The 1,067,390-nt window shown below is 40.1% G+C and overlaps 6 protein-coding genes across 24 annotated transcripts; 4 read left to right on the top strand and 2 right to left on the bottom strand.

Moving 5' to 3' along the window:
- The first annotated feature begins 19,785 nt into the window (after nt 1-19,785).
- On the top strand, nt 19,786-37,407 carry znf330 (zinc finger protein 330). The gene is given in 10 exon segments (XM_052041282.1): nt 19,786-20,078; nt 23,782-23,801; nt 24,155-24,225; nt 28,093-28,172; nt 28,595-28,672; nt 28,674-28,722; nt 32,016-32,120; nt 32,941-32,987; nt 33,206-33,323; nt 36,951-37,407. Coding segments are annotated over 10 exon segments (966 nt in total). The 5' UTR covers nt 19,786-19,958; the 3' UTR covers nt 37,229-37,407.
- Nucleotides 37,408-59,274: 21,867 nt separating this feature from the next.
- On the top strand, nt 59,275-119,505 carry LOC127587221 (interleukin-15-like). 2 transcript variants are annotated; one of them, XM_052045447.1, is made up of 8 exons: nt 59,275-59,575; nt 93,933-94,042; nt 102,880-102,988; nt 103,076-103,102; nt 104,198-104,230; nt 105,488-105,520; nt 115,332-115,472; nt 118,541-119,505. In XM_052045447.1, the coding sequence occupies exons 1-8, from the start codon at nt 59,501-59,503 to the stop codon at nt 118,640-118,642; spliced, it is 630 nt and encodes a 209-aa protein (XP_051901407.1). In that variant the 5' UTR covers nt 59,275-59,500; the 3' UTR covers nt 118,643-119,505. The 2 variants fall into 2 exon arrangements, with proteins under 2 accessions (XP_051901407.1, XP_051901396.1); XM_052045436.1 differs by having other exon boundaries at nt 102,877-102,988.
- Nucleotides 119,506-189,524: 70,019 nt separating this feature from the next.
- On the bottom strand, nt 189,525-750,576 carry inpp4b (inositol polyphosphate-4-phosphatase type II B). 6 transcript variants are annotated; one of them, XM_052042054.1, is made up of 23 exons: nt 750,491-750,576; nt 668,798-668,862; nt 510,172-510,256; nt 441,985-442,103; nt 409,946-410,062; nt 364,333-364,412; nt 314,089-314,206; nt 310,391-310,460; nt 301,099-301,246; nt 286,355-286,485; nt 282,918-283,025; nt 270,749-270,857; nt 262,192-262,369; nt 252,022-252,228; nt 251,125-251,263; nt 247,377-247,549; nt 242,493-242,616; nt 238,851-238,983; nt 235,890-236,030; nt 232,241-232,338; nt 226,936-227,048; nt 208,245-208,399; nt 189,525-190,992 (listed from the first exon to the last, which is right to left on the bottom strand). In XM_052042054.1, the coding sequence occupies exons 2-23, from the start codon at nt 668,813-668,815 to the stop codon at nt 190,860-190,862; spliced, it is 2,697 nt and encodes an 898-aa protein (XP_051898014.1). In that variant the 5' UTR covers nt 668,816-668,862; nt 750,491-750,576; the 3' UTR covers nt 189,525-190,859. The 6 variants fall into 6 exon arrangements, with proteins under 6 accessions (XP_051898014.1, XP_051898023.1, XP_051898039.1 ...); XM_052042063.1 differs by lacking the exons at nt 189,525-190,992; nt 510,172-510,256; nt 668,798-668,862; nt 750,491-750,576 and adding an exon at nt 192,542-193,160 and having other exon boundaries at nt 364,333-364,407; nt 441,985-442,192; XM_052042079.1 differs by lacking the exons at nt 189,525-190,992; nt 364,333-364,412; nt 409,946-410,062; ... (2 more) ...; nt 668,798-668,862; nt 750,491-750,576 and adding exons at nt 192,544-193,160; nt 354,491-354,544.
- Nucleotides 750,577-770,600: 20,024 nt separating this feature from the next.
- On the top strand, nt 770,601-803,786 carry usp38 (ubiquitin specific peptidase 38). Of its 2 annotated transcripts, XM_052010354.1 has the most exons (11): nt 770,601-771,206; nt 777,431-778,156; nt 778,801-778,936; nt 782,578-782,707; nt 785,574-785,675; nt 786,656-786,814; nt 788,709-788,902; nt 789,489-789,582; nt 790,266-790,372; nt 795,934-797,302; nt 801,184-803,786. In XM_052010354.1, the coding sequence occupies exons 2-11, from the start codon at nt 777,475-777,477 to the stop codon at nt 801,346-801,348; spliced, it is 3,138 nt and encodes a 1,045-aa protein (XP_051866314.1). In that variant the 5' UTR covers nt 770,601-771,206; nt 777,431-777,474; the 3' UTR covers nt 801,349-803,786. The 2 variants fall into 2 exon arrangements, with proteins under 2 accessions (XP_051866314.1, XP_051866315.1); XM_052010355.1 differs by lacking the exon at nt 770,601-771,206 and having other exon boundaries at nt 777,446-777,663.
- Nucleotides 803,787-826,880: 23,094 nt separating this feature from the next.
- gab1 (GRB2-associated binding protein 1) lies at nt 826,881-1,005,005 on the top strand. Of its 11 annotated transcripts, none has more exons than XM_052010238.1 (12): nt 826,881-827,402; nt 926,699-926,993; nt 960,656-960,878; nt 968,309-968,395; nt 972,264-972,871; nt 974,343-974,425; nt 977,759-978,062; nt 987,663-987,752; nt 990,151-990,250; nt 998,424-998,556; nt 1,001,755-1,001,883; nt 1,003,211-1,004,996. In XM_052010238.1, the coding sequence occupies exons 1-12, from the start codon at nt 827,331-827,333 to the stop codon at nt 1,003,364-1,003,366; spliced, it is 2,280 nt and encodes a 759-aa protein (XP_051866198.1). In that variant the 5' UTR covers nt 826,881-827,330; the 3' UTR covers nt 1,003,367-1,004,996. The 11 variants fall into 11 exon arrangements, with proteins under 11 accessions (XP_051866198.1, XP_051866202.1, XP_051866207.1 ...); XM_052010240.1 differs by lacking the exon at nt 826,881-827,402 and adding an exon at nt 884,662-884,787; XM_052010239.1 differs by lacking the exon at nt 826,881-827,402 and adding an exon at nt 884,683-884,808 and having other exon boundaries at nt 998,427-998,556.
- Nucleotides 1,005,006-1,008,394: 3,389 nt separating this feature from the next.
- Nucleotides 1,008,395-1,067,158, bottom strand: ints10 (integrator complex subunit 10). Of its 2 annotated transcripts, XM_052010035.1 has the most exons (18): nt 1,066,982-1,067,128; nt 1,064,534-1,064,601; nt 1,063,813-1,063,916; nt 1,058,539-1,058,678; nt 1,052,604-1,052,685; nt 1,051,266-1,051,406; nt 1,049,920-1,050,091; nt 1,048,734-1,048,903; nt 1,045,208-1,045,344; nt 1,036,637-1,036,790; nt 1,031,533-1,031,615; nt 1,030,103-1,030,249; nt 1,029,344-1,029,452; nt 1,025,499-1,025,578; nt 1,020,783-1,020,945; nt 1,013,978-1,014,071; nt 1,011,450-1,011,521; nt 1,008,395-1,010,888 (listed from the first exon to the last, which is right to left on the bottom strand). In XM_052010035.1, the coding sequence occupies exons 1-18, from the start codon at nt 1,067,108-1,067,110 to the stop codon at nt 1,010,732-1,010,734; spliced, it is 2,202 nt and encodes a 733-aa protein (XP_051865995.1). In that variant the 5' UTR covers nt 1,067,111-1,067,128; the 3' UTR covers nt 1,008,395-1,010,731. The 2 variants fall into 2 exon arrangements, with proteins under 2 accessions (XP_051865995.1, XP_051865996.1); XM_052010036.1 differs by lacking the exon at nt 1,011,450-1,011,521 and having other exon boundaries at nt 1,066,982-1,067,158.
- Between the last annotated feature and the right edge of the window lie 232 nt (nt 1,067,159-1,067,390).

Here is a 1,067,390-nt window from a genome sequence, read left to right as displayed (position 1 = left end):
CCTGGGGGGGGGGGGGGGGGTTGGGGGGTTGGTACCCAAATCCAGAAAGCATATTTTCAGAATAAATGTTTGCCCATTTTAGATGGACAGAAGCAGGGCATGAATTTTTGGAATTATCAACCCCAGAGAGCTGTGGGAGGGTCAAGTCATTGAATATATTCAAGGTGCAGATTTGAACTACAAGCAAATCAAGGGGAATAGAAGGAGAATGAGAGAGTGGGATTGAGGCCAAGATTGGATCTGTCATGATCCTATTGAAAGGTGGAGCTGGTTTGAGGGACCAATTAGCCTATTCCTGCTCCTATTTCTTATTCTCTTGTGCTGTCCTGTAAAAGAAATCTATCCCACAACAGTGCAAAACCGATGTCTATATCTATAATTAGGACAAATTTGCCTGAGAAACAGGGTAAAATAAAGAAGAAGGAAACCTACTCCTACAATTCGCACCATTGCTTTGTTGATGCTGTCTATTAATGCCAAATGATGACATTTTGCTTGAGGAATCAATATTCCCAATATGGTCCCTCTGAGAACAATAATTATTGTCTGTGCACAATAATTCCAGGCAAAAAGCACTTTCATTAGTCAACAATGAATTCACTGCAATGAATTATATGATATTCTGTCTGTCCTTTTTAAAGTGAAAGGCAAATGATAATGTTGTGTAGAGCGGATATCTGGCATCCTTAAGAAACAATTCCATTACCAAGCATTCAATCCTTGAGCCTTCACTTACCCCTCCCCATGGGTACTTCTCATAGTCCATCCTGCAACTCATTACATGATTCCAGTGGCATAGCAGGAACGGGTGACAAATAAACCTGCAAAGCACTTGCTTGGGTATAGACATGGAGGAGCATGAACATGTACTTTATAATGTTTGCAGTAAGACGCTGTCTGAAATTGCCTCAGAGAAAGACATTGTAATTTGTTGGACTGAAACTCTTCAAATCCTGTGATTGAGGGAGAGAACTGAGTGAATGAATTAGGAGATTTGAGTGTCATGAACATGTAGGGAAATTGTAACCTCCCATTTCTGCTTTTCTATTGTTTACATGACTGTAATCTTCATGTGATCTCAGTTGTTCCCAGAGGCCCAATTATGTTTATATTTTATGCGCAGTTTTGGATATGTAGCAGGTTCATACCTTTAATAAAGTCAGGAGGGAAAATGAATATCACTAAATGCCAAAAGAACTATTCACATATGTGCACATATTAACAAAAAGCATTGAGGATTTCACTGCCAGCATTGTACTTGATGCATTTTATTTTCCACACTTAGTGAGCATCCTGGTCAATGTCTTGACTTTATACATTTCCAAAGACAAATACAAGTGTATGAGTAAGTTTAGAAAATTGAAAGGGAGATTGTGCAATGTGTTCCCTATTAAACAGTACATCAGGTTTACAGAAAAGTCAAATTAAGAATGTTGACACACTCTTTCACATTCGCCTTGATAACCTTGCATAACCCAGAAACTGCCTTGTTTATCTACTCCAAGGTTTGGAATGATGTGTTCAATCATTTCCATTCATCTTTCTCCTGCAATATTCCAAAAAATATATTGCTCAATGTGGGAAATGTCCAAAAGAAGCAACCTCCAGGACAACACTAAATCACTGAGTCTATTCTGCTTTGAACCATGTTATTAGGTAACAAAAACCCTTTAGCAGCTTGTTCTGAGAATTCATGTGGTAGGTACTGGAGGTGTCATTAAAGCATTTAAACTAACTGACTGTGCTCTAATGATCAAGATCAGCAAGTTTCTCCCAAGCACAGAGAGTCCCTGATTTGGAAGTACTTCTAGTGCTGCGCTAGAATACTGTATTTTCTTTTGGCAAGGAGTAATTCAGTTCCTCTATTATTGGATCATAATGGGAAAGTAGAACAATATTCTCAAGAATCAAAGGAATTCTGAAGTAGTATAGTTAAAACAATCATCTTCAGCATTACTTTGACTTTAGAATTTTGCATTTATTAGGATTGATGAAACAGCAATTTCCACCCATGAGTTTTATTCATTTATTTGCTGTTTAAAGATTAGACAGACCATGTATAAGGTTGAGACACTCCATGTACAAATTGCTTTCTGACATTAAAGCTGGAAATATACCAGTTGCTAAAGATGATGATACTTAGAAAATGCTGGCCCATGTATTACATGTGATCTCTATGTAAAGTGGTTTCTTATAGATAGCACATCAAGAAGTGAGAAGGATAAAGTTTAACCAATTTTTAAATAATCTCATACAATTGTGATGTTCTGTAAATTAAAATCCATGTGATCTCCATTGTAGTGAATGTGAATAGATGGTGTATAATTATAATGCATGGATACATGCATGCACAAAGGTAGGTGAAAAATGGTGACATAAAGAGGCTACAAAGGAATATAGATGGGTTAAGTGAGCCAAGCGAATATTAAAGCTTGTTATTTGGTTTACAGCATGGAATAATGATTGAAAAGAGCGATATATTTGTAGGGAATAGAATTCAATGATGTTTTCATTGACCTTGACCATGAATGTAAAGCCATTAACTTTTTGGTGGCACTGTGACCATGTCTTTTGGGGTTGAATGCTAGCATTGCCTTTGAGTCATACTTCCTTCCACTGTTATTTGGCAATGGTTCTGGAAGACATCCAGGTCCCATGTGAGTAGAGGATCTTCCTCCTTATCACCTTATCTACCACAGCACTTCCTACTGTATCAGAAAATCAAGATATCTGCTTCCTTCACTGCATTACCATGGTTTGCTCCTACCTCCTAAATTGAAAACTAATTTTCAGATGTGGAAAATGGGCACCCACCCCCCGCCGGCCCCTCTGAGAGGTGCAGGCATGTATTTAATCAGCACTGGGTATTTTCTACTTAATGCTGGTTCTAGCCACTTAATGGAATTAGAACTCATGAATATGTGCTAGGATAGTAAACAGATTAGTTGGCATAATCTGGTTGCTAAAATCATAATGATGTCCAAATGTCTCAACAATATACATCCTGTCTTTAGGCTTTCCTTATTAGGTGTGGTGCCAGTGTGGTGATTGCATTTTTTCCATTCTTCTACTGTTTAGCCAAGTTGCAGTTCTTGGATGTTGAAGATCAAAAGGAACAAGAGTAAAATCATGGGGAGAGCAAAAGTAAGAAGTGCACGCTTACATCATCTACACATAGTGATTCAACATAGAGTCTAAGATGAGCAGTAATTAGGGTCATGATTATGGCAGGCACGGTAGTATGGCAGGCATGGTAGTGCAGCAGTTAGCGTAACACTATTACAGCGCCAGCGACCTGGGTTCAATTCCGGCCGCTGTCTGTAAAGAGTTTGTTCGTTCTCCTCATGTCTGCATGGGTTTCCTCCAGGTGCTCTGGTTTCCTCCCACATTCCAAAGACGTACGGGTTAGGAAGTTGTGGGCATGCTAGATTGGCGCTGGAAGTATGGCGACACTTGTGGGCTGTCCCCAGAACACTCTTTTGCAAAAGATGCATTTCACTGTGTGTTTCAATGTACATGTGACTAATAAAGATATCTTATCCTATCTTCAGTGGTTATAACCCTATTGTTGGTCAAAGTTTCAGCAAAGTGTCCATGTTTCTTTCAAGGAGTTAGGACATGTAAACAATCCGAACATTGCCAGTTACCCTGCTGCACTTGATTGTGTAACCAAGTCCTGTAACAAGGATGGAGATGTTTAGGTGATATGACAATTTTTGCAAGTGATATGATGGGGTGGGGCTTTCAGCAAGACAGAGTGTTTGAGGGATAGTGAAGCATATTAATGTTAGATCTGAGTTTTCATTGACAGAGATTGTTGTTAGGCGAGTGATGAGTGCCTGGTGAATTGAGCTTTCTTTGAGGCTAGTGTTGCAGTTGGGAAGATTTCAAGATCCATTCACCACCATGACCACAGATGGGAAATCATGGTATTTCTTATTGCATTGCATCATCCTTTCAGTCTTGGCATTGACCTTCAGAACTACCTGCTCTCAACCCTTCATGTGCCTGGAAGGTTATTTGACATTATTCCCACTTTCCTCCTCCACATCAAGGCCTCCAGTGCAGCATTCAAACATCTTAGAGTTCGCTTTCTCTCCTGCAGTGAGCCATTCTTCTCTGCTTATCAGTTCAGATCAATGTGTACATCTGCTGGCACCTCCTGAACCTACAATACTTTACCTTTAAGAGGCCAGCTTTTAGTACTGCAGGCTAGCTTTGACTGGAGGATACCATTCATCATATTAGATGTGTACCTGATGCAAGCTATCAACCTAAAACTTTAACTCTTTCTCTCTCCATAGATGCTGCCTGACTTGCTGAGGATTTCCAGCATTATCTGTCTTTTCTGATAATATTGCCACCCCAGCTAAACACACCATACAGTCTGTTTACAACTGAACACAATAATCAACCTAGTATACAAAATGACCATCAGTTTACTGCTACAGGTAATTCCCATCTGAGGACTAGTCAGTTATTCTTTCATTCTAATCTTCTTACATAGTTAGTCAAGGTTAGAAGTTGCTCTGTGTTTTTGTTTGCAAGGCACTTTATAGTCTTGCTGATGTAATTATAACTTCATTAAGCCCTGGTTATTTTTAATTACTACGTAACACTTTAATCCAATAGCCATTTTATATATTATGTAATCCTATTTACAGTGTCTCGGTAACACTAGCATAGCTTTTCTTTTGGATGACACATTACTATCTTATTATTTCTGATGGAACATAATGCCCTTATCTCGAGTTCCACCCCTGACCAAATGGCTTGTTGCCCAGAGCATACAATCGCTATCCTTGTAAATTACTCTTCTATTAATGTTTGTTCACAGATCTTAAACATGTCCTGAATGTGACTCCTTAGAAACAGTTTATATTGTGGATCCTTGGCTTTAACATGCAAGTGTGTTTAATATTGAGAAATGTTTAATAAACATTAGAATTATTAAATTCTTCTCTACTCACCTCGAGGCTCCAAATGAGTCTGTATTTTTTTGTAGACTCAACATTTTGATTTTGGCTGTTATACACTTTTTCTGAAAAGCAGAACATTACAGACGCTAGAAATCTGAAATAAAAACAGAAAATACTACATACTCAGCAGGTTTGACAGTAAGGGTGAAGAGAAAAAGAAAATTGCCAGTGATGATTTTTCATCAGGATTAGGAAGAATTGAAAAACAATCATGTTTTAAGTTAGAGAGAAGGAGGAGGAGTTGAGAAAATAAAAGTAATGTCTGTGTTGGATGGAGTCCAAGAGAGATTAATTGTGTCTGATCTGTTTGGAGGAGTTGTAAATAGGAAGTAATGAAAGAGAACATAAGGCAGAGAAAAAAAAACTGGAATTGTGAGACACAAAACACTGCAATTGCTGGAAATCTGAAATTTAAAAGAATGCTGGAAATAATCAGTATATTAGGCAGCATGTGTAGAGGGAGAAAAATGGAGCTAATATGACAGACACTGCTCGACCTGCTGAGTTCCTCCAGCAGATTGTTTGTTGCTGAGCTTCTAGAGAAATTAGAATATATGGAACTATTGCCATTTCTCAGGAAAATTCAGCCAGATGTGACGTGGATTTGACCTGTGACTTCCAAAAAGGATCACCTTGATCTCAGTTAGCCAGGAAAGAGGAGGTGCTTCTTCATAAAACAAAAGGAATTCAAAAGGCAATTGAAAATCTATCATGTCCCCACCTTCTGTTAGATTTCCTAGAAAAGAATTGGCAGAGATTACAAAGAGCGTAAATGGCTTCCTTCTGTATTGTTACCATTCAGTGATTCTAAGATTCTCTACAATCCATTAGCTAATTGAGTATATGATTAAATAGTGGATTAATTTTCATTTCCATGAATTCGACCTCATTAATGATGTTGTTTCTTACTCGTAACCAATCAGATTATGCCTATATTGATACTCATGAACACTATAAGAAAATAAATAGAACCCTACACTTAATGCATGCTCATTAAATATAATTAAGAGCAATTTTGAGCACAAAGGGAGACAGTAGGGATCCCATTTCTGTAACCACACTTTAAAGCCCTTGTTGAATTTGTGATGCGGAATTACTGTTGGAATAGATGGCACAGTACCTGTTCATGTCCTCAAAAGTTTGGTATATATTTGGCGTATATGATGAATGGAGGTCACAGACATAAAATATCAGAGAAGAATCAAAAAATATTAAAACTACAAAGTACTATTTATAAATGTGACCAAAGTACACTTGCCACATTATCAGATAGGACAATCCAGTAAGTGAACATGAGATTCATCAATTTAGCTTTTAGTTTATAGCTCTCATATAGAAAGAATAAGTCAAATACTCTACAGTGGCAGAGTTAGTGGAGCTGCTGCCATACGGCTCCTGCAACCCGCATTCAATCCTGAATGGAGTTTGCACATTTTCCCTGATGTACAGGTTGATAGGTTAATTGGCCACTGTAAGTTTTCCATAGTATGCAGGTGAGTGGTGGAACCTGGGGAAAATTTATGGGAATGTAGGGAGAATAAAATGTGATTAGCGTAGGATTAGTGTAAATGGGTGCTTGATGATCGGTGTGGACTTGATGCATCGAAGGGCTCTTTCCATGCTGTATGATTTTATGACTCTAAAAGAAATTAACAATGCTGAAAAAGCTTTACTGAACCTACTTCACTTATAATAAAAATAATCTACATCACAGAAGAAGGCTACAGGACAAATAAATAGAATTAGAGTAGATGGATAATTGTTGGTTAGCACAGACACGGTGGGCCAAAGGGGCCTGTTTCTGTGCTGTATGACTCTATGAATCTATGAGTTTAAATGCTTAGAAATTCAGTTTGCAAAAGAAATATGAAATCTGGGAACAAAGCAAGAGCAGGCTGTTCTAACTATATGCTGTAAATGCAGTTAGCATGATAATGAAATTCTAACTTCTCTGTGTCAGAAATACTTAGCATCAAATATGTAATGTTAATGGAATGCTTGGTGAAGGAAAACACACATTTCTTTCCTCAGAGAAAGAAGCGAGAGAAAAATTACCATGAGTTTTCCAAGTCAATGACAATAGTCTTAATGATGCACAGTATATATGGCACAGTATGGATGCAAAGAGATCAGTTGAGATCCATTAAGCCTAAGAAGCACCCCTTGACACCTTATAGATGAGTAGTCCCTTTATTCATATTTGTCTATTTCATGGCTTAGTCCGGTACGTATAAGCAGATTAAGACAAATAGCTTCAGACTTTACAGTAAGTGAAAATGTTTTTGCATAAATAATCCCTGAATAACTGAGCACCTATTGTAATTTGGTGAGGATGACACCAGTAAAGTATCAGGGTCCAATCTGACTTGAGGAAAATGAAGGATGAATGCTGGGGAGTGGAAAGCTGCTAAAAGTCAGCATGATGTTGATACAAACAACACAAAGATGTTATATGATCCTCTCAAAGCAACCTGCAGACCATTCAAATTTGGCTGAGCTCTCTTGAAGTCAACACAATTCCCATCATGGATAAGCAGGGAATTATACAGAGATAGGTTGAACAACAACAGTCTACTCACTAGACCAGGGAGAGTCAAACAATGTTCAACTTCCCAAGAAACCCATCAAAGAGGACCTCAACTTTCCTCCATAAATTGAGGAGGTCAACACTTCTGAACCCTGACAAGATATCCAGCAAAGATGGAATCCCAGCAGAACTGTGCAGAGCACCAGGTCAAAATGTTGGTAAGGTGTTCATGCCATCTCAGTCAGTGTTTGGATTGAAGAAGCATACCACTATCAATAACAACTACAGATCAAAAATAAAGGCAGTAAGGCTGTCTATGAAACATACAGAGACATTTTCCTTCTCTGTATAACATGGAAGACCTCAGCTTGATTCTTACTCAACAGACTCATTGCAAATATATCTGTCATAATCTGCCAGAAAAATGCAATTCTTTTTAACCAGGTCAAAACCCCCATGAACATAATTGTCAGAAGGCAGGCCAGGTAAAATGCTTAAATCAGAACATGCACTTGAATGCAGTCTTTACCAACAGACTGTGCCTTCGATACGGTCAACAGAGATGGTCTGTGGTTAATTAAGAAAGTTCATATAAATCATTCATTTGTTGCATGTCCTCAGAAAGCTGAAGCAGAGTTACATACTTGCCCCGGTGTCATTCAACATATTCCTTGCCTGCGTCCTTATTCATTCCACAAGGGCAACACACACAAAATGCTGGAGGAACTCAGCAGGTCAGGCAGCATCGATGGAGGAAAATGAAAGTCGATGTTTCGGGCTGAGACCCTTCATCAGGACTGGAAAGCAGAAAGCAGAATAAAAGGGTGGGGGGAGGGGGAGGAGCTTGAGCTGGCCGGTGATAGTTGAATCCAGGTGAGAGGGGGAAGTGGTAATGATGTGAGAAGCTGGGAGGTGATAGGTGGAAGAGGCTGAACAAGATCGAATCTGATAGGAGACGACAGTAGACCGTGGAATAAAGGGAAGGAGGTGGGAGGAAGGTGTGGGTGATGGGCAGGTCGTGAAGGCAGGGGAGGTGAAAGAGAAGGGGTAAAGGGGCTAGAGGGATAAGGGAAAACAAAAGGGGGTGGGGGGGGGGGGGGAAACAGAGGGGAGTGGTTACCGGAAGTTAGAGAAATTGATGTTGAGGCTGTCAGGTTGGAGATTACCAAAACAGAATATGAGACGTTGTTCCTCTTATCTGCATTTAGCCTCAACTTGGCAGTAGAGGAGGCCATGGACAGGCATGTCAGTATGGGAATGGGAAGTGGAATCAAAGTGGCTGGCCACTGGGAGATCCTGGCTGTTGCACCGGACGGAACGAAGGTGCTCGACGAAGCGATCCCCCAATCTGTGTCGGGTCCCAATCACCGAAGTAGAGGAGGCCGCACTGGGAGCACTGGATGCAATAAATGACACTGATGGATTCACATGTGAAGTGCAGCCTCACCTGGAAGGACTGTTTAGGGCCCTGAATGGTGGTGAGGGAGGAAGTGTAGGGGCAGGTGTAACACTTATCACGGTTGCAGGGATAAGTGCCTGAAGCAGGATCGGTAGGGAGCGATGAGCGGACAAGGGAGTTGTGGAGGGAGCGATCTCTGCGCAAAGCGGAGAGGGAAGGGGAGAGGAAGATGTAGGGTAGTGGGATCCCGTTGGAGATGGCAGAAGTTGCAGAGAATGATATTATGGATGTGGAGTCTCATATTTCTCTCTTTTAAAAATGTTTATTTATTTTATTTACACCTCCCAGCTTCACACATCATTCCCACTTCCACCCCTCCCCCACCTACCTACCTTCCCCCCTCACCTAGGTTCACCTATCACCCACCAGCTCATGCTCCTCCCCCTCCCCCACCCTTTTATTCTGGCTTCTGCCCTCTTCCTTTCCAGTCCTGATGAAGGATCTCGACCCAAAACGTCAACTGTTCATTTCCCTCCATACATGCTGCCTGACCTGCTGGGTTCCTCCAGTGTTTTGTGTGTGTTAGTCCAGATTTCGAGCATCTGCAGTATCTCTTGTGTCATTCCTCAAGGGACCTGGTTTGGGGTATATGTATCAGTAACAGACAAAATGCCATTTTCTTTGATCTTTGGATAACCAAATCTAAGACTAAAATCCAGGAGAGATTTCTCCTTGATGGTCCACAGACATAACAATGTTGACAGAATTTGTAAAGTACTCATGGAATGAGTGATGAGGCATAATGGATTCAGTGAATTATGCAGATTATGGAACTACAAAGTCTGCTACTGTTTATGATAACACCTAAAGCACACAATGATAAATTTAAATATCTTTATACAGATTTATGTAGAATGTACAGAGAATTTGTCATAGAACTGGAGGATACATAGGATTTGTTATATTGGAATAATGTAGCTATAATGGAATATTTCAATTAATATTTATATATTGGCTTCTGAACAGAGTGGAGAAAGATTTGAAAGAGCTTGTGCTTGGTCAAGAATATTACTTGAACTACAGACTGGAGCTAAAATAACTTTTGAAATAAAGACATACAAGGTGACACTACAATCACTGTTTTTTGCAACAATCTGCTGGAGGAACTCAGCAGATTGAGCAGCATCTGTTGGGGGAAAAGAATTGTCAATGCTTCAGGTCAAAACCCTGCTTCATGACCTGAAACATTGACAATTCCTTTCCTTCTACAGATGCTGCTCAACCCACTGAGTTCCTCCAGCAGATTGTTGTTGCTCTAGATTCAGCATCTGCAGTCTCATGGGTCATTGTTCATTGTCTTTTTTATCCTTGAGTACTGGAGCACTGTTCATCCATCAAGGTTAAGTCTTAACTCGACATTAACTTGGATATATTTTAACTCAATTTAGCCCCTCCCTCCCCTCCACCCCCTAGTAATTGTTTTGTGAATGGCACTTTAAAGTTCATTTTCCACTTTCTCAAGATGATATCAGCAAACCATCAAATCAGCTGGCTAATGTGGGCCTCAAATACTCTGTAGCTCTTTCAGTTCTACTGCAGGAGAAGCCTGGAGGCACAGACTGGGGCTCTTTATTTTAGATACTGGAGGTACTGGTAACAAAACTGGACACCAAGTACACACCTAGACAATCACTGTGACATTCCTGCGACGTACCGTACATCACAGCAACAGGGAGAAGACCATGAGGATGACGATAGACAAAAAGGAAGAAACTTCTTACTTGTCACTGTTCATTGTATAGAACACTGACAACGCTAAAGAAAAGACCATAAAGAGTCGCTAAAATCTGGTCCCATGTTCCAGAGTCACACTCATGAGATTTCCAAATCTACTGCTACGAGATAGCTTGGTGAATATGCATAGAAGTTAGTTTTGATATTTATTTTTTTTTAAGATTCTACTTTTTCTCACTTTAGAGAGCCTTCCAAATAAATCTGAGAATATGGAAATTGACATTTGATGATTAAAGATATGTCCTGTAGATAAATACAGAAAATCCTGAAAACTTTTAACAGATCGCACAGCATCTGTGGAGCAGAGTTAACATTTCAGATCAAAAATATAGGGTTGAAAGACCTGAAACATTAACTCTGATTCCCTTTCTACAGATTCTGTCTGACCTCCTGAGTGCTTTCAGTGTTTCTTGTTTTTATTTCAGATTTCCAGCATCTGCAGTTTTAGATTTTCACTTTTTGTCGAGTATCCTTAGTGAACACTCACTGGAATGACACTTGAGACAATGAAACTGCTCTTGATTTTCCTCCTTTTGGCTATTTGCAAGGCCAGGTATGGGCTTAAATCCCCAGGCTGGATGACCTAAAACAAATAGACAGAAAATAAGAAGATTTCTGTAGTCTTGAGATGCTTGCAAGGGGATGCAAGGGAAGCTTAAATTACCTCTGGCATGAACTTTCAGCAAGCTCCTTACTGATGTGAAATCCATAGGCCAAACTAAATGGAAGTACAGGGAGAGGAATTGTTAGTTAATAGGTTTGGTTACAGGATCACCTACTGCATGGTTTAGATTGTTTGTTGGTTAGTTATGCTTGTACGTTGGCTCTATTTTTTGTATTATTTTGGACCCTGAATGAGAAGAAAATCTGAACAAGAGATAAAATAAAATATCTGCAGGCAGAAAAAAATAAGTAAGTATAAATTGAAAATGAGATAAAATAGTAAAAATTATTGACTTTATTGATTACATATAACACAAAATAAAATCATAAATGGGACAATATGAAGAGCAATTTGAAAGTAATCTAAGTAGTAGTCTTCTTTAGTTACTTATACATTTCAAATATTAACTAACGGCTTCATAATTGTTTTTCTTTTTATGGCTTACTGGTTACACTATTACAGTCCCTTAATATAGTTCTAGAAATGCTCTCAGCTCAAGCTAGATAAGATCTGTCACTCTGCTCTTTCATATTCGTAGGGAATGAATTTGTGCTGTGAAGAAATGTAAACACAGCAGCTGCAATATCTCTATATGCTTTGTTTCCACAGGATGAGGCTGCCACTCTGGATTTGATTTATAATATTTCAGCTGGGGAATAAGAGGTCATCTTGTTTCAATTATGTTTAAAAAATTGGTTACAGACAGATTTAACTCCGAAGAAAAAGCACAAAAGCAATACCATATTGAATTGCTTACATTATTCTATTCTGTATCTTAAGCTATTTAATCTTCATAACCATTTAATATTTTCAATATTTTGAAATGAGGGAAGGCCTGCATTTATATGGTATCTTTCATGCACTCAGTACACTCCATAATGCTTTACATCTAATGAAATATTTTATTGAAATATATTCACTGTTGCCTACTAGGAAGCATGACAATCAACTTATGCACAGCAAGCTCTCACAAACAGTAACATTACTAGCCAAGATACTTCTGTGCAAAGTTCCTTGGCTGTTCTTGTGTTTCTGCCTTGCATAATTTGTCACACTACAAAATATCTAAAAAAAACAGAAAGGCAAATATGTTCTCAGCTGGAGCCAGAAATTTCTTATCTCTAGATTGCTTGGTTGAAATCTTGATCGGCTCCAAACTTGCTCATCATCTACTGCTTGCAGCTATTTCCTTCTTTTCCTTTTAAAGAGCTGTGAATGTTTAACAGCTCCAAACACTGTGCCATTTCTCTGAATCCTAATGCCTGGCTTCTGTTCTACTCTCTACACCAAACCACCTTGGATAAACACAGAAATTGCATCCTTCATGACACTGTCTCTGGTGTGTTATCCTTCCTACCCTTCCCAACCTCTCTACAACGTTTGATATAGCTGATGATGTCATTCTCCTCCATCAGCTCTTTTATGTTGCCTACCTCCATGGGACCATACTTGCATCCATTTGTGCTCTTTTGTTTTCCTTTCATAAAACAAATTGGGATGCTTTTCTATTTATAAATAATGAACAACTTTCCCTAAACTTCCAGTAGTAGTTTTTTTTCTGAATAAAGTATGAGTTAATACAATTGAACCAAAGGTTTTTGTGCTTAGAGCTGCGAGGAACCTACAAATTTCTGCTCCTGAACAGCTGATGAAAACATACAGCTTTAGACACTGGTGTCTTGATTTTCCTTAAGTTTTAAGAACTGAGTTTCACTAGCAGTCAGATGGGATGATAACAAAGAGAGAGATGAACAGCAATGGAGATATAGAGAGCAGACATACAGAGAAAATTGCTGAACAGCAGGCAGATCCCATAACTGAGAATGTAAAACATTAGTTCTGCATGACAATCATCTAATGTGTTCCATCATGCGTAATAAATGAGCACATTTTAGTGATTATAACTTGCCAGCTCTGGAGAGTTCAGGATCCTTAAATTCAAAATGCAATCCTATCTCTGCGCATTACTACTGTATTTTGCTTGTGACATCTTTGCAGCAATACAAGTAAGGATTACCATTGTATTTTTATTTGATAATATAATAACATCCAAACACAAACAGCCTCCTTGATTGGCACTCCACCCTCAACCAAACCCTCACTTCCTCCACCATTGTCACATCACGGCCACCCACAATACATCCAGCTGCAAGTTGAATGGATGGATGGATTTTTTATGTTTAACGTGAGAATTTTTATTGCCTTGTATTTATACCATGTGAATGTGCCAGTTTAATCAAGCAAATGAAATATTAAAGCTGTCACGTGACTTCTCCACTTTCATGATTCTGATGTGCCTTAAAAAAACATAGGTATGAGAAGCATGCTGTCCTAAAATCTCACAGTGGTTTAACATTTGGACAGCATGGTCATCCTTACATCTATATTGTATTTGCTTTCTACTGGTAATTTCAATTTATGTTGTACATACTTAATTTGCCTTGAGCAACACACAAGAAGCTGGAGGAACTCAGTGGGTCAAGCAGCATCTATGGAAATAAATGGACAGTCGACATTTCCAGCTTTTTGTGTGTTGCTCCAGATTTGCAGCATCTGCAGTCTCTTCAATTTGCCTTGAAGCTTCTTTAACTGAAATAACTTGCAGTTATATTGTACCTTCCATGAGCACAGAATGTCTCAAATCATTTTCTGAAGTTTAATCATTGTTATTATACAGTAAAATCTGGCAACCAAATTGCTCACAGTAGTGTTGCACTTACAGCTTTGTTACAAGTTGTGCTACTGCTGGCTGAGGAGCCAATGTTAGATTGGATTCTTCGTCAAGTAATGTCTTCATGTGAGAAGGCAGGAGGAACATTGGTTTGATACCTTATCTAAAATAAAGCACCATTCAACAAAGCAACATTCTCCATTTTTTTACCTGAACAGTTTACTTAAACTATGTGTTCAGGTCTCTGGAGAAGGACTTAAATCTACAACTTTGATATCAAAATGAGAGTCCTCCAGTGAACCAGGCTACTTAACATGGACTAATGATGTCCAACGTAAATTTTCGGCGTATCTACAGAGAGAAAAATAAATGTAAAATTTCAGGTCAATGACTTGTTTTGGGAAGCCATGATGCATCAGATTAAGATATCTTTATTAGTCACATGTACATTGAAACACACAGTGAATTGCATCTTTTGCGTAGAGTGTTCTGGGGGGCAGCCCGCAAGTGTCGCCACACTTCCGGCGCCAACATAGCATGCCCACAACTTCCTAACCCATGTGTCTTAGGAATGTGGGAGGAAACCGGAGCACCCGGAGGAAACCCACACAGACACGGGGAGAACGTACCAACTCCTTACAGACAGTGGCCGGAATTGAACCCGGGTCGCTGGCACTGTAATAGCGTTACGCTAACCGCTACACTACTGTGCCTGCCCAAAGTCATTGTGGACAGTGAGGGGCAGAATTTACTCCAGAAAATCTGGCCAGATACTTTTGAAAAAGCCTTTATGGCTTGCTGTTGTGCATCTTGCAGGTGGTAAGTATTGTGGCCATGATGTGACAATAGTGGAGGAAGTGAGGGTTTGGTTGAGGATGGAGTGCCAATCAAGGAGGCTCTTTGGTTTTTAATGTCATTGGGCTTCTTTACCATTATTGCAGCATACATCCAGGCAAAAAGGGAGTACTTTATCTGACTTTAGGGGGTCAGAAGGTGCAAAAGTCAGCTTCTGGGTGGCTCCTATAGCTACTGTACTTATGTAGCTACGCCAGTTGGCTTCTTGTCAATGGTGACCCTCAAATTACTGACGGTGATGCTGGAGAATTGGAATTGTAGATGCAATTGAATTTCAAGTGAAGATGTTTACATTCTTTCTTCCTGGAGACAATCATTTCTTGGCATTTGTGTGATGCAAGTATTTGCCACTTACTAATCCCAAGCCTGAGTTCTATGCAGATCTTGCTGCATGCAGGCCTGAACTGTTTCAGTTTCTGAGGAGTTACTTCTGAATTTGAACACTGTACAATCATCAGCGAGCATTCAACTCCTGACCCTATGATGGAGGAAGTGGTTGAATATGTTTGAGCCTAAGACATGACCACAAGGTAATCCTAAATTGAAGTTCCTGAGCTGGAACGATTGACCTCCAGCACCCACAATAATCTTCTGTTGTGCAAAGTACAACTCCAGTCAATGGAGCACCTTGCCAATGATTCCCATTGAATTCAATTTTACTAGCATCCGTGCTGCATATTTAGTCAAATATTGCTTTGATGTCAAGGGGAGATATTCTTATATCACCTCAAGAATTCAGCCATTTTGTTTATGTTTGGTCCAAGACTTTAATGAGATCTGGACCACAATGATCCACACATAGTAAGACATATAAAACGGTAAAATTGCTAGGGATAGAATCAAAGCCAAAAAATCACATTGGAATCTGATTGCAACAGCATAAAAATACATAAACAAAGACAATAGTTAAATTCTTCGCATACTATAATAGAATAAATATATTTGTAAATAATACACAAGGAGTTAACTAAAGATATCCAAGCTATGTTCAGATGATGCAAATATTCCAGCAATATAATAATTACTGGAATCCAGGAGGAATATTGGAGGACTTAATATTTTCATTCCAAGTTTTTGATGTTCTGTTGTTAACATTACAGCATTGATTGCATGACCTTAGGACACAATCCTATGAAAAATGTTCTTCCCTTTACTAACCATCCCTTGAAAAAAAATGAATATATAAGAAATGTTTATAAATGTTCTTGCTCCAGTTGCTGGAAAGTAAGCTTAGAACAATGTTATCAGTGAATCACGAAAATAGACTGAAAAGGTTTGGGTCCAAATATATCAGATTCTACAAATTGTACATCAGGGATGAATATTATTTGTGAATATGTTCAATCAACCACAAGTTATTTTTGAGGGTAGTTAACATTGTTTGTTTTGCAATATTACTGTGGTTTTATGACTCATTTGAATATAGCAAATTTTATTCCTTTAGCAAATGTACAGTTGCCAGATGGCTTTTTAGTCTTTTGAGTCAGCAGATGTCTCATGTACACACACTGGTGATAGCAGGAATAATACACCACCATGTGGCAAGCTGCATCCATAACAATCATTTCCTGTGCTACTTTTCTGCAATTTACCAAATGGAATTGACAGCACACAAGCAAGCCATTCAACCCAACAGGTTTACATTAATCCTTACTTTGCACAAGAGGTTCTTCCATCCTTCCTTCACCTCAACCTGTCAAGGTATCCAAACAATTCTCATCTGGCTTTTTTTAACGTACTTGGTATTGGTATTGGTTTATTATTGTCACTTGTACCGAGGTACAGCGAAAAACTTGTCTTGCATGCTGATCATACAGATCAATTCATTACACAGTGCAGATACATTGAGTTAGTACAAAGTCCATTGAGGCAGTACAGGTAAAAAACAATAATAGAGTATAGAGTAATGTGTCACAGCTACAGGGAAGTGCAGTGCAAGTAGACAATAAGGTGCAAGGTCACAACAAGGTAGATTGTGAGGTCACGAGTCCATCTCATCATATAAGGGAACCGTTCAATAGTCTTGTCACAGTGGGATAGAAGCTGTCCTTGAGCCTGGTGGTATGTGCCCTCAGGCTCCTGTATCTTTTGCCCGATGGGAGAGGAGAGAAGAGAGAATGACCTAGGTGGGAGAGGTCTTTGATTATGCTGGCAGCTTCACCAAGGCAGCGAGAGGTATAGACAGAGTCCATGGAGGCGAGGCTGGTCTCTGTGACGCGCTGGGCTGTGTCCACAACTCTCTGCAGTTTCTTGCTGTCATGGGCAGAGCAGTTGCCATACCAAGTTGTGATGCATCCAGATAGGATGCTTTCTATGGTGTATTGATAAAAGTTGGTGAGTGTCAAAGGGGACATGCCAAATTTCTTTAGCTTCCTGAGGAAATAGAGGCGCTGGTGAGCTTTCTTGGCCATGGTGTCTACATTGTTGGACCAAGACAGGCTGTTGGTGATGTTCACTCCTAGGAACTTGAAGCTCTCAACCCTCTTGACCTCAGCACCGTTGATGTAGACAGGTGCATGTACACTGCCCCCTTTCCTGAAGTCAATGATCAGCTCTTTTGTTTTGCTGACATTGAGGGTAAGGTTGTTGTCAGGACACCATATCACTAAGCTCCCTGTCTTCTTCCTGTACCCCGACTCATCGTTATTTGAGATAAGCCCTACTATGGTGGTATCATCTGCAAACTTGTAGATGGAGTTAGAGCAGAATCTGGCCACACAGTCATGAGTATATAGGGAGTAGAGTAGAGGGCTAAGGATGCAGTCTTGTGGGGCACCAGTGTTGAGAATAATCATGCTGGATGTGTTGCTGCCTATCCTCACTGATTGCAGTCTGTTGGTCAGAAAGACAAGGATCCAGTTACAGAGGGAGGTGTTGAGTCCCAGGTCTCGGAGTTTGGTGATGAGTTTGCTTGGAATTATAGTATTGAAGGTGGAGCTGTAGTCAATAAACAAACGCAGGTGTCTTTACTGTCCAGATGCTCCAGAGCTGAGCATAGGGCCAGGGAGATGGCATCTGCTCTAGACCTGTTACAGCGGTAGGCGAATTGCAGTGTGTCAAGGTTGTCTGGGAGGCTGGAGTTGATGTGTGTCATGACCAGCCTCTCAAAGCACTTCATGATGGTGGACGTCAGAGCCACTGGTTGGTAGTTATTAAGGCATGTCTAAGCTCTTCACTTTATCAACCCAATTTCATACCTCTCTGAATAAAGACTTCTTACGCAAATTCCTTTTGAATTTATTAATGATTTACTTTTATCTGTAACCCTTAGTTTTGGATTTCACTATCTGAAAACATCTTTTCCACCTTAACCTTATCAAATTCCTACACAATTTAAAGAATTCCACTGGGTTACCTCTCAGTCTTGTTCAGGGAGAAGAACCTAAACCAGGGCAATCTTTTTGATAGTCATAATCTTTCAGTTGTGAAACTATCCATGTAAATCCAATTTGCACACTTTCTTTTCTATATCCCTTCTGAACTGTGCACGTTTACGCATATTAATGATAATTAATCTATTGATATTAAAACATTTTTGTGCCCACAAAGTTAAAACCTGACTGTTAAGGACTTTGTAAAATTTATGCAAAAACAATTGATAATCTCTAAAAAAGAATCCCATCTTTTCTAGTCTTTCAATATTACTGTAGACTATCATCCTTGGCATGATACATTGCTCTCCTTCTCTTCAAGGTTCTTCTTAAATTGTCTTAGTCAGAACTGGACAGCAACTGTGGCTTAACTGGTGATTTACAAAGAACAAAGAACAGTACAGTACAGGAACAGGTCCTCGGCCCATGATATTGTGCCAAACTAATTAAACTAGTAATTAAATGCCTAACTAAACTAATCCCTTCTGCCTACAGAATGTCTATATCGCTCCATTCTCTGCACATATCTAAGAGCCTCTCAAACGCCTCTATCGTATTTGCCTCCAATACCACCCCTGGCAGCGCATTCCAGGTACCTACCACTTTCTGTATTAAAACTCGCCCCACACATCTCCTTTGAACATACCCCCTCTCACCTTAAATGCATGCCCTCTAGTATTAGACATTTCGACCTTGGGGAAAAGATACTGGCTGTCTATCTATACCTCTCATAAACGTAAACTTCTATCATGTCTCCCCTCAGCCCCCGCTGTTCCAGAGAAAACAACGCAAGTTTCTCTAACCTCTCCTTATAGTATATGCCCTCTAATCCAGGCAGCACCCTCTTCTGCACCCTTTCCAAAGCCTCCACATCCTTCCTGTAATGGGGTGACCATAATTGAATGCAGGACTCCAGATGCAGCCTAATTAGTTTTATAAAGCTGCAACATAACTTCCTGACTCTTGAACTCAATGCCTCGACTAATAAAGGCGAGCATGCCATACTCCTTCTTTACCACCCTACAACCCGTGCAGCCACTTTCATGGATTTGGACCCCAGGATCCCTCTGTACATCGACACTGTTAAGGATCCTGCCATTAACAGTGTACTGTCCCTTTACATTTGATCTCCCAAAGTGCAACACCTCACATTTGGCTGGATTAAACTCCATCTGCCATTCCTCCACCCATATCTGCAACTGAGATATGTCCTGCTATTTATACTAAAGATTGTTTATACCGCCCTAAAGATTTAATGTAACTTCCTTAATTTTATATTATATGCCAGTTGCAGAAAAATGCATAATGCTCCTGCATGGCTTTTAGCAGTGCACCCATTGTTATTTGCATTGTTATGTCAGCCCTTCAGCCGTTTGATTTGCCCGCCCGCAGCACCGTGTGCTCCTGAAGTCCGCCACTGTCACCCCACCACTTGGTGCTGCAACCAGCCACCACCTGGAGCTCAGCGAAGCGTCACGAGCGCGCCGGACGTTCGGGGTTCCGCCGCACGCGGCCGTGACTCCCGGCGACGTCACAGTCGCGGGGCGGGGAATGAAGCGCCGTCAGCCGGCGGCGGGCGGATCACACGGTTCGGGCCCGGTGAGCGCCCGGTGCTGAGCAGCGCCCGGTCGCCCGTTCTCTCCGGCCGGCCGGCTTGTCACACCTCTTGCTGGCGAGCACATTGCGTCGGTTTACAAGATGCCGAAAAAGAAGACTGGGGCGCGAAAGAAGGCTGAAAGTCGCAAAGTGCGCGAAAAGTTGACCCGGGCGGCCAAAGACAACGTGGATGTGGCGAAGCAGCCCTGCAACGCCTCCATGGTGGGTGAACCCAGCGGCGGGCAGACTGTCAGGCGGTGGTGAGCCTGCATTAGGTTTAGGCCCAAGAATTCGCTTGCATCGGAGGCAATTCCTTGCTTTTTTACTCAATTTTAACGTCGACCCCTCTCTTTATAATGTCTGATTGTTTGGAAATGTTCATTCCCTGACTTTTTTAACCAGTGCTCCCATAAAATTGACGTCAACTATCCAATGACAAAAGAATAATTCCCTTTCCATTCATTACACAAAAATAGTAATGATTGTTATTACATGTGGTCAGCTAACTTGGGTTTTGTTAAAGTGAAGTGTCATCATTATAACGAGGTATGCGTGTATTATGCAATGATTTGCAAAAGTGTAAGTATGTGACATACAATTATCAGTGATCTCTGGACACCATTACACTGATGTTGTTCTGCAACTTAAAACTTGCTTATTTTCTCTCTCGCAGCAACACACAAAATGCTGGAGGAACTCAGTGGGTCAGGCAGCATATGTGGAGCAAAATGGACAGTTGACGTTTTGGGTTGAGACCCTTCATCTAGGCTGGCGAGGAAGAGGAAAGATGGCCGGTAGAAAAGGGTGGGTGTAGCAAGAGCAGCAGAGATCACAGGGAGCAGTGAGAGAGGGTCTCACAGAACTCCTGTCAAAGAGAGGAGGAAAACTTCAGGATAGGCATACCTCAAAGAAACTTTACAGTGGACTTGTTCCGCCCCCTCCCCCACCCTATCCTTTTATATTATCTCTCTTTCTTTACAGTCCTGATGAAGGGTCTCGACCCAGAATGTCAACTATTCATTTCCCTCCATAGATGCTGCCTGACCCGCTGAGTTCCTCCAGCATTTTGTGTGTGTTGCTCCAGATTTCCAGCATATGCAGTCTTCCTTGTCTTTATTTTCTCTCTCCACCAGTTCTGATGATGGGTCTGTGACCTGAAAAGTTAATCCTGTTTCTCTTTCCACATGCTATCTGACCTGCTAAGTGTTTATTAGCATTTTCTCTTTTTATCTCATCATGATATTGCTCCTTTCTATTGCTGGACCTGTTTGCAGCTTTACAACCCTTTAGGATACCTGGGCTGTTCCAATTTTGGCTTGATGCAATCCAAAAGGTGCTAAGGCCCTAGGTACCTATTGATCTGGTCACATTGTTTGTATGACCAATACCTGACTCCTGAAACAGGCACTCTATTCTGAGCTCTCATGTGGGAGGAGATTACCAGGTGGATAGTGAAAAAGACCAACTCCTGGGAATCTTTGACCGATGACCATACAAAGTGAAGGAGGTGCATTTGGAATGGTATGGAAGACCTGGAGGCTTTCATTTATCAGGAGCATGCAGAAGCTCTGCACAAGCAGTGGAAAGAGCACACCACTTCACAATCTACCCTCCTGTCAACCACCACCTGCCTTGTCTGTGAAAGAGCTTGCAGTTCCTACATTGGCCTCATTAGCCACCTCGGAACTCACAAAGCCGAAAGGAAGCAAGTTAACCTTGGTCCAGATAACTCTGTACATGGCAATCTGTTGAACTTTGTGAATTACCTTGGGAAATTTTACTGTATTGAAGGCCTAAATAAATGCAAGTTTTTTTTGTCAGTAACCAAGATTGGAAGTCATTTCACTTGCTTTAGGCAGTTCAACAGTATATGACCAGACTGTAGAACAATTTACTCAGGTTGTGATGTAAGCTTGGTTTTCTTTTATGTTGGTTGCTTTTTCCTTTGTTTTAGGGAATTACTCACAGACCAGTATAAAAGTCAGTGACCCCATGATTCCCTACAACAGTGGGATTGGCAGCATACACTAGTTTTTCTCTATTTGTATGCAGATTTTGCATAGTAGATTTGCATAGAAATTTTCTAGATTCAGAATTATGCTAAGAATATTATAAAATCACAAGAAATAGCACACACCAAATAGTTACAATCTTTAGACAAATGGGACAGTGTATAATTTGACACAAGACCCTGACACTGCTGGTTTCTGAATATGAGAACAGTAATGATTAAGATTTGAATTAAACTTTAAGAAGTGCACATAAAAATCAGGTGCATGATTCTTAAGTTCTGAATTCATCTTCAATTAATTGCCCAAATTTTCTTCAAGTACCAAATGTATGCCTGGTAATCTCTGGTAAATGCATAAAATAGCAGCTGACAAATCAATATTTTTTTTAATTCACTTTTTGGGATGTGAATGCTGCTGAAAAATGAATGAAAGATGCAGCTTAGTCGATTGCAATTCTCTTGCAATGCATGGTTTTCAACTCTGGTCCTCATGTGAGCAAAACTACTGAACTCTGCCTCAGTCTTGGGCAATGTGCCACTTCTTCAAGGCAGGGTTTCAAAATTGTTCAGTCCATTTGGTGAAAATCTGAATGCACGATGGGAAACTAGAAAGAAGAGTTTTGGTGCCCTTGGAGAGATGACAAAATCAAATGGTGGCCAAGGTCCTCTTATTTTGGATAGAATGTACTACTAAAATACTTAACCCTGAGTGTATAAAAGGCTGAAATACAGTATGTCATTTGATTGCAGTTAGTGAATGCACTTTCAGTCAATGGATTGCACTGCTACCAGTTGCCAGCATCATTTTTCAGTGCAAGTTGAGCAGTGAGTAGCAGAAGAGAAGATTTGGAATCTCTCATTGATTTTAAAGAGGCAGGCCTATGATTAATGAGCAGAAATACCAAAAAAAAATTGTGGTATGGTATAAGTAATAACACATGGAACTTTCCAGAAAATGGTTATAACATCACAAGATGTGATTTGTTAGTAGTTTGTTGCCATTGTAAGCTGCTTTTGGATCAGTATGTCACCTTTGACCTAGCATGGCTGTCAAATATCAGTGGTACCTGCAGTTTTCATGCTGATCATTAAATGGAAAGTCGAGGGCAATGACATTGAATATTTTTTTTAAAAGCCATCTAATCAAAGCTTATAATGTGGTAAATTAAAAACAAAACTGATCTGCTTAAAGAACTTCATATGATATTAGTGTGATTTTTTTTTTATTTCCATTTTCCACTTCAGCTGTTTTGAGGCCTGTGAGTGAGGCTTCCCATTATTGGCAGTTTTAGGCTGGAAATCCATGCTGCTGGCAGCCAGATTGAGACAAACCAAACTCCTTTCTGATGTGATCCATTATCCACTGCAGATGGTGGACCTTAATAATGCTAGGCTTGCCTGAATTGAAACAAGACTTGGAGGTGCAAGCTAATTTCCCGCGCCCCCCCCCACCACCCCCTCCAATCACTTCCCCACTCCCATGCTAAATGTCTACTTCATTACTGAATATGCTTTCATAAAAGTGAGTGTTGCTTCTTAAAAACTTGTTGGTATTTAGAAAGTAAATTGCCTTACTAAATACCATCTGATAGAAACAATTGTATTGATGTTTTCACTGTGTTGTTCCATGATCACATGACCATGGTCATGCATTCAGAAGCATATTTAAAAAAAAACATGGGTGTAATAGAGAAAAGGATGCCTGATGCTTTTTTTTGTGAAATTATTGCTGGCATATTGGCATCGTTGGTTTGCCGCTGTTTATAGTCCATCCCTGGTTTTCCAGGTTTAACGCAATTGAATCAATTTCATTTAGATGAGAGTGCTTTAAAAAGTTGCATTTCCTGTTAAGTTTTTAGTTTGTGGCTCCATTTTAGTTCTGTCCTGAAAATATTTTCTCCTTGTTTCCAACAGGAATGCGATAAGTGCCAAAGGTAAGAGAACAGAGAATTATTACTCTCAGTTTTTGCAGTTACGAGTCAGCATGCTTTTTGATTTAATATCTGTAGTCTTAGTCAGTCTTGATACTTCCATCATGTTAACCTGTTGTACCGAATGTGCTATAGGGTAATACTGTCAGACTTTCTCATTGAAATTTAGCTTGCTATCAAGGATTTTTTTTCTTGTTTGTTCTTGTAATCTGCTAAACAAAGGGTCCTGTTAATTGTTCATTATTTCGATTCTTGTGACAGTGTCCATATCATGGTGGAGCAGATGCATATCATTTAATGTTTCTGGACCTAACTTTGCATTTATTTCCCATGTTCACTTTCTTCCTTTGGGCAAGACGTCAAAAGAACCGGGCTTTTTGTTACTTCTGTAATTCGGTACAAAAGTTACCTATTTGTGCGCAGTGTGGTAAGTCACATTCAGTAAGTTCTTGGATTATTGCAGTTGCTTTAACATGTTTTCTTCCTGTGATGTCCAGTAATAGTTGCGAAGATTATTAGGCGAGGCTACTGTGAAACAAAAGGAAGATTAACATTTTAATTGTAAATAAAACTTCATCAAAAGATTTCATTGGTGTAAGGGGGATGACATGGGGTTGATGGCAAGAGCTCTTGAAACTTTTGTGTTTATGCTATGGTAGTGTTACTTTACCCTAGGTGGCAGAACTGTATATGTATATACAGGGTCTGCTATTAATGGAATCCTGAGTGACCTTGTACAAACGGATTTCATGTATATTTCTTAAAAGTTTAATTTTTTTATAAGGCATTTTTCAGCAAATTGTAGTTAAGGTTTGCAATCTTAATGGGCTACATTTGATGGAGTGGATAGGCAGGTAAAGTGGAATGAATTTGGGGATCTTGTGAAATTTGTCATCTGGAATTAATGTAAATGTTACAGAAGTAAGTTTCATGGTTGCTCCTCCTGGTTTAATGGGTTCTACACAGTATAGCCTAGGAAAGATGTATAGCCTAGGAAAGAGGTTAGCATTTTTCAGATAAATGGATCTGGTGCAGTTATTAATTAATAACCATATTATTAGTATTGGTTTATTATTGTCAATTGTACCGAGGTACAGTGAAAAACTTGTCTTGCAAGCCGATCATACAGGTCAATTCATTACACAGTGCAGTTACATTGAGTTAGTACAGAGTGCATTGATGTAGTACAGGTAAAAACAATAACAGTGCAGAGTAAAGTGTCAGAGCGACAGAGAAAGTGCAGTGCAATAAGGTGCAAGTTCACAACAAGGTAGATCGTGAGGTCACAGTCCATCTCATTGTTCAATAGTCTTATCACAGTTATTAGTGGTTATTTTGGTTACTGCTTTTTTACCAGAAAAATTGTGAATGAATGCTAGTTAGGAATGTTACAGATTTGGGTGTTTTTAATCACTAGCAAAAAATAGTAAGATGACAGGATAAATAGTGACATTTTGTCCTAACAACTAAATCAAGGAAGACATTGTAAGTTACTGGTGTGATTTTGCTTTAGATGGGAATGAGGCTGTATTATCTGGGAGATACTGTGAAGAATATTTGGATTTGAAAAAAAGTATGTTTGAGGTGTTGTATTTTTAGAATCCTTTCTGTACATGTGCACTTAATGACTTGCAGTTTGTTTTAAAATAGATAACTTGTGTGCTGTTAGTTGAACCAATGCCTGCTTATCGATCAGATACTGACCACTGAGCAAATCCACTGTGTACCAGTTTCATGAATGAGAACCAAATAGTAGACACTGGAGAATTTGGAATTGGATTATTGGATTTTGTCAATTGTGGATGCAACAGAAAAGAGTTGTGAAATGTGTTGTGGTGATGCCTTTAATGTGGCTGGAAACAGGCACGTGTGATTGGAATTATCGTTTCAATAAGCCACAGGAAAAGGTCAGGGAGGGTTGGCTGTATGGATGAATAGGAGTGAATGCGGAAAAAATGAACTTCCGAGAATGGGAATGCTGAATTCATAGCTTTGGCAAATGGAAGTCTAATTAGGTATTAACTGCAACAGATAGTCAATTGGCCCTATTCATTTGAAAAGTAAGAGTTCTGTTTGTTTTTCTGTTTTTAACTTGATCTTAATTTTTATTTATTTATGTTATTAAAAATACATTTAATTTCTTTTGAATTGTTTTTAAATGTCTCAATTTAAACAGTTCAAAGATGTTTGACAGAAGGATAGTCTGGGGCAGGGTCTCTGAGCTCGCCATCTGATGCCTAGTTGCCACTTGCAGTCTATTCTACTTTGTGGGACAGACTCGGCAGGGAGGCTTCAGATGCAATTAAACATGCCGCGCAGCCTCGGTAGAAGTGGCACCGAATGTGGGCAGCAGACTAAATTGAGCACAGTCCATTCCAATGTGACGCCACACTACTTGACAAGTGAAAGACAGCTACAAAAGTGTAATTGATATAGATTTTTTTTTAAGATTGGAAGGTGCGATAAAAGCATTGCATTTAAAAGCATTTGTCAATTTAATCTTCACTTAGATTACTAAATGACATGCTGGCCTATCTGGCATCGGGCTACATAGTTGTAATGTCCTGGAGGGTAGTTTATTTCCCTCTTTTGGAGATCTGCTTTAGGCTACGTCAACTTTACTTTGTGTTCAAGTACTGTATGAACTTTTTATTTATTGGGGCCTGTTCCCAATGAAGAGTGGACACAAACCAAAAATGAGGTCTGAAAAAAATCAGCAAACTTTAGAGCAGATGCAGCAGAGAATTAGAAGAGACTGTGGAGAGTAAAGTCAACAAGGAAAGGTTTAGAAAGAATGAACAGGAGAAAATAAGACAAAATAAAATAGCAGCTAAAATAAAAAGGAAATCGACAGCAGAAATTCCTTGGGGAATATATGGGAGCTGATGGAATGAGGAAGTAAAGGATAAACTCTTTACAAAGAGGAAGCTGGAATGATGAAGGATGGTCCTCGACCTGCTAGCTGGTGGGTCGATTCCATCAATACATCAACCTTAGAACAGGTCTTTATTCAGCACAAGCAAATACCCTGGAGAGATCTGGTGGAAGAATCTCCCCAAGCTCAAAGTACTTAGAGTTTTTATATTCATTATGAAGGTAATAACAGGTGATAAAATACAATTTCAATAGTTTACTTAAATATTTTGTAAGTTGACAAATGGTTCTATAGAATTGTATATTTACAATGGGAGCACATCTTATATAAGAAGACCAACTCTAAATACTCAAATATCTTTGTTGAGACAAGGTAGTTCACATTGATATTTTAAGAGCTTCTGAGGACAAAAGAAAACCCAAACATTCAAAACATCCATCCTTGCTTGTACTGTCATATTGTAAGGGATGGCTCTTTGGATACACAGACTTTCTTCCAGTATTGATCAGTGAAATGAGTATGGCAGTGACTAAAGTTTGGTTTGTGAAGGAGTGAAATAGCCAGTTTAGAACCTCTCGTGACGGAGACACAGCACCACCTTTATCTATCGTATCCCCCTGAAGTGTGTGTTACAGTGGTGCAATACAGCTATCTTACTTCCAATATCTTGAACTTCATCTATGGTTTCTCAGTTTCCAAAGCGCATCTCTTAAGTGGCATCCTGCTTTGAACTTGTGGCCTGCCCCTTTCACAGATTTATGCAGTTGTCCTTGTAATTTCAAAACTAAGTTCTGCTTGGAACTTACATTAGGAAGTAGTTTGGAAACTTTTGTTTGCATTAATGGCTACTATATGTCTAAAGTCAAAGTCGAGTTTATTGTCATGTGCACAAGTACATGTATACACAGGTGCAATGAAAAACTTATTTGCAAGAAAAACATAAATTACCCACTGACAATGGCTACTATTCCCTAACAGTCCTTATTCTAAATATTGGGAATACAGAAAGAGAGCCTGGCAATTTGGTACTGGCTGGGATATGCTGTGAGAGATGTTGCTATCCTAACATGACATGTTCATCAGAATTTTGCATGGGCCATTTATACACTGGTTAGAAAGATCTCTGGACTGATGTAAATGGCTGATGTGCAAAACACTGGAGGAGATGCTTCATCCCAGAGTACTTGGTTCTTTTGACTGACTGACAGCAGTCACTCATAGCTTAGTGATGAACACAATACTACAGATATAGGAAATATGAAGGAAAAACAAAACCAGAAAAGATTTTCAGCAGGTCAATTAGCAGGGAACAGATGTGTTTGTGCTTTCAATATAGACTTAATATATTGTATGTGTATTTATTTTCTTTACAGACACAATGTGTCTCCTTTATGAGTTGCATCTTTCTGTGCACTTTAGGTAAAACAAAATGTATGTTGAAAAGTTCAGACTGTGTTGTTAAGCATCCTGGTGTCTACAGTACAGGGCTTGCCATGGTGGTGAGTATTCACTTGGCTTTTCTCCATTGGGTTATTTGGAAGAATTCCACATTAGAATGAGATTTTTCTCTAATCTTGATCATATTTTCATTTTTCTTCAGTAACAAAAACTGGAAGTATTTTTTATCATTAAATTTGACAATTTTTATGTTTAACATTACTTGTGTTGCTGAATTTAAATTAGTCCACCATCAAAGAAGAAGCTGTAAGTAAGTCTGACAGTGAACAAGGTTTTTGTCTATGTTATCAATGTCTGAGCGATGAATATAAAACTTCTCCAGTTGAGTAACTGAGACCTGTAGAGGTTTGGTGCTGTAATAAAAGTTTTAAAATTTATTTAATACTACACAATAAACACCAGATACGTGAAATGAAAGTTAAACACATGAAGACAACTGTTGTATTTTCTTTTCCCCTTGTAGGGAGCAGTTTGTGACTTCTGTGAGGCCTGGGTGTGTCATGGCAGGAAGTGCCTGAGCACACATGCTTGTATCTGCCCACCTTGCTGACGTTGAATGTATTGAGTGTGAGAGGGGTGTATGGGATCATGGTAAGGATGATCTCCAATTGCTTCTTTTGAGGAAGATTAAACATTTTCTTTACTAAGCAACCATCTCTCATTTTCTATTCACAAATGCTGCTTGACCTGTTGAGTATTTGTAGCATTTTCTATTTTTATTTCAGCATTTCCAGTTTTATTTTCCTTTTCAACCTAACATTATTGATGGTACACTTAAGATGATGACAGAATTTGCTGAGTATGGACTGGCTTGATGACATTTGAGACAAGATGTAAATTGTTTTCCATAATCCTTTATCTATATTTGCTAAAATTCAGGGTCATAAGAATGGCATTAAAGCTAGCTGGAAACAAAATTATTGCTTTGTTGGTATATTGATGAGTTCTTTCCAGTGTGACATTGGGGGAGACGAACGTTCTACTAATTAAACGGGAGGGGAAGGCTCCGATACTATCCCCAGCCTCAACAATGGCAGGGTCCAGCATGTGGAAGACAAGGGTGAAGAATTCACAACCATCTTCAGGTGAAAGCGAGTGTGCATGTTCCATCTAAATTTCCACCCAAAATCCCCACCATTATAGAAGCCAATTTTGCTCTACATGATAACAGGAAACAACTGAGAGTGCTAGATACAGCAAAGGCTATGGAACCAGGCAACATGCTGGCTATTGTACTGAAGATCTTCAATCCAAGACTAGCTAAGCTGGTCCAGTACAGTTACAACACTGGCATCTACCTGACTTGGAAAATTGCCTAGATATGTCCCATTGACAAAAAGCAAGGCAAATCCAACAATGCTGATTAATGCACAATCGGTCTACTCTCAATCATCAACAAAGGAATGGGAGGTGTAATTGAACAGTACTATCAGATAGCATCGCCCAATTTGAGTCTTGCCAGGATCACTTGCTCCAGACTTTTTCACAGCCTTGGACCAATGAACTGAATTTTAGAGGGGAAGTGACAGTGACCGTCTTTGACATCAAGCCAGCATTTTTACTGAACATGGTATCAAGGGGTCCTCGTGAAACAAATCGGTGGGCATTAAGGAAATTAATGCTCCATTATTTGGAGTCCTACCCTGCTCAGAGGAAGGTGGTTATAGTTGTTTGAAGTCAGTCACCCCTGCCCTCGGGCATTACTGCAGCAAGTTCTGAGTGCAGTGTCTTAGGCCCAGCTATCTCAGCTGCTTCATTTATGACCTTCCTTCATAAGGTCAGAAATGGGAATGTTCAATTCCGTTTCCAGCTCTTCAGCAAATGAAGTAGTCCGTGCCTGAATGCAACAAGGCGTAGATGGTATTTGAGCTTGGGCTGACATATGATGAGTAACATTCATGCCACAAAAGTGCCCAGTAGTGACAGTTTCCAACAAGAGAGAGACCCTTGACATTAAACAGAATATTCTTGCTCAGTCTTCTGCTATCAAGATGTTAGAAGTCGCCATTGAACATAACGTGACAGGAACAGCCACATTAATGCTACAGCTGCCAGAGCAGGTCAGAGGCTGGCTATCCTGTGATGCCTGGCTCATCTCCTGACATCCCAAAACCTCTCCACTATTTACAAGGCACAAATCAAGAACATGATGGAATACTCTCCACTTGCTTGGATGATTACAGCTCCAATAGCATCCAAGAAGCTCAAAACCATCCGGGACGAAGCAGCCATTTGATTGGCATATCCCATCAATTGCCTGAAAGTTTCATTCTCTTGACTATCGGGACAGTTGCTGTAGTGTGAACCACCTACAGAGTGCACTGTAGTGATTCACCTAGGCTCCTTTAGCAGCATCTCTCAAACCCTGACCATCTACCACCAAGAAAGACAAGGGTTTTAGGTACATGGGGAAACCACCTTCCTTCTAAGTCGCACATAATCTGATTTAAAATGTATCACCAGTACTTCCTTGTTGCTGTGCCTGAATCCTGGAACTCCCTCCTCATCAGCACTGAGGGAATACCATCACCAGAGTGACTGCAATTAGGCTTGGGCAATAAATTCTGGCCTCGCCTGCTATGCCTGGATCCCAAAAATATTAACAAATAAGAAATGGTGTGCCTCTAGAAACTCTCCATTCATCAGGTGTTTGGAAACCCATGCTTGCAGGGTGCCCCTTGGCAAAGTCATCAACTGGGAATCTAGTTCCCACTGATTGGTGAGACCTGGCATAGTGCAGAGCCATTCTCTCCCATAGCCTTTTCTCATTGATATTTGCCTGTCTGTTGCAAACTGCACCAGGTTACTCAGTGGGCAGATTTTATAGCCCTAAGCTGGTCCACTTGAGTTTCTGCCCAGGATGATGAACGTGAGGGACTTGGCGATTGGAACGCCAAGAGTATGTAGTTAGATTCTCTCTGGGCTCTGCTCAGAATGGCCTCCTCTGTGCCTTAATGCAATAAAAGGAGGACTATAGAATCACTTTTAAATTGTGCTTTCTAAATCCGCTTAATGTGTTGTATGTGTAACACTTAAGTATTTAGGAACTATTACTGTGGCAAACCAGATACCATATAAACAATATGATGCCATATAAACATAGTGCCACTCACTGGGTGCATTAGTAAATTCCAACAGTGTAACTCAGTGTGGATAAACAGCATCCTGTATTTGGAGACCAGTACTACAACGTGCAATGCATAAAGTAAATTAAACTTACAATATACAATTATTTTAATATACAATTTTAATATACAATTAAGTGTTTTAATTCAAACCAATTGATGTAATTGTTTCTGAATTGTACAAACTTGATTTATGTTGTATGAAGCAGATTATGTTTCCATTATCCATTAGTTAATTGGTTTGCAATATTGAACATCATTTTTTTCTATTAACCAATAATGTACGTCTACACATGTCACTTTACACTCAAAGTTGCTGGCTGGCATCCATTTAATCAATTGTAATAAAATCGATGGCTTAATTCCATGTAATAAATATAGCGAATTCAAATTTCAACTGTGGAAGACATCATGGCCTGCTCTGACTATGATTCCTTCATTGCAAAGTTTATGGACAAATTAGGAGAATGGAAACCTAATGATATAGTTGGGTTTTTAACCTGTGAAACCAAAAAAAAAATCTTGGGTGTTCCAAGGCCTGGCCTGGACTATTCAAATTTCTGTTGCACCAGCTTCCAGCTGATATAAAGTTGAATTAGTGTTAGTTTAACTTTCAGAAGAGATTTCTGCTAAAACTCGATGTACTTCAGAACTGTCATTACCTATGGACTTGTATATTGTGGTTTTTATGAGGAAATGGCCACATATTTGGCAGAGAATTTCTTAACTTCACATCATAATTCACATCTTTTATTATAGGAGGGAGGATATTCCGGTGCTCCTTCTGTAACAACTTCCTCTGTGAAGATGATCAGTTTGAGCATCAAGCCAGCTGTCAAGTTCTGGATGCTGAAACTTATAAGTGTAAGTTCTTGTTTATCTAATACAGACTTTCCTGGTTTGACCCCCAAGTCATGGAAAAATATAACTATAAACTGGTTGTATTGTTAAAGTTTCTATTATAGTAGTAGTCCAGAGGCAAGTTGAATAGAAAGTGTCCCAAGTGTTGAGAAATGTTTTGAAGTGCAGCTGGATTGGATGAAAATCTTGTCCATGGCCTGGAAGTGACTAAATGATTTCAGGGCAGTCCATGCTGAAAGAGAATCTCAACAGAATAAAATTCCATTTAACAGTTAAGTCTCAATGAGACACTGCAGTCGCTCAGTATGCAGTCATGTGTTATAATGGGGAGGAATTGTCATTCTTGTTTGCCCGTATGATGTTGAGGAGGAACTGGTCTCAACTGTTCTCCTTGTCTATTGGTGTACTTCTTTGTTTAAAAAGTATGATATTGGGGTGGCAGGGTGGAAGAGAAAATGTAAAAGGGATAAAATCTAAGCGGATGGCACTGTAGTTTTCTTTGCTCTGTATCTAACCAGAACCATTCAAGATGGAAAGATTTTGCATTTTTGTTGGGACATATCACAGTGTTAAGAATATTAAAGGTTTCACACATCATTCATCATTGGATTACTTATTGTTATGCACAGTTCAAGGGCTCTACTCTTTCCAATGCATCTCTATCATGATGCTTAAAATCATCCAACAAAATAAGCATGGTTGGGAGTTCCCAGGTTTCTTAGAATAAAATTTGTGGTCAGAATAAAGACTATTATTAAGTCAGTTTATGATTTGTTTATTATAATGTTTCTCCCTTACTAAGCAGGATTTAATTTCTTGGCAGGCATCTCTTGTAATCGTCTAGGACAACATACTTGTCTACGTTGTAAGGTAATACAAATGGGTTTTTAAATAACTCTTTGTTCCATTGATGAGACTTGAGTCCACAAAGTGTGCTAATTAATTTGCCCTTTTGTACTAAGCATCTGTTTTGTAAATGATAACTTCCATTGAAATGTAAACCTGTGTACATTTAAAGCTTTAATTTCCTTGGAGGCTTCAGTTCCACAACAAATGTTCTTTTTATCCCTCTCTTTCCTTCCTTGAAGGCCTGTTACTGTAATGATCATGTTCGCAGCAAGATCTTCAAACAGGAAAAGGGGAAAGGGCCACCCTGTCCTAAATGCGGTCATGAAACACAGGAAACAAAGGATTTAAGCATGTCCAGTAAGTTCAGTCATTGCTTGATCCATATGTGTTTCAACAGCTCTCTACAGAGAGATGAAGCCACTGTACTATTCATGCTACATTCAAATATTGGGTTGGTTGGATGAGTCTACTTTAATTCAAAGTCCACTTTATTCAACATCACATTCGTAAAGAGATTTTCAATAATAATAACTTTAAAGTAGATCACGTGCCACAGTCATATTTTCTACCTGTGAATTCATAATCAGTTTCTATTCACTAGGTTTTATAGATCTCCCCACCCCAAATGTGTAGCCCTGTTTCTCTTGTTGCATTGGTGGCAGCACCATCAGCTGTTGCATCCTTCGCTCTGGAATTCCCTTCTATACTGTTACATTATTACTCACATTTGTGAACCTTATCAAAACGGCTCCTTTTGACCACACCTTCCCTCAGCTTTGTCCTTGACTGGCCTTTCATCCCTTGGATGTTTCCCAATGAGAGATCTTCATCAAGCAGCTCAAAACAAAATATAAGACAACTGAATTAAAGATTGCAGTTTACAATTTTGATTATTTTGTCTAAGGCTCCAGAAGTTCAGGATAGGGTTGTATCTAAATTCATCTTGGACTTAAAGAAATAAAGCATGTAATAACTTGTAGAATTGCTCCTGTTTGGGGGGGGGGGGGCAAGATGAGTGGTGGTTCTTGAATCAAAAGCTGAAAACTGACTAGCACTCTCTTCGAAGCTTTTTAAAGAACTCTCTTAAAACTGTGGGTTGGAGGGACTGCTTAATTACTTTCTGGTACAGTCTTTGTTTATAATATAAAATCAAATAAGAATGTTTTGAACCATGTAAATGTTTAGTTGACTTAAATTTGTTAGTTTCCCCTGGGTGAAAGGCCAGCCACCTGAGGCCATAGACTACTTATTTTCTATGGCATGATTAACCTACACTATTGCTAATAGTCAAACAGGAGAATCCTTGTAAGTTAAGGTGCTCTTTAAAAAAAATTGCACCTGAAGTTGGCCTGGTCTTAAGCTATCTAACTCAACAATTGTGATTCAGCCAATTGTTGCATTGGAATTTAGGACTCCAAAGAAGAGCAAGTGGTATAGAAATAGTACAATGGTATGAAGGCAGAGTTGTCTAAGGTGAGCTGGGAAAAGTAAGCTAAGATACAGCTCAGCAGGTGAGAAGTGGAAAATGTTCAAACAGCTGATCCATATTGCTCAATGGGAATTTATCCCCATGAGAAAGGGGGACAATCTGTGTTTAACAAAGGAGGAGAAGGATAACATTAAATTGAAAAGTAGGACACAAAGTGACAAAGGCTGGTGGTAGGTCAGAGGACTGGGAAGTTTCTGGGATCCTGCAGCAAAAGACTTAAGGTGATTAGCAGAGTGAAAATTGATTTTTGAGAGAAAACTGACATGATCTCAAAACAAACAGTAAGAATTTCTATGGATATATAAATAGAAAGAGGGCAGTTAAGGCAAGTGTGGGACCTCTAGACAACAAGGCTGGTGAATTAATAACAGGAATGCTCAATACAAGAGGGCATGGCTTTAAGGTAATGGGGGTGGGGGGGGGTAGGGATAGTTCAAGGGGGAGACGTCAGAGGGAGGTTTTTCACCCAGAGAGTGGTTGGTGCATGGAATGCGCTGCCGGGGGTGGTGGTGGAGTCTGATATGTTGGTCAAGTTCAAGAGATTGTTAGATAAGCATATGGAGGAATTTAAGATAGAGGGATATGTGGGAGGAAGAGGTTAGATAGTCTTAGGAGTGGTTCGGTCGGCACAACATGGTGGGCTGAAGGGCCTGTATTGTGCTGTATTGTTCTAGGGTTCTATGGAAACACAGCAGATATATTAGATCAATTTTTTTTTGTATCAGTTTTCATCGTGGAAAACATTGCATGTCTCTAAGACAGACTATCTTCAAATAACATGGAAGAATTTGCAAAAATCTCAATCACAGGAGATAAAGTATTAGAGAAACTCATGGGCCTAAAGGCAAACAAATCACAGGGACCCAATGGCCTGCACTCATGGGTTTTAAAGGGGCTGTGGAGTTGGTGGACCCATTGGTTGAAAATTTTCAAAACTTGTTAAATTCTGGAAGCATACCAGAAGATTGGTGGGGGGGGTGGAAGAAAAAGCTTCCTTGTTCTCCCTTGTTCAAAAAGGAAGACAGGAGGCAGGGGACTATAGGCCAGTTAGTTTAACATCTATAGTTTCTATAGTTGGCATGATAATTAAAGAGAATCTTTTAAGAAATCTTAATATAATCAAAACTGATCAACATGGGTTTTTGAAAGGTAAATAGTGTTTGACAAATTTCCTTGAATTCTTTGAGGATGTGACATAGAGGGTTGATGGTGTAGATATAGTGTATTTAGATTTCCAAAAAAGAATTTGACAAGCTGTCACATAAGGGCCTGGAAGGCACGGTAGTGTTAGCAGTTAGCGTAAAGCTTTACAGCGCCAGTGACCCGGGTTCAAATCTGGCCACTGTCTGTAAGGAGTTTGTACGTTTTCTCCGTGTCTGAGTGGGTTTCCTCCGGGTGCTCCTGTTTCCTCCCACATTCCAAAGATGTACAGGTTAGGAAGTTGTGGGCATGCTATGTTGGCACTGGAAGAGTGGCGACACTTGCGGGCTGCCCCCAGAACACTACGCAAAAGGACGCATTTCACTGTGTGTGTTGATGTACGTGTGACTAATAAAGATCTTTCTAAAAAAAAGATGAATTAATAGCCCAGGATATTGGAGAAAGTGGCTGTCACATAGAAAGCAGAAAGTTGAATAAATGGGTCCTTTTCAGGCTGGAAGGATATAACTAATGGAGTACCCCAGAGATCAGTTCTTGGCCCTCAATTGTTTAGCATTTACACTAATGCCCCAGAGAAGGGAATGAAATACAAGGTTTCCAAGTTTGCCAATGATACAAAAACTGGTGGAAGGGTATGTTGTGATTCTGCAATGGGATCTAGATACACTCAGTAATTGTATGAAAACCTGGCAAATGGAGTTTAATGTAAAGAAGTGTGAGATCATGTATTTTGTTGGGAGGAATCAAAAGGTGAACTATAAATGGAGAGAGACTGCAAATGAGAGAAGTTCAAAGGTGTTTTAATGCCTGAAAGTTAGTAGGCAAGTGCAATGTGTAGCAAAGGAGGTAAATGGCACTTTGGCCTTTACTGTGAAAGAGTTGTAGTTTAAAAATAATGAGGTTTTGTTATAGTTGTATACGGTGTTCATGAAACTACTGGAATACTGTGCACAGTTTTGGTCCTCTTGCCTAAAGAAGGATTTAGTGGCATTGGAGGCAGTCCAAAGGAGATTCACCAGACTAGTGTGCTACCAAGGGAGGCTAGATAGTTTGGGTCTGTATTCCTTGAAGTTCAGAAGAATAAGGGATGACCTTATTCAAACATAAGATCCTAAGGGAGCTTGAGAACTGGGCAGCAGCACTAACTGCTGTGCCACCTCAAATCTCAGTACAACAGTCAAACTTAAAAACAAGATGGTTTCTGCAAAGTGATAAAGAAATTCTGTATCCCTTATGTTTTAATGCTGGATATTTTGCTCCATGAACTGTAAAATTTAATTAAAATACCAAACAATCGTAAATTGTATGTCAAGTGAATTGTTTTTGTATTATAGCTCGTGGACTGAAGTTTGGCAGACAGAGTGGTGTAGATGATGGTGGTGCATCTGGCTATGATGAGTACTGGAAAAATTTGGCATCTGGTGGAGGTGGATCATGTACAGTTGATGAAGATGAAGAATATGGTGAAGATGATGAGGAATATGATGAGGAGGATGAAGAAGTGGATGAGAAAACAGAAAAAGATGATGATAAAGGCTTTCAGGACACATTTGCTGGTCTAAATCTGGGGAGAACCTATGCAAGTGGCTATGCAGACTATGAAGAATCGTAAAACTACATACGGACATTCATTGACAGTTGTTTGTAACTTGATATTTAACAATGTAACTTCAAGTGAGCATTAAAATAAGGTGGATTGTAAATGTTCCTCGGAGTGCAAAATTATTGGTTGGTTTAAAGCTACACTTCAATAAAATCTTTCTCAAGCTGTTTAAATAAATATGAATTACTAAATAACATGTCCTAATTTGCCTAAAAATTACCTACTTGTAATTTCCCAGACATTTGACAAATTTTAGTTTTCCCTTTTTTATTTTAACTTAAATGCTAATATATAACTATTCAATTAGCACCTATGCAACTCTTTGCTTAATTATTCCTGTTCTCTGTGATTCTTATTCTTTGTTTATCCGAATATGAATGTCACTAGTAAGGGCAGCATTTATTGCCCATTCCTAGTTACACAGGAAAAATAATTCAAGAAGGCAGCTCATCAACACTTTCTTAAGGGCAGTTTGAGATGGATAATGAATCTTGTCTTTGCCAGTGGCACTCATAGTCCATAATGGATAATAAAGTAAGAAACAGTTCACGCAGAGCAGTTTTATCAGTTAATTCCTTAAACTTGGATCAACTCAAACATCTTTCCCTCAGTAACAAATGCTGTTTATGAATCATAGTGAAACATAATGATTTGCTGATTACACCCAAAGTGTTTTAACTTCAGTCCTATGGTTGCCTGGTGTTACAGAGTTTTACAGCACAGAAATGGGCCCTTTGGCCAAACTTGTCCATGCTGACTGTGATGCCCATCTACACTAACCCTATTTGCCTGTATTAGGCCTACATTCCTTCCTTTCCTATACAAGTAACGTTTAAATGTTCTAATTGTATCAGCCTCTACCGCTTGTTCCATGTAACTACCACCCCTTTTGTGGAAAAATGTGCCCCTCAGATCACCTTTAAGTGTCTCACCTCAAACCTATGTTCTTGAGTTTTGGACTCAACACCCCCCACCCAAACCACCCTTTGACATCTTTGAAATTAACACCTGCATGATGTGCATCACTGTTTAAATGCTCTGATTTTGGAGCAAATAGTGTTATAGACAATAGTGTTAGTGGGACCTTTTGGAATCTCAGGGTTCCACAACAGAACTGATTTAAGTAATTTATCCATGTAAGTATGGCCCACCCGTGCAAGAAATATCCTGATATCAAGGACAGTCACTCATCTCAGCTCTGGAATTGTGATTTTTATTTTGTTCAGGATTGTACTGGGGTTTTGGGCTATGTGTTTCCAGTAGAATACACTTGTTAGCAGTGGTCAGTTTACATGTTGCTTGATGGCTCTGTCGATGACACCTTTTATCACTTTGCAGTTGACTGAATGTGTACTGATAAGATGACAACTGATTAGATTGGATTTGTCCCGCTTTTCATGACCAGGACTTCACCTTGACAGTTTTTAACTTTGTTGGGTAGATACGAGTGTTGTCATTAGAGTAATCAGCATGGAAACCGACCCTTTGTACAGGCTGATATCAAGCACCCATTTATTCTAATCCTATGTTATTCTCAATTTTATTCTCCACATATTCTATAACTTGGGGTCAATTTATAGTGGCCAATTAACCTAGTGTTTTGGATGTGGGAGGAAACCAGTGCATCTGAAGGAAACCCACAGGGAGAATGTCGAAACTCCATATAGACAGCACATGAAGTCAGGAATGAACCTGTGTCACTGCAGCTGAGGCAGCTGTGCCACTGAAACAGTTACTTGTCACTGCACTCTGAGCGAATACCTAGAGGGTAGAGGGATTCTCCTTTTCCCACATCTCCCTCCAAGATCTCCAGTGTATCATCTGAAGACTGAGACTTGCTCTCCCACAGTCAGCCGTTGTCTCTTCTTTCACAGCACAATGTCAGGAGTACCAACAGTGACAATGTACTGTCCCTTTAGGAGATGCAGGCTAGAAATAAATACCACTGGGCAAAGTCCACTGGGGCCCCGGCTGATTCACATGGTCAATGAAGAACATGGGAAGAGATGGCTAAACACAACAATCATGCAAATATACTGGGAGAACAAATTTGGCATCCTACCTGCATTTCAATCAACAAGAAAATATTTATCACATATCTTGATCCATGTGTTCTTACTTTGGAATTGTCCAGTTTAATCCACTTAATATCCAGGTAAATATCTGCGTATGGTAGGGGCTTACGCTGAGTTAAAAACTTAAATGGCCAACACAAACCTATTCCAACCCACCCCTGACCCCACCCAGTCTGAGTATTTCTGGTTTTAGCAGAGACAGTTCAGGAGCTAGGAAACCAAATCAGTTTCAGGAGGAGAGAGTACATACTAAAGATAGTTTATGGAGACTGCTTGCCTCCATTTTCAAAGCACAGCAGGGTGCCATGTAGTTACTTGCCAGCTCTTTGGTACAGCTATTCAATTCACCCCACTACCCAGCTCTGCGTGCACATATTTATTGTTTTTGCCATCTGGTATTATCTAATTCTATTTTGAATGTTAACATTGAATTTGTTTCCCCAACTCTTCAGATTGTGCATTCAGAAAGTAACAAGCCACTCCATTAAAAATGTTTACTCAAGTTGACTTTTTTTTGACAAGAACTTTAAATATGTGGGAACTGACTATTCTGCCATTAGAAATAGTTGTTCCTTATTTACTATTCCCTTATTAAAAGGGTGTGGATTCAATTTCTATATGAGATGTGAACACAAAAATCCACTGACATATTAATGTAATACTGAAAATATGAAGTATTTTAAGTAGCATTTTAATCAAAATCTTAGCTAGGTGTAAAAGGTCCCAAGGCACAGAGTATGAGAGTTATCCCTGCTGCCTTTTGTTTATCCTTCAAACAACATCACCAAAAGATTATCTGGTCATATGCCTACATTTCTGGGTGTCTCACCAGCTCTTGAGACATTAATGCATTTCCTATATGGCACCTCTAGCTTGATATTAATTTTCTTGATTGTAAAGTGTTGGGATGATCAGAAGTTACGGAAGATAATTTTGAAATTTTCTAGTAAGTCTGCTCTTAGCCCTCTTCTTTGTTGCAGTGATTCCACTTCTAGCTTCTCACATCCTCTGAAGTTGTCTCAACATCTTTTCTAAAGATTGGTGCTGAGAGGTGAATATAATATCCCAGTTGAGGGCTAAACAGCACATCATAAAGGGTTGGCATATATTCCTTCCTTTTGAACTCTCTTCCTCTATGAAAAAGCCATAGATCCTAAATGAGGTTAGAAATTGCATTGTGCAATTCACTGAAAAAAACAGGACGTATCTAATCCAGCTAATTATTGCCCAATCATCTGACTCACTATCATCAGCAAAATGGTGGAAGGTGACTACCTTGCGGTGGCCAGATGGCAGCTCTATGACACTTCTCATTACCTTTCCCTGGACCATGACCCTACCACTGAGCACCAGGCCACTGTCTCCTTGACCGTACAGATCTCATCACATTGGTATTGGTATTGGTTTATTATTGTCACTTGTACCGAGGTACAGTGAAAAGCTTGTCTTACAAACTGATTGTACAGCTCAATTCATTACACAGTGCAGTTACATTGAGTTAGTACAAAGTGTGTTGATGTAGTACAGGTAAAAACAGTAACAGTACAGAGTAAAGTGTCACAGCTACAGAGAAAGTGCAGTGCAATAAGGTGCAAGGTTACAACAAGTGACATGAGGTCATAGTCCATCTCATTGTATAAGGGAACTGTTCAATAGTCTTATCACAGTGGGGTAGAAGCTGGCCTTAAGTCTGGTGGTATGTGCCCTCAGGCACCTGTATCTTCTACCTGATGGAAGAGGAGAAAAAAGAGAATGTCCCGGGTGGGTGGGGTCTTTGATTATGCTGCAAAACGAGAGGTAAAGACAGAGTCCAAGGAGCGGAGGCTGGTGTCTGTGATGCGCTGGGCTGTGTCCACAACTTCCTGCAGCTTCTTGTGGTCCTGGGCAGAGCAGTTGCCGTACCAAACCATGATACATCCAGATAGGATGCTTTCTATGATGCATCAGTAAAAGTTGGTGAGAGTCAAAGGGGACAAACCAAATTTCTTTAGCCTCCTGAGAATTAGAGGCGCTGGTGAGCTTTCTTGGCTGTGGCATCTACGTGATTTGACCAGGACAGGCTGTTGGTAATGTTCACTCCCAGGAACTTGAAGCTCTCAACCCTCTCGACCTCAGAACCATTGATGTAGATGGGTGCACGTACACCACCCCCTTTCCTGAAGTCAATGACCAGCTCTTTTGTTGACATTGAGGGAAAGGTTGTTGTCATGACACCATTCCACTAAGCTCTCTATCTCCTTCCTGTACTCCGACTCATCGCTGTTTGAGATACGGCCTACAACGGTGGTATCATCTGCAAACTTGTAGATGGAGTTAGAGCAGAATCTGGCCACACAGTCATGAGTGTATAGAGAGTCGAGTAGAGGGCTGAGCACGCAGCCTTGTGGGGCACCAGTGTTGAGAATAATCGTGCCAGAGGTATTGCTGCCTATCCTCACTGATTGCGGTCTGTTTGTTAAAAAGTCAAGGATCCAGTTACAGAGGGAGGTGTTGTCCTAGGTCTCGGAGTTTGGTGAGAAGCTTGCTTGGAATTATTGTATTGAAGACAGAGCTGTAGCCAATAAGCAATAGTTTAACATATGTGTCTTTACTGTCCAGATGCTCCAGAGCTGAGTGTAGGGCTAGGGAGATGGCATCCGCTGTAGACCTGTTTTGCCAATAGGCGAATTGCAATGGGTCCAGGTTGTCTGGTAGGCTGGAGTTGATGTGTGCCATGACCAACCTCTCAAAGCACTTCATGATGGTGGATGTCAGAGCCACTGGTTGGTAGTCATTGAGGCATGTTACCTTGCTTTTCTTTGGTACTGGGATGATAATGGTCTTCTTAAAACAGGAGGGAACCTGAGATTGAAGCAGGGGGAGGTTGAACATCAGCTCCCAACTGATACTGCCCCAACCCTACATTGCCCACTTCTATCTCCTACCTAAGATCCATTAACAGGACAGCCTCGATAGACCCAATGTTTCTGCCTGCTGTTGCCCCACCAGACATCTCTTCATTCCTTGACTCTATCCTGTCTACCCTGTCCAGTCCATTAATACCTACATCTGCTGTCTGTGGTTTGATACCTTCTAATTCCCTAGTCCCAACTGCCTCATCTTCACCATGGACATCCAGTCTCCCTCCCCCATTCAGAAGATTTTAGGGCCCTCCGCTTCTTTCTGGAACTAAGACCCAACCAGTTCCCTTTCACTAACACTGTCATCTAACCCTGAACAGCTTCTCTTTTGATTCCTCCCACTTTCTACTGATCAAAGGTGTAACCGTGAGCACTTGCATGGGCCCTGGGTACTCTTGTCCTTTTGTTGGCTACATGGAACAGTTTTTGTTCCAAACCTACTCAGGCACGCCTCCCCAAATCTTTCTCCACTACATCAATGACTGCATTGGTGCTACCTCCTGTACCAGCGTGGAACTTGTCAATTTTATCACCTTTGCCACCAACTTCCACCTTGCCCTCAAGTTCACCTGGACTATCTCTGACACCTCTCTTCCCTTTCTGGATCCCTCTGTTTCCATCTCAGGAGACAAACTATCCACCAGTATCTACTGTAAACTCATCAACTCTGGGTAAAGCCAACTTTCTAGGATACTATGAACAAATTTCTAGACCATGATCTTCTAATGGCCTCTTTGATTGCCCAACCACTTTCATAGATATCTCTCTGTTCTTGTTGCCCTTTGAAATGATATTGTTTAACACATTTAGTGTTCCTTTATGCTTCCTTTCAAAATATATCACTACATATTCTCTGCATTAAGCTTCGTCTGGCCCAAGTCTGCCAAATTTATCAGCATGTTGATGCTCTCCTGAACTCTGACAATATATATAATCATTTACTGTATTTCTGAGTTTGTTGTTATCTTAATGACACAACCAGATCAATCTAATTACATGTAGGAACAACAGAATGCCAATTCATTGTGAAATGCTCCAACAAATGTTAAGTTGTTGTTACGTTTGATTAGCTCTATGGACACTAGATGGCAGTCTTCAGAATACAGCAACATGTTCAATGTCAGTGCAACAGACATTGAATCAGGTTTATTATCACTGTCCTATGACCTGAAATTTGTTGTTTTGCAGCAGCAGTACAGTGAAAAGGCATAAAATTACTATAAATTGCAAAATAAATAAATAGTGCAAAAACAAAGGAATAATGAGGTCGTGTTTATGGGTTCATGGACTGTTCAGAAATCTGATGGCGGAGGGGAAGAAACTGTTTCTGAATCATTGAGTATGGGTCTTCAGGCTCCTGTATCTCCTTCCCGATGGTAGTAATGAGGAGAGGACATGTCCCAGACGGTGAGAGTCCTTCATGATGGATGGCACCTTCTTGAGGCACCACTTCTTGAAGATGTCCTCGATGTGGGGGAGGGTTGTGCCTGTGATGGAGATGGCTGAGTCTACAACCCTCTGCAGCCTCTTACGATCCTGTGCATTGGAGCCTCCATACCAGGCAGCGATGCAACCAGTCAGAATGCTCTCCACTGTACATCTATAGAAATTTGCAAGAGTCTTTGGTGACATGCCAAATTTCCTCAAACTCCTAACGAAGTAGAGCCACTGGAGTGCCTTCTTCGTGTTTGCATCAATGTGTTGGGCCCAGGACAGATCCTCCGAGATGTTGATGCCCAGCAACTTGAAGCTGCTCACCCTTTCCAGGTGATTGACCCCTCAATCAAGACTGGTGTGTGTTCTCCTGACTTCCCCTTCCTGAAGTCCACACTCAATTCCTTGTTCTTGCTGACATTGAGTGCAAGGTTGTTGTTGTGACACCACTCAACCAGCTGATCTATCTCACTCCTGTAAGCCTCCTTGTTGCCCTCTACAGATGATCCTAGAACGTTAGTGTTACCATATTTCTTTCTGCTCCTTAACCTGATAAATGCACACAACAGCCAAAGAAAAAGGTGAAATCGCATACTGGTATTGGTATTAGTTTATTATTGTCACTTATACCAAGATACAGTGAAAAACTTGTCTTGCATGCCGATCGTACAGGTCAATTCATTACACAGTGCAGTTACATTGAGTTAGTACAGAGTGCATTGATGTAGTACAGGTAAAACAATAACATTAAAGTGTCACAGCTACAGAGAAAGTGCAGTGCAATAAGGTGCAAGGTCACAACAAGGTAGATCGTGAGGTCATAGTCCATCTCATTGTATAAGGGAACCGTTCAATAGTCTTTTCACAGTGGGGCAGAAGCTGTCCTTAAGTCTGGTGGTACGTGCCATCAGGCTCCTGTATCTTCTACCTGATGGAAGAAGAGAGAAGAGAGAATGTCCTGGGTGGGTGGGGTCTTTGATTATGCTGGCTGCTTCGCCAAGGCAGCGAGAGGTAAAGACAAGAGTCCAAGGAGGGGAGGCTGGTTTCCGTGTTAACAACAAAACAATAAAATCAACAATTGTAGATGCAGGAATGGACTACCCTGGAATATTACTATCATCAGGGGTTATTCCTCCCTTCCTAATAAATACTCCCTCTATTAAAAAATTTAACCTGTCTGGCAGTTTTCTGAATCATTGAGCGCAATGTAGTTCTGGTTGCAATGGAATATCACGATTAGTTACATTCCTCCATTACACCTTCTTTCATTATGTCATGTATTATAGATGAAGAAACTTTGGGTTCCTGTACATACTACACATGCTGAACTGATGAATGCATTGCACAATGCCTTTGGTTATCTGGATGATAACTCAATTTTGACTGTCACCCTGATGAACCACAAATGAGACTGGTCCAATAACTAGATTGCTCATATGTGACATCCTGTACAAATACAGTCATCTACTTTGAATGACAAACTCAAACTCTGTTGTCACATTATTTCTTCTGCTTCATGAATTTTTAACAAACAGTAGCAGTATGCTACTGCATCATCAAATCCAGTGTATTCTGACACATCCCATCTGTAACTCAGCAGGTATCTGTCCAGGAGTTGAAAGTAGTGTATTTCAATAGTGGGTCTTAATTTCAGCCTCTGTCATCTTTTTCAATTTTTCTTTCACAGTCTGAGTTGCTCTTTCCCCCAATTCATTTGAGGCTGGATGTACCCCATGCAAATTCTTAATTCTATCCTTGCAGAGGAATTCCATAAACTCAGCACAAGTGAAAAATGCTTCACAGTCTGTCAAAAGTAACTCTAGAAGATTGAAGAACAATCTCCATTTTGAAATCATTGTTTGTGTTTAAAAAAATATCCATTAGAATTGCTTCGATCCATTTGGAATGTGCATTTGTTACAATCATGACTATTTCTTCCCACCATTGGACCTGAAAAATCAATATATCCAGTCCGCGATCACAGTTTGCTTTTCCAGGGCATGGTTTGACAGGAGTGGCTGGTGCATTCCTATGATACTTTTGGCATTGTAGATTTTTTTCACAGTGTCTTCCAACTGCTTGTCTATGCTAGAGCACAGATATAACTATTGGCAACTTACTTGATGGGAGATACAGCTGGGGTATCCTTCATGTAGGTTCTTCAGAATTTCTGTTCTTCTTTACGATGATACAAGAACAGCATCCCCAAAGATCCTTCCCATTCTGGATGCTTAGCTTGTACCATTTTCTGGAATATGCTAACAAATGATAGATTTTTCCATTCTTAATGGAATCTAGGGTTAGCTAGGATAGGGTTAGTGCAGGAAAGTGACACTGATGTAAAGGATCAGCTATGATCTTATTGAATGGAGAAATAAACATGAGGGCCTAAATAGCCTTCTCCTCTTTCTCATGTCATATTTTGTTTTCACAGGATAAGGCCATTCAACCCATTGACTCTCTCACATGCGCATTAACTAGTTCTCCCCCCCCACCCCCAAATTCTCTCGTCACCCATCCACACCAGGGTCAACTTACACTAACCAATTAATCTACCAGCAGATATTTGGGATGTGAGAGGAAACCAGATGAAACTTATGGGGTTACAGAGAGAAGCTGCAAATTCCATGTAGACACCACCCCAGGTCAGGATCAAATGCAGGTTGCTGGAGCTGTGGGGAAGCAACGTGACCTGCTGAGCCATTGTTTTCCTATGCACCTTCTTATTATGTTATGAAATCTGTCACTATCTCATTCTCCATTCCATGCATTTTGAATGCATTCATGCATCCAGAAAAGGGTGGGGTTACATTGTCACTTTGCCAGCGAACTGTTGGGAGTGCTGCCCATATATTCCAGTAATGATATGATCCCACACTGTATCAGTTAATCACATGATGCACCAACTGCCAGTCATCCCAGATCCTCTGCATTCTGATTGCACCATCAGCTCTTGTACTTCAGTAGTAGTTGTGTGCATATTGTGTAAAAAAAACAAGCCTTTTAGGCAAGCACGGTGGTGTAGCAGTTAGCGTAACGCTATTACAGTGTCAGCGGCCCAGGTTCAATTCCGGATACTGTGAGGAGTTTGTATGTTCTCCCTGTGACTGCATGGGTTTCCTCCGAGTGCTCTGGTCTCCTCCCACATTCCAAAGACGTACAGTTTAGGAAGTTATGGGCATGCTATATTGGTGCTGGAATATCTTTCTCTCATTCTGGGTGATGTTGCACTGCTTGGAAAAGAGATTATTATACAAAATTGATTTGTCCCTTCATTCTTCATACAGTATTGCAAAGTTGTAGCAGTCATAAGGCAAAGTATCAGTGAATAGCTGCAACTTAAGCAAGAAATTGTGAATTCAGCAATAATTATTTCCGTACTTAGAGAGCAGCTTCTTCTTTTCTTGTACACTTCCACTTTGTCTTGTAATTCAGAAAGTCATGTAGAGGTACTCACAGGGTGCTTACAGATTCCTAAGTAGGGAGTCAGCTCTGTAAAGTTGGTCAAACTAGGTCCATCCAACACTGCTTGGACCTTGTCGTCAACTGGACAGAGTCTTTCAGCATCTTTCTTATAAGATAGACTTCTGAAGCAGAATGGACACACTTGTCTTTCCTCAACTCTACTACTTCTACGAATCTTCAAAATCCACCTTTTGGGTTCTCCTTGAATTCCTGGTCTGTTTTCTTGTCAGGGATGTTATCTAGTAAGCCCTTAACACTGGAAGACCTTTGATCAAACTATCCAATGGTCTCTAGAAAATGCCTGTAGTTGACACCACCCCAAGTGGAAGTCTATTGTATTGGAACAGTGCAAGGTAATTACTTATCATTGAATCACCATATCTCCAATTATCATTATGACACTATTCAGTCAATTCAAAGGTGAGGTAGTCCAACACGTACAAATCGTGAAAGCAGCCAAGTTTTATCATATATCACCTTTTATTCTATTTGAGCAGTCCCAATGGCTATTCCAAATAAATAACACATTCAGTGTCACTATTACAGGATACACAGGATCCTAGCGCCTTGAGTGCACCACAGCGATTAACTGAAGACTTTGGAGTTATGATCTGTAAGCACAAGTAAGGAAATCACCATATAGCAAAAGAGTAGTATCCATACAGATCCTTGAGGAATAGTACAGTACATTCCCCTCATCACCATTCTGTGCTTTCTGTTCTGTAGCAATTTTTTATCCATGCCCACATTGCTGCTTTCATTTGTAGACTTTAGTTTTTGTACAATCAATAAGATAAATTTCTTCACAGTACTGCTTATCAGCTAGGAGGAATAGGAGGACTTCCAACTGGCCCGAAGAGTTTACTTGTACCAATCCTGTTATCCCTCTAGCTTGGCACAATCCCTCAACTTACAGCTCACATAGGCAAATGCTCATGATGTTCGCTAGGTTTTGTGATGCGGGAATGTATGTGCACTGGTCTGTGTGTGATTTTAAGATGAATGTTTTGCAACAATAATAAATGTTTTTAATTATACTTAATTGTCTGACCTACTACTAAATCTGCCCTATAAATGAAGTGCATAAAGGACTTATTAAACAACAGCCAAATTCATACCCTCAATAAATGGATGACACATTCTGTTTTCTGTCTTCAATATTCCCATTCTTTTAGTCCCCAGTGCAGTGAGTAGGACACTGAAACTTGTATCAGCAAACCTGGATGTTATTGGTAAAGCTGAATCACAGCTTGTTGCCCGCAAGGCTGTTCCTGTTAGTCATTCTTAAAGTCTTCTGATTCCTCTGTTATAGTTGAAGAATTCACAAAAAGCATGTGGCCCTTTAGTCAGCTGGTATTTTAAATTACATTTACCTCCCTCCCAGAAAGCCAGTAATTAAGTTTTACCACTTGTCTAATTAGACCCATGCCAACATAGAGGAGGATAACAGGGCCAAGAATGGACAGAAGTTCAGCCACTGTGAGTCCACCAGTTATGGGAAAATCCAGTTACACATGTCGACTCAGGAAATGAAACTGAAAACTGAACTAAAACTGAGCAGAAGTGCCTTATGCCAAAGCAAAACTTGTAACCATTGTCAAAAATGCCGAGAAATAAATCGTCTCCCCCTTAGGATTAGCCCTAATGGCTAGAGTTAATTTTCTGGAACTTCCCATTTGAGTCTGCTTACTGACATCTCTTCCCTGTGATCTTTAAAATATTAATAGTAATGGACAGAAAGTCTGAGACCTAGGAGTGTGGAATTTTTCACCATGCACTGCTAACTTTGCTTAAACCAGAGCAACTGTCTAATCATCTAAAGGTTCTCCATCAAAGTTTATAAGTCTTGAGTACTAAAGCAGAAGAACTTGGCTAATGAATAAGCTACTTTTTTAAAAAAATTCTTAAAAAATTTTATTTACAGCGTGGTAACAGGCCCTTCCGGCCCAATGAGTCCACGCCGCCCATTTTAAACCCAAATTAACCTACCCGTACATCTTTGCAATGTGGGAGGAAACCGGAGCACCCAGAGGAAACCCACGCAGACACAGGGAGAACGTACAAACTCCTTACAGACAGGGACGGGAATCGTACCCCGATCGCTGGTGCTGTAATAGCATCGCGCTAACCACTACACTACCGTGCCCATTTCTACCCACGTATACAATAATATTTCAAGGGAGGTAGCCAACTTAATCAAACTTATTTGATTTTTTTTTTATTCAGATTAGTTTGAAATTCTGGATATCAATGTGAAACCAAGCAACTATTACAGAAAATGTAAATTTGTTAGAACACATTCAAGTATTGAATCCTACACAAGGGAAACACTTATCCAATGCAATTATTTTATTCTTGAATGTTGGACAAGCAGTCTGATAGAGTTAGTGGAATTGTTGGGAAATACAGAGGAGAAGTAAAGCTGGGTGATGGCAGCCTACTCACAGAAGGTGATGTTGTGTTTCTGGAATAATGTTGCCAAGATACAACATGCAGAGGAATAATTAGAAACATCCAAAGAATGGTCCTTGGGGGAGGCCTTCCTGGCATGGGATCAGGAAAAGCAGACATTGTTTTGATTTTCTGGACATGACTGGATAGAAAGGAATGGAAGTAGATGGTTGAAGTTCCATCCGGTTGGTGTAGAAACACTGTAATTTATCAGGAAGGTTAGGAACTGAGTCTTCCTAACACTTCTGTTCCTTATAGAAATTCAACCTTTACAGGGCAGATGACGAGGATTCATAACCAAATTTCTTTATTCAGGTTACATGTTGTGTGTTGCAAATCACCTAACCTATTCTACTCACAGATAACTAACCAAGTCAATGGTTGCTGTGTACAATTGTTCATCAGAAAGTCAGCCTAGGATGAATATAATTCCTTTAGTTAAGGCTGACTGGATTGACTCATTGTTTAGTTAGGGTGAACTCCTTATGACTACAGTTCTGATGTTCGTACCTCCTGCTCTTTGTCCTCATTGTGCACTGATGTAGCACATAATCAGCTATATGATCAGTTCCTGATTGGCCACCTGAGCCATGGTAGCTTTACTAACTGCACATACTATGTTTTGTTGTTGTTTTCTTGTCTTGGAGATCTAGGCTGCTGGCTTCTGAGGTGAAAATGCTGCCTTAGATAAGTTAACCGAGGTCAGGTTTATTAATCTCTGTTTTGTAAATTGTTCTCCAATTGTCAAGAAGTTACTTTTTCTTATTGTAGCACAGCACAAAATAATCCAAGGCTTTTGCCTAGTAATTTTCCACAAATGCACTCCTTTCTTTCTGAGTTTCTTGTTTTGTTTAACCATTTGTGATGGGGAGAATAATTCCACAGGAAGGGGTTAGGATGGTCAACTATGTCAAAGGTGCAGGAAATATGAGACGGATTAAATTGCCTTGTTTTCCATCCATCAATTATCTAGCAATTTCACAAATGCAATAAACTTTAAAGGAGAGCCTTCAGGTGAGAAGGCAGCTACTTTGGTTTAGGCAAAGTTAACAGTGTAAATTGTACACTGTTAACTGTGGTATATCTCTTTACTGCAAATTGCTGGGTTTCTTCCAAAAAGTGATTGCAGTGAGTCATATTTTTTCCTGAACTTTCTGGTCATATGCCACTATCAAGATATTAGTTAATACATCAAAAATTACCTTATTACAAATATACTGGAAATACATAGCAAATCTGCATTACGGATTATAAGTTCTTGTGTTTTATTAGTACCTGCATTTATTTATTTTACTGAAGCAGCATGTAATAATTAGAAATAAATTTAACAGGCTTCATGTGTTGCCAACATGAACAATCAGCTTACGAGTCAGAGACCGATACAAAGTAGTTTCTGTATCTTGCTCTGAGTCATACTTTATGTTTAATAAATCTCCACTCAAGAGACGTACATCAATGTTATTCATCACTCAGCAACACTTCACCCAAAATGTTGATTTTCTTTAATCAACATCATGGGTATAGTACAATAGTGGCTACGTTAACAGACTCGTATCCAAAGCCTTGAACTATTGATCTGGGGACATGAGTTCAAATCTCACTGAAGCAACTGAACAATTTAAACTCAAATAATTAAATAACATCTGAAATAAACCATGGCTTTCCTCAGTAGCGTGTGGGCAATTGTTGTAATAAACATCCTATTCACTAATGTCTTTCAACGAAAGAAATTCTGTTATCCTTACACAGTCTGGTTTATATGCGATTCCAATGGAGCTGAATCATAACTGAGATGGCCCAGTGAGTTACAGAGGGGGCATTTAAGGATGAGTAAATTACAAAAAACTACATATTTTTTCTTACACTGATTTGCCTGTGCATACTTTGCTTTTTGAAATTCATCTAGCAAAGGATATTATTTATCAGATGCCCAACAGAACATTACCAAACCCAGTCATTTCTAAAGTTATTGTTAAGCTTCTCCAGGCACAATAATAATAGAATTGGTAGCTGTGGCTGCCTTCTGCTAATTTGACCACTTGATCACTGCATCATTCCAGACATATTTAGTATGATCCTGTTTTGCCAGTGGCTCAGAAGGTTCTGGATTCAAGTCCCACTTCTGATTCTTTAACACAAAAATCTATGCTGAAGATGAAGCATTGTGATGAGGGACAGCTGTACTGATGAATATCCCAACTTTCAGAAGAGCCCTCTTAAAATAAATGGCTTTCATCATTCTGCTTTCTGCATGGTGATTTACCATCATCCACTTCCCCTGCATATAAATTATTTATTGTTTGAACCTCCAGCTTCTAACCAAAGATCAATAATGAGATTGATCTTTGGTGGCAATTAATGTACAAGTGCAAGACAGGTGCAAGAGAGTTGGGTTGCACCAGAACTGGAGAGAGGCCAATATCATGGCTGTGAGATTTGCTAGTGCTATTCGGGAGGGTTTAAACTAAAATGGCAGGGGGATGGAGCCCTGAGCAATAGAGTGGCTGATGAGAAATCAGCCAATGAGAGCAAATTTAGTCATCAGGGCAGACAGGAGCACAGTAAAGGGAGAGGAAAGACCATTGCTTTAAACTGGATATATTTCAATGCAAGAGGCTTGACAGGTAAGGCAGATGAACTCAGGGCGTGGATTGGCTCTGGGAACTGGGATATCATAGTCAGAACAGAAACGTGGCTGAAGGAAGGGCAGGACTGGCAGCTCAATGTTCCAGGATACAGAGGCTACGGGCGTTACAGAGGTGCAGGTAAGAGAGGAGAGGGAGTTGCCATCTTGATGAAAGAGGACATAACAACAATCATTAGAGAGGATATTCTTGGGGGAATCATCCAGTAAGGCCATATGGGTAGAACCTAGAAACAAAAATGGGATAGTTACTCTGATGAGATTGTATTATGGGCCCCCCAATAGTCAGCGGGAATTGGTGGAGCAGATATGTAGAGAGATTGCAGTTAGTTGTAAACACAATACGGTAGTACTAGTGGGAGATTTTAACTTCCCTAATATTGACTGGGCCGATCATAGTGTAAAAGGCTTGGACAGAGTGGAATTTGTTAGATTCCGAAGGACCAGAGAGTGGCTAATGTGGTACCATTGTTTAAAAAGAGTAGCAAAAACAATTTAGGAAACTACAGGCCAATGAGTTTGACATCAGTGGTGGGTAAATTGCTGGAGGGGATTAAAACCATAAGACCTAGGAGCAGAATTAGGCCATTTGGCCCATCGAATCTGCTCCACCATTCAATCAACACTATTCTCCAGCCTTCTCCCAGTAACCTTTGACACCCTTACTAATCAAGAACCTATCAACCTCTGCTTTAAATATACCCAGTGACTTGGCCTCCACAGCCGTCTGTGACAATGAATTCCAGAAATTCTCCATCCTCTGGCTAAAGAAATTCCCCCTCATCTCTGTTCTAAAGGGATGCCCTTCTATTCTGAGGCTGTGCCCTCTGGTCCCAGACTCTCCTGCTACTGGAAACATCCTCTCTACATCCACTCTATCCAGGGCTTTCTATATTCAGTAGGTTTCAATGAGATCCCCCCACATCCATCTGAACTCCAGTGAGTACAGGCCCAGAACCATCAAACACTCCACATACATGGACTCTTTCATTCCTGAGATAATTCTTATAAACCTCCTCTGGACCTTCTCCAATGCCAACACATCCTTCCTTAGATGTGGGGCCGAAAACTGCTCAACAATACTCCAAATGTGGTCTGACCAATTGCTTTAGAAAACCTCAGCATTACATCCTTGCTTTTATATTCTAGTCCTCGTGAAATAAATTCTAATATTGCATTTGCCTTCCTTACTACCAACTCAACCTGCAAGTTAACCTTAAGGGAATCCTGCACTAGGACTCTCAAGTCGCTTTGCACTCAAATTCTGAATTCGCTCCTCGTTTAGAAAATAGTTTTTGCCTTACTGATTCTACCAAGGTGCATGACCGGACACTTCCCTACGTTGTATTCCATCTGCCACTTCATTTCCCATTCTCTCAACCTATCCAAGTCCTTTTGCGGACTCCCTGCTTCCTCACCACTACCTGCCCCTCCACCTATCTTTGTATCATCTGCAAACTTGGCCACAAAGCCCTCAATTCCATCATCCAGATCATTAACATATAATAATGAAAAGTAGCGGACCCTACACCGACCCCTGCAGAAAACCACTAGTCACCAGCAGCCAACCAGAAAAGGCCCCCTTTATTCCCACTCTTTGCCTTCCGCCAGTCAGCCAATCTTCTACACATGCTAGTACCTTTCCTGTAATACCTTTGGCTACTATTTGTTTAGCAGCTTCATGTGTGGCACCTTCTGAAAATCCAAGTAAACAACATTCACTGACTCTCCTTTGTCTATCCTGCCTGTTACTTCCTCAAAGAATTCCAACAGATTTGTCAGGCAAGATCTCCCCTTAAGGAAACCATGCTGACTTTGGCCTTTTTTATCATGTGCTTCCAAGTACCCTGAAGCCTCATCCTTAATAATGGACTCCAACATTTTACCAACCACTGAAGTCAGGCTAACTGGCCTATAGTTTCCTGTCTTTTGTCTCCCTCCCTTCTTAAAGAGTGGAGTGACATTTGCAATCTTCCAGTCCTCCGGAACCATTCCTGACTCTAGTGATTCTTGAAAGATCACTACTAATGCCTCCACAATCTCCTCAGCTACCTCTTTTAGAACCCTGGGATGTAGTCCATCAGGTCCAGGTGACTTATCTACCTTCAGATCTTTCAGTTTCCAAAGCACCTCCTGAGGAATGACAACTATATTCACTTCTGCCCCCTGACTCTCTCAAATTTCTGGCACATTGCTGGTGTCTTCCACAGTGAAGACTGAAACAAAATACTTATTCAGTTCATCTGCCATTTCTTTGTTCCCCATTACTACCTCTCCAGTGTCATTTCCCAGAGGTCCGACATCCACTCTTGTCTCTCTTCTATGCTTTATATATCTGAAAAATCTTTTGGTATCCTCTTTTTGAGGGATAGGATATACCAACATTTGGAGAGACGGGGTCTGATTCGGGACAGTCTGCACAGCTTTGTGCATGGGAAGTCGTGTCTGACAAACCTTTTGTTCTTCGAAGAGGTAACCAAGAGGGTAGATAAGGGTAGGGTAGTAGATGTTGTCTATATGGACTTCAGCAAGGCCTTTGACAAGGTTCCTCATGGCAGGCTAGTCAGGAAGGTTAAATCGCATGGGATGCAGGGGGAGGTAGCGGACTGGATTCATAATTGGTTCAGTGGTAGGAAGCAGAGGGTGATGGTCAAGGGTTGTTTCTAGTGGTATGCCACAGGGGTTGGTGCTGGGACCTTTGTTGGTTGTAATTTATATGAACAATTTGGATGTGAATGTACAAGGGATGGTTAGTAAGTTTGCGGGTAATACTAAAATAGGTGTTGTAGGTAGTATGAAAAATTACAGGGGGATCTTGATCAGCTAGGTATGTGGGCTGAGGATTGGCATTTGGCTTTCAATCCAGATAAATGTGAGGTATTGCATTTTGGGAGATCAAACCAGGGTAGGACTTATACAGTGAATGGTAGGGCCTTGGGGAGTGTTGGGTAGGACCTTGGGGAGAGTCACTGGGGCCCTTGTTCCTGCACTCCCTTTAAACTCATTGAGCCTGGTTCCCATGTTTCCTTTAAAGTTCCACTGGAAAATGTTACTATGGAACATCTGAAAAAAGTGAATTAAATGCATGTTGGGGCAGCAACAGAAACATTCAATGCTCTAGAAAATCTGTTAGTCTGGCACCACCAAAGTCCCTAATGTGTAGATCATCAGAGTTGTACAGCATCTTGAATTTTTCTGTAAACGACTATAATATCTTTGATGGAAAGGTGGTACCCTGACACAGCAGTTAGTGCCACTGCTTCACAGCTCCAGGGAACTAGGTTCAATCTTGGCCTTGGGTGCTGTCTGTACAGATTTTGCATGTCCTCTGGTTCCCTTCCACATCCCAAAGATGTATTGACAGGTTAATTGGTCACTGTAAATGGGAAAAGAATCAAGGCAGAGTTGATGGACATGAATGGTGAGAATAAGTTAAATGGTTACATGGAAATAAGGAGGGGAAAATGGAACAAAATCAGATTACTCCTCTGGACCTGTCATGGGCCTGATGGGCCAAATAGCCTCCTCCAATGTCTCTATGTTGTTAGGAGATAACGTAATGGATTCTAACATTAAGCTAACTGACTCATTGTTTCCTGTTTACTGTCCATTTGAAAAAAGAGTTACATTTGATATTTTCCAGTCTAATGGAAATTCCTTGAAATCTAAGGAATTTTAGAAAATTAAACCCAATGCATCAACAATTTCACTAACCACTTTTTTTAAAGAGGAAGTTGATCAGGACCTGGGAATTTGTCAGCCTGCAGCTCCACCAATTTGCTCAGCAACACCTCGGCAATTCTAATTTTTCTGAGCTCCTCCTCTCTTTCAATTCTTGATTGACACTCTTTCTGGGATATTGCTTATATCCTCTAAAGTGAAGACTGATGCAAAATACTTGCTTAATTCATCTGCCATCTGCTTACTTTCCATTATTCATTCTCCAGATTTACTTTTTACAGGGCCAAAAATTACTGTGTTAGCTCTTTTCTCTGTCAACAATCTAACTACCTGCTTTTACATTTTGGGCTAGCATTGCCTGTTCACTAATTTTTCCTTCTTTACTAATATTGCAAAGATTCTTTACTTCTTTTTCTATATTCTGTGCAATCTTTTGACCTACCACCTTCCTTTGCTCAATTATATGCTTTTCCTTTAAGTTGATACTATCTTTAACTTTTTTTAGTTAAGCGTAGATGAAAGGTGCTCCTCTTGGGATTTTGTTTGTATCTATTCTGTGTATTCTGAAAGATCCACTTCAATGTCTACTTCTGCATCTCAGCTGACTGATCCTTTAACCTTATTTATCAGATCACTTTAGCTAGCTTTACTTTGTGTCCTCCTAATTGCCTCTATTTAGTTTACTATACTAGTCTTGGTCCAAGTCTTCTCAACTAAATGAAAGAACAAGAGTAATAGGATTGGTACAAATTTCAGTGCAAGTGTGGGAGGAAATTGTGAATAAATCTTAAAAAGTACATTATCGATGTACTTTCAGGATATAATGAGCACAGTGGATAGAGGGGGAATAGGTGGATGTTGTATACTTAGATTTCCTAGAAGGCGTTCGATAAGGTGCTGCATAAAAGACTTATCCTTAAGATAAGAATGCATGGAGTTGGGGGTAATGTATTAGCATGGACAGAGGATTGGTTAACCAATAGAAGGCAGAGAGTTGGGATAAATGGGTGTTTCTCTGGTTGGCAATCAGTGGTGAGTGGGTGCCGTAGGGGTCGGTGCTGGACCCGCAACTGTTCACGACATTAATGATTTGGAAAAGGGGTCCGAGTGTATCATATCTAAGTGTGCTGATGACACTAAGTTCAGTGGAAAAGCAAGTTGTGCAGAGGATGTGGAGAGTCTGCAGAGAAATATAGATAGGTTAAGTGGGTGGGCAAGGGTCTGGCAGATGGAGTACAGTGTTGGTAAATGTGAGGTCATCCACTTTGGAAGGAAAAATAGAAGATCAGATTATTGTTTAAATGGTGAAAGATTGTAGCATGCTGTTGAGCAGTGAGACTTGGGAGTGCTTGTGCATGAATCACAAAATGTTGGTTTGCAGAAAGCAAATGGAATGTTGGCCTTCGTTGCTAGAGGGATTGAATTTAAGAGCAGGGAGGTTATGCTGCAACTGTACAGGGTACTGATGAGGCCACTCCTGGAGTACTGCGTGCATTTCTGGTCTCCTCACTTGAGGAAAGATATACTGGCTTTGGAGGCGGTTGGCAGAGGAGGTTCACCAGGTTGATTCTGGAGATGAGGGGGTTAGCCTATGAGGAGAGATTGAGTGGCCTGGGACTATACTCGCTGGAATTCAGCAGAATGAGATGGAATCTTATAAAAACATATAAAATTATGAAAGGGATAGATAAGATAGAAGCAGGAAGGTTGCTTCCACTGGTAGGTGAGATGAGAACTAGGGGATATTGCCTCAAGAGTCAGGGGAATAGATTTAGGACAGAGATGAAGAGAAATTGCTTTTCCCAGAGAGTAGTGAATCTGTGGAATTCTCTGCCCAGGGAAGCAATAGAGGCTACCTCATTAAATATATTTAAGACACAGATAGATTTTGGCATAGTAGGGGAATTCAGGGTTATTGGGGAAAAGGCAGGTAGGTGGATCTGAGTCCACAGCCAGGATCAGCCATGATCTTATTGAATGGCAGAGCAGGCTCGACGGGCCAGATGGCCTACTCCTGCTCCTATATTCTTATTGTTCTTATGTACACGAGAGCCAACTCCTGTGTATGCCGATGAGGTTGACCTGGTGCCGATTTTGCCATTGAGATGGTTTATGGAAATCAGTTGGAGTTCTGGCAATGCCAGTGAGAATTCCTTGAAAAGTGTGTGCTGTAGCCGTAGCTGAAAGGAAAAATGGCAAGAAGCTGCAGTGGGGAGGGCCGGCTCACTACAGTCAGAGTCATACAGCACAGGAACAGTCCCTGTCGTTGTTGATCTCAACTGGACTCTGACAACTTGCACTCATTTCTCAATCACATTTTATTTACGCGTGAACAAGGAGAACAGTTCAACCCCTGTCACTGAACTGCTTTGGTTTTCACAAAGAATTGTCATTTTTATACAGATATTGATCAATTAAAAACTTGCGCTCCTTCCAATCTCTCATTTGCATAAAAAGTCACCAAATGTGGAGATTCAGTATCTATAACCACCTCACACTTCTCCGGATTGAACTCCATTTGCTACTTCTCAACACAGCTCTGCATCCTATCAATGTCCCTCTGCAATCTTCAACAATCCTCTACACTATCCACAACACCACCAACCTTTGTGTCATTCGCAAACAGGCCCAACCCACCCTTCTACCCCTCATCCAAGTCATTAATAAAAATCACGAAAAGCAGAGGTCCCAGAACTGATCCTTGTGGGACACCGCTAGTCACAGCCATCCAATCTGAATGCACTCCCTCCACCACAACCCTCTGCTTTCTACAGGCAAGCCAATGCTGAATCCTCACGGCCAAGCTTCCCTGGATCCCATGCCCTCTGACCTTCTGAAGAAGCCTACCATGTGGAGCCTTGTCAAATGCCTTACTAACCTCCCAAACAGTATTATTCACGCTTATCAAAATTAAACTCTATCTGCCATTGCTCTGCCCAATTTACCAGCTGATCAATACCTTTCTGTACCCTGAGACCATCCTCCTCACCATCACCATATTTTTGTTGTACCTGGCACTACCATCAGTTGGGCGTTTATTGCCTTAAACAAAGAAAATCTATTGACAGTACTAACTCTGTGAGCTGCCACACTAAAGCGTCTAAGGACACGACAGTAACGAATCTCGACAAGCAAACTGCAAAACTAAGGCATGGGAGTAACTGGTCGAGCCAGGGTAACCAACCGCAAATTTATATAGCGCCTTCTCTAATACAGGACAAATAACAAAAAGAGAAAGGGGCAATAAGTGATAGGGGCAGGAGTGGCTCTTGGTACTTTCAGAGCCAAGAAGTGTGCGCGACATCTTCTCGTGAAATTACGGCTACTTCGATATTTCAAGTTTGAACTTTCTCTTTCGAAAGCGCGTTGAACAAATATTTAACGGCAGAGGGTGCCCGTGTGATTTCGGGGCACTGTCAGAACTGCTGCTGGTTGTTCCTTGGAGCAGAGCTATAGGCTGATGTTCACGTCCCAACTTGACACTTTCCGTGCAATCGTTGAGAGGGAGGCGATGGTTGACGGATTGTAACTGGAGTTTGCTTGGGCTTCACCAGTTGGCATTGTCCGGGATCATGAGTCCCGCCCTGAAGCCACCGAACTCGTTACCGTGAAGAGGAAGTAAAACGGACGGATGAGCTTTCTATTCTGCATCCTCGCTCTAAGTCTCACTACTGTGTCGCTTATGCGGTTCGCTCCATTCACACAGGTAATTCCTTTACATTAACATGGATTTGCATTCTGGAGACTGGATCCTTGACCCCTTTCGGCTTGTGATCGCTCCCTTTCCCTGCCACTGCACCGGGTTAATCAGTTAACGTAAATAATATCATATCGTCTGGTTAATTTCAACCCCCTAGTTACGTAAATTGACCAAGCAAAGTTTTGCTTGCTGGTAAAATCTATCGGTTGCCAGCGGAGTGGGCGAGAGGTCGGGAGGTGAGAGAAGAGATCTGGAACTGGACGCTAAATAGGCGCCAAGAAGTAAATACCTTAAACATTTTCTCTTTCAACGCTCCAGCGTTTCTTTAAACAAAATTCCTAAAAGTCGGTCGCTTTTAAATGTCGTGCATTTACTAGCTCAATAGTAAGAGTTGTTGTTTGCGAAAATATTAAATACGTGTTTGGGGTAGAGCCCTGTTTTAGAAACCCGATGTCCCTTTTGATTGCAATCTGCAACATTAGGAACGTGGAAAGATGGAGGAAACGATCCACTTCAGTCTTTAAAACTGAGCACATGAGCGCATAACCGAGTAAAACTCTGCAGTATGAGCATTTAGATTTGAGCCGTATATTTCTAAATATCGCACATGTTTTCTCAAAAGATTTCTGAGTAATCATTTTTGCTGCTACTGGTATGCGTTTGGTCTTGGGGCGGAAGCAAAGTATGCTCTAACTTTCCCTTTTAATTTGAAGGAAATTTGGTGAAAGCAAAACTCTCCTAAGTTATTTTCTCAATGTATTGGTGGAAATTCCAATATTTTAATTGGCATGAACTCGCCGGGCTTTAGGGCCATGAGATAATATATCGTGAGATTAGGTCAACAATTATTCTGTTCCTAAAATGTCCCACAGTTTTTCACAACAACACTGTCAAATAAAGTTTTAAACTAAGTGACCTCATTATTTGTGATAGAGTTTCAGAACGAAAAGTTCAAACAGCTTTCAAAGATGGTCTTACAGGGCTGAAGAGGTGGGGAGGTTTAGGGCTGGAATTTAAGACTTGGGATCTCTGCAGCTGGAATCACAGCTGCCAATAGTGTGCCAGAGATAATGCCCTGTCTTAGAAATACACTGATTGCAAGCACCAAGCATTACTAGATCAGAAAGTATTATGAGGATGGAGGTCAATCACATTGCAGGCTAGTGAGTAGCTGAGAAATAAATTAATGGCAGGACACACCAAGGACCCAAGGAAAGTGACTGGGTGAGTGTTATTTATTAAATACTTCCCTAGGGACAGCATAACACACAATGGTGTTGAAAAGCAGTTTGAACATGTTATATTAACTTCAATTTTGCTTGGAATACTAATTGACAGTTGATAAATGCTACATGAATTATATTAGGATGATGGTATATGATCCACTAGAAAGATACAGATTTTGGATTTATCTGCTAGAATGTGGTTCTGTACCAGACAGATGGAAGCACATTGAGAAGGCACTTGAGCAATGGGGAGCAGGATGACCAAGAATGTCACATTTAGTTTCCTTCTATTAGAAGGTGCACCATTGTCCAGTGTGTTGGGAGGTGGAGCAGATAGTCATTTCAGCAGCTAAAAATTACCAATGGAAGAAGGCATTTTCTTTTGTTCATTTGTAATGGCTGATAAAGTGGAAATACTGTTGTACCTGGTTGGAATGTGAGGCAGAGAGTTCCACTGAACAAGCAGGCCTACAAATGAGATGCTGGAAGAAGCCTTTTAGAATCAGTGAAATCTTCCATGTAATTCAATGATGCACAGATTCAAAATTTTCAGGAGAATGGGGAGATATTTAACACATAAGTGAACAGAAGTTGCTGTCTGAAAATTGTAAATTTGGAGATTTGCAGGATTTGTTGATTCATAAGTATGTGGCTTGGAAATGCAGGTTTGAGGGATCATCTGTTGAGAGAAACTTAAAATACTTAGGCCTGAAAAGTATTTCAAAATCTGCAGGGTTACAAATTTGTCCAGAGCCAGAGTTGATGTGTTGGATAGCAAACAGCACAATTATGTCCACACCTGAAGGAACAGGCAGCACCAGTTCAAAGGATGCAGTTGTCAGGGCAAGCAGCATGGATGGCAGGAGAAATGCCCAAAATAAGGGAAGGAATGTCACAAGTGCTAAAAGATGAATCGCTCCATCTGTGCAGAGAGAGGACAACTAGTAGCAAGCAGATGAGTGGTCAGTGAAGGAACAGTTTGCAATGTTGCACAAGCAAGTGTGAAGGGATCGAAGTCCCAAGGTAGACAGGAAAGAAACGAGTGAATCGAGTAGATGGGGCTGTGTATCCAAGATGGATCTTTGCACCTATTGAAGGGAAATACATTTCCAAGTACATAGTGGTGCATAACATTCTTAAGAAGTTAGGAAAGAAATTTGAAGAGACTGACTGAGTGGTAACAAAGTGCAGCTTATACAGTTGTCATATCACAAGGCAAGTGTAAGCTATAAAACAAATCCAAAGAATGGAAAAAAATACAAAGCAGAATTTGTGGTACTTGAAGAGAACTGTGTGCCAAACAATTTAAGTAAACTCCTGCCCCATCTGAGCAAAATGACAAGGAAAGATATTGAATGGACATCTATGAGTAAGTAGTCCAATGATTCAAAGAGATGGTCACTGCTGAGCCAGTGCTACACCTTCAATAATGAAAGAGAGATGATGCTGCAAGAAGATACCTCAGAAAATGGTCTTGGAGCAGCTATTGGGCAAGATTATTACAGGCACTTGCTGGGTTATGTAAGAGTTCCGTTCCTGAGAACTGTCCATAAGCTGTCTTTTCCGTAAATCAGAAATGAACAATTTTAATGAGGGTCGATTAACATAAGCGTTTATATATTGTCTTCTTCTGTGTAGTTACAATGGTGCAGAATCAGCATGTCCCACATCCAAAGGCTAGTTTTGATTGCCGTAAAGTATCCATCGATCTTATAATATTTAGTAAAGTGTTTTAGAGTGTCAGTAGAAGAGGTTGCCCTGTCAGTTTCCAAAGCAAATCTCTGAAGTGGTTTCCCACTGTGAACTGGCAGCTGTGCTCATAAAGACAATGATGTCTGTTTGATTACTGTGGGGAGTTTAAATGTAAACTGGTTATCTTTTGAATTAATCAGCTGCCACTCCTATTCCATAACTCCTGAAAACGTTTTCACTTTTGTAACTAACTTTCCTATCTTGAAAAATTCTTTAAAGATTTATGGGAGAATTTGCACAAAGTTGGACTTCTTTATGTCAAGTCTTCCATACCCTGGGAGCGGCTGTACTTGAATTTGCTAGTGCAACAGGAAGAGCTCTGTTATGAATGGGGAGGATTGAATTATAATGCTCTCATTGCTGAGCAAGTGAGTTAACCAGAGATTAAGTTTGGATAGGTATAATTCATGGTTAATATTGTTAGATGTTTAGTGGATGGAAAGTTTTAGTGGAAGCCAATTCATGAGGAGAGGGGGGAATTGCTGAATACATTTACAGAAGTAGGGGTGAACGTAACTACACAGTTTCAAGATTGAAAAGCCTTAATTTCCAGTATTTTTTATTTTTTGGATTCTGTTATGATCCTCTCAAATGAACAGTTTTTTCGACAATGATTGTTTCATAATAACACTTTAATTGGTATTTGACAAAACCTTGTTCTCTCTACTGTTCGTATATAAGCACAATATATTGCTTTCACAATCAAGTGCTTTTGCTCTAAAATTCTTAATAATTCAATTCAATTCCATTCCATTTATATTTTGAGGTGTGGGTATTGCTGGATAGGTCATCATTTATTGCCCATTCCCAACTGTCCCTTCCACCTTCTTGAACCACTGCAGTCCTTCTTATGAATCAGCAGGTGTGGTGTTTTCATGTGGCTACTGGCTTTGTCCCTCTTGGTAGTAGAGGTCACAGGTTTGGGAGGTGTTACTGGAGGAACCAAGGTGTGTAATTGGCAATACACTTTGTAGACGGTGCCCAGTATCGGTGCAGGTAATGGACACTTGCAGTTGGTTGGGGTGTCAATCAAGTAGGCTGTTTTGTCTGGATGGTGTTGAACTTTTCAAGTATTAGAACTACATTCACCAGGCGAGTGGAGAGTACAGGTGACCCCCCCTCCGCCTCTGTGTTATGGATGTTCAGGTAAAAGAAATTCGCCATTACAGAATTCACAAATCACTACCCAAAAATTTGAGATATGGAATAAAGTTCACTCTCACAGAATTTACGTGAAAAATGTAAATAAGTGAATACAAAATTAAATTTTATTCAACTCGTTTTTCTTGATGCATGCGCAGATGATGCAGCTTCACATTATGGATGATTGTGATATAGATCGTTTTCTGGGAACCCCCACCTTAATATGGGGGTAACCTGTATTGCATCATGCTGCTGATTTGTGCCTTACTGATGTTGCAAAGACTTTGTGGTGAAGAGAACTATTTGCTACAGGTTACCCAGCCTCGCACCTGCTATTGTAGCAACAATATTTGTGTGGCTGGTTCATTTTGAGCTTCTGGTCAAATGGTAGGGGACTGGGCGATCATAATGCCATTGAATTCAAAGGTAGATTCTCACTTGTTGGAGATGATCACTGCAAAGCACTTTTGTGGTGTGACAATTGCTTATCACTGTAAATAAATGATTTCTCTCCTCCCTCAACTTGATTCCTGAATTTGGCCTGAACTTGTCCAGGTTGGGTAAAAGCTGGTTATAATTCACTATCAGTATTACAATGCTGTTAATACTACAAATGCCATACATGTCCTGGTATGCCAGTCTCTAACAGTGTTCTTTTCAACTTCACACACTGTCCTCCTTAATTTTCTTTGGATTTTAAGCACAGCTCACCCTACTGATCACTTGAGTATGTTTCTACATGTACGGGTCTGCAGTTCCTTTGGAAATTACTAAGGTTTGCAACTAAAAAGCGTGCTTTTTATAATCCAGATTATGTCCTTAACCACTGATTAATGCAACTGCAACTCCTCCTCGCCCCTCCACTGCTGATTTGTATTATCTTAATGCTCTCTGGTAATTGTAATTGATTGATTTAGTGAATTGTAGTAATCTCAAAGAAATGTCATTCTATTTAATGTTTGACCATTTTCCCAAAAAGATGTTTTGATGGGTAGTATTCTGTGTTTTATCAGTACATTGAAAGCCTGACAAATGTGACAACTCTGTTAACATTTTCAAAGACTGTGGTGATCAGTCCTGACTTGGTGGAACCCTGGTTGTAACTATCATGTTGATTGACAAAGTTTTTAACAGCTTGACTAATAGGAGTTCAATGGTCAATTACTTTGAATAAATACATTCCATTTAGTAATCTTGCTGTGATTTAGTCACTTCCATGGTTAATGTATAACCGTCACTAGTGTTTGTCTCTGCACAAATAAATCCACCTGTATTCCCTTCAACTTATTTTAACTTTCATTCCTCGTAGTATGTTCTTCATTGCACGTTGAAATATAACATTTGGTCAGTTTTTATGCAATGAAGATGACAAAACTGCCTTAATTTTTTTTCCATCTGACCTCTACTACCATTGGATTGTTTGCAACTAAAAGAGTTCTTGCAGTAGGCCTGACTGTGCCATTTATCAGCCCATGCCTAAATGTTATCTAGGTCTTGCAGGCATGGATTGCTTCATTTGCTGAACATTGATGAAGCAGCTGGAGATGGTTGGTCATATGATTCTGTTCTGAAGAACTATCCTGTAGTGATGTTCTGTGACTGGAATTGTGAATGACTTCCAGTAGCCATAACCATCTTCCTTTGTATAAGGTACAAGTACAACCTTTTGAGTGTTTTCTCCTTGATGTTCATTAGTTCTAGCAGGACTCTTGCCCTTCTTCTGGAATTCAGCTCTCTGCTCCATGTTGTACAAACGCTGTAATGAGATTTGGAGCTAAGCAGTTTTAGCGAAAACCAAGCTATGCACTGGTGAGCATTTTGTTGCTGATTAAATGCTTCTTGGTAGCACTGTTAATGAAACTTACCGTCACTTTACTGATCATAAGATGGAGGAACAGAATTAGGCCATTCAGTCCATCAAGTCTGCTTTGCCATTCAATAATGACTGATTTTTTTAATCCCGCTCTCCCATCTTCTCCCTGTAACCCTTAATCCCCTTACCAATAAAGAACCTATCAATCTCTGCCTTAAATACACCCAATGACATGGCCTCCACCACCACCCTCTGTGGCAATGAATTCCACAGGTTCACCACCCTCTGGCTGAAGAAATCCCTCCTCATCTCAGTTTTAAAGGGACGTCCCTTTATTCTGAGGCTATGCTCTCAGATCCGAGACTCTCCTACTAATGGAAACATCCTCTCCACATCCACTCTATTCAGGCCTTTCAGTATCAGGTAGGTTTCAATGAGATCCCCTCTCCTCATTCTTCTGAACTCTGTTGAGTCCAGGCCCAGCAGCATCAAACGCTCCTCATATGTTAAGCCTTTTATTCCTGGGATCATTCTTGTGAACCTCCTCTGGACCCTCTCCAAGACCAGCATATCCTTCCTTGGATACGGGGCCCAAAATTGCTCACAACATTCCAAATGGGGTCTGACCATTGCCATATAAAGCCTCAGCAGTATATCCTTGCTTTTATATTCTAGTCCTTTCAAAATAAATGCTAACATTGCATTGGCCTTCTTTACTACTAACTCAACCTGCAAATTAACCTTGAGGGAATCCTGCACTAGGACTCCCAAGTCCCTTTGCACGTCTAATTTCTGAATTTTGTCTCCATTTAAAAAATAGTCTACACCTTTATTCTTTCTACCAAAGTGCATCACCCCCACACTTCCCTCGGCTGTATTCCATTTGACACTTCTTTGCCCACTCTCCCAACCTGTGCAAGTCCTTCTGTAGACTCCCTGCCTCCACACTACCTGTTCCTCCACCTATCTTGGTATCATCTGCAAACTTGGCCACAATGCAACCAGTTCCTTCATCCAGATCATTAATGTGTAAAGTGAAAAGTTGTGGTCCCAACATTGACCTGTGTGGAACTCCACTAGTCACCAGCAGCCATCCTGAAAAGGACCCCTTTATCCCCACTCTCTGACTTCTGCCAGCCAGCCAATCTTCTATCCATGTTAGTACCTTGCCTCTAACACCATGGGCTCTTGTTTGGCATGGGTGAGAGTAGGTTCACTGATTACTGATTTAGGTAGTAATTATCTGGATTAGATTTGTTTTGCTTTTTGTGGATAGGACACAACTAGGCACAATTCCATATTGTTGGGTAGGTACCACTGATATAATTATTTGGCTCTGACCAGAGGTGTAGCTAGTTCTCAAGTGCAACACAAGGACCATTGCCTGATCTGGGAGCTTTTACAGTGTTCTCAGCATTGAAGTGAATCCAGATGGCTCAAGACTGGTTTCTGTGCTGCTAAGGATCCCTAGAGGAAGCCATAATGAATCATGCACTCACCACTTCTGCCTGAATGTGGTTACGAATGACTTATCCTGAATTTTTAGTATTCATGTGCTGGAATCTGTCATTGTTGAGAATGATGATGTTTATGTTAGGAGTTTAATGGCCGTTGGTTATACATGGCTCTCAGGGAAGTTTTGTTGCAATTGTACAGGGTGTTGATGAGGCCTGCTTACGGTTTTGGTCCCCTTAGCTGAAAAAAGAAAAAGTAACATTGACAGTACAAAGGAAATTCACCAGGCTAATTCCTGGTTTGAGAGGGTTGTCATATCTAGAGAGACTAAATAGTTTTGGCCTATATTCCTTGGAGTTTAGAAGAATGAGAGGTGACCTTATTCAAACATATACGATTCTAAGGGGGCTTGTCAGGGTAGATGTTGAGATGATTTTGCTAGTGGGAGATTCTCAAATAAGGGAACATAACTGATTGGCCCCTTATCTTGCAGTTAAGACTGAGGTATGTAGAAATTTCTTCTGGCAGAGGGTGGTAAATCTCTGGAATTCTGTACCCTGACAGCTGGTGGAAGCTGGATCATTGGAAGTATTTAAAGTGGAGGTGGATAAATATTTGATAGATTGAGGAATAGATGGGTATGTAGAAATGGCACAGAAGAGCAGTTGAGGCCAGCATTGATCAGCAATGATCATATTGAATGGCGGGGCAGGCTTGAAGGGCCTGATGGCCTACTCCTACTCCTATTTTCTTGTGTTCTGTCCATTATAGCTACCTAGCACGCATGTTGCAAACCCACCAGTTTGGCGTGTCATCTCATTTAAAAGTGTGCCTGCTGCTGCTCCCATCATGTCCTTCTGCACTCCTTGAATCAGGGTTGGTTGCTTGACTTGATTGTAACAGCAGTGAGACGATATGCCAGGGCAGGAGGTTATAAAAAGTGGTCATGTATGGTTTTGCAGCTGCTAATGGTCCACAGCCTGGTTTTAAGCTGCCAGATCCATTCTGAGTCTATTACACTAAGTACAATTGTAATGCCACATCAAACAATGGAGGGTATTCATGGCACAACAACCTGTGAAGTTCATAATCAGCACTTGGTCATTTCTTGGTACTCCTTTACAACTACCATTCTTGAAGCTTGGAGTGTGGGAAATATTGTACTCCTGCTCTTATTTTCTTGTGTTCCATTAATTTTATAAGCTAGACCTGATGTGGGTTTTGGGGCATGGAGTATAACTCAGTAGTTGTTACAGCTGAATGTAAATGTGACTTTTTTTTTGGAACAAAACTTGAAATGGCACGGAGATTGAAACTTGCTAAGGTCAGTAAGTGGACAGAAGTAATTGAAACCCAAGAATAGGAGGAAGTAATATACATCACAAAGCAGATTGTACCAGTACACAAGTGACTTGTTTACTAGTGAATAAAATATGAGTTCAGAGAGTTAGACAAAACAGATCTCGTTTCTGTGGTAAAAGGGAAAGAAGCTTTACTTAAGAAAAGTAAATGAAGGAAACCGAGAGAAATATGGACCACTTGGCCCAGAAGTTGTTATTGGGAAGTCTATAGTTAAGAAAGGAGTTACTGAACATCTTTTTACAATTTTCAGTGGGTCAGAGATAACTAGATCATCCCTGATAAACTGAAGAGATATTCAATAGGCACAATGTGTCTACTGGTGTGCTAGAGGATCTCACTGGGTCTCACCTATTTGTTGCTTGGATCTCAGGAATAATGTATCTAAGTTTGCTGATGACATTAAGGTAGTTGCTGGAAACACTAAGTTACACAGAGACATTATTAGGTTAATTGGGGTTAAGAAAAGCTCTGCCAAATGGATTTCAGTGTGACGCACTACTTTGGACCTAAATTGGGGAGTAGAAATTCCCTAAAACTGAAAATCAATGGAATGCATTGCGAGCTGGGTGGTCCGTGACCTTCTATCTGGATGCAGCCTTTTGTTTTGGTTAGCATGTTTCAAGTCTCTGCACAGAATCAAACTGTCACTTGGTCATTTCCAAAGTTCCTGCTTTATTTTACCTGGTTAACTACTTCCCCTCAATCTATCCGGAATAAATTGTCTTTCATTTCTTCCATTGTTTGGTGTACTCTAATTTGACATTTTCTTTCTCAATTTAAGTATTAATTTTTACTTTTCTCACATTCATTCAGAACCTAGTTAAATTTTGCATCCTTCTTTGTGGGACATACTTTGCACAAGCTCAAAAATTATGAATGTGTTGTACACATCCCCTTTCCTTGAAGCCCTTTCCTGCTTCAGTCTGCTTTCTCAATATATCAATATTCTCAATCGATAATGTCTCCCATAATTTCTCCATGTCTTTTGAACCTAGGTTTTTTTTAAAATAAATTTTTAATTCCTTAACCCACATATATCTTTCTGTATATTATTATCTTTCCTCTCTGTGCGGAAACCACTTTGTGTGTAATAATTTTTGGGGATGGAGTTTTGAGGTGTTGAGAATAGGGGACGAGATCCCTTTTACTAACAATAACAATTTCTAGTAATTCTATTGCGTTCATAATGTGAAAAGGTATGCAATTCAGGGAGCACCATCAAACAAATGCAAACTGGGCCAAAGAAATAGCTATTAAACAAGAGCATAGTTAAATGGATGGGTAAAGAGGAAGAGACTTAAATTATTGGGACTCAATTTGTGAAACACCACTATATTAATCAAGTTCCCAATTTCGTTCCTTTTCACATGGAAGGAAACATTTATACCTAATGCAAATCTTATCTAAAGTTCTTTTGTTTAGTAGAATTAACACTTAATTCAATGCTAAAATGTTGGCTTTTAAATTATAAATTAGGTATAATAAATGTAAAGATTGTGCAAATTTTGCATCTAGGCAAAACTTTCCATTTGCATGTGAAGTACAAAAATTATAAAAAGCCACCCAAAACCACTGAACCTGCTTTAGTATCCAAATTATAAACTTATGAGACATACCTTTATCACATCAATTCAAGAGCCTTGAATTGCTTCTACATCTACAAACATTGTAAAGTATCTCCCACCATCCCACATCCAGCTGTCGAAATGTTGTATTTAGTTTGCGCACAGGATGGTCTCAAATAAAAATGAAATTAATAGCCAGATGCTGCATTTCAATAAGATTGTTGGAAGGATAATTGTTGTTCAGGGCATAGAGAAAAACTCCAGTGGAGCTTTTTATGGCCTCATTCTTAGACCTTGAACACTCCAGCACTCAATAGTATGGTAAACTTAAACCTGTATTATTTTGACTCAGGTTTTACCACTCTAGTTAGTTGTCTCTTGCACCTTTCTGTGAGTTTAACTGGAACCTGTCTGGATGGGGTAAAATTAGCCAGGGCTTACAAAGCAGAACCCAGGATTCTAAAAAGATAATCGAGTCTCTCAAACTCTAGAAATGAAATAACTACAGGCACTACAAATAATGTAATATAAGATATGATGGAAACCACTGAAGATGAGGTGATATTAATGCATGATGTTTTGTGTATATCATATGATATCAATCATATGTATAACAATCTTGTACAGTTTTAACTCTTAACGATAACTTCAATTCACTTGTACTTCAATTCTGAATGCACGTGATCATTGAAAGGAGAGGTTACCACTGTGGAGATCAGCCCTTTCCACAGTTTCTTGCAAGCTGCCTTTTAACATATAAACACTATACACATGAATAATACTGAAACTCTTGATGATTTTGAACATATGATCACTTGGAATCTGTTCCTATGTCATGTGATCAATTCTTGTCTGCAGATTCTTTGCAATTTATAAATGTTGTGGATAGCCAGACCATATAAGTTCAGAGAAGGAAACTAACTTCATTTCCTTCAGCTCATTTAAAAAGGCTTGAGTTCCACTAACTGCAGAGCTATTTCTCTGATCCCTTGTGATGTTATCAGTGAGGACTTGAAATCCGATTATGACTTTATTAGTAAGAATTATTTTTGTAAGCTCTGAAACCATTTCTTGCTAATTGATTCTGATCCAGCTCTTGTCTTTGTGTTTCATTATAAACAGGCAGCAATCTGCTGGCCGACTCTGCTGGCTGCTCCTCTTTTCCATAAGTAGTTTGTTCTATGATCTTAAATAGTTTGTCCCTTCTGTTCCCGTAAGCTCATCTAATGTGTTGCTTGGTGTCTTGGTGTAGTCCAGTTAGAACTGTCCCATCCAGAACAACTGACACCACTTCTCAGATTCATCAGAACCATGCATTGCAGCCATCATTTCCAAGTGTTAGAAGATTTCTTCCACATCTCCTTCCCCTTTGTAAGTCCCTGAATCCCTTGTTGCTTCCTGTAATTATGGGGGAATATAAGCTTCTTCATAATTCAACACTAATGGTTCTCCCTGAGTCACCAGCATCATTTTTGTCTGTCTTCTGGGCATCTAACTTTTCTGCTTTCCTTCATTAGGTGTCCAATGCATTCCATTTCTCCACAGCCCCTACCGGTGAATGGATTATACCTCACAGTTTCCATAGTTTCAGCTGAAACTGTTCAGTCTCTTCTTCCTGTGTGATTGATCAGCACCTGTTTCAACTAATTTATTCCAGTTCACTATCCACCTCTTCGCCCAGTTTGCCACACTGGTGTAACCTAAACGACAGTGCTTTTAAGTTGCTGCACCTTGTCTCCATTCTATTCTCCTCGTGTCTGCGTGGGTTTCCTCCGGGTGCTCTGGTTTCCTCCTACATTCCAAAGACGTACGAGTTAGGAAGTTATAGGCATGCTATGTTGGCGCCGGAAGCGTGGCGACACTTGTGGGCTGCTCCCAGAACACTCTACGCAAATGATGCATTTCACTGTGTTTCGATGTACATGTGACTAATAAAGATATTTTATTCCTCTCTCCCGCCAATTCTTTCTAATTATTCTTTTGATAGTCTCACTATCACTGAATCTTTCTGTAACCTAACATTTTTTTCTTTCTGCAACTTCACAATATTTTCCTGAATCCTTACATCTTTTTCCCAACATTCCCATTTCAACAGATTGGTTCTCTGAAGTGATACACTTTGGAAGATCGAACTTGAATGCAGAGTTCATGGTTAATGCCAGGATTCTTATCAATGTGGAAAAGAGACGTCTTGGGGTTGAAGTACATAGATCCCTCAAAGTTGCTGCACTAGTTGATAGGGGCAGTTAAGAAGGCGTATGGTGTGTTGGCCTTCATTAGCCGGGAGAATTCAAGAGCTGAAAGGTAATGTTGCAGCTCTATAAGACTCTGGTTAAACCACACTTGGGAATGTTGTGTTTATTTCTAGTCGCCACATTATAGGAAAGATGTGGAAGCTTTGGAGAGGGTGCAGAGGAGATTTACAAGGATGCTACCTGGATTGAAGAGCATATCTTACAAGGAGAGGTTGAGTGAGTTAGGGCTTTTCTCTTTGGAGTGACAGAGGATGAGAGGTGAGTTGATAGAGGTGTATAAGATTATGAGAGGCATAGATAGAGTGGACAGCCAGCATCTTTTCCCCAGGGCAGTAATGGTGTTACATACCAGCAACAAAAGAAACACACCGAGTCATGTATATGTGTTTAAAACTACTTTATTAATAACTAATGATAATAAGAAAAATAAAAGTAAAAATGTTAAATCTTAAACATTAACCCCATAAACTAGACCCAAAGTGTGTGTGTGGCAAATTCCCAAACTCGAAGTCCAGGAATAATTCTCAAAGTTCAGTTCAGCAAGCCATAAGGTGAAACATGAGCAAAGGCTTCTTTAACAACCACTGTTGACCGAAGACAGAACGTAGAGAGAAAATAGAGAGTAATTACGAAATCTAAATGTTCCACAATGGAACCCATACGACACCTCAGTGTCTACTCAGCAGTGAATACTCCACTGCATCTGCCTCACCCCGAAAAGCATCCGAGACATGGCCGTCCACACAAATACCTGTTTCTCTCTACAGATTAACGACAAAGTGGACTCCACCGCATTACTCCAAAAATCCATACGTGGATTGTAGTGACAGGCACAGTTATTGTTTCTCATCCATCGATAGAGAAACTAGCAGGCTGGTCTCTCTCTCTCTCGCTCTCTCCTGACTGACTGCTTCAAAAATGTCATTACGTCCTTTATCTTCTGTTGTCATAACCATGCCCACACACACACACACACACACACACACCACTATGCTCTATCTTAAAGGGACATTCACCAATAGTAACCCAGTCCATAAGAAATGGCCGATACCAGAGGTCACCCGTTTAAGGTGCGTGGAGGAAAGTTCAAGGGAGATGTCAGAGGTAGGCTTTTTTTATACAGAGAGTGGTGGGTGCCTGGAATGCACTGCCAAGGGTGGTGATAGGGGCCAATACGATAGGGTCATTTAAGAGACTATTAGATAGGCATATGGATGAAAGAAAAATAGAGGGTTATGGGAGGAAGTAGAGAGGGGGATAGATAGAATGTGGATAAGGTTAATAAAGGTTGGCACAACATCGTGAACTGAAGGGGCTGTACTGTTCCATGTTCTATGTAAGCAAGCACTTATGTCTTATCCATCTTCACCTGTTCTTAATTGTATTAGTTTCCTTCCATTCCACAGCCTCTTTTGTAGAATCAGTTACCGCCGTTGGTACTTACCCAAGTACAGATTTTCCTGAACTTCCCTTATCAAACCCCCACACTGGGCATCAGATCTGTAGGTATTTTCCTCATGCGCCCATTCTGAGTTGGGCCTGAGTTCATCCATATTGTGTAAAACTGGAAAGGGCTCACAGAGCAGCACAAGTCGGAACTCCCTTAAAAGCCACAAGAAGCAGTACAAATAATATAGAACATTACAGGAAACCACAAAAAAAAATCTACTAATCAAATACTGCATAATACCATCCACTAATATAACCTGGGTCCTCCAATGACCTTAGGCAACTTTTAACTGTAACTTCAACGTACATGTACATCTCTCTAATTTTGACGGTGACCCCCTTTGGATGCTTGTTCCCAGCTGTATCAGTGATCATTCACAGTTTCCTTGCTGGCAGCTCTCTAACTTTTAACCAGTACTCGTTTATACAGTTGTGTTTAACTCCAGATGATCACTCAGAGGAGTCTGTTCCCATGTGTACAGGGCATAAATCCTGTCTGCGGATTTCTTACAAGTTGCTGAAGTTTACCCTGAACCCTCCTGATTTTTACAAAAATTACACTTGTGACAATTTATTTGACGCAACTCTTCCCCTACCATGGCTCTTGATTATACCATCATTATCTTAATCTAGACGCTTTACCATATGTCTGTGAGAAGGGTTCCTTCTCACTCTTGTGTCAATGAATTAGACCTGCCCTTTTAATGAGGGACATCTTGTTTTGTTGTTTTGACTTTTATAATACAAGTGTTTTCTTAGGAAATTTCAAAAGCTGATTCATGGGTTTCACTCGAGCAAAGAGACCATCCAAAAAGTTTTTGGCAATGAACCCAGACTTGGTGGAACCAAGGTTGTCACTTCTCTGCAGATTTGCATCTCTTATAGATCGGTATACAATGGGAATTCAGAAAAGGAAATGGACTCGTCGTTTCCTTCAACTTGTAGACCGCTTTAAACGTTCATTCAAAGGTTCCTTGTTTCCTTATAGCATGCTAGGGTATGAAAATTAGTCAGTTGCTATGTGTGAAAGCCACAAAACTGCCTTTAATATTGGTTTGACCCCTTCAATATTAGTTTGTTTGGGGTTAAATATCTTATTTCTATAAATTTTAGTTTTATCACTGAGTTCAAGCCAATAATTTGGACGGCATTCAAAGTATTAAGCCGGTAGAGTTATGGAATAACATAGCACGAAAAGAGGTCCTTCGGCCCAACTTGTCCATGCCAACTAAACTAGTCCGATTTTCCCACGTTATCGTTTCGGCCTCAAGGCCTCAATTCATTTGCTTTACAGTGGTAGTCATGGTAGTATGGTTGATGAATAGTAAATTGCTATTAGAATGCTGGGTTTTATGGCAAGAGGTTCTCAGCAGTGTTATAGTGAATCTAGATTAACCTTTTAAAACTAAAGTTGATGTGCCATTCACTATGTTGGATTACAGAACATACGAAAAATGCTAAGGTACATTGTAATTCATCAGGATATTGCTTGGGAGGAACAAGTACAAAGCATGGTTAAAGAGGGGGCTCTTTTTGTAAAGGTTGAAGATGATATGTTTACAGTGCAGGCATCCTACATCATGGGATAGCCTACCAGCCTAGTGCATCTATGTACTAGCTCTACCAGATGCTCTCTGGCACGAGAAAATGAGACTTATTTAGCTGTCTTCGAGGGAGACCTCTCTCACCAACTGGTGGCTGGCAAACAGTCAGATGTTGCAAGTACCTTTGGCTCTGGTCTGGAAGTTGGGCAATACGCAAGTGTTAGGACAATGGTCAGCAGCACAGTGGATGTCCACTTCTTCTTCAAGGTTGGAATTCAGTCTGGAGCTGGTGACATCTGTCAATGAGGAACTCTTATTGAAGGGCAGCTGGTTTGCGCTCTTCTACATTGAGGTTCATCTGGGAGAAAAGCTCCTTGAAGAACCTGGGTGTATCTAGCTATCTGCAGAGTTCTTTCTCCCAACATTTTACTAAGCCTGTGTACACTTTGCTTATTCTCCTGAACATTCCTGAACTGGCAGGCACAGTAGTGTAGTGGTTAGCATAACGCTACTAAAAGCACCAGCGTCCCGGGTTCAATTCTCGCCGCTGTCTGTAAGGAGTTCTCCCCGTGTCTGCGTGGGTTTCCTCCGGGTGCTCTGGTTTCCTCCTACATTCCAAAGGTATACAGGTTAGGAGCTGTCGCTATGCTATGTTGGCACCGGAAGCGTGGCGACACTTGCGGGCTGCCCCCAGAACACTCTACGCAAAAGATGCATTTCATTGTGTGTTTTGATATACATGTGACTAATGAAGATATCTTATTCTGGGAGCACAAAATGTGGAAGGTTTCTAACAAACAACCAGCAACTAACCTTTTAGTTAGCATTGCTGGGGGTTCCTTCTGCTGATAAATTCAGTTGTGCCAGGTTAAAAGAGAGTGTTGGCTGGAGTATTTATTTCCAGTTTGGAAGTGCTGATTGACATCATGCTCTACCTATTCTACATGTATTAAGTCTCTCACTATGGTGGCTGAACGCTATTTGAACTTCAAATGCCCCCATGCAAGTTGGCTGCAATATTGAGAGTGATTGAGCAATTGATTAATGGGCACTGTGAAGCCAAATTTTGCACCCAGGAATTTTTGAGTCCCTGTCCATCATTGTCATGTCAACTGAAGTGGAAAGGTATTCAATTTGAAGCTTAACAGGACCCGCCACTAAAGAGCAGCAAATAACAAAGCACTCAAAATTCTGAACTATATTGCCAAAAGAGCTTGTGTAACCTAAACTACATTGCTCTAATCCGACTACACACCGAGTTTTATTCAATGTTCGTCAGTGAAGCAGAAGAATGACATTCCCATCCATTACTTGTCTGGGAAAGAGCACTGCACCTTCCCAAGAGATATATGGGGAAATTTTAAAAATCTCATTTCATCTGCCCAGATTTTAATAATGCTGTTAGTTGGAACCAGATGAGTAATGTGAGAGAGAAAATTATTGATGCAAAGACATGACTTCATGTGTAGTGTTCATCTAAGATCAGCGCCATCTTAATGGCCTTGCTTTTATGCTTGATTTTAAAGATATCAACATTCCAGTGTGAGGGAAAAATAAATGAAACCAAGTGTTTGCTGTAATGTGAGTAGCGGAAATAACTAGCACCTTTTAACCTCTACATAAAAAAAATTAAGAACAGCGTCATAATGAAAAGGTGCATTAAATTAGAAGCAGAATTCATCCTTTTTGTAAGGAAGAAATTTGACACCAGGCATGCATTTTACCATAGGCACAAACTTTTTTTGTTATGTTAGTAGTTTTGATTTTTTAATGCGTTGAATGGGAAAAGGGAATGTTTATATTAATTTATTTATATTGATGCAATGTTATGATATAAATTGGAACCAGAGAATAATACATTCTTAAACATGAGAAATGATTAATTGAATAATGTTGATCATTTAGTTTGTATGAGTTGGCTTGGGGTCATCTCTTTCATCACTTGTCAGTAGGATCACAATTAACAATAATGGTTCAAAACATTCTTTGACCACAATTTAAAACTGGTGACAATGAACACGGAACATAGAATATCACAGTACAGGCGCTTCGGCCCACAATGTTGTGCCGACATTTTATCCTGCTCTAAGATCTATCTAACCCTTCCCTCCCACATAGACACATGAATGTTAGAGAAATGAAAAGCTATCTAAGAGTCTCTTAAATGTCCCTAATGTATCTGCACCCACAACCTCTGCCGGCAGTGCGTTCCATGCACCCGCCACTCTGTGTAAAAAAAACTTACCCTCAACATCTCCCTTATACCTTCCTCCAATCACCTTAAAATTATGGCCCCTCGTGTTAGCCATTGTCACCCTGGGAAAAAGTCTCTGACTGTCCACTCTATCTATGCCTCTTATCATCTTGTACACCTCTATCAAGTCACATCTCTCCACAGGGAAAAACCTGAGCTCACTCAACCTATCCTCATAAGACCTGCTCTCCAATCCAGGCAGCATCCTGGTAAATCTCCTCTGCACCCTCTCTAAAGCTTCCACATCCTTCCTATAATGAGGCGACCAGAACTGAACACAATACTCCAAGTGTGGTCTAACCAGAGTTCTATAGAGCTGCAACATTACCTCACGGCTCTTGAACTCAATACCCCGACTAATGAAGGCCATACACCTTCTTAACAACCATATCGATCTGTGCTGCAACCTTGAGGGATCTATGGATGTGGATCTCAAGATCCCTTTGTTCCTCCACACTGTTAAGAGTCCTGCCATTAACATTGTATTTTGCCTTCAAATTCAATCTCCCAAAGTGTATCACTTCACACTTTTCTGGGTTGAACTCCATCTGCCACTTCTCAGCCTTGCTCTGCATTCTATCAATATCCTGTTGTAATCTACAGCAACCTTCTACACTATCCACAACACCACCAACCTTTGTATCATCAGCAAACTTACTAACCCATCTTTCCACGTCCTCATCCAAGTCATTTATAAAAATCACAAATGGCAGGGGTCCCAGTACAGATCCCTGCAGAACACCACTGGTCACGGAACTCCAGGCAGAATACGCTCCATCTACCACTACCCTCTGTCTTCTATGAGCGAGCCAATTCTGAATTAACGCAGCCAAGTTTCCCTGGATCTCATATCTCCTGACCTTCTGAATGAGTCTTCCATGAAGAACCTTATCAAACGCCTTACTAAAATCCATGTGCACCACATCCACTGCTCTACCTTCATCAATGTGCTTTATCACATCCTCAAAGAATTCAATCAGGCTTGTGAGGCACGACCTGCCCCTCACAAAGCCATGCTGACTGTCCCTAATCAGCCTATGCTTCTCCAAATGCCCATAACTCCTGTCTCTAAGAATCTTCTCCAGTAATTTGTCCACCATTGAAGAAAGACTCACTGGTCTGTAATTCCCAGGGTTATCCCTACTCCTTTTCTTAAACAAAAGAGCAACATTTGCCACCCTCCAATCATCTGGCACTACTTCTGTGGTCACCCATGACAACAACCCTGTTATTTTTGCACCTCTCCGAAATCTGCCTCCCGATCTGCTCCTCAGCATCTCTGCTGCTATTGGGGGTGGGGGGGGGATGTCTGTAGAATACTCCCAGTAGAGTGATCGCTCCCTTCCTGTTTCTGGACATCCTCTTTTCTACGGCTGTGTTACTGTCCCTGATCAGCAAAGCCACTCCCCCACCTCTTTTACCTCCGTCCCTGTCCCTTTTGAAACATCTAAACCCCAGAATATCCAGCAGCCATTCCTGCTCTTGCGACAGCCAAGTCTCCGTAATGGCCACCACATCAATAGTTCCACATACTTACCCATGCTCTAAGTTCATCAGCCTTGTTCCTGATACTTCTCGCATTAAAGTAGACACACTTCAGCCCATCCAACTGACTGCAGTTTTGCCCTTTCAAATGCCTATCCTTCCTCACAGTCTTTCTACACTCTGCATCTACTTGTACACTAAATGCACCAACCTCTGACCTATCACTCTGGTTCCCATCCCCCTGGGAAACTAGCTTAAACCCTCCCCAACAGTTCTAGCAATCCTGCCCGCAAGAATATTGGTCCCCCTCCAGTTCAGGTGTAACCTGTCCCTTTTGTACAGGTCATACCTTCCCCAAAAGAGATGCCAATGATCAACAAATCTGAAACTCTGCCCCCTGCACCAATTTCTCAGCCACATATTCATCTGCCAAATCATCCTATCCTTACCTTCACTGGCACAGGCAGCAATCCAGAGATTACTACCCTTGAGGTCCTGCTTTTCAGCTTCCTACCTAGCTCCCTATATTCCCTCTTCAGGACCCCATCTCTTTTCGTACCTATGTCATTGGTACCAATATGTACCACGACCTCTGGCTGTTCACCCTCCCCCTTCAGAATGCTGTTGACCCGATACGAGACATCACTGACCCTGGCACCAGGGAGGCAACATACCATCCAGGAGTCTCTTCCACGTCCAGAGAATCTCCTGTCTGCTCCCCTTACTATGGAATCCCCTATCAATACTGCCCTCCTCTTCTCCCCCCTTCCCTTCTGCACCACATGACCAGGCTCAGTTGCAGAGACCTGGTCACCGCGGCTTTCCCCTGGTAGGTCGTTCCCCCCAACAGTATCCAAAGCGGTACACCTGTTATTGAGGGGAACGGCGACAGGGGTACTCTGCACTACCTACCTATTCTCCTTCCTTCTTCTGATAGTCACCCAGCTACCTGCCCCTGCAGCTTAGGAGTGACTGCCTCCCTGCAGCTCTTATCTATGTACTCCTCGTTCTCCCGTAGGAGCCAAAGGTCATCCAGCTGCAGCTCCAGTTCCCTAACACGGTCTGTAAGGAGCTGCAGATGAATGTACCTCATGCAAATATAGTTATCAGAGATCCCAGAACTCCCACATCTCACAAGCTGAACACACCACTGACCCTGGAGCCATTCTCACTACTCGGGCCTGGCACTGAAAGAAACACCAAAGCAAAGAAAGAAAGGAACTTACCGGAGACTTACCTTCACCTCTTCTCACCGAAGACTTTTGAGCCATGGCCTCAATACCCCCACTCTAACACTGGTCCATGCACACAGTGGCCACTCCGCTTATACCTGACTTCCCTTTATTTGCTGCTGTTAATTAGCCAACCAACTGGTAACAATTTGTAAATGTGCCTCGTTTAGACTCTTGCAAGCACAGGCACAGAGACTCTCCTCTTTTCAAGGGTCCCGCTCCAACTCTCACTCCATCTCCCGAATCTCCAAGTGAAAATGATTTGCAATGTAAATTTATTTGTTGTGGAATTGTGGTCTTACAAAAATAAGCATAAGAAAATAAGTGCTGGCTTTTGATTTTAGAATTTTATGAATGTAACTCAAATTTTTAGTTAATTGGGCATTTAACAATTGTCTGGATGGATACTACAATTTTTGTAAACTAGCTATAATGTACAACTGTGCAGTATTTAGTGCAGTACATAGGTGATATAGGTATGTATGAATGAGGTAACTTTTGAATAGTTATAGCACATTGTTATTTGTATTGGCTATATGGTATGTCTATTTGCTTTGCGTGTTTGTTTACCACTGGGGGTATTTATACATTGACACCCAAGTTTTTACTGATATAAAATTAATAAATTACTTAAATCTATCTGCAAAAAGAAGGGCTGCAACTACTGAACTGTAAATTTGTAGTAATATGTCATTCAGTGATTTCCAAGATGTAGTTAGATGATGCACTCGAAATGGCTGATTTTTAAAATTTAATCTAGCAGAATGCATTGCTGCATTCTGTATGCACATGTGAAGTACTTGAAAACATTTTTATTCAATAAGCATACATTTGTGCAAATAAAAGTACAGGAGAAATAAATGGATGAACCTTGAAGAAACTACACCAGTTTTCCTCTCTTATTTCATAGAGTGGGTATTTTTTGTTTCTGCTGGTGTGAGACAACATAATTTCTTAAAGATTCTTGGTGCTTCTGGTTGGAACAGTTCGTCAAATTCAGAGCTAGACACTTTTATATGATAAAACTTTGTAGAGACATCAATTATTGATGGATGAACACATTTTTACATTTCTTGGCATGAAAGCATAATGATGTGTCAGATTATGCTGAGGTTTCTCTGTGTTTTTCCCATGAGTACTAGGCATTTCTTTGTCTTGTTGTCATCTCTAACCTTCCATATTTTAATGTCCTTGTCCAGATTGCAGTGTTTGGTGTAAGCAGTATATCTGAAATTTCATGTGCTTAAGCATTATTAGTGGACTGCTTTGAATAATACATGTTAGTGTGCTGTTTCTCCATGATAGTGTTTGTTACTGATGGGGAAGTGTAATGAGATGTCTATCATTTTAATGGCAGTGTAATTATCTGTTTAATTACATTACATAAGCAAAAGTATTGTTTTTATGTAGTATCTTTGAAGTGTTGTCACTGTTGTAATGTAGGAAACATATTGGCCAAGTTGTGCACAGCAAGCTCCCACAAACATATGTATGATAATGAATGTAGTGATGATGATTGATGACTAAAGATTGGTCAGAGTGCAGAATCCATTAAAACCCACATTTTTAAAATGAACAGTGGTGAACATGGTAAAATTAGTTGATAAAAATATATAAAATTGGAAAGGTTTTATTTCATGCCTTGAATTAAAACAGTGAATGGAGGAGTATGGGATGGTTAAAATAAAAGATCAAATCTCTCTGAAGTGGAGTGCTGCAAAAAATTGTTTAGTTTCCTGTCTGTTAAAGTTATAATTTAATAATTGGCATAAATAATTCACAATCAAAATGGTGTGGATATTTGAGTTCTGGATTGTTAACTCTGTTCCTCCCACAGGCATTTCTTTGCTGTTAAGTAACTATGTTGGAACATTGTTAAGTAATTATGATCACTCTTAATGGTCAACAGGTTGTTCTTGATTTATTGAGTTCTGGAGTTAGATTCTGAGATCTGATGGACCCACTGTTAGTGACCTTCAAGTTCATAAACATATTTTCTATTTTTAGATCAAATTGAATAAAGTACACAGCTGACTGAAATAAAGTTTTAGCTCTTAGCATAAGTCAGAACTATACTACATAAAAGGATAAAAAAGCAAGGAATTCAATGCATCGTTAAGGACCAGTTTCTTTCAATTTTAAGCTGGATCATCTGATACAAAATCCACCCAGCAAAAATTTCTGCCTACTCCAACAAGATTCCAATGCCAGACACAAATATTCCCCTCCTCTCTCCTTTCAACGTTTTGAAGTAATCACTCCCTTCAAGACTATGCGGCCCACTTTTCTGTCCCCATCATATTGCATCTAACCGTGCAATCGCAGGAAGTACCTTATTTTCACCTTTACCCTTCCCACCATTCAGGGACCCAAATAGTCCAGGAAGGGTAGAGGTTCACTTGCACTTCTTCCAGTCTAGGGTACTGCATTCGGTGCTCACAATATAGCCTCCTCTGCATTGGGTGGGCGCTTTGCGGAGCACCTGTGCTCAGTCTGCAGGAATGACCCTGAGCTTCTGGTTGCCTGCCACTTTAATTGACCATCCCACTCCCACTTTGACCTCTTTGTCTATGGCTGCTTGGACAGTTACAACGAGGCCCAAGGCAAACTCGAGGAACAATACTATCTCTTATCTGGTCACGTTGCAGCCTACAGGATTCAATATCGAATTCTAAGACTTAGGATAACTTGATCTTTCTTTCTACTTCTCCAAGGTCTTTCTTTCTGCTTCTCCAAGGTCTGGCCATGTTTTTCTGCCTGCTCTCTCACTCTCGTCCATTCTCTTCCCTTCATTTGTATATTCTGACCCACTTTACACAGGCCATACAACATTAGCAACACATTACATCAACAAAGGAGCTTATCTGCCTTTTAACAACCTCAGTATTTCACTCTCTCTGTTCAACCATTGTCCTCCCTCACCTGCTGTCCGACCTGGATTAATTTGTTTTTCTCTTTCTCGTTTCCAGTGTAGGGTCTCAGACCTAAAACATTAACTGTTTCTCTTTCCACAGGTGCTGCCTAATCTGCTGAGTTTTTCCAACATTTTCTGTTTCAATTTCAGATTTGCAACCTTTGCAGTTTTTCTATATAAATTTATGAATCAGATCCTGAAATCTGAATCTATCTATATTGGGGATTGGGAAAATTCCAAAGATAGTAACCTCAAAATCATATGTAAACATGATGTGAATGTTGGCACAGACTGTGATCAAGCAATTTAAGAGCACAATGAAAATAATTTTAAAAAGCCTGCATTTTTCTTTGCTTTTCGATTTACACAGTGAGTGACAAAAATAGACAAAATATTCCCCAGGTTATAGCAGGGATATAAGGATTAATCTATTCTGGCACATTTTCATCACTGCCCTCCCTGTCTACTTGCCATTTGGTTGCAGGACCTTGAAATTGCCTGTTGCCAGTGATAACTTTGCCACAGCATCGGCTGAATATTGTCACTGGGACAAATGACATGCTCATTAGGAAAAATCATGACTTTAGTTTGTGATTTATGACTTTGTAACACAAGAAAGATAAGAAGTTATGGGAAGTGCTTAGCCAGTTCTCACTGTCCCTAACAACTATGTTTTGCGTCAATTAAGTTTATTTCCAGCATGTCTCTAAATTCTAATTTCTATGTCTAGAACTTGTCTTTATAAATCAGCTAACTTGCTCATAAAATATAAACTTTAATCAGCCACTTAAGATGTAAACCAGCTGTACAGATATGTACCAGAAAGAGAACTTATTTTACATTTTATGCACTTGCTTTTGTGTGTAAGCTGAGGTGCTATTTGTCTTAATTCTACTTTAACTATTTAGATGTGTGGTATGGTAGTGCCACAGCACTAAGGAATATAAATTATGTTCTTTGTCTTGCTCTTTGTTGTTGTATTCCAACTTTAGGGCACTTTTGTTAGTATTAATTTAAATGATGAATTATGAGATTAAACTCTGTTTCTTGTGTGGTTTCAGCAGGAAACTGTCAGTGGATGACTTGTAGCAAAGACTTCCGTGCTTCCCCCTGTATATTTATGTCCTTTTAATTCAAGGTTAATGTTTTTGAGGTCAACTGCAGTGTGTTTTCACTGGCAGTCCTGGCTGCCATAAATTGATATTAGTTACTTTAGTGAAGGAATGAACCTCAAGACTATATGGATAAGTTGAACCCAAGTGGTTTCTCAGTTTTTTCTAGAGACATAGGAGGCCATTCAGCCCAGCGAGTCTATCGCTGCTCTCAGTTCCATCCTTTTCGCCCACTTATTTCCCTGTGACCTATTCTCTCTCTCTCCCCTTCAACTCTACCCCCATTCTTCCACCACTGACTTACACATGAGGTAATTGGCAGGAGCCGATCACCCTATCAGCCACTGCGTCTTTGGGATGAGGAAGGAGACCCAAGTAGTCGCAGGGAGATCATACAAACTCCTCATAGACAACAGCAGAGGATAGGATCAAACCTAGGTGCCTGGAGTTGCCATCCTGGGTTCATTTACCCATTGAGCTTTTTGAGAAGGGATAAATGACAATGAACAATTTATTCTACATTCAAATGAATTTGCAGTAGTGTGTGAATGAGTGTTACGTGAAGAATACACGTTGAAAACTACTCTGTGCAAGACCTGAAGCAGATCAATTAAATTAATGCTATCAAACTATTCATTACTATATAATACATTTTGTTTATTTTTATGATTATTTATGCGGGATGTAAGTACGACAACATCAGAATCACAATCCAGCATTCATACTCTTGAAATAGTTCCCTTACCTTTTGATGAATTTCAAAGTTTCATCCTGTTTTGTTAAGAACAAATGCACAACATTAATATAAGGCTAATAAAAAAAATTGTAGTGGAGTTGGGATGTCATCTTACAGCTGTACAAGACATTGGTAAGGCCACATTTAGAGTAGAACGTGCAGTTCTGGTTGCCCTGCTATAGGAAGGATGTCAGCAAATTGGTGAGGGTGCAAAAAAGATCTATGAGGATGTTACTGGAACAAGAGGGCTTGAATTATAAGCAGAGGCTGGATTGGCTAGTACTTGTTTCCCTGGAGCGTAGGAGGCTTGAGGGTTGACTATTATAGAGATTTATAAAATCATGAAGGGTATGCGTAAGGTGAATGCACACAATCTTTTTCCCAGGGTAGGGGAGTCCAAAACTAGAGGGAATGGGTCTAAAGTGAAAGGGGGAAGATTTAAAAGGGATCTGAGGGGCAACTTCTTCACATAGAGAGTGGTGTGTATATGGAACAAGCTGCCAGAGGAAGTGGGAAAGGTGGGTACAATTACAATACTTTAAAGGTATTTGGACAGTTACATGGGGCAGGAAAGGTTTAGAGGATAAGGCCAAATGCAAGCAAGTGGGACTAGCTCGTTAGGGCAACTTGGTTGGCATAGATGAATTGGGCTGAAGGGCATGTTTCACGTGCTGTTTAACTCTATGGCTTGAGGAGATTAAAAGAAATAAATGATTCTATAGGCACAAATTCCAAAATGAAAATTTGGATGTTACCAGTAAGGGGTGAATGAGTTACAGTCAATGATTAGTTTTATTTAAAAATAGAAAAAATATTTCTCCTGGACTCCATTTTACATATTTCCACTTGCCAATACTTCCAGTGACAATTTTTTTTTAATAAGGAAGATAAAGATACCAGTATTGTGAAGGAAATGGTGCTGAGGTGAAGACTGGGAGAGCTTACTGATAAACTAGTTATAATTAAAGGGAAAATCCCTGGACTGCATGGCACATGTTGCAGGAAGAAAGGAAGAGATGGGATCTTTCTGTTTATATAAACATTCTCTTGGGCTGAAAACTGGAGCCACAAATAAACTGGATTGTGAATGTTAGAACAGATAACACACTGTTTACAAAGCAGTCATGTTTTATATGCTTGAACTAAAAGGATATATAAGGTGCCGTGCTCTAGTGATCACTGCTGGCACGTGTGTGTGCCGAGATTATGTTTCAGCTCAGGAATTTGGGATCTTTTTGGTGCTGTACACTTTAATTTGAATGATCTGCAACAGTTGGCTAATGGAAAAAATATCACTGATTATTTATCATGATACAATCAGTTGACTTGTGCTTCAGTGCATACACATTTGTTATCTGGGTTTCACTTTTTATCTGGATCTCCTACTTAAAAATGAATATTGCACACAACTGCATGAACGGGCAAATTGGTTGAGTGGCAGCTGTTTTTCATTCCTTTTTGATTTTCCTTAATTTGTGTTGTAAAGTAATATTTACCTGACCACATTTACCCCATTCCCCTGACCACAACACTGGGAAATTAAAATTTTAAAATACATTTAGAGAAGTCATTGTTGGCCTTTCAGTCCTGTTAATAACTGGGGCAATCAGAAAAACTTGGGCTATGAACAACTTTAAGGCAAATGTGCCATGTACCCAAACTTGTTAAATATGTTGATGGATCTACTATTATGTTGCTCACAGTACATCCAATGATGCACCATTATTATAATATCCAGAAACACATTGGGTTGTTCTGCATGGATGGTGACTCATGCAGTCAGAAATTATTTAATTACTTTGGCAATCCAGAAAATTGTAATGCATCAAAGAGCATGACTATGGGTAAGTAGGCTATATCAGATCGGCCAGAAAGCAAATTTAAATTAAAACTAGAAGATTTTGATAGTTTAAGATAGTTGAATCAGTGGCTAACTTAAATAGTACTTTATTTTTAACTTTATTTTACTTCCTCTTCTGTCAGAACAATAATAATTGGGAGGTTTTACCATCTGTTGAAATTGTTCTATTTTGAAGGCATATTGGTATCGATTTAGCATTAATAGTATGTAATCTAGCTGTCCTGTTTTCTTCAGAAAGTTGCATCTTCGGGGGGACAGTCTCTGTTTAAAAGCTTAGCATTTGTTAAAAGCATCTGAGCAATGCTAGAATTAAGGTAAAATATTACATTACAGACCACAAAAGGGGAATACGATTGTATATTTGATCAGGCTTGTTCTTCTGAATGAGTCCCACCTAAAACTCAGCTGACTGTGATCAAACTTTGATATTGACTTGTTTGTGAATTTTGACAACTGGAATAAAATAGACAATTTGGGTGTTTTTTTTCACCTCATGGGCATTCTAACCTTTGATATTTCTCTCTCTTATTAGCTATTTCTTCCACTGTCTTGCTCATTCTTCTCAACTCTCATGGGAAAATAATATCAATAACTCCAAGTTATCTATTCATATCTGTATATCATTCTTTGTGACCTAGTAAATAAATGCTGTACTTTGCCCCTTCTGAGTTTGTTTTATTCTTTCTGTAACAGGGTACCAAAACAGCCTCAGCACACAAGTTTTGCATAGGCAATGGAAGCAGGAATAGGCCATTTATGATGTCACAGTGGTGCTGCTGGTATTGCAGCTGTATTAGGGACTCCAACAACCCAGGTTCGATCCTGACCTCTGGTTCTGGGTGGAGTGGGTGCACGGTAGTGTAGCGGTTAGTGTAACGCTATTACAGTGCCAGCGACCCGGGTTCAATTCCTGCTGCTGTCTGTAAGGAGGTTGCACGTTCTCCCCATGTCTGCGTGGGTTTCCTCCGGGTGCTCCGGTTTCCTCCCACATTCTAAAGACGTACGGGTTAGGAAGTTGTGGGCATGCTATGTTGGCGCCGGAAGCGTGGCAACACTTGTGGGCTGCCCCTAGAACACTCTACGCAAAAGATGCATTTCACTGCGTGTTTCGATGTACATGTGACTAATAAAGAAATCTTATCTAGTTTGCATGTTCTCCCTGTGACTATGTAGGTGTTCCAATTTCCTTCCACATCCTGAGGAAAATGCTGGCTGGTAGGTTAATTGGCTGCTATAAATTACTCTAAGTGTAGGCAGCTGATGAGAGAGCTAGGCTAGTGAGAGAGAATGGGTAACAGAAATAAGTGGGAAAAATGGAATTGCTATGAAAACCGGCATAGACTCCTTGTGCCAAATCATCAGCTTTTGTATTGTTAAGAAATATGAACTCTTTGTTCTTGCTCTGCTATTTGGTAAGATCATGGCTGGCCCATTACTTCAGTGACACTTTCCTGCACTGATGCCATAACCCTTCATTCTCTTTATATGTACAAATCTATTGATGTTTGCCTTGAATGTATTAAGAGACCGAGTCTTCACAATCCTCTCGGGTAGGGAATTCCAAAGATTCACTTCCCTCTGTGTTAAGAAACATCTTCTCATCTCCGACCTGAATGACCAACCTTAATTTTGAAAATGTGATTCCTTGTTCCAGAAACCTCAGCCAGGTGAAACATTTGTCCCTGAATCTATCCTGTCAAATTCTGCAAGAATTTTGTACATTTCAATGAGATAATCTCTCATTCAAAGTTCAAGGATGTACAGACCCAGTTTGAGTAACCCTTCATCATACCTGCCATCCTCTGAATTATTCTGGTGTACCTTCACTACATTCCCTCTTACCACCACTATTTCAGGTAGCGCAACCAGACCTGTAAAGATCATTCCAGATATGATCCTGGGATTTATGTAATTGTAGTAAAATGTCATTATTCATACTCAAATCCTCTTTCATTAAAGGCCAACATACACGAAAATTAAAAAAAACCTGCAGATACTGAAAGTTGGAAACAAAAATAGAAAATGCTGGGACAATCTCAGCAGGTCAGGCAGCACCCGTGGAAAGAAAAACTGTCAATGTTTTGGATTTTGCAACCCTTCTTCAGACAAAGGGTTCTGACGAAGGGTTGAAGCCCTGAGATGTTGACAGTTTCTATTTCCAAAGGTGCCTCCTGAACTGCTGAGTTTTTCTAGCATTTACTGTTTTTGTTTCAGGTTTCCAGTATCTGCAGGGTTTTTTTTGAATTTTTTTTTCATGTATGTTGGCCTTTAATGGAAGAGGATTTGAGTACAAGAGTAATGACATTTTACTACAATTGCAAAGCATTTTCTTTGTTTGTTTCAAAAGCCAACTTACTATTGGTTTTCCTAATTGTTTTGTTGCAAGATTAAGAGAATGGACATAGTTATGGGGAAATGTGAAAGTGTCCATTTTGGAAGGAAATTTTTAAAAAAAGTATTGTCTAAATGGTGAGAGACTCCAGAGCTCTTCCGTGTAGAAGGATCTGGGTGTTCTAGATCATGAGTTGCAAAAGTCTAGTAAGCAGACACAGCAAATATTTAGGAAAACTAATAGAGTGTTATGTGTTGCAATGAGAATTGAATACATGGGTAGGGGACGTTATGCTTCAATTATATAGGGCGTTGCTGAGATCACATCTGAAGTGTACAGTATCATTCTCCTTATTTAAGGATTTAAATGCATTGGAAACAGTTCAGAGAAGCTTTGCGTGACTAATACCTGGAACCGGCATGTTGTCTCTGGAGAAAGATTGGACAGGCAAGACGTATCAGCTGGAGTTTAGAAGAGTGAATGGAGATTTGATTGAAACCTAGTAGATCTTGTGAGGACTTGACAGGTTGGATGTGGAGAGGATATTACCCTTGTAGGAAAATCTAGAACTAGAGATCACTGTTTAAGAATACAGGGGCATTCATTTAAGGCAGGGATGAAGTGAGTTTTTTGTTTTATTCTTGTGTTGTTGTGGTTTTAAGAATATTGCTTCAAGCAGATTAACCCACCACCATGGCCAGTCCCTTGGGATCAAGGATAACTTGTTTCCACACCAGCTCTTTGGATTCTGAGGTTTTGTCACAGGTGAGACAGGAAATGCTTGATGGGATGGGTGGAACTGGGAACTTTTCACTTCTCAAAAGATGATAGAAGTAGAGTTTTGACTATTTTTAAGACAAAGCTAGATAGACACTTGATAAGTGGGTAGGGTGGGGAGCTGTAAAAAGTTACCACAGGTAGACGGAAACTTGTTTCCAGATAGATAGAAGGAATTGTTGGGGTGATGACAACATGTTGCTCAACACCAGTCTGCACTCAGATTGGATCTGTTGTGGACCCATTGGTGTGGTGTGCATTTTGTATCCCTCATGAAGATAAGATAGAGAGAAGGACCCAGTCATCCCAACATCAATAGTCAAGATGCAGCTTGAAGACAACACTTACTTATGTGCACATCCAGAGGCCAAGCTCCATGTATTCACCGATTTGTCCACTGAAGCAGATGCAAAGATGGACCTTGCACTCATTATCTGCAAAATAAATGATCAACTATCTTTCCCAGCTGTACTAAATTGATCTCTAACGACGAAGGTTCATGAGACCCTGAACTGCTTCCCATATCTTGGGAGCCACCTCTCAGCAAAAGCAGGCATTGGTGATGAAATTCACCTTCAATGTGCCAACATGGCCTTTGGCTATTGGAGAAAAGAGGGTGTTTGAGCACTGAAACTTCAATCCCAACACAAAAGACATGGTCTACTGGGCAACAATGATGCCTGTCCTCGCATAAGTTTCTTAGACTTGGACTACCGAAAGCAGGCATCTCCAATCACTGGCACGATACCACCATCAATGTCTGCAAAAACCTCCTTGAACTGTTAGGATAAGTGAACCAGCATCAGTAGCCTTTTCTGGGTCAACATCCCTGGCACTGAGACCTGAATTACATTTGTTGGGCAGTTCTTATGTTTGCCCTCATATTGCAATGTACTCTGCTGCTGCTGCTGCAAAAAGCTAATTTTCATGGCATTTATACCTTGTGCATGTATGCCTATGACAACAATAAACTTGAACTTGACCTTTCTCTTGTCGTTCACATGCCCAACATCAGACTCCTGAAACGGGCACTCTATTCCAAGCTCTGCCTGGAGAAAAAATTGCTAGGAGGACTGAGAAAAAGATTTGAAAATGTCTCAAAAACCCCCCTTTAAAAAAAATGCAACATTCCCTCTGAATCCTTGACCTATGACCACGCAAAGTGGAGAAGGAGTATTTAGGAAGGCACTGAGAACCTTGAGCCAGAGAAGTATACAGCAGAAACAACAGAAGCATACAAGAAGCCCAGCACAAATAGTAGAAGGAGCTCTACTAATCTACCCACCACAGCAAGCACTTCCTGTCTCACCTGTGATGAAACCTGAGAACCCAAAGAGCTGGTGTGGAAACAAGTTCTCCCAAAGAAGAAGGTGGACTAATTTGCTTGAAGCAATATTTTTAAAACCACAAGAACACAATAAAATAGGACTAGGATTAGGCCACGATCTCTAAAGCCAGCCCTACCATTCAATATGATCTGGCTAATCTACCCCAGTACTCACTCCTTCTCTGTGCCAGATCTCCATAACCCTCAATCCTTGATCAACGATCAGCAAACAAAGGCTAACAAATAGGAGGCTGGCAGTTTTTGATAGTTATTCTTTCTTTTTTTTCTAATGAATAAGACTGAGTTGAAGGTCCATATAGAGAAACACACTGTATGACATTGTAGCTTTTACTGACACCTGGCTTCAAGAAAAACAATAAGAATAGTTTGGAATTCCTGATATAAGGAGGGAACAGGGGCTCAATGTTGATTAAAGAAACTTGTAAAGAATGAAGTTATGTCAGCAGGGACATCAAAGTTGAGGTGTGCTGACATTTTGATGTTGTCAGTGAATTACATTTACAAAGTAATTTTGGACGCATCTAGTTAAAATGGCCTTTGGTTCAAGTTACTTGAGTTTTCTTTATAAAGAATATTGAAAACTGTATCTTTTACAATAAAGATTAGGAGATCTTCAGATTGAACCTTCCTTATGTCCTCCTCATTTGTTCTGTTGGAGAATAACATTGGAGAATATTGCCAGGGTCATTTTGACAGCAGTCACTTATCAGACAAGGGTGATCACACCACTTACTCAGTGGCACCAGCAAGATACACAAACCATTTTCAGTTTGAATGACTTTGGATAGCAAGGCACTCAATGATTGATTGGAGGCGGATGTACTAATCTTACAGTTTTTACAAGGAGCAAAGTAGGGAGTTTAATCTTAAATGGATTAGGTAATCATTTGAACGGAAACATTTGAATGTCCAGCACTAACTATTGACACGCAGCATTTTCAAAGGGCCCCTTAGTTTTCCATTTAGGAATGCTGTTGGACCCGCTTATGGCCTCAAATAACAGAAGATAACAGCAGCTTAAAATAAATTGGTGTGTATGTGGGTGAAGCCTTTAAAATATTGAAAAAAGAATTGCTGAAACTTGCAAGCTGAGTTCTAGTTGAGCTGCTGTCTGGTATTTGGGCTAATTGTGGATTCATATCAAAACATTGAAAGGACTGTATAAGTTTTTATTTTGTATATATATATTTGAATGCAAATGTATTAACATTTAATGCAGAGTAATATTGTGTGCAAGACACTGATATGGTGAAGCCAACATATACAGTGGCATGCAAAAGTTTGGGCACCCCAGTCAACATTTCTATTACTGTGAATAGCTAAGCGAGTAAAAGATGACCTGATTTCCAAAAGGCATAAATTTAAAGATGACACATTTCTTTAATATTTTAAGCAAGATTACTTTTTTATTTCAATCTTTTACAGTTACAAAATAACAAAAAAGGAAAAGGGCCCAAAGCAAAAGTTTGGGCACCCTGCATGGTCAGTACTTAGTAACACCCCCTTTGGCAAGTATCACAGCTTGTAAACGCTTTCTGCAGCCAGCTAAGAGTCTTTCAATTCTTGTTTGGGGGATTTTCGCCCATTCTTCCTTGCAAAAGTCTTCTAGTTTTGTGAGATTCTTGGGCCGTCTTGCATGCACTGCTCTTTTGAGGTCTATCCACAGATTTTCAATGATGTTTGGGTTGGGGAATGTGAGGATCATGGCAAAACCTTCAGCTTGTGCCTCTTGAGGTATTCCAATGTGGATTTTGAGGTGTATTTAGGATCGTTATCCTGTTGTAGAAGCCATCCTCTTTTCATCTTCAGCTTTTTTACAGACGGTGTGATGTTTGCTTCCAGAATTTGCTGGTATTTAATTGAATTCATTCTTCCCTCTACCAGGGAAATGTTCCTCGTGCCACTGGCTGCAGCACAAGCCCAAAGCATGATCGATCCACCCCCGCGCTTAACAGTTGGAGAGGTGTTCTTTTCATTAAATTCTGCACCCTTTTTTCTCCAAACTTTCCTGCATCCTCACCACAAAATTCAGTGTCAGAAGTTTGCAAAGGAACACCTAAACAAGCCTGATGCATTTTGGAAACAAGTCCTGTGGACTGATGAAGTTAAAATAGAACTTTTTGGCTGCAATGAGCAAAGGTATATTTGGAGGAAAAAAGGGTGCAGAATTTCATGAAAAGAACACCTCTCCAACTGTTAAGCACAGGAGTGGATCCCCCAAACAAGAATTGAAAGACTCTTAGCTGGCTGCAGAAAGCGTTTACAAGCTGTGATACTTGCCAAAGGGGGTGTTACTAAGTACTGACCATGCAGGGTGCCCAAACTTTTGCTTTGGGCCCTTTTCCTTTTTTTTGTTATTTTGAAACTGTAAAAGATGGAAATAAAAAAGTAATCTTGCTTAAAATATTAAAGAAATGTGTCATCTTTAACTTTATGCCTTTTGGAAATCAGGTCATCTTTTACTTGCTTAGCTATTCACAGTAACAGAAATTTTGACCAGGGGTGCCCAAACTTTTGCGTGCCACTGTATAGTTCTATTTTATGCCAGAAAAGCCAATGCTGTTTTTCCACTTGATACATCCACACATATTATAAATTGCCTTTTTATATTTAATTTTGTTTTTTCAAAAATACTTCCCAAGTGGAAGTTATTGGGCACTTGTGATTTATATTAAATAAGTGTTAAAATAAGACCACGGTATTTTTGCAGAATTTTAAAAAATGTATCATTTTATGTTTTCTCTGCAGAGAAGGCAAGTGAAGCGAGTTTATTTCAACTATTACCACCACCTTAATTTGGACTGCCACATTTTCACATTCATAAACACTGAGACTGGGATTTCTCTGCTGTTACTATGGTAAGTTTGTATTTATGGATGTCTGATTATTGTGACGTATAAAGTATGTTATATAAAGCTGTAATTGTGCCTTGTACTATACAATTTTAATTTCTGTTACATGCATACAAATTTTTAATTTATTCATTTTTTCAAAAAAATCTAGGCATCACTGCAAGGATAGCATTTATTGCCTATATCTAATTGTCCTTTGAATTTAAATTCCCTCTGAAATCGCTTGCTAGGCCCTTCCAGAGGACATGCCAAAGTCAACCACGTTGGTGGGTTTGGAGTCATAGGTAGGCTATATGAGTAATAGTGGCAGATTGCCTTTTATGAAGAACCAGAAGGTTCCTACAACAATCTGGTAGTTTTGTGCTTGTCATTCTTAATGATTAGCTTTTTTAAAAGGAATTCAGATCATTACCTGAATTATAAATTCCAGATCCAGCAGTGCTGTGAAACTTGAAGGACCAAGATAACACACCTGAGGGCCACATATATGAAACATATTTCATTTTGATCTGCTTAACCTTATGCACAAATTATTAGGCTGATTTATTTTGTTATTACCTTATTTTCTTTTCAAAAAGTTATGACACAGTAACAAATTAATTAGTTTTTTTGAAAAAAATGCAGAAAAATATGATTTTTTGTGTTTGACCACATAATTTTTATACTTTATATGTGACATGGTGAAGTTTGGATCCAGCCAACATCTTGGCATTGAATATTTTAAATTTAAAATCATTGCCTAACAGAATTTTAATTTGTACAAATTTACCAATGTATACTTCAAGATTAATACAACACATTGCACTGGCTGTGGCAGGCAATGTTGGGCATTTAACTGCTTTGAGTTATTATCTGTGATTCAATTCTGCTGTTAGCATCTGTGGAGATTTAAGGAACAAAAGACATGGTCACATGTGAATGTTCTGCCAAAAAGACAAATGAACATGATAGCTGCCTGCCATAGTTTCTGAAGCTTTGTAGCAAGGCAACTGCAGAAATTGAGATTTTCTTTGTATTACCTTGGTACTTGCTACAAAACAAGACAGAGCATTGGAGAGTTCGATAATTTCATGTCGAACATTCAGTTCTCCTGGACTGACCGAAAATGGGTCAACAAATAACTTCAGTTTTTTTTTAATGCCTCACTGAAGATTACAGATCGCTGCTCAAATGATTACTGAAGTTACTCTGTGATTTCAGAATGGGGCTCCAAGATATGACAACACTTTAAACTCATTTTCTGGAGAGTAGGGAAGTGAGGGATCACTTGGCTCCCACTGGGTGATGACAGGTGTGCACCAGGCTGCTGGTTGAGGGGAGAGCAAGCCTGGCTGCCTGTGTGCAGAGAACAGTTCCAAGTTAGTTTGAAACAATACTGTTTGGCTGGTGAGGTCAAACATAAAAGCCATTAAGACAGTTAATTGAGAAAGTCAGTGAGGATCCTCCAGTTGAGGCCTTGGATTTTACTTGGCTATAAGAAAAACTTAGTGCTGCAATACTGCTTGTTCAAATCTTTACATCCTTGACACGGGTCAGTTCTGTATATTAAGTGACATCACCATACTCAGCATAAATTTCTTTTATATAATTTTGGAAATTGAGGGGGTTTGAATACACCAGATTTTTTTTGGAGTCCACCATAGAGATGACAGCCTGAGTCAAACCAAGATCTTTGCCATATACGTTTTTCCAGTGGCTACAGAGTTGTTATTCTCCATCACCTAGGCACCGCTTGAGTTGTGTAATCACTCCAGCATGTCAGTGACTCTTGCCGTCTGTTGAAATGCTAAGCCAGGTTTTCCCATTCCAAACATAAAGGCTCTGACTTCTACTGGAGTTTGATAAACAAGTCTATTCCTGTTGCTCATCTCTGAAGTGTTCCTCAACTGCAAGTTCTTCACAAATCACAAACTCATTTGTCATGCATGTAAAAGAAACTGCTTTCTGATCTTAACAGAGCAGTCAGTACTTTGACCTGCTGCCAATATAAGCACAATATTTTAAAACCTCTTTCAGCTGATATGAATTGTCATTTTCCTGATAGTGTTGATCAATCCTACAATGCTGACTCTTTTTTTTAAAAAAATTGAAACTACATTAGGATGCAACTTGTTACATTTAATGAAAAGCAATCTTTCACAAAATTTCTGTCAGTCCAGTTCCAAGAGGTACCCTAAACATTTATATACTCTAGAGATCCTCAGATAATGTTTTTGGGAGATTGGATTGAAAAAAATTTGAAGACAAAATCAGTATCTGGTTTTCATAAGTGTAATTTGGCCTAATAGTGTTATTTGTGGGTAGTTGTATTCTTGTGAAGACAGTTTAAGTTACATCAATTATATCTTTTAAGATGTGCTTTATCTTGCGCTGAATTTGAACCTGGGCCTGAGGTAAAACTCAGCAAGAGAGAATGTTTTAAAAAAATTGTTGCATGCAGATCAAAAAATAACATGCTGTAAATCTGTAGTAAAAACAGGAAGTGCTGGAAACAGTCAGCAGGGCAGGCAACATCTGTTAACATTTGTGGTCCAGGGTCCTTCATCAGAACTGGAAAAGAGATATTAAGTTGGTGTCAGATGACAGAGAAGGTGGGGAGGAAAATCAAAAAAGCACTGTAGATGCTGGGAATCTAGAATAAAAACAGAAAATGCTGGAAATATTCAGTAGGTCAGGCTGGAAGAGACATAGAGTCAATGTTTCAGGCCATAGACCTTTTGTCAGAACTGGGAAGGATACAAAGAAAGCTTGCTGAGCTCCGGTGGGGGGGGGGGGGGGGGGGGGGGGAGAGGGATGTCATTGATAGGGCGAAACCAGGGTGACCATGAGGATAACCTGTAAACAAGGTTATCTGGTCAATGGGAGCAGTTAAAGAGTGAGAACCTAGACAAAAGAATGTAGGAATTGCAAAATGCAGAGCAGAGCATGTCTCTCACTCCTAGAGAGATGATAAAAGAAAATAAAACAAACAAGCTGTGCTAATATCTCAGATAGAGGAATGGGGAAGATGTAGAATTGGAGTCCAGAAGGCTACAATGTGCCCAGATGGAATATGAGCTACAGTTCCACAAGCTTGCATTGGGCCTTATTGTAACCATGAGGGAGGCCACAGACTGATAGATCAGAGTGGGATGGGGAAATAAAGTGGTAGGCAATGGGAAGCTCGGGGTCAACCCTGCAGACTGAATGCAGGTGGTCCGCAAAGCGATCACCCAATCTGTGTTTGATTTCTCCAGTGTAGAGGAGATCACACTGGGAACATGGAATGCAGTGTACTAGATTAGAAGAAGTGCAAGTGAATCGCTTATTCACCTGGAAGGACTGTTTGGGCCCCTGGATTGTGGGATGGGAAGGGGTGAAAGGACAAGCGTTGCATTGCCTGCAATTGCAACGGAAAGCGCCGTAAGAATGGACACTTAAGACACTTAGACAGCCACATGAATGATAGAGAAATCGGGGGCTATGTGGGAGGGAAGAGTTAGATAGATCTTAGAGCAGGATAAAACGTCAGCACAACATTGTGGGCCGAAGGGCCTGTACTGTGCTGTAATGTTGTATGTTCTAAGGGAGGGGGTAGTTGATGGGAATTGAAGAGTGGATCAGTGAGTCATGAAGGGAACAGTCCCCATCAAATGCTGAAAGAAAAGGAGAGAGGAAGATGTGTCTGGTGGTGGAATCTTTTTTGAAGGCAGTGGAAATTGCAGAGACTGACCTGTTAAATGTGGAGGCTGGTGGGATAGAAGGTGAAGGTCAGGGGAACTCTTTCCTTGTTCTGACTTGGAATAGAGGGAAGAAACCAAATTTACCAAATCCCTATTAAATCTCGCACCCCCCCCACCCATCTTAAATCTTTATTAAAAGTGGCCTCTTAAGGTCAGAGAAGGAATGTTCAGGGGAGATGTCAGAGTTAGGCTCTTTACACAGAGTGGTGGGTGTGGTGGGTGCCTGGAACGCACTGCCAGAAGTGGTTGTAGAGGCTGATACAATAGGGACATTTAAAAGGCTCTTAGATAAGCACATGGAAGTAAGAAGAATGGAGGGTAATGGGCTGTGCAGGAGGGAAGGGTTAGATTGACCATGGAGCAAGTGTTCATATAGTTTGACATAAGATCGTGGGCCAAAGGGCCTGTACTGTGCTGCACTGTTCTATGTTCTAAAAAGTGTTCAGGATAGCTTGCTAAATTCATGAACCAGTTTTATAGCTAAGCTCCATTGTATTTTTGGACTCTTTCCACACCTTATGAAAGATGTTTTACTAAATCTTTTCTTCCACATTCCTCTCTTGTTTTTGTTCCTCTGGGTGTCTACTGTATCTTTTGGTAGTCCTTTGCTGTTTCTGCAATCCCTCTCAGCTTTCTTGTTGTCCTTAAGCTCCCTAGCTCTTTGCTATCACCAGTGCTGCTTTGTCCTTCTCTACCTTATGAACAACCCCAATGTCTCCCACGCACCTGAGCCTCCCTGTCAAAACCATGAAATAAAGTGCAGATGCTTAACTCTGAAATAAGAACTGAATACGTGAGAAACTCTGACCACGTCAGACAGCATCTGTGGAAAGAGAAATAAAGTTAATGTTTGTGGCTGAAACATTGACTCTATTGCTCTTTCCAGGAGATACTGGCTGAAATGGTGAGTTTTTCCACATTTTCTATTTTTGCTTGAGCCTCCCTACGCTTGTCTCAAAAGTGTTATAGTCAATTTGATTGCAAGATCAGTGTGCTCCAGATTCCAACTACCTGCTGGATCACCCCTAAACCTCTTACCCCTAAACCTACGTCCACAGGTCTTAGACACCTCCGCTATGGGGAAGAGTTTCTCACTATCTACCCAATCTCTGCCCCTCATAATTTTGCATACCACCATTCAACAAGAAACCACTTCGTCTGCATTTGTTGAGAAAGTACGAAAGTATTGGAAGTGTAAATGTGATTTCCAAATTATACTCCCTGCACAATTTTTTTTCATTGTTACTCCAGCTTGACCGCACCAGTAGCATTTGCTATCAACCTATTTGGGAAGATGCCAATTATTACGGTTCATTCCTAAGGCGAATATATTGACTATTAGGTTTTACTATTAAATCCCTCAGTAAATATCAGTGCATTAGCCTTTATTTTCCAGCATCCTTACAGTTACTAGCAGTGGATGATTGAAGCTAGCTGACTGCTTGACTTTAGTATTGAGTGCCAGTCATATTACCATTGGGAAGAACTAGTCAGTGGGAATCATGAGAGACACAAGAGACTGGAATCTGGAACAAAAAACCCATTGTTCTACCCATTGGGTTCTAGAACCCAATGGGTCAAACAGCATCTATGGAGGCAAAGGGATGGTCAACGGTTTGATGCAGGGTCTTGAACCGAAAAGTCAACCATCTCTTTGCCTCCACAGATGCTGCTTGACTTGCTGAGTTCCTCCAGCAGTTTGCTTTTTGGAATAATGTAGAAGATGTTTTCAGCCCAGTTTTGGAAGAAAGAGCAGTGGCTTTAGACTAGAGTGGTGAGTTTTGCCCCTTGTTCACTCTTAGGATGCTCAATTTATGATATTGATTTATTGAAGGATGTGGGGAGAGGCAGATCAGTTTTGTGTTTGCCTTGTAAGTACTTGGTTGCATCTCTACAGATTTCCATAATAGTCAAGAATAAGTTTGCAAAATGAATGTAAAATAGAGATAAAAGTTATCAGAACAAATGTTACTTTTTTTTCATCCAATTGGTGATCTCCATAATCTGCCTTGGGGATTAGATGGGGCAGAATTTATTAAGTGTGTCCAAGAAAGTTTTCTGAAGCAATATGTAGGTGGCCCTCAGGGTAAAGACCTAAATTGGGGGAAGGCTAGTTTTGAAGGCATCAGACAGGAACTCTCAAAAGTTGATCAGAAGAGTCTGTTTACAAGGAACATCTGGCAAGAGGGAGATAAGAGCTCAGGTCCAGCATGTTCCCCTTAGGGCAGGACAAAGGGAAAGCTGGCAGGATTAAGGAACCTTGGTTGACAAGGGATATTGAGGAAAAAGGAGGCATATTTCAGGTATAGGCATCTGAGATCAAGTGAGTCCCTTGAAGAGTATGAGGGATGTAGGAGTAACTTAAGAAGGAAATTACTAAGGCAAAAAGAGGCCATGAGATATCCCTGGCAGATATAATAAAGGAGAATCCTAAAAGATTCTCGAAGTATATTAAGAGTAAAAAGATAGCTAGGGAGAGAGTAGCTCTTCTTAAGGATGAATGTGATAATTTATGTGTGGAGCCACAGAAAATGGGCAAGGTCTTAAATGAATACTTGTCATCTGAATTTACTGTGGAGAAAGACATGGAAGCTAGTGAGTTCTGGGAAGGGAACAGCGATCTCCTGCAGCATATCAACATTATGAGGGAGGTGTTCGAGGTACTGAAATGTATAAAGGTGGATAAATTTCCGGGGCCATGACAGAGATTTTTGTAACATCATTAGCCACAGGTGAGGTACTGGAGGATAACCAATGTTGAACCATTATTTAAAAAACACAGTAGGGATAAGCCCGAGAACTACCAGTTGGTGAGCCTTACTTCAGTGGCAGGAAAGTTATTGGAAGGGATTCTGAGAGACAGGATTTATTTGCATTTGGAAAGGCAAGGACTGATTAGAGATAGCCAGCATGGCTTTGTGCGTAGGAAGTCGTATCTCACAAATTTGACTGAGTTTTTTGAAGAAGTGACCAAGAGGATTGAGAGCAGTTGGATAAATGTTGACTGCATGGACTTTAGCAAGGCCTTCGACAAGGTCCCACTTAGTAGGCTGGTCCAGAAGGTTAGAACACATGGGATCCAGGGTGAGCTAGTTGGACATAAGATTGGCTTAGTTGTAGGAGTCAGAGTGTGGTAGTTGAGGGTTTTTCAAATTGGAGGCCTGTGACCAGTGGTGTGCTCCGGGGATCGGTGCTGGATCCTGTTATTTGTTATGTATATTAATGATTTGGATGAGAATGTAGGTGGCATGATTAGTAATTTTGCAGGTGACACCAAGGGTGGTGAGAAAGTAGTCCATGAAGAAGGTTGTCTAGGGTTACAACAGAATATTGTCCAACTGGGAAAGTGGGCAAAGGAATGACAGATGGAATTTAACTTGGGCAAGTGCAAAATGATACATTTTGTGAAGTTAAACCAGGGCAGGACATACACAGTGAATGGCAGGGCTCTGGGGAGTGTCCAAAGAGACCCAGGGGTACAAGTACATAGTTCCCTGAAAGTGGAAACATGGGGAAACAGGGTGGTGAAGAAGGTATATAGCATACTTGGCTTCATCAGTGAGTACAAGAGTTGGAACATCATGATACAGTTGTACAAAACGTTGAATATGCCACACTTGGAGTACTGTGCAAAGCTCTGGCCACCACACTACAGAAAAAATGTAATTAAGCTAGAGAGGGTGCAAAAAAAGATTCAAGAGGATGTTGCCTGGATTGGAGGGCTTGAGTTATAAGGAGAGATTGGATAAGCTTTCTCCCCCCCCAGAGGGAAAGGAGGCTGAGAGGTGACATGATAGAGGTATATAAAATTACGAGGGGCATAGATAGGGTAGATAGCCAGAGTCTGTTTTCTGAGGTAGGGGTGTCTTAAACTAGAGGGCATAGGTTTAAGGTAAAAGGGAGGAGGTTTAAAGGGGATCTGAGGGGTAGTACTTGATTGCATGATTAAGTGGTGTCAACAATTTCCCTTTCACAAAACTGTTGATATATTTTGAGGCTTTACCCAGCAGAGTGAAAAATGAAAATAGTGGATGTATTTTCCTTGGAGACCCATAATAAGATACCACATGAGGTTGTTCTGAAATATCAGAAACAACCAGAATAAATGGTTCACATCTGGGGAGCAGATTGCAATTAGTGGGGCACTGCAAGAATCAGTACTTGATCTCAGCTGCTTACAGTCTGCTAAGTCATTTAGTATGAGTCAATTGAGTGTAGAATATCCATTATTACAATTGATACTGTGCTAAGTGGAAAGTGTGGCATGAGGAGGAAACAAAGACGAATATAAACAAGGTAAGTGAGAGGACACTTGGGTTGAGTGTAACTCTGAAGTGACTTGATCTTGAGTTCTGGTCTTTTACCCAGCAGCTGTGAGCAGCCCTTAGATGTGAAAGTAGGTATGCATTTCTCTGGCATTTATTGCTGCTGAATGACTGCATCTTAACCCATGTTGCACAACATTTTAGCAGGAAAGAGTCAGAGCTGACAAAGAATAAAGGACACATGGTTGGCTCAGATAAGTTTATCTTGCAATGATGTTTATCTTTTCACTTTTAACTTTTTTTGTGCAACTATCCGTAGGTAGCACATTTGGATTGCTTCCCTAATGACTGCATCTATTTCTGCTTTTAATATCTAATTAAAAATGCAGATAATCACATCTGAATTCCTTATTTGTCACATTGGAGTGATGGTAGTTTGATTTCTGACCATCGTATTTAAGAAACTTAAAAAGAAATTAAAATGGCATGGAATTGAAACTGCATTTTTTAAAAAATGTTGATGCCTAATTGAGTTTTTTGTACTCAAAACTTTCATAAGTTTGCCATATTGCTTCAAATGGGCATGTGGAAAAGTAGGATGAATTATTCGAGAGGTGTGATTTAACATTGAAATTGGCAAAGTTAAGTTGACAAAAGAGCTATGGTGCAATTTATGCAATTCAAGGATAACATTATGGGAATGCATGCTGTTCTGTAATTAATAATTGTACAGCATTGTTTAGCAGCATCAAAGCTTTGCATTTGAAATGGTAGGATCATGGATATGATAAAATAACAGCAACCTAAAAGTTAACTGCATGTTCTAGATGTTTTTTCTCTCTGCATTCCTCAGCAGCCTTGCTGTGTGTCTTCCAAAAGCAGATGGTGCAGACTCTTATAGAGCAAGAAAAGTGAAGAGATCAGCAGAATTGGAGGAAATCCTAAAAGCACTGAAAAATATTCATGTTAGTATTCATTGTACTTCTAAAACTATTTAACATTATTATCTGTACAATTGCCTTTATTTATTGAATGTTCTTTATTTTTTTCAGACTCAGGTGGTGAACATGTCTTGTGATGTAAGTGTGACCCTCATCAATTGAGAAACTAAATTGGGCTAATGTTGACTTAAGAATATATGATTGAGAAACATTGAGCCAGATTTTCCTGTCAGCAATGAGCTGCTTGTGCCAAAAGTAGACCAACACTAAATGGTTGAATTCGCTGTTCTACAGATCCCCCTGAACCTCACTGGTAAGGTTCTGCATGATAGCAGAGCCTTGCATGTGGAAGTACCATTAAGAGTGAATGCCAGAACAAGCCTCATCTGTGAAATAACTGAAAATGATTTTTTGACAACCAGCTAAGCCACCATACCTGTCTTACCTGGTTGTTACCCTGCTAACCTCTTGCTGTGACGGAGCTTAGAGTGACTTGGGGAGTCGCTCTACTCTAACACTCTTGGGGTGTTGTGCATGCAAACAAGGTGGCCTATCCATCGGAGCTGGCTGAGTGTAGTTAGAGTCTTAATGACACGAATGTTGGCCTAGAAGAGGACATTGATACTGCCTGTCATGTGCTTTCGGGTGCCTGCTGTAGGTGGTCCATGTCTCTGAGAAGGAGATCACTGCTGCTCCATACACTATTGATTTTTAAATGCACTTTTCCTCACCTCTCCTCCTATTCCTGGATAGGGTATTACATTATGTTGGTGATTGACATACATTTAATATTAATAAGCAAGATCATAATTATGATTGGTGTAATCTCATTTTTACTCTTTGTTATCCAATCTGTGTTTCATGAATTCATGAAATACAATCTAATATTTTACTGAGGTAGTTTTCGCCTAATAATATTTTTCTGGTGTATTAATTGTCTTCAGCTACTCAATTGTACTTGTTCTCATTTGCATTCACTCCATCTTACTTATCTACTCTCTGTTCCAGACTTCATTCTATTCTCTTATTACACCTCCCTACAAATGTTTCTATAAGATGCTAAACAATATTTGTTTGAAAAAGCTATAGAAGTAGTTTTAGTAACTGATTTTTGAATTCTGTGTACACGTGAAGTGAAGACAAAAGGTTACTACACAGTTAGGATTTAACACAAACTTTGAGAAGAATAACTCTATCTTTCAGTTTAATCAGATAACTTTTTTTAAATTTTAGAATGTGAAAATAAACTCTCCTGCAGAGGTACCCGTAAGTATTTGGCACTAGTGCCTTTTCTATACCCTTTAGATAAATTGAAACCTTGAACCATTTTATTGCATATTTTATTGTCTCATTGAATAATAAAACTGATTTTATATTTAAGTATCAAATGGTTGCAGCCTCAGCATTAGTCTCCTATCAAGGGAGTATTGAGGTGGGAATGAATGGTTGTAAGGGATGTGCATAAATTCCCATGTCCATGTTTAGAAGGGCGTTATCTGTATGCTTGTCACGCTATATTTTCATCTTCCTGGGATATGCATATTTACAGTTATTCTCCCAGGAGTTATAACTCCAAAGTTATAACTTTGGCAGAGGGTGCTCTCAATGACTCTACCATATTTTCACTCTTGCACACCCATTGCCAGTGCCTGAACTCTTTAAGACTTCTGTCTTCCATTCTTCACTTCAGAGATATTTTGTCCTGAAAGGTCTTGGAACCTGCGTAGATCTCCATTGTTAAGGAACCATGGTTTATAAATGCTAACCGCAATCAAGTTTCAATCCAGTTACTCATAACTGATTCCAATCCATTTACCAGTAATTACCTTGCACAATATTTGACATCAGTTTGGCACCATCTCCATTCTGAGTAACCTGTACCAAATTCCTATTGCCCGGAACCATGCATTAAATTGATTACTAGTTTAATACTTAACAATACACTATCCTGACACCTCCTATATTCATAGTTTTCTCTTCACTTTACTAGACCTACGAAATACTAACAATTCACTTTCCCACTAAACACTATTTTCCACTCAGTTCTCTGTTCCACAATGTCTCACCTCCTCCAACCAGTTAACTACTGCCTAAGTTATTTCAAATCTAATAAATCTCACCCATAAGCCATTTTGATTCAAGTGTAATATATAATGTTACAGTAGATTTGCTTTCTACCAAAGGTTGCTACAGTGAGAAATGCAACAGAAGATAAACTTGTGTACGTGGACAATAATGCACATATATTTTATGTATCTGGTCCACTATTAGAATGAGGACTATTGGACTGATTAGCTCCCTTCTTTCACTATACCTCCATAAAAATATTTACTGTCAGCACATTAAATAAAATCATGATTTCAAAAATAGAAAACAGTGTTTGTAACCACTATTTGAGTTGGGTGATATTGGCAGAATTCTACGTATGGCATTATACTTGCATATGATGTTAAAGGGGTTGCTGCAACAATTTAAAAGAATAATTTTGATTTGTATTTTCATTGAAGCTCTTTTATTTCTCAGGAATTGAGGTTATACACACCTGCAGATGTAACTGTAAGTATTGATCACTAGAATACTTCTGAATGATCAAAACAAGCTTAAATTAAATCCTTTTATTGTATAGTTTTTTTTGCCTAACAGAATAATGAAATTGATCTCACAGTCCAATGAGTCAGAAAAAGCAGCGCCAGCACCTAGGGTGATCCCCATTAAGCTGACCTGTCAACTTGACAGACCATTTTTGAGCCTGGACAATCAATGCTGGAAATCTGAAACAAAAACCAAAAATGCTGAAACACTGAGCAGGTTAAATGAGAAAAAGAGTTGATGTTTCAGTTCTGACAAGGGTTCACTGGTGTGGTCTGGGAAATTGACCTCTTTCAGTAGAAGTTAACAATAACCCTATGTTTGCTTTTGGAAGTGTATGGGTTATAAAGCAGGAAATCTTTTGATTTCTTTTGCATTTTTAACATATATTTTTCAAGATATGATGTTTATTGTTTCTTTTTATCATGCCACTTAATGTACAGGGATCCCCCGGTTATGAATGATCTAACTTACTGAATGCTAGCTTTATGCAGATTCACCTATATATTTTGAAGTTAGTTATTACAATAGTAAAATGTCTTGTGGTGTTCATTGATGACTGGATAAAATATATGAGCCATTAGTTTAATTATAGGTAGTGTTAGGGCGATTATTCAATTAAATTAAAGAATTATAGCAAGTGTATGTATTGGTTTATTATTGTCACATGTACTGAGATACAGTGAAAAGCTTTTGTATGCGATTCAGACAGATCATGCCATATGTAACTACATCAAGGTAGTAAAATGAATGCAGAGCGATATGATGTGCATAGCTATAGAAAATGGATGCTTCTGACTTACAGAGAAGTCTGTATATGATCAGCTGTCAGGAATGGAACCCTTAAGTAATCCCAGCACTGCATGTATCAGACCCTTAAGTATAATGTTTCAAGACTTAAAGCAGATATTAGCTTCTTGGAAGGAAATTCCTGGACCAAAATATCTTTTTTGTGAAATATGGGTGGTTTGAACTTTGGGAGATTCTTGTGATTAATGAGGGAAAAAGACATCATGATGTCAAAATGCTTAAAGCTTTTGATCATCTTGTAACATGCTGTTTGATTTATATGAGCTAGATTTACGATTTTGTCTATTTGAATGGAATTTAGTATTTCATAATACAGCTCATCAGAAATTTGTTTTTGATGCGAGGACTTTTTTTTCATAAGACTGATGCGGGGAATGATGATATTTAAGAGACTTGAGTGTTCTTGCAGCATGATAACATTAACCACCTTTCTGGGAAAGCAGTTTATCCCACCTGTGAGTCTCATGCCATGCTGGTGTCATTGACACATGAGGAAGGTCACAGGATCTGCCCTTGTTTGCATTCATGATTAAAGACTTCCCACCAAGAAAGCTTGTTTCTTGGCTTATCCAAAGCATGGCTTTAGTTGGTGTACATAACCTGGTTCTGTGCTACAACTTCCAGTCTGTACAAGCACAAGCAATACTTGCAACAGGATTAAATATTATTTTAATCAATCTAATTGCCTATAGATCCCATAGATGCACTTTTACTCAATCTCTAAAAATTTCCCTCCCCTCCCCTTTTATCAACCACGTGTTAATTTTTAACCTGTTCTTTATTTTTCTTTACTTGCTCTTTAATTTACAAAAAAGTTAGTTACCAAACTGAATAATTATCAGAGGTTGAATAATTTCATGCATCTATAAAATGGTAAATCCAAAACTCATTCAACAATAGGAAACAGCTTGTTCTAAATCAAACCTGATTTCTCAAACGTCAGTCGTTGTAATACCGCATTTAATTTGTGAAGGTAATTTTCTGATGATTATTTAGTGTTTTTTTTCATTGTGTGGAACATTTTTCAATTGTTGTTTATGCCACATAATGGTGTGAAAATTGATTCCTCTTTTTCAGGATTAATTTGCATTTCCATTTCAAGCACCAGAATAGTGGATCATTTTGTATGATAAATGTGAGCTTACCGTATTTACTAATCCCCATTTGCTGCCCTGACATTAGCCAAGAAATATACAATGTGGGGCTTCGTACAAATGTATTTATATAATGGTGATTCATTCTTGCCTTGCATTTTGTGGCAAGCAACATAGATCTTTTATTGTATCTTCTGACTTTGTGCATTCTAGCTGATAGTGCTTGACAAACTGTTAGTCAAATAGTCCCATACTTAACACAAACAGACTTATCTAGACAAAGGTGCTTTACTGATTTGGGTGAGATGTTGAAAAAAGACCATGAAGAAATATAGTCAGTGGGATTTCGAGTGGAAATTAGAGGAACAAATATGTAGGGAAATCATAGCTAGGTGTCAGAATAATAGTGTTGCAATAGTAGGTGATTTTAACTTCCCTGATATTGACTGGGTCTGCCTTAGTACTAAGGTATTAGATGGGGTAGAATTTGTCCAGGAAAGTCTTCTGAAGCAAATGGAGATTGCCCTAGTGGAGAAGGGGCTACACTCAAACTTCTAGGAAATGAGGCTGGGCAAGTGGTTGATATGTCAGTGGGGGAGCACTTTGGGACTAATCACTATAATCCTATTAGTTTCAAAATGGTCATGCAAAAAGATTAGGACTGGTCATCATCAAAGTCCAAAATTGGAGGGAGCCTAATTTCGATGGCATCAGAAAGGAACTCGTAAAGGTTGAGTGGGAGAGGCTATTTGCATGTAAAGGGACATCTGGCAGCTCCTAACCAGGTGTATCCTACAGTGTCATGGGAAGCAAGGGAGGAGATTGTTGGGGACAAGGCAGAGATTTTTGTATCTTCGTTAGCCACAGGTGAGGTACCAGAAGACTGGAGGTTAGCTAATGTTGTGCCTTTATTTAAGAAGGGCAGCTGGGATAAGCCAGGGAACTACAGGCTGAGTCTTTTGGTGGCGCTGCATGGAGTAGGTCGTATCTTGGCTTTGCTCCACTTACCATCTAACTCCTTATGCACCACCCTTTACTGAGACTTTTATAATACTTTTACAAGATTGATTTTGACTTCTAAAGTATCAGAATGAATACCAGACCTAAGGCTGGAGCTGATAGCAAGGGTAACGGAGACCCTCAACTCACTTTGGAAGCTATCTCTAAACTGGATAAAAAGCTTGACCAGAGATTTGCCGCTTTGGAAACGCTGTTAAAAGATATGGAAGACAGGCAGACCACATTCATACAGGAGAGTGTTAAACAACAGCAATTAATTGGTGAACTGGATCAAGCTGGCAAAGAGTGAGATCACAGGCTGGATTTGCCAGAAGATTTAATGGTGACCAAACAAAGACTGCAATGGCAAAGACAGAGGATTATTGATTTAGAAAGCCGCAGTCGGTGAAATAATGTGAGGATTATCGGCCTCTCCGAGGATACTGAATCCGGAAATCCCATTGAATTCTTTTCTAAACTTCTGAAGGATGTGTTTGGCCCTGAAGTTTTTTCTACAAGCCCTATACTTGATCGTGCCCACCTAGTGTTAAGACCAAAACCTCCGGCAGAGCAAAAACCACGGCCAATAATATTGAGATTTCATTATGTCAGTACCAAAGAGCATTTGATTTGAATTGCTCATTGTCGAGGAATGATTCAATATAAAGATTGGAAGTTTCGTCTGGTTGAAGGTTACACCCCAGAAGTTATGAAAGAGAGACTGCTTTACAAACCGATTATGTCGCAGCTTTATCAAGAGAATTACCAACCTGCATTACTGTTCCCAGCCTGTCTGAGAATTTCACTTCCCGATAAATCATGCTGGTAGTTTAATTCCGTTAAAGAAGCCGAAGATTTCTTCCAAGGTTAACTTTTCGTCTCTAGATGGTCAAGAAATGTGCTTTTCTTTGACTTTATACTTGGTCTACTAGGCAATGATTAACTTACAGGTTTAAGTGCTTTTTATGCCCGGAGATATTTTCCTGCCCTTTGTTAATTTTTTCATGCTTGGTTCTGGAACATGGATACTTACCATGTTTTAATTTAATTTTTTTTTCTCTTTATTATTTTACTTTAACATTTTTAATGTTCTGTTTGGGTAATAATTAAGAATTTAACTGAGTGACTGCCTTTTTCTCTTTGGAATTAAAATAAGACTGTATTTTTTGCAAGTCTGTTTACAATTTGAAAAATTGTTTTGGCTAATCTTTCTTTTTGTTTAGTCTATTGATGGTGCCTTGCATCCTTTTAAATTTGGGACCTGCCACCAAAAGGTCGGGGTTAAACAATAGTGGGTAGCATTTTGGCTGCCTACTGGCCAGCTTTCAGGCTTTGCTGGGTGAGGGGTGGGGCTGTTTTTAGGTTAATTGTTTTGATAAACTACAAATATGTCTGAAGTGTCGTCATATCCGGCTCCTCTTTGAACTTTTTTTCCCTCTTCCTGTTAATGAATCTCCTTGGCAACAAGGTTAACCCTTTACATACCATATGTTTTTTTTAGTCTATTAAAATGGATAAGATGATTAATTTTGTTACATGGAATACAAACGGCTTGAATAATCCAATTAAGCATAAGAAGATCTTTAAGGTTTTTCACAGACTGAATGCTCAGATTATTTTTGCGCAGGAGACTCATCAGGAAAGAGGATAATCAGCGCTTTTTTAGATTTTGGAGGGGTCATTCTAACTCACAAGCAAAGGTGAAAGGAGTCTACTTGCTCAGTTTAGTGTTTTCTCTGGTTATAGATTAAATCTTAATAAGAGTGAATTTTTCCCATTAAACATGCAAGTCCCAATTTATAGGCAATTACCATTTAGATTATTGACTGATTACTTTTCGTACCTGGCTGTTAAAATTACCAAGAAACACAAGGACTTATTTAAAGTGAACTTTTTACCTTTAATTAATTACGTTAAACAATTATTTACTAAATGGTCCCCATTCTCTTTATCATTGATTGGCCAAATTAATGCAGTTAAGATGAATATTTTACCAGAATTTTTTATCTATTTCAGGCGATTCCAACTTTTATTTCAAAATCCTTTTTCGACACTATTGATTCCAAAATTCTTTCATATATATGGCAGAATAAAAACCCAAGGTTAAGTAAGAAATATTTACAAAGATTAAAAAAGGATGGTGGTATGGCTTTGCCTAATTTTAGATTTTACTATTGGGCAATTAATATTAGATACTTAATTTTCTGGGCACAAGACTTAGAAGCAATTCATTGTCCCTGTTGGGTACACCTTGAGTGTGAATCAGTGCAAGGACTTTCATTAGTTTCTATTTTAGGAGCTTCATTCCCTTTTGCACTTACTAAATTGAGTAAACAAATGACTAATCCAATAGTTAAACAAATGATATGGATATGGTTTCAATTTCATAAATTTTTTGGATTGAATAAATTTAATTTATCAAGTTCTATTCAACCTAATTTTTTCTTTCAACCATCTAGAATTGACTCAGCCTTTTCCTTATGGAGAATGAAGGGAATAACATGTTTTCGAGATTTATTCATTGATAACTTTTTTATCTTTTGAACAGTTGTCTAATAAATACAATCTGCCTAGATCACATTTTTTTTCGATATTTACAGATAAGAAATATTTTAAAAGTTACTTTACCTTCTTTTCCGACACCATATAAAATTGAAATTACAGAAAAAATTTTAGGTTTTAATCCTTATCAGAAGGGACTGATAGCAATAATTTATGATCGGATTATGAAAATACGTTCAGAGGAACTTGATAAAATTAAGAATGAATGGGAAAGAGAACTCCAGATACTTTTACCTACAGAGACATGGAAGAAAATTCTTCAATTAGTTAACACATCTTCTATGTGTGCTAGACACTCCTTGATACAGTTTAAGGTGGTTCAAAGGACCCATATGTCCAAGGACAAGTTAGCCTGTTTTTATCATCATATAAATCCTATTTGTGACAGATGTGATTCGAAGGTGGCTTCCCTGACACATATGTTTTGGTCCTGTCCCCTTTTGGAAAAATATTGGAAAGACATTTTTAACATTATTTCATCTGTATTGAACATTGATTTACAACCTCATCCTACTACTGCAATTTTTGGGTGACCAATGATGGAATCTCGCCATTTATCTGCTTCTGCTTGTCATATGATCGCCTTTGTCACATTAATGGCCAAGCGATCCATTTTGTTCAAATGGAAGGATCCAATACCTCCCACCACTCTTCAGTGGTTTTCTCAAACTATAGCATGTTTAAACTTAGAAAAAATTAGGAGTGGCACTGTTGATCCTTCGCTTAAATTTGAGGAGGTTTGGAGTGCACTTATTCAATATTTCCATATGATGTAATCTGACGTTTTTCAGATCCCTTCAATAGCCCTTGAATACAGAGGAGTGGAGTTGACGACATAATAATGTTTTTTTTCTTTTTTTAATTGAATAAATATCAGTCCAGTTTTTTTTTGAAATTTTTGGTTTTTTTTGGTTTATTATCAATTTTTTTAAATTTGGAGGTTCTTCTTTCATATAATTAAATTTAATTTCTTTTCAATCTCTCCTTTTGTATTTGTTCACTTAATAAGAGAATGGGAGGTCTAGATTACTTTTTACTCCTTGTGATTATATCTTTTAACTGTTATGATTGTTATCCTGATCTCTTTGCACCATATGTATAATTACTAATGTTATATATATTATTTTGTACTAATTTGAAAATTAATAAAAAGATTGAAAAAGAAAAGGAACTACAGGCCAGTCGAGCCTTACATCAGTGGTGGGAAAGCTATTGGAAGGGATTCTGAGGGGCAGGATTTTCTTGCATTTGGAAAGGCAAGGACTGATGAGGGACAATCAGCATGGCTTTGTGCATGGGAAGTCATGTCTCTTAAATTTTATTGGGTTTTTCTGAAGAGGTGACCAAGAGGTGACAAGGGCAGGGCAGTAGATATTGTCTGCATGGACTTTAATAAGGCCTTTGAAAAGGTCACGTATGGTAGACTAGTCCGGAAGGCTAGAACACATGGGATCCAGAGTAAGGTGACAAATTGGATACAAAATTAGCTTGATAGTAGGAGGCAAAGTGGTAGTGGAGGGTTGTTTTTCAGATTGTAGGCCTGTGACAAGAGGTGTGCTGGGTCCTTCGTTATTTGTCATGTATATTAATTATTTAGATGAGAATGTATTGTAGGTTTGTAAGAATGTATTGTAAGAATATATTGTAAGCATGATTGTAAGTTTGCAGATGATGGCAAAATTGGTGGTACAGTGGACGTGAAGAAGATTATCTAAGGTTACAACAGGATATAGATCAATTGGGAAAATGGGCAAGGGAATGACAGATGGAAGTTAATTTGGACAAGTGCAAAGTGATGCATTTTGTGAAGTTAAACCAGGGCAGGACATACATAGTGAATGGCAGGGCCCTGGGAGATGTTGTTGGACAGAGTGACCTTGGAGTACAAGTATAAAGCTTAATTGTTATCTGGAATGAGCTGCCAGGGGAGGTGGTGGAGGCAGGAATCTCTTTGTGTGAAAGATTTACCACTCAGATCCCCTTTAAGCTTCTTCCCTTTCACCTTAACCCTATGCTGTCTAGCTTTACCATGGGAAACAGACATGGCCATCTACCCTCTCAATGCCTCTCATCATTTTATTTAAGAGGAGTCTGGACAGTTACTTGAATGAGCAGGGCATAAAGGGATATGGAGTTAATGCAGGCAAGTGGGATTAGTTTAGAGAGGCATGATGATCGGCATAGATATGGTGAGCTGAAGGGCCCGTTTCTGTGCTGTACAACTTTCTATCACTATAAACTTGTTAATATGATATTTGCCTGTACAGATTAAATGTCACTAAATTTGATACCATGGTCATTTACATAGAACACAGAACAGTACAGCACAGGAGTAGGCCCTTCAGCCCATAATTTATTACTTGATATACATTATTTTGTATATACTAACATTATGTATTTGGAATAAAGGTTTAGCTCGCCTCCTGTTTTATGTCTCGCATACACAAATGCTTTTAAAAGTGTAATTTGTGGTATAAAAGTAAAAATCATGATTGTAGTCTGTTATATTAATTTTAGTTTTTTGAAAACAGAAAAATTCAGTGAGTTGCTTCTAATTGTTGAGCCTTGTCTTACTGTGCTCTGAGGGAATTGATTCTTTATACAACAACTTTTTAATGTTACGGCTCCCACCCACCACCACCTCTAATCACAACAGGATAAATACTAAAGGGATGATATTCATCATGCTTGAGAATCTTTTAAAATTTGGAGTAAGATTTTTATTCAATAATGTTGACATTTCACCTCATTTGCCACTCCCCTCCCCTCCCCTACCACAATTTACCCTGAGCCCTAGTCTGAGCAAAAAAACCTTCCTGTGATTTCACTCAGCCAGAATCCTCCCTCTATTCAGGAGTCCAGATCTGTTGAGAGTGTGGATATCTGGATTAGAGCCCATACGCTGATGCAAAGTTTCCACTTCTCAGGCTCTCGATGAGCGACCAGCTCTATTAATCAGTGGGCATTCAGAGGCCAATCCAGTCACCTTCTGAATGAAAAGACGGTAAATACTGGCAGTTATAGCAGTCAGTTACAAATCAGGCATCCCCAACCCCCAATTAATCATCATGTTTGATAGGAAATGACAGGTTACTGATTGATCACAGTTTTAAAACAAAAAGTCTCCAAACGAACTTTCTTAGCTCTAACACCCAGCTGTTTTCCAACATATTATTAATGAAAGAATACAGGGTAGGGTTAGGGAGTGGCTGTATACTGTTGTGCAGTCCAACTTGCAGTTAACCCATAGTTTAGCATTAACCTAACAGTAAAATCGGAGAATATTGATCTTTTGACATTCCTACTGCTTGGCATCATTTTGAATGCCAATTATCTCTACCACAGTAGAAGTAAATTGGTGATTTCTTAATAAGTTAAGCACAAAAGTCCACAGAGACTGGAAATCTACAACAGTGTTCAAACAGGCAATTCCACCTGCTCTTCACAGATTACTAAGGTAGTAGTGGCCTGAGTCAGGGTTTAGAGAAGAGAAAAATAGAATATTTTCCTTAATAAATAATATATCCGCTTATTTTATACCATTTGACTCTATAATGCTGAAGAAAGAAAACTAAGCTGAAGGAGGTGGATGTTTAAATGCAAGAATATCTTACCAGATCAATATCAAGTGAATTCTTTCATCTGCTGTACAATTGGTAAAGTTTCCTGAGTTCAATTCTTTTTTTCCTTTCCTTTTTGCCAGCATGATTCTAAACTGGAGATTCAGATCTGACCAGACCGAACAATGCTCTGTAATTTATCAGCTGGTTTGAAATGAACTCGAGTAACACACACAAAATGCTGGAGGAACTCAGCAGGTCAGGTAGCATCTATGGAGGGAAATAAACAGTCGACGTTTCGGGTCGAGACTCTTCGTCAGGACTGGAAAGGAAGAGAGCCTTTCCAGTCCTGATGAAGGGTCTCGACCCGAAACATTGGCTGTTTATTTCCATCCATGGATGCTGCCTGACCTGCTGAGTTCCTCCAGTATTTCGTGTGTGTTGCTCCAGATTCCAGCATCTGCAGAATCTCTTGTGTCTTGAAATGAACTAGAATACTTTATTAGTAGTATGCTTTATTAGTAATTGAAATTCAGTATTTTCATTGCAGCTGTTTCACAACTTTGGTAGTGAGATAGCACAATTGAGTATGGAGCCAATCTCCAATTATTATTTTTCAAACACAAGGAACTTTTCCAGATTCATTACTTAGAACATGCAGTTCCTTTAAGGACATGCAAGAAAGGAAGAATTCTTCCAAAAGAATCAGAATTACTGGAGTATATATAATCTCTTTATTTATTTCCCCTCTAGGATGACTGTTTCGAAACCGCTTTCAATTGCTTCATCTCAGAACTGTGGGTTATAGACCATGAATACAAACTCGACTGTCCTGAAATACGCGCATTACAGATCATATTTAGAAACGTTGAAAGAAATAATAACATTGCTAAGGTAAATTCTTAATTCACATTAGCTTTACATACTGTGAGATGTTTCAGAGAGTTGGAGAAGAAGAAAGAGAAAGCTTGAATATTGCCATTTATCTGCTGAGTGGACCTTTACCAGCTGCCAGGAGTAGTAAATGATTAGTCACTGAAAATGAATGAAAATTGTCCCATCTACTAGATACTCCCTTTTGGCAAGCTTAATGAGCCACGTGGTTTCCCCTCCATTATGTACCCGGAGCGGAGTTACCCACATAATAAGCAGCGTGGAACAGAATGGATTCTGTTTGTTGTCTGTGACAAAACTGCATATGGGTTCTTTAATTCTGTATTAACCCGTGTGCTGCACTTTGGGGTGAAAAGTGTGCCATTTTTAAAAACTGAGTTTGTATTCAAAGTGGGACAAGTCTCATAGGCACACCTGCAACCATTGCCACCTGTTGCAAATTATCTCCTCCGAACACCCAAGTCCGTTCAAGTTTTGTTAGACTTGACAGCCAATTGTTGGTTCATAGAAGAATAAAAATGACCCTTTTGCTGCCTTATGATATCTTATGTGACATCACATGCTGAAAATCATTGGAAGTTATTGTCATAAGCTTCAAACAAAACCGGAAGCATGAAGCAATTCTGGATTGTTTCCTGCTTTCCCATATCTCAGATTTTCTTCGTGGGTATCAAAATCAAGAGGGCCAAGGAGAGGAAGGAGTATTAAAGGGGATTTGTCGTGAAAGTTTGTTTTTTTACACAGAGTGGTTAACATCTGGCACTCAATGCTAAAGGAAGTGGTGGACTCAGATATAATCACTAAGCTTAATAGACATTTAGACAGGCACTTAAATAGGCAAGGTATAGAAGTATACAGTCCTAATGCGGGCAAATGGGATTAGTGTAGAGAGGCAAAAAGGTTGGCATGGACATGGTGGGCTGAAGGGCCTGCTTTTGTGCTGTCCAACTCTATAATGTTCATTGCTTGGAATAAATTTACGTTGAAGTTTTCGCCAGATTCTGGCAGTCAAATTGAATAGGAGAAAACCCAAATGGATGGCTTGGATATTAGGATAAGCTGAGCAATTATCCACAATTTTACTAAGACTTCATGCGGCAATCAAGTTACTGAGCACGTGAAATAAAAATGTCACCTCGGCCTTTCAGTTTGTTGCACAGTTGCCTGGCAAATGGTTGGTATCATAGACTGAAAGTCGTACAGTGCAGAAATGGGCTCTTTGGCCCACCACGTCCATGCCAACCTTTTTGCCCATCTACACGAATCCCATTTGCCCGCATTAAGTCTGTATTCTTCTTTGCATTGCCTATTTAAGTTCTCGTCGAAATGTCTCTTAAGCATAGTGATTGTATCTGACTCCACCACCTTCTCTTGCAGATAGCCCCAATTATCATCATTCTCTGTGTTTTACAACAAAAACTTTCCCTTCAAGTACCCTTTAAAACATTTTCCTCTCACCTTAAACCTTTGTCCATATATCCGCATTAGGACCATATCCTCTGCCTTGACCATTTAAGTGTCTGTTTAAATACCTGTTAAATGTAGTAATTGTATCTGATTCCACCACCTCCTCTGGCAGCATGTTTCAGATATCAACTACTTCATAATTTAAAAAAAATTACTCTTCAGATCCCCTTTAAAATTCCTTCCACTCACCTTAAACCCATGCCCTCTTTTAATGGGGAAAAGATTTTTGACTATCAGTGCCTCTCATATTCTTATATACTTCTATCAGGTCACCCCCCAGCCTCCTTCGCTCCATGGAACTCAACCTGTCCAATCTCTCCCCATAACTAAAATCAAATCAAATAGAATCGTTAAAACATCTTAATTTTTTTGAACCTGCTATATTTTTCAGTTCTGGACATGCTTGGGGCAATATGAACTTACATCCAAGTTTTTGGTTATTTACCACCAAATACACTTGGCTATTGGCATGATAAGCTTTATCTAATGTGCATTTATAGAAGAGGGCATTTTCCCCGCATTAAAGATATAAGTGGGATTAACTGTTTGAATAATTCCTGAAAATACTGTGCCACTCATCCACATTTAAAGTGTCTGCAGATAAATCTTCCCCATAGCCACTGGTAAACAAGATATTGTCAGAGCTTAAACCACGAAAACCAGCTGTTACTGTGACTAGAGTTGTCACCATCTATTTTCTTTGTTTTCTCCAGAAAATCTTCCTTTGTTAAAGTTTTGCTAGGGTCAGTTTTAATTGTTTCATTATACCAAATGAAGAACGTCTTCTTCAATCCTGAATTTTTTTGTGTGTTGTATCTTTTTGGTGCTGGTGATCCATTCTCGATTCATTTTTGTCTTCCAATTTTGTGTTCTTTATCCAGCCACAAAGTGACTATATTGCAAATTAAGCTTGTATTTCTTTGCATATTCTTCCCTCATTAGGTGCCTTCAAAGCCTTGTATTTTGTTTCGTTTTAAAAAAGGTGTGATTTTCATCTACACTTAAAGGGTTAACTCTGAAGCTTCCCAAAGCAATTTAGTCTTACAGAAATTGAAACTGACATTAATGTATTTCATTGAATATACTCGATGCACCCAACCCTATTCCGAATGTTCAGTGTATCTTGTTATGTCTATCATGGCAACAGCAACCAAAAGACTTGTGTTCTAACTGGACCAATGTTAAACACCTAAAATGTGAAAATATGCAGTTTGATCCAAATAGATGGCATTAGGCAGGAGCAGAGGCTGTTTGTTGACAGTATGAGGTTATCCCTCTGTGTCGACCCAAGGTAGTGATTTGCAAAGGCAAATAGAAAAGTAGAGTTATTGTGTAGATGACAAATGGGTAGCATTGTGATTGTATTTGCCTGTTGACCTTTGATCGGCATTGCTTACTGACGTTTTTTCTCCTCGTCTCGATCTGCTTTGTCAGTTTGTATGTCTGAGTGTGTCTCTTTAGCATCTTACATCAGTAGTGGTTGGAATGTAGTCCTGAATTGTTGCCACTTAGTTTATTCTTGGAAAATATGATTTGCATTCCAATAATCAATTAAGTGCTATGACAACGTGCAGTCCTAAACCTGTGTTCTTATCCAACAGAAGGGCTGCCTAACATGTGAGGAATTTCAAGAAAAAAGTGTAGCAGAATTTCTAAAAGCCTTTGAAACTCTTGTACAAAAGAATTTGAAGACAGGATCTTAACTCTATTTGACATGTAAATAGTGAATTGTAAATATCTGTAAATAACTGTAAAAAGTCATAAATATTGAATTTTATATTTAACGTAATGTCAATCTTCTGACTAAAAACTACAGAATTTAATGTGAACAATGCATATTTTTATAAGAATTGCTTAATCAATGTTGTTTTCATTTTGTACAATTCACAGTTTCATAAACAATGAAGTTTGTAATATACACAATGCAAAGAAACTTTGAGTTAGATCCTATGTACTTTTTTAAAAATCCTTTCATCAAGCGTGCCAAGCAATATTGGTATTCTAATGAAGATCTGGGCCTGGGTGATGAGTTAAAATGGCAGTAACTATGAGTCCAGTAATCCTTTAATAAAGGCAATTTGGAAAAGAGTTTTAAAATTAAGTGCATATTAAAAATGGATGCAAAATTGTTCAAGGTTAAGTGTTGACAGGTCTCACTAATCACCTGAAATTCCAAGAGGAAAGGATATAATATAGAAGGATAACATTAAGGCCATTGTACCTAGGTGACCAATGCAGTATGAGCTTCTTTTAACACTGATATTCCAAAGACTAATTTTGCTTTTGGTTTAAGTCCTATTATGTGGACATGTCATTCATGTGTTCTGAAAGGGGCACGGTTGGAAGAGCTGAGATGATGCCTCTAATTTAAACAGGTCAATAATTGACATGAAGGCTTCAGTCTTCAAATCATAATGCTGATGTAAACCCATTCATTTCAAAAGGTCATAGTTGACAAATGCATTTTTTTAATTGCTTCAAATGTAACCATAATCCAGAATTAATACTTGTCATATTCTTCATAAATGTTGTGCTAAATGTCATAATATGTGTAATAAAAGTAATAAACTTGCTGTAAATTGCCTTTCATTGAAAAATTATTTTACAAGTGGGCTCTTCAGAAGTGAGGGAGGTTTGGAGTATTTGAATTAAGCAAATATGACAACTTCTCCTATTCTGAACACCAGCAGGTATCATTCTTTTGTCTTTAAGACTTGCTTAAAGAAGCTTTGTTATCCCACCAAAAGTGTAAAAAAAATGTTTATTTTTCACCAATTTTATTACAGTTACATCACTTTGTCCATTTTTCATTTTCCACTTTCTTCTTTCCACATCCTTTGTCACCATGTTGGACGTTACCAATCAGTGCTCGCCATCATTTGTGTTCTTCATGTATGTATACATCTGTATGTAGAAAGGTTCCCTTGAGATGCATCCACAGTAAATTAATGTAAACCTGCAAAAATGAGAACCAGCAACAATTTATAAAATTAGCTAATTAATGCTAATTTATTTATGTGTAGATCTTGTCTGATTGCAGTAGTCTTTTTGCAATTGGTCACTCAAATTTACACAGCACCTAGAAGTGTTGAAATGTACCCTAGGTAGTGAAAATTTTCCACAGAAGTGGCCAGTTATATATAATGATTTTAACTTTAAAACATGTTTACCTGAACATTTGCGAAACCAGCTCTTAAGCTTATTCCAGCATGGAGCATTTATTTGTTCAAATTCCAAATAAATTCCAGTATTTTCTGATTGTCCTAAGGAAATGGGTTATTATATGGATTTATTGTTTGTGAAAAACATTTGGTGTTTTTGTTCCCAATGATAATTTTGAAAACACCATTTTGATTGGAAAATTTGTTCAAAGTGAAAGTCATTGGCATCAAATTGTCCATATCAATAAACTAAATTCAGAAGCACATAAGACCTAAAACTAAATACGGAGACACAAGAGATTCTGCAGATGCTGGAATCTGAAGCAACACACAAAATGCTGGAGGAACTCAGCAGGTCAGGCAGCATGTGTGGAGGGAAATAAACAGTCAATGTTTCGGGTCGAGACCCTTCATTGAATCATAGAGCAGTACAGCACAATACAGGCCCTTCGGCCCCCAGTCCTGATGAAGGATCCTGCTTTTGTGTTGTTTTAAATTGAATGAATATTATTTTATTATTATAATTTTGGACTTTCATCTGATGTCAAATAGAGCTGGCTGCTTTTAATGCTCAATATTATTAAATATAATACAACACTCAGTTCACAGTGCAAACAAATGTTATGCATTGAGTCAGTGGGATTTCCATCCATAAACTGGCATCACTCTCTGTTGTCGGTTCAGCCACTTTATATTGGCTATTTGTACGGGCTGTGTGCTACAACTTTACACAGTGATGAGACCACACCTGGAGTACTATTTAAGTAAGTAGACCAAATCTATACAGAGAGAGATACTAACGTTGGAGGCAGTACAGAGAAGGTTCACATAGAAACACACAGTGAAATGCATCCTTTTGCGTTACTGAGGATGTACTGGGGGCAGCCTGCAAGAGTCACCACTCTTCCCACACCAACATAGCATGCCCACAACTCCTAATCTGTACGTTTTTTGGAATGTGGGAGGAAACCAGAGCACCCAGAGGTACTACATTGATTCCCAGTAGGAATGGGTTGTTTTATGAGGAAAGGTTGAACAGCTTGAGTCTCACATTATTGGATTTTAGAAGAACGGAAAGTGAATTTATTGAAACATCAGATTCTGAGGAACTTGCTAAGAGGATTCTACCTCTTGCAGTGAAATCTAGAACTAGAGGCATGGTTTCAGAAGAGGGGTCATCCATTTAAGACAAAGTTGAGGAGGAATTTCTTCTCTGAGAGTTATAAGGATCTGAAATTCTCTATCCTTGGAGGCTGTGGAATATATTCAAGGCTGAATCAGACAAATTTTTGATCTATATGAAAATTGAGAGTTCTGGGAACACCAGAAAATGGAACTAAGAGTGGTAGGGATAGTGAGATTCATAGGTGCCTGGAATGCACTGCATTGCATTGGTGGTGGAAGCAGATACAATAGTGGAGTTTAAGATGCATTTAGACAGGCCCATGAATGTGCAGGGTATGGAGGGATATGGATCATATGCAGGTAGATGGGATTAACTTAATTTGGCATCATGGTCGGCACAGACATTGTGAGCCAAAGGGCCTATTTCTGTGCTGTACTGTTCTATGTTCTAAGATCAGATTGGCCATAGATTTGAATGGTAAAGCAGACTGAAGGGGGATTCTGCTCCTTCTAATGTACAATCTTCAGAAGGATAAGGCTGGAAAATACTGGAGGAGTTAATGATGTTGGAAAGCAATCTTGCATTAATGTAGTTCTTTTTTAAAAAGTTAGAAGTTTCCTATGTCAAATTCAGTGGATCAAAATGTTACACCAAGTCACAAGCAAGATCAAAATGGATGACTAAAAGCCTGGTCAATGAAGTAGGTTTGGAGGTGTGCATAAGAGTGGAGAGGGAGAGAGACTGATAGTTGGAAGTTGTGGAGTGGCAAAGAGTGTGAGGGAATTAAAATTATGGGATGATTTCCCATGTAGGCTTACTTACTTTACTTGAGATACAGAAAATAAAAGCTGCAACACTAAAATTTGAAAAGCATCTACCCCAGTGCACGTTGAGTAAATTGTCAGGCTACTTTCATATGGCAAGTCCAGCTTTAAATTGCTTTTAGAAAGAGTGTCCTGTTGCAGTACGAGTAAAGGAACAGTAACCTTGTGCTTTATAGACAGCCATGGTTGAATTTTAACAGTTATGAGATAAATTTTAGATTTCATGTAAATAAAAAGTTAATTAAACTGCTTTTTAGTGCCCTGAGGTTAAAAAATGAATTTATTGAAACATATTGTTCCTCCTTAATACTAGAAAATGTGTTGGTCAATCATGGAAAAATGCATTCGTTGTTGCTCCCCCACTTCACCTTCCCTTATTTATAGTTACCACATTGGATATTACTGATGATGCTGAACTGATGGGAAACTGATGGGAGACAACTCTGTTGTCTTCATTTCTTTACTTGCATGAAAAAAAAATTGTTCTGGATGCTTCCTTTCTACAATTGCAGTAGTGCAAATTGGTCCAATATACTTTGATTTGGAGATTACACTTTCACCTTAACACATGAGCTGATTGGCATTACTACACTACTGCAGGTGTCAAATTATGGAGGGTGATTTGTTGAATGCAGAGGCTGATGGGTGGAAAGTGAGGACAAGGGCAACCCTATCCTTGTTATGGCTAGGAGGAGAAGGGCTGAGAGAAGTAGTTCAGGGAATAGAAAAGACATGGTTGAGAGCCCCGTCAACCGCAAAAGATGGGAAGCAATAGTTAAATAAAAAGGAAAATGTCTTGAAGGTGACGGTGTAGGAAGTCTCATTAGCAGACCAGAGATGGAGAAACTGGGAGAATGGAATGGAGTCCTTACAGGAAGCAGGGTGGAAGGAAGTTTACTCTAGATAGCTGCAGGAGTTGGTAGGGATATTGGTAGCTAACCGATTCCTTGAGATGAAGATTGGCATGTCAAGGAAAGAATCAGATATGGACCATGTGAGCAAGGGAGATGGGGTGGAAACTGGAAAGAAGGGTGATGACATTTTTTGAGTTATGTACAAGTGTAGCAAGCAGCACTGATCCAGCCATCAATGTAAAAGAAAAAGAGTTGAGGGAGGGCATCTCAGAGTAAAGCCGAGCTGGATCACCCACCCAACACTTCTGATTGAACCTGATTGTGAAAGGTTCTGCCTTGTCCCTGGTGGGTTCAGCTTGTGAACCCTATTGTTGATGATGGAGCTGCCTACTCCTGTTACCTGTTGTCCCCACCATTAACAACTTGATATGGCAGGAGTGCAGAGCTTTGACCTGATCTGTTAGCTCTGTCTATTACATGCTATTTAGCCTGCACATAGATGCAGCTTCCACAAGTTGCACCTCTGTTTTAGGCATGTCAGCTGCTGCTCCCAGCATGCCCTTCTGCACACCTCATTGAACTAGAGATGATTCCCCAGCCTGATGGTCTGGTCCCAGTGCTGTCAGCCATTTCTTGATATCATGCTTTTTCATATCAAAGATAGACACCACTTGATGAACTCCGAAAAGACCACTTCTCAAACATATGGGTGGGGGGTTGGCTGAGGCCTTGGCTCAAGAGGGTTCGGTGAGAAGAGGTGAAGGCAAGTCTCTGGTAAGTTCCTTTCTTTCTTTGTTTTGGTGTTTCTTTCAGTGCCAGGCCAGAGTAGTGAGAATGGCTCCAGGGTCAGTGGTGTGTTCAGCTTGTGAGATGTGGGAGTTCTGGGAGACACCCAGTCTCCCTGATAACTACACCTGCATGGGGTGCATCCAGCTGCAGCTCCTTACAGACCATGTTAGGGAACTGGAGCTGCAGCTGGATGACCTTCGGCTCCTACGGGATAACGAGGAGTACATAGATAAAAGCCACAGGGAGGCAGTTACTCCTAAGCTGCAGGAGACAGGTAGCTGGGTGATTGTCAGGAGAAGGAAGAAGAATAGGCAGGTATTGCAGAGTACCCCTGTGGCCATTCCCCTCAATAACAGGTATACTGCTTTGGATGCTGTTGGGGGGGGGGGGGGATGACCTACCAGGGGAAAGCTGCAGTGACCAGGTCTCTGGCACTGAGCTTAGTTGTGTGGTGCAGAAAGGAAGGGGGGAGAAGAGGGCAGTAGTGATAGGGGGTTTCATAGTAAGGGAAGCAGACAGGAGATTCTGTGGATGTGAAAGAGATTCCCAGATGGTATGTTGCCTCCCAGGTGCCAGAGTCAGGGATGTCTCGGGTCGGGTGCACAGCATTCTGAAGGGGGAGGGTGAACAGCCAGAGGTCGTGGTACATATTGGTACCAATGACATAGGTACGAAAAGAGATGGAGTCCTGAAGAGGGAATATAGGGAGCTAGGTAGGAAGCTGAAAAGCCTGTGCCGTGTGCCAGTGAGGGTAAGAATAGGTTGATTTGGCAGATGAATGTGTGGCTGAGGAATTGGTGCAGGGGGCAGGGTCTCAGATTTGTTGATCATTGGAATCTCTTCTGGCGAAGGTATGACCCGTACAAAAGGGATGTGTTACACCTGAACTGGAGGGGGACCAATATTCTTGCGGGCAGGATTGCTAGAACTGTTGGGGAGGGTTTAAGCTAATCTGGCAGGGGGATGGGAACCAGAGTGATAGGTCAGTGGTTGGTGCATTTAGTGTACAAGTAGATGCAGAATGTAGAAAGACTGTGAGGAAGGATAGGCATTTGAAAGGGCAAAATTGCAGTCAGTTGGATGGGCTGAAGTGTGTTTAATGCGAGAACTATCAGGAACAAGGGTGATGAACTTAGAGCATGGGTAAGTACATGGAACTATTGATGTGGTGGCCATTACAGAGACTTGGCTGTTGCAAGAGCAGGAATGGCTGCTGGATATTCTGGGGTTTAGATGTTTCAGAAGGGGCATAGACAAAGGTAAAAGAGGTGGGGGAGTGGCTTTGCTGATCAGGGACAGTGTTATGGCTGTAGAAAGGGAGGATGTCCTGGAGGGATCATCTACTGAGTCAGTGTGGGTGGAAATCAGAAACAGGAAGGGAGTGATCACTCTACTGGGCATATTCTACAGACCCCCACAATAGCAGTAGAGACTCAGAGGAGCAGATCAGGAGGCAGATTTTGGAGACGTGCAAAAATAACGGGGTTGTTGTCATGGGTGATTTCAACTTCCCTAATATTGATTGGCACCTCCTTAGTGTGAAAGGGATAGATGGGATGGAGTTTTTTTTAAGGAGTGTCCAGGAAGGATTCCTGACACAGTATATGGACAGGCCTACTAGAGGAGAGGCCATTCTGGACCTGGTACTAGGCAATGAGCCTGATCAGGTTTCAGATCTCTCAGTGGGAGAGCATTTTGGAGATAGTGACCATAACTCCTTGACCTTTACCATAGGCTTGGAGAGGGATAGGAGCAGATGATAGGGGAAAGTATTTAACTGGGGGAGGGGAACTTATGATGCTATTAGGCAGGAACTTGGGAGCGTAAATTGGGAACAGGTTTTCTTGTGGAAGTGCATAGCGGAAATGTGGAGGTTGTTACGGGAGTATTTGCATGGAGTTCTGGATAGGTTTGTCCCATTGAGGCAGGGTAAGGATGGTAGAGTGAAGGAACCATGGTTGACAAGAGAAGTAGAATATCTTGTCGAGGAAGAAAGAAGCTTACCTCAGGCTTGGAAAGCATGGATCAGACAGGGCTCTGGAGAGTTACAAGGTAGCCAGCAGGAAGCTTAAGAATTGACTTGGGAGAGCTAGAAGGGGGCATGATAAGTCCTTGGCAAGTAGGATCAAGGAAAACCTCAAGGTGTTCTACATGTATGTAAAGAATAGGAGGATGACTAGGGTGAGGGTAGGACAGATCAGGGATAAAAGAGGAACCATGTGCCTGGAGTCGGAAGAGGTAGGGGAGGTCCTTAATGAATACTTTGCTTCAGTATTCACCAGAGAGACCTTGACATTTGTGAGGATGGCGTACGACAGGCTGATATGCTAGGTCATATTGACATGAGGAAAGAGGATGTGCTGGAACTTTTGAAAAGCATTAGGATAGATAAGTCACCAGGGCTGGATGGGATATATCCAAGCTTATTACAGGAAGCGAGGGAAGAGATTGCTGCGCCTTTAGCGATGATCTTTGTGTCCTCACTGGCCACAGGAGTAGTGCCAGATGATTGGAGGGTGGCAAATGTTGTTCCTTAAAGAAAGGGAGTAGGGATAACCCTGGGAATTACAGGCCAGTGAGTCTTATTTCAGTGGTGGGCAAATTACTGGAGAAGATTCTTAGAGACAGGATTTATGGGCATTTGGAGAAGCATAGGCTGATTAGGGACAGTCAACATGGCTTTGTGAGGAGCAGGTCATGCCTCACGAGCCTAATTGAATTCTTTGAGGATGTGACAAAGCACGTTGATGAAGGTAGAGCAGGGGATGTGGTGTACATGGATTTTAGTAAGGCGTTTGATAAGTTCCTCATGGAAGGCTTATTCAGAAAGTCAGGAGGCATGGGATCCAGGGAACTTGGCTGTGTGAATTCAGAATTGGCTCACTCATAGAAGACAGAGGGTGGTATTGGTATATTGGTATTGGTGGTAGGTGGAGTATACTCTGCGGGAGATCGGTGACCAATGGTGTTCTGCAGGAACCCCTGCTCTGTGATTTTTATCAATGACTTGGATGAGGATGTGGAAGGGTGGGTTAGTAAGCTTGCTGACGATACAAAGGTTGGTGGTGTTGTGGATAGTGTAGAAGGTTGCTGTAGATTACAACAGGATATTGATAGAATGCAGAGCTAGGCTGAGAAGTGGCAGATGGAGTTCAACCTGAAAAGGTGTGAAATGATACACTTCAGGAGATTGAATTCAAAGGCAGAATACAAGGTTAATGGCAGAACTCTTGGCAGTGTGGAGGAAACGAGAGACCTTGGCGTCCACGTCCATAGATCCCTCAAGGTTGCCGCACAGGTCAATAGGGTTGTTAAGAAGGTGTATCGTATTTGGCCTTCATTAGTTAGGGTATTGAGTTCAAGAGCAGTGAGGAAATGTTGGAGCTTTATTGAACTCTGGTTAGTCCACACTTGGAGTATTGTGTTCAGTTCTGGTTGTGTCATTATAGGAAGGATGTGGAAGCTTTAGAGAGGGTGCAGAGGAGATTTACCAGGATGCTGCCTGGATTGGAGAGCACGTCTTATGAGGATAGGTTGAGTGAGCTCGGGCTTTTCTCTTTAGAGAGGAGGACGATGAAAGGTGACTTGATAGAGGTGTACAAGATGATAAGAGGCATAGATTGAGTGGACAATCAGAGACTTTTTCCCAGGGGGACAATGGCTAACACAAGGGGTCATAATTTTAAGGGAGTTGGAGGAAGATATAAGGAGGATGTCAGGGGCAAGTTTTTTTTTTACACATAGAGTGGTGGGTGCACTGCTGGCAGAGATTGTGGGGGCAGATACATTAGGGACATTTAAGAGACTCTTAGATAGACACATGAATGATAGAAAAATGGAGGGCTATGTGGGAGGGAAGGGTTATAGATCTTAGAGCAGGATAAATGTCGGCACAACATTGTGGGCTGAAGGGCCTGTACTGTGCTATAATGTTCTATACTCTAACACCTCTAGCACGATTATTCTCAACACTAGTGCCCCACAAGGCTGCGTCCTCAGCCCCCTACTCTACTCCCTATACTACCATGACTGTATGGTCAGATTCTGCTCTAACTCCATCAACAAGTTTGTAAATGGTACCACTGTAGTGGGCCGGTGAGTCGGAGTACAGGAAGGAGATAGAGAGCTTTGTAACATGGTGTCATGACAACCTTTCCCTCAATGTCAACAAAACAAAAGAGCTGGTCATTGCTTCAAGGGGACAGGGCACACGTTCCTGTTTACATCAATGGCACTGACGTAGAGAGGGTCAAGAACTTCAAGTTCCAAGGAGTGAACATCACCAATAGCCTGTCCTAGTCCAACCACATTGACGCTATGGCCAAGAAAGCGCACCAGTGCCTCTAAATAAGTAAATAAATAGACATATAAGTAGATAAAAATACAACTTTCATACAAATGAAAATAAAGATTGCTTGGAACACACTTTCCTGATACAGCCTTAGAATATCACTATGGTATTTGCAACCTATGAGGAAGAGATGGACAATCACATAATTGCCAGGATTAAAGTCATAAAATACATAATGGAAGCCAGCCCTGTGGCCCAACCTGTGTGCAGACCAAGTTGCCTAACTGAGCTAGTCCCATTTACTTGTGTTTGGCCCATATCCCTCTAAACCTTTCCTAGCCACGTAACTGTCCATATGCTTTTTAAATGTCGCAGCTGTACCGGTCTGGCAGCTTGTTCCATATACTCACTGCCCTTTGTGTGAAAAAGTTGGCTGTCAGGTCCTTTTAAATCTTTCCCTTCTCACTTTAAATCTATGCCCTCTAGTTTTGGACTCCCCTACCCTGCGGACAATACTTTGACTATTCACCTTATCCATGCCCTTCTAGATTTTATAAACCTCTATAAGGTCACCCCTCAGTCTCCTGCACTCCAGGGATAAAAGTCCTAGCCTAGCCAACCTCTCATATAGCCCAAGCCCTCCAGTCCGGGTAACATCCTCATAAATCCTTTTTGCATCCTCTCCAGTTTAATGACATCCTTCCTATAGCAGACAACCAGAAATGTACACAGTACTCCAATGTGGCCCTACCAACACCTTGAACAGCTGTAACATGATGTTCCAACTCCTATACTCCATATTCTGACCCATGAGGTCAAGCATGCTAAAAGCTGCCTTTACCACTGTCCACCTATGTCATCATTTCCAAGGAAGTACGTACCTGCACCCCTAGACCTCTCTGTTCTACAACACTCCCCCGGACCCTACCACTTACTGCTTAAGTCCTGCCAAGGTTTGCCTTATCAAAATGCAACACCTCGCATCCATCTGAATTCATTTGCTATTCCTCAGCCCATTGTCTTAGTTGGTCAAGATCCCATTGTAATCTCAGATAACCTTCTTCACTATCCACTATACCACCAATTTTATTGTCATTTTACAAAACATGGCACTAACATGCTCATCCAAACCATTAATATAAATGACAAACAACAGCCGGCCCAGCACAGATCCCTCCAGCACACTGCTGGTCACAGGTCTCAAGTCGGAAAAACAACCCTCAGTCACAACCTTCTGTCTCCTACCGTCAAGCCAGTTGTTGTGGAATGTGCCATTGGTCTTTGAAAAATGCAACTGCAGTGGCTGCATCAGTCGGGGACCCCCCTTACGAAACTCAGCCAGCAGATGTGGGGGCGTCTAGGTGCGTGCTGCACGTTGCACAGGCTAGCAATCTGAGGGCAGCAGCCAGTGTGAGTGGAGGAGACACATCTCAACCTGGAGCTGAGGGACATGAGGCACAGACTGAAGAACATCAGGAGCAGGAGGATGAGGAAGCTTGTTAAGGAGAAGCTTCAGCAGAAGACTACAAGCTTCCTCTCACAGCAGCTGGGACTTTGACTACACAGCCAGTGAGCGAGTTCCCAATAGAAGGACTTTCCTAATCAGTTTGTGAAGTTATAATTCCCAATCCCAAACAAGTGATGTTCTCCACTTTAGAATCCATAAGCAGCATATTTCACCAGAAAACAGCAAAGAGAACCTGCTGACACACACACAAATTCCTCAGGCCCTGTTGTGCTCACTCACCAGCATGGTATATAACATTCAATGATTCTTTGACCCTATAGTGGCTTGAAACCATAAACTGGAATTAATAAATAGTGCCACATTGCTCAAGCAACTATGACCACTGCACAAAATGCACTTGTCTTGCATTGGCTCGTCTCTGCAGGTGTAATTGGTCGAGCTATTGACCTCTTTGGAGTGATGCCCAATCACATTAGCGGCTAGTCAGCACTGCAGCTGAGAGTAATCCACATTAAAACATAAAGATTAGATTGGATGATGCACTGAGTGGCAAACATTCCAAGCACAATCAGCCAGTAATGAGTAATCCCTCTGGAGATTTCTATTGACATTTTTACACTAATTGACAATTTCAAAGAACGTAATGGAGCACAACCAATGAAATAGCAGTGGTAGAATTACTGCTTTTCAATCACCTTGAATAAACAGATCTGATAAATGCAGTGTCACATTTTCCTGTACAAACCAGCATTTCTCAGTAGCCCTATCGTCCAAGTACTCTGTGCAGTGCTCCATTGTAACAAGCAGTGGAGATGATACCCATTTTATATTTATATACCTCAGACAAATTTATAGATTGTTAATCATTGAAATATGGCTGAAGTATTCTTCTTAAGATATCACAAAAGCATAAAAACATATTGAATTTAAATTTTGGTTAAATTACATTTAATTTTGTGAAACAAAAACAGATATTTCTGGAAACACTCAGCAGGTCAGGCAGCATCTATGGACAGGGAAACAGTTAACACTTCAGGACTGAAAACTGAAACATTATCTCTGTTTTTCTCTCCACAGATGCTGCCTGACCTGCTGAGTGTTCTGATTTTATTTCAGGTATCCAGCATATTCTGTTTTTAGTTTTTATCTTTGAGTCTTTCCTCAAAACGAGGAGTCTCATTCCCCAATTATTTTACAAGGAACAACTGTTATAAAAGTCCAGCTCCTCAGATACCTAATTTACATTAAATAAAATTATCAGATTGAAAATCCCACAGGGCGGGTCAATTTACATGTCCAAACTTCTGCATTGAGCTCCCAGTGAACTAGTCGAGCACTTTCAACCTTTAGTTACCAAAATTAAATTCAGGTATTATTCATGAGCAAAGGTAAAATGAAAGTGATTGTACATAAAGTCAACCATCAGTGATCTTTCACTTAAAATCACTACATGTTGGCAGCTCAATCTTGCTTACAGGACATTAGAGTATATTAATCAATTTTGGCACACCCACACCAGCAATCTGTTGGCTTTCTGGTTTTCTCCAATATTTGGATTATCATCATATGTGCTTTTTCAAATTTCTTGAGACCACAGGGTCCATTGTGTTTTCTCTCACTAAACTATCACATTAAAACCAATATTACTGACACATTCACTCATCTGATATTCCTATTAATTCTTCTGAATTCTGAAAATTGGCATCATCGATTTTGACCATCATATTCCACTAATTTTGCCTTACAATTTAGTCCGATATATCACCTCAAGTCTGAAGTAAAAAATAAGTATATGAATATTATTAATGGTGATGATTTAGAGAGAGAGAATATTACCTGAGAGTATCAGATCTATTCACTATTCAAGGACTGCTGACTCCTGCAGGAGAGTGAGCTTGTGTGTTTTTGTGGGTTAGAGCATGTGTGTTTTTCGGCAATAGCCACTCACCAGCGACAAGTAAAGAATGTCCAGCTGAAGCTGCCAGAAGACTATCAGTGCCTGATGAAGCACATCTCAGAATGAATCAGAAAATGCTGGAAATACTCAGTAGGTCAGGCCGCATCTGTGGGAAGAGAAACACAGTCAACATTTCTGGTCAAAGGCCCTTTGTCAGAACTGGGAAGGAGAGATGCTGCCTGACTTGCTGAGTATTTCCAGCATTTCCTGTTTTTGTGTTAGATTTCCAGCATCTGCAGTTTTTTTTGATTATCAAAATGAAACAGTACTTACTGATGGTTGGATGGAAACTAAAATCTCAGCAGGGGAACAATTATATCCACATGCCACAATTGATATTTGCCAGGAGTGACATTGAATGGGCTGTAGTTAATTCCAGTTTTTTATAGTAAAACTAAACAGATGAGTTGGAAAGACTTTTATTTGTACATTATTTATTGAAGCTGCCTTTCATTACTGAAATAGAGGATAGAAAAATAAATTCTCATTTCCTACATCCTTGCAATAAAACCACAGCATTAAATAAGTATATCATAATTATGCTTTGAATGAACCATAGTAATTCATTTACACGATCTTTGCCAAGGACACAAAGGTTAGAACTTGGGGTGGAGAACCATTTGCTAAATGAACACCCAAGGTATATTGTTCTAGGGTGGAGTAGGACAGTAAATGAATGACTTTGCAAACTATGCGGAGGATATTCCGGGAATGCACTGGGACACAAACAAGATGTGACATCAATGGACAACCAGGAAAGAATTGGAATAGTCTTAACTTTGAGGTAGTAAGGTTCATTAATGTGGACTTCAGTGGCAGAAACCTGCAGCAAGTGTAGAGTTGGGAGAAGTTAGAGATGGAAGGACACAGACTTGATAAAGGAGCAAATTTGTAGTTGCAAGTTTACTAAGGAGGAAATGTGATGCAAAAATTTCACATGGCTCAGTTGAGCCCCAGGAAAGAAGGTTGAAATTGGGGACATTGAAGTGGGGTATGCAAAACAATGCAGACAGAAGTTATACAGTTCCATCAATGCAAAAGCATTTAGGTTATTGCTAGCCTTGAAAAGGGAAAGTCAATTAAACCCAAAAATTGGATTGATTAAGCATGGGTTTTGTTTTGTGCTAGCAATCATTTTGCCAATGAAATTGCAAAATGATTGCTAGCACAAAATAAAATCGGGAAACTGAACTGGCACTTCTGTACTATTCATGTTAGAGTGTCTGAAACTTTTTCAGAGTCAGACACACACCTAATGATGTTACTGATTGCATACCACTGACTGAAATAACTGAACAGTCACAATACAACAAGGAGCTCATTCTACTAGTTGGTTGCTTCAGTGCTATTCAAAGGGATGCTGTGCTCACTCATGAAATCTCAGCGGACTGCTGAAGCAGCTTCCAAAGTCCGCAGAGTGTCCTGGAGTATTTTTCTAGCATTTAGCTGCTATTTTGCTCATTCAGTGGGCACTTCAATCATCACATTGCTGGAGGTGTCAGCAAGGTAATGACTGATCAAGCAGGGTATCACGGAGACCTTGGAGCTCAAAGCAAAGAATGTCCATCCACAAAGAACCTGCTCGGCATAGAGTGCTGGGAGATACCAGATTATACCTAAATTTCTCTGACAATCAGCATATTTGGAGACTCAGCTCTTCGAAGGCTGAAAACCTACAGCCACACTCTCCTGCCTAGACTGCTCTCTCCAAGGAGGTTAAGGTCACCTCAATTCTTGACTTCTTTGCTACAGGATCTTTCCATGTGGTTGCAGCAGATCTCAGCCATATCTCAGAACTTTCAGCTCATCACTACTTCAGAGAGGTCATCCAGAATGTATTTGAAATGGCATGACCTCACATACTTTTATTTCAGTGTGAGAGAAGCAACATCCCAGACACTGGGATTTGTCAGAATTACCTCAATAATTGTCTTAATAATCGCCTTAAGTATTGCCCAACATTTTCCTCATCAGGAATTGTTTCCCCTCCCTCAATGTTCAATGATCATCAGGAGAATTTCTGCATGGTCATATCTGTGTTTCTAGAAAGGACTTTTGACATAATCACCCTCAGGGAAACTGCCAGACATTTCTGGAGATAATATTGGCTGACTGGATAGATACTAAGGTTCTGATGCCAATTCTACCACAACTGCTGACTACCACACAAGTGCCAGAGTCATTGCGGGAGATGCCTATGGTCTCCTGAAAATGAGATTCTGGTGTTTGCATCAATTCAGGGCACCTTGCAGGCCACACACAGCAGGTGCATATTTCATCACTCTGAACGGCACACTTCACAACCTTGCAGTCCAAAGGCAGCTCCAGTGCCAGAGGAAGAGCAACGTGCAGACCCAGAATATGAGAGCCATGAAGTGCAGGTGAATGGCTCCAAGAGCAAGAAGATGAGGAAGTCCCACTAGAACACCAACATCTTCATCTCCCAACAGACAATAACACAATCCCTGACAGAGAGAAATATATGGAGCCTGTTAAATTAGCCTCCAGACCTCAAAAAGTAACCTTCCCAAAGCTCCAATTCTCAACAACAACAATGTTCACCAGTGATGAGCTGAGAAAGCCCAGATAATACAGAATAATCCCTCACATCCCAGTCTGTAGGACTTACCTTGAATGACTTGCCAATCCTAGCTTGTTCCCTAAGAGGAGATCCAGTATTGCACCCTCCCGAGTAGGGTCCTCTATGTATTGACTCAGGAAACTTTCCTGGACACATTTCACAAATTCCACCCTGTCCAAGCCCTTAACACTGGGTAGATGAAGAAGTGTCTCCAGTTATGAGAATCTCCATTAAAACAAACAACACACAAATAACTTTCATGTCATCACAATTTATGTTAAAATGAGCTGAATACCACTGAAAAGAGCTGTGATGAGCCATTACAGTAAATGGATTGGCAAGTCATTCAAGGTAAGTCCTACAGACTGGGATGTGAGGGATTATTCTGTATTATCTGGGCTTTCTCAGCTCATCACTGGTGAACATTGTTGTTGTTGAGAATTGGAGCTTTGGGAAGGTTACTTTTTGAGGTCTGGAGGCTAGTTTAACAGGCTCCATATATTTCTCTCTGTCAGGGATTGTGTTATTGTCTGTTGGGAGATGAAGATGTTGGTGTTCTAGTGGGACTTCCTCATCTTCTTGCTCTTGGAGCCATTCACCTGCACTTCATGGCTCTCATATTCTGGGTCTGCACGTTGCTCTTCCTCTGGCACTGGAGCTGCCTTTGGACTGCAAGGTTGTGAAGTGTGCCGTTCAGAGTGATGAAATATGCACCTGCTGTGTGTGGCCTGCAAGGTGCCCTGAATTGATGCAAACACCAGAATCTCATTTTCAGGAGACCATAGGCATGGAGCACTTTGGCTCTAGTGACCATAATTCTATTAGTTTTAAGGAAGTGATGGAAAAGGATGGGACAGGTCCACAGGTCAGGGTCCTAAACTGGAGCAGGGCTAATTTTGGGGGAAGTAGGCAGGATCTAACAGAGGTTGATTGGGTGAGCCTGTTTAAAGGGAAAGAAATGAATGGGGTGGGAGGCTTTTAAGATTGTGATATAAAGAGTCCAAGAGCAGTATGTTCCTGTTAGGGTGAAGGGTAAACTTGGCAAGTTTAGGGAATCTTGTTTGATGAGGGATATTGAGGCTCTGGTCAATAAAAAGAAGGAAGCATACATTGGGTTTAGGTCGGGGACGAGTGAATCCCTTGATGACTATAAAAAGATTAAGAATGCTCTTAAGAGTTAAATCAGGAGGGCAAAGAGAGGGTATGAGATGGATCTGGCAGGTAAGGTTAAGGAAAATCCCAAGAGGTTCTATTACTGTATTATAAGTGTGGCCAGGGAGACAGTATGTCTTGAGCCGTAGGAGATGGCTGTGTTTATTGAGGAGAAGATTATGGTTGCTCAAGAGATAAGAGACACTGGTGGAGGCTTTGGAGAACATTCATATTACCAGGGAGGAGGTGTTTGCAGCCTTACAGTGCATTAAGATGGATAAGTCGCTAGGGCCTGACTGAGTGCATCCTAGGACTTTTGGGAGGCTAGAGGAGAAATTGCAGAGGCCCTTGAAGAGATTTTTGCTTCATCGTGAGCCCCTGGTGAAGTTACCGAAGACTGGAAGGTGGCTAATGTTGTTCTGTTGTTTAAGAAAGGTAGCAAGGACAAGCCAGGGAACTACAGGCCAGTCATCCTGATGTCAGTAGTGGGGAAGATACTGGAGGGAATTCTGAGGGACAGGATCTACCAACATTTGGATAGACAGAGTCTGATTAGGAGGAGTCAGCATGGCTTTGTGTGTGGAAGGTAGTGCTTGATGAACCTTTGAGAGTTTTTTGAAGAGGTAACCAAAAAGGGAGATGAGGGTAGGGCAGTGGATGTTGCCTATTTGGACTTTAGCAAGGCCTTCGACAAGGTCCCGCATGGTAGGCTGGTCTGGAAGGTTAGGTCCCATGGAATCTAGGGAGAGCTAGTTAGGTGGATTCAAAATTGGCTCAGAGGTAGGAAGCAGAGGGTGGTCGTTGAAGGTTGTTTCTTAGAGTGGACGCCGGTGACTAGTGGTGTGCTGCAGGGGTCAGTGTTGGGGCCCTTGTTATTTGTTATTTATATAAATGACTTGGATACGAATGCACAAGGCTTGATCAGTAAGTTTGCAGATGACACGAAATTAGGAGGTGTTGACAGTGAAGAAGGTTATCGTAGATTACAGGGGATCATGATCAGTTAGGGAAGTGGGCTGAGGAGTGGCAAATGGATTTCAATACAGATAAGTGTGAGGTGATGCATTTTGGAAAGTCAAACCAGTGTAGGGTGGTAGGGCACCAGGGAATGTAATGGAACAGAGGGACCTAGGAGTACAAGTACATAGTTCGTTGAAAGCGGCATCACAGGTAGACAGGTTGGTGAAAAAGGCATTTAGCTCACTGGCCTTCATCAGTCAGGGCACTGAGTATAGGAGTTGGGACATTATGTTGCAGCTGTATAAGTATTTGGTGAGGCCGCACTTGGAGTACTGTGTATAGTTTTGGTCACCCTGTTATGGGAAAGACATGATTGAACTGGAAAGAGTGCAGAAAAGATTTATGAGGACGTAGCCAGGATAGAGGGCCTGAGTTATCAGGACTTTATTCCTTGGAGCGTAGGAGAATGAGGGGTGATCTTATCGAGGTTTATAAGATCATGAGGGCATAGATAAGGTAGATGGTAGCAGTCTTTTCCCCAGGGAAGGGGAGTCCAAAACTAGGGGTAACAGATTTAGGGTGAGAGGGGAAACATTTAAAAGGGACTTGAGGGGCAACTTTTTCACACAGAGGATGGTGAGTACATGGAATGAGCTGCCAGAGGAAGTGTTTGAGGCAGGTACAATGGTATCATTTAAGCAGCACTTAGACAGGTACATGCAGGGGGCAGGGCTTAGAGGGATATGGGCTGGATGTAGGAAATTGGGACAAGATGGGTGGGCACCATTGGTCGGGCTGGACTCGTTGGGCCAAAGGGCCTGTATCCGTGCTGTATTGCTCTATGACTCTATGTGGAGGCCCTATCTAATCTCCTTGGCCTCCTGGCACACTAGACCTCCCTCCTGGCATTGCTCTCAGTGATGAGAATGGCAAGTCTCTTTCACTACTAAGGGCTTGCTCCCTTGTCTCTGCAACCTCTATTTTCTCTGTAGTAGCCATAACATGAAATATGGGAAGTAGACAGGATAGTGAACTTCAGGCACAGGATTAGGCATGATTTTACATTGGAGGGGCTAGTTCAGGGAGCCATTAGCCAACTGTTGCTGCTGTTTCTAATTATCTTTGAATTTCAACTGTATTAGGTCTGGATTCGTAAATATAGTTGCCTGGGTGATGATGCTTACCAGAACTGTTGCTTTACAAATGGCAGTACATTCAGGCAGATAAGAAATTGTGGAAGTTCTAAAATAAGAGGACATAAACTCCTTGAGAATACTATTTTTTAGTTATATTTACATGAAAATGAACAAACAAAATTTTGCACTATTGAACTTTAGCCAGTGATCCCCTTTTTATTTTTTGTTTGCATGAGAATTCAGCTTGGAAAGATTGCTACTCAATGCAGAGGTTGTGTTAGCATGCCAGGGATATTTGCTCACCTGTGGCACACAAAGCATATCATTCTTAGTTAGTTTATCATATAACCTGTTCTAATTATTAACTTCAAAACATTTGCAACTAAGTAAGAAAGATGACTCATGAACAAAGGTATTCAACCTAGTCAGTAAATGGCATTCATAATGTTCAGCCTTCCAGAAATAGTAGTTTTTGGAGAGTATATTTTTAGAGGTATCATTTTCTAACTGTTTACATTTTTATTAAATAGAGTTGATTGATACTTTTAGTTTGTTTGAATAATGGATTATGCCACAAATGTAAAATATTGGGATGTAATTTTAATCTTTGTTATACTAACATAAAATAAAACAGAAAATTCCAGGAAGATTCCATGGGTCATAGAACATAAAACAGTACAGCACAGAACAGGTCTTTCGGCCCACAATGTTGTGCTGACATAGTTAATCCCTCCTACCTACAGAATGCCCATATCCCTCCATTTTCCTCTCATTCATGTGCCCATCCAAGCCCCTCTTAAAAGCCCTCCCAATGAATTTGCCTCCACCACCCTATCAGGCAATGCATTCCAGGCATTCACCACTCTTTGAGTAAAAAACGTACCCCTCACGCCTGTTCTGAACCTATCCCCTCTCACTTTAGATGCATGCCCTCTGGTATTAGATTGCTCAATAATGGGAAAATTATTGCTTGTCCACCCTATCTATGCCTCTCATAATTTTATACACTTCCAACAGATAACCCCTCAGCCTCTGCTGCTCCAGTGAAAAGAGCCCAAGTTTGTTCAGCCTTTCCTGAGGCAGGCAGCATGCATGGAGGGAGAAGCAGAGTTAACTTTCTAGATCATAGATTTTATCTGTCCTAAAATTCAGGAAACAGATCCACTGTTATGATCTGTCATTGATATACGGGCAATCACTTTCATACAATAGTTTCGTGTGTTAGATCATATCATATGCATCAGTAAAACCAAGTGTGTTTGTTTTCTCCTGAAAAGCAGTGCATGCCAACTCATGATTGTAGATCAGAGATACTGCAGTTTAAACCAAAGCCTGCTTGATTGTACAGTAGGCAAACCTAAAGGTCACAATTTTGTGTGGTACTCCTACCATACAAGATGTATTCACAGCAACATGTTGTGTACAGATCTGTATGTTCACAATAACACTGCATGCTTCAGGGAAAGATAGTGCATCCAATATAACTATAACCTGCTTGGTACACATCATATTCACTATTTGCAATGTGTCCTGACACTACGGGGTATTTTACCTCACATTATATAGCTGTAAGAACACTATTCAATTGTGAAATTCAGTATCTAGGGGAAACTGAAGCAGAGTTGGAGTTGAGATTACTTAAATTATTTTATGAAGTGGGAGTATAAGGAGCCTTTCACACCACACATGTCATCATTGTCATGCAACATGTGAAAATATCATAGCAATTCTTCATTGAGACAAACCTACTAACCTGTGTGCCCATTTACAGGCTATCCTGGAGCAGAGACTGCAATGCAGCCTTCCAAGGGGCTGTGTGAGCTTCTGTAGGTCTTGTCCTTCTCAGGCTGGGCAATCTGTTGGCTGAACCTGAGACAGCTAACTAAAAGAGCATAGCAATTAACATGCCGGTCAAGCAGCCAGAAATCTGGACCATTAATCTGGAGACATCATCTCAAATACCAACATGACAGCTAAGAATTTAAGTTCAAGTAATGAAGTAAATCTGGAATTGAAAGAAAATGCTGGTTCTCAGTAATGGTAACCAGGAGACTGTGGGATTGTTATACAAACTCCCTGGTTTACTAATGTCCATTAGAGGAGGAAGTCCACTGTCCTAACATTGTTTGGCCTCTGCATGGCTCAGACTCAGTAATGTGGAGACTCTTAACTGCCTTATTCACTCAGGGTCAATTAAGGATGGCCAATAAATATCAGTGTTATTATTGGTTTATTATTATCACATATACTGAGGTACAGTGAAAAACTTGTCTTGCATATCATTCATACAGATCAATTCATTACAACAATGCATTGATGTAGTGCAAGGTAAAACTATAACAGAGTGCAGAATAAAGTGTAACAGCTACAGAAAAAGTACAGTGCAGGTAGACAATAAGGTGCAAGGTCATAATGAGGTAGATTGTGAGGTCAAGAGTCCATCTTATCATACTAGAGAACCGTTCAATAGTCTTATAACAATGGGATAGAAGCTGTTCTTGAACCTGGTGCTACGTGTTTTCAGGCTTTTGTATCTTCTGCCTGATGGGAGGGGGGAGGAGAGAGAATATCTGGGGTAAGTGAAGTCTTTGATTAGGTTGGCTGCTTTACCGAAGCAGCGAGAAGTGTAGACAGAGTCTATGGAGGGGAGGTTGTTTTCCATGATGTGCTGAGCTGTGTCCACAACTCTCTGCAGTTTCTTGCAGTCATGGGCAGGGCAGTTGCCATACCAAGCCATGATGTATCTGGATAGGATGCTTTCTATGGTGCATCAGTAAAAATTGGTGAGGGTCAAAGGGGACATGCCAAATTTCTTCACCCTCCTGTGGAAGTAGAGGTGCTGGTGCGCTTGCTTGGCCGTGGCATCTATATGGCTGGACCGGGACAGGCTATTGGTGATGTTCGCACCTAGGAACTTGAAACTCTCAACCCTCTCGACCTCAGCACTGGCGATATAAACAGGAGCATGTGCACTGCCCCCTTTCCTGATGTCAATGACCAGCTCTTTTGGCACTGATGTCCACTTCCTGTGAACGAATAAACAAAAATAAGAGAACAGTGAGCCAATTGGAATCAATAGGAGAAAATGTCCCAAGGGAGAAAGATAAGTAAAGCTTCCAATTTTATTTAATTAAGTTAGGTTAAATCTTTTAATTACTTTCAATGTGATGTAATTATTCTTTTAACTTGATTAATTTTAAATAATTTAAAATGTTCTATCTTAATTTTTTTTTACAGATTCTGAGTAATCAGATTTGCTTGTGAATGTCGAAAACACTCACAAACATTCAGTACAAGTAGTAGGTTTGACAGCCAGAGGGCCAGAGGATTGGTTGGGGGAGGAGGGGTATAGACATTGAGGCATAAGAGTCATAGAGTCATCAAGTTATACAGCATGGAAACCAAGTTCATGCTAACCAAGTGCTTATCTTAGCCAGTCCCATTTGCCTGCATTTGGCCCATATCCCTCTGAACCTTTCCTATCCATCCACTTGCCCAAATGTCTTTTAAACATTGTGGTACCTGCCTCTACCACTTTCCCTGGCAGCTTGTTCCAAATACCCGCCACACTTTGTGTGAAAACCTTACCCCTCAGATCCCCTTTAAATCTTTCCCCCTCACCTTAAACTTCTGCCCTCTAGTTTTAGACTACCCTGAGCATCACATTTTAGAAAAGATTTAAAGCTTTACAGAGACCGTAGAAGGAATTCACTAGAGTGATTCCAATGATGAGGATCTTTAGTTATTTAAATAAACGAGAGAAGCTGTGATTGTTCTCCTCAGAATAGGAGAGGTTAAGAGGGGATCTGATGGAGGTACTTAAAACTATTAAGGATCTAACAGAGTAAATGGAGATAAGTGTCAAGAACCAGAAGATGTGGAATGAAAATGACTGGTAAAAGGATCAAATTTTAAATGATAAAGAAACTTTTTTTATGATGCAAGTGGTCAGAATCTGAATATCAGGATTAGTGGAGGCAGATTCATTTGCGGTGTTCATTAAAGAATCCAGGCCTTTGACAAGAGGGCATTTGAAGTCCTTCTCTGACTGTGGCCAAGAGCACAATGTTACGTGATCAGATACATTATGCAGTGATGTCAAACTTATATAAACTTATACAAACTTATATACCTCCATATGTATAAAGAGAATATTGGAGATCCAGAGATTTGTAAAGATAAAGAGAACAGCACATGAGAATGTGATGAAAGCTTTAAGGGATATTGAGGGCAATTCTAAAAGAACTTACAAGTATCCCAACCATGCTTCAGACCTCCAATTCCTGCAGTTCCCAGACACACACCCTTCTTTTTAATTTATTTATATTGGGATTTGGCTGGTGCTAGCAAGGACATTTATTGCTCATCTCTATTTGCCCTTGGGAAGGTGGTGGTGAGCTGCCCCCTTGAAACATTGTCCTTCTTCAGCATTAGCTCCCACAGCATTGTTGAGGAGAGAGTTGCAGAATTTAGACCCAGTAGCTTACCCCCAGACTCAGACATGGGAAGCGGCAGCAGCGGGAAGAGAGCGGAGAGTCACCTGACCCGGTGAGTTTTTTTTTTCTATCTCCTTGGTTGGGGTCTTTAACCATAAAAGAGAGGTAGGGTCTAGTGGAGCGGCTATCGTTGGAGTGGCCTAGAGTCAGAGTGGGAAATTAGACGCTTTGACTCAAGAGGCTTCGACCAGAAGAGGCCGAGGCAAAAGAACAGGTAAGTTTGTCCTTTTATTATTGCGGCTATGGTCTTAGGTTCCCTTAATACAGTGTAGGCAGGATGGCAGATACGGCAATGGAATGCTCCTCCTGTAGGATGTGGGAATTCAGGGAAGTTGATGGTCGGCCTGATGACTACACCTGCAGGAAGTGCAGCCAACTTCAGCTCCTGGAAGACCAGATTAAGGAGCTGGAGCTGGATGAACTGAGGAACATCAGGGAGGCTGAGTGAATCATAGACAGGACTTTTGAGCAGGTGGTTACACCCAGAGGGCAGGATTCAGGTAGTGGATGGGTGAGCACCGAGGGAGGTAGGTGGAAAATGAAGTCAGTGCAGGGTCCCCCTGTGGCCATTCCTCTCAGCAACAAGTATACCCCTTTGGATACTACTGAGGGGGATGACCTATCTGGGCAAGGCAGCAGCAGCCAGGCCAGTAGCACTGTGGTCGGCTCTGATGCTCAGAAGGGAAAGGTGAAGTCAGGCAGAGCGAGTGTCATAGGGGACTCGATAGTTAGGGGGACAGACAGGACATTCTGCGACTGCAGAAGAGATGCCAAGATGGTGTGTTGCCTCCTGGGTCCTAGGGTTCTGGATGTCTCGGAGCAGTTGTAGAATATTCTTAAGGGGGAGGGTGAGCAGCCAGAGGTCATGGTGCATATTGGTACCAATGACATAGGCAGGAGAGGGGTAGAGGTCCTGCGAAATGAGTATAAGGAGTTAGGAAGGAGGTCGAAGAGCAGGATCTCCGGATTACTCCCAGTGCCACGGGCTAGTGAAGGAAAGAACAGGATGATAGCACAGACAAATGAGTGGCTGGGGAGATGGTGCTGGGGGCAGGATTTCAAGTTCTTGGACCTTTGGAACCTTTTCTGGGGAAGGGGTGACCTGCACAAGAGGGACAGGTTGCACCCGAACTGGAAGGGAACCAATAGCCTGGCAGGGAGGTTTGCTAATGCTCTTGGGGAAGGTTTAAACTAGCTTCGCAGGGGGATGGGAACCAGAACAACAGGTCAGTGAGGGAGCAGGCAGGAGGGCTGATGTCAGGGAATGTAGTATCAGGCAGATTCCTAATAACAGATGTGATGGGACGAATGGTCTGAAGTGTATGTACTTTAATGCTCGGAGTATTATGGGCAAGAGTGATGAACTTAGAACATGGATCAGTACATGGAACTATGATGTTGTGGTCATTACAGATACATGGTTGAGGGAAGGACAAGAATGGGTGAACAATGTACTGGGCTTTCGAAGTTTTAGGAAGAATAGAAAGGGGGGTAAAAGAGGGGGATGAGTTGCAATACTAATCAGAGATAATATATCAGCTGCACTCTGGGGAGTCATAATGGAGGGCTCGGACACAGACTCTATATGGGTAGAACTCAGGAAGAGGAAGGGTGCAATAATTCTCTTGGGGGTGTACTATAGACCTCCCTATAGCCACCAGGGCCTTGAGGAACTGATATGCAAACAGATTAGGGAAATGTGTAATAATTACAGGGTCGTGGTCATGGGAGACTTCAATTTCCCTAATAAAAATTGGGACCTTTTTAGTGCAAGGGGTTTAGATGGGGCAGAATTTGTTAGGTGTATCCAGGATGGGTTCTTAAATTAATATGTTGACAGTCCAACAAGGGGAGAGGCTATTCTGGACACAGTGCTGGGTAATGAGCCTGGCCAGGTGACTCACCTATCAGTGGGTGACCACAGCTCATTAACTTTCAGGATAGCTATAAATAAGGATAGGTATGCGGCTAGTGGGAGGGTTTTAAATTGGAGCAGGGCTAATTATGAAGGCATAAGGCAGGAACTAGGTAGAGTAAACTGGCAACACCTTTTTGCTGACAAGTCCACATCGAGCATGTGGTAAGTGTTTAAGGGTCAAATACATAGGGTACAAGATAGGTAAATCCTGATTAGAAGGAAGGACATGAATGGCAAAATAAGGGAACCATGGATGTCCAGAGAATTGATGAACTTACTCAAGAAGAAAAAGGACAAGTATGTAGAGCTTCAGAAGTTAGGATCAGAAAGAGCACATGAGGACTATAAAGAAGCTAGAAATGAACTCAAGGAAGGAATTAGGAAAGCCAGGAGGGGCCATGAAAAGTCCTTAGCAAGTAGGATTAAGGAGAATCCAAAGGTATTCTATACTTACGTCAGGAATAAGAGGATAATGAGGGATAGGGTAGGACCACTTAAGGATAAAGAAGGGAATCTATGTTTGGATGCAGAGGATGTGGGTGAGGTTCTGAATGATTATTTCTCTTCAGTATTTACCCAGGAAAGGGACATGCAGGACGCAGAAATTGGAACTGAGGGCTGAAACATGTTAGGGCATTTAGAGGTCAAGGAGGAGGTAGTGTTAGGTCTCCTAAACAGTATTAAGGTGGATAAGTCCCCGGGGCCCGATGGGGTATACCCCAGGTTACTGAGGGAGGCGAGAGAGGAAATTGCTGGGGCCTCGACCAGTATCTTTGTGTCCTCTTTGACCATGGGTGAGGTCCCGGAGGACTGGTGAGTGGCTAATGTTGTTCCTCTATTTAAGAAAGGTACAAGGGAAAATCCAGGGAACTATAGACTGGTGAGTCTCACGTCAGTTGTAGGGAAATTGCTGGAGAAAATTCTTAGAGATAGGATAAATTGGTAACTTGGTTTATTATTGTCACATGTACTGAGGTCCAGTGAAAAACTTGTCTTGCACACCATTCGTACAGATCAATTCATTACACAGTGCATTGAGGTAGTACAAGATAAAACAATAACAGAATGAAGAATAAAGTGTAACAGCTACAGAGAAAATGCAGTGCAGGCAGACATTAAGGTGCAAGGTCATAACGAGGTAGATTGTGAGGTCAGGAGTTCATCTTATCATACTAGGATAATTGTATGGAAATGTATATGGATATTGACAGCAAGTGTCTCGTAGTACTGGGCCTCCACTTTTCACTATCTTTGTAAATAACTTTCATTAAGGAAAACAGGTGCATACATCTAAGACTGATGCCAAGACTGCAAGATAGCACAGTAAATAAAAAAGGGAACCAAAATACTTAAAATGGACATTTATGAATGACTGGGCAGGCAATGGCGGCGCTCAAAGTGGCGAAGTGTGAGACCCTCCACCGGACCCGAATATTAGTAAGAATCTATAAACTAGGAAGGAGCAAAGAGATTTTAGGAACCAAGTATTGGAAACATTAAAAGCTCGTGAACAAGAATAAAAAAAAGCTAAGCGGATTGTTGGCTGTGATGTCAAGATGATTTAAGTAATAAAAAAATGAAATTTATGTTGTGGTCATTGTTTGGGACCTGTTCTGAGGTCTGCATTCAGTCTTTGGTACCATGCATCAGGAAGAATATATTTACCTTGGAAGAGTGTCAGCACATCTATCCGATAGGTATTAATAAGCAAAAATCTGCAGTTGCTCAAAATCTGAAATAAAATAAGGAAATAATCACAATACTCTGCACCCAGTGGATGCTTGAACTAAAAGAATTAAACTATGGTGACAGATGATAAAAGGAAGCTTCTCTTCCTTTCAGTATACAAGATTAAGGTTTCACCTAATTCAAGTATCTGACAGAGTGGATGGAGAGAATGGATGCATATCTTGTAGACACTTCAGTTAATCAAGTAAATAAACAATGAATTGCATAGCAGACATGAGCAACTGACTGTCTTCCTACATTTCTATTTCTTATATTCTAACGTAACTTGCTCTCTCTTATATGCCAAGTTAGACCTTATCAGTTGTATTAGCCTAACCAAACACCTTAGGATCAGATCCTGAATAATTTGACATCTGATAAGAAGCTAACTATCTGCAAATATAATAAGCCTTTACTCTCTTGACCTTTAAACAATTATATTGCAAAATGCCATGATTGACTTATGTAACTAATTTGTTTTTGTCCAGGGATCAAACTTCATCAATGCATGGCAATGTCAGGCACAGAAGTAAAATTTGATCAGAAGTGATAATCATGGCTATTCTGATTTATAAATAGTTACTTTCCTAGCAGCAATTTAGAAGTTGCCTGCAAAGAATAAGATCCATGCTGCAAGCTGTGCTTCACAACCTGCCCTATTTTGCTTTCCATTCTACAGTAAGGGCTCAACCCTCAATATTAACTTTACACCCCAAAGGCCAAATGAAGATTGATCCCACGATCTCTAAGCTAGTAGATCAGAAAGAGACACAAGAGACTGCAGATGCTGGATGCTGGAGCAAAAATCAAACCACTGGAGGAGCTCAGTGTGTCAACAGCATCTGTGGAGCAGAAGGATGATCGACATTTCACGTTGAGATCTCAGGAAAAAACAGAAATGCTGGAAGCACTCTGCTGGAATGAGAAACCAGTCATCTTCATGACTCTTCCTCAGAACAGGTCCTGTTACTGGAGACAAAGGAGAATGCAGATGCTCGAATCTGGAGCAATCAACAATCTGCTGGAAGAACTCAACGGGCCGAGCAGCATCTTTAGGGGGAAAGGAATCGTCGACATTTTGGGTCGAAACCCTGCATCAGGACTGAGAGCAGAGAGGAGAGATGGCCAGCACAGAGAAAAGGAGTGGTGAGAAAGGATTCCGAGGCGATTGGTGGACTGAGGAGGGGTGTAAGACGACAGGAAGGTAGTGCCAGGTAGGGGAGGTGAGTGGGGGTGGAGATGGAAAACAGTGGCAGGTGAATGATAGATGGAGGCAGAAAAATAGAGAGAGGAAAAAGGGAATAAAAACAGATGGAGCAAGGTGGGAGTGGGGAGAGTGTTAAGATAGTAGGCAGCTGCTGGAGGGAGATAAGCAGCAACACCAAGTACTACCGATGCAGCTGGTGGAAATGACGCAGGATGATATGCTGGATGCAGAGGTTCATAGGGTGAAAGGTGAGGACTGGAAGAACTCTATCTCTCTGGAGGAGGCAGGGTGAGAGCAGAAGTAGGAGAAACAGAGGAGATGTGAGATCGGACTCCATCAACCACAGCAGAAGGGAAGCCACACTTCCTGAAAAAGGAGGACATTTCAGAGATCCTGGAACAGGAAGCCTCATCATGAGAGCAGAAGCGGCGGAGACAGAGAAACTGGGAGAAAGAGACAGCATCCTTACAAGAGACAGGGTGGGAAGAGGTGTAGACTAAGTAGCTGTGAGAGTTGGTGGGTTTGATATTGGTATTGGTATATTATTGTCACTTGTACCCGAGGTAGAGTGAAAAACTTGTCTTGCATAATGTTCGTACAGATCAATTCATTACACAGTGCATTGAGGTAGTACAGGGTAAAAACAATAACAGAATACAGAGTAAAGTGTCACAGCTACAGGGAAGTGCATTGCAGGTAGACAGTAAGGTGCAAGGTCACAACAAGGTAGATTGTGAGGTTAAGAGTCCATCTCATCGTATAAGGGAACCGTTTAAATAGTCTTATCACTGTGGGATAGAAGCTGTCCTTGAGCTTGGTGGTATGTGCCCTCAGGCTCCTGTATCTTCTGCCTGATGGGAGAGGAGAGAAGAGAGAATGACCCAGGTGGGTGGGGTCTTTGATTATGCTGGCTGCTCTACCAAGGCAGCAAGAGGTATAGACAGAGTCCATGGAGCGGAGGCTGGTTTCTGTGATACGCTGGGCTGTGTCCACAACTCTCTGTAGTTTCTTGCAGTCCTGGGCAGAGCAGTTGCCATACCAAACCATGATGCATCCAGATAGGATGCTTTCTATGGTGCATCGGTAAAAGTTGGTGAGTGTCAAAGGGGACATGCCAAATTTCTTTAGCCTCCTAAGGAAGTAGAGGCACTGGTGAGTTTTCTTGGCTGTGGCATCTACATGGTTTGACCAGGACAGGCTATGGGTGATGCTCACTCCTAGGAACTTGAAGCTCTCAACCTCAGCACCATTGATGTAGACAGGTGCATGTACACCGCCCCCTTTCCTGAAGTCAATAACCCGCTCTTTTATTTTGCTGACATTGAGGGAAATGTTGTTGTCATGACACCATGTCACTAAGCTCTCTATCTCCTTCTTGTACTCCAACTCATCACTATTTGAGATATGGCCTACTATGGTGGTTTATAGTAGATATCAGTGGATAGTTTGTCTCTTAAGATAGAGACAGAGAAATCTAGAAAAGGGAGAGGAGTGTCAGAAATGGTCCATGTGAATCTGAGGGCAGGGTGGAAAATTGGCGGCACAGGTGATAAAATTGATGAGTTCTGCACGGGTGCAAGAAGTAGCACCAATGCAGTCATTGATGTAATGGAGAAAGATTGGGAAGTGGTACTGGAGAAGGTTTGGAACAAGGACTGTTCCACATAGCCAACGAAAAGGCAGGTACAGCTGGGGCCCATGCGGTTGCTCATTGCTACACCTTTGACTTGCAGAAAGTGAGAGGAGTCAAAAGAGAAGTAGTTCAGGGTTAGAACAAGATCAGCCAGGCAGATGAAAGTGTTGGTGGAGGGGTCTGATTGGATCTTTGTTGTAGAAAAAGCAGAGGGCTTTAAGATCTTCCTGACAGGGGATGGAGGTGTATAAGCACGGGACATCCATAGTGAAGACAAGGCATTGGAAGTTGTCCAAGTGGTGGAGGGCATGCGAGGTGTCCCAGATGCAGGTGGGAAAGGACTGTACAAGGGGAGACAGGATGGAGTCAGGGTATGAGGAGATGTTTGGTGGGGCAAGACCACACAGAAAAAAATGGGCCTGCCAGGACAGTCGTGTTTGGGATCTTGGGAAGTATGGAGTTGAGGCATTGTCAGGTTAGAGGCTGCGGAGAGGAGATGTAATGAGATCTGTGACAGTGTGGGAGATCATGGGGTAGTAGGGAATAGTGAAATGGCTCTGTAGCACTGTATTGGTAGCTTTATTAGTTATGTTTTACCACTACAGGAATAGATATAATAGGTTAGAGTCATTATTATTAATAAAGAGATAAGAAAAAATGGTAGTTGAAATAAACATGAGATTGGGACAGTAAAGGGGAAGATGTATGTGCCCTATGCAACGTAAACCGTCCTGGAGGTTGCCTAAATTAAGGGAGAATTGGACTTATGAACTGAGAGCCTCCCGAGGGCCTGATCAGCCAGAAGGAAGAGAGTAAATTAGCGGACATTGCGACCACATTGGCTAAGCTGTGGCCAAAAGGGGGGAACTGTAGCAGGAAATAGTGATGTGGCTCTGCAGCACTGTAGTAGAGAACAGGGGGGCGATCACATAGCAGACAGATAAAGGGGGACTCAACAGGGTTGGTTCCAGGCAGAGAAAGTCTGGAACAGGTTCAAACTGACCCGAACCACAAACTGCAGGCTAAGGTGGACTATGGTAAACTCATGCCTGGTTACCAGCCTAACAACAATCCCATAAACTCCAGGACGGAAGCTTGCCATTGTACATATAAGGCAAAGACGGAACTGCACACAGCTCATGTAGCACACAAGGCGCTCGACAGCTCACATAACACGTAGGCACTGAAGCTCGACACTGTAAAAGGCTTACCTCACTCAACGTATACAGTAAATGCGGGGTAGAGATAGTGGGCAGAAAAGTAGATAAGAAATAGTATAAGAATAATGGAAACTTTGGATCGGGGACCATTTGTTCCAGGATGAGTGATTCCTCTGTTGACGTCGGCTTGTAATAAAGAGAAAGTTTGCTCTGAAGGTAAACTCAGGACTCTGTGTGAACTCTTTCTGTCTACAATGGCTTGGTGTTTGTCGGTGGGGTCATCGTCCAGGGGTTGGTAAGAGGAGCTTTCAAGAGCTGTTGTCTGGCCTCCGCAAGATAGAGGTTAGTCCGTCAGACTACAACGGCACTGCCCTTATCTGTGGGTTTGATGACAAGGTTGCAATTGGCGTGAGGTGAATGGAGGGCTGTGCGTTCGGAGGATATGAGGTTGGAGAGGGCCAGGGGAATGGAGAAGTCGAGGCGGTTGATGTCATGGTGGCAATTGGAGATGAAAAGGTCGAGAAAGGGTAAAAGGCCCGAACGGGGTGTCCAAGTGGAAGGAGAGTGTTAGAGATATGAGAAAGGGTCATCAGTGTGGGGGGGGGGGGGTGGGGGGGAGGGAAAGAGTAAGGACTTCTTGCCAAAAAAAATAGGCATGGAGGTGGAGGCAGTGGAAGAAGGGCTCCACATCACGGCGGGCCCAGAACTCGTTGAGGTGTGGGCGTAGGGGTGAGGCCTTTGCTGAGGACTGACTGCTCAGCATCTGAGGAGGAGGTCAGGGGGTGATGGTGAAGACCCAGCAGGGATTGGAGCTGGGTCAAGGATTGGGGTCAGAAGAGGGTGATGGGAAGGGAGGTGAGATGAGGGGAAGGGGCGAGGTGAGAGGAGAGGAGGATCTAAGGGGAAAGAGGGGAGGAAGAAGTAGTAAGTGCAGTGTGGGGGCTGGGGGTGGGATACGAGGTCAGGAGGTGGGGGACTCCAATGCAAACTGGAGGAACAACACCTTGTGGTCTGCCTGGGTAGTCTGCAACCCAATGGCATGAATATTTCCAATTTTAGCTGACCCTCTTTTTTCCCCTTCTCTACCCCTCCCTCTTCTTCTGATTCTCTTCCGGTCATCCCATTTTTGTCCCCTTTCCCACACAACTTCCAGCCCCCCTATCTTCACCCCCCTCCCCTCCTGGTTCAATTCACCCACTTCACACACAGGTCCACCCCACCCCATCTGGTTCCAACAGCCATTCACCTCTCCCCATTCTCACCTTCTTTACTTACACTGGTAGTGCTTTGTGTTGCTGCTTATCTCCTTCCAGCAGCTGTCTCCCATCTTCACAGTAGCCCCCAACCCCACCTTGTACCATCTGTTTATTTTTTTTCCTTTTTTTTTCTCTCTCTCCTTGTCTGCCTCTGTCTACCCAGGCAGACCAGGTGTTGTTCCTCCAGTTTGCATTGGAGTCCCCCACCTTCTGACCTCATATCCCACCCCCAGCCCCCGCACTACACTTACTACTCTTTCCCCTGAGATCCCCCTCTCCTCTCACCTGCCACTGTCTTCCATCTCCACCCCCACTCACCTCCCCGACCTGGCACTACCTTCCTGTCATCTTACACCCCTCCTCAGTCCACCAATCGCCTCGGAGTCCTTTCTTGCCACTCCCCTTCTCCCCTCTGTGCTGGCCACCTCGCCTCTCCACTCTCAGTCCTGATGCAGCGTTTCAACCTGAGACATCGACAATTCCTTTCCTCCCACAGATGCTGCTCGACCCACTGAGTTCCTCCAGCAGATTGTTTGTTGCTCTAGGTTCTGTTACTGGTTTGAGGAAAATTAATATGTTCCAGCCAAGGCAATGGTATGGCGTTACAGCTGGTCGCAGAAAAACCCAAGCTTAGGGGAAAAAGAATGATCCATTTTTCCTGAATAAAAAGTTGGCTTTAGCAACGGGGACTTTTGTTTTGAAGTAATTTGGAGGTTGGTAGCGTAAATGTTAATATAATCTAAACAATCTGAGAGTCCATGGAACATCATCATAAAATTCCAGATGAAAAACTGCTGCCAATTATTTCTTGGTGTGCAATTAAAGTGCAGAAATTATTGTTTTGTTTTTGTTTTCACTTAAATGTATATTCTTGTTAAGGGTAGTTTACCTACTTTCTGTACTTTGAATCTCAAAAGATATTTGGGCACTTGGGGACATTTTTAATCAGGATTGATCTTTAAAAATTATATATTAATTTGCTGTCTAATACATCATTTATTAAAAGCATAATTCACTGTATAAATTCTTCCTGGAAATTAAGTTTTGAAATGCCTGTGCAATTCTAAATCACTTTCCCTTACATATTAATGTGTTACCTAATTACTTAATTGTTGATTCTTCCTTCAACTTTGAGTGATTTTATTGATTTTCTTCTGATTACCAACTGGTATAAGTATTATCTAGGAGTGTGGCACTCTCAGTACAGTAGTGAGCATTAATTACCAGTGTTTAACTGTACTTTCAAATGTACAGTCTTGAGCCTGACACTATGAGTCACAGCACACCACAAGATGATTCAAGAAATGCAGGAGTGAGGCAGTACATGAAGATTCTGTTACTATTGCCATGAGTCCTCATTGCCTTCCTGACATTAAGTATCAAAAAGAGGATGTAGTACATTCTGCAAATGTACTTTCAAATGTACAGTCTTGAGCCTGACACTATGAGTCACAGCACACCACAAGATGATTCAAGAAATGCAGGAGTGAGGCAGTACATGAAGATTCTGTTACTATTGCCATGAGTCCTCATTGCCTTCCTGACATTAAGTATCAAAAAGAGGATGTAGTACATTCTGCATGTGAAATGGTAAAGACTAGAAATACTGGCCCATGTAGAAATCAGTCAATGAAAATAAAAAAAAACTGCATTGTTGGAAGTCTGCAATAAGAAAAGAAAATGCTGGAAATACTCAGCAGGTCAGGTAGCATCTGTGAAAAGAGAAATAGAGTTAATCTTTCAGTTCAAAAGCTATTCATCAGAACTAAGTTGCAGGGAGGGTGGTGGAGGGACAATTTGAATGAAGGGAATATCTCTGATAGAGTGAGGCCAGGGTTGCCATGGCGAAAAGTTATAATCTCTGGACAACCCCCAGTGCCATATGCTAGTAATTGAAGAGGAATACAAAGCAAACTAAAACTGTGGCCAGGATCAAGGCACATTTCAGAATCTAAATTGACATTAGAGATTCTATCCAAAATCAAAAACAATCAATTGTGGCTTCATTTGGTAAATAGCTGGATAATGAAAAACATTGCAAGGTTATTTGAAGAAGAGAAGAAAATAATCACAGCCAACACCCTCAGATAGATTCAGTCAAAGACTATGGGCAAAATGTGTAAAGATCTGAGAGAAATCCACAGTGAAGTGGTAGAATGGTGGAAGAGTTTTAAGTACCAGGTTCCAGAGGGCCGATTTCAGTCAGGAAGTTCAGAGTTACAGGGGCTTGAACTTCAGGGAGGGTGGTGGAAAAAAGCAAAGGAATTGATTGGTGAGAAGCTGGAGAGAGTTTTTGACTTTACTCTGCATATCAAAACACAATCTAGCATGTGCAGTTAGTCGTCTAATAGAGGCATTTTTTAGAACTCTTTTGTCCTGTTAAATGCAGAAACATGGTGACTGTGAATGCTCTTGATATTAAGGCAGCATTTGATGGAGTGTGCCGTCAAGGTGCCCTGGCAAAACTGAAGTCAATGGGCATTAATGGGATAACCCTTGAATTGTTCAAGTGATTCCTCACAAAAAGGACGTTGTGGTTGTTGGAGGTTAATTATCTCAGTGGCAAGAATTCATGCAGGAGTGCCTAAGGTAATGTCCTAGGCCCAACCACCTTCAGCTGCTTCATCAACAGCTTTCTTTCCATGACAGGGTCAGAATTGGGCAAGTGGGTAAAGGTTGCACTATTTCTCAATTCCATTCATGACTCCTCATCAAAAGAAGCAGCCCATGTTTTTATGTAGCAGGATCCAGACAGCATTCAGACATGGAGTTAAAAGTGGCAAGTAACATTCATACCACGAAAGTGCTAGACAATGACTATCTCCAACAAGAGACAGTTAATAGCATTACCATTGCCAAGTCCCTCACCTTTGACCTGAAATATAAATACTATAAATACATGGCTATAAGAACAGGTCAGATGCTGAGTATTCTATGACAAATAATTCAGTTCCTGACACTCCAAGGCCTTTCCACCATCCACAAGGCATGAGACAGGAATGCAACAGATGACTTTCCACTTGCCTGGCTGAGTCCAACATCTCCAGGGAAGCCTGACAAAGCAATCAGCTTGATTAACAATCAGTCCACCATGCTGAGTATTCATATTCTCCAGCACCAGGATACAGAGATTGCTGTGGGTATCATCAATTAGTCATCTAAGCCACCCCAACACAATCTCCCAAACTTGTGACATCTACCACCGAGAAGGGCAATGGCTGCAAATATATGGGAATACCATCTGCAGTTTCCCCTTCAAGTCACACTCCACCCTGACTGGAAGTATATCATTCTCACTGGCTCTAAATCCTGGAACTCCCTGCCCAGTGGCACTGTACCCTCACCAGAAGGACTGCAGCAGTTGAAGAAGGCAGCTTACCACCAAGGGTAATTAGGCATGAACAAAAAATGCTGCCCTCGTCAGCAACATCCAGATCCTTGAAATACTCCTGGATAGTACACAAATCTGGAGTGAAGGAAATGTCATAAGTCGTAAGAGTTCAGGTTGTTGTTTTTCAGAGCTTGTACAGCAGCTGGCAGCACTACAGTGCATCTACAAGGCTGCACCATGTGCTAATGGAAGGAAAATTGGTGACTGCCAGATAAATAACAATGGCTAAGTGTCAGCCAAGTCTATTCCTATTCTACCCTGAATAATAGTGAGGACAATAAGACCCTCTGAGAAGTACAACCAGAGCCAGGTCTGAGCAACATGAGGGACTCAGCTGTGAAGAGTGCAAGCCATCAGGGAGGGGGAAATTCAAGAAAACATAAGAACACAAATATAAATAATAGATAATTTTGGCCTTTAAATTTGTTCTGACCTTCAGTAAGATCATGTCTCAGTTCCCAAATTCCTTTATTCAAGTGGTACCAAAAGACCTATTACAGCTAGGGCCATCTGGAATAGAAAATTCCAAAGATTCATAGACCTCTGAGTTTAAAGATTTATTAGCCACAAAGGAACTAAAATATGAAAAAAAATCTAACTAGAATAAGTCAAGGACAGTTCAAGTGAACAAACCAAATGTCTTTGTTCTTGCCGTGTGGTGGAAGGAATGGGGGCTGCCATTTTGTGAGACTGTTCTTGTGACCACCATTTTGTGAACTGGTTTTGCCCAGGGATAGCTGGATCAAAGCAATTAAAAGTGAACACAATGAGACCCCTACCAATAATCTGCTAAAATGGAGTTCATTTCAGAATAAGGTGTTGTTTGTGAAATGCTCTTTGGTAAGAAAGAAGATGCAGGCTTAAGAAAAGTGCAGTCTGTGTCTGTGACCTGAAGGAACCCGAGCCCAGCAACTGGCTGATCTGGCTAAGCTGGTTTGAACTGGTCTGACTCGGGGAAAATAAAGAAAGGGACATGAGGCACAAGTCCTTACTTGGGAGAAAAGCAATAAACATTGAACATAGAACAGTCCAGCACAGTATGGGCCTTTTGGACCACAATGTTGCACCGACCTATATAAACACCTACTCCACGATCAATCTAACCCTTCCCTCCTACACAGCCCATAACCCTCCATTTTTCTTGTGCCTTTGAAGAGTCTTTAAAATTTCCCTATTGTATCAGCCTCTACCACGACCCCCGGCAGTGCATTCCAGGCACCCACCACTCTCTGTGTAAAAAAACCTACCCATGATATCTCCCCTAAAACTTTCCTCCTCCTACCTTAAACTGATGTCCTCTGGTATTGGCCACTGCCACCCCGGGGAAAAGGTGCTGGCTGTCCACTGTATCTATGCCCCTCATGCTCTTATACACCTTTATCAAATCACCTCTCATCTTCCATTACTCCAAAGAGATAAGTCCTAACTCCCTTAACCTTTCCTCATAAGACACATTCCCTAGTCCAGGCAGCATCCTGGTAAATCTCCTCTCCACCCTCTCTAAAGCTTCCACATCCTTCCTATGATGAGGTGGCCTAACCAGAGTTTTATAGATCTGCAACATTACCTCGATAAAGTGATGTTGCCTTAGACCAGAGCCAATGGAAAGCTGATACATATTAGCCGGATAGGCCAGAGTCAATGAAATTGAAACACAGCAGTTTGAACTGATAAGGAAAGTATCACAGCTCCGAGTACTAGTCTTCGATTCAGCACCATTGATGGTGCCTTGTTGTGCAGCACATGGTTTCCATGCACTACTAATTGCATAATGACACACACCTGAGTTCCATCAGGAGACTAGTATAAGAACCCTGGTTTTACCAGCACTGGTTGCCAGAGTATTGGCCAATCTTTGGGTATACTTTGTCTCCTGGCTACTTAGAGCGGTCAACTCAAGAGCAGTCCTGGTTTTGCTGTTTCTCTGGGAAATCCTGTTTCTGTGTTGGGACTCCAACTCTGTGGAAGAAAATTTAAAGCATTATTAAAAAGGGTCAAAGCTATGTCTGCCATGATGGCTGTCTGTCCTTGGTGGACTACCAACTAGCTGACTGTGCCTAGCTACTATATAAGTAACTGACTCCCATGCTTGCTTGTACTATAAGAAGGATGTGGGAACCTGTTTTTCTTTGGTATCATTGTTCCATAATCTATCCTAATACTGCAGGCAGAGTAACTTCTAAACTGATAGCAGCTTCGGGTAATCACCTAGAACATGCTGTGAAACTTTTGTATTTGTGTAAATGTTCTGTGTCATGTACATTTTAACTATATAAAAAAAAAGTGTAATCCTTTGCTGAGCAGAGTTTTGGAACTCTGCTTTTAGGAGTCTGAGCTCTCCATGATATCATGCCACAATAAAGGCTTTCTGAAGCAGATGCCCTCTGGGTCTGTGTAACCTCTTTTCCGTGACAGCCTCAGAGCCCTGAGGCAAGATTCCTTCTGGTTGCTGCCTGTGTGTGGTCCTGAGGAAGCATCCCAACTCCAGTCTCATACTGGTGTTCCACATTTGGGTTCTCTGTGATCTTGTTCTTTGACACTGTGACAGTACTCTGGCCTATGTGAACCCAGTAGACATGAATCCCCTGAAAGAAGCCCTCACCAGCCAGGGCTCACTTTTGGGCTGGCATAACCAGCAGCTCTGGGAGGTTATGGCAGACTTCTGTACCCTAGCCATGGAGGTTGGGCAGGTCAGCTGAGTCTCTGCTCTTCTTACTACTTCTACTCCGAGAACCCGGTCTGACCAGCCTGGACAATCTGTAAGAGCATCACCCAAGAAACTGGATGTACCTGACCCAGAACCCTACACTGGGGATCTGGGGAAAGTGCCGGTCCTTCCTGCTACAATGCTTATTAGTGTTTGAGCAGTGGCCCTCCATATACACCACTGATAAAGATAGCATTTATTGTGGGGCTGTTGTGAGGAGGTGCGCTAGAATGGGCCACTGCCATCTGGGACAATCAGCCAGAGACCTGCTCTTCATTTCACACCTTTGTCACAGAAATGAGAAAGGTCTTCGACCATCCTGTCAGGGGTAAAGAGGTAGTCAAGTGACTACTCACCCTCTATCAGGGCTCCCTCAGTGTCGTGGAATACTCGGTGAAGTTCCAGATGTTAGTGACTGACTTGGGGTGGAATGATGAGGCTCTCTAGGGGGGCTTTTTGGCAAGGCCTTGGCGGCAAGGGATGAGACAACCAGCCTGGATGCGTTGATCTCCCTAGCCACCACACTGGACAACTGACTCCAGGAATAGTAGAGAGAGAGGATGGTTTGTCCAACACCTCCATTCACCCCACAGGTCACCTTCCCAGCCTCCCCTAGCCAGAGCCTCTCTGCTCCTAGAGATGCTCCCGACCCAGCTGATTGCACCACGCTGGGGGAGCAACTAATGCAACAGGGAAGGAACCATCTTTCCCTCTGAACGATGTCAGAGGTTAAGAGCTGGGAATTGCCTCTATTGCGGCCAGCCTGGCTACTTTCTTGCCACTTGTTCTCTTCGGCCATAAGGAGAAGGCTCATCTGTAGGGAGAGGGGTCCTGGTGAGCCAGGCAACTTTCCCTTCTGTCCCCCAGAACCGGATGCTGATCCCAGCTACCATAAGGCACCTCCAACAGTCCCTGTCCCTTTCTGCCTTGGTGGACTCCAGCACTGAGGGAAATCTGTTGGACAAAGACATAGCTTCCCAGGCTGCGATTCCTCGGGAGCCACTGAGTACCCCTCTAGAAGTTCGGGCACTAGATGGAAGGCCGTTGACCCAAGTCACGCACCGTACACCACCGCTGTTGTTGCCGATCTCTGGAAACCATCGGGAACAGGTCCAATTTCACCTGATAGCCTCCCCGCAGACTCTGGTTCTTGGGTACCCCTGGCTGAGCTGCCACAATCCCCACTTCAATTGGTCCACGAGCAGGATAGTCAGTTGGAGTCTGTTCTGCCACTCCACTTGTCTCTAGTCAGCCCTTTCTCCAGTACAGGCTACCGCTAGTTCGTTGGCCGGCGAAACCCCAGACTTGTCCAGGGTCCCAGCGGAGTATCACGACCTGGGGCAAGTATTTAGCAAACAACGGGCTCTTTCCCTGCCCCAACCATACGATTGCACAATCGACATTCTCCCCGGAGCTCCGCTACCTACCAGTCGGCTATATAACTTGTCCCAACCAGAGAGGGAAGCAATGGAGGAGTATATCAACGAATCTCTCTCGGTAAGCATTATTCACCCCTCATTCTCCCCAGCGGGCGCAGGGTTCTTCTTTGTGGGGAACAAAGATGGCTCACTGCGTCTGTGCATCGACTACCGGGGCCTAAATAACATAACTGTCGAAAATAAATACCCACTGCCTCTCATCAATTCCGCTTTTGAACTACTTTATGGGGCCACCATATTCTCTAAACTTGATTTACAAAGTGCTTATCATCTGGTCAGGATAAGGGAGGGAGGACGAGTGGAAGACAGCGTTTAACACCCCTCTCAGCCACTTCGAATACCTAGTAATGCCATTCGGCCTCACCAATGCTCCTGCCGTCTTCCAAGCTCTGATCAATGATGTCCTACAAGACTTCATAAATTGATTTGTGTTTCTAGCTGGATGACATCCTGATCTTCTCCAGTAGTCTCCAGGAACACACCCAGCAGGTCTGTCAGGACCTCCAGAGGCTTTGGGAAAACAAGCTCTTTGTCAAGGCTGAGAAATGTGAATTCCGTGTCCCCCTCCATCAGCTTCTTAGGATACTTCATTGAGAGCGGACGAGTAAGGACGGATCCTGAGGAGATCCGGGCGGTGGTGAAGTGGCCGCGACCCACGATACGCAAACAACTCCAACAGTTTCTGGGGTTTGCAAATTTCTATTGCCATTTCATTAGAGACTATAGTCGGGTGGCGGTGCCCCTTACTCAACTCACTTCACCTACAACCCCTTTTCATTGGAACCCCAAAGCTGACTCAGTGTTTTCGGAGCTGAAGAAGCACTTCATGTCCTCCCCAATCCTGGTCCAACCAGACCCCTCCAGTCAATTCATTGTGGAGGTCGATGCCTCTGACTCCGGGGTGGGAGCGGTACTCTCAACACTCAGGTTCAGATCAGAAACTGCACCCCTGGGCTTTTTTCTCGCTGGTTATCCCCCACCAAATGTAATTATGACATGGGGAACCGGGAGTTACTGGCAGTCAAGCTTGCTTTAGAGGAGTGGAGGCACTGGCTAGAGGGAGTGGAACATTTGTTTATTGTTTGGACAGACCACAAGAATCTGGAATATATCCAAACCGCTAAATGACTGAATTCCTGCCAAGCCCACTGGGCATTATTCTTTGGCAGGTTCAGGTTTACATTAACCTATCGTCCTGGGTCCAAGAACGGGAAGCCTGATGCTCTCTCCTGGCAAATACACTACCGAGGAGGACCATCCTAACCCCGAGACCATTCTTCCCCAGTCCTGTGTGGTGGCGACCCTTACCTGGGAGATCGAGGCTGCAGTCAAGGAAGCCCAACCTGACCCAGGTAACGGACCACCCAACCGCCTTTTTGTACCAGAGTCCGTGCGGTCTCAGATTCTTCAGTAGGGACATTCTTCTCATTTCACCTGCCATCTGGGGATTGATAGGACGTTTTTCCTCTTGAAGAAACACTTCTGGTGGCCCTCCATGGATGCTGATACCCGTTCCTTTGATTCTGCCTGTTCTGTCTGCGCCCATGGAAAAGCCTCCCACCGACCACCTGCTGGACTGTTTCATCCCTTACCTATACCTAGCTGTCTGTGGTCCCATATCGCCTGGATTTTGTCACAGGACTGCTCCCTTCTCACAAGAACACTGCTGTCCTCAACATAGTGGACCAATTTTCCAAAGCAGTGCATTTTGTGGCCCTTCCCAAACTCCCTACAGCTCAGGAGACAGCCAACCTGGTTGTGCAACACATCTTCTGCGTCCACGGAATCCCTGCAGACATTGTCTCCAACTGGGGTCCCCAGTTCATCTCTGCAGTATGGAGATACTTTCGTCAGGCACTTGGAACGTCAGTAAGCCTATCGTCTGGTTTCCATCCGCAGACGAACGGCCAGACGGAACGGGCGAATCAGGATTTGGAAACAGCACTGCGCTGCATAACGGCGAACATCCCGCTGACATGGAGCACCCACCTAGCTTGGGTTGAGCACGTCCACAACTCTCTGGTCTGCACTGCCACTGGCAGATCCCTCTTTGAATGCTCCCTCGGTTACCAACCCCCTCTGTTCTCCATCCATGAAGAGGACATTGCCGTGCCCTCAGTTCAGGACCATTTCCACTGTTGCCACAAGGTCTGAAAGGACACACACGCAGCCCTGCTCCATACTGCCAACCGCAACTGGAGAGTTGCTGGTCATTGGATTCCTGCACCGGTGCATGAGCCTGGGCAGAAGGTTTGGCTCTCAGCTAAGGACATCCCCCTCAAAGACGAGCCCAAGAAAATAGCCCCTTGCTTCTTGGGACCTTTTGAGATTGAGCAGATTGTCAGTCCCACAGCGGTCCAGCTCAAATTGCCTACGGCTCTGAGGATACATCCCACTTTCCACATGTCCCAGGTGAAGCCGGTGGCTAGCAGTCCATTGTGCCTTCTGGCCAAGCCCTCTTCGCCACCCCCCGACCGTTGACGGCCACCCAGCGTACACTGTCCAGTGTTTACTGGATGAGCGCCGCCGGGGTAGGGGTCTGCAATACTTGGTCGACTGGGAGGGATACGGTCTGGAGAAACGTTCCTGGGTTCCTCGCTCCTTCATTTTGGACCCTTCCCTCATTCAGGAATTCCATCAGAACCATCCGGACAAGCCCAGTGGGTTGCCTGGAGGCTCCTGTTGGGGGGGGGGGGGGGCGCAGGGGCACACTGTCATGGTTCCGAGTGCTGGTCTTCAATTCAGCCCCATTGATGGTGTCTTGTTGTGCAGCACATAGTTTCCATGCACTACTAATTGCATAATGACACACACCTGAGTTCCATCAGGAGACTAGTATAAGAACCCTGGTTTCACTAGCACTGGTTGCCAGAGCATTGGTCAATCTTTAGGGTACTTTGTCTCTTGGATGCTTAGAGCTGGCAACTCTAGAGCAGTCCTGGTTTTGCTGTTTTTCCTGGGATATCCTGTTTCTGTGTCAGGACTCCACCTCAGAGCCCTGAGGCAAGATTCCTTCTGGTGACTGCCTGCATTTGGTCCCAAGGAAACATCCCAACTCCAGTCTTGTACCAGTGTTCTGCATTTGGGTTCGCTGCGATCTCGCTCTTCATTTAACATTGTGACAGAAAGAGAATAAAAATGAGGGGATTTGGATGCAATGCAGCAAGAACTCTGGAGACTAACTATCACAAGGAAGACCCCCGTGCCGGGGCAGGGAGAAGGATCAATCGTTTGGCCAATGAGAGATCCACTATTTCAGTGTTGTAAGTTGAAGTAGTAGTTTGAGTGAGTAATGGTACAAAGGGAATAATAGCATTCATGACTTAATTTGTTGGCCTGGGGTCATCATAATTTACATAGATATTTGCACAGAGATAATAAAATGAGTTTTGAATTAAGATTTGTGTAGTGATTTGCCTAACCTAGGTCAGTTTTCCATAGGTTAACAGATTTCTCCTTATCCCTGACCTAAAAGAATAACCTTTGTATCTAGGACAACATTCCCTAGTTCTAGATTCTCCATTCAGAAGAAACAATCATTGCACTTCTATCATTTAAAACCTCTTAGACACTTGCAGGTTTCAACACATCCAATGAGATCTTTCCTCTTCTAAGCCTCAGTGTGTATAGGCCCATCTTATTTCAATGTCTCCGTATAGGACAATCCTTTCATCCCTGAATCCAATCAAGTAAACCTATGTTGCAGCATCTCTGAAGGAAAACACAGCCTTCAGTGCACATGGTGACAAAAACTAAATGTTACCCCAGATGTGGTTTCACCCAAACCCTGCACAGTTGTAGCAAGATATCCTTACTTTTGTAATCCAAATCTCTTGAAATAAAGGCCATTTGCTTTCCAAATTGCTTGCTGGATCTGCGAGTTAACCTTCTGCACATATAGACCCCTACGTCAAACACTATTTAGTAGCTTGTGGCCATTAAAAGGTATTCTATTTTTAATCATCCTTCTAAAGTGAACAATCTCATTTTCCCATATGATACACCACCTGTGACCTCCTTGCCATCCACTTAGCCTGACTCTATACTTTTGCAGACTCTTTGCATCTTCCCTCATGGCTCACTTTCATACCTAGTATTGTAGAATTTACCTTAGATCCCAAGAGTTCCTGACAGTGTGGATGTGGAGTGGATAGTGCCTCTTGTACAAGAACATAGAACTAGGTGTCAATGTTTAATAATAAGTGGTCATCCATTTAAGAGAGAAATGAGGTCAAAGCTTTTCTCTCAGAGGATTGTGAATCTTTTCAGCTCTTCCTGAAAGGCGATAACAGCAAAGTCAATGAGTATCTTTAAGGTAGAGGTGGATAGATTTTGGAAAAGCAAGGGAGTGAAAGGTCACCAGAAGTAATCAGGAATGCAGAGATGAGGCTACAATCAGATGTGTTGCTGTTGAATGGCTGAGTGGGCTAGTAGCACTGTATTGTTTGTTTGCACATACATTGTATATATTAAAAGTTGAATTGTTGAATTGTCAAATCAGTGATTTTGTGCTGTGTTCATGGTGAAGACTGCAACAATGCTTCTGAAAAAGGTAATTTTCACGTTCAATTGGAATGTGGTTTCCATCTGTTTTGCAGAACATATGACAAGAAACTCCGTTTGCTCTTATTGTAGCCACAAATTCTTGGCCATTGTTTCTTCTTCCTCTCATTGTCTTATATTTATGGTCCATGATAATACTAAACCGGATAGGTAATAAGGAACAGGTCTCATTGACCTGTATTTCATTTCAAATACGTTGACATTTTTCTTTCAACTTTTGTTGAGGCACTTTTCCCTTCATGTATTTCCTTTAACGATGTTCAAGATATTGCTTAAAAGTTCCAGGAGGTAGAATTTCCGCTAACATTAAATCATCTTTAGTGTTTATGATTCACAACTTCATGTCAGATATCACAATATATGCCTGATTTGTATATCACATTTTGTTAATGTAGTTACATGAATAATTTGAGGCCAATTTATCAAATTGAACTCAAGATTTGATATGCTTTTCTGGCTCTGCATCTCGTGTCCTTAAGAATCACTCTACTGCTAATAAAAATAACTGGATATCTTTGTCTCACATCCTTAGTGTTCAGTTGCTTGTCTATTTACAATAATCTGCATCCTTTTCCAAAATACTTGGAGTCAGTTTTCCAGTAAGGATGCATCTGTACTCTTTTGTCTTCTCTCTCCTCAAGTCATGGCCACTTTCTGATCTTCATCTGACATCTTTATTTATTTTTTAAAATCTGGGCAGGCAATATATATATAATCATCTGGAACAAACTGCTGGAGGAACTCAGTTGGTCTGTTTAAGTCATTCACTGCAAATGTTCTCTCTTGACCTTTTACATTGCTTTTGATCCAGTTGGTTCTCAATTCACTTCATAAAAAAAAGTTAACCACATTTAGTGTAACACTCAGCATAGTTACATTTTGTTTTCCCCACTTATACTGCATTAGAATTTTTAATTCCTGTTGCAATGACAGAAGCATTTGTATCCATTCTCCAAGCTGGATAAGTAGGAATGCCAACACTTCAAACCATATTGGCATGATTTTTTTTTTAGGGAGTCTTTTGTACTGAGTGTACTTTTGGAAGGATGCCAGTTGGGAGATTTAGCTGAACGAAGGATAGTTATTTAAATTATAATTGCATTTATCACATTCTGGATTTTACCCATTTTGCTGAGAAAATTGCAGATGAATGGCTTTTATATTTTACTGAGAGAAATTCAGCCTTCTGAAGGTTTGACCTGTTGACAACAGAGTAAGTTCAGAACTGAGAATAAAATGGATTGTGTGCTTGGTCAGCAAGGAAAGGAATCAAAGGGTTACAGTATAAAATAAAGATTATATATATAAATATAATTTCAAACTTTCCAAGCATAAATTCATAATGATTGCTTAACTAATGACTAGGAGAACCTTTGTAATGTTAGTTACACAAAGAAAATTATATACTTGCATTTTGTGCCAGCATATGAAGTGAACTAAAGAACCTTTGTATTATTAGTTATGCAAGAATTTTATATGCTTGTACTTTGCACCATTTTCACAACTAAGTTTAAAAAATTTGATGAATACATTTTAGAACATAGAACAGTACAGCACAGGCAGAGGTCCTTCAGCCCCTGATGTCTGTGCCGACCATGATGCCAATCCAAACTAATCCCATCTGCCTGCATGTGGTCCATATTCCTCCATTCCCTGCAGGTCTATGTGCCTGTCTAAACGAGTTTTAAGTTACAACAGCATAGTTTGCTTTGAATATGGTGGTACAGGCAGAAGAGCAATGCAAGATATTGTGACTTCATATTTTCACATGTGCAGTTATTGTACGTGATAAATAACTTTAAAACACGCTAACCTGCCCAGTTTTATAACCATTTGGAGAATGTTGCTGTTGCTGCCAGTCAGCCACTAATAATTTGGAGGTGGTCATTGCTAGGCACAAACTTTGCTTCTTACTTATCAGCGCATGGCTGAAAGTAGTCTAGACCATGTTGAGTACAGACACTGGCTGCCTCAATGCCTGTCAATTGTAAATGCAATTGAAGATTGTGGAATTATTAGCAAATATTCCCACCATGTCATTGGAGGGAAGCTGATTCAAAAGCAGCTCTGGATGCTTTGGCCCAGAACTCTTCCCTCAGTAACTCCATCAGGAATATCCTGGGATTGGAATGATTGTCCTCCACAGAAGGCATTGGGGCAATTTGCTATAGCTTATTCCAAATGCTGCTCAACATGTAGGAGTGCTGCTCATCAATTGAGGTTGGGTCAGACAAAGTGAGTAGCAGACGTATTCTTTGCCCATATTTCATCTGATGCCATGAGATATCATGGGGTCCAGAGCCAACATTAGGATTCTCAAGATCATTCTTTCCTGACTGCACATCACCTCAAGAGGATCTGACATGTCAGTTGAGCAGATCGTATCAAGGGATTGTAATGGAGGACACTGGGCTGTTACCTGTAAAATGTGATTCTGTGAGCACAACTATATCAGGCTGCTACCTCAACACACAAAAGGCTGGAGATGAAGGGTCTCAACCCAAAACATCGACTGTCCATTTCCCTCCATAGATGTTGCCTGACCCGCTGAGCTCCTCCAGCCTTTTGTGTGTTGCTCAAATTCCAGAATCTGCAGTCTCTTGAGTCTCCAGACTGCTGCCTGACTGTTCTGTGGGTACCTCACCCAGCATAGGCATCAATCTCCAGCTGTGCATGAGAAAAATATTTGCAAGGTTACCTGGGTCTGGAGTGCCTTTGTCATGTCCAAATCTAGTGTCCCTGGGCTGATGTCTGGTCGACCATCCAGTTTTAAATTGATTAAATATAATTGCCACAATTTACTACTTTGTAGGTCATTTCAGGTGCTATTGCTATGGGCTGATTTGATTTGGTATCACACAATTTATTAGATTTAAACCTAATGTGTGTTGAATATTTTGATATTGGTATTGTTTTATTATTGTCACAAGTACTGAAATACAGTGAAAAGCTTTTGTAATCGTGCTATCCTGAAAGATCATTCCATGCATAGGTAGTAAAAAGGAAAACTGAATGCAGAATATAGTGATACAGTTACAGACAAAGTGCAGTGCAGGTAGACAAAAAGTGCAAGGGGCATGGCGGGATAGATTGGGAGATCACATACAAGTTAGACTGGTTCAAGGTGGATGATTTCCTTCCCTGAAGGACAGTAGTAAATCAGATGAATCTTTACAAAAATTATGGTAATCTCATGATGCAGGGTCTCTCCACAGAAGCTGCTTGACCTGTTGTGTTCCTCCAGCATTCTGTTATTCTGTCTTCTCTCTCCTCAAGTCATGGCCCCTTTCTGACCTTCATCTTACTGTCATCTTCATTTATTGTTTTAAAAGGAGAGGATTTTGAAGGTGATTTTTAAGCTCAATGTCACCCCATCTGTTATCCCTAAACACAGTTCAATATCTAACTTTTCTCTATAAATTGACTGACAAGCCTCCCTGTGTGAATCTGTGTAGTACAGTACCTTCTCCCAGTGCTGAAACACTACTACATAATGGTATATCACCTTTGTTTGTGATCATAGCTTATATCTATCTCCATTCTCCTCAATCAGCAGCATCTTGAGATGTGGTTGGCCATTGCTCCTTCTCTACTGTCCAGCTTTGTGGAACTGAGTTTGCATAAATCCCCTTCTATGTCCATGTGCCAACGAACAGAGGCTTCTCTTGGCTCCATGCAATCCAGGTTTTATCTGTGTTCAAAGGTTTCTCCTTGGCAACACCACAAACTAGTATGGCATCAGTTTTCTCTGTTATGTTAATGATACGTATCTTTACTTGCTTTCCATTTCTCTCGTCCAATTCAATTATTTATAAGCAGCCTGAGCTCTGTATCACGTTGTTTTGGATAGCAACATCCTCCAGAACAGCATTATTTGGTCTTAAGCCAGCATTCATGAAGCCATCACTAACTCCACTCTGAACCATTAATTCTGTTTACTAATTTGGGTACATCTCTCAAATTGAACCAAACACTGATAATCCCAGTAGTCACCAATTAAGCGTAACAGGTGTAGCAATTTGATGGCCTGCCTATTCTAACAAGTTGTCAGAAATAAAATTCATTGCAGCTGTCAAAAGGGTTTGCATATGGTAAAACTAAGTGGATTGATGGAAAGTTTATTTTGACACCTTGGACATACTAATGGAAATCCACACTAGCCAAGTTTAGTTGGAAGTGGGCTTCTGGTTAAACATACAAAAATGCTCCCCTTTCCCTGCAAAAACACTAAAGACGTGAGGTTAAGAGATGGGAACAGACATCTATCATCCTATATCATAATTATATTGATCAGATTTTTGGTGAAAGAAAGGATTGTGCTACAGGATACAAGGATTGGAAATGAAACCATCTGACTCCCAGTTGGAATACTATGGAGCTGGAAGCAAATTAATGATTTTGAAACTTGATAACATTTGTGTGCAAAGAAACCAGGCAGTCAATCAGTGGAGACACAAGTGATCACAGATACTGTGCTGTAAACTGGAGCAACAAACTAACTGCTGGAGGAACAGTGGTTTAAGCAGCATCAGCGGAGACAAAGCAGTAGTTGACGTTTTGGGTCAAGATCTCGCATCAAGACTGAGAGTGTGGAGGGGAGAGAGCCAGTATAAAAAAGAGGAGAGGGAGGGGTGAGGCAGGGGCTGACAGGTGATAGGTGGAACCAGGTGAGGGGGTGTGGGGGGGGGGCGGACTGATGGGCAGATGGAGCCAGGTTGGGGAGGGGTGGAGTTGGGAAACAGCAGCTGGTGGATGATAGGTTGAGGCAGATAAGGAGAGAGGCAAAAAAGGACAGATGGAACCAGTTGCGGGAAGAGATACAAGACCCAGTAGTATAGTATGTGGATGATAGGCAGATAGAATCAGGTGGGGAAGGGGAGGACCCAGTGGATCAGACGGAGAGAGAAAGGAACATAGGGAATCCTGGTTACCTGAAATTGGAAAATTTGATGTTCATACTATTGGATTGTAGACTACCAAGTGGTGAATATGAGGTGGTGTTCTTCTAGTCTGCATTCAGCCTCATTCTGATTGTGGAGAAGGCTGATGACAAACAGCTCGGTGTGGGAAGAGGAGGTTGAAGTGGCATGCAACTGGGAACTAGGGATGACCCTTTCGGAGAGAGTACAGGTCTTCCGCAAAATGGTCGCTTAGTCTACACTTGGTCTCAGCTACACAGAGAAGGCCACACCGAGAGCACCAAATGCAGTAGATGAGGTTTGAGGAGGTGAATGTGAATCTTTGTCTGACCTGGAGGGGCTGTTCAGGTTCCTTTATGGTGGTGAGGGAGATATAGGGACAAGTGTTGCACCTCTATTGGAGGTCTATGTCTTTATTGCTGGCACTATCAGCACATGTGAAGGCCAGTGGCATGATCCCTGTGAGTCAATGATCGCAGATCAATGTGGGATCACCCACAGACATGACCTTCTGAACTCAGGAATTTGGCCCAGATGATTATTGAATGGTGCACATTTTAGCCGTGACTAAGCAGTGAGTAACGAGTGGGTGTCATATAGATGATTCAGTCCCTAATTTCAGTGGTATAAAGAAATTATAGTGATCATTACCAAACCAGTAAACCAGTAGAATCCTGTCTTCCTTTGAGATTCAGTTGTTGGTTCCAAGTTCAAACAACACTGACATTTCACTCGATTTCAGTCCCACTCGACACATTTTAACAAAATAAGTACAAAGCACTCCAAACTGCCTGTAATACTGAAGTCCAAAAGCTGAATTCCAACTCTTAACTATCATATTGTGGAGAAAATACTTGTTCAATGCTCCATTGGACCAAAGTGCTGACTTGCCTGACTTGGTAACTGCCATTCCTTTCTGAATGATTCCAAGAACATAGTGTCCTCTCCAGATTATATTTCTGATTGGCACATATGATCAGGATTTTGTAGTTGCTGCTAATAAGTCTACATTGCTATATGATTTAATCATGCCACAACAAGTATACGGCCCAAATAACATCAAGATATCAGTACTTGGTACAATATATTTTTCGGATCACTGTATGGGACAGATATATAGACCTACAATGCAAGTTTCCATTCACCTTGTGAAGCTCCCCAGTGGAAGCTTTCTGTGAGAAGCCAGCCTATTCATCAATGCTGTATGTATTTGAGAAGATGGTATCACTACCTTCTTGAACCACTGCAAGCACTGTACTTCTATAGTGGTCTTGCATAGAAAGTTAGTGTTTAGACTCAGGTGCAATGAAGGAATGGTGCTATATTCCTAAGTCAAGATGGAGTGTGACTTAGATAGAAACCTGCCAATGGTGACACTGGGATATTGGGATTTATTGTTGCAGGTGATTTGTGAGTTCCTTCAGTGCATTTCATACACAGTTCACTGGTGGTAGAGGAAGTGATTTATAAACAATAAAGATTGGATGCCAATCAAGGTGGACTGCTTTTGTCCAGAATGCCTACAATCCTCTTTACCATTGTGTGAGCTGGAATCAGAGAGCATACCTGACCTGTGTATTATGGATGGTGGAAAGGTCTTGGGGAGGTAGGATTTCCAGTCTCTGACTTGCTAACACTATTAACTTGGTTTGTCCAGTTAATTTTCTGATCATGTTGATCTCTAGGAAACTGATGAAACTGAGAACAAAACTATGATCCCCTTTTTTAGATTTGCTACCTTCCACTCCATGGGAACTGTTCTAAGATCTAAGAGTTTTTTTTGGAAGATGACTTCTAATGTATCTGTTAACTCCAACTCTTTCAAAGCCATCAGATGAATGGGTTCCAATTCATGAGACACTGGCACATGGGAAGGAGAGAGCTGATCTGTTGGGGGCTTCAGCTGAATTGTGCTGGGACTGGGTATCTTTGGTGAATCATATAAATTTGTTTGCAGACAGGGCTTTAAATGAAATAGGAGGGGGAGGAGTCCAAGAACGGGATATTTAATAGATCAAGAGGAAATGAAGGGGAAAGTGACAAGCAAAGTGGTTGCAGGGTGACCAGGACTGGGTGCTCAATATTCTAGGTTATACAATGTTCCAGAAGAACAGACTGAAAGAGAAAGGAGGTGGGTTTACGTTGTTTATCAAGGAAGATGTCAGAGCAGTGTTGAGTTGTGATATCGAGGTGGTGGTTAGTAAAGCATATTTGCTTTGGGTTGAAATCATGAATGGCAGGGGGAAAGACATGGGTAGGAGTGGTCTATAGGCCCCCAAAGTGTGACCTCTCAATAGGGCGGAGCATAATTGGGGCAATATCTAGGGCATGTTTGAAGGGAACTGTAATTGTCATGGGAGATTTTAATCTACACATTGATTGGATGAAACAAACTGGTAAGGGTATCACAGAAGAAGAACTTGGGAAGTGCGTCATGGATTGCTTCTTAGTGCAATGGCTTATGTAACCTTCCCAGAAATAACTTATTTTAGATTTGGTCATGTGTAATGAGAATGGATTAATAAGAGATCTCAGGGATGAAGATCCCCTATTGTGAGATCTCTTATCATATCCCACATTATATTTTATGATAAAATTCCAGATCCATTTCGAGGGTGAACACCACAGGACCTAAACCAGTGTCTTCAACTTAATTATGTCAATTACAATTGTATGAATCATAGAATCATAGAACAGTACAGCACAATACAGGCCCTTTGGCCCACAATGTTGTGCTGACCTTTAAACCTCACCTGAGACTATCTAAGTCCTTCCTCCCTCATATCCCTCTATTTTAAATTCCTCCATATGCTTATCTAGCAATCTCTTGAATTTGACCAATGTACCTGCCTCCACCACCGCCCAGGCAGCGCATTCCACGCCCCAACCACTCTGGTAAAAAACCTTCCTCTGATATCTCCCTTGAACTTCCCACCCATTACTTTAAAGCCATGCCCTCTTGTATTGAGCCTTGGTGCCCTGGAAAAGAGGCACTGGCTGTCTACCCTATCTATTCCTCTTCATATTTTGTACACCTCTATCATGTCTCCTCTCATCCTCCTCCTCTCCAAAGAGTAAAGCCCTAGTTCCCTTAGTCTCTCCTCATAATGCATACTCTCTAAACCAGGCAGCATCTTGGTAAATCTCCTCTGCACCTTTTCCAACACTTCCACATCCTTCCTATAATGAGGCGACCAGAACTGGACGCAGTACTCTAAGTGTGGCCTAACCAAAGTTTTGTAGAGCTGTATCATTACCTCACGGCTCTTAAACTCGATCCCACGACTTATGAATGCTAACATCCCATAAGCTTTCTTAACTACCCTATCCACCTGTGAGGCAACTTTCAGGGATCTGTGGATATGGACCCCCAGATCCCTCTGCTCCTCCACACTACCCAGAATCCTGCCATTAACTTTGTATTCTGCCCTGGAGTTTGTCCTTGCAAAGTGTACCATGAAGGTGGAGTTTTCTGAGGTGGACTGGGAAAATAAACTAAGAGACAGGTCAGTTGGTGAAGGGTGGTAGATATTCAAAGAGCTGGTCCATAATGCTCAGCAGGACTTTATACCGATTAGTAAGAGCAATTGCATGAGAAAGAGACACAACCTGTGGTTAACAAAGGACGTCAAGAGTAACCTTGTTGAAAGTAGAGCATACAAAGTGGCAAGGGCTGGTGCTAGGCCAGAGGATTGGGAAGTATTTAAAGGATCCAGCAGCAAAAAACTAAACAGCTCAATAGGAGGGAGAACATTGATTTTGAGAGAAAACTTGCATGTAATATCAGAAGAAACTGTAAAGGTTTCTATGGATATATAAATAGGAAGAAGGCAGCTAAGGTAAGTATGGGACCTCAGGAGAACAAGGCTGGTGAATTAACAACAGAAAACAAAGAAGTGGCAGATATGTTTTCAAATTTTTACATCAGTCTTCACCATGGAGGACACTGCAGAATAGCCTCAAGATAACTGATGGGCCAACTTCAAGCAACACGGAGGAACTTATAAAAGTCTCAATCACAAGGGGTGAAGTATTAGAGAAACTCATGAGGATAAAGGCAGACAAATCACTGGGACCCAGTGGCCTGCAACCAAAGGTTAGAAAGGATGTGGCTGCAGAGACAGTGGACCCATTGGTTGAAAGTTTGCCAATGATACAAAAATAGATGGAAGGGCATATTGTGATTCTGTGATACGATAGAGTAATTGGGTGAAAACCTGACAAATGGAGTTTAACGTGGGGATGTGTGAACTCGTGCACTTCAGTAAGAGGGATCAAAAGGCTGTCTAAATGGAGAAAAACTACAAATTGGATGAAGTTCAGAGGGATCAAGGTGTTCTAGTGCTTGAATCACAAAAAAGTTTACAGGCAGGATCAACAAATATTTAAGAAAGGTACATGATATTTTGGCCTTTATTGTGAAGGGGTTTGAGTTTAAAAACAGGGAGGTTTTGTTATAGTCATACCGGATATTGGTGAAGCTACACCTGGAATACTGTGCACAGATGTGGTCCCCTCACCTAAAGAAAGATATAGTAGCATTAGTGACACTCCAAAGGAGATTCACCAGACTAATTGCTGGGTTGGGAGGGTTGTCTTATCAAGGGAGGCTACACAACTTGGGTCTGTATTGCTTGGACCTTAGCAGAATGGTGGTGGTGGGGGAGTGATCTTATTCAAATATACAAGATCCTAAGGAGGCTTGACAGGGTAGATGTTGCTGCTAATGGGAGAGTCATGAACAAGGAGACATAGCTACAAGGGGCCAGTCATTTAAAACTGTGGTACATAGAAATTTCTTCCGTCAGAAGTTAATGGAAGTCTGGAATTTTCTGCCTCCAAGGGTGGTGAAGATAAATAAATATTTGGATAAAAAAGAGGAATTGAATGCTACGGGGAACTGGCACAGAACAGGAGTTACGGCCATGATCGTACGGAGTGGCTTGAGGGACTGGTGGCCTATTCCTGCTTCTATTTTCACATGTTCTTTTGTCATCAGGTCTTGGGGATTTATTGGCTTTCAGTCCCATTAACTTCTTCAATAGCATTCTTTCAGTGGTGAATTTCTGAAAGCTGCAAACTCATGGCCAATATTCACTGACAAACACAACATTATGAACCCATTATTTGTTCCTGGTTGCAGTTTTAAATTTATTCAGTCCTAACAATAATTTCTGAATTGCATTATTATAAAACACAATGAAAACCTTTGCCAAACACCAAGTGAAAAATACTCTTCATTAAACAATCCTCTCTAAAATTACATTAAATTTGTGATCCAAAGAAAGCAGTTTTACTATTTTTGAAGTTCCCGATTATAATGAATATGTTAATCCTGTGAGAATCAAAAACAAACAGCAGATGCAGGAAATCTGAAACAAAAACAAAAAATGCTGGAAATACTCAGGAGGTCAGGCAGCATCTGTGGGAAGGACAGGATGTTAATGTAATCTTGTCCGTGGGCCATATTTCTGCTCATTATAAAGCCAACAAAACACACAAATGATACATTTCTGATGAAAGGTCTTGGACCTAAAACTCCATTTCTCTCTTCACAGTTGCCAGCTGACATGTTGAGTATTTCCAACATGTCCTGCTTATTTTAGATTTCTAGCATCTGCAGCATTTTTCTTTCAAATAAAATTTAAAAAATTATCTAAAACTCCAGGTGAGGCAAGCCCGAGGATATCTTTATTGGGCTTAAAGGAGCACAGCCTCTTCCTGATCCACCTAGGTCCCCTTGCACACACCCTTCTTTCCAACCCCTCCCCCACCTCAATTCCCAGGTGACGTCCCCTGACCTGATTCCATCTGCCTATCACCCACACACTCTATCCACTATCCCCTCCTCCACTGTTCCCTTTTGCCCAGCATACCTCTCTTATTTGTTTTCACTCAAGACCTTTCTTTCTTATCAGATATTCTCCATGGACCACTTTCTCTGTGACTCTTTGGCTCCCCACCCATCCCTTCCCCTCTTCAGGCATTTTCCCCTGCAATCATAAGAGGTGCAACACCTGTCCCTACAACTCCTCCCTCATGCCCATCCAGACACCTAAACAGCCCTTCCAGGTGAGGCAGAGATTCATGTGCACCTCCTCCAACCTCACCTATTGCGTTTGGTGTTCTCGATGTGGCCTTCTCTACATCAGTGAGACCAAGTTTAGACTAGGTGACTGCTTTGCCAAGCATCTGCTTTCTGTCTGCAATGGCCATCCCGAGCTCCCAGTTGCAAGCCATTTCAACTCCCCTCCTCATTCCCTCACTGACTTGTCTGTCCTCGGCCTCCTCCACCACCAGGGTGAGGCTGAACACAAACTAGAGGAACATTACCTCATATTCCGCCTGGATAGTCCATAACCCAATAGCGTGACTGGTATTGGCTTATTATTGTCACTTGTACCGAGGTACAGTGAAAAACCTGTCTTGCATACCGATCGTACAGATCAATTCATTACACAGTGCAGTTACTTTGAGTTAGTACAGAGTGCATTGAGGTAGTACAGGTAAAAACAATAACAGTACAGAGTAAAGTATCACAGCTACAGAGAAAGTGCAGTGCAATAAGGTGCAAGGTCACAACAAGGTAGATTGTGAGGTCAGAGTCATGGTCAATAGTCTTATAGAAGCTGTCCTTAAGCCTGGTGGTATGTACCCTCAGGCTCCTATATCTTCTACCTGATGGAAGAGGAGAGAAGAGAGAATGTCCCGGGTGGGTGGGGTCTTTGATTATGCTGGCTGCTACACCAAGACAGTGAGAGGTAAAGAGAAGTAAACATTGGATTCTCCAATTTCAGGTAACCCCTCTGTTCCTTTCTTTCCCCTTCTGATCCACCCAGGTCCTCTTGCACACCCCCTTTGTCCCAACTCCCCCTCCCCCTCCCCCAGCCCAATTTCCCAGTTTCTCTCCCCCCCCCCCCCACCTGATTCCACCTGCCCATCAGCCACACACTCTATCCACTGTCTCCTAGCGCCTCCCCTCCCTCCACTGTTCCCATCTGCCCGGCATCCCTCCCTTGTCTGCTTCCACTATTCACCTTCCTTTCCTATCAGATTCCATAGTCTGTAGTCCTTTGCTGCCTCCACCAATCACCTCCCAGCCTTTGTCACTATCTCCATCCCTCCCTCTCCCACCTGGCTCCATCTGCCCATCTATCTATCACTTGCCAGCTCCTGCCTCACCCCTCTCCCTCACCTCTTTATACTGTCTATCTTCCCTTTACACTCTCAGTCTTGATGCAGGGTCTTGATCCAATACATCCAAAATCACTTTGCCACTACAGATGCTGCCTGACCCGTTGAGTTCCTCCAGTAAAAAAAATTACAAAAACATATCTTAAAGCACTAATTCTACTCCAAGTGTGCTGCAAAATTCACTGTTGATTCCTGCTTGTTCTACTCAATTAATATTACCGATGGATTCTATTGACATAACTGGCATGTGAAATGCAGGGGTTAAATAGGAGTCTTGGACTGTCCACTTGGTTTCAGTCAGGCAGATGGGGTTAAAATTGCTTTGCAGGAAACACCGGAGAAAGATATTGTTGGAAGCAGCAAGGAAAAGATAATTGTTGTATACACCTTAAAATATATTGACTGTTACAAACCGGATCCTGAGGACATTTATTTAATTCTTTGAAATCTTTCATCAGAGCTTATTCATGTAGCATTATCACGTCCACTGCTAAAAGTTCCTCAGCTTGCTTCCTTCTCGTCCACAAAAATATCTCTCTCCTACAGATGTTTTATTTCGGTTTGTACCCTGTTAATATTTTCTGCATCTTTGTGGAGATGGATTAAATGAATCAGTCACCCAGGCACTTCTGATATTTATTTTAAGCCAAACTCAGTCTAACAAGACTGATAAGTGGGAGGCACTTAATCTCCTTCGTGAGTCAGTGGGAGAAACTGCAATGACAGTTCCAGTGGAAAAACTGTTCACACTTAGGCTTATTACCAAGAATAAATTAAATGCCAGAGGTCTTTAATTTCCACAATAATTTCCTGAGCTCTAAATTTGAAAGAATTGAAATTAGAATACATTTTATATTCCATCTGGAAGGAAGATTCACAAGACTGAAAGTTTTCATGTCTTTGTGTTACTATTTGTTTTTCTAACATTAATCATCCTTTCTAAAGTAGATTGGTCTTATCTGGGATTAAAGAAGCAATTTTCTCTGTGCTGCAGAAGAATGTCTCAGGAAGATGACTTGGAATCATAGAATCATACAGTACGGAAACAGATGCTTTGGCCCAACTTGTCCATGCCTGCCAAGGTGCCCTCCTGAACTAGTCCTATTTGCCTGCATTTGGCCCGTTATTGCTCTAAACCTTTCCTATCCATATACCTGTCCAAATGTATTTTAAATGTCTTTTAAACCTGCCTCTACTATCTCTGGTAGCTTGTCTCACATATCCACCACCCTTGTAAATTTATATTTTTCTGTGAGGTTAAGATTGGAGTGGCAGAGATGAAATGGACCATAATAGACAGGAGGAGAAAGGAATGAAGCAACCTGAAAGTCTTTATATTGGAGATGGAAAAACAAATCTCCTCAAGTGATTTTAAAGGTAACAATGACAAAACAGTAATGGCTGTTGATAGTTATTGAGGAGTTTGGGGTTGTCCTTTCTTTACAGGACAAAGTTGAGCATCAGAAGCATGGAATAATACAGCACTGAGGGGAGTTTTGCCTGGGATAATGCTGTGTATTGATGAGGGATTAAGGTGGAAGATTCCTCCCCCTCCCCCAACCCCACCAATCCACCAACGTCACAGCAGCAATGGGTTGGAGATTGTAGGAAAATGAAACAAGTTAAAAGAACTACAAGGTAACTAACCAAAGGTTGAAATCTCTGACAACAAGGAATCACTCAGCCTAGAAGGCAAACAAAGGAAACTGGGAAGAGATCAAAGTGAAGAAGTTGCCATGGAGCTTAGAAGGGATATGTATAAGTAGCACTTTAAAGATCGGTGGAAGGTGAACTTCTCAAACAACAAAGTGGTGCAGAAAACCTGAGATTAGATCTAGCAATGAAACCAGAATCACCATCATGGCAATTGAGCAGGAAAGAAGTGGAAAGTATAATGAGGTGAAATAGCCTCAGCAAGAAGAATGACTGACCCAAGAATCATAAGAAAAACTTGGGCAAGCGGAGTTTTTTTGACGTAACGTACTGCAGTTTGCCAGTGGTGGAAGTAGTAAATGTTTAGAGAGTGGAAAGGGTACAAATCAAGTGGGTTGCAACATGTTTGGTCTGTTGGTAACTTTGAGTTTTGGAGCTGGAACTGGACTTAAATGGAGTAGTGCACCATGCTCATTGTAGACTGTGGAAAAGCTTTGTTTCACTCACTGTTGGATGCCCAGTCTCTTACCTAGTCTTTGTAATCTCAGTAACTATGTGCCTGCTCCATTTCAGTTTTCAGTCAAAGATGAATGTCAGGATGTTAAAGGCAAAAAACTGGACAATTGGAATGGCATTGAATATCAAGGGTAGGTAATTCAACTCTATTATCGGAGATTGACATTACCTGGTATTTATGTGATGAGGCATTACTTGCCACTTCTCAGCCTGTGCTTGAATGTTTTCTGGGTCTTGCTGAATACAGGCATAGACTGCTTCACTTCCTGAGAAACTGCAACTGGAATTGAATATTAAACAATCATCCGTAAACATCTTCATTTCTGATTGATATGATGAAGGAAGGACATTGATGAAACAGCTGAACCTGGCTGGCTTGAGGAAAATGTTCTGAGGATTTCTTGCAACAATATTCTGAGGCTGGATATTCAACCTCCAACAATCATTTGCTCTCTATGTGGGATATAACACCAGCAAGGGCTCCTTGACACCCCATTTGGCCTTGTGCTGTCTTGTTATCAAGGGCAGCCACACTCACCTCATCTCTGGAATTAAGCTCTTCTGTCTTTGTTTGGACTAAGGCTATAAGGAGGGCTGAAGCTTAGTGGTCCTGGTAAAACCCAAACTGAGCATCAAAGAGCAGGTTATTGCTGAATAAGTGATGCTTGATAGCATTGTTGATGCCATCTACCATCACTTTGCTGATTATTGAAAGTAGTAGACTGATTGGGTGGCAATCAGCCAGTTTGTGTTTGTCTTGTGCATTGTGGACAATTTTCCACATTGTCTTGTAGATACCAGTATTGTAACTCTATTGCAACAAGTTAACGAGAGGAATGGCTGGTTCTGGAATGCAAGTCTTCAATTCTATAGTTGGGATTTTGTCTGGTACCATGGCCTTTGCTGGTAACATTGTTCCATAATCAATGCAATGAATTATGATATCATCAGGAATGCAGCAAGCGTGAAATAAAATGAAAAAAACGCAGGTGCAGGAAATCTGAAATAAAAACAAAAAGGCAATGCTGGAAACACTCAGCAGGTCAGGCAGCATCTGTGAAAAGAGAAACAGAGTTAACGGTAACTGTCAAAGACCCTTTGTTAGAACACTATGATTCCAGCATCTGCAGTTCTTAGTTTCTCCACCCTTTGTTAGAAATAGGAAAGGGACAGAACAAGTTAGTTTAAAGTTGCAGAGAAAGTGGGAGGATGTTCAAATCTCAGCATTGAGAATAGGCCAATTTCTTCCTGTAATACCAAACAGGCTATATCCCTTAGAACCCCTGTAACTGTGAGGAAGAGAAGATTGAGAAAACGCTTGAGCCTTGTTCAACCATATTTTTGGCTTTGTGAGTCAAACAGAAGTAACTGAGTCGAGTCACTTTGACACCAATCAGTAAAAGAGCAATTTCGCATCCTTAGTCCCACCAGCAAGTCAAGCTCACCTAAGAGACATGGAAGAACCTGAGTAGAGGTTTGTAGAGCCAAGAAGCAGTTGGTTGAAACTGGTGACAGAATCCAAACAGCTTATATAGGCTAAAGGATTTCTGCTACAGATGAACCAAAACTTCATGTTGTGTCTGAGTTGGATCCACTTTAGACTTCAAGAAGTATCAAATTGAAGAAAATGTAATAAAGAAACAGGACATTTGAGCTCAAATCCAGAACCAGCCAGTCCACAAGTTAACGGAACTCTAAAAGCTATAAGAAGACCAGGAGGAACATGAAAACTGGCTGCTACGCTAATGGTTATTCATTAAATTGATTAAAGTGGAAAATAAGTTTAGTATTTTCCTCTCATTTAAAAAAATATAGGGGAACAATGCAATGTATATTAAGCAGGGACATGCCCTCATGGACCTCAAGGTTAAGCACAGTTCTTATCCATTTCTGTACTGTATATCCATGCCTGGCAACATTTTATGCTCTACCCTATTACAAACAATTCGTGCAACAAGATACAAAGCATTTACACTTGTCATCTGTGTACACTTGATGCCACAAATCACTCCGTGCTATGGGGATGGGCAGAGCACAGCCGGAACAACATTTCAATAAGATGCAAGATGCAGGTCCTCCCCAGGTTACGAGTGCCTGACTTACGGATAGCCCGTATGTATGAGCAAGCATTTGGGAGACCACAGGATGGATTTGCCAGCTGCTGCAGGACCACAGGCATCTTCTGCTGGTTGGGAATGGGGCATTTCTGTGTACTTTCTCTCCTCACTTGGTCACTCACTTTCCAATAATTTGTCTACCATTGTCGTTAAGCTGACGGGCCATTAATTACATTGTTTACCTCTTTTTAAACAATATTGATATTGCTATTAGTTTATTATTGTCACTTGTACCGAGGTACAGTGAAAAACTTGTCTTACATACCGATCATACAGGTTGATTCATTACATAGTGCATTGAGGTAGTACAGGGTAAAAACAATAACAGAATATAAAGTGTCACAGCTACAGAGGAAGTGCAGTGCAGGTAGACAATAAGGTGCAAGGTCATAATAAGGTAGACTGTGAGGTCAAAAGACCATCTCATCGTATAAGGGAACTGTTCAATAGTCTTGTCACAGTGGGATAGAAGCTGTCCTTGAGCCTGGTGGTATGTGCCCTCAGGCTTCTGTGTCTTCTACATGATAGGAGAGGAGAGAATAGAGAAAGACCTGGGTGGGTGGGGTCTTTGATTATGCTGGCTGCTTCACCAAGGCAGCAAGAAGTATACACGGAGTCCGTAGAGGGGAGGCTGGTTTCCATGATGCGCTGGGCTGTGTCCACAACTCTCTGTAGTTTCTTGCAGTCCTGGGCAGAGCAGTTGCCATACCAAGCCATGATGCATCCAGATAGGATGCTTTCTATGGTGCATTGATAAAAGTTGGTGTCAAAGGGTGCATCCCAAATTTCTTTAGCTTCCTGAGGAAGTAGAGGCACTGGTGAGCTTTCTTTGCTGTGGCATTTATGTGCTTGGACCAGGACAGGCTATTGGTGATGTTCACTCTGAGGAACTTGAAGCTCTCAACCCTCTCGACCTCAGCACCATTAATGTAGACAGGTGCATGTACACTGCCCCTTTCCTGAAGTCAATGACCAGCTCTTTTGTTTTGCTGACATTGAGGGAAAGATTGTTGTCATGACACCATGTCACTAAGCTCTCTATCTCCTTCTTGTACTCCGACTCACTGTTATTTAGATACGGCCCACTACGGTGGCATCATCTGCAAACTTGCAGATGGTTAGAGCAGAATATGGCCACGTAGTCATGAGCATATAGGGAGTAGATTAGAGGGCTGAGGATGCAGCCTTGTACAGCACCAGTTTTGAGAATAATCGTGCTGGAGGTGTTGCTGCCTATCCTTACTGACTGCGGTCTATTGGTCAGAAAGTCAAGGAAAGAGTTACAGAGGGAGTTGTTGAGTTCCAGGTCTCAGAGTTTGGTGATGAGTTTGCTTGAAATTATCGTATTGAAGGTGGAGCTGTAGTCAATAAACAATAGTCTAATGTAGGTGTCTTTACTGTCCAGATGCTCCAGAGATGAGTGTAGGGCCAGGGAGATGGTGTCCACTGTAGACCTGTTTCGGCGGTAGTCAAATTGCAGTGGGTTGAGTTTTCCAGGAGGCTGGAGTTAATGTGTGCCCTGACCAGCCTCTCGAAGCACTTCATGATGGTGGATGTCAGAGCCACCGGCTGACAGTCATTAAAGCATGTTATCTTGTTTCTCTTAGGTACTGGGATGATAGTGATCTTCTTAAAATGGGTGGGAACCTGAGATTGAAGCAGGGAGAGGTTAAATATGTCTGCAAATATCCCCGCCAGCTGATCAGCACAATATCTGAGGACACGTCCAGGGACATTGTCCACGCCACGTGCTTTCCTCGTGTTCACTCTCCGGAAGACTGATCTTACGTCCTTGATGGTGACCACGGGTTCAGTTGCAATGGAGGCTGTCAATGTCACAACCAATTCCCTTCTGTTCAAAATGTGCATAGAATGCTTTAAACTCAGTAGGAAGGGATGCGCTGTGGTTGACTATGCTGCCCGACTTAGTTTTGTAGCCTGGTATAGCATGTAAACACTGCCACAACTGACGGTTGGTCTGGGACTATTTTGAACTGATATTGTCTCTTGGCATCTCTGATAGCATTATGGAGGTTGTCTCTCAATTTCTTGTAAAGGTCAGGGTCACCTGATTGGAATGCAGCAGTTCTCAACTTCAATAGGGAGTGGATCTCCCAGTGCATCCATGGTTTCCAGTTTGGGAACACTCTTTGGTACACAGTCCTCAACACACTTGCTGAGAATGTCCATGATGGTGGTGACATACTTATCAAGGGCAGCCAGTCCACTGACTCAAAGCAGTCATAGAGAAGCTCATCTGTTTCCTCAGACCAGCATTGCACGACTCTCTGTACTGGATCCTCCAGTTTCAGTTTCTGTTTGTATGCAGGGAGAAGGAGCACAGCCTGGTGGTCTGACTTACCAAAGCGTGGGCAGGGGTGTGGCTTGGAAGGCATCTTTGGTTGTATAGCAATGGTCAAGGGTGTTAGGGCCCCTGGCGGGACAGGAGACGTGCTGGTAGTACTTTGTTGCTGGTTCGTAACAGTTACCAAAAGAAACACTCTGAGTCATGTATAAGTGGTTAAAGCTATTTTATTAATAACTACTTATGATAAGAAAAATAGAGGTAAAAATGTTAGAATGTTAGAAGTAAAAATGTTAAATCTTAAACATTAACCCCAAAAACTAAACTCGTAGTGTGTGCGTGGCAAATTCCCAAACTCCAAGTCCAGGAATAGTTTTCAAAGTTCAGTTCAGCAAGCTATAAGGTGAAATGTGAGCAAAGGCTTCTTCATCAAAACCACTGTTGACTGAAGATAAGACGTAGATGTAGAGAGAAAATAGAGAGTAATTACGAAATCCAAATGTTCCATAATGGAACCCAAACGACACCTCAGTGTCTACTCAGCAGTGACCACTCCACCGCATCTGCCTCATCCCGAAAAGCATTTGAATCATGGCCGTCCACACAAATACCTGTTTCCTTCTACAGATCAACAACAAAGTGAACTCCACTGCTTTGTTCCAAAGTATCTGCCACCCCGAAAAGCATCTGAGACATGGCCATCCACACAAATACCTGTATCCTTCTACAGGTTAACGACAAAGTGGACTCCACCAGATTACTCCAAAAATCCATACGTGGATTGTAGTGACAGGCACAGTTATTGTTTCTCATCCATTGATAAACTAGCAGGCTGGTGTCTCTCTCTCTCTCTCCTCTGACTGACTCTGACTGACTGCTCCACCAACGTTATTACGTCCTTATCTTCTGTTGACGTCATCATGACACACACACACACTACTGTGTTATGTCTTAAAGGGACATTCACCAATAGTAACCCAGTCTGTAACATAACACACTTTTGACATTGGCCTACACTGTTCAATGACTCACTCAATTGTTCAATTCCAACTTATGAAGTGCAAGGGTTATGAATAGTTCTCAGGAATGGAACTATTGTTGATAAATGCTAGGTCATCCACTTTAGAAGGAAAAATAGAAAATCAGATTATTATTTAAATGGTGAAATATTGCAGCATGATGTTGTATAGAGGGACTTGTGCGTGAATAGCAAAAGGTTGGTTTGCAGGTGCAACAGGTTATCAAGAAGGCAAATGGAATGCTGGCCTTCATTGCTAGAGGGATTGAATTTAAAAGCAGGGAGGGTATGCTGCAACTGTATAGGGTATTGGTGAGGCCACACCTGGAGTACTGCGTGCAGTTCTGGTCTCCTTACTTGAGGAAAGATACACTGGCTTTGGAGGTGGTGCAGAGGAGCTTCACCAGGTTGATTCCGGCGATGAGGGGGTAAGCCTATGAGGAGAGATTGAGTCACCTTGGACTATATTCACTGGAATTCAGAAGAATAAGAGGATCTTATAGAAACATAAAAAATTATGAAAGGGATAAGATAGAGCAAGGAAGGTTGTTTCCACTGGTAGGGGAGACTAAAACTGGGGGACATAGCCTCAAGATTTGGGGAAGTAGATTTTGGACAGATGAGGCGAAACTGCTTTTCCCAGAGAGTAGTGAATATGTGGAATTCTCCGCCCAGGGAAGCAGTAGAGGCTACCTCATTAAATATGTTTAAGACAGAGTTAAGATAGATTTTTGCATAGTAGGGGAATTAAGGATTATGGGGAAAATGCAGGTAGGTGGATCTGAATCCACAGCCAGATCAGCCATGATCTTATTGAATGGCAGAGCAGGCTCGACAGACCAGATGGCCTACTCCTGCTCCTATTTCTTATGTTCTAACCCTGTTGTATCCTGGGGACGACTGTAGTGAAGACTGGATGATGTCACTGAAGTACAGGAGGGCTCGTGCTCTTGTAACTTGGTCCATTTTCATTTGTGGACCAGACCATTCTGTTTGTATATAAGCTATATTTTCCAGGTACTTATGTGCCTGCCCATATTAGGAAATGTTACCCTATCAATCAATTGAGCCTGTCAGTGTTCTGTAAACTGATGTGCACTGATAATGTTTATTTGGTCTGCCACAGAATGTCACCTCTAATTACCAACCTCTTGCTGACAAGAATGCTAGATTGGTGCACATCAGGCATAGGAAGATGTGTAATCTATTATATCCCTGTTTCTCTAAGGACTGGAACACAATGTTTCACAATCCAATATTTAGCAACTTAATTTAGTGAAATACTCTCAAGGATTGGTACAGCTCCCCAGTTTCTTTTATATCATGATACTTTGAAATGGCCAACTGATATATATGAATTTAGAGTATTCATGTACATGAGCCATGATCTTCAGTTAGATTATACTTGCATGCAAAAGAGTACTAAACTTGGAGAGATCTCTAGCAGTCTATGCAGTTGAGGAACCAATGTTCTGATAGTCATTCGAAAATACAGTGGGTGAGATACTTGCATAGACTTGCATAGTTTAAGTATTTTGCAGACATGAAATTGGCTTCCAGTGTGACCACCACATACCTATAATGATGAGTATGCGACATCAGTCAGCAGCTTTCTCAAGGAATATGGGGGAGTTGTAGGATCTAAGATGCAGAAAGTGAGCCAAAGGAGGATGCAATAGTCTGATAAGGATATGAAAGGTTGAGTGAGTGGGCTAGAAGATAGCAGATGACATACTTTATTATGTAAATAGGTCTATTTATGCGTAAATACTGGTTATTCACAAGTATTAATCCATACATTACTTGAAATTTCAATCGAGTTCAATGCCTGAAAGTGTATGAATTACATGGGTGTGAATGAAATTTGTGTAGCAAACACTTTCAAAGGGATTCTGCCTTAGAATTGTAGCTTCTGTCATTTTACCAGGCATGGGGTGAGAGGTCAGTGGGGTTGTGTAGTGGGAACTGGACTATTTCACAAAAACCCTTTCAAAAGAAAAACATACATCAGCTAAGATCTGGTACAGAGCTGTAAAGATTTAACATACAAAGGTGACTGATCCTGAAAGCAAAGATTTACCTTAAATTTCTTAACTTAAAGTTTTCTTAAGAGGTGAAACATTTTGGATGCAATATTCAGATTTGCAGCATGTGTTTTTGGGGTCCAGGGGTAGGGTTTGCTTTCAGAATGCCATCTGATGGGCACACACCTTTATGGCACAAGTCAACATAGATCAGGGGTCCCACACCTCTGGGTTTGATGGGTTATTTTTGTGTCAGAGTGGTACATGGAGCTCACTGGACATGTGCAGTAATATCACTGTCCAATATTATTTTATGTCATGTGCAGAATTCTGCTGCAGTGCTGGCTTCATGCATTGAAGCAGATCTTCACGATGAGTCCTGATGCAAGGTTTCGACCCAAAACGTCAACAATTCCTTCTTCCCACCCCCCCCCCCCCCCCACAGGTGCTGCTCAACCCGTTGAGTTCCTCCAGCAGTTTGTTTGCTGCCCTTGAGAAGGAGAGTCGGTATTGATGGAGATGAAAGAGAGAAACAAAGCTTCTCTGATTGAACAGTCCCCTCAGAAAGCTGAAAGGGGATGGAAGGGGAGTGGAAGATGTGTCTGGTGATGGCACCACGCTGAAGATAGCAGAAATTACGGAGGAGATACATTGAACACAATATCTGATAGAATTGGAGGGGAAGACAAGGGGGACAACCCTCTTACCCCAGGAATTAGTTGGTCCTGATGAAGGGTTTCAACCCAAAACTTCTATTGTCCATTATCCTCCACAGGTGCTGCCCGACCTGCTGAATTCCTCCAGCTCCTTTGTGTGTTGCTCCAGATTCCAACATCTGCAGTCTCTTGTGTCTAACCCAGGAATTAGCCTGGTGACTTTCCTTTGGGCTGCCTCCAGAGCTATTATATCCATTTTTAGGTAAGGGAACCAAATCTGTGCACGGTATTCTAGATGTGGTCTCATCAACACTGTGTACAGCAATAACAAAACCTCCCTATTCTTAAACTCCAACCCTTCACAATAAAGGCCAACATACTATTTGCCTTCTTAGCTACTTTTTTGACCTGCCTGCTAACGTTTTATGATTCATGCTCTAGAACACCTAGATCCCTCTAGATGTTACTGCTCCTTTTCACATATGTGTGGTACTACACCCTGTACTTAATAATTTTCCCGCTAATGCCCCTGGTTTAGAGATGACTGCACTGGTGCTTCAGACTGGTGCAGTGATTGATGTTGTATAGTTATAAGGTGCTTGATTGGTACTCCTTGGATTCTGTTGTCCATTTCCTTAGGGACAACAATGGGAACATGAGCTAACCTGAGCATAAGGCTGGCTGACTAAAGGGGGCAGGAAAGGCTTCAGTGTAACTGAGAAATAAAATGGAGATGTGGGAGATGGCCAATGCGGAGGTGATGGGGCGGCAGCGAAGGGAGTTGGTGGACAGAGTTGAGGGAAGCAGACGGAGAGCAAAAGATCAGATAATTACAGGGATTGATGATGATCGCCAGGGACTCCATACGTGGTTTCATGTAACAAATTGGCAAATTAGGGAATGGGTATCTGATCATGGTGGGGTGGGGTGGGGTGGGGTGGGAGGATGCAGGTTGGTGTAGGGTGAGAGAGCAATGGCTGTAGAGTCACTGTTAACTTTTTTGGGTCCCAGAGAAAACAATTTTGACCTCTCTGAATCACAAAGCACTTACGTCATGGACTCCATCAATCGCGCCTCTATTCACCTGCCACGCTTTCTGAAGTCAGGAGAATTTTAATGAAATTCTTAAGTGCAGCCTCCTTAAAATATTTAAAGAAACAACTCACCTCCCAAATGTGGATTAGCTGGTCCCTGCTCATAGAAAGCTTTTTGTTGTTCTGCACGCTCTTCTATAAGCAGGACGTGAGATCAATGGACTTGTGCAGAGCTCTATGTTGCAAGGATAAGTGGAACTGGAGCATTTGCTCTTGCAACTAAGGCACCTGTCACCCGCCTGACAATTTTATGTGCATCTGCCTGGAAAGTCCCACAGATGTTTCCAGCAAGGTTTTGGAATGATCCCAAGATGTTGAAACAAAGAGCATGTTCACCGGATTCACCAGCTGGTTTTGTTCCTGGAGATGAATAAATCTTCCACAATTTATTTGATAGTCTGAGCCTCTGGAAATGTTCCTGTATCGCAACGAAACAGAACCTTTGTCACTCAACTCTTTTTGCGGGTTTGACCTTCTGTGAATTCCACCCTTTGTCCCTTGTGCAACTGCAGATTGGTTAACAGCTGCCTGCTCTCATTTCTGAAGCTTCCATGGCAAAATTCTTCCTCTGCATAGTGACATACAGCATCCCACAAGCTCCAACCCACTGGGTTTGTGACAACTATCAAGCATGTGTTTACACTAATCCCATTTAATTCTCCCAACATTCCCATCAACGATGCCAGATTTTACCATGTATCTACTCTAGGGGCAATTTACAGTGGCTAATTAACCTACTAACCAGAACATCTTTGGGCTCTGGGTGGAAACAGGGGTACCTAGAGGAACTCCACATCATCACAGTGAGAAGGTGCAAACTCGGCAGACGACACAAAACTTGGTGGAGTTATGCATAGTGAAGGCTGTCAAAGGATACAGCATTCCTTTGACAAGAAAAAGGATAGAGCAGTTGCAGATGGAGTTTAATTCGGGCAAGTATGAAGTTCAGCACTTTGGAGGTCAAATCTATGGAGAAAGTATTCAGTAAATGGCAGGACGCTTAAGAAAATTGATGTACAGTGGGATCTTGGGGTGCAAGTCCATAGCTCACTGAAAGTGGCAACACAGATAGGGTGGTAAAGAAGGTATATTGCATGCTTGCCTTCATTGGTTGTGCACTGAGTATGAGTCAGGAAGTCATGTTTCAGCTGTAGACAAGTTTGGTTAGGCCGCATTTGGAGTATTGTGTGCAGTTCTGGTCAGCCCATTACGGGAACAATGTGGGGGTTTTGGAAAGGGTTCAGGAGAGGTTCACCGGGATGCTGCCCGGATTAGAGAGTATTACCTATAAGGGGAGTTTGGACAAACTTGACTTGTTTTCTTTGGAGTGTTGGAGGCTGAGGGAAGACCTGATAAAGGTTTAAGAGAGGCATAGATAGGGTAGATAGAAAGAGTCTTTTTCCCAGGGTAGAAATGTCAAATACGAGAGGACATTGCTTTAAAGTGAGAGGGGGAAAATTTATAGAATATGTGTGGAGTAAGTTTTCTTCCCCCACCCCCACCCCCGAGAGTGGTGGGTGCCTGGAACATGTTGCCAGGGGTGGTGGTGGAAACAGACATTATAGTGGTGTTTGAGAGGGGTTTGGACAGGGATATGAAGATGCAGGGAATGGAGGGATATAGACCACATGCAGACAGATGGGTTTAGCTTAATTTGGCATTATGATTGGCACAGACATCATGGGCCGAAGGGCCTGTTCCTGTGCTGTACTGTTCTACGTTCCACGTAATGCCATACAGACAGTGCCTGAGGCAAGGATTAAACCCAGGTTGCTGGGCTGTGAGGCAGAAGCTCTACTGGCTGTGCCATCATGGCACTCTTGGTTTTTTTTTCTCAGCTCTTGTTAGAGACCTGCTGTCTGAAGCAAATAAATAGGCAGTTCTAAAAACGTAGCTAGTAAACTACAAGAAGAGCACAATCCTTTCCAAACTTCCTCTAAAGTTTTGCAATGAAATAAACAATACAAGATAAGTAAAGAACTCTCTCTGCAGAGTACCATGAAGCCACAATATTTACTGTGGGATTGCATCGTCAGCTCCTCCACTACCGCTGTTTCTGCCAGGGTTTTATTGGTAAGTTACAAAGAAATCAGGAAACCACCCCCCCCCCCCCCCACCCTCCATATTAATTGTTTGACATTCTTAATTTAATTTAAATTACTGCTCTGCCTCTCCCACAGGAGCTTCCCCAATCACACCAAAATGTGCTCTGCTGAAATCTGGAATTTAGCACTTTTGTATTGTGTTGTTCACTTGATTGCTTCTGTTTACTCCCTGATATGAAACACAATTGAGTGTTTCAATCATATCCATCACTGTATAGTGACAAAGATTGGAAACCAATTATTCCAGAGATCTTGACTTCCAGTATAAACAAGTGAAATATAAAAGGAGAGGAGGTTGATAATGGTGATGAGATAAAGACAGTAGCAAGTTAGAATCTTAGCCTAGAATTATATGGGTAGAGCCATGAATTAACAAACAGTAGAAAGCAAAGTGGGAATTATTAGCTATAATATTTAGGCAGAATATAAATCAGCACATTTAAGGAGCATGCAATTAATGCAAGGTAATGCATTTAACTGGGAACAGTTTAAATCATCATATTGACAGGGTAGACCAAATTGGGTAAATTGGCAATCTAAATTACAAGATGCAAAGGTAGATAAAAAGTAACCACTTAAAAATATTCATAATTGTCAACGATTGTGTGCTTCATTGAGACATGAAAACTCCTTTAGAAAGTGTTATAGCCATGGCTAACCAATAATGTTAACAACAGTACTCGATCAAGGGTATATTTATAAGATCTATAAACGAGAGTTTTAAAATCAGCAAAAGATTACAAAGAAAACGATAGAGGGAAAATAGAAAATAAGAGTAAACTTTTAAGAAATAAAAACTGAGCACTTTTTTTGAACATAAAAAGGAAAAGAGTAGCAAAGGTAAATGTGTGTCACACTACAGGGAGTCATAGAATTTGTCATAGGGACTAAGAAAACAATAGAAATGTTGTATCTATCTTCATAGTAGAAAACAAAGCATTTATTGGAAACAGTGAACCCGAGAGCCTGTATCCAAGGATTTTAGGAAGAGGCAGCTGTAGAGAAAATGGGTCTGTTAATTTTCCATGCATTAGTCCCAACCATGTGAATCCTTAGGTGGCCAGACAGTGCCATGTCATGCAGTCCAGTTCTAAAAGCATAGGTATTACTTGGACCAAACGATTTAATTATCTTCCAAATCCAACAAAGTGCTATTAAAATTGATCCAAATAGAAAATTAGGTTTATTTGAAAAACAATTAAATTCACAAAATTTTGCTTTATGCAGTTGCTATTGCTGCAGTGATCAAATGAACAATTGAAGCACCAGTTTTACAAGATCACCTTGTCATGCACAAAAATAACATTTTTTTAAATCAACATTGTATAATTGATTGCAATAAATAGGTTACTTTGATTGTCGGATAGAGAATGACAACCTCTTACCAACTCCAACTTTATTTCTCCAGAGACACCAATTTTCTCCTTCGTCCTAAAGATTTTGCTCTTCTTCCTGGGGTAATTTCAAGAATACCTACAGGTAGCTTCCTTAAGTATCAATATTTATATCTGCTTGGTTCTTTAATTATAATGCTGTATTAGCAGCATAAATATCAGTCGTTTTAAAATGTCTCAGGACCTCAAGAAATCTAATACATGAAAGGTTATTTAAAAACAATGAAGATGCCCTTCGTTTGATGTAAATTGTGTGATCTGTACACTTGCCTAGTTCTGCTCTATAGTATTCAGCTTTATAATAGTGCGGATTTCCTGCTTTTTTTTAAACAGCTGTTATAGAAAAGTGAAAATGCATACTTAAAAATTGAAATTATTTTTTAATGCATTTAAATAGTTCCTTGGTTGGTGAATGTGCCAGAGACAAGTACTTCTAATGTTACTACCTAATTGTCAGTTAGGTGCCTATGCTTAATGTAACACACATTATAAGAGACAGGAGCCTATTTTATACATATTCCTTTTAAGAACATAATGTGCTGTTTACCAAACAGAGAAATGTTTTGGCACAAACACCAGCAGTAAATACAATAATTCTTTAAGTCACATATTCCCTATATTGCACTTGAGTTGGATGCATTGTTGAATAACTGCAAACATATCAGTACATATTTGCTTGTGTTACTAAACATCTACTTTAAAAATCACTTCTTATTTCTAAATGGCAATCGCAAGAAGTGGAAATATGACTGTGGACAGTAATCTGTTGTAACAAGAACTTCCAGTTCCAAGAACAGCAATTCAAAGAGTACCCATTTTATGTATTTTTAACGCAGGTGTAACTTTTTGAAAAGGACTTCAAACAGTACAATATTCTAGTGTTCTTTGTGCAACATCAACAAGGAAAAAATGGCTAGGTCCTTCAATCAAAAAAAATTGCAAAGGGCTATGTACAATTTCCATTTGTTTAAACACAAATATGATTCCCAATACGTGTAATATAAATGGACATCATCAGCAGATAAATCACTCAGTCAAAAAAAAGATAAATTACTCACTCTCTCTATTTGAGGCTAATAAACACCTGATTTTTTTTTGTGTAGACTGTCTGTTTACAAACAAAATTGCTTAAGTGTCTGCTTTTCCATACGTTCCATCTGGTGGCCTGTAATATTTTGGGAATGCCATCAGCTGAATTGCGTTGAATGCATACTTCCTGCATTTTATATTCTTCTGTGCATTCTCTATTCGACATCCTTCTCTGGTAAAAAGGAAAAAAAAACATAATACCACAGGAGAAAGGAAAACAAATGGTTTCATTTATTAAACTTTTGCTGTAACATTTTCAATAAGTAAAAATAACTGGATAATCATCTACATTTATTTAACACAGGTGATGATACATCTTACACACGTCAATCCATAGGGCAGGCCAAAATAACCAATTGCTCACTGAAGATTAAGGTTAAGTAGTTAAATATATACATGATTTAATTTTGCAGAAAAACATTGCAAAAATCAAAACAGTCACAGCTGCTTTACTTCAGAATTCAAACCATCAATAATCTAAGCTGCAAATTATGTTCTTGTTCAAATATTCTTATCTATCAAAAACAATGGCATAAACTGTGCCTTATTCACCAATTGGATATGTTAGGGGCAGGTGGGAACAATTGTGTAGCCATGTGCTCGGCCGTAGCTTGTGAAGACTATGAGTGACGTACCCAAGTCGAAGAAAAGAAAATAGAAAATTTAACGTGTGCCTGCATTTAACCTTTCAATTTTACTATGCTGCTAGCGTGGGATTACAGTTTATTTTTTCCAGAAGTCAAAGTATTTCAATATTGTTTCCATGACCACACTGCTCTGAGTGTATGGGATCCAAGATCATTTTGGTTTGTTTCCTGATTGCATGTACGGTGAACCTATTATCTGTATGGGTCATTGCAGGTACGCCACACATGGACAGGATATAGTCTCAAATATTATCTGAATTCTAGTTGTTCTGAAAATGACAGATTAGGATGTACATTTCAGCATTTTGTTTAAACACAGATATGTAATGTATGTTGCACAGCAAAATTATGCTGATACACAGGATGACACCATTTTTCAATCAAATGAATCTCTCAATTTGCACCTGCTGCTGATCCATTAACAGGGCATCCTTTTATCAACGACCGATGTCATTTTAACTTGGGTTTCTGGCAGCACCTGCCACAGATGGAAGCTTCATCAATATGACGGCGAGCATTTATGTTCTATAAATATTCACATCTTGTAACACTGCAAACATCTTCAGCCTTTCCTGCCTGGACTTGTTTTCCCATTAATGTGACTGCAGCTGTCTCAGACTCCTCCAATACTCATTTATTTACGGAACATTTCTAAGGGAGTCTCCAATGTAATCCCCTGAAGCAAGATGCCCTGCCTTGACTACTGACTATCTTTTTGCTAACATTGGCTTGGGGGTAAGAGAACAATTTAGAAAATTAAAATAAGGCTCAGGAGTTTAAAATATCCTGGCTGCCCATGTGTAGTTGATACATGCTAAGGCTTCCACACCGCTTCCCTGGTTAGAATCATGGCACTGATCTTAGCAAGAATAGAGGCCATTACAATATACAATGAACCAGCCAAGTTCACTAATACCTGCTTACTGGAAATTGGATTATAATAATTTTTAAAATTATTAAATTTGATGCACAAAACAGACTTGCTTCTCTTTCCCTTTATATCAAATATGTAAATTATTTGCTAACTTATTCACATGTATCTGTGAAATCCAATTCTGATTCTTGTTTCTAAACCTATAAACACATCTCAATTTCAATTAACTACTTTTTTTTATTTAGGGCTGCCCTTAACAGATTTCTGACCAAAAATATAGCATGACTTTATACATTTACATGTGTTTTTTTTAATATTTTGCTATTTTAAGAAAAGAAATATCTTTTACAATTACAGTATTCACCCGTTTAGCATAACAGATCAGGATTTTATGTAAAACACTTGAAAGTAAATCTTACACAACGCATAATTTGGCCTGGAAGAAATAAATTGCTACAAAATAAACAATGAAGTCATTACTGTAAAGACAGTTAAATAAATTAGGTAACTTGGAACAATTTTCCAAACAATGGCATACAATTACTTTAGACTTACAAACATGTTGGTTCTGTTACAAAGCATGTTATATATATAGCCACATGAATACATTGTCGTGTTAGTTACAAAATGATGTGGTAAACAAGTGAATTTTATTGATATTTGGCCAAGAGTAAAGCAAGACTCAAAATCAGCCACACTACCAACAAGTGTGAACTGACAAGCAGCAATGCGACAGGATAGAAGTGACTTGAAGTTGGTCTGTTATCACAGTCTGTCTCAGGATCATCCGTGTCATTCATTGTTTCCTTGGCATAACTGCTGTTAGTCAGTGAGGAAGGCCAGTAACGTACAGCAAAAAGTGAAAAGAAAACAATGTTACTTCAAGATTGTTCAGATTAGTCAGTAAAGGTCATTCATTACGTTACAGGAACCACGTGCTAAGCAGAACGAGAAAAAAAAAACAAAGCTTGAAAAGATCAAGAAGAGTATGAAGGAAAACAGAGTGAACTGAGAATGAGAAGCATGACAAAAACATGAACACTAGCTTCCTGGTCAAATGAAAATCATTAAGTGCACCTGGTCTTAATTCCTACTGCTTAATAGAAAAGTCATTTGCCCAGCAACTAGTCACTGGTCAGGTGCTAAATGCACTGAGCATCCTACTGGGTTTATGAAATTTATTCCCAGTCAATTAAAATTAGTGGAACACGCAGCTACCATGCATAGTACATTTAATAGAGACGCAAGAGACTGCAGATGCTGCAATCTGGATCAACACACAAGATGCTGAAGGAACTCAATGGGTCAAGCAGCATCTATGGAGAGACATGGACAGTCAATGCTTTGGATTGAGACTCTTCATCTGCACCCCGAAATATCAACTGTCCAATTCTCTCTGTAGATGCTGCCCTACCCGTTGAGTTCCTCCAGCATCTTGTGTGTTGCTCCACAGTACATTTAAATGCCACTGACCAAGGATGAATTTCCAGGCAATTTTGACTCCTGAGTCTAATTTTACCTTCAATAGTATGGCAATATGTGGAGCATTTTTTTTAAAAAGTGCTTTCAGGTTTACTTTGGGGTTCCAAAGTTAGGTTTAAAGTTTTGTACTGAAAGCAAAAGAGAGAACAAAATATGGATCAGAAGTACAGGGCATGTACCGCAAACTGCAGGGATAGAGTAAGGGAAGACCACGGGGGATTTGTATCTCTTCCAGAGACATCCACTGAAAAGAAATTGTTCTGTAAATTCTAAGATCCTGCAAGGCACAGAGTCCATGACAGAAGATTAAAGTTGGCACAACATTAGGAAACTTGATGGATTGAACTAGCCAACAACTTCAACCCTGCTGCTGAGAAAGGTCTAGCTCGCCGAAAGCTCTTGGACAAGTAGTCCAGCACAGAGTTAGTTGTGCTGTTAAAGGCAATCAGTAATTGTTATGAGATAGAGCTGAGGGTGCAATGCATAGTTACTGAATTGATTATATTCCAAAGGGCAACAACACATGGGGCATTACATAAAGGGGAGGCAAAGATTCAACTTTGTTACACTTGTGAAATGACACTATGGGACTGCAGATGAAGGCACTGTTGGAAATGTGCCAACTACTCTACAACAGGCAGGAGGAGCACCAAACAAGGGTGGTTCCAATTAACTGATGAGGGGTGATGGCAGAAAATGTTGGAGTGGTCAACTACACTCAAAGCTATGGAGGAGTCAAAGAGAACCATAAGGGATAAAATATTAAAAATGAAATCATAAAACATATCATCAGTGAATGTGACCAAGTAATTTAAGAACCATGAGCAGGGGAGAAAATGAAGAGCAGGGATGGCATAATTTAGTGTTCTGTGCCTTCTTCTCTGCTAAATTTAGGTACAAACAAAAACACTTGTATATATAAGGATCTGCAGCAAAGTGTCTTTATTACAAATGTTTAAACCAATTACAATTTAAGGGCAATTGGCATTTATTTTCCAGAGAACTTAGAGGGGAAAAAGGTGTGCGCGTGCGCGTGTGTGTGTGTGTGTGCGTGCGCGCGCGTTGTAAATTAGAACTTATTTACTACATAAAGCAAGCTTGCAGTTAGATACAGACGGTGCTGACAGTTCATCACAGAGGAAGATGGAGAGATGGGGGAATTTAAAAAGTAATCATGGAGTCAACAGCTCTTTAAACAGAGGATACTTCTAGCTAAAAGGTATATGGCCACGGTAGAGATAGAAATCATTGCCATAATTCCAAAAGATTGGGAAATATTATACATGGTGGCAAAAAAATTATCTTTAGTAAACTAATGGAATAATACATTAAATCCTTCCACTCCATCCTGTCACCATTCAATCAATGGCCAAGTGATAGGCAACAGGAAGGATACTCTCAATGGCATTCCCAGCACCTTTTCCAAGTCTACTAGCAGTACAGCAACACCAGTAGGGAGCTGTGGACAGGGTCCATATTTTGTTAAATCACATCATTTTCTCTCAACATAATGAACTTGAAAATTATTTTCTGCAGAATAAACTTCGATAATGACCATACCAGGGCTCATTTTACATCTCCGGCAATTTGACCAGAGTCTTCAAGGTTTGAGTCACTTTTCGGTCTGTTACAATTTCTATATTGGGGTAACAAGGGATGGTGCAGTTCCTTTGGGGGCAAAGGGAACCTGCTACATGCTATATCGGAAGTGATCAGGACTAGCCATTCATGGGATAAATAGTTCTTCCCAATGCAATGCTGGACTGGGACCTTCTTTGAGGAAGTATTAGATTCCATCTATACCCATACCTACCCCCACAACTCTCCAATGTTGCTCCCAAACCCTACTATCTTATTGCCAGATCCCAAACCCCCAACCCTCTGACCACAACTCCCTCATGACAGTGGGCTCAGACTCCAACATAATTGTCTCCCACTACTTATCTCATCACCACATCAAATCCTCAAATGTCATCCATGGCCTTTTTCAACCCCTGATCAAATTATTTCTCCCTTCCAATCCAACTCCAACCACAGCACAGACTTTGATCCCTCTCCATCCCAAACCAAGACACAGACCTCATCTCTTTCCCAGTACTTCCCCACCCTGACCAAAGCACACAGCCATTTGGGCCTATGGTTGCTGGGCATCCTGACAACCCCCCAACCCGACCCAGGGCTCAGCTGGTGTACAGCAGGGGCTCATGAACAAAACTATCATTGGGACCTCACCACAATGCCCATCCAGCACATTCCTTTCGAGGTACTAGAGTTTGAAAATATTCAGGACCTTAAAGCAAATGTAGAGGCATTGACACATTTTTAGGAACTTAGCAATACAAGATTAGCTAACAGTATTCTTCTAGATGAAGAGCTTAAGTATACATATCTACTAGATACATCATGCATTATAACTTAAAAATTCACTTACTACTGAAATAACTTTAATATCTTATTAATCCATGACACATGCCTTTCCTCACAGATAGGGATCTTACATTCTCACTCTCTGCTCCTGCAGCACCATTTCCAAAAGTTTATTGCTGCAGTCCCTGATATTTCCTTCCATCCATCCACAATATTCTTGAATTTTTTCTTCCTCTGCATAGTAACAATTAGTGCCATATTTTAAATATGATTTACTTTTTAGTAACTTTTTCCCGAGGGTGGGTGTGTCTAAAACTAGAGGGCATAGGTTTGAGGCAAGAGGGGAGAAATTTAAAGGAGATCTGAGAGGCAAGTTTTTCCACACAGAGAGTGGTGGTTATATGGAATGAGGAAGTGGTAGAGGTAGATACAACTATAGCATTTAAAAGGCATCTGGACAGGTACTTGGATAGGAAAGGAGAAGAGGAATATGGGCCTAATGCTGGCAGATGGGATTAGTGTAGATAGGCTTCACAGTTGGCATGGACGAGTTGGGCAAAAGAGCTCGTTGCTATGTATAGCTCTACGACTCTGTGTACATTTGCTGGCATATAGCTGTCACTTTAAGGTTGGTGGGATCACTGTTATTTTAAGAAACTAACATATGGATAATTATTCTAATATTGTATGTACCATGCATCAAGTACAATTGAGGACCTATTGCTACAATGGAAGAAATGTGTTTCCGTGATATTTCCAATCCAAATGAGTTGTGTACTACTTCATAGTACAAGAATCCAATACACCAATTACATTGGAAATGAGGCTGGATGGAGTCAAAATTGTTGGCGATTGACGAGTTTGCAACTTTAAGAAAACAGTGAAACAGAAGGGAGACTCAGTGCTGAAATAAGAAATATCGTGTGTAACTGGGGCTCAAGACAACGTGGCAGAAACAGTACACACATGGAGCTATTAAAAACTCAGCAAATATAACAGAATGCGATTGGATATTGTTCCTTCAAGCCAACAGAAGTTACAGAAGAACAAAATGCAAGGGAAAGAAAGGCAGAAAACCCACAGGCTGGTTGATGGCAAACGCAGTAGGCCTAGTACTGATGGTGGAAATATCACAGCCTCGGTTTGTGCATTTAGAACTGCCTGATGCCGTAAAGGAGGCCATCCTGCACGAATTTCACCTAGCAATTATCGGGAGCTGTAGTCTGCACGTACAGAGCAAACCCAGGAGGGATGCCATAAATATAAAAGTAGTCAATGAAGACATGGGAGAAGACAAAGTAAATGGCATTTACACCACAGATAGTGCCAGAGGAGAAAGCTGCAGTGAATGTGAAGCTACCATTTTGATGCATGGTCATTTATTGCATGGGAACACTGATGGAATGAGACACCTACAGCTGCAACTTTGGTCAAGTCCTGGTGACCACAAGCAAAGTCTTATGGTACATGTACTTGAGAGAAGTGCTGAGAGCAATAGGAGAGCTGAGTGTGCTAGTGTCCTAGTTGGTAAGGAAATCAATCTACTTATAATGTGCTGGACTACACCAGGAAGCCAATAGCATTGGATCAGAAGACTAAAAGCATGCAGATTCTGTTTAAGCAGCACATCCATTGTGGAAGATGGGCCAAATAGGTAGGTCTCTTTTCTCTCCAGAATCACACACGGTGCCCCAGGTTTGGGGCAGTGACGTGAAGTTAAGGAAGAGCCAGCCAAGTAAAAGTGCAAAACAGGACCAACTGGAAGGTCTGTGTGAGGTTCAAAAGAAATGCCAGCTAAACTAATCAAGTAATGGATGTGGCAGTATAAGTGTTGCATAGTATGGAAAAAGCGAGAAGTGTTGCGATGGCAAATACAGCAGGCAGAGTGGAATATAGTGCAGAACACCAGTATGTTGTAGAGAGCACTGCACTAACAGCTGAGAAAAGGATGGCTCAGATATAAAAAAAACAGAAGAATTGATGATTATAGGGACACAGCTGATAAGGGTTAAAGGAGAGATTTCCAAAGAGGAAGACAAAATGAATGGCTGTGTTTTCTTGTTGTTCATTGGAGAAGAGAAAAGGACCAAAGATTTAAAGAAGGCATTGAGAACCAACAAAGGATTTATATCAAAAAGAGCAATTGGCTAAGGCACTCAACTTAAATGGTCGCATATCAGGATCACATATATTTCATCATTTGAAATGATGTGACAGCTAGGAATGTGAAAACACAGATCAAGGCCTCAGCACTATATTGGGAAGCCTAGTTTGGGACCAGGATAGATGAAGATATATTCCTATGCATCAAATAGGGTTATTCATCCAAAATTTTGGGATGGTGTATCACAGAGGAACCCACAAGAAACTTGTCTGGTTTGGAAAGACGGGCGAGGATGGCAACCCACAAAGAGTTTGGCTTGGTTAAGCCAGGCAGGCCCTTGGGCAGAAGAGTCATCAATAGTGTTAGTTCTAGTTGTACAGCTAGTTTAAGCTGATGTCACTTAAACATCAAAGTTCAAATAAAGTATGTGTCCAAAAAAACATGTAAAATTGCTGGCTTGATACTTGTCTTCTTTCAGATTATTGGCAAGGAATGCATTTCTCCAAATAAGTCCAAAGGAAAAATGTGGATGTCAGGAATTTGAAATTGAAGATGTTCAGATGTACAAGTTACTGGAAGATCCTGAGAAACAAAAAGATTCTGTGGAAACAAACAGGTTCCAGGAAAATTACACATAAGCATCATCAGCATTCAGACCAGACGAGTGGGAGGAGACAGACACACCTTCACTGTTGAGAAGGTCACAGATGATTAAAAACATGATGTGCTTAGATTTGTTATTGATACCTATACGTGTATAACCCAACTAGACTTGCTGGTAAATAAACATGTCAGTTGTGAGATTAAGTCTAGTTGAATAGCTTGGAATGTAAAATTCTTATGTAAATACGCTCACCTATTCATTCAAAGTTTCTTTTCTTTAAAAGGGGAAGTTGTATATGTGAATTGGTTTGTGAATCCTGTGTATTAGCCATCAGTGTAATTATTACTTTAGAGTTGTTATTACTGATAGAAACTGTCATGTTTCTAACTATTCCAAAATTGCGTGTACCATGCTTCAGTTTAATTGACAATCAACAGATACAATAACAAGGTATGTTTTCTTAATGCAAAAATTCTCTATGAGGACACTTCGGTGCTAGAACATAGAACAATTACAGCATAATTCAGGCCCTCCAGCCCACAAAGCTGTGCGGAATGTGTCCCTACCCTAAAAATTACTAGGCTTACCCATAGCCCTCTATTTTACTCAGCTCCATGTACCGATCTAACAGTCTCTTGAAAGACCCTATCGTATCAGCCTCCACCACCATTTCCAGCAGCCCATTCCACGCACTCACCACTCTCTGAGTAAAAAACTTACCCCTGACATCTCCTCTATATCTACTCCCCAGCACCTTAAACCTATGTCCTCTTGTGGCCACCAATTCAGCCCTGGGGAAAAGCCTCTGACTATCTACCCTATCAATACCTCTCATCATCTTATACACCTCTATCAGGTCCCCCCTCATCCTCCGTCTCTCCAAGGAGAAAAGGCCGAGTTCCCTCAACCTGCTTTCATAAGGCATGCTCCGCATCCCAGGCAGCATCCTTGTAAATCTCCTCTGCACCCTCTCTATGGCTTCCACATCTTTCCTGTAGTGAGGCGACCAGAACTGAGCACAATACTCCAAGTGGGGTCTGACCAGGGACCTATATTGCTGCAACAATACCTCATGGCTCCTAAATTCAATTCCCCGATTAAAGGACAATACACCATATGTCTTCTTAACCACAGAGTCAACCTGCGCCGCCACGTTGAGCGTCCTATGGACTCGGACCCCAAGATCCCTCTGATCCTCCACACTGCCAAGAGTCCTACCATTAAGACTATATTCTGCCAACATATTAGACCTACCAAAATGAACCACTTCACACTTATCTGGGTTGAACTGCATCTGCCACTTCTCAGCCCAACTCTGCATCCTATCTATATCCCTCTGTAACCTCTGACAGCCCTCCAAACTATCCACAACACCCCCAACCTTCATGTCATCCACAAACTTACTAACCCACCCCTCCACTTACTCATCCAGGTCATTTATAAAAATCACAAAGAGTAAGGGTCCCAGTACAGATCCCTGAGGTACACCACTGGTCACCGACCTCCACTCAGAATACGACCCCTCAACCCCTCAAAAACTACGTCAAGAGAGATCTGAGCATTGGGTGGTAAACAATAAATGACCTGGCTATTGTTGACCTTTGCAATAACAAGTGAATGAAAATCCCACAATGATACAAAAATGTAAAAGACCTATTGCAAAATTATGATGCCAGATGAAGGAAGGTGACATGGTCTGTGGCATTCACCTCCTAACTGGCAGCGCTGGAATTAAATCAACAGTACCTGCTAATTGATATCCTGCTCTATGTACTTCTGAGGGACTTTCATTGACCACCACTAGTTTGCTCACCATTATATCATCCAATACGATTCATTGTAGAAATTCTGCAAGCATTGTGAACACCACATTAGAGCCTCAAAGGCATTTCTAGTACCCAAAATAAGGTGCTGATAACTCTATTTTTACACCAAATGAGCTTGCTTCATTTAATGCTACTTTAACTTTACTTTAGGCTTCACACAGAGTGGATCCTGTATATGCTGTATGGCACTACAATTGTGCTAAATAGGATAGAATGAGAGCAGATTTGGCTGCTCAGATATAGCATCCATGATATGCTGTGGACCATGAGCAGTAGAAATACACACAGCCACAATCTGTAACTTCATGGCTTGGCACATCCCTCACTATTACATTATTATTAAACCAGCAGATAAACCCTGGTCTAATGAGGTGTGCAGAAGGATGACCTGGTGAAGCTATAACACTGGATTTAACACCATACAATAGACAAACCTAAACAAACTAACAAAGAATGGACCAGATTAAAAATCTGCTGCATCCAGTTGTGAATAGTGATGAACAATTAAACAGCTAATGGAGGCGGCAGCTCCAGGATAATCCCCATCTTCAATGATAGAGCCTAGCAAGTGAGTACTGAATACAAAGGTTGAAGCAATCACAAGCGTCCACCAAAAGCACCATATGGATTATCCATCTAAACTTTCCCCGAGGTCTTTACCATTACAGAACCCAGTCTTCAGCCAACACAACTTACTCCATGCAATCAACGTGGCTGAGGACAGTGGAAAGGCCATGGTACCAAGCAATTTCAGAGCTGCAAGAGTGAAGACTTACTTTGCAGAAACAGCCACCACGTTGCTCCATGACAATTATAATGCTGCATCTACTTTACAATCAGGCACATTGTCCAAATTCACAAAAAGCAGGGCAATTAAAGTCAAGGTGATTAGCAGCCAATCAGTCTAATCTCAATCATCAGCAAAGTGATGAGAAGGGTGGTGCCCAAATCCCAATTAACTTCAACTGTTTCATCAGTGTCCTGCTATCCATCATAATTTCAGAAATGGGAATGTGTTGCTGATAATTCACAATGTTCAATTCCATTTGTAACTCCTCAGCAAATGCAGCAGCAGTCCTGGCAGCATGCAGCATTCAGGTATGGGCTGATAAGTGGCAAGTAATATTTATGCCATAAAGAGCCAGGCAATGGCAATGGCCATCTCCAACAAAGGAGTGTCTAACCACCTCCCCTCATTACCATAACTGAGTCCCTTCCATCAATATCCTGGGGTCAACATCGATCAGAAACTCACCTGAACCATCACATAAATACTGCGGTACAAAATCAGATCAATGGCCCAAAGCCTATCTACAAGGCACAAGACAGGACTGTGATTAAAAAAAATCCCCATTTGCTTCAATGAGTGTAGCTCCAACAACACTCAAGAAGTCCAATATCATTCAGGACAAAGTTACCCTCTTCATTAGCACTCCATTCAGCACCCAAAACAAGCAGTCCTTCCACCCCAGCACACAGTGGGTGTAGAGTGCATCATCTACAATATTAATTGCAGTTACTTGCCTAAACCTATAATCTCTACTGCAAAGAAGGACCATGACTTCAGGCACAAGGGTATTCCTTTCCACATCCTGACCTAGAAATGCATCACACAATCCTGACAAGGAAATGTATCACCTGTAGTTCAGCATCCATGAGCTTTAATCATGGAACTCTCAACCTAACACCAGTGCCTGGGTACTTTCACCAAAAGGACTACACAATGGCTCATGATCACTTCTCAAGGGCAATTCAAGATGGGCAATAAATGCCAGAAAAGCCCAGACCACAAAATATGAATAAGTAAATACAAAAACAGTACTGGCTGAATTCTGAAGTTAATTAATTATCTCTAAGCAGTACTAGTGGGATAGGTTTACTTGTGCAATGAGACTTATACAGTTTCCATTATTCCGATTTGAAAAATTCAAAGGGAACAAACTTCTTGGAATTTCATCAGCTGGGACTGTGGAAGGAAATTGGTTGGGGGTAGAGGAACCATTGTAAAAGTAGAATGCTAAGAGTTAGTTGAAATGAAAAGGAAAGTCAGGTGAGTGTATTTAAGGAGGAAGAGAAAAGCATACAAATAAGAAATAGAGAGGAGAAGGTGAATTTTACTTATGATAGGTAAAACTTAAAGTGTATAGACAGTCTATGCAGACATCTGGGTATTTTTGTAGATTGCAAACTTGGGAATTGATCCTGCCCACTCCCTTCCTTTGCCCGTGATTCCCATATCTGGCATAACCGACTGCTTGCAGCTCCAGGCCCTAGTAAGCTCTTCGTCGTCAATTCTGCACAGGTAACCAGACTGCTATTCTCAGTCTCTAACCCCATTCCACTTTTGTACTTTGCCCACATTTCTAATTATGCAATATTCCCCCCTACATTTAAATTTATTCTTCTATCTCACATTGGCTTAACCTTCTAACCATCCTCATTCACCAGCCTTTGCTTTTCTATGAACCTTCAGTGTCTTACTCTTTCCTTTTCCAAATTCTATTTACACCTTGCCCTCAGAGATCTCTGCTTTATCTAAATACAAACATGGAGGGTTAATTTTGATTTCACTGAGAGTGGAAGACAGGTAATGTTGAATTGGCAACCCATTTTGTTCAACATCCAATTTCTTTCATTAACTTCAATGGTGGTCTAATTTCCCTCACTGGGCCCCGACCTATTCCCCATGTGCAATTCCACAAAAGGTCAATTAGTAATTAAATAAAAGCACATATATAGAAATTCATCCTTAATCACTTGAATTATATTCACAACACGGTAAATGTGCAATCCTATAAAAGGTTAATCAATGGCAAAATAATATATCAGAATACAAATTCATCCTCACGCATAATCTAAACTCGCTATGTAAGTATTAGCTGAATATTATTCCAACATTCAATTCCATTTACTTTGACATGTAACTGCTACAATGGTGTGCATTAGTCCAAGCAGCAATGGGAGAATCACTATCCCATTAAATTCCTGTAACACCATACCAGAATGCACAAATTGCTGATGTATACATACACATGGTCTAGTGTCTGCTACAAATTTAACAGCACTCATTTAACTTATGGAACATACAATTGTGAATGAGGGAGTCGCAACAAAATAAGTGTTTAACATATTGTGGTGGTAAACAAATATTTCATAAATTGAACATGCCTATGCTCTAATAAACTGCAAACCATTTACGCACAAATGCAATAGTAAATAATAAATATGAGAAATAAGCAAATGTAGCAGCAGGCCCACATGTAAAGTCTTTAACTGCACAATTACCAGTCTCTCTTGATTTTTAAATGGAATACACATTGTTGGCGATTACATTTGTTGGCCAACCAGTGGCCATGTGTGAAACCAACCAAAGACAGCATTGATAGAAGAGAAATGATTAGCATAGCTATATATTATCAAAATCAATGGCATTCATGGCAATCCCAATTGAAGATATGTTTAAGAATAAAATACATTAAAATAGATTGTGATTTTGCACTAAAGCGAATGATAAGTTTACTAAAGTTGAGGGAACTGCTTGACATCAAGAAAAATATTTGGCTTTGTTCAAGTATCACAATGGAATGATGCACTGGCATGGTGTTATAATTAAAATCAAAACAACATCACTTCAATTTGTAACACTGATTATGATCCAAACCAGTTCTGCTGCATTCTGCAAAGTATTTATGGGAAATGGCATTACTTCGGTAAGAATACCATAGTTCTTTCAAAGAAATGAAACCACTTACTTTCGAAACCATATAGTACTGGAGAGCTGGTACCCATTAAGACACATCACAAAATGTTATTTTCACTATTTTAATTAATGACCAAATCTAAAGCTTTCAGAAACATTACAACTTTTTTATTTACAAAGGTTGCTGTAAATTGTCACTCCATTTCCCATGATTAAATACATTTCTATTATGCAACCATAATAAGAATTGGATAGGTTGAAATCTTGCTCCAGGCTTTGATCAGTTTTACTCTTGAAACAACATATATACGACCGTGTAGGAAATTTAACAAGTGTAGTGTATGCAGACATGAGAAAAGGAAGAGGAAAAGTCCATCCAGTCTCCCAAATTAGATTACAATTAAATTAGGTAGTCTAATGTGCATCTCAACTCCTCTTATCTGCCTTTGCTTCATGGCCTTGATATATTTACCTAGCAAATAATTGTCACAAATGTTGCTAAGCCCATGCAGATCACACTGTATGTGGAGGTAGGTTGCTTTCAGGGATGAAACTGACAGTTCCTTTCATGAGCAAACATCCCATTTTCTAAACGTATGATGAGGGAAAAGTCATTGATGAATAGCTTAAGATAGTTCACTTTAAGACACTATTTAGAAGAGCTGTAATGATGTCTTGGGGCTAAGATGGTAGGCCTCCAATAAGCACTAACAACTATGGTTAATTAGAGCCTTAATTATACCTAAAAAATACTAATATGTGAAAATATTTAAAACTTAAAAAAAACTTAAAACAGAATGTGAGATTACAGCACTCAGAAGTAAGAGTTAATTTGTAAAAGAATAACAGTGTTTTGAAAGGGATATTGATCAATGAAAAGTAAAATCAGCAAGGGTGCAATTGACAATCAATTTGATCCTGACAGTCCCTATCTAAAGTTATTAGGTTCAAATAATCTCACAAACACATCCAATTTAAGCAAGCAGTCCTGTGGAGTAGGAACTAGTACATTTGGGAACAAAGACCAAATGTTGAAAATTTGCCTCAAATTGTTTAATTCTCAGCAGGATGCCAAAACAGGAAGATCCAGAAGTACTGATGCACAGATTATGAAAGTAGGATCGAGGTATCAACAATGGGAAATAGGATGCAGTGTTTTAGTGTATGACATATTGCACATAAAAGTAGGGAGTTAAAAAACGTATCAGTACGGGACACAAGGACAAAGCTGAGCTCGTTCTGCTCAACTCTTTAAAAAAAAGCAACATTGATCCAGTTGGAAGATATTATGGATGAAGGTAAATGCTTATCATGAAACCTTGGAGTGCATTTACCAGAGCAAAGTAGGTTCAGGTAGTAGTTAATGGAAATATTCACATATTTAGAAGAACTTGCATTTAGTGTTTTTTGTGAAATGACCGAGGAACTTCACTGAAAATTCTAACAAATTCGTGACTCATTGATGAGCTGAAGGATAATTTATGCTGCTCCAGCATAAGCTTCATGAAAGCTTATCTTTCCCTTCTGAATCTCATGAAGTAGCTCTCATTAATTTTCTAATAAACTTGTAGCAGAAAGGTAACTATTAATTAACAGCAAATTTCCCTTTTTAACATAATGGTAATTGCTAATGACCATGAGCACAGAAAATGCAGTGTGTAGTTTCATTCCTTCAGATTGTGAAATGTATTAGGAGATTTGAGGAGATTTTTAAAATGATGAATCCTTTCCTTTTCCTTTCTACCTCTTCTTTTCTCTCTGTCAAACCAGTCTTTCTGTGTCTGATTTGACTCTGAGATCACCCAGGTTCACCCTCATTCTCAGTCCCTCCTTTGTTTATTTCCCCAGCCTTAAATTACATACAGATATTTTGGTATTGCCGTTCACCATGGTCTCAGATACCACGTTATTCTTGGTGCACCACTATTGGTTTACACTTCAAGCAACAATATTTGCAACATTTTTAAAACCTTGATGTGCAATCTTGAGTCTCACTCCTGAGCTGCACAGCAAAATCTGACCCAGTGAATAATCAAGGAAACCGAGGGAAGATGGTGAGATCGTAATCTTTGCACATTCTTCAGGCCTGTTTGAACATTATTCAAGTTGGGTAGCATGTGATAAAGAAATAATACAAACAGCATGTGATAACAGAACTGCTGCGACTAAGCAACAGCAAAATGCTGGAGGAACTCAGTGGGTCAGGCAGCATCTGTGGAGGAAAATGGACAGTTGACATTTTGGGTCAAGAGGCTTCAGCTTTAGGTGAAGCGACTGACCTTTGAAGAAGGATTAAGTAAGCTCTACAGATACTTCTTGTTCCTAAATAGACATCCTTTAAGTCTGAAGTTGTAGCTCAAAAGTAGCAGCTGCAACACATTGCTGCATGCTAAATGAGACAAGGCTTCCCCCAGGGTATGGGCCATTCACCATCATTATCTTTTGGACATGGTCACGGATCAGCTACAGGCGCAAGTGAAATCCATTGCAGTTGCTGCACATTTTCGTGTGCACACAGTTAATGGCTCCCTGTATCATCAGGAAGCCTGTGATTCTTGAAAATTGCTGTGCTTGGTCTGTCAGGTGCCTTCTAGCTAAGGCGAAGAAGAACAATTTGGCTCAATTTGAATACGTAACCTCTGATAGTTTCCAAGCAGAGGTGCATTGCAAACTGACATGCATAACTAATTTCCCATATTCCACCTAGAAAAGTGCAAGGAGGTACAGAGGTTCAGAATGACAGCAGCCTTCTCTGCCACCCCCAGACATTCAGGTCTTGTTCTGTGGCTGCAGGTGTGACTTGTTAAGGACCTCTTTGAAGAAGCATTGCCTCCTCAAGCATTGTTCCTCAGTTAGGTTGTTTTTAGGAGAGGTACGCCCAAAACTCATAGTGGATAAAACCACTTGTAGTCAACCCTTCTCACCCTCTCCTTCTCCCTCATCTTGAAGGCTTCCCAAACTCCAGCATTATCTAACAATCAAAGATCAGAAAATTTGTACGAGCAGCTCTTCATGCATTCAATTAGTAACAAATTTGCAAGTAACTGAAGATACCTTTAAACAGGGCAAATGGCAGGGTAAGACTGTGATTTACCACTGTTAAAAAGCCAGCTTGCTGAGCAGGGCAGGCATGGTAGTGCAGTGGTTAGCGTAATGCTATTACAACACCAGCGACCTGGGTTCAATTCCCACTGCTGTCTGTAAGGAGTTTGTATGTTCTCCCTGTGACTGCATGGGTTTCCTCCGGGTTCCCTGCTTTCCTCCCACATTCCAAAGGCATATGGATTAGGAAGCTGTGGCCACGCTACGTTGGCGCCGGAAGCATGGCGACACTTGCGGGCTGCCCCCAGAACATTCTACGCAATGATGCATTTCACTGTGTGTTTCGATGTACATGTGACTAATAAAGATATCCTATCTCTTATCTTATTTTGCACACCATGTTGAATGATGGCAAATCTGTTGGCACTGGCACCAAATCAACATGATCTATCCACTCTAGCCATTTCTCATGGGCATGAGCTATTACCAATTTACCAGACAGTACGAATCATGCTGAAAGTGTACACATAATTTCCACAAGATGCATCCAAATTGTGCAAAAATTATGTCCTCTCTGATATTTCAGTACTTCAGAGGTCTCTTTTTGAAGTATTTTTACCACCAATAGCTTGCTGTGTCTTTCTGCTTCTTTACAATATTTTTCATTATTCTTTTCATTGCCAACTAATTCAATTTTGCTAATTTAATTTGCTATAAATCTCTGCAATTACCCTAGTGGCCATGAACGTCATTTAAGATGTACTTGAGAAACACCTACCTCCTCATACAGTCCAGAGCTCGGACAAAATAGTCTGGATGTAGGCTGTGCTCTTCTTGCAGAATCACACATTGTTCCAATGTTACTGACATTGATGTCCTGTCTTTGGCACTTTTACAGCTTGTAAAACGTATTCCATTGAGCCTTCGACAAATCTAACCAGGATTCAAAATGACTTGGATTACTGGAATTGTTACTTGAAAATCTTCACAGTCAACTTGAAACAGCAATTTAATGTTTGGATTAATGAGTTAAGATGTTTTCATTTGCTAGTAGAGTTCAAAGAGAGGGGCTACAAGTATAAGATAGTCACTAATAAATTCAATAAAGAATTCCAAAGGACCTATTAGTCTGACGTCAGTGGTGGGAAAGTTATTGGAATCAATCCTCAAGAATGGGGTTATGGAATACCTAGAGGTGCAAGGCAAGATAGGTCCTAGCCAACATGGTTTTGTGAAGGGAAGATCCTGCCTGACCAACCTATTGGAGGTTTTTGAAGAAATCACAGGTAGGGTGGATAAGGGAGAGGGGGTAGATGTTGTGTATTTAGACTTTCAAAAGGCCTTCGACAAGGTGCCGCATAAGAGACTGATTAATAAGATGAGAGGTCATGGAATTACAGGTAGGATAACAGAATGGGTGGAGCATTGGCTGGTTGGCAGGAAGCAAAGGGTGGGAATAAAAGGATCTTGTTCTGGTTGGCTACCGGTTACTAGTGGTGTTCCGCAGGGGTTGGTGTTGGGGCCGCTTCTTTTTACCTTGTACTTTAACGATTTGGATGATGGAGTAAATGGTTTTGTGGCTAAGTTTGTGGATGACACCAAGATAGGTGGAGGAGTAGAGAGTATTGAGGAGACAGGAAGGTTGCAGAGAGACCTAGATAGTTTAGGAGAATGGGCAAGGAAATAGCAGATGAGATTCAATGTTGAGAAATGTGCAGTTGTACACTTTGGAAACAGAAATAAACAGGCAGATTATTATCTAGAAGGAGAGAAAATTTAAAGTACAGAAGTACAAAGGGACTTGGGGGTACTCGTGCAGGATACCTTAAAGGTCGGATCGGTGGTAAAGAAAGTGAATGCTATGTTGGCATTCATTTCGAGAGGTATAGTGTATAAAAGTAAGGAAGTGTTGCTGAGGCTCTATGGGGCACTAGTGAGGCCTCATTTGGAATACTGTGCACAGTTTTGGGCCCCACATCTTAGGAAAGATGTGCTGATGTTGGAGAGGGTTCAGAGGAGATTTACAAGGATGATTCCCGGAATGAAAGGGCTTACGTATGATGAGCGTTTGTCGGCTCTTGGACTGTACTGACTGGAGTACAGAAGAATGAGAGGGGAAATCATAGAGACATATAAAATGTTGAAAGGACTGGACAGAGTAGATGTGGCTAGGCTGTTTCCCTTGGTGGGCGAGTCTAGGACCAGAGGGCACAATCTTAGAATTAGAGGGTACAGGTTTAAAACAGAGATGAGGAGAAATTTCTTTAGCCAGAGGGTGGTGAATTTGTGGAATTCCTTGCCAGGTACAGCAGTGGAAGCCAGATCATTGGAGGCGTTTAAGGAAGAGATAGATAGATATCTAAATAGTCGGGGTATCAAGGGATATGGGGATAAGGCCGGAAATTGGGGTTAGAATAGTGTGTTTTTTTCCGCCCCCCCCCCCCCCCAATTTTTCATTTCTTTTTTCCCTTTTCCTTGGAGCAGACTCAATGGGCTACTTCTGCTCCCTTGTCTTGTGATCTTGTGAACTTCTTTACTGAGAGAATGAGCATGGAAAAACACATGAGAAAGGAGTGGAAGGAAATGCAGATAGTTGTACATAAAGCAGGATAGGTCGATGGTTGTTGCAAACCTGAGCACCAACACAGAATGGTTGGCCCCAACGGTCTGTTCCTGCGCTGAAATTCCACGTAATTTCACGAACAGTTGGAATGTAACTTTAATACATAGATAAACTGAGAGATAATTTTTTAGCATAGAAAAAAGCAGTGTTTAATGTGTTTGCCTGAAACTCTTCCCTTGGTTGAATGGAACAATGTAACGTTTTACTGTTTCACTGAGCAGAGAATTTCAACTTAGAAATTAAGCACAAGAGTATAATTTCATAGCTGAGGTCCATTGTGGGCCATATTCACATCACAATATTTTCCTGGGTGTCATTAAAACTACAAAAGTATATGCTTTGCTTCTTATAATTAACTGACAACCACAAACAACAAGAACAATTAACTAATGCTGCACCCAAGCCCACATGTTAAAGCTTCAAACTTGTGAAATTATGGTCCGAATTTTGAAGTGGCAACAAGCAGGGAGTGGGTGTGGGAGCAGGATGAAGCTGTTCAGAAGCCATTCTCATACATTCAATGCCAAAGCAGTTTAAAGACCAGGGATAAGGAAGCTGAGTACGGTGGTGCTTTCACCTACAATCTGTTGTGTACATCCCGACTCTGACTCTTCAAGCCTACTCCAACACATCATTCCTTACTGCAACTTCTCTTGCAGGTTTACTCATCCATCTCTGCCTCACACTCCCATCTGTCCGTTCCCTATTGACTCTCACCTTCAGCCTTATACAACATCATGCCTCACCCCGTCATCCTCAACAAATGCCCTCCATCTACAGTTTCAGTTAACAACAATACTCTTTCTCATAGGTTTATTCCTTCCCTCCCCACAGTAAAGAGCAGGGAGCCAAAAGTGCACTCCAAGCCACCTCCCAATCGAGAGCTACAGAGAAGATCAGTGGTCTCACTTTCCTTGGCTTTCAGAGGTATAGGGATAACTTGGTTACCTGGTGATAGAATATCAGAAAAATCACATGGCATACAACTTCTCACTTACTTTCACTTGATATCAGCTGTGAGTGAAATATGTATACAAAGCATTCTTATCTTGACTGTTCTAATTCACATATTTAATCTGCCACAGGTCTTTATTGCAAGTGGTCTAGAAAGATGACAACAAGTACCCCAAGGATGGAACCCTTTCTGAGGATGCATCATCACAGGGTTCATGCAGTCCATGCACCACCTCACGAAATCACATCGGGATGGTAACTAGGTGGGTTTCCACCCGATGACTCACAAGTGAGTTAAGCCAGCTGGTAGAGGAAGGACACACGTGGAAAGTCTGTGTCAAAGATTCACAGGAGACTCCAAGCTCTGCTCAGATGGATGCAAGTGGGTTGGCAACAAGCGACAGTGCCAGGCTTCCTGCCTCACACTTCCAGAATTCCCATTTTATTCCCTTGCCTTTTCTGCTGTTACTTTCACACTTGTTTGTTTTCTGCTATTCATACTTCATCTAGATATGTGTACCTTTGGCTATTCATCTGGTTCTGGCATTGTTTTTTGTCATTCAATCATTCATGTCCTCTACCATATCAAAGACCATCCCTTCCGTTCTCTCCTCCTGTCCTCTTTTTCTCTTCATCTTAAGACTTGTTTTATTACTAACTTTCTCCAGTTCCCTTGAAAGATCATCGACTTGAAGCATCAGGTAGAGAAAATGCTGGAAATACTTAACATGTCAGGCAGCATCTGAATCAATGTTTCAAACTGATGACCTTCCATCAGAACTGAAGTCACATTGCTGAATAACTGGTAATGATGAAAGGTAATTCAATTAAAATATTAATTCACTTTCTCCCTCCACAGCTGCTGTGTGATCTGCCGATTATTGTCATTTCAGTTTGAATTTTTTTGTCTGATTTTAGATTTCCAGTATCTGCAGTATTTTGATAATAGCGCAAGAGAAAAACATCTGCACAAGAGTGGAAGAGACCAATAGAGGCAATAGATTTCAATGTAGGTTGATAGAAATCCTTAAGTCAAAGAAAAACGCCACATCAGGCTGGTGAAGGGTGGAGTGTATTGCAAATTGGAAAGACTCATAGATAGCACACAGCCATCCTTGCAGATCATTAAGATCTGTGGTATTGTAAAAGATACAGCAACAAATTTCACAGAAATCATGTCACACCAAAATGCTGACTGTTGCAAAATTATCAATGTAGAATGGTAAAACCTGTAGAGCAACAAGTTACAGTCTGGTGAGACTAACTGAGATACAGAAAGATTACTACAAACTGGTTAAACATGTGTCGATAAATCAATATACGCTGCAGACACCTGTAGTTTCAATCACTACTATAGACAGAAAGACAGATGTCACTGAAGTCTCAGATGTCACAACAGGAAGGGAGCGATCACTCTATTAGGAGTTTTCTACAGACCCTTCCCCACCCCCCAATAGCAGCAGAGACACTGAGGAGCAGATCGGAAGGCAGGTTTTAGAAAGGTGCAAAAATAACAGGGCTGTTGTCATGGGTGATTTCAACTTCCCTAATATTGATTGGCACCTCCTTAGTGTAAAGGGGATAGATGGGGCAGAGTTTGTCAGGTGTGTCCAGGAAGGATTCCTGACACAGTATGTGCACAGGCTGACTAGAGGAGATGCCATACTGGACTTGGTACTAAGCAATGAGCCTGATCAGGTTTCAGATCTCTCTGTGGGAGAGCATTTTGGAGAGAGTGACCAAAACTCCTTGACCTTTACCATAGCTTTGGAGAGGGATAGGAGCAGACGATATGGGAAAGTACTTAATTGGGAGAGGGGGAATTATGGTGCTATTAAATAGGAATTTGGGAGTGTAAATTGGGAACAGATGTTCTTGGGGAAGTAGACAATGGAAATGTGGAGGCTGGTTAGGGAGTATGCATGGGGTTCTGGATAGGTTTGTTGCATTGAGGCAGGGTAAGGATGGTAGAGTGAAGGAACCACGGTTGACAAGAGATGCAGAATATCTTGTCAAGAGGAAGAAAGAAGATAACCTAAGGTTTAGAAAGCAAGGATCAGACAGAGCTCTGGAGAGTTACAAGGTAGCCAGGAGGGAGCTTAAGAATGGACTTAGGAGAGCTAGAAGGGGGCATGAGAAAGCCTTGGTGAGTAGGATTAAGGAAAACCTCAAGGTGTTCTACACGTATGTGGAGAATAGGAGGATGACCAGGGTGAGGGTAGGACCGATCAAGGATAAAAGAGGAAACGTGCCTGGAGTCGGAAGAGGTAGGGAGGTTCTTAATGAATACTTTGCTTCAGTATTCGCTAAAGAGAGAGAGGCCTTGACGTTTGTGAGGATGGTGTACAATAGGCTGATATGCTGGAGCATGTCAATGTGAAGAAAGAGGATGTGCTGGAACATTTGAAAATATTAGGATAGATAATTGACCAAGGCCGGATGGAATATATCCAAGGTTATTACGGGAAGCAAGGGAAGAGATTGCTGCACCTTTGGCAATGATCTTTGTGTCCTCACTGGCCACAGGAGTAGTGCCAAATGATTGGAGAGTGGCAAATGTTGTTCCTTTGTTTAAGAAAGGGAGTAGGGATAACCCTGGGAATTACGGGGCAGTGAATCTTACTTCAGTGGTGGGCAAATTACTGGAGAAGATTCTTAGAGACAGGATTTATTGTCTTTTGGAAAAGCATAGGCTGATTAGGGACAGTCAACATGGCTTTGTGAGGGGCAGGTCGTGCCTCACAAGCCTGATTGAATTCTTTGAGGATGTGACGAAGCACAATGATGAAGGTAGAGCAGTGGATGTGGTATTGGTACTGGTATTGTCACTTGTACGAAGTAGAATGAAAAACTTGTCTTGCATACCGTTCGTACAGATCAATTCATTACCCAGTGCATTGAGACAGTACAGGGTAAAAAAAACAATAACAGAACATAGAGTAAAGTGTCACAGCTACAGAGGAAGTGCAGTGCAGGTAGACAATAAGGTGTAAGGTCATTACAAGGTGGATTGTGAGGTTGAGTCCATCTCATTTTATAAGGGAACCACTCAATAGTCTTATCACAGTGAGATAGAAGCTGTCCTTGAGCCTGGTGGTATGTGCCCTCAGGCTCCTGTATCTTCTGCCTGATGGGAAAGGGGAGAAGAGAGAATGACCCAGGTCGGTGGGGTCTTTGATTATGCTGGCTGCTTTACCAAGGCAGCAAGAGGTATAGACAGAGTCCATGGAGGGGAGGCTGGTTTCTGTGATGTGCTGGGCTGTGTCCACAACTCTCTGCAGTTTCTTGCAGTCCCGGGCTGAGCAGTTGCCATACCAAGCCATGATGCATCCGGATAGGATGCTTTCTATGATGCATCGATAAAAGTTGGTGAGTATCAAAGGGAACATCCCAAATTCTTCTATCCTCCTGAGGAAGTAGAGGCGCTGGTGAACTTTCTTGGCCATGGCGTCTACGTAGTTGGACCAGGACAAGCAATTGGTGATGTTCACTCCTAGGAACTTGAAGCTCTCAACCCTCTTGACCTCAGCATCATTGATGTAGCCAGGTGCATGTACACTGCCCCCTTTCCTGAAGTCAATGACTTTTGTTTTGCTGACATTGAGGGAAAGTTACATGGATTTTAGTAAGGCGTTTGATAAGGTTCTTCATGGAAGGCTCATTCAGAAAGTGAGGAGGCATTGGATCCAGGGAAACTTGGCTGTGTGGATTCAGAATTGGCTCACCCGTAGAAAACAGGGTGGTTGTAGATGGAGCATATTCTGCCTGGAGGTCGGTGACCAGTGGTGTTCAGAGGGATCTGTTCTGGAACCCCTGCTCTTTGTGATTTTTATAAATGACTTGGATGAGGGTGTGGAAGGGTGGGTTAGTAAGTTTGCAGATGACACCAAGTTTGGTGGTGTTGTGAATAGTGTAGAAGGTTGCTTTAGATTACAACGGGATATTGATAGGATGCAGAGCTGGGTTGAGAAGTGGCAGATGGAGTTCAACCTGGAAAAGTATGAAGTGATACACTTTGGAAGATAGAATTAGAAAGCAGAATACAAGGTTAATGGCAGGACTCTTAGCAGTGTGGAGGCACAGAGGGATCTTGGGGTCCACCTCCATAAATTCCTCAAGGTTGCCACGCAGGTTGATAGGGTTGCTAAGAGGGAATATGGTGTTCGCCTTCATTAGTTGAGGTATTGAGTTCAAGAGCCGCGAGGTAATGTTGCAGCTCTATCAAATTCTGGTTAGACCACACTTAGATTATTGTGTTCTGTTCTGATTGCCTCATTATATGAAGGATGTGGAAGCTGTAGAGAGGGTGAAGAGGAGATTTACCAGGATGCTGCCTGGATTGGAGAGCATGTCTTATGAGGATAGGTTAGGCAAGCTAAGGCTTTTCTATTTAGAGCGAAGGAGGATCAGAGGTGACTTGATAGAGGTGTACAAGATGATAAGAGTCATAGATTGAGTGGACAGTCAGAGACTTTTTCCCAGGGTGAAAATAGCTAACGTGAGGGGGCATAATTTTAAGATGATTGGAGGAAGGTATAGGGGGATATCAGAGGTAGATTTTTTCACACAGAGAGTGGTGGGTGTGTGGAACTCACTGCCAGCAGAGGTAGTGGAGGCAGATACATTAGGGACATTTAAGATACTCTTAGATAGGCACATGAATGATAGAAAAATGGAGGGCTCTGGAGCAGGATAAAGTGTAGGCACAACATTGTGGGCTGAAGGGCCTGTACTGTGCTGTAACATCCTTGGTACTACTAATGCCTCTAAAAAGGCATTCAGATACTACAGAGGCTCTCAAAAGCATTGCAAACAATTGGACAGCAATACAGACTGATGAAACTTTAGAAAGTTACACATCATTACAGATTGGTAAAACCTGCAGATAGAACTGGTAGAAATTGTTAATATTAAGATAATATAAAAATAGGAAATTCTGGAAACACTCACCATGTCAGCAAGCATCTCTAAAGTGAAGAAATTAGAGATAACTTTTCAGATTGGTGCCCAGGATTTTGAAGATTTGTTAAAGAGGTAACAGTGTCCTGTATATTCCATAACAAATTCAACTAACTCCAGTTTGCTGATATGTTCATTTCTTTTTATAACTGAGAGACTATTCACTATTAAGGACAGATGCTGTGTCTAATGTGTAGTATGGGGGAGAATGTCAACAGACATGTTTCTAAGTTGCTGTGGAAACAGGGATTGCAAATTTGTTGTACAGCTGGAATCCACATCATTACAAGCAATTCTATGAGGAAAAGGATAATAATTTCCAGGATTTTACTTGTTTCATTGTTATGGCAATTGTTGGTGGGGGTGGGGTGGGGGAAAGGGGGGGGGAGGAGAACAGCAATCACAACTGAAAATGCAGTAGGAAGTCAGTGATCCAATGGTGATCTTGTGCGTCAGCAGTGCCCTGCTCATGAGATTATTTTCACTAATCAGAGAAATTTCAATTGTGAACTTAGTTAACAGATGTTAATAATCAGTATTGAAGGGCAGATCATGTCTCACAAGCCTGATAGTGTTCTTTGAGGAGACAACCAGACAGATTGATGAGGGTGGTGCAGCAGATGTAGTCTACATGGATTTTAGTAAGGCATTTGACAAGGTTCCACATGGTAGGCTTCTTCAGAAGGTCAAAGGGCATGGGATCCAGGGAAGCTTAGCCATGTGGATTCAGAATTGGCTTGCCTGTAGAAAGCAGAGGGTTGTGGTGGAGGGATTGTATTCAGATTGGAGGGCTGTGACTAGCTGTGTCCCACAAGGATCGGTTCTGGGACCTCTGCTTTTTGTGATTTTTATTAATGACTTGGACGAGGCGGTGGAAGGGTGGGTTGGCAAGTTTTCAGATGACACAAAGGTTGGTGGTATTGTGGATAGTGTAGAGGATTGTCGAAGATTGCAGAGGGGCATTGATAGGGTGTAGAGCTGGGCTGAAAAGTGGCAGATGGAGTTTAATCTGGAGAAGTGTGAGGTGGTACACTTTGGAAGGAGAAACTCCAAGGCAGAGGACAAAGTTAATGGCAGGATTCTTGGTAGTGTGGAGGAGCAGAGGGATCTGGTGGTCCATATCTACGGATCACTGAAAGGTGCCTCACTGGTGGATAGGGTAGTTAAGAAAGCTTGTGGGGTGTTAGCTTTCATAAGTCGAGAGATCGAGTTTAAGAGCCACGAGGTAATGATGCAGCTCTATAAAACTCTGGTTAGGCCACACTTAGAGTACTGTGTACAGGTCTGGTCGCCTCATTATAGGAAGGATGTGGAAGCATTGGAAAGGGTGCAGAGGAGATTTACCAGGATGCTGCCTGGTTTAGAGAGTATGCATTATGAGGAGAGACTAAGGGAGCTAGGGCTTTACTCTTTGGAGAGAAGGAAGATGAGAGGAGACATGATAGAGGTGTACAAAATATTAAGAGGAATAGATAGAGTGGACAGCCAGCACCTCTTTCCAGGGCACCAATGGTCAATACAAGAAGGCATAGCTTTAAAGTAATAGGTGGGAAGTTCAAGGGAGATAGAGGCAGGTTTTTTACCCAGAGAGTGGTTGGGGCATGGAATGCGCTGCCTGGGGTGGTGGTGGAGGCAGGTACATTGGTCAAATTCAAGAGATTGCTAGATAAGCATATGGAGGAATTTAAAATTGAGGGATGTGGGGGAGGAAAGGGCTTAGATAGTCTTAGGTGAGGTTTAAAGGTCGGCACAACAATGTGGGCCGAAGGGCCTGTATTGTGCTGTACTGTTCTATGTATTCAATTACAATATAGCTGTGCCACTAATAATGAAATATTAGGGAGCCACTAAACTCATTTTAAACTTTTATATAAACTGTAAACCAATACTTTAACATGGAGTTGGCAAATCTTATTTTGTCTGCAACAGAAAAAAAAGTCATTTTATTACAGTGATATGCACTGACCCAGATGAGGTTAAGTCATTGAACAGAGTCCAGGGATTCATCCTTGGAACTTTAGCATGTGCCTTGGAATGATTTTTGAACACTGAAGCTGCAATGTACTCAAGCAGTTGAAAACAGATTATTCTTTACTTATAGGGAATGAATGACAATTAATATTTAGGGAACGCTTTAATATTTAGGGAATGCTGTATATTATACCCTTGAACTCTGTGAGATTATCCTTTAAATCCACAAATGAATAAACAAGAAGACCCTTGATATAAAAAAGTTTAGTTATAGGAAACTACCAGGTCAGAACCTTTAACTGTTTTATTGTCTTTCATCAACTAAAGGACAATTTACAATTCACTAGGGAACAGAAGACTGATCAACTTTGCCATCCAAGATGAATCATTCATTTTGAACATTAGCAGCCTTGGTATGCATAACCTGGTATGGGGGAAGAAACTCTACAGATGATCAAGTAAGGAGAGCATAGCTGAACTGATCATGTGCCCTTGCCAGTACAGAATAACGATAAAGAGTGGTAGGTATAATATTAGAACAGTAGTCAGAAGAACAGACTTAGTCAGTTGAACTGCAGTTGGAGGAGGGGTTGACCTAGTCAGTGAAAGTGCATTCAGCCAGGCTGACTATTTGAGGAATGGTCATTCACAGCTACTATTAGCTAAAATGGTAATCTGTAGTAGTGAAATAATTTAAGTGATTGCAATAGTAGTGAGAGTATTGATAGTCTTTGTAGGAGGCAAATACACAACTTTAATACTTTTATTTGGTTATGGGATCATAATCATCTGTCTTGTTATAAAGGACAAAGTTGAAGTTCTATAAGGGACAGAAGGTAATATCATCATGCGAAAGGAGTCATGTGACAAACTTCATCCTTCTCCATAGTTTCTTCTTTTTCATTTCTCCCTAACCTAGCTGCCTGGTCAAAGGAGAAGCTGCCCTTATCATGTACATGTGGAAAATTAAAAGAAAGTAAAGGTCATTATTAAGCCTGGAATTCAGAGCACAGAACAGAGGTGTGAAAGAACAGGGGATTGCAGTCTACAAATGTAATTGCAACATAAAAATATTGATTGTCTAACTGTGAAAATACACAAAGCCCATCATCCACACTAAGCTAACATGTGCAGTCTAGATATCTTTGCGTTTTGGAAAAGAAAAAGTTTAATGAGCCTGAAGCAAAGCATACCACTGTTGGTAATAGGCATCTCAATCTGCAGATTTCTTCAACCCTTTTTAAAAAAAAGTGAGGGAATTTTGAGCATAGACAGGAAAAATCAATGTAGTCATAGTTCTTTTCCACTGATGTAAACTACAATCATTTCCAGAGAGAAAGACATTTTATGAGGAATTTTAGCCTGCAGGGGCACATTAGTTTGGGTGTAGCTATGGGTTTAAGAGGATAAGAAATGTAACTGCATTGGCAAGTCAGCTCCAAACCACTGATATCTGTAGTTAATTACAGCATGTTAGCATGCTGGGTCAGACTTCCAAATTTACCAGCCCATTCACAATTTTTCTGAAATCTGCTGTAAAAAGCAAGGCAAGAGTGATAATGAAGCATGCTGATGGAAATATATTGAAGCATGCAATAAATATCCAATTCTCAAAGCTGTTTTACATGGTACTGTTTACTCATAGCACTTTTCATGACCTTTTATACTCTTTGGGAGATTTCTAAATAACACAAAACATATGGTGCTATGTCTGCATTAGATTAGACCTTGGAAAAGCACCTAAAAAAACAGCAGCAACCTGCTTTTATAACACCTATAGCAGAGAGATGCAGCTCACAGAAGGCACACCTCTGACACAGGTTTCACAGACAGATGTTGAGGTTCTTGACACCAATCGGGCAAGAAGCTGCACCAGATGCGGGCAAACAAGTCAAATATTCTAGAAAATGATCCCTTGCCTGTTGTGCTATACTTGATGGCTACACTTCACCTGCAGTTGACAAAGACATCACTATGAAATCTCTGACTGGCGTCTCACAAATATAGGGAATTGACTTTGCACACATTGTACTCCAGGCTTAACAAGATATCCAGACTTCTAGAGTAATAGCGTCATAAAAGCATACAGCATAGAAACAGGCCCTTCCGCCCACTGAGTCTGCACTAACCATCAGTGTCACTGGCACTGTGACACAGCAGCTCCACTAGCTGCCCCACTGTGCCACCCCAGTGAGGATTTCTACTGTCAACGTGCAGCTGGTATGCAACCACAGAGAAATTTCTGCAGCTGTGCACATGTAAGTTACCTAAATGCTTTCCTATTGCAGCAGTTAAAGCTCAATGTTTTCAGAGTTAGATGAGAAAGACCGATGATTCAAGTCAGAAACTGGTCAATGAAATGCTACTGTGCAACAATGGGTGATGCACGCTCATCAGAAGTGTGATCAAATAAGCCATCCAAAAATCTTAGGTAGGCTGGAAATGCCCTTCAGTATGAACTATCCAGGATGCCAGAACATAGAACATCGAACAGTACAGCACAGAACAGGCCCTTTGGCCCACAATGTATTGCCGACATAGCTAATCCCTCCTACTTACAGGATGCCTGTATCCCTCTATTTTTCTCTCATTCATGTGCCCATCCAAGCCCCTCTTAAAAGCCCCCAATGAATTTGCCTCCACCACCCTATCAGGCAATGCATTCCAGGCATCTATCATTCTCTGAGTAAAAATCATACCTCTCACTTCTGTTCTGATCCTACCCCCTCTCACCTTAAATGCATGCCCTCTGGTGCTGGATCGCTCAATAGTGGGAAAAAGATATTACTTGTCCACCCTATCTATGCCCCTCATAATTTTATATACTTCCAACAGATCACCCCTCAGCCTCCACTGCTCCAGAGAAAAGAGCCCAAGTTTGTCCAGCCTCTCCTGATAGCACATGCCCTCTAATCCAGGCAGCATCCTAGTAAACCTCCTTCTGCACCCTCTCTAAAGCTTCGACATCCTTCCTATGGTGAGGTGACCAGAATTGTATGCAATACTCTAAATGCGGCCTAACCAGAGTTCTATAGAGATGCATCATAACTTCTTGACTCCTATACTCAGTACCTCGATTATTGAAAGCAAGCATTCCATAAGCCTTCTTAACCCCCCTATCTACCTGTGTAGCCACTTTCAGTAAGTCATGGACTTGCACCCCAAGGTCTCTCTGCTTTTCAACACTGTTAAGGGTTTTGCCCTTAATGATCATGAAGAGCAGTGCCCTACACAGCAGTGCACAATGAAGGACTTTCGACCAGCAGGCACAGAGTTTGATGAATTTGAGGAAGAGGAGGAGGAAGAAGATGATGAGGATGAAGGTGATGCGGGTAACATATCACCAGCCATTCAGACTGCTGACAAGGGTGCCAGAGGTGACCTTATTAAAGTAGTTATCACTTAGGTTACATCCATCAAATCGTGTCACAGGCACATGCAATGGCTATTCTTCTCAATGCACTCCATCCCTATCCCCAACAACACTACATATCCTGCAAACAACTAACCACCCCTTGTACAACCTCCCATTCGTCCCCATTTTTTCACGTCCTCCATTCATCACTAGGTAGATTAAAAGGCCTTTCTCCCAGCAACCAGGAGGGGGCAAAATTGGAAAGTGAGGCTAAAACTGTGAAATGTATCAACAGAAGTTTAATATTATATTTTTCAATGTCCAAATACACATCCCTATGCAACAATGAAACCCTCCTAATAAAAATAGGAATTGCCAGAGAAAGTGAGCAGGTCCAGTAGGTAACATTTCACGACAATGAACTTTCATCAGAACAGAGAAAGGTTTCAGTTTTAGTTCAGAATTTCCAGTTACTATTAATTTGTTTATGGACCTTCTCTTTCTTCTGCTCTTATGAAATGCAATTCTTATGCCATAAGTAGTCACGAAGCAAAAGTAGATATAACCTCCTTATATCCCCTGCCCTGCCCCCCAAGATACTCATGGTCAACATCTTGGACCCATGAGGGGCCCATTTAAGCTTGCTCCCTCTGAACACTATGTTGGGGCAGACTTGGCATTCAGGAGAGAGGTAGGAAACATGCTGAAATGAAGTTGGGACTAAGTGGAATGGTACCTTTATTTCCACACCAACTTTTGCCATCATTCCTCTCATGGCTTAATTAAATTTCACTGTTGCCAGCCAACTGGAACCCTCTCAGTGCAGATCAATGTGGCTCTAAGGCTCGGCAAAAGTTTCCCATGCTATTTAAGATGGCACACATCCAGGCATCAAGAGACAACATGTCTGTCTTTAAGCCAGGATGGATATATTTTATTACAGCATTTGATCTTCAATGAGCTGGCAATCCTTCAATTGAAGAACAGCCCCATACCGACAACACCAACTCACTCATGCTTGAAGAGGTGGCTCCAAACTCTTAGCAAAAAATTCAATGAGCTTGGAAGGCCTATTTGTCCACTATACATCCTCTGCTCCTGTTCAGCAATTCTCCTTTCATTTATTACACTGTTCCCCCAGTACAGCATCCTAGTCTGTTAGAAAATGCCTGATAGAGCAGCCTACTCTAGTATGGACTCTCTACTATCTGTTCTTGCTCATTTGTCAAGTCAGAACAAGCAGGGGAAAACTGAAATATCTGCATTCTCCCACCACTGAAGTTTTGAGATCTAAGCTGGTGCAACAGATGCACAAGACCTGCAATGGTGCAGTCTCATAAGGAATAATTGCTTCTAAGGAATCTATAACTTTCACCCATTGCTAGTGTGCAGCCGAAGACCTCATCAGACATAAAAGATATGAATTAACAAAGGCAAGTTCAAAATTTTGCAACTTATCATTAAAGGATGTTGATATTTCACTCACTGAAATTAAATGAGTGTCTCACAGTGCTGTAAGTGTGAACTACAGATAAGTGGATATTTTAATTACATCACCAGGAGAGTGGCAGGTCTTGCTCTCCTTGTCTTTGATGAGCATTGCCACCAAACCCTGCCATTTTTGTGAATTAGGAAACCTGTGAAGAACTTTTCTTTTCCCTTGCCTTCTGTGATATCTCCCCATGTAATGAAGGAAAGACCTTGCCTGTGACTTTCTAATGGTGGTGCTCACCTGATCAATCTAGTGGGATTTGGCATGGCTGGGTATCAGGAAAGGCACATGATTGTGTAAGGAGGATGATGAGGGACAGTGTTTATTGGATAGATCGAACTTTGAGGAAATGCATTGAAAGAGAGGACAAGGGAACATGCAAGTTATACAGCATGAGGGATGCAATGGACAAGGCTTGGCAAGATTGAAAAAAAAGATGGAGTGATGCACTCAGCAGCATGTATGAGAATATGCAACTGAACTCACCTTTTTAAACATGAGTAGGTCATTAACACACTTGAGATGAATCCATGTGTGTGGTGCTATAGTTCTGGTGCTGACCTTCTTGACTCCCTTTTTTTGTTACTGGCATACCTTCTTGGCAGCAGGTTTCTTCCTCCCTTTTCTGGAGAAGATTCTCTCTAGCTCCTCCGTGATCCCAGTAGCATATCAAACAGGGGGTCATTGAACTATGGGTCTGCCTTTGCTTATCTTGAACCCATCATCACACCCTCTCTTCCCTTGCTTCCAGTTCCTCCAAATTCAAACTTCAGATTGGCCTTTAATTATTGAAATTGAGATTGCATCACGTGGATACTTGTTGGTTCCACACATTGGACTTCAAACTCAGAAGTAAATATTAATGATCTGGCCAAAATGCTTAACTTCCTTCCAGGTTTCCCAAATACTACCACACCTTTCTGCTCCTAAACCATCTCCTAGTTAATAACAGGTTCTATGCTCCTAGAACAATGTTAGAACCAGTTGCCTTCACACCATTTCAGTACTAACATTGGAATATTAAGATTGTGGTAATTAGTGACATCCATAGGATCATAAAATTTACATCAATTTAACTCAACTGAATGGACTAAATCCCATTCATGATAACAGTCTTCATAGGATTTCATCTCATCTACATGTAGACTGATTAAAGAAGAAAAGGTTTTGCTACTTTCATCAAGTTGAATTGGACATAGGATTAGATAGAGGGATGCATCTTATGAGGTTGAGATGCTATCTTATTAAATTACCATTGGCCTAACACCGTACACCTGTATGTTTTCATTATGACACTTAGAAAATTATCTTTCAGGTTGGACACAGGTTGATTAGGTTACATGGTGAGATTTTCATTTATGAAATCTAGTATCAAACATTGCTGCAAAGAAGGTTGGAATGGGCAACGTGAGAAGTAACCATCTAAAAAGAGATAAGGGCCAGGAGGTGGGTGTGATGTTAGAGTGACAGCTGGCCATACTCAACAGCCTATGGGAACAATCCTAGGAGGATAGTTAACCTCATCAAGTGTATTGAAATATGATGTGCTTGAGTGGAGAGGAAGCTTAAGACATTAAAGACGAAGTGGTTAAGATCCAGTGAGACCCTGTTACAGTATTGTTTCTGCTGCTGGCTGAACTGGGTTTTTAATTACCAGATATGTTCCTTCTCCTGCCACAGACTAAACACTGTGACCTTAATCAAACCTCTTCTATGACCTGCTGCTCAGTATTCCTGCTGAAATCAACACCAGCTGCCAAGAGTATACGTGTCAACTAATATACCGTTGGGATCTGAATTACATTGTCAAACCTTTACTTTTGCATTTCAGTCTGCCTCTGAAAAATCCAGACGTGGGTGTCTGACTAGGACTAAGTGCCTCTATTTGTATCATTTGTGCAGTGATCAATGTCAAACATCCTCAGCTGAAGCCTCTGACAAGTAGCTTGCACTTCACTCAGCATTTTGTTGGCCTAGAATTTCTTTATCAGAGTGACCTGCTCAGGAGTACCATTCATCTGCTCATTTTCCAAAATCACCATGAGCAGAGTCCCCCAGTAATATCTTCCATACAGAAGCTATCCCAATCGTTGTTGGTGAGACCTTGCCCTGTGGATGTAAACCCCATCACATAGCAAGGCTGGGTAGGACAAACCCTGTTTGCAGAAGTGCTGAAAAAAATACTTTGATGGCCACCTAAGTGGTGCCCCCTCACTTTGCCAGGTGTTATGGCTGTCAAAATGAGCCAGCCATCTGCTGCCCATCCTGGCTAACTCAGGGCACTGATGTTGAATGCCAAAGGCAGAGAAGTGTTCAGGTCCGTCACTATCCGAGCTGTGAGTAAGGGTTTGTGATGCCCTAGGTCCCAAAATTCATAGGATGAAAGCTGCCTGTGTGTAATTAAAGTGGGACAGCTATTGACCTCCAGCCACCACACAAAGTTGGCAGAGGGAGGTCTTAGTGCAGTGGCAATGCAGCTGAAGATCACTAGAGACCTACTGCATGGACAGCAGTACAGACATGGATGGGTAAGCATTTAGGTTTGTTTGTATATACACACACATTCACATTGTGCGTTCAAGCTTAGGACCTCCCTCCTCACTTCCCTCCATCCCGCACATGAACTTTCCCTTTGAACCCTCACACTCACAATCCTCCCCATCCTTGTTTGTCTTCTCCTTCAATGTCCCCTTGCTTGCTATCTTCCTACCAAGTTCCCTCAGACTTCCTCCCTCCACACCTTACACCTCCATCACTCCCTTCTGCACTCTGCCAATTGGCCCCCATCCTGCACTGAGCACAGCTGCCCCTCATATCCCTCTTCCGAGTCCTGCTCTCCACCCCACCTCAACAGCCCTCCAAAAACTCTCCATGCACTCCAGCTCTGAGAACAGTACGCCTCCATCCCCAGACTTTGGGTGGCTTCAAGGAGTGCCACGTAGACATTTCTTGCCATAGGCTTCTTCACCATGTAACAACACAAAGAGAAATGCAGGAAGCAGCATTCGCAACTGTATGTAACCTTTACTGACAGCTTTTATCCCATTAACTAGGGGGACTGTGAAGTATCCTTCTTAAGTTTGGTTACCCACAAGAATTCATCTCCATTTGCATCTGCTATGTGATAGCCTACAACAATAAACCTAACCAACAGTCCACAACCAAACTCAGTGCAGAATGGCGTCAAGCAAGGTGCATCAAAACCACAATGTCTTCTGAAACATTGTCACTACAATGCTGCACTTCACATCTAACAAGCTTTTCTGCACTCCCTATGTAGCAAGCAGTATCTTTTCATGGTAAGGGGACCAAAAGTGTACACAGTCCTCTGGGTGTGAGCCAACCATAGCCCTATACAATTGCAGTGAGACATCTTTATTACAAAGGATTTGAGTACTGGACTAAAAGCCAATGACATTTGACAATTTATTTTAATGAAGCATAGGGCAGCTTTGGAACAATTCACATTTGAAGCATTTCTTGAAACTTGAACAAGACAACAAGCTAGATCATATCTGTCTGAATGTGGCACAAGAGCCCTGGTCTATTTCTATAACAGGAATAGAAGTCATTTTGATTGATTGTTCCCTGAAATTTGGAATTAGATCCAATTTCAGCTATGGTTCCGTTGGAACAACTTTCACATTGAGTTAGTGGATTATAGTGACTTGAACACAAAAATCTAGGCTTACACTCCGGTAGGGAACTCTCACACTTGGTGTTCTTTCTGTTGAGTTGCTGAACTGGGGCCCGTCTGCTCTTCCAGGTTAATACAAAAGCTGACAAGGCACAATTGGAAGATGAGCAGATGAATTATTTCCAGTGTCCCACATCCTAGCCAGCATTTATTTCCCACTCAATGCTACTAAGAAAATAAATGAATATTACAGCATTATCACATTTTTGGATGTGGGAAATATGCTGCACAGAATTCATTATCACATTTTCCACATTCCAACAGTGACTACACTTCAAATGTACTACATTGGCTGGAATGCCCTTCAGGATGTCCAGAAAGAGAAGAGAATGAGTTTTCTAACACAATGCTTATCATAACAATAGAAATACATAAAAGAATGGTTTCTGCTCTGATCAAATAAACAAATGGAACTTACTGATGCGGCAAGTTTTAGGATTTCCACATTTTTTCTCTTCCTAGCTTGGATATTTTCACTAAGGCTTTGAAATAGTTCTTTTATATCAAGTTGGGTTTGAAATTGAGGCAGACCTGTAAAAGCAGGAAAACAGTTCGTCGTCAAATAACCGTAATGGTCAGAATTTTATTACACTTTAGTAAATATATCTGTATGAAAAATGCCTTTTTAATTAGATCACTTAGATATTTAGTTTTATTCTGATCATCTCATCTGGAATTCTCATGTATAAAGAGAACTCCCTTTTATATTTATATGGGGCAGTGGCATAGCAAGTAGAACTGCTGTGCTCCTAATCTCCAATATTGTAATAATAGTTATCTTTGTATTATTTGTTGATAATACAAAGATAAGTGTGAGAACACATTGTAAAGTGTCTTCAAATGGATATCGATAGTTCATATAAGTGGACTAAAATTTGAGGATTTTTACTTTGGAAGGATGAACAGTAAAAAGTGGAAAACCGGGAGTAGGTGGGAACATTACACTTGTGCAAGGAGATTTTGAAGAGTTCCTGGAATCATTTCCTCTGGCCACTCGGCAATTTCTTGCTTTGATCGAGTTTGGAGTAGAGTGCCTGTTTTGGGTGACTGGACTGGTGTGAATGACATAGCTTGCCCATCGAAGCCAGCTGAGTGTACTGACAGACATGGTGAGAATGCTGAGATTGGTTTGCTTATTCTGCCAGTAGATGTGGAGGAATTTGTCGAGACTGAATTGGTGGTAACTCCTCAGTGCTTTGGAGGACAGGGCTCACTGCTGCCCAGGAGACCATGAGCTCTGTGCTGTGTGTGAGGTCATGACCATCAAACATTCTTTTCCCCTCATGGTCAAGGGCTGTGCTGGTATATTGTGAATTTCATCACTGATGTTTATCTTCACTGAGTGGTGGCTCTAACCTGGGGGAAATGATCTGCCTTTTGTAGGATCTTGCGGCGGATTTTTTTTGGAGCATAGTTATGTAGTGAGGACAGGTTGGTGCAGGATCGTTATTTTGCTGATGTTTAATGAACAAGTTGATTAATTGTGGCTTGGAGCTCGGTCTCCCAGCTTGCTCACACACAAGTATGTTTAGATATTCAGCTCAATAATTGTTACTCAGGGATTATGGGACATTCCATCAATATAACATCTCCCTTTCTATTCCTTATTTCTAACCAAAAGAGAATCAGTCTTTGAAACCTCTATATACATTGTCCTTCTATAGAAACATAGTATTATCCTTGATGAATCTCTCATTCCCAGCTCCAGCTTCTTTTTCCCTTCCTTATCTAACTTGCACACATCTTCACCTGGAATGTTTAGTTTTTATTCTTATGATTAAGATAAGTCTCTGTTATGATAACTCATGTGGCAACTTGCATCTCCAGCTTGCCAAGATTTCTTGCATTAACACACCTACATTCCAATAAAGTTAATTTGCTTTGCTTTTTGCCTTCTTTTTATTTCCTGCTCTTTTTGTTTAACTTATTCATAGTATGTGATTGTCTAACTTATTCATAGTATGTGATTGTCTAACTTATTCATAGTATGTGATTGTCTATCATAGCTGTACCATTTGACTGATCCAAATACATGAAAGAACAACATTGGACCACTTCACAACCTGATTGATTGTGAAGTGGTTCAACTCATCCAAACCACGTGAGAAGCCATCTTTTTATTGTTATTACTGAGTAGCCCTCCACACACTAAGTGTGCTTTTCCGAATGCAATACTACATTCAGTTTCAGAACAATAGTGTACATAGGGCTCCAGCACACTAAGGTTAGCACACACCCTTCCCGTTTGATAAATGCATAATGCTAGCCTTAAAAGGTCAAAAAATATGAATAACAAATGTATAAAACCAGCATATCAGGGGTACATTATCTTGGTCTATTAATCATCTCCTCTCAACAGAATTAATGTTTGCTTCTATTGCTAATGATAATTTCTCTTTCATTTGGCAGTTTTCTTGCTCATTGAGAATGACACCGCTCTGGTTGCACTAGAAAACCATGTGTAGATAGCAGCATTTATCACCTTCACGATGTTGAGTGCAATATAAGGTTAAGAAACTTCTGATTCCACCACATACTCATTTAGTTGAAGAGATGATGTGACATAATATTTTAGGTGATCTTGATGATCCTTCAACATGCAACTATTATCCAGAGGAACCACAAATAATCTGGTCCAGTACTTGAGACCCAATAACCAGGTGCCTCATGTGATGTCTCATACAAATACAGGATCATCTACTTCAAATCATAAGCTCTGGCGTCAGGTTGTTCCATTTATTTTGCTTGTTTTAAACACACAATGAGCCGAATCTCTGGCTTCATCAAATGAATGTGCGTTCTTGCACATCTAGCATCAGCAACTTAGCAGAGTTCAGTAACTGGAGTGTGGTGTATTTCAGGAGTGAAATAGGAAGCTTACTACCATTGTCTCAATCACACAGCTTGTCATTGTCCTCAGTCCATCCTTCACTCTCTGAGTTGATCCTTCTGACTGAAGATTTGAAACTGGGCAAAGGGAGATCTGTATACTCTCGTTTCCATCCCTGCTGAGGAATTCAGCAAACTCTGCACGACTGGTTGCTGCCTTGGTCCACCACAACCAGCTGTGCACAAGGTGAAAATCAACCCAACATTAAGCTGGAGCTGAGTCCATTGGAACTGCTTCCATCCAGTTGAAATGAATGCTTACAATCATGTTCATTTTTTGCAAAAATGTAATTGCAAATCCACATTAATTTTCAACCATGGTTTGTTTGATCTAGGCCAAGTGTTAAACAAAGCTTCTAGTAGATTCTCGCCATGCTCTTGACATCTCTGTTTTACTTTACAGTGGCCTCCAACCGCTTATCTGTACTAGGCCACAAGATGTACCTTCTAGCATCTTTTTTTTGATAGAAGATATATGTAGGTGTCAAGAAACTGGTTCAGAATTACTGCTGTACCTTGGGATGGAAGCAAAGCTCTGGATTCCCAAAGAACCACAGCATTCTGTATGCCTTTTCAGCAAACTTGTAACAAGCTGTCCTCTCCTGATATCAAAGCAAAAGCAATCATTTGGTTATCTCCATATGATGTGACAAAACTACACCAATGCTGTTAGGCAACGTACCACAGGGCAGTATTTCACTGGATCACAACGAACAAGAATCTGCAAATTCAGCATTTTTTTTTATTTTTGGTTTTCTTGTCTACTTCCATTTTATCCCGTGATTGAGAAACTATTGAAGAACTCTCAACAGGAGGCTTAAAGCTGGCAGGAAATGTGTGAAGTAATTATAAACCAATAGCAATAATTGAGACCCAAGTCTGCCTTCTGCTCTGTCAAGTTGCTTTAAGTAGGTGTATCCAATGCAAGTTCATCATGCAGCACCTTGGGTACTTAATCAAGAACTGCTGACATGGACAGTTTCTTCATGATTTTGCTCTCTCTCCAATTCAGTTTTATCTTTGATAGCCAGTTTTGGTTTTAACAAATTGGAGTTCTTGGCCTGGAACTACCAGAAGTGGGAGGCTTTGTTTCACTCCCACCATTTCTCCCTCTAGCAGCATCTTATCTCAACGTGTGCCCTCCTTTGCTATGTTGGGTGCAATACAAGGTTAAGAAATTCCTGATTCCAGCACAATATTCATTTAGTTGAATTGATACTGTCACATATAATGTCTTAGGTGGTCTTGATGACCCTTCAAAATGCAACTATTATCCAGAGCAACTACACATATCACATGCAACTACATCCCTATCATATTGATTCTTTCTCTAGTGCAGATACAAAGAAATGAGGATAATTCCTTTAATCTCACTGTACCATATGGACAATGTCACTTAAACTCCTGTTCACACATCACTAATGTTGCAGCACCAACCTCAATTTCCATTCACACTCTCTTATTTTCAATGTCTGATGTACTGAAAGGCTCACTAGATTTCTGAATTAACATCCAATCCACCTAGGCCACCATTGTCTTCACCTGGTTCATCCACCTGATACCCTAGGTTTAGGTTTGTCTTTGTTTTTGATTCCCTTCAAAGAAATTGTTGACTGATCTCCATTGATACCATAATTATGATGAACAGGTTTTCATGTTTGCATTTACCAGTCCAATATTGTGATAACATATTCCCATCATGCAGATCTTCTCTTTTTCAAAAGATATAGTTCACTCATCACTCACTGCATGTTGTAGCAGTCTCCATGTTCGCTTGATTGAACTTTTTTGACTGATCCATGCCCAATGCCTACTTGAAGTTTAGTTTCTTCTCACTGACCAGACTTTTCCCTTCAGCCATCAATTATATAAATTGCCAAAGGCTGAGGTTACAGCACCGATGTGTTACATTTTGCCATCCTGAAAAAGACCCATTTATACCTAAGCTCCATTTCCTGTTAGCCAGCCAGTTGTCTATCTACACTAATATGTTACCTCTGTACCTTTTTTTATTTTCCACAATAGCCTTTGATGTGGAGCTTATCAAATATGTTCTTAGTATATCAGCTGATTTGCCTTTATCAACAGCACATGCTACTTCTTCAAAGAGCAATAAATTGGTCAAATTATTTCACTTTCTCAAAACTCTTGACTCTTCTGATTACCCAGTGACCTGAGTCCAATACTAATCTCCGATGCTATCTGTGTAGAATTTGCATGTTCTCCCTGTGATTGCATGGATTTTCTCTGGGTGCTCTGGTTTCCTCCCAAACCCCAATGACCTGCGGTTGGGTAAGTTAATTGGCCACTGTAAATTGCATGTAAAGTGAGTGATAGAATCTGGGGGATTTGATGGGAATGAGTGGAGAATAAAATGGAATCAGTGTAAAATGTGCACTTGATGGTCAATGTGGACGGCGTGCCAAAGGGCTTTCCATCACAGATGTTGCAGACCTCTTACAGAGCACTTGGGGCCTACCTTGATGTAGTTTAAAGGAGATATGTTTGAGCAGATGTCAGGCTGTCAAGTCAGAGAACTTGCTTCACACAGAACTTGTGTTTGCAAATTTAACTACCTCTCACAAAGGCCAGCCATTTACACTCTCCAATTCACTCCCTATAACCCCACTCCCAGTTACAACCCTCAGCATCCCCTGCCCCAAACCCAACAGCGAACCTGACCCTCCCCAAGAAACCAATTGCAACCACTAACGTGACTAAGAAAACACTTAAAATTCAGAAAAAGTCACTAGCTTTTAAACATTCCAAGTATCTGAAAAGTGATTTTGCACCCATCTACAAATTAACAGTGTTAACAATATACATGTACTTACAATCAGTTGATACTTTTTCTTGAAATGATTTGTAATATTTATTAAGTAGTTTAAAATTTTCTTGATTTATAATTTCCTGCAGCGAAATATCTCCAAACCTAATGGTAATAGATAAGATTATTGGTAAATATAAAAATATTACATTTTATAATTTCATAATTTCAAAACTAAATAAAATGAGAGAAATTGTAAAATGTGCATTTTATAGACCATCCTTCCCAATGATAGGATATTTGCAAAGCTAATGAAGTATTTTCAAAACCACAAATGTAATGAGTGAGGTAATGTCACCAAACTGAACATGGCAAGGTCCCATAAACAGCAGCGAGGTACATGAACAGGTAATCTCTTTGTTGAGGGACAGCACACAAGGGAAAATTCTTCTTAAGCTGAAGTCTGGAATTATGTTGTGGAACATTAAGAGATTTAGAACATTTTTGATTGTTTGCCATTTTAATAAAACACCCACAATGACATTGATACGTTGTACATGTCAAGTTAACCTGGAACTTGAGTTCTGGGTTTAACTTGACATATATAATCAATATAAAGCTGGTACTATATTAGCCAGTGCTCCAAAAAATAGTTTACTCTAGTAACTCCATAACCAAGTTACATAGTTCAAAAAAAGGCTAAAGTTTCATCTGCAGTTTATACTAAATGATCTTATCACAGCCCATGGAGTCAGTGGGAGTTCTCAATCCCAATACTATAGGGAGGGGAAAAGATATCAGTCACTTTTACTATGCTCATTTGATTTCCAATGACTTTTGAAGTCCTTCTGAAAGAGATCAGATCTGATTAAAAAATTCCTGCGGTCAGATATTCTCATTGGTCCACAAACACATTTGGCTAAGATGTATTGGGAGCACCTACTTGCAGGCAAGACTGCATCTGCACAATGGGAAGCATTCAAAGGAGAAATAGCAAGAGTTCAAGGCCAACATATTCCTGTAGGGGTAGAAGTCTGGATGTCAAGGGACACTGAGGGTTGGATAAAGAGAAAAAAGGAATCATACGACAGATATAGGGAACTAATGATGGGGGAAGCCAGTCATGAGTATAAAAAAAAGTAGAGATGCACTTAAAAAGGAAATTAGAAAGACTAAGAGGGTCATGAGAAATCACTGGCAGACAGGATTAAGGTAAATCTGAAGGCATTCTATAAGTATATTGTGGGCAAAACAATAACCAGGAAAAAAGTAGGGCCCATTAAGGACAATATGGTCAATCTGTGCGTGGAGCCAGAAGGAATAGGTGAGGCCCTAAATAAATACTTATTAGATTGCTATTCACAAAGGAAGCAGGAGGGAGCGGAACTTATCGATTTTTTTTGTTATCAACTTTGCTACTAACTTCCACCCCATCCATAAAGCCACTTGGATCACTTCTGACACCTCTATCCCCTTTCTGGATCTGTCTCCACCTCAGGAGACAACTATTCACTGACATTTACTGTAAACCTACCGACTCCCACAGCTAACTAGATACACCTCCTCCCACCGTGTCTTGCTCAGACTTAATCCCTTTCTCTCTTGTTTCTCCATCTCCACTGCATCTGTTCTCAAGATGAGGCTTTCCACTCCAGGACGTTTGAAATATCCTCCTTTTTAAGGAAATGTAGCTTTCCCTTTACTGTTCATGGTGTCTTCCATCTCTTCCATTTCCTGCACTTCTGCTCTCACCTCTCCCCCTTCCACCTGACAGAACACAGGTCGCGTTCTTTTGGTCCTTTATCTTTCACCCTACCAGCCTCTGTCACTATCTCCACCCCTTCCTCCCACACCTGGCTTCATCTGCCCATCAATCCCTCCTCACCTGGATCCACCTATTGTTTGCTAGTTCCTGCCTCACCCCTCCACCTCACCTCTTTGTACTGGCTCTCTCCCCTCTACACTCTCAGTCCTGATACAGGGTCTTGACCTGAAATGTTGACTATTCCTTTGCCTCCACAGATGTTGTCTGACCTGCTGACTTCCTCCAGAAACTTGACTATTGCTCCAGATCCCAGCATCTTGTGTCTGGTGGCAGCACAGATCGATAATGTGGTAGGGACAGCACTTAGGTTAATGGCCTTCATTAGTCAGAGCATTGACTACAGAAATAGGTTATTTAAGTTTTTTAAATTTTTATTTACAGCGTTGTAACAGGCCCTTCCGGCCCAACGAGTCCGCGCCACCCATTTTAAACCCTAATTAACCTACCCGTACGTCTTTGGAATGTGGGAGGAAACCGGAGCACCCAGAGGAAACCCACACAGACACGGGAGAACGTACAAACTCCTTACAAACAGCGACGGGAATCGAACCCCGATCGTTGGCACTGTAATAGCTTTGCACTAACCGCTACGCTACCGTGCCGTTAAAGTGTTCCAACTTTACAAAATCTTGGTCAGACCTCAGCTGGAACAATGAGTGCAGTTCTGGTCAGCATTCTGTGGGAAGAATGTAATAGTGCTGGAGAGGGTGCAAAGGCGATTCATCAGGAGGTTGCCTGGGATGGACCAGTTTAGTTAGGAGGAGAGGCTGGGAAGCAAGGTCTGGAGCAGAGGAGGCTAAGAGGGGACATGATTGAGGTACAGTATATAAAATTTATGAGAGCTATAGATAGGGTAAACTGCAGGAAACTTTTCCCCAGATCAGAGGTAGATTGAACTAGAGGACATAGATTTAGGGTAAAGGGCAAGAGATTTAGAGGGGATATGAAGGGGTTCTTCTTCATTTACTGGAATGTACTGCCTCAGGGAGTGGTAGAAGCTGGGTCGCTGACAGCATTTAAGAAGTGTCCAGATAAGCACTTGAATTACTTAGGCACACATGGCTGTGGACCAAGTGCTGAAAGATGGGATTAATGGAGAAGGGTGCCCATTGGTTGGCCTGGATGAGTTGGTCCAAATGGCCTGTTTCCATGCTGTACAATTCTGTCTCTATGACATTTCCCGTAGGAAATGCCAGTTACCAAGCTGAGGATATTCACAATTTCTGTTTTCCAACTCAGGAAATACAGAGGACAATTACAGGATCGTACCTCCTGGCCTTATTTTTATTGTAGGATTAATTGTGCAGTAATGCCTTTAGGGGATTTTAAATCTTCAGATCTCGGAGCAGTGTAATAGGAGCATGTCTGTGACATGTTCATTGGCAGCAGGAACAACTGTTTTCTTTTACTTTTTTAAAATTATCTTTCATGATTCGTCATGAATCGTTAGGTTTCCTATCATGTAATTCAATATGCCAGCAGTGCTTCCCTCCCGCATCACCCATCTGTCAACCATCCCAACAACTCCACTCTCATTCCAACACACTTTCTCATTCCCCACCTCATTCCACTTGAGTCTAAGCCAGAGGTATCATTCTGTTCTGGAATCTCATTCATCCAGGTATGCTAAAAACAAATATCAGAGCCTGGATTGCTGCCAAAGTCTGGGAGATACCTTGCTCACAGCAAAACTGAGATTATGGCAGTAATTGCTGTTTGCTGGGTCTGATATTGTGGTCCATTGTAGGAATGTGCAAGTTATTTGACAAATTCTCAGGAATTTCTCAACCTAGCTTCCCAATGAATAAAATAGATAATGATACCTCTGATTAATGCCAGCCTTCAATAAACAGAACCTACATAAATGAATCAATAAAAAACAAAATGATACCTTTCAGCCAGAGTTTGTTGCTCATTTATTCCGATGTTAAAAAACACTGGATGTACACGTAACAACTTTCCATCTTTTATCTCCTGTGGCAAAACCTCAAATAATTTGCTGGGAAGCTGTACCTCCACTGTGTAAAAATCTCTGCAATAAATCCAGGAGAGAGAAGTCAAGCAACTGCAAGTTCTGAAAATGGCTTTGGAGCTAGACGTTCAGATTGTGACCTGGTGCACCCAACTTGTGAAAGCAACAAGATCTGAATTTAGGATTAATTGTATACAATGCACACCCATCTCTCACCTTATGTAGGCAGAAACGATTTCAACAGTAAATGAAAATAAAAAAAAAAGAAACTGCAGATGATGGAAATATCTGAAATAAAAAGGAACAGGGAACACTGGAAACACTCGGCAGATCAGGCAGCATCTGTGGAATGATTTCAGTCCTGGAGTGTGACATCTGGAAATGGGTAGTCCCCAGCACCTGGCAAGGACTAAGGTGGGGGAGGTGAGTGAAGGGTTGTAGAATCAATGTCACTTGGAGGTGGAAAAGTAGATCAAAGCAAAGGTGGATAGTAAGAAGTATCCCTGCTCCTCCCAACTCCAGAGGGATCTACAGAAAAAGTAAAAACTGCATATTTTCTAACAGCCACTCTGCTGCCTCTAGCGAACTCCTAGCCACCATGTGTTCCTTTGTGAAGTTCAGTGAAGGTAATATAGTGTAGCCAATGAAATTATGGGGCTGTGACTTTTACCTTTCAATTTGCAACATAAAAATTGCAACATTTTAATATTCATTCACATGCAAACCCTGCTCTGGTCGCCAAACTATGGATGTGGTTGCTCAGGAAAGAGTGCAGAGGAAATTCACCAGATGTTGCCTGGATTGGGGGACTTTAGTTGTAGGAAGAGATTTGAAAGGCTTGGTTTGTTTTCCCTAGATCAAAAGAAGCTGAGGGGTAACCTGACAGAAGTACAGGCAGTCCCTGGCTATGCAAGGGTTCCATTCCCGAGAACTGCTCGTAAATCAGAAACATCCATTTTCTATAGCTACCCATATCGTACCGTTCTGTATACACTTCTTATAATTCTTTCATTTCATTGAATATCTTCTATGTTCACCCTAACACTGCCTAATAGGACATATACTATATCCAGTTGTTAACGGACAACACAGAATATTTTATTATTACTATTACGACCATTTTGAAAAATTCTTTAATAATTTATGGGAGAATTTGTGTAAAGTCAGGTTTCTGCCAGTCAGGTCTTCTGTAACCCAAGGAGCCTCAGTATATAAAATTATAAGTATAGATAAGGTAGATGGTCAGAATTTTTTCCCCCATGTATAGGGTATCAAAAACAAATGGGCATAGGTTTAAAGTGAGAGAGAGGAGTTTTAAAAAGGGATTTGAAGGGAAGCTTTGTTTTACACAAAGAGTGGTTGACATCTGGAACTTACTGCCAGATGAGGTGTGAAATCAGATACAATCACTAACTACATTTACAAAACATTTAGATAGGCACTGAAGTGTCTGAAGTAGGAAAGGTATAGAAGGATTCAGACCTAATGTGGGCAAATGGGATTTGTGCAGATGGACAAAATGGTTGGCGTGGATGTGGTGGGCTGCAGGGCCTGTTTCTGTGCCATTGTGTATTTAAGAAGACCACACAATTAAATTTAAATGACAATTCTGCAGTTCATCTTATAAATGGATTATTGCACTTGCATCACATAACTAAGGTACAAGGAAAGGATTAATCATGTAAAGCCCCTATAAAGTTTTGCCATCAGTCCAGCTCCTTTCATGCTCTGCAATGGGCTATGCCTTCAAAGAGTAATGGCATTTATGAAATATTGTTAGGTTATGAAGAAATGAACAGCATATTTTGGGTAGCTTGGTAAATAAAATCATACAGGCAGCTTTCTTTAGGTCTGCTATTTGTTTTCCTCACAGGCTCCTCTTCAGAAATCAACTTCCATATTTGTTGGAACTCTGTTTTCGGGTTAAGAATATAAAACAAGGAAACTCTCATTTGCCCCAAAATATCCACTATGGCTTTTAGTGCAGTATTTGCTAATGTGCAAATATGTGGTCAAGAACTTTTCATTTTTCAGGAACATGGCAGCTCGAGACCCTTACCCCCAGCAATGCAATTGTGAAAATTATATCTTAAACTGTTGCTCCAGACTCAAACAGTTCCAACATGGAGCCAGCACACATTCCACTGAATTATTTGGGATCATTCCATTCCCATCTAAACTATGCACCAAAAATGCAGAAAAAACAAGGATAATACCAATATGAATTTTGGAGAGATTAGGCATCTTTAAATTGATCTCTTGACATTCAACCCTTACAAGCACCGATGTTCATGAATTTGTATGGATGATTTTTTTTTCCCAGCATCAGATTAATCAATCAGGATAAGCATTTGACATATTTTAAGAAGGTGGATGTGTTTCATTTCTGAAACAGTTCTACTAAAGGAACAAATATGATCAAATTCTAATTAAACTAAATGCACCATGAAGTAATTGCAACCTGTTATGCACTGTTTCCAAACTTCAGTCCCATTGAAGACAATGGTTTGAATTTCTAGGCAATAAGATAGGCAGTTTAATGTTCCACATCTCTTCAGAATGCCAACTAGCATCTAGTTCCCAAGTGTGTCCACCATTGTACAAAAGTGTGTATGAATCAGGAGCAGGCCACTTGGTCCCTCAAGCCTGCTCTGCTATTTATCCTAATCATCTTCAACATATGTAATGCACACTGAACAATCAAATCCATGACCTTTGATCAGTATTAATTTTTTTTTAATCAGAAATTTCAGTGCAGTGCACTTCGATATTGTCTGATATTGTACAGTGTTGCAATGTACTGACGGTTAAAATCTTGTAAGATTACATTCTATCATGATTATGCAATAGTTTGCTACTATTTTGAAAAGTTTTGCTTACCGGATTCCAGTCACAACAGGATAAAGGTCAGCAGTGGCACTCTCTGGCAACTGTGCTTCAACAACTTTAAATGACACTTTCTGCAAATCCGTGATTGCAATTGACATGTCCTCTAGCATTCCAATCTCTTCGCCTGAAGGTAAAAGCAGACAACCTTCAATTATCAGCATAATATATTTTCCAGAGTGAATTTCTGGCCCACAGCAAATAGGTGGTTGGCTGATAAATCCCTACCTGGTCCAAGCAATACACAGAGAGATAGTTACCAGACAACAGTGGAAGCAAACAGTTCAGCAATGTAAGCAAAATTCTATTGAGCAGATGCTTATATGTCTTGATTAATTATAGGATCACTATACTGCAGAAAAATTGATCAATGTGGTTGAGGCTTGGGCAGATGGTACCATTTGCCTGTGCAGCTTTCATGTAGAAAGACAGCTTTTGCCAATAATAAACTAAGGACAAATTATATAGTTAAAACCTGAAAGCCTTAAACTTTAAGTTTACACTCTGTAGAATCCTTGACAGGTATAAGAATTCTTGACAATTGTTACCACACCAAATATTCATCCCATATAAAGTCCATCTGGGTGTTTAATGTGGAGCTTTTGGGGTTGTGCAATAGACATAGTGAATTTTTAGGAACCACGAGAGCATGAATAATGTGTGTGTGGAGTGGAGTTAAGAACCAAGTTGCAGAGCAGCTTCAAGCATGTTATCAGAATTTCTTAATGTTAGAACCGGGAATTCAGTTGATTTCCTGAATGCTGATTTTACCAATTAACACTTTCATGGTGACTGTAATGTCTTTAAGATCATCACTGTGTGTGTGACTAAACTTTCAGTCACAAGCCAACTTCAACTGAGAAAAAGAAAAAAAAGATAACTCTAAATTTAAAAAAAAGCCAGGTTACAATCCTAATTAGTGTTGACAAGGGAGGTTCAGATTTAATCACTGATAAGGGTTAAGTTGTCTTTTTATTTGCTTACCAGATGTGTGTTGTTGGAAACATCCAGCCAGTTTGTAAATTCTTAATTGCCCTTGAGGAGTAATAATGAACTGATTTCATGAACTGTCCCAATACATCTGGTGAAAGTTTTCCCACAATGATGTTAGGTTACAAGCATCAGGATTCACCAATGAAATACAGGCAATATGTATTTCAAATCTTACCTGATCTCAGATGCGGCAGCAGTAACTTGCAAACGTAAAGGGTTGTGGCCATTTATAGGCAAGTGTCCACCATAGAAAGGGAGGGATAGCATTGTTTCAACCCTTCTAAATGCAGCAAATATCTTTAATTAACTTCACAGCTCATAGGGCAAGAGATGGTGGGGGGGGGCCGGTGGTGGAATGGAGGGGACAGTTGATTAAGGGTCATAAGTTGATGTACTGGGTCAGGGTGTAGGGTGCAGCTCAGACCATAGAGGAGAGCAGGGTATGGTTGGTAGTTCGTAAACAGGTGTTGGGAGAAGCACGGTTGAGAGTGGATCCTGTGTGACGATCAGAAATTAGTAAGGTTGGGTTGAAAGTCAGGGGTTTGGCACCTAGTCTGAAAGGGCTGGAGGGTTGGTGAGTCAGTTCCATATGAAGTTGTACCTGGCTACAAAGGTCATTAGAGAGAATTACCTTAAACAGTAGTCCCTTCCAGCACAGCACTAATACAACACTGTTTTTCTGGGAATGACCACAATTAATAATTACTCCCAGAACAACATTATTCAATTTTTCACAAGTTTAAAAGGAATGTTACATATGAAATTATGTCAATGATAATCATAAGTTCTGTACAAGGATCAAATATAACTGGAAATAATTGGTTGAATTTCCACTGTATCATTAAACTCAATAAAAGTCACTGCTGGCATTTTGTTATCTGTTGATTTTGGATCAGTTGCTCTGACAAACATCAGCATGATAGGGTTAACTTTCTGAGCCAATAAGAAACCAACACACTAAATTAATGGAAGTAGTTGGTGAGAAGTAGAGAGTTGGAAAGGTTTATGGAGCCAATTGCAGTGATTAGAGTCTTAGCAGCTGAAGACACTGCTGGTAATGGTTGAATAACCAAAGGTTGAGATTGAATTGTCACCTTGCTATCTCACAATTCTTTTCTGGATTCAATGAGAAATATATGAGAGTGAGAGAAAAAGTGAAGCAAATTGCAGTATAATTTAGAGTAAAAGAGACTGATGTAAATTCTCAAGTGGAAGTGACAAAGAGGAAGACCATAAAATTCTAATAATGTTAAAAAGGGAAAATAATGCAGAGTGAGCAAGACAAAGAAAAAAAAAGTTAACAATGCTCCAGATACCCAAAATATCAGAAAAACAGTAAGATACAGCAAAGAAAGAAGAAAGTAGAAAAAAATAAAAGCTTCAGTTAACTGAAGAGCCTTTGGTGACCTCCTCAGGTCCTAGTGTGCAATAACATTACAAACACAAAGACAATTTGTTGTCATTTGGATTGTTAGATTCACACCAAGAAATGAAATTAATGTAACATTTTTCATATTTGTATTTCTCATTTGATATTTCCTTACAATATAGAAGGAAGCCTTTCAGGCCATTGCGTCTATGCCAATACTATCCAACCCCTCCCCTTATTTTCCTGTAACCCATTCTCTCATCCTCTACCTTAGAGGGCGGAGGATATGAAAGAGTTATAATCCCTTTTAACTACCATAATGATGATAAGTCATTTCAGCAAGCATTGATCAAACTGTAGCATTATCACACTAATACACATAATGGAACCAGTTTCAAAATAAGTATTTAAAAACGTTATGTTTTAAAACACTGCAGGTTCTTTAAGGAGTTTGTAAGGAGTTTGTATGTTCTCCCCGTGTCTGCATGGGTTTCCTCTGGGTGCTCCGGTTTCCTCCCACATCCCAAAGACGTACAGGTTAGGAAGTTGTGGGCATGCTATGTTGGCGCTGGAAATGTGGCGACACTTGCGGGCTGCCCCCAGAACACTACGCAAAAAGATGTATTTCACTGTCTGTTTTGATGTACATGTGACTAATTAAGGTATCTTATGGCAAATTTTGTGTTGTGAGATATGTAAATTTGTTTAAGCACAAGCTCAAGGAGAAAAGAAAATTCTCAAAATAGGTTCAACTTTGGGGTCAATTTCCAGATTGCTTACTATTGCCAAAGATACTTTGCACTTCAGAATTATCTTTCAGCCACAAACAAAGTTCATATAGCAGCTGTATGTAGTTAATTTGAATGGTAAGGGGCAGAAATGCTCTCAAATAATGGTAGATTGAGAATCTGGGATAAAACAAATATAGAGTTATTTGAGGATGTGATAAAAGTATGAATTCTGCATAAAAGATGTCTAGATAGATTTGTAGATACATAAGATCACACAATGTGTATCTTTTTCTTATTCAATTTTAGGTGTTTAAGACAACAAACCACAGATCTCATTATCTTATGTAACTTAGCAATTATCTGTTCTATTCACTGCTTCTATTGTAGGTTCTCATCAGCAGTTCCCTTTTACATTGTCTTCTTAAAATCTGTGTTCTGATAGCCTGCAGGATAAATTGAGTGCTTCCAACAAACAGCATGACCTAAAAGAGGTTTCCTGAAGCTATTAAGTGGCATGCTGATAAAATTGGACATATTACTCACTGTATGTGCTGAGAAGTCCTTCAAACTGCACCAGCAAACCCACTGTGTGAAGCTGCAATAGGAAACCCTGATCATGTAAACACGTGTGCAGTTTGATCACAAACCCACAGACCAGGCCTGCAAGCTGATAAGAAAAAGAAAACTAGTAAGACATTAAATTTATAATTTATTGTATAGATTTAATTTTATCAACAAAAACATAATTCGGATGTAAATATCTTCAGGACTAAATGCAAAAACAATAGGCAAGATGACATTAATAACACTTCTATTCTTATTAGGGAGTCTGTCAGGATAGAGCATGATGCACTTCCAATTCAGTAAAGAGTGGAAGATGCCCATGTATGATTTCCTGTAATGTAGGGTAGCCACTGCACACCAGCTTTGACAAGATCTTGATACAGCGAGATCTTGGTCCAATAGCAAACGAGTCTTAGATGATATGAAACTAGGTTTACACATATATATATATATATACACACACACAGAAAGGCAAACATACAATAACTACTCGCACTCCAGTTACAAGTTTACAAAGAATTATTCCATCCACATTCTGTACCCTCCCTCAGTCTCTACATCAGATTTAAAAGGAAACGGGCCAAAAGCAAGCAATTGGGACTAGCTTGGAAAGATACCTTGGTCAGCATGGACCTCTACACTTGCTGTATGACTCTCCATCAGTACACTCTTCTTCGAAATCCTCCCCCACTCCCCTTTACCTTTCTCCCTCAGTCCCACCTCCTCCTCGTCCAGTTCCTCTTCCTTGCTTTGCTCTCTTTCTTCCCTCTCCACACCCCTTCTCTTTTCATGGGAAGACTCTTAAAAGTACCAACATTTTGAGTTCTGATATTAGAAGACCGAGTGCTTTGAAAATATTTGAGGAAAAAGATAAAAGTTATATGGAGGAGTGGCACAGAATTGAGATGGACAATTCCAGTTGAAGACCCCTGGCACAATTAGTCCAAAGGAATCCGTCTGTGCTGTAAATTCAATTGTTCCTACTGCTAGCATTGAGAGGTAGATGGAAACAAAACTCTGTTCCCTTAGGCTGACATTCAACAATAAAATGCTGTGGTGTTATTTTCTCATGAGGAGCAGTTCAAAAAAGATGAAAGTGGTGATATATCTTCAGAAAATATGGACACTAGGGCTTTCTATTAGAATGCTAGGCTTTTGAGGAAAATGTAAGATGGATAGGCTGAAAGAAACTGTTATCTTATTATGGAGTTACTCTTCTAATTGGTTTGAACAGGCAGTTCTCACTGTCCTCATGGGTATCACTGATTTGGATTGATTTGTAGGCACATGTAAACTAATGCACCTGAAATCATTTCACTCTTTACAATAGTTTGCCGTGACTATATTCGTAAGATAATTTCAATTTACATTATAACACTGGGTTGAAATTACATTAGATATATAAAAAAAGAATTCTTTAAAGAGTAGCACTAATTTTGATATCAATATATGTTCAATATCAGTGCTTAGAATAAATTTACAACACTAGATCAATTCCAACAATGCTGTTCACAGATTTGTACTTGACTGCTGGCGGCATTATTACGTAATTAAACAGCAAAGTGAAGTCCTGATGTTTTCTCTGCTTCAGTCTTTCTTACCCTCAATTCCATTTAGCTTCTTTCTAAATGTAGGTTGAGAATCACAGGCAGATGGAGTGATTATTGCTGGGGTTTAAAATTTTATTCACTTACTAATGAAGACAGCATTTAAATGTTAACGTTGATAACTTTACAGCCATATTGTGGTATTTTCATTTTTTTTTCAGCAATTGTAGAATGACAGCATATAATATTAGTAGAGATTGGTTTTATTTGTAGAATCCATGGTGTTAACTTTTGGAAAGGATAAAATACTTATCATTTTGGTCTTATCATCTTTGAACAAGCTGTTATTGAGAATGTGGTATCAACTTTAAAATTTCAAAAGCAGTATAAGAATCAATTAAGCTATCATGTAACAACAAAACATTAACCAAGTTTTGGAGATTGACAAGTGTGACAGATTGCTAGCTGCTCTGGAGGATTTTTTTTTAAACAGTTGGCCGATAATGTTATGACGTGATTAAGATTCTGATTACAAATTCTTCAAGTGCAGCACGTGACGAAGGTGACATTTTTAATTTTGGATAACCATCATAATCAATGTAGTTCTAATGGCATGGTATACCACAAGTATATTGTGTGTACACTTTATATTGTTATCAGATTATGAAGTAGGTGTACGAATTACTGCTGGCTACTTTTTATGGATAAATGAACAGATGAGGAACAAAGTCCTTGGACTTGTATGGTGAAACACTAACCTTTGTGCTGGAATGCTGAGCATCTAAATACCCTTCCAGGACTAACATTAAAACTAGGAAGGAACACCATGCCAGGAGTGAAGGATTGTTAGAATCTCAAAGATGCTATCCATTAGTTGATTCATTTTCTTATTAAGTGGATTGCACAACACTATACCTTTGTGCACTATGCAATTCAGATTAGTTTATTGTCATATACACCAGGGTGCAATGAAATTCCTTGTTCACATGAAACTCACAGAGTAAACAGTATACAGATGTGCTAATTCATGCAGGAGGCCAGACAAGTGCAATGATATCTAGTGGGAACCACAGGATCTTGATCACTGCATGCATAGCCCGCCGAATCCATTCGAGAGGCCTGCTTCAGCATTACTCAAAGGACACCTGCTTCAGCAAGATCGACTTTAAATATTATGCCTACTCGTTGGGATAGCTTTCTCTAGGGATCCCCACCCCCAGGCAACCAGGAGTACACGAACCCTGCTTGTTGCATCACTGATCTGCTGGCCCATAGCCAATCCTCATTCCAACTCTGCTACCCTGACCTCTCTACTGAACTCCTGGCCAAGTCTTTGCTTTGAATCATGACAGCAGTCTTCCTAGTCTCACCCTAAGCAACTGATCCTCATTCTGACCTCCCAATCAGATCCCCTGTCAGTCAGAGACCAATGGAAGTCTTTTCACTTGTAATTCCCCGAAGATTAACTGTATATTTTGCGACATTTTGTAGCAACCCATATGTATGAAGCACTTCTTAAATATGTAAGAAGAAGCAATATGAAAGCAAATCATTCTTCTTCTTTCTTTGCTTAATTATCCTGAAGATCTTTCTGGTCCAGAAAGTCTTGCACCATATTTATTATAGAATACACAAAGCCAATAAGGACAATGACATTTTATTTAATCCTTAGCGTTAGTGTTAATATTATGTTACAAAACATTAAGATAGTGGACAAGATATCATGTAAAATCAATTGAGCTCAGCATCCAATTTCCTCAAATTATACAATCTACCATATATTATATAATGGGATTTAATTGCCTCTTACAATATTTTGTAAATTTGTATATTATGCTATTACATCCATTAATTCTTTTGAAAAGATGAATGATGAATGACTATGTTAAGATATTATTCAATGCTACCTGCTCCTTTCTCTCACATTTCCATGAATACGTTTTGCTACTATTTCTATAGCATACCGAACTAGCTATAACAATTGAATTCTGCACTTATTTTTCTACTGCTTACAGAGCTATTATTTGGCCAAATAAGATCATTACTTTTTATTTGCCACTCTATCCCTTGAGTAAAAGGCATGAGGAGAAATTGTCAAAACATCCTTAAAAATAGAAAATCCAATTGGACCAAAATAGTTTTATTTTCCAAAGGCTTATATATCAGTCAATTTGACATGAGTTTATTTTTTTTTTGGAATAGAAGAGCTATATTCCCCAACCTAAATAGAATTTAGAATTACGTATGGCACAGCTCTGCAGTGGGAGCAGAGAATAGTCTCTTCAACCTCATGGGATCAATTACTCCATTAAAACTACTCCATTATTGGAAGTGCTGGAACACAACCTAAGCTAAAGTGCTTTCCTTGCCAGTATACTGTGAGCAAGCACTCAATATCCTGGGAATCATTTGCCTCACTCTAGTAGGAAATTTCACAGTTCACATGGTGGCCTGATATTTCTCATGCTTCAAATCAACTAATCTGAACAAATTCCCAGGTGGCCCAATGGGTAATTGCATGTGGTCATCTGGCTAATCCATTAGAATTAGAGCACACTACTGCATCACAGACCTGTGCTAAATTAGCTTACCTCAGTAGTGGCTAGAATTGATTGTCGCAAGGTTAGATAGGTAAGAAGATAAACTCTAATCCACTTCATATAAAAAACTGGCTGCATTTATGCTCCAAACTCAGATCAGACCATTATGCTGTTTGTTTGTTAGAAACTCACAAGTTCGATTACAAATTTTGGACTTGCCTCAGAGGTTGAGGAAGAATAATGGAGAAGGCCATTTTGTTTTTAAACTGTGCACTGGACATTGATATTGCTAGCAATGCCATCATCTATTGTCCATCCCTAATTACCACTGAATTAAGGAGGTAGTTATGAGATAACCATACGAGCAGATCTAGACCAGCTAAGGAAGGCAGGGTTCTCTTCCAGAGGAACATTAAAGAACCAGATGGGTTTTATGATAATCTGGCATTTTCACAATTACCACCACTGAAGCTAGCGTTTGAAAAAGAATTCCTGATGACTGCATGATGGGATTCAAAATCAATCAAACTCCAGATCACTGGTCCAGAACTCCATTTGCTAATCTACTAATTTAAACTGCACACTAGTGATTTCCAATGAATACTTATCTTTAATGATGATTTCAGAAAGCTACACCCAGAGGCTATGATAATTGAAATGAGCCTGGATCCCTGCTTAATGTAGCTGAAGAAATCGTCTATTTGCACAGAATTTAATCCACATGCATTTCTATCCATTAATTCCCTTTGTATCACATTGGCAAAATATTCACTTACTGCTTGGCTGAATACAACGTCTCTCCTCTGATGCAATGCCAGGGCCTGTGGTATATTGGAACCGCAATCTTGAAGAAGAACAAACACCATCGCCTTCTTTGCTCTGTTAATCACTTCACTGACACAGTCCTTTAGAGTAATTACCAGGGGGTACAGGCCTTCATACCAGTTATCTTACAAAACAAATACAATTAAGAAAATTAACAAAGCATAGTTTGAACACATTGCTCTAGGCTTGTATAAATACATGAAAAACAAATGTACGGCAGCAGAAATGTTCTAAAACGGTTTTCCAGATAACCCTGAAATCCATCCAACTATTCCACAGTTAACTGTAGTTTCTACTAAATTATAAGAATATTTACAATACTTATCATTTAATAGCATTCTTTTCAATAGGCCTACTTTAAGATCCCCTGAAAATGAGAGTTTGTCAGCTTTGTTGTTTACCAAAATAAATACAGGATAAATATCACCTGTAATATGTTAATAACGTGCTAATTAAATAGCTGGGATGATGTCCCAAACTGAAAGACCAAGATTGAATGGTTTATACAACCAGACACTCAATGATTTAAAGCAAAGCTAGAGGCATTATCGATTTATTGCATTACATCAGATCTTTGCTTGAAGATTCCCAAATTAATTTCACTGATTTATGCTTTCTCTCTCTTATCACCCTCTCCCCTCACAAGCTGGGACCTTTATTTAATTATTCCTCAAAAGGATGCAATGGTGTCTGCCTCTGCTATAAAACAGCTTGCAATGAAGAGAAATTTATCATAATCTTTTTTACTGATAGTTTTAAACTGGTGATCATTGACTACCGATTCTCCATCAGACAAATTACCCTTTCCTTATTCAATCTATAAAAACCCTTTTTAATTCTTCTCCGTTTCCTTATCAAGGCCAATAATGCATAGCATCAGAATCCATTGGTTTATCCATCTTGATTTCAGTAATTAAGAAAAAAACTATTTCCTATTGTTATCTTTAATATTTACCCCATATCTGTCTCAAGCAGGCCTATACAAAATATTCAGTATCAGTGTCATCCCTTTATCTTCTATAATGGACTCCTTTAACTATTCTTTCACTTTTTATACAGTTTACAAGTCGTTGCTATATCCTTTTATACTATCTGCTATCTATTTTTCATGCTCCCTTCTAAAAAAATTTTTTTTAAAAATCTTCTCACAATACTTTCTACATGCCTTTATAATGTTATAATTTTCTTATGGATTATTATGTGTCACTATCCTCATTTTAAAAAGCTTATTTTTAAATTATTTATTAATCCACTGAGTTCAATTTGACGGATTGAGTTCATTTCATTAAAATACACCTATTTAATACTGCACCTACGCCATACGTAAATATTTCCCATAACTCACCATTTGCTATCATTTCAGCTTATTAGTACAGGCTGTATTCCAATCTGATAGGGTCTCTGAAGTATTTTGGCTGTTAATCTATATGAAAAGCTTTATATGAATGTCAACTGTTATTTTACTTTAGTTTCGGGATTCTTATCTTTGACTCACTTTCCTTTTTCACTTAACCACGTTGTAGTTTCTAAATCTCAATTGTTCAGACATTGGTTATTTTCTGCATCTTATTTCTTACAACTAAATGAAGAAGACTGGATACATCCTACAATACAGTAACAATTTTGATCCCTATGCAATACTTTTATTCCCATCTACCTTGATAGTTCAAATTACCTATTATGTCCTCATTAATCTTAAATATCTCTCTGAAGCTATTCACTTCTCTATCATCTCCACTGCTTTTGGAACATTTGAAACATTTCTAGAGATGTATTAACTCTGTCCACATAGACTCCACCTGAGAGCCTAACCATTATGGCCTTAAATATCAACACTGCACAAACCCTTTACAATGACACAAGCCCTTTAACAATGACACTGTATGTGTCTTTTCCCTTCCTACTTCCCCTAATTATATCGTAACCAAGAATTTTAACTTCAAAACCCATTCAAATATAAGCTTTAGCTGCAACATCACTTGTCTCCATTAATGATTAATAGTCTTCATTCTCTACATTTGTCTCCAATACTTTTTACTTACCAAGAATACCGCTCAGTCCTAAAGTATAAAAGCCCAAAAGCACACACCACCAGGCTCCAGGACAGCTTCTATCCCACTGTTATAAGACTATTGAACGGTCCCCTCATACAATAAGATGGGCTCTTGACCTCACAATCTACCTCGCCACAGCCTTGTGCCTGATTGTCTGCCTGCACTGCACTTTCTCTGTAACTGTAACACTTTATTCTGCACTCTGTTATTGATTTTTCCTTGTACTACCTCAATGCACTGTTGTAATGAAATGATCTGTATGGACAGTTTGCAAGACAAAGTTTTTCACTGTACCTCGGTACCTGTGACAATAATAAACCAATTTACCAATTTAGTACAATTTTTTCAGACTGTGTTCTTTACTTGGCTTTCTAATTTTCTCCCTTTTCCTTCTACAACAATACTTATAAATCCCTTACTATATCATAGCTTTTTTCTCTGTCAATAGCTTTCATAATGCATTCCAATTAAGCATCTACTATTTCAAAAAGTGGGAAATATTTATAGATGAATGCACTACCAAAAGGATGTATTTCAAAAACATCAAAAGAGGCTACATCAAAGAACAGAATTATGTAGATTAATACAAATTAATTCTCTGCTTTGATTTAGGTGGAGGTTATTCCATTGGTATCACTTTTTGTTCCTGAAATCTGAGCACCACTCTTTCATAGTGGCCTGCAGCTACATATTTAACTTCCTATTCTTCTTCCCTTTAATCTGTCTGGCTCCTGGTACCGAAATGCCTTGTTTCTTTTTAAAGTGCTCTGACACACTTTTGAGAGTCTTTTGTGTCTTGCAACATTCACTAAGTACTTCATTCACCTTCCCTTTTATATTAGATGGGGTATAAGTGAAAGAGATGATAGTAGACAGCAGATTGGATTCAAGGTATTGGATATACAGGTCCTCCCCAGAGTACGGCAGAGTTCTGTTCCTGAGAACTGTTTGTAAACGACACTGTAAATCAGAAATGAACAAAAACAGTGTGTAGGAGAGGATCACAGAAAGAGCTGTGAAAGCAGAGCAAGCAGGTGCGGGAAGAGGGTCCACCAGTTGGTCTCACTGACTCAACGAGTGAGTGATTGAATCTGCACAGCACTCCCAGAAGTGCTTGGCTCAATCCAGCCCCCAACTGTTGTGGCTCACTGGGGAAAGAGGGTGGGGAGAGAAGGCACATGGAAATGCCCCGTTCCCATCTGGCATAAGATGCCTGCAGCCCTGCAGCTGGCAAATCCATTCCCATCCATCCCTCTGGTCTCCCAAATGCTCATTCCTATGTCTGGACCATCCATAAATTGGGTGTTCATAACCTGGGAAGGACCTAGTTTGTATATGTATGACAAAAGCATGAACTCATTTTATTAAATTTATTGAACTGCAGCTCCAAGTGTTTTGATGAAACACCAGTTCTGGGTCTTATTGTGTTTGCTCTTTCAAAACTACAATTTTCTGCTTAAGGTTAAAAAGAAGACAAATGATCAAAACACTAACAGTCACCAATCCCAATTATATACATCAACATATACATACACACATCAACATAAAATGGGGAATAATTCCAAATTCCAAAGGAAATAAAGATTTAAGTTGCACTGCAGAGTGTCGCTTTTATTTGGTTCACGTAAATTGAAATCTCACCCACCACATGCCGAGGAGGGGCTTTGGTCAGCCGACGAAGGCTTTGGCTCACATTCTGGTCTGTTGTCACTCTGTTCAAGCAGTCGGTCCACCATTGCAATAATACAGTTCAAGCTTTTCCCCACATTCACCCACACTCTGTCCTGGAAAAACAAACAAATTATATCCAGAACAAAACACATTTTCTATATCAGCATTATCAAATATTCATTGAATTATTAAAGCTTAAAATATTGCCATAGTTAAGAAAACATTTGGGAAGTGTGAGGTGGGAGGAATATGTCTATCTCCAACTGGTAGGATTAAGCTACCCTTTCTTTGTCAGCCATTTCATTGAAAATTAGGTGAATTTCAAAGTAATTTTGAGTTCACATGATTAGTCACAATTTATAACCTGGCTTAGAGCAACCATAAAGAAATTTTGCGTTGGAATTTTTCTATTTTGGCAAAATGCTAGTTTTGGAATAAAGGCAGTTGACCTCCATCTAATCCTTTTATGAAAGGGTTAGGAATGCATGAGATACTTTTTCATTACTTATTTTCAAAAAATACATTACCCATGAATAATATATACCCAGAGATAATGTACATGGAAGGAAAATTTATTTTTACTAATTTGTGATATCTTTGTAAACAGTATTAAATGGCATAAATGTTTCCCATCATCAGTTAACACTGTTTGAGCTGAAGGAGCACTTTTCAGAAACCACATTAATAGTGGGAGTTACTTGATTGCAACATTACACAAAATTTCACACTCTATGTTTGGTATACAGAATTGTAGTCTTACAGTTTCCTCTTATGGAAATGATTAGTCCTTTATGAGTAGTTAGATAAAATGCATAAACAATTATAAACATCTGCTAATTATAAAGTAAAAGTTCTCTAGAAATTCACTTGCCCAATCTTCCTCATCATATTCAGCATGGTGAGGTATTGAATCTTTACTGGACCTGCGCTGATTGCTTTCAGACTGCTCTTCAGTGCCTTCTGGATTATGGATGAGAGTGGAGCACTTTTTGTTGATGTAGCTTGGACGAGCTTTATGTAGAGCCAACAGGGCGCTTCTCACCAACTGGTCTTCAAAAGTATGTACAAACTGCTCAGTCTGTTAAAGTTACATACATATATATATTAATGAATTTAGTGTTAAACAAATCTGACTGCCCCTTCAATGGGCAATTGAGCTATCCTGTCTTCACCAATAAGACATCAGTTAGGACATTGGGCTACTCACATTCCTTAACAATCCTTAACAAAAGAAACATCTGTTACCTTAATAAAGGTGGATATGAGAATAACAGAAAATACTTCTATTATAGTTCATTTATGTTTGCCTTTTAGTAATGCTGTATTGGTACAAATTTGAAGCATTTTTGTTCACTTATACTCTTTACCAATGTACCCAATATCCAAGTGCAAGTCCAGGCAATAAATGACAGCAGGAGGCACTATAGCTGAGTCTGACACACACCCACACAACAAGCAGAAGTTGCCAATAAGGAACCAGATCCAGATACTGTGCCTAGATGGTTTACTCTTAACTAACCAATGGAACTACAATTGAATGCAGGAACCATGTAATGGCCCCTGCCAATGTCAGCTGACACAGCAGAGAAGGACATTGAACAATCAGCCTCATCGGATTCATTTCTCTGTTGGTTTAGTGTCGCAGTTCATATTTTTAATGAAAAAGTAGTGAAGAATTTCATGAGTATGGTAAACATTCATGATGCAACACTGACATGAGTAGTTATTACCCTCTAGTGATATTGCAAAAGAAAAATAGAAAATGTTAGTGTTAGTCCTAACCTTAAAGTTATCAAAGAATGTTGGCAATACATTGATTCTACCAGAAGCAGTAAAAATATAGATTACACCAATGGGACTCAAAGATTAATATGTGTATTTTATACTGCCAGGCAAGTTAATCTGCATCACTTCCCAATTATTTTAAAGATTTATCTTTAACATCTCAACCAAAAAGAAAGAAAAACATGTTATTGCATTCACTACTATTACTTTGATAATCTTGATGCAGAATTGAAGATACAATCAACCATTTATTAATGCAAAAATATTTGTCCTGTAAATAATGAGGCTATAACAAAGAATGATTAGAAGAAAAACCAGAAAACTCAGCAGTGGAGACAAGATTTGTTGAGAGAGAAACAGAAAGTGGATTACACTTCTCTTGGTGTGCTAAAATATTGTTGCACGTGGCTCAAGCATGAAATAGTGTCCCACAAAAAAAGATGGTGAAATTGATTAAAAGCAAGTATACAATAGTTTTCACTTCAAAAGATGAATTGAATTGTGATCTGCATGGGTCCCAATGGGAAAAGTATTGAAGTAATGCAGCTTGTGCCACTTTACTGCACAGCACCCTCAGAGGCACAATCCCTATGGCATCCAGACACCAGTAGCATGCAGGCTGCTATGGGGGAGAGGGAGGCCGTAGGTGAGAGGGTCTTTGCAATGGTGTACATCTGCTTGTCCTTCCCCAGAGGTAGCCATCCTCATGGAAATGCCTCACACACCTAGACCTATGCTTGTGCAGGATGATCACTGAGACAAACAAAGAATTTTCTCATTGGTTACAATCTCCAATGAACAGTAAATGGCACTTTGAGCATGAGCTGAGTGCTTTGGAATGTGTACGAGCTGCCTCCAGTGAGGTTTGGAGCTGTTGAGGTTTTCTCGATATCAGGGATCCTAGAAAATTCCACCTGTGAAGAATGCAGCATGTTATGCCTTTTATTTTTTGTGGCTGTTCAATAGTACTTATTTTCAGTACCCAGGAGATCCAATTTATGTTGATGGGACTGAAATGAGCAAAGTGTGATCACTGGCTTAATTTGATATATATTTGATGCTGGGAAGACACTGGACACACCAACACGAATCACAGCTGTAAATTATCAGTCCGACTTTGTCATTTCATCTGGAAATGATCCAGCACAATTTACTTCGTTCAAATCGAGCTTGGATCACGTACCACTAAAAGTTATTATAACGCAGAGAGTGATTATCAGTTTCAACATCTGCACTATTTTACTTTTGAATAAAAAAGTACTTGACGAAAAAAATGTCCAAAAGAAAATACTTTTGTAATCAAGTATTCTAATAACAGGTGATAAAACCAGTCTTTGGGATTTTCTGCAGTGATTGATAGGAGTCATCATCTATTCACTTTCATACTTTAAAACACTACATGAAAATTTATATTATAACCATGATCCATTTCATTCTGTAGTAATCTCATATAATTATCCACTCTGCTCTATAGCTCACAGCTAGATTGCAGTAGGAAGTGGAATCTGACTTAACCACAATTCTCTCATCAACAGTACCATTTAGGAGCATCATTAAACCACTGATAATTTGTTCAAAGTTCATGTCTTCTGGCAATAGTACAACTCTACAAATGTTTTGAGTTTTCAAGAGCTGTTTGTAGTGCCAAAGGCCAAGGTGTAGCAGGTGCTGAATTCGAGGCATCTGCACAAACCAGCTGCTGCCAGCCGTGGGTGCACTAGTAATCATTCCCCATGGAAATCTCTATTGCATAATTGGGACAATGAGCATTGCCTTACAGATAATGCCAACTGATGAAAGGAAGAGCTCGTCTTTCAGGAAGCAATTCTCCTTGCTAACCTCAATATGGAAGAGTTGTGTGTGAGATCAATACTTAAATAGCTACTTGGTCCCTACTGCAGCCACAACTTCAAACTCAAAGCAGGGACTGGACTGCATTTCCAGTGGGCGTCGAACTGATTGTGGCAATTTACTTTTCTCAATATAGTTCTTTCTAGGCTAGTACTGGGGATGTTTGTAACCTCATGTTTTGCTATTCATTGTGTAATAGAGGTTACTTAAATTCCTTCTTCAAAGAGATTTAATTGCATTTAATTCTCTCCTGCCAGAGAGCATCAGGCTTCTACAGCAAGCAGATTTGTGAGGGCTGCAGACTTCCTCATGATACTAGACTCCACAGGTTTATTGCTATGCAGGTACTGGATTTCAGTTCCCTCCATTAGAAAGACCAGAAGAGTTTCCACTACTCAAAGATACGACCGTATGTATGCAATGATACCACAGGAAATCTGATGGAACTGAATACTGGTATGCTCACAGAATGCTTCCCTGGCCTGGACTGCTTGACAAGAAGCCTAGAGTACTCAGCAGAGTGCATGTCAAGATTTGTGGTAGACTCTGCATACTGCACAACTTTGCCCTCAGGAGGAGAAACCATGACCAATCAGCAATGCAGTGAGCAGGCAGACAGCAGATAATGACAGGAAGAGGAAGGGAAATACAACCTGTACAGCCCTTTCTGCCTGCCAATGTCTGCAACTCCAATTCCCCAATAAACCAGCAGTCCCATACCTTAGTTTGTTTTCCTTTGTCAATGGCAACCACAGGGTTCATTTAAGCCAACATAAAAAAACTAAAAACACACATATAATAAAAGTTTTCCCAAATCCAATTTATGAAGTAAGTCATGTCATGTTGCACACAAAACCCAACTAATCACCCTTGTGCAGCATTTAGTACCCGTCTTCCTTTTGAAAGCAAAAGAAATCTGTAGATGTTAGAAGTCTGAAATTTATTCAGCAGTTCTGCAACACAATGGGCATCTGAAATGTTAAATCTCTTTCTCTCCCCATAGATGCTGCCTGATCTGCTGAATAGTTCCAATGTTCTGTTTTCATTTCGCCTTCTATCCTTGTTGCCAATTTTGAGATTTTTGTTTTCTCTATATACTTTGCATTCCTTACCCACCAACCCAGAGGATGCCTTTGGAAAATGTTCCACTGGTTTATTCAATCAACTTATTGCCCAAGCATACATATAGGTCACTTACATACATACACCACAAGGTCATAATCATGTCCACTTAAGGCCAAGAATGTAAATGAATAGTATTTATTTTGAGTTATGTTCTGTTTCTCCTTTGTCAGTGGTCACATCAAAACAAAAATGAATTGTTACATGCTTCAAATTATTTAAGATGCTAGCTACGTACATCCCTTTTCCTTCCATAGTGAGAGCAAGTCCTCAGATAGAAATAAAGATATCTTGTAAAAGTGAAGAATATCAATAGCAGCGATAAGTGATGCTTCCTTTAAAGTGAGAAAAATGACTTAAACGTAAGCAAGGTAGGCCCAAGTAGCTGAGGATTAGAGCACAGTTCAAAATATTAAAGATAAACTGTAGTACCATTTATAAATGATATTCCATTTCTAGCCCCAAGGCACACACTTTCAATGAACACTTATAATTTATTAACAAGCCACTGTGTCAGATCTTACCCTGAACTCAATTCTACCATGCTGCGCCACAGAAGAAAAATGTCAGCTAAACTTGGAAATAAAGTCTCTTTTCTCTGTTAACTTTACCTCAGCAATTTTAAGTTACAATAAATACACTCAACAATTCTACCAATATGCCCTGGTCCTAATGAGAACAAGGATAGCTAATCTCCTCCTTTAAAGGATATATATGCAGTGTTCTTGCACATCAACTGAGATAAGAAGCTGTTATTTATTTATATCCCTCTCTGCAAACATTTGAATACCATTACATTAGGTACAGCAGACATTTAATCAAGTGAACACTTAACCTATATTCTCCCCTTGGAACTCCCTGCAGTACATAAAGAGCAAAAGCAGGACAGCAACCTATTCCCAAGAATTCCACCAATCCTACTTTAAAACAGGGCACCTGAGGTATATTAGAAGACTTTGCAACTGACCTTACCCTCTGTGGGAGCATGCCAAGAACTTATTCAGCAGTTCTGCAACACAGACGATTAGCTCTTCATTTGGTGGCGCATGGATGGCAGCAGAAAAGGTTAAACTTTTCCTCAACTGTGAGTTCATTCAATGGCAGAAGAGGTTCAAAGGGATGAATGCCTATCCTTTTTCTCAGGTTCTCACCCCAACAATCCAATTCACTGCAGTGCAATGTGCTACACCAGCAACATATCAGATATGATGGTTTTCTTCCTTATTCTTCTCGAATAACTTTTGTCATTCCCCTTTTCAGTTGAGGCATTAAGTGGAGAGTGATGCTCAGGCAAATGTGAAAAAAACTCCAAACAATATTTGAATAAAACTACAGTCACTGTTCAGTTGTGGTCAACATTTCATCCCATTCCCACACTTAGTGACATTGTTCCTGCTTCAGTGAGTGAAGTATGATCCTCAAGGCATGCCCTGACAGCACATCTGAGAATGAACTCCCTTCGGTACCATCTGTCATCTTTCACCTCCCCCTCCTATTGCTGCACAATAATGGATGCCGGAAATGATGACAAAGCTTGAGGATCTTTCTGAAGAATATTGCAGGGTACTCCTGAGTGGTCCAGACTCAGAGCTTCATCTTGAAGACCCAGAAGGCACCTTCTGACAGGATCCCAATGGATCCCCTCTTGGCTTGGCTTCTAGTAACCCTGTGGCTGTGATTATAACTTACTCAAACATGACCAGAGTCCTCAACTGGAGGCAAGAACCAAGGCGGCAAAGGATAGCCCTCATCTCTAACAGCCAGCCACCCATCTCCTGCAATGTGGCGTGTACTTTTCCCATTGTCAGAACCTTCAGGAAATTTGTAATCCTAGTAAATCCACACATCTGTGACATCAGATGACCTTCACTCGGGGACATGGAGAATAATTCCTCTCTAAAGGCTCAAATGCATCAGTGAGCTGCAAAGTGGGAAATGTGTCACATATCCACCAGAGCCACTTGGACTAATGCAAGGGATAAAATGTATAGGTCAACAACGTCCTTCATTTCCAGAACCAGAACAATCCAAACCTGATGCTTAGCTGAAACTTTTGCTACAAAAACTCAGAGGGGTGGCAGATGGAATTTAATCCAGACAACTGTGAGATAATGCATTTTGGGATGTCAAATACTAATGGGACATTTATAGCAGAGACTGCAGGAGTATTGATGTTCAGAGGGGTCTTAAGGTACAAGTTCATAGCTCCCTGAAAACAGTGACACAGGTGGATAAGATAGTGAAGAAGTAATTTGGCTTGCTTGCCAATTATTGGTCAAGGCATTGAGTATAAGAGTTGTGATGTCCTGTTGCAACTGCACAAATCATTGGTGAGGCCACACTTGGAGCTGCAAAGTATATTGTGTGCAGTTATGGTCACCACACTACAGGAAGGATAAGGTAGCATTAGAAAGAGTGCAGAAGACATTCAACAGGATATTGCCTGGAATGGAGGGATTTACTTAGAAGGAGAGATTGGATAGGCTGGGTTTATTCTCATTGGAATGTAGAAGGCTGAGGGGTGATCTTACAGAGGTTTGTAAAACAATGAGGGCCATTGATAGGGTAGAAATTTTAAGTCTTTTTTCCCTAGGGTGGTGGAGTCTAAAACTACAGGGCATACGGTTAAGGAAGGAGGGGAGAAATTTAAAGCAGATCTGAGGGGCAAATTTTTCCACACAGTGGAAATAAACTGCCAGAGGTAGAAGCAGATAAAATTACAATGGGACAGGTACATAGATAGGAAAGGAGTAGAGTGGTTTGGGCCTAATGCAGACAAAGGGGATTAATGTAGATAGACATCACAGTCGGCACAGACGATTTGGGCTAAAAGGGCAGTTTCTGTAACGTTCAACTCTTATGATCTTAAAAAGGTGACTGATGTGTCACCAGGATCGTAGAAAACACTTTCTGAATGTATTACTTCTTGGAAGCTGGAAGCCTCTTAGGAGTTGGGAACTCCTAGCCAGAAATCACAGCTTCTGCTCTTTCAACCTCCTCAACAAGAAAGGCTTTGCCTTCAGCCTATCTCCTTCTATGCATGGTCAAATTGGAACCCTGTTCAGATCCTTGCTATGACTCCCAAAACATGCAGTGATAAAGAACAACCTTGATTGCAGTGCTCAACAAATTCATCCCTAGATTTCCAACTGTAGCCTTCAGTCCCAGTAAATGCAATTAACTTCCCACAACTCCAGTACAGAACAAATTTGCATGTAATTTATGATCCCTTTAAAGAGCACTGGTACAGGTTTGTTCCTTCATGGTTCACATCCCTGCTTCTGTTTCACAGAAGCACCAATTGGACATTGCACATGTAATGGTATGACCTTTGAGTGCAACATGTGCTTTGTCCATTATGCTCATGAAAACAAAAAAAAAATCTTATTATAGACTTCAGCATATTGAAAGTGCACAGAAGTGTTTTGCAATTGATTTCATGCAGGAAACCAATCATGTAATGCATACAAAGCAAGATTTTGATAATTATGTTTCTAGGCCAACTTAAAGTTAGAATTGCATTTACCACAGCATTTCCTCTCTTTTGTTTGTTTTGAAAATCAGAAAGAAATTACGTCCTTCCACCTGATCATTACTCAAGCACTTTTGGCTTAAAAATACATGCATAACTAGGAGGATATTCCTTTCATGTGGAATGAAGCATCAGCCATACAAGGGCTCTTTCATGCAAAGGGCAGCAATTCTTTGGAATTCACCATCTAGGAGAGCTGTGGAGGGTAATTCACTAAGTATGCTCAAGGCAGAGATCAATAGGTATGCAGATGTTAAGAGAATCAAACAATACAGTGCTCATGCAGGAAAGTGGCACTGAGATAAAAGAGCAGTCATATCTTTTTGAATGGTGAGCAGGTGCATGTGGCCAAATGGGCTACTACTTATGTTGCTATGTTCCAACATTTTAGGATAACTTTAAGATATCATAAGGTTCTATACAAATGCTAGTTATGTGTTAAGTGTCAATTAGGCTATATCTTGAGCACAAAGTCCTGCTTTGGTCACAAAGAACAATAAATTGTATGATGTCTTGATAAATTCAGCTACTTTTTGTAAACAGAGTTGTTCACCCTTGAAAGAAAGTAACGACTGAAAGAAAAAGAAATCCATGAAGCTTATGAAAACAAGGTTTGGAGTCAGGATTGATTTACGCAAATTTCAAGAGTGTGTTAAAAGCAGACGGGCAAAGTCGGGAGTAAGAAATAAGGGTAGAAGCAGATGCTAAACAGAACAGCAAGAATGACCAATATGTCCAGGGAAGAGAACAGTTAAGGAAGAAATAACAGCTTTAAAAGATGCTCAACATGATGGAACTGAAAAGGAGCAAAGATTGGTTAATCCATACAATGAATCTTACTTGAAGTAGTAACCACTAAAATAACTACCATTAAACCTTCTAATAATGGAAATAGTCCAAGTGGATTTGTCAATTCTGACATCAACAAATTGGATATCCTGGATGGGTTTAAAAAGCTGAAAGGAACAAGAAAGAGAGGCAATTTATGTAGTGCTAGCAATTGTCATGAGGGAGTCACAGAATATTAAAAAAAAGACCACGGCATTCAAAGCAAACAAATGCAAGAATTCAATTCATTATTCAAGAAAGGGAATACATTTAATCAGATCAAATACAGATTTGCCAGCCTTGGCAGGGGTTGGTGAAAGTGATCCTATTAGCTTATCTGGGCTAACAAAAACAAAAGGTAAACAAAACAAAAAATTCTCACGTTTTCCACTTTCTAGTGTACTCCCCTGGAAATTAATGTGGGAATGTTGCAAGGGTACTTGATAAGACTTTGCTGTAATACCCATTAGAGTCAAACTATTCATTCACCTTCATAGTCTAAACCTGTAAGTAGAGGAGATACTTGAACAAGGTATCAAGAGCCCCAGAACAGAATACCCCAGTGTGAGGCACTGCACTTAGAGAAAAACAGAGAACTTAAGTGAATATTATTTTACTGATCCTGCCATCTTATTATTTTTAAATTGTCTAAGTTTATTTTATTTGAATACTTTCTTTGAAATTTAATATAATGCATGTTAAAAAAAAGAGTGAACTCTTAAGGCATGTTATCACTGTTAAGCAAATAAAATTCCTCTAGGCACCAAGCACTTTGGATAACTTCTGAAAAATCCTCATTTGCACAATTATGTGAAAAACTAATTCACATAATAAATAAAAAAAAACAATAAGAAATAAAAAAAATAAGAAATTTAAAAAATTATATTGAAAAGGAAAGGGACATGCTCAAGACATACAAGGGTAAATTATATAAAAACACAATCTTGTTGAAGAACAAAATACAAAATCAGATAAACTACAGATGCTGGAACTTTAAGTAAACCAGAAAATGCTGGAAATACTCAGCAGGTCAGGCTGCATCTGTGGGAAAAGAAACTGAGTTAACATTTCAGATTGAAGACCCTTTGTCAGAACTGAGAGAGAGAGAATAAAAGCTTATTAGGCTGCAGTGAGAGTGGTGGGGGGAAGAATGTCTTGGATAGGATATAATGGGGAGACCATGGGGATAAGCTGTAAACAAGGTTATCTGGTCAACGAGTGAATAACAGCAGTCAGAGAGAGTGAGTATATAGACAAAAGATTGCAGATGTTGCGAAATGTAGGGTAAAACATCATGCTCGCCAGGTTAGGCTGGGCATGTCCTCCGTTTCCAGAGAGAAAAAAAGGAAAAGAACAAGCTGAGCCAATATCATGTGGACGACTGATACAAACAGAGAAATCAAGTCATCTGAAGCTGTAGAACTCAATATCAAGTCCAGAATGCTGCAACATACCCGGACAGAAGACAGTCTTGCTTTGGGTTTCACTGTATCAACACAGGAGGCCACAGACCAATAAGTCGGAGTGGAAGAGGGATGGAGAATTGAAGTGGGAGACAACAGGAAGCTCAGGGTTGCCCTTGTGGATGGAATGCAGGTGCTCCACAAAACGGCCACCCAATCTGCATCTGGTTTCTCTAACGTTGAGGAGACCACATCATGAGCACCGAAGGCAAGTGAATTACTGCTTCACCTGGAAAGACTGTTCCTGAATGGAGAGCATAATGCACCCAGATTGCAGAATCTATTCTCATATTCTGAGAAAATACTGATAAACATGTTTTCTGTTTCATCCCCAAATTATCCACTCTAATAACACTTAGCCAAGAGTTAAACTGGAAATCAAGCTGGAGGATGATATGGATGAGAATAAACAGCATCACAAAATTGAAGTTCACTTTAAATGAATGATCAGAATTCTTACTATTTCACTGAGCGTTTTCAATGTATCCTTGAGGCTGTCACTGGAGTGTTGCCTTGCTGCAGTAAGAAGAAGATCTGTGTTGCTCAATATGCGAGGCTGAAGCTTATAGATGTTGGTTATAACTTCTTTTGCTTTGGTCGTGTCTTCAGGCGAATAGTAAATATATTGGTACGCTGAACTAGAAAAAAAGAACAAAAATATTATCGCATACCAATTCAAATAAACATTTTTAGAACAAGAAAGTAGCGATACCTTGGAATAACAGTCCATTAAATAATAATTGAAAAAAAATCATAACACTGCTTTTGCCTTCTTTCCTAATGATTCAGATGACAGATGCTCATCTCCAGCCTAGATATGAACAGTCAAGTTTTTATGAGATCTGCCAAATTGTTTATAAAATGCGAACGGCGCAATAAAAACCTATTATTTAAAAGAGAACTCCTTGCGTTCTATTTTGATAATGTGTCTTATGATACCAAAAAGCTTACTTATTAAACTGACCAAGGCTATAAGAAAGTTTCACCAGCAGAAATGCAAACATTGTAGTTCAAATCATGATCTACCCATATTTCCTTACAATATAGAAAAGGAAATGATTTCAGCTCAGAGTCTACGCTGGCTCACAGAGCATTTCCGTTCCTCCGGTAATTTTCCCCGCAACTTATTTACCCCCACTCCCTTTCCCACCTGAGATAGTACCACTCACCTATTCACTAGGAGCAACTTACAGTGGCCAATTAGCCTTTCAACTCGCACTTCTTTGGGATGTGGGAGGAAAGCTGAGAACTCAGTCACAGGGAGAAAGTGCAAATGTCACACGGTCAGCACCCAAGGTCAGCAATGAAGCCAAGTCACTGGAGCTCTGAGCCATCAGAATAACTAGCTTGCGCCACTCTGCCAGCCAGATTCATTTTTGGCTGGACAGATAGTTTCAAATATTTCCAAACAACAAAAACTTGAAAGTGGCTCAGAGCGGGTCACTTGAGGGCAAGAAACATAGCAACCAAATTCTATTTTGTCCACATTTGTTATGCACACAGATTGTTCAGCAAAAACAGATGGACAGCAATTGGGAACAAAAATCATCTGGTCTTTGCCCGCCATAACATATGGATCCTTGAATGGGTTATTTAAATTTAGAAAACTATTTTGATCATTTTAAAATGTCATTCTATCAACAACCATGCTGTTGATTGGTATTCTGGCCTGGGATTTTCATGGAAACAAATAGTGAGGCTATTGTCCCTGGCATCATTAGACAATAAAGTAAGGTGGCAGCTTCCTGAAAAACTGGACCTGGTCCTCGCTGATGGCCAGCCATTTATTTTGTAGAGAAGTATGGAGTATGCTGGAGGTTACTCCCTGCGCAGAATCCAAGGCAGTTCTTTATCATATTGAGCTGAAGATCCAAAAAGTTTGTACCTGTTCCCTCAGCTCTATGACACCAATGGCTGCCATATCCAACACAATCCCATTCACTTAAATAGGGTCACCAAGCTGTTTTGTACTTTTTATCTATTTTAATTAATTTATACAAGTCCTTTTTATTTTTTTTGTTCAATTATTTTGAATTTTGTTTAAATATATAAATGTGCTTCAACTGTTTCTAAATGTCTCTGATGATCAGAGACATTCAGAGACAGTGGAAAAAGCTTCTGAGAGCACAAGCCGTAAGCAGGCCTCAGAATGGTTACAGGATGGAGCCTCAGACTGCAGGATATGAGGCCTAGTTGAAGACTGTTCCACCTTGAGAATGCCTGTGGCAGTAATGCCTCCAGGATATTGGGAGCACATAACTACAAAAGGTTAGTGCAACCACAGGCGACAAGGTGAATGAGAAGTGCTGGCGAAGTCAAGCACAATCTAATTTATTATCAGAATAGCTTTACTCCTGCACTTTAATGATACCTCACCATAGACTGAGCATTGAAACTCATGAAAGGATGTGGTTGTAGTACTTACAAGAAAGCTACCAATCAAATTTGTCTGGGAAATAATCCAGGTTTTTCCCATTTTACTGTAAATGTTTTGTTTAACTGTACGATATGGTAATTGCTGGAAAATAAACTCTTTGGTGCCAAAAAATTAACATTTAGGAGTCCTAGTCCTTCAGCTTTTAAATTTTGGAGATTTTGAAAATTACAAAAACTTCTGTTAAAAACCTTTTCTTTAAACCCCATCTTTCTTCCCCATTTATCTTTCTGTGCAGGAATTAAAATTCAACTAACTGCTGTAACTGGGACTTCCCTGTTTAGAGTGGTTTTGAGCTAAATGCACTGGTCATGAAAGATCAAGTTTTTTTCTATTATTTCTGGAGAAAACAAATTTAAAAAAAATTTTTTTAGATTTTATTTACAGCATGGTAACAGGCCCTTCCGGCCCAATGAGTCCACGCCGCCCATTTTAAACCCAAATAACCTACCTGTACGTCTTTGGAATGTGGGAGGAAACTGGAGCACCTGGAGGAAACCCACACAGATATGGGAGAATGTACAAACTCCTTACAGACGGTGATGGGAATCGAACCCCAATCACTGGCACTGTAATAGCATCATGCTAACCGCTACGCTACCGTGTCGCCCTCAAACTTGGAGGAAGGCAAAGTACAGGCCTTTGAAATTATATTAGGTACAAGTGAATAACATATAAACCTGATCAATTAACTTTCAACAAGAGAACTGGATTCCTGAATGGGTCAGAGACTTTTTATTCCAGGTCCTTCTGACCCACACAATGTCTTAGCTTTTATTTACTGAAAATACTGTTTGAGTTGTAACTTTCCATTTTGTATTTAGTCTAGGGTTTATTAGGAAAATCAAAGTTATGAGTGTCCAGTTATGGCTGTAGCTGTCATACTGGGGTGGGGGGGGGGGGGGGTCCCCTGATAAATTTTACTTTACATAAGCAGCTATAGAAACCACTGCAAATGTGCACAGACGATCAGCAATGTATTCTGCTTAATCTCCACCAGGTGGCTCAGCAATAGATTATGCTCTATACCCCCAAGGATCACTATTTGGCATCACATCAACAGTAGACGGAAATCTACATTACAGTGCCCCAACGTTGCCTGAATGAATAGGTACTGCGTCATTCTATCCCAGCCTCTTCCCCCACCACCCCCCCCCCCCCAACACACACCACTATTAGCTTTAAGGAAGGTGTTCCATCGTCACTCAGGAGGGATTGCAGAATCCCAGTCCAATATGCCATTTGCCTTCCTGAATACTTGCTGCACCTGCATGCTAACTTTGTGTGTTTCATGCACAGGAACACCTAAATCTGTCTGCACAATCTCTCACTATTTAGATAGTAGCCTGCCTTTTGAATCCTCCTACCAAAGTGCATTACCTCACATTTTCCAACATTAAACTCCTTTATCGGGTTTTCGCCCACTCACTCAACCTATCCCTATCCTGTTGCAAAGTCCAAATATCCTCATCACAGCACGTCCTCCCACCTATTTTGGATACCTTATACTCCACTCCAACCTCCAAGTTATTATATCGACAGTGAATAATTGAGGGCCAAGAAATGATCCTTGTGGCAGTAACAGCAAGCAATTCATGCTTCTCATTTCCTCCTCACCCACCATACACCTCCAAGATGCTAAACTTCTTCTCTTGCTGGGATTTTGCTATTTCTACTCTCTCTACACTCTGCTCCCCATCCATTTGGACCAGGGTGGATGAGGATGAAGTGAATGGATAGGGTTAGAGTGAGGAGATTGCTTTCTGGCTTCATTGTGAAGTGAGCTGGTTTTGCTTACTCTATCAACCTGGAACCCTAGCCCAAATTTCCTCTTCGACTTTGTGCTTACTCACTTCTTTCTTCTCTGCTCTCCCTGCAGCACCACAGCTCACTGCACTCCCTGCAGCTCTCACAAAAACCTCCTTTTTCTCTCTCGTATCATCTGTAGAGTCACACAGCACAGAAACAGGCTCTTTAACCCACCATATCCACACAGATCATCAAACACTAATCCCACAATAAATCCCATTTTTTCTCTTGTATCCCTACCAACTCTCTTGTCCTTCAAATCTGCCACCTACCAACCTGCACATCTTTGGGAGGTCAGACATCCTGGGGGAAACCCACGTGATCACAGGAAGAATGTGCAAACTCCGCACACACAGTACTCAAGGTCAGGATCGAACCCGGGTCAGTGGAGCTGTGAGAAAGCAGCTCTAACCACTTCACCATGGTGCCTCTTACTCCAATGCCACTCTTTTGCTTCCTCCTCATACTTCCTTATCCAAATATCCAGGGAGAATGGAGTTAGCCCTCCTAGACCAAAGTACCATAATTAGCCTAAATTCAAACAACCTGGGAGGATGAGGAAAAATAGTTATATCAAATTCTCAACTAAATGAGGATTTTTTATTACTTGAATATTCAACTCATATCTCATAACTTGTCTCAAGACAAAACATATCATATTTGATTAAAAATTTTTATTTAATGATACCATTACAATTCAAATTCGTGATTTTCTTCAAATTATTTCAAAATGGATCAGATGAAATTAAAGGGGAAAGTAAGGAGTAGACTGGAAGTGCCAGTACTTCTTTTTAAAAGAAAATATTTTTGGACTTTTCAGTTTTATTCATATAAAAATAACTAAATTCCAGGCAGATCCCAGAGCAATTCATTCAACCATACCAGAAACGGGTGAGCTGTGTGTAAATAAATGTCTTCCTATAAGTTTACCTTAGTTTTTATGAAGTTTTAAATGATGGCACAGAAGCATAATTGGTACATTTTCAAACCACCCACAGAAAAAGCACGTTTCAGTTCATGCAATTCTTTTTTTAGGATCTATGTAGAACTACATCAAACTTTACTTCAGCATGGATTTTCTACTACAAGCTAGATAGATTTAGGAAACACTATTATCATGGTGTTCTTCTGTACAACTTCATTCTTTAAGACAACCAGCAAAATATTTTGAGTTCCAGTTAATTTATTTTTGAAAGTATAATGCACTGGTAAGTTCTGTATGGCTGTCGCAGCTACAAGTTACAGTCTGGAAGATTCATGATTTTTTGTGCATTCATCGCTTCTTAATCAGACACATTCTGTACTGAATGACAAGCACCTCCTGATGACTATCACTCCCTTGCTTATTCATACAGATGTGAGGTCTACAAATTCTGCTGTTGATATGGAAGTGTGCCTTTCTGTAAGCACAACTGATAATCGACGAAAAGTTCAAATGAATTGCTTAGAGGCATAATATTTGACAAAAGAGTGTAAAGTTATCCACCTAACCAAACTTTCCAATTGATTTTTCAAGCTACTACAAAAGAGAAATTAAATTGTTTTTAATATACTGAATTTCAATAGTCACCAAGACTAATTGGTCCATGATCACAATGACATTTGTTCAAAAGCAATGCCTAGATATAACAGCAACAATCAAACTGCTGGAAGAATTCAGCAAGTTGAGCAGCATCTGTGAGGGGGGGAAGGAATTGTCGACATTTCAGGTTGAAACCCTGCATCGACAACTCTTCCCCCCCCCCCCCCACCAACAGATGCTGCTCAAACCACTGAGTTCCTCCAGCTGATTGTTTGTTGCTCCAGATTCCATCGTCTGCAGTCTCTTGTGGCTCCTATATATAATATGCTTTATTAACATTAGATGGATGGATACACAAAGTGCTTTGAAATTTCAAGAACTTGTTGGCATACAGTGGTTTGTACAACACAAAATACCTCCAGATATTTTTACAAGGGGATAAGTGGACAGGGACAGAACTGACTAAACAGGTACATTTCAGTAACTATGTTTAGAGAACTAAACATTAAAGTGTAAGGGAATGCTTGCTGAAGATCTTGCTACATGTTCAGAGTGAAGGTGGGTGAGCATTCTGTATGGCACTTCTTAATGAAGTTATTCATTTGTAGTGAAAGATATTAGGTAGGCTAAAACAAGTTCAACTATAAACAAACATGAATATCTCAAAGAGGGTGAATGGATTATAATTAGCATCAAAACAAGATGAGCCAAACAGGAATTCGTGTCTACGTTATAATGTCTTAAGCAATGATACTAGATTATACTTTATCACACATTGCGACATTTCTTTTACCTAATAGAGTACTGTAAGATCTTGTATTGCAATTGATACAGGGCTTTGTTATTCTCCATAAATATCCTATTTTGCAAGTTATAATAGCTCAATTTATAGAACTACAGAGAAGATACAGCACAGGAAAGGCAATTGAACTCAACTGGCCCTCATCCTATCAGTATAATCCTTCCTCTTCAATCCAACTGATCTGATTTTCATGAATAATATTTCAATTCTTAATAACCACTAAACTATGGTTGGAACAGTTCAACACTAAAGCTTTTTCTTTGTCTTGACAACAGAATAAGTTTCCAAATAAAACAATCTGTTGGAGGAACTTAGCTGGTCGAGCAGCATCCATGGGGCAAGAAGAATTGTTAATGTTTCAGTCAAAACCCTGCATCAGGACTAAGAGTGGAGAGGGAAGATAGCCAGTACAAAGAGGGGAGAGGGAGTGATGAGACAGGGGCCAGTAGGTGACTGGTGGACCAAGGATGGGTGAAATCTGAATAGAAAGCTGTGTATAAATTTCATCAGTAGATATAGAAAGGATAAAAGTAAATGTTTTTTCATTGAAGTACCATATAAGTAATACAGTGTTACACAAACTCTCAGTGAATGTACTGCACAATGAAATGTTATTTTAGTTAAATTTTTACCATAACTGTTTAGTGCAACATAAGACCTGATGATCAAAATCCTCGGGTTCTAAAAAGGGGTGGTTGAAGAGGGGTGAATGCACTGATTGTGATCTATCAAAACTTCCCACTTCTTAAAATGGTCCCACTGGATTGGAAAACATCCAATATGACACCTCTATTCAAGAAAAGGAGAGAAGAGAGAAAAAAAGAAAATTACAACCAGTTAGATCAATAGCAGCTTGTAGAAAGATGCTGCAACTCCCTCTTAAAGAGGAAAATCAAGTAAGGTCCACATGATTTCATGTAAGGAAAATCATGTTTGGCAAACTTCCTGGAGTTTTCAGTGGATACAACTAGCATGGTAGATAAGAGGAAATTCAGTGGATGCAGTACATTTAGATTTTTAGAAAGAATTCAATAACATACCACATAAAAAGATTACTACACAAGTTAAGGTCTCATGGGATTAGGGATAACATAAGGATAGATCAATAGGTGGTTAATGCAAGGAGAGTAGGAATAAAAGAATAATTTTTTGGTCGACAGGCTCTAGCCAGTACATGCTGCAAAGATCGATGCCACAGCCTCTCTGGGTTTCTTCATCTGACTCACTAATGTTGATTTATTCATCTGTATGCTACCTCCAAGCCCATGAGACCTTACCTTGTAAAACAAACCTTTATGTGGTATTTTATTGAATGATTTTTGAAAATAAAACTATACTACATTCACTTATTCCCTCCTTTATCTCAGGCATATAAAAAATTCACAAGCTATTTTTCCAATGGTAGAGATTGGGAAGAGTTGATTTTCCAAAGAGACTTGGGTGTCCTTGTACATTTGTCACAGATAGCTAACATGCAGATTCAGCTGGGAAGTCAAATGGTTTATTGGTTTTTATTCCTAAATGTTTTCAGTCAAAGAAGAAGAGTTAAAATGTCTTACTACAATTATAGAGTCTTGGTGCAAACCAATACTTGGAGTATTGTGTGTGTTAAAAAGGATACCCTTGCTATAGAGAGTGTGTAGCAAAGATTCACCAGAATAGTTCTTGGGATGGCAAGTCTGTCACCTGATGAGAGGATGAGTAGGCTAGGTCTCTATTATATGTTATTGAAAAGAATGAGAGGTGATCTCATTTGCAATGTACAAAATTGTTGAAAGGGTCAATAGGGCAAGACATGGAGATGATGATTCCCTGGAAGAGGACATAAGACTTGGCACCACACTGTCTCATAATGGGTAGCTCTGAATTTCTGCTCATACTGAAATGAGCAGAAATTTTCTCACTCAAATGATGCTGAATCTTGGAAATTCCCTTCGTCAGAGGACTATGAAAGCTCAGTCATTCACTTTATTTGGAAATGGGATTCAAGGATTTCTGAATATTAGCAGAATCAAGGGATCTGGTAGCAAGGTAGGAAGTCTTCTTGAGGTGGAAAATCAGCCATCACCTTCAAGAGGCTGAATGGCCTATTCTTGCTTGTATTTCAGACGTTTTTATCATCTAATCCCAGGCTACGTCCTGTGCAGCAACCTTTGATATGACATTTTGTTGAATGTTTTTAGAAAATCTAAATATACTACATTTGCTTATTCAGATTCAGGATTTCTACATTATTCCCCCTGTAAACTGTTCACACCTGAACAAATTGAAAATATTCACTCAACAGATTGAACTTTTAAGCAATGGTACCATGATAAGATACAACCGAGGAAGCTAAAATATTTTAAATGAAACCAAATAATTAATTTAGTGTATCAAATTAATCCAGGTAATGCAGAATCCAAATGAATATTTGAACTCATTTGCTATGTAGTTTCTTTTTAACTTACTTTCTCTTTTCTCCCTCAAATCTGTACAGTTGCCTGCGAAGACCTCCATTTCGAAATCCCCGAATATGCGCTGCAGGTGCTCCAATCGTTACCACATCATAAATGCCATCTAATAAAGAGTAAACACAACAGACAACTTGAACTTTCAATGAAATCATTGAAAGGAAAACCACCGTTTAACTCTTAGATTGAATAGGGTCTAGGTGAAATGATCAATTTGTCTATTTGGAAAGCAACAGCCCTGAAAGAGTAAAGGCAATGCAACTAGATCAGCAAGTTGCCTTGCAAAATATAAAACAATCTGCAAAAGCAAATTATAAAAACCTCCAAAACAGAAGTGTGCAGCTAATTCACTGTCTAATGTAGAACTAAGCACATAAAGTTCTAAGTTCAAAGTTCAGTCAATGCAGAACCATTTTATATAAACAGGGGTAGAAATATGGAAACTACCCATGTTCTCATTGCGCTTGAGCTACAAGTGTCTGCAGTGAAACAAAACATCCTAAGGTACTTCGATGAACTACCAAAACTACCAAAAAATAACAAAGGGCACCAAGCCATGTAAGAAGGTACTAGATCAGATGAGCAAAACTTAGCACAAAAAGATAGGTTATAAGGAATGTCATAATAGAAAGAAAAACTTAGAAAAGAAACTCCAGAACTTGGCCATCAGCAACAATTGTAACAATTAAACTCAGGAATTATTTGAAGGGAAGAGGGGCAGGGGGAGGGTGGGTGGTGGAGAACTGGAGTAGAATGAAGAGATAGGGATGGATGAAACAATGGAGATATCTGAAAACGAGGGAAAGTGTTAAAACTGAGGAGCTACTCTACGGCTAGCCAATGTAGGGTGAATAGGACATGTTGCGAATGGCCAGCACAGAATGCACTGGAACAATCAAGTCAAGGAGGTATGACATGAGCTGAAACAGACATAGAATCGAGCAGTGAAGAGATGCACAAATAGCTGCTCTTTGTGACGTTGCTGATATATGGGCTGAAGATCATTTCAGAATCAATTACAGCATAAAAGTTGCAATTTCTCTGGTTCAGTTTCAGACAGATGAAGTCAGGAGGCATGAAATCAGTGGCTGGAGAATGGAATTGAGAAGACTGCAGAATCAGCAATGATTCTTTCTTCTAGCCATCACTGAGTGACCAATTTGAATCAAGTGAGCAAGAACTAGATCAAGGATCTCGATGGGTTATTTGTCTCTCAAGTAACCCCTCAAGAATTACAGCCCAGGTTCCTACATTAAAAATTACTTAATTGAAAAAAGTATCAGTGAGCATGTAGTTTCAAAGGAACTCCTTCAAAGACCCTTGTCTTCAGAAAAGGAAACACATTTGGAAGTGTAAATAATTTTTCACAAGATCACAAGACAAGGGAGCAGAAGCAGGCCATTCGGCCTATCGAGTCTGCTCCAAGGAAAGGGAAATAGAAATGAGAAATGGGGAATGGGGGAAGAAAAAAAAACTATTCTAATCCCAATTACCGGCCTTATCCCCATATCCCTTGATATCCTGACTATTTAGATATCTATCTATCTCCTCCTTGAACGCCCCCACTGATCTGGCTTCCACTGCTGTATGTGGCAAGGAGTTCCACAAATTCAACACTCTCTGGCTAAAGAAATTTTTCCTCATCTCTGTTTTGAAACTGTACCCTCTAATTCTAAGATTGTGCCCTCTGGTCCTGGACTCACCCACCAAGGGAAACAGCCTAGCCACATCTACTCTGTCCTTTCCTATCAATATTTTAAATGTTGCTATGAAGTCCCCTCTCATTCTTCTGTACTCCAGCGAGTATAGTCCAAGAGCTGACAAATGCTCCTCATACTTAAGCCCTTTCATTCCTGGAATCATCCTCGTAAATCTCCTCTAAACCCTCTCCAACGTCAACACATCCTTCCTAAAATGTGGGGCCCAAAACGGCGCACAATATTCCAAATGAGGCCTCACTAGTGCCCTGTAGAGCCTCATTAACACTTCCTTACTTTTATACACTATACCTCTCGAAATGAATGCCAACATAGCATTTGCTTTCTTTACCACCGATCCAACCTGGTGGTTAACCTTTAAGGTATCCTGCACGAGTACCCCCAAGTCCCTTTGTACTTCTGTGCTTTGGATTTTCTCTCCTCCTAGATAATAATCTGCCCACTTATTTCTGCTTCCAAAGTGTACAACTGCACATTTCCCTACATTGAATCTCATCTGTCATTTCCATGCCCATTCTCCTAAACTGTCTAGGTCCCTCTGCAACCTTCCTATCTCTTCAATACTCCCTACTCCTCCCCCTATCTTGGTGTCATCCGCAAACTTAGCCACGAAACCATTTATTCCATCATCCAAATCATTAATGTACAAGGTAAAAAGGAGCGGTCCCAACACCAACCCCTGCAGCACACCACTAGTAACCGGTAACCAACCAGAACGAGATCCTTTTATTTCCACTCTTTGCTTCCTGTCAACCAGCCAATGCTCCACCCATTCTGTTATCCTACCCGTAATTCCATGACCTCTCATCTTATTAATCAGTCTCTTGTGAGGCACCTTATCAAAGGCCTTTTGAAAGTCTAAATACACAACATCTACCGCCTCTCCCTTATCCACCTTACCTGTGGTTTCTTCAAAAAACTCCAATAGGTTGGTCAGGCAGGATCTTCCCTTCACAAAACCATGCTGGCTAGGACCTATCCTGCCCTGCGCCTCTAGGTATTCTGTAACCCCGTCTTTGAGGATAGATTCCAATAACTTTCCCACCACTGACGTCAGACATTACAACAGTAAAATTCTGACTATTCAAAAATCTCAATGGTTTGGCATCTGGTTCACTGGGACTGTGGTTCCCAGGCTCTCTTTCCAATTACTAGGTCTTTGGTTCCCATGATCCCTTTAAACTCATCTGGTTCCGTTTAATGCACTCACTTGAAACTTCCCCAGATCTGTTCCCCAAGTTCCTTTGAAACTTACATGGTTCTGTTTCCCAAGTTCCCTTGAAATTTGTGGGGTTTTGTTTCCTTTAAACTTACCACATTCATTGGAAATTTATCATTCTACTGTGCGACAGCTAAAGAAAAGCAAATTAAAATCTGTTGGAATATTAATAGAATAACATCTGATCATCCAGAAAGTTATCTAATCTGGCATCAAAGTCCCAAGCATGCCAGATTAACAGAATAGAGTACTTTGGTTTGTTGTGTTCTTTATGCTTGAAATGAATGCAAAGCTTAAGTTGCATATACCTTCCTTTTCCATTTGATTTCTTTTTTTGTTTATTTATTTCTAAAAATTACCATTGATGCAGCTATTTGGGATAACCCATTTCATATCTGGTTTTCCCATTTATGCTTTACAAAACTCAATCAAATAGCAAATTAGTGGAACTCTTCAACTGTTTATGGCCACTTTACGGCAGGATTTGAGCCCCAATATCTATTTTCCCTTTCTTTGCCCTGTGAATATTATTCTATTTTTTTCAGGTATTTCTTTGAATCCATGGTATTATACTATTTTTACACAACCATGTTCCAGCTGTCCCACATCCCCAGCATCCATCTATATATATATGAAAATATGTACATACACACACACAACTCCACATAATATAATCACCAATATCCTGTGCATTCTGTGCTCTTTAGTGTAACATTTCTTTAAATGTTTTCTTTTCAACTATTGCGTATATTCTCTAAACTTGCAAGTCTCTCTACTCCATGAAATATGAATGTCCAAGGCAAGTTCTCATTCCCCATTTCTTTTCCTGAAGTGTTTTATCAAACAAATAATTTAAACTGTACGCTCCTTCCTAATCCTCAAACTTGCATTCTCTTCCATTCTCCTCCTGCATCACTTACATTCTTTGACCCTTTTCAGTGATTAGTAGATTATTCTATGAATATTTTGTAAATATCATTTTTTGTTCTGGTTGAGTTTTCTTCTTGTAAAAATTTTGTATAATTTATGCTTAATTTGTGTTTTTCTTGTGACTGCTGCTTATATGATGCTCATGTGCCTGTGATGCTGCTGCGTCAGTTTTTCCATTACACCTGTGCAGACGTACTTGTGCATATGAACTCGACTTTGAATTTGATTTATTAAAGTGTACAATACCTTTTTGATTTCCCAAACTCCACTAACTGCTCTTCACGAACATTCTTAAAAAGGCACCACTGTCCATTGATTTATACCGCACTCTGATTTTTAATAGAACTGTGATATGGATAAACAAGCTTTTCAGTTTTAAGCTTGGCTATGTGAGTGATTTTCAGCTGTCATCACTTTGATAAGACATTGATTTTGCTGCTTGCCATGGATTATTCACACCTTACATACTGCTAGAATTGCAACAGTTAGAACACAAGATGTAAGAAAAACAGCAGGTAACTCTTCTACCAACCCTGAATGTGTGTATTCTTTTCAGCAGCAGGAAAGTCAAGCTAAAAAAACAATTGTTAAAAAAATCTGCATACTTTATAAACACGAGATTGTAATATTGAAAAGAAATTAAGTGAGTAACAATGTTTTTAAGAATAAATCACCTATGAAGGCTGGGATCCATGCTTGACAATAAGCATGTGATAGATAACTTATTAATTATTGCACAAAATGAGTGATCAACATAAAAGTTTTAACTTTTTTTTAATGAACTTATCTTTTTAATGGTGGTATTTAACACCCTTTGCAAATATGCCTATGTCAAATGAGCTCTAAACTATTAGCTTTATCTGCATCATGCAGCAATGTGTGGCTCAAGCAAACAACATGAGAAATGGGCTCAGGCTGAGTCAACAAACTAAACATGCAAAAAAAATTGCAAGCCAGAAAATGAGTGATATACAGTCCAACCATCTTGTCCATTTATTTTCCAGCTTCATTGCAATAAAATCAGAGGCAGAAATAAAATCCATTGCAACTTCCTGATTGAAAGCCAAATGCAATTGATGATTAGAATTTGTGGACAACAACTTTGGAAAGCAGAGATGTTTCCATTGCACTAACAGAAACACAATAAGACTACAGCCAGAAAATGATTAAACCACTGCAAGTAAAACCTGAATAACTACAAGTTAATTTCCCTTATGATAAAAGTATCATAAAAAAGTTATATTGACTTGTAGCAGAAATCATGCAAATGTCATCAGTTCTAATGAATTAGAAACCAATTGTGTGGTTCACTATTCTGGTAGCAACAACACGAACTAAATGAAACGCCACAACTGCCCTCAAACCATATATTTCTCTGTGCCACTGAACAGAAAGATTATATCTTAAAAATGAATCTTGCACTGATGGCCCAAGGCAAAGGGAATTAAGAGACTCCTCTGTCACTGTAGCCTAGATCAATAATGTGCTGCACAATTTCACTGCTCTCAAATAGGCGGGTGGCACGGTAGTGTAGCGGTTAGCGTAAAGCTATTACAGCACCAGCAACCCGGGTTCAATTCCGGCCACTGTCTGTAAGGAGTTTGTAAGTTCGCTCCGTGTGTCTGCGTGGGTTTCCTCCGGGTGCCCTGGTTTCCTCTCACATGCCAAAGATGTATAGGTTAGGAGCTGTGGGCATGCTATGTTGCCACCAGAAGAGTGGCGACACTTGTGGGCTGCCCCCAGCACACTCTCAGTAACGCAGAAAGACACATTTCACTGTGGGCTTCGATGTACTTGTGACTAATAAATAAATCTCATATTATCTTGTAACCAACCATGGGTTTGTTTGCATTGCAAAATCCAGAGCTGTCAAGTATCAATTATTTGGAATGGCATTCACAGAGCCCATTGTCTAAGGTGATGTCAGAATGGGACTGAAAGAATCAAGGTTTCTTTCTTTTTGCAGTTAGTCATTCTTTGAGATCTGGATGTTATTGCCAAAGCCAGCATTCATTGCCCACACCTAATCCTATTTCTGATGGATAAAATTCAGAATTAAACCTTGCCTGACTTCCTAAATAGTGTTATAGCACTATTTAAAGAACATGAGGGAAGTTCTCCCTGTGTCATGACCAGCATTTTTTCCTGAACCAATATCACTGAGAAAGCTATTCATTCATCTCATTTTTATTTGTGGGAATTTTCAGGCATGGGAATTTACATTAGAACTGTGCACAGACCCAACATTCTTAATACATTACATACATATTCTTTCATGCATACAGGCAGGCAGATGGGGGAATAAGCCAGGAAGACCACCTAGAGGCAATGAACTAGTGAAAAAAAAATTAAGAAACAAAAAGATCCAGTCGAGATACATCTGCTCGAAGTATTATTGTTTGCTGCAGAATCCTACACTTGGTAAAAGTCTGGGAAAGATCAACAGTGATGACACTGACATGGCTCCTGCTTAGTCAGAGACAGACAGCACAGAAACTGACACTTCAGCCCACCATATCCATGCTGACTTTTTTGCCTATCTACTCTAATCCCTTGGCTTTCATTAGATCCTTATCTTTCTATGCCCTGTCTATTTAAGTGTCTGTCTAAATGCCTTTTAAACATAGTACTTGTATCCAATTCTACCTCCTCCTCTGGCAGCAGCATCCAAATATTAACTACTCTCTGTGTAAAAAAACCCATCCCTCCAATCCCCTTTAAAATTCCTTCCTCTCACCTTAAACCTATTTCTTTTTGTTTTTGATACCCCTACCCTGGGAAAAAAAGATTGTGACCACCTACCCTATCTATGCCTCTCATAAGCTTATATACTTCCATCAACTCATTGGCAGAGTGTGATGAAAGGATCTTTTTAGTGATCATAGAACAGTGGGCATCTCTATGGAAATTGTTCTCAGATGGTAAATGATAACAGTTTTAGTGGGGTTGGAGAAGATGAAGGAGACATTGGAGATTTTGGGGGGGGGGGGGGGGGGGGTGGGGAGCAGAGTCCTACAGGGTTATCTTTTTGAGCCTGGTAGAAACATCATCTGTCTGGCTACTAGGGTAATTGGTACTGTAAAATGCCCTTAAGTAAAAGATTGTGGTAGGAGAATAGAGGGTGGGGGTATTGGTGTTAATGGCCATTTGTGAGGAATAGTTTGCAGAGAAATATGTGGGGGAATGAGATCAATGGGTTTGCTCGGGAAACTGACATGGACTTGATGCACTGAATGTACTCCTGTGTTGTAAGGAAATGAATAAAACATGAAGTCGTAGACCACAAAGACAGTTGTAAAAGCACTTACCATGTATTCAGACCTTCAACTTCCAGTTTGCCAAGGTCAGGAAAATCCAGCCAAAAATAATTAAAAACAAAAACCATGTCTGATTGGTTAAGCATGTGCCTCCTTTAAATATTGGATAAGACTATCCACTTCCTGAGAAATGACTGGCTGGATGCTCCTCATCTTGCTACAATTAAAACCAAAAATTGGATTCAAGCATTGGGAAATGTGTTTCAATTTTTGTTTAAGTTGTTTTTTAAATCAATACATATTTTTAAAGGAATTTTGCTCACCTTACTGCACTATGTGAAAAGGGTTTTATCAAGTTGGTCTCCCCTTTCTATATCATTGATTGGCCAAATTAATGTTATTAAAATGAATATTTTACCTAAATTTATATATCCATTTCAGGTTTTACCTGTTTTTATTCCTAAATCTTTCTTTGACTCTTGAGTCAATTATTTCTTCCTATATATGGAATAATAAACATCCTAGACTAAATAAAGTTCACTTCAGAAGGTTAAAAAGAACAGAGGTTTAGTCTTACCTAATTTTAGATTTTATTACTGGGCAGTCAATATACGAAATCTTACATTTTGGTTACACTACATTAATCAAGAGGCTCGTCCTGTATGGGTCTCTTTGGAAATTAATTCTGTTAAAAAATTTTCTATCATCTCTTTGCTTGGTTCTTCACTTCCAATATCATTAAATAAACTAACAGATAATTTAGTAGTTAAACATGTTTTGAGGATTTGGTTACAATTTAGAAAATATTTTGGTTTATTGAGTTTTTCTTTGTCCAGTCCCATTTTCTTTAATTACTTTTTTAAACCTTCTATGACTGATGTAGTTTTTAAAGAGTGGGACAAATTAGGTATTACTTGTGTTCAAGATCTGTTTGTTGGAGGAAACCTTTCTTCGTTTGAACAATTGTCTACCAAGTATAATTTACCAAAAACTCATTTTTTTTTAGATATTTACAAATTAGAGATTTTCTTCGATCTCAATTACAATCTTTTCCTTTAAGTCCTGATAAGAATTTATTACATGTAATTTTTAATTTGGAACCTTTTCAGGATGGCTCAATATCTAATATTTATGACAGATTATGAGGAATGAGTAAGGTGCCACTAGATAAAATTAAAAACGCTTGGGAACAAGATTTGCAGATGTCAATTTCTGAGGAAACTTGGAATGAAATTTTCAAGTTGGTTAATACTTCGTCATTATGTGCTCGTCATTCTCTCCTTCAATTTAAAGTGGTCCATAGAGTTCACTTGTCTAAAGATAAATTATCCCGATTTTATTCTGACATATCTCCCTACTGTGACAAATGCAATAACAGAGTGGCTTCCTTAATTCACATGTTTTGGACGTGTCAGAGTCTTAAAAAATATTGGACAGAGGTCTTTCATACTTTTTCTGTACTTTTCAAAATAAAATTTTAAACTTAATCCTTTGACTGCACTGTTTGAGATTGTTAGCAACATAATGAGTTTCCATCGGAGCTTATTCTTCAGAAGCAACATTTCAATGTTGATAGACGCAGTCACTTGCATTGTTTCAGTGGTCCTCCCGTTTGATGCCCAGGATATATGCAAGCAACAGAGGTGGAAGCCAGTAAGGGTCTTATTGTAATGTTGGTACATGATTCAGGTTTTGCTGGACTAAGGAAGGGATATCATTAGGATAGCTCTTTAAAACAGGACCTTCATCAATTTTTTTTTTTAAGGTCTCTATTTCCAAAGCTACACCATCGTAGTTTGAAAAAAGCAGCACAGCTGCAATCAAACTGGTGTTCGACTTCTTCACTGATGGAAATCCACTGGGGGAGGTAACTCCTGAGAGATGGAAAGTACTCCACGTACTCCAAAGCCACCCTTCCAACATGGAAGGTGGAGGGATGTTCAGCTACTTCTCACCCTTACCAATATTCAGCCATCTCCTATTCAAGTTAATTTCCATATAGATGCCTACTGTTCACAAGGTGAGCCACCAGATAACGGTCATCTGCAAACTGAAGGTCATAAACTGTAGGTTTTGGTGGTGAATTTTAGTCTGGAAGCAACCAATGTTAATAAAGTTTCCCATCGAGTTAATACCGGATACTAATCCTGGGTGATAGATCAACTGTGATGGGGTTGATGATATGATTACAATCAAGTAGATGGTGAATAAGATGGAGCCAATCACACAACCTTGTTTGGCCACAGTGTCCACGTAGACTGTGCAGTCTCAGATCTTCCATTCAGGACAGTGATGGTCATATCATTGAGCAGAAGCAACCAAAATCTCCACGATTTCTGCAGACAGTATTCCAGATGTGGACCAAGTCATGGGCCAGACATTAGAACCACTAGATACTTTAAAGTTAAGGTACTTGGCACCATTGAAACATAAATGCCCTCAATCTCAAATTTATGGATAGAACCCTGGGAAGACCCAAATATCATCATTACCTGGCCACCAAGGTTCACTGAAAATGTTCATGGTCAGAATTGGAATTGGTTTATTATTGTCACTTGTACCGAGATACAGTGAAAAACTTGTCTTGCATACCATTTATACAGATCAATTCACTGCACAGTGCATTGAGCTAGTAAAAGGTAAAACAATACAGAATGTGGAGTAAAGTGTCACAGCTACAGAGAAAGCGCAGTGCAGAGAGACAATAAGGTGCAAGGTCATGACAAAGTAAATAGTGAGGTCAAGAGTCCATCTTATCGTACTAGGGAACCATTCAATACTCTTATAACAGCAGGAGCCTGGTGGTATGTGCTTTCAGGCTTTTGTATCTTCTGCCTGATGGGAGAGAGAAGAAAATGTCCCAGGTGGGTGGGGTCTTTGATTATGCTAGCTGCTTTACTGAGGCAGCAAGAAGCATAGACAGAGTCCATGGAGGGGAGACTGGTTTCCATTATGTGCTGTGTCTATAACTCTCTGCAGTTTCTTGCGGTCATGGGCAGAGCAGTTGCTGTATCAAGCCGTGATGCATCCAGATAGGATGCTTTCTATGGTGCATCAATAAAAATTGGTGAGAGTCAAAGGGGACATGCTAAATTTCTTTAGCCTCCTGAGAAAGTAGAGGCACTGGTAAGCTTTCTTGGCTGTGTGTCTATGTGGTTGGACCAGGAAAGGCTATTGGTGATTTTTCTCTCAATCTCAGACAGATGCCTGTGCACTAACCCCCTTCCTGAAGTCAATAACCAGCTCTTTTGTTTTGCTGACCTTGAGGGAAAGGTTATTATCATGAAACTATGACACTAAGCTCTCTATCTCCTTCCTGTACTCTGACTCATCATTACTTGAGATATGGCCACTACGATGGTATCATCTGCAAACTTGTAGATGGCATTAGAGCAGAATCTGGGCATGCAGTCATGAGTGTATATGGAGTAGAGTAGGGGGCTGAGGATGCAGCCTTGTGGGGCACCAGGGTTGAAGATAATTGTGCCGGAGGTATTGCTGCCTCACTGATTGCAGTCTGTTGGTCAGGAAGTCAAGGATCCAATTGCAGAGGAAGGTGTTGAGTCCTTTATCTCAGAGTTTGTTGACGAGTTTGTTTGGAAATACAGTATTGAAGACAATAGTCTAACATAGTTGTTTTTACTGTCTAGATGCTCCAGAGATGAGTGTAGGGCCAGGGAGATGGCGTCTGCCATAGACCTGTTTCAATGGTAGGCGAATTGGAAGCTTGAGGTTTTCAGGAAGACTGGAGTTAACACTTGCTATGACCAGCCTCTCAAAGCACTTCATGATGGTGGATGTCAGAGCCACCGGTCGGTAGTCATGAAGGCACATTACCTTATTTTTCTTAGGTACCGGGATGATAGTGGTCTCCTTCGAGCAGATGGGAACCTCAGATTGAAGCAGGGAGAGGTTAAAAATGTCTCCAAATACCCCCGCCAGCTGATTTGCGCAGGATCTGAGGACACGGCCAGGGACACCATCTGGACCAGGTGCTTTCTGAGGGTTCACTCTCTGGAAGACTGATCTTACGTCCTCAAAGGTGACCATGGGTTCAGGTTCAATGGAGGCTGTTGGGCTGGGTGGTGGTCACGTTTGATGGGCTATCAATCACTGTCACATATTCTTATTTTATCTAGGAAGTGTAAAATCCGATGTATTTGACTGTCAGGCAAATTCTTCCACCCAATCTCCCCTGTGTGTATGCTTGTGCAGAGATTGATTGAATAAAAGCTTTTTAGATCAACACTGGACTCTGAGTGGCTCTTCCACCACAACACCATCAGCACCTGGCATCCACAATGCTAAATCGTGTCCATGATCACAATTACTGTTTCTTTTACTCTCCGGACTAACTGAGGCTCAGGGCAGTTCCAGCACCCAGACTCGGATAACATACCCAGTTCTGGCCACAGAAATTGGATGCTTCCTGGACATCATGGCTGCAACATCACATCAAGTACTCAGCTTAGCAACTGAACCATCTGGAGAACCCATTTGTGCCGCATTGATCAAACAACTAAAATTAAATGACCATTCACCAATGAATGTTTTCCTCCAGAAGAAACAACTTGGTAGCTTGATATGGCCTTTATCCAAAGAGCTCTACCCTCTATAAACAATGCTAGTCAGGATTACAGAGCTCAGAGGAAAGCTAAAATTAACGTTTTCACTTTAGTTTTTAAAGGTTGATGAAATACACAATATAAAGCTGATCACTGCAGTAACTTTGAATACATTTAACATTACCTTTGAATAAATCTACATATCTGTCCAAATCCCAAACTTCTAGCCTCACTCCCAGCAGCAGGCACCAGCCCTGAACTTGAGGATTCCTCCACAAGCTAAAGGCCTCAACATGTATAAAGCCCATTCATTAGCATACATTGTAGCTTATGAATATCCAGCAGTGGGCCCACAAACAAAACATATGCTGGCTCACCACATTGCAACAATTCTGTTGCAAGTGAGGACAGAATATTAGGCAATAGCATTTAAATCTGCACTGCGTAAAAATGATGTATTTGACAAAAAAACCTTACCTGTTTTGGCAGAGCTGTTCTGGATTTGCATTCGCTGTAAATGTAAATTAACGGGAACAAATTCAAGCTTCTTCTCCCCTCTGCTGCAGCTTGGTTTAAATGACGACCCTGCAAATCAAACACATATCAAGCAAGTTTTGTCAAACGGAGGTCAATGGGCTAAGTTTTCCTGGGCCCAGCCTGTCGTCTGAAATTGTCAGTCATGGTCCCCATCTGCCTACATTTACCTGAGATCTTGCTGCCCAGAGAGAGCGAGAGCGAGATTTTAAAATATGGTTTGAGTAGACAAGTAGCACTATACCTTATTGTAATAACTTCTTATTCTTGTGCCATCTGTTAATCACTGTCAAGCAGATTAAGGCACTTGGGATATCCAAAAGATTAAGGCACATGGGATCCATGGAAACTTGGTAGATTGAATGAAATTGGCTTGGCCATAGAAAACAGAGGGCAGTGGTGGAAGGTGTTAATCTGACTGGAGGTCTGTGTTGGGACCTCTTAAATGATTTGGATAAAAATGTAGGATAAAAATCTGATTTGCAAGTTTACGGATGACACAAAAATTGGTGGAGTTGTAGATAGTGAGGAAGGTGGTCAATGGATTTAGCAGGATATAGACCAGTTGAAAATGTGGACAGAGAAATGACAGATGGAGTTTAATTGAACAAGTGTGAGGTGTTGCTCTTTGGGAGGTCAAGTGCAAGAGGAAAGTATGCAATAAATGGCAGGACCCTTCGGAGTATTGATGTACAGAGGGATCTTGTGGTGCAAGTCCATAGCTCCCTGAAAGTGGCAACACAAATGGATAAGGTGGTGAGGGCAGTATATGGCATGCTTCTCTTCATTGGTCAGGGCACTGAGTATAAAAATTGGGAAGTCATGTTGTGGCTGTATGAAACTTTGATTAATCCACATTTGGAGTATTGTGTGCAGTTCTTGTTGCTGCATTACAGGAAGGATGTGGAGGCTTTGGAGAGAGTGCAGAAGAGGTTTATCAGGATGTTGCCTGGATTAGAGAGTATTAGCTATAAGGAGAGATTGGACAAACTTGGGATTGTCTTCTCTGGAGCGTCAGAGGCTGAGGGACGACCGGATGGAAGTATATAAAATTATGAGAAGCATAGAGAGGCTTCGGCATGTGCTGTGGACAAAGGAAAACCAAGGGATATGCTATACTTCAATTTCCAAAAAGCACTTGATAAATTTTTGCATCAAGGGGTACTGTGAAAAACAAAACTTAATGCTGTCGGAAGTAGCAGATGGCATGGATAGAAGATTAGCTGCCCAACAGGAAACAGAGAGTAAGCTCAAAGGGTCCGTTTCTCTCTTCCCTTTCTTATCTGGATGGTAAGTTGGAAATGAATGGTGTGCCACTTCAGTGCTGAAACCATAACATTTTGCATCGAAGGAACCAAAGGTACATCTTTCATCTCATTACTTAAGGAAGGCTGCAAATACATCGGAAGCGGTTCAGAAGGTATTCTAGACTGATACCTGGAACTGATGTCTTGTTTTATGAGGAAAGGATGGGCAGGGTAGGCATGTATCTTCTGCAGTTCAGAAGAGTTAAAAGGGCACGATTGAAACATGTAAAATCTGGAGAGGTCTTAAAAGATGAGACAATTGTCTTTTTCTTTCAAATGGATTCTTCCTCAAAAGCTGAAGCAAGAAAAGTCTTTGAATAATTTCAAGGCAGAGTCAGGTAGTGTCTTGAAAAGCAAGGGGGTTAAAGGTTACTGAATATAAACAGAAATATGGGGTTGAATTTGTAATCTAATCTGCCATGATCTTATCGAATGGCACACCAGGCTCAAGAGGCCGTGTGGCCTTCTCCTGTTCCTAATACGTATGCAACAGAGATCTCAAATATAGTTAGATTTCCCTGCCCTGGATAGATTATTCTTAAAATTTCCATTCCAATCTTAAAGCTAATAGGCTTCAGTAAGGACCCCTTTGTTAAATGAACTCTTAACACAATATTGTATTGGGAAATAGCAACAAGAACCTGTACAGCTTCTGATGGTGATTACTACAGGCATTCCTCTGACATTCTCATAAATACCAAGGAATTCTATTAATGATTTTCAGAGTCTCTGCATATTCTCCAAAGAAATAAAGGTGATTCAGTCATAATACTACCTGAAATTTAAAGTGTGTGCCTAAGGTAATAATTTTCAAGCATCTGAATGCTAATGTTAATAAAGGTTTTCTTTAGTGCATAATATTTGATGGTTTGATAATGCAACCCATTAAAAACATTAAGATGTATGGAAATAAGAGGTCAAAACCAGATAATCAAACTACAAAATATTAATTGGGCAATTAGTCTACAAAAACTACATATAGGATCTCTCAACTTGCATTCACAAAGAAAAAACACAGAACATAGACAATGCAAATGTTAAATAATTAATTGTTTCACCCATTTTAGAAGAAATTAGAGAAAATAATTTTAGTTTAAAATGAGATTGACCTCAGTCGAGCAGACTAATTTTATTGACTGGCTTTGTTTTACTGACCAGCTCATCAATTATGATCACTCACTGTCACTTCTACATTAAAATAAATTTGATTCAAACATCTGTTAATTATATTGCCAACATATTGACATTTAAACTATTCATTAAATTAACAATGGAATTAATTTTCCAAAGAAATTAAATATAACCAAATAAAGTGGTATGATCAAATATACTTTAAAATTTATAAAAGTCAACTTATTATTTGTAAAACATTCAAATCTATTCAAAATGGGTCTACAAAATTTAATAAAGGTGCCAAATAACTTTGTAAAAATCACCTTATGTTACCACTGCATGGAATCATACAGCAGAACATGTTATGACAACACTCCTTTCCAAACAAACAACTTCTGTGAGAACTTGACAACTTCGCCCACACCAACCAAATTATTTGTTCAGTCAATTTCCAACATGTCCAAGTTAGTTAGGAAAGGACTTTTCTTCAATTAGGTCTCTCATTGATGAATAAAATCACAAAATCACCAACAGAAGAACTGTAGTGATCTCTCCAGCTAATGGCTGAGAAACTAAACCATTAGAAAGCAGCACGAAATATTTAACTGGAATTCAAATCAGCCTCTGCTTTTCACTCAGATTGAGACAGCTATTGTTCCCCTCAAGTTGGTGCTTATGGGTTTCAGATTTCTAATGGTTTCAGTGGAAATATACATTATTAGAAGAGAGATCTCAAACAATCAATGGATTAGACTAAAATTCAAATTCATTTTAATTTTCAAAGTTGATCCAGATCAATTCTGAATTTTTCTTACGCATGAAAAACTGAATATTCACAATTACTTAGGAGATAAAATTGACTATTTTTTCCTGTGTCCACAATAACATGACAAGAATTCTAAATGGCTATCACTTGAACAACTAGAGCCTCCATTCTTTGCTTGCACTGCCGTCTGGTACCTGAGAATTTATTGAGCTCTGTAAGTACTTCTTGATAGCTGCTAATCATCTGTTGGTAATGGATGGTTACATTTTGGCGTAGGGTGTCCCAATGAGCAGAAAGCTCGCCTAGCTCCTCAAGATCTTGCAACCTAATAGATAAATATAAAAAGAAAATTTCATCATCAATTTCAAACTAGTTCAGTAGCAAGATGTTGATAAATCACCTTTTAAAGAAAAGGATATTCATAATGATATGTACGGAGTGCCAGCATGTCAGAATTTAATAAAATATAAACCCGTTATATAACAGATGGGCTGAAAATGGGTCAACAGAATAGCTGCGGAGACTACAACTCACTTACTCCTAATAAGTCAGGCCAGACAACAATCACAGGCCTATGTCACACAACTCATTCGTCGTTAGTAACAATGACCAATGCAGAGTGGAGGCATCCTCAGCTGGTCTTGCCTATATGTGAACCGCCAAAGTAGTTGACCTTTAACTGCCCCCTGAAATGGCCTAGCAGGCCACTCAGTTATACCAGAATATGTGAAAACAAAGAAAAAATAAAATTGGACCAACTACACAAGAATGAAAAGGTTCCAAACCCAGACTTGACAAAGTTGCTCCTAGCCCATTCAATCTTGCAAAGTCCTTCTCACAAACACCTGGAGCACTGATGCCGCCACAGATCAGTCAGATAACAGCCTGACACAGTAAACATACCAATCCCTCTTTCCATCTCAATCCCTGCATTCATCCTGCCCTACCAGCTGAACTGAATGACAGTGGCATACAGGCAGGAGCCCTGGGAGTCCAGACCTCGCAAGGACTCACAGCATGGTAAGGAAGCTTCCCCCTTTCCACCTCTGATTTCCCTCAGCTGATGAGTCAGTGCTCTTCCAAGTTGCACAAAACCTGAAAAAAGCACTGAAATTAGCAAGGTTCCAGGACATATTCAGGTGGGGAACTTTTATATCCATCACAAAGGGTGGTTTGGTAACATCACCACTGACCAGGCTGGCCGAATCCTGAAGCAAATGGCTGGCAGATTGGTCCCCTGGCAGCTAGCGAGTGAACCAACATGGAGGGATAAACCCACCTAACCTTATCCTCACTACCTACATGTAGGACATTCATCACTTCACAACAGCAATAGTAGAAGTGATCACTGCAGGGTCTTTGTGGAGACAATATTACATCCTCACACTGGCATCCTCCACAATGTTGTATGGCAAAATGAGAAAGATTCACAACTAGGCATCAAGGAAGCATTAAGGGCCATCAGCAGCAGCAGAAATCTGTAACTTCATGGCCTGGCATATCCTTACTATCAAGCCAGGGGATTAACTTATGTTTAGTGAATAGCACAGAAAGTATGCTGGGAGCAGCTTCAGGCATAACAAAAATGAGGTACCAATATGGTGAAGCTGCAATATAGCACTACATGTGTAGTGAACAGTAAAAACAGTATGCAATAGAGAGAGCTGAGTTCTCATGACCAACAGAGCAGATCCCCTGGCTCTGCAATCTTGTTACATCTAGTTGTATTCCCTTCAGTAACAGCTCACAGTGGCTGCATTGTGTAGCATTTACAACGTGCACTACAGTTACATGCCCAGGCTACACTGGCAGCAACTCCCAACCTCGACTTTTACAGCAAGAACAATGGCTTCAGGCACATCAGAACACCACCAAGCATGTGTTCCATCACCATTATCAGGTGCAACTCCTGGAAATTCCTTCCCAGCAGCACTGTGGGAGTACCTTCACCAGAACAGCAGTTCAAGAAAGTGACTCAGAAGATAAAACAGAAAAGAAGAACTAAAAATTTAAGGAAGAAGGTAAAATTAAAATACAAGATGAAGCTAGCCAGAAATGTGGAGAGTTTCTATAGATAATTAAAAAAATGTAAGAGTTTCTATAGATAATTAAAAAAAAATAAACAAAGTGAGCACTGGTAGGCTGGAATGTGAAGTAGAAGTTACAAATCAGATCAACCACGATCTTATTGAATGGCAAAGTAGATTCAAAGGGCTGGTTCTTGCTCCTAATTATTAGGTTTACATGTAAGGCAGCTCACCATCAACTTCAAGGGCAGATAGGGATGAGCAATAAATACTGGCCATGCCAGTGACACTCAAATCTCTAAAAAGGAATAAATAACATCAGAACCTTTCCTTTTAAGGAAAGGTTGAGCGAGCTGGGACTTTTCTCTTTGGAGCGATGCAGGGTGAGAGGCGACTCGATGGAGGTATATAAGATTATGAGGGGCATAGATAGAGTGGACAGCCAGCACCTTTTTCCCAGAGCAGCAACAGCCAATACCAGAGGACATCAGTTTAAGGTCAGAAGAGGAAAGTTTAGGGGAAATGTCAGAGGTAGGGTTTTAGTTTTTTTTTAAACACACAGAGAATGGTGGGTGCCTGGAATGCACTGCCAGGAGTGGTGGTAGAGCCTGATACAATGGGGACATTTAAAAGACTCTTAGATAGGTACATAGAAGTAAAATAAAATGGAGGGTTATGGGCTGTGTAGGAGAAAAGGCTTACATTGACCAGGGAGTAGGTGTTTATATAGGTCGGCACAATATTGTGGGCCACAGGGTACATACTGTGCTGTACTGTTCTATGTTTTATGTTCTAGGAACAATAACTATAAAATATTTTATTAAATTGATGTTAATCTTACATACATCTTTTGCAACATTGTGCCATTACCTTCGAAAATGCTGGCATCAATACTGTTTCACATAGATTTGTGCACTTCAGCACCATACTCAAATAGTTACATCTGAAATCTGAATGCAGGCATGCAATTTGACTATGGGAACTGATGCAATCCTGTCCTTCATTGATACTGAGCATGTACACTTAAAGGTCATCACCATCAGATAATTGCTGGAAGGAGGATGCCTACTTGATTTCAAAGATCTGCCCAAGATCAGTTAACAAACAAATCTGACATAGAACAAAATTATGAAATTCATAGATGGGGTAGATAGTAAGAAAGTTTTTTCCATACTAGACATGTCTAACACCTGAGTGCAAAGGTTTAAGGGAAGAGGTTGGAGGTTTAGAGGGCACCAGAGGAAGAATTTTTTTCACCCAGAGGGTAGCTGGAATCTGGTATACACTCTGTGGGTTTGGAAGCATAGATTCTTAAGTATCTAGACAATCTCTTGAATCATTAAGGCACTGAAGGCTACAGGCCAAATGCTGAAAAATGGGATTAGTACTGATGGGTACCTGATGTTTGGCATGGACATGGTAGGTCAAAGGGTCTGTTTCTGTGCTGTTAGACATGATTCTATCACTATCCAACTCTATACATGAAGAAATATGACAGCTGACCTAAGAAGCAGGCTTCAAAATATCCTAAAGGAGAGAGAGGTAGAATGGTTTACAGAGGATATTCTACAGTTTAGAATCCACAAGGCTGAAAACAGTTATCATCAGCGGAGCAAAGAAATTGTAGGGCATAAGAGGCTAAAACTGAAGGAGAATAGATATCTTGGGGAGTTACACATGGAGAGATTTGAAAACATGGATATGAACTTGAAAAATCAAGGCACTGTCTTACAGGAGGTAATATAGATGATGAGCACAGGTCTGATATGCAAACAGGATTGTGAATGATTTAGGATATAGACAGCAAAGTTTTAGATTATCTCAATTAGCACAGCAAATCAAAGGCGGTCAGTAAATCAGGGTGGTGGCAAGGTAAAGCTGGGTATTATCAGCATAAATTAAAAATCTGATACACCTTTGGATAACGTCAAGGACAACATGTAAATGTCACTGGCACCTCCCTTGCCTGGGACTAGCTGCCTGTCATCTTACATCCCTCCTCAGTCCACCAATCATCCTGGATTCCTTTCCTACCACCTCCTCTTTATACTGGCCATCTCGCCTCGCCACTCAGTCCTGATGAAGGGTTTTGACCTGAAATATTGACAATTCCTTTACTCCCACAGATACTGCTTGATCCGCTGATTTCTTCCAGCAGTTTGATGCTCCAGATTCCAGCATCTGCAGTCTGTCGTGTCTCCAACAGAGCACAAGGATTGCAGTCTGTACATTAACAAGATGAACTGCAGCAAAATGCCAAGAGTTCTTTAAAGGCATATTCCAAAGTCATAATCTGTTCAACCTAGAAGAGCTAGAGCAGCAGATGTTTGGGAAGGCCACTAACTGCAGGCTCCCCTCCAAGTTATACATGACCTTGACTTGGAATCACCAGTCCTTCATTTGGCTGCACTTTCAAAGGATCAGCGTGTCCATTGGGAATATGTTGTTTCTTCCAACATGCTTCCAGATGCAATCTCTTCATAAGCGGCCAGCTGTCAAGCACAATGCAGAGATGTTCTGTCTGTGAATAGCTCACTCCAACACTGGACTTCACTATGGTTTCATCAGACCACAGGGACATACTGTACATACTAGCTCTTGGCTTTTATAGCACATTTTTAAGCATTAATGAAATTGTTGGCAGAGTAATCCCTCATTTAAGTCTCATCACATTATCACATTGTCTTCATAAATGACCACCTATTAATCACCTTCTAAACAAGTGGATAGATACTAACAATGTTCTCTTTGTAGACTAAAGAAATACGAGAGAGTAAGATGAGACCAAGTCAGAAAAGGCAGCTGGGAAGGAGGCTGAGATCCAGAATGCTACAGAGGCAGAAGATGGAGAAATTGGAGGGATGGACAGAGGCCAGAGTTAGCCACCCCTGATTCCAGACATCCTAGCCAGGAGAAACATCAGCTCTAAATTCTATATGTTTTGGTGAGATCATCTCTCATTCTTACAAATCCAGTGTGCTTATCTCTCTGCATACAACAAAGCCCCCCATCTCATTAATAAATCTGGTGAACTTCTGCTGCAATCAGGCAACTTCAAGAGGAAGTGGCTAGGGAAGGGCTGGAGATCAGGCAACACAATGGTTCTCCTAGCACCCAGCTAGACTAGGGATAATTTATAGTAGCCAATTAGCAACCAGCATGTCTTTGGGAAAGGGGAAAAATTAGAACACTGGGGGGAGAAACACAGATGGTCAAAAGGAGAACATGCAACTCACACAAACATCAGTGGCGGTCAGGACTGAACCCAGGTCACTGGATATGCAAGGCAGCAATACAACCCGTTCCATTGTGCCACTCTTACATGCACCTCAGAAGACACAGAGGTGTCTCCCTCCACTCAGCAGATTAGACGCATTGACTCTTGCAGGTGCTGTCAGGCTAATGAATTTCCCGTTGGAAAAATCCTTATGTACCAGCAGCCATGGCCAGTGGGTCTTTGGAAGAATCAGCCCATTGCCAATGGATTAAAATCTTGCCACTCTCTATGCAGCAGCACTGTGGGACTGCAGTGATTCAAGAAGACAGTACATCACCAGTTTCATCGAGGCAATTAGGGATGGGTATTAGATGCTGACCTTATCCAGTGACATTCATATCTCTCAAATCAAATAAAACAAAACTGGACTATACTTGATATTATATTTATTACATCATGGACACTTCAGGAGCAGTTTTAGGACAATTGAATATTACAATTTTCTTTACGCTGTAGGCATTCATCTTTATACTGACATAAAATGAGTGCTGTAATTTGAAAGTGAAGTCATCCAAACTGAATTTAAGCAAGTGATGGGTTACCACCTCGAGGTGGTGTCCTCACACTACATTAATTTTATAGCAGCTGCAGTGAAACCCAAACCAGTGCAATAAAAATCCTTCCAATATTACCAAAGCAACAACTAACCTCTTCAGTTGTTTTTTTTTTATTAGCATTAAATTGTAATCAGAATTTCAATGCCTTGTTCATCACTTTTTTTCCCTCTGCCTAGAGGATATTGCAGGAGAAAATAATATAACTTTGGTCAGCCAGCATAGTTTCATGTTGGTATCTGCATGAACCAATCTTGTGTTTTCTTTTGAGAGACCCTACATGAATAAAATGCATTTTTATTTAGAAAGCAGTATTAAGTGCTTTGTCCCATACCAATATGATGTATTAGTAATTAGAGACCATAGCCTTTTATTGTTTAGTAATAATTTAACATAGGTTATTAGCTGATCAGTTAAGCATGTTTTTCAGAACCAGTTTCAGCCTATGGTGTACTTGGATTTCCAGAAGACATTTGATAATGTGCCACACAAAAGGCTAGTACACAAGGTAAGAGCTCACAGCAATGGGGGAAGTGTGTTAATGTAGATTGAAGAACTGGTTATCACGTAGAAGACAGAGTCAGAATAAATGGGTCTTTTTCAGACTGGAAAGACTTAAGTAGGAGTGCCCCAAGGTACTTGGCTCTCAAATATTTATTATCTACATTAATTATTTGGAAGAGGAAGTAGAATGCAAGATATTCAAGTTTGCTGGTGACATGAAACAGGTAGGAGGGCATGCTATGGTGAAGATATTTGGATTCTACAAGGCTACAGGTAGGTTAAGTGAGAGGGCAAAACTTGGCAAATGGAGTTTAATGTTGGAAAGTGCAAGGCCATACTCTTTGGCAGGAGGAACCAAAAGGCAGGTGATTTTTTTCTAAACAGAATGACTGAAAATGAGTTGACAGAAGGATCCAGGTGTTTTTGTGCATGAAACACAAAAAGTCAACATACAGTTGCAGCAAGTAATTAAGGTGGAAAATGGCACATTGGCCTTTATTGCGAGGGAACTTAAAATTAGAGAAGTGTTGTTACAATTGTACAGGGTGTTGGTGAGGCTGCAGCTAGACTATTGCATACAGTTTTGGTCACGATCATGAAAGACTCTTGTTTGGAGACGTCCAAAAGCTGTTCCAGCGCATTTAAGACGATGTTGGATCTCGTCATTAAGGTCAACATTGGAGGAGAGGTAACCCCTCCATTTCAAAGATGTCTTAAAAGCCAACATGAAGAAATGTAACATCGACATCAACAATTGGGAAACCAATGCCAAGGACAGGAAACTCTGGCAAACCATCATCCGAGAAGGAACAGCGACCTTCGAAGCCAACAGATGTGCAGAATTAGAGGAAAAAAGAAGAAAATGGAAAGAGAGGCAGCAACAACCAAAGCCCGAGCTGCCATCTGGAACTACCTGTCCTGAATGCGGAAGAACTTTCAGAGCCAAGATTGGACTCATAAGCCACTTGAGAGCCCATAAATAGATCAATGGAACGAAGACCATCATCCTTGACCTCGTGGGATAGCCATGACGATGATGACAGTTTTTGTCCTTTTATTTAAAAAGGATATACTAGAATAGACGCTGTCCAGAAGAGATGCATTTGTTACTTCCTGGGATGAGATTTGTTCCTTCATGAACAGTTAAAAAAGATAGACTTGCATCCTTGAGTTCAGAATAATGAGGAGTAATTTTATTGAAACGTACAAGATCCTAAGAGGGCATGACAAGATAGATGTTGAGACATTTCCACTTGTGGTTACAAGATAAGAGGGCAGTCATTTAAAACCGAGATACACAGCAATTTCTTCTCACAGAGGGTGGTGAATCTCTGGAATTCTCTATCCCAGAAGGTTATATGTAGAACTTAGATCACTGGAGTCATTTGAGAGGGCGTAGATGCATTTTTGAAAGAGCGTGAAATTGAGGGCAATGTTGAATTGACAAAGAGTTGAGGCTCATGGCAGATTAACCATGATCTTATTAAATGGAGTCAGGCTTGAGGACTAGGTGGCCTACCCCGCTCCTATTTTCTCACAAGTATTCTTGTGTATAGTGTATTCTTGGTTCAGAGTGTGGTGCATTAATTTGGCCCAGATACTTGAAATATCTCAGGGGAGTCAACAGCAAGTTTTTATAAGACTGATAATCTGCCATTAAATTGTCTGCTTTTGTTAATTATTAGCATCATACAAATTGCCCCACTGTGAAGATAATATATGTAGTGGTAAATAGTCCATCAGTGGCTTCCCTGAAGCTGTTTTATTTTGAATAGCTGCCGTCTATCTAGAGCAGAGATGAAAAATTACTCAATATAAAAACGCTTCAATTCACTAGCTTTTCTTCCCCCCAGTGTAAAATCTTCAAATAATGGAGGAGATGGATTACAAAGGCTCATCTTTCTTTTAATAGCAGGATGAACTAAGCTTTCTTCAGTCTCCATAATGTAAATAGTGACCAATTTCTCTGTTTAGGGTTATAGTAAATGTTGTAACTATTATCCAATGTACTTTGCATATAAGTTATGCTGCAAGAATAGAGCTGGCTTTCAACAACAGACATTCTTTTCCAAATGTCATACTTTATTGATACGAATTTGAACATAAATTTAATGAGTGAATTGGTGATTTATTGGGCTTCAAGCCTCTTAGAAATAATGATCAAAATATAGACCTCGATTATCTGCTGATTTAGTACATTAAATAGTGAAGACTATCAGCTTACTAACTATTGCCAATAACATCAGGAAAGTGGACTGCACTGTGTTCAATCAATTCCACCAGATGGAAATTTGCAAAACAAAATATGTTGCTCATGCAAATACACTGTTGTTTCAGGCCAAGTAATTTTCTCACTAATCTAGTCAGCTTATTGTGGTACCTATATTGGGATATCACAACATTTCCGACATGAATCTCTAAAAGTTATTCCTCTGGATGACATTTGGATATTGAAATCAATGACTAAAGTTAACAGTCATTTCTCTTTGATAATATTATGGTCCAAACACTGATTGATAGTACATATATAAATATGATATGCTGCCTAGAAAGTATGGAGTTGTTATCACTGATATAACAACTCCATACCTCGGACTGGAGGCCTGCGACTAGTGGTGTGCCTCAGGGACCTGTGCTAGGTCCATTGTTGTTTGCTGTCTATATCAATGATCTAGATGATAATGTGGTAAATTGGATCAGCAAGTTTGCTGATGACACTAAGATTGGAAGCAGTGTGGACAGTGAGGAAGACTCTCAAAGCTTGCAGAGGGACCTGGACCAATTGGAAAAATGGGCCAGAAAATGGCAGATGGAATTTAATGCAGGCAATGTTGCATTTTGGAAGGACAAATCAAGGTAGGACATACACAGTAAATGGTAGGGCACCGAGGAGTGCAGAGGAACAAAGGGATCTGGGAGTTCAGATACATAATTCCCTGAAAGTGGCGTCACAGGTAGACAGGGTTATAAAGAAGGCTTTTGGCATCCTGGCATTCATAAATCAAAGTATTGAGTATAGGAGTTGGGAATGTTATGGTGAGGTTGTATAAGACATTGGTGAGGCCAAATTTGGAGTATTATGTGCAGTTCTGGTCACCTAACTATAGGAAGGATATCAGTAAGATTGAAAGAGTGCAGAGAAGATTTAGTAGAATGCTGCCAGGTCTTCAGGAGTTGAGTTACAGGGAAAGATTGAACAGGTTAGGACTTTATTCCTTGGAGTGCAGAAGAATGAGGGGAGATTTAATAGAGGTTGACAAAATTATGAGGGGTATAGACAAAGTAAATGCAAGTAGGCTCTTTCCACCTAGATTAGGTGAGATAAGTACGAGAGGACATGGCTTTAGGGTGAAAGGGGAAAGATTTAGGGGGAATTTCTTCACTCAGAGTGGTGGGAGTGTGGAATGAGCTGCCATTTGATGTGGTAAATGCGGGCTCACTCGAGTTTTAAGAATAAATTGGATAGATACATGGATGGGAGAGGTCTGGAGGGTTATGAACAGTGCAGGTCAATGGGACTAGTGGAATAAAGTTTCAGCACAGACTAGAAGTGCTGAATGGCCTGTTTTCTGTGCTGTAGTGTTCTTGGTTCTATGATCAGTTATATCACTGATATCTAGGCAAGAAAGAAAATTACCCAATTATATAAAGCAGCAGTCAAACATCTCATAGTGAAGAGATGTATTTAAACTAAATTGAAAACATCTGATGACTCCCAATACTTACAAAGAAAGCATTAGTTTAGATGTGTCCCATACAAGCAAGTAATACAAATAATATATAAAACAGCTAATAATCTAAATGGTAAAATTTGCCTTTGAAATTAAGAGATCACTTTAAAGATCTAAATGTACCATGCCTGACATGGACCAGTAGTCTATGGATTATGTGATCAGTAACGGAATAAAAGAAGAATATTTAGGAAAAGAAAGTGACAAATATTTCCGCTCTAATCCTGAATCTGGCTGAGGTTTAACTGTACAGCAAGGCAAGCCTTCAGTACCTTACCCAGACAATCATTCTTGACACTTAAGAATGCCCATCAATTGATTTGGTCCAGAGAGAACAGCAATGGAGTCTGAACTTTACCACAACTTGTGCTTGTTAGATTCCAACTAGAAATGGAAATCATGACTGTAATATCCCTTCACCAAATCAAGAAAGTTATGCAAATTGCAAGGTGCATGCACCACTAGATAATTGCAACTGACAACCCAAAATGAAATTTAAGACATCCCTGGTAATCCCTAGCACATCATAAAGTTCTTATCTCCTCTGCTTCTGAGTTATCGGGGCTGAATAGATCATATCTCAGAAGACATTTAGTGGGTTTTATTGATCTTGACAGTTGATAAAGCCAGATGTCATGACTTTGCTAGTTGTTAATGTTTTTTTCCCAAACTTATTCATGTGGGATGCATTTTGGCCTGACCATGGGATGATATCACATTATGCAAGGACCTACCGTCACACAAGCCCTTGACATTTAACGTCAGATTGGCACTTACCAACAAGTAAACGTCAGGACAGTCAGTCCATATTTCTCACCATACATCAGCAATAAGCCAGGGCAGCTTGCTGCTGGCATCAAGTTCTGAAGGATACTGAAAAAACTGAGTGGCTGCAGCAAACTGCGCTGATACATACTTAAAGTCAACTGATTTTTCGCAGTTCTATGAATTCAGATGCTTTTGGTATACTCATGACAAGTAATGCATTCCATATTAAATCAGCACTGAACCTGGCACTGTGTTATTACAAATTTACACAGAGTGATGGGTGCGTGGAATGCACTGCCAGCAGAGGTTGTGGGGGCAGATACATTAGGGACATTTAAGAGATTCTTAGTAGATAATGATAGAGAAATTGAGGGCTATATGGGGGGGAAGGGTTAGATAGATATTAGAGCAGAATAAAATGTTGGCACAACATCATGGGCTGAAGGGCCTGTACTGTGCTGTGCTGTAATGTTTTATGTTCTAGGTTATTTCTAATTTGGCAATTGATAGAAACAAACATATCAGTAGCTTTTCAAATGCAGGAATTTCTAGTGAACCATTTAAGATAAGATACCTTTATTAGCCACATGTACATCAAAACACACAATGAAATCCATTTTTTGCGTAGAGTGTTCTGGGGGTAGCCCGTAAGTGTCGCCACGTTTTTGGCACCAACATAGCATGCCCACAACTTCCTAACCCGTACGTCTTTGGAACGTGGGAGGAAACCGGAGCACCCGGAGGAAACCCATGCAGACACGAGGAGAACGTACAAACTCCTTACAGACAGTGGCCGGAATTGAACCCGGGTCACTGGCGCTGTAATAGCTTTACACTAACCACTACACTACTGTGCCAACCACACTTTGAGGCTTCACAAAGTTGTTAAGCATTCTAAACCAAAATTCAGTAACAAAATTATTATAGGTATCCTGCTCAACTAGTTCTTGTTTATGAGCCTAGAAATTCAAATCCAGCTCAGCAGCACAAATCACGCTATTATTGAAGTTAATATAAAGCAGATTAGAAAGCACAATTGTTACTAAAGATTGCATTTAGCTCTAATAAAATGGAAAAGAATTTCTTGGCAATTATATTTTCAAGTACAACCATTTTAAAAACACATGAATAAATCTGAAATATAATACAAACATTTAACTTAGAAAAAAATTGCCTGGCCATGCAGGAATCAAACTACTATTTAATATGATTGTGCCCAGATGTTTGGCTGCCAGAATGTGAAGTTACAATGAAGTTCCACAAACACATACCATATAGGCCATAAAGTGTCATAATTTGGCACACTTGCATAAATAGAACATTAGTATATAGTTCCCAAGATTAAAATTTTTATCCTGGGATTTGTTTAATGCATGTTAAATCATACCTTTTATTGGACTCATTAACAGCTTTTAAAAGAAGTTAAAGAACAATGTAGCTCTTTATTGATGCTTCTATTTAAACCCATCTTGCATTAATGACAAGTGCCATAAGGAATTATAACAGACAAGAAAACTTGTATTGTTACTTCACAGGTGTTGTCAAGATAATTGTAAGAATATTACAGTAAAACTCTGATAAATTAGGCACCCTTGGGACTTTGGTGGTGCTGGGCTAGCAGATTTTCTGGACCACCAGATATCACTCCAATTTGGACTCCAGCACAGTTTTAATTCACTTTTTTTGTTAAGCTGTCATAGAGTAGTATAACAAACTTTCCAGAGAATCTGGTGGGTTTACAGGGTGTGGGGGAAATGGGGCCCTGGTGAGCTTAAGTGGAGCACAGCAAATGGTTTAAAGGGAGCCCACGAAACAAGGCCCTCTCCAATTCAAAGAGAGCATGGGAAATGGTGCCCCAGGGAGTTTAAAGGGAGCAAGGGAAACAAAACCCCTGTGAATTTTGATGAAGTGTGGGAAACAGGACCCCAGTGAGTTTAAAGGGATTGCAGGAAACAGGGCCCCAGTGAATTTAAAAGGGAGCACAAGCAGAAATTACTGAGCCACATGCCAAACCATCAGGATTTCCAAACAATGGAGGAGCAGGTCATTGGAGTTTTACTGTTGTATCTTTTCCTGGGCAGAATGGAGGATAACAAGCTGCAGAGTTGGTACATATTTAACTGAGGCAGTCAGAAGGTGAGATCTCTGAGGAGATACTCCATAGAACTGTCTACAAAGTGAAGCAGAGCTCTATCCAACCTGACCAGGAGGCCAATATACCAAACAGAATCAAATGCAGTTTTTAAATAAAGGAACACTACTCTCATTTTTAATTCCTTTGGATGTCATCTTGCAATGAGAATGCTCAAGCTGTACCCTGATCATTCAATGCTCTGCCTCAGGTGAAAATTGACCCGAGACAAGGGATGATCATTCAGTACTGAAGGTATTCTTTTGAAGAGCTAACTGCTTCAACATGTTGAAATAAAACCTTAAACAGTGATGTTTTGCAATAACATAGCTGAACACCAGTCTTTTTTTTTTTACAGGCTTAATTCCAGAATTATCTCATTCAAAAAAATTAATGCAGTGATCAGGGCCACCTCCAACTCTGTTCAACAGTGGGGGCAATGAAAGAAGTAACTGCTGCATGCTTAAACCTTCTGCAATTTGTAGGTCAGAAGAGATTACACCCAGAGGAGGAAGTAGAATGTAAGAAAGAGGATTAAGTCTGATGATTCTGACTCTGATTACTCCATGGCAACCCCCCTGGTTCTGCACCACCTTTTCATGCAAGAGAATGTGTTAGTTTTGTGCAGTTTTTGGGGAGTGATAATATCTTGATGAATAGTTAGTAGTGTATGCAAGTAGTACACATTGGTGTTGATCTCACAAAGTTGCTAAGTGTGTAAGAGTGCAGTGAATCATGAATATGAAGAATGAGCCCTGACTGATGGAGATTGTTGCTACATCAGTGATGATGCTGTGAGGAATTGTGCAGAATTTCTGGTCAGATGTGATATGGCAGTTAAAATTCATTTACTGGCCTTAAATACCGAGTTCATTGAAACTCTTATGGTGTTGAACCTGGGTCCTCAGAATTCAAGAGTTGGCATCATATTCCACAGCAATCTGCTCCCTCTGGCTCTCTGTTTGCCAGGCCAGATTCACTTCCTGTTTGACATACAACTCTTTCTCCAACTATGATGCACTTCCCCTTTATGAACTATGGGCCACCATTAAGCATACTGGTTAACTTCAAGAGGCGTTGGCAAATCACACTATTGGCTCCCTTCTGATTCATGTCAATGTGTTTAATGCCAGCGGCATGCAGGAATCATGATACGAGCCAGACAATGTGCATGTAGTGCAAAAAACGAGCTGCTGGAGGAACTCACCACCCCCGTCACTTCTTTATACTGGCTATCTTCCCTCTACTCTTTCAGTCCAGATGAAGGCTCTCAACCCAACTGTCCATTTCCCTCTACAGATATTGCCTGACCTGCTGACTGCCTCCAGCAGTTTGGGTTTTTTTTCCCCCTTGTTTTTTCTCCCCCTCCAGATTCCAGCATCTACAGTCTCTTGTGTCTCCAGTGTCCATTTGGCATGCTGCCTGCGTTACAATCAATGGGAATGTTCATCAAACACCAGGATCCCCATGTCTGCTTTCATGGTCTACTAAGTAATATTCTCCTATAAATATACGAAGCATCCCGATAAAGCTTCAGTGATACACTTGATCAGATGTTTGTTTCAGAAGTCAAATGGCATTGATTAAATTAAAATACTACATCACAGTTCACTGCAATACTTCTCTGGGAAAGAATCCAAAAGAGGAATATATTGCTTTGCAATAGAGTTAAGGGCACCAGGAAAAACCTGAGTAAAGTGAAGCATTGATTATTACTTTTGTACCTGATTATTTAGTTGTAATGAAGTTTCTGAATTAACATACAACTTTTATCAAGTTACTCATAAACAAAGTTGACATGAATTTATAACTATTGCAAAAATATCAACAGAAAATTAGATGGGGATGGTGGGGGATTGAGAAGAGATACATTCTTATATGTGATGCTAGTCCATCTTACTCTAATTAAAGCTGAACAAAACCTTGGCCAATCTGTAGCATTTTACCTTCTCATATCTTCCTGGATGAAGAGTTCTATCAGTTGCTTGGGGATGTGGAAGGACAGTGTACTTTCAGCCATTTGTTCTCGGACACAGAGCCACTTGCCATTGGCTGTAGGTAATCTATACACTTTCCATATGATATTTTTAAACACTGTAAGAAAACAAAATAATTGTAAATTAAGTACAGATAAAATAAGAAACCCAATAATTATCTAATCTCAATAAGCAAATATATGCTAATAAAGCTGATCAGCTGCAGTGACAAGACAGATATCTCAGACTGTTGAACCTATATGTAGTGAGGTATGTGGTCTGTCAGTAACTGACAAAAAGCAGCTTGCTCCACCAGCTCAACTACATGATGACATTGCATGCTCATGCAATAATCAAGCGACACAAATTAAAGTAGTGTACATATCAGGGTCTTCTAATGCTGCAAGAGGTGGGGAGTGCCATATCACATGGATGACAATTTTAACACTGAGACAATGTTTAACCAGGAGTTAACCAAAGTAGACAGGTGAATAGGGCTTGGTGAGAGTTAAGATACAAGCAGTAGAGTAAGCTTGAGATCAAGTTTAAAGAGAATAGAAAGAAAGAAGCCAATCAATCGCGCAATGGAACAAAAGGGTTGGATGAGGCCTTCGGCAGACAAAGTGAGGTAGAGTCAGGCAACTTACATTGAAAAAAAAATGGATAGAGTTTGTTAAAGAATAGATGAAGAAAGTTCAGCCCAGGTCAAGTATGTCATCAACACTGTGAACCATCTAGGTTCAATCCAGGCAGTTTCTAGGCAAAGGGATGGAGACGACGGGTGGTAGATGGAGCTTGTGGCAGGAGCCAGAGACCAAAGCTTTGATCGAGTCAGATGAAATTTCTGCTCATCCACATTAGATGTCAATCAAACAGTTAGAGGCAATGGAAGGAATCAAGAAAGATATTGGTGAGATAAAGTTGGATGGGAACTAATGTGTTGTTGGATGACGAGAGGTAGTATGTAAATGAAAAATGGGAATGAGACAAAGATAGATCCTTGGTGCACACCATAATTCATGGTGCAAGCACAGAAGGAGATGGCATTGTCATCGAGCCAGAAGATGGCTGGCAATGAAGGAAGTTCAAAGGGCCAATGCACATAAAGTCTCGGATATACTTGAAGTTTAGCATATGCAATGTGTGGAATGTCAGTCTTCAGTTTGTACTTTCTCAAGACCAAACAAGAAAAATCTCCAAATATGCAGCCAAAATCCAGAGTTTTCTACAAATGGTCACAGCTAGAATCACCTATATTGTTCCCAGTATGAAATTCCTCCCAGTTTGCATGTGTTTCAAGCTCAGAGTTTACAAAATCACCAGTGTAACCTATATTGACTCCTTTCATTAGCTATTTATTTTTGATGAAAGGCCTCTGCACCAAATATTATTCAACTGTTAAGGCCTTTATAAAAAGACGTGAGACAACACAACTTTAAACAATAGATCAGGAAGGAAGGAAAAGTTGTATATTCTTTTCTGCAGTGATTGTATTGAGTCGGTATTTATGAGCACTAGGAAATATTTCACGTACACAGCAAGGTTTAAATATTTGAACATGCCAAACACTTTGCAGTGGAATTGCAATATGCAAGTAACCCATGCCAATTCCACAGTGCAGCTTACAACCGAATCTCATTTCCACAGCTTATTAACCTAATTTTTGGTGTTTCAGATAGCTTAAATCATTCTACTTAGCACAAAAGTTCACATTCACAGGATTCATAAGCAATGCACACCACTGAAGTCACACCAGAATCTCAAAGCAGACGTGCATATTGCCTCCAACCACGGCATACCTTTGAAAACCTCATTACCATCTGTGACAGGTCTGTCACAGCAGCAAGCACCTTAGTTTTCTGGAACAGCTGTCAAGGTGTCAGTTGAGGAGTCAGAGAAACCTCTACTATACCTAGGGGCCCAGAAAACACTTCAGGGACAACTTGGTTAGAAAGTTCAATGTCAGCTGTGAGAACTGACACACATGGTAATGTCAGCAAATATATCAATAAATACAACTTAATAAACACCACATACTAAACTCACAAAGTGCTCATGTTTGTAGACCTCTGTCACTCATCTAACTCATGTTTGGGGAGAAGCGCAGATCATTGATAAGGAAGACGACAGAAACTGCTGCAAAATATGATTACTAAGGTCAGAGTTAAAAATTAAGAGGCGCAGTCTTTTTGAGGAGGTTGTAATCCAGTAATGGAAGAAAATGAAAACAACAGGAAGGTTTCTTATAATTTTACACAGAAACATCTATATTCTCCTTGAAAAGCAAGGAAAAAGACAACCTCTTCAAATCATCATCAATAAATATTGTGTTGACTTCATCTGGCATCCAATTGTAAGATTCGCTTTATTTGTGTTTGTTCAGTTGGTTGGAAAATGCACTTCTAGAAAACGATAAAAAACACAATGTCTTCAAAATAACTGAAGAGTTGCACTTCACCGATTATCCTCTAGACATCAATTCTCCATTTGAATTTATTACCTACACTGTAGGAAAGCTTCCTGTTGGGATAGAGGCAAAAACCATCACAGTGCAGTTAGAGTAAAAGTTCCCAGTGGGAGGTTTGAAAAAGAAGAGGGCATCAAGTGGATTGCATTTTGTCTGCTCTTGGTAAAGATGTTAAGAAATGCTTATTGCACACAATGTGTCACCACAAACACTCCAGGGGATCTTCTGGACTTAATATTTTTCTGTTCCAGTTCATATTTCTAATTGATAACAATAATCATTTGTGCCCTGCAGTTCTTTCCTGTTTTAGGCTCTCTCCTTGTTATGTCCACCCAAAGTCAAAGACCTTTCCATTGATGGACACAGTACAAATTTCAAGAGTTGGTCATGGCAAGATCTCTCTGAATGCTGCGCACTCAGTGAGGAGACGCGATCTGCCTACCACCACAATTGCAGGAGTAGGAAGGAGCAAAAGGCTGCTCAGCTGCCACAATACCCATCCTGTCCAGGTCCGTGAGTCATCCTTGTCACTGCTGCTACAAGCCGAGAGGAGTTGCAAGCATCAGCTACTTGTATAGTCATCAGAAAGCTCCAGCATGGATTTTGTTTCTCTGCAGCAGCCTGACAGAGTAGAGGGTGTCTGGCAGCCTCTGCCTGCTGCTTCCTCTCTCTTTGGCTGGCCACAGTCCTGCAGAACCTGATGCTATGATTCTAGGGAGGACAAGATAAGCAGGTGATGTCCATTGCCTTAAGGTGACCAGTGATGATCCTGTAACTGTCATCCAGCACCAGGTTAAATTTCTTTTGTGTGCAGAACATCCCCATACCAGGCAACCGTCCTTGACAATGCAGTGACACAAGGTGAGTGCAGAGTTGTTAATCACAGAGGTAAATTGAGTTTTCAGGCTTCTCGATGTTGTTGTTTCAGGCACTGACGTTCTCATCCTCTGCAACAGACTGAATGGTCCAGAATTTATTATTGATCACTGTGCTTTATAATTAAACTGTAAGCATAAATGCTGTATTTCAACAAATAAATGGATAATTATCATGAAGGTATGCAAACACTCCCACAGATTCAAGGATTTGTAGATTTGGAAGTATTGGGTTGAATCCATTAATTATGTCTCCAATTAGCTCCATGCTTGGGATGAGGAGAGAAATAGAATTGATAGATAGGTACAATGAACATCTATACAGTTCTTTAATACACCTCAAGATACTTCATATGTAATGAATCACTTTGAAGTCAAGGTATTATTGTTACGAAACAGCCATGCCACAAATAGTCAAGTACCCAAAGTAACAATGAGACAACGGTCCAGATAAAAAGATGATACTTACAATGTTTCCACTGGATGGAAAAGAGTGTTTGTAAACACCCATATTGATTGCTGGTACAGCACTATTATCATAATACCAGTTACATCAGCTGGTTTTCATTTTTATTTGTCTTTAGTTAAAACTTGCCATTATAACATTTGTCCAGCAGCAGAAAGAATTTGTGATACTGCATAAGTAAAGCTGTATTATTTTATATTAGTTATTCCTGTCTCCTGAGTGTCTGAAACTCTCTGGAATAAATGATGAAATCCTGGGAAAATAGTGCATCTCAAAACGGGTAACATTAAATATTCAAGAGTAGTGATAAATATCCAGGTTTGGTAAATTATTGCTATTACTTGCACAATTACTTACCTAAATAACAGACTCCTATCAGTAGTCATCACATACTATAAAGAGCTATTTCTGCAAGCAAAGATCGCATGGAAACTGTAATTCTACCAGTAAATTTTGTAAAATGCTAGAGTGTGAGAGGTAGAAAGAGTCTGTAAATCATCTTACCTGCGAGTTTAAAAAAAACTCAGTGGAAAGATTTCCCCTGTGTATATAAATGCATTGATTAAAAAATTGCTCACCATACAACTATGCACCTAATAGGTGCACAAATCTTCCTCATCTGTTTTTCAGTCAAAGTTCAGTGTCAGAAACAAACACTGCACTCTCCCCACATCTCAGCCCACCCACCTTGGTAAATGCATATTCATTGATCCAATAAGTCTGAATACATCCCTCATTACAGTTTCCAGAGTCTTTGCTGCATGGCACACAGCAATCCATCTGGAGGGGTAGCTGAAGAGCAGGCTGTGGAGGTGATGGTGCAGAAGAATACACACTGGAAAAAACAATGAAAAGGTTGAGAGCAAGGCCCACCTCCTCCCAGTTTATCCAGAGCATTTGGACTGGAAACTTGCTATTACCCTGCACCAACAATCCCTCCCAATCAGGAATCCCAGTTATCCCAGAATCCCAGGAAACCCACCATTCTCAGGATAGTAATCGACCCAAAATATAAGCAAGGAACTTTCAGATGAAACACGTTGAATTTCAAACCTGTTGCAAAGTCTTTGCACCTGACTTGTGTTCTTCTGCCTACTCTATATAGAAAAAGACTTGCTGAGGTACACAAGGGATTTAGTTTGAGCTTTGAAAGGTCCAGCTACAGACAATGGCATCTCAGATGCTTCCATGATAGTGCAGCCCATTGGCATCAGGAATTGCACTGGACAAGCAGATGGCAGGGGAACAGGAAATAGTGTAAACCTTAGAGGAAACAGCATGGTGACATTGCTGCTTGCATGAGCACGCACTACCAAGCCCAATAGGTGAGATAACTAATCACCACTGTAATTCGTGCTGCTATCGTGTTCAAATTTATATTTGTTTCAAGGCTTTGAAAGTTGCTGATACGAACCACCCTCTGTGTAATAAAAAGTTGCCCGTCAAGTTCCTATTAAATCTTTCCCTTCTCACCTTAAACCTATGCCCTCTAGTTCTTGATTCCCCAACTCTGGGAAAAAGACTGAATGCATTCACCCTATCTATGCCCATCACAATTTGATACACCTCTTTAAGATCACCTCTCAGTCTCCTATACTCTAAGGAATATAGTCCTAGCCTGTCCAACCTCTCCCTATAACTCAGTCCTTTAAGTCCTGGCAACATCCTTGTAGATCTTTTCTGAACTCTTTCCAGTTTAGTAACATCTTTTCTATAACAGGGTGACCAAAACTGAACACTAAGTGCAGCCTCACCAGTGTTCTGTACAACTGCAACATAACATCCCAACTTCTATCCTCAATACTCTGAATGATAAAAAGCCTTCTTCACCATCCTGCCTACCTATGACTCCACTTTTAGGAACCATGCACCTGAACGCCAAGGTCCCTCTGTTCTACAAGACTCCCTGGGGCCCTACCATTTACTGTGAAAGTCCTACGTTGATTTGACTTAAGGCTCATTTGAGGGGTTGGGTGGGTGTATTTCCATGCACCAATAATGGCACAAAACTGATGTAGTTTTTCACAAAAATTAGATAATTTCAGATAATAATGTGCATCTGCAATAATGCCTCCAATAGCTGGTTATAATAAATAAATATACAATTGCGATCATAGTAAACACCAAGACCGCCTTGCTCTCTTACCTCCTGAAAGCTGTGAAGTGTGCTGGAATGCAAGGGCAAATTTATCAATCTCACACTCTTGATGGAAATCCATTCTCAACAGAAATACATCGGTGACTGTACTAAACAATGGTCTTCAGCTATTTCACCCACTCTGACAAAGGAATGGAGATAGAGGCAAGTCTGATCCTGATCTAAAATAGTATTCACACAGGTGTTTTCCAATGGATAACATTAAATATTTACCAAACTAGGAAGTACCGTTAAGGTTTCCTCTTCTTTGTCCAGGAATAGGGGTTTTGTTCCAGCTGAGCTCAGCTAACGCAGTGCAAACCAGCAACTGAACAAGTTATACTTCAGCTCTAGTTTAGTAACACATCACATAGTGTATTCACCCATGCATAATCAGGAAATGTGAATATGCACACCACAATTCCATATACAATATACAATTCCACTTTGTAGATTATCACACTCTTCAATTCCACTACCTAATGCTCACACCACATTATTGCTGCTATATTGTATAATGTGCAGTGATCATATATTTTGCCTCCAAAGTATTCAATGACTTGGAAAATCAGCCCCTCTTACTTCTCAGTTCAATGAAATAATGTTGTTCATTGACTTGCTTTTCTGCAGTAATTAAATTGTTGATATAAGAGAAAAGGTCAGGAAAAGCAAACACACTATAAGCAAAATTCTTTACTAGGAAGACCCAAGTTAAATTAAACACTCATCTCACTGAAATACCAAAGCTGTTGTTAATCCTTAATTGACATACAAAATATTAATCACAATAATTAAAATTGCAATTTTCTACTGAGAAACGAACGCAAATGGTTAGCAAACCTCACATACCTAATTTTATAAGACCATAATGAAGTATCATGAAATTGACCTGATTTTTTCCCCCAATTATTAATGCTGAAATTATATTGACTAATATATGGTTATAAATCTTTGTTTTTCAATAGCAAGGTTAAGTGAGAAAATAGTTCTTTGTAAACTAGAACTGTAGGAAGTGACTTCAACTTCAATGGCAACAGTCTGGTAACTTTATTAACAAAACCACAAAGCCTTAATAATGTGAATGAATTATTGATTAAACATAGAATTTAACATTTCTCCAACAGACATGAATCTTAAAATATTGATGCATATTAAATTTCTAAATTAATAAGTATAGGAATGTATAATTATGTAGAAATTGAATTGTACGGTAACCCCATTTTGTGCGCTACACAATTCAATTTCAATGAAAAATAAAACTGAATGGGAAACTAAGAACCTACTGTTACACACAGGCCCTGATTTTGGCATGACCTCATTGTCAGTCCTGGCCCCAGCTGACCCTCTGGTCCCAAACCCTCCACCTGTTCCCCCCACAACCACACACACTCATATCTACCCTGGGCATAACTGCGAGTCCCGCAATAGTGTGCCCCCAAATTAAACATTCACTGGCTCACCATGAACCAAGTAATTTATGTTCCTGAACAGTGAATTCCATCTCTAGATAATTTTCCGACTCTGCAATAAGTGCCAGCAATAAACACTTTCTGGTCAATCTAATACAAGCCCAGTAAAATTCAAGATTCTCTGTGCAATGAATTTTCAGCCTCATCCGCAAGGGATACTTCCATTGTATAACTTACTTTTCCGTTCCTTATGTAGCTTATTCCTCAGCAGCACTTTGAATTAACTATCCCAATCAGTTCAAAACTGTAGAACAACCTTATCCTGCGGACTTGCATCCGGTCAAACCAAGTTGAGGCAATCCAAAAATCAAGTCACATTTATAAGAATGACATCTGTCAGAGAATGCTGTGCCAATTTGCAGCAAGTATTGACTAAGTTGAGCAGAATCAAAGCAGCCTCTGATGAGAGAGTGCTACGAGATGGCTTCCTGCATCATGGGAAATCTGAACCTCCTGCTGAACTGAAAATCAAATCTTAACAAGCAGGCTGACATAGTCAATGAATTCAGAAATGCTTCCAAGAAAGAGACTGCATTAATACATTTTGATTCTTAACAAAAACACAGAATCCAAATCTGTTCAAGCATCAGCTCCTATCTCTCCATGGCTGTGACAATCAACACATAATAGCATAACTAAAGCTTGCTCAAAAAGACAGCCACCTACATAATAACTTAAAATTCATCAAATCTATCCACAGATATTTGAGGCTTTCTGGCTGCTGTTCTCCCTTAACAGTCATGTGGGCCAACTCCCGAGGCTCCAGCTGGAGTCCAAGCACATGACGGACCATAACCTATGCCTAGACTCTACTCTGGCACCACAAAAAATGTGCAATTATTTGATCGCAAACAGTGGAAATTGTTCTGATTGAAGAGGAAAATCTATCCATTGGATAAAGACCTTCTAAATAACACACGTTAGAGGTAGTGTTTATTTCCACCAAAAGTAAATTACTGAAGGTGCTAGAAACCTGAAATAATACACTCAACAGGTCAGGCAGCATCTATGATGTAAAAGAATTGATTTTGTTTTTCACCATTTGCTATTTTTCTGAAGTTTCAAAAGAGGAATGATGTTTGCTTTAATTTTATTTTTAAATTTTTTTATTTACAGCGTGGTAACAGGCCCTTCCGGCCCAACGAGTCCGCGCCGCCCATTTTAAACCCATATTAACCTACCTGTATGTCTTTGGAATACGGGAGGAAACCAGAGCACCCGAAGGAAGCCCACGCAGACACGGGAGAACATACAACCTCCTTACAGACAGCAATGGGAATCGAACCCCGATCACTGGCGCTGTAATAGCGTTGCACTAACCGCTACACTACTGTGCCACCATATAATATATAAACCATAAATTTGTTTTCATATATTGTCCATCTCTTATCACTGATTTCAAAATTTCAATTCCAGATTTATCTGTATTTATCTTAATAATCTGCATTGAAATTCTTCAACTGGTGGGATTTTAACTCATGAGATTGGACCAATTGTTGAAGCTTCTACACACTTGTCTAGTAACTTAACCACTCTGGTACCATACCCTGCATTATCACAATGGATTTTTCATCAAAAATGCAGCAATTTAACTTCAGATGGTGGCCAACAAATTAGGGAGATCAACTTGTTTGGTCCCAAGCAAGATAAGAGAATTATCACTAATAGTAGGTTGACAGAAAGAAAGAAACTTCCTAAATTGTTTTTCTCTAAGATATAAAAAGAGTTAGCCCTTTTTCAGACGAGGATATTTGCAAAACATGAGCAAGGACATTCATTATGACAGAGACCATACATGTGGTTTGTACATGTTAATTATCGCTAAGACAAATAAAGAAAAAAACATACCTGAATCTAGTAGTGAGAATTTTCCAGCATCATTAACAGTCCTGTGCAAAACACTCCCATATAATGCTGACTGGTAAAGAAGAGATTACACAAAACTCATTAAAGTTGTTCAAAACACATTTTGATTTGAAATTAGTTGAATGAATGCTTTCTGCACTTTTATGACATTACCATGTTCACCATTTCAGTCCAAGCCTTAATACACAAAGAGAAAATTGCCCAGGATATAAACAGCAGACAGCTCTGGATACCGCCTGAAGTAACCTCTGGTCTTAACAAATTTACTTTCAATCATGACAGTTTTAGCGCACAATCCAAAAACAATTAAACATTTTGATTTGTTTTCATTCTATTTACCATTAAAATGTTTTAAAGGTTCTTCCAATTAATATGTCAGATGATTATAAACAATATTTTTATCTAATGCCAGCAGGATTGGTGAGATTTAGCCACATTTTTCCATTACATTTTACATGCAACTAAAATACTAAAGAAATGCATTCTTCTGTGTATGCATTTATATTATTATTCTCATATTTGCTGGCAACACAGGAGTCATTAGGCCCATTGAATCTTTGCTGGCCCTCGGAGCATTCCCATCAGTCCCATTTCTTCACTTGCTGAAAAGAAAGTAGTGATATTTTATGGCTCTGCTCTACCTATCTAGCAAATAATTGGTACTTAAGACATTTGCCTTCAAATGTTGTTAATTAGACACTTCAGTTTAACAATGTGAATTAGTGTATCACTTGTGTTTTTTTCTAGACATGCATTTTTAAAATATAACCTTCCACGTGGGTTGGCAAGTAGACTACAAGCTCCCATCACCATCATTAGAATTTATAACTGACTCCTTCTTCAGCTGCCCTGATACAAACATTGTCATCTTGGTGAATGCTTTTCAGAAGCTTTATCTCTCAATGACTGTCAGACAACTGACAAGTACCTCCCACATTCAACCATTTGGAAAGTGAAAACACAATAACTGAATCAGCACCCATCTCTAGGAAATGACAATCCCAGATCAGTTTCTTGCCACACCAAAGAGGTTGGTCTCCAGCAAGAGAACACACAAAAACTGCTGTTGAAACCTGACTGTGTTTCAGTGCAGCAGGAAGTGAAATTCAATTCTTCCTCATCAACTGGGTTTGGCAAATGTTAACTGGAGCAAAAACTGCAGATACTGAAAATCCAAAACAAGAACAGAAAATGTTGAAAGGTCAGCAGTTGGGAGAGAAACTGTTAACATTTCACATCAAGGACCCTTCAAAACAAGTGTAGGTTAAGTTGCAGAGAGAGGGAGGGGCAGAGAGAAAGTCCGTGATACGGGATGCTCCAAGAGTAGAGTAAAAAAAGAAACAATTTGAAACAGAAAAGTACAGCCACATTTGTGTAGAGATTAAAAAGGATTGATAGTCTCAAGTTATTCAAGCCCTGAGGGTTGCAACCTGTCAAGACGGGAGATAAGGTGTCAGTCTCGAGCTGACAGTGGGCATCAATGGGGCAATGTAGGAATCTGAAATCAAAGGTCAGAGTGGGAATGAAAATTAAAGTAACAGGCAACTGGAAGCTCAGGGATGCTCTTGCGGAATGAGCAGAGTGTTCTGCAAAGTAATCACCCAATCTGCCTATGGTTCTCCTACATAGAGGAGACCACATTGTGAACACTAAAAACAACACACTATAATAGGAATGGATGTGAATTACTGCTTCACTTGGAAGGACTGTTTGAGTCCCTGGATAGTGGGAAAGAAAGAGATAAAAAGGCAGTTCAGTTCCATGAGAAGAGAACTGGTTACTGAACATGGATTTAGGAGGGAAGAGTGAAGAGTGCTTTTCAAATGCAGAATGGAGAGGAGAAAGAAGGATGCATACCGTGGTGGAATCCCATTGACTCCGGCAGAAATTATGGAAAATGATCTGTTGAATGTTGAGGCTGGTGGGGTGGAAGGCAAGGAGAAGAGGAACCCTATCCTTGTTCTGGGAGGAGAAAAGGGTGAGAGCAAAGATGCAGGAAGTAGTGGTGAGGCAGTTGAGAGTACTGTCAATTATGGCAGAGGCAAAGCTACCTTTAAGGAAGACATCTTAAAAGAACTGGTGGAAAGTCATCATCCAAAAAGAAATGACAAAAATGGAGAAACTGGAGAACAAAATGGAGTTATTATAGGAAGTAGAAAAGGAGGAGATATAGTTATGATAGCTGAGGGAGCCAGTGGGTTTTTCAGGGATACCAGTCACTAACCTATCCTCCTGAGATGGAAAGAGAGAGAGATATGGGCAGAGGGCAGAGTTAGGCGTGGACCATGTTATGGTGAAAGCAGGGTGGAAACTAGCAGCAAAGATAATTACATAAATTTTTTTTCTCTACAAGTGCAGGAAGTAGTTATTCAATGTGAGAATAAATGGAGCCAGAGAAAGAAAGGTGACGGGTTGGGCACCTTTTCAAGGAAGACCCTCAGACCAGAGTGATGTGGGTTGTAGGTACAGAGGGACTGGACAATCTATGAAGAAACTGAACTAGTTGCAACCAGGTGATGCATTCAGTTCCTGTTCAAAATCTTTTTGTTTTGACTTTCAATATCAAATGCAACATCAGTCAACCATTTCTAGAAGATTCAACTCTTTTTTTATGACTGCCGACTAATCAAATATAATAAGAGAATAACAAAAACAACAGTAATAATAATACATGATTGCATGATTTCTTACAGGTGTTTTTGGCATCTCACTCTGTAACTCTTTCCAATTGATTCATCAATATCAAAAACTGGTGATCTGGCCAATGTTCTAAAGAAACACCTAATTTGTGCCAAGTTAACAGAAGCAGAAAATTAGTGCACTATTGTTGATCTGTTAGGAGTCAAAGAGAAAAAAAAGAGGGGGGGGGGGGGGGGGGGGGGGAGGAGAGAAGGAAGCGAGAGAGAGAGAGAGAGAGAGAGAGAGAGAGAGAGAGAGAGAGAGAGAGAGAGAGAGAGAGAGAGAGAGAGAGAGAGAGAGAGAGAAAGTGAGAAAGTGAGAAAGTGAGAAAGTGAGAAAGTGAGAAAGTGAGAAACAGTCTACCAATTATGAAAGGGAGAAAACATGAATAAACTGAATGAATAACTTTACTTTAAATAACATATTTTCCCCCTCAGGTGAAGAAATCCATTGAACTTCTCTACACTGCTCTATTCCCCCTCATCTATCAGCAATCAAATGAGAAATCTTGATCATTTGAACAACATTAAGGACAAATCTTTTTTTAGGAGGTAAATAAAAGATAAATGAGATGAATACCCAAACTTATTCATGATGATAAAAGATGACAGACAGGTCTGATGGAAATAATGAACTGGAATAGGAATGTTCATAAAACGTGAAAGGAAAATACCACAGGAAGTGTTACTTGAGATATGAAAGGCTTCATACATATTACAGAGATATTTTTTTCTGTGCGTCAATGATCTGTTGCTGTAAATAGGCAATATTTTTTCAAAGCTTATAAAGGATTTTAATTATAACAGAATAAACTAAAATATTTTAGAGTGGATTTATTTTGCAAACTCTTACATTCCCTTTTTTAAGAATATATTAACAGTAATTAAGTGTAGTTAGATGAATAGCACAGGGAATGCTTTCATTAATGAATAGACAAATTTAATGCTAGATTTCAATAAACATTAATCGAAATCATAAAAAATTCCACTGTCCAAACATACATTTACCTTTTCTCTCGACGCTTCAGAAGGAGCTTGGTCGGTTTCTTCATTCTCATTTTCTCCCATTTTAAGGTTGCTGACCACTATGGTCCCCACTTTGCTTGAACCATCTAGAGGGCTGAAACATAAATGAATACTCGTAACTCAAAGTAAAATAAATTCTCAATAGTATTTTGCTTTCAGTTGTATGTTTGCAAATGAATGTGACAGGTACAACTTCCTTTATTCTTTTCAAGCATACTTTGGCTGCAGAAATCTTCCAAAAAAAAATGTTTGTATTGTATCCGTTTATACACAAATAACATGGTCATTTTGCCCAGTACTAAGTGGTACGATCAGTGCACACACAAAAATTGTAAACATCCAACAGACTAGTAACATATTGTCAAATTCAATCTTACTTGTCACAGAAGCATTCCTGTGAAAATGTGGTCTGCTCAAACATCTACTGTACATATACTAAGAACACATTCTTTATTCTAATAAAATTAGAAATCATTAAGTTTTAGACAATAATACAAAGTGTTTGATTTTCTACATTCTGTGTCTAATTAGGGATAATATTTTGTACGCAAACACAGGCTTTATTGTGCTTCCTGGCTTCAGGAATAATGCAGTAAACAATGAACCATGACTGACCTTCAAAGGACTTGAAACCCAGCTAGGTAGTAATCTTTTCTGACGGCTGGTGGACAGAACAACTCAGCTGGTGTATACAAGACAAAGTGTTTTCTTCTCTGGGCAATGTGGACCAAATAGACTGACTGGGACAGAACTAGGTGATGAATAATGCAATAGAATTTCTTTTGTCACTATGTTTAGCAGCATTATAAGTCTCTGCTCTACATATCCAAATCCACATTGAAAGTTACAATTGAATCTGCTTCCACCACCCTTTCAGGCAATGTTTTCCATTTCATAATAACTTGCTGCAGAAACAAAAATGCCTCAGTCTCCCCTCTGATCCTTTTGTCAATTACATCTGGGTCCTCTTACCAGGATCTTCAGGCAGTGGAAAAGGCTTTACATGCCGGAGACCTTTTTATGCTGGTTTCTGCCCTTTTCTTTTCCAGTCCTGATGAAGGGTCTCGACCCAAAATATCGACTGTTTATTTCCCTCCATAGATACCTCCTGCCTGACCTGCTGAGTTCCTCCAGCATTTTGTGTGTATTGCTTTACGTGCCAAAACCCCTTAAAATTACTGCTATTAAATCTCTCCTTAACCTTCTCTACAGTTGTATAATTGTTGTATGATTAGCTGGGCTATAACAAATAGCAAATAGTATCAATATACTGCTTTTACTTTTAAAACATCTCATGGCAGTGATTATCAAAGTTTGACATGAGCCACAAGACTTAAGGATAGATTTTAAAGAAGATTTTAAAAGGAAGATAAAGTGAAGTACAAATGGAGAAATTTGGGGAAAGAATTCCAGAATTTAGGGTCTAGGCAACTAACGACATGGTTGCCAATAACGGAACAACAAAATAAAGGGGGCAGTAGCCATATTAATTCAACCAAGAGGCCTGATCAGTTTAATTAAGTCACCACGATTAAAAAAAAATGTCAGAAAGTTATCTGGTCAAAAACTGCACAGCATGGATTTTATAATATAGCATGGTTAACACCACCCTAAAAAAAACTTTTAGAATCTTTCCTCTGTTGGGTTTATAATTAATTGTTGACCAGTGTTTTAAATGCCTTGCTTTCTCCTATCAGAAAGAAATGCACTGGAACATTTTATGTAGAAGTACAAGTAAAGGAAACTAAAAGAGAAAATTAGAAATTTGACTGGTTTAGAGGGAAGAAAGAAACCAGTGGGAAACAACTTAGAAAAGTGACAAGAGGTTCTGGATAAATACAAGATTTAACAAAATATTCCGTAATGGTATTGGTATATTATTGTCACTTGGACTGAGGTACAGAGAAAAACTTGTCTTGCACACTGTTCGCACAGATCAATTCATTACACAGTGTATTGAGAGTAAAGTGCCACAGCTACAGAGGAAGTGCAGTGTAGGTTGATAATAAGGTGCAAGGTCATAACAAGGTAGATTGTGAGGTCAAGAGTCCATCTCATCATATAACGGAATCGTTCAATAGTCTTATTACAGTAGGATAGAAACTGTCCTTGTGCCTGGTGGTACGTGTCCTCAGGCTCCTGTATCTCCTGCCTGATGGGAGAGGGGAGAAGAAAGTAGGTGAAGCAGCCAGCATAATCAAAGACCCAGGTGGGTGGGTCTTTGATTATGCTGGCTGCTTCACCAGGGCAGCGAGAGTTATAGATAGAGTCTATGGAGGGGAGGCTGGTTTCTGTGATGTGCTTGGCTGCATCCACAACTCTCTGCAGTTTCTAGCGGTCACAGGCAGAGCAGTTGCCATACCAAGCCATAATGCATCCAGACAGGGTGCTTTCTATGGTGCATCAATAAAAGTTGGAGAGTGTCAAAGGGGACATCCCAAATTTCTTTGTAAACCAAATCTAAAAAAATCCTGATTATTCCCAATATCTCACAGGCTGCACTACTTTAGTTTTGACAGGATAGGGCTAGCTAAACCAAGAAGAAACATTGTCACTCTGATCACAAGGAGGAGCAGCAGGTATTAATGGTCTGTCCTGTTTGAATCCCTTGCCAACAGTTCCCCATCCCAATACAAGGTATGGAATGATCAAGGGCAACCAACTCGCAGCATGAAGCTCTGCTAGGATTTGTATAAAGAGGCTGCAAGCAATGAAGAGACAACCACTGATGCAATTTCCATTATCCTGAGCACTGAAAACCAAGGATAGCAGATGCAGTATGCAAGTCATCAATGTCACACTGCAAATGTCTCATTGCTGACCTCCACAGATGTGCAGCTGATGGAAAGAAAACACCAGATTCGCAAGGTGAATCTTGCAAAGAAGAGTTTAGGTTAATTTTGCAGTGGGCATAAGTTTACCAATAAATGATTAGTAGCACAATCTAACCAGGTAAAAATGTCTTGTAATAGCAATTTGCAGAGGGAAAACAGCTGCTAATGCAATTTCTAGTTTTCCGTTGGAATGCCTGAATCAGTTTAATCAGAGGTACAGCAGACAACATCTTGGCCTCGTTGGTAACATTCATACCAGAGTAAAGTAGTGAGTATATGACCCAATCCTGGACCTGGGCACAGAATGTAGTGCAGTCAGCAGGAGTAGAGGATATTAAACTGAGACTCTCTCCCTTCTTAAGCAGATATGAAAGATCTCCTGGCTATTTTACAAAGAAGTGTAGGGAACTTATCTAGAGACCTACCAAATACACATTCCACAGACAACACCATCAAAATAAATTAACTGTCACTTAATCACACTGCTGTTTGAGACATACTGTGCACAAATTTGAGGCTTCATTTGCCCAAGCAATAACAGTCACACATCACAAGGTAATTAACTGGGCCCATTCAAATAGGTTGTCTTCTTACTTTTGTAGACAAATTTTACGTGCAACATTAAATGACCAGTCTATTATTTTCATTTTCAAAACTGATTATTCACGAAAATAGGAAATCAAACTTAAAGGCTGAACAGGCAGCTAAACAATTTTAGGAGATCAAAAGGAAAGTCAGGGAAAAATGGACTACAGAAAATAGATTATAATGTAATCATGTATGTTTTTTTTCCCCCTACTAATATTCAGCACAGGATCACTGCAATGAGAAAAACAATTGAAGAGACTTAGTCACCACTTGAAATGGCCAACCTTCAGACAACTATATTACTTATTACATTTTCTCACTTGCATGTTGAATTGAATAAGAGGCAGATTCATCACTAAAAACTAGCAAATGCTAGACAGGTAGGCACTTGTCTCAAGAGGAGAACAATGTTTTAGATTGATAACTTTATATCAGATTCCTTGTAAAGGTGATGGGTAGTTGAGCTAATCAGAGCAGCAAGTTCATAGACTTTTGCTGATTTAACCAATTCCTAATGTAGGTGGGAATACAAGGTGGTGACATCAGTCACAATATCCCTGAAAGTGGAGAAATACCACCAGGCTGGTCCCCCTTAAGTAATACGGAACAAACTGCTGGAAGAACTCAGCAGGCTGGGCTGCATTTTGAGGAAAAGGAATGGTCAACATTTCAGGTCAAGAACCTGCAACAGGACTTTTCCTCCACAGGCACTGCCTGACCCACTGAGTTCCTCCAGCAGTTTGTTTTTTGCTTCAGATTCCAGCATCTGCAGTCTCTTGTGCATCCCCTTTAAGTAATGTTGAGGCATTGTGATAACTTGCTTCTTCTGCCATCCACAGCCATGCCCCTGTGGAAGAAACTCCCAGAAATTGTACCCTGTTGTGTTGCATGCTGCAGGACACCACAGAACATACCCCGGCTCCGCTAGGCTTTAGAATGTCAAGTGCATGGAGAACTCAACAGGAATATTACAGACTTAAAACAAACTGCTGGAGGAACTCAGTGGTTTAGGGAGCTTCTGTGAAGGCAGAGGGATGGTTGATGTTTTGGATCAAGACTCTGCATCAGGGCTTGATGTTTCACAATGCAGACGACAATTTCCTTTAAAATTTTCATTGATTATGAATCACGCAGTTGACAAAATGTGATGCGACATGATCTGGGTTCTCCAAATGCAAATTCAAACCCAGCACATAGTGGCACAGGATTAGGGAAATGACTGGCAGTGACATGTAGGGTTGGGGGTGGGGGGGTGGTGAGTGTGGGGAGAAAGAAGGGAGCAGTCAATAACTATGCATGATTAGAGGGATGTAGGAAGGCATGACTGGACTACAAGGGACATACAGGAGACTCCAAAAGAATAGAAAGTATTGAAATAATGGGTGCTAGTCTGGAAAGGCAGCTGAAATGTCTGTCTGTGAATATACAGAAAATTCAAGATACATGGGCAGACAAGCTTAGCTGTTTGTAAAGAGAAACTGCAGATGCTGGAATCTAGATGAAAAACACGATGATGCTGGAGCAACTCAGCAGGCCAGGCAGCATCCGTGGAGAAAAGCAGGCGGTCAACGTTTCAGGTCAGGATCCTTCTTCAGGACTGAAGATAGGAAAAGGGGAAGCCCAATTATATAGGAGGGAAAAGCAGAGCAGTGAAAGGTGGACAAAAGAGAGGTGGTGGGGAGGGCACAAAGTGGTAATAGGTAGATGCAGGTGCTGGGGAGGAGGAGAGAGCAGATCCACCAGGGGATGGGTCAAAGGTGAGGAGTGAAAGAAAAAAAGTAGAAAAGAGGCTAGGAAAGGGAAGAAGAGAAGAAACACAGTGGTGGGGGGGGGGTTGTGGGAAGGGGGTGGGGATTACTTAAAGTGGGAGAATTCAAATGAGACGGGTGGGATGGGGGAGGGGGGAGTGAACTAGGGAGTCATGGAGAGAGCAGTCCCTGCGAAAGGAATAAAAGGGGTGGGGAGGGGAAAGATACGCTTGGTAGTGGGGTCCGATTGGGTATTTTAGTGTAATGCAAAAGGAAAGCTATGGAACACAAATATGCAAAAATAAGTCAAATTTAAATTCTCATGCGTGCCTCTGGCCACAGAGACCAGTTTTGCCAAAATTTATTAATACTAAAAGTCCTCTGCTGAAGCCAGAATCTATTTTAACAAAAAGAACAACTACACTAGCATAATTTAGACAGCACAATTCATGACCTCAGAAAATTCCGAAAGATTTTTACAGACAATTAAGTACTTTTGAAGTGCAGTTTTTGTCACTATGTGGAGGAATAGTTATCCAAAAAAATAGCAATGGACTAAATGACCCAGTTTTTTTAAATAATGGGTAAAGAATAAATGTTGAGTAGATAACACTGCTCTTCCTTATGCTTTACATCCACCTGAAAAACTGATAAGATATTGGTTTCATAATCTCATTCAAGAAATTGCACTTCCAACAGTGCTTCAATGAGGCACCAGTGTACTGTAGATTGTTCACAAGCTTTCTGCTTAAAAATGGGTAGTTTTCAGCTTTTAATCCACATATATGATGAGTATCAGGATTCCCAGGCTAAAGGCAGATGTTCTGAACTTCCACACAGCTGATTACTGCTGGCTGATCAGAGTTCAGTGGGGTAAACGTGAATTTCCACAGACTTCAGAGTAATTGGGCTGCAAAATTTGGCTGCAGAGCCTGTGGCAGGTGAAGCAAGCCAATGAATCTTAAATGGGAAAAATTAGATGGAGAGAGAAGGGTACTTTCATTTACACTACTTGCATTATTTTAAAAGAATTTTATTGCTCTCAATTGTTTCCTTATGATATTAAGTATTTTTAAATTGTAATTTTTTTTAAAAGTTTTTTTTAGCTGAGCATTTTTGAATGTCACTGACATTCACAAACACTCTGTCTTTGATACCCAACAAACAAGAGGCTCCAGGTTAACTGGTTTCACAAAGGAACTCTGGAGGTGAGGGCTGTCCTGTACTCAGCTCAATTGGGATCTACCTTCCCAGCAGAAGACTTTCCCATGGAAATGCTACAGGTAACCTGCAAGTTCTGGCAGCTTGCTAGTCAGAAGATCCAGTCATTGTGTTCAAGTCTAGCAAGTTGGACCTGAACCCATGACTTTCTGACATGGAAGTACCACCACTGACTTATGGCCAGTGCAGTCAAGGGTTTATAATTCTAAATGTCAGCACAGTGATTTTTGTTTTGGTTCAACCTACTCCCAACAAGTGAAAACAACAAACACCTCAAAATTCTTGACATGTTCTAAGGTTCTCAGGCTAGTTTTGAAATCTCACACAACACACACAGTGAATGCAGAATAGGAGGGAGAGTTGTTTTGGTCATGCATACAGAGTGGATTAGAGACTTACTGGACAACAAAAATTGTATTTCAACCCAGCAGCAAATCCTACCTACATGATACAAGAGCCAGGCTTTAGGTCAGACTGATCACTTTCCCTGCACTCAAACCTCTTATTTACTTTTTCCAGCAGGCATAATATTGAAGGAACAGTTCAATATTGTCTGTACCTAGAGCTCATCAGGTCTGTCATTGACTGCGCAAAACAGAGATTAGGTTTAAAAGTCTACCATGTATTTTCACTACATTTCAGGAAACGTGGCCTCCCCTTTGCCATAGTTGACAGAGCCCTCACATACATTTCTTCCATTTCCTGTACGTCTGCTCTCACACTCCCCTCTCCCCAGACAGAAGAGATATAGAGTTCCCCTGGTCCTTACCTTTCACCCATTATCCTTTTCATCCAGCACATCATTTGCCACTTCCACCAGCATCTCATCCCATTCCACCAGCATCACCACCAGCCACATCTTCCCCCTCCCCCCTTTCTGCTTTCCACAAGGACCACTCTCTCTGTGACTCCCTGGTTTGCTCATTCCTTCCCACCCAGCCCTTCCCGTCCCTGGCACTTAGCCCTGCAGCCGTAGGTGCTATACTTGTCCCTTCACCATCATCCAGGGACCTAAAACAGCCCTTCAAGGCGAGGAAGAGATTCAGGTGCACTCTCTCCAACCACATTGGAGAGACCAAGCACAGACTAGGTGACCATTTTGCAGAGCACCTGTACTCTGTCAGCAACAGCCATCTTGAGTTTCCAGCTGCATGTCATATCCCTCTGTTGCCTGCCTGCTCCTGTGTCTGTCGAAATGCCTCGAGTGTTATTATCATTATATCTGCTTCTATTATCTCTCCTGGCAGCACGTTCTAAGCACCTACCACTCTGTAAAAAATAAAAATCTTGCTTCACAAATCTACTTTAAATTTCCCCCTCACTTTAGACCCATGTCCTCCAGTATTTGACCTTTCCATCCTGGGAATAAGACTCTGACCATCTACTCTATCTATGCCTATCATTATTTTTATATACTTCTGTCAGGTCACCCCTCAGCCTCTGACACTCCAGGGAAAACAAGCTTAACAACCAGGGGGTGCACAGATATACAGCTATGGTGCCCATGACACACTAGATAAATTACATCAGGAATTATGGCCCAAAGGCCACTTTGCCCTGCCCCAGAGCTGCCAACAGGTCAGCAAAAGCCTGGAAGATGGACCAACTGATCTACCAGAGAATCAGTTCGATGCTACTCCTGTTCTATTGTAGAAAGTTGCTTCATTTTAGTTATCCAAGTCCAGTAACAACCCTGTACATATTTTGTGATCTCTAACTTCCCCATTAACTAGATTACATTCCGAAAAATTACCCGTAATAAAGTGGAACACACTGGAAACACTCAAGTCAGGCAAGATGGAGAAATATATTCAGTGTTTCAGGTCAATGTTTCATCACTGATCTAAAACAGTAACTCACACTATCTCCAGATGTTGCTTGATGTTAGGAATTTCCTGCATATTCTGTTTTAATTTCAGATTTCCAGCAACCAAATGTTTGGTTTTTGTAAACTGTATATTGAAAAATTCAAGCCTTGTGGGGAGATTGTGTATGCAGCACATCAGATAAAGAGACATTTTCCAAGTACAGATTTTTTCCAGGTGTTTTATTTGGAAACTCTTAAAAAGAGAAAAGTGGTTTCTTTGTGGTCAGACAGTTGACAGGCAAAAAGCACACAAAATAACTTAGTATCAAGCGCCAGGTGTGGAGGCGGTTGGGAACTGAAGATTGCTTTCTCAATGAACAATAATATACATTCACCTTCAATGATTTTTTTTGATGATGGCCAATTTTTACTGCAGATCTCTAATGGTTCTTCAGAAGGTGGTGATGAGCCAGCTTCTGGTGCAGCTAGCTTCTACAATGTTATTGCATAGGAAGTTGCAGGATTTGGAGCTGGTGACAATGTCAAAATGGTGATACACTTGCAAGTCTGTATCATGCACGACTTAGAAATGATGTGCAGCTAGAGGTGTTCCCATAAGCCTTAAATCCTTGTTCTTCACAGTGGTAAAGGCCATGGGTTTTGGAGGCAAGAAAGAGCAGTCCATGTTGCACATTGCAGACTATGCAGCTACTATGTGATGGTGGTAGTGGAAATCCACGTGAAGGCTTGCTGCATGCAGTCACAGACTGCTTTAATTTTTGAGGGATCATGAAAGGAATTGAACATAACTCACTATTCATTGCACATCTCCCGATGGATAGAAAGATAATTATTGAAGCAGGCATGGTAGTGTAGCAGTTAGCGTAATGCTATTACAGCGCCAGAGACCTGGGATCGATTCCGGCTGCTGTCTGTAAGGAGTTTGTATGTTCTCCCCGTGTCTGCATGTGTTTCCTCTGGGTGCTCTGGTTTCCTCCCACATTCCAAAGACGTACAGGTGAGGAAGTTGTGGGCATGCTATGTTGATGCCGGAAGCACAGTGACACATGCAGGCTGCCCCCAGAACACTCTACACAAAAGATGCATTTCACTGTGTGTTTCAATGTACATGTGACTAATAAAGATATCTTATGGTCACTGCCCTGACAAATTGTTGCAGCAGTGTCCTAGGGCTGGAATGACCAACTTCGAACAACCAACTTCTGACTCCAACCAGAGGAGTGTCTTTCCCTTGATGACCACTGACTTCAAATGTTACCGTACCACATTCAGTATAATGTTTTCTTTACGTCAAGGGCAATTTCAGCTCACGTGTGGAATTCTACGCTTTGATCCAAGGCTGTGATAAGGTATGGGGTAGAGTTGTCCTAGCAAATCCTGAACTGAGCATCGTGAGGTTACAGTTGAGGAGGTGCTGCCTAATGGCACTGTTGATAATACTTTCCATTACTTTGGTGAAAAGTGAGTAGATTGATTGGGCAGCAATTAACTGGATTAGATTTTTCTAGTGCTTTATGGGCAGTACATATCTCGGCAAATTTCCACATTGCGAGTAGGTGCCAGTATTGCAACTGCACCAGAGTACTCGGCCAGAGATGGGGCTAGAACTTTAACATGTCTTCAGTCCTGCTACCAACATATCGTCTAATGCTACATCCTTTGCTCCAAGCCATATTTTACCATCATAAAGGAGGTATCATAACCCTATTCCGGGTTAGCTGGCTTCTGTGAAGGTGGGCAACTCAGGAGGAATCCGACGTGGAGTATCTACTCCACACTTTTGGCTGCACGTGGTTCCAAACCCTTCAGTAATCAAAAAGCAAACAAATTCAGATCTTAGAATTCCAAAATAAAAACTGAAAATGCTAGAATAGTTGAAATACTCAGCAGGTCAGGAGAGCATCTGTGGAGAGTGCAACAAAGTATTTCTGGCATTTTCTGCTTTTATTGCTATTGCTTCAGCTTTGTTTTTGGTTCTGCCATAAAATCTAAATCATTTGAGTACAAGAGTTGGGACATTATGCTACAACTGTACAAAATATTGGTGAGACCTCACTTGGAGCATTGTGCACAGTCCTGGTTGCCTAGCTATAGGAAGGATGCCATTAAGCTGGAAAGGGTGCAGAAAATATTCGCAAGGATGTTATGGAGACTGGAGGACTCAAGTTATCAGGAGAGGCTGGGACTTTTTTCCTTGCAGTGTAGGAGGTTGAGGGGTGACCTTACAGAGGTATACAAAATCATGAGGGGCATGGATAAGGTGAATGGTCACAGTCTTTAAATCTTTTTAGACTCTCCTTCTCTGGAATAAAGGGAACCTGAGGTGGTGGGTATGTGCAATGAGCTACCAGAGGAAGTGGTAGAGGCGGGTATAATTTCAATGTTTAAAAGTCATTTAGACATACATAAGAAAGGTTTAGAGGGATATGGGCCAAATGGAAGAAAATGGGACCAGCTCAGGTAGGCAACTTGGTTGGCATGGACAAATTGGGCCAAAGGGTCTGTTTCTGTGCTGTGTAACACTAACTCTTAACTTTGAAACCTTTTCTTCAATTTCCTAAAATCTTGTTAACATTTTCCACTACATACAAATTATGAAAATTATAAAAGAGAGAAGTAAACCTTTCATGTTAAGTTTTTATAGTGTCAAAGGGACTGAAAAATAAATGGTCAATATATGGGACAGAAGTTGATCACATTCTAAATGAAGAACTGGATGATTATTTTCAAAACATTATCACTTAACATTTATATTACTTAGTATTTCTCAGTTGCTCTGCTTCACTGCTACTTTTCACACCATATGTCTTTGCTTTTTCTTTTCCCTCTGCCTTCTCTCAGGTTCTCTCTATTTCCTCATATCCATTTTGCCAATGCATCATGTGGTATGCACTTTTAACTGTACAAATGCATTTCCATTACTATCATTATCTCAACACTAGCTCTCTCTCCAATGGTGCCATCATTTTGATTTTAAGAGAAACTACGACTTAGAAATTTGGGAACATCCAATATTGGTGTTTATGACCTTCTCAGTTCATCATTGGTTACCTCCTGCTGCAAACATTGTGCTCAAGGTTTAAGGCTATGCATCTTTTCTAACTCAAAAATTTGCTACCCAGTGCTTGGTCCCAAGGAATAGACGGTGACCCTACACCCTATTGTGCCTGCGCCATGGTCTGAGGAACAAGAGCATCAGAACCTGTGCTATCACTGGGAAAAGGGGTTGGTGGAGGAAGGAGAAGGAAGGGGGGATTCAGAGGAGTGAGGCATAAAATGTTTTGTGTTGTCACTGTGACTGAAGATAGGGCAAGGATAGGGATTGTACAAGGCTGGGGAAAGCACAAAAGCTGCACTGTGGGCAGAGTGGAGGGGTTAATGAGGAATGCCCCACCCTAATGTTGGCACGTCACTGAGGCGAAGGATGGGGAAGGCATCTGCGCCACACTGTCACTGTGGTGGTAACCAGGAATTGGATATCACAGGGCAGGTGTGGAATAAGCACTGAAGTCCGATTCTGTCAATGGGGAGGTGAGTGCATCGGAGACCCATGTGATGTTGTTACTGCAGGGACAGACCTTAGGTGCTTGCATCTAAGTCAATCAGGGGATACAGGAATTGTTGACAGGGTTGGGAGTGTTGTTGCAGTTCAAGACTGAAGCCTCTATCAGAGTCCTCAGTGTAGCGAGGGGGAGGGGGAGGGGTTTAAATCAAATTGAGGTCCCCATGTGGCTCAGTGCTCAGAAGGCAAGATTGCCTCAGGAGTACCCAGTTTGTTCCCGGGACAAGGGACAAGGTCCCTAACACATTGTCCAAAAGGAATGCTGTGAACCCTTGGTGTGGAAATCGCATGAAAGTGAAAAAGGCGACTCAACCCAAAATGCCGACAGTTCCTTTTACCCCCACAGATGCTGCATGACCTGCTGAGTTCCTCCAGCAGATTGTTGCTCCCAGTGTGTCCAGGGATACACTAGTTTAGTGGCCAAAGTACTGGATTCACAACAAAAATTCCATTGCAGAGGAGATTTGGAGATGTTTAAACCCCACCCCAGATGCCACAGTGGAATTTAAATTCAAATGATCAAGCAAACGTCTGAGTAACAGTAACCATGAAGCTACCAAATTTGGTGGGGGGGGGGGGAAATCATGTCCAATGTCCTTCAGGAAAGGAAATCTGCCTGGCTCTTACCCACTCTAGCCTATACACAACTCCAGACCCACTAATATGGTTGATTCTAAACAACCACCTCAGTTCAGGATAATTAGGGATGGATAGTAAATGCTGGCACTGCAAATAATATCCACATCCCACAAATAAATAACATACCATAGCAAGATAAAACAATCCACAAATGGCCATCATCACATTTCACTCCAAAAAGATAATCAATTTCTGCTGCATAACATCATTCCCCCCAGTGTGATTGTATCCTGTGCCCCATTCACAATGTACAACACAGTAGAAACATTTGATACTATTATTCCCACTTTAGATATTGTGATACTGTTTGCCTTAACTTTTTTTTTATAATAACATTGTGGGAAGAATACAATTTCTTATTTTGGAATCAGACCAACATTTTTGTTCTCATTAGTAACAGAAGGAAAATTATAAACAGCATATATTGGAAATTTGTACCCATTCCTCCAAGACTGAAGAATCCCTGAGTACATGAGAGGAACAGGAACAGTGCTAACACTGATGCTTGTTGCATGTGTACACACTCAGGAGAGTGTGCAAGTCACAAATGATTTATTATCAAATCTTTTCCTATGCCATTAGCAATTATTGAGTCCATATTTTTTAATCCACAGAATAACCAATAATATTACAACAGGCTGAAATTGACAATGCTTGGGAAATCTTTCATACTATCTGTAAATTTAAATCTCCAAAATGTTTTAAAAATATTTCAAAACCTCTATTTTGTGCTCTTTCATAAAACATTCATATTAAAGAGTGTGTTGTGTCATTGTACTTTCAAAAATATTGCCCTTGACCTCCAATACAAACCTGTTAAGAAATGACAGGTCTATTTGCTGTAGGTTTAACAATATGCAATTAAAATATGCTTCAGCAGATCCGAAGTCAACTATAACTGCTCCAGTTGACATTTAAAAATAAAAGCATTTGAAATTGGCTATTCATAAACAATATGGGAGTTGGTCATAATAATACCCACTTATCTCATGACTTGAGGTTAGCAACTGGTTCCCCCAGTGGCTTAAGTGTCTAAATTCATCATGTTGCAAGGTAATAAGATAAATCCCAGGTTAAATCTCAGTCTGCAAGTTCATTTCAGATCAGGAAACAGTTGGGGAACATCCTTGGGTAAAAAAAAGATGGAGAAATACTTCACATTCCCTTCTCCTGGTCATTATGTTTACCTTAACCCAGCCCTCTCTGTACTTAAAATGAAAAAGATCACTTTGGGAGATTACAAAAAGCAAGCGTGCAATAAAACCCCTGAAGGATGTCAACCTCATCAGAAGACGAGGAGAGCATTGTGTAATCACAACTCAGATATAAAACTGACTAGATTTAGACCAAGACAAATCCAAGACAATGCCATAAAAACAAACTTGGAGGACAACTTTTTTTTAAAGAGCCAGTGGAACTGTTTGACAGGCAAGCATAAAATGAACTCCCAGTTGCAAACTATTTCAACTCCCCTCCCCATTCCCACACCAATCTGTCTGTCCTCAAGCCTCCTCCACTCCCAGGGTTTGGCCAAACACAAACTGGAGGAACAGCACCATATATTCTGCCTGGGTAGTCTACAACCCAACGACATGAACATTGAATTCTCCAGTTTCACATAACCCACACCCCTCTTTGTTTCTTTCTCTCCTCTGCCCAGGTCCTGTCAGACACACCCGAATTTTCAAACCACCTCCCAGTTTCCTAGTTTCTTTCCCTTCCCCCACCTGGACAGCCTATCGTCCACACACTCCACCCACTTGGCCCCTATCCTCTTCCCTCCCCCCACTGTTCCCATCTGCCCAGCATCACTCCCTTATCTGCTTCCACTTACCCCCTTCCTTTCTACATAATCTGCAGCCCTTTGTTGTCTCCACTATCATCTCCTGGCCTCTGTCACTATCTCCACCCCTCCCTCCCCTATCTGGCTCCATCTGCCCATAAACCCCCTCCTCACCTGGATCCACCTATCACTCGCCAGCTCTGCCACCTCTCCCCCTTCCCTCTTCATACTGGCCACCTCCCCTTACACTCAGACCTGATGCAGGGTCTCAACCGGAAACATCAACTATCCCTTTGACTCCACAGGTGCTGCCTGACCAGCAACATGTGCTTTGCTCCAGATCCCAGTATCTGCAGTCTCTTGTGTCTCAAAGCTTAAAATGTTGTCAGATAATGATCAATTCAATGACAGGTTGGAACACCAACACATACAGCTTCTCCTTCACATTACATATCATTCTGCTTCAAAATGTCTCTATTCTTTTACCACTGGTTCAAAATACCATAATTCACATTCAATAGCATTCCCAAGTATCTTCACTAGAAGGACAGTAATAGTTCAAGACTACTCACCACTACCCTCTTTCTGGATGGAGGATAAATGCTGGCATTGTAGCAATGTCACATTCCATAAATAAATTCAAAAAGCACGATTCTTCATATGTCAGTTTTACTGCAATTTTCTAACTTCTAGTGATGAATAGTGTGAAAATTCATTCACCATTCCCTGGGTAATGAGAATGTCAATATCAATGCAATGATAACACTGAAATTTTAGTTGATAATTAGCAAGTAACTGTCCCATCACAGAAGTGGCAGGCAAGACCATCTCCAATGAGAGATCCTAACCATCTTCACTTGCCATCCAATGGCTTTAAAATTATCCAGTGCTTTACCATCAATATCCTCAGACTACCTCAAACAGAAGCAGAATAGGATGAGCCAGACAAATGGTGCAACTTAAAAACCAAGTCAGAGGCTGGGTGTGTGGGTCAGTCCCAAACCCTCAGGTTTTCCTATATTTAAAGCACTAAATCAAAATGGCACCAAAACTATCTTTACCCCCACCCTTGACCACAAGCCACTTAGGCTTGCTGCCCCACCACATATAGACCTTACTTCAGTTCTATCTTCTAAATTCTACACAGCATCAGTGTTCGAGCCTTTGACAACTGCAAAAATTAATTGACTTCATCTCTTCATCATTACCTTGCTGTTCATGTGTCTGCCTAGGACATAGTTCTTTATTCTCCGAAAAGGCGAGAGCTGACAATTTAAAGGAGTACTCTAACATGACTTGGAGCTTGTAAATCAGAGTGTGGACAATGTTGGATGAGGGGAGGCCTATTATTTATGAGGCTTCAGCTCCAGAGATCTAAGGCATCCCAACAACAAGAAGCACTGGTAATATCCCCCAATTAGCTCTTGTATTACTCTGTACCATTAAACATGGCAAAGTAGGCAAGCAGGTTCAGTGTAATGTACTTTGGCAACTTGGCAACTTGACAACTATGGTTGAATAGTTGGTAGCTTGCATGCATTGGCAGATCTTTGTACAAAACTTAGAGCAGCCTTTACTGTGCAAGGGTGGGATGAGACATTCAAATAAATGCTACTTAAGAGTCCTGATTGATAAAGATTGCTCAGTAAGTGATGAGTGAATTGAGCTGTAATTGAAGTTAATAGCACAGTTGATGGGAAGTGGAATTTGCAGTTGAATTCACTCACTATAACCACTGGTATGAATGTTATCTTTTGTTAACAAGATGCATTCTTTTTTTTAAAGATTCAATGAACAAAGTGCTACAGATATGAAGTATTTGTATTTCCAATTGGGTAGAAGTAGCCTCAGCAGTAATAATGAGTCCGTCTGTGGATTCTACTCTCAAAGATCGTGGAACTTGGCACCTTCATCCTTCACCTACAGAACATCTGCCAGCATCTAGTTCTGCTACAATATGTTTAATAAGTGAAAACTCATTCAGTTTAAAGCTAGTCATTCACAATATTAGTTCTGTGATAATGTCTCAAACCAATTGACAGGCCAAATGTTGCAACATTGAAAAATGGCATAAACTGGTTAAGTCACAAAAGGAATTTAAAAACAAACCATAAAATGCTGAGCATTATGATAAACATAGATACAGCGATCAGCTCTACTGGAAAGAAGCATCTCTCTCCAGTACTAGGAATTATGCTGTATCTAGAGCTCTTAATGAGCCATATCATTTATTCATTTTTCTGCCTCTTCAACCAAAGTGCAAAACCAAAATAGGACTTCTCAGCCAACATTTACACCCCAAACTTTCCTTGAAACCAATGCATGTTTATACAGTGTACTCCATGGCACCCTCTCTCACCTACTAAAATATTCATGTACGCAGAGATTTGATGATATGCTGACAGGTTATTCCAAGATATAGCATGGGAATTCAGGAATTCTAAAAGATCTTTCTCTTCCCTACTCCTTACATGCACCAAGTTTCATTCACTACTGTTCTTGCTGATTTTCAGTGACTCTTCATATCCATTACATTAGTTTCAAAGTTTTCAGTCTCAATTGCAAACACCCAAATGGTATTACTAAACCTCACCATCTCATCTTCCTGCAGACCTACATCCTATTTTCTCCCTTCACTCTTCCAAATCTGGATTACTGTGCACAATCCAATATCACCCATTATAGCCACAGCACTCTCAGCTGTCTATGTTTCAACCCACCTTCAAGAATCTCCTCAAAACATGTACCTTCATCCATACCGCAGCTCGAGAACAGCAGAAAGTTCTGTTCACTACATTTTAGGAAAAATTGACTGCAGTGGAAAAGGGTACAGTGGAGATTTACAAGAACGCTGCCAGGACTGGAAGATTTTAGCTAGGACAAAACATTGATAGACTGAGGTAGCTTTCTTTGGAAAGAGGGAAAGCTGGAATTAGGTATAACATTTTGAGGGACCTAGGCAGAATAAATAGGAAAGATCTACTTTCCTTAGCAAAGGGATCAACCACCACAGGAGACAGGTTTAAGGCAATTAGTAGGATCAGCAGGAGATAAGGAACTTTTCTTCACTAGGGTTGGTGAAGATCGGGAATCGCCCTGCCTGAAAAAACTTTGGAAGCAGCAGCCAGCAACATATTGAGAAAGTACATGGATGTACACTTGGCCTGCAGACCATGGACCTGTATTGGAAAGGAGGATTAAAACATTAGCTCTCTTTTGTCCAGCACAGATAAGATGGGCTGAATGGCTTTCTCCAGTGTTGTAAATTTTCGATGATTTCTATGATTCTAGTGATATTTCCGAACTAATTTCTATTTCCTGAATGCTGTCTATTTTTCCTTCCCCAGTGATAAAACATTTCAATTCACTTTGCCATAATGATGCCATGTAACTATATGTTTTTACACAATCCTCAAAAAAATCCAAAGACACCAAGAATTCCTTTGGGTATTCCTTGTCTATTAAGCATTGTTACTTACTCAAAGGAATCCACAAATAAAATACAAAAAAGGAGAAAGGCCCATTTAACATTCCTTTTGCATTTTCCCCCAATAATCTGCTCTAACTTCAGAGGACAGACAGAGGTTCCAGATAACCCTGAATAATTTACACCAGATGATCTCTGCTGGAATAGATTCTGAACAAATCAAATTTTTAAAGTCAATAAACAAGAGTGGCCTTTACTAACTATTTGCATAAACACTGGAATTTAAAAAAATGAAACAAAGTCTATCTTGCGTTTGTGAATTTTTTTAAAAGTGCTTATGCAAACAGTTTTGCAAGGGTCCTGACCCAAAATGTTGACGGCCTGCTTTTCTCCACGGATGCTCCCTGGCCTGCTGAGTTCCTCCAGCATCATAGTGTTTGTCATCTAGACATTCCAGCATTGCAGTCCTTTGTTTCTCTAGGATTATAAAGGCTGTGACAAGAAAGCAGCAAAATGTGATGTACTTTAATGGATTAATATTCAACATTGACAAGATCAAACAAAGAATCCTAAAAGCTAAAATAAAGCTAAAAACAAAGCCAAAATGTCTAAGCCTGGTTCAGAAGATGATTAAATTTTGGATAGTTGGTACACTTATACTTTTGACATCTTCCTCATTTTTCTTTACCCTCTTTGAAGTGTCCAAATTTCCTTATTAGATAGCTTGGCAGATTATCCACCCATCTAAGAGCTGTTACAAACTAAGATAGCTTGACCTTGCTGAAGTTGACTGACATTCTATCCTATTCTTCTAATAATTCAGTGTTTCTGACTAAGCTGATCTGGAAGGTTCCTTAGCCTAATTAACTCACGCCTTTCTGTGTGATTTAATTTCAAAAATGTAGGAAATAATTGAACATTGTTACTGAAGGAAAGGGATACCATGATTTGACACAACATTTAAGTTTTTTTTGAATGTTCTCAAAAAGATATTGTATTTTACCATTTAGTTTCACCTCAAAGTAGATCAATAATCAAATACATTTAGGAACAGAGTCTCAACATATTATTTGTTGACAAACTTCTGAGAAGAATTCCTTGCAGCTTTATTGAAAATTAATTATCTGGCTAAAAGACTGGAGGAGCACTTACTCCAGAAGTGTGGTAAATAAACCAAATGAAAATTGGTAGTTTGAAAAGCTACTGCACCAGATTTTGCAGGCAAACCCTATTGTTTCCTAAAGAAAGGAGCAGCATTTACCCAAGTGCCAGTAAGTTCAGGACCTTGCACAGAAATCCCAAAGATACTGAATAATTGTTGGCACCATTTATTTCAATTTTCTCTGCTGCTGAATTTCACATATAGTAGTTTTCTTTTTCTCCTTTTGATTTTGTGTGTTACATAGAACATAAACCAGTACAGGCTCTTCAGCCCACAATGTTGTGCTGACATTTTATCCTGCGTTAAGATCTATCTAACCCTTCCCTCCCACATAGCCCCCTATTTTTCTATCATTCATGTGTCTTTCCAAGAGTCTCTTAAATGTCTCTAATGTACCTGCCCCTACAACCTCCGCAGGCAGTGTGTTCCATGCACCCACCGCTCTACGTAAAAAAACTTACCCGACATCCCCCTTATACCTTCCTCCAATCACCTTAAAATTATGTCCCCTCGTGTTAGCCATTGTCGCCCTGGGAAAAAGTCTGACTGTCCACTCGATCTATGCCTCTTATCATCTTGTACACCTCTATCAAGTCACCTCTCATCCTCCTTCTCTCCAAAGAGAAAAGCCCTAGCTCGCCCAAATTATATTCTGGGTCCCTAGCTCCAAAGACAATGAGGGATCAGCAACACATTTCCATATCAGAATGGTGTGCAACTTGGAGAGAACATGTAGCCATGGAGGTCCCCTGTACCTATGGCCCTTGCCCCTCTGGGTGGTAGAGGTCACAGGTTTGACAGTGCTCTTGGAGGAGCCTATGCAAGAAACTGCAGTGCCTTATGCAGATGGATCAAGTGTTGGGAATGAATATTGAGAGCGGTTGATAGGGTGCAAATTAAGCAGGCTGCCCTGTGCTGTGGCAGAACTCAATCTTTATGAGCTTCCCTAACACTTATGCTGAGGTTTCAGGTCTTGCACCTCTACAGGATCAGTGACCCTACTGATTTCAATGGGGCTATGGGAAAGGAAGGAAAGAAAGACAATTACTTTTGTTTAATGCTTTTAATTGAAAGCATTTTAACTGATGTTTTTTTAAAAGAAAACATTAACCTTTAAAAATTACTTTGAATAGCTTTTAAAGAACTCCAAAATATTTAAAAAGCAACTGTCAAAGCCTTCTGGGCCATTTTAGAGACAGGACTTCCACCATTCAAGATCCTGCTGCTGGAGTCTGATAACTCTGGGCCACCAGGAAAGGCCCTATATATCCAAAGTAGACACAAGGACAGGTGAGCAAGGATTAGGATTGCAGGCAACCAACGCATGCCTGCCAATTGTGCTCTGCATGACTCTGTGCTTGGCAAGGCAAAGGAATATCAGCTTTGCAAACTGATTCCACCAAATCCCAACCCATTCAGCAACATGTTTTGGTCACTGAAAATGGGAAACTAACTTTGGTAAAACACATGCAGTAAGCACTCCTGATCTAAACTATACAGATGCCAAAAGTAAAACATTACCCTGCATCCACTTGAGAGTATTATGAGATAGAATGCCTCCAGACCCATTTTCAACATTAGGTAGTAAATTGGTCATACTGCTGCCTCTGGAGTTCTTATATCACATATCTTGGAGATAGTTTTCAGTGGCAACTCCGCTTACATAGCAAAGTGGACATCACACCGATCATTTTCTGATCACAAGTTGGCAACATACTTATCCATGTTAATGGTAAGGTTTATTTTTAAAAAAAGTATATTTAAGTTTTCAAAGTCACCTTGAAATTTTAATGAACACTAGAATCTGCAGGCAGCATTGTAGAGATGCTTTTGGAAATATTTCAACTACCAATGTACAATATGGCCATAGCTTATTCATTATATAGTTGGTATCCCAATAACTCCCTCTACCTTCAGGGTAGAGATTCACAGCAAATACATTCCCCATTCAGGTTGGTCAATGCTCCCAGATTGCCTGGGAATCTGCCAGAATGCCAAGTCCTCAATTGGTGCACCATGGAAAAGGCAACACATGTTTCTGGCTCTTTAGCCAGCTTCATTGCCTGCATTCTGATCACCTGCCATCCAACTTGCTTCCCTGGTGATATCTGTCCTTGCCACAAGTCCTAGCTGAAAAAGTTTCTTGTAGTTAGTCCCAAGTGGTCGATACAAATTCATTAGAAATATAGCTTGCTACACGCCAATAAAGTTTCGTGACACAGCACGATCAGTGAAGCAAAAAGCTGTAACTTGTGGGGTGCCACAGGATAAGAGCTGGCGTCTCAGCAATTTGCAGCCTACATTACTGACTTTGAAAGATCCAGTGTAAAATGTATGCAAGTTTGCCGATGACACAAACCTGGGTAGGAATGCAAATCGTGAAGGGTACAGCATCTCCAAACAGAAGAGGACAGGTTGGGTATCTTAGCAAAAAGACAACAGTTGTGGAGTGCCATGAAAGGAAACGAGAGATCTTATAGAATGGCAGAGCAATTGCTGTATGTGTTATAACACAACAACATGTGTTATAGCCTCCTCCTACTCCTCCTTGGTGTTCTTATGTCAAGCATTTACTTATGCAACCTTCCTTGATAGCTTTCTGATTTAGACACTTCAATCAGGGAACAACTAAGAAATTCCTATTTTCTGTGTAACCAGCCTGTAAATGATAAGTTAAAAAAAACTTTGCATTGAGTGCTGCAGGATTGGGATCATTTTACTTGTGTGCTGCACTGAACAAATTGAACAAAAAAAAGTCCACAATTGCAGTGGCACTTATATTTTAAAAGTATACTCAGGCATCAATAAATGGCATAATCTTTCCTAATGTGCAGGATGTATTTGGTGCATTTGCTACTTAAAGACTGCAGTGCTGTTTAACTGCTTAATTAGAACCTCACTGCTGGATCCCTGCTCACTTGTCATGATGAAAATTCCTGAGGACCAAAGAGGCTGGTGGCCTGCTATTCGTAATTTACAACATTCTTAAACTTTAGAACCCAGGATTTAAGAAAATGACTACAGGCAACTAGATAAATTAGATACTTAAGAGCTGACATACAGTAAGTATTACAAGCTAAATACATTATTGCTTTGTATAATCACAACACTAATACATTAACAGTGCTAAACTGCCTATTTAAACATATCCAGCAGTCCAAAACCAGCTACGTATCAGGGCCCATGAAATCAGCAGCAGAAATGTATATCGCTTGTTTGTAATTTCATGGTCCAGTATCTCTTTGACTCGTTAGTCACCATCAAGCCAGAAGGCTAATGCTGGTGTAATGAGTATAGAAGGCATACCAAAAGCATCATCATGGATACCATGGACTTGAAAATTAATCTAGAGGAGACACAACACAGGGTTATACACAAACACTAAAAGCAGAGATGGAGCAGTCAAACCAACTGGCCAAAACTTTGTAGTCTTACCTTATCATGTCAAAAGTGCAGGTGGATAATCAGATAGCAATGAGCGGAAAACTCAATAAATATCCTCCACCATAATGGTGTTCAGCATACAGACAAGGATGCAGTGTTTTCCCACGTTTTCAATCAAAACTGCCAAGCCAATAATCACGAGGATCTTATCATAATGCACATATTTATAAGTTATCTAGTTGCACTGAACAAACCAAAATGTTGGAACCTGACAATAATCCAGCTGCAGTACTCAAGATTCATACACAGGAACTAGCTGCTCCCCAGCCAAGCTGTTCCAGTGTCACCATGTAGAGGCAACCAGAAACCACTGCCTATGACGTGGTTATTCGCTGTCCTAAATCCATAGTTAAGAGAGAAATCACGGACAAGACCTTCTTGCACTGATCATTTGCTTTTTGCTCATCTTTTTCTCCCCCATTGCAATGGCTCATCTTTCTTTAATTGGTAATGATGTGGAGTCAACATTATGACAAGGAGACACAGGAGACTGGTCAGGTTAATCGCATCTAGAAATGATCTAAGCTCAATGTTTATAGGTGGCCTCAACTTTGCTACAAACTGGCTACAACCCATTTTTATTGACTCACAGACCTAAATAAATCATACATTCTGCATGAAGATTCACTCATTTTTTTTAAGCTTGACACATTGACTTCTACTGAACATAGATCTTCCTCCTGCAATGGTAGTTCCAATTAGAAACTTGATACTCCAAACAATGTTGGACCCCCTGTTGCATTTTGTGCAAAGCTGGCTGAAGATGTTGTGAAATGATCTGTATGGATGGCATGCAAAACAAAGTTTTTCCACTGTACCTTAGTACATGTAACAATAATAAACCGATTACCACTAATTTCCTTTTCCTCTTTTTCTATTTCCTATGTTGCATCAATCATTCCATTGCTGCTTTTGCTTTGCAAAACACCTGGTAGAGGTTTCTACCCCTCTAAGTACTGTCTAATAATTTTGCCTTATTAAAGCAGTCAAATCAAAAGGAAAAATCAGTGCTATTTATTCCCTTGCCAGTCTTAGGAGTACAATCTTCACAAATGAATCTCAGCTTTATGGGCACCATTCAGCTTGATACTTCACCCATATGGGCTTCCAGGAGAACAAGGGACTATTTACCAGTTGTTGACATCAATCATATGCTCCCCTTGTCCTCAAGGCTGCAGATGCTGAATATTTTTTATGGCAGAGGTAGATTCTTAATGAGCAAGAATGGGTGAAAGGTTACTGTAGCTGGACTGAAATGTTGAGGTTACAAATCAGATGGTGAACTAAATGGTGAACCATGTTCAAGAAAGTAAATGACCAACTCTTGCTCCTAACATGTATGCTCATTTGTGCACAAAGGTTCCAGGTGGATCTGTTTATAAAATAACAAGGAGTAAAAACTTCAGTTCATTCCCCTCAAGCCCAGAGGCACTGAGGCAAAACTGTAGTGACCCTACTTTCACCCAACTTACAAACAGAGTATTTTTTCTGGTTTCCAAGGTTCAGTGCAATGTACTTATTAAACCACTGAGGGGAGCCAACAATTGCTGTTTTTGATTTATATACACTGTTAACCAGATTTCATAAGAGTCAAGTATCAGTCAGACACTATGCTAGGTAGTCTTCCCTTCAGTTCAAAAATGCCTTTCCACTTTAAGTCCAAGAAAATGGGAAAAGCACAAAGAGAACCACAGACCTTAAAGGAAGACGAAATAGTCTGATGAAAGACCATCGACCCGAAACATTAACTCTGTTTCTCTCTCCTTTGCTTGATCTGCTCAGTATCACCAACGTTTTCACTTTTAATTACAGGATTTCTGGTCTCTGCGTTTTTTTTGCTTTTTAAAATAAATCTCACCAACCACTAAGATTTAAGGGTTGGAAAAGAAACTAGAATGAAAGATAAGGAAATAGATGGAATTAGAATTAAATTACTGCATTCAGAGAAGTGAGGAAAAAGATAGATTTGGATTACAAGTGAAAAAAGAAGATTTTTTTTAGAAAAAGACTGATTTCATAAAATCAAGGAATAATTCAGAAATGAAGCTCCACAATTTGAATTGTTCTTTTCCTGGGCTGCAGAGGTTGAATGGAATTGCAGGAACATTAATCCCTTCACTTACACAGTTATCTTGCAGACCCAATTTCGTGCAGCAAATTTAATTGGCAATTAATTTCCAAATACAACAATTTCATTAATCTCACAGGGAGATTGAGGGTGAGCTCTCGCTTGACAAAGCTAACAACCAAGTTACCCAATCTATCCAAGTGCATGACAATTTCTAATATAATTTTCCCACAAGTTGCTGAAGATTTACATGACAATAATGATAGGCATCATTAAACTCCACTACTTTTGCAACAAAATCGGGGCATCCATTCTTGGCAAAATGCTTTCCAGAAGGTGCAATGCAACAACATACATAAATCTAGACATTACCATTAAGTATTAATCAGTGATATCACTAATGTTAATTTACTAATGATATTCCACACCTTGCAATTTTAATGGAATTGGTTAAACATTCCTTTAAACAGGTTAATGCTCTACTAAAACAGCAGAGAAAGTCATATAAACTCAAGCATGCTTGTTTATATCACCAGCAATAATTTTTAGGTTCTATTTTACACCATCTATCGCAGTGCAAATCCCTAAGAGGCTCTTTCTTCATGGAATATGAACTACGAAGATATCACTTAAGTATCTTCAACCCTGTGATTGCAGTTCATAGCTGGAAGGGAAGAAGATAATTCAGCATGTCTTATGCTAATGAGAAGCAAGAAAAATCTCTCCACTAAGACATAGTCCTCAACTGTCACTCCAGGCCACTACATTTTTCTTTGTCTTTGATGCAGTTACAATTCTTAGTATTCCCATGGCAACCATTTTATCTGTCCATTAAGTTATCCAAAGTTACAATCTGGTGAAATGAGTATTAAACAGTAATTAGTTCCAACCTGCATCAGTAAAACAATGGTGATAATAATTTTCTAAGTAAACAATCTTAATAGCTTCACTGAATTAAAAAAATAATTAAAAATAGTGAGACAAACTATTACATTTACTATTATTTCCCTATTCCACATCCTAAATTACATCCAGGATGTGCTACCATCTTGGATGCAATTCATACAGTCAAAAGAGTAGTTATTCATCTAAGTGTGCAATTGGCTGCATAAATAACCCATCAGCCACATCTTAGGGTCCACCAACTTGCTCCAAATCAATTTTCAGGCTGGTACCAGTCCATCCAGCCCCCCAGCCACCCTTCACCCATCTTCATCCCTTTCCCCATTCTGGCTTCATCCACCACTTCACACACAGGTCCCACCCCCATCCCCCTCCTCCCCACATCTGGTTCCAACTGTCATTAACCTCCCCCTTCTCCTCTAATGATTCCCATTCTTACCTCCTTTACTTATCCGAATCCAGCTCTGGTTATCTCCCTCCAGCAGTGGTCTTCCCATCTTCATACTCCACTCTCCCCACCTTGCTCCATCTGTTGTTTTTCACTTTTTCCTCTCCCCTCAGCTGCCTCTGTCTATCATTCACCTTCCACTGCCTTCCATCTCCACCCCCGCTCACCTCCCCTACCTTCCTGTCATCTTACACCCCTCCTCAGTCCACCAATTGCCTCAATCCTTTATTGCCTCTCTCCTTCTCTCTATGCTGGCCACCTTGCCTCTCGACTGTCAGTCCTGATGCAGGGTTTCAACCTAAAATGTTGACAATTTCTTTTCTCCCACAGATGCTGCTCAACCCGTTGAGTTCCTCCAGCAGATTGTTTGTTGCTCCAGATTCCAGCATCTGTAGTTTTTTGTGTCTCCATGGTACCAGTCCATGCCAGTTTCTACTCGGAGTAGGTGGGGTCTTTGATTAGGCTGGCTGCTTTATTGAGGCAGCAAGAAGTATAGACAGAGTCCATGGAGGGGAGGCTGGTTTCTGTGATGTGCTGAGCTGCGTCCACAACTCTCCGCAGTTTCTTGCGGTTACAGGCAGAGCAGTTGCCATACCAAGCCGTGATGCATCTGGATAGGATGCTTTCTATGGTGCATTGATAAAAATTGGTGAGTGTCAAGGGGGACATGCCAAATTTCTTTAGCCTCCTAAGGAAGTAGAGGCGCTGGTGAGCTTTCTTAGCCATGGCATTTATGTGGTTGGACCAGGATAGGCTATTCACTCCTAGAAACTTGAAGCTCTCAATCCTCTTGACCTCAGCACCATTGATATAGACAGAAGCATGTGTGCCAACCCCCTTCCTGAAGTCAATAACCAGCTCTTTTGTTTTGCTGACGTTGAGGGAAAGGTTGTTGTCATGACACCATGTCACTAAGTTCTCTCTCCTTCCTGTACTCCAACTCATCGTTATTTGAGATATGGCTCACTACAGTGGTATCATCTGCAAACCTGTAGATAGAGCCGTATCTGGCCATGCAGTCACGAGTGTATGAGTAAGGGGCTGAGGACACAGCCTTGTGGGGCACCAGTGTTAAGAATAACCGTGCTGGAGGTGTTGCTGCCTATCCTCCTGATTACGGTCAGTTGGTCAAGAAGTCAAGAATCCATTCGCAAAGGAAGGTTTTGAGTCCCAGGTCTCAGAGTTTGGTGGACTTCACAATGGTGGATGTCAGAGTCACTGGTTGGTAGTCATTAAGGCACGTTACCTTGTTTTTCTTAGGTACCGGGATGATAGTGGTCTTCTTAGAGCAGGTGGGAATGTCAGCTTGAAGCAGGGAGATGTTAAAAATGTCTGCAAATACCCCCGCCAGCTGATCTGCACAGGATCTAAGGACACAGCTAGGGACAACATCTAGGCCAGGAGCTTTCTGCGAATTCACTCTCCAGAAGACTGACCTTATGTCCTCAACAGTGACTATGGATTCAGGTGCATTGGAGGTTGTTGGGGTGGGTGGTGACATACCAACTCCCTTCCTAAAAATTCAGGTTAACGTAGACTTTGATTGCATGCACCAACAGTGTAGAAGATTATGAAAAATTACAGGGGGATCTTGATCAGCTAGGAATGTGGGCTGAGGAGTGGCAAATGGCTTTCAATCCAGATAAGTGTGAGGTATTGTATTTTGGGAGATCAAACCAGGGTAGAACTTGTACAGGGAATGGTAGGGCCCTGGGGAGTGTTATGGAACAGAGGGTCCTAGGAGTGCAAGTGCATAGTTCACTGAAAGCAGCATCACAGGTAGATAGGGTGGTGAAGGAGGTGTTTGGCACGCTGGCCTTCATCAGTCAGGGCATTAAGTATAGGAGTTGGGAAGTTATGTTGCAGTTATACAAGACATTGGTAAGACTGCACTTGGAGTATTGAGAACAGTGTTGGTCACCCCATTATCGGGAAGATGTTATTAAACTGGAAAGAATGCAGAAAAGATTTACCAGAATGTTGCCTGGACTTGGGGGCCTGAGTTACAAGGAGAGATTGCGTAGACCAGGACTTTATTCCCTGGAGTGTAGAAGGTTGAGGGGAGACCTGATAGAGGTATACAAGATCATGAGGGGCATAGACAGGGAGAAAGCACAATCTTTTTCCCCAGGAAGGGGGTGCTAAAAACAAGAGGGCACAGGTTTAAGATCAGAGGAGAGAGATTTTACGGGACATTAGGGGCAGCTTGTTCACGCAAAGCGTAGTGTGTATTTGGACTGAGCTGCCAGAAATAGTGGTTGAGGTGGGCACATTGGGAATATTTAAAAGCCATCTAGTTAAGTACATGGATATGAGAGATTTAGAGGGTTATGGGCCAAATACGGGCAGATGGGGCTAGCTCGCTGGACAACACAGTCGGCATTGACAAGTTGGGCTGGTCACCATGCTGCATGACTCTATAACAGACCTCTGGCACCTTAGCAAAATGTCTGTGCTTCATTTTTGATTCCACACAGCAACTGGGGACAGGCTATTTTACAGTAGAGGATATGTCAGTGTTATCCAATATTGATGCATACACTTTCCAGGACAATCAGAAACAATGTCAAAATAGTTTCTTATTTTTACATATTGTTCCACAATTACCAAAGCCAACTGCATTACAAAGTTAGACATGTTTATCAAAACAATGATCAATTTTGATTCATTCTGATGTGTTTGCCTACTTACCTTTGGTATTGGTATTGGTATTGTATTCATACTTTAAAATAGTGACTATTTTTGACAAATTAGTTCTGCTGACACTGCATGCCCTCAGCCCACTGGACAGTGGTTAAAATAAATAAGAAGTACCCCGCACAACCTTCAACAGCCAAATGTTCAGCATTTTATCTGACGAGTGCTGTATTAAATAAGCGAGAGTATCCCAGATTCAAAGTTGTTGCCCAACATTTCTCAGCTGAATAGAGTAATCAGCCAGAGCTCCTGATCATCATGGCCATGTAGTCAGAATCAGGTTCAACTTGTGATGTCTCCACAATCAAGTAGACAGTGGACCAGATTTTGTTGACATTCTCCAAATCACTGCCAGCGTTTATCCTCATAAGACCTGGCAAGTTTAACAATGAACACAAGTGCAAAGTCCCCAGCTAATCAGCAAAGTTTCACCAGTGATTTCTCAACTGTACTCTGCTGCTGGACTCCAAATGATGTCTAACGATGGAATAGATGTGAATGAATCTTCCCCTGGATTCTGTGACAGATCCATCTTAGGATCTGCAAGATCACTTGCTGGAATGGGGATCTTATAGTTGTGAGGATACTACTTTATTTTGAATTATGTCATACTGTCACACAACACAGAAACAGGCCCTTCGGTCTGCATGTCCCTGCTGACCACTGAGTACCCGAGTACATGAATCCCATTTTTCAGCAATTGACCCATAGCCTTCTATGCCTTGGTGCCTCCACCAACAGTGCTTTCCAGATTTCGAGGTGAAAAAATCTTCCTCAGATTCTCACTAAACCTCCTACCCTTTACCAAACACCATGGTCCTCTGGTTTTAGACACCTCATCAACAGAGAAAAATTTCTCACTATCTACCTTTTCTATAACCCTCAGTTTTGTATCCATTAATCAGCATCCATCCCCCTCCCTTCCCCACCACCACCTCAGCCTCCCCTGCTCCAAGGAAAATAAATCCAGCCTATCCAGTCTTCCTTCAAAACCAAAATGTTCCATTGCCAGGCAATATCCTCGACACTCACTCCAGTACAATCATTTCCTTCCTATAGTGTGGCAACCAAAAAATACACATAGTATTCCAGCTGTGGCTTAACTACAGTTATGGAGTCAGAGTTATTCAGCATGGAAACAAGTCCTTCGGCCCAGCTCGTCCACGCCAACCAAATTGCCAAACTGAGCTAGTCCCACTTGTCTGCATTTGCCCATTATCCCCTTAAACTTTCCTATCCATGTACCTGCCCAAATGTCTTTTAAACATTGTAATTGGACCTGCCTCTACCACTTCCTCTGGCAACTCGTTCCACATACCCACCACCCTGTATGAAAATTTGCCCCTCAGGTCCCCTTTAAATCTATTCCCTCTAGTTTTTGACTCAGACTGACAGCTTTAAAAACAGATGAGAATTTTTATAGACAGCAAAGCTGGAACCAAGGCTCTGCTATCAAAAATTTTCAAAAGGAGTTTCATGGGTAGCACTTGTTTCAATTTGGATAGATTTACATAATCTTGTCACATGGTCCTGATCAGGAAGATTGCCTTTCTAACTGTGTAGAAAGTGATTACATGATGTCAACATGTTTCAGCAGCAAGTACAGGCAGTCTGCACAGAATATTTGGGTAAAGTATCAAACAGTGAACAAAATTATTAGTTTCTTTGACAAAAAAAGATCAGGTATCATCACCACCAGGTGAGAAAGTGTTTGTTTTTCTGTTTGGTGATCAAAGTGAGTGATGTGTATAACTCTGCACTGGGTACACTGTGGGCAATAGCCAATCAAACCAATAAGTGCATTATAACTTCAGGAATGGAGACTGAACAATAAAATGTTACAGGTAAGCACTGAACTTACAGCAAGTTTCAGAGAAAAATGAAGGGGACATGGAAGACAATTCTTTAATACTGGATGTGAGTATTATATAATCCATTTGATTTATTTAGCCACCATTCGGTTGGAGGCTATGATAATAAGGAGAGCCTCAAGAAAAGAATAAATCCAAAACTCCCCTGCTCATAATTATAAAAAGTCCTACTTACACACCAGGGGAAAAAAAATGTACATTCGAGAACATGTTCAGCAAACTGCCTCTTAAATGTTGAGAATAGTATATGCAAACTTGCTTGACAGTTCTCCTGGATTTAGGATTAGAATATGAAAGTGCGGTTTTCCATATCCCAAACAAAGTGCAACTCTGTTTGCATGTTTGTGGTACTGAATGCAAATATCAAGGAAGAGAAAAATCACCTTTAGTTGCTAGCACTAACCCTTCACTTCCACCTGCAAACAAACAATAGTTTCCATGGATGTAGTGGAGCCAAATGTGTGGGGAATGAGTACAATCAGAATCATTCAAACATTCTGCATTTCAAACAGCAGCAGCTGTTAGATGTGAATTTCAGAACATTATTTACAACATCTCAACTATTTTCTTCTCACTTAACTTGTCTCTGTGCACCTTTAAAACATCCATAAGCACATCACAGGAGAGTTAACAAGCCACAAGAGGAAATGTGGGGCTGAAGCATACTTACCTCTGGCTGGCAGTTACGTAAAAGCCAGTGCAGCGAAACACAGAAGTTACAAAAGAGCTGGGAGGAGAGATGCCAGCACATCTGACTGTTTGCTCAGCCACTCGTCTCTCTGTTGAGAGCCCACTCATTTGAATGGGGTTGCTGACCTTGAGTTAAAAGCCATTTGTAGATAAGTTGTCTGTTTATGTTTCTTTATGTTTTAAATCATTTCTAGTAGCTTAAGGCACCTCAAAGTAATTTTTAAAATACTGTCCATTTAAATTATTCAAGTCGTCTTTAAATGTTGCCAATAGAGATATTTAAGGAGTAAAAAGGGCTTGACAGCAACAACAAGCCAAAAGGCCTTCAGGGCAGTCCAGGGGCAGCCCCTCAGGGTCTGCCACTTGAGACCTTCTCATGGCTCTCAGCCAACATGCTTTAGACAGCTGCAGATTCCAATCCTCCAGGGTGACTAGTCCTATGGAGATGCAAAAGGAAAGCACAGCTGATGGAAAAGTGCGAAGGGAAGAGCATGGACCATGGGTTGGATTGAGTACGATCAGGCCCATTAAGGCAGGGAGCTCAAAGTTTGTTCAAAGAGAAAAGTTTTAAGGATGCAGAAAAAAGTAACTTCACAGCAAGATGTATGGACACTTACAAAATTAAGGACTGCCTATATTAATTAATTTCAAACTGAAATCTCCATTACCATGCATATTTCTCACATTCCTCAAGCCACTTTTGCAGTTGAGCATTCCAACAAAAATTGTCAAATTTCCGACAGAAGTAAAAGCCCTAGCCAACTTTCCCTTCTTTCACTGGAGCACTGAAACCAGCTGCAAACCTCTTTAGCAATGAACTTGAACATCAGAAGAAACAGAAAGCTTTTTGGCCCTTCATGCCTGCTCTACCTGGCAATAAGATCACAGCTGATCATTCATCTCAGCACCAATTTCCTTAACTAACCACATATCCCTTACTATTGCCTTAACATCTAAAAATCTATCCACCTCAATCAAGAACATACCCAGCGACTGAGCGTCCATTGTCCCTTTGAGTAGAGAATTCAAAAGATTCACTTCTCAGTGGGTGAAGAAACCTCTTATCATCTCTGTTCTGAATGACCAATCCTTTATTTTGAAACCGATGCTAGATACCCTGCCCAGGAAAACCTCATCCCTGTATCCACTCTGTCAAGCCCCTTTAAAAAAAATGTATACATCTCAATGTGATCACATCTCATTCCAAGCTCTAGAAGGCATAGACCCAATCTGCCTAATCTCTCCTCATATGACAAACCCACCATCCAAGTAGTGAATCCAGTGAACCTTCAATAGTACTCCATCTATTCAAGTACATCCCGTTTCCTTCAATAGAGGTCACAGCTGTACAATATTACATGTGGTCTCACCAGGATTCTAAATAATTGTGGCAATAAGTCTCTACTTTTGTATTCAAATCTTCTTGCAATAAAAGCCAGTGTACCAAATTGCTTACTGAACCTTCATGTTACTTTTAATGATGTATAAAGGGACAGCCAGGTCTCTCTGAACACCAACACCCTGCAATCTCTCACCATTTTAAAAATACCCCACCTTTCTATTTTTTTTCCTATCAAGGTGGATGTCCTTGGGTATTTCCACATTACATTCCATCTGCCATGTTCTTGTTCTTTCACTTAGTCCATCTACACCACCACCCCACCCCCCAACCACATCCTCCTCACTACCCACAACAACACTTTCTGATGTACACATCCCTTCCTGCTGGGCGTACAGGAAAAAAAAATCTACCAGTTTGCTTATTGTATGAATGTTAGAGATGAATTTTAACCTTGGCATTGAAACATCTAAAATTCTTCAAATATTCAATCATCACTGGTGTTCCTTGAAAGTAAACATGCAATTTAACAGAATTGCAACAGGATGGAGCTGTAAGTGTTCATTGGTAGAAGGAATCAGGATTTTATTTTAAGCAAAACAGCTCACAGGTAACCACTGTTCGCCATTATATTGTAATTTGAAATGAACTTTATAAAGTTGAAATGAAAAGCAGCTTGCCATCTTCAGCATTTAGAGGCATAATCACATGGCATAGCCACTTATTTTGTGATTGAGTACAATGGGGAGAAGTACTTTAATTTGATGATACACATTGCTTAATCCATAATATGCACAATTACTTGCGTTCAACTGGTTTTTCAACAACGCAATTTTCAGAATGCTGCTCCGCTTGTACTGAAATAGAATTACTTGAAGACAAGAATTCAATTTGCTAAGAATTTGGGAGGATTAACATTAGGGAGTATAATGAAACCCATGCCTGTTAATTAGTGATAGTCATTAAAGCACTTGAATATCATGTTGGAACTGTGTTACTTAACAGAACTCAGTATCTGATATACAAAGAAGTCAACTGGCTTTATGGAAAAACAAGGTTAAGTTTTCCTCCCATTGGTGATAGTTTAGTTAGGAAGTGCATTGCCATTTTGAGGCCAGGTTATCCAGACTTAAAGTACACACTTAACTGAGTTCAGTTATAATGTTGGCTGAAGAGTGAGTAACTAGAGTCAATGTCTTTCAGGTAGATTTGGGGAAAGTAAACCAGTGCTCAGCAATGAAGTATACATGTATATGTGTGAGAGAGAGAGCGCGATCAACTTGTTGACACCTACCACAATCAAATTCTACGCTTAAACATGAAGTACCTAGCAATAATGACATCCTTTCAAATATATCTAACAATATTATTTTCCCAGGACAGTAATTATTAAGTAATGTTTTCTCCAAACATAAAACAAATCTGTTCAACTAGTTTTTCAACAATTTACTTTTGAGAATGCTGCTCAGCTTGTACTGAAATAGCAGTAATTATTTGAAGACAAAAATACTTCACTAAGATTTATTACAAATACACTAAGAAACCACCTGCTGGTCTTATTTGTTCTTGATCTCTTATGGCTGTCAAATTTAACACAAATGTAGAACTACTGAGTTTCTTCACATTTGGATCCATCAATAACAACTCTTTGTAAACAAAATAATACATAACTAACACAGTAAATGAAATATTTCTGTGACTTCTGTTAAAATAGTTGTAATAAAAATGAGAGAAAGGATTTCCCACCACTGTCAGCCTGGTTTCCATTGGACTGGATGAAGCTGGTGGTGGAGATGTTCAGAGAGAAGAATACGGTAATGAATGCTGCAACAATCTTTACTTTTAATTTTAAATCCATCAAATATGATATTGATCTTTGGCTGTAATTAAGTTAATTCTACCAAAATAGCATCAATTCAATCCTCAAAGAGTTTTAATTATATTTCTTTGATACAATGTTATCTAATTAAATCATTGCTCACATAGTTCCCTTCCTGGTTCCATGGATATCCACACAGAACAGCATTTTGCTTGAACTGCCAGCATATCAATCTGAAATTAAAATGTGATAAGTGCTGGAAGGCAGAAATAAAACAGAAAATGATGGAAATATCTAACAAGTCAGACTTCTGAACTACAGCAGGTAATCGACCTGAAAAACGAACTCTGTTTCTTCCTCCATAAAAGCTGCCTGATCTGCTAATTGTTTCAAGCAATTTCCGTTTTTAAACTTGGAATATACGTAGGTAGTTGGTAAACAGCCGTAAAACATTAATGATATCCAAATAGGAGGCACGGTAATTGATCCTGAAAAACACTGAAAGGCATTGATAATTAATCATGGACTAAGAATGTAGCAGATCTCACATGGTGATGTTCACCTATACTTGCAATGTTCAACTGCATTCTTAATTTCTCATAATAAAGCAGTTCAGTCCTGGCTGAAGAAATAAACTACCAGCTATAGTTAGAATTGAAGAGAGTACAGAATAATATGATTAAACTATTTAAGAGGTCAGGAGTGGTTTATGGGTCTATAATCAAGAGATAAACATAGAAGATGAAAAACAAAACTTTCAGGATAGAGAGCTATTTTATTTAAACAGGCTCTGAAATGCACTATTGGATGGTGATTGGGGTGTTATTCATTTAAGTTAGAAAAGACATTTGTTGCAAAGTAGAACAAAGCAATAGAGGAACAGAATGGGAATGGATTTAGAGTTGCTGCCCCTTTTGAGAATAAAAAATAAATACGGACCAGTTGAATGGCCTTGTCCATACACACAAACACATCAATATACTTATTCAGGATTACTATGGTATCTTTGTAATCCACTGGCATGTTGGTTTTGGGGGGGGGGGTGGAATATTTTGTTTATTCTTTGAGCAGGAGCTTGGCTCCATGCACTCTGGTGGCAAAGCCCTTTTTTTTCTATTTGGCACCAAGTGGGGATCCACAAAGGTAATAACGTTGGTCTTTAACAAGAAGGTTAGACAAGCTCCAGGCCTGTTTGATATTGGGGAGGAGGGTGCCTGCTGTTTTTGTTCATCTTCAACAATGCTTCTTGTAACTTAATTCTGTGCATACTCTGATCTTTTTCTGATTCAGACCCTTAAACAATTTGAAATATTTTCCTTTGCTTGTTTTTAATTGATGTTCAACCATTTGAATTTTGTCTTTGATCCTCTCCTCCTCCTTCATCATGCAGTTTTCACCTAATTTATATCCCTTGCAGTTAAAGAGATGCATTAATTACTGGTATTAATGTCAATTTTCATGGGCATTTTTTCCTGTAGAATATTTACTCAACTAATTCTCACTAGATCTTTCCTCAGTAAAATCTGTTTGCTTGAAAGCTGGAACTTGATTTCAGATAATTGCTCATGCATAAACCAAAGCATCAGATCCAATGATAAAATCATTAGCAACAATTAAATGTTCTCCATCATCCCCAATTCATTGGAAAACATGATCAAAAGCTTCCACCCACAATTCTCGTTCAGCATGTTATGCCAAGATGCATTCTTCCACAAGTTCACTTGGATGGTGACCTTGAATCTGACCATTTTAACTCAGCATAGATACTTAATTATTACCTGCTTTTTTTAAAGCTACTTTTATCTGCTTAAAACAAAACCAATCTAGCTGTTGCTGCCTAGATTCCTTTATTTCTTTACCTTAGCTTTATCCCCTTAAAAGCATGAAATACTTGCATGCAAGTACTGGCAACCTTCTTTAACCTTTGTCGACTAGTTATGATTTATGAATGACCATTCAACAATGTGCATTATCAGGCTATTTGTTCCCAGGAGCAACAAGGGCATGCCCCTATTATCCTCACAATGTTCACCTTTTTCTTTTCAACAGCGGTCGCACAGAGATGCTAGTCAGAAGCTCAGACTTTTTTCCCTTTCAGACCACAGGCTACTGAAGCAACGCACCAAGATCGAAAGGGAAGTGTCTTCATGAACTCAATGTAGCAAAATTCAAGCTATGTTGGATCTGATAACTACTGCAAATAGGTCTGTTTTTCTTTGATTTTCAGATGCTCCCTTTCAAAACAACACCCAAAGGAAGAAATTCACCTTTGGTCTTTAGCTATAAATGGATGTGGCAGTTTCAGCCACTGATTGCACTCTGCATATTTGGTTACTCCCACAACACCTCCCAAACCTACGACCTCTATCATCATGAAGGAGAAGAGCAGCAGGTGCATGGGAGCACCACCACCACCTTGCAGATTCCTCTTCAACTCGCACACCATCCTGACTTGAAAATACGTCACTGTTTCTGAATCCTGGGACTCCCTATGCAACAACACTGGGAATACAATCATCAGAAAGGCTGCAATGGATCAAGATGGTAGCTCACCACCATATTAATAAGAAAATAAGCAATAGCAGGAGGAGGCTACTTGGCCTGTCATAACTACTCCAGAATGCAATAAGATTATGGCTATCTTTCACATCAAGATCACTTTAATGCACATCCCATAATTGCTTAAAGATCCATCAGACTGTCTTTTGAACTGAGCTTCTACAGCCCTTTTGGATAGCGAGTTCCAAAGGTTCACCAGCTTTCTCCTCAGTTTACTACTGAACGGACAACCCCTTATTTTGAGACTGATTCCCGATTCTAGAAAGCCCTGCTAGAGGAGATTTCATTCCTGCATCTACTCCTACCAATTCTCAAAGGCAATTAAGAATGATGAATAAAAGATGACCTTACTAGCAACACAGAGAGACACCTCCCACTGTTCAGTTCCATAGGAACCAAAGACAAATTTCCCCTCTGCTAACTCAGTTCTATTTCTTGTATCCCAAAATACAATTAAATAGAGACAGAGTCATAGAGCAAATCAGCACAAATACAGGCCCTTCAGCCCAACAAGTCCACATTGAGCTCATTGTCTACCAAGCTAGTCCCAATTTCTTGTGTCCAGCCCATATCCCTCTAAGCCCCAGCCCTCCATGTACCTACCCAAGTGCTTCTTAAATGATACTATTGTACCTGCCTCCACCACTTCCTCTGGCAGCTCATTCCATATACTCACTACCCTCTGCGTGAAAAAGTTGCCTCTCAGGTCCCTTTTAAATCTTTCCCCTCTCATCCTCAATCTACGCCCTCTAGTTTTGGACTGCCCTACCCTGGGGAAAAGACTGTTACCATCCACTGTATTTATGCCTCTCATAATTTTAAACAATTCTATAAAGTCATCCCTCATTCTCCTATGTTCCAAGATATAAAGACCTAGCCTGGCCAACCTCTCCCTAAAACTCAGGCCCTCTAGTCCCGGCAATGCCTTTGTAAAAATCTTTTCTGCACTCTTTCCAGTTTAACCGCATCTTTCCAAAAATAGGGTGACCAAAACTGTACACAGTACTCCAAGTACAGCCTCACCAACGACTTGTACAACTGCAACATAATGTCTCAAAATTCCTCTACTCAATGCCCTGACTAAAGGAGGCCAGCATGCCAAAAGCCTTTTTCACCACCCTGTCCACCTGTGACACCACTTTCAATGAACTACGCACTTGTACTCCTAAGTCCCTCTGCTCTACAACACTCCCCAGGGCCCTAACCATTCCTTGTGAAAGTCCTAACTTTGTCTTCCCAAAATACAACACCTCACACTTATCCGAATTAAACACCATTTGCCATTCCTCAGCCCACTTACCCAGCTGATCAAGATCCCTCTGTAAACCCTGACAACCATCTTCACCATGTACGACACCACCTATTTTAGTGTCACCTGCAAACTTATTAACCATACCTTGTACATTCTCATCCAAATCATTGATATAGATGACAAATAGCAATGGGTCTAGCACTGACGCCTAGGGAACATCACTAGTCACAGGTCTCCAGTATGAAAAGCAACCTTCCACCATCATCCTCTACTTCCTACCATCAAGCTAATTGTGTATCCAATTAGCTAGCTCGCTCTGGATGCCACGTAATCCAACTTTCCATAGCAGCCTACCATGTGGAACTTTATCAAAGGCCCTACTGAAGTCCAAATAGACCACGTCTACTACCCTGCCCTCATCGACCCTTTTGATTACTTCTTCAAAAAATTCAATCAAATTCATGAGACCTGATCTCCCACACACAAAGCCTTGCTGACTATCCCTATTCAACCCACCTTTCCAAATGCATGTCTTAAGGAACATCTAAAAAAAAATCTTTTTCTCCCCCCCCAAAAATGAAACATTTGCACCCATGTCGTACATTGGTACTGGCCTCTTTTTGTGAGATGTGCAGACAATCAAAAAGTATACAACATTACAGTTCAATAATAATTGCAAAGTGTAAAGAATTGGAGGCTGCTTGAGATTTAACAGCTAGGAATCCCCTGCTGGAAATGTAAATTTTAATGGTCACTGAAAGAATATTATCTGAAGAAATCAAAGAAGCATAAATTGGCCAGGAAGACTCCTTGAATGTTCAGCATTGTCCATAAGATCATGAGGAGGAGGAGTCACTCAGCCCCCCCCCCCCCCCCCCCCCCAGCCTGCGCCACCATTCAATATGATCATGGCTGCTCTGCCTCAGGTCTCATCCCCCCTTCTGTGCCAGATCCCTTCCTCCCCAGCCCTCAATTCCCTTATCTTTCAAAACTCTATCTACCTCCTCTTTAAATACCCCCAATAATCTAGCCTCCACAACCCTCTGGGGTACAGAGATTCACCACTTTCTACGGGAAGAAGTTCCTTTGCACCCCAGTTTTAAATGGCTAGCCCCTAATCTTCTTACAATGACCCTCTTTCAAGATTCTTCTACTGGAGGAAACATCTCAACATCCACCCCATCATGCCCCCAAAGGCTCTTACATGTTTCAATAAAAAAAATCACTCCTCATTCTTCAAGAAATCCCAATCCAAGTTCTTGACCACACACAACGAGACAACCCTCTTATCCCAGTAAATCTTTTGGAAAACATCCAGCACTGAATATATCCCTTCTTGACTAAAGGGACCGAAACTGAGCTCAGTACTCCAGATGTGGCTTCACCAGCACAATTGTCACAGTACTTTCGTATTTCTAAAGTTCAAACCTTTTGCAATAAAGGCCAAAACGCCATTTGCCTGCCTAACCACTTGCTGCACCTGCCTGCTAACTTTCTTGCAATTCATGCACTAGAACACTCAGATCCCTCCAACCTTTGCTCATCTGCAATCTTTTTCCCATTTAGATAATGGTCTGCCTTTAGATTCCCCTTACCAAAGTGCATGACCTCACAATTTCCCACATTAAACTGCATTTGTCAATCACTTAACCTATCTATACACAGTTGGAAAGTCCCGATATCTTCATTGCAATACACACTCCACCTTGTTTTCATGTCATCTGCAGACTTAACTACCTTACAGTCTGCCCTTTTCTCCAAGTCACATAAATGACAAATAATTGAGGGCTAAGAATTGATCCTTGGGGCACTCCACTAGTTATATCCTTTCAGTATCATAGTCCTTCCAAGACAAAGCAAAAAAAAAAACCGACAAAAGATAACATAATATAACCAATACGTTGAAATACAGTCACGATGAACTTCTGTTCAGTAGCTGCACTCGCTTAGGATTGCAAACAGACCCACCTAAAACGAAGGCACTTTGCTTTTAAATGGGGAATTAGCTGTCTCCATTATGTCAGAATGCGACGTCTACTTTCCAATATAATTTACCCAACCCAAGCACTTAATTTATCGGAGATCAATCGCAGTTCCGGAAAAAATATAAAACCCAGAATGTCGCTGTTAGTATTGTCGGTTTAGTGCCGACCTCAAAGAGAAATCGAAACATACCTCCCGGCAGAGACCTTGGGAGAAAACCTTCATGGCGAGAGGCAGAGGTGGAAGGAGCAGTAATTGTGAGGATGGATTGTGAACAGTTGTGTGTTGAACAACTCATCGCGTTTTTAAATGGGATATTGACTGCCCTGGTAAATATCACAAGAGGAGTGTCCATTTCCCGACGTGACCTACGAAAGACTAGGCAAGTCCTGCCCTGAATGTCTCCCCATCAGCCACTGTCCTAGAATCACTCGGACACAGTAGGCAGGATTTTGCAGTCAGCGGCAAGCACCATCAGCTTGCCACTGACCTCCCAAATAATTTGAAATTTACCCTGGAACAATCCTCCGAGTGCGAACTTCCAAGAACTACTGCAGCGTGGATCCTTCGCGATAAAGTAAAGCAGATTTTGCCTTCGCGAAGCCCCGCCCCATACACATAGCACTGCCAACGATGTGTTCCTTGCTTTTAAAATGCAATGATGGCGAGCTCAGGACCTGTATAAATTACTTAGATCTCAGCACGCTCTAGGATCTTGGAGATTAAGAGCTGACCTGCAGAAGTTGACCGCAGGAAAAACATGCAGAGTAAAAGAACATAACAGAGAGTTTATACACAACATCGTAGGTATATGGACTAAACTGCCACAGGAAGTGGTACAGGTGGTACAATTACACAGCTTAAACGACATTTAGACAGGCTGAGAGGGATCAGGGCCAAATGCAGGGAAATGGATCTAGCTCAGGAAGGCACCATGGTCGGCATAGACGAGTTGGACCGAAGGGCCTGTTTTCATGCTGTATTACTCTATGACTCTATTACTAATTAAATAAAAAGTTTTGTGCTATGGTTATGGACCATCTGCATGCTGCAAGCATACAATATTGTTCAACACAACTGACGTGTAAATGTTGCTTCTGATCGGTTATACATTTCATCAATATTAATTTAGCCCAATCTGATTAAAGTGCATACTATATTAGTAATACTGACTTTTCCCATTTTCGCTGGAAAGTCATAGCTTTCTGGCTAAATATTTAATCAAAGGCATGCTTACTTGTTAACAAGAGTCAAAATCAGCCTCGTTCTCAAATTCAACTATCTTTCTGAAATCATTTTCTAGCACTTAGCTATTAGGACATAATGTGTGATTTAATATACATATCCATGTGGAGGCATATAAAGGTCAAATTAATGCTATTTTGCTTACCTGAATTTTAACAGGAATGATATCGCTAACACCTATGATGAGCAGCACTGTGACCAAAAGTGATTACTATATCACACTTAAAAGAACTGCTCACGGAAATGAAAGCACTGCATTTGTATCCTTGGTTGCCTATGCTCGACATAGGTGATTGAGCATAAGGTCTTGTTAGACTGCCGGTCAATAAACCACATACTAAGTTATATATAGACAATACCACATAGACAATGTAAGAGTCAACAGTCATTGAGACAATACCACAACACAATGCATACCCTTAATGCTAGTATTTTATACATCAAGACAAGTTAAATATTTTAAATGCATATTTCAATATAAATCTAAAATAATATTTTATCTGTCTTTGGGGCAAAAGTTGTGCTTGTGACAGGGGAGATATTGAATATATGAATTCAAGTATCATCATCAAGAACTTACAGGGAAATCATTAAACAAAGCAACCTCAAAAACAAGCATCCCCTTACTTTCTTAAAGTGATATACCAGAGCTCCAATCCTAATAACATCCTTACTCCTATTGTAATGTTTTTTCCTTCTAAGTGAGGCTATAAATTTGGGGTTATTTTCCAGAAATGTGTGACTGCCCCCAAGGAACAATATTGAGATTATCAAAAAAATGACTGGATGTCTCAGTAGGCTTAAAGTTGGATAAATCCGCCAGGCCTGTTGAGATGTGTCCCAGACTGGTATGGAGGCCAGGGGAGGAGATTGCTGGGAATAGGACAGAAAGTTTCAAATTTTCTCTGCCCTCAGATGAGGTGCTGATGACAGGAGGACAGTGAATATGGTTTCTTTTCTCAATAAGGGCAGTGATAAGCCAGGCTACCACAGCCCTAACTTCATGGGAGGAAAATCATCAGGTAAAATTATGAGGATTGGATTAATCTGTACTTGGAAAAACAGGGATTAATCAGGGATGGTTTTGTTGAAGGTTGTCTGACTAATTTCATTGAACTTTTCTAAGTGAGTTTGGAAGTGAGGGTAGTGAGTTTGATGTAGTCTACATGGACTTCAATAAGGCCATGCACAAAGCCCCAAATTGGAGTCTGTCCAAAAGGTATAAACCCATGGGATACAGGGCAATTTGGCAAATTGGATCTGAAATTAGTTTTGAGACACAAGGCAGAGGGTGATGGTTGAGACTTGTTTTTACAATTGGAAGCCTGTGACCAGTGGTATGTCACAGGGATTAGTGCTGAGATGCCTGCTGTTTGTTCTATACAATAACAATGTTGAAGTGAATATAGGAGGTATGAGTAGTAAATTTGCAGATGACATCAAGATTGGTGGTGTTGTGAACTGTGAGGAATGTAAGCCCAGAACAATACTGATCAGTTTGTAAAATGTGCAGAGAAATGGCAGATAGAATTTAATCCTGCAAAATGTGAGGTGATACATTTGGGGCTTAGCAAATTGACTAGGATATCCACAATGAATGAAAGGACCTTAGGAAGTACTGAGTAACAGAGGGATCTTAGTGAACATGTCCAAAGATTTCCATAGACAACAGCATGAGCAGATAAGGTGGTTAAGAAGGCTGAGGCATAGAATATAAGAGCAGGAACGTTATGGTACAGCTATATAAAACTTTAGATAGGCCACAGCAAGGGCACTGTGTGCATCTCTGGTTGACACATTGGAACAATGATGTTATTGAAATGGAGAAGATGCAGAGGGGATTCACCACACTGTTGCCTGGGATGGAGAGTTTAGTTATGAGGAGAGACAAGATAAGATAAAGTTTGTTTTCTTTGAAGTGGAGAAGGCTGAGGGGTGACTTGATTGAGCTGCACAAAGTTACAAGGGACATGGATAGGGGAGACAGTGAAAAATCTTTGCATGACCTTGAGGTTTAGAGGGGATTTGAGATAGAACTTTATATCCCAGAGGGTGGCTGAAACCTGGTACTCTCTGCCTGAGGGGGTGCTGGAGGCAGATACTCTCACAACTTTTAAGATTTCTCAGATAAGCACTTGAAATGCCATTGCAAAAATGGCTATGGAACAAGTGCTGGGAAATGGGAGTAGTGATGGGAAACATGGTAGTACTTGGGAGTACTTGATGGCTGACAAGGACATGGGCCCATTTCCACGCCATGTGACTCTATGACTAATTTCAAGTAGGACCTTTAGAACCCAAAACAGATCCAGAGTGAAGACTAAATCCTATAATTAGTAGAACAGAATATTAACAGACTTTACCACCTTTCTCAGATAACATCTTCCTAAAGAACAAATTATTGAACCATAGGCCAATAATCCAGTATTGAAAATGCTGGAAATCTGAAATAAATCTAAAAAAAGAATGTCTAATGAAAGATCATCGTTACTGAAACATTAGCTTTGTTTCCCTCTCCACAGGTCCTGCCTGACCTACTGAGTATTTTCTGTTTTATTAATTAATAATTGCAAACTTAGGTACCAACTTTTAATGAAGTTCCTTGCATCTTACAACTGCAGTAAAACCATTCAAATCATTAACAGGTTACCATGTTTCCTTTTCAGATTCAGAAAAAAAGAAAAAAAATGACCAAAATAGAATGGATTTAAACTCTGTATGATAATCCCCCGTTGAGGAAGCCATGTACAGAGTGCTCAAACCATTCAACTTCTGGGTTCAGCATGGCACTATGCTCTGGAAAATCTAATTTCATGGGGGGTGGGATGGCTGAGGCGAAATGAGTTCAAAAAATGAATTGTATTATTAGATTTTATTTTACAACTTGGTATTAGTTGTTCAAAACTACAGCTGAACAATTTGAAAATAAATCTTCATTTGTTGAGTTGCTTGGAAAAGGATAATAGAAACATAGTGCTGTTTATTTCAGCACTATGTGATTGAAAAGAGTCCTTTCCCAGGGAAAAATGCTCATTTCCTGTAATTGCCCCAGGCACTTCCCAGTTTGAGTTGCGCTTGCATGCCTGATGCCATGTCTGCTTCAGGCTTGCGGAAAACGCCTTAATTCCCATAGCACCAAAGTTTATTAACATGACTCCAGATTGATATCCCACTACATTAAGTCCCATTACTTATCTTCTACCTTTCAGGGCTCCCCCGCCCTGCTGACCCACCCCAACTCTGCCCACTGATTTTACCATCTGAATCGGCCAATCTCCCCAAAACTCATTCCAATCCTGACTCCTCAATTGAGGCCCCACCTGCCTCAAAAAATATCCAGCCATCTGAACCATGCCATTGCCATTTGGGTTTCGGTTATCCACATCCCCTCCACACCCTCGGACCCGATTGGACCTCCAATTCTAAATCCTCTCCCTAATGACCATGATTGGCACCACCCACCCACAACCCCTAATCCAGACACAGTCTCTGTCCCAGAAGCCACATTTTCCTTCACACATTCCACAGACTGTAAAGCCAGGCACCACTGAAGTTTGATATGGCGAGGTGTGCCAAGCAATGACCACACCATGTATCTTTTACCGGCACACAACAGTTTTTAGGCCATTCATAGTTATTTGCTGCATCTCTTTAGAAGCCAGTAGAACTCAAATGGTATCTTAATTCACAGCAAGCAGTCACAGTGGATTGTGTGTGCTATTCATCATTATGGCTTTATTCCATACTTATCGATATGTTCACATAAAAAAATTAATGGAAATATATTGTTTAAATCATCAGGAACACAGCTTACAAATAAATAGAAGAAAGCAGGCCGACCAACTATTTTGATGCAGTTTTGAATAATATTATATTCTGCAGTTATTCTTTAAACCTGACCTAACCAAGAAGCAATTTGTTAACTGCTGGCATGACATAGCTACTTCAGCTACAGATTTTGAAGAATTTCTAAACAGTACTGCAAATTATCTGCCAAAACAGATTAATGGCTGTTTATTTAACTTTATTTATCTTTAAGCATATTTCACTCTTTCAAATTAATTGTTGCTATACAAAGATAACTTTAATGTTCTTTCAACTGTGTTGCCTATCTTTTTGCATTTGGCAAAAATTATCAAGTAAATTATCCTGGCAGTTTAGACTTAAAAACAATTGACTTGTCAAACTCGGCCACCACATTTACTTATAAGTTCATACCAGTATAAATAATTGGAAGTGACTCATAATACTTTGAAGTATCACAAATTATAACTTCAAAGCATGGTGATCCTTGTAACCATTTGTATTAATATCCATATCACTCAAAAATGTGAGTGTGCAGATTGTCAGTAAGTATACATTCTTACATTTAAAACAAATGAATCTTGCCATTGTTCAACTGTACTTGATCACCACTGACTGTTGCCCACCTTCCCATCACAACTACCTTCATTCTTGATCACCCACCATTCTAATTAACTCTTCTCATTGTCCACCACCTTCAGTTTGCATTCTAGACCTACCACAGCGCAACTGCTGGTATCGCAGCGACCAGATCTTTGTGTCCACTTCTCTGACAAACTACCTGAAAGATAGTAGTTATTTGCTGGCTCTATGAGGCACAGTAATCCACATCATAGGTGCCCTGGGCCTATCTTTTCAAACTCATGAAGTGATCTCTGCATATCAACTTTTGACAACACTCAAATATCCAGACCAATTACTTATAACTTGTCTGTTTGTGTTGAAAAGATAATTAATTCTGCACAGTTTTATTTTGGATGTATCGGGAACTAGCATTGAACATACATTTACGAATTAAACAGAAATGATCATATCAAGTGCACTGTACCACCACAGAAATCTATTAAGAAGCTCAACCACAACACAAAACCTAATTCAGTTGAATGTCTTTCAACAATGGTATAACAAATTTTCACAAACCAGGGCGAGTAGTCAATGTCGGGCTCATAGATATATTTTTATCATTTGTTATCGACCAAATGATCTGACAGCTTATAAGAGATGGCTGAAGCTGCTTTCTGCCTTCATTTTGATCATACTGCCAAACAGGTATATTTCTACAAACATATAATAAATCAACTTTTCAAAAGTGGTGGTTGAGTCCATGTAATTGCAAATGGACATAGTAAATGTATGGAATAGAGAAACTCAGCTAATGTCCTGACCCTTGTATGTCAAATCTTTCCTCCCCACGATTTTTATGAATATTATGGTAATGACACTCAGAGAGCCTTTAACAATTTAAGCATAACTAATAAAATAATATATCAACCAATATTTTACTTCAGTTCTCTACTGAAAAATGAGAACAAATTCTATTTCAGAGCTGTAACCCTCACAGTTTTATATTTATTTCAAATCAATCTTATGTCCATCTAAATATCATGTCTTATTTCCACTTTGCTTAAGATATAGCAAATGAAAATTTGTACATTCAATGAAAATATGATTATTTAAAGCCAGAGCCATAGAAACTGCAACTTGTCAATCATAGCAATATGCATTTTAGTGCATATATAAAAAGCAAATAAGCCAAAAAGATTTCACCGCTTTTGCAGTATTGAGAAAACAAAAAAGATATGAAGACATGCAATACATTTTATAGACATTTTAATAGACAGCTGACAAACTCTGATAAAAGGAACATCTATTCTCTGAAACAGTCTTTCACAAATATAAAGCTGAAGTTATCACTTTAATCAACCTTTGCAAACTTAATTGATGGTTTCCATGGTTACAGCTTTGAATCCTACTCTTGTCACAATTTAAACATTAACACCAGAGTAAACAACCAGTCTATGCTGTAAAAAAGTTAAACTCAGAAACATTATTTCAGAACAGTCCGTGAACCCAGGAACACTACCTCATTATTCATTTTATTTTGCATTACTTATTTATTTTTGTAATTTATAGTAATTTTACGTCTTTGCACTGTACTGCCGCTGCAAAACAACAAATTTCATGCCATATGTTAGTGATAATAAACCTGATTCTGATTCTGATTACTCAGAAGCATAATTTTTTCACCCAAAATGCACGTGCTGGTTAAAAACCCAAACTAGATTATGAAAACAGCTTCAATAATATTTACTGAAACTTAGTAGTTATATCACAGAATGGTAATCACCTTGTGATTGTTCTCGTATCACAAGATATTTCTATGAAATTAGAAATCAATTAGGTGAATGAATCTATTGTGATAAATACAAGGTTATTAATGATGTTAAATAAGACATCATCAACCTGAAACATCTCTCTCTCCAAAGATGCTACCTGATCTGCTGAGTATTTCCAAAATTTAAAGAATATACATGAAGAACAATGATGGATAGAAGAGAAACAGAGGACTACAGATGATGGAATCTAGATGAAAAACATGATGACGCTGGAGGAACTCAGCCTGCTGAGTTCCTCCAGCAATGGTGGATGGAATGTATTATCTGAAAGGTATTGCTTTTAGGAGTAGAGAATGAGGCCAGCCAGGAAAGCATTAAAATAACAATGAATTTACATCCCCTCTGCTTACTGCATTCAATTTGGTGTTTTCATTTTTAAATTTCATTATTTCTTTTACCATGATCAAACCATTCATTCTTCTTCTCTTTACACATCTTTCACAGACTGGCCCTAAGGACTGAGGGTGTATTGCTTCCACGCTGGTTCTGTGTGTTCTGAGATGACTTTAGAAACTAATGTGGAAACCACAGACTCATCCACAAATGGGGTGGGAGGTACTTGACAGGGTGGGTGGGTGGTCTGTGAGGTGGTGTGTTCCTTCCACTTACGCAGAGCTTCTAAATGCTGCCATTGCATGGATCTGAGGTTCTCAAGACCATCCTGAACATTCTTTCTCTACTTTAAGCAGCCATGGCCCAGGGTTTCCAAAGAGTGAGTAGGGATGTTGGATTTCTTCAAAGAGGTTTTGAGCACAGCGTTCCATCTTTTCCTCTGTCCACCTGTTAATCTTTTACTACCACAGAGCTTGAAAGGTGTGTAAACAACATGGCCTGCCCAAAAGTACTGACTGAATGTGATTCGAGTCCCAGTGCCAGTGAAATTGACCTGGGGAAGGGCAATGACTTTTGATTGCTTACCCTTTCAATGAATTTGAAGGATTTTGCAGAGACAGAATTGGGTTAAGTACCTTGAGATGTCTCCTGTAAGTAGACCAGGTCTCAATAGCATACAGGAGTGCAGGGATCACTGCTACAGAGTAGATTATGAGCTTCATGAACAGTCTGAGATCTTGATCTTCAATACTCTTTTCCATCATCTATGTTTGCCTTCACCAAGATATGGCCCCTTGCAATATGCAAAGCGGTCCATATTTTCCAGGACCTTGCAATAATTTATTATATTCAGCAGCCATTGTTGTACAGTGGGGCAGGTTGGTAGAGACCCTCTGTCTTGCAGATATTAAGTGGAAGGCTCATTGCTCCATGCATGCTTCAGTGAACAAGTGATGACAACTTGGAGCTCAGTTCCAAGTGTGTGCAAAGGCAAGCATTGTCTGCATTTTGCAGTTGACTACTAAGGTACAGGTGACCTTGGTTCTGGAGTATCGTCATCAAAGGTTGAACGGTTTCCCATTAGTTCTGAAGATTAGTTCCACTCCCATAGGAAGCTTATTAGAGATGAAGTACAACATCGCAAAGAAAGATTGGGACAAGTGTAGAAGCAAAGATGCAGGTTTATTTGAGAACAGTCTTCACCGAGATTGGTTCTGTTGTACACTCGTTGGTTAGGATTAGTAGTAACAATGCAGAAACTCATCACACATCATCTTTTTACATGGATAATCCTCTAAACTCTCCAGAAATCTTGTACACACCTACTCTAATTTTTTGGGAGCTAGCTTAAACAGAGTTTACAACTTGTATAAGTCACTAATTTTTCTTCAGCATTCAAATACCAGCAAGTTGACCAACGGAGTGTGATCTCCATACATCCTTATTATGACGAGAAATTATTACCAATTAGATTTGATGATACATTTGGTTTACAACTGACAAGTTTTATTATTTCCAGAAGATCAAAGGGAGTATCACATTACACGATATTCACATGACAAATTCTTTTGACCAGATAACAAGAGCAAATTAAACTAAAACCAAGTTTTCAGAGCCATTGGGAGCTCAAGTGGTTTACTAGCTTCATGGCAAGAGGTTTTGGCTTGAGGAAAGAGAAGGGACAGAGCTGCTGAGTGACTTTGTCATTACATTGTCATCAAGTGTATGTAATAATATAGCAAAATACTATGGATGCTGGAAATCTTAAACAAAAACAAAGCAAATCCCATAAAAACCCATCAGTAACACAGGTAAACAGAGGAAGTGTTCCAGAAAAATAACATTTCACCTGAATAATCAATATTCCAAAATGTTAACTCCGAATTCCCCATCTTTTTCCTGTTTTGTTGCTTAGATTACCATCCCTGGTGTAATTTACCTAATTACCTTATACATCTTCATAAAAATGCATTATTTTTCAAAATAAATATAAACTAAGACACTTGTACATATGCATGCATGAAATAAAGCTTTTTTGAAAGAGCAAAGTAAGGGAGAAAGGCACTTATAGAAACAGAAGCCAATTCCTTGCATGCCAAGTGACAGCTTCAAGTGTTCCAGGTCAGACATAGCATGCAAGTGTCAGGTAAAATATAGAGCTTCATCTACACCGATTTTAGAGTGAGTCAGCAACTGCAGAGAGAAAGCTTGTTATAGCCCTTGGAGCTACTGCCTCTTCACCTATTTATTGGACCCCTTAGCATGAATGGGCTAATTAACATGTAATCTGAATAATGATTCTGAGCTACTGGATCTCTATTTACTGGGAGCTAAAATGTGATTGTATGAACTCACTTCATTTGAATCTTTAACAGCCATGAGAGATAATTACTGCAGCTGCACCCGTATTTTTCTATTTGTCACACAGATCTCTTGCACATGCTGAATACAAGCCACCGCGACAATAAGGGTTCAGAAATTGTCAATTAACTATCTGCCCATCTTGGAGTTGCAAATAGATTTTGCATGTTACCATCATTGCAAAGACGCCAATTTCATTATTTTACACACACATACCTGAGGTTTATGGTCAGTGTTTGCTCCTCTGACTTCAGCAAATCACCTATAGCAAACGTAGCAGAGCCCAGGAAGCTTCGCTGCAATACAGAGAACAAAATGTCTTTATTAGTTTTAAAATCCATAAGCATGACAGCTTCAAAATCTCTCTTGGTTTAAAAAATAGTGGAGGTGAAGAAGAAAACAGCTGGATAGATCCCCATTCTGCACAATGCACCACATCAGTGACACAGCTATCAATAATGTTCAGCTTAATTTTCTTCATGACAGCAGGGTATCTATTTTCACCAAAGACCAATGCAAACTAACATTGGCAAATCGCTACACAAGTAATAGAAATTTGACATTCTGTTTTGATATAGGAATGAAGCAGAAATAAATACATGCACGGATCGGTAATAAGTTCAAATCAAAAATCATCTAACTTTTTTAAAATCAACTTTCAACATTAACTTTCTCCACTGTCCTCCCATGATTTGCAGGTGTTTCTCCCAGGTGTTTCTCCTTGCTGAGGTAGTTTTTCTGTTGATGGTAATTACCTCCCAGTGCCTCACGCTGCTGCCCATTGAGGCTGAAGCTACTGAACTGGCTGTACACAAAGGAGATACAAGAAATTCTGCAGATGCTGAAATCTGGAGCAATACACAAAAAATGCTGGAGGAACTCAGCAGGTCAGGTAGCATTGATGGAGGGAAACAAACAATTGATGTTTCGGGCCGAGACCCTTCATTGGGAATGGAAAGGAAGAGGGCAGAAGCCAAAATAAGAAGGTGGGGGGGGGGAGGGGGAGGAGCACACACAGGCAGGTGATAGGTGAGTCCAGGTGAGAGGGGGAAGGTAGGTGGCTGGGGGAGGGGGGAAGATGTAATAAGCTAAGAGGTGATACGTATAAGAGGCAAAGGGCTAAAGAAGAAGGAATCCGATAGGAGAGGGCAGTGAACCATGGAATAAAAGATGGAAGAGGAGAGGAGATGGGCAGGTCATCAAGGCAGGGGAAGGGAGCCATAGGAATAAGGGAAGACAAAGAACTGGGGGGAGGAAGAAAAAGGAGTGGGGTTACCGTAAGTTAGAGAAATCGATGTTGAGGCCATCAGGTTGGAGACTCCCGAGGTGTTGTTCCTCCAACCTGTGTCTGGCCTCAACGTGGCAGTAGAGCAGGCCGTGGATAGACATGTCGGTATGGGAGTGGGATATGAAATTGAAGTGGGTGGCCACTGGGAGGTCCTGGCTGTTGCAGTGGATGGAGCTCGACGGAGCGGTCACCCAATCTGCATCAGGTCTCACCGATGTACAGGAGGCCGCACTAAGAGCACTGGATGCAATAAATGACACCCTCGGACTCACGGGTGAAGCGCTGCCTCACCTGTAAGGATAATCTAGGATCCTTAATGGTGGTGAGGGAGGAGGTGTAGGGACAGGTGTAGCACTTGAGCAGTGCAGGGATAAGTGCCCGGGGGGTTATCAGTGGGGAGGGACAAGTGCACAAGGGAGCTGCAGAGAGAGTGGTCCCTTCAGAAAGTGGAGAGAGGGGATGAGGGGAAGATGTGCCTGGTGGTAGGATCCCGTTGGAGGTGGCGGAAGTTGCGGAGAATGATGTGTTGGATATGGAGGCTCGTGGGGTGGTAGGTGAAGACAAGGGGGAACCCTGTCCCTGTTATGTCAGAGAGGGGTGGGGCTGAGGGCAGATGTGCAGGAAGTGGAGGACATACAGGTCAGGGCAGCACTGATGGTGATGGAAGGGAAACCCCAGTCACTGATGTCCTAGAATGGAAAGCCTCATCATGGGAACAGATGCGGCAGACGTGGAGTAACTGGGAGAAGGGGACGGCGTCCTTACAAGTGACAGGGTGGGAAGAGGTGTAGTCAAGGTAACTGTGGGAGTCAGTGGGTTTGTGAAAGATGTCCGTGGTTAATCCGTCTCTGGAGATGGAAACAGAGAGATCCAGAAAGGAGAGAGAGGTGTCAGAGATGGACCAAGCGAATCTGAGGGCAGGGTGGAAGTTGGAGGCAAGGTTGATAAAATTGACAAGCTCAGCAGGGTGCAGGAAGCAGCCCCAATGCAGTCGTCAATGTAGTGGAGAAAGAGTTGGGGGACGTTACCGGTGTAGGCTTGGAACATGGACTGTTCCACGTAGCCTACGAAGAGGCAGGCATAGCTGGGGCCCATGTGAGTGCCCATGGCTATTCCTTTAGTTTGGAGAAAGTGGGAGGAGCTGAAAGAGAAGTTGTTGAGGGTGAGTACCAGTTCTGCCAGACAGAGGAGGGCGGTGGTGGAGGGGAACTGGTTGGGTCTGTTGTTGAGAAAGATGCAGAGAACATTAAGGCCTTCCTGATGGGGATGGAAGTGTACAGGGACTCAACATCCATAGTGAAAATGAGGCGGTCAGGGCCGGGGAACTGGAAGTTCAGCATGGATAGCACCACCTATTGTATCTGCTCCCATCTAACTAATGCATCTTAAATTGGAGTTACTCAATTATGACCCAAATTTGGACATTGTTCCTTAAGATCAGTTCCAATATTGCACAAGCTGAGATCACCTAACTCAGCAGAGAATGAGTGTTTTACCTGGGATTTTCAAGGCCTCCCTGCTGCAGATGCTCACTAAATAAAATAGCTGAGCTATTATGTTACTCAGGTGACAGAATGCCGCATTACGCAAAAATATTCCAGCTCAGATTGGTAAAACAAAGTCTGTTCAGAAGTTATCTTGCTCTATTTGAGATGCCCCTTGTACGTCAGTAAAAGAACCACAGCTTTTGTGGAAACATACTGTGTACAGTTAACTGCTTTTTCTGCTGAAGTATAATTCAATAAAGTAGTCATCAGTTCAAACTTTGTGTTGCTATATCGACATGCTTTGAACTATAGGCTAGGGCCTTTCTGCCTTTGTGGAGGTTCACGAACATACGTCATATCATTGTCATGTGTAGGAGATTGTACTTACTTTTGAAATCATTACTTTTCAAACTATAATGTATTCACAAATCCAACAAGATACTAGCCTAGATACCTGTGTACAGAGTTATGCAGATGAACTTACAACTATTTAGGTTGTGGATCATTCATTGTAATATTGTGCAGCATTGACGATCTCATGACCTAAAAGGCACATTTTTGCCATTGAAAACGTGCTGCCTCAAACCACTATTAGGTAGTGCAGGGGTTCCCAGGGCCAACCAAGGCTTCATGGACATTGTGGGCTACTGGATGGAAGTGGAAGGAGTTGGGTAGGGTTAAGTCATTGGGACTTCAGAGATCAGGAATCATGAGCCAGTAATGTGGAGCTTAAGGGTTTAACAGGGCAGTGTTTGGGATTTGGGGCAGGGCGCTCGGGGGTCTTGGTGTCGAGTCTGTGTGTGGTCAGGCCTGGATACAAAGCTAAGTTGAGGGACTTATATACATTGGAGTCCTTTCCAGCATTGGGTTAATAAAACATAATTGTTCCAGGAATGACTGTAGACTGTTGATTAACAATTCCCCTCAGAGCAACATGATTCAATTTCCCATGCAGAGTTCTTGACATCATCAAAGTACACCGACCATGACTGGATGCACCCTCACCAAGTCCTGTTTGTTTCTTCTGGTGTGCCTGTTCAACAGCAATGTAAAATTGTTGCAATCAGGAAGATTTGGTCTGCCTCAAAATATTAACATGTAACTAGTTTGAAATTAAACCACTCCCTCTTTGGATGGACATGTATTAGCCTAGATATTGGGTCCTATTGAGCTTTTTCTTTTCAGCACAATAGGATCTAATATGTGTCGGTAAGTCACAAATTGTTTTGTTCCTTGTATGTTTATCATTGTCCCAGAAATTCAACCTGATACTTCCAGTCATGTTTCACTCTGGCATCAATCATAAGTGTGAAGTCAGATTACCATGCAAGGGTTCTAGAATAAACACTACGACTCAAGAGAAAAGCAGTGAAAAGCACACTGAATTTAATTTACATCACATATAATTTTCTCACATAATTGCACCTCTTCAGACAGTAGTTTGCTTTGAACTGAATGCATAGAGACATGCATGAATTTACACAATGATGCATGCAGCAATCAAATACAATTAATCTATTTGTGCTAATATCTACCTATGTTCTGTAAACTTTAATGATCATATTCATGCTCACATTTGTAAATCAAATTTCTGCAAAGAAATTGACAAGCAGTTAGTCAGACATCATCGCAGCTAAGAGGAGGCGAATATCTCTTTACATCAGCTCAGATAAAGAAGCTATTAATCAACTGCTCCTGAACTCATGCCAACAGAGGTGCTCTTTTTCCACTGTTGTTTCCACTCCTTCCTTATCCTCTTGCTATGGCACATTCTGAAGTTAATTGTTTACCTGGGGATTTTTCAATGAAATGCAGTAACTCATCAATATTTGATCATGAATTTAAACATACATGAGACAGCCGCCACAGTAGTCCTATGGATGTTATGTCTGTGGGGGTGGGAGGAGGGATGATATCAATATTATATTTTAGGTACACTAATGCCCTTCTCAAGCCATATTTTCAGCCTAGCATGAGCCTCTAAATATCACAAGTCAAACCTAGCTTAAGCGGAGTCATTGTGGATTCTAGTTTTATCTTCCTTCTTGCATGTTTACTCAAGATCAGATCTATCTCTGAAAATTTGACTCAGTGTTACCACAGCCATCACTGCAGTTCTCATGGATGCCTTTATCACCTTCAAATTGGATTTTTCCAACACGTCCCCAAAAATCTCACTGCACCCCTCCTTACTGCCCAACTCATCCTTCCAGCATACTGTTAATGTTTAATTCCTTACAAGAGCAAGTGGGTCAAGATCTTGCACAGCGGTTACGACAATGTTTGCCCAGCTTCACAGACCAGCATATCATTCAGTTTTCCCAGTGCTTTCCTTGGTCCACAAATCCCTCCATGGCAACTCTTCCAATTTGCACGATAGCTTACTAAGGATTCCCCACACTTCCTCTCTGCCACTGTGAGAATGAGACCTGGGAAGTATCAACTAATCACTCCTTGATTTTTTTTTGTTTTTGTTTACCACAGCGTTTTCCTGTCCACAGCCCTTTTGCAGTGCACTTTGTGGCTGCAGCGTGACTGGTAGAAGGCAGTTTACTTACAGTGGAGGAGGACGCAGACAGACATTGAGGACCACTATGGGCAACTTAGACTGTATCCTTTCTCATAAGTGCCATCTGTCATAGTGAGGATATTGTCAAAGTTACAAAGGTGGAGACACAAAAGCTATTCCAAAGAAGGACAGCATATTCATGCCACTCCCATGGGACAGCCTCTCATTCTGCAGGAGGACAGGTTGTTGGACTATCATGGCATTCTCAAAGAATGCTAATGACAGCAGCAGTCAGAGGTTTCACTGCAGCAGTCAGACATTGTGTTGTTATGGAAACTCAGATACTCGACATCAGGTCTGGTTTCAGGTTGGCTGCACAAGTGTGGCAATGGATCTCACTACTTCCTCCATGCAGAAAAGATTGGGCTCCTGGCTTTGCATGAAACCTTGCCTGTAAGCCCTTCATGCTCCATGATGCTTTATAGATGGTTTTATACAGTATTGCCAATGCACCAGGCTTTTCATTGTGCTTGTGCATTTACTCTCTGTTGTAGGTTATCCCATTTAAAATCCTTATCTCGGTTCTCTGCAGCATAACACACTGTCACTGAAGCTGGGCTGTCCTCCCCTCCCCCCCGCCCCCCCCACACGTCCCCCAGCAGGCTACTAATGTCATATTCATGCCAGACAAGTGCCAAGCAATAGCCATCTCCAACAAGAGTACAACAAGATACTTTGGCATTCAATTGCATTGCCATCATCAAATCCCCTACCATCAACTCTTGGGGGGGGGGGGGGGGGGGGTGGGGGGTCAGGTAAGGGGTTACCATTGACCAGAAACTATACAGCTCAAACCACATAAATAATGATGCTACAACAACTAGGCAGTTTCTGAGTGTCCTGAGGTGAGTCCTGACTCCTAAAAGACTCCGTAAGGCACATGTCAGGGGTTTAAAGGAATAGTTTCCCCTTGCCTGGATGAGTGCAGATCCAACAGGAGTGAAGAGGTTTGACTCCATTCAGGACAAAGCAGCCTGCTTGACTGGCAACCAAACCACCACCCTAAACATTCATTCATTCTACCAGTTACGTAATGTGGTTACAATGCATACCATTTACAAAATGCACTGCAGTTATTTCCCTTCGCTATCCACAACCTCCATCACCATGAAATGCAGTGAAACACCACCACCTGCATGTTGCCCTTTGAGAAAAACATCCTATGTTGGAAATATGTCATTATTTATTATTGTCTAAATGCTATGGTTATCTTCCCAACATTACTGTGGAAATAACTTCAACAGAAGGATTGTAGGTGTTCAAGAAGGTTACTTAATTATTGGAGACAAAAGAGAATGCAGATGCTGGAATTTGGAGTAAAAAGAAACTGCTAAAGGAACTCAGCAGGTCAGGAAGCATCCGTGGAGGGAAATGAACAGCTGACATTTCAGGTCGAGACCTTTCAACTAGACTAACTTAATTATGGATATGCAATAAATACTGGTCTTACCAACCATGCCCAATAAAATGAATAAAAAGAAAACATTTTATTTGGAAAAGTGCTCAGTCTTCCACACTCAAAGGCACATCTATGTAAACTGTTCTCATAATTTAATCCTCTGAGCCATTCTAGCACTGGGACTTCCAAAGGCAATATTTCCTCCTGAGCTGAGTGCCTAAAACTGAATTCAGTCTGCACATATTGCAGTATAGCTATCCCTCGACAGAAATATTTTCAAAATGTTTCAAAGAGGTATACTTCTCAACAGAAATTAAGCAACAATGCTCATGATTTTTTTCTGCAACTGTGCCCTAACCAATTGGCATTCTCTGCAATGTACTCCAGGGAAGAAAGGCTATTCTGTCAGTGAGCAGAAAAATAAATAGTTCACATAACTGACATAAGCCTTATCACTTTAACGTAGTTTTACGTTACACGTGGCATTTGCTGAATTCATATATTATTCAGCCTTTGCAATTTTTCTGATATATCCAAGTGTAGTAATCTCTAACAGTAAGAACTGTATTGGGAGATATTCTTTTATTCTGAAAAATGTCAATATGCTACTGTCTTGCAAAAAAGGTAATCAAATTCATAATATCACATTTGACAATATGAAGATCTCATTCTGTCACTAGAAATTTGTTATCTTACTTTACTCCTAATGAAATGTAACAGCATATATATTAGCTACTGAATGCAAAACTCATGTGCCAATCAAGGTGGCACAATAAGAAGAGAAGGATTTTAGGGAACAGGAAAAGGCCATTATGCCAAATATATCTATCTTTATAGTTAGGAAAATTGTTGTCAGCAAAGTTTACACAATTGATGATTTGAGGAATTCAACTTGTCCAAAACATTCAATAAGGCAGCATTTAATATTGGCCTCTCATTACAATCGTTTCATTTCCATTCTCGAGGTTCTTCTTTTTATAACAAATATGATTTTGAAACAGTCAACTTGCGTTCCATATTCTGCTTAATCTCCTAAGCACCTTACTCCTAACTTTGACAACATCAGGAGCTATACAATAACGAAGTATCTCAATGGTACACTGACAGTTTTCTCAAGAAAACCTGGTCAGAGATATTGAAAAAAAGTGATTGCCTAGAAATTTGACCACATAGTGCATGTTTTTCTGAACTATTGTGATATAATTTCTGTGATAAATAAAACAAATGAAGATCAGGGATTTGCTGAAGAACCTACAAGTTTTGCTTGTACCTGAAGGACCCCAACCACGTTCAGCAGGTTGTGTATCCAAATGTCATGTGACCTGTAAAGGCCAGCATTTGTTGTCATCATTACCCCTGAACAGGGTGACTTGCTGGACCATCTAAACTGGCTGTTAAGAATGGAACACTTAATTGGATCTGGAATCATTCTGGGACCAGATCGGGTACTGATGGCAAATTTTCTGCCTGAAGGACATTACTGAACCAAAATGAACCAAATAAATAGTTTCTCTGTTTCCCTGAAGGGAGACTTCTCTCAGCAGATCTCAGAGATCCTAATTCATGGATAAACACAAAAGGGACTGCAGATGCTGGAACCTGGAACAAAAAAAAAACAAAATGCTGTAAGAATACAGTGGGTCAATCAGCATCTGTGGAGGAAAAAGATGTAAGTCGATGTTTCTGGTCAAGACCCTGTCCTGATGCAGGGTCTCAACTAGAAAAGTCAACTTACACTAACATCACCTCCACAGATGTTGATTGACCCATTGAGTTCTCCTGGCACTTGTTGCTGACTCAGGTATGTCTGTCCTGAACCGATTTACTCAGCTCTCCCTCTGGCCAATTTTCCCCTCACCATGATAGTAAACCTACAATCCTTCCACATTCACAACTCTCATCCAACTCTCCCTACCCACCAACAGATTCTCCACCTGACTCAACTCAGCCAGCCCACTCACCATATGACCACTCGCTCCCTGACGACCTATGGACAATCACATTCCTGACTAACAAACCTCACCCTGCATGGCAATTGCACTTCCTGACTAACAAGCCACATCTATAACCAACAAACGTATCCCTATGATCTAACAAACCTCAACCAACATTTGCACCCCCTGACTATTGGACCCCTCACTGAATGACAATTATTCCCTGTGATTAAACCACCCAACCTGACTGTCAATCATCCCTTCAAACTTCAATTGTCAGTCAGAGGTGATGATCACACATCCAACTAACGATTCTTCATTCAACCAATGATTGCACCAATGCACACCCCTACCCACCCCATCCCTGCACCCAACCTTTGCCCAACCCTTCTACTTGCAGGCTCAGTCTTCTAGGCTCCTCTTCCCTATGCTCATCCTTCTCCCACACCCCCAAGCAAGGCTTCTACCTGATTTCCTTTGCACAAAGTCACCTATTCCAGATGGAATACTTGCTTAGTTGTTAAGTGAAGAGGGGTTAGTGAAGATTGAAGAAGATCTCGTCATAATCTTCCAATCTTCCTTAGATGCAGAAGGAGTTGCAGAGGATAGAATCCTTGTTCAAAAGGGTTTGAGGACATGCCAGGCAACCACCAGCCTGTCAGCTTAACCTCAGTGATGGGATGTTTTTAGAAAAATAATCAGGGGGATAAATGTATAGGTACTTAGAGACGTTTGAATTAACAAGACAGAGCCAGCATGATTTTTGATTAGCCTGATTGAATATTTGGAGGAGGTCACAGGGGAGGTTAATGAAAGGAATACAGCAGATATTGCCAAATTAATTTTCACAGGGCATTTGACAATGTCCCATTTAAAAGGCATGTTCACAAGATCGAGGCTTGTGAAATAAAGAGGTCAGTGGCAGCATGGATAAGAAACTGGCTCAAGGACAGAAAGCATTCATGACAAACAGTTCAGGCTGGAGGATGGTAGACAGTTCTGTTCAGTGTCAGGACCACTCTGTTTTTTGATAGATAGTAATGACTTGGTTATGGATGTGCAGAAAAAAAATCCAAAAATTGTAGATGACATTAAACTTGGAGGCATGATAAACAGTGAAAAGGATCGTAATGGATCACAAGACGACATAGATTATCTACCATATTAGGCAAGTGAGTGTCGGATAAAATTTAATAGAGAGAAATCTGATTGTGGCAGAAAGAATGAACAGAGAAAATAAAGATGAAATGTCAGAGTTCTAAAGGATAGGTGTGAACAGGGAGACCTAAGTGGATAAATCGTGGAAAGTGGTGGGACATGTTGAGGGTGCAGTTAATTAAGCATTAAGTCCAAAAGCAGAAAGACTATGTTGAATCTTTAAAAAAAATTGAAGCCAAAGTTGCATCATTGTATCCAATTCTAGTCACCATACTTAAGGAAGAACATGAAAGTTCTAGAGGGGATTTATGAGAATGGTTTCAGGGATAAGGGATTTCAGCCTTAAGGTTAGACTGGGGAAACTGCGGTTATTTTCCTTGGATCAAAGGTGGATACAAAGAGGTTTGCTCAATGTGTACAAGATTATGTTGGGTTTAGACCATCTGACATGAGAAAGGTTTACTGAATGGTTCAAGGAGCAGGACGCACAATCAAAGTGAAATCAAAAGAAAAGGGTGAGATGCAAGGAAAAGGAGTTATGATCTATAACCCAAGGTGGAAACAAACCAATCCAGGCTTTCAAAAGGGAATTGGAAAACACTTGAGAAAGATCATTCTACCATTCTGCTTGGGGCACATTAACGGTACATTGTCTCCCTCAGTAATGCACAATAATTAAAAGCAAGATTAGTCACCGACTCAGCCTGAGCTTGTGCTTGTGGCAGCAGGCCTTGAAGCCTTCTGGTTTCTATTGACTAAGTAAACAAAAATCTTACTCTGTAGAGTGTTTTTCAAAATGCTGTCAATGCCTTCCCATTATGCCTATCACCCCAATCCATTCCAAACAGCCAAAGCTCTACTCCCAAACACCACCTCCCTCTCTCTCAATCCCCTTTCCCTTCTCTCTCAGATGTTTCGTTTCACAGGTTCAGGATTGAGCTAAGGTCTGTTACTTGCAGTCTTGCACATTATTAGATTAGGCTCAGCTAGGTTTGACATTTACTACCAGCCGGAGTTCAAGCCAGGATGTCGACGGGGTGGGAACCAAGGTTTGGGGTGGCTTTCAGTGAGGGTCAAGTGTTGAGGGTTAAGTGTTGAGGTAGTGTCTGGACTCAGGGCTGTGGTCCCGAGTACTTCCTGAAACGGGGATGGTGGCAGGTCTGGTCAACATCCAGACTTGGGGGAGAGTGTGATGCATCAGTAGTGCCTTGGTGAGCCTGGCCTTATCCAAGCAGGGGAGTGTTTGGGGAGGGTGGGGGAGGGGGAGCAGCTGGTATTGGAACTTGTCATTGAAGTTGCTGGGGTACTCAGGACAGCAGACCACAGTGGGGAGACAGTTTCCAAAACATCCAGACTCAGGGGTATCATAAACAAGAGGGCATAGGTTTAAGGTGAGAGGAAGGAGTTTTAAAGGGGACCTGAGGGGTAGGTTTATCACACAGAGAGTGGTTGATATCTGGGACATGCTGCCAGAGGGGGTGGTGGAATCAGATATAATCACTACATTTGAGGCACTTAAATAGGCAAAGCATGGAAGGATATGGTCCTAATGAGGGCAAATGGGATTAGTGTAGATGGACAAAAAAGTCAGCATGGACATGGTGGTCTGAAGGTCCCATTTCTGTGCTGTACAACTCTATGAATGCTGACTTCCAGAGTTTGAGTTACACAGTGGAATGATTCCCTGTTGGATTTTTATATGACAGCAAAAAAAACACAAGCACAGTGATCCATTAACTCTTGCCACATGGGAAAATTAGAGAATGTACCTTGAAAATGAGCACTACCAGGCTTTTCCCGAGGAGCATCATACCAGATCATGACCTCACTTGCAAATTCACCAGTGGTCATCAGGCAGGAATAGGGAGCGGAAATCCTGGCCACATATGCGAGCCTTCCAAACTTTGTAGCATTTTGAGGCCACACATTGAGGCCAGCTCTCCTAGGTCTGTACTGCTTAGATACTCACTGGTTAGCTTTTTCGAGGTATTACAAGAGACTAACCAAATTTAACCTGTACATTTAATGTCTTCATAATAAAGCTCCTTTGTTTTGATTATGTTTGGAGAGAACACATTGTTATCTCCCACATTGTAACAGGCAGGCATACTGTAAGTGGCAACTTTCAAGCAATAGGTTTTCCATTCTGTTGTTACAAGAAATAATATTAACCAACAATCAAATAGAAAAAAAACTAGAATTTGTAGTAATGTGTCACCTTAGAAGTGTTGATGTCCAAACATACAGGAAATTATTAATAAATCAGGTGAAATGCATAAATAACAGGATGAAACAAGATTGATGCATCACTCTTGTTTATACGAAGAAATGAGGGTGTGTGTACAGGCTGGAGATTTGTTCCATTGGCGTGATACTAAAAAAGGTAACTCTAAGGTCAATACTGCATGTTTGTGAAACCGTGACAATGAACACTAATGTGTGTTTACTCTCCACCCAGATTATCTTTTAGTAATTAGTTCGTTACTTTTGAAGCAGAGTCAAGAAAATTATCTTACGCATACTTCACATTTTCCCTGTAATTATGGCCATTTCAACCCCTCAAGGGTAATAAACAAATCAATTACAACATGAAACATTGTACAGTTAGGGATCAAACTTGCTAAAAACCAGCCATTTATAAATGTTACTTCAGATATGAATCCACAAGTATTATCCAGTAACTTATAAATAACAGGATGAAACGTAATTGTAACCAGTAACCATGCGCAAACAATGCAAAGTGTTTAAAATTCAAACAAACTGTTTGAAATCTGGGAGGGCTTCCAATTTTATCTCAGTCAACACTGCACACTGTTTAACTGAAAGGGCTCAGAAGTCAGGAAAGGCACTAATGCTGTGTCTGCATTTGAAAGATGAAGATCTGATCACTCAAATGGGATACTGACCTTCATTAGTCAGGGCATTTAATGCAGAAGTAGGGAGGTTATGCTCCAACTTTATAAAGCCTTGGTCAGACCTCAGCTAGAGCACTGCATTCTGGTCGCCAAGGTAAAGGAAAGATGTGGTGGCACTGGGGAGAATGCAGAGGAGATTCACCAGGATGTTGCCTATGATGGAGTAGTTCAGAGAAAAGACTGGAAAAGCTTGGTCTGTTCTTCCTGGAGCGAAGGAGGTTACGAGGGGACATGACCGAGGTATATAAAATTATGAGGGGTACAGATAGGGTAGACTGCAGGAAACACCTACCCATATCAGAGGTAGATAAAACTAGAGACAACAGGTTTAGGGTAAGAGGGAAGAAATTTATAGGGGATATGAGGGAGACCTTCTTCACCCAGAGAATGTTAAGTCTTTGGAATGCACTGCCTGAGAGAGTGATTGGAGCTGGGTCACTGACAGCATTTAAGAAGTGTCCAGATGAGCACTTGAATTGCTTCGGCACACATGGCTGTGGACCAGGTGCTGGGCAATGTGATGAATATGGAAGGGTGCCCACTGGTTGGCATGGATGAGTGGGGCTGAATAGCCTATTTCCATGCTGCACGATTCTATGATTCTACGAAAATGAATTCTGAGAACTGGAACCAAAGATAAATTAGGAATTTTAATTAATCTAGCTACATCAGCCTAAATCAAAATATTCTTAATAAAAAATGATTTTAAGTTGAGGTCTCCAAAATTTTGGAGAAGAGAGATGAATCTATGTGCAAAAATGTTATATAATGTCATATTTTAAATTTTCCATGATTCACTAGCACTTAAAACATTCCTGAAGTCACAGGATTGAACTGGGTTTGTCATCCCGATTTTAAGCTCCCACTTCTGTCCGCTGCAAAGTAACACAGTGCCACCAGGTTGAATTGATAAAACGCATTTATTAGCAGTATACCCCTAGGGAGGGGTCTCTTCAGCACTCGTTGAGAGTCGCTTTCCGAGGTCTTCACAGCCCAAAGGAGCAGACAGTAATTTATACAGATATTGTCATGCACACTTAATGAATTCGGCTCCACGAGTTTCGGTCAGGCCTCAGAGATCCAAAGACAGATATCGCACCCATTGTCCAATATAATTGATTTACAATCAAGAGATTCAAAGACAGATATCACCCTCATTGTTTAAGATGAGCTTCCTCCAGTCTGTTTATTACTGTCTAGCATATTGGTCTACCACCAAGGTTCTGGACACAGCAATTATCACACCTAGCCCTGAGTCAGTAACTTGCCTGCTCTTGCTTGCAAGTTATTTTTCCATCGGTTATATGTATAGTCACAGTTTCTTACCCCTTTACTTCCTCAGGTTGGGAGCATCATTCAGACTTATTCAAATGGTTGGATACCTTTTCCTTACCTTACCAACAATTTGATACTTTCTCCTGTGATGATTCTTCAGCAAGTTTTCCTTCCTGACCCATGAACCTGAAATCTCCTGTGTGCTCACTGTTGCTCCATTTTATATTTCTTCCCCTCCCATGCATTCAAAAACTTTAATTTCATCTGATCCCTTCTTTCCACAGAAGACAATCTTATTTTAATATCCCTTTAGCTGTATTTTGGGTAAATTATTTTCTTATTTTACCTTATTTGAACACACATGGGGAAGTCTGGACAAGGACCCTGGTGTTTGCAGTAAACCAAGTCAGCACCCCCAGCAACAAAAAGTAAAGCCACAATAAAAAGCTGGCCATTCACCCTCCACCGTAACACTGATTAATATCTTCTAATTTGCATTCCCTCAATCCGATTGTTTCTTTCCCTCGGACTGCATATTTCTTTGACCTTATTTTGATGGGATAACTATGTGCCTAAACTCTATGACCAGTTGGCTGTAAAGTAAAAGGTTGCAAGCTTCTAAACCACTTTTTTCCAGTTGTGACTGTTGTCATTAGTATTGTTCCTCATGTGTAATCTCCAACTTTTCTCCACACTTTGTACTTTACCCTTGTGTTTGATTACTCATTTTATTTCTTAATACTTTTACTTTCTGTTCCCCAGTCCTAGATTGTGATTATTCTGCGTGGCATGTTTTTGCATTATGTATTTCTCTCACACAGCGTCATTCCCAGGCAATGACTCCACCACCTCTTCATGCTCTAATTCAGCCTCGGTAGGTATGTGCCTGTGGAAAGTCTGGAGTAGAAGAGTGCAAGCCAGACATTCAAATTATTGTGTTACTAATTGCTGTACTGGTGCATCAGAGTACTTTCATGATGCTATATTTATATGCTACTAGTTTATCTTTGGAAATCCCTTGGGATCAAGGATGAATTATTTCCACTCTGGTTTTGTGGATTCTTAAGTGGCTAATGAGACCAATGTGGGAAGTCTTCCACAGGTGGGGCAGAAGATGGTTGACAAGTTAGGTGTGTAGGTAGTTTGTGAGATGCCAACTCTTTCTGCTGTTCATGTGGGGCCTTGGTGTGTTCCTGATGCATGATTCTCAATACCATCCCAAATGCAACCTCTTTGAGTGTTAATGGACCAGGGATTCCCAGGAGTCAGTGGAGATGTTGCATTTCTTCAGAGAGGCTTTCAGCACATCCCTACATCTTCTCCTCCATCCACCTGGTGATTTCTCCCCATGACAAAGCAGGAAAAGAGTGTCTGTTTCAGGCATGGATGCTGGACGTGGGAACGATGAGGCCTGCCCAGTGAAGCTGACTGGGTGGAATAGGGCCTCAATATTAGAGATGTTGGCATGGGAGAGGACACTGATGTTGGTAGATTTGGGAAAGTCAGTGTTAGTGGTAGTTTTTTTCTCAGTCCCTTGATATGCTGATCCTCCAAGTTCACTGGAAGGACAAGTGAACCAATGTCATTTACGTGCATAGGGATACAAAGAATGATTTTTTTAAAACCATGAGATCTCAATTGGTGCTAAGCATAACTTATGATTGAATTTAGATCTTTTGCATAGAGTTAGTTGATTTCAAACAGATTGTTCAGAAAAAAAGCATTGTCATACTGTAGGAATATATCTGTATTTTGGTAAGAAATTGCTGAAACGACACAGCTTACTGATGAAGTTAGCTTTTTAACCTCACCCTTCAGATCAAACCAGATTCGTGCTGCAAATTGTCATAAGTACAAATCAATAGGGGTGTAGCAATGCAAATGATGTATCTGGAGTCTCATAAATGTTGTGCCCACCAGTAATTTCCTTAACCAACAAAAGGACAGAGAAATAACAGAGAGAAAAATATATAAAAGAAACTCAACTATAAGTTGATCTGCACCCAGAAAAATGTGTTAAGGTGTGTCATGTGGCATGACCACAATCATTTCCGTCACTGGCCTGTCATTGGTCTGTTGCAGCAAAATGCAGTGTAGGTCAAAGGTGAGGTGGGGAAGTGAATGGACTTGGGGTGGGTAGGGGTGGGGGGTTCATGGCCAAAGATGGAAACTTGGTTGGAGGATACCCAGAGATTGAGGCAGGTGTACATTGGGACCTGAGTTGCAAAATCTGGGCTGCTGCTGTGGTGGTCTTGAGGCTCTGGAAGTAAGGAGGAAGGGTGGCATTCAGTACAGTGTGGAGAGAGTCCAAGAGGAGTAAGTAAGCCTTAAACACATTAAAGGAGGGCAACTTGGGTTGAGTTTTCAGCAGTGGATTTGCTCCTGGACAAGAGCCCCTTTTAAATAATGTTGCTGCAGAGGGAACATCATTGTCCTGGAAGTACACAATTATGGGGCTCCTCAGAACAAGGTGATCTAACTTCCCAAGCAAAACGGAAACTGCATTTTCTGTGCAAGGATGAATTGTGACCAGAATTTACCAAATTGTGGCAAAATTTGATCCCGGAGTCATTCCAATTCATACCACTCCAGAGATAACAGCATCACACTTCTGAATTTCTGAACCATTTAATGCATAAGTATAGTGCAAGGATTAAAAGCATGTTTGCAATTAAAATGCAGTTGTCTTCTAACAACAACCAGGCTGAGCAAGCAGGCTCACTTGAAAAAAAAGTAAATCATGAGGCCCTGTGTCATGTAGCTGTGAAACTTGTAATGATGTAGTAAGATAAGGTTAATTTGTTTATGCCAGGAAGGCAATTAACACCACCTCCACATCTGTTCTCTAGATGAGGCTTTCTGTTCCAAGACATCTGAAATGTCCTCCTTTTTCACGAAATGTGACTTCCCTTCTGCTGTGGTTGATGGAGCCCAATCTCACATCCCCTCTGTTTCTCCTACTTCTGCTCTCACCCTGCCTCCTCCCAGAAAGAACAGAGATAGAGTTCCCCTAGTCCTCACCTTTCACCCTATCAGCCTCCACATCCAGCACATCATTCTTTGTCATTTCCACCAGCTGCAATGAGATCCCACCACCAACCACATCTTCTCCTCACTACCACCTTCCGCAGGGACCACTCCCTCCCTCTGGTCCACTCACCCCTCCCTGCCCCCTGGCACTTTCCCCTGCTCTGACAGGAGGTGTAACACTTGCCCTTATACCTCCTCCCTCACCACCAACCAGGGACACAAACAGCCCTTCCAGATGAGGCAAAGGTTTATGTGCACCTCCTCCAACCTTGTCTACTGCATTCGGTGCTCCCAATGTGGCCTCCTCTACTTTGGTGAGACCAAGCACAGAACGGGCGACTGTTGTGCAGATCACATATGCTCGGTCTGCAATGGCCATTCCAGGCTCCCAGTTGCATGCTATTTCAAGTCCTCTTCCCATTCCCACACTGACCCATCCATCCTCAGCCCTCTCTACTGCCAGGATGAAGCCCAACGCAAACTGAAGGAACAACACCTCTTTTTCCGCCTGGTCAGTCTACAGCCCAATGCCATGAATATTGAGTTTTTCAATTTTAGGTAACCCTCCTCTCTGATGGGTTGATTTTTCCCCCTTCCCTCTCTCCTTCTGATTATTCTCCAGTGTTCTTATTTTTGTCCTCTTTCTCTCATACTCCCCCCACCCCCCTTCACCCCTCTTTGTCTCCCCCCACCTGCCCTATCTGGTTGGTTCCAACTGCCTATTCACCTCTACTAATGGTTCCCATTCACATCTCCTTTACTTTCAGATTCCAGCACTGGTAGCATTTGTGTTCCTGCTTATCTCCCCCCAGCAGCTGTCTCCAATCTTCACACTCCCCTCCTACATCTGCCTCTTCATATTCTTTCTCTCTTTTTTTTCCTCTTTCTCTTTGTCTGCCTCCATCCGTTATCCACCTGCCACTGTGTCCCAATTCCACCCCTACTCCATTCCCCCACCTGGCACTATCTGCCTGTCATTTTACATCCCTCCTCAGTCCACCAATCACCTTGGATTCCTTTCCCACCACTCCCCTTCTTCTCTCTATTACTGGCCATCTCGCCTCTCCATTCTCAGTCCTGATGCAGGGCTTCAACCCGAAACATTGACAATTCCTTCCCTCCCACAGATGCTGCTTACCCCGCTGGTGTTCCTCCAGAAGGCTGTGTGTTGCTCCAGATTCTAGCAACTGCAGTCTCTTGTGCCTCCAACACTAGCTCTTGTTTACAGAGGAAGGATTGCTGTTTTTTAATGTGATTGACAAATGCACGTGAAATTAGCAATGAAGTGCAGGCTTGATTTTAACTACATAAGTATGAACTATAAGTGAGCTCACTGGACTTCTCCTCAGACCAGGATCGCAAATGGTGCTAGGACCCTTGAGTTCTCCAGGCCAGCTGTCGTTTCATTCATGATCCCTGACGGGCAGAAGGGTGTGAGGCTCATTGCTTTACTATTTTAATAACTTGTTGCTTTGTTAATATTTTAATAAATTTAGTATTTGTAACCTCATATAATTGAAGTGTTCTTTCTCAATCATTGATCCAAATCCTTGAAATCAGCTTACATTCCATTACAATGAAATAAGAGAGAAAAAAAGACCTACGTTTGTATTGGCTATGAGCAAATGACAAAATATGCAAACTTTCTTAAACCATTAAGTATTGAATCAGCACAATCATTCTGATTAGACATTGCGAAACTACTTTCACGGAAACATAACAATTTCTGATTGAAGATACCAATGACAACCTAGTTTATCTCCTATCACCTGCATGATACAGTGATAATGGAGTTATGGTCTAATCACAGCAAATGATCTCCATTCCACATTTGGTCTCTCCCTTGAATTTCATGACAAAGAATACAGTTTACTGAATTGAAAACTGTACAGCTAAAATTCTACTTTACCTGGTAGGATGGTTAGAACCTTGGACTGTGAGAAGGAAGAAGGTGAAAGGACAATTGCTGTGTTTATTGTGACTTGCATGAGAAGGTACCTATGGCAGGAAGAAGCTATTGGGGCTGATTGATGAGTGGACCAAGGGTGTTGCACAGGAAATGGTATTAGAATGGTGAAAAGGAGGGGAAGAGATGGTGCTTTGTGGAGGCATTGCAGTCAAGGTGATAGAGCCAGCACAGGATGGTCTGTTAGATATGGAGTCTGATGGGTTGGAAGGTGAGAACCTGGGGACCCTACTGTGATTCTGGAACAAGGAACAGTCAAGGGCCTTGTCAACCAATCCTCATTTGAGAAAAAGGGAATTGTATCAGAAACATTTGCATGGGAATTGACATCCTCAGAGCAGATACAGCAGAGAAAGAGAAACTAGGAGAAAGGAAGAGAGCCCATGAAGATAGTGGTAATGGGAAGAAGTGTGATCAAGGAATTGGAGTATTTACAGTAGATACAAGTAGGTGACTTATCCCCAGAAACTGAAGTTGAAGAAGGGAAGGGAAGAACTAAAGATGGTTCATGTGAAGGTGAGGGAGGGATGGAAACTGGAAGCAAGGTAGATGAAGATTTCCAAATCAGAGAGAAAGTAGGCCAAATTAGCCATCAATATACTTAAAAAGAGGTGAAGATCAGTTCTGATGAAGGGTTTTCACCTAAAACATTAACTCTACTTCTCTTTTCACAGATGCTGTCTGACCTGAATATTTCCAGCATTTTTTGTTTTTATGTGAGGATCAGGGCACAAATGGATCGAGGCATATTCTACTTATCCATCAAAAGGCAATAATATCTAAGACCCATATGGGTCCTTGATGAAAGTGAGTATAATCAAAGAAGCTGTTGCTCAGTGCCAGAATTTTAACCGGGTGAAGATGAGTAGGTTTGGAAAGGGACCAGAGTTCCAAAGAGATGGAGGCTCCTGGTGGAGGATGGAAAGCATTGGCATCCATATTGTGCAGATTAGTACCAAAAAAAAGAAATTACTAAAGGGATAAAGGTAGGTTGGAAGAACTGGATAAAGGAGAGAAAAATTAAGTTCAGTAAGAAAGAAATGTATTCCACACTGCAAGTAGTCACAAAAATGATGTGTCCATCATAACAGTCCTATTTGCGAATCTTGGGTAGAAATGGGCTGTGCAGATCTAATAACTGTGGGAGAAGGTCATCAGAGCAGATGAAGTTAGTGCTTGTACAATCTGTTCTGATTTATTAACTCAATCTCAAACTTTATTCTCCTTGTTTCAGATGCTCATAAAAGATCTAGAAATGTATAGCAGTTCTTATTTCAAATTTTTATTTCAGAGTGTGTAAACTGTTGAACTAGTTGTGAAAACAATCAAAGTGGCTTGAGAAATGAGATTACAACATTCCTCTGAGTCGGGCCTCCTCGACTGGGAAAAAGGGAAGTGATATCAGAAACATTAACGTGGAAAGTGTCATTGTCGGAGGCAATGTGACAGAGAAAAAGAAACAAGGTATGGAAATAGAGCCTGGAATAGAGCTAATTCCTGGGATAAGAGGTTATCTCATCATGAGGGGCTAAAACATTAGATTTATAATCCTTGAAGTTCAGAAGAATGTGGAGTGATATTATGACAGGATAGATGTTGAGATGTTTCCACTATTGGGAAAATTTCAAATGTGGGAACACAGTAACAAGATTGGGGGGGCGATCATTTAAAACTGAGATGTATATGAGCTTCTGACATAGAGTAATGAATCTCCCGAATTTGCTATTCCAGAGGGTTGTGGAAACTAGATCACTGGGGGTATTTCAAGAGGATATAGATAAATTTTTGAAAGATCAGGGAATTGAGAGCTGTAGGGAACTAGTGCAAAAGAGGAGATGAGGTCCAAGGCAGATCACCATGATCACATTGAATAGCAGGACAAACCAGAGGGGCTGACTGGCCTACTTCTGCTCCTGTTTTCCTACATTCTTATTGCTATTATGAAACAAAATTAGACTTTCTGGTGGATCTAGCCTCTCAGCAAGGGCTTTTTGATACTACATGGAGAGTAAACCTAATGTATCAAATGTACAAGTTGCTCATGAGATTCCAATGGAAACCAAAAGCACTTTTTAAATCCCTTGACCCCTCCTCCTCACTTATTGAAGGTTTACTATTTTACTTGTTGTGAGAGCACACTGTCAATATCTACTATTCATGCATTTACACAGCTCACTCCTGATCAAGACCCTGTAGTTCCAGACAAATTTTGCACATGTAGTTGTAATCTAATTAATCTGTAAAGCCAGGTTAGTCAACACGGGAGTGGGGGGCGCTGACTGGCTGAAGTGTATATATCTCAATGCAAGGAGCATTATGAGCAAGACAGATGAATTTAGAGCCTGGATTGAAACATGGAACTACGATGTTGTAACCATTATAGAGACTCAGTTGAGAGAACGGCAAGACTGCCAGTTGAACGTTCCAGGATTCAGATGCTTCAGATGCAATAGAGAAGGATGTAAAAGAGGTGAGGGAGTTGCACTTCTAGTCAGGGAGAATGTCACAGTGGTATGTTAAGAGATCCTGGAGGGCTCATCCAGTGAGACAATATGAGTAGAGCTCAGGAATAAGAAAGGTGCAATCAATGTGATGGAGTTATCCTATAGGCCTACCAATAGCCAGGAGGAGATAGAGGGACAGATATGCCAGCAGATTATGGAAAGATGTAAAAGCAACAGGGTAGTCATTGTGGGTGTCTTTAATTTCCCCAATATTGACTGGGACTCCCTTAGAGCCAGAGGCTTAGGTGGGGCAGAATTTATTAGGTGCATCCAGGATGGTTTCTTAACACAGTATGTAGATAATCCAACCAGGGAAGGGGCCATACTAAACCTTGTATTGGGAAATGTGCCTGGCCAGGTGATCAAACTTTCAGCGGGAGAGCATTTTGGAGCAGTGATCACAACTCCATAAGTTTTCAGATAGTTATGGATAAGGATAAGTCTGGACCTAGGTGCTAAATTGGGGAAAGACTAATTACAACAGTATTAGGCAGGAGCTGGAGAGAGTAGATTGGGAGCATCTGTTATTTGGTAAGTCCACATCTGACATGTTGAAGTCATTTAAAGGCCAGCTGATCAGAATTCAGGACCAACACGTTCCTATTAGGAGGAAAGACAAGGATAGCAAGTTTCGGGAACCCTGGTTGATGAGAGATGTTGCAAATTTAGTCAAAAAGGAAAAGCATATGTAAGGTTTAGGGTGATGAAATTGGATAGGGCCTTTGAGGAATATAAAGGAAACAGGAGAACTTAAACAGGGAATCAGGAGGGTTAAAAGGGGCCATGAAATCCTTGGCAAGTACGATTAAAGAGAGTCCCAAGGCAATTTATACAGATATTAAAAACAAGAGGGTAACTAGGGAGGGGGTGGGGCCACTCAAGGACAAAGGAGAGAATTTATGCCTGGAGCCAGAGGAAGTGGGTGAGGTACTAAATGCATATGTTGCATCGGTATTCACCAAGGGGAAGGACATGGAGGATAGCAATATCAGGGAGGGATATGCTGATATTCTAGGGCATGTTGATATCAAGAAGGAAGAGGTGTTGGGGCTCTTGAAAAAAATTAAGGTGGATAAGTCCCCAAGTTCTGATGGGACCTATCCCAGGTTATTGATGCAGATTGCTGGGAACTTGACAGAGTTCTTTGTATCCTATTTAGCTATAAGCAATGTCCCAAAGGACTGGAGAATAGCCAATGTTGTTCCTCTGTTTAAGAAGGGCAGTAGAAACAAACCAGGAAATTATAGGCCAGTGAGCCTTACATCAGTGGTAGGGATATTATTGGAGAAGATTCTTAGGAATAGGATCTACACGCATCTGCAAAAGCATTGACTTATTATGGATAGTCAACATGGCTTTGTGTGGGGGAGGTCATATCTTATGATGGAGTTTTTTGAGGAGGTGAGAAAGATGTTTGATGAGTGTAGGGCAGTGGATGTTGTATGCATGGACTTTAGTAAAGATTTAGACAAGGTCCCTCATGGTAGACTGATCCAAAAGGTTAAAGCACATGGAATCCATGGCAATTTGGTAGAATGGATTCAAAACTGGCTGATAATAGAAGACAGAGGGTAGTGGTGGAGGGGCGTTATTCTGACAGGAGGTCTATGACCAGTGATGTTTCACAAAGATCAGTGCTGGGACTGTTGTTTGTGATATACATAAATGATTTGGATGAAAATGTAGGTGGGCAGACGACACAAAACCTGGCAGAGTTGTAGATAGTGAGGAAAGTTGTCAAAGGATTCAGCAGGATATAGACCAGTTGGAAATATGGGCAGAGAAATGGCAGATGGAGTTTAATCTGGATAGGTGTGAGGTGTTGCACTTTGGGAGGTCAAATGTAAGAGGAAAGTATACAATAAATAGCAGGACCCTTAGGAGCATTGACATACAGAGGGATTCTGGGATGCAAGTCCATAGCTCCAGAAAGTGGCAACGTAATTAGATAGGGTGGTAAAGAATTAGATAGGCATCTGGCATACTCATCTTCATTGGTCAGGGTGCTGAGCATAAATGTTTGGAAGTCATGTTTCAGCTGTATAAAATTTTGATTAGGCCACATTTTGAGTACAGTGTGCAGTTCTGGTCGTCACATTACAGGAAGGATGTGGAGCTTTGGAGAGGGTGCCACAGAGGTTCACCAGGATGTTACCTAGATTAGAGAGTATTAGCTATAAGGAGAGGTTGGACAAACTTGGATCGTTTTCCCTGGAGGGTCAGAGGCTGAGGGATGACCTGAGAGAAGTTTATAAAATTACGAGAGGCATAGATATGGTAGATAGTCAGACTCTTTCTCCTGGGATGGAAATCTCAAGCACCACAAAGGGCATAACTTTGAGGTGAGGAGGGAAAAGTTTAAAGATTCAAGAGGTAAGCTTGTTACAAAGAGAGTGGTAGGTGCCTGGAACGTGCTGCCAGAGATGGTGATGGAACCATATATAATAGCATAGCATGGTTGGCACAACGTTATAGGCTGAAGAGTCTGTTCCTCTCCTGTACTGTTCTATGTTCTATGTAGTTCTGCCACTAATTATTCACAATACCCTAAACTTAATATTGAAACTGAAATTCAAGTAGGTTAAATGCAAAATAATGATAAAATTGTTTTCTCCCCTTGCTAATATTTTATATTTCTGTCAAATTCCCAATCGGAAGAAAAAAATTAGATAATTATAAATTTCTTTATTTTCCACTAATTGCAGTCTTTTCTTCTCCTTAAGCAATTGTTTTGATAGAGACTTGATCATTGAGCATCTCAGCCTTCCAATTGTTAGCAAATAGATTTGCGGCTGATTAGACCAAGTCTCTGCAGAGTATCTTACATCCTGGTGGGGCAGGGAATTGACTGACCAGTTTTAACACTTATGCATTCATGAAAGGAAACCACAAGCTCGTTTAATAGCCAGTTGCACTATGTAGTGTTATTCAGAGCAATAAACAACAGAAAGGTCAACATTGGACCACAGATGCTCACTGCTGCAGTAGAGGATTCCATTTTGGTGGCATTTCCAATGAAACTACATTAAGAGCATTGACTGAGGTCGTGAAATGGTCAGCATAGAGGACCCATATTTTAACAAAAAGAATGCATAAAAATAAACACAGTTCTAACATGGCTAGAGTTGGGGCTCAAAATGCATGATTTTTCAACCATTATCAGTTGTTCCATGGGAAGGGGTAGTGCTTATGCAATATATCTGAAGTGCAAGTTTAGCAGCATGGCAAACCTATTTTAGCCACTCAATGATCTTAAATTGCCAATGTAAATCCAGATTCTGGGCTAAATCTATTACTTAGTGAAACAGAATTAAACTTCCTGGTCGACCTCGCCTCCTGAACAGAGGCTTCTTGACACTATCTGGATTGTAAACCTAGTGTGGTATCAAGTTTACAAGGTGCTTATGAGATTCTAATAGAAATCAGATGCAAATTTTGAATCTCTTAATTTCTCATCCTCACTTACCAAAGATTTACTATTTTAATTGCTTTAAGAGCATACTGCTAATATCTGTAGTTCAGGTATTTACCCCATTCACCCCAGACAAAAACTGCAAGCACAATTTCTCAGAATGTGCAACCACTAACCTCGGACAAGTAGAGTAAAGGTATGCTCAGAAAATCCAGTGTTCCCTATTGATTAGCTACAGTTACTTGCACAGTTTTAGTTGACTAAATTCCAGTAGTTCCCCTATCTAAGTGTGGGGACTTCTTCTAAGCAATACAAAAGTTCTAAAAACTTATTGAACTACAGGGAGAAACTGAACTCCATATCAACCTATAGAAACTATGATGATGATTTCGCTCATATGGCAGATATGAGCACAAAAATAATTCTTTCAAACCAGCACATTGGAAGTAGAATCCATGCTTGCATGACCAAGGGCATTATTTCAGACAGTTTCATCTTATCATGTGATGAACAACTTGTATGGTGAATCTAAGTTCCTATGTAATTTCAATGGATAGATTGCAATAGGACAAAGTTGTCAGAATTCTGCATTTTTCAAGCTCAATAAAATCATGACTATCTTGCTTTATCGTTCTCCTATGAAGTTTATTTGGATGTTATGAATTTCATTGTCAACAGATTTATCCACAATCAACTGGCTATGGAATGTCTGCAATAAACTCAGACATCATTGGGGGCTTCACAATTAGAATATTCTTCAAGGCCAATATTAAATGAACCTCTAGGTCATGACTTGTGACATAATAGAATTTCTGACCACCAATGTTGACATCCTTAATGCCATTGGAAATTTTGGGATCAGGACAACTTACAATGGTTGGTATTTGGACCTTTCCCAATGCAACTAATGAACCTGTCTAAAATGTGGAGGGTTAGGGGATGGATTTCAGCTGATCAGTCGTGTTTTATCTTCTGATTCAAAAAATTCAGGGTGCAAATCCCACTTCAGAGATTTGTGCACAGAAGTGCTACATTGATACACCAATGAAGAAACAGTAGTGCTGTGCTTTTAAAAGGTAAAATACTGCACTGCTGGTATGAACTGTGTTGGTACACAATTTTTTGGAAAACATTTCTATGAAATAAAATAATCTTCTAGATAAAAAAGTAGAAACTTGCTCTCAATTTTTAATCTTATGGGACTCCAGAAAGAAAGAGGAAATGAAGAAAATTTGATTTTGTTTGTTTTCTTCATTTTCTTTGAGAGTAGTCAAATCATTTTTAATTACTTCCCATCTCATCTAGTATTGTAAGACACTGGAATTCTTGATCACTGACATCAGTAAAGATGTAAATGCAAAAAAAATGTGGCATATTTTACACTGGTGCAGCTGGGCTTTAACCAAATTTTACTCCCCTAAACTGTCGACAACCCACTGCAACCATACCATTCAGAGCACCAGAGGTTTCAGCTCAAAAATATTCACAGGATTTTGAGCTAAAGTTCCTGGTGCTCAGAATGTTTTTATACCAACTACCTAAGGCGACCTAACACTTCTCGTATTCCTCATTGTGCTATAGATAAAATTAATAAAGATTCTTCTCACAACGAAGAATTCAAGTTCACAGTGGCTTATTTTTTATTCATTTTGAGGATTTGCATATTGATGAGAATTAATGCATTATTTTTTAAAAAACTGAATGAAATAGGATGATTAAGGAGAAAAAAAGTTCTAAAAAATAATAAGTTCAAGGAAGCATAGCATTCCTTATCACAATTTCTGTCAGTTACATGGTTGCCCATTGTAAGATATTTCTTTAATCTGCCACCCTGTTTATTGAATTTGTCATGTGTGTCATTGCTCCTTTGAGTATTATCATCTGATGACTGCCACCCCTACTCTTGTGCTGTTCTACCACTATATGACATTTCATAAGCTCCATAAATTACAAATCCTTACTTCTATATCTGCAATATTGTTAATGAACGCTGATGGAGACTTGCTTTGTTCGAACTCTCCATGGGCAAGGCTATATTATCTCTACCAGCTTCTCTTTAAAATTGTACCAGTGACTGACATTCCTGTTTTCCCTTGTGCATTCAAGATCAGAGTGGGTGCTGCAGTAAATTAAAGAGACATTTTAGATGTTGCAGTCCTTGGTTGATAAGTAATAAAACTGGATGGGCATGTAGTGCTGTAGAATCCCTTTTTTTTCTCAGTTCCCCCCAATCCTTCCTCCTTAAGCCACTTTATACAGATGAATTATGAATACGTGATTGTACTAATGGAATATGCAGAGAATTTCTGCTAGTGTTGTGCCAATAGAAACAGCCGTAGGGGTAGGCCGATCTGTTATTCAATTAGAATAATGTTAATCCATGCCTTCATGACTACAGTCCCAGTTCAGAAATTTGAGCACAAACTCTAGACCTCACAAAATCTACAAGTTTGCAGATGATACCACCATTGTAGGCTGTATCTCAAACAGCAATGAGTCGGAGCACAGGAAGGAGACAGAGAGCTTAGTGACATGGTGTCATGACGACAACCTTTCCTTCAATGTCAACAAAACAAAAGAGCTGGTCATTGACTTCAGGAAAGGGGGCGGTATGCATGCACCTGTCTACATCATAAGTGCTGAGGTTGAGAGGGTTGAGAGCTTCAAGTTCTGGGAGTGAACATCACCAACAGTCTGTCCTGGTCAAATCACGTAGATACCATGGCCAAGAAAGCTCACCAGCACTTCTACTTCCTCAGGAGGCTAAAGAAATTCAGTTTGTCCCCTTTGACTCTCACAAACTTTTATCGATGCACCACAGAAAGCATCCTATCTGGATGTATCACAGCTTGGTATGGCAACTGCTCTGCCCAGGACCGCAAGTAACTGCAGAGAATTGTGGACACAGCCCAGCGCATCATGGACACCAGCCCCCCCTCGTTGGACTCTGTCTTTACCTCTCGCTGTCTTGGTGAAGCAGCCAGCATAATCAAAGACCCCACCCACCTGGGTTATTCTCTCTTCTCTCCTCTTCCATCGAGTAGAAGATACAGGAGCCTGAGGGCACGTACCACCAGACTTAAGGACAGCTTCTACCCCACTGTGATAAGTCTATTGAACGGTTCCCTTATACGATGAGATGGACTATGACCTCATGATCTACCTTGTTGTGACCATGCACCTTATTGCATTGCACTTTCTCTGTAGCTGTGACACTTTACTCTGTACTGTTATTGTTTTTATCTGTACTGCATCAATGCACTCTGTACTAAACCAATGTAACTGCACTGTGGAATGAATTGACCTGTACAATCGGTATGCAACACAAGTTTTTCACTGTACCTCGGTACAAGTGACAATAATAAACCAATACCAATACCAATAGACTAATATTCCAATGCCGTACTGATCTTACACTGCATTGTCAGAGGTATTATCTTTCATTGATGCTCTTAAACCAAGGCTGCTTCTGCTCTCTCAGGTGTTGCAAAAAAAATCCCATGACAATACTTTGAAGAGTTGGGCAATTCTCCTAAATGTTTACCCAAATATTTATCCCTCAACCAATGTTATTAAAATAAATTTTCTCATCATTATCGCATTGCTGCTTTGGGATCTTGCTACATGTAAATTAGCTGTTGTGTTTCCGATATTACATAAAGTGACTACATTCCCAAAGTACCCATTCTGCTGTAGAACAGATTGGGACATGCTGAGGTCAAGAAAAGTGATTATAAAGATGTAAGACTGTCTTTTTTTCCTGATTTGATTCTTTTATTATTTTGCCAGCAGCATTAAAAACTCATTATCCAAGGAGGCTTGCTAATTTAGTGCTCATGGGTACAAAGGTAAGATCAAAATCTGCTGGATAAAGTGGAAATAGACCAATGTTTCTGGTAACATATCAGTCTGTCAAAACAGAATAAAACTGAAGTCTATTCACCTACTTATATGAACAAAGGCAGATTATAATTTTTTAGTTGCTGTGTTCAAAGAGATTTTTCTCCTTCAAGTATCTGAAATAAAGTCATTCCCTAGAACATTTGGTAAAATTTTACTTAATCCAAATCTTTAGGTGACCTAACTACTTCCTACCTAACTTAATTAAGGAAGCACAAATAATCATATGGCTTCATGTTTTGCATAGATACTTATTATCTACAACCACAATCAAGACTCAAATTAGTAAAAGCCACAGACAAAATGTCAACTGCTTCCCACTGTCTGTCAACCTATTTCTGACAGTTGAACAGCTCGATTAATAACAGCACAGCGAGGAAGCCACACAAACATAGAACTTTGAAAGAGAATTATGCTTTTAAGCAGGTACTTGATGAAAACATGAGATGAAATGACAAATTTATCCAAATTAACTGAGTAAATGTTGCATTCCCTGTACATTGTATTCCACGTAGTGACATGTGTATTGAACATGGTTTCTGACTTCACTTCACTGGAACCAAATTTCAGAAGCAACTGAGTTACTGTGTCACATACTTAACAATACAATAGAGGATGAATTACCCACTGTATTCACTGTAATTACCAATTAAAGTGTTCTGGCTTAATGCAGGAATACTTCTATTGTGTGTGTGTGTGCAATTTTATCAAAGAATCAACTAGCGCTTGGTTTACAAATATTCTATACCTAACGGCTTGGCACCTCTCTGTTTACACTGAGAAGAGCCAAGAATGTAGCAAACCAGATTAGAGATTTTTCATTTGCCAAATGCCTCTTTGCTCGCCGGCTGTTGCTTTATCACGTCTCTTGGATACATCACTGCCATCTCTTATAAACTGCTATTTCTTTGAATCTACTTCCTCAATTTGGATTGATTTGACTAAAAAGTAGTCCCTTGGTAGCAGGCATAGGATTCCTAGAAAGGAAAGCTCTATGTATCTTAAAATCCTATGGTAATATTTGGAAACAAGAAAAATAAATTTCTTGAACATTTTAAAATTAAAGGAAAGAGAAGGAAATACAGTCCATTTTCTGTTCACAAATTCTGTCAATATCTGTACAGAAAAAGTACACTAATGGACAAATCTGGTACCAGTCATTTACATTAGTGTCAAAGTTGGAGCTCATCAAAAACTGATCAACCTGAAGTGGATGGGTCCCCTCATATCAACAGGAGCTGAATATTACAACATTGACAAACTGTAGTGTATTCTTCTTTAGTGGTTCTTAGTCATTTAATTCATTAATATCCTGGTCCAAAATAATGCAGCTATTCAGGGATGTATTTGACTCCACCCCACAGCAGACTTTTCAGACTTTCTTCTCGGCAGCAAAGGAATGGCATTCATTGTCTGGTGTTCACTGGCAGCTCCCCACAAATGTTTCATTGACTTGTCAACAGAGACTGAAATGAATCCGGCATCCCATTTAGCAGTGCCACTTACAGAGGCTCTTCAAAAGGCTCTTCAACAAATTTGTAGTATTCTCAATGAAATTTAAATGACATATAGAAAGTAAAACAGAGATGGGGAAATATAGGTTGACTACATAATCAAGTGCAGGAGTTCCAGGCAGAATGCCAGTAGAAGATAGAACATAGAACAGAATAGCACAGGAACAGGCCCTTCGGCCCACCATGTCTGTGCCAAGCATGATGCCAAATTAAACCAATCCCTTCTGCCTGCACATGATCTATATCCTTCCATTCCCTGCATATTCACGTACCTATCCAAAAGCCTCTTGATTGCCACTATCGTAGCTGTTTCTACTACCACCCCTGGCAGCGTGTTCTGAAGGTGCTCTAAAGATAAGACCCAGACAGTGCCTCACAGGCAACCTGACAATCCCCATTCCATAGGAACTGCAGAGTGTCCAGAATCCCTAAAGTGCACCTGATGCTCCAGAGAAAACAATACAAGTTTGTCCAACCTCTCTTTATAGCTACTGCCTTCTAATCCAGGCAGCATCATGGTAAACCTCTTCTGAAGCCTCTTAAAAACATCCAGGTCCTTCCTGTAAAGGGACAACCAGAACCTCCAAGTGTAGCCTAACTAAGTTTTATACAAATGCAACATGACTTCCCGACTGTTATATTCTATGCCCTTAGTGATGAAGGGAAGCATGCCATACACCTTCTTTACCACTCTATCTACTTGCATTGCTGCTTTCAGGGAGGTATGGACTTGGACCCCAAGTTCACTCTATAAGGATCCTATCATTAACTTTCCCTTTATATTTGACCACCCAAAGTGCAACATCTCACACTTTCCCAGATCAAACTGCACCTGCCATTTCTCCGGACATACTGTAACCGTAACTGATCGATATCCTGCTGTGTCTTTGACAAACTTCTTCACTGTCTGCAAGTCCACCAATTCTTGTGTCATCTGCAAACTTACTAACCAACCTATCTACATTTTCGTCCAAAACAATTACATATATATCACAAACAACAGTTTCCAGCACTGATCCTCAATTACAATTGCTGTGATGCTCACACCACATGAGAACGCTGATATAGGAAGTGAAAATGGAATCAACACATTAAACTTGATTGATGATGACATCTTCGTAACTCATCTGAAATCACAGATCCTGAGAGAACTAGAGCTGAAAAGGGTCTACAAACAGAAACAAAGTTTGACCAATGTGCAAAGAACCAAGTGACCAATTGACAAGAATCTTAAACCATACGAGCAGGGAGTGAATGGGAGCAAAGAGTAATAATGTCTACTATACTGAGAAAAGTATAGTAGTTCATATACATGAACATACAGGAAAAGTTCACATGAAAGCAAAAGCAAATTATTCAGTTTAATGCTTGGAATGGACAGAGATCTTGAAACTTTGGTAAGCAAATGCAGTGTTTGCTGAAACTATAGGTACAAGTTAGTAAAAGCTCAGAGAGTACATGTAGATTTTTTGTGAAAAAGGGAATAACAATTTTCTGGCACTTATCGAGAATCACTCAGTGGGGAGTCAGTAGTAAGTCAAGCTCACACAAGTGAGAATAGGGACTACAGTAGAGGTTTGTGGAAATAAGAGACTATTAAGACACATATGTTGGAAATCTGAAATAAAAACAGTAAATGCTGGTAATATTTAGCAGGTCAAACAGCATGTGTGGAGACAGAAACAGAGCCAATATTTCAGTTCAATGATGAAAGATTATCTGAAACACGAGCTCTGTTTCTCTCTGTGCAGATTTTTCATTAAGATTGGTGATCAAATGATCTCTGCTATAGATTAATCGAGCCTGCCTGTTGGAACTCATGAAGCTATGTTGAGGCTGAGTCAGGGTAGACTTCAGGAAGTGAACCACCAAATCGAAGCAAGCCTGACAAAGAAACTGAACCCTCTTTGTGTTCAGGTTGGAACCAAACAGTCAGAAAGTGGATTCAACACCAAAACCCATAAGGGGATCAGGAAAACAAGTTGCCAGACAAAATTTATAGTTGTTCTTTAAATATGTTATATATTTCACTTTTGAATTAGGCAAGGAGGAGCAGAGTGTAACAGACCTTTAAGTGTAATGCATGCCTTTGCACCTACAGTATGTGTATGTGTGTGTGTATGCGTCGCATAGCTCAGACAATGGGTTGAATGGTCCAAGGCAATATCTGCTTACCGTCTGCCAAATAGTTGTGGTTGCAACATGGACTAACAAGCCTGTTGAAGTCCCAAATGAGGTCAGCAGGCATTGCTGTTGGTGAACTTTGTATCACTTTCTCATCATCAAGAGGCGGGGTGGGAGTCACATGCACAAGGATGATGTCAATATGAAAGCCACATTCTACCCACAAGCCAGCCCCCTAAACAAAATTCCTGTTTCTCAACTTCTAATTCCCTTTGTAGAGGCACGTGGGAGTAAAATAAATGTCAACATTAACCAAGACTGAAGCTTGCAATTGAGATCTTGGAAACTGAAAACCAAAACAACAAGACATAAGGCAAGACAGCTGACAAATAAAACATGCACCCTCAAGAGTTAATAAAGAAATGGAAATCCATGAAATTTATGATTTTCAAAAGAAAAGCCTTTAATCTCTACTTAATCTGGTGCTTTTTGCTGTTTATGTTCTTCAAATGCATCCAATTATTGTATAATATTCTAACACATCCCCCAGATATTATGGCACTATGAGTTGCTACAGATCAAAGTGAAGATACAGTATCAATTAGTGTTCAGGATCCCGCATTAACAGTTTAAGACTAACCAGGGAGTTCTCTAAATTTAAATTCCTATTTGTTTTTGTCTTTATGAGATAAAGCAACCCATCCTAAATTAATTGCTTTGATGCTTGTCAACGTGTCAGCAGAAACATTTCCAAATCTCATTGTATTTGGTAGAATTAACATTGAAATGTTGAGATACTATGCAGTGCGGGGTCACCAAAGGGAGGCATGCACAACCCTCTTAAGAGGTAAGGGAAAAGAAAATTATTTCAGGTCATTTCTGTACTCCTAACACTGGAGTTAGCACAATTTTGCTTAACTGTGGTCATTTATATAGAAGAGGAGTGCTGCAGAGTATGGGCATGCTTTATAAATTACTTACAGTTTAGAACATGCATCAAAAATATAATTGTATTGAAGAAATTTAGAGTACAAACTTAATTGAAGGTCTCAGCCAAGATGTAATGGATAGATTATAGTGTAGAGGATATTATTGCAAGAAATATTATCTCAACCAATGTTTGCTGCCTGGTATGCAAGCTGAAGAAGTTCAAGGTTCTGACTTGAATATGATATTCTGGTAATCAACATATACCTGTCAACTAATATTTTCTCCCCTACAATTCTTCAGAGTTGAACAAGACAATGGCTAACAATAGAGCTCTAAAATGCAAGCTTCTCTGTCAAAAAAATTCAAATACAAATAGAATGCTCTCACAATACATTTTCAGTGGACTTTCACTTTGTTTTAGTTTATTGTTTATAAAGATAAACTAATGCAGCTTAGAAAAGATTAATCTTGTTGTTTTGTATTAATTAAATAAATTAATACTAACTGAAGAATCATAATCTTCAAATGAATCTATCCATGAAAACATTGAACTACAATAAATCTTGTTCAGCAGATTTTTATTAAGGTTTTCACACAGATTAATAAACAATGGTTGGATTGCTTTATGTTACCTCACCCATAGGTGGAAACATGATTTCATAACAAATAGCGTTTATACCAGGGCTTGTAGTATACATCCCCTATAACCACACACCCTCCCCTCAAACCCCCACCCCAACCATTTCCCTTTCCTGTTGTGAACAATGACCTCCTAATGCAAAGTGAGTTTTCAAATGCCAGCAAGGCAGGCTAACAATCATTCATTTTTTGCAATATTTGTAGAAAGAGTATCAATGCTAATTTTGTTGAACACTAATCACCAGATTGATGGGATTTTATTATCTTTTTAATAAGAAATCATTAACAGTAACTCTTTTCAAAATAAACCCAAAGACAACATTAAGGCAACTGGCCAACCAAACACGCTCTTTCCCATCTGTACCAATTCCCCAAGTGCCAGAAATTCATGAAAAATATTTGGCGCAGTCTGGACCACTGAAAGAAGAGGCCACCCACCAATGTAGGCATTGGGAGATTCAGCTCCTAAGCTGTAGCAGTGTAGCAGTGAAGGACCAGCTTTGCCAGGAACTCGATGGTTGGAAGTTCAGTGAATAAGATATTTCACTTAGTCACATGTACATCAAAACACACAGTGAAATGCATCTTTGTGTTGAATGTTCTGGGGGCAACCTGCAAGTGTCGCCATGCTTCCTGCACCAACATAGCATGCTCACAACTTCCTAACCCGTACATCTTTGGAATGTGGGAGGAAACCAGAGCACCTGGTGGAAACCCACACAGACACATGTGGAGAACGTATAAACTCCTTACAGACAGCGGCTGGAATTGAACCAGGGTCACTGGCACGTTACGCTAACCGCTACACTACCGTGCCTGGCAGATTTGTCCACCTTCTGAGCAGAAGTGGAGGAATACACAGGCAGTTACATCTGGCCTATTTAAGGGTTTAAAGTCACAACATGTAAATAGATTGTGTCCTCTCTTGTAAATAACTCTTTACTGTTTTTGTATATATATTTATGCTGTGTTTCAATGTAGAAGACATTACATAAATATATGGGTCTTAGAAAAGACACAGGGTTGGCTATCTGATGTACTGTATACCTAGCTTAAAATTTCTTAGGTACCATGATGAGTTTGGACCTGAGTTTTAAGAAAACTGCAGATTTGAGGAGATTTAATGGAGATCTTCAAAGTAACTAACTGATTAGATTCTGTTGGTAGGCTTTCTGTGCTGGGTAAATTAAAGATCCTGGAAACATGAACATAAGTATGGAACCATAACTTATATAACACAGAGGTCAGCAATGTGCCTACATCAGCCCGCTGAAAGAGTGCATCATTTAGAGCCATTCCTCATATAGAGTTATATAGCACAGCAACAGGCCCTTTGGACCACCATGTCAGTGTCGACCATTGCTAATACTAATCCCATTTTCCTCTAATATGCCCATCAACTCTCACCCCCCTTCCCCAATTCTCCTGCCACCCATCTACACTGGGCCAATTTACAATAGCTAATTACCCTCCCAACCAGCAGGTCTTTGGTATGTAGGAGAAAGGAGCACCATACGGTCACAGGCAGAACATGCAAACTCCACACTTACACACTTACAGGTCAGGATCAAAACAGGATGTCTGGCGCTGTGAGGCAGCAGTGCTAACTACTGCCCCACTATGACACCTACATAGCTCAGTATTTTCTTTTCTTTGGGAGGTCATTCTTTTATGGAGATATGTTGACTGATGGATGAGATCCTAACTTCTGCAATGAAGTCAAAAACATTCAAAAATAGTCTGGAAAAATTCCTCAGTACGGCTAAGGTAACTATAATCTGAAGGTAACAGGACACTGGCGGATAAATGTTGTGTGTCTCTCTGACCATGTGCTCTCCCTGAACTTGTTTGACCAACTTTAAGAATCAGAAGACCTTATCAAATAGTTTGTTCTTTTTAAAAGACCTTAGCCTGTTGTCAACTAACAGCTAGGTTCCTGTGATGGAAGGACAGTGCATCAAGCACTTTATCACCGAATTTCCATCCTCTCTTTCAAAGCTCAACAATCAAATACCACCACAAACAAAATACTGCAACTATAATAATAGCACTTTCGCTTTTGCTTTGAAAAAAAACAAACATTTCAACATGAAGACTTGGCCAATAAGAAATTATACTGGAGTCAAAATACACCTAAAGGAATCCCCATGGCGATTCCAGCCTGTTGCAATTATCACAAATATTCCTCAAATTGATATGTGAATCAGAAGGCCTTTTGGCTGAAAATAATGTTACACTAAAGACTTTAATCACTGGTCAGTGACATGGAAAATCCTATTTGATCCAAAGCTAAGCTTTCTCCTCATCAACAAGCCCATCATTTTCCTAACAACATATATTACGCATTAACTATATCAAGGTGTTTTAAAGGAACAATATCAAAAACTTTGACAATTAGGCACTAAGTGAGATACCCGTACTGGAAATTTAAACTATACTGCTGTAGTAGTACATATTTCCACTTTTATGAGGAAGTTGGATATTGATCAGACTTGCCAAACACCTAAGGAACTAATGAAATGGTAGCCCAACTGAACAGCTGAATTATATGTGCAGGAACAGTAACCTTGCCAACCTTGAAACCAGTTAATGAAATCTGTTTTATGTTTACACTGCTTGTCTTGTTCACACACATATCCTTTCTCAAATGGCTTAATGAAATGAAGGTACTTTAATTCTGATCTAATGTTTACGTTACCAGCATTCTTTATGGAAAAACAGATAATGAAAGTACCTTAATGTTGTAAACAATAATTACAGAGAACTCATCATGGAAGAATGCTGTGTACAAACAAGATGATTCACCGTATGTGGAGGGAAATTAAGAGGCATGCATTTCCACTGACTATTTATATAATGCATTAGACTTGAATTTTATTGCCTGCATGACAATTACTGAGGATGCGGCATATAATAAAAGAACAAGGAAGGGGGCAGAGAGAAAAAAGTAAATAATGACAGAAGGAAAAGTGTGAGTAAAACAACGTCAATAGATCAAGCAGTTTCTTTCTGCATCCAACATGTTTTCGTCCAGAATTATTTATAAAATCATACTGGCACCAGTCTTTCCATTACTTTCAGTCTGGCCACAATAATCATCAAAAGTGGCCAGATACATGTTTGCCAAGCTTGACAATAGCTTTTCACCATCCAAATTCAATCTGGCCACTAACAGCAGATTAGCAGATCCACAAATACTAGCTACTTCAATACTACACAGGAGAAGGTAAAGTTCTTGAAAGTGAGATCTCAAATTTATTGCGCATAATCCTAAATTTGCCAACTATCTTGCCTTGGCTTGCTTATAAAGCATGAATTATAAGATGAAAAAGTGGAAATGAGTTGCTGGAAATTACTTCTGGTAATTACTTTCTGTACAGCTGAAAATGCTTATGTGGCACTTGGAGCTGAATAGCGAAGCAATAGACTTGATGATGCTAGCTGGTAGCTAGAACTGTGAATTCATATGTAGCTGCCCTAGGACAAAAGCCATGCAGTGGCCAGTATTTCAGGCTGAACCATCATTTGGTAACAACTTAGATCACTGAGCAGATCCAATTGACATTCATCCTGCTCACCTTGATTTGGAGAAGTTTGGAAAAGATAACCTAATTACTACCACTCTTTCAACAGCAAGGCCATTTAATAATACCCAATTAGTTTCTCTATATGCCACAGTTGAGAAATAGGTACAAACATGAATTAAAATTGACTGCACAAAATATCAACACTGTTCTTGACAAGCAACCTGAAGAATGGCCACTATACTGCATTGAATGCAAGTGAGTTTACTGTGTCAATGAACATTGTCACAATTAGCAGGAACATGCAAACTGTAAAGTAACAATTGATGAAAACTATTTTAGCCTATATTTTCTTTTAGTACAACCAAGCAGATGAGGTGGCATGTATTGCAGATGCAGATTTTCTGTTCACAATGACATTACTGTTAATTTAGGAAGTCTCTAAAAGGCATCATTTATGCCTGAGATCTGTGAGATTATCAATGAAATAGGAATACTCTAGCTCTATTATTAGTATCATGCATACTGCAGAATTGTGAACAACTCCCATACAAAATGTTCTACAATACTGCTGGCAAATGAACCACACAGTCAAAGAACTACCTCAAAGCCTATTAGGTACTAAGATCTAAAGCAACTGAATTACTAAAATATCAAGTGAATCCAGAAAGTGATAGAATGCAGAACTTTACTCAAGTGTAACACCCTCAAATAATGCAAGAATAAAACAACTTTTATCATAACCAAGAAGATGGGTCAGAAAAGCAGCAACAATAATTTGTGGACTTTTATATTTTCCTAGAAATTGTAAAATGCTCATTAAAATATTTCTCAAGCATACATCCATTGACTAAACTCTAAAAGCCAACTGTTCAAGTTTGACCAGTCTGGACTGAGTGCCAGTCGGTGAAAAAATGAGTTCTCAGAGAATGTTATCCAAGTCATTCAAAATCACAGTACTTGAGTGAAATGTACACAGATGATAGTTCCTTTAGGGTTACTTGTTGGTTTTGAAATGAGATTCAGGTTTATAGACATATTGAGCAACAAACCATGATTTTTTTTTATTGCAGAGGGCCTTGGAGAAGAAAACTGATGCTCCTTAATGTAGGTAGCATGAGAAAAAAGCCAATAATCCCATGATCATGCAGAGTCTCTTTGAACTTCTTCAAAGCTATAACTGATAACACAATAAAAGGCTGAGACAAGAGTGTGTGCTACTTTTTCTGCTCCAATTTGAGTAGACTGTGAACTTCCACTAAATCTGTATGAGAGGTCATATGTTTTCCTTGCAAGTGACTGTCTGTGGAAACCTGCTCAGAAGGAACACATCATATAACTGCCCAATCTGCTATATCAGCAACAGCATCACCTTAGTAAACCTGAAAAAAATTGTGATCATGCATCAGTGAGCCTTGGGAATGCACCAATACCAGAGCAACCATCAGCATTGATTATACTCAACTAATTATGGTTTATTAATTCAGCTACCTGGCAGGCATATTGCCAATGATGTGATACTATAGCAATTTTTCCTTTAATATATAAAATGCTGGAAATACTCAGCAGATTTCCAGCATCTGCAGTATTTTGGTTTTGGATTATGTAAATTGTCAATTAATTCACCAGCAGTGTCTGCTTCGACCACTTGATAGCACTTTTGCATGGTTTTAAAACCCAGTTGAGGACTTAAACAAAATCTAAAATTAAAACTTCAGTTTAGTACTGAGTGGTGCACCATTGCTTAGATGAAATGCTAAAACTCCTATGGTAGATCATGTGATTAATAAAAATCCAATCCATATATACTTCCTTGAATGCAGTTAAAAATAAATTAATTTAACTTTCTTCTTAGTTTTTTTTATTGTACACAAAATTAATTCTGCAGTGATTTGTTTTAGAATATTTCTGTGACAGGATAAGATGCTGCAAATAGTTATTTCTTTTTTAATAAACACCAAAGCGCCTTCTCACAACAAAAAAGACACTTTATTGTGGCTGTAATTGTTGTACTTATCTTCAGAAGTCTGAGAATGCTGGACAGGTTTACTACCATAACTTGGTAGATTTAATTTATCTGAAGAATATGAAGAACAGAAAGATTCTCACTCGTGGCAGGGCCACGGAAATTTAAGTCATGTTGATCTGAATACAGAGGCTCTAATCAGAGTCCAGAATGCCAAATAGGATCCTGCATGAGTTAGAGCACAGCAAGGGAAGTGGGACAGCATAAGAAGACAGAAGGACATGCTATCATGCAACCTCAAGTTATTTATCATTGCTGATAGTTTAGAAAACCTTGTCACTAATGCCATGTGAAAAAACATACACAGTGTGTTCTAACACCAGATGGTGATCTTTTGAAAGAACAGCAACAATAAGATCATCAACAGCAGCAGCCTGGTGATTCCAACTGGCAGCTTAAATCTGTAAAATATGTCGGACAGTTTGGTTCAAGATAATGGTTATCATGACAGGTTTGCTTTCTGACATGGGTCATTATCTTGGAAAAGGAAGAAATATGTCATCAGTCTTCCCACACTTTATCCAGAAGTTCATTTTTAATATTTCAGCTTTGATTGTGAGTATTGGTTGGGCCTTTAACTGTGTAGACTATCACATCAAGGCAAATCCTTATGTCATCTCACATTAGCATAGAAGTACTTTCCAGAAAATTTAAACAAAGAAACAAGAAGAGGACATATTTTTCTATTCCCCATTCCAAAGATGCTGAAGACCAACCTATGCCATGTTTAAAATAGGGTAAAATTATATTGCTGATCCAAAATAAAATTTAGGAGTTTCTAGCCAGCTCAGCTAAATGCTACACCATGTGCAGCCTTAGCAAAATATACCTTTATATGGAGTATTATTGTTTGCATTATCACCCCATGAGCAGGATGTCAGAAAAACTGTCTTTTGTTACTGTGCAAAAATGGTAAAGGTCAGCAATGCAAACTATTTATGTAATGCCTTTTGCTAAGATTGCATAATATTTAAGCACAATTAGTTCTAGTCCACGTCCAGTTCTAAAACAACAATTGCCCATACAGAAGAAAGTTGCAGTAGTGGTTTCAAGAAATTCAGGAAGTCAGCAGATCAGATATTCTTCCATGTTTCAAAAAGCACATTAAGTAGGTGTCTGTGAGGAGCCATGTCAGCTGATGGTGTAGTTCCTTTATGGAGTTACATGCAATAGAACAGACCTTGTAGACACAATTGCACACAAAAACATTTCCTCCATTAGCTCCGCATTTGCAAAGTTAGCAAAGGAAAACAGTTAGGATGCAAATTGTGGAAGGCTGGGCCAGTGATTTTGAGAGCCGTTGGAGGGGGATGGATAGGAAGGGTCAGATCTTAAGTTGGTGGAGGGAACAGGACACAATCAGGCTAAGATCTGTGGAGGTGGGTTGAAGTCAGAGAAGCAAGCAGAGAGCCCAAGCAATATCAGCAATGATGGGGGGAGGGAGGCAAGAGTAAAGAGATGGAAAAGAGCAGGAAGAGAAAACCCTACAGAGTACCTACCTGATGGAAGATCATTACATCAGACACAGGAGCTATATCTTAGAGTAGACCTCCTTAAATAATATTAAAGCAGCCTGCAACTTAAAACCTTCTCCTTTGAAGGGTCACAGACGCATAAGTTAACTTTGCAGTAGTGGCTAAAATATGTGCATTACATACCGTTTGCCATGTATGTGCAGTGTCCTCCATGCATCATGCATCTCTCTCTCTCTCTCTCTCACACACACACACACACACACACACACACACACACACACACACACACACACACACACACACACACACACACACACACACACACACACACACACACACACACAAAAACCTGAAAAAAATTAGCAATCTGAACCTTCCCTACATAAAAGGACCCAACTGACATTAGCATTCACATTTTCAATGAAGTTCCTTTAAGTGGTGCAAAGTCACATTGTGCTGTATGACCACATTTCTAGGCTACAGTTGTCAACCTGCTTTATAGTCCTTTAGAATGTAAAGGATAACATTCCAATAATGCTTTGAATCATTTTTTGTACCAGTCAACTACATATTAATGTTTAAAAATGTGCGTAATGCAACCTTTTCACCATTTTAATTACGTATACCCAGATCCATCTTTTCCTTGGCCAAAGCGAATGGATCTTACACTTAACCACATCAAACTCCAGCTACTACAGTTCTGGAGCACACTAATTAATATTTTGTCATTGGTAAACTTGGATATATTGCTCCCTAGCATGTTATCCGATTTATTAATAAACATACTAAATAACTGAAATTCAGCATAGGTCCGTACAGGGCATCTCTGATTGCTTCCATCCAAATAGATAATACACAACTTATCTCTTTCTTTAATCATCTCAACAATTTCCTAACCAGGTCAGTAATTTTCTTTTAATTCTGTAAACTTTAGAGTTATCTCGAGGTCTCTTACATGAGTGCTCATTGAATGGCTCATGTAAGTGTATATAAGCAATATTCACAGATGTTCTCCTGTTTAGTTAATCCTTCAAAATTGTTTTGAGGTTCATTCAAGCGTTAGCTACCCTTCACAAATATTTACAGATTCTCCCTGTTCAACTCAAATGTATTTTAAATGCTTAGTCACTTTATCCAAAATTAGATTACAATAACCTCCCTCACAATAGGTGACAGACAACCAAATCCATTATTTTCTAGTTTCTCTCTCTAACCTTTATATAATAGTTACATTTTCAACTTAACAACCAAAAAGGAACATTTCCTGAACCAAGTGAGCTTTGGATGATTATAGCTAAAATATATGCCATCCCTTACCTCTTGCCTTTTTAAGTGTGAGATGGTCCTGGGATTGACTAATCGGTCTGTTCCTATCCAATATGATTGTTTTCTTGTATGAATGTGGAAAAGTGATGCTTGTGGGTAGTGATAATTACCTTACCAATAGCTTTGGACACTATACAGTTTCAGAAATAAGCAACAGGTTTAGTGACTAATTAACATTGTCACAAGATAGCAATATTAATATAAAGATGGTTTTCAAGGTAGAGCCATGAGAAGGAATTCCTTCCTGCACAGTAGCCATACCCTTTAAATTAATAATAATCAAACTAAATAATTGAGATGCAAATGATTGCTGTAATGGAACAAAAATTGACAGTCAGTGCTAACTTACAATCAAAGCTGATGGACTTTAGAATTACAAAGGCTGTGTGAAGATAAATGGATAACTCATCTAAGAGAGCCATTGACCTCCCATACCATCGAGGACTCATATGACAATGCTAGAAACTTGATGGCACCAATCAGCAACATCTCTTCCCTAGTCAATGAAAATTAGAAAACTGAGATTCTGGAAATCTGAAATAAAAGCAGAAATGCTGGAAACATGTAGTGGGTCAGGCAGCATGTGTGGAAAGGCAAGCAGAGTTAATGTTTCAAATTGAAGACCCATTGTCAGAGCAAGGAAAAAGAGAAACATTGAGAGAAATGGACAGAAATGATGGGGCAAAGATGTAAAGGATAAAGGGAATATCTCCGATTGGTTGAGTCCAGGGTTGCCAAGAAGAAAAACTGTTGATGAACTTATCTAAAGATCATAGGTTAATGAGGACAGCTAGAATTGTACAGTGCTAGTTGCAGAATTACAGTAATAGTTGCAGTCCAGCATTTAAATTCCTTTATTCATCTTCTCTCTCTAACTATCCTCATTAACCTATCAATGAGCTAACCTCATAAATAGCTTATCCCATTGCAACCCTGGCCTCACCCTTTCCGAGATTTTTCCCTTCGTCCTTTTCATCCTTCCCCCAACCTCCCTACCACTTAAAACTTGTTTTATCTCTTTCCCAGGTCTGACAAGGGGTCTTCAATCTGAAATGTTAACTTTGTTTCTCTTTCTGCATCTCTTCCTTATCCTTTTCGTACATAAAAGAACGACATCTGCAAATTGTAAGCAAGATCGTCACCCAAATTCAGACTATACCCAGTAATAAACAGGCTGTTTATTCACTTCACATTGCGTTTGACCAGCAGTTTCTTCAAATCTACAGCACAGCAGATACATAATTCTTCCATTTCAATGAGATGAAAGTGATACATTCTAGTTACAAATAATAAAGACATTTTATTGCCCAAGAATTGGATTTCACCCTTATTTCATACACTTATTTGGTTTATTGCTGATGTCCAGTTGGGGATTCCATTCCCCCACCACTAGTCCAATAAAAAAAAATGTGCAATTGGGAATATTTACCATAAAAAGTTAGGGTGGTTTTCACCCTGATTATACTTTTAAAACACAATCTGCACAGTTCCAAATGGCGGCTGTCCAGAGAGATCACAGCTGCTGTGTTTTATCCTTCTAGATTCATAGAAAGCAGGTCACAGTCTTAAAGAATTCTCTCCAGGCAGCCACAGTACAGCAACATGAAAGCCTGGAATGGAGGGGTGGAAGGACATGTGTCTTCAGGCAGGCAGAGATCCAGCATATCTCTGCTGTGCTTGACTTTGAAAATGTGCAATTAGCATTCTAAGAGCCACTAATAATGCAACATGTTTGCACAGCATTTATAACTCTGACAGGCGCGTGCAGACATTAACACATCAACGTCCCAGTTGCATCCCCTCAGAAACGTGCTGTGGAGTTTGCACTTTGTTTTACTGAGAGTTAAAATAAAGATTGTAGGTTGCACATTATTGCTCCAATTTCTGTCAGTAAGCCAAAGGCTGGTGTTGCACACATTGAGGACATCATCATATGCATGAATGGTACTACACAAACGTCAGGCAGCCAAAGGTGAATTGGCCTGGATAAAGCCAGTCCATTTTTCAGAAATGGTTGTGGTTGTATTGGAACATGTACAAAATGGCTTTTATGTATGATTTACACATAAGAAACAAGAGAAGGAGGGTCTAATTTTCAGGCAGAAATTGAATCCATTTTCACGGGTATTTTATACTTGATCATTTTCTAGTCAATTACAAGCAGTGGATAAACTGAAGACACAGGAGCCTGCAGATGCTGGAATCTGGAGCAACACACAAAGCGCTGGAGTCCAGATGAAGGGTCTCTGCTTGAAGCATCGACTGTCCATTTCCCTCCAAAGATGCTGCCTGACCCACTGAGTTCCTCCAACACTTTGTGCGGATAAATTGAATACTTCCCTGCATGATCCACACTAGCATGTATAACACACACCTCTCATGACGTCATCCAGTGCCTGGTGCCCATTTCCAAGTCTACCAGCAGAAATTGGATATTAAAGGTGTGACCTAAAGCTGCATTCATAACTAACAAAAAATGGAGAAAACCCTGCTACTGATGGCCAAAGAGGCATCACTTGAAGGGTCTCCACTGTTCTGTCAATGTATTCTTGTCTGCCTCTGGTAGCCTCACTTTCCATTCATAAGCATATTTCTAACAATTTTGCTGGCTGACCCATAACTTCTAGCATCCCTTCTACACGATTCTCTGTATGCGCACACACTGTGAAGCCTGCTAGAACAATAAAACCATGTTTCACAGGGCTGCAGAACCACTCTTGGCATGGAACTCAATCTGCATAGATCGAGCAGAGGAAGGAAATTGGCCAGGCACACTGCTGATACACATGTCCCCTCCCCCATGTTTCTATTCACCTCCAAGGTGGCCTCTTCTGCTGCCGCTCAGTTAGGTTACTTTTGCCAATTCTCTAATTTTTGCAAGTCTCCTGATTGGCTGCTAAGTCTGTACACAACACCCTCAAACAAAGAGTGCACTCCAATTTCCAGGCAAAGATGTTTTCAACAAGAAGCTTCAACAGAAGAAACGTGATTGTTTTGTGACAATGTCAGAGATGTGATGCAGTCTTCTTCATCAAACCGACATCAATGAAAACGTCTCTTCAGAATTAGGAGGAGGGTGTGAATATTTTACAATGAAATTTAGTCATTTTCATATTGATTCAATTTTCTTCCTAATCAAAGAACATCAGAGTCTTCCATATGGTTTTGTGATGCAATTACTAATGCTTGACAAGGCAGCTGCACAATATTAAGTACAAAGGATCACCACTGAGACTAAATATGGATTGTCTCTCATCAGATGTGCTGTTCCAGATATACTATAATCTGCTTATGCAGCGGTGCAAACTATCAACTGAGTAATTACATACTTAGAATCTGTCTGAATGTTTTCAAAAATGCCTTAACTTTTCAGGCTTTATTTTTTTTTGTACATTAAGGATACACATTTAACACTAAAAGAGTTAAATACTCACGGTTTCTTGGGACTTCTCTTTGACATCATAGACTGTTAGTTTCACCCGCGTCTCTTCATAAATGGGATAGCCCGGTGGGAAAGTAGCACCAGTCAGAAACACTGGATCCCTTGTTCCCTGTGTGCCACAAGCAAACAGGCCTGTCTCAGTATGCTAACAGCTGTGCACAGGGCAGTATAGAAAGAAATGACAGATGAAGGAATCAAAAATAAAAAGGAGCCTTTAAAAGCAGCAACTCAATAAAAAGCAGATAAACCAGGGAAAGCTGCTCGGTATTAACAGCATTACCTCTCATCGTTATAAATTCATGACCACCCAGAAACCCACCATTAATAAAAACAACTGTTTACCATGTACTTTACAGCCCCCTTAAATAATGTTACCCCTAATTGTCATTTCTTTCCATGTGCTTTTAAATACACTTTATGTTAATAATACATTTAGAACAAATCCACTGACTTCCTTACTGTAACTGCGATTTTGTCACTGCTGTATCAACCTCAGCATTCAGAAGAGATATACCATCATGTTAAGTTTCCTCTATACTTAAGAGGAATGTTGATATTAGAATTCCAACTGCACCCACTGTGCACTTCTGTCTGTTGCTGGTGCAGCTGTCATTCTAATTTTAAACCCCAATGGAAAAAGTCTCAGCTCTATAGTTAGAAGGTTAGGTCACTTTCTCTGAAAGATCAGTAAATGGAGTATGGCATCCATCTGGAGAAAATCTCAAGACAAGTGGCCATTAGGGCAGTTACCACACCAATATTTTAGGTTCAACTTCATCACAGCTGAAACTAAGTGCCAGCTTATCATAAAAATGGGCCTAGAGTTTTTTTTATATTGCATAGTGCAACATACTTTTCCACTCTGAAGGAATTAAATCTAAGACTCAATCATATGTGCCAGTTGCAGATTGCTTGCTTGCTTCTATGATTTCAACACTGCCTGGTGGCATCAAATGGGATGCAATTCACGTTTTAATATCAATGTGCAAAATTCATTTATATATCCATGGATCCAAAAATGGCCTCACCTGATCCATGACCATTGAATCCAATGTTTTATCATTGGTTAGGTTGTTCCGAAAGATATTTCCTTTCTGTTCACTCTCAACCCCATTACCTGACCCCTGCTGCCAACATTAATCAGGTTCCTCAATAATTTCTCCAGGCCCTTCCCAACCACTGCCCGACTATCTTTCTGATTATCCCACTCTCCCCATCCGATCCCTTCTCCAACCCTTGATGTTCCAATCCAAGTCAGCACTCAAAGTTATTAACCTCCCCATTCCCAAGCTGATCCAATCCAACACCTTGCCATTGTTTCAACCCAACTGTCAAAAGTCTCAAAAGTCCGTGCCCCAAACCTTGACCCAAGCTCCGATTCTTTGTAACACCACACATCAGGTCACTCTAAACCATTCTCTGTCTCCATAATCCACTGGTTTAAATGCAGTTAAAAGTCCTTCCTGTAGATATTCACAGCATATCAGGCACAGCCTCTTGCACTTCACATGCAACAGAAAGTTATTGGGGAGTGGCCACAAACAAAACTGGCTCCCTGGTCACTGTTAGTTTAATGCATCATATCATGCATAAAAGAATTCCCGTATTCTGACCAGCCTCTCTCATTCACTCTCACCTACTGGGCCAGATCTTTGATGCTGAGCTCATAACTACACTCAAGTTAATGGCATTCACCAGCTTTTCTACTTGGAAGTTGGCACCTAAGCTGGCGCGCTAAGCTTCCAACTCACTATGTGCCAATAGTAGGTGCAGACACTGATCTCCCCATTGAAGTCAGTACACCAGCACAACTTCCAGCCTCTTCACCATCCTTACCATCTCCTGCAAGCGTCAACTCCGGTTGAGAGCATCATTCCTCTAATTCCTGTATGAATATTGAGAGCAGTTTCCCCTACACGCCTACACTGAGCATTTATTTCACAAAAATATCATACAAAGTGCCTCTGATTTTAAACAGGATCCCTGTGGTATGTTTGCAGACTTGTCACAGAACCACACTCACTGTGATTGCTTTTTCCAGCAAGGATTTCAGTTTCACTCCCCAGAGGCTTAGAGGTGAACCTATTAATCACCTGTAGCTTCGACACACACAAAGACAACAAAGTCTGCAGGTTGGGAGTGCCTGGCTTTACACCAGCATAGCCAGCCATGGCTTGTGAAAAGAGCTTTGTTTGCCTGAAGACTTGTAATTTGTTTTAGGTGATATAAACAAAACTTCATTCATTATTGGAGGTTCATGCCTGCTGCATGAACTGGGAGGCAGACCATGCTCTCAAACCAAAACAGCCGAGAGGTTCAGATTGCTAATATCTAGGACTGTTTTCACAACATTTGAACTTGGGAGTGTGGCCTGACCAGCTGTCAAAGCAACTCAGAAGCAGGGATGGAGACCTGCTTTGGAGAGACCATGTGTTGCACAAGGTCTCACCGATCAGTAGGCAGTGACTTCCAATTGGAAGTTCAATCCTGGGACCAAGCTGGAAGGAACAATATGGACAGGGGGCAGCCAATGAGTTCAGGTGGCCTGCGAATCATTGGAAGATCTGGCAGAATATCAAAAGTTTTTCAGTGTGGCTGGTGAGGTTTTACTCTACTGAAAGTAAATCCCAATTTCAATACTTACATGATATGCAGATTAGGTCAAATTCACAAAATGAATTTGCAAGACATAAAACCATCTAAGTTTCATCCATCAGGTCCTTTTTTAAATAGACAAGTTGACATTCCACTTATCACCATATTGATTTAAAATTTTGAGATTTACTTTGTTTTTTCTCTATCAGTTTTGACCTGTCCCCTCTCTTCTGCATTCCTCAGGAACAGTTTCACAGTGCAATTACATCTCCTAGTATCTCAGCTAATCCCCCTTTGCTTTTATGTGGATGCTGATAGTGAATGTTAAAACACTGCTCAACCAAAGGGGAAGGTCACGACTGAGCTCAACTTTTATCCTCACCTGATATACAGAGCTGCACTTCCCAGCATCTATTGCTAGCTAGCCATTGGGAGAGAAGATCCTGCACAAGTTTCCCCTTCTTAGGCTCACAACAAGTCTTTTGTGTTCCAGTGTAGCTGTGGTCTGCTAGCTTAGCATTGACTGACTGTTGAACCAAGGTACTTCCTTATCTATATGACTCAACTATTCCTTATCTTAGCCAGATGAACTATATCAGGATGTAGTGATAACCAAGACTTATTCCGCAACCACCATTTTCATGTAACAGTAATGTTGCAATATGTATTTGTTTGTGTACTATGTATTTACAAGGCTGCATGTTCGAGTGTGTTCTAGCAATGCTGACGCACTATTCCTCTAACATACATAAGCAGAAGAAATTGACAGTGGAAGCACACACTAACTGTCCAATATCCAAATCAGTGGGCAGGGAACACCATTTATAAGAAATGCATTAACTTGTTTTAATTCAATAGTGTACTAAAGAATGCAGAACTCTTTTTTAATGTTTTTGTTTTACCACTTTCCCAATATTGACTCATATTATATTTTTATAGGAAGTGGGCCATCAGCCCATTGAGTTCATGCTTTCTCTGGAGCGTTCCCATCAGTCCCATTCCCCCACTTATTTCCCCGTAATCTATTCTCTCTCACATGGTGATCACGTCCACTCTGATTCTCCCATCAACCACATACACTAGGAGCAATTTACAGCAGCCAATTAACCTATCAACCAGCCTGTCTATGAGATGTGGGAGGAAACCGGAGAACCTGGGGGAAACTCACACAATCACAGGGAAAATATGCAACCTTCGCACTGGATACTAGAATAACTGGACCTGTGCAGCAGCAGCTCTAATTGATGCGCCAGTGTTACACCTTATCCTCCCCTTACTCTTCATCTCTAAAAGCTGCTAAGTCTTGGACTTGGGTAGCATGCCTACACTGTTTATTTCGCTACAGGTATCATAACGTAGAGGCTTTTCAACACCTATGTGTGTGGTCATGGGTAAACCTGTCACATCTAATACTGTGTCTATTTGATATCTTCGATAAGTGCTCATGAGCATGTTCAATATATTTACTGGAAGCAAGAGTCCAGCTTATTGAAAATACAGTTTGAGACAACATGGGGAGGTGGGGGAGGGGACAAAATTAATATTTGCAGTACAGCAAAACTCCAATTGTCTGCTATCTAACTATCCAGAAATCCTTTGGTTCAATATCTGGTTCACCAGGTGATCTTTGTTGCGCTCCCTTTATACTCACTGTGTTCACTGGAAAATTTATTATAATGCTGTGTAACATCAAAAAGTGAATTAAAAGTATATTGCTGTATTATTAGGAATATCTTCCAACAATCCAGAAAATCAACTAATCCAGCATCACCAAAGTCTTGAGCATGCTGGATTATTGGAATTTTACTGTATATGCAATATTAATTGTGAACAATGATTGTTACTTTAAGGCCATCATCTCCTTAAAGATTGCGTTGTGTAATTAACTGCACTCTGTGCTGCATAATTGTTAAAGAAAATTCTGGGGAGACAGTCTGTGAAGAACCTACTTTGGAACCAACATTTTGTTTTAAACTCCTCACATATGTACATTCATCTGACTTCATTAAAGCTTAAGAATCAAATGACCACAAGTACTTTCCAGTATTAAATTTAGATCTACGTGTGCATGAACCACACTCCAGCACTTGATAAACACAGCAATAGGTAATGTTAACAGTTTGTTTATGCATCATTTATAAATGATAGATATGTGGAAAGTAAACACAATGCATCACAACAGATATCACGATTGACATTTCATCAGCAGCAAAAAAAGCAAAAATGTTTCATTCTAAGCTTTCTTTTGTCCATGCAGTTCTACCAAAAGCAGAATCATGCACAACATTTATCAAAGTTTGAACAACAGGTTATCAGCAATACATTACTGGGTTGAGTAGTGTTGTTGCAAAAAAATCTAAGTGAGCCTCACTGCCAGTGAGAAATTTGAAAAGTTTACAAGGAGGCTTGCTGGCTTTACACACTCAGAGGTACAGTAAACCATGCTTTTTCAGCTCATGTAGTCTACTAATTTGCCAATTTGTGACTGATCTCTTACCACAGCTTCTCATCATCACTAGAAGCTGATACATTTACAAGAACTTTTGCAGACCTACAACGTGTTTCTGGTTTCCTGTCCACAGAGATAATTTGGTTTGCTTAACACCAAGCTAATTCTAATACCCAACACATAAGTCACATGGGCAGTTAATTGCAATGTCTGCTGAACAGCTCCATTACTATAAGTTAATATCAATGTTCACTTGCTGATGCACAAAAGCTGCCATTGTATGAGCACAAATTCAGATTGTTTCCATGTGGGAGGAGAGAGCAGTTGCAATGTAATACTTAACAACTAGAATAGATAAGTGTACTTCAAAGCAGATGTAGCAGCCAGGATTAGCTGAATGTATAGGGCTTATATTGGTGTGCATCTAAATTAGTAGGAAGATGATTTCCATCTCACTTTGATCAGCTTAAATCTCACCCAAATTTGGCATGTATAAACACAATGTTTACACTGAAAAATGGAAATTGAATTTGGGGTTGGATTCAACTTCTGAATATCAAGATAAATGAAGCATTTCATGTCTGAACAAATATGGCTTGATAAAGCACTGCTTATAATATCAGTAAGTTGTGATTTCAGCAAATTAACAACTATAAATCTATAACTCTTGCATTGCCACTGGCAGAGCTGAACTGCACAACCTCTTCTCTTGACTTTCACATCCACCGTTTCATATTACTCGACTAAAATTATTGATTCCTGTTTTAGATTAATGTTAGAAGTGTGGTACAGTGCAACAGGCACACTTGTGAATTACACCAAAGCAGCTGCAGAACAAAGGCATTTGGTGGAACAGCTTGGTTTAAGTTGTAAAATGTGTCAACTATTTTTTTCAAAAGAAGTCAATATCTAAATAACATTGAGGTTCTGGAGCAAGATCTCAATTTCTCTCTGCCAGCCAATTCTATTAACAACAATTAAGGGGAGACAAGAATTCCAAAAGACCTGAGAACCCCAGAAACCATGAAATTTTGCTAATTGTTTACTGATGGATGATAAAACCCATGGAACGGAATCAGTTTTTGTAAAAGACGGCCTTGAGCAATACTGTTAGTTCAATGTGGTAATATTAGCAAATACAAACTAAATACAAAGATAAAATTTTGGAGTTGAGGTAGGCCACTAGGCCACTCAAGCCCGTAGCAACATTCAACAAGATCATGATTGATTCCTCATTCCTGCCTACCTCCAGTAACCTTTCAGCACTTGCTTATAATGTATCTATCTACCCCTACCTTAAAAGTATTCAAAGACTGCTTCCACTGGCCTTTGAGGAAGAGAGTTTCAAAGCCTCATGATCCAAAAACTTTCACCTCATCTAAATCAACAACCCTTTACTTTTAAACAGCAATCCATAGTTCCACAGGAGGTTAATATCCTCTCCATATCCACCCTGCCAAGACTCCTCAGAATTTTACATGTTTCATTCAAGTCACCTCTCACTAGTCTAAACTCCAATAGATACATGCCTCACCAGTCCTACCTTTCATCATAAGATAACCTGTCCATTCCAGCTATCAGCCTGGAAAATCTTCACTGTACTGCTTCTAATTTATCAAAGTCTTTCCTTAACTAATGAGACCAGTGCTGTAGACAGCACTTTAAATGTAGTCCCACCAATGCCCTTGTAATTGAAGCATATCCTCCCTCCTTTTGTACTCAGTTCCCCCAGCAAGAAGCAATAACATTCTGTTAGCTTTCCTCATTACTCGTACCTGCATACCAGGCTTTTGAAAAATAGATTTTTCCTGGAGTGAAACATAATAGCAACCATTTTGTGGACTGTAAAAATGTCAGCAGGCATTCTTTTAAGAGATTCATCCTTGCATGCCCAACAGGATTTCCACACCGGCCATGTACCAGATGATGTCATTCTTCATGCAACAGTTTCTCTGGAACAATGGGTGAAATTAGACCTAGCTGTCCCAGTAATGACCACTGTTGCACATTTCAGGGACAATTAGCTTTTAATACCATAGACTGGGACCCCTCTTATGTAAGTTCCCACACTTGCCTTTGGGAAACCTTCCCCAACCCACCTGCCTGTGCCCACAACATGATACTGATTATGTACCAATCCTCAAACTTCCCGATCTTCAAGGCCTCATGACCCCTTATTCCAACACTCCCAACTCTCTGATGTCCTGATTTTCCAAAGCTAACCTAATGCTTCAAGCCCAACCCTGTCACCACCCCCTTCCCTTCCCTTCTCTCCAGTGTCCCAAGCATCTAACCCTCCATTATCCACAATCCCCTACCCATCCAGTGCTCTAAAATTTCTAACCTATGACTTTTGATTTTGCTATATCAGTAATGAATGCCTATGAGGGGCAGGAGCTCTTCAGTGTTTAACATTAATATATATAAACTAACATACTGCTCAAATGCATCATGTAGAACAAGTACATTTGTTTTCCCAACAAATATGCTTAAAAGGAAAGTTGGCAAATTGTTCTTAACTGCATGTGTCCAGTCTTGCCAAGGTAGCATTTGAAGCATTTTTTTTTACCTTGCAGAAATAATCTCATAGTGATTTATTTGACACCTTCTAGGTATTTTCAATAAATTTTCCATTTTATCAATATTTATTTAAATGTTATCTTTAAGTCTGCTTTATCAATGCCCATAAGGTATATAATATGCATAGCTCTTGACAAGTCCTCTGTAAGAAAACATTTATTATTTCTTATCATACAGACAATCCAGAATTAACAAAACAAGTCGCCTTTATCAGCCTCCACCAGACCCATGCTCAACAATGCTTGTTTTGAAAAGGTCAGCATTAAATTGAGCTATATATCATATTTTCTTCAAACAAGAGCTGCCAGTCTTGTGAATTAGGACCCAATAGATAGCAAGGTGGTATAATGCTGCAAAGTAAGTTACTTTGGATAGACACTGAGCATGATGTGCAAACTAAAATAACTAAATTTAATGTGTTTACTAAGCTTCACTTCCTGCCACATCTTCCTGTCAGCTTATTTTAATTATAAATTCACTCACAGATATTTATAAAAAATTTAAATGTAAACTGTCTACACTGAGAATGCTCAATCCAGTCACAGTGTGTAGATTTTCCCCTTTTGCCTGTGCTGTCAGATCCTCCATTCCATTTTCTCCAAAATACAGTTGCAAATATTGAAGACTCATTGGTTGATTACACATGGAAAACTCATGAATGTAAATGACTTTAAAATATTTTCTCAGTGAAAATTGCCTGCAGGGTTTTAACAGTTTGGAACAGGCCTATTCTGAGTTATGATTCTGTTAACAGGCAAATAGAAAACTTATTTGCAAAATGATTAATTGTTTCTTTCAAATATCATTCAGAATGATATCTTGCACTTTGGTGATGACAGATTCAAATGATTTCTGTGGATACTCAACAATAAAAATATCAAGGTAGAAGCACCAAAAATATATTTTAGCTCCATTAGTCTACAAAGGAGAAGATCATTATCTGTAGTATAAAAAGCAAGAGAAGAATGCAAAGAAGAAGATGAACCTCATCTTCTTTTGCCAATGTAAAATAGGAATCATTTCTGAAGCACATGATCCCAAAGCCAATTGACGTCTGGAGACAGGTGGCATCATATTAGTAAAAGTGCCTTCTCAAGTGCCTTCTCAAGTGCCCATGACTTGAAATAGCATCTGCCTCCTTATAAATATAAATCAGGGACTTGCTGCCAAATATAGGCTCTGTCCCAGAATTTCTTCAAGATCAAACCCAAAATAAAAGCATTGTGCAGGCACCAACCTGTTTTAAACTTCTAAACTTGTCTAACCAGTGAATTGTAAGATCAACACTTAAGTTCAGTTTCTCAGTGCAGCAGGAATACTCCTGCAGGCTCTTCAAACCACATGCCACTGCTAGTCTATGCTCAGCCACCTTCCCAAGATTTGCTCAATGGAAGCTACTGGCAAGATGGCTTTTTTAACTCAAGAGGTTCCCACAGTTTAACAGCAGCATTACTATGAGGCTCAAGGCCCGAGGTCTTTCAATGCTTGAGCCTCTTAGTTCATGGACATCCTGGAAGTGTGGTAGTTAAATGGGGCATAATTAACCTCTAGCCTAGGGCCTTAAAGACAATTTTGAAACCCAGCAAAGTGGACTAATGTAATACCACATGAACACAATGTATATGGATTATACCAAGAGAACACGGAGAAGTAAAAAGTTAGGGAGATAAAAAGGGGAATGACTTGTATTTATTCAGTGCCTTTTATGTTCTCTGGACATTCTAAATTGTTTCACAACAGCATGGTCACTCTTTTGTGAAATTTATTGGCTAAACTGTTCACAACAAACAGCAAGGAATAAGTGACCAGTTAACCTGTTTCTATGGTTTTATTTGAGGCAGTTTAGTTTCTCACCTGAAACAGGGAACGTCCAATAAAGTAACACTCATACAACATTCCTCTGAAGCAAAAAAACAGATATTATGCAGAAATCCAAGAATGAAAGTTAGATTTTCTGATTTCAAGGCTTGAATGGTATTACTCAGCCTGACACTTTGAAAGGAAAAGGAGGGCAAGATGCAGAGGAGGAAATCATGAAACATCAGTACAGAGACAGCTGAGGGAGGCGACATAGAAACTGTATTTGCTCACTCATTGAACAGAATATTTATTTTATTTCTATTAAAAGTGTAAAACTAGCATTATTTTATGGATAATCAATATACACCCATAATAAACTTCCTTCTCCAAATTGAATAATTGTCTTTAACCATAATTATTATAAATCCAATAACTACAGATTGAAATAACTAACATTAAGATTATTTTTTATGAATCCAATATGAATTGAACATGCTTTTTTTTTTGCCAGCTGCTGTTCTTTAGGGACTTGCAAATATGCGTAATTCTACAACTGGAATTCACCCAGCTAACTCCTACGGCTTACCACCAAAGAAACAATCTTCTTGCTACTTTTCCAGCCCTCATCATCCATTACCGTGGGCTGATTTAGAACCAAGTGAGAGGAATGCTAGCATCAGTAATAAGTTTAATCTTACAAGTTCCTTCACTGAAAGACATCAAGTCGAGACATCTATATACTTCAGTATCACACATGTGCCTGGCTTAGATACAAATTTATAAATTCTGCCAATGAAAAATGGCTTAATTCCAATCTTTTAATACATCTTCTTTAAATTAATTGTTCTTCAGTTGCCTTATGGTTTTACTCAAAGTAGGAGAATAAGGCGGAGAAGTTAAGAATATTTGATTTTTATCATAATAACAAAATAATTTTTAACAAGTACTCCGGCTCATATTAAGTTGAAGCTCACATTGTCTGGCTTGTCTACACTACCTGCACGGTAGTGTAGGGAGCAGGCACGGTAGTGTAGTGGTTAGCGTAATGCTTTACAGCTCCAGCGACCTGGGTTCAATTCCGGCCACTGTCTGTAAGGAGTTTGTACGTTCTCCCCGTGTCTGCGTGGGTTTCCTCTGGATTCTCCAGTTTCCTCCCACATTCCAAAGGCGTACGGGTTAGGAAGTTGTGGGCGTGCTATGTTGGCACCAGAAGCATGGCGACACTTGCGGGCTGCCCCCAGAACACTACACAAAAGATGCATTTCACTGTGTGTTTTGATGTACATATGACTAATAAAGATATCATATCATATCATATCTGGCATTCTTGTGCCATTCGTGTTAAGGATCTCTTGTCTTTCCCTGGTAGTCACTGCTGTGTCTTTCTGATATTTTATCCTTTGTCATGCTTTGATAATCTTTATCTTAACATACTTTTGTAATCATTTGTGTGTCATTACTCCCTATTCCATTGTCCATTTCACTAGCTGAGAGTATCAGTGGTAACTGGACAGGGTACAGTGTAAGCCTGAGGTGGCTTTTGAGTGGCAGGTGGAGCAGGAGGGATTTGGGTTAGGATGCAGGCCAACTTTAGCAGTACAGGTTGGGGGTGGAGTGGTGCAGCAATGGGGAGAGAATGCATGGGAATGGGGCGTACATCTTTAAATACTGTTGCCAAGAATGGGACAGGAGCAACAAAAAGCTCAATTTATTAAAAAAGTTGCTGCCGAGAGTAAAACCTTTCCAGTCAGGCAGCAAGTAAGACGAATAATTCAAAAAATAAATTGGCAGCTAGTAGAACTGGAAAATTAAAAACAAATTTAAACTTTAATATCTAAAAATGTAAATTAAATCATATCACACTGCCACCTAATGATCACATGCCTCAACACATTATAAAATGTTGCAGTCAAATATTGACCTAAATAACGACAACAAGAAGACATATAAAAATAAGCAATATAATTCAACATTTTAAGTTGAATGTGCCAATCAAGGTTAATTGTGAATTTGATAAAGTGCATTTTAGAAATTTATTAAGCAATTAATGGGAGTGTTGATTGGATTATTAAAATATGTGCAGTAATGACGGTGTCTTTGAATAACCATACTGTTTTGAAGAATTTTTCTACAAAATGTAGGCATATAGTGGAAGACGAAATATTGCAAGATGTTTACAATGTTAGGTAACGAACAGCACTGGTCAAATTACAGAGAGGCTAACAGTTCCCCTGGGTCAGTACTGGGCTTGCATATCCTTTGATTTTGGTGCAACAAACATAATTGTAAAATTTCTAACAAGCTTGACATCATTTTTGCAACATTATTACATAAATACCCTCCCATCAAATTCAGGAGCAAGTTTAATGGAGGGGCATTCTTGTCTGTACCACTGCTACAGAGATTAGTAAGAAACAAGCTTAGTAGCCTGCACAGACAGTCCTGGCATAGGGATGGGTGGGGCTTGGGTGGGGAAAGAGCCCTGACCACATCAAACATTGTCCTAGATGATCATTCCCTGGGCTCAGTACTCCATCAGTTGTCAGAGACACTTAGTTGTTCAGTCCATCAATCACTCACTCGCAACTCCAAAGCAAGTCTCCAATGTCTTGAACTAAGCTGATGATGGTCTCATTTTCACATCATTACATTTCAGTTCATGTTTCCACATGCAAAAGAATTTCTAGACCTATATCTTTTAAAGAGAAAGTGGATAATCATCTGAAGAATATTTTCTTGTATTAGCCTAGACAAAAGTTGTCATAGGACCAATGATACAAAATTACCTCATGTAATGTGGGATTCTTAAGTTCTTTATTTGCTGCCACAAACTTTCCAGTATTTAAAAAGGAAAAATATGTAGGTGAGATGTAATTTGATGACTCCTAATGTTACCCAACCTACAAGTAAAAATTCCTGGATGTCAGTTTTAAGGGTGAGTGGTTCACTTTAAATTAGCTATTGTTGATGATATTCTACTGTAGAATTTTCAGAAAAATTGCTTATATCAAATATATGTTGAAGAGATTTCGAATACAACTCTACAGCACAGAATATTTCATAGTAGTGTGCAAAACTGATCCATTGATGTCAATGCAATTTAAATATTTGTTTTGGATTCATTAAAAGCTGGGTTCTCTTATGTTGCATAAGGACATAGCAGATGGAGTTCAAAAAAAACTGGTATGAAATTGCAATCAAATTTGGTTGTCACATTCTTCCCCTTTATTAATTGGTGCAGTCCAACTCCATGTACCAACTTGCATTATGTCATGGGAACCACAATTTGCTTTTGGCACAAAACAAACTTGTGTGGAAAATTGGAAGAATGTATCCATCTCCTCTCATTTACAAGAATAACTCAACTGCATCGACAGCGTATTTCTGCTGTAAAGCTCTCAGTGAGGTTGCATTTCCCAGTGGTGGTTTAAATTTTTCTCTCTTTAATATGTTCACACAAACATTATTATTTTCTTATTTACCTTGGATTTAACTTTATCTTCTGCTTTCTTGATGGCATTAACTGCTTGCTGGGTACAGTTCCAAGAACAGTGGTTGTGATCCAATAAGTATGTGATTAGTTGAATGAATTATCTCAGTGGATTTTGCAAGTTATTCAGCTGTTCATTAAAGCCAAACTGACCTTTCCTGCAGTCCATACATATACACTTCCAATGGAATTTGAATGATAATCCTCTTGACCTGTGGCTGAACATTCCCTTCCCTGCAGCTTGCAGCCAACTGCAGTTCTTATCACTATCTCAGTGGAAATCAATTACTTCAACAAATCTCATGGAGAGAACTTGGTCTCTTTTGGGTCTTTATGTCTTACAGCTAGTTGGGTGAATTTTCCATTTTAGGCACTGAGACTGTGCCATGTTCACAAAATTGAAACAGATGATTCCTTATTGAAAGAGGGTCAGCCTCATTTATTATTCAGGGCAAGCTCTTACTATTGGGTCTTGCACTGAAAACTTGCCAAAGGGATAAAGCAAACTATCAATTGCATCACTGTCACGTAAAGGTTAAGTGGCTGCATGTAGGCAGAGATAATATTGGCAGCCTTTCTATTGAATGTATGGGGATGATAATTACTGGTAGATTTTCCAGAGACCATGCAGTGCAAAAATCAGCAGGTGGCAAAACTATGGCAGAAGGAGAAAACAGAATCAGTTGATATATAATTGAACAGTCTTCACCATTTGATATCTGGTGAAAGGGAGCTTCAACTGGGAGAGAAGGGTACAAGGAGGTTGTTTTGTTTGATATTTTAAGTCAGTACATTCACTCTGCATTAAAATGCCCTGAAATAAATGTGGAGAATGGCATTCCTTCAAAAGTTGTCACAGTATAGCTTACAATCATTTATCAAGTGGGTGGTCTAAGTATACCTGCACAAAGTAGTGCCTGTCAACTTCCTTCATAGTTACTGCTGGCATACACCAACCTTAGAAGTCTTTTATGTCTTATCATATCTAACCATACACCAGCAGTGCACCAACTCAAGTTGTCAATTATAACTGAAATCCAGAGCTCACTGAGGACTTCACAGTGAATGTTTTTCTGTTTATGATGTGTGGTAATTACCAGCCCAGGATGAGTTGGAGAAGGGCATTATTTCCCAATGTACGCACTCATTCAATTTGCATGTCAAAATTTTTAATCTATTTGCATGACAATAAGGCACTTAATCCAAAGCAACAGACTGAACTAGAGAAAGGCCCTGAAACTACAGCGGTTGACTTTCCTGGAGCAACTCTAGACATTATTGCCTCGAGGGAGAAGCAAGAAATAAAACTTGGTTGGAAATATAAGCAGAAAATATTCTCATCTGTGGAGAGAGAAACAGGGATATCTTTGCAGGATAATTGGTCATTGTGTGAAATGTTAACTTTGTTTCACTTTGCACAGATGTCTGATTCAGTTCCTGAACCAACCTGCACAACCCTAATCACCACCTCAGTATAGCAACACTATGACCACTTTGCATTACAATCAACTTTATTTTCTTTTTATTAATCTAAGTTCTTTCTTGTCTAATTTAGTATAATTGATGTTGTTAATTTATGTTTTCTTGTGAATGTTGCGTATCTGATGCTATGTGTCTGTGATACTGCTGCAAGTAAGTTTTTCATTGCACCTGTACAGTCATGTACTTGTACATACAACAATAAACTTGACTTTGACATAAGAACATTCTACCAGCACCATGAATGATACAGAATACAACAGGACCCTGAATGCCTCCCGAACTCCCTCTCTCCAATACTGGCAAAGTCTATTACAGGTATGAATTTCTCAGAGGGTGAATTTAATGAATGCTGAGAAGACTGATAACCATATGGCTGCCAATAACGACTGTACTTTTGGAAATGCAGCTACCTGGTGTAATTGGGCACAATTGCAGCAGTCCTCAATTACATACATTTAGATTATGAATTTTTGTTATGAGGGCATGTGTCTCCACCCATAATCCCTTTTTTATTTGCTCCCATGCCATTTAGTCTTTGTCGAGATCGTCAAGGTCGTGGAGTTCTGCTTGGTATTAGGACTCACCACAATTTATTGTGCATCCTTCAACATGGCTTCAAAATGCTCCAGCAGTTTTAAGGATTATACCTTTTCTAAGAAATTGTGTGAAGCTGTGAGCACTAATACTAACCTATATATAATCAATAGAAGTGAGAAAAAGTGAGCATTTGGTGAACATTAGTTGCATGTTAAATCTTGCAGTGTCGACAGTGTGAACAATTCAAAGAAAATAAAAGTTATTGCCCAAAATGGAAGTGCCATGCATGTTATCAAGAGCAGAGATGTTAGAATAAACTTATTCCAGCTTAGGATACTATATTCAGTGTTCACAATGTAGTGTCCTCTACATTGGAGAAACCAAATGCAGATGAGGTGATTTGCGGTGCATTCACACTCAGTCTGCAGGAGTGATTCTGAGCTTCCAGTTGTCTGCCACTCTAATTCACCATCCCACACTGATCTTTCTTTCTGTAGCCTCCTGCAGTGTTACAATGAGGCCCCATGCAAGCCTGAGGAATAACCCCTTTATATTCCATATCTCTGGCTCCAACCTCGGCCTCAGCCCCAGCTCCCCCCCAAGGCCATGTCCCCCGCCACCGACCTCAGCCCCAGCTCCCCCCAGGCCGTGACCTCTCACACTGCCGCTGGGTCCTACTGCTCCACTGCTTTCACTACCACACCCCACCATTCCCTGGTCTCCCAAGCCTCCCCTCACCCCTCGACTCCCCTTCATTCCTCTGAGCCCTCTACTTCCTCCCACCCCACCTTCCCTGACCCCGCTAACTCTCCTCTCTCCTCTGACCCCTCCAACCCTCCACCCTCCCCTGAACCCAGCTCCAACCCTTGCCGCATCTTCACTATCCCCTCCAACCTTCCCCTCTCTGAGGCCAACCGTTCTGTCCTTAGCAGGGGCCTTACCTCCGTCCCCCTACGCCCGCATCTCGACGAGTTCTGCGCCCACCATGACTCTGAGCTCTTCTTCTGCCGCCTCTGTCTCCGGGCCTACTCCTTTGATAAGGATTCCCCACCCCCCCACTGATGACCCCTTCTCCTGCCTTAAGCCCTCTTGCTCCTCTTGGACATCTCATCCTGGCCTCCTGCCTGCCCTGGATCTCTTCATCTCGAACTGCCGAGGGGACATTAACCGTCTCAACTTCACTGGTCCCCTCACCTATTCCAACCTCACCGCCTCTGAATGCATTGCCCTCCACTCCCTCCGCACCAATCCAAATCTTACTATCAAACCCACAGACAAGGGCGGTGCAATTGTAGTCTGGCGGACTGACCTGTATATTGCCGAGGCCAGACGTTAACTTTCGGCACCTCCTCTTACTTATCCCTCAAACTGTGACTCCACCGATGGAGCATCAGGCCATTGTCTCCCGCACTATTGCCAACCTTATCGCCTCCAGAGATCTCCCCTCTACAGCCTCCAACCTCATAGTTCCCCTACACCGCACTGCCCGTTTCTACCTCCTACCCAAGGTTCACAAACCCAACTGCCCTGGTAGACCCATTGTTTCTGCCTGCTCCTGCCCCACTGAACTTGTGTCCTCATATCTTGACTCCATTTTGTCCTCCTTGGTTCAGTCCCTTCCAACCTATGTCTGCAACACTTCGCATGCTCTCCATCACTTCAACGACTTCCAGTTCCCCAGGTCTCGATAACAGACCCAACCAGTTCCCCTCCACCAGCACCCTCCTCCATCTGGCAGAACTGATACTCACCCTTAACAACTTTTCTTTCAGCTCCTCCCACTTTCTCCAAACTAAAGGTGTAGCCATGGGCACTCACATGGGCCCCAGCCATGCCTGCCTCTTTGTTGGCTACATGTTCCAAGCCTACACTGGTAATGCCCCACAACTCTTTCTCTTCTACATTGACGACTGCATTGGGGCTGCTTCCTGCACTTGAGCTGAGCTCGTCAATTTCATCAACTTTGCCTCCAACTTCCACCCCGCCCTTAGATTCACTTGGTCCATCTCCGACACCTCCCTCCCCTTTCTGGATCTCTCTGTTTCCATCTTCAGAGACAGATTAACCACGGACATCTTTCACAAACCCACTGACTCCCACAGTTACCTTGACTACACCTCTTCCCACCCTGTCACTTGTAAGGACGCCATCCCCTTCTCCCAGTTACTCCACCTCTGCCGCATCTGTTCCCATGATGAGGCTTTCCATTCTAGGACATCAGTGACCGAGGTTTCCTTTCCATCACCATCAGTGCTGCCCTGACCTGTATCTCCTCCACTTCCCGCACATCTGCCCTCAGCCCCACCCCCCACCAACATAACAGGGACAGGGTTCCCCTTGTCCTCACCTACCACCCTATAAGCCTCCATATCCAACACATCATTCATTCTCCGCAACTTTTGCCAACTCTAACGGGATCCTACACTGGACACATCTTCCCCTCACCCCCTCTCTCCACTTTCCAAAGGGACCGCTCTCTCCATGACTCCCTTGTCCACTCAACCCTCCCCACCAATAACCCTCCCACCTGGCACTTATCCCTGCAACTGCACCGACTGCTACACCTGTCCCTACACCTCTTCCCTCACCACCATTCAGGGTCCCAAACAATCCTCCCAGGTGAGACAGCGCTTCACCTGTGAGTCCGAGGGAGTCAGTTATTGCACCCAATGTGGCCTCCTGTACATTGGCGAGACCCGACACAGATTGGGTGACAGCTTCGTCAAGCTCCTTCGCTCCGTCCACTGCAACAGCCAGGACCTCCTGGTGGCCACCCACTTCAATTCCACATCCCATTCCCATACTGACATGTCTATCCATGGCCTCCCCTACTGCCACATTGAGACCAGATGCAGGTTGGAGGAACAACACCCCATATTCCACCTTGGGAGTCTCCAACCTGATGGCCTCAACATCAACTTCTTTAACTTCCAATATCTCCACCCTTTCTTCTTCTTTCCCCACGCCCCCACTCCTTCGCTTATTCCAATGGCTCCTTTCCCCTGCCTTGATGACCTGCTCTCCTCCCCTCCTCCCCTCCCTCTCCCCCATCCTTTATTCCATGGTCCATTGCCCTCTCCTACCGGATTCCTCCTTCTTCAGCCCTTTGCCTCTTCTACCTATCACCTCTCAGTTTATTACATCTTCTGCCCCTCCCCCACCCACCTACCTTCCCCCTCTCACCTGGACTCGCCTATCACCTGAACTCACCTCTCCCCTGCCTGCGTGTACTGCTCCCCCTCCCCTCACCTTCTTATTCTGGCTTCTGCCCTGTTCCTTTCCAGTCCTGATGAAGGGTCTCGACCTGAAACGTCGACTGTTTATTTCCCTCCGTGGATGCTGCCTGACCTGCTGAATTCCTCCAGCACTTTTTGTGTATTGCTCCAGATTCCAGCATCTGCAGAATTTCTTGTGCTTTTATATTCCTTCTGGCTGCAATGTGCCCATATGGAATATAAAAACACAAGAAATATTGAATTTTCCAACTTCCTGTCTGTATCAGAACTGGCTAATTCCGCTTGTCATTATTTTGGCTTTTTTTTCTGTGTGAATAATCTGGTCTGCTGGGCATTTCACACAGCCCTACTACTAGCAACACATTACACAGACAAAGAGGTATAATTCGATGCTAACTGCCACTTAACTGCTACATTTACTCATTTTGTCTCACACTTTCAGACATATTCCCTTTGTTCTACCCCCCCCCCCCCCCCCCCCCCCCACCATCTTCTCTGCTATTGAAAAGTGATTTCTTTTCTCTCTCTCCCAATTCTGATGAAGGTTGCCAAACCTGAAACATTAACTATTTCACAGGATACATACAACATCCATGTCAAAAAGTGGAAGCAACATGCAGAGGACAGAGCTAAGCAACCCAACAACCAATGGATCAAATCGAGGATCGGCAGTTCTACCAAATTTGGTCATAAATGGAGGTGGACAATTAAACTAAAGGAAGGGGAGGCTCCAAGAATATTCCTATCCTCAGCAACAGCGAAGCCCAGATATGAGTTCAAAAGACAAGGGTGAAGCATTTCTAATATTTCATTCAGAAGTACCAGGCAAATGATTAATCTCAGCATTCTCCTGAGGTCCCCATTTTTAGAGAAGCCAATGTGCAATTCAATTTTCTCCACATGAGATTAAGAAATGGCCAAGAGCGCAGAATATAGCAATGTCCCTATTACAGCGTTCAAGACTTGTGCTCCAGAACTAATCATACACTGATCCTCCACTTAGTGCTACCCCACAGACTGCAGATTGGTTAAAATCTTGTTCCACTGGCCACTGGCCCAAACACAAGCAGGGGTAAATACCCCACTGTACTTTAAAAAGACATCCACTCAGGCAGTGTACTATATGCTACTCTACTGGGATTCAGGTCCAACCCCACCTCCCCCCCCACCCCGAGTGTGGTGGCACTCCTCCAATAATGAATTGCTCTATCACTCGATGTGGAAATGCTGCCTTTAAGAGCTGGTGTAGGGTGAGCCTGGCTGTGTGGTGCAGCTGCTCAGTGTTGAGATCGGGGGCTTAAGGCTCCACTCTGGCCAGCAGGGCAAGTTCAGGCCTTTGCTGGGGATGGCAGTGGCTGATCCATGTGTTGACAGGCTGCCCAGATCCTACGGTCTCTCTCATCATCCACTGTTGGACAAGATGGAAGCTGATCTTTCTTCCTCGCCTTGTTTTGCTGCACAGCCCCCCCAAGGTCAGCTGGTCACCGGCTTGTTACCATAACGAAATCTGTCTGGTTTTACAAAGCACTAATAAAACTGATTAATAGGAATCATGGGAAATCCTCCAAAGACTTCAGTCATACCTAACACAAAGGAAAATGGCAGCCATTGTTTGGTGGCCAATTTTTTCAGCCTTAGGGTATCATTGGAGATGTTCTTCAGGGCAGAGTCCTCGGCCCAACCGATTTCAATTACTTTGTTAATATTATTTCCAGTGTCATAATGTCAGAAATGAGGTGGTTTACCAGTTACTTCATAACATAAGCTGGGTAATGACCAGCTTCAACAAGAGAACCTTGCCACTGATCATCATATTCATGGGTATTCCCATTGCTAAGCCTGCATCATCAATATTATAGGGTTCTCTTAACCAGAAACTTAACTGGATCAGTCACATAAATACCATGGCTACAAGAGCAAGTCAGAATCTGGACATCCTGCAATGAATGACTCAGCTCCTAACTCTGTAAAGCATTTCCATCCTTTACCACTCTCCTTACTTGGATGAGTGTGGATCCAAAAATACTTAAGAATCTCAACACCATGTGGGACAAAATTCCTAATTCACCCTCCTAAATACCCAATCCATGTACTTCATGTCCAGAGTTGTACCATCTGGTAAATGCACTGTTGCAAATTTGCACAGTTTCTTCAACAGTATTCCTCAAACCTGGATTACCTATAAATACAAGGACAGCAGGTTCAAGGCAATGTCAGTGTCTTCTGAGTCCTACCCATTTGGAAATATACCCTGTGTCCTTCATTACAGTTGAGGCAAATTTGGTACTCCCTAACTAACAGATCTATAAGGAATACCTCCATCAGAAGAGCTGCAGTAGTTCTAGTTGGGAGCTCACCACAACCATCAAAAGGACTATTAGAGAAAGCCAATAGGTACTGGCCTTCATAGCAATAGCAACCTGCCATAAAGACAGGAGCACAGATGAAAGAATCTTGTCGTAAACAGGTGGAAAATCATGCTAATATAAAATTATGAGTTTCAATGTAGTTACAATGAAAATCTTGCATATTTTACATAAAAGCCCTATAAACAAGCTGATGTAATCATAAAGGAGGCCCCTCATTGTGCTGATTGAGAAATGATCCAGCAAACACAATTATACATCTAATATTCACATGCAATTTCTATGTTTGCAAAGTTTGCCCCACTGGCTAAAATACACTGGAATTCCTCTATTTCTAACCAAAAACAAGCTCTCAAACATAAATATATTTATTTCATCACAGAAGTTATTTGATAAAAAGCTGGTGAATATAATATTTATCCCATTACTAGAGAAAAATGGAAACAAGCAAAATAATTTATCATTGTGAGGAAAATAAATTGATATATAGTACTATGTGAAAATTAGCCGATGCAAAGAATGAGTTTTAACATTTTCTCTGAAAGTACTGCGATAACCTTGACCCCAAAACAACATGAAGAATACTCAAGTGTCTGCTTGTCTACTGACCTATTTGCCTGACCTTCATAATTCTCAGTATAAGAACTGTAAGTAATGGCTGTGAGTCAGCAGTCCAACCATATGAATTGCACAGCATTGGCTCACTTGAAGGTAGAACGTGAAGTTAATATTACAAAATAAATGTAGTTTTTTCCAGAGGCAACAGTAAAACAGATTAAACCTAAACACTGAGTGCTGAGTTGCTATTAGTCTTTCTACAGCATAAGGTTTTCCTGATTCCAGGAAAAATCTAGATAATTCTGTTTACATGATCATGCCATATGTGACGGTAAGGTCACAACTTAGTTTACAGTGCATAAATCTGGAAATCCACTTAATGACTAAATGATGACTCCTTAATTCCTTAATTATAAAGTATCATTGGTATCTTCTTGATATACATAATTCCCTATATTAAAGTGTGTAGCCCATGTGATCACTTTGCTTTATTCAGTTGACTTCTATGTAAAATATATTCTTTTCTGGACTATCAATTTATTCCATATTGTAATAAATAATCTATTTCAGAATGAATGCATTTATGTTTATTGCATGATTTTTCATAGTCTGCATCAAGATAGGAAACAAAATCTTTTTAAAATAAGGCAGTTAATGTCCTGACATTGATGAAGTAAAGCAGAGCTATTTAATATAGACACTTTTTCTTTGGACTGAAGCTAGTGGAAAGTGTGTCACCAAACAGGCCAGTCACGTATAAAAAAGGTTGAATATAATGATGATGCTACTCCAGCCAAAATGGAGACAATTAGGCAATACTCCTGTCAATCATACTGCCTAAATCAGTTCTGTTTTCTATGTAATTTACTCAGAAAAAAAGAATCTAGTGGTGTGGTGTGGAATTTATATAATAGCTGGCCTTCTAATGTCCTTCATTTCCTTATATTCACATAATTAAAGTAAATGTGAAAATAGCCTCAAATGTGAAAATGAACTCAACATTGAATTCAACACTTTCAGGTAGCTGAAATGTATCAGAACTGGCCCTCATCTATTACATTAACAAATGTCCTGTCACTTTACAGAGACGATATGATCTGCTGGACATTTCCAACATTCTCCTTCTGCCTTCAGTTCTCTGCAACAACCCTGACCTGCATTTCACACATTTTACATATCCCTTTGTTTTCTCTAACTCCCCTCCTCATTAATCTTTAAACAAGATAGCTTCATAACAGCATATAGCCATTGCAACCCCAGCCTCACCCTGTCAATGCTATTCCCTTTCTCGTATTTATCCCTCCCCACCCATTCTGTAACTTGTTTTCTCGCTTTTCCAATTCTGATGAAGGGTCTTCAATCTGAAATGTTAACAACTTTTGTTATCTTTCCACAGGTGCTGCCTGACTGCTGAATGTTTCCAGCACTTTCTGCTTTTAGTTGAAAATAGCCTGCCTTTTGGTGCCTATTTCAAATAGCTATCTATTCATTTGCAGAATATTATATCATTATTTGTGTTGAACTCATAAAAACTGAGATATCTTAAATCAAGTCAGACCACACTAAACAATGTCATCTATACGTTTTTGTTTCATAAAAGAGGTTTATCCTCTGTTTCATGGACATGGTATTAAAATTGAGGGGAAAAGAATAAAAAAAGGAAATTTCAGAGACCATCAGTGCAACTAGTCTGCAATCCATGTAATAACATACTTCACATCTTAATTAACACAACTGCATCTCATCCTTCCAATTTTAGTTTGAGATTTTAACAAACACATGGCAGAAACAAACAAGGCATGGGTCAATGTTTTTATATAACCCATAGAAATGACAATACATCGCATCATTTGAAACAAAATAACCTGTTAGTCTATTCCTGGGATATAGATTGTATTCCACCAGTCTTCATTAAGTGGTAACTATTTTTGTGTACTATTATATTGAACAACCCTAAGGGTGTTCTCATTTTTGGGTAACACATGGTGAAGTTCCACAAAATCTCTCCAGCACATATATAACCAAGGTTTTTGTTTGTTTCTCTCTCCTTTTTTGTTTTAAGTACAATTTTTTGCCTCTCTTTTTGGACATTTCCAGGCACCGGACAAGATTGTGCTTGACCCAGCCTGCATTCACTTCCCACAGGATCCCTCTGCCTATACTAACCACACAGTAGCCAATGTCCTTCAAGGAATTTACCAAAGTTTAGAAATGTCCTAGATCATTGGAAACATTTAGAAACAGTTGAAATACATTTAAGTAATATAAAAAACATTAAACCATGAAAAAATAAACTTAATTAACAGCATTCTCCTTTTACCTCTGGTTAATTAAACCTGGTATTAATTAAAAAAGGAAAAAAAAACAAATTAGCTTCACTCACCTGTTTAGTGAATGTCAGCAACTCCATTCAAATGAATGGACCACGCCAAATATGCCACTGACATAAAGGTGAGGGACCAGAAATGAGGTGTGTCTGACTCCTTAGCTCTGTGCAATAAGGAAACACCTCTGGACTTGGTGCTGAATCCAGGGAAAGAGTGGGAAGAAGAAGAAAAAAAGTGTGGTTTGTAGCAGCTGCTCATTAGGGTGAATAATGTGACCATTTGCCAGACTTCTAGTGTTGATGGATGTACGCTAGCAGTTTACAATACCCATCATAATCTACCAGCTGACACTAAAATCTAGCCGTTGGGAATGTGCTGGAGGTCAGATGGCATTGTATCAAGATGGTATTGTAAACTGCTATTGTGAATCCATCAACACATGAAGTCTGAAAATGGTAATATTGTACACCTTAATTGAGCAGCTGGTACAAAGTATTTTTTTACTCTCCTTAGCTTCTACTCCTTGGCTTTTCCCTAAGCTTGGATGGCATATTCGCCTCACTGGCCACAGAATGTCGGATCTTCAAAATGACACCCAACCACACAGCCCCAAAATTCTGTTCTTTAACATGATAAATTCTGTTTTTTTTTGATGTAACGTGGATTAACTGTTCATGCTTCTTGTTTAAATTGCCAGAAATAACAGTAATAACAGTAATTATGATGCTTTTGGCTGCCAAAGGTAACATCATTAAACAGAGACGAAGCTTACCATTTTCTAGTACAAACAAAAATATTCAAAAATAGATTTTTTTAAATTTAGCAAAAACTATGCCAATGAAGTCAAAATCCTAGTGATAGAAATTACATCTTACTTCTTATGATTAATCTCTTGGCCATTAAGCAGTGGAAATGTTTTTAACAGAAAACCTATAACTCTTTTGAAACACAAAAGTACAAATTCTGAACAAAATAATAGATACAGTAATACTGCAATGGACAGGATTCAAAATGAATTAACACCTTAATGGGATTTTATCATAACATATTTATCATATTCATATTTTCAAATACTGCCACATACTCAAGCCTTTAATTAATTATATAATTGAAATATGAATGAGGGCAGCACAGTGACATAAGAATTAGCACTGTTGCCTCACAGCTCTGGCAACCCAGGTCCAGCCCGACCTCTGTTGCTGCTTGCTTTGAATTCACACATTCTCCCTGTATCCACATGGGTTTCCCCTGGGCGCTCCAGCTTCTTCCCACATCCTGAAGATGTACTGGAATTGGCTATTGTAAAATTGCTCTATTGTAGGTGGGTGGTAAGAGAATTTGGAGGAATCAATGGGCATGAGAGAGAGAATAAGTTGTAGGGAAGCAAGTGGGAGAGTGGGACTGATGAGATTGCTCTGAGATCCAGCAAGAACTCAATGGGCCAAATGGCTTCCTTCCATGTCATAGGAAAATATGAAATATAAAAAAGGAGCAGAAATAGTCACTACAGTAAATATTTATCAATCTCCACCTCAAATATATCTAATGACCTGACCTCCATCATCCTCGGGGGCAGAGAATTCAAGAGATTTGCTACCTTCTAAGAGAAGAAATTTCTATGCACTTCAGTTTTAAATAACCAACCTCTTATTTTGTACCTATGTCCCCTTGTTTGTGACTCTTCCACTTGTGAAAACATCTCAATGTCTACCCTGTGCCATTTAAATAGTGCAAGACTGACCTGAATGTAACTTCAACTCTATATTCCCATTTACCCACGATAACCTTTCATCCCTTACTTATACCACTGTCTTTGAGAAAGATAGTTCCAAACACCTATGATCACCCGAGAGAAAAGATTTCATCCCATCTTGTCTTAAGTTTGACCCATTATTTTTAAATAATGATCCCGAATTCTAGATTCTTCCACAAGAAGAATCATCCTCTCTGCACCCACCCTGTCAAGACCAAGTTTCAATCAAGCCCTTTTTCATTTTCCTAAACTCCAGTGGATACAAGCCTCAGCTGTCCCAACCTTTCCTCATAAGACAATACACCCATTCCATGTATTAGTCTAGTAAACTTTCTCTGTACTACTCCCAATGTATTAACATTGTTCCTTAAATTAGGAGACCAACACTGTACGCAATACTCCAGCTATGGATTCACTAGTGTCCAATATAATAGAATCCTTTAATAGTTGTGGATATATGAAAACTTGGAAAATATATAATCAGCAGCAGGTCAATTGACTCCATTAGCCTGAACCCCAGTTTTGGCATTGAGAGGAAAACAATAAGGAAGAGCTCCAGTCAGACGGTCTCTGAGGTATTTACCGCTTCCTCTTAGTTAGTTGCAAGACTGACCTAAAAAAAATGTATTTATTTAGCAAATTTAATGTGGTAAGGATTTCCAAAGAAATGTACAGGAATATAACAAAAGAAAAACTCACTCTGAACCACATTAGGAGATATTAGTTCACAATATGTGATTAGAGGGCAGAGAAAACACTCCCAGCAATAGACATGGCAACCTCTGTGGTGAGAGCTTCTCTTTCTTCAAATGCCTGCTGCTGACAAGGATCAATTCAAAGCATCTAAACACTTCAGCAACTGCAATGGCATCAAACTGGCTGAGCAACTAATCATAATTGTACCTCCTACTTAGACAGTCCCTTGGGGTCAAAGAGGACTTACCTCCATTACAGTTAAGAGGGTTTTGAGGATGCTGATAAGGCCAGTCTGTGCACCTGGATATCTGGGTTGTAGATGGATCCCTAAACATCCTGATTATCAGTTAGGTGCTGGACCGCCTTCACTCTTGCCATCCGTGTATGTAAATAAGTTTGGCATCATTGTATGACCTGTTTAATCATGTGCATTTCATTATCTGCAAGAGGGAGGTCATTGTAGAACTTCAAATAAACCAGACAAGACTGACAGTGTTCTCTGTGTTTCCCGACTGTTAATCAGCTCACTGTTCACATTACGCTGCTATGGACTAGGAGCCCACAGATTACAGAATTCTCTTGGAGAACTAACAGGAATTGAAGTGGCCATTTTTTTAAACAATTATCTGCTTAACCTAGGAAGCCTTGGAAGTCCATCACCTTACACGATTTTTGGCATGTAAATGAAAATCCTTCTTTTTCCCTCAGAGTAAAATGCAGTAACAACCAACATTCTAAAAGTTCGGCCTGATTCTCCTGGATGCAAGTCACCCTCATGTCCCAGTGTGATTTTGGCAGTGATGGTGCAGAGGGTTATGCTTCTTTGTTGCATTGCAAGGAAAGCTGAACCACACTGTCTAGTGAGCAACCATTATTGGACATTCCTGGGACAATCTATCTTTCCCAGCGTGGCACCAGATTGGGAGCCAAATCAGTTAAATACCTTATGTTCATCCTTCAGGCCAACCTACTGGGTGCTGCATAAGAACACAAGCAGGAGTAGGCCACCAGACCCCTCAAGCCTGCCCCACCATTCAATATGATCTACACTGGCCTCAACTCCTCTTCTCTACCGGTTCCCCATAACCCTCAATTCCTTGATCTTTCATATATTTATCAGTCTCCACCTTAAGTGTATCTAATGATCTGGCTTCACTACCCTCTGAGTGATGAAATTTCTATGCACCTCAGTTTTAAATGACTGGCCCCTTATTTTGCAGTTACATCCCCGAGTGAAAACATCTCAACATCTACCCTGTCAACCCCCCTTAGCATCTCATATATTTGAATGGCTACCCCTCATTCTGCTAAACTCCAGGGATTACAGACCCAGTTGACCAGCCTCTCTTGATAGCACAACCTCTCACCCAGGAATTAGCTAGGTGAATCTCCTTTGGACTGCCTCCAATGCTACCATATTCTTTTTTTAGGTAAGGGGACCAAAGCTGTGCACAGTATTCCAGGTGTGGTCTCACCACACCCTATTCTTAAACTCCAACACCTTTGCAATAAAGGCCAAAATGCCATTTGCCCTCTTAACTACTTGATGGACTGCCTGAAAACATTTTGTGATTCGTGCACCAGAGCACCTAGATCTCTCTGAACTTCACTCATTTTCAATCTCTCTTTTTTAGATAATAATCCGCCTTTTGATTCCTCTTTCCAAAATGCATGACTTCTCACTTCCCTACATTAAACACCATTTGCCAGGTTTTCATCCAATCACTGAGTGTCTCTATATCCTGTTGCAGAATCACAATGTCCTCATCACAATGTGCCCTTCCATCTATTTCCATATCATCAGCAAACTTGGAAGATGTATTAAAGGAGGGAATATGCAGCAAAGTTGCAACATATCCAGGGCACAGATTCTAGATCAGACTTCCAGACCAGGCTCCTTTAATTGAAAGTTGGGAATTGGTTTGATTCAATACCCACCCTCTAGCCACTGATTTGAGGCAGTGCCAGATGCAGAGCAATTGCTCGAGTACCAGAAAAGGCAGAAACTAGTTTCAAGCTGGCTCTCCATCTGAGCCTCTGGATCTGATCCTGTGTTGGCACATTTTTTTAAAAATATCTCTCAATTTCCCTTTATTAATCATTACGAAGAATGACAAATTACATTTAAACCATAAAGATATGATTGTGGCAGAAACCAAAAAATTTAATATTTTAGAAGATACTTTATAAAAATAATTTTTAAAATAATTTCAATAGCTCTTATATTTTGAAGTATTTATGTGAGAGTATTACAATGTATACACATAAAATTAGGCCAGATAGTACATGATTAAAAACACATGTAAATATTATACACAAAGTACAAGATCCTTAGCCTACTTTATAGTGGGGCAATTTGCTGAAATTCATGCCAATATAAGTATTTGCCCTTGATTGTGGTGGAGAAGGTAACAGCCCACAGAGGAATACTGAATCTCAGATAGGATTTCTGTGTTGAATGTCGTATACACAAATATCCTGAAGTTGCTTTTAGTTTCCCAAAGTTGTGACATTGAATGCCAATAGTTTTGTTGTCATTGCTACCACAAATCCTGAGTCCTTTAGGATAACCAACAGCTTGTTTAAAGAGATAGATTTTAATATGTAAGGAGGAGAGAGTGAGGTCGGTAGAGAGATTTGGGGAAGACGTTCCTAAGCTTAGGGCTTCACCAGCTGAAAGCATTCATACAAACAAGGGGATGAAGGAGGATGGGAATGTACTCGATTTCTGTTAAGATTGTAAAGCTGAAGGTCATTACAGAGGTGGAAATTGCTGCAGCGTAGAGCTATGAATATGTGGATGAGAATTTTAAAGTTAAGATATTGTTGGACCAGAACCTGATGTGGGTCAGAGAGAAGAGGGGTGATGAGTGAATGAAATACATTTCAATTAGATTTGGTGGCCAAGATTATGGATATACCATTTATGGAGGACCTAAGATGGGAGCCTGCTCAAAATTTATATTTGAGAACTTTATTGCCTGCTCTGTTCTCTACTCCTGACCAATAAAATCAAGGTATTTGTTGAAAAGCCACCATTCAGAAGGGATAGTAACTCCCAGTCAAAAAAAAAACTTTATTAGCTTATAAAGAACAAAGCAGGAGTATTTTGGCTGTTCAACATGACCAAGAAACAAAACAACCCAAATCGACTTCCTCCCCTACCCCAAACAAACTGCCTGTGTTGTCAGAGGCAGTGTTGTCACTGGAGCACCACCAAAGTAACTTAACTTATTGATGTGCACAGTTACAAGTGACAATTAAATCATATTGCCAGTTTGCTACTTATGGCCCCTTGCCATTGATTGCAAGCTGCCCATTATAATTACAGAGCAATGCACACATCCTGTTCCATCTTCCATCCTGTTTTTGATTAGCATGATAAGTATGTTCTGTGTCCTTTATTAATGTGGAGACAATTATTTACAAAGTGAATATGATGTTATATCTTTGTTAAACATGCTTCATAAATACTCTAGGATAACATTTTACACTCTAGAATAACATGAAATCAAATATCACATTTTAGCAACATTATAAAGCTAACATGATGAAATGCACATTCCTCCCCAAACAGTATAATATTCTTTCACTAAACTGGTATGGTACGTAACCAGAAAATTATGATGCAAAATTTAAAAAAAATATTTAAAGCTTAAATACTCAGACAAGAGAAAGAATAAGTAATTCCAAAAAATTTTATAGTAATTCCTCCAATGGTTCAATTGGAAAACTGGTCTAATACAAAAGGGTCAAAAATCGGATCTACTGAGTTAGCTAATTATTGCAGTAAGAATACTATAACTGGCCTCAGCCTCCCTAGGTTACAAATAAGAAAAAACAATTAAAATGCCAGATTCTTGTCCTAATTTTATTGTTTTTTTCACACTATTTATTTATTAGCTGTTGGATTCTTTACATTGTATAACGACTATACTGATTAGTGGCTCCTGCTGATTAACACAGGATCCTCTGTCATGCCTGCCACAGTCAAAATGTCTGCTGGCACTCAACAGTCGAGAAAATTATTATTTGAGTTCCCTTATTAAAGGGAGACATCATTCACAAAACCATGCCTCAGCATGTATCAGTCCCTTTGGGAACAAAGAGGAAAAAACCGAAGAATGATGATAAAAGTCTAAATTTGTTTAATGGTACATTTATTTCTTGACTGCTAACTGGAAGGGCTTGAATAAATTCCATGTTAGTATATTTATACTGTAATACTTTTAAAAAGACAACAATTTATGCAGCTTTATGTACTGGTTTATAAGGCCAAATGAATTGCAGTAAATACTTCAGTTCAAAAATCAGAAGCCTTGTGATCCATGAATGCACTTCCTCCACATGTTCCTGCAGAAAGTGTGACATTTCCTATCACAAAAATCAGGAAAATCATATAGAGACCTTGACTGTCATTCAACACAATTAGACACTTAGTTCAAAGGAAATGTAGCCACTGCTTTCCAATCAGGTGCTAAATCAGTGAAATCAAAATTGCTTTGTAATTTAGCAAAAGCACATTTTGCTTGTTATGAAATGACAAAAAGAGCAGTGACGGATTTGAAATATGAAGTTACTGTCTTAGAGTGGCCAAAGGGCTGGCTCTCAGCAGTTGAATTTGCACACTACAGGGAGCTGACTGATTAGATGAAACATTTTCAGTGCCTGTCATATTTTCCACAACTTAACAGAATGGGGCAGTTGTCATTTATTGGTTTGAAGGATTTCTTCCAAGCTTTTTAAACACTATTTTAAGAAATTTTCTTCATTATACAACTGCTTAGTTTGCTTTTATTAGGAATAATCCACTGGAAAAATACCTCTCCCCCTAATGTCATCCAAGTTTTTTGAGAAACTGTATGCTTTATCTATCCATGCTTTGCATTGTATTTGCTTTCTTCAAGGAACCATAAAAGTGTCTTTTAATGATACTCTTTGAGTCTGGTAAAAGTAACACTTAGATAAATTGCCTGCAAATTTTGCACACCACTCATTTATCTCAATGTCTTGCAATCTGTCATCACTATTATTTTATGGTAATTTAAAAGTTATTTATGAGCACAGTCCTCCCCAGGTTACGAACATTCAACTTACGGACACCCCGTACATACAAATGAACATTTGGGAAACCAGCAGGATGGATGGGGATGAATTTGCCGGCTGCAGTGGGACTGCAGGCATCTTCTGCTGGGTGGGAACAGAGCATTTCTGTGGTCCTTCTCCCCCCAATCATCCTCCCCCATACCCCCCACCCAACAACTGGGGGCTGGGTTGAGCCAAGCAGAGCTGGGAGTGCTGAGCAGACTCACTCGCTCACTCCCTGAATCAGTGAGGCTGGTTGGTATCCACTCTTCCCCGCCTGCTCACTCTCCTGTCACAGCTGTTTCTGTGATCCTCTCCCACACACTGTTTTTTGTTCATTTCTGACTTACAAACAGTTCAGGTTATGAACAGTTCTCAGGAATGGAACCCTGTTGTAACCTGGGGACTGCCTGTACAAATAAGCATACAGTATTTTTTGCAATTCCTACATCTATATCCGCACAAATCAAGGAACATCATAGCATCGTGATGTACGGAGGCACAATGCACACCTAGGCAAGCCTGGAAATCAAAACATTACCACACAATACAGCACATCATGATTCATGCAAGTAGATTGCCGGAAATCAGCCCTGTGCTTTCAGGAGAAACAGACATGTAGAACCCACAAGAAAAGCAGATCTCTATTTCCATCAACCTGTGGAGACTGTTTCATTTATGTTAAGAATGATAGGAGTATTGTGTCTACTGTCAGCTGACCCTTTTCAGTAAAAACTGTAGCAAAATTGGGTCATTGCCCTCCCTGTTTTAACTTGGTCAACATACAGTATAAAGTATTTTCACTATCTCTTACTAAAGGAAGGTCCGCCCTCAGTGATGATTAAAAATATGAAGTTAGCTATGAGTTCCAATACACTATTCACAGTTCCCACAAAAATTAAGCTCTTACAATTTGCTGAGAGCTTATAGTCTTGAATCAAGTAAATTATTTAGCTGTTTGTAACAAAAAGCTTAAGTTCTGGGGCTAGGGGTGGGACTTCACAAATATGTAAGGATAAATATTAGGAAATCCATGTACAGAAGGCAACTGAAATTAAGTACCAATGAGACACTTACCTCTACTGTTTCAGTATTAGAGTATCTGGTCAAGCCCTGCTGTGTAGGATTTATGACTGTGATCTGCACAAAGGCATTTGGTTTCCGATCACGAGCTGTAGCCACCAGTTCCTTGCATGCTGGTATAAAATGCAGAAAAGAATTGTAAGCTGGACTTTTTAAAAATCAGGGGAAAAAAAAGCTCATTTCTGGACAGCGTAGCTGCAGCCACAGCATAGCACACTGCTCTACAGAGGAACTTTCCAACTAAAGGAAGTCCTTGGAAGCAAAGCTTATTGAAGGAAGTCACATGTCAATGCTTGTTTTGAGAATTTTCCATAAATTATACCATCTTTTATTTGATTTCCTGCCAATGTTTTACTGCCAAATGTTCTTCAGTTGTCTAATCTGCACATGCATGGACATACAGTGTATCATTGTGTTAATTCACTACCCATGTTTTATCAGGAAATAACTCACCCTACCATCTGTTACCCCACAGAATCCAATATAATTTTAAGCAGGAACAAAACAAAAGCTTCGAGCAGAGTTGAATAGTTCCTGCATGCAGAAACCTGCTTACCTTTAGTACTTTATTGCCTCTCACTCAGTGTTGTTACATGTATAGGAATCAGTCCACCACCAGTTATTAGCAAAAAGTGGAATAAATCCAATCACAAATTTCAAAGGACTAGGCACAGTGTAATTTTTTTTTAATGATGCACAGAAACAAGAGATTCTCCAATTTAAAAGCACATTAATGAGGCAGGAAACATTTTGGAAAACTGTCTTGGCTGGCTGCAAGCTGGTGCAGATCAATCAGCCTAATGCATTTGCCAGAAGGAATGTGGTTCAGGAAATGAAATCTGTGCCGCAGTGCACTTTAAACAGAATTCTCCTGGAGTACTGTTAAAATAACAGTGCAGAGTAATCAAAAACATATCAGTGAAACATGATATCTGGGAGAGGAACATAAAGGTTTTCAAAGAAGAAACACTGCTTACTGACAATTTTCTAAAAAACTTACCAAAAATTATTTGGCAATATAATTGTGACGACTAATGCTTGATTTATAATGGAGTAATCACAGTAATGATCTCCAGCACCACGAGATTAATCAGTGGCCACTTGACTCACTATGGGATGCATATGCACTCCACTAACATGATTTTGTTGGCAGACCATACCAGTTGAAGCTAGCTCAGCTTTGTTGAAGCCATATCTGCACCTCTCAAAAAAGGACCTGTGGCAGCACAAAGACCAATGAATATAACGTCAAGCTCACACCTAATAAGTTTTCCATTCTTAGACTAACTGTGCTCGTGATTCCTCTACTGCCATACTGCCAGTGCCCCTGGTGTTCCTTGTCAACTACCCAGCTTGGACTGCTACTGCTCATGGTGAAAAAGTGTAGTCCAAAGCTGGGCCATTTAGGCCAAAAGTCCTCCTGAGAAGTGTAAAGTTATTCACCTCGGTCAGAAAAAAAGGAAACAGAATGGGCTGGAGCTCGCTGGAGCCAGTCCATTTGGCTCTTGCCAGCGATACACAGGGAAACTTTGAATGTTTGTGGTTCCCCTTCTCACCACTATGGTGAAAACCTGATGAAAGGGAGGGTAAGGATACTAAATGGCAAAGCCATTTGTTGTTGCAGAACCTCGTGTCTTGTAATATGGTAGCATGTGTAGGCCAGAACAAATCCTGCTCACAAAATGGCTTAAAGAACCTTGACAACTGGAAAATCCTTGTCCTTAGTGTTACTGGCTGTTAAAAATGGATTTTTTGTAAGTTTCTAAAGGTCACTAAAATTCAAAAACATACAAAAACTCTTGAAGGTCAATGAGACAATTGAAAAAAAATTATAGAAATATTAAAAATAAGTCACTTAAAGCACTTGTTAAAAAATTTAGAGAAATTCAATTAATTAAAACTAATCTAAATTACCTTATACGTACTTGCCTTCCTCTTTCAGGTCTCACAGCCGCTTGTGTCTATTCAAGTGAATAGGCTCACTGTTCCTGCTCCTGCTCTAACCTGGCGCAGATTCAGTGAGCAGATTCCCCAGTGTAGCTGCTGAGATTTCATCAGCTTCATGCACTGCTGCTGGACTGCATGTCAAGACCAGCTGGGGAACCATGGGCTGAACCCAGGCAGCAACTATGAGACTTACAAGTTCGCATGGGTGTTCTCAAAATGCTGACACTAAAGAGGACAAATAGCAGCAATTCATCACAGAGCTGCCAGAATTTCCCTGCAAGTTCTGACCCACAGACTATCTTTTAAATGGTAAGGAACTAGTAAATGTTGGTGTACAAATCTTGATGTGTTGGTTTTGAAACAAAAAGGTTAAACTGCAGCTACAAAAAGCAATCTGGAAGCTGAATAGTGTGTTGGCCTTCAGTGCAAGGTGGTTTATGTGAGGAAGCACTGCTGCATTCATTCAGAATTTCAGTGACAGCACACTTGGAACACAGCCTCCAGTTTTAGTCTACAGCCACGGAAGGATATACTCATCTTGGAAGTGGTGCAGATGTGATTCACTTTCTAAACTCTGGGATCTGTGAAATTTCTCATGAGGACAAATTCAGTAGGATAGGCCAATACTCACCAGAGTTCAAAAGAGTATGAGGTGATTCAGAAATTCATTTAGACAAGTCCAAAAGGTAGTATTGTTCAAGTTCAAGTTCAAGTTACTTTATTGTCATTCATCCATCCATTTCCCCCAGACTCACACAACAGAGGACATATATAGAACAGAAGACATACAATAAACACAAACAAAAATCAAAAAATCAAAAAAATAGTGCAAGTACACATAGTGCAAAAAAACGGTATATACAAAATACAAAATTTAGTGCAGAGTTAGTGCAAAATCAAGTTGGACAAGAGAAATACAAGCTCAGTGTGTTGTACTCATTGTATAAACACGTTCAGCAGCAGCCAAAGTTCTTATACACCGTTGTGCAAACCAGAGCTTTTGACGCGACATTTGTCTACCAGGGTATTCAGGAGCCTGACAGCCTGGGGGAAGAAACTGTTGTGCAATCTAGTAGTTCTGGCCCGGATGCTCCGGTACCGCTTGCCAGACGGCAGTGGGACAAATAGGTCGTGAGAGGGATGAGAAGGGTCGTCTATAATTCTATAAACCTTACGTGTGCATCCTGTATTGTAGATATCCAAGATGGAGAGAAAAGGTACTCCAATGATCTTTCTCGCTGTACTCGCAATTCTCTGCAAAGACTTTCGGTCAGAGGTGTTACAGTTACCGTACCAGGCAGAGATGCAGCTGGTCAGGACACTCTCAATGGTACCCCTGTAGAATGTAGTGAGGGTGGGGCAGGGCAGGTTTGCTCTTTTCAGCCACTGTAAAAAGTGGAGGCGCTGCTGTGCCTTCTTGGCGAAGGAAGAGATGTTAGTTGACCAGGACAGGTCGTCTGCTATATGTATTCCCAAGAACTTATAACAGCTGACTCTCTGTACAATGATGCCATTGATGCACAGGGGTAAGTGGTCAGCCTAAGCCTTTCTAAAATCTACAATCATCTCTCTTGTTTTGTCCATGTTCAAGGAGAGATTGTTGATTGTGGTGCTAATAATTGCATGAACATACAGTGCTGCAATTCCGCACATATTTCTGAATGCCTTGGCACCCATCACTAACGCTATGTCCACATTTTGGCAAGATTTTCATGTTCGCTAATGCTACTTAATCACTGTAACTTGCCCAAATTTCTCTTTGACAAGATTTTCAGCCACATTGGTCTACAGAACGGCAGTTGTTGTTTACTCACAGATGAAAAAGCTTTTACTAATGCTAAAGGATCAAAGACAACATTACTTTAGGGCCAATCATACCACAGCTATATTAATATCACTCCACACCACTCTACATGCTCACTACTTCCTCAGCATACTTCCATACATCTTCAAACATTTTTTTTGGAAACTAAACTGATTTTCAGTGGCCATTTGTCTTGAACTACCTCTCCTCTTCATATATGAGGTGTGTGTGTCTCATAAGTACAGCAAACATTCACAGGGTCCACAGCACTGGAGGCAAACAAGGATTCAGCATCCATCACCTATTGAACTGGTTTCACAGCAAGCCAGATTCTTATCTACACTTCTTGAAGGAGCAAGGTTTGTGCTTTCACAAGGTTGTCCTTACTCATATCTGTCAAGTACAGAGGCACAGATATCCCTGCACAGCTCTCACAGTCAAAATTACAGTCACCCTCCTTCTCAACTTCTTAGCCTCAGAGTTATTTGCAGTCCATAAATGCAGATATATCCTACATATCACAATTTGATGATTACTGCAACATTGACAACCTCTACTCCTAAAAACCAGGATACATCTATTTCTCCACCAATCCATGGGGGCCAACAGATTAGCCATGGGTATTCACTCTCATTTCAGGGTTCCCCGGAGTGCATTCACTCCTGTGAACATTACTGCTCCCATTCTCTTAATTGTACTTTGTGCTTAATCATACTGTACTTTGTGGTGGAGCCTCAGAGGAACTTTCCAATGATCAATTCCAGGTTTGCTGGCAGCTCCCACAATTCATTGCCTTAGCCAGTCATAGCTGTCTCTCATCTTGTGGGGGCCACACAACCCAAAGGGGTGTATTTCTCGGGTAAAAGCTATCCCCTTCTTATCACTCTGCTCATAGCTCCAAGCACGCCAGGTGAGCAATGCTCCCGTCACAGCCACACCACAGCCAGGATCTTAGTGGATCTCCAGGTCTGGTAAAAATGAAATTTTGCTGCCTGCATCACACTTATGTCAAACTTCAGTTTTCAGCAGCCAAGGTACAGCTCTGGTGTGCATTGCATTATTTGACCTTCATCTGAACTCAGCTGCCAAGATGGAGCAAGGTAGGGACCAGGAGCCAAGACAGAACAGGATCAAGATCCAAAACAGGACATCCACCAAGAGCCACAGTTACAAGAAGATGATGAAGTTGAGAAGCCACCCCTCAGCATCATGAGCCCCATCCCAGGTCCTTCTAAACAGTGTTTTATCGTGGAAAGGTTCTCTTAAGGCCCATAACATCCATCCCTTCCTGTACACTCACATTCAAATCACTCACATAGTCATTGGCTTCTTCAATTCATGACAGTATCTTAGGAATAGTATTCAGTCAGCATGATAGAATGAGGTACTGCCACCTTACTCTGAACCCATAATGCAACTTTTAATGAATTCAAAAAAATTACTGAGTTTAAAATATGCTCAGACTTTCCTTGCCATAAGCATTGATATGATATTGATTTATTATTGTCACTTGTACGAGGGATACAGTGAAAAACTTGTCTTGCATTACCGTTCGTACAGATCAATTCATTACACAGTACAGATACTGTACATTGAGTTAGTACAGAGTGCATTGAGGTAGTGCCGGTAAAAACAATAACAGAATACAGAGTAAAGTGTCACGGCTACAGGGAAGTGCATTGCAGGTAGACAATAAGGTGCAAGGTCATAACAAGGTAGATTGTGAGGTCAAGAGTCCATCTCATCGTATAAGGGAACCGTTAAATAGTCTTAGCACAGTGGGATAGAAGCTGTCCTTGAGCTTGGTGGTATGTGCCCTCAGGCTCCTGTATCTTCTGCCTGATAGGAGAGGAGAGAAGAAAGAATGACCCAGGTGGGTGGGGTCTTTGATTATGCTGGCTGCTTCACCAAGGCAGTGAGAGGTATAAACAGAATCCATGGAGGGGAGGCTGGTTTCCGTGATGCGCTGGGCTGTGTCCACAGCTCTCTGCAGTTTCTTACGGTCTTGGGCAGAGCAGTTGCCATACCAAGCCGTGATGCATTAAGATAGGATGCTTTCTATAGTGCATGGATAAAATTTGGTGAGGGTTAAAGGGGACATGCCAAATTTCTTTAGCTTCCTGAGGAAGTAGAGGTGCGGGTGAGCTTTCTTGGCCATGGCATTTATGTGGTTGTACCAGGACAGGCTATTGGTGATGTTCACTCAGAGGAACTTGAAGCTCTCAACCCCCTCAACCTCAGCACCATTGATGTAGACAGGTGCATGTACACTGCCCCCTTTCCTGAAGTCAATGACCAGTTCTTTTGTTTTGCTGACATTGAGGGAAAGGTTGTTGTCATGACATCATCTCAGTAAGCTCCCTATCTCCTTCCTGTACTCCGACTCATCGTTATTTGAGATACGCCCTACTATGGTGGTGTCATCTGCAAACTCGTAGATGGAGATAGAGCAGAATCTGGCCACGCAGACATAAGTATATAGGGAGTAGAATAGAGGGCTGAGGATGCAGCCTTGTGGGGCGCCAATGTTGAGAATAATCATGCTGGAGGTGTTTGAGGATGAAGCTACCAATTCAGTTTTCAGTCCCAGCCAGGCATTGCAGCAAAGGCTTTCTCAGAATAAGACAGGAATGTTCATCTGCTATCATCATCCAGCCTTTCAGAAATACAAATGGTCTGTTTAATTGTACATAAGCGGACTTCACATTGCAAATCTGGCACCTGTTACATCTGGAATTAATCTCAGGGGCATATATGTCTTCCTGGTTGAGCAGCTCTTCTTATTTACCAATCCTATAGGAACTCATCAAGTGGTCCACTTTAGGAACATCAGCAGTCATGTGGACTAATGGATACCATGGATAAGAACAAACTGTAAAGTAGCAGGGCTGCTCAATTAGGTCAGGAGGGCCAATTAATCATCTCCCTTGATTCAATAGAATACTTGGTCAGAGTTCTGAAGATGGTCCCACAAAATTCTGTGAAATACAACTATGTGTTTTTGTTGCAGATATATCTGGATTCTTTTTCCCATCAATGACTTGAATGATGGAAATTTCTCTGCAACAAGGAATGAAGCATGGACTGTCTCTATTGTAATGTAATCACATCCTTGCAGTTCCAAAGGCATCTCGACTTGCTTACTGTTGCTCTGCCTGTTGGATCAGACTTGCTTTGGTGTCACAAAGTACTACTTCTGATTTTCTGAGAAAGCTTTTGAACTATCTGTATAAGTCCATCATTGTATTTAAAATTAAATCATCATAGTGTAAAGGAGTTTGATAATAATTGGATGCTGTTGGCAGCATTGATTGCTCTCTGCTGCTGGACTAACTTCATGTGACCTCCTGCCATGGCATGCTAGAATGATCTCCTACAGCCAGGCTCACCTTTGAGCAATTCTCTGAGGTTTATCTAAGGAATGGACAAGTATCACACAACAAGGGGACCTTAGGTTTTTGCAGCACATGACCAGAGAGTGGGAGTTGCATATGTTTACAAAGGCATTCATTTCATGCTTTGAAGAGACAGCTATACAACCCCTCCAATGAGGTCAGAAAAATTGCCTTGAAGGAGTAAGAGGGAACAGAGGAACAAAAAGCATGAGCAGAATCTACTGCCACTTAAATGGCTTCATTCAGTATGAGTTGAACAAATAAATCAACAGAGACTTTGATAAATAAAATATTTGGCTCAAAAGGAAACACTGAAACAATGAGTCATAATCCAGTCACCAGTGGGACCTTATAGTTCTAGTGATTTCCTGTGCAGACCTGGAAACCTAGAGTTGTTCATTAATTTCAGGTAACCCACACTCGTAGTGTTCCTTTCCCACTCATTCTGGTCCACCTAGGTTCTCTCAACCTTTGTTCACTTTTTCCATTCCTCCCCTCCTCCACAACACCCCTTTAAGATTTGTTACCATCCCAAGCCCAGTTCCATCAGCCAAGCACCCACGCCTTGTCCACCTGGGTTTCTTCTCGCTTGGCCTATGCTTCAATCCCCTCCCCCAACTGGTTCTATCTGCCCGGCATCCCTCCCTTATATGGTTCCACATCACCTTCCAGTCTCTGCCTCCGTCTTCCTACTCCACTCCCCTCACCTGGCTCCATCTGCCCTTTTTGTTTCCTTATCTGTTTCCACTTATCACCCACCAGCCTCTGTCTGAAAACTCCCTCCCACCCCCACACCCGCTCCCCCCCACCAGCTTACCCACTTGGCTTCATCTGCCCATCATCCCCCACCCCACCTGGTTCCACCCATCACCCACCAGCACCTGTCTCACCCCTCCCTCTCACCTCTTTATTGGCTATCTTCCCTCTACACACTCAGTCCTGATGCAGGGTCTTGACCTGAAACATTGACCATCCCTTTGCCTCCACAGATGTGCTTGACCTGCTGAGTTCATCCAGCAGTTTATTTTTTCACTCCAGATCCCAGCAAGTGCAGTCTCTTGTGTTTCCTGTGATTGCTGCTTGGCTACTGGAAGGCTGGCTTGACTCTGAGCCAGATGTTCTCTTGTAATGGCTAGCTCCAGATTGCAAGGTAGCAACAAGTGTGCCAGCAATCTGGGGGAAGAAAGCTTGTGTGCATTAGTAAAGATAATGCTTGAGAGCCAGAGGCAACAGGTGAGATCCTGACATTCGGTGGGAGGATAGGAATGTCCATTCCCACATTTCTAACTGGAGTCACATAGCACCCAGCAGATAACGGCAGTCTGGTGTTGCCCATACTGCATAACTGTCATCATGACCTCCAGAATGTTGTCAAGGGCAACAGAAAGACCTTGGAACACAGCAGTCTGTTTTTTTATACCAGTACCAATGTCCTGAACAGCAGTAAGCCACTCTTCCTGGGAATCAGCCTGCTGCTGGCTCTGTATTAGCAGAGCTCCAGAAGACAGGAAGCATGCTTGGCAGCGGCAGAATACCTATTCCCTCAGCTGCCCTGTTGCCTTGGCAATGCCATGTTTGGGTGCAGAAGGCAGAGGTGGATGAGGTTTTCTTGGCTCTCCACCATCTTTTTGCAGAATGTGGACATGGACTCCTCCATGCTCCTATTCCTGGAGTCTGTCTAAAAGTGGTCATTTTGGAGTGTCAACCCAAGAACCTTCTTCTAATGCCTCCCTACCATGGGGATTTGACACCTCTAAGTCAGTGCTGCTGACTGGATTAGTGTTCCGTAGTTGAGACAGAAGGGCAGGCACGGTAGTGTAGCAGTTAGCGTAATGCTATCACAGCGCCAGTGACCCGGGTTCAATTCTGGCCACTGTCCGTAAGGAGTTTGTACGTTCTCCCTGTGTCTGCGTGGGTTTCCTCCAGGTGCTCCGGTTTCCTCCCACATTCCAAAGGTGTACGGGTTAGGAAGTTGTGGGCATGCTATGTTGGCGCCGGAAGCGTGGTGACACTTCCAGTCTGCCCCCATAATAGTCTACACAAAAATTTGGAGCAGCAGAGGCTGAGGGGTGATCTGTTGGAAGTGTATAAAATTATGAGGGGCATAGATAGGGTGGACAAACAATATCTTTTTCCCATTATTGAGAGATCTAATATCAGAGGTGAGTGGGAGCAGGTTCAGAACAGACATGAGGGGTACGTTTTTTACTCAGAGAGTGGTGGATGCCTGGAATGCATTGCCTGATAGGGTGGTGGAGGCAAATTCATTGGGGGCTTTTAAGAGGGGCTTGGATGGGCACATGAATGAGAGGAAAATAGAGGGATATGGGCACTCTGTTGGTAGGAGGGATTGTCTATGTCGGCACAACATTGTGAGCCAAAGGGCCTGTTCTGTGTTATATTGTTCTATGTTCTATGTTCCTTTTACCATCTTGTTTGACTGCAGCCCACTGGGGCCAGTTTTCTCCTCGTGTGAAATGTGATCCACAGATTCCAACTTATTCTCTTTGGTACCAGTATCTGAGCTGGTATGGATATAAAGGATAGATGAACTGGTGTAAGGGGTGCTTTTCTTTTACAGTAGCTGATACCTGCATCTCCTTCTGTTCTGCAAATGACTCCTGCAGCTACCCTAGGGCGGCAGGATAAGGCTCAGATATCCCTTCCCTGCCTCTGTGCAGGAACCCTGAAAAAAAAAAGCAATACATGTTAAATGGCCCTGCAGCAATGTTCATCTGCAAATAATATCTTGTTATGTTATAACTGTAATGGGAACACCTACTGGGCACTGTAGTCTGCATCTTGGGCCATATCGCAAATAACGATGAGTCAGAGTACAGGAAGGAGATAGAGAGTTTCGTGACATGGTGTCATGATAACAACCTTTCCCTCAATGTCAGCAAAACAAAAGAGCTGGTCATTGACTTCAGGAAGGGGGGTGGCGCATATGTTCCTTTCTACAACAGTGATGAGGTTGAGAGGGTTGAGAGCTTCAAGTTCCTGGGAGTGAACATCACCAATAGCCTGTCCTGGTATAACCATATAGACGTCACTGCCAAGAAAGCTCACCCGCACCTCTACTTCCTCAGGAAGCTAAAGAAATTTGGCATGTCCCCTTTAACCCTCACCAATCTTTATCGATGCACCATAGAAAGCATCCTATCTGGATGCATCATGGCTTGGTATGGAAACTGCTCCACCCATGACTGCAAGAAACTGCAGAGAGTTGTGGACACAATTCAGCACATCACAGAAACCAGCCTCCCCTCCATGGACTCTCTCTATACTTCTTGCTGCCTTGGTAAAGCAGCCAACGTAATCAAAGACCCCAACCACCCCAGACATTCTCTCTTCTCCCCTCTACCCTCAGGCAGGCAGATACAAAAGCCTGAAAGCACGTACCACCAGGCTTAAGGACAACTTCTATCCCGCTGTGACTATTGAACATTTCCCTAGTACGATAAGATGGACTCTTGACCTCACAATCTACCTTGTTATGACCTTGCACCTTACTATCTACCTGCACTGCACTTTCTCTGTAGCTGCGACACTTTATTCTACGTTCCATATTGTTTTACCTTGTACTACCTCAATACACTGTGTCATGAATTGATCTGTATGAACGGTACGCATGATAAGTTTTTCACTGTACCTCGGTACAAGTGACAATAATAAACTAATTCCAATATTGACATCTGGATATGTTTGAGGTAACATTCATTGCTCGTGAGAGAGAGATGAGTTCACACTGAAGCTGATAATTAAATCTTGGCTGCCACTATTGAGCATGTTTTCCATGAAAGCTGACATCACGTATGGTGATCCAAGATTACAGGTATATGCCTGATAACATATTTTGACCAGACATCTATGATGCTGCTGTGGTAAGAGTTCTCAGAATGTAGGAGCCTTATACTCCTTAAGTCCTGCATGGTGAGCCACAAGCATCCTTCGATATTACTCCCTCATGATATTTGTATGGGAGTGATATTTATGGACATGTGCAGTGGTAGCATCTATCTTAAATGTGTTTGCATTATATTGTATGCATGTAAAGATGTGTGTTGATGCAAGACCCAGGAGTGTGGCATCCTCTTGACAAGGACGTACTGATATGTAAACTTGCTGCAATGCTTCAGTGCATAACACTTTGAAACTCACTGTGGTGTTTGTCTGCCCAAGTTTTGCTCAATGATATGTGTGTTACGGGCTATTGTCTGCACCTGCCTAATGCACCAATTTAGTTCCTGTTAATGATGGAGGGCTCTATTAATTTGAATGTGCTTGAAGGTGAACTCCTCCCGGAAAAAGGTGAACTGCCTGAAGGTAAGGATGACTGTACCAATGGGTGAGGTTGTACTAAGATAAATATTCATACCTAGAAGATGTTGGACATAGTCAGCATCTCCAAGTGCCCCAGCAGCCATGTGGTCCCTCTTTTTTGCAGAGGCATGAACTGGTTTCCCAAGGTGGCAACTTTTGCTTGCAATAGCGAATAATTGTGAAAGTGATGGAGTAGATATGATATCTTGGCCTTCTTGGATGATTGTGTGGAATATTCAGGGAGTGAGTGCAACACCATGGATGTGGGGGATTAATGGAATGAGGGACAAAAAGTGCTGACAACTCAGTGGCTGATTGAATGTGCCAGTGCCAGTGCTAGTCCCACGACAGAATCCTGGTAAATGTGTGTGATTGGGAGAAGGGGGCAGGCAGAAGCAACTTGTGTGTGTGAGTGACAGAAAGGGAGGCAGAGGAAGAGCACCAGAAGAAGAGACAGAGACAGAGAGGCAGAGGGCAGGCGGACATAGAGAGAACTTCTCAACAGAAGTCTGAGAAATAAAAGGCCACTGTAAAGTCTTCACTCTTGAAGGCTGCCTTTTGTTGCAGTGAGGATCTCCCTATCTCCCAGACCAAACAGACCCCAATTCTGATCTCTGTAATATCCCCTAACTCTGTACTGCAACACTGCTCCCCACCCTTCCCCTTGCAGTTGCAGGCTCCCGAACCTCTGCTGTATTATGTTTGGTAACCAGTGCGGGGCCAGGTGCAGCCAACCTGGTCAAAAATGTTGGCATTGTGTCCATTGGACAGGCCCCCGAGTCCTGACAATTTGCAACAAGTCCAACAGCAAAATCAGAAATGGAGCATAGACTGAGTGGACGAGAGAGACTGAGACAGGAAGAGGAAGACTCAGGGAGCGTAACAGGCAGGGAGAGGTACACAAAGGAGAGGGGAGAAGATAGGGACACACAGGAAGCAGGACAGAAAGGCACAGGGAGAGCCTTGGGAGAAGGGGAAGGGAAAGGGAAAGAGGGAGAGAGACAGACAGAGCAGGGGGAAAGGCTGGAGCAGCAGATACATGGCAAGGAAAGGAGAAGGGAGAAGGAAGGGAGAAAGCTGGCAGAAGCTGTGTGAGAGAGTGAATGAGTGTGAGGGAAAAGATGTCACCAGAGTGTGAAAAAAGACAAAAACAATGGGAGTAGATATAATGAAGAAACAAAGTTTTCAGGACTCACTTTGATCAATCTTGTAAGATGGTTGTCTCTTTGAGAACATTGTTGGTAACAAAGGTCCTGCCAGTGTTCATAGAGTCATGGAGTCCTAGAACATACAGCACAGAAGCAGGCCCATCAGCCCACCACATCTATGCCAACCTTTTTGCCCATCTACACCAATTTAATTTGCCCACATTAGGATTGTATTCTTCTATGCCTTGCCTATTTAAGTGTCTGTCTAAATGCCTCTTGTATGTAGTAATTGTATCTGATTCCTCCACCTTCTCTGGCAGTGCATCTCAGATATCAACCACTCTTTGTATCAAAAACTTAGTCCTCAGACCCCCTTTAAAATTCCTACCTCTCACCTTAAACCTATGCCCCCTTGGGAAAAAGATTTTGACTATCTACCCTGTCTATGTCTCTCATAATCTTATGTGCTTCGATCAGGTCACCCCTCCTTTGTTCAAGGGAAAATAAGCCCAGCCTATCCGATCTCTCCCTGTCTGTAATTTGCCCTGGAGAGTCTCCATGGCTCCCTTGATTACATGTCATCCCACCTTCAGGTGTACAGATGCTTTCTCGGAGCACACTTACTGTCCTCTTGAATAAGTGATACAGAGCCATGCCCAGTAGCGGAAGAGTGCTGATGGGGTTGTGCACGTGTGTCTTTAAGGGCTGGCTGATAGGTCTCAGCTGTGCAGCTAAGTGATGACAGCTGTAGCGAGCTGAAGTAGAGTCTCTTATTTTCTGAAGCAGCTTGAAGGAGTTCAACAACACTGGTTCTCAAACTGCACTATACAATATTTTTTAAAGAAACATAAGAGAGACTTATAATGAAGTTTTAATAGGGGAAAAATTGGCAGTGAGGAATTTCTAGCCCATGATCTGAATTCAGCCTGTAAGATTTTCAGAAGGATTACCAGGGTGGGTACTGAAAATCTGTTTCCTGTAGTTGGAGAGTCTAAAACATAACATAGTCTGAGAATAAAGGGTCAACTTGTTAGGGCTGAGTTGAACTGAAAGTTCTTTCCTGAAAGAGTTGCAAATTTTTGAAATTCTCTACCCCAGGGATCTCTGGAGGCTGGGTCATTGAGTGTGTTCAAGGCTGAGTTGGATTCATTTTTGAACCTTAAGTATAACAGGAGGTTTGAGGAATAAGCGGGTACTGTATAGGATCACCCGTGTTCTTATTGAATGATGGAGAGGGCTGCAGGGTCAATATGGCCTTCTCCTACGTCTATCTCGTAAATCCTTTTGTTCCTACTCTCCAGGTTCTTTGCTAATCTGCACTTCAGTAGCCACCCACCTGCCCTACTACAGCCACTGAAAGAACATTAAATAAGAGCAAAGGCAGACAGGAGACAGGCACGAAGGAAGGCACACAGATATTTAATAGAGTATTTTATGTTCTTTCTTGAACGGTATGATTTTGAATGTCGATTTACTTGAGTTTTGTACTGATCAGCTGTGGACAAGTGAACACTGAAATAATCTGCTACAGAAGGCATCTAAGACAGGAAGTGTGGGGCAGTGTGTTTTATTTTTATTCACTTATGATCAGTGCTAGGAACACCAGCACTTAATGGTTATCCCTAATGGCCATTAAGAAGCTGAGAGTTATTTGCCTTATTGAGCTGCTTCAGTCCTTGTGGTGAATGTACTCTCACAGTGTTGTGAGGTTGGGAGTTGCAAGAATCTAACTCAAGAGCAATAGAGGAATGGAGACAATTTTTCAAGTCAGCATGCTACGTGACTTGGAGGTGAATTTGAAGCTGGTGATGTTCCCAGGCGATTGCTGCTCTGCTCTTTTAAATGGAGGTATGGAACATACAGTGAAGGAAGCCTTGGCAAGTTGCAGGAGTGCCCTTGCATATGTATGCACTGCAGCCACAATACACAGGTGATGGAGGATGTGATTGCTCAAAGCAGTGGATGAGGTGCAAATCAAATGGGCTGCCACATCCTGAATGATGGCAGGCTCCTTGAGTATTGTGAATATTGGAGGGTATTCCATCTCATTCTACAACTTTTCCTCATGGAAAGCTGTTGAGGAGTTAGGCTCTGAGTCATTTGCTGTAGCATACCCAGCCTCCAACTTCCACTTGTAGTCACAATAATTATGTGGTCAATCCAGTTAAATTTCTGTCTAATGTGACCACCTGGATGTTGAGAGTGGGGAACTTAGTGAGAGTATTACCAATGAATATCAAGGTGGTTGCAATATCAATTTGGAGAAAGTCATTTCCTGGCATGAGTGTTACATTTATCAGCCCATGTTTGAATGCTGTCCAGGGTTTACTGCTTGAAAGCATAAAACAATTCAGTTGTGGATGGAGTGGTGATTCCTTTCAGTTTTCTTTTCATGGAAAGCACAATTCTATCAGTCTACTTCATCAGTGGGAAGAGAAAGGCATGTGTGAAGTTGCCTTCTTCCTTGCTTATTCCTCTTCCACCTCCTAGTTCTCCTCTCTTCTGCCTAATGTTACGCAACTGCTGGCAAATGCTGTGTCTACCTAATTGCCAGGTTATGGAGGAAACAGGCCACCTAGTTGGGACAAGCATTTTGCTGCATTGTAAAGCACCACCCAAGTGATCCTAGCTTAGAAGTTGCTTAAGGACCCTAACTAACAGCTTGTTAATGTTACAAGTGGTAGCAATGTTCTCATAATGTACACATTCTCATCCACTGCACAACCTTCTGAATGGTATGAGGAGCCAGGAGCTAAGTGAATATTGCTTGTCCCTATATAACCACCCTTATATAGTAACTGAGAGATAGTAGGCAACCAGTGGATTGTTGTGGTGCTTGGCTGCTCATTTGGTACTAGGTATTGTCCATCATTATCTTTTGGATAATGAGTTGCAGATGTGTTGCACACTGTGTTATCCTGCCAGTCCATTTGCATACCATGATCCACAATCATGATGGCAGCAATTTGAAGCTGACCTTGTACAATACCAAAATATGATTTCACTGCAGCACTGAAGGACCAATGCTATTTCAATTGAATGGAAGACCTGGCATCAGCTGCCAGATGGTGCATTATGTTTGGATCTAAATGTGTATTAGTGGATGGCCACCACTTTCCTGTCAGAAAGAATGAACTCCGTGCTCTAATCAAACCCCTCAGCCAAGTTGGTGCCACACTCCTCCATGCCCCTTAATGTTGAACTCAAGCTTTCTGACAGGCTTCGCAAGCATGTCAATATACACAGCCAACTAACCTTCTTCTGTACCGACACTATTGAAAAACTCATCCAAGTCCTCTGCAGCAGAATTCACGTTCAACTTCACCCTCTGGCAAGATAGCATCTGCTCTATTTCTGCACTGCCTGCAGACGACTCATGCCCAAGTGCTTCACCACATGCATATGCCATGTCTATGCTACACTTTATACATGATGCCTGTACCAAAACTAGCGCCCTGTGTTTGCCTTCATTATCCCTGTCCTGCTGATCTTCCGCTGCCTGGCCACTTCATGGGCATCTGCGAGGAGAAAGGCACAAGGCTACAGCACTGGTGAGGAAAGAGGAAGGGAGAGGGGTGTGAGGTTGAGGGGGTTATTGAAAGTAAGAGGTGTGTGTTATATTATCTGCAGCTTGAAGGTCAGAACAGATTGTGAGATGAGAAGGAAGTGCAATACAAGAAGGAGAATTATGTCTGAGAATACTGTAACCTTCAGTGAATTTGGGCTTATGGCAAGCTGCCATTCCAGCAATGGCAATGCTATCCACCTAGGGTTTAGGGTTTGCAGGCACATCTGGCTCCCTGCAGTTAGTTCCTGCTGCCCCTAGTCATGTGCAATCTAGGACTTTAAAAGAGAGAGAGGTGTATCAGTGAGTGTTATGTGTTTGATTAATTTGGTTGCCATGGTTGAATTACAGGCAATGTGTGCTAGTTTGAGATGTACATGTCATGCTTGCAGCAGTGCCAATGGTTAAAATGGAACATATGAATGTTGGTATAATTGTTAGGTCAAATGATGCAAGTGATGGTGTTATGGTGATAGTGAGTTATGGATGGGGTTAGTGATGCTGTTGAAGGTGCATTTACAGACTTTGACCATTTGTCTGAGTTCACTGACCTTGTTGCATCCAGCTCCTCAGGACTTGATTTGTAGCACAAGTTCCATTATCTGTCTGCCCACGTTACCTTCTATGAAGGGTCAAGATAGCCTCCCCTGGTTCCTACAAATAAAGAACATCTGTTCTACACTCTATCCAGTGTCTGAAGACCCTGGACACCACTCCCTCTCTGTTTTGCCATTCTTCATTGTTTCTTGAGTCACAAACACTTCCTGCAAGTCTATCATCCAGTGCTCCAACCACCACATATGTCCATTTTTGCTTTCTATAACTGGTGCTAGGCATTCATGATAATTGTCCCTTACCACTGCAGGCAGCCAATCAACAGCATCATTTCTCTGTCACTCAAATCATTCAAATGAGCTTGTAGCAAAAAACTCACTTGCTGCCAGTATTGCAATGAAAGGCATGACAAAATGCACATTGCGATTCTGTCATCTTTTATTGTGGGCTAGAGAATTTGGTTCTTCTAACTTTAACCCCAAATTTAACCTAAACCAGGAGGATTTTTGTTCTATTTATCTGGCAACATTAGTGGCGACAAAATTCACAGAAACAGCGACAATGCTGACAACAGTGACGTGACAAGATGGTTAGACCTGCAATGAGAAGTCTTCGTAAAAACAATGGTAGCAAGGTAATAAGCTGAATATCTGCTCTGGCAAACTGTGAAGGTTTTTGGCAACATGATCGGTATGGACAGGCAAAACCCCTCATTTTTTTTAATGAAGCTTATTTGCATTAGAAACAGGAAATCAATACCCTGGAAAAGCTTGAGATTAAATAAGAAACAGAAATGACAAGCACACAAAAGGCTTTGCCTAATTATTCCAAGATTCATTGGGAAAAAAGGCAATTTTGGAAACTGATGTTATAACTACCTCATGAGGCCAGAAATAGAATGACACATTTTGGACTGTCCAACAGTCTTTAAGCTCCGCAGTGGGAATCTTGTTCAAACTTTCTGTCTTCACATACAAGCAACTAATCTGTGCAAAATATGTCCACAAACTTGCATATCTTCCAGCAGGAGCTGTTGGATAGCAATCAGAAGCAGCAATCCCAGCTAATACCCAGCTCACTTTCAGAGTCCAATCATTGTTTCCCTACTACTACCCCGGCTGCCTCAGATTTGGACTTCTTGTTCACAGTTCTGGAATTTATCTGTTCTAGGTATTTTTCAAACTAGACTTGTGACGGCCTTGAATTTGCTCTGAATCCCCTTCTCCTTCCTCACTAATGGGGGTTGCATAAAACTGAGCAACCCAGAAGGGGCATTAGAAAATTAAACTGTGCTTTACAAAGGAAAGGATGTTCAGTAACAGATAAGAGGTTCATTACATTTGCCAATGAATCGAATTTTACATTTTTTTTTACTGCTGAGAGAATTTCAATGTTCAACCTGAGAAACAAATTTATATTTTCCCTGGCTTGAGCCAATATCCAACTTACTGAAGTCAATTCATTCATCCCTAATGATCAAATACTGCAACATATTTAGTACTAAAACTAACAGTTTATTAAGTGAATATCTATCAAAGTACTCTTTAATTTGGGAGTGGAATTGCTCCAAACAATACTGCAGCAGTTTAAAACTTTACAGCTAAGTGAAGAGAAAACAATGTGGATATTGTAAACACGGTTCCACAAACGACTTGTTTGTAATGCTTAGAAAAAGATATGTAGGAATCTAATACGCTTCTGGAATAGTGGCAAACATCTGAATGGAACCAATTTAAATGACAGCTGCAGACTTATTGACCATATTTTCCACTAAATGGATGATTATGGCTCATATTACTGGGGCTGTCTTGATTACTCAAGCTTTCTGTAGCCAATATTAAAAGCAATAAAGTCATTTACTGTTTTTCCTCTGCATTTTAATTTGTATTTTGCCACAAGCCAAGTATGTGCATGGATACATTTTTATACATTTTGCATGCATTTTATTCATTGTTAGAGGTAAGATACAATTTTACAGCATTTCTTCAATTTTTCTGTTTGCTGGTAAGTAGATAAGGCAGCACACAATTTGTGCTTCATGATCAAAATGGAAGACATTTCGGCCAAGTCTTCTATAAACTCTTTTTAGAATCATGACAAAATCCTTAAGGGGACAGTGATTCAAATTGTGTGTATATAAGAAATAGAAGCATTCCTCTACTCTGTCATTCACTGAGATCATGGTTGAACATTTACCTCATTTACCCCAGCACCATTTTCCCATCTCAGGTAATATCCAAAAATCGATCAATCTCTATTTTGAATACACTCCAGTGACTGAATCTCCACTGCCCTCCAATAGAGAATTTACCCATTGGCTGAAGCAATTTCTTCTCCTCTCCATCCTAAATGACTTCCCCTTTATTTTCAAACAGTGACCCCTGGTTCTAGACACCCAGCCATTTAAGCTGCACAAATGGCTGTTTAATCTCTCCTCATACGGCAACCTTCTTCCTCTGACACTTAACCCCCACCCAATTCCAGGAATCAATCTAGTGAATCTTCATTGCACTTGCTCTATCAATATACAGTATGTATTCTTCCAAAGGGAGGGAGAAGACCTATTGACCTGTATGGGTGCAGACCCACCAGGGCTCTATATAATTGGGGTAAGATGTCTTCTCCTTTGTACTCAGTGAACATTCACACACATTTTCTCTCCCTGATTGTTTGTTGCACCTGCATGTTAACTTTCAGTGAACTGTGTACAAGTAACCCAAGTCCTTTTGAACACAAACACCCTTCAATCTCTCATCATTTAAAAAAAATACACAACTTTTCTATTTTTTCCTACAAAGTGGATGACTTCACATTCTTCCATATTATATTCCATCTGTCCCATTCTTGCCCATTTACCCAGGCTGTCTATATCCCTTTGAAATCTCTCTGCATCCTCCTCACTGCCCACACTGTCACCCATCTCAGTTTCATCAGCAAATTTGGACATATTACACTTGATCCCTCATTCAAATCATTGACATAGATTATGAACAGATTGGGTCCCAGCCCCATTCCATTACCCACCAGCCCCATTATCCACCAACTCCCATCCTGAAAATGTTTCATTTATTCCTATTCTCTATTTGCTGTCTGTTAATCCCCAATCCTATGTTCTTTAACTTGTTTAATAAACTATAGTGTGCGGCAGCTCATTGAAGAACTTCTGAAGGTCCAAATGCAGCACATCCACTGATTCCAACGTACCTATTCTGCTAGTTATAACCTCAAAAAACCCAAGCAGATTTGTGAAACATGATTACCCTCTCATGAATCCATGTTGTTTCTGCCCATAAGTGCCCCATTACACTTCTTTGGTAATAGATACGAGTATTTTCTCTAATACTCATGTCAGTATAACTGGTCCATTGTTCCCCTTTTCTTCCCTCTTTCCTTCCTTAAATAGGGGATTTACATTTGTTATATTTCAATCTGTGGGACTTATTCTGGAATCCATGGAATTTTGGAAAACGAGAACCAGTGCACCCAGTATCCCTGTCACCACCTCTTTCAAAACTTTCGGGTTACAAATCATTAGGTCCTGTAGATTTATTGACTATCAGATTCTATAATTTTTCCAAAACTTTGTTGAACTGATGCTAATTTCTTTGAGCTCTTCATTTGTTCTAGGCAATATTATAAGACTTTTGATCAAATAATAACTTTAACTTCTCTTGTTTTGCAAAGGCTGGACCATTTTTTCTGATGGGTTTTTGTGCACAACATATTTGTTTTCAATCACAAATTTTAATGTAGTTTGGTTAAATGCTGTCTACCTGGCCAACTCAAGCCTCTTACCTTCATTATTTGCTTTGTTTCGATATAAGATCCCACTTCCTCATTGAATTAAATCACTTTCATCTTTATATAAAATTCTATTATTACTCTTTCCTAAAGGTCTCTTAACTTTCAGGTTATTAATAAACCCTTTCTTATGTACAATACCAGATCTAAAGAGATAGTGGAGACACAAAAGTCTGCAGATGCTGGAACCTAGAGCAAAAAACAAACTACACAAGAAACTCAGTGGGTCAAGCAGCATCTGTGAATGTATAGGGATGGTTGCCATTTCAAATTGAGACCCTGCATCAGCCCTGCATCATTTGAGGTAAGGCATACAAGAGCTATAAAAAGAGGTAGGTATAGCAGGAACAACCATATTGGAGTCACTATTTTGAGAGCAGCTGTATCTGACGAGGGAGGTTTCCGCAAGAAAGCTGAGCAGCAATACGGTAAGGCAAAATAAGGTATATCAACAGTTAGAGGGTTTAGAATGTCAGTCATCGGACTTGTGTGCTCCTCTTGTAAGATGTGAAAAATCAGGAAGTCACGAGTCCCTGACTTTCAGAGGAAAGCAGCAGCCAAATTGGTGGTACCACAACAAGCTCTGTTGTAGAGCAGGGAAAGACAAAGTACAGATGGACAGCACTGATAGGAGGACAGAAAAAACTTATCTCTGACTGCAAGTGAGATTCCAGGATAGTGTGTTGTTTCTCTGGTGCCAGTTTCCAAGAAGTCTCGGAGTGGGTCCAGAACATTCTGAAAGAGGAGTGTGAGCAGCCAGAAGTTGTAGTCCATATTGGTACTAACGACATAGGTAAGAAGAGAGATGTGGTCCTATAAAGGGAATTTAGGGAGTTTAGTAGAAAGTTGAAAAGCAGGACCTTGAGGGTTGTAATCTCAAGATTACTCTCTGTGCCATGTGCTAGGGAATATACAAATAAGAAGATTGCACAGATGAATGCATGGCTAAAGAGCTGATGCAGGAGTTAGGACTTCAGGTTTTTTCGATCATTGGGATCTTTTCTGGGGCAATGGTGACCTATATGAGAAGGATGGGTTGCACCTAAACTAGATAAGAATCAATATCTTTGCTGGGAGGTTTGCTAGTATTATTCAGGAGGGTTTAACAAGTGAAACAATGGGGTGGGACCCAGAATGACAGTGTAGTAGGTGGGGAAACTAACTTATATGTAGAAAATAGAAGAGACAAGTCCAGTGAGAAGAGTAGGCAAAGACAGAAAGGGAAGAATGAGAGGGTTGGTAGGCCTAACTGCATTCACTTTCATGCAAGGAGCCTCGCAGGTAAAATGGACGAGCTGAGGATCAGCACGTTGGGATTATGATATTGTTGCAATCACAGAAACATGGCTGAGAGAAGGACAGGATTGTCAGCTCAATGTTCCAGGGTATAAAAATTTCAGGCATGATTGAGAGGGGTGCAAGAGGGGAGGGCATGTTTCACTGCTGATCAGTTGCACTGCCGAAGTGTCCATGGAGGAACCTTTTGGGAACAATGACCATTGTTCAGTAAGCTTCAAGATAGTCATGGAAAAATATAAAAGATAAAAGACTTAGGGCCTTAAACTAATATAAGACAGGGATTAGATGGGGAGCAGCTGCTTGAGAGAAAACAACATCTGATAAGTGGGATGGTAAGTTTAGGGAACCCTGGATAACAAAGGATATTGAAGGTTTCATCAGGGAAAAGAAGGAAGTGGATGTCAGATATAGGAAATTGGGATCAAGTGAGTCACTTGAGGTTTACAGGGGATATAGGAGAGATATTAGGAGGGTAAAAAGAGCCCAAGAAATGACCTTGGCAGGTTGGATTAAGGAGAATCCTAGAACTTTTTAAAAGTATATTATAAACATGAGGATAGCTAAGGAAGGAAAAGGTCCCCTCAGGGACAAAAGGGGTAATCTATGCATGCAGCCGTGGGATATGAGTGAGATCCTAGTAAGATTAATAAGCTTGCAGACATTGTGAAAATTGGTGGAGTCATATATAGCAAAGAAGGTTGCCTAAGGATACAGTGAGACATAGATCAGCTGGAAAGTTGGGCAGATCGGTGACTGATGGAGTTTAATCCAGACAAGTGTGAAGTAATGCATTTGGGAAGTCAATTTCTGGTAGGACATAAGAGAGTAAATGGCAGGGACCTTCAGAAGGTTGAAATACTTTGGGGTGCATGCCCATAGCTCCCTGAAAGTGGTGACGCAGGTGGATAGGGTTAGTGAAAAAGCATTCAGTATGCTTGTCTTCATAGGCTGAGGCATTGAATATTAAAGTTGGGATATTATATTGCAGGTGTACAAAATATTAGACCACACTTGGAGCATTCTGTATAGTTCTGGTTGCCACACTAGTGGAAGGTAGCAATAGAGAGAGTGCAGAAGAGATTCACCAGGCTGTTGCCTGGAATGGAGGGCTGTAATTATAAAGAGAGATTAGTTAGGCTGGGTTTATTCACACTGGAATGTAGGAGGCTTTATAAATGTAGAGATTTGTAAAATTATGAGGGCTATAGATAAGTTAGGTGGTCAGAATTTTAATTTCCCAGGGCAGGGAAGTCTATAACTAGAGGGCATAGGTTTAAGGTGAGAGGGGAGATAGTTAAATGAGATCTGAGGAGTAAGTTTTTCACATATAGGGTGTTAAATATCTGGAAAGGGCTGCTAGAGGAGGTGGTGGAGGCACATACAATTAGAACCAAAAAGTCATTTGAACAAGTACTTGGATAGGAAAGGTGTGGAGGGTTATGGGGTCTAATGCAGGCAAATGGGATTTTCATAGATAGGTATCACGGTGAGCATGGAGGAAATGGGCCATAAGGGTTTGTTTCTTTGCTGTACGATTCTATGATTCTATGATACAAAGTTTGATGGTAAGAACTGAAAATTACACTTACCTTTACACGTACCACTCCAAGGAACTATAGAAATTAGAATCAAATCAATAAGGAGGTTAAGTTCTTTGCTTTCAGCCTCACATTTTTGTTATGTTTCAGCAGTGATGATAACTCTTTCTTTTGCCCAGCATGAAGCTCCTCCATAATTGTCATTATGCCAGCATTGTTTAGTTTATGTTCCTTAAAGCCAACATGAATGTTTTACAATTGGAACTGCCAGGTGTGAGTGGGGAGGGGAAAATTAGCATAATAAAAAAATTGCCATAACTACGTTGGACATATTGCCAATGCCACATTTACAGTATCTCAATTATAATTTATCACATATTAATTTGGAAAACATATGGAAGACTATAAGTAGGATTGTCCCCCAGTTTTAATCCTATGAAGTAATAGTGAAAGTAGAAGTAGAGAAAGGACTTGAAATGAGAACGGTTTGCTGTTGTGCTAAGCTAATTTTCTTAATTCAAAAAGTATATTTTCCTTTTATTATCTCCTCATACCTTTAACAATATACTTATCCTTATTAGAGGTGCTCAGCACTGGTACTTACAGCAGACAAATGACAGTTGTTGTACCATACTTAGAACACTGAAACAACATCATCTTTAATACTGAAGTACTACAGCTAATGGATGTAGTCATAATGAGGCAGAGAAAATTACCCTTGAATGCAAAGAGTCACAAAGAAAGACAGCTAATTTATTAATACTATAGACGTCTGCACTGCTGTGCCTGACCTACAGAAATAACTGCATTCTACTAAAAAGATGAAAAGACAGCAGCTGGCTGCTAGACTTTTAATGAACAGGGAATGAAATGGATTAAGAAAGGGTTAGGTTAACAGAAGAGGCTGTTACTATCATAGCTGCAGCTACTTAACAGTCCTCTTACAAAGCAAGGTGTCAACAATCATCTACAGTGGCCCATTCCATCTTAAAAAGTCCTTTGAAATCACAAGAAGTATATTTTCTTAAAACATTTTATTAATATGCTCATTGCAATCATACTTTTCAACATTTGCACACTTCGGCAGTTAAGCACTGTATTATAAAATAAAACAGAATTTGCCTTGTACAGGGTGCCAAACATACATTATGTTGGAAACAATGCCTATGTTCTTGAAGCTCTTTCAAAGGATGTATTAATAAAGTTCTAGATGGTTGCCAAGGCCACCTGCAAACCCATTATTGTGTCCACAATGTAAATGCAGATCAGGCACAGATTGATGATTCATGAAACTCACAATATTTGCTGATAGTCATGATATTCCTGTAGTTAATCTTTTCTCTTAATTAACCTGTTGTGTACGCATTTTTTTATTTGCCATTAATGCAAAAGGTTTGCCATTGGCAAGTACATGTATTTAACAGAATTAAATGAAATACATTTATACAATGATTTTCATCTCAGGAGTATATAGTGATGCTCAGCTTGACTTCTTGCTTTTGGAAGTGTTATGATTGTTGTGACAAATGAAAACAAAGGCATCAAATGTTATTTCAAATTTTCAAGTAAGATATGTGAGATATCCAGAGGTCAGACACTAATAGATGCGTAGCTCAATAATGTATTTGTGTCTCACTAAATGCCTGACTAAGCAAGCTGGATGAAAACATCACAGACACAATGTAGCACGTCATAACATTGAAACTGCTGGGTCAAAAACTTCAGCTTATTAAATCATCATTTCATGAAGCTTATTTTTAAAAATTTGTGAAACTCTTCAATAAAAATTGAAGATAAACCATTAAAACACATCATATACAGTAATATTTAGGCCTTAAAATACTGTTTCTGATTATAACATTGAGAGATTGTGTCTGATCTTACCAAGACTGAATTCCAACTTGGGTTCAAATGGAAATTTGGAAACCCCTGCAGATTAATGGGAATAAAGATAAGATTAATCAATTACACCTTTGTCACAGAGTTAAGAGATCCAAAAGCTACTCTGTCACATGAAATAAATGTGTACAGCATATTGTCTAACCCCTGTCATCGTTAAGTTCAAGCAGTTTCTTTCTGGCCTGCAAATATCTCCTACTTTTGGCAGCCAATCATTTTCTTTTAGTACAGGACAAGAAATCAATGAGGGGAAAAAAACACCATGGCAGAAATAGAAAATTCTCCAGTTTTTACAGAATTTGCAGAAGTGTTAAAAACATAAAAATGATTTTCTTCCTACCATGACCTCTTATTACTTAGTTATTCTTAATAAGATGGGGAACATCCTAATTTAAAAAAATGCAATACTAATGCCAAAATATCGATTCTTAATTTGAAAGACAAATTTCTGTCAAATTCTTATCACTTTGGATATTAAATGTTGTTTTAAACTATTAAAATAGTGGAAATTATGGTGAAATTTCAAACTACAAATTGTCACCTTAAAAGATCTCATGAGACCACATGCTGTGTGAATGGTGATAGGTATACAACAGTAAGTTCATTGCCTTCTGCCCTTGTGCTTCAGATTGATACAAAAACAGAATGTGATATGCGATCAGAGATGCAGCTCACCAAAGTGATACGTGCTCAGAAGAACAAAAGAATGTGAGAAGTAGAAGCAGTAGTAGGTGACTCACCATCTCATGCCTGCTCTGACATTCATTAAGAGTGTGGTTAACCTTTTACTTCAGCACCAACTCCCTGCTCTAAACCGGTATCCCTTGATTCCCTATATACCAAAAGTCTATTGGTCACTGTAGGCTATGTTCAATGACCAAGCCTACTCTGCTCTCTTTCATGGTGAATTTCAAAGATTCACTGCAAAACATCAATTCTGTATCTACACCATCAAGCCTTGTAGAAATTCCTTCTTCATACAACAAATTTTCCATCCCAGGAATCAATCCATTTAAACCCACCATCCTAAGAATTAATGTAGTCCTGGGGGAAGACAACTTGGGCTGAAAATTCATCTACGTCCTTTCTCTGACAATAACATGCTGTTAGCAGTCTCACTAATGCTGTCTCAAAAGCTTTAAGATGGTGCTAATGAACACTCTACTTCAGGAACAATATATGTTAGGGATTGGATTACCAGGATATATAACAACTTTCCACTCAGCTCAGACCTCAGGAAGCAGTACTCAAAGAGTCACATCACTGTACAGCAATAATGAGTGCATGTTACGATGATGTAAGGGGATTGACAGTGTCCAGGCACGAGGGGAAGAGGAATCTGCACAGGCTTCTGAAGAACAGTGCATGATGAAAGTTAGCCTCCTTGTGCAAAGGGCAGTCATGGCAGGAAGTTGCCGGGGGTCAGCTATCTACATGGGCAAATGCCCTTTATGAATGCCTGCACCTGTGGGAGCCCTGTACTGTCACCAAATGCCTCTTCCAGGTGTGAATGCAAAACTCTCATTTATCATAAGTAAAAGGTTCCCCACTTTCCCAGTGGAGCTTTGCAAAACTTCTGCACTCCAGCAGTAAGCAACAGAATGTCATGTTTGACATATCCCAGCAGAGACAACATGCTAGATTCCTGAGGCAAGATTTCTGAGATTTGGTGTGACCCTGACTTTGACTTTGAGAGCATGTATATCCCGCTGCTACTTGATGTCTGCCTGGCATTCATCTCACCTGGGGGAACCCTACTGCTCACCTTCCCATTTTTGTAGTGCTCACTCGTTCCTTACCATCATTCCCCTGTAGCTGAAAGAATGCTGGCTGTATTGTGCTGCGGCCCTTTAAGGGCTACTTCTTGAGGTCAGAGCTGTGAGAAAAAGTACAGATTTATAATGCCAACTTTTTTGATGAACATGGAACCATTTCTCTTTTTGCAGGATTTCTTCTCGCACATCTGGCCACTTAACTTTGTGGAGAAACCTGCTGAAGCCACCTGGTGAATTCGCAATGAATTTTGGATGTTATGTTAACATCATATGGTGAGCTGGATTTCAGAAGAACAGCACTAGGATACATGAATTCTTGCATTGAACAATGTATTCCTACTCATAACTGGTGTTAATTTGGTGATAAATGTGCAGAAAATTAGTTAAGATTAACTAAGATTGTTTACTATTTTTGCCTGCGCGATGTTGTTTCTTTGGGTGTTACACAAATTTGCATCTGTGTCACTTCAAAAAATATGTTTATTAAAATTTTTGCTACCAGAAACAGTGAGGTCCATGCAATAACATTCTAACTACAGTGCAAACCTGTATCTACAGTTTGAACAAAATCCCTCAAATAAGCTGATGTCGTTATAAATGAGATTAAATTTCAAATAACTTATTATTCAAATGTTAACAATAGGCACCAGTAAAGTAGTCACTTATTTGTAACAATCATGTCATTCTATTTTTTGGCAATACTTTCAACTGGAGTTGCATTTAAAATAAACTGCATATTAAACCAATTCGCTAACATATTGCATACTCATACAATTTGGGCAAGTATTATAACCCAAACAAGAATATTTTTAAACAAACAAAATAATTTTCATAGCTTTTATTATGATAATTCCATTTAATTTAATAAATTGCATTCAACCTAATAAAAACAATCTCGATGCATTATTACAATTGTGTAATTTTCTATTTAATATTAACCTGATCATTAAGCAAACTATAAATATAACCTTAAGGTCCTGTAATACTTAAAATAATTTTTAATCATGAAGAGTTGCATGCAGTGTAAGTCTTACCTATCAATGGAGATTGTATCTCTGGTAGAGGGAGGATCTGATGGGCCTCATCTGGGCTTCTATTGCCTTTGATTTCCATGATGAGTTGCTGAAGGTGTGCAATTCTCCTTCGCAAACCGTCAGAGTTTGCTTCTCGGAGTGCTGCAATCCAGTCTCCACAGTCTGACTTTGAGGCGGCTTCAAGATAAATGTCTGGCTCTCCACTCTGAAAAGCTGCACTCAAAAAATCATTTAACACCTTCAGTAATCATACTTTTCACAAAAAAAGTGACAGGATTGATGCAGTATATAGTTTGGAGCATTAGCCATCCATCTTCCCTGCCAGGATTTCAAATACCTAATACACTGCTGAAAGCTACCTCGATTGTTTTTACATTCAGTGCACTTCGTATAAGCAGCACAGCAGTTTCTAAAGTAATTAATACAATACAAAACTAGGTGGCAGAATTATCAAGAAAAAGGTCTCTGCAGCAGGAGCCTTGGCTCAGCTAGAATCAGTAATTTTCATTTTCTTAGATCCAATAGACTCAGAAACAGTGTTAGACAGAACACTGGCAGAAAGCCCAATGGAATTTACTTAGGGTGAATGTGCCCATCGTCTCAGCTATAAAAGCTGTCCTTTATGGTTGGTTTACTTTCTATTCTTACCAGTTGTTACTCATGAGTTTTCTAGTGATAATATGGCATGACACAACTTTTATGAACAGCCAACAAGTTGTATGGGGAGTTACAGACTTTTTTGCAACCTGAGCAATCAGCAGAACAGGATATCATATTTGAGTAGTGGTAGGACAGCTAAATATAACTCTTGCAAATACTTTTCCTATAATTGAACATCCAAATAAATGAAAAACGATACTTATTGTTCAGAAGATGCAAAGGCTACTAGGAATTCAAAGTTCATGCATTTATGTATTGTATTTGTATAAATTGTGCCAATTGGCAAAATCTATCAAGAGAGCATCTGAAGATCAGTATGGTTTGGACCTAATTCCTAAAAGCACTGTGTTCCTGAGCAGCTTCCAATCTCAACCAATGGGCCAGACAGTGATAATGGCTAGCCTGTCATTCCATGGAGGACATCTGACCTCTTGCTCCATCCCTGGATTTGTTATTGAATCCTTCTAGATTGTCCTAGGCTGAGGACAGGACACATTTAGTATTTGACCCCACTGATGATCAGTATCTCGAGCACAGCCTTATTCTGACCCACATGAAAAAGTAAGTCTATAAGGTTATTTTTATATTTATTAATATTATTTTTAAAGAAATTTATATGAGATAAGCTACCTTCAAAAATTTTACTTTTTTAATTTTCAAAATTATTTAAATATGTTTCTGATGATCAGTTGAAAAGGCCCTTGACAATCTGATCCTTCAGAAGACCTTTAAGGCGGTCCAAGGACAGGGCCTCAGGTTCCACTGCTCGAGGTGCTGCTGTTTGTGCATTGCTTCACTTTGTGCACATGCTGCAGGAAAAACACAAGGATTGATCTCAAGGTGAGGCAAGACCAAGCATGACCCAGCCCAATAATTCCCACAACTGCAGCTCTTTGTAAAATTCTAATTAATGTGCATTTTCAATTTAGAAAGTGTATTTAATGGGAGTCATTTAATAATAGGATAGTGTCAGACACAAATGGGTAAAAAGTGGATTGCACCCATTCTTAATACACTAAAACAAAGTTTCATTTATTGCTAATGGTCAGTTGGGTCCTCTGCAAACAATTATGAAGTTGTCCAAAACCCAATTCAAAATGCCATGAGAATGATTTACATCTAGAATCAAAGGGTAAAATGGGACATTCAGGGTTCCCAATGGGACTATGCCTAATTGAAAACAGGTGTCAACACTTAACAATCACAGAGGTGCAGCCATAATGCAGCAACACATCCCAGGAGCCCCAACCTTTGTTCTGGGAGTGGTGGAGGCTAGTGGTGGAGGCTAGTGGTGGAGGCTAGTGGTGGAGGCTGGTGGTGGAGGCTGGTGGTGGAGGCTGGTGGTGGAGGCTGGTGGTGGAGGCTGGTGGTGGAGGCTGGTGGTGGTGGTGGTGGTTGGGGTGGTGGTGGTGGTGGTGGTTGGGGAGGTGGTAGGGATGGGGATGGTTGCAGGAGTGGGGGTGGTGGGGGTGGGGAGGAGTGTTAGGCAACCTGCCTGGGTAACAGTGGGAATAGTAACTCAAGTGATCCCTTCCAGGATTGCAAATCCCTGTAGCATCCAACAATGCCACAAGAACTTTCATAAACCTACAAAATATTTCAAATTGAACCACACATCACCACAAAATTTATTCCATGGACACACTTATCCAGTCACATTCATACAGATTGTTAATCACACAAATTGTTACTCCATCTACACCCTTCCATACGTGCCTTCCATAGATCCTACCTATACCACCCACAACTCTCACTCCTCCATTGACATTCTACCACTTCACCTTTCATGCAGAGGTCAAGACTCCAAAGCTAGGTTAATCAAAAGCTTACTCAATGTTTTTCAACTATTCTAAGCAGACTAAAACAGCAAGGAATAGGAGGAAGGGGACCCTCACTAGCTCATCCCCACGGCAGACTGGAGAAAACCATCTTTTTCCTTTTACACAAAGGAACCAAAAGAGATAGAAACCAGAGAGTATAAGAATCCTGACAGAAAGCACATTGACAAAATTTCATTGTGATGACTCATCCCCTTTTGTTTGTTGTACCCTCATTACCATGTGTGCCTTAAAGTATTTTGGTTTCAACCTACAAAAGCTACGTAGTTACAACCTACAAACTGTCTCCTGTTTTGCCTTTGCAGGACCATGAAAGGCTCCATAATTTCCTCTCCACTGAACATGATCCCACTAAGCTAGAGGAACAGAAGGAGGTGGAAAGGCTGGCAGAGGAGAAGGGAGAGGATGATGTTGATGAAGAGCACAGTGTGCCATTGAACCTTACACTCCACAGCAACACCTTAGAGACTGGCACTGCAAGGGGTGAGCAGATTACATTAGTAGGATGCACATCATAGGCAGACAGACAGGAATCTGGTGCAGGGTACACCAGGGTGGAAGTGGGATGACAGCACATGCATCCATACTGTTTCAGTAGTCTCAGACGAGGATCCCAACTGGGATGCTTTCATTGACATGGCTGGTGTAGATGAGCTGTCAGGCTTGCTTGCTTGCATGTTCTCACAGAATGTTGTAGGGAGCCAACAGATGATGACCATCACTCTGGAAGCCATGCACACTTCTCTATAAAGGCTTCCCCGCATTCTTTACAAGAGCTTTGTAATCTCTAGGAAGCCAAACTTAGTCATGTGCCCCATTATTGGAGGCCACACAAGATCTTTTTGCCTCTCTACAATCTAACCCTGACCCAACTAGAAGTCCCGTCCCTGTCACACAAAGGCAGCTTGAAAGTCCTCGTGAACAATGATACGTCAACAGGAAGCAGACTGATGTCTTCTGAGAGCAAAGTGATGCACTTATGAACAGATTGCTGTCCTTGGCAGCGAGGTGCCATTTGAGAGCAGATTGCTGCTTTCAGTGATACAGGGACACTACTCTTGACTGAACATCAGCAGCTTGCAGTTCTGCATGAATAGAGACATTTTGCACATCAGTAGATGCTCTCCTGCATAACCAAAGAGATACTACTTAGAACTGTACCTGGATTATGCAAAGAACTGACTCAGAGAATGAAGACTGCAGGGTCTAGGTACCTACAAATCAGGCTCTTTCAGCCAAGTCAGTTTAATGGAAGCAGTCAGTACAATGGAATGAGTCCTGATGCAGGGTTTTGACCTGAAACATTGCCAATTCCTTTCCTCCCACAGATGCTCCTCGACCTGCTGAGTTCCTCCAGCAGATTATTTATTGCTCCAGTACAATGGAAGTACTCATTGAGAGTCAATAGTTTGTTGGACCATTGTTGGAGAAGCCGTCACGTGTGCAGTTTTAAGACAATGATGTCCTCAGTCACAATGGCACCAATTCATCTCCGAATTCTACAGTCAGTCCTGAGCAGCAGACTGAAGCTGGACCTTCTAGACAAGAGATTCAGACTAGTGAGAAGGAGAGGTATTTCAGAAGCCAGACTGCAGGCTCATAGTGAACACCGCTGTGTAGCACGAGTACATTAAAACCTACATACAAGGTTTGGGAATAGAAAGCTCACCACATTTTAGTGAAAGATATTATAATTTTTCATTAATGTATCATTTTACTTGTCATTGTTATGACGTATTTTCAAGGGACCAACTCTGTTATGTATTCTCATTTGTGTAGGAATAAATCAAACCAGTGTGGCAGCCTCTGTCATTGCATACCCTGCCTTGCATGCCTAGAAGGTTTCTAATGTCACACCATGCTCTGGCTAAACATTAATTGTAGGTAGATATTCAGATGTTTTTCCATTAGAAATATAACCTCCCTGCAGCAGATCACATGATTGTGGAATATTTAGACTCATGTTACATCTGCCACATTATTGAAGCAATGACTGCATATGACCCACACCAGGGGTTGATTACTATTTTGTGATTCTCATTCCCTGCTTATTCTGCTCTTACAATAGTTATTATGGCCATCTCTGAGGGATAGATTCCACCTACAAGAGGCAAAGAAACATGAGGGAGGTCACAGATTAAACCCTACATTCCCTCTCCAATAGGAATCCCCAATTCCACACCACATTCCCTATTACAAGGAGAATTGAAAGTGACAATATTAGGTGGAGAGCATTAGTGAGAAATAATGCCTTGCGGTGGGAAGTGGGACCAGACATCAATCAGGTCCAGCTGTCATGAGCTGAGTGAAACATGGGACTTTACCTGTGCATTTCATCAATTGCGCCTTACTGTGTACCTTCAAATGGTCAATTATTGGAAGGGCTTAAAATGATCCTCAACTGGAGTCTCATAAGGGATTTTTCATTGCCAAACGATTAAGTAATTTATTGGTTTGAAATGTTAGCCCCTCAATATACCTCCCTGACCAATAGAAATCTGATCAATGTGCCATTATGTGCATTATTCTCAGCTGCTGTGGTGCTTACAATGCTGACTCGCCACCATCAAAGAAAAACAGTCCAAAGGCTTAAGATCTCACCCAACATTTAGTCACCAGCCTGGATCTGATCTGAGGAAGTGTTTTTGTGCAGAGCAGTCAATCATTTGAACAAGATGCCACATATCAGGAAATAAGGAGAATTTGTATCAAGCCATAATACCATCATGAAATCATTTTTTGTAGTGTTTTAACAACACAGGTGGACCTGCAAACCAGGATATAAGGTAATTTTACACATCATCTGAATTCTGATTATTGGTGTTATTGTTGCAAATACAGATGCAGTGACTTGGTCTGCATTGTGGAATTTTATTTTACAGGTCATTGATGAAAATCACCTCTTTATTAGAAGTCCTTAGTAACACTGGGCATAAAATGGTGCATGCTAATCTAGGACATTACCCTGGCAGCTGCCTCCTTCCTCCTGCTGGTCCTCAAGCTCCATTTCATGGCTGTCAGGCTCCTGGTCTCCTTGATCTTCTTCCTCTGGCAGTGGCTGCAGTCTTTGATTGGAATGATAGCGCAGCCTGCAAATCATGACAATGGCACCTCTACTTCTCTTTGGTGCATTCTACAAGGTGCTCCCAGACACATTCAAGAGACCTATGGTATCTAACACTACAATCCTAGGATCTTCTTGAATCTTGATGTTTCTGTGTTCAGCTGGTGTGGCTGGAGATCATACTGGTGTAAGTGGACAGCAAAGTACGGGTTTGGCCCTATGCCCCAGGATCCATCCCGATGGGCAGTGCTGGCCATGAAAATGTCCAGTGTGATTGACTCTCTCAGGAAAGAGTTGTCATGTATTCACAGAAACATAGCATTCACCATTAGGAGATTATTCTTCTGATCTACAACAACCTGTATATTAAAGGAGTGGAAAGCTTTCCTGCTGATGACAAGGTCTGGGTTATTAATGGGAGCCCTTAGGCAGATCCGCAGTCAATGGCTGTCTGCACTCATGGGAAACCAGTAAAGCCAGCAAAACCCAGTACTTGAGATGCCACATGTTTCTCACACTAATCAAAATGGATGAGATCATTCCTTTAGGAACCGACAGCCTGGATGAACTCTCTGGTGTAGCAGTGAGCAGCAAATTGGGAGATATGGTAGAAATCTGCTGCTACTGCTTGGAAATTGACAGTCATTACGTCCTTGATCTCCACAGAGAAAGCAGTCCAGGTATGACAGCATGGACATAACTCTTCCCACAGCATTTCACATATCTCAGTGATCACAGCTTTATACAACATGAGTCTGCAAATGTGTTGCTCGCCAGAAAAATCTAGGAAGGATGTGGTGTCTTTGAAGGCTCTCCAGGAGTAGGCTCTTGACTGATGGGCATGTATTTGCCTCCTGCTCCAAATTCTCTGATCGACCCTGGATGGCCAGACATGGCTATAATGATACTACTGAAACTGAGCAGTAAGATGCCTTTTCTCCCCAGATGCCAACTTGGATTGAATGAGTATCTTAATGCTCACTTTTAGTTGTAGCACCCTCTGTAGTTTGGAAGGCATTTGAATAGCCTGCACACAGCTGTTCAGTCAGGTATCCTGATGCGCCTCTCTTTAATTAGCAAAGCAACAAACTACCACAATGTGTTCCTGGCTCTAGCAGCAGGCTATGACTTTTTGCTCCTTCTTTACATTGGTTAGGGTAGAAATGGGCATTATATCATCTGTGCATCAGGAAAAGATCAGGCACATCGACAAGAAGAGTGCCAAGTCCAACTTTGCAATTTTACCTGGAAATGAACTCCAAATAAGGTTGAAATTGGACAGCATATTTTTCAATTTCTAGGCCAAATTTTAGGCTCATGAATCCAGCATTAAAGTGATATGATGCCCTTGGCATTCAGTGTTATCCTCTGCCTGGTATTTCTTTCTATGATGGCACATAAAATGGGCAGTTGTTCTGGCCTCCAGTTTTTCCCTCAGTTGCCCTGCACTCCGCACATCATCCAGCCCTTTCCCAACTCCAGCAGGTTACGTTACAATGATCCTCAAAGTGTACCTGTGAAAATCTCTGAATGTGCAGATAGCTAGGCTTGTTGAACTGTGCTGGTCAAGGAATTTTAACCACCTGTTAAGCACCAATGCCAAAAAAAATGAAGGATGGAATTTTACATTTGTATTTCTTATGCTGATTAAGGGAGTGCGTTGTTCTCCAGCACAGATAACAGAAATTTCAAGCATATAGTTCAGAAGATGGAATTGAAGGATATAAGAGGAATGTTTCTTTTTCACTCTTGTTTTCAAACTACTCATGGCCAATTTGGTGAGAAGTTAAAGACAAGTTTGTGCTACACCAATTTCTCTTTATACAAACTGGGTAGAATTGCCCAAAATTCATTTCCCATTATATGTTTAAGAGCCAGTGCAGAGGTTCAGTGTAACAAACTTAAGTCTCAAGAGGACTTCACAGATTCTTCGGTGATGTTTGTTCATGTGTTTGCTGATTTGGATCATGTTCAAGTCTACTTTCACCTTGATCAAAACTGAGTGAGGAAAAGGTGTATGATTTATTAATTACAAGGTTTCTTGTAAATATGACAAAAGTGCCTCTTTCTCCTCAGTTGTCAACTTGGAATTTTAATTTTTAAAACCAATTTTATTTCCAGCAACTGTATGTTGCTATCACAATATTATGGAATGGCAGGCAATTTCAGAGTCTGTACTGTCAAGGTATTTTGTTACCTATGTCATTCAATGCAATGTTTTCAAAGATTCAACATCACTAGTAACTTTTGCAGAATAGTTACATAAAAGTGAGTGCAAATAAGGTTACCAAAGGATAAAACATCACCAGTAATTTAGGGGAGACTTGTTATGATCAGTGACCTGATTTTTTTTTGCTTTTCACAAGAAGTATGCACCATAGGTAGAACTCAGAAATGACTCTGAGAGTTAACTGCTTTGGGAGATAACAGAAATAGTCATTGTGCCCATTTTCTCCTCCTAAATATGCTGATTTATTTTTGTGCAGTCAACTCTAGAGCAATTGGTGCTAGGAGAGCAGGATCATTTTTCTTTGCAAGTAGGTACTCCCTGGTGAAGAAAAGCATTGATAAAGTGGATATGAACACCCCAAAGTTCAGCACAACTTCAAAAATCAGGGGAACACTTCATATTAACTCTATGTAATATTTTCGTCTTGTCTACCATCTGTTCTGGGATATGCATAGAAAAATCTGAGCCTAATTATTCACAGATAGGTGTTAATAGGGGCAAGTCTCAAACTTAGATAAAAATTCTTTCCAAACAAAGATAGGAAACTTTTAATTGTGCTTCTCAATTGAACTTGAAAGCAGGACAATCCAAACCAGCATTCCTACATCGTTCATTCTCTCCCTTTAGTATGTCATTCCTGGAAATAAATGAGGATGACTTTATGTCTATCATAGAATAGAAGGTTTGATCTTGAAATGCCAGCAGCATGATCATGATTAACACTATTCTCACGACTCCTGACAAGATCCTTTCTTTGTTGGAAAGTTCTTGTTTTATCAATACATTAAGGTAGATTTGTGCTCTGAACCAATGTTTTCTTATCTCACATATTTTCGATCAAATAAGTTATTTCAAATAAACCTTTTTTCTTAAATTGTGTTTCTGATGCAGGTTATTGATGATTTATTGATGATGCTGTAGTTTCACTGAGATGATGATGAGGCAGTTTTAATTTATGTGACATGGGCATCACTAACAACAAAGTTTAATGCCTTCTTTGAACTACCCTTGAGTAGAGAGTGGTGAACCACTGCCTTGAACTGCTGCTGCCTGTGTTAAGGAGGTGATACCGCAATGCTCCTAAATGGGAAAAGTCTAGGACTTTCCCCAGTAATAGTGAAAATGTTCGCAAGCTATGTCCGAATCAGGTTGGTGTGCCCTTTGGTGGTAGTGAGGGAAGGGGGAGCTTGCAGGTGGTTGTGATCCCCTTTGCCTCCTTCCTTTATCCTCCCATTGGTTCCATGTCTCTGTTTTGACAGGATCCATTTAAAGAGTCTTGGTAGCTGTTGCAATGCATCATATAGGCAGTCAACATGTCAGGGACAATGAAAAATGTCCCTGACATGTTGACTGCCTATATGATGAGGTTTAATTTGACCTGCTGATCACGGCTTGGCTCTGTCTATGACATGTTGCTTTTGTGTTTAGAATTCATGAAATCTTGTGGTAAGCTTCATCAGTTACCACTTCATGTTAACTCATGTTCCTCATTGAATTATGGTTTGACCCCTGGCTTAATAGCAATGAAGAGCAAGGGGTACACTAAACAATGGCATTACAGATTGTGGTGAAATACATATAATTCTGCTGCTTCTCAGAATCCATAACACCTTACTGATGTCCATTTCTGAGGCATTAGATCCATTCAGATTCTATATTACATTGTACAATGTTTTCATATTGTTGTATTCTTTTTTCATATTTTCTTATGACATAAGAGGAGGCCATTTGGCCCATCAAGTCTATTTAGGCTCTGAGAGTATTTCCATCAGCCCCATTCCCCCACATAGTTATCTGTAACCTATTCTCTCTCACATGGTAGTGCTACAAACAATATGGAAAGTCTCATCAATGGGCAGTCCAGACCTAGGGCTAGAAATTATTTTGGGAAGATACCAGTATAGCTATTGCTGATGTGAGAACAAATTCAAATAGGATTTTAGTCCTGTAGGTTGTGTTATTATCTGCTCCATATCTTGTTGGCAGCTATGTTCTTCCGTATTCAGGCAGTTCAGCAATACATGTGTTACAATGGGTACTGAGGTCCACCAATCAGATTACATTCTGTGCTATCGTGCCCCTCAGTGCTTCTTCCAAGTAGCATTCAATGTAAAAAGATACCATCTCTTCAGCTGAGTGTGAGATCAGTAAGAGGTTTCCTTCCCTATATTCGGTCTCAAGGCATGAGACTTCATGGAATCCAGAGTCAATATTGAGGACTCCCATTTAACTGTTTTAGTGCTGTCCTGCCGTTTCTAGTACAGAAAAATGATGGAGTCTGTAATGTCAACTGACATCCGAGATCTTGTGGGTATGATTATGTCAGCTATTGTTTGATTGCCCTATGGGGTCAGCTTCTCCAAACGTGACACATGCTAGTAGGCTACTGAGTAGAACCTTTCTGAGTCAATTGGGTTTGGTTTGTCTTTGTTATGTCAAAATCCAATGCCAAGTGTTTACCTTGATTTAATTGGTGTTAACCTTTGCTTTAATGCTTTGGTACAACACTTGGGCCATTTCAGAAAACAATCATAAGTGAACTTCATGCTGGTGTTGAGTCACATCATTGTGGTCTGAATCCACATCAGGTAAGATGCAACTTTTTTTCCCATCAATGAACCAAGTTGTGTTTCAATGACAATCTGGTAACTTGAATTCATGTCCCTGAATCATTAGTCCAAACCTATGGTTCACTAGTCCATTAACATAACCATTATGCTTTCATAATTTGTAATGACGTTGCTTCCACAATGATACTAAGACAGGAACTTTAAGATATTTATCTAGTGCCAATGAAGGAAAAGCCGTAGACACCCAATTCAGGATAATGTATAATGATGATGCTTCAAAGAATTTGATGCTCCTGCCTCATTTGTAGAAGTTGGTAGGAGCTGCTGAAATCTATCTGGAGAAATGCTGAAACATATATATATAGAAAACAGAGGATATTAATTTCAGTGACAGGGTTGCTGATCAGGACAATTGTTACACCTTGGATGGTATAATACCTCCTATTGTTGCAGCTGTTTGCTGACTTGTAGAAACAAAAGTTAAACTGTTCATCCTCTGCCTTCCTTTTTTGATCACTGTTAAGTATCTGGCTCACACCCATCACCAGGTGTTGCTGGTTGGGAACATGTCAATTGCAACCAATACTTACGAGTAAGTTACAAGGCAAATTGAATTCAACTTTGCCTTCTTGGTTTATAACACTGATCACTTGAATGGAACTTATTTGGGAGTGTTCCAAGACTCCATTCATCTCATATTTTGTGAAAGTTCTGATTCAATTTTCTATTTTCTGTCAAACACTATGCAAACAAAAAAGTTCCATGTTTGAAATGAATGACAACTCAATTTACAGAACAGTCAGGAAACTATTGGAATTTATCAAGATTCATGAAGGTAGGTAAGTATTTTGTGACCATATAACCTTTTCACTAACATGATGTACACTCTGAGGAACTGTAGATACTGTAAGTTAAAGGTTTGACTTCAAAGCTAATAGGAAAATGTAAGCCAGATTTTCAAACTGACTTCACTGCACAATTTTTTTCTCAATTTCTGCAAAAAAATAATCAAGACTGATATTGAAATTTTTATTTGACTTGGCCAAAGCAACCTTATTTAGTTGAGAGAAAGGGCTAACGTTGTGTGAGAGTGGAGTTCTTCTGTATGAAGAAGTTCTTCCTAACATTATACCCCAATGGATCTAGTAATACTAGGTCCATTGTAATACTCCCTTACTCTATATTCAACCACCTGGAAAAATAGTTTCTCCCTATCTACACTATGAAATCCCTCAGTCAAGTTAAACATATTAAATAGGATTGGTGAGATCTCAAATTTGGAAGACAAGCTGAAACTAAGTAACCTGTTCTCATAATTTAACCCATCTGTTCCTAGTAACATGCTGGTGAATCTGCATTGGACAAGCTCCAAGCCCAATACATGTTTCCTGAGTACATTGCTGGAAACTGAACACAATACTCCTAAGCAGAACTTGGAACAAACCTAGCACAACTTCCACCTCTTTATATTCTAGTTCCCTTAAGATGATATTAATATTCATTAATATTTTGAACATTTTTAATCTGTGTAATAGTCTTTGGTAGATCTGTTGAATCACAACAAAATTCATGATTAATCATGCCCTTAAAAAATTAGTCATGAGTTAATCACAGCTTATGTAGCAATAATGGAATAACAATATTTTTGAACAGTCCAAACAAAAGGCTTTGCCTTTCCCTTTGAATGGAAAACGCCTCACTTGAACAACCTTTCATGACATAAAATAAAATGCTCATCCCTCCTCAAGCTTGCCCCCATCTCCATAACCTATAATTCCATATCGTCCTCCAATCCTGTCGCCTTCAGATTTCTTCATTCTTCCATCTTGATTTCTTGCTGACCTCAATCTCATTCATCCCACCATTAACCACTTGGCCTATTACCAAATAATTTGGTTACACTGTTTTTCTTCCCCAGCTACCCAACACCCCCTACACAGATCATATGGTAGAAAGTGGGAACCAAACAACTTATCTATGAACATTGGCACAGCAGATAAGCTTTCATTCCTGCACCTGAAGCTGGAGGAGGCGGGGTTGTCAGTAACTGGACAGAGGAGGTAAGCATCCATGCTACCACAGCATGATTGCGAAGTGGGGTCGGTGGGAGGGTTGGAGATAAAGCAAGCTGTAGTCCGACAGCTTGAACATGGTGGTCATGGGGGAAGGTATCCTCAATTGCACAATGTGTTGAGTGGAGGAAAAGTGGACCATGGAAGACAACGTGGAAGTGGTGGTGGGTAGGGTGAATGCAAGGTGCAAGACCTGAGGAATTAGTGGCATATGGGCAGGGAATTGAATACAAAAAGAGGGAGGTTATCCTTCAGTTGTAAAGGGCATTGGGGAGATCACAACTGGAATACCGGTTAGAGTTTAAGTCTCCTTATTTAAGGAGGCATGCTTAGGTACTGAAAGAAATCAGGGAAGATTTACTGGACTAAAACCTGGAATGGGCTAGTTGTTTCATGATGAATAGTTCGACAGCCTATGCTTGTATTCACTGGAGTTTAGAAGAATAGGAGGGGACTTGATTGAAACAAGTATGATCCTGTAGGGTTTTGACAGGGTGGATGTGGAATGGACATTTCCTCTTGTGGGAAAACCACAGATCACTATTTAAAAATAAGAGGGTGCCAATTTGAGATGGAGATGAAGTAAGTTTTGTTTTACTCTCATAGGATCATGAGTCTTTGGAACTTTCTCCCTCAAAGAGCAGTGAAAGTGTCTTTGAACAATAGGGGTGAAAGGTTGCTGTGGGTATACTGGAATGCAGAATTGAAATTAAAATCAGATCTACTATGATTTTATTAAATGGTGGAACAAGCTCAAAGGGCCAACTGTCTGATATCTCCTAATTTCTATGTTCATGTGCTTATTTCTGATTGATACCTACACATGGATATCTATAGTTTCTCTGGTTTCTACATTTTCAACATTGGAAAATATAGTGACCTTTTTTTTGAAGTTCAAAATGGATGATCTCTCACTTCTCCACACCATGCTCCAAATGCTAGGGTTTTACCCATCAGCTGTTTGCAATTTTCTGCCTCCATCTCACTCACTTACTGTACTGAAATACTGCACCAAAAGTCACGATTGAACCCAGGTCACTGGAACTGTGAGGCAGCAGCTCTACTCAGTGTGCCACTGTCCTGTACATGCAGGTTCTCTGTGCATGGTAATTCACTGTTGACCTTGTTCTTCTTTGTATATGATGCATTTTTCACTGTCTGAGCAGAATAGATTCTTTTTTTCTCATTAAATAGAAAGCATGATTTTGAAAGGAAATTATTCACCGAAAAGGTGACCAGATGTAGTGTAAAAGGTCATGGCTGTCATGTGACTGTGACATCACTGACAACACTGACCCCTCTGGCTGGGATGACACCATTGAGCACATGGCCGAAAGCAACACCACTGTCAATCAAGATTTGGCTCCACCCCATTAGGTAAACACGCTTGTCCTTGCTGGACCACTCGGATTGGTCTTTGCGAGCACCTTTGTACCTTGGCACACCTACCACTGGCCCGTTTAAACACCTTTGTCCTTGTTGGACCACCCAGCCCCCCAGCAGTATAAAAGTGCTGCATGTTTGGTTTTCTGTCTCTCTCTGTCTCCGAGGATGTTGAGGTAAACTGTGCACTACTTCAGGGCAGTTAGTTAAGGACACCCGAGACCAAAGAGCCAATGTTTGTCCAGAATATCAGGGTATTCAAACCTTGTATTGTTTATTCCCTGATCATTTGTAACCAGTTATTGTGTGTGTGTGTGTGTGTGTGTGTGTGTGTGTGTGTGTGTGTGTTTGTGTGTACCTCACCCCAGTTGCGATTCCCTCCACGTTCGCGATCTCCTGCTTGAGAGTGTGCAAGTGTGCATTTGTTCCTTTCTATTCTGTTCCTGCATCTGTCTTTGTAAATAAAAATTCTCCTTTTTGAAGTACAAAGACTGTGTGTCCAGATCTCTATCTTTAAGATCCAAAAGAACCTTTCTCATAACATTTGGCACTGCGAGCAGGGTCTTGAGGGTATTGGCTGGACACAGACGCGGGTGGGATGTTCTGGAACAAGGGGAAGAAAGAAAGTGTAGGCACTGAGGAGAGGATCCCAAGATGGACAGATGAGAGTGAGGGATTTGGGAGCTTGGCCAGCATGCTGGCAGACCACGGTAAGCCAGTGGACTGGGCCGAGCAGTTAGATCCACGTGGTGAAAAACTAGGACACCATATGGTGGCCTTCCTCCAGCAGTCAGGGTTCCCCAGTGCCAAAGGGAACCGAAGGGGGGGCCCTCTGGCTCCTGGCATCCCTCCTGAGGCACCAGGTCGAGATTACTGGCCAGTTGCAGGATACCTGCCTGCAGAGGGAAAGAGAGATAGAGACCCTCCGGCAACGATGTTGCACGCTGCAAGAGGCAGCCCAAACGGCTCAGACCTGGGCCAATGACCTCGAGGTCGGGGGTACCGAGGTCACCTGTCGGCCGATCCAGGCACAGCAGGCACAAGCCACTCACAGGGCTGGCTGGCAACCAGATCCATTTAAAATCCAAGCCCTGGTCCGGCTGGACACATGGCTGGGGGATGGGGATATATGGATGGATACGGACGATGAGGGGGCGTTCAACGAGGAGGGGCTCTCTCGCACCCACCCGAATCCCTGCATGCTCGACCCCGTCACCATGCGGTCCCAGGTCCAACACAGAGGGGAGGGGAGTCAGGATGAGGCCACTGCAGGGGGAAGTGCCCGTGATCCCTCTGAGACTACTGAGACTTGGGATTTCTCCATCAAGGAGCTGACCCAGCTGGCAGACCGGTACTGCCAGCGGCAGGGTGAGCACCTGGCTACATGGCTGCTCCGACTGTGGGATGAGGGGGCCCCCAATGTGAGCCTCTCTCACCAGGAAGGAAGCACCCTAGGGAGCTTGTCTGACCAACAGAGCATTAACAATGCCCTGCGGGCACCACATGGAGGGACTGGGAACAACACTACCCTGTGGGATTGGGTAGTGACCGCAGTGAGGGTCCGGTACCCTACCCTCCTCGAATGGGACTTATATGGGCGACCGCAGTGGAGCACGGTCAGTGAGGGCACCGGGGTCGTCAGGGAATGGGCGCTGGTGACTGGCATCTATGAGAGGCCCGGCGATCGCGGGTTGTTAGAAAACACCAGGGTGACCAGAACACTAACGGGATACCTGGTCACCACCGCGCGCCCCGATTTGAGGCCAGTGGTCCTGCCCCTCATGGGACTGGCTAATGGGAAGACCATGTGGGACGCCATCACCCTCCTGGAAGGGCTAGAGTTCTTGCAGTGGGGGAAGCCCACCCAGGTCCGTAGGGCAAAGACGAGGGCTGGAGACACAACCCCCCGTTTTACGCACAAATGGCTATTCTCGGACCTGCTGCGCGCAGGGGTGGACCGCGCCAGAATAGATGGGATCCCGACCTCCGCCATTTATGCGCTCTGGAAAGAGCAGTGCGGGGGGACATCTGGCCAGGGGAAAACCCATAACCACCCTGGGATCAAGCCCGACACAGGGGGCGCCCCCAACCTCCGGACCACGTGGGCTGCCCCCGATGACACTGCCTCTGTCCCTCCCCCACTCGAAGCAGTCTCTCCTGCCCTCAAGGCTGAGCTCCGGGACCTGCTGAGGCAGGAAATAGCCCATCTCCGCCTGCAGGAACCTTCACCCACGGGGTGGCAGACCCCTACCCCCCTCCCACAGGATGAAGGCCAGGGGTCCCGGCACATTTGTTCCACCGCCCTCTCCTGTCCGGGAGACCTGAGGCCACATATACCCGTCGCTGTACATTGGGGAAGGGGGAACGTACAGAGGTGGATGGCACTCATTGACACGGGTGCCCAACACACCATCATCCCGGGTAACCCCGCCGCGTGGACGGGGGCACAGATGCAGATAGAGGGGTTGGGGGGTTCCCGTTTGGCTGCGAGGGAGGTCATAGTCCGCATGGCCATCGGGAACCAACCCTCTCGACCCGTAACAGTGTTGCTAGCAAACTCGCCCAAGTGCATCCAAGGGATCAATGTCTTAAAGGGACAGTCTCTCCATACTAACCAGGGCAAGTTTACGTTCAGGGTCGCGCGGGCTACAGTCGCAGTTGGGGCAGCCAAACGCAAACCAGTTGTGGTTCCCCCTCCCTCCAAGGTTGGCTGTAGCCGACAGTACAGAGTGCCGGGGGATGCCGAGATATCACTGAGGCCATTGCAGGGTGCCCGGACAAGCCTTGGCATGCAGTGGTAGATTTAGATGTTCATAGCCCCACTATCTGCCATGGCTTAATCTCTCGTAAAACAGCCACATTCTTATGGGGACCCGAACAACAGGCCGTTTTTGAAGCAGCAAAGCAAGCTGTGGAACAAGCACTGCCACTTGCTCCCCGCCAGGCAGGTGTCCCTTTTGAATTGCAGGTCTCGGCCAGTGAGACGGTCGCCGAATAGAGCCTCTGGCAGAAGATCCAAGGGCACAGAGCTGCTTATGAATTCGCCAGCACCTCCAATAAATCAGACTGTGGGACTTGCGTCTGAACCCCAGCGCACACCAGTGAAACTCTACCACTAACACAGATTCCCCTGGATAATCTTCGAATGAACTGTTTACGTGGACTTTCTTTTTCCTTTTGTGCCTGTCGAGTTCGGCAGTTCCCCACCACTCCCCTCACCACTGCAGCACAGTCCTTCCAGAGATTCCCGATGGGGTGGGTGTTTCAGGAGCTGGTATTTCCCTTCCTACAATTTGACCTCCACCCGAGTCCCGACCCTCAGAGCCATCCCACAGATGCTGAGTAAGCCAAGGGAATGCTGGTGCAGACTCCACTATGAGCACAGTTGCACTTTTTCAGATGGTCATAGTGAGTGTGAGCAAAACTGGTATCCAAGTGCCTCCGTGACCACTGCCGATGGTGCCGTTAAGCTGGGGGCTCCCTGCACTTTGAACGGGAATCACTGGATTTGCGGCTACCGTGCCTACCGGTGGCTCCCCACGAGCTGATACGGCCGCTGCTTTCCTGTGTTCGTGGTGCCCTATATCCACGCTCTCAATGAACTTGGGGAGCACCTGGCATGCAGTGGCCACAGGGATAGGAGGCTCATCACGGAGGCGGGGAGCTTCTGGATGATAGCCTTCCCCACGTATGGCACAGCCCGACTGTCCTGTAAGATCATACAAATGACCAGCATGCTCCAGACACTGGCTGACGAAACGAGGACGGCAACAGAGCTGGCTGCCGTCAGGCTGGTAGCCCTGCAGAAACGGATGGCCCTGGATTACCTACTTGCTGCAGACAGTGGTACGTGTGCAGTGATTAGTAAGGAGTACTGTACTTTTATCCCTGATGAATCCAGCAACACACCAGCCTGGCTACTCACGATAGGGACTCGCTGGCCAAAATTCAAAAAACGAGGGACCAGCTCCTCCAACACGACACCTCATGGGGAAACAGGTGGCCGTTTGGGTCACTGGGGGGGATAGTGGGCAACTGTCACCCACTGGGCCACCGCTCCCATTTTAGTTATAGTTTTTCACCCTCGTTTCAGTTGTTATAGTTTTTTTGTATTTTGTGCTGTGCTTGTTATTAGAGCCACTTCTGCCTTCCATTGGTACTGCACCCTGATGTGTATTTCTTAGTTTAATTCTAGTTATTCCCTTGATTGGTGAATGATGTAGCTTTCTAGGGGTGGAATGTAGTGTAAAAGGTCATGGCTGTCATGTGACTGTGACAACACTGACAACACTGACCCCTCTGGCTGGGATGACACCATTGAGCACATGGCCGAAAGCAACACCACTGTCAATCAAGGTTTGGCTCCCCCCATTAGGTGAACACCTTTGTCCTTGCTGGACCACTCGAATTGGTCTGTGCGAGCACCTTTGTCCTGGGCACACCTACCATTGGCCCATTTAAACACCTTTGTCCTTGCTGGACCACCCAGCCCCCCAGCAGTATAAAAGTGCTGCATGTTTGGTTTTTCTCTCTCTCTGTCCCCGAGGATGTTGAGGTAAGCTGTGCACTACTTCAGGGCAGTTAGTTAAGGACTCCCGAGACCAAAGAGCCAATGTTTGTCCAGAATATCAGGGTGTTCAAACATTGTATTGTTTATTCCCTGATCATTTGTAACCAGTTATTGTGTGTGTGTGTGTGTGTGTGTGTGTGTGTGTGTGTGTGTGCGTGTGCACGCACCTCATCCCCTGTTGCGATTCCCTCCACATTGCGATCTCCTGCTTGAAAGTGTGCGAGTGTGCATTTGTTCCTTTCCATTCTGTTCCTGCATCTGTCTTTGTAAATAAAAATTCTCCTTTTTGAAGTACAAAGACTGTGTGTCCAGATCTCTATCTTTAAGATCCAGAAGTACCTTTCTCACAACACCAGACTGATGAAGCGTCTTCGACCTGAAACGTTAACTGTTTCTCTTTCCACAGCTGCTGTTTGATCTGCTGAGTGCTTCCAGCATTTTCTGTTTTTATTTCAGTTTTCTTGCATCTGCAGCTTTTTAAAAGATAGACCCAAGAGAGACTGCAGATGCTGGAAATCTGGAGCAACACACAAAATGCTGGAGGAACTCAGCAGGTCGGGCAGCATCTATGGAGAGAAATGGACAATCGACGTTTTGAGCCGAGACCCTTCCTCAGGATTGCTTTTTTTGATTTTAATTTATGGTGGATATATTCTTCAGAAACAAATTAATTGCAATATATCATACTTTATCTACTAATGCATGGGAGGTGGTGATCACCCAACAGTACCTGGGAAGCCACACCTTACAACATTTTCAAGTTTCACCATACCAAACAGGCAATGGCCGATGGGAATAGAGAAAAGCTGCATGCAGAGATGGACTGTCTGCAATCCACATTTATTTTCTCAAATAATTGCAATGTGGTCATGATAAGAAAGTCAATGGCCTATCAGGGAGCACATGGTTAATGGCCCTGTCAGAGAAAGAAATGAAATGCAAGAGCCAAAAACTGGTCACAAGGTGACAACTGGAAAGACATAGTCAAAAGGTCCAGTCACACAGAAGAACGTAGTACAAAAGTATATAAAAAAATTAAAGACATCATAAAAAGAGAGAACAGGAAGGAGAGAATCAGAAGTGTAAGTACAAGAGAAGAAACTAGAAGTGTATCCTATAATAGTAAGTTTAAAAGAATCAGAGAATAAAAAGTTGTTAGAAAAGTGAAACAGCAAGCCCAAGAAAAGAGGAAAAAAGCCCAAGAGAAAGCTGTGTTTCATGAATATTAGAGCATAAGCTTACAGATACAAATGAAAACAGTGGAAACTACTTACAGTAATTGTTTTTTATTTTCTTGGTAATTTTGCCCATGTGCAGATGCAGAACACTAAGAACTAAAAGAATAAAAATTGACCTTTAGGAAAAGTGTGAAATAACTACAGGATTACTGCATTTAAGGGGAACTGTCAATAAACTCAGGGAATATTCTCTCAACTGAAATATTTAAAAAAAGAACATATTCTTAATCTTACAAAGAAGAAATAAGAGATTGTCAGTGATATTTTTCCTGCAGTTTCAAATAGAGCGTTAATTGAAAAACAGAAAAGTGCTCTTTATTCCCACAGTAAAATAAGCTGCAACCAAAATCTCATTCTCAGGAACTTAATATTTCAAAGCTAAGTGTTCCTTAATGTTTATTAGTAAGTCATATGCGTATACAGCAACAAAGCAACCTCAAATACTTAATAATTCCTTCAATACAAAATCTGAACAGCTCCTAAAAGGAATTCATATTACCAATAACAACTAGCAATTTGAAAACGGTCCTGAAGAGAGACCATTACTGCAATGTTGTGATGACAGGATATGTTAAAATGTTGTATAACAAGGGTTCCCAGACTAACACATGTATTTTGAGATCCTCATTAGTGACAAGTTCAACGTGATGACCTTGCCTGCAACATAAAACAAATGATTATTCCAGGAATGTAGTGAGGCATACTTATAACTTAAGCTACATTCACCACCAGCACTGTAGAAAAAAACTGCAATAAACAAAAAATGCTTTTTCTCTGGTGGTTAAATGAGAAATTTGTGGAGGAGCAGGGTAAATTTTCTACGTTGAACATGATCAGCAGTGCTTGTGTAAATTTTACATTTTGAAAAGTGTTTCATTCCCTGCATCATACCCCCAAGTTCCCGTTCTCGCCCAAATGCGACAAACACAAAATATGCCATAATCCAATACAATTTTCAAATGTAATCTTTTTTAAAATACTTTGCTGTATGAGAGTGGTAACTTGGTAAAGGTTGTCTATTATAGCTGAAAATGGATTTACCACTAAAATAAGCTTTTTGAATAACTGCATTAAATAATCTGATTTTAAATTACAGAATATAAACCTATTTCCTAGTTAAATAAGGATACAGAACTTAGTTCTTAGGAAATTTGGAAAAGAGTTAATTCAAAATCTTCCAAAACTTATTTGTTCATGAAATTTAAATTATGGAATAATTTTTTTAAAAACTAGCATTAGTTAGGGTTACCACAAAATTGCTGTGGAAACTCAACTGGTTCAATAAGTTCCTTCAGGCAAGCAAATCTTCAGGCAAGTATCATCCCAGTACAGAAGAAAAGCAAGGTAACATGCCTCAATGACTACGGACCAGTGACTCTGACATCCACCATCATGAAGTGCTTTGAGAGGCTGGTCATGGCACGCATCAACTCCAGATTCCCAGACAACCTCGACCCACTGCTGTAGACCTATCGCCGAAACAGGTCTACAGCAGATGCCATCAGCCTGGCCTAACACTCAGGTCTGGAGCATCTAGACAGTAAAGGCACCTACGTTAGACTATTGTTTATTGACTACAGCTCTGCCTTCAATACTATAATCCCAAGCAAACTTGTCACCAAACTCCGAGACCTTGGACTCAACACCTCCCTCTGTAACTGGACCCTTGACTTTCTAACCAACAGACCGCAATCAGTAAGGATAGGCAGCAATACCTGTGGCATGATTACGCTCAACACTGGTGCCCCACAAGGCTGTGTTCTCAGCCCTCTACCCTAGTCCCTATACACTCATGACTGTGTGGCCAGATTCTGCTCTAACTCCATCTACAAGGTTGCAGATGATACTACCGTCGTAGGCCATATCGCAAACAGTGGTGTTACAAACCAGCAACAAAAGAAACACTCCGAGTCATGTATGTGTTTAAAACTACTTTATTAGTAACTACTTACGATAATAAGAAAAATAAAAGTAAAAATGTTAGAATGTTAGAAGTAAAAAAATGTTAAATCTTGAACATTAACCCCAAAAACTAAACTCGTAGTGTGTGTGTGGCAAATTCCCAAACTCCAAGTCCAGGAATTGTTCTTAAAGTTCAGTTCAGCAAGCCATAAGGTGAAACGTGAGCAAAGGCTTCTTCAACAACCACCATTGACTGAAGACAGAATGTAGGTGTAGAGAGAAAATAGAGAGTAATTACGAAATCCAAATGTTCCACGATGGAACCCAAACGACACCTCTGTGTTTAGTCAGCAGTGACCACTCCACCGCATCTTCCTCACCCCAAAAGCATCTGAGACGTGGCCGTCCACACAAGTACCTGTTTCCCTCTACAGGTTAATGACAAAGTGGACTCCACCGCATTACTCCAAAAATCCATACGTGGATTGTAGTGACAGGCACAGTTATTGTTTCTCATCCATCGATAGAGAAACTAGCAGGCTGGTGTCTCTCTCTCTCTCCCTCTCTCTCTCCTCTGACCAACTCCGACTGACTGCTTCAAAAATGTCATTACGTTCTTTATCTTCTGTTGTCGTAACCACGCCAACACACACACACACACACACACACACACACACAAACACACCACTATGCTCTATCTTAAAGGACATTCACCAATAGTAACCCAGTTCGTAACACACCTCCCTTCTAAAAAGAACTTTTTCTTCAAACAAAAAATTTAACCATGCATACAGTTAGTAATGTGTTAATAGTTATCATTCTACACAATTAAAAAAATATCAGATTAGTAAAGATATATGTTTTTCATTTAACATCTGGAAAGTCATGGCTGATTGCCTTCCATTGACCATGTGACATATCATGTGTTCATACTCCATTTTATCCATTTTCAAACAAAATTAATTCTCTCACATGTTGACCTTGTTGCAATTGGAACTGGTCCAATCTTGTTTCAAGGTTCTTCGATTCAATGTTGTTTACGAACTTCACTAATTCAATGTGTAGACTGCCATAAGCTTTAACCTTCGGATTTTCAGACATTTTAATGTCAACAGAATTGGCCACAGCTGTTTTTTTCATAAAACAAAATGTTCCAATTTGGTAGGCTTTCTGCAGGTTTTTAAATTTCTGAACAGAGTCCAGCAAATTAACCCATTGTTCTCCTGGCAACTTTAAAGTTACTTTTTCTTGATGTCCAGACACAAATTCAAAATCTAAGGTTTCCTGCACCAACTGTCTCACTGCAAACAAAAGCAAATGAACACCTTCATCCCAAGCCTCTGGCAATGGTGTAACACAGTCCACAACCACCTTCGAAAGGGTTCACCAAAAACAGGAATAGGCTTCAAAGGAACCACAAGGAAACTTGAATTCGGTTTCTCTACCATCACTTGACAGAGCCTTTTCTCTCAATTCAGTACTCTCAGGATCTTTAGTCTGCTCCACCATAAATCCTTTTCTGGACAGAGACAAATCCTTAAATTCAGGCTCAATACAAGGATTTTGATCCTCCAGTGAAGACAGAAAAGTCTCAGACAAGTCATTATAATCTGCCTCCTGTTTAGGGCTGTCACAGGGAACAACATCAGGCTGCACAGGACTATCGACCTTGACTAATTCTTTAGCTCTAGCTCCAACAAAATTCCTTCTCTTCATTCCTAACTTATCCTCTATCTGCTTCATTTCTAACTCCATCCTTCTCATTTCCAACTCCATCTTCTTCATTTCCATCTGGGCACTTATCTTCATCTGAGTTTGCTCTGCCTCAGCCTCAAACTTCAGCCGAGTTTGTTCTCGTTCAGCCTCTAACTCCTTTGTTCTAATGCTATCTTTGCTAACTGCACCTGGGCCTCTGAAAGCTCTGGTATCCTCCCAGGAAACTGTTCTAACTCTTCCTCCTCCAACTCCTCTGGTTGAGAAGTCACATCAGAAATCATTGGTTTAGTCTCAGGAAAGTCGGCTACCTCACTCACCTCAAACACTTCATTCTCCAAATAATAGTCAATTATCATTCTATGAATAACTACTTTTTTCATAGATTGCTTTACTGCTTTAAGGTTTAGCTTTGCAGCAATTTTTAACAAATCATCTTTTCTCGCCACCTCCAACCCCTCTAGGGTTGGTGACTCCAAAAATGCATCAATATCCATTGCTGCTGGTTTCCACACACACAAGCCAAAAAAAAAATTTTCAGACCTACCACAATCAGTCGTCCACTAAGACCCCAGTTTGTTCAAACTCAAACCACCCTCGTCAATCTTGGGATCCCGGATGATACTTGTTAGTCTTTGGATTCGATCCCAGACGAGCCCCCAATTTTGTTACGAACCAGCAACAAAAGAAACGCTCCATGTATAAGTGTTTAAAACTACTTTATTAATAACTACTTATGATAATAAGAAAAATAAAAGTAAAAATGTTAGAATGTTAGAAGTAAAAAAATGTTAAATCTTGAACATTAACCCCAAAAACTAAACTCGTAATGTGTGTGTGGCAAATTCCCAAACTCCAAGTCCAGGAATGGTTCTTAAAGTTCAGTTCAGTTCAGTTCAGCAAGCCATAAGGCGAAACATGAGCAAAGGCTTCTTCAACAACCACCGTTGACTGAAGACAAAACGTAGATGTAGAGAGAAAATAGAGAGTAATTACGAAATCCAAATGTTCCACGATGGAAACCAAACGACACCTCTGTGTTTACTCAGCAGTGACCACTCCACCGCATCTTCCTCACCCTGAAAGGCTCTCGAATCGTGGCCGTCCACACAAATACCTGTTCCCCTCTACAGGTTAACAACAAAGAGGACTCCACCGGATTACTCCAAAAATCCATATGTGGATTATAGTGACAGGCACAGTTATTGTTTCTCATCCATCGATAGAGAAACTAGCAGGCTGGTGACTCTCTCTCTCTCTCTCTCCTCTGACTGACTCCCACTGACTGCTTCAAAAACATTATGTTCTTTATCTTCTGTTGTCGTAACCATGCCCACACACACACACACACACCACTATGCTCTATCTTAAAGGGACATTCAGCAGTAGTAACCCAGTTCGTAACAGCGATGAGTTGGAGTACAGGAAGGAGATAGAGAGCTTAGTGGAATGGTGTCATGACAACAACCTTTCCCTCAATGTCAACAAACCAAAAGAACTGGTCATTGACTTCAGGAAAGGGGGTGGTGTGCATGCACCTGTCTACATCAACGGTGCTGAGGTCGAGAGGATTGAGAGCTTCAAGTTCCTGGGAGTGAACATCACCAACAGCCTGTCCTGGTCATATTACATAGATGCCACGGCCAAGAAAGCTCACCAGCGCCTCTACTTCCTCAGGAGGCTAAAGAAATTCGATTTGTCCCCTTTGGCACTTACCAACTTTTATCGATGCACCATAGAAAGCATCCTATCTGGATGCATCATGGCTTGGTACGGCAACTGCTCTGCCCAGGACCGCAAGTAACTGCAGAGAGTTGTGGACACAGCCCAGCGTGTCACAGACACCAGCCTCCCCTCCTTGGACTCTGTCTTTACCTCTCGCTGCCTTGGTGAAGCAGCCAGCATAATCAAAGACCCCACCCACCCATTCTCTCTTCTCTCCTCTTCCATCAGAGAGAAGATATAGGAGCCTAGGGGCACATACCACCAGACTTAAGGACAGCTTCTACCCCACTGTGATAAGACTATTGAATGGTTCCCTTATACGATGAGATGGACTCTGACCTCATGATCTACCTTGTTGTGACCTTGCACCTTATTGCACTGCACTTTCTCTGTAGCTGACACTTTACTCTGTACTGTTTTTGTTTTTACCTGTACTCTGTATCAATGCACTCTGTACTAACTCAATGTAACTGCACTGTGTAATGAATTGACCTGTACGATCGGTATGCAAGACAAGTTTTTCACTGTACCTCAGTACAAGTGACAATAATAAACCAATACCAATACCAAATCTGCCATCCTTACTCAGTCTGGCCTATATGTGATTCTGGACTCTTCACTGGCCCTTCAGTTCTGGTGCAATTAGGGATGGAGAATAAATGTTGGCATTGCTAGTGTTGTAAAACAGAAAGCTCCAAGAAAATGATTTCTCTATATACTCACCTTTGTGCATTAATCTGGACAATCCTCCTTAGATTACTAAATTTGTGAAGATACAGTATTTACACATTGAGGGAAATCAGCATTCACGCTAATGTTGGTCCAGAAACTTTAAAAATTACCTATTTAGAAATGGCTGGTATAACAAAATAATTCCCTGATTTTCTTGCCTAGTACTGCATTCATAATACAATGTCATAAATGAAACTACTGTTAGAGACTTATGTGGAAAACACTAACAAAGGTGAGAGTGTCTAGAGAAACCAATGGCAATGTGCATAGAATGGAAGTTTATTCCTGGAGTTTATTCCTAAAGTTATCAATCTCACTTTAAGGTTTTAACCACTTGCTAGCATCAGGTGAAGGAAATTTTAAAAAAACAAATGCATTCTAAGACAAGAGCTCTACATCTTTCAACCAGCATGAGCTTGCACTTCTCTCTATTTGGGTTGGAGTCACTCTGATCTGCTAAACAAATCCCCATCACCTTACTTTGATTCTACTCAACCTTGCATACATCTGAGAGAGAAACACCAAAACCACACACCCTGATCCTTCATGAACAGGCAGTGCTGTAAGGAATGGAAATGGCATGATTTCCCTTTCATAATATTTGGGTGCTTTGGAAGATCTAAAAGGACATTTACTATCCCATTTAGTCAGTTTCAGAAACTATATAGTTTTGCACTAAGGATATAGATAGTCTAATGGAACTCCCTCTATTCCCATGTCATGAAGAGAAAGCCACTTCTTGTGAACAGGCATAAGGCAACCAGGTCTTAGAAGTATTTTTTATATTTGATTTGACTATCGAAGTACTTTCTAAGAAAGAAATGGCAGAAAGGGCTTTAGAAGACAATGAAGCAAGAAAAAAGATAGCAATGGAACTGAAAGCTATCTGAATCATCTTCTCAAGAGGCTGTAGATAAAGTATTAATTGAAATTATCAAAATCAACAATTTTTTGTTGTGAAGTAAAAGGAGATAAGTGGTGTTGGGTACTGATCAGTAATAATCCAACTGAGACGCTAAAAAAGGTTTAAGGAATTTACTGGCTTCCCACTCTTTTCATCCATGGAACATGGAGGAAAAAAACAATGTCAGGTTTCAAGAGATCAGATTCTCATTCATCGCAAGGTTATCAAGAGTAAAAGTACCTGCTAGAAGGGCGGCAATCACTTCTTCAAAAGTACCTCGATAGCCAGATCGAATACAAGAATTGCTTCTAAGACCTGGTTGCCTGTTATCTGCATCAACAGATTTCCAGAAATGGGTATACATGTCACTTTTTATTCAGAGTCTTATACCTGTTCACAAGAAGCAGCTTTCTCTTCATGACAAGGGAATAGAGGGAGTCCCATTAGAATATCTATATCCTCAATGTAAAACTACATATTTTCTTAAACTGACTAAATGTGATAGTAAATGTCCTTTTAGATCTTCCAAAGCACTAAAATATTATGAAAGGGAAATCAAGTCTTTTCAATTGGAACTATAAGGGCAAGGAAAGGGGCAGCACTCAATTTTCAGAGGATTTTGATTAGGTACCACACAAGAGTTTGTTAGATGAAATTAGAGTTCATGGGATTAGGGGTAATGTATTGGTATGAACCGAAGAAACAAAAGATAAAAGTAAATAGGCTAATTTTAGGATTGCAGAGAGTAACCAAAAGATTGCCCAATGATCGATATACGGGTTTTAGCTGTTTACAATTCATATCAGTAACTTAAATGAGGAAACCAAGTGTAATATATCCAAGCTTTCTGACAATGAAAAGCTGGGTGGAAAAGTAAACTGAGAGGAGAAAATTAATGTAAACTAGTTAAGTGATTGGGCAAGAAGGTGTTAGACTTTGGCATGGATGATAGAAAAGCACAACTTTTTTTTGTAAAAGAAAATGAATAAAATGTAAATGTTTAGTTTGGATGCCTTGCACAAGGATCAGAGAAAATTAGTTGATTGGTTGAATGATTATGATCCAATACTGACCAGGAGAAAAGGTCTCATCTCTGGTTAGTCAAAATGTAATAGTTATATATTTGAAGATTGGTTAAGAAAATGCTCAATTAGGTGATACAGACTGTATAGCTAGAAAAGCCATTGCTTTGCGGAGCCAGAGATCCAGGTTCAATCCTGACCTTGGGTGCTGTCTACATGAGTTTGCACATTCTCCCTGTGACCACATGGGTTTCCATTGGGTTCTCCAGTACCCTCCCACATACTAAGGTTGTGCAGGTTGGTAGGTTGATTGGCTATTATGTACAGGTGAGTAGTAGAATCTGGGTTGAGTTGATGAAGATGTGCGGAGAATAAAAAATGGGAATATTGTAGGATTAGGGTAAATGGATGGTTGATGATTGGTATGTACTCTTGGGCTGAAGGGCCGGCTTCTGTGCTGTGCTGTGTCTCTCTATGACTCTGGATCACATGTAATTATCCTTAGGACACGATAATCACTGCATGAGTTATGGTTTTTAAGTCATCCTAGAGCAGTATCTAAGTGACTTAACTCCATGAGCTTGAATAAACTAGTGAACAAAGATCGAATGGTTCCCACAATTACAAATGAATTGGAGGAGAAAAATAAAGATGTCTTAATGCCATTATACTGGGTTCTGGTGAGACCACTGCTGAAGTATTATATATAGCTTTGTCTCCCTTACCCAAAAAAGGATAGTTGGGTGCCATAAAAATTCACTGCATTCACTGCTGAAATGAGTTCCTATGAGAAAGGACCTGTCTCCTCTCTGGTGTTTAGAAGAATAGGATGTGATTGCATTAAAACATGTAATAGTGAGTCTGGGAGGGTAGATACAGAGAGGTGATTCCTCTGGCTGGAAAGTGTAGAATTAGAAGGCTTTGCCTCTGTTTACAGAGTAAGCAATTTAGCACTGCATGAGAATAAAATCATCTTTATTCAGAGGGCTTGAGTCCCTGGAATTCTCTCACCTAGAGGATTATGAGTACTCACTCATTATACTCAAAATTGAAATCAACACATTTTTGGGCACTAAGGAAATCAAGGGATAGTGGGAGAGGATGGGAAAATGTAGCTGATGTAGAATTTCATCAATTATGTTGAATGGTTGACTAGATTCAGAAAGCCATAGAGACAGCTCTCACTCCATTTTCTTATGTTGAAACAACTAAAACAAAGATGTAGAAAACAGCAAAACTAATCTCACTTGCCTGATGAATACTGTATCCCAGCTCATCCAATCATCCACAGGAAAAGTTATAAATTGGGAAACATTACAGGGGAATTAGACATGCACATTTGACTATCTTGAAATGCAGTGAGATAGACCACTGGCAGGCGTTAAAGAAAAGCAGCTGGTACTAAATCCAGGCGAAGCTTTCATTTAATGAAATGACTTTCTTACAGTAAATGATGACCCCTTTCCAAGATCCAAATCTTAAAAGATTATTGCACCTTAAATATTCCCTGCAAAATTATCATTTATCTCTACCATGTTGGTTAATTTCAATTCAACAATAAGAAGGATGCAGTAAAGTACCAATATCCCTGTTCCAGAATGAGCATGAAGTGTGTCTGTATGTGTAAACATGCATGCGCGTGTGTATGTGTGTTTCAAAATGCTCCCACCACATCAACAATTGCTGTCTATGATCAAGGATTTGGAACAGAAGTATCAAGGAATTTACAACCATATACCTCCAGCAGGAGGGAGATGGTCTAAAAGAGAAGAAAAGAAAATGGGACAGGGAACAATTCACAAAATATGCACTTGTCATGTTGGTACTAAGACTAATGTAGAACACAATAAAGAACAATAATCACCAAAGTTTCAAGAAAACAACATATTTCATCAATATGTGCTTCCAAATGTATTTCATCCTCAAAACTTGAGGGGCAAGAATCAATGAATTGCACTTGCAGTGTTGTGCAGAATAAAATCTCAATGCAAAATATCTAAATTAGATATCAAAACTACCTTCCTTGGTCCTGAAGCAGGAGATGAATGAGCAGAAGGCACATATAAGCTGACAGATCTGGGGTGAGTTTACTTTCAACTTGGATCAGAAATATTTGCATTCAATACAACCTGCAGCACAGTTGTCAATTAAATTACCACGCTATGATGTTTACCTGGGACAGTGTTAAATCCGTGGTTACTGATGCTTTTGAAACTATTCAGGAGTGGGTAAACAGGGATGTGCTTTCAGTTATTCACTTTCCAAGTCACTGCAATTTATCATCGCTACCACTCCAGTCCAATAGAGAAACAATAATAGCCCACAAGCACAAAGACAGCAGAGGAAAAAGACTCTTCAAGATGAGATTCATTGGTCCAGGGACACACTGTACACACTCAACAAGTGGGGAGACTTCCCGGTTGTGTGGATGAAGACAGCAAAGGTGCCGAAGGACAGGTAGTGAGGAGAACAGGGGCCTGAGGGCCAAGGTACAGATGCAAAAGCTATGCAAGAGAAAGAGCAACAGAAGAAAATAAAGGCCATCAGGGAGACGTCCCTGCCCAACAACAGCAACATCATCTCAGAGCTGAGTAGAGGAGGGTGGGATTCTCCACATGGGAAATAAGGGTTTCCTTAAGAAAAAGATGTTTCTCCTAAGCAGGCTGCAAAATCACATCCCCCTCTAAGCAAACCAAGTGACTCTCTCCACATTATAGTCATCACCACTCACACAGTGCACTAATAATCAGCAGGCAAGCTCAGATGACACATGATATTTCCTCACTCTCTGCTTTGCAGGTGAACCTTCACTGATTATAACACATCAACCAATGAATCCCACATCTAATTATTTAAATAATGTGCTATAACATCTATAGCACATTATTTAAGTAATTAGATGTGGGATTCTTTTCCTAATGAATGGCACTTGCTCAAAGCAGTTTGAAGTCTAAAACAAAGCACACTTTCATTGGAGGAACTTCACTCTTCAGGTATCAACAGTGGTCAATAGCTCGAATACTCTGGACTGCTGTTCAACATCAAAGGCAACTACTCAAGAATGCAGTCAATGCAACTGAGAGAATGCACATCACAATATATTGATCAGTTTGGCCTCAGTTTGGATTATATTAGATCTTATATTAGATAATAATTTCTCTAATATTAGATTATATTGGAGAAATATTAGATCCTATGATACTTAAGCCAACTCACTGAAGATCTAATATTTCAAGCCAATTTATTCAATGTTGAAAAATCCTTCATGTACCTCCAAATGTGGCTTATTTTATGCCTTTGTACCAAATGATCATTATAAGATACACAGTGGCGAAGAACTGATGGCCTCAGCAGTACAAGCATCATGTTTCACTCTGTTCACAACAAATGGATGTGATCACAGTAGTGCAATGCTTTCTTGCACAAGCAATCGCTTTTCACCTATGCTCTCTCAACTATTCCATCACTTCTTTCAGTCCCACATCCAAATTACAACTCCCAGACAACAAGCAATATAGAGCAGACGCTTCATCTTACCATGCCACCTTGCTCTGATTCTCCAGCTCTCACAGAAATCTCTCCCTCAGAGGTTGCCATTATTAGAGCTAACCAAATAGGGAAGAAGAACCCTGAGATCAAAATCAACTTCACATCAGAGTTCACACTCAATAATAATTTACAGAATAACATGGCAGATATTGAATCAGTCAAATCATTTCACAATTAAATGCTCTGTAGCATTTTATTGGAAAAGCATCCCTCACTGTCTGGCAGAATCAAGTTTTTCCTCAAGTACATTGACATGAAATGCACGGAGTTAGCAACCTGACTGGGTGACGCAGCTGTCACAACAGTTTGACTTATCTCTGCACACTGAGTGTGCTCTAAATGCAAATGCGTTTGAATATTGCTGGTATCTTGAGAATTATTCATAACAAAGCAAAATCAAATAAAAAAAACAGAAAATCAAGACATTTGCCAACAAAGTAAATACCCAGTGCCATTTCAGTTTCACCATCTTGAAGGTGGGCTTCAATGTCCCAGCACTGCATCACGATATCACCTCTAAGGCTGCAGACTGGCTTTTGTAAGGCTGATCATTTTCTCTTTGTCTGCACTGATATCCTATATGACCTATGAAGAGCTTTTGCCCTAAATGGACTGGCTTCAGACTACAGACCAAATGAAAGAGCACTCTGTGATTACTGACTGTTGGGTACAGGTGTGAGTATCATCAGAGACCACAGGCACTAAATTGAATGGAAAAGCAAATTGTGCAGAGGATGCGGAGGGTCTGCAAAGAGATATAGATAGGTTAAGTGAGTAGGCAGGGGTCTGGCAGATGGAGTACAAACCTGGTAAATGCGAGGTCATCCACTTTGGAAGGAAAAATAGATCAGATTATTATTTAAATGGTGAAAGATTGCAGCATGCTGTTGTGCAGAGGGATTTGGGAGTGCTTGCGCATGAATCGCAAAAGGTTGGTTTGCAGGTGCAACAGGTTATCAATAAGGCAAATGGAATGCTGGCCTTCATTGCTAGAGGGATTGAATTTAAGAGCAGGGAGGTTATGGTGCAACTGTACAGGGTACTAGTGAGGCCACACCTGGAGTACTACATGCAGTTCTGGTCTTCTTACTTGAGGAAAGATATACTGGCTTTGGAGGCAGTGCAGAGGAAGTTCACCAGGGTGATTCCGGACATGAGGGGATTAGCCAACAAGGAGACATTGAGTCACCTGGGACTAGACTTGCTGGAATTCAGAAGAATAAGAAGGGATCTTATAGGAAAATATAAAATTATGAAAGGGATAGATAAGATAGAGGTAGGACAGTTGTTTCCACTGGTGGGTGAGACTAGTACTAGGGGACATGGCCTCAAGATTCAGGGGAATAGATTTAGAACAGAGATGAGGAGAAACTGCTTTTCCCAGAGAGTAGTGAATCTGTGGAATTCTCTGCCCAGTGAAACAGTAGAGGCTACCTCATTAAATATATTTAAGACACAGTTAGATCGATTTTTGCATAGCAGGGGAATTAAGGGTCATGGGGAAAAGGCAGGTAGGTGGATCTGAGACCAGTGCCAGATCAGTCATGATCTTACTGAATGGCAGAGCAGGCTCGACAGGCCAAATGGCCTACTCCTGCTCCTGTTTCTTCTGTTCTTTTAGGGGGAGCAGAATTGGTGACCATATGCGAGTGAAAATCAAAATCCTGAATCATTATGCCAGGCAATCTCTTCAGGACACTGGGTAGGCATTGGTACACCAATGCAACTGGAATTGGAATTGGTCACATTACCATTGTTGCAATGTCAAGACCTGGAGCTGATCCAGATGATGGACACTGAATCACAGGTACCTGGTCCCTATCACCTTCACTCTTCACCTCAGATTCAGCATTCTACACAATCTGGGTAGGATTCTGCTCACAATATATATGAGTGCTGAAAACTTGCTGGTGCTCCTGCAGAAGATGAATTCACTCCTGGTGTACCTCTGTTCATGTAATGGAGCAATCTGCTCATGAATTACACCTCTGCTCATGTAAGGGAATGATCTGCTCACATGCAACAGCCTTTTGCTCCTAGTAACCCATGAGGTGCCATGAATTTGCATCCCTGTGTCCAATGAGAGCAGCCACCTGCCTACGAATGACACCTCACTGCTCAGAGGACAGTGAACAACTCATGAGTGGTACCTCTGTAATGAAGACATCAAACTGCTCCCTGATGATATATTGCTGTTCCTGAGAAGCTTCGCCTGATCCAATGTAACAGAGGCCAGAACTCTAGCTGGATCAATTTGAACCAGATTGAAGCACAAAGACGTCTCAAGGCCTTCTTGGTATTTTTTCTCTGAACTGGAGGATTGTTGCAGAGCCTTTGCAAAGTACACATGGCCTTCAGAGCGGTAGTCGTGGTTTACCAGCTCGGCACAACCTCCTGCAAGAGCACGGAGATGGACTCCTCTATGATCCTTGTCATCACTTGCATTGCTTACCATATCATTCTGCAGCCACATCAACTGTGTCATAAAAACATCCCAGTCTTGGTCCTCATCCCAGTTTTCTTTAACAGTACAGATGCATTGCTCACCCTAGGTAAGGCCCCAAAGCAGATTCTGCATTTCTCATGCCAGACTGAAGCCTGATAGTGCCTAGTGTATCTCCACATACAGCTGTTCCTCTAACCTATCTTGTTCAATTTCACAATGTCAGTCACTGGAGTGGTACTGAGGAATGCAAAATATTCTTTGGTCATCATCATCTCCTCTCCTCTTCTCCTCTCCACTCTTTCCTCCTGCTCCTCCACAAATTGCAGGAGGTTGTCCCCAGATAGTTGACCATGACCTCCTCCTCCTTTTTATCATGCTGCTTTGATGAAGGGAAAACAGGGGGACTCTCCTCATACTTTGAATAGACAAAAGCAATAAAGAGCTGCACACAAAAGTGGTACCCGAAACAACTTTATTGTGAGGCAGCAGCACACATGGTAATGAAGATGTATACTGGAAATCAAATCAAAGGCAATGCAATAATCACAATGTCACATTATTGATAAATATACCTGGATCAAAAGAAGGCTTGCTCCTCAGTGGCTCTTCTGACCACAAGAAGGAGAATTGTCTCTTCCAGACTGTGCCTGAGAAGCCCAATTCCATCTGGGTGGCCTCCCTCATATTCATTGCAGCTTAAGTCTAAATGGGGAAGATTCAGGACATTGGCTCCATTACCCTACATTCGTAGGGTTAATCTATATGAGGAGGGAGTCAACCGTCAATGGTGGAAGCTGGTGCAGGTGAGGGTGGTATGTGTGGAGCGGTGGATGGGTAACAGTTTGCATGACTTCAGTTTCTGTGTGTGTGTGTGTGTGTGTGTGTGTGTGTGTGTGTGTGTGCGCACGCGCGCGCAAGTATATGCAAGCATACAGTACATATACCTCTAGCAAATAATATCTCTGTGAGAGAGCAATATTTTTAGCAGTCTCCATCACTTCTTGACATACCTTGTGAGGTCAGCAAATTGCTTGCAGCATTGCACTATCGAACAGGGGTTCTCACTCTGGGAAGAGACAATGTGAGCTTCCTACCTGGTTCTTTTTATGAGTGGGGGCTCTTCCTGGCATATGGGACCTTCCTCCTGGCATTTATCTCACTTTAGTGTTCCTCCTGTGAATCATGAATCTCTCTCCCTCTCTGCTTATCCCTTCCTTGCAGCTTCACTGCCTTCTTTATGGTCGCCTTAATCTGTGTGCTGTTTCAGGTTGCCCTGGAGAGTCTGCTTTTACGAGCTGACACTACTCTGTCATTGTTGCACAGGGAAGTGCCAACCGCTGCATTGAGTGTGGTCTCTTTGGGAACTGTGTTTAAACACTGCTTCCAGGGTGTAAAACACACTAAAACTGCTATGCACCTGCGCTTGAACAATTTCTCAATGTCTTAGTGCATGTAACATAGATGTAATCATAGGCTGTGATTCCCTATTTACTGTTCCAGCAGAATATTCATTTTCTTCATATCTCTTCCATGGAGAATACTAAACTTATCAAATCCTAGAATAATTCCAGAATCATTGTTCAATTTTCCTATTTAATGTTCAATAATAGAAAAATATGCAACTTATTCTTTTCTTTGATAACTGCAGGCAAGGCAGGATCAAGCTTTGACAATTTTTTCCTTTAATAAATTTTACTCAGTGCTTCATTTAAAGCACTCTGACCACTGGATGATAAATATTACTATGACAGTTTAATTAAAACGTGGCCATTATTGGCAAAGCCAGCATTTATCTTTAATTGACCTTGAGAATGTTATGGTGAATTACCTTTTAGAAGAGCTAAAGTCTTTCTAGTGATGTTACTTTCCATATTGTTGGCTAGTGAGCTCCAGAATTTTTGCCCAATGACAATCAAGGAACAGCAATAAATACCAAGCCAGATTGCTCTGTTAAGCCGAAGAAAAGCTGCAGGTACTGGTTGTAAGTTTGGAAGGTACTATCAGAGTAACCTAGGTGAATAGCTGTAGATGCACTTTGTACATTGTACACTCTCCAGCCTAAGTGCACTGGTGATGGAAGGAATAAATATTTACAATAGCAGAGGAATGCCAACTAAACCCACTGCTTTGTTCTGAATTATCTCAAGCATCTTGAGTACTATTGCACAAACAAAATGCTGGTCGAGAGCATTTCATCAAATTTCTTCCTGCTAAGAAAACTTTTTACAGATTCTAAAGTTATGCCTCCTGCATTGGTGTCCCTCAAAGATGTCAAATCTTTTCAATGTTTGTGGATGTCCCTGACATCTCAAAATATTTAAAGCTTCTGAAAATCAAACAAATAATTGTTTAAAAAATTAAAAAACTAAATCACCTAATACACTTTTAAACTATTGTCTAATTAAAGATATCACAGCAATATAACTTTCCTTCTTTTCACCTTTCTTCCTCTCAGCCACAAAACAAATGGGCTCACAGACTCTGCAGTAACACATGGAACTGCCTATTTTGACCAGTAAGTTGCAGACCAATAAATATGCCTTGTTCAACTCTTTTGGAGATAGAAAGAACAAAAAAAAAGAAAATTACTAGCTTGGGTATTAATCAAGGTTTTGGTGTTCTAAATTCAAATGAATCTGCATCCTAGGAAATTGCACTAACAACTTATCATACATAAGCACTTCAATATGGACACAAGAACCATAGAGCAACAAAAGCACAGTCAGGAGAGTAAAGGGATTTGGTTTTACAAGCTGCCTTCTTGGAGTGGAAGGGATGTAGATAGAAAGTAAAGAATGATGGAAATCCGAAACAAAGTGTGCTACAAAAACGTGCAAAAAATTGGTCGGTATCTGAGAAGGAAAGAAGTAATACTTCATTGGAACTTCTTTCATTTAAAGATGTTGGTTGGTTCACCTTTGTAGCTCACAGTATTTTCTGCCACTAGGTCACTTCATATAATTGATTCGCATCTAGCCCAATATTAAAATCAAATTCTTAAAATTCTGCATTATGCAATTAATCATTTCTACAAATTCAATGATTCCAGTTTAAAATGTTGCATTCACAATTTGCATTTGACAAATGGCTCAAGACATACTTCTAAAATAGTGGCATAATCTTGCCAAGCTCCAAGTAATTTTTAAAAAGTAAGTACATGAAATTTGATTTCAAATTTTATTATCACCTTTGTTTTTAAACACCATAACGTGCCAGAAAACCATAAAAATTGTTGCATCCCACATTCTCTGATCCACAAAATAACACAGGTCAACAAACTCAATATATCTGAAGTAGAAAAACACAACTTTGTCTTAAACATGGGAGGCTATGTTCTTATTGTTACTCTGGCTGGTGCAATAGCATTTCTTTGGATATTTTTCCAAGACTGTCACGTTCAATATTAGCTGTACTCCTCAGAGCAATCTGTTCAATAGATGATGTCATAGATCACAGACGCCCTACAGAGCAGTTCAAATGTAAGTTGGAGAGAAAAAAATAACTAACATCACTATTCCTTATATTTGTGGGATAGCCATTTTAATTTTTTTTAATATACACAGAGCTACTTTGGGGATTCATTTTAACCTCCTCCAGTAAAGTTCACAAAAATGGCAATAAAGGCTTTGATCAGTTATACCATTGCTTCTAGTACCAGTTTTCTCGCCATATAGATAACAAAATAGATGACAACATCTGGACCACAAATTAGTCACACAAGGTCTGTGTCCAAGTTGCCACTATATACACCTAGGCATGGTATAAGATTAAATCCATCACATCAACATCACTGCAGCATGATTATTTTTATTTACAAAAAAATTAACAGCCTTCCCTTCTCCAATTTATCTCACGTATGGACTCACCCTGGGACCTAACACAAAATGTACCTCAGCCAGGTACTCAATTAAATATATTATTCAGTGAACCCCAACAACAAGCACAGTGGTTATTATGGCTGAGCCAAATACCCAAAATTCACATCCACACACTTTCAATCAATATCTGAGAACCCCTGTCTCAAGCTTTGTTCTGATGTCCCAACTATTAACCAGACAAGTCTCAACTATTTACCAGAAACCACAAATCAATTTCTTGGCTTTCTCAAAATTATCACATTAACTCAAAATTCCTGGGTTACAGCTCTGACAACTTTACTCTGGGCTCAGAATGCTGCTGTTGTGGCTCTAGTTCTTCAGCACTACAGTGGCATGGTGGTTATGTTAAAAGTCTTGTAATCCAAAAGTGTTGGACTAATGATCTGGAGGCATAAGTTCAAATGTGACCATGGAAAACCTAAATTCAGTGAGTTTAACAACTAAACCTGGAATGAAAAGACACTAGCAGCAACTAATAACCATGAAGCTACTGGATTCCCTTAAGAACGCATCTGGTTCACTAATGTCCTCTAGTGAAGGGAATGTGTCACCTTTTCACAATATATGTGACTACTGACACACTGTAGAGTGGTTGACTCTCAGCTATCTTTTGAAATGGCCCAGCACACCACTCAGTTATTTCAAGATGTCATGCACTGTGGGAGCACTTGCATTACGTGGACTGATACAGTTCAAAAAGGTGTCTCATCACCATTTTAGAAGGACAATTAGAAGATGGCCAGTAAGTGCACACAGATCCCATTTCCAACAAATGTATAGTTTAATAAAAAGGATCCCCTTCGAGTTTCAGTCAATAAAGAAAAGCATGGTTAGGTGTGTGAAGAGCATGGATAGGGAATGCCAAATCATCATCACACTTCTCTTCATGTTGAGAAGGAGTGGAAAGGTGAAGCTACATGGAGAGAGGTTCATGTGGTATGCTCTGAGGATATCTGCTTCTCATCCAGCCTTTGAACCACTTCCTTTGTTGCTTCTACACAGCCAAGTGACCCACGTGGGCTCAATAATCAGAACTGCTGGAGATTAGCCACAATGCACATCTCAAGTGCTCTCAGTAGATGGCCACAACAATCTGAGACTCACCTTGAGTCAAAATAGGTAAACTGGCACAATGACCAGGAATTAAGGAACTATAAAAAGTACATGATTTCAGTTTACAATTAATAAACCAAAATTTGTAAAATTTAGAATGCCCAAGATGTGGCAGAGTTTTCTCCTGGATTATGGTTATGCAGGGGCAATACTACGAATCATTTATACCTTGGATGGCCTAAAGTAATATACTCTTTCACAGCAAGTTTAATGCAATCTTTTCACTGCTCTCCAAAGGTCATGAAACATATTTTGGTGGAATTTAATGGATATCAGCAGCACTTTGTCAACTGTAAGTGTTGGCAAGTCATTCTGCATGAAGGTTATCGGCATTCCTTGTTCAACTTCCCACAAATGCATGATATGGCAAGGATAATAGCATAACTGTGTAAGAGCAGCAAGCCTGACTGATTTTATTTTCCTTTCCACAGCACACAGGAGCCGATTTCAATTGCTGCACCTCAATCTGTGATCAGGGAGCTCAGCACAGTTTAGGAATTGAACAATGGAATTTCCTGGTCCATAGATCAAAATTAGGCAGTGCATTTATTCACCATCATTAACCCATTATTGTACTTCAGGCTTCTGTTAATCTACAATGCATTCCTCTTCCAAATTATGTTTCAACGATTTGAAAAATTTCGCTCCTTATAAGAATATTATTAGGTTGGTACTTTGAAAATAATGCGGTTCTGCTACAAAGCAGCCTGAGGCAAACTGATCATTACCTACTTTATGTAAGGGTTAAAAAAAAGCCCCTGGTATTCTTTGGCAATTGGAAATACACATTTAACAAACAGTATATGGTGGGTCAACAAACGTCTTTACAATCATCAGCCACTGAAAAATCAGAGGGAGGAAAGCGGACAGGTCATGTATCCAAGTCTTAACAAGGGAGTTGGGGGTGGGGGAGGCTACTGATTGGGTTGGAGAGAGTTTTGGGGGGGGGCCTGAGGGACAGCCATTGTCAGAGGTAGGTTTTTACACTAAACTGGAACTACCCAAAGCCCATTCTCCCAGCTATGGCCTTGGGCTTGCTCAGGTAAATCTCCTTTAATTTATGCCAAAGCAGTTCTCACATTTGCTGCAGAGGTCTGGGCCTGGGTAAGTAGCCAGTGACATCCATAGTCCATTCACGCATGGGTGAAAATCAGTTTGGTGTTGTCCAGAGATATTCAGTCACACAGTACACATAAATATTGCACTTTGAGATAGAACTTCTCAATCTGTAACTTTAACAAAGGATTTCAAACATATTCAGGGGTCCTAGTCTTTAAATTAAAATGCTAACATTCAGGTAGCCAACAAATTTACCAGGGACAACAATTCTTCAACAAAAAACCACTGATACATTCATCAGACCAATTTTTGATTCTTTGTAATTAAAAAAAAAATGAGTATAATCAAACATTACTTCAAAAACTTGTTTCGTGTTATTCAAAGTCAAGTTGGCATCATGTAAAATTGTGTATCTGTCATCAATACTCACTGATAGTTAATGCTGAGCTCTTGCTATCTCTGCCTTCCACAATGTAACATCGTTCTAGGACTATTACTTCAGCAGGAGCTGATGTCTGCAGGAAATGAGTGGGAGAAATTAGAAATCAGAGCAGCTCTACCAACTCCTACGTTGCTGTCCTCTGAAAATGTGCAGCAGCTGTTGAAATGGTCCACTTCTCTTGCAATGAATTAACCTCCAGGATTAGAGAAAGGCTGTAAGAGGACAAAGTCTGCATACTGCGTTCAATTGTTAATTGTTGTACCAAGGAACACTGCTGCAGGTCACTTAACTTTAACAATGCTCAAAAAATACTTCTTGTACAAGAAATAAAACAAATTATTAACAGTGTAAATTTAAACATGTATCAGTCAAACATACATGACTGATTCCAAAAAACTTTCAAAAGAAAAATTATAAACTGTTATGAATAAATAACTAGTGTAGGAAATGTCACGAATGTTTAGCAATATTTATTAAGAAGCTTCTGATGCAGTATTCAATGACAGCAAAAACACTCCAAAAATGTTAAAAATAGGCTAGTTTCAAAATCCAATTCACATGCCACATCAAATGATTCTTTGCACTTTATCCACAAAAGATGTTCTTCAGAAACCAGCTGCTGCAAAAACAAATTAATAATACAATAAAAGTTCACTTAAAATCATTTCTAATTATAAATAGAAAAGACACTGGAAAAACTCAGCAGGTCAGGCAGTGCTTGTGGAATGAGGAACAGTTAACGTTTCAAGTCCTGGACCCTTTGTCAGACACGGAAAGAAAGAAAAACAAGTTAGTTTTCAGTGGAGAGAAGGCAGGGGAGGGATGGGGAGAACAAAAGGTACATCTCTGAAAGGGTGAATCCAAATGAGTTAAAAGGGCCAATCACAAGCACATTATGCTTCTTTGTCCAATTAATAAGTTACTAATGACGAGGTTCTAGAACATGCCTAGCAAGGATTGCACAAATAGAATAAGATAAAACCGAGTCAAAATAATGACATGCAGACATGGCCAGTTCTGATAACAAACGGAAATAAAGAGTAAGTTAACTAAAGATGGACAATTCAATACTGAGTCTGTAAGGCTGCAATGTGCCAAGACATTATATAAGGTGCTGTTTTTCAAGTTTGCAGTGGGCCTCATTGTAACAATGCAGGAGGCCATGGCCAGAAACATCAGAGTGGGAATAGGATAGTGAATTGAAGTTGCAGGCAACTGGAAGCTCAAGGTCACCCCTGCAGACTGAGTGCAGGTGCTCCATAATGCACTCACTCAATCTGCGCTTGGTTTCTCCAACGCAGAGGAAGCCATATTCTGAACACCAAACATAGTACACCAGATTGCAAGAAGCACAAATGAATTGCTGCTTCACCTTTGTGTCTGGATGGTGGGAAAAGAAGAGGTGAAAGGACAAGTATTGCATCTCCTGATGCTGCCAGACCTACTGAGTGTTTCTAGCATTTTCTGTTTTTACTTTGGATTTTCAGCATCTGCAGTTTTATCTATAACTATAATTACTTTGCTTCAAAGAAAACCATTTCTATTTCTGAAAACAAAAAGGGTTGATTTTGATTCATGTGCATTTGGGTCTGTAACTAAGAAAAGAGTTAAGATAATTAATAAAAGAATTAGAAGGGAATGAGTTGAAATTTCTTTTGGCAGTAAATTATTGAGATCTGGAACATGCATTACCTAAAATGATAGTAAAATCAAGTTTTTGGAAACTTTCAAAAGCTAATTAGACAGACAAGAACTTGAGCTTTAAATTGGTCAGTTCTTTCAAAGAGCCAGTTTAATGGGTCGAATGCCTTTTCTGTGGTAACAGACTAAGGACAAGCAGAGCAGCAGGTAACCGATATTTTTAGGTCAATTGATTGAGGGACAGAAAAGAGAATGAGGTGGTTTCAGGTTGACTGACTGTTACTAATAGAATACCACAGGAATCAGTATTGTGTCTTCAGCTGTTTACCATTTATATTCATATCTTAGATGTTGGTCAAGTTCGAGAGATTGTTAGGTAAGCATATGGAGGAATTTAAAATAGAGGGATATGTGGGAGGAAGGGGTTAGATAGTCTTAGGCATAGTTTAAAGGTCGGCACAACATGGTGGGCCAAAGGGCCTGTATTGTGCTGTATTGTTCTATGGTTCTATGGTTCTATGGAAAAGGTGAAGTGTAATACATCCAAGGTCACTGACAAAACAAAGCTAGGTAGAAAGTGAACATTGAGAAGAGTGCAAAAAGGCTTATGAAATTATAAAACTAGGTTAAACAGACAGGCAAGGTAGCATCTGTGGCAAAATACAAAGTTATCCACTCTGAAAGGTAAAATACAATATTTATTAAATGTTTAAAAAACTATAAATGTTGGCAATATAGAGGGATATTGATGTGCTGATTTACGAGAAGCAGGAACTTAATATGCTGGTATGACAACAATCGGGTGGGTAAGTGGTTCAATACTTTTAAGTGTGAGGTGATGCATTTTGGAAAGTCAATCCAGTGTAGGACTTGTACTATGAATGGTAGGGCATTAGGGAGTGTAATGGAACAGAGGGACCTAGGAGTACAAGTGCATAGTTTGTTGAAAGTGGATGGTATCACAGGTAGAAAGGGTGGTGACAAGGCGTTAGCACGCTGGCCTTCATCAATCAGGGCACTGAGTATAGGAGTGGGGACATTATGTTGCAGTTGTATAAGTCGTTGGTGAGGCCGCACTTGGAGTACTGAGTACAGTTTTGGTCACCCTGTTATAGAAAATATGTGGTTAAACTTGAAAGGGTGCAGAGAAGATTTACGAGGATGTTACCAGGACTAGAGGGCCTGAGTTATAGGAAGAGGTTGGCCAGGCTAGATCTTTATTCTTTGGAATGTAGCAGGATGAGGGGCGACCTTATAGAAATGTTTAAAATTATGAGAGGCAGAAATAAGGTGGGTGGTCTGTTCCCCAGGGTAAGGGAGTCCAAAACAAGGGGGCATAGGTTTAGGGTGACAGGGGAAAGATTTAAAAGGAACCTGAGGGGCAATTTTTCAGAGGGTGATGAGTACATGGAATGAGTTGCCAGAGGAAGTAGTTGAGGCAGGTACAATAATATCATTTAAGAAGCACTTGGATAGGTACATGGAGGGGTGGGGCTTAGAGGGATATGGGCCAAATGCAGGAAATTGGAACCAGGGTGGACAATGTGGTTGGCATGAACTGGTTGGGCCAAAGGGCCTGTATTCATGCTACATTGCTCTATGACTCTATGGTATGTTGCTCATTACGGTAAAGGAACTAAAGTTCAAAATTAGAGAACTTGAACAGGGCTTTGGTGAGACCTCATATAAAGTACTGTGTGTAATTTTGGTCCCTTACATAAAGGACTTTATAAATGGAGGGAATTGTCACAGGAAAAGAGGTCAAGTAAAATTGGCTTTTACTCACTAGTGTGATCTTTTCAGATAGGAAGATTTTAAGAGAAAGTGACAGGATATACAAGTCCTGTTTCCTCTAACCGCAGAATCCAGAACTAGGGGATATGGTCTGAGGATAAAGAGTTAACCATTTAGGACTGAAATAAGCACACATTTCTTTATTTCTTTATTGTACATCAATGGAATTCTCTGCATCAGAGGACTGTGAATACTCATTAGTTGAGAACATCCAAAACTGAGATTGAGAAATGATGGTCGTGAAGGGAATGAGAGCTTATGAGCAAAGAGTGAAAAAGTGGACAAGGCACAGAATCAGCTGTAATCTTATTAAATGGCAGAATAGACTCAAGCAGAATGCCTGATGCTTCTATTTCTTAGGTTTCCAGGAATAAAAAGAATCATGAACTATAATTTTAGTCAATACCTAATACTTAATTTAATGCTACAAAAGTGACTAAGTCAAACACTGTTGGGGTAAAACTTCCACTTTAGAAAACTACACCTAAAACATTTTACAGAGACACCAGAGATTCTGCAGATGCTGGAATCTGGAGCAAAACACACAAAATGCTAAAGGAACCCAGCAGGTCAGGCAGCATCTATGGAGAGAAATAAACAGTCGACGTTTCGGGTCGAGACCCTTCATCAGGACTGGAAAAGGAGAGGGCAGAAGCCAGAATAAGAAGGTCGGGGGAGGGGGAGGGGGATGAGTACGTGAAGGTAGGTGATAGGTGAGTCCGGGTGAGAGGGGAAAGGTAGGAAGGGAGGGGAGGGTGGAGAAGTAAGAAGCTGAGAGGTGATAGGTAGAAGAGGCAAACGTCTGAAGAAGAAGGAATCCAGTAGGAGAGGGCAGTGGACCATGGAATAAAGGGAAAGAGGTGGGGAATAGATGGTCATGGGGGTGGGGAAAGGGGAAAGAGAAGGGGGGAGGGATCCACAGGAATGAGGGAAGACAAAGAGGGGGGCAAAAAGGAAAAAAAAAGAAAGGGGGGAGAAGAGGGCAAGGGTTCCCAGAAGTTAGAGAAATCGATGTTGAGGCTGTCAGGTTGGAGACTCCCCAGGTGGAATATGAGGTGTTGTTCCTCCAGGCTACGTCTGGCCTCAACATGGCTGTAGAGGAGGCTGTGGATAGACATGTCGGTATGGGAGTGGGATGTGAAATTGAAGTGGTTGGCCACTGGGAGATCCCTGCTTTTGTGGTGGACGGAGCAAAGGTGCTCAGCAAAGTGGTCACCCAGTCTGCATTGGGCTCGACGAAGCAGCGAGGCAGGCGAGGCAGTGCTTCACCTGTGAAACCACTCATCCCTCCCCACAGGTGACCCTCCAGGCACTTATCCCTGCAACCGCACTATGTGCTACACCTGTCCCTACACCTCCTCCCTCACCACCATTCAGGACCCTAGGCAGTCCTTCCAGGTGAGGCATAAAAGTTCCCCTACACCACTCTGCCCGTTTCTACCTCCTACCAAAGTTCCACAAACCCATCTGCCCTGGTAGGCCCATTGTTTCTGCCTGCTCCTGCCCCAGTGAACTTGTGTCCTCATACCTTGACTCTATTTTGTCGCCCCGGTCCAGTCCCTTCCCATCTACATCTGTGACACTTCACATGCTCTCCATCACTTCAACAACCTTCAGTTCCTTGGCCCTAACCGCCTCATTTTCACTATGGATGTTGAGTCCCTGTACACTTCCATCCCCCATCAGGAAGGCCTTAATGTTCTCTGCATCTTTCTCAACAACAGACCCAACCAGTTCCCCTCCACCACCGCCCTCCTCTGTCTGGCAGAACTGGTACTCACCCTCAACAACTTCTCTTTCAGCTCCTCCCACTTTCTCCAAACTAAAGGAATAGCCATGGGCACTCACATGGGCCCCAGCTATGCCTGCCTCTTCGTAGGCTACGTGGAACAGTCCATGTTCCAAGCCTACACCGGTAACGTCCCCCAACTCTTTCTCCACTACATTGACGACTGCATTGGGGCTGCTTCCTGCACCCTGCTGAGCGCGTTAATTTTATCAACTTTGCCTCCAACTTCAACCCTGCCCTCAAATTTACTTGGTCCATCTCCGACACCTCTCTCTCCTTTCTGGATCTCTCTGTCTCCATCTCCGGAGACAGATTAACCACAGACATGTTTTACAAACCCACTGACTCCCACAGTTTCGTTGACTACACCTCTTCCAACCCACTCACTTGCAAGGATGCCATTCCCTTCTCCCAGTTACTCCACCTCTGCCGCATCTGTTCCCATAATGAGGCTTTCCACTCCAGTACATCCGAGATGTCCTCCTTTTTCAGTAACTGGGGTTTTCCTTCCACCACCATCAACGCTGCCCTCACCCTCATCTCCTCCATTTCCCACACGTCTACCCTCACCCCATACCCCCTCCCCACCGACATAACAGGAACAGGGTTCCCCTTGTCCTCACCTACCACCCCACGAGCCTCTGCATCCAACACATCATTCTCCGCAACTTCCGCCACCTCCAACGGCATCCCACCACAAGGCAAATCTTCCCCTCTCCCCTTCTCTCTGCTTTCCGTAGGGATCGATCTCTCCGCGACTCCCTTGTCCACTTGTCCCTCCCGGCACTTATCCCTGCAACTGCAGTAAGTGCTACAACTGTCTCTACAACTCCTCCCTCACCACCATTCAGGGCCCTAGACAGTCCTTCCAGGTGAGGCAGCACTTCACCTGAGAATCCGAAGGTGTCATTTATTGCATCCGGTGCTCCCGGTGAGGATTCCTCTACATCGGTGAGACCCAACGTAGATTGGGTGGCCACTCCATCCACCACAAAAGCAAGGATCTCCCGGTGGCCATGCAGTTCAATTTCACATCCCACTCCCATACCAACATGTCTATCCATGGCCTCCTCTACTGCCTTGTTGAGACCAGACGCAAGTCGGAGGAACAACACCTCAGATTCCGCCTTGGGAGTTTCCAACCTGACGGCCTCAACATCGATTTCTCTAACCTCCGGTAACCCCTGCCCTCTTCTCCCCCACTTTCTTTTTTTTCCCTCTTTGCCACCCCACATTGTCTTCCTTCATTCCTGTGGCCACCTCCCCCTTCTCTTTCCCCTTCCCCTGCCTGCATGACCTGCCCATCCCTTCACCGGCACTCCAGCATTTTGTGTGTGTTGCTCCTAAAACATGTTATAATCTTTTCACTAAAAGGCATTTAGATCATCAGAAACAAAATACTTTCAAAAAGCCAGCAAAGCAGGTGGCATTAAAGAACATAATTGTTTCTTTTATTCCTTTTCAATAATAAGAATTCATTGATGATTTTGAGAATGGTGATCTTGGACTTTTATTAATAAAGCTAAAATGAATGCATAACCAATATTATTTTTGTAATAAGGCTGCCCAATCCTCGACAAGTAAACTAATTTAAAAACTATACTGTACCATTCAGCTTTGATTGAAATACACTAGTTAGTTGCTTAGTAACTTAAATAATTCTTAAACACTATTAGAATCAAAGTTGTTGTTCGAGCCTGGGAATATAATGAATTGTTGGGAAGAATGCACAAGAGATCATCAGAATGATGCCATAGGTGACAATTTAGTTAGAGGACAGATTAGAGAATTTGAGATTACTGTCCTCAGAACAGAAATGATTAAGGGAAAGTTATCCAAAATTATGAGGGCATTAGATAAAGTAGCACAAGCATGTTTGATTTCCACCAGTAGCTTAATTAGTAATCAGATTTAAGATAATAGCGAAAAGGAGTTTGAGATGTTTTTTCTATGCAAAGTTGCTGTAATTTCCAAATCACTACTTGAAAGAGTGATATAAGTATATACAATTTTAATTTTCACAAGGAAACTTGGAATATATTTGAAAAATATAAAACAGACAATGGCAGGGAGGGAGTAGTATGGGGGAAATGGGACCAATTGGATACTTTCACAGGACCAGCACAGTAACTTCACATACCTTCATGGCCAAATGTACTTCTGCCAAGGTATTTGATTTGAAGTGACATCTTGGATAACCTAACAATTAGGTGGTATGATACTAGAATTACAGGCATCTTGATCAAACCAACCAGAGTGCCTTAAGAATAACGATTGTCATCCAAGTCTAATTCATCGTGCATGGTCTAACTGCTTAAAATGTCAAAGTCAAGTTAACAAAACTGAGATTGTGAAAAAGCACAAATTCTCTAAGTCAAGTGAATTAATTGAGTGCTTTCGTGTAATAACTCTTATTGCAGGGAAAGTGAAACAATGAAACTTTGCACAAAGCCTTCAATGCCTGGCCATGGACTGGCCCAAGGACAATTTAACAGAATGAATTTGTGTGCAATTTTACAAGTGGCAAAACTTCACTTGATAAAGGGCCCAACTTGAAACTATAAACTCTGATTGCGCCACACAACTTTGCTCGGTGCACAGTTAGATGCCACGAGGTTGGATCGGCCATACTCCTAAAGCTCATGGGCTACTTTTCATGGTTGACCCTGTCAATCATCTGTGGTTCGCATGTTTGCTTACGTATAGTGAATTGCAACTGAAAATTCTGATGAAGCTGTGTTGAAATTTTGTGGGAAGAATTAGAAGAGGGCAAAGTTCAGGTGAGGGGGTATTTAGGATAGCAAAGAAAAAGGAAAAGGTATTAGTACAAGGCAATGACTGGGGTAATGATAACCAGAATACATGGGAAAGGGGAATGTGTACAAGCATGAGAAAGCACCAGCAAACAGAATCGGAGTAAGGAAAAAATATAACATGAAAATTGAAGGCAAAACAGCAAAATTTTAATGTGGAGAAATGTGAAGTGATACAAGAATGAGGAGAGGCCATATAGAATAAAAGATCCTGTTTTAGTAGGGGTATAAGAATAGTAGGCCCAAGTGGTATGTGTGTACAGATCATTGAAAATGACAGTGCAGGTTGACGATTCTGGGCTTCACCAATAGATGCGTAGACTATAAAAGAATTCATACTGAATCTATCTAAAACACTGGTCCAACTTCAGCTGGAATATTGTGTTCAATTCTGGTCATCACCTGCATATGGGTGCCATGGCTTGAGAGAGACTGGAAATGGTGTTTGAGATTGGTTCTGGGATGAAGAACTATAATTATAAGGATAAATTAGAGAGGCTGGGACTGTTTTCTTTAAGGAAGAGAAGGCTAATGGGAGATTCAACAGAAGAATGTAAACTGAAGAGTCTGCCTTCCTCCCTCCAGCCTACACGGCAGCCAAAGTGTTTGTTGTTGCTGTCTGGATGCCATAGGATGTATGGTTTTAAAGGGCTAAAGCCCTTCTCTGATTACTCTGCAGCAAAACCTTGAGGGCTCCACCAAACTGAATGGGAAATTGTCAAGAATCGGGCTTGTTCTCATTTAGTGCTCGTTTCTGGGTGTAATCCATGCCAACACTGTTTCACACTACACTTTTTATTAGCCAATTTTATGATTTTTTGAGTGGGACAGGATTCTTTTCATTACCACTTTACGCAGTGGTGTTTCTCTGCACCAAAAATTGGTCCAATTCAGTTTCTAGGCAAACATTTCCAAGATCTATGAAAAAAGTCCACTTTTTCTTCGTACATTTGTTTTATTAAATAACCTTATATGCCAAGATCTGGAAGAAATTTTATTTAAAGCTAAAAATTAATGATTTTAATTGAGGACACTGCCAGGATTAGTTTAGCAAGAACCTTCTTAAAATATCAGGTTTTGACTAGTACCCTAAATTCCAAGTTGCAGTGTCTACTTTTAAATCAATTGAGCTTTAAAAGGTACTTCCTTTAATTTAAAAATGATTGTCATTAAGAAATTATTTTTATTTCATGCAGTTCAAGTTAAAATGAGTGGTATTGATTAATATTCATTTGAATATTCACAAAAGCATGGCTTAATTCAATATCTGCTTCTTCGACCTAGTTTTTCAGATTGTCTCCTCCCACACCCACACACACAGCTTTTGTCAAGTAAAAAGGAACCATAAACTTAGATTGTGAAAAGTTACTTATATCAATGTGACAGACTAAAAAAAGGAAGAGTCAATTCCCTAATGAAGATATGTCAAAGAATTTCTCTTTTTATTTTAAAAGGTTGATGTAAAGTTGAGTCCACAAGTTGTGCGAAGATCTAGTTCCTTTACATCCCTCCTGTACAAGAATGCTGATGGTTTTAACAATGTGAAAATTATTTTTCTTCAGTTTTATTTAGTATTATTGCAGTTAGTTGGTTAGAAGTAACCTAAAGGTGCCTAAAGAATGAATAGCAACCTGTTGTAATTTACTGGATTTGTTTGCAAACACATGTTCTTTGTTATTCTCTCTGTCATGTCTTGTCTTATGCATTAATAAAATATTGATCTGCATTAAGATTACACTAGAAATTATAATGAGTTGTATTACACTAAGGCCTCTGCATTCTGGTTAGTGTTATAAATAATGTGAGCATCTCCAGTTCCAGACACAAGTTTTAAACATTTGAAAGATTGGACAATTTGAATTAGCATTTGGGACATTTGATATCATTTTGCTTATTTAATTATTAAAAGTTACTAAATAGCTTGGGAATGATCAGAACTTAATCTCAAAGGTTATCTTCCTTAATGAGGTGATTTTTAAAGGATAATAATGTGCTACATGAATTAATAAGGAACATGCAGAGATTACATTTGATGTATTTGGACTCTGGAAAAATTATATGGTTCAACCACACTCAATGAGTTAACATGTTTCTCATGTCTAATAATAATACACAGCATTGGCATTACAGAGGATTTCTGTGATACAATTGCAACAGACATACTCTTAGTACCATATTGAGAAGTTGACCCTTGTTGCTTTCAAATTTTAGTGCACAAGTTTGAGCATTGTTGTTTCTAATTTTAAGTTTCCTAATTTGGAAAGAATATTTCCCAACAATGATAAATTATTCCCTTGGGCTCCTGAGCAGAGCATCAACGAATTCAGTGGATTCTGGTTCTTTCCTCTTTTTACACAGCAAACAGGGCTTTATGAACCAAATAGGTGCAGTAAGATATCCAGCAGTTTTGAGAACCTTCGAATTGTCTATAGGCATCAGATGATAAACAGCAATAATTGGGGCATTAGAATTTGCCTGTCAGAGGTTTGGACTTAACACATTCAACCCTGTTTATTATCTTCCAGAAGAAAATACAGAAGGTGAAATTTATTCTGACTCTATTCGTTTGTGATTTGGAATGATCAAATCCTGACAGCAGATTAGCAAAACAAAAAAAAAGTGCATTTGGGGGTTTGGCTGCATATAGAACATAGAACAGTACAGCACAATACAGGCCCTTCGGCCCACAATGTTGTGCCGACCTTTAAACCACTCCTAAGACTATATAACCCTTTCCTCCCACATATCCCTCTATCTTAAATTCCTCCATATGCTTATCTAGGAATCTCTTGAATTTGACCAATGTACCTGCCTCCACCACTGCCCCAGGCAGCGCATTCCATGCCCCAACCACTCTCTGGGTAAAAAACCTTCCTCTGATATCTCCCTTGAACTTCCCACCCATTACTTTAAAGCCATGCCCTCTTGTATTGAGCATTAGTGCCCTGGGAAAGAGGCGCTGGCTGTCTACTTTGTCTGTTCCTCTTAATATTTTGCATACTTCTATCATGTCTCCTCTCATCCTCCTTCTCTCCAAAGAGTAAAGCCCTAGCTCCCTTAGTCTCTCCTCATAATGCATACTCTCTAAAGCAGGCAGCATCCTGGTAAATCTCCTCTGCACCCTTTCCAATGCTTCCACATCCTTCCTATAATGAGGTGATGAGAACTGGACACAGTACTCTAAGTGTGGTCTAACCAGAGTTTTATAGAGCTGCATCATTACCTCGTGGCTCTTAAACTCGATCCCTCGACTTATGAAAGCTAACACCCCATAAGCATTCTTAACTACACTATCCACCTGTGATGCAACTTTCAGGGATCTGTGGATATGGACCCCCAGATTCCTCTGCTCCTCCACACTACCAAGAATCCTGCCATTAACTTTGTACTCTGCCTTGGAGTTTGTCCTTCTAAAATGTACCACCTCACACTTCTCCGGATTGAACTCCATCTGCCACTTCTCAGCCCAGCTCTGCATCCTATCAATATCCCTCTGCATATCTAAGAATAAATTTTAATTAGTAAAAAGTTGAATCTTGTACAGTGTTAAAGTGTCAATCCTAGAATAGTTTAAAATTGGAACCATTTTAGAACAATGTTTTGTGTGAAATTCTTACCTGTTGTGTTGGTATAACATATCGTTAAATAATCAATTAGAAATGTATTAATAACTTAGAACAAATGGGAATATTAATCTATATTTCCTTTAATATTGTATTGGATAGTAAAATTCCTCCAGTGCTCATGAATAAGATTTAATTGCAATAAATAGAATGTGTAAAATTAAAGAAAGGAAGTGATTGAGGCTTGTGAGGGAAGCAGACAAAATAGAGTCCAATAACAATAACCTAAGGCGACTGTCAGATGTGTAAGTGCATGCCCGATACTTTAGTTAAGGTGGGAAAATGTAGTTAAGAATAATTCATCAATAACTTCCTCTAGGAAAATATTTTGTCATTAACTATTATTTTAAGAGATATACCTTTGGTAACTGTGAAACAGAGAGATACATAACGCCTTTAGACTGTAACTGCAGCAATATAGAACTTTGGTTTGGCTGCACTTGGATATTGTGTGCAATTCTGGTTGCCCATTACAGGAAGGATGTGGAGGCTTTGGAAAGGTTGCAGAAGAGGTTTACTAGGATACCGCCTGAATTAGAGGGTATGAGCTATAAGGAGAGATTGGACAAATTTGGGTTGTTTTCTCTGGAGTGTCAGAGGCTGAGGGGAGACCTGATACGATTTTATAAAATTATGAGAGGCATAGGTAGGGTAGACAGTCAGAATATTTTTCCCCCAGGGTAGAAATGTCAAATACTAAAGGATCTGTATTTAAGGTGAGAGGGGGAAAGTTTAAAGGAGATGTGTGGGGCAAGATTTTTTTACACAGAGAATGGTAGCTGCCAGGAACATGCTGCCAGGAGTAGTGGTGGAGGCAGATACGATAGTGGCATTTAAGAGGCTGTTAGATAGACACCTGAATATGCAGGGAATGGAGGGATATGGATCATGTATAGGCAGAAGAGATTTAGTTCAATTCGGCATAATGTTCAGCGCAGACGTCATGGTCCAAGGGGCCTGTTCCTATGCTGTGTTGTTCTATGTTCCACCTGACCTTTTGGGTAAGATAAACTGATTGTGGCAAAATGGTTTGAATGTTACATGTGACATAATGTGACATAAAGCAAACCTGATGGGTTGTGAATGTGGAAATATCCAGCGAATTTGCACTTAAGAATGGTTCTCAGACATGCAATTATTTTACAACTGCATATTGCGAAATGACCAGCGTGGCTCAGAAGAACATGAGGGAAACAAATGACTAAATCATCAGGGCACTGACACAGTCTCCACAGAGAAAATGATCTTGAGACAACCAAGACAGAATTGAAACACGTTGGTATCTTTGAAAAAATTCAAAGTTGAGAGTCAGGATATATACAGATTTTGGACTGAAACAGCTGAAAGCTAAGGTGACATAATATCCCACAGTTAACTGGATATGAGTTTAAAAAGAAGAATCTTTTATGCCTACAACTGCAATGACACATTGTAAGTTTACCTGTATCACTATTTGCCTCAAATTTAATAACAGATAAGGAATATGGATCCCAACTGGAATTATAATTCCTATGCATGGGGTGTTAATGAGAATGAGCATTTTTGAGACCCTAATGGGAGAATCAAAATATTAAGTGCAGGTAGGGGATGCTCATCACAAAAAAAAAGCAGATTAAGTTCTTTTCAATTATGAAACCTGTGCATATCTTCAAGGCATTTTTGCTTTGAAACCATACCAAGACAAGTCCTATAGGTAATTGAATATAGCCCAGGCAGGTTAATAAAAGGATGACCATTTCTATGCCAATATAGAAATGATTTCAAGATAAGTGTTTCTGTAGATCAATTTTAAAGACCAAATGACATTATGTAATTAGGTATAAATAGTTGGCTTAAATTAAACTGAATTTAAGAAAAAAGTCCCATTGTTTGGCTGGAGTTTAAGAGTAAATTCAGGACACATGTCTGCTGTTTCAGCAATGACATTTTTCCTTTATTAAGTGCCTTTACTGAGGTGAAACACCCCAAGCAGTGTCTGAAACCCATGATCTAAACCCAAAGTCCAATTTTTAACTTGATTTAACCGCTTTCCTCTTCCTTGGCCAAAACATAGATATATGACTTGGTGTCTTATTATATATGTTAATTTCTATCCATAGTAATTAATTATTGGTCCCATAAAATCTTTATCTAGAGCTTCATATGTAGCATTTCATAAAATGTATATGTAGAGTTTTTATATCTAGAATCTCCATCCATCAAAATGAGAATATATTCTCAAAGCACTGGCTCAGCTTCTGCTGCTACAGACTGAAGGAAACACAATTTAGAGGGCATTGTACATATTAAAAAAAAACAGATGACCTTACCGGGGCAGAGAAGAGGGGATAAGAAGCCAGTTTGCCACCTCCATATTTAAATATAATGATTTATAAGTTCAAGAAGGACTGTTGAAAGGTAGCACTTATTCAAATAAATAGGAAGTAATGATTCCATTTGGTTATTTATATGCCTTAAAAACAAGTTGAACCTCATAAAAGTTCATCATCTAATTTATAGTGTTACTACTATAGCATACAAAAGTTAAACTCAAAAGGAACCTTGTAATTGTTAATGCAATGTAATTAACAAAAAAAAGCTCAACACTTTGTAACAGCATAGCTGGCAACAAGCCTGTGAATTCTTGAGGATGTATCATCAAGCTGCTGGTAGTACTTACAATTAGTTTTGAACCCTGCTTAATTACTTTTCCTCTTAAGCTCTTTCACTACCCTTTTTCTTTAGCACTGTTAGCCAAAAAAAATTAAAACTATCCTTTTTGCTGGCTTGTACACATTAATATCTACCAATGTTCGGCCAACATACAGTACTCTCTAATGCACTTTAACACTTTTAATGCCTCTTCTCTATCTTTTAACTGATGATAAAAGGCAGAGATTTTCAAAGATTAACAAACTTTGGATTGGGAAAGAGATATATTTTAAATGAATATTTCAATCCCACCAACAAAGCGATAAACTAGAGTTTATTAAAATGTTCAAATGCTCAAGAGATTAATAAAGAAACCATGAAGGCTGAGAATGGGGGACTAAAAGCAGAAAAACTCAGTATGTCAGCCAGCAAATGAAAGTGAAATGGTTTAATTGCTTTAGTCGGGATCCTTCATGAGAGCTAAGTTGTATCACCTTAAATTTAACTTTTAGCACATACTGACCTCTTGTAAAGGTAGGAGATGCTCAACAACATATTTAAGTCTAATCATTCATTCCACCTGCTGAAGGGTGCTAAATTTGTTATGAGAAACAGCGAAGATATTTTTTCTCTTAACTTTGTAAAATGGCTGTCATATAAGGTTAAAATTTAGGTGGTAAGCAAATCAATACTTTTAAGCCACATCTTAACCTGCTTAGCATTTTCATGATATACTAATTCACAGCAGAAGATATGCAGCTGGGCAACTGCTGTTTTGGTGAATGGATGGGATACATTCACAATGACGAGCTAGCCACCTTAAATTTAACTTTTTTTTGTATTCCCACCATTTTGTTTGAAATAGCTTTCACAAGATCACAAGACAAGGGAGCAGAAGCAGGCCATTCGGCCCATCGAGTCTGCTCCAAGGAAAGGGAAATAGAAATGAGAAATGGGGAATGGGGGAAGAAGAAGAAGAAAATAAATAAATAAACAAACAAACAAACAAACAAATAAATAAATAATGGAGATTTGAAAAAACTATTCTAATCCCAATACCGGCCTTATCCCCATATCCCTTGATATCCTGACTATTTAGATATCTATCTATCTCCTCCTTGAACGCCCACACTGATCTGGCTTCCACTGCTGTACGTGGCAAGGAGTTCCACAAATTCACCACCCTCTGGCTAAAGAAATTTTTCCTCATCTCTGTTTTGAAACTGTACCCTCTAATTCTAAGATTGTGCCCTCTGGTCCTGGACTCACCCACCAAGGGAAACAGCCTAGCCACATTTACTCTGTCCTTTCCTATCAATATTTTAAATGTTGCTATGAGGTCCCCTCTCATTCTTCTGTACTCCAGCGAGTACAGTCCAAGAGCCGACAAACGCTCCTCATACTTAAGCCCTTTCATTCCTGGAATCATCCTCGTAAATCTCCTCTGAACCCTCTCCAACATCAACACATCCTTCCTAAGATGTGGGGCCCAAAACGGCGCACAATATTCCAAATGAGGCCTCACTAGTGCCCCGTAGAGCCTCATTAACACTTCCTTACTTTTATACACTATACCTCTCGAAATGAATGCCAACATAGCATTCGCTTTCTTTACCACCGATCCGACCTGGTGGTTAACCTTTAAGGTATCCTGCACGAGTACCCCCAAGTCCCTTTGTACTTCCGTGCTTTGGATTTTCTCTCCTCCTAGATAATAATCTGCCCGCTTATTTCTGCTTCCAAAGTGTACAACTGCACATTTCCCTACATTGAATCTCATCTGCCATTTCCTTGCCCATTCTCCTAAACTGTCTAGGTCCCTCTGCAACCTTCCTATCTCTTCAATACTCCCTACTCCTCCCCCTATCTTGGTGTCATCCGCAAACTTAGCCACGAAACCATTTATTCCATCATCCAAATCGTTAATGTACAAGGTAAAAAGAAGCGGTCCCAACACCGACCCCTGCGGCACACCACTAGTAACCGGTAACCAGCCAGAACGAGATCCTTTTATTTCCACTCTTTGCTTCCTGTCAACCAGCCAATGCTCCACCCATTCTATTATCCTACCTGTAATTCCATGACCTCTCATCTTATTAATCAGTCTCTTATGAGGCACCTTACCAAAGGCCTTTTGAAAGTCTAAATACACAACATCTACCGCCTCTCCCTTATCCACCTTGCCTGTGATTTCTTCAAAAAACTCCAATAGGTTGGTCAGGCAGGATCTTCCCTTCACAAAACCATGCTGGCTAGGGCCTATCCTGCCCTGCGCCTCTAGGTATTCCGTAACCCCGTCTTTGAGGATAGATTCCAATAACTTTCCCACCACTGACGTCAGACTAATAGGTCTGTAATTACCTTTATGCTGCCTCCCTCCTTTCTTATACAACGGAACTACATTTGCGACCCTCCAGTCCTCCGGAACCACGCCTGAATCTATTGATTTCTGGAAAATAATCGCCAATGCCTCCGCTATCTCTAAAGCCACCTCCTTCAGAACGCGGGGATGCACCTCATCCGGTCCGGGAGACTTATCAGTCTTTAGTCCATTTAGTTTTCCTAGCACCTTCTCCCTAGTAATCTTAACTGAACTCAATTCCATTTCGTGAGACTCCTGACTAACCGGCACATTGCTGATGTCCTCCACGGTGAAGACCGATGCAAAATATTCATTCAATTCCTCTGCCATCTCTCTATCGTCCATTATAATAGCTCCTGCACCGTTATCAATTGGTCCTATATCAACCCGTGTCTCTCTTTTACAGCTTATGTATTTAAAAAAACTCTTAGTATCCTTTCGAATGTTATCCGCCAACTTCCTTTCATAATTCATCTTTTCTTTCCTAATGACCTTCTTAGTTTCTCTCTGCAGGTTTTTAAAAGCTTCCCAGTCCTCTGTTTTGCCACTAATTTTTGCTTCTTTGTACGCCACCCCTTTTGCTTTTATTTTAGCCTTCACCTCTCTCGTTATCCACATTTGTGCCTTTTTTCCATTAAAAACCTTTTTTCTTGGAATATATCTATCCTGCAATTTCCTTATTTCCTGTAGAAATTCCTTCCATTTCTCCTCTGCCGTCCCTCCAGCCAGCTTACTCTTCCAATCAATTAGGGCCAACTCCTCTCTCATACCATTGTAATTTCCTTTGTTCCACTGAAATATCGATACACCAGTTACCAGTTTCTCCTTCTCAAACTTGAAACTGAACTCAATCATATTGTGATCACTGGTTCCCAGTGGTTCCTTTACCTTTAGTTCCCTAATCACCTCCGGTTCATTACACAGCACCCAATCCAAAACAGCTGATCCCCTGGTGGGCTCTTCAACAAGTTGCTCTAGAAAAACACCCCTTAGACATTCCACAAACTCCCTCTCCTGAGTACTACCGCCATTCTGGATTTCCCAGTCCACCTTCATGTTAAAATCCCCCATAATTATCTTCACATTGTCACTCTGGCATGCTTTTTCTATCTCAAACTGCAACTTATCGTCCACTTGCTGACTGCTATTAGGGGGCCTATATATGACTGCTACCATTGTCCTTTTACCCTTGCTATTCCTTAGCTCCACCCACAAGGATTCCACCTCCTCTGACCCAATATCCTTCCTTTCTATCGATTTTATATCACTACTAACCATCATGGCCACACCTCCCCCTCTGCCTACCCGCCTATCCTTCCTATACACTGTGTACCCCTGGACATTCAGTTCCCAATCACATCCGTCATAAAGCCATGACTCGGTGATTGCCACAATGTCATATTTATTAACCTGTAGTTGTGCCACTAGGTCATCTATCTTATTCCTAATGCTACGTGCATTTAAATACAGTACGTTTAGTCCGGTATCTGCTATTAATTTTGTTGTACTTCTATTGTTCAGCAGATTATCCTGGCTTTCCACCTGTCTATCCTTCTTACCATCTTCACTACATACTACCTTAGACATGTTCCTATATACCTCATCCCCTATCCTAACATTCTGTATCCTAATATCCTGACTTGTTGTACTTCTATTATTCAGCAAATTATCCTGACTTCTCACTTGCCTGTCCTTCTTGCCATCCTCATCGGACTTGTTTCTATAAACTCCCTCCTTTACCTTAGCATCTTGTAACCTAACATCCTGGTTTCCATCCCCCTGCCAGATCAGTTTAAACCCTCCCCTACAACTAAATCAAACATTCCCGCCAAGATATTGGAACCTCTGGAGTTTAGGTGCAACCCATCCTTAGCGAATAGGTCATGCCTCCCCCAAAAAAGGTCCCAATTATCCAAAAATCTGAAGCCCTGCCCCCTGCACCAGTCACTCAGCCACACATTCATCTGCCAGAGCTTTCTATTCTTCCTATCATTGACACGTGGCACAGGTAGTAATCCTGAGATTACTACCCTTGAGGTCCTACTTCTCAACCTTCTCCCCAATGCCTTGTATTCCTCCTTCAGGACCTCTTCTCTTTTTCTACCTATGTCATTGGTACCTACATGTACCAAGACTTCTGGCTGCTCACCCTCTCCCCTCAGAATATTCTGGACCCGGTCTGTGATATCCCGTACCCTGGCACCAGGGAGGCAACACACCATCCGAGACTCATTATCGCTATCGCAGAATCTGCTATCCGTACCCCTTACTATAGAATCCCCAATAACCACTGCATTTCGCTTCCTCCGCTGGACCACAGTACCAGGCATGGTGCCAAGGTCCCGGTTGCTGAGGTCTTCCTCTATCAGGTCATCCTCTCCAACTGAATCTAAAATGAGATATCGGTTTTTGAGGGGGACCGCCACAGAGGTGCTGTCTACAAACTCTTTATAACTCCTATCTATTTCCTGCTCGCTCTCCCTAACCAACCGAAGGTCATCGAGCTGCAGCTCCAGACTCTCAATCCTTTCCTTGAGGAGCCGCATCTCGGTGCACTTTGCGCAGATGTAGTTATCGGGGAATTTGGTAGTCTCCCAGGGTCCCCACATCTGACACTCCAAACATAAGACCAACCCCAGATGCATCTTGCTGAATACCACTAAGTTCAACAAATAAACTAATAACTTACCCCCTCTCTATTAGTCTCGCCTCTTTCCCGCTCTCGCCGAAGCCCGTTGAGCCAAAGCCTAACCCACTCTGCTCCCTCTCACTCAGCTGCCCGCTCCGACGCTGCCCGCTAGATATGTTGGTCTGCTATTTAAATCGCCCGCGCGCTGCCGAGTGACGTCACGCGCCTGCGCAATCACTCGCCGCTATCCCGAACGCTAGAAAGAAAAAAAAAATCGCTCCTCGTTAATTTCCGGCACTCTCCGCTCTCTGGTTGCTGGAAATTAACGAGGAAAGTGAACTGTGAAGAGTATTTCTGCCTTTGAAGGTGTGTGATTCCCAAAACCTCTATGATAATTACAGTTAGGGGCAGAGAGAGAGACATAATCAGGTACATATAATAAGCAAACACCTGCCTTCAACCTACTTCTATTGTATCTGATATTGATTTCACATAGTGCTCAGTCTTCTATTAAAATTAGAGTAATAACCAGCAACCTACATCACCAGAGTACATCTGTGTCAACTACGAACGCCATCGATTAGAATGGCAATCCTGCAAAGTTTACACAGATTGCCCATTTGAGGTAATTGGGTCTCAAAACTAACTACAGCATTTGCAGACTCCAACAGAAGCTGCAACATGAGAAATCCTGGTCTTCAACATTTATATACAGATTTATTTGTTCAGTATTGAGACAGCTAACAAATATGAAATGACTATGTAGCATTCTGGGATACATGGCCTAAAGAAGGAGAAAACATTGTAAATCACGTTGAGACAAATGAGACTAAAGGACAAGTTAACAGGAATCCACATCGACATTTGAGAAATACTTAGAAATTCCAAACCAGAAAACTGATGAGTTAAGGATAAAGAGAACAATATATGAAATTACTATAAATAGGAAGGAAATGCACTCGATGGCTGAGAACTGGCATGATAGGGAACAGACAAGATATGAATGGAGCAAGCATTCAGGGAACAAATCATTTGAGAATGAAGGTATCTAGCACCATTGTAACATGGATATACCAAGAAGGGCCCTCTGTCTCAAACTCATGCATAGGATATGGGAAATCCCAGACCACCAGCTTCACCAAACATAGTCATGGCCACATCTGATGGGCTGTCAATCATCTGTCACACATTATCATTGTATCCAAAATGGATAAAACACAATATATTTTGATTCTCTTAGAGAATCTCTCATCCAATTTCTCCTGCATGTATGTTTGTATTGAGATTGAATAAAGGCTTATTGCATCTTTTGCACCAGCCTGCAAGTATATCTTCACCCACAACAATTTTGTGACTTAATTCCATCATAGGCTTACACATTGTAAGATCTTGCATCATATTTTCTATCCATCCAATTGCATGCTGCAAAGTAGGTGCTTGCTTATAATACCTGTTTAAATGCTTTCATTGCTGAAAAAAGACCTTTCCCTTACTTTTACAGAATTGCAAATGGCATGTTATCCAGAAAACCAAAAGTATAATTCCTTTCTGTTGATTTTGACATAAACTATAACTCAACAACAATTAATATTAAAAGAACAGTACTAATGCACTCGAATCTTTGTAGGACAGAAGTATTTATATTTAATCAGTTCTGTGTACAAGTGGCTTCAGATGATTTAGGAATTATCAGCACAGAGTTTTGCTTGACAGCTGTGCTGACATCAAAGAGGATACTGCATCAACTTTATTGGTAGTGCTTCTGAGACAATGCTTATGCAAGCTCATAAAACATGCATGCTGTCTCTTTAAGTGATGCCTTAAGAATGGTGACAATTGTGCATGATTAGATATTGTGATACAAGGATGAAACAGACTCTACAGGGATTTGATCAGAGCTTTTAATTAGGCTACACAGGCACTGTACTACCTTGTTACAGTCTGCTGTACTAACAATCACCTCATGGAAGAATGCTCAGTCATTTCTCACCGACAGCTCACTAACCAACAGCATTAATCCATCTTGCTGAGCCATCAGCTACCCGGCATCAAACTGACAGCATAAAACTGGCAATTTGCATTCATTCACTGCCATATCTGAACTACTATGACATTCTCAGATAAACCTTGACAACTCTAACATCTCCTCGAAGGTGAAAAATGACTGCTCAGAACTGGTTTTATAGAACATAAATTGTGTTTCAGAAATGTAGGGGTCACGTAGTTTTGCTGGAAGGCACTGTACATTGTTATACTGTGTTTGCTGCCTTTGGTGAATGTTTACACTAGTGTGAAATCACAGCATATTTTTGGCAGGTATCTATCTATAAATGCAATTTATAAAACAGCATTTCACAACAAAATACTATATTTGACCACGCATTTAAACATTTTCAAAACCTTTGCTTAATTAATTTTAACAGCAGGCAATTTTATTAATAGAAACCCCTGGGTTTGATCTAGATCAATGGAAAATTTCAACACTCAGAGAGATATTTGAAAGGTAAGAGTATTAAACCCTGGAGGTAAAACAGATCAATAGAGTTCAGATACAAGTCAGCTATAATCTAACAGGAAGACAAAATGGGCTCAAAGGTTACATAGTATATAGCCTGTTCCTGTTCTACATCCTAATTTACTTAATTAAAAGATAATTAGAATGAATTTAACAGAAATTATATCTGAGGAAAGCCTTACACTAATAATGTTCAGATAGTAAAATGCGAATAACGAAGTGTAAAAGTTCTATTCCTTGGCAAGCTGACCTTAAACCATTATATAATTGAATTGTTTATTCAGCCATTTCTGGTATAGATTATCCAATTGTAATATAATCACAACTTTTTTCCGTCCATTAACACTGCCTGATCTGCTGGACGTTTCCTATAACCCTGACCTGCATTTTATAGCTTTTACATTTTCTTTGTGTTCTCTCTCTCTCTCTAACTGCTGTCATTAACCTATCATAGTTGATGAAGCTTATCAACCCTGGCCTTGCCCTATCAAGATATAACTTTGTCCTATCCACCCCTCCCATACTCTCTCTGCAACTTAAAACTAACTCATTTCCTCTCTTTCCTGGTTCTGATGAAGGGTTTTTTCTTTCTACAGGTGCTGCCAAACCTCCGGAGTGTTTCCAGAATTTTCTATTTTATTTCAGATATCTGGCATCTGTTGTTTTTTTTAATTTTTATGCATTGTTCAATGAAATACATTTTCAGATTTCCAGTACAGCAAATGTAAAATAACATACAAATGAAAGAACATGTGTGTATCATTTTACAACATACACCACTCACCATAATGCTTTTATTAATGGAATAATGATTAAAATTATTTTTTTAACATTTCCCCAGAGAGCTTACTGCTAATGCAAAGCCAAAAAGCATTCTTCATGTCTCTCACACCATTTGACTAAATGGAAACTGGGCACCTTCATGCTTCTGTTATGTAACAAATGCATCACAATGAAACTGAAATTATTTTGGAACGTCGCACACTTGTGGTACAATCAGCCATGATATGACAAAGTACATTGTTCTGTGACTTAGTGTTAACAACTATTGACAGCCAAACACTAACTTTAGTGATTTAAAAAGTAGACTTGAGACATCACATATCATAATGGTTAGCTTCGAGGAAAGTTCCTGCAATTCACAGTTTCCCATTTATAAATGGGAAACTATGTGAATAAAAAACTGCTGCAAACTAAGTCATAAATTGGATGCAATTCTCACCGATTCATAACAGTATCGACTATGAGCCCTGCAAATCCATCATGGAAAGTGTCTCTTCAATGTAAACAATTTGAACCATAAATCTTGACTCATAAACGTTAACACCAGAACATTATGACCTTAAGGAAGCAATGCAGCCATATCCAAACACAGTGAAATTAGACGTATTACTACAGTAACATCCTTACTCTATAAGATAAACCAGATGGGCGTTACACATAGATCCAAAAACCAATTATCATTATAATGCTCCCAAGAAAGAGTACCAGGCCAAACCGTGACTTAATACCAGGTTGAACAGCAATACCAAAGGTAGAGAATTTGGATTTCAAGCCTATCTTACACTTTCAAAAGGGTGCAACCTAGCAAAGATCAGCAAGAATAATTATCCTTTGCCACTTCAGCAGCCCCTGATTGCTCCTACCACTTGATCAAGAACTTGGTCTGTGAAGTAAATGTGATAACTGCAAAGACTGCAACACACTAAAAGAAACCACACATGGGCAATTTCCGCTCCACAATATGAAGTTTGGGAGTTGGATTGTCAGGACCGTCATGAATAACCCCAATATTGACAAACTGAACACTGCTCTGCCACCTGAGCTTGGGAACTCAGCCACTTTACGATAGACATCACTGTCCTGAGTGAGACACATTGAGCAGGAGATGGCCAGCTTGAAGAGCAAGGCAGTGAGTACACCTTTTTCTGGAAGGAGAAAGCAGAAAAGGAACTTCAATTTCAGAGTAAGCTTCAGCAGCAGGCATGAGTTAGTTTGGTCCAGCTTTGCTGCTTCTCCTGAACACCAGCATTAAAAGCTTACACCCCAACAAAACAACAAGGGTCTTGGGAGCAGACAGTAATCCCATTTATGATATTAAACTCAGCAGCGAAGAGTTCAAACACAAATACACAACCTCATCACCCACACCAAGGAAAAGGAGGATATATCAGGACACCTCAGAGGGGCTGTAATCATGACCGACTTCAAGAAAGGAGACAAATTCAACTGAGGTAGGTGCATGTTCTGTCTAATGTCTGCCACAGGGGAAGTCATCATCAGTCCTCACCCCCCTCTTCCCAGTAGTCAAGCTGCTTCCGAACTTGCAGTGTAGATTCCATTCTTCTAGAGGCACAATAGACTGATCTTCATTGTGAAACAACTCAAGAATATGTTCAAATTCTCCTTGAAAAAATGCCACATTGCAACAACTTCTGGGAATCCCTGGCCCATGACTACTCAATGTGAACAATGAATATTTGGGATGATAAATCTAGCATGTTCACTCTGTCTTTTCTGCTAACTTTCTTCACAGTCAGTAATGAGCTTTGATACTTCATTGCCAATCACAATATTCAGGCCAGTATGGATTGTCTAAGATGAATATGGCAAAGCAAATTTTTAAAAATGATTTTTTTTCAAAAGAAATGAAGGGTAATGAACAGCAAAATACAACTCAAATATATTTATTAAGTGAATACAAAGTTCTGTAATCAAAATTAACATTACCCACAGGGTTTAGCCATTACCAATTGGGATTTAACTTAAATCTAATTTACAACTTATGCATACACATCCAGTTAAATTCTAACCAGCTGAGGATCTCCTATGCAAAATTAAATGATTAAATGTTCATTTTCAATCATGTGGAAATGTGTGCAACAAAATCAAAAAGATAGTTAATGCTTTTTACTGAACAAGCAGTCACTGTTGATTTTAAATTGTTTAGTTTCTTTTATTAGCCATTTATAGGTCAGTAATGTTTTTCACATGCAGTTCAGTAATTGCAACAGCTTCTTATTCCGTAAAAAACTTCAAAAATCATCCTAAGTCAGTTCCTATAACTGAGTAAAGTACTTTAAGATTACTGATTTGTCTCACTGCGTACTTGTTAGATTGTCATCTATTAATCCCGGGTTGGTTCAGAACAAATTCTTAACCTCTTCTACAATTCTCCCCAAACCATATTTCAGCTAAATGACATTGTCCTGGAGGTTCAAATGACAATGCAGACACCTGCCTAGGGAGCTGATAAAGCATCAGATTTCTCAAAGGTCTACAGGGCAATAAGAGCAAAGCATCGACAGGAGCATAGAATTAGTTTCACTCTGTGGAAAGAAAATTATTAAATAAGCAGTTATTTTATTAATTAATTTTGTTTGCTTAGATCTGCCTCTGTATACAATGGTTATTCATTTTTATGCATCTTAACAATTGCAGAGTTATAGTATACTGAATAAGAATACAGAGTTTATTAATGGAAGCAAAAATATTTTATAAGGCCAGCTGACATTACAAGGATGCGAAATAAAACACAACCAGCACATGTTCTTGTACTGTTTCAATGTCAACATACAAATTTAAATGCACTTTACACTTCAAAGCTCCAGTTCACAAATCTCAGCTAATACATGTTAACAATTGAGTCCTTTAAAAGGAGAGAGAAACTCAACGCCATTAACAGTAAAGAAAAATATCTCGGCCTTGCTAATTTAACAGTTCAAGTAGAAGTACAGAAGGGTGGCCCTAAATTTCCCCAGTGAAGAGCCACCTTTCCTCATCACTCACCTAGCTCAAGCTTAACCCACTCTTACATTGTGCAGGGCCCTTGGTAAGAATACCCAGCACCAACCTGAGTGGCAATACCTTGTACTGCAATCCCACAGGGAAGCCAATTAAGCCATTCCAAGCTGTCAACACTGTCAAAATCAGCTTGAAAGGTAAATTGCATTCACAAACATTCAAAATTTAAATATTCCATCAATTATAATGGCAAAATATTGAAATAAAAATACTTAAAATTAGTACATACCTTCAAGTTAATTCAATCTAATAAAAGAATGTAAATTTCCTAAAACTTGCCTCTCTTCCATTCAAGGATAGTCAGAATGCTAGCAATTATCAGCACCACCATCTGCTCCACTTGGGGAGGATTTGGTAGATCCCACAGAAGTCATCCTCACTCCCAAGAGACTGCCTAAGAAGTAATCAACTGTGTGGAAGTTCAGGACTTCTGTGTTTCTGCATGGGGAGCCATGGACTAACTCAAAGTTAAGGATGTAAAAGCCAGAGATGTTGCACAGATCTGCCAGTTCTTCTGCCGGTTGTTAAGAAGGCGTATGGTGTGTTTGCCTTCATTAGTCGGGGTATTGAGTTGAAGAGCCGCGAGGTGATGTTGCAGCTCTATAGAACTGTGGTTAGGCCACACTTGGAGTAGTGTGTTCAGTTCTGGTTGCCTCATTATAGGAAGGATGTGGAAGCTTTAGAGAGGGTGCAGAGTAGATTTACCAGGATGCTGCCTGGATTGGAGAGCATGTCTTATGAGGATAGATTGAGTGAGCTAGGGCTTTTCTCTTTGGAGAGCAGGAGGATGAAAGGTGACTTGATAGAGGTGTACAAGATGATACGAGGCATAGATCGAGTGGACAGTCAGAGACTTTTACCCAGGGCGAAAATGGCTAACATGAGGGTGCCTAATTTTAAGGTGATTGGAGGAAGGTACGGGGGGAATGTCAGGGGTAAGTTTTTTACACAGAGAGTGGTGGGTGCGTGGAACGCACTGCTGGCTGAGGTTGTGGGGGCAGATACATTAGGGACATTTAAGAGACTCTTAGATAGCCACATGAATGATAGAGAAATGGAGGGCTATGTGGGAGGGAAGGGTTAGATAGATCTTAGAGCAGGATAAAATGTCGGCTCAACATCGTGAGCCGAAGGGCCTGTACCGTGCTGTAATGTTCTATGTTCACAGAAATGTTGTGCCTATATTTGTGATAAAATAGCAAGTATGATATAATAATAATTACTGAATCACTAGAGACTCAGATGAGCACCTTAATTCCTTCCACAGTGACTGATGGGAAATGCAAGTCAAATTCATTACTGAAGGATTTAGTCAGTACATGTAAGAGGTGAATCAGACTTGCACAAGCAAAAAAGTTGGTAAACATGAAATTCTTTCACTGAAGTAACCATCAGAGAAGAATAACAACATTCTTTAAATGGGAATTTGTAGATTTTAACAGTAAGTCACAAAATCTGTGAGAAACATTTCATTTCCAATTCAATCATGGGTTCAATCTTTATTTACTTAAGTTTGAGATCCTCTCTCTCCTTTGTCTCATTGGTGGCCTGCACTACAAACCAGCCACAAATGAAAATGGTTACTCAATTCAACAGGCTAATGCTGCCTTTAATGATTCATTAAAGGCTCTTTCCAACTGCATCTCACCCTATTTTTCCTCATGAGTGCATCTAGGCTATTCAACTCTACCATTCCTTGCAATAATAAGTTTCACATTTGCACACTTTTGAGCTCCTGAATTCCAAAATGGGTCTATCTGTAGTTATCTTTTATTTACGACCTCCAGTTTTAGACATAGGGAAATATCAGACTAGAAATTTACTCCAACCACCCCAAAAAATTGCTGTGCTTTTAAAAATTAGGTTGACCAAGAGTAGAATAGTTTAAGACATATTTCTAAATGGCTTGGCCTACTGGTTTGATGAAAAATCTCAGTGGAGCCTACATTGTTAGAAGAGGAGGCTATCCACCGGTGGCCTAGCATGGGATTAGCTTCATTAATAAGCAGGCCCTCGTAAGGTTGGTAGTTCAGCAATTCAAAAGAACCAGCTTTCAAACAAAGCCATGAATGTCAGTCAGCAGGTCTGATGTTTCAGTGTTTGATATGGACTTTGAAACCACAATCTTCTGATTGAAAGGCAAAGATATTTCTACTGAACTAAGACTGGCTCCTAGATACCTTTTTATTTCAAAAATATGCTTTAATCATAAAAAAAAGGACAGGAAATACAATATAACTGGTCCGTGTCTCCTCTTACAAAAACACACCAATGAGGTGTTTGGTCACATGCAGCAATGGGACAGGCTGCAGCCCCAAGCTCCAGAGAAAAACTGCGAAATTTCACTATGAAACTGTTACAATGGCAACTGCACGTACTACTTAGAACACTATAAGCAGATCTTATCCACATCTAGGTACAGTTGAATGCCTGAGAAAAACTCGAGCGTTGTCCCTAACCCCATGTAGTCTCTGTCTCCTGCACTATCTTTAAACTCACGGGACCTCTGTCTCCTTCACTCCCTTTAAGCTCATGCACCATTATGTGCACTAACTTCCAAATGATCTGTCCATCTGCTCCATCAAGGATCTATAGCCCCATCTGTAGAAGAATCTGTCGATCCCACGTGGGCCCCACCAACGACTTCAGAACCCATGGGAGTGGTGACATGTCATCCTTAACGCCGAGGGACTGCCAAAAATTCTTAATGATGAAGAAATTCATGATCCTCAAACTTATGATTGGAACCAATAAAAGGGATTTGTTGGCAGTGTAAAAGAAAAGCTGGAGGTTATTTTCTCTGATGATACATAAATTAGTTACCGAATAGATTCTCTCCAATATTTGTCCTTTGAACCTTAGAGAGGAAGTTGGTGTGATGAGGAGGAACAACAACATGAAGAAAAGTAGAAGTTTTAGTGTGGACAAAGTTATGGTGAAGGAGGTGTTTAACAGATCAGCAGCTGTGGTGAATTAAAGCCAGTTAAGTTTTTGAAGGAACTGAATCTGAAATAACAGCAGGAGAGTCAGAGCAGTTTATTGCAGGGTTGCAGATTAAGGTGAGAGGAACTTGTAGGTGGCAGAGATTAAGAAAAATGGTCGGAGATGATTTTGTCCCTTCAATTCAGCAAGATAGCCACCTAAGATGGCAAGGTCAAGGGAGAGATTATGAATAGGCAATGGGAACTGTATAGAGAGGGGAGGTTAATTGAGGATAGACTGTCAGGGAAACTACAGAGAAAAAAATGCACAGAAATAGAGACTAAAATTGCAGAGAGGAGTTTCAAAAGGCAGAGGCTAAGTGGGGAAAGCAGGAAGAATACCTCAGGAAAACTTGGGAATAAGGGGGTAAGGAAATCAATGGTGGAGTATGATGATATTAAAGAATAGGCAAGTGATGCAAAACAAGATAAGGCGGGTTGAAGGTGAAATAAAGGCAAAATGCGATTTGTTAAAAAAGGTGTCACTGCTCATGAAGCAGCTTTCAGACAAACCCATGAAACATTCCATTCATCCAAAAAACATTATGGATAAGAACAACCCAATTTATGCTTGAATGAAGATTTTGGAGAGCAATGTGTACAGTTTGGTCATTGCTGATCCTCTGCTAGTGTTCAAAAGGGCATCAATGGGAAAACATATTGATGAGGTTAATTCCCAACAGGCACAACAGGTGATAATGTCAAAGAAAATAAACAATTTGGGGGTTGCTGCTTGGGAGGCAGAAAAGCTCAGAAAATGGCAAGGGGATTTGAACTTACAACAGTGATAGTAAGAGTTGGAAGGCAGAGGTGTAAAGAAGACTTGAGGTTGAAAATATTGGGGGTGGTAGATGCAGTCTGATGGTCTATGGCACAAGAGGTGAGGAGCATGAAGGAATATGAGCAGTTGTAGGAGCATGAAGAGACAGTAGAAGAAAATCCAACAAGCGGCACCAGGGAAGTTCCAAAAATGGAACCAGCAGTCATGGGAAGTTAACAAAAAGCACCAAGGCATACATCAAAGACATTATTCAGGAGTAAAAGATCTCAATCCAGAGAATGTTGAGAATCATAAGTAACAGATCAGTGCTAAATCTACATAAAATAAAACTGTTTGAGGACCTTACCAAAGTAATACTGGCCCCTTATTTACAATTTCCATCATATTACTCAAAATATTACTGGAACCCTCCATCCCTCTGCATCTCCTCTTTTACGTACAATCACTGAAACAAACATCATGACATACACCACTAACTCACACAAGTATCACAATGACACTTCTGTTTCCCTTCACATCTTATTCTCTACATACCAACTCTGGGGCCATGAGAACCGTACTATCCTAAAAACAACAGCCCTTAACAAAGTAAAATATCACAAGGTACTTCACAGGAGTGTTAAGAAACATTTGAGCTAGAAAAGGAGAGATCAGGACTAAAACTCCTGATCAGCCATGGGGTTTAAGGGCTGCCTTAAAAGAGAAAAGATGGATATTGAGCCAGTAAGGTTCAGGGAAACCACTAGTAAAGGAGGCCAGTCCACCTGCACACACCCCAATCCAGGGATGAAAACTTGCAGACCATTAACAGTAGGAGGAATCTCCTGTGGTAACATGGGAAGAAAAATTGTCATAAGACCATAACACCATAAAATTGTGTGGGGAGAGAAAAATTGTGTGGGGATTCTTCACAGAACATTCTCATTTCTATCTCCTCCATTATACTTTGTGTGACAAACAATGTCTGCTTTCACTGGTTTCTGTTTTTCTGTTTCCCTTCATGCTAACTCAGGTCACTGTCTCAAGAACCTTTAAGTAGAGAAGGTATGGAGAAGCAGCAGCAGACTGTACTTATGATGTACTGTCATTGGATCTTATCCAACAAGGAACCAGTTTAGAGACAGGTGCTACATTTTTTTTAGAGACTACCTGGCTGGAGCAGAGGACCTCAAGTGATAGATCCTACTCTCCAGAGGAATTCAGGAGATAGAAAGGGGAGATTGGACATCATAACGGCCAGATCACCATTATGAAAGGCTGCTGGAGAAACCTCTGTTTTTTAACTTTGAAAGCACAGTAAAAGACAATTGATGAGGTACATCTGACAGCCTGCCAACGAGCTTACATTTAATTGTTCACAGTATGGTGGCCTCCAGGTACAAAATATCACTTCTAACAGACTATTCTGACTAATACAGGAGCTTCAGGAACTTCATTATACTTCCTATGTGTGTGAGGATATGTCATAGCAGGACACAAGGCAGGGAGAAAGTGGAATACTAGATTAATTATCTATTAATTCTATTAATTGCGAGATATGGACATAAATGAGTTATCGGGAAAGAATTACATGATCTTCAATCACCTACAACACGGGTCAGCATCTATATGTACCGTGAAGACACCCACCCCTGCTTCTCTGAGCTGTTAGCCAGTTTAGCAACATCCATTTTGTATAATTTCTTCAAATTCTGTTCCTGAGCTAAAATTTACATTCTTCTCCACAGCCACTGGTTCTTATTGATCCAAACTATTTTGAATGTCAGCATCTTACTCAACACAAAGCTGAGCATCCAATCCAATTGTCTTTGCACCACCAACTTTTGTAATATCCCCATTTCCTCTCCAGTTCAACCCATCTGCAACAGAAATCTTTATGCTTTAAGTTAATATTCTAATAGTCTCTTGATCAACCTCCTAAACTTCATGACTTTCATCTTTAGATAATCATAAGCTCTGTTGCCTACTGTACGGGAATTGTTTTGGCCCAATTTACCAATCCTTGTTGAAAAACTCAAGTTACTGGCTCTCTTAGTGCCTCTAATTCTTATATTTACATCCCTGACCTTGTATCTCTGCTTCAGGCCTATAACATTTTGAAAACTATGTTTCTCTTTATTTAGCTTGTATGTTAGTCTTTCCCCTTGCCTGTCAAAGGGAAAAGCAAAAGATAAACTACTAGAAGAACTCAGTGGGTCAAGCAGCATCTGTGGAGATGAAGGTTGCTGTTTCGGGTCGAGACCCTGCATCAGGTCTGAGAGTCTAGAGGGAAGATACCAGTATATAGAAGTGAGAGGGCAGGGCGACTCAGCAGCTGGAAAGTGATAGGTGCAGCCAGATGGGGGAGGGGAGTGGGATGATGGGCAGATGGAGCCAGGTGGGGGAGGGATGGGGGAAGGGTAGATACAGAGGCTGGTATATGATAGATGGAACCAGATAAAGGAGAGATGATGAGCAGATGGGACCAGGTGTGGGCAGGATTAGGAAAAGTGAGGCAAGGGAGAAGAAACCCAGGTTGATAGGTACGTGGGTGATGGGCAGACGGAACCAAGTGGGGAGGACGATGAGTCTAGGTAACAGGGGACAGAAATGGTGAACAAAAGGAGATCCTGGATGTCACGGTGGGAGTGAGAATGGAACACAGGGCGAGTGAGTTACCTGAAATTGAAAAATTCAATATTCATAACAATGGGCTATGGGCTACTGAAGCCGAATATGAGGTGGCAGTGGAGAAGGCCCAGAATAGACAGGTTGGTGGGGAATGGGAAGGGGAATTGAAATGACATGCAACTGGGAGCTCAAGATGGCTGTTGCGAACAGAGCACAGACGCCCTGCAAAATAGTCACCCAGTCTATGCTTGATCTCACCAATGTTGAGGAGGTCACATTGCGAGCACTGAATGCAGTAGACCAGGTTGAAGGTGCACATGGATCTCTGCCTCATCTGGAAGGGTAGTTTAATTCCTGGATGGTGGTGGGGGAGGAGGTGTAGGGACAAGCGTAGCACCTCCTATGGTTGCAGGTGAAAATGCCAGGGGATGGGGAGGAGTGGGTAGGAAGAGGTGAGTGGACCAGGGAGTCAAGAGAGAGCTTTTTCCAGCCCAAAGCAGAAAGGGGGTGGGGTGGGGGGTGGCGAGAAAGTGGAATATGTGACTGATGGTGGGATCCTGTTGGAACTGGTGGAAATGGCAAAGAATCGTACGCTGGGTACAGAGCCTAGTGGAGTGAAAGATGAGAGACAAGTGAACTCTTTCTCTATTCTTTCTGGGGGATTGAGGATGAGAGCAGACATGTGGGAAATGGAGGAAATGCATATGAGAGCTCCATCAGTTACAGCAGAGGGAAAGCCACATTTCCTGAAGAAGGAGCAGAATGTAAAGCCTCATCTGGAGAAGAGATGCAGCAGAGATGGAGAAACTGAGAGAAGGAGATGGCATCCTTACAGGAGAGGAGTGGGAAGAAGCATAGTCGAGGTAGCTGTGGAAGTCCATAGGTTTATAGTAGATATTGATGGATAGTTTGCCTCCTGTGATGGAGACAGAGAGATCCAGAAAAGGATGAGAAGTGTCAGAAATAATACAGGTGAATTTGAGGGTAGGGTGGAAGTTGGTGACAAGGGTTATAAAATTGATGAGTCCCACACATGTGCAGGGGAAGAGTGCTACCAACGAGCCAAGGCTAAATGTTTATTCTGAGATGGGCATTCCTTTTACAAATTATTAAACCAAGTTACTACAACATATTTAATCAGATCAATTGATATGATTTAATTCTGCAATAAAAATTAACACTGTTTTTCTGCTGGAATATACACAGAGGGTAGCACAAACAAATTGTTCTATAAGCTGCAGTGTAAGCCCTTTTTGCTGATGATGAAGGATGCAATAGATTCAGTATAGTTTAGTGTTTATAGATTCGGACATTCCCAATGTCACTATCAGAATGTGCCCAAAGATGTGGTGAGAAATAACTAAATATCACTTCCACTGGCTTTAAAAGTAGGGTAAGAAGCTTACTTTTAAGTTTGCTGAAATATACATTTAATTACAATCAATGACCTGCTATAATTCTGCAAATCATTGTGTTGAACATATTGGGAACAGCAATTGAGCTTGAAAGGGAATTTTCTTTTAAGTAAATCAAAAATAATGTTGCAAAGTCACATTCAGTTCTAAAAGAGTTAATGCCACAAACTAAAATGTTGTTTAGTTGGGACATTAATGGATGACTGAGCAAGGCCAGCCATTAAGCTGTTAACTTTTGCACATTGTATCTGCATTGAGACAATGAAAAGTCATTAGGCATATCCAGGACAGCTGATGCTATTCATTCAATACATCTGGCAAGGGACCTTAGCTGGCTACAGTTCCCAGACTGCAGAGAAGGTTCTATTCAAGCTGGTACTGTTGACAGCTTGGCTGATCCATTCTCTTCACAGATGTGAGAAAATCATTTTCTGAAGGTAAAGTTGTAAACCTTCTCGGGGAGAAGGAGATTCTGAGAATTTACTCACTGGTCATAAAGTGAGAGGGGGAAATTGCAAACCAATGTATAAACATGCAAAGAGATGCAAAAGAATAGATTAGTGTCACTTAATTCAGAGATTTCCAGATGCAAGTTATTTTTGCTCACATCAGTGACAAACAGTAGAGTTAAATATTCAGAATCAGAATCAGGTTTATTATTACTGACATATGTCGTGAAATTTGTTGTTTTGCGGCAGCAGTACAATGCAAGACATAAAAATTACTGTAAGTTACAAAAACAAATAAATAGTACAAAAGAGGAATAATGAGGTAGTGTTCATGGACTGTTCAGAAATCTGATGGCAGAGATGAAGAAGCTGTTCCTGAAACGTTGAGTGTGTGTCTTCTGTACCTCCTCCCCGATAATAGTAACGTGAAGAGGGCATGTCCCGAATGGTGAGGGTCCTTAATGATGGATGCCGCCTTTTTGAGGCACCGCCTCTTGAAGATGTCCTTGATGGCGGGGAGGGTTGTGCCTGTGATAGAGCTGGCTGTGTCTACAATCCTCTGCAGCCTCTTTTGATCCTGGCATTGGAGCCTCCATACCAGGCGGTGATACAACCAGTCAGAATGCTCTCCACCGTACATCTGTAGAAATTTGCAAGGGTCTTTGGTGACATACCAAATCTCCTCAAACTCCTAATGAAGAAGAGCCGCTGGTGTGCCTTCTTCGTGATTGCATCAATGTGTTGGGCCCAAGATAGATCCTCTGACATGTTGACGCCCAGGAACTTGAAGCTGCTCACCCTTTCCACCGCTGACCCCTCAATGAGGACTTGAGTGTGTTCTCCTGACTTCCCCTTCCTGAAGTCCAAAATCAATTCCTTGGTCTTGCTGGTGCTGAGTACAAGGTTGGTGTTGTGACACAGGTCAACCAGCCGACCTATCTCGCTCCTGTACGCCTCCTCGTCGCCATCTGAGATTCTGCTAACAACAGTGGTGTCATTGGCGAATTTATAGATGGTGTTTGAGCTGTCCCTAGTCACACAGTCATGACTGTAGAGCAGTGGGCCAAGCACACATCCTTGACGTGCGCCTGTATTGATTGTCAGCAAGGAGGAGATATTATTACCGATCGGCACTGACTGTGGTCTCCTGATAAGGAAGTCAAGGATCCAGTTGCAGAGGGAGGTACAGAGGCTCAGATTTTGAAGCTCATTGATTAATACTGAGGGGATGATGGTGTTGACTGCCCAGCTGTAATCAATAAACAGCAGCCTGAATTATGTTTTGCTATTGTCTAGGTGCTCCAAAGCTGAGTGAGGATCCAGTGAGATTGCATTCATTGTAGACCTGTTGTGGCAGTAGGCAAATTGCAGCGGGTCCAGGTCCTTACTCAGGCAGGAGTTAATTCTAGCCATGACCAACCTCTCAAAGCACTTTGTCACAGTAGATGTGAGTGCTACCAGGCGATAATCGTTGAGGCAGCTCACCCTGCTCTTCTTGGGCACCGGTATGATTGATGCCGTTTTGAAGCAGGTGGGAACCTACAACTGCAGCAGTGAGAGGTTGAAGATTTCCTTGAACAGTCCAGCCAGTTGGTCAGCACAGATTTTCAGCACCCTGCCAGGTACACCATCAGGGCCTGATGCCTTGCGAGGGTTCACCCTCTTGAAGGACGTTCTTACGTCGGCATCCAAGACAGAGCTCACAGGGTTGCCAGATGCTGTGGGGATTCGCACAGGTGTAGTATTATTCTCCCTTTCAAAAAGTGCATAAAAGGCGTTGAGCTCATCGGGGAGTGAAGCATCACTGCCATTTATGCTGTTAGGTTTCGCCTTGTAGGAAGTAATGGCATGCAAACCCTGCCACAGCTGTCGTGCATCTGATTGTGTCTCTATATTCACACAGAATTACCTTTTTGCTCTCACAATGGCCTTCCATAGGTCGTACCTTTACTTCTTGTCGGGTACTGGATCGCCGGTCTTGAATGCCTCAGATCTAGTCCTCAGCAGACTGCGAATCTCCTGGTTCATCCAGGGCTTCTTGTTTGGGAACACTCGGTATATTCTCAAAGGCACACACTCATCCACGTAAGTCTTGATGAAGTCGGTGATGGCTGTGGCATATTCATTCAAATCCGAAGATGAATCCTTGAATATGGTCCAGTCCACTGATTCAAAGCAGTGCTCTAAATGCTTCTCCACCTCCGTTGACCATAACTTCACGGTCCTCACCATTGGTGCTGGGGTCCTCAGTCTCTGCCTATATGCTGGGAGTATGCCAGGTGATTGGAATTGCCAATCCACAGGAGTGGGGTGGCAAGGTAAGCGTTCTTGATAGTGGTGTAACAGTGATCGAGTGTGTCGGCTCCTCTGGTTCCACGGGTGACACGTTGGTGGTAGTTTGTCAGAGACTTCTTCAAGCTGGCCTGGTTGAAGTCCCCCATGATAATTAGGAAGGTGTCAGGGTGCGCTGTCTCGTGACTGCTGATCACGGTGCTCAGCTCCTCCAGTGCCAGCTTGACATTTGCCAGGGTTGGAATGTACACCGCTACCAGGATGACTGCGGAGTACTCCCTCGGCAGGTAGGACGGATGACACTTGACCGCCAGATGTTCCAGATCGGGGGAGCAGGACTGTGTCAGAACCGCCACATCCGTGCACCACAAAGAGTTAATCATGAAGCAAATGCCGCCCCCTCTGCCTTTACCTGATGACACCGTCCGGTCCATGCGGTGGATGGTGAAGCCCTCGGGCTGGAGCGCTGTGTCCGGAGTGCTGGGGATGAGCCATGTCTCTGTGAAGCAGAGTAAACAACAGTCCCTGATGTCCCTCTGGTACTGCAGTCTTGCGCTGAAGTCTTCAATTTTATTTTCCGGAGACTGTACATTAGCAGGAGGATGGAGGGGAGGGGGGGGGCCTTAGGGCCCTGTGTTTCAGTTTTACCTGCAGCACTTCCCAGCAGCCACATTTTCTGAAACAGTGGAGACTTGCAGCTGCTGCTCTCACTCCCTAAGTGGTCTGGAGTCCTGAGTCTGTCAGTTCTAAGGATCACTAGTTTTTTTAAATGGCTTGAAACAATGTTGCTTACTGCACTGTGGCTGCAGATTTCAGCTGTAGTAGTTGTAACTGGGAGCATTTGATAATTCCCTTGGGAGCTGCACACAAAAAGTCACCCCTCTCCAGCGCCATCTTTGTTTCTTTATTTTGTCTCGTGAGTCAATCAGCAGGAAATATGTTCATTACTGGAGAACTGAATTCTGCTCACCGATCCACTTTGGATAACATAGGGAGAGGTTTCAGGTCATCAGTCTGAAATCTTAAATGTTTCTCCCTCTGTGGATGCTGCCTGACCTGCTGAGTATTTCCAACATATTCTGTTTAGAGTTAATTGGGTTTGTCTCAGCAGAACACTTTCCAGTTCAGTCTCTGAAAAGCTAACGCAAATGACTGCATGAGATAATAGTATCCAATGCACAAAATGAAGAGTCTTTCTTTGGATACACCTTACAGTAAAGTTTTGCTAAACTTTGGGAAGCAAATATAATCTTAAAGGTCCTATTTGGATATCTACAAAGAAACCATCAAATCTGTATCAAACTTTTGATAGCTACTGTGAATATTTTAAAGTAATTTAAGTCTTGCATCTATCATGCAGAAGAATTTATCCAGAAGTGTGGCTTCATAGGTGGCACACTATAACGTTTCTTGTGGTATCCCCACCCAAAAGTGTTGCATTTTTTTAGTTTTGAATTTTTATAACTTCATTCTTTGATACAATAAAGGGATAGTAAAAATATTAATTGATTCAATTATTTACCTGCAATTTGAAAAATCCGACACCAATTAATTAAATGTGAGTGGATCATTGAATCATGATACCATAGAAACAAGCCTACCGAGTTCATGCCAGCTCCTTGTAGAGCAATTAAGTCAGTCCCACTCGCCCACTCCTTCCCCAGAACCTTAGAATTATATTCCCTCAAGTCACTATCAAACTCCTCCTTGAAATCCCTGATTGTTTCCACCACCCTTATATTCTGTACATTCCAGAGCACCAACACTCTCTGCAGTAAAAATGTTTTCTTCACCTACTCCAAAATCTTTTGCCCAAGCCTTTAAATCTATGCTCTCTGGTACTTGAATCATTTGATAATGGGAACAGATTCTCTCTACTTACCTTGTCTAAACCAGTTGTAATCATATACACCTGTATCAAGTCTCCTCTCAACATTCTTTTCTCCAAGCAAAATCATCACCAGCTTGTCCAATCTCTCCTTATAGTGGAAATCCCTCTTCTCTGGAACTATGCCAATAAATCTTTCCCAGACCCTCACAGGGATCTTCACCTTCTTCATAAAGTATGGTGATCAAATTTGACTGTAATACTCCATTTGTGGACCCGCCAATATTTTAGACAGATTGAACATAACCACCTTATTTTTGTGTTCAATGCCTCTATGAAGTCCAGAATCCCATCTGCTTTACTAATTGCTCTCAAAACACGTCCTGCCACTTTCAAAGATTTATGCATATGTACACCCAGGTCCTGCTGTTCCTGCACATCCTTTAGAACTGAGCCATTAATCTCTGCTCATCCTTTCTGCCAAAGTGTGTCACTTCTCATTTCTCTGCATTAAATTTCATCTGCCACTGTTTACCAGCCCATGTCCTTTTGCAGTCTAATACCACCCTCCACGCTGTTTACACACCTCCAAGTTCTTTCTCAAGTTTGAAATGTGGCCCTCCACCCTGCAATTTTAACCCTGATCCTCCATGTCAACATCCAGGTTATTAACATTTTTTTCTCAAAAATAGCATTAGTCCAGCACTCAAGCCTGGGGAAACAACAGACTACCATCCTCCAGTCTGAGAAAGAACATTTACCACAACTCTGCTTGCTTGCCCCAAGCCAATTTCTCACCATTATTTCCACTGACCTTTTCATTGCGTGGGTCTCAATGTTGCTAACCAGCGTTGTATGTGGGATTTGGTCAAATGCCTTCTATAACGCCATGGGGACAACATCCACTGCATCCTTTTAATCAACTTTCTCTGTAAAAATACACTCAAGTTAGTCGAAAAAATTTGCTTCATTGAGCACCTTTGCTTCGTCCACCACAACAGCCAGGATCTCCCAGTAGCCAGCCACTTCAATTCCACTTCCCACTCCCACACTGACATTCCTATCATGGCCTCCACTACTGCCACTTCGAGGCCAGACACAGGTTAGAAGAACAGCACCTCATATTCCATCTTGGTAGTCTCCAATCTGATGGCATCAACATTGATTTCTCTAACTTCAGGTAACCACTCCTCTCTGTTTTCCTTTTTTCCGCCCCTCCCCTTTGTTTTCCCTCATTCCTGTGGGCCCGTCAGCCCTTCTCTTCCACCTCCCCCACTCTCACAACCTGCCCATCACCTCCCTCTGGTTCCCCACCTCCTTCACTTTATTCCATGGTCTACTGTCCTCTCCTATGAGATTTCTCCTTCTTCAGCCCTTTGCCTCTTCCACCTATCACCTTCCAGCTTCTTACATCATTCCCTTTCATCCTCCCTCCCCCATCCACCTACCTTCCCCATCTCACCTGGACTCACCTATCAGCCACCAGCTCGTGTTCCTCCCCCTCCCCCTACCCTTTTATTCTGGCTTCTGCCATCTTCCTTTCCAGTCCTGATGAAGGGTCTCGGACCAAAACATTTACTGTTTATTTCCCTCCATTGATGCCGCCTGCCCTGCTGAGTTCCTCCAGTATTTTGTGTGTGTTTCTGTAGAAAAAATACTGAGTGGGTTAATGAGTAATGAACAGAAACCTTTCAAACGGCTTAACTTTTTTTCAAAGCTTTCAAAAATGAACTATCAGGAACCACAAAGAGTAGTTAAATTACTGAAATAATTTAATTGGCGTTTTTAATCACCATTTGGCTTTTTCGTTCTACTGAATGCATAACATTTCTATTAAAAGAATTGTACATCTGTGGAAATAGTCATGATTATTACACGTACAATTGGTTATTTAATATTAGAAATACATGGAAAAACGGTTTTCACAGGTTATGAATGAGAGTGTGTGAATGTTTGTGTTTAGGCATGGTTAGGTGTATTTACCTCCCTGCATGTTTGTAGACTTCTGTGTGTGGGGACGTGTGAATGTATCCACATATGAAACAAGGGTTGTGGTTTGTTGTCTGATCCAGAGAACCAGTACAATATGTGGAACAGCAATACACAGAATAGCAGAGCAACCAGATTTACAAACAATAACTGTGGAGAATAAGCCACAGAACACAAAAATTATTTTGTTTTAAAAATAGAAAATGCTGGAAAAACTCAGCAGGTCAGGCAGGATCTGTGGAAAGAGAAACAGCCAAGGTTTCAGAACCCTTCATCAGAACTGAGACAAAGAGGAACAAATTAGTCTAGATAAAGGTGAAGGATGATGATGGGAGGAACAAAGAGAATTGCTTTGATAGGATGAAATAATGGGGCTGCTAATGGGCAAGTAAAATCAGATTAAGCTTCCTTGCCGGTGTGATGTTTTGTGATCTGTGGAATATTGTAGAGTTTGGTCTAATGAGAAAGCCCAGAGCAGATCATACAAAAAAGTAAAAGTAACAAGGATGGCAAGCAAAAATGGCCTCCCCTATTTGGTTCCACTTATCACCTTCCAACCTCTGTCTTTATGTTCCCCCTTCCCCACCTGGCTTCATCTGACCTTCAACCCCACCTCACCTGGTTCCACCTATCACCTACCAGCCTCTGCCTCGCCCCTCCCTCTCACTTCTATATACTGGCTACCTTCCCTCTACACTCTCAGTCCTGATGCAGGGTCCTAACCTGAAACATTTTCCAATACCCCTTTGCCTCCACAGATGCCACTCGTCCCATTGAATTCCTCCAGCAGTTTGTTTGATGCTTCACATTCTAGCATTTGCAACCTCTTGTATCTCTACTTCATATCACTGTTAAGTAAGTTGATTCAGCAACATGAAGGAACGTTGATTTATTTCTAAGTCAGGATGGAGCTCCAATTGACCATCTTCTATAATTGTCCCTTTCCTTCTGTACCTCTACTACTTTTGTGCTATGTGCTTCCCAACATATCCTCCAAATATACATGATATAAGATTACTGCCACTTTATCTCCCTTACAATTCAATTCACCTTTGCACCATTGCCAATGTTCATCAGGGCTCCAGGCCTTAACCCATCTGGCTTTGTCCATCCCCTGTTGGATCTTCTCAAGTTTATGAACTATGTACTACCTGAGTTCCCCACTTTGCACTATTCTCATGACACATTATTACAAAGTATTACCCTCTGTTACACTGCTGTTCTTATAGGCCCTGATTCAAAGTCTAGGACCTCTTTTTCTTTTGCACACATAGAAACATAACAACACTTTTTTTTAAAAGGCAAACACCCTAATGTGAAGGTCTCCAAAATAAGTATATATGCCCCCTCTGATGCCCTGAGTGCAAGCCTTATGAATGCAAGCGTCCTCTGCAGCCATGCCACATTAACATAGAGGCACACCCTCAGCTGTGAGTGCCTGCAGAATGAGCACACACCTCTCTGGCGTCCCGAACAGTCATTATTCATGCACCACAATTGATGACCCAACTACGCAGTGTCAACTCATAGCTCATCCCCTTAAGTGCACAAGCACACACTATTCCATATTACATCTACTTTTCTGGTTCTCTACTCTGTTCTTATTGATCCTTAACAATTCCATGATCATCGCTTCGAGTAGGTCTGACTGCAAGTGGTAAACTTAAGGCAACTCTCCTCCTTAAGCCTATTTGGTTTGCTGACACTTAATGGGTCACCGACTAGATCCTACTGGCTAAACCAAATGTTATGGCTGAGGAACTACTTGGAGATGTCGATGTAACCAGCCTTTACTCAATCAATCTCAGTACAAGGATACATGCAGGAGAGATAAGTGGAAGAATCTCCCTGAAAATCAAATACACTGAATTTATACATTAGATGCAATGAGTAAACATGACAAGTGACTGACTGCCCATCAAACGTGACCAAGACCATTTTTGGTGTCAGTGGCCAGGTAGCCATCTGGAACCTCCCATGGTTCGATGTGTAAGTTTCAGATAAAGAGCATTTATGTTTCCGTGATGCCATATACCTTAACTCTAAAATGTCTAATAGTTCTAATACCTGGACCATTCATCTATTCTTTCCCTCTATCAATGACTGGTGTTAGGCACCAGGTACATTTCGCAACTCTCCCTCATCCTGATCTCATCAGTATATTGTGGCTTCGAGTTTTGAAGTGTCTCCCTCAAGTAGTTCAACTAACGTAGCTCTTTGTTTCATCTGTCTCGTCATTGTCCATTATGTCCCCAGTGTATTTGTTCACTGATACCAGAGTGCCTCATGGTCTGTCACATTTGCTCTACTCGTATATTAAACAAATATATCTTTATACATGTACACAGTGAGGAACCAATCATTGCCTGTATAAATGCGGTCTTCAGTTGCCAGATTACTTGTGTCAAGTGGCTGCCTACTGTGTAACATCACAACTGCTATTTTAATAGAGAGCTTTTATGCAGCTGTATCCTGTGATTTCAAAACCAATCACTGTTTATAAATATCAGTACAGTCAATGGCAATAGTTTGAAGGTTGCTTCTTGCTTATATCAAATGTTCCTATATTAACTTTACATCTAACCATCTCTCTCTAGTCCTTGACAAGGATTATGAATAAAACATTATACTTGAAATCATCTGTGAATATTCCCACTTCTAGCTTTACAATGGAGGGCAAATGCTTAACTAAATACCTGAAGATGACTGGGCTTACCATAGTGATGTCCTGGAGCTAGGGTGATTGACTTCCAGCCCATTACTATCACCTTCCATTGGACTTCATCTGACTCTCATAGTGAAGTGTTTGCCCTTTGATTCCCACTGACTTGAAGTTTATTAGGGCTCCTTGATAGGGAAGAAAATTCATCAGACTCGATTTGTCCTGCTTTTTGAAAACATAACTTGGCAATATTGCTCACGGTTGGGTAAATGCCAAAGTTGCAGCTGCTTTTCTAGTGACACAGCAAGTTCTGGAACACAAATCTTCAGCATTACAACTGGATAACATTTCCCTTGCTGTATCCTGTGCATTTATTCATTGCAAAGACACTCAGAATAAACCAGTAATGAAAAAGCAACTTCCAAAATAATGATCTCAGGAGAAAGACAAATAGTTCATTCACATCATTTCCAGCAGAAGACAATGGCAAAGTCTTCAGCCTCATCTTTTGCATTCTCATAAAATCATGGTGGATGGGCATTTCATTAAGCCTCTGACTCCCATTGGCTGTTGAATTCTCCAAAAACAATCACAACAAGATTTGGTAGGACTGCAGAGATTTAATCTATTCTGTGGGAATGGGATCTCCTTACTTTCATCTATAACATGATGTTCCACTATTTGATATGCACATTGTCCTCTTTTGTAGCCTTGCCAGCTGATCACTGCATTCTCATGTATAATCTTTTACCCTCCTCATTGAAACAGAATTGGTCTTCTAGCTTGGTACTGATGGAATGATGAGCATGCCAGGAAATCAGAATATTGACTGCAGTGGAATACAATTTGCTGCTACTGGTGTCCCTGTTGTGAGCTACTAAACCTGTTCTGAATCGGATCCAATTTGCATGATGATGATGAGTGCATAATTCCCTTTGGCCAGCACCACCGAAAGATGGAAAGATGGGTTCCAGCATCTGACCTCCTACTCCTCTGATTCCATTCGAGATTTACCACTGAATACAATGGCAAAATACTGATGTATTGAGCTGAGCGTCTGGATGCATTTTTCATCCAGCCCTTTAGTGTTGTGCCAGCCATGGCAGGCCTTAATCAGAAAGGTAAATGCATGTAAGTTGTTTGTTTATTTTACTTTATCATTTTGTTTAATTATTTTCTGGTGGGTTATATTTTTTTTATTTTTTTCTAGTTTTTACTTTTAAATAATGACATTTTTAGTTATTTAAATCTATTTGAACTTGTTTTAATTTTTTCTGTTTATCAGCAGCCCACTTTGCAGATTGGCCACAGCAGAATGGCCTCCACGCTGGTTGGTACCACTGAGCTATAAAAAGTATGGTCTCGGGAAAAGCACAGGGATTGCATGGGTGGCAGACTAGATCATGCACATGGCACATTGAAAGATGTCCTTATTGTGAAAATAGGACTTCAGTTTCCACAATAACAGCACTACCATGGACAGAATTACCTGCAGCTGGTAGATTTATGTGGATAAGGTCAAGTAGGTTTTTCTCTCATGTTGATTCTTTCTCATCTACCACAGAACTAGTCCAAACAGTTTAGTCTTTCAGATTTGGTCAGCTTCAAGTCACATTGAAATCTCCCAACTATAATACATCTGTGCTCTTGCTTCTGAATGGTGTTCAACATGGAGGAATGTTGATCCATCAACCGAGAGAGGGTAGTAGTTGATAATTAGAGAGATTCCTCAGCTGTGTTTGATGAAAACTTGAGGTCTGGGGGCAATTTTGAAACTCCCAAGCCCAATCCTTCTTGTCTTTGTACTATGCCGCCAACACTGACGGGTTTGCTGCCACTGCTATAACAATTCATGGTCAGAGAAATTGAGGGAGAGGTCTGTGATATTACCTAAAATTTATGATTCTCTGAATTTGACTGTCTCTCAGGCTGTTAGTTGATTAATTTGCATAATAGCTCTTCCACATTAAGCACAAGTCCGCAGGAAAGGTCTTTGTAGCTTATCTAAACTTGGAATGTTCGTGACTAGTTTCAAGTTTGAAAGCAAGTGGTCTGTTTGGATGTATTCCAATTAATATTTTCCATTATAGTGTTGGTATACCTAAATAGTCTTCTCGGCCACTTTCCAAGGGCAGTTAGCAGTCAACAACATTTATATGGGTTTGGAACCATCAAGGAATGGATGGAAGATTTTCCTTCCTCAAGGGAATCAGATGGGGTTTTTTTGGCAACTTGGTAATTTTTTTGTCACCATTTATGAGAGTAGTTTTTTTAAAACTTTTGTTTCTATACTTCATAAAACATAATTCTTTGGCCCAGAATTTATGGTAGTGATCTTGGCAAAATGTTAGCAATCACCATCATTGAAAAGTTAACAGCAGTTTCCAGGATCTGCATCTATACAGTTAAGTCCAGAAGATGTACTCAATGATATCCTGCTCCTTCTGCAGAGATCAAATCAACCTAAGGGTCAGTAATTTAATGTGAATTTCAATCTTTTATAAATTATTTTTACTGTAAAGAGCACTGAATATGTTAAATGTTGAATGAGGTGTAATTAAGTTTATAATCATCATACTAAGATCATAATTAATACTGAACAACTGCCTGACCCAGAAAACAATAATATTATGTGTGGATTGTCAGTCCCTTCGGAAAATATTTAAAATTTTATGGTCTTAAAAATAAAAATGATAAAGTTTATGATATTTTAACTTCTACCTTAATCTCAGATGTATGCCTGAGTCCTCATTTTACTTTCTGCATAATGTTTAAGAAGATAAATAGAACTACTGCATTATATATCCTGATTGCCTGTCTGTCAATTCTAAGCACTGCTCTTCAGGGAGGATATGCAGCCTATAGTGGGTGCTGAGGTGATATTACCTAGCGTGTGGTACTGGGGGTTATGTGGGGAGATTAGCGAAACTGTTCTCTTTATAGCAGAGACAGTAAAAAGGGAGGGTTCAAAATTATGAATGGCTTTATGTATTAAGTTAGGAAAAAAAACAATTCCAAGCAGCAATAGCATCAATAATCAGAGGATACAGAGTTAAGATAATTGGCAAAAGATTCAATTCTTTAGGCACAGTGTTGTAATGATCAAATTTTGTTTGAATATGTTCTTCTGAAGTGCCTTGGGAATTTTGCTACATTGAATTGTGTTCTATAAATCTTCCTAATAGCAACAGGGTCGGTAATCAAAGGATGCAGATTTAAGATAACTAGCAAAAGAATCAGTTCTTTAGGCACTGTGTTGTAATGATCAAATTTTGTTTATGTTCTTCTGAAGTGCCTTGGGAATTCTGCTACATTGAATGGTGGTAGATAAAGACACTATTGTCAATAATGATCTGGAATGCACTGCCTGCCTGGAAAGGTGGAGGAGAAAGAATTGCTTAGCTGAATAAATACTTGAAAAGGAAATCTTATTAAACTACAAGGAAAGACCAGGAGTTACAGGGCAGCATTTTCAAAGAGTCATAACAAACATTAAATGGTTTTCTGTTCTCTGTTGTTCTATGATTCAAAGCAATATAACTAATAAGGAATCAGAAGTTTTTGGTAAAGAAGAACAAAGCTGGGTTGAGATTCATCTTTGTCTGCTGACACTAAATTTATGTAAGATTATTGGCTGTCAGTAGTATTCACATTGAAATATTCACTTCTATTGACTTAAATGAAATCAAAATATACAGAGGTGAGTATAACCTACAGAGTATTTCCATACACATTTAGCATTCAAGAACTAATTCTTTGTCTAGTGTTAGATAAACATAAGATCTGTGAAGCTTTGTGTCTTTCAGTATCAGCGATGTGCCTAATATTCTTGCAATGCAACAGATATTTCAATAAGTGTTGTTTAATAGTGATTCAGTTTTGCTGCAGTGAGACTGTACAGATCTCAGGAGCTAAACATCAAATCTCAATCTACCCTTAAGCAACATCATAGAATTCCACCTCCTGATATTAATAATAAATTATTTCTATGGCAACTGCATCTCTCTAATTTATGTTACGTAAGATTTTGAATCTATTTCCATTTTACTCTTGTAGTTTTCTCCTTTCTGCTGTTAGATTCATACAACACGGAAACAGGCCCTTCAGCCCAACTCATCCATGCTGACCAAAGTATCTATCTGAGCTAGTCCTATTTGTCTGCATTTGGCCCATATCCCTCCAGGCCTTTTCTATCCATGTACCTGTCCAAATGTCTTTTAAACATTGTAATTGTATCTCTACCATCTCAATCCTGATAAAACACCATTGACTTGAAACAGTAATTATTTCCCTCCCTATTAAAGCAGCCAGAACTGTTAACTAGCCCCAGCATTTTCCACTTACTCTGTGATGTAATTTGATGTGATGCATCAGAATTGGAAAAGAGTTATATCAGCATACCAGATATTTTTACAAATTCAGGCAAAAGGAAATGATTGCAACGGAGCACAACATTCATAATTGTTTTTCAAAACATAATGCCTGGGGAAGGGGAGAAACAAAGGGCTGGATGGTTAAACTATTAGTAAAATACCCACTTCAATACAATAATAGCAGAGGATATGTTCTCTATCAGAGGTCATATTTTTATTTTTGAAAGTTGCCTTTTCCACCGGACAAGACCAGATACAGCCAGTTGATCAAACTTCCTTCCATGCTTTCGAATAGCAGATCAGTCAAGTCAACTAACAGATTTTGTATACATTTTAAAATTGGACTGGAGGGCCTCAGTTCTAGCATCATACTATGATGTATTGCATCATGCGAAAAATGGATAGCCCTGTGGGGGGGAAAACAAGAGATTCTAGAATATTCCCAACAGATTGAGAGCATGAAAAAGTAGCCTGAAGCAGAACAAAGCATGCCATAGATATAAGTTACTAGAATAGGCAAGCGAGCAACCTGGAACACAATGGGACAGAAAGAAATGGTTTAAAGGAAAACAGATCACACAGAAAAATAAATGTGAATAGGGTCAGGAGTGGGTTACCAATGAGAGGTAGACTAGAATAGAACTTAGGCGATACTGTCAGGAGTATATCATACTCTGAATCATGAATTTAGGCTGAAAGAAAAATGAAGTTCAAAGAAGAAATGATTAAAGTGGAATTAGTGAATCTAATTTGGCAGTTCAATAATCCAAAGTAGGTAGAATAAAGTAATTTTAAAGCAAAGGGAATTTTTAAAATGTTTTTAAACTGCAAATTTTTGTTAAAAGAGGAAGGTCTTTCACTCTCTTTTTAAGACATTTATTTCCCCACGGCAAAGTCAGAACGTTCTTTTGTCGTTAGGATCAGATTCAAATCCTTAAGTTTAAAAAAAAACCTGGTGAATAAATCCTTTGCCCAGTATTAGATTATTTACCACAAATGACTGAAGAGCCTTTAAAAAAATGCTTTTAATGAATATTTACTTATCTGTTTTAGATTAAAAAGTTATATCATGTGACCAAATTCAATACCGCTTTAGTGGTGACTTAATAGCTACAGTATCACATGTTCTTCAATTCAAGTCATATAAATCTTCAGTCCTTGGCTTTCAATCTGAATAATTTATACCGTTGCAAATGAATATCAAAGATTCTATTTACTGATCAAAGTTGCAGGAATTTAAAAACATCTGCCAATAATCACACATGTCTTAACACATGCAAAATGATCCACATAATCGCTACCTACACCACTTCTCCACTTCCTTTCTGCATCCAAGCTTCTACACAAAACCTCCTTATCCTCTCTTAAGACCCTTGGATAGTCATAACTCAGCTTATTGTCTATCTCTTGTTGACTTAGTTTTTATCCCTGATAGTAATTGGACTGCCAGGGACTAAATTCATGAATGACATCTTTTGTGACTGTGATGTACTAGCTCTCATCACATTCAGCCTCCCAATATGTTATATGATTAATTCAGCTACAGTCCATTATTTCCCATCCAATTGTTCTCATGTGTTTGTATGCCCACTTGTCCAGTCAGTGTTTGCATTTATCCAACAGCATTACTTTCCTCTCAAGCATAATCACTTCTGGAATCCCTTAATGTTCAATCTTTGAAGCACTCGTTTTCTCCATCTACATGCTCTTTGGTGGCAATATCTGCAGTTATAATTTCAGCCATGTACATATCAACAATGCTTTGCCCCTCACCCACCATATTTGACTGTACAAACCCCCTCCATGCTACCAGATGGCATGACAAATATTAGCATCAAAATCTCCTCTAAAATCAATGCTTATCTTTACCAGCAGTCTACAATATTCATTCCTTTGTTGCTGACACCATCCTCCTATTTAGCAAACTTTTTCAAGCAAACTTCTGATTAGGCAATGCCTTGTTTTTAAAATTCTTCTCCATGGCCATTCAATAAAACCATGGCTGATCTTTTACCTTTCCAGCACAAACCCTAAATCTCTTGATCTCCTTGCATCCAAAAATCTATTCATCTTGTTTTGAAAATATTCCACACCTCTTGGGTAAAGAATTCCAAAGATTCACTACCATTCGAGTGAGGAAATTTCATCTCATTTCGGTTTCGAATGACCAGCTCCTTTTATGAGATTGTGACTCGAGGTTCTTTTCATCTGCCCTATAATCATGTATCATTCCTGCATCAATCTTGTCAAGCCCAGTAAGAACTTTGCGTGTTTCAATGAGATTACATCTCTTTTGCCTAAACTCAAGGGAGTGTAGGCCCAAAGTGCTTAATCTCATCTCCTAGGACAAATCCCAATTCCAGGAATCAATCATCATTGAACTATCATTGCAACCCAATCACAAATATATCTTTCCTTGTCTCAGGAGACAATACTTGTGTACCATTTATCAGATTTGTTCTCAACAGGGCCCTATATAATTGCAGTAAGGCATCTTTACTCTTGTACTCAAATCCTCTTATAAAGAAAGCCAACATATTTCTTGCCTTCCTATTTGCTTGCTGTATCAGCATGTTACCTTTCAGGGATTAGTACAAAAGGATAGCCAGGTCTCTCTAAACACCAACACCATTCAAATTCTCAGCATTTAAAAAAAAATACAGCTGTCTTATTTTTCTACCAAAGAGGAGGACCTCACATTTTTCCTCATTATATTCCTACTGCCATGTCTTCGCCCATTCACTTAGCCTTTCTATGTCCCCTTGAAGTTGCTCTGCACCTCCCTCACAACCTATACTGGCATCTATCTCTGTAATATAAGCAAAAATGGATATATTAAATGATCGCCTCATCCAAATTATTGATATAGATTGTGACCAGCTACAGCCCCAGCACTGACCCCTGTAGCAGCCCACTAGTCACAGCCTCCAGCCAGGAAACAACTAGTTCATTCTTTTTCTCTATTTTCTGTCCATTAGCCAATCCTCATTTACATCAATATATTTCTCCCAATACCATATGTTCTAATTCTGTTTAATAACCTCTTTCACAAGTTCAAATCACCAAATCTATTTATTCAACTTGCCATACCTTTAAAAAAGTCCAACAGATTTATTAAACAAATCCTTATTGGCTTTGTCCAATCAATTATTATTTTCTAAGTACCCTGTTTATACTTCCTGCATAATTGATTCTGGCATTTTCTCCATTACTGATGTCAGGCTAATTGGTCAATAATTCTGCATTTTCTTTCTTAACTTGTACTTTACATTTTCCACCTTTCAATCTGTAGGAAATGATCTAGAATCAATGGAATTTTGGAAGTTGATAACCAGTATTTTCTTATCTCCATAGCCTTCTCTTTCAAAATTCTGGGACGTATGTCATCAGTTCCTTGGAATTAATTATCTTTCAGTCCCATGAATTTCTAGGATACTTTTTTTTAAACCTATATTCATTTCTTACAGCTCCTCATTTTCCCTAGACCTGTAATTCTCAATTTTTCATGGCATATTACAGAGTCTTCCTCCATGAAGAGAAACCAAATATTTATCTCTGCTATTTCCTGGTTGTGCAATATAATTTCTCCTGTCTCAGTTTACAAGCGACTCACACTAACATTTATTAATTTTTTAAACATATTAATGAAAGCTTTAACAGTCTATTTTTTATGTTTCTCACTAGGTGACTTGTATTCTACTCTTCCTTATCAATTTCTGATCTCCTTTTGCTGAATTCTGAAATGTTCCTAATTTTCAGGCTTATTACTCGTTTTGGTGATTTTATACGCCTTTTTCTTTGATCTAGTACTATAATTAGTCCATAAGCAGAAGTTCCTTAGCCTTATTTATGTCACTGGTTCCCATGTTGAATGACTACTGGATCAATCCCCTCTATTCCAAGTTCCTCTCCAGCCCCAAGGGTCTGTCCTAAACCCTGGTAATAGGCAGGCAACAGAGCCTTTTGGAATCATGCTTACAGCAGCTGCAGAGAACAGTATCTATCCCCTTAACTCTGGATTTCCTTCCCTAATCTAACTATCTCTCTAGTTGTCTTTCCTCCCTTCTTGCTATTCTTGAAACCTACCTCTTCGGTCAAGCTTTTGACTATCTGGCCCAATAGTTCCATATGTGGCTTGGCATCAATTCATTTCATAATGCTCCTATGAAGCACCTTGGGACAGTTTTGCTATGAATAAAGTGCAATATAAATAGCTGAAATAATTGAGATTGTTGAATTTGAGCTACAAAACCAATTTATCATTTCCAACCCACAGCTACGTTTCAAACTATCAGTTCTTGTACTGAGGCATACTAATTCCATATTTCAGCTCCTCTGCCACCAAAATACCTAGCTATTTTTTTGCTATCTCAAAGCAATTTTTCTTATGTTCTTCCTGCCAGCCTCTCATCCACTGTTTTTCTTAAGCAAAATTGAACTGCAGTATTCTTTCCACATTAATGGGCATCCTCTTTTCCCCAGCCTTAAAGGGTTAAATTGAGTAGAGGTGTGATTGGAGCAATGGATGCAAGACATTCTGTATCACTAAAGAAAATAATCACACAGCAGCAGGCTCAGCTGGTGATACTATAAGTAGGAACTTATCACTGTCAACCGACAGAAGGTCAGTCCCATTATTAGAGTATCAAAGGTTAATATTTGTAACACAAAGAGGTACTCAATGCAAGAATAATTGATATTTTCCTTAATAAAAGAATGAATAAAAACACCTTATCTGATTATTTAATTATAAATTTCTGTCTTCCAGAGAACAAAACAATCCTGCCAGCTGAAAGCCAAATATTAAATTGATGCATATTATTAACTCCAAACTGGAAATGAATCAATAAATAAACAATAAATAAATAATGAACACAAAGGGAATGAAAACAATGTATGTGTCAAAGGCTCACTTGCAGTTTAACTTGTTCACTGAACATGTGATAGAAAAAATGAGTTTGTAATTGATTTCTTTAAGTGTGGCTTGATATTAAGAATAGTCTGCAGAGGTAGGATACTAATCATCCTGTTCACAGTGTATTCCATTGTGTCAATATATAAATTCTTGGTTTATTTAATTTGAGGCTCTCTAGTTCCCAGCAGCAGCCTTCAACCTCCCGCCAGTCTTCATATCAGTCCTTATTGGTCACAGCTTTAAATGACGCCCAAGTACTGAAGTGGCAGAGCCTCGCCATGGTGCAGACATGCAAGGATGCCTGTCACTTTATCCTCACAAGTTATAATCACACACCCAGTTATCATCGGAGCATGGATCCCAATCAAATAATTAATTTAATTATGTTCAAATTCATCACGATTATGATGGGGGAGAAACTACAATTTAGTACTGTTCAGTATTAACACTATTAAAGAATAACAAAGTACTTTGAAACGGCCGGCTCTTGAAAATTTGCCTCTCTCTGGGGCTGTGTTATATGTATTATTTTAAAGGAAACTCTTTTCATTTTATACAATTGAAATTTACTCTGGCTTATTTATTAACTTCATACAAGTCTCTACTTTCTAACAAGCATCATTCAAGTCATTAAAAAGATGTCAAGGGCTAGAAATTCTACTGTGTTGCAGAAGTTTATATTGTGCATTATGCATTAGGTTAGAAATGGAAAATTGATCATTAAAACCAAAGGCACTTCCAGAAGGCACAGGTATATTCTATTGCACATGCTTCCCATGTGCTGCCTGTCCTTGTTCTACTTCACACTGGAGGTCCTGGGTTTGGGAAGTGTATCATAAGGTCCTGATAAACTGCTGCAATGCAGCAGTGCTTCTTGGATATTTTACATACAAAAGCCATGGCACATTGGTCATGGAGGATGTTTAGGTTGGGCAGGGTGCCAGTCAATCCAGCAATTTTGTCCTGAATGGTGTCAATGTCTTCAGTGCTATTGGAGTTGCACCTTCCCAAGCAAGTGGAGGCTGTTCCCCCAACCCTTGGTATTGGTGCTATGAGGGTGGTAGAAAGGCTAAGTGGTTCAAGAGCTGTCATTTCCTGCAGAACATCCAGCTTCTACCTTGTTCCTACAGCCACACTGTGGCTGGTCCAGTTAAGTCCTCATCAAAGATGGCAACTGAGGATGATAATGAGAGGATACTGTCACGGGCATTTGGTTTAACCTTTGCATGCTGGAGATGCTTATTGCCTGGCACTTGGTAAGTCCCTTACTTAACCTTTTATCCTTTGCTGCTTCCACACCCCACCCACCTGCCCCACCTCTTCGCACCCACCAACAGCATCTTGACCCTCAGGCCAGGAACCTGTTCAAGAATAAAAAGCAGATAAATGCCATGGCATTAAAACTCCACAGTATTCATCATAAATGCTTCCAAGACTCACTTGCAGTAATTAACTTCATACACGTCTCTAACTTTCTAATTTATGGGCCTACAGGAATTATACAATCTTTCAAAAAAATGTCAAAGGTTCAGTTGAAGGTCAAGTGGACATTTAACACCACAGGAAGGAGTCAAGGTAGAAAAGCTGTACACAATTCATTGGGTACTCCAAAGAGATTTCAATATACTAAACCAGTGACTCTATACCAATTGACAGCGATTCCTAATGTTAATCAATTTTATCACCACAGTAGACTCATGGAAACAACAAATGCTTGACTCTCCACAGTCACTTCCTCCTGGGACCACACACATGCCTAAAACAGCCCACATTGTAATTTCAACTGACGTGAAATTCCTTTGATGATTCATCTTTCGAAGATAATGAGTTTCACTTTCGTCTGCAGATGGCAACATTATATGCATTACTATTTCAAGGACATGAGGTGGCTTCCTAATTAGTTTATGAATAATAACAATTATATCCCCAAGGAAACTAGTTAGGTTGATGGAATCACATGGGAATGGAGCAATTTCCAAACAACTTAATATATTGTTTACCCCAAGGATCAAATGATTTTTAAATAATACAGCTAACTGAAGCTAAACTTCAAACAAAAAATATAGGAAGTACAGTAGAGATTTGCATTCACAACAAGTACAATAGTTGATAGCAACACCATCAGAGTGAGGAGGTGGTTAGGGAGAGGAGGAGAAAAAAATTAGAGAGATGCTATACGTGAGTTCTATATATGATTCCCCAATGAAATTGAGAACTTCTCAAAGGCTTATTGGTGATAGTCCTAGCGTCATGATGCCTTCCAACATTTATCAGTTAAAGTTTGCAATAATAGAATAGTCACAAAGGAAAAAAACTGGGAGGTGGCAGGTACCGATGAAATTCCTTCCCAACATGCTTCAGAAGCGTTGGGAGGATGGGGAGGGGAAAGATAATCGAAACTTGCCGGGAAATGTCAGCCATTCCATGTCAGACTGCCAGCGCAAAAGCCAATGTAAGTGCAACTAAGTTAAGGACTCCTCTAAGAATGCAAGTCTGGAGCTTTCTGGCTGTTCTCTGTCAGTGATTCTGCAACTGCTCTCTGATCTTGAACTCATCATGAAGTCCAACTGTGGAGCACAAACATGCTGTAAATTCCCTGCCGTTATGGTGGAGAATGTAACTGCTGAACCTGTACCAGGTTAGAACTGATGCAAGAACAGTGAGTCTATTCATTGGAATAGAAAGGAAAAAGGAGAAGACAACTTAACTTTTTTTAATTAACTGAGTTTGTTTAAATTATTTTAACATTTTTAAAGTGTTTTTAAATGTCTTATAAAAATTAGATTTTCTTTTCTTTATCTTTTTATCCAAAATAGATGATAATTTACGACAACCTCACACTCAAAGTCAGCAAGACCAAGGAATTGATTGTGGACTTCAGGAAGGTGAAGTCAGGAGAACATGCACTAGTCCTCATTGAGGGGTCAGCGGTGGAAAGGGTGAGCAGCGTCAAGTTCCTGGGCGTCAACATCTCGGAGGATTTATCCTGGGCCCAACACATCGATGCAATCATGAAGAAGGCACGTCAGCGGATCTACTTCATTCGGAGTTTGAGGAGATTTGGTATGTCACCAAAGACTTGCAGATTTCTTTCGATGTACGGTGGAGAGCATTCTGACTGGGTGCATCGCAGCCTGGTATGGAGGCTCCGATGCACAAGACTGCAAGAGGCTGCAGAGGGTTATAGACTCAGCCAGCTCCATCACGGGCACGACCCTCTCCACCATCGAGGACATCTTCAAAATGCAGTGCCTCAAGAAGGTGGTATCTATCACTAAGGACCCTCACCATCTGGGACATGCCCTCTTCTTGTTACTGCCATCAGGGTGGAGGTACAGGAGCCTGAAGACCCACACTCAATGATTTAGAAACAGCTTCTTCCCCTCCGCCATCAGATTTCTGAACAGTCCATGAACGTATGAACACTACCTCACTATTCCTTTTTTGCACTATTTATTTATTTTGTAATTTATAGTAATTTTTACGTCTTGCACTGTACTGCTGCCGCAAAACAACAAATTTCACGATAAATAAGTCAGTGATAATAAACGTGATTCTGATTCTGAACTATTTATCCACTGGAGATTTTCATTTGAGGTTTTCTAGCAGAAGCTACTTACTCATTTACAATAATCTAAGTGTAGAAAACACTCAGGTTTTCAACCTTATTTTTACTGAACAGGACGTGTTACACAAAGACTATGAAGGATAAGTTACATCTTTGGTGAACTGCTGAATAAACCACTAACCACCAGATCTGTTTCAATCAAATAAAACACCTTCGAGTCTTGTCCTCCTTTTTTGAAAAAAATTGAATGTGGTTCAGTTTAATTACTAGATTTTCCAAAGATGCTACAGTAAACAATATTACTGAAGGAATGTCCACACAACGCTTTACTTTCCAATCAAACAGCTACAAAACACGAATTATAAAGTGATAACAAACACCATCTGAAACTTACAACTACCCCACCAGATCAAACCAATGTCTGCCTGGCTTGTTTCCTATTTTGCTGATTGTTTTCAATCTTATTTTTTGGTTACTCAATGAACATTATGCTTTCTCTATCATGCATTATAATTAGTCAATGAGAGGGAAAGGAATGTAGAGCATTAACTTTCCTGAGTCACTCAGAGATTCTTAACAAAATCTGAAACTATCTCCACTTTAAAACACAAACTTGGCCATTCCTTTGCTAGTATTCTCTCAAATTCCATCTTTACCACCTTTGTGACCTTAATTCAAGTGCTTTAAATAATTGCAACCAAATATCTGCTTTACTGCATCATTCCTTAAGCAAAATATCGCTATTTTTACTCTCTATTCTCATATTCAGAATATAAAGATAGCCCCTAACATCTCTTCCACATCACAAATTGCAGGAGCTCTTCCAATTGCACATCCAATAAATGGAAATGATTTTTAGGGCAGATAACATGATTGAAGTAAAGGGTGAAAGTGGAAGTGTTCAGAATGACGTTGTATGTGAAAGGAAGAAGGCGATCCAGTTGGCAGAGATAGGGCTAGATACTGATGCAATGTTGGAAAACCCCAACAGGCAATAATATCCTATTGAATAAACAAAAGGTCCTCCCAGCTTATGGCAGGATTCCACTCCTGTGAAGTGTTCGTAACCTGAACAGTTCACAAGTCGGAAATGCAGCCGCAAACTGAACCCCCGCACAGCAGAAGATGCCTGCAGCCCCATAGCAGCCAGAAAATCCGTACTGCCAGTCTCCCAAACGCTTATTTGTACATACAGATTTGACATAAGTTGGGCGTTCATAAACTGGGGCGGACCTGTAACAGAAAAGCGTCAAATAATTTCAACCCAGCACCTTCAAAGGTCATGCAGTGATAAATTCAGAACCCATACTTTGAGTTCCAAAAAGACTCAATACAATCTCAGGGAACACCTTTCATCTTTCGCCTGGGCACACTGCAGCCTTCTGGACTTAATACTGAATTCTCTACTTTAGGTAGCATGCTCTTTCTTCCTATCCATATAAGAACCATTTCTGCCTGCCATCCTTTTTTCTTTTCCTCTCTGTGTATAGCCTGGCCTGCCCAGTATGCCAGAATCACAACAGCAACACATTACACAACCATAGTACCTTATCCCATCTATCACGTGTTCACTCCAGCTGAGAAATTCCCTTGGTTTCACCCACATTTCCGCTACCCAGACCGTTATTTCCCCCTTTCTCAGGTCTAATGAAGTGTCCTTCGTCTGAAACATTAACTGTTTCTCTGCCTAACCTGCTTAGATTTTCCATCATTTTCTGTATTTTGTTATTATCCTATAGGCATAAGTCTAGCCCAACAGGCAAGTCCCACTACCTTACCATTAACAACTCATTACACAGACCAAGAAGCTTAATGTCCCAATAACTACTGCCATTAAGCCATTTCAACCATCCTATCACAGGCACCCCCTTTGTTTTACACTTGCCTCTCCACCTTCTCCCCTAACTTGCATCTTTCTTTCCCAGATATGATGAAGGGTCACAAACCAAAAATATTGACTGTTTCTCTTTCCACAGATGCTTTCTAGCCTGCTGAGTTTTTCCAACATTTTCTGTTTTTGTTTCAGATTTTCAAGATCTGCAACTTTTTTGATTTCCATACCTCAAAATGTTTTTGGTTCACTTGCCACAACATAAGATTTGACCGTGGACCAAATGATGAGCACATCCAGCCCAAGTTATTAAACACACAAGAAGTAAAGTACAAAAGGGGATATAAGATAACAACATCAATGGAAATAACCTCTAAAAATGCAAAGGAATTTCACGCAGTACAGAATGTGACTGTAAACTCAACATAAAGACGGATGGAGGAACGTTGGTCAGAGAGCTAACATTGGGTTTGGTAGGAAACTCTCTTGATATTACAAAAGGAGTCATCAGCACAAGTTGTCAGTTCAGAGCAACAAGATACTTAAATCGTAGAGACCAAAGCACCCAGCCTAAGTATGCAGGGTCAAAATAGAGTCAAGTGAGCCAAAGGAGTGGCCTTCAAGAAGTATCACAATGGAAGTGGAAAAATACAGTAAAAAGCAAAGAAGAGAATTTATATGGAATTTAAGGTGGAGGAGCAATATGAGGAGTGAATTCTTAATAACATATATGCCACTGTTGGCAATTAAATAAAACATGGAATTCAAAATTGAAGAACAATAATTAGGACATTGATACTTTTCCACAGCCTTCTCAATCATTGACTGGATTTGACCAGAAGTTCAAGAAAGACAATAAAGTTGAGAACATATCCTGGTGCAGCCCTGAGAATATTATAAAAAGGAATTAAATGTGTCATCCTCTATGAGGGGCAAAAAAAACAAAGAATCTGAATATTGTTGCTGATAATGCAAACAAAACAACCATGCTAGAGACAGATTGTTTGAAAAAGTTGAGGATGGATAGAAATAACATATTTGGCACTTCTATATAATCATCATAATTAAATATGCTTCATGAACAAAGTGGAGATGGGATTCAATAATTCATATACCGGCATTACAGAGTACCAATCTCATTACTTATCATGCCAAATGCTGAACCATTGAAAGACTGAATCTATTGAAAACCTAGATTTTGTTCCCTATGCACCAAAAGCCCAGGTAGAAGAAGACCTAAATAAACTGAAGCGTCATGGCATATTGTTCAAAATGTCACACAGTGATAAGTCACTGTGTTGCCAAAGACAGATAAGGCCATCCAGCTCTTTAGAGATTATAAAATGACCCATAATAGAGTAGTGGATGACGAACAAGTTGCCCATGTCTCAAAATGTATGTGCCAAATTGGCATGAACAAAGGTCTTCACTAAACTAGACCTGTTTCATGCTTATGCTCAGCTTAATATAGCCAACACAACAGGACAAATAACATCTATCAGGTGTTGTGCTCATAAGCTAATTTATCATATGGAGTAAGATTAACATAAAAAGTATCCTGGGCAATGGTGGAGAAGATGTTATAAATAGTTCAAAGTTTTTTTGTGCAAACAGAAAGACTTTCTAATAGCCAGCAACATAGAGGAAGAACACTTTTGAATATTTGAACTTTGAACCAAACAGAACAAATCAATCCCCTTGATTAGCACCACATACACTACGTCAAACATTCCAACCAACACACTGTGGCTGCAGTGTCTACCATCTTCAAATTGTGTTGCAGGTTTTTCAGCAACATCTCCCAAACCTATGACTAAGATCCAGAAGGAGGAGCATGGGAAAATTCCCTCCAAGACACAAACCATCCTAACTTGGAAATAAGTCATACCTCCTTCCATGTTACTAGGTCCTTCCCTAACTGCAATGTGGAAGTATCTCCACCACAAGGATTGCATTGTCTTTTCAAGGTCAATTAGGAATGGTTATTAAATGCTGGACAATGGCTCATTCCAGGAATGACGAAGAAAAGAAGTTTGCTTACACCGAAATAGATAAGTCCTAATTTCTGCTGGGGCACTTTGTGCATATCCTTTGAGCAAGGATCATGATCTCACAGCATTCTAGCAAATTTAGCAAGATTCTGTTAAAGTTTCTAAGCCAGGGCAACTCAGACAGTAGCTTCCTACTTTTCATCATTAACTACAGCTGTTTGATCATCAGAGTTTGCTGTCTGCTTTGCACTTCAACCAACACGGAACACTGATAGCCTAACTATTATTTTCATTGCAGAACCCATTAGTCTTGACCTGGTGATATTTCAATCTTATATTATACTCTGTTAAAATTATCAAGTTCAAAGTGGCCAGTGATTGTCTATGTCCTGACCAACATTAGGTAAGCTTACTAATTGGTCAGTGAAATAACCTTTTTAAATATTTTCTTTAGATAATTATAAAATAAAATATTTCCTTTAAAATGAAAATCATCTACAGAACCAAAGATCTGAAACCCCAATTCATGCTCACTTGAAAGAAAAAATCCACTGCATAGGTTTACAAACATGTAAACCAATTCATGCATTAGATTAAGCATTCACTCATTAGCTGCTAACTTGCATGTTTTAAAATTAGATAAAATAAGAATCTGCAAGGTAATTTTCTCTATGAACTTTCTTCTGGATTATAAAATGTAAATAACACTGTTAATGTTTTTTTTATCATTTTCCTTTCAAGAAAATTTTTAATCCCAGTAATTCATCATAATTCAAATTGATAGGAATCTTAAACTCTCCTCTAGTATTATGCCCTGGTCTTTTTACCTACCAATCTTCTTTTTCAATCTACATGTTACTTATCAACAGTGATATTTATTGTATTTACACAATGTTAATTATATGTTAAAGGCCCTCCCACCCCCCAAATGCTACAAATCAAACTACAGCAATTATATTTTAACAAATACTCATACATTGTTGTTGTATCTAAAGAGGATTTTACAGGAATACTGACCAAAAAGGTAGCCATTATATTACAACATTAACATGTTTGGATGTTTAGCAAAGTAAACCACTGCAGGGCATTATGAAACAAGATTTGACACCAAGCCACATAAGATATTAGGTTAGATAATGTGTACTAATGCAGTCATATTTAGTAAAGAACAACATTTGGAATGTGATGATTAAAATTTAAATAATTGTCATATTACTAACAACTCAAATGCTCAGAGTTGGAGGAATGGAGAGTACTCAGATGTTGCAATGTTTGGATGTACAGATAAATTTTAAAAGCATATCGTGAAGGAGGAAACATTTAGAAAAGGAACTACCTCAGCATCCAAAGATATGGTTGCCATTGGTGCAGCGCTAATAGTTAGGGACACATAAGTGGCCGGAAATGGAGGACAATAGGAATCGCCAAGGGTTGTGGGACAAGAGGAGAGCCATGCGATATTTGAAAATATCACCACAGAAGATTATCTGGCTATTACTCGTTGATGTTTGCGGGAAACTGATCTGCATAAATTAGCTACACCATTTCACACATTCAAAAGTATTTCATCAGTTGTACCTCTTTTGGAATGTTGAGGTCATGAAATGTACACATAAAGTTTCTTTCTTTACTGTTTGTACTGAGATTTTGACAACAGTGATTATGAATCTGAATAAAATATAGCAAATCATGAAAGAATGGTTTCTTCTCCTTTTTGATTGGAATTTAAGTGAAAGTACGTAATGGTTTGCCAACAGTTCTGCTGAAATATTTTGTGTACTAATGTAGTCATATCTAGTAAAGGACAATATTTGGAAAGTGACGGTATTGTCTCTTGGCATCTCTGATAGCTTTACGGAGATTGTATCTCGATTTTTTGTAGGGGTCAGGGTCACCTGATTTGAATGCTGCAGTCCTGGATTAGTAGGGAGTGGATCTCCCAGTTCATCCATGGTTTCCCGTTTGGGAACACCTGGATTATTCTCTTTGGTACACAGTCCTCAACACACTTGCTGATAAAGTCTGTGATGGTAGTCTTGACATACTCATCTTGGCTGGCAGCTGAGTCTTTGAACATGGACCAGTGTACCGATCAAAGCATTCGTGTAGAAGCTCATCTATTCACCTACTGCCAAAACAGGTCTACAGCAGATGCAATCTCACTGGCTCTCTATTCTGCTTTGGAGCACATAGACAACCACAAGACATACATCAGGCTACCGTTTATCGATTACAGCTCGGCGTTCAACACCATCATTCCCTCAGTACCAATAACCAAGCTTCAAAACCTGGACCTCCCTATGGGATCACAGTCAGTGTGGATCAGTAATAACATCTCTTCCTCACTGACTATCAATACAGGTGCACCTCAAGGATGAGTTTTTAGCACACTGCTCTACTCTCTCTACACTCATGACTATGCGGCTAAGCACAGCTCAGACACCATCTATAAATTCACTTACGACACCACTGTTGTTGGTAGAATCTCAGATGGTGATAAGGAGGCTTACAGGAATAAGATAGATCAGCTGGTTGAGTGGTGTCACAACAACAACCTCGCACTCAATGTCAGCAAGACCAAGAGACTGATTGTGGACTTCAGGAAGGCGAAGTCGGGAGAACACACACCAGTCCTCATTGAGGGGTCAGCAGTGGAAAGGGTGAGTAGCTTCAAGTTCCTGGGTGTCAACATCTCAGAGGATTTATCATGAGCCCAACACATTGATGCAATCACGAAGAAGGCATGCCAGTGGCTCTACTTTGTTAGGAATTTGAGGAGACTTGGTAAGTCACCAAAGACTCTTACAAATTTCTATAGATGTACAGTGGAGAGTATCCCGACTGGTTGCATCACAGCCTGGTATGGACCATCCAATGCACAGGATCGCAAGAGGATACAGAGGGTTATAGACTCAGCCAGCTCCATCACAGACACAATTCTCCCCACCATTGAGGACATCTTCATGAGGTGGTGCCTCAAGAAGGCAGTATCTATCATAAAGGACCCTCATCATCTGGGACATGCCCTCTTCTTGTTACTACCATAACGGAGGAGGTACAGGAGCCTGAAGACCCACACTCAACAATTCAGGAACAGCTTCTTCCCCTCTACCATCAGATTTCTGAATGGTCCATGAACCCATGAATACTACCTCATTATTCCTTTGTTTTGCACTATTTATTTATTTCTGTAATTTATTGATTTTATGTCTTTGCACAGTACTGCTGCCGCAAAACAACAAATTTCACATGACATGTCAGTGATAATAAATCTGATTCTGATTCTATTTCCTCAGACCAGCACTGTACGCCTTTCTGCACTGGATTCTCCCGTTTCAGATCCTGTTTGTATACATGGAGAAGGAGCACAGCCTGGTAGTCTGATTTACCAAAGTTTGAGCAGGGGGTGGCTTGGTAGGCACCTTTGATGGTTGTATAGCAATGGTCAGAGGTGTTTGGGCCCCTGCTGGGACAGGAGATGTGCTGGTAGTATTTTGGTAACACACTCTTGAAGTTGGCCTGGTTGAAGTCACCAGCAATGATGAAGAGGGCTTCAGGTTATCCCGTTTAAGGCTGTTGACCACTGAGTATTGTTCATTGAGTGCAGGCTTCACATCCGTCAGGGGTGGGATGTAGACTGCTGTCAGGATAGCTGAAGTGAACTCCCATGGCAGGTAGTATGGGCGACATTTCACCGTTAGATACTCCAAGCTGGGTGAGCAGGAACACGGCAGGTCTGAGCACCTTTTAATGAAGCTATGGAGTGTTTTGAACACAAGGGAAAAATTTTAAAATTACAAGATTGCAGGACCAAGAGTCAATGCAGGTGAAGAGATGATGAAGAATTGATTAAAAACATACACTAATAAGAAATACAAAATAAAAAGCAATGCATATTACAGAGTAGTTCAGGGGTATTTGAAACAGTTAAGTCTCAAAGCAATGACAGGAAAATGGGATTTTATTGTTCCTAGCTACTTTTCACTAAAAAGTTAATTTTCTGCTGGCTTATTTTAAACAACTATATTGTCATAAAAGATTCACAGAAGTCAAATTTTTCTTCATGTCAAATGGAGTGACCTAACATGGATTTAACATTACATGCAGGATAGACATAATCAGGATTTTGGGATTAATGTTACTATTGAATTCATCTTTAAATTAATTGAGTTCACCTTTAATAGATTTTTTTGTGCAATAAATCATTAGGTCAGCATATTAGGACAATTAGCATGCACCTGGGTTAGCTATATATCCCTTGGAAATAATGCACAACAAATTGTGACTGCTGTCTGAATCCAAGCATTCCCTTGTACAAATTCAGTGATACATCATGGGAACTATTACAGCAATAGATTACACTCTAGGAGAAAACACATTTACAGCTTTCAGTACGCGCACATTGGAATAGCAGTGCACTGCTGCATTGAAATGCTGCTGCCAACATGTTTCTCCTGCCTCCTGCAGAACCATAGGAATACTCCCTATTTGTGCATTTCATTTCTGAGACCTAAAGCATAAAACCATGTAAAGGAACAAACAATAAGAAAAAGCAAAAAGTGCACCAGTATCCTACCTCAACTTAACTGTAACATTCAATTTCAATCTTATGATCTGCCAGAATTTAAGCAATATCTCAAAGAGAATGGTAAGGCCCTGACGGTAACATGGAGGGAAATCTTCAAGCAAGACAAGCTCTCTGAATAAGTCAAAGTATACTTGTATAGATGGTACATTTTGATTAATAGCTCTGGTTTTATGATTAGCCCCAAATTGAAGTAAATGAAGTAACTTTAGGTTTGACTGATTTGCCATCTCTCTGACATTTTCATGTTGTCTTTTTCCTTTTTTTCCAAACTTTACTGCCATCAAAATTAAAATGACCCTAAAGCTATGTCAAGAAATCATTGTCTGCTAGAAAGAGATAAGCTTCATCTAATTAAACATATCTTTAGAACCAATGCCTAATACTTCATATCCCAACCACATATTAAGTTCTGAGAATGTGATCTGCATACAAAGAACAATTAAGTTTAAAGTGGTTGAAGACCTCAGGGAAGAACTCTCACAACTCAGTTTTGCAAATAAACCAAAGGTATTTTACATACATTTTCCAAAATTCAGCTTGTCTTCAAGCCTAAAGTTAAAGTCCTTAAGGTCAATTAGTCTGGGAAAAATGCAGTCTGGTGCAAATATGTGTGACATGAAATTACTTGTGCTATACATTATGTAAATAAATTATAAGACCAAGAAACAGAAAGTGTTGCAGTACCTAATGCACAAATGTGTCCACGCATAAATGTTCTTTCATGTAATCCATAATTTTTTTCCCCAAAGAGGGGCTTTAATAAATAGAAGTTAGATCAATGAAGATGCAACAAATTTGTTCTGCTGCTGTAAAATAGTATGCTCACTTTCAATATGTCCACACTGGATCCCATTGTTAATTGTGGTTGCTTAATGATTCTCCCCGTGTATAGCCATATTTCTATCAAAAAGAAACTGATACCAGTGAAGGCTATATAGAGAACAAATTTAGTAACACCACAATATTCTTCTCCATACATTAAATCAATCATAGGGAGATTGTTGAAAAAAAAGTATAGGATTAATCTGCACTTAGAGAGGCAGCAATTAATCAAGGAGAGTCGGCATATCTTGTCTGCTGAGCTTGAATTTTTTGAATACGCATGTCAGTGAGTGAAATGCCATTGATGCTCTCTACATGGGCTTCAATAAGGCATTTGATAAGGTCCCACATGGAAGACTGGTCAAAAGGTAAGAGCCCATGGAATTGATAGGAATTAGGCAAATTGGATCCAAAATTGACTTGGTGAATGAGAGGCAGAGGACAATGATGGAGAATGTTTTTTGTGATTAGAAGCCTGTGACCAGTGGAATGTTGCAGGGATCTGTGCTGGGACCTTTGTAGTTAGTTACATTAATGATTTGGATGTGAGTGTAACAGGTATCTTTTAAGAGGACTTGTATCTTTTCAGATGGCACAAAAGTTGTGGTGTTGTTGATAGTGAGGAAGCTACAGAATGAGATTGATGAGAAAACCAAAGGCAGATGGAATTTCTTGAAAAATATGAGGCCATGCAATTTGGGATTACTAATAAGGGCAGGATACACACAGTGAGTGGTAGAACCCTAGGAAATACTGGGGAAAAGAGAGACATTGGTGTACTTATCCAAGGATTTTTGAAGGCAGCAGCACAGATGGAGAATGTGGTTAAGCAGGTACATAGGATACTTCATTAGCTGGGGCATAGAATATAAGAGCAGGGAGGTTACAATACAACAATATAAAGCATTAGGCCACAGTTAGAGTAGTGTATGCAGTTCTGTTACCACACTACGGGAAGAATGTGATTGCACTGGAGAGCATGCAGAGAAGACTCACCAAAATTGAGCATTTCAGCTATGAGGAGAGATTGAATAAGCTGGGTTTGTTTTGCTTGGCGCAGAAAAGTCTGAGATTGGACCTGATTAAGGGGACCTTAGAAAATTATGAGGGGCATAGACAGGGTAGATAGTAAAAAACTTTTCCACTTTGCTGAAATGTCTATCACCAGAGGTCATAGGTTTAAGAAAAAGGGTAGGAGATTTAGAGGGGATTTGAAGAAGAATTTTTTTCATTGAGAGTTTGGTTGAAACCTGGAATGCACTGCCTGTGGGAGTGATGAAGGCCGGTACTCCCACAACATGAGAGCTTTCTCCAGTGTCCTGGCAAATGGTTCTCCCTCAGTCACCATTGCTGAAAGATTACCTAGTCATGATCACTTTCCTGTTTATGGAAGCATGCAATGCACAAATTGCTTTCTGTGTTTCTTACAGTTGTTATGAACTAGCAACAAAAGAAACACTCCGCGTCATGTATCAGTGTTTAAAACTACTTTATTAATAACTACTTATGATAATAAGAAAAACAAAAGTAAAAATGTTAGAATGTTAGAAGTAAAAATGTTAATTCTTAAACATTAATGCCAAAAACTAAACTCATAGTGTGTGTGTGGCAAATTCCTAAACTCCAAGTCCAGGAATGGTTCTTAAAGTTCAGTTCAGCAAGCCATAAGGTGAAACGTGAGCAAAGGCTTCTTCTTCAAAACCACCGTTGACTGAAGACAAAACGTAGTTGTAGAGAGAAAATAGAGAGTAATCACGAAATCCAAATGTTCCACAATGGAACCCAAACGACACCTTAGTGTTTACTCAGCAGTGACCACCCCACCGCATCTTCCTCACCCTGAAAGGCTCTCGAATCGTGGCCATCCACACAAATACCTGTTTCCTTCTACAGGTCAACAACAAAGTGAACTCCACTGCTTCATTCCGAAGTATCTGCCACCCCGAAAAGCATCCGAGATGTGGCCGTCCACACAAATACCTGTTTCTCTCTACAGGTTAATGACAAAGTGGACCCCACCGGATTACTCTAAAAATCCATACGTGGATTATAGTGACAGGCACAGTTATTGTTTCTCATCCATTGATAGAGAAACTAGCAGGCTGGTGTCTCTCTCTCTCTCTCTCCTCTGACTGACTCCAGCAGACTGCTTCAAAAATGTCATTATGTTCTTTATCTTCTGTTGTCATAACCACGCCAACACACACACACCACTAATGCTCTATCTTAAAGGGACATTCACCAATAGTAACCCAGTTCATAACACAGTGCAATGATGGCAACAATTCAACAAAGTGCTTTGTTGACTGTAAAATATTTTGGGATGTGCTGCAATTATGAAAGGCACATATAATCTTGCCATTTTTCTTTGAAACTGATGGAAACAATAGTTTACACTGGATATCATCTGAGCAAGCAATGATCCAAATTAGTCCAAGCATGTGTCTCTTCTTCCATGCTTTGTTGTGTGAGTAGCAAATGGTCAATGGTTGTGACTGAAGATCGTTTACTGCTGCTTCAGTTTTGAGCAGGCAAAATATGTTTCTGTGTACATATTGACGTACAGCTCCTGCAATTTTGAGTAGAAAGATTAAGTTATCTAGTAGTGAAATTGCGTATCTTCCTCATTCCCCAAAGAAAAACTTCCCAGTAGTTACAAAGTAATACTACTACAATTAATCATTTTGTGCCTTTCTTCATAATGATCTGATAAACTTTGAAGATGGCAGGAGAGAATGACGCAGAACATTTTTCTCACATAAGAGCAATCATATTTTAATCAACTTGGCTCTATAAAATCCCACAGTCTGGGACTTCCATATTTTTATGAACTACAAATCAAATCAACTAAACTGTGAAGTTACGAGTTAAATTATCTTTTCTTCCATAATCAAATATGCTAGGGCCTTTTTTGTTCTAATTCTAGTATTCATATTTATATCATAGGGAAAGAAGAATCCTCAGTTACAGTCCTAATCAAAAAATATTGGAATTCAGCACAAACTTGGGCTGCCTGAAAATATGAATGACATACAATTCAAAACAACGTAAATAACATACAACTTTCTTATATTTAGGTTAACAGAATATCATACTTTGTTTCCTTGTGATAAGAGTATATCTATATTCAAATTACTTATGATACCCATTGGTTAAGATTATCTATCTTGTTCATTTAGTTATTGTGTTTACCTTCTTATCTTAGGTATCTAAATTATTGCAAATATCGGCTTGAAGACAGCTTTTTACCTCAAGATAGTGGTGGTGATTTCTGACCCACCACAATCTCATGCAACAAAAGTACTGGTACACACTGCAGAAGAAAGTGTGTCAGCTGTAGAAGATTGTATGCCAGTCAAATAACCTGTTTGTCCCAGATGGTGTCAACCTTCTTGAGTGTTTTTGGAATTGCACCCATCCATGCAAGTGGAAAATAGGCCATCAAACATGTGCGTTGTTCCTTGTAGAAGTTTTTGGGTGTCAGAAGGCAATATCTATAATTGTGATTACACAACATCACAGGGACTATAAAGTAATGCCACTGAAAATTAAAGAAAGATGCTTAGATTCTCTTGGTGGCCTGGCATAAATGTTACTTGTCACTTATCAGTCTATGCCTGAATGTCCTCCAAGTCTTGCTACATGAAGGCACAGATTGTTCAATTATTTGAGTTGAACACTGCATTCATCACCACTTCTTCCCTCAGAAAGGAAGACCGATTAATGCTAAATATGATCGAGTTTAGGATCCTATTCCTGCCGTGGTGTCTTAGAGTCAAATTAACTCATCTCCATCTTTCTCTGTACTAAATATGGTGACAAATAGTGAAGTTTCCTCCTGATTCCCACTAACTTCAATTTTACTGAGGCTCTTTGTTGCTATGTTCACTCAAATCCTGCCTTGATTTTCCGAGCAGTCAACCACATCTCTGGAATTCAGCCCTCTAATTTGCAGCAGTGTTGCATTAAGTTCTACAGCCAAGAGTTCCAGCAAAAGCTTTTCCCTGTACCTCAGTACATGTGACAATTGGTTTATTATTATCACATGTACCAGGTGCAGTGAAAACTGTTGTTGTGCATGCCATCCATACAGATCATTCATCACAACAGTGTACTGAGGTAGTACAAGGGAAAGCAGTAACAGAGTGCAGAATAAAGTGTTACAGTTACAGAGAAAGTGCAGTGCAGGCAGACAATAAGGTGCAAGGAAGATTGTGAGGTCAAGAGTCCATCTTATTGCACTCGGGCACAGTTCAATAGCCTTATATCAGCGGGATAAAAACTGTCTTTGAGCCTGATTGCGCATCTATGGACAGGTTATTGGTGAGCAAGTGCTACTGACAGCATTGTTGACAACACTTTCCATCACTTTGCAGATGACTGAAAGCAGATGGACGGACAGCAGTTAATCAGATTGGATTGGTCCTAGTTTTTGTGGATAGAATACACCTACGCAACTTTCCACATTGTCAGATTCTATAGCTGCATGGAACAGTTTGACTGGAGGCATGCTGCTCAAGTCATTTCCAGCATCAGCGAAGATGGTCGGGTTCTAATGCCAGAGATAAAATAATGGAATTGGGATGTTGGCTGAAAGTTCTGTTTGTAAATTAAGTTACAGAGAATATAGAACATAGAACACTACAGCACAGTACAGGCCCTTTGGCCCACAATGTTGTGTCAACATTTTATCCAGCTCTAAGATCTATCCAAACCTTCCCTCCCATGTAGCTCCCCATTTCTCTATCATTCATGTGGCTATCTAAGAGTCTCTTAAATGTCCCTAATGTATCTGCCCCCACAACCTCTGCAGGCAGTGCATTCCACAGACCCACCACTCTCTGTAAAAAAACTTACCCCTGACATCCCCCTTATACCTTCATCCAATCACCTTAAAATTATGTCCCCTGGTGTTAGCCATTGTCGCCCTGGAAAAAGTCTCTGACTGTCCACTCGATCTATTCCTCTTATCATCTTGTACATCAAGTCACCTCTCATCCTCCTCCTCTCCAAAGAGAAAAGCCCTAGCTCACTCAACCTATCCTCATAAGACATGCTCGCCAATCCAGGCAGCATCCTGGTAAATCTACTCTGCATCCTCTCTAAAGCTTCCACATCCTTCCTATAATGAGGCGACCAGAACTGAACGCAATACTCCAAGTGTGGTCTAACCAGAGTTCTATAGAGCTGCAACATCACCTCACGGCTCTTGAATTCAATACCCCAACAAATGAAGGCCAACACTCCATACGCCTTCTTAACAACCCTATCGACCTGTGTGGCAACCTTGAGGGATCTATGGACGTTGACCCCAAGATCCCTCTGTTCCTCCACACTGCTAAGAGTCTGCCATTAACCTTGTATTCGAATTCGATCTCCTGAAGTGTATCACTTCACTCTCATCCAGGTTGAAGTCCAAGTTATTGAATTGCTAACTTTTTTGACTGTTTTGACCAATTTGTGAAAGAGCTCCCCTAATCCCAGCACAGGGTTGACTGTGCCAGAAATGCCTTTGCCACTGTTGATGCTGAGCAGTCCTTTGATTTTGTTCTTTTCTTTTGACAGAACAGTTTGATACAAATAAGTGGCATGCGGGATCATCTTGGAGAGCAGTTAACAGTTAACTGCATTGCAATGGATTTGGAATCACCTATTGGCCAGATCAGATAGGGCAGATTACCTCCCCTAAAGATCATTGGTAAACTTGATAGGTTTTATTCTTCTAAACAATCCAGTAGCTTCACGATCATCATTGCAAATGCTAGCTACTTACTCCACATTTATTTGATTACTGAACTTAAATTTCCATGGTGACATTTGTATTTATCTTTCCAGATCACGAGGTCCAAATCCTGGAATTCCCTCCCCAACAGCAGAAGGACTGCAGCAGATCAAGAAGGTGATTCACCATAACCTACTTGAGGGGATTTGGGGATTAGCCCCAGATCTTGAAAATTAATAAATACATTAAGAAATTAGCAATCCAGTAATTTAACCAATATGCTACTCTTCCCAACACATATGCTGTTAAGCTTTTTATCTGTTTACTTACATTGCACAATAAATCCTCTGAGGAAACAAAAGAATGAAGCACATCAGCAACTGCTCTACTTTTAGTGAATACATTTCCGACTTAAAGCACAGACTGGTTACAAAGAACAGCACAATGGTACAGAGACAAAATCATTGCAAACGAGAAAGATCACTATACAGAATAAGTCATAATTATCACCATCGTGGGAACAAACATATTTATGTACTTTATCTTCTGATCCATTCAAATCATATGGTATAATGATCTTTGAATTATAAATTGTTATTGATTCCTTAAAATAAATGTTACAAATATCCAGAATATGCACTTGCATACTTCAACATGGAAATCCAGACATCATCTGTTATCCTGCTCCTCCATAAATTGCACTACAGCAATGCCATGCCAATTGACTTGGAATTTAAAATAAAGTAAGTGGATCAGACTAAATTGTATTGGATCTGGATCACTCTGGGCTCATGGCCACACTAGCCTTTTTTAGCCCTGTGTTTCCCCAGCATTCAAGGCTTTACTGCTGTGGGTGGACAACAAGCAGGGATCAGGCCTTAGGCAAGCAAATTGAGGCCACAATGCTAAGGAATTTCAGATTGTGAGTCAGGGACTTGTATTTGCTGATCAGAGGCATTGAAAATCTGCAGAAAAAATGTAATTAAAATACTAAAAATTAACAAATATAAATAATAAATATAACTAAAAGCAAAATTAATTGATTATTTTAAGTAATAGTAATGTTTTAATTAAGTTTAAAAAGATAAACCTCTTATCTTCATGTGTTTTTTGAGGACTGGCAGCACGTGGGTTCTGCAATGTGTGCCAGCTTTGGCTGGTATACAGCTGAGCGTAACTGGCGTTATGGGATGCCCCTGGTCTCGATGACAATTGCAATGAACAGGACAGGAGATCAAACACACCCTGCATCTAACCTGAAAGACAGTTCATATTTCTGCACTGCAGCGAGGAGGCACAGAAATTCAGAGTGGATTTACGCTCATACTGTAGTTGGCCAGCAGTTCTCCAAGGACCCGCTCACTAACTGTTAGCACAATCTGCCAATCAATATGCAATACTTACCCATCAATCACTTTCTGAATCTGACAGAGATGGTCAGGCTGATGAATCAAGGTTAATTCTGATTGGTTGAAGAGCCTTATTGTTTCTCTCTGGTCTGCCAAACACCACATTGTAATGGGCACCACAGTGCATCAGATGCCAACAGACAGCCATTCTCTTTCCTTGGGATAGCGTGAGCATGGACCCTCATCATACCTCACCAAGATATCATTTTGCTTCCTAAGTTGTGTGTCATTGATCTTGAAGATCTTGGGCTTGATGACACTGGTGCTACACAAAATTACTATGCAGGCTGCTGGAACTGACTAAATGTATAAGGTAGTTGGCTGCTCAAACCACTCAGGCTCTCAAATACAAATCCAGACTCTTCTCTCGCATGTAGCTGGTGTTGCAGTCAAATCAGGCTATTAAAAACAGCTTTCAAACTGAAATATAGAGCACATAATCAACAATAAGAATGTAAGAGCACACCCCATCTCAAGCCAAACTGCAGTGCAAACCCAGGAGGATTGTATCCATTTGGTTACTCTGACCAGAACTGAACATGATCAGAAAGATCCACAACTACAGATGAAGCTTACATCAGTGAGATTAGTTCTCATGCAGCTGCTTTGATGCAGAACTCTAAAATAATTTTATTGATGGTTATTCAACCTAGAATTATTAAAGGTCATTCTGTTCATAGTTTAAAGATTATTACTGAATATGTGATGCTTTTACTTAATTAGTCATGAGAATGATGATGTTAATTTAAAATGACATTTTTGAAATGTTTTGCCAATTTTCACTGCAAGGTTTTGTGCGTTAAGTATTTGCATATTTCTGGAAAAATTACAACTTTCAAAAGAGAGTTTGGGATCTAGTGAGCTCATGCCAAGAATAGGCTATATGAACTCGAACTAATTTGTGCTGAATGTGAGACTGACCACATTTTCCAATTAGATTATGAAATCGAGAGCTGGGTTTGAAAGAAAAAGAGGAAAAAGGAAAATGTAAGCAATAGGGTATTTGGAGCAAACAGGAAGGCAGTGGTAGAGGAGGAAGGAAAAGGTCAAAGAGGAGGGAAAAGATTGAGGGAGGAAGAAATTGTAGGGCAAGAGAAAGAACGACAAAATCACCATTTGGCAGAACACATTAAACTACTTTTTAGGGCATTTCGGGATAGAACAAAAAACTAATTTATCCACATTCCAAAACCAAGTGGGAAAATTTATTTTTAAGAATAAAATGGATAAAAGAAAACTATGACTGAAATAATTTTTCTGTTGTCCCTTGCTAAGATCCAGAGGCACAATGTTTGGTTTGATATGCTGATGACACCCACTTACACTTCTCTCAATCCCACCACTGCTCTGTATAGTGAAATTGTCCATCAGACTTCCAGTCCAAATTTCAAAATTTCCTCAAATTAAATAGGAGGAAGACAAAAGGCTCTACCACAAGTTCGTTTCCTTGGCTATCAATCCCATTTCCTCCAGTTGTACAAGATTATAGCTAATCATACAATCCTACCCAACTCTAAGCTGACCTTCTGATCATTCATCTCAACATCATCTAATTATTTCCACGTTCATCATCCATTTCCAACCAGCTCCTGCCAACCTGCTGCTGAAACAAAAACTTCCATCCAGGCCTTTATTACTTTCACAGTCAATGATTCCAATACTCTCATGACCAGCACCCACCTTCCATCTTCCAAAACACTATCTCTTTCACCCATGACCTATGTTCCTGTTCACTGATTTGCAGTTCAACAACACTTTGATCTTAAAATTCTCACCCTTGTATTTAAATCCCTCCACAGTCTCCCCCATGCTACCCCTGCAACTTTCTTCAGAATTTACCTTCTGAGAACTCTACATTCTTTCAAATTTGGCCTGTTGAGCTATAAATAAATGACAACTATTTAAATATTTTACTGCCTATATCACATGGAACCAGTTGTTCACTGTCCAGCTAAGCCATTTGCTAAAAATCTCTTCAAGAGTAAACAACACATTCCAGCAGCACTGATGTCAAAAACATTTCCAATTCAGGAATTTCTTCAGAATTCCCTTAACCTTAAAAGACGATTAATCCACTCTTAGCTGGCACTTTTATTTGCATAATCAATATTTCAAATTCATAGTGTATATTCAATTCAAGAAAGGAAACGTGAAATTCTATAGCATCTTTCATGACCGCAGCACATCAAATATTGCGCACTTAATATTGTAAAGTATCCCAAAATGCCAGACAGCGACAGTATTGAACAAAATTAAACACCAACCACTATGACAGCAAATGATCAAAAGCCTCATTAAGTAGTTAGGTTTTAAACAGGAGCAGTGGAGGAGCTATCGACTCGCTAGTCATGGGCAAGACTCCAGGTGATGATGCCATTCTTCCTGAGCTCATCAAGTTATCAGAAGCTGACATTCTCGCAGAATCTGCGTGAATTCTTGTAGGGAGGGGACGGAGCTCCAGAATATGCAAGATACAAAATTGTGACTTTGTATGAGAACAAGAGTGACAACAGTGATTGTGACTAAGGCATTTCCCTACTGTGGGTAAAGTACTTGTCTGTGTGCCCTGTACTAGAGTGCAGATCTTAACTGAGCAGAGTTTCTTTGAATCCCTGAGTAGTTTCAGAGTACAAAAATCCACAACTGATGAACGTTTCAGTTTGGCAATGTCAAGAGAAATGCCACAACTAAAGAAGATCATTATATATTGCCTTCATTGAACTCACCAAGATATTTAGCTGTGACCAGGGATATTCTGTTCAAGCTGCTGAAGAAAATTAGCTGCCCTCCAAAGTTGCCCTATGTTGTCTATCCCCTTCATGACAACACAAGAGGTAATAGCTATGATGAAGCAACATTAGGACAATTTTGGTTCCACAGCATGGACACACTGGGTTACATTCTGGCTTCCAAACTCTGGCATATTCTTTGCATGGCCATTGTCTTATGCTTTCAACTCATCCATAAAGGGCGTCTATGCAACAGAACCAATGGGAAGCTCTTCAGCTTTGTGTGTCTGACAGCAAAGACCAAAGTGCATTTACTTGTCATCAAAAAGTTGCTCAACCATCACATACCAAGGAACACCTCGAGCAGTTAATGGACAGACCCTTGGAAACATGCTCTATAAAGAGTCCAGACTGACCATCAGCATCAGCAAGGCAAATGTTATGGCTCAAAATCCTACTAAACCACCATCAGTTAGCATTGATAGTGTGTTATTGGAGAGAGTTTATAGGTTTATTTATCTTTGCTCCACAGGCACTAGCAATCTAATACTTGATTCCAAAATCAACATGTGCATTGCATAAGCTGAAGTTCTTGCATTCAAACTGAACAAGAAAGTGTTGACCAACAACAGCCTGTCAAATAATATTAGCAAGACAACCAAGCCTGTATCCTTATGCAAGGCATGAGAAGAATCTTAACAGTTTCTTTCCTGACTTCCTGACTGCCTCAGATGCATCCTTGGCTTTTCCCAGTGGGACAACTTCAAGGGCATGATGTGTGCTAAATCTGACAGCACACGTTCATTACTAAGGCAATGTTGTTGGTGGTGAATTGGCCATGTTCATCCAATGAATAACAGCCACTTTCCACAGAACATTCTCTACAGTAAACTAGCTATTAGCTTACAACTTGCTGGACAGCCACACCTTTGCTACAAGGACAACTGTAAGCGAGATATGAAGATGATAGGCACTGACACAAACAACTGAGAAATAGCTGTCAAAGGTTGGAACCTCTGGAGGTGAACCTTCCAGGAGGGCAACAGAAAAGATAAGGAGAAACCAGCTAGCTGAGAAGAAGGTCCAGAGAAAACAGCAACCAACAATCTGCTGGAGGAACTCAGCAGGTCGAGCTGCATCAGTGGGGGGAAATGAACTGTCAGTTTCAGATCAAATTCAGGTTTATTGTCATACACACAAGTACATGTATGCACAGGTGCAATGAAAAACTTAATTGCAGCAGAATCACAGGCATATGGCATCATATAATCAGCATTCGCAAGAAAAACATAAATTAAACATAAGCCATACACAATTTTTACGAGAAAGAACACAATTAGAAAAAAAAGACCCTGCATCAGGTCTAGCAACAATTCCTTTTCTCCCCACAGATGCTGCTCGACCCACTGAGTTCTTCCAACAGATTGTCTGTTGCTCTGGATTCCAGCATCTGCAGACTCTTGTGTCTCCAGAGAAAACAGTGTTATCAAACATTTCGTCTTCTCAGCCCACTGCCTTCACTTGCAGCAAGTGCAGCCGAGACTGTCAGGCCAGACTGGGGTTCCTGAACCACATCTGGAACGACACATCAAAGTGCAGGCTTTAAGCTCAGTTTCAAACACGTTTCAACCTGATATGTGACTCGAGTCAGCAACTTGCAGCAACACCAGGGAAGCTCTTTCTCCATTGCATGAATCAGCAAAACATCTTTGCAATATGCAGCAGAACCTTATTTAAGAAGCAGCAGGCACCAAACAGTGCCTCTGAGGAAGCCCAGGATGCAGCACTGGTGGTAAAGGGATGAGCAGTTAAAGGTCAGTTAATTACTAATAGAAAGCCAGTATCTGTAATGGTGTTCATGAGACTATCAAATATTCATATAAAACCCACCTGGTTCACTTATGTCCTTCAAGGAAGGAAACCGTTGTCCTTCCCTGGTTTAGCCTCAATGTGGATTCATACAACTATATTTAACTCTCAAATGCCCTCTGAAATAACCTGGCAAACTACAGTATTAGGACAATTCCTTCAGCCCCCCCTTCCCACCACACAGATGGTGCTAGACCCACTGAGTTCATAGACAGCAGATACTGTCTTCAGCAGTGACATTCACATCTCATGAACATCTCGTGAACATCACATCTCATGATGCAGTGAAAACATAAACATAGAGCCAGATGGATTCAGGATGATGGGGGTCAACTTCCATGAGATTGTCATTTCTTAGGACAGCAGCACTTTCCAGTCTCTCAGCTTTCCCTTTAACCAGTCAAATGTAGGAGGCAACACTAAATTGTCTATATACAGTATATATAGCAGCTTTGGGCTTCATGCAATAAAATAGAATGTACACTGATGTTGTTCTTTATTATTACCTTAATGGCAGAAGTTAAGTAGGTAAGAGTGCATCTGTTGGTGTTCACCTACATGATAAAGAGGAAACTCTCCATATAAAGCCATTTGAAGCCATTCGCCCCTGTGTCCTTCAGCCAATGCTGTTGCCAATTGTTTCTTCATCTTAGGCAGTCTATTGAGATGAGGATAACATGCTTCCACTCTGGTTTTGTGGATTCTAATGTGGTTCATGAGACTGATGTGGGGACCGCAGATTCTTCCACTGATGGGGAAAGTGGGGCAGGCAGGATGGTGTGTGGTTTGTGAGGTTACCCGCTCTTACTGCCACTTATGCATGGCTTTGAGGTTCTGAACATCATCTCCAAATGCTCCTTCTCTACTCTAAGCAGTCATGGTCCATGGATTCTCAGGGATCAGTGGAGATGTTGCATTTCTTCACAGAGGACTTGAGCATATGAATCTTTTCCATTGTCCACTTGGTAATCTGTTCCTGTGACAGAGCTCAGAATTGAGTGTCTGAATCGGTAATCTAGTGTCGACATGCAGACAACTTGACTTGGTCAATGTAGCCGACTGAGTTTAACTAGCGCTGCAGCGCTGGGAATGTTGACCTAGGAGGGGACATGGTCTGGTTCACATATTCTTCCCCTAAGCACCTTGGTATTCTTAGTCTATTTTACCTCAAGCTTTTTACAAGTTTTAAAGGAGCAACGTCTTTCCTTGACTATAACAGTTATCAGGCTATTACTTCAAACAATTTTATACTTCCATTTTATTTGTAATTTTTCTCCCTACAGCATTGTAGCCATTCATTTTGCTGGATGAATCTTTCAAATTTATTGACATTGTCCTAATGACATCTGTTTTTGCTGATGTAAATGCAGTTGGTAACTTGCCCACAGTCAGTGGCATAATGTGAATTAATTCTTGAACATATTGCACATTTGAATGCATTTGCAAAATATCCGTTCTTAATGTAGCAGAGATAAGCACCACACACATTAGATCTGGAATAGCGCCTTTCAGGATTTGAGAACATCCCAAAACATCTTAGAGACAATGAACAAGCAATGAACTGTGGTCACAAATAGCAATGAGATAAATGCCCATAACATTTGTTCTTAAGAGCTCTTTTGAGGGACTAAATATGTTTGAAGGAGTGAAAATGCTCTGAAGAATATGTTTGTTAGAATGTGTAGGATAAGATGTGGAAATTGTCTGGTATTTTTAGTTTAAAAGGCTCAATCAAATGTCACTATGTTGAAGTTATAATTGCAATATAATAAAGGCATTAACTCTGTTTGAAGTACCCACAATACTTGGATTGGCATCTTCTACTTGGCAGCAAGTAGATATTATTAATATTCTAGATTTCCACATTCCAATAAATGAGGCATATAATATGATAACAGTTACTTTGTTTATGCTTTGAGAGCTCAGTGATTTGAATAAAAAAAGGTTTTTAATGCAGCATCCCACACAAAAATCAGTGTGCAATAGTCCACAGATTGGACTGCCAGGAAAACACTTATACAATTGATGATAGATAGAAGTTACTATTTTTCACGATTAACAAGAGACTTTTCTTAATATCCTGCAATGTATTATTTAAAATTATCTCTCCCTCAATGTTATCAGTTTATTGCTGTCAAAATCACAAGAAACATTAATTAATTAGGTACTCAACAGACACAAATGTACATTAATCCATTATAAACAAATTAAATTTATTTCAGGGTTTCTTCAAAATAATAAATTTTCCTTTTCATTGGGACTTCTCCTTCTCCCATGCTAACTGCCAATTAATACTGCATTTGGATTATTAATGTGTTTTATTCTCTGATTCAGAACAATCACTCCATGCAAAATATTCTTACAGTTCATCATCTCAGATTAATGATTCTACTGCACTGATTCTACTGAGCAACCAAAATAGCTCCTGTGATAATGCTTAAAGCACAGTCAAGATTACATATTAGTCATGACATTTGAAGAGAAGTTGTATGCCGTGACGAAGGCTGGTTCTCCCTCCCTCACATTGCCCAAGATGGAGCACAATAGCTCTAAGTAGTTCCCTGAAGTGTCTCCAATAAAGGATACCAATGAAGGAGAATGGCAAAGTCCAGGGAAGATCAGCTTCTCAGATGTTTTAGCACACTCAGTGTTCCATTTGATTTATTGAAAAAAATGTAATAATTGCTGTGATTGTACTTTAAACTGGTTCAATTATTGCTCTTGAAGCAAAGAAAACTGAAGGTGCTAGAAACCTGAAACAAAAACAGAAAACGCTGAAATACTCAGCAGATCAGGCAGCACCTAGGGAGAGAGAAACAGAGTCAACATATTTGTTTCCCTTCTCTATCTAACTGCCCTCAATAATCTATTAACTAGATAGTACCAAAAATAAATATGTCACTTGGACAACTGTGGTCTCCACCCTATAATAGAGATTCACTTCACTCTTTTTACCCTGTTCTCTGCAATTTCAAACATGATTGTCTTCTCCTACAGTATAAAATATAGTGATGTGCCTAACTCCATGGCAGCCCAGAGTGATCTGGACATTAGGAGTTGAAAGTGTTATTAACCAGACCCCTTACAGAAATACATTTGTGGGTGGACTGTTCTGTCCATCGGAGGTCAAATTCATCACCAACTTTCCTGCAAAATGTCACTTTTCCAGTTCCAATGAAGGATCCTTGATGAAGGTTTCTCTCTCCACTAACTGACCCACTGAGTATTTCCAGCAATTTCCTTCTTTGTTTCAACTACGGTATTATATTTCCAGCTGTTGTTAACTGGAGTAATTGCTTAAACTGAATCTCATGATTCACAGAATTATGGATAACTCGTGATGGGTGCCTGCAATAAGACAAACCACATCTTTGCAAAGTAACTGCACAGCTGAGAAGACAGTTAATTAGGTTTCAAAGTTAAAAATTCTTTGACAGCAACAGCAGATTTCTATGAGGCAGTACTCTATTCTGCATGAGAGATGCTGCTGTTCTGAATCAAACACAATATGGTCAAATGAAAATTCTCTTACTGGAATTTCTCCACCAAGGCATTTCTATCTTGATGCACTTTGGAGGGTAGGACTAAGCTTCACCTAGAAACAATGATTTAGTACTGGGGACACAATTATGCAAAATTCACGACTGGAGTGTTGCTACTAATCATGTGCAATCTTGTGCAACTTTTTCATCCTTTGGCCCTCAAGTCATAAAATGGAATTTCATTTCTTTCATAATGTGACAACCAATGCAGCTCAAGGTAAAATCATCCCTGTCATTTTTTTTCTGTGCACCTCATCTATGGCAAAGAAATTTCTGCACTATATAGGCTGGCCTAATAGTTCCACTATGGCGTATGTGCCATGAAGAACAACAGAAAAGTGGAGCAATCTGCTCAAGAATCTTTGGGCTATTAAATTATTCCTGACTGTGACATCCAGGGCTTGCCTCCCACCAGAGGTGTATCACATAATCCTTGTAGTCAGGCATGTGTCTCATGCTTATCCTGCTTCTCTTTCTCCTCAGATTCATCCATATTGTCCTGTGGTTCTTCCTAAACCTCTTGCAGTGCTCTCCCATTGGGTATGTAGTGTTGAATGCAGCAAACTATGGTAAAGTACGCAAATCTGCTTAGTGTGCACTGCAGAGTGCTCCTAAACTATTACAGATAGTGGAATCTCATCTTGATAAAACCAAACTACCTATGATGGTGTAAGCTTTTATTCCAATGACACTCTACAGGTATTGATGGAGTTCCAACAGAATGGAGGAGTTGTGCATGCTTCTTGGACACCTGTCTCTGACCATGAGGAAGTTTCTTTCATGATTAATGACCATTTGAACATTGAGAGGAGTAGCAGACCCTACAATTCATGAAGAGGAGCCCAAATTGCAAGACGTGCAGTTCATCACCACCTGAATTCTAGGGAAACCAGTAATGTGGACAAATCCATGTGCATGTATATCCTCCATGAAAAAAAAGTTGATCAAGTTCCATCTCCTGCAGTGCAAAATGCAGTGACTTCCTAATTCCACGACAGCCTGGAGTGATCAGAGATCAGGAAATTAAATTTGCCATTAGTCGGACCTCTTGCAGACATATCTGGGTAACTGGACTGTTGTGTCCATCAGGCCCAAAATCATCTCCAATTTGCTTGCAGAATATCAGGATATTTCAATGACAACTGTTCATTCAAATCTAAGCCTATGAAAGTTGCCCTTAAGATGGGTTGAGGTAGAAGTGTGTTTGCCAGTATACTCTATGGGTTAGTGTCCTTGAATTTCAGCACTTCTTTTCTTTGACCCTCAGGACCCCTGATCTTGCCTGTAGCACCTAACCTTAACCTCCTATTCAGAAAGCACAGAAAGCAGATCACCATGACAACACACATCATAAATAGTTCCCAAAGTGCTGAGGTGGCAGTGGAGCTCGGTAGAATGGTGACGAGGCATGGTTTTCAGCTCAAAAAAAGCAACCTGCTTAAAGATCTGCTAAGTGAACTTTCACCATTAGTGACCCTTTAATTGGCATTGCCCGAGAACAAGCTATGTTATGGAGATCCTGTTAAATAAAGCCAACATCAGGTAATTTGCACTGTAAATGCTCTGAGGATAGCAACGGACAAGAATTGAGAGTCATTATGTGCACTTCTGTCGTGGAAACAAATTTAACGTGTGAGGGTATATCGTGGCCAGAGGGGCAGGTCAAAGTTCCAGACTGACACAGTACAACCATTAATGATCACAATCATATTCCGTTCTGAATTAAATCTGTTTCTGGCAGCGTCAAAAGGCAAATGCTATGCAATCTGATTTTTACACAGTGGTTTGTTGTGGAGGAGTGGAAATAAGGTGTACATACTAACTTCCTAATTAGAACGATGCCATCAGGAAGGGGGCAAATACAAGAACACTGTTTGTTTCTGACAATTCTAGCCTGTCTGCCTTCTCAGCCAGGAAATCAACACTACAGAAAAACTAGAAATTGGAACAGAAGAAAATAAATAAAATAACTCACCCTCTGAAATGTAATTCATCAGGAGTCAATGTGATTTGGCAAGTTGAATTATCAAACATTTTGCAAAAAAATAGTCTTATATAGTCAAGGAACAAAGCTACAAAAGAAAACAATTTAAGAATTCAAGATAGCATTACCCGCAACTTCAGTCATCCAATGGCACAGCCACAAGATCATGTGAATAGATTAGTTGAAGGACCTGAATATTGACCTTTTCTAACAACCATGACATTGTTTGCACTCCAATTAAGTGAAGGAAAAACTCTCAGCCTCTCTGGAAAGAAAATTCAAAGGTTCTCACAATTGCATTTGCAAAGATAACAGCATCAACCATCCTGAAGGTCAATGCAGTGAAATATAAGCTCTAAAACAGGTAAAATACAGAAATTTTCACAGCAAGAAATGGCTGATAGGCAGAAACCAAACAAATATTTCCCAAAGGAAGACTCAGAACAATCAGTTGTTTCCCCCTTCTCTTTCTAATGGTGTTTCAATTATCTGACAAAATAAGAACTTATAGCATTAAAGAAGTAAACTTATTGGGCATGAAATCCTTATCAAAGACTGCAATAAATTTCCTCACCTTATTCATCTTATCTGTGAACTTCTGCATTAACCTGGCACAAGACTCTGCCAGTCATGGGCTTCAATCACAACCACCACTACCATGTACCTAATACCTTTAATGACTCATCGTCAAATTCCCCAGATCCCCATAAATGGCCACTGTGAGCAAGAAATGATTGAGCATTAGAAATACTGTTTCAAAATATGCAGTTTCACTCCTCCTCAGAAAAGTTGCTGATCTCTACATTCTTGTATAAGAACTCATCAGTACATTGGAAACTTTAACAAAGTGAAATTTTTTGCAAAAATTCATCTTTGGCCATCAATACAATGTAAGTGTGAAAGGGCTAGCCAAATGTTGTGCTCCAATTTATTTCTGAAGTTTGTGGCGAGGTGGCAATGTATCAGCAGACTGTAGAATCCTGGTCATTATGCCTTTTGGGTAACTCAGGGACAAATATAGTCTCAAAGTCATTCTGTCTTTGCAGGTAGGTCAAGTCCCCAGGTTGAGAACATTATATGGGAACAGCTTCTTCCACTTATATTGTGCAAGCTAACCAGTTTCCCTCTCAATGTGAAGTGCTCCATCCAAAATGGAATTGTTGGCAGCCCTATTCCTCCTACTTACCTCCTTCCCCCCTCTCTCTCCATCTTATCAATTTATGTTATCATCTAACAATATAAATGGCAGTGATGTTTCACTTCCGGATGAGCTCAACGCCCTTTATGCACACTTTGAAAGGAAGAATAACACTACACCTGTGCAAGTCCCCATGGCACCCAGCAACCTGTGATCTCTGTCTCGGAGCCCGAAGGCAGAACATCTTTCAAGAGGGTGAACCCTCGCAAGGCATCAGGCCCCAACAGTGTACCTGGCAGGGGACTGAAAATTTGTGCCGACCATCTGGCTGGAGTGTTCAAGGACATCTTCAACCTCTCCGTGCTGCAATTGCAGGTTCCCACCTGCTTCGAAAGGGCATCAATCATACCAGTGCCCAAGAAGAGCAGGGTGAGCTGCCTCAACGACTATTGCCCGGTAGCACTCATATCTACTGTGATGAAGTGCTTTGAGAGGTTGGTCATGGCTAGAATTAACTCCTGCCTGATTAAGGACCTGGACCCACTGCAATTTGCCTACTACCACAACAGGTCTACAGCGGGCGCAATCTCACTGGCTCTCCACTTGGCTTTGGACTACCTAGGCAACAGCAATACATATGTCAGGCTGCTGTTTATCAATTATAGCTCGGCATTCAACACCATCATCCCCTCTGTACTAATCTATAAGCTTCAAAACCTGGGCCTCTGTACCCCCCTCTACAACTGGATCCTCGACTTCCTTATCAGGAGACCACAGTCAGTGTGGATCGGTAATAACATTCCCTCCTCGCTGACGATCAACACAGGCTCACCGCAAGGATGCATGCTTAGTCCACTCCTCTACGCTCATGACTGTGTGGCTAGGCAGAACTCAAACGCCATCTATAAATTCACTGATGACACCACTGTTGTTGGCAGAATCTCAGATGGCAACGAGGAGGCGTTCAGGAGGGAGATAAATCAGCTGAATGAGTGGTGTCACAACAACCACCTCGCACTCGGCATCAGCAAGACCAAGGAATTGATTTGACTTCAGGAAGGCGAAGTCGGGAGAACACACACCAGTCCTCATTCAGGAGTCAGCGTGGAAAGGATGAGCAGCTTCAAGTTCCTGGGTGTCAATATCTCAGAGGATCTATCTTGCGACCAACACATTGATGCAATCATGAAGACTGCACGTCAGTGGCTCTACTTCATTAGGAGTTTGAGGAAATTTGGTATGTCACCAAAGACTTGCAAATTTCTACAGATGTAATGGTGGAGAGGATTCTAACTGGTTGCATCACTGCCTGGTATGGAGGCTCCAATGCACAGGATCGCAAGAGACTGCAGAAGGTTGTAGACTTAGCCAGCTCCATCACGGGCACAACCCTCCCTGCCATTGAGGACATCTTCAAGAGGCAGTGCCTCAAGAAGGCGGCATCCATCATTAAGGACCCTCACCATCCGGGACATGCCCTCTTTTCTTGTTACTACTATCAGGGAGGAGGTACAGGAGCCTGAAGACCCACACTCAATGATTTAGAAACAGTTTCTTCCCCTCCACCATCAGATTTCTGAACGGTCCATGAACACTACCTCATTATTCCTCTTTTGCACTATTTATTTATTTTTGTAACTTACAGTAATTTTTATGTCTTGCACTGTACTGCTGCTGCAAAACAACAAATTTCATGACGTATGTCAGTGATAATAAACCTGATTCTGAATTGGATGCTTCCCCTGGCATAGATTTGACTTTTGTAGATCAACTGTCCAGTACAGGAAATGGGGTGTCCCACAGTAACCTTGCACAGTTCAGCTTTATTCCCTTGAAACAAGGGATACCCCATACAATTTAGGACCCTTGACAACTGCAGCATTACTTGCTTCTACATATTCAGTTCCACTGAACTCAGTGCAATTTTTCCATTGTGAATGCAAAAGACATGACTTAGCATAATTATCATGGTTGAGGATAATTCTAAGGATTACTTTTTTGAGTATAACTGAGGCACAAGAAATTTGCAAACTATAAAAAAAAACCATAAACATTTTTTTTGTATTTTTGAAATACTTGAAACCAACATGCAGGAGATCTCCTCCCCTTCTGTTTGGAACCTCCATGAATAGATCCTGATGTGTTGCTTGTTGAAAAACAGGCAGCTTCTAAACGTGCAGAGCAACTGGCATCAAGGAAAATTTCTGCTCGTGAAAGATAAAGTGTCAACAAGGGAGAGATAGCAGAATGCACCCCAGTGTGCTCCAAGCGCACTGGTATTTTCATAAATTACCAGAAACATGGGGCAAATTGAAGAATTCCCAGGTGTTAACTAAGATGACATATTTTTAAAAATCAGTCTTGCATGAAGGTCAAAGGTTTCTGACAGTTGCTATCATTCTTAATTTGCCAGAAAATTTGTGGTAATTAAAGGATTTAAATCTGATATTATTCTATTTTCCTTATATAAACAATAAACAGGAAAGGAAAAATGTGCCTGCATGGAAATTATATCAATTTCAGCAATTAATTAATAGAAGCTACATAAATCTACAACGAACCATGACATGAGTTTTAGAAGAATATTGTCCTCATTCCAACTTGCAAAATATCATAAATATCGGTGCAGTTACCAACTTACATCTTCATAAATCTAGTATATTGTTGCATTAACTCATTTAAACATGCTCAGTAATACTATTGTGGAATGGGAAAATGATGCTGGATACCATTTGGCATTAAGCAGTTTCCAACAAAGTCCATGGAGATGATAACATTTTTACTGTATTTACTAAAAGATGTTGGTCATGTGCATTTTATATATTCTAAAAACAGAAAAGTATCTATAACCAAATGGTGATGAATTATTTTAAAAAATAAACACTATATAAATGCAAGTTGTTATTTCTGAGTGCTCCTGAATTTACAAATAGAATATCTATATAAAGTAGAACAGTTAATTGGAACGAAGACCAAAGATCAGATCATCCTCCAGAGACATTGGGAACTATTCCTGCCCGTATTTACATTCTTACATAATATTCATCTATATCCATTATGCCAAATTCTATTAAGCCTGGGTAAACTCTCTAGTTTAGGGGCAAAAATGTGCATGAATTTTTGTACATGCACATGGAAATATAATATATATTTTATATGTAACAGTAAATATAAATGATGGCATTTTCATGACCTCATTACAAATGTGTATCAGAATCAGATTTATTATCACTGACATATGTCATGAAATTTGTTGTTTTGTGGTAGCAGTACAGTTCAAGACATAAAGACATAAAAATTACCATAAGTTACAAAAATAAATAAATAGCGCAGAAGAGGAATAACGAGTTAGTGTTCATGGGTTCAAGGACCATTCAGAAATCAGATGGTGGAGGGGAAGAAACTGTTTCCAAAACATTGAGTGTGGGTCTTCAGGCTCCTGTACCTCCTCCCTGATGGTAGTTATGTAAAGAGGACATGCCCCGGATGGTGAAGGTCCTTAATGATGGATGCTGCCTTCTTGAGGCGCAGTCCCTTAAAGACGTCCTCAATGGCAGGGAGGGTTGTGTCTGTGATGGAGCTGGCTGACTCTACAACCCTCTGCAGACTCTTTCGATCCTGCACATTGGAGACTCCACACCAAGCAGTTATGTAACCAGTCAGAATGTTCTCCACCATACATCTGTAGAAATTTGCACGTCTTTGGTGACATACCAAATCTCCTCAAACTCCTAACAAAGTAGAGCCATTGGCATACTAGAAATGACTCCATATAATATTGAGCTCTTTAACATGCAGCAATACTTTTGAAGCCAATTTACTAAGTAGATTCTAAAAACTTTGATCTAAATATCTGCACAACTGCACAAAACATCTTGAAAGCAAAAAATTAATTATTGAGAATGCCCTCCTTTTACAGCATTCTGAGAATATCGACTTCCAATCTGAGATGCTGAACCATTATACAGTTCTGCTGGTATAATAAGGTTATGTTCTTTCTCCCATATTTGGTCTAGACTAGAAGAGTCTTGCAAAAAGGAACCTTTCATCTCCTCCAAATGTTCAAACCAAAAATTGTAAGGCCTCTGGAATCTACCTAACCTGACAGGACAATCCCTTATTCCAAAGATCTTCTAACCATATATCAAGAATATGTTTGGTTTTACTTGACAAAATGACTGATATGTTTAAATATAGAATGCAGCTACCTTAGAGAAGGGGGAGAGGTCATCTCTCAGCCTAGCTGCAGTTACTTCTGTTAAAAATGTAATCATAAATGTTTTCATCTCATTTGATTTGGGATTGAAGGCTCTCAGTCGAAGGTGCATCATCTTTCTCTCTCTACTGAATAGCAAGTGTCAGTCCTGATTTTCTGAATTAAGGCTGCATGTCAGTCTTACCCTGAAAGTCAATTCCGTCACAGTTAGATGTTCACACAGTGAAACAACACTGTTTGGTCTACAGCGGAGTATAGACTCTTCATTTGATCATCCCATCCCCAGACTTAACCTGTACTTTTTGGAGTCCATATTTTACTCTTCAATTACTGAAAAACAATGACTTAATCACTGGTTGTGAACTTAAACTAGTAATTCCTGCACTGATAAATGGCACATTTCTCTTTCTGCACATTCTATTCTGTGAGTGTTGTAATTATGCTGGCATCCAGCAGCTTTTGTGGTTGCCCAAAGAGAAAATAATGCTTTACAATTAGATCATTCTGGAGCACAATGAAGTGCACCCTCACTTTGATTTGCAACCAACCTAAGTTTTGTGGATGCAAAACATCATTCATGATCAATTGAACACTAATTGGAATGATTAGGAAAAGGCATGATAAACTCATTCCAAGAACCTTACTTCCGATGTTATTAAACCTTTCTACACCAATGATAATATATTTTTAAGTACCATTTAAATAGCATTAAAAAAGCAACCACAGACAAACATTAAATGTATCACTGCTATCTAGTTAAGTCTTTCTGGAACCTCCTCCACTCCAAGTCAGCAATCTTCCAAACTGCAACCGTGGAGGAGAAGAGAATAAGTGCATTCCCACAAGCAAATCCACACTAAAGTCAGGCAATAACAAAAAGCACAAGGATGATTAATAGATGTATCCATAACTTGTTTAGTTTTGTTATGTAAGGGAGTATATGATAAATGTTGTCTGTTCTGACATGCTGTGGTTTTGGACACAGATGATTAAGTACAGAGGGAGTGTGGAATGGTACATGCCATTGATATGGTTTATGGGAATAAGCTTTATTGAAAATAGTCATATTAAAAGTTACCTGAGTGGCCAGCCAGAAAGTATCTGCCAGAATTACTTCCAGGCCTCCTCTTCCTGTTGCCCATATGCTGGCCAGGGTTGAGACCACTTTAGTATCACATTGTTGAGGGTGTTCAAGCCATTAAAAAATCTTGACACCCTCTCTGGACTATATTCGGACGCACCTACAAGGCAGTTTGGGAGGTAGATACTTTGCTGAGGGCAGCAATTGTCTGCTCAATAACATTCATTTTCCTCAGTATGTGAGTGTTCAGCTTTTATCTGAGGATTACCTGGTGGTCACAGTAGCTAATACATGTTCACAAACAGCTTGATCACAAACCGCTACCCTTGGACTGACACAAGGGCACTGTTACTCAGGATAGGTGTCATGGCCTGCTCATTCTTAAATTTGCCAAACTTTTCTGGTCATGGTTGCAGATCAGTTGCACATCAGTTGCATATCAAGGAAATGGAACCCATTCTGATTAATGTACAATCTTCAGGTTCTGATATGGCATTCGGAGGGCAATGCAGGTGCAAATGGCGGCTTCCTGAACCATCATGGTGTCCACAGTACTTTCAATAACCCTCACCTTTGAGAAAGGAATGAATTTCGCTGATCTGGCAAGCAGAGGGTTGTGCAGTTAGCTGGGAGATGTGATGCACCTTGGAAGGAATCTAACCCGGCTCTGATTGCAGTATATTGTGGCTTCTAAAATATATTTTACTTAAGTAGAAGTGCTTTATCACCAATGAATCCTTTCAACATGTAGCATTAACTGTATGACTAAAGTCTGATGGCATTAAATCAGCACTGCAAAAGAATTAACATTACCTGCTCAGAACTTTTAGTGTGCGTGCTGCACATACGGTAACCAATTAGCAGTGTAGCAAGAACTGCATTCAAAATATACATTAACAATTCACAATTGAAATTAGAAGCAAATTCGCCTTGATAGCATGAAAAAGGAAACTGTTAGGTGGCTCAGCTTTTGTTCTCAGGCACAAATAAAGACACAGTGGTATTCATTCATCAGAAAGATGGGAAAGGATTCATCGGCCATAAAGCACTTCCAGTTAAGGAAAATGTATTGTAGAAGCGACTCTCGTACATATTGTTCAAACTAATTATCAAAAAAATGAAGTGATGTAATTTTCACAGGATGATCTTAGACTGCTGTGGCTTGATAGTCAACAAATCAAATTGACTAAACCAGGTTTCAACTACCATATTTTATTATTTAGCAATCTTGCATGTGTTTTCACCATTATTGTAATTCCTTTAGTTTGGATTTGAGACAATTTTCTTGTCCATTGTATTTTGTTCCAATCAACGGAAATTAATGAAAGTAATGAAATTAAAAATTACTCATTAAAATGTCAATAATGAGGATCAAAAGGTGAATCACCGCAACTCAGAGAAGCTGAGTTAGAGATGAATTGGGTTGGACACAGACATTCTACCCTCAACAATCAATTTTGATTCAGGCCAAGGGAAAATTAAGAAATGTATGATCTAGAAGGAGACCATATGGCCCATCAGGTCCATGCTATTCAAAAAGGAGCTACCCAGCTTAATCCCATCTTCCAGAACTTTAATCAACATTGCCACCATCTTCCATTTTTATTCCTCTATCTACCTGGTTTGAAAACAGTAACACCAAGCTCTCTTAACTACCCCGACTTTAAACCATGTTTCTGTCATCACCAAGACTTTCCATACTCTCAGTTTATCTGCCTTACTGACTGCACTGCTTGCATTTGGATATTTTTTTTCGGCAGTCTCTCATAATGAAGGATGCCTGTTTCCTTTCCAGTTCTATGGGTTCTGAAGTGGCTGAGGAGGCCAATGTGGGAGGTAGATTCTATCTCAAGTGGGGCAGAAGATGCTTGACAGGTTGGGAGGGTGGCAGTTTGGGAGGTGGTGCTCTTCTTCCTCTATTTACACTGGGCTTCTGGGTGCTCCCAACAAATGGATTTGTGGTTCACCCTGAGTGCTCCTTCTCATTTATATATGTACCAATCAGCACCACCAGATTTATTCTTTGCTTATGGATTTTCCAACCCTTGTCAATGGTCTCACTTGAAACTAGTTAGTCTCAACTGAATTCTGACTTGGAACAACCTACTAATCTAGAAGTCTCATTGAGGCAAAGATTATGAAGACCAAAACAGGAAATGGAAAAACATTATAAAGGAGTAGAATAAGTTGTATTGTACCTGGGGCTGGACAGAGGAATCTTGTTCTGCATTTAATTGTGCTACACCTGATCTAGCTTGGTACACTGAATACCCAATAGAGAATGTGTTCCATTTCCCAATACAAACCTTGTTTACCTTGGAGTTTCTACATTTGTAACTACTAACTTTTAGAAATGAACAGGTTAACTGAGAGACATTTTGTTAATTACATTATTAAAGGGAAGTTAAACTGAGTTAGGAAAGATTCAACTTAGTATGCCCTCCGAACATTTTTCTTGGTCATGTCATGTAATTGTTATTAAGCAAAGGAATAATTGTTCTTCATAAAAGTAAACATTTTGAAGTAAAATCTTTAAGCTGTTTTGGTTTGAACAATTGAGAAAAAAAATCATTTAAATAATTAGCCATATACTTTCTTATAATTAATATATTCCACAATGCTAACTAAAAGGTAAATGAAAATATGTTGCACAGCCCATCCCCTCCACCCCGCATTTGGTATCATATTCTTAAGTTTCAAATAGATCAAAGAAAAGTTTGGAACAACTGCAGGCTATTTCTCCTTGCAGTTATGAAGGCTAGATGATCGGGGGGTACTTTAAGAGGAAGTAGAAATATTTTTGAAAGACCAAGGAATTGAGGACAATGTGGAAATGGTACAGAAGAGATGAGGGCTGGGGCAGATCAGCCATGATCATATTTAATGGTGGGGCTGGTTTGAGGGGCTGAGTGACCTACTCCTGCTCCTATTTTTGCATGCCCTTTTGAGCTCAGCTGGTTTGGCACCTGAATACCAAAAAGCCTATGCTGAACCCAAGATGCAGAATGACCTTCTACTGAAGCACATACATCACCAGATGCTGCTTAATCAGCTCTGAGCTAGACTGCAGAAATGAAAGGCACAAGCAAAATATGCATTGAAAGGAGAGAAAAATATTTTGAATTACTTTAATGAATTGCAATTCATGCCAGACAACTACAGAATAGAACTTAACTGGTAAAGAAATCCACAACTCATCATCCTGCTACATCTACTACAGAGGGGGGAGAAAATAGGAGGAAAAATAAAGAAATATTAATAAAAGGATTTGAATTTGTTGGATAGGTAGAAATTTTCTGCAGAAATAGTATAATATATCTGCCTGGTTTTTCAAACTTGCAGTTGCAGTGTATTTTTACCATTTAAACATGTGAAATATGTAATTTCAATGTTGGGAACAACAGAGGATGTTAAAACAAAACAAATTATTAAACTCCAACTGAATTGAAATACGAGACTTCTGGACAAGGACCGAGACTTCTCTATAAGTAGGTATTAAAGCTGTTTATGGAGGTAAAAATACCAATTATTGTCCTTTTTTCAAATGGGAATCGATTTCTTTTTCCACCTCACAAATTCAAGTTGAAATCAGGTTAATAAGCTAACAATAAGACTTTAATCTTTTGGAATCATGCGATCATTGCTTTCGCTGATGTTTTTAGTTACGAAGTATCAAGTACTATGACTCAAGTCAAATTTAAAAGATACACTAAGGGACTCCTCCTTCCAGAAACAACACTAATGACATGTGAAAATGATTCAGGGCTAAACTGTCCATGTTATTGATCAGCTCTTTCTCATCAATATTTAATGATTTCAAAATGGTTGCAAACATATCACTACCTAGGAGATGAATGCCACCAGTGAAATCCTGGGAAATAAGAGAATGGAAAGAGTGACAATAAGGAGGGAAGGAGTTGCATTTATACAACTTTTTTCATGACCCTAGGATGCCCTCAGTTCTTTCCAGCCAATAAGGTACATTTTCCAGTGTCATCACTTCTATTACTTTGGAAACTCAACATCCAATATATGTAGAGCAACTTCCACAAATAACAATGTGTTAATAGCTTGATAGACTCTTTTAGTAATGTTAATTGAGAAATAAATATCAACCAACATATCATTTCTCTGATTTTCTACTTTAAAAGAACCACATGATCTTTTCTGTAGAAGAAAGCAGGGCTTCAGAATAATGCCTCATTTGAAAGATAGTACCTCTGACAGTTTTACATGTCCCAATAAATGCACTGGAGTATTTGCCGAGATTTTTGTGCTCAAGTTTCTAAGGTGAGACCTGATCCAATCACCATTTGGTCCAGAGGCAAGAGTGCTATCAACTGAGCTGACAGTATTAAGGGAAGATTTGCAAAAGCCAACAAGTCAGTAACTGCAGAAAAAAGGGGTTTGTTATATTGCATGGTTCTCAAAGTAAACACCACAACAAAATAAGGAATAGGAAACCCAGAAACTTGTTATACAAATACACGTTAATGTCTTCCACATTGTGTCCATTCATTGAAGTTTGGAGTGTCAAGAATTATTTCATAAAAAGAAAATTACTTCTTGGCAGGTCCCCAAAAGCAGAAATGGGGAGTTTGCAAAAATAGATCCCAATCTACAGAAACTGTAAGGAACAATTAGCCTCTCATTAACCATAGGATTCTTCTATTTAGATTACTATATATAATGTCATCATAAAGAGATAAGCTAGGTTAAGCAATCACACATCAATGCTGGATGTCAGATCCCTGACAACCAATGATCAATATCACAGGAAACTGCTTTTCTTAAAAAGCATTAAATTATTCAGTTTGTTTTGCCTTGTATTTTCATATCATCACAATTGTTTGGAATGTGTAACATGAATGAAATGTTATCAGATATGGCAGGTATAGTGCACATGAATAAAAAGGGATGTTTTAGATAGATTTTCAATACTATTATTTGGTCTACTGGAATTTACTTTTATGTTTCAACTATATCTTCAAATGTTCTGTTATAACTGAAAAGGTAATGTTTAGTGACAATATTTGATTTTGGACTCTGTGATTTTGCACTTAGGAAGAAACTATGAAATACTGCTTGTGATCTTAGGATTCTGAGCATCACAGAGCCAAATTAGTATCTGATATAAAAGTATTTCATTGTGATTCCAGGCATTTTTTGCCATTTACACTGAATATCCATCTCTTAAAAGTTTTAAAAGAATTAGATGAATTCTTATGTCATAGTTTTGTAATGGTTTATACATAGTTAAACAGAAAGCTAACCATGTCATATGTGTTCCTCATGTAGGATCAGTATGAAATCCTAATCTGTTTGGAATTACATCAGCAGAGATACCAAAAGCAAAGTACATCCAAATGCTAATTAACAGCCAAATCTAGATTAAATTTTTCAAGAGCAAACCATGACAAATCCAAGATGGATGAGAGCAAAAGGCCATTATGAAAGAAATATCAAAATTAAAAATTAGAATAACCATTTGTAAATAGCTGCAATATTTCAAAATAGATGCAAGGAAAAATTTAAACAGAATAATATTTTATGAACTGCAAAAGCAACATCTTAAAAAAATATAAACAATATATTTAATGCAGCGATTAATTAAATATTTAGAATGGGTCTGACTTGTTTCCTAGGAAGTGCAATACCTATAATTAGAACCTCAAATGTAAGATATAAAAAATACAACAAATTGAATGCACTCAAATATCATCTATCAATGACACAATGAAAGGCCCCATACTGAGCCCCTTCTCCAAGCTATCTTTTGATTTATCTCGTCGCAGCACTTTCCCCATTTCAGAGTAAGAAGAGGAAAATCATGATTAACTATGAGACACTTCATGAGCATATTCTACTGAACCATTAGAGAGCCGTAGTAGAGAAATATGGGGTAAGGCATCCATCTATTCTCTTAAATCATTGTGCTGTTACAAATAATTATAAACAAAATCAGGAGTTTTATGGTTATCACAGAACTTACTGAAATGATACAATAGTGGAGAAACATTCTCCTTCAAACATCCTTTTGATAAACAGCTGCAGGATAATGTGCTAAAAGCTTCATAATATCATTGATTTGCCATGATAATAAAACAAAGGTGTTCAGTTATTCTTAATGTTTTGCATGAAAGGGATAGATTTGCTAATCAAAGGCCAGAGCTTACTATTGAACCCAAAGGAATCTTCCCACAACAATTGTGTCTGACTCCCTGATGTAGATTCCCCATTTCCCTTTCCCTTCCAAAGACATCCAGCAACAAGGATATCATCAACTGACTAAGCAAACAATCATCCAGAAGATTTCCAGCACTTACTGTATCAAAACATAAAACACCCAAATGTTATATTCTTAAAATATTTTACACATGATGAAATAAAGATTGGGACATGCACATGGAATACCATAAACATTGAGGGATGCAGACTCCATGCATAAAGAATTAACTTTTTGGGGTTATGTTTATCAGTTTGCATGTCAATTACATCTCATTCAACAACCTTTCAATATTTTTTATAACTGAAATAGGTTGTACAATGTTGAATTTTATATCAGTGTAATGATTCTATGTCAATTCCCATGACAGACTACAAACAGCACACCATGTGGTACTGAATTACTGACAGCAGAAACTGAACTGCATTTCTGCTCGTAGTTCAAAGTTTAGGTTACTGGATCGGTCTGATGAAAGGTTGTCAACCTGAAATATTAACTCTGTTTCTCTCTGCACAAATGCTTCCTGATCTGATGAGTATTTCCAGAATTTTTACCACAGTAATTATATTTACTTGTGGTTAGCATATTTAATAACAAGAAGTCTTTTTCTGTCTCTTTTTAATCTATAATTCAGGAATTATTCACAATGAAGTTAAATGATATATAATTTAGCATATGGGAATATTTTGGCTTGTTAGCAAAAAACAGCAATTAGATTTTGTGGTTTCCACAACAGTAAAGCCTTCAAAGACAAATCTCAATAATAATTTAAAAAGGCAAGTTAAAATATTAAGGGGCTCAACTGAAGAATTCTGAGAAACCTGTCAAAATTGACATATGTTAACTAAATTCAGAATGGAGGAAAACAAAACAAAGCATATCTCTGGTAGAGCACTTCCTACTGAATCACCAGAAAAGCAACATCATCAATAATGAAAGGCTCACTGTTCCTCAGAAGGCTAGCATAAATTTCCTATTCAGAATAAAGAACTGTATGTTTTGTATTGAACAGCACACAATATTTACAGCACCTGATAGAAAATAATTTAAAATCGAATGCAATTTTAATGCCAAGCACTTTTACATTTGTAATTATGTTCCAGGTTTTTAAAAAGGATAGATTGTAAGTCAAGGTGAGCATTACAGAGAACAAGACGAGCCTCACAAATAACTTGTATAAGATATGATTTTTTTCAGATCTCTAGATGCTAATGACAACATAATTCACTTAGAGAAGTATTGCAGTAAAATGTCAGTCCAAAATTGTCAATCTACTACATGATTGAATACCCTGTCTTGGCTGAGTAACCACTACTTTATGAAATGGACAGCTATATCATATTAGATTTTGCATTAAAAAGGACAGGAACATCATGCCACATAATTACCATACAAATGAATTTGAAAGCAAAAGTTGGATTTAAATTACATTTTCAGCAACAAATTAATATTAGAAAATAAATAAAACATACTGTACAAAATTCTTTCCAAAAGAACACTACTTCATATGGAATTTTACAATTATATCTTCCTAGTTCTACATAATTAATAACTAGCAGATCTCTTCTGTATTGCTTATCATATTGATGCATGTTTATCTTGAAATTCATCTTCAGTTGGAAGCATTAAGTATGCTACATAATGGTGGTTGTGCACTCTCCTCTGCGACCAAAACCCGATACCATTGAAATCAGTGAAACAAATAGTCCTTGTCCTCTGGTGAGCTGACTCTGGTGCTGTTCCAGCAAGAGCACCTGCTGCTGCTCACTGGTGCTCTATAATTTATCGTGGACAGAATCTCAAACCCATGTCTAAACCCACAAAATACCATGTCGGAATTGGTGCTTGGCTGGAACAGCATTTGAGTGTGCATCCATGAAAAAAAGTCATGATGCTCTAAGGTAACTTCTTGCACAGGAGGATAAATGTATAAGGGAGAAAGGTAAAGAAGGACATCTTAATATGGCTAGAAGGGTGGGAAGAGGCTCTTGTACAACAGAAACACTGCCAGAGTCCTGTTGAAAGGGAGATCAGACAAAAGATTTTCATTTTGACATAGTATAATCAAGTTGCTTCCAACTTAGAGTGATATATAGTCATAGTAATTTGCTGTTTTCCTTGCCCATTGTCATCACGCGCTACTGTGTCGCAGTCAGGGCACTCCCAACAACAGTCTGCATTCACATGATTTGGGAGTCCAAGCAGCAAATGTGCAAGCAATGAACTCCAGCACTGGGAGACATGATCACCATAGAGGTGTCCAACCTGGACTTAGTGGAGGGACTTTGATAAACCACCAATCATCTCCAATCTGCTTATCTACAGGTCAGTGAAAGTGATAGCCCCAGGACTGGCCTTTACCTTGTTGAGATTGGTATACATTGCTCTATTATCCTCTCCCAGAGCAATGGCATATCTAGTCTTTCACAAACACCTTGTCACCTACCCCCCGCCCCCTCCCCACTAACCAAACAGGAACTGCTCTCCTGCCAATGTCAGTTTAGCCAGCAGACTGCCTAGTCAGTAGCTGAATGGTAGGATTCTGAAACCAGACCCATACATCACTGACAGCAAGTATATGAAGATTTCAAACAGAAGCAATAGAACAACAGCTTTCTGCCAGTTTTAATGCAGTCACTAGGGGACCGCCTCATGACCTTTTAACAATTTTTTTGCAAAAAGCTCTTGTGAGTTGAACACTTTGGTAAGAGATTAAAGCAGTAACCTTTATGTGGAGACACAAGAGACTGACGAATCTGGAGCAACAAACAATCTGCTGGAGAAACTCAGCAGGTCGAGCGGTATCTGTGGGGGGGATGGAATTGTCGACGATTCAGGTCAAAATCCTGCATCAGATCCTGACCTGGTGAGTTCCTCCAGCAGATTGTTTTTTTTGCACTTTTCTGTGGAATTGGAGGTGGGGGGGGAGGATAATGCAAACACTGTTAAGGAGAAAACAGAATATATCATTACTTGAAAATAAAGAGCGAGGAACAATGAAGGGTTTTAGCATCTTTCGAAGTAAGTAAACTGCTGGGCCTAGATAAAGCATATCCAAGGCTATAGGAGAAGCACTGAAGGAAATAAAAGAAGGTCTGACCAAGATTTCCCAATCTAGAATGTTGATATCGTATTGGAAGACTCTGCAGATGCTAACATTGTACCATTGTTTATAAAAGGAGACAGTGTCTGACCAAGTAAATACAGATCACTTATCTAGTGGGAAATTACTGCAGAAAATTCACTTTATTCAAGGTCAGTCTACATAGATTTGTTAAGAGAAGGTTGCCCTTGACTGAGTGCACTGGATGGACCAAATACTATGGAACCAGACAACATCCCAGCTGCAGAACTGAAGACCTACAGTCCAGAACTAGGTCTGGACTGTAGGTCTTCAGTCCAGACCTATTTGGACTGTTCCAGTGCAATTATAACACTGACATCTACCTAATAATATGGAAAATTGCCCAGGAATGTTATGCTCACAAAAAGTGTTAATAAGACTGCTCTAGAATTGAATTTTTTTTGGTCAACTGGAAAGAGTAAATGGGCCTATAAATAACTTCTACCAAAGGGCAACACAATGTTCTTTGAAGCAATATTTCTATCCTTAAAAATATTCATTGGTTGAAAATAAAAGCAAGTCCAATTATGTAAATAGAATTGATCTTGCACTTCATCCATTGGGAGTACAATAGTTCCAATGAGGGAATCTGTAATATTCATGAGTACAAATATGTTTTGTTCCATTGATCACTAATAAAAATACCACTTGTTCATCTCAGATAGACGTTCATTTATCTTGTGACTCTAAAGGTAGACATTGGTATGTGATTCGTAGAAGCCAGATTCCCTTGCAGAAATTTTTATTGTTGATTTAACCTACATCAGAAAAATTTGTTCCAATTTTTTTCTTAGAAATGATGGACCAACAACGATACAGTAATTAATACTGCCAATGTTTAATTTGTATTTTTATATTTGCAAGTAAAATATTATTGCAGGATTAAAGGTTATAATAGACAGCCCTTAATTGGTACAATATTTTTAAAAGACCAAAATAATCTGAATAGATATCAATGTAAAATACTAGGAGCTTCAAACAGAACCATGGACCGTTGGCTATTTAAATGGCAGCAAACCTGGCGGTTCCATGCATGTATTGTCAAACACGGATGACCCAAAGTTAATGAATAACAGATAGCACTCCATCTGTCAACGTGCTCTGTTGATGGACTCAGCAGCCACAGAACTCCACATGTTTACATTCCCTGGCATTTACACTCTGGAACCTGCTTCTTATACGCTGCACCCAATTAGACCTTGAGTAAGATTCAAGATTACATTAATTTCAATGAGAACTGTTGAATTGCTGTTAACAGGTAAAAGGGGAGGTCTTTTGTTAAAGAAAAAAATCAGCCTTGTTTAATGTTTTTCTTTACTTGAAAGTGTTTTTGATATAATTATGTACTTGTTAACTTTTAAGAATAATTTTATTTTTATTTAAAATTATTTTATTTGTTTTGAATTTCAGAAATATTAAAATCTACTGGAAACCTCTCAGCTTTGACAGCCAGCAAACCTGGAGGTGGGACTTTGCCAGCTGTCAGAGCTTCTCAGGGATACCCCCACAATGCTGCCATATGCCCTGTGTCATTCAGGTCATGCCACTGGAGTACAAATACTGGACCAAGTAATTAGGAATGTGGGAAGACCATAGGCTGCAATGCCAGGCAGAGGATCCAGACCAACAAGATCTGGCTGATTCTCTTAGGTCCTACTGGAGAGAGGTGTATATAAGAGAAACTCAGCAAACTAGCTGGGCACAGTGGCTCAAAATTAAAATTCAAACGGGACTGTCTGCCAATGGCAACAAATGGGTCAGAAAAATTCCCAAGTAACAGGAAGAAAAGATTTGCAGCAAGCTCTTATGCATAACATATGTTCAGGTTAAACTGGACGAGGGAAATCCATGGTTTAGGAAGTAACAGAAATTCCCACTTAGATATCTATATTTTTATCTGTCATCCTCAAAGCACTGCAGCATGCACAGGGCGGGTGGTGTAAGATCCAAAATATAAAATGTCCAGCGCATCTTTTGAAAATTATAACCATAAGATATAAACCATTTGATTCAGAAACTTTAACTAATTGGCATGGACTTCTCATGAACCGTGAAGTTTAATTTGCCATGCTAGGCTTTGAACGTCAATTTCCAAAGAGTAATTTTATTTCCTGAATTCTGATTTTGTGACCTCTATTTGCTACATTGGGACCTCTCCATCTTTTCATTTATGTTATTTTCAACACTGCCAGCATGAAGGGAATTTGAACAGGATTGTAATCACTTCTTAACAAGACTGAAGGTGGAGGAGGAATGTTCCAATACATTTAGTATTTGACTGCTTTGATAAAAAAAAGAGCAACTAAACAACTGGTACTTCAAGCTGCAGAAAGAAAAATCAAGAGCTTATGAAATAAATGTCTAAATGTTCCAAACAGAACCAGTAGCAGTAATATCATCTACTGCATTCGGTGCTCCAAGTGTGGCCTCCTCTACATTGGTGAGACCAAACACAGACTAGGTGACCATTTTGCATAACACCTGCGCTCTGTCCGTAACCGTGACCTGCATCTCTCCGTTGCCAATCACTTCAACTCCCCCTCCCACACTATCACCGGTATGACAGTCCTTGGCCTCCTCCACTGCCAGGAGAATTCCAAGTGCAAACTGGAGGAACAGCACCTCATTTTCCGCCTTGGAACCTTGCAGCCTAACGCCATGAATATTGAATTCTCCAATTTTGGGTAACTCCACCCTCCCCCCTTCGCCCCCCCCCCCCACCCTCCCCCCAGCACCATGCTTCTTCTTCCCTTTCCTAGCCTCTTTTTTTCTACCTTTTTTCCCTCTCTCTCCTTACCTTTGACCCATCACCTGGTGGATCTGCTCTCCCCTCCTCCCTCGCACCTGCCTATCACTATCTCTTACCTGCATCTACCAATCACCACCCTGTGCCCACCCTGCCTCACCTCTTTTGGCCACCTATCACTGCTCAGCTTTTCCCTCCTATATACTGGGCTTCCCCTTTTCCTATCTTCAGTCCTGAAGAAGGGTTCTGACCCAAAATATTGACCTCCTGCTTTTCTCCTCAGATGCTGCCTGGCCTGCTGAGTTCCTCCAACATCATTGTGTTTTTCAACCAGTAGCAGTGGTGGATCTCAACTTTTCTGACATTCCCCATTATTGGTACTGCACCACTGGTTGTCAGTACTGCATCTGCCATAGCTTCCAGTGGAAGGGGAGAGGGTAGGATACTTGAGAGGAAACAGAGGATTGGTGGTGAGTGAAGGAAGAGGGAGTTGAGAGTGAGAGGAGTCAAGCGAGAGGACAGATTGTGGGAGTCGGTTAGGGAAAGGAAATTAGAGATGAGGGTAGGGAACTTAAGGGTAAGGCTAGAGGTAGGGAGACTTAGGGAGTGAAACCAAAGAAGAGAAGGAATCAAGGTGGGGAGCTGCAAATGAGTAAAGGCTTAAGAAAACGATGTGAGTAAGATTGTGTGTCTGTGTCTGTGTGTGTTTACTTACTATGTGCAAATGTGTATGCTTAGAGAGGGTGTGTGTGTGTGTGTGTGTGTGTGTGTGTGTGTGTGTGTGTGTGTGTGTGGGTGTGTGTGTGTGTGTGTGGGTGTGTGTGTGTGTGTGTGTGGGTGTGTCCACATGCATGTGTGTGCTAAGCCTGTGCAGTGCTCTCAAATTTACTTGGACCACTGTGCCTTTGGAACGAGACCCCATTCTATAATGACTGTGCAGTAACTGGCGTGCAGTGGATACCAAATATCAAAATAATTCATACAACGCAACTTCCATTCCTCAGAGGTGGTGTGGAAGCAATTTAAGCTAAGTCCTTCGGAACTGACTAAGAAGAAGAGGCCTTCAGGGAAGAATGAATGGATAGGGGAAGGAAGGTTCTTTTTGTCTCAATTACTTCAATTAAGTTTGAAATTCTTAATCACTCACATGTTTTTAAATGGTTTTGGCTGATTTATTTGTTTTAACATGTTTAATTATTTTTGTCATTTTAAGCCTGTGCTGGCAAGCCCTGGCCAAATGGATCCAAATGCTGAGTACTCTGCAAACCACACACTATACGACCAACAGTTTTCCACAGGAGTTTGCTCCTCACATAAATTTAAAATTAAAATAGCTCAAGCTGCCACATGACTGTGGAAAAGAAAAATAAAGCTAAATTAGCCTCTCATACAAAAAAAATCAATTCAAGATCAGAAGGGAAGAAGTATGCCTTCCAGAGAATCTACTATCTATTTCACATATCTCTGGAGCACTAAATGAGTACAGCATTTAGCACAAACATCCAATCAAGTGGCCTGCAAAGAAAAAACATTAAATTGGTGAAAATACCAGTAGATAAATCATTAGGACGTTTTTCATCCTTATTCCTTGGTTAAAATGTTGTCTGTGCGTTACCAGGCTGCAGCTGCCTGCAGAGGTTGTGTTGCCACATCATTCCTGTATCAACCTCTGGGAAGTAAATCAGATACTTAAAGTACCCTCTCCATGGTAGTCATAGTACAACAGAACAAAGGCTGCAATGGAAGTGAGGCAAAACTGGGGGTGAGGGGAGGAGGAACATAGGACTCTATATTGTATGTGCATATTCCCCTAGCAACAGTCTGCCCCAATGGGCTGCCATGAAAGAAATGGCCCCAAGCCACTGCAAAATGCAGCATCATCAAGGCCCAGTGATCACAGAATCTCGCATTGAATTGCATAACATAGATGCCTGTCCACAAAACTACAGCATATAAAGATAATTGTGGTGGTGTATGCAGCCAAAACATTGTGCCCTTTGATTCACAAACAGGTGCCAGTTTGCTGCATGGTTTACTTCTTGTTTTACTGTGACTTGAAAATGAAGTTCACAGGTTGACAATTATTGCTTTGACTTGGACTGATTAGGCAGAAATAAACCATGTACACAAAGATGTGCTGAAGCAAATCACACCAGAAATGCTTGGTCCAGGACTCTATGTGAATAAAAAACAGGTGCTACATGCTCCATTTTCTAGATGATAATTTCTTAACCTTTAGGACACTCAAGATGAAATTAAAGTTTATTTTTAAACAAAGCATGGTGACTTGAAATTAAGTTAAATGCAAACCCTTTCTGGGTGATGATATAAAATGGTAACTGAAGAAGGAAAGTCCTATATATTTGCACTTCATGACTAAACTAAGTTGAAAAGCTGGAAGATAATGGCATGTCATTGCGAAATACACAACTTTTAAAAGAGTTTTAGAGGTGTTTTCTACCTAATTATTTTAGAAAAGCTGTAAGATGGTGAAGGCAGAGTGGGTACACAGAGGAAAAGCACATCCAGAAAATGCAAATTAAACAACCACAACCTCTCAGGTAATGTATTTCATTTACAAACATGCAGTTTAAAAGCTAGTGATTCAAATCAGAGGCAACAGCTGGTTTGCAACTGGGAGGACACTTACAGAACTGGCAATGCAACTGGGAATAGTCAATTTAACAATCCAATACTCTGTAATATATCAACACATATTTAAGCTGCTCTTGGTTTCTGAAGTGCATGTGAAGACAAGAGAATATGGAGGCAGAAACTACATTAGAATAAGGGGATCTGCCCTTATAAAGAATGTAAAAGATATTCTTCTCCTAGTAGGAGTTATTTGCAATTCATCCTCTTCATGATGGAGTCATTATACTGCTGCACCTTGACACATTTAGAAACTTTACAGGTTCCTTGACTTTGAAGCTACCGTGGAGCCATCCAAGCCAAACAGAAAGCACTGGAGCCAGACATGAGGCAGTCCTCCAGGGTTTATGAGTCAGGCTGATACTCGTAAATCCATGATAGATTTACAAATATAAATATCAACTATAGAAAACCATAATCTGCAGGCTGAAACTCTGATTGAAGTGAAATATCCCGCTCAACACAGACAAATATGGAAGAAATGTGCACAAAATGCTGGAGGAACTCAGCAGGTCAGGCAGCATCTGTGGAAAGAAATAAACAGTCAATGTTTTGGGTTGAGACTTCCATCTCTCCCCTCCCCCAACCCCTACTCTCATAACTTTCCCCCCTCACCTGGACTCACCTCTCACCTGGAATCACCTATCACCTGCTTGCATGTACTCCTCCCCCTTCCCCGACCTTCTTATTCCAGCTTCAGCCCTCCTCCTTTCCAGTCCTGATGAAGGGTCTCGACCCAAAACGTGGAACGTTTATTTCTCTCCATAGGTGCTGCCTGACCTGCTGAGTTCCTCCAGCATTTTGTGTGTGTTGCTCCAGATTCCAGCATCTGCAGAATCTCTTGTGTCTGTAGAAGAAATGTGCTCCTCACGGAGCTAACTGATTCATTAGAGAAAAAAATATACCAGAAATAAAGAAAAACTATAGAGCATCAGTTAAACATGCTGTGAAAACAGAGAAGCAGCTCCCAAGGCATTTCCGAAAGCACAGCAAAGCAAAAAGGAAGGCTCAAACAGCAAATGCAGCAGATGTGGAGGTAGACACATTCCAAAGATGTGCCCTGCTTATGGGAATTCCTGCAATAGCTGTGGGAAGAAGAATCACTTTGCAAGGTGCTGCAAAGCTGGGGCTAACAAGAGAAAGGTGCACACAGTTGATGAGAAAATGGAGGAATTCTTTGTGGATTCTGTACAGACTGTGGCTGCTGGTAAAACAAAATGGATTGTTCCAGTAACTGTGAATGAGACAGTAATTTCATTCAAGCTTGACACCGGAGCTCAGGTGAATCTGTTATCCATGGATGATTATAAGACTCTCACAGTAAAGAGTAAGATTTACCCTGTGAAGTTAAAAGTGACAGGCTACACTGGAGACAAAGTTCCAGTAAAAGGGGCAGCACTTAAAATCACAGCTGCTGATTGTAGAACAGAGAGTACAGCCAATATTAGGTCTGAGTGCATGTGAAAAGCTCAACCTAGTGAAAAAGAGTTTTCATAGTAGCTTCACATACCAAAGATGACCACACAACACTCATGGAAGAGTATGCAGATGTCCTTGAGTGGCTCAGATGCTTACCTGGTGTACACAAAATTCACATAGATGAGGTTGTGGCTCCTGTTGTCCATGCATGCAGGAAAGTTCAGTTTCAACTTAGAGATAAACTTAAACAAGAACTAGCACACAGGGAACAAATGAATGTCATACAGAAAATTGAAGAATCAACAGATTGGGTGAGTTCACTGGTCATTGTGCAAAAGAAAAATGGAGCATTACGGATATGTCTAGACCCAAGAGATCTCAATAAAGCCATCCAGAGAGACCATTTTAAATTGCCAACACGGGAGGAGATCACATCCCAGTTTTCAGGTGCCAAATGGTTTAGCAAGCTCGGCGCATCGTCTGGGTTTTGGCAGATGAAGCTTGATGAAGCAAGTTCGAGACTGTGTACTCTTAACACACCACGGGGAAGATATCGCTATCTTCAGCTGCCATATGGGATCCTGTCTAAGTTCATCCCTCGACTGTCAACAGTGTCAGCACCACTTAGGTCACTCCTTGAGCAACAAAATGAATGGATTTGGTCTCATGAGCAAGAACAGTGTTTCCAGACGTTGAAAAGGGTCCTAACTGAAGAGCCCATGCTGAAGTTTTATGATCCGGAAAGGTGTATAAGGATATCAGCTGATGCGTCCCAGCACGGCCTTGGATCAGTACTACTGCAGCAGCATGATGGCAAATGGCAACCTGTGACCTATGCATCAAGGGCTTTAACAAGTGCGGAAGCCAACTATGCACAGATAGAGAAAGAGCTTCTCACCAGTACATATGCATGTGAGAGGTTCCATCAGTACATCTATGGGCAAGCTATTGCAGTGGAGACAGACCATAAACCACTGGTCTCAATTATGTCCAAACCACTGAATGACTGTCCCATAAGGATATAGCGCATGTTGATAAGGCTGAAGAAATATGATATGAAGATGATCTACACACCGGGAGAATATATGTTTGCTGCTGATGCTCTGTCTTGAGCAGTTGACAAGACAGAAAAGAGGGACCAACAGGTTAATGCAGATATACAGGCCTATGTTGACATGATTGTCACCTCTTTTCCAGTATCTCCGGATAGAACAGAGCAGATTAGGAAAGCAGCAGAGGCAAATGAAACAATGAAAATACTCAAGGATACAATACGGAAAGGATGGCCAGCAGCAAAGGATGACTGTCCAATGTGTATTCGGGATTATTGGGCATGCAGAGCTGAACTGTTAGTAGTGAAAGATATGGTCTTCAAAGGGAACAGGTTTATGATTCCAGTGTCACTACGCAAGGAGATGCTCCAGAAGATACATGAAGGGCATCTTGGGGAGGAAAAATGTAAACGTAGAGCATGTGAAGTGATGTATTGGCCAAGAATGAACCAAGACATCAGCCGGACCACTGGTTCATGTGAAATATGCCTTACCTACAGACAAGCAGAACCACTTACACCACACCCTGTACCAGACAGGCCGTATTTCAAAGTTGGAGTGGATTTGTTTGACTGTAATGGGAAGAGCCATATTGTTGTAACAGACTATTTTTCCAATTACCCAGAGGTTGCGACACTGCAATCAACGTCCAGCAAAGCAGTTATCACGTTCCTGAAAGCTGTGTTTGTGAGGCATGGAGTTCCATGTGAAGTAGTATCCGACAATGGTCCACAATTTTCGAGCTGTGAGTTTGAATCCATTGCCAATGTTTGGAGGTTTCGACATATAACCTCAAGCCCACATCACCCAAAATCTAATGGCCTAGCAGAGAGTGCAGTCAAGGTGGTGAAGGGCCTCATGAAGAAAGCGCAAGATGGACGAGAGGATTTCCACAGAAGTCTAATGATTTACAGAAGTGCGCCACTACAGAACAGCCTTTCACCAACCCAAATGCTGATGGGTCAACGCATACGCACTAACCTTCCAATACATGAAAACCTGTTGACACCTGAAGGAGCACACAAGGTCAAACAGGCTAAAGAGGAAGCGAAAGAGAAACAGAATCACGACAAGACAGCGCAAAGCCTACCAGTCCTAAAGCCTGGGGATCAAGTGCGAATCCGAGATCATGATTCTGGCACATGGTCCATGCAAGGAGTTGTGCAAGACGAAATAAATCCACATTCATACCAGATCCAGATGAAGCGAGGGACACCTCTGAGGAGGAACTGCGTGGATCTACGACCACAAGCTCCAACCCATGGCTGTGACCCATCCCCTGTCAGTACACCAAAGGGGCCAGCATATGGAGAAAATGAACATGTGGACCAGAGTTCCCAGGAAAACACCAATGCAGCAAATGAAAGCAACACACCTGCAAAAACAAGTACCAGACCAAAAAGGACCATAAAACCACCTCAGAGACTGATGGAAAGCTGCTGAGTGGACAAGGGTTCTTGGCAGGTTTATAAGGACAAAGTATTGTGCTTGTTTTTCTTTAAAGGGGGAAGATGTGTTATTATGTACTAATAATAAAGAACTACAGTTCCCAGTAGGCAATGCAAGGGGTCACATGGGGGGAACAGGACGTGGCTGTGAAAGAGAGGGAGAGCAAGCCAGCCTGCCTGTTGCAGTCTGTTGTTGTTTTTGTTTTAATATATGTTCAGATGTTAAACCCGCGCCGAGCTTGTCTCATGATGAAGAACAAACGTAACAGGGTGGTAGGTGAGGACAAGGGGAACCCTATTCCTGTTATGTCAAAGGGAGGATGGGTGAGGGCAGAAGTGCAGGAAATGGTGTAGATATGGGTGAGGGCTACATTGATAGCAGTGGAGGGAAAACCCCATTTTCGGAATAAAGAGAACACCTCGGATGTCTTGGAATGGAAAGTCTCATCATGAGAACAGATGTGGTGGAGATGGAGGAACTGAGAGAAGGGAATAGCATCCTTGCAAGTGAGAGGGTGGGAAGAGGTGTTGTCAAGGTAACTGGGTTTGTGAAAGATGTTGGTAGATAATCCGTCTACAGAGATGGAGATGCATCAAGAAAGGGGAGAGAGGTGTCGGAGATGGACCGAGTGAATTTGAGGGCGAGGTGGAAGTTGGTGGCAAAGTTGATGAAGTTGACAAGCTCTGCATGGGTGCTGGAAGCAGCACCAATGCAGTCGTCAATGTAACGGAGGACAAGTTGGGGAGTGTTACCGGAGTAGGTTTGGAACATAAATTGTTCCAAGTAGCCAACAAAAAGGCAGGCATAGCTGGGGCCACTATATGAAAGTGTAATCTAAGAATGCTCAAATGGAATTACAATCAAGATTGGTGAGTTTGCTATTTTTCATGCTTTTTGATAAAGATCAGAAGGTGCCAGTGAGTTTCTTGAGCTTGTCACAAAAAGCAATCAAGTCAGTTTAAATTATTTAAACACAACAGAATCTTGGGAACTGGTGACCATAATATGATTCATTTATTCAATTTTAGATAATTTTTAAAAAGCAATGGGAAGGCAATGAAATCTAAAAGATACAACTTAAGAAAGAATGCAGTCTTAAAAGGCGAACTGAAAGAGTTCCAGGAAATCTCAGATGAAAAGTAATTAAAAACAAAATACTAACTATATCATAGAAAAGCTTTAAAATCATGCCCTGCATTGCCAGGTGCAAGTAAATAAATAACATGTTTCAAAAGAGCAGTTGTAACAGTATAGAATACGACTGTATACTTCTCACCAGTTTGAGAAACATCCGCTCATCACCACCCATTACCAGCTGTCATTTAATCAATTTCAGATCCACCATGCTACCATTCTTTTTCCAAAAGGCTTTAATTTTGCTTTCAGGTCTGCATGTGATATTTTGCTAAAAGTTATTTGAAAATCCTTATTAACATCGACCACATAGTCTCATTATCCCTCTCTGTTACTTTGATAAAAAATGTAATCGGGCTCATCAAACTGGCTTTCATTCACCTGTCCGTAAAATTCAATGCCAATTAATTTTATACAAGAGAAACTTGTACTTTTTCACAAGATCACAAGACAAGGGAGCAGAAGTAGGCCATTCGGCCCATCGAGTCTGCTCCAAAGAAAAGGGAGAAAAGGAAAAGAAATGAGAAATTGGGGGGGGGAAACTATTCCAACCCCAATTTCCAGATTTATCCCCATATCCCTTGATACCCCGACTAATTAGATATCTATCTATTTCTTCCCTAAACTGCTCCAATGATCTGGCCTCCACTGCGCTACGTGGCAAGGAATTCCACAAATTCACCACCCTCTGGCTAAAGAAATTTCTCCTCATTTCTGTTTTAAACCTGTACCCTCTAATTCTAAGATTGTGCCCTCTGGTCCTGGACTCACCCACCAAGGGAAAGAGCTTGGCCACATCTACTCTGTCCAGTCCTTTCAACATTTTAAATGTTTCTATGAGGTCCCCTCTCATTCTTCTGTACTCCAGTGAGTACAGTCCAAGAGCCGACAAACGCTCATCATACATAAGCCCTTTCATTATGGGAATCATCGTCGTAAATCTCCTCTGAACCCTCTCCAACATCAGCACATCCTTCATACTACATTGGTCTTCTCAAAGATGACAAACCTTGTCCCCTATGGATTCTTTTTTAATTTTCTTGGTGCATTCTTTTCACCTTTCAACTTTAATTTCTTTGTTCAATCATTTTCAGAATTATTAGTTTCTCTGGTGATATGATCAGCAACAGAACAAAAGATTAAAACTTTCATGGTTCTGTGTGTGAAGTCAATGATTTCCTACTTCTCTGAGAAGCCAACATTCCTGGCATGCACCAATCTGTATGTGCTGCCTGCTGCTCTCTTACAAGGAAAATGGAGATGAATTTTATTCTCATGGAATAAAGCAGTGTGCTGCAAATTGCAAGACATGCACCTGGCTGGGAAGACCCACAACAGCAGAAATTTGTGACCAAATTCATTGCTACTGTCAACATAGTTTTAGTCCTGCCCCACAAGCTGGTTGTTGATGCAACACAGGGCTACAGCATTTGGTAGAGTTTGTTATCTTGGTGACCATCCTTTTGGAGCCTTCTGAATCATTGCTCCTCACCATTGAGCCACTCCCAAAATACACTAGGTAGTCAGGATCCCTGCCAAGGGTTCTCTCCCCACTCCTCCTCCATCTTCTAACAGTTGGTCTTGGTCTCTGGACCTTCATGCTGAGGAATAACTCATGCCTGGTGACAAACAGAGTTTGAATGAAGTTTAGAAGTGCAATTTTAGGCTCAATACTGCCTGACGATTTCTCAAACTGTCAGGTTCTCCAAATACCAGACAGCGCCACTTTTGTACAACCAACTCCCCCTTTAGTTCTCGCATCCCTTCCCAAGTTTTTTTTCTAGTTCTTAAAAACCTATTTGTCAGTAAATTTTCCCATTTTCATTGAAGGGTCGCCAACCTGGAAAGTTAACTCTGTTCCTCCACATTCACAGATGCTATATGACTTGCTATGTATTTCCAGTGTTTCCTGTTTCTAATACAGAGTTAGGTCATACATCAGCCATGATCTCACTGAAAATTAGAACAGGTTCAAGGAAATAAATAACCTCTTCCTGTAAAGATATTCCTATTTCAGACAGTAACTTTCCATTTCTGCCTTCAATTATGTATGTGCAGATGCTAGAAGCTGCCTTCTACTTTACTCCAATAGCCTTACCTTTATTCCTAGTGCAAAATCCAACCTATAATATATGATTCATATTGCAAATAGCCATAATTTGTAAATACCTTTCTAATTCCTGATTCATTTAAATTAGATTAATCAATAATTATACTTCCAGTTAAGGTGCATAGAATCCACAAGAGACAAAACCTCCATGTAAAAAATTATCTTTCAACCCAAAATGCAATAAAACTCCAACAGTCCACTATCTGACTATTTAGAAATCCCAGTGGCTCACCAGGTGATGTTTGCCTCATTCCTTCCAACTCAATGGAGCCCTAGTTCCTATACACCCTTCCAACTCACCAGGGCCCTGATTCCTTTGCTCCCTTTCATCTCACTAGGACCCTGTTCCTATGCTCTCTTTAAACTGACTAGGACCCCGTTTCCCATGCTCCCTTTAAATTTACCGGGTTTACTGGAAAATTTATTAGAGTACTTTGTAATATACAAAAAAAAATTTAAAAGTACTTTGGATTACTAAAAGGAATAATGACAATAATCCAGAAAATCTGCCAGTCTGGCACCACCAAAGTTTTGAGTGTGCCTAATAATCAGAGTTTTACTGAATGGATTATTATTCATATTTCAATGTAAAATACTACTTATACCTTTTCACAATTACATTACCTATAAATAGTTAGTTATTTCAGGAGATTTATAAGAGGGAGAGTAAAAAAGCCACAAAATGCAGAAAATTAGAGATGAAAATGGATATATTAGAGTCATGGAGTACTATAGTACAGAAACAGGACCTTCAGCCCATCTAGTCCATGCCAACCTGATCTTCTGCCTAGTCCCATCTACCTGCACCTGGACCATATCCCCCCAAACACTTCCCATCCATGCACCTATCCAAGCTTCACTTAAATGTTACAATTGAACCCACATTTACCACTTCTGCTGGCAGCTCATTCTACACTCGCACCACCCTCTGAGTGAAGAAGTTTCCCCTCAGATTCTCCTTAAATATTTCACCTTTCACCCTAAACCTATGACTTCTAGTTCTAGTCTCACCCAACCTGAGGGGAAAAAGCCTGCATGCATTCACCTTATCTATACCCCTCATAATTTTGTATACCTCTATAAGATCTCCCCTCATTCTCCTGTGCTCCAGGGAGTAAAGTCCTAACCTATTCAACCTATCCCTATAACTCAAGTCCTCAAGAACCAGCAACATCCTTGTAAATTTTCTCTGCACTCTTTCAAGCTTACTGATATAGGTAGGTGACCAGAACTGCACATAATACTCTAAATTCGGCCTCACCAACGTCTTGTACAACTTCAACATAACATCCCAATGTGCCAAAAGCTCTCTTTAAAACCCTATCTACCTGTGATGCCACTTTCAAGGAACTATAGATATGTATTTCCAGGTCCTTTCTACCACACACTTCAGTGCCCTACCATTCACTGTGTAAGTCTTACCCTCTCAAAGTGCAACACCTCACACATGTCTGCATTAAATTCCATCTGCCATTTTCCAGCCCATTTTCCTAGCTGGTCAAGATTACGCTGCAAGCTTTGATAGCCTTCCTCACTATCCACTACGTCCCCAATCTTGGTGTCGTCCGCAAATTTGCTGATCCAATTTACCACATTATCATCTAAATCATAAATATACATGATAAAAAAACAACAGACCCATCACCAATCCCTGCGGCACACCACTAATCACAGCCTCCAGTCAGAGAGACAAACACTTACTACCACTCTCTTGCTTCTTCCGCTAAGCCAATGTTGAATCTAATTGACAGTTCATCCTGAATGCCAAACGACTTAATCTCCTGGACCAGCCTCCAATGCTGGACTTTGTCAAAGGCCTTGCTAAAGTCCATGTAGACAACATCCACCACTTTTCCTTCATCAACTTTCCTGGTAACCTCCTCGAAAAACTCTTATAAGATTGGCTAGAAAAGATTGGCTAGACATGGCCTACCACGCACAAAGCCATGTTGACTATCCCTAATCAGGCCCTGTCTACCCAAATACTTTTATATCCTGTCCCTTTGTATACCTTCCAATAATTTACCCATGACTGATGTCAGGCTCACCGGCCTAGAATTTCCCAGCTTATTCTTAGAGCCTTTCTTGAACAGCAGAACAACATTAGCTATCCTCCTGTCCTCCACCACCTCATTAAAAAAAAGCTATCTTTAAATTTATTAATCGGACTATCTTGATATAAGTTTCATCAACCACCTCTTTCCTTTTTCAAAAGGTCACCAATATGCTCTGACAAAATCTGTTTTAATTTTGTCTTTCTCAGGATATGTGCTTTGGCATTAACTCACAGCTGCCATCTTGTGACAAAGAAAGCTTCTGTTTCTTTTTTTACTTTAGTCAATATCTTAACATGGACTAAAATACGCCATCTTTTCAAGTTATACTTTCAATTATGATCTTTGATCTATTTCCAGAAAACTTTCCCATTACAATGCTTTAAATCTTATCCTTCTTGCAGTTGATGGGCATCATCTGATATTAAAAATAGAGTTGTGTCTTACTGTGTGGTATTTTTTAAATAATTAATAATACATGGTGAAATTAAACTTTGCATGCAACACAAACAAACTTACAATTTTGAAAATATATTCCTTTCATAGGAATAAAGCACATGTCAGAATATTATGCATTCAGAGAATGACAATATAAAACACTGGATGCCCTTTAACTCCATAATCGGAGTGTTGTGTTCTCCTTCATCAGGTACAGTTTTTTTGAATTGTTGTTTTCAACTGTTACTTAAACTTATCAAGACACAAAGAAAAATGTCAACATTCCTCAACAAGGGGGCTAAAGTGGAACATCAGTGGTGCACATTTAAAAACAGAAGAATCTTATCTTCAAGAAATGTAATGCTTGCGAGTCACCATCCATGCTATTTTTCAACTTACACAAAGCATTACCATTATGACAGCAATGAAGAACCTGAATATACCACTCCTGCCAGAATACCACAGCAGAAAGAAAGGAAACGAAAACATGGAAATGCAATTAATACATGATCAATAATTGAAATGGAAATTTAAATCTTCCGTTTAAATAATCATTAAACCCGAAGGGGAAAATCTGTAAATGATATTCGAGCATCTACACAGTGTACTGCTCTATAAAATCTACTGTTTTATACAATAGTTAAATGGTGTTTCGGGCTTTTTTTAAAGTCAATTGGACTCCAGAGCACATAATGTGCTTAGTGCATCAATGGCAAGACAGACTATTTTACAATAATGTTTGGCTGCATGCAGGAGCTACTTAGTAGACATTAGTCTTATAATGAATGCCAACATGAAATTCTGGCTGCTGTCCATGTCAGTCTGCGAGGAGAAGACTGGGTACATTTTGACTCATAAATTCAATGGATTATTTTTGGAAGGGATGAATTATTTATCCTAATTTCTAAAACATAAAATTCTTATCTCTGTTTTGGGAGAACCTGTGTGAATTCCCTTTTCATTCCAGAACTGAGATATTAATAAGTTTCAGCAAGAAGGAAAAAAATAAAAATGACACAGTTAATGCAGCTGGCATTTATGAAATGTCACTCATAGATAAAAATGTCCGAAAGTGTTTCATAGATATTGCCAAACCAACCAAGAAGAGAAGAACAGGAGGAATGACAAATAGTTTGGCCAAGTTGGCAATGGGTCGGGTATTGAGAGGGGAGGTAAGTTTTATGGAGGAATTTAAGAAAAAAAATGGGATCAAGAATCAAGCAGTATTATGGGAGCTATTGCTGCCTAATCGGATATGGGCTGCAAGAAAAAGGAAAGATGATGGAAGTCTTCCCTGGATAGTGACAAACTAATCCAAAGATAACACAAGAGCTTAAGAAAGTCCTAGGGACACAGACTCGGGTAAGGATGGACCAGATCTGGAAGTATAAAAATGATTACAGAAACATTAAGTGAAAATACAATCTTTGATTTCAACACTCAGCTCCCTCTCGAATTTCCAAATTGTAACAAAGGTTTTGAATACCAAACAGCAGTTTACATCAAACATCAATCTGCACAAATCAATCAGCATCTCATCTGCAAGTAATTATTGATCCCTTCAAGAGGAGTGTTATTCCTTCTGCCAACACTGGATACATGTTAGTTATGTTGCTGAGGTTGAATTCAAACAACAGGGGCAAGACAAGTAAAGTTTTTGACATTATAATTATGTTCAGGTATACTGTTTAAGCAAGAGCCATCCAATCATTCACCTTAATAGAATTCTTCTTAAACTTTGGGGAGGCTTTGGCTCAAGAGACTTCGCCATAAGAAGGCTGAGTAAGTGGCCCAGGTATGGGGAGTGAGAGTGGATCTTTAAAAAGGCTTCAGTAAGGAGGCAGAGGTAAGAACATGTAAGGTTGTATTTTGTTATTCCTTAGCACTTGATTCAGTGTAGGCAGGATGGCAGTTAAGGCAGTGGAATGCTTCTCCTGCAAAATGTGGGAAGTCAGGGAACCTCACAGTCTCCCTGACGACTACATCTGTAGAAAGTGCACCCAGCTACACCTCCTGACAGACTGGGTCAAGGAACTAGAGGCGGAGTTAGATGTACTCAGGATCATCCAAAAAGCTGAAGGCTTCATAGATGAGACTTTTACTGAGGTGGTCACACCCAAGGTACAAGCTTCAGATAGGTGGGTAAAATAAGGAAAAGTAAGGGCAGTAGGCAAACAGTGCAGGGTTCCGCTGTGGCCATTCCCCTCACAAACAGGTATACCTCTTTGGATACTGTTGAGGAGGATGTTCTTTCAGGAGCTAACAGCTGTAGTCAGGTCACTGGCATTGTGACTGGCTCTGAGGCTCAGAGGGAAAGGGTGCAGTCAGACAGGGCGATAGTGATAGGAGACTCGATAGTGAGGGGGACAGACAGGAGATTCTGTGGCTGCAGAAGAGATGCCAGGATGGTGTGTTGCCTCCCAGGTGCCAGGGTCAAGGATGTCTCTGAGCAGCTGCAGAACATTCTTGAGTGGGAGGGCAAACAGCCAGAAGTCATTGTACATGTTGGTACAAATGACATAGGTGGAATAAGAGATGAGGTTCTGCAGAATGAGTATAGGGAGTTAGGTAAGAAGTTAAGAAGCAGGACCTCAAGGGTGGTGATCTCCAGATTACTCCTGGTGCCGCATGCTAGTAAGGTCAGAAAAAGAAAGATAGGCAAGATGAATTCATGGCTGAGGACAAGGGAGCAGGGATTCAGGTTCTTGGACCATTGGGATCTCTTCTGGGGCACAGGCAACCTGTACAAGAGGGACAGGTTGCACTTGAAGCAGAGAGGGACCAATATCCTTTCAGGGAAATTTGCTTGTGCTACACGGGAGGGTTTAAACTAGATTGGCAGGGGGGTGGAACTCTGAGCAGGAGCAGGTCATGGGATAAAGCAGTAGCCAGCGAGAGCAAGTTTAGTAATCAGGATAGCCAGGGGCACAGTAAAGGCAGGGAGAGGAATACCCAGTTAAACTGCATTTATTTCAATGCACGAGGTTTAACGAGGAGGATGAACTCAGTGTGGATTCACTCTGAGGACTGGGATGTTCTCGCCCATAACAGAAATCTGGTTGAGAGAAGGGCAGGACTGGCAGCTCAATATTCCAGGATACAGATGCTACATGCGTGACAGAGGTACAGGTAAGCGAGGAGGGGGTGTTGCCTTTTTGATCAGGGAGGATGCAACAGCAGTCATTAGAGATGACATTCTTGGAGGATTGTCCAGTGAGGCCACATGGGTAGAACTAAGAAACAAGAAGGGGAGGGTCACTCTAGTGGGGCTGTATTGTAGACCCACCCCCCCCCCCCAGTAGTCAGCGGGAACTTGAGGAGCAGGTGTGTAGAGAAATTGCTCATCGATGTAAGAATAATAGGGCTGTATTAGTGGGAGATTTTAACTTCCTCGGTATCGACTGGACTACCCAGAGTGTTAAAGGTGTGGACAGGGTGCAATTTGTGAAATGTGTCCAGGAAAGTTTCCTGAGTCAATATATAGAGGGCCCTACTTGGGAGGGTGTAATACTGGACCTTCTCTTAGGGAATGAGGTAGGGCAGGTAACTGAGATGGCAGTTAGGGAGCACTTTGGCTCTCATGACTATAATTCAATTAATTTTAAGAAAGTGATGGAAAAGGATAGGACAGGTCCACAGGTAAGAGTCCTAAACTGGAGCAGGGCTAACTTTGGGGGAATTAGGCAGGATCTAGCGGAGGTCGATTGTTTGAAGGGAAAGGAATGAGTGGCAAGTGGGAGGCTTTTAAGAGTATGATATCAAGAGTCCAAGAGCAGCGTTTTCCTGTTAGGGTGAAGGTAAACCTGGCTAGTTTAGGGAACCCTGGCTGATGAGAGATATTGAGCCTCTGGTCAAGAAAAAGAAGGAAGCATACGTTCGGTTTAGGAGGTCGGGGATGAGTGAATCCCTTGATGACTATAAAAAGATTGAATACTCTTAAGAGGAAAATTAGAAGGGCAAAGGGAGGGTAATGAGATGGATCTGGCAGGTATTAAGGAAAATACCAAGAGGTTCTAAAGCTATATAAAGAGTAAAAGGGTGGCTAGGGAGAGAGTAGGTCCCCCTAGAGATCAGCAGGGCCGCCGATGTCTTGAGCCGCAGGAGGTGGGTGGGATTTTTAACGAATATTTCTCCTTGGTGTTTACTGAGGAGAAAATCATGGTTGCTCAAGAGATGAGGGAAACTAATGGAAATGTTTTAGAGGACATTCATATTACCAGGGAGGAGGTATATGCAGCCTTACAGTGCATTAAGGTGGATAAATCCCCAGGCCTGACTGAGTGCATCCTAGGACCTTGTACGAGGCTAGATGAGAAATTGTGAGCCCCTTACAGAGGTTTTTGCTTCATCGTTAGCCACTGGCAAAGACTGGAAGGTGGCAAATGTTGTTCTGTTGTTTAAGAAAGGTAGCAAGGACAAGCCAAGGAATTACAGGCCAGTCAGTAGTGGGGAAGTTACTGGAGGGAATGCTGAGGGACAGGAACTACCAGCATTTGGATAGACAAAGTCTGATTAAGAGGAGTCAGCATGGCTTTGTGCGTGGAAAATTGTGCTTGATGAACCTTTGAGAGTTTTTTGAAGAGGTAACCAAAAAGGTAGATGAGGGTAGGGCAGTGGATGTTGTCTATTTGGACTTTAGCAAGGCCTTTGACAAAGTCCTGCATGGTAGGTGGGTCTGGAAGGTTCGGTCCCATGGAATCAAGGGAGAGCTAGTTAGGTGGATTCAAAGCTGGCTCGGAGATAGGAAGCAGAGGGTGATGGTTGAAGGTTGTTTCTTGGAATGGAGGCCAGTGGGTGACTAGTGGTGTGCTGCAGGGGTCAGTGTTGGGGCCCTTGTTATTCGTTATTTATATAAATGATTTGGATGCGAATGCACAAGGCTTGATCAGTAAGTTTGCAGATGACATGAAATTAGGGGGTGTAGTTGATAGGAAGAAGGGTGATCTTCATCATTTAGGGAAATGGGCCGAGGAGTGGCAAATGGATTCTAATACAGATAAGTGTGAGGTGATGCATTTTGGAAAGCAAACTAGTATAGGACTTATACTATGAATGGTAGGGTATCAGGGAGTGTAATGGAATGGAGGGACTTAGAAGTACAAGTGCATAGTTCATTGAAAGCGGTATCACAGGTAGACAGGGTGGCGAAAAAGGCAATTAGCACACTGGCCTTCAAAGGTCAGGGCACTGAATATAGGAGTAGGGATAATATGTTGCAGATGTATAAGTTGTTGGAGTACTGTGTACAGTTTTGTTCACCCTATTACAGAAAAGACATGGTTAAACTGGAAATAGTGCAGAAAAGATTTACGAGGATGTTGCCAGGACTAGAGAGCCTGAGTTATAGGGAGAAGTTGGCCAGGCTAGGTCTTTATTCCTTAGAACGTAGGAGAATGAAGAACATAGATAAGGTAGATGGTAGCAGTCTTTTTCCCAGGGTAAGTCCCCAGAGTCCAAAACTAGAGGGCATAGATTCAGAATGAGAGGGGAAAGATTTAAAAGGGACTTGATGGGGCAATTTTTTCACACAGAGGGTGGTAAGTATATAGAACGAGCTGCCAGAGGAAGTGGTTGAGGCAGGTACAATAGTACCATTTAAGAAGCATTTGGACAGGCACATGCAATGGCAGGGCTTAGAGGGATATGGGCTGAATGCAGGAAATTGGGACTAGATGGATGGGCCGAAGGACCTGTATTCATGCTGTATTGCTCTATGACTCTACAACTCAATATCTCTAAAACAATTTTGTTTCAAACATCAGGGAAGAAGTACAGGAGCTGAAAGACACACACTCAACAATTCAGAAGTAGCTTTTTCCCCACTGTCATCAGATTTCTGAACAGTCCATGAACCCACAAACACTACCTCATTATTCCTTTTTTTGCACTATTTATTTATTTTTGTAATTTATAGTAATTTTGCACTGTACTGCTGCCACAAAACAACAAATTTCACATCATCTAAGTTCGTGATAATAAATCTGATTCTGATTCTAATGAATTTTATTCTGAACAATTTCACACAAGAATATAACTTTTTAATCATGAAATGTAAAATACTATGCCAAATAAATCTAATTATTTAAACTCAGTGTTGCTTAATTTGAATCATCTGCTAACTTAAATTAAAATCATTAAAAAACTTACTCTGCTGTTTTATTCAAATTGCTTAGATCAAATTATAGGATAACTCAATTTCTTTTGAGCAAAAAGTATGTCATAAATGAATTTTAATTATAAAAATTTTAACAATCACATTTTCAGTATTGTACAGCAACTACAGACCTGAAGAAGTGATGAATAGAAACTGCTTTGGTGACTCTGATCGCAAATAATTCTAATACTCCAGGGTAAATTCTTACATTGTCCTAAATTTCAGTTTGAGTGCTCACTTTACTTTTGATGAATAATTGTGGTTTGCAGGTTTCATTTCATAATATATTTAATATTATTAAGATGTTTCCAAATCATATGAATTACTTTAGTAAATGCACATTGTGAACAATTGCTAAGCAACCATTCCCCTGTTATTACATTGTGAAAATATTTGGTCACTAAGTTCATTGCAAGTATACACATGTCCTCCTTGTTTTGAGTTCATCCAAAGTCATTCCTTAAAGTGGTTAATCTAGTTTACCTTGTTTTTTCCCTTCTAGCCATCAACTTTCAGTCAGCTATTCATTATTACCAAAGTGATCTTTAGGGATCATTGCACCTGTGTAATTCTGACCATTGCTTACATTGAAGAAGCAAATTATCTTCCTTATTGCTGACAATGTTTGGAAATATCCAATATTAGCAGTTTGACAACAATATATAAAAGGCAGTCAGTGAAGCTCCTTTATATGTGCAAACCCACATCCTTTATTTAATATGCTAAATCCAAAAATCTAAATAACTCTCAACAAACACAACCAATTTATTCAGGTCCCTGCTACAGGATTATTTAATCAATAACTTAGTATATATTTTCAAACATACATAAATATAATTAATCTTTTATTCATCATCAAACTCAGGAAAATCAATGCTGGAAAATAAGACACTTTATAATTAGATAATTACTGAGTAGTTTACTGTCAAGTATTGTTTAGTCAATGTGGATTGATGGTCCTGGCACCATATCACAAAAGTACGTCTAATCTGACTGGACTTGTGTTACAGTTTGATTTCTTCCATTGCCATTACTTTTTATTCAAATCAAAATGCTAATTTAGCCAAGGGCAGCAAATGATGGACAACTCTGTGCTATGATCATATCCATTGTGAACTGGATTAGAGATGCCATTAATTTTACTGAAGACATTTAAGGCTAATGCAAACACACACACACAAACACAACCATGAAAGGGAAATTTAGTACACAAGAGAAGGGAGATTGGAGAGAGAAAGGACAAGAGAAAGGACAAGAGAAGAAAAGACAGAGAAAAGGAAAAAAGAAGTCCATTCTTATCATTCAGGGCTGAAGGACATTTTAAATCAACAAGTCAATCTATGGTTACCTTTAACTAGCTTATACTAGTTGTTAGCTAATTTTAATTCTTGAAAAAAATATGCCTTCATTCATATAGCAATTTATATTTGTTAGTCTTAAGAGTTATTCTGTTATATCTTTGGGGTTTTGTGGTAGATTTGTCATTGAATTAACTCCAAGTGCATGGGGGTCCGATTATGCGCATCCTTAGCTTGTCTAATAGGTATTGGCAGGTCTTCTTCTTAAGTCATTCTTAAAGGTTTTATAAAACTAAAGAACTTGTTGTTCCAACCTAGAGGAAGGTTAAAGGTCTATTGTGCTTGCATGGAACTGGAGGCCATATTTAGCCCAGGCCAGGTAAAGACAGGGGGCTATCTTTTTAGAAAGGACATTAATAATCAAGTTGGATTGTTAATAGGAATCCAGTTCCGATTTTTTAATACCAGTTTTTACTGTTACCAACTCTTCAAAAGAAAACTTGAATAGTATGGTGACATTTAAAATCATGTTCTCTTAAGAACTAGTGCAATCCTCAGGATTGCTTGTCTAGAAACAAAAACACTGCTCTACCACTTCAATGTTCTTGTAAGCATTGCCTGCAGATGGAAGTTGAAAGAATATAAACTTAATCAGACCATAGCTCAGTCAATAAACCAATGAACTTCGTCGACATTAAAAGCATAATAAAAAATAAAAGATATATTTACAGTAGTCACAAGCTATCTACTCATCATTTAAACAACATAGTTGTTTCTCACGTGCCAACTTCAAACACAAATTTGATCCTGAGAACATCTTTCCTTGTTTATTTGGAAAAACATTACAAAAGAACCATTATTCCATTGCATCACTGACAGTTTAAAAGCGATCACTACCTTGATATAGTTCATTCACAAACACCCCAAATTCCACTGACGGTAGCAAAGAATAAATGTCATTATATAACATGTTTCTCTAAGTTAAATCTTGACAGAATGTTATTTACATAGGGCATTTGTCTCAGCTACATTCAGTGGTTTATGTTTGGAATTAACACCTTAGCCTGCTATCTATCAGGGGCACTTCTAGATAGCATGACACAAATGGCTCTATCCTCAACAAATTAGCATATTAAATTTTTCCCCAGTCAATATGAATAAATATATGAGTATACAAATGCATTTGGCCAACCAGACCTTAATTTATATCCCCACAGCTTGCTTACAGAAGGGGTGAGTAATAAATATTTTTAACTTTGTGTGCACTTAGGACCCAAAACAAAACAATATATTATCCATGACAAACAAAATATAAGCAGGGCACATTAGTAATATTCTTGCAACCAAGGTCAATTTTTTTAAAATCTTTGTGGATGACTCTTAATCTTTGAAAAAACTTAGAAGTATATACAACCACAACATCATATTAATCCCTATGCACTTTTATGTAATACACCTCTTTTACTCTTCTTTTTTGGCAGTTTCTTGGAATCAAAGGTAACTTTCTTTCATTACATCTCTGTGCATTCTGAGGTGTCTCATAAATCCTATGTGGGGTCTCCAGACTTTGTCCAACCACCACAGCTGAAGCTCAACAGAGTAGGGTATGTCCTTCACTCCCAGAGAGAGAAAAAAACAAGTTGTGCTAATATTGCAGATGGATGATTGGCTGGGTTGACTGGAGTACCGCATGTAGCTTCTGCTGCTTGTGTTTGACCCCTGCTGGCTCCTGTTGGAGGAACACAGTGGCTTCCCAGATGCTTCTCCATTAACAGGAATGGTCGTAGGCTTGGGAACTGGTGCTGGTGAAGGTGTTACATTTTTACAAGGAGGTTCTGTGGACATCTGTGCAGCATTTACTCTCTCCTCCTGGAAATTGCTTGCCTTGATGGAGTATAGAGTTTCTTGCTTGCTTTGGGAGTCTGGTGGTAGGCATGCAGATGATATGGCCTGCTCTTCAAACTCAGTTAATCTGATCAGAAGGTCAGTGATGTTTGCCTGGGAGTGGATGCTGACATAAGTTTACCTATCTTGCCAAAGTTTTATGGCATGGGATGGGGTAGGTCAGGGAGGTGGGGGACAGGTGGTACCTCTCCAGTGCTTTGAGCTGCCTGTATCTCCAACACAAATAGAATATCAGGGATCACTGCTGCTAAGCAGACCATAAGCTTGCTGGTAGCTTGAACACGGGCCAGATGAATGTGGATTATGCTGTCATTTTGGACTGAGTAGTGGAACTCAGCTTTAATATCCATTCTTGCTGAGTGCTGGCATCCAAGATTTGGGAAGCATTACACATGGATCACAATTGTTGGTGGGTGCTGGGTAGGCAACAGTGTTGTGCAGTAGAGGATATTTAGTTAGGGACCTTGGTCTTCTGGCTGTTTCATGTGAAGCCATCCCTTAATATGCTTTATCAATAGGATCAATGAGATGGCAATATACACAAAGCTCATCTGTGTACTGCAGTTCAATGACTGAAGATATAAGATATTTATTTATTAGTCACATGTACACCGAAACACACAGTGAAATGCATCGTTTTGCATTACTGAGAATGTGTTGGGGGCAGCCCGCAAGTGTCGCCACTCTTCCAGCGCCAACTTAAGATGCCCACAGCTCCTAACCAGTACGTCTTTGGAATGTGGGAGAAACCAGAGCACCCGGAAGAAACCCACACAGACATGGGAAGAACATACAAACTCCTTACAGAAAGCTGCAAGAATTAAACCTGGGTCACTGGTGCTGTAACAGCATTATGCTAACCACTACACTGCCATGCCGCCCTTGTGATCTTGGTTCTGGAGCAAAGATTGAAAAGCAAGATTGAACAGTTTCCTACTTGCCTTGTAGATTACCTTAACTCAAGTTGGGAATGCCTTTTAACATATCAATTCATTACTCCCAGCAACAGAAAATGCTATGAGATAACTAACTGGACATAACTCAATGCATGTAAAACATTGGTGCATATTAAACCAACAGCTGTAAAGAGTACTTCAAAGGGAACAAGCTTACTTTAAAACAGTTGTCTCCTGAGGGTCAAATGCTTCTAACTAAATTACAATACCCACTTGTAGTTCACAGTCTAAAGCAATAACACTTATAAAACAGCCTACTGATGCTTCCCATTGTGTCAATGACCTCAGGAGACCTACTGTACCACTTGTCTCATTCACAGATTATCTATTGAAGTTTAGAAAAATGGAAAAGGGAAAGTAAAAAGTGTTTTACTTCATGGTTGGTCTGTAAGTGTAGTCTTCCAGCAACATAGAATCATAGAACAGTACAGCACAATACAGGCCCTTTGGCCCACAATGTTGTGCTGACCTTTAAACCTCACCTAAGACTATCTAACCCCTTCCTCCCACATATCCCTCTATTTTAAATCCCTCCATATGCTTGTCTAGCAATCCCTTGAATTTGACCAATGTACCTGCCTCCACCACCACCCCAGGCAGCGTAGTCCATGCCCCAACCATTCTCTGGGTAAAAAACCTTCCTCTGATATCTCCCTTGAACTTCCCACCCATTACTTTAAAGCCATGCCCTCTTGTATTGACCATTGGCGCCCTGGGAAAGAGGCGCTGGCTGTCCACTCTATCTATTCCTCTTAATATTTTGTACACCTCTATCATGTCTCCCCTCATCCTCCTTCTCTCCAAAGAGTAAAGCCCTAGCTCCCTTAGTCTCTCCTCATAATGCATACTCTCCAATCCAGGCAGCATCCTGGTAAATCTCCTCTGCACCCTTTCCAATGCTTCCACATCCTTCCTATAATGAGGCGACCAGAACTGGACACAGTACTCCAAGTGTGGTCTAACCAGAGTTTTACAGAGTTGCATCATTACCTCGTGGCTCTTAAACTTGATCCCAGGACTTATGAATGCTAACATCCCATATGCTTTCTTAACTACCCTATCCACCTGTGAGGCATCTTTCAGGGATCTGTAGATATGGACCCCCAGATCCCTCTGCTCCTCCACACTACCCAGAATCCTGCCATTAACTTTGTACACCACCTTGGAGTTTGTCCTTCCAAAGTTTACCACCTCACACTTCACCGGATTGAACTCCACCTGCCACTTCTCAGCCCAGCTCTGCATCCTATCAATATCCCTCTGCAATCTTCGACAAACCTCCACCCTATCCACAACACCACCAACCTTTGTGTCGTCTGCAAACTTGCCAACCCACCCTTCTACCCCCTCATCCATGTCATTAATAAAAATCATGAAAAGCAGAAGTCCCAGAACCAATCCTTGTGGGACACCGCTAGTCACAGCCCTCCAATTTGACTGCACTCCCTCCACCACAACCCTCTGCTTTCTACAGGCAAGCCAATTCTGAATCCACACGGCCAAGCTTCCCTGGATCCCATGCCCTCTGACCTTCTGAAGAAGCCTACCATGTGGAACCTTGTCAAATGCCTTACTAAAATCCATGTAGACCACATCTACTGCACTACCCTCATCAATCTGTCTGGTCACCTCCTCAAAGAACACTATCAGGCTTGTGAGACGTGATCTACCCTTCAGAAAGCCATGTTGGCTGTCCCTGATCAGACCATGATTCTCTAAATGCCCATAGATCCTATCTCTAAGAATCCTTTCCAACAGCTTGCCCACCATAGACGCAACGTTCCAAAATGTCAGTGAGAATGCCTTCCCCACACCACGGCAGTGCTTTAACACATACACTGTAAAACTCCATTAGTTTGGCAAGTTCAGGACTTTGGTGAAGCTGGACTAGCAGATTTTCTAGATTATTGGATGTTATTCCCATTAGAAGTCTGACACACTTTTAATTCACTTTTTTGAGATGTTACATCCAGTAAACCCAATAAGTTTCAAGTGAGCACGGGAAATAGAAACAGGTGAGTTTTAAGAGAGTGGGAAACCTAAACAGGTGAGTTTTAAGAGAGTCAGAAATAAAACCTGCTGAATTTCAAGGTAGCATGAGAATTGCAGCCGCAGTGTATCTGAGGGAGTGTGGAAGCTGGGGCCCTAATCTGCCAGAGAGAAGGCTGGAATCAGGGGCCTGGTGTCAAGGAGAGTGTGGGAACCAGGGGCCTAGTGTATCAGAGGGAGCACAGGAACAAGGGCTCCAGTGTATCAGATGGTGTAGTGGAACTGGGACCCTGAGGAACTGGAACGAGCACTATAACTGGGGCCCAGTAGTGTTGGGGAAGCACTGGAACCAGGGATCTGGTATCATAGGGACCACAAGAATCAGGACCCCAATGTGTCACTGGACAGGGCCCCAGCATGTCAAGGGGAATGCAGGAACGGGCCAGATGCCGAACCATCAGAATTTCTGAATAGTCGGATAGCATATTATTCCTCTCTTAACATTCCAACCTCTCACTGACTTCTAGCCTTTGTACAGCTGATCACACAATTTTGTGAGCCAAGATTACAATGTGTGAGACTATCTCATCCATTCCAGAGAAACTGTCTACACCATTTCACAGAATCAGCGTTCTTCTGTTAATTCAGTGTCTGATATTTTTGATTCATCTGACAGAGCTAGACAGCTTTGCAATGCTTCCATGGATAGAAATGAGCACCTTTGGAGGTAACAGATGTTGCTTGACCTGCTGAGCTTTTCCAGAGATTTCAGTTTTAATTTCAGATATACTCTATCCTCAATATTCTGCTTTTGTTTCTGTGTTACACAAGCAGACTGATCAGAGCTTAAGAGAGTTTCAGCATAGCAACATGGCGTATCCTTAACAAATTTGGCAGTCTAGCTCATTCCTCAATTTGTTTTGTTAATTGCTGCTTGGAAGTGAATACTCCCAGATCTCGTTCAGTGTTTCCATTATCAAGTTCAAAACCATTGGGTATTTCCCTCAATATTTTTCTGGCAGTGAAGCAGAGAAGGGCAAGAGAAGTGATTGAATTATAATAAAATATTAGTGGAGCATTAAGTCTTGAACTTGATACAAGGGGGATCTTTAGTATTGTATTTCATATACAATAATTCTGCCCAAAGCAAATACCATCCAGTTCCTAATTAAATTATTGGGATGCTTAGATATTGTACCATCTGACCTGGTAAATATAATATTGGAATTCATTCAATCATTAAAAAGGATGTTTTCTCGGATTTTATTATAAAATATACAAAGTATATCACAACAATACTTGCAAACAAATATTGCTGTGGTTCTTAAGGAATACATTGATATTTCCTGATTTATTTCAGAGAGCTTGCTAGCTTAAAAATCTAGTATTTTGCTTATATTATATAATGTTTAATCTAATATTAAACCCTATTTCAATGCATTGCTAAATTGAGGGATAGGAACAAATGCATGGTGTGATATATTTATTATTGATTATGAACAATAATTCTTGTTGTAAGGCTGTTAATTCTTTAAGTATCAGCTGCAACAATGTTTCTGGAAAGTTCCAAGAAGACAAAGAAGTGAAACCTCGTGCTCATGTGCATTTGTCTACACACTCTGCAAATGGATTCTGTTCGATGCTAGCAATCGACAGACTGTACATATCCTTCAGGTGATGCATGATCAAAAGGGTATTTACATTTTTGTACAATAAACTGGTTTGTCAAAAATCAAAGTATTGCGAGTAATCATCATGTATATCAAATATGTAGATCAAGCTGTGTTAACATTACGTTTAAGTTTTGCATTTCAAATTGCAGACAAACATCTAGGTCCTCATTACAATAATTATTGAGTTTCAGCAGACACTTAATAAACACTTAATGTTCTATTGACCTTTCTGACAGTTCAGAATTTCACTTCAGCATTGTCTGGATGATCACTTCACTCCAGGGGTCCTCTAAGCATTATAACCCACTGGAGATCTACAGCCAACACATCAACTTTTACCTTAAAAACAGAAAAATTCAGCAGCTCAGATAGCATCTGTGGAAAGAGAAACAGTACAAATTTCATAAGTTTTACTCCATTTCTCTTACCAAAAGATGCAGCCTGAGCTGCTGAGTGTTTCCAGATTTTTCTGTTTTTATTTCAGATTTCGCCTTTTTTTTATTTTCCAAATTACATGCCTTTGCTGGTGACAGGAGAAATTTTACCATAAAATGGGAAGGAGGCAAAAATACATGATTAAATATATTAATCCTTTAATCACCTGAAAATGCCTGGGAAGCTTCATATACATTTTATAAATAGTGGATTAATGTTTAAAATAACAGGTTAACATGCTGGATTTTCCCTTTCATCACAACGTAATGCATTTTAAGTCGGTCTGAATTTCAGCCACATCTGACTGACAGTGTGATAGCTGTTGTGTGCATTAAAATAAATCACACAGTCAACTTCCGTTCCAGAATAACCACCTCCCTGCTCCCTGACCCATCTGTGGAGGTGTCTGCAGTTGCGACATTGGTCTCATTAGCAACCACAAAACTGGAGTGCAAAAATGTTACCCCCCTCAATCCCAAGGGACTGCCTAAGAAGAAAGTAAAATGTTCAAGACACAGGGCTTTTTATAATGCAGTCAAAAAAGCTGAATGGGTGGAGGGCTAAAAAATGTCTCTGATAATTTGCTACCATTTCTAGGGGCTGCCCTGTTGACTAAAGGGTCAAGAACATTCTCTGCATTGGTTTTTCTATCCAAGGACTACCTCACTCAGATAGGCTCTATAAAACTTAATATCTCTCCAACCGTGCTCCACTGTAGTCTCTGGCAACATTATGTTCCTTGCTCCCAAAATCATCATAAAGTAAATGATAGAAAATATTGTAACACATCTACCCATATCTGAACAGATGTATTAATGACTTGGATCTGAATGTAGGAGGTATGAGTTATAGGCTTGAGAATAACATGAAAGTTGGTGGTGTTGTGGATAGCAAGGAAGGTTGTTTGAGACTACAGTGGGATATAGATCAGGTGGAAAGTTGGGCAGACCATTGGCAGATGGAACTTAATCCTGACAAGTGCAAGGTGATACATTGTGGGAAGTCAAATCAGGGTAGGATGTACACAGTAAATGGTAGGGCATTCAGGAATGATGATGGACAGGGAGACATCGGGGTTCAAGTCCATATGTGGCAACACACATAGAAAGGGTGATTAAGAAGGCATGTGGCATGCTTGCCTTCATAGGTTGGGGCATAGAATATAAGAGTTACAATGTTATGTTGCAATTATACAAAAACTGGTTATACAGCCCTAGAAGTATTGTGTGGCAGTTCTGGTCACCACACTAAAGGAAGGATGTGGTTGCACTAGAGAGAGTGCAAATGGGATTCATCGGGACATTGCCTGGATTGTACTTTAGTTATGGAGAAAGATTGGACAGGGTGGGCTTGTTTTCCCTGGAGCAAAGGAGGCTGAGGGGTGACCTGATAGAGGTATCTTAAATTATGAGAAGCATAGATGGGGGAGATAGTCAGAATCTTTTTCCTGTGGTAAAGGTATTAAAAACAAGAGGGCATGGGTTTAAGGAGAGAGGAAGGAGTTTTAAAAGGAATTTGAGGGGATTTTTTTTTACACTGTGAGTGGTTGCTATTTGGAACTTGCTCCCAGAGGAGGTGGTAGAATCAGACACAATCACTATGTTAAAGAGACATTTAGAGAGGCCCTTAAATAGGCAAGGCTTGGAAGGATACAAACTAATGCAGGATAATGGGATTAATATAGATGGGCAAAAAGGTTGGTATGGATGTATTGGTCAAGGGTGCTGTTTCGGTGCTATACAACTCTATGACTCTGAACTTCAAAATCATTTCATACAGGATCCATTTTCAATCCCATCTGTTTTTTCATACATAAAAATCAGGTAATTTATGGTCAATTTGGATTTTGATGTACTTTATGTATTTTTATGGTCATAGATCAATGGTGGTGAGTAGTGGGAAGAAAAAAAAGCTGGAATTTTATTAACTTGCAAAAAGTCAAGCTGACCAAAGTCATTTCTGAATGGCTAGACAACGTGACATCCGTAATTCCATAGCAATTTTTCTCTCTCATCTAAACTAACCTTCTCCTCCTCCATTGCATTCGAAGTAAAAAGTTCAAAAGACTGTCATAATGAAACTTACAGATCACATCCCCAACCATTGTGCACAGGGTCACTTTCAACCACCCTAGTGTAGTATTCCAAAGAATACTGTGAGGAGAACCATATGGCAAAGATATAGAAACAGAAAATGCTGGAAACGCTCTGCAGGTCTGGTATCATCTGTGGAAGGAGTAAAAGAGTTAAGGTATCAAGTTGAAGACCCGTCATCAGAAAAGTTTTGATGAAGGGCCTTTAATCTGAAAAATTAACCCTGTTTCTCTTTCCACAGATGCTGCCTAACCTGCTGAGTGTTTCAGCATTTTCTAGCTTTATTTCAGATTTCTGGCAGAAGTTTCTGATTTAATTTAGTGGCACTGATGCTCAGGATGTAATTTTTTTGGATATAAAATTATAATAATACATACATAAATAAACAAGTTTTCCTTTGAAGGAGTTGGCAGATAACAAGGATTGACACAGCACCACATATTATGCCAGTCCCTCCTTGGAGAATGTCTTTCAGATTTACGATGATTCGAACTGGCACTCTCTGCAGCTTAAGGGTGTTTAGTATTTGTAGGTTCCATATGATGGCTGTAAGAACAAATATCCTCTTTTGTGATGTGTGCAATTAAAAATACTGTTCAAGTATCTTCTCAGAACAGAAATCTTTACAAAATTCTCTGCAATGACATTATGTACACAGCCAAAGGTCAACGTTGTCCGTTCATGAGGTCACCAGAGTAGAACTAATATTGTTGTAAAGGTTCTCTTTCCAGGCTACCCCTGGACAGCACATTTAGTCATGAAGCAGATAAATAAGAAATAGACTTGTATAGATTTCTGCCTTTTCTACAGGCAATTTAACCAATACAGTTTCAATTTATAATTATTCCTTATATGCCAAGATGCACAGAATGTCATAACTTGATTTTCACTGTATAATTATGATTTTATTAAATTATCACACAAGGAGAGATTATTGGGATTTCTCTTTTCTGCTATCTGGTACTTAACAACATGAATATTACCACCCAGTTATCAGCCCAAGCTTGGATATTTTTCAGATACTACTGTGGATTGGGGAGGGCTACCAAGGACAGATGATCTGATCAGATGTGAATAATAGAATGGCCAGTAATTACCCATTACTCTAAAACATATGGAGGAAAAGTCATTGGTAAAATCTCTGAAACTGTCTAACTAAGGCAGGGCTTCCCAAACTGCTGGATGTGACACCAAATAGGAATGCAATGTCAACAGCTGGGATCATAATCTACAGAACATATGCAGCTTCCAACTCTGCCTCAAAAATCAGACCCCCACCCACCAACCTTTGTTGGAAAACTGTTGACCTCACCTTGCACCCAAGCTGTTGGCTACCTACTGACCTGTTCTGCTGCATCCAGTACCTGCAGGTAATGACATTGCCAGACAAGAGCCTTTGAAGGGGTTGAGGTGGATGGCAGGTGGAGGAGAAAAAGTGGAAAGAGAAAAAGCCAATCAGCTAGTCAGGCAGCATCTGTAGAAAGAGAAGCAGTTAACCTTTCAGGTCTAACAAATGGTCTAGGACCTGAAATATTAGGTGGCTCTGTTTCCACAGACACTGTCTGATGTACTGAGTGATTCCAGCATTTTCTGTTTTCATTTCAGACTTTTAACATCTGCAGTGTTTTTGCTTTTCAGAAAGAGAAAGAGTATCCAGATGTTGCTTCCACATCCAGCCCATTGACAGGCTAGGATATCTATTGCTGGGAACTATAAAGCTTTGGGCTGCAGGAGTCTCTGTGCATGCAGATGACACAGTTGACCAAATGTTGTATGTTCTTAATGGTAGCACCCTTACTAAAGCCTCTGAATTGACTACCTTCTGATTCATTAGGTTGAAAGTCCCATGCTGAACTGAGCAAAAGCTGCATTGTCAGAGATGCCACATTTAAACTGAAGCCTGATCTCCTTCCAAAATTGGATGTAATACTCAGGAGTTCTTTTGAGTGTCCTGACAAGTAGTAATCCATTAAACAACATCCTTATAATAAATTATATGGATAATTATTGCCACTTGTGGGATTTTTTTCCTGTGCATGTAATTTTGTGGCTTGATTGCTGTTTTGTTTGTGTATGCTCCAGAGTCATGTGAAATGTCAAGTTTTCAAAAAGGTGATACTGGAAAATAGTTCATGATATCCTGGACTACGGACTCTTGAACAAGGAATTTGTGATCGACTACCTGAAAACACAACTATCTTCCTTTATATTGGATGTTACTCCAGCCATGAGAGAGGTTTTTCTTTAATCATCACTGACTTCAGATCAGCTGAAATTCCTTGGTCCCATAGTCAGTAGAGATTCCATTTTTTGGTCTGACCTTAATGCTGTGTTGCAAAATGATGGATTTCCTCAATATGAAAATTTAACAATGGGCATGCAGCTCCTACAGACCCTCATCTCTCTCCATATCACAGCCCTGCACTCGTCAACGACCATCAACTTCCCTTCCCAATCATGATGCACTTCTAATAACCCTGAATTCCATTCATTGAAATGCATGTACATACATCTGGAAATTTATCCTCCGTTGCCATATATTATCAGTCCAGATGCAAGGTTTCGACCCGAAATGTCGACAATCCCTTTCCTCCCACAGATGCTGCTTGACCCATTGCGTTCTTCCAGCAGATTGTTTGTTGCTCCATATATTAGCAGTTGGGCTTTCTACACCATTTCTGAAATTCAGCTCAATTGGAGTAAATGGTACCCAATTTTAGAAGCAGAATGAATAGCCATTAAATAGTACCTTTCTGAAATACAATGAGGTTTTTTCTCCCATCACCTTTACTAGAAATTTATTCTATAGAATTAAAATAAATCACTATTTTTGTGGTATGTAATTTGTAAATTTGACTAATTTTGTATTAGACTCCAGAGATATTTAGCACTAAATTTTCTGAACCTTTCATAATTTTAAGTACTTCTAATGTATCATTTCGTTTATTTGTCCTATTTTTTCAAGAGAGAAAATTTCCAAAGTAGTTAATCATTCCTCCCACATCCGTCCCTACAGTTCTATTTGCTTCATATCTATGATGTCTCACAGAAGCTTCACACATACAGATTGACAACTGGCTATATCATTAAACATTGTTCAATGCATTTCCTGCCAGGAAATGTACAGTATTGAGTAATCTCTTTTCCCTCCCATGCCACAGAATGCAAATTAATTCAAAGCAGAATTTATTTTTAATGTTTAGCTTTGTTGAATTCATCAGATATTTTACAGAAGAAACAAGAATTATGGTCAGTGATCTTAAGAGTTTGTTCCTATCACATGGTTTAATAGAAAACAGTCAATCTCAATTTTAATGAAATGCCAGCAGCACAATCAACTGCTACTCTGTCAGTAATGAGTCATATTGGGAGTCGTATACTACTCAGATGCATTTGCTCTGTGGAATGATATTTGACCAAGAAATCACTTAACTTAACGTCTTTATTGATAATGTCCATTGCTGTTTAACTATGCTAACTAATAGTTAATGTTAAACTACTGTTTTTCCATAGCTTACAAATTAATGCAATAATCACCCAGCACTGACAATTATTAAAAATGTTAATATCTCTCCTACCCTGCCATTTCTCCCTGTTTTTCATGAATTAATAATTTATGATACATTCACAATTTGCACGATTCATAAAGCTAAGTGGTTCAAATAATCTTCAGGAACAACTATTCCAGAGCTGATGTTGCACAAAATTGATTAATTGCAGGCTTTGGTTATGGACACCATTATTGGATATATAACAGCTAAATCTGAACACCAAAAGTAAGTGACTGTCAATATCATAACACCACAGCTGTTACCACCAACAATCTAACAATGTCAGCAAAAGAGCAAGTGTGGCAGCCAATTCTGCAAGCAGAAAGCTCCCACAATCAGCTATATAATAATAACCAAACCATTTCTTTCAGTAATGTTGAACAAAGGACAAATATTGGCCAGGACCATAGAGATAATCTACCTGCTACTCTTCAGCTAGTACAATGACTGATCTTTTACCTGACAGAGCAGATGAGGTCTAAGTTTAATATCTCATCTGAAAAGCAGTATGCCTGACAGTGTAACTCTAAATCCAATTTAATGTGAGAATCATGAAAAGCAAACATTTGAAGTTCTTCTGCAGTACTTAGCAGTGAAGGAATAGAATGCTGAGCTTCCAAAAAAAGATTGAAAATCAAAAAACTCAAAACAAATCAATTTAATTAGCTTTGGATTAACAAACTAAACCAGTGAAAGAAACAACTGGAGAGGACAAGAATCACAATATGACTGGTCAGAATCAGTATGGTTTTATGAGAGGAACATAGTGCATCACAAATACTTTAGGTTTTTTAAACATATGGATTAACAAAGGCAAAGTATATCTAAATTGAAAACACACATTTTCCACTTCACCTTCACTACCACCCACCTCCCCGCTCTCCCTCTCTGCAACTTAAAACATGTTTGATTTCTAACTCTTTCTGGCTCCAATGAAAGGTCATTGACCTGAAACATTAAATCTGTTTCACTCTCTGCAGAAGCTTTATATTAAATACATTCAATGCCTGAACTTCAACAGCTATTTACAGTCTTCAGTAGTGACTCAAGTGAGAGGTTTAACTGCACTATATCAAGTTTACTGATGATGCAAGCCCTGGTAGCAGAGGAAAAAGAGATTGTAAAGGGATACTGAATGATGGCAGAAGGCATATTCTAACTGGGAAACTATTCACTTAGGGCAAATTTCCACAATCAAATAAATACTGTGGATAGAATGGTGTTGATGTTTTTCCTGCTGAATCATCAAATCTCAAGTTACTGCCACCAGTCACCTGCACCAGAAATAACTTAAAGCAGCCAGATAGGGGTAATTTATAACCAGCACACTTTTGGGATGTGAAAGGTAACCACAGCATCTGGGGGAATCTCACATGGTCACAGGGAGAATGTAAACTCCATACAGACAATGCCAGAGATCAGAATCGAAACCAGGTAATTGAAGCTGCACCAACGTGCTGCCCGTAGTTGTATATTTGGCTATTACCTCAGTGAAAGATTACTATAAAAGGATGCCTGCAGGAAAATAAAACCTTATTTGCCTGGAGGGCTACATGAAAGCAAATGAATATCATGTTTCCTGAAGTCACCCAAATATTACAAGACATTCATATAATCTGCCATTATTTCTAATTCATATCTTCATTAGAAGGGTATTTTTCACCACCAGGGACCAAAAATCAGTCTATCAGGACACTTATATAAAGGCTTAATTCAACTGGTGGGTTTTAATGAGAGATTTAAGAAAGGCAAAGCTCAGAGAAAAATCCTTGGGCAGCTAAAGGTATGGATGCCAATGATGAAGCAAAGAAAATCAAGGATACACAAGACACCAGAAAGGGAGAAAAGTAGAGATCCAGGAGCATTGCAGGATTGGAGGAGATTATAGAGGAACAGGGTTGGAAGTCCAAGGAAGAATTTGAAAACACAGCTGGAAGTATTAAAAAGTATGCATTGCTTCAGCACATCATTGACCTTGTTCAAAAATATAGGTTACGATACTATTGTGTTCCAAGGTTTGTCAGTTCATTGGCAATTTAATTTTAAAGCCACAAAGTGCTTTGTTTCTTGAAAGTGGACATATTCATCAGATGGGTTGTACTTAATTTGCATGCAACATTTACAACTGTTTGCCCAGGAATGCATACACTGTTGACAAACCTGACATGCACAGTTTCATGCTCATTCAGCCAGGCAATTGCCGATTACCACGTCTATGCTCAGTAATGATAATTTGCATTTTGCCATTACTGTAGCATTTGTAACATTTCCAAAACAGAAGGACCTTTTAAGAGATAATATAAATGTCATGTTGTATTACATTTTATTTATTATACACATTAACTGTGCATCTACCCTCAGCTGTATCTGTAATTCAAAAATTACATAAACAAAAAAAGTAGATACAGAATAATTGCTTTAATAAGATATCCATAAGGTCCATAAACCTGTGCTGACAAGCTATCTATTTTACATTGATTTTTATAATATCTCAGATCCAATTCATTTCTTTATGTGTTAGCTGACTTTCCTAATGAGTTAAAAGACTGGGTGAATAAGCATCTGTTCATGGAATTGTCACTCAAATAATGAGACATATAGCAAAAAATTAAATGCCAGATTGTAATGGCATTATCTTCAATAACATTATACAGGAAGAAGCCTATGACAGTCAGATATACCTGTAGCTCAGATTAAACTACACCTTGCAGGATCAGCAGTAATCAAAAATAAAATACTGCAGATGCTAGATATTTGAAACAAAACAAAAATACTGGAAATATTCAGCAGGTCAGGCTACATATGTAGAGAGAGAAACAGAGTCAATATTGCAGGTCAATTGAAAGGTAAGAGATAAAACTGTTTATGTAAAGTTGAACTTGCTTATCTGAAGTTAAGCCTGCTTACCTGGTTGAACTTGTTTATCCTTAACTATGATTAAAATCATCAAACTGAAATGGTGACTCAGTTCTCTGTCCACAGATGCTGCCTGACCCACTGAATATTTCTACCTTTTTTTTATTTCAGGTACCAACAGTAAATAACATTGGTAAAGGATTAGCAGCACTTTGCTTCTTTCTCCTACCAGTCACAGGTACTATGTACAATGCAAAGTGCTGAAAATATAAGAATCTTATATCATCTTTGAAATGAATCAAACGATGAAAATAAGGGTAACATTATTCAGCATAAATAAACATACACATTAATTAATCCATTTTGAGTAGCACAGCTTTGGCCTGTAATCTCTGCTTTTCGTGGTTGGAGCAACTAATTAGCTAAGTTTTGCAGTCTTGAGGTCACAAGATAAAATATTTACAGGGAATCATGTAATGTGCAGCCTGGAGCCTTGCTGCAGCCTTCATCTCCAAACACCCCAACACCAGACTCTCACTACAAATTTCCCCGCCCCCCCCCCCCCACCTGCTATGATCTACCCACTCCACCCAGAACCTAGTGACTGCCAGGACTTCCATCCCTTACCATGAGTGGACAGACAGCAACAAAGGAGAGAAGATAGTGCTGGAGAGAGAAAGGAAGAGCCCAGAAAGGAAAGTGGAGTGGAGGGAGGGCATGAACAGACATAAGAGGAGAACATTCAGTGAAGTCCCAAACACTTTCAAATTCAGCTCTTTTCTTTGAAAACCAGGCTTGGTTTGATTCACTGCCCACTTTCGAGCCAATGGCTTGGGGTAGCAGCCAACCCTGACCTACCTCCTTGGCCCCTCTCTATCTCATTTCTTCACCCTCTGTTATGCACCTTTTCTCTCTGTCTCCTTCTCTCTATTCCTTCTCCTTATTCCTTCTTTGCATTCCCTCCTTATACCAACACTCACTCTCTCCTTACTGCCAAACCACTCCCTCCTGAAGCCTTCAACACTTCCTCTTTTTACCCCATCACCACTCCCAACCCCAGCACTTTTGTGCCTCTGTGCCACCACTCTCTCCCTATCATTCTCACTCCCAACATTCCCATTCCCCTACTCCTGTAATTCCCTTTGTCTTTACCACCACCAATATCGACTCCTACCAATCCCCCTCCCCTATCCACACCACCCTCTCTCTAAGCCTCACCACTTTCCCATCCACACCCTTTCCATACCCCAACCATTCCTCTTCCCCACCATCAGCACTTTCTCTCTATCACCACTATCCCCACCACTTCTCCTCTCTCCATCTCCATCACGCTTCTCTCTCACTCTGTGTCTAACTCTACTATTCCAGCTCTCCCTACCCCCACCATTCCTCCACAAAAACAAGGGCATTGTTTTAAGGTGAAAGGTAGGAGATTTAAAGGAGATTTAAAGGGGATTTTCAGAGTAAGTTTACTTACACAGAGAGTGGTTGATATCTGGAACACAATGTCAGAGGAGGTAGTGGAATCAGATACAATTACTACATTTAAGAGATGTATAAGACAGACATTTAAATAGGCAAGGCATAGAAGGATACAGTCCTAATGCAGGCAAATGTGATGTGTAGATGGGCAAAAAGGTTGCATGGAAATGATGGGTCAAAGGGCTCATTTCTGTGCTGTACAACTTTATGACACTGACTCATAATTAGTGTCTACCTTTTGTATTATTTAAAAATATTGATATTCCACTTTTATTTAAAAATGCAATTAAAACTAGAAGTAACATGATTACTTTGGAAATCATGTATCTCATCAATTATTTTTATCACTCAAAAGCCCTAATAAAAAGGTTATAATGTTAAAACTGCTGTTTATATTATTACACTACAACAATTAACTCACAACTGTTGTTTAAATTGCACAGTATTTTAAGTCACTCAACACCCAAATTATAATATCAAAATGTTGGTAAATTCATGCTATATCACCATAATTAAGTTGGTGATTAATGTTTATAATTAATCACTTTTTTTAATCACTCAGCAGCTCTAATTGGCAAGTTATAATGTGAAAGATGTTGATAATGTTATATTTTCTGATGTTATAATGTTAATAATGAACACTGCAAATTATGGAACTTATTTTTTGCAGATTTCAGTTATAAAACTAATCACAGTTCAGTGTTTATCCTTTCATAATTTTTATACCATAATTTTACATTGTGAGTGCAGGTCTTCCGTGCACCACCAGCACTAATGGACTGATTAGAGTTGCCCAGAAAAATCCCTATGTCCAGCAACTTCATCCACCTAACTCACCTCTAACATCCTCCATCCAGTTCCCTTCATCTGTGCCTAACCCATGTGATTCCTGACCCATGTGACTTCTCATGTGAGTGGGAGACATCAGCTCCCAGAAGAAACAGTTATGTTATTATTTCTTATTTAAGTTAGTCTCAGTGATTTCTAGTGAATTTTTTTCATATATTTTCTGTGTCCCAAGTGTTGCTCAATGCTTGTGAATGTCATAGTTATTCAACAACGTTCAATGGCCACAATCACGCCGACAGTTCAGGCAGCAACTGAGATGGGGGTGGGACTGTAATAACCACCATAGTAAGTCTCTGAATCCAGCCAGCTGCCTGTGCTGAAACAGAAGCTACACCGCACTGGACCACACCAGAGTCGAGCTCCCACAAAATTAAGAGCAAGAGTAACCTGCTCAATCCTTCAAGACTACACTGCCACTTAATAAGATCATGACTAATCAAGATACTCCAGTAGTTTTTTCAAACACAATTTCTCTTCCAGACTTTGTCTAATACAATTGATATTTCCCCAGTGTCCTGTTACCTCATCCTTGATAATAGCTTCTAGCATTTTCCCCATGAAAAGCTAATCAGCCTGTAGTTTTCTGTTTTCTCTCTTCCTCCTTTCGTACAAATTGTTGTTAGTTTTTGGTACCCTGCAGTCTGTGGGACTTATTCCATAATCTATAGAATTTTGGAAGCGATAACAATTCATCCATAATCTTCACAGCTACCTCCTTTAATACTCTGGGATGCAAATTATCACGCCCTGGAGATAGCTTCCAGTGCTTTTAATTTCTCCAGCATTCTTTTCTTACTAATTTCCTTTGGTTCCTCACCATTAGATTCTTTAGTTCCCTAATGTTCTGGGAAGTTGCTTATGTTCTCTTCTGTAAAGACAAAACTAAAGTATTTGTTTAATTGCTCTGCCATTTACTGTATCTATTTGAATGTTGTTTCCTCTCATTTTTTTAATCAAGAGAACATATTCAATCCAGTCAACCTTTCCTTAAAACTGTGTTCAGTGTCTAAGGATTACCTTCATCACTTCTTTCAGAACTAAACAAATCAAAAATGTCATTGTTAGAGGGAGAGTGCTAAAGCTATGCATATTCCAAAGAACAGAGTTAAAATAATCCATTAGGTCTTACCATGCCCTTGATACATACATTAATTTTCCTTTTTGGCAACAGCTTCACATTTACTGGAGGCTTTTAGTGAGTGGGGAATGATAATTGTATCTCAATCTACAATACTGTAGAAAGTAACTCGGTTTGTCAGTGGTGAACATCTGGTGCATATATAAGGGATTTCAGAATACTATCAAAGAAACTGAATTGTAAATTATGGCTTGACAGTATTAAACTAAAAGGAAAAAAATGACATGAACTCATTTTAAATTTCTTGTGCTAAAGAACATTACCTTACAGTAATTTAGCCTAAGCTAAAGTGTTCTTGGATCTATACTCATGTAGGCAAGTGGAGAGTAGTTTATCACACTCCTGATTTGTGCCTTGGAAAAAGTGTGACTAATTTGGGGAATTAGGAAGAGAGTCACTCACCTCAGGGTACCTCTTCTCTGTATTGTTCTTGCAGCCACATTATTTATGTAGCCACTGCAGTTGAGTTTCTGGTCAATGGTGACTTCCAGGATCTTGATGGTGAGGGACTCAGCCGTGGTAAAGCTGCTGAATACATGATCCTTACTCTTGAAGAAGAAGCCAGCCACTGCATTACACATTTGTTGCTTGATATTACTAGCCTATGCTTAAATGTTGGCTAGGCTTTTCTGCATACTCGCATGGGCTGCTTCGTTTTTAGACTTGTGAATGGAATAGAACATTGCACAAACATCCTCAGTTCTGTCATTATGGTGGGGGAATAGGGGCCCGCTGAAGATGGGTGGGTTTAGAATACTACAATGAGGACCTCTGGTTTGAAAGGCAGTTACTCTCAACCAGACTACTTCATCAGCCGATTATCTCCATTGCAACCCTGACTTCACCCTATCAGAGATATTCCCCTAGTCTTATCCAGCCATCTCCCACCCTCCATGTAGCTTAAAATTAACCTGTTTTCTCTCTTTCCCAGTTCTGATGAAGGGCTTCAACTTGAAATTTTACTTCTGTTTCTTTTTACTGAGCTGCTGAGTGTTTCAAACATATATTCTGTTCTTATTTCACTTTCACCTCACCTCTGGATTTCAGCCACTTTGGACCAAGGCTACAAAAGTTGAGTGGTCATGGCAAACCCAAACTAAGTATCAGTAAGCAGGTTATTGGTAAGTACCATTTCCTGTTGATATTTTCCATCATATAGCTGACAATTGAGGGCAGACTGATGTGCAGAAATTTGTCATCACTTGCTTGACCTAAAGGAACAATATAGTGGCAGCAACATATTATGCTCCACTGTTGGAATTCTGTTCTATTGATTTCAATGATACTGAATTTCAGAAGCACAACAGGCAAATTACCTATGCTGTATGTTTAGCACAAGCAGCCAAAGAAGAATATGTACCTCATCAGGCTTCAAATTTCTGCATGCTCTATTGGCTTCTCATATGAAAAAAAATCCAAAATCAGTTAACTGAATTTGTAATGTGTCAATATCTTCCCCCATCAAAACTAGTGTGAAAAATTTACTTGACAAACTTCTTCATTCCATCAAGGTATTTCTGTCCAACTTACTTCTCCAAGGACCCCTCTGGTCTGTAGAGCTCCTACTGCACTGCATGCAGATAACAAAACAAGTTAGTCTTAAAGCTTTCAGCAATTCACCATTTTAACTTTAAATAATGTTAAAAAGCTAATAAGATAACAATAGTTAGCCTCAACTGACTTCTTTTTGCTTCCTGTCCTTTTTGATTTTTTGATACCTTGCACCTTTTAAACCTTCAGTTATTAAGATTATCCTTGACCTCCTTGCACAGTAGTGGTACCTGTATATTTCTCCATCTTTTCCTTTTATGGGAATATATTTTATATCTAGATCTCTGCAAGTAGTCATAAAGAAATTATATTTTTCATTTGTTGTCATTTCACTTCCTTCTTAATTCTACTTAGAACTCCGTCCATAAAATAAACTGTATTTTTATCAGGCTGCTTATGCACAAAGATGACTGAGGGTCCTTTAAGGCACAAAGAAAGAAGGAGAAACTTGAATTCATATTGATCATTCACAATTTTTTGCAACAATGTCCTGATCTGCTTCTCAGTCAATAAAGTATTTTTATAGTAATTCAGGAAACTGGACAGACAATTTGACCACAGAAAAAAACACAGACAAAAGTAATGTGATATTCAGTGGAAATTTTATTTTTTGCGATAAAAGCATTAAATGCTGGAAAAACTCAGCAAGTCAGACAGTATCTGTGTAAAGGGGAAAGTTAAGGTCCGGGACCCTTCATCCAAACTGAACGATATATCTTTGTGATGTTGACTGAAGGATAAATACTGCCAAGAATAGGACAAATGTATTGCTTTTCTTTGAAATGGTGCCAAAGGATCTTTTATGTCCACCTTGGAAAACAGAAAGCATCCCATTTTAACTGTTCATCTAAGAGACAACTTCACCCGCAAAACAGCACTCCCCCATTTCTGCATTGATTTGTGTGATCATCTCTGGACTGGGGTTTGAAGCCATACCTTGCTGACTCAACTGCAATGATGCTGCAGAATGGTTATACAAAAAAGGATCTTTGGGAAGCTTCCAGAATCAAAGGAGGAGGCATTGATGTACAGCAGAATGGCAAAATTCATTTTTATCAATTGGATTAAGTGAATTTAATTAATACCTGTTGCTTGACAGTTGTATTTTACTATGGAATAAACCAATTAAGAAATTTGGACTAAGCTTCATCTCACCCACTGAGTGAAGAGAGACACATCTGACTCTGTCACACAACAATCAAGTCCAGATCAAATTGGTTTCATTACTACATGTGCCACCAGTTACTTAAGCATTCAGCCCACTTACAAGAGTAACTGAAACTAAATGCTCATTTACGTACCCAAACCAAATTTGAAATTAGTATGGTGAAAAGATACAGCTTTGGGTTTCAAAAGCAGAGGGTCTAGTTCCAAACTCCTTTCCCAATGTTAGATAATTTATTTTTAAATTTCAGCTAATTTCAACTATCTTAGCAATCTAAAATACAGACAGACAAAATTTATATGTTAAAAATTTAGATTCATTTAAATGAACTTAGTATGAACATAGAACATGAAACATAGAACAGTACAGCACAGGAACAGGCCCTTCAGCCCACTATGTTGTGCTGTACTAATTAAACTAGTAATTAAATGCAAAACTAAACTCATCCCTTCTGCCTACACAATGTCCATATCCCTCCATTCTCTGCACATTCGTGTGCCTATCTAAGAGCTTCTTAAACGCTTCTATCATATTTGCCTCCACTACCACCCCTGGCAGTGCATTCCAGGCACCCACCACTCTCTGTGTAAAAAACAGCTCCTTTGAACTTACCCCCTTACTTTAAATGCATGCCCTCTGGTATTAGACATTTCAACCCTGAGAAAAAGATAATGGCTGTCTACTCTGTCTATGCCTCTCATAATCTTATAAACTTCAATCAGGTCTCCCCTCAGCCTCTGCCATTCCAGAGAAAACAACCCTAGTTTGTCCAACCTTTCCTTATGGTACATGCCCTCTAATTCAGGCAACATCCTGGTAAACCTCTTCTGCACCCTCATCAAACCTCCACATCCTTCCTATAATGGGATGACCAGAACTGAATGCAATACTCCAGATGCGGCCTAACCAGGGTTTTATAAAGCAGCAATGTAACTTCCTGACTCTTAAACTCAATGCCTCAACTAATAAAGGAAAGCATACCATGCACCACCTATACCATCATATCAACCTGTGCAGCCACTTTCAGGGAGCTATGGACGTGAACCCCAAGATCCCTCTGTACATCAAAACTGTTAATTGTTCTGCCGTTAACAATGTACTTTCCCTTTACATTTGACCTCCCAAAGCACAACACCTCATATTTGGCTGGAGTAAACTCCATTTGCCATTTCTTCACCCATACCTGCAACTGATCCATATCCCACTGTATCCTTTGGCAAACTTCTACACTATCCACAACACCATGAATCTTTGTATCATCTGTGAACTTACTTACCCATCCATCAACGTTTTCCATCTAGGTCATTTTCATACATCACAAACAGCAGAGGTCCCAGTATGGATCCCGGTGGAACACCACCAGTCACACACCTCCAGCCAGAATAAGTCCCATTGACCACTACCCTCTGTCTTCTATGAGCAAGCCAATTCTGAATCTAAACGGTCATGTCACCGTGTATCCCAGGCATCTTAATCTTCTGGATGAGCCTACCATGAGGGACCTTGTCAAACGTCTTACTAAAATCCATGTAGACAACATCCACAGCTCTACCCTCATCAATCATCTTTGTCACCTCCTCAAAAAACTCATTCAAGTTACTAAGACACGACTTGCCCTGCACAAAGCCATGCTGACCGTCACTAATTAGCCAATTAATTAATTAATCTTTCAGAGTACAGAAAGTAACCTAATGACTATTTGAATAGCAACTTTCTAAAAATAAAACCATGTAAAAGATTTATGTTTGTTATCTTTCTACATCTCTTCCCATTTTCTTCCAGTACTTTTAGACTGAAGTTAAGGTGTGACGTACTTTGGATACGTATCATCTGGTAATTGACCCAGCAGTGTTAATTAACCTGTTATTGCAATTATAACAGCAGATTCAACTCATTCAACTATTGACACAAAGTTGATTTAATTGCATGAGCAAAAAACTAACTGCTGGAGGAACTTAGCGGGTCAAGCAACATCTGTAGAGGCAGAGGGATAGTTGCGTTTCGGGTCAAGACCCTGCGACAATCCAGATCCGCTGAGTTCTTCCAGTGTTTTGTTTTTTTTACTCCTGATTCCAACATCTGCAGTCTCGTGTCTCTGACTTAATTTCTTCCATGCCAATAGTCTACTTTAGTCAGTGTTTGGGTAAGGTAGTCTGTGTACAATTAGTGTAAGGTGCACCCCTTCACCCTCAGTGTTGGCCCACAGATGAATCAACAGATTTTGCAAAAATTCTCATGACAACAGAAAATCCCAAAAGTACAGAGCTGGCATAACCGCTTATATTCTGATAGAATTGCTGCTGAGAGGAAAACAAAAGGGGGAACATAGATGCTGAAAGAGGAAGAAGAGAATGACAAATGGATAGTGATGAAGAGGAGGTGAGAAGGGCAAAACACTGAAACAGTATCTTGGTGGGAATAGAACCAAGAACCCGGAAGAGGCTTTTGAAGAGTATCAGAGTACACATTTGACTGAAAGAAAGCTGACATGGAATTAGCTGGGAGGAGGAATAAAGAGAGAAATGATGTAATTTGGAACCGACATTGTGAATTTGATCCAAGGTGGGTGGACAGAGGCAAGAGTGGATAGCAAATTTACATGAAGAATAACCACGTCAGTATGAATAGAGTAGAGAATAATACCAAGTTTATTTGTTTATACGATGTGGACTTTGCTGGCAAAGTCAAAAAGTATTGACTGTGCACAGTAGTGTAGCAGTTAGCGTAACGTTATTACAGCGCCAGCGACCCGGGTTCAATTCCGGCCACTGTCTGTAAGGAGTTTGTATGTTCTCCCCATGTCTACGTGGGTTTCCTCCAGGTGCTCCGGTTTCCTCCCACATTCCGAAGACGTACGGGTTAGGAAGTTATGGGCATTCTATGCTGGCGCCGGAAGTGTGGCAACACTTGCGGGCTGCCCCCAGAACATTCTACGCAAAGATGCACTTCATTGTGTGTTTCGATGTACATGTGACTAATAAAGATATCTTATCTTCTCTTGTCCTTGAGAAATGGTGGTGAACTGCCCTCTTTAACTACTGCAGTCCAGGTATAACAGGTATTCTCATAGAGCTGTTGGATTGGCTCCAGGGTGTAGACCCAGCAATGAGTGGTAATATATTTATTGCAAGATAGTGTACAAGTTTGAGGGAACATGCAAGTGATGGTGTTCCATAAGCCTACTGCTCATACCCTTCTTGGTGTTAAGAGATGAAGAGTTTGAGATATGCCATCAAAGAAACCTAGGCAGGTTCTTGCACTGGTAAAGGGAATAAATATGTAAGGTGGTTGATGAAATGACTTTCAAGTAGGCTGTTCTGGATGGTGCTGACTTTCTTTAAAAATGTTGAAACTGCATTCATCTAAGCGAGTGGAGATATTTCCAGCATGCTCCTAACTCAAGCCTTATAGATGGTGGAAAGGCACTGGAAAGCTCAGAAGTAAGTCACAATATGCTGGATATCTAGCCTCTGACTTAGTCTTGTAGCCAAGGTATTTAAGTATGTACCTGATGCAGGTTAAGTTCCTGGTCAATGGTGACCATCACGATGCTGAGCATCGGGGAATCAATGATGGTAATGATGTTCAATGTTAATAGGAGCTGATTGGACTCTGTCTTGTTGGAGATGGTTATAGTTTGGCATGGTGTGACACAAATGTTGCTTTATGCTTATCAGCCCTTGTCCAACCCTTGCTGCTTGCAGGAGTGGACTACTCTGTGACAAATGGAATTGAAAACTCTGTAATCATCAGCAGACAACCCCACTGCTGACCTTATGATGGAAGGAATGTTGTTGAGGAAACTGCTGAAGATAGTAAGGCCTAAGACACTGCCTGGAGATCCCTTGTCCTAAAGAGGTGACTGACCTCCAACAAGCACAATCCACTTTTGCGCAGGAAATAATGTTAGAAAATACAGAGATTTCTCCTTAATTCCCATTGACTTTAAATTTCACACTCAATCACATACTGTTGTAACATAAAAAGAAGCCACTTTCACATGATCTCATGACAAATGAGCTGAGCAAAACCCAAACTGAGCATCAGTGAGGTATTATTAGTGAGTAAGTGACAAAACGCGACATAATAGCAACATCATTGACATCTTCCATTGCTTTGCTGACGATTTGAACTGGACCGATAGGGCTGTAAGTACACAGATTAAACTTGTCTTTCTACAACGCCCAGATTTTCTACATCTGTGTGTCCTTGGCTCTTTTCTGCTGTCAGAATATCTGCAGCACCTGCTGTTAGCCACAGTGCATCTCCACTTTAAGAGGTGCAGGCAGACTATATAAACCACTGCAATTTTCCCAAAAGCCAGAATGGTTTCATGTGACAGCCAGTGACCCCTTTTATTTTGGGATATTACACATTAAAACAAATTGAACAATATCTTCATGGTACTCACAAGAAAGACTGCAGATGCTGGAAATCTGGAGTAACACAAAAAACGCTGGAGGAACTCAGTGGGTCAGGCAGCATCTATGGAGAGAAATGGACAGTTGATGTTTGGGCTCAAGACCTGGTGAGGGGTCTCGACCCAAAACGTTGACTGCCCATTTCCCTCCATGGATGCTGCCTGATCCGCTGAGTTTTTCCAGCATTTTGTGTGTTGCTCCATCATCATGGTTCTTCTGCTATTCAGCAGAAACGTGTTGATGCAGTTGAACAAAGCACGAGTCAACTTTTGACCATTTCTAAACCATAAGATGGTTGGTCAATTTCAAGTTTTTCCTGAGATAACCTGGGAGGACTGGGACAGTACTTTTCCAGTCCTGATGAAGGGTCTCAACCCGAAACGTCGACTCTTTATTTCCCTCCAATGATGCTGCCTGACCTGCTGAGTCCCTCCAGCATTTTGTATGTGTTGCTTCAGATTCCAGCATCTGCAGAATCTCTTGCGTCACAGGACAGGAAAGGCCCATTGGCCCACATGTCTATGCCGACCATGACGCCAATTTAAGATGTGAGTAAATCTTATCCTTAAGAATCTTCTTCAATAATTTAACTTCAAGGGGTCCCCTCTTTAATATCATTTTTTATTGTAAAGAAGGCTTTTGGCATTCTGGCATTCATAAATCAAAGTATCAAGTGTAGGAGTTGGGATGTTATGGTGAGGTTGTATAAGACATTGGTGAGGCCAAATTTGGAGTATTGTGTGCATTTCTGGTCACCTAACTATAGGAAGGATATCAGTAAGATTGAAAGAGTGCAGAGGAGATTTACTAGAATGTTGCCGGGTCTTCAAGAGTTGAGTTACAGGGAAAGATTGAACAGGTTAGGACTTTATTCCTTGGAGCGCAGAAGAATGAGGGGAGATTTGATAGAGGTTTGCAAAATTATGAGGGGTATAGACAGAGTAAATGTGAGTAGGCTCTTTCCACCTAGATTAGGAGAGATAAGTACGAGAGGACATGGCTTTAGGGTGAAAGGGGAAAGATTTAGGGGGAACATTAGGGAGAACTTCTTCACAGAGTGGTGGGAGTGTGGAATGAGCTGCCATCTGACGTGGTAAATGCGGGCTCACTCTTAAGTTTTAAGAATAAATTGGATAGATACATGGATGGGAGAGGTCTGGAGGGTTATGGACTGGGTGCAGGAGAATGGGACCAGCAGAATAAAGTTTCAGCACAGACTAGAAGGGCCGAATGGCCTGTTTTCTGTGCTGTAGTGTTCTACGGTTCTATGGTTCTATTGGCCAAATTCAGCAAGCTGCAAAAAAGAGGCAAGAACGCATGATTCAATTTTCAGACATGAAACAAAATGGTACGACACATATAAATTCTTGGGCCTCTAATTTTAGCATTTGCCCTTTTATTTGCTTAAAAGGGATATGGGCCAAACACAGGCAAATGGGACTAGCTCAGGTAGGCACCTTGGTCAGCATGGACAATTTTGGCCAAAGGGCCTGTTTCTGTGCTGTATAACTCTGACTCAAGAAAGAAAGACAGAAAGAAAAGAAGACAGAGAAAGAGACTGGCATTTATATCGAGTGTTTTGCAAGATATCCCAAAGCATTTCATCATTGATGAAGGTACTGTTGAAGTGCAGTCACACTAGTAATGCAAGAAAAACAACCATTTCACAGGAGGTAAGGTAATAATGACTAAATAAAGGCCCCCTGAAAATGGAATACAGTGAGATTGGAAAGTAAATTAATAAATGGCAGACATGATGAAAGGAGGTGGATATCTTCCCATTTATCTCAAAATAATTCTGAATCAGGCACAGGAAATTAACATAAGCAAAATAACAGTGAAGAGATTGATGCCACTGAAGGGTGACAAATCCTGAGGGCCAGATTGTTTTCATCAGCGTTTTATAGGAAAGAATACTGCAGGTGTCCCAAGTGTAATTTTCTAAAGTTCTCTCAATTTGGCAACTATACTTTTAGACTGGAAAATTGTGAAAATCAGTCTGTTATTTAAGAAAGATGGGAGAGTGAATCCAAGGCCTGTTGATCCAACGTCTGTTGTGAAATGAATAGCATTTATATTTAACAACAGAGCGACTGAACAACTTGAATTTTTAGTTGACCAGAGAGAGCCAAATGAATGGGTGAAGGTAGGTCATGCCCAGTGAATCTGGTCGATTTTTTGAAGATGTGACTGAAATAGTAGACAAGACAACGTCTGTGAATGTTATTTATGTAGACTTCCAAAAGCCATTTGATAATGCCTCTAACAAGAGACTGCCAGCTAACAGTGAAGGTCACGGAACTGAAGCCAAATTATTGAACTGGCTGGAAAACTGGCTGAGTGGTAGGAGAGAAAGAGAAGAGATAAGGGGCAGATACTCAAGTATGAAGAATGGCATCAAGCAAGCACCTGCGTTGAGGCCACATTTAATTGTCATATTTATAAATGGCTTCGATGATAGACGGAAAACCACATATCTCAGTCTGATGATAACAGGCAGAATTTTAAGCAATGTAAATGGAAGTATTAAGTTACAAAGATATTTATGGAATAAATGGGCAAAGATGTGACAAATGGACTTCATTGCAGGCAAATGCGAGGTTTGCCACTTTGAGCTGAAGAAAGATAGAAGAGAGCACTTTCTATATTGTAAAAACCAGAAGCAGTAGAGTTCCAAAGAGACTTGGAGGTTCATGTACATACATCATTAAAATGTCATGTACAGATAAAAAGGGTCCATGCTGGTCTTTATAACTAAGGTATTGGAAAGACAAATGCTTACAAAAGTTACATTAAAATTAATGAAAGTCCTGGTTAGATCACACCTGTGAACAAGTCTAACACTCTGCCTTAGAAAGGTAACATTAGCTTTGGAGGCAGCATATTGTAGATTTACCAGAATGATTCTTAATCTACAAGCTTTAAAATATGAGGAATGATTACATAAACTAGGGTTGTAGTTACAGATTCATAGCCATACAGCAAAGAAATAGGCCCTTGACTCACCAAGTCCACAATGATCATCAAGCATCCATTCACACTGATCCTACACTAATCCCAATTTATTCTCCCCACTTTCCCATCAAGTCACACAGATTCAAGCGCTCACCTACCGACGAGAAGCAATTTACAGTGACTAATTCATCTACCAACGTGCATAACATTGGGATGTGGGAGGAAACTAGAGCATCCAGAGGATACTGACACAATCAGAGGGAGAACTCCATACAGGTAACATCAGAGGGCAGGATCAAACTCAGGTACTGGAGATGAGAGGAAGCAGCTCCACTTGTTGTGCCATTGTTTTGCAGCTGCTGGAATTGGAAGGTTAACTTAAAATAAAGGGATATGTGGGAGGAAGGGGTTGGATAGTCTTAGGCGAGGTTTAAAGATCGGCACAACATTGTGGGCTGAAGGGCCTGTATTGTGCTGTACTGTTCTATGTTCTATGTTAAGGAGTAACAATTTAAATTTCCAAATTATTTGGGGAGATAGCAACAGTTAGATATGCTCGCTGGTTGGTAAATCCAAGATCTAGAAACATTGTCAAAAAGTGAGAGCCACATGTGAAATTATGGAAACATTCTACAAACATAGAGAACAACTGATGCTAAGTCAATGGTAAATTTTAAATCTGAGATTGATAGATCTTTGTTAATTAAATGTGTAACGGGGAAGTAGCAGGTATTGGGTTACACATCAGCCATGATCTCATTGGCCTAGATTTTCTAAAGTAAGGTTTGCAGTTGTCCATGAACCTACCAATATTTCCGACATAAAAGTCTGCAACTTTGGGATTTCCATGCAAATCCAAAGTCCCAAAGTTGTCTCCAGCTGTTTGCAGAAGTTTTGATGAATGGATTTGAATGATTTTGTTTGTTGAAATTTTTTCACAGATCAAGTGCAGGCAGCTCACTTCTGACTGAAAAGTCTGGGCCTCAAATGGCTCGAGTGACCTGGCCCTTTTCCTGTACTGTGTCCACCTGAGAAGGCAAAACTATTTGAGTTTCAGATCTTATTTGAGAGTCAGCATATCTTACAATAAAGCAGTCCCCTGTTAATACACTGCAGACACAGATTAGAGTCTCAGAGACATACAGTACAGAACAGGCCCTTTGGCCCACCAAGTCCGCACTGACCCTACAATGACGATTTACACTAATTCCACACCAATCCCATTTTATTCTCCCCACATTTCTCTCAGCTTTAACTAAATTCTACCATTTACCTACACACTAAGCACAATTTTACAGCAATTAATTCATCTAAAAATCCACATATCGTTTAGATGTGGAGAAAACCAGAGGAAAACCAGAAGTCAGATGTAGAATGTGAAAACTCCACACAGACAGCACCTGAGGTTGGAATTCAACCCGGATTACTAGAGCTCTTAAGCAGCAGCCATACTAACCATGCCACTGTGCTATCTTGTAGCTGAAGTGGGATTTGAACTCACAACATTCCTACTCAGAGAATTGGTCAATTAACTTACCAGCATGTCTTTGGGATGTGAGAGGAACCCAAAACACCCAGGGAAACCCATGCAGTCACAGGAAGAACATGCAAACTCCACACAGATAACATTTAGCTGATGCGCCAAATGGCCTTCTTCTGTGCCGTAGTGAGCAAATAGTGCCACTACTGAGCTTCGGCAACATGCAATGTGATTGGAAAGCTAGCAAGTTCCCGGCTGAGTTTACTCAGTGGGGGAATTTAAAATTCAAGTAATTAAATAATTCTGGAATTAAAAAAATAGCTAATCTCAGTAACAATAACCACAAAACCACTAGATTGTTGTACACATCCATCTGGTTCTTAATGTTCTTGAAGGAAGAAAATCTGCCATCCTTGCCCAGTCTAGCCCATATGAGACTCAGACCAAACAATGCACTTGACTCTTAACTGTCTCCTCAATTCAGGGGCATTTAGGGATGAACAATAAACAACAGAATGACAGAATTGTCACCAATGTCTAAGTCCCATGAACAAATAAACAAAACAAAAAATTCAATTCTTGGAGGATAAATCATCCTCAGTAGTAGGAGTAGAGGCAGCACAATGTTTAAATTACCAGACTAGAAAGATCTGGACTAATAATTCAGAAATCCAAGTTCAAACCAGGCAATTGCATCTCTGGAATTATATTTTATAGAAATGATTTACTTCCTATTACCTTACAACAGAGAATGAGGCCATTAAACTCATCAAGTGTGTGCCAGTTCTCAAACCAATCCCATCAATCTCTTTCCCTCATATCCAAAAAAAGAGACTCACATCACCTAACCTTTACATTCAATAATATTAACACTGTTGAGTCCCCCACCATCAACATCCTGTGGATTATTAAGGACTAGAAGCTCAATAGGTCAGTCACATCAATACTCTGGACATAAAAGGGTGGCACAGTGGTGCAACATAAATCTGTTGACTCATGGCTCCAGAGTCTCAGGTTCAATCCTGATCTCAGATGCTGTCTGTGTGGAGTTTGCACACCGTCTCTACAAAAGTGTGTCGATTGGTTACTGTAAATTATCCCTTAGTGTTGTTGGTAGCAGAAAAATCAGGGTGTTGATGATGGGCATGTGATTACCAGGAAATTCATGGGGCTGTGGAGCAGATGGAAATGTTTCAAGAGCCAGCATACACTTGATGGGTGAAATAGCCTCCTTCTATGTCCTAAGGAATAAGAGAAGAGTGGGTCAGAGGCTGGGTATCCTGGGTATGCCTTAAATGAATACTTCTGATCTGCATTTTTCATGGAGGTGGTCAAGGAAGCCAGAGAATTCAGGGAAGAGAACAGTGATGTCCTGAAATATATTGATATTATGAAAGAGGAGGTGTTGGTGGTCTTGAGGGACATAAAGGTGGATAAATCCCTAGGGCCTGATCAAGTTCATCCTTGGATGTTATGGGAAGCAAGGGAAGAAATTGCTGGGCCTTGGCAGAGAGTTTTTGTATACTGTATTTCTTTGCCATGGGCGAGGTACCGGAAGACTGGAGGGTGGCTAATGTGCCTTAAAAAGGGTTTCAAGGATAAGCCAGGGAACTAGGACTGGTGAGCCCAAAATCAGTGGTGGAAAAGTTACTGGAAAGGATTCTGAGAAAGAGGATCTATCGTATTTGGAAAGGCAAGGACTGATTAGGGATAATCAGCATGATGTTGTGCATGGAAAATCATGTCTCACAGCTTGATAGAGTTTTCTTGAAGAAGTGACAAAGGGGATTGATGAGGGCAGTATGGTAGATGTTGTCTGCATTGACTTTGACAAGGCTTTTGACAAGGTTCCTCATGGTAGGCTGGTCCGGAAGGTTAGATCACATGGGATCCAGGGTGAGCCAGCCAACTGGATTCAAAATTGGCTGGTGGAAGGAACTAGAGGGTATAGTGGAGGGTGTTTTTCAAATTGGAGGCTCGTGACCAGTGGTATGCTGCAGAGATTGGTGTTGGATCCCCTGTTGTTTGTCATATGTATTAATGATTTGGATGAAAATGTAAGCAGCATGATTAGTAAGTCTGTGGATGGCACCAAAATTGGTGGTGTGGTGGACAGTGAAGAAGGTTGTTAACAGGATCTAGTTGGGGAAAGTGGGCAAAGGAATGACAGATGGAATTTAACCCAGACAGATGCAAAGAGAGGCATTTTAGGAAGTTAACCAGGGCAGGACAAACACAGTGAATAACAAGGCCCTGGGGAGTGTTGTAGAGCAGAAACACCTAGGGGTGCAAGAACATAGTTCTCTGAAAGTGGCAACACAGTTAGACAAGTTGGTGAAGAAAGCCTATTGCACACTTGCCGAAGGGCCAGTTGCTGTGCTGTATAGCTCTATGACTCTATGAATTATTCACCTCCCAACACTCCAAACCTTTTCTTCCACTTACAAATCACAAGTCAGGAGTGTGATGGAATACACTTCTCTTGTCTGGATAAGTACACTCCAAAAAAACTCAAGAAGCTCGACACCCCAGAACAAAACAGACCACTTGACTGGTACCCCATTATCATCCTAAATATTCAGTTCCTCCACCACTAGTGTGCTGTGGTCGTCATGTGTGCCATCTACAAAATCCACCACCAATACTCACTTAGGCTACCCTGACAGTACTTCCCAAGCCTACAGCCTCTACAGTAAGAAGGACAAAGGCAGCAAGTGCATGGGACCATAAGAACACACGAAAGTAGGAGCAGGGACAGGCCCCACCATTTAATATGATCATGGTTGATCTACACTGGCCTCAACTCCTCTTCAGTGCGAATTCCCCATAAACCTCACTTCCTCGATCTTTCAAATATTTATCTCTGCCTTAAGTACATCTAATAATTTGGCCTCCACCTACCTTGGGGCAGAGAATTCCAGAAATTCACTACACTCTGAGAGAAGAAATTTTTACAGGCCTCAGTTTTAAATGACCAGCCCTTATTTTGTAGCCATGTCCCCTTGTTCTAAAAAGCCCTTTGCCCAACTAATATCTTTTCTGCCATACTATATTTTCAAAAACGTGAGTTTTCATTCCTGATATGGAAGAGTTCATTAAAAACCAGGGTATTCTTGATATAAAGTAGAAGAAAACTATAATCTAACGTATGATGTTGCAGAATTGCTACTGCAGTTATTACATCAGATGTGTTCATGGTTCTTCCACAACATCCATTTTAACATTGCAGTGCTGTACTTAAAGTGCTCCAATTCCCTTCCTGTTTTTTCCAGGTATTTGCTTGCATGCTGCTTGGTTAGCATACAATAAATTACAGAATCAAACAATGTTGCTGGTTAATTACAGCATTCATTTCTCTCCTTCAAATGACTCCAAAAGTAATTGTATCACCTGGACAACCTTAATCTCTACCCTGTCACAGACATTTCTTGTGATCTCTCCAGCCCTCCCCTTCTCTGCATCTTAAAATGTGCTTGTTTTCTCACTTTCTGATGAAGGGTCATTGGCATGAGACCTTATCTCTGTTTCATTCTCCATGGATGCTGCCCAATCTGCTGTGTTCCCCAGGACTTTCTATTTTGTTTCAGATTTCCAGCATCTCTAGTCTAGTTTTTTTTTGCTTTTCAGTGTAGGTTTCACATTGTTGTATACAATGTCCAGTGGCATAAGGAAACTAGCATAAAGAATAGTAGGTTGGAGATCTCAGTGGACACTTGGTATTGGTAGTTTACAGGTCATGAGATGTTAAGTTGGGTGGCAAGAAACTGAAATCTTGCAAGTCTCGTGATCATCTCTAGATATTTCCTGTGGCAAGATCATGAATCTTAATGCATAAAGAGGTTGCTTTTCCATGTGTCTGTCTCCCAGTCTAATAAATGCACAAGGCACTGATGACTGCATAATGTTAAATTCCATTTGCAAATCCTCATCAAATGAAGCAGTTCATGCCAGCATGCAGCAAGACCTAGACAACATTAAGGCATGGGTTGTTAAGTGGCAAGTAACACTTGCACAACAAAGGTGTCAGGCAATGATTAATCACGTAGAGGGGTGAGTGCACTTAAGAATACAGTGTTTTGTTGCTGAATGTGAGAACTCAGTGAGACAATGAATTATTATGCACCGTTGCTTTTTTCTGCAGCAGGTCAAATACACATTAAGTTGGGTTTTGGGCAAGTGTTTACCTCCTCCTTCCATAATGTTTAGGCCAGGAACATGACCAGATTGTTTACAGAAGAGTGCAGAAGAAGATACAAAAAAGAGTGCTTTGAAGATACATGGTAAGTCCACCCACATATCTGGAGCAAGCAGACTTTAAAAGGCTTAATAAGGTTTCAATACGTATGGATTTCATTTAAGTTATAACCAGCTCCAATGTCAGAATTAAAATAACAAAATCAACCCAAGCTCTTGTCCTATTTATATTGCTTTGTGTCATGAGAGTCTAAAAATGTAAACTTGGTCACTATACTCCAAAGGGCACAGAGGACATTTACTAGAATGGTATCAGTGATTAGGAATATCAGTTACGTGGAAACACTAGAGAAGATGGAGATGTTCTTCTCGGAATGGAAAAGATTTAGCTAAGGTTTACAGAGATATTCAAAGTAATGAAGAATGCAGACTAAATAAGGAGAAAACAGGTGTGAGAAATTGAGGAACCCTAGATGTATTAGTAACTGAAGAACCAACTTAAAATACGTGGCAGAAGAATCATAGGGGAAATGAGGAGGTATTATTTTTGCAGGGTTACGTGCCCTGACTTTGCACTAGCAGTGATGACAAAACTACAGGCATTCACTGTCACTTCCCTGTAAAACTGATAGCATCTTCCTGACTTCCCTGTCCTGTTGTTTGATGCAGAACTCCCAAAGTCACAGTCAGTGTCTTTGATTTCATTACTGCAGTTCCCTCCAATAAATATTTCAAAATATGGAAGAATATAAAATTAAATGAATGTTTATTTTTAAAATTTCTTTATTATATTTCAACATCAACATTAATAATAAGAATATATTTTTAATATGCTTGGCTGCTTGGCCATGATGATAACATCACAGATGCTGGTCACCAGAGAACATCTTGAACTGATTCCAGACACCAAAAGACTTCGAGGTCAACAATGAACTTCATTGCTTCTCCACTGAAAACAAATACTGTTATGTTTTGGTGCAAGTGGGTTAAATACGTCTAATAGGAAATTGAATATAAAAGTAAAAATTCCAGCGCTTTAGGGGAAGAACAGAGAATTGTGAATATTTGAAAGATTTTTTTTCCGAAGCATAAGATTGATTTTTTTTCAAAGCATAAGAACAACAGGCTAAGCAGCATATTCTGTGTTATAACATGTAACATCTGTTGATGTGTAGCAGACAGCAAGCACTATGAGATAACCAAACTACAAAATTATCATTGTAGTGTGGTGATACAGCATTGTTTTTCAAACTTCTTTCCATGGGGAAACCACTGGCAAATACTCAGGGCCTTCTGGAAATACAGTATTTCCTCACTATCCTTAATCCCAGTTCCAATAATCCCAACAACAAGATCCAATTGTCTTCAATGGAAATTAGTAATACCACCGCAGACACCTAAGGAGGATCCATGTGAGTACAATTATGGAATTCAGATTAAGACAATTCAATGATACCTAAAGGAAAAAGAACTCTAATAAACTGTGTGTTCATTGTCTAATATGATAGCAAGCCAACTGCACCCAAATTGCAGCTAAATGAGGAGCATGAGGGAACAACACAACTGAGCAAATTGCAGACAGGCAACATGTGACCATTGTTGTCTCTGAAAAGATAATCAAATACAACCAAAAGAAACTTGTACGGTGACTTCTGAAGATCTCAGTGAAGTACCCTATCACTACTCTACACTAAATAACATTCACCAGTCAAGCAATACATTCTATGGGAGGGCCAAAAAAATTGCCATTTGATGCTTGGACTCAAGTGAATTTTCAGGCACCCACTGAGAAAAACACAAATAACATGATTTTATCTACAGAATATAGATTTTTAAATACAACAAATGAAACTCGATTCAAATTGATGCTATGAATTCCAAATTCTGTTATAATGATCCTCTTGACAGCCCCACTGGGGTTCATTACTGTGAAGTTCGATTGTACTTCTGCACCATCAGGGATCCCTGTCTATTTTCCAAAAGACCATGTCAACAGTAAGAAAACAGTGTTTTCATTGCAGTAAACATTTTAAAAACCAATATACTGGTACAGAAATAGCATTCTTGTTGGTCAATAAATACAGAAAAAACTGAATTCCCAAGGCATGCCATGCCTGGCCTCAGACGTAAATTTGAAGACCCACAAAATTCTCTAAGAGATTCACAGATCCCAGAGTCTAGCAAACTGAGCTCCTGAAATCAGTAATATTTTCTAACCTTTTAATAATGCTGTAGATAAAAAGTAAATGGAATTACAAAGGCATTGTGAATTAGAATTTGCACTTACACATGCACCACAGGATCTTTGCTTCATCCTCCGACAAGTATGAAAACTATCCTGGGAGGAAAGTGTTTGCATGCACATCATCTCATAATACTTTGAAAAAATTCTAAAGTATCAAACAGTTGGACAGCTACAGATTTCCTATTCTTTAACTTTACTGAGTATAAAGTTGAAATGTTTTTTTTTTACACCATTCATTTGTAAAGTTGGCCCAAAAAGAAATTGTAAAAGATAGGCAAGTAATGTTGCAATGCAATATGTATGTATTGATTCAGCCTTTACACAAACTTCAAGTAAGCATTTGATTACATTTTTTTCTTTAAATGGCTGCTGTATAACTTTAAGTTATCATAGTTTTTCCATTTATAATAGATTTGTCAGCTACATTAGCAAGATTATCTTGGTTGAAAAGTAGGCACAGTTGAAACCATCACCTCAAGGGTTAAAAAGACTTCAAAAGTAACAGTTCTAACACATTTTAGCGTGGTTTCTTATGCCAGTACTACGACAGCATTTACTTTCACTGCTAAATATCAAGAAACCACAAATAATGTATAAACCACTGCACAAAGCAAACAACATACTGCAACTAACTTCTTATTATCCCTGTCAACTGTATTTCTAATGATTAAAAATTAAAAACCTTCAATATTACAGATACTCACAATATGAACATTTAGAGTGTCATTACTCTTACCCCTTCTAGAAAGATTCCTTTTCACAGATTATATCTACAGATAAGCTGCCTTCATACTTTGGGATGGCAGAAATGAAACATCAGCACTGATTCTACTAATGATGAAATTCACTAAACGACAATATGAAAAGGAAAAAACTTTGATACATTATTAATCAAAGGGCTGCCGCAAGACCATTAGAAACACGTTATTGTTCTTGTATTCTGACCTATAGATTCTTACTGCTATGTGCAGAGTACTTATTACACATATTTATTTTGTGCTCCTCTGTCAGCACACTTAACACCTAATTAAATTTTAAAGCTGTTTATACCACACCTTGCAAATATTCTTCATGTGCATGGACTGATTTCAATTTACATGCCGCTTTTACAAATGTTTGCACTGTTGATTTGATATCTGACATGCAGAGCTGCTTGCTCGGCCAGCCTGACGATTGCCAATTAGCACTAATAGTCATCATCTACACTTAAAAAATCTCTGCTTTTCACATACTGACTGTTGAAAAATATTAAAGAACAGTAGATACAGTTTGCAAATCAGATCTCATCAGAAAGTTGAATTCAATACAGTACTCAACATTTTGTCAAATTACCAGTGAAAAATACCAAGGAAATAATATTACAATCATAAAATGAAAAGCTTAAATGGAAAGCACAATAAAAAGCAGGTTGAAATAGATGTGCTGATCACTTACACTGCTTCTATTTTTCATTAAGAACAGCAGGTTTCCTTTCAGGCGGCACCATCTTTCTATTAGTTCTGCGTGAGAAAATGAAACATTAATAAAATGGTATTCTGCTGGTGAAGGAAAGATGGTTCTGAAAGAAGATGCATCAGTAATAAAGGTCAGGGAAGAAAATCATTATAAAATTCCTGCTCCAGCCAGCAGCTGCATACATATGACAGCCTGCTAAATGCCAGATAACTCCCCAGAAGGCTCTTCTTACCCTGCAGCTGAGAGATTTGGTGACTGCAGCAGAAACCATCTGTTTTTTCATTGGCTTCCACAGGGAAAGAGAAACAGGAACTTGTGTGATTTTATGTAAAACAAGACATTAGTATTTTTAAATAAAAGATAAAAACTCATAATAATGCATTACATTAAGATAAATTGGCTTCAGCTATGGAAATCATGTTCAGCAAGCCAGGAACACAGGTTAAAATATTGATATTTTGATAACATGTGACCAACCAGTACAGTTAAGTGAAACCTCGTTATTTTCACCATGCAAAACATGAAATAATTTGTTAAACTGATTTAGTAATATTTAATAATTAAAGTACAAATCAAGTAAGTATCCTCATTAACAGGCATTCTTGAGAATGTTCTTAAAAAAGCAACATACAGTAAAATGGAGATGAATTCTTCCAACTAAAGCACAATAGCTTCAAATTCCAAAAGGACAGGGAAAGGCTTAGGGTGGTGTTTTAGGTGTGAGTGGGAAGGACATGGGTGAGTCCAGTAGGGGGAGGGAATCCTGCAACAAATCTGACATAGAAGTCCTTCTGTTCTTGATGTGGGACCTCATATAAATTAATGTGTTTATAAATCCTGGCTCACAACTGACCGAATGAACTATATGAGAAGCGAATACTAGCGTGTATCTAGCAGCAAGAGGTCACAGCTTGAAAAAGTGATTGGTCTTTGGCAGTCAGTGGCAGGGTGGAAAACTTTGGACAGAGGGCATGGAGGGATAGGATCTGGTACATGGAAGAATTAAAAGGCTCTGGGCAGGGTCAAGAAATAGGACAGCAATCTATCAAATATCAGGAGGCAGATAATCTTGAGAAAGCAAATCATGATGCTTGCAATAAATATGTGGAGGTACTCTCCTATCCCCAATGGCCGACAAACCTGCCCAAAATAAAACTTTAAACATTATTTTCCAAGTCCCTTCAGGCCAGGATGTGGCTTCAGTAGGATTTGCATGATAACTGAGCTGACACTTGCTCCTTTCCACTCACGCCTCTACCACCCTGTGGTAAACCACCCCACTCCTCTGCCTGCATCCCAATGTCCCATTCAGGGCTCAGAGTGCATTTGCAGACCCGATCCTAATGGCATCAGTAGACCTAATCCATAAATTTAAAATAAAGTACCACCCCCTTCCTACAACTGGTATGTTGTCCAAAAGAGCAGATTGATACTGGCACATGGAGCAGGTTGAGAGGAGATAAACGTATTATGTTAACTGTCCCTTCCTATTAGGTGGTTTTCATTAACTCGAGTGGCAATTAAAATCAGGACAGTATCTTTCAGAATCTAAACAGAAGTAGCTTCAAAGTTCCACTGTGCATGTGAAAATGTAATTTTCAAATTAAAGAAAATATAATTCCCATCTATTTTTCCAGAATAGTCCAACTAGTAGTCTGAATTCTAATATACATTGGAGTATATTTCAGTATGAGTTCAGGAACTGAGTAAATTCCCAGTGGTCCAAGGCAAGTTCCTGGACTCTCACCAAACAACAAAAAACCTGCTCTTTCTCAAGATCCAAATCACCTCCCAGGAGAATAAAATGCAAATCAATACGTGATGGGAAATAAGCCAACATCAGAGATCTATACAAAGCTGGAAACAACTTCAACCCAAACAATATAAAATTTAGTAGTGAGTATCCTATGATCCCTAGACTCACTCATGCACCAGGAACTAAAATTAAGTTAAATGTTTCAACCCTTCATTATTCATTGTTCCATGCTTACAATAGCTATCACAACAAAGCTAATGTATAATACATTCCCCTGCAGGTGTCAAGCTTTCAAAATGCCTCACTTAATATGCACCTCAATATAAATTCTTGAAATGGTAACAACATTTATTTTCAAAAATTAATGCATCAATAAAACTGAAATCAATGAAGAATTTTTGATTTGCTAGATAAAATATATATTTGCCATCATTTGTTTGAAAACATAACATAGACTTCAAATTATTAAGTCCAAACAGCTCTTAATATTTCAAACAATATTCATTTTTGAAAATTGCATGATTAAAATAAATTGGAAAAACAAAATTCAGAAATACCTCTTTAGCACAACAGTGACAATTTTAACCCTAAGCAGATCTGATTAAAATCACAGGTTCAGCCCCTGGGAGTCAGAATCCAAGCATGTCCTAATCGATTTTAACTGGTGAGTTTCATCATTATATCAATTGTGTCTGCAGCCACCAACCCACGTCTATTGTAAGGCAGCAGTCACAGGCAGTATATTTAAAGAGTGAATGCACCTTAAAGGGAAGTTGCAATCACTAAATCTGAACTCCTGTTTTAATTTTGATTGATTCTTCAAATGGACAATGCCTACAGATTGGATAGAGGGAAAAAGATTTCTCCAGTTTTCAGAACCTTCATTAGAGGTGTAATTGACAGCTGGAGGGGTAACAATAGGGCAAAGTTTTACCATGAGGGAATAAGATGCCCAATTATTTCTCAGCAAAAGTGTGAATAAAAGAGATTCAGAAACATCCTTCACCACCAATTGCTGAGCACACTTTATTCCTCTCATGCTCACTTCCAATGGATATCTGGTGCTTGCTGCCTACACTGTTTCCACCCACACTATACTCTTCTCATCTTCTGTCAGTTATTAAACCTGCAACTCCCCTCATTCTTCTTCCTCAATTTATATTCAAGTTCGTTACTTCCTACTAAAGACATTACCATTCTCTTATCATCCCGTCTCAACCTTGCCACCAGATGCAAAAGCTCCAAATACATGCCCTTCCCTTTTCTGTAGCAACTTATAAATCTCCCTGTAACCTTCTGCCAAAGAAGGCAACATACAAGAGACCAAAATAAGATCAGTGGAGGAACCTCCAGCATTATTGCCTGTGGGAATCAGGATATGTGAAAGTGAATGAGACACGCATGGGATGATAAGCCTCAGTTCCTTGTACATGTTCAGGAATCACTTTAACTATCACAAGCATTTATAACTTCATTCAACTTCAAACTTTGTCACACAGGCTGAAGCTGTTGTCCTTACATCTTATGCTGTGATGCTTTTCCTGTTTGAATTGCCATTCTTCCATTTTTTTCTTCCAAATCACATCATACAAGAATCGTTTTCCATTCATTAACATTTCAACCAGAGTAAATCTTGTTGTGGAATATGGCATTATCCTACAGCTTGGGAGACAAACTGCAAATTGATATTTCATGGTGATGTCAGCTTGACCTTCCATAACCTGCTCCTTTGATGCCTCCTTTACTTTGTGAACCAACATTTATACTTCCCCCATTGAAGCTGAGTATTAACAAGGTAAAATGGGATTTTGTTCCCTTGCTCTTCATGAATTGTCCAAACTGAAACAATCCAAATTGTGGACCATTATCTATTATAACTTCAGGAGGTCTGTGTGTGATATAAAAAAAATCTCAAGTTTTTGATTGTGCATCACGTGAGAGAACACAACCCCACATGCTTTATTTCTAGAAACACCGACTGTCAACTAATACAAAGAAGAATTTGTTCCTTTTTCACAGTAATCAATATGCACTGCTGGAACAGCCTTATAAGCCAATTCCACATCTTTAACAAGTTGTGTTCTGCACTCCTGACAAAGCATATATCTACAGGCTAGGTCTTCTATACCTTTGTCAATGCCAGGCCAATTGACAAATCCTCTATTAACTGCACTCTGCCTGGAGTTCAACCATTGTTTTCCTTTACAATACTTTTGCATTACTCCCCTGTGTCCTCAATTTATACAGCTCTGGTTGGTGGACAATTGATAGCAGCTACAGTGAAAAGGTTTCACACTTTCTCTCAGATTTGTATCTGAATCTGCCCATTCAGTTCATGTACATTCATATCTTTGCTTCAAATTAAAATTTTTCTGCATAGCCCTTTATGTTCCACTTTTATCATAAGGGTATCTTCTACCACCTGTGTAGTATACATTTCATTTTTTATTTGTCTTATGGTTTCTTCACAGAATAATGTCGACGAGGCATTCACTGAAACATTTTTCTCAAATGCTCTGTATTCAATGCCAAAGGAAGATGAGACTAATAAGGATGGCCCAGCTCTGCATCCTTAATGCCACCACAATTGGAACAGCAGGCAAAGGTCCCAAATTGGCCTTTAGTACATTATGGTATTAATTGATGTGATAAAGATTTCCAGCAAACATTGATCAAACTTGTAACTCTAAATAAATCACCAATGCTGCTTTCCTGAATTGAACATAAACCTTTCCATTTTGTTCAATGCACATGATGTTAAAACAATAGGCCTTTTGCGGCTACTGTACATAGTGTGACTAATCGCTGCCCAACCTCCACACCTAGAAGTATCACAAATAAGGTTTAATGCTCAGCTGGTGTTGCAATGCACCAGAAATGACTTAACCATGAGGATTTTCTTAGAAAAATCATGTGCTTTTTACTGTTCTAACCACTCCCCCTCCACCCACCCCCACCTCATGGCTCTTCTTTCTTTAATAGCTTGTAAAGTGGTGACAACGCAATGGCAAGATCTGGAAGAAGCCTAGTTTTGCATTAGATTATAACTAAAAACGCTCCATCATATTTTGGAGTTTGATGGCCTCAACTTATTCTTTAACTGGCTGCAGTGTATTTTCATCTACTCTTAGACTTCAATTAATTATTTCCCTTTCACAAAAGTCCATTGATTTTTTGTGAGTGTTCACATAATGTTGATGTAATCTTACAAATGATTACTCAAAAACTGGAATGTCATTTTCCTCTTTCATAATTACATAAACAATGCTGAACCTTTCACAACACTGTTGCTTGGAATATTTTGGATGATGATTTTTGCCCAATGCAGTAGGTTGATTTATGAGTACAAGTCCTCATGGATGTCTATTGTCAAGCAGCATTGAGACTCTTCGTCAACATTAAGTTGGGCATAAGCGTAGGGCAGACATAGTTTAGTGAAAAGCTTTACTCCTGCCAATTCAGCATACAGATCTTGAGTCATGAAGAAATATAGCATGGAAACAGGCCTTCGGCCTACCAAATCCACACCAACCATGAAGCACCCATTTTTACACAGATCCTACCCCAAACCCTAGTTGTTGGATATTCAGCCATATAAAGAGGCCATGATCTTGTTGAATGATGGGGCAGGCATGGGAGGTTGAATGGCCTACTTGTGTTTCCATTTCATGCTTTAATATTCTTATTGGGAAATTAAGCCTGGCTTCCCAGCTCCCATAAGTTATTTGTTAGCATTAGCAAACATTATTATGGAGGCCAGCTAAAAAAAATAGTAAAAGTAAGAGAAAATTAACAGTCTTAGCATTTTCATACTTGGCAAACATTGTCAAAGGAAGCAAAACACTGATGAAGGCTGTAACTTATTGCGATATAATTAACATAATTCACAACTGTTCAGATAAATAATAAGGGAACACCTGTCATCTTTTGGTATATTTCTTTTTACAATATTTTTATTAATTCCACAAAAAAATACAGAGTACATGCATCAAAGAGAGGATAAAAATACTACTGAATACATTGTGTTAAATCATACTTGAGATCACAATACTTTAAATTAATAATCACATGTAATAGTTAGTTAATAAAGAAAAAAATGGAATAATTTTATTATAAAAAAATATCTACACCCACTACCAGAAACCAAAACTGTTTGGTAAAAGAAAAGACAAGGAAAGACCCTTGAGACAATATGATATCAGCCAATATCTGTACTTTAGTCACCAAATCAAAGGTTTTGAAAATAATTCATAAAAGGTCCCCACAGGGTTTGAAAGTCTAAGTCAGATTCAAAAATTGAACAACGGATCTTCTCTAGATTCAGGTGTGACATAACATCCCGTAACCATTGAGCATGAGTAGGCGGAGTAGCTCCTTCCATTTAAGCAACACAGCTCTCCTGGCTATAAGAGAAATAAAAGCCAGAATATGTAGATCAGAAGCCTCCAAAGTTATATCTTTTTCTCCGACAATCCCAAATAATGTAGTCAAAGGATTAAGTTTAACATTTATTTTAAAAAGTAGGGAAAAAGTTTGCAACACTTCTGTCCAATATTTTTTAAGACTCTGACACATCCAAAACATGTAAATTAAAGAAGCCTCTCCATTATTGCAGTTGTCACAATAAATATATCCAAATAAAAACAGGATAGTTCATCTTTAGACAAGTGAGCTCTATGAACCACTTTAAATTGAAGGAGAGAGTGACAGGCATGTATATTTCTATTGTTACTTTTTGGTTCTCCAGTACCCCATACCCTGAAGCCCTTGACCCAAGATCAGATTCTCCCTATCTGAGTCAATTCCCTTGTCTGCTCCAGAGGAAACCCATCACATCCCCTCCTCCATGATCTGAGTCTTACCCTACTTCCTCTACTAATTTCACTATAGCAGAGATAACAAAGAATAGGTTTGTGTGAGTGCTTATCTGTGTAAGGTCCATTCTACTGAGCACAGAGTTGTGTACATTGCACATAGTAGAATTTGAGTGTGTCCTGAACTCCATCACCATGATAAGTCCCTCTGAAGATTACCTACAGCACTTGGTACCTACCATGATCTCATTCTACCGCCAATTAGAAGACTTATTCCCCAATAATCCATCTAGAGGCAAGCTATTTGGCCTCAGATTTGTGCTGTAAAATTTCCCATCTAGTCAGTCTCAAGCCTTGTAATAAGGGAAACTTACAACAAGAACAAATTAAAAGCATTTTGCAGTTTTGGGAAACACATTCTTCTGGGATTCCTGAACCTCAAAATGGCAATCCTGCATTGAGTCCAAAACCAAAGTGAAATACAAGCTTGGAGCCACAAGAGACTGCAGATGCTGGAATCTGGAGCAACAAACAATCTGCTGGAGTTACTCATCAGGTTCAGCAACATCTGTGGGAGGAAAGGAATTGTCAACGTTTCAGGTCAGATTGGAAGGTCCTGATGCAGGGGTTCGAACCGAAATGTCAACAATTGCTCGACCCGCTGAGTTCCTCCAGCAGATTGTTTGTTGCTTAAAATGCAAGCTTTTTAGGTGCCTGGATTTGCTTGTGATCATGCTTGGAGTGAGGTATCATTTAGAACCACCATCTTTGTCTGACATCAAAGCATAGGAGTTGCACCCCACAGTGTTCTGGAAGCTGCATCTGTTTTTCATGATCAAAGTCCCCAAATAGTCTTTCAATGTCAGAAATGAGAAAGGATTTTTAGTATGTAGGCAAATGCAGCTGTTTGCATCAAAACATTAATTAGTTAATTGTCAACAGATAGTTCATTTTTAAAAGAAGGCACATTTATTCTACTACTTCTAGCTAGACACTCCTATCTCAGCGTCTGGAGAACAGTAGATAGGCTCTGTGAATCATGTTGGGACCCTTGAAATGCTGTTGGTTGGTGACCTTGCACCTGTGAGAGCACAGCTACAAATTGAAGTGCCTCAGCTGCTGGCAGTCCAGTCTCACTTGATCAGCTATCTGATATCATTGTAATCATTTGTTGAGCAGTGGCTAGGGAACAGACAGCTTGACAGTGGTGGCACTTGCTCATCTCATACTGTCATAGTTACTCCTATGGGTGCTGAAACTCCCAGTAGTTTGTGTGGGATTAAACTGCAGGATGTGGCTCACACTACGAGACCCCGTGCTGATATGGTTATGACGAGATGCAGGAGCCCTTCAGTTTGTACAGCAAAAGGAGAGGAATGCTGCCTCGGGTGGATCACATTATTGAAGTAGAGGGTGAGGGTGCAGATGTGTGGAATGAAATCACACAGGGGTGCAAAGAGTACGTCTGTTTGGTGGAAGTAGGGCCAGGTACCTAATGTGATGTTGGCAAACTTACTTGTGCCTCCTTAGGACAATCAATGTCTTATTTATTGAAGTAGCTGAGAAGTTACAAAATCACTTCAACTCAGTACCATCAAAGATTGTGAAAAGTTACTTATTTGGAGAGGCATTTAGTTCTGTCATGGTACTGCAATTTTGGTATGTTTCTTAATTATGCAATGCACAATAAGTTTGCATGTGAACTAATGGATGAGCATACATAGTCCAAGATTCATAACTTTAAAGGTTTAATGTTCAAACAGGGATAACTAAATCTGTGGAAGGAGTCTCCAGAAATATGAAAGGTTTTGGCCAGTACGGTTCTGCAGTACTTTATCCTTGGGAATCAGATTATACATAAATATGTGTGCAAATGTCTGTATTTGGAAAGGTAAATTTTTTTATCATTGTAAATGCTTGAAAAGCTGGAAAAAGGCACCAATATTAAAACAACTCTCAGACAAATAAACAATAAAGTAAATATTGCACAACATATTTAATGCCTTTTAATGTACTATCCATGGAAGCATTCCCCTCCATTACCTTGGATAATCAAGCGTTTTACATATTAAATCAAATGCCAAGCCAATCAACTGTAAATCCAGGCCAATAACCTATGCAATGAAAGAAGAGCTCAGCAGATTTCAGCAATGTGGAGTATTGGTGAATGTGGCACAGAGTAATTGGGTGATACCGTTAGTGTTGGTAACTAAACCCAATGTGACCACCAAGTTCTTACTTATTATGGCACAGAAAAAGGCCATTCACCCCATTGTGTCCATGCCATACACAACAATCCCATCATCCCCATTCTCCTTCCCTTGTAGCCCTGTAATGTAGTCGCTCTCACATCCCCATCAACTCTCCTTTGCTGCTTTTGCCACCCAAATGTACTAATTTGAAATAGCCATTTAACCTATGGTTCATCTTTGGAATGGAGGAGGAAACCAGAGTCAGGGGAAAGTGTGCAAATTCCACATAGCACCCAAGTTCAGGATCAAACTCTAGTCTCTGCACCTGTCAGGTTCTGTGGAGATTAAAAAGTGACCTTTGACAGAGCAGTAGATAAAAAACAATACATCTTTCCCATTCTGCCCATCACCCAGACACCTATCCACCTGGACTTCTTCTCCCCTGATCTACCCTCCCTATACCCATCCCCACCCCCATCTGGTTCCATCTGCCCATCATCCCTCACTGATCTGGTTCCACATCACATTCCAGCCTCTGTCTCGACCTTACCCCCTCCCCTTTCCTTCCCCACCTGGCTCCATCTGCCTTATCTGTCTCCACCAATCACCCCCACCCCCACTCTCCCACCCAGCTCTATCTGCCTATCATTCCCCATCTTACCTGGTTCCACCTTTTACCTAACAGCCCTGTCTCACAATCCCTCTCAGCCTTTCACATTCTCAGTCCAGATGCAGGGTCATGATCGGAAACTTTTACCATTTCTTTGCCACCACAGATGCTGCTCGACTTGCTGAGTTTCCCCCAGCAGTTTGTTTTTTTACCACATTTGTGAGAAGCAAATCAACATCTGTATAGTGGTGGAGCTAGTAGAGCTGCTGTTTACCAGCTCCTGCCCTACAGGTTCAATTCTGACCTTTGGTGCTGTTTGTGTGGAGTCTGAACGTTCTCTTTGTGCCTGCATGTCTCCTCCCACATCTCAATAGGGTGTGGATTGGTAGGAAAATTAGCCACTCTAATTGCTCCTAGTGTGTGGATCAGTAGAATCTCAGGGGAAGTTGATGGGAATGTGGGGAAAATAAAAAAGCCATGAATATTCTGAATATTCAACAACTAAGCCTCCACTATTGAGCTGAATGCAGCAACAGTTGTGCATAGAGGATTGATGGAAGAAACTACTTCAGCCATTGTCGTGCCACTGACTCACCCAATGGTCATTGATGGAAGCTGGAAAGCAGATCATCTGTTCCCTTGATTGCAGGACCAGTGAGGTCCTGAGCAATCAGGATCTTTAGGATAAAAATGAAGGAATTCAGAGAGTAAAAGCCAACTATAAAAACATTAAAATTCATCATGGTGATAAATTCAACAAAAGCTTTCAGCCCAAGTACTGTTCAATGTTTGTGTCACATTTAATAAACTTTTAAATGCACATTTCTTGTTCAGCATTCTTAGAGATATAAATATTTACTGTTGCAAATAATGCAGTCAGTTTTCAAAAGGGACATTTTTCAAGGTTAATAGAAATATAAGAGCAAATTTAAACATCTGGCCACTTAGGTTGTCCTGGAAAAATGGGTGTGAGGTCTCTAAATTTTGTCAATTTGACGTATGCCATTTTGAGTTGCAGTCTCCAAGCATCCAGGGACCCATTCAAAGCCACATGAATGTCTTGTATATTTATTTCAGGACCCATTTTCCTCATTGCTTCATTTGCTTATAAATTTGGGGGGGGGGGCAGAGTTGTGGATAGGGGATTTGCATTTGGGAATGCATTTCTGCATTATAAGTAATCTGTAGCTGCAGTTTGATTAGTTATTTTAATATCTTCTTACATCTTGATCAGTATGTTTTAATAGGTCTACTTTCTGTTGGAACTAGAATTCAGAATGATTACATTAATTCTGAAATTAGAAAATGTACTACTCTGAAATTTGTTTTTTCTGCTTAATTATAAAAATTTTGAATTGGTAGAATAATCAACTAAAATACTGAAATTATATACTTAAAACATAAAAATCTATGTGGCAACAAAGTTTTAAAAAATCTGGTTGTTATGGTTGGTATATCACCACAGGAAAACCTCTCCAATTTACATTTGTTAGTTAGCACAGTCCCCTGTGGGGTCTTTGTTGCACTAATCAAATTCAGATGCTTATAAATTGTCCATTTTTAAACAGGCATCATTTTCGGAAAGTAATTTATATTTCTTTTGTATTATAAATTGAATGAAGCCTTCTCAAGATTTACTGTGAAAAATTAAAATGGAACTGTGAATTTCAAATTGCATTAAAGTGGAGTATTTTAATCTGCAACCTTCTACAAATCCATAAAATGGTAAAAATTGTTTCAAGATAATTAAAGTGAAAATATATGTACACATGATATTGCGATCTAACCTGAGAATCGTTTTTGAAGGAAATAATTGTGACCATTTCCTTTCAATTAAAATTTGCTTTAAGTACACATTCAAAAGAATTAGAAGCTGTTGGCTCAGTTTCACTATATTAACATGCTAATATGATTGTGCATTTGTTGTTCACAAAATATTATAATATACCCTTAAGAAGGTGGTGACAAAGCACATAGAAAATCATGATTAAGATCAACAAGGTTTTATGAAGGGAAAATAGTGTTTGATAAATCTAATATGAGTTTTTTGAGAATGTAGCCAGCAAAGATGTTAAGGCGGAACCAGATGTAGTATGACCGAATTTTCAAAATTAATAAGGTACCTCACAGTAGGTTATTACATAAAAATCCATCAGAATATTAGTGGCAACATTTTAACATGGTTAGAGATTTGAAATTAGAGACGAGGAATATGCAAATTATTTCAGTCTGTTATTGATGATCCGTAGAGATCAGTATTGGGTCTTCAGCTATTCACATAATTTATACTAAAACAAAAGGCAGAGTGTATTTTACTTATCCATTTTTCTGGATATGAACTTCACTGGCAAGGCAAACAATTATATCCATTCTTAGTCCCTCCAAGAAGGTATTCTTGAACCATCTTCTTTAACCACTGTAGTCCTTCTGGCAATGGTATTAGATGGGGAGTTTTAAGATTTGAACACACAGCAGTACACACTGCAGCCAATGTGGTAGAAAGAATGAGTGTTTAGGGGGTGGATAGGGTGCCAATCAAGTAGTCTGTATCTAAATTTGCTGATCAAACACCATCAGGAGTGAAAGTGAAAATTGGAAGAGATTCATCAGCTAAGATACTGCTATAGATGAAAGTCAGCAGGAGATTTAATTACCCATGCCTGACCCACTTCCAGGTTTAATGATATTCAGAGTAATTATTCAGGACCACCTCCCAGCTGCATACTCCTTATGGTGCCATTGCTGATGCTTCTGTCCTATTGGGGCTGGTGATTTCCACAGAATCAGATCTATGTCAGAACATTGTGAGACCAGTCAGTGGCATAGCTCTCCCAATTTTGGAACAGAGAGTGAGGATGATACTTCAGTGTTCACTGAGCCTGGTGCACTTCTGTTGTGTTAATCCAACAGATTCTTAGTCACCATTTCTGGTTTACATTTCAAATTTATTTAATAAACTAAATTTATGCAAATAAACTGTCACTTTTAGGCACTATGAAAGAATTAGTTAAATTCTTAATTTCAATTCAATATAGATACCAGAATGAGGAATGGTGTGCAGAATGATTGAAATAATAGAAAGGTGTTCAGAGTTTTCAAATATTGAAATCCTGGATGGAATCTGGCTTCATGAAGACTTAAAAATTGTTTAAGCAAAATAAATCTTTGAGAAGAAAACAAATGAGCTTTTCCAAAGCAGCTTAAGTGATGGATGAGAGGTGAGAGTTCTATTTTCGGTCAGAAAAATTAACAATGCCAATAAAATCCATCAATAAGGACTAAGAATGGAGCCATCAAATTAATAAGCAGTACCTGTTGAATAGACATGAAAAATAAGAAGAAACTTTGCCATGGCATTTTGTCTTTACACTAGAACAAATTTACACTCAGATCCAAGTTACGTCTGTGAACATAAAATTAAATCATTGGTATCTGAACAGATGTATTTTCTTTCTGAACTTTTATCCATCTTCCATCCTGGTGTAAAGAAATAGCTGACATTTTGACTAAAGGTTATTTAGGACGAGAAAGAATTACGACAAAGGGCCTGTTTCTGTGTTGTATAACTCCATGACTCCATTATACAATAGTGACTGCATCATCTGTAGAATAGAAACCTGCCACTTTAACCCACAAGAAGGACAATTATAGAACATGTTTGGGCATACTGCAGGTTCTTATCCAAGTTGCTCACCATCCTGACATAGAAATAGATCTCTGTCCCCCTATCTAAAGCAATGTGGGGACACTTTCACCAAAAGGACTGCAGTGATTCAAGAAGATGGGTCAAGGGCAATTAGGAACGGGCAGTAAATTTTTGCCTTATCAGCAGTGCCAGACCCTGAGTATTAGAATGCAAATAGTAAATAAGGATTTGAAGAAGATAATATTTATCTCAAATTTGAAGAAGTCCAAAGCAAAGTGGCATCATTTCCACTTTATAGATATTGCACTCACTAAAGCATAATTCTTTTCCTCCTTAATAATCTTGTCAAAATGGGACAGTCAGTTATTAGTACCTTGTGATGCTTCTTAGCATTGACAGAGTATTGTTTTCCTAAGTTAGTTTAGACACTGCGGAGTCTTGAAAGCAATTACCTGCATGGGATATGGTTCCAGAGATCATATCCATCCACTAGTACCTCAACTACATTGTCATTCTTTATGCCTCCACTGAGACTGAAAGTGGTAGCTGACTATTCTACTACAGGGCTCATTAGAGACCTCAATCCTCTGTAGTGACCAATAGTAAAGTTCCATTTGCTTCCCTGTCTGGGAGTGCAAAGGCCAATTGCATCACCTGCAAAACAATTCCAGCCAACATCAACACACTAAGCACAAATTATAATACACAATTATCATAAATGGAAGGGCATTTCAGAATGATGCAACACAGAAAATATGTTTTATTCAGACACACAAAATGAAGTTTGATGTTACAAAATTAAGAACCATTTTTATTCATTTTCTTGAAATCCTTTCTCATTAAAATCATAAGTCTTAAATTTAGTTCTGTTGGGTGATTGTATATAATGGGCTTGAAATTCCTCCACATAGCATAACATTGTTGTTTTATCTGAAACTTAATCGATTCAGTCCTTTGTGCACTCACAGCAATTCATTTCAGACTCTCTGTTTATGATGTGCATGCAGCAAGAGGGTACAAGGCACGCACTGTAATGTTAAACAGCAAACAATGTCTGCTTTGACATCATTTGTGGAAAACTCTTTAGTGCAATCAAGGCCTGCAAATAACATAGATACAGCAAAGCACACCTTAACTAAAGTATTGAGACTTGATTAAGACATAATTATAGAGGACCCACATTTATCTGATTTGTTGCTGAGTCCAAGATGCCAATCATTTTGGAGGTATAACCTCTAAAAGGTTTTTGCTCATCACTTGCTCCCACTGCTGCTGTCTTTGTCATCCATTATGACATAACTAACTCTGTAGACCAGTGCCTGATCGCATGGCTGACACTCCCACTGGACTAGGGTCCAATCGCATGCCCAACCCCCCAACCCAGACTACACAATCATGTGACTAGTGTCCTCCTCCAACTGATGATGCCTCTACAACACCCCACCTATGGACATCACCAGCATCACCTAAAGGCACATCAAACCCCCAAACAATCAATGCCTGGCATAATGCCAATCCATCCTCTTTCTAAAACAACCAATCACCCATCTATACTAGATGAAAAGCAATATACTACAGATACTGGAAATCTGAAATAAAGCAGGAAGAACTGGAAATTTCTAAGAAGTTAAGAAGCAACTGTAGAGAGGAAAACAAAGCTCATGTTAAAAAGGTAACTCTACTTTGCCCATCATAAATGCTGCTTAATCTGCTGAGTAGTTCTCAACTTCCTGTTTTATAATCCACACTAGTCTGATCCATGCTCGTTTTTGGCTTGGCATTAATAACAATCATCAATGATCTTGAAAATTCCTCAGCTTTGTGGTTCTATTTGTAGCTATCAGGTCACTGCCTTGCCATCTACATTAAACCTGTGGTTTATTTCCATCAAACCATTTACTGATCTTAGAGATTAAATGCTACAATGTCAATACTAATCTAGGACAAATAAAGATCAGATCTAGTTAAGTACAACAAGCTTTGACTCAAATTCTACACTAGCACTTTTCTTCAGCTCAGGATACACTCCCAGGAACAAGGGCACTAATGGAACCAGTGCTAAAAGGGGTCATTATAACAAAATGTTTTTAAAAATGGATTACTGACAGCACTGTAGTGCCAGGAACCTGATCATCTCATGGCTCAGTGTGGAGAGGCTACCTGTGAAATCTGGTGTTGGGCATGCCAGGGTGAGCAGTGTGGCCTCTCAGTGCTGAGATGTGGGGCTCAGGACTGCACACTTAATCACAATAGTCATTTGAAAAAGAGTTATTTTTTGGTTGGAAATATTGACAAGCTGAGGTCTATGACAGTTCCTGTTTGCTTATGTTTTTACTTTTTTGACATTCATTGGCTTGAAACCCACAAGATAGATTGGATTTCATGCACAATAAAATTGCTCTAATTAGACTGCGGTGGTAGACCTCAATCCATCAACTGCACAAGTCTCGTGACAAATTCTTATTTTGCAACACGAGCTAAGCAAACATTATACTTAGCCTGTATTCAATAATATTACAGATTATGCAAATGTTTACCAATCAAGTCAACCATTATAAATATTTCACTCCATTCCTATTTATCACAATGAATTTTGCGATTAATTAATGTTTCTTAGCCATATGTAAGATCAATTGTCCGGTCATTCAATAAGAACAATCTGCATTAATACACAAGCTTTAATTTGGGAAAACATCTTAAAGGAATTCAGAGGACATCATCAAACAACACTGGACACCAAATCACATTAGGATATAAGAGAACAGATGGCCAAAAGCTTTTTCAAAGTTTTAAAATTCTATTCGAGAGAGAGGGGGAGAGAGAGAGGGGGAGAGAGAGAGGGGGATACTTGGTGATCCAAATCAGGGAAATGGAAAGGAGCACAGGGATCTCTGAGCAGAAGGTGTGGTGTTGGAGGAAATTACAGAGTTAGGCAGGAATGAGGTACGATGAGAGGAGACAACTTTTCTTTCTCTGTAATTTCTATTTCTCCACTTCCTCTGGGAGTTCATTTGCCTCCACTGGAATGGTTGGAGATAAATGAGTTCCATAGGAAATTTGGCTTTATACTCCTTCCGCAAGAACAGCTCAGTTATGAGCATACGAGTCTGTGCTAGTTCTGTATAAATGCAGTCTGGGAATTTCTAACAGACTGTTGCATCCATGCAGTTCACATTCTATTTGTGTAGTTTTTTTTGGCATTCACAAACATTTTTGACCTTCACAATACACACATAAATATTTAATAAATTCATATCAAATTTTATAATAGTATTGTACATAATAGTGAATATTGACATTTTATTCAGCATGTACAACAAGGATTTGTTCACGTGGTGATTTCATGAAATCATTTTATATTTAAATATAAAATCACATATTTTATGAGATTAAAAATCCCAAATATATAGCTTGTAATATCATTATAATTGCTGATAAATGTATTCTTTTCTTATTGCTATTTATTTATTTCTTCTGGAAAGTAGATGTCTGGGCTCTGGATGATACCAGCTGTTACACTCCCATCAGGCCACATGGAGACCTATGAAGTTTGGATTGCCAAAAACAATTGATTTAGGCCAGCATTCAGAAGCGAGTTGGAATCCCAAGTACTTAATTAATCTTGATAATTATTCATAGGGACAACAGGAAATAGAAATGAAATTGAATGATTCTAGTCATGGTGGTTAGTCTCTATCACATTTCCTCACAGCCTTCAGGATTCAAGCATTTTTGGTGTTCAGGTAAAAATAATATACATGGTGGGTATGGTCAATAAAGCATCACCAGCATTCATTTATTGCACATTTCTTGATACTATGCCTAAGTGATGGTTATTTCTCAGCAGATTATCCAGAATGCTAACACATACTTTCCAGTAGAAATAACTAAATGGCAATGAAAATAGAGTAAGGGATTCAATAACAATTGTAATTCTTTCCAGACCACCACTCCTATCCTCCCCACCTCATTACTGCCATTTCTGTTTTCTGCAAGATCAACTGCAAAGCTGGGTATCAAACTTGAGATCTGTCTTATCTATTCAACATTGTCCAATATTGAGTAATTCATTGAGAAAAGTCACCAGAAGAAATAAAATAGATAATTGTGATAAAGAAGGCTGCAGAAACAGAACATTGATCTGAATTTGGATAGCATTAACATTATCATCTGACATGGGACTTTTCATATGTGAAAGGAACAGTGGCCCACTCACATGACTTCCATGTTGTATGCTAATTTTGCTTTACGACCAACATAGGAGCTGTAAGTCACAAGGACAGCCCCAACACCTTAAAGGACAGCCCCCATACCATCAGCCAGCAACATCATCGCACATTTTATGGGAATCTTAAAAAAGCACAATGTGGCTGGGAGCACTGTGAAGAAGGCTGCAACAAAAAATAAATTGTTATTATCCAGCTAATAAAAGGTGTAATAAATAAATAAATAGATGAGGAACTACTCAGTACAATTTGTGAAAATGTCATTTTTTGTAGATATTCATGGTTGTACCAATAACAATTTCCCTAATTTTTCATGTCAATAATATTTCATCAGATGTACAGTGTTCTTTACTTGTGTCCACTTACTACAAATGGAGTGAGTTATTTGAATTGTTTTTTTTTGAGAAATTCATACATCTACAATGCCTTCAGAATTTATTGATTACAATGGCATCCCAGGTCCATCATTTTAGCTAACAGATAATAAACAATAATGACACATCTGCTGAAGACCATCTCTTGATCTTCCAAGGATGTTGTGTATTTGATCAGCAAAACAATTTCACAGCTTTGAAATAATCCTTCACAAAGACACAAAATATATTTTTTTCCAGATTGCACATCCCCTTCAGATTTCAGATGAATATACAAGTATTCAACAGCATATCTTGTAGAAGATGTCTGTAGCAGTCAAGTTTCTGATAACAGAGACCCACTAGGTGAGGGATTCAGTGATAGCAATGCCATTAACTGTCAGTGAGAGGTGGTGAGATTCTCTCTTGTTGGAGACAATCAATACCAAGCATTTGTGTTTGAGAATGTCACGTGCCAGTTATCAGCCCAAGCCAGAATGTTGTCCGTACCTTGCTCATGTTCACAGCCTGATTCATTATCTGAAGGTTCTGAATAGATCCAAGTACTGAGAAAACATAAACAAGCATTTCCACTTATGATCTTAAAATGGAAGAAAGGTCTTTAACGAAGCAATTAGATAGGCCCAGGATACCAGCTTGAGGAATTCCTGCAAGGATATCCCAGTGTTACGGACTCAGTGAAAGTCCCTTTAAGATAGAGAGTGTGTGTGTATGTGTGTGTGGGGCGTGCTTACGTCAATAGAAGATAAAGGACGTAATGACGTTGTTGAAGAAGAAGAAGAAGAAGAAGAAGAGAGAGAGAGAGAGAGAAGGGAGAGAGACACCAGCCTGCTTGTTTTCTCTATCGATGGATGAGAAACAATAATTGTGTTTGCCACTGAAATCCATGTATGGAAGTTGGAAGTAATCCGGTGGAGTTCACTTTGTTGCTGACCTGTAGAAGGAAACAGGTATTTGTGTGTGGACGACCACGGTTCGGATGCTTTTCGGGGTGAGGAAGTCAGAACCGAGTAAACACTGGAGTGTCATTTGGGTTCCATCGTGGAACATTTGGATTTCGTATGTACTCTCTCTATGTTTTTCTACATCTACATCTTATCTTCAGACAACGGTGGTTGTTGAAGAAGCCCTTGCTCATGTTTCACCTTATGGCTTGCGGAACTGAACTTTAAGAACCATTCCGGAACTGGGAGTTTTGGACTTTGTCACACACACACACGAAGAGTTTAGTTTTGGGGTTAACGTTCGAGGTTTAACATTCTTGAATTCTAACATACTAACATTTTTACTTTTATTTTACGTATTATCATAAGTAGTGATTAATAAAATAGTTTTTAACACTAAATCATGCTCAGTGTGTTTCTTTTGTTGCTGGTTCGTGACACCAGGAATGAGATGCTCAGAACTCAACAATTCAATTGTGATGGATGTGATGCCAGTCTGTAGAGAGTTTTCCCCTAAATTGCCTTGGACTTCAATTTTTCTAGTGCTCCTTGATACCACATTCTGCCTTGACGTCACTGCTAGCTCACCTTTTCATCCACATTTGATGAGCGCCAAGTGGTCCTGGAGAAATCTAAACTGAACATCAATGAGGAAGTTATTGAAAAGTGCTACAAACAGCAGAGTCAGAGATACCTTCCGTCATTTGGCTGATAACCAAGAGTGGACTGGTAGGGTGGTGATTAGACAAATTGAATTTGTCCTGCTTTTTGTAGACAGGATGCACCCAAGGAACTTTCCACCTCATCAGGTAGATGCCAACAGTGCCCCTTGTATTGGAACTGCTTTGTGGAGTACGTTCTCAGCACTCCAGTTGAGCCCTGGAAAGATCTTCCTTCTTCCTGAACCATCTCCACCATTGTTAACAAAGCTCTAAACCACATCTCATCCATTTCCCACGCCTCTATTCCCACCCCCTCTCCTCCAGGAGAGAACAAAGATAGAGGACAAGCCAAACTGATGGAAGAACTCAGCGGGTCAGATAGTGTCTGTGGAGGCAGAGGGATGGTTGACATTTCAGGTGAAGACCCAGTATCCAGAATGAGCATGTAAAGGGGAGATAGCCAGTATAAAGAGGTGAGAGGCAGAGGCTAGAGCTGGGTGAGAAGGGGGAATGATAGGTAGATGGAGCCAGGTGGGGGAAGGGGAAGGCAGAGGTAGAGACAGGGGCTGAAAGATGATAAGTGGCAATACAAAAGGCTGCAGACGATGGAATCTGATAAGGAAGGAAGGTGATAATTGGAAACAGATGAGGGAGGGATGATGGGCAGAAGGAACCAGTTGGGGGAAGAGTATAGGAGATCCAGTAGGATCTGGATGATAGGCAGATGGAACTAGGTGTGGGAGGGGAGAACCAGGTGGATCAGATGGAGAAAGAAAGGAGCACAGGGGATGCGGGTTACCTGAAATTGGAAAATTCAAGGTTCATACCATTGAATTGTAAACTACCCAAGCAGAATATGAGGTATTATTCTCCTAGTTTGTGTTTGGCCTCACCCTGGCAGTGGAGAAGGCCTGGGTCAAACAGGTCAGAGTGGGAATGGGAAGGGGGTTGAAATGCAATTGGGAGCTCAAGATGATCATTGCAGACAGTGCAGGTGTTCCACAAAACAGTCACTTAGTCTATGTTTGGTCCTGCGATTGTTCTGGAGGCCACACCAAGAGCACTGAATGCAGTAGACAAGGTTGGAGGAGGTAAGTGTGTATATTTGCCTGAACTGGAAGGGCTGTTTAGGTGGTGGTGAGGGAGGAGGTGATGGAACAGTGTTGTACCTCCTACTGTTGCAAGGGAAAGTACCTGGGGAGGGGGAGGGATGGTTGAGTAGGGATGAACAAACCAGGGAGTCATGGAGAGAATGGTTCCTGCAGAAAGCAGAAAGAGCTGGGGAAGATGTGACTGGTGGTGGGATCCTGTAGCAACTAGCTGAAATGATGAAGGACATTGTGCTGGCTGGATGAGTAAAAAGTGAGAACCAAGGGAACTCTATCTCTGCTCTGTCGGGGGGGTGGGGATGGGGGGGAGGTGGAAATGAGAGAGCAGATGCCTGGGAAAAGGAGGAAGTGCAAGTGAGGGCTCCATCAACCACAGTAAAGGAGAAGCCACATTTCCTGAAAAATGAGAGCATTTCAGAACATTTCTTGGAAAAGACAGCAATATCTTGAGAACAGATGTAACAGAGATGGAGAAACTGAGAGAAAGGGATGGCATCCTTACAAGAAACTGGGTGGGAGGAGGTATAATTGGAGGTAGCTGTGGGAGTCAGTGAGTTTTTAGTAAGTGCCAGTAGAAAGTTTGTCTCCTGAGATGGAGACAGTGAGATCCAGAAAAGGGTGAGAGGTGTCAGAAATAGTCTAAGTGAATTTGAGGATGGGATGGAAGTTTGTATCAAAGGTTATAAAATTGACTAGTTCCACACGGGCCCAGGAGGCAGCACCAATGCAGTCATCAATGTAGTGGAGAAAGAATTGGGGAGTGGTGCCAGAGTAGGTTTGGAATAAGGAATGTTCCAAGCAGCCAATGAAAAGACAGGCGTAGCTAGGGCCCATCTGAATGCCATGGCTACACCTTCAACTTGTAGAAAGTGAGAGAAATTTATTCAGGGGCAAATGAGAGTGTTGATGAGGGGAGCTTGTTGGATCTTCATTCCAGAAAAAAGTGGAGGGCTCTAAGACCTTCCTGATGGATGGTGAAGGGGTAATAAAGATTAAAAATCCATGGTGAAGATAAGGTAGTTGATGCCAAGTTGTTAAAATAGTGGTGGGCATGTTAGGTGTCCTGGATGTAGGTGGTAAGGGATTGGACAAGGGGGCGACAGGATAGAGTCAAGGTATGACAAGATGTTCAGCCACCCTCCCCCACCCTCCCTGCAGCTTAACAAGCTTCCTTTGTCTCCTTCCCAGTTCTGATGAAGGATCTTTGACCTGAAATGTTGATTCTGTTTCTCTTCCCACAGATGAGGCCTGAACTGAGTATTTCCAGCATTTTCTGTTTTTATTCTCAGCACTGCAGTCAGGCTGCTGCCTTGACCCACAGACTTTGAGGCATCTTATGCCTCTTAATCCAGATGCTTCTGAATTGCATTGAACGAACTGATTCGGCTGAAGTTTTAGAATACTTTAAAAAAATTGCCGATTTACTTCAGCACATTTTTGTCTTTAGCAAAAATTATTTAATTATAAGAAAACAACCATAATAACCAATGAAAGTAATAAGTGGTTAAATGCATCTTTTTGTAACTTTTTCAGTTATTTTAAATATTTTAAATGAAGAAATCAATGACACCAAAATACATAATTTTGATGATAAAACCAGCTGTATTAATAAAACTATGCTCGATTACCATTTATCAAGGAATATTGTTTTAATGAAAAGAATTTAAAAATGCACTATTTTTCTGCATTTAAGCAAATAATTTTAGCAGATGCTTAACATTTAATCTACACAATTTCAATATTGCACACAAAGCATAAACTGTACCCTTTTTTTAAATGGATGCTACAATTGAAGAGTTTTCTGAGTTGCTCCACGTGTCACCTCTGAGTACTGCAGTTATACATTGTACACGTTGAAATAGCACACGTTGAAATTCACAGCAGTGCAAACAAAACCAGCTCCTTGCTTCTCAAATGGAAGTCCCATGACCTCCCTGGTCCCAGCTGAATAAGGTTATGCTTGTAAATTCAGCAGTACAGCGAAGGAACTGACAGAAAACAAGTGTGTTCACATTTCCAGTCAGGTACTCGCCATATTATGTAAAGAAAGTGCATATCAGAAAAAAAATTGAAGCACACTATCATTTAATTCAGGGAATGTGCAGGATTAATTTATAAATACCTCATCATTTCATTCTTAATGCAGTGAACACACACGTAAAAGCATACCTATAACCAATGCCTGAATATGGCAGCAGAAGGGTCAGAAGAAGCATTCCTTCTGAGCATAGATTAAAAGAACAGAGACTATCTCCTCACTCTTCCACAAGCCACCATCCACTGTTTGCTCCCCCACCATCAATGCACTCCAACCCCCACAATTCTTTATTTACTCAAGAACTGCACCCATGATTCATCACAGCATTACATTGCTCTCCAGTTGAATGAAATTGAGTCCTCAGGCTTCTCAGGGATTTCTTAGACATTATCAATCAGCTGCAGCAGTGTTATCTTGCCCCCTTTTTACCCAAATGTCTAAGATGAATCTTAAAGGCACCAAAGAACTTTTTGAACTTCATTATTAAAGCAACATTTGTGTTATGTTTGTTCTTCATCAAGAGACAAACTTTGCGTGGGTTTAACATCTGAACATTTTTTATTAACCAACAACAGACTGCTTGCTTTCCCGCTCTTTTTACAGCCACCCCCTGTTCCCCCATGTGTCCCCTTGCATTGCCTACTGGGAACTGTAGTTCTTTATTATACCTACATAATAATACATCTTCCCCCTTTAAAGAAAAACAAACACAATACTTTGTCCTTATAAACCTGCCAAGAACCCTCGTCCACTCAGCAGCTTTCAATCAGTCTCTAAGGTGATTTAATGGTCCTTTTTGGTCTGGTACTTGTTTTCACAGGTGTGTTGCTTTCATTTGCTGCATTACTATTGGTGTTTTCCTGGGAACTCTGGTCCACATGTTCACATTCTCCATATGCTGGCCCCTTTGGTGTACTGACAGGAGACGGGTCACAGCCATGGGTTGGAGCTTGTGGTCGTAGATCCTCAGAAGTGTCCCTTGCTCCGTCTGGATCTGGTATGAATGTGGATTTACTTCCTCTTGCACAACTCCTTGCATGGACCATGTGCCAGAATCATGATCTCGGATTCACATTTGACCCCCAGGCTTCAGGGCTGGTAGGCTTTTCGCTGTCTTGTCGTGATTCTGTTTCTGTTTTTCTTTCCTTTCCTCTTTAGCCTGTTTGACCTAATGTGTATACGTTGACCCATCAGCATTTGGGTTGGTGAAAGGCCGTTCTGTAGTGGCGCACTTCTGTAAATCATTAGACTTCTGTGGAAATCCTCTCGTCCATCTTGCGCTTTCTTCATGAGGCCCTTCACCACCTTGACTGCACTCTCTGCTAGGCCATTAGATTTTGGGTGATGTGGGCTTGAGGTTATATGTCAAAAGCCCCAAACATTCGCAAAGGATTCAAATTCACAGCTCGAAAATTGTGGACCATTGTCGGATACTACTTCACATGGAACTCCATGCCTCGCAAACACAGCTTTCAGGAACGTGATAACTGCTTTGCTGGACGTTGATTGCAGTGTCGCAACCTCTGGGTAATTGGAAAAGTAGTCTGTTACAACAATATGGCTCTTCCCATTACAGTCAAACAAATCCACTCCAACTTTGAAATACGGCCTGTCTGGTACAGGGTGTGGTGTAAGTGGTTCTGCTTGTTGCTTTGGTCTGTAGGTAAGGCATATTTCACATGAACCAGTGGTCCGGCTGATGTCTTGGTTCATTCTTGGCCAGTACATCACTTCACATGCTCTACATTTACATTTTTCCTCCCCAAGATGCCCTTTGTGTATCTTCTGGAGCATCTCCTTGCGTAGTGACACTGGAATCACAAACCCATTCCCTTTGAAGACCATATCTTCCACTACTGACAGTTCAGCTCTGTATGCCCAATAATCCCGAATACACATTGGATGGTCATCCTTTGCTGCTGGCCATCCTTTCCGTATTGTATCCTTGAGTACTTTCATTGTTTCATCTGCCTCTGCTGCTTTCCTAATCTGCTCTGTTCTATCTGGAGATACTGGAAGAGCGGTGACAATCATGTCAACATAGGCCTGTATATCTGCATTAACCTGTTGGTCCTCTTTGGTATGTGAAGCTACCATGAAAACTCTTTTCACTAGGTTGAGCTTTTCACATGCACTCAGACCTAATATTGGCTGTACTCTCTTTTCTACAATCAGCAGCTGTGATTTTAAGTGCTGCCCCTTGTGCTTAAAGGTCACCATACAGCCCCCTTTTACTGGAACTTTCTCTCCAGTGTAGCCTGTCACTTTTAACTTCACAGGGTAAATCTTACTCTTTACTGTGAGAGTCTTATAATCATCCATGGATAACAGATTCACCTGAGCTCTGGTGTTGAGCTTGAATGGAATTACTGTCTCATTCACAGTTACTGGAACAATCCATTCTGTTTTACCAGTAGCCACAGTCTGTAAAGAATCCACAAAGAATTCCTCCACTTCCTCATCAACTGCGTGCACCTTCCTCTTGTTAGCCCCAGCTTTGCAGCACCTTGCAAAGTGATTCTTCTTCCCACAGCTATTGCAGGACTTCCCATAAGCAGGACACATTTTTGGAATGTGTCTACCTCCACATCTGCTCCATTTGCTGTTCGAGCCTTCCTCTTTGCTTTGCTGTTGCTTTCGGAAATGCCTTGTATGCTGCTTCTTTGTTTTCACAGTATGCACTGTTGTGTCTGCCCTGTGCAGCTCCTTAGCTTGTGCTCGTGTGACTTCTGCTGACCTACACATATTCACCACCTTTTCCAGGGTCACATCTTTTTCAAGCAACAGTCTTTCTTTGAGTCCATTATCTGGAATTCCACAAACTATTCTGTCTTTAACTAGTGAGTTTCTCAAATCTCCAAATTCACAAGACTTACTCAGTGTGTGAAGCTCGGCTAAGTATTGGTTGAAGCTAACACCTTGTTTCTGGTTACAGGAAAAAAAATTCTCCCTCTCAAATGTGATGTTTTTACTTGGGATAAAATACTCCTCAAATTTTTTCACCAAAGTGCCCAACTCAAAAGCTGTCTCTTCAATTTGAAAACTGTTATAGGTATCCAAAGCACCTTCACCAATCACGTGCAGAAAAATAGACGCTTTCAATTTTTCATCACTCCCTCCCGCTCCACTAGCATCTAAATATATGTTGAATCGCAGTTTAAAGTGTTTCCAATTATCGGTTAGATTGCCAGTAAACTGCATAGGCGTGGGAGGACATAGCTTATCCATAACGGGAACTCTTGGCCTCTCACCTGAATCTCTCTTGGCAAATCTAGTGACTGCTGAACTTCAGGAACAATGTGCTCCCTCGCCACGCCGGCCAGCCTTTTCTCCGTCTCATTACAGCTTTTCTTTCGTATTCACTGAGTCTCTTTCTCAATTGCACACAGTATTCATCTACTCTTCCTGTTCAGACCTCACACCAACTTCTGACACCATGTTATGTTTGTTCATCATCAAGAGCCAAACTCTGTGTGGATTTAACATCTGAACATTTTTTTTTATTAACCAACAACAGACTGCTTGCTTTCCCTCTCTTTTTACAGCCACCTCCTGTTCCCCCATATGACCCCTTGCATTGCCTACTGGGAACAGTAGTTCTTTATTATAACTACATAATAACACATAACAACACAATTTGATAAACTATTCCTCTAGCTTTAATACACTTTCTTCTTCCCTGTCTTTATTTATGACCTAAACTTAACAAAATGCTAAAATAGTAATACAAAGATTCTCTCATTGCAAAAAGATGAACCTATGTTTAAGGGTAAGCTGAAACATTAGCACAACATTATCAGCCCATAAACACCCTAAATGCATCCTGCCATGACCTTTTGGCTCAAATTAAATACCCAGTAGTTTGTTAGTCCAGCATCTTTCTTCTTCACTGCTTTCTTTTAGGCTATTTTTTGAATAGGCATCATGTGTAACTGAGAATAAGAAACTTCTGAACATAGGCTAGCCCTTGCTTTTCTTTAGGACAGACCTTTTGGGCCAGATCATGCTTTACTGAAGGCAGTGATTCCATGGGAAGTATTAATGCTAGACCTCAGTTACATTTGTAACATGGATGATGAGGCAGATTTACTGCATTCGGATTGGCTGAGGATACACTGCTAAGTGGATCAGTGAGCTCTGAGGAGGTTCCAAGGAGGCAGACTGATCAAGTGAAATGGAGGATGTAATTACAATGTAGAAATGTGAAATTTATCCTCTTCTAGAAAAAACAAAAATGCAGATTTGTTTTTAAATGTGGGAGACTGGGTGTCCTTGTACACAGATCACAAAAGGATAATATGCAAATCATCAGGAAAGTAGATGGTAAATTCACCTTTATTTCAAATAGATGGGAATACAAGAACTAAGATGTCTTACTGCAACTGTAGAACTTTGGTAAGATGACACTTAGAAAACTGTGTACAGTCTGGTGTCCTTACCCAAAGCTGAATATACTTGTCTTACAAGGAGTGCAACAAAGGTTCACTAGACTGATTCCTGGAATGAGGGGACTCCTCCAAGAGAGGATTACATAGACAATACCTATATTCACAAGAACTTACAATAATGAAGCAATTTTTTTTAAAGGTTATGGTAGCTATTAGGACATTGTTTATCCTGGCTAGGGAGACCACGAGTCAAACTCTCAGAATAAGGGATCAGCCACTGGGGCAGAGATACTGTATATAGAAATTCATCTTTCAGAAAAATGCTGAATCTTTGGGATTCTCCACCCCACTATTTCTGGATGTTTAGTCATTGAGTATATTCAAGCTTTTCTGATACAAATGGAATCAAGGGATGTGAGAATAGTGAAGGAAGATCAGCCATAATCTTATTAAATGCCAGAGAAAGCTGGATGAGATTCTGATTCTATTAATATAGCAATATGTTCCACAGCACTTCACAGCAGATTAAAGGATGTACAGGAGGGCAGAGTTGGGAGAACACGGGCAACAAGAGATTTGAAGCTGAAGCTGGTAAATAAGAAACCAATATCAGCCACTGAGAAGAAGTGTGGTAGATGAGTGAGACCTAGGATATAGGTGGCATAGATTACCTCAGGTCAAGTTTATGGGGATAGATGATGGATAGACAATTGGAAATTCAGTGGAATAATCAAGTCTGAAAGTAACAGAAATAGGGCAAAAGGTTCAGCAGCAGAATAGCTAAGGCAAGGTAATGGTAGGTAAAGTTGGACGTGGAACTAGGCATCCTTTGAGAGAGAGAGAGAGAATTTGGAGTCAGAAGTTTAAATCTGTACCCACTTCCCTCCTGACCCAGTTCCCATAGACACAGTCAATATCAAAACTTGTAGACGTGGTTTGAGACATGGGAATGAATGCTTTCTGACTTAATTTCATCACTTCAATATATTTAAGAAACTTTAAAGCCAACACTTCTTCAAATCCACCATCCCCATAAATGTTAAACAATTTAACTACTGATACATTCACATCCAGCGACAATGAATAACTTGCATTCTACAGCTACCTTGCATCTAACTTCAATTGCAGACAATCAAGCATGAAGTTTAAAATATTCAGACCTTAGCAAAAAATATCAAATTAACACCACAAAGGTACTAAGGGAAAAAATTAAAAACCATCTGTTCATTAAATTCAATTGATGGAAAATTGTATTGTGTTTAATAAACATATATCTAATTTGGTTTAATTATTTAAATTCAAATCTCATGCATTTTAGATCTTAAGACAGCAGCTGGAAAATTGGACTCAATTTGAATTGGACCAGAATCCTTTGAAAATAATTACATGCTTAATTTCAATTTGGCCCCTTATAAAAATTTAAACCATTTCTTAAGAACAATTTTTATGATGCTGAAGTAGAAGGAAGAGTCAATAGTAAAACACATCTATAGATTTGAAAATTTCTTTTCAATTAACCTAAATTGTCAAAGATTACATCAATATTCAATCTAACCTTCTGAATTTTGTTCTGAACTCATCAATATTAATGGATTATATGAATCAGATTTAGCTAACCCTCTCTTGCATTAAGGCATCGTGGTTTCTGGAAGGAATCAAATGAAGTTATGACACCTTGGCTGATTAATTTCTATTGCTGTGCAAACAACTGCTCACACTGTTGGCAAACAACAAGCTGTAAAATAAAACTTTGTCCAAGTGTATCTGCCATAAGTTAAAAAAAAGCCATCATCAACCACTAAGGTTTTCTACCTGTTGCAAATCTGTACCACTGTTCTGTGATGGAACCCAAACTTGAAAATAAACCAATGCACTTATTTAGAAACTAATTATTCAGCTGGCTCCAGTACCTAACCATTCACAAGGCCAGAGGATATTCTCCTCATGAATCAGTTTGTCCCAGACTTCTGTGTCATCATATTGAAACTCAGAAGTCAGAGAGTAGCTGAATCTCAGATGCCAGTACATCTGATCTCCCTCTGTCCTGCATTCACCACTGAGTCCACCATCTTGCAATTGACCCCATGATGGCTGATGTAAATAGCCTGACCCCTTTCAATGGGCTACCCAACCTTGAATAAAAAGATAAATCCTTACCTCTTTACTTTCTGTATTCCATCAAAATATTTTTACTGAAACCTAATGTGGTCATAATTCTTCACCTTCTTCAATGCAGAGCCTAAATAGCTCTGGGAAGATGATAGCAGAGGAATCAGAAAAAGATTCAGATATTGGTACACTATGTCCCAACTTACTCAGGATTCCCACTAAAAACCCTTTATAAGGAGAATTACATATGTAGTAATACATAGCATTATGAAGTAGTTATCAGGAACAAAGAAATGGTGGACAAACTAAATAAGTATTTTGTGTCAGTCTTTGCTGTGGAAGACACCAGCAACATGCCAGAAATTTGTGAGAGTCGGGGGCAGAAGCAAGAATAGTGCTAATACTGAGGAGAAGGTGCTAGGGAAGCTGAAAGGTCTGAAGGGGGATAAGTCAACTGGACCGGATGGACTGCATCCCAAGGTTCTGAAAGAGGTAGCTGAAGAGATTGTAGAGGCATTAGTAGTGATATTTCAAGATTCACTAGAGTCAGGAATGGATCCAGAGGACTGGAAAATTGCAAACATCACTCAACTCTTTAAGAAGGGAGGGAGGCAAAAGACAGGAAATTATAGGCCAGTTAGCCTGACTTCAGTGGTTGGTAAGATTTTAGAGTCCATTATTAAGGATGAAGTTTCAGGGTACTTGGAAACACATGATAAAATAGGCTAAAGTCAGCATGGTTTCCTTTAGGGGAGATCTTGGCTGACAAATCTATTGGAATTCTTTGAGGAACTACCAAGCAGGATAGACAAAGGAGAGTCAGAGAATGTTGTTTACTTGGATTTTCAGAAGGCCTTTGATAAGGTGCCACACATGAGACCGCTAAACAAGATAGGAGTCCAAGGTATTACAGGAAAGGTGCATAGAAAGAAGGATGGATAGAAGATTGGCTGACCGGCAGAAGGAAAAGAGTGGGAATAAATGGGGCCTTTTCTGGTGACTAGTGGTGTTCCGTAGGGGTCAGTGTTGGGTCCACTACTTTTCACGTTAAATGTTAATGATCTGAATGACAGAATTGATGGCTTTGTGGCCAAGTTTGTGGATGATACAAAGATAGGTGGAGGGGCAGGTAGTGGTGAGGAAGCAGGGAGTCTGCAGAAGGACTTGGACAGGTTGGGAAAATGGGCAAAGAAGTGGCAGATGGAATACAGCGTAGGGAAGTGTACATTCATGCACTTTGGTAGAAAGAATAAAGGCATTGACTATTTTCTAAATGGGGAGTGAATTCAGAAATCAGAGGTGCAAAGGGACTTGGGAGTCCTAGTGCAGGATTCCCTAAAGGTTAACTTGCAGGTTGAGCTGGTAATAAGGAAGACAAATGAAATGTCAGCATTCATTTTGAGAGGACTAGAATATAAAAGCGAGGTAATACTGAGGCTTTATAAGGCTTTGGTCAGACCACATTTGAAGTATTGTGAGCAGTTTTGGGTCCCATATCTAAGGAAGGACGTATTGGCGTTGGAGGCGGTCCAGAGGAGGTTTACGAGAATGATCCCAGGGATAAAAGGGCTAACATATGAAGAGCATTTGATGGGGGCCTGTACTCGCTGGAGTTTAGAATGATGAGGGGGGAATCTCATTGAAACCTACCGAATATTGAAAGGCCTGCATAGAGTGGACATGGATGTTTCCAGTAGTGGGAGAGTCTAGGACCAGAGGGCACAACCTCAGAATTGAAGGACGTCCCTTTAGAACAGAGATGAGGAGGAATTTCTTTAGCCAGAGGGTACTGAATCTGAGGAATTCATTGCCACAGACAGCTGTGAAGGCCAAATCATTGGGTATATTTAAAGCGGAGTTTGATGGATTCTTGATTAGTAAGGGCATCAAAGGTTACGGGGAGAAGTCAGGAGAATGATGTATAGAGGAGAAAATAAATCAGCCTTGATTGCATGGCAGAGCAGACTCGATGGGCCAAATGGCCTAATTCTGCTCCTATGTCTTATGGTCTTGTGGGCAGGTGGCAGGTGGCAGGTGGCAGGATCAAAGAACATCATGCAATCACCCAATGATCAGACCATCGTTACATACAGAAAACACCCATTCAAAAGGCATATGTTCTCTTTTTCAATAGCCATGGGACTAATTTGATGTCCAGATCACAGAATCTGGACAGCACTTGTGCCCTGTTGGACCCAAAAGCAGCCCAAACTGAGCTGCAAGACATATTTTGCAGCAAGTGTTCAAGATAGATTCTTCATGATATCAGTACCATTGGCAATATTTGAAGGACCTCATATGCTGCAGCTGGATCATAGCTGCTATCAATGCAGAGTGCAATCCCAACATTTATTTTCAATTCCAAAAATTTCATGGAGAACTTTAATTAATTAAGAGAATAATTAAGAGAAATAAATGAAGATGACTCTTGCTGATTTGCAAAGGTGTGATTATTAATATTCAAAGGTGTGGAGAAATAAATGTCACTATAACATCGAGTTCTAATATGAAGTATCAATTAAAAACAAGCCAAAGCAACCAAAAGAAGAGTATTGCAAGAATGATTTCTTGCCAATGCCAAAACATTAACTTTGTTTCTTTTTCCACATATACTGCTAGGCCTGTTGAGTGCTTCCAGCATTTTCTGTTTTTACTTCAGAATAATACCAAAGTTAGTTTCAGGGATTATATTTTCCCAACAAATCCAATGAACACAATTCAAGATTGCATGATCAAACAACTAAATAGCAATTACTCCTTGCCTGAAGTGGAGGACTTTGATTTGGGTTAATAATACTGTCATTATATTTCAGTATCTTCTCAATAGTATGTCACATTGGCAGATATAAACGATAAGGTCATACTGTAGCATCATTTACAAACCAGGGCAAACTGAAGGAAAGGATAAAGCAGGATAACCGAAAGATTAAAAAGTACGTCAACTATAATAGATTCCTAAAAGACAGGATTTCATTCTCCCAAAGCATAACACATGGCAAGTTAAAGGGCAAGTTAAACTCTTTCCACCCAAATCAAGGCTGAATTCAGGTACTTCAACTGAGTTTAGGAGTTTGAATGGGAGCAGTTCCAGCAAAATACAGGACAGCAATTCATTTGATCACAATGATAAACCTCAAACGGCTAAACTGTAACAGGAAAACCATAATTTCTAAACTTTCCCCTGTATGGCATTCAGAAAGCTATCAGGGATGCCAAGAGGCAATACCGAATCAAAATAGAGTCCCAGACCAGCCGTCAGTTATGGCAGGGCTTACGTGCCATAACAGGCTACAAGACAAAGATGGGTTACATAGTTAACAACAGCACATCCCTTCCTGATGAGCTTAACGCATTCTATGCACGTTTTGAACAGAAGGGAAGTGGATTGTCACCACCCACCCTGATAGCCTCCAATGCAACTGAACCCATGGTCACCGTTGAGGATGTAAGATCAGTCTTCCGGAGAGCGAACACGAGGAAAGCATCTGGCCCAGATGGTGTCCCTGGCTGTGTGCTCAGATCTTGTGCTGATCAGCTGGCAGAAGTATTTGCAGACATATTTAACCTCTCCCTGCTTCAATCTCAGGTTCCCACCTGTTTTAAGACCAATATCATCCTAGTACCAAAGAAAAGCAAGGTAACATGCCTCAATGACTACCGACCAGTAGCTCTGACATCCACCATCATGAAGTGCTTTGAGAGGCTGGTCATGGCACGCATCAACTCCAGCCTCCCAGACAACCTTGACCCACTGCAATTCACCTATCGCTGAAACAGGTCTACAGCAGACGCCATCTCCCTGGCCTAACACTCAGCTCTGGAGCATCTGGACAGTAAAGACAACTACATTAGACTATTGTTTATTGACTACAGCTCTGCCTTCAATACTATAATCCCAAGCAAATTCTTCACCAAACTCCGAGACCTAGGACTCAACACCTCCCTCCGTAACTGGATCCTTGACCTTCTAACCAACAGACCGCAATAAGGGAGGATAGGCAGCAATACCTCCGGCATGATTATTCTCAATACTGGTGCCCCACAAGGCTGTGTCCTCAGCCCTCTACTCTACTCCCTATACACTCATGACTATGTGGCCAGATTCTGCTCTAACTCCATCTACAAGTTTGCAGATGATACCACTATTGTAGGCCGTATCTCAAACAGCGATGAGTCAGAGTACAGGAAGGAGGTAGAGCTTAGTGACATGGTGTCATGACAACAAACTTTCCCTCAATGTCAACAAAACAAAAGAGCTGGTCATTGACTTCAGGAAAGGGGGCAGTGTACATGCACCTGTCTGCATCAATGGTGCTGAGGTCAAGAGGGTTGAGAGCTTCAAGTTCCTGGGAGTGAACATCACCAACAGCCTGTCCTGGTCAAATCACGTAGATGCCATGGCCAAGAAAGCTCACCAGCCCTCTACTTCCTCAGGAGGCTAAAGAAATTCGGTATGATTCCTTTGACACTCACCAACTTTTATCGATGCACCATAGAAAGCATCCTATCTGGATGTACCACGGCTTGGTACGGCAACTGATCTGCCCAGGACCTCAAGAAACTGCAGAGAGTTGTGGACACAGCCCAGAGCATCACAGAAACCAGCCTTCCCTCCCTGGACTCTGTCTTTACCTCCCACTGCCTTGGCGAAGCAGCCAGCATAATCAAAAACCCCACCCAGCCGGGTCATTCTCTCTTCTATCCTCTTCCATCAGGTAGAAGATACAGGAGCCTGAGGGCACATACCACCAGGCTTAAGGACAGCTTCTACCCCACTGTGATAAGACTACTGAACAGTTCCCTTTTACAATGAGATGGATTCTGACCTCACGATCTACCTTGTTGTGACCTTGCACCTTATTGCACTGCACTTTCTCTGTAGCTGTGATGCCTCAATGCACTCTGTACTATGTAACTGCACTGGGTAATGAATTGACCTGTATGATCGGCATGCAAGTCAAGCTTTTTACTGTACCTCGGTACAAGTGACAATAATAAACCAATACCGATATCATACACCATTCTTCATTAAATATGTATCACCACTCTATCTTAACCACTGGTCCAAAGTTTTGAATTTTAAAATAATGCTGGGAGTACTTTTAATTTAAGAATTTCAAAGGATCAAAACAAAAAACACAATCATACTGCCTTTCAGGTCAACCCCAGAAACTGACAGTATATATGCCCCTTCAACCATTGGATTCCTGGTACAATGAATATTTTAAAAAGAATTTTGATGTGGTATGTTATTTTACAGAATGGTTCTTTGAAATTGTAATAGATTTTCAGTAAGTATTTTAGTTCATTTTGGGTAAAGAATTACACATCACAACATGACAAAGCTAGCTAAAGGAAATCATCAGAACCAAGTTATGAAATTAATACTTAAAATACCATTGGAGGAAAACCAGCTATTGGTACTACAATAAACCTATCATATAAGAGCACCTATTATTTGATTGTAATGGTTATAGGATATATTTACAACAGTCAATAGAGCAATGTCTCAGTAACAATCTTCTTCTTAGGCAGTTCCTCAGGATCAAGATTGAATCCTTCCACTTCCGTTCTGAGTTGGCTATGGAGGTCAATGTGGGAAACACAGACTCTTCTGCAGATAGAGCAGGTGGTGGGTTACAAGTTGGTTGGCTAGGTAGTTTGTGAAGTAGTGTGCTTCTACAGTGTCTATTTCAGGAGCCTGGCTTATATTAAAACAATAGGAGCATGGTTGCACTGTGGGCAGAGGAGTACACGGCAGGTAGTGCAGCTGTCTCACACTTCCAGCAACTCTCTCAATGGTGGCATCTGGTGCTGTGTGTGGAATGTGCCTGTTCTCCCTGTGTCTGTGTAGGTTTCCCCCAGATGCTCCAGTTTCCTCCCATATACCAAAGACATACAAATTATTAGTTTATTAATTATGGGGCAGTAAAAGAATCAGTTGGGTGGTAATGGGTATGTTTGACAAAATGGACTATCAGGAAGTAAAATTGCCCTGAAAGCTGCAAAAACTTGATGGCCTCTTTCTATGTTGTTATGAAATACAAGAAAGATATTCCAATGGTGCAGAGGTGAAAATAAAATCAAGGTCAGTGATTTACAATAACAGAAAGAAATTCAATTTATATTTGCATGGTATATTATTATTTTCAATCAATTCAGGATTACAATTCCACAATTGTTCATTATTCTGTGAAAATTGTAAATGAATGTCAGATATGTATTTTTCATTTGTTATTTCTTTTTAAATTGAGAATGCACAGGAGTACTACACCAAATGGCTATTTGAGGGTAGAAATTTTGCAGGAGTTCTCCTGGCTGCCCACAAATGATCCTAGGGTTTAGCAGACACAGCCAATGTCTCCTAGAGTCTTACAGTACAGCAATGGGCTTCTCAAGTTTGCAAGTGTTACCCGGTGAAAGAGATTAGAAATGCAAAGGATGGTGAAAAACAAAGCAGCAGGCAAAGAGGGGATTCCATGTAGACTATGGTTTAATAATGAATTCCTGATGTTACAGTGACAAGAGGGTTAATCGGGATATGGACGTGATAATCTTGTGACCAAGGAAAACCTACAAATGCTAGCTATAGCATATGCATGCTTGATTGCATTTCATCCCAATCACATGGACTGCATGCATTCTAATTACCATCACTAAAACACAGGTAATAACAAGTGCCACCAAAATGAAACTCATTTGCTTTCAATTTGAGAAGTCCAATTAAGTCAAACTGTCTCTAACAGCTGCTAGAAATTAGTATGTTTATATTTTCTAATAGGATTAGAGACTACTCCAACAGTCAACACAACACATTGGATAAACAGATGATAATTAGAGACTTCAAAATTTGAGAGATTTATTTTGATATATTAACTTAAATTATATTGAGGAAAGACACTGTCCCAATCTGCCAGTTTAATGTGATTAAAATTTATAGAATACTTAAAGAAGATGGAAATCTGTAGATATCCTCCCATTCCCAATTATTCTCTCATACCATCCTCTGTTTAAAAAGCACATGGGCTGTTTTATGTAGTCCAGCTTTTTGAGATACGTCCTCTGCCTTTACTTCCAAAAATAGCAAGTAGTAACAGGAATTACTCAGGTCAAAAACGTATCCCATTTAGTTCAGCTCACTGAAAAGTATAATGCATTCTGGAAAATTAAACAACAAATTCAATTCCAGATTTTTGCAAGAACCCAGATGTTTTAAAATAACAGTGCTAATGAAGGCAATAGATTTTCAAATAATAATCCACATAACAAATTCGAGCATGCTTTGGTGGAATAGGTAATTCATTATTTCAAAAAAATTTGGGACACTAGATATTTCAAACATTGAGCCAAAAATAATAGATAAAAAGCTTCAGAATAATTTTGTTAATTTGCAAGGCCAAGGTATTACAGTGTCACCCAGTAAGAAAAATGACAATTTCACCATGACCAGATTGAGTAATTTTAGTATGATAATTTTTCAATGGTGATGCAGGATAAACCAAAAAATTATCAGAGTGCCACTAACCACACTGATCCAAAGGGCTGTAAATTTTCATTTCTGTAGATTACCCAAAAGGAGATCTTGGTATTCAAGAGAATCACAACATAATTTCAAAATGTTCTTGTAGATAGTAGTGAATGCAAAGGTATTGTTCATACTGAAGACAGCTGCAATACAAGAATTTAATAAATTTGCAAGATAGGTTTGTAAATAGAAATTGAATTTCAATGCAACTAAATGTGAGAAGGTGCATACTGGTTGGAGGATAGATCATATTCTCTTTGGGAATTAAAAATCTATGTGGGATTTTACAGCAAAGGGTATTAGGGTCCAGATTCACAAATTATCAATAATAGCAGAGCAGATTGTTGAAACTTGAAATAAGCAAGCAAAGCAATGTACTTAATTTCTTGACAACATGAATTGGAAGAGAGTCCTGAATAGATCACACTTGGAACAGTACACATTTCTATGCTCCAAAACTATATGGAGACTGCAGTTAAAAAATATTAGGATGAAAACCAGAAAAGGTGGGGGGCTATCGTTATCAGGAAAGACCAAATTGTCAGGGTTTCCTCTCTAGAAAGAAGCCTGAGCAGTGACCTGAAAAAAATATTTAAAATGATGGTATTTTATAGGAATCACAGAGATGTTTTAGCTGTTCAAAATAAATACAGGATAATCACGAACAAAGTAGCAGGGAATTCAGGAGAAACTTAATTATCCAAAGTATTACAAGGCGAACTTGTTACCAGCTGGAGTAGTTAGAAAAGATAGATAGATAAATAAATAAATAAATAAATAAATATGAAAATATACTGATAGGGCTAGAAGAGAAGGCTTCTGTGGGCCTTAAACAACACCAGATGACCTGCTTTAGTGTTGTAAGTTCTCTGCAATTCAAAATAACTGCACTCACCACCTAAACTCAAACTCCATGATAAAGTCTGGAGTCCAGATTTTTACTTCGGTGTCTATGAGTAGCTGTAGTCAAATAACATGAATAAATACACCAGGCAAGATGGAACTTAAATAACCAGCAGTTATTTAAATATTAGGCCATCTTGGGCCAGACGTTGATGAAACTTGATTTCAAGTAATTCTAATCAGTGTCCTGTAGCATATTCTTCCCTGTTAAGCCAATCTGATGATCTAGAATATTGATGCCCATGTCCTTATGATTTAGCTTTTACTTCCTGGTGTCGGAAAGCATTTTGGCATAGCAAATCCATTACACAGGAGCCCCTATGGTGTGGTTCCTCCATTCCAAGCCCAAGCAGTTTTGTGGCCAGCAAATATTTGGTAATCATCTCATAAATCACTTTTGGCAAATCACTTTACCTTGTCTTCCTTAGGCATTCATTTCCAAAAAAAAGTGTAAATGCAAAACACATAACTTTGTAATATTTGGGTTTTTCTTTAAACATAAGTTTAGATGTGTTTTTTAATTTTAGTACGATTTTGGAAGTTGTAGGTGACACAGCTCTCAATGCTGCACTTTAATTTGTGGTATTTACTTTCAGCTTGTATGAGCCATATAGTTGCTGAAAAAGATAAATCATGGTGCATAGTCCACTACTTATGATACTGATAGTACTGTGATATTATTTTGTTAACATTCCAGCAATTTGTGATGCAAATATGGTGGCTCATATTTTTACAATAGAAATAATGCTGAGGCAATTAGCATTATGTCTAACTATAAAGTCAATCTGACAGCAAATTCTGAAAACTGGAAGTTGCTGTCTGATTTTGCTCAGTCACAGACTTTGCAGTACTAGTGCCTCAGTGAGATTTGGCAGTAAAATAGTGAATGGAATGAAGTTGAGGTAATTACCCAATAAGCTATCCTTAAATGTGCTATAAAAGATTAGTGTATTCAAGTGTAAGTTAATTCTTCATACTTATTGCTGAACAGCCTTCCTTGCAGTGAAAATTTAATTTTGCAAGTGCTGTATCTCATTCCTTCAAATTGTTAGAGATATTTTAATTTTTTTCTTTGTTTCGATATATCTTTATCAATCCCATCTTTTTCCCTCTCTTTAAAATCACGTGCAGAACATTATTTATGTGGAATAAAGTACCCAAGTTTGTATTTCCAGACTTGGATTTGACATATTTCAGTAAAGATTCCTAATTTGTTGAAATGACACAAGCCTAGATACTAGACATTTTCTTAGTGGCTTAACTGTCATTTATGAGTTTGGGCCCCTGCAAAAAAAACAATGATAATGTTGGCCAAAAAAAAAACATTTAAAAACACCATTAAGGTAGATCACACCCAGAAACATGTCCCAAAATTGCATCTGCACAATTCCCAAAATGACAAGGTTCAAGTTAGTGCAAATGTCATCATTTTCATTCACATCAATCAGAGAAGAGCATCAACCCTTAAATGTGCACTGCCCACGGCAGCAGACACCTGCAACACACACGCAATAGGTCTCATGGAAGAGAGCGAGGCTACAAAAGATTTAGAGAGAGTTCCACAATCCACTTAATGTGATATTGAAGTGATTTACATCGATGATTTAGATTATGGAGTAAATGGTTTTGTGGCTAAGTTTGCAGACGACACCAAGATAGGTGGAGGAGTAGGGAGTATTGAAGAAACAGGATGGTTGCAGAGAGACTTAGATAGTTTAGGAGCATGGGCAAAGAAATGGCAGATGAGATTCAGTGTTGAGAAATGTGCGGTTGTACACTTTGGAAGAAGAAATAAACAGGCAGGTTATTATCCAGATGGGGAGAAAATTCAAAGTACAGAAGTGCAAAGGGACTTGGGGGTCCTCGTACAGGATACCCTAAAGGTTAATCTCCAGGTTGAATCTGCGGTAATAAAAGCGAATGCTATGTTGGCATTCATTTCGAGAGGTATAACGTATAAGAGTAAGGAAGTGTTGATGAGGCTCTATGGCGCACTAGTGAAACCTCATTTGGAATACTGTGCGCAGTTTTGGGCCCCTTATCTTAGGAAGGATGTACTGATGTCGGAGAGGGTTCAGAGAAGATTTATGAGGATGATTCCCAGAATGAAAAGCCTTACATACGATGAGCGTTTGTCAGCTCTTGGACTGTACTCACTGGAGTAAAGAAGAATGAGAGGGGACCACATAGAAACATTTCAAATGTTGAAAGGACTGGACAGAGTAGATATGGCTAAGCTGTTTCCCTTGGTGGGTGAGTCCAGGACTAGAGGGCACAGTCTTAGAATTAGAGGGTACCGGTTTAGAACAGAAATGAGGAGAAATTTCTTTAGCCAGAGGGTCGTCGATTTATAGAATTCTTTGCTACATACAGTTATGGAGGCCCGATCATTGGGGGTGTTTAAGGAGGAGATTGATAGGTATCTAATTAGTCGAGGTATCAAGGGATATGGGGAAAAGGCAGGAAATTGGGGCTAGATGGGAATAATTTAGTTTAGCTCATGGTGAGGTAGCGGAGCAGATTCGATGGGCCGAATGGCCTAATTCTGCTCCTTTGTCTTGTGATCTTGTGATATGCATTTGACAGAGGTCAGGTGGGATGTGCTGTGCTTTGGCAGGGGTATGTGCAAGAGACCCACAAGGGCCACTATCAGAAGAGCACGACTAAGATAATGTCAGCCAGAAGTGAGAATCTCAAGTATCCAGCAATGTCTCAAGGAACTTCATGATGTTCAAGGTGACATATTTAGCCTAACGTAAATACAGCACTTCAATGTTGACTGACATACACACAGAAAACTGCTACTCTATCCACACGCCATCCCCAAACACACACCTGCAACAAACTTCACCATTGATATTCTGCCCCTTCCACACAGGAGGTCAAGCCCCCAAGAGGACAATTAGAAAAAAAAGCCGCTCAATGGCCTTCATCATCTCCACTTAGGCAGAGACAGCAAGAAAGGAGACCTCACATTCAGAAGAAGGTCCCTGTTTGAGTGTAGTTTCCCCCTCCAAGAGAGGAAATCTTCCTGCAACCAATGGGAAAAGGGTCAATGAGTCCTAAATCACCTCAAGGGCAGGTGTGAACTGCAATTAGACAGGTTTACTCACAGGTTTCTTTGTGATTACTACATTCCCTTCAATTAGGTCACAGTAAACACCCTCATTACTATCTGTGCTACTGTGTTACTATAGAAGTGTTCTGGCAGCAGCTTACAAGTTTTGTCTTTGCAGGGTATCAAGAAAGGCCACTTAGCTTCCCCCTCCCCCAGATGAAAGAACAAAGAAGGAAAAATTAGGAATGGGAGGAGCAAGAGACACAGGAGGGAGAGGAGGAAGGGGTTAACGAACATGGTGATGATCATTGCTGACACCAATGTTGCCAGAAAAAAATGAATGTAAGTATGTCTGACAAAGCACCACCTCAGAAACTAGCACGGTGAGAAATGAGCAGATTAGGTAAGAAAGACTCCTGTAACAGGGGGATACACCAGGCCAGGCAGACTGCAGTCCTTTCATTCTCAATCACAGTGTCCTCCTTTAATTGGTTCTAGACAGCAGTCTGGAGCTTCTCTTGCATCATCAATGACATCTGTGTGGACTCAAATGGAAGGAGAGCGGCCAGACAGACTGCAACCACAGAAGGGTCACTGTGACATACAGCTGGACCATCAAACCCACATAAAGTTTTGAAACAGGAAAAGTAATATTAGTTTAAAAAGTTCAGAACCAAATGTTATGGTTTTCTATTTGCCTTTTTTGCGTAATAAATACGTCAACACCATGATGCCGAAGAAAGTAGTCAATGTTACCTTTAGCACACTATGTAGACTTTGGAAGGCATCTGAGGAGCATTTAGTGAGTTGTGAAGTTTCCAGGTCATTTCTCCTTGTGTCTGCACAATGAAAATATTAAATACAGTACAACCAAAAAAGTAGCATAATGTGCTCCAAGTTGTGCTGAAACTGTTTCATGGCAGTCATGAAGTGTACCTTTGAGCTCCAACTTACGTTGGTAAGTGTGCAAATGGATATTGACCACATACTGAAATCATTAGGTGTGTACCTGACATCAGAAAAGCGTCAAGCATGCAAATGTGAAAAGCATATGGAAGTGCCCTGCTCAATTTCCCCATGGGACAAGTTCACTAGGAGGTTATTTCTGCTGCAATCTACTCAATTAGCAGAACTTGCATATTAAAGATGCTAACTGATCCAATTGCTAGCATGTGTGTATTCACAATTCCCCTGTAGAAGGCACCAATAAAAAGGATCTCTAAATACCACATACTGCAGCTCAACAGTTAACAGAATTGTTTCTAAGCAATTGCTGTTGTTTCTCTGGTGACCACAAAATTCAGATCAGTGTGATTAGAACCATGAGGTTTAAAAATAAAGATAGAAAATGCTTCTGATGAAGGGTCTCTGACTTGAAATATTAATTCTGTTTCTCCTTCCACATGTGCTGCCTGACCTGCTGAATGTTTCTGGCATCTTCTGTTTTTATTACAGATTTCCAGCACCTGTGTTTTTTTTTTGATTTTCAATAAAGTTTAAAATGTCTAAGTTTAATTAACATTCACAATATCACTGCGGCAATTACGGGTCCACTGTACGTTTAATATAATGTAAGTTTCCACAGATGACATTGCAGGAATCATTATTTAAGACGAAATGTGGAATTTCAACTACAGTCCTCAAGAATAGAAAACATGATCACTTTTGTTTTCAGATCTCATTAATGGTGCTGTCTTAGTGGGCAATTGCTTCTCAGCAAACACCTTAAAAACTAGACCGTCAGAATACAATACAGGGGCACCCTGGGTTACAAGTGACCAGACTTTGGAAAATCTGACTTTACACAAATTCTCCCACATATTTTTAAACCATTTTTCGATATTTTAAAAAAATTGTTTGATTGTCTACCTGAATACTTTTATGTAAGGAAATGAATCATATAGGGAATTTCTAGAAGTCCACTGAGTTCTGTGGCAATTCACTGGTTAACCTCAATATTTGTACAAACTCAGTGCCAGAAAGTTGAAGTGCTAATCCATTGTGGTAAATAACTAGTGGATTGCTCAGCATGTTTGGTACAACAGCATCTATTGAGAGAATTAGTGGACATTTTGTTTTGATGGTATGCCTTGAAATAACTCTCCACAGATTCTGCCTGACCCAGCATTTTCCTTTTTTTTAATTCCAGATATCTAGCATTCATGTTATTTTACTACTGCTCAGCTCATTTCTTCTGTATAATTCAACCTAGCTATAAAGTTAGGAACTTAATACAATTGTTAAAGGCTGTGTTTCATTTGTTAAGGCTGTTTCCATCCTGAATTATATTCTTCTCGTGACAGATTTGCACAAAATTAATAATGGTATTCTTCCGTGTTATATGACCATTACAGAGAATGTTACTTTGTATATTCCTGGTGACACACAGTGAAATTATTTCATTATTTTTAAATATGCAAGTAGAATTCCCATAGCTTTGCTCACAGTCAAAGGATACATTGCTTTATGGCAGAAAGAGTACCATCAACCATGTGTGACAAAAGTGCATTACCGAGACAAGATTTGCATACAATATACAAGACTTCTAATATTACTGGCACATCCTCCATGGTTTCATTTGCGGTTTGTCTGATGAAATGCTATTTCATAACAGAAGCATTATTATGCCCTCTCAAAAATAACTTCAAGGCCACAAATTTATAAAAACCTAATTTGAATTAATGAGTTCCTGATGCATGGCATGTTGCTCCACTGCAGATTGAATTCCATAGCACTGTCCATTATTCTGCCAGAAATATAAATGAGTAGCCTTTGACTTAGATATATCTCTTTACCCACATATCGAACTTTCAACTCTCTCAATATTTTTAAGGATGTCCTACTCAGTGTTATACAACACACGTAACTGGTATTTAGCAAGAGTTTATCTGCACTGGAAATATGGTCCCAAGCTTTTGTGGCACTACAACTATCTTTGGACCAACAATGGTGGAATGCCAGGAAAAACCAGAATGTAGGGAAGGGTTGTTGACCAACAGTATCATGATGCAGATTTTTGGGCACATTTACACAGTTCTGCAAACCCAAGGGGACTTCAAGGGTCATCCGGAGATTAAAGGAGGAGATAAGTCATGAGGTGGGAGTATTGGTCTGTGTTCAAATACCGAATTCCCGGATTTGCAATCTGACAAATGTTTCTTAAAGTCCATCATGAAAAAAATTAAGTTATCAGAACATTTACATTTTCTAATTATAGTGGTATTTTTCCCTTTCTATTTCACACAATTATAATCATTTTGTGACCCTACAGAAGAAGACTTCAAAGCCAGTGCTAACAAATGCTGATACGTAAATATTGCTTGGTAATAGAGGCTGTCCAACTCCTGGACCTGCATTGGACTGGATCATCCAGCCTGCTGGTTGCCAGCTATTTGCTTTACACATTCTGAAGACATGCCAGTCCTTCCTCCTACAGCCTTTGAGGAACTCCTTACCAGTCTTTGTGCGGTTTACCCCTTTTGTGAGGTTTGGTGAGTGGGTGCTGGCAAATTAGTGAGAAGCCACATGGACGTGTCACATAGTACATGCATGGTAAAAGGAGCGATTCACTCCGATAAATTAGGATGGAGGAGGAATTTAGGCTGTCTTTCTCCATCTAGTTGTTTGCCCAAAATATCTCTGCCTGGTGAGCTGATTAGTTAGTCCATGTTCCCTTCCCTGAAATTGTCTAAATAAAATACAAATAATGGCAAATGGAGACAATCAATGGGCTGGATCATGCTGTTGCCAGCCAACACCTCACAATTTGCCCACAATTACATTTACCTTTTGCAGCCATCTCTTCCCAATGTCCTGCAACCTCACTACTGTGCAAGAGGAAGCAGTCCTCCAGTGGTAACTAGACCACAGGCAGCAGAAGGCCCTGCCTCTGTACCATCGTTGCAGCCTTCTGATAGCTCGGGCTGCCTGTGTACACCAAAAAAGCTAAAAAAAATTAGTCTGAAAAATAAAATTTAGTTTAAAAAGGTTAATTATAGCCATGTTCAACTTACATAAATTAAAATATTAATAAACATAAAATATAAAACAAACTTTTTTTTAGGTTGACATCTTCATTGAAATGAATGGGGCAGCACTAGGTGTGCTACAGTTGACATTAATCTGAGGGGTCAGACACAGTGCATCCAGCCCTCTGCTCAATTCATTATAGAACTGCTGCCACACCCAGAGATGAGTAAGGAGAGCAAGAGATTAGATGTGCCTCCAACTACTCAGCAGTACACAGGATGTAGGCACGAACACATGCAATGCAGCTGACCGGAACTTCTTCACAGAACCTCCAGCCAGCTATCAACACATCTGTCCAACTTTTTAGTTCTGTTGAAGTTTCCTATGGAGCAATCACAAACTTGACTTGCAACCCCCCGCCTCCATCACCAAAATCATAAAATGAGCCAGACTCAAGTATCATCCATGGAGAGCAAAAAACTGAGTTATTGTCACAGGTGAATAACCTAACATCAGGCCAGTTCTGACACAAACATGACAGGCTTGTTATCTGAAATTGTTTAATTCAATATTGAGCCCCAAGGGGTGCAATGTGCCTAGATGGAAGGTGATGTGAAGTTGCACAAAGTTTACTTGGAACAGTGCAGGAGGGCAAAGGCAGTGGCCTGAATGGGACTGCAATGGATAATTAAAGGGACTGGCAATAGGAAGCTCAACTCATGCTTTCTGCCTGAAGTGTTCTGTAAGGTGATACCCAATTCCATCTATAACATTAACACCTGTAATAGTTTAGCAACTGCTAAACTATCTCACAGCTCCAGCAATTTTTTTTCCTCTCTGGGGCTCATGATCATCTACTAATATTTACATTTCTCCAGATGGACCAACTGTGATTAACAAGCATTCATCACCCTCTTAAATGGCATCAGCAGCACGTGTGTCACCTGGACAATTAGTTCTCCATCCTATCACAGACATTCTCTTTGTTCTTGTCAACTCTTTCCCCTTTCTGCAAATAAAAACACTTTTTCTCACATTTCCAGTTTTGATGAAAGGTGATAATTCTGAAATGTTACCTGTTAGTTCTCTCCACAGATGCTGCCTGGCCTGCTGAGTACCTCTAGCATTTTCTGCTTTTATTTTAATTTTTCATTTCACTTTTGGATGAAAGGTCATTGGCCAACTCACAACATCAGCCAATCCCTAGAGAACTGTTTCCAATGAGAAATCCATTAATTTCAGCGCATTAGTTCATGCACAGCTTGGAACAAATGGTTCACTTCAGTTCTTAATCCACTGCCTCAAGGCTTTGTGCTAATTGCATCTTTATGGTTATTTGACAGTTTTAGGATTTACTGTTACATTGTTAGATCTGATGATTAAACTGTTCTTTTGTTGTTTCCTGCACAGTTAGTTCATCATAAGTAACAGGGGCAGGAATAGGGCAGAAGGCCCCTCAAGCATACTCCAACATTCAATAATATCAGGATTGACACCATCTTCACATTCCTACTGAACCCCATGTTTTTTTGATTCTCTATAAAATATATTAATCTCAGTCTTGAATGTGATCAAAGATTGAGTTTCCACAGGCCTCCAAACTCTCCAGACAGAAAGAACAGCTTTTTGGCATCTATTTTGTCAATCCCTTTCAGACTCTTGTGTGTTTCAATGAGAGCACCTCATTCTTCTGAACACCAGTGTAGGTCAGTATTATTCAACCTTTTCTTATAGGGTGTAGCGGCTAGCTACACTACTATAGAATATGAGATGTTGGGCTAGGAAAGCTTGCGCTTCAGTTCCCGCGCGGGTCACCTGACCTGCCCGTGCGCGGGCTTTCCTAGCCCAACGATGGAGAAGAAGGAGGGCCTCGTGCTATCTTGGGTCGGGGCCTCTGATGACGCTCACGATCTCGGGAGCCGGTTCGATTACGGTAAGGTGAGTCGCCACATAACCCGCCCCTCCGCCCCACCTCCAAGAACCGGCGATACCATCACGAAAGCCAGAATTAAATAAACTATGACTTGGTTGCCTGCCCCTGCGTTGTGCTCGCTGGACCACTACTGGTTGGTCCAGGTCTAAATGAGCCAGCTTCAGCCGGTCAATTGTAAAAACCTCTTCGCGCCCCCCATTGTCCAGCACAAACATAGAACCATTGTTCTTGACGACCCGGAATGGCCCTTCGTACGGCCGCTGCAGCGGTGTTCAGTGCGCGTCCCTCCTGACAAAGACAAATTTACAGTCTCAGAGGGACGTTGGCACATGGGTCGGGCCTGTCCGTGTCGCGAGGTGGGTATCGGGGCCAGGTTGCCAAGCCGCTCGCGCAACCCTTCAAGCGTCGTAGCAGGTTCTTCCTTTGGCCCCCAAGGGGCTGGTAGGAACTTGCCTGGGGCGACCAGGGCATTCCATAGACCATTTCCACGGACGAGGCATGCAGGTCCTCTTTTGGTGCGGTACGTATCCCCAGGGGAGTTCGTCCACCCAGCTGGGCCCCTTAAGGAGGGCCATGAGTGCCGACTTCAGGTGTCGATGGAATCTCTCCACCAGCCCACTGGATTGCGGATGATAAGTGGCGGTGAGGTGGATCTGGGAACCCCACAAGTTAGTGACGGCAGACCACAGGCCAGAGGTGAATTGAGCTCCCCTGTCTGAGGTGATATGGGCTGGGACACCAAAATGGGCCACCCAAGCTGACAAAAGGGCCCGTGCGCAGGATTGGGTGGAGGTGTCCGTGAGGGGAATGGCTTCAGGCCAGCGGGTAAAGCGGTCGACAATCGTGAGGAGGTACAACAAGGTTGACATGGATATGGTCGAACCTCCGGCGGGGTAGGTTGGGAAGTCCTGCAGGGGAGCCTTGACATGCTGCTGTACTTTCAAAGTTTGGCAGTGTGTGCAGGACCAGGCCTATTCAGAAACCTGTTTATGCAGGCCATGCCAGACGAACTTTTCAGACACCATCCGGACAGTAGTCCGGATGGATGGGTGTGCAAGGCCATGGATGGAATCAAACACCCGTCGACGCCAGGCAGCTGGAACGATGGGGCGGGGTTTACCCGTGGAGATATCACAGAGCAGGGTGCGCTCACCGGGGCCTACCAGTAGGTCTTGCAGTTGCAGGCCCGAGACTGCGGTGCGATAGCTGGGCATCTCCATGTCCATTTGTTGTGCCTCCGCCAAGGCACTGAAATCCACCCCCGGGACAAAACTTGGATGATGGGCCCCTGAAAGTGCATCTGCGACCACATTCTTTTCCCGGACAGATGGCAGACGTCAGTGGTGTACTCTGAGATGTACAAAAAGTGCCGCTGCTGCCGTGCTGACCAGGGATCTGAGACCTTGTTGAAGGCGAAGGTCAACGGCTTGTGGTCAGTGAAAGCTGTAAACGGCCTGCCCTCTAAGAAGTATCAGAAGAGTCTGATGGCCAGGTACAACGCCAACAGCTCGCGGTCGAAGGCGCTATATTTGAGCTCTGGTGGTCGAAGGTGTCTGCTGAAGAACGCCAGCAGTTGCCAACGCCCTTCAATGAGCTGCCTCTAGAACGCCTCTGACCGCTGTGCTGGAGGCGTCGACCGTGAGGGCAGTCAGGACGTCTGTACAAGGATGCACCAACATGACCGCGTCCACCAAGGCCTGCTTGGTTTTGACGAACACAGTGTCAGCCTCCTCTGACCCAAACAATGTCCTTGCTTCCGCCCGACAGGAGAGCAAACAACAGGCGCATGATGCGGGCCGTGGGTGGTAGGAACCGGTGATAAAAGTTTACCATACCGAGAAATTCCTGCAGGCCCTTGATGGACGTGGGTCTGGCGAAGTGGCGGATGGCGGTTGACCTTTGCAGGCAGGGGTGAGGCACTGTGTTTGTCGATCCGATGGCCCAAGAAATCGATTGTCTCGAGCCTGAACTGGCATTTGGCTGGGTTGATGGTCAGGCTGAAATCCCTCAGGCGAGAACAGGGTTGGCGGAGGTGCATGAGGTGTTCCTGGCGGCTGCTGCTGGTGATCAAGATATCATCCAGGTATATGAAGACCAAGTCAAGGTCACGCCCAACTGCATCCATCAGTCGTTGGAAGGACTGAGCAGTGTTCTTGAGGCCAAAGGGCATCCGGACAAATTCAAAGAGGCCGAAAGGTGTGATCAGCGCCATCTTTGGAACGTCGTCTGGATGCACCGGGATCTGGTTATAGCCGTGGATGAGGTCGACCTTGGAAAAAATGGACTGCCCATGCAGGTTGGCAGCGAAGTCCTGAATATGTCGTTCAGGCATCAGTAATCGCTGCAGGGTCGCCAGCCTCCGGCTGCCTTGGGGACCATGTGTAGCAGAGAGGCCCATGGGCTGTCCGACCTGTGGATGATCCCCAACTCCTCCATCTTCTTAAATTCCTCCTTCACGAGGCAGAGCTTGTCCGGGGGTAGCTGTCGGGCGTGGGCGTGGAAGGGTGGGCCCTGTGGGTGGGGATGTGATGCTGGACGCCATGCTTGGGCAAGGTGGTGGAGAACGGGGGCATCAGTACAGACGGGAACTCTGCCAGGGACCCTGGCGAACTCGTTGGTGACATGGTGACGGAGTCGAGGTGTGGGGCCAATAGCTTGGCTTCACCCAACGAGAACGTTTGGAAGGTCCTGGCATGCACCAAACGCTTACCCCACAGGTCAACCAGCAGACTGTTGGTGCAAAGGAAATCTGTCCCGAGGAGTGGTTGCGCAACAGTGGCCAGGGTGAATTTCCAGGTAAAGTTGCTGATGCTGAACTGGAGTTGCACTGAACGGGTGCCAAAGGTCCAGATGGCGCTGCTGTTGGCAGCTCTGAGGGTGGGTCCTGGCGTGCGTTTGCGAGTCTCGTGGTTGTTGGGAGGCATGAAGCTGACCTCGGGCCCGGTATCTACCAGGAAACGACGGCCGGAACACCTGTCCACACATGCAAGAGGCTATCCGGGTGGCCAGCCGCCGTAGCCATCAGTGGCGGCTGGCCCTGGCGTTTCCCGGAAACCTGCATGGTGGCTGGCACCTGCGGGCGTCTGTGCCCCACTGCTGGTGGTAGAAATACCATTGATCGGTCAGTGTCTCAGACCTGGTGGTGGGTGGGGGTGCGGTCGATTGCCGGTCTGGCCTGCTGGGGTACGTGGCGTGGCAACGCGCCCGACAGACACCCCGCTCTCCTTCTTCACCTGCCAAAGGACATCAGCACGGGCGGCCACCTTCCTGGGGTCACTGAAGTCGGCATCCACCAGAAGCAGGTGGATGTCGTTGGGTAACTGCTGTAGAAGGGCCTGCTCAAACATCAGGCAGTGTTTGTGACCATCTGCCAGGGCCAACATCTCGTTCATGAGTGCAGAGGGGTGTCTGTCACCCAACCCATTGAGGTGGAGGAGGCAGGAGGCCCATTCACGTCGGGAAAGGCCGAAAGTCTCGAGAAGGAGGGTCTTGAACTTATCATACTTCTCCTCCTCCGGGGGCGCCTGGATGAAGTCCTCGACCTGGGCTGCGGTGTCTTGGTCGAGGGCGCTCACCACGTAGTAGTACTTGTTGTCGTCCCTGGTGATCTGGCGAATCTGGAACTGGGCCTCAGCCTGGTTGAACCAGACATGTGGCCAGAGGGTCCAAAAGGTAGGCAGTTTAAGGGCTACTGCCTGTACCTCTTGTTGCACAGACATCATGGGTCCAAAAACATTTGGGCCCATCGGGGTCACCAATGTAGTGGCTAGCTACACTACTATAGATTAAAGACACGGAGTCTGTTGCTTGGAGTCAGAAGTTGATTGCTTGACAGGGGCACGGTGCGCCTTTTAATACCGAAACTCTTCCCGCGCTTCAGTTCCCACACTGACGTCACACGTGGGTCACCTGACCTTCCCGCGCGCGGGCTTTCCTAGCCCAACGATGGAGAAGAAGGAGGGCCCCGCGCCATCTTGGGTCAGGGCCTCCAACAACGCTCGCGATCTCGGGAGCCGGTTCGATACCAGTAAGGTGAGTCGCCACAAGGGCAACCGTCTTGGCCCAGGAAGTAATCTAGTGAATCTATCTTGCACCACCTTCAGGGCAAGTATCTCCCTCCATGTGCTGGATACCAAAACAGCAACAGAACGTCTGACCATCTCAACAAGGCTTTCACCCTCTTGCATTGCAACTCCCTCGCAAAAAATGACATGAAGATTCCTACTTACATGTACCAGCTTAACCTTTGGCACTTCAGCATCAAGATTGTTTTGTCTTATCGGTCTTAGGTGCTTTTGATGCAATTCCTTAAAAAACTGTGGAGGTTTAGTTACTATATCAAGTGATTTTTGTGTACTTTCCAACTAATGAACAAAATCGACTTATGAACGTCCATAAAAATGGAACCCATTCATTACCCAGAGATGGCCTGGACTGAGTTGATTGAAGTTACAACTCTATTAGCATGGACATTATTTGTAAGTGGGGAAATAACTTTACGAAACAGTACAAATGTAGGTCTTATCCAGGTATTTTGACATTATACATTACATCCAATGTAATCACAAATATCCCTAGTTGCCAAATCAATAACATACTGTATACTATATTTTTTTAATGTGGCTTTTTTTGATCTCATTATGAGAATCAAACAGTTAATTATTTTACGTAGATATAGAATCGTATTTGCATGCTCAATTTAAGCAGAGTATACTACTGCATTAATTCAAGCACGGGGGAACTAGTGCAAAATTTCTTTGAATTACTGTTAATGCCTTTCTGCAGTAACTGCAGATAGGAAATTTTGTAACATGGTTTCAATGAAGGAGTTGATTTATTGGTTGAATCCTGCATTGTCATATAAATAAGGCTCAAATGTCAGGTGCTAGTTAAGTTTTCAACAACTTTGTAGGGAAAGTAAATGTTAACGCCTTTAAAAGTGTTAGGAAGTAATTTTTAAAAACTAAAGTATGTAGATTTATGTGCATCTTTCAAAACCACAGCATAGGTAACAAAAATGCATTGTATTTATGGCGTTAATTCAAACTCGCCTACAATCCAAAATACATTAATGGGATCATAAATCAGCTTTCTCCCCTTTCACATTATTCCTCAACTTGTACCATCACATCTACTTTCTATCGCTCTTCCCTTGATTATTAAGCTTAAAATATGTGCATTGCTGAGTAACCAGAAGACAATTTCCTGTAGGACCAGATCCCATTGGGTCATACTGCAAACAGCATTTAGCTGTTCAAACAGTGACTTCCACCTACGTGCTGTCAAGTGCATAAATTCTAGACTTAGGGAAAGATTCAAAAGGCTGTCATTTCAATATGCCACTGAACTCCCCCTGGCCTCCAGCAGTGGAGCTCAGTCTTAGAGCTATAGAGTTACACAGCACAGAAACAGGCCCTTCAGCCCAACTCATCCATGCCGACCAAGTTGCCGACCTGAGCTGGTCCCATTTGCCTGCATTTGGCCCATATCCCTCTAAGCCTTTCTTATACATGTACCTATCTAAATGTCTTTTAAATATTGTAGTTATACCGGCCTCTACCGCTTCCTTTGGCAACACGTTCCACAGACCCACCACACTCTAAATTGCTTCCAACCATGATTTACATTTGTTATATGAATTTCTCAGTGGAATCCAAGAATTCAACAACTTTATCTCAGTGGAATCCCAAATTCATCTTCTTAAATTTTGAGTCAGCTATTCACTTCCACACTCCACCAACTTTGGAAAATTAAAAAGACTAGGTTGGCCTATCTGACACACAGTATTCAATAATTTCAGATAACAAGCCTTTCAGATAACCAGCCAGTTCTGGTGTAAACTCATTCACCTGCAACATTAACTCAATGTTTTTCTCTCTCCACAGATGCTACCTTATCTGCCAAGTCTTTCTGCCACTCTCCATTATTTCTGTCAAGCACTATGTATTGCATGCCACAGTTCCAGCATGCTTTTACCTACTCATTGCTTTCAATCATGCTTCTCTATTTACATTCCTTCAGAAAGATCTGTTATGATTAACTAGCATTCAGCTTCCCCTCTTATACAACACTGAAAGCTATTGTGTAACCTGTACATCTTTTCTCTCCATCTTATCTCAAACATTCTCTATATCCTCTTTCCCCCCCCCCCCCCCATAACATGAAACATGGTTGTTTGCTCACTTTTCCAGTTCTGGCAAAGGGTCATTGAACTGTAATGTTAACCTTGTTTCTCTTTCCCTGGATGCTGCCTGACCTAATGAGTATCCCCATTATTTTCTCACTTTCATTACAAATTTCCAGCATCGTTAGATTTTTTTTGCATTTTGAATAACAAGTGAATATTTGAGCAATTGATCAGTTCCATTCTCGTGGTGTCCAGTCTGGAGCTCCAGATTGTGAGGCATTTTAATTTCCCTCCCCATTCTTAGGCCGACATGTCTGTTCTCGGTCTCCTGCACTGTCAGGATGAGGCCAAACACAAACTAGAGGAACAAAACCTCATATTTCACCTGGGTAGTCTACAACCAGATGGCATGAACATTGAATTCTCCAATTTCAGATACATTGCTCCCCCTCGGTCCTTTTTCTCTCTCCTCCTGATTCACCCAGTTCCTCCTACACCTACCCCAGGCCCCCATCATCCTGTTTCTTTCGCCTCCTCCACCCACTCCATTTTCCCATCACCAACACACTCCCTCCTCAGGGTCCCCTGCCCCTACTGTTCCCATCTGCCCACCCCACCTCCCTTATTTGATCCCATGCTCCACCTTCCTTTCCTATCAGATTCCATCATCTGCAGCCCTTTGTTGCCTCCTGGCCTGTTGTTATTTCCACTCTTCCCTCCTCCACCTGCCTAGCACCCCTCCTTACCTGGATCCACCTATCGCTTGCCAGCTCTTGCTCCACCCCTTCTCCTCACCTCCTTATACTGGCTATCTCCCCTCCATCTTTCAGACCAAATAAAGGTTGTGGACCTGAAACATCAGCTGTCCATTTCCCTCCACAGATGCGTCTGACCCCCTGACTTCCCCCAGCACCTTGTCTGTTGCTCCAGATTCCAGCATCTGCAGATTTGTTTCTCTAATTCCATTCCCTCCACATGTCGCATGGATTCACCCTTTTATGGATTCAGCGCAATCTATTTAATCTGCCAAAGAAAAGGTTCTAAAAATGCTTCCCAACACACAAAGAAAACTCATTCTCATTCTTCACAATGTGTCACTCAACACCACTATTGTCTTTCCAACAGACTGCAGTAAATGTTATTCTCAGTGGTACAAATTGAAGAATTCTGCCTGAATTTATTCCTATTTCATTCCTCGAAACATGTTTTAATCTACTTGTCTTTGGAATTAGCTGTATTAATATAGCATCTGTTACTTTTTTTGGAAAACAATCCTGTACAACATTGCACAAGGTCAAGTCTGATTTCTGTTATTTTTTTTCCCATTTCATTTAAGCCAGTAACACTTGTATCTGAATCCACATCTTTCACTACATCTTAAAATTGAAAACAAGATCAGTTTTGTGACTCTTTCCTCGATGTAGACTGCCAAGTCCTAAATCTATTCCACCCCATCTTAACTAAGTATTTCCCAACTCATGCTCATCCTTCTAAAACCGGGGTGGCAGATTCTAACAGAAAGATTTGATCAATTGGAGAAACTGTTTCTCTCTCAAACAATGTAACATTTGTGTGCTAGCAACTATTAACCAAGAAAAGCATTTTGTGATTTGTGTTAACATAACATTAAAAATAAACATTACAGAGATAGTGATTTTGCTTCATAATAAAGCTTGGTATAATATTAGAAAATTAAAGGAGAAATCAAAAAAAACATGGTCTCAAATCTATCTCCACACTTTTTGTAACTAAAAACAGGAGGTCAAAACAAACATTTCTGGGAGGAAATTTCAGGTTTTCTGTGGAACTGAATGGGTATTAATTTCAGGCCCATTTTTTATAAACTTAAAGATCACAAAATAATTTGAATTTAACCTTGATGCTTCCTCCATTTAGTTGTTGATTTCCTGGTTTTCAAAATGCCTTCCTTTTCGAAATAGAAAGGAGTCTTCTGTGCAAAGGAGAACAATTCGGCTGAATTGAATTTCATTTCATTTCAGAAATAATGAAATGGAAGATGAAGACAGACTTAATGTAGCAGTCAACGAAGCAAGATCAGCATCAATGGCTAAATACAAAATAAAATGAATAATAAAATTATTTTTCCAGTGAAAAAATTCCAACTCTAGAAAACCTAAATGCATCTCTTTTCTTTCAAAATTATTTATTTCATTGACAGTATTGTGGTCTGAATTACAGAAACTGTTGCCACAGTAAAACATCTTGAAAGATCCTCAACCACTGTGTACTGAACAATGTACAACAAAAAGAACAATAATTTAGGATTAATACCAAAAGTTGTCAAATATTTCCAGGAAAATGTCATTTCCAATAAATTTATCTATTTCATTCTGGAATTTCTTCACATCTCGTTCCCTCACACTGTCTAATGCTGGAGTATATTTCTAAAGGTGAAAGCAGCTCTCTTCTTTATATGTCAACAAGACTGAACGCCAGAAGGCCATTAGGTTATTAGTGGGAGAAGCCAATGCTGACTCTCAAATTACAGTCTACAGAATGGGCCATCCAATGACAATCAGAAGCAGGAAGGCTAAATATTTTTATTACTCATTGCCTGAGGACATTAAGATTAATTGCATCACTCCTTATTGCTAAAACTAGAGGTTGATGCATGCAATGGGCTAAGCCAGTTCTGATAGTGCACAAAGCCACTGAAATTAGGCTATTGAAACATTAATTAAGCGCATCTCTCTCAAAATTAACTGTTTTGAACACTGCCTTCACTAAGCAGATACTGCAGTTCCAAAATTTGCTGCAAGTAGGCACACGTGCATAAATCAGTTATTGCTACCAATGCACATTTTTTAAGTATATAATTTTGGAATGAGGATGATTCCGACAAGGCCAGATTTAGATCTCACTTCAAATTCTCTTATAAAGTTGGGGTACATTTCTGTCCTCTTGTATGTACTAAACATGCAGATTACAGAAGTAGAGTTCAATATTTATTTGTCACTACATCATGCATTTGGTGCATGGAATAGAGGTCAAATTTTTACTCGTGGTGCTGGGTCTCATTCTCAGACTGCAGCAGTTCTTATACTGATGGCCTGCCTACAAAAATATATTGTCGAAAAATTTGGCATTTTTGCTGTGGTGAAATAATATCTCTATTTCCAAGCATTTTCAGAAGGAAGGAAATAGCATTTTATAATCTTATGGTCTATGTTCTTCTTGGTAACAGGTGCTGCCAAGCTGGAGGTTGCTGTTGAAGTATGGCAAGCTGCCACAGAGTATCCAGTTGAAGAGAATGTAAGCCACCACTGGTAATTGGGGTGGGTATCAAGTCAAATAGCAAGGTGCTGATGAAGTAAACTATGGTTTCCAGGATGGCATCAAATGGCAGGTTCTCACATGTATGGTGGCCATACTTAGCTCTTTTTTTTTAGGACTCTCTAAGTTGTTGGGCTGCTTGCCTGACAACCCGTGTTAAAAGAGTAGAAAGATAACCAACTCCATCATCTATTCCCCAACACAAACTCCTCCCAAAATTGGATCACATCTGACCCTGAGATCTAGCTTCAGATCTCGTATCCACATCAACAACAAGATCACCTACATCTACCTCTCCAATATCACTCAACTACTCCCTTTCCTCAGTGTATCTTCTGCTGAAACTTTCATCCACATCTTTGCCATCTTTACACTTAACTCTGTCAAAGCACTCATGGCTGTCCCCTCTTCTTTCAATTACCATAAAACTGATCACCCAATAATCTGCCACTCACCTCTTAAATTGTAACATGCCATTTGCACATGAACCTGATTCCTGTTGACCTATGTTGGCAGCGAAAATCTTAACTGGACTAACCATGGACATTGCAAAAAAATTGCTCTGCTCTTGTAGACAATGTGTTGCTCATCACTTGATATTTTGCAGCTTCTCCTGGGAGGTGGGGATGTCAGAAATATCATATCATAATCATTGCATGATGGAAGTAGACAGAGCCAAATAAATGTAAGCTCCATTCTTTTGTCATGCAGAAAAGATCTGATGCTTCACACAGGAGTGATATCAAACAAGATTTAATCCTGAGCCACAATGTAAAATATTAGTGCAAATAACAAAAGCTTGATGAAAGCAGCAGGCTTCATAAGAGAGGGTGGAGACATTTAGAAACGGAGTTCAGAGCTCAAGGCCTTGACACTTGAAGAAACAGTGGAGAACATTTACATTAAGAGATGATCAAAAGATCAGAGTTGCAATGCAGATATTAAGAGGGTTAGATTTGCAGACGCATGGGACCATGGAGGAATTTTCAATTACCATCCTCGTTTTCAAATCCCTACACAGCCCCACCCCTCGATGTTCTTAACTTCCTCCAGCCCCATAACCCTTTGAATAACTGTACTCCAAATCAGCTCTGAATATACATGTTCTTCACTGGTGCCTGTTTCTTCATGTTCCAAGGCCCCGAGTTCCAGAACGCCTTTCCTAAACCTTTTCATTCTCTCTTATGAAACCAGTTGTCTTTATCAAGATTTTAGTTATTTGCCCTAATATTTTGTTTACCAGTTTTTGCTTGACATCACTCCTGCAAAGTATCTTTCTTTTCAGGCCCTGCTTGACTGAACGTACCCTTGATATTAGTTATCATGATGACAGTTATCATCACTTCTCCTTTGAGATATAAATTTATATTAAGGGTCAAGAACTTAGAATCTGAACTGAACTTCAAAAAAAAATGGAATAAAACCTAAAGTAAAAATTTACAACTTTGCTGTTTAGAAATCAGACTTTCATGCAGACTTAGAAAAAATGAGTCAAAATCCATTATTGCAAATGTTAAATGGTAACAGTTTAGAAATATTTTTATCTCCTCTCTCCCATACATAATTCTCTCTATTTCACATGCAGTTATGCACTGTTACTGCATACTAGTATCTTCATACTGAAATGAGAAAATAGTGTTCATTTGTAATCTATAAGCATTTGGTCAGTTTAAGGACTGCCACCAGACCATTAAGTTTAATAGCAGAATAATACTGATGAAGTCATTGTGACATACAGAATATAACCTAGAAAGGACAGAATCAGTTCATTGTTCATGGAGAGGTAATATTGTACATTAATACTTTCAGATTAATGTATCGTAACTTACATATTTTGCATATTTTATAGAGAAATCCATTTCCAATGTTAATATTTCCTCTGAACTGCAAGCTCATTTCATCAAAATTCATAACTTTAAAATTAGAAAGTTATAATACCATGGTAGACATTTACTGTCTTGTACTCAATAATAATTATTGAACTGTATCTGAGGATTCCTGGTTCTATGTCCTGTTCAAATGGATAATGCCACTTTCATTAAACAGGATTTTCACACAGATTGATAAGAAGATGTTGTTCACATTTAAGTAATGTGTGAACAGGATTATGAAACCAAATTGGTAATCAAATTTTATCTCCAAACAAACCCCACAGAAAAGTCTAAAACCAAGTTACTGTTACTTCACACCAAGTTCGTGCTAACTCTAGTACGCTTTGGAAAACAAACATGATCAGCATGTCTTCAGATAAAAAGCACCAGCTTCCAGCAACAGGCTACCACATTCCCCTGTTAATTATTTGTAGCTAAATCTCTACACATAGACAGACTCTTCCAGGTCTCGCCTCCAAATGCATGAAAGGAAAATATGCTGTGCAATCTTAATTTAAAACCTCCATGAAGGATGTTTCATAGTATACACCCTATCAAAGGAATGTGTCTGTGAATGCAAGTGGCAATGAATGATTGCCAGAAGAAACAGCTAATATTTTGCAGTCATTCAGAATCTTTTTCATTACTTATAATACAATTAAACTTGCTTTCTTAACAATAGGTTTTGAAATGATAATTTATAAGTATAACCTTCATTTGATGTTTAAAAGCAATTTGTCTACATCATAAAACCGTGTAAACATTAAAAAAAAGCCTGGCTGGGTCAAGTTTGGTCACAAATGTGTTACCAAAGAAGCATATCATAGAAAAGATACTTAAGACACCACGTTCTATCGTAGATTGAATCAAACAGGTTCAAAATCTTAACAACTCTACTTTGTATGCACTGACTAGCTCAGAGTATAAAACTGGCATATATCCTAACGCTCAAATCCCACAACTCAAACATTTTAAATAGTTTCTTAGCAACAAATAAATGTTTCATTCTCATCAATATTTACCTTGCTGTTACATTTCCTGGTGCCTATCAGGCTACAAATAATTCGATGGATTTATGAAACTACATTAGAGGAAAGCAACTTTAAATGATCAAATTTTATACTTTCCATTCTGTTAATATGTATTGGAATGCCAACAGACTTTCAAAAACAGTAGTCTCCTGTAAGTCCAATTAATACCTCAGTATCAAAACAAAATATTTAAAATGGAAAAGAATCATTACAGCACAGGAAGTTGTCATTCAGCCCATTGAGTCTGTGCAGTTCTTTGTAGAGCCATCCAATCAGTCACATTTTTCGGTTCTTTCCAACATTGTTCTCTGTGAATTATTTTCTCCAAGTGCCTAAGCAATTCCCTGATTAGGAGCTGGGAGGAAGGGTTGAGATCTGGAAGGATCGGAGGAGTCAGGGCATAGGGTTCAAAGGACTAGGAACAAGGCCAGTGGGGTGGATAGTGGGGTAGAGGGGGCAGTAAAGTGTGAAAGATCCAGGGTAACAAAGGGACTTGCTTTGCATGAGTGCCAACCCAGCAATGTTTACTAAATCTTGGTTGTCCATGAAGAAACCAATGAAACTCCCACAATGCTCCAAAAGAAGTATTTTTGGGGAAAAATATTATACCTGCATGACTGACAAAATAATAGTGGAGCACAGAAGTGGTCATGCCACTAGCACCTGGTCAAGTTTTCTGAAGTGACATGAAACACTCAAGAATGGCTCCTATGGACCCTCCTCCCCTCCCCCACCCCACCCCCCCACACAAACACAAACACCGATTTCATTCAGAATGTTGAGAAAAAAGCTCATTCTACAGCCTGAATTTCTTGGCAAGCTATTTTCTGCTGTGGATAGCTTATTTACTGCAACAATTTGTCCCAGACGAACAAGGGAACAATCCACTTTACACCAACAGCATGAAAATGTATTTAATAGTGATCATAATATGTTTGAGTTTGGGAATGGCATTCACGAGGGAGGAACATAAAAGAGCTTTTAAATTTCTATATTTAGTTAATGCTGACCAGTGTGACACTTCTGTGACTCTTCACAGTAGCCTGGACAAATAGGTAAAACATAAGATTAGTGGCACACATTCAAAAATGAACTTAAAGCAATACCAAATTATAGCTCTTAAGAATCCAGAGCTCTGCATGCCCAAAAAAGCTATAGATGATTAAAGTTAGAATGTAATGTAAAAGAAAATACAAATGAAAGTGCAAAAAAAGGCAAAGAATCATACAAAGAATGATAAGAAAAATGATCAAACAGATAATAAGAACTATAATGAGAAGGAACTTTCATGAAATACCAAAATCAATTCAATTAATTTATAATTGTGTTAGAAAAATAACGAGTGTCCAGGAGTAATGTGGGCCCACTGAAAACTGATAATACTGTACATAAAAATGACAACATTAGTTTGAAATTATTTAGAGTAAAAGGAAAGCATAGTAAATTGGTCATTCCATTGAAACCAATACTGAACCAGGAGCAGAGACAAACCAAAATCAGCATAGGCATAACAAAATAAAAACAATAATAGTAATTAAGAATGACAAATCTCCAGAGGCTGATGGTGTAAGGCCCTTGGGTGGAAACCAGATAGACAAGAAAAATGTAGGGGAAATCAATTCCCTAATCCAACATCCATTTTGGAAATTGAACACTCTGAGACAATTCAGCTGAAAAGTAAGGGTAAATCAAGAATGATTCACCTGATTGAAGTTTATGAAGAAATTGTAGACAGGGCAATTCCTATGGAGGTTAACTACTGTATATGGATTTCCAGAAGGTATTTGATGTGCCTTAAGAGAGATTATTCATAGAATTGAAGTCAAATTTTTGAACTGATAAGGAAATAACCAAGCACCAAGAGAGAATTTCAACAGATGTACAGTGGAGAGTATTCTGACTGGTTGCATCACTACCTGGTATGAAGGATCCAATGTGCAAGTTGTAGGCTCAGCCAGCTCCATCATGGGCACAACCCTCCCAGCCATCGAGGACATCTTCAAGAGGTGGTGCCTCAAGAAGGCAACATCCATCATTAAGGACCCTCACCATCCAGGACATGCCCCCTTCGTTTTACTACCATCAGGGAGGAGGTAGAGGAGCCTGAAGACCCACACTCAACAATTTAGGAACAGGTTCTTCCCCTCTGCCATCAGATTTCTGAACGGTCCATGAACACTACCTTGTTATCCCTCTTTTGCACTACTTATTTTTTTTGTACTTAAATGTAATTTTTATGTCTTGCACTGTACTGCTGCTGTTAAACAACAAATTTCATGACATATGTAGTGATAATAAACCTGATACTGATTCTGAGAGAGAATAGGGGTAATGGGAAAGTATACAAATTGTCAGGATTTAACAAGTAGCAGTCTGCAAAAATCTGGGCTGTGACTATAGCCATTCATTGCAATTTTCAACAACTTTGATGAGATGGAAAGTCACCCATCCAAGTTTATCATGGATGCAAAGATCGGCACGACTATAAGTATTGCATATGACCAAGAAATATTAAAGTGAATGGGGAAAACTCACAAATGGAATTCTATGTTTGCTAATGTACACTTTGCGCTTAAACAAAGGAGAACTTCCTAAAGGACTTAAGTCAAGAAACAACAGTGATTCAAAGGAGATTTAGGACTCCATGAACATAGATTATGATAAGAGCTAAATACAAAAAAAATACTTAAATGGCTAATGAACACTGGCTTTTGTATCTCAAAAACAAGATAGATAAAAAAAAAGTTATGTAATAGTTATGCAAAGCCCTAGTTAAACATACCTGAAGTACTGTGGGCAGCTCTGAGCACCACATTTCATGGATTCATAGAGAGATACAACATGGAAACAGGCCCTTCAACCCACTGAGTCTGTGCTGACCATCAACCACCCATTTACACTAATCCTATTTTTTGTAATTCTCCTGACATTCTCATCAACTCCCCCCAGATTCTACCACTCATCTACACACCAGGGGCAATTTACAGAGCCTACTAACCACCAACCCATAAGTCCTCCTCAAGTACAAGGACTTCATCAACTTTTGATTTAAGATCATTAATTCACATATTCTTGTTAAGTCCCTTCCCTCTCCACTAAGCCAAGAGTCTACAAGTTTTTCAGCTGCTCCAGACCAGAGCTCAAATCTTTTTCTCATCCCTTCCCTTTCTCCCTTCATGTTTACTCCAAGCTCATTTTACAACAAGACTCTGACAAATTTCTACAGATGTACTATTGAAAGTATCCTGACTGGTTGCACCATGGTCTGATATGGCAATTCAAATGCGCAGGGACACAAGAAGCTGGAGAGAGTAGTAGACTCAGCCCAATACATCACATGCACATCCTTCTCCACCATTGGTAGTATCTACAGGAGGTGCTGCCTCAAGAAGGCAACATCCATCATCAAATACTCCCGCCATCCAGGCCATGCCATCTTCTCACAGCTACCATTGGGCAGGAGGTACAGAAGCCTGAAGTCCCACACCACCAGGTTCAAGAATAGCTACTTCCCTTCAACCACAGCACAACCCTAATCACTACAGTTGAGCTACACTATGACCACTTTGATCACTTTGCACTAAAATGGACTTTGTTTTTGTTCTAATGGTGTTCTTTCTTGTAAAAAATTGTGGATAATTTATGATTAATTTATGTTTATCTTGTGAATACAGCTTATATAACCTATGTACCTGCGATGCTACTGCAAGTAAGGTTTTCATTGCACCTGTGCATACATTTACTTGTGCATATGAACAATAAACTTGACTATGAATTTTGACTTTGATTTGACACAGTCCCATTCTCTCAATCATTTTCCAATTAAACTGTTGCCAACCGAACCTCTCCTGGCTACCAAGCTGAAATGCCAATAGTTACCATTCCTTTGGTGCTTACCCACTTATTTTCAAATGTGCAACCATCACTTCCACAAGAATAAAAAAGGCACCTGCTTCACCACTTTCCTTGCAAACCATACCATCTTCAACATTTCTTCCTTCTCCAAATACTTACATATTAGCTACTAATCTGCATCCATCTTTCCCACAACTCCATACTCCAACCTCTCTAAACAGATTTCTTCCCCTCCAGAGCATAAATGATCAGAAACCAGTTACAGCAAATATGATTAAACTTTGATCATTTCATCCTGCTCAACTTCTCTGCAACCTTTGACACAAATGCCAAAGTAATATTCCCTCCAACTCCTACCTCAATGTCCCATCTGAGTGAGAATGCCCTCAGTTCTATTCTTAGCTGTTCATTCATAGCCTGTGAAATGAATCTCCGTATCCCATTACCTCTAGTGCCCCCAGTGATCTTTTGCTCAATCCCTCCTATTTCTCATCGACAAGGTGCTTCTTGACAACTTCATTTAAAAACACCTCAGGTAACGTATGTATGTTGACAACACCAAACTGTACTTCATCACCACTTCCACTGTCTCTTTGTTTCAAAAACTGTTCCCCAATGCCCTGTACTCCATGAATTTTGTCACACAATTTACTAAGTGGTGCTCATCTGTGGATGCCAATGCTATCAAACAAACATCATTCCCTGCATGACCAGGAGGTCCATACTGTGGGTGCATTTTGAAAATGTGAAAAAATAGTGACTAACCTCAAATTCCCACAGTATACATACAATGACCCACCAACAGATAGGTTTAAACCAAGGAATAAATTCAGGTCAAATGTATTCCAACAGTCTGGACGCTGAGCATCAGTAGCATGAAACATGAATTACACCACCATGCATCCAACAAACGATCAGATATTTGACCATTGAATTTTAGGGATTCAACCTGCAACATAAATAATTGTACTGTGCTGAATCACACTTGCATGGTATATGGAAGGACTGATTATTTATTGAACAAATGAGGCATCACAGAGCCAAATACGTAAGAGGTACAGTCAGTAAACCACACTGCAAACTCTTTCCCTGAACTCGCCTATCATGGAAAGACTGAAGCACTCCATTTAGCTGGCCAAAGGTACATCAACTAATGCCAAAACCTCAGCACCCAAATTTAATAATGCACCTTTTTTTTACTATTCCCTCCCCTAGTCATATGAAAAAAAAGAGTACTGCAGGACCTTAATTTACACCCAATTTTTAAGAATGAAGAAAAAAACAAGATGCTGGTGGAACTCAGGAGGTCAGGCAGCATCCGTGGAGAAAAGCAGACGGTCAACCTGAAGTCCTGAAGAAGGGTCCTGATCCGAAACATTGGCCATCTGCTTTTCTCCACAGATGCTGTCTGACCTGCTGAGTTCTTCCAGAATCTTGTTGTTTTTTCATCTAGATTCCAGTATCTGCAGTCCTTTGTTTCTCTTAAGACTGAAGTCCTTGTCTTTCATCCCCGATTCAATTCTTGGCCACCCCATTCATTTTCTGCATGGAACCAGGCTGTTTGTAACTTTTCTATCCTGCTCTGTTTCATTGAGTTATGCCTCCACCTCACTCGACAAGCCTTAAAATGGCAGCAAGCTAAATCCATCCCACTGGAAATAAATACATAAAGGCTATAGCATTGACTCCAAGTAAGTGGAACATGTTAATCCATGGTCCAAAACAGACAATTGATATCTTAGAGATTGTAAGGCATGTGACATTCTTCAGCCAGTTACACAAACGAGAACCAGTATTCAATCTGGGACAATACAGCTACTTGAATGAACGCCATTGTCTACAGAGCGCCATCTCTCAAAAAGTAGGTTGTCTTGGGGTGTCTGCATTCCCAAAGGTGCTTGAATATGCTGCGGTGATTTTGTCAGTTGAGATGTGCTCCCATTGTAAATATGTAACCATTAATTGCAACTATTGAAGATGTATTTAACCACCTGTTTTGTTATCTTTATGTTTAAGGAGTATAAAATTTCATTGAACTTTGAGTTCAGTTAAATTCTATTGAGAGATTCCCCCAGGAGAGAGTCTTCCACCAGATCTCCACTGGAATGTCTGCTTTTGCTGAATAAAGACCTTTACATCTACAGCCCCAGTTTCCACGTGGCTCAAGTCACAACAATCGACTAATGGTTGAAAAGTTAGTTTAATCAAGCACCAACATTTTAAAAAAATTACGTACTGAATTTTCAACGTATTGGCACAGAAATAAAACTAATTGATTCTCAACAGTTGCCTTCAATTCACATTTTAAATTAAATACACACAAAAAAACATTTTTAGTTAAAGCAGTTTCCTGCAAATATCCAAAAGCTTTATTTTAATGTAGTTTAAATAGGTTGCTCAAAATATACTTTCTTTTCTCTTTTCAAGCAGGGATCCGCTCTGGTACCAGCCTACCCAAAATCAGTTTTGAAATATTTCCTCATTACTAAAAATGATGTTTGTATTGCTCAGATGGATTTATGAGAAGTGTTGCATTAGATTAGGAGATCATGACAAAGTGCTGGCAAATGGGATTAGTATAGATGGGTACCTGATGGCCAGCAGGACACAGTGGGATGAAGGGTCTGTTTCTGTGCTGCATGACTCAATGTTGTAGACAAACCAATGTAAGAATAAGAAATTGTTTCAAAGAGCAGAAGAATAGTAAAATAAAAAGAATAAGAATAAAAGCCTTAAAATGACAAGGTTATCTTTCCACAAGCAGTAACAGTGATTTTAATATCCCTCTTCTTCAGTTATAAATATGAAACACAAAACAATTCCTTTGCAGAAAAAACATGAATATACTGCAATTGTTCATTTCAGAAGGTATTCCAGGAAGATCAATGAAAGCAGCTTTAGGATATTTGTGATTTTCTTGGCAGAATCTTTCAAAAGAGAACTGCATAATGAAGGGGATAACCTGATGAAAATACAGAGCAGATCATCAGAAAAATAGAAGCATCAGAAACAATGGCATGTTCATGTAAATTCACAAGCATACATAGAAAGGAGAGAGGGATGAGGAAAAAGGTGCAATATGACATCTCACATGTCAAGATGATGCAGAGGACATCAAAAATCAATAAATATATTAGATAATTTATAGCATAGTCATTAGCCAAATAATATTCAGAAAAAACGTGTGTATTGAAGAATTGCAAATAGAGCTAGCGTGGGGTTTGTTCAATGAAAGGTACGCCACAGCATCAGTAACCATGGTAACAAGGATACAATACAAATAAGAGCACAGGAAACTAATATATTGACAGTACAGCATTCTGCTTCACTAGAAAACACTTAATTTAACAATTGCACAGTTTTAATTAAAATGCAAGCCTTATAATCTCACATTAATTCTTAATATTTTTCTTCAAAGTTTCTAACTTCTATTGCCTCATAAATAGTGCAAAATGTTTAAAAATCATATGTTTCATTAACAAGAGTTCTAAAGTCCAGTTGAGTAGAGTTTAATGTTTATAGACTGACTGCACAAACTGTCCATAAATCAACAGTATCTGGTGACATCATTCAAAAAAAGCCGTAGGATTTATGCAACTTGGCAGAAAATGAGATAGTCCACATCTGCATGCAGCAAAACCTGAACAACATTTTGGCATAGGTAACAAGAAATATTCAGCACACAATACTGGGACAATGACATCTCCAGCAAGAGACCATCTCCATTCAATCGGCTTACTATCACCACGTTCCCCACCTCAGCATCCTAGGAGATCACTGGAACAGTCATATAAATACTGTGGCTACAAATGTAGGTCAGGTCTGAGACTGGTTCTCCTGTGGTCAGTAATTCACCTCCTCATTTCCCCTTCTGCAAGGCACAAGTCAGAAGTGTGACATATACTCTCCAGTTGCTTGGATGTGTGCAGCTCTAGCAACTTTTGAGAAGCTCCACGTGATCCAGGAAAAAACAATGTTAACTGGCACCCCAAACAAGACATTCATTCCCTCTAGCATCAGCACACTGTGGCTGCAGTGTGTACCATCTATTTGTCAACACCATTCCCACAGCACCACCTAAACCTGTATCTTTACCACCAAGGACAAAGGTATGTTTCACACGTCCATAATGAGTCAGATATATATGACTGTTCCTTCATCACTGGAACTCCATAAATGACAGCATACAAACCATCACCAGAGGAAATGCAGCCATTCAAGGCAATGACTCATCAATACATTCTCAAGGCCAATTATAGATGGACACTAATGCTGGCCATACCAGCAATGTCCACATTCCAGAATTTTTTTTAAAATAGTACCATTGATGCAAGCAGCATTTTGACATGTTGTTCAAGTGACTGTGTTTACCTGTCAGAAGGTTAATCACCCATTTCTTTATTTAACTGTGTACAGACGCATTCTAACTGCAGTTAGAAAGAACTTTGGCTGTTCTTTCCTGCCCCAGAACAGCATGAACCAAGAATGTATGTTAGCAATCATACTCAGAAATTAAATGAATAAAACCCACAAGACCCAGGATTTCAGGACTAAATGAAATCTCATTGCTCATTTATCCAGTGTCCAAAGCAATGCAGCCACAATACTCAGTTACAAAATGTGTGCATGGTGATTTTGTTACAGCAGGAAAATTTTTCTCCTATCTGTTTCATGGCAAGTGATCTGGGTCACTGATTTTTCTTCACTAAAACAAAAAACTTCATATCATTTAGATTATGAGCAGGTACTATTGTAAATTACAGGTCTTCACCAACTGATCTGGCACTCAAGACTGTTCATTATTGAAATTTATGTATCCCATAAATTTAGTGTGCTATATATTTCCAAAATAATTGTAAAAATGTTGGTCTGACAATAGGTAGTAGGAATAAAATTATAATGAAAAAACTTTAGGATAAGAGCACAGATCATGTCTGACCTCAACTGGCTCGTCAGCACCACCCACAGGTGCTGGCTGGTAACTATTCTTACTTCTATTAATGCTTCCACCCCACTGCTGTCCCAATCACCTGATAGCCTATCGTGAAAACAATGTTAGACTTAAAACATAGCAAGGGTGATGCATTAATGATATCCATTCTTGAGTCCATAGGGATTGTTCATGAGCATTATTGTTTATTTTAGTGCTTCAGACGGAGCACCACAACCAACTGCAGTTTTGTAGTGAGTCCATTAATCAGAGGAGAAACAGTTCCCCAGGAATCCTTGCACAACCACAATATTTGTTTGATTAATGAGAAAATGTAATCATTGCTGCGAAAGACCTTTAAGCTTAAGAACTTGGTGCCTGTAATACTATCAGCTGGCACCAACCAGAGATAAATACAGAAATGCAAGCAGGTCTGGCAGTATTTGTGGTGAGAGAAAATGAGTTGAGAGGTCAGGCCAGTACTCCTCATCAGAATTACCTTCTTCTGGAGGAGGGTCATGACTATTGTTAACTCTGTTTCTCCAGCATTTTTTGTTATTATTTCAGATTTCTAGCATCTGCAGTTTTTTTTTTATTTTCAATTACTTTAAAGGGGTCTCATGACTCCCGTCATCGCTCATCATTTTAAGGGAGGATGCATCCTCTGCTGATTGAGCATCTCTAATGATGGATGCAGCGTGAATACTTGATAACAGCACTTTATCCCTATGGACACAAAAAGGTGCCTTCATTAATATAAGTATTCACTGGCCACAGCTGCTTTGCACCTACTATTATGTACCCATTATGGACCTTGTAACATAACCCTTCCAGCCAAGGCACTTCAGCAGTGGTGTTTGCAGACTCTTTGGTGTCTTTTGTTTATACTGTGCCTAATCCAAATAGGGCACTTATGAAGGCTTTCTTGACATGAGGCAACAGACAGTATTAATGAGATCCAACTGTCCGTTGTGTGATGTAAGGCATAATCCCTTGGCGTCTGCAATATTCCATCCTCTCATCTCCATCTTCAAACTCAAGATTAAAATTGAAGTAAACAATGTCAAGGTTCTACTTCCATTTTGCCTTCTTTATCCACCTGTTGCTAATAATGCACATAGTGTTCATAATGAAGGGATTTTTTACAAAGTTCTCAGTGAAAATAAACTGCCTTAATCACATCAATCTATGGCTACTAAAGTGTCCCTGGTGCCATGGGCACACATAGCCTTACCCAGGGCAAACTACATAATTAGGATGTTCGTGCACTTGTAGAGCTGGATTCACATGTTGCTTTGCTTCTATCTTGGGCTACCTTCAACTGACACCTGCTTCTCATGACCTCCCACTTGCAGTTTAGCTTTTCTCCTGGCTCCAGTGCTCCAAGCAAGGCTTGAGCTTTCCTCGTGGCATTGGTGTTCACATTAAATCTGTTTGACAGTTTTAACAGCCATTAAAACTGAGAATGTGACTTAACTAGCTGTCAAAGCAATTCTGGAGGTGGCAATTACCACACAGAAGCAGTATGGCCCTTCGCTATACAGCTCTGGACCTCTGTTGTGAGTGTTCCCTTTGGGATAAGTAATCTTAACAAGATTGAATTCTTCATTACGAAGGAGAGTGAAGTAGCTGAATCAGAAGATAGAGCCCTGAATCTGAACAAAGACAACTATGAAGGTCTGAGGCATGAGCTAGCTATGGTAGATTTGGGAACTAAATAAGTTAATAGTGAATTGTCAATGAATAATGATTAAGAATATATTTACAACATTTATTCTTCCCTGTCTGGGGCAAAAATAATTCAGGAGAGATGGCTCAACCACTGGCTTACAAAGGAAAATAGGGATAGTATTAGATCCAAAGAGGGGGCATATGAAATTACCAAAAAGAGCATCAAGGCTGTGGATTGCGAGCAGTTTAGAATTCAGCAAAGGAGGACAAAGATATTGATTGAGTTGAGAAAGATGAAGTATGAGAATAAACTAGCAGGAACGGGGAGGAAAATGCTAGAGTCCACTATAAGTAAACACTTGGAAAGCAATAACATTAAGCATCAGGCATTAAGCCAGCATGAGTCTATGAAAGGGAAGTCAAGCTTAAGTTTTTTTTTTGATGATGATGATAACTAGTGCATTTAACTTTCAGAAGATTTTGATAATGTCCTGCACAAGAGTTTGGAGTGCAAAATTAAAGCACATGGGATTAGGGGTTAATATACTGGGATAGATTGAGAAGTGGTTGACAGGCAGGAATCAGCACAAAGGAATAAATGGGTCTTTTCTGAGATGGAATGCTGTTACTAATGGAGTGCAGCAGGGATCAGTGCTTAGGTCCCAGCTATTCACAATATATATATATATATATATAACAATAATTTGTATGAAGGAACTAAATGTAACCCATTCAAGATGGCAGATGACACAAAAGCTGACGTGCTTAAAGTTGCAGGGAGTCTACAAAAGGACTCCAATGTGATTTAGATAATTGAATAAGTGAGCAAATGTACAGTAGATGCAGCATAACATAAATAAATGTGATGCTATCCACTTTGGTTCTAAAACCAGAAAATCAGATTGCATGAATTATGATAGATTAGGAAAGGGGTAGTTGCAACAAGACTTTGGTATCATTGTAAACCAGTCTCTGAAAGTAGGCATTCAGGTGCAGCGGGCAGCTAGGAAGGTAAATGGTATGGCCTTCATTGAGAGAGGATTTGAGTACAGGAGCAAGGATATCTTGCTGCAGCTGTAAAGAGCCTTGGTAAAACAAGGAGTTTTGTGTGTAGCTCTGATTTTTTTTTAATCTGAGGAAGTATGTTCTTGCTATGGAGGGAATGCAATGAAGCTTCAGTAGATTAATTCCTGGGATAGTAGGACTGACATATCAGGAGAGATTTGAATGATTAGGCTTACATTCACTAGAATTTAGAAGAATGAGAGGGATCTCATGGAAAACTATAATATTCTAACAGGATTAAAGAGATGAGATGGAAGGATAATGCTCCCTTTGAGTGGGTCACAGGCTCAGGATATGGCGTATGCCATTTACGATCAAGATCAGGAGAAATTTCTTCACCAAGAGGATGGTGAACCTGTGGAATTATCTCCCACAGAAGGAAAAGGAGGCCATGTTATTACATACATTCGAGAAGCAGGTAGATATATTTCTTAATGCCAAAGGAATTAAGAAATACGGAGAGAAAGCAGAAACAGGAAGATCAGCCATTAACTTATTGAAGACGAGGAGTGCAGTGACAGAGGAGGAGGAAGAGAATGGCCTATGGACTTTGCCACATCATTACCAATATTCTCGGTCTTGGACAAAATTTCTGCCTGTACATTTCTGACAGTTCCAGCCTGAGCCGTGCAGATCCTTGAAAAGATCAGGAGCAACGAGTGGAATCTTGCACAAGTTCAAGTGAATAACTCAGTGGTAAAATAATAAATTAAGTTACACATTGGAGCACAGAAATACCAGTCCTACAAATGCTACACTGCCTTTTGAGGGTGGCACTCAAAAAAAAAAACAAAAAAATTTGAATATTAATAGTTTATCACTGCCCTCTCCTAATGAAGTGTATACACATAATGACTACATGTAGCAGCTTGACTAGAGTATCTTTCTATCTTATAACACAACACAGATTTTGAAATAATACTTTTGCTAACTTAAATACATTCTAGTATGGCATTAAAACAAAATCCAACCAGCACTTTTTTTTCCCTGAGGAGACATACTCATCCCAAAGTGCACTTGATGTTGATGATTGGATGATTTCAGGGCCCATAAATTATTGTCAAGGTAGTATTCACCATTATTTAAATACAAATGCCACTCAACTAGGTGAGGAAGGTTGTAAAATTAAGAGCAGAAATTAAAAAAATTCTGGTCCAAGATGCTTCACTCCAAAGCCAGATTTATTAAATACCATCCTGTCATTTGCATCCCCATTCAAAGACATTGAAGGATATCAAGTTCTGCACTTGTAGAGTAGACACAAGTAAACATGCCACAGAAAATTTAGGCAAGCACTTTTCTGACAATGTGATCTACTAGTTACTGTCAGTAACTTCCTAGCATTGAAATTTGATGAATACAAATGCAGAGTTTCGTCCCCTCATGACTTAAGTGTTGGGAGATTCTGTTTTATAAAATGGTCTTCCCCTATACTTCTCTTCCTGTATAGATTTATACTGAATACACCCAATCTAATTTATACTTCCTTCTCAGATATTTGGCTGCATAATATTTTTCATTTTGAACTATGGTAATCCAAAATTTGAAGTGCAAAACTTAAGAGATGCGATCTGCTACTTAAAGAAAAGTTCAACAAACAACTCCTATATTGTATAGAAACTTAAACAATATATTGAAATCCAATGCACATATGCAAACTCAGCACATTTGCCCTGGAATCTCCAGTAATTTATTGTCACTTGCCAGAGCTACAATGACTTGGAGAGGAATTCTAGGACACTCCAGGTGATAAGACACCTATCCATATTTCCTTACAACATAAAGGGAAGCTATTCAGCACATTGAGTCTCTCCTGGCTCACAGAACAATCCCAATTCTCTACATCTCTATCGATTCTACCACCCACCAATATGAAGGGCAATTTCTAGAGACCAATTAACCTACCACATGTATTTGGGATGTGGGACGGGTGATCAAACTTCCTCATTTTCCTGGGGTAATCCTTAAAAGAGAATGAGGTCCTTGGGTAAACAGCATCCCTGCCTGATAACAGGTCAATTAACAAGCTATCGATGTCAAGAACGACTGTGCCATGAAAGAGCTCTTTTGCGCCACACATATCTGTGAAGTCCAAACATCATCCATCCATAGCCCATCAGATCCACACTTGCACACACCTGATGTTGTGAATGCACATGTGCCTTGGTTAGGGAGAGGAAGGGGACACCAATTTCCCAAACAGCCAACAGAGAGCATGTGAGGACACAAGGGACTGCAAATGCTGGAATCTAGAGCAACAATCTTCTGGAGGAACTCAGCAGGTTAAGCAGCATCTGTGGGGGGGAAAAGAATTATCAATGTTTTGGGTTGGAATCCTGCAGCAGGACAGGGATATGGCCAGGAATCTCCAGGCCAGCCCCAGCTCCTTCCAAGGAGCAGACAGTGTATCATTCTTCAGCCTAGGAGTAATTAGCAATATGATCAAGAGCACCACGAATGCTGTAGCTGAAGACTGGAGATGATGCTTGACTAAGTGCCCCCCCTTTCCCCCGTTCCCAGAGCCAACCCAATAACATTCAGGTCCTTGAAGCCCACCTGATACCAATCTGAACCAGGGACCAGAAACCACTTCAAGACAGTCAAATCTTCTGGGCCTGAAGCCACCCTTTAGAACCAGGGGTACGGAACTGATGGGCACAGATGTGTCATGGCATAACTCTGGGGTACAGGTGGTACAGGGCCGTCACCATAGGAAGCCAGGAGGGAACAGATCTGCCCCTGTTTAACACTGGAGTACAGGAATAGGTTTGTCATTATTGAACAGTACTCCTGGCCTGCTGCTTATAGGGTTTCAGGGATATAATTTTCAAAGTTCATAAGTATGAAAAGGTAAACAAAGATAATGAGGTAAGTTTTTTTGCACACTTTCAGAACACTTAAACTCACAATACATTTTTCAGCACTCCTTTCCATGAAGAGGATGGTGTTGTGTGAAATTGTTCTTTACTGTCTTAAGGATCAAGGACTCTGGACACGAGCTTTGTAGACCGAAACTAGTTTAATCACAAAGGCAAACGCGGAACAAGATGGATGGGAACAGACAATACTGTCACTCACACGCAGGATACCATGAACATGAGAGGGGAATTGCAACTGGGGTAAAATACACACACACACACACACACTGATGCAAACAAGCACACAATAACAATATACAACTTCAGGATATAACACTTCAATGCCTGACCCACACTAGCATTGGCCCTTAATGCTCCCTGAGTCTGAGTGAAACACTTCCTGACCATGTGGTGATGCACTCTTACCAATGATCTCTGCAGCATTGTCTCACTACTCCTGGGGTCATCAAAGAGGAAGGGCTAGGGGTTGCAGCCCTTTTTATGGTGCTAGGATGCTGGGTGGAGCCTCACTGTTGTGATTTAAACGTGCCAATGGTGTGGGAGTCAAAGACAAAGGTTCCTGCCACAGCCAATGGTCAGGCAGGTTCAGAGACAAAGGGTACTGGTCAGGCAAGTTCAGAGGCAAAAGGTACTCTCACACCTGAGGGGTGGGTGGAGCCGCACCTTGATTGACAGTAGTATCACTTCCCATCAGAGGAGCAATGCTGTTCTCCGGTCAGCGGGGGTCATTGTCGTTACTGTCACGTGACAGCCATGTGGATTTCTCACAACAGATGGGTTTACAAAATTGGAAGAAAGTACCTTAAAATTAGTTTAGACCTTGAAAACTAATTGTGAAAGCCTTCTTTCGAATGTCCTCAAATGGAATATTGTTGCTTCGATGACCTCACTTATCAGTGAGAGTGCTTCACAAAAGTTTTGGTGGAAGATATGCAAAAAGCCTGAGATACAATCACAAATCTTGAAATCTGACCCCATCCTTAATAAAAGAAGTCCTATAGGGCAAAACTCAGCTAGTGCCACCTTCTCATTTGGACAGCCACAATCAGGACTTCACAGTGGCACAGCTCTAGCACCTGGGTTCAATCCAAAGTCAAAGTCCAGTTTATTGTCAAATGAACAAGTACACGTATGCACAGGTGCAATGAGAAACTTACTTGCAGCAGTATCACAGGCACATAGCATCATATAAGCAGCATTCACAAGAAAAATATAAATTAAACATAAATTATACACAATTTTTACAATCCTGACCAACAGTACTGTCTGTGTGTAGTTTCCACATTCTCCCTAACAAGGGTGCTTGCCTGCACCCTTTCCCTCACCTCCTTACACTGGCTATCTCCCTTGTACTCTTTCAGTCCAGATGAAGAATCTCTAATGTTACGGACTCAGTGAAAGTCCCTTTAAGATAGAGAGTGTGTGTGTATGTGTGTGTGGGGCGTGCTTACGTCAATAGAAGATAAAGGACGTAATGACGTTGTTGAAGAAGGCAGAAGAAGGAGAGAGAGAGAGAGAGAAGGGAGAGAGACACCAGCCTGCTTGTTTTCTCTATCGATGGATGAGAAACAATAACTGTGTTTGCCACTGAAATCCATGTATGGAAGTTGGAAGTAATCCGGTGGAGTTCACTTTGTTGCTGACCTGTAGAAGGAAACAGGTATTTGTGTGTGGACGACCACGGTTCGGATGCTTTTCGGGGTGAGGAAGTCACTACCGAGTAAACACTGAAGTGTCGTTTGGGTTCCATCGTGGAACATTTGGATTTCGTATGTACTCTCTCTATGTTTCTCTACGTCTACGTCTTATCTTCAGACAACGGTGGTTGTTGAAGAAGCCCTTGCTCATGTTTCACCTTATGGCTTGCGGAACTGAACTTTAAGAACCATTCAGGAACTGGGAGTTTTGGACTTTGTCACACACACACACGAAGAGTTTAGTTTTGGGGTTAACATTCGAGGTTTAACATTCTTGAATTCTAACATACTAACATTTTTTTTTAACTTTTATTTTACGTATTATCATAAGTAGTGATTAATAAAATAGTTTTTAACACTGAATCATGCTCAGTGTGTTTCTTTTGTTGCTGGTTTGTGACAAAATTGGGGGCTCGTCCGGGATAGTTCCCAAGGTTAACGAGTGTCGTCTGGGATTGTACCCCAGATTGACGAGATTTGTTCGGGATTCCATCCAAAGATTTTTGAGGGAGGTCTGATAAATTCTTTTTAATTGGCTTGTGTGTGTGGAAACCAGCAGCAATGGATATTAAGGCATTTTTGGAGTCACCAACCCAAAAGGGATTGGAGGTGGCGAAAAAGGATGATTTGATAAAGATTGCTACAAGGCTAAACCTTACAGAAGTAAAGCAGTCTATGAGAAAGGCAGATATTCAGAGACTGATAGCTGGCCATTATGTGGAAAAGAAGGTGTTTGAGAAGGAAGTGTTAAAACAGTTTCCTGGCAGTGAAATAGCAATTTCTGAGGCACAGGTGCAGCTGGCAAAGATAGAGGCTGAACGAGAGCAAACCCAGATGAAGATAGAGGCCGAACAAAAGCTAACTCAGATGAAGATAGAGGCTGATCTAGCAATGAAGCAGATGGAGCTGGATAACGAGGAGAAAAAGAGGCAGCATGAGTTACAAATGAAGCGTAGGAGTTCGGAATCTGATTCTGATGATGGTTTTTCAGCCAGCAGGGAGGTTCGATTAGTCCCTCCTTTTGAAGAAGATCAGGTTGATCAGCATTTCCAACATTTTGGAAAAGGTTGCTGTGAGTTCAAACTGGCCAAGGAAAGGATGGGCTCTTATGGTACAGAGTGTGATTAAAGGTAAAGCTCAAAAGCTTATTCTGCTTTGTCTGTTGAGGATGCAGCTGATTATACCAAGGTAAAACAAGCTATTTTGAAGGCCTATGAATTGGTCCCTGAGGCTTATAGACAAAAATTCAGAGACTTGAGGAAATCTGCAGATCAGACTTAATTTGCCAATGGAAAGAGAATATGTTTTGAACGATGGTGCCTGGCTAAAAATGTAGATGGGGATTATGATAAATTGACAGAATTGATACTAGTGGAAGACTTTAAAAGATGTGTTCCAGCTGAATTAAACAACATATTTAAATGAAAAGGCAGTGGAAACTTTACAAGAAACTGCTAGGTTGGCAGATGATTATGCTTTAACCCATAAATCCAAATGGGGACAACCTAAAACCTTTCAAAGAGTTACAAAGACAATCCAGGTAAACCAGAGATTAAATTGGGAGGTAATCAAAAAGGAAAAGATGAAAAGAAGCCAGGGCTTGGAGAAACCTGTTGAGCGTACTTGTTATTACTGTAGGAAACCTGGCCACGTGATATCTAATTGTGCCCTTTTGAAGAAAAAGAAGGAAGCTGGGCCCAATGCTTGCTTTCAGGCAATTAAAAATCAAAAAGGTTTAGGAGATGCTGTTAAAGACCAGTCCTTGCAAGAGGGAAAAGCGGAAAAGTTGGAGGAGGTGAGAAAAGAATTCCGTTCGTATGTATCAGAGGGTTTGTTTCACTGAATGATGAGTCACCCCAGGTGCCAGTGAAAAATTCTTAGAGATACTGGGGCTAGTCAATCTCTCTTAGCTGGACAGTGTTTTAAATTTTGGTGAAGAAAGTGACACTGGTGAAGTAAATCTAGTACGAGGCGTTACAGGTGAGACCATGTCTGTCCCTTTTCACAGGGTGATTTAAAGTCAAAGTTCGTAGAAGGACCAGTCGAGATAGGGATAAGACCTAGTTTGCCAGTGGAAGGAGTTTCTTTGTTATTGGGAAATGACCTTGCAAATGGAGAAAGTGATCCTGTGGTACGGTTAACAACCAAACCAAGGATTGATGAGTCTGAGAATGATCCAGATGTTTACCCATCATGTGCGGTGACTCGAGCTAGAGCTAGAGAATTAGCCAAGACAGACAGTCCGGTGCAGTCTGATGTGGTTCCTTGTGACAGTCCTAAACAGGAAGAAAATTTTGATGCCTTATCTGAGACTTTTCTGTCTTCACTGGAGGATCAACATCCTTATAGTGAGCCTGAATTTAAAGATTTGTCTTTGTCAAGGAAGGATTTTATGGTGGAACAGACAAAGGACCCTGAGTTGACAGAATTGAAAGAAAAAGCACTCTCATGTGAGGAGATTGAAAAGGTGCCAACTGGATACTATGTCAAAATGGAGTGTTAATGAGGAAATGGAGACCTCCTCATGTTCTTGTTACTGAGGAATGGGAAGTTATTCATCAGGTTGTTGTTCCAAAAGTTTATAGGGATGAGATTTTAAACCTGGCCCATAGTATGCCTTTGGGTGGTCATTTTGGTGTGAATAAAACTGTAGGGAAGATCTTGAAACAATTCTATTGGCCTGGTTTGAGAAAAGATGTGGTGATGTTTTGTCGAACCTGCCACACATGTCAGATGGTAGGTAAACCAAATCAAAAACCCCCTGTGGCTCCTTTGAAAACCAATTCCTGCTTTTGGTGAACCCTTTTCGAAGGTGATTGTGGACTGTGTTGGCCCATTACCAAAGTCTAAGACTGGAAATCAGTATTTGTTAACCATCATGTGTGCCACTTCTAGATTTCCAGAGGCAATACCCCTTAGAAATATTAAGGCCAAGACGGTGTCAAAGGCTCTTGTAAAAATTTTTTACCTTGTTTGGTTTGCCAAAAGAAATCCAATCTGATCAAGGTAGTAATTTTATGTCAAAAATTTTTCAACAATAGTCTATGAGCTGGGAGCAAAGCAGATTGTATCATCTGCATATCACCCAGAATCTCAAGGAGCTCTGGAGAGATTTCATTCTACTCTCAAAAATATGCTGAAGACTTATTGCTTTGAAAACACAAAGGATTGGGACGAAGGTATCCATTTACTTTTGTTTGCCGTTAGAGAATCGATCCAGGAGTCAATCGGATTAGTCCGTTTGAGCTTGTGTTTGGACATCGGGTGAGAGGACCTTTGGAGTTGTTAAGAGAGCAATGGGTTAATGAGGAAGTTCACTTGAGTCTGTTGGACTATGTCCAAAAATTTAAAACTCGGTTGGAAAGAGTCTGCCAGCTAGCGAGAGAGAATCTGAAAACAAGCCAGATAAGAATGAAGACATATTTTGATAGACGTGCTCGGCCTAGGACATTCGCAGTGGGGCAAAAGGTGTTGGTATTTTTCCCTAGCCAAAATAATCCCTTGCAAGCTCGTTTTTCTGGACCCTATGTTATTGAATCTCGAGTGACTGATCTAACATATATAATCAAAACACCAGATAGACGCAAGAAAACACAACTCTGTCATGTAAACATGCTAAAACCTTATTATGAGAGGGATTCAGTGGTGGCCTTGGTGGATGATGTAAAGGTTGTTTCTAGAATGCCTGATGTTGATGTTGAGGAAGGCCAATTTAGACCAAATATTGTTCCATCGAAACTAAAAAACCAAAATATCCTGGAGAACCTTGAAACGAAGTTGGACCATTTACAAGTTTCACAAAAACAACAGATGAGAGAATTAATTTTAAAATTTAAAAATCTGTTCCCAGATGTTCCAAACAGAACATCGATAATTACCCATGATGTTGATGTTGGGGATGCAAAACCAATCAAACAACACCCATATCGAATGAATGTGGAAAAAAGTAAACTTGTTGATCAGGAAATAAAATACATGTTGGAAAATGATATTATTAGACATTCTACTTCAAATTGGAGTTCGCCCTGTGTTATTGTACCTAAACCTGATGGAACTGTTAGATTTTGCACAGATTACAGGAAAGTGAATGCTGTAACAAAGTCAGATGCTTACCCTATTCCTAGGGTGGATGATTGCATAGACAGAGTGGGAAAGGCAAAATTTCTTACAAAGATTGACCTATTAAAAGGGTACTGGTGTGTTCCATTAACAGATAGAGGACGGGAGATTTCAGCCTTTGTAACCCCTTCTGGATTGTATGAATACAATGTTTTGCCATTTGGAATGAAAAATGCTCCGGCAACATTTCAAAGAATGATTAATTCAGTGATTCATGGGTTAAAACATACAGATGCCTACATTGACGACTTAGTGACTGGGAGTGATACTTGGGAAGATCACATCTCTGCGTTAGAAAGGTTGTTTGAAAGACTTTCCAAGGCTAACCTTACAGTTAACTTGGCTAAAAGTGAATTTGGCCATGCCACTGTGACGTATCTTGGTTATGTTGTAGGTCAAGGCAAGCAAGCTCCTGTTCAGGCAAAAGTTCAAGCAATATCTGAGTTCCCTATTCCCACAGGTATGAGGACTGTTAGAAGATTTTTGGGAATGGTTGGATATTATCGAAAATTTTGTAAAAATTTTGCTGATATTGCTCTTCCCCTAACTAATCTTCTGAAGAAGGGAGTAAAGTTTGTTTGGACAGATTCTTGTCAAGAAGCATTTAAGAAGCTGAAAGCCATTTTATGCTACCATCCTGTGCTCAGAACACCTGACTTTGAAAAGCCATTTTCATTAGCAGTAGATGCCAGTGATGAAAGCTGCAGGAGCTGTGTTGTTGCAGAAGGGTGACCTTGATGATATTGACCATCCTGTAGTTTACTTTTCAAAGAAATTTAATGAGCATCAAAAGAATTATTCCACCATAGAGAAAGAATTACTGTTGCTTGTTTTAGCCTTGCAACATTTCAGTGTATATGTTTGCACCGCTCAGAAACCATTGACTGTGTATACAGATCATAACCCATTGGTGTTTCTGAGCCGAGTCAAAAACAAGAACAGAAGGCTGTTAAACTGGAGTTTAATTTTGCAAGAGTTTGATCTCATGATAACTCACATTAAAGGCAAAGATAATGTGATTGCTGATTGTCTTTCCCGATGTTAAATGGGAAACATGTATCTGTAATAATCTGATAGTCTGTAGTTGTGTAGCCTGATAATTATTAACATTACTAACTGTATGCGCGGTTAAAATTTTCTTGGGAAAATTTTTTTTAGGTGGGAGGTGTTATGGACTCAGTGAAAGTCCCTTTAAGATAGAGAGTGTGTGTGTATGTGTGTGTGGGGCGTGCTTACGTCAATAGAAGAGAAAGGACGTAATGACGTTGTTGAAGAAGGCAGAAGAAGGAGAGAGAGAGAGAGAGAAGGGAGAGAGACACCAGCCTGCTTGTTTTCTCTATCGATGGATGAGAAACAATAACTGTGCTTGCCACTGAAATCCATGTATGGAAGTTGGAAGTAATCCGGTGGAGTTCACTTTGTTGCTGACCTGTAGAAGGAAACAGGTATTTGTGTGTGGACGACCACGGTTCGGATGCTTTTCGGGGTGAGGAAGTCACTACCGAGTAAACACTGAAGTGTCGTTTGGGTTCCATCGTGGAACATTTGGATTTCGTATGTACTCTCTCTATGTTTCTCTACGTCTACGTCTTATCTTCAGACAACGGTGGTTGTTGAAGAAGCCCTTGCTCATGTTTCACCTTATGGCTTGCGGAACTGAACTTTAAGAACCATTCAGGAACTGGGAGTTTTGGACTTTGTCACACACACACACGAAGAGTTTAGTTTTGGGGTTAACGTTCGAGGTTTAACATTCTTGAATTCTAACATACTAACATTTTTTTTTAACTTTTATTTTACGTATTATCATAAGTAGTGATTAATAAAATAGTTTTTAACACTGAATCATGCTCAGTGTGTTTCTTTTGTTGCTGGTTTGTGACACTAATCAAAACGTCAGCTGTCCATTCCCCTCCCCCACCGCCCACCTCCCCACCCCCCCCACCACCTCCCCCCCCCCCCCACAGATGCTGCCTGACCCACTGAGTTCCTCCAGCAGCTTTGTTTTTGCTCCCTGTCACTGCGTTGGTTTCCCCTCGGCCCACCCCTAATGGTCCAGCCTTCTCCCTTAGCCCAGACATGTAGGCACAGTAGTGTAGCGGTTAGTGTAATGCTTTACAGCGCCAGTGACCTGGGTTCAATTGCGGCCGCTGTCTATAAGGAGTTTGTACATTGTCCCTGCGTCTGCATGGGTTTCCTCCAGGTGCTCCGGTTTCCTCCCACATTCCAAAGGTTAGGAAGTTGTGGGCATGCTATGTTGGTGCCAGAAGTGTGGCGACACTTGCGGGCTATCCCCAGAACACTCTATGCAAAATATGCATTTCACTGTGTGTTTCAATGTACATGTGACTAATAAAGATATCTTATCTTATCATTATAGTAGGTTAGATGGCCAGTGCAAAATTGCCCTTTGTTTGTAAATGAGTGGTAGAGCCGGAGAGGGGTGGGCGTTGATGGAAATATTGGGAGATTAAAGAAGGATCAATGTAGGATTTGAGTAAATGGGTACTTGATGGCGAAGGATTCGGCGGTCTGAAGGGTCTGCTTGTCTTCCCTGAGAACCTCTGGTGATGCTTTCACATCTACTACAATGACAGCCACATTTATTCAAAAATCGGTAAACTAAGAACATAATACAGACGTTTCACGACTGACACAAACACCTCGAACTCTCAGTGAACTTTATCATTATGAAGTGCAAGCTCCAAAACTAAAAAAAATAGTCAGTCCATCCCGCCACATTTACATTTAGCTACATGTCAAGCTGACACAATTTAATGGGGGAAGGGCGCCAGTAACTAACTGAGGTTTCCATTCTTGCCTTAAATAATAAGACATCGCCAAATCAGGAAGCTGGAACAGTGAAATTCAACTAACCTTGGTCCGACTCCTACTAGGCAGCGAGTACCTTCCAGCAGCTCACTGTGGTTGGGACAGGTGGCCTTCGCGTCGCCCTCACCTGCCTGCGCGCGCCCCCGCTGCCCCAGGTGAGTCCCCGGTCCTCCTGCGACACCCGCCGGTGACGGGCACGCGCACTAGTCCCAACCCCAAAACATGGTTGTGCTCTGGAGTCACCCTGAGTGCGACATCCACTCCCTGCCATTCACTGTCAGACCTGGGCAGGCAGAGACTCTGTGAACGTTCAGCTTCCTCTGAAATAGGGCAGTGTGACAAGTATGATTCTCTTGTTTCCGTCTTCTCCTTGATTCCGCATGTTTTTTTTGTCATAACCGAATTTATTTTAATGCCTTACTTCCGGAATTCAGCGCAGGCATTTGGACAGAAGTAAATTCACGAATGCAATTGTTACAGTAAGTTCCTTAATAACTCTTGGGTAAGTTATTACTATTAATAGATGCCCATATACACCAGAATTAAAATTCAAACCATGAGTTTCAATCTGCATTATCTGAAAAAAAGTTAAGACTCCAATTATATTCTCTTGAAAGTGCGAGTTACGAAGGTGCTCCTGTGATCATTATTATTTTCATTGTCAATCACAATTATATTTTTCGTTTTATATCTCGTTAATTAAATATTCCTTTGTTAACAATTAAAATGGGTTGGCAATTAGGATATTTGGGGAGATTTGGAGAGCTAATATTTTGTCTTCATGAATAATTGAACAGAATAATTGGGGTCTTATAGCAGAGTAACATGATCTCCTAAGTAATACTGTAAATCAATTGTATACCATACTGTAAATACTTAAAATCAAGTATAAACCCAATTACAAATGCAACAAAATATTAACATTAAAGTTGTTGAAATAATGAATAAAACATTTGTTCCTGAGCTATTCATAATTCACCAAAAGAACAAAATAATCCCAGCGCACCCTTGTGGATCCTCTAATATCTTTCTTGTTTATATCTGGGACAGGTGCCCAAGCTTGCAGACTGTTGCAACAGCCTTGTCAAGCCACCGACTGACATAATCATTCCTACAGAAATATTTCTACCAGCTGGCATCCCAGCTCCATCCTCTAACGGGTTAGATAAATCCTCTTCAACAAGTAGGATTGGAACAAGGCTATATAGTTGATTGGGTGAGACCAGAATAAGAAGCAGGTTTATTATCGGTAACTTGTATGTCATGAAATTTGTTGTTTTGCAGCAGCAGTACAGTACATAGACATAAAATTACTATAAATTACAAAATAAATAGTGCAAAAAAAAGGAATAATGAAGTAGTGGTCATGGGTTCATGGGCTGTTCAGAAATCTGATGGTGAAGGGGAGGAAGCCATTCCTAAATCGTTGACCCCTCATTGTGCATTGGTGTGTCTTCTCCTGACTTCCCCTTCCTGAAGTCCACAATCAATTCCTTGGTTTTGCTGACATTGCTGACCATAGAACCAACCCTTGCAAGGAAATAATCTCTGATCAAATAAGGCTAAAGAAATCTCTCACTTTTGCTTATTATCTGCTGGATTCTTGTATCAGCATTCTTTGTGTTGAGCATTGCCTGTAGGAACCAGTCAAGGAAAGGAGTACGTTCTCATGTCCACTAGGTCAACTGATCAAGAAAACCAAATCCTGAAGCCATTAGTGCCACAGTGTACTTCATAAGGTGGTGAAGGAACCAAAGGCAAGAAGGCAGTCTTTTGCTTTACCCTATCTGTCATGGTCACATCTTACTACTGATAAGAAGGTCACAGCAGTCAATTTGATGACATTATCAGTTATGTAGCATGTCATTTAAGTGGAAACAAATCAGCTTTGCAGTATCTGTGAAGCTCCATAATCCATCAGCAGCAACAGAATTGTGCATCACGGCAAAATGCAAGCCTAAGATCTAGCACATTCCTCAACCTGGTTCAATATATTGTAGTTTCACATGGGTTGCGATCACATTCTCAAGCGAGGATGAGCGATAGGCATAATTTAGAAAGAGATAACCAACCTGATGAAGTAACTAAATATTAAAGAGAAAATGTAAAAGGCTGTAAATAAAGCTAAGTAGCATCAACATAGTAGTATAAAATTCAATAACTTTACTACATCCAGTGAAGGATGGTGTTGAACTACCAGGTAACTGGTAGGAGAAGAAATCATCATGAACAACACAATCCTCAACTGTAGCATCCAACCCATACTTCTTGCAAGTGTCTGCAGTTAAAAAATGTCAACTTCTTCCCATAGACCTAATGATCATAGATTTTAGTCACCAGTCAATTCAATTCAATAAATATTAGGAAGCATCTAAGGCCTCCTATTGTTGGACTGTTGACACATTCAATTGCCTACACCCAATTATATTTAACAACTACCAACCCAACATACAGCCAAACTATTCCAATGCAACATTTATCTATTAATCTGGGAAACTTTCCAGGTATCTCCTATCCATAAAAAAAATTAGCACAAATCTAATGTGGCCATCTATTACCTATTAGTCTCCTTACAATGTTCACCAATACAGTGAAATAAGTAGTTCTATCTATTGGTAGTTACTCACAAATAATCCTTACGTTGCCACTTAACCAGCTCAAGAAATTCATATGGAACAGACTTTGCTGGAGGTGTATTACAGACCTCTCAGAAGTCAACAGGAGATAGAGGAACAGATATATAGGAATGTATCAGAGAGATGCAATAAGAATGGGGTTATTGTACAAGGGGATTTCAATTTTTCAAGTACTAACTTCAATTGCCTTAGTACTAAAGTCTCAAGAGAGCAGAATTTTTGAGGTGTATCCAGGAGAGCTTTTTGATGCAGTATGTAGATATACTAATGAGGGCAAGGTACATTACCTAACTTTATCTTGGGGAATGTAGCTGGTCAAATGGAGAGAGTGTCAGTGGGGAATTATTTTGGAGACAGTGACTATAACTCTGTATATTTTTAAGGAAAGGACAGGGATGGACCAGTAATAAAGGTCTTAAACAGGGGGAGACCAATTTCATTAACATTAGGGAAGACATGGCAAAAGTAGATTGGAAGCATCTACATCTGTAAGTTTACACCTGCACAGTGGGAAGCATTTAAAGGAAAAATAGCAAGAGTTCAAGGCCAACATGTTCCTGTCAGGGTAAAAGCCAGGGGTAACAAGTATAGGGAACCCTGGATGTTGAGGGATATTGAGGGTTGGTTAAAGAGAAAAAAGGAAGCATATGACAGGTATAAGGATTTGATGATGGGGAGGCCCATCAAGAGTACAAAAAGTGTAAAAAGGTGCTTAATAAGGAAATTAGAAGGTGAAGAAAAATCATTGACAGAGAGGATTAAGGTAAATCTGACAGTATTCTATAAGTATAGTAAGGGCAAAAGAATAACCAGGGTAAAAGTAAAGCCTATTAGGAACATCATGGGCAATCTGTGCATGGAGCTGGCAGGTATAGGTGGGGTCCTAAATGAATAGTTTTCGGCGGTATTCACAAAGGAATCAGACTTTGTTGTTGGAGGATTCAGTGAAGGGGTAGATGAAAATCTAGTATAGGTCTCCATAAATAAAGAGGAGGTACTCAATGTCTTAGATGGCTTAAAGGTGGATAAATCCCCAGAACTGAATTGGATTTATCCTATACTGCTACAAGGGGCAAGGGAAGAGATTGTTGGGGCTCTGACTGAGGTTTTTAAATCTTCGCTGGACACAAGTGAGGTACCAGATGAATGGAGGACAGCAAACACGGTCCCCCTTTTCAAGAAAGGCAGCAGGGTAAAAACTTGTAACTATAGACCCGTGAGCATAACATCATTGGTGGGGAAGATACTGGAAAAAGATCTGAGGGAGAGGATTAATGATTACTTGGAAAGGCAGGGGCTAATCAGAGATAGCCAGCATGGCTTTGTCAAGGGCAGATCCTGTCTGACCAATTTGATTGAATTATTTGAAGAGGTAGCAAAGTGTATTAATGACAGCAGGGCAGTGTGATTTACATGGACTTTAGTAAGGCCTTTGACAAGATCCCACATGGGATACTCATTCAAAACATTAAGGACTTGGGTCCAAAGGTTGGCAAACTGGATTCAAAATTGTTGGTTGTAACATATATGAGTGATTTGGATTTGGATGTGGCAGGCAAGATCAGTAAGTTTACAGATATCATGGAGATTGGTGGAGTTGATGATAGTATTCCATTTACCTTCCTAACCATATTATCTAACTTTCTTGCCACCTTCAAGCATTTATGGACTTGTACTCCAAGGTTCCTCTATTCCTTAGACCCTATTATTCATGGTGTATGGCCTAAGCTGCGGAGAGATAGTGATGTGTTGGTGAAATGGTTGAAATATGGCAGGTGGAGTTTAATCCAGACAAATGTGAGATGATGCATTTTAGGAGTATTGATGAGGCTAGGCAATACACCATGAATAGTAGGGTCTTAGGAATAGAGGAACCTTGGAGTACAAGTCCATAAATCCTTGAAGGTGGTAACATGGTTAGGAAGGCAAATGGGATACTGGCCTTCATTAGTCAGGGCATTAAATACAGATGTAGGGAGGTTGTACCCCAACTTTCCAAAACTTTGATCAGACCTCAGAGGCACAAGAGACTGCAGATGCTGGAGTCTGGAGCAACAAACAATCTGCTGGAGGAACTCAGTGGTTCGAGCAGCATCTGTGGGAAGAAAGGAATTGTTGACATTTTGGGTTGAAACCTTACATCAGGACTGAGAGTGGAGAGGTGAGATGGCCAGCATAGAGAGGAGAAGGAGAGTGGTGAGAAAGGAGTCCAAGGTGATTGGTGGATGAGGAGGGGTGTAAGATGATAGGAAGGTTGTGCCGGGTTGGGGAAGGAAGCAGAGGTGGAGTTGGGAGACAGTGGCAGTTTGATGATGGATAGAGGCAGACAAAAGAGAGAGAGAAAAAGAAAAAAAATATGGAGAGGCAGATGGAGCAACATGGATGGAGGGGAGTGTGGAGATTGGAAACAGCTGCGGGAGGGAGATAAGTAGGAACACAAAGTGCTGGACTCTGATAATTAAAGGAGCTGAGAATGGGAACCATAAGGGGAGAGATGAATGGCAGTTGGAACCAACCAGATAGGTTTGGGTGGGGGGAAATTGTGGGTGAACTGTGTGTGTGTAGTGGGTGGATGGGACGAGTAGGGGGAGGGGGACAAAGATGAGTGAAGAGGGGCTGGGAGGTATGATGGAAAGGAGTCAAAAATGGGAGGACCAGAGGAGGATCAGAAGGGGGGGAGGGGGAAACAACCCACTGGAGGGAAGCGTAACCTAAATTCGAAAACTCAATATTCATGCCATTGGGTTGTGGACTACCCAGGCAGAATATAGCTGTTGTTCCTCCAGTTTGCGTTGGATGGAACTGGAGGAACACCACCTCATATTTTTTGTAATATGTAAAATATTCAAAGACTCTGCTTCCACTGCTCTTTCAGGGAAAAAGTTTGAAGGACTAACAACTGCCTAAGTGAATACACTTTGCCTCATATTGGTCTTAAGTGGATGATTCCTTACTTTTAAACATTGACCCCTACTCTCTCCTCCAAGAAGAAATATCCTCTTCACATCCATTCTGTCAAGATCCCTCTGGATTTTATATATGTCTCAAATAAACCCCCTCTCATTCTTCTGAAGTCCAACCTTTCTTCGTCGGGCAACTCTGATACATCTTAATATTTCTGTATGATTTTCTGTGTCTTTTTTCTTGAAGACCAACACAAACAAGTTGTTTAACTCCTCTGCCATTTTTTTATTCTCCATTGTAAATTTTCTATCTCTGTCCATAAGGACCTCATATTTGCCCTCATTAATCTTTATCTTTTTACTTATTTATAGAAGCTTTTACAGTCTGTTTTTATATCTACATTTGCCTTATTTGTAAATCAATTTCTTGGTTCTCATTTGCTGAGTTCTAAAATGCTGCCAGTCCTCAGGCCTTCTGCTTCTTCTAGCAACCTTGTAAGCTTTCTTTAGTATAATGTTATCTTTAACTTCTCTTGCCAGCCACGAATGAAGCACACTGTCTTTTGAGTTTTTGTGCATTCAACATATATTTTCACAATTTATGCATTATTTTTTAAATGCCAGCCTTTGCCTGACCACTAGCAAACTTTTCAAAGTATTTTTCAAATTAACCATAGCCAACTCTCCCCTCGTGTCTTCACGGTTTACCTTGTTAATATATATGATTCTAGTTTTAGATTGAACGACATCACTTTCAAATTGAATGCAATATTCTATCATATTGTGGTCAATCTTCCCAAAAGGTCCCTTTACCACAGAACTAACAATTAACCCATTCTCACAAAAAGAGACCTAAAACGATCATTCTCTGTAGTTGGTTCTTCCACATATCATTTTAGAAAACCATTTGTATACACTACATAAGCATGTTCTCCCTCTTATTCTGCCAATTTGACTTGTAAAATATGTAGATTAAGATCCCTCATGATTACTGTGTAGCCCATTACATACATTGTTAATTTCCTGAATGACGTTATGCCTAATCTTACAACTATAAATTTCTTCCACCAATGTTTTATGCCTTTGCTGTTTCTATTGCAGATTTTTTTGTCATTTTAACTGCCATGTTGTTGTAGACAAGCAAATGCATTTGTCTTAATAAGTTGATTGAATATTTCAATAATCCTTTTTGATTTTGTATAGTTTAATTTCAGCTTTGTAGGGTGAGAGTCCAAATACAAGTCCAGACAACAGCACAAAAATCAAAATGATTACAGTACTTAAGCATGTTCTTTGCTTTTAGGACAACTGATTAAAGCTATTACAACAAATCAAATAGATAAAAAAAGCACTGTAGAATTAATGCCAGTAAGATAGATTACCACAAGACCATCTCGCCTAATAGATATTGAATCTACTACCATTTACAATGTTACCCAGTCTTTTTCCCATTAAATTAAACAGCTGCATCTCCACTAAGGAGAACTGAAAACCACTGTTTAAAAATCTTTGAGATAATATCCATCATTGTTAACCATGCAGACAGACTGTTGCTTGTGGATATATTATAGGCTGTGGTTTATGCATGAATAGTAGATGCACAGACAATAAGTGTGTGATGATGCAAAAGTTATGCTAAAAGATAGCTAAAATAACACATTTACTTGGAGAAATTTGTCTTTGGTCACTACTCCCAAAAGGCTGTAAGAATATAGGCCACTGGTTGCCTCTTGGTTCTACTGAATTTGTAAAATTTGCATGATCACGTAATGATATTTAAAGCCCTATTCAGTTCAATTTGTAATGTACGCTTACAGTGATGCCTACTGATGCAGTACCTTTGGAATATGAGGTCACTTTCCATGTCTTAATGTGGTTAAAAAGAAAAATAATTTTTAACCTGTAGTTCATATCTAATTTTACTTCATACCTTATTTTAGTATTCCATTTATAAGACAATAGAAAAATTACTAATTCATCACATTTGGTTTTCCAAAGCACCATTATCGGTTCTGTGGGTAAGGTTGATCTCACCTGAAGTTGATCTTTTGAGTGACTGAAACAAACTTCAGCAACTCATTTTATTGTTTGACGATCAAGATCTAGGCATTTTCAAGGTCAAACTAGATCCCTGACATCACTTTAAATAATATCACCTAATTCTTTCCAAAAGCAAAACACCACAGATGCTGATAATCAGAAATGGAAAATGCTGGAAGTAGTCAGCAAGTCAGATGACATCCATGGAGCGAGGCGAGTTACAATTTGTTAGCATTCATTTCAAGAGGACTAGAATATAAAAGCAAGGGTGTAATGCTGAGGCTTTATAAGGTGTTGGTCAGACCACATTTGGAGTATTGTGAGCAGTTTTGGGCCCCATATCTAAGGACGGATGTGCTGGCATTGGAGAGGGTCCAGAAGAGGTTTACAGGAATGATCCCAGGGTTGAAGGGGTTAATGTTTGAGGTGTATTTGATGGCTCTGTGCCTGTACTTGCTAGACTTTGGAAGGATGAGGGGGGATGTCATTGAAACCTACCAAATATTGAAAGGCCTGGATAGAGTGGATGTGGAGAGGATGTTTCCAGTAGTGGGAGAATCTAGGACCAGAGAGCACAGCCTCAGAATAGAAGGACGTCCCTTTTGAACGCAGATGCGGAGGAATTTCTTTAGCCAGGGAGTGGTGAATCTGTGAAATACATTGCCACAAACAGCTGTTTAGGCCAAGTCATTGGGTATATTTAAAGTAGAGGTTGATAGGTTTTTGATTAGTAAGGGTGTCAAAGGTTACAGGGAGAAGGCAGGAGAATGGTGTTGAGAGGTAAAAATAAATCAGCCATGATTGAATGGCAGAGCAGACTCGATGGACCGAATAGCCTAATTCTGCTCCTGTGTCTTATGGTCTTAATTCAGATTGATTACCTTCATCAAAACTGGAAAAAGTTCAAGATAAAATAAGTCTAATGATGCAGAAGAAAAGCGATAAGAACAAAAGGAAAGTTCTGTGGTCAGGTGGAGAGATTAAATGGCAAACAGGATGATGATGATGATCCAAGGCAAAAATTTATGATAATCAGACAAGTAAAAACCAAAACATGGGAAGTATAAATGGGAATAGCAGAATCACTATCTGAAATTGTTGAGTTCATTGTCATAATGTGCCTAGTCAAAAACAACATAGTATTCCTTGGGCTTTCATTATGTTTCAATGAAACAATGTGAAAGCTGAAGATACTGAAATCAGAATAGGAATAGTAGAATTAAAACAGGTCACTTGTTTGGGGAAATGGTGACAGTTGCGACAGTTGCGACAGTCCCTTGCATTGCAGCTAACTTTACCCTACAAAGTTCAGGCCATGATTAGAGAAAGAGAGAGGCTTTGTTCATGCAATCACATTAGTGGCAATCAATATCACACATTCAATAAACAACTGCTCTTCTGTTATAGATTTCTTGCAGTCCTGATTATGTTTGAATTGTAATAATAATCAGTAAATTATAAAGGTGTAATTAGAATTCAGAATTCCATCTTCAGTAAAAACACATTTTGTCATTAGATTTGCCACTTCAATACCAACAGGGTATTTTTGTGAAGTTCGATGAACACATGAGGGAAAAGAAATAGAATATGTTAAAAGGATTGGGTAAAATAAGATGGGAGAAGGCACGTATCATTGAAGGGTAATATTCAGGTGCAGTGAGCAGTTAGGAAAACAAGTATGTTGTCCATTATTTCATGGGGATTTGAATACATTAGTAAAGCTGTCTTACAGTAGTTGAATAGGGGCTTACTGAAATCACACCTGGAGTAGTATTTTGAGTAGTTTTGTTCTCCTTCCCTATGAAGGGATATACTTGCCATCAAGGGAGTGCAGTGAAAATTCACTGGGATAATGGGTTTGCCATATGAAGAGGCATTAGGTAAACTAAGAGATTCTGCAGATGCTGGAATCTGGAGCAACACACGCAAAAAGTGCTGGAGGAAATCAGCAGGTCAGGCAGCATCTATGGAGGGAAATAAACAGTCGATGTTTCAGGTCGAGACCCTTCATCAGGACTTACATAAGTAAAGTAAGCCTGTGTTCTCTAGAGTTTAGTAGGATGAGAGGTGATCTCATTGAAACATATAAAATTCTTACATGGTTCAAAATGCTGGTTTCAGGAAGGATGTTTCCCCTGCATGAAGAGTCTAGAAGCAGGGGTTGCAATCTCTGAGTAAGGGTAGGCCATTTAGGACTGAGATGAGAAGACGTTTCCTCAGAGGTTGGTGAACTTTGGAATTCCCTGAAGGCTGCATAGTTTGTTCAAAATAGGGATCACTACATTCTTGGATATTAAGGGAATCAAGAGATTATGTTGATAGTGCCGGAAAATAGTGCTGAGGTAGATAATCAGCCACAGGCTCAATGAATGGCAAAGCAAGCTCGAAGGCCAGGTGGTCTACTTCTGCTCCTATTTCTTCTGTTTGTATTAGCTTTTCCAGAGACAGCAACAAAACACAGAGTATTGTTAATACATATCAGTCCGGTAACCTTCAATTTCCGTTCCTATTAGGCAGAGACTAAATCTCCCAAATTGCAGTGGCTTTGTTCAATCGGTAATTGAGAATTCACTCTCTTCGTTTAGCAGCTAGATCGTGACTGGCATCTAGGATGTAAATGTGAATCAGACAAAATAATGTAAACTGTTCTGGATCAACACATTTTTCATCAGAAATACTCAGCTTTCAGAAAATCAAACTGATTACTGCTTACAAAATACATGTATGCACCCTTGGAAAATTAGGATTACAATAGTTTTACATAATATTTTGAGTGTTAAGAAAACACAAGAAGAATGTTATTATCATTCATTTATTATAATGGGAGCTGAATCTCTTATTCTAATTTACTTATTGCAATAAAGGGATTAATATCCTTAAGGTTGATTGTAAAATAATTTCATAAGATCACGGATCAGAAAATCAGAGAGCTGCTTGTATATTTATCTTGCACTGAAAGAGTCAAAGAGTCATACAGCGCAGAAACAGGCTCATTGTGTTCAAACCATCAAATGCCCGTTTATATTAATTCCATTAACCAGTACTTGGTCCACAGCCTTCTATTTTAAGGCTAATGCAAGTTAATCACAAATTCACTACAACGTAGAAGAATCATCAAGTTTATGCAAGCTCTTTACAGTTCATGTCATTTGCCCTATCTCCAATCCACTTTCCCTATACTAATAACAGGAAATACTCAGCAGGTCAAGCCTGTGAGTATGGAAACAGAGCTAATGCGTCAGGTCGAAAACCCTTTTTCAGAACTGGGAAGGAGACAAAAGAAAAGCTTGTTAAGCTGCAGTGTGGGTAGGAGAGGGGGATGTCCCTGACGGGGGAAAACCAGGGTGACCATGGGGATAGGCTGTAAACAGGGTTATCTGGTCAATGAGTGAATGGCACACCTTCCACTCCTAGAGGAAAGAAAAGAAAAAATAAAAAAAGGGAGGAGGGGAAATAAACAAGCTGAGCCAGTATCACAGATGGACAACTTTCCACTGCTGTCCACTAAAGCCCATCCAATTTTTTCTTTAAGTTCAATTTTTACCTTCACATATTTTATATAAATTTCCTTGACATTCACAATTGAATCCGCATCCACCATACATTCTAGATCATATCTACTTGCTGATTTTTAAAAAATTCCTCACATCAACCCTAGATCTTTGCCAATCTCTTTAAATCTGTGACCTCTGGTCTTTGACCTCTCCAATAATGTAAACATTCTCTCAGCATTTACCCTTTCTAAAATCTCAAGGTTCTGTGCATCTCCATTAAATCTCTTTGAAGCATTTTCTACTCCAAGGAGAACAATCCCAGATTCATTGGTCTATTCTTGTAATTGAAAATGCCCATCCCAAACATTTCTACACCCTCTGATGGGCTTTCAACTTCTCTGTAAACTGTAGGGACTGGAATTTGATACAATATTCATGTTGTAGTTAACCAGTGTTGTATAGAAGTTGAACATTTTTGAAGCCAGGATCCCATTTGCTTTATTAAACACTTTCTCTCAATCTGCCTTACCACCTTTAAAGATTTAGGCATAGAAAAAGAGAGATCTCTTTGTTCTTGAATGTACTTTAGGATTGTACTAAATTAGTCTAAATTGGCTCTCCTTATTCTTCCTATCAAAATATAGCACCTCCCAGCATTAAGTTTCATTTGCCAGATGTCTGCCCATTCTATCAATCTATCTGTGATATTCTCTTCATTGTTTACAACACTGCCAAGCTTTGTGTCATCTGAAAATATGGAAATTTTATCCTGTATACCAATGTCTGGGATTTCAATATATAGCAAATATATCAGTGGTTCCAACAATATCCCCTAGGAACATCACTGTTGTAGCGGAATGTTAATTAAGAACATTTCAAGGACTCGGATCAATGATGGAGAAAGAATGCTTCAATGGTGTAAGGTTATAAACAGTAAACTTATTAAAATATTAACTAAGCAATAAGTCACTAGAATATTAATAAAGCAACAAGTCTCATGCCCTTCTGCCTACTGGGGACTCCCTAGAGGCAACTGATGGCTGGTTCAGAGACTTCAAGGGTCCTGGCACTGTTCGCGATCCTGGTCCAATGAGAAGTCAATGAGTTCACTTATAGCTCACACTTACATAGTTAATAATCCTGTGCTTCTTTCTTAATCTTACAAACTATACCAGGAACTGAGCTAGTCCCGGTTACTCCTGAAAAACAAGCTTATCTTATCCCACTACTATAGGTCCTTGCAGCTGCATGACTTGAGGCCACATGATTTACTTGTCTTCCTAAGTGAGTCTGCTTGTTCAGCCTGGATACTTTTAGCTGACAATTCCATTTTAATTGCAGACATGTTTTTAAGCCTTACACTACACTGTCTACCTCCTTCCAGTTTGAAAACAAATAATTATTTCCCACATCTCTGTCATTGTTTGTACCTGAACCAATTTTCAATCCATTCTGCCACAGACTTTTTATTCCAGGTCACGCAAATCTTTATTACTTCTGCACCATCAGTGGAGACTGAATTCATCTGGTTCCACTCTTAACCATTGAATCATAATCATAAGATTATCTGCAATGCCACCGCTAACAAACCTTCACTATAACTTCTGCTGCCCACCAAGGATATATCTTTGGTCCCCTTCTGTTTCTCATCTACAAGATGCCTCTTGGCAAAATGGTCTAAAGACAGGGTCAGTTTCCACATGTACATTAATGACACCCTAACCACCACCTCACTTGATCCCTCCACTGTCTAAATTGTTGGACTGCTTGACTAGCATCCTGAACTGGTTGAGCAAAAACTTCCTCCTCTGTGTTGAAAAAATCAAAGCTAAGGCTTTTGGTCTTCACACAAACTCCGTTCCCTCGCCACCTATACCACCCACTTCACTGATGGTTTTTTAAAATTCTCTGTAGGATGTTGTTGTCATGGGAAGGTTCAGCAGTTATTGCTAATCTCTAATTGCCCTTGAGGGGATAATGGTGAGCAATCTTTTTGAACTGCTGTTTTCCAAATGCTGAGGACACTCCTGAAGTGGAGAACTCCAGGATTTTAACAGATACTATGGTGGTTTAATGGTAAAATTACTCAACTAGTAATCCAGATAGCTGACCTAACAAGCCAGAGACCTGAGTTCAAATCCTACCATGGCAGCTGTGGAACTTAAATTCAATTAACAATCTACAATTTGGAAAAACAACTAGTCATTAGTAACAATGACCAGAGTGTTGTAAAAAAATGTGTGCTGAGTTTGTGCAACAGAGCCTGGTCTTCCATTGTTTTGAACCTCCTGCTATTGCACAAAAACCTCAGTCTCTCAAGATCATGTCACAGCTGGAGAGCAACGGTCATCCCACATGAAAAGAATTCTTGCACAGGCATCTTTCACTCTGAAATGGAATGGAAACAAATTATCTCAACACTGAGGGGCTGCCAAAGAAGAAGAAGACAATAAGTCTAATGTATGCACACACTCTGCATAATTTAATCTTTTTTTAATATTCTGATTAATCTATGCAGCACTCCTTCTAAGGCCAATGCATCCTTTCTAAGATACACTATCCAGAACTGTACATGAATCTCCAGTTCAGGTCCAACCAGTACTTTGTATGGATGTAGCAAAACTTTCTCCCTCTTTATTCTGGACTGCATTTCATTCAGCCTTGATGATATTTAGCAGCTGAATTATTGATGGCAAACATGGTTGAATGAATTTGAGGAGCCATATAAACATCACAGGATGAGAGAAAATAGGAAAAAACTTCCAAAGAGATTGAGGATTAACATGCCTTCAGTTTATGGCAGTTTAGTTAGGAATTGTGGAGGTTCTACCATGTGATTTGAGCAAGTTATTAACACAATAATTTCTGCTGGGGTGTTACTTTGTAATATCATGGAAAATTGTTATAGGTAAATCATATATCATGTAAATATAACATACAAGTGTTATCATCTTAACCTGAATTCCCACTGGAAATGATTTATGTGCCAATTTATAACTGAAACTCATAACTCATTGTCCTAAATATTCAGTTATTTTGTAATATAAATGTTCTTGGATTAAGTATTCATAGTACTTAAATTCCCTAGCATTCAAATTTATCTTTACAAGGAAACCTACAGTACTCTGTTAATGGATAGTTTATCAATAGTAACATCCTGAATATGAGAAGAATGGGTAAATGGTAGTGAATGCTATGAGTGAAACAAAGATATAATCAAAAGGAATAAGAGAGCTAACAAATAAATTTAAATGAGCTAATTTTACTTTGAATCAATTGTTATTTTATTGCTAAAATTTACTAAAATCTAATCATGGCATTCCTGAAAGGGCAGCTTGCCAGAAATTTGAGAGAGTCAGGGGGCAGAAGTGACTGCAGCCACTATTACTAAGGATAAGATGCTTGGGAAGCTGAAAGGTCTGAAGGTGGTTAAGTCACCTGGACCAGACGGACTACACCCCAGGGTTCTGAAATGGGTAGCTGTAGAGATTATGGAGGCATTAGTAATGATCTTTCAAGAATCACTAGAGTCAGGAATGATTGCAGAGGACTGGAAAATCGCAAATGTCACTCCACTCTTTAAAGAAGAAAGGGAGGCAAAAGACAGGAAATTATAGGCCAGTTAGCCTGATTTCAGTGGTTGGTAAGATTTTAGAGTCTATTATTAAGGATGAGGTTTCAGGGTACTTGGAAGCACATGATAAAATAGACGAAAGTCAGCATGGTTTCCTTAAGGGGAGATCTTGGCTGACAAATCTATTGGAATTCTTTGAGCAGGATAGACAAAGGAGAGTCAGAGGACGTTGTTTACTTGGATTTTCAGAAGGCCTTTGAACAGGTGCTGCGCATGAGGCTGCTAAACAAGATAGGAGCCCAAGGTACTACAGGAAAGGTACCAGCATGGATAGAAGATTGGCTGACTGGCAGAAGGAAAAGAGTGGGAATAAAGAGGGCCTTTTCTGGTTGGCTGCTGGTGACTAATGGTGTTCCGCAGGGGTCAGTGTTGGGTTCACTACTTTTCACATTAACTGTTAATGATCTGGATGACAGAATTGATGGCTTTGTGGCCAAGTTTGCGGATGATACAAAGACAGGTGGAGGGGCAGGTAGTGGTGAGGAAGCAGGGAGTCTGCAGAAGGACTTGGACAGGTTGGGAGAATGCGCAAAGATGTGGCAGATAGAATACAGCATAGGGAAGTGTATGGTCATGCACTTTGTTTGAAGGAATAAAGGCGTAGACTACTTTCTAAATGGGGAGCGAATTCAGAAATCAGAGGTGCAAAGGGACTTGGGAGTCCCAGTGCAGGATTCCCTAAAGGTTAACCTGCAGGTTGAGTTGGTCACAAGGAAGGAAAATGCAGTGTTCGCTTTCATTTTGAGAGGACTAGAATATAAAAGCAAGGATGTAATGCTGAGGCTTTATAAGGCATTGGTCAGACCACATTTGGAGTATTGTGAGCAGTTTTGGGCCCCACATCTAAAAAAAGATGTGTTGGCATTGAAGAGGGTCCAGAAGAGGTTTATGAGAATGATCCAAGGGATGAAAGGGTTAACATGTGAGGAGCATTTGATGGCTCTTGGCCTATACTTGCTGGAGTTTAAGAAGGATGAAACCTACTGAATATTGAAAGGCCTGGATAGGGTGGACGCGGAGAGGACGTTTCCAGTAGTGGGAGAGTCTAGGACCAGAGGGCACAGCTTCAGAATAAAAGGACGACCCTCTAGAACTGAGCTGAGGTGGAATTTCTTTAGCCAGAGGGTGGTGAATATGTGGAATTCATTGCCACAGACGGCTGTGGAGGCCAAATCATTGGGTATATTTAAAGCGGAGGTTGCTAGGTTCTTGATTAGTAAAGGTGTCAAAGATTACTGGGAGAAGGCAGGAGAATGGGGTTGAGAGGGAAAAATAAATCAGCCATGATCGAATGGCAGAGCAGACTCGATGGGCCGAATGGCCTAATTCTGATCCTATGTCTCATGGTCTAGGCTTTCTTTTATCTTGCATCATCAATTTTGGAGGAAAACAAAGACCTGAGAGCAGGTAATCCACCTACTTTGTAACCAACAGGCAGCTTAGCAAATTAGAGAATTTAATTTTCATATAAACGAACAGATGTCCACTCCTCAATATTTCCATGGGATCAGAGAGACAGATATTAGGACATTCAAGACAATGGCCACAATCATAGAAGCTGCCTAGAAAATCAGGTTCAACTGTCAGTTAAGGGCAGTCAGAAAGCAGTTTTGTCACAGGAACCTGTCAATTTATTTTCCTTCCACAGTATATAATCTGTAAGCATCTAACATCTGTTCTGTGCCTTTCCTGACTTAACAGCCTGTTTGGGAATGAGTTTGTGAATTCATCTTCATCATTCGATTAAAAAATAAATTGACACAACAAAATAACAATGTCAACTCACTACTATTGCTCACCAAATTGACTAACTGCAAGAAATTAGGCAGATTTGATTAAAGTATTGAAAGATTTTCCACAATTATTATCTTTGTTAATCCCTGGCATGTCTTTTGAACCTGTTAAAACATGGCCATTAAACAGAATGTTATTAATTCACTGTAAATATTACCTGTACCCATAAACATGTAAATAATAACTTTTGTCTTTCTCTTAATGAAAAACACTGGATGAAAGAGATATTATCAATGATAAGAGTATAATGTATTGTCCTTGCCATTAGTGTAATATAGGGAGAGATGTTGACATTAGAAAAATATTAGCAGCACCATTTATGGTGAGCAGCAATAAAACAGGTCATGTTGTTTATAGTAAGTGTGTACATGATCACATGAATGATTAACACTTGTCAATGCTAGATTAACCAACTTCATTTTGCAGTTAGGATGAACCATGAATTTTGTTTAGTTCTGGTTATCAAGGTACAAAAGCAATACCAAGCCCTAGAGACCTTATATAAAAGCACCTAAAGACTTACCACTAGTGTCAAAGGATTGAGCTATGAAGAAAATTTAGAAAAATAAAGATTCTTCAATGTTGTAAGGAAGGAAATGAGAGAGATTATACATGCATAACTTGCTAGGTTATACAAGACATTAAGGATAACACTCCACAGTGGAGGAGCTTAGTAAAGCAATCGACTCACTTGCCATGGGGAAAGCTCCAGGTGATGATACGATTCTGCTTGATCTCATCAAACATGGGAGGTTGATGCCCTTACAATATCTGCTTCAACTTCTTGGTCTCTGTTGAAAAGAGGGCATTGTGCCTGGGGATATGCAGGATGCAAAGATTATCTCTTTAATAAATATAAGGGCATCTGCAGTGACTGTAAAATCTTTCAAGGCATTTCTCTTCTGGGCATTGTGAGAAAAGTATTTGCCTATGTTGGTCTAGCCTATGTTGTGCTGATGAATACATTTACCCCAAATCCCAATGTGATTTTAGAATCACGAGACCCACAGTCAGTATGATCTTCTGAATTCAAGAGTTTACAGTGAGAAATCAACCTCACAAAAGCATTCAGTTATGTGAGAAGTGGGGGTTTATTCAAGCTGAAAAAAAATGGCTGGCTGTCAAAGCTGCTCAGGATTATACATTCCCTTCATGGCAATACAGAGGATAATAGCAGCTATGACTGGGCAACCAGTGGAATCTTTTAGGATCCGCTGGAGGATGAAACAGGGTTGCAATCTGGCAAAAATACTCCTTGGTTCATCATTCACTCTGCTGTTGTCATATGCCTTCAGTCACATTCCACAACCAATGGAAAGCTGTTCAGCCATGTCCATCTGAGAACGAAAACGTTCTCATTTGAATGCATTATGTTCTCTTCAGGGAGTTGCACTATGTTGACGAAATTATCCTAGCATCCCGTGACCAGGGAACACCTCCAGCAGGTAATGGACACATTCTTTCATACCTGTAAAGCATTTGGATTGACCATCAGCATCAGCAAGATAAATGTCACAGCCCAAGACCCTGCCATACCACCATCAATTAGCATTGATAATGTGTTCGTGGAGGGAATAGATAGCTTCATAAATCCAGGCTCCACAATCACCAGCAACCTGCTTCTTCATGCTGAAATCAACACGAGCTTTGCAAAAAACTGGAGCTATTATGTCCAATCTGAGCAAGACAGTGTGGACCAACAGCAATCCAACAAAAAACACCAAACCGTCAATCAATCAAGCTTATGTTTTTTGTACACTCCTCTACACCAGGGAAATCTGGACAATATATGGAAAGCATGAGAAAAGACAACACATTTGCTGCCTCAGAAGAATCCCAGACATATCCTGGCACAACATGGTCAACTTAAAAGTCCTTGAACATTCTAAGTCTATCAGCAAACATTCATTTGCAATCCAATTATGTTTGAAGTGGGTTGATCAGGTTATCAGATGGGTGGAGGCTGTATTCCCAAGAACATATTGAACTAGCCACAGGGTCACGGCCTGTTGCACACCCACACCTCCACTATAAGGGCATCTGAGAGTGAGACATAAAGTTGGCAGGCATCAATACAGACAATTGGGAACCAGCCAACCGTGGTTGGGATCTATGAAGGGTAGCTGTAGAGCAGCGCAGCAGATGCGCCAAGGAAAAATGGTGATCTCAACTAGTTGAGAAAACGTGAAGAAAATTAAGGCCAGCAAATTTTGCACATCTCAACCTGCGTTCATCTGCAGCAACTGTGTCAGAGACTGCTGAGCCTGAGTGGGGCTTCTGAGCCATATCAGACAATGTTCAACACAGCGTTGACCACTGAGGCCCAAACTCCTGTCCTGTAGGATGGAAGGTGCCACATAAGCAGAACAAAAATGTTAATCCTGCAATACCATTTCAAGTTAAAGCACAACACAGTAAAAAGTGGTTAGAAGTTCAAGATTAGTAACAGGAGGAATGTTTTAATATAAAGGGTAATCCTTACCAGGAATGGTCTTCTAAGTAGACCCGTTAGTACAAGAACTCTGCAGAGTCTCCGTAATACATTTAAATATCTTTATTAGTCACATGTACATCGAAACACACAGTGAAATGCATCTTTTGTGTAGAGTGTTCGGGGGGGGGGGGCAGCCCATATAGAATATATAGAAAATAGATAGAATACATAGAAAATGGAGGCTACACACACATTTATATAATCTGTTCTGTGCCTAAGATGGCGCTGGCTTCTTCTCCTTCTTCATCGAAGGGAAGAGAAAGCCCGCGCACGGGAAGAGTCAGGTAACTGGCGGGTGACTGAGCACAATGACCTAAGCGCGACCCTGAGTCCAGTAATAATGTCTGTACTGCAGAAATGACTAGAGCATGTTGTGATTAGATTAGAAGAGCTGTGGCGAAGTACAAGCGTGTTGTGATTAGATTAGAAAGACACTTGTGAAAACAACTGTGGCAGAATGCAGTGGGTTGAGGAACGAGGGGTCTGTAATTAGATGTCACTATGTAGCTGAAACTGACTTGATTGATTATGCCAACTGGACGAGGAAGGGGCCATAAAAAAGTGCTGTGAGCCTTTGTCCGGGGGTGATCAGTGACTAGCTCTCTGACCATCACAGCCTTTGTTTGCAAATAAAGGTTTAACTTCTTGAAGAATCTTCTGCGTCTCCTGGTCATTCTCGAATCTCGGTAATCCATGACACCCGCAAGTGTTGCCACGCTTCCAGCGCCAACATAGCACGCCCACAACTTCCTAACCCATACGTCTTTGGAATGTGGGAGAAAACTGGAGCACCCAGGCGACTGAGATGCGAAAACTACAGGTTTTGCAGAAGTATAAACAAGTGGACCAAAAGGCCAACCCATCCGTGCTTAATTTTATAAGACTGTTCGTTATGACCCATCATTGCGTACTTGTTCAAGTTTATTATTATGGGCATACAGACCCAGGGTATATATAAATTACACAAAAATTAGCTTTTTGCAGCAGCACAGTACATTACAAACATAAATTACATAAACGGGTGAACATAAATTATACTTGTTGCCATGTTTTATGTTTTGCTACGCATTAAATAATTCGAATTACAAAATGTACCCTTTCAATAGAAAGTATATGAATGCACTGGTTTCAGCAATTGGCAATGCAAGATCGACGATGGCACTGATTGTGATCTCATCCATAGAACGCCGTGTCTATTTTACAGTGAAACATTTCAAAGCATTAAAATCAGACACTGGTACTAACTACCAACTGGTAATAAATGACACCCGGCAGCTTGATTGTAGCGTCACAAATGTAAAAGACTAAATGTGTCAGTGTGATGATGCTATTTAAGTGATACGGATACAGTCCACCTGGCTAACTATTCCCATCTCTATAACATTATATTGTCATCATTTGGGTAATTCTCTCTGAGGTATCCTAATATTTGCCTGGCTAAGAGGAAATGCGTACAAGTCGGTGTCAATTATCCCCTCGGAAATGACAGCGGCGAAAACATAACGAGGAATAGAAATCGCATCCCCTCCTCTCTCCCTCACCCCTCACTTCCCGTCGACAAATACGGCGGCTCAGCGACCGACGAGGATGAGGCGCCGTGGGGTCTTGTGTGCTGGTGTCGCGCTGACGTTTCGTTGCCGGGGTTTGGTGTACTCGGGTGAACGGTGGAGCGGCCGGGGTGAACCGATCGTCGGCGGGGACGGGGTCGCTTGGAATGTGCTGTTGCCGTCTGATCGGAAGGAACGCGATTGCCATGGTTTCCGTCGGTAAGTTCGGATACATTTGTCTCTGGAACGTTGAGACGCCGCACACACTGGCGCCGCTAACTCGAGGCGCGATTGTTCTGGCCTAAAGCCTCTACACATGACTTGCAACATCATCACTTATTTATTTTCTGTCATGGTTGATTATTTTTTTAAAATGAACATTTCTGCCCTGCGGCTTTTCATTTTGCAGTTGTCTCCCATTTTTCTTTCGTGTTTACCTTTGTTTTTGAGACTGACTGTGTCAAGTGCGGGTAAAATTGCAGAGTCATGGTGATGAGATGCGAAGTCAGTTCTGATGGCTGGGATGAGGAGAACTATATTTGGTTTTCTTCTAACCGTTTAGCTCGCATTAAATCACTGGAATATTGCTCTGATTTGTTTCATTCAGAGAGAGACGCTTTGCAGTTTGAAGGAAACGGTATAACCCGCTGACTATAACAGCATATTTTTCAATTGTGTGCGACTAGAAACTTCATGTGCTTCGGCACACATGATGTTTGTCTAACTTGTCGTTGATGTTTTGAACAAAAGTGTCAGTTCAGGTCAACTAGAACAAACATTACCAATTGTGTTTCTTTTTTATTAACTAGGATTTCAGTTCTTGGCAGCAATATCCCTTGGTTTTAAATTCAGATCTATTTTAAGTGTGATACATTTTAGTGGTTGACTTTGAATTTTCATTCTTCGAAAACGTGACAGTTTTTGAAAATGTTTCAAAAAATTTGTTTTGTCTATTTTCCATAATACTTGTGTGACCAGTGATAAACTGCAAATTCATTGGTAGCTATAAAGGGGAACATTAATTGTATGCTTTCATCGTTTCTTGAAGATGGAAGTTTACAGTTCCAGAGGCCTCTTAATACTTTACCTAAACTTTCATGTTGGAGGTTGGATGGAGCGTGGGTAGGTAATTCATGGGGAGCAGGGAGAATTATAGAATCATAGAACAGTACAGCACAATACAGGCCCTTCGGCCCACAATGTTGTGCTGACCTCTACCTTCCCCATATCCCTCTATTTTAAATTCCTCCAAATGCTTATCTAGCAATCTCTTGAATTTGACCAATGTACCTGCCTCCACCACCACCCCAGGCAGCGCAGTCCATGCCCCAACCATTCTGTGGGTAAAAAACCTTCCTCTGCTATTTCCCTTGAACTTCCCACCCATTACTTTAAAGCCATGCCCTCTTGTATTGAGCATTGGTGCCCTGGGAAAGAGTTGCTGGCTGTCCACTCTATCTATTCCTCTTAATATTTTGTACACCTCTAGCATATCTACTCTCATCCTTCTTCTCTCAAAGAGTAGTCTCTCCTCATAATCCATACTCTCCAAACCAGGCAGCATCCTGGTAAATCTCCTTTGCACTCTTTCCAATGCTTCCACATCCTTCTAATAATGAGGCAACCAGAACTGGACACAGTACTCCAAGTGTGGTCTAACCAGAGTTTTGTAGAGCTGCATCATTACCTCACGGCTCCTAAACTCGATCCCACAACTTATGAATGCTAACATCCCATACACTTTCTTAACTACCCAATCTACCTGTGAGGCAACTTTCAGGGATCTGTGGATATGAACCCCCAGATTCCTCTGCTCCTCCACACTACCCAGAATCCTGCCATTAACTTTGTACTCTGCCTTGGAGTTTGTCCTTCCATAGTGTACTACCTCACACTTCTCCGGATTGAACTCCATCTGCCACTTCTCAGCCCAGCTCTGCATCCTATCAATGTCCCTCTGCAACCTTTGACAATGCTCCACACTATCTACAACACCACCAACCTTTGTGTTGTCTGCAAACTTGCCAACCCACCCTTCTACCCCCACATCCAAATCATTAATAAAAATCACGAAAAGTAGAGGTCCCAGAACCGATCCTTGTGGGACACCACTAGTCACAGCCCTCCAATCTGAATGCACTCCCTCCACCACAACCCTCTGCTTTCTACAGGCAAGCCAATTTTGAATCCACACGGCCAAGCACTGTTAGGTTTTCTTAAATTCTGCATACGCTTGTAGTATTTATGAAACTGTTCAAAAGTAGGAACCGTTTACAATTTTAAAAAAATATTACTTCTTAATTCGGTATTATTGCATCTCTGCACCACCCACCTTTTCTCACTCCTTTCAACAGCTGCCTAGTTGAGATTAATGAACAGAGTAAGGATCTAACAGTGTGCTTACAAAAAAAAATCAATGTAGTACCATATTGTGTAACTTCTCAGAGTCTTTTCTTCACAGGTATTGTCATGTTTTAACAATTCATAACTTCAGAATTCATATCTGTTATGTGACTTTCCAGCTTAGTAAATTTCAATACTTTCCTGAGGGGAAATGTTCTGCAGATCATTACACTCCTATGTGATCCTTGTAGAGTTCATACATTTTCAAGAGCACCCTGATATTCCTGTCCTATGCAATGCAATGATGGCTACCCAAAGCAAACACTAGTGATGTGAAACATTACAAGGACATTTCACAGACACGTCCTCAAACTAAACTTGATTCAGGGCCACACAAGGAAAATGCTTGGATATTTTGAAGGCAGAGGTAGTTAGATTCTTGATAAGCAGGGGGGAGAGGGTGAAAGATTATCACAATTAAACAGGAATGTAGAGTTGAGGTTACAGACAGATCAGCTGTTATTACATGACAAGGCAGACTCAAAGGGCCATTTGGCCTACTCCTCTTCCTAATTTGTGTGTGTGTTATGGGAACATGAGGGCAGAAATATCAGCTTGGTCAAAGATGTAGGGTTTAAAGAATGTAAGTTTGGATGGAGAGGTGGAAAGTTGGGAAATACAGAGCTTGGGTTATGCAAGCTGCCGGTGATGTAAGAAAATCAGTCAAAAATAGGGAATTGGGCCAGAAAAAGGAAGATTGTGGAGATCTTCAAGTTTTATGGTACCAGAAGTTTAAATGATAAATGAATTTTAATGACAAAAATTCAGTAATCTTGGGGGCTGCACTTGGAACCCCTTTTTAGATTCCCTGGGATCTAAATGTTCCACTGTGGGGGAGAGAAAAAGTAATTTCATGAAGGTCTGCTTGAAGGTGCCTGAATACTGCGTAACTTGCAATAGAATATCCGTACATAATGTTGTGGGATTGAATGTTGAAAGCTTTTTCAATTGACCTTTTTAATGCTAAGTAAGTTGATTATCATGTACTTCTAGGAATAAGGTGGCATAAATTTACTTGCAACTTCATTAGTCTGAAGACATCTTTGTTTCTACAAGCAGAATTGATTTTAAGGAACCCATGACCTCCTGCTTTATCCTGTATACAACTCCTATTGACTTATTTTTCCTTATGTACCATTCCAAACTTGATCCCTGCATGCCTCAGAGTTCATGGAATTATCCACTTTTCTTTAAGTATTGATTCTGATTTCCATCTGGACCCATCTCCATTACACACAGCCCCACCAGCACACAGTTCATGCTCCTTAATGTCTTTTGCCCACGAGCATTATTACCGAAGATTTATAATCCTAGTGAAGTCAGAGATCTTTTGAAAATATTTTTTAATATGTTTATGCTGACTTGAATCTCATGACTTTAGTGTTTTGAAGTTTTAAGACACTGATGAGTACAGGAAATGCTGATCCAATTTCCCAGTTATCACTGAATGAAAAAAAACAGGCAAAGTTTTCAAACATCTGATGTGTAAAGACAGACACAGAGGAGGAAAATAAACTGAAGTATAAAGCCTGAAAGCACCAAGAGTAAAGCTGACAGTTTGATGCAACTTTTTGCATTTGATATATTGGCATCTCACTTCGTGCTCAGGATGTGTTCCCAGGAACAACAGTTCTATAGTATTATATCCAGTAAGAGGCACTACTGACAGTGCTGCTGTGCCAGCACCCTGACGTGAACTCTTTCCTTGTACCTAGACAATATCCTTTCCCCCCCGTTTCAATCCTTTCCTACCTACGTTCATGACACATCACACAGTCTCTAACTTGTCCGTAGCTTTAAGCTCTGCGGTACGCACGACCACATCTTCACCACAGACGTCCAGTCCCTATGTACCTCCATTCCCCATCATGACGGCCTCACCGCCCTCTGCTTCTTTCTTGACCAGAGACAGAACCAGCCCCTTCCACTAACACTCTCCTCTGTCTGGCTGAACTTGTCCTCGTCCTAAACAACTTCAACTCCTCTACATTGATGAGACCAAACGCAGGCTAGGTTACCATTTCGCAGAACACCTACACTCTGTCCATAACTGCGATCTGCATCTTCACTTCAACTCCCCCTCCCACTCCATCACAGATATGTCAGTCCTCGGCCTCCTCCACTGCCAGGAGAATTCCAAGCGCAAACTGGAGGAACAGCACCTCATTTTCTGGCTTGCAACCTTGCAGCCTAGTGGCATGGACATTGAATTCTCCCACTTTAAGTAATCCCCACACCAACCCCCAACCATGTTGCTTCTTTTCTTCCCTTTCTTAGCCTGTCTCTTTTTCCTACCCCATTTTTTCTCTCCATACCTTTGACCCATCCCCCAGTGGATCTGCTCTCCCCTCCTCCCCCGCACCTACCTATCACTATCTCTTACCTGCATCTACCTATCATCACGTTGTGCCCACCCCACCTCCCCTCTTTTGTCCACCTATCACTGCTCTGCTTTTCCCTCCTAAATATGGGGCTTCCCCTTTTTCTATCTTCAGTCCTGAAAAAGGGTCCTGACCCGAAATGTTGACCGCCTGCTTTTCTCCACGAATGCTGTCTGGCCTGCTGAATTCCTCCAGCATCATAGTGTTTTTCATCTAGATTCCAGCATCTGCAGTCCTTTGTTTCTCACTGCTGTTCAAGTTGAATCATGTCTATTGACCATAAACTGGTCAAGTGCATGTAGCAAACTGATGATCGTTAAATCATCCAGGGATGTCAGTAGACTTACCATGATGGAGCAAAAGTATTTTTTGCTATTGGATGTAATTTAAGATTCCTAAAGTTGATTCAGTGGAACTCTTTCCCTCCTCACAGCCTCGTGAGGAAAAAGTTTGAGGACTCAACCCTCGGCTAATGCTGCCACAACAATGAAACGGTTAAAGTAATCTCGTCGTCACACACCCCGTTTTGGAGTGAACCACTGCAGCAATATGAGTGGCTGCCTGCAAGGGTTTGTTTTGGGTAGGCTGGGTGGGGTGAAGTGGCTGCTTAGCGCTAAGATCTGGGACTTGGGTACACCCAGGCCAGCATGGTGGGTGTGGGCCATTGCTTGGGACCACAATGGCTACTCCATGTAGCCGCTGCTGGCCTGGGTGTACCTGAGTCCCGTTGATAGACCACCCTGATTCACAAGGCCTCTTTCATCAGCTCTTGTTGGATATGATAGAAGCCGCTGAATTTGTTGTTCTAATTTGTTTGGCTGGGGAGACAGCAGCTTCCCTCTTATGAAGGAGACTGTAGGACCTGGGTGGTCTTTCACCAAATGGGGCAGCTGCTGCCATCTCCAGCAATGGCCTGCAGTCACTGTGCTGGTCAGAATGCATCCCTCAGCCCTGCATCTTCACCTCACTCCAGCCCACCCAACAACAGCCCTCACAAGCAACCATTCACATCTCTGACGTGGTTTACTCCTCGTGAAGCCGTGCCATGATGAGATCACCATCTCATTGCTACAGGAACACTGTTTCTGGTATAGCAGCATGCAGTCTGAGCAGAAGTTTTAAAGTACTGAAGGTCCCATTCCTGTGAGTGTTCGGACTCCACGACCAAGAGCCCTGTAAGGAATTGGCACTCTGCAGGATAGTGCTAAGTGAGTTACTGGATTACAGTCTAACAAATGACATGTAGCAGGTTAAGATAAAAATGCAACATCACAAATGTAATATCATTTTTCATCTTTATAATTACTTCTTGAACTTGCCTAAGTTAAAATGGAGAGGACAAATAAGCGCAGATTTTAAAACTTCTTTTTGCAATGTTTTTTCAGTTGATGGTGCAACATGATATTTTCTGTGGGTTTCTTGAACTTAATGTAAACTGTAGTTCATTCAAGAACTCATGGTGCTAAATACATTTCGTATAGTAATAGATGAGGATGTTTCTCTTTTGCAGCTTAATTGTTTTCCCTATTTCGCAAGGTTTTCTGACTTTTCAGGAAGTCAGTTTAACATGAGCAGTTGGGTGGGGTTGGGGGAGTGGAATTAATTATGGACTTCGGATTTTTTTTAAGTTAAAACTTTTATTTTGTTTCCTTCTCCTAGGTTCTGATTACCTCCGTTGTAATACTGAGGTATAGTAATCCACGATGGATAAGATATTGGAAGCACTCATCACTTCTTCGCACCCCCTACCTGTGAAGAAGGGGATTGTGAAGAAAGTGATTGATGCAGCTGAGAACTCAGTTGACCGGGAGCAATGCAAGGCAATGTTTCATCTAACCACACGGTTAATTTTAATTGGGGAGGACAACTTCCAGAAACAAGTGGGTCATCAGGTACTTGATGCCTATGCCAGATACCATCGTTGTGAATTTGAAGAATTCTTTAACAAGGGCTTTATCCTAAACCTTCTGCAACAAGGTTATGGATCATTAGATAAGAAAGATATTGGCATCATTGACTATATCCACATGGGATTAAAACTTATAATGAGTTGTCCTTCTGTGCTTGAAATCTTTAGCTTCATGCACACTGAGGTGTTGCGATTAGTTTGCGAGAGGCCAGAGCCTTTGCTGTGTGCTAAGTTGAGCGAGTTGTTGTCTGACTTTGTGCACTGCATCCCAAGGGGTAAATCAGCCGTACTCTTTTGCCAACAATTAGTAAGGACTATAAGTCAGTTCCAGTGCAATGCTACACAGGAGGAAGAGATTCGTGGATTTATTTCTCAGGTGAACAAAGTAAGCAATTTGCTACAAAGCATTTGGAAAGCTGAGCCTGGTGCACTTCTGCCTTCTCTACAAGAGGTGTTCGTAATAATCTCTGCTACAGGTAATGAATACATCAAAGGATGATTTTTTTTTAAAGTTGCTTTTGTAAATTTAATTGGGCTTTCTCTTTAAATGTCTTTGGAGATTCTCCAAAACCCTCATTCTCATTCCTCTTAAAAGTTTTTTTCACAAATTATTCTGATTTGGGACAGAGAAGACAAACAGCTAACTTCCATCTCTTTCTATTCTATGTGTGTTTTATGTCTGAAGTGAGAGGCAGAATGTTGACTCTAAAACTCCCTCCCATGGCACAAAGCTCTACTGGGCTCAGATAAATCCAATCATCCAAACGTAACTTGACAGTGAAACGCATTGTGTCTCCTTTGTGAGTGAGGGGATGATATTTTCTCATTCTGAATATATTGAAAAAGATAAATCGTCTAATTATTGAGTCCCACTTCCTATTTTTTTTCTCGTATATTGGAAATCAATTGTATCAATTATTGAATGCTTACTGGTTGCTGTTGTGATTTGGGTTCATATTACTGTCCATTGAATTATTTTTCATGTATATTGGCAATCATTATTCAACTGTATCAATTACTGAATGCTAACTGATTGCTGTTGTGGATTGGGTTTGTGTTGCTGTGCACTGAATTAGTTAACCAAAACCAAGGAAAAAGCTCTTATCTGCTTGCTTTACAGATTCCATATTTGAACCATCTATTGCTCTGGCAAGTCTTGTTCAGCACATCCCATTACAAATGATAACAGTTCTCATTAGGAGCCTAATCACAGATCAAAATGTTAAAGACGCCAGCATGACTTGTGCTCTCTGCAGGTAAAGAAAGAACTTGTATTTATGTCAAATCCTCCAATCACTCCAGAGTACTTTTCAGCTAACAAATTAGTTAATTGTATTATTACTATGTGGACAAATGTGGCCCTCTTTCAGCAAGTACTGTTCAAAGCTCTTAAACTCAACATGGTAATTAAAAATTGAGGGGTTGCACAACTCAAGGAGAAGAAAATTGAAAGAACTATCTGTAAGTGCAAGTGAATTGGGTGGGGGGTGGGGGGAGGAGAAATGGGTGAACATAGCCCAATCTAAAATCCATAGCTAAAATTAGAATCCATCAATTTAGGATTGAAATTGGAAAGCACGTTTTCAGTATAGTATGAATGTAGAATTTCTACCCTATGTAGCTGGATGCTGGGTAACTTGTATGCTTAATACTGAGATGGATGAGCAAACCCAGTGAATAGGGGAGAGTAAAAGGCATTTATAAATTATATAGGCAGTCCCCGAGTTACAAACACCTGACTTATGGACATCCCTTCATACAAACAAGCTCCCATAACATTATTAAATTCAAAGGCCTGACCTACGTATATTTGTTCCTACAAACTGCAGAAGTAGTTTCAAAGTTTTCAAGAGGCAGTACCTCAAGAAGGTGGCATCCATCATTAAGGGCCCTCACCATCCAGGACATGCCCTCTTTTACTCCCGTCAGGGAGGAGGAACAGGAGCCTGAAGACCCACACTCAACGTTTTAGGATCAGTTTCTTCCCTTCCGCCATCAGATTTTTGAATGGTCCATGAACATATCTCGTTATCCCTCTTTTGCACTATTTTATTAATTTATTTTTTGTTTATTTATTTACTTGTAGTAATTTTTGTCTTGTACTGTACTCCTGCTGCAAAACAACAAATTTCTTGACGGATGTCAGTGATAATAAATCTGATTCTGATTCAAAGTCAAAATCAAAGTCGAATTTATTGTCACATTCACAAGTACGTGTATGCATAAGTATGTGTATGCACAAGTGCAATGTAAAACTTGCAGCAGCATCACAGGCATAAGAAAAACCTAAATTAAACATAAATTATACACAATTTTTACAAGAAAGAACACAATTACAATGAAAACAAAGTCTATTTTAGTGCAAAATGGTCATAGTGTTGTTAAACTGTAGTGATTAGGGTTTCACCAGATGGTTCAAGAACCGAATGGTTGAAGGGAAGTAGCTGTTCTTGAACTTGCTCTTGAACCTTTCTGTCCACTTCTAGTAATTGTTCTTTCTTATCAGTCTTATGTGCCTTTGATACCAGTCATCAAAATTCTGTGGAGGTATGGTTACCATATTAAGTGATATTTGTGCATTTCCCAACTTATGGGCATCTGTAAAAATGGAATTCATTCGTTACCTGGAGATGGCTTGTATCTGAATATATCCTGGCAACACTCAGGAGAATAAATCTGAACTACACTTGATGTTGCAGTGGTTAGATTTTGGATTAAATTTTACAATAAATTTAATTTGTAAATGTAAAAACATCCATGGATCACTGCAATCAGATAGCAAAATAGAAGGTAACTTAAGGAATAAAGGCAGCTACAGGCTGCATGACCACTCAAGTCTGCTTCCCCATTCCTATCCATTACCCGCATCCTGTGACTCTATTAGGGACCAAAAGCCCATCGGTCTTAATTTCAAATATATATGATAACTGCACATCCACTGCCAGATAAGGGGGAAGATTCTGAAAAGTTATAACCCTCTGGCCAGTCCTCTTATCCTGAGTCTGTGCCTCTCCTGAGGAAACTGCCTGTCAGCATTGCCCTGTCATTCTCTCTCAAATCTTCTTTCAGTGAGAGAGCAGCTCTCGTTCTTCTAAAAGTAAATATGGACCAATCTTGCTCAAACTTTCTTCCTAGAGAATGACTGAACTGACCCCAATATAATTGTTTCCCTTTTTATCTTTCTGTAAGTATTCCTTTTTGCATTTGAGTAATCTGGCACACTTATTAATACTGCTGAAAATGGATTTATTCCCAAAAATCAGGATTTTTGATAAAGATCCAGTCCTATGCCTGTGAATAACCTAGTTTAAAATCATGTAAACTCAATTTTTAAAACCTCTACTGAATGACTTAATAATTTTATTAATGTGTGCTATTTGGCTTCCAACTAAACCTAATACTTTTTGTTATGGAAATCTTTCCAATTGATTACTGGTGCCTCTGCTCAGGTAATGAACATACTTTGAAGTCTTCTTAGAGGTCTGTTTAAGCATTGGTTATTGAACCAAAGGAGGACAGATCAAAAAGACTGACCAAAAGCTTGATCAAAGAGCTGAGATTTAATACACTTAGTAAAAGGTAAAAAGGGATATTGACAGCAAATTATGGAAGAATTCCAGAGTATGTGCCCTGGGCAGCTGAATCAAAGGAGTGTAACATTCTGGAGTAATTGTAAGAATGGAACAAGTTAAAAATATGGGAAGAGGCAAGCCATGAAGGGATTTAAGAGCAGGGATAAGAAATTTTAAATTGGTAGTTTTGGACAATTGAGCTGAAGTGTACATCAAGAAAGGCAGGAGAGATGAAATGGGACTTAATGAAAGAGAAGATGTTGTGAAGTTAATAGAACATGACAGATGAGAGGCCAGCTAGCCGAGCATGAAGTAGTCCAGTCTGAAGGTGCTATGTAAGTTACAGCAGAAGGATTGAGTCAGGGTGAAGAGGACCAATGTTACCATGGTGGTAGAAGGTGATATTTGTGCTAGGGTATACAGGGGATCAGCAGTCCAATTTAAAGTCACGTAAGATGCTGAGATTATGAACAGTCTGAGCTAGGTAAGTAGTCTAGTGTTTGAGGGAAGGTCTTTGTGCAGTGTCTTTAGTTTGCTCAATATTTTTACTGGAAGAAACTGTATTTGGCCAAGCCTAGATGTCAGATCAGCAGCCTAATATTTCCATGGGAATGGAGAGGTTCAGGGTGGTGGAGGAGGGGAAGAGCTGAGATTCTTGATGCAATTGTTGAATTTAGCCGCTTGCATCCATTTTGCTCAACCACATGATTGCTAATGTAGGAAATTGAAATATTATTCAGTAAGGGGGTCTTTTCTGAAGCTATGGTGAAGACATGTTTGTGGGATTGAATAGAAAAATCCTTGTTTTTCACCCGTTTTGAATCGGACTCCTGAATGCTTAGCATTAGTATTAAAAAACTTTCCGCTTTCTCAACCCTAATATTCTTCTGATAAGCATGAATAATTTTGTTAACAGTGAAAATGGGTGGGGAAGTTGATGAAATGAATGAAGGTACAAGAGTAAGTCTCAACTGAAGAGAAATCATGCAAAGAATTTGAAGGAGCGTTTGGACATCACACATTGAATCTTGTATGAATTGTGCAGATGTCAACAACCTATTTATGTCAATTTAAAGGTGAAGAAAACACAATGCAAGGAAAATTGACCTTCTGGATAATAAGCTAGAGAAAATATCCATTATGGGGAGCCTTTGTATTAAGAAAAAAATGTTATGGAAAATTAATTTGAACCCATACTGTGATAGTAAAGTGGTACAATTAAGCTTGCATACTTGTACATTGTCCATTCAAAGTTCTTGAGAACGTAAATCTGGAAATTGTGGAACATTTAAATGTTTCTAATTACGTACTTTTGTTTCCTGAAGGATGATTGATTGGCTCTCTTGGCCATTAGCTCAGCATGTGGAAACTTGGGTGATTGCACTACTCAAGGGATTGGCTTCTGTCCAGAAATTCACCATCCTCATAGATGTCACATTGCTTAAAATTGAACAGGTAAGTGGGAGAGATAAGCCATCTGTTAAAAAAGGAGAACAAAAGTGTGAAATTTACTGTTGTTGATGTGACTGTATGAATGTTGATATGGTGCTAAACAGGTTTAACATCTCATCTGAAAAAACTGGAGACTTACAGAACAGTAATTTATAATAAATCTTGCATATGTGTGCATATATATTTCTCTCACACACACCTGTATCACTAATGAGAAAATCCTGCAGGAAATTAAAAACCTCAAGTTTGCTTGCATGGCTAATTAATCATGGCTGATTAATATGATATCACAATACCATATTTCTGCTCACTCCCCGTTTCTCCTTCCCCCCCCCCCAACATCTCTGCCCCCTGAGATACCTTTTGCATCTTGAAATTTAAAGAGTCACAAAACTGTGCAACACAGAAATGGGCCCTTTGGCCCAACTCATCCATGCCAACTGTGATGTCTTTCAATGCTAATCCCATTTCCCTGCATTGGGCCTGTCTCCCTCTACCCTCCTTTTCAAGTGTCTTTCCAAATGCCTTTTAAATGTCATGGTATCTGCCTCTACCATTTCTTCTGGCAGCTCATTCCAGGTAACCACCACCCGCTGTGTATTTTTTAAAAAAGAAACAAAATGTCCCTCAGATCTCCTTTAAATATCTCTCCTGTGACCTAGGCCCTCTTATTTTAGACTGTGCTATCCTGGGAAAAATACTATGACTATCTACCCTATCTATGCCCACATAGTCATACAAACCTCCTCAACCTCCTATGGTTCAGTAAAAACGCTCCCAACCTATCCAATCTCTCTTCGTCACTAAAACCCTCCATTTCAGGCATCATCCTGGTGAATCTTCTGCATTCTTTCTAATGCTACCACATCCTTGTGTATTGTGGCAATCAGAACTGTACACAATACTCAAAGTGCAGTCTAACAGTTGCAATGTAATGTCACAACTCTTTTATACTCAATGCCCTGGCCTATGAAAGTAAGCATGCCAAATGCCGCCTTCACTACCCTATCTACCTGTGTTGGCATTTTCGAGGAACTATGAATTTGCACCCCAAGGTTTCTTTCAACATCAACACTGCTAAGGTCCCTGCCATTTACTGTATATATCCTGACAGTATTTGACATTTCAGTATGTATTACCTCACACTTGTCTGGATAAAATTCCATCTGCCACCACTTCACCCACTTTCCAGCTGATCTATGCCCCTTTGAATCCTTAGACAACCTTCTTCACTATGTACGATGCCACCAATTTTTGTGTCATCAGCAAACCTGCTAATCAGACCACCTACATTCTCATCCAAATCATTTATATAACATGTACATAATAAACAACAGAGGTCTCAGTACCAGTCCCTGTGGTACACCACTAATTACAGATTTCCAATCAGGAAAAACAACCCTCCAACACTACCCTCTGCTTCCCATCACCAAGCCAATTTTAGATCCAGTTTGCCAATGCATATCAAATCTCATGTGCTTTAACCTTATCTATCTCCCTCTTAAAAATATTCAGCAATTTAGCTTCTACAGCTCTCTGTGCTTGCAAATTCCTCAGGTTCAATATCATCTGTTTGAAGAAATTTCTCCTCATCGCGGTCCTAAATCTCTTGCGCTGTAACGTTGAACAGTAACCCCTGCCTCGTTCATGCCAACAATCCTCCCCACATCCAGCCTGTCTAGCCCTGTCAGGATTTCGTAAGTTTTAATTAGATCCCTTTTAATTCTTCTGAGTTCTAGTGAATGCAAACCTAGTTGGCTCAGATGGCAGTTCCACCATCCTTGGGATTAGTCTGGTGAACACTAGGGATTTTAGTCATACTTGTTTAAGAATTTAACTAGGATTAATTAATATTAATAAATGATCTCACTTTTCCCCCACTTCTGCAAGTGCAGGAGATCAAGGGCTGGCCCCAAAATTTTTTTCTGGATCTTAACATATGCTTCTAAGACAAGTATGAAAATTTCCAGAGATGACTGCCCATTTAAGAGCACAGTAGAGTAGAGGTTTAGTTAATAGACTAGCAGTGAGAGTTCTGGACCATTTGATCAGAAACCCTGGTTTGAATCCTCCCCATGGCAGCTTGGGAATCCAAATTTAATAATCAAGTAAGCCTTGAATATTATTAAAAGTTAATCTCAATTACATTAACCACAAAACTACCCAAATCTTGTTAAAACTCATCTGGTTCACTGAATTTTTTAGTGAGGAAAATCTGCCATCCTTGCCTTACTGCAGATATGTGCCCAGACCCACTAATGTGGTTGACTCTTAGGTGCCTTATTGGTTCCAAGGCAATTAGAGATGGTCAGTAAATATCTGTGTTGCCAGTAACATCCAATGAACAAATAATTAAAAATAGCATTTATATTTCTTTTCTAATATGTTAAGAAAAACATCACCTGATGCAGGCAAGGAAGAGGCAGCAAAAAAAATTGCATTGGTAATGGAATTAGGTAGAACAATTACCAATTAAATTCAATGTTAATAAAGATATTCAGCAAGTGAGGTGAACCCCATGTGTCTTAGCCACTGTCTGTTATAGAAGTTGAATTCTTGTTCTGAACTGCAGTAGCTCATCTCAGCTAAGCAATTATATAGGCCCTATATCAAGCAGCACAGTGAAGAAAATTGGTAAGGGTCTTTGCTCATGAGTGCTGCTAGTTTAATCTGCTGAAAGTACATGTGTGGTATTGGGCAAGAATGTGACTGACTTAGTTTTGCTGTTCCCTGGTTAAAATGTTTGAATACTATTGAAGAGTTTCATATGAATAATGGAGTACAAAAGGATCATTGCCTCTTTTGAATCCATATTTGCGCAGAAACTATCATTATTACTGCTCATTGATGAACTGATTTCCTCTGCTAGGTATTTCATCGACTTTGGTATCCTATTGTGCGGCCTGGAGCTTTAGTAGTTCTTTCCCATATGCTGCTCAGCTTTCAGCATTCTCCAGAAGCCTTTCATTTAGTAAGTTATTATAATTGCATTGTTATTAGTTAATATTCTTGCTTTTCTCAAATTAAGACTTTAGATATTGGGCTGGATCTAAAACACCTCTGACAGTAGTTCCATGGGATCTATAACCTACTGTGGCAATGTTGGATTCAATGCCTCCACTCCTGGGGATCTTTGCAAAAAAATTGGAGTGGCATTTCGGGTCCAACTTGTCCCAGGATCACCCTGACAGCCTTTCACAACTTGTCAAAAGCATGTTTCACAACTGTCAAGTGTCTAGTAATAAGAGACACATTAAGAGTTTAAGGAATTCATTTAAAAATATATTAAACTACTATAAATTAGAAACATAAATGTAAAATTAAGGAAATGAAATTAACAAAAAAAAAACATTTTTAAGATTGGCAATTGTTTCAAACGAATGATTGGGATTATTGCTTGAACATCAGCTGTGGCTGGTGCAAAGCTGAGGGTCCAGATGTGAAGTGCAACTGGCACCTCAGCTTGGTATGATCACTTGACAGTGCCAAAATCCACTTGCAGATTAGGAGGTTAGATGCACTGATATCTGAAGTTCAGTGTGCCTCCAACTTCTGTGTGACATTGCACTGATGCAGAAGTTAAAGACTTACTATCAGAGAGTTGAATAGCAACGCTAATTGAAGCTTGATCGAGCCATCATGTAAAAAAAAATGTGATTTTTTTTTCAAGAATTTGTGATAGATGGGTGGCCAACAATCAGGGGAACGATATTACTACATGTGCTAGAAAAACTAAGTTAGCAGAGAGGGGCACTAGGCATAATGATTATTTGATTATAATTTATTAATGCTGCTGAAAATGAATTTTCTGTTGTTGTTATTTACTGATGAAGGGAATAATAGTTTTGATATAGGCAACAGTAAATTGTCCAAAATATGAAAAATATTAACCTGAACATTTTTATATAGAACACTTTACATGTGTAACTATGTGAATTGATTTCTCCACAGATTGTTCCTCACATTATAAAACTAGTTCAGTTTCTGAAAGATGAAGCTTCGCCTGCCAGTAAAATCTTCCTCGTGCAGTTGACCGAGTTGGTGCATTGTATGATGTATCAGTATTCTGGGTTCCCCGATTTGTATGAACCTATTCTTGAGACTATTAAGGTATGGACCTGAAAGCTAATTACAGAGAATATACATTCTAAGTGTCAAAAAGTATAATGATCCATATTTACTACAATTTATAAACAGAGCAACAATGTGCAGCTCCAAAGAAGGCAATAGAATTGAATATAAATTGTTTGAATATTTATTCATTAATCTTGTGCAGAGACTGACCACCTGAATAATTCCCAGAGATGCAAATTGGCAGACTGCCAAATTGTATCTTGTGTTCAGTTTCTTTTTACTACATGATGTTGAACACATTACATTACATTACATTTTTTTTACATAAAATAATCTTCATGTGGCTTGGTACAACAGTATTTCACATTTAATAGAAGTACCATTCATCTGAAATAAAAGGACTGCGATAAATGTTGAAAATATATCAATTGATAATAACATTGTTTTCCAACTACCACCAGCTGCATACTCCTTAATAATTGTGCCATGTAACTTGTCCAGCCCAAATTTTGTTCCATTTAATATGAAGGTATTTCATGCAACAGCATGCAAACTTTAGATATGATTTTCAGTTATTTTTATTCATTATTCTTCCTTTTTTTGTGATAATGCAGTAGGTGAAGATTTGCAGCTGGGTTTAATGATTGTACATTTTTTGTTACCAAATTTAAGCAATAATTGTTTCCCTAGAGGAGATTTGAAGGGACAGTAGGATTCTGATGGATTGTAGCACTGAACCGCACACTTACCAACATGTGCTCACCCATAAATGTGAGGACAATGACAAACTTCACTGGATTTGTCATAAGCTCCCATTCACTGGGAAGTTCTGACTGACTTGTAATCTCAACATTGTAAGGCAGCCCAACCCTGCAATGGGCACAACACTTTTTTTAAGCATCATGTTCTGTTGCTCTATGAGAAATATCATACTGGACAACACTTATTACATCCAACCCATGCCTTTTAATGTCCACTTTGTCAGCCATGAAAACAATGGGTTGGTACGGGACTGCTGTGGTATTTGTTTACAGATACCTTATGCCTCCACACCGAGTTTCCTTTTGCTTAATTTATACCTGATAATATCCAAATTTCCCCCCACATACCCATATCAAAGATGCACCTTTTGATACAGTATGTCGAAGTCAAGTTTATTGTCATATGCACAAGTATATGTATACACAGATGCAATGAAAAACTTGCTTGCAGCAGCATCACAGGCACATAGCATATAAACAGCATTCACAAGAAAAACATAAAAATAAATTATACACAATTTTTATGAGAAAGAATGCAATTAGAATTTTGCAAATAACCTTTTGCACACCCCTAATCTGACCTTTCCCATCCAATCCTTGTCTTTATGTGGCTTTTAAAAAGACACTGTGAGGAAGTTTTATTAAACGCCTCTATCACTGTCTTGGTAGTTTTTGACACAGGGCGTGACCTGCACAGGGCACTTTGAGTAATTCCTCATACTGTGCGCAGTTATGTGAAATTGGCTCAGTGGATATCAAGTTAGCTTTTCTTTTGTGTTTGTTTAGCTTCCTGCCATTCTGACTACACTACTGAATATTGGAGCCAAAATTCCATCCCATTATACTAATTTAAAGTATTGGTACCACTGACATTCCCCAGGCATCCCTCCAGAAATGTCATGTAATGCTGCACATTTCAGTTTTAATGTACATTAATGGGAAAAACAAATTCTAAAGCCTTGTACAGTTGTTCTTTCTCAAAGCAACAGCTACTGACACAACCTTGATTTCACTATTCAAAGATTCACTTGGCTTGACTGTTACTCATTTTTATTTGCCATCTGATGCTTTTGTTTTTAACTTCTTCCCTTATTGTTTCATTTTTTTGATGGCAGAAAACATCAGTTATATAAACTGATGTATAATTAGATATAAATTGATGTTTCCAGGACTTGCCAAAACCTTCTGAAGAAAAAATGAAGCTCACTCTTAATCAAAGTGCCTGGACATCGCACTCGAATTCTTTGGCATCTTGTTTATCAAGGCTTTCTGGAAAATCTGAAACGGGAAAAACTGGGTTAATAAACCTGGGCAATACATGCTATATGAATAGTGTCATTCAAGCATTATTTATGGCCACAGAGTAAGTGAATTCATTTAGAAATTTGGTAGAGTTTTTTTTGCAAGAAAGTAAAACTGCAAACTACTTTGAGTATCAATACAAAGAAGCAGTAGAAAATGGGAGTCAGTTTGATTCCACCTGCTGGAGACCATCTCATGCTTGGATTGATTTGAAGTTAATGAATATAATTAAAAAAGCAGAGGTGCTTTTAGATATGTTAGAAAGGTACTTTCCATATTTTTTAATATCAAAAGAAAACGGATGCATCCACCTTCCACACTTTCCCAACTGTAAATATTATATATTCTTTTATAGCCCCTTCTGTTACAGTACTGAAGCTGACTTATGCTTGGTAGAATTTTGAGCAGTTCATGACACTTATTGTGCACTGGATCAGGGATTGGTGGCTGCAATATAAATGCATGCATCTGGTATCAGTGAATGCTCAGTGGAACAAGTTGGTTTGTTAATTTTTGTTTGAAAAAAAACTATAGTAATTCTGTTTAGCCAATAGTTTATTAAATTTAACATGTGAGATTAATGAGAGGGTTGAAAGTTCAAAAATTAGCCTTGTTTTCTTCGATGTTCTCAAAAAAAAATCCTTCAGTTTCAGGAGGTCTGTTTTATCACTGAATCTAAATGGATCCCGCTCATTGATGAGAAAGCTGCAACTTCTGTTTGCTTTTTTGGCACACACTCAGGTACTTCGTAAAAAGATTATCTTTTCATAGATGATGTAATTTAATGGAATAGGTAAATACTGAATACTATTATCTTCTTTGTGCTAACTTAGAAACTTATGTGCTATGAATCCTTTATTATTGGGTGGGTTGGTTGGTTGATAAAAGATTTGACAATTTTTTTGATGTTAGCAATGATGGTGTCACTAATGCTAAACTTGAAAATGGGGTAAGTGACTTTTTAGGTTTTTTTATTTACAACTTGATCTCTATTAGCAAACTGTATATTCTTAGTCTTGGAAAACGGAATGATTATCAGTGTATATAGAAAACCATTTAATGTGTAGCATTCTGGCTTCTCTGATTTCTGCATTCTCCCACAAACCATGTTTGATTCAGTCTGAATTTTTGTGTTATACTTAGAATTGATTATTTGATGTCCATTTTTATAAGTTCTATATATTGACTGAAATGTTTATAAATTGGCATTGGCAAGACAAATATTAACTAGAGAATTGGTATTTTGTAATTGGTTAAGGTTAAATGAGCTCAAAATCAATGTATTTTTCAAATTGCCTTAAATACATAAAATAGTTTCACTGTATTACATTGTTCCGGTGTAGTCAGTTTCCTACGTATTTAAGTTGATTGGAATACAATGTGGAAATGCAGATTCCAAACATTTAACGTTACTGTATCAACAGCGAGCAGCATATGCTCCACAGAGCTTCTTTGAAGAATCCAGACCACCGTGGTTCACCCCTGGATCCCAGCAAGACTGTTCTGAATACCTCAGGTTCCTTTTGGATAGGTAAACACTTTTATTGTTTGGTGGTCACGTTCTATAACTAGACATAATAAGTAAGATAATTTCAGTCTTTTTATCAATGAGTTGTGCTTGCTGAATTGTTGTCTGTTGTGTGAGTGCAAGTCAAACAAGGCAGCAACCATACACTATGCTGATATCTCATAGGGTCCCCTTTTCCAGTGCACACAGAGGTGATTGTGTTTTAATGATCTTACCATCCTTGTGTGGCTTGATAGTAAAGGCTGTGGATTTGGGAGTTACTGTTTTAGCCTAGTGTGGGAAATGCAGGAAACCTACTATAAGGACTCCATTCCATTCCCTCAGTTTGTCTGTCTCCATCTTGTAGATTCTGATGATGGAGACTTTCCTCACCAGACTTTCCCAGGGGGTCTTCCTCTTCCTTTAACTGTGGCTTCTCCGCTATCAAGTGCATCTCTATTTCCTGCATTTCTGCGCTCATCCCTTCTTGGCAGCCCCTGCCACCAAGGGTTCCCCTTGTCCTCACCATCCATTACACAGCCACCATATTTGATGGAGTAACACCACTTTCAAAGAGGTTACACACATCTTCGCTCTGCTTCCCTTTCAGCATTCCAAGTGGACCATTCCCTCCGCAACTCCCCGATTTTTTTTTTTCCCTTCCATCTCCACAAATCACTCCCCTTTCCTGTGCAACCTGCTCTTTCACCTCGTCCCTTTCCACTGTCCAGGAACCCAAGAAGTCCTTCCATGTTAAGCAGCAATTCATCTGCATTTCTTGTAATTTGGTGTATTGTTTTCGGTATTCACAATACAGTCCTCTTTGCATTAGAAAAGCCAAATGCATATTGGGGGACTGTCATGCAGAACACCTCTGATCAGTCGACTGGAGCTTCCAGTTGCTTGTCATGTCTCTGTCTTTGGATTCCTGTACACCTTCTTACTATGTGTTACAGCAATCAGAACTCAATACTGAATTCAACAGTTTCAGATAACTAATCACTCCTGTTTGCGATAGAACTGGCTCTGCACAGATGGAACTTGATCTGTTGTGTGTTTCCAGTATTCACTATTATTTCAGATTTCCAGCAACTGCTGTGTTCTGAGTCTCACAGTTCCAGCACTTATATTTGTTGTTACTCTCTTTCTCTATCTCTGTCCCTTTCTGTCCTGCCCTAATTCATCTTTCTTTTATTTACACTCCGGGCAGATCAGCTATAATTCATAAACATTCAGTTGCTCTCCTAGCTTGCCAACAAAACCAATTATAACCTGGACAATCTTAGTCTGCACCTTATCAAAGACATTCCCTTTGTTTTTTTCTATCCCTTCCTCTCTTTGCAGTTTAGACATGCATCTTTTCTCACTTTTCCAATTCTGACTAGTTTATCAACTTGAAATGTTAACTATGTTTCTTTCTCTACAGATGCTACCTAGCCTGCTGAGTATTTCCAGCATTTCTGTTCTCAGTTCAGATTTCCAGTATCTGCATTTTTAATTAGATTTTCAGTAACTTTATGACATTGGAATAGAAACATATTTAGATTTTATTGAGCATTCTTAATGTATTAGTAGATTGATGGGAAAGAAAGGGCTTCCATTTACATAATGCATTTCGCAACATGAGAACATCTTGAAATGTTTCACAGCCCGTGAATTGCTTTTGAAGTGTAATCACTAAATTACAAGCACAACAAACAGAAAAGAAATAAATAATGAGATAATTTGTACCGTGTGCTGTTTGTTAATTGATAAATATTAGCCAGGCTATTGAAAGCCCTCCTGCTCTTCTTTGAAGGGAAGGGAAACACAATGCTTGCCGTTTCATCCTGAAGACAAAACTTCCTCAAGTGCATCAATCCCTTGCTGGACTAAAGCTTTAGTGTACTGAAGCTTGCAATGGATGTTGTCCCCATGACTTATGAATAGGGTGACGATGCTGACATCGAGCCTAATTTCTTTGAATGATCAGGCTGTACCAACTAGAGAAAGAATTGTAATATTGCTGAAAACTTGGAAGTTGCCACAGTGACTTTTGAAAGAACAGATTCTCATGTTTTTCATTTTAATCTTCAAGTACTATTTTTGCCAAGAGGTGCTAATGTAACACTCTATTAGAAAGTGGTGAGGACATGCCAATTGTTTTTAATCTACATTCCAAGGAAATGGTGTGGCTAAAATTGCAGTTGGAATATGGGTATTGAAAGATATCAGTTGTTACGCCACATATATCTGTAGCCTAGATGTGTGAAGTGATGCATTTTGGAAGGGAAAATGAGAAGAAGTTGTTTAAACTCATGGCACAATCTTAAAGCAGCTGAAGGAGAGACCAGGAAATTCAAATATTCAAACCTTTGAATATGCTGTTAGTCTTCTATAAGGATAAAAGGACATAAAATCTGGGGTCATAAAACATGGCACAAAAGCAGGGATGTTCTGATGGATCTTTAATTTGCTAATTAGGCCTATGCTGGAGTTTTGTGACCAATTCTGTGCACAACAGTTCAAGCATAATAATAAGCCCTTATTGAAAATGAGGTTTATTAGGATGGTGCAAGGGATAAGGGATTACAGTTATTTAGAAAGGTTTAATGAAACTGAGCTTTATTCTTAGAGCTGAGAAGGGAAAGGGTAAATTTAATTAGTGTTGAAGATTGAGGGATTTTGTTAAATGCAGAGAATCTGTTTTGATAGTAGGGTTGATAAGCAAAGGGAACAGATTTAGGATAATTGACAAAAGAGTCAGTTGGAAGGCAAAGAGAATTTGTTCAGTAAGTTAACATTGTAATATATAACCAGACCCAATGATAATTTCAAAGATGAATTGGATTGTTACATGAAGAAAATAAAATTGCAGGGTGAGAGGGAAAGGATGTGATTTTTTTTTTCCATGGGATGTGCATCCAGATACTGAAAGGCTAGCAAGCTTTTTGTCCATTTCTAATTAATCCCTGAACATTGGCTTGCTGGGCCACTTCGGAGGGCAATTCAGAATCAACCACATTGGTAGGTCTGGAGTTGTATGCAAGTGAGACAGGATGTTCATGAATTAGATAGTCAATACTGATACAAGCTCTTAAATTCAAAGCTAATTAGTTGAATGTAAATTTCTCATCTCTTCTGGCATCAGAACCCATGTCATCAGATCAATAGTTGAGGTCTCTGGATGCTAGTCTATTAAGTTAACCACTTCACTCTTTGTTAACTGGATAATTATTTTTAGACATAGGCATACTGATCAAAATAAGCACTGTCTGCCCTGTAATATTTTACTATGTTTTCTAATGCCGTAAAATATCTGCTCCTTGCTACACTTCTCTAAGATGTCACCGACTGAGAATCACCCTGCATCTCCCAGATTGTGTGTAAACATTCATTGTGGAATTCATCTTTTACGATAAGTGAAAGCTCCGTGTAAATAGTTATACTTTGAGATAGATGGAAGGTCTTGGCGTCCTTGATTTGGCTTTTTCAGCAAGCCAGGGAGTTAATGGTTAATACTCAAGGTTGAGTATTTTCCATTTTATTTTCTTAAAGGCAGAGTGATGTAGTTAGGCCTATGTTCTTTCCCTAATTTGGCCTTCTTCCTATACTTCACATGACAGTTCATCTTGCTTTCCATTGTGAAAGCCACTTGACTTTTTGACCAAATAATTGAAGATAAATCAACCTAATGTGCCCATATGACAAAATCTTAAAGTTGGAATGTGCAGGGTTTATTCATGATGAAGTTCTTTATAAATTTTGACAAATGTTGACTATTCAAAAATGTTCAAGAAAAATATTTAGAAATCAGGCCTCTTACTAGTGGTTTGAAATTGGTCCCACTGGGTCTGCAATACCCTAAATAAGATGGGGATATGTATGTGTGGTTTCAAAGTGATAGTTATATTAAAAAAAATGACCATTACAGATGGGAACAATCATTCAACAACATTAATATAATCAAATTAGGTCCTCTCCCAAAGAAAGCAACTCCCTTGTTTCAATTGCCTTGATCATCCATATCCTGTTGACATCCCTAACCTGCATTTCTCCTTCACTGGGGACAGCTCTTTCTGACCTGTGAAACATAGTATCTGTATTTCTACACCTTGCCATGCTCCTTCCCACATTCAAAAATCTTGGCCTAGCTTTTCTATCTTGGGTAATCAGAAATTGCCCTCAAAATTTAACAAGCTTTACAAAGTGGATTAGTTCCTCAGATTTCTGCTGAAACCTAGTTGCATATTGCCAAATGGCTCATGAACCAGCAGAGTTGGACAGCATTTCAGAATATATTTTATGTTGATTAAAAATGCTTATTTTTGTGATTTTAGTCCAACAGCTGTAACATAATTTTAAATAATGGAAAATTATTTTAGATAAGAGGTACTCATTGTAGTACAGGAATCATAGTAAAAGCTTTTCAGATGTGCCTATTAATCAATTTGTATTCTTACTTAAAAAGAACAGTTGAATTGCAGGAGCCACTTCGATCCTGGGAGCAGCCAGTTTTATGGCTGCAGCCAGTTTCCGGTGCATTGTTTTTACGCTGGATATTATTTGTGCTTGACGTTCCAGGATCTTGGAGGTTGCTATAAGCAATTTTAAATCAATTGCACTGAAAGAAAACCTTGCAACTTGAAGAATCTATAGGTCTTTGATTTCCCTGTGCTAGCTTCCCCTTTACCCTATGCTTCATGTCCACTGTTCTTTTCTTCATGGTTAGGTGCTTGGGACAATTTCCTGCACATGAAGAACAAGTTATTTTTTTTTAATCAGAAAATCTTTAAGAGAAACTTGTATGTTGTTTGAGAGTGAAAACACCATGCTCTTCATGTGAACATAAATTGGATTCTTTGCCTAGTAACTGAATATCAACTTGAATATCTTTCTGAGACCCTCATGAGTTTTCTAATAGGTTTCTTTGAAGCAGAATCTGCTGGGTTAGGCTTAATAAAGTTGCTGAAGAGATCGATGCATTACTCTGGAACACTATGACTCTCCAAACCCATCAAAATAACATGTATCTCTGAACTTGTAAAGAACTGCTGAACAACAGATTTTAGTTTTCACACTAAATGACAGATGGCCATTGAACAGATATATTAATATGAACAATCTGGGTCAGAGAGGGGGACCTCTAGGAATGTCTTAAAAAAAATTTAGGGTGTTTTTTGATTTTTTTTAATGTGTCATTTAAGGAAGATCAAGATTTTTTACTACATTTATAGACTACAAATTATCCCAGTTGATCCTTTCATAGAGAATAGAAGATCCAAACAACAGACCCTTTGACCCATCTTTCAGTTTTCAAATATGTGACCCTCAGGATTTACCCTTGTTGCTGACCTCTTATGTCCCTTTAGATATAAGTTAATTTCAAACGTGGACAGGAAAAGCCTGGAAGTATTTAAGTGGGGGGTGGCGAACAAACAAAGCGAAGCAGTTTCAGGGTGTGAGTTTATATAGACTTAAGTGGCAAATACCTACATTGCAATTTGGATTTTTTTTTCCCTAAATTTGATTCTTATTTAACTTGGTTTGTTAAATTTTAATTTTATGCCGAATACAAAACCCTTTGTTTATTCCTTTCTCCATAGGTTACATGAAGAAGAAAAAACATGCAGAATGGTCAATGAGAATTCCCTACCAACCTGTGAAAATTCTGTATATGACTGCAACTCTCAAGGGCATCCCGAGGAAACATCATCTCTCACTGAATCAGATCTAGCAAGAGTTGATGGGAAAACACTTATAGAGAAAATGTTTGGAGGCAAACTGCAAACCACAATACACTGTCTAAACTGTAAAAGCACCTCTCAGAAACAAGAGGCATTCACTGACCTTTCATTGGCCTTTCCTCCATGCCTTGAAGACATTGTAGAAGCTGGATCAACACAGTTGCTTGTCCCAGCAGAGTATGAAAGCACAATGCCTACATGTTGTACTGCAGTAATCTCTGACACTCTTCATACTGAACCTTCTGTAGTTCATAACCTTCAGGTGGAAGAAATTGGACATAGATCAGAAACAGAAGATGAAATGCTTCAAACATTTCCATTACAACCTATTAATTCTGTGGATTCTTTCAGGCTGCCAATGCAATCTGATAAACTGGTCACAGTCCATAGCAATAAATCCATTGAGCGGAATGACAAAACCAGATCTGTCCCTAACCTAATAAACTACTTCTTGGCCCCAGAGATTCTCAATGGAGAGAACAAATATTACTGTGAAAATTGTGCCTCATTGCAGAACGCACAGAAGGTGATGCAGGTGGTAGATGAACCTGAATACCTCATTCTCACTCTCCTAAGATTTTCATATGACTCAAAAAGTCACGTAAGGCGAAAAATCCTAGATGATGTGGCACTTCCACTCATTTTACAGTTGCCAGTTGAAAAGAAAACTCCAAAATCACTAGCAATCAACCAGTCCTTGCTATCTGACTCACCTGAAAACCTGCCTAAAAAATTGAAGCCTTCTGGTTCAGTAGATTCAAGTGATACTCAGTCAGTATCTTACCACCTTTGTTCTATCGTTGTGCATTCTGGGATGTCATCTGAGAGTGGGCATTATTACTGCTACGCCAGAAACATCAATTCAGGTTCTGTAGGTCAATTGTGTTACAAGACTGACCTTGCAGGTTTGTCCTCTCCTCCAAGTTATATGACAGATAATGACAATTCCGGTACATCAGTTACTTGGCACGAACCAAACTGCAAAGAGACATCAAAGGAATGGTTTCTGTTCAATGACAGCAGAGTGACTTTCACAACCTTTCAATCTGTTCAGAACATTACTAGCAGGTTTCCTAAGGACACGGCATATGTCTTGTTTTATAGGAAACAAGATGCTAATGGTGGCATATACCCAAGTACGGTAAATGGACTATGGGTGAATGGAGAGCCACCACTGCAGAAAGAACTCATGGATGCAATTACTAAAGACAACAAGCTTTACCTACAGGTACTTTATTTGGTGAATGTTATGTCCTTCTAAGTGAAGGAGTTCAGCAATGATAAAAGAAACATTATTTGCACTTATTGTTGGGGAAAGGCACACCTGGCAATGTAGGACAACTAGATGCAGCATAAAACCTCCTCTACTCTGGTAAAATCATCAAAGCAGCCCCTTTTTAACTTTGACCAAGCCCATCTCCAGCAGAGAAATACACCAGCTACCATTTGATATCTGAGTGAACAACAGACAAATTGAAACCACTTTTATGTGGTTATCCAGCTGTCATGGAAAGATGGACTTTAATGTCAAAATTCATTTTACATAGGACCTCTACAACTACTCACTCAGTGTTTTACCATAGGTCAGGGGTGAATTAGAGCTTGGTTCAAAAAATGTTGGGTTCAGTCTTTAAAAGTTTATAGCGCAAAAGTATACCTGTATTACCTGTATTTTTTTAATTCTTATATTTCTAAATTCTAATCTAAACCCATGATGTATACCACACTTCTATCGGCTTCTTTCCCCCTTTCATCAGTAACTCAGTAAGTTTATCTCATGTATACCTGAACTGTATTGATGAAGAAAGCTCCAAGCTTGATTGTTGATCTGTATTGTTCTTGCCGACAGATAAAATATAAAGGTACAGTCGATATTTCGGGTCAAGACCCTTCAGTCCATATTGACTGTCCATTTCCCTCCACTGATGCTGCCTGACCCACTGACTTCCTCCAGCAGTTTTTTGCTCCATATACAGCATCTGCAACTTCTTGTGTCTCCAATATAAAGGCACTGTTGGCCTCTGAGAGGAAAAATTGTCAGGTTCCTGACTCCAACCCAGCAGTCACTTTGAGGACATGACATGTAAACAAAATTTTTAAATCCTCCACAGTGGTATTGAACTGAATCTCACTCCCAAGGCTTAATGTGTGAATAAGAACTACTTGGACAAAGTACTGAAGGATGACTGGTATTAATGGATTAGTACCTAACAAGGGGCCACTGTGGTCATAATAGATGGATAAAATTGGAATCTTGCATAAATATTAACTGAAGTCATTGTGGTACATTATGATGCAATGTTAATGTACAATACCATGGAATAATAATGAAATTTTATTTTTACTTCTCTTTCCCCTATTAAGATTTTAATTTCAGACCTGCTGATGTAAGAATATTGGTAATTGGAGATTAGGTGCCTTTTCACAAAGTAGGTTAATGAAATAAGCTGGTACCTCTTTTCAACCATTAGAAATTTCAGTCTGAGTGATAGTGGAAGATGTGGAATGGGCTATTTGTGACCACAAATGGTACATGATATAAGAGCACAGAAATTAGGCGCAAGAGTGAATCATAAGGGTCAGAGAACCTGCACTGCCTTTCAATAAGTTTGTGGTTGATCTGATCTTTAGCCTCTTCCCTACTTCCCTGCCAGTTCTTGTAATTTCCCTATCATCAAAAAAGCTGTCTACCTCAATCTTGAGTATATCTAATGATTTATTATCTACAGGTTCACAATCTGCTGAGAGAATAAATTCTTCCTCACTGTCATCTCTAGTCTGGCAAGGTGATAGAAATTGCTAACATAACATCAATAAATGATTTAAGAGCTCAGGTATTTACAACCCAAGAATTATTGAAGCAACCATAGATTGTGACTTTGGGCCTAAAATGGACAAATCAAAATATTTTCTTACTGGTGAGAGATTAAGGTTTGAGGAACAGCAAATGGATTTAGGAGTCACTAAAAATATAAAGAAGGAGAAAAAAATAAAAACGTTTATGATGGATTGTTGTCATTTACCTCAGGAGACTTAAATTTGAAAGTTATACAGAGCTTTGCTTGGGCTCCATTCTGGAAAGTAATACTGACTTTGGGATACAGTACAGAATCACCAGAACCTAAAGATTTATATTGCAAGGATAGTTGGTATATAAACTTGGAATGTTTTTCCTTGCAGTTAGGTCAAGGGGTGATTTAATCAAACTCAAATTAATAAAACAACTTGATAGGGTGGATAAATCGTATTACTGGCCCAAACTTAGTTGATCCAATTGAGGAGGGCTCAATTAGATCAACCCAATTTCAACCTAAATCAATACAACCCAAGAATTATTGAAGCAACTTTGAATTGTGACCTGGCCTTTCATGTACAGTATCATAGTGACCATGTTATTGGGCTAATATCCGCAGATCTGAGTTTTATTCCACTATGATATCGAGATAATTTAAATTCAAGTAATTAAATAAATCCGAAGTGTCTAAAAAGAAACTAGTAACGGTGACTGTGAAACTATTGGATTGACAGAAAAATCTATGTTGTTCACTAACATCTGGGAAGGAAACCAGCCATCCTCACAGTCTTACATCTTGGTAACTCTACACAGTCAATGTTTACCTTTAGCAGGCCTCTTAGCACTCACTCAATTCACAGGGAGTTGGGATGGACAATTAACACTGTGTATGTCAGCACAGTCCTCATCACTTAAACAATGGGAAGATAATTTAGAGGCACCTGTGCAGAAAGTCTCATTAGATGCAACACCTATCCTTTCACTTCTTTTCCTTCCCATCACCTTGGGACCCAAACAGTTATTCCAACTGAAGTTTCTTCCAATCCAATGTACTGCATTTGGTGTTCACATTGTGATCTCCTTTGCACTGGATTTCTCCAAAGCAGATTGCAGAACACGTGTTCAGTCCACAGTAGTGACCTTGAGCTTCTGATTGCCTGCCACTTTAATTGTCTATCCCACTCCCATTCTGACCTATCCATCTGTGGCCTGCTGCATTGTTATAATGAGGCCCAATGCAAGCTTTTTTTTTCACTGACTTTTTACAGGTTTATTAGCAGAGCTTTCCCCTAATATGACGTCTGTTCCAGTGTAATGCTCTCCCCAAGAGATCTAGCTTTTGTGAATGGGTAAAACAACAGTGAAACTCTTCAACAAATCAAACTGAAGTAACCTCACCAAGGCATATAGAGATAAAGCAGGAAATAAAAAGACAGGAGATATCAATAGCATTTAACTCGTATAAACAGGAAGTAAAACGAAAAAATACAGATGAAATTGAGATAAAAGACAAAATAAAGGGAATTAATTCTTGAAATTTTCTTTTAAATCTGTAACACCAGCCTGTTTACTTCCTCAACTCTCTCTTAAATGAATTGGCCCTAACTTCTGTCAATTTTAGTGCAGAACTAGTGAATAATTGGATGTTCTCTCATTTTTATAGTGATTTCAGTGGCAAGTCTGTTAGATAGGACACCAATAGTGCTTCCTGTGGAAGAACAGGGTAACTCTGTATTCCCTGGTAGCTCCTTCTATAAATTGTGCTTTCAATCACTCTTAACGTCATATTCTCCATATGCCTTTATGTTTCTTTGATCTTTTGTTGTCGCTTTTTTTTAAAGGAACAATATGCACTACAACTATAACAAACAAGAAGACACAATCTGTCTTTTAAAATGTGGGCAAATTAGTATTGTGGGCAATTGCAAGCCGCTTTTGACAGTGAGTTTGTATGTACTCATTCAACTTCACTCGCAACTTAAATCTTATGCACTTGACAGTGAATTTTTCAATCAATTTTATTGAGTTGTGGACTACAAATGCTTTTATTCTCCTTTCTATGAGTGTAAGCGGTGACCGTGCGTTATGATGCTCTGAGAAATATTTGTTCCTATTCTAAATCTAAGGACGCACTGAAAGCTGTGGAACTTTGTCTTGGGTATTGAAGGTGTGAATATGCTTTCTATCACTCCATTGGGTTGGAACATTGATTTGCATGATGTTACACTTTGTATTTAAGGATTTTAATACTTCTAACTAGTAAGCAATACAGTTGAAATGAAATAAAAATTAACTTTTTGTTTTTCTTCCCATAGGAACAAGAGCTAAACGCTCGTACCAGAGCATTGCAAGCATCCTCTGCAACATGTTCATTTCGTCCACATGGTTTTGATGACAGTGACCCACCAGGGAGTTGTGGCCCAAGTGGTGGTGGAGGAGGAAGCGGTGGGTTTAATACTATTAGCCGTCTTGTCTTCTGAGAATCCTTCAACAAGGCCAACTTCCTTTCCCTACCCTTCCCTTTTACTGATAAATGGGGAGACATGCATCAAGTCACTCTATGGGTCAGAATATATTAGTTTCAAGATGCTTCCAGCTGTTCGCTTGTTTATCCCAGCCTGTTTGGCATTTTGAGAAAAAAAATTGACATGTACTACTCTATTAAGTTGGGGGTAAAAAGGCGGGTAAAACATACATGATTGCAATAATTTTTAAAGTTTGTAGATTTCTTAACCTTGCTCCTAAATTTGACCATAACCATATTTGCATGTTTAGATTATTTTTATGTAAATAAGCATTCAGCATTGTAATGTGTATTTGTATAATGACTGTAAATACATTTCAAGTGAACTTTTCAAATCCACATATACAAAGTATGGAAATGGTAATTTATAAATTGCCACATTTCTGGCATTGGATTTCTTTGATATTTTTACTTTTGAATGTGTATACAGCGTCTTGCAACTTCAGGGAGCATTACTTGTCACAGATTTGATAGAAATTCATTCTCCACCCCCAACCACTCTTTTCCCCCCCCCCACCCCACCGACCCCATCAACACCAACTTCTTTTTGTGTTTGTTCATCTGTGCCTTGAGATCTGTACAGACCAGGTGCATTTTAGAATCCAGGATTTGAATGCTATATTTTTTAAAAACTACATCCTTCGGAGAGGGAGAAGAATCACTTGTATGTTTATCACAGATGTATGTTAACATCTTAAATCTTGTTTACGTTTTGAAGTTTCTAAGAAACCCTGCCATCACTTGAAAAGATCTGAGATTTATTGCACATGCACACTAAATATAAAGGAGTAATGAAAATGTTTTCCTCTGTGTTTGTTCATGGGTGATGCAGTGATTTAACTACTGAATAATTCAAAACATTGTCAAATTTATGTTGGAATTGTTCGACTGTTGTGCTAAGTTTTGGAAAACAATATTTATAAATATTTAAATGTATAGGACAAAACAGGTCATGTGATTAGCAAAACAACATACTGGAAAAATGTTGGCTTTTATTCAGTAACAAGTTTTCACTAAATTATTGATTTTTTTATTTTAGAAATGCATTGCTATGCTTTAGGATATGAAATTAAAAAAGTTTTGATCCCATTTTGGATATGATTTTTTTTCCCACATGTACTCAGGGTCTAGCAATAATCAGTGTCTGCTGATGAATTTTTTCAACAATTGTTTGCCTTCATTAGAAACCTCATACCAAGCACTGATACAATGAAGCCATTCATCATATTATAAATGGAATTTCTTATTTTTAAAATAACTTCAATGGATTGTTTTTAATAGCCCTTTTTGTAAAATACCTGTTTTACGAATGTGCAATGTTCTTGTTATTCCCTTTTTCTACCCGGAGATTGAACGATAAAGCATAACGACTTGTTACATTTTTATTTGACCTCATTGCCTCAGGCTACTCCCTTAAGCAAATCTTCACTCATTTTGTTTGGCATATAATTACGCTGAGCAGTGTGTCCAGGCATTCAACAGTGTCCTAAGTCAAAGCTCACTGCTTTTCTTGCTTGCCTAAATGTGATCTCCCTGATTTGTAGAAATTACAGAGTAACATGGTATATTGTAGTGTAGGCATTACTTATCATTAAACTGGTGATAATAACAATGTTTGAACTGGAGCAAGGACTCACAAGTTTAATAACTGCAGTAGAATCTAATTTTGAGTAAATGGTATTAACTAATAATTGTGACAGCCAAATTAAATGTTTTGTCATCCAATGAAAACAATGGTCATTTTTCTGAGACTTTCCACATTGCACCACCCAGGCTAAGAAATACTTTCCAGAAAATACCTGAGACTAACAAAGCAGTTAAGTAATTTGTTAAATTCAGAAGGAAACTGACAATCAAAACATACTTTGAACCAAAGTTTTGAGATGTTTGTAACTACATTGAATTAATATTGCTCTTAGTCTTTTATGGTTCAGTGGGTAGAACTTTAACCTGCTGAGTTAGTAGGTTGTTGATTCATGTCCCAGTCCAGAGGGTTGACAACAAAAATCTAGAATTAATGCTCCATTTATGGAGGAAGTGCTACAACATCATAAGTGCTACCTTGCAGTTAAAACATGAATTCAATGCTCTGTCTGCTCTATTTGAAAAATCATGGCACATGTTATCCTATACTAATCACTAATATTGATTATGTGGTCATTATTATATTTCTGTTTGTGAGAACTTGCTGTGCACATATTGACTGCCATGTTTCCTCCATTAAAACATCGACAGTACTTCATTAAAAACTTTATTATTAGCTTCGAAGTGCATTCACGTGTTTTGAGATCAGAAAAGGTGCTACATTAGTGCAAGGCATTTCCTTTTCTCTCAGGTGCCTGGAGGAGGGGAAAAAAAGGACTAACTATTAAAAAATTAAAATCAAATGCAACTTTGGGCATGTGTTCTGTGAGTGATCCTAGGATATAGTACAATTTAAAGAGGTCAAATTTTTAATGTTGGACAAAAATATTTAATATTTCTCCCACTGCTTATTTAGGATCAGTGTGAATTTGATGAGGCTTTCCTGAATATTGCAGTGGGTGGAAGTAATCATTAACCAGTGATGCTGACTGGCAGTGTCTTGCTTCAAAGCCAAGCCTGGAGTGTTAGAGGTTGGTAGGAGTGGACAGAGCCAGTCATTTGCCTGTTAATAACTGTTCAACATTGAAGGAATGTTTCATTTGCAGTTAATTAACTTTACCAATGTATTTATTTCCCAGAACTTCAAAACTGGAATTCCATTCCTTCCCCAAGCTGTAAGCTATCAATGTACATGCTTGGTATGAATTTAATACTGTTTACACTAGAGCACAAGGACTGCAATTGCCTTAAACAGGAAATTGCAGTCCATGACTCTCACAAATCACCTGTCTGATACATTATCTTCAGGTTAGGGTTATGATCCTGACAACTCTTGAATTTGCTGTCTCTCATAGATATTGATCATCATCTTTGAGATTATTTATATATAGAAATTCAATTCTTTAGTGCTATGCAATTGAAAATGCACTGAATGAATCAGCACGTAATAGTGACCATTGCTGGGTTGTCACTGGAAATTTTACAGGCAATTCTGTGAAGCAATCACAGTTTCACATCTGATGTGCATCAAATTGATGTTATTTCCCCATGTAATGCTCCTTTTGGAGACCTGCAAGAAGAATTGGATCATGTTGTCCAAGGAATGACTATTTTAATCACTCAAAGAACTGTTTTTACTAGCTCTGCATCAGATTGTGACCCTGCTAAGGCAAGTTCCAATACTTGTCTTCCATCCCTCAGCAATGCTCTATTCCACAGCAGACACAATATAATCCCCTGCTGACCCCCAGTTTATCCATCTCTCCAGAGGCCCTGGCCCTACAATTTTCCCAATTCTCATGGCCCTAATCCTCCCAATTTCTCCACCTTACAAGGTACCATTCCTTAGATGGCCAGACTATTCAACCATGCAATGACCATAAAGCACATCCTAACACCTTAGAGTCTTTCCACCATCCACAAGGCATCAGTAAGAAGGATGATGGAATACTCAGAAGCATGATGGAAACCACACAACTTTATTTTAAACCAGTGTCCTTTCATTCGTAAATTTGAAACTTTGTGTAGAATCTATGACTTACACTGGATAAACAGAAATCATTTCCTGAGATTCATGTTTTATTTCTCTAGTCTTGCAGCCCAAGATCCTATTTATTTGCTTTACTACAGACATACAAGGCAGTGATTTTATTCTATCTTTTATATTTAGTCTAGTTAGTGTTCTTTCAGCCATGACAATTCGCTTATTTGCTTTTTGGGGGAGACGCGAAAGTAGAATTCAATCGTTGCTGCAATTTGATCCTAAAAAGGCTTTCTGTTGCTGAAAAGCTCTTATTTAGAAAAAGAAATGTATGGTTTTAATTTTGGAATTTTATTTGTGCTGATTAAATCAACACTAATAAATTTTGACACGGCAAGGTAGCGTAGCAGTTAGCACGACGCTATTACAGCACCAGTGATCAGGGTTTGATTCCCGTCGCTGTCTGTAAGGAGTTTGTACGTTCTCCTGTGTCTGCGTGGGTTTCCTCCGGTTGCTCCGGTTTCCTCCCACATTCCAAAGACGTACAGATAGGTTAATTTGGGTTTAAAATGGGCGGCACGGACTCATTGGGCCAGAAGGGCCTGTTACCACGCTGTAAATAAAAATTTTTAAATTTTTTAAAAAGTATAGTTTGAGAACCATTTAAGGAAATCAGTCCAAAGCTTGATACTTGTTGAGCTAGAATATAACCCCTGTTTGGCAAGTTGCAATTAGAGATTCATTTTAAATTTTGAAACACAGGAATGTAGCACGACCATTTCAACCATTTGAGCCTTTTATGTATTGTTGGGTCCCAATAGGTCTGTTGTCCAACTCCACTTTTTATTCGTTTTCTGGATTTAGGCATCACTATGCCTCCAGCATTTGTTGCCCCTCGCTAAGTACTCTTGAGAAGGTAGTCAAAGGCAGGTAACTAAGTGGCAAGAAAATCTAAACACCCACCCTTATCATTTGATGGCAGTAGGTAATGCAAGAAGGTGAGCTTTCTTCTTGAATTGTTGCAGTACTTCAGTGCTGTTGGGTTGGCAGTTCCATGGTTTTAATCCCAGTGACAATGAAAGACTGTTGATGTATTTCAAAGTCAGGATGCTTTGTGACTTGAAGGAGAAACTGCAGATGGTGATGCTCCTATGCACCTGCTATCCTGCAGTTTGGGAGGTGTTGTTGGAATAGCCAGGGTAACTACAGTCCTTTTTATAGTTGATCCACACTGCCAGCACTGTCCACTGATGGTAGTAAATGACTGTTTGGGGCAATTCTTGGGGAGCCAATGAAGTGGGCAGTTTTGTTCTGGATGGTATTAAGCTTCTTGAGAATTGTTAGAACTACACTCATCCAGGCAAATGGAGAGTATTCCATCATGCTTTTGACTTGTGCCTTGCAGCTGGTGGAAAGGCATTGAGGTGTCAGAAGGTGAATCACATGTAGGAAGATGCTCAGGCTCTGCCTTCCTTATATAGCCATATATTCATGTGCCTGTTATGTTGAATTTCTGGTCCATGGTGACCCCTAGTATATATGGGGACTTGGCAATGGTAAGACCATTGAATGGCAAAGTTAAGATAGTTAAACCCTATCTTTTTTATCTACTTTTAACCCAAAACAAATCTCACCCAACAAAAATCTGTCAATTTCAGTCTTACAGTTGTCTCATGTCTGCCTTTTGGGAGAGTTCCAAGGCTCCACTACCTTTGCTGCAGGAATATTTGATTCCAGTTGTCACTCCAAAATAACAGTAGTAATTTTAACAGTGTGCCCCTTTGTTCTTGAATATTGGCCCAGAACTACCAGCATTTACTTGTTTGAAGAAGTCTGTGACTCCCAGGCATGCAATGTCAAATTCAGAAGTCCTCAATTTGCAGGTTAGAAATGCCAATTCCAGCAGGTCAATCCACCACTGGATTTCAGGTGGAGACGGTCAGTGAAGTTGTATCTTGCTGAGGTGATCCTGGCACAACATCCAAGACTCCATTGATTTCAATGGGGATTGTAGAGCTGTGGATATTAAGGAAAAGGGAGTTAGTTCCTTTCTTAATTGTTTCACTGATTTAATGTCTTGAATTAATGTGTTTCAAAGTGATTTTAGTTTTGCTTATAATCAACATTTTTATTCAATTTTAATTGCATCTGTGAATGATAGTGATATCGAAAAATTTTAAAATCTCTCAACGTTTACAGCCAGAAAAGCTGGCTATGGTATTTTCAGGTGCAAGGCTTCCTTGGTGAACCATTGGAAGCCCTGCTGCCACTCAGCTCACCCCATTGGATTCAAGATGCTTTGGACCAGTAAGCCCCCCTCAATTGGATTGGGTAAGTTTGGGCCTATAATAAGATTTATCCACCCTATCAAATTGTTTTATTAATTTAAACAGTTTGTTTAAATTACCCCTTGACCTAACTGCAAGGAAAAACATCCCAAGTTTATATACCAGCTATCCTTGCAATAGAACTCCTTAGGCTCTGGTGATTCTGTACTGTATCTCAAAGTCAATACCTCTTTCCAGATTGGGGTCCAAACAAGGCTCTGTACAACCTTCAAATTTAAATCTCCTGAGGTAAATGAGAACAATCTATCAACAAATTTTTTGTTATTTTTTTCTCCCTCTGAATATTTTTGGTGACTCCTAAATCCCTTTGCTGTTTCTCAGATCTTAATCTCTCACTAGTAAGAAAATATTTTGATTTGTCCATTTTAGGCCCAAAGTCACAATCTATGGTTGCTTCAATAATTCTTAGGCTGTAAATTCTTGAGCTCTTAATCATTTATTGATTTTAACAATTTCTATCATCTTGCCAGACCAGAGATGAAGATGAGGATGAACCTGTAGAGAATGAGTCATTAGATATATTAAAGATTGTGGTAGACAATATTTTTGACAATGGGGAATGTTAGGAACCAGGCTGCTACTTGGTGAGTGTCCCTTTAAGGCACCTGGACAGTAGTGTAGTGTGTGTGTGCTTTTATCTGACTACTGCGAGTGAAAAAAAGACTATAACTGGAGTGTACTGGCAGTTGCACAGAGAGACGAAGAGAGAGAGAGTTGGTGGCTCTGACTGTCGGTCTCTATATCTGTGGAGGCAGAACAATAGTTGTTACTGTCGCTATACAATCCACGTATGGATTTTTGGAGCAATCTGTGGAGCCCACTTTGTCATTAAACTGTACTGGAAAGCAGGTATATCTGTGGGCAGCCATGTATCGAGTGCCCTCAGTGTGGCAGATACTTCGGAACAAAGCAATGGTCACCTTCGGTGACTGAGGTGTCGTATGGATTCCATTGTGGAACTTGTAGATGTCGTAAATTCTCTACATTCTCTCTATATTCTCTCTACATTCTACTGTGGTTTTCAGAAGCCTTGGCTCATTGTACTGCTTCATGACTTGCTGGACTGAACTTTGAGAACTGTTCCTAGACTTGGGGGTTTGGGAACTTGCCACACACACGTACTTTTATTTTGGGGTCAATGTTTAATATCTAATGGTTTTTGTTTCTCTTATTATTACAAGTAGTTATTAATAAATAGATTCTAACATTTATACATGGCTTGTTGTGTTTCTATTGTTGCTGGTTCGTAACGGTATTATAAGAACTGGCAGGAAAGTGGGGATGAGGCTAAGATAAGATCAAGTACAAGCTTATTGAAAGGCAGTGCAGGTTCTCTGACCCATATGACACACACTTGCACCTGATTCCTGCATCATTTGTGGTCAAACAAATAGCTCATTCCAAATCTTCCACTGTCACTCAGACTGAAGTTGGGCTACAACTCCATATTCCTTCATTCAAGAAAAGTAAAGTTAGTGTAGGTGCTTACTTTTCAGCTCTTGTCATTATAAAAAATACCCTGGTCTACATTGGACATTTTCAAAAGTTCAGAATTTGGCATCCAATGATGCTTTACTGACAGGTGACACCAAGTTGAGCATTTTACAACCAATTGAGATTTTATGAACAAGAATTTTACTGTTACCAATCACTCAGAATTATATGAATTTTAGCCATTTTCTGTGGCATAACCACAAAACAGTTTGAGATCACTGACTTGAATTGTGCCAATGTTGCAAAAATTAAACATAAGACTAAAATAATTGTAATCCAACACAGGTCTATTAAAATAATTAACTCTAAAATCAGGTTGTGAGCATGTTCAATAAATACTTACATCAAAGGACAAAGCAATAAATGGACAAGATTTTTTGTTGTGGGGTAGGAATTGCCCTCAAATGTGAGTATTGTCCTAGAATATGTACCTATTTCAGAAAACAGCAGGGGGAGCCACCCACCCAAATGCAAATAATTTCCAAAGAAAGAAAATTGAAATGCTTTCCCAAAACAACGTGTCAACTCCAAAGAAGCAGGGAATTGAGACAACAGTTTAAAAAAGATACTTCATCAACTGCAATCTCGTTACACTTAAAACAGGCATCAGTTGCAGTAGAATGTGAACATAAACTAATCTCCATTGCCAAATAGGGTTGGGAACTGGTTGGAGGTATTCCTGGCATTTTCCATGAGATGTCTAATCACATTATTTTTGCAAGGTGATTGTATTTTTCTCTGTAATGACTGGATTTGATTTCGGAACACTTACACTTGTGATACTGTGTAAGCAGCTCTTGTGAACCAGCAGATCACTTACAATCAGACAATGAAAGGACTCCGTAGATAGGGAAACAATTTGCAGAAGCGAAATCCAGAGGTGAGAGGAATTTTGGTTACAACAGCAACTAACAAGTTGCCAAAGTGATACTGGTGATTTGTAGATTCCCCTTAAAACCAACAATAATATAAGAATTGACTGTCTATATAATTGCTAGCCATAGATGTTGTGAAGTCCTACCCATGACTTGAAGGAGTCCTACAACTAGAATTTCACTGCGCTGTGCAAGGTTTGATCAAAGCCAGTCTAGCAGGTCTATTCTTTTCCTAACTTCTTGGAGTATGATTTGGTTCCATGCGAGGATAACATCCCTAAACCGGGAAGTTCATTCAATGCTGGGGAAGCACAGTCTAGTCTAATTTGTTTCTCCTTGATTCTGATGAAGGGTCCCAGACTGGACACATTAACTGTTTCTCTTTTCGTGGATGCTGACTGATCTACTGAGCTTTTCCAGCATTTTCTATTTTTTTAATCCTAAATCAAATATGCTGACTACTGCTGTCACACATCTCTAACAAGACAGTGACGAGACCATTTTTTTGTATATAAAACCATTGGGAACGAAATTCAAACAAATACATAATTACAAGCAAAATACATATTAAAATTCCTCATCATTAAACAAGGAAAAGTACCTGAAACCACCTCTACTCTCCTTAAGTCTTTCCCCTTCTTCCTAATTGTTCACTTTCTTTCACTGATCCTTGTCAAAAGTGTAGGTCCAGGTGCAGAAGATGGCAGAGAACAAGCTGTTCCCAAAACATCTTGAAAAAGAACAGCATAGAAGCTATGAAAACATTAGGAAACTAAAGGCCAGTTAGCCTAACATCTGCCATAGGGAAAATATTAGGAGCCATTAATCAGGAAACCTCAACACAATTTTGTGAAAGGAAGATCATGTTTCTCCAATTTACCGGAATTCTTTGATGAAGTAACATGTGCTGAAGATAAAGGGATCTAGAAGGCTTTTGATAAGGTGCCACATCAAAGCTTATTGTGGAAAATGATGATGTAGAAGGTATCTTATTGGCATGGATAGATGATTTACTGGCTATCAGGAAATATAGACTAGATATAACTGGATTTTTTCTGGTTGGCTCAACGTAACCAGTGGTGTGCCACAGGATCAGTGCTGGAGCCTCAATTTGTATAAATGACTTGAATGAAGGCACTGAGGTATGGTTACTTAATTTGCTGGTGACACAATGATAGGCAGAAAATTAAGTTGTGAAGAGGACACAAGGAACCTATGGTGAAATATTCATAGGTTAATTGAGTGGGCAAATATCCAGTGAATGGATTATAAATATGAAATTGTGTACTTTGTCAGGTAAATAATACAGTATGTTATTTAACTGAGAGAGATTACAATTTCTGAGATGCAATGGCATCTGTGTCCAAGTGCATGATTTGCAAAAGAGTAGAGCAAATAATTAAGAATGCTAACAGAATGTTATTATTTATTTCAAGGGGAATTGAATACAAAAATAGGGAGATTTTGTTTCAGTGATATTGGACATTGTTGAGCTCATATCTGGAGTGTGGGCTCTTATTTGAGGAAGAATGTAAATGTGTTTATGGCAGTTTAGAGGAGTTTAACTGGACTCACACCCACATTGAGTGAGTTGTCCTAAAAGGAAAGATTGGACAAGTTATGTTTGTATTCACAGTTTAGAAGAGTGATAAGGGTCACTCAGTGAAACCAGTGAAATCCTGAGGGATTTTGATAGGGTGATGTGGAGAGAATGTTTCCTCTTGAGGGGGAATGTAGAACTAAAGGCATTTTTTTTCTCATAGGGTTATGAATCTTTGAAGAAAAGGGAGGTGGAAGCAGAGTCTTTGAATGCCTGTAAGGTAGAGGTAGATTAAAAAAGCAAGAGGACAAAAGGTTACCCCAATCCTGGGGGAAAAGACGGTGTGCATTCACCCTATCTATGCCCCTCATGGTTTTATACACCTCTGTCAGTATTGACCTAGACACCTCTTCATCCATCCATGGTCAGAGCCTTTTGCATCTGACTGACCCGCACATCTCCTTTAAACTGTCTCCCTCTCACCTTAAAGCTATGTGTTAAAGCTCTAGTATTTGACGTTGCCCTGGGAAAAGGACTCTGTCTACCCTATCTGTGCCTTTTATAATTTTATAAACCTCTGTCAGATCTCCCCTCAGCCTCTGATGCTCCAGAGAAAACTCTTCTTTCAGCTAATACCCTCTAACCCAGGCAGTGTCCTGGTGAATCTCTTCTGCTCCCTCTCCAAAGCCTCCACACCCTTCCCTTGATAGAGGTGTACAAGAGGCATAGATCGAGTGGACAGTCAGAGACTTTTTCCCAGGGCGACAATAGCTAACACGTGGGGGCATAATTTTAAGGTGATTGGAGGAAGGTATCAGGGGGATGTCAGGGATAAGTTTTTTTGCACGGAGAGTGGTGGGTGTGTGTAACGCACTGCTGGCGGAGGTTGTGGGGGCGGATACATCAGGGACATTTAAGAGACTCTTAAGCACATGAATGATAGAGAAATAGGGGGCTATGTGGGAGGGAAGGGTTAGATAGATCTTAGAGCAGGATAAAATGTCGGCACAATATTGTGGGCTGAAGGGCCTGTACTGTGCTGTAGTGTTCCATGTTACCAGGGATAGGCAGAAACCTGGTAACAGTCAGATCAGCCATGATCTTATTAAACGGCAGAGCAGGCTTAACGGGCCAAATGGCCTACTCCTGCTCATGATTCATATGTTTGTATGTTTTAAACTCAGAACATGGCAAGAGACTGTCAAGGTCAATGATGCATAACTGAAGGTTTTCCATACCAAATTGTCCACAATATGTATGACAGTACACAGTGCATCAGATTAAACCTTGGCTGCTGAATGACAAAGATCATTTACTGATGCCATGGCTCTTGGCCACTGCACACAACCCACACATGACATTATCATGCACACAACAATGTCATGTGAAATGTGACAAAGAAAACCACTGGCATTCTGCTGGCAAGACCACTCTGGAGCACCCATGCAGTATTCATCAAAACAATTTGCAAGATTTGTGCTGGTCAGTTGTATGCTGCATAAACTTGCCATCCTGAGAGATAACACTTGCCACCCACTATACGGTGAGCAACTTGAGCAGAGGAGCAGGATGGGAGTAAGAAGAAGGGTGAAAGAGTAAGAAGAAGGGGGAATTCAACCCAGACAACCCATTTCTGGTTAGGCTGTCAATGACTAATTCACCCAACTGCAGTACTAAGAAGTACAGCCTCAGTACCTCATTCACCACACTTCTCTCTTGTACTGACCACAGATTCATAGAGTTATATAGCACAGAAACAGGCCCTTCAGCCCAACTTTTCCATTGCCAACCGAGATGACTAAATTAATCCCATTTTCCTATATTTGGTTCATATCCCTCCAAACTTTTCCTATCCATGAATCTGTCCAAATGTTTTATAAACATTGTAATTATACTTGCCTCTGCCACCATCTCTGACAGTTTGTTCCATATACCTACCATCCTCTATGTGAAAAGTTTACCCCTCAGATCTTTCCCCTCTCACCTAAAACCAGTGGCCTCTAGTTTTAGACTCCTCTACTTTTGGGGGAGAAAACTGTGACTATCTACACCATTTATGATACTCATAATTTTAAAAACATCTATAAGGTCACCCCTCAGCCTTATTTGCTCCAGGGAAAGCAGTCCCAACCTATCCCTTCTCTCCTTGTAATTCGAGCCCTGTAATCCGTTCCAGGCGACATCCTTGTCAATCTTTTCTGCACCCTTTCCAGCTTAATCACATCTTTCCTGTGGTGTGGTGATCAGGATTGCACAAAATACTCCAAGTGTGGTCTGACCAACATTTTGTACAACTACAATATGACATCCCAACTCTTGTCCTCAATGCCACAGCTGATGACGGTAAGCATACTACATACCCTAACTAAGTGTGTACCCATTTTCAGGGAACTATGCATTTGTACCTTGAGGTCTCTTTGTTCAACAATATTCCCCAAAGCCCTGCCATTCACTGTGTATGTCCTGCCCTGGTTTAACTTTGCACTTGTCTGAGTTAAGTTCTATCTGCCATTTCCTTGCTCACTTTCCCAATTGATCTAGATCCTGTTGTAACCTTAGATAACCTTCTTCACTGTCCACTATACCACCAATGTTGGTGTCATTTGCAAACTTACAAGTCATGCTACCTACCTTCTCATCCAAATAATTAATATCAATGACAAACAACAGGGGACCCAGCACAGGTCCTTGTGGCTCACCATCGGTCACAGGCCTCCAATCTGAAAAACAACCTTCTACTACCACCCTCTGATTCCTACCGTCAAGCCAATTTTGTATCTCTAGCTCACCCTGGATCCCATGTGTTCTAATCTTCTGGACCAGCCTACCATGTGGATCCTTGTCAAAAGCCCTGCTAAAGTCCATGTACACAACATCTACCACCCTGCCCTCACCAATCCTCTGTCACTTCTTCAAAAAACTCAGTCAAATTCATGAGACATTGCACAAATTCATGCTGACTATCCCTAATCAGTCCACACCTTTCCAAATGCAAATAAATTCTCTCCCTCAGAATCCCCTTCAGTAACTTTCCCACCACTTATGTAAGGCTTACCAGCCTATAGTTCCCTGCCTTGTCCTTGCAGCCCTTCTTAAATAAAGGCACAACATTAGTCATCCTCCAGTTTTCTAGTATATCACACGTGGCTGAGGAAGATGCAAAACTCTCTGCCAGGGCCCCAGCAATGTCTTCCCTTTGCTTCCCACAATGTCCTAGGATACACTGTTCAGGCCCTGGGGATTTATCCACCTTTATCTGCTTCAAGGCCACAAGTACCTCCTCTTTTGTAATGTCAATATGTTGTAGGATATCACTGAATTCATTAAATTCACTAGTTTCCATTGTCCTTCTCCACAGCAAATATTGATGAGAAGTGTTCTTTTAAGACCTTGCCCATTTCCTGTGACATCACATAGATTACCACAATGATCCTACTCTCTCCCTTTTGCCCTTGTGTTAGAATCTTCTAGGATCCTTCCTTACCTTATCTACCAGGGATATCTCAAGTCCCTTTTTTGCCCTTCTAATTTCCTTCTTAAATCTACTCCTTCATCCCTAATACTTCACAAGGGACTCATTTGATTCCAGCTGCCTAAACCTGACGTAGGCCTCCTTTTTCCCGACCAGAGCCTTAATATCCCTCATCAACCAGGGTTCCCTAATCCTACCAGCCTTGCCCTTCATTCTAACAGGGAAATGCTGGCCCTGAACTCTTCCTATCTCACTAGTAAAATCCTCGCACTTGCCAGACATCCCTTTACCTGCTAACAGCCACTCCCAATCAACCATCACAACATCTGCATGGCCCCAAGGCCAATATAAAAGCCAATACAAAATAAATGGTACAGACCAAGTTTAAGCATCGAAACATACCAAATTGCCTATGAACGTCAAGCACTCACCTTTGAGCATTCATTTAGTACCTGTCAAAATTGCTGAATTTCAGTGGAAAAAAGAGCAGTTCATAGACGAAGACTTCAGGCAGACTCAGCTGTGGGACTACATCATCCTGCGGTCTGGACTGGCTCCCAGAAAACAGCAAGGATACTGGCAGACTGCAGGGCCTCGCAAGTGCCTTGGAATGTACCTCTGCAATCCTAGTAATCTGTTGTAGGATTGACTGGTGTTGCAACAATCCCGGCAGCCATCTGAGATTGTCTGGTGGCAAGCTGATTTTAAATGACAATCTAAGATATAAAATAAGATGAGATATAATATTTATTTATTAGTTACATGTACATCAAAACACATAGCGAAATGCGTCTTTTTGCATTACTGAAAATGTGCTGGGGCAGCCTGCAAGTGTCGCCACTCTTCTGGCGCCAACATAGCGTGCCCACAGCTCCTAACCTGTACGTCTTTGGAACATGGGAGGAAACAGGAGCACCCGGAGGAAACCCATGCAGGCATGGGGAGAACATACAAACTCCTTACAGACAGCGGTGGAACTGAACTCGAGTTGCTGGCGCTGTAATAGTGTTACGCTAACTGCTAACACTGAAATGTTAGTGTCTGCTTGTACTCTGATAATGCTAACATCTAGATGGTACACATCCTTCTCTCCAGTAAATATAGATGAGAAGTATTCATTTAAGATCTTGTCCATCTCCCATGGCTATATGATAGATTACCACACTGATCCTTACGGGGACCTACTCTCTCCCTAGTTACCCTTTTGCTCTTAATATCTTAGAAACTTGTGGGGTTCTTCTATATCTTATCTGCCAGGGATATCTCATGTCCCCTTGTTGCCCTTTTAATTTCCATGTTAAACAGTATGGGTTCCAAGCTCACTGCCAAGTCCTGTGCAACGTTAGTCTTGTGATTTGTAAAGTAAAAATAATAAAAACAAACCCATCAAATTATTAACAATGCTTTTTTCAGAATTTTGATTATTGTAACCAAGGAAAGTGATTGAAAATTGGGAGACAAATCTCATCTCCGACAGCTGGAATTATGTAAATAAAGTTGGGAAGATGAATTCCAAACTTTACATAGTTCTGCTTTTGGAAGAACTTCATTCAGGAATAAGGGAGATGAACTGAGAGCTTGGATAATTACATGGGACTACGATACTGTCGCTACTACAGAGACATGGCTGACATCAGGGCAGGAATGGATATTGAATATTCCTGGTTTTCAGTGTTTTAAAAGGGATAGGGAGGCGGGGAGAAGAGGAGGAGGGGTGGCAATACTGGTCAGGGACACTATTACAGCTGCAGAAAGGGTGGATAATGTAGAAGGATCCTGTCTAGAGTCAATATGGATGGAAGTTAGGAACAAGAAAGGAGCAGTTACTCTACTGGGAGTATTCTATAGGCCCCCCGGTAGCAGTAGGGATACTGGGGAGCAGATTGGGGGGCAGATTTTGGAAAGATGCGAAAATAACAGGGTTATTATCATGGGAGACTTCAACTTCCCAAATATTGATTGGCACCTGCTTAGTGCCAAAGATTGTTAAGTGTGTCCAGGAAGGATTTGTGTCACAGTATGTTGACAGGCCGACTAGAGGGAATGCCATATTCGATCTAGTTTTAGGTAATGAACCGGGTCTGGTGACAGATCTCTCGGTGGGTGAGCATCTGGGGGACAGCGACCACTGCTCCATAACCTTTAGCATTGTCATGGACAGGGATCAGAGCAAAGAGGATGGGAAGATATATAATTGGGGAAAGGTGAATTATGAGGCTATAAGAAGAGAACTTGAGAGTGTAAATTGGGATGACATTTTTGAAGGGAAATCTACTATGGAGATGTGGTCGATGTTCAGGGATCTCTTGCAGGATGTTAGGGAGAAATTTGTCCCGGTGAGGCAGAGAAGGAATAGCAGGTTGAAGGAACCATGGGTGACAAGAGAAGTGGAACAACTAGTTAGGAAGAAGAAGGCAGCATACATAAGGTGTAAGCAGCAAGGATCAGATAGGGCTCGTGAGGAATATAGAGTAGCAAGGAAGGAATTTAAGAAGGGGCTGAGGAGAGCAAGAAGGGGACATGAAAAGGCTTTGGCGAGTAGAGTTAAGGAGAATCCCAAGGCTTTTTTCTCGTACGTGAAGAGCAGAAGGATGGCTAGAGTAAAGGTAGGTCCGATTAAAGACAAAGGTGGGAAGATGTGCCTGGAAGCTGTGGAGTGGGTGAGGTTCTCAATGAATACTTCTCTTCAGTATTCACCAAGGAGAGGGGTCTTGATGATGCTGAAGACAGTGTTGGTAAGGGTAATGTTCTAGAGTATGTAGATATCAAGAGAGAGGATGTGTTGGAGCTGTTAGAAAATATTAGGACAGATAAGTCCCTGGGCCCTGATGGAATATTCCCCAGGCTGCTTCGTGAGGCGAGGGAGGAGATTGCTGAACTGTTGGCTATGATCCTTGAGTCCTTGTTGGCCACGGGAATGGTACCGGAGGATTGGAGGGTGGTGAATATTGTCCCCTTATTCAAAAAAGGTAGTAGGGATAGTCCAGGGAATCACAGACCAGTGAGCTTTACGTCTGTGGTGGGTAAGCTGCTAGAAAGGCTTCTAAGAGATAGGATCTATGATCATTTAGAGAATCATGGACTGATTAGGGACAGCCAGCATGGCTTTGTGAAGGGAAGACTTGCTTCACAAGCCTGATAGGGTTCTTTGAGGAGATGACCAGGAAGATTGATGAGGGTAGTGCAGTAGATGTGGTCTACATGGATGTTAGTAAGGCGTTTGACAAAGTTCCACATGGTAGGCTTCTTCAGAAGGTCAGAGGGCAAGGGATCCAGCGAGGCTTGGCCGTGTGGATTCAGAATTGGCTTGCCTGTAGAAAGCAGAGGGTTGTGGTGGAGGGAGTGCATTTGGATTGGAGGGCTATGACTAGTGGTGTCCCACAGGGATCGGTTCTAGGACCTCTAATTTTTGTGATATTTATTAATGACTTGGATGAGGGGGTGGAAGGGTGGGTTAGCAAGTTTGCAGATGACACGAAGATCAGTGGTGTTGTGGATAGTGTGGAGGGCTGTCGAAGTTTACAGAAGGATATTGATAGGATGCAGAGCTGGGCTGAGAAGTGGCAGATGAAGTTCAATCTGGAGAAGTGTGAAGTGGCACACTTTGGAAGGACAAACTCCAAGGCAGAGTACGAGGTTAATGGTAGGATTCTGGGCAGTGTGGAGGAGCAGAGGGATCTGGGGGTTCATATCCACACATCACTGAAAGTTGCCTCACAGGTGGATAGGGTAGTTAAGAAAGCTTATGGGATGTTAGCTTTCATAAATCGTGGGATCGAGTTTAAGAGCTGCGAAGTAATGATGCAGCTTTACAAAACTCTTGTTAGACCACACTTAGAGTACTGTGTCCAGTTCTGGTCGCCTCATTTTAGGAAGCATGTGGAGGCATTGGAAAGGGTGCAGAGGAGATTTACCAGGATGCTGCCTGGATTAGAGAGTATGGATTATGAGGAGAGACTAAAGGAGCTAGGGCTTTACTCATTGGAGAGAAGGAGGATGAGGGGAGACATGGTAGAGGTATACAAAGTATTAAGAGGAATAGATAGAGTGGACAGCCAGCGCCTCTTTCCCAGGGCACCAATGCTCAATACAAGAGGGCATGGCTTTAAGGTAATGGGTGGGAAGTTCAAGAGAGATATCAGAGGGAGGTTTTTCACCCAGAGAGTGGTTGGTGCATGGAATGCGCTGCCTGGGGTGGTGGTGGAGGCTGATACGTTGGTCAAGTTCAAGAGATTGTTAGATAAGCATATGGAGGAATTTAAAATAGAGGGATATGTGGGAGGAAGGGGTTAGATAGTCTTAGGTGTGGTTTGAAGGCTGGCACAACATGGTGGGCTGAAGGGCCTGTATTGTGCTGTATTGTTCTATGGTTCTATAATTCACTTCATTTCAGTCCTGGTTCATTACCACACTATCTGTGTATATTTGTTTATTTCAAGTTTTAAGATTTATGAATGAATTATTCTTATTGACTAATGATACATATATTGAAATTCTGAATACACTCTACTTCCATAGTGCGAATTGATCATGAATCACTATAGCTAAAACTTCCAAACTGATCTGATCTATTGAAAGTTCTCATCAGGATATAGGCAAAGAGAAAAACTTATATACTTGTCAACAAAGCATACAATCGCTGATAATTGACTCTGTTTATCTATCAAACTTAAATAATATTAAAATAAAAATATATTTTTCGTATTCATGTTTTCCAATTCTAACTGGTTGCACTCAAGTGACAACTATGATATGGATTAAATCTATTGCTGTCTACCAAAAAATATCCTGATATTGTTGGTAGAATGCTATAAAAATGAATGTGATAGGAAGTCAAGAATTACAGATGAATACAAATCAGTAATAAGGAGGTTTAATTTGATAATCTTAGGTTCTCCATGTGAACTGTCAACTCTCTATTAATTTCAAACCCCAGAAATTGACTACAGCTGAGCCAGACTCTTTGAAATCTTGGTGTCATGTTTGACACATAATTGAATATGCCACAAAATATCTGCTCCATCACCAAGACCATGCTTTTCTCCCTCTATAGCATTGCCCTTTATGTCCCTGCCTCAATTCAACTTCTGCTGAAATCCTCATGTAACTTCCTCTAGCCCCAAAAGCCAAATGTGTTCCTGTTTTCTTTTATTTCTGGCCTTTTGCTCAACCCTGACATTAATGACTCCACCACTGGTGGTTATGTTTTCAGCAATCTTGATTAAGTTTTGAATTTCCTCACTAAACCTCTTTGCCTCTATACTTTTCAATTCTTCTTTGGGATACTCTTTAAAACCATGACCAAACCTTTGATCATTTGTCCTGCTATCTCTACCTGTGGTTTGGTGTAAAATTATTTAAACCATTTGTTGCTAATACTTCCATTAATACATTGGGGATTATATCATGTGGAGGTAATTATATAAATGCAAGTTATTGTTGCCTTGCATGTATTGCCTTACTTTACTTGTCTGCTGCTTGAAGTGAGTTTTTATTTTTCATTTTGTTCAGTTGAACACATTTTTGACTATTAAATCGAAATTCCCTCTTTTTTTTTGTTTTCTCTGAGGCTTGCAATTTGTATCTATTTTTCTCTAATTCAGCAGTTTGAATTAAGTAACCTGCTAAAACATTTCCTGTATCCTCTTGCATCAAAAATGTGAGTTGCACCTGATCTGCAGTCCTTCTCAAACAAAATTTTGAATCTGACTGTTGATGAGATGAAAATGTAAGGCACTCAATGCAAAATTGTCTGACATCTATTAATCCCAAGCAACAAACAATCTGCTGGAGAAATTGAGTGGATCAAGCAGCATCTGTGGGAGGAAAGGAATTGTCAATATTTAAAGTCAAAACCCTGAATCATGGAGTCCAGATGCTGCTTGACCCACTGAGTTCCTCTAGCAGAATGTTTGTTGCTCCAGATTCCAGCATCTGCAGTCTCTTGTATCTCCCGTTATCAATCTCATATCTAGGTCAGCATGAGATACTGGCTAAAAACTGCCCAAATGGCACAGTTAGCAAAAAAGTCCACATTTTTATCAGAGTTTATCAGACCCAGAACTATTCATATTAGGGATTCAAACTAACTAGACAAAGGAAAGCCTAAGGGTCATTACAATGTTGCAATATAGTACTGAGAACCTTTGCTTCAGAACAAGGTGCATCTCCAGTCAAGATACTCAACTATCTTGGCGAGAGATGTCCAGTGATGCCCTGTCCATGGAAGTGTGGCCTTTCACTAATGACTACAGTCTTCAGTTCTACTCATAATTTCACAGATGATCAGATGCAGGTTCGGACTGATGAATGATGTAATTTCCATGCTATACAAGCGCTTTGCAATAATCATCTCTAACAAAAGAGAGCCTATCTATCTCCCATTGATATAAGAGGCATAGATTGAATGGACAGTCAGAGACTTTTTCCCGGGGCGACAATGGCTAACACGAGGAGACATAATTTTAAGGTGATTGGAGGAAGGTATAAGGGGGATGTCAGGGGTAATTTTTTTTTTACACGGAGAGTGGTGGGTGCATGGAACGCATTGCCGGCAGAGGTTGTGGGGCAGATACACTAGGGACATTTAAGAGACTCTTAGATAGACACATGAATGATGGAAAAATAGGGGTCTATGTGGGAGGGAAGGGTTAGATAGATCTTAGAGCAGGATAAATGTCGGCACAACATTGTGGGCTGAAGGGCCTGTACTGTGCTGTAGTGTTCTATGTTCTATGATATTTAATAGCTTTATCCTACCAACATGCTTGGAGTCCATTAACCAGAAAGCTAGCCCAAAGATTACCATGACTACAAAACCAAGCCAAGGTCTTAGGACCCTGTGGTGAGTGGCCAATCTCCTGATACTCCATCTACCCTCTCAAACCTCAACAACATCTCCAATGCATGTGGAGTGCCCTGGAGTATCTTCACTTGTCTGGATGGAGGCAGCTGAAAAAACTCAAGGAGTGTGACACCATCAAGAGACAAAGCATTCATTTAATCAGGATCACATTCACCAACTTAAACATCACATTTCTTCACCATGAATGCACCATGGCTCTCTTCAGGATACACTGCACCTACTTACCAAGGATTCTTGCCAGCATCTCCCAAATCTGTTATCTTGACTATTTAGGATAAGAGCAGAAGGCATGTGGAAATGGCATCAGCTCTACAACATCCTCAAAGCCACACAACAACCGATTTAGGTATGTGTCACCATTGCTGCTTCATTGTAGTCAAACTTTTCAAATTTCAGACCCAACAGTTCTATAACTGTACATTCACTATATGGATGGTACATTCACCCTCTAGTTCAACATATACCTTCAGAAAGACAACTGGGGATAGACAATCTAGGCTACGTATGTTGGTGATGCCCATATCACTACTACAATGACAAAAAAGGGCATTTATGCAAGCTCTCTTGCTTGTTGGATGATTGCAAAGCTTTGTTACCATTAATGAAACTGCATGCTTGGAAAATGAAAAATTTCAAAACTCTGCTTTCCTGCCATATTGTTAGTGAGTGGAAAACAACTCCAAGAATCCCATTCCTTTTTGAGTAAATAAAACCAAATTTAACAATCCTTACAAAAGGCTACAAAGTTGCCCTGTGATACAAACAAAAAGGAGTGCTCATTGGAGCCTGAGGCGGGGATGGGTTGTTGATAATACAGAAGATATTTTTACATGTTATATTTTACATCTCCAGCTGTTGCTATTATGCCACTGGGTCCCACAAGGATGTGCCTTTGGTACTTGGCTATTCACAACTTTACCATATTTCCTCTCATATTTCTTTACGACGTAGCAAAAGACCATTTCAGCCCATTGAGGCAATGTCACTTCACAGGGCAATCCCATTCCCCATTAATTTTCCCTGTAACCTATTCTCCCCACATTCCCATCAACTCCATCTCTTCCCACCACTCACTGAAACAATAGGGGTAATTTACAACAGCCAATTAAACTACCAACCTGCACATTTTTCGGATGTGGGAGGAAACCAGGGTACCTCAGAATCAGAATCAGGTATATTATCACTGACTTATTTGACATGAAATTTGTTGTTTTGTGGCAGCAGTATAGTAAAATTACTATAAATTACAAAATAAATAAGTAGTTCCAAAAGAAAGGAATAACGAGGTAGTGTTCATGAGTTCATGGACCATTCAGAAATCTGATAGTGGATTTACCTGGGGGAAAGCCATGTGGTTACAGGGACAATGTGTGAACTCCACATAGATAGCACGGGGGATTGGAATTGAACCTGTGAACTTGGGTTGCTGGAATTGTGAGACAGCAGCTCTACCAGCCGTGCCACTGCACAGCCATTATTAGCGACCTTGGTGTAATGAACCAAATATGCTGATGAAACAAATATAGGTGAGAAAGTGACTGTGATGGGAACATAAGGTGTCTCCAAAGGGATATAAACAGTTAGTGACCTAAAAGTTGGCAGATTGGAGTATAACTTGGGAAATGAGAAATAAAAAGCAGAATATTATTTAAATGGTGTGAATCTAATTCAGAGAGATCAGGTTGTGCTCAAGCAAGGATACAAAATGTTAGCATGCAGGTAGAATGGGTTATTGAAAAGGCAAACGGAATATCGGTCCTTACAGCGGAGGGATGCAGGATGCACTTTTTTTTGTAGGTAATGCAGAGAAGGTTTCATAGAATGAATCTCAGGGTGAAGGGATCTTTTGTGAGGAAAGATTGAATAGATTGGGTCTACACCGTGTGGAGCTAATGAGGGGTAATCTTATTGAAACATGAAATTCTATGTGGTACATAGAACATAGAACAATACGGCACAGGAAGAGGCCCTTAAGCCCACGATGTCTGTGTTGAGTATGGTGCCAATTTAAACTGTACATCTGCCTTCACATGATCTATAACCCTCCATCCCCTGCCTGTTCATGTGCCTGTCTAAATGCCGCTTAAATGTTGCGTCCACCACCTTCTCCCCTGGCAGCCCGTTGCAGGCACCTACCACACTCTGTGTAAAACGTCTTGCAAATCTCCTTTAAGATTCCCCCCCCCCCCTCATCTTAAACCTACGCTCTCTAGTATTTGACATTTCCACCCTGGAAAAAGACTCTGACCATCTACTCTGTCTATGCCTCTCATAATTTTACATACTTCTATCAGGTTGCCTCTCAGCCTCCGATGATCCAGAGAAAACAACCAAGGTTTGTCCAACCTCTCCCCTGTAGCTAATATTCTCTAATCCAGGCAACATCCCGGTGAACCGCTTCTGCACCCTCTCCAAAGCCTCCACATCCTTCCTGTAATAATGTGACCAGAACTACACACAATACTTCAAATGTGGCCTAACCAAAGTTTTATACAGCTGCAACATGACTTCTTGAATTTATACTCAGTGTCCTGACAGATGAAGGCAAGCATGCAGTATGCCTTCTTTACCATCCTATCTCCTTGTGTTGCTGCTTTCAGGAAGCTATGGACTTCCACCCCGAGGTCCCTCTGTACATCAATCAAGACCTCTTTGTACATGATGGTGAGAAGAATCGATAATTAGATATGTATTTTCAGGATAATGAGTTAAGACCAAGATGAGGAAGAATTATTTTCCTTTGAGGATTGTGAATCTTTGGATGCTGTAATTAAATATATTCAAGGCTGACAGGTAGATTTTTGGACTATGTTCTGGGAATCAGGCAGGAAAGTGCATTTGAAAGTGAATTTATTGAATGGGACAGCAGGCTTAAGTTCTCATATCATTTTGTCCTTACCTTTTGTGGAGTAAATTAATTGTATTGTTTCCTGAAACAACAGTCTTGTTATAAGGAAAATTATATTATGAGATTGAGCTATGCTACCCAAAATCATGTGGTGTGGTCTCATTGAGACTTATATGACTCTGAGAGGGATTGACAGGATGGATGCTCAGAGTCTGTTTCTTCTACTGGAGAGTCTGGAACCGAGGCCATAGTTTCAGAGTAAAGAGTTGACCATTTAGAACTGAGTTGAGGACAAAATTTTTACACAAAGGGTTGTAAATCTTCAGAATTCTCTCCTTCAAGTGGATTCTCAGTTACTCTGCTTCTATTTGTTATGTTCTTAAGTTCAAGTCTGGACTTTTATATACCTCCCACTCCTATCACCTAGCTGTTGGCAATCTTGCTCAAGCTCTTTAAGTTCTTTCCCTAAATGTATTTGTCTCCCCTCCTCTTTTTCCTTTAATATATTGCTTAAAACAATCCCCTTGGACATCTATCTTTGTATTTTCTTCATTGGGCCTGGTATCAATTCTTGAGTCACAAAAAGGCTTTTGGGATATTTTGTAGTTCAAGTGTCACATCAACACAAGCTGGTGGTGTAGCTGTACTGCATTTCATTCTCCAGGGCTGCCATTAATCGCCTTGATGAACAGAAAATTCAACAAGATGAAAAACAGATTGCCAAATTTTGCAAATTGTGCCCACTCAAATAATTGTACTGTGTGTATACTCTGCCAAAATAACCTTATGAGATGAGAATCAGCCAACATTTCCTTTGTTAAATTTGCCGAATATATTGATTTATACTGATGGCGATGTAAATAAAAATCTTTACTGTAACAGTTTTAAATACGGTTTGCTTTCAAACACATAAAAACCTTTACCAAACGTTTATTTTAGTTTATGATGTAAAAAGCATACATTATCTTGTGTGAAGAATGCAATTGATGTCACCTGAGGAAGAGTAACTGAATTATTGAACTTGGCACCATGAAGGAGTTGGACTAAGATCAGTGAAGGTAGCCAATAACCAAGGATGCCTCAGCAATCATTTAATTGTACCATACATGTTAATTCAGCGCCCCTGTATAGTCTGATTCAGCACATCTTTCCCACCAGTTTCACGATGAAGTCATCAGTACATTCCAGACTGTATCTTGTTAAACTAAACATCCCACGGAACTTCATTAAAACTCGTTGCAATTTTATTTTGAATGGGCAAGAGCGACGAGTTTAAACAGCTTTAAGTTCAGAACCTAACCGTTCAATTTTTTAAAAAACCATAGCAATGTTATTTAGAAACACGCACTTCTGCTTAAACTTGTTTTATCACATGAACTGCACATTATGGAGATGAAGTGGAGTAAAGTTTTTGCTTCGCCTCTTATAAACCAGCTTTCGGTTCTCGTAACGCGTTCAGTCCATGATCAATCAACAATATAAATTTCGCAAAGTAGTATTTTTTCCCCAATTATTCTTTTCTTCGAATGTGCCTTCCGGGTCAGTATAAGCATAACCTGAACCAGATAAACCAGCTCCTTGTAAATGTTTAGACTTGTTTGAGTGGGGGCGGTGGGGGACAGTAGAATGGGGGAACAATAAGGTTTTATTTTTTAGACGAATAAGCCAGAATGGCCTTCCATCTCTATGATTATCTTTCGATCTTATGACTCTCCACTCCACACACAGACACACTCAAGAGTTTCACCTTCCAGCAGGCGCTAGGAATTTGTGCGATCTTTTGTGCCGCATTCCGCGGATTCCTTTCCCAGAGAGGATAACGATTTTCTCATGACACAACCCACTAATGAACTGGGTGGAATAACGAACTTGCATTTATGCCAAAAAAAACTTTCACTGTGAAAAGTGCATTTTTCGAAAATAAACATTTGGTCTATGTTACTTTAAATATCAAATAAAGAATGCTTTATTATATTGTTGCATTTTGGATAGAAGATAGTTTTTATCATTGCACGCAATCTAGCACTGCCTCGCCACCCCGCCCCCCGTATCCATCAGTGGGTTCTGTGAAACGGGATGGCCCCAATACCCAGAAGCTGGGAACGCCACCCACCGCTGCTGGGAATTGTAGTCCAACACGTGATCAAGGACAGATCCTTTGAAATTGCATCTCTTAATTTAGGAAGAATGTAAATATATTTATTCTTCATGCTGGCTCAGGGAATCTGCGTTAACGTGACACATTGACCTTAATACATTATCTGTGTTGATCCAATCGTGCGTGAGTTGGGGTGAGGATTCCTTGCAATGTTTGCCAAGCCTGCTCCTAAACTTCCCGAAACTCCCGTCTTGATTGCAGATACGCGGCTGTGCCATTGCATCGACATGGAGGATTGCGGTTTGGGGCTGAAGAGCTCCTTCTAGTCGCTTCAATCACGATCAAGCAAACCCCGGGGCGAGTTCTTAAAAAAAATAGTAAAAAGGAAATCTGAGGAATGCAAACTACAGACCCCACAATTCCGTGTAATAATTCCTTTGCCCTCCTCCTGGATAGCGTCACGTAGCGTCACGGAGCAGTCGGATCGGTTGGAGTCGGCTACTTTGTTGGGAAAGTCTGGAGTCGACTACTTGCGGGAGTGAAGCTGTCAATCATCCAGAGTGGCTGGGCCGCAGTGGGGCACTGAGGCATCGTCCGCACAGCGCTGCCATCCCTCCCGGTCACACCACCCAGTACGCTTTCTTCTTGCAGATTGTTGAGCAGGGAATTGGACAAGAAAGAGAGAGTGAGAAGGGAGAGAGAGAGAGAGAACGCGGGTGAGAGAGTGTACCTGGGCTGTGCTGAGAAGTTGGCTCATAGTTCCTGGACTGTCTAGGGCACTATCCTGGTTTGCCTTCGCTCTCATTTGTGGCGCTTATACCCCGAGTAAGAAGATGAGCGGTGGCGATATCGTCTACAGCGGCTGGTTGAGGAAGTCCCCACCGGAGAAAAAATTGAGACGTTACGTAAGTTTTTTTAACAAAAACACCAATTTGAAATATGATACTTTTAAATATATCTAAATTAAAACGAGATGATGAACTGGAGATCCTGTGGGAAAATATTAAAATTCTTTTGAAAATTAATTTTCCATTCGGGACAGTAATATTTCGGTGCCTAACTACCCTGATACTGGCTGTAAAGAATGAAGTAACTGTTATACTGTCATTTTAACTTTGTTCGTATGCAAACTAGGACTTGTTGTGAGTTACTATGTGAACTGTTTTATTGAAGTCTAACTGAATAGCTGCCAGCGTTGGCAGAATGTATGTAGTTTATTCCATAATTCCACCCTCTTTGGATGTTTGACATTCTCCTTTGGTGTTATGATGCCGTGCGTTTGTTTTGATACTTAAACTATTTTGTTGCAATCTGATAGCTGAATTTGCTTTTTCAAAAAGCATATCTCTACTATAATGGTCTTCAGGGGAATATTTGCTGAATCAAACAGACTGTCAAAAATCAAGTTTTCAGTGAGAGACACACCCATTAACTTGGCTGCTGCTCTCAGTATATTTGAGGGAGAATGGGTGTTGATGTATTTTACTGCAGGTACAATGCCAAAAGACGTGGAAGGTTAACGCAGCTGCTTGTTACGTGTGGAAGCCCGAGGCATGTCCTCCTGCAAAGTCATGGTTCCCTCATCTCCAAGGTGTTCTCTCCTTGATTAACAATTTATTGAAATATTTTGGCAGCTGCCAGATCAAGTTTGAGATGTCTTAAGTTGTAAAAGATGACAGGAGCTAGGCCTTTTCATCAGAGGCATCTCTAGTATGGGAAGGTGGCCTTTTAAATTGAGGGAAAGAATAGTCCGGGACATAAATTGCGGGATCCAAAATTCACAGGATTAAAATGCACTTTAATAATCTCTGTATAAAAGTATAATCCTTGTGGAGGTTTGCGACAACTCTTCGGTATTTATCAATTTTTCAGCAATTGAACTGTTTGTATAAGTGACTGCGGGTAGTCTGAGTGTCACGTGGAAAGCTGTAAAAGGTGTTTTATTGCAGGTCAGCAGGTTTTGAAAATTCAAGTATGCAAACTTTTGCATTCTTTAGTCTACAGATTTGCAAAGTTAATGAGCTAATTATTTACTGCAGCTTTAGAAAATATTTTTTTAGGTTGGAGACTTTAAACCTTTCTTGATTTTGTAGTGGTTGCTCCACTTCTAGTTAAAATGAATGGTACAGAAGACGAGAAAGGAAAAGAAACTGTTTTCACGTCGATATTTGAAGTGGTGGCGACTTAACCAACCATCTTTTGAAGTGTGCCGGTTTGGCAATACACTTCTTCAGGGAACATTTTCCTGAAGTGTTTACTTAGTTTAATAAAATTATTATAACTAAGAAAGGGATTTGGTTTTTGGTTCTGTTTTAGTAAGTCTTGGCTATTTAAAGGTTTCTCCCCAGCTGTTTCCTATGGAGTTAATTGCTTGCAGAAGATAGTTTCTTGCTATTGTGCTGGACTGTCAAGACTTTTAAAAGTGAAATCATTCAGTTATTCAGACGACTGGAGTGTCCAGAAGTGAGCATCCTTTGCTGATGTTTGTACATCCCTTTTCTGTAGGAGGTGAACTTATGTCATTGATTTTATGTCAGAAAGAAAGTTGGAATGCTCTCCTTTGCATTAGGCTCCCAAATGAAAAGAACCCAGATATAATGCCTTTGCCATCTCCAATACAACTAAAGTACCTTATTCACAATGAATTACTTTTGAGGATTAGTGCCAGTTGTTGTGTAGGCAAAAATGCTGGCCAAATGTGCACAGCAAGTCCAAACATGATGGATAAAAATGACCTCATAATCTGTTTGTGGAGTTGATTCGAGGATAAATGTTGACCAAGAAGTGAGATGAACTCCCTGGCTCTGCAAACAGCTGTAGGAATTTTTATACCTATCTTAAATGAAGCAGGGGAGTTAAACCTTAAAACATACTCTGAGGTCTGGTAGTACATGCCAAGAGGGGTGTTTTTTCTGCTCACATGCTACCTGATTTGCTATTTTCAGCTTTCAGTTCAGATTTCCAGTATCTGCAACATTTTGCTTTTTGGCTCTTTAAAAATGTATTGGGCAAAAATAATTGTTTGCATTTTTTTGTGTTATGCAAAGACTTGAGCTTTAAACACAATTGTAAAATGCAGTTGGCACTAGCATGCAAATTGTATTTTGTGTGTCTGTGGTGTCATGTGTTAAGATTCCTGGAAGATTGGAAGTTGTGCATAGAAAGGACCTAATGTCTCGGGATAAGACAGCAGGGCTTTAAGTGAGCTCGTATTTATGTAGAGTGCATGATGGAAGGCTGGCGAGGAGAGTTGTCTTAATATCTGACTGGGAGGTAAGACCTTTCCAAACTGAAAATTTAGTATAGTTCACTTAAGTTAATGGTCCAATCCATCTAGAGCACTTTCTGAACCTTGGGCAATGTGTAGTGGCTCCTGTGAGATGTCTTGATTATATCACCTTGCTGATCACAGTCCAAGGTGGTGGTGTTTGAGATTGGCATCATCTGTGCACATTCATGTCAAATGTCTGGAAGTTGCTTTAGTTGTGGGATAGGCCACTGTGCACCTTCAGGGTCCTAGTGCAATCGGTAAGGTGTCTGCCCAGATGGTATATCCAAAGAAGCAAACTCTTACAACACTGACCATTGAACATACCATTTGCATCTGCAGCCTTTTGTGTCTGTAGTTTGGATTTTGTTAGTAAAGTGCACCCTGAAGTAGAAAGTAAGCATCTGATAATGATGCCACTGATTGAATGTGTTCATTTTCCTGTGCAGAGATGTTATTGTTGACCACTTTTGAGAGCCGAACAGGGAGGATGTACATGAAGTAAAGACAGATCCTGGCAACCAACTGTTCATTGGCATTTGAAATAAAAACGGCACATAATGGAAACTTGAAATAAAAACAAATGATGGAAGCACTCAGCAGGTCAGGCAGCATGTGTAAAAAGAGAAGTAGACATTTCACATCAGGATCCTTCATCAGAACTGTGAAAGAGGGAAAACAAATTTTCATTTGCAGAGACGGTGTCAGCGGGGCGGGGAGAACAAATCTTTGATAGGGGTCAAGGACAGACCTGCTGAGTGTTCCCAGGAATTTCTGTTGTTATTTAACTCCATTTGCATTGTTGGGTGTCTTTAAAACCCTCTGACTTGTGTCAGGAGATGACTTCAATCAGGTAACTGTAACAGAGTCATATTCGGAGTTATTAGGAAACTAATCAAAGCTTGATCTCAAAGTATATTTTCAGCACTTTACAACAGTGGATAGAGAAATAGAGGTGGAGTGATTGAGCAAGAAAATTCCCCTACTAAACCTTCTGGGGCCCAGACTGTTGAAGGCACGGCCACCACAGATGGTGTAAAGGTAGTTGGGGACATTCATGAGGCTGGTATTAAAGAAACCAAATTTCTTTGCAGATCATGGAGTCAAAAATTATAGGTAACAGAAAAATTAGAGCAAGGGACACTTTGGTCAGATGAGCAAATTTCATTTGCTGGACTGAAGCTAATTATAGTAGAGATAATATGTGAAAAGGACCTGATGTCTTGGGATGGGACAGTGGGATTTAAGTGAGCTTGCATTTATGTAGGGTGCATGATAGAAGGCTGGCCGGAGAGTAGTCTCAATCAGAGATGTAACAGATAGGGATGTGGAACAGGTGGGTTGAGAGAGAGCAGTGATAAGCAACAATACGTCTAGGGGTTACTTAAATTTGTTGCTCTTGTAATTTGAATTACAACACTGGCTCTGCTGATAACTGTCATCTTCAGAAAGATAAAGGCTCCGGGTTACTCCAGCGATTTGGAAATCTGAAATTTAACTAAGAAACCTAATTACAATTAGGTTTCTTAGTTAAATTCATATTTTTTTTAAAACAATACTTGGTTTCTTTTAACTTTAATTCTATCACAAAACTGTATGGCAAGCGTACATTGAAATGCAGTTTGTTTGTAGTAAAGGCGACCCCCATATTATGGCTCTTTGGGTAATGGAAATTCACCATTACATAATTTGCAAATTGCTTCCCAAAAATTTGAGATGTGGAATAAAATTGGTTTTCATGGAATTTATGTGGGGGGGGGGGGGTATAAAAATGTAAATACCTAAACATTTTTTTCCAGTTGTGTTTCTTGATGCATGAGCAGGTGACATGCTTCGTGTTACGGAAAATCATGATACGGACCGTTTTCTAGGAACACAGTCCCATCTGCCCCCACGATGTAGTGGTTGCCTGGTTGCAGCTGTTGGAGCGGAATAGGTGCTTCTTGAGAAATTGTTTGGGTTATCTAAAAGAAACTGGCAGGTTCAAGGTACTGCCTGATTTTTTTTATTATTTTGTTTTCACATGTACTCTCTCTGCAGTATTAAGACTGACATTGGTAGTGCAGCAGTTAGTGCTGCTGCCTCAAGTGTAGGAATCTGGGTTTGATCCTGATCTCAGGTGCTTTCTATGTGGAGTATACATGTTCTCCCCATAACTGCATGGGCTTCTCCCAGGTGCTGTGGTTCCCTTCCATACCCCAAAGATGTGCTAGTGGGTTAACTGACCATTGTAAATCACCCCTGAGTAATGGCAAAGGGATCAAAAGTTGGCTGATAAGCATGCAAGAGGAATAAATCCCAGGGCTACGGGGAAGTGGAGCAACACACACAACTCTCTGGAGGAACTCAGTGGGTCAGTCAGCATCTATGGAGGGAAATGGACAGTTGATGTTTCAGGTCAAGGCCCTTCATTGAGAAATGGAACTGAAGAGGTTGTTTCAGTGGGAGCCAGTATGAACCCAATGAGTGGAAGGAATGGCCTCTTGTGTTGCAATAAATAGATAGGATGATTGGGTGATATTTTTGTTTTTAGTTTGATTTTCTTTCCCACACTGAGCATGGGGGTGTACATTGACATAGAGAAAATCAGACTTAAGTACTTGTGGAAGGTAACAATGGAGTCATTTGTATTGTATGGACATGCCAGGAATTCAGTGGGACTGTCTGGATATTGCAGTGGTGGTCTGCCTCAAGTGCTTCACTTCTGATGAAGGGTCCAAGCTAGATAATGACTAATCTGTTTTTTTGAGCATCTTTGCTTACTGTTTCGCATTTTCAGTGTCTGCAACATTTTGCAGTTTGAAGATAGAACTCTGAACAATGAGGCTGCAGACAGCACTGATTTTTTTTTTCCAAAATCCCCATCTTTCACAACATGGTGACTAGAAATTCATGAGATGGCAAAAGCAGGAGGAAGTACTGAAGAAGAAAAACAAAATTTGCAACAGGAACATCTCTTGTAGATGTAAAAACACATTAGACTGAAACCAGATGTGTAATGTGCTGGGTTCCTTGAAATGGTGGTGTCAGCTGTTTTTCTACTGACACTGCTGTCAGCATTGGGGTTAATGGTTGTGGTGGTCTGACAGCCTAACCTGTGATGATTGTTTCCTTTATTTCACTTTCAATATGTTTAAAGGAGTTTGGCTCCTTCTTTATCTGACTGTAGGTGAACAATATATGAATGTGGACTTCTCCCAATTTCTCACTTCAAATTGATTAGCTACAAGTGACAAATGTAATTTTTGAGAACAGCTGAGTGGAAAGGTCATTTGATGTGGGTGTCCTGATTATGTAGAGATTAATGCTGCAACTGGGTTCATTTTAAAAATATGCTTGTGTCTACTTGGTGAAGCCACTCTGATTTAAAAAAAAACTGTTGCTAGTCCCTCTTAATGTTGTACAATTTAAAGGAAAACCAGAGGTTGGTTATGTTAAATTCTAGAATTTGCCTCTGAGACCAGAGTGTTCAAATGTATCTTGGTTTGATTGGTTGGATATATCTTCTGTCTGTGAGGATCTTATATGAGCTGAGACTACAGCACTAAACTGCAGTTAATATTCTGCAATGAAATAGACCTATTTCCATGATGTGATGGCATGTTGATTTAAATTTTTTTGGCTGGGATTTAGTTGAGCAAATTAAGTCAGTAGGTTTTTCTACCCAAGTCATTGATGGGGTTTTCTTCAACTGATTAACTGGAGTACTGTGTAACAGTTCTTGTGTTCTACCAGTTGGGACAAGCTGGGGGTCTTGTCTAACTTTGTAGACAGCTCTCTAAACAGAATAGTCGGTTGGATGTGATTTCAACAAGCATTTAACTAATGTGAATGAATGTTTGGTACAGCTTTACTTGATGTGGGCAAGACACAAAATGTTTGAATATGGGAAGAAATAAAGCTGCAGTTTTGTTTGTTTATTAATTTCAGTCCTGGAACTCCACAGGATTCATTGACTATTATCATTGGGCAATGCAAATGCTTAACACATCATTGCAAGTTTTCCTGCAAGCATGCACAAATTTGCAACATCTTTCATAATTCTATTGACATCTGCATTTTTTTCTTGAAATTAACATATCTATTCAGTTTCTTTGTAATATTTCTGTATTTAACTTGTTACAAATTTAAACTATTACATATACTTAATTATGGTTCAGACTGCAAACTTGTGACAAAAGATAAAGTCGTTTTTACCGCAATACCTTAATTATCTATTATTTATGAAACTCTGTGCATGGTGCAAACACTTCATTGAAAAGACGTTATAAGTACCTGTCACTCCTGTAGGTGGCATTGCAATTGATATTTTCAGTTTTAGATGTGACATACTTATGCACAATAGCTGCACTTCCAGGGAGTGTCATACCCTGTAATTGCACTATCTGGCCAGTGGGACTCCAGCTACTCTCTCCTTTCACAAGTTAAGTATTAATTGCATTTAAAAAAAATCTGACTTTCTAATATTCAAACTAAGGATAAAACATAATTCAAATATTGCTTTCTTTTAAACTTGGCTTTTTGAATGAATTCTAAAGCAAATAATAACTCTTGATTAGGTGTCATTCACAGACCCTGCCATTGATTTTGGGCAATAGGCACACCCACCGTAATTTGCTCTGTTCCAGAACTGCAGGTTAGATTATTTTGGGAACCCCATCATTGCTGGTTGATTGCACTTAGGCAGCGATTGGAAAGGATTCTCTGATGGCAGTGATGAAGTGATTTGTGAAGTTAAAGTTTGTGCACATTGCAAAATTCCAAGCTCATGGAGGACTCTTCTCTGTATACAGTATATATTCCATTAGTTTAATTATAGGCAGTGTTAGGGTGATTATTCAATGAAATGAAAGAATTATAGCAAGTGTATGTCAAGCCATATGGTATGAGTTACATGGAAAACGGACATTTCTGACTTGTGGAGAAATTGGCTTAGGAACTGTTGTCAGGAATTGAACTCTTACGTACCCCGGAGACTTCCAGTAATTTGCAGAGGGACAAATAGGCCTGCCTGCGACATTTAGAAATTCTGTAATAACATTAGTGTATTGATTTGTTCATTGTAATATAACTTGTGCCTTGAAGTCAAAATTTTAATTTAAGTCGTTAGACTTCGTCGGAAATGCGGGCTTGGATCTTCATATTTTTGCCTACAGACATATACACTACATTTGGATTGTGCAGTATGAGCTTATGGTATATCTAACTTCCCAGAATTCATACTGTCCTATTATTTCATTTGCTCTTTTGACTGGATTTTTTTGTGTGTGTGGTAGGCAATGATTATTTTGATACCCTGGACTGACATTTGTCTTGTGTTCCAAAATAAAAAAAATGTGTACGAGAGAGCAGTGCCCAACTTTGAAAGTTGCTGCGTGGTGAGTTTGATAAGAGCAACAGAATGGGGAGAGGCATAGATAATTAGATGGGGAGGGAATAAGGGAGCCACTAAAAGATAGATATCTTGGAGAGGAAAATAACACTAGAGTAAAGATTAGTGCAGAAATAGAAGGGATCAGATAAAGGTATAAACAAGGCACTCGAGGAGGCTTCGGAAGGCATGTATGCAAATACATATAACATGTAATTAAGGTTTGTGAATTGTAGTCAGAATTTACCATATAGGACTGTATTATGGTAGCGATAACAAGAGAGCTGATTCAAAAGATGGGCGGAGTGGGAACTTATTATTCTTGGTTACAAGGTATTCAGGAAAAAAGATTAGGGTGGCAGTAGTGCTTTTTAAAAAAAAAAGCAGGATCAATGTTTGATTCCTCGCAATCCTTTCTTGTTCTGCTCTGTATGCTTGATGTCATCTAAAATACTGTTGCTTAGCACACACTAAATCCTGCTCGTCCATCACCATTGTGCTTACTGATCTACATTTACTCTTAGTTGAGGAGCATTTCTATTTTTATTATTCTATCTTTCCATGGCCTTGTTGCTTTATTGCTTTAATCTTGGGCTGTACAATCCTGAGATATACACACTCCTCCATTTCTGGATTCTTGATTATTTCTTGAAATTATCCTTTCACCATTGGCGGATTTGCAAGGATCTTTGCTCTAGAATTTCTTCCCTGTCATTTCTCTTTTTCTAACTTTTCAAGGATGATTAAAGTCCCCCTCTTTGATGAAACTTTTTGTCTCCTGCCCTTCTGTCTAAATTGTGTTCATAATTGGAATGTTTTACTATGTTAAAAGTGATAAGTAAATATAAGTTATTGTCATTGTGCTATATAAACAGACATGTTTTTTGCGGGGGTTGGTATTCGATTGTGCACCTGCCTTTTATGAGATGGGACCCAGGATTAAAGGCTGTGGATTTTTCAGCAACTTCCATATCCACAGTGGTGCTTTAAGTATTTATCATATCCTGAGTTAAAATTTGCATAATTCTCACTGTTTATATTTAAATAGGTACTCAGCTTTTAGACTGCAGACAGTGTTTAGTGTCTTGATACTGTCTCAAAAGTTGTGTTATAAAATGGGTCATGGCACATTCAACACAGAAAAAGACGTTAATCCATCAGGTCTGTTTTTTTTTTGTTGTCCAGATTATCCCTCTAGTCCAATCTCACATTCTTGTTTTGTCCCTGTAACCTTTTACATGTTTTTCCTGTTGAAACCATCATCTAATTTCCTAGAATATAAGTAACACTGCTTCTGCAGCATCTTGAAGGACAATGTTGACTATTCAATTTATCCCCTTTCACTGCTTTAATTTTTTGAGATTATTTTTAATAGATGGTCTTTTCTTTATTACTGAAGGAACCAAATTCTTACTATTTTTGCAATTGTAATCTTGAAGCTCTTCAACATATCACCAGTCAGCTTCGGTTAGTTCCAAATGCGGGAGTGCCAAATCATATCTGTGTAACTGAAGATGATATGGTTGTACTCCTGAAGTTGTAGAAACTGTATTATGGTACAACTGAGATTTCTTTTCTATTTTTTTTTCCTTCATTGGTATACTAATTTGTGCTTTGTATTTCTAGCCAATTTTATGTATTGTCACTGATAGCTCTGATGTTTGTCCTTGATGTTATCTGCAATAGTAAATGAAAGAATTTTGGCTTAATTAGTTCATTAGTCAACAGTAGAACTTTATAGCCTCTTTTAATGGAACCTAACACAGTGACCATCCTCCAATGTGGGAGATGTATTATTAGCAGGAGGGATTCAAACTTAATTCTGAATCCACCGATGGAGGGTCGTTGTTCACAGCAGTCATGAAGTACTTAAATAACATCTTTATCAGTGAATTTGTGCACATATTGCAAAATTCCCAAGCTCTTGGAGGACTCTTCAATTCCAAAATCCAGCCTGGACTGTCTGACTAAAAACCTAAATTTTCTTTTCTTTAAAAATGTTGATGTTGCAGCAGAATATTTTCAGTTTTGGAGTAGCTTTTTGGCAATCATGTTGAAAATTCTAATGTAGTAATACATTCCACAATTTGCAGAAAATTGTACATTTTTTGGTTTTTGGAATTATTTTTTTTTAATTGTTAAAACTTAATCTTGCATTGCACCTGTATTTCTGACCTTTCACATTAAGGAATGTCAATTTGTTGAATGTAGTCTGCTCAAGGGCAGTGATCCTAGGATTCATGACATGAATTCTTGAATACAGCAGAAGTGCTGGTCAGGATGTAGAATATGTATTTGTATGCATTTATTTTGAACATTTCATTTCTGTGATTGTTCTAGAATAAACAATGCATTGGTCGCATTTTAACCCTGGGTACAAGTTAGTTGAAATTTTAATTTTACAAACTTCTGATGTATTTTATGGAATGTTAAATAAACTGTATTTAAATTGTGTTCCATTTCCTGTGGATCGTGGACATGTGAATAACTTGAATTTCTGCCTTTTTGATGTTTGTTTTTCTATTCCCAAAAATCTGTTGCCTCACTCTTGAGGAATGCAATTCATTTTTCACTTCTGCCATGTTATCATCATCATCATTTATTTTCCCCAGTTTGATTTTACACTGTCCGCACAGTATAAAGCTCCTGTATCCTTGGTGACCATTGAAACATCTTCAAAAGAATCACTTCAACCACAGCAGCAAGAATTTTTTTTATGCCTTATTTCATAGTTTGGCTGAATAAGATGAGAGCATTGTAAACCAAGGACTTCGGCTAAATCAAATTAATACTGTTGAACATAGAAGCTGGGATCCTGATTTGTATGTGGGACTCGGAGTGTGGCAGGCTGAAGTTTTGCAGTGCATTGTAATGGAGAGGAATTCTAGCAATCTGATTTTGTGTTGTATAATGAATTGCTGGAGTAAAATCTTATTGGCTTTGCTGGAACAGTATCCAAAATCCTTAAGGCTCAAGTTGTATGATTTAACAAAACATGGGTACCGCCTATTTTAACCTGACCTTCATCCATACACACCTGTAACAGAGATGATGAAGAGTAAGAAACCATGTCAGTCAATGTGAGCCACAGACACCATGCTTTGACCTCTGCTAACTCAGCAAAGAGTGAGGGTGAACCTTGGTCCTCCTTGCTTTGTAGCGCTCAGCAGTTCACTGCATTAATTTTAAGAATCTGGCAAATGTTTGTTTTTGCATCTTTTATTATAAGCTTTAGTTAATCATCTAACACCTTGTCGCAATTAAAAGCCAGACAAATGTTTAAGTTCCACCACATTAAACTGCTGAGAGTTGAATTTGTGTGAATGATTAATGGTTGCCAAACCCATTTTAATGTGCACTAAAATCTGGAGCACTGTTGAACTTCATTTGATCTATCATCACAAAAGCACTGAGTTCTTTTGGAGGCAATAGAATCACAGAGTTGTATAGTACACAAACAGGCCTTCTGCCCAGCATGCCCAGCCAACCTTGTCCATGTACACTAATCCCACTTGCCCGTATCAGGTCTGTATTCTTCTTTGCCTTGCCTACAAATGGAGGGTGCAATAGTTTGATCTAAAACCAGTGTACTATGCCTAAACAAGGGAGACTACAACGGGATGAGGGAGGAGTTGGCTACCGTAGACTGGAAACACAGACTGTATGGTGGGTCAGTTGAGGAACAGTGGAAGACTTTCAAAGAAATTTTTCACAGTGCTCGACAAAAGTATATTCCAGTTAAAAGCAAGGACAGTAAGGGTGGGGAGAGCCAGCCTTGGATAACTAAGGAAATAACAGAAGGCATCAGGCTAAAGGCTCATGCATACAAAGTCGCCAAGAGTTGTGGGAAACTGGAAGATTGGGAAAACTTTAAAAAGCAACAAAGAACAACTAAGCAGGCAATAAGGGAAGGTAGATTATGAAAGTAAACTAGCACAAAATATAAGAACAGATAGTAAAAGTTTTTATAGTTATATAAAGTGGAAAAGGGTGAGTAAAGTGAACATAGGTCCTTTGGAAGATGAGAAGGGGGAATTAATATCGGGTAATGTGGAAATGGCTGAAGCTTTGAACAACTATTTTGTGTCAGTCTTCATGGTGGAGGACATGTCTAATGTGCCAAATAGAGATGTTATGGATGTGATGGGAAGTGAGGACCTCAATACAATTGCTATCACTAAAGAGGTAGTGATGAGAAAACTAGTGGGCTTAAAGGTAGACAAGTCTCCTGGTCCTGATGGGATGTATCCCAGGGTACTGAAAGAAATGGCGGAAGTTATAGTAGATGCACTTGTGATAATTTACCAAAAGTCTCTGGACTCTGGGCAGGTCCTGGCAGATTAGAAGACAGCGAATGTCACGCCACTGTTTTAAAAAAAGGATGTAGGCCAGTTAGCTTAACATCTGTAGTCAGGGAAAATGCTCGAAGCTATAATTAAGGAGGAAGTAGTGAGACATCTGGATAGAAATCGTTCCATCAGGCAAAAGCAGCATGGATTCAGGAAGGGTAGGTCCTGTTTGACAAACTTATTGGAGTTCTTTGAGGAAATAATGAGCGCAGTGGATAAAGGGGAACAGGTGGGTATTGTATACTTGGACTTCCAGAAGGCATTCGATAAGGTGCCACATAAGACTTATCCATGACATAAGGATGCATGGAGCTGGGGTTAGTATTTTAGCACAGATAGAGGATTGGTTAACCAATAGAAGGCAGGGAGTTGGGATAAATGGGTGTTTCTCTGTTTGGCAATTAGTGGTGAGCGGGGTGCCGCAGGGGTCGGTGCTGGGCCCACAACTGTTCACAATATACATTCACGATTTGGAAGAGGGGACCGATTATAGCCTATCTAAGTTTGACGATGACACTAAATTGAGTGGAAAAGCAAATCATGCAGAGGACGCGGCGAGTCTGATATAGATAGGTTAGGTGAGTGGGCGAAGGTCTGGCAGATGGAATACAATGTTGGTAAGTACGAGGTCATTCACTTTGAAAGTGAAAATAGAAGATCAGATTATTATTTAAATGGTGAAAGATTGCAGCATGCTTTTGTGCAGGGGGACTTGGGAGTGCTTGTAGATGAATCGCAAAAAGTTGGTTTGTAGGTTCAACAAGTTATCAAGAAGGCAAATGGAATGCTGACCTTCATTGCTAGAGGGATTGAATTTAAGAGCAGGGGGATAATGCTGCAGCTGTACAGGGTACTGGTGAGGCCACACCTGGAGTACTGCATGCATTTCTGGTTGCCTTACTTGAGGAAAGATATACTGGCTTTGGGGGCAGTGCAGAAGAGGTTCACCAGGTTAATACTGGAGATGAGAGGTTAGCCTCTGAGGAGAGATTGAGTTGACTATACTTGCTGGAATTCAGAAGAATGAGAGGGGATCTTATGGAAACATATAAAATAATGAAAGGGATAGATAAGACAGAGGCAGGAAGGTTGTTTCCACTGGTAGGTGAGACTAGGACTAGGAGACATTGCCTCGAGACTTGGGGAGTAGATTTAGGATGGAGATGAGGAGAAGCTGCTTTTCCCAGAGAGTAGTGAATCTGTGGAATTCTCTGCCCAAGGAAGTAGTAGAGGCTACCTCATTAAATATATTTAAGACACAGTTAGATTTTTGAATAGTAGGGGAATTAAGGTTTATGGGGAAAAGGCAGGTAGGTGGATCTGAGTCCACAGCCAGATCAGCCATAATTCTATCGAATGGCGGAGCAGGCTTGATGGACTACTCCTGCTCCTATTTCTTATGTTGCCTTCTCAAGTGCCTGTCTAAATGTCTCTGAAATAGAATTGAAGATTATGTTCAAGTGTACTTTAGATGTATTATTGATGTCCTTGAGTTCCAAGACTTCACATAATGCCAAATGTCCTGGATGGTAAATTTGAGATTGTTCATTACCCTTCATAGGTCACTGGATTCTGCCAGTGCACCATAAAATAATTATCAGATGATGTCCAGCCAAGATTGTTGTACTTCTTGAAGTATGACTTTTCAAATGCTGCACTGTACATAGTGTTCAGCCCTGATCAGTGGGAGTGACAGGTCAGGAAAATTCCTCATTAACAATAGGATAAAGAGATTAAAGAGGATCTTGGTTTCAGAATTCAAGATGGAGAATCACTTTGGGTAGATTTAAACAACAAATAATGATGACATTGGTCATTTGTGGATTATAGATCCCTAGAAGTGGTTGCATTGTCAGATTCTGTATAGATTGGGGAAAATTAAACTTAAAGTAAAAGCATCATGGACAAGTTCATGGAAAGGATTTGGGATAGCCATCTTGATCAGCATATCTAGAGCTAACTAGGGAACAGATTGTTTTGGATCTTGACTTATGCAGACACAAGGTTGATTAATAACCTTGTAATAAAGGCACCTCTGGGGAAAAGTATCATAATGTGATAGAAGTTAATACAGCACGTGAAAGTGACTTAATTAAGTCTCAAAATGAGATCTTAAATCTAAACAAAGCAAATCATGTGATTAGGAAAATTATACTTGTTAAGATAGATTAAAAGATATAATGGTGGATAAACAATGAGAAACATTTAAAATAGTATGACCAACAAGAATTAAAAAAAAATTGAAGGGAGTTTGCATTTTAAAAAGCAAAGTAAGCCTGAGAAATGAGGATTTTAGAATTTATCAAAATGTTAGCATTTGATAGAAAATAGAACATTTTAATGGAATAAACTAGCAAGACAAAACTGTAAATGCCTCTATTCTATAAAAGAAAGAAATTAAGAAAGAGTTTCTTAGAGACAGTATAAATAATATTAGATGTACTTGTATAAGGAATAAGGAAACACCAGATAGATTATACAGATACTTTACATATTTCCTTATGTCCAAAGATGTACAAAACATTAGAGCCGTAGAGCAGTACAGCACGGATACAGGCCCTTCAGCCCAACCAGTCCATGCCGACCATCTGGCCCACCTAGCTAGTCCCAATTTCCTGCGTTTGGCCCATATCCCTCTAAGCCCCGCCCCTCCATGTATCTATCCAAGTGCTGCTTAAATTATACTTTGTACCTGTCTCAACCACTTCCTCTGGCAGTTTGTTCCATATACTCACCACCCTCTGCTTGAAAAAGTTGCCCCTAGGGTCCCTTTTAAAGCTTTCTCCCCTCACCCTAAATCTATGCCTCCTAGTATTGGACTGCCCTACCCTGGGGAAAAGACCATTACCGTCCACCTTATCTATGCCTCTGATGATTTTAAACACTTCTGTAAAGTCGCCCCTCATTCTCCTATGTTCCAAGGAATAAAGACCTAGCCCAGCCAACCTCTCCCTATAACCATAAGACATAGGAGCAGAATTAGGCTATTCGGCCCATCGAGTCTTCTCCGCCGTTCAATCATGGCTGATTTATTTTTCCTTCTCAACTCTATTCTGCTGCCTTCTCCCCGTAACCTTTGACGCCTTTTCTAATCAAGAACCTATCAATCTCCGCTTTAAATATACCCAATGACTTGGCCTCCACAGCTGTCTGTGGCAATGAATTCCACAGATTCACCACCCTCTGGCTAAAGAGATTCCTCCTCATCCCTGTTCTAAATGGACGTCCTATTCTGAGGCTGTGCCTTCTGGTTCTGGACTCTCCCACTACTGGAAACGTTCTCTCCACATCTACTCTATCCAGGCCTTTCAATATCTGGTAGGTTTCAATGAGATCTCCCCTCATCCTTCCAAACTCCAGTGAGTGCAGGCCCTGAGTCATCAAACACTTCTTGTGCATTAACCCTTTCATTCCCGGGATCATTCTTGTATACCTCCTCTGGACCCCCTCCAACGTCAGCACATCCTTCCTTAGATATTGAGCCCAAGACTGCTCACAATACTCCAAATGTGGTCTGACCAACACCTTATAAAGCCTCAGCATTACATCCTTGCTTTTATATTCTAGTTCTCTCAAAATGAATGCTAATATTGCATTTGCCTTCCTTACTACCGACTCAACCTGCAAGTTAACCTTTAGGGAATCTTGCACTCGGATTTCCAAGTCCCTTTGCACCTCCGATTTCTGAATTCACTCCGTTTAGAAAATGGTCTATGCCTTTATTCCTTCTAACAAAGTGCATGACCTTACACTTCCCTACACTGTATTCCATCTGCCACTTCTCAGGCTTCATAACTCAGGCCCATTCCAAAGACGTACGGGTTAGGAAGTTGTGGGCATGTTATGTTGGTGCCAGAAGCGTGGCGATAACTTACGGGCTGCCCCCAGAACACTACGCAAACTGTGTGTTTCGGTGTACATGTGACTAATAAAGATATCTGATTTTATCTAAAACTAATTTTCATTGCTGTTACGTTAGGCTTGACAAATGGACTATTCTTGAATTATATAATTTGAAACTAATGCAATGGGTATTCTGACTTTGTGCATAAGCAGATCACTTAAGATATTTGCTTATTGAGAGGGAGTAATTGAAGATTAGTAATTTGGGCAGAGTAGCACTTGAGTATAATTTACCACTTGAATTGGACCATTGATATATGACATCACTGAAGTGTTTCTGAATCAGGCAAAAATTTGCTGAATTAGACACGCTGTTCATTATTTGGAAAACAGTGATTATAACAGCTCAAAATGCACTGCATAGCACATGAATATTGAAAGATAGAAAACGGTTCCAGGTGCTCAAATTGACTTTCTGCAAGACCTCTTACTGAGCTTGCTTTGAGTTCAAAGGGTTTGTGGCCTTCATAAATAAAGAAAATGCATTGCATGTGTTGTACTGGGATTCTAGGATACCATAAAGGAGATTACTAGAGTGGATTAAATGACTTGGAACTGGGAAGACAGTAAACTATATTTTTTTTAAAAAACTGGTTAGTAGAGAGAAATCAAGCTGGAATTAAGGAAATATTTTCCGAGTGGTTTGAGTTGATCATGGTTCAGTTCCAGGTACTGCTAGATAATGGAATTCATGGTTTTCCTCCAGAAGGCAAACAGTTAGATAATGAACCAATATAAAACTGTAATAAACCTTAATTGAGAATGCTGTGTGGAGAACTGAGCTCTGAACAATTGGAAGGGTATTGAGGTTTCAGAAAGGATACAATGCGGAATTACAGGGATGCTGCCTGGTAGGAGGAAATGTAAATTTGAAGAAAATGGTTATTTTTTTGATTGAAACAACATACTAAAACAGTTGTGTTTAAAGAAACGAAAGGTTGGGCCAGAGTAGATGGAAGCAGCCTACATCCCGTTGTTGATGAGGTCAGCAATAGATTGTGCAAAAGGTTTTGAAAGGAGGGCAAGAATAAACTTATTTACTGAATGGAAGTTGTGGGGCTCAATTCTAGGGTTAATGACTGAAGTAGAAACTGCACAAGTCCTGCAAATCAGTGAAGGAAAAAGATGTTAAAGGGCTATAGGAATAGGATGGATAAAAGTAATCAGAATTACATGCCATGAAGTAGAAACAGTGACCAGATTTTCTGTGTTGCAATTTAAGTATATGTTTAAGTAAAGGTTATTGCATTTGCAATATAAGGGACAAAATTGCGATCCCTGGTCAGAAGATTAAATTGCCTTTGAATTTCAGCTAATGCAATTTATTATGTAAAGGGTAGCCTGGGTATTTAATACATACAATGCAAACAGAAAATACTGGAAACTTGGAGCAGGTAATAATCATCAGTGGAGACCAACCTGGGTTTTGGATCGGGATTCTTTTACAGAACTGAAACCAGGGAATGAGACAGACATGATAACTCAACTGGGGTGGGGAGAGAAAAGGGAGAGGGAGGTAGAATTAAAATATTGGGTGTTAGAAGTAGTTCACATTTTAATTGATCAATATGGAATAGTTTTATTGTGCAGATGGCCTTGCTTTAACATCAATAGTTGCAGTGATGTTTTAGCCATGAAATTAAAAGTTCAGGAAATGTATTAGTTTATTGATTTTTTTAATATATCTATGGGTGAATGATGCAATTTAAAACTTAATTTGGCAGTGTGTATCAATTGCTGTTAAGGTCACTGGACCACTGAATTTTTTAATATGGAAAGTTAGTTGCTAATACTTTTTTTTAAAAAAATCCATATCTCCATATTGTAGCTATTAAGGATGGTTTCCCATCCACTTCACCTCACATGCTTCCACCTTCATACTATTAAGAAACCTGGATTCGCATATAAGTGAAGCACAACTCATTTAGCCATCTCTTGCCAGATATAGTTGGAATTTTCAACAGGTCAAGCAGTATCTGTGAATGGAGGAGTAGAGTTAATGTTTCAGTTCTGAATCAGAATCAGGTTTATTATCACTGACATATGTTGTAAAATTTATTGTTTTGTGGTAGCAGTACAGTGCAAGACATAAAAATTACTGCAAATTACCAAAAAATAAGTAAATAATGCAAGAGAGGTATAACAAGGTAGAGTTCGTGGACTGTTCAGAAATCTGATGGTGGAGGGGAAGAAACTGTTCCTGAAATGTTGAGTGTGAGTCTTCAGGCTCCTGTACCTCCTCCCTGATGGTAGTAATGAGAAGAGGGCATGTCCCAGATGTTGAGGGTCCTTACTGATGGATGCCGCCTCTTGAAGATGTCATCGGTGGGAAGGGTTGTGACTGTGACGGAGCAGCCTCTTTCGATCCTGCACATTGGAGCCTCCATACCAAGCGCTGATGCAACCAGTCAGAATGCTCTCCACCGCACACCTATAGAAATTTGCAAGAGTCTTTGGTGACGTACCAAATCTCCTGAAACTCCTAATGAAGTAGAGCCACTGGTGTACCTCCTTCGTGATTGCATCAATGTGTTGGGCCCAGGATGCATCCCAGGTTAGATCCTCAGATCTAACGAGTGCAGAGAGTTCAAGGTCATCCTTGTCACTAACATGAGATTATCTAATCAGCTGCTTCTGCTACTCCCTTCTCAATAACCAAACCCTTTCCAGGCCCCTTATCCAGCTATGAATCTGCATTTCTCTCTTGTTTCTCTTGGCTTTGCTGAGGTTCTCCTCCAGCCTGTCCTTCCAGAGAAATGACACCTGGTCCTTCTTGACCAAAATTCCACCTAACCTGTAATCTCTGATTCCATTGCAGTTAACTTGCTAACTACCCAACCTCTTTAATGAATCTTGGAGTAAATACTATCCCTAGCTGTGTACCGCAGTCCTGCATCACAGAGTGAGTGATGCCTCGAAAAAAAATCTTAATTCTTACTACTCCATCTCCATCCTCCCTTTTGCCATTAAAACATGTCACCTTCCAAAGTCTTGCCCAAGTATTTTGTGTGTATCTGTTTAAATTTCAATCAGCCATTGTAATTGAAGGGTCGACCATAATATCCTCTCTTCTACTGTCCAGCTGTCTGGTATTGCCTTCACTTGATTTGACTCAAAATTGTCCAATCATATTCCAAAATTGCCTTACTTTTCCGCAACCATCTGATTAATTCTGTTCTCAATTAGTGTTTTGCTTATCATCATGTTGCCCCTTGGTGATATCATCTGTAGATATGGGATCATTTTCTGCATACAGTATGACACCAAGCTCTACCTTTCTACTGCCTCTGTGATGTTAGATTGCTAATTTTTTAACATCTCAATTTTGCATGAGTTACAATTTCCTCCAGTGAACCTCTGGAAAAGTCACCACTATCATACTTGCTACAAGTTCTATACCATTATCAACAATATTAATCCTCTCTTGTTATTGTCTGGACATGAACCAAATTGTTGGAATTCTCAACATGCCTTCAGCCCAAGATAAGTTTGAAACTCCATTTCTTCTGTCATCAAGAATGTTGACATCCATCTCCTGTAACATCACCCATCTTTGTCCTAACTCAGTGTATCTCTTCCTGAAACCTTCAACCATACCATTTGCTGCTTTGAGATTCAACTGTTCCACTGCTGTCCTGATTGCTCTTTATCAGCTATACACACATTTCAAAATCCCTATGCTGAAATCCTAACCACCTCCCCCCCCAACCCCCGTAAGTCCAAGTTTTCAAGATTTAATACCCACATCTGGTTTAGTTTCCTTCCTGTTTCTAGAGTCCGGACCAATGACGACTACTCTCTGTGACCTCTCTGTTCCTGACTGTAACCTTTTATACATTCCACCTTTGCCTGAGCAGTGGTATGCTTGCCTTCGGCCCTTTACGAGAATAAAACTTTAATAAAATAAAACATCAAAAGATGCTTCATGCAAGTGTTATGAAAGAAAATTTGACGTCTATGCTTTTGGTGAGATATCGTAAACTTGTTGAAGCAATACTTTTAAAGGAGTCTCTTCAAGGAAGAAAGAGTTCAGGAGCTGAGAGAACTCCAAAGCTTAGGGCCTTGGCAACTAACAGCATGGCTAGATTGACTTATAAACAAAGTGTGGATACATAAGGTGGCATTAATGGAGTGCAACTATCTGTGAAGGTTATAGGGTTGCAGGAGGTGAGGGGGAGGGCCAAGGCATTGTAGACAAGCAGGATGAACACTACTTTTGAATTCAGACACCAGCAGCAGATGACTCCAAAGTTTGAGGGAAAACTAAAGTGAGAGACACTTGCAAGAAGTTAATTGAAATCATTGAATGTAGAGCTAACAAAAACATGGGTGAGGGTTTGAGCAGCTGATGGCTAAAGTTGGGATAGAATTGGGTGATTACGTTGGTGGAGAAAGGCACCTTGGTTCTGGTACAGGTATGGTTGGAAGCTCGTCTTGGGGTCACCAGATTGCAAACACTTTGCAGTGTTTTTTTTTCATTGTCAGAGAAAGGAATACTGGTAGCCTTAGGGAATGGAGTTGGAGGTGGCAACTGAATGCCTTTAGTTTTTGTTTATATTTGCTTGTAAGAAATTCGGTTCCTCTTTTACTGGATGCTGGAGAAAAATTCTGATTATTCCAAGACATTAGAAGGGTTTGTACAGGTGATGGTGTGGAGCAAGGTTTCAGCAGTGTGCAGTGAAAATGGAGGCTGTGTTTTTGGAATAGTGTCTTCTCTAGTTTTGGTTGTGGAATGACCTGGCACCATGTCAATGTGATTTTTTTGAATAGCGTGCCTTTGCTTTTCCTGTTTCTTAAAAAAAATTGAGAATTTGGAGTTGGTGCCATTCTGGGGTATTTAAAAACAAAATGCTGTCCCAACAGTTATTTGCTCTGGATTTTTGAAGGGGTGCTTTTGTCTCGACTCAATCTAAAAATATTTAATTTTACAGGGCTCAGGTGTGGTTAATAAACCATATGTGGCACATACATGGTTGCATAAACCACAAATACTACTTACAATGTTTTTCTTTTATTAGGAATTTTGTCAAATGCATTCACTCTCCACTGGGCATATCATTAAACTTGAAACCACTCCTTAAAGGAGTGTAAATGTTTTCATTTTTGGTATGATTGTTTTCTTTGGAATTTAGTGGTAATGTTAGGCTTAATTGATTTTGTTTTGGACATCTTACAGAGAAGATTTAAAAGGAACTATTTCTAATCTATATTGAGATTTTATTGAGTTTTTTTTTATCCTCATTAACTTGTCTGTGCTTTTGCCAGAACAAAAGAATAAATGATGCTTGTACCTTTTTGCTTTGCTTGCGCTGGAGTATGATATTACAAAATGCCATAAAGACGATGTGCAGCTTTTCAAGTAACTGAAAGATTGCTTCAATATAATTTTCGACCAGTGAAACTAACCAAGTATCCAGCACTACTTTTCTGCAGGTCCCTGGTGGATTCTTTGTAATTTCATTTGTTGTTAGCCACCAGCTTGAATCTTATCCCCAGTTTTCTTTTTGGCTGATAGGTGGCTTCTGAGCTGATCTCTGCAGTGACTGTGATGCAGGGTGGGTGTTAGTGCATGAAGTGAACTTTGATTGAAGTGGCCATTTACAACTGCTTCTCTTGCTAATGCAGCAAGACCTTGCTGAGGTAGATGGTTCCCTCTCACTACCCCCCTTCTTCCCTCAACCACTTCTATGTCCTACTTGGCCATTCATGTAATGTTGGTAAGTCTAGCTAATACTGAAGTTTTCTTCATGTTAGAACAGCCTGGCTTTTGCCAGTGAAAGCATGATCCAGTTGCGTCCACACCCAATGATAATAAATTTAAGAACTACTTCTTGGAAGTGGTTCTTCTTTAAATAACCTTTACAAATTTGAGAGTTTTGGGAAAAAATGATTTTGTTAAGGAGTTGAAATGTAAATGGGCTTTAATTTTTTTCAACTGTTAGAAATTGGATACTGTGAGAAAAAGGCTTGTTGTGTAAATATTATGTAAGTTGCAGTGATCTTATTTTTGATTCTTTGCCCAGAACTGTTGAGATTGTTGTAACGTATAATAAAGACTAGTTTTGTGACAAGAATCCAAGTGCCTTGACTAAACTGGTTAGCAATGAGTGCAGCCTTGGAACTAGAATTGCTGTATCTACAAAACACGAGCAGTTGCTAGGGAAAATGGATTGCCCCAGAAGTGTTGGAATTAAGTGTGACTGATACAGTCGCTTCTGTATGTTTAAACATCTGCTTGCAGATGAGTTAATTTTAGGGTGGGGTGGGAATTGGGTGTTAGTAATCAGAAGGTACTGTTTATTTGTGGAAGTTTTTTTAAACTCCAAATAGTGAGTTAGATTTTAACAATTTTTTTTAAAATAGCAATAGTGTATAAACTGCACAGGAGAAAATATCCACCCACATCCTGTACTACTTTGCTTTGTGGGTGTTGTTGGTGAACTTGGTTGTTGTCTCAGTAGTAAAGTGGACAGAAACTTTTAATTTTCAATTCTTGTGTTGAGAGTTGACTGGCTGAAGAATTTTGGGTATGAATCAACCTATGCTCATATTTGCTACTCTTTTTGTGCACTGTTAATTAAATGCTCTTTGATTTGTGTATTTCATCAATGCAGGATGGGTTTTGTCAGAGAAAGCAATGTGATTTTAATCAGGTATATTGTGGCATTAATTTAAAGTTCTAGTTTTAGGAAAGCTCTGCATCATTTTGTATTTATTTTCTAATTGGAATGAAGGTAATTGTCTTGTTCTAGTTACTATGCATGGTCCTCCTTGCCTAATAAAAGTTCAAATGATGACAAAAAAACTGTACCATTTTTGGATACTACTAGTGCATTTAATGGACGTTTAATTAAAAAAAAGATAGTGAAACTTTAGTTATGTTGGAGTATACCATCTGTAATTGTGGATTAATAGATGAGGAAAATGAAAAGCTTTTTTCTCTCTACCTCCTTTTGTTACTATGGCTTTTGATCATACTTTAAGTGATAATATAGACTTTGTTGCTGCATAATCACTTTTAGCTAGGATACACTGCGGATGTTTCAGTTTCAGCATGGCAATATTTCAGTTCAATTCATTTGACTAGTGCATACATTTCAGGAGTTGTTTCCCACTCGCCATTGAAATTGTGGTTTGTTTTTTCAGTATTTCTGTGCATCATTTTGTTGTAATTGCAGAAGGTGGAAAAAAATGCTCTGAAGGTGTGTGGCACTTTTCAGTTGAGTTTTTTTTACATGGGAATGCTGTTGAGGAGTTAACTGGATTTCTTGTATGGATAATTCTGAATGCACAAGTCTTAACCACCATACAAGAGCCCTAAAGGTGATCCTAAAGGCTTTACTTGAATATAGCTACTGCTGTTCTCTGTGTGTGTGTGTGTGTGTGTGTGTGTGTGTGTGTGTTGGAAAGCCACTGAATTTTCTGCTTTGTAGACACATTGTAGAATGTATGATTCAGGAAAAAAAATTCATTTGAGCTCTTAGTCCAGTTTACATATGTGAATGCCAATTACAGATGGTGTTTGCACAGTTGGTATTCTCGACCTTAACTCAGTGTAGCTTTTCTATCAGTGAGATTACACATGATGTAACCAGTACATAGAACATAGAAAAGTACAACACATAAACAGGTCCTTTGGCCCCCTGTGTCTACACCAACCATGAAGCCAAATTAAATGAAACCCATCAACCTGCAAGTGGTATGTATCCCTCTTCCCTTCTTGTTCACACGTCTGTCTAACTGCCTCTTAAATGTTGCTGTTGTATCTGCTTCTACCACCACCAACAGCATATTCTAGGCACCTCCCACTCCTTGTTTGGGGGGGGGGGGGAGAAAAATAAACTTGCCTGGCAAATCTCCTTTTAAAATTTTCCCCCTTGCACCTCAAACCTATACCCTTTAGTATTTGACCTTACCACCCGATGGGGAAAAAAGTTCTATCTCCCCTACCTATGCCTCTCATAGTTCTATATACTTCTATCAGGTTGCCCCTCAAGCTTCCAATGCTCCAGAAAAAGAATCCAATTGTTATAAAAGTTTTTAATCAGGGAATTATAGAAATTTACTGCACAGATGGCCATTCAACCCTTCATATTCATGTAAGTAATGTGCAAAAAAGATTGAGAAATTCTGTTATAAAGGGATATTTTTCTGGTGGAAGTGTTTACAGTAAAATTGTTTCTAAAAGACCAGATAGTAAATTTTTGATTTATTTGTGTTTTTGATTTTTAGTTTTGGTGCCTTTTGATCTTATTATTTTGTCTACATGTGGATAATACTGATTATTTATTGCCCCTTGAGGAAATTATGCATGGACCCTCGCCTGGATCTCTTGCATTCCTTGTGGGTGTTCTGACTATGGTGTTATGTTTAGTGCTTCAAGGTTTTGACCTGTTAATGATGGAATAACAGTGATATGACCAGATCAGTGTGGTAGGGAAGATGGGCAGTGGCATTCTCATGATCAGGCTCCATTTGTGTATTTCTTAGTGGAGGTTGCAGGAATAGTTTCAGAATAACAGTTCTAGCAGAAGACTTACCCATCATGAGGCAGGTGCCAAGTAGTTCCCAGGTCTTGGAAGTGTCATTACAGAGTTGATCCGTAGAAAAACAAAAGACCGAGTCTTCCTCTCACCTCTTCACCTCTTGCACGTTTTGCTTGACCCATGCCCACTGAAAAGAGCAAATAATTGAATACCCTGCCAAATGATGTGCCACAAACCAGTCATTGCTCATTTGAGATTTTAAAATAAAAATTGATTCTTAACACTTTCACTGAGGCTCAGTGCATTGGTCACTGTCTCAGGTTTGCAATGTAGATTACTAGTAATTAATTAATCTACTAAACTGTTTTATTTTTAATAGAATATATTTGGAGTAATTTGTTGTTTGATCGATCCTGCAACCTCCCAGAATCTGATATGTAGGTAGACATGGCAGTGAGACTGGTGTTTTGTCCTTGCACACATGCTTTCAGAGAAATAAAGTTTGGAGGAATGTACACCTCTCTGGAGGTGGAACACATTAAAACTTCCATGCCAAGCAAAAGAATGAGTACAAGCACTTTTGCACTTTTTTTCATCAGTTACGATTAGTAGAAAAAAATAATTTGTGACGTGCTGCCTTTGTGACATAATGTCAGTTATTATTGCTATTCTACCCATGTAGTTGTCCCAACTGACACATTGGTGTTCCTGTTTAAATTCATTTTCATAACATTTAAAATAGCTGTGAGAATCTCTGACCAATTGGACCACACAAGAAAAACTTTACTTTTTTTTTGTCCGAAGTTGACTGGTGACCTTGAATTTTCCCATAAACTTATAACTGCCTCGCAGTTCTTATTTGATTTAATAAAAGGTATGGAACTTTGCTGTTTTACGTTCCATTTTTACTGAAGAAAATATCTCCTTGACACTTTGGAATACTTGTCACTGTTCAACCTGAAAACCTTGAAATTTAATTTTATTTCTTTCCAAAGGCACTAGATGGAACTTTATTTGATTTTTGTCATTTGTTATCATGTCAGTGCAGTTCTGAATTGGATAAATCATGCTGATTATTTGTCACGTTATGGACAAGGATAACTAATCCTTTAACGAAATGAGGGTTTTTCATTTTTTTCCACACTATAATGTGATCTCCATGGTTTTGTTATTTAAAGAAAAGTTCACCTCTAACCTGCTTAAAGTGCTGACGTAAATTATTTAAAGCTCTGTGGGTAAACTCCCAGAATCAAAGCCAATGAAGGGATGAAGCCATGGAAAGCAGGAAGGTGCCAGGTTTATCCCAGTCTCCGGTGTGTTAGCAGACCTTGGTTAGGTTCAATTAGAGATCCTATAGTTTTCCTTTGCCCTTCTGGGTAAGGTAGAGAGACGAGGGCAAGTGTTTATCCCACATAATTACCGTCTGGAGAGGCATGGGGAGAATGTAGTGGTTGATAAACTTGCTTGTGATGCCCTTTTGTTGTTGAATAGCTTTCTGACATGCACTGCTAAAAGTGGTGCATGAATCATTGCCACTTGGACACAAGGTGGCCAGCATCAGTAGAATTGTTTAGCAAGGAGTCATTGCCTTAGGGGGAAGGGCGGGGGGGTGGGGGGGGGGGAGGAGGAGAACAACTGGTGAAGATCAAAGCAGTTTGTTATTGTTGTTGTTTGTAGCCCAATATTGAGATTACAGCTGTGTACGTTTTTTTTAGAGCTTCACGTTTCTTTAAAAAAAGTTCTTAAGATAAACCATGAAAACCTATTGGTCCATTTCAGACTGTAACGCACTAACACATGGGGATCATGTTCCCGCATCTGCAGAATTTTTTGTGTCTATGTTTATTTTCTTTTTCCTTTTTACTTGGTGGGGCTGCCAAAATTTTAATACAATGGGTGAACTTTTATTTAACTCCCTGACTGATAGTGGTGTTGGTGGGAGGCAGGGAGAGTGGGGAAAATGGTCTGCAGACCACCCACTCTTTTCAAGATGTAACTAGTGTCAGGGGCTAGAGGTGTGAAATACAAACAGTTGTAATCCATTTGAATGTCTTGAACACATACTTGCTGACTTTGATTAGAGCAATAAGTTTCGTACAATGTAGACCAATCGTTTTCCAGTCAATGCACAGCATGAAATGTGAATTGCTTGTACAGCTGTTTGTAGGATGTCTCCAGAGATGCCAAAAACCAGGTGAACTAAGATATATATATAAAAAAAATAACTTGGTGAACATTTTCTATGACATTATGAAATAGAAGCTTACAGGACAGAAACAAGCTCTTCAGCTCACCTGGTCTGTGCCAACCATTAAGTTTCCATCTACACTAATTCCATTTACCAGCCTTTGGTTCGTAACCTTCTATGATTTGGTGATTCAAATGTTTATCTAGATAATTCTAAAATGTTGTAAGTGTCTCTGCCTCCATCACCCATTCAGACATTATGAATGTGTTTCAGATTCCAGTCACCCTCTGAATGGGAAAATCCTTCCTCAGATCCCATCCAAACCTCCTACCTCTTACCTTAAACCTGCCCTCTAGTTTTAAACACCTCCCCCAACAGAGAGAGGTTCCTCGCCATCTACCTACCTATGCTCCTCATAATTTTGCATATGTCAGTCAAGTGCCCCTTTATCACCTCCACTTCAAAGAAAACAAACTTGTTTTATTCAATCTTTCCTTGTAGCTGAAATGCTACATCCCAGGCAACATCCTGGTGAATCTTCTCTGGTGCAATCACATCCTTTCTATCGTGTGGTGAGTAGAACTGCACGTAGTTCTCCAGCTGTGGCCTAATAAACATTATGTAAGGTTGTACCGTAACCTCCTTGTTCCTATAATGCCATGTCCCAGCTAATGAAGGCAAGTATCCCATACGCTGCCTTTACCACCTTGTCCACCTGTGCTACCACCTTCGAGATCCTTGGGCTTGTACACCAAGATCACCCTGAAATACTCCCATGAACTAAATATTTTGAAACTTTGTCATTTGATATTTTGGATAAAACCTCCACAATATGAAAAAAAAGTACAACTTTTCCCATCTGGTGTCAACAGTGATCATTTTGGGAGGGGAAAAAAAGCAACTCCATGATTTCCCATGTTTTGCAGAGTGCCATTTCCTGTTGCTAGTTTCCACACCACCTTGTGCAGTCTTATTTGACCTCGCAGGATAAAGTTTACCTGCTCTTCGCCCCTAGTGTCTGTTTTTAGTGTCCAGGTCACTCTCTTGCTGCCTTTAGCTTTCTCCTTAATCCAGTGTCACTTCGCTCGATCATGTTGGATCAGGATCTTCACCTATGGTACTTGCCTGCACCAACGTGATCTGAACAAAATTGACATTTTTAAAAAAAAAGTTGATATAGTCTTAAATAAAAATAGAATTAACAACATCTTAAATTTTAAATTACTTTCTAATATTTTGTTTTAAAATGGAGGAAAATAAACGATTCACCGGTACTACACTAGGCTTTTTACTCAAGGTCAGCATCTTTGTTCCAATGAAAAGGGTTGCTCTGATCTAGCCTGCCGGAGTAAAGCAGTGTATTAAAGCAAAGTGCATCCAGCCCTTCAGCTGAGCATCTCAGTAGTCGGCTGCTGAGTGTACTGTGGGGACTGGTGGTGAAGCTGAAGGTCTGGTGGGCCAGCATCTGTCCTCTTGTATTGTCTCCAAGTTCAATGGCTGTACGTCGTCACGACAGAGTCAAAAGATGAGCGAATTCTGGGGAGGAAGTAGCTGGTTCTTCTCTATGGAATTATCAGCCAGAGGTAAATATGATCTAGCTCATTCTAACAAGCTTGATGTCCATATTGGTTTAGAATAGATTTGAATCCACAGTTTGAAGCTGAAAGGATGGTGACTTCTATTCATGGTGCACTGCCTATCCACACTAATTGGAAAGCAAATAGATTTCCTGATTTAAGAATTTCATTTTTTTCCCTATTCATTATCTTCAAGGTTGTCCCTGGAGATAATAAGGAAAAAAATGAAATTCTTACATAGGGATAATGTACTGGAAAGTAGTCTTTAGTTCTTGAAGACTCCAGAGTATTCCTGGAGGTTGGCAACTGAAATGATGCAACTGAGACATTGATTTACTTTGTTGAAGTAAGTGCCTGTCTGTAAAAGGTCCTCTGTGATTGATGTTTTGCTACTGATTTATGATTGACAGTTTTACTACTTCCTGATCTGTTGCATTATTAGCACTCAGAGTAAACAGTGGCCAATCACATTAATCAAATTTTTCATTACCTGGTGGTGTTCTATCAAAAAAGATTTGCAGCGTGAATGGGGAGGTGAAGTGCTCTCACTCAAGCTATTTCTTCTGCTTTTAGTAAATGACTTTAAGATATAAAATGGATTGATGGATTGCTGCTTCCCAGGGATGAAATTGTTACTGTGACTCCTGAGTTGGATCCTGATCCAGCTCTAGAGGAGAGCTACATGCAACTCTAAAAGAAGAGAGTGTCTCCCTGGGTTTAAATCACAAAGCAACAACTTGCATTTATATAATACCTTCATAAAAGCATTTAACGATGAAGTCAGAACAAAACTGGGTTTTGAAAGGGCTATTTGGAAAAGACTAAAAGCTTGGATGTAGCTTTGTAGAGTCAAATATCAATAGAGAGTTCCTTGGTGGGTAAAGATAGAGTTGATGGTAGGAGAATCAAGATGTTGAAGGATTTAAAACATGAGAGTGAGTATTTCTATGTGCTGTATATGGGGAAGACTGTTATCAAGGATAAAATTGGCTGCACAGGACAGTATTTTAGGATTATTGAAAGAGTGTAATCTGAGGTGGTAAAGGTATTGATGCAGGCTTTGACAGCTGGACTGAAGTAGTCTAAGAAGTAGATGTTATACTGTAAAATTAGTAGGTTTTGGTGCTGGTCAGAATTGTAGAATTCTTATAACTGGAATCACACTTTGCTTTGGAGACTGAGGTTGTGACTGACTTAGTCTGAAACTGGATGGAAAGGGGATGGAATTGATGGTGGGAGTAGAGAATTAGTAAACTCGGACTTCCAACTAACTGGAGTAAATTGTGGTTGATTCAAGATTAGAGATTGAATAACAAATGAAAGGCTTGAGAGATGTGTTGGGATGTAGAACCGGTGTAATTATAAAGCTGACTATGTTTGTAGATGATCTTGTCAAGAGGTAGCATGTGGATGATGAGGAAGCCAAACATGAATCCTTCAGGGATTCCAGGAAAGAGAAACCATTGCAGGAGAAAACGAGTGAGTGAATTATACTGAATTGAAAGTTGGATGTTAGAGAGACAGAAATCAAGCAGGTGGGAAATGTGCCATAATCACTTCGAGAAGAGGGATGAAAAGATATGGTGAGTAGACAGAAATGTCAGGTTGAAGTTTCAGTAAGATCAACCATATTATTAAATGAAGGAGCACGTAAGAGGGGCAGTGTTGCCTGCTCTTGCTCCCAATTTGTATTTTTGTATGTATGTAATAACAAGAGATGTTATTTTTGACTTTGAGGGCTGATTTAGTGCCTGAGGAGGTACAAAACGTTTGGGAGAGATCTGTTGATCATTTCTAGGTGTCTTATCAGCTTTAAAATATCAAGGTTACAGGTGATCCCAGTGGTCTGTGGAAACAAAATTTAGTGGCTCAAAGCAATGTATTAATCAGGTTCTCTTGCTGGATCTTGGTTATAAACAGGAACTGCTCTCTTCGAGTACAGTAGTCAATGAGATTAGCAAGTTCAGTACTTGTTCAGCAAGTAAGAATAACCCTCTTACAATGAGCAGGTGAGATACATATTTTAAGATTTTTTGTGAGGTGAAGTCTTTTCTGCAGTTGAGGCCATCTTCTTTTGGGTAGCCAATGCTTTTTCTTGGTTTTTTTGGGAGATACCCCTAACTAAATATGGAATTGCCTTATTTGTAATAACAAAAAACAAAGTTGTAAGGTAAGAGCTCTTACCTAACTTTTGTTTTCAGATAAGCTGTTAAACCAAGGCTCCATCTGAGTGGATTTAAAAGATCTTTTTTTTCCCCCTAATGTGCTGATCAATATTTATCCTTCCCAACACAACACTATGCAGTCGTTTATCCCATTGCTTTATGTGGTTCCCTTTATATTTGCAAAATGGCACTTTGTTTCCCCAAATTACAAGTAACAGCACTTTTTTAAAAAGACATAATTGGCTGTAAACTACTTTGGGAAATAAAGTTGTGAAAGGCTGTTTATAAATGCAAGTACTTACTTTACATCCACAGAGTTCCTATTTCTATAAGATGTAAAAGCAAGAGACTGCTACAATTAATCCCTTCAATTATTCTCAAACCAGAGACAGGGAAAACCCTGTGTTATTTTTTTGTTGGTGCTTTATTTAGGATCATGGGAGAACAGCATTTGTATATTGGCCTCCAGCCACACATCTTGGGGTCTCCACATTTGCAAGGATAAAAGAGACACATTAAATGCAGAGTTTTTCTTGACAACGATATTCTAGTCACATTGATGCATCTTTATTCCATCTTTAGAATTTTAAAGTAACTTTCTTAATTGTACCATTTATACCTTGTTAATTCAATCCCTGCCTGTTACAATAAATAACCATTTTTTGGATAAATAACCATTTTTTGCCAGACACAGGAGATTGCAGATGCTGGAATCAGCAGCAAAAGATAAACTGCTGCAGGAACTCGGTAGATCAAGCAGCATCTGTGGAGGCATAGGGTTAGTCTATGTTTTGGGTTGAGACCCTGCATCAGGACTGAGAGGGAAGAAGAAAGGTTGCCAGTATGTGGCAGTGCAAGGGATGGGTGGGACAGAGGCTGGTAGGTGACAGGTAGAACCAAACGTAGGGGAGGGGGAATGATGGGCAGATGGAACCAGGTGGGAGGAGGGGAGGGGAGGGAAGGGGAGAGCATTGAGACAGGCTGAGTTCATCCAGTCCTCCAGCAGTTTATTTTTTTTGAACCAAAACTGGCAAATAATGGTTCATTAGAGAATCAGGAGGTATCATTCTGGTTAGTAAATTTAACTATTGTTTTGGGGACTAGTAGGTGTATTTGGGATGGCCACACACCAGCCAAGAGTTTCTGCATAATTCCCACCCAGATAACAGTGCATTCTGAGCATAATGAAATAGCACAATAGATAACTGACATTTAAATATGTGGGAGATGTGCCCATAACTGGTTTGAAGTTTCTATGCATTTCTATGATCACTTGAGTTTCTATGACCTTTTACAAGGTACCAAGAACGCCTTAACTGGAATAATTACAGCCCACATAACTGGCCATACCCCATGTCAAAAAGTTTAGGTTTGGGTGGAGGGGGGTTGATCATAATTCTCAGATGGATTGATACCCATGATCATACAAGTCATTATATCAATTGAAGCTTAACTTGGGTTTATGTTTCTTGCACTGATACTAAACTTGGTTAAATCAGATTAAATTAAGTTTAATACAAATTCAGATTCAGTTAATGAATCCATCCTTGATATGTAAGACTTGTAACCATTAGCTAGTTGGAACCAATGGTCTGTTTGTTCAGCTGCAACAGTTGCATGACCACATTTTTAATTCTGTCAGTTGTAAAGCCTCCAGTGATGTTTTGGTCAATTATTGGTGACAATTGATAACCTCCTTGTTTCTGATTCATGGCAGATTTTGTATTTGGTTTTATGCAAGTAGGTTTGAACAGATACTTGGGATTAACTTTGTCCCAGGCAAAACTGGCACACTTCTGCTCTTGGCAGAAACTCGAAGCAATTATGTATCTAGTATACAAGAAACATTTAAGGTTGTGGTAGCATGTTGTGCGCACTTGGTTAATGGCTGCCAGATATTTAATTGTTAAAAGCTTAAATAGCATGTTTGCATGCATATTCACTGGCACAGTTTTTTTTTAAAGCAACACTTTCCAGGCTTAATTTGAGAAGGTGGAAGAGAAATATAGGTAGTTGATATTGCAAGCTGTTCGCTCCAGTGAATCTATGTGGCAGCCAGCTCTTTGAGAGTGGTGCATCAGATGCTGATCAGAATCAGGTTTATGTTCGCTGACGTGTCGTAAAGTTTGTTGTTTTGCGGCAGCAGTAAAGTGCAAGACATAAAAATTACTGTAAGTTACCGATAAATAAATAGTGCAAAAGAGGAAATACAAGGTAGTTTTCATGGGTCATTCAGAAATCTGATGGTGGAGGGGAAGAAGCTGTTCCTAAAATGTTGAGTGTGGGTCTTCAAGTGCCTCCCTGATGGTAGTAATGAGAAGAAGGCATGTCCTGAATGGTGAGGGTCCTTAATAATGGATGCCGCCTCCTTGAGGCACTGCCTGTTGAAGATGCCCTCAGTGTTGGGGTGGGTTGTTGTTGTCAGAAAGGTTCTTTTGGTATCTTAAAGATAAAGGTCTGGACACAGTCTTTGTTAATAAATTACAAAGACAAACGCGGGGACAGATTGAATGGGAACAGATGCACACTCACAGCCTCTCAAGCAGGAGATCACGAATGTGGAGCAAAATCGCTACAGAGGGTGAGGTGCACACACACACAATAACTGGGTACAGATGATCAAGGAATAAACTATACAATGTTTGGACACCCTGATTCTGGACAAACATTGGCTCTTTGGTCTCGGGAGTCCTTAACTAACTGCCCTGAATTAGTGCACAGCTTACCTCAACATCCTCGGACACAGAAAGAGAGAAAGAAAAACCAAACATGCAGCACTTTTATGCTGCTGGGGGGCTGGGTAGCCCAGCAAGGACAAAGGTGTTTTAAACAGGCCAATCCGAGTGGTCCAGCAAGACAAAGGTGTTTACCTAATGGGGCGGAGATGGGCTATTTCCTGCCTCAGCAGGTCCCGGAGCTCAGCTTTGAGGGCAGGAGAGACTGCTTCGAGTGGGGGAGGGACAGAGGCAGTGTCGTCAGGGGCAGCCTGTGTGGCCTGGAAGTTGGGGGCACCCCCTGTGTCGGGCTTGATCCCAGGGTGGTTATGGGTTTTCCCCTGGCCAGATGCCCCCCTGCACTGCTCTTTCCAGAGCGCATAAATGGCGGAGGTCGGGATCCCATCTATGCTGGCGCGGTCCACCCCTGCGCGCAGCAGGTCCGAGAATAGCCGTTTGCGCGCAAAACGGGGGGTTGTGTCTCTAGCCTTCATCTTTGCCCTACGGACCTGGGTGGGCTTCCCCCACTGCAAGAACTCTAGCCCTTCCAGGAGGGTGATGGCGTCCCACACGGTCTTCCCATTAGCTGGTCCCATGAGGGGCAGGACCACTGGCCTCAAATCAGGGTGCACGGTGGTGACCAGGTATCCAGTTAGTGCTCTGGTCACCCTGGTGTTTTCTAACAACCCGCGATTGCCAGGCCTCTCATAGATGCCTGTCACCAGCACCCATTCCCTGACAACCCCGGTGCCCTCACTGACCGTGCTCCACTGCGGTCGCCCATATAAGTCCCATTCGAGGAGGGTAGGGTACCGGACCCTCACTGCAGTCACTACCCAATCCCACAGGGTAGTGTTGTTCCCGATCCCTCCATGTGGCGCCCGCAGGGCATTGTTAATGCTCTGTTGGTCAGACAAGCTCCCTAGGGTGCTTCCTTCCTGGTGAGAGAGGCTCACGTTGGGGGGCCCCCTCATCCCACAGTTGGAGCAGCCATGTAGCCAGGTGCTTGCCCGGCTGCTGGTGGTACTGGTCTGCCAGCTGGGTTAGCTCCTTGATGGAGAAATCCCGGGTCTCTGTAGTCTCGGAGGGACCACGGGCACTTCCCCCTGCGGGGGCCTCATCCTGACTCCCCTCCCTTCTATGGTGGACCTGGGACCGCGTGGTGATGGGTTGAGCATGCAGGGGCTCGGGCGCATAGGGCGGGGGGCGGGTATGATGGGGCTCGGGCTCTTCGGGTACCCCCTCCTCATCCTCATCCATCCAAATGTCCCCATCCCCCAGCCATGTGTCCAACTTATCACCATGCTGGACCAAGGCACAGATTTTAAATAGGTCCGGTTTCCAGCCAGACCTGCGGGCGGCTTGTGCCTGCTGTACCTGAATCAGCCGGCAGGCAACCTCGGTACCTCTGGCCGCGAGGTCGTTCGCCCGAGTCTGGGCAGTCTGAACGGCCTCCTGCAGCATGCAACATCGCTGCTGAAGCGTTCCTATCTCCTTTTCCCTCTGTAAACAGGTATCCCACCACTGGTCAGTAATCTCAACCTGGCGCCTCAAAAGGGATGCCAGGAGCCAGAAGGCACCCCTTTGACTCCCTTTGGCTCCCCGACTTCTGGAGGAGGGCCACCACGTGGTGCCCCAGTTTCTTACCACGTGGATCTAACTGTTTAGACCAGTCCACTGGCTTCACATGGTCTGCCAGCAGACTGGCCAAGCTCCCAAATCCCTCTCTCTCGTTGATCTATCCTGGGATCCTCTCCTCAGTGCCTACCCTTTCTTTCTTCCCCTTGTTCCAGAACATCCTACCCACGTCTGTGTCCAGCCAATACCCTTAAGACCCTGCTCGCAGCGCCAATTGTTATGAGAAAGGTTCTTTTGGTATCTTAAAGGTATCTGGACACACAGTCTTTGTGCTTTAAAAGGAGGATTTTATTCACAAAGACCGACGCGGGAACAGAATGTGAAGGAACAAATGCACACTCGCACTAGGGTGACCGCGAAACGTTGGGGGGGGATGTCGCAACGGGGGTGAAGTGCACACTCTCTCTCACACACACACACACACACACACACACACACACACACACACACACACACACACACACACACACACACACACACACACACACACACACAACTAACTAGTACAAACTATCAGGGAATGAACAAATACGTTGTCTGGACCCCCTGAATCGGGACAAGCAACAGCTCTACGCTACTGGGAATCTACTCAGGATGCTCCTAGACCCCTGTGAAAGTGCACCCCCTCACCTGTGGTCTCGACCCCAGCAGCAATCGGAAAAGAGAAAGAGAGCCCACATGCACCCACTGGCTTGTTTCACCTGAGTGGGCTCCACCCCGCTACAGCCCTATAAAAGATGGTGCATGTGGGCTCTCTTTCTCTTTTCCGATTGCTGCTGGGGTCGAGACCACAGGTGAGGGGGTGCACTTTCACAGGGGTCTAGGAGCATCCTGAGTAGATTCCCAGTAGCGTAGAGCTGTTGCTTGTCCCGATTCAGGGGGTCCAGACAACGTATTTGTTCATTCCCTGATAGTTTGTACTAGTTAGTTGTGTGTGTGTGAGAGAGAGAGTGTGCACTTCACCCCCGTTGCGACATCCCCCCCCAACGTTTCGCGGTCACCCTAGTGCGAGTGTGCATTTGTTCCTTCACATTCTGTTCCCGCGTCGGTCTTTGTGAATAAAATCCTCCTTTTAAAGCACAAAGACTGTGTGTCCAGGTACCTTTAAGCGCCGGACCCCTGATTGACAGTGGTATAGCTTCCGACCTGATAGGCAATGCTATCATCCGACCATGGGGGTCAGTAGTGTTGTCACGGTCACCTGACCCCTGGCCTTTCATACTACAGTTGTGCCCATAATGGAGCTGGCTGAGTCTACAACCCTATGCAGCCTCTTTCGATCCTACACATTGGAGCCTCTGTACCAGGCGGTGATGCAGCCAGTCACCGATGCTCTCCACCGTACATCTGTAGAAATTTGTAAGAGTCTTTGATGTACCAAATCTCCTCAAACTTATAATGACGTAGAGCTGCTGGCGTGCCTTCATCGTGATTGCATCAATTTGTTGGGCCTGGGATAGATCCTCTGAGATGCTAATGCCCAGGAACTTGAAGCTGCTCACCCTTTCCACCGCTGACTCCTGACTTTGCCTTCCTGATGTCCATAAGAAGTTTCTTGGTCTTGCTGACATTGTGTGAGGTTGCTGTTGCAACACAACTCAACCAGTTGATCTATCTCACTCCTGTATGCTGCCTCCTTGTCATCTGAGATACTGCCAGCAACAGTGGTGTAATTAGTGAATTTATAGATGGCGTTTAAGCTGTGCCTAGCCACACAGTCATGAGTGTAGAGAGGTTAGAGCAGTGGGTTAAGCGCACATCCTTAAGGTGCACCTGTGTTGATTGTCAGAGAGGAGGAGATGTTATTACTAATCCACATTGACTGTGGTCTCCCAATAAAGAAGCCAAGGATCCAGTTGCAGAGGGAGGTACAGAGGCCCAGGTTTTGAAGTTTGTTGATTAGTACTGAGGGGATGATGGTGTTGAATGCTGAGCTGTAATCGATAAACAGCAGCCTGACACGCATATTGCTGTTGTCTATGTGCTCGAAAGCAGAGTGAAGAGCCAGTATGATTGCATCCGATGTAGACCTGTTGTGGTGGTACTACTAACGTGGAATTTTCTGACATACAGATGCAGCCCTAGAATCCAAATTGCAAACTTCAAACTCCTGAATGATCATAAGTACCATGAAAGTGATGGTTTGATGTAAGCATAGATCTTTAGTAAGGGACAGTGGAGAACTTGTGTTTTCTGCAGTTTTCTATATCCAAAGTTCTTCTGTTTTGTGACCTCATACTTCAGGGCTATCCAGATTAGTACCCATCTAATCTACATAATCTACGTTTCTATTAGTACTGAATTACCTAGAAATTGGATTATAAATGGTTTTCTGTGTTTTTTAAAAAAAAATCATGTTTTTCCATTGTTTCTTCTATTTCTGCCAGGAGTCTTGCTCATCAGAAAATTGGACCAGGCACTTCCTGTTGTGATTCACTTCAATGCATTAACCTGTTCTATTTTGCACATGTGATGTCATCAGTGCTCATTACAAAAATCACCTGCAGAGAATGACTCAAAAGATCATCTGTAAGCTTCATTTTTGACCTGTAAAATAACATGACGCAAATCAGCAAAAGTCAGGAATTGGCCATGATTTAAAGTGTAAAGTGAAGAGACTTCAGATGCTGGAAACTGGGGGGAAAAAAAAACAATGTTGGAAGAACTCAGTTGGTCAAGTAGCATCTGTGAAGGCAAAAGTTGCAGGTTCTCGACCTGAAGTGTCAACTTGTACCTTGTGTCTCCCTGGATGCTGTTTGACCCACTGAGTTCTTGCAGTGTTCTGCTTTATGATTTAGAGTGTGCCTGCTGGAATCTTTAATTACATTTATTTCCCCCACCCACTTTGCTGTTCATTTTATTGAGAATGTAATTGCTAGCAGTAGTGATCATACATTAAAGGACTGATTTCATCAGTGCAACAAGCTTCAGTCTGTGGTTACAATTGTCATTTTGATCGCAGTGGCTTTGAACTATCGCTCCATATTTTGGAGGCAGTGAGTGTAGTGGGAGAAAAGAGGATTCTCCTTTGGGAGACTAGATTTCTGCCTCATTTCTGACCTCCTCCCTGCTGTTTCCCTTGTCTCCGTGATGGTCTATGTGGCTGTTATAGAAATTCCACCAACAGCACTGACCCAGTGGGAATAAGATAGCAACTTCCATCTGTGAACTCACAGATCACATTCTAGTGCATCTAAGTGGGAGAAATACATGCTTTGCATTATATGGTCTTCAGTGAAGATACCTTCACTTATACAATTGTTTTTCGGGGTAATCCTAACCAGGTGTTAGCACCACAAGCAAAACACAAAAGAGGGGATTCTAAGAAAATGTTTGTCCCCTTGATAAAATGTCACAAGTAATGGAGGAAGGGCGAGGGTAATTTTTGCATCTAAAACTTCAACAGCTCTTGAATTGAAAGACTTCTCCAGGTATTCCTCCCCTTTTCACTTTCTGCTGACCACTTTTCTCTTCCCACCAGTTCCATCCCCTACCCTGTTTTCACCAGCCCTTCTGATCTTCCTCTTTCTGAGCTTGAATGACCATTCCTCAGTAAGAGCCTCTGCTTCATCACCCTATGTCTTCACCTCAATACATACTGCATGCGCTCTTTTCTGGCCCATTTTTTGGCCCAGAGTCTTCACCCCAGATTGATGACCCTTTTTCCAGACCAGATTTCCTAATCCACCTAGACCCCTCTCTTTGGCCTCCCATGCTCTCGACTATTCATTGCTAACTGCTGACACAACACTGACCAACTTGATTTTCCCTTACACGCTCATTCCCACCCCGTTCTAAACTTGCAGCACCCTCATCACAAAGAGCCACCCCAACATTGTTATCAAACCTTACAACTTGGGTGATGCTGTTGCATCCTGCAAACTGACCTCTGTCTCATGGAGGCCAAACATCAGCTTCAGTCAGCACCTCGTATCTCCCTTGGGGCCATGACCCTGCCACTGCCACTGTCTCCCAGACAGTCGTGGACGTTATTTCTTCAGGAGACCTACCCAACTGAGGTTCCAGCCTTGTAGTGTCCCAGCCCACTTCGAGCTTCTGCCCAAAATCCACAAGCAGGATTGTCTGGGAAGACAGGCTGAAATAACGTGCTTTTGCCCCACAGAATTTACTACTTCTGACCCTGACTCCATCCTTTCTCCTTGGTCCAGTTCCTTCCCACTTGCATCCATGATGCCCTCCACCAATTGGACAATTTCTATATCTAGATTAGACTTCCAGATAATCCCTGTACACCTCCATCCCACAGCAGAATGGCTTGATGGCCCTCTGCTTCCTTGAACAGAAGACCAACCAGTTTTCCTCCACCAGCACTCTCATTTGCTAGGTTGAACATGTTCTCACATTGAGCAATTTCTCCTTCCACTCCACTCATTTTTCCAGATCATAGCTGTGATAACTCGCCTAGGCCCAAACTCTGCCTGTCTTTATGTGGGATATGTGGAACAGTCTATGTTTTAGTCTTCATTCCTACTTTGAGTCCTCTATGTCTTTTTCCAGTACGTCAACAAATGTATTGGTGCTCCTTCCTGCACACATACAGAACATGAAAAATTCATTAATTTTGCTACCAATTTCCATCCTACACTCACTCTTAATGGTCCAACTCTGACTTTTCTCTTCCCTTTCTAGATCTCTCTGTCTCCAACTCAGGATAGATGAGCAACAAAAATTCATAATTATTCATAAATCACAATAATACTTCCTCCCACCCTGCCTCTTGCAAGGACTCCATTCTTCCAGTTCCTCCATTTTCATCATAACTGTTTCACTGATGATGTGGTACATACGTGCCTCTAAGATGCCTTTCTTCCTGAACCAAGGTCTCCCCATCACCATTGTTGGTGGAGCCCTTTACTACATCTCGTCCATTTCCCAAACCTCTGATCTCATCACCTTTCCTCCTGGACAGAGCAAGGGTGGTGTTCCATTGGTTGTTACTTTCCTCCCCACAACCCTCTCATTCAAAAGATCTTTCGCAATTTCTGCCATCTTCAAGAAAGATCTTGCACTGCCCCTCCCTTTTCAGATTCCTTATGTGAATCCCTGATTGTCCACCAACTGTTTTCTTTCTCTTGATACTTTCCCCATAAAACCACAGGAGGTGCAATTTCTGTCCTTTCACTTTTTCCTTTCTCAATATCCAGAGACCTAAAAAAAAAAGTCCTTCCAGGTGAAGCAGCAATTTGTTTAGTGTTGTGATGTCAGAGTTCACAATGTAGTTTCTGCACTGGGGAAACAAAATGTAGATGGGGTGACCACTTTGCAGAGCATTTGCTTTCAATCCACAAAGTGACCTCGAACTTCCTGTTGTCTCCATTTTAATTCTCCATCCCACTCTGATCTCTCCATCTGTGGCCTCCTGCACCATATTAACAAGGCCCAGTATAAATTTCAGGAACATCACCTCATCTTTCCTCGCTCTCTCGCGCTCGCGCTCTCTCTACCTGCCCTCATTAGCTTAATAACCAAATAACTTCTTCAAAAGCTTATCCCCACAGAAATCCTGGCCTTTTCCTATCAGAGATATTCCCTTTACAATTACAATATTTAAAAGACATTTGGACAGGCACATGGATAGGAAAGATTTGGAGGGGTGTGGGCCAAATCAGTCAATTGGGACTAGCTCAGGAAGACATTTTGGTTGGCATGGATGAGTTGGGCCAAAGGACCTGCTTCCATGCTGTACAACTCTATGACCCTATCATTTTCTTGTCCTTTCCATTCCCACCCCCAGCCTCTCTGCAGCTGAAGACCCTTTGTCAGAAATTTGACCTGAAATGTTAATGTTGTTTCCCTTTCCAGAGATGCTGCCTCGCCTGCTGAGTGTTTCCAGCATCTTCAGATTTCCAGCATCTAGAGCAACAAATTTTTTTTCTTTCCCAGTTCTGACTAAAGATCTTTGACCCTGAATACTAATTCCATTTCTCTTTTCACAGATGCAGCCTGACCCACTGAGTGTTTCCAGCATTTTCTGTTTTCATTACAAAATGTCACATCTGTTTACCATTCTTTAAAGTGAATGACAATCTGGATGCAATTGGAATACAGTTTTGCAATAGTTGGCAAAAGATGTGAGGAAAACAGCCTTGGAAGAATTACTGTGGAACTGTCTTTGCTCAATTGTAATCTATTAACTGAATCCTGGGTACAAAATGTCATCTTCTGTTTTTAAAACCTATTTGAAAACTAGTGCGATGTGTTTGGCAACCGTAGCTCTTTTTTTTAAGTTTGAGAAGATAGATTGGGTTTGCAGATCATCACGTTGAAGAGGTGCCAAGGAGGAGACCCCCACTGCTCTGTACAGGTCCACAAGTTGGCTGTGTTCATTGTGTACAACTCCCAGAGCATCGTGTGTGGTAGAACCAACCTTGCATGTTGCAATCACTAAAAGCCTTTTCTTCCAAGATCTTCCAGTTTAGAGGGTGGAAGGTTGAGGGTAGTCTTATTAATCAGTGTGGAGATGTTGGGGGAGGAGAGTGTCCCAAGTCAGTGCCCCAAGTAAGACCAGGGGCACTGACAGAAGATTGGGGATATCTCCCGCAGCAGCCATGGTATGGATGGGCCTTAGAGTATGGCTGGGGTTAAGATCTTGCTGCTTTGTTCAAGGCCTGGCCACTTACGAATTGAGGTGCATGGTGAATAAAACCTATGCAGCTGATGTCCATCGTGCATCATATGCTGGTTGATCTCCCTGTCTGCCCAGGGGACTAGGATCAAATACAGGCTGTCCTTGGGTTAAGAACATCTGACTTACGGACGCCCTCTACATATGAACGAGCTCCCATAATATTATCAAAAGTCCAATGTACATGCATACATTTGTTCCTACGAACAGCAGAATTAGTTTCCTCCTGCTCTCCACTTATAGTAATTGTTCTATGAGCCTTGTCTGCTCCCGATCCCATTCATTACAATACTGTGAAGATGTGGTTACCATATTGAGTGATTTTTGTGTATTCTCTGACTTGTCAAAATCAACTTATGGACGTCTGTAAAAATGGAACTTGTTCGTTTGTCTGTATATGAATGTGCACACAGACTACAGATGAAATGTGTGATTGTTGCATGTCATTTTCCACTGGTTTACAAGGGCCATCTCAGTGCAGTATTGTTCATTGTTAGCATTTCTGTAACCTTTAATTGACACTTAAGCCATTCATTGTATTTAATTTTTTTAAAAGTTCTCGGGGTGCAGGGAAGTAAAAGAATGTTGAGTCTGTCATTGTCTTGTAATCCACACATCATCTGCACCACAGTCAGGCGGTTGGGAATACAATGAAGATTGGAAACACCTGCTGGTCCCAGGCAACTTGTACTGATCCCGCTATAACTAAGAGGAGCTAATTCATGAGCCTGATTTGTGGCTATTGCTGACACTCAGTACCAGAGTTAGCTACAGGGTATTTTCTGGATCCTGTTAGAGTGTGAGTACCTGCAGTTAGTATGGTGGATTGACAGGTAAGGTTTTACCTTCTGGAAAACTAAGGATTTAAAGAATTAATTGAGCTCTTTAAAATTAAGAGTTCAGCTCTATCTTTATGGATTGTGTGTTCAAACTGAACGAGTTAGGGAGGAGCAGGGGAATGTGACTTCAAATTGTAGAACCAAGGTTTGATGCTGCATAGACAGGTTGCAGTTGGTTTCTGTAGAATGAGCCATTGTGGTCTCCTGGAATCCTGAATTCACAGTCAGAGGGGAATTTTCCAGTTTTTTTTCTTAAATAGCCTAGAGTATTTTTTTAATGCTTCTTCCAGGAAATTGCACAGCTGTGTAGATGTGTTGCAAAGGTGATGATTTAGTGCAAGAATTTTACCATACCATCTCAGGATAACCATGGTGAAACAACTAAACCTATTTTTTTTCTGTTTGTTTAATACCTCAAAGTTCCTGCTGAGAACTGATTTGTTTTTTTAAATTGAAATATACATTAGGAATACAGTGATCAGAGTTCAAAAATGTTTAAAATTCCACCTTGCAATTTATTTGAAGAAAAATGTGATTTCTCAGTTCACCTTGTTTTGCATCGTATTCAATTAATGGTCAAAAATATTGAAAGCATGAACTAAGGAGTAATTTGCTTTCATAAATCATCCTTGGAGCTTGCAGATGGTCTTGTCTTTTATACCCCATTCTGTTTCTATTATAAGCATTATTTGAATTAATTCACTTTTGATGGCAGTTCCTCTGTTGCTTACTCAGTTGCATTCACCACATGTGATTGTTGTTTTTGAAGTAAGAATTATTTTGTTAACTTGTCTAAGAACATGTGGTGGTCTTTTTATAGCTGCCATAAATTGCACTAACACGTCTTGCCTATGACATACTAATTTCCTTTTTTCCTTGCAAAGTGTAGTAAATTGGATGATGATTTCAATAATCTCCATAAAGATAAATGAATTATTACAGTGGTGAATTAAATTTCAAATGAGGAGAAATTATTTCTTAACTATTTACCTGTAATGAGTTGCTCTGTATTTTAATTTGTAGCCTTCTGGGGCTGAAACCAATAATATAACAAGAAATTAACTTTGATGTTCTGAAATTTTCCTGATTTTGTACATAATGTGCTTGTTTTGTAAGGATAAAGAATATACAAGTCTGTTCAGCATTAGAAACTTCACATTGAATTAATATTTTCAATTGTGCAACTCTGATCTACATATTTTGAAGATGTTCATTCTAATTTATAATTGTAACTGCTGTTTCTGACAAAAGTTTGTTTAAATTGTTTTCCTTTTTATGTTGCTCCTAATATCCTCCTGTTTGAAACATTAGCTGTTTCCAATTAGTTCCTCAATATGACCTGCAACTTGAACTTATCCAGCCAATAAATTCACTGCAGTTGAACTACATTACCTTTAGAAATGTTGTGTTTCTCCTTTCCTTTCTTTCTGTTCAAGACCGGAAAGATTAGAAATACATTCTTGGGTCTATTATGCTAGAATTTAAAAATTAATGCATCATAAATTTTAACAAATGAGTTTGTGTTTAGAAAATGGCTGTGTGTACACTTGTCCTTAATTTCTTGATATCAAAGTCATTGGAATATTTTGGAAAATGGAAATCAAAGCCCAAATTGTGAAAATGTGGATAAGAAACTGCAGATGCTGGAAATCTGAAATAGAAGATAGAAAATGCCGATGAAAGGATTTTGACTTAAAACATTAACTTTGTTTCTCTTCCCATAGATTCTGCTTCACCTGTTGAATGCTTTTAATATTTTCTGTTTTTATCCCAGATTGTGTGTGTTGTAAGGTTGTGCTGATAATTAAAAGTCGAATTGGAAGATGAAGCAACTGTTTCCTTTAGAGTATGCAGATAACAGCACAAAACTTACAACAGAGTCGAGTGGTGAAAGAGAAGCAAAATCCATCTGGAGTGGACTTGAGAAAGGAGGGAAGTGAGTTTTGGTATATTACTGTCTCACAGCTCCAGCTAGGTTTGACTCTGACTTTGGATGCTGTCTGTGTGAAGTTCACACATTCTCTCTGTGACTGTGTGGGTTTCCTCCCACACACCAAAGATGTGCTGATTGGTAGTTTGATTGGCTATTGTAAATTGCTCCCAGTGTAGTTGGGGGGGTTGAGGAGGAGTTGAAGGGGGTGGGGGAAGGGTGGAATGAGAGGAGTGTAGCTGGGTGCTTGATGGATGGAGTAGATGCAGTAAGCCAAGGGGCCTGTTCCTGTGCTGTGTAACTTGGCATCCATGTAAAACACACAAATTGCCTCAATAGGATGGCATCTGTTATGGCCCTAATTGTTTTTGATGACTAACTTTCAGTTAGTTCTGTGCAACTGAAGGAAATATAAAGAAGCAATAGGTTTTTCCTTTTCCTCCTCTTCTGTCAAGATGAAGACCAGAAAGATTGGAGAAATACATTTTTGGGTTCAGCAGTGGTTATGATACTTGTTTACGGTTTTCAATTCTGATTTCCATTATCAGCCTTTTGCTTTTGTTCTAGCAATTATTGGTGAGGGTTATTTTGGAAAATAACAAAAAAATCACAACAGAGCCATTAAAATTCAGGTGCTTTGTTGGACAATGTTTGGAAAAGAATTTGCCTGTTTTTGTGCTTTTTAAATTACCTTGATATTTGTATAGCAGAAGGTGTTGGGTCATGAGATTGAGGTCTTTTAAAATATTGCCAGAATGCAAATAAGAATCCCTTGATGTAGTGAATTTATCTGAGAGTTGACCCCTAGTTTGGTTTGGGACTGGTGGTAGAAATGTTGCTACTGCTGTACTGTCTCTTCAATAGCTCAGAGAAAACTAGCTGGGTTCCATCTTCTGTTGGTTGTCTAGAGAATCCTGCAAGAAATTGTTAGGGATGTGAATATTGGAATGAAGACAAACAGAATTGGCAGTGATGATCTTTATTATTGGAATAGGCTGCTAACTTTAATCGTTTCAAAGGCTGTATATGGATGTTGGTTACTTGAGACGAGCAATCTGAGGGTAACTGGTGTTTATGATACTGCACCCGTAAGGAGGAACAAAGACCCTCAGATAGGACAGGTGCTGCCCCACCACCATCCTTCACTGGGCCAAACTTGTTTTCATAAGTACCCTTATAACTCCACTAACTTCCACCAAAGGTGTAGCTGTGGGAACCTGTATGGATAAAGCCTTGCCTGCATCTCTGTGGGACACAAACTGCAATTCTACTCGGGCATCCTCTCTTGTCACTTTTTCCAGCTTCTACTCCATGTGGCTGAAACCACTGGTTGTTCCATTTCTCCTACTTCTCTGATCCACTTCTTTCACCCAGAGCAAGGAGATGGTTCTCCTTCCACTTGCCTTCTACCACACAAAGGTCCACATTCAATGGATCATGCTATCACCTTCAATATATTGCCACCACCTGACACAACTTCCCCTTCACTTTTAGCTTTCTGAAGGGACTGTTCCCTTCCTGGTTCACTTCAAGCTCCACCAACTCCCTTCTCACAGCATCTTCCTATGTTACTGCAGGCGATGCAGCTCCTGCTGTTTTGCCTTGTATTCTTCCATCATTCAGGGATCCAAACACTCCTTTCAGGTGAAGCAGTGAATCACTTGCTGTACTTCCAATTTGGTGTGGCTGCATTTGGTGCTCACAATGTGATCTCCACTGCATTGGAGAAATCAAATGCTGACGGTATGACAGCTATGCAGAACATTTCCACTCAGTCTGCGAGGGTGACTCTGATCTTACAGTTGCCTGTCACTTTAATTCTCCATCCCTCTCCCACTTTAACTCTGGTTTTGGCTTCTTGCACTGTACCAATGAAACATGACTTAAGCTTGAGGGACAACATCTCAGCACATTGATCCTCAGGACTTAAAGTTGAATTTTCATCAATTTCAGAAAACCAGCCCTTGCGGTTTTTTTTGAGCAGTTATGATAAAAGCTTATCAACCCATAATGTTATCTCAGTCTTCCTCTCTCCAAAGATGCTGCCTGACTTGTAGAATATTTCTAACGCCTGTAAGGTTGTGTTTATTTCATTTCCAGTAGCATTTCTCTCCCCAGTCTGTTCCCCTTATCACTTTCCATTTGCATCTCCCCAAGAAAGTGAGCTGTGATTAACAAGCCCTCACCACCCTCTCCCAGTCAGCATCACCCCCATTTATGTTCTTCAGTTTTTCAACTCTTTCCACAGACATTACCTTTATTTTCTACACTCCTTCCTCTTCTCGGTAATTTTAAGCATTTTTTGGTTTCTGACTTTTCCCCCCCTACATCTAATGTAAAGTCATAGATCTAAGAAAGATGTTTAACACCATTACTCACTCCACACATGCTAGAGAACCCACTGTATATTTCGAGCATATCCTGTTTTTATTTCATAGTTCTGCCGACACTGTGTTTTGCTTTTTGATAGTCAAATTGATTAAAAAATAAATGAATAGTTACACAAGTTTACAAATTGTTGGATTTTAATTTGATTTTATTCATTGTTTATCAGTTTCAAAAGTTTACACACATTAGCCTACACTTGAGATAGAAATTTGAAAGCTGTGAACAACTATTAATTTTTCCCAAATGTGTACAAAAGCATTATTTGACAGGATGTACTTCTTCCTGAAACTGCAGGAACAAATGTTTATATACTAATCTAGCTCAAGACTTACAATATAAAACTTTTTAAAAAAATTTCTAAATGTGTTCAGGAATTGGGAATCCTTTTATTGTAAGTGATGCTTTTCTAAATGGGATAAGGTGCTCAATTCAAGTTTGAATATTTTAATTTTTTACCCTGCTTCCTACATTTACCCAGTGTTGCATAATCTGATGGGAAAAAGTCATCAGGATTCAGGAATGGGATTAGTTCCAAGGTTTTCCTTTCCTGTTTAGGCCATTGCTTGCTTTGGTGCAGCTGTACCTTTTGTTAGACGAACCGTTTAAAAATAGAATATCAAATTGATGATGTAGATCTGGCAAACATTCTTGACTTGGAGTGAGCTCTGACTTTAATCTACATTTTGTGCCTAATTGCTAAAATGGTCTCAAAGGTCAGCTGTGTATAGCGTCTACCATACCACTGCACTAAGCACAGTCCGAGGGTTTGAAGTTGATATCAGCCTCAACTGTGTTTGTCCATACCAACTAGAACTGCACTCGGTACCAAGTAAGTATATAAATCTATTATCCCTCTGGTATTCTTTTCCTCTAAAAATGAATCCAATCTTCCTTGTTATTAAGTTACACCAGCCTGTCCTCTTCCCAATTCTTCCCCCTCGTTATTGACTATTATCTGCAGGTTACTTTTCCATGCTGCCAATTTTATCTAACCTTGACTTAGTCCAGATCTTATAAACTGCACCTCTGGTTAACCTTTACTAGATCCACTCTAGTGCTGTTGTCTTCTCTTACTGTTACTATTGCAAAAACTTTGATTAGGTTGTTTAAGCATTGGAATTAATATTAGCTTATTTCTACTATCATTCCCATCTTTAGATGTTTGGTCTTTTTGTTTGTTTTAGCAATGATTCTAGAATTTTTCCTACAACTGACATTAAATTGGTATGGCTTTCTGAATTCATTGCTGATTTATTAATCAAGCAGTTTTAATTATTGACAGAAAATCGAGAATTCTACAATAGGTAATTGAGTCAGAGTTTCAAAACAACATCAACTTTCAAGAATGTAATTAGATAGCATTCAGTTGAAAGCTTAATAAGGACTTGTACAGTGATCCAATATTTTTCATTATCTGTATTAAATAGCTGGATTCCATATACATGTGTAAGAGTCCAGAATTGGTACAGCACAGAGATTGTGGAGGTTTGTAGGGCTAGCAGGGATAGAGAGCAGAGGAGGCTGCAGAAGAGTATGATAAATAGGATAAGAATCTTAAAAACAATACATTGCTGGTTAGGGAGTGTGGAGATGAGGATTAATTGTGTCTTGGGAAGTTTGGATGTAGACGGTTCGATTCTGGGATTTTTCAAAGTTGATCTCCATTGAAAAGGAACCAGGAGCTGGCAATTAGTTTTACCCACAGCTCATGGTGCTATTTTTCTGTACAAGTAAGCAGATTTTCACATGAATCGATCATTAACAGTAAAATATGTTGATCAAGTGATTTAAAAACTGATCTGGAGAACTCTACTTATATTGGAACTATTTAATCCTGACCACATTTGTACCTGCAGAAATTGTTACCTTGGCTTTAAATTTATTTTCTTTTTAATGCTCAAGGTTGTGCTATATTAAATATTACAATGGCAATTGAGTGCTGTCCTAATGCAAGGCTATATCATAATATAATCCTGTTTCAGTTGACTAATCAAGTATTTTCTACAAAATGTGTTTTATAAGACTTGTTTTAAGTCAAGAAATATTGCTAATTCTCTTGTAGCACAGCAGGGTCATAAGAATCCTGATGTCATGTAACCTAGTATTTCTCTGGATGTTGTTCAGTACTGATGCCAGAGAACTTGTAACGAAATTCTGGGAGTCAAATAACCTTCAAATCCATTCTGTAATTGATCTGACCAACCTCTGTTATCTGCCTGCTTTTTGGTGGATTGAGGTTTTGCTAAGCTTGGTTAGCAACCTGATGCACAGCTCCTCTGCTCTTTTCATCATTTCATCTCTCATTAACACAGTTGAGTTGTGTTCATGCAACAATGATATTTGCAAGTGTTTGGATCCCTGGCTAAATTTCAATGTTGCAAAAAGAGCTGCTCTATTTACAGTAAGTGTGACTAAGCTTGTGTTATGCCTGTTAGGTTGAGCATTTGCTTCAATTTGGAAGATTAAGTGAAATTCTTAATACAAAGCCAGGCTGCTATCCATTTATGTACCTGACCAGCTCTGTTATTGGGATAAAGTTGTAATATTTCATTCATGAAGAAGGGTCCTGACCCGAAACGTTGACCGCCTGCTTTTCTCCACGGATGCTGCCTAGCCTGCTGAGTTCCTCCAGTATTATTGTGTTTTTCATCTAGATTCCAGCATTTGCAGTACCTTGCTTCTCGTGTAGTATCTGCTCTTCTAGTTGAATTGTGCAACAACAAAGTGAGCTTTTGGAATCATTTGAAGCTAGATTTCCCTTGTACACCCACGGCCAGCCACTTCCACCCCCATAAGAATTCCATTACTGAATTCCATTCCCCCATAAGAGTCCATTAAGGTCCCTGTGAAGTCATTTTAAAAAAATATCTTTTGAGTTATGATTATTACAAGTGTAGAATCTCTAAACCTTCTGGATGGTACAGATAAAAATGATGGAGCAACAGTCTAGAGAAGTTAGCTGTTTTTTCAAAGATATAACAGCAAAACAGGCCCAACAATCATAAAAAGTTCACATTGCATCATAATTTTGGTTCTTTGCTCAACTTTGCTGTTTGTCCCTTGTGATATTAGTCCTAAGAATTAACACAGTTTCTAAACAAAACTAATTTTGCAAAATATACATGTTTTGTCAACTGCGACAAGTGTATTATATTGCCTTGTATTATGACTGAACTTGAATTCTATTCTATTAATCACAGCACAATCTTGAACATTTAAATCTGAGATGATTTTTCTTCCTCCCCACTTTGTTTGGTGACCTCTGTAATCTGTGACTTTAAACCAACTGCTTTCTTTAATAAGCAGGTGTTCTCTGCCCTCTTCTTGAGATGAACTTGTTTTGTAAGCAACTGAAATATATTGCCATTGAATATTTAACCAATAGAAGGGAAGCTTGAAGTAAGACCAGGACTCTGCATTCAAAACATAGTGAACCCATTCATGGTTCTGGAATTTTGGTCACTGCTTACAGCTGACGTAAAGAGACGGCGTCAGTTATGATTGATGTCGCCACAAGATTTAGAAACTTGCATCAAGGCTACAGCAGTATTGAACACAACTTGGATTACTTCAGGGTCAGTAGAAAATGAATAGATCCAGCAAAAATTGGGACCCTGCTGCTGCAATTATGCACACAAGAACTTCAATTTTCATTTCTGCTGTGAGCTAAACAGGAACTCAGGAAGCCAATAATGCTAACATATATGAAATGCCACTTATGAGATTATAATTCAGGCTTTCTCTCCATTTTATATTGTTTAAAGCAAATTGGTTTTTATTATTTGGTAAAAAATGCTTTGTTCTTAATGTGAAAGTCACATGAGCATAAATTAATTTTCGGACTTTTTTTATGTGGCAGTATCTTGCAAAGGTTCATGTAAGTTGCCACTCTAAAATCTATACAGCATAATTTTACAATAATTTCCAAAAGCAAACATCCCAAATTAAATTTCCTATGACTTAAAGGGTGTCGTAACTATTTTCCTCTTAGAATCATAGAGTCACACAGCATGGAAACAGGCCCTTCGGCCCAACTGGTCCATGCCGATCAAGATTCCTACTTAAGCTCTTAATATATAATGAAACTTGACTTTAACAGTGAAAGATAGAAAGGATGTTGTTTTGAGATGACAGTCATTTTCTTAAACTGAAAATGTCATTCCAGGTAACAGAACAATTTAAACTGTAGCCAAGCTGCATTACTACATATAGTGACAATATTGTTTTTGTGTTTATGAATAATGTTAAGGCTGCCCAAATTTCTTAGACTCTTAATATTCATTGGAATCTTTCATCCTGTGAATTGTCGATATTTTTAAACTAACATGGGTTGGAGTTGCAGTCAACTAGGTGTGATAATGTATTGATTTATATCTGAATTTTCCTGAAGTTCCACTGGGCCATTTTTATAATTCAGTGTACGATATACAAATATTTAGATGCATCCCTTAAATAATGGATGGAATATTCAATTACCTTGCTGATTGTCACAGCCATAAAATGTTAAGTGTGAATCGATAGCTGTAATGGCTGAAGATTATAACCTTGCCGTCAATCTCTTTTTCAGCCTTCCAAACTGTACGGGCATTAATGTGTTCAAAGACAAAGCTTTTCAAATTCATCAGAATACACTAAAAATTAGCGAAAGTTTGCCAACACCTTCAAAAACAACAATTCTCATACACTTGTGAATTTAAACCTACAACATGGGCAAAAATAACAATGCAATCGTAGGAGACATTGGTTTATAGACAAGTTCCTAATGTTTCTTTTAGAGCATAAAGGGGAGATTTCACTTCTGGGTTGGGAGGTGTGGAAGCTGGGGAGGCAGGAAGTGGGTCCTAATACCACCATTACCCAATTTCCTGCACTTATGCTTCCAAATCTCGGTCCTACTTGTGTTCTCTCCTGTTTTTCCTCCCACTTCACTATTACTCCCATTCTACTCCCTCCTAGCCTTGTTCTGCTGGCTCAAATTTCCCCTCTCCACTGCACTGGCTGACATTCCCATCTCACCCAAGCTCGTCCACAAGTCAAACCCACCCCCCCCCCCCCCACTCCTGCATGTGCTCACTTGCAACCCCTCACCTTTGTAGTTGCTTGTATTTCTTCCCATCCCAACATCTCTTGTGTTTGATCACTAGCTCCATCACCCTTCCCCCTCGCCCGCGCTCGCTCAGTCCTGTTCCTCTTTCCTGGGCACTCCCTCACCAACCCCTTTGGATGCTCGGCGGCCTTGTTTTCACGTTATCCTGCCTTGCATTCACCATTTTCCATCTCCTCCATGTCTGTTCACTGTGTTCCACTGTGCTTCATTCACACCTGGTAGCCATTCCCTCTCATCAACCCACACACTCATTGGCTGACTCATGTGCCTCTCTCTTTTGTGGTGCCTGGGATGCCCTTTCCCATGTGTGCGCACACTTTTTGCCACACCCACACTTGCGCGCTCACTTAAATGCCCTGTGCCCACTTGTTCCCCTGCCTCCACCCCCAAGTAACACCTGCCCTGCCCACCCTCTGGTGCTTTCTTCTCGCTTTGTCCCACGTTTTCCCTACCATACTCCTCCTGTGTCTGTACATTGTGTGTATCATCTATGCCTTGAGAAACTGGCAATCGAACATAGATGAATTTGTGTCTGGACAGAGATGTTTGTTGTATGCAAGCTGTTAATATTCAGCATTAATAAATTGTAACCATTTTCCCACAACTAGCACAAATTATCCAAGCAACTTGTGATTGTTTTTATTTTGAGAACTTTTTTAAGCTTGTGTTTAATAGGTGTGGATGACCCCACAGAAATTGGAAGGGAGTAAATATTTGCAAAATAATAATTGGACATGGTTTGTAGAAAGACAGAAGGATTGGATCAACTGGTGACGGGATGAGAATATCTTTTTCCTCTTTATATAAATTAAAATGAAACCATTCCAATAATAAAGGATGAAAACAACATTTGTTGAGATGGTTGTCATTTTGTGAAACTAGAAATGTCATCATAGGGTAATACACTGTTTTAAGCTACATTGTGCATTTTAAGGTCAGTTTTATTCTTGTGATCACGAATAACATTAGGCTGACCAAGTAGGCAGGAATTTTCTGAGAGCCTGCACAAGCAGTGGTTGTCGTAATACTTGGTATTTGTGAGTTTTTATCATATGAAGTACCTTCTTCCTATTAAGGATGAAAGTGGAAAAGTCTTTGATTAAGCTCTTCAAAAATGACACTCTCTTTAATGAAGGGATGCAAAATGAGAGTGTCCTAAAAGGAAAGGATTTTGTGTCCTGATTATTGTGATTTTCCTGTTATTACTCTTCAGTTAAAATAAAACTGCATATTTTTCATTTGGATTTAATTTTTAGCATTAACTTGGTGCATATCATTCTGATCCTTCCACATGGTACAGTGCCTTTTAGATTCTGGAATGGTATTAATAAACTAATTAGCTTCTGTGAGTGCTGATACTTTATTCTGTCAGGGGATTAGTATAATGGACTGTTAGTAGGATTGCATTTTGAAACCACACAGATTACCTCATCGCATTAGTGGACATAAAATGGAGTACTTGATGCATCATTCCAGGGCTCTTGCAATTACAGCAGTTAGGGAATAACTTAAAAGGATCCAGAGTTTCAACTTTCTCCAGGGATGGGCAGTATCCACAAGGGTGGGTAAATTATACTATAAGAAAAACCGGGCAAGGATATTTAAGACATTGTATTATCTCACTTTGTTTACAATCATCGTAGCTTTGTTTTTTCTCGTTGATTGTGGAAAGATTTTCATTGTTATGCAAAATGCCTCCTCACAAAAGCAGATTTTTTATTTGGGTCCTCGTACATTTCACTGCACTCCTTCTTGAGTCCTGTCTGTATTTTTCAAGCTGGCATTTTGAAGAGAAAGCACTTAGCCAAGATTATGCTCGGCATGTTGTGAACTGAGCCACATTAGAAATAAACTTGCATGCTATCTGTTGGGAAACTGAATGATAGAAATGAGGTACATTGTCCTGACAATGAGACACTTGGACTTTAAACTAACTCAGCTGAACTAAACCCAGTGGTGACATAAAGCTAGTTCCCATGGTCTATAGACCAACCAGGAAAAATCAGCTGCTTACAATTATTGCTTAACCATCCTTGTTGGAGTCCGTGTCTAATTTTGGTATGTGTGGGTGGTTTTTATTGGCACTGACTGGATTCAGCTTGGCTGTGGAAAGGTGAAACACCAGATTATCTTAAATGTTGCCTTAATTCCATTGATTTCACTGTGCATCAAGCATGTGTTTGTTTCATTGGTGATCTACGCAAACCTACTGTCAAGTCTTGGCAAGAATCTCTGAATACAAGTACCACAGATCTGTTATGAAAGCAGAAAACAACGATCCTCCAGATATGAAGGAGATAAAGTTGGAAAGATATGTTAGCAAGGATGTCTGATCTACTTTCCTCTGTAATCATTTTGAGGTGCCAGGCTGTATCATCAAAAAATGTTAATGTTTTTGTTTTTTATTGTCGATGTCTGGGAATTGCTGGCAAAGCTAGCGATTATTGCCCGTCCATAATTGCCCTTGAGAGCTGCATTCTTGACCTCTGCCATTCATCTAGTGAAGATACTCCCACAGTGCAGTTGCACAGGGAATTCCAGGATTTATACCAGCAATAATGAAGAATTGGTGGAATATTTCAAAGTCAGGATGTCAGGACTGTGCAGGTGGTGGTGTTCCCTTGCATCTGAAGTCCTTGTCTTCCTTGGTGAGCTTGGTGATAGAGGTCAGGGGTTAGGGAAGTGATGTCAGAGTATACTTGCTGTGTATTTTGTAGATGTTGCACACTGCAGCCATTTTGTGAAAGTAATGGAGCAAATAAATTTTCACTGTGATGGTGAACGTCAATCAAGTTTAAACACCAATCAGCTGGGCTGCTTTGTTTTGGGTGGTGTCAAGCCTCTTCAGTTTTTGAAATTGCATTCATCTAGGCAAGTAGTAAGTATTATATCACTCTTGTGACTTTTGCCTTGCTGATGATGAAAGGGTTTGACGTGTCAGGGAATGAATTACTTGCTGCAGGATACCCTGCCTGTAACCTGCTCTTGCAGCCAAAATATTTGTGGCTGGTCCAGTTGAGTTAATGGTCATTCGTGACCCCAGGATGTTGATCGAGGACTCTGCAAAGGTGGTGTCATTGAATGTCAGGAATATGTGGTTAGACTCTCACTGTTGGGATGGTTCTTGCCTGGCACTTCCGTGGTGTGAATGTTACTTACCACTTACTAGCTTGTGTCTGGATGCTGTCTAGGTCCTGCTGCGTTCAGGTATGGACTGTTTTATTTGCTGCGGAGTTGTAAGTAAGTTGAATATTGTGCAGTTATCTGGGAGTATCCCCTCTTCTTGCATTGTCATTGAAGGAACTAAAGGAATTGGGCTTGGGACACTACCAAGGAACTCCTCCAGGTCATAGCTTGAGACTGGGGTGATTGACTTCCAACACCCACAACCATCTTATTTTGTGCATGCTATGACTCCAACTTCTGGGTGTTGTCTCCTTGATGCCCATTGACTTCAGTTTTGCCAGGGCTCCTTAATGCCAGTCTGGTCAAAAATTGCCTTTGTGTCAAGGACATTTCCTCCTACCTTGCCTCTGGAATGTTTGGACGAAGGCTGTGATGAGACCTGGACATCAGTGACTAGGTTATTGGTAACTAAGTATCACTTGATAACACTGGTGATACTTTCCAACACAAGCAAATCAAGTTAGCTATTTTGATGATACAAAGTGAAATACAAGAATGGTTACTTGTGCCACAATTTCTGTCTTCATAGCAGACGACTTTGTATAAGTAGGCAAGCAAATACTGTGGTAAGTCTGCTGCATCCTTTTGTTCATTGTCATCTTCTAGAATAGAATTTTGTAGTTTTCAGGTTTGACTGTTATCTGCTCCACCTTTAAGGTAACTTCCATTTAACAAGAGTATTAATGTGAAACTTTCCCAAAGCTACTTTGACACTCAACTGAGGTATAAGAACATAAGCCTCTTGAGAATTGGTAAAAAAAAACAAACTGCTGATGTTGGAAATATGAAATGAAAACACAAATTTTTGGAAGCACTCAGCAGATCAGGTCAAAGCCTATGTTTGTGTGTGTGTTCAAAGACTTTCTGATAAAAGGTCTTTGACCTGAAACATCAGTCATTTTTCCTTCCAAAGATTCCACCTGCTTGCTGATTTTGTTTTCAATATTTTCTGCTATTACTTGAGATTTGGTGTTCTTCTGAATATTCCAAATCCAAGTTCCAGATTGAAGTGCTGGATAAAGTTGCTTTTGGAATTAAGTCCTCAAGTCAACATGCAATTCGGCTCTCTGTTTTGGTTCTGTTCTCCTTTCTGATGACTTTGACTTTGTTAAATTGCAGTAATGTGGCATTATTAAACATTGCATAATTTATTAAATTTAAGAGTTTCAGGATAAGTTGCATCCTGAAAATAGAATAGAAACTCAATTCCTTCCTGTAGTTAATCAGCATTTCCAACAAACATTTATGCAACTCAGTAATTATGTTTTTAAAGAAGTTATTTTGGGATGTCTTTAAGAATTGAAATTATGTCACACTACTCGCAATGCAAACTGAAGTCAGATGTTTACAACTCATGCAGAGTTGACTTTCTGGATTTGGTGATTGTACATTTCTTTGTTCTTCATTTAAGATCCTTTCACTTTTAAAGCATGCCTTTCTCCAAAACCAAGAATTGAAATCTGTTTAGAAAATATTGACAGACTAGTGATTTTTGAGTCATCAAGAATACAGCTGTGCTTTGTGATATTATGAATCGTTAGATACTAATTTCAAGAGAATTTAATTTTAAATGCATGCCACAAGATTATTCATTAACTTTTACATGTAGTAATGGTGGTTCTAGATTTGCATGCCTTGATTTTGAGTTTAATATTCTTGCCGCCTTTTCCTTTCTTTTATCAATTTCCATTTCTTCCTCAGTCCCATTTCTCTGTTGCTTTATTTAAAAGCTTTCCCTGGTCCATTTCTGTCTCTAAATGTAATTATGCTCTGCCTTTGGAAGGTTTTGGCCATCTTCCCATTAGTCCTACTTGTAGTCAACCATGTGAGTTGTTCTGGAGGAATGAAGTATGTGGCAGAGTTCAGATAGAGGTGAAACAAATAAATGAAATATTTGAAAAGAATTCTTAAATGGATTCATTTACATGCTCAGATTTTTGATTAACAAAATATAGTAAGTTTTATCATTGGAAAGAAATTGTGTTTGTGGGCACTTGTCGGGTTGAGAGGATGAGTGCCTGGTGGGTTGTTATGGAAGGAATCTTATCCTGTAGTTATGTTGCTTATCCTCTACTTTGATTTCCAACCTTGGATTCAATACTAAAGCGTTTCTTTCCTCAATTGTTTTGTTTCAGATATTTACTTCAGATTTGCCCACATTGTCAGTGCAATTTTGGATTAATCTGTTAGCTTAATATAAAGTTCACCAGCTGTATATAGTGGAGCACAGAGGGTGTAAGAGTTAAGTGGTGACTGGAAAATGTAAGAAATCCCTTTGGACTTTGCTTGCTTTTCCAGTGGTTGCTTTGTAATGCTTGTTTTTATTGATTGGCTGTAAAGGCACTGAAAGAGGTAGGGCTCTTTGTGCTGCTCCTTTAGTGACAGTGATATGCACACTCTCACTGGAGACTTTGTGAGGCTTCAGAAGGACTGTTCCTTGCTTAGAGGATAAAGAAGTTCTGATGGGTTGAGGTAGCTTTTATGAGTAATCTTTCCGTATTGAGCAGAAAATCTTTTGCAGTCACTTTTTACCAGGTAGGAGAACATTTTATAATGGTAAGACTTTGTGTGTTAATGCTAAATTTATAACTGTCCATTGATTTTTAAATGGCTGTTTTGATTCTGAAATACACCAGTGTGTAGAATTTAGTGGTTTAAAATAGTTGCAAGAGTCTCAGCTATGTATTTCAAATATCAAAAATATTAAATAGTTTCTTGCATAAGAAATTAATATGAGAAATGGCATTTAGACTTTCTGCCTATACTATAACTGTATATGTAATTCGTATTGGTGACAAAATTAAATGCAAAAGTTCTGTGGAAATAACACAGATTCATTGAAGAGCTGATGTATGTTTTTTTATAGAACATTTCTTTAAATCATTATGTAGTGTACTATTTATTTATAGTAATACATTCCTTTGGGTTTGTAATTACAGCTTTTGTTTCATTATCTGGCCATGTAAAGCATTTTTTCCCCCAAATCTCTCTAGCCTCATCCGCATCTGTTTTCTCCTTCGGTCCTTCAATCTTCATTCCTCTCCAATTCTAACTTGGTCATTTTTATCTTGATAATTTGTGCCGATGCTTCAGTTTCTTTAAGACTTCCATTTCTTTTGTACTTTACCATCCATGAAATCCATCTGAAGTGTTGCTGCTATTTCTAGAAAATGCAGCAATCCATTTTGTGCCTAGCAAGTTTCCACAGATGTGGTAATTGGTTTTGTTGTTATTGGTTGAGGAATAAATAGTGGGAAGAAATCAACTCCTACTCTGTAAATAATAACTTGGTGTCCCTTGAATCAATGCTTGAGAGTTGATGGAGCCTGGGTTTACTGTCTCATCAGAAAGGCACCACCTTTGACAGTGCAGCACTCCCTTTAGTGCTGCACTGAAGTGTCAGCCGAGACCAACAAACAGCCTACTGGAGGAACTCAGTGGGTCCAGCAGCTTCTGTGGGACTCAGTTGAAACCCGAAATGTCGACATTTCCCACAGATGCTGCTTGACCCACTGAGTTCCTCCAGCTGATTTGTTTGTTGCTCCAGATTCCAGTATCTGCAGTTTCTTGTGCCAACCTCGACATTTGCGCTAACCACTAAGTTTTGGAATTTCCTTCAGAAACTCTGGGCACCTCTTTCTTCTCTAAAATGCTCCTTACAACCTAGTATTTTGACCAAGCTTTTTGTTGTCTGTCAAAGTTTCCTTATGTGACTTTGTCATGTCTTGTTAATGCTGTTATAAAGTGTCTTAGGACATTTTAAATGAAGCTTGGTAGAGAAGTGTATTCCTAGATGTATTACATCACAGATACTTTTGATCACTAAGAGTTACTATGGTAATTTTCTTCACAAAAATAAACACTCCACTAGGATTGATTTCCAGAGGAATAGAATTGAAAAGCAGAAGTATTATGTTCAACTTTGATTAGCCTCCACTTTGCACGTCCTGAAAATAGTTCTTGGATCCAAACTAGGATATCTACACAGAGCATTGTGGAAGGTGGGGGGAAAAAAAACTCGAAAGACACAAGAGGAAAGGTTATTTCAATGAGGAAATGTTGAACAGGCTTTCCTGCAAAAACACTGAAATTGATTCTGATAGGGATTTTTATGGACAGATTTCAGTTTAGAGATGTTGTTTCCACTTTTACTTGAAACAAGAACTAGGACTTGCATAGAAAATGGAACAGTACAGCATAGGAACAGGCCATGTCTGCACTGACTACAGTGCCAAATTAAACCTATCCTGTGTGCCTGCACGTGGTTTGTATTCCTGCATCGCTTGCCTGTTCATGTGTCTGCTTAAGTGCCTTTTAATCATTGCTGTGCATATTCCGGGCACCTACCACTCTCTGTGTAACAAATTTGCCCTGTAAACCCCCTTTAAATTTTCCCCTTCTTTTATGCCCTCTAGTATTTGACATTTTCACCCTGGGGGGGGGGGGGGAGAAAGACTCTGACTATTTACCCAATTTATGCCTTTCATAATTTAATATACTTCTATCTGGTCACCACCTCAGCTCCCGAAGATCCAGAGAAGAAAAATGCAAGTTTGTCCAACCTCTCTTTATACCTAATAGTCTCTAATCCAGGCAATATCCTGGTGAACCTCCTCTGCACCTGTTCAAAAACCCCACACCTCTCCCACAATGTGATGATCAGAACCACGCACAACACCATAAACACAGCCCAACCACAGCTGCAACATGACTTGCCAACTCCCACACTTATTGGTCCAACCAATGAAGTCAAATGTGCCACATGCCCTGGGGTTCATGAAATATGGAATTGTCACTAATAAAGTGGAAATTCGACAGAAAGTTCTTTAACCTTAGATGGTCAAATTCACTACCACAGGGAGCCTCAGATACCACAGGTAGATGGCATGAATGAATTTGAAGGAGGAGCCTGGTTAGCCAGTGAAAATGAAGGGAATAGAAATAGTAACACAGGGTGTGGAGTCTAACTTCTGGTAACCACTGTCCCCCTTTTTGTTTTCTTCTTATCCCACTGACACCATCACCCCTTCCCTTTCCCCTCCCCTACCCTCTTGATCTGCCCATCACCCACTCATTCCTCCCTCCAGTTTCCCTCCTCGTCACCTTCCTTTTATTCCATCGAGCACTGTCCTCTCCTATCAGATTCCATCTTCAGCCCTTTGTCACTTCCACCTATCACCTCCCAGCTTCTTGCATCGTTCCCACTCTCCCCCTCTCTCATCTGGATCCACCTATCACCCGCCAGCTCTCGTTCCACCCCCCACCCTTTTATACTGGATATCTCTGCTCTTTCTTTCCAGTCCTAATGAAGGGTCTCAACCTGAAATGTCGACTGTCCATTTCCCTCCACGGATGCTGCCTGACCCGCTGAGTTCCTCCAGCATTTTTGTGTTGGAATAGAAGTGGTACGTTGATGAGATTAGAAGGGGAAATGAGACTCATGGAGCATTAAAATAAACCACGTGAACCTCTTGGACTGGCTTTGTTTTTCTCCATGGCTAATACTTTGTAAAGGTACTTTTATAAAATTATTACAAAGCAAGTTGTGAAGTGCACCTGACCTACAAGTTGAAGGACTGTTGCTCCATAATTGACCTTCCAGTCACTTGCAATGTTACAGTGTGGCAGAATAATCAAAGCTGCTTTTAATGTTTCCACTATCAAATTTCAAGATGGATGGTTGTCATTTTATTTTACTATTTTTTTTACCTGCTTAAGATGGTGTACAGAGGAATTGCAAAAAGACTTGCTGTTGCAGTAATTTCCATATGTCTCATTTCCCCAAGCCTCCCACTTCCACAGCTATTTAAACACTGGTTCCTTCCATTGCTGCACCAGGATAATCTGTTAAACATCATTCCATTTCCAATTCCTTTTTGGTTTCAACTCTGGTTTTTGTATGCAGTTCCTTTCTTGCTCTTTAATTTGTGTTGTACCTACAATTTAAATCCAAAAATGTTTAAAGCAAAATCACAACATAAACATGGGCCGAATGGCCAAATTCTGCTCCTATGTCTTATGGTCTTATAACTTGTTTATCCTCCCCACGGATGTGATTGACTTGTGTTTTTTCTGTTTTTGTTCCTATTTCAATTATTTTTATGTACTTTAACAGTTGTTTGTTGAAAAAAAATTTAAACATATTTAAAGTTATAGAGGGTTTGTACTGTGTCAAGTCTTCCTGCAAGTGTTTTTCAAAAAAAGGATGAAAAACTTTTCAGATTTGGTTTCAGATGTTGCTCCATGATATTGTAATAGTGGCTTATTGATGGTAGATATGTAAATACAGTAAATGTACTGCTCTTTTGATTAAGTATGTTACTGTTCTAAAATAGATAGAACCTTTTTTTTCTGGAACAAGAAAGCTTAAAGGATTTGATTATTAATTATCCAAAAAGGGAGGGTCTGGAATCTCTGCAGTTCATTTTAGCAGGCTGTAGTTGTGATGTGGAGATTGATCTGTAAACTTGCAGTTTAACAGTAATTGGTAAAACCTCCGTGTCCGATATGAGAAGAAATTCAACGAATACAAATGGCTGCCACTTAATCTGGGAGGTAAAGCTCTGAGCTCTGTGCTGGTTAGGAAATGGCAGATCTCTGATTAGCCTCAAGATCGAGGGTGAAATGAGATAAAGCATGCAGCCTTGTGTTGAAGTCAAGTCCAGTCAGTATTCAGAGAGATGGATGAGGCTTTCAGCCACAGTTGAGCTGAGATACAGACGAGGTTGTGGCATGTTACAGGGACAGAAGTAAGTGATCTTGATGTAGATTTGCATCTCTGGACAAATATGACACCAAAGTTGTGATCATTTTGGTTCATTTTAAGAGTTATTAAGCAGAGATCTAATCTTATTTGTTGTGGTGGTATTGTCTTACTGTTAACAAATTGGATGTGAAGAACTTTGATATCCTGAGTCAGAACTGAGATTAATAAATACAGGTTCTTATGTTTAATGTTGTACAAAAACACCATGGGTTCCTATACATCTAAAATGGGTTATAACCACAACAGCCATTTTGTAGTGACAAGAATCTTGGAAAAACAAATAATAAAACACTCCTTTAAAATTCCAATGTAACTAAAATAGAAACTGGCTTGTCACCATATTTCATTCCATCCAAATATAATTGAGCAATGTTAAAAATTCAATTCCTCTAATACTGGGAAAAAAAACTATGAAACTTCATTAAAATAAAGAGATTTGACATTCAGTTACCCTTATGTTATTGTAGCAGTGAAGTTTTGGGAATTGACCCCAATGTAACTCTCTTTGATTTACCACAAACAATAGTATCGTACATGCATCTTGTCTGTTATTTATAAACTTTATGTTGAATGTGCAGTAAGGTGTTTGATGTCACCAGACCTGGACTACAAGCAAAACACACCCCTCTTTGTATATGCACAATATTGATCTGAATCTTGGCTCAAATCTGCTGTTGTAAAACTATTTTGCATGTGTGATGACACGAGGTAAAACTACCAATACTGGATCATGTTATAACAATTCTTTTTAAAGATATAAATTCAACTGATTTGTGATTCTGACAGACTGAGCCACAGTGTTTGAAGGACAACAAGAACACAAGTATTTTTTTTGTAAGTATGGTAAAGTTACCATTTTTTAATGCATAGATTAAGAGAAATCAATTTGTCTGTAAACTGAGAATATTTTGAATTGAGCTTCGTATCCCCAAGATGACCTCTTGCAAATGTCTTAAGGCAAAATTCTTGAACTTCGTTCATAGGGATAATAGTCCGTAGCCTAAAACCTATTTGACATTGGATTGAAATGTCACTTATGTAAGCTCCAAGGAAATCTGAATTTGGGTTTTGAGTTACACTCTTAGGGCACTGTGAAGGAAGCTTGACATTGCATGCCATACGTGATCTGAGAAAGCTTGCTGCTGGTACTGGGTGGAAAAAGTTTGTTTGGTTTCATGACTGACCTTGAATATTGAAATTTACCTTCCTTCTAAGAAGTTGCTTTGGAAAGACGATCAGTTAAAACTTCATAATCCCCTTCTTCCTTTCTTCCTTCCTTTCTTCCTTCCTTTTCTTCCTTCCTTTCTTTCCTTCCTTTCTTCCTTCCTTTCTTCCTTCCTTTTCTTCCTTCCTTTCTTCCTTCCTTTCTTCCTTCCTTTCTTCCTTCCTTTCTTCCTTCCTTTCTTCCTTCCTTTCTTCCTTCCTTTCTTCCTTCTTTCTTCCTTCCTTTCTTCCTTCCTTTCTCCTTCCTTTCTTCCTTCCTTTCTTCCTTCCTTTCTTCCTTCCTTTCTTCCTTCCTTTCTTCCTTTCCTTTTCTTCCTTCCTTTCTTTTCCTTCCTTTCTTTCCTTCCTTTCTTCCTTCCTTTCTTCCTTCCTTTCTTCCTTCCTTTCTTCCTTCCTTTCTTCCTCCTTTCTTCCTTCCTTTCTTCCTTCCTTTCTTCCTTCCTTTCTTCCTTCCTTTCTTCCTTCCTTCTCCTTCCTTTCTTCCTTCCTTTCTTCCTTCCTTTCTTCCTTCCTTCTTCCTTCCTTTCTTCTTCCTTTTCTTCCTTCCTTTCTTCCTTCCTTTCTTCCTTCCTTTCTTCCTTCCTTTCTTCCTTCCTTTCTTCCTTCCTTTCTTCCTTCCTTTCTTCCTTCCTTTCTTCCTTCCTTTCTTCCTTCCTTTCTTCCTTCCTTTCTTCCTTCCTTTCTTCCTTCCTTTCTTCCTTCCTTTCTTCCTTCCTTTCTTCCTTCCTTTCTTCCTTCCTTTCTTCCTTCCTTTCTTCCTTCCTTTCTTCCTTCCTTTCTTCCTTCCTTTCTTCCTTCCTTTCTTCCTTCCTTTCTTCCTTCCTTTCTTCCTTCCTTTCTTCCTTCCTTTCTTCCTTCCTTTCTTCCTTCCTTTCTTCCTTCCTTTCTTCCTTCCTTTCTTCCTTCCTTTCTTCCTTCCTTTCTTCCTTCCTTTCTTCCTTCCTTTCTTCCTTCCTTTCTTCCTTCCTTTCTTCCTTCCTTTCTTCCTTCCTTTCTTCCTTCCTTTCTTCCTTCCTTTCTTCCTTCCTTTCTTCCTTCCTTTCTTCCTTCCTTTCTTCCTTCCTTTCTTCCTTCCTTTCTTCCTTCCTTTCTTCCTTCCTTTCTTCCTTCCTTTCTTCCTTCCTTTCTTCCTTCCTTTCTTCCTTCCTTTCTTCCTTCCTTTCTTCCTTCCTTTCTTCCTTCCTTTCTTCCTTCCTTTCTTCCTTCCTTTCTTCCTTCCTTTCTTCCTTCCTTTCTTCCTTCCTTTCTTCCTTCCTTTCTTCCTTCCTTTCTTCCTTCCTTTCTTCCTTCCTTTCTTCCTTCCTTTCTTCCTTCCTTTCTTCCTTCCTTTTCTTCCTTCCTTTCTTCCTTCCTTTCTTCCTTCCTTTCTTCCTTCCTTTCTTCCTTCCTTTCTTCCTTCCTTTCTTCCTTCCTTCTTCCTTCCTTTCTTCCTTCCTTTCTTCCTTCCTTTCTTCCTTCCTTTCTTCCTTCCTTTCTTCCTTCCTTTCTTCCTTCCTTTCTTCCTTCCTTTCTCCTTCCTTTCTTCCTTCCTTTCTTCCTTCCTTTCTTCCTTCCTTTCTTCCTTCCTTTCTTCCTTCCTTTCTTCCTTCCTTTCTTCCTTCCTTTCTTCCTTCCTTTCTTCCTTCCTTTCTTCCTTCCTTTCTTCCTTCCTTTCTTCCTTCCTTTCTTCCTTCCTTTCTTCCTTCCTTTCTTCCTTCCTTTCTTCCTTCCTTTCTTCCTTCCTTTCTTCCTTCCTTTCTTCCTTCCTTTCTTCCTTCCTTTCTTCCTTCCTTTCTTCCTTCCTTTCTTCCTTCCTTTCTTCCTTCCTTTCTTCCTTCCTTTCTTCCTTCCTTTCTTCCTTCCTTTCTTCCTTCCTTTCTTCCTTCCTTTCTTCCTTCCTTTCTTCCTTCCTTTCTTCCTTCCTTTCTTCCTTCCTTTCTTCCTTCCTTTCTTCCTTCCTTTCTTCCTTCCTTTCTTCCTTCCTTCTTCCTTCCTTTCTTCCTTCCTTTCTTCCTTCCTTTCTTCCTTCCTTTCTTCCTTCCTTTCTTCCTTCCTTTCTCTTCCTTCTTCCTTCTTCCTTCCTTTCTTCCTTCCTTTCTCCTTCCTTTCTTCCTTCCTTTCTTCCTTCCTTTCTTCCTTCCTTTCTTCCTTCCTTTCTTCCTTCCTTTCTTCCTTCCTTTCTTCCTTCCTTTCTTCCTTCCTTTCTTCCTTCCTTTCTTCCTTCCTTTCTTCCTTCCTTTCTTCCTTCCTTTCTTCCTTCCTTTCTTCCTTCCTTTCTTCCTTCCTTTTCTTCCTTCCTTTCTTCCTTCCTTTCTTCCTTCCTTTCTTCCTTCCTTTCTTCCTTCCTTTCTTCCTTCCTTTCTTCCTTCCTTTCTTCCTTCCTTTCTTCCTTCCTTTCTTCCTTCCTTTCTTCCTTCCTTTCTTCCTTCCTTTCTTCCTTCCTTTCTTCCTTCCTTTCTTCCTTCCTTCTTCCTTCCTTTCTTCCTTCCTTTCTTCCTTCCTTTCTTCCTTCCTTTCTTCCTTCCTTTCTTCCTTCCTTTCTTCCTTCCTTTCTTCCTTCCTTTCTTCCTTCCTTTCTTCCTTCCTTTCTTCCTTCCTTTCTTCCTTCCTTTCTTCCTTCCTTTCTTCCTTCCTTTCTTCCTTCCTTTCTTCCTTCCTTTCTTTCTTCCTTTCTTCCTTCCTTTCTTCCTTCCTTTCTTCCTTCCTTTCTTCCTTCCTTTCTTCCTTCCTTTCTTCCTTCCTTTCTTCCTTCCTTTCTTCCTTCCTTTCTTCCTTCCTTTCTTCCTTCCTTTCTTCCTTCCTTTCTTCCTTCCTTTCTTCCTTCCTTTCTTCCTTCCTTTCTTCCTTCCTTTCTTCCTTCCTTTCTTCCTTCCTTTCTTCCTTCCTTTCTTCCTTCCTTTCTTCCTTCCTTTCTTTCTTCCTTTCTTTCTTCCTTTCTTTCTTCCTTTCTTTCTTCCTTTCTTTCTTCCTTTCTTTCTTCCTTTCTTCCTTCCTTTCTTCCTTCCTTTCTTCCTTCCTTTCTTCCTTCCTTTCTTCCTTCCTTTCTTCCTTCCTTTCTTCCTTCCTTTCTTCCTTCCTTTCTTCCTTCCTTTCTTCCTTCCTTTCTTCCTTCCTTTCTTTCTTTCTCAATCTTTTTATTAGTTTTCACATTAATACAGGTTAATATATAGCATCAATGTTTGTACATGTAATACAAAGAGATCTGGATAACAATCAAGGCATAGATAATCATAAGGAACAGTAAGATATATAAAACAAAACCTGTAGATCCAACGATCTCTTAGTAAATCAATATAATATAAGAGAAAGGTAAGAAAACGATTTATTATATAAATTAAGAAAAAGAAAAAAAAACCCAAATCAATAAGAAAAATTATAAACAATATAAACTAAACAGAAAAATTTCAAAAAAAAAACAAACAAAAAAAAGATTGGACTAAAATTTCTCAGTAGAAACAGAGCAATATTATGTCGTCAATTCCATTCCTCTATCCCTTTGTTTCTTTGCAACTAAATTTTGACAAACATGTTGATTGTTTGCTTTGTTTTGAATGAATTCTCAAATTCTAATTTGATGGAAACAGTTATAAACGTGAACTGAACAAATGTATCCATAAAATCATCTTCAACAAAAATATCCTTAAAAAATTAACAAATGTTTTGTTCAGCTCTCCAAAGTTGGTACTTAGATGGAAAGTACTAATTTCCTTCAACTGTCTGAAGATCCTGATTTAATTCTAATGGTAATTGCTCGGAACATTAGGAATGTTGTTTCAAATAAGTGTGACAGTTTAGGATCAAAGCAAGTAAACTTGCTGGATGTGCCTGTTTTCTTTCCTTTACATCTTTTAATTGCAATTTCTTACAGTACATTTTGGATTATTATAATGCCAATGAAAAAAATTAATGGGTAAATTGAAGTGAGAAGCTGTTAAATCCACACTCATGGTAGTTTACATTTCCTGTACTCTTTCAAGCATAACTAATATCAGCACTTGTTTTAATGTGGCATAAACATCTGTTAAAGCCCATAAATGTCATGTCATTTAGGGAAGAGGGAACTGAAAGATAAATGGAAATTCTAGCATAATGCCATTACCACATAGGCAATACACCTGTGGTAAGCTACTAAATTTTATCTTCATAATGGTAATGTTTATTGCAGGCATTCTAGTTAAATAGTGCTGGGCTGGAATCAAACTCATTATTTGTGAGACTGTGATACTGGTTCATTTTTGTTGCCTTTTCGGTCAAGTTAGCTACTGTTTTATATATTCTAAACTGAGGCAAACGTATTTCTTGATTTGGTTATCCGTTTCACCCAGGTAATGACATCAAACATTCATCTATTTATGTATTTCTGCAGATAAGGGTTATGCCATAATTTAATGTGCTGCTCAGAGTGCCACCAATGATGGGAAGCACCTTTTCACAGGGTGTTTTCCTAGTAATTAAGGCAACCTGCCTTCAAGGTATTCTGTGCTTTCATGTGCAATTGTTCCAATCTTCTTGTTGTTGCCTTCTGTAGTACAGGAGGGCCTAGTTTAGAACAGGGGGAGCCAGAGTTCATTAGATGGCAATCAATCTGCAAAATGTTGCATTGAACCAGTAAAATATCTTGATTTTTAAAATAGAGATATTTTGATTACGTACATTTCCATAGAACTTTACAGCACGGAAGAAACCATGCGAATTTTTCACAACTGCAATCTAAAGATTGCCTGCTTGGGTGAGGACCTTTTCAGAATTCAAATAGGGCACCTTACTGTCAGTTTTCAGCTTTTGAATGGGACTTGTTCAGTCCCACCCACAGTGACTATGGCTTATGACTTTGAGGAAGGTAGACCCCTTATCCTGAGCCCATATCCCTTGGTTTGTGTAAGTCGGAAATATTCTCTCAAAACAAAGTCAAGTGATGATGCTGCCTGTCTCTCCATTCCTCACAGCTCTATATCTTCTGCTTAGAGTATCTATCTTGTTTCTTCTTAAAAGATGTTCCACTTCAATTGCTTCCAGTGACTATATTCTATGCTTCTGTGATCTCTGCTTAACAAAATTTCTCTTTGCTCATTCTTCTCCTAACAATTTAAAATTAATTGCACTTAACACTATCAAGTTACAATTGAATTAAGAATTCTTCTGTTGCTACCCATCTAAGTTGTTTTAGTGGGGAAGGAGACCAACCTTCTGTTGGGCATTTGGGAGAGCAGCAATGATTTGAGGTGATTCTTTCGAGGATAATGGACTGAGCTGATTTTAGATGGAATGATTATTTTTTTACACAGACATGGTTGATTTGAGTGTGCTGCCGTTGCTGGTGACTGTTATTTTCAGACCATTGTGTCTACTTCCTGTGTGTCAAAGGTCTTTGGAGGAGGGTGGTGTAAAGATGGGAAGCTGGCAGGAAAGTGACCAGATTGCATGTCGCAGGGCAAGCTTAACCGCAGGAACAGCTGGTGCATTGACTGAATTCACAAGCGACAAAGGGTAAAACTGGTGAAAATAACTTCAGATTGCAGATAGACTTTCAGTCGTAGCGTTCACGTAGACTTGCATTTTGTTTTGGGCTGGGCAGCATTAACAGGCAGCTTTCCCTGAAGTAGGAGATGTGTGAAAGTGAGAGTCCAAGGCTTGGTGTGTGATTCTTGCAGCTACAGCCATGTCAGCCAGCCCTAGTTTTCTCCACAAAAGGTGGAAATCCTTTCACTCTGTTGTGTGGAGCGTACAGTTATTTGTGAGATGTAGCGGTTAGACTTTTTAAAAATAAAAAGCTTGTGCAAAGTTGGAAGCTTGTAAGAATTGTGATATTTTCTGTAAAGCTCCTTGTACATTGTCTTTGAAATCTTTGTAGTTTACGATGTATCCACAACTGTGTTTGAGATCAAGACTTGAGTTCACTGTGATTGCTGGTGTGATTTTATATGTGTTAGTTTCAATCTGTTTGATGAAACTTTTATGCCTTGGCAAAATCTTTGAACAGCAAGACTAGGGAAAAAAAATTTAATATGCACTTAAGCATTTTGAAATATGCCTACTGTTTTCTCTGCCAGTTCATCTTATCCTGAAAGTTTTTGTTTTCGAGTTGGATTCTGTAGTGTGGTCCAATCTATTGATGAACTAGTGTTTTCAAAGGTGTCTTTTTTTTTTGTTGCTTTCTGTTGGTTAGTATTTTGCTTGGCAGTAACTGTAATGGTATTAGTTGAGTCTTTGCATAGAGAAGAGTCTGTTGTCAAGTGTACACTCTAGAAATCTAATAAGTGGAAGACACTTGTGTACTTTGTTCATTCTTGAATCATGAATTTGTTGTGATACTATTAGAATATCTGCTTTGCTACAAGCTAGTTGATGCAATTGGGTGAGAGCTTTGGGCTATTTTTGTATTGCAACTTTGAGACTAACAAATGTGAAAATCCTTTGAAAACAGGAAACTCAGCTACTCTGTGTGTGTGAGGAACAGATGATCAGGATGATAGCCAGCTGAGTGGAAACTTCCAGCAAGCCTGTTTTTTCCTTGTTTTGCTCAATGCATGACTGAGCTTCCTGGAAAACCCATACAAAATAAAACCTGATGGTCTGATCATTTGAGATTTGTGTAGTCACACATGCAGAAAATAGTTTCCCATTGTGCTCTGAACTACTGTTACAGTGGTTGAAGAAACTTTGTTTTTCTCTGGCACAGTTTACCACTTTTGCTAAATGTTTTTTTCCCATTTGTTTTGGAATCACAACTGAAAAAGATCAAAAGATCTCACAACCTTGAATTTTCGGAAGGAAAAATGTTAAGAGGTGTTGTAATTCTGCAATGTGGACGCTACTTTAAATTGTTAGTTTGTATGCTACCTCAAACGTAAATAGAATTCAATTTTTTTGTCCATCACAAGTACCTAGAGTGCGTTAATGTGTTACACTTATCTGTATCAGCTGGATATGTTACTGGATGTTGTTCCAACATGTGATCCTCTCTGCCCAATATCAATTTTTCTACTTAATACAACATCACATAAAAAGCATTAATGATAGTGAAAGCTAACTATGTGTGGAGCTTGTCAGTGGTTTTTTATGTATAAACTTAACTGTAAAATGTTTCCTTAAGTAGAACTTAACAAGGGTTGTAAACAAATTATTCCTGAGATTTCCTAAGCTGAAAAATGGCAAAGGTCAGGAGCTCTTTTTAATTCAGTGGCTGAGAATGTGATTGAGCTTTAATGTCTTTTCTCAAATTGGTGAAACTTTTTTTTACAAATAATCAAGTTGCCATTCCCATTTTTGCATTATATCACTTACAAATACTAGTGAGAGATAATATTACTGAGCAGGAAATCATGACTTCAAAGACTTATAGATGAAGTCACCAAAATCAGAAAAGTACATTTTTATTTTTAAGGTACCATATTGAAAGCTTGAACAATAACTGTGTTGTTGTTTAATGTACTACTGTGGTTTGTTGCCAGTTAGCTGGATTTTAATATGTGGTTTGTGGTTGATGCTATCATCTTGTGATTGTATAAACAGTAATTAAATGTTGGAGATTGGGTTGGGGGTGAGTGTTTTGTTTTTCTTTTAAGAATTAGCATGAATTTATGAGACTATTTGTGCTGTATCGTAATGAGCAAATCCAAGGAGAGTTGAATTTTTACGAGTTCATGAATGGTCTTTATGTGCAGCATGAGTTCTTGCTACGTTTGAGGGAATTAAAAGGAAATTAGAGTAATTGTTATCACATTGTAGAAATGAGTTTGAAAATACAGTTGTAAATTTGTTTTTAAACGTTACCAGGTCATCATCAGCAGTTTGCTTTAACTGCAAAACGTCATCACACACCACTGTAGCTCCACCTTAAACTCAGAGTACATTAGGACATGTTGCTCTGATCTGAGGATGGGTGCATTCACTTTTATGTTTACTGCCAATTGAAAATAGGGATGTCTTTTACTCTTTTGTTTCTTTGTTTTCTTCCCATCAAACACTAATTTGAACTGAAATGAAATTGAAGTGCAGGGGGCTAATGTGAAATTAGTCCCAATACATTTCACTTTTATTTCTTAAGTGAAAACTGATCATTTCTTTCAAACAGTTTTGTAACCTTTAAACACTGCAGTCAAAGGATACTCAAGACTAAGATTGTTTTACTGTTTGATTATTAGAACCTATTGTAACAAAATTGGGTGTTTACTATTGGCTCTTTCAAGAATAGTTGATGTTTTAAAATAGCTGGCATTTTAGACTGTTGATGACCACAAGAAAAAAATTTGTGTAGTGCACTCTCCTATAAGATTACATCCAGCTCTCATAAAATTGATCTCTCCATTATTGGGGTAGGGAGGACAAAGTTTACTCAGCTTTTTGATATTCTTACAATATAGGAGGCCATTTTGCTTTCACCAATCCCATCGGTCCCTGTCCGCCCACTTCCCTATAAACTATTCTCTCTCATGTTCCCGTCAACCTGGCTGTGATCCACCCACCTACGGTAGGAGACATTTGCAGTTACCAGTTAACCTAACAGCATGTATTTGGGATGTGGCAGGAAACCAGAGCATCCCAAGGAAACCCATTTGGTCAGAGGGAGAAAATGCAAATTCCACATGTCCGAGGAGAGTATTGAATGGGATGCTGGAACTGCTGGCTGCAGCTCTGACCCTTGTGCCACTGTGCCTAAAAATTTCTGCTGTAAGTTGTAATCCATGACCCTGGAAATTGGATATGAGCTCCGTGGTTTAATTGTGTGCCAAAATGCATTGTAATTTCTTGCATTAAAATACACATTTTGACATATGTGGTGGTTAGTGCCCATGGTGGTGGATTTACTGAGTTGAATTAATGCATTGTTAGTTACTGCGCCAAATGTCAGGATGCATTTTGTAACACAAGGAGGTTCATTATTTAGCTTCGAATAAGCTCAATCTAAAGGAAAGTATATCAATCTAAAGGAAAATCTAAAGGAAAGTATATCAATCTGATCTTGGGAAAGTATATCAATCTAAAGGAAAGTATATCAATCTGATCTTGGGAAAGCCAATACCTCCAATCCAACAAAGGTTAGTCCAGTCACTTTAAAAATATCGCATCATTATATTTCACTTTTCAGGGTGGGGATATTGCTCCCAAGGCAAGCTTTTATTGTGTACCCTTAATTTCCCTTGATAAGGTGCTGGTAAGCCACCATCTTGAACAGCTACAGTCTTTTTGGTGAAGGTACTCCCCACAATGCAGTTGCATAAGAAGTTCCAGGATTTAGACTCACCAATGATGAAGGAATGGTGATGTTTTCAAGTCAGAATGATATGATATGATACTGCAATGTGGATGCTACTTTAAATTGTTAGTTCGTATGCTATCTCAAACGTGATGGACAAAAAAATTGAATTCTATTTACAAGTACCCAGGGTGAGTTAATGTGTTATGCTTATCTGTCTCAGCTGGATACTTTACTGGATATGATTTGACAGAGCTTGCAGATGGTGGTGTTATCATGCTCTTGCTACCCTTGCCTGTCTTGGGGAAGTCTGGAAGGTGCAGTCAGAGTAGCCTTGGCAAGTTACTGCAGTTCATTTTGTTGATGATGCACACTCCAGGCAGGGTGTATCAGAATCAGATATCTTATCATTGTCTTAATTGACTTGAAATTTGTTGTTTTGTGGCAGCAGTACAGTGCAAAGGCATAAACTATAAATTACAAAATAGTGCAAAAAAAGGAACAATGAGGTAGTGTTCATGGACCATTCAGAAATCTGATGAGAGGGGAAGCAGCTGCTCCTGGATCATTGACTGTGGGTCTTCTGGCTCCTGTACCTCCTCCCTGACCATAGTACTGAGAAGAAGGCACATCCTGGATGGCGAGGGTCCTTAATAAAGATATCCTGAATGGTGGGGAGGGCTGTGCCCATGATGGAGCTGGCTGAATCAACAACCCTCTGCAGCCTCTTGCAATCCTGTACATCAGAGCCTCCGTACCAGGCTGTAATGCAACCAGTCAGAATGCTCTCCACCGTACATCTATAGAAATTTGCAAGAGTCTTTGGTGAAATACTAAATTTCCTCAAACTCCTAATGAAGTAGAGCTGCTGGCGTGCCTTCTTCGCAATTGCATCAACGTGTCGTTAATAGGTTAAGGAAATTAATGTTTCAAACAGTGAATGGGGTTACAGATAAATGGGCTACTTATGTCCTGGACGGTGTCACATTTGAGTATTGTTGGAGCTGGATTCATACTTATCCAAGCAGGTGGAGAGTATGCCACCAAACTCCTGACTTGTGCCTTGTTTAGGTGGTTGTGAGATGTTAAGAGATGACTCGCTTGCTGCAGGATACCCAGTCTCTGACCTGTATTGATGTAGCTGGTCCAGTTGAGTTTCTGGTCCATGGTGATCGCCAAGATGGTGATTATCGTGAGTAGATGCACTCTCATTGGAGGTGGTTGACGCCAAACACTCTTACAATATGAATGTCATTTGTCCCTGTTGGGATGCTTATAGGGGGATGCTTATAGGCAAGGTTCCAATGATTTCAAAAAATATATGCTATTTATGTAAGTATTAGAACTAAACAGATTACTGAAGCAAATTGTGAAGCATGAATAATAAAGCAGCCTGAAGAAATTGCATTAAAAAAGTTATTGACAAAGGGAGTTTGTGAGAATTAAACATTTATTGTGAGCGAAGGGTTTAAACTGGGGAGGAATAATAAAAAAAAGTTAGGTGGGGGAAATTGAGATAAAAATAGAAAGATTGTTTTCCATTAATTAGGCTATAAATAAATTGTATGTTATGGTTGGAAATGATTAAAATGTGAGAGTTTGGCAAAATGCTAAATGTTCAGCTTGATGTAAATTGGCCTATTTTGATTTGTATTTAGGTGAAAATTTGGTTTGGTGATGGTTTTTGCTGTTGTTTTAAAAAAAACAAGATATTTAATGAAGGAGTGGAACCTCTGATGTACAGACATTCTGGAAGTCTTGTTGTTTTAAACTTTCAGCATTCAGTAGCCAGAGTTAGAGAAGCTTTTACCAGATATTTACCCATGATACTTGGAGATCTGAGAGATTCAGCTGAGATACCTTTTACTTAAAAGCAACTACCTAGAAATTATCCCACAGCTCATGGAATGATAAACCAGAAAAGTACAGATGGTGTGTTGGGAGGGGAGGAGGGAATATTGGTTATGTATGTTTGTGTGTAGGTCCCCAGCAGCATAGTTGTATTGCTCAAGGTCAAAGACTGGACTCAAAACAGAAAATGTGTATGAAGGCTTTTGTGTTCATTTCACTTGCGTGACCTAAATTATTGTGCCTTGCATGCATCACTGCCGTCATAGAGTAACTGATGGAGGAACTTGGATAGCTTCTGGGTTGCAGCGTGCTTGGGGATGGTAAAGGTTAGGGATTGATAGGGGCTGGGGTAGTGATTGCTTCTGGAATGTTGGAGCTTCAGTTGGGAGGGGATGATGATGTTGAAGTCTGTGTTCAGGTATCAGTGGAGTGAGGTTTGGGTTTGTAATCAGCTTGGGGAAATGGGTGATTGAGGATGCAATCAGTGGGCAAGAGTGATCACAATGTGGAAGTGATGGGCAAATATAATGCCTGTAGAAGGATTGACACACCATATCTCAACAAGTCAGTTTTATGTTGGTCCACTTAAGTCCAGTTGATGCTGGTGCCATCTTTTAAGTGAATGTTTTGCTCATAGGAGTTATCTGCTCAAACATGGGCCATGTTCAGACCAAGAGTGTTCCATGTGGTGGGGAAAAAGGTGCTTTGCATGCTAGTTGACCTTGTGCATAAGGCTGTCATGAACCTTTTGCAAGTTATGTAGATATTTTGAAATAGTCCTGAAAATTGGACATACTTGCAGTAAAATTGTTGGTCATCACTTGCCTTTGGTTTATGATGCTGTAAGTAAGATTGGGTAGATTGCAGTGCTGTGATGAAATTACCCATATTATGAACATTCTATCTTTAATCCAAAATAACAGCTGGCATTCATGTGCTTTTGAATGCACTTTCTCAAAAAAAACTGATTTTGCTTTTCTGTTGCAAACTAATGTTAAAGAATTCATGAGATGCAAGGTGCACAGTTGACTAGGAACTCACATTAGGTGAAATTGATGAGTAGTACATCAAAACAAATGAGAGAAAGCCATCAAGCAATTTGGTGTAGTCTTGAGCACTACCTGCCTGATCCAACAATAATGTTAATACCTATGTGGAGCAAAAATCAGAATTAAATCCATGGGCATTATTTCTTATGAATATTTTCTCAGTTTACAGAAATGTGTACGACGTTTCAGTGACTTAATTCATTTCTTAAAAACATAAGAAAGGGAATTTATTTACAATCTCAACCAAGTTGACCCAACGAGTCCAGTTAATATCTGTGCTTTTCAAGTTGCACTGATGCTAAATTACAGGGGAATATGTTATAGTTCCATATATCTTTACCTCATTAACTGCTGACTGCATTGTGAACATGTGTGAGAAATGATTTGTAGTCCTCTTGTGTTGAGAATCTAATTTTTGACTTTTAGTCACAAGAAATATTAATTGCATCCATCTGATCATTGCAGTATATCCCACAGTAAGATGTGTGGAGAAATTCCTGAGCCACCATGACTGCCTTAAGCAGTATTTTTTTTTGATTGAAATTCTTTATAGTTTTAGACAGCATGTTATCCTTTATTGTGAACAAATTGGTTTGTCACTTGTGGCTTAACTAGTAACTTGTGGAATATCAATCTGCTGTAGGTTAGTGTGTTTTTAAAATATAGGACCACATCGAACTTAAATTTGGCAAGCAGTTATGTAGCAAACCATGGGGTACCCACAGTCCATGGCTGAGCTTGGATTTCTCCAGATTCCCATTAATTGATAATGATTTTCCCCATTTTAACCACTTCTGATTAAAAATTGTTTCTCCTGAATTCCTTATTGAATTTATTAGTGACTGAAATTTTCACTTCTCCTAATTTTTGTCCTGCCCACAAATGGAAATATCTGTGTCTGCTGTATCAAGCCTATCATAATTTGATCACCACCTCATTTTCTCTTGATCAAAAGCTCCAGCCTGTTCCTGAGGGGTCATGTCTGTTGCCCAAAAAACTTCTGTACTTTCTCTTTTGTGTATAAATCACTTAAGATTTTCAGAGCCATCTCATGCCAAATATTGAATATAATTTTCCTTTTCCATGTCCACTTTTTAAGATGCAAGAAATGTCTTCTTGCATTTTGTCAGTTATTTCACAATTCTAATTTGGCACCATTCTGATGACCTATCCAAAAGATTAATATGCCTCTTCTCTCCACCAAGTCAAAGGCAATCCACATTCACAGGTAAAAGAAGTGGGAGAGGTCCATTCAAACATAAAGAAATTCGAGGAGGGATTAAAAACTGCTAAATGTCAACAGAAAATTCTGACAAAGCACCATATGACCGCCAGTCTGCCAAACCGCAAAAATTGCAGTTTAACAGCAGGAAAGCAATCTCATCACCCCAGTCTCTGATCACCACTAGCGTACTGTTCAACTAAGTGCTCATGTCAGTGTTTCTGAATACTGTCACACCCAAACCATATTATTAGCATCCCCTGCTGTAACAATGTGGAAATCCTAGCTCAGAGCTGAAGATTGTTAAGAACTGGTTACTCAAAGCTTGTATTTGAAAGCCTGTATTAAACTGTGTGGAGGCAATGGTTCTAAACGTGGGGTGTATGTCCACCTTGGGATTGGGGTGGGAAGGGGGATGGGGTAGGAGGCAAAGATTACAGGGGGTCATTAATATTAAGTTATAGATTGAAAGCTCACAAAAAAAGTAAAAATAAATGCAAGTAGATTCAGTGCACCAAAGATGTTCTGAAGGGGAACCGTCCCTTTTGAAAAGAAGTGAGATGGGAATGAAAGATGTGTAAAATTGTAAGTGTTACAGAATTAAGCATATTTTTATCCTATTTTTGTCTAACAGGACTAAAGAGCTTGAAGTATTAATGCATTACTACTTCTGTGGCAGTGCAAGCCACAAGATTTAAATATAGAATCTGTTCTTAAAAAAATCCCAGATATTTGTGCGTAACAAAGAATGATTTATATGACTGCATACTGCAAATTAACTAAGCATAGAGAAGCTTTTGTATTGTGATTGAACTGGGTGCTGATGTAAGTTCTCCTGCCTCACATCCAGCATTATTCTAGCATTAAATTGATCATTGTTCCCTGATGCAGGGAACCTTTTTTTTTACAGTGATTAAATTCTCTAATTTGTGATTGCTTTTGTTCTTTATTTTGTCCATGCCAGTTATGCAGAACATGAGTCATCTAGATTGATGTGAATAATAATGAGCACAGTATCTCACCGTAACAGGAGTGGCAAGCACCAATTCGTATGGAGAATATCTTGGGTCAAAATGTGAACGATGTTACAGAAGCAATAAAGAATTTTAAATTGGCACAAATGCATCAATTATATGTGCATATGCAAACATCTCTATTTCAGATACTCTTATGAAATGGCTTTAGAAATAAGCTGTATGAAAGAGGTTTGGCCAGACTGGGGTGGAGTAATGCGGTGAATAGCAGTTGAGTTCTTTTTATGGAATTGGAAATTTAAAAAAAAGAACAAAGTCATAATCTAAGGTGTGGCCAATATGTGGCATTTATTGAGATCCCAGTTTGAGCATTTCCCTCTCAGAAAATTGGATGCAGGTGCATTGCATTCTTGTGCCTAGATGAAGAAAACTGGAAGGCAGGATTAGACTTACTCTACTTGACAGCAGGGAATAGCAGCAAGAATTTGTCGCAATAAAATGGGTGTGCTTTCGTCTCTGCATTAAAGTATAAATATAAAAATATTAATACAACAGCCATCGAAGCTAAACAATGTAATCTTTTATGGACATGTGTTTAATCCCATATTTGAGAAGCACACCAAAGATGCAAAGATTTCTTTTTCCTTCTCCCCTTTTATTCTCCTTACTTCCATCATAATATGCTTTAGCAAAAGAAATGAGATTTCTGGTATCATCCTTTGCTTTCACACATACCTTTTGTGATAACACCGCTGAGCTTTTTCATCAGTTATCATGTAAAAGACTTGAGAAACTGAGATGGTAATGATTCATACCCCCTGGTCAAGTATTAGTCATCAACTAGTTCAGTTTCAGTTGATGCCAGACAGAAACTTAGTTCAAACTGCAAGTGCTGAAGTTAACTGTCTGGCAAAGTACATCAAGACACACCTGAAACATTTAGTTTTCATTTTGTATTGACTGTAAGTAGGAATAATGCCAAGACTGGTGTTATGCTTTCAAACTATTATCAAATGATTTCCATTGAAATGGAGCATGACCCTCTGACGTTTTTGAGAACAGCATGGGTAAATTCAAGTTTAATCTGGAGAAAGATCTCACGATTGTTGCATTCTGGAGTTCTGTGCAGCAGCTTTGGTCATCTTGTAATTGGCACCTGGAGATGTATACTGTAAGCATTTGTCCAAATGCAAAGATTTGGACTGCAGGTAATCCAGGTAGTGGCTTTGGATGTGAAAGATGACATTAATTAATATTTTGCTTGGCATTTAAAGAATCTATGTGTGGCCGTTCTCTGCGTAAATCATTACCAAACTTGGTTAACTGTCATTTGAAGACTTGTGAACTTGTCTCTTTTGCAGTTTTCAGCTACAGTTCTGTCTTGATTCAAGAACACAGCCCTAAAATTGTCCTTTCCATGTCAGCGTCACAATTTCTATTTTACTGTCTGCGTAACTGGTAATGAAGAAACAAGTGTGATTCACTGCTAGTTCATAAAATAAGGATTGATGCTGCTTTTGGCTTTAGGCTCTCTGGGAAGTAAATCAGCTAGTTTGCAATTCCCATTGAGAAAAAGATTGCAGATGTTGCAAATCTGAAAGAGAAACAAACTTGGAAGTGCTCAGCAGGTTGGTCTGTATCTTTGCAGTTCATGTCTCAAGTTGATGACTTTGTCCAAATGAAGAAAAGTTAGAAAACAAGCATATTTTAAGTTGCAGGGATGGAGAGAACAGAGCATGTCTGTGATCAGGTGGTGACCAACAAAAATGGATGACACAGCTTGGTGTTGGCTAACAGGTGGTGAAGGCTTGTTAATGGAAATAACCCGTCTGGAGCTGGTATAAGGAGAATAGTAAAACAGGACAAGATGAAATGAAACATTGCTGGAACTGCAACATCCAATGCTGGAAATGTGAAATACAGGAGAATGTTGGAAAAGCCCCATGGGTCAGGTAACATCTGTGGTGAAAGGGAAAACTGAGTAACATCGAAATTGGCTGGAGACTGAAAAGCAAAAAAAAAACTGCAGATGCTGGAAATTTGAAGCATAAATAGAGAATGCTGGAAACAGTTAGCAGTTCAGGCAGAAACAGCGGAGAGAGAAACTGCCAACATTCCAGGTTAACGATCACGAAAGGTCATTGTGCGCAAAAACAATCTGCTGGAAGAGCTCAGCGGGTTGAGCAGCACCTGTGGGAGGAAAGGAATTGTCAACATGTTGCAGGGTTTTCACCTGAAACATGGACAATTCCTTTCCTCCCACAGATGCTGCTTGACCCACTGTGTTCCTCCAGCTCCAGATTCCAGCATCTGCAGTCTCTTGTGACTCCATGAAAGGTCATCAGTCTGAAATATCAACTAGAGTGTTCTGTGGGGAATACAACCTTTGGGATGCTGAAAGGTGCTGGTCCCATGCAACCAATATTCAGTTTGATGACCTGCTGTAAACAGTGAAATGTTTGGGTGTGAGAAATAAGCAAATGTAGTAGAATAATATCTACCATTGTTCATACATTTTGGTCTACCTTTTATAGTGGGAGCTTCCTATTTAAATGTGGCACCTTGTTATTAGCTCCTATCCCTCTCTCCCTTCTCAATCCTACCCCACTCTCAATGACAGCAGAAAAGTACAGCAAAGATTGTATTTGCAGCATAACAGAAACTGCCCAGCAAATTTGTTATGAATGTTAATTAACAGATTTATGATAACTTAATAAGGAATTCATATAACCTTAAAATGAAGACTGGATTTCATCTGTGTGGCTCTGATTTAATTATCCCAGTTTTTATTCCTACTCCACTTGGTGATTATGCTTGGCCACAAAACACTGTGTGCAGTGCTTGGGATATGGGCCACTAACACTAAAAGCTGTCAAAAGATGAAAGTTGCAGAAGCACCTATAATTGGTACATGAACAAGTATTGTAGTCCATATCAGTTTGGAATGAAATACAGTAGTAATTAATAGATACCGTTTAGCTGTTAACTAACCAGTCTAAACCTTTGCCCATCCACCAGCTCAGCAAAAACCACAAGGAAATGGTGCATAAAGGAATAAAACAGGCAAAGTCTCAGAGAAAAAGGCACTTTGGATATGCATATGTGATTAGTTGACCAAGTGTGCTGTGTGATGATTATGCAAGTATGGCTTGGCCCCTGGGAAAGGGTGCTTGAAGATAAAGAACTCAAACTTGGCCTAATGGGCACCAGTGATCCCTGCCTATCAATCTCCTGAGACCTGAACTATCTATGGTAAGCACCTCAAGGCACTAGGAAGTTATCACCAGAACAGTCTCTGCAAAATTCTCCACATACACTGGAAGAGTACATGAACCAGCGTCCTCTCCAAGGCCAACATCACCAGCATTGTGGCCCTAATTACTCAGTCACTACTGCACTGTGCATGAGCAATACCACACTCTAAACAGATGCTATATTCTGAGCTCTGTTGCAGAAAGGTATTACCAGGTGGACAGAGGAAAAGATTCAAAAATGCCTCGAAGCCTCCTCGAGGAAATAAAGCAACATCACCTCTGACTTCTGGGAATCCCTTACCCATGACCACTCAAAAGAGGAGAATTCAGGATGGCACTGAACCTTGAGCCCATCTGTCAGGCGAGCACAGAAACCCAACAGGAGTGCATCACCTGCCTATAATACCACCTTATCTGTGGAACAATGTGTAGTTCACACATTTGCCTTATCAGTCACCTCAGAACCCACAGGCTTGGAGTGGAAGCAAGTCGTCCTCAATCGCAAGGGATTGTTTAAGAACTAAGAAGAAATATGGTTTGGAATTTGGATTTTCTATGGTGTTGCATTTATCACTTGGCCAAGAGGATCCTGAGGTGGTTAGCAAAGGAGGGAAGGTAAACTGTGGTGCAAGTATAACTTGGCTTTTCTTTGTGATGTGTGTGTCAATGTCAAGGCAGCATTTAATATCCATTCCATATTGCCCTTGAGGAGGTGGCAGGGAACTAGTAGTGCTTTCATGAAGATACTCCCAGCATGTTTTTGGAGAGTTGAAGGATTTTAAACATGGAGGATTGGCAGATAGATTTAAATGTCAGAACTGTGCTAACTTGCATGCAAAGTTGTATATGGTAATGTACCCATGTGATTTCTCATCCCAGATGGTATAGATTGCAAGTTTCCCAGCAGCTATCAAAGAAGCCTTGGTGAAGTGAGACCATGCTGGGGTTTGGAGTAAGTTAGGAAGGAGCGAGGCCTGGGGTGAATTTGACCACGAAGATGCAAGTTGGAAGACTTGTTAATCAATGAATGTCATTTAGAGCAGGAATGTTGGGAGTATGGGGCAGGATTTGGACTGCATTGTATTGTGGGGCTTTATAAAACTGGAGAGTTTGGAGGCCAACTGGGGAACATTGGAATCTTCACCCCATCCTCAACTTCCACTTCCTCCAGGTGTATTGGCTTATGCAGCTGGGTTTCCTGTGTTACAAGACTAAATATAGAAACACCTCAGCTCAATCTATGGACATGGTCTGCAGTTTAGATATTAATAAAGTATAATGCTTTTCTGTGGGTTTCTAATAGTAATCAGTCATACTAACGTTGGTGGACGCAAAAATAAAAGCCGGATATTGGCCTGTTCGGATGAGGAATGGGGCATTCTTAAGAGGCATGCTTGAATTAGGTTGTTGAGTAATCAGACCAAATTATTCTGATTTGAAATTCAGTTGCTTCTATCTTGTATCTTGTGGCTGAATTCTGACTGATCCTGTCACCTGTGTACTAACCTTGGTGTCAGAGAATATATTGACAATTCAGGCATCCCTTCAAATGTGAACAGCCTTAAGCTCTAAAATTTGTAACCTGGCAATTGTATCTGCTTGCTTCTACTATTCCATTAGTCCACAGCTAAGAATAAGAGTATCTGAGTTCTGTCAAGAATTGGAATCAGATTTATTATCACTGACATATGATGTGAAATTTGTTGTTTTGCGGTAGCAGTACAGTGCAAAGACACAAAAATCTATAAATTGCAAAAAATTAGTGCAGAGAAAAAGGAATAATGAGGTAGTGTTCATGGGTTCATCGATTGTGCAGAAATCTGATGGCGGAGTGGAAGAAGCTGTTCCTGAATCGTTGAGTTTGTGTCTTTGGATTATGAGCTTTATAATAACCATTTACAGAAGTATATGTGTGTGCTTTTTTAAAGCTCAATAGTTTTGCTGGAAATATAGGAGTATTAGTGGAAAGTTGGTGAAAATCTGAAATTTTGAACAGAAAATATAGAAATACGAGGGATCAAAGTTGGTGGAAAAAACCAATACCGAGGATTTAAATGTGCAATCTTAAACACCAAAACATTTATCAGATAGTCATACAATAGATAGATCATGGAGGTGTACGGTGGGGAAATAGGCCCTTTGGCCCACTGTGCCTCAGCCAACCATTATGCCTATCTATCCTAATCCAATTTGCCTGCATTCATTCCGTATCCCTCTATGCCCTGCTCATTCAAGTACCTGTTATCCCCATCATTTTGTGGGTTTTGATCCAAAGTGGATTTGTGGACGATAGCTGTGATTTAAATTGCTACCCCAGCCCCACATTGTGTTTCATCCAAGGTGTTAACTCATTCAGTTAAGCAACTGGAATGGAATTGGTAATGACTTTCACCAAAGGAAGTAAATTACCTGTGAGATGTAATGATGTATGCAAAATTGAATGAGCCCATCTTGTGACCAGAGTCTGTAATAATCTCCTGGCTGGCCTCCAAACCCCCATCCAGTGTAAAGTTCGGGTCACCAAAGCCACGTTGTCTATACCTTGTCCAGCACCTGTCCTCAATAAGGCTACCAGTGTTCCATTGCCTGAAATTTAAAATTTGCATCTTGTGTCTAAATTTGTTCTTGCCCTCATCCAAACTTCCTGCAGACTTGCAGTTCTTCTCAATCCAGCTGTCCCAAATCGAGAGACAGTGTTGCTGATCTTGTGGATGTGAAACAAGGGACAGCAGTGAGGGGGGGTGGGGGGTCCCGCATGGATTGGTGCTCTGCCCCAAGCTGTGTGCAGTCGATATCAATGATTGGCATAAGGGTTCCAAGTGCAAAATATCCAGGTTTGTTGATTATGCAAAGCTGTGTGGGAGGGTGTTATGGGGTGGATACCAAGGGGCTTCAAGGAGATTTTAACATCTACAGTAGAAAAAAAAGAAACACCATTTTTGTAAATGGAAAGTTGAAAGATGTTGGTATTCAAAGGGACCAACATGTTCTTCTATACAAGTCACTGAAAGTGCATGTTAACAATTAATTAGGAAGACAAATGGAATGTTGGCCTCAAGTGCAAGAGGATTTCAGTACAAGAGTGAAGATGTACTACTGAAATTGATGTAGGGCCCTAGTGAGACTACAGCTAGAATATTATGTACAGGTCTTGCCTCTCTAAGGAGGAATGTTTATAATAGTCAGTGCTAGTAAGGTTTACCAGATTAAATGCTGCATTGGGGTTGGGAAACGCCCTCTGAGGGGAGGTATGTTATATTTAATCTCTGGAGTTAAGAAGCGTGAGAGTTGCTCTCTTGAAATACACAAAATTTCCCCTGGCTTGGGGTAATAAGAATCGGGGGGGGGGGGGGGTGGAGTCACAGTCTCAAAGTGTTGGCAGTTCATGAATTGGATGAGGAGTTTCTGTATTCAGGAGGAAGTGAATTTTTGGATTTGCATTCCAAGGGGATAATGGGGAGTTAGTTGCTTGACGCATTCAAGACGAGGTTGATAGATTTTTGTACTTAATGGAAATGAGGGATGTGGGGGACCAAGGTAAAAGATCAACTGTGATATTAAATGGTGGAGCAGGTACAAAGAGCTAATTGGCTTGCTCTTGCTTTTATTTCTTATGTTCTTAAAAAATTCTGCAATTTTGTCTCTTGGCTTTAGCTCCTCTTTCTTACAATTTTATTAATTACTTGCATTGAATTTAATCAGATTCTTGCTGGTTTAATTTGAGATACTTTTTTAGAAGAAAATCAATTTGATTTGGACTGCCTTCAATCAAAATGCTCACATTTACTGATGGATGAATGGATGGACCTGGGTATATTAGAAGATAAGATTTCTTTATGTACATGTACATTTTTATGTACATGTACATTGAAACACAGTGAAATGCATCTTTGCGCAGAGTGTTCTGGGGGCAACCTGCAAGTGCAGCCATGCTTCCAGTGCCAACATAGCATGCCCACAACTTCTTAACCCATACATCTTTGGAATGTGGGAGGAAACCGGAGCACCTGGAGGAAACCCATGCAGACACGGGGAGAACATACAGACTCCTTACAGACAGTGGCCGGAATTGAACCTGGGTCGCTGGCGCTGTAATAGCGTTACGCTAACCACTACACTACGGTGCCTGAACTTGAGCAGTTTCTCCTTGGAAAGGGAACATTGCTGTTGAGTGTGGAGGAGGAGATTTTTGTTTGAATACTTGTACTGAACACATCGAAATATTCTGTTTTTTTTAAATATACAAATATGCAGAATTTTGAAATTTTCTTTCTGTGAAAAGGGGTCTGACCCTTTCAGTTTTCACTTAGAGTCCCAAACTGGTGCCAAAAACAAAATATTTCAAGATTTAGTTTAAGCTACAACTTTCCCATCTGTTAAGTTGTGCAAAACAAGACGTTCCTGTTCAAATCATTGAAGCTTTCTCTGCATGGAACAATCAAATTTAACAAATATTTTGCTGGAATTAAATAGTATCTTTATGCAATACTTCCTTCCTAGAATTAAAGAATATCATTATGTAACATCTTCCTTTCTTCGTGTACACCAGTGAATTTGCTATGGTATAAAGCAGCATAAATTACTTGTGAATGATTGTGACTGACACAAGCAGTTTAAATTGAACGCAAATCCGTGAGATTCTGGCATCTGCACATAGCTGCTTTGGACATGCAAGGTTGTTAACTTTATTTTTGTGGTTAAAATGCTCCCTCCATTTTTTCTTTGGACCAGTTTAACTGTAATATACTCAAATATTGCAAACTACAGTTCAAACATTTGAGAGTTTTGACCAAGTATGTGTACTTAGATCATTCTTTACTCAAACACTGCTAAAACATTCTTAAGCATTGTTTTTAAAAAAGCTTTCCCTCTTGATTATCTGTTCATTTGAATACCACACTCTTCACAGCACTTTGCATTATTGGGTACCGCTGTGGATTCCAGTCTGTTATTACTTAATTCCATTGACTGCAACGTTGCCTATCTTGCTGAAGTACTTAACAATGTTTTGTCACATTTCCCAGTACTCTGATTCCAGTGTTGTCTTTGCTGGCCTTTCATTCTTTACCTTCACAAACTCAAACTTGTCCAAAACACACAGCTGCACACATACTGTCTTTCACCAAATGGCAGTCACTTATTGCTTGCATTTCTGCTTACAGTGGCTTCCTGCCCTCTAGCTTATTAGCCTAGGAATTTGATCACATGGTGCTTTTTATTTTGGTGTTACACAATTGAAAATTAGTTTCCTGAAGTGAAACTGCACAGCAACAATTTTTGGGCTGTTTCACATCATTCCAGAAATTCAGCTAAGCAGTTTCTGGTATATGGCTTGAAAATCTGACACTATTTTCTTCGATCCTTTGGCGTGATAACACTCCCTGCATTCCCTAATCAGCTATTCTCAACCATCCTCTCCCCTCCGCTCCCCTCCAATGTGCACTCTTGCATCTCTCTTCCTCCACTCCCCCTGGTGAACCAGCCAACAAGTTCCTGGCAAAATGATCAGCTGAACAACAGACTGGCTGATTGTTTGGAGTAATATTGTCCTACAATTCTATGCCTGTGTATGTTTTACCGCACATTAAAGTATCTAAATGAACTCTATGAAAAGCTCAAATATACAACCTCTGAATAAAACAAGCCCCCCAAAATTGCAGTTTTTTAAAAAAAAAAGTAACTTTTAAGAATATCAAGTATAACTGTTTTCATAAGTCCTCTTGCCTTTGCTACTTCCTACATGAGAGAATGCCAGCCTGTCATCAGGCTGCCTGTGGGGAAGATCCTCCCTTTTAGAACCCTAACAATTACTGCCTCTTGCACCCTCTTTTCAGTCCTCCCATCCCCTTACCCACACTATCACCAACCTCCTCCATCACAGAACTCACTGCTGGGCTAAAGCACAGGCTGCAGACATTCATGTGGCATGCAAGCCATGATCCAAACTAATGGGCATGCAGCAGAGGCCATCTTTGAAGACCGGCATGAAGCAAGACTGCATTATCATTCCAATATATTTTTCAGTCTTGCTCACAGGCTCCTCACCTCCAACAAGCGCTCTGTTAGAAGGGAGCTAAACCACAGCCTATGGTAACTGAAGTTTTTTGGATTTTCATTTGGGGGTTGGGTGGGGAGGGGGAATAAAAAAAAGTGGAAATGAATCTTTTTCATAACTAAATTATAAATACATTCAGAAACTGTTCAGCCTATGGGACATGCACTCCAGAAGTATGGTCATCTCAACCGCAGTACACAGATGATACTTGCTTTTGTGCACATTGAGGCAGAATTTGTTCACTGAAGTATACAAGAGGTAAGCTTCACACTCAAAATCCGCAAATCAAAATGCCCAGCATTGAAGCACTTGATACACAGCTCTGTTGGGCAAGTCACTCAAAACCAGACTCCCTGAGCAGACACTGGTTCCGACTTGGGTTCAGGTTCTAAATTATGCTTTGGGACTTGGTGTATTTACCTATGAAGAGCCGGTTTAGCCTGATTATAACCTGACGATTAGGACTTTGAACTTGATACCCAATCTGACCTGATCCCACCAGGCTCTGTAGCACCACATTTTCCAAGACTGTAAATGGTATTTTCTTTGTGATCCTCATTAGTTTAACTCATTATCTAACAAAGAAAATAACAGCCCCCACTTTACATGGATTGCAGTACGTAAAAAAAATCTTTTAAATACCTTATTTTTAATTCATTCTGTTCAGCATATTTAAAAATTTATCAGTAATTATTTTAGAAGTTTGGCAGTAAAGATTTTATCGCTCCTTTATTTGTTCATGCGATTTGTCTGTGTATGGATAAGAAACATGAAATGCACAAAACTAAGAAATGTGTTCATCTATCAGTAAACTAAGTTGTAAAAGCACAGGAATTTTAATGGTTGTTCTTGGGGCAACTGTATGTTCTGGTGAATTAAGTTAATGGTTGAGCATACTGAATGTATTTATAATTTAGTTATGAAGAAAATTCATTTCCACTTTTTTATTCCCCCTCCCCACCCAACCCCCAAATGAAAATCCAAATAATTTCAGTCTGAATTCTGCCGTTCCTATCCAATATTTCTCATTTTAAAGGAGCATTACTTTTGCTCTCAGGTGCTAAGTATTGCATTATTTGCAACTTCCTTTTCTGACCAGAACGATTAGCAATTTCATTGTGGTTTCTAAGCATTCCAGTATTCAATACTGATTTATTTTTTCTTTAAAATGTGAGAAAGCAAAACTGGAATAGTTAAAATATTTCATATGTGATAGTTCCTCTGAAAGTTTTAGTAAGACAAATCTTTTAAGAGGATTATGAAATACCACAGTCTTAATGCACCAGCTTAAGTTACTTTTCAAAAAAAAAAGTTTTGAGGCACCTCGTGTATGATGCCACTTGTGAAGGCAAATGCAGCAACCATTTTAGATCCCATAAACAATAATTACAATTCAATTTGATGCAGATGATTCAGTAGGAACAGGATGTTTGCCAGAAATGTTGGATTAGCTGATAGTTTTCATTTTTCAGAACTTTCAGTATTGAAGCTGGATTTAATTTATTTTGTACCTAGTTTCAAGATTCTTTATAACTTATCATTTATGGGGGCTTCTAATTTAAGTGGCCAGTCACATTGCACTTCAACTTCTAAGAAATGGATTAGATACAAAGCAGACTCTCCAAATCAATGCTGATATTTTAAAAACAGAACTGAAAATTGTCCACTTTTTCACCATTGTTGTCACTAAAAGTACATATTATATACACTTAAAATTGCAGTATTGGAATTCCAGAGTCTGGAATTTGTGCTTACTGCAATATTGGGCCATAATTATCAGGCGGTGACATTGGTTAGAGTTAATGTTTTAATTGCAGGAATCTTTTGTGACGTGGGGTTTTGAAAGTGCAAGCTGATAATGACACAACAAAGGAAATCAGTCATTGGAAACTGAGGGAACAGGGAACAAACTGCATATCATTTTAACCAATCAGTTTGAAAGGCTAAGAAAGAAGTGAAATTAGAATGGATGGATTCTTTGTCAAATCGAGTACTAAAAAAGAAATGGAGAGGGAAAGCTGATGAAATTGAAAGGAAAAGTTTAAAAATTTTTTTTAAATGTACCGCCATTAAAATTAAACATTTAAAACGGGAAGTAATGAGATTCCACAAAATTAACTGTTAATTTTCAGTGCCTGGATAGTAAATTTAAACTTTATCAAAAGAATCTCTGATTGTTTAGTCAAATAAAGATGAATATATGTAGCATGAAACTACTTTAGGATGGGTTCCTTGTATCACTTGAGATCTAACTTCCTGTTGATTTGTATCTGCCTTATAAAGTAGAAACTTCACAGCTTTTCAGTTATGAGCCAGGCATTGAGATGCTGTTCTGGTGAAGCTAAAAATGCAGTAGCATATCCTGGCAAGCAATATTTAGATTTCCATCTCCATTTCTTTAAACAGAGGCTATCAAATTGAATATATTACTACGAAATGCTTTATAACCAGATTGTGATGGGGGAGGGAATTTACTTGACTGGTTCAGGAATGCTGTTGTTAATGGTTCCATTCAATGTGTGTTGGAGACAGAGAGAGATCTTTATTAGTCACATGTACATCGACTAAGGTAAGCATTAAGAAACTATCACATCAAATTTACAAGCCATAGTTTGATAGTTATTAGAGCATTATATCCAAGCCTTGGCTGAGTACGATTTGGGCTCCAGTGCAACCAAAATTTGTTGTTCCAGATGTAAAACATGTTGTTTGTTATCTCTGGAACACGATTCTTATTTGGATGTGCGTTGGGACATATAGCATTTTCTCTGTATGTTTATGTGATGCAGTAATATAATCATCCATCAACTCAAATGGTTCCAGAACCAGAAATCAATCAATCACATTATTATAGAGACAACAGCTGGAATACTGTGTATAGGTCTGCTCCCATTACCGAAGGAAACACTTTTGTAATAGAGTGAACACAGCACAGTTCGCCAGAATGATTCTTATGAGGGGTGACTTTTGTAGAGGTGAATAAAATCACAAGAGCCATGGATAGGCTAGGTAGTCGGTCTTTTTCTCAGGATAGGGGAGTCTAAAACTAAAGGATATAGGTTTAGGGGAAAGATTTAAATTGGACCCGAGAGGTTTTTCACACGGTGGTGGTTATGTAGAACAAGGGTCAGAGGAAGTGGTAAAGTCAGGTACTGTTACAACATTTAAAAGACATTTGGCCAGGTACATGGATAAGAAAGGTTTAGAGGGATATGCGCCAAACACAGGCAAATGGGACTAGCTCAGTTAGGCACCTTGGTTGGCGTGGACGAATTGGACTGAAGGGCCCGTTTCCGTGCCGTATAACTCAATGACTCTATGGCATAAATCATTTCAGAAGTGATTTTGTTTTAGGAGAAAGGGTATCATATTTCTAATATTTGCAAATTTATTTTGGCCATAGTATTCTGAGTGAATGACATCCAAACAGAAAGCTGCATATCGAATTAGTTGGAGGCTCGAAGGAGATGTTAGAAGGAAAACTGCTTGGAATGGGAGACCAAAGAAAGTTGGTAAAAATGGAGGAGTGTGTGTGTGTGTCTGTGTTATGTATGGGCATGTATGTTCACTTGAAAAACAGAACTACACAGTACAATTCAAGCAGACTTACACTGGAAGGCAAAACAAAAACCTGAAGACTTGAAGCATACAGGAAGAGAGACTTGATTTTCTTTTTTTGCTTATGAACAACAGTATTTGTGTTCAACTGGTACTTACATAGTTTTATCCACATTTTGTCTAGTTAATTATTCCTTCAAATTCAGCAAATGCATGACATTTAGTTGGGATAAATTTTATACATTATGAAGACAATACCTGATTTGGCTGTATTAAAGTCACAATTCTGCTCATGTAAATTTGCATACTATTAGTTTAATAACAGGTATAAAATGTAGTTTAATTGTGCAACATGTGTTTACTCTGAAATGGATGTCACTGGTCCCACCGAAATTGAATGGTAGTTTTGATCTGTGCAGTAGAATTCGTACCTTGGAACAAAGCATGATTTAAACCACTGTTGGAGTGATATTTTGTATCTAGTGCAAGAAATTTTTAAAAACATCATGTTTTTGGAGCCTTTTTGGGATACAGCAACAGCTCGAATTTCCAAAATGATGCAAGCATAATCTGTTTGACATTCATTACAACCTTAAAATTTTTTTCTTGTTTCCTTATAAATAAGATTCTGCTTCATTTCAATGTGATGAGCATATTTAATATGCTGAAGCAATGGACAATAACTATAAGAGTTGATGGGATATATGGTGCAGGGATGTTTTTCCAGCATGTGGAACTTCCTGTGAGAAGAGTTGTGGTAATAAACTCACTTTATCCTCTTGTAGTTGTTTGCCCAGCAGGAAGAAGTGTGGAGTGGTCATTCTATAATTGCAGGCATTGATGGGATAGCAGACTAGGTCAGATTATGGAACTGCCATGCAAGGAAGGCAAGAGAAGCAATTCCTGTTTACTGATCATTTTACCTTCAGTCTCCACTAGGAATAATGCAGCTGCTTCCCTTTGGACAACTATTCATTGTACATTTTGTCCAGTCAGTGCACTGTTTATTGTTACATTTAAGATCTGCTGTAGTTACAGGAGAACGTCCAGTGAAAAGTTCTCCAAAATAGTTGTATTTCTGAGTATCGATCAGCATGTTGCCTACTGTGGCTAATTCAGAATCCGTATGTGACTAATGGAAGATTTGATTTGTCAGTATTTTCTATTCATCAGCACTGTTAGTAGGCTGAGGTTTGCTAACCATTTAAAAAATGCAGCTAATTCTTGCCTATAAACCTCTGGTCTTGAAGTTTTTAATCTTGGTAATTGATAGACCTGAGTTAATGAATATTTATTTAGTTGTGAAATTACGTGTGATTTGTACAGATTTTGACCAATCTTTATTTCTACATCAACAGAATATAATGCCAAATTCTCTCTTTTTTTTATGTTTAATATTAAATTGGTTGGTCTTCCGTCTATTAAAGTTTTCATCATGTACAATGCTAATAATATACTCATTTTAATATTCCGCAGAATAATTCAGGATGCAATATCAATTGACCTGATATTGCCTTAACACACTTTCTGATTTGTCTAAATGTAAATTTTGTTCAATTTTTAAAAGATCGGAGTCTTCAGACAGAACACAGAAAACAAAGAGCTTGTAAGGAAACTACTTTATAGTCAAAGTGAAACATTGCCATTTATACAATACATCATGATGGTGTTCCTATAGCACTAAGCTCTTCAGGCTGTATAATTTGGGATGTTTTCAGAGCAAGTTTTTGCTAATTGGGAAGAAACATAATATGTTATGAAAAGGAATTCTCCTCTATACAGTATTAGAATAAAATATAATTGCTAATGGACTCGTGAAAGTGCTATCTCTGCATTTTCATAGTTATGGGCAAACTGCTGCACTTCATGTGAACCCTAATATGTTGGAGTAGCTGCCAGGACTGCAGTTACACTGGCTCCATGTCATCATTCACCCCTTTGTGAGCTTTGCAACTTGGCAGTTTCAAACAAACAAGCATTCACAGTGTATTTAAATACCGAACTGAGGGTTGTGCATCAGTCCAGTGGTGTGCAGTGTTAATGAAATTCCATTCTAGAATCTTGAACCTAAACTTAGTTAAGAATCGTACTATATCTGTACACCTACAGGATTGGATATTCTGGGTTGGTCAAATGGAGAGTTGATAATCGTTTTGGAATTGTTCTTCAGGCCCAGTAAAAGAACACAAGAAACCTTAGGTTTCATAACTTCGTACCTTTTGTTTTCTATCACAGTTTTTAAAAATTCAAGTGTAAATTTTTTGGGAATGGTTGGCTACTCATGCAGCTGTGCATGCTTGCAAGTGCCTGTTGAAGAGCCTACAGCTAGATGAATGATTAAAATGGAGTCGATGCAACTGTAATAGTGACAGCTGCTTCAACACATTAACTTAAAATAAAGGCTGTGTATACTACATCCGTATATGTGTTTAGATGTGAAAATGCAGAGATTGCACTTTCATCTTTGGATAGATAGAAAAGCAATCAGTCAACTAAATCTCCTTTCCTTTTTTTCCCCATTTCTCACTTAGTCAGCTAATCTGTAGTTGGCTGAGTTCAGTGGGTTTGCAATTTGGCTTTTGTTTATGCATATGGCTGATTTCAGATTTGTGGACCTGCTTTTCATTCAGAAACCTGTCAACCCAGAACAAAGTTACAATTTGTAAATTTGAGTATTGACTTCAATAAAAGATACTTGTTCAAATCTATTTTCACTTGGAATCTCTGTTTAATTTTGCAATTAAAAGGCAAAGTTTATGCCTTCCCACCCTCCAGTTTTTCACTCTTTCAAAGATAGATACTTGGGATGTGGATTCATAAAAATTTGATTGTTCCATTATCTTTCAGGTCACCATTCTGTGTGTGAATTTAGACTGTGTATGTTGGAAAGCTGTTTGTTTGCAGAGTCCACTGCAGCTCAGCCTGATCCTCCTGAGTAGGGGGTTTCAGACTTAGCAATCAAAAGTTGGAATCCTGACTCATCTTTAATTCTCTCTAGTTTAATATTACAGAGATGAATTATGACAATACTGTCTCAACAAAGATCAGCAGTAGGGACACTGGTTATCACTAACTGGAAATCAAATGTGGAACTTTATCCAGCAAGTTAGTTTGTATTATAGAATAGGTAATTGAATATCTTGTTTTCCAGCAGGATTAGTCACTGCATTGACCATTATATACATGGTGACTAATTGGCAATCCATGTGGCGAATTTCATTTCTGAATAAATAAAAATGAGCATTATGTAGTGTTGCTGGTCATTACGATCTAAGTATTCACTTTCACGCAGCTCAAGCTGTGTACTTAAAAGTTTGTATATGTGACGGTAAAATAATAAAACAAAAGTAATGAATCACTTTTGATTGTTGAATGCTTCACTCGGTTACTGAATGATGATAGACGTTAAGTAAATGTGTCTTAAGTACTTATATCTGAATTTGTGCTTCCTAATCTGTTTCTACTAAAATTAGTGCATATGCCTAAAACACACGGAGAAAGCAATCTTCTATTAAAAACAAGAGGAATCTAATCCTTGGAGCAACCTCTGCCATTGAATAATGAATTGGCTGACCTGCAATCTTAATTAGGCTTATTGATTATTTATCTGCCCAGTGCAATTTACCTGCCCACTGTGTATCCCATCACAAAACATTTTTGGGCATCCATTACGTTAGCTTTTCTCTAATCATGCTGATAGATTTGATTATTCTAAATAATCTCCCATTGTACCTATCATCATCTCTTGCAGCTTAGCTGATTTCATAACCAGAGCAATAATTTGTCTTTAACTCTTTAAGTTTCAAATTTGGCTAATAGTCAAATTATCAGATGTCTTCCAGACACCCATACAAATTGCATCATATGTTTTCCTGTCCATTGCTTTGGTCAGTTCACCAGGCATGTTACCTACCCCTTGCAAATTCACCTTGGCTACCCCTGATCAACTGAAACAACTTCAAGATATTCAGTGGCTTTAACTTTCATTATGGAGTAATAATTTCTGACAATGGATATTAGGGTACTTGATTTATGGTTTCTAATTTCATCCTCTCACTTGAATTAAATAACAGCGATAAACTGTTTTCTAATTTAGATCAATGGTTCTCTTAGAATTTTCATGCTCGCCTACCTCGGTTAAATTTCTGGCATGGAAGCATCCAGTCCCATGAATTCGCCATTCTTTAATGGTATTGTTTTATTCATTGTTATTTTGCCCATGTTAATATTGGAAAGCTCTTGTCTGAAATCTAATATAAGTTTCCTTTGGGATGTCCAGGGTACTGTCCTTTTCCTCCAATGTAACTACTGACTCAAAGTAATCATTCAACATATCTTTAAATTACAATATTGCTATCTCTTTTCATGTCAGCAATATTGTTCTTGACAATCCTTTCCTTTCCTTTCCTTTCCTTAACAGAACTGTGATTTTTTTTTGTTTGTTAATTTTGAAATCCTTGTTGCTTTTCTTTCAACCCACTTGTAGCTCTTGCCATCTGCTGCTGTTCTTTGAACGTCCAATGGTCATGAGGACGTGTTCATTTTTGCCTTTCTATATGCGTTGGCAGTCATTTAAACACAGCTGTTTTAATTATGGTAGATCTTCGGTGTGGAGAACCAAACTGAGTAGAAAGAAGAGTTGCCAATGCTGAATAGGCCAGTGCCTTGAATTTACAATAGTTGAACTTACAATAGCCTTGACCTCTAGTAATTAAAACTATTAAATTTGTGCTCTGACTTCTTCAGCTTTGATTACTGTATCCTTGAATACACAATGTCACTGCATCCAAATCGTCCATACAAATCCTTAACAGGAAATCCATGTACCGAAGCAGTAAGGAATGGATAGCCACGATGCATAAGTTCTGGTCTTTTGAGACCAAATTCCCACCGAACCTGTCAATCATGGTAGATTCAAAGAATTGTCTTTTAAGCATCTGTGCTTTATCTTTTTCTGTGCAAAATTAATTTTGAAACAACATCTGACATTTTCTGTGACATATTACGGTATAAAGAGGGGAAGTAATTAGACCATAATCCAGATGCCGGGATAAGTGATCGAAGACATGAGTGTAAATCCCCGCCAAGGAAACTGAGAACTTCAATTCAATGAATTAAAACTGGAGCAAAAAAAAAACTTTCTTGTTAGTAATCGTGACCACATAACGATTTTCACAAAAATTGTCACGAAAAGCAATCTGCTTCACTAATGTCCGAGAGGGAAGGAAATTTGATGTCCTAGATTGATCCAGCCAGTATCTGACTTCAGGTCACTCTCAACAGCCCTCTGAAATGGCCCTCTAGTAAGCCACTTGGGCACAATTTGAGATGAGTAGTGAATGTTGACTTAGCTGGCGAAATCCCTATCTTGTGAACAAAATTGATCATGGGTAAATTTATTTTAAACCAGTATCTTTCCCACCTCCTGAAAGCATCCATTCTTGGTTGGGAAAACACAAGGTTGGGCATTGCTCTGAAACATGTGCAAGTTTATCATACACAAAACCCATCTGCTGAGTGCTACTGGCCCATTTGCATTGTTGCACTTGGACATGGTACCCAGAAAATACAGCTAGACAAAAACAGGAATATAGACTGAATTTCCCCCTTGGTGTACCCCCCCCCCCCCCAAAAAAAAAGCAGGTTTCTGTAGCAGCCAATATTTCACACTCAATTGCTGCTATGGGAACTCTTGGAATTTAATAATACATAGGCTCTTTGAAGAGTGAAAATAATCTTTGTGCTAAGCAAAATTGTTTGATCATATTACACCCTAGATTTGTGATTTTTTTTTTCCCTCTTAATATTTCTTATGACTAACATTTTGGCATGCTCATGTTTGGGAAAATATTCACTCTTTTATAAAAAATTAAGGTAATGGAATGATAGCATGAAAAGGTATTTGTAGCTGAAAGTGTTGATGTGAGCTCTGCTCTTAATAAGTAACTTTACAGCTTGTTGACGTTGTAACAGTTTGTTGAAGCTCATCAAACACGTATCCCAAGGTCATTGTATAATAAAGCATATTGTTACTTGTAAATAAATTTATTTCCAGGAATGCAGACTTTCTTTAAAGGAAAAAAAATCATTCTTCCAATCATGCCTACAATAAAAGTTACATCATTCACCTCAATGGTACATTAGAACAATATATGACCTGGGAAGTCTCAAGGTTCTTTTCATTAGTTAAAAAGGTGTTGGGTTTGAGATGCACTTTGCAATGAGTCCTTAATCTTGGCTGTCACTTTCTTAGTGTGATACCAAAGAGGTCTTGTGCTTTTAGAGATTTTGTGTTATTTAAGTGGGACATTCAACTGAGGACCATATACAGTGGCATTCAAAAGTTTGAGCACCCCTGGTCAAAAATTTCTGTTACTGTGAATAGCTAAGCGTGTAAAAGATGACCTGATTTCCAAAAGGCATAGAATTAAAGATGACACATTTCTTTAATGCTTTAAGCAAAATTACTTTTTTATTTCCATCTTTTACAGTTTCAAAATAACAAAAAAGGAAGAAGGCCCGAAGCAAAAGTTTGGGCACCCTGCATGGTCAGTACTTAGTAACAACCCCTTTGGCAAGTATCACAGCTTGTAAACGCTTTCTGTAGCCAGCTAAGGGTCTTTCAATTCTTGTTTGGGGGATTTTCACCCATTCTTCCTTGCAAAAGGCTTCTAGTTCTGTGAGATTCTTGGGCCGTCTTGCATGCACTGCTCATTTGAGGTCTATCCACAGATTTTCGATGATGTTTAGGTTGGTGGACTGTGAGGGCCATGGGAAAAACCTTCAGCTTGTGTCTCTTGAGGTAGTCCATTGTGGATTTTGAGGTGTGTTTAGGATCGTTATCCTGTTGTTAGAAACCATCCTCTTTTCATCTTCAGCTTTTTTTTACAGGCAGTGTGATGTTTGTTTCCAGAATTTGCTGGTATTTAATTGAATTCATTCTCCCCTCTACCAGTGAAATGTTCCCTGTGATCGATCCAGCCCCGTGCTTAACAGTTGGAGAGGTGTTCTTTTCATGAAATTTTGCACCCTTTTTTCTCCAAACATACCTTTGCTCATTGCGGCCAAAAAGTGCTATTTTAACTTCATCAGGCAACAGGAATGTATCCAAAATGCATCAGGCTTGTTTAGATGTTCCTTTGCAAACTTCTGACACTGAATTTTCTGGTGAGAACGCAGGAAAGTTTGGAGAAAAAAGGGTGCAGAATTTAATGAAAAGAACACCTCTCCAACTGTTAAGCACGGGGGTGGATCGATCATGCTTTGGGCTTGTGCTGCAGCCAGTGGCATGGGGAACATTTCACTGGTAGAGGGAAGAATGAATTCAATTAAATACCAGCAAATTCTGGAAGCAAACATCACACCGTCTGTAAAAAAAAAAGCTGAAGATGAAAAGAGGATGGCTTCTACAACAGGATAACGATCCTAAACACCACCTCAAAATCCACAAAGGACTACCTCGAGGCACAAGCTGAAGGTTTTTCCATGGCTCTCACAGTCCCACGACCTAAAAATCTTGGAAAATTTGTGGATAGACCTCAAAAGAGCAGTGCATGCAAGGCGGCCCAAGAATCTCACAGAACTAGAAGCCTTTTGCAAGGAAGGATGGGAAAAAGTCCCCCAAACAAGAATTGAAAGACTCTTAGCTGGATGCAGAAAGCGTTTATAAGCTGTGATACTTGCCAAAGGGGGTGTTACTAAGTACTGACCATGCAGGGTACCCAAACTTTTGCTTCAGGCCCTTTTACAGTTTCAAAATAACAAAAAAGGAAAAGATGGAAATAAAAAAGTAATCTTGCTTAAAATATTAAAGAAATGTGTCATCTTTTAACTTTATGCCTTTTGGAAATTAGGTCACCTTTTACTCATGTAGCTATTCACAGTAACAGAAATTTTGACCAGGGGTGCCCAAACTTTTGCATGCCACTGTATCACCACATGAGGAGTGTGAAGGACCCATGGTATTATTCAGGGTGGGGGGGTTGGGGGGGTCTGCTGGCTATTTAGTGAACATGTATGTCTCTGCCTTCACCAACAAAACAGGCAAACTCTTTTACCTCATTGTATTTGTTGGACCTTGCTGTGCATAATTTAGCCACGATATTTTGGAAAACAGCAGTGCCGCCTTTTTTGTTGGAAAAAAGAAGTAATTCATTGACTTTGCATCAAGTAGTATCATCTAAATTTGCTCACTTCAATGGTTTTCTCAAACTATATCATGTTTAAACTTGGAAAAAATTAGGAGTGGTACTGTCAATCCTTCGCTTAAATTTGAAGATATTTGGAATCCATTTATTCAATATTTTCACATGATGTAGATCCTCTTTCAATAACTTTCCAACTTAGAGGAACAGAGTTGATGACATAATATTGCTCAGTTTCTACTGAGAAATTTTAGCCCAGTTTTTTTTGTTGTTTGTTTTTTTTTGAAATTTTTTTGTTTAGTTTATATTGTTTACAATTTTTCTTATTGACTTGGGTTCTTTTTTCTTTCTTTAATTTGTATAATCTTTTTCTGTCCTTTCTTTTATATTATATTCATTTACTAAGAGATTGTTGGACCTACAGATTTTTTTTATATTTTATTGTTCTTTATGATTATCTATGCTATGATTGTTATCCTGATCTCTTTGTATTACATGTGTAAATACTGATGCTATATCAATCTGTATTAATTTGAAAACTAATAAAAAGATTGAAAAAGAAAGAAAAAAAAAATAAATTTGCTCACTAATTAAATACAACTCTTTGGATTTTTTTCCCTCCATCTTGACCTAAATATACTGATACAAGGAGGGTTTGAACAATAGATGACAGTAACATTAATCAGGGAAAGGAACATTGGCCATAATACCTACTACAGATTCCTAACCAAGGGTCTCTGGCTGGAAATCTACGTGGACATTTGCACTGCTAGTTGACTCTGCATTTATTCTTTTTGTCAGCCCTTGATTGTCTGTTTAAGGAGAAGTGAATCAAACAGAAGGTGGACAATTTGGAACAAATGGTGCTAGCATTGCATCTCAAGTAAAACATTATTTCCCCCATGACCCTGCATTGGGGTGGGGTGGCAATTATATTTTATTGCAGTCATAAAAACTACAAGCCAGTTGTAAATATTCTTGCAAGTAGGAAAAATGAATGGCCAAAGTAAATTTACTACTACAGTGTCAGTTTTCTCCACCTTAACTTTTGTTTTCACATTTAAACACTCTGGGTTTCATTAAAGCACTACAGGGCAGTGAATACATCTAGTTCTAATTCAGAAAATTGTAATGGTGCTGACACTTTAACAGAATTTTTCTCTTTTAATTTCAGGCATGGAAGAAGCGCTGGTTTGTACTTCGAAGTGGCCGTCTGACAGGAGATCCAGATGTGTTGGAATACTACAAAAATGATCATGCAAAGAAACCGATCCGCGTCATTGACTTGAATCTTTGTGAGCAAGTGGATGCTGGGCTGTCCTTTAATAAGAAGGATCTTGAGAACAGTTACATTTTTGACATTAAAACAATCGACCGTGTCTTCTACCTAGTAGCAGACACTGAAGAAGAAATGAATAAGTGGGTCCGATGCATCTGTGACATTTGTGGGTTCAATCCTACTGATGAGGGTGAGTGCCTTATCTCTTATTTATTTTCAGCTGCATTATTTTTAACAGCCTACTTGTATCATTTGCTCCAGAAATGAAATGGAGAGATGACTTCAGGGACCACATGTTTACTGAATTAAACAACATCCGAAAAGGTGGGGTGGGACATAATTAAGTCAAGTCATGATCTTCAGTCCAAGAACACTGGATATGACAAACCAGCAATATGGTAGACATATTGGAACGCAAGGCAAATGAAAGAAAAGCATTGCAGGTTCCCGTTGTTAGTAGCATGGTCAGTTGGCCATCCAAAGGGATGAGTGATAGTCAAAGTTTTGAGGTCTTATTGTTTTGAAGGTAATGAGCAACTGATTATTTCAGTAAAGGGAATAAGAAAATTTCAAATTTAACATTCGTTGAAGTCATGTGTTGAAGTCTCTCTTTACACAGAGGTTCTTGACGTGAGGAAAGCATTTGTTGCTATCTTCATTTAATTTGTATTTGATCTAATTGAACTGTTTATGAAGACTTAATGTTGCTAGGGGTCACCATTTGAAGTATGAACACACCAAGTCCGTGTTAATGGCTAGAAATGGTGCTTTGCAACTCCAAGTAAATGTTATTAATATAGATCAATAAAAACAGTGGCCCTAACACTGATCCCGATTCACTTTTCTCCAGTCTAAAACACAACCATTCATCATGACATTGTCTTGTCAGTTACTTAGCAAACTTCATATATATGCTTTTAGTGTTCCTTTTTTTCACCATGTGTTTCAACTTTGCTGATTATCATGTTCTGGAAGTCCATGTACATGACATCAGTTGTAATACATTATCAACTGTACAGGATACCTCATCAAAACATTCCATCAAATTGGTTAAACACCATTTGCCCTTCAGAAATCCATGGTGGCTTTCCTTAATCCATTTTGCTGACTATTAATCCTATCCCAGATCAATGTTTCTAAAAGCTCTCAGTCTGATGTTTAACTGATTGGCCTGAAGTTACTGGGTTTATTCTTGAACCCTAGTTTAAACAAGAGAGTAACATAGAACAGTACAGCACAGGAACAGGTCCTTCAGCCCACAATGTTGTGCCAAACTAAATAAATTAGTAATCAAATGCCCAACTAAACTAATCCCTTCTGCCTACTCAAATCCATATCCCTCCAATTCCTGCATATTTATGTGCCTATCTAAGGGCCTCTTGAACACCTCTATCGTATTTGTCTCCACCACAAAAAAAACTTGCCCCGCACACCTCCTCTGAACTTGTCCCCTCTCACCTTAAATGCATGCCCTCTGGTAAGATACTGGCTGTCTATCTATGCCTCTCATAATCTTATAAACCTCTATCATATCTCCCCTCCGCCTCCGCTGCTCCAGACAAAACAACCCAAGTTTGTCCAACCTCTCCTTATAGCACATGCCCTTTATCCAGGCGGTATCCTGGTAAACCTCTTCTGCACCCTCTCCAAAGCTTCCACATCCTTCCTGTAATGGGGCAACCAGAATTGAATGCAATACTCCAGATGCAGGCTAACCAGAGTTTTATAAAGCTGCAACGTAACTTCCTGACTCTTGAACTCAATTCCTCGACTAATAAAGGCAAGCATACCATACGCTGCCTTTACCACCCTTTCAACATCCATAGCCACTTTCAGGGAGCTATGGACTTGGACCCCAAGATCCCTTTGCACATCAACACTGTTAAGAGTCTTTGCTTTAATAGTGTACTGTCCCTTTACATTTGATCTCGCAAAGTGCAACACTTCACATTTGGCCGGGTTAAATGTCATCTGCCATTTCTCCACCCATATCTGCAACTGATCTATATCCCGCTGTATCCTTTGCCAGTCTTCTACGCTATCCACAACACCACCAATCGTCATATTGTCTGCAAACTTACTAACCCACCCATCTGCATTTTTATTCCAGGTCATTTACCTATATCATAAACAGAGGTCTCAGTACAGGTCCCTGCAGAACACAACTAGTCGCAGACCTCCAGCCAAAATAAGTCACATCGACCACTACCCTCTCTCTTCTATGGGCAAGCCAGTTCTGAATCCAAATGGCCAATTCACCGTGGATCCCATGCATCTTAATTTTCTGGATGAGCCTCCCATGAGGGACCTTGTCAAATGCCTTACTAAAATCCATGTAGACAACATCTACAGCTCTACCTTCATCAATTACCTTCATCTCCTCCTCAAAATACTCAATCAAGTTAGTAAGACACAACTTGCCCCGTACCAAAGCCATGCTGACTGTCCCTAATTAGGCCATGGTTTTCCAAATGCTTATAAATCCTATCCCTAAGAATCCTCTCCAGTAACTTCCCTATTACTGACATGAGACTCTCCGGTCTATAGTTTCCAGGATTATCCCTATTTCCCTTGAATAATGGAACATTTGCTACTTGTCAGTCCTCTGGGACCTTGCCTGTGGCTAGACGGGATACGAAGATCTTGGTCAAGGCCCCAGCAATCTCATCTCTGGCCTCTCTCAGTAACCTGGGGTATATCCCATCAGGGACTTATGTACCTTAATGTTCTTTAAGAGACCCAACACTACCTCCTTCATTTTGTCAAAATGCCCCAGCATATTAGCATGCTCCACACTGATCTCCCCTTCCTCCACGTCCTTCTCCTTGGTAAATGCTGATGCAAAGTACTCATTTAGGACCTCTCCCACATCTTCTGCCTTCAAGCACATGTTCCCTCCTTTATCCTTAAGTGGTTCTACCTGCTCCCTAGTTATCCTCTTGCTCTTGACACATGTATGGAATGCCTTGGGATTCTCTTTAATCCTCCTTACCAAGGACTTTTCATGGCTCCTCCTGGCTCTCTTAATTCCCTTCTTCAGTTCTTTTCTGGCTTCTTTATAATCCTCAAGTGCACGGTTTGATCTTAGCTTCCTAAACCTTACATTCGCTACCTTTTTCTTCTTGACTACATTCACCACCTGTTTTGTCATCCAAGGTTCCCTGACCTTGCCATCCTTGTCCTTCTTCCTTACTGGAACATACTTGTCCTGTACTCTGTGCAGCTCGTCTTTAAACACCTTCCACATATCAAATGTGGACTTGCCCATAAGCAGCTGTTCCCAATTAACTCTCCCTACTTCCTGCCTAATACTCTCGTACTTTGCCCTGTTCTAATTTAATACTCTCCTGCAAGGTCCATAATTATGTTTATCTATAGCTATCTTAAAACTTAAGGAGTTGTGATCACTGTTCTCTAACTGGTCAGTCACCTGGCCAGGCTCATTACCCCAACACCAGGTCCAGTACGGCCACTCCTCTTGTTGGACTATCTACTTATTGATTTAAGAAACCCTGCTGGACGCACCTGACAAATTCTGCCCCATCTAAACCTCTTGCACTAAGGAGGTCCCAGTCTATATTAGGGAAGTTGAAGTCACCCACGGCAACAAATCTATTGTTTTTACACCTTTCCCTAATCTGCCTGCGTATCTTTTCCTCAATGTCCCAGTCACTGTTGGGGGATCTGTAGTATAATCCCATTGGAGTGATTGCATCTTTTCTTATTTTTGAGTTCTACCCAAATGGACCCAGTGAATGAGCCTTCCATTATGTCCTCTCTGTACTCCCTTTTGTATTCTCTAATCCTCTGCATCCCCCCCCCACCCCCGCCTATTGAATGAGTATTGAAAGGTTATGGTCAATGCCCTCGCAGTTTCCCCCTGTGCTTCCCTCAAAATATTAGGATGTATACCATTCTGTTTTGGTGTCTTATCTACTTTAAGTTCAGCCAACTTTTCAAGTACCTGTGCTATCAATTTATGACTTAATCAAGTGTCCTTCATTGTTACTTTGGAAACACCTCTTCCCTGGTGACAACAGATCAAAGTACTCTTTTAGTTCCTTAGTGGTACCCTCAGAATCTATGTGCAAGCTCCCATTTTAGTCCTTAATAGGCCCACTCCTTCATATACTACCCTTTTACACCTATGGAACTTTGATTCCCTTTTTATGTTGGTGGCTAATCTTTTCTCAGAAGCTCTCTTGCCTCTTATCTTAATTTCACTTCCTGGCAGATTTTAAAAAGAATCAGAGATGTCCTCACTGGTATTTACAACCTAGCACTTGTCATACACGTCCTTTTTTTGGCTTTATCTTTTTATGTCTTTCATTATCCAGGCAGCTCTGGATTTTTTGTTTTTGTTTTGCCTCAATTGTACCCCCTCTTCCTTAAAGGCAGTCAATTGTTCTGGTACAATTCTGTGTGTCAACTTTTGGCTCCAGTTTACCTGGGTTAGATCCACTCTTATCCCATTTGGAATTGGCCTTCCAATTAACTTTTTTTACTGTAGCCTCCTTTTTCATAGCTACCCTAAATCTCTTAATTTTTTGCACCAAGAAAGAGCTCAGTAAAAAATTAGCACAAATGATCTATGCTGAGTGAATTTCAGATGAGGAGAAGATGAGGCCAGTGACAGAGCATGACACAAATAGAACTGTTCATATTACATCACATTTACTCCTTGGTATTAAAATAACATTGAGCAGCAAGACATCAAAGCTGGTATCTGGAAATGTGCAGTGGGGGTCAATGTTCAACATCATTGTAGTTGTGTGCCATTTTGAGTTGATGAACAGAGGCAGGAAAATGAATCCATTTTGTGTAGTGTGCTACATGCAGTTCTGTACTACTGAGCAGTGATCTGGTACTTGCACAACTGATAGTCAAATTCCTCCTAATCTAAGGTGATCACTCCGAATCCGAGTGAATGTCCTACTGGGATTGCTCTCCATGTAGCTCAATTCCAGTACAGTTAGCCCAACATTTCTAGTTGCAGGGATTTGTTAATGAGTTGTAGAAATTACTTGGATAAAGGCACCAACTGTTTGGTTGCTAAATTAGCTGATGATGTAAGGATAAGTAAAAAAAAAAGAGCAAGTTGTGAAGAGAAGGCTACAAGGGGATGATGATAGGTTATGTGAGTGGGTAAAGATGTAGCAAATAGAGAATAATATCAAGAACTGAAGTTGTCCAATTTAGCAGCAAAAATGGTAGTATTTAAGTGCTGGGAGACTGCAGAGCTCTGAAGTGCAGAGCAATCTAGGTGCTGTAGTGCATGATTACAATAGAGCAAGTGTAGGTACAGCAAGTAATTAGGAGAGCTAACAGAATTTATTCTGAGGAGAATTCAATAAGAAGGTTATGCTTCGTTACATAGGGTGTTCATGAGACCACATTTGGAGTATTTTGTACAAGGTTGGTCATTTTTTAAAGTAAGGATATTAATGCATTGGAAACAATTTGGGAAGGGTTTATTGGGCCAATACCTGGAATGGTGGGTTATCCTATGAGCAAACATTGTATTGGCTAGGTTTGTATCTGTGGAGGTTAGAAAAATGAGAGGCAATTTGATTGAACTATATGAGATCTTTGTAAATTAAGGATGATTGTTGTGTTGCAGTTTGACAATGTTTTCCATGTGAATTTGAGCCAGAATCGTTAATTTTTGACAGAACTTTGGCAGACCACAGTTAAATATATTTGATTTGGACTTGAAAATTTACCTCTACTACCTCCTAATGGTACCATTCAGGTACTTATTCATGGCAAGGTATACATCTTGAGATGCCATTTTGAAATAAAATTATAACTGATGCATAAATGCATACAGTAGCCTGTTAACCTTGGCTAGCTACTTGCACTTTCCCCTCTTGAGATGGGTGATCATGTTTCCAGTCCTACTCAAGATCTGAGCTCAGTCTCGGCTGGCATTATAGTGCTGTCCAAGGAGGTGCTCGGCAATTATAGGTATTGTTTGTCAGAAGATGATTTTAAACCAAGGTCCCATCTGAACTTCCAATTTGAGGTTAAAGATCCTGAGGAATTATTTTGGGAAAGGTGGGAATTTTTCCAAAAGTGCTTAATTATCGCAGCAAAAAGAGATTTTCTGGTAATTATCTACATGTTGATTCCAGGAATCTGCTGTGTGAACTTTGACTGCTGCAATTTCTATATTGAAATGATGATTACATGTTTAAAAGTAAATTGGGACGAGGATCACTTGTTGTGAAAGGGGCTGTGTGGAGCCAAGTTCCCTCGGTTCCTTGAACCACTGCCAGTTGTTCTGTTGGGTAAATGTTCTGGCTTCAGACTTGCCACCTCTTTTTTTTAGGTCGTTCCAGGAATGCTTCCAGTTTGTTCCTTGACTTGATGTAATGAATGTGAGAAAAGCTGCATCATGAAATTGAAGGTTATGTTGGAGCACAGTTCTTCCATTGTGTCTCATGAATGAGGTGCTAGATCTGTTCTGGATCTATTTTACTTAACACAGTATTAGTGCCACAGAACACGATAGTTGGGCATCCTTATTGTGAAGATGTCCCTGAAGGACTGTGCTGTAGTCATGTCCACTAATCCTGGAGGGACAGGTGCATCTGGAACAGCTTGATTGGTCAAAATGAACTGAAGTAGGGTTTTCCTACTTGGAGTTAAGGAGTGGGAAGTAAGTATAAGGAAATCTTAAGAGGTAATCTGAGAGGAAGCATACATAGCAATTGTTTTTCATGAATTATCAGGAGGAGACAACTCAACGTTTTTACATAAGATCCTGTGGCAAGGAAGTTGAAACTCAGCATAAATTTGATCTCCATGGAGAGAGCAGTCCAGGCTCAAAGGCCTTCCTGCAGCATTTCATATATCCCAGTGACAACAGCCTTAGAAAACCTGATCCTGTAAATGCATTGTTCACCAATAAGGCCCAGGCATTGTGGTGTTTCTGAAGAACCAGAGAATGGGATCTTCCTAGATGGGCATGTCTTTGCCTCCTTCCCCAAGCCCCAATTTGCTTCCAGTGGGCAGTCATAACCATAATGATGTCTCCAATTATTGAGTGCTGCCAGTGGTGTCACTACTGAGGCAGCCATGGAATGGTTTCCCAGTCCAAGTGAAGGGTCTCGACCCAAGACATCGACTGTCCATTTCCCTCCATAGATGCTGCCTGATCCGCTGAGTTCCTCCATCATTTGGTTTGTTGTTCCAGATTGCTCTTTGGGTTTCAGGAAGTGTTTGAGCAGCCTGCAGTCTACTTTCAAGCTGCTTAGTTAGTTTTTCTGATGTCAAAGGCATCTGTTCAAGGAGTAAGAAAGCAACAAACTAGCATAATGTGCTCCTCATTGTACAATTCCTGCTCCACAATGATTGGTTATAGCTCTGAGGGCCAGAAATGGGATGTCGTGTGAATAATGCCATTAGGTAGGTGCACATCTTGACAGCAGGATATGTCTGATATGCTTGTGTGGATCACGAAACCTAATTGATCCAGTTCCTAGCTTTGAAATGTTGAGATCTGCAACAATATATGTCAAAGTGACACTCCCTTAACCAAGTGCTCCAAAACCACTTAGTTTAGCAATAAACCACTGAGCTATTAGAATGCTTGATTGTGCTCCCACACATGAGCACTTCCATGCAGAAATTTTAGATTCATCCAGGAAATATTTGTCATTTATGCATATTATCATTAATATTCTGACAGACCAGTATGAACTCGTGTTGATTGGATATTCAACCATGGAGGATGATCATGCCTGAAGCTCATCTTGTATTTTTTGCAGCAGCAATCATTATCTAATGATTGGAAGCAGGAATTCTGGTTGACGTGTGTACACTCGTGTCTCCTATTCCTGCTCTGTATTGTTTTGAACCTATAGAGATTAAATACACAGGTCTAGTTCCTCAAATTTACTTTGAAACTGGCAACAATCCTAGGCACTTCACCCTTTACTACACACAATTCTATACATGAGTAATATTCTCATGCATAGGGTTGTGTGTAGTAAAGAGTGTACCCAGCATGGAGAATTGTATTTCTCCATTAGCTACGCTCTTGTGAAAAAAGCCTCTTTGCTTGGTACACAAGATGATTCATTTGTATTTGATGGGTAAACTGCACAAGTGTATATTTATTTGTGTTAATTTTTTGTCCATTATTGAAACACATTTGTACTTGACCCTTTCCAATTTTGTATCATTAATTTTCCTCCTTTTTAAGATGACAAATTTTGTGGTTTGGTTCCTCAACATAGTCTTTGCATTTTAGCACCTTGCTGAAGTAGCCATCTTTGTTCTGTGACCTTGATGCTTGTTGTTAACTTATTTTCAGAAGTATGCACGCTTGAATCAAGAGAACTAGCCATTCAGTTAACCCAGTAATGTGCCTGCCTGAGAATTTCATATGACACTTAAGGTCTGAAATTGGCCAAAACTTATGAAACATTTGCATTTTTAGGAATTTTAAAGATATAATCTATAGTGTAGAATACCAGTGCTATTACATTTGTGCATTATCCTGTCTGATTGTTTAAATATTATTCTGAGGTGAGCTGTTAAATTCTGCAATGATACTAAATTTCAGCAGAATTTCCATAAGCTACAAATTTGCATTTCTATTCTTTGCTGCATTTTGTTATTGTATTATCATTGTTATTGTCTTGTCTGGATTTGTATAACAGAGAATAGATGTGGGTTAAATGGAGGTCCAAGTGAGATGAACTAGAAGGGTGAGGTGTCCTTTTTCTTCCTGTTTTATTTCTTTTCAGGTCATTGATATACTTTCAGTTTTTCATTTGGATTGAGAATGCTGTGCATTTTTTAAGGAATGTGAGGCCAGGCCAGTATATATTGCCTATCACTAATTGACTTTCAGAAGATGCTGAGCTGCCTTTTATAAACTATTGCTGTTTACCTCGTAAAGGTTTTCTTGCAATATTGTTGCATCGGGAGTTTTGGATTTTTGACACAGTGATGATGAAGAAACACCAATATATTTCCACGTCAGGATACTGCAACTTGGAGGAATTGCAATGGTGGTGTTCCTATGCACTTGATGCCCTTGCCCTTCAACTTGGTGACGTTTAAAGAATGCTATCAAAGAAGCATTGGGGAACAATTGCTGTGTAGATGAACAGTTGGAAAAGGGAGTAGATTGACAGGATCTATTCCAGGATGCCAAGGGAAGCAAGGGCAGAGATTGTTGGGGCTCTAACAGAGATTTTTTTCGCTTTCATTGGCTATGAGTGAAGTACCAGAGACTTGGAGGATAGCTAATGCTGTCCTTTTATTCAAAAAGGGCAGTAGAGATGGGCCTAGAAACAACAGGCCCATGAGTCTTGCATCAGTGGTAGGGAAGTTGTTGAGAAGATTCTGAGGAACATGAATTGTGTTCATTTGGAAAGACAGGGATAAATTGGGAGGAGTCAGCATGGTTCCCTGCAGGGGAGATCGTGTCTCTCAGATCTGATTGAGGTTTTTGGGAAGTTAACTAAGAAAATTGATGAAGACGGCACAGTGGATGTGGTTTAAATGCACATCAGTAAGGCTTTTGACCAGGTCCTGCATAGTGGCTGGTCCAGAAAGTTAAAGCACAAAGGATGAGAGGTGTATTGGTAAGCTGGATCCAAAATTGGCTTGGTGATAGGTGGCAGAGGGTAGTGGTGGCTGGGTTATTTCTGACTGAAAATCTGTAACACATGGTGTATTGTGGATTGGTGCTGGGACCATTGTTGTTTGTAACATATATAAATTAGTTGAATGAGAAGGTATGTAGTCTGATTACTAAGTTTACAGTCAAGACGAAAATTGGTGGTGTTGTAGACAGTAAATAAGGTTGCTCAAGGATACAGCGGGGCATAGATCAACTGGAAAGTTGGGCAGAATGGTGGAACTTAGTCCAAAGATGGCACAAGCTGGTCTCGGCAGAAATATTCATTACGTTGATTATAATCGTTCTTTTTTTTAATCTATGGTAACTAACACTATTCTGCATTCTGTTATTACCTTTCCCTTTGTACTACTTCAATGTACTTGTGTTTTGGAATGATCTGTATGGATGGCATGCAAAAGTTTTTCACTGAATCTCAGTACATGTGACAATAATAAACCAATTACCAAGTGTGAGGTAGTGGACCATGGGAAGTCAAATGCTGGTAGGACGCATAGAGTAAATGGCAGGGAACTTAGGAGCATTGATGTACAGAGGAACCTTTGGGTGCAAGTCCATTGCTCACTGAAAGTGGCAACACAGGTGGATAGGGTGGTGAAGAAGGCATTTGCCTTCATAGCAGAGGCATTGATTTATAAGAGTTGGGGCATTGCAGCTGTTCAGAACATTGGTTAGGTTGCTCTTGGAGTATTGTGTACAGTTCTGGTCACCATGCAACAGGAGGATGTGGTAGCAATAGAGAGAGTCCAGGATGGTTCCTGGAATGAAGGGCTGTAGTTGTAAAGAGAGATTGGATATGCTGGGTTTATTTTCACTGGAACGTAGGTGGTGGAGGGGGTGACCTTAATGGTATAGATGGGATAGAGGGTCAGAGTCTTTTTCCCAGGGCAGAGCATTCAAGAACTAGAGGACACAGGTTTAATGTGATAGGTGAGAAATGTAAAGGAGATCTGAGGAGCAAGTTTTTTTTTTACACAGAGGGTGGTGGTTTTATGGAATGAACTGTCAGAGGTGGTGGTGGAGATGGATATAATTACAATATTTACAAGACGTGTGGATGGGTACTTGGATAGGAAAGGCATGGAGATATGGGCCTTATGCAGGCAAATGGGAGTAGTGTTGATGGGCATCATGGACAAGGTGGGTCGAAAGGGCCCACTTCTGTGCTGTACAATTCTGATTCTAGATGCTTATGGTGGTGACTAGGGTACCAACCTTGTCTTGAATTGCAACCCAAGGTCTCACGTGCATGTACGCCATACTTTTTAAAGAAAAGACATCGGCTCGGGCTGCAAGCTGCTGTGTTGGGAACCTGGTGAGAATCCTTGCCCACTGTTGGCAATCTTCCCTCCCATTCCCACCCACCCCAAATGTCACTTGCCATAGAGAAACCTCTGGGCTGTGAAGAGCTGTGTAGCCAAACAATGAGATTGGGAGAAGGCAGCTGGTGATGAGGAAGACCACAGGATCAGGGAAGTCAACATTGAGCAACTGCTGAAGGGGCCTACTCCATCCAGCAGGGGCCTGCGCTGGCTGGTCAGGGTGCAGCCTGAGCCCTACCTCCAAGTGTTGAGTAACTGCACCACTTCCCTATCCAGTACCAGGTCTCCTAGGAAGCGTCTTCACACAAAGCTTTGGGATTAGTCTTTGTTGTTCTCTGCACAGCAGCCGTGAGGGCAGAAGATCACTGTGGGTTTCTGACATATCAGCACTGTCCATAATGTATCATGACTCCTTTCAGCGCTAAGTGCACTCATTCCTGGAGCAGATTCTGTGCCCTGAGTGAGACAGTAGTGTTCTGCAGGTTTGTTGCTGTGTATCGTCTATTATCGGACTGCTGTGTTGTGTGGGCCCTTTGCTGTGTAAGTAGATTAGAGTGAAGTAATTTTAATTGAATGTTTGTAGAAAGAGAATCTGGTGATCTGATATGGAACAAGACATATTACTGCATATAGTTTTTGGAATGAGGTCATGGCACACATTGTGTAACCATACAGCCAAAGGCAAAGTAACAGTATCAGCAGATAAAATCAAGCCTTTGTTTTTCTAATGTGCTTTAGGTTATTTGTATACTGGCTATTTATATACATTTTAGGCCCTCAGGATGTCTCAAGGTATTACAGAAACTTTGGATTCTTCTGAATTGAGCATACTTGTTATTATGCAGCCCACATGGCAGCCAATTTATTTATAGCAGGGTCACACAAACATTAAATAAGATTTGTTTACTAGCAGATCTGTTTTTAGTTCAGTCAACTGAGGACATTTGTAGAACAGCCTTCTCTTTGAACACTGCCATGGGATCATCAAGGCACTTCAAGAAGCATCAGAAGCCTCAGTTTAATATTTCCCCCAATGGGGTTTATTCAGGACCAGAATGCCACCAAAGTACTATGTTTAAATTTCAGCAAGGATTTCATACTCAAGGTGGAGTGAGACTTCTTTCACAGACTTCTGAAAGTGCAACTAACTGAGCTAGCTCCCACTGAAATTGACAAATGTCTGCTTTTTACAGACCAAATGTAATGACTAGGGAGATGAGTTATTGACTGAAAATATATAGCAGTCTCCAGATAAATGGATGCCTGATTGGATCCATTGGTTAGGTTCGATCTTTTGCTTGTTTTTCTAGATTGTGCCATTACTCTGAATTCAAGATCCTAGTAAAATCTAGTCACAAACTGCTATTTCACTGCACTGCATGTTGACTAATTGAAAACATCAATCATCCTTTGAGCAACAAGCATCTGCTTATAAATTGTTGATTTATTGTCACACTTGCAATTGGTTGCAGAGAAAATTATGAATAAGCAAACTTCTCCAAAGTAATGAGTGATCACAATGCACCCTATACTGCCAAACCAATTCCTGTATCTGTTACTTCAGTTTGGTGGTACTTTGATTTGTGCTATCACTGGTCATTCATTAAATTCCAGTTGGTACTTTGGATTCAATGAAAATTGTTTGAGTTAATGCTAATGAAGTCTAAGCTAATTCAGGGTCTTAACTAACAAAATCCTGCACCTTCCATGCTGTTAATACACGTTGACCATTACTGCATGAAGAGTGCGGGCTCTCAACCATCTGGGTGACCGTTCCAAGCCTAGCTATGTGTGTTGTGCACGTATAACACAGATGTTTTCTTCCCCCCAGCTACAAAGTGTGGAGAAATGGCTGCTGCTTATGCAGTCCCAAAAGCTTTGAGTTCAGCTGGGTTCTAACTTTTAAAATAAAATAAATTGCAATTCTTTTTTCTGATGTTGCTTCTTCCTCTACCAGACATTTAGGAATTTGCTGGGATACGTTTCAGTCAGTGCCAGTAGCCCTCGGGTACTTCAGCTGCAGTGATTGGTAGCAAGCTGTTTAAAATCAGTAATGCTGAAATCTGTATTCACCTGACAACATCCTTGCATCGTGTTTTCCGATTCTTTCCACTTAAACTCTCTTGCTTCCTCTTCCCTCTCACTTTAGCTTAATTCATTTTGAGCACAGTTCGGGTTACTTTGAAGGGGTGAAAACGTGTGTTAAATGGGTACTCTGCCTCTTAGGCATTTCTCTTTGCAAGTCTCTTTTCTTTTTGCATGAAAGTTTGCTGCTTCAGAGAACCTGTGCAATTTTTTTGCTCCTCCTGAGCCTTCCTACAACTTGTCTCTTTGTGTCATCCAGCAAATGCCAAGTAATACCATCATTTGAACTTGCCTTCCTCTTCCTCTTCCCTCTCACTTTTGCTAAAATTGGAACTAAAGTTTATGCTAAACTTCTGATTTAATTGCAATTTTTGTGCAGCATTTTGTGTAGGCTCCACTAAGCTGCTTCACCAGGGATGTGGAATTCACTGGCTGACACACAGGCAGGTTTCTGAATCACTCAAGTGTGTGAGAGTTTGCATGGAGGTGCTGCTTGAGAAGGTCCATAAAAAAAGACGTGTACTGTACCTTGAGCAGCTACGAAGTTCAATACACCTTCCTGATCCCCCTACCCTGCTGGCACAGCTCCATCTGGCCTCCAGTCAAAAGAACTTGGAAATGGAATGTGGTTAAGGTGGCATACAGGATATCAGGGTGAGCTATCAAGAGAAGTCGTGCTAAGTAGGCCTCTGCACGAGTACTCTTTACAGTTCTGATCATTGTTTTGCGGCAAGTAAGCGCTAGCGTGAGGGATGGTGCAGAGGAAATTCATGAAGATGCTGCCGGAAGGGAAGATTATAGTTATGATGAGAGACTGGCTCAGCTGTTGTTGTCATGGGAATAAATGAGGCTAATGTGTGATTTAATGGATCTGTATCAGCTTGAGATGCCCAGACGAGCTGTATAGTAAAGACCTATTTCACCTTGCAGAGAGATTTAAAAACTAGGAGACCTAGATTTAAGATCATTTGTAGCAAGGTTACATGGGAGTTGAGTAAATTTTCACACAGAGAATGGTTGTGGCAGAGATCCTCGTCACATTGAACAGGTACCTGGGTCAGTGATTAAGGTGCCGTAATCTACAAGGTTGTGCCTGGACTTGGAATATCAGAACAGCATAAGTAGGCTATCTGTTGTCCTGCATGTGCATGCTCTCCTGTCATTCTTCCTGCTGTGAGGACTACTAGCAATGTCCTCACCATGTGACCATGTAGTTCCTTTCTTGAGACTTATAAATTGTTGAATTATTGTCACATTTGCAATTGGTTGCAGAGAAAATTATGAATAAGCAAACTTCGCCAAAGTAATGAGTGATCACAACGCACCCTATACTGGCAAACCAATTCCTGTATCTGTTACTTCAGTTTGGTGGTACCTTGGTTTGTGCCATCACTGCTCATTCATTAAATTCCAGTTGGTACTTTGGATTCAATGAAAATTGTTTCTGGCTTAATGCCAACGAAATCTAAGCTAATAAACACCACAGAAGTTTTAGGTGTAATCCTTAAAATTTCTAGATGACTTGTTGATCAAGTTTTGAATTCTTGAAAAGAATGGGAGACTTTCTGTGTATGTGTTTATATATTTAAAAAAATCTTTTTCAAACCTCTTGCAGGAAAAATATTTAAAAAGTCATGTACTTTTAAGTAGCTCTGATTTCTCAGCAGTTCACTCACAATCAGCCAGTCACTATTGGAAGGGAGCAAGAGGTCAGGTTGTACCCATTGTCAGTGTGGACTATCAAACAATTTAAGTATGTTGGCTGTTCGATGGAGAAGCTTCAGCTCCTTTACCAGAATGACATCCTCCATTAAACACAGGATAAACCAGCTTTTCACTCAAAGGCATTTTAATACCTGAAGGAGCCACCAGAATTATACCCAGAAGAACCCATTAGGTATAGGTAGTGGGAAATTTGCATCAGCCTTGCATCTGCCCATCATCCCTTCCCCATGTGGTTACATATGTGGGCACACACACACAGTTTTCTTCTCTTCTTTGTTTATCTTTCCCACCCCCTCCCCCAACCATCCCCTCCCTATCCAGTTCCACCTCTCACCTACCAGCCTTTATTCTCGCACACCCCCCTCACCCCCGTACTACTATATACTATCAATATTTCATAGAGCACTACAGCACAAAAACAGGCCCTTTGGCCCACCTAGTCCGTGCTGGCCTGGTTTTCAGCCCAGTCCCATCTACCTGCACCCGGACCATAGCCCTCCAAACCTCTCTCATCCACGCACCTATCCAAACTTCTCTTAATTGTTACAATTGAACCTGCATCCACCACTTCCACTGGCAGCTCATTCCACACTGCATCACCCTCTGAATGAAGTAGTTCCCCCTCAGATTTCCCCTTAAGTATTTCACCTTTCACCCTAAATCCATGACCTCTAGTTATAGTCTTACCCAACCTGAGGGGAAAAAGCCTGCATGCATTCACCCTATATATACCCCTCATCATTTTTTATACCTCTATAAGATCTCCTTTCATTCTCCTGCACCCTAGGGAAAAGTCCTAACCTATTCAACCTATCCCTGTAACTCAGGTCCTCAAGTCCTGGCAACATCCATGTAAATTTTCTCTGCACTCTTTCAAGCTGCTTAATATCTTTCCTATAGGTAGGTGACCAGAATTGCACACAATATTCTTAACTTTAGCCTCACGAATGTCTTATACAACTTCAACATAACATCCCAACTTCTGTACTCAGTGCCCTGAATTATGAAGGCCAGTGTGCCAAAAGCTCTTTTTACGACCCTATCTACTTGTGATGCCAATCTCAAGGAATTGTGGATCTGTATTCCCAGGTCCCTTTGCCCAACCATTCACTGTGTAAGTCTTACTCTGGTTTGTCCTCCCAAAATGCATCACCTCACACTTGTCTGCATTAACTTACTTCTGCCATTTTTCAGCCTATTTTCCCAACTGGTCCAGATCACTTTGCAAGCTTTGATAGCCCTCCTTGCTGTCCACTAGGCCTCCAATCTTGGTGCCATCTGCAAATTTGCTGATCCAGTTTACCACATTATCATCTAAGTCATTAATATAGATGATAAACAACAATGGGCCCAGTACCGATACCTGCGGCACACCACTAGTCACAGGCCTCCAATCAGAGAGACAACCATCTTCTACCACTTTCTGGCTTCTCCTGCTAAGGCAACGATGAATCCAGTTGACTACTTCATCCAGAATGCCGAGTGACTTAACCTTCTGGACCATCCTCCCCTGTGGGACTTTGTCAAAGGCCTTGCTGAAGTTCATGTAGACAACATCCACCAACTTTCCTTCATCAACCTTCCTGGTAACCTCCTCAGTAAGATTGGTTAGACATGACCTACCATGCACAAAGCCATGTTGACTATCCCTAATCAGGCCCTGTCTATCCAAATACTTACATATCCCGTCCCTTAGAATACTTTCCAATATTTTACCCATGACTGAGGTCAGGCTCACTGGCCTATAATTTCCTGGCTTATTCTCATAGCCTTTCCTGAACAATGGAACAACATTAGCTATCCTCCAGTCCTCCAGCACCCCACCCGTGGCTAAGGATGTTCTAAGTATGTCTGCCAGGGCCCCTGCAATTTCTGCAGTAGCCTCCCACAAGGTCCAATGTGGCATCTTGTTAGGCCCTGGAGATTTATCCACCCTAATTCACGTCAAGACAGCAAGCACCTCCTTTTCCGTAATCTGGATACGGTCCATGACCTCGCTACTCTTTTTCCTCTGTTCTATAGACCGTGTCTGTCTCTCAAGTAAATACAGATGCAAAAAATTCATTTAAGCTCTTCCCCATCTCTTTCAGCTCCATGCATAGTTGTCCACGCTGATATTCAAGGGGACCAATTTTGTCCCTTGCTATCCTTTTGCTCTTTTAATATAGCTGTAGAAACCCTTGGTATTCTCTTTCACCTTGTCTTCCAGAGCAAGTTCATGTCTTCTTTTAGCCCTCCTGATTTCTCTTTTGTGGTCTGTTGCATTCCTCTTGCTCTTCCCTCATTCCTGATGACTTACATTCCTCAACTAACACTTTTTACCTCTACAGATCCTGCTTGACCTGCTGAGTTCTTCCAGCATTCTAGTTTTTGTTCCAGATTCCAGCATCTGCAGTGTCTTCAGTCTTCATACCAACGTATGTTTGAGCCGTCATAGATATATCCTCATTTGCTCTGAGTGCAAGGTATGCTTATCAATAGGTGGCAAATAGTTGGAAGCCTAGTGAATTTTACTGCACTCCCATTCCACTACTTCCAACTGCCCTCCAGTCTTCCTCTTCATCCCACCCACAAAGCTCGTTCCCCACCCCCACTTATTTTTTGCAGTGCTGCTGATGACGGCCAATTCAACACAAAAACTGGATTTGAAACCTTCCTCGAGGTACTCAGTACCATTCAGTAAGAGAAGCAAAAAATGCTATGCAGGTCAAGAAGTACCTGTGAAGAGGAATATTTTGGGTTAATGACCATTTAGCAGAATTGGGTTAAAGAGAGATAAGCAAGTTTTAAAAATTCCAAAAAAGGTGGAAGCAGAGGAAAGTAGAGAAACTCTGTTTCTCTTTCCATAGAGGCTGCCTGACCTGCTGAATATTCTCTATACTTGCAGTAATTCTTGGACCATTTTACTTCTGTTTACTTACTAAGTATTGAGTAAAGCTGATTCATTAATGTTCAAAATTTCACTAGGAGAGGAGGCCATTTGGCTCATCGTGCTTAAAAGTTTTGCTGGTATGCTTTCCCTTTCTCCAGACATCTTCCTCATCTGTTTATTTAACTCTTTGGAATGTTGAGACTGGCCACTATAATTGGACAGTTTATCTGGTTCCTTCCTCATTCACGCTTATCATAATCATCCCATGCCACAATCATGTCACTTTGTTTAAAAAGACATCTTTCAATTTCAGATTCTATTTTAAATGTGCTTTGACCTTTCCTGCTGGAGTCAATGCAGTTTCTTGTATTTTCCCAGTATGTTAGTCAGAGTCATAAAGTAATACAGCACAGAAACAGGCCCTTTGGCCCAACTCATCCATGCCAACCAAGGTGCCCACCTAAGCTCGTCCCATTTGCCCATGTTTGGCCTATATTTCTCTAAACTTTTCTCTCCATGTAATTATCCAAATGTCTTTTAAATGTTGTTCCTGCCTCATACCTTCTCTGGCAGCTCGTTCCATATACGCACCACCCTATGCATGAAGAAGTTGCCCCTCCACTGTATAGCTCTCTCCCTGGACTCGCAAAAAGTGTGCAGTATTCTAACAGTATTATGATGAGTATCTTGTATATGTTAAGTGCAGTTATGTTAATAACGTTGGCTGTGCCTCAATAACAGTGTCTCATCTGAGACAGGAGGCTATAGGATTAGCATCCACTCTAGAGGCACGAGTGCAAAATCTAGGAAAATGGACAAGTGCAGTACAAGAGGTGGTGCTGCACCATCAGAGAGAGTTTTTCATATGTGATGTTAAACAAATCCCTTGTCTGTCCTGTAAGGTGCTCATAGGATTCTAAGACACTATCCAAGGAAGAACAGAAGAACTTATTGCAGTCCCCTGGGTAATCACTCAAACAAAAAACAGATTATCTGATAATTATCACGTACCTAGGGTGTATAAAATAGCTGTCACACTTTCTACCTTGCAATAGTGAGTACACTTCCACAATTGTATAAATCTTTGTGAAACATTTTGAATTATTTTACAATCAGGATTCTTCAGTACTTAACAGGGCAGAGCTGCTGCTTCACAGTTCCAGTGACCCGAGTTCAATCCTGACCTCCAGTGCTGTCTGTGTGGAGTTTACATGTTCTCCCTGTGACCACGTAGGTTTTCTTCAGGTACTCTTGTTTCCTCCCACATCCCAAAAAAACATGCATGTTGATAGGTTGATTAGCCAGTGTTTATTGCCTCTGGTGTGGAGGTAATGATAGTATCTAGGAAGAGTTGGTGGGAATGTGGGGGAGAATAAAATGGGATCAGTGCAGGATTATTGTAAAGAGGTGCTTGATGGTCAGTGTGGATTCAGTGGGTGAAGGGCTTTGTTCTTGCGTGTATGTGATACATGTAACGTGCCATATGAATGCAAGCCTCTTTTTCCATGCCTTTTATTCAGTATCCTATCTACTTAATAGCCAGAATTCCATTTCTTCCTTTTATAGTTTTTTTACATGTGATCTGCTTTTAACAACCATGTTTATCTCTATCCCAGACATGTTTCTGTTGACACATGTCATTAGTATGTTTACAGTTTCTTTCCTCAGCACACTGCCTGTAGGAGCATGTTATTTTTTTCTCCCAGTGTTGCTTTTTGTCATGCTAGGAGTGTGGCTTGCAATATTTTTTTTGTGCCTATATGAAAGCTGACGTTTGCTTAGTTTGTTTTTTTTTGTTTGTTTGTTTTTCAGGATTTGGGCATTGCTGGGAAGGCCAGCATTTACTGCCCATCCTTGATGGAGTTAGAGAACGTAATAGTGAGCCACCACCTCAAACTACTGCATTTCTTCTGGGATAGATACTTGCGTATTTTGTTAAAATGTATTTTCAACTGTTTGATATAAGGTGAATCATCTTTGTATTGACTCTCATTGAATTTGGCGTCGACAGGTTTGACTGTGCTATTGAAGGATGAAATCCTTCTCTCTGGAAGAGTGTGTAGAGTGGATTGTAGAGGTGGAGTTGAAAGCAAGGGACTTTCCCACACCAGACATGAATCAGCAAACAACAGGAGTGTGTGGTATTTATAGTATTGTTGACAATTTGGTTCCTTTTGGTATACAATGCAGGTACAGCCAATTAGACTTTGGTATTTCAGATACATAACAGTAATATTTTGGCCGGAGCTCTTTTATAAAAATGACCCTGAGGAGATTACTTTATTATTTTACATAATTCCATTCTCAAAGAAAGCACATCTACATTCTTAGTCATATGGAACCTTCCACGTGAAGCTGGAAGTTGGCCTGCTTTACATACCATCTGTCACTGTGTGCTGTGAAGCAATGTCTATCACTTAGGTCATATTTCTGCTCTGACAGCTATATTAGAGGAAATCTAGCAAGTTCTCGTCACCACTAAAAGAGAATAGAGGATGACACCCAGCAGAATATGTTTGCAAAAGCTGTAGTTTCTGTGGACCTGCAGTGGCTGGCACACCTTAGCATCCAGTTATAGAGGAGGATCAAGTCATGGGTTCTGAAAATAGCCCACTGGCAGAATTCCCCGAGTCACTGGCTTTTTCTTTGGCAAGTTCCCAATGCCTACTGGGCATTGGATGTTCTGCTTGGTGAGTAGTATGAAGGATGATGCCAAGTCTCCTTTTCTGCCCAATGCTGCTTGCTTTGATATTCAGAACCACACCATGCGATATAGGATCCGGATGTACAGAACTGTAATGTTTGTTCAGAGAGTGTGCCATGGAAGAGACTGTTATTTGGCCTTAAAGATTGGCTTCTTGAGCAGTTTCCCCAAGCACTAAGTAAAATATTTATTTGAAATAATACAGATTTCTCCAGATGACTGCTCAGGATTTCCTTGGGGGGGTGGGGGCTAGAAATCCACCACATTCATTCCTTTATACTGTCTTGACCAGGCCCTGAGCTGGTGTGAGAGACCTCGGGGAGAGAGCTAGAATTTAGTGTCTGTTGTGACAGGTACTAAGAAATGTTGAGTCCACAAATTCTGAATATAGTCGGACATGTGGTAAGGTGGTTAAGAATACATACAGGAGTAAAGTACAAGATCAGAAAAGTTATGCTAGAACTGTACACTGGAACAGTGTCCGTGCATGCGCACTTGGGCCGGGGATCACAGCCGCACATACACACTTGGCCTGGGGCTCCCCGGCTGCATATGCGCACTTGGCCCAGGGTTGGGCCAAAGAAGGTGTACTGCTGCCGTGGTAGGATCGGGGGCTGGGCCCGCTTATGAACCGACCACAAAGGTCGGTTCGTAAGTCGGGGACTTTCTGTATAGCACCAGTTGGACCACAGTGAGAGTAGTACATACAGTTCTAGTCACCACATAAGGAAGGATGTGATTGCACTGGACAGTATGGGTATTTGTGAGAATATTGCCTGGAGAACATGTAGTATTGAGCACTACTGTTTTAAGAAGTTGTATGTGATTGAGACACTCCCTGCCTCAGTGGAATGTGCACACAGTGGAGAAATGCTGAAATATAAACAGAAAATGCTGGAACTACTCAGGAGGTCAGGCTGCATCTGTGGGAGGAGAAAGAGTTAATGTTTCAGATTGAAGATCCTTTGTCAGAATTGGGAAGGAGATAAACAAAGCTCTGAGCTGCAGAGAGGTTGGGAGAAGGGATATGTCTCTGATAGGGTAAAACCAGGGTGACCATGGAGAGAAGCTGCAAACAAGGTTATCTGGTGAAGCAAAAAAAAGGTGCTGGAGGAACTCAGTGGGTCAGGCAGCATCTGTGGAGGGAAATGAACAGTCAATGTCAGAGAGCAGATTGGGCTGGGCATATCCTCCATTCCCATGGGGGGGGGGGGGGGGGGGAAGAAAAACAAAACAACAAACAATTTGAGCTAATATCACAGATGGACAACTGAGACAAAAATCAAGTTACCTGGAGTTGAAGAATTCAATGTTAAGTCCAGAAGACTGCAATGTGGCCAAATGTAGAGAAATGCTGCATGGCCCTCAAGTTCTTTTGTTTCATTATGTACCTTTGTTAGTTTAAGTAACCAGCTAACCTGTAGTACCTGAGAAAATGAACGAAAGGAGATGCTGATTAATGGTGTGAGGAGTGCAAAAAGGCAACTGGAAGCAACCAAAGGAAAACTGGCCTATCACTAGGACAGGTACCAAAGATGTGCCACTACTAAGAGATGGATACACAGTGAGGATAAAACCCACATCAGACCAATGTCAGATATGGTAACCTGACACACAGCAGATCATACGAGGTCATGAAAGAGGAGGGCACCCCATATCAGAGGAACAGAGCACTGACTTATCTCTTGTTTTACATTGTCATACTTCATATTTGCCTGACTGCAGCAGTGCTAAGCTGCATTTTTTTTGGGGGTGACTGTCAACAAAATGATGCTCATTAAACAGAGCTGTGGTTGTTAGAAACAAAGTGGAGGCACAGAAGCTGCAGCACTAACCTTGCAGAGCAAGAACCCTACTTTTCAATGATGCCCTGGAAAAACAGCAGAGAGTTGGGTGTAGATATGGAGTACAATCTATCAACCCAAGCATCTGGATGATTTTGTGCTGAATAAGGTACACAGAAACTAGATATTTATTTTTCCTATTGTTCATTATTAATGGAGGGATGTGACACAAATTTGTCCTGCTTTAAAAATTTTTAGCATGTGATGAGCTGTTTTCTATACTGCTGATGGAGAAGTTGAGTGTAGAACTTGCCAGATGTTGCCTGCCTCTGTGGAGTGTACACACAGTAGAGAAATGCTGCTTGACGCAGTCTAAATTCTGTTGTTTAATCAAGTACCTTCATTAGTTTAAGTAACCAGCTGTCCTCCAATCCTGAACAAGAACTGGAGAATTTAACAATGAGGAAAGATTGAATGTAAAGAATAAGTGAACTAGACAGCGGTTAGAAAAGACCTGTTTTCTTAATAATGAGGCTAATAAACAGGGTGCACAGACTTAAATAGTTGGCAGATGGATTGGAAGGAAGGTGAGAAGTGTTTTCACCCAGTAGTTGTTAGACATGTGGCAGTCGCTGCATTGAAAGGATGGTAGAGGTAGAAACTACTTGGATGTGCACCTGAAGAGCTTTAACCTATAGGGCCACGGACCAAGAATTAGGAAATGGGAATGGGCTAGATAGCTGCTCTTTGATGGTCTCGACACATGGGCCAATTAGCTTCCATCTGGACCATAAATTTTCTGATTTTTGAACAGCGAATTGGAGAGTTGCTCACTTCCTTCAATACGTGTCAAAACGGACAGGGAGATTAAAGGATAGAGTTTTAAGGGTATGAAGTGTAGAATTTGAAGCTGTGAACAGTGAGCTGAAAATGAAGGTTGATGTTAAATTGGCATACAAGTAGGGAAACTAATAGCCAGCATTACTGTGGAGTTTGAGTATCATCAGCAAGATTACTTTAGAAAGTTTTTTTTAAAAATGAGAGATTAAACAGGGTAGGCCTGTACTCCCTTGACTTTAGAGGAATGAAACATGATCACGTTGAAACATACCAAATTCTTACTGACATCAATTGATGTTTCCCTAGCAGGCTGTCTGGAACTAAGAATCACAGTCTCAAAATAAGGGATCATCTAATCAGGACAGGGATAAAATTGGTGATGAACCTTTGGATTTCATTGCTCCAAAGGGCAGTGGAGGCTCAGTCATTGAGTACATTCAGGAAGGAGATAGCGAATTTTTAAATATTAATGGAATTGAGGGATATGGAGTTAATGCAGGAAAGTGGCCCTGAGGTAATAGATCCATCGTGAACTTTCTGAATGCTGGAGCAAGTACAAAGAGCTGAATAGCCTGCTCTTCTGTATCTTATGTACTACATGGATACATGATCAAAATGGAATTTAAGCAAAGATATTTTGACAAATATTTTAAAATAGACAAGTACTTAGATAGGGAAGGTGTAGAAGGATATGGGTCTAATGTGCACAAATGGGATTAGCATAGATAGGCATCACGGTCAGCATGAACAGAGTTGGCTGAAAGGGCCTGTTTCTGCGCCTAATGATTTTGAGATTTATGTGAATATGAGGCCTTCACAGTTAAGCCTGATGTGTGTCGTACAGTAGTTTTAGATAGCAAACAGGGAGGAAATGCTTCCAATTTCCAGATGTGGAGGAGTGGGAAATGTTTGTCCTCTGACAGGAAGGTCTGAACGATTTTTTTTAAAAAGAAACTCGGCTTTTATATTTTTTCGAGGCATGAGAGTGCTGTTTTTACGGTTTACCTCGATGTAAAAACACATTTTGAGGACAACAGTGCTTTCAAAGAGTTGTCAAATTTCAGGAAGATCATCTGTTTCAAATTTTTTCACTTATTTAATATTTTATATGTTTATGGTTGCAGGAGGTGGTTTAAGCCTGGCCTTCTCCTGGGATCTTCTGGTATAGATTGGGTCTTGCCCACAACAAGCTCTCACCACAGCCACAACTGCACAATATCAGAGGAATATTATGGGCAAAATGTCTAAGTTGCCATGTGCTATGCATTCCTTTCTTAGGGTGAATCTGTGTCAGTCTGGTCCCATTGGTACATGTAGGAAGTTATGTGACCAACCCTTGCATGCACCAATGATAGTGTTTAAAGGCAACCCCTGAAAGCAGTTTTTCAATTTTTTGGATGATGTCAGACACTACAATACCCATTTCTGAAGCCCCAAAATGGAATATTTTGGACTTTGGATACTTTTGACAGAGTTCATGAAAACTCTCTTCTGTGGTTAATTGCAGTTATTTTGTGAGAGTTGGATTGAAGAACTTTCTCCAGATAGTTTATTTGTTATTAGTCTGTTGTAAGCGTAAGGAAGCAGGGAATTGGTGCTCAGTGGAATATTCAAGCAGGATATAGCTTTTCTATTAAGCCCAGTTATCTATGATATGGGTAAACTTCTTCAGATGGGAACTGGTGAAAGTGTGCAAGATACAAGAATGGAGGAAACTGCCTGAGTAAATGAAAGCTTTATTTGGTCTGAACAATTTTACAGTTAACTTTTTTTTGTTTCATTATTTGACTTTCAGCAATATCGGAGGATTCTCCAGACACTGCATATCATGGTCACAATCATTTGTTTTTAATAAAGATGTTGCCTCCATGTGATCTGGCCAGATCACCTTACAGTAAAGATGTATTCTGCATTCTGTTGGGGGAGTTTTGGGGTTGGTTCTCCTATGTGCTCTGCTGCTGGTCAGGCCTCATTGCTGGAGTGCACGTAGGCCTTCCTATTCCAACCGCAGGTAAGCAGAGATGTGGGGTGACCACAGGTAGCAATTGTGGGTGGTGATGTATATCAGTAGGGTCTGGCCTGTGGGCATTAGGGGGTTGGAATAGGTTGAGCTTGTATTTGCTACAGGCCTTCTGGAGGGTGTTTCCTATAAATTCTTAGGTATTTATAGAAAACTCCTTTAATAGGAGCTACAAAAGGTATATTGGGAAGCATTACTGTTGGATTACAGTTAGCAATTGTAGCAGTCTCCTGCAGCTTACTTTGATTGTCTGAGGATCAGAGAAAGTCTAAATTTGGTTGATTGTTTTCCTGTTTTCTTTTTGCCCGACCTAAGGAACTAGATGACACAAATGGGTTCAAAAAGCATATGTGTTGTACCATTTCTGATGGGAAAGGGTAACTGGATCAGAAAGTCTGACCTCTATCTTCTATATGCAAATAAGACGATGATGTGCATTGGGACTTGAGGGAACAGGGAGCATGAGAGGAATTATTCAGTTAGGATAACACACAGCACCAGCAGAGTTGCCTCTGTTTTTAGGAGTTTTAGAATTTGCTGAGTTTCCGTTTGAACTTGGGACAGCAGTGTATTTAGATCAATTCTCAATTTATTCCTTCAGTGAAGTCCTGAATCCATCAATGAAGGTAAGGTCAGCACTCCAAGTACTGCCAAACATAAGGAGGCAATCCTTCACATTACATTAAAAAAAAGATATGAAGGCTGAGCATTCCATTGTGCATTTCAAGTAAGCTCTGGAGGCAAAAGAAACCATTCAGTTAGTGGACTGTTATCGTTACACAGAGTAAAAATGGTGTCAGTCACTGGCGTGAATTTTTGAGATTTTAGAAAAACTTCTCTTTTTAAACCTTTATGACAACAAACCCTGAAAGACAATTTCATAGTAGAAACCTGAAATTTCATTTTAAGATGACTGAGAGATGGAGATGCTAACCTTCATTTAATTTCAGTTTCTTCTTGGAGCTTATCTAAATTAGTTTTGTTTGGTACTACTGAAAGGATTCTGATCACCGTGCTAGAGTTTGTGTCATTTTGATCAGTGCATCTGTATTATGCTGTACTTTCATTAAACTTTTCTGGAAGTCTTTCTGCTTTTGGCTTGCTGGAGGATTGGATTTCCTGTTCAGCAAGTCTAAATTCAGCCACTAATTTCAAGCTATCTTGACCTCTATAGCAAATTCTTTCTTCTTGACCAGGTCACTTCTTGGAATATCTTATAATTTCACAGCATCCTAAAAGAGATTATCCTTTGTCAGTAAGCATGCAATATTTTGCAATAAAGGCAGCAGCACTAGAAGATCATGGGTCAGAACAAATGGCTGAAAGAAAACAATATGATTGTTATGGGAGATATACGTTATAGAGTTAGTGAGAAACCTGTAGAAACACATCACTTCAGCTTTTTCTTTGTCATTGAGATGGGTATCAATCAATATATTCTTTCCAGCACAGTGAGCACCAGCTCCATTTATGAAATACCACCTTTCTCTCCACCCTTCCCTCCATACCTGCTGCTGAAACCCTGATCTGTGATATTGCCACTTCAAATACTCCAGTCTGAAGCTCATCCCAAAGTCAGCCCATGTGCTAATCTACACCTTCTCACCCATCACTCCAATGCTCATTAACTATCAGTCTCACACATTTCCACTTTAAGATTCTCATCCTCATGTTTACTGACTTCATCGTCTTCCAACCTTCTCCAAGAACAAAATATTCCTTCAGCTCTGGCCTCCTGAAACCTCCATCAGTCTGCCCCTCATTGGCCCACAATCTCCATTTCCTTCCCTAATGCCTTGTGCCTATCTACCTTACCTTTCCTCCTTAAAACCATTGTGTATGACCAAGGTTTAGGTTATCTGTACTAATATTTTTCGCATACTGTGAATTTTAAAATTTTAGTTAACCTTCTGCAATGAACTTTGGGATGCTTTTCCATGTTAAAAGTGCCAATTGTTATCTTTATCAACCTTTGTCCTTGTGTTAGCACTGCCTGAGGACAGTGAGAATTACACATGTAGCATGTTTCCCTAGCTCTAAAAAGTGAACCAAGTGCTGGTAAGGGTAATATTCTCGAGGTTGTAGATATCAAGAGAGAGGATGTGTTGAAGTTGTTAAATAATATCAAGATGGATAAATCCCCGGGGCCTGACGGGATTTTCCCCAGGCTGCTTCGAGAGGCGAGGGAGGAGATTGCTGAACCGCTGGTAAGGATCTTTGAGTCCTCGTTGTCCACGGGGATGGTGCCGGAGGATTGGAGGGTGGCGAATGTTGTTCCTTTGTTCAAAAAAGGTAGTAGGGGTAGTCCAGGGAATTACAGACCGGTGAGCCTTACGTCTGTGGTGGGTAAGCTGTTAGAAAGGATTCTAAGGGATAGGATCTATGAACACCTGGAGAATAATGGACTGATTAGGGACAGCCAGCATGGATTTGTGAAGGGAAGATCTTGCCTCACAAGCCCGATAGAGTTCTTTGAGGAGGTGACGAGGAAGATTGATGAGGGTAGTGCGGTGGATGTGGTCTATTTGGATTTTAGTAAGGCGTTTGATAAGGTACCTCATGGTAGGCTTCTTCAGAAGGTCAGAGGCCAAGGGATCCAGGGAAGTTTGGCTGTGTGGATTAGGAATTGGCTTGCCTGTAGAAAGCAGAGGGTTGTGGTGGAGGGAGTGCCCTCGGATTGGAGGGCAGTGACTAGTGGTGTCCCACAGGGATCAGTTCTGGGACACCTACTTTTTGTGATATTTAGAGATGACTTAGATGAAGGGGTGGAAGGCTGGGTTAGTAAGTTTGCGGACGACACTAAGATCGGCGGTGTTGTGGATAGTGTGGAGGGCTGTCAGAACTTACAGAGGGATATTGATAGGATGCAGAGCTGGGTTGACAAGTGGCAGATGGAGTTCAATCCGGAAAAGTGTGAGGCGGTACACTTTGGAAGGACAAACTCCAGGGCAGAGTACAGGGTAAATGGCAAGGTACTTGGCAGTGTAGAGGAGCAGAGGGATCTGGGGGTTCATATTCACAGTTCACTGAAAGTTGCCTCACAGGTGGATAGAGCAGTTAAGAAGGCCTATGGGATGTTAGCTTTCATAAGTCGTGGGATTGAGTTTAAGAGCCATGAAGTGATGATGCAGCTTTACAAAACTCTAGTTAGACCACACTTAGAGTACTGTATTCAGTTTTGGTCGCTGCATTATAGGAAGGATGTGGAGGGGTTGGAGAGGATGCAGAGGAGATTTACCAGGATGCTGCGTATGGAATATGAGGAGAGGCTGAAGGTGCTAGGGCTTTATTCACTGGAAAGGAGGAGGATGAGGGGAGACATGATAGAGGTATATAAAATATTGAGAGGAACTAGATAGAGTAGACAGCCAGCACCTCCTTCCCAGGGCACCACTGCTCAAGACGAGAGGGCATGGCTTTAAGGTTATGGGTGGGAGGTTCAGGGGAGATGTCGGGGGAGGTTTTTCACCCAGAGAGTGGTTGGTACATGGAATGCACTACCTGGGGTGGTGGTGGAGGCAGATACATTGGACAGGTTCAAGAGTTTGTTGGATAGGCACATGGAGGAATGTGAGTAGAGGGATATGCAGGAGGAAAGGTTTAGATAGTGTGAGGGTGGTTTGATGGACGGCACAACATGGTGGGCCGAAAGGCCTGTTTTGTGCTGTATGGTTCTATGGTAATGAGAATGCCTAATAATTGACTGGTCTTTGTCTTTTTTTTTGTCTGATTTATAGTCACTGGGAAATTCAATAGTTTGGTCTATTTTTGGTCAATGAAGCATGATGAGATGTGCATGACAAGTTGGTGAGATGAATGTGTATTTCTCTTATTTCGTTGATATGATACTTTTCAGTAGATTTAAGAATCTTTGGTTATGATTGTACTAGGTAATTAGATTAAGTAACAGTCTCACTGTAACGTTGATTTGTTTTCTACTTCATGGTGAGGTGATCTGTTTCTTATGTAAACTTCATTTGGATAAACGTGGACAGGAATGTTCACTGAAGTTCATTTGGCCCCATCATAAAAAAAAGTGTAATTTTGGAAATTAGGCTTTGGAATTTTTTTAAATTGATTTGTGAAGCAGTTTTTCCCATTTTCCCTGGACAGATGGTTGAGAATCAGTTACTTCATACTCTACTGCTGAGCACTGAGACACTTTGGGGGAAAAAAATATTGGTGGAGAATTATCCACTGAGAGCAATGTCTAGCCAGAGCATTTAATCTTAAATGTCAGCTTCTGCTAAACTAAATGAAGGATCCTGGCTGAAGTTTTTTTCCATATTAAGAAAATCGTACTATGTGCTAGGGAACCAAGCCAGTTGCATAAATTCTGTGTTACCTTTGTAAAGTGCACTCAGTATTCCCATCAAGTGGCTACGCTGTGGGTGCCTCCCATTTCATGCCTAGATTGAAAGCAGAGAAAATGATTTGTGTGATGATGATGTCAATGATCATACACGACAATGCTGATGATGTCGCCACAAAATCTTGGTACTTCTGCCAGAGTAGTGATTTTTAATGGCCCCATCATCCACCCTCTGATTTTCGCATCCAATTTTAGTTCTAATTACAGAATACTAATTACTAAAGTCCACAAGCAGGACTGCCCTGGAAGACCCGTTGTTGCTGCCTGTTCTTGCCCCACCGATCTTGTCTCTTCCTACCTTGACTGTCTCCTGTTTCCCTTTGTTCCCTTCTCCCCTTCTCACGTACATCCAGGATGCCCCTCATACCCTTCACCATTTTGGCAACTTCCTGTTCCCTGGCCCCAACTGCCTCATCTTGACCACAGATGTCCAGTCTTTGTACACCTCCATCCCACATCAGGAAGGTTTTGGGGCCCTCTGCTTTCTGGACCCAACCAGTTCCCCTTCCCTAACACTCTTATCCCTGCCTGGCAGAACTTGTTCTTGCCTTCAATAACTTGTCTTTCAATTCCTCCCACTTTCTACAAATCAAAGGTGTAGCCGTGGGCACTTGCATGGGTCCCAGCTACGACTATCTTTTCATTGGCTATGAGGAATGGTCCTTGTTTCAGACCTACTCTTGTCACCCCTCCCCAAATCTTCCTCCACTACAGCAGTCCCCTTCAAATCTCCAGTGGGCAAAGGAACAAAGAAAGATGATGCAAGTTTTAAGCAGTGTTTAAATTTTTCTGCACTAGCTTGCTGCTTCTCACGAGTGCATCATACTTCTGAGAGGTGGGGTGTAGGCCAAGTATTAACAAACAAAATTCTAAGCTACCTACTTAAATGGTTAGCAGGAATTTTAATTAGAAACAGCTTCTAAAAAATCCTTCAGGCAACTGTTGCTAGCATACATTTCAACACTATGGAGTTGGCAGCTAATGCTAAACTGTTCAAACTAAGATTTCGTCTTGGCCAGTCGGGAGGTGCTTCAATGCCTGAAGGCACAGTTAAAAATCATCCACTCCTCCAGTCTTCCAACAGCGTTTGGAAAAGGAGGTTCACCAATAAGCTTAATTCAGGTGAATCGTTGGCTTTTGGTGTTAAAACCACCATCCCCCCCCCCCCCCTTTTATAAATAATTGGGGACATTTTAAGAAGAACAATGCATGAAGGTCAATTGAAGATCATTAGAAATAGATAGGTGGGGATAATTGGGGGGTGGGGGTGATTTGTATGGAGGAGAGGGAGGGAGCATATATAACCAAATCCCAGAGGAAAATGATAGTGGGTTAATCTGAACACAGTAAACCCAGCTGTATGTATGATTGCTTGTGAGAAATGGGTATTAATGCACATGAAAGGACAACATAACCTTAAGCAAATGTTAATTGGAGGAATGGTTGGGAATGTGCTAATCAGGAACAAGAATGTGGTGAGACAATCAGAACACAACTAAACTCAGGATGAAAATTAATTTGGTAATGGGTATAAAGTGTGCAGAAAGGAAGGAAAGAGTTACCCATATGTAGCAGGGACAGCTAGAACATGAAATAAGTTGATGCAGTGGCTGAAAGTAATGTACATAAAGAACTAATTTTTATAGAAATCCTCCAGTATTAAAAATAGTCCAAGTAGTAGTCCAGCTGCCCCTCAGCTCCAGCAACCTGGGTTCAGTCCTGACCTCCAGTGCTATCCATGTGGAGTTTGCATGTTCTCCCTGTATTATATGGATTTACCCTGGGTGGACCAGCTGGTTGGTAGATTAATTGGTTACTGTAAATTACCCTGAATGTAGGGGGGCTGTAGGACAATCTGAATGGAGTCAGTGGGCCTATGAATGGGAATAGGTTACAGGGAAAATAAATGGGTTGATGGAATTGTTCTCAGTGCTGGCATAGACTCGCAGATCTAAATGGCGTACTATGTTTATAAACTATGAGGAATGTGGAATAGCAACAAGAGTTTGCTAAAGATCACCAGGTCACTAGGAGAATAACTTGGCCTATGGATAGAGTTTTTGAGAAACTCTGATAATAGTTTAAATTTAAATACAACTTGGGTTCCCTGAAGATTAGGTGTGCGAATTGGGAAATGTGATACATAGCTGATTCATGACTGAAATATGCAAGGAGCCCACAAGAGCTGGTGCATCATCAAGGTAGGGAAAGTCTTCCTTTCCCTACCTTGACACCCCAATACATTTTTCAGCCAGTGTAATAGTTTTGAAGGATGGTCCCTGAACCATTTCATGACTATTGACTCTTGAAACCTAAGGAGAGTTCACAGTAGAACGCAAATATCAGAATGGACTATTTGGTGGCAGATGAAATTTGGTGTGGTTAATGTAAATTATTGTATGTAGGAAAGCAAAATGGACAAAATCCATGAATCATATTAAAATATGCAAGGAGGAAAGGGTTGGTAGACTCGAACCTCTACATTTCTAGAAAGTTTGGAGAAGCAATCCCCAAAGCTGGAAGAATGTCAACCATACAGTCAAAACAAGTCAGGGGCAGTTTGATCTAATCACACCTGAATAATAGGTCAGCTTTGTTCAAAATAGGAGGGTTTCAAGCATTAGAGGAAGCACAAAGAGGAACTATGCAGCTAATTCTGAACAAGAGAGGTCTAGGTTGTGAGAGAAAAAAATGAATGATTTGGGTTCTTTAACCTTTCGCAGGTTTGTCTTGAGAGAAATCCTACAGAAATAAACAAGTTACAGAACAGAAACAATCTAAAAGTCAAAATGGGAATGCACAGGTTTAAACTAGTGGAATATAATTTTACTGCTAATAATAGAAATTTTGTCCTATCACAGAGCTCAACATTTTGAATGGACATTGGGGAAGAGCAAGGAAAATCTATAGAAACATTTAAAACAGAACAATTGATGTTACAAGGGTTAAGGGTGGTAGGGTAGTTGTTGGGTGAGGGATGATTGATTCATGCATTGTGTCTTTTGAAATGCATGGAATAATATGAGGTCAATAGATTTCCTGGATCCTTCCTAGCTATTCCAATTTTATTTGTCTACTCCGCAGCATCAGCGGAAGTAGTACATAAATTTGATCTAAAGGTCTAATTTTCAGCTGTTATCTAATATATAAAAAAAATCTATCCAATTTAGGAATAATTGTGTCACCAACAAAAAGCCTAGATCCCTAGCCAGTCTCCTGTTGTTTTTCTTGTTTATTTTGATTCTTTATTCAAGATTATCTACAAAGAATTTGTTTCATTAATTGATGATGTGATGTGAGTCATTGTCATCATTCTTTATATCATGTGAATTATGTTGGCAAGAAATGCTAGCATGTTCACGTAAAGGCTTTAAAAAGTTGCTAGTGCAAGATATGCATTATAATGTTTGCTACTGCCTCTATATTTTCATCTGTAAATACCTGTAGGCAGTTGTTTTTGTCTATTTGAGATTTTGTTTTCCAATGGAATTTTTTCCAGCTGGCTAACTGCAGTGTGCAGGGAGATATGGAGTCAAGATCGCTTGAAAAGTTTCTGTACTCTATCAATTATTTTTTAATGTTCACATTATTATTTTAATCTGAAAGATCACCATCATTGTCTTACTCCAGTTTATGAGAATGTAGTTCAGAGGTGCTAAAGGAGATTACAAAATGCTGTGGAATTTAGTGTTTCTACAATGACTATTTCTTAAACTGCAAAATGTTTCTGAAAGTGCAAAGGGAAATAGTTTAAAGCTGGGAGACACAATTTCTTACGTTTTTGAGTCCTAGAGCTGTACAGCACAAAAACATGCCCTTCAGCCCAACTTGTCCATGCCAACCATGATGACTATGTTAAACCCATTTACCTGCATTAGTCCTGTATCCCTCTACTCCTTTCCTATCCAAGTACCTGACCAAATGCCTTTTAAACAATGCATCTGCCTCAGCCACCTCCTCTGGCAGCTCACTTCATATAACCACCACCCACTGTGTGGAAGAATTTGCCTCCCTAAGATCTCCTTTAATGTTCTCGCCTCTCACCTTAAACCTATGCCTACTAGTTTTGGACTCCCCTACCCTGGGAAAAAGACTCTTATCATCTACACTATCCATGCCTAATGAAAGTTTTAGTGAATTACAGCAAGGTTGTTCTGCATGCTGCCCATAGCATTGAAGCACACAGTACCATATAATTAATTTTAACACATCTGTTGTAATTTTACACACAACATGCAATTTGGTAAAGTTTTCAGAAGATTGGAATGTTTGCTGAATACAGTGCCACAATTTGAATTTGACTTCCAAATAAACTGTAGAATGGTCAATTCTGTTAAGTAGTAAATATCAATCTGCCCTGTTTCAAATCTGTGCAATTAAAAATTGAACTGAATTATTAAATGGCCATTACTTTTTGGAATATTTTAATTTTTTTATAACTATTAATAGGCTCTTTTTGTCACATTGCAGATGCTGTTAAACCATCCAATCCTTCTGGCACTGCCATGACTGAGGTACCTCTTTCTGTTAATACTACACAACCCTCCGTGCGTTCAGCAGTTTCCATGGGCTCACTACCTCCCCCATATCAGCCAATTAGTGTGCGACATCTGGAGTCTTTGTCCAGCCAAGAAGATCCACAGGATTATCTATGGTTAGCCAACTGTGAAAGTAAAAAGCCTGAACCCACCAGGTAAGATGAGTGTACTGTTCTGTTCACTAGTACTGTTCACTAAGTGTATTGATGCTAAACTACTTGATTGTTAAAATCCTGAAATGACGTAACAATTTTTATGTCTGGAGTATCATTCATTCTAAACAGGATTGTAAATTGAATTACTTATCATTGGGTTTGATGATTTTACAGTAATTTTTAATGTATTCTTTGAAAGAGCTGCTAATTTTGGAGGATAGGGCATTTAATTTCCAGAATTTACTTAATCAAATAGGTTGGACAAGCTCATCAGTGAGAGGAAGAGATTACATTTTGAATAATATTATTCTTCCTATTTCTCTGCTTTTCACTTCTATTAAACTTAATTCCATTTTCCAACTGAATAAAATTGTGAAGAAATACTGAAAAATGATAGGTAGTTGGTTAACTTAAAATGTAGTGAAGAGACCAAAGTGACAGTGTTAAAGAGATGCTTGCTTGGCTAAACTAGAAAGCAAAACTGTCTTCACTTTGCCTCTGTTCAGTTTTTGAATCTTTCACATAATTACTTCTAAGTTCTGCTTTTTCCCAATATCTGTTCCTCTGATTACCCATTTTCCTTAATTCAGTTGTGTAAGGGATGAATAGAGGCAGGATGAAGACCATTTTATTTCTCAATTTTGCAATCCATTTTTTAGGCAAACCCGCTAGGTAAACAACCCAGCCCATTATTTCATCATTTTAGATTCCTCACCACATTTTACATGTTATAATCAGGCTACAAATAAAGTATATTATTGCAGCATATCAAACATAAAATTGAAAGGTCACTTTCTAACTATATTGGAATCACATTCTTGTGGAAATTAAAGCCTATTAAATCCATTTGGTCTAATCCTGTCATATCAGTAAAGCAAAACACAGCATCTCTTTCATCTGAATTATGTAAACTTATCAGTCAAAACGGAGTCCAGATATAAGCTTGCCCACAACAGCACTTTCTCCTGTTTTTCCTTCCAGTCCAGATCTGTATATGAATGAAAAGACTTATCCCAGCTGGGCTTGCGAGTATCAACAAATAAAGCAGATTAGAAGTGGAAAGTGGAAAAATTGCAGATGCTGGAAATGTGAAATAGAAACAGAAAATGCTGGAAACATTCAGCAGACCAGGCACCTTCAGTGGGAAGAGAAATATTTCAGGTCAAAACTTTGATAGCTGGTCACACTTCCTGCTGACCAGACTCATGCCACTTGAACAATCCGGCTCCACTGTGATACACAGGTACCAGTGGACTGCTGAATGCTTACAGGCTCCTAGATGAGTGATACTCTGGCCTTTCCTAAAGTGTCTCGGTCTCTGCCTCTGCCTCTCCCTCTGCCTGGGACTCCTGGAGTGTGGCTTGGTGAGGAAGTGAATTTGGTGCATATTGCCCAAAATATCAACCAGCAAGTCAAATGCATTTTGGGCAAGTGATTAAATGAAGGCAAGCTGATCCCAATTAATTTCTAATATTTTTGGATGTTTTACGTCAACTGCTTCCCACCTAGTGATTGGCATGGAAACCCTGTGATGTTTCTCAATTATGACCTTTATTGGGTCAAGTACAAGGCCACTCTAAATAAGGTCACAGTCAAGAGACATGGGAAAATTTCCGTCATTCAATTTTTAAAAAGTAGGTGATGTCCTGAGGCAGTTAAGGGCAGATCTTGTGACCTTCCTCACATGCTGATGACTGAGGGTTATGGAGTGTGGTGTTGAGTTGGCTTGCTGTATTTAGTTAGGAGTGTGGTAGGCTCACCAATATTTCCTAAGTGTTGAATGTTGCAACCTCCGTTACAAGGCGAGTAGCAGGCAGGCACTGGATTATTTGATTTACCCTAGTAACTGCAACCAATACTCATCAAATAAGTGGAGCACAAAAAAAACCACACACACACATACTTTGGGAACTGAGACAGAGGAGTCAAATTTGGGGAAGGAATGTGGGAGAAAGAGTCAAGGTTAAGTAGTGGGTGCAGTCCTTTAGCAGAATGTGGCAGCTGCTTAAAATAAATTAAGAAGACAGCAGAGGTCACTTGGGTCAGGGTAGAGTGAATCAGCACTTGGTAGACATTACATGGTGAAAAAGCTAGATATAAAAGGAAGCTGGAGAAATGAAAGGGAGATGTGAGAGATTAGACTAAAGGACTTGAGACAGTTTGAGTCAGTATGTCTCCTTTGACAGAAACTCCAGTGTAATAGAGAGAGAGTAGAAAAACATTTTAATATGTAGTTACTGTCATGGGTTTGCATCACTAAACTATCTGTAATTCTGAATATTATAATAACTGTTTCCACCTCAGTTGGCCTACTTCTGTAGTGCACATTTTGAAATTTTTTTTGAAAAATAAGAGAAAGGGATTTGAAGCCACAAATAATAAAGTTTGCTCATTAACCTAAATTCCATTAAATTCCTTTGGCCTCCATGCAGAATATAATTTTTAAGGTGGTGAGATTCTTAACAATTGACTTAACAAAAAAAGGAAAAAGAAGGCTTGATTAATTAGTAATATTATTGTAAGAGAGGATATGTCCTAGTGGTAGCAGGAGTCACATACAGGTAATTTAATGCAGAATTATAACAAGTGTTCAGTGAAGTGAAGAATACCCTGAATGCTTTTGAAAATAGAGAGATAAATGGCATGTTGTAGGTGCATTGGGAGGAGAATAGCACAGGAAAGTTGGAACAAATTTACACTTCCTCTTGCACTCATAGTATTTTGCAGACAAGAAACTATGTTTTGTATTGACTGTTATAAAAGAAGGCAAATGCAGCAGCCAAATTATACACATTTGAGGTTTCTAATTACAGCAGTGAGATAAATAACCAGTTAATCCATGATTGGTAGCATTGATTGAGAGGCAGAAAATCCTCAGGCAATAAACATTGCTCTTGTTCCTCTTCAGACTGACGCAGAGTGTCTTTTATGTATGCTTCAACAGTCAAGCAATGATCTTGTGAAAGGCTCCCGATAAATCAGTCATCCTTCATTACAGCACTGAAGTGTCAGCCTAGATATGCATTGAAGTTCTGGAGCTAGGTTTGTAAACATGTCCTACCACTAAACCAGACTGCTTAGAGCCCCTGGTAATTTATTGTTTGGCCTTGGTTAAAGTAGCAGAAAAAGACAGGGTGGTGGGTGCTTGGCATTCAAGCAATAACCTGTACAGAAGTATGGATTGTGCCTGCATGGTCATTTCATTTCAGTACGATGGAATGAAGTCAACATGTTGAAACCGATTTGGCAAAACACTGCTGTATCAGTGGAGGTTGGCAAGAGATACGATGATATAAAATTTCCTAGGCTGAGGGACCATTGAAGAGCCTGAGGGAATTTATTTGTTAAGATATAAATTGTTATCCCACCGCCAGTCACATCTTCCCTTTCCCATCCCTTTCTGCTTTTCTCAGGGACCATTCTCTCTGTGACTCCCCAGTTTGCTCATCCCTCCCCCTTCCCAGGCACTTTCCCCTGCACCTGTCCCTACACCTTTTCCCTCACCACCATCCAGGGACCTAACCAGCCCTTCCAGGTGAGGCAGAGATTCGCATGTACCTTCTCCAACCTCCTTTATTGCCTTCGGTGCTCTTGATGTCGCTTCCTGTACATTGGTGAGACCAATTGCAGACTTGGCGACCATTTGCCGAGTACCTGCCCTCAATCTGCCTTGTCCATCCGGAGCTCCTGGCTACAAGCCATTTTAGTTCTCCTACCAATTTCCATACTGCCCTATCGGTCCCTGGAGTCCACTGCCAGGATGAGGCCAAATGCAAACCAGAGCAACATATTCCCCTTTGGTAGTCTACAACCTGACAGCATGAACATTGAATTCTCCAATTTCAGGTAACCTGCTCCCCCTCTGTCCCTTTCTTCCTCCTTTTGATCTACTCAGATCCTCCCTCACACATGTTTCTTTCCCTTACCCCACCTACTCTATCTGCCCATCTCCCACACACTCCTCCCACTGGGTCCCCACTGTTCCCATCTCTCTCTCCTACCTTTCTTATTTGGTTCCATCATCTGGTGGCCTTGGTTGCCTCCACCTATCACCTCCCAGCCTCTTGCTATTTCCACCCTTCCCTACCCCATCTGACTCCATCTTCTAATCAACAAACTGCTGGAGGAGCTCTGGGTCAGGCAGCATCAATGGAGGGCAATAGACAGTTGACTTTTCAGGTTGAGATCCTTCATCTGGATTGAAGGAGTAGAATGGAGATAGCCCATATAAAGAGATGCGGGGGAGGGATGGGGCAAGAGCTGGCAAGTGATAGGTGGATACAGGTGAGGAGGGGGTGTCCATATTCCATCGGCCAATCATCCCCCCTCTCCCCCCATTTCCCTCCATTTCAACTGTCCATTTCCCTCCACAAATCCTGCCTGACCTGCAAAGTACCTCCAGCAGCTCATTTTTTTGCTCCAGATTCCAGCAGCTGCAGTCACTTGTGTCTCTGATGTAAACTGTTTCGGCTTCAGTGCACAAGAATATTTGCTGTGTAATCTTGCTTTCAGAAAGGTTTTAAGCTTTTATTTTGGAATTGCCTTCTGATCAGTTTTATTGTCCTTTGAGACACAGGAAGAAACATAAAATAATGGAGCAGGAATAGGCCTTTCAAACTCAAACCTGCTCTGTGAGACCATTATATCCTTCAATTACGATACCAATTCTGCTGATGTGATTTTTTTTTTCTGATGAACCTTTGGACAGTAAAGTTTCAGAATTGCATTGGATTCCTCAGAATCAATAGCTTTCATGACAATTATATTCTATTATTTTGAATCTTTTATTGCTTAATGCATGGAACTAATATTTCAAAAGACAATTTAGCAATCCATCTTTATTGAATTCTCTCACAAAGTTAAACATATGACAGCAATTTGGTTAAAAACTACCAAATCAACTAAAATGGCCAATATCAAAAATATAACCTGGAAATGGATTATTTCTAGATTTTCCCTGTATTTGCTAACTACCTATTTCGGCACAGCCTGAAGTTTCCACAGGAAAGTTGGTTCCTCATGTAACTGCCAACATTTTCTTCCATTACTATAAGGAAATACAGACTCCTGCACAAGCTGCATAAACATAAGTCATAAGTTTCCTCACTATTCCAATCACAATCCAACTTTAAACTCATCGTGAAGTCCAGGGTGAACAATGCTTTTCCTATAATTTCCCATCTGTCCACTAATTATGCATTGGGTTAAACCTGGTGCAGATTAAGCAATTACTTTCAGTTCAACATGGAGGAGGCAGATAGGTTTCATGTAATTTACGTTATTTTGGATTCATTTGCCAAATTTAAATGTTTAATCATTTTCAAGGTTTACATTTTAATAATTTTAATATGCTTAATTTTTAATAGGTTTGAATGTTTACGAATGTAAAAGTGATTTACAAACCGTGAAAGCTGTTTGACAGCTGATTCAGCTGGGGGTGGGTGAGAGGAATGGCGGGGAGTTGAACTGGCTGTCAAAGTATTTCCCTGAGATTTGTAATTGGATGGCCCTATGATGCACAGGACCTTGCAAGTGAGTTTGGAGTTAGCATGATTGAGGAGGTTCTTGCCAGGGGATGTACTCAGGCAAGCTTGAGTTCAGCAACTCCAAGCAACTGGAGTCCTCGTCTCTGTAGCCATTTCTTGGGCAACATAAGATGAGGCCCCATCTCTGGACTGCCCTTATTGCCTTTGATATCTTCACATTTTTTTTTAATGTTACTGATCAGAGAAATAGTGGGAAAAAAATATTTTTTTAAAAAATTGATTTAAATTAAATACATTGAAAATACATTCAACTTGTGTAAATTAATTGAAAATTAATATTAGATGTTAGGAAAATCCTTGCTTTTTAAATGGAGATTGGTGATCTTATTCAATCTAATGAGCCATCCATTTAATCTTAAGACTTTGAAGAACCTCTGGACTGAGTGATGAGTCCAGGAGCAAAACAAGAGGTCAATGGTTGGATGATATAATGGGAAACAAGGAATAGTTGATAATTGAGCTAGGTTGGCCTATGTAGCTCCATATTCATGCTAATTGCTTATGATCTGATTTTTAAATGTTGCATATTGAATTCTGGCTAAATGATCATGCAAACTAAATGCCCCTTGTGGCAAATATCATTTAATCATCCATTGTAATTAGCAGCATTAGAAAGATCATTTGTTTTAACAACCAAGTTTGGATTTTACAGGGATATTTTCAACTTTCTCAGTGTGTCATTTTCCATGTACAATGTGGGGAAGGAAACTAATGATCAATACAATGAAGCCCCATGTTAAGTATGCATTGTATGCTTCATGAATTCCCAGGTTGTATGGCACTTCCCATTCAAGAATAACTTGCCCCCTATTTTGTTTTACCAGGGAACGGACCTTACAAGATGTAATAAAATCAAAATCATTTGTAATGAATACTTTACATTCTGTTGCACAAGGCAAATTATATTAGTCCCCAGTGTGACTTCCATCTACTCTCAGAAAATCATTGACCTATTTGTAGCAAAATCGAGATTTGCATTTTCACTTTTTCTTTTAGCCCTGGTTAAAACTGCTAAAGTTGAGTAGTTTTTACTGTGGCTCCATACCTACTTGGATGTTTGTCAAAGCTGCCCCACACAGAGTTACCACAGAATCCTTATGGATACATCTCAAAGGGCTTCCTATAAAATGATAGAAGAAAGGCCTCTTTTGCTACTCATTAAATCCACCATGTCTGTTGGATCATCTCATCTTATCAAAGTGAGAAGATAAAGCTATTATAGAATTTACATCAATAAATTAGTTTTCTTTCCACTTGTTCTTTTTGACCATCTCTGAATCTATCATACCATTTCAAATCTAGGCTGAGACATTAAAGGCTGAAACACTATTTTGCAGTCAGAATCTTTCTTGTAAATTATTACATTTCATTGCATACAAATTTTTAATTCCAATTTTATCTTCAATAAAAATGATAGAATAACATTTACAAAATAAATTGATTTCCATTAGGTGTATTTAGGCTCTTTTACACTTTTCAAAAAAAACATTAACCTTGTGAATGTCTGCACTTTGGTCACTTACATTTGAAGGGAAATGGTAGTAAGAAGGCCTACTGATGCAAAGCAACCAAGTTAATAGTATGTGTGATGTTCAGTTTGAAACAAAAAATACACCAGCTATTCATATCTTTGTGCTTAAGTTGATTTATATGCTGAACTATACATAAACTTGATGCCAATTATAATGACAATACAAAAATATTGTAGATTGCTTGAATTTTGTAATACACTGCTTTAATTCCTGCTGCACTTCAGTGGAAGATGGCACTTCCATGCAGGCAAATGTTTCTTTTTGTTTGCGTTCTTTGCAACACTCATCTCTGTAATTAGATATTGCCGAGCTTTTATGTTGTCACCTTTCATTTGCTTTGTTTGTGAATTAGCCATGCATCATCATTTGCCACAGAAGAGGGGGACGAGTATCTTTTGCTGGAAGATTTTGAGAGCAAAAAGCATCCGTTTCAGATTCAGTGAGTTTTAATAAACAGTAGATGGGTCTATAGTGAAAACATAGGCTCTTCTGCAGTTCTTAGTATTACAGAGTTGATCTGTGTGAAAGAATTGGTTTGGCTTTCCATTCTGCAAATTGCACTGTTGCCACTGCTTGAATCTAACCATAATATATCAGCTTCCAACTAACCCTGTGAAGCATCAATAATGGAATTTGTGGGAGATGGCAAGTTGTGGGCCTCTTGCTTGGTGAATCCTGAATCATAGCTGTAAGATTGCATGATGGTACTCATTTCTTAATCAAATGCTCTCCAATGTAGACCCTTTGGATAATTTTCACATGCTCTTTCCCATTGTATTTGTTGAACTCAATTGTAATCTGAATTGATTCTGACTTTAATATTTTGGTTCATTCTAGACATGGCAAAATTAAATGTAAGGCATGTCTTAATGTTGCAGTGTGATTGAAGTGATTCTCTAGGATGAGGTATCAAGTGAGTTAACTTTGAATGTTAGTTGAAAAAAATGTCTCCCGTACCCTTTATCGTAGTTAATCATAGTTGACAATTCTCATAAATATATCCATATACAAGTAATTACTGTAATGTATCTGAAAACCATATATAATGTGCACCCAGAGTGAGAGGAGGCTTCCCGAGCCAACAAATCACAGTGGAGATTCAAAAGAAGTAGGTCCTGAAAGGCTGGAAGTTAGAGGTAAAAGCAGTGCATTGTGGTTTGGCTTTGTGTTGTGCATATTAAAATATATTTGAAAATGAGTTTGTTCAAGAACTACTGTTTGTAAGAAGAGAGGTTCTGAGATGATAGAACTTGGTAACAATACATGTCTATATATTGTATATATTTATGCTGTGGTTGGTAACTTGTTCTGGTTATGGCAACATTACTAACAGGTTATCCATTTGATTTAAGGGATTTTTCTTTCCCTGTGACTTGGGAAATATCAATAGTGAAATGCTGCATCATGATTGTGACCACGTTGCAGAATTTCATTTAGATTCAGGACCGATTTCTGTTTGTTTGGATTGAAACATGAGCAAAAGGATAATACTACAGATACTGAAATAACAAACTCTAAATGCTAACAAAAAATGCAGCATATCGCTCAACATCATTGGACTGAGCGGAATAAGGTTGGAATATCGTCTGAAGTTGGCTATGTGCCCAATCATTAACTTGTCTTTTAATTCCACAGATTTTGACTGACCTGCTATGAGCTTCTGTTCAGTTTGGCAGGTGTACACATGTATTCTAGCATAGAGTTATGGTGAATTATAGAAATTTTTATTACCCTCATAAATTTTAAAATCCTTTGTTCTCATTTACTCTGTCATAGATTTGTCTGCTTGACTGAAATTTTAATTCACTGACCTTAAATGACTGTTATGTAATGTATTGGAACTCGTGGAAGGAGAACTGTGAAGACCCATGAAACTGTTGTTTACGCTAACATGTTGCAAGATTGTCACCTTTTTTAATTCTTCATTAATGATTTAAGATGTGCATTTTTATTATTGAACAACAATTATTACCTTTCAGGAGTTACTTTTAGCAAAGTATGAAAATCAATGCAAGAATGTACTGACCTATTATGTACTCTGGAATAATCTCCATGGATGGGTTCAGATACTCCCTGCAATATTGCTTTAAGAATCTGTTGCAGTGAGAAGCAGATGTTCTTGAAGCATCAGAGCCAATGACATCATTGGCAATGGTGTTCAGTCTGAAGAACTAATTGTACAACCATGTTCGGTCAAATTTATTGAACAAAAACACGTGCAAAAGTTTTATTTTTGTCTTTGAAACTATAAAAGTTTTATTGATGGTAACATTCTGGTTATCCTGTTAGATTTTCAATTGTTAAAATGGAGCTAGATTCTAGTTCCCAGTGCTTTTATCTGAGCTTCAGATAGTTTGCAATTTTTTAAGTGCAGCAGTTGATTGGCCTGAAGCAAAATTTGTTTTCAGACAGTGTGGGAAATCTGAACATGTGGCAAGTGCAGTTGATTGCAGCAGCAGACACGAGAGACTGCAGATGCAGGAATCTGGAGCAACAAGCGATCTGCTGAAGGAAATCAAATGGGTCGAGCAGCATTTGTGGGAAGGATGCAGGTCCTGGTGCAGCGTTTTGACCAAAAAGGTTGACAATTCCTTTCCTCCTCAGATGCTGTTCGACCTGCTGAGTTCCTTCAGTAGATTGTTGATTGCAGCAGGAGACTGACTTGTATCATTGTCCAGTGTAGATATTCAAATATACTTGCCAGTGGTATGTGTTTTTTTTAGATACTCACTAAGCAGCTCTTACTAAGACATGCTTTCCACAGAAAGTTACCATTGTCAGAGGATTGTTCACGCTGAGATAATGTGTTTCCTCCTGCGAGGTATGTGAGAGATGAGTTAATTTTTGTTAGCGCTACCTTTACAAGAAAAGCGGTGCAAAATGTGGTGGAGCTATGCAGAACATTGCATAACTTGGAAACCTTGGATTGAGAGGAATTTTAGTGTTCTACACTAGATTATATAAAGTAGAGCTTGTATTGATCACAGCCGATTTGCTGTTTGCTCCAAAACCTATCCCTGCATCCTACTCTGCTTTAAACGTCAAAACATTTTCCCCTGAAAAGATGCAATAATTTCTGACTAGCCCTTTCGTGATAAAAAACAATTTGCACGTCTCAACAACTGCATGAGGAAACTTCAAACTCCCTTTTATTCATAGTGACCATTTTAAATTGATAACTTCCTCTCCTAATCATATTTGCTCTATAAAACCTAAGCAAACTTTTAAAAATTGTAAATCTCTAGTGAGTCACTTCCTCTAATGTAAACAATTCCAGTGCAAATAGTCCCAGTATCTCATTTCATCTGTTTTTATTTCCTCAATTTCAAGCCAACTTGGTAAATTTGTTACGTTGTCTTTATTGATGATTTATTATCTTTATAATTAAATAATCAAATAGCATTATGCTAACCACTACACTACTATGCCTCCCCTTGAGCACTTGGCAACTGCAGCCTATGTTTATTTAGTGTCTTTAACCAAGGAATCAGCATTTTATGAAGACTCAAGGAGAACTGATGGCCAAACTAAAATCAGAGATAAAACTGATCAAAGGCTTGGTTTTAACGTGGGTATTAAAGGAGCAAGAGAGGATGAATAGTATCGGAAGGCAAGTTTGAGTGCAGGGTAAAAGGCGCACCTAACAGTGGTGCAAAAGAGGCCAGAGTCTGAGGGGTCAAAGTAGCCATAGTATTGAAGGAGATGGGGAAGTCAAGCCAACGAGCCTTTAAACACCTAAATGAGAACTTTAAGTTTAGACATGATTCAATATAGATCGGCAAAGCCAGGGGTAATGGTTGAGTGAGAACGGACGAAGAAAAGGATACGGGTAGCAGAGTTTTGGATGAGCTGAGGTTAGAGTGTCAATCTGGTTTCTCCCTGAATGTAAATTTGTTTGAAGTTGAAACGTAAAATTTCCTACCTGCATGTATTCTTTTTCACAAATTTACTTCCTCTGGTCTGCTCATTGAAGTGATCACTTGGTGTGTACTTGCAGCAGCCCCACCTTTTCTTCTGCTTTTGGTTAAATTAGTAGATGAGCATAGCATTGGCCACTGAAAGCCTGCCCTCAAACATCTTCCTCCTTGTGATTTGAAATTGTTGCTAAAGTCCAGCTATGAATTCTAATCCAAAGATTGTGACTCTGTCTACAAGAAAAGTTGGGGTTGCTGAATTGTCTGCTTGAAATTGGTTTCCACCAAAGGCCAATAATTATAAGTTGTTGATTTGCACTGATCACCGACGCCATCTTTCCAAAGGCGCAAGTGTGGGAAGCAATTTCTGAATTGTTCTGATTTGTTTTCTAGGTTGCATGCAGATTCTTCGACCAAGTCCACATCATCAGAAACTGATTGCAATGACAATGTACCTTCACACAAACCCCCAGCACCTCCTGCACCTAAACAGGCAATGAATGGCTTCTTCTCGCAACCAAGTTTTTATGATTCTCCCCCACACAGAGTCACTTCAAAGTCTACAGATTCAAGTCTTTACAACCTGCCAAGGAGTTATTCTCCAGACATAATTACTGGAACTTGTTCACTGTCAGCTGCTGATAGTGAAGGAGATTTATATGTATTTAATACACCTTCACGGATATCTGGTATAGAGAATCCAATGAGGCAGATGTCTGTTTGTTATGACATTCCTCCCACACCTGGAGGCACGTATCAGATTCCACGACCTTCTGCAGAGGGGACCCTGAGTCAAAGTTGCTCAAAGTTGGAACCTATACCAGATGTTCCTCCACCTCGCCCACCAAAACCTTCTCTATCTCATGACCGCTCCCCAGTGGACACCTACTGTGTACCTCGATCATCCTCGGAGGCTGATACCAATTACAGCGTTCCCACATCTGGCAAAACTCTTCGAAGCAATACCATTGGCACTGTGGAAGGCCACTGGCTAAGAAAAGGTCAGTTCAGTGAGTTGCATTAATAGCAGACCTTCCTCTGTTCCATCAGTTTACCTAGTGAATCATTCAGGCCCCAACAGGTCCGTTTGTCAGATGTGCTGAGACATTCAGTCTTGGCTGTGATTGAAGAAAGGTTACTCCAGTTAGTCCTGCTGGTTTGAGGTTAGTGAAAGGAAAAGTAAAAGTTTTTTTTTGCCCAGATCAATATGCAGTGATCTACAGTAGGAAATATGGGTGTATATTAGGTATGGTCAAGATTGAGCTTGATGTTATGCCCTTCATGGTTCAGTAATCTAACAGCATTCTCTATTGAGATTTATCAGTTACTAATTCGTCATTTTGAAGAATTTTGCTTGATCAATGCCTTCAAATGTGGAGGGGAAGAAAAATGTCTTTGAGGAAAGAATGTTGTCTGACATGTGAAGTAACCAAAAGATAAGGTATGAAGTTAATAGCTAGAAAATTTGAACAAGTCTGTGCGTGTCCAGGGAGATGACTCCTTAGAATACGATAAGAGGAACTCTACTATTCGGATGTATCTAGAAGCCTGTAAACTCAAATACCATTCAGATTAGCACATTAATAGTTTGAATAGCAGACTTGAAGGTACATTACAAAAATGTTTTAAATACCTTTTAGCGTTCCTTTAATAAATTTAGCCCCAGCTAATTTTGCTCTCAAGAATTACGCAAGATCATATTGTCTGATCCAGTTAAGAGCAAGCACCATCCTGCTACTAATGTAACCATAGTTCTGATGATAAATTTTTTTGGAGGGGTATATCCATTCCGTTTCACCTCCTGGATGAGTAATTTGCTACTCAGTCGGTTTCTGGTGTGAGCTGGAATTGCACTGATGTGACTCGTGTCCCTGTCCTGATTCGTTATTGCCACTAATATTTAAACAAAAAAGTTAGGTCAATATTCAAGTTCTGCTTTGTTTAGGAAAAACTTGCATTGGCAGGATGTGGCACCTAATGAAAACGGAGTTTAATAAATGGAGGTGGAGACTGAGGTTTAACTAACATTGAGTAGCTGCTACACAATTATTTATTTTGTTTCACATTTGTAATCAATTTCTTCATGACTTTGTTATCATTTAAATTAGTTCAAGATATTAACCTACATCAGTGCAAACCTTTGACAATCAGCAATTTTTGAGAAACAACCAAACTTGTAAAAATGCAATAACCTCAAACATTGAGCCTTTAAAATCTATGTATATTTTTGACTGAAACAGAAAATACTTTTTTTTTCTTGAAAATGGTCTTGTCTTTTTTTTTAAAGAGGTTAGGGAAGCTGCACTTTAATTTGTACTTCAAACTATTCATTTATTCATTTTTTGTTACATGCTTCTGTGTTTTTCCACAGTGAAACAGAATTTACACACTCTGTTGCTGGAGTTCTAGTTTCTTGCCTGAAAGAGGACTTTATTTTTTGTGACTTCACTCTTGAAACTTCTTATTTTGCAGACTGTGGTCCTCAAGATAGCTATGATATTCCCAGAAAGTTTTCAAATTCAGTAGATCTTGGGGAAGGCTTTAGTAGTTACCTAGTAAGTATATTTTAATTGTTTTTTATTAGAAATTCATCAGGCTGTATTTCATGTATTCTGTTCATAATCTAATTTCTTGTTGGAGTGGTAACTTTTGTTTTCACAAGCACTAAAACTTGCATTGTTGGGGGGAGGGGAACAGTATAGCATCGTGGCGTAGTTAAAATAACTACAAAAAAATATAGACTGTGGTCCAATTTAAGATGCTTCATATTTTCTACAGCAGTGTTGTACGTTAGCATAAATCTGTATGAAACAAGTTCCTGCACTAGTATTCCAAAATGTGGATATATTGATGTTTGCATCCCACCACATCAGTCATTGAACTTATAAACTTAGTTTAGTTAATCAAATAATTAACTAAACATGGAACAAAGAGGTGGCACATTGATACTTATTTAACACTACCTGGCAGAGTGCTGATTTGTGATCTTGGTCCACCAGTTGAAACAATGTGTTCTACCACACTTTGAAAAAGACCTCCTCTCGGGTTGAGCTGGATTGACCTGGCCCAAATTCCTGCCTTCTGCTTTCAAATTCTGCCGCCAGCTGTGAATTGCCCAAGACTCAGTGTGGAGAGGTTGCCTGCCCAGGCTGTTTGGCATGGTGGATGCAGGCCTTTGTTGGGGATCAGCAGCACCTAATCCATGGATCCTACAGTCCCTCTCATCACCTTCTGGATGTGATGGAAGCTGCTGTATTCCCTTCCTTTGCATGGCTGTGAACTTCTCCCCAGCCCAGAGATTTGGTAACAACTGAGAGGGGGGTGACAATGGGAATTCGCGAGGAGAAGGGCAGGTGATTGCACCAAGTTCCCGTCACCCACAGTAGTGCAACCAGTAACACCACCGCTCTATATCTAAATCTACAATGACCCCTTTTTGCACTGATTCAGTTAGCTCTCCCATTCCTGGAAATGCTTCCTGAGCACTAAGCAAAATACCAACATATCTGTAATCCTAAGACTACAACCACAATTACAGATTGGAGACAGTCGAAGGTTGCAGAGGGACATTGATAGGATGCAGAGCTGGGCTGAGAAGTGGCAGATGGAGTTCAATCCGGAGAAGTGTGAGGGGGTACACTTTGGAAGGACAAACTCCAAGGCAGAGTACAAAGTTAATGGCAGGATTCTGGGTAGTGTGGAGGAGCAGAGGGATCTGGGGGTTCATATCCACAGATCCCTGAAAGTTGTCTCACAGGTGGATAAGGTAGTTAAGAAAGCTTATGTGATGTTAGCATTCATAAGTCGTGGGATCGAGTTTAAGAGCCGCAAGGTAATAATGCAGCTCTACAAAAGTCTGGTTAGACCACACTTGGAGTACTGTGTCCAATTCTGGTCACCTCATTATAGGAAGGATGTGGAAGCATTGGAAAGGGTGCAGAGGAGATTTACCAGGATGCTGCCTGCTTTAGAGAGTATGGATTATGAGGAGAGACTAAGGGAGCTAGGGCTTTACTCTTTGGAGAGAAGGAGGATGAGGGGAGACATGATAGAGGTGTACAAAATATTAAGAATAATAGATAGACAGCCAGCGCCTCTTTCCCAGGGCACCAATGCTCAATACAAGAGGGCATGGCTTTAAAGTAATAGGTGGGAAGTTCAAGGGAGATATCAGAGGGAGGTTTTTCACCCAGAGAGTGGTTGGGGCATGGAATGTGCTGCCTGGGGCGGTGGTGGAGGCAGGTACATTGGTCAAATTCAAGAGATTGCTTGATAAGCATATGGAGGAATTTAAAATAGAGGGATATGTGGGAGGAAGGGATTAGATAGTTTTAGGTGAGGTTTAAAGGTCGGCACAACATTGTGGGCCGAAGGGCCTGTATTGTGCTGTACTGTTCTATGATTCTAACCAGGAAACTACTCATTTGTTGTAGAACCCCATCTGGCTACATATGTCCTTCCTTCGCCCAATGTGGCTTATGTGACTCCAGACTTACTATTGTGGTTGTCCATAAACTGTCCTCTGAGATGGCCCAGCAAGCGACCCATTTCGGGTAGAAATTACATTTGGACACTAAAACCTCAACGTGCCATCTTGTTAGTATGTGTATGTAAAATAGAACTGCACACAGATTTTAATCAGTTCTTAAATTAGTTTGCCATTTCATTATAATTCAAACAATGATTAAATTAATCAAGATAACAGAAGGGCAGTGTGATGATGCATTTGTTTTTTATTAGAATAAATTTCAAATGCTTATGAAGCGCTGCCTGTCATTAGTTCAGAGATTCAAATCAACTTTCCAAAGAAAACTTGAGGCCTTAAATTGACACAATAATGCAGCCTAAACATCCAGTGCTTAACATATCTGCAGTATGTTATCTACGGAAGGGAGGAAACTTGCTAAGGTTTTTCTGGCAGACCCCTGACCTGCACAACCCAGATGGACAACGGCAGCAGATGCATGGGAACATCCTGATCTTCAATTTCCAATCTGAGTCGCACACTATTCCTAACATAGTATCATCTCTTTGTTATCATTGGATCAAAACCCTGAAACTTCCCAAAAGCATTGTATGAATATTTCACCTTATAGACTGCAGTAGTTCAAGAGGTGGCCCTCACTACCAGGAACCAGGAATATGCAATGAGTGCTGACCTCGCCAAGAATCCGCACATTACAGGAATGAAGTTTCTGGAGAAAAAAAACTGGGAGTGAAGTGTATTACCTTTTAAATGGCTGAAATTCAAAGTCCCATCTTTTCTCCACTCCTGCATTCACTTTGGTACGCCATCCTCAATCAACAATTTCTCCATCTTGCAGTTTCTGGAAAATTAACTAGGGTCAATCATATCTAAGTCCACAGCAAGATGTATTATGTGTGTATGTGAGTCCACATTTTTTCAGAATATGTAATGCTTGGTATGGTACTAAGCCATACATATCAGAATGAATAAACATGTAATAACACAGTGTTTTTAAGATATTGGGTCACCCAAAGATCCCTGCAGCCATTGAATTATTTCTGAATAGAAGTCACAGTGTTGGCAGACAAAATGGCCAAACCCCATACTGCAAGATCCCAGAAACTGCCATAGTATAAGTGACTACCTAACAGATTTTGATAATATGGTTCAAAGAACAACTATTTGGTCAGGATATTGAAGGAACCCTCTGTTTGGCTTCAAGTAGTTCTTTTAGACCCCATAGATTTGACAACACAGAACTTCCTCACTAGTACACAAGCCCTACGCTGGGGCTTGAGAATGCTTTCTGATTTGGAGGTAAGGTTGCATGCAACTAAAACAAGCCGATACTAAGGCAAGTGTCGTTCTATTTTAAATTATCTTTTAAAATGATTAAAACTTTGTTTCCTTCTATTTCAAGCAAAAGAAGGGTATGATGCCACTAGCAAGTTTAGGTAATGAAGAAGCTGACCAGAACTATGTGCCCATGGATGCTAGCTCTCCGCCACGCCTGCAGTCAGCCAGCCACTCAGAGCCAGTCCAGGACACTAATTATGTCGCCATGACACCTAGTACTTTTGATTTCCCCACATTGGGAATGCAGGTCCCACCTCCAGCGCACATGGGTTTCAGGGTAAGCCCCAAAACTCCTCCCAGGAGACCAGTGCTTAATGCTGATTGTCAGCCGCCACCAGTGGACAGGAACCTTAAACCTGACAGAAAAGGTAAGATTAGATCAGGTCTGGTTTCATTTGTTTGTTTGCTTTTCTTGTTTAACCCCTGCTATGTTAAATATACACATAACGTAATTATGCCTTATCATAAGAAACTTTTGGTGTACAATATTTTATTCAATGAACAATCAAAATAAAACTTAAATTCCCACAATTTCAAATTTTGAAATTTTTGGTTCTCACATTTGACGTTTAAGACTTCTAAAGTGATAGAATTTGAATTTTTATTTTTACTAGAGAAGGAAATTTTAAACTAGTTAAACATTACTTACCAGATGCCCACTTGCACGATAGAAATGAGATTCAAAACTTTTTTTACATTGTATATTCAATATTAGAACGAGGTTCAAAAGTAAACAATTTGTGTATCAGTTTGAGATTTATTTTAATATATGTGAAATTAAGTTATCACCAGTACAGTGCCCTCTGCAATCACTTTTCATCTGTCTGTGACAGTGGCCTGGTCTAGAATACCTGGAAAATTATGATGCTGATCTATTTCCTGTTACAAAACCACCTTCCTTTTTAAATGCTTTTCCTTTTTAGTTATTAGTTTATGTAGCAGTTTCTTTCACAACATGCAGACGTATTTTGATTCGCTGACATAGACATTTTTGATTTTCATTGTTTATTTTCATCAATGATTAAGAAATAACATTTATTCAGTACAATTTGTTACCCATACAAAATTAGCTTGGGCTCCTTGCAGTTTTGATCATGTTATTATGTTTATTGTACTAAAACACCTTAATTGCTCTGGTTTGATTAGTGAAGTAGTTGCTTTGACAGCAGTTTTAAAATGAGGAGATGCTAAAATGTTTTGATTGTGTTTGGAATGTTACTGTACCTGATGCTTGCTTGTTTTTATACAAATTTGATGTGCTCTTATACCCGGGCCTTGAGTACACATACTGCCAAATGCTTTTATTGTGTAGCTGCTGCTGGTGGAGGATGCTGCTGGCCACATTTGTACTTAAGCACCACTTTGCACATCACACAGACTTGGGTTAATTTTAACATATTTACATCAAAATTAAGTAACAAAATGATTTTTTCATGTTTCGTTAAGGAAGTGAATCGAAGTTTTCTGCATCACTGTTGTCACTATGTTCATTTGGTATCTTGGTGCCAATTGCAGCAGGGTAGGGGAAAAGTGCTCTCTTTGCAATGCATTTGCTACATGACAGTTCAGTACTATGGGTCTGAACTCAATTCTTGATCATGGTGTTGAACACATGTTTGGAAAAACAAATTATATAATTGTATTGCTAGGTTTTTTCCACAAGTGGACACAATATCAAGATTACTGGCTTACCTTTTATTAAGATCCTAGTGACAATAATATGCACATTAAACTTTGAAGCATATGACCTAAATAGTTTGCTCACAATACTGGACTACCCACTATTCTTTCCTAGTCCTTTGCTTCCATGCAATCAGTGTTCCTGGTCTTAACAATGCCAATGATACTCAGGGTGTTGTAATGACAGTGTTGGTGATTACAAGGAAAAAGGACATGCATTTATAGAAGGCCTTTGAAGATTTTGGGTCATCTTGGACTGCTCGGAAATATATTTGAAAGAGGCTGCTAAATTTCAAGCAACAAGATACTTGCACACAGGAAGCTGCCAAGAACAGAAATATGTTAGTAAGAAATTCTGTTCCAGTGACTTTTGATTAAGGGATGCATTTGGTCCAGAACACTGTTGATAATTCCCCTGCTCAAAGTAGTTTCCTGAGAACATGTATATCTATCTGAGAATGTGGACAGAATCTCAGTTATAGGCTCATCCAAATTATGTCGGTAGTGGTATTATCAGAAAGATTTTGGAATTTCAGCCTAGATTTTTGTACTCAAATCTCAAATGGGATTTGAGCTGAACTCTTACTTAGACAGAAGTGCTTAAAATAGAGCCATGGCTTACCACCATTATTGGAGGGATGATTCAGCCTTATAGAATTTGAAGATTCCAACCCAGTATCTTGGTTATAGCTTGAAAATATAGCTTCACTGCATGGTTGAGTTTATCTTATTATCAGAGTGCCAGAAAGCAATTATTTTAAGGATAGTTTTAGGCTACCTAAGAATTTGTTTATCTGACATTCCCAACACCTGGTGAACTTTTATAAGATAATTCTAAATAGAATTGTTTTGCTTCATAATGTACTTTGAGTGTTGATCCCTGATCTTATTTGATATAAAGAAAAATGGTTAATCTATTACAGTCAGTGACTAGCACTCCTACATGGATTGAAAACTGGTCAGATTGCATTGTTGATGTAATTGCCCCAAGTGATTAATAGATCTCGTTGATTTGAATTTGAGTTCAGAAATGCTTCTTTGCAAATTGGGGTGAGTTTGACAATGGGTTGACAAATTCCTCTCCAGACAAAGGAGAAGGAAGAAAGGAAGTGGGATTCATCCTGGAACTCTTTGAGAACTTCAGTTGTGTAAATGTTCCTTGCAATTTGGATGCTTTGAGAAGACACAGTTTCAGGAAATATCTGAAATACCCTTTGCCCCACCAGAGACCTTGTTCTGTACATTTTGTTAAAACCCTACACAGATGATTCTGGGAAATCTGCAGCCTCAAATAGATGATGCTTGCATTCTTGAAACCTCAGTTCATATTGCTTAAGATACTGTCAGCTGGGCACCATTTCCTAGATAGTGTTTGTTATCTAAAGGAGACTAGATTGGGTAAGATCAGAAATTCATTTTACAATCTCCTTTCCTTAAAAAAAAAAGGAGTAGTGAATCACAATCTTCTAATTACACATTTTCCTGGGAGATGCATTGCATATGGCTGTTGTGGTGAGCAATGATGTACATTTGTACTGCTTTGCTTCCCACAATAGAGTTACGAAGTGAAATTGATAGCACTTATAGGCAAATTTCCTGCAGCATGGCAAATTCAGGTTGGTATATGAGGTATTTTCATTGTGAAATGTGGTGAAGGATGTTTGTTCTATAAAAACTTAATTGCAATCTGGTCAAGGAGAAGTGTGAACTGCCATTTGTAGAACGTTTCCCCAGGATTGATTTCGTCCTGTTTTAATGGGTTAGTTGATGGTGTACGAGTTTGCTGATTCTTGTCTAGTTTAGAGATGTACCTTGTATGATTGCAGCATCTGTTAACTCTTAAGTGTTTGAACTAATTACTGTGTTAAAAGTGTTGTATACATGCAAACTGCTATTATTGGTGCGCACTGTGGGAACTTTGAACCCTTAGTCCCTTATTCAGCTATTCCCAGATCAATTATATAATATATCTGATGCAGAGAAAGCTCCTACTGTTTGACAGCCCTGACCCCAGAACTCAGTGTTCTCAGATGCACTGCTACTATACTGTTTTCATTGATAATTTCTAAGAGGTCCATAGAGTCAGCAATTCAGGCCAGATACAGACCCTTTGGCCCAACAAGTCCATGTTCACCATGGTGCTCACCCAGCTAGTCCCAATTTCCTGCATTTGGCCCATATTCCTCTAATCCCCACCCCTCCATGTCCCTATCCAAGTGCTTCTTAAATGATACCGTTGTACCTGCTTCAACCACTTTCTCTGGCAGCTTGTTCCATATACTCACCACCCTCTGCGTGAAAACGTTGCCCCTCAGGTCCCTTCTAAATCTTTCCCCTTTCACCCTAAATCTGTACCTCCTAGTTTTGGACTCCCCTACCCTGGGGAAAAGACTGTTGCCATCCACCTTATCTATGCCTCTCATAATTTTAAACACTTCTATAAGGTTTCCCCTCATTCTCGTACGTTCCAAGGAATAAAGACTTAGCCTGGCCAACCTCTCACTATAACTCAGGCCCGCTAACCCTGGCAACATCTTCGTAAATCTTTTTGCACTCTTTCCAGTTTAAATACGTCTTTCCTATAACAGGGTGACCAAAACTATACACATTGCTCCAAGTGCAGTTTCACCAGTGACTTATACAACTGCAACATAATTTCCCAGCTCCTATACTCAGTGCCCTGACTGATGAAGGCCAGTGTGCTAAACGCTTTTTTCACCACCCTGTCTACCTGTGGTGCTGCTTTCAATGACCTATACACTTGTACTCTTAGGTCCCTCTGTTTCATTACACTCCCTAGTCCCCTACCATTCATAGTACAAGTCCTACACTGGTTTGACTTTCCAAGATGCATCACCTCACACTTATCTGTATTGAAATCCATTTGCCACTCCTCAGCCCACTTCCCTAACTGATCAAGATCCCCTGTAATCTACGATAACCACCTTCACTATCCACAACAACTCCGAATTTCGTATCATCCTCAAACTTACTGATCAAGCCTTGTGCATTCGCATCCAAATCATTTATATAAATAACAAGAGTCCCAACACCAACCCCTGTGGCACACCACTAGTCACCGGCCTCCATTCCAAGAAACAACCTTCAACCACCACCCTCTGCTTCCTACCTCCGAGCCAATTTTGAATCCACCTAACCAGCTCTCACTGGATTCCATGGGACCTAACCTTCCAGACCAGCCTACCATGTGGGACCTCATTGAAGGCCTTGCTAAAGTCCAGATAGACAACGTCCACTACCCTACCCTCATCTACCTTTTTGGTTACCTCTTCAAAACAAAACTCTCAAAGGTTTGTCAAACATGACTTTCCACACCCAAAGCCATGCTGACTCCTCCTAATTAGACTCTGTCAACCCAAATGTTGGTAGATCTTGCCCCTCAGAATTCCCTCCAGTAACCTCCCCACCCACTACTGACGTCAGGCTGACCGGCCTGTAGTACCCTGGTTTGTCCTTGCTCTCCTCTTAAACAATGGAACAACATTAGTCACCTTCCAGTCTTTGGGAACTTCAGCAGTGGCTAACGATGAAGCAAATATCTCTGCATGAGCCTCTGCAATTTCTCCTCCAGCCTCCCACAAATTCTGAGGATGCACTTGGTCAGGTCCTGGGGATTTATCCACTTTAATATGCTATAAGGCTGCAAATACCTCCTCCCTGGTGATAAGAATGTCCTCCAAAACCTCTCCACTAGTTTCCCTCATCTCTTGAGCAACCATGATCTTCTCAGTAAACACCAAGGAGAAATGTTCATCAAAAATCCCACCCATTTCCTGCGGTTTGAGATGTAGGCAGCCCTGCTGATCTCTAAGGGGACCTACTCTCTCCCTAGCCACCCTTTTACTCTTTATATAGCTATAGAACCTCTTGGTATTTTCCTTAACCTTACCTGCCAGATCCATATCATACCCTCTCTTTGTCCTCCTGATCTCCTTAAGAGCATTCTTAATTTTTTTATATAGTCATCAAGGGATTCACCTGTCCCTGACTTCCTAAACCCAATGTATGCTTCTTTCTTTTTCTTGACCAGAGCCTCAATATCTCTCATCAGCCAAGATTCCCTAAACTTGCCAGTTTTAACCTTCACCCTAACAAGAACAGCAGGAACATGCTGCTGCTGCACTCTTGGTATCACAGTCTTAAAAGCCTCCCACTGTTATTTGTTCCTTTCCCTTCAAAAAGGCTCACCCAATTGACCTCTGCTAGATCCTGCCTAATTCCCCCAAAAGCAGCCCTGCTCCAGTTTAGGACCCTGACCTGTGGACCTGTCCTATCCTTTTCCATCACAATCTTAAAACTAATAGAATTATGGTCACTAGAGCCAAAGTGCTTCCTGACCGCCACTGCTGTTTACTTGCCCTGTCTTGTTCCTTAAGAGGAGAAAGTCCAGAGCGAATGTCTGGTGAGAATCTCCAAACTTATTTCCTATGAACCTCTGCAAAAATCAGAAATAGTAGGCTTGTTTCATGCCATCTGATTTAGATTTTCACTCTCAGCACAGAAGTGAAATGAGCATACAAATCCATCATCTTGAATTTTGCTGTAAAAGCTATCTATTTGTGGTAACAAAAGCAATTATGTAATGGGGTTACAACAGTGATTTTTCTTCCACTGCTGCAAGTTCCTGATGGAGAAGACTGACTGATTTCTGTGGAAGGAGAAAAGAGAGTATTGGGCTCCAAACTGTTCTTCTACACCAGAAACTGAAACAGTAGTTATGTTGTTAATAGAACAATTGAGGAGATAAACAAAATCCAAAGTAATTAGTAGAGTAGAGCTTTTAAAAGGACTTGAAACAGTCTGACAATTAAAAGTGATGTTTGAACTGCCAATGAGGAAAGGTAAAATACTCAAATAAAATAATCACCAAGAAATATCTGAGGTGTTACATTCACTCCAACATTGTAACTGGTCCTTCTCACCTTCACAGAAATGTCATCATCATTAGTTCCCTGAATCTGTTTCTGTGTTCAACAAATCACCAGCAACGTGGAAAATGCCACCAGGCACACCCAAAGCAAATGCGGAAGCATAAAAATGCTCCTTAACGTTGCCATTAGTGAAGCTCAAACAAAAGCCCCTAACTGTATAGCTGATAGCAATGTATGGTGTCGACCAGTTCACTTGCATTTCTTAAGTATGATGAAGTTTTGTCCCAGAATGGCAAGGAAGAAAATGATTGACTCCATAGATGTTTTTTTTTGAAGTTCCATTAACATCAGCTTTCTTTATTATTATTTAAGGACACGTCATTGGCAAAGCTAAGATCATCCCTAATTACCCTGCCATCTTCTTGAACCACTGTGGTCCTTCCAGTGAAGGTGCTCCCACAGTGTTACTGACTAGAAATTTTGAAGCTGTAGACCCAGCCACAATGAAGGAACACAGCTCTACTTCCAAATATATTGAATGTTTGGCATGAGGAAGAATCTTCAGAGAAGCAAAGGACTGCAGATGCTGAAAAAAAAACAAGAAGATGCTAGAGGAACTCAGCAGGCCAGGCAGCATCCGTAAGGAAAAATAGACAGTTAACATTTCGGGTCAGGACCCTTCTTCAGTCCTGAAGAACTGTCCTGAATTTTTCTCCATGGATGCTGCCTGGCCTACTGAGTTCCTCCAGCATCTTGTTTTTTCATCAAGACTCTTCAGATATTCTTCCCATTTGCTTGCTGCTCTTGTCCTCAGTTATAGTGGTTGTAGTTTGGATGAGCAGTCAGAGGAGCTTTTGGAGACGCGTCAATGTGTGTAACTCTGCAGAGGTGCTGCCTGTCTCATTGAGTTTCCCTGGCCCCCAAACCCCTCCCTCCCACCTCCACCCGCCTCTCTCTCTCTCTCTCTCACACACTTTTTATTTTATGAAAGCATTTAAATGTGCATTTGAGTTTCTGGTCCATGGTGACCTCATGGAGACCCCATGGTGGGGGTCTCAGCAATGGACATGCTGAGTGTTGCGGGTTGTAGATTGAACTTCTGTTGTCGTAGATGGCCTTTAATTGTGTGACATGAATATTACTTGTCACTTATCAGCCTGTGCATGAATGTTGTCTTGCTGCATCCAGGCATGGACTTCTTTCTGGCAAGGTACAAATAGAACCAAACATTATGCGATCATCAATGAACCTACCCACTTCTGACCTTGGGAAAGAAGAAAGTTCAACTGGGCCATCAGTGGCAGCTGTTGAGTTAGGAAATTGCCCTGAAGAATTCCCACAGTGACATCCGGGGACTGGGATGTTAAGCCTCCAACAATCCACATAAAATTGGAAAGTTTTCCCCTTGATGCTTTTGGTTTACCAAGCTCCTTGATGCCTTACAAAGTCGCATGCTTCCTTGGTGCCATGGAGAGTCACTTAAAGCTCATCTCTGGAACTTGGCTGTCAGTTCATGTTGGAATTCATGTTGTCATGGGACACAGAGCTGAGTGGCCTTGGAGAAAACCAAAGTTGACTTTGAGCAAGTAAGAGCTGGCTATACACTTCCCAGTACTTGCTGTTTGGAATTTGAGTGGGTAGTAATAAGCTGGACAGCATTTGTCCATTTTTTGTCTGGAAAGAATGTACTTGGGCATTTCTCCACATTGGTTGATGCCATTATTGTAACTGCACTAGAGCGGCTTGGATAGAGACATAGCAAGTTTGGAGCACGCATCTCGCTGCTGGGGATGTAATCTGGTCCCATAGCCTTTGCTTTATCCATTTCTCTTGGCCATTTCTTGATGGCATCTAGAGTGAAATGAGTTAGCTGAAGACTGAATTCTGTAATGATGAAGACTTCAGGTTGAAGACAAGGTAGATCATCCATTCAACACTTTCTAACAATGATTGCAAATGCTCTGACTTGTCTTTGGCACTCCTGGGCTGAGGTCCACATCGAGGATGGGGATGTTCTTGGAGGCTCAATCTCCCATTACCTGTTCCATTGTTCACCATTCATGACTGGGTGCAGCAGGACTGCATTGCTTTGGTTAGATCCATTGTTGGTGGAATTTCTAAGCTCTGTCCATTAAGGATCTCTACTGAAATGATGTAGACATTAGTACAATATTAATTATATCCATAGTTATAAGTAACGTCCATGCAGTAAATGGGTAATATAAATGTAAATTAAAATCCATCTGTAGAGCAGATCCACAGAATTTGTAGGACTAGAAACACTCAGGTCAGGCAGCACTTATGGAAAGAGAGAGCTAATGGTACAATTCAATCAGTTCTCCAGCTGTTTCTAAGCATGAAGTCATTACATTCCACGTGATTCAACTACTTGGCCATGCTATAACAAGCAGTAGAGGTTTTACATGAGAGTAATTTAATTTAGTTGAATATAGTATAGCCAGTATGGTTTGCTTCATATGTTATTTGAAATATTGAGGTAATGGTTCAAACTGAGGGTGTGGCTTTCAGAAAACATGACTCCAATGGTCTTTGATTGCTAAGTGCAGTATGGAAGAGTAAAGGTGTTGACAGGTATTACAGAGAATGGAAATGTAGGTTCAGATTTGCTTTCAATATAGATTTTGATCCTGTATTGATTTATGAAAATCAAAAGAATTCCAGATGCTGAAAATCTGAAATAAAAACAAAATACTGGAAACAGTCAGCATGTCGGGAAGCATCTTGGGCAAGAGAAACAGAGTTAACGTGGGATTGAAAATCTTCATCAGAACCTTAATTTATAAAAAAAAGCCAAGTTGGCAAACATTCACTGTGCAGCAAATGGGATGGCCAGTGTGAAATGCCATGTCCAATCTGTCAAGCTGATGCACATAGTTGGGGTAGAATAAAGAAGCCTTTGTGCCCCGTTGAACCGTCCACCATTGACTGATTGAAATGGAAAATCTTCCATTTTTAAATAGGATATCAGAAAACGGGTGATCTTTGTGAATCTGTGACCCAATGGTGTCCCAAAACTGGAGGGTGAAAGGATGTCTCGTATGGTTGGTGGTTGTGATGGTGTGGGGGAACTTACTGATTGCTTGGTAATACCAGGGAAAAAATTCTACACTTTGTGCAAATGCCTGGTTTTTCCACACCCTGTAGGATACTTGCATGACATGGCTTTTTGCTCATCTGTTTAAACAATAAATAATGCTTTGAGCCTCAAGCATGAGCATGGTGAGGACTGGCTGATTGGCCAGAGGTATGTTCATCGCTTTTGCTCAGCTGGCTAACACTTGCACTTGCTAACTGGCCATGCTGAAGTCCAATGTTGCACACCCAGTTTACTGAAGAAATATTATAACCGAAGAGTCTTCTTTTCTCATCAATTAGGTCAAAGTCCTAAAATATTAAGAGCTAAACCCGTTTTAGAACGAACTGATACTCAAACCATAGGTGACTTTACTCCAAGACGACACAAGGGTAGGTAATATTCAGCATGCTATACTTAGATGGCTTGGAACTTTTAACTGCCTAAACTTTCAGTAATAACTCATACATTTAAATTGATCCATAAAATAATATTAACCCTTCCATCAACATGTTACATTTTGCTTGATTGATCAATAGGTATGAAATCTCTGTTTGCATTTTAGGTGTGTTTTCTACCTTTTTGAAATCTTATGGTTACTAAGTACTCCTGAGTGAGTCATGGAATGAGTCTACTTGCAGCTCATCGTTCTGAATTTCCTACATTGGTGTAATGCCTCCAGTCTAACGGCTCACCTGGTTGCTGTCACTCCTAAATATTTTTCTATAAAAAGCTGTTTTGGTGGTTCTTGTAGTGATTCAGTAAAACCTTCAAAACAGGGTTGATGACAACTTGATAGCCTTCTAAAGACTGAGAAAAAGAGCCTGTTGTATTAGCTAATTTGTACCCTGATCTAAGAGGAAATTTAGTTTAGTATGACCTCTAGTGACCAAATGAAGGGATGCAGAAAAGCCTCAGCAAATTAGAATATTTTTGGAAACCTGTTAGTTTAGTCTTCTGTACAGTGCGAAGTAACTTAAGAAGATGTATCTCCATATATTGTATAAACCACAAATGCATGTAGCTTTTGTTTTCCTTGAACAATTAGCTTCATAAATCTTTGGGAAATGGAGGACTGGAGAATGGGAAAGAGGTGGATTAAGATGCAGATTAAAGGTTTGGAAATGGGCTGTATAATTGATTTCTATCACAGAAACATTTAGTTTGGTATGCTCCTGTTGTTACGAACCAGCAACAAAAGAAACACCGAGTCATGTATAAGTGTTTAAAAACTACTTTATTAATAACTACTTATGATGATAAGAAAAATAAAAGTAAAAATGTTAGATCTTAAACATTTTCCCCAAAAACTAAATTCGAAGTGTGTGCGTGGCAAATTCCCAAACTCCAAGTCCAGGAATGGTTCTTAAAGTTCAGTTCAGCAAGCCATAAGGTGAAACGTGAGCAAAGGCTTCTTCAACAACCACCGTTGACTGAAGACAAAACGTAGATGTAGAGAGAAAATAGAGAGTAATTATGAAATCCAAATGTTCCACGATGGAACCCACATGACACCTCAGTGTCTACTCAAATCGTGGCCGTCCACACAAATACCTGTTTCCCTCTGCAGGTTAACGACAAAGTGGACTCCACCGGATTATTCCAAAAATCCATACGTGGATTATAGTGAGAGGCACAGTTACTGTTTTTCATTATCGATGGATGAGACTAGCAGGCTGGTTCCACCCCCCACCTCCCTTCCCTTCCCCCCACCTCCCCCCTCCTCCTCCTCCCCCCCCACCTCCCCCCCACCTCCCCCTCCTCCTCCTCCCAAAATGTCATTACATCCTTTATCTTCTGTTGTCATAACCACGCCAATGCGCACACACATGCACACCACTATGCTCTATCTTAAAGGGACATTCACCAATAGTAACCTAGTCCGTAACACTGTCAAGTTCAACATAACTATCATTTGGTAGCTTCTAAAAAAAAATGTTTTATAGAACTGAAAGATCAATGTTTTCAACTTCATTTCGTGGGGTTGACATCATAAAGCAAATGTTGAACCTTTGCAGTTGGAAGGAAGTTTTGTTGGCCAGTGACATTGTTTGGAAATTTAGGTGTGCATTGTCTACTGTTTTCTAAGCTCTCAAATGAATTAATGTAAAACTACTGGTTCTGAGTGCCTGAATTAATAACTAGTAAAGCTTCCCATCCAATTGTGTAGGCATGTCCAACGAGCATTTCCATCCCTTGAAGGTTGAGAGCATAAATGCAATCTATTTTTACTTAGCACAGCCATACCACAAAATTTCTTTGCTGACTGGCAGCCAGATTTGCTTAGCTTGAGAATGATGTTTAAACAGAGTGAATGTTACGGATTTTACAAATGTAATGACTTTTTTGCGGGGATGGTGTGAGGAAAGGAGTGGGGTTGGTAGGGAAGGAGAATTGGATTGGAGCATCCCTATTTTCTGTTTTTTCCTCTTCCTGAGAATTGGCTGTATCCTGTTTGATACCAAATGATTTTCTAGTGGTCAAGATCATCACTGAGAGTTGAAAAGTACAAAACACAGTTGAAACTTCAGTAGAATATTAAAATCTCTACATTGCTGTGTTAATTAGGGAGTATTTTCTAAGAACCCAGTTATACCAGGTAATACCTACTGGCAGTGTTAATTACTTAGTAAACACTTTCACAGTTGTAAATGGTTTTCTTCTTAAGATAAAGTGAATATATCATCTGAACTTAAGCATTTTTATACTTTATGTAAATGATAATACCCAGCAATTTCTTTCCTCTTTCTACACAACAAGATATACTCATGTGCACTTTTTGTATCACAGTTAAACCTGCTCCACTGGAAATTAAACCTTTACCTGAATTTGAAGAAATGCAGGAATTGGCTCCAGTCAGATCACCGGTGACCAAAACCTTTACCAGAGAGTAAGTCATAACTTATTTTCTGTTATATGTAGTTTTTTTGGTTATTATATTTGTTCAGCAGATGATGAAGTCGGTCTGTAAGGAATTGCAATTCTGACCTTGTGTTTGTTTTCCAACTTTTAAGGGTTTGAACTTCAGAGTGTTGTGATAAGGTGCCATGCACCAGTGAGGGTAAGAATAGGTTGATTTGGCAGATGAATGCGTGGCTGAGGAGTTGGTGCAGGGAGCAGGATTTCAGATTTGTTGATCATTGGGATCTCTTCTGGGGAAGGTACAACCTGTACAAAAGGGGTGGGATACACCTGAACTGGAAAGGGACCAATATTCTTGTGGGCAAGTTCGCTAGAGCTACTGGGGAGGATTTAAACTAGTTTGGCAAGGGGGTGGGAACCTGAGTGATAGGTCAGTGGGTGGTGCATTTAGTGTACAAGTAGATGCAGCATGTAGAAAGACTGAGGAAGGATAGGCAGTTGAAAGAGCAAAATTGCAGTCAGTTGGATGGGCTGAGGTGCATCTACTTTAATACCAGAAATATCAGGAACAAGGCTGATGAACTTAGAGCATGGGTAAGTACGTGGAACTATGACATGGTGGCCATTACAGAGATTCGCTGTCGCAAGGGCAGGAATGGCTGTTGGATATTCTGGGGTTTAGATATTTCAAAAGGGGCATAGACAAAGGTAAAAGAGGTGGGGGGGTGGCTTTGCTGATCAGGGACAGTAACACAGCTATAGAAAGGGAGGATGTCCTGGAGGGACCATCTACTGAGTCAGTGTAGGTAGAAGTCAGAAACAGGAAGGGAGCGATCACTCTATTGGGAGTATTCTACAGGCACCCACCCCTTAAACCCCCCCTCCCCCCCCCCCCCCCCCCGCCCCCCCAATAGCAGCAGAGACACTGAGGAGCAGATCGGGAGTCAGATTTTGGAAAGGTGCAAAAATAACAGGGTTGTTGTCATTGGATGATTTCAACTTCCCTAATATTGATTGGCACTTCCTTAGTGTAAAGGGGATAGAGGTGGCAGAGCTTGTTAGATGTGTCCAGGAAAGATTCCTGACACAGTATGTGGACAGGCTGACTAGGGGAGAGGCCATTCTGGACCTGATACTAGGCAATGAGCCTGATCAGGTTTCAGATCTCTCGGTAGGAGAACATTTTGGAGAGAGTGACCATAACCCCTTGATCTTTACCATAGTCTTGGAGAGGGATAGGAGCAGATGATGTGGGAAAGTATTTAATGAGGGGGAATTATAATGCTATTAGGCAGGAACTTGGGAGCACAAATTGGAAACAGATGTTCTTGGGGAAAGTGCACAACAGAAATTTGGAGGTTGTTTAGGGGGCTCTGGATAGGTTTATCCCATTGAGGCAGGGTAAGGATGGCAGAGTGAAGGAACCATGGTTGACAAGAGACGTAGAATATCTTGTCAAGAGGAAGAAAGAAGCTTACCTAAGGTTTAGAAAGCAAGGATCAGACAGAGCTCTGGAGAGTTACAAGGTAGCCAGGAGGGAGCTTAAGAATGGACTTAGGAGAGCTAGAAGGGGGCATGATAAGTCCTTGGCGAGTAGGATCAAGGAAAACCTCAAGGCATTCTACACGTATGTGAAGAATAGGAGGATGACTAGAGTGACAGTAGGACTGACCAGGTATAAAAGAAGAAACATGTGCCTGGAGTCGGAAGAGGTAGGGAAGGTCCTTAATGAATACTTTGCTTCAGTATTCACCAGTGAGAGAGACCTTGACATTTGTGAGGATGGCGTACGACAGGCTGATACACTGGGGCATGTCGACGTGAGGAAAGAGGATGTGCTGGAACTTTTGAAAAACATTTAGATAGCCAGATGGGATATGTCCAAGGTTATTACGGGAAGTGAGGGAAGAGATTGCTGTGCCTTTGGCAATGATCTTTATGTCCTCACTGACCACAGGAGTAGTGCCAGATGATTGGAGGGTGGCAAATGTTATTCATTTGTTCAAGAAAGGGAGTAGGGATAACCCTGGGAATTGCAGGCCAGTGTGTCTTACTTCAGTAGTGGGCAAATTACTGAAGAAGATTCTTAGAGACAGGATTTATGGGCATTTGGAGAAGCATAGGCTGATTAGGGATAGTCAGCATGGCTTTGTGAGAGGCAGGTCGTGCCTCACGAGCCTGATTGAAATCTTTGAGGATGTGACAAAGCACATTGATGAAGGTAGAGCAGTGGATGTGGTGTATATGGATTTTAGTAAGGCATTTGATAAGGTTCCTCATGGAAGGCTCATTCAGAAAGTCAGAAGGCATGGGATCCAGGGAAATTTGGCTGTGTGGATTCAGAATTGTCTCACCCATAGAAGACAGAGGGTGGTGGTAGATGGAGCGTATTCTGCCTGGAGGTCAGTGACCGGTGGTGTTCCACAGGGATCTGTTCTGGGATCCCTGCTCTTTGTGATTTTTATAAATGACTTGGATGAGGATGTGGAAAGGTGGCATGAAGTTTGCAGATGACACGAAGGTTAGTGGTGTTGTGGATAGTGTAGAAGGTTGCTGTGGGTTACAACAGGACATTGATAGGATGCAGAGCTGGGCTGAAGTGGCAGATGGAGTTCAACCTGGATAAGTGTGAAGTGATGGACTTTGGAAGATCAAATTTGAAGGCAGAATACAAGGTTAATGGCAGGACTCTTAGCAGTGTGGAGGAACAGAGGAATCTTGGGGTCCACATCCATAGATCCCTCAAGGTTGCCGCGTAGGTTGATAGGGTTGTTAAGAAGGCATATGGTGTGTTGGCCTTCATTAGTTGGGGTATTGAGTTCAAGAGCCGCCAGGTAATGTTGCAGCTATAGAAAACTCTGGTTAGACCACACTGTGGTCAGTTCTGGTTGCCTCATTATAGGAAGGATGTGGAAGCTTTCGAGAGGGTGCAGAGGAGATTTACCAGGATGCTGCCTGGATTGGAGAGCATGTCATATGAGGATAGGTTTAGGGAGATAGGGCTTTTCTCTTTGGAGCGAAGGAGGATCAGAGGTGACTTGATAGAGGTGTACAAGGTGAGAAGAGGAATAGATCGAGTGGACAGTCAGAGACTTTTTCCTAGGGAAAAATGGCTAACATGATGGGGCAGAATTTTAAGGTGATTGGAGGAAGGTATAGAGGGGACATCAGAGATAATTTTAAACAGAGTGATGGGTGTGTGGAACACACTGCCGGCAGATGTGGTGGAGGCAGATACATTAGGGACATTCAAGAGGCTCTTAGATAGACACATGAATGATAGAAAAATGGAGGGCTATGTGGGAGGGAAGGGTTAGCTAGATCTTAGAGCAGGATAAAATGTCGGCACAACATCGTGTGCCGAAGGGCCTTTACTGTGCTGTAATGTTCTATAAAAAGGAGATCCCTGACTCCAGGCTGATCTTAGAAAACAAAGTTTCCTATTACGAATATATTGCCATGGTGACAATCCACCTGAAACTCGCTCCCCCTTCTGCCATAACTCATCTCAACGACTCCATGAACTACGTCTCCTGACTTGTCGATCTTCTTTCCCCCTCTGAACACAAATATCTTATTCCATTGGCTTTACAGTTTATCCTGTTTATCCAATATCATTTAAAACTGTTTTCACTATCTATAGACCACATTGTTTGCCAGATGACCAATATATGTTTAAAAAAAGTTGTTTTAAAAAATCACCATGTGAATAAAACACACATAGCTGGAAATGTTCAGCAAGTCTGGGAGTATCTTTTCGGAGAGAAGCTATTAATGTTTCACGTCTCTGGTTTTGTATCAGAAAATCTTCTGTTCTCTTGCACTCAATTCTAGGTGTAAGAATAAAAATATATTCAGGTTATTTGATAAGCACATTTATTTATACAAGTAAGGAAACTTGTATTTTCAACTTTGTTTATTTAAGCCCAGCATATTGTCACATTGTAAATCATGGGTTTGTTCTTTTTGCTGAAGGGTATAAACTATCAGTCCTTTCATGTTGATCTTATTTTACAAAATGTAATTTATCCTGTAAAATTGTTAACTAATCCCTTAATTGAGATCTCTGAGATAAACATGGGACAGGACTGTAAATGCTTCTAGTTTACTGGTCTGCACCCAATTCTGCAGAAGCAGAACCTTGCATTGCTGTAACAAAACAAACACACAAGTTTATTTGTGGCACTGACTTTGTATCAGCTGAAAGAATGTAATCTGTACAGGCCAGAGCTTGTTTCCTACCACTTTGGAGCTAATTGTTCAGCATATTACATGGAAACATGTCAAACTCTTCCTGAGTCCTGGTTCTGAAATGTTTAACTGCTTAGATTGGATGCAGAAATCTACTTGCCATCATTTACAGGAAGGGAGACCACATTTTTTTAATTATTAGTTCAATAAAGCTAACAGTTAAATTAAATCAGACGAATCCATAAGTATTTGTTGTTTGCTTTTTGACGAAACAATCCTTTTTGAGATAGGATTTTCAGTAGGCAAAGGCTGCTTTATTTGTACTTGACATTCATCATTAGTTTCTTCATCACAATGATTATTTTTTATGAATTTGGTCTTAATATTAGATTACACCAAATCTAATTAATTTTTGATGTTTATCTTGGATTTTTTGTCTTAAATACATTCATAAGTATACTGATGGATTCTGAAGTACATAACTGAAAATGGGTGTACTTTCCTGAGTTTCCAACCTAATGTCACTTCCGCCAGTCAACTTGGTTATTGATAGTAAAGTTATAAAGAAATTTGTCTTTTGTTTTTCTTTAAGTACCTAGTCCAACTAGTTGTAGGTGTGGTGGCTAACAGTGGGTAAACAGACCTGAAAAAAAAGAGGAAATACTGGTTATTTGGGATATGGTTGGGAACTTTTGTAAACTATTGGATCATTTATTAGCACTTTTGCGTCAAGAAATATAATGATTTGGAAGTCTGGCCTTTGAAACTGGAATTTGCCCAAGCAGAATTTAAATTCCAAATGAGGTGCAGACCCTTTGGGCAAAGATCTTGCAACCTGGTGTCCACCTGTCATCTGCCAATAACTTGCAGTCACATTCTGCAGCAATGTTCTTCGAGCCTGCTGAACGACTGATTCTTTTTTTTTGTGACCTTGTACAACACCCCACTAAAAAGATGCAGCTGAGGGTTGGGAGTAAAAGAAATCCTTCATTGAGCATGAAATTTTATTTTAAGAAGCTTAATTTTTTAACTTTAAAAAGTAAATTAGGGCCAGCTACCTTCATTTAACTGATGGCCCAATATCCTCTGGCTTGTTGGTTCATATTTTGGGCAAACAAGTATAAGGACTGCATTCCCCAAATTCACTCTGTCACACTGTCCCCCACCATGCTAGCAATCCCAAACTGAGCCAGAGACCCTAGGAAAGGCCAGGATTGCACTCAGCTGGATACCTCTGCAGAGTCAACAGTGGGGGCCGTCTGCCCATGTAAAGGTGAGGAGACTCCATCCCAGCGGCTTTGACAGTGAATAGTTGTTGGAAGGTTGAATGGCAGCACCCTCCACCAATCTGGTCACCAAACAAATGAAAATGAAGGTCAAGTCCCAAGACCCGGCAGGTTCTCGAACTGCCCTGCACTGGTTACAAGGTCTTTGTCTTTGGGACGTTAACATCAGTCACTGGCATTTCACAAAATCAGAGCCTTTAATATATTAGAGACTGAAGAATTCAGTTAGTGCTAAGGACCTCCCTAAATTGCAGGTCAGAGTTCAAAAAAAGCTTCTGAATTGCGAAGACCACAAAGTTGTGAAATGGAAATAGTAACTTATCAATAGGTTAATTTATGGAAATCAGTAACCATGTTGCTCTGGAGGGAAAATGGCTTGAACTATAATCTATGGGTTAGTGGGGAAGATGTACTGCTTTGCTCTCTCTCACCAGGAGTAGGGGAGGCATGGCTCCAACGCTCAGTCCAATTCACCTCCCTGCCAGCCAGCTGACTATCCCTCAACAGCAAGCTAACTCCCCAAAACGTCCTGCACACCATCCACCACGTCCACTGGTTTTCTCTTTCTCTGCTGGTTACTAACCCCTGATGTGGCAGATCGATCCCTCCACACACATTCCCCCATCCTATGTGTTGCCTATGCTGTCTTTGTGTTTCTTTTCCCAAACTGCGGGCTGGACCACAGACTAGGATGGCACCTGTTACCGATGGTGAGAAATAAATGATGGTAGAGGCTGAATATCTGAGTACCTGCAGTTCCTGCAAAATCACAATTTCAGAGAAAAGGAGAACAAACTAAAAGTATTTTATAAGCAACATGTGAATGAAATGGAATGGTCTTTTCCCAGTATTGGTTTCTATTGCAATGTACAAGTTTGTTTAATGATTTTATTTGTTGTCTATGAGAAACATGCACCATTTAATATTGTAGGTTAGGAAAATAAATTGTGTTGTTACACAATTATTATATATTATGCACAGAATTATTGAATATTTTTGTGTTTACTGTCCTTTTTATTCTTCAGCCTCTAGCTTATTTCTGGTTTTCTTGTTTAATCATACATTACTTTGTAGAGATGGGAAATCAGCAGCAAGGCTCTTGTCCATGTTGTTATTGAGCTAGCCACCAGATGGTCTACTAGTACAACTTTCCGTTTTATTTGCTCAGGAAACTAATGGGGATTGATCACCCACTGAAGAGCTAGCTATATCTCAGTATTCAGTGGTATATGTCATTGGATCCCCTTGTATTCATTGTAAAATAAAGGGTTCCAGTTTCTAGATTTTTAATAGTTAATAAGCTCAGTTATTTTGAGGAGATAGGAAGAACAGTTTCATAACTCAACACATTTGACAATGGAGACTTAAATTAACAACATTTTTACACTATATTAAGTTGTACAAAAGAACTTGCTTTCGATATTATACACTTCAGGATATCCCATAAAATGCACAAGCAGTAAAATATGTTTGAGGTATGTGAACTGTTTTAATAGCTAATTCTCATTCAGCCAGATACCATAAACAGCAATGAGAGAAATGTACCTCAACCAAATCATATGTTTTAGTGTTGTTGGTTAAGTTTGGGGCAGCACAATAGAAGAGCTATCTTTTCCAACATTTCATGAGGAAGATGCCTCCTCCCAAAGTACTGTGCTCCTTCAGTCCTGTGCTGAAGTACCAATCTAAGTTGTATGCAAGTATTTGTACTGGGACTTGGATCAGTTGAAGGTGCAACAATTGTGCCAAGCCAGATGTTCAATGACAACAAGAAGTCTTCACATTTATAGAGGGTTTTTTTTTGCTTTTGGTCTATCTCTAGAGAAAGGCATCCCACCTTACCTCACAATAGCAACAGGTGAAATTTTACATTTAGGCCAGCTTTTGAAAGATGGCACCTTGAACAGTACTGCCTGGGGTGGTGGTGGAGGCAGATACATTGAACAGGTTCAAGAGCTTGTTGGATAGGCATATGGAGGAGTGTGGGATGGGGGGATATGCGGGAGGAAGGGGTTAGGTAGTGTGAGGGTGGTTTGATGGATGGCACAGCATGGTGGGCCGAAGGGCCTGTTTTGTGCTGTATGGTTCTATAATCCCTCAGTAGTGTCAGCCTAGATTTTTGCCCGCACCTCTGGAGTAGGACTTGAACCAAAAACCATATACTCAAAGGCACTGAGCCACTTGTGGTCCACACAGGTCATCCCGATTAACATGTGTTCCAGAGAAAGTAAATCAGTTTAGTTCTTATTTTTAAAATTGGACATTTTCATCTGACCTGTTGTAACTATTTGCCTAACGTCCATTAAAAGTAAGACAAATATTGAGAAACAACATAATTTAAACTTTTTTATAATATTGAGAATAACATGCAAAATTTCAAGCATTTGCCAAGGTCTTGATCACTTACTGTTGTCCTGTATCATTTTTATCTTAACGTGAGGTAATGTTTAATCCTAATTTTCAAAGCTGTTTCACTTAAAAAATTTAGTTTGAAGTTCCTTGTAGCGTGTCAAATCAATTAGACTAATTAATGTTGTTTTACCTAATTTATTTTATTGACTTTTGTGTTGTCATGAATTAAGCATAATTTGATTTAGTCCACCGTCAGTTTAAAAATGGTGTACACATAGTTTTTCAGTATTAATGGTGACCTTTCATATGGGAGGAACATGAGGTGTAACGATCTGGACTGTTGCTTTTTTTCCTCCTCCAATAATTCCTAAGAAGCAGCCACTCCAGGTTTCCCGTCAATCCCCGACCAGCCTCCGTTCACAGCACTGCTTCCAGCACTGATTCACAGGAGGACAGTGAGGAAAACTACGTGGCCATGGAGTCTGCTCCCTCCACAGACGATCCAGTATGTAACCTTCAGATTCATCCACTTTAATGTAGTAATATCATGTTTCAGGTTCTGCAGAGAAACTGGGAATACAGTGCTGTGGAGGCATAGAGTGGTGGCAGCATTCACAGTCAGAACTTGCAACAGAAACTTAGATGATATGCTGATTTGATTCTTCTCACTAAAACCCATTAGAATAAAAAGTACTAGTTTTCACTGAATGCCTTAAAGGTAGGATGTTGGTTGTCTGCCTAAATGCTGTGTTTGTATCTAGGATATGTTGTGGTTCAGCTAAGTACAATCTTCACCTAAATGATTGAATGTCATTATGTCCCAAAGTACTCAGGTTGGAGTAATGAATTTAGAAAGACTCCTCATTAATCTGTGGGTTCCCTCGCTTTGGTTTTGTTCTTTTTATGCATTCTCTTTTTTTTTTAGGATTTCTTCTAGAAGATGCTCGCTTTTATTCTTGCTCCTTTTAGGGCAGTGAAGCTCCTGTTACCTTTTCCAGAGTTGTTTCTATTGTTTTACTTTCACTCTTTTTCTCAGGATCTCTGCTGTTCTGCTTCATGGCTTTTCCTTGTGTTTTTCTTTTGAAGCTTTCTGCTTGCTCTAGTTTCTCCTTTTTTAAGTTTACTGTTTCTTTTCTTCCTGTTTCTTCATTTTTCAGTGAAGAATCCTTCTATTGCACTGTCCCTATCACACCCATTGAACGGGAAGTATCAGGAAGGGAATGGACAGAAGAGGTGAGGTGGTAGATATGGGGACAACAGCTTTTATATCTGTAAGCAGCTGCTTTTTTTTCCCCCAATAAGACCTTGTTTTTCGTGAAAAGGTTTTGTATGTAATGTTCTTTCTGGTCACCTACTCAGCACTCAATTAAGTTCACATAGTTGATAATGTTCAAAATCTTACTCATGATGATAATTATATTGTGATGATTTATTAACTCTTAATACACCAACCACTTCTCAACTAGGCAATCCAAGCCTGAATTGCATAGCCCCAACATAGGTTTGACATTTTTCTTGGACAAGTTTACCTATTTCACAGGAAGGGAACCTTTCTTGTACGATTTCATGGATTAATTTAGGCAGGGGTAGAATCCAGGTGTTAAGTAACGTCCTGGAGTGAATCAAAGATGGTGAACTGAGAGGAGATACGAGTAAAAAAAGAATTGTGTCACTACTTCTAGGTGATGACTTAGAGATGTGTTCTGTAATATTTGGTTTCATGCCACCTTGGATTGATCCTGATGTCACCTTCACTACCTTATCTACCTGTGCTGCCATTTTCAGGGATATTTGGATTTGTACCAAGATCTCTTTTGCTCCTCGATACTCCCTGGGCCCTTACCATGAATGGTATATGTGCTACTATTATTAAACCCACTCCCCCCACCCCCCCCAAAAAAAATGCATCACCTGACACTAATCAGGATTAACCTCCATCTGCTATTGCCCTGCCCAATTTACCAATTGATCAATACCATTTAAGATTATCCTCCTCACTATTAACAGCACTACCAATTTTTATATCATCTGTAAACTTACTAATCATACCTCCTATGTATGGTCCCAGCACCAATCCCTGTGGTGCACCATTGGTCATAGCTTTCCAATCAGAAAAGCCACCCTCCACCACTACTGTCTTCAATTACCAAGCGTCTTAGGATGCAATTTGCCTTGCTCCCATGGGCTGTAACATTTTGGACCAGCCTTTCACATAGCACCTTGTCAATGCCCTTACTGAAGTCCTTCAACCACACTGCCCTCATCAATCTATATAGTTACCTCTTTAAAAACTCAATTAGTCAGACAGGATCTCCCATCAATAAATTTGTGCAGACTATCCCCATTCAATCTCTGCCTGTAGATATAGATTAATCCTGTCCTTCAGAAATTTTTCCAATAATTTCCCTACCAGTGATGATAGATTAACTGGTGCATAATTAATTCGTATCCTTGCTACCCTTCCTTGGATAAAGATACCATATTTGCTGTGCTCCAGTCATTTGGCACCTTACCTGTGACCAATAAGATTTAAATATCTCCATCAGGGCCCCAGCAATCTCCCCCTTTGCCTCCCATAGCAGCCTGGGATACATCCAATAAGGCAAGGGGGATTTATCAACCTTTATGCCTGCTACATCTTATACCTCCCTCCATTTTCATCTTACTGTGCTCTAGAATTCTGCTGTCCCAAAAGAAATCTCCAACTGCAATGTCTTTCTCGGTGTATTCACATAATACCTTGTCCATGTCCTCTAGCTTCATGCAGATTGCCTTAGGATTTTCCTTAATCTCATCTGCCAGTGATATTTAATGCCCCTCTTTGCCCTCCTAGTTTCTTTATTAAGCATCTCTCTACACACTCTATACTTCTGAAGGGCCTACCCTCAATACCTACCATATTGCTTCCTTCTCTTTTTATTAAACTACCAATATCCCTTGATGTCTAGGATTCGCGGGACTTGCTATCCTTGCCCTTCACCTTTACGGGAACATGTTGGCCTCTCTCTATTTCCAATTTTAATGGACAGCTAAGATTACATTGAGTACTCAGCACCATATTCATGATGTATCTTTTCCCAAATGAGATTTTTACCTCTGAAGCAATTGTTCTGAATTTAAACATTATAAGTGCCTTGTGTGAACTTGGTTCATGTAGTGCAAAGTAATCGCACATCTTTTGCCACATTTCACTTCTGATTAGCACCCCGTACATATGAAACCCAAGATGCCCACTTAAATTTGCCTTCATTAGTCGAATAAGCTTTTTATGTCAATCATGTGCCAGAGGAGGCATTGCTCAAATAAAAGCAGCGTCACTAGACCACAGATTACTTGACCAATGTACTTACTACAAGGTGTTTTCAGAGAGGCCTGTTTGCCATCAGCCATATCTTCTGTCTACCGAGATGGTAAGATTGCTTGTCTGTGTATCCCTTCAATAAGGCTGCAAACAGGATACCTAGAATACTATTCTGATGAATGCTGTTGCTTGTATAAATGTAGAAATTTCTATTATGTTTAATCTGATGTTAGTAATGTTTAGTAGCCTAGATGCATTTTCAATTATCATGCTATAAATTTTCTTTAAAAAAAAGGTAATGTTAACTTTTTCAGGTAGTTTTGTAATATGTTTCTGGGGAGGAATGGCAAAATGTTTTGTTCCTACGATAATGTTGGATTTATTCCGAATGGACTTTTGCAGAGCATAAAACAAGGAGTACTGCAATGTTGTGACGGGGGAAGTAGTTTAACAAGATCTAAAGGTGACAAACAACAAGTTGAGTATTTAGACCTGGATCTAGACTCTGGAAAATCAACACCACCTCGAAAGGTACAGATCATGAAAGATCATAATCTAATCTGTATAAAGTTTGAGATTTTTTGCTGTCGGCAACAAAAATAATAATCTTCCTGTCGGTTGCATTAAGAAGAAATTCAACACCATTATAACACTTTTTTTTTCCAATTAAATGTGTAGAAATGCCTTTGATTTAGGAATTAATCGTAATGGAGCCCAAACATATTTAACTTTCACTCTACCTGGAGATGAAACATTGAAGAGATACAGGCCTACAAATTTGTATTTAGCAACCTCTCTAACACTATAAAAGGTGGCAAATTTTGTTAACACTGGTTCCAAAACTGTGATAGCAGGCTTCCTTGCAAACATTAATATTTCAGAAACAGTGGGTACTTGTATTTATTAGAACCATAGCTACACAAATTAAACCAAGTGCCTGCATCACTCTCAAAGCCTAGATCAGGGTCACCCTCACTTTCAGAATCCTTGTCTCAAGATCCTTGCTGTCTCTGCTAAAAGGCATCACTGATGACACTGCTCATTGCTCTACTGCTGGAGTCAATAGCTCTACTGGCAAAGTGGGGAACCTTACATTTTTGATTTGTGTGGCATTTTCATTCATATCTAGAAGAGGCATTTAACTGCAGAACCAGTCTCTTTCAAAATAAAAAGGTCATTTATGGAAGACACTGCTGCCCTTTCAGATACTTTCCTTGTCACTTCATGCCATGATTGACACTCCTTAATTCAGTCCTCTATTCATTTCTGATCCAGTGAATGGGAAACCACTTATCTTTTTACAGGATTTCTTCTGGCCACTTAATTTTAAGGTGAACCTGCTGAAACCACTTTAACATATGCATGACTCTTTTTAAATAGCTTTCCAGTTGAGTCTTCAGCATTATTGAAAGTTTTTTAAAATTTTTCTCTGTGAGAGAACAGCTTCAATCTTGATTCAGACCAATGTGTTTGACAACCTCACCAGAAACAAAATTTGAGCATTACATTATATTGGCATCATTTGGGTGACCTGAATACCAAAACACTATTTAGATTTCTTCCATCAAAAGGTTCATCTTTATTAGCAACTGGTTAATGTGATATTTGGTGCTTTTTTTGGCATTGCACAGATGAATTTCTTGGCCATAACTGTTTAAGACCAGTCCCCAAATTTGAATTGACTGTTTATTGCACAAAATCTGGGATTTCATATCTACTAATGCAGGTTCAGAGGTCCTGAAATTTGGAAAATGTGACACAACTTTGGCACTGAGCGCTAGCCAATACCAGCCTTGGCTTGGACCAAGAACTGGATAACACTGGACCCTTTACAAATCTTTTGTCTGTTAATTTTCAGAAAAGCAATGGTACAGGTACAGTAGCAGCAGATGAAAAAGTAGACTATGTATTGGTGGACCAAGAGCGAACACTCGCACTGAAGAATACCAGAAAAGCATGGACCGATGAAAGACAATCTACTGAGTCAGAGACTCCAATTAAAAGTGCAAAGTGACCTGATGGTGTCATTTAACTGAACATTATGCCTTGTTGAGATGCCTTTTTATTCCTGCCACTAATGGCATTCTAGCCAGCATGCTCTACCTTGAATGAGCCATCGATCAATTTATGAAATGACTTGAGACTTTACATACAAGCAGCATACATCATCAAAAATGGGAAATTATTGGAGTCAAGTCAATAGCTGTAATTAAGTGCATGCGATCATGCTTTGTCTGCGAAGGCTACCTTTGACACTGTACATTAGTTTCAAGCACTCAAATAGGTTAATGTAGTCTTTAAATGCCAATTGGAATTGTTACTTTGGTACAAGGAGAAGCTATTAGTTACTGCAGGAAACTGGTCTCAGAAGTTGATTCTTTGTAATAGAAGATAACTTCACTTTTAATTCAAGTCTGAATCATGGAAATATCCAGTCTGTAAAGTATGTTTTAGCTGAACTAATTTTCTAATTTTTTTTAATTAAAAGTCCAGGTTATTTAAGCTATAGTTGAGGCATTTTTTTGACACTTTATAGACTTAACAGTGGTAGTTACAATAGAACTACTAATACATTGTTAAACATCTCTATTGCAACATTGCTGGCAGTGGCCTTTAGATCACCATGATCAATAATTATCTACAAATAACAAAGAACAGAATCCCACATTCCTTGCCAGTATTGAACAATAAAGGCCAATGGTGGCTTATTCTACAGTATGTGTTTACCAAAATGACTACCACGGAGGAAGAAGTATGCACTACATGTACTCAACAGTTGTTGAGTTGGTAACTCTGGAAGGTTGAGACCTTTAATTTGCTCTGTGGTTTACAGATATGAATTTAAAATTAAACATTGCAGAATGCAGATTCTGCAGGGTAGAGTCTTGCATTCCTTGTCACTGATCCAGAGTGAAATTAATTTGGTGTTATTGTGGTAGCAAGATGGCTCATAATTTTTAAACTGAGGTGGTATTTCTTGCCATAATTCTGGCATACTTGTGCCCTAGAATCTTGTTGCAAAATATATGTTCCATTTCAGCCATGTGTTTTTGAATTATTTGCAAAAACAGTTATAAAAAATTTTGTACTACTTTCAGTACTAAATTCTATTTGAAGTTATGGATGGTTACAATTTTTTTGCATTCTTTTGACATTTTTGGAGATTGAGTACATATTTTTAAAGATCATGTGTTTATAATGGGAACTAAGTTATGTCAAACATCCATCTCGAAAAGCTACCTACATTTCAGTAACAACCACCACCTTATCTCGGGAATGTGATAATTATATTGTATATAACATTTTTCAGATCACTTATAAAGTGCTTACAAGCTGTAAATGTACTAAAAAAATTACTAACATTTGTATTTACAAAAATTGTCTATATGCATAAAAATGTTGGAGTCCATCAAAGATTTTATCATTAAACCTTAAATGAATTACTATATGTGTATGTTTATAGTTTTCCAGCTCACAGGCCTTGTATCTAAAATAAATACCTTGTCTGAAGAACCCTTTTCTCATATTGTAAATTACACATAGAAATTGTTACTCATAATAATGAAGCGGTAAAACGACTTGTATTTTAATGAGTTATCAAAATGTCAGTCATAATGTAAATGTAAAATTAAATCAGTTGCATTATTCCACCCAAGATTTATGAGCCTATATTTTCTAGTAATTTGTACCAATATCTAATGAACTGAAATTTATTATACACCTTGCAATTCATAAGGGCAGTTCTTGTTTGACTAACCTTATTGATTTTTTTTGGAAGACGTAACAGTATAAACAATGCCAATGTATCAAGATTTTCTAAAGGGCTTCAATAAGGTACTCCATAACAATAATAATTTGGAGTTGGAGAGAAGTGAGCAGAATGAACTGGCTGGTCTGGTAACACAAGATAAAGGGTAGCTATTTACAGGGAAAGAAAGTTTGTAGTGGTATTCCACAAGAAGTGATTCTGAGACCACTGCTATTCACTATGTACATAACAATTGAGAATTTGGAATCAAAAACACTTTCTAAATTTGCACATCATACCTAATCAAGGGCAATAGTAAAAACTAAGGGGAAACTAAAGAGGTTAGGTTAGAGAATGTTAATGAATTTTCAGAATGGGTGATGACTAACAAATGAGGTTCAACACACACACATCTGAGGTGGTATATTTTGTTAGAAGGAACAGTGGGTTAATTATTACTTGAAAGGTTTGAATTTAGGAGAGGAGAGGAAGAAAGGGATCTCTGAGTATACAGCTGCCTTCACCCAGAAAGAAAATCATGCAAGGAACATTAAAGGTATTTATAATTATTATTAATACTATTGGTCAGATACGGAGATTTGGCAATAAATAATTGTTAGTAAACTGAGTAATATATTATGGACCAGTTTTCATAGATTCTAAATTTGTTAGTTATGTTATTTAACATTACTATGTACTTGTGCTACTTAGTGGTTGCATTTCTTCTGGGTCTAGCAATGGCACAGTGGAATTTCAGTGGATACGTCCACAATACATGCATGGTTTGGTCTTACCACAACTGCTAGCTGAGTTATCTCAGAGAAGCCAAAGTGCTGATTAACTGCATGGAGGCTTTGCCTGTTCTGGAAACTGTTAAAAAGAGGCCACTGGGGACATGCACCTCAATCCAGGTACATAAGTATTAGGGTTAGTGCAGTGAACCAGTTATGATAATCCCTGTTATGGCAGCCTAAAGTACAATGATGTGCTTTGGTGAATACAGTTGGTGAATACAGGTAGGCTAGTGTAGGCCTGGACCTTGAGCAGTTCACTTGATGTGATGTGTGAAGCAATAATATGGCTCTGAACTGGACGTTGTGCAAGGTGAATTATTTACATTTTTTTTGACTTGTCGGTGCCTGTGTCATTTTTCAGCGTATTAGCTCCGTGCCAACTCCTAGGAGAGTAATCCCATTCCACCTCACTTCCATGTGCCTCTGCAACTCATGCTCTCTCACATTTGTCCATCAATTCCCCTTTGATTTCTGTTTGCCATTAACCTACACTAAGGTGTGATTTACTGTGCTAGTTAACCTACCGTCAGGTCTTTGGCTCTAAGAGAGAACACACAAATCCCACACATATCACCCAAGGATAATGGAACCTGGCTCTGGACCAGTGAAGCTGCAGCATTAACACTTGTGTTACTATGTCACCCTGATGCTCTGGTGACAATAAGTGCTGCGGAGTTAGATGATCCACTTAATGTCTAGAATCACCCGTGTCCGGACTTTCCACGAGAAGGCCATTGTTAGGTCAATACTAGAATCACAAGTAGGATTTGGCCATCTGGCCCTTTTAACCTGCTCTGCCATTCATGGCTGATCTCCATTGCCCTGCATTATTCTTATATCCAGATATATAGCAAACTGTTTTAAGTGAACTCAGAGCCTCCACCACCCTCCTCTAAAGATCCATCATCATCTGAGTATACAAATATCTTGGTAGCTCAGTGCTAAATGTCCTATAGAGACTGATCACTGGTTATGGAGCACTCAGCTAGCAGAAACATTGTAAGCAAGCATTTTCAAAGTTTCAGTTAGAATACCTCATTGCTCTAAAGCATACAGGCCTTCTCGCCTCAAGGCAAAGCTACCATCCCATGAACTTGCTGACTGAATCTTTGTTGCCTTCCCCCAATGCCAAGTACAAGTGGTTCTGCTATAACATGATCGTTATGCTCCTAAAAAACCTTATGGAAAGTTGCATTATAGCAGACAAGGCTGTAGTTGCCCTCAAAGCAGAGACTTAAATAGGTTTTCCCAATCGTGTTCATGCTATAACCAATGCAGTCTGCCTAATGCCACTAGTGTTCCCTACTCTATCAACTACATTATAACCAATTCATGTTATGGAAACACATGTTATAGCAGAACTATCCATAGATTTTTTTTAGGCAGGAGCTCAAAACAGTATACAATATTCCAGGTACATCCTCATGGTGGGGGGGGGGGGCTATATAATTACAATAGGACATCTTTATTCCAGTACTCAAATACTTTCATAGTAAAGGCAACCATACCATTCCTCTCTTTAATTGCTTAGGAAACCTTGACTCAGTCCTCTGGGCCACAAGTTTGAATCAGTAGTGCAACAATCCCACTCAGCATGAGCAATGATGTCAATAAGTACACAATGCTTTGCTGTAGCCTGCACAAAACATTACCAAGCCAATAAAGCCCTTAAGAACACGAGGGTAAGGCTTACAGGCAGGGTGAGACCTGCATTGCCATTAAAGAGGTTCAACCTACCTGAGTTTGATGATCCTTCAAGTACATTATTCTGCAAAGCTTTAATTGTTTCTTTACCAACAGTGCAATATTTTTTTAAACCTACTTAAAATAGCGTTGCCAGGAATTTATAATTGTTCTTCATACCTGGTTTTAGTGATGGCTAAGGTCTCACATGTTGATGTGAACTCTCAGATTCCCAAGTACAATGTAATGAGATGTATATCATTAAGTATGAACAAACTCATTTATGGCCTTTTTCCTAACTTCTGTTTCCCTGATTTCCAAATCTCCTTACTAATTACATACCAGTGACAAAATGAAGTGAAAGAATCAGGGATGGCATTGAGATCGTCAAAGCCCATTGTTGGGGCCACACTGAAACCCCATGGAAACAACACAAGAAGCATACCAATACTTTTACTAACAGCTTGCCCATCTGGTCCAGCAGCTCCTGCCCCACACTGGCCTCATTTAGAACCTTGCAGGAGGTGACCTGAAAAGAAGCATGAGAATAAGGAAAACCCATAACTGATATCCAATTTCTCAATAATAAGTAAGATGAGCAGGTATTATTTGTGGCATAAATGAACGGAATAACTAGACGTCGGGTGAAACATATAAAATGATGCAATGCTTAAACTGTCTTTTGCAATCAATACTGATGTCATACAGTCTGTTCATAAAGCATTATACTTTATTCCATCGACTTAATAGTGTGAATCATTTTTCTATGACTTCTAGCAATAGGAGATATCTATGTGCATTAAGCCTTGCTTATGGAAGGAAAAATGGTTGTTAGTTTGCCTCAGATTTTATTTTGAACCTTACACATATTCAAGAAAATATGTTTAAACCTTGGACGTTATACATTTCATTTTTTTTATTGTCATAGCAGAAAAACAACACAAGTAATTGTTCTGAATTAAGTGGCTATGAGCCCAATTTCAGCAAATCAACAAAAGACAATTTTTTTTGGAAAAAAGGTTTTCATAAAAACTAACAAATGTTCTATAAAACTGTACATGAATGCTACAAAAAATAGATATTTTATGGTAATTAGGAGACTTACACTGCCTTCAACTAAACAATGCCTCTGGTACATAGATCCACACAAAATAAATAATCAGTCTCTAAAATAATTCTCGTTTTGCACCTTAAATTCACATCATAATAAGCCACTGTTCTACGACTGTGACTATGACACATACTAAGACTGGGCATCCAGCTTTGGCAGTTAAGGCAATTAAACAGAATCTACCATACTGAAATAAATTGTAATGCTGGAGGCTTAAACCACAGTAGAAGACTTTAGTTCTTGTGCTTCAGGCTGTGGGCCTATCAAAGTGGAATGTTCCCTTTCTCTCAAAATCTTTTATGGATAAGATCAACATTCCTTCTTCACCACTGCAAATCTCCATTTCAATTTTTAAAAATTGTTCTTTAAAATGTGATTGCCCTGGAAATAGTTATCAAAACTGACACTAATTTTGGAAACTTGCTTCAAGAAGTTACAGCAGGTACATATTCTGAAGACATTTTAGTCAAATAAATACCCAATCTAAGGTAGTTCGCTAAAGATTTGAACCTGGAATTTCTGTGAATGTCATCTCAATCAACTGCAATGATGTCATATCCCTGGGGAAATAATACAAACAGTTAATAATAACTACTTCCAACAAATTATAGTTGTACAATTAATATAGATCATGAGATAGAGCTGGTGTCCAATGCACGGAAAATACTAATTTTATAAATGTATTTAAACTTTTTTCACTATTTCTGCCCTTAGTTGAAAACAACAAATGGAAAATCGGAAAACACAATGAATAATTTTAACATTTAACTGACATTACTTTGAGAAAGCTCTACATAAATGGAAAACTGTTGATACTAGGATCATCAAGCATTGTTGTTAATTCTAAATCAGATGGTTTAATTCACCAAAGTTCACACCAGTTGCTGTGTTAAATTGTAAGAGCAAGCTTAAAAGGTTCTGTAGTCTATAAACATAAGATGTTTTACAGCACACTTTGATTTTTTGAACCATCCTACTTTTCCTTCAGAAATATATTTCTTTCAAAATCCCTACCACAATGAATAAATTCGGTGAAGCTGATTCTGGTATTAAGAGGAAATGATATTGCTTTGTCTTTCCTGTATACAAATGTCTATAGCTAGGAGTAAAACAAACACTGGAAACAAAATGCACAACTTCTTAAGAAAAAAATCAACTTAAATACAACTTTTAGCATATAATGTGGATAAAGAAGGGAGAACAAATTCAGGATGAGGTATTCTGCCTGGACAATGTTGATGAATCTGAAGTGAAAAGGGTTGGATATAGTACTCTTGAAATTGCACGATTTTTGGAATTGTAACTGATTCTCTATTAACATGTGGGCTTATTAATATAAGACAGACTGAACCTTATTATTGTTTGCTAGGATGAATTAAAAATGTTATTTTGTGATCTCTGATTTTCATTTGTATCATGGACTTGGAGGGCAGAATTACAGCACTGTCTTTTTTACCTAAACTGAGCCAATGATGGGGAAAAAAAACTATTTCTGAGGCCTATGGGAAAACTAATCAAATGAGTATGGAAAATCAGCTTTGGAGTGATGTAAAATGGACAACACAAATATGGCAATAATTTTCCAAAATTTTAACAGTCTATGATTTAGTAACATAGTGCAACAAATATAGGAAAACATATTGGTGGAGTTGGGAACACTCTTTGGAGGATGGGACTTGAGGCTAAAGCATATTGCTGGGTCATTGTGAAATTTTCTCTACAGATAATTGTACATCTGCTCAGAATGGTGGAACTTAATAACAGAAAATAGAAGGAAAAATACTCCAGCCCTTTAGCATTGGGACCTCTGGCCTTAATGCGCACATTCTTCAAAAGTGAAGCACTTCACTAAGTGAAGAACTAACATATTGCTGACATTTTATGTTAGAAATATGGAGTTAGAAATAAAATGTTCTTTCCAGTCTTTGCTTGAGCCCTGGTCAGATGGACACACTAATGTCTAAAATTCAGTAAGTTTTTTCATGCACAAGACAGACTGACATAACCATTCGTATATTCTAAAAGAGAGTTTGATATTATCCCTCACATCAAGGTCTGGAGTAATATTATCTTCTCAGAAATACAAAATCTATGTAACACAACCATTAGGTTTTCTCCACAGCGAGAAACCTGTCGCTCCATTGCTAACCGGAAATCCTCCTTTACTCCCTTGGTAATACCTCGGGTTACGGTATGATGTCTGCAACACAAATGAAATGACCAAATCATCAGTCTACATTCCTGCTGGCTGTGGATAACTTCTAATGTCAATGCTACATAATATACAATTTTAGCTTATTAAAGTTAGCAATAAAATTTGATAACATATAAATATATAATTAATGTGTATAGAGAATGCACTTTTAGCATTTGAATATTTGATTTTTTTGTACTTAGTCTGAAGAATTTTTGCACTTATAAAATTTGTAAAATTAATTAGTGAATATTAAAAAGCCTTCAGAAAAGTAATGATTAAACAATCATTCTTTCTAACTAAAGAACAACATTTTGTTGTAACTTTGAAAAATGCTCCCTTGTTGCATCCATTTTACAATACAAAATACAGTCAAAGGTCTCTAATAAAAATTGTACTGAAAAAGTCTCATGGCAGTTGCATTTTGTGAAGACTATATACTAAAATGATCATTGTATGGTATGATGCTTAAATCATGGATTGGTGTAAATATAAAATAAAATCTTTCAAGACCCATGGATTAATATGGTGACAAACACAGCACATGACGAACAGGTCGTATGGTACCTGTCAGCTGTCTGACTGCTGGGCTGCAGTTTGAACTCCTGTGGAAGTACCCCCAGTGGAGGGCTAGAATTCCTTGAAAACAGTAAACATCAACAGTACATTCAACACTCACACATTGTCACCTCATTGCACAAAACTCTACCTGTTACCAGTAGGAAAAAGATAACTGGAAGTGAACAGAATATGTTATAAAACTCAAATTCATAAATTTCAGCAATTACCTGGAATATCAAAGAAATGTCAACATACTGATTAAAACACATATACTACATATTCCAGAATTATAAGTATTAATAATTCGAAAGAACATACACATTTGTTAACAGCTATCAAAAAATTATTTCTACAGAAGATGTGTACAATTTTATCATTGCACCTACTTATGAACTGGAACAAGAATTTCTGCTTTCTCCCTGCACTCCCACTAGCCCACACACCTCCTTTGACAAACACAACAAATGATCTTATGTTTCTGCCAAGGCTTTTCTATTGGTAATTTTCACTTCATTTGCCACTCTGATTTTTTTTTAGTTACATCCAGTACAGCTGTTTGGTCACCGCAGAAAAAAATATTGAGGGAACTTAAGTGGTTGTATGATTTCTCAACTCATTTTTTCCAACACAAGATATGAGTAACTGGATTCAAAACAACAAGGCAAAAGGATGTGATCACAAGCCAGAATTTAGATAGTATTGTCAACACAATGCTATTTCTTTGCCAATTCCAATAATACATATTTTTCTGTTATCAATAGCAGCTTGAATTAATTTAACAAGGATGTGGGGGGGGGGGGGGGGTAGAAATAAGGTACTTGCTTCCACAGTAGACAAAGTGGCAAACAAAAGTTCAAGTACAGAGCACTATGAAACCCATGTCCCACCACAACCCTAAACCCCAATGCTGCTCCAATCCACAAAAGTCTTTTATACTACCTTAATTCACACATAGGCATGGTTATTTAAGGCATTAATAAAGTTTGATTTCAGGATAGTTTTTAATAAATTAATATTTTTATGTAAGGAAAGATTGAAATTTTCATGGTGATTTGCATACATGTCAATATCCAAGATTTGTACCAGACTTCACTGTCCCATCAGTCATGTCAATACTACATCCATTTTAGAGCTGTCTACATAGATCGTTTTTCACTGTTTCTTTTCCCATTGCTGGTCAAGTGTTTAGAAAATATTCATTATTTCAAGGGAATATATAATATTAAGGGGTAAGATTATGAAAACTGGATACATAATACATAAAGCAGTACATATAAGTGTTTCATTTAAAAGAACCAATTATCTTCCTTAGAGACATTTAAGTTTCAAATCTTTCTGTAAAGAGGGAAAGGAAAATATTTTAGCTCTACAACTCCAGAACTATTTTGCCAAATTTAATTATGCAATAGTTTTAAATACATCAACACCATTTGCATTAAAAATTTAGATTCATTCCTACTTCTCAACACCTGCACTCTTCAGTCTATTCAGGTCAACTATATGAGCTGTCCAAATGTAAAAAGGAGTGGGTTAACACAACAGATTTCAATAGAAAATTGATTTCAATAAGATAATCATCTCCCAAACAAGAGAAATTCTTCAAGGTTTGCAATGATTAAGACAATTTCTCAACTGGCATGTTAATTATTGAAATTCCTTGAATTCTGAAGCTCTTTGAAGAAAGAATATTTATCAATCTAGAGAAAAACAAAGTTTACCTGCAATTCCAAAGTTGGTTGGACCCAGAAATCCATTTTTAGATAGATGTAGGCATATACACACATATACAAAATTAAACATGCACAGATCCATATTTCTTAACCAGAGTTCTACCCGAATACTTGGGCTCTCAGGGCAATGATGAGAAACAAAGTCCATTTACCACCCCCCCAACCCCTTGTTCTGAGTATTTGCAAGGCATTGGTGCCTGACTGATGTAAATAAATACTGGCAACCCTCTAGTATCTTTTCAAAACAATTTTTATCCACAGATGAACATCAGCTCCATCAACTGCCTAATCATCCATGGATGTACCACAACTAAATCCTAGAATGCAGTGTAATGACATCCAGGTATTCACATCCACCAAATCCCTGGATGTGATCAAGGGGAGCATCTTGATAAATCAACCTGAACTAAGCCAGGCAGATCAAGACCAACTATAGTGCCTGTAACAGTACACAATATGGGATTCCCCATACTTGATTGGTCAAGATACCTCACGAATAAGCGCAATAAATCACTTAGGGAAATATTTAGGTTGCCACTAAAATGAGAAAAAAAAATTTTAAAAATCCATTAGAAATGAAAAATTAACAAGGTAAAAACTGAAAAACATAACTATTCACTAATCCTTCCAGATGGCTAAAATTACTATTGACCTTTGTAGGGGTTTAACTCCTTCTTGCACCTCCTTACATGCCACAATAAACCAAGGAAACACGTCATTCAGTTTTTCAAACAATTATATTTACATTTCAATGTTTCAATGACGATGCACACCAGAAACACAACCTTACAGCACAGTACTCACTTTATGAGAAGGCCTTGATTTGGCAACAGCTCGAGATGAATTTTACCACCTTCTGTAGTTCTAAGATAAGCAAATTCTTCCAACATATCAATGTCTGTGGGAATTATTAAGGACAAATGTGTAGCACTCTTTTAGCACATTTGTAATAAATTCACAGAAATTACCACTTATCTTATTGGTCTCTTATTAGAAGAATTTATTCAGATGCAAAAATATCATGTTTTATATAAGACAAGGGTAAATGATTCAACAAGTTACATAGAATTACACAAAATATACAACTCAGAAGGAAGCCACTTGGTTTAACTAGTCCATGCTGGTGTCTTACTCCACACAGTCTTCTCCCACTTCAACTCCCAAATCTCTGCCTTTCAGCACATCTTTCCATTTTGCTCAGGTACTGGTTCAGATCTCTTTGGAAAGCATCTAAACCATTTGCCTTAATTACTTCCTGTAATAGGATGTTCCAATTCCTAACCACCATCTGTTTAGCAATACCCTTCATTTCAGAGTTTTATGCATGACAACATTCTCTTTACATTTATCATAACCTGTTTCAGGTCTTCTCCAAGTTTTTCCTTTTCGAAAGAAAAAGGCCCCAGACAGTTCAACATTTTTCAATAGCTGTAATCTCTGTTCTGATACTGTTGTGTAAAGTTTTTAATGCATTTTCTCCCACGTACCTATGCTCCTTTTATGGTACAAGGACTATCTTCACAGCCAAGAGTTTTAGAAGTTTAACATAACTTCACAGTTTATAATTTGTTACTCCCGCACCCAGTGCTATGTTGGTGCTGGTGCCACCAAGGTCCAGCGACCCAGGTCTGATCCTGATATTAGGTGTCATCTGTGTGGAATTTTCATATTCTCTGGCCCCAAGTGGTCTCCTCCCACATCCCAAAGATGTGCTGGCAGGTTAACTGGCTACTGTAAATTGCCCCTGATGTAGGTTGGTGGCAGATAATTCGCCAAGGGGTGGGGAGTGGGGTGGAAATGATGGGCACGTGAAAGAGAATAGGGAATAGGTTGCAGGGAAATAAGTAGGGAATGGGGCTGATGGGCTAAATGACCACCTCCTATGCCATATGGAAATATGAGACGAGTTACCATTTTCAGTTTTTGTGCTGACTTGTGGTGCTCTGTTTAATTCCAATTACATATATTCCTAGATCCTTTTGATTTTCCTCACCAGTCAGTTCCTTATTTTCTGTCCAACTGATTCAAATGCAGCCAAAGCACATTTGCATCATGGCTTGGTATGGCAACTGCTCTGCCCAGGACCACAAAAAACTGCAGAGAGTTGTGGACACAGCCCAGTGCATCACAGAAACCAGCCTCCCCCCCCCCCCCCCCCCATGGACTCTGTCTACACTTCTCGATGCCTTGTTAAAGCAGCCAACACAATCAAAGACCCCACCAACCCCGGATATTCTCTCTTCTCCCCCCCCTTCTCATTGGGCAGAATATACAGAAGTCTGAAAGCACATACCACCAGATTCAAGGACAGCTTCTATCCTACTGTTGTAAGTCTACTGAATGGTCCTGTTGCACGATAAGATGGACTCTTGACCTCACAATCTACTTCGTTATGGCCTTGCATTTTATTGTCTGCCTGCACTGTACTTTCTCTGTAACTGTGACACTTTATTCTGCACTCTGTTATTGTTTTTCCCTTCTACTACCTCAATGCACTGATGTGACGATTTGATCGGTATGGATGGCAAGCAAAACAAAGTTTTTCACTGTACATGTGACAATAATTTACCAATTTTACATTACATCACAAGTATCTGTTACAGTTTACCTGATAGAGGGTGGCGTGTATATAGAACAAGCTACCAGAGGAAGTGGTAGAGGCAGGTACAATTACAACATTTAAAAGACATTTGGACGAGTACATGGATAGGAAAGGTTTAGAGGGATATGGGTCAAATGCAGGCAAATGGGTCTAGCTCAGTTGGGCAACTTGGTTGACATGGATGAATTGGGCTGAAAGGCCTGTTTCCATGCTTACTGTATATAGCTCGATGAATCTATGACATTCAACTATCTAGTTTCTAACATTATACTGCATTCTTCCTATGTTAGCTACACCCCATATCATTTAAAACTTCTGATATTATGTTAAATTCTGATATTATATCAAGATAACTAATGTAAATTATGAAAAACTGTGGTTCTAGTGATCTTTGTGTAACATCATTTTCTGCCCTAATCTTAATCATTGAATCATAGAAGTTTACAACAGAAAAAGAGGCCTTTTAATCCTCTACCCCAATTCTCTGCTTTCTATTTTTTTTAAGAAGTCCTTATGCTTATTCTCAGTGCTTTGTCAGTGCTGGTAGCACACAGGTCCAGCGAACATGGTATCCATTCAACCATTTGTCCCAAGTCAACATGCTCTAATCCCTAAAATTGGGGCAAGTGAAACTAGATACTATCCTGCATTGAAACATTGAAAACCAGATATCAGAAACAAGAATATAAGAGATTGCAGTAAGGAAAAATAAGTACTTTCACAAAGATGAATATTTGCAGAAGAGACATGAAACACCATCAAATATGGATTAAGAACAGCTGAAAAAATATTCAGTTTCAAAAACAATACGAAGAAACATAATTATATAATAAAAGTAGCCCTAGAATCAAGTGAAAAATAAAAACTTATGGTGAGTATAAGAGTATTTCCTCCCACTATGAGGACACTATACGACAAGTTAATTTGAGAAATTAAGAAAATATAAAAAAGGACAAGAAAAACCACATAACCAGTGCAAAGCAGAAGAGACACTAAAGATGGGGGCTGTACCAATGACATAGGTAGGAAAAGAAATGAGGTCCTGAAGAGGGAATATAGGGAGCTAGGTAGGAAGCTAAAAAGCAGGACCTCAAGGGTAGTAATCTCTGGATTGCTGCCTGTGCCATGTGCCAGTGAGGGTAAGACTAGGTTGATTTGGCAGATGAATGTGTGGCTGAGAAACTGGTGCAGGGTGCACGGTTTCAGATTTGTGCATTATTGGGATCTCTTCTGGGAAAGTACGACCTTACAAAAGGGATAGGTTACACCTGAACTGGAGGGGGACCAATACTCTTGAGGGCAGGTTTGCTAGAGCTCTTGGGGTGGGTTTAAATTAGTTTGACAGTGGGATGGGAACCCGAGTGATAGGTTAGAGGTTGGTGCATTTATTGAATAAGTAGATACAGAGTGTAGAAAGACTGTGAGGAAGGACAGGCAGTTGAAAGGGCAAAATTACAGTCAGTTGGATGGGCTGAAGTGTGTCTACTTTAATGCAAGAAGTATCAGGAACAAGGCTGATGAACTTAGAGCATGGGTAAGTACATGGAACTACAATGTGGTGGCCATTCCATACTGGATCTTGTAATAGGCATGAGCCTGATCAGCTTTCAAATCTCTTGGTGGGAGAGCATTTTGGAGACAGTGACCATAACTCCTTGATCTTTACCGTAGCCTTGGAAAGGCACAGGAGCAGTCAATATGAGAAAGTATTTAACTGGGGGAGGGGGAATTATGATGCTATTAGGCAGGAACTTGAGAGCGTAAGTTGGAAACAGATGTTCTTGGGGAAGTGCACAACAGAAATGTGGAGGCTGTTTAGGGAGTACTTGCATGGGGTTCTGAGGCAGGGTAAGGATGGTAAAGTGAAGGAACCATGACTGACAACAGAAGGAGAATATCTTGCCAAGAAGAAGAAAGAAGCTTACCTAAGATTTAGAAAGCGCGATCAGACAAGGCTCTGGAGAGTTACAAGGTAGCCAGGAGGGAGCTTAAGAATAGACTTAGGAGAGCTAGAAGGGGGCATGAGAAGTCCTTAGCGAGTAGGATCAAGGAAAACCCCAAGGTGTTCTACACGTATGTGAAGAATAGGAGGATGACTAGAGTGAGGGTAGGACCGGTCAGGGATAAAAGAGGAAACATGTGTCTGGAGTCGGAAGAGGTAGGGGAGGTCCTTAATGAATACTTTGCTTCAGATTTCCCTAGTGAGAGAGACCTTGACATTTGTGAGGATGGCGCACAACAGGCTGATACGCTAGGGCATGTTGACTTGAGGAAAGAGGATGCGCTGGAACTTTTGAAAAACATTTGGACAGATAAATCACCCAAGCAGGATGGGATATATCCAAGGTTATTACGGGAAGCAAGGGAAGAGATTGCTGTGCCTTTGGAAATGATCTTTATGCCCTCACTGGCCACAGGAATAGTGCCAGATGATTGGAGGGTGGCAAATGTTGTTTGTTTGTTCAAGAAAGGGAGTAGGGATAAACCTGCGAATTGCAGGCCAGTGAGTCTTACTTCAGTAGTGGGCAAATTACTGAAGAAGATTCTTAGAGACAGGATTTATGGGCATTTGGAGAAGCATAGGCTGATTAGAGAGTCAGCCTGGCTCTGTAAGGGGCAGGTCATGCCTCATGTGCCTGAATGAATTCTTTGAGAATGTGACAAAGTACATTGATGAAGGTAGAGCAGTGGATGTGGTGTACGTGGATTTTAGTAAGGCGTTTGATAAGGTTCCTCATGGAAGACTCATTCAGAAAGTCAGGAGGCATGGGATCCAGGGAAATTTGGCTGTGTGAAATCAGAATTGTCTCACCCATAGAAGACAGAGGATGGTTGTAGATGGAGTGGATTCTGCCTGAAGTTCAGTGACCAGTGGTGTTCCACAGGGATCTGTTCTGGGACCCCTGCTTTTTGTGGTTTTTATAAATGACTTGGATGAGGATGTGGAAGGGTGGGTTATTAAGTTTGCAGATGACACGAAGGTTGGTGGTGTTGTGGATAGTGTACAAGGTTGCTATAGGTTGCAACAGAACATTGATAGGATGCAAAGCTGGCCTGAGAAGTGGCAGATGGAGTACAACTTGGAAAAGTGTGAAGTGATACACTTTGGAAGATCAAATTTGAAGGAAGAATACAAGGTTAATGGCAGGACTCTTAGCAGTGGGGTAGAACAGAGGGATCTTGGGGTCCACATCCATAGATCCCTCAAGGTTGCTGAGCAGGTTGATAGGGTTGTTAAGGCGGCGAATGGTGTGTTGGCCTTCATTAGTCGGGGTATTGAGTTCAAGAGCTGCCAGGTAATGTTGCAGCTATAGAAAACTCTGGTTAGACCACACTTGGAGTATTGTGTTCAGTTCTGGTTGCCTCATTATAGGAAAGATGTGGAAGCTTTAGAGAGCGTGCAGAGGAGATTTACCAGGAAGCTGCCTGCATTGGAGAGCATGTCTTATGAGGATAGGTTTAGGGAGATAGGGCTTTTCTCTTTGGAGCGAAGGAGGATCAGAGGTGACTTGATAGAGGTGTACAAGGTGATAAGGGGAATAGATTGAGTGGACAGTCAGAGACATTTTCCCAGGGCAAAGATGGCTAAAATGAGGGGGCATAATTTTAAGGTGATTGGAGGAAAGTTTAGGAGGGATGTCAGAGGTAAGTTTTTTTTTACACAGAGTGTGGTGGGTGCATGGAACGCACTGCCGGCAGAGGTGGTAGAGGCAGATACATTAGGGACATTTAAGAGACTCTTAGATAGGCATATGAATGATAGAAAAATGGAGGAGAGAAGGGTTAGGTAGATCTTAGAGCAGGATAAAATGTTGGCAAAACATCATGAGCCGAAGGGCCTGTACTATGCTATAATGTTCTATAATGTTCTATATATCTGATGATAAAGGAACTAAAAGAATCTTCCAAACTTAAAGTAGTTATATTGAAAGACCAAAATAGTCAGATAATTGAAGATGAACAGGTGCTGGACAAATATTTTGAATATGCATACAACAACCAGAGCCTGGTGAATGAACTATTTCTGAAGAAACTGCTCTGTATAATTAGAGTGTAATTGATTTTCTTGAAAGAGTTTCTTGAAAGGCAAAATCAAGTTATACTGATATTTGGAAAATGAACAGACTCCTAGCATCAATAATACAATGGTAAAATTGTAACTTGTCACAAGTAGGTGAGAAAATGATGCAGCAACTCTTTAACAATTGACACTACAAAAAGAGGAAAGCAGCTTTTTCAGTTTATCAGACATCACAGAAGGAAACAAAAAGATATGTGGAAGTGGTAATGTATGAAGTATTTATTGATGAAGCAGAGTATATTTTGGGAAAATTTACAGATCACAGCATCTTCACATCAAGAAAGGAAATGGTATATCACGAAGGTTTATGTCATTCCTAAGAAAAGTCATATTATATGGTAATGTTAGAATGTACATTGGATGCTGACATTGGAGGAGTCTCCTTTTGCAAAAAGAATTGAAATAAATTGAGATTTGATCACATCAACCTTGTACTTATATCCAAAACAGATATGCAGAGACAAAATGATATGGTGTAAAACAAGTGTAGGAAATTTGGATTACAGATTCAATAAAGGTGGCAATGGTTAAATCATGCAAGAATTACATGGAAGATATGCACATTGTATTTGGAGCAACATAGCTGAACAAACAAGCAAATGTGTACAATTTAATGGGTATTTATGGTGACATCAAAAGAAGTGGATTTGCTTCTGCTACTTTTGGAAGTTTAAGAATTAGAAACTGCCTGCTCTTTAAAGTGCACTATCATCCTTTACATCCACTGACTGACCAGTTTAATGGCTTATCCTAAAGGTGGCATCTCTGCCCATGCTACAAGACCTCAACATTCCATTGAAGTCTTAGCTATACAATTAGAATCCATAATATTCATAAGCAAGCATACCCCCACTGAGAAAATCTCACACCGAAAAATGTGATTAACAAACAGAATGGTACAATTGGACTTTACATAAAAAGGATACTTGTGACGTAATTGAAGAAGTTTTCATATTGAAAGGATCCTTGTTGACAGATTTTGTCAACAGCTTTGAGAAAAAGGTTCTCTCCTCGAGGCCAGTCCAGTTGTAGCAGTACAATCACATGACCTAATGCTAGATCATCTCGTATGTCTGTGAAAGCTCGCAGCTACAAAGAAAAGTTACTTGTCAAATTTTCCTGAAAACATTAAATGGGTTAAAAGAAATAAGAAACAGTGAATAGCACATCTGCTTCCTATCCTACTTCCAGCATACAAAAAGTTTGTGTTTGTCATCTCTAAACATTTGGCATCAAACATATGAACATAGATACCAGTTCAACTTGTGTCGGAATTAAGTCCCCCTTTTGGTTTGTGTCAATTTATTTACCTTGCATTGAAAATATAACTGCAGGTTATTTCGTATAAAAGACAATGAAGGAGTATGAAAACATACAAGTCTGAACATGCACGTGTGCATTGGCCTATCAGATTTTTAGCATGTCCCAAGATAATTACAACCAATTGTTTTTGATGTGTATTCACTGCTGTATAGGTGAAAACAGCAAATAGTTTACACTCAGCAAGTTCCATAAAGTAGGTCAATGATTAGTTGTTTTCTGGGGGCAAGTGAAACATTTGCCAATATACTATCAAAAGCATTTTAGAACCTTTTAAATATACATGAACAAACTAAAAGGATTTTTGACATTTATTCTGAAAGACTGAGGTTCATTTATCTAATGCATCACCCTCAATGGTGTACAGGAGGTGTCACAAAACAAATGTAAAACTGGCAGAACGTAATAGGCCAGGAGACTGAAGAAGATATTCTCAGCATGAAAAACACTATGATGCTGGAGCAACTCAGCAGGCCAGGCAGCATCCTTGGAGAAAAGCAGGCAGTCAACATTTCAGGTCAGGACTGAAGATAGGAAAAGAGGAAGCCCAATGTATAGGAGGGAAAAGCAGAGCAGTGATAGGTGGACAAAAGACGAGAGGTGGAGTGGGCACAAAGTGGTGATAGGTAGATGCAGGTAAGAGATAGTGATAGGTAGGTGAGGGGGAGGAGGGGAGAGCAGATCCACCGGGGGATGGGTCAAAGGTAAGAAGGAAAAAAGGGGTAGAAAAAAGAGAGCTAGACTAGGAAAAGGAAGAAAAGAAGAGGCATGGTTGGGGGGGATGGGGGTGTTGGGTTGAGGGGATTACTTAAAGTGGGAGAATTCAATGTTCATGCTGTTACGCTGCAAGGTTCTAAGATGGAAAATGTGGTGCTGTTCCCCCAGTTTGCGCTTGGACTTCCCCTGGCAGTGGCGGCGGCTGAGGACTGACATTTCAGTGAAGGAGTGGGAGGGGGAGTCGAAGTGACTGGCAATGGGGAGATGCAGATCGTGGTTACGGGCAGAGCGCAGGTGTTAGCGAAATGGTCACCTTGTCTGCATTTGGTCTCAGCAATGTAGAGGAGGCCACACTTGGGGCACCGAATGCAGTAGATGAGATTAAGGGAGGTGCAGGTAAATCTGTCTCCCTCCCACTCCATCACTGATATGTCAGTCCTTGGTCTCGTCCACTGCCAGAAGTCATCCAAGCGCAAACTGGAGGAACAGCACCTCATTTTCAGTCTTGGAACCTCGCAGCGTAACAGCATGAACATTGAATTCCCCCACTGTAAGTAATCCCCTCAACCCTACCCCACCCCCACACACCCCCAACCATGCCTCTTCTTTTCTTCCCTTTCCTAGCCACTCTCTCTTTTTTTCTACCCCCTTTTTTCTTTCTTACCTTTGACCCACCCCTCGGTGGATCTGCTCTCCCCTCCTCCCCCGCACCGACCTATCACTATCTCTTACCTGCATCTACCTATCACCACTTTGTGCCCACCCCACCTCCCCTCCTTTGTCCACCTATCACTGCTTTGCTTTTCCCTCCTATACATTGGGCTTCCCCTTTTCCTATCTTCAGTCCTGAAGAAGGGTCCTGACCCGAAATGTTGACCGCCTGCTTTTCTCCACGGATGCTGTCTGGCCTGCTGAGTTGCTCCAGCATCAGTGTTTTTCATCTAGCTATTCCACATCTGCAGTCCTTTGTTTCTCAAGCTATTCTTAGCAGTTCTTTCAGGTATGTAATTTTGATAAACCCCAACAAGTATACAGCAACAGCTGCACAACATCAGCAGCTATTGATCTGATGTTCCCAGAATAAGTATCCAGTTTGTACTCTATTATCTGACATCAGCACGGAGAGCAAATAAGGCAAAAATGCCTTCGGCTAGGGTGGAGAAACACAAGATAGCTTTTCGATTCCTGGCATTATTCAATAGCCTTACTGGGAAGTGTATGCTATGGGTATGCTAGATTAGTACAAGATTTGACACGGCTTCTATTGCCATTTAATTAAGCAGTTTATTACATTAGAAGATTAAGAATGGCCACAAGGAATCATACCTAAATAACCTTTCTTTGCAGGACTGGCTGGCAACAAGGGAAGGGATAAAAATGTATTCATTTTCAGGATCTGTGCATCAGTGACAAGGCCAGCATTTATTGCCTATCCATTACCTGCCCTCAAAGAGGGTGGCTTGCAAGGCCATATCAGAGGGCATTTAAGAGTGATAGTCACATATTGGCTCGAGCAAGTAAGGACAGAAGATTTCTAATTCAAAGGTCATTAGTGAATCGGAATACAACAATTTGGTAGTTTTATAGACACCACTGATGACTGCTAACTCCAGAATACTAATTAATAATTCCACATTATTAATGAAATTTAAATTCCATTACTGCCAATGGTGGGATCTGAACTCAAGCCTCTGGAACATTAGTCCAGGCCTCTGAATTATTTAATTCAGTAATTCAACCATGACAGCGCAGCCATTTCTTCTTGTCAGTTGAAAACAGATTTTAGGAACGCAGTGCATTCAAGCATGAATATGATGAACCAAAGGGTACAGCATTGGTTATCTCCACAATTTTCCACATAATGACTTACTGACAGTCTCTGCACAAAAAAGAGGACTCCTTTCAGGGAGAAAGTAGTCTGCTTAAATTTTTTTTACTTCCTAGCAGTCAGTAAACCCCCACTTGGTCTATCGTTTGGAGCTGGAATATCGCAGAGTAAAGGCACAAGTTATGGTTCAAATAACAATAAACAATCTTTCCTGATGGCCCACTTAGGGCATCACAATGCAGTGCTTTTACTATCAAAATTTCCTGTTTTTGTTTCCGTCTGCTAAGTTAGCTCATCCCAAATAAACAAAATGGACACCACTACTGGCTTCAGTGGCCCAAGAGAGGAGGGAGGAGAGGGCTGTGGTGGAATTGGGAACAGTACTATTTTTGATCATGATTATTATCCAATGATCCACGTGAGAAGAACATCAGCTCCAACACCGACTATATGCAACAACACGATCAGAATAAACAGCAAAAAAGTGTCTAGATGAACACCTAAGTATAGTAGGCTATGAGCCAAGTGCTGGAAGATGGGATTAATACAGATGGGTGCCCATTAGTTGGCCTGAATTTAGTGGGCCAAATGGCCTGTTTCTCTGCTGTTTAGACAGCAACAGATTAACAGATTACTTGGTCATTATCTCACTGTTGATTGTGGGAGGGTATTATGCTCAAATTGACTGAAATATTTCCTGTGCTAAAACTTCAAAGTAAGTAAAGCACTTTGGGGCACTCTGAAGATGTGACAGCTGCCACATAAATGCAAGTTCTTTTCTCTCTAGTTGCATAAAGTAGCAATGCATATTGCAAACAAATCTTTCTCCTCAGCTACCATTCCCCTCAACTTCAAACATGTCATCAGATCCCACCTCAAAAGATAGACTTCACCCTTGAAAACTACCAGCCAATCCCAAACCTCTCTTTCTTTTCCAAAGACCTTAAGTTTCTCATTGGACAATAATCTGTCTCCACCTTCTTTGAATCTTTCTAAACAAGCTTCTGCCTGTGCCAAAGTACTAATGCAGTTCAAATTAAAGCCACTCAATTATTGTTACAAAAATTATCCATGCCTCTTTGTCGTTCTCAATCTGTCTGCAGCCTCCAACATAGCTGACCACATCATCCTCTTCCAACACCTGTCCATCTCTGCTCATATAGGTGGAACAGTACACATCTGGTTCTGTTCTTATCTAACCGATCATAGCCAGAGAATTACTGCTATGGCTTCCTTGGTTCTTCCTGGGCCACTTTCTCTCCCTCCTACTTTTCATCTACAGAGCCAAATGGCAACATCATTTACAAACACACGTACACTGATTACATCCAACTTTCATACCCCAGCCACTTTCAATTCCTTCGCTTTTCCTCTATGACCTTACTCTAATCTCACTTCACCTCCATCCTCTAATCTCACTTAGCTCTTACAAGTCAAAAAATCTGTACAGCTCCATTTCTGGCCACTTAAGCATTCCCAAATTTAAATACTCCATCATTAGCTTTTGTACCTCAGCTGCTAAAGGCCAAAATTCTGGATTATTTACATAATCTCTCTGCCTCTTTCACTTTACAAAGATGATCCTTAAAACCTTTCTCTCTGACCAAATTTCTGAGCACTTTTAATATGGCTTGGTTTCAAATTCTGTTTGAAAATTGTGTGAAGAACCTTAAATACACAACCGTTTGTTGCTTTTGTAAGAGCAATTCAAATTCTTAATTATGGTCAAGAGCAAATTCTACAGATTATTGTTACCAGAAGTGTGTAATCAGCTTACCTTAAAGCAAGCCAGCATTAACTGAAGGCAATATGGCATCATGGTTTTGCTAGTACATGGCAAGAGTTTAAGATCTGAACCTAAAAAGGCAATGGGTTTAAAAGAAAAACAAAAACATCAGCAGGCTATATATGCTTTTGAGATTTTAAAGCCATAATTTCTGAAAATTCATACCATAATTTGCTCATCTGAAGTAAGCATGGTTACATATATAACCTGTAGAAAGGAATTCTTCCTACTTTTTTAAATTTAAAAATGTAGGAGACAGAAGCAAGAGTAAGCTATTCACACTTTATGCCCGATCTATCATTCAATAAAATAGTGGCTGATCTTATACTTCTATGCCATTTTCCTGCACTAACCCCACATCCAATTCTTCTCACCTCTGCCCTGAATGACTGACCCCTTACGTCAAGACTCTGACTCCAGGTTCTGAACATCCCAGCCATGGAAAACATCAACTCTACATCTACCTTGTCAGACCCCTTACCAATTTTGTACATTTCAATGAGATCACCTTTGATTCTTTTATACTCTAGAGAGCATGGACCCAATTTGTTTAATCTCACCTCATAAGACAAACCCACTATCTCAAGAGACACAGTAATGCAGTCAAGTTGAGCTGCTGTCTCACGCCTCCAACAACCTGGGTTCAATCCTGGCCTCCAGTTCTGAGTGCGTGGAGTTTACACATTCTCCAAGTGATGTGTGCTCTGGTTTCCTCTCACAAACCAAAGATGTGCTGCTTGGTAGGTCAATTTGCCAAAGTACATGTGAGAGAAAGTAGGTAACTGGGAAATAAGTGAGAGAACGGTATTGATAGAAACGTTCTGAAAGTCAGATGAGTCAAACTACCAAATTCTATGTCGTAAGGAAACGTAAATCAACCTGATAAACCTTTCCTGCATTCCTGTCATAAGTATATCCTTTCTTAAGTAGGGAGACCAGACTAGTAAACAGTATTCTAAATTCAGTCTCTCCAGGACTCCACGTAATTCAAATGATATATTTCTACTCTTGCACTCATATCCTCTTGCAAAGAAGTCCAATATAAAATTATCTTCCTAATTGCTTAAAAATATGTTAACTTTCAATGATCATCCATGGCCCTCTAAACACCATTTAATTTTGTTAGCTCACATTCTTCCACATTGTATTCCATTTGCTATGTCCTTGCCCATTTACTTGGCCTGTCTATAATCACCCTGAAGCCTCTCTCCCTCACAGCTCACAATGCCAATGAGTTTTGCATCATAAGCAAACTTGGATAACGTTGATACAGATTGTGAACAGCTAGAACCCCAATATCCAGATCCCCTGCAAAAGCCCACTGGACACATCCTTCCAACCTGAAAATGCCCAATCTTACTCTCTATTTTCTGTTTGTTAAACAGTCCATAATCCATGCCAATATATTGTTCCCATTACCATTCACTCTAATTTAATACCTTATCAAAGCTCTTCTAAAAGTCTATATACATCACATCCACTTGTTCACTCTTATCTATTCTACTAGTTACAACCTCAAAAAGTTCCAAATAGTATTTCCCTTTCTTTAGTACGTATATGTTAACTGCCCAAGGGGAGGATTAATTCCACTCTTTTTTTCCCTTTTCTTCTTTCTATTGGCAATGTGTCGGGCTCAGTTAAGATACCAAGAAGGCAATCACTTTCTAGGTCAGAAACAAGGAATGATGCAGAAGTAGTGCAAGTTCTGTTCTTTGTTTGTTGCCTCTCTTAAATCATGTGGATAAGTTCAGCAACTAAGGAGATTGAACCTGCACCAAACCCAAGATGCTGTGCAATTTGCACTTCTAAATTACATTCATTCTAATTAATGCAGAAATATGGTTCTAAATTGCTCTATACAACAAGCAAATTTGTGTTAATGTTATGAGAATAGAGAAAATAAAATTCATAGTATACTATGTCTTCTACTAAGAATACTATTGGCAGGGAAAAGTCAGATCACATGATAATATTATATATTTTATACACCTACTCAAGTGCATGATTTATGGGATTGTTATAGGCTCCAGAGTTTAAGTGGGCACCAATAATCTTAATATATAGTTTAGGAATAGGTGAGAAAAGTCCACTTTTCCTATGATGTTTTTCATCACAAGATATCCATTCCATTTACCACACCTATAAATTATTCAGTTGCACTCTCATCTATTTCACTGGAGTGCATTGTTACACTGTAAATTAATTTATTTTAGTAGGGAAAAATACAATGCTATATCATGACTGAATATCTCAAGCACATCTGAGATCTTAAAAGAATACTTATCATCTGTATTCACTATGGAGAATTCAGAGTAGGGGACGGTAGCGTTCTAGAACAAATTATCATGCTAAAGGAAGAGGTATTAGATGTCTTAATTCCTTAAAGGTGGATGACTCCTCAAAGCCCAATGTGTCCCGGGATGCAGCTGGGAGGCAAGTGAGGAAATGGAAATTTTCAAATCTTCTCTGGCCTCAGAAGGTAGAAATGGTGCCAGATGATCAGAGGACAGCGAATATGGCACATTTACTCAATAAGGACAGCAGAGATAAGCCAAATAATCACAGTTCTGTGAGTGTAACATCAGTTGTATGGAAATTATTGGAAAAAATCTAATTTGCACTTGGAGAGGCAGAGATTGATCAGGCATAGTCAGGTTGGCTTTGTTAAAGGGAGGTCCTGTTTGACCAAATAAACTGAATTTTACATGGAGGTGAAGCTTGTGCAGTTATAATATATGGACTTCAGTAAGACCTTTGACAAGGTGTCACATGAGAGGTAGTCCAAAAGGTAAGAATTCATGGGATCCAGGGAAATTTGACAAATTAGAAACAAAACACGCTTAGTGAGAAGAGGTGGAGGTGATAGTGGAGGTTAGTTTCTCAGTCAAAAGCCTGTGACCAGTGGTGTACTGGATAGATCGGTGTTGGGACCCTTGATGTCTGGCATATATATTAACAATCTGGATGTGACTGTAGGGGTACAGTTGTTGAGTTCACTGATGACACAAAGATTAGTGGTGTTGTGGATAATGACAAAGGTAGTCTCTAACTACAGAACAAGATTGATCAGATGGTAGGATGGGCAGAGAAATAGCAGATGGTATTTATTCCGGAAAAATGTGAGGTGTTATATTTGGGAGGACTAATAAGGCTAGGATGTACACAATGAATGGTAGGACCTTAGAAAGTACTGAGGAACAGAGACATCTTGGTGTATACATCCAAGGATTTGCAAAGGCAGCAGTATAGCAAGATAATGTGGATAAAGGACCATATGGGATATTTGCCTTCATTAGCTAGGGCACAGAATATAAGAGCAGAGAGATTATGATACAATTATATAGTATGGTGTGCAGTTCTGGTCGCCACACTATAAAAAAGGATGTGATGGCACTGGAAAGGGTGCAGAGGACATTTACTGGGATGTTGCAGTATTTCAGCCACGAGAAGAGACTGAGTATGTTTTGTTTGGAACAGAGAAGGGCAAGGGGTGACCTGATCGAGTTACACAAAATTATGAGGGGGATAAATAGAGTAGTGAGAAACTTTCTGCCTATAACCAGAGGGCACAGGTTTAAGGAAGCAGGTAGGAAATTTAGAGGGGGTGAATTAACTGCCTGAGGGGGTGATGGAAACAGGTACTCTCACAACATTTAATAAGTATTTAGATGAGCACTTGAAAGGTCGTAACATAGAAAGCAAAAGAATGAGTGCTGGGAAAAGGAATTAGTATAGATAGACTAGATTATTATAGATGGCTGGCACAGACATGGTGGGCCAAAGGGCTTGTTTCTGTGTCATTTGACTCTATGACACTTTCTGGCTGTGCTCCATACCTTTTCTGAATCTAGGTTTCACTTTCGGAATTTCCTCCTGTACTTTCACCACATCCTGTGTACATGGAATAATACTGCACATAACATCCAACACCTTATCACATGTCATCTGCAGAAGGAAAACAAAATTCAGATTCTTGGATCATCTTCACCACATTTCCTTTTTTTTCCGCAGTCTTCTTTTCAAATAGAAAAATAATTCAAAAGTACATTGAATCAATCTGACAGTTTAAGTAAGAACATGGATTCTTTTTTTAAACAGTTCCTGTCAATTTCTTGTCATGTGTCTAATTATTTATTGGATCAATTTGAATTGTCTGCTTTAGTAATCTTCCTAATCATTAAACCACAGTTAAATCTTTGACTAGAAACCAGAAAGTGGAATTCCACCCATAAGAGTGTGACCAAAAAAGTAAATTCTTCATTCTAAACTTCACGTACTATAAATTCTGGATTTCATTTTTATATCTACCTACAACCTCTTCATCAACTAGTCAACTTGGTATCATTCTAGAGGAGGAACAGCAATAAGCTCTTACCTACATGATCAGGTAATACAAGTTACAAAATAGCAATGTTTTGACTCTCCTTGTCAGACTTAATAAGGAATAACATTTCACTGTGTCTAACATTTAACTTTTGGTTATAATGTAATATAAGATCTGAAATATAATGTATTATAACATCTGAATTTTGTAAAGTAGATAGGCAAAATCCCTCCTCTAAGCTTTCAAAATTATAACACCATAGTGGACTTACTCTGTATTCCCCCAATGCAAAGTGACAGGCAGCCATTTGGATTAATGCCCTCTGCTGTTCAAGTGTACCCTGACTCATGACATGCTGCTGGGCTCCCTGAAGAGCACCCAACTGATGAAGACTGTTTATTGCTTTTCTGTATTGACCCTTCAAAAAAAGTTTTCAATAATTACACACAAAAATTAAAAAAAGTAAAGAACATCAGGTAAATAATCCCATTATGCACTCATTAAAAACGTTGGAGTCGGCAATATTTATGATGACCATAGAAACTAGAATTGTTTTCATTCTAATATGTCGTCAAAATTAATTTTATCCAGTTTCCTTTAAAGTGCTTTAAACTTATATAAACAAATACCAATCTTCTACCGAATGCCATTCCTTCCTATCCTCAACAGGACAGCTGCACCAAAGGGCAGTGTGCTGGTGTCAATATGGCATACCAATGAAAAGCAGAACAGTTTTTTTACTAAATTAAAGGTATTTAAATATTAATTTTAAAACTACTTGAAGACTAACCTCACATTTATAGCTTTCTAAATATGACTAAATTCTCTTTCAATACATCTTAAAGAATTAGTTCAAACTTACAATGTAGGAAAAGGCTTCTACCTGTCCATCAAAGAAATTGTGTGTCTGGGTGAAAATAATTCCACATTTACCTTTTGACTGGGTTAAAATATTAGACAATATAAATGTGACTCTCAAATTAGAGTTGGGAACATCCACATATGCACGTTGTTTACATTGGACTGGCATCCAAACAATTCCAAACAAAGAATTGTATGAGTAGCCAGGAATTCCTAGGGCCATGATACTGGGTCAGCAACCAGACTTTACATAATCCAATAAGATGTGCATGAAAACTCTTAAGAACCTGCTACCTCAATTGCAATCTGGCCTACAAGTGACTAAATGTCCTATTCCATGCTTTGTCCTCAGAACAACAAAAGCAGCTTTCCTTTTACGAAAGGCTAAGAAGGATGGGTGACGCTAGGGAGAAGAGATTAAATTGGGGAAAAAAAAATAAGCATTAGCAAATCTTTGAGCTTCTGTGAGGTTATGAATTTAATTTTGAGAGATCAGTAGTGAAGAAAGATGAGGAACTTTCATGGATGAGTTACATGGAAGATTTTACATTGAATATGGATGTGTAGTTTCTTGATGGAATATAAATGGCAAGGAATGAATGTAAGAAGTAACCAAATAGAAAGGAGAAATTATACAGAGTACATTGCACTTAAATATTAAGGTAGATAATTCACATAATGTCAACATTCACAAGTAATAATATTTAAAACATAACATTTATTTTGAAGATAACAAACGTCAATTAGTAAATGTGGAATGTTAATTGCTAATAAGGCTCAATATATATGACAAAATGTTGTTCTGTAATTCCACAGACAGGACAACGGCAAATAATTTACCTGGTATATAATCATGTCAGTAATAAATATTCTCAACCATAGCCAGGTTTCAGTCTTCCAGGATATACAGATTCGAGTGACTTCTTCAATGGAAAGAAAATTCAAAATAAATTCAGAAATGTAGTACAAAAGAGAATAACAGTCCTTCTCAATTGAAGGTTAAGTTATTCAGCATTTGCACACACCCTTGCCGAGATACATAACCACCAGAAGCAAATATTATGCTGCAAGAATTCCAATGCACCAGCTGGGTCAATTAATCTTAAGGCCTTCTATATCATACATTGTAATAGAAATGGAGCGTTATTGTACATTTATGAATTCTATATTGCATTGCTTAGCTTAGTAAACACCATCCAAAATAGTTTCTGGGTTTACATTCCAAGGAATATTTTCCCTCTGCTTCCCATTGCTATCACTGGATGTGATATTTTAAAAAGATTCGTCAAGCCAATGCTGTTTTAAACTAGTGGACATGTACAGCTACAAAAAACAGAACACACTTGAGTGGTAGGTATAATTATTGAATTATTCAACATTCTGGTCACTTTAGACAAGTATATCAACAGCAAAATAATATTCTTATTAATGCTACTGCTGTTTGTTATTTAATTAAATCCCTCTATTTTACCAGATTGGAATCTAATTTAAAATGTAGTTATCTTTGAGAAATCAAGGGACTTCAGGGTATAGGACTGGGCACATTAGACAGGCTGGTTATGGTTTAAATCCAACCCCATGAAAAGAGATACCTGCATAATTGTAAAAACTATGGTTGTATTCCAGAGCTCAAAACCTTCATCTGAAAAAACTTGACCACTTAAAAGTACATCACTACAAGCACCTAAAATATTATCATTAAATCTTACAATGAAATAAAAAATACCTGATGTACCTTTTCAGGGTACATACCAAGTAAAACGTACAAGATCCTAAGATCCTAAGAACCTGAAACATTAATTCTATTGTTCTTTCCACTTATGTTGCCTGACCTGTTGAATGTTTCTAGCAATTTCTGTTTTTATTTCAGATTTCTAGCATCTGTAGCTCTTTTGATTTTCAGGATGCTGAAGAATCTTGACAGGGTGGATGCAGTGATGTCTCCTCACATGGGAAAATAAAGAACCTGAGGCAACTATCACAAAATTACTGCTTGCCCATTCAAGATGGAGATGAAGAATTGTTTTCCTCAGAAGGTTACAAATCCTTAGAATGCTCTTCCTCAAAAGCCAGTGAAAGCAGTCTCCCTTGAGGCAGATATGTGATAAGCAAGTAGATGAAAAGTTATGACGAATAAGAAGGAATGCAGAGTTGAGGATGCTGATCAGTTATGATCTTATAGAATTGCAGAACAGGCTCAACGGTCTGAGTGATCTATTTCTACCCTTTATCTGTAAATTCATATACAAGTGGTGGTGGTAGCTTTGCATGATAAAGTGGCAGCAGGAGAGATACGAGACGGAAGTACTGATATTCAGATGATGTGGCAGTGGTGAATCTAAGCTTTATGGAATTTGCAAATTTGATGGTGATGATTCTTCAGATGACTGTTCCTGGGCTGTTGATGAATGATGTTGATGTAAATCTGGATAGATATCTTTTTCAACTGATAAGCCTTGTAACAACAAAGCACAACATTTTCTACCATGCTGCCATGTCTAATACAATACTCCATATTGGGATCACTGTCTTTGAAGAAGGCTGTTGCTATTATTATATATTAAGATGGTCTCCAACAGCCTTTTTGTAGTGAGCTGATTTGGCATTGGTGGTGCAATGTCAAAGGCTTCTTGTTCTTATTGTGATCTCTATTTCTCATGCTCTAATAGATGCTTCTATGTAAGCTCTTCACATCATCATGGTCTACTTTATTAAACTCAGCCTCATTTCCCAACTTAACAATGACGTTTCAGGTTTGTAAACCCAAGGGAATCATGCAGATACTTCCTCTATTCATTGTTATGTGGATTATATCATCCCAGGAGACACTGATGTAGCCTATGACTATCTTGATATTGTACCACTTCCAAATTTCCTGAATGGTGGGTTTGTCCCACCATGGTGGGTCCTAAATAACATGCCTCATAACGCACTGTAAGTGGCAAGCCTCAAATGTAGTGATAGCACCCTGGCAACAACAAAGTGGCGTTGGGGAAGCAAAAATGCCGCCTAAACATCGTTAGCCACGATGTCAATATTAATCAGGTCTCCAGGGGTATTGTCAACAATGATCAAGGCTCTACTGTTCAAGTTATTTCTCACAAGGTATCAGTCAAGGAGAAGAGAAAATACAAGATATAATCTTGGAAGAGCAGTACCCTCATTCAGGTTTTTGTGTTAAATTGCCAAAATACTGGAAGATTAGCCTTTAAATAACACTTTAGAGCCCTTGAATTCTCTTGAGCAGTAGACCAAGAGAAGCTTAAGCTTACAGTCACCCTCAGCATTGCCTTCAGAGGGAATAGCAAGTCTAATTTGGCTGTCATGAAGCCTGAAGTAGTTTTCTCATCCCTTGAAAGTACATGTCAACATCTTCTTCCAAATAAGCCAAGTCTCAGTTGCATTAAACAGCTGTTTTTAAGAATAGCCATCTTCCCCAATGATTCATTTTAGCTCCTTTGGAAACTTTCTCACCACCAATGTATCTGCATTTATTGTCTTACCCCAGAAGTTGAACATTGTGCAGTTTTACACACTTCTTGAAACAGTCAAACCAACCATGGCTGGCTTTGAACATATCAACACTTTTATAAGATCCATCAGTTTCCTTGTGTTTTTTCAAGTTTTGCCATAAAGATTATGCTTTTTCAAGTGCCATAAAGATCATGCTTCTTTAAGGATTATCATTAAGTACAGGGGCACATGCTGTTGATTTTCATCTTCTAACTACGAGCCTAACCTTTTTCAATGTGCTCCATTAAAACATCTCTGCCATTCATAATACATGATACTCTTCCAGGAAAACATTTTGGTCACCAAATTTTATTTTGAAATATCAGGACTGTTCACACCATTTGACACTGCAAGATTGAACAAACCACTGATGTCCAATCAAACACTCACATTTTTCACACTTTATTAAAGGCTATTACTTGCTGTGATTTCTGAGAGGAAGTGAAATCCTCAGAATTGCTAAGCATTTTGAAACCATCTTTAAGGATGCACAAATAAAATGTGAGGAATCCCAATAACAAACAACGCATTGTGATTTCGACGATGACAAAATAGCATGGAATGATGCATGAAGTGCACTACAGATGGAGACTGATGCACTTCTTGTTATAGCGATGAAAGCTTGGTAAATTGAGGACACAAACCTAAAGAATCAATGCATTCTAGCAAAAATCCGTAAATCAGATGTTCATAAATCAAGGAACATATGTATTCCCATGGTGTTACGGACTAGGTTACTATTGGTGAATGTTCCTTTAAGATAGAGCATAGTGTGTGTGTGGTGTGGTTACGACAACAGAAGATAAAGGACGTAATGACGTTTTGAAGCAGTCAGTCAGAATTAGTTGGGGAGGGGAGGGGGGGAGAGAGAGACCAGCCTGCTAGCCTCTATCGATGGATGAAAAACAGTAACTGTGCCTGTCACTACAATCCACGTACGGATTTTTGGAGTAATCCGGTGGAGTCCACTTTGTTGTTAACCTGTAGAGGGACTCAGTGTGTATCTTTTGTTGCTGGTTCGTAACAAAATTCCATTGCTGCTGGTTTCCACACACACAAGCCAATCAAAAAAATTTTTATCAGACTGACCACAATCAGTCGTCCACTAAGACCCCAATTTGTTCAAACTCAGACCTCTGGTACCAATCTTGAGTTCGACTTCAGACCACCCTCGTCAATCTTGGGATCCATCCCGGATGAGCCCCCAACGGTAAGACATGTTTTCTATTATTTGCTGAAAAGGTTGTCAAAGAAAACCTGCAAAATAGTTCAACCAACTGTCCTTTTCAATATGAAAGCTATAAACAAAGCCACTTCCATGGAATTAATTTCTCCACTTAATTTCAAAACATTTAATTCAAATACATCTTAAAAAAAACCTTTCCGAAAAGTCCCTCTGTAGTTACATGTGAACGTACAAATTGGGAGCAGTAAGCCACTCAGCTCCTTGAGCCTGCTGTGCCACTTAATGAGATTATGGCTGATCTGACTGTAGCCTCAACTCTGCATTCCCACCTACCTGCAGCAACCTTTCACCATGTTTATCAAGAATCAATTTATTTCTGCTGTGAAATTATTCAAAAACTCTGCATCCAATGCTGTTTGAGGAAGAAAGTTCCAAAGACTCATGATCGTCTGAGAGAAAATGCTTCACATAATCTTTGGCTTAAATAGGTGAACCCTTATTTTTAAACAGTGACCACATTCCAGATTTTCCCATAACAGGATCTTGTCAATGGGATCTTGTCAAGACCCTCAGGATCTTGTATATTACAAATATTTTCTTAAGATACTAAAATTGTAAAACAGTACTTATCAAAAGTGTACTGTATATGTGTATTTTGTATATTTGTGTTCCCTTTCATGTTTGGCATGTGTACATCAAGCCCTTCATCTGCATATCCACAAACTTTTCCAAATTTATGGTGAGGAAAGCTATAACTGCTGTGCAAATTGTACTGGAGAATTTTTTTTTCTATGTGACAGCCCCTTGCTATCTTGATGAGGTGAAATTTGAACAGAAGAACTTTCAGACAAATAACCTCACAATATGTAAAAATATAATTAATGCTATTATCAACATCCTTAAATAAAAGGAGACACGGCAGAATGAAAACAGAAAAATTGCTACCAACAAAAATTATTTCTTTTTAGAACCAAATTGATTAGACAGGACTTCTGGCACATGGAAATCTGCAAGTCTCTGAGAATGCAACAATTATACTTAAATTTGTCCCAGACTACTTCTATTCTGCACCATAAATCAAGAACTATTTACACAGTAATACACATTTGACAGTCACCCAGTAAATGATTCCAGTATTGGAAATGTGAAAGGGACAGATGTACAAAAATTCCTCTTGTCTCCAGGTATTTAACCTCCCCAGAGTAAGGCTATTTACTTTCTTTAATAGAATAGAAGCAGTCCTACCTTTTTCCAAAGCCTCTTGGGAATGAAGCAATTCCCAACTTTCTCTTGCTACTTTAAAGCTCTCAAGTACATCTATTGAATTTGGCAGCTCAATCTTATTGACAACAATGTGACGGTTACGCACTTTTCCAGAACATTCTTCATCATCTGAACTCTGAAAGAAAAACAAATTAATTAATTTCTTCAGAATTTAAAAGGCAAATCAGTAATATTACTCTATAATACTGACTACATGAGTTTCTACCAAGTTTCTCTCTGGTTCATCCCCTGCTGGAGAAATTATCATCTTCCATGATGTCAGTCCTATGTAACTCAGCCAGTTGTTGTTCCTTGTGTTTACTCAACAATGAACAGTTCCAAATTACTCAACCTTAGAGAACAACCAAACCCAACCCTATCCTTGTCTACAATTGTAATAAATATCCAAAGACAGATTTATGACAGATACAAAAAAGTCTGAAATATAAAGTCTACCCACCATTCATTACTCTTTACAAACAAGATATTAAAATATCATAAAAGGGTTAACAGTGAAATATTATAACAGGAATTAAATTGAACCAATTTGACCCAGCTATCCTCTCTTTATAAGACATATCCACTAGAGGTTCTGAAATAAAAACAGAAAATGCTGAAAACTCTCAGCAGGTAAGAGAAAAGGGTTGTGCATAACTAAAGATTAAAATATTGTAAATAAGAGGCTTTGCAATAACACAATAGGTTCATTTTGCAGATTTTCTACATGGACAATATTAGTGACAAAGATCATAGTAGAAAATTGTACATAACTTCTAAAATATACTAGTAATATACATTTTAAAATGTCAGTGAACAGGATAGCATTGAAAATCAAAAAAAACTGCAGAAGCTGTAAAACTAAAATATAACAAAAAGTACTGAGACAATGTTTTTACTTTTAGCAATAGATGCCGGCTGTTGCCTTAATATACAACGATATAACTGGCCAGTTTAAAAAATGTGCCAGCCGTTTGGCTGTATCTAAAGATAACATCTGGCATCTACAGCCAAAAGCAAAAATATTGCCTAAGTTAATTACTAATATTAGATCAGGAAGCTTATTAGAGTCAGTGTCCTCCCAAGAATCACTGTCTCACAGACTGTGTAAGAAACAAGTCTTCTAATAAGACATCTCCCAATTAGAACCAATTACAATTGTGAATAATATCTATATTGTTACTGTGTAGTAAGAACACAGTTGCAAGAATAGGCCCTAGGCCCCCTCAACCCTGCTCTGCCATTAAATAAGATCATGGCCTCATCTTCACCTTCCTGCTCAGAATCAGGTTTATTATCACTGACGTATGTCATGAAATTTGTTGTTTTGCAGCAGCAGTACAATGCAAGACGTAAAAATTACTAGAAGTAACAAAAATAAATAAATAGTGCAAAACAAGAATAATGAGGTGGTGTTCATGGACCATTCAGAAATCTGATGGCAGAGGGGAAGAAGCTGTTCCTAAAAAGTGTGGATCTTCAGGCTCCTGTACCCCCGCCCTGATGGTAGTAACGTGAAGAGGGCATGTCCTAAGGTGGTGAGGGTCCTTAATGATGGATGCCGCCTTCTTGAGGCACCTGCTCTTGAAGGTGTCCTCAATGGTAGGGAGGGTTGTGCCTGTGATGGAGCTGGCTGAGTCTACAACCCTCCGAAGCCTCTTTCGATATTGCACATTGGAGCCTCCATACTAGGCAGTGATGCAACCAGTCAGAATGCTCTCCACCATACATCGGCAGAAATTTGCAAGGGTCTTTGGTGACATACCAAATCTCCTCAGACTCTTAACGAAGTAGAGTCGCTGGCGTGCCTTCTTCATGATTGCGTCAATGTGTTGGGCCCAAGGTAGATCCTCTGAGATGTTAATGCCCAGGAACTTGAAGCTGCTCACCCTTTCCACCGCTGACCCCTTATTGAGGACTGGTGTGTGTTCTCCCGACTTCTCCTTCCTGAAGTTCACAATCAATTTCTTGGTCTTGCTGATGCTGAGTACGAGGTTGTTGTTGCAACACCACTCAGCCAGCTGATCAATCCCTAGAACCTTCGCTTCCCCTAACTTTATGAATAAACTGACAGGTTTGTTATAGCCCAAAATATGCAGCGGTTTCCAATCACTATCCCATTGTTTGGAAACCCCAATCATTTGGCATCAAGCTAAACAAGGCCCCGTTTCCTATGCTCCCTTTAAACTTACTGGGGTTTCATTTCCTGCATTCCCTTTCACCATTTCCAGCGCTCCCTTTAAACTCACCAGAACCCTAATTCCCATGCATCCTTTAAAATTACTGGGGCACTGTTTCCCACAATCCCTTTGCAATTCTGCAATGTCCATTGTGGGATAAGTTAGTAAAAAGGTCATGACTGATTCTCTCACATGCAATATGCATTAGGATATAAATTTCTTACTAAAGGAGTTGAATTTTGTTCGAAATAAATCATGCAGCTCAAAAGAGCATAAATATCCTCTTATTCTGCTAAAGAAGACCAGAAGACTCAGTTGTTTGATGCAGGTCTTTAGAAAAAATTACATCACCAGTAGCATGAGAGTCAAATGTTGCCCCATTCCCAATGTTCACACACACGTCCTTCAGTTTAGTAGTTCAATCAGCCAACCAAAGGATAACCTTCTTGCAACTGAAGTAAATAGGTTGCTAAGCATCAAATTAGTCTCCTAGCGAATGAGAAACAAGTCAATTTTATGCACTGTATTATGTGTTTTCCATGAAATTGGAGACTTTTGGATCTAGGTCAATGGAGAAATGTAGCAGAAGATGGAAAATTTCTATTTGACATCACTACCCATATTATTCAGGCAGTACAACCATGAAAGTGGATATAATTCTCTCTAAAAGACTCTGGTCTCAAAATATTATTCAGTCCTGTCTCACAACATTCGTGAGGTTCAACCTTCAGTATTGCAGCAATGGACAAGCAGAACAATTTATTCTTTTATCAATGCAAGATCTTCATAAAATATAGAACCGATAATGTGGAGCATTCTTTCTATCCACCATCGTTTAGACATAAGGTTTCTGAGTATTCCCTATCAAAAGGAAATTTACATTACAGTCTGCCAGTTTCTCACCAAATACCACAAACTGGTATCCTTACAATAGTAATAGTTTTGGATGCCTTATTCAGCTTTGGAAGTGACTTCAAGAAAAACAGAATAAGGACCTGATAGTAGTTGTCCTAAGTGATAATCCGCGAAAGCAGAATAAAAGTCAACCATAGAAAAAAGTCAAGACACAAGAAAGACTGCAGATGCTGGAAATCTGGAGCAACACACAAAAAGTCACAGGGAAAAGTCACTCCTTCACCTTGTATCCTACCTCCCCTAACGAAGTATTCTCGTGGAATACCTGTATTATCTTACCTGTATGGAATACCTGTATTATATATACTCCAAAAATGTACTTTTAAGCCATTCTGCAGATATACTTTCAATGAACTTTTGACTGAGCTAGGTCCACCAGCATAACAAAATGCAAGTATTTCACAAATTAACACATTTTTGTTATAGAATGGCTGCATGCTGTACCAATAGATGACAATAATGATTTTTCTCCTTGGGCAATCCCTCAAGGATGGCTTGCATCCATACCAAGTTCTATGGGTTTTGAGGTGGCTGCTGAGGCCAATGTGGGACCTGCAGAATTCTGCCACAGGTGTGGAAAAGAACTGCTTGTAGCTAGAATTGTGTGTGTTCTTGATAGAGTTTTCAAAGCCATCCTAAATGCTCCTTTTCCATTTTGTGCAATGATGATCCAGAGATTCACACAAGTCAGTGGGGACATTTCAAAAGTCAGTGAGAACTTCCTCGAATCATTTCCTCTATCAACCTAGTAATATCTTTCTGTGACAGAACACAGAATAGGAGAGTCTAGTATCAGGTTAGTGAGCAACATGACCCTATAATTACAACCTCAAATCTAGGAATGTTAGCCTGGGAGAGAATACTGATGTTGGTTCACTTATCCTGCCAGTCGATTTGGAGAATTTGTGGAGACAACATTGGTGGTAACTCTCTAATACTTTAATATCCCTGCTGTAGGTAGTTCACATCTCAGAAGAATACAGGAAGGTATAGGTCATCGTTGCCTTGTTCACCATAAGTTTTGTATTAAGTTTGAGACGTTGAGCTTTAAACACTATTTCATTCAGACAGCAAAAGCTAACACACGGTAGATGCTTTAGAATTTCATCACTGTCTGTCTTCACTAAAGAGGTGGCTCCCAAGATGTGGGTAGCAGTCCACATTTAAGGGTATCACTGTGGACCTTTATTTCTGAGGGCAGTATAATACAGCACAGGCAAATAGATTGATGACCGGTGCTCTGCAGAAGTGCAAGGACATTCTCCTGTAAGCTTCAATGGATGAGTCGACAATGACCTTGCACTAAGTCTCCAAACATGCATGTATACAAGCTTCATCTGTGTACAGAAGCTGGATGACTGAAGTTGGGGTGAGCTTGGTTCTGGAGTAGAAGTGATACAAGTTGATCAACTTCCCATTTGTCCCATAGATTAGCTCCACTCCAGTGGAAACTGTGTTAGAGGAATATGCAGCACTGCTGCACGAAAGTTTGAGACAAGTGTTGGGATAATGTCAAATTGATACTCTAACACCCAGGTGGAATTCATTTGGGATAAATTCTTATAATACAGAAAACACAACAGCTTCACAGAGTTGCATCTTTATTAATGAATCATGCTCTTTTATATTCAAACCATTCTGGTGCTCTTCTCTAAATCCACTCTGAACCACAAAAATCCTTTTTGTAGTATAATGAACAAAAGAAAATGTATTAAATTGATCTTCTCTTTGAACAACATATTGCAACATGATAGCATAAAGTCTAATGATGTGTTCAACAATCCTGAAAATATCTTAACACCTACCTTCCTGCATTACTTTAAAAAGTGTTTTAGGTGTCATATGTATCCTGATTATCATTGTAGGCAGAAGAGACTGATGCAGGGTTTCAACTCAAAACATCAACAATTCCTTTCCTTGCACAGATGCTGTTTGACCCACTGGCTTGATAGCTAATTAAGTGCAGGCACATTTTTAACTACAGCTGTTTCACGCACAGATTTTGGAATTTGGAAAAATGATGGATCTAATATGGGCAGTTCACTGCTGGCTTCAAGTTATGGCCCCAATATATTACACCAGTCATGCACTAACCAGTAATATCATAAATTGAAGAGAATGTCGAAGCAGAAAGGGTTACTGTCAAAGGTATTACATGGCATGTGCCATCCTGCATTCTATAGTATGCAGAAGAACCCTGGTGAAAGAAAGTGCACAATGGATACTTTTTTCTCATTTGAAACAGTTTATAGTTTTATATAGCAAATGGGAAAGACAACCAAAAAAAATGTATTATATATAAATTGAATAAAATCTAAAATACAAATTTTGACTTCACAGATGAAGGCATCAATGTTTAAGCAGATGTTAACACTTCAATCTACATTTCTTGATATCTCAAATGAGAGAAGCAAAATTGGCTCAATTGGTGGCAAACTCCCCTGAAGTAAAATACCCCAAAATGTAAGAAATTACAGCACTGCAGTCATAGTCATATAGTCATACAGCACGGAAACAGGCTCTTCGTCCCAAGTGGTCCATGCCAACCAAGATGCCCCATCCATGCTAGTCCCATTTGCCAGCATTGGCCCATAACCTTCCAAACTTTTCCAATCCATGTACCTGTCCAAGTGTCGTTTAGAAATTGTTATTGTACCTGCCTCAACCACTTCCTCTAGCAGCTGATTCTACATAGATACCACCCTTTGCATAAAAAAGTTGGCCCTCATGTTCCTCTTAAATCTTTCCCCTCTCACCTTAAACCTATATCTTCCAGTTCTTGATACCCCAGCTTTGGGAAAAAGACTGAGTGCATTCACCATATCTATGCCCCTCATGATTTTATACACCTCTATAAGATCGCCCCTTAGTCTCCTACATGCTAAGGAATAATGTCCTAGCCTGCCCAACCTCTACCTACAACGCAGTCCCTCAAATCCTGGCAGAATCCTTGTAAATCTTTCCTGGACTCATTCTAGTTTAATAACATCTTTCCTATAGCAGGGCGACCAAAACGGAACACAATACTCCAAGTGCAGCCTCACCAGCATCCATGACCTCCCAACTTTTATACTCAATGCCCTGACTTATGAAGGCCAGCATGCCAAAAGCTTTCTTCACCACCCTGTCTACCTGTGATTCCACTTTCAGTGAACCATGTACTTGTACTCCAAGGTCCCTCTGTTCTACAACACTCCCCAGGGCCCTGCCGTTCACTGTGAAAGTCCTACCTGGGTTTGACTTTCCAAAATGCAACACCTCGCACTTAACCAAATTAAACTTCATTTGCCATTCCTCGGTCCACTTACTCAGCTGATCAAGATCACCCTGCAATTTTTGAAAACCTTCTTCATTGTCCCCTACACCACCTATTTTAGTGTCATCTGCAAACTTACTAACCATGCCTTGTATATTCTTATCCAAATCATTGATATAGATGACAAGTAACAATGGGCCCAGCACTGGCCCTTGAAGCCCGCCACTAATCATGGGCCTCCAGTCCGAGAAACAACCTTCCACCATCACGCTCTGCTTTCTACCATCAAACCAACTGTGCATCCAATTAGCCAGCTCTCCCTGGATTCCATGCAATTTAACCTTCTGGAGCAGCCTACCATATGCAGCCTCATCAAAGGCCTTACCAAAGTCCATATAAACCAGGTCTACCGCCTTGCCCTCATCAACTTTCTTGGTCACCTCATTAAAAAAACTCAATCAAGCTCGTAAGACGTGATCTCCCATGCAAAGCCATGACGACTACCCCTAATCAACCCATCTTTCCAGATGTATGTATATCTTATCCCTCAGAATCCTCTCCAGTAACTTACCTAGCACAGATGTTAGACTTACTGGTCTATAGTTCCCAGGATATTCTTTGCCACCCTTCTTAAATAAAGACACAACATTCGCTACCCTCCAGTCTACCAGCACCTCACCCATGGCTAATGATGGTACAAGTACCACAGCCAAGGCTCCCGCAACTTCTTCTCTGGCCTCCCACAGTGTTCTTGGATAAACCTGGTTAGGCCCTAGAGATTTATCTACCTTTTAAGATATCCAAGACCTCCCCATTTACTTTTCCTAGTTCCAAAGTCTTCATGTCTTTCTCCACAGGAAAAAAAAGAGAAATATTCATTGAGGACCTTGCCCATCTCCTGCGGCTCCACACAAAGGTGTCCCCTTTGGTCTTAGAGGGGCTCTATTCTCTCTCTAGTTATTCTTTTTCCCTTAATATACCTATAAAATCTTTTTGGATTTTCCTTAATCTTCTCTGCCAAAGTTATCTCATACCCACTTTTTGTCCTGATTTCCTTCTTGAGTACACTTCTGCATCCCCTATACTCCTCCAGGGAGTCACTTGATCCCAGCTGCCTGCACCTGACCCATGCCTCCTCCTTTTTACTGGCCAGGCCTCAATATCCCTTGTCATCCACCGTTCCCTACTCCTACCACCCTTGCCCTTCACTCTAACAGGAACATGTAGACCTTAAGCTCTCACTGTCTCACCTTTAAAAGCCTTCCACTTGCCTGTGGCCCCTTTGCCTACAAACAACCTACTTCAATCAACCTTTTCAAGGTCCTGTCTCATACTGTCAAAATTTGCCTTGCCCCAATTTAGAACGTGAACCTGTGGACCAGTCCTGTCCCTTTCCATAACTACTTTAAAACTAATAGAACTATGGTCAGTGGTCCCAAAGTGCTCCCCCACTGTCACCTCAGTCACTTGCCACATCCTATTATCCAAGAGTAGGTCGAGCTTTACCCTCTCCCTAGTAGGGCCCTCTGTACATTGCCTCAATCATTGCCAACAGAAATTCTGACCTGTTCATAGTACAATCAGATATTGTTTATTTTTACTATTTAAAGAGGAAACTTTTACAGAACACAGTGACATATTTAAAATATATTAAGAAGTCACTGCAAAGAAATCCACAAAGAATTGAATAATTTGCAATTACATAGGAGTGTTAATTGACTAAAAATAACACAAAACACTGTGCAAATGCATTTAAAAAAATGAACAATCAGCCAAATGAAGGTGGTGGTAGAAAGGGTTACTAAAAGATTGACAAGAAATTGGTTTTAATGAAGATCTTTCAATGCAATAATCAAGTAAGACTCAACTGAAACAATAGTTAGAATAGGTCACAATTATGTACGGGGCAGAGTCTGTGACAGATGCAAATGACATTGACTTTAGTCTTCCAAATGTTTAATTAAAGGACATCGTAGTTCAATCAGACTAGTATCAGATGAACAGTCTGATAACCTACAGACAGCTACAGGGTCAAGAAAAGTGGCAGAGGAATAGCAGGCTGCCATTGGTGTATTGATGGAAGCTGATGAATTTCTACAGATGACACCACAGTATTGCAAAACATCCGATATCAGGTCATTAAAGACAGAGAGAAAAATAGATTTCCAAAAATAATGAAATGTTCAATAGGATTAGATTACTCACCAACGTTTTTTCTCTCCCATCTCCAAGTTTTCGTCTTTTATGAATATGCTTACTGCGATCAATATCCACATCACCATAGATATTTGACAAGTCATCCAATAAAATAAGAGGAACCTGGTTGCTGGAAGGGCTTGGTGCTAAAAAGAAATTGTTTTAATTGTTAGAACTATGTGCATCAACCAAAAATACAAGTAACTTAACAGGAACGTTCCAGTATTTTTGTAAAAATTTGTTTGATTCACAGTGCATAATGTACAAGTGCCATTTAACATTTATGATATTAAAATCCCATTCTTTGGATCTGGGTTAACATTATAGTACCACACAAAACTTTTTATGATAGGCCACACTCAAATCAACTAATGCAGTTGGCAGTTCCTCCTATTTGCTTTCAATGTTGATTCTTGCTAACTTTCTTGCTGCACTTGTGGGGTGAAATGGCCATGCAGTAGCTACTGGTACTTCCATATCTAAAGTAGCCACGATGGCTTCAAGAAAATCTATCTATCTATGGATCAGCAGATAAACTCATCATAATTCTGTCCTATTTGTTTCTGGGTAGATATAAGGCAATTAGGAAGAGGTGAGGGGAGATGAACCTGAGATCCAAGCTGTCTGGAAAACATCATTAAATTGGAGGAAGAAATTGGCTGTAACCAATTCTCTTATACTTTAATCTCTATGAATTTATCGTGGAGTTTATAATGAAATTGCCATGGAACTGTCACAACAATTGTGTCTTGTAGAATGATTTTTTTGTGGAATGTATTTGAGGTGAAAGTTAAATCTGGACAAATATCTTGTGTAATCTTATTGGTAAACAACAAAATTAGAAAGAGAAACCCTTCACGTCAAAAATTTAACTAACGTGACAAGAAAGAAATTACCTTTTATGTCCTGAGAACATCCAAAACCTTTGCAGTCATAATCTCTATTACACAGGCAAATACATCAACTACACAGCACACAGTAATGACCCATAAAAGTAAATTACATAAATGACCAGTTAATTTGCTTCAGTAATGTTTAGTGAAAATTGCTAGGCAGATAAAAAAAAATTCACAGACCGCAGATGTGATATATACATTTTATCAAGATAGAGTCTTTGAAATTCCTCAAGCTTTACCAGACCACAGTACATTTGGCAGATCAATACTTCCAGCCACTCTTCTTATCTTCGATCCTGAGGGACTGACTGAAATACTTTCACCCTTATTTCGTAGCTCCGAGGTAGCAAATGAAGTCAATGTGGAACAGTAGATTCTACCATAGATGGGGTAGGTGGTGGCCAAGTGTTAATCTGTAAGATAGACCACTCCCTGTGCAAGTTCCGAAAGACCTCTGTGTTTTCATGATGCATGGCCTCAAGGTTCTCAATACCATCCCAAATGTTCCTTCTTCACTTTGAGTGGTATTGGAGCAGAAATTCCCAGTTAGTGGGAATGTTACATTTCTTCAACAAGGCTTTGAGCACATTCTTGAATCTTTTCTTCTCTCTACCCAGTAATCTCTTCCCATGACAGAGCTCAAAATAAACTGGCAATAAAAGAAACTGCAGATGCTGAAAATCTGAAATAAAAACAGGAAATGCTGGCAACGCTCACAAGGTCAGACATATCAATGGTGAGAGAAAGAGGGTTAACGTTTCAGATCTGAGACCCTTTGTCAGTTCTGAGCATGGAACCTGGGCCTGAAATGTTAATTCTATTTCTCTTTCAGCAGATCTGTGGAATGTTTACAGCATTTTCTGTTTTATTTTGGAATGCAGTGAAGGTTTTAGGAATCTGGTGTTCAAGAGTATGAATGATATGGCCTGTCCAACATCACCAACTGAGTGTAACCAGGGCCTGAATTCTGGGAAAGGATACTGACATTGGTTTGATTGTCCTCCTAGCAAGCTTGGAGGATTTTGTGGAAACCGTGTTTTTTCAGTGCCTTGAGATGCTTGCTGTAAATAGTCCAGGTCTCAAAAACAAATTTGAAGACTGAGTCACCACAACCCAGTGAATCATAAGTTTTGTGCAAGATCTGAGATCTTGATCTTCAAATACCCTTTTACTCAATCAACCAAATGTTCTGCTGACTCACTGAAAGCAGTGATGAATTTCATCATCAAGGTCTCCCTCTGCCAAGAGGTGGCTTCCAAGAAGTGGGAAGTAGACCGTTTTCTGTGAACCTTCATTGTTGAGGAGTAGTGTGTTTGCAGCAGTAGCAAGTTGGCAGAAGAGCTTTATCTTGAAAATGTTTAGATCTTATCTTAACCTTATCAAGATATTATCTTGCAGATGTTGCGTGTAACACCCATTTTCTCAGTGAAACTTCAACAATGGCTTGGAGCTCTACCTCTGAGTCTGCACAAGCACAAATACCATCTCTGACTGAAGCTTAGCTACTGAGCTTTGGGTAACCTGGGTCTGGACGGGCTACTGTAAATTGAAGAGTTTCCTATTAAATGCCCTATCACTCCTCCCATCTAAAATTGTAACGTCAGGTCACTTACACAAAATGAAAGCAATTATGACATTTACCACACTCTGTAGGCCCCTGCCCTGAGGTGGTCAGGATTCTAAGAGTGGCACCTTTCAGCTCAATTTGGTCTGAGAACATGGTGAATGTAACTTCTCAATAAACAAAACATCACTGTCCCACTTTCCATATGTCAACTGATCTCTCTAACCAGCATCAGTCACCTGTTGCTTCATTTATATATTAAATGTGCCCATGTGATTCAAGTACAATGTCTCTCACCTCTTAGAAAGCAGAAGCTCTTGGGATTTCTCATGAAAGTGAGGTCATTCTACCATCTCCATCTCTTTCAATCATGTAGAGCAATTAGAGAAAGAGAATGTATGATGGGGCTGGTGGTGACTGAGAGGGCAATAACGTTGTTACATATTTTGTCTTCAGAAATATCCATTGTGAGAAATGATTCTGATCCCACCCAAATTGTAATGCTCATTCATCCCGACATCCACCAAAGCCCAGAAGGATCAGGGCCTAAGAGCTTAACATTTTGTTTTCTTAAAACCATACTTCTAAGCTCATCTGTGATCTGAAGCTTAAACCTGTCAAGGTTCAGAGCTCCTAAATTATAAGAGTATTCCTACAGGCCACATTTTCTAAATATTGTTTTCTCCTTCCCATTTGACCTACATGCTATTCATGATTGAAACAAGCAGCTTTTTCCAATTATATTTTCCATACTTGTCTCCAAAAGATTTTGTGCAAACATTGGTTTGAGTTCATTAGCTCACAACAGGCACTTCAGCAATAGATCAATATAATGATGTCTGGTTATACCTCTTGAAGAATACATACATCTTCTCTGTTTTGTTTCATTAAATTTTAAAATCTATCATCATAATACCAATATAGAGCTTCTCTCAAGTCCCATTACCTGCTTTTCTTACTTTGCTTCCTACATCAACTTACAGATGAAGTTAATAAGGGAAATCCTGCAAATAAGAGAACACTAATTTTGATCTGCCTGCTACTATGTTACTTCCTTAGCAATTCCTTAACTAACCTTGAAATAGAGATGGCTGGATACTACCAACATATTGGAATGCATTCTTGAAAAATACCAGCAGGGTAGAGTAAACAACTTGATGCTTATATTTCCTGTGGCCTTCATCGTCAAAGTTGTTTATATATCTGCATAAATCTTTCATTCTGTGCAGAATTTCACCACAACTCCTGAAATAACATACAAGAAAATCCAAAACTTAAATGAGTGGAATAGTTTAAAAGTACAAAAAAGCTACATCATTGATACACTATACTAGATTCATCTGTTTTTAAGAAATGTTTATGTTGCACATATATAGTCAGTGTAGAAAAAACTGAATGCACTACGATAACACAGTACTATGCATAAGCTAATTCTGAATTAAGAATTGATCATTCCGCTAGTTCAGTTTTAATCTTTGTGTTCATGCAAAACTGCTCATGGCATTTGATTAAGAAACAATACTTCAACCCATCAAGAACATTCAAAAAATAATAATCAAAGCAAACATGAAATAATAAATTAATTAAAGCCAACAGTGGGCTTTAAGAGGAGAAAAAAGACAAAGGAGATAATAAGTTCAATACATTTTAAGTTCTAAAATAAACAGCGTCTTGAATTCACTAAAATGAAGGTGCAGAAAGAGATATTTGATCAAATATTTGCAGCCTAATGTAGGATCATTACAGCACTGGAAGCAACCAGTCAACCGATGGAAGCCATGTCTATTCTTGTCACTCCCATTTCCCAGTCCTTTCCCCTTGTCCCTGCAAATTATTTTCTCTTGTCCTTATCTAAAATCTTTTAAAAGTTACTGAATGATTCTGTTTCCACCATCCTTAAAATGAATTCTAGATCCCGAGTAAATGTTTTTCCATACACCTCCTTTGTACCTTTCCCTCAAAGTTTTAACTGTCCCCTGGTCCACGAATCATTCATTAACAACAACAGCTTCCCTCTATTCATCCCATCCAAACCAGTTTGGATGGGATGATTAGATTTCTGAAGGTTGAAAGTTGGGAGAGCAAACAGTATCAAATGCATGGAAGAGAGTTTAGCTGATATCTGATCATTTAAAACCTTTTTGCCCTTGGAATAAAAGGTAAAATACTTCATCTGACTGTAGCATTAAGAAGTGAAATCTGGAGTAGTTTTCTGTAACACATTCAAGAAAATAGATGAAGAAAATGCTCAGCATTCTAACCTGTTTGCTTTGTCCATCTGCCATTCACACCTCATTGCCACGATAGACAGAATTTCAAACAATCTATCCCAAGGTTCTACTATCATGGATGACTTCTCAGTCAGACCTTCTATAACATATTTCTGGGTGCTCCGCTTGGTGGGTGACTTTAAATCAGCTGTGTCTTGGGAACCTAGCAGAAGACAGCAATGGATTATTTTGTTGACTGTTATTTGGATGCATAAGCTTGCAAAATACAAAGGCCAGCTCTGAAAAATTCAGAATTCACAAAGGAGGCATCTTTCAAGAATGAAATTCTTCTTCACCTAAATATTTCTGACACTTAATTTACAAAACATAATATTGCAACTGAAGTCCTCACTATGAACTGTTCCAAGATTCTGCCAATTCATATTAAAGGTTGGGCTCTTTACAGCAAGTTATCTGTGATGGCAGGTATCATTGAAGTATGACTATTTTCCTCTCACTTTTCAAACATAAAAATCAGGTGCTTCCCCAAAGTAACAGTGACAAATAACATAGCTACCAAAATGTTCTGTCAGATTATGCCTGGTTTCTCAGAAGAGACTGCGAAACTGGACAGAGGTAAACTGGCTGATCTAGTCCTATTCTCCCACAACTATCTCTGACATTAACCTAATATGGGCAGGAATATTCCTGTAAGGAGATAATGACAATAACCTAATGTTACATATTCCTCATTAACAGCTATAATGTGGAGTGGAAAGAATGATTGCACATAACAACACTCGAGTCATTCCAGGGTCAGTAGAACATATCACTAACCTTATAAAGACACCATCAAAAGTTTGGTAGATAGACAGACCATCGAAGACATTGGATTAGACAGACGTTGGTGGTTCTCTGAACTATTGTACTCAGCATGGTTGCCAACCCTTTTAGCCAATCCCTGGATCTACCAGGGATTCCACCAAAAAATTCACAAACAGATCATGGAAATATCAACAGGACCTTGATGGGATAGAGAGAAATCTTTTCCAATCTTCCACTGATGCCGTAACTGTAGGTTAGAAAGCCTCACTAGTGGTTACTCCAGTTATATTTCCTAGCTGTCATGTATAGAATATTTAGGTAAATGCCTGGGAACAATGCTGCAATCTTCCTTTTAAATGGAGGATAACTGGAACAAGGAGACTTAGAAGACAAGCAAAATAAAAGGCTAAAAGTAAAAGTGCTGGAAATATTGAAAAACTCTAGTTTGAACAGTTTACACAAGTAATTAACAAAATATCATTTATTATTAAACAAGAACTTTCCAGCAACTTTCTCATAACAGGGGCACGCAACATATACAGTAGTGGATTGTCAGATGTGCATCGTCTTACCTTGATGCTGACTTTCCAATGAAGGTGATCTAGTAACATAACCAATATAAAACTCTGCTGCCTTGTGAAGATACTGATACAGCAGGTTAGGAGGTAATCTCACTTCAGGGTTATTAATAATTAGAGGTAGAACATCACACACTGTAGACAAAGAAGTACAAAGGGTTACAGAAACATTTTCAATGAAAAAAAGACAAAGCTTTCATAGATGATTAACTCAAGTAGCATTAAAAAAAGCTAAACCATGACTGTCTCACCTTCAAACAAAAGTACAGCCTCAGGAGCAGAAAATATCCCATGATTTTTTTTTACAAACCAGAAATCATGGGAGTACCCCAATTCTTGGATAATGATGCAACATCCCAAAACCCCAAACAGAAAAGAGGAAAAAATGTAATTAAAGGATCAAAAAAATGTATTAGATCCTCTGACAGTACATTTTATCTTTTTTCTTCTCTGATAAGACTATAAGACATAGGAGCAGAATTAGGCCATTCAGCCGTTCGAGTCTGCTCCGCAATTCAATCACGGCTGATTTATTTTTCCCTCTCAATCCCATTTTCCTGCTTTCTCCCCATAACCTTTGATGCCCTTACTAATCAAGAACCAATCAACCTCCGTTTTAAATATACCCAATGACTTGGCCTCCACAGCCGTCTATGGTAACGATTTCCACAGATTCACCACCCTCTGGCTAAAGGAATTCCTCCTCATCTCTGTTCTAGAGAAACGTCCTTCTATTCTGAGGCTGTGTCCTCTGGTCCTAGACTCTCCCACTACTGGAAACATCCTCTCCACATCCAATCTATCCAGGCCTTCAATATTCGGTAGGTTTCAATGAGATCGCTCCTCATCCTTCTCAACTCCAGCGAGTATGATCCCATGAAGCCAGCGACTACCACTGAGGTTTGATCAAAATGGACAAGCAGCCTTTACAGCAAACAAGGCATCACATCCAAGGAAGAGCCACTTCCACATATAAAGCATGTAAGTAGCAATAAGAAATAGAACTGGCTTTATTGTTCTCATTCCCAATCCAGAAGCACAGATTTTGCTTAACTACATGACTCAGAACCACACCATATAGTACATTTACCAAATGAATGACTGGAAGATTCCAAATCGAAGTAATCTATGCAACGTTATTCCAAGCAACAAACAATCTGCTGCAGTATTTCAACCCAAAACGCCAACAATTCCTTTCCTCCCACAGATGCTGCTTGACCCACTGAGTTCTTCCAGCAGATTGTTTGTTGCTCCAGATTCCAGCATCTGCCGTCTCTTGTGGCACCATTGTTATTCCAACTTTTTTCAGACTGTCATATTAATGCTTCTTACCAAATAACTTCCTAAAACAGTTGACAGGTGATTCTTGATCATCCATGTTTTCAGCTTCCAATAAAGTTTCACCAAGACTGACCTAATTCATGAAACAAAAGAAATAGACCCAAAATATTTAACATTTCATCTTGCTGAATACTTAGAATTCTCTCTGCTGTTAAGTCTTGCAGTTAATGCCAAGTGTTAGTTACACAGTTTCCAGAAAAAGCTACACAAAGACCAGTACAAACAAAGAAGGCCATATGCCCCTTCGTTCATTCTTCCATAGATTTTTATGGTCGACTCCCACCACTCCCAACCTAATAGCCCAAATCTTCAATCCTTCTAAGATCCATCCCATAAGATTATTCCACAAAATAATCACCCTTTGTGGTTAGTAATTCCTGACTGTAGTCCTTAAATTAGCTCCTAAAATGTTTGCATTGTAAACTGAAGGCTAATGAAAAGCGTGCGAGTTTAACCTTTTTTATCCACATGATCCTTTATACAGTATCTCCTCTTATTTCCTTCATGGGATCAAATTATAATCTAACAAATCATTTAAGTAAACAATGCCAACTGCCTGGAAGCATGCATAACATCAGCCCCGCTGTTATTTCAGTTCTGAATGGAACCTAACGTCAAGTGTATTAAACATCCGCCTGTTTCAGATATTAGACCTCTTTTAAAATGGAAAGACGCTACTTTTCTGAAACTGGGGTCCTATGACATAACCCAGAGTTGCCAATTTAGGTCACAGTTAGTGGCTTATCCAATACATATTCTGAGCAATGATAATGAAGAAAGTGAGGAGGTCCATGGTGAGTAAGTGTTGAATTATCTTTGTATACTTCAGGATTCAAAAATTTTTATGATTTTCCTTTCCTGGGGGCTCAACAAAACCTGAGAAATTTAAATGTTTCTGGGTTTTGTCTCATAGTACTCAACCAGCGTGATCCACTAGCCAGTTACTCAAGAGTCAAACTATTTCAACCTTAAGTTCTGCTTTCTGTGTGTGTTTTTCTCTGAACCAACTTAATATCATCCTTTTCATCCCAGTGTGTACATGCTCCTTTCTTTCTCACAATTTTGAATGGGTGTTATGGCAAGGTCTACATGCATCAGGTTATACTTTGAAGCAGTGGTTCCCGAATTCACAGCTATCATGTCCATGTCACCTTTTCACTGCATTAACATTTGAAACCCATGCCACTGCCATACCCAACCTCACTGCTCTTGTGGTGCTTATACTTCCATTGATTTCCAAACACCCTATAGAGTCATAGAGTTTTACAGCATGGAAACAGGCTCTTTGGCCCAACTGGTCCATGCCAGCCAAGATATCCCATCCAAGCTAGTCCCAGTTGCCAGTGTTTGGCCCATAACTTTCTAAACTTTTCCAATCTATGTACCTGTCCAATTGTCTTTTAAAAGTTGTTATTGTACCTGCCTTAACCACTTCCTCTGGCAGCTGATTCCACATGGATACCATCCGTTGTTTAAAAAAGTTGCCCCTCAAGTTCATATTAAATCTTTCCCCTCTCACCTTAAACTTATGCCCTCTACTTCTCGATTCCCCAACTCTGGGAAAAAGACTGAGTGCTCTATGCCCCTCATGATTTTATACATCTCTATAAGATTACCTCTCAGTTTCCTATGCTCTAAGGAATATAGTCCTTGCCTGTCCAATCACTCCCTGCAACTCAGTCCCTCAAATCCTGGCAGCATCCTTGCAAATCTTCTCTGCACTCTTTCCAGTTTAATAACATCTTTCCTATAGCAGGGCGACCAAAACTGAACACAATACACCAAGTGCGGCCTCGCCAGCATCCTGTACAACTGCACCATGACCTCCCAACTTTTATACTCATTGCCCTGACTTATGAAGGCCAGCGTGCCAAAAGCCTTCTTCATCACCTTGTCTACCTGTGATTCCACTTTCAGTGAACCATGTACTTGTACTCCAAGGTCCCTCTGTTCTACAACACTCCCCAGGGCCCTGCCATTCACTGTGAAAGTCCTATCTGGGTTTGACTTTCCAAAATGCAACACCTCGCACTTAACCAAATTAAACTCCATTTGCCATTCCTCAGTCCACTAACTCAGCTGATCAAGATCACCCTGTAATTTTTGAAAACCATCTTCATTGTCCCCTACACCACCTATTTTAGTGTCATCTGCAAACTTACTAACCATGCCTTGTATATTCTTATCCGAATCGTTGACATACAGTGGCATGCAAAAGTTTGGGCATCCCTGGTCAAAATTTCTGTTACTGTGAATAGCTAAGCGAGTAAAAGATGACCTGATTTCCAAAAGGCATAAAGTTAAAGATGACACATTTCTTTAATATTTTAAGCAAGATTACTTTTTTTATTTCCATCTTTTACAGTTTCAAAATAACAAAAAAGGAAAAGGGCCCAAAGCAAACGTTTGGGCACCCTGCATGGTCAGTACTTAGTAACACCCCCTTTGGCAAGTACACAGCTTGTAAACGCTTTCTGCAGCCAGCTAAGAGTGTTTCAATTCTTGTTTGGGGGATTTTTGCCCATTCTTCCTTGCAAAAGGCTTCTAGTTCTGTGAGATTCTTGGGCCGTCTTGCATGCACTGCTCTTTTGAGGTCTATCCACAGATTTTCGATAATGTTTAGGCTAGGGGACTGTGAGGGCCATGGCAAAACCTTCAGTTTGTGCCTCGAGGTAGTCCATTGTGGATTTTGAGGTGTGTTTAGGATCGTTATCTTGTTGTAGAAGCCATCCTCTTTTCATCTTCAGCTTTTTTTACAGACTGTGTGATGTTTGTTTCCAGAATTTGCTGGTATTTAATTGAATTCATTCTTCCCTCTACCAGTGAAATGTTCCCCGTGCCACTGGCTGCAACACAAGCTCAAAGTATGATCGATCCACCCCCTTGCTTAACAGTTGGAGAGGTGTTCTTTTCATGAAGTTCTGCACCCTTTTTTTCTCCAAACACACCTTTGCTCATTGCACTCATTTCCATCTTTTACAGTTTCAAAATAACAAAAAAGGAAAAGGGCCCAAACCCAAAAAGTCTTATTTTAACTTCATCAGTCCACAGGAGTTGTTTCCAAAATGCATCAAGTTTGTTTAGATGTTCCTTTGCAAACTTCTGACACTGAATTTTGTGGTGAGGATGCAAGAAAGTTTGGAGAAAAAAGGGTGCAGAATTTCATGAAAAGAACACCTCTCCAACTGTTAAGCACGGGGGTGGATCGATCATGCTTTGGGCTTGTGTTGCAGCCAGTGGCACGGGGAACGTTTCACTGGTAGAGGGAAGAATGAATTCAATTAAATACCAGCAAATTCTGGAAGCAAACATCACACCGTCTGTAAAAAAGCTGAAGATGAAAAGAGGATGGCTTCTACAACAGGATAACGATCCTAAACACACCTCAAAATCCACAATGGACTACCTCAAGAGACACAAGCTGAAGGTTTTGCCATGGCCCTCACAGTCCCCCAACCTAAACATCATTGAAAATCTGTGGATAGACCTCAAAAGAGCAGTGCATGCAAGGCGGCCCAAGAATCTCACAGAACTAGAAGCCTTTTGGAAGGAAGAATGGGCAAAAATCCCCCATACAAGAATTGAAAGACCCTTAGCTGGATGCACAAAGCGTTTACAAGCTGTGTACTTGCCAAAGGGGGTGTTACTAAGTACTGACCATGCAGGGTGCCCAAACGTTTGCTTTGGGCCCTTTTCCTTTTTTGTTATTTTGAAACTGTAAAAGATGGAAATAAAAAAGTAATCTTGCTTAAAATATTAAAGAAATGTGTCATCTTTAACCTTATGCCTTTTGGAAATCAGGTCATCTTTTACTCGTTTAGCTATTCACTAACAGAAATTTTGACCAGGGGTGCCCAAACTTTTGCATGCCACTGTAGATGACAAACAACAATGGGCCCAGCACCAACCCGAGGCACACCAATAGTCACAGGCCTCCAGTCCAAAAAAACAAACCTTGCACCATCAACCTCTGCTTTCTACCATCAAGCGAATTGTGTATCCAATTAGCCAGCTCTCCCTAGATTCCATGTGATCTAATCTTCCAGAGCAGCCTACCATGTGGAGCCTTATCAGCCTTACTGAAGTCCATATCAACGTCTACCACATATCAACCCTCATCAACTTTCTTGATCACCTCAAAAAACTCAATCAATTTCATAACACATGATCTCCCATGCACAAAGCCATGCTGACTACCCCTAATCAACCCTGTCTTTCCAAATGTACGTATATCTTATCCCTCAGAATCCTCTCCAGTAACTTACCTACAACAGATGTTAGACTTATTGGCCTACAGTTCCCAGGTTTTTCTTTGCCACCCATCTTAAATAAAAGTACAACTTTCGCTTCCCTCCAGTCTACCGGCACCTCACCCATGGCTAACAATGATGCAAATATCTCAAGCTAGGGCTCCCGCAATTTCTTCTCTAGCCTCCCACAGTGTTCTTGAATATACCTGATGAGGCCCTGGCGATTTGTCTACCTTCATACCTTTTAAAACATCCAGCACCTCCTCTATTGTAATGCGGACTATCCCCAAGACCTCCCCATTTACTTTTCCTAGTGCCTGTCTTCACTTCTCCATGGTAAAAACAGAGGAGAAATATTCATTAAGGACCTTGCCCATCTCCTGTGGCTCCATATAAAGGTGTCCCCTTTGGTCTTTGAGGGGCCCTATTCTCTCTCTAGTTACTCTTTCTCCCTTAATATACTTATAAAATCTCTCTCAAAGATCTTTCTCTGAAGATAGCTTGTCCCTGCTGATTATCCTGTTAAACCCAATCCCTTATCCTCTCCAGTCCCATCACCTGACCTAAGCTTTCATTCATCTTATGTCCCTCTTACTTGCAGCACCAGCTTCCTCAGTTCATTTCCCTCCACAATGTTTATCTCCTTATTCATTGCCTAAGCTTCCTTTTATTCTTCAATGAGGTCAATAATTTATTCATAGAGCACTTATACGAATGCAAAAGAATATAATAGTATTTTTTTCCCCATTTATGCCACCATATATTGAAAAATAATATTTTTGTGGTTTCCCAGTGCTGAGACACCAGGGAGAGATGAGGTCACCAATAGTAATGGATCTTGGAGAAGAAAGACAAAAGGAATGCAAGCAACACGAGTGAAAACTAACAAAGTGGACAAGGAACATACAATATCTGTTGCGCCACACATTTTTATCATTTAGGATTGGTGGGAGAGATCTGAAATGCACTTACATCTTCAAAGTCTTACAAAATAAGCTAAGCATTAATTTAAAACACAACTGAAAGTAACCAAAGTAAATGTACATTGTCAAAAATAATGCAAAAAAAAATTGCAAAGGGCAAGTAAAACAAACTGAAGATGAAACTGTGGCTCACTGTCAATGGGAAGGCAGAAATTCTAATGTATGATTCCAATGAAAAACAACACCCAAGCGAATTATATTGGAGCCCAGCATCATTCTAAATTTTGATAAGAAAGGCTTCCAAGCACTAAAGCTGACATCAGTTAACATCAATTTTGTCTTTTTCATCCATGTACAAACCACAAAACCCTCTCCTTGATCACGAACCAAGGTAAAACTCCTTTGGGTCATAAAAAGAATTTTCTACCCCTTTTCCACCAATAAAGCTCAAACAAAGATGTGGTCAACTAAATATATACTCATCCTCAAGAACCTCCAAAGTCAGTCACCCACATTAAAGAGTAAATTTTACAATAATATAAAGTAGCAATTCAGATCATGTAGCTTACTAAAGATAATTTTGGTTCAGAAAAGAATTTTAGTAAGAGCAAGGAGAAAGCAATGTGTACATTTTAAATTTATTTTGTTACATGTCATAATTAATCCAATAGCAACTGCTGAAATAGAATACATCATATCAGCCACATTTACAACAGTATAATAATTAAATCATTATCGTTTGAATATACATACTCCATGTTGTACCACAGACTCCGGGAACCGTCTCAAGAGCAGCAGCAACATCTCTGCTCTCTCCAATGTGTTGAAGCACTGTTCTGTGGCTTTAAGGAGCATTTCACATTGTATTCGACCTGGAAGAGTCTCAAACAAACCTGAAAAGTAATTTGACATAAATACTAAATTTGCAATTTGTATAAACTGTTTCTAAAGAGTTCAGTATATTACTTTTACTTCAATATCTTACAGAGTGTTCACATTTGGGCGAAACAGCCATTTCAGATAGGGTACATGTCATATCTATACTTCATAAACTTCCTTTCTACATGGAGCAAAAGAAAAACTGCAGATCCTGGAAATCCAAAACAAAAATCAAAAACAAAAACTCAGCAGGTTCAGCAGCATCAGTCGGGAAAGAAAGTAAGTCAACATTTTGGGTTAAGGACCGTTCCACAAAACCAGTATGGCCAGCATTTTATGTTTGTTTCATTTCAGCATCAGTGATAATTCATGTTAATGAATAATATCATCATCCTTATTGCTCAACCAGCAAACGTCACCAGTAACTTGGGCCATTTTGTGGCACAGAGCTGAGGTATGCAAATTTTTGCTCAATTTCTCTGCACCACATTAAACATTGCAAAGGAACCACCTCAGTGTCCATCAACACGAATTGTAGAGCTCGATGCCATGCTTGACAAAAGAAGCCCTATTCATGGCTCTTTGTAATGGTATTCTGAATACTGAAAAGTAAATCCTTATTGCTTCCTTTTCTAGAAAAATAAGGGAAATTAACTCAAAGGATAGTAAAAACCTGAAACCTTTGTTCCCCAGATGACTGTGGATACTTGGACAAATGGAACTTTTGGACAGATATGTAAGGGCAAGGTAACAAGGAAATGAAGCAAAGATAGATAAATGGTGTAAGGCACAGAGCAGCCATGACATAAATGAATCTAAATGAGTGGTCTTCAGGGGTTGGATGCCTAATCTTGTTCCTGATGTCTCTACTGCTTCACTTCCAACTGAACAGATAGAGTGAGGCTAAACAATATTTAAATGTCAACAAATAGAAAATTAATCACAAAGAAATCTTAAGATAACGATAAGCATTTTTTTAAATCAAAGTCAGCTCGGTTGAAGGTTATAAATTAGACCCTTTCAAAAAGCTGTCAGATGATCCTGTTAATTTTAAAACAGAGCTTGCATCAGTGACTATAGTTCTAGTGTGCTGCCGTACCCCAACTCTCACCAAGTCTCTTTCATTCGTTACCCTTGTTGACCTGCACAGACTCCATTTAAGCAATGCCTTCATTTTAAAATTATCATTCTTGCTTTCAGATCCCTCCTTGAAGCTACCCCTTGCTATCTCTGCAATCCTCTTCATTTCTATAACCACTTAGATATGCGATATGGTCCACCATACCCCTTATTCATTGCTAAATTTAATCACTGCCATTGACTATCATCTGGCACAGTCTTAAGTTCACAAATTCCCTCTTTAATTTTTGTTTATTCTCCTTGAAGCCCGCTTTTAGTCATCTGCCCTATTATCTCTTCATGTGACACTGGTTGATTTTTGATTTGAAAGTGCTCCTACATAGAGCCTGAGGACATTTTTTCTACACCAAGAGTGTTTTATAAGCAGAAGTCATTGGAATAGTAAAGGTCATAGGGAAAGGAAGTTGGGATTAGCTGTGAATGCTAGACAGACTGTAAACAGCTGCTTGAACTGACTAAACAGTCATAACTATGAATTATACCTTTAAGTAGTGCATTATTAGCTGAAACACATGACAAATAATCAGCCCCATTTACCTGATAAAGGCAACTTTTTAAAACAGTGAGCAGTAGGGAAGAACTTGGCATTACTTGTTTTCTACGATCAATAAACAGCACCCACAATTAGGTGTGGCCTTGATGATCTGATGTTGAAGGTACTTTACCCTAGAAATTCTGGAAATTCAAGACAGAAACAGCAAAGTGTCCTCTATAGGGCATCTAGGATAGGAGCAAATATAGAACATAGAACTGTTGGGCACATGACCAGGCCCTTTGGCCCACGATATCTGTGTGATCCATGATGCCAATTTAAACCACATATCTGGTTGCACGTGGTCTACATCCCTCAATTCCCGTGTCTGTCTAAATGCCTCTTAAACATTGCTATCGTATCTACTTCCATCGCTTTCCTTGGCAGTACATTCCAGGCACGTACCACTCTCTGTGTAAAAAAACTTGCCACATAAATCTCTTTTAAACTTTCCCTCCTCACCTTAAAGCTATTCCCTCTAGTATTTGACATTTCCACCATGGAAGAAAACACTCTATCTGCCTTATCTATGCTTCTCATAAGCCTCTTGTCTATGCCTCTCATAAGCGTCAGCCTCCAACACTCTAGAGTAAACAATCCAAATTTGGCCAACCTCTTCTTATAGCTAATATTCTATAATCCAGGTAACATCCTGGTGAACCTCTTCTCAATCCTCTCCAAAGCTTCCACATCTTTCTTGTAATGTGGCAACCAGAACTGAACACAATACTCCAAATGCTACCTAACCAATGTTGCAACATGACTTCCCGACTTTTAAACTCAACATCCCGAACGATAAAGGCAAGCGTGCCATACACCTTCTTTACCAGCCTATCCACTTATGTTGCCACTTTCAGGGAGCTATGGAGTTGCACCCCAAGATCGTTCTATACATCAATACTCCTAAGGGTCCTGCCATTTACTGCATACTTTCCTCTTATATGTGACCTCCCAAAGTGCAACACCTCACACTTGTCTGGATTAAACTCCTTCTGCCACGTCTCTGCCCACACTTCCAACTGGTCAATATGAGATAAGATATCTTTATTAGTCACATGTACATCGAAACACACAGTGAAATACATCTTTTGTGTAGAGTGTTCCACAAGTGTTGCCACGATTCCAGTGCCAACATGGCATGCCCACAACTTCCTAACCCATACGTCTTTGGAATGTGGGAGGAAACCGGAGCACCCAGAGGAAACCCACACAGACACAGGGAGAATGTACAAACTCCTTACAGACAGTGGCCAGAAATGTGCTGAATCCTTTGACGACCTTCCTTACTATCCATATCTCTGCTAATTCTTGTGTCATCTGCAAACTTACTAATCATTTTCATCCAAGTCATTTATACATATCATAAACAGAGGTCCCAGCACTGATCCTTGCAAAACACCACTGGTCACGGACCTCCAGTCAGAATAACATTCCTCCACCACTACCTTCTGTCTTCTATGGCCAAGCCAATTTACATCCAATCTATGAAGTCTCCATGGATCCCATGTGCCTTAATCTTCTGGATCAGCCTACTATGAGCAACCTTGTCGAAAGCTTTACCAAAATCCATATATACAATATCCACTGCCCTACCCTCATTAATCTTCATCACTTCCTCATAATCGTTTGTAAGACATGACCTCCCCGCACAAAGCCATGCTAACTATCAAGTCTATGCTTTTCCAAATGCAAGTAGATTCCATCCCTAAGAATCTTCCCCAGTAACTTTCCTACCACTGACAGAAGGCTCACCAGCCTATAATTTCCTGATTTGTCTCTGCTGCTCTTCTTAAACAGAGGAACAACATTGCTTATTCTCCAGTCTTCTGGGACTTCGCCTGTGGCTAAAGAGAATACAAAGATCTATGTCAAAGCCCCAGCAATCTCCTCTCTTGCCTCCCTCAATAACCTGGGATCGATCCCATCAGGCCCTGACTTATTCATGTTAATGCTCTTCAAGAGACCAGTTTCTGACCAGCTAGCCTTTAACCAACTCCCACATCTCAGATGTGGACTTGCCCAATAAGAGCTGCTCCAATTCACTCTCCCAGCTCCTACCTAATACTCTTGTAATTAGCCTTTCCCAATTTAGCACTTTGTCCCGATGTCCGGTCTTATCCTTATCAATAACTACGTGAAAACTTACAGAGTATTCGTCACTGTTTCCAAAATGCTCTCTCAATGAAACTCCAATCACCTGGCCAGGCTCATTTCCTAACACAAGGTCAAGTACAGGCCCTTTCCTGGTTGGACTATCTACATACCAAGAAGCCCTCCTGGGTGCACCTAACAAATTCTGCCTCATCTAAGCCACTGACACTAAGGATGTCCCAGTTGATATTGGGGAAATTAAAGTCTCCCACTACAACTACCCTATTGCTTTTACACCTTTTTAATCTGCCGACACATCTTTCCCTCTATCTCCTGCTGGCAACTGGGAGGCCTATAGTATAACCCCATCATAGTGACTGCATCTTTCTTATTCCTGAGCTCTATCCACAAATAAGTCGAGAACATTTATACCTCCTTAGCCAATTTTCCAATCAATTAATTTTGTTCTGGAACTAATCACTAACATGCATAAAAGATACCACAGATTAAGCCACCCTCCAATCATCCTCTTCTTTCAAGGGCAGCCTGGGTCTAGATATCTTTGCTTGGCAGAAGTCAATAATTCCTTATGTGAGAAATGTAAACCTAATCTTTTGTTTTGTGACACGAAGAATGACATTGCATAACCTTGAGTTTAATTTGTTTCACTTCAATCCACCAAAGTTTTTTTAAATAGCAGTTTTCGGTTTACAGAAAAAATGAGAAAACAATGCAGAATTATAGGTCAGTAATCTAATGAAGAGGATGAAATAGCTACGTAGATTATGAGAACTTGATTTACTGAACTTCACCATCAGATTATCATGTGTAATTTGCTGATCTTCAAATGTGGGTTAACTTATTTATTTTTCCTAACATTTTACCGGTGACAATTTTGACACATTTTGTATGAGATTCTGTGCCTAGCAAAAATGCCACAAGATGATCTGTCATTCTAGATTGAGAAATATTTGAAGTATTCACCATGTAATAAAACAATTTACATGATGCTGCAATGTTTAATAATAATAGACCTGAACTTTGAAAAATTTGCAGCAGAAAATTCTTACACTTTACCGTAAGTTTAAATCAATTTGAGTTCCAAGAATCAGGTGCCAAATGTGTACTCAGGCCTTCTTCATCTGCCTCTGAAAACTAATGTTAGCAATCACACAAGAATGGCCAATAGTGAGTCATCTTCCCATTTCTCCTCCAGTTTATACATTATTGCTAAGTATTCTCTTATCCTTTGTCCCATCTCCACCACGATGTTAAGAAAACGTTGATAAATTCAATTTCAAATTATCCCACTCAGTAGTACGGTAAGTTAGCTTAAGTCTATTTGATGAACGCATGATATATCGACAAAAAAAATAATTTTTTACCTCGTAAAAACTGTGTCTGCTTGTCCTGAGCATCATTACGCAGTGCAGCTGTAATAACACTTATTTCTCTCCAAACCATTGGCTGATCAGGAAAGTTTACAAACCTGTTACAAAATAATAGATAAGTATTTACAAACATTCACCAGGGCCCTGTTTCCTGCACTGTCTGTCTGCTTGCCGAGTCCCCAGTCTCCACGCTCTCCACCCACTCACCGGGTCCCAGGTTACCGTGTTCCCTGTCCAATCGCCAGACCCCACTTACCACATTTCACTTGCCAGGCACTGTTTCCCATACTCCCTTTTAAACCCACCTGGTTCTGTTGGACATGCTCCTTTGAAAATTATCAGATTCATTGGAATGTTACTGTGTAACATCTTTTTAAAAAGTTAATTAAAAGTGTGTTGGAGTTTTAACAAAATAACGTTCAATGGTTTGGAAAATTGACTAGTCCAGCACCACTGAGGTCCTGAGCAAGCTGGATTAACGGAGTCCTCCTTTCTATTGTATTTAAATCCTATACACTCTCACATACAACTCAACATGTTTGTCTAACTTTTTATCTGTTCAACAGCTTGTGAGTATTCTGTATAATTCCAGCATTTTATTTATAATTCATATTGTAGTTTCATCTTATCACCTTTCAAAATAATGCCCGACTCTATTGCAAAAAATTTTACTGGTGTCTTCCTAGTATGGAAAGTTGCTGCTTATGTTACGTACATGTCATAAAGGATTCTTCCAGCTGAAGCCGTTCTCTCAGCATTTCGTTCGATTGTATACATTTCATACTAAAATCAGAAATCATTAAAAAAAAGCAAGTGAAAATTAAGTCAGTAAACTAATCCAAGCCATACAAATACAAGCTCATCAATGTATTATTCATCCTTAACGGCACAGTGTTTTGTGAGCAACAAGTAAAATCCGGGCTTCAAACATCATCATCAACCTGCGAACTCGAATCTTCTTTATACCTTTCACTTCTCATCACCCATGCCAGACTAACATTGCCATGAAAACAAATAGAATCAAAGATGTTTATTTTATTATCAGCAACAATTTGTTCACATGGCACTATTAATGTATTAAAGATATCCCAAACTGGTACTGGCACCAAAATTAAACAAAAGTTAAATATTAGGAAAATATAGTATGTCATACAACTAAATAAACTGTCGTTTGTATACTGGTCAACTTACATGTTCACATGGGGAACAACTAAGAACTTATGGCTTTGTGACATACAGTATGGCTGTGTGGAGCTTGCACATTCTCCCTATGACTGCATGAGATTCCTGCCATATCCCAAAGATGTGTGAATTGGTAGGTTAACTGGCCACTGTAAATTAACCCAAGTGCGTGGGTGAGTGGTAGAAACTGGGAAGAGCTGATGGGAATATGGGGAAAATAGGATTTTTGCATTATTACTGTCAATGAGCTTGATGAGATTCAATGAGCCAAAGGGCCTGTTTCTGGGCTGTATAACTCAATTAATCGTTATCTGGTTTAGCCAAATGCAGAATAAAGCTTCCTTTGTTGCCTTAAATGTGGCTGACTATTAATCTCGGAAATAAACCTCTTACTACACCAGTGAAATTTCTATTTTCTACACAATGCATTATGGCCCGACTAAGATTCCAAATTTAATTTAAAAAGTGACATTTTTAATTGAACATTCTGGCTTTAAACTTTGTGATGCATGGAGAATGAGAAAGGAAACTTTCTTCTCCCTAGTGAAGGCCGGATTCATATCAATTGATAAGAGTGAGACACCCCATAGGAAACAAATAAAAAATCCAAATACAACAGACAGTATTCCACAGTACAAAATAGAGAATTTACAAAGCTGGATTTGGAAACTGAAGGAAATCAAAGAAACCTATTTATTAAAAACCAGTGAAGCTTGAAATCTTTAAATCTCAAGTTTTTTTTAAATTATTTTTATATAAGTTTTAACCATATAATCCCACTATGTCATTTTGTAGCTTGAACAAGTTGCAAAAGCAAAGGGTGTACGCTGTATCAGTTCTGATGAAGGGTCCTGGACATGAAACATACTGTTTCTCTTTCCATGGATGCTGCCTGATCTACTGGTATCACAGAGAAACAAGGTGGCCATCCACTTCAATTCCATATCCCACTCCCATACTGACATGTCTATCCACGGGCTCCACCACTGCCTCATTGGAGGAATAGCACCTCATATTCTGCCTTGGGAGTCTCCAATCTGACAGCCTCAACATCGATTTCTCTAACTTCTGGTATCCCCTCCCCTCTTCCCCCCTTTGTCTTCCCTCATTCCTGTGGCCCTCTCCCTCCTTCTCTTTCCTCTTCCCCCACCCTCGTGACCTGCCCATCTATTCCCCACCTCTTTCCCTTCATTCCATGGTCCACCACCCTCTCCTACCAGATTCCTTCTTCTTCAGCCCTTTAACTCTTCTACCTATCACCTCTCAGCTTCTTACATCTCTCTCTCTCACCCACTCCACCCCACCCTCTCACCTGGACTCACCTATCACCTGCCTGCATATGCTCCTCCCCCAACCTTCTTATTCCGGCTTCTGCTCTCTTCCTTTCCAGTCCTGATGAAGGGTCTCGGCCCAAAACACTGACTGTTTATTTCTCTCCAATAGATGCTGCCTGACCTACTGAGTTTCTCCAGCAGTTTGTTTGTGTTTGTGTGTGTGTGTGTGTGTGTGTGTTGACCTACTGATATGTTTGATTTTAAGCATTTTCTGATTTTGCTGTATTAACCTTGGAAATTATCAATAATTAGTGGTGTCAGTGTCAATGTTAGCAATTCCTATTGGACAAATTCTACACAACTATCTGGGTGACTTTTCACAAACGCAACCTGCTGAGAACTTTAGCACAGCTGCCACTTGACAGGGTTGCTGAATCACAAGAAGAGATGTACAGTGGAGATCCACATGGACCTCTCCAGAATGCTTTGTACTGAGCCGTAATACATTAAACTGCAGCCCTTCGTCTTTAAGAACAGAAACAGACTGGCGGGCAGTGAAGGGAGTCAGAGCTGATCAGTGCCCATGATGTTCCCCGTGTGTTGTCCGGTCGGGTCCCCCCCCCCCCCCCCCCCCCCCCCCCCCAGCACCTTCCCTCCGGGCTCTGACAAGAGGCCACGCCTCTCGCCTGCCTCTGCCCCACACCAACCTGAATCCCGAAGTCAGTAGGGTATAAGGTCCTGGAAGTAATTAGCCAGGCTTTGGCGGCCCAAGGATCATCCGTCACTAAATCCCGAGCCTTCTTCACTAGGAATTCACAATCAATCTGCGCCGCCATCACCACAGCGGGTCCGACACAACACTCCCCCGCCACGGCCCAGCGCGCAGGCGCGTTAAACCAGACATGCGCAGACGCAAAGACCCCGCGCCCGGTCATAGTGCGCATGCGAACAACATCTCGTTCCCCACTTTCAAGGCTTGCTCATGCAGTGGTGATGGAGGTGCTTGAGTGTTTTGGTGCTTTGTTTTTTTTAGTCCTCTTGACTAAACATTCATTCCTCTCAGACAGTGGCTGCAGTTTTTACAATCTACAAAAGATACTGCTTTTACTTGCCCGG

This window comes from Pristis pectinata, chromosome 2 (genome assembly GCF_009764475.1).
Source record: "Pristis pectinata isolate sPriPec2 chromosome 2, sPriPec2.1.pri, whole genome shotgun sequence".
In the NCBI taxonomy this organism is placed as follows: Eukaryota; Metazoa; Chordata; class Chondrichthyes; order Rhinopristiformes; family Pristidae; genus Pristis; species Pristis pectinata.
Note: the sequence above shows the minus strand (reverse complement) of the source record. Positions and strands in the feature narration are given on the sequence as shown.

What these genes read in the sequence shown, in the direction of transcription:
- ints10 (XM_052010035.1), bottom strand. Translation starts at nt 1,067,110, where the DNA reads ATGGCGGCGCAGATTGATTGTGAATTCCTAGTGAAGAAGGCTCGGGAT. An exon ending in GGAAGAATCCTTTATGACAT is followed by an intron (nt 1,063,917 to 1,064,533) that starts GTACGTAACATA and finishes ATTTTGTAACAG; the next exon opens with GTTTGTAAACTTTCCTGATC. An exon ending in CCAAGAGGCTTTGGAAAAAG is followed by an intron (nt 1,031,616 to 1,036,636) that starts GTAGGACTGCTT and finishes TTTCCATTGAAG; the next exon opens with AAGTCACTCGAATCTGTATA.
- usp38 (XM_052010354.1), top strand. Translation starts at nt 777,475, where the DNA reads ATGGATAAGATATTGGAAGCACTCATCACTTCTTCGCACCCCCTACCT. An exon ending in ATGACTTGTGCTCTCTGCAG is followed by an intron (nt 778,937 to 782,577) that starts GTAAAGAAAGAA and finishes TGTTTCCTGAAG; the next exon opens with GATGATTGATTGGCTCTCTT. An exon ending in CTATTCTTGAGACTATTAAG is followed by an intron (nt 786,815 to 788,708) that starts GTATGGACCTGA and finishes TGATGTTTCCAG; the next exon opens with GACTTGCCAAAACCTTCTGA.
- LOC127587221 (XM_052045436.1), top strand. Translation starts at nt 59,501, where the DNA reads ATGAGCTTTCTATTCTGCATCCTCGCTCTAAGTCTCACTACTGTGTCG. An exon ending in TGGTGAACATGTCTTGTGAT is followed by an intron (nt 103,103 to 104,197) that starts GTAAGTGTGACC and finishes TTTAAATTTTAG; the next exon opens with AATGTGAAAATAAACTCTCC. An exon ending in GAAATAATAACATTGCTAAG is followed by an intron (nt 115,473 to 118,540) that starts GTAAATTCTTAA and finishes CTTATCCAACAG; the next exon opens with AAGGGCTGCCTAACATGTGA.
- gab1 (XM_052010237.1), top strand. Translation starts at nt 884,734, where the DNA reads ATGAGTAATCTTTCCGTATTGAGCAGAAAATCTTTTGCAGTCACTTTT. An exon ending in GTTCAATCCTACTGATGAGG is followed by an intron (nt 926,994 to 960,655) that starts GTGAGTGCCTTA and finishes GTCACATTGCAG; the next exon opens with ATGCTGTTAAACCATCCAAT. An exon ending in AAGGCTTTAGTAGTTACCTA is followed by an intron (nt 974,426 to 977,758) that starts GTAAGTATATTT and finishes TTCTATTTCAAG; the next exon opens with CAAAAGAAGGGTATGATGCC.
- inpp4b (XM_052042054.1), bottom strand. An exon ending in GAGCTCAGCATTAACTATCA is followed by an intron (nt 442,104 to 510,171) that starts GTGAGTATTGAT and finishes ATTTTATACCAG; the next exon opens with CATGCAAGGAACTGGTGGCT. An exon ending in GAACAGCTCTGCCAAAACAG is followed by an intron (nt 270,858 to 282,917) that starts GTAAGGTTTTTT and finishes ACTCTTTATTAG; the next exon opens with ATGGCATTTATGATGTGGTA.